The 877,213-nt window shown below is 46.2% G+C and overlaps 1 protein-coding gene across 1 annotated transcript; it reads left to right on the forward strand.

Annotated features, from left to right (window-relative positions):
• The first annotated feature begins 112,158 nt into the window (after positions 1 to 112,158).
• CDHR3 (cadherin related family member 3) lies at positions 112,159 to 754,648 on the forward strand. The gene is made up of 19 exons (XM_069630086.1): positions 112,159 to 112,246; positions 116,062 to 116,255; positions 199,708 to 199,876; positions 200,214 to 200,305; positions 202,871 to 202,965; positions 203,058 to 203,162; positions 207,306 to 207,454; positions 316,006 to 316,195; positions 340,492 to 340,669; positions 350,165 to 350,267; positions 429,653 to 429,751; positions 454,155 to 454,384; positions 475,376 to 475,547; positions 504,936 to 505,189; positions 620,279 to 620,454; positions 629,706 to 629,719; positions 642,206 to 642,240; positions 648,816 to 648,864; positions 750,112 to 754,648. The coding sequence occupies exons 1-19, from the start codon at positions 112,159 to 112,161 to the stop codon at positions 750,465 to 750,467; spliced, it is 2,748 nt and encodes a 915-aa protein (XP_069486187.1). The 3' UTR covers positions 750,468 to 754,648.
• The last annotated feature ends 122,565 nt before the right edge of the window (positions 754,649 to 877,213 follow it).

The following is an 877,213-nucleotide window of genomic DNA, read 5'->3' on the forward strand; positions in this document are numbered from 1 at the left end:
ACGTTAAGATGGGACCACATAAATTTTGCTCTATAACTCGCATCTGGAAACTTCACCAAATATGGCTCTACTGTGCCTGCTCTTTTGTTCCCCACCGTAAGATGTGAATATAGAGCATACTTTCCCAATGACTTGCCAGTTTCAATCCAGTTCTTGCATACCACAGCTAATTTCACCCTTGAGTGATTATGTATCAAGATTTAATTTGTCAAATCTAAATCCTGAATCAAATTACTACAGTTAATAATAAAAGCAGAGATAATTTTGCTTGAGGATTTACTAGCCGTAGGTTGCAACTCCACATATAAAGAGTTTGGTGGGTGACATAAAATGTTCCTATAAAATTACATCTGCTTCCAAACCTACCTACTTTTGACAGATTGCATCCCCAATTCGTATCAAATGACCACGAATGGGACGAATTTAGGTAAGAACAATAGGGTCTTCCCCCATATGGGGGCCTCATAATGGTCAAGTTGATCCAGAATCTAATCAGAGATGACTTCTAGACCAGAAATTAATTTGGGAATAACCTTACAAATGTAAAACTTGAGGACTGGGATCAAAGAATATCTACCACATGTTTTGTTAACTTTCATCATTTGTGCAGCCAACATGGACACTTTTCTTTTTAAATCCTCCCTATGATAGTTCTTATTAGGGCAAGCAGTGATAGGAAGACCCAGGTACACAAGATGTTCCATAATCTCCAGTCTTACACTATCAGTTCTCCATAAAGATTTACAGAATGTTTTCCTTTTGGAAAATCAGGACTTTTGTCTACGATGGGTTAATTTTCAAAATAGTTGTACCCATGTTCAGAACCAATGCATTTATCAAACACTGCAGTCCAATAGGCGTATTGTCAAAGAGGGTAAAGTCGTCAGCATAAACCAACCATGAATTTCACAGGTCACCAATTTTAGAAGAAACAGAGGCGGCATCATCAAGATGCTGTCACAGGTTTCCCCCCTTCTCACCCGTCTATGTTGCCTGATGTCCTCCTTGGGTGGAGTCTTCTTTCGTATGGTTCGGGACTTAAATAAGCCTGCTCGGCCGTCCTCGGCTTCCAGATTACGTTCAGCTTCGATGTCCAGGATCACGGGAAACTCCAGGAGATGAAGGTGTTGGGGGCGTGCGGAAGCGGCACAGAGATTCCGGGAAGTAGAAAAGAGGGAAGAAGTCGAAAGAAGGGAATCCAGGAGCCAGGAAATAGCAAGTAGCGCTAGAGAAGTTTGGAACACACGTCCGATCACAGCTAGTAGCATCGTTGAGACGCGTGGGGCCGCGGGGGTGTGGCTTCTTTATAGAGGACGCTGCGTAGAACGTGAAGACTGCCGAGCAGCGTGCTGAGCTTGCCGCCATGTTGGTAGTATTATGGAGTGTAAGGTCTGACGTGACAGGGACCAGGAAGCCCAGAAGGGGCGAGTTTGATGGTTCATGACAGCATGCCTCCTCCGGAAACTCGTTCCACCGGGTTTGTCCGGGTGTATGAGATGGAACATTCTGAGTAGTCTGGGGGTATTTAGATTTGAGATAGGTTCCCAAGTGCGTTCACTAGGGGGTTATCCATTCCACTCCACTAGGTACTGGAGTTTGCCATGTCTATATCTAGAATCGCAAATCCTGGAGACCTCATACTCTAGTTGGTCATTGATGATTACTGGTTTGGGCCGAAGGTTAGTTCGAGAGGTCTGAACATATGGCTTTATTAAGGACGTGTGAAAGACTGGGTGGATTTTCTTCCAGGAGTCTGGAAGCTTGAGTCGGTAGGCCACAGGGTTGATGATTTCCTTTATAAGGAATGCCCCATAATATAGAGGAGCCAATTTATTTGGTCGCAAATGCCGTGGTAATAGTTTCGAGGACAGCCAAACCTTATCCCCTATTGTGTAGGAGGGGCTTGGTCTTCGTTTGGAATCCGCATACAGTTTGGTCTGGGTCCTGGCCTTTTCTAATTGTTCTTTGGCTTCTCTTTGGACATTAATGAGCATTTCAATCCAGGAATCGACTGTTGGAACTGGTGTAGGATGAGGAAGGATGGAGGGTAGAACTGAAGGGTGGAATCCTTGCTACAGAAAAAAGGACTGGTTTTAATAGCAGAGTGACCCGAATTATTATAGGCGAATTCTCCCGCTGGTATTAAGAGAGACCAATCGTCCTGGAGCTTGGTAGCGAAGCAACGGAGGTATTGTTCCAAGGTTTGGTTTACGCGCTCTGTGGCTCCGTTGGTTTGGGGATGATATCCTGAGTAAAGAGCGCGTTGGATTCCTAGTATTTGGCAAAGATGTTTCCAGAACTGGGAAATGTATTGGGGCCCTCTGTCTGATATGATCTTGGAAGGGAGTCCATGCTGTCGGAAAATGTGTTCCAGGAAAATTCCAGCAAGTTCTGACGAGGATGGTAGTTTAAACAGAGGTGTAAAATGGGCCACATGGGTGAACAAATCAATGGTGACCATGATGGTTGTGTATCCCCTGGAAGGTGGTAATTCCACAATGAAGTCTGTTGCTATGAATTCCCAAGGCCTTGTTGGAAGTGGAGGTTGTTGCAATAAACCCGCTGGTCTCTTATTGTCATGTTTGTTTTGATTACAGACAGAGCATGCCTGGATATACCTTTGTACATCAGTTTTCACTCCAGGCCACCAAAATTGCCTTTGTATTAATCGGAGGGAATTGGTAATACCACGGTGCCCGGAGGAAAGAGTATTATTATCCTTTGCTGTAGTTTTTGTGTTGCGATGACCAAGGCATTGTCTTTGAACAAGTATCCATCTTTGGTCTTCAGTTTCCACTGGTTCCTGTCCGAGATACCTTTCCAGAGTTCCGAGGATTGAGTCTGACTGCGGACTTCATCTATGAGGCTGGTCGCCTGGGCTACAACTATTGTGTGGGGAAACATCTTGGGAAATGCTCGGTCATCAGGAGGTTCATAGTCAGGGTGCCGAGACAAGGCGTCAGCAATTACGTTTTGTGTTCCCGGAACATGGTGAATTTGGAACTGGTATTGAGCAAAGAAGAACGCCCAACGGGCCCGACGGCTGTTCCTGCATTCCAGGGCCTGTAACACTTGGAGATTTCGGTGGTCCATCCGAACCTGGACAGGATGTTTAGCTCCTAGAAGTAAATGACGCCACTCGGTGAAGGCTTGGCGGATGGCTAGAAGTTCGTTTTCTAAGACTGAGTTTATGAGTTTCACTGGAGGTCAATGTCCGTGAAAGATAGGCAATAGGATGTTCCAGCCCGTCATCTAGTTCTTGTTTCAGAACTGCTCCAATGGCATAGTTAGAGGCATCTGTTTCCACTAAGAATGGTCGATTTATATCAGGTTGAACCAGGATGGGGGCTTGTGTAAATTCTGTTTTTAGGCGTTGGAAAGCCTTCTCCTGGGCTGGGGTCCATCGATAGGGAGTATCTTTTTTCAACAAGGAGATGATCGGTTGAACAATCTCAGAGAAGGATGGTATGAACTTCCGATAGAAATTGGCCAAGCCCAGGAAATATTGGATCTGTTTTACGGAGGTCGGAGTTGGCCAGGATAGTATGGCTTTAACCTTGGATTGATCCATGCCTATGCCATCTGGACTAAGGACAAATCCTAGATAGTGAACAGTGGAAATATGAAAAAGGCATTTCTCGGGTTTTGCTAGAAGCTTGTGTTCGCGTAGCCGTTGTAACACTGATTTAACATGTTCTTCATGCTTGAGAGGATCCTTAGAGAATATCAAAATATCGTCCAAGTAGACGATGATGAAAAGAAATAGCATATCCGAAAACACCCGGTCCATGAAGCGTTGGAAGATTGCCGGAGCATTAGAGAGTCCAAAGGGCATGACCAAGTATTCGTAATGACCGAAGGATGGTCTGAAGGCTGTCTTCCATTCGTCACTTCTCTAATACGAATCAAGTGATAAGCATCCCTAAGATCCAATTTGGTGAATATTACGGCTCCTCTTACGGCTTCCAGGATACCCGAGATCAAGGGTAATGGATAACGATCCTTAAGGGTGCACTGATTAAGACCTCGATAATCAAGACAAGGTCTGAGTTCCTTGGTGTCTTTTTTTGGAACAAAGAATAATGAAGCTCCAACCGGAGACTTGGATGGGCGTATGGTGCCATTTTTTAGGTTAGCATCTAGGTATTCACGAAGGGCCTTTTTCTCTGGTTCAGACAGGATGAACATCCTTCCAAAGGGAATCACGGCTGACGGTTCAGTCTCAATAGCACAGTCCTCAGGCCTATGGGGTGGCAGGGCTTGGACAATAGCAGAAGAGAACACATCGGCGTATTCCTGGTAGGTTTTAGGAACCTGGATGATGTTGGAGACCATAAGAGGATCTTGCTGAGTTGTTGAATGTTCTTCTGATGTAGTCGGTGAAGGATCCTGGAGCAGACAATGGGACATACAAAACTCGGAACCTAAGAACAGGGAACCAGCTGTCCAATTGATGTATGGGTTGTGTTTCTGCAGCCAGGGCATTCCCAAAACCATTGGGTAATGGGCAGATTTTATGATGTCAAACTTTATCCTTTCTCGATGATGGTTTATAGCAAGCTCGGTTTCCTTAGTCTGAAGGGTTATGGGTCCAGAAGAAAGAGGTCTTCCATCAATTGCTTCCACTGGTTGCTGGACGTTCCGGGATTCGTAAGGAATATGGTGTTTAAGGACCCATTCCTGATCTATGAATATTCCCATGGCCCCACAGTCCACTAGTGCCAGAATGGGGTAGGATTCCTTCTCAGATGACGATAGAAAAGCCTGTAAGACTACCAGGGAGTTTTGTCCAGGAGAGTTCAAGGATGGTATAGATGTGGAGCCTGCATCTCTCTCCCAAAACTGAGCTCCATCTAGGATCGGGAGCTGGCATTTCCCGAACGCCGTGGATGGGCTAAGGGACATTCTCTGACTAAATGCTTGTCCGAGGCACAGTACATGCATAAGCCAGTATGGATCCTTCTCAGCCTTTCTTGGGGGGATATGGGTCCACGGAAGGCCCCTAGCTGCATGGGTTCAGATTCATTTGTAGGAGCAGGAGAATCTTCGGATTTTTAAGTGCTTGCAAGAGGATTCTTTTGGATGGTTGACTTGGTCTTCCTTTTCTCTGCCTTTCTTTCCTGGATTCAGAAATCAATTTGTAGAGCAAGATCCATAAGTGCCTGGTAAGAACTAGGACGTGCTACCCTGGCTAATTCGTCCTTAACATCTTCATTTAGCCCTCTTCGAAAGAGGGTGAAGCAAGCTTCAGATGGCCAATCTGCTTCTTTAGCCAATTGCTTGAAACGAGTTACGTAGGTGAGCATGTCCCGAGAGCCTTGCTGGAAATCGAGTAAACGTTCTTGAGCACTAAAGACCTGTTCTGGGCGGTCAAACATAGTTTTTAGTGCTTGAATGAATCCATCATAATCATCCAAAAGGGAATCTCCGGTGTTAACTAATGGTGTGGCCCAGGCTAAGGCATTCCCGGAGAGGTGAGAAATAATAAAGCCTACTTTAGCCCTGGGGGTGGAAAAATAATAAGGTTTGAAGGTGAAGTGGACCAAACAAGAATCCAGGAATCCTCGGAGGGTTTTTGCACGGCCGTCATATTTGTCAACAATGCCGCCCAATAGCACGCTGTCCCTTGAGGCAGAGTCGCGTGAGAGTACCAATTGTTTCAGCGTGGCGTTCTCTGCTTTCAAGTTCTCTACTTCGGTCGATAGTTCTTGCATGCCACGCATAAGATCCTGTATGGCCGCCTCCATGTCTGTATCGACTTCGGTCAGGTGGCGTCTCAATCTGTCACAGGTTTCCCCCCTTCTCACCTGTCTATGTTGCCTGCTGTCCTCCTTGGGTGGAATCTTCTTTCGTATGGTTCGGGACTTAAATAAGCCTGCTCGGCCGTCCTCGGCTTCCAGATTACGTTCAGCTTCGATGTCCAGGATCACGGGAAACTCCAGGAGATGAAGGTGTTGGGGGCGCGTGGAAGCGGCACAGAGATTCCGGCAAGTAGAAAAGAGGGAAGAAGTCGAAAGAAGGGAATCCAGGAGCCAGGAAATAGCAAGTAGCGCTAGAGAAGTTTGGAACACATGTCCAATCACAGCTAGTAGCAGCGTTGAGACGCGCAGGGCCGCGGGGGTGTGGCTTCTTTATAGAGGACGCTGCGTAGAACGTGAAGACTGGCGAGCAGCGTGCTGAGCTTGCCGCCATGTTGGTAGTATTATGGAGTGTAAGGTCCGACGTGACCGGGACCAGGAAGCCCAGAAGGGGCGAGTTCGATGGTTCATGAAAAGATGCTCTCCAATGTCAAAGACATATAGATTAAAAAGGCAGTGCGCCAAAACACACCCTTGCCTTAATCCCAGATGGGTATGAACTTTTCAAAAGGCACACAAGTGACTCAACCTCACCTTGATGAAAGTTTCTGTATGTAAATAAATCAAGATATTTAAGAGTCCAGAAGGGAAGCCCCAATTACACAGCTTTTCCCATAAAAGATTTCGGTCAACCAGATTGAATGCTGAGGAAAGATCCAAAAACAACATATATATGGCAGTTGCATCTTTCCTTCAAGCCAATTCCTGGAGGCAATGCAACAAAAATCCATTATAAATCGGTTCTGACATTTCTGCAAACACCCGTTTGCTCTCTCTTTAAATGGCCATGGCTAACTACCCACATTTGAACATTTTTTAATATTAGCGACACAAAGATCATGCTACCCGCATCACGAAGCGTGATGGGATAATAATTCTTTGGATCAGATTTGTTGCCTTTTTTATATATCTGAATCACTAAATACTTTTTACAGGACTGCAGGTTTTTATCTTGTCCTATGATTTGTCTATATGGAATATAGAGGATATGAGCCCACATCTCAGGGGCCTGTTTAAAGAACTTGTTGGACAAATGATTCGGACCTCCAGCTCTGGAATTACTTGAATTGCTTATAAGTATTTCTACATCTTCAACTGAGAAGTTCGAACTCCAGGTTAACTCTAATTCCTACCCGGGAAAGGCAGATTGACCAATCACAAACTGGCTTTCCCAGGTACAATTGTGCCTTTAAAGCCTGTTGCGGTTGAAGAAAAAAAATGTAAACAAAAATGGCCACCGTAAAAATAGGAAAGGCCCTAGGTCTATTTTCAGATGACGATGGCCATTTTTTAACATGTTTTCTATGGCCACCATCATCCTAGTCCCTATTCCATTTCTATGGCGGTAGATATTTTTTTAACTTTTTTTTTATTCTGGCAGAAGATGTGCTCACGCGGAGCTTCTCTCCTGACAGATTTTAAAAAAAACGAAATCCTGGGGTGTGGATAGCTTTTACAGCCCGGCGCTGGGGCGGACATGGGGTTTAATGATCCGCACCCCAAGCTGAGACCCTTGCTTTGATCTGGCCTACCAAAGCTCGGGCTGGTGGGACGTTAAACGCTATGTCCGCCCTGGCGGACGTGAAAGCTATAATTTTGCCCAATATGCCAAGTATTCACACTTTCTATCCCATACAGACCAACAAAAAAACCTCACTATGTCCTCTATAACAGGAATTGTTTGGCAAACGGGCTGTTGATCTCTAAAACATGAATGGACTGTCCAGAAATTAGTTTCCTATTTCCCAGCTAAAATCGCCTATATAGCTTCCCCATCACTTTGAAGAAGTATAGGACGATTAGATGTACACCAGTTCTTATGTCTTTGTTTCTCTTTCTTCAAGCTTTCGATAGTGATTATATCCCAACCGTACATCGGAGTTTCCTGATCTCTTTCCGAAAATGTTTTTGGCTCCTGAACACCATCCTTATCAAAAACATGCTCATAGTTCATCATATTATAACTCTTTAGGGACTTATTAAAAGGGTTAAGAGTGTCTTGAATCAACGGATGAAAGTGGTCTGAGGTGAATCTATCAAGTTTCCACTCCAATGTTCTATTATCATTCAACTTTGACGTATTGTTCCCACAGTTTATAGAAAGGGACCTAGGCCCCGTCAACTCGGGAGTTTCATGAAGTTGGCTAAAAGTCACCACTAACATATTGTGGTCACTCAAGTCAGTATCCCTAATAAGGAAACCAACACACGTCATAAAAACCCTGAAAGACAAACATATAATCCAAGACAGAGGTCAATTCCCCCTGTGCCATGTATGGTTCTTTTGTCCATCCTCAGTGGTATTATCATTGAACATGTGTAAACCCCATTCTTCTAGTGTCCTCTGCAACGACCTGCCATACCAAAGTTTTGGCGGCAAAACAAAGGGTTCACCACACTGCTCCAGTTCATGTTGAGAGGATGTATGTAAGTACTAAGTAGAGTTCAAGTCACCAGCCAAGATTACATAGCCACTATGAACATTAATATACCACTCCTCAAATAGCATGGATCATTTTTTTTAATATACTAAGTTCTGTGTGGCTTTGTTGCCAGTATACATTCACTACTAGATAATAATTCTGTACTTTATCCATTTACTGAGACAGAGTGACCGCCAGGACACCCCTTCCTAGTTCACATTATTTGATAACTTTGACGTCAACTTCATTCCTAAAATCTGTAATAATACCTCCAGATTGACGGTCCGTCCGTCCTTTAATTGCGGGTTGAATGACTACATTGACACCATCAAGAGAGGGACCGGTTGTAAGCCAAACTTCCTGGAGCAATATATGTGTTTGAAGTAATGTTCATAATTCTATTTTGTTCAATAGGTGCTTAAAGCCATGCACATTCCAGGAAATAATCGTAAATTGTTCTTTTTTGCTAAAGTTGTTGTTTAAGACCCTTTAGCTGCACAAAACAATCCCTCAATACCGCTGCAAGCCATCACCAGTTACGGTAGTAGGGTAATCCCGTGTGGAGACTATCGTCTGTCCAACACCATTACCACTACTCCCCTTATTTATGGACAACTCACATCCCCCTCCTCTAAAGGCTCATTTTGAAACCAACCCATTACGATCAACCACATTGTTAGTTTTAGCAGGTACAAAGGGAGTAAGTCATAGCCGAACTGTCTCAAGGGTATTAGCCTGATTAATCAATACATCGGATACAATTTTTGATGGAATATCCAAAGCGACTTGATCATCTCTACTGGGACCAAAACATTCAACAAGCTCAAGATCCCTAGACGTAATCAGACAAAGGTTCGAAAATGTCATGAAAATAAGGCTAGGACAATGGTTCTATTTAAGATTATGGGGCACTTTGTTACAAAAAGATATTCTAATAATCTTGGCAGCCTGGACTGAACACACTTATTTAATAAAGTCTCCCCCTAAAAAGTGATCAGTGTAAGATTTAACAGAGCTGTTGATAGGTGACTTAGGTAAAGGTAAGGAAGTATTGCAATCAAAATCAACTTCTGCAAATCAGTTCTCTCATTACATTTGGAAGAGGTAAAACAGTTTGAGTCGAAACAGTAGCAGGCATACTAAACATATCTCGTGGCAGTGAGCCATTCCAAGCTCCACATTTGGAGATGTTCTTTTCAGGGTAGCTCATACTTTCTACCCTTACGCGTGACTTTACTGAACAAGGGAAATGATTGACTTGCTCCAATTCTTCAGAATCATCTGTGTTGGTGAAAGCTTCAACTGAGAGTATAGATAGGTCCGTGCTGACTATTGGTTCTCTATCTGGAGACTTTCTCACTCCCCCTCTAACTGTTTTGCTTTCTTTTATGTTTTCTTCTCTGCCTTTGTTTTATTACCAGGCGACACAGCCACATTCAAAGCTTTATCGTTTGAGCCCAAATTATGCAGAACCTTTCTAGATGACTCCTTACAGAATCTTCATTTTTTTGATAATTTACTTTTTTTTTGGACTCAGGGGACAGTGGGTTTTCCCTTATTAGTGGGGGATACAGAGGGCTCCGATTCTATGATGGATACAGCTGTATGTACATTTTCCACCACACTAGGTGGCCCAGGGTTAGAATAGTTTGTGTGAGCCACCGAGCCACATAGCTTCTTACTGTTAGTTATAGAGGCCTCTGTAGTTAGTTGAAAGGGGCCCAAGCTCCCACTATTGGCCTCACCCCACTTGTCCAGGTGAAACAAAATAGTATTTAATAGTGGGGTTGCAATGGTACTACTCTTTTATGGCAGGTCTTAATGGAAGGGAATGATGTAAACGTTATGTAAGGAGATTGTCCTCGACTTATCACAGGGGATGGAATGCTTGTCATCCCACTGTGAATTTATACTGATGTTATTTATTGGCTTTCATGCATGGTTTAAAAGAAATATTGATTTTATTGTGCGATGAAGTGTTTGTGATGTGTATATACAAAGCCGATTTGGGCTGTAAGTATAAACAAATAAAATAAAAAGTGAAGTATAGGCTTTACCTTCTTCACGAATGTTATCATATAATTTAACAAACAAAGCTAGCAACAAATGCATTGCCTTCAACGAAGAGGGTCCATTATCCTCTGCCTTATCTATTTGGTTTACTCCCCCACTGTTAGAGGCATTTATGGTAGGGTTCATTGTTGAAGGTTCTGATGCACTAGAATCATTATCAGTAAAGATTGGGTTGGGGGGGGGGTTCTAGGAAGGGATGAGTCCAATGGTGCCAAGTCAATATTATCATGTACTAACTCCCTCCTTTGCTCCCCAGTGAGAAACCTCAGGATATCTCAGTTAGTACACCCAGAGTCGTTACTGGTTTGTTCCAAATCATTGTTCTCCGATGAACTTGGAGACCTCACAAGAAATCACCCTTCTGCTCTCCCCTCAGGCTGGTGGATAGCTTGGGAATGAAGATTACCGCCACTATTGCGCAGGGAGTCTTGATTCTATTAAAGACAAAGAGGCGAGTATTATGCTTTTAACTCTTTAATGCTACTCTTCACTGCAGCTTCTTTAAATCTTCACTTTGTTGTACACTCTTTGAAAAAAAATTCAAACAGTAAAACACCCAGGTCAACAAAGCTTCCTTCACAAAGGACTACAAATCCCCAGAAGTCCACAGTGTCCCGTAGTTTTTAGTCCAACTCATTAAACCAATCACAAACCAGCACACTCCTTATCTCATGTCCCGTTTAAAACTCCTCCTCTTTCTTTCATGATCCAAAACCAATCATTCAACTGGAAAAAACTCCACTTCTAACATTCCCAACTCGGGCTCTGAACTAAAAACCGAAACCCGCTCCTGGTCCCCGAACGCTAACTCCAGTCACTCCTGCTACGCTCCGACAAAGCTCCTCGCTTAGGTGCTCTTAGCATAATCACAGAGGAAGCAAAACATCTCATTGGGGCGGGGGAATACGCAGCCAAACCAAACAATCAATTTACACCATCATCAGTACATATGTTGCTAGTAGCTGTACCCCACAAGCACCTACCCAGCATACGTTGAGCAGGATAATGCTCGCCTCTGTGTCTTTAATAGAATCAAGACTCCCTGCGTAATAACTGGGGTAATCTTCATTCTATGTTGAGACCAGCGGCAAGCATTATGCTTGTTTAAAGCTTATCTACAACTACTGTGGCTACAGTAGACACAGCCTGAAATAAAAGGTCTCAAACGTTGCTTCTGTGAACCAGTAAGCAGACTTCAAAATAGTATGCATCTGTTTGGAAAATGTTCTGCACCTGGCACATCCAATAATACGACGTTGATAGCACACCTTGATATGCCATGGGACGAAGTGGTTTAGATAGCACTAGCCTGCATACAGGTTGTGTTTGCGGGTCGTCGATGAATGATCGTCACAATATGCTCCAGCTAACAACCCATAACAATGTAAGCAAGCAATACCAGTCAGAAAATGAAACCTTTACTCGTTTGTCTTTAAACTCGTCTTTAAACTGAATAGTTCAACTTACATTATATTTGGTAGTTCCATTCTCTTGGCGTAATGCAGAGTGTGTCACAGGTTTCCTTTTTTCCTCACCTGTTTTTTGCTGCCTTGCGGGATCCTTCACCAGGGTTTTCTTCTTCTTCTGTGCTGTTCGGGTCTTGTATAAGCCCGCTTGGCCGTCGTCGGATTCCAGGATTCGTTCAGCTTCTTCGTCCGGGACCACGGAACTCCAGGAAGGAAGGCCGCACACGAGAGCGCTCTGCGCGGAACGCGGATGGAATACAGGTACAAGGGGGAGGAAGGAGAAGGAGAAGGAAAGGGTCCGGGAATTCGAGTAGCAGCTCAGTTCCAGGAGCACGAACTGCGACGCACGTCTAGCCTCGGCTAATGATAGCTTTGAGACGCGCAGAGCCGCAGGGGCGTGGTTGCTTTATGGAACGTGCTACATGGACATAAAGGTCGATAGACCGCGTTCTGTGAATTCGGCCATGTTGGGTGTACTACAGCGTGTAACCCCCGACGTGCCAGGGACCTGGAGGACCAAAAGGGGCGTGATCGATGGATCATGACAGCATGCCCCCTTCTAAAACTCGTTCCACCGGGTTTGCCTGGATTTATTAGATGGAACCTTCTGAGTAATCTCAGGGAGTTCAGGTTTGAGACGGGTTCCCAGGTACGTTCACTGGGTGGATAGCCCTTCCATTCCACCAGGTATTGAAGTTGTCCTCGCCTATATCTGGAGTCACATATTCGAGAAACTTCATATTCTAACTGGTCATTGACAATCACAGGACTGGGTCTAAGGTTAGTCCGGGTGGTTTGGATGTAAGGCTTCAATAGAGATTTGTGAAAAACTGGATGGATTTTCTTCCAGGAGTCTGGTAGTTTAAGTCGAAAGGCCACAGGGTTAATGACTTATTTTATAGGAAAAGGGCCATAATATCGAGGAGCCAACTTATTCGGTCTGAGATGTCGGGGCAGTAGCTTCGAGGATAACCATACTTTATCCCCAATGGTGTAAGAAGGCCCTGGTCTTCTCCTCGAATCTGCATAGTGCTTAGTTTGGATCTGTGCCCTTTCTAGATGTTCCTTGGCTTCTCTCTGTATATTGATGAGTGTTCCAGGAGTCGACTGTTGGAACTGGAGTAGGATGCGGAAGGACTGAAGGTAATACCGCAGGGTGGAATCCATGGCTGCAAAAAAAAGGGCTGGTTTTAACAGCCGAATGATCTGAATTGTTGTAGGCCAATTCTGCCACTGGTATTAGAAGCGACCAATCCTCCTGGACCTTAGTAGAGAAACAACAAAGGTATTGTTCAAGGGTTTGAATTACTCGTTCTGTGACTCCATTGGTTTGGGGATGATATCCTGAGGAGAGGGCTCGTTGGTGGAGTAGGCTGTAATAAGAGTCCTGCTGGTTTCTGGTTGTCATGTTTGTTTTGATTACAGACGGAACAAGATTGAACGTACAGTTGAACGTCAGCCTTCATTCTGGGCCACCAGAATTGTCTTTGTATTAGACGGAGGGTGTTGGAAATGCCACGATGACCGGAGTGAAGGGTATCATGGCAGAGATTTATAATCTTTTGTTGTAGTTTCTGTGTGGGAATGACCCGGTTGTTATTCTTAAACAAGTATCCGTCCTTGGTTCTCAGATCCCATTGATTCCTTTTTGAAAGACCCATCCAGAGTTCCGAAGTCTGAGTTTGTATGCGAATGTCTTCCAGGAGATTGTTTGCTTGAGCTATAAATATTGTGTGACGAAACATCTTGGGATATGCCCGATCTCCCGGAGGTTCGTAGTCTGGACGTCGAGAGAGGGCGTCAGCTATTAGATTTTGTGTTCCGGAAACGTGGTGAATTTGGAACTGATATTGGGCAAAGAAGAAGGCCCACCGAGCTTGACGGCTATTCCTACATTCCAAGGCCTTCATTACTTGTAGGTTTCGATGGTCCGTGCGGACCTGGACAGGATGTTTTTCTCCGAGGAGTAGATGACGCCACTCGGTGAAGGCTTGACGGATGGCTACCGTTCCTTTTCCAAGACTGAGTAATGGGTTTCACTGGGAGTTAATGTCCGTGAAAGGTAAGCGATGGGGTGCTCCATCCTGTCCCCGAATAGCTGTTTGAGAACGGCTCCAATAGTGTAGCTGGAGGCATCTGTCTCCATTATGAATGGTTGGTTGACATCAGGGTGAGCCAGGATGGGGGCTTGTGTAAACTCAGCCTTCAACCGTTGGAAGGCTTCCTCTTGAGCTGTGGTCCAAAGGAAGGGAATGTCTTTCTTTAACAGGGCAATGATTGGTTGGACTATCTCGGAAAAGGAAGGTATGAATTTCCTGTAGAAATTAGCCAAGCCCAGGAAAGACTGGATTTGTTTCACAGAGGTGGGACGTGGCCAGGATAATATAGCCTTAACCTTGGATTGATCCATTCCGATGCCTTTTGGACTAAGGACAAATCCTAGGTAGTGTATAGTAGAAGCATGGAAGATGCATTTCTCGGGCTTTGCCAGGAGTTTGTTTTCGCGTAGTCGCTGTAACACTGCCTTTGCATGTTCTTCGTGCTTGGAAATGTCCTTCGAAAATATTAGGATGTTGTCCAAATAGCCAATCACAAAAAGAAACAGCATGTCTGAGAACACCCTATCCATGAAGCGTTGGATTACCGCCGGGGCATTAGCAAGTCCAAAGAGCATGACCAAATATTCATAATGACCGAAGGGTGTTCTAAAGGCTGTTTTCCACTTGTCTCCTGCCCTAATACGAATCAGGTGGTAGGCACCCCTGAGATCCAACTTGGTGAAAACAACTGCGCCCCTTACTGCCTCCAGTATGTCCGAGATCAAGGGTAAAGGATAGCGATCCTTAAGGGTGTATTGATTTAGACCTCGATAATCCAGACACGGTCTGAGTTCCTTGGTATCTTTCTTGGGAATAAAAACCAGTGAGGCCCCTGCTGGGGATTTAGAGGGTCGTATGGTGCCATTTGCAAGATTAGTATCCAGGTATTCTCGAAGGGCTTTCTTTTCAGGTTCGGACAAGATGAACATCCTTCCAAAGGGAATCACAGCGGTAGGGTCTGTTTCTATAGCACAGTCTTCTGGTCTATGGGGAGGTAACGCCTGGACAATGGCAGAAGAGAAAACATCAGAATATTCCTGGTATATCTCCGGGACCCGGATAATGTTGAGACTGAGATTGTACCTTGGTGATTCGTAGGAGGTCCTTCTGATGGTGTCGGAGCGAGGTCTGACATTATGCAGTGGGACATACAAAATTCTGAGCCCAGGAACAAGGAACCCGCTGTCCAATTGATGTACGGACTGTGTTTTTGAAGCCAGGGTTCCCCATACCATTGGGTAATGGGCCGACTTGATGATGTCAAATTTTATCCTTTCTCGATGGTGGTTTATGGCAAGTCCGACGTCCTTGGTCTGAAGGGTTATGGGTCCTGAAGAAAGGGGCCTTCCATCAATTGCTTCTACAGGTTGCATAATAGTCCGGGATTCGTAAGGAATATGGTGTTTAAGAACCCATTCTTGGTCTATGAAAATCCCCATAGCTCCACAGTCCACCAGTGCCAGGATGGGATACGTTTCCTTCTTGGATGGCGATAAACAGTCCTGTAAGATCACCAAAGAATTTTGTCCAGGAGAGTTCAAGGATGGAGTTGATGTGGAGCAGGCATCTCTCTCCCGAACCTGTGCTCCATCTAGGATCGGGAGCTGGCATTTCCCGAGCGCCGTGGGGGGCTATTGGGCACTCTCTTACTAAATGTTTGTCTGATGAACAATACATACACAATCCTACGCATTCTTTCTTGGGAGGATATGGGTCCACGGAATTCCCCTAGCTGCATAGGTTCAGGCTCGTTACTCGAAGTGGAAACACCTTCAGGGCTCAAGGATATTCCAATGGGGTTCTTCTGGAGTGGTAGCTTGCTTTTCTTTTTCTCTGCCTTTCTCTCCTGAATGCGAAAGTCAATCTGCAGAGCAAGATCCATCAGGGCCTGTTAAGAACTTGGGCATGCCACGCTGGCTAGTTCATCCTTGATGCCTTCGTTTAGCCCCCTTCGAAATAGGGTAAAACAAGCTTCAGAGGACCAATCCGCTTCTTTAGCCAACTGTTTGAAGGGTGTGACATACATGAGCATATCCTGGGAACCTTGTTGAAAGTCGAGTAGACGTTCCTGGGCACTGTAGACCTGCTCTGGGCGGTCAAACATGGTCTTAAGAGCCTGTATGAAGCCATCGTAATCATCCAGGAGAGAATCCCCAGAGTTAACCAGTGGGGTGGCCCAGGTCAAGGCATTGCCGGAAAGATGCAAAATAATAAAGCCCACCTTAGCCCTGGGCGTAGAAAAATAATAAGGCTTGAAAGTAAAGTGGACCAAACATGAGTCAAGGAATTCACGAAGGCTCTTTGCGGAACCATCATATTTATCAACAACGCCGCCCAGGATTACACTCTCTTTTGTAGCAGATTCACGGGACAATACCAATTGCTTTAAGGCGGCGTTCTCTGCCTTTAAATTTTGCACTTCGCTCGTCAACTAACTCTTGCATGCCGCGCATAAGGTCCTGGATGGCCGCTTCCATGTCTGTGTCGAATTCAATCAGGTGGCGTCTCAATCTGTCACAGGTTTCCTTTTTTCTCACCTGTTTTTGCTGCCTTGCGGGAATCCTTCGCCAGGGTTTTCATCCGTGCTGTTCGGGTCTTGTATAAGCCCGCTCGGCCATCGTCGGATTCCAGGATTCGTTCAGCTTCTTCGTCCGGGACCAAGGAACTCCAGGAAGACCAGGAAGGAAGGCCGCACACGAGAGCGGTCTGTGCGGAACGCGGATGGAATACAGGTACAAGGGGGAGGAAGGAGAAGAAGAAGGAAAGGGTCTGGGAATTCGAGTAGCAACTCAGTTCCAGGAGCACGAACTGCGACGCACGTCTAGCCTCGGCTAACGATAGCGTTGAGACGCGCAGAGCCGCAGGGGCGTGGTTCCTTTATGGAACGTGCTGCATGGACGTAAAGGTCGATAGACCGCGCTCTGTGAATTCGGCCATGTTGGGTGTACTACAGCGTGTAACCCCCGACGTGCTACGGACCATGAGGACCAAAAGGGGCGTGATCGATGGATCATGACAGAGTGTCCGTACAGAACAACGGTTTGCATAGACTGAAAGTAAATGTTCCAATGTCAAGTTTCAAAATAGTGAATATTATCATTTTTGCGGGTATTCAACACCTTCTGTCCTTCAAGCCATAGCGAATCCTCCCCTTCGTTAAGGTCGAATAACAATTGAACCTTGTTTAGAGCGTGTATGCCTGGTAGCTTTGGTATTTGTGAATGGAAGCCACAAATCTAAAACATACCATACATGACGCGTCGGTGTGAACTCCCCACAAGCAACATCACACAAAGTGACCTTCACTCCATGGGAGCGATGAGCCTGGCCGACCAACATGGAATTTGAAATATGTGCGAAAAATAAACCAATTGTTTACTGGCATCCGCAAATGCTGCGCGATCATGAATACTGTTTTACTCATCAATCGTGCTAGTGATTTAGTTATTTTTGGACAACAGTTACACTGGAGGTAAGTAAAACAGATAATACAAGACACTGGAAGCCTGGTGTAACCTAAGATTCCATTTGTGTCTGTCTGAAACAGACCTGTATATCATATGATGATAGGATACTGGATTTATAGCACGCCAATGCACAAGTGCTTCGAGGAGCGACGAGGCAATGAAGGGGGAACAGAGGGAAGACAGAGACAACGATCTTACTAGTGTTGGGAAGTAGACCATCCTTGCCCCCCACCTCGTTCGTCATTCTCGAAACATAACATATGTAATAACCAAGGGGGGAGGCGTAGCCAACCCCTGCGACATTCCATTACACCACACCCCATCGCAAATAACACAAACACTATAGTTTCAAGCCCTGCATTAGGAAACCATTTTGAAATAGCCTGAATGACATCTTTCTACTAGGCTCAAAAATCCATCTCTCTGTACAAATGCAGCTCTCCCATCCCCAGCCCCTCACTCAGCCAGCCCACACCATCTCCCCCCATTGTCACGTCTATGTGCACCCTGTTCTCGTGGAGGAATGTGCTGTGCGGATAACGTGAGACACTGACAAGTCATAAATCCAAATGCCCATTCATCTCCACTGAACTTCCTGTGCTCTAGCAACCTCCACCCCACCAGGAGGGAGCCCACCCGCTCAACCCTGCAGTTGCTTTTATGCTGATATCCATCTGACCCTCCCATGCCCTGATCAGTCAATGACACAAATCACAACCCTTATCCCATGTAGTAATATATTCTCCCAAAAAGAAACACAAGTCTACCTATATCCTGAGGACCCAAGCAGGGCAGATGATCACGCAAGTCCAGTTGAGGGGGAAAGGGGAAAAGAGTGGGGCAAAAAGATGACAGAGGATACATTTGAAAAGACAATATAGGCCAGCAACTCCAGATCCATGGACTGCATGTGTGGATGTGTTTTGGGTCTAGCAGAGGGATTTACAGGCACCTAGCAACCACAGCCATGTATGTTATCATTCGAGCACCAGTAATATAAAATAAGGGAAGGCAAAAGATAACAATTAATGAATCATAAACCGGATTAAATCTGCATAAACACTTCTTAATACTTTTTATAGCATTGAAATTCGAGTTTAATAGCATTCCATTGTTGGTCTGCGATGTAGAAACATTGAGGAACATATCCTAAAAGTTATAGTAAGCACATTAAGAACACCGCTGCAAATCATTTATACCGGGAAGTCAACTGTTCAACAAGTTCAGCTTTAGGTGGACAGGGCTCGTTTACAATGTTTTGTGGCATTGTATGTGTCCTCGGAACAAAATCAGGATCCATTCCATGAGTATGCATTGCCAACACAGTCAAAGGGAGATCTTTCACGAAGTCAAATTACATTTCCTGGTATATTGGCTTTGCCACCCTTTTTTTGCTTTGTTTTGCAAAAGCCAAGGTGTAACGAAGCATCCCAAAGTTTCCGGCAGTTCTCAATTGTTCTCTACCTAAGTTCTCGTTATGCGCTAATACGGCTAGTAATGCTTCAGGCTTGCATACTGTCTTACTGAAATTTACTTTAGGCACATATTGTGGAACACCTCCAAATCTCTGGTGTGACAGAATTCTGAGTCCCTTTAGGTCGCTTGAAAGAGTTTTGTCATACACAATCTTCTCAAGAGCTTTGTGTGAAGGTGAATATGGCACCAACCACTTCTTCTTGCATTCCTGCTCCTCCAATAACGGTCCTTGTGCACATTCGTGAAAATGTTGTTTTTCTGTCCATGAGTGAACGTTGGAACAGTGGTGCATCAATGAGCACCATTTTTCAAGTAGAATTTCCACAGACCCATCACAAGTTTTGAAGCTCCACCAAAGATTGCTGCTGAAAAACAGACCACTGTAAAATATTTTCTGAAGCCTTTTTTTTTTTTTTAGCAGCAGCTGTGATTTTTTTTATTCACTGATTTGGCAACGTGCCATACATCAAATTGATGATAAATGTTTGGAAGCTGTCTTGCATGGCCTTGACTAATGAAACATGTCTGTCAGTGGCTATGAGGTCTGTTTGCATTGCCCTTGATTGAAGATGTTCGAGGGATATTATGAAACCATGTTTCTCCATGGCCACTGAGGATTTACATTGGGACACCTGCACGATCTCCGAACTCACCATTTTATTAGTTTCCATGTCTTGAAAGTGGTATGTGCAGCACTTTGCTGAAAATCCGGGGCTGTCACATTGTCTGTCGCCAGCTAGTCAGAACCGTTTGCCAGATAATGTGCTTTCAATTAACGTCTGTTCAATTTTCCAGGCTAGACTAATAGCAGGAAATAAGAATTCCCTTTGATATTTGTGGTGCTGGTTTTAGAAAGGTACTGAACTCCCATAAATTGACAGAAACTGGACATCTTACTGAAAGTCGAGCCACTGAAAAGTAAAGCTGCTGAACATAGTAGATTTCCAGCTTGCACTTTGCTAAGCATCGGTTGGGCGGACCATGAATATGTATGATGAAGGCTGACACAGCTGGCTTTGATTTTCAGGTTAGTGCCTTGTAATACACGAGACACATGCACCAATGGCTGCCTGGTATTTTCCCCCTGAATGTATAGACACATTTCAGCATCAGTATAATGTCTACCAGGCAGCTGTCGAATACAATGTATTTTTGCTCCTTTATTAGACAATCGTCCTGCATGAATGTGGTTTGTGACTCAAATGTGGTGGACAAATCGCCCAAACTGAAGTCGAGATCTTTGGCAAGTTATCGGTCAATTGCGTTGAGGCTTCAGTCTCTGTTAGTTCAGCTTGTGTCATTTGCACACGAATTGGAGAAACCGTCAAATTAGAATGTTTATTGGGTGGACTTTGGTCTAGATTGTGTCAAGTGGTCTGCGAGGAATTCCAATGCATCTTCATTATATTCAGTTTCATCTTGTCGAGTTCTCAAATTGTAGCAATGGTACAAGAACACTTTGCTGGCTTCGCCGGTCACATTCAATTCATTTTCAAGCCATTGGACAGAAGCCTCACAAGTCTGCTTATTGAATGGACCATGCTGCGCCTCAAATAGTAGTTGCTCCATGGTGAAATCTGTTTGGCAAGCAACATCTTTGGTTTCATTTGTTGTCTATGGGCCTCATTACGACCCAGGCGGTAAGTTACCGCCTGGGCCGTGACTTTACCACCATGGCGTAAACTACGTTTACGCCATGGTGGTTGGCGGACTTACCGCCCCATTCCGACCTTGGCGGGGCGGTAAGTCCCCAATCCCCATTTACCCTTCCCCATTCCCATTTTTGCCCCATAGGGCATAATGGGAGTGGGGAAGGCGTTAATTACGCCACCGTAAATTACGGTGGCGTAATTAACTCCATGGTCCCTTAGCGCCATGGATTTTAACACCTGCTAAAAGCAGGTGTTAAATCCGCCATGGCGCTAAGGGACCTCGTACTCAGGCGGTAAGGGTCGGCGCTGTTTACGCTGCCGTAAACCCCTTACCGCCTGGGTCGTAATGAGGCCCTATGTCTTTATACTTCTTTTCCTTCTGGGCCTTTAGGAGATGTGTTGTAAAAACATGTTCAATGTATAGCACACATACAGCAGATAGCACTATAAATACAAAAACATGTTATGAAGAAAACAACAGCCCAAAACACTTCTAGAAAACAAAATTGTTAGTTGCCCTTGTTTTCTTGATTCTCTGTGAAAACGTGGTCTTCTCTGGAACGTCCACACCAGCAAGCTGATCCACCACCTCTGATCCATGTGCCTCCACTTCTAATTCCACACCTTGTGTACATTCCTTGATTAGAATATTCATTAAAAAAACAAAAGTCAATTGTGTTGGCAATTCAAATCTTTCATCGCACACAGCGCTTACACACATACCCTTGCAAACAGTTTACGTCATTTAGTCAAAATACACATTTCAAATTTCACCTGATTGATGGCAAGTGTACTTGATCAGAGATCACCGTGCAAAACATACTTATTGTAATGTTGCCCTCAAGGATTTTGCAATGTATTCTGCATTAGGGACGAAGTGTAGCGTTAGAACTGAAATCCTAACAGTTTGAAACACTGCACGTTTATATGAATGTCACTGTCAAATAGTATCCTATGTAGGATTTGCTTTCTTTCATTCAAGGGAACTGTAAGTAAGCATACCTCATACTCTGGACCCGCTGCAAAGGATGATGTAATTGCAGTCGAAGTACCAGCATCCCCCTGTAACACAGTACTTGTTTTAGTACGGATGAAAGCAGCGAAATGGAACAGAGACAAGGGGATGCAGACAATGGTACATATAAAGAGAAACCCATAAATGACACCTAGTGTAAACAACCGACAGGATACATAAACAATCTATATTATCTGAAATTCCAAGCAGAACACATTCTCGTAATTGAAAAGTGAAATAAAATTACCAGATAGGCGCTTGAAGTTGTTGTTGACTCCGGAAAATAAATGGATGCAGAATCTTGCCCCTTCATTTTCAGTGCATTGTCATGAAGTGGTAAAAGGGAAAATTAGATTTCCATTACATATGTGGAAAGGTCCATCTGTCGAGAATATGAACTTCTGCAAGTATGTAGGGCTCACCATTGGTATACTGGAGGTGTCGGTTGTTTTATCACTTGCGAGGGTCTGTGCTTCCGTCAGTATGCTTACCTAAAATAATTGACATGTCAAGCAATCGATTACGAAAACATTATGCTACTTTTAAAGTGCACTATGGCATTGTTTTCTATGGTTATAATTACTTAATTTGAGGCTCCATAAACCAGGGACAGATGAATAGTAAAATGTGGTATAGTGAAAATGTAATACAATCTGGTAAATATGCAATCTTTAGTAAGACACATTTACACCGAAAGCACCAATCCGTTCATGAAGTTACCTTTTCAGTACCCCACCGCCTACAGCTAATCCATCAGCCAGTACTCACCTGAAGCAGCGTGTGCATCAATACAGTTGGAATTGCATTTGGAAGCCATTTCCGAAACATTCTGGATCGACACTTATTTGTGTACTTTGATTGGTCGTACATATCCGCGGTAAAGTGCAGGCTGCAGAATCGATTGGCCCTCAAGTCTCCCAAGACAGCCTGGGCTCTACTTTCAATCTCGTCCACTGCAAAACCACAATATCGAACCCATCTTCTTATTAAATCAATATCCTTCAGGAATGTATGCAGGATTGTGTCCTGACTTTTGACATGGCTCCTAGAACGGCAACCCAAAACCATAGAAGCAGGATTTCTTGAAAAATCTATAAGATCTTTATTAAAAAAGTATAAATAATTTACAAAAAAAATGTACTGTATGCATGAGAATCATGGAATTATATCACAGCTTTCTATGCAATGTTTGTTTTGGTCGAAGAAGCAAAATCTGTGTAGCGTAGTTGAATATACGCTGGGGATACTTTCATACAGAATTGATTGATAGGACGCAAATCGTAATGTGTTACTCGTCTGTTGAATGTACTTTCATGCATCAAAAGGAAACATGCTTATAGACATGGTCCGAGAAAGATGCAATTCTATTACAGTGGACACTGATGAAATGTGCTATATATCGAGATCAGAACATTTGAAACATTAGACAATGGTAAAGTCATTGAGATGAATGAACATTACACTACTGGGTACATTCGGTCAAAATAGATAGAACATTTGAGATCAGAAAGAGATGAATATAGTGAAGTTAATAGGTGACCTGCCCGTACCTTGACTAAAAAACAATTAGATTCAGCAACCAGAGGAGCGAGTAGCAAGAGAACAAGTAGCACAATAAAGGGTTGCCTTCCAGTGCTCATAGATGTTCTCTGGATAAATATCAAGGGGTTTATAAAGGATTTGAAAAGTGGGTGTGTATGTGAATGTGTGATAGGTTTCTGGTGGTGTCTGCCAGAGAGGGGAGCCTGGAGACACTGGGTATGGAGAGGCCATGTGAACAATGGCCCCTGTGCGGAATATACCTTTGAAATGTACATGGTGTTTGGCACCTTGATCCTTCCCACCCTGCCAGCCCCCTTGGGAGCTCACATCGACAGGTGAAAACTGCCATTGATAGTGGAGGGGGGATGGATGGGCATGAGGCGTGTAGAAAAGGCCTGGAACACTGCTGAAGGGAAAGACACACTTATGTGGATTGCATGGGTGGGGTCTGCAAGTGAGGGGAGCCTGGAGACACTGGGTCTGGGGAGGCCATGTGAACAATGGCCCCAGTGCGGAAGATACCTTTGTGTACATGGGGTTTGGCACCTTTGCCGTTTATAATGGAGGGGGGATGGATTGTTGACGGAGGTGAGCGTAAAAAGGGCACCAACCATTCTTTCATTTCTCTCAGACAATTGAGCGTGTCCTTGATTCACTGAAAAATTCAAACAACTATTCATAAAAGCTCTTTTGTATTTTATTTTGTCTATGGCACAAATATACTACAAATTATATACTTCGGGTGGCAGCACAGTCTGGGAAAATCCCCGGTACTGTCCGCTGTCACTGGGGAATTTGGCGTGAATGGCTCCAATGACACAGGCGGGTTTTACTCGTCGAATGCGGAATCCAAACTTCCCATAAAGCCACCATGTAAATGAACAGTGGGCCACCAGCCTGTACCACCTGCGGAAGAGAAACACACATACTGTATTTAAACGAACCTGATAAGTGTACAAACCTTACTTGAAAATGCATGCTGTATCCTATGGCATAGTTGTCCGTACAAATGTCACTTCATGCATCAATAAACTTGGGCCTTGAAGTGTAGACACATTACAAACACCCATGCAATCCATAACGTTTGGGGCACAGAGAAATATTGTTTCTTAGTTGAACGTAAAAGACACATAAGATGAACACTGATTTCCCCAAAGCGCGAGAAATATATTCAATTGGCAAACTACATTTATTTGGCAGTGATAGATCAAAGTTAATACAATATAGGAGACAAACATGAAATGTTAGTGGCCTCAGTGGTCAAAATGACATCACATCTAGAGTACACTTACTCGTTACTTGGATTGTGAAGGCGAACTACTGTTGAGCGAAGTTCGTGCATAAGCACCATCACAATCCTCAACACAGACCTTGTGAGGCAGGCTGCCCTGAAGTCATGTAGTTCGGTAACACATAGCAGTGGTGTGTCTTCTTCTGATATGTAGGCCAAGCACCCAGAGTTTTCCCAGCAGCAGCAGTTCTCCTCCTTGGTTGGCATGACCTTGCACAGATTTCAGGTACACCAGGTGGAAACATCTTCCATGCGACTAGGCTCTGGCTCGGGATCCATTGATTCCTCTTTCCAAGTGTCGTCCGATGCCCCATCGTTTCCGCATCATTCTCTATCAAGTAATTCCGCCTCAGAATACTGCGGTTTGTACTGGTAGGGCTGTATTGTTGCCATAATACAACAAAATTGAAATCAATAGTAATGCTAATATAAGTATCTGTTCGCAGGTGCTCCGTGCAACGAAGATAGTTGAAGACACTGCAGAAACGAGTCACGGGCTAAACAAAAAAAAAACAGTGAAACGGTTGAAAAAGCAACTCTGATGTTGTCTGGTGAGAAACGGTCTGCTTATACTTATTGTGGAAAGAGGCATTCTGCCATTTCCATGGAGACACGTCATTAGCTGGCGCACAGAGAATGTTGACACGAGATGTGCGTTTGCGTTGTGAAATGGGCCTTATGTGTCTAGTGATGTCAGCTTCAGGGGCTGGTGATATGATTTAGTGCTGCAGGAGCACTTGAATTTGGGGGGATCGATCCACAGATAAGATTAGCATAAGATGGCCGAGCCCCCCTCTTTGATTTCGCATGTGTAAAAGTACGAAAAACTAAAGTAAGGTGCATAGGAAATGTTTTTACGATCGATCACAGTTTGCTTAAAACCACATGCCCGAACGCTCGGGATAATCACATTTTTGAGCGCACAATTCCTTTAATGCAACGAGCTACACACAACTTCAGTTCCTCTGGAAAAGAAGGATACGAGATGATCGAAGAACCACTCTTAGTTCTCCTGGCAATCTGAAATGCCACTCCATCGGGTTAGAAAACTTTCCTGTTCACTTCCAGCGCCTTGACATCGGATACTCTCCTACATTGCCAGTTTACTGGATAGCCGCTGTATAGATAATTGATCATTGGCCGGCCATTCCTTAAAGACCTGGAAGAGCACTCCTACGTCCCAGAGCACTGAGTACTTGGCCGCTGGGGCCACTTGCGCAATTTCACCCCGCAGAAGAGTCTAACCACCGGCGGGTGTTCCCCGATCGGCAGGCCATCACATTTCACGTGACCCGCAGAGATAGCTGATCTGTAAACTCCTAAGGTGCGAAAAACACGTCCATCGTGTGCCATTTCCGCCAAAAAGTTTAGGAGCTGCACTACAGGTACAGAAACTGGATGAACGCATTGCCTCTTGCACTACTCTTACCACTTGGCCCAAGCAGCGTCATAGCTCCTAAGGGTGGACGGTGCCCAGGAGTCTCTGATGCAATCCGCAGTGACTCTCGAAAGACCTGGAAAATCCCATTGCTGCCTGAAATTCTGCATGCCAATAGCTGTAGCGTTCCCGCCTGCACTAGGGGGTGTTCCTGACCTTCCGGGCGGCTCAACAGATTGACATGAAATCACTGTCAGAAAATCTGAGGAAAGCTCCATCAGAATCGGAAACCACTCCTGTGACTTACACAGTGGCACTATTATCACTGCTTCCGCCTACTCCCTGCAGACCTTCGCTAGCGTCCTCGCTAACATGACGAACGGGGGAAAAGCATAATGCAGAGCCCCTTTCCAACTCTGAAGGAACGCATCTGTTCCCAGCGTCCATGGATCCAGCCTCCCGCTGAAATACCTGGGCATCTGAGCTTTCAACCTGGAGGCGAAAAGATCTATGTCAAACAGCCCCCAGAGATCTTGTAACTGTAAGAACACTAGTCTGTGCAACCTCCAGTCGCTGGTGTCCTCCAGGTATCCGCAGTTGCAGTCTGCAATCACGTTCTGCCTCCCGGAAGGCATTCTGCTGCTACCACTAACTTTGTCTCTAGGCAATAATGCCAGAAGTCCTTTGCCATTTCTACCAGCACCTTTGATCGAGTTCCCACTAGCTTGCTTATGTAAAGTACTGCCGAGATATTGTCCATCTTCAACAGAATGCAACAGTTTGCCCTTTCATTGGCAAAGGCTCTCACTGCGAACAAATCTGCTAGCAGCTGTAAACGATGTATGTGAAGCTTAAAAACTCTTCTGCGGACCACTTTCCTCCTGTCTGCAAATAACCACACCTGTCACCCCATCCGGACCAGCTCGCATCCGACTCTATCGCTAGTTCTGGTAAGTTCCCGAAGATGACTCTGCCATTCCAGGTGTCCATGTTGTGCAACCACCAGCTCAATTCTGCTCACCCGTCCTCGTCTAACAGGACATATTGGTGATACCTCACTCCCCCTTGCAAATACTTGATCTTTAGCCTCTGCAGGGCTCTATAGTGTAGGCGCCCGGGGAATATGGCCTGAATCAAGGCTGATAAAAGCCCCCAAATCCTTCCTAGATTCCAAAGTGAAATACATGTCTTCTGAATCGCTATTCTTAGTTCCTTCTATACGCCTTTCATCTTCTGCTGCAGCAATTCCAAGGTGGCCTTCCTGGTATCTATCTCAAATCCCAAGAACTCCATCTGTTGCCTTGGGACAGCTCCGATTTCTCCTGGTTAATTAGAACTCTGAAGGAGGTCAGCAGAGCGCTCATACATTGCACCTGGCTCACCAGTGTTGTCTTGTCCTGAGCTAGGATCAGGATGTCGTCCAAATAGACTATAATCATGATCACTCTGTCTCTGATGGCTTCTGCCACTGGTCTCATTACTTTGGTAAACGCCCAGGGCGTCGGGGCTAGGCCGAAGGGGAGATAAGCAAACTCCCAACTCTGCCCTTTGCACTACTGAAATTGTCAAATACTTGTCTTTTAAGTCGAGCCTTGTCAGCCAATCCGCTTTCCGCAGAAAGTCCCTGAGGTGGTGAATACCCTCCATCTTGAAGTGTTGGTACACTAGCCAGCTGTTGACCACCTTTAAATTGATGACTGGTCTCAACTTCCCTTTCCTGCGCACCAGGAACATATTACTGTAAAACCCTGCCTGACTGTCCGGGCACAGTTCTATCGCTCCCTTCTGCAAGAGGCTGCCTAGCTCCACATCGAGGAGCCTCTCCTCCTCTCTCGTTATCCTGAGCCACGCCGGTACACTTTGCTGTCACGGCCAGCCTATGAACTCCAACCTGAAGCACGCTTCTGCCTGCAATACCCAAGCATCGCCCGATAGCGCTCGCCATTTGGCCATAGACAGCAACGTCCGCACCCCAACCCTGGGGTAATGCATACTTTGAGCACTTACCGCCGGCTGCCCCTTGCTGTCTGCAGTATTCGTGTCCTCTGCGACCACGAGGAGGGGATAAAAGGGGTTGTGTTGTCTACTCTCCCAGTATTGTGCCCTTGGTCCTTGGGGCCCCCTGATGGAATTAAATCGACTGGCCGAATGGCCCCTGTATATGCTGGTCCCGGCAAAAACCTGTTTTACGGATGGAGGACTGCGCCTTCTCCAGGACCGTATATGTCCCTACAAATCGGGACATTTCCTTAGCGAAGTTTTCCCCATAGAGCATACCTTGTGCGTACTCACTTGCCTCATAATTGGTCAAATCTCCCAGCTTGCCGTCTATCTTTAGCAAGAGGCTGTGCCAGGGACGTCATTTCACCAAAATGCCAGGGGTAGCGGAAGTGACATCACATGACCCTTGATCTCTGATGACATCACAGGAAGTGATGTCATTTGACCCCACCCTGAAGTGAGAGCACATGAAGTAATGGAATACGACCTTTCACCCCATGACAAAACAGAAAGTGGCATCACATAGCATTTCTGAGTACACTACGAAAAACATGGTTACGATATCCCTGAAAGTGATATACATTTCATACAGGAATGAATCACCATATGTATCATTAAAATCAGTGCGTATAGGCCCATTTTAGCAAATCACTGTGAATGCAAGCAGATGTCCAAGGCCAAACGATAATAATGTGTTATTATACAGCACTTACGCTTAAGCACTTCATAAAGAACAAACATGCATACAATATCACCCAACCTGTGTTGGTACTCATTTATCAACCTCAGCAGGATGAAAGGCTGAGTTGACCTTGCTGGGGGGTTGAACCTGCAACCTGCAGATCAGACACACATTGCAGCAGCCAGCGCTCAACCCACCGAACTATCTTACCGGCTATAGCCATCAGAAAATCAGCCACTCCAGAAACAGTCACATGCTGCTGGTCACAGCCCATGAGCTTCAATGTAAAAGAAAAAAAAGATTTTGTAACCTTTTTTTTTTCTTTAGGGGTAGCAAGGGAGACCACAGGGGTAGCAAGGGAGACCTCAGGGGTCACAGTTGCAACCACTGGCAACCCCTAAATGACATCCATGGGCTGCGCTGTCTCTCCAAGGAGAGGGCGCAACCAGCGTTACCCAAGAAGCATGCCGCCCTCTGCGCCTAGCTAGCTAGGGTGTCAGCTTCCACGGTTTCGCCGGTGTCTTTTGCCCTTTCTGCCAAGTCCATTATGTTTGCCAGTGGGCCTGCTATGTCCAGGACCTTGTCTTGGCAACTCCTCCAGCCACGGTCAACTTCTTGCCTGATGTCTTTCGTGGCTTTAGCGACAAAGGTGACGATCCTTGCGTCAAGCTCTGGCGTTTCCATTATTTTGCCTGGCAGGTCAGGCCTGGGGCATTCCACCCTCATCCTGAACGGCACCTCCTTCTCCAAAGGTTTTCTTATGCGGTGTGCCATATACTGTGCCACTCTCGGGGATGGCAACCACTCAGTTGAGTTCTGATGCCTAATGCTGTCTGGGTTGAACATGTCCAACGGGTCGTCCCCCTCCTTCTGGCAAACTTTCGTTGAGGAGGTCTTCTTAGACACCTGGGCGACCTTGCTACTGATCGTGCTGCTATCGTCTACTCCATCTTCAGATTGAAGATCGTCATCCTCCACCTCATCATCGGGGGTGTCATTGCCATCTTTGGCTACCCCTATTTTTTCACCATTGGGGCAAGGCGTACAAGGTTCAGCAATGCTGACTTTCCCAAGAAGGCATTTTTCAGCTTTGCAAAGGGATCGGCTACCTCCTGGGGCATATGTTGGATGCCAATAACTGTGCCCGTAGAAGAATAGGGGCTCTTCCGGGCATTCTCCTCCACCTTAGATGCAACCTTCTTTTTGATTTCTTACTGGAGGTGCCCTCACCAGGGCTTAGCTCTCTATTTCTCTATTCAGATGTCAATATCTTGCAGCCAGGAGAGACTCTAGGGCCTGGAGGCGCTCTTGGATGGGCTGCACTCCCTATGACACAGCCACTACTGAGTCCCCTGGTAAAAAGCTTAGTGACAGGTCCGTGTCAATCTCCGGCTCTTTTTCCCTATAGTCTGGTGAACTACTTTCTGGCTCCAATGTAAATGTAGCAAATACCACTTTGTGACAATGGCCATCTCAGTGCCTGAACATTGCAGGCTGCTTGTTTTTAAGAGAGCTGTCCTCACGCTCGTGCCAAGCAAATATCCCCATGGACTGCAGCTTTGCCAAACGAAATGTGTAGCGAAACCTCCAACTTCAATCGCTCTGAAAATCCGATTGAAAATGATGACCGTAGCATGCACTGCGTGCCGGCTCCCCAAAGTCCTTTCCTCTAGCAGACTACTCGGAGCCAGAAAGGACCTTGCGTTCACTGTGGTGTATTAAGGTTAAGGCTCGGGAGAGCGCCCTGGTCATCCAGCGCTAGCGAGATTACTTGCTGTCCTGGTGTGCTCCCGGGAAACCACCTTTGCTATGGGTCTTAGTCGCGGCCTCCTCCGCTGCCCGTAATAAGGCTGTAAATCAGTCCACGCCAGCTGAAACAAAGGAAACTACTGGCGCTTGTGACACGCGATGTATGGCCACCGACCCCCAAGTGTTAAGGGCACTAAAAAGGTATTTGTGAGATTACTCACACCCAAATGCTTCAAATAACCAATACCACCAAAGTAACCAATATATATATATATATAATAGAGTAAAGGCAGTAAGACTTATCTGCTTGAAGAGCAGCAAAGAAAGAGGAGGAGTTTTGAACAGGACATGAGATGAGGAGTGTGCTGGTTTGCGATTGGTTTAAGGAGTTGGACTCAAAACTACAGGACACTACAGACTTCTGGGGATTTGTAGTCCCTTGTGGAGAAGTTTTGTTGAACTGATAGTTTTACTGTTTTGAAGAAAAAAAAATTAAACTGTAAAACAAAGTGAAGATTTAAAGAAGCTGCGGGGAAGAGTAGCATTAAATAGTTAAAAGCATAATGCTCGCCTCTGGTCTTGACATAGAATTGGAAAAAAAATGATCCTTGATCTTAGATTTAGAGCTTTTCCCCTGCGTCCCTGTCTTAGTCTTAGTGCAACTTATAACAAGGGAAGAAGATGGAGGCAGGGGAGTAGCCATAGCCAAACTTAGAAAGTCCTTTCCCCTATAAGGACCCATAGGTGCAGCTATTGTAAAAGTATTATTATGATACGGCGGTGCTACGCAAGTTGAACATTTACTATACTGTAGACTGTACAAAAATCTTCAGCATTCCTACCTGGAGACACTGGCTCCCTCCGCCAACCAACTGTAAAATCTGCAGGCCCATGCGACACACTCCGATGCTCCTCTTAGCAGGGACTTGTGTTGAACTTCCTGCAGCTCTCTGGAAACCAGTCCTCAAAGTAAACCTTGCCGCTCCCACAACACTGGCACTCCATGACACGCTAGTGCGCTGAAAAGCAGGGGAATCCCACACTCTGGACCAGGGAATTACCACAACAATATACACTGAAAGAATATCTAGAGGACTGAATTTAATAGATCTGTATCAAAAATATTTAAACTGATACAATAATTATGAATGACGATTAATCATGACTAAATCATCACTAAGAACAACAATTAGGTAGCAGATAAAAATCACATCTAAAACAGTATAGATAGCATTAATCATTTCTACACAACACAATCCATTCATTCAACAACCATACAAACATAGACATACAATAATACTTTCCCATACATTTTGGATAATATTCAATGACAACATGAATAAATACATAGATGTTATATATGTCGTCATAATTTGTAGTGGATCTTAATGATGGTTATAATTTGTATGATAATATCACTAACTAGTTTCCGTTTCCAACCGGTTTCGACGTGTTGGTTTATTTTGACAACGTCTTCATCAGGGTGTCCAAATTATACTACAAAGAAGTATACACAAATGTACATTACTAACATCAAAATAAAAACTACAAAAATACAAATCAATGAAAATTCATGCACGTGAACAAAATAATCAATAAGAATCTCACATGCCAGGATACACCCATTGAGATTAATGCAGTACCCTGAATGTCTGGGTGCCTACAGGTTAGCGAAACCAAGAAGGCGCCTGTGCACTTTGGTGGTGGAATACTAACACTGGGGTGGCCAACCCAACCCTACACCATATGTGTTGCTAGAAATCCACATATATCTATATGTGTTGAGAGAACACCAGAACTTAGAAATTACACCAGAATTTAGAAATTACCTAATTATCCAACCACTAGCTCCATGGACCAGAAGAGCTGTGGCTGCAATGTAGTTTCTGCAACCGTTAACCTAAACATCAATCAAAAGAGGAAGGAATAGTTACAGGCTACACGCTCCAATACCGCTCTCACAAAACGGATATTCGAGATTACTACATGAATGATGCCTGTACAGACTAACAGTTTATATGAATTGTAGAGCAACAAAGTGCACTGTTACCAACATATCTTAATGTCTTGTGTAAACCACTGGTTGTGGATGACGCATGCGGGACCAAAGGAGAGCAGTGAACCATGTTCCTATCCACACCTGGTACAAATCTTGGAACATGCAAGCACGCACATTGCTTACTGTAGTGACTAGTCAACTGTATTTTGCTGATTATTGTTATGGGGGCCAGCTATTTGCATCGAGCAGGCCCCATTTGTGGTAGGTATGGACACCAGCACCTTATTTGGAGGCCCAGTGCATCGGGGGTTTGCCAGGGAATACCTGGTCTTATGTGGGGACAGGGCAGACCATAACCAACCCGTGGAGACCCTGGCCACCATACTGGCAAGAGGGCCCCATGGCACCACGGCCTGCAGGCCCGTGCTCACACGCTGTAGGCCTGCAGGCCTAAATGAGACACAGACTCAGTCGTTCCATTCTTGGAGTCTGCAGCCATTCTGAGGCACATGCATGCAGGGGCTCCTTTTATTAGCTCGGGCCATGAGACAGTCATGGCCCATCTTCAAAGGGCAATACACTTGGGAGGGACCCACACATAACAATTCTTTTCATAACAAACTAGGACAAATGTTAATACAATATAAACTGCCCCCCAGTCACAGAACGACAATACTTAGATCACTTGGGAATTGTGGGGTAGACAAGTCATAGGATAAATCAATGATTCAGACATGCAGACATATAACACTTATCAAACACTCTACACATATTCAGCGGGTGAGAGACACAGTTGGCAAACTGCTGGTGGGATGCTGGCAGTTCTCCCACATTTTTAACAGACCCTTTATTAGCCTGGGGTGAGTGGAACTTCAACCACTGAATGACGCCATTGTTAACTGCTGGCACCATATAGAGCATGCCTACAAACTGCGGGATCACAGCTTCGCATCCCTTTTAACTGGGACCACTTCAAGCATATAATTTACATGCAGGCTCACAACATTTAAACACATGTTTACTGAGTCCTTTTTAAGCATTTGCAGGGCTGCAGGAGACCAGTTCACTTTGCATCAGTGTCCAATCAGGATATTCACTCTCACGGGTCAAGGGCAGTTCATGGGGCAGTTCGGAGATTGGGAAAAGCTGGACCTGGGAGCACCAGGGGCCACATCGGCTTAGTCACTTGATGTTGGGGAAGGCAGTGCGACATGGATAGCATAGCGGCTAGGCTGCGCCACATTTAGGCTCCCCCAGGTGGGAATCCCTCAGAATGATGATAGGGCTCCACCAGGCAGGAATTTCACTTTACTGTAGTGTTACAGGAGGGCGCACAAGCACTCATGCAGAGCTACAGCCCTCACTTCTCGTTACACCTCTTCTTGGTGGCAGGCAATGTGAAGCCGCACATTACCCTCCCCCAGTCAGAGGTTGTTGGCAAGTACCACCAGCCGTAGGGGGCACACAGGCCCTTGTGTGAGCTGCAACCTCTTTCCTTTCTCCTTTCCATTTTCCCCTTTTTCTTGACAGCCACCGCCGACGGCTCGGGGTGCAGGGGTAGCACCAGTATGGTAGATGCAGGCAGACATGTTTATCAGCGGGGGTCGGCAGCATACTCTGGTGGCATGGTGTATCAGCCACTGCTTCTTACAACCATTTTTGAGGCAGGCACTGTTGGCACAAAAAGGTGCATTAACACTTGTGCGGCTGCAACCCTCCTTGGCTATTCCCTTTTTCCATAACCGCTTGCATGATGTAGGCACAAACGAACACAATAGAACTTTCCTCCTCGCCACCACAAGCAGGAGCTCCACCATGTGGGGACATCCATAGCTGGTGAATCGGCTGGTGTTCTCCGACTGTCCATCAGTGTTGTGGACATCACATTGCCGTCTGACTCGCTGGACAATGTCCTTTCAAAGTAGTCACTTGTTGCATTTTTTTTCTTCACTACGCCCGTCAATCCCCTTGTGGTCTATCAGCATAAGGAGCACATAGGCCAGAGCAGCACTAACCACCCGAGAAAGCCCATCCCACCAGCCGGTGGATAATAGATGTGTCACCTGGATATGGATTGGCTGTCAGTGGAAAAATGCCAAACATGCTGGGAAGAGTTTGAACTCTTGGTCCATGACACATGTGAAATGTCCACTTACACTGTTTGCTGAGCAGTTACTTGGCTTGTCTTCACTAGAGGAGCCAACTGTTGGGGAAAACAGGAACACTACTCTGCTAACTCGTTTTCTGACATCTCTGCCGGCATGGCAGAGTGTGTGCATGCACTTCCCCCACTCACGGGCGACCTCTATTACTTGCCAGGTGAACCAACATAAAGGCAACCAGCCTCCCATAGCTGATATTAGCCTGTTCCTGACAGCAGCATGAAGGGCAGCAGTGTCTGTACGTTGCAGAGTTAAAACTGATGGCCTCTGTGTACTACGCCACACCGAAGAGCGTTCTTCCCATCCCTTTTTTGTTGTTTCTTACCATCTCCTGTTGTCAGCTCTGATCATGGAGGTCTACATTGGATCACTGCCTGCTTGGCCATGAAACTCAGTGAAGGGCCCTGTATGGTATGATCTGTTTATAAAGCACTGACATGGAGCACCTCCTTTGATTTGCCAATGCGGTAGCAGCGTTGCTTTCTGTAACTCTTCATTGGCAGCCACCACTGCGAGGGCTGGAGATGAAGGGGTAGCCCCAGCATGGTAGGTGCCAACACATATGGTCACTGGCATGGTGCTCGCTCCTGTACGGTGATCATGGGCTACCATGCACTTTATTGTGCATTTTGGAGAGCTATGACCTTGGAATATGGAAATGACGTCACTCCCGATGGGCCTGGGATCTTTTGGGGGCCATTGGTATTTGTCTTGTGACAATATGGAGCGATGCACATTTCAGCACTGGAAGGGGCACGTGGACAGCATCATAATCAGTATTTTATTACTCCGACATGGAGCGCCTTATCTTTCGCCGCTGGGTGGCAGCTTACTTCTCCTTCGGGCGGGAGCACGCCATTCAGCATCCGGTCTCGGTCACTGCACCTCCTTCTTGACAGCTCCGCATGGAGCAAATCGATCTTCACCACCAGCTGGTCCGGGATCACTGTGAGGGCTGCTGAATTTTCCTTGCGCCGTACTTGGCATGGGGCATTCCCATTGTTCCGGCCTCATGGCAAATTGCAATGTGGCACTGCCCCAAGTGGGGGATGGCAGCCAGGCACTCATTGACTCCTCATCACTTGCTCCGATGACAGGAGCATATGGTAGACATTGCCAGATGGCCCGGGATCTCTCTCTAGGCCTGCCGGGAAACAACTGGATACAGGCTGGGGAACTATCCACAAAAGTGTAGCAGACAATGTCATGCTGCAGTCCTTGATCTACTAGGGCAACGTTGGGAGGGCGAGACTCTCGGAAGAACCCAGACCGGACTGGGACCCTCGGGACCATCACTGGCAGGGCCGCTCTGCACACCCTTGCAAAATGGTCCATCACCCCGCACCGTCCACATAGCCTCCCTGCGGCTGGGCATTCCCCGGGGTGGGGCAGGTCGTACCTTCAGTTGTGACATGCCTTGCTTTCCGCCCCTGTCACGGAAGTTCCCAGGCGGTCTTTGGGCACCTCTGCCACCCCGACCCACCGCACACACTTCTTCTGACTCGGTTGCGCGGGACCCCGCCTCCATCCGTGACGCACGTACCTCTGAAACCTCCTGGCAGAGGCCCAGCTCCAGGATGGGGGGAATGGTGATGCCAGGTTCCCTTAGCACCTGTCTCCTCAGCTTTCCAGAGGAGCACCTTTGAATCAGTTGATTCCTGATCATGTCATCGGCGTTGTCCCTTGCGCAGGCCACAGAAAGTATCCTGAGGCGACCATGAAAGGTGTCAAGGGTCTCGTCCTCTTTCTACTTGGTGGAGAGCATTATAAACCTCTCGTAATCCACATTGGCCAAAGGAAGGAAGTAGTTCTGCAGGGCTACTTTAGCTGCCGCATATGTGTTGTCCGTTGGCTGAAGAGAATCAAAGATCTCATGAACCGCTGGGCCAGCGGCATACAGTAGCGTGGCCCGCTTGCTGTCAGCGCTGGGTTCCATAGTGGCCTGAAAGTACATGTCCAGGCGATCAACCCATCTCCTCCACATGGGCCCCAGGCTGGATGGGGGGCCAGACACATCAAACTCGGGAATGGGTGGTAGCGCCGCCGGAGCCCTCATCTGGGCCATTGCTGGAGGTTGGGGTGCTGGGTTTGCTTGTCCATGGGGAACAGCCGGGGCCCCGTCCTAATTGGCCTGGTCATTCATGGGTTAGAGTGCACAGGCACCCCTTCTTCATGCACAGAGGCCGCAACTCACCCAGCCAGCTTGATCTTCACCTTCCCCACCAGGATCATGGGCCTCCAGGCCACCTTGATCTTCAAAACCCCCACCAGTCTTCCACCAGTGCGCACACACACTTATCAGCCTCCAGCCGTAGTGATGGTACAGTAGCCAGCTGTTAGTGTCCAGTGAATGAGGATTGTCCAAAAATTGAGTTCGTGAAAAGCCTAGGTCAGGAGACACAGAATAGCAGGCTTTCCTCCCAGGGCTTACACTTCACTCAGTGAAAAGTGTCCAAAAATCACAAAAAGATGCAACATTTTGGCATATCCATGTAAGGATAGCAGTCAGCTATCCAATGTTACAAAAATTGTGCCTGGATGGCACTCACAGGCCCCGCCAGAGCTCTGAGAAGTTCCCAGTATCAGGGGACAAAATGGCCGCCGCCGCTGCATGGGCTGCCCTTCCCCCTGCATGTAGAACAAGAGATTTTCTCCCTCGTTCTGTGAAAAAATGTGCATAAATGAAATCACCGCCGGGACCGGGCGTAGCATACTCCTCGTCGCCACTGTTGTGCGTCAGTGGGGGAATCCCTGGCCCCAACTGTGGCGCTCTGTAAGCCCCGGGCCCCCTCCGCCTCAAGAACTGACTCGGAGACGAGGTACACTGCTCGGGCTTCCCGGTCGCGAATGCCGCGGCCGGGAACGCCCCCTTTATTAATAGTGCATGCGGTGGGTGCAATGTCACGCCATCGCGTGCGTTCCCTTAAGGGGGACAGCACCACACAGTCTTCCCTCATTTTTTAAATTTGTTTTACTTTCTTTGAGAAAAACTACATTGTCCAGCAGGCAGTCGGGCGGCCGCACCTCACTCTAGGGATTCACACTCTTCTCACAGAGGGTTGGATTTTGCTTCTGTGTTGCGGTTGTGGCCATGGCCGTGGCCTGCCGCTTCCTCTTTGGAGCTCTGATGGCGGACCTGGGCCCTTTCTCCCGATGGCAGGAGCAACTGGTTATCTGATGCCAGATGACGCAGAGGGCTGCGGGCTGACCCTCACCTCAGCTACACAAGTGTATGCCGGCAGGGCGCTGGGCGTCCCCTCCGCCTTTTCTATGGCAGTGGATGCCGTCCACTCTTCTTTCCCCTTGGCGGGGGCGGGGGGGTGTTTCACCCACCTTCTCTCATACACGGCCGTGGCCGCTCAGGTACTTTCTCTTTCAGGCAGCGGATGCTGCTACATCTCCTCTGCGGCAGGCCGACAGCCCGTGGGAGGGTCTCCTTGTCGCCATTGTTATGGGGCCAGTTATTGGCATCGAGCGGGCCCCATTGATGCTATGCATGTCAGCACCTTATTTGGAGGCCCGGTGCCTTTGCAGGGAAACAACCGGTCTTATATGGGGACAGGGCAGACCATGCCCAACCCATGTGGACCGTGGCCACCACAGTGGCAAGAGGGCCCCACAGCCCCATGGCGTGCAGGCCCGTGCTCACACGGTGTGTGCCTGCAGGCCTAAATGAGACACAGACTCAGTCGTTCCATCCTTGGAGTCTGCAGCCGTTCTGAGGCACCTGCATGAAGGGGCTCCTTTTATTAGCTGGGGCCATGACACAGTCATTGCCCATCTTAAAAGGGCAATACACTGGGGAGGGTCACACATAACACTTGCCATCTTCAAAGGGCAATACACTTGGGAGGCACCTAATATGACAATTATAGGTTTTGTTTTTTTAAATGACAGATAAAGGTTTAAAAAAAGACAATGAAGCGATGATTCATTTACTTAATTTGATGTATAGTAGGGCAACTGCATAAGCACTCCATTCAGAAAACTTGCAATATCCTACCACTTGACTTTTGTCATTTTAAAAGGTATTTCTGAAACGGAGCCCGAGTTCTCTGGTTAGCAGTTGCAGAATTATATTTTTAACACATTTGGAACCTTGGTATTTTCAGATAGACAGATTGTGGGAAGCACCGTTCTCCATGAATACAGAGTGCTTTTACCTGGGAGCTTTTCCGTATTTCCTGCTGTCAAAACAAAGTTATTCAAACTCAGTTGTTGGGACAATGTACTCAAAGCCAATTATTGTTCCTGAGATGCTTTAGTTTGTTTCACTATCCCTTCCATGTGTCAAATGCAGCCTCTGGTTTGCTGAGGACTACCTGCAGCCCCACAGGTGCACCCTATTTGTTGAAATGGAAAAATATTACAGCAGTGAAGAAGGGAAAGGCACTATCCCGGCACCCCTCACTTAGAATTCTGGCAGTCTTCATTTGCCTTTGGTATTCTCCTACAGTAAACAATCTTCATCACACTTCAAAGAAGCAGCACAGTTTTCCTGAATCCATTAGCTTTAGGGAAACAGATTTAAGTTGCATTTATCTTCACAGCCTGGCACCGACACACCTCTAAACATATCCACCAGAGTAGCACCACATCCTCACCTGCTGGAGCAGTCACAAAGGAATGCAGAGCACGGATTGGGTTTGGCCCACTGCAAGCTGGGTCCCCTGCTCCACCAACACCTCCCCACCCTGGAAGCCCTCATGTAACTTCTCGGACAACGCCGACAGAGTAGGGCTTTAGGCCTACCCAACTTACCTCAGGCACACAGGGGTAGCAGGCAAGCCAGCCCAACCTGGTAACGTGTATGATGAGGGCAGAACTGAAACCATAAGCCATGTGAACCCCATGTCCCCAGAGCTGTGCAGTGTGTGAAACCCGAACCGAGCATGTCTCCTGTTGGTGAAAGCTGGGCCTCAAAAGCAAGTACTGGGACGAGGAAGGGGAACGTGGGGGTAATGTCCACATGCATGTTTAGACGTTTTATTGTGTGTTGCTGTCTTTTAAAATAGTAATGATTTTATAAAAAGATACTCGTTCTGGTCTTGACACACGCCCCCTTTTTATATAAATCTTATGAGGAGTGCTGCAAACAGATTTAAACGGGCAGCTTTCTTGTCACGCACACCTACAGCATGCATTCACTCACTGCATTCCTACTCAATAAATGTCTGCACTCTGCAGAGTTGTTGAGCCAGTTGTGGTCGTATTGGGATACATGTTTTATCTCCTTACAATTAGCGCCATGACTTCTGCTCGCCCTTCCTATAACTTGAGACTGAAAGTAGGGTAGGGCGACACGAGGCGTGGCGGGTCGCCCCGCTTGCTTCCTCGGAGTGAGTCTAGGAAATGCCCAGGTGCAGTCAATTGAAATTCAAACATGCCGACGGTGAAGGTGTTTAGAAACTTCCTTGGATACTGCGGTCCCGAGCTTGTGTTTGGTTCCTCCCTTGACAGCATGTCCCGTGCCCTGTAGCACGGCTCCCTGCCAAAGAGTCATTGAGCTGCGTTTGGGGAGAGTGCGCCGGCACACACTGTGGCAGAGGGAGCACAGGGGAAAATGCGCAACCTTTACGTGCTGGTTCTTCTGCTGGGAGACCTATCTGGTAAGAAAGGGGTGTGCGTCTCTTGTTTTGAAGCCCCCCGAAAAGGAGGCTTGTCTACTGGAACAAATCAGCACGACTTCAGACCTGGTCACAACTTTACAAAGCCACTCTGCGTGTCACCTGAAATACCGTCCCAATAAGCTAGTCTTTGGTTCCAACCGCGCCCTGCATGCTGGGACTTGTAGGCCCATGCTTTTAAATAAATGGCAAAATCAAGGTGGGGGTCGAGTGCAGGCAATTAACAATATGCCTAGGGGGGGGGGCACAAATAAGTTTCAATACCTCTGCCCTAGATTCTGTTCCAGGTGTACGGACCTCGCAAAAACCGGTTCCATCACAGATTTGTTTACGCCTTTTTAAAATATGTTTGAACGACCTAAAGCAGTCACGCCTCAAAACTCGTATGATACAGCAATCTTCTAAAATACCGTTATTTGTAACTGCACTGGCCCTGGGCGTAGTCAACTCGTTGCAGCGGCGATGCTCCAAACGAGTGTAACTTGAACGCTATAAACGTGGTGTGGTATTTAGAATATCAGGCTTAAAGAAGGGCCGAGTCGGGCATGCAGGGATCGAACTCTCTCTATTTGCGGAATATTTTATTAACTTAATGGCCGCACAGACTGCCCCACTTCTAGAGTCAAGTGGAATTTCCTATCCTCTGGTCAATTTGTTCTTAAATCACTAGTTATCAAAAAAGTTTAACACATAAAGATGTGTACTTCGAAGTTACTGTCCGGACAGGATGCCCACCTCCAACACAACTAGGCATAGTGGCCAGGGCAGGCGGGCAGCTCTCCCTGTACAATGAATCCGTGCCCAGAATGCCAATCTCCCACGCATCTAGCCATAGCAGCCAGGGTAGACTGGCAGCTCTCCCTATACAATGTATCAGTGCCCAGAATGCCCATCTCTCACACAACTAGGCATAGTGGCCAGGGCAGGCTGGCAGCTCTCCCTGCATATTGTATCCGTGCACAGAATGCCACCCCCACACATCTAGTCATAGTGGCCAGGGCAGACTGGCAGCTCTCCCTGTACAATGAATCTGTGCCCATAATGCCCATCTCCCACACATCTAGGCGTAGTGCCCATGCTCACCCCCACACATCTAGGCATAGTGGCCAGGGCAGGCTTGCAGTCCCCTCCCCCACCGCCTCTAATCTTTCTTCCTGATATTTTATCCAAGCACCACAAGACTACAATGGTGGTACACTCTGCACTCCACACATTCGGAAAATAAGAATGCCAAAGAACACGCACATGAAACTGTTTTATGTGTATAAAATGAGCTGGCAAAATAAAATCCGCTGACCACAGCCCTTCAACATAACCTTCAGTGCCGCCATTCCGGGAGAGGCGAGAACGTGCTGTTCAAGGGACTTGAATTAAATCAGGTCATATGCATTGGGTCTGAACCTGAAAACATATTCCAGGAGTAACATTGATTTATCCTCGGAGAAAGTAGTACGTCCTTATGGGCATGTTTGTATGAATACTATGAGTTATTCAGAACAGGATTTACGACTTGTAAATTTTGCGCACTATAACTGTATTTGTAACTTAATTTAAGTCCCTCAGAAGGTGGTGCTGGGGGTGTGTTTGGAGTGATGGCTGTGTCAAGAGGGTGACTCAATGTGGAAGAAGTCAACCCCTACAAAAGTGCAATTTAAAAAGTATTCTTTTTTTTTGTTTATTATTTTGGTTGGCTAATTAAATTAACCTTTCAAAACAACATTATTTTTACAAAACATATACAAAAAAAGAAATTTTTTAACAATAAAATAGAATCAAACTTAAGCAACTTGACTTAAATATATTACATGAAAGCAGATAAAAACATCATACTATATCAACTTATGATTAATATAACTACTCATCCAAATCAAAATCAAAGGCAACACATCGAAACCAAATATGAACACACTGTATACTGGTAGGTATCAAAGCGTTAAAAAGCGTTAAAAGTAGTAAGAGAGCCATAATTTGCATTCATTCTCCCGTTCACCAGACATCAAGTTACTCACTAAATTACAGTGAGCACAGTATCTTATTTAAGAATTGGATAGTGGCTATTTTTACTGTGATCTTTGATGTCGCAAATAGCTCATGCCATAGTTCATCATTGGAGCGTCTTGTACAATGGTGCCTTGTTAATTTGCTAATAATGTCTTTTCTCTGCATTTTTAAAGCAACACATTCTATTAGTAAATGTTTCAGATTTTCTTTAGCTGTTCCATCATTGCAGAAACGACATAATGAAGAATCTGGCTTAATAATCCCCCTCCTTAACAGGACTTGTTTTGTTGGCCATAAATTTAGGCGAAACCTCAATATTTGATTTCTAAGAGTATGTGAGGGACATTTTAATAGATAATCAGCCGTATGTCGAAATTTTTTATGCCCAAACAGAGCTCTGTCAAAGTCCTTTAATTTGAGACAGTTCTGTTCAGTTAAGTTCCAATCCAATTGATATAATTTAGTTTTGGCTTTAGTAGGATTGGATAGTAAAAGATCTAAAGAGATGTTCGCTTCCGCCAAATCTAACAACACAGCCTCTCTCCAATTTGATGGGAATAAATGGTCAGATCGTAGTAAATAGTCTGCCAGAATCTTAAGTACACTATTACTAGATAGACCAAGAACGCATTTCCGAAATAAACAGCATCTCTTCCAAGATGCTTGTATGTTCACTGAAAGAATTCCCAATTCAAAACGAAGCAGTGCCATTGGGCTAGAGTTCGGAAGATTCAAAGTTTTCTTCCAAAACCTTGCCTCTAATTTGTTCCAATAACAGGCCCTTAAGGGTGACCATGCCTCGGACCCATAAGTAACAATAGGAATTACCTTTTGCTGATAAAAGATAAGCATGTGCTTGCACGAGAACTTGCCATACTTATGTTGTAAAATCCTCGACTGTGATATCAAGGTTGACAGTTTACCCTTTATACTGTCTCTTTGAGGCATGTTTGTAGGACAGTTACTGAATATAACACCTAAGTATTTATACTCATTAACTACATTCAACTTTTGCTTATTCAAAAACCAACAATACTGTTTCCTTACTCTTGACTTATATCTCCCCAATTCCATTACTTGTGTTTTCTCCAGGTTTAGTGTTAAATTATTCTTTATGACATACTGACTCAGTTTATCAAGCATGTTCTGCAGGCCACTCGGCGTCTGCGAGATAAGAACTAAATCATCTGCATACAGAAGCCAAGCAATTCTCTGGTTCCCAAGTTTAGGAGCATCATTCAATACATTACTAAATTCGCTACCCAGGTCAAGTATAAACAAATTGAACAGTGTGGAGGCAAGAATGCAGCCTTGTTTCAGGCCGCGCTTGGTGAGAATCTCTTCAGATAACAGCCCTTCCAAATTCATTTTAACCTTCATTGAGGTGTTAGTGTGAAGTAAATATATTAAGCTTACAAGCGAGGATGGACAACTAAATTTCAACAATTTTTCAATTAGCAGGCTCCGGTCTACAGAATCAAAGGCTACTCGAAAATCAACATACGCCAGATAAATTGGTTGATTTCTTATAGCACACAACTCTTTAATTGCATTAAGAGCCGTTATGTTAATGCTGGTTCCAAGGCCTGCAACAAATCCCGTTTGAAATGGATCTCGCCAATTCTCTTCCGACGCCCAAATGTTAAGATCTCTCAAGATAATTCTACTGAAGATCTTACCAGGTGCGTCAAGAAGTGAAATTGGACGATAACTGGCAGGATCCGCTCGATCACCCTTCTTATAGATAGGCACCGTAATGGCCTTGCACCATGATGAGGGAACTGCTTGTTTAATTTGCACAGCTAGGAAGACTTCGTAAAGAATGGATGGCCATAATTCCGGATTTTGTTTTAGAACAAAATTTGACAAACCGTCTGGCCCAGGAGCTCTAGATGCGCTAGCTTTATTTATGTAAAATAACACATCTTCTCGATCAAAATTAATCTGAAAAGATGGGTTAATGGATTCCAGATTTAATTGTGAGATATTATTGTTTGGAAGATCATAAATGCCAGAAAAATAAGTAACCCACCTTTTTTCCGACACACCATTAAGTTGAGCTGTTAATTGGGAGCCAACTGCTCCATTATTTATTAACTTCCAAATTTCCGATGTATTTTTAGTTTTAGCCACCTGTAACCACTTTTCACCATCATGCTGAAACATAATTGCCTTATGGCATCGGACCCAATTCTTGTAATTAGTCTTCAATTTGCGTAAGGCAAGCTCTCGATAATGTACCGGTAAATAAGCTATTTGTCTTTTCTGTTTTCGATACTGCGTCTTTCTCTCTCTGATGCCTTGATCAAATATATGGGTGTGACACTTGATGCTTTTTTTAGTACCTGAAGTTGAGGCGGAAGCAAAAAGATGCATCTTTTCATGATAATCCGCTGAGTCCATACCTCTCAGCAGTCGTAGGTGGTCATCTGTTACACTGCACGCAAAGGCGTGCAGTGCGTCGCCTGACCATTGTAATCTGTTCCGTTGTGAGTTTATAACTAGATTACTCAGTTGATGCTGACAGGATCGTGGTTCATCCTTAGCCTGAATTGAAAACTCAGCCCTCAGCATCCAGTGATCACTCGCTGTGGTTGGAATAACCTTAAACTCGGATATTTTCTCAAACAATCTTCTATCAACATACATATAATCAATTGTAGCATTTTGGGCTCCACAGGTCCAAGCATGAGATGGAGGATTGTCAGTCTGCACTGCTCCATTTAGCATAATTAGATCCCACGTATTAATAAATGCCTTCCAATATGAGACTCGATCCATATTTCTTTTCTTCGTTGATGCCAGGAGGTGTATATTTAAATCCCCAGCTAATATTACATGTGCAATATCTGTGATGGTTAGAGTGTCTTCCATTAGTGCATTCAGTTCATTAAAAAAGGTAGAGGTTAGCATTGCAATTGGGTTCCAATAAATATTTATAACTAAGAATTTCAATTTTTGGAACATTATTATTGAGCCTTGCAAATAAGAATTTGGATTGGGCCCGTCTGAAATAATTCTTGTCGTGGACACATTGGAAATAATTGCCAAACCAGACATTGGTCTACCTTTTTGTCCCTTAATGGCTGGTACTAAGAGGACATAGTGGTTGTCCCACGATAGTGGGACGGTTAGCCAAGTTTCCTGCATAAGAACTAGATCACATTCTTTTAGACAGCAATTATCATTGTTTAGCAGATGTTTGTGTCCCCTAGTGTTCCAGCTCATAACTACCAATTTCTGAGCTCGAGCATCGAGATCATCTGTTCTTAGTTACGTTTTCCCACAATTGCATCCTTTAACTGAAGTGCAGTCACCATCAGTTCCCTGACTAGCCAATTTGGAAACAACCTCAGCCGTTATGGTTTCTTTTGTGGTTGGTATTAAATTAAAACCCAAATCAAAAAGGTCAGATTTAGCAGACCAAATGATGTTAAAAATGATGCGAGATTTTATCCACAGACAGGACACTGTTGGATCGTTATCATCGGGGAACTCTACTTGTATCACATCACTAGAGGAGATATCCTCCAAAGCAGGAATATCTGAGAATATTTGCATGATGCTGCCTCTGTTCATGGTATACTTTGGGAAGGAACCCCCCCGACAACTAAGAAACAAGGAGAACAAATGGGAGGGTTTTTTACTCTTAGATGTTACTCTTGAATCCGGACCTCTCTGCTTATTGGATGTTTCTATATGCACGCTGCATTTTGTCTCCTCTACCGGGGATTTAAATGAAACACTCCTGAGAGAGCCTCTTTCATCAGAAGCTTTTACCACATCAGATTGACTACTAATCACTGCTTTCAGGGATGATTTAAGAATTTTTTTGTTCTGAAGTCAGAGCAACTAGACAGTCTTTGATTGTGCTTAAGATATTATTTTGCAGATTGTCTTGAGCATCTGATGTTAATTCTGTTACTGATGAATCATTCCTGGAAGACTTTACTTCTTGATTAGAGAAGGCCCTCCCAGCATTTGTGTTCTTATCATACTCTTGTTCAGGTTTTTTTATGATTGGAGTAGAAATCCGAGTTAAAGGCTGAGTCAGAGACGGCTTCGGATGAAATTGACTCATATATTCGTCTACTGCTTTCCTAAGATCCTGAGTGTTAACTATTGCATTAGATACTTGGTCATCCTTTACTTGCTTCTTCTTTAAGGCAGATAAAACTTGAGTCTGTGTTGTCACATTTCTAGATCCGCTTTCTAGCTTCTCCGCAATTTGCACCAACTCATCTAGAGGTGCATGAGAAGGAATCACATGATGTGGGATCATACCCTTGTTCATCATTCTTTGTCTTTCTTGTGATAAGTTCTGATATTTTTTTGTGATCGCATTGGAGGCTAACATTGAGCACCTATCTGGTTTAGACAACGAATTGTTTTGTTTGCCCACTTGGAGCCATTATTCTGGACTTTTGATTTTTTGATTTCTTTGCATTTGCCTTCGATTGGTTAGTCAACCCTTTGGAATTTTTAGCAAATATCGCGTACGCCCCTTTTAGCGGCTTCGCGTTGTTTGTTTCTAATTCGTCAGCATTGGGGACTCCTACCTCCTCTTCACTTGACACTAACTGGTCGGATGGGAGAGCCATTACTGTTATCTTCATAGGATTTTCCCCCCCTCTCCCCCTCAACAGCGGGTTTAACTGTTGCTGTTATTGGACCCGTCTGCAATACCAAAGGTGCATTCTCAGTCTTCGATGCTATTGTTTCTCTTATAATACCCTCGACAAAAGGCACAGCAGTCTTATAGCTTTGTATGTTTTTTCCAGCTATAAGTAGACTCAGTTTTCTATCTAACTGGACATCTATATTTTTACATATTGACAACAACAGTCCCAGTTGTTTTGAGAAGAGGACTGCCTGTTCGGCATCAGACTCATGTTTTTGGGCCAAGGACAAACTAGATTCCTTCTGTAATCTCATAATGTTTTCAACATTATCTTGAATGAAATTAACCTTGGAGTCTAATGCTTCAAATAATTTGGCAAGGGACATCATGGCCATATTCATAGTTTCTAAAGTCATAGGAGTTACTTTTTTTGTCGCGAGGTCCAGGTTAACAACTGAACTGTTTCTGTTTGGTCTCCTGGGGGTCGGCGGAATAAATGAAATGGAGCTTTCAGATTCTGATATATTTCCAGTTTTAAATAATGCTGGAGACTTAGACAGATCAAAATCGTCCTCCTTGGCCACAAAACAAGAGTCCGATGACTCCAGCTCTATAATTGCATCATCTTCAGCTTCATCATCATCAACAACATAATTTTCCTTAGTCAGGGGCTTTGAATTGACAACCCCAGACCGAGCATTCTGCAGCATCATTGAATCAGTCAGAGATATATTACATGGCTGCTCCATCAACTCATTACCAGCATTGGTGACCTGTGCCAACTGTGGGCTCAAAACGGGTTGCTGAACAGGAACAACCTCCTGTTCGTTACAAAGTGGCAGCGCCTAAACATTTGATACACTTAGGTTATTAACTTCAGTCATTCGTGCCAAAGGGCGTGGCGAGTGTCTTACAGCAAATCCAAAGTCTCTCAAGTCCCCCACGACGAAATCAAGTCGTGATCTTTTCTTCTTTACTCGTCTATCCCAAGGCGCACTTTTTACAGAAGGACGCACCATTTTTGGAGTGAACGTTGGACTGTCTTTTGAAGTCGACTCCAATAAGGCACGCACTCGTTCTGTGCATGGCATGCCAGTTCGAAGAGTAAACATGTTGATCAGCTTTTTTACTTCACTGTGGTACTTCTTCCTGAGCACCACCAAGTTTACAAAATATTAAACTTAAATCTCCCGCGCTAACCGCGAAGCGGCAAAGCGGGACTTAACGGGGCTTTACACGGGTGCGCGCGCGCGGTGCGCGAGCCCTGAGCTTATATAGCTCCGGCCAGCCCTTAATGCAGTGAAGCCTAAACAAGAGAGAAATATATTAAAATCTATTTCATAAATAGTATAGCTCTTATTTCTACAAAAGTTAGTAGTTCTTTCTTTTCTCTCTTCACCTGCTGGGGCTTGTAGTTGATGCAGATAAATTCACAGATCCACAGGAAAGCGCTGAAGCAGGGTCCGCGGCAAAGCGGGACTTAACGGGGCTTTACACGGGTGCGCGCGCGCGGTGCGCGCGCCCCTGAGCTTATATAGCTCCGCCCAGCCCTTAATGCAGTGAAGCCTGCTGGGGCTTGTAGTTGATGCAGATAAATTCACAGATCCACAGGAAAGCGCTGAAGTAAAAAGTATTCATAACACTTCACAATTGTCCCCAAAACTCCCGTGAATTCCCTTGAAATTGACACCGGAAAGTCCCAGGTCTGAGGTTTGAAAGTCTAAGTAAATGTGCGGAATGGGAAGCGATGTGTGGTGGAAACGTCTATCCGAGTGACAACAAGCTTGTGTAGTTGTAATTTACGCCTGTGCTAATTTTTTCCAGAAAACGGGCTTTCTAGTTTTTCTCCCGCGTTTCCGTTTGCAACGCAGATAACCGCTGTCTAGGTGATCAAACGGCATTAGGGGTTTGCATGCATCGAGTGACGCAGTTAATGCATACGATACACGCACCCCTACTGTTTTATGTCAAGTGCACTACATTTTTTTCATAACATAATGTATCCATAGACTATTAAATACTATTCACGTTGTAAGAACATTAGTGCTACTAGACAAGAATACAGAGGAGGAGCAGTGTCAATGAAACAAGAGGCCGGACATCTTTTCGGAACACCTCTGTCTCGCCTCCCAGCCTCCTGCGATACATGTGCCACGTTCCTGCTGGCAAGTATATTTCCCCTCTCTACCCACCCACCTGCTTAAAGAACAGTGATGGGGTTCCAGCGTTGTGGCATCTTCTTTCCCCCCACGTGGTGGGCCTTGTGAACGAGGCGTTAAATAACGGGTACAATGTACTTATAACCTGGGCATTTGTCCATTAGCTATGCCATATGCATCACCCATTACTCATTCTTGCCAGCCCCTTTCCTTTCCCCTCCAGTAAGGTGCTGAATGAGACATTTTCCTTTGGTATGGCATAACAAGGCCGCAGATTTATTTTCACACATATATATATAACCACAGCAAACAGATATTGAAAATAGTTTCAAAGATGCGGCGACTGCTCCTCGTCCTGCTTCCCCCTTTTTATCCATGTCCATTGCAGGCCCAACTCCCCCAAGACCTTCGAGTCTGAGAACTGCCTGCCCCTGCAGGTATTTGCGGACTGGGGGAGCGCCGTTTGTTTGGGGGAAGCTGAGCCCCAATTGCTACCGCCAGACACCCCCGCCGTTTAGGCTTCCAGGAGGCGCTGTCCAGAATGGGCGAAGCCCCTTCCGGTTTAACAATGGCTCATTCAGAGTCTTTCTGTTCTCATTGGTCGCCACAACACCGCCTGGTCCTCCTGCGACAACGACGTCCAGGCTCTGCCTCAGCTGTAGGGTGGGCGGTTGGGAAACGAAAATCCTCTCCTGCTTGGCAGGCGCCCGGCTGCTGGAAGAGCTGCAAGTGCTCCTGTGCCGGGCACCCGCCGCTTATGAATCCCAAGCTCCTCCCCTTTCTTTTGTTGCCCTTCGCTGGCTTTTGCAGCACTTGGCGCTCTTTTTCTGCCTCTTGCCACCCTCTCCCCAACCCCCGCGGGGGGGAGGGACGAGAGAACGGAAGGAGGAAGGCCCCTGCCCCGGTTATCGGGGTGCCTCCTCCATTTCCCTTCGGGTCTCCGTTCATCACCTGCAGGTATTTGCGGACTGGGGGAGCGCCGTTTGTTGGGGGGGGAAGCTGAGCCCCAATTGCTACCGCCAGACACCCCCGCCGTTTAGGCTCCCAGGAGGCGCTGTCCAGAATGGGCAAAGCCCCTTCCGGTTTAGCAATGGCTCATTCAGAGTCTTTCTGTTCTCATTGGTCGCCACAACACCGCCACGCCAAAGGTCGGTTACTGCCCACCGTGGCTCCCCCTTTTCCTAGTTTGTAGCTCTAGAAGTTCTGTGTACACCTTGCTGCCCGGTGCCAGTCCTTCTATCCTTCTTTGACCAGGGATGTCACCTTTGCCAGTTGTGCCTGATCCTGGGGTACCTCAGTCCCCCCCCACCTTTCCATCCTCCTTGACTTGCTCTCGCACCACCGGCTCCTGGTTCTACCACTGCTTTGAAGCCAACTGCCTCCTTATCTACCAACCATCTCCTTAGTAGGCACAACTCTCCCAACACTCCGTGCCTGATACCTCCCTGCCCTTGCAGGTGTTTTCGGGCTGAGAGAAAGCCATTTGTTCGAGGAAGCAGAGCCCTCGTTGCCACCAACAGACGCCCCTGCCGTTTTTAGGCTCCCAAGAGGCACTGGTCCGACTCCGTTCCTTGCATTATCCAACCATCTCCTTCGTAGACACAACTCTCTCAACCCTCTGTGCCTGATACCTCTCTGCCCTTGCAGGTGTTTTCGGGCTGAGAGAAAGCCATTTGTTCGAGGAAGCAGAGCCCTCATTGCCACCAACAGACGCCCCTGCCGTGTTAGGCTCCCAAGAGGCGCTGGTCCGACTCCCATGTAGTGGAGTCTATACACGAAGCTACTGTACATACTGACTTGGCTTTTGGCTCAAAACTTATCCCACCTTTTGCCACATACTACTGGTGTTATATTGATTCCACCGAACTGACCCATGTGCGCAAGCCCAATAAATTGCGTTGTGTATTAGTAACTTTCATGGCCACTTCTGGAGCCCAATGGATAGCCTGAGCCCTCTCCCCCTCATCAATGCCCTTGCAACTACCAGGCCCTGCAGTGATAAGGTACCCCACCATGACCCAACCTGGACAACCTGTTTTGTAGGGTATGCCCTCCTGTGCATTGACCTCGGTGGATCAGCCACTGACCTGAGTGCCCCAGCAACCTTCACCCCCTGGCCAATTCAGATATGTCCCATCCCATGCCCACTAGAATCTGCCCAGATATGGTTGCCTACAAGGGTATCCATCTACCTCCGTGCCCTTATTGCCTCCCCGGCCTACTCTCCCATCCTCTCCTAACCTGCTTTATATATTTGGAACGTTGGTAGGAGGATAGCTTTTTTCTTTTTTTTTTTATTTTTTTTTTAACAACTTTATTTAACGTTGCACGAGGTAAGCACATACAAATCATACAGCATATTTAGCACATTACATGCACACATATCATAGTACCACAATTTCGGTATTTTCACTCTCCGCCTTGTCTGTTAAATATTGCTTGTACCTAGCCCATATATTCCTCGGTTTTGAGGAGGGCAGCACCGAATCAATATACAGTTCTTCTGTATCATTAGTCCATAGCATGTCGTTGTCCCAATCTGCCTTCGTCGGGGGGTTTGCACTTTTCCACCTCATAAGTATCACTCTCTTTGCTATCAATAAGCCAAGGTTTAGCAGCTTCCGCCAGGTTGGGTCCATTTTCCCTGTCGCGCCCAATAAACATAACCGTGGTAACCATTCTACTGGTTGATCTGCCATTTCATCTAGAGCTGCACACACCTCCTTCCAGTATTCGCCCAATTTTATACATGCCCATAGCATATGATGAATGTTTGCGTCTTCAGCCCCGCATCTTGGGCATTCCCCCGACAGGGCGGGGTAAATTAATCTGAGCTTAGCTGGGGTGTAGTGGGTGCGGTGTACTATTTTGTAGTGTATTAGCCTATACCTGGCGTTGCAGGATATTTGTTTAGTGAGTTCACAGATCTTAGCCCACTCATGATCATCGATTTGCTGTTCGAGATCCTGTTCCCATTTGGCTCTAGATGCGCTTTCAGGGATCGGGCGTGTTTGCATTATAACTTTGTACAGTGCTGAGGCTGTGATTTTCTGTGTCCCCCCTGTGAACATATACCCTAATCCCATATTAATCTCTGGTTCATTGGGAAAGGTGGGGAGTAATTTTTTCATCGTTGCTTTCACTCTCATATATTGCATTTTATAACAATTGGACCTTCCCACCATTTCCTGGATGTCTTCCCATTTTACAAAGAGCTTTCCTGAGAATAGTTGTCCCCACTGGGATATACCTTTGGAAGACCAGTGTATAGCCACTTCCCCGTCTAGAGTAAATGGTGTCCGAGGATCTCCCCAAATCGGCATACTCGGATGATATAGCCTGTCTTTACCATATATGTCTGCCAGCTTAACCCAGGCCGTAACCGTCACCTTCGTGGGATCTATGGAGTTATGATGTGTGTGTGATGCTGTGGTCATTTGGTGAAGTGCGGTAATTGCCTCTTGTTCAGTTGTGCCTAGCGATGGGGTACCTGGATCGATGAAGACAGCGGCCCATTGCGCTGCGTAGTGTGCCTGTGCTGATAAGTAATATAGCTCTAGGTCAGGTGCTGTTAGCCCCCCTCTAGTGTATGTGTTTGTTAACAACCTCCAGCTCAGCCTGGGATGTCCCCCCCATACAAAGGAGATACACGCACTACTCATCCTAGTAAACAGGGCTCGGCCCGGCCAAACCGGCACAGTGCTAAACAAATAGAACAGTTTTGGTAACACTATCATCTTAATAAGGGCTATTCTTCCCATCATCGAGATTGGTAGAGCGTCCCAACGCTTTATCTTAATACATAATGCGTCCACTAGCGCGCTATAGTTCAAGGCCCGTGATAATTGTGATGTTCTGGCTATGTGTGCCCCCAGATATTTGATATGCACAGGGCTCCAAATGAGGCCATGTAGGTCATTAGGTACCACGGTATTTTTTGTAAGCGGGAAGATCTCCGATTTGGATCGGTTAAGACGCAGGCCCGAGAAGTCTCCAAATTTATTAACTTCAGCGAGAATTTTGGCGAGCGTACGATCTGGATCCCGTAAGTACAACAAAATGTCGTCAGCATAAAGATTGATGATATGGAGTCTACCCTCTACCCTCAGTCCAAATGTGCTGTAGCGTGACCTCAGTATATCCGCTAGGGGCTCTATCACCAGGGCAAACAGCAGTGGCGATAGAGGGCATCCCTGCCTGGTTCCACCGAATAATTCTAATATCTCCGTCAGCGTGCCGTTGACTCTAATCTTGGCGTAGGGATGCGCATATAGTACCCGTATCCATTTCATGATATAAGGGCCAAACCCATAATTTCTAATAACCCCAAATAGAAAGGGCCAGTAAACTGTATCAAATGCTTTATGCATATCAAGAGACACTGCCACTCCCTGTGTTTCGGGGGCTAGTTTGGCCAATATATTGTAACATCTCCTAATATTCGTTGCCGTGGATCTGCCCAGGATAAACCCCGCTTGGTCTTGGTGGACCATATGGGGCATAAGTGGTGATAATCGGGTTGCCAGTATTTTCGCAAAAATCTTAGCATCCATATTAATTAATGATAGGGGTCTATACGAGCCGCATTCCTCTGGTGGTTTACCTGGTTTGAGTAATAGTGTAATCACCGCTTCCCTGGTGGTCTCAGGTAATTCCCCTTTGTCTAAGGCCTCTACCCAGACGGCGTGTAGCCTAGGAACCAAGATAGTACTGAATTCCTTGTAAAATTCTGCTCCAAGGCCATCCGTCCCTGGGGCCTTCCGTTAGGCAAGGCTTTTATAGCTTCTGCTATCTCTGCCTCCGTTATCGGATTCTCAAGTGATTCTCTAGTAACATCTGCTAATAATGTTGTTGGTATGCGGGAGAGATATTCATCAATCTCCTCTTCAGTTGCATTACATTGAGGGGAGTACAATGCCTTATAGTATTCATAGAACACCTCCTGTACTCTAGCATTGTCGGTGGTAACTGTGCTGTCCTTTAGCGTTATGCATGGTATTGTTGCATGGCCCCCCTCGCCCCTTATTGTTCTGGCTAATAGTCTATCTGGGCGCTCGCTTTCCCCGTATCTACGAGCAGTTCTTGGTCTGTCGAAATATCGGATCTCACGGTCCGCCCCTTCCTTGTATTCATCTAATTTCAGCTTAATCTCTAAGCTCAGTTGTGCGGATGATGTGTGTGCATATAACGATTGAAGAGAGGCTATGTGCGTTTCCAGGCGCGCCAATCTTCCCCTGATATCTTTGAGGACTCCCGCCTCTGTGGAGATTGAGTTACCACGAATACAGACTTTAAACGCCTGCCACAATATGGCCTGGCTAGCTACTGAATTCTCATTTATGTCAAAATAGTCCTGTATGTATTTTGTCAGTGCAGTTTTGTACACCAGGTCCTGTAGGGCCGCCGGTTTGAATTTCCATGGTGCTTTCCACACTTTAGCGTCTGGAATGCACAGCGTTAACTGTATCGGGGAGTGATCAGAATATGTTCTGGGATAGATATGTACGTTCTCAGTCCATGTTAACACCTCATCATCTACCAGCCATAAATCAATTCGAGAATGCATGTCATGTACAGTGGAGTAATATGTATATTCCCTTTTCAGCGGATTTAACACCCTCCATACATCCTTCACATTCAGGTCAGTCATGTGGGTGAGTATATTCTGCGCCGCTCTCGACAATGTCCTCTGTTGTGTTGAGGTACGATCTAGATGTGTGTCAAGAATCGTGTTAAAATCCCCCCCGATTATCAATCTGGCAGTGGGATAAGATGCAAGTTTTCCAAATAATGTTGTATAGAACTCTGCATCGTCTATATTGGGGCCATATACATTTAATAGGACCACCTCTTTGTCGCCTAGGGTGCCATGAAGTAGTACGTATCTCCCTTCAGGGTCACAATCGGCGGTGCTGCAAGTAAACGGGAGGGCTTTGTGAATTAAAATGGCCACCCCTCTAGCCCTTTTGGAATATTTAGTGTAGTACTGATGCGTTCCCCAATGCGCAACCAATGGACCCGCGTACTCAGGCCCTATATGTGTTTCCTGTAGGAAGATAATTTTAGGGTTCTGTCTGTTGACATAGGCAAATATTTTCCTCCTCTTGACTCGAGCCCCCAATCCTCTAACATTCCAGCTCAGCATTTTAATAGTGCCTGTGTCGTGTTCAGCCATTATCTATAACACAGGTGTGGTCATGTGTTTGATGGTGCATGTGTAGTGCGTGCTCTAGAACCAAAGTGCCTTGAACCAACGTGCTTTTTGTTCTTAAACTTCCCGATACAGAACCAATTCCCGCAAAACCGTTCCTCACCCTCCCCCCTCCCTCATAGTTCCCCGAACTCCAACTATGTACTTCAATTTTCCCCCACCCCCTCCCATCCCTCGTATTGTGCACCTGCTACAGGGGGAACTGTGGCGAGTGCAAGTGCCCATGCCTTTTCGTTTCGTTAAATCAGTCCAGGTTCTTCATGTTGCTCTCACTGATGATGACACATGCGGGACTTTCTCCGATCTTCGTGATTTGCAATGGCCGATATTTCTTCCCTATTACTTCCGGCTCCCTTGGAGGGGGCCCTACTTTTACATGAGTCTAGTGTTCTCCATTGACGTGCTTGTTGTCGGATAACCCTTTAGTTCAGGGGACATTTCCATTCGGCTTCTGTGCAGTTGGCACGGGTATATGAGTTTCAATGAAATTTGCCGCCTCATCCGGGAACGTGAAGAAATATACTTTGTTTTGATGCTGGATTTTCAATCTTGCCGGGTAGAGCATTGCATATTGTACCTGACGGGCCCGGAGTAGTTTCTTGACCTCTATGAACTGCTTTCTCTCCTGCTGAACCGCCAGCGTGAAGTCTGGGAAGATACGGATGACGTTGGTTTCCCATCTCAATTCTTGCTTTTCTCTAGCAGCCTTCAAAATTAAGTCTCTGTCACGATAATTTATCAGTCTCGCTATTATAGGCCTAGGGTATGCACCCGGTTTCGGTTTTGGGGCGAGCGATCTGTGTGCACGTTCTACAATGAACATTGCCGACCATCCAGGGTCCCCCAGAAGATTGCGAAGAAGGTCCTCCACTGCCTTTTCCATGGATCCTTTTATTGCTTCCTCCGGTATTCCGATAATGCGGATATTATTTCGCCGGGATCTAGCCTCCAAATCCTCGCATTTAGCTTTTACTGTTCCCAGTTCGATTGCCATCGTGGAAACTGTGGTCTTCAAGGTCTCAAGTGCATCTTCCGCGCCAGATATCCTCGTCTCTGCTTCGGTCATTCGTGATGTAGTTTTATCTAGCTGTGATCTGATAGTGGCAACGTTCGCTGTTATTCCATCAAGTTTTTCGTTTAGGGAGGAAAAGCCCTGTTGCATAGCTAAAAAGACCGCCTGGGGGTCCATCATCGGCGGTGGAGGAGCCATTTGTTCCAAGGGGGAAACCTCCTCTGTTAATGCCCGCTCGGACTCCTTCCGCATTGTCGTTGTATATCTGTCAATGGCTCCTGTTCCCTTCTTTGGGCCAAAACCTTTGGGCATCGTTGTTATTTCCTCCCTGTCAGAAGCCCCGGGTCAGCGAACTCCAACAAATAATCGCCTTGGGAATTGCACTGTGGTCAGAGGGTGCCCTATGTTTCCCGGAGGGGTGGCGAGAGCAATGTCTAATCTTTCCTCGGCTCAGTACTCAGTATTTCGGGAGCCCTTTACTGATGGTGGTATCCCTCAGTCAATGCACTAACTATACAGTTCTTCGCGGACAATATTGCCGTAGGCCTCGCACATGGGATGAATCAGGAAGTGTTTTATATCATGAGACCTCAGCCGTTTCAATGCGTTTTCCTAAGCCCCCTCCTGACTGTTCGCGAAGACTGCTATTCCCATGTCTCAGGATCGGGGCACAGTTCAATGTTCCTTCAGTTCCTGCCCATATGGCCTTGCTCAGGTTAATGTGTAGTTTGGGAGGACTCAGTCCAGCGCGGGGCCCAAGGACCAGCCACGGGGCTGTGACCTTCACTATCTCCCAGCGCCTCGGTGCGCCCACCGGAGTGGCTGTCGCCCGATGGGGTTCCCGCCAGGGGGGGCCCGGCTTCCTACAATTGTCCGCCTACCTTGCAAGTTCTCCAGGCAGCTGCTGCAGGGCTCCGAGATGTCCGCCTGGTTCCGACAGGCTCGAGAACGTCCTCGGTCCCCCTCCGTGGGAGCGTGTGCACCTTGCTCGGGTTCGCTGTTCCCCAGTGCGGGTGCTAGAATGTCAGCCCCGCAGCAGCGCCCGCGGTCCTCTTCTCTTGTCTATCTGGGCGCAGCCGATGGCATCAGGAGGGGTTCTCCACCACTCCTCGTCTTCCGGATCATACGCGGCGCGTCTGCAGTATGGCCCTGTCGGCTGTTTCCCGGCCGCTGCTCGCGTAGATTGGGGCCAGGCTCCTCCCAGCTTTCCGGGCCGCGCCTCAGGCTCCTCCCTCCTTCGGCGCGTGTGTCAGCGGTGTGGCTGCCGCTTCGGCCCCACACCAACCCGGGTCCTGAAACCCCGCCGGGCGGTTCTGCACACCCTGCCACACGTCTCTGGCGTTTGCCGTGAAGAACCGGACTATATCGACGGATATCTCGGCATTACGGCCCTGTCTTCGCCAGAGCTTACACACGAGCGGCCATTTCCAGTCGTGCGCAACAGCGCCCCCAGGAAAGGTTTTTTCTAATGCGCTTAATACCCCCGAGGTTTCTAAGCGCTAGCATGGGATCAAACTTTTGTTGCTCTGTGTCATCTTGCTTCCAGGTCCAGCCTGCTCCCCCTGAGCTATCCTCACCTCTACGCTTTGTACATCCCCTGATTAGCCCTATGCACTTAGGTACATTCACTCTTATGTCCTCCAGATTTGCAATGCCTTGCCACTCCTGTCAAATCGTGTGACCCTGCGTGATCCCGACCAACCACCTTTGCGTGGTGGAAATTCCCTTAAAAGCCTGCTGCACTGAAAAATTGTCTACCGCAACGTCTCTTCACGGGCCACCAAGTGAGTTCCGTAATAGTCCCTCACTGCAAACCCCTACCAGTTACTTGCAAATTCAGCTGACCCATTTGAACACTCTGTAGCCCCTGTGTCACCTCTGTAGCTGCTACCACAAAACACAAACAAATGCCGTCAACCCACGTGGCTGATAACTAATCCACTGTTGCTGTGCCATAACTACAATTAGCTAAACTACTCCTAATCGTTTTTCACCTCCAGCCACCCGAGCAGCAACTGCAGTACCAAATAACAGCGCAATGTGATATCATGTCCCCACCAAGGACTTAAACCATGTTCGTCCCCTTTTCCTACATTGTGTGTCCGAGCGCTTTTACATACGCCATAATTCCAGATACTTTTGCTAACTTTACATTGACCGCCATTGGGGCGTCTTGTCCTTCCAACCGCCCCAACCCGTACCACTAGCTGCTTTACTGGGGCTCTTCTGTAGCCTTCCATACTTTCCCTGGCCGCACACCATTACCTCGCTGCTAGTGGGTCGCTCAGCTTGGCCAAAATAAAAGCGACACATAAGACAAGTTGAAACCTGGCTGTAAAAAAAAATGGAATATTCCCTTGATGACACATGCAAGCCCACTGCACTGCTCACCCATCCCAACTGACGGTAGTTCGCCCTCATTTCCGATGTTCATGGGCGCCAATGCCCTGCCTATGCCCCACAAGGCAAACCTTGGAAACAGACATTATACTTGAACAATATTACCAGGATTTTTTCTGTTGGATTTCACCCTTCCAGACCTCTAGACTGGGAACATTTAGGATACATCCCCTGACTAGAGCAGCACAACAAAAGGTTGTTTCTCTGGGATTTGTCCCCAAGAGCGTCGTAGGACAGGCAGACGCACCCAGGCCCTACTACTCTGCTGCCAACACTAAACCGCATTTTCGGTTATATTCTCTTTTTCAGCCTATCACTTTTTTACTCCTTTCTTTTCTGCATACCTGTCGTTCTTTGGACACCACCGCTTTGACATGAATGCATCTTTTTCTGTGATGAAATAACAGATTAAGTTCAGGTGTGTGTCACACTACACTAATTTGCTCTATATGCTTTGAGACTCATATGTTTCTGTTGTTGTTTTTTCACTGTTTTTTCATTTTTTCCTTGTTGATTCATCACTTGTTGATTGTTTTACATATATTAAAAATGCTTGTTACGTGATACTTGCCTCCTTTTGGTATCTTATATAATGTGTCAAGAGGATTTATTTTCTCCAAATAATGTACTATAGCATTCATTGCTTAAAACTTTGAGCTAATTAGGGGAGCCTTGGGAATCACATGACCCCCGTTTCAGCTCTTAACCCTGGGCACAGCGACACTTCCCTTTTTCCATGATTTATACTTATGCCCCATGAGGAGACACTCAATGTCACCCATACTGAACATGCGGGCGCCTCGCAACCTTCCCTGCAATGCGCAACATAACCCATGTGTGGCGCCTAATCCATAGTAAACACCTCCCTACCTCTGACGGTGTTACCCAGTAATCAACAGGGACCTCCACTACTATAAGTCCCAGACTGCCAAAAGAAAACCGGGCCTTGACCGGTTTCCCCCCCCAAAAGGCAATGGCCAACGAACACGGTATCTCCCGCTTGTCGCTTTGCCTCTGACTTGCTACCCTGCCCTCCACCGCTCTCGTGTGCAACGTAATGCACTTTCCCCTCCAAACGGTAATTTCCTTAATGCTGGAGGACATATTGGCCGGAAAATCGCATACCAGCTGTACGTTCAGCTCGTCGCATCTAGGAAATATAAAGAGTTGCTTCTAAAACCCCATCCCCTATATAGACCACTTTTGAAAAGGTGTTGCCATGGGGTCCGTGGTAAGGCATATGAAACTGCCTTCCTTTGTTGTGCTTGGATCCCTTCCCACACAATACACCCACTGCCAACCATATTATACACGGCCACACGCCCCTCTTAATGGATGTTCTCCTGCGATCCCAAACAAATGTGGTGACCATGCGCATTTAAAAACAGCCGCGCACCTTCTCTTCACCACCACAAACTCCCAATATACAACAGTGCAGGTCCACTTTGATAAGACAAGCCATGCCCTACCTTCCTAGCCTCAACGTGCCACCGTGTTTTTCGAAAACATATGAACTGTTTTACAATAGCAGTGCCCCCGCTGATGAGCCCCTTTCCTTTCTCCCTTTGCTCAGCCGAGACACAATCCCCATAACCGTAACAAACCCTCCCCCTAGGAACATAAGTTACCTCCCCTTTGACTTGTGTGCCACTAAATCCTTCAGTATAAGCGTGTTTAAACGGCATGTTTGTCTCGTAACGTGCAGTGTAACATCAAACCAGCCTCATCCCCTGCTTTGCCAATTGCGCCCTTTGTTACTGTGTATGAAAACCATCCACAACGCCAATACCATACTTGTGCGCGCCTCGCGCCCTGTTGCCTTACGCATGTCAGCAACCGCAAATGGCCGCCTACTTTCCATTTGCCACTTAATCCCCTTTGTGCTGAACCGTTTCCTTTCTGCCTTCCTGCCCCCGGCGCAACCAAGCCTTAGCTTCCCTCCCTTTTCTATCGTCCTTTATCTGCGGCATTTGATTAAGGAAGCTCCCCCTCGATCGCAAGTGGATTGACATGGAAGCGCTCGGGGCGCCGGATGCACAACACACCTTTACCTATTCCGGCAGTTGCTATGCGGAGCCCCTACCAAAATCTACTGCTTTCATCTCTATGTCGTGCCTACCGCATGTCTTATGGCATAAAAACGCTTCGCCTGTAGCACAATAATACCGTTTTAAAACTTACTGAACTACTTATCCCTGCACTTCCGTGTTTGAACCCAGCTTAACTCGCTGGCCGAGGCCAAATTTCAATCCATGCTAAACACAGCGTCTTGCAATGAAGCCGCAGAGGTTCTGCAGGACTGGTTTACAAGCGCTTGATTTCAGAATGGGAGTCCTCGCTGGAAAACGTTCTTGGCCTTCCGGCCCTTTGTCTCCAAACACACGACGACTTGTTTTACGGCTCTCAGCAATGCCGGGCCTGAGGCCGCCGGCTGCCCGTAAAGCTCAACGGTGGGGTATTGGGCCACTGAGGTATCCTGCCGCGTCTGATTACAAACAAATGGCCATCCCCGTGCTTACCCTTTCCTGCCCTTGTTTACCCCTATATTCTCTTGACATCGGGCGATTCCCAACCTTAAGCCCTACTCCTCAGACAAAGGCACCACGCGGTGCAGGACCCGCATTGTGCTCCTGGACCATGGCTCCCTGGAACAACTCTGTTTTACAAACTCCACCCCAGCCAAGCTCGACCATTAAGCCTCCCATGATGCATAGTCCCTATTAACCTTTTTGGTAGCCCGCAGCTGCTTCTGAAGCGGCGCCTGCTGCCCAGCTGCGCCTGTTTAGGCCATGAGTCATACACGTTCATCCCCGTTTTAACTGCGACAACGGTTGCTACCTTCATCCCTCAGCTATATTAACACGCAATTGCTCTCGCCCGTGATACATGCCGACAGCTGCCTCCTTATGCATTTCATATTGTTTAAGATGCGCTCGTAGCTCAATCCCCCATTCCAGCTACTCCGGCACAGTGTCCCCTGCTCCTTACCCGACGCCCCGCCCTGAAGCGACGACATACCTCCTCCGCTGCACCCGAAACCGGCACACTTTGTCGTTGTTAGTCAGGAAACCTGTTTCTCCTCAATACCTAGCCGTCTGCTCGAACGTTCCATCCGGACCGACATCCCCCTCTGTTCACACCAATTGCTGGCTGCCGTTCGTCTGGCTACCACGTGACAGATTGCACCGGAGTTCCTTCTTCTCCATCCCTGTAACTGTTCTTTCTTCACTCCGGCACCTCCTTCGCTCCATACACCAGCCCCACTGTTCATTGCTCCATCAGGTGTTCCCGAACTCCTCGGCTGGCATCTGAAGAAAACGAAATCCTTCCTTTGGTACGGCGAGTCTGCAGGGTCCCAACGAAAATCCTCTCCTGCTTGGCGGGCGCCCGGCTGCTGGAAGAGCTGCAAGTGCTCCTGTGCCGGGTGCCCGCCGCTTATGAATCCCAAGCTCCTCCCCTTTCTTTTGTTGCCCTTTGCGGGCTTTTGCAGCGCTTGGCGCTCTTTTTCTGCCTCTTGCCGCCCTCTCCCCTGCCCCCGTGGGGGGGAGGGACGAGAGCGCGGAGGGAGGAAGGCCCCTGCCCCGGTTATCGGGGTGCCTCCTCCATTTCCCTTCGGGTCTCCGTTCTTCACCTTCATACTACTTTGGAAGTTTACGTACTGCGCGATATTCGTAGATTTGCTTGTGGGGCACCGGTAGTAATTTCCCAGTCTGTCCCGCCCCCTCCATCTGCTCTGTTTTTTTTAATTAAAATGCCGGCGGGGTGCTTGTTGTTAAATTGAATTGTAGTTCAGGCAGATTTGATAGAGTCCATATAAATGCGGTGTGCAATTGCAATTTGACACAGAGTCCAGCTGTTCTGTGGCCATGGTAATTTAGGAATGCCACAGCACCACCATAGCTAGAGCGCAATGGAGAGCTGTACATTTGTAGCTGGATCGGTTTCCGAGGAGCTATGTGGCGCCCAGTGTTGCTCTTTTGATAACTTGCTAATAGATCATAGGGTGCTCAAGGAAGGCTCCCTGGGGTTTGGGTTGGGGAGGGGGGGCACATCCGCTAACTTGCGCATTAAATGCACACCACCAGGATAAGGAACCCTTTCTTACAATTAACACAGCAGCGCGGCAATTCGACATTTCGACATTTTCCCTAAAATGAGCAGTTGTTGGGTAGTTAAACCATCTTTTTAAAATTAACCTGCATGCCAGTAATGCAGAACCTTTCCTCATTACAAAACGTGTTTTAAACAGTAAGCATGTATCCACTGCCCAATAAGTCATGCAGGGATTGTTGTGTTCCGCCCTGCGTCCCGCTACGCGGTGACGCAGGGCGTCCTTAATAAAAGCCCCGCCCCCGCGTTCGGGGAGCAGTTCCGGGCAAACGACGATCCAGCGTGGGTGTGAGTTATTCAGAGCTCCCGCTGGAGCTGCGCCACGGGCCGCGCGGCCTACACGCGCGATGCCAGCCCCCGCGCGTAGGCCGCGAACCTGAAATGCAACAATGGCGACGAGGAGAGACGAGCTCCACAATAAGCTCGGTGCCCTGAAGGCACCACAACGACGCACAGCCATCGCGGCTTAATTTTTGGACACCCGGTGGGGGTGCCATCACACACGTGACCCCCCACCCCAAAAAAAAAAAAAAAAAAAAAAAAAAAAAATTTTTTTTTTTTTTTCGTTTTCTCTCAAATACCAATGAGCTCTGCCTCCAAGACCACAGATCTTCCCATCCACCACAGGAGAGCAGCACCACAGAGTGTGGGGAGTGCCTGGGCACAGCGGCACCTCCAAGGCAGGTAGACGTCGCAGCACAGAATCGGTGGCTGTAGGAGGCACCCACGACAACACGGATCAGGTACACGCCAGCATGGCGGCCGGCACATCCACGCCTGGGCCCTCCACGCCGTCCAGAATGGCGGCAAACCTGTCCATGACGCCGCCTCCACCTCGAACCCAAGGCACTTCGTCGACACTGGTCCAACCGTTTGACCCATTCACGGATCCGTCGTCATGCGGACCCAGATGGCAGCTATGGATCCAGAAGTTCGAGATGGCGATGGAGTGCAAAGAGATCACTGCGCCCAGGAAACTGAAGGCACACCTGCTACTCAGTGTGGGTGATGAGGTACTGCGCATTTTCAATTCGCTGAACGTTGATGATGGCCTAGATGGATACCGAAGCGCAAAAGACGCCCTCACCGATCACTTTCTCCCTCAATTGAACCCGGACTATGAGACGTTTCTCTTCTGCACCACATTACAGACAGCGGAGGAAACCCTTGATGCGTACCACACCCGCCTGAGGAAGTTAGCCATGTCCTGTGAATTTACAAATGTGGAGAAGGAAATCAGGAGGCAGATCATCAACGGGATTTATTCGGAAAAACTGAGGCGCCTGATACTCAGCGAGAAGGGTATCCCCCTACAGCGTATCCTTGAACTAGGACGCCAGAGGGAACTGGCACACACTAGAGCGGCCAACATGGAGGCCACGCTACACAGGCTGCAACCTGCTCTCAACACGGCTATGGTGGCCCGCATCGCCACCAAACAACCCTCGAGAGACGACAACAGTGGCGGATACGGACAAAACAGGTGGCAACCGCGTATTCCAGGACCCACTGAGTGTGGTTGGTGCGGTGGCCCACGACATGGCCGTCGCAACTGTCCTGCGCAAGGCACCACGTGTGGGGCATGTGGCCGGAAGGACCATTACGCGAAAGTATGCCGATCAACGGACACCCCCATACAGCCTCAGCAAAACCAGCCGGAGAAGATCGCGACCAAGAAAAAGAAGCAAGCCAGTGCCAGAAGGGTCGCAGTGGCCAGCTCTTCTACGGAGGATGAAGGGGACGATGTCTCGGCAATGCTGCAGGCCCCCTCCAAGGACACAGACAGGAAAGGAAGGAAGGTATACCTAGTGTCTGCACTATGCCAGGACCGTGGACCTCGAGGAAAAGCCACCCGAAGGCGCAAATGCATGGTCACCATCCAAAATCAGTGCGTTCAGATGACCATCGACACGGGCGCTTCGGTGAACGTAATGCCTGAGAGCATCTTCCTGACTCTAAGCCCTCCACCAGAGCTGAAAAGCACCGACACTCTGCTCTATGCATACGGCTGTCGAAAGCCCCTGCCGGTGATTGGCAGGTTCCGCACCACACTGGAACATGGGGAGAACAGACTATGGTCCAAAGTCTATGTTGTGAAGGCAGGTGTTGAGAGCCTCCTGAGTGGGGACGCTGCGGAGGACTTGGGAGTGGTTCAATTCGTCTGCCATATCAACGAAGAAATGGAGATCGAGCAGATGCTTAACCAATACCCGGACTTGCAAGAAGGCATAGGCTGCCTAAGAGGCAAAACCATCAAACTGCATATTGATGAGACTGTGCAGCCGAAAGCCGTCCGGCACAGGAGAACGCCGTTCCACATGAGGGAACAAGTGGAGCAGGAACTCAAGGCACTGGAGGAAGCGGGCATCATTGAGGAGGTCACAGGGCCCACACCGTGGGTCTCCCCAATGGTAGTCACACGGAAGCCCAAGCAACCTGGAAAGGTGCGGATCTGCATAGACATGCGTCTCCCTAACACTGCCATAAAAAGGGAACGCCACATAACCCCAACAATTGACGAGATTGTGGCTGACCTCACAGGGTCGAAGATATTTTCAAAGATTGACCTAAAGGCGGGATACCATCAACTCAAGCTCCACAGAGACTCTCGATACATAACAACGTTCTCTACACATCTGGGGCTGCGGAGGTATAAACGCCTAAGCTTTGGAATATCATCAGCTGCGGAGGTGTTCCAGCAGACCATCCAGGAGGTCATCCGAGGCATCCCTGGTGTCCTCAACGTGAGCGATGACATTCTGATTCACGCCCCCGACAAAGAGACACACATCAAGAGGCTTCACGCCCTCCTGGGCCGACTACAAGAGGTTGGGCTCACAATACATCGGGAAAAGTGCGAGTTCCTCAAAACGGAGATCACGTTTTTCGGATACAAGTTTGGCAGCACAGGCATCTCCCCGGACCCGCAGAAGGTCGCAGACATCCAGGCGGCTAGCCCTCCGATGACACCCACGGAAGTGCGCAGCTTTCTAGGCATGGCCACCTACTGCGGGAGGTTCATCCGAAACCTGGCCACACTATCTGAGCCACTGCGGGAACTTACGAAAGCCAACGTCAAGTGGGAATGGGGGCCAACATGCCAGGACTCGTTCGAAAACATCAAGGACTCCCTCTCAGCTGACACCAAGATGGCCTACTACAACACTGAACTGCCTACAGAACTATTCGTAGATGCCAGCCCCGTGGGGCTCGGTGCCATCCTAATGCAAGTCACGAGGGAAGGGGAGAAAAGAACGATCGCGTATGCATCGAGAGCCCTCACCGAGACCGAACAACGGTACTCGCACATCGAAAAGGAGGCCATCGCCGTGCTGTGGGGGTGCCGGCATTTTCACCTCTACCTATATGGACGTCACTTCACAACGATCACGGACCACAAGCCCCTCCTACCAATATTCATGGGAACCTCAGCACACCCTCCGGCACGAATAACCAAGTGGTTATTGCACCTCCAGCAATATGACTTCGACCTCGTTTACCAACCAGGCAGCGGGAACCCAGCGGATTTTCTATCCAGGCATCCGCGAGAGGCCACTCAACAAGAGATCCAAGTAGCGACAGAAACAGAGGAACACATATGCCAAGTGGTGCGAGCAATGAAGCCCAAAGCGGTGAGCATCGAGGAAATCGAGGCGGAAACACACCAAGACCCGTGTTGCGACTTGGTGAAAGATGCCATCCTGTCCGGTGACTGGAAGACTTTCATGAGACATACACACAACAGAACAGCGGAAGCAAAAGGGTTTTTGTCAGGCATATTCACAGTCCGGCAAGACTTGTCAGTCACGGAAGGTGGAATGTTACTTCGAGGAAACCGCATCGTAATCCCTCTCAAACTACAGGACAGGATAGTGGCCCTAGCACATGAGGGGCACCAAGGACTGGTAAGGACGAAAGCCCGCATTCGGCACCGAGTATGGTTTCCCCAGATCGAGGAGCGGGTCGAGACACTCATCACAACGTGCCTAGCCTGTCAGATAACAGGGGGGCCGCCAGACCCGGAACCCATCATATCGGCAGAACGGGGCCGCTCTCGCTGGGAGGCCATCAGCATTGACTTTTGCAAGCTCCGGGAAGGCCTCCACTTGCTGGTGGCCGTCGATGACCACTCCCGCTACCCGGAGGTTGAGATAGTAGAGTCCACAGCAGCTGAAGTGGTCATTCCGGCCCTAGAGAAAATGTTCGCAACCCATGGACTACCCATCTCGATCAAAAGCGACAATGGCCCGCCGTTTACGGGAGAGGACTTCAAAAGGTACCTACAGGACCTCAATGTGAAATATCACCACATCACTCCAAGACACCCCCAGGCAAATGGGGACGTAGAACGATTCATGCGAACTATCAATAAAGTACTCCGAGTGTCTAAGGCCAACGCCAGCCCCTGGAAGGTTGATCTCTTCCGATTCCTCCGAAATTACCGGGTCACGCCTCACAGTACCACCGGCATACCGCCGGCGGACCTCATGTTCGGCACCGTAATCAGATCCTCGATCCCGCATCACCCAAGCAGAACCCCGGACACGGTGAACGAAGAACGCACCGAGAGAAGGAGGAGGGATGCCAACGAACACATGAGTGGCAAGCGGAGAGCGAGGCCGTCCCATCATCAAGTGGGTGACCAGGTTATCATGCTACGTAACCCTTCCAAGTCAAAACTTGCCACAAGGTACGAGGAACTGCCATGGACCGTCAGCAACCGGCATGGAACCATGGTCACTGTGACACGAGGAAACCGCCAAGTGACGAGAAATGCGTCATGGTTCAAAGCCATACCCCGTACACTATGGACTGAAAAGGAATGCCCTCGGGAAGGCATGGACAATCCACCCTGCGAAGAAGAGCCGGAGGCCATCCCTGAGGAGGATGGAGCGCGGGATGGAAGCTGGGAACCGGCGGATGAACCTGGCCTCGAGGACCCGAACAGCGACGATGGAACCGAGTCTGGAGCAAGGGGGAAGGACCCCCGCGAAGGACGATACCGACTGAGAACCACGACGAGACCGCCAGCCAAGCTAAGTGACTATGTGTGGTAGCTGGTGCAATAGTGCCATGAACCCCGATGGCAAGGTGGCGGAGTATTGAAGACTGAGCGTTTATGCTGGATTTGGCCGTTGGTCGGCTGTTTGAGTTGTGTGTGTTTTGTTTTGTTTTATAATAAAGGAGGAATGTTGTGTTCCGCCCTGCGTCCCGCTACGCGGTGACGCAGGGCGTCCTTAATAAAAGCCCCGCCCCCGCGTTCGGGGAGCAGTTCCGGGCAAACGACGATCCAGCGTGGGTGTGAGTTATTCAGAGCTCCCGCTGGAGCTGCGCCACGGGCCGCGCGGCCTACACGCGCGATGCCAGCCCCCGCGCGTAGGCCGCGAACCTGAAATGCAACAGGGATCATGTCGCCCCATTTCCGCACCGCGTGCAGATTATTAAACGATTCAAAGCATCCATTTTATGGCGCGTGCCATAATCCGATAGGCATCCTAACTGAGGTGCCTAATAGCCACACAGAGCACGTGAATATATGCGCCTTGCACGCATGGGCACTTTATGTTAGTTTTTCTAACATTTTCTTGAGCTGGTTTGCATGTTATTCCTTTTTGTATGTATGCATGGCACTTTGTGCCCTTTATGTATAGCTTCATGCGAAATGCACAAATAAGCGCATTACTTGCCCCTCCTCCCCCCTTACCGGTGGTCATTGTGGATCTCCCCGTTAATGGCGAGGAGAACACTTATTTAATTCGTTTGTCACAAAGTGAAATTCTGGCAGCATATAGGGGCGGATCCATATTTGCTTCTTAGATTTACACCTGTGACAAGCCGAATCCTAACTGCCACCGGCCATGCCCGCGAATTATTGAGCTGTTATTATCCATGTAATATTTAACAAGACAGCTGGGTTTGCGCTCGATAAATACCCTTAGAATAATAACTAGCCTAGTGGCCTTCATCCAGGCCATTTTAAAAGCATACTTCCATATCTGAATTGTTGTCATGTTGTTTAGTCTGAATAGCAATTAAACGGTGAACTTGGATTTAGCCGTCATTTGGTTGTTTTTAACATTGCCATGCTCTGCAATGCTAATCTTACTGTACCAGTCTGTGAGAGGGCATATGGTGCTGGGAGCTGCTGGGAATCTCAGCAGAAATGGGCAAGAACAGACTGGGCGTTCAATCGCCGTACCAACACCTGTGCCTGCTTTCCTCCTCATTGGCATAAAGGCGTAGAGAAGGTTGAAGGGTTTTTATTCCTCTTTTTGTGGGGCCAAGGTCTTTCCATTTCTACCCTCTTCATTTGACCCTCCTCCCTATCCCAAGCATGCGTAACCCAGTGTTAGCGCTATTGAATGTTGACCCCTACGGTCTAAACCATTTTTGTGATGGCCTAATTGCAGACTATCCAAACTCCCTCACAGACTTCCTCACTGTTCATTTTCTGGTTCGTGTTCTAATGGGACTTTGGGACTGTGCCTTGCAATCATCCTGGTGGATTCAGGTTAGTTCCAAAAGGCCCACTCTCACATCTGTCTTTCCACACTCTACACCACCCCTCCTCCTGGCTTTATGATGCGTCTCGCCTCCTAGTTCTCGCCTCCACCCGTTGATAGTAATTATACTCCATCCTTCAAAGGACTACTCCTTCCTCTAGACTACTACTACTCCTCTACAAACCACTGCTACGTTCTCCTCTCTCCAAACCACTACTCATTCACCCTGATTCCACTCAGTATCATTCGGTCCACAATCACTACTTCACCTACACGCTTACCAGACACACATGCACCCTCAAACTGCAGAACAACATTCACTCCTAAGCCAATACCTCACCCGCTCCACAGGGCGCTGCTCCTTTCTTCCCCCTGCGGTTCTCTTGGTTGTCCTCCATCCTCATCTTTGACATAATCCGAAAAAATACACACTTCCTGCTTCGTATTCCCAGTTTATATACCACCTTCTCTGCCAGGATTGGATAGCTGCTCTCCCTGACCAATCTGGCCTGTCTTCCCCACCCAGGGCATGTGTGTGTATCGGAAAGCCCCACCCATTTTCTTTGTGCTGGTTTGCCACATAAGGTTGATGTTGGCCCCAAGAGGCCAATCTTTATGTTCATGTGCCAGAACCCATATTTGTGGAGTCTTGTGGTAAGTTCATCTGCGGAGGGTGGATCAGTCTCCCTTATGGCCCCCAGTAGTCTATGGATTTTCTATGTTGGTGTGCAAGCTTGCTGGCCCTGCTTGGCAGCTCTATCATGTTTGCTGTGATGCAGCGTATGGACACAGGTTATCGTTCCCTCTGTAGAGTGGCGCCGGTGTCTCTAGTATGTTCTGCCTGCTTTTTTCTTTTCCCTTCTGTGGGGCTCTCTCTTTTTGGCGGTGATGGTGATAATTTGGTATCTCGGTTCTCTCTGCTGCTCATGGTTTTACGTTTGGTACTGGAGCTCTGAAATTAAGAGAGACGCTGGCAGGCATTTGATGACGGAGGCAAGGCTAGAGATAACAATGGTCTGGCAAAAAGGCTCATTCTGGTACAAAGGGGGTGGATGGGACTTTGGGGTTTCTTTTCCAGTGCCACCAGATGTAGAACTGGCCCTGGAATTCAGCGTATGCCTCTAGCAAATGGGGGGGCTGTCAATTCCTCTTGATGAGGCTAGGGTATTGGTTTTGTCACGCGTGAAAGTAGGAAATAATGTGACGTCAGAATCTTGAGAGCCAATCGGAATTCTTAATTTATGGGGAATTTTCTCTGGTGTCATCATGGTTTTTGTTTTAGTTTTTTAAATGTTTTTTTATTTTTCTTCGCATCCCCTATTTGCTTGGGCTTTTAGCTTCTGCTGTAGTTCACTTAGATGGGCTTTATGGTAAAAATGACCTACTGAAATGTGTGGATCTGGAAAGAACTGACATTATGCATAGTTGAAAGTGAAATCAAGAACGACCAAGTGTCCTCGATTTGGGAGCAGGGATAAGATACTAATTAACTAAGCATCCCCCACCAGTTACTTAATGGGATTGTCAGCCCCCTTGCGATGCTCTGCATACATTTAAAGGCAATTTGAAGCTCACTACACATCATGAGATCTGAGCATTTTACAAACTGTATAGTCTTGTTGTATGCTTAGTGTAGTAATGCAGACGCACAACCAACATTCACATTTGAATTGTATTAATGTAATATGCATAAATGAGCCATTGTCATCTTCCATGCAAGTCTGGGTTTCAAGTCAAGTTATCGTTTGTTTATGGTACACAGAAGAACACTGTAAACATAGGTTCTGGGTTGGGATCCAGTGGCTGTTTTGGTTCTGTAAATAGTACCCAATGTTCTGTAAGGGTACAGAAGTAGGAGACTCGCACATGGGTGGCATGTGGTTGGTTATAGACTTTTACATAAAACCAAAACAAAGGAAAACACAAACTATTTCTAAGTGGATTTCCCTGCCTCACATAAACTAGGGATTCAGCCAGGAGGTCTTGTCTAAAGTAAATGGTCCACTGTTGTATCAGAAACCTCTTTCCTCCCCTTACATGCTAAATCAACTAAAGGCAAAAGGATGATGATCTTGGTTCAGAATAATGTCTCTCCCAGGACGACCACCCCCTCTGCTGTCAGGGTTCAAAAGGAGGTGGTTTATTGTCATCCATCGGTTAATATAGCTGAGACAGGCTTCAAGTTCGGGATGTCTGACTTGGGAATTCTTAGGATAATTTGTGTATTGTCAGCGAAGTTGTAGCAGGAGATGTTGTGCATGCGGATGATTCCTGTTAGAGTGGTCATATAGAGGTTGGGCAGATAGGCATGCACCTTCGGGAACTCCGGTGTTCACCAAGCGAGCAGTTGAGACAAAAGGGGAGAGGAGGGTTATTTGTTTCCTGTTGCTGAGGAAGGAGGCGATCCATTTGAGAGCAGTGCCACGGATTCCTAGGGACTGAAGGCGGTCATGAGGATTGAGTGGTTAACCATGTCAAAGGCTGCAGAGAGATCGAGGAGAATCAGTGCTGCACAGTCTTTGGTGTCTGTAGTGAATTTGAGATAATCCCAGATTGAGATCAGAGTGGTTTCTGTTCCATGTCGCAGTCTGAAGCCTGATTGCACAGGGTCGAGGAGACAGTTGGATTCTACAAACGAGTTGAGCGGGGAATATGCTGTTCGGTCAATGAGTTTCGCAAGAAATCTGATATCCCTTTGTCCCAAACACAAACTTGGTTTACTTGCCTGGCAAGTGCTGTTTGTCTTTGTATTACTCTCTCACTTCTCTTTAGTCTCTTGATTTCACATGCAGACGTGGTTTACTCTCCTGCCAAGTACTGCATTCGTATGTCTTATTCTCACAGTTCTCTTCACCTTCTCCTTCTTATTTGACAGCCCGGGGCCCCCTTCGCTCCAAATACTGTCAAGAGGATGATTGGTTATTCTTGTTACTTGATATGATCTTTTCTTGTGAGCATCCCAGACCCTACTCCTCTTGTTACAGTATAGTGGCAATGTTCCTCTTAGTGTCCTGTAGGGGTTATTCTCTTTCCCCCACTTTCCATACACTATTCGTTTAAGGGTTTTCTCTACCCTCTGTGGACACCAACCGTAGGCTCAGCCACCCAAACACTTTTAGGGTCTTGGCTGCAGCCCTCCGGTCCGTCATAGGCTTCCCCAAGTCTTTCTGTGCTTCACCGGCGCTTTGGGGCTCCTCTTGGCTTGCCACAGTGGCTCTGCAGGTTCTGACCCTGTTCAGCACTTCTTTCCAGCCGGATCGCATTGTCCTGTAGTGCTGCTTTGCCGGTGCTTTTTCCAGTCTGCCTCTTCATTCGCTCAGCGTGTCCGGTGGATACCACTGCTTAAGCGTCTCTGCGCCTGGGTGTGCTCCTGCTGCTTTCCTCGCTAAGCACCGGACCCTTTTGGGTTCCTCTCTGGAGCATCTGACATTAGGGTGAGTCCGTCGTCAGTTTTTTTAAATATATGTATAAGCTGAAGTCTGTGGCTGAAGACTAGACCATTCAGATGGGTTTATCTGAGTGACCCCATGCGGATCTTCCCCATCGCTGTCCTTTTAACTTCTTTCATACTATAGAAGTATATGGGATAGGAGGGTAGGGGTGAAGGACAGGTGTAGGTCTTAGATGGATGACACATTGGGTTTCCCCTCCCATGAGATTCACCTGCTGAGGATGACCCTAGGGGTACTATTGGGTAGCAGCCTCACTGCAATGGCCTCATGGGATGGGGGTCTTCCCCCTACAGAATAAGTGATGACATCCTGAGATTCATCATAACCTCCTCTGGCAATGTCTAGCTGTTGCTTTCCTTGTTGATGACACAACTTGTTCGCCTACATTGGAATGCAGGTAAACTCCTCCTTCTCCTTTACCATGGTGGCTGTGGCTTCCCGTGCCTATTGTCTTCTAGGGTCTCGGCCTGCATAGTGGTTAGGTGCACCCTCGTCTTCCCTGCTCTCATGGTGTCTCTGCTGTGCCTAGTGCCGCTACACTGCCCAGTGCCATGGTGGAAATGGCAGGGACAGCCTCCTGCTACCAGGCCGAGGATTGCAGGGAGCCTCTTTGTTGTGGCTGCTGGCTCTGTTGTGGCTTCTGGCTGTGTCTTTGGTCCCGCTTTCAGCCACAGCTGCAGTATGGTCTCCTGTAGTCAAAGAATGTGACGGTCCTGGGTGGTCTGTCTCCGGTGTCAGCGGTGCCCATGGCACGGCGCGGGCAAGGCCAGTCTCAGCGATGATGGGGTACGTCTTCCCGGCCCTATGGTAATTCTCAATGCCATATCCCCATAAATAATAAACAATGTTCTGATGCACTCCATGCTACCAGATATAGCATGCCATGGATTCCTTCTGGGCGAATACGTTTGCAGCATATGTTTTGCTATTGTTGAGGGCATTGTTTTGATTTTCTCTGAGAATATGCATAAACGAACCAAGAGCTATATAAGCAGGGATGAAGCAGGGCTGTTCGAGTTCATCACTGGGTGCTTTCGGAGTGAAGCACCGCTGAGGATCCAAGCAAGCTTAATATATTTCTCCATTCTGGCTTATGGAGGAAGGAGGGGCTTATTGCTCCTTTTTCCTGACCTGGGATTTTCACAGCACTAAATTGGATTTTGATGAGAGGCTTCTCCTTTTTTGTTTTTGAGAGAACTATACTTTTTTCATTGAACTGCATTGGGAAGCACCAAGCCCTTAACTACAACAGCTCAAACCCGTTGGACTATCCTATTCTAATATGCCTTATGTTTGTATCATTGTCAATTCCATTGGCACTAAATCTCTTTTTAGGGCTTTGTTATAGCCATTAGAGACCATGATGAATTTTTAGCAGTTTTTTCTTATGGATTTGATATTTTGAGTATTTGCACATTTTGGATTGCACAACTGAATCCTCCCTCCAGCTTCAGGGACAGTCAGCTTGCAGCTCTCCATCACAAATGATTGGTGTGAGTATGAGAGGTGATTTTTACCCGTTTTAATATCGCATTAAGGAAGGAGAGAGGTATCAAAAGACCTCCAATTTACTGAGAACTAATTTGCATTAAAATTGCCTTTCAGAAGCTATTGTGGGGCTTGGTTGGTTGATTCATTATAAGTGGAGATATAGGCTAGAAAATGATAGTATTCTCATTAATAACCTTTCGTTTTATGCGTGTGGATTGTAAAATAACAATGATAGTTGCTCTGATTTTCTGTTAGGTCTTTCTTTTTATTAAAAGAAATGCACTTTGAAATAGAGAGTGAGAGCATTAATCGAGTGTTTTTGACTGAGAATCAATTTATGAACATTTGTGCATGTGTATTAAGTGTGGGGCATCTATGTAAGTTGCTGTATATTTTCTTACGCTATATTGTGCATTTTTCAATAATGAATGGGCTAATAGGACGTTTAACAGTAACCGCTCTATAAATTAAATTACATTAGTTAATTAGTCCTGTGTGGCTGAGTGAGCGTTGCTAACTCACTGCAAGGGTTTTATTATCCACTCTCTCTTTGATAAACCGTGATGGGTATTTGCTTTTCCCTGGCCCTATTCTTACCACAACCCCTAATGGTGTTAGTGTCTAGCACCACTCCATTTGGGGTGGAGGAAAGGCTCTGGTTGCAAAGGTAATTAAAATCACATCAATAGGGAGGGTGCTTGTTTTTGACTTTCACTGTATGTGTTGGTAGCTTTCCGACTCGTGGTGTGTGAGCATTTAATGTATAATTTAGAGAAATCGTGTTACGGTGTTGAGGTATGGCATTTGTGGTAAGGGAATACACCTTTGTAGTTATTAAGAACTCAGAATAAAAAGATGAACAGTGCATTGAACAGCAACAGAATGAAGCAGGAGCGCTTTTCTAGTTTCTTTATTGTATTTTATTTTTAGTGATCTACGTTTTTTTAATGTGTAACTTTGGTGGATGGAATAAATCACGAACAGAGGCTATGCAGGATATGAAATTTCAAAACGTAGTCAGTTTACCCTTCATAATTCCAACAGTGAAGCAGAATGTGGGGTTGGAAGACTATTTTCGTGGAAGAACTCGGGGAGCCCGTTGCTGCTCTGGTTTATTCTAGCTCTGTTTTTATATTTTTCAATGGCATCTGTGTTAATGTCGTTGGTTGTCTGCCTTGTGTCAAGCTTCTGGCGAGTGAGCTCACGCCAGAAGTCCTGAGAGGACTTTCTGCTATCTCAGAGATGTTAACTAAAGACATGTGTAAGAAGATGTACCAGTCTGGGATTCTTGCCCACCAAAGGAATTCTCGTGCAGCCAAGTCTTTCAGAGGTCCTACGCATGCAGAAGTTTATGCCCGAGTATGACGCATTCTGGAGCAGATCTACAGAGAAGTTGCATACAATGCAATCTAGGAAACCAAGCTGTTCTGGGGTCACCTTTATTTTGAGGGTCATTATCTGTTGCTCTGAACAGGATGGCATTACTGGTATAAAAAGTGGCTTGCATGGTAACTGTGAGATTGCTATACATTAATTATATTCAGTTAAGACTCGCACTGTTTCAAGTTGTCTAATTCATTCAAATGTTCCAATTACTCTACGTTCACAAATGGCACTTCTGAATTGATATACTGGGACTCGGAAGCGTCAATGTGGAATTTGTCTATGTAGCCCGTTCTATATTTCCTCTGCATCTAATTAGGTAGTTTAGTTACTTTACTTTTATAGATTTATACTGCCCAGGCCATACACCCATGGGCTTAAGGGAGCAACAGAACATAAATAACTATACCAGACATGGGCAGCTCGAAATAGGAGTCAGAATACAGCAACAGATCTCTTTATGCAAACAATAAAGTCTTCAATTTTCTTTTAAAAACATCAGACAACTCGATGCGATCTCCCATAGATTCTTTTGACTAATAGATCCTGAAGGTAAGCAGGCATTTTCCCCTGCCAACATTTATGTGTTATTACGAGTAGGCAAAACCGGATCCTTGACTCAACCGGGAGCCAATGTAATGCCCGTCTTGCCACTGATACATGATCTCTCCGGGCAAGACCCATGACCACTCGCACTGCTCTATTCTGGGTAACCTGTAGCTTATTGCAAACTGAGCAGGCTGGAGCAATAATCAATTTTCGCCCCCCCACAATAGCAATTGTCTCTGCATTCGCTTGGGTAATGAGAGGTCTAAAGTGGGTATAGTTTGTAAATATCACCACCTCTTGTGATAAGAGGGCAAACAACTGAGCAGTGAAGATATTGTACAAACAGGGTGAAGTACATGAGCCCTGCGGTACCCCAAAACTTAAGGTGATGGGCGTTGCTTCTGCCTCCTTAAAGAATTCTCTGCTTTCACGATTGGAAAGACAAGATGAGATCCACTTGGCTGCTATCTGTGAGAAATTTACGACCTCCCTTGACCTGGTGACCAGGATGGACTGGTCCACCAGGTCGAAGGCTGGTGACAAATCCAGCAGCATCGGCATGGATGCTTTATTCCTATCCATGCGGTCTACAAGGCTCGATTTTTAATTCAAGCAGAGCCGTTTCTGTTCCAAACCCTGGTCTAAAACCAGACTGATGGTCATTCAAGATAGGGAATTTTTTTAAATGCTCGGCAATTTACATATAAGCCACCCGATCTAAGATTTTTAAAAGGAAAGGGGTATTACTGATCGGCCTGTAATTATTCTAAATATCAGCTGGTAGTCCTGACTTTTTGAGGATTGGCGTAATCCAGGCACTTTTCACATCCTGTGGAACTGATCCGCCAGCAAAAGATAGGTCAACGAACTTGCTTATAGCTTCAAGCAATGTTGGAGGGCAGGGCTTTATGATAGCCACACAGGGATCACTTTTGCAATTAGTAGCCTTCAATTGGTCCACTATAGTGGCCAATTTGGCTATAGGGATAGCAGTCAAGCTAAATTGCGGTATGGAGGGGCATCTAACGTAAGCCTCGCCAGAATTTCCTCCAACTGCTCAGAGTAGGCTCTTATTTTAAGGAAATGTCAGCCAGAATATTGTTTAACTTGCCCAACATAGCATTCTGAATCTCTGCACACTAGGCAGCATCTTTAACCAGCGATCCTGAGTCTGTAAAATGTGTGGATTCTTGTTCTTTGAGAGTTTTAAAAAGCTCCCTGGCATCCGAGTGCGCATTCCTAATTCTAGCTTTAAAGAAATTCTCTTTGGCCGCAATTATCGCTAGTCTGTACTCTTTGGCAGCTCCTTTGAAGGCTACCAAGGCTGACTGGATGTAATTTTGTTTCCATCTATAAAAGAGTTTGAGAATTGTATATTTTATTTTTTGTTTTTTAAAATTTTTTAGCCTTCCTTATGCAGTTTCATTTTATGAGGTGCTTAAGTATTTGTGATGATATCAATGGTAGATAAAAGCAAACTTCACAATTCATCAGAGGATGTGAGACTCGGGGATATTAGCCAGAGGGCTTAAGTGGTTCTATTCTTTCTATCGTAATATTCCTAAACTTTCTGGTCAATACACCTAGCGTCTATCCATCCTTCACTTTCCTAGGGAATTCAACCTGCACAGTGAACTCCACAAAGAAGTGATCAGACCAGGGGCGGGGTGACACCAGAACATCCTTGTAACAACCTTATGAGTGGCAACCCAATCTAATGTATGCCCCAGTGAGTGGGGGAGTGGATTCTTTGATCAAAGCCTAACTCTGACAAAGCTACCTGGAGCTCTAACGCTGCATCATCTTCCTCATGTGCCAGCCAGAAATTGAAGTCCCCCGTAACAAGGAAGCTAGCATTGGGTTTCACTAAGGGAAGAAGGAAGCTAGAAAACCCTGAGACAAAGTCCTCCGCCATAGAAAGTGCCTATAAATCAAAAGTACATTATTAGTTGCTTCTGCATTTAATCCTATTTTAACATATAGAGATTCAATCCCATCCACAAAGTGCCCGTTAGTTTCCCATACTGTAAGTGATCATCTAAAGATTAGTGCAACCCCACTCCCACTTCCCTCCTTCCTATCATCTTATCATACCATAACCATTGGAATTGCCAAATTCAATGACTGGGCTGAAACACTATGGCCCCAAGTTTCTGTGATTACACAGACATCAATGCTGTTTTCTTCTATATGGGTCGCAACTTCAACTGCGTGTTTCACTAGTCATCGCGTGTTAAGCATCAACAACCTTATATTCGTTACTGGCATGATCCTATTCCTACAACCAATAGGACCCACCCCTTTCTCCCTCTGAGGGAGGTTCCCTGAAACCACTGTTATGTCCTTCAGAGGAAGCGCAATAGTCTCGGCCCCTGCAACAACATCCTTATCAAGAGCCAGATTTATAATAGGCTTCATACAATCATCTGGAGTCGCACATGTGGTATCTTTAGCGATCGCCACAGGAGCAAGCAGCATAATGTTGGGGATTACGCCACCACCTACCGAACGCTCAACTTCAAGAGCCCTCTGCGTTATTACATTTTCACTTGCACAAGCATTTTCAACATTCCCTGTCTCCAGATTCCCCAGCGAAAAGGGGAGAATTGTTCGTTCACCATGATCAAAGATTCTTCTGGCTGCAGAAATAGCAGCAAGACCTCAGTAATACCCATATCCAAAGAATGCGACAAGGAGGCAGCCCTTCCTCCCTTTCCTGTACGGACCGGCACAGACCGCCTGGGCTTGTTCGCGCCTGGGTTGCACTTAAGTATTCCTTAGAACTACAATTCTGCAGGGAATTGTAGTTCCAATGGCTAATGGGTGCGTACAGAGCAAAATAGGCTCTGATTCAACTCTCACACCTGTGTATCAGATCGAATAGCGACCTGACAAGCACCAGAAAGACTTAGGAATCAAATAGTAAATATAAAACTAATAAAAATGGATAACCTATTAAAAAATAAAAACGAGAGAATAAGCAAAGCAAGCAGAAGGGTTTAAAAGCGATCTGAGGCAATGGGGATAAAAAGCCCTTTTATACCGGAACAGACTAGCTGGGCTAGTTCGCGCCTGGGTTGCACTTAAGTATTCCTTAGAACTACAATTCTGCAGGGAATTGTAGTTCTAATAGCTAATATCAGATAAAACAGCGACCCTTTATATGTAAAACCATTGCATGGTTTAAACAGGGGAAGTAAGAGGGCAGTTTGGTTCAGTTCGTGTTAATTGTCAGGGCTGGGAAACCTGTGTTACTGGATGGATCAATTGTCCATATCCATGTCAATGAGAACACTGCGATGAAGATTTTGCGGCTTTAGGGGGCATCCTAGTTAGATCCTTGGGATACATTATTTAGCCAGAGAAGCATACCCAAGTAAACCCAGTTTTAGATAGAGGGTCTGCCTCTTCCATAAACGCCCAATAGTTATGGACATTCTACAGTATTTCTGCCTGATGCCAGACTAAGGTTTCCGATAAGGAGCTTACCATGGACAACCCCACACCTTTGCAACCCCCTTTGCAGGAACTTTTTTGGGTCCCCCCTCGCTGTAGCTCATCGGGAGGTCCCCAAATATCCTACTTTCCCAATGGTAAATCTAAGGACAGAGTCACATGGACATGTGTATGTGCCTCCCAAGAGGGTGACCGGGAGTCCTTTCTGGATTGTAGAGCCTAGGAGTCTTAAGGATTCACAGAGAAGACAAAAGGGGTCCTTTTCTCTTTCACCCCACTCAAAACGATGGGTAGGTCCCATAAGCCTTTCTGAACTATTGCAGAAACGTCTGTGGTTCTGTGACCCAGGTTGTACTGATAGTGAGATCAAGTCTCCTAAAAAAGGATTAGAAATGCCCTTATAAAGTTAATAACTCAGTCTCCAAAACAAACATCATAAATGTTCTTCTACGTTTACAGGAATCCCGATCATCCATAAGAGCACCCAACTGCTGCTTTATCACCAAAAGGTGCAAATAAAAACACCTGAGCTCAGTCTAAAGAGGTCTGAGAGTGCAAAAGAGCAGTGTGACAAATCTGGGCTATTTGTCCCTTCTCCCCAGAGGGGAGCCATCCCCTTTGAGGCTAGGGAGGCGAGCCTGCTAAGCAGCGCCCTCCCTAGGGATCTTGGCTTCTCCTGTACAGACTATATTCAACAAAGATACTTCTCTGCCTCTATTGGCGTCCAGTAATGTTGAATACTGTCAAGGAAGACTGACCCAATTCTTGTTACAATGACGTGTACAAAGGGAGCAAATTGGGAATCGAGGAGACTCCCACGGAGGCCGAAGATACGCAGAGGCAAGCCTCTATAGCAATGCTGTCCTGGATGGACAGAGCTACGTCAAGCCAGTGGTGGAGTGTACCGAGAGAGACCCGCTAGCTGGAGGCCGGACGGTGGGTACCTTGCAGAGCAAGAGGCTCAGGTCAGGGAACAAGACTTGACGGGAAGACGACCGTCTTCTCTGGTGGGCCCGGGGCCCTGCGATGGACACCGAGACCAGAGACTGAAGAGGAGCCAAGATAGCTGAGCTCTGCCCGACAAGCGCCTTTTCTGTTGGAAGCAGCACCGTCTTGAACACAGCCGCTGCTGAAGTGAGGACGCCATGAAGTGCTGAAACGGTTGGTTTCGCTGAGTACCAAAACCTACGCAAGTACGGGAAACGGAGGGAAAACATTCCGAGCATTGCATGTAATGGCAGAAAGGGCCGCCAAGAGTTTAAGCAAGTTTACTTGGCTCTTGCCTCATGAAAAATCAGAAAACGTTACGAACATTGCACGGAAGAGCCACAAAGACTATCGTGCCTATGTGGCCCTGAAAACAGTGAAAGAGAGAGAAAATTGTATGCCAAGGCAGGAATAACCGATCAAGCTTGTGAATTGAATATTGGAATTGTTAAATAAAGAGGACCACAGATGCGTGTGGGGGAATCCCAATACCTGAAGGTGGGAAACTGAGAGTTGTCTTGCCAGTTGATCCTGAAGGGATATGAGCATGTGAAATAGAATCTGAGAAAAGTACAAAGATGGTGGGAGACTCGGTTTCCTTGCCCAGTGACCCTGAAGGGATGTGTGCATTTGAAAATAAACCTGAGAAGGATTTCGGAAGAAAACATTTTTCTTTACCAAGGAGGAACGTGAAACCCATTACAAAAGATAATGATGATTTCTACTAAAATACTCTAGATGAAGATTGTGAGGACTCTGAAGATTGTTAGAAATATAGTGTTGCACACTAAAGAGACTGTGAGCAAATCTACTATCAGTGGGCCATGCAGACGTCTACACTGTTAGGAAAGATTGTAAGCAGTACCCTTTGCGTGCACTACATCAACCCTGACCTCCTGGCAATAGGAACCCAACCTTTGGTATAAGTCTGTACTACACAGGTTGGTGGTGTGGCTGAGCAGCCAGGCTTATCTCAAGAGGGGTCAATGTGAGCTGTAGGGGAGTTACACAGAGATTCACAGTGACAAGTAACCAAATAAACACTTACCCACAAGGTTTCTTGAATAAACAATTATTAATCTATTAGTCAGTTAGAGTAAGCCTTCTTCAGAAGGGAGCAATATAAAAGTAACACTCAAATACACTTCAAAACACACACTCTTAATATTCTAAAATCAGTGAAGACCCTTTTGGGATGGCCCACAGTCACAACACCCTCAGGTGACTTCAATAGCTAGGGTGCTGGGGACATTAATATCTTACTGTTGAATTTAGAATACTTTTAGAAATTGGTTAAAGGAAAAGGTTATTATAACAAGTTAAGCCAAAGTCAATGGGCAAACGTCTTATATGGGTTGAAGCACTTCTGGTAGGTAAGTAGGAAAAGTCTTTGCACAATGTTTTAGAAGTCTTTGAAGAAAAGAAGGATCAATGTAGGGCCACAAGCTGTTTAAAATTGCGAGTAGTAGAAGATGTAAGCAACTCCACAACAAGAGGTAAGTACTCTCAGACTTTACAGTATCTTTTGTATTGAAGAAAAAGTGCAGCAGATCTCTCTGTTCCTGGGCCTCAGTCATGGGGACAAGAGGGAGGACTTCTGGGGACTCCTGCACTGCAATGGGACGGTCACCGCTCGCAACCGGAAATCTTTCAAAGTGTTTCAGCTTGTCGCGACAACTGCAAATAGCAACACTGCGGTTCCTGGCTGCCGAGATGGACTTTCCTCGCTTCTGGGGTCCCGCACTCTGTTGAGTGGGCTCAGGCTCCGGTCAGTCCTGATTCCTGGGAGTCCGGAGGATCGCCCTGGAGCTCTTGGCCAACTTAAAAGCAACACACACAATCTGGTGTTCCTCTCCCTGACTATTCAGTTTCCGGCAGCAACTCTGTGGAAAGGCAACCAGCTCTGAGAGAATGTCCAGGTTGCTTACTTTGGAGTTGATTGGTCCCACCAACTCAAGAGGAGAAGTCTTCCTTGCAGGGGCTTCTCTGTCGATACGAATTTGGAGTTTCAGCCCAGCAGCAGGGCTTCACCGGGCAAACCAACGCTCCAGGAGTTGCAGCAGGCGTCCTCTTCAAGTTCTCCTTCGGTTCCTTCGTCCAGTGGTCGACTCTGCCTTCCAAACCAAACGCCTCTCATTTTATTCAGTTGGCTCCTATTCATTCCAGCCTAGCTGTCAGTCACCCAGCAGGGTGGATGTCCTTGCCGGACAGTCAGCCGGCTAATCACTACAGAGTGCATTTGCGTCTCCTAGGAGATTAAGCACAGGGAGTTTCAGGCACCTCCCTCACTTCCTGCCCACCCCAGACACCCTGGAGCCAGAGGCGGGCTTCACTCGTGAATCCTGCCAAAGGAAAAGCGAACAAATGGACCAAACCTGGTTTGGCGCGCAATCTCAAGAAGGACCTTTTCACAAAGAAATGCTGAAAAAAGAAGACCGGGGCCATTTTGACAAAAATGGCACCCATGGGTGCTTTACTGTAGCTGCGAACGCAGCCCGCGGTAAATGCACACCACAGTAGTTAAAATCAAACCACTGCCACCAGCCATTCATTGAGGAAAGAGTAACATAAAAATATTACATGAGTAGCTAGACAAAAGGGGATACTAGGTAACCCCACCAGCACCCTGTGGTAAGATAGTGTGTGCTGGGTCTTGAAAGTTACAAATGTAATTAGTCAATTTCACTTTACTGCTCTGGGAAACAGTAGTTTATCCCAGAGAAGGTATTTAAACCTTTGGGAAATCTGAAGGACTTCCCGGGGCCACTGCACTGAAGGTGCCGTGTGACACAATGTAAAAGATGATGCCTATGGAGTTTGTCAGGCTCCACAACCGAAAGAAACCCAAAGTTCAGAAATCTCATTAACATACATGAGAGAGTGGGAAAAAGGGTCTCACTCTCTCCAGGTCCTCAAAATCCAGCAAAGTTGCTGAGGGTCTCTAAAATGGAGGGAATTAGCACATTTCTGAGAATTCTCCCTAACGCACAGCAAGGCTGTTCTGCTAGATTTCCTTTTTCCTTTTAGTTATGTATTTTCAAAAGTGGTAGTGCAAGTTTGTGATTGGATTTTGGACTGAAGACTTTTACTTTGGACTTGACATGCACCCTTAGTTATTGATTTGCTAGGCAGGGAGCTTCCCTCGTAGTGATGTGGCTAGTAAGGCGTTTTTCTTTTAATTTGAAAAAAAATCCCTTGAACGTGACAATAACTTGTCTGACTCCTTCTTGTGGTTTCTTCACATTTTGCACTACGATTCGTGAGGCTCAGCTTTACGCTCCTGAGGTCCAACACAGCATGTGTTTGCTGTTGCTGTTGGTACTTTAGTTCACAGGAGAATTGCCCTGCATTTCAATGCTAGACTGTCCTTGTGGGCTGGACCGGACTGATCTGAAAATTGATCTTGCTCCTTTGTGAAGGGTACAGTGGGCCAAAATGTGATTGTAGACCTTAACGAGTGAGCACCATTACAGAGACCCGGTTATTTGACCCCATTCATTCTCAATTGAGGGGCTCCAATATTTTTGAATGTTTTGCTGGATGCTATCATCACTGAGAACCCTCTAGTTGAGGCCAAAACATACAAATGATGCACCATAATCCGTTACGTATTTGTAGGATCCTAGAGTATCAAGGCTCTGCCACCTCTTCAATTCCCTTTGATGGTATTCAGAAGTACACTGACCTAAAATGCTTCTATTGTAGCTACTAAAAATAAGCTGTCAGTTTCTATGCAAAACGGGAAGAGTTTGGTGCCTTTGTTGCATGCAATAAAAAAGAAATGGCTTCTTCCTTTACCCTCTGTTGCAAGGATGTAGCCCTACGTGTGGGGTCACTGACGCATGCAAACACCATGGAGAAAACCTGCAGGAAAGAGAGGGGGCACGTTGCCCTTATTAACTCTATGGGGATATCGTTCTCTGGGAGTGGAATGAAATGGTACTCGCTGACCTCCTCTATGGCTGAAGGGCTTCTTAGTTAGATCTTTGTATCAAGATGATGCAATCCTACAGTCTTCTCATTAATTAAAAGGCACCCTAATGGATACTTTGCAATATTGTCGATTGGCAGTTTTATGCCCACATGTAAGGCTTACCTTTTATTGAGTTGGTTTCATAAATCAATGAGCCATGTTGCACTGTATTTTTTGAGCAGTGCAGAACTATTAACTTGCAGGTCGCATCTGTGAATTACACACGTAGCCTCCCATTAATGGCAGTACCTGACTGGTCGTGAACAGGGTCGGACTGGGACAAGAAATAGGCCCGGACAACCAAAAAAAAGTGGCCCACCCCTCGCCTCAAAAAAGTGGCCCACCCCTCGCCTCAAAAAAAGTGGCCCCTTTCGGGATACCAATGCCCCTATGCCCTCGACAAAGACACTGTGGTGTGCTTCCAAACTGCACACAGTCAGCAACAAAGGCTAGCTATCATCCGGGGTCAGACTGGGCCATGCAATTATCTCAGGCACCAAAGATAAAGTGGCCCGCAGTTGCAAATGGCTTTTCATTCCTTTTGTGATACTGTTTGAATAGTACCCAGGCGGAGCTTTTTGATAAAGTGACATGCAAATTGTATATTTTAAAGAATATTTATTCAGCAAGCAACACTGGTCAAAACTACTAGTCGCAGTGTGAATTAACTCATCAAACTGGCCCACATGGGCCAACAAGGGTCCCACTTTGGCCAATAAAACGGACCCACACCAGCATTTTGTGTTTTTGGTTGGCCCTGGGCCTATAGTCCTACAGGCCAGTCCGAGGCTGCTCCCAGCTCAACTGACTTTTCAGTACTGACACTTTTTCCCTCATCTTTTCCCCCAGTTGCAACCCCTACCCACAGAAAAAAAAGTCATGTTTTACCATGGGCAGGGCCACAATCCATCTCTATCAAGGAAGCCTAAATGCTTTGAGAGCAATGTAGCAGCATGCAATACTCTTTACCTAACTATTCATGCCAATGAACAGGTACAGCCAGCTTCCAAAACGGATACGGTTACATTTCGCTCATTCCCACATTGCCCAACAAATACAACCAGCTCTGGAGCCGTACAGCATAACTGGTACAGCCTGCTCCCAGCTATGGTAAAGCTAGTTCAAACACAATCGGCTCCTGATCATTCTCTGTGAACGTTGCTGCACCCATTTAGTAACAGGTAGAGGAGCAAATTCCCACATATGTCAGGCAATAGATAGCGCAAGGTAACACCATTTCCATTAACAGGGACAGCGAGCTACTGCTCACGTCCAGTAGCTTTTACAACCCAAACTCCTCGCACTCATCACCGGAACTGGTACAGCTATAGCCTTCAACATGCCCAGCCCCACCCCACCCCCCTTAGCTCACAATGTCCATACTATAGGCTCCGTTTCGAAAGGCATGTAACACTGGAAACTGATGCGGAAAGGTAGGGAGACTAAGCATGAAAGCATGGCAGTAGGGCAATACATTGGCCCATGGCTGTGCCACCTAATTCTGACTGCTGCCCTCACCAAGAACAGCTGAGCTCAGTCTTGCAATAGACCAGTGAAAAAATTATGACATACTTGTCGGATGGTGGAAAAATAAAGCTTGTAACTGGATCAGCCCCAGACAGGTCCCCAGAGGCATAGGCCCCTCTGGAGTGTTCCCAAGTTCCTTATGGGCCAGTCTGCCACTGTCGGCCTCACTATAAGTATGGTGGTAACAGGTGGCATTCCAGAGTAGCGCCTATCTTGCCGAAACACACAATAATGGCCTTTGCAGCCCATGCATATGCTGCCTGCTTGTTGCCTCATCTTCAATGGAGGTCTTGCCCCATGCAGTATTACCACATGTCCCCAATGCAGTTCAATTGGCCTCAAAAGCGGGCAATAACTTGTACTGCACCAACCCTAAATCAGTTGTAGTATTATCGTAGCCGCATGCAGTAAGAGGATTTCAGTTGAGCGGTATTACCATAGTTGATACCGCCAAACTTACAATGTGGCGCAGAATTACAGAAACAGCTTGTCACATGATGGAAACAGAGTGTAAACATAGCAGAGTCCATGCTGGACACACACAAACATACACAACATTTGAGGTGCACAGAGATGGAGCCTGCCCTGGGGCACGAGAGAGACCAACAAGGGCAGGAGGAGAGATGGAGCCTGGGGAGTTGGGCTGGGGCAAGGCAGGCCAATAAGGGCAGAACCTGAGATGCAGCCTAGGGAGGAGGGTAAGTTCTAGATGGGCAAACAAGTGCAAAAAGAGCGATTGATGGGCCCTGGTGGGGGCTGGGGAAGAACACAGGTATGCTTTTGGTACTCAGGCAGGAGGCAAAAAGAGAGTGGGTGTATGCAGGCAGAGGAAGTGTACAGTAAGGGTGGGGTCTAAAGAAAAATAAGTTTGGACTATGGAGTAGGGATATACACAATGAAAGGAAAATGAAATCAGAAACGAACACTTGGTGACTTAGCAGGGTAGGAAAATAGTTTGAAATTGATAAATATTAACACAAAAGAGAAGGTAAAATTCGAAAAATAAACGGAAACAGAAGTTTGCAAGATAGCTTAAGGACAAAAAAAGGTGAGTCTGAAGAGAGAGAAATTAAAAGACGATGGAAACTATAAAAGGTAGGTGTGCAGAGGAAACTGAGTAACATTTGATGAGAGAAAAGGAAGAATATTGAACATTTTAAAACAAATGGACAGAAAGCCTTTGGTCAAAGAAGAAGGAAAGATGGAAAGACTTGAGCTGGAATTGGGACCAGGACTGGGGAATTACCCGACTCGGGAAGATTCGACTCGTTTGTTCGGTGAGAGGGTAATAGAGAGAGAGGGGGCCGGGAACAAGGAGGAAAGGGGGGCTCCGGTGTCGGGGAGAGCCCCTGGGGCAGAGGTACCACCCTGTGTCAGGCTGCAGGGGTCTACTGTCTACAGAAGGTATACACGCGTGAACCGAGGGAAGGAAAGGGTTTGAGAAAGGGGGCTCAGAGTATGGGGCGAGCCCAAGTGTCTGGGGAGCCCCATCCGGCACTTCAGGTAACGTCATGCACCATTGAAAGGAATGCGCTGCTTACGCCTACACATATAATGGAATGGTGACTAAAGAAAGGTTTGCGAATCCCAGGCTAAATATTAAGCTATAGATCTGAGCGTTATGCGTTGCAATGTGTTTGAAAAACAAGTTGCTTGGAGCTGGCACCCAGCAAGCAGATGCAGCGCACGACCACACCACACTGGGGCAGTACGAGCTGCTCAAGCGGGGGTGCATCACATCATTCCTGCATTTGGGATTCATAAGCCAATCAGAAACCTGTGTTATGTCTTGTTCTACTGAGTTAATGGGATCCATGTGATCGCATGATAACGTTTGCCTTTGGTGCCACAGAGAGGTTAGTTGCCTTTCTGCAGAGGGCTTCACTGTCTGTCATAATGCACATCAGTATCTAATAATTATTAAACAGCGTAGATGCACATCTTTTAGGGAGTGCTAGTGGCCTACTAGAGTGCCATTTTGCCAGGGATTGGCAACTGACCATTGACCAACATGTTGGAAGTCATGAATTGGTTCTCCAATTGCTTTGATTCTCTGTGTCCAAACCGGAGGCCGCTATTATGCATTAATCTCCGTGGCACGAGAGTAATGAAGAGGGATGGGTCTGCGGGATGTGCGAGTGCCGAGTGTGTGTGCGCATCACTGGCACAGCAGACCTGCACGGTAAACCCAGGATCAGAGGATCAGAGGCAGCAAGTGGGCAGCAGCAGTGCCTCTCACCTTAGCAGGGAGGTGTCCGGCATGAAGTGCTATGTAATAATACACATCATTGCCCTGGTCAACGGCACAACCAAACTCTATTTGTATTATGGAGGACACTGGAATTAAACATTGTGCAAAATAAAATATAATATAGCTAAACCGAACGTGAGGCGTCAGCCGACACAATTATGTATCTCACTGCACATATAGTGACCATTGCATACACATTTTATGAAACGCGTATTTGTAAATCAAACCACATCTGGCAGGGATGTCAACTCATGTAGGGGTTGCCAGGGGTCTGCCTGGTGACCCCTGAAGCCTCCCTTGCTACCCCTGTGGTCTCCCTTGCTACCCCTAATTTAAAATTGGGGCTCCTGGGCTGTGGTCAGCACCATGTGGCTGAGAGTCCCTGATTTCTTCATTATAAACCCAGGACTAAAAGACCCAAAATTCAAAGTTAACTTAACCACTGGACTAGCATCTCCGCCTGGAACGGGGCACATCGGCATGCATTTGTAATCGGGTCGCAGCCCGTTGGCACGTCAGCGGCTGCATATCACATGCTTCTTTCTGTTTATTTGGCCCAGGTCATGTGACACCCTATACATTCCAATGTTTCAGACAGGCTACAATCTCGATCCGTCTATAGCTGGTGGATGTACTTGCAAACTCTGCCCGCAAAGCCTCAACCAGAATGGCAGACTAACGGGTGGCAGAAAACGTACTGCTTTACAGATTAACTGGTTGCACGCTGCTGTGCCCTTAACAGTGCCTAATGAGGCGCCAGTCAGCGGCCATAGCTACTAAATTCAACCGCTAGGCTAAATGAATGTCGTTGAGTGCTTGCACTTAAATTGCACCCCTGCCTATCCGGTGCTCGCAGAGTCAATGCTAAACAACTGCAAGCCATCAGCAAGGCGCTCTGTCCTCCATGCCCCCCTCATTAAAATGAGATTAGTGGTCAGGCACTTAGCTCTTCAGTATTTAGGCTCTGAGAAACGTTTTGAAGAAACAAAGTAGAGCAGTGATATCCCCTTGAAGCATCGCGGTTCTGCACCAATAATTGAGCAGTTGCCAGGGTCATTAACGGCGTGGCTCTGTGTTTCTTAAGTGGCTAGTTTTCTGATGGCTATAGCCGGTAAAATAACTCACTGGGTTCAGCGCTCACTGCTGCAATGTGCGTGTGCTCTGCAGGTTGCAGGTTCAGCTACCAGAGAGAGAGGTCAGGTCAACTCAGCCTTTTATCCTGCTGAGGTTAATTAAGTGAGTACCAACACAGGTTGGGTGACTTTGTAGGTATATTTGGTCTATATGAAGCTCTTACAAGTAAGTGCTATATAATAACACAACATTATCATTTGGCTTTGGACATCTGCTTGCATTCACAGTAATTTGGTAAATTGGCCCATATGCGCTGATATTAATGATACATATGGTGATCCATTCTTGTATGAAATGTATATCACTTCACAGCAGACCTGCATGCACCCCCCACCCCCACCCCAGGCACACTCACATGGCATGGCATGGCAGGGAAAGCCCCTGAAAAGGGACGGTGTGGCTGAGACACACAGGCACTTGTTAGACTCTGCCCTAATGTTTACGTTGCTCAATGCTCACAGTAGTCCCACTCCAGTCCAGTCCTTACCTCAGTTGGCTGGCTGTTGGCTGGGCTGCTGCCTGCTGTCTGTGTGGCCGGCACTGGCACTGGGCACTCCACTGTCTGTCTGCTGGCCGGCCGCCTCAGTGCTGCTGTGGTCCTCCTGTCCTGTGTGGGCTGTGGCTGTGGGCACTGGCACTGTCGGTCTCGAGGTCCACTGCAGACGGTGTGTGCTTGTGGGGCACTGGGGCTCATATAGCAGCAGCCCAGCCAGTAGCATAATGTATGCATTGACGATTTCGCCGATTTGGCGGCAAATTGGGTGGGCAGGCACTGCCTGCCCAGCCGAATTTTCATTGGGTCAATGGGTCCGATCCGTCCACGGCGCCGGCGGCCGGGGGCCCAGGCCAGCCAGCCCCCAGGCGCACAATTTGAAGACCGTTGCTTTCAACTTTGCAAAGAAGTGTTACTTACTTCCTGCAGCAAAGTTGAAAGCAAGTGTGAAATGTGTCACTGTGTTTTACAGTGCCAGGCTCGGCCCCAGCTCAGCGGAGCCCTCAGTCAGCCTGCAGGCAGGCTGCACCCCCCAGGGTCAGGAGGACTCGGAGGGGAGGAGGGAGGCAGGTGTTACAATTGCTTTGTGTTTGCAATTGCTTCAGCCTGCCTCCCTCCGGCTCCCTAGTCCCACCACAGATTAAACAACTAAACAAGTTGTTCTCTCTCTGGCCGCGCCCGCCGCAGCCGCAGGCCAGAGGCTCGTGAGCTGACGGCAGGCGCACCGGCCCCCTGCAGTGGCACTGGGCGGGCGGCGGCATGCCGCCGGCCTGGCCAGGCCCCAGGCCCACCGGCCTGTGAATTATGCACATGCATTTGCATCTGCATGCATCATAAATTATGATGCATGCATGATGCAGATGCACTCATCAAAGCAAGGTAACTGACTAGTGTTACCTTGCTATGATGATTGTGCAGAGCATAGCAGACTCTCACTCCCCCTCCTGGCTCCCGCCTCCCGCCCTCCACTGACTGGCTGGCTCGCCCAGCCCAGGGCAGGCGAGGCGACTCACTCCTCCAGCACCGGCCCCCCCCATCCGGCCATCCCCTGATTTGGCCGCAGGCCGCGAATACTCGCGATGCCGCGGCTCGGCACACTGCAGCGCACACACACACACACTAGGCCGGGCCCGGGGGCCGCTGGCCCGGCCTGCCAATAAAAAAAAAGACATTTTTTTTTTTAAAAACGGCCCAGAGGTGGCTGCCGGAAAACCGGCCCCAGGGGACCCCAAAGTCGTTCGGCCACGGGCCGAAAGACCGAAAGGGCCAGTCCGACCCTGGTCGTGAAGGCCCATCATTACATGAATATGGAACTCCTAAAGCCTAATTTGTTACTCTTGACAATCTCCATCAGTAGAACTGCTACAGGGGTCTGATATCCTGCAAGGCCCGTGTCCATGCTGCAGAAGCAAGGGATGCACGGAAAGTGACCAATAGATAAACCTGAGGTTAGTGCCCAATGGGAGTCCTTTTTAGTTGTTCCTATTAGGCCGTGGTTAAATGGGAATAAGGCAGATTGCATGTGAGTAGAGACACACACACACACACACACACACACACCTGTGGATGTTGGTTTGGTTATGTGTCTTCCCACCACAGACATCATAACCTTGCCAAGGCCTGTGTGACCTCCCTCTTCATAGGTGTCCTCCTCCAAACAAACCACGTTCATTGCAGATTTATTCCATGATGTCAATCAGCTGCATGTCTCGTGGGTTCATTAGCAAGCATGTGACGTGCATCTGATTGTCACTGAGGGAAACAGGAAACGAAAGCATGACCTCATGGGGGTCAATCGCAGACTCTTCTCTGTGAGAACCCTGCACATTTTGGTAAACTGGCACTGGCAGGAGACTCTAGTCCGGTGTTTTCTTTTTGATTCAGTCCATTTGCTTCGTTTTGTGGAAATAGTTTTAGGCTTTTTTTTCTGAACTAATACAGCTTTATATTTTAGCATGTCTGGGGACTGTGTACTGCTGATAAAAGGCAATATCGGCCGTGAGCTGCAGCTGCTTCGTGTATAGTCTCCCCACAAGCAGGGGTGCACCTAGGCTAGGGTGACCAGAAGCCCTGGTTTTGCCACGACTATTCCAGATTAGGCCCTCTGTCCCGCTCTTTTTTTTAATTTTATTTAAAAGAATGTATAAGTAATTTATGGAACAATTCCAAACTAAATTATCGTTATTATAGTTAAGTAGTTTTATATTAAGCTCTCCTGCAGCAGTCTGGAATTCCCAACCTTTTCGTTAGCAGCAACGTGTATTGATTGATCGTGCCACAGAGACTGCTGATGTATGTAAGGGCTTCATAGCAAAACCTTAAATAGCAATCGGAGCAAAAGTTGCTTTGTTTTGAACATGCTTACAAGTCACAACCAAATCTACACAATTTATATCCAGGAGAATGACTGGACGGTCTGCCCGTATAGGTAACAAAGCTGTGCCTTGGTTGCTTTACCCAGAAGACATGGTCTGCATTGTCCTTACTACTATTGGCCTATAGCGGTCTATTACTGCCCTCACCTCCTTTGCCGTGTAGAACCACCTAACTATAAATAAAGTTACATCTAAAGTGCTGATTATTGGGAATCAGCGCAAGCCCTTTGGTGGGTTTGTGTGGAAAATGGATCAGCACTTACTGGAGGTGGTTGAAAACTAGGTTTATCTAGGGTTTCCCATAACTTACTGCCCAAGAATATATTTTATGATGAACATATTACAGCAAAAATCTGGAAGAGATGGCCTGTAATTTTTTTTAATTTTTTTTATTCAAACCGTTGTTTATTAGTTTGATCAACAAACTTTTACAACTTTTATACTTAAATAATTTCTTCGTATTGTGCATTTGATATTTTCAGATAGAGTTTTTCTTCCTGCTAGTCTATTCCCTTTACCTACGTTATACAATTTAATATAAATTATATAATAAACACTTAAAAGTTCATTCATTTGCTGTTCACCATATAGCCGGTGTTTTGACATCTTCATATATAGGTATATATATATATTGAAAAAAATAAGGGTGGTATAATGCACTATTGTTGGTACTTCATTTTTGAATTTAAATCTAATTATACAATTTGAAAAAGCTACCGGATAGCATTGGCATAGCCCAACCTCTATGTGAGAGCATGCAAGAAGGGAAACGACACTTGCAGCACCCAATCACCTAACGGCTATAGCAATAGACAAGTGGCATTTGCTAAAGCAAAAGCAATACAAATAAAGTGTTAGTTACATCAGCAGATGCTCTATCCCTTGAATCTTTTGAAACATATTCTCAAGTTCATGATTTATGATTGTTAAGAGTCCACACAAAGACAACATAAAACTCGTTCTAGTCCCCCACATGCAGGCTAACCAAAGCCATTCCCTGGTAGCCTCAGAGAGTGCGCCATCTGTTGCAATTGTTAATAAACCTGTTGTCTCAAAGTGGGGACAGAATATAACTAGATGTTTCAGCATTTCTTTAATAGAGGCGTCATTACAGAACCTGCACCCCAAAACCCCATCTGCTTTCAGGTGAGGGCTCCAACTGCCAATTCTTTCTAAAGTTAGGGATTGGTTAATTTTGAAACGAAAATAAATTTCCCTGGCTTTAGTACAGGGAAATTGAATTACATACGGTTTGTGTGGACGTCTAGGGGAGCAGAAGAGGGCTGCTTCCTTGTATCCTTTAAGTTCAGCTATTCGATTTAACGGTTTGCACCAGTCATGCTCAATAATGCGCAACTTTACGTGATTTGGTCTAAATTCCAAGTCTGCTGGTTCAAGTGCAATTTCGTCCAGTAGATGGACCATTTGTGAGTAATAGTGCGTGATGGAGGATCGTTCAGAGGCGACCATTAGTTGTCCTAAATCTTCATACAAACAATTATCTGGTGGGTATAACATTCTGGCGAAGTTGGACAATAGGCGCCAGTTCTGGCATGCGGACAAAGCAGTAAGACCAAATTCTTGCCTTATTATCACATTTGGAATGGATTTGGCCAACCGCAATGCCCCCTTCCATATGCGTCCTTGTAGCTCGTCAAGATAGCTGTTGATGTTCACAAGGCACATATCCAAAGCGAAAAAGAGCACAGATTCCACTTTCAATATGTAGAATTGCAGTAGTGGCAACAATGAGAATTTACAGAACTTAACGTAAACCATCCGCATTTGGGTGGAAAGGGTAGCCGCTTTCTTATGTAATACCTCTTTCCACATTGCCAAGGAATGGGAATCAGTTATTGTGTAACCAAGATAGCGGATGGCAGGCACTATGGTTATAGGAAAGTTTTTCAATTCTCCAATTGCGGGTGATGTTTTTCCTCTTAAAATTCCTAAATATCACAATGTGAGATTCTTACATTGCATTTTAAGTTGTGGGTCTGACAATAAGAGGCAAATAAGTCTAATTTAATTTGCAGGCCTTTAGGAGTACGATCAAAGATTACAATATCATCGGCGAAGGCTAACCATTGAATTTCTAAATGACCAAGCCTTGCCGGATAAGAGATCTGATTGTTCCAAATGTCGTTAATGCCACATAAGTAGAGATTGAAGAGCGTGGCCGCTAGGTTGCATCCTTGCTTTACACCAACATCGATCTTTATCAGATGCGTTGTTGCACCTTCATTGTTGACTCTTACCAAATAAGTGGTATTTGTGTGAAGCTTGGATATCAACTGTATAATGTACTCGGGTATATTCATGGCAACCATTTTTTTCCAGAGTGGTGCACGTATGACAGAATCAAAGGCGGAGGTAAGGTCTATTGATGCCATGTAAAGTGGACCAGAATCCCGTATTTTGGTTTTCGCTAGCAGATGCGCCATAATTGTTGCATTAAGGGGATTACCCATCCTTGCCCGGAAGCCAATTTGATACCTGGACAGAATCCTAAGCTGCCCAATGACCGCTTGTAATTCCCCCAGGAGCAAGCTAGCAAACACTTTCACAGCAGTATTAATTAGCGCAATTGTTCGAAAATTGCCGGGCTCAGACCTTACTCCTTTTTTATATATTGGCACGATGATGGAATTTAGCCAGGAAGGGGGGGTGTCAGCGCTTGATAGAATGTTATCAAAAAGTTTCTTGAAGAACTGGGCCCACATAGCTGGATGTCGTTTGAGCACACAAGGTGGAATCCCATCAGGGCCCGCTGCTTTTGAGTATTTTAATGTGATTATCGTGGTCTCTATACTAGACATTTCCCATGGCGAAAAAAACGCAATGGCTAAGCTAGTCCATTTATACTCGATTTTTACAAAGGCTGCTGGGAGGGCACATTTTTTTTATGAAAAACTCTTCCAGACCTGTGCAGAGATCATAGAAGACTGACCAGTGGGTAGTACAGTAGTACCCGCCCTGAGCAAGGCCCATGTGGATCGTCTATCCCTGTGGCAGAGTGTGCCAAACATTTTCTGATTTGGCAGATTGTGAATGTAATGCTTATGATCTCTGCATTTGTTTCGATAGATGTTCAAAACCCTTTTTTTGCATCAGGAAATCCCCCCACGTGGGAGGGGTTCTAAGAATTTCCCGGAGAGCCGCATTCTTTGATCTCTTGGCTTCGAGAATAATGTTGGAATTTAGAATGGTGGATCCTGCGAGAGGATGTGGAATATTTGACCGCAGAGAGTTTATTACACCAATTATTATTCTAGATAAACCATCAAGTTCTAAATTTGGGAACGTTCGATGATGGTAAGAGCTGTAATAGAATATGAGGCGTGCAGAGATCATATCATTTACCTTATCACAAAGTTTGGTGGCCCATCGAATTGACAGTCCAGGTCGATCCCCTTCTAGCAACCCTTGCTGATGGTCCTTGACTAATAATGCCACATCTAACTGCAGGTTCAAATGAATCATGTAGTGGTCACTATAGCCAGGATCATGTATTTTGATGTTATTGGAGAGCGACTGCAAGCCCCGAGATGTCAAAATAGTCAATACAAGTAGAGCTGCCACCTCTCTTCCAAGTATAACACCCATCGCTAGTCTCAAAAGGGAGAATGTCGAGTTCCCAAGATTCCAAGTACTCTTTCCACAATCGACCTCAGTATACCGCTTGCTGAGTAGCCCCACAATTGACAAGGTTGGAATTAGTATTCAAACAATACGCATTAAAATCCCCTCCTAAAACAATGTCACAGGTAGGATGTACCGTTAAAACTTCGTCAAATAAAGTATCCAGCTCTTGGAAAGCAAATGGTAGGTTGAGAGTTGCTGAATTATGGTATAGGCATACAATAAGAAATGGAGTGGACTGTTTACCCTTAAGCAGGATCAGTACGGCCAACATTGCAATTGCATTGTAGACATCTAACACAAGTGCATTTAGGTTGGTGTTTAAACATATTGCTAGTCCACCGTATGGCCTACCACATGTGCCTCGTTTCGCTTTTGTTTGATGTAAGGTGTATCCAGGCAACAGGAGTTCGTGGTCGCACATAGTTTCCTGGCATAACATAATATCACATTCCATACCTATGTGTGCATTGTTAAACCATGATTTTAAATTACTAAAACCACACGAGTTCCAAGACAAAATGGATAAGGAAGATGGCTGGTTAGTGGGGAGTGTTATTCATAGCTGGGTTTAGAGTGTTGTTTAAAGCGGCTAACCATGACCAGTCCTTACTAGTATTGGATAAGGCTACTAGTTGGGCAATAACTTCTGCATTTACCCTGTCTGTGTAACACCAGAGACTAAATTTGGTAGCTGCACAGGAGTATGCACCAAAGGAGTTTCATTAAATGAAATGGCGTCATCTATAGAATCGAAGGGGTACGGCATCAGGCCGATAAAACGCAACTCTTCCGTATATTGTAAGAGGAGGTTGGTAATAATGGCCGATTGCACCTTACACACCATACGATGGTTCTGAATTGGCGGCAAAGTAATCCACTCAATGTCAGTCGTGTGCAGAGTGCGAAGACCAGGAATTCGACTAAAGGCCTGCAGCAGTGCAGATCGATTAAGTAGCTTTATGCCATCTTGTCCGAGATGATTTCCCATCCTATGATCGTAGTGGACTGTTTGGTCATTTCCTCCATCACTTCAAAGTCCCCCCCACAATGTACTGGAGATGAGTCCCGCTGCCTTTGGTTTTCACCCACGCCCTTTGAGTCCTGCGAGAGTGGAAGCTTCTTGCCAGACTCGCTGTATTTCCCAGGGTAGTGAGGCTGGTGTCGCTCATCATTTGCTGAGACAGCCCCAGAAGCTGGCTCCTTGTCCAGCTCCATTTCGCTATTAAGGCATGGTGTCTCTACTACCTTTCCTATTCGAGTGATTTTGTTGTCAATAGATTTGAAAAAGTTAGGTAGTTGAGTCTGAGACGACGAGTGCACCTTCTCATCAGTAAAGGCATTCGTCTTTAGAGGCTGGAATTTTTTGGAGTTTTTATTGGAGAGAGTTTCCCCAGGGTCCAAGACATTTTCAGTGATTTTTCGATACTTCTGGAGCGAGCGATGGTGCAGGTACGTTGTTCTTTGCAATTTTTTTTTTTTTTTTTAGTTTTTTCATTTAGTTTTACTTGGGCAACAGGTTCTTCTTGAGAATTTTGGGTCGCTTTTTTTCGATCTACTTTCCTTTTCAAGGCGCGGAAAAAGAGTCTTTTTTTTTCCTTCCTTGAAATAAAGGAACGCTCTGCATGAGGGGGGGGACTTTCCACAACAGCAGGTGGAATGCTATCAGGAGCAGAGCCAATTTGGTCATTGTTCTGAAATAGTTTAGTTAGTGCTGAGGGGATGTCAGGATGGAATGCCTGACCACCCTCCGTACAGCCAGAAGAGATCCCCAATTTCTCTTCCCCAGGGCCAGGTTGCAAAAAGAATAGCACCTGTTCCAGCTTCTCAGCATGTAAAGCAACTTCCATACATAGTTGAGCATGCGTGAGAATGTGGCAGGAGGTGTCAGTTCTTGGGGCAAGCACAGTTTGCGCAAATGATTGGGGGGAATGAATAAGTAACACAGGGGACATTCGTGATTTTGGATCCATACAGAGGGTCAGCTGGATCATCTGTTTGCGTAGTCACAGAGATATTGTGAGGTGCTTCCATTTTTAACGGTTACTGCACCTCTGGTACCTGTCTAAGACTGTCAGCAAATATAAAACCCTCCAATTTATTAATTTTTAATAGGATTTCTGTCAACGCTGATTTACAGTCCCTTAATTCATAATGCGTGTACTCGTGGCCACGATCCAATAAATTAAGTATTCTTGTTAATACGGGGTAAGATGCTTCAAGGGATTGCATGTCCTCCGTGGGTTCCAAGATGTCAAAACCCAATGGGTGATTCGACAGCTTTTTGGCAGGCGAGTACGAGGGGTCTATTCCAGATTTTATAATTCCACTTGGTGCTCGGGTTGGGGAGGAGGGCCAAGAGTTAGAAGCAGGAAAGTTGGAAGGCTTGGTTTCATGAAGAGGAGGTGCTGGTGAGATGTTTATGTCCTCCATGTGAACCACATCTTTACAATGAATGTGCACATCAGCTCTTTTGCAACTAGGATAGGTGACTGGCGTGGAAGGACCAACCGATAGCCGCACCCGTTTTTCAAGAGCAGCGAGTACGACCGGGGCTAGTATGGAGTTGTCAAAGGGTGAGGAGGGAATGTCATCAATAGACTGTTCCGGGCCAGGAGCTGCAATATCCATACGCATGCTAAGAAAACTTTTGCGGGGTGGTTTGGGAGAAGGCTTACTTGGTGGAGGATCAGCGCCAAAGAAGGGAGACCCATTTGTTGCAGCTGCGAGTGCCTGGGCACGCGCATAGGAGAATGCCACCTCATGCTTTATTAGGTCCTGGTCAGTGACAGGACCCCAATGCGCTGCCAGGCCGGTGCCTTCACTCGGCACAGGAGCGTCGCTCCTCACGAAGTCCTTTTATAGTAACATTTGTTTGTTTTTCCGGCTTTTTTTTGTGTTTGCAGGTTTGGCAGGAGACAATTGTAAAGGGCGACCACTACGCAAACATGAAACCATTTAAGCCTAACGTGCTACGTTCTGGGAAGACCAAGCTCAAAGCCCCACAGAATACACCACTTAGACCAGGAAATTCTAAGAATGTGAATCACCCAAAAGGGCCCGTGCTCACTGCCTCACCGCCTAACAGCCCAACAGCCACTTGGAGCCCACTTCGATGCGCGCGCGCAATGCGCGTGCGCACGGGCTAAATAGGAAGTTGGAGCTGGCAGGGGGCCGTGCGAGGAGGAAGGGGGGCGGAGCCAGTCAGGGAGTGACTGCAAAAAAGAAGAAAAAGAAGGAAGTTACCCTTTAGAACACCAGAAGAGCACAAGCATGGAAAACCTATTGAAGAAGCCGCGGCAAAGCCGCGGCGACAATTTTCAAACTAAAGCAGAAAAAGCTGTTCATTAAGAAAAAATAATAGTCCATTACTTGGTGAAATGTCCAATGCAGAGTTTCGCCGTCAGAAAACCTCCTCTTGCGTACGGCGCTTGAAAAGGAAGCAATATGGTGCTAGACGAAAGTCCACTGGAAGGCAGCAAGTCCAGCAGCAAGTCCGGCCAGCCCAACAGCCACTTGGAGCCCACTTCGATGCGTGCGCGAGGGCTAAATAGGAAGTTGGAGCTGGCAGGGGGCCGTGCTAGGAGGAAGGGGGCGGAGCCAGTCAGGGAGTGATTGGTGAAATGTCCAATGCGGCGTTTCGCCGTCAGAAAACTTCCTCTTGCGCACGGCGCTTGAAAAGGAAGTAATAGGGCGCTAGACGAAAGTCCACTGGAAGGCAGCAAGTCCCGGCAGCCCAACAGCCACTTGGAGCCCACTTCGATGGCCTGTAATTAAAAAATGTATTTCGAAAATGGGTTAACAACATTGAGGCCCTACTATCTATATATGGCAGCAGTATCGTCCCTGGCCTTTTGTACGGCCTTGAGATCCTGTCGGAGAGACATGTTCAGTGGTTGGAACAGGTAGAGGGAAACCTTTTACATTCCATTTTGGAAATATCTAAATCCGTCCAGGTAGAGGCAGCCAGAAGCGAGCTGGGAGTAATGTTGATTCGATCCCCGCTGGCTTATACAGCGGTGCAAGCTTTTTGGGCATTTGTCTCTACTTTCCCAGAGGATCGAGCATTAGTGGGCCTTTCGGCCGGGTGCTTAGTGGAACAGCTTTCTCACAGGATTGAGGAAATCTTCAATGTCTCAACTTCTGAGAACACTGTCTTCTATTGTGACCAATTGCTGTCTCTCCCCAATGCCTGGATGATATTGAGAAAATAAATCGCTGCATTGGGATGCGGTTGAGAATGCATCCAAACTCAAGGGTAAAAAGCGCTATATATGAATATAGACTACAGAGTTTTCAGCTGGGAATTCCATTCTTGTACTTTACCAACGGAAAGCTGAGAAGGTTTGTAACTCTGCTCCTACTTAATATTGTACTAACTCGTGAGTATACATTCAGATTGTTCAAAACTGATAACGGAACAGCAAAGCTGTAGACTTTGTAACTGTGTCTAGGAAACCATTCACCACATTTTAACAGCGTGCCCTGCATTACAAACCATCTATGCGAAAGGATATCCAGACATTCTAACCAATATTGTCTTTGTCACTTCTGATACCTTTTGGAGTTCCATTTAGTCTGTCTCATCTTTGGTTATCACAACTGTGGCTATTGACATATGGCGTGAGTTCTTGGTTTTACCCATGGTATATTAACGGTGCATTTATGAAATCTGTATTAAAAAACAAATGGTGTTTTTGGTATATTTGCCTCATGACTATTTTTCATTGAAGATTTTAATGTAATTTTTAACATCACTATATAATTATGATGTATGTATTGTAGGAATGTCTTTGTTTTTTTGTTGTGCTAAGGTGGTGATTAACCAGAGCACTGAAATAATTTAAAAATAATTGGACTATTATGCCAGCACCTAACTTGGGGTAAGTTTGCCCTTGACCTTTGCCCTTGCAACCCTCAACCCCCATTAAACTGTATTTTGTTTTTTAAGTGTGTGCTCCAGCACCACATCCTCCCCTTGCTGCTTCCTGGTGTGCCTTTGCCCCCTCCTTCCTTCCTGCCCACCACCCTCTGATTGTCCTCAGAGGCCCCTTTAAGACACATTTCCTGGGAAGCCTGCCTGGGCAGCCCTCTGCAAAGTACCACAAGGCAAAGGGCAGCTTCTGAAGAAGCAGCTCCACTCTGCGTTTGCCCGTGTTTGCCTGGGAAACCTGCCGCAGTCAACCAGCAGCGACTGATAAGGTAAGTGTGGTCTGGATGGGTAGTGCAGCCGTTACTGCACTCAAGTAAAACCCTGCCATTCTTTATCTTATGCCTACTTGCATTTGGTCTACTTATAAAGATTAGCTTTAGCTTGCATGTAACTGCTTTGTGTAAACTACCCATATGTGCACTTAACCTGTTTGGCTAGATTAACCAGGTTCTGCGTCTGGTCTAACTGAATGGGCTAGCCCTATGCTCCCTGCAACGCCATGAGATGGGCATGGTGTAACGTATGTATCGTGTGGGGGCCCGCCCCACCAAGATGGAGTGCTGGGAAGGGGAGATGTACCACACTTGGAAGGATTGTTGGGGGTGGGAGGTGTGCCACACTTGGAAGGATTGTTGGGATGGGGGTGGACCACACTTAAATGGATTGCTGGGAATAATATAACACACTTAGATGGACTGTTGGGGGTGGGAAATGTAACACACTTGGATGGATGGATGGATGGATGGATGGATGGATGGATGGATGGATGGATGGATGGAAGAATGGTTGGGAGTTGAAGGTGCGCCACACTAATATGGATTGTTGGGAATATTAAATATACCGCACTTAGATGGATTGTTAAGTGTGGGAGGTGTACCACTCTTGGAGTGTTGAAACCATGAATGTGTCACCAGTAGATGGATTGTTGGGGACAGGAAATGTATTGTCAACATAGCCCAACATTTCGTGGGGAGGGGGGCCCTACACCCTGAGCTGCCTAATGATCGGTGTGCCGCTCCCCACAAGGCACTCGAGAAGGGAGGTCACAGGGAAAGTCTATACACAGGGCATGTTTCATGCGTGGCTTATTTCGTATTCCTATCTGCTTAACGAATGCAATACAAAGTTCTTACTTATGCAAGTAATATGAGAATTAAAATATGAGAATGAAACACATTCTTCCTGTGAACACATACTCTGCCACCCGCACACAACACACTTCACAACCCACACACAGAGTGCTCCCTACACAGCTCCCTTCAGATATACACTTCAGCCCACACACTGACTGCCTCCACTGTTAACATGCGTTGCTTAAAGAGACACACACTGCCCCTCCTCACGAGCCCTGCCCCTATAAACACTGCCTCCCCACACATACTGCTACACACACACACAGACAGACACACACTTCCCACACACCACCCTGCCCCCACGCACACTGTCCCCATACATACACATGTTCTTGCCTCGCACGCACACAGACCTCTGAAACATGCCCATGCACTTTATACACACACGTCCTCCAAACCAATCCACTGCCCACAAATACTACCCTCCCCCCCCACACACTTTTCTCCCACACAAATAGCCCAGCCCATACACACCTTGGCCATAATCGCACACAATTACTGCTCCTCCATATACATGACCCTGCCCCCACAAGGAGACCCCCATGCACAATCTGCCCCACACAAACTGGCCGGAATAATTTTTCTCAGACACACCATGCCCCTGACAGTTCTAACCACACTCACCCAACACTCGCATTCCACCACGCACACCCATCCCCAAACAAACCGTCCTCCCGTCACAAATCCATCCTCCCCACGCACACCAACCCCCCCCACACACAGAGCATGTCTCCTCACACCTGCTGACCCCACACACTCTCCATGCACACACACTGACCACGAAACACTCCACAGACTAATACTTCCATCACACATTCACACCTTGCCAACTCGCACACAATGCCCCCTCATGCTAATGCTCACACTCCCTGCCACATACATTCCCCCATGTGCACACGCGCACTCTCTCTGTCCCCCACCCCCCACACACAGTGATACTTAACTATGTTGTGAGTACTTGGGCATTGCACGGCAATTCATGCCGATGGTTTGTGTTCCAGGGCATTTGATGCTCATCCATGGTGATGAGGCAAGTACTTGATATGTGACCAATATCTGCCAACAGGTGCGAATAGCTAAGCATATCGGACACATGCTTATCTATTGGCTTTGTCAATGTTTGTTTTTTCTGTGTTTGATGAAAAGCCTCACAAAATTGGATGCCATCTTGGAGTCACTCAAGTCAAGCAGTTGTTTGTAGCAGAACCACATTGTAGAACTCTGTATTTAAACTAAGTCATATGATTTTGAAATCTTTTCAGTTATTTGAACAGATTATGCAACTGAATTTAAAATAAAAATGCTATAGATGTATGAATAGGTGCCGCTACTTTTGGATGAGTTAACAGCACACACCATATACATCATATAATCAATCACAGTTGTACAACCAGCCAACATTATTATTATTTTAACAGATTGCAACCGCTTGTTTATTCGGTTGCATAGAATCGGCAAGAGCGAGCCCTATACAATTGGTACAACATACATCTCGCTTTACAAGCTAACCCCAACAGGATTAACCATCAGTCTTGCCTTGAGAAAGACCTAGGTATAGGTTGAAACACGTGTCGGCAGACTGGCTTGAGATAGTTGTAAAGAAACAGAATACAAGATTTTATCTTAACCCTTTATTTGCTTCAGCCATCTTATTATCAGCAGCAATATTGCTCAACAAATGGGTGCCGTCTCTAATTTCTACACAAGCAGCACATCAAAATAGTGGAACTATATTCAAATCATACAGGGGTAAAGTGTGACCTTCATAAGAATGCTACACACATGCTGGACTCTGGCCAGCATGAGCCCGGTAATGTTTTGTCAGGTAAAAGAAAACGAAGTCTCTGTGCAGTGATGAAATCATGGGGAAACCTCGTTTATGGCCCATCCTTGTGCTTTGGACACCATGACGAAGGCTCTTGGCAGGCCAGTTTTGTTCGTTTTTGTTTTAATCCTGATCAGTTCCCCTGCACGACCAACGATATGGAAATGACCATGAAGCCGCGGTTTCTCGGCCTCCGCATGAATTGAATATTTGGGCGTGTCACCATTTGAACCTTATTATCTTACTCCAACTGGGGAATTCTCGATGGGTTGTGGTCCTTGATTGCGACCGTTTTGATTCCTAGATACAGACCCACGTTCTTTCCCTGCCCCAATATTGCATAGTTTCCCTTCGAACCAGAGTAGCCTCTGGTTTAACATGGAAAAGTAGAGAGACGCCCTCCCCCAAATACACACTTCTTCCTTGGAATCGTTGATATTTACCTAATTCATCCAGGGATTGTTCTTCCGTTGGCTGGAGTGAGAGGTTTCAACAGTTTTCGTACAGCCAGAAATGAGACTCCCATGTTAAGACCCACGTGTGCAGATCTGCACCCTATATAATATTATTGTAACTGGTGCCACCTCAATTACGTTCTTTAACAATTGTTACTTTTTCTTTCTGTGATGGTGTAGCTGTCAGTAGACCGTCTATTCATTTAGTCTGCCATATTATTCAAAGTACTAAGAATGTTGAGCAATCCAGTTTGGAAGGGAGCCTTTAGTGACAGGATATAGAAGCTACATTGGAATGTAGCGACAGGCTTGATGGGTTTTTCAGTCATGTGGTGTAATGTCTTTTACAGCGAGTTGCAGTGTTAACCCTCAACGGATGCTATTGCGAGTAGGAATTGTTGTCAGGAACGCACCTATTTAGGGGTTTTATAGTGCACCTTACAACCACTTCCTAGTTCATGTGACTCTTGTAACATTGAGTCCCTGAAGAACATTGTTAGTCACGTCAGCCTCTCTGAGGTTTGATGTGTGTTAGGGTTTTCCTGTTTGCAAGGGTGCATTGCCACGCGCTCCCTTTTGTAATGGGGGTGTTGGGGGTCTGATGTTGGTATGGTGGGGGTCTGATGTTGGTATGGTGGACTCCGAAAGATTAATTGACTTTGTCAGTCCTCAGGGCTTTCTTTAAAGCTGGCGAAGCGTTCTCAGTTGTGGGTTTGGCTTGCTCTAGTTTTGGGGCCCAAGCTCTTGGCGCGCGTTGCGTCTTTCCTTTAAACTTGGGCAGAGCTAAGAGATTTGAGCAGCCTGATATTTGATAGCGCCTGCTTCCTAATGTGTTCCAGGACCTGGATCCACCACGGCTTTGTAGATCAGCCAGTAAATCTGTGCTGGTGGCAGCAATGATGCATCCTATCTTTTCAGTTGATCACAATACGATTTCTATGCTGCTGACAAAGTACATGTCGCGTGGCCACTAGGTGAGGTGGAAGAAACGCTGCTATAGATCTTCAACTGCATCCCTAGGCCGTGAACTTCTGTGCCCCACTTCGAAACCTGCTTGTGCCTTCACACTACTGATGGCGGTATGTAGTGGTTTTTTGGGAGCCAAATAGAGAGTTTGTAAGGTTCCCCCTATACAGCCACGTCTTTGCTACCATCTTGGGGTGTGCTTTGTGCTCTAGGAAGTCTATGCCTAGTCAAAAAAGAATACATTTCTGCCGTGTTTTAACGAAATGTATATTTTTTTTAATGATGGGGTTGTTTGATCGCCTTCCATGCAGGGCTCTAGCGCGGGGCCGGGATTCGAACCCCTGTTGTCCGGCGCTGTCTTGCTTCCATGACCAGCGCGTTGGCCCGTAGCTAACCTTACCGGCCATACAATAACGAGATTAAAAATGCAGACCTGTTTACGCAGGCGAATAGAGTCTGGTGGCAGATTGTAGGTATTCTGCCCTGTGTCCAGGAGCTCGTTTGGCGATCGGCTAAATAATAGAATTGCGATACGTGGGTACAGTCCTGTGTGCAGACTCCTTGCACCACTCTGGGGTGCACCTGTAGATGTGTTTGTAGTGTATGCTTGGTTACAGCAGGTGCTGTTTAGCAGGCACGTCGGCAGGAATCCTGCACCATGGCCCCGCAGACACACATTATTTCACTTAGATGATCAACAACAATGATGGCTGTCAAGCAAGTGACACTAGGTGACCTGCTTTGAACACGCCGGCTGTAAAACACTAAGTGTAGGGCACTTGATCCGATTGTAATTATGGTGGTAATGTACCAGCGTAGGAATGTTAAATGTAGAGTGTATGTGGATAGTGGGAGTGAGGAGAGATGAAAGGACTTCCTTGGCATATGGCACTAGTTTAACTGGTTCCCCAGCAGACATGAGAGGAAGTCCTGCAATGGGTGACTGCAGGACGTTAGGTCCACTCCATTTGTGCTATATCCACTCCACTCTCCCATGCATTTTTGCAGTCTAATTTATGCCGCCCATTTTGAACATAGTGAGACGTTTGCCATTTAACAGATGCATAATGTCCCGAGAGTTAAATCAAGTCCGTCATTTCATGCTCAATTGCAGGTCTGCGACCACATTAGGGTCCTCCTAGGTAGCCGCCTATGGTGTCACCAGCTGTGGTGAATTATTGCAAAGCAAAAACAAAGAGGTGATGGCTGGAAGGTTTAGAATTAATCTTAACCACTGTCAATGATCTGGGCAACCCTCCAGATCACCTTTCTTCCCCTACCAAGCCATTACAGAAGGGGAAAGACCATATGCAAATCGGGCTTGGCCCCACCCCAAAAGGGGCAGTCCAGCCCGAACTGCTAGGCCACATCCCTTCTGCACAAGACCACAAGCATCCCCAAACATGTTTCGCCCTTGTTGGTGCTCATCAGTGAGGAGTAGCTTGGGTCTCTAGGCCCAGCAGGCACGGGACCCACGTCTGGGCATACCCGTCCCAATTGCGTGAATTATTGCAAAACAAATGCTGGCTTATACCAAACATATGCATTGTAGCGATGTGACCACATTTACTTCGCCAATGCTGTCTGCTGTAAAAGCCTATCCCCTAGTCACAGACCAATCGATCCCCTTGGGAAAAACAAATCAGAAAAAAAATGGTTTACGAAAATTTCCCCAGTGAACAAATCCAAAACCCGAACTGGAGCCAAGGAGTTGAATTTTGGACCCAAGAGGGATGGAAATACAGGCGACCCAGTCAAGCCACCTAGGCCAGGAAGAAGGCAGGAAGGCACACCCCTGGACCTGATGGCCCAAACTAGCTTATCTAACAAGAAATGGACTACATATCCCATAATCCCCTGTTCCTTACAGAAGAAATCCCAGATTGGTTCAGCAAAACTCACTTACAGATTTGGACTTTGGAAAATAATTGGGGGAAGACCAAGGTAGCCCACATAATTGTTTTATGCCTCCTTAAAGGTAGTAGTCATGGGGGAATATCCCCCGACCCCATTTGATATCCAGAGTGGAAGTAGGAAGGCTAGTCCTCACCAAGAATGGAGTGCACGAACCATAGAGGAGGGGAAGACGAGACCAGAGGAGATTGAAGGCTGGAGACCAGAAATGCAGAAAGGAAGGAGATTGAAGTGGAGACCAAACGGCAGGTGAATAGAGAGATGGTCACAGCCCTAACAAAAAGGCAGTGGAAGAAAAGGTGGAGGCCTATACTAAGAAGGTGAAGACTAAGGTTCTGGCAAAGGGGCAGGCGAGACTAAAAAGAGAAGTTGATAAGAGCAGATTAAGAAAGTAAAAGTCCCCTGGGAACTAACTGGGGAAAGTTGAACATAACAGCAACACTATAACAAACCCCAGCCGTCCTGAGACCTTAAATAAAAAAGCAGCAACTTTCCTTGTTGCGTCATATGTTCCAACTTGTGACAGCATGCATATTCTTTCTTCATCATGTCAGGATTCAAGGCGTCTGGTCTGCGGCTCATCATCTCTGTCTAGAATGAGTGGTATAAAATGCACTATCAGACACATGTGTATGCAATTTGCTGTGGTTCAGATACTTTATCCAACCGTCCGTCTCTGGTATTTGTCAGTGTTGAACAATTCTTTGAGGCGCCCTCCACAGGAGGGGGGAAAAAGAAGCACAAACAGAATGTGCTTATATGCATTCAGCAGTCCCAGGACCTTTGTGTACTAGAAGGCAGACACCAGCTTTCGTGATCCAACGTAGCAGGAAACTGCCTATAAACGGTGGCACAAACCCGCGTCACCAGCACCTTCGACTTCTGGTTCATGCAGATGGTTATGGTCTGCCGACTTGGAAGGGGTTGGTTCATAGTCGTGGGCCTGACAAATTGGCCTTGAAACCATCAATCGTTTCCCCATTATAAGGGACGCAGCAAGCACTAAAAGGACACTTGGCCTTGGTCAGCCTGCAGAACTGCCTTTACTGTTACCCTGTTACAACAAGATCCAAGGGGCGTTTGAATAACCACCGAAAATTGGGAATGTTCCCATGGTTGGCATTCTGCATGCTGTTTATTTATTTGGCCAGGTTTTAATATTTTAGTGAAGATCAAGAAATGTCAATTTCGCTTACAAAGGAGGAGCTCATTGCTTGGGATTGGGGAGGCCCGCCATCAACATCTCATGGAAGAACTGGTCATTTCTGATATTTTGGGAATATTTTGGTGAGTGAATGTCTGCTTCTATGGTAGTAGTTAAAGATGCTCGGTAGTCGCAGCTCTCCAATCAAATTGCAATTCACTGCTGACCGTCATCATTTTTGAGGTTCCCATACCCGCTTTTGATGGCGTTTCTTCACTTTGCACTTTTTGTTACACGCGGGTTTGATTTATGTGGTACATGACAGAGTGGGCAAAAAATAGACCACTCCTCGTCCACGCCCCACCAAATCCCCAACACGCTTCAGCGTGGAGTACTTGTGTGAGTGCACATCAGTTAATACCCAGGATGCGTAGTCTTTGAGGGCAGAAGGATTCCCTAAAGTCATCATTGGCGAAAGGATAGTACTGTTTCCCAATCCATAGAAAACCTGGGTTGGTCTCCCTGTAGCGAATGTGTAACCTATTCAAGGGAGTTAACATTCCAAACCTTAGCGAACCATTCTTGCTTCTGCGGGGGCTCCTTAGTGCGATGACCAATAGATACTCTAGAATCAAAATGGTGTATGCTTTTCGCCTGTGCTTTGGCCAAGACCAGCTGTTCGGACGCACATGCCCAACAGACATTCTCTGATTCCTCTACTGGTTTGAGTGCCTAAGATAGTCTGAATACTGTCATTGACAGACCCCCAGTACCCTGTCAGTTTTGGGCAGCTCTACCAGATATGTGTCCAGTTGCCTATTCCCGGCAGCAGCTTTGGGACACCTTGGTACTCATCAGGTGTAAGCGCACAGGTGTATAGTGCAATTGGGTCATAACTGTATACCAACATTTCCTGATTTGTATGGTGCGCGTGAGTTTCGGGATGTCCTCCCATAACTGCTCCCACTCCTCCCATGCTATGGTCTCCCCCAGAACCTTTTCCATTTGTGCATATAAATGTAGTGCGTGTTGGGGACATTGTCCACTATTTGCTTGTACACGCTGGACATAAGCTGTTTATCGCCTGGATAACAGAGGAGGAACCTTTTCTAATTGCGTCAGGGCTCTAGTAGCAGCCGATCCGATCTATTGAATGGGGCCATCAGCCAGTGCCAAAATGAAGATACTGCAATCTGTCCTCTTCCCCCAACCCCAACTTTGCCTTGCATTGGTCAAACGGTTTGATCTCAGAACATGTCCCTCATCTTGACGCATCCCGCAGCTTTCCAGCTGGGAAAGTGCCCCTCACATGCCCAGCAGTGAATTGCATGTTGCGAAATAGCAGGGTGAAGGGGGAGGGGAAGGAAGTAGTTCCGTGTTGTGTTGCTACCTTGCCCCACGTATCCTCCACTAGCTTTGTGATCATGCCTTTATGCATGTTTTGTGGTCTATCGGGTCTGCCAAGCCAGAGGATCTCTCCCAGCAGGGCCTCCATTACCGCCTTATCAATTTGTGTCTGTTTCCCAGATTCCCCAGTGAACCAATCTTTGATGACTCATAGTTGGGCCGCTATGTATTAACTTTGAAAATTTGGGAGGCCAAGCCACCCCTTTATGTGTGGGCGCCATCAATGTTTTTAGCGCTGTCCCTGGAACTTTGTTGTTCCATATAAAGGAAGAAATCATTTTATTAAGTGTCCGGAAAAACTGCTGCGGGATAGCGATTGAGAGTGCCTGAAAATAATAAAGAATTTTGGGCAAGACAACCATCTTAACTGTGTTTCTTCGCTCAAGCCACGAGAACGACGACAGAGGGCCCCATTTGCACAGTTGCAGCTTAATTGTTTACAGCAAAGGCTGGTAACTTGCTGTGTACAGTCTCCCCAGTGTTTTCGTTATGGTAGCCCCCAACAGTCTTATCCTCTCAGGGACCGACTTAAATTGAATAGCACCCTTGACCTGCGCCAAGCCTTCCCCCTCGACTAATAGGTTCAGGATTTCGGATTTGGTGATGCTAACCTTCAGCCCCGCTACGGCCCCAAATGCTTCAACTTCTCGGTTAACCTCCGGCATTGACTGCTCCGGCTCAACGCGAGAAGCATATCGGCTGTGTATGCCATCCCTTTGTGATCTTCCTCCACCAAAGGGAATACCCCTAATGGACCCTACCGTACGAATCCTATTGAGGAAGAGCTCGAGGTGTAACGCATGTAGGAGAGGGGTGAGGGGGCTGCACTGTTTGTTGCCTCTCCACAGCAGCATTGTCTGGGAAAGTTGCCAGTTTATTAGGAGTCAGACCACTGGATTGCTATAGTTTGCGCAGATCTTGTTCAGAAACTCCGACCCAAACCGCATCATTTCCACGGTGCAGAACAGGAAGGACCATTCGGCCCTGTCAAGCGCTTTTTCTGCATCTAATGAGAGGAGGACCGCCAGCACCTTTCTCAGGGATATTTTTTCTATGAGATGGCATGCCATCTGAATATTGTCATACGTTTGACGTCACTTTATGAACCCTGACTGATCCGGGTGGACTAACTTCGGAAGAATGGCCTCCAGTCTATTTATTAAGACTTTTGTGTAGATTTTGGCATCCGTATTTATAATGCCAATTGCCCTATAGGATCCACACAAGTTTGGATCTTTAGCAGGTTTAAGAAAGAGGACCAGCTCCGCTTCCTCCATCGTTGGTGTGATGTGGCCACACTTACCGAAGAGTTATGTAAGTGGGTCAGTTTAGGAGCTAACGGCGATTGAAAAGGCTTGTAGAATATGGCTGGGAACCCATCCATGGGATTTATTTTGTGGGAGGCTTCTAAACGCGTCCTAGACTTCTTCTGTGGTGATGTCAGCCTCAAGTAATTCCCACTCCACTGGGGCAATCTTGGGAAGCGGAGCAAGTCGAGTTTTCCTGTGTTCCTATGCGCTTTGCTTAGTTTGACCCCAGAGTCAGTCTCCATCTTCAGCATGACCTCCTGAAATTCCTGCTCTAGTTCTGCTTGTAGGGCTCTTGTTTGCTTTCGCCACAGTGCCCTAATCGCAATGAAATCCCCCCTACATGTCACCTTGAAGGCATCCTTTAAGGTGCCATCCGACACCTCTGGGGAAGAGTTAGGCTCAGAGTAAGACTCAAAATAATCCTTGATTTTGTTTTCCAACTCCATGCTCAGCACCACGTCTGGAGTTGGGTGTTCCCACAGGAACTGCTTGCAGAGCCCCCGCCTCTCATGCGGCAGGTCATTCGTTAGTAATTGGGGAGTGATCTGATAGTGTTCTGCTGTGCATCTCCACCCCCGTGATTCTACCCAGCAGTGTTATTGATGACTATATGTAGTTAATTCGGGAGAAGGATTTATGCACATGCGAGTAATATGTATAGCCCTTCTCCTTCCCCCGAAGCGAGGTCCAACTGTCTTTCAGGGCTAGATTTTCAATCTTCACTTTGAGAGCTTGTGAGGGGGGTGGCTGACCATAGCATGCAGTGGTGCTTCTATCCCTCTGCGGGTCCCATACCAGGTTGAAGTCCCCCCATCACGAGGATCTCCCTCTTTCTGAACGACTCAGAGTAAGTGAGGGTTGTCCTTCAGAAGCCATCTTGGCTGGAATTTGGGGCATTTATGGCCGCCACTGAGAGCGTGACCTCCCCTGTTTGGATTCTGAGGAACAGATGTCTTCCCCTCCTTGTCTGCTGGCGAGTTGGTATGGTATAGTAATGTTTGTTTATAAAGCGCCTATACACTGGAAGTGTTTTTAAATGTTAAGGAATCGGGCGGACACGCCCGCCCATAGTGCGATGAGAACCCCTGCTACCTTCCCCATGGCATTCGCCTGGAATATTTGGGGGTAATGCTTCAGCCTGAACTTGTGCCTGTCTTGTTTTCGTATATGAGTTTCTTGTAAGGCTATCAAATCTGGCTGCACACGAGGGAGAAACTGGTCGACTTTTAACATAGGAGTTTAACCCCGCACATTAAGCGTCAAGCACTCGAAGACCAGTAGCTATAATCTGTTGGAGCACTTCCCTGACTGCCCTTTTCCTGCATCTTGGTAATTCCACTGCCCCAGCTGGTTGCACGCATTTCCCACCCTCAACGCCCCCATGGCCCCCGGTGTGAGCCAAAGTTTCGAGCGATCCCTCGGCTACACCACCCTCAACTTTAGCTCACCAAGATTTCTGGGGAAAACCTGTGGGGTATCCTAAAGCCCCTTGCATGATTCCAAGTGGATTCCGCAGTGGCACTCCTCTGCTCCAAAGGACCCTGCAAGACATCCTTTAGTGGCACGGGCATCCGCTGCTTTTCCTTTGCCCGTGCTGTCAATTTGAAGTGGCTATCAGTATTCCAGCGGGGTACCTATCCTGCAAGCCGGCACCCAAGTGTCGGATCCTTCTGCGTGACTGTGTCGCCTCTGACCATTACATGATTTCATCTTAGGGGGAACACCCGCCCCACCAGTTGACTCACGTTGCATGTCCTTGTCGCTGAGCTGCAGAATATGGATTCCTTCGTCCCATGTTGTTCTGTGCTGCCGACCCGCCAAGTGAATATAAGACCGAAGACCAAAGGGGAAGGTCCACCTATATTTCATCTGCCTAGATTGTAGGGCTATCACCACTGACACCACTGAACCCATTTCCCTTTGCTTCTGTAGGGTGGATTGTGCCAAATAATTTTCCACCCCATTGTAAGTAATTGGCTCTGCTTGTCGGGCTGCATGTAGGATGACCTTTTTGAGGGTAGCATGCTAGTGCCACTAGGGTATCTCTAGGCCGAATGCCCGGTTCTTGTCTTTTGGGTCCAGTCCTATGCACTCTGTCGATGGGGATTTCTTCTACCTTTCTGTCGCCCAGAAGATCTGCAGAGATTCGTTGAACTGTCTTTTAGCTCCGAGTCTCCCACATCCTCCGGCAGACTCCGAATGCAGATATTGGATCTCTGGGATCTGTTTTACAAATCTTTACACTGAATCTCTCCATTGTGGGGGATCCTAGCCAGGTCTTACAGCGTCTCATTCATTTTCCGGTTGTCCTCCACGATCTCCTGAAACGCCCTCTTTGTGGTGTCCGTCCGCTCCTCGAGCGTTGCAACTTCTCTCCAAGTCTCTGATTGCCCGCTTTACCCCAGAGGTGAATGTCGCAAATTGTGTTTGAAAAGATGCAGTGAGTCTCTTTTGGAAGTCATTAAAACAGGCATACAAATCCTCTTTGGACACAGCCATGGTGGTTGTGGCGCTGCTCACCGTTGCTGCCTGGGTCTGTTGGCTTGAGGCCTGGTGAGGATGGGCGTCAGGATCTTTGGCCCAACAGTGTTGGAGGGTGCTGTTGCATAGCGCTGCAGGTGGGTGCCGCTTACAAGGGGCACCCTTCCCCTAGGCCCCCAGCATTGGCCTTGGATGTTGGCTGTTTCTGTGACCAAGGATACGCAGGAGTCACTATGGATGGGGGCCTCCCCACTGAGTTCCCTTTTATTGCAATAACCTCCTGGGGGCCAGCATCTTCAGAGCACTTAAGATTTGCTCCCTCTGCCTCCAAAGCACATGCCGAGAGCAGCAGGTGCCCTTTGAGCTCTGGTGTCTGACAAATGGAGGGCAGCAAAGAAGGCAACCGTGATGGGGCTGTGCTTGTCAGCCCATAGCAGATTTGAGGGCTGAGCCTAAAAAATGTAGTCACTGACCCTTTATATGTTTGGTGCTCCTGCGCTAATCCGCTCCCTCGGTGTTATACGTGACTTATCACTGGCCCACCCCCAGAGCTCTTCTACACTCCAGATATCGTCCTGGAACACCCACGTGAGTTGCTCTCCCCCCACTGAGGGTTGCGACACAGCTCCTGAGTCTGCAGTGATGTCTAGGGATCTATGGCGTTGCGGGTGCACCCATACCAAATCTGCCGATCTGCCACTGCAGCAGACAGCGCAGTCTCCTGCTTGTGCCCCGCAGAGGCAGACCAATGCCAATCCCTCTTCCATGGGTTGGCCCCCCTCCTGCGGGCCAGCTGCAACTTTGTGTCCCCAGCAGTGTGCTCGGGCTGGCCGGTGAACTGGGGTTGCAGTAACTGCTGGACCCATATGCATGCAAGTTCCATATCCGACCCACCCTCCCTGGAAAAAGAGAGTTGGATTTTATTGTCACAGATCTGGTTATGAAAACAATAACAATAATCACATATCTATCTGATATCATACTTTTGGGCACCGGGTCCAGAGGTAGCCCCCTCTGGCCTGTGCTGCCTTTCTTGTCCCACGACTTGTTGTGGTCACCATACAGTGCCCTGTTCCTCTCTTCCTTTGTTCTTCTCCCTTCTTTTCTAGGGTGGGAGAGTTTTGTGGAAAAGGAGGAAAAGTGGAGGACACTGAGTTAACAGTGAACCTCCTGCCTGTTTGCGTCCCCGTTCAGGGGTCTTTGAAGTGTGTCTGTTGGGGGCTGTGACCCAGCCCCCAGGCCGGCAGTGGCCGACTGTCTGGCCCCCAGGAAGGGGGTTGGTGTGTTATTGCTCTCCCTGCCTGCCTGTTAGTTTCCTCTGGGTGCTTAGCACCTTGCTTCTTTGTGGAAGGGTGAGGTGATTTTCTCACATCAACCTTCCCTTGCTTTCTGATGGGCGAGACTGCTGTCTCCAGCCTAAGTGGCGGAGAGGAGCCAGTTTTGGAGGAGGGGAACTGGCCCTCCCATTAGTGTGTGCTGTTTCCTGATGTCTGGTGTAGGCGTCCCGGGCAGCTGCCGTTAAACAGACCAAGCCCCTGTTTTCTTGAATGCAGGCTGCCTCTGGAGCAGAATGGATGCCTCCCAGGTTCTAGACTTTGGTAGCGGGCGCCAAAGGACGACTGCCGCGGCCCACCTCACACTCTCCCTACCACTTCTACCCAGTTTGCGCTCCCCGCGTTGACCAGGAACCACCTCCAGAACAAAATTGCAATTTGTGCTGCAAAATGCAATTTAGCAGTGTCCACCTGCGGCCACCAGTGCCTTGCCTTGTGTAAGGCCCTTGTCGGAGACGGAGCTCATTGAGCTCACGGACTCACTAGCCGTCACCATCTTGTAATTTAGAAATACTTTTTGAGGGGACTGGGAGCTAAAGGAGTTCCTGCAATATTCATGCAATCCACAATATTGGATTTGTTGTTGTGCTGCAAGGATTTCGATCTTGTGCCTTGTCTCTTAATACGCTTTAACAACCCCACCCACATAGCACTGTAGCAATTAAATTTGATACAAATAACAACTTTCCCTATAGTCCTCCTCATCCTTTGCCAGGAAAGGTTGGATCCTCTAGAGAAGGTTTAGGTAATCGTGACTGGATCGATGGCTATGCCAGCCTAGTCTTTCATGGATATGACTGCTGAAAAAGTATCCACGTATTTATTCTGTCACTTTGGTGCTATTTTTTACTTGCCAAACGTACAGAATACAGTAAAAACAATCTTCTGTTCTAGAACACTTCCAATTTCAAGACTTTTTTTTTTCAAACCGAGTGTCCTGTAATATGTACATATCTGTGCAGTTCTGCAGAGGTTCACCCGTTGCACATACAATGTTACACATAACTGATGTTCTGTGCGTTACTTCTACCACCTTATACTCCCGGATTGCCCTAGGTAGCTTTGGCAGTGGAAAGAGAAGTCGCAGCAGAAGCCCCAAGATGAGAAAGGTTATTTGGGCACAGCATGTTCTTTCTTCTTTGGTCCTTTTGATGTGCCACCAAAGAAAGACAAGTGGGTGCCGGGGTCCTCCTTCCACAGAGCAATGTTCTTATGTTTTGATCTATTTTACAGGAATTTGCTAGGCATCAAAGGGGGTGGGGGATCTGGGTACAAACGGAGTTGCAACACCTATTTTTGAGTGCTCATGTCCTAATAATGTGAACTTTTTATTGTAAAAATCTTTCTCACCCTGTCCCTCTTCAAAAGTGATTTGTGTTTGAAAGAAACCATTGTCGGAATGCATCTGGGTCTAAAAATAGGAACTAAACTGCAGCAATAAGGATCATTTTTTGAATTTTTATTTTCAGGTGTCGGAAGTCTGCAGTTTGTTGGATTGCCCGGTGCAGTCAATGTTTCAGAGAATGCTGCAGCCGGCTCTCGAGTTTTTACCTTTACTGTGACGCCGGCCTCGTCTGTGTTACAGTATGGATTTCCCTACATCATCAACTCTGATCCGCTCACAAAGGCCTTCAGGATTGATGCATCGTCAGGCGTGTACACAGTAAGTCCACAACTCTGTGCTTTCTACAATTCCAAAGTCAGAAAATTGGTATTGCATTTTAGCTGTATGGTGTGCAGGAGTGAGGAGGCAAAGACAGAGGTGGCACTTCAAAGTAATTTTATTCAAAGGAAGAAGAAAACACCTGCCTTTCTCTGTTTCCAAAGGGTAATCCTTACCTACCCAATGAGTAACTGAGGTGTTAGTTGTCAGGGTAGAAGTCCAAACTAATATCCGTCCTCCATCCAAAATTCTCCTTTACTATAGCCCTACCACTAAGTAACAGAAAAGAAACCTAAATCGTACCAGGAGAATGACTCCCTACTCCTAGTTCTACAGGGATCTGTCCTATAGGCAATGATCTAGAGTCTCTGCTTTTACTCCAATCTTCTTCTAGAAGAGAATGTGCCAAGAAAATGACTCCCTTCTCCTGGCTTCACAAGTCCATCAGACTTTTACAACCTTTTGGCTTTAGCTTCTGATTCAAAAAATACAATCCAGGAGAATGACTCCCTTCTCCTGGTTCCTCAAAGTGCTCTTCTATCTGTTCTTCACAATAGTTTTTATGAGCCCTTCTAGTTCCATCCAGGCTTCTCTGAAAGCTCCTTTGAATGTACTGCACTCTTTTATCTCTGACTTTGACAATCTTGTTCCACTTACTGAGACGAGGGATACTACTCCCGAGGCTCTATACACTTTGATTACTGTTGGAACAGTTGCTGGAAATAAGAAGATTCCTCCCAACTGTTTTCATCCTCCTTGCAATTACTGGGGCAAGGGAGATCACTCCCAAGGTTTCCTTCGCAATTCTTATTCGTAATATAATTACAGGAGATCACACCTGAGGTTTGCTTCAAAGTTCTGATTCTCAACGTGAGTTCTGAGACGAGGGAGATCACTCCAGAGGATTGCTTCCCATGGTACCACTGCTCTACTGGGTCTCCCGTAGCTCCCCATTACCTTTACTGTGGTCGGGGCACATCATTGGTTCTTCCTGGGGTGTCTGGCTTCTTTGTTCCCAGCCAATACTTGTTTGGCTTTGCACTTCTATCTCTGCGTTCCCTGTGCATCTCTGTGGGCATTCTTTCCAGGCATATCAGTATAGTTGCAGGACGACTTGGTCCACCTCCATGAGGTCACTCCACATCTCCCGGATTCCAGCTTCCAGCTTGGCTTGCTCTTGCTTGGCCATAGAGGGACTCTTCTGGTCTGCGGACAGTGTTTGAGTTGCTCCTGTGGTGTTTCGTCCTCTCTCCGGGTCTGAATCTCCTGGGCTGACAAGGCTTTGGACCGGTTTTGCTTTTTAGTGAGCCCCTCTTTGCTTTTTATCCTATTTGGCTGGGACCTCCCCAGTGGTATGCCATAGTCCATCGTCAGGCTTACTTGTGTCCTCATCTTTTCTCCTTGGAGAAACCTCGTCCCAATATCTTTTATTTGAGTATTCTGTATGACTACATGGGTTTTATTCTGCTCAGACTGAACAGGAGTGTTTTGTATGACTCTGAATGTTTTCTTCTCAGTATTTCTGTAGCACACATCCTGCTTAGACTACACATGCGTAGTCATATTAAAGGTATCTAATCTTACAGGAATAAGAGGAGTATTACAATAGTATCAGGATTCAAAGTAGAGGGGAGCTGGGAGCTATTTAACTCTGCTTGTAGCCCAGAAGAGTCTGTTAGCTTCACAACATCTACCATGAGCTACTTTTGGCTAGCTATGCCAACTGATGGTGAACAAACACACCTATGTGAATTTAACTCTTTGCGTTTGCGACAACTTATAAACAAGAGAATCTATATGATATTTCAAGCATAAGTGGTCCTAAATAGTGGACAAAAGGATAGGTTTGCATCTTCTATGGAAGGTAGATTTGCAAAGCACTATATATACAATAGCTCATCGTTCTCCAGTGGCCGCTCCTGGTCACTGGTTAATGCTGGATAACCAGGAGCTGCTTTTTGCCTGCTTATCCAATCTGAAGTTCGATCCCTGTAGTATACAGTAGTACTGTCTGCCTGTACGTTCGACAGGTCTGAAGGGTTTTATAGTTTGTAGAGAAGGATGATACGGGAGTCCTTGTCCCCATGGGGGGGGGGGAATCTTTCCCGGTGAGGTACTCCCTCTTTATACCACTCCTACGGGGACTATCCGGTATCACCCTCATCTTTCCCCACCCCCTCCCCAAGCCTCACAGGGAAGGGCTCCCCCTTGGGGAGAAGTGACGTTAACCCATGAATCGTCACAGCTGCCAACATTTTTGTTATACAGGATACATTTTGCTTAACTTCAATTTGCCGAAAATACATTTTCTAATGTTGACCATGAGCTCTCGTTCTACAAAAGTAGAAGATCTATTAGGATCTGGGGAAACGACTGTTCATGTAAGAAATTCTGAAATGGAAGGAAAGCCACATCTAAAGAGGTATATTTAACACCCTACCTGCACAACTGTACATCATGTGTACATATGAAAACATTATTATCGAAGTGTAGGGAACAATATGGCAGTTATTGACTGGTGGTGGAGTTTTAGGGCCACAAGAAGAAGCAAAAGGCTTTGCTTTCCACCCCCTTTCCACTCTTCCCCCAGTGAGTGCCCCCCTCCTCCCGGATAATATACTGTTGTGAATTACACCGGTCGTATGTGGGTTGGCAGCACAACCTTGATTTAAATAAATAAATGAGGCAATTGTGTTGGCTACCCATATGACGACGGAGGGGCTTGCAGACAGCTTATACACCTTTTTGAACTGCATTTGTTGACCCAAGGATTCGTTAATTTGGCTCCAAAAAGAGTGAACAATATGCCACTGGCCAAAATTTGTGGGATGTCCACATGGTTCATGTTGAAAGTGTTTGCCATCTTGGCAACTGAACTTTTCTGTCCGTGCAGGGTTTTTAGGTCCACTATGTACAGTTTCATATGTGACTGGAGATTGACAAGTTGAAGGCCCTTTCACATTCTCTACAAACCTTTCGGCTAGTTATTGACCACATGTTAACCAGTGGCGGCTGGGGAATTTTTGAACTGGTGGGGCTTAAATGCATGTGCCTAATATGTGTGAGCAACCGAGTGTAGTGCGGGAGCCAGGCTGTCTCTCTCCCCAAGAATTTCTTTTGAAAAATAATGTGTTAAAATGCTGCATTTTAAAGCACTTTCTGTGAAAAATTTGATAGACAGCCATTTATATATTTATTTGTATTGTGCTGATAGCTCGCAAGCTTCGGGGTGCAGAGACAAGAACACGAAGGACAGAAAAATAGGCAGAACATATAACGCAGGACATTAAAATAATAAAAAGAGCAGAAAAGGATTGTATTCTTGGCTTTACTTTAAGAGGTGTGTTTTCAATCGTTTGTGAAAACGTTGATAGTTTGATTCCAATCTTAGCTGAACTGGGAGGTTGTTCCACATGCCAGCCACTGATACGGGGAAGGATTTACCTGCACCGTTTTCATGTCTGAAAGAGGCCACAGCAATCGAGCCTTGATCCGCCGATCTTAGCTTTTTGATGGGCGCGTATGGAATGAGTTTGGATTTAAGGTATGCGGGGGCTTTACCAAAAATGCATCTGTGTGTCAGTGTAAGAGATTTAAACTGGACCCTTTCCTCACCAATGCAGTTCTTTTCTCGCTTCGCTGATATGCTAGTTTCTGGTTTTCTGTTTTATGATTCTTACTGCATTGTTTTGTAAGACTTGGTAGCTATGATAGCATTGTTTGTTGGAACCTAGGATGAGCTTGTTGCCGTAGTCAAGGCGAGATAAGATGGTGGATCTTGCGATTGTTGCGCTATTTTCTTCTGATAGGTAAGGTTTTATGGCTTTTAGTAGGCGAAGATGGTATGAGCAGGTTTTTTTGATGTATTGGGTTTGGGCTTCTGATCCCAGAGATGCTCCTAACATCATCCCAAGGGTTTTGACCTTGTTTAAAACTTGAATTTGGGTATCTTTTATTGTGAAGGCGCTGTATGAGGGATGGAGCTTTGTTCTGGCTAGGTTAGTGTCAAAAACCATAAGCTCTGTTTTATTGCCATTAAGGCACATCCAATTTGTGTCCATCCACTGCTCTACTGCATTGTATACCAAGGATAGTTTCTTGTGGTCTTTCTGATGGTCTCCGCTTAATTCAGTTACCAGCTGAGTGTCATCAGCATAGTTGGTAAAGAATGTATCAATGTTCTCCAGAACTGTACAGAGAAACCTTAGGTATAGATTGAAGAGGAGCGGGGACATAGTAGCACCCTGTGGAACTCCGCAGGTGATTTCCTTTTCCAGTGAGAACAGGCTTCCCCAGTGAACTCTAGAAGTTCTATTTTGTAGGAAGGACATAATCCATCCTATTGCTTCGTCTGAGCAATTTGCTGTTTTCTTTAGTGCTGTCTTGCCATACAGGTTGCCATCAATTTTGCATGATGGCACATGAAAAAAACCAAAAGATGCAAGTCACCAACCGTGCCAGGACCATTTCCCAATGCATTTTCATCATGACTTTGCCCACAGCATATGGCTGTGTCTATAATTGTCCAAGCATGCTGCACCACTATGCTCGTATTACCATACAAGGTCTCCCACCCAGTAAGGAAGTGCCATGCCACAGAAAGAAAGTATATCCAGCTGGTTAGACTGGCCTTTATTGGATGTAGGCCAGTGACAACACTTCATGTTTGCTTTACCCTTGATGCACAGTTAAGATACAAAGTAAAGTCAAGTGTTATTATGTGGGTAGACTGGCCTGTATTAAATGTAGGACAGTCTAGCCAAGTAACAACCAGAGCTTCCAATGTACCCACGACTTGTGGGTTTGACCTGCAAAGAGAAAAAACATTAAGGCCGCAGCAAACATGTCCGAAAACCTGCGAGCAGGCTGGGCTGAGAAAAACGGTCATCATTTGTGACAACCCTTTTACATGCAAAGCGAGCCTTTCATCTCTGTGTGGGGTCTTCTTCTGTCAGTTACAGAGCTTTGACCACCTGTGATCTCCTAAAATTGGCAGATTTCACAGCCCAGAAAGTGTATAACCTTGCCATCAATTCTCCCCCCGACCCCCAAAAAAAGATTTAAGGGCTTTGGAGTCGGGCACACAAGTTATTATTGGATCTGGGTTGGGAAACAAAATGCTACATTCTGAAAGTAAATCATGCACTGATATACAGGTGTTTACAATTGGGTCAATTGTAAGTCCAGATAATTGTGATTGCCCCATCACTACATATAGTCATTATTGATGTTTCAATTTGTCAAAGTCACTGCTAGTAAATGCACATTGCCAGAAGTTTTGCCAACGATCACTAATGCAGATAATTGGAGGGTACCTGTTTCTTGAAAAACCATATACTGTTAGATGGCATTACCGTGGCATATTTCTGTTAAAAAAAAAAGGGTAAATCAGTGGAACGCTCTATAATCGCACGTCATTGATATGGAGCAGGACACACAATACATTGTAATCCGCTATAAGGTAATATATACCTGTAAAGCACACAAACAACCTACAACACAATAGACAAGACGACGAAATAGCTGGTGAGAACCGTACAAGTAGCAAAACATCATAAAGGCGAAATAAACCCAGTTAACCGCTAATCAGGACTTACAAAATAGAGAATGTGAGCGCTGGCTGCTCAGGATGAGCGAGAACTGCAACGCAGGTTGTCGGGGGAAATGAAAGACACTGCTTCTTTCTTGCTTGCTGACCGATTTTATCCATCAGCAGTGAATATTGGATACTCGAGGCTTGAGCACTCCATCCCCTTTGGGTTGAGTGTGTAGTCGTGGGTTGGAGTTCTTCATGATCTGTGTGGACTTGTCACAGTAAGGCTGGTTTCACAGGATCTTTAGCGTGATGGGATGAAGGACCATGAGTTTAGAGGAAGGCCCACAGTACGTGGGAGCAAAGTGAGTCCAACCAATTAGGAAAGCTATGAGTCCACAACAAGCTATGGAAGTGCAGATCGGTCTTTCGAAAGCCATAGATGATGTCGACAATGGCAAGTATATAGAAAAAGACACACAAACAGCAGCGACAAATGGGCTGAGGATTATCTAAGGGCTGCAGAAAGCATGTAAAGATGCTAGAGCAGACCGAGAAACGGCCCCAGGAGGCAGAAAGGCGGGCGTAAAAAGGACACGCTAGACAAGCAACCCGCAGTAGAAGCTCTAGAATATCCTATGGAAGCCCAGGTAGACTATCTAGATGGGAGGCGACAAAAATGGTACTAATTGATACGGTAATAAGGGGAGTGGAGAGCCCCATACAGCAGAAGCGAGATATAATCCTGGTGAAACAGGCCAAAGGGACAGAATGACGAGAAAGCATGCCATAAATGAGGGGGGCAGGAAACATATTTGCTAAATAAAACCATAGCTGGATGCTAGAAAACACAACATAAATTACAGACAGGAAGGTGCCGAAACCTAGAATTCTTATGTTCCCAAAATACGAATTGCTTTTATGCCAAATTACAGGTTTGGCCTTGGCCCAGCCCTCTTTCCACCCCCAGCACCCGAAATCTGAGCCCAGAGTGTTAGTTTCTGGCAGTGGCACTCTATTTCAGTGAAACCCTCACCTCTCCAAAACAGGAGTAGGGAGCTTTTCACTGAAATATGGTGTCGACACCACACCAACTCGGGGGGAGCCTTTCAAGGGCTGCCCCATTTTGGCATGGGAGCAGCACCCTTTCCAAATGAAAATCTCCCCAGTCCTGTGCTGGAGTGCTCGGCGCCAGCACGATAGAGGGGCACTTTCCTTTAAATAGTTTACCCTCAAAACGCCAGCTTGTGATAGCCCTTGAAAGTTTCCCCCGAGATGGTGTGGCAGCAGTGCCCTTTATAGTAGAAAAGCTGCCCCCCCTCCTCCATGCTGGTGCGGCAGTGGTACCCAAAGTAAGTGAAAAGCTCCTCCGACGGGGGTGGGGGGTTCACCTACATAGGTCACCACCGGAGCGCCAACATGGGGAAGCCTTTTATTTTACATAGGGTTCTGCGGTCACACCAGCAAAAAGGACCCTTTTTTAAAGGCTCCTCCATGTTAGTTAGGCACCCTGGGTGACCACCCTGGTCTCCCACGCCTAAGGCCGGCCCCAAATGTAGGCCAGTCTAGCCGAATCAGATCTGCTTTACCCTGTAATGGACAGTAACTGCATCGGTACTAGCATACTTGATGGAAAAACATTTTACTGATTTTTTTTTTTTTTTATTATTGTTTTTTCAGTTAAATTGAATAAATAAATATATAGGGGGTAAGGGAATAGGTTAAGGTGGGGGAATTGAGCTGGATTTTTGGGGCCATCTCCTCCCGCATTTTCAACCAATAAAACAATCAGAAAAGGTGAAAGATTTCCGACCAAGTAGACCTAAACCAACTACATCATGGGTATAGCAAAGATAAAATCATTTGAATAGATTGGCCTACATTCAATGTTGGCCAGCTTATAGTAACACTTCATTTGCCATTTTTGCTTTACCCTGGATTCACAGTAGTGCATTTGAAGGCTCTCCAGGATAATTCGAGATCATTGGTGTTATTGTGAAGTAAGACTGTGAGGATTTCCATTTAAAAAGTGTCTTGTCCATTCCCCTTTTGTTGGTGAGGTCTCCCTTTTCCACTGTGTTGCTAGACATGCTCTCCTTGGCAGTAAGATTAACCGCACCATGCGTGAGGCATGCCTTTTCTCCTCCTCCACTCCTTGTAGACCAAAGAGCACAAATATAGGGTCTAGTTCTCGCAGTATTCCATCTTTGTACCTGATCCACCCCAGTATTACTTTGGAGTAGGCCTGGGCCTTTACGCATTCCCACCACATATGCCAGGAAGATCAAGGTTTACCGCGCATTCTGCAACAAAGTGGGCTCGATATGGGGAGCATTTTGGACAGTCTTGCAGAATCATCGTTTTCCCATCTATGCAATAATTGCATTCATTCAGTTTATTTTGGCTACAGAGCAAGGATGTCTGATCATCCAACTGTACCATCTGGAGGTCAGTCTCGCAAGCGCGTATGTGAGCGCCATGTTAAGGATACCGGACCCTCTGCAGACAGGTTGCACGCTGGCCAACCTGGAATTAATGCCAGAACATCATGCAGGGCTGAATGCACTTTTACAAAACCAAGGGGACATTACTAAATCCACATGTAAATACAACATGCTGGGGCAATGTTCAAAAATTGCATTTATCCAGACTAAATCAGTGCAAAATGTACGCTCAAGAAATGATTCTTCACTGGCCTTCTTAGGGAAACATTGGGCCGAGGTTTTGTACTGGTGAGTCTTGTTAAAAAAATACATTATTCCTTACGTGTGACACGTATTATGGCAGACTTGGGTCAATGCATGTAGGCCCCAAATATGGGAATACTGTCAGTGTAGCTCACTCCTCTCTCTCATTCAGACCTTTTCTCACGGAGACTGTTAGCCATATCCAGTAGGCTTCTCTCATTTTTAGCAGGTTCTCCCCTTCAGCGGGACAAAGTGAGTTTTTCAATGGTTGTCCAACACAGGTCAATAAATGTGTGTCCATGCTGGGTAAAATTCTCCGTTAATCTGTTGGAGGCTGAATTAGTCCTGACACGTGAGCGGTGTTCTGACAGTCCAACATAGATTTTCCTGGTTGTCTGTCCAATGTAAATCTTGTTACATGGGCTGAATAATGCAGAAATTGCATTACTTGAATTGCAGTTTGAAAGGAATCTCCATTCCCACTGTTACCATGTATGAAATGCTTGGTCACATTTGTCAAATCACAAGCGGAACAATTCCCACGTGTGTAATGTCCCCAAATCTGTGGGAACCCCCAGAGTTCCGGTAAAGTTAGATCTCGGGGCTCCAAATAAGTCTTGGGCAGTTTCTCTCAAGATTACTCCCTCTTTCGAAGGCAAAGAGAACCGTACGTGTTTTTTTTTTAAATGTTTTTTTTTTAAATAAATGAGCCAGTTCTTTCTTGCAGCTTGTCTCAGCAAGCCACTGTAGTCGCACATGTGATCTTGTCAGTTTCTGCCGTTCTTTCTCGTTTTGATAAAAGCCTGGTCATGTGGCCATGGATTCCCTTGTTGATAGATTTTATTTTCTGTGAGGAACCAGCTTGTTGGCCAGTGTGCATTGCTTCCTTGACTGTATATAGGAATTTGCATTTTCTCAGGAATCCAGGCAATTGATGCAATGTTGTTGGGAAGATGTGATTGCATTGAAGGGACGTCTAGTGGGCACCTATGTGAAGGCAACTCCTCTAGTTGAGATGGGTGGGCGAATGCAGGATCTTGCACAACTGTCAATGTTCTTGGAGTAAAGCAGCAGTTTATTTTAATTGACAACATTAATCAACACGTGAGACAATCCCACATACAGGGACGTAATTTCACCAACATGCCAGTGGTAGCGGTAGTGACATCACACGGCCCTTGACCGCTGATGACAGCACAGGAAGTGATGTAATTTGACCCCACCCCAGTGACGTCATGGGAAGCGATGGAACATTACCTTTCACCCCTTGACAAAACAGGAAGTGGCATCACATAGCATTGTTCTTAAGGACACTACCAAAAATATGGTTACAATATCACTATAAGGCCAAATGATAATGTGTTCTCATATAACACTTGCACTTAAGCTCTTTTTTTATAGAACAAATATGCACACAATATCAACCAACCTATGTTGGTACTCATTTATCAACCTCGGAAGGATGAAAGGCGAGTTGGGGAGTTTAAGAACAGACTAAATCATTGACGCCCCCCCCCCCAAGTGTGCTTGAAATAAACCTTTGATGAGTCTAGCAATTATTGCATTGAATTCCAGAAAGACAAATAATTTGTTATGCCTATTCTTTCTTATTTAGGGTCACTGCTCGAAGTGTTGCACTTGTGGAACCCGTTTTTTTTAAGGGGCCTAAACAAGAAAGCCAGCCACTCCAGAGACTTAGAGCCACATGCCACTGGCCACAGCCCAGGAGCTTACATGTCCACGCCCAAGTGACGTGCCTGCCCACATAATGTAATCTGAAGGCATGAAATCAGGTTCTCGAATGAAGGTGGAACAATTAATTTGCAATAACAACAATTATCTTGGACATATATTATTCAGGTACAAAAAAAGCCAATGTAAAGGAAAATCTAGAAAATGGAGGTGCTCTCCATTTTATAGGTTACAGGTTTGTATATTCAACTGGTAGGGCACACCATCCGACATTCCTTACAGGCCATTTACACATGAATGGCATGTATTCCTGCATGCCTTCCGGCTATATGTCTTACTTAGATACTGGACCTTTTTTCTTTCTTCTGGGATAACCTCTAAAGCCTAATCCACAAGATGGGATTTTTGAAATCCTGCCAACCTGTCACATTCATGACTTTACTCTTCAAAGTGAGCCCTCGGGACATGCTTGGCTAATTATTTAGGGTGTGATCCTCTCCAACAACAGGACAGTCGATCGATGTCTGATCCCTAGGAGTTGGTGTTGGTTGCCCCTGCTGACATGGCTCCGAGTGATCCCCTTTGTGTCATACTTTTAATGAGCGATGGAAGAAAATCAGGTCATTTATAAAATGTTGTTAGAGATAGCCACAACTACACACCACCTCCCGGGGCAATTCAGGAGTTTTTATTTTCAATTCAGCACAGGAGCCTAATGGCCGTCCCTCTCTCTAACCTAGGAAGGGGCAGTCCTACCCTAACCCAGGCGACTCTCCACCCCAGACTGATACTAGAGGTCGGTAACCCCAATTATGAAATGTTCACCCTCTCTGGTCGTTGCACACTCTGATATTCCTTTCCCTAAATCTCTCTACCACTCTCCCCTCCTACTCAGCCACTGTCTCACATTTCACTCGCACTCCCTCTCCTGTCCTTCCAGTGGTACTCTCCCCCTTTCTCGCCATCCTGGTTACTTCCACCCACTGATCTTAATTCTAACTGCTCTTACCCACCCCACTCTTCTACTTGCCTTTCCATACTAATACTACTCTCACCCTCTCCACACTATTACTGTTACTCTTCCCTCTCCACACTATCACACCATTCTGCAAACCACTACTATGCCCCTCCCCGCCTCTCTCTTTCTCCCTCAATTACTCCCCGTCATCTTCTAACTCCCCCATCTCTCCTACCACTCCACTCACACTCGCAAATTCACCTCCAGTACCACTTCCTCTTTGCAACCAATACCTCATCTTTCATACAGCCTGAATATTTCTCCTCCATGCTCCTCTACACCGCCCCTCCTCTATCTGGTCCCTTGGACTGCCTCCATCACCGCCGACCTCACCTGAACAGTCCACAATTTCCTGCCTTGTAGGTCTCTCTTTATCCTGCTCCTTTTCTCCACATTGGCTAACCATCCCCACTGATTTCCCCAGCCCAATATTTCCCTGTTTTCCTCTTCCGGCAGGCGGCACAATCATCAAAAGACCTAATGGGGGACAGGGGAGGGTCCAGTCCCCATCCCATTCTCTTGTGTGGGTCCACATGGGTTTTGCATTCGTAGTCCGTGGTGGTGAGTCAAAGTCAAGTCCCAGTTCATCTGAGGGCCTGTCAGCCTGTTAGTTTTGCTCGGGAGCTGTTCTGTGGCTCTCACAGGTGAGCATAATTATTTGGCGCGTTCCCTGTATGCATATGCATATGCCTTTGCTGATGACTGTAGCTCTATGTTGGGCAGCAGATTGTGTTTTTTTTTTTTCTCAGCAGATTTTCCGGTTTAGGCTTCCAAGTGCCAGGTCAGGTCACTCATTGGAGCTTTGATTCAACTGGTCGCTTGCTTCTTTCTGCCTGTGTATGCTGGTTTATGTAGGTTTCTGAAAGAGGAGAAAAACCTGCCAGCATCATGTGAGATAGGTATGGGGTGATTGATAGTGGCACTGTATGCAAGTAAACTGGCACTATAAGAGGGATTGGGAACCTCCCAACTGCCACCTTCCACCCTGTGGAGTAGGACTTGCTCAGGATTCCAACCAGGTCTCCCACCCCCGGATGGGAAGCGCCCCTATCCCATCTTCACAGTGTCGGCTTATTGACATTGCTGTACATGCCCTCCTAGTTTATCAATCTTAGCAGCTCCGTTCCTTCCACCATGGGGTGCATATACTGATCCGACAAGACTACTTATGCACCACTTTCAGCTCCACATGCATCACCACTAACCCAACTTTACGCAGCTACCAATTGGACCAGATCACCAAACTTCAGTTGCTCCTTTTTCAAAGCAGAACTCTTCCTCATAAATATTTTCCACTAATATGTCCTAGTATAGGGGGGTTGCACACACATGCATCTCATATGCATACCATATGCATCTCAATCAATCAACATCCTCTAGGCCAGGTTGCTTTTGCACAGTGCTGTGCTCAGAATTGGCAGCACAATTTTCTGTATAGAGCGAGAACAGAAGGGACGGCATGACATCAAAGCCGACTTGGAGAAGGTTGCTGAAAATCAGAAATGGAGTAGCACATTCTAGCTGTCAACAGGGGGTCAGATAAAGGCGGCAGTACATTAACAGAAGTTATGGGCCACAGGTATTTGGGCAGTAGTGATAACTACAGGTAGGTAGGTGGGTGTGAGGAACCTGAGGGTGTCCTCAGCTTTTCCTCCCCGGTTCCTTCTCTCAGGTGGCCAGGGAAAGGTCATCGCTTTTGGATCCTGACCCTGGGGGTGGATATGTGAGGGATTATCACCTGGGCGGAGGGAACTTGGTGAGTGGGGAGAGGACGTCCTTGGGTGAGACATGGTATCACCCATTCCCTTTGCAGAATAAACCCTTTATCCCTCAAGCCTTTGTAGGCTATTGTCAGCCTTTTCATTCTTCCACCCAAAATGTCCCCCAGAAACACCACCTCCACACTGGGACGAGGAGGAGATTACACTTTATGCACACTTCCTTTATTAAAACAAACTTTCCCAAACGCCCTTTTTGTTCTGGGACGAAGAAGAGAGTCAATGCAGACTACATGTGACTTTTTTCAAGGTGAGCGGACTAGCTGTAATGATCCCAAGCCTCAGCACAGCATATTTAAAGAGCTTAATGGAGATCAACTGAGTAGCAGGAGAGGAAGGCAGAGTATGAAAAGCAACTTCCTTCATCGGAGAGAGAGCATCGGGGCACGAGAATCGCTGGAGAACCAAGACTGGTTGCAGTGGGAAAGCAGTGGAAAGTGAGGCTGCTGGAAGGCAAACATCTGGGGTGAACTGCGAGGAAGAGCAGTCACCAGCTGGTGGACTCACGTCGGGAAGCCGAACCCACTGACAGCATGCAGAATGTGGGAACGAAGTCGCAGAACGCTGCTGCATTGCTACAGCGAGACGCCCAGCGGCAAAGCAAGACTGTGGCTGCCTGGGACCTTGCAGAAGTGCCGTGAAAAACATCCAGTTAGGCTTTCAGGAAAAGGGTGCCAGGATATGGCAAGAGGGTGTTTTTGTTCATATATGCAATATATTCATGAAACCTTTGAACGGGGACTGTAAGAAAGGCAATTGTGAATGCCAAAACAAGTACTTAGAATACCGAAGAAACTGAAAGACTTTAAAGGCACTTTTGAATACCACCCAGAGCAAAAGCAAGTTGTGAGCACTCGTGAGTGGAGTGAAAGAAAGGTGGTACATGTGGCAGATACCACACAATGTGTTGTTTGAGACCCAAGCAGGGGCAAAAGTCAAGAGAATGCCAAGAAGGGTAAGAGATGAGAAAACAAGTATTGGACAAAGCTAAAAGAGTTCAATGAACTGCAGGTTATGAGGAAACCTGTATTGGCAAGAGCCAGAGGAATACAGAACAAGGGTAGCAAAGTGCATGGAACAGTGTTAGAAGAGTGTGACACTGATGAAAGAACCAATCGTCACTATCAAAGGAAGACAATGGCCAATTGTTGGTGGAAACCATTTAAGAAGGGGTATCAGTTGCGTGACCTGTAATGGGTGGATTGTGTAGTCCAACAACTGCGCCTAGACTGAGTACCCCCTATATGGAGAAGCTAAGGAAAGTATGCATAAAGAAGCTGGTGTTTTGTAACTTCCGCTTATGTGATTTGAACATTAAGATAACTATTTGTGTAAGCCAGTGGAAAGTACTGATGTCAAAAGAGCTGAGAAGTGTCCCAAGGAATTGTGGTGTTTTGTTCAAAGCTGGAGGATTTGAACTCTTGGGGAAGGAAACCCCTTTTTGTTTGTTGAAAGCTAGATGATTTGAACTCTTGAGAAAGGGAACCCCCATTTTGTATCTACTTTAAACTTGGGGAAGGGGAAGCTGATTACAAGCCAAGAGCTGGAACAACTTTATTTTGAACACTATTCATTTTGATGCTGACATCTTTACACCTTGTTTACAATTAATTGTCAGGGCATGTATAGGATATGGACAGAGACATTTTAGTTGGACTGCCTGATGCAGACTATCCTTAGTTTTCATTAGGTGGGGAAATCCCACCTTAGAACAGGGCAAGATAGGCATTACTCATCCCTGTCTTTTAAAGGTAATAAGAGATGTGTTAACTAACTTGAACCTGTTGTCTGTCTTACTCATGATGCCTTCACAAAGGACACAACTTGATGTGTAATGAGGGTTTGAATGCAGACCACTTTGTATAGAGGTATTCCTGCACTGGGAGCACCCTCTGGCAAGCCAAAAGAAGGATCCAGACCAGCAGACATGGTGTTAAGAAGCTTTATTTAACTTAAAAAGAAAGCTGATTTCTAACCCTATTGTTAAAGGGAAGTTCCCTTCCTATCAAAACTATAACTAAGGTGTTCATCAATAGTAAAAACAAAATCGTCCTTGGTTCAAACCTATATGATAAACTAGGCCTACAACTTCGAAAAATATAAAAGAAAATCGAGGCAGAATGCCCTGCACTCAGAGTGGTTTCACCCGATCTCTCCTGGGCATCCAAGGAGCCTCTCCTGGTTCTAGATTCAAGAAGTGTCCGTAGAAAAACAATCCTCACTACTTTTTAACACGTCGTGGCAGTCTCTCAAAGTTCCAAAGTTTCAAAACGTTTCTTAAAGGATGTCTCAAGTCCCTGAAAAAAATGTACCCCAATTTCTTTAGGTGGAGGGATATTTCCCTGATCCCTCTCCACAACTTGTCGTGAATTCTATCCACTAGTTTCATGGCTTGGGTGGTCTCTATGCACCCCTAGTATTCAGACTTTACTGATTTTATTGGACCTCTCTAGCCCCTTGAGTTCCTCTCTCTCAATATCTCTCTGGAGTATTGGTAACCCCTCTTGGTATGTGGCTCTTTCAGCTTCTTGAGGGGGTTTCTGTGAGTCGTCGGGCGGTTTACAATACTCCAGTTTCTTGAACTCGCTTGGGTTACTCTTTCTCAGTGTTTTGCATATCTCTTTGGGGTATAGGAAATGTCATGATGCCCGCTCCCAGGGAGCCGGTTCAAGCCCTGCGTCCCCGAAAGCGGACATCCAGTCCCCAACGAAGGACCCAGCAACCCCATATAGGGGCCCTTTGGACAGTGTCCTGGCGCCTATGGCGCCTTACTCATAAAAGACATCAGTCCTGGCGCCATAGGCGCCAGGCTCATTATGGGAGTGCTTGGGTACACTTACCTGATGCAGACCATGCTGCAGGATCCCGGCCTCCTTGAGGCCTGAAAGGAACTACTTTACCTGTGGGACTAATTTACCATCCGGGCGTGGTCGGGGAAGGATACATACCTGATTGGAGGAAGGATACATACCTGGAACTTCTTCTAAGGCTATTTAAACCCCACCCGAACAGCCACACGTGGTTCGCGTTGTTCTGCATCTAGCAGCTGGACGCTCACTGTGTCTGCTCCTGCATCCTGACTTCTGCCACACCTGCCAGCATCCTGGATCACCTGCAAAGGAAGAGAAGAAGAGAACAGAAGAAGGAAAAGTCCTTACCTGCTAAATCCGCATCCCGGAGACATCTCGCCGACAATCCTGAAAAGGAAGACTTTTACTTAAAAGCTCATCGCGTCGATCGCTGCAGCTCTGCATTCCACTCACCTTTTCAGGGCGCCTCCATGTTCAGCAGCGATCATCCGGATTCGCAGTCACGCCCCAGCGCCTAGGGAGAAAAAGACCAGAACAAAAAGTGAGGGAGAGAGAAGGGAATAAGGAAAGCTAAATCTCCATGTTAAGACTTACCAGTTGATTCATTCCCTCTTCATTTCGGGTCCGCGCCGAATCCTGGCATTTCCAGACCCCGGCCCCTAAGGGGGAAAAAAAAGACATCAGCGTTAATGAGCGAATGAAAAGACATTACCAAAAAACGCTCATTAAAGACTTACCTGATTTCTACAAGGATTCCACTTCTCATCTCGGGTCGGTGCCTGTTCCCCGGCATTCCGTACCCCGGCCCCTATGGGGAAAAAGACACTAGCATTAGTACATTAATGCACGGACACAAGGGGAACCTCTTATCAAAAAACTTACCTGGAAGCCAAGCAAGTTTGGTTCTCACCAATCCGAAAATCCAGTGAAGTAACTCGATACCAACGTGCCCCTGCATCAGAAGCAGGATGGAGAGCTCGTCCTTCCAGACCCTAAGGTGAGACGCTACGAGGAATCACAGAAGGGTTTCGAGGAGGGTGAGAGGGGAAAGTGGGAGGCCGATTGCATTACCCCGCAGACAGTTAATCCCCTATTTTCGCCTACAGAAGGATACTTCTGCGAGCCAGACAAGCCAGATTTGGGGGCCCGGTCCAGTCCGTCTTCCGTACCCTGCGCATCACCTTAGAAGAGGTCACAGCAGCGCGAACCAGGCCAGCGCCTCCGTGGGAGTCAGGCGAGCGTTACAGGAAACCACTCTTGTTATGTGGATCTTTTAGCTCTTGGGAGTTTCCCAGAGCTGTCTTATAGATTGCAATCCTCAGGTTTCATGGGCTCCAGTAACCCCTCTCATTCTCTTGTTCTCTCTTGCTGTGTCTCTCTGAACCTCGCAGGGGCTTGGGGCAATCCTTCCTTCCTCCCGTTTCATTGTTTCCTCTCTCTGTCTCCCTCTGCCCTGGAAAACACAGGTACCTTCTGTTCCGTTGGGTTGGTGTCTCTTCAATAGTGATGCCATTCCCCATGCCTTGCAGGTTTTCCAGTCTGGACATGAGCAGACTTTCTGTTCGCCTCACTTCAGCATCGCTCCGCTCTTGATCTCCCTTGATGAGAGCTGAGGATTTGCTCCTCCCTCGATCCCTGTTTTTCGCAGCGGTTTGCAGACACCAGGCCCACCAGGTCGTCTTCATGGTTGCCCCCTCCAGGTCAGGCTTGTCTTGAGCTGCCTTTGCCTCTCCGATTCTGCACTCTCGTGTGTCGTTTCTACAGCGTCTTGCTTCCGCGTTGGTCTCTTCCGGTGCCACAGTTGGTTCTGCTGTGCAGCGTGGCTCCTCACCTTGATGACGTTTTCACTTCGGAGGCTCGCCTCTGTGTTGCGCTTCTCTCTCTCTCCATTCAAGGGCGGTCGTCCCTTTATTTCCGCTCTGCGACTTCAGTGGGGCGTATTGTTTATCGTCCACTGTTCAGTTCATGGGGAATCCAGCATTGTTTTGAGGCAAACACATAGAGGTAAAGTTACTGTTTTGAGTCCCATATATGGATGCAACTTCAGCTTCTCTTAATCCCATGTATGCATATAAGGATCTAAGTGATTACTGCACTGAGTGTACTGTGACAGACTTGTGCCACCCCCCTACCCTTTTCACTGCATATATATGCAGGGGGAGACCACCCACAGTCATTCCTACTCCCTCCCTCCCACATTCATTATTTACTGTACCCACCCCACACACACACACACCCACATGTATATTGACCTGGGGATGTAGAAAAAGTCCTTGTCCCCTTGAGGGGAGTCGCTTCCAGTGACGTTCTGCTTTTCCACACCCCTAGGGAGGGTTTTGATGAGTGGGCTCAACTCCCTAGCCTCAAAGGGCTCCGCTTAGGGAAGAGGGGTTGAAGCCTCCAGATTCGTTACTACCCCTTCATGTTTTCGAAACGATTGTGATAAATCGGGAACAAACAAGAATGCACTGCACCATTGCCCAGGAGAACTCTGTCCTGAAGTTTGTGTGTGATGCTGGCACCATTTACTTGGAGTCTAACTCGCTTTTGCCAAATGGCAGCTTTGCCGCATTTTATTGTCTTTTTATTTTTTACCACAAATAGGTATATGGGAATTTGAGGTAAAGTATATAATGGGGGAGGGGTGCGTAGGATGGGGAGTGGAAGAGGGTGTGCACGCCCCCCCCCCACCCCCTCACCCACTGCTGTTTGTTGTAAGAAGCAGCAAACTTGCCATTCGGTAAAAATAATGAGGCAAAGGTTAATAGAAACGTTTTTATTTCCCATATGCATAATGCTAGAAATCAGCAGAGCTGAGATTTCTTGTTCAGACGGGTGTTGGTAGAGGTATGAATGCCACGTGGGACTCTCTGTGAAATCCTCCTTTAAAAGCATGGGATGCAAATGGATCCATGTAGGGCCCTATGGACCGTGCTTTGGGCAGCAGTAAGCTACAGTGTTGTTGTTTTAGGTGCATGAGGCTTTTCATAAGGTCTTATCTGTGCCCTGGTGAAACACGCTTGTGCTGTTTTGGAGAGGTGCGTTTGGAGGAGAGACGTCTGTCGTGGTGCTGGCTGCAGACCCCTATGGGGCTACTTGTCAGAGTCCTAGTTTTGTAGATCCCTGATACTGGATGTGACATTAGGTGGACGTCTCCTGGTACTATGAGCTGTGAGTGCAGCTTGCAATACCATAGATCATCATTTTCCCAACTAGCCAGACTAGCTCAACAACCCAAAATGGGACACTCCTGCCAAGTAGAGGGGTCAAGGATTCCCTCTACTTGGCCCACTTTATCATATTAACAAACAATATATCCACATGCTTCTCAAACGCCATGGTCATGAGGCTCCTCTGGCGCAACCGCTTGTAAAAGCAACTTCTGTTACTTGGCTCCAAATAACACTCTGGCCCTTTCACTTTACTCACTCGTACCTCGATCCCATGAGAAGTCAACAAAGAGTAGCAAAGACAAAAACCATTGGGTCACTCTTTACTCTTCCGTGAAATACCATACCTAATTGAATTAGTTATTGGTGCCCTCACCACTCCACCTGTCTCCTCCAGTGTTTGATTCCCTTCTCCCTACCCCAAGGAAAAAAAAGCAGAGGGGTGCATCAAAAAACATTTAGCTATATTACACCAAGACCCTTTATTATCTATTTGCCAGCATCCTGAGTATTCAATTGACCATCCTATCCAAAAGACTGCAGGTAGTGTGGCAGCTGTGACTTAACTTTGGCACATGATCATCGTCGCTGGGAACGCCTCCCGTCCTTAGCTCCTTGTGATGGCCTGAATCCCTCTTGAGACTGTGCTTCACCCACACGTGCAACCAGGCCACACCAACCATCGACCACAAAACACTATTTCCCTGGATTCTCCCTTCACTCAACCAACAATTCCAGAATGTATCTAGCACAAAAAGGTGGATGACTTTTTGCAGTTCATTGACTCAGACTCCATAATTCCCTCTTCATTGCCCTTTACCCTTGTGCTATTCAGCAGATGTCAAAGTTTAAAACGACAGCTCATTTGATGATCTGATGTGAAGTGCCTACTTGTAGTGCTTGTGGACTTGCACTTAAGTCGTCTCACTTGCTGACACTGTTGAAACTGCTTTTGTTCAGCCGTTGAACATTTCTGATGGTCTGCTTGAGTGGGAGCTCTAGTGTTTTAATCTTTCGTGCCCTGCGGTGTCACTTCACTTGAGGAAGGATGGACTTCTTCACTATAAAATCTTAGTTAGATACTGAACCTGAGGATGGGATTGTAAAGGGTGCCAAAGAAGTTGGTATGATGTCTGTGAGATGTCAATCCTGAAGTGATACCTGAAGGCCCTTGGAGATTTAGGTTGGTGGGTGCTTTTTGATATGCTTGAGAGCAACCTTCAACAATTATGTGAGGTGGTTTTTAGGGATAGCTGCTCTGGTCCCAAAGCATTTCACTACAGTGAGACATTGCAGTGATTGGATTATTGTTCTTTATCTTGGTTATCAGAGAAGATTTCTAAATTGCAATCTTTGAAGCATTGTTTTGTTACATTTTTCTTATCTTTCTTTTTTAAAAATCCGAGTAGTTTTAGGATGTAAAGATGTGATAACAGCAGTCAGTCAAAAATAGCACTTCATCTAAACTTGAAATCAATTTGTATTCACTATGTGTATTTTGGTTTCCCTTCATGCTGTTTCTCACCCGTCAGCCATCACTATTCCTGACGAACTGCTGGGGTGCAGCCATAGGCGTTTCTGGAGCTGATTACAAGGAAAGTCAGAAAGCTCCTTCCCGACAATTGATGTTACTGTTCACATATAGGACAACCAATGACCGGCTCTGTGAGTGGAATCCCTTGAAGGTAGTATATAAAGCAACTTTAAGACCATACTCACAAGGACAAGAAACGCCACCTGGACTGCCAGCAATTCACAATCAAGCAGTGACCCCTAAAGGCTACAACAGCAACGTGAGGATCACTTAATACATAAGACTCTTGTCCAGGGACAAGTGATTAATCAGATAGGGAGGAAAACATAGGCATTGACAAAGATGTAGGAAAAAGTAGGCCATTACACATAACAATCAATAGGAAGCCAAGGGAGGGGTGTAGACGAAAACCAAGAACTTACTCCAAGAGGGAGCCCAGCAACAGGATCAGGGAAAATTCAATTATAATCCCAAAATTTCACATGTTTCTTTCCTACCTTAACAAAAATGGATTTCTCTCAAAGCGGTTGTCTAATTGTGACAGATTGCCATCAGTTGAGGGTGTGAAAGCCTGATCTTTTTTTTTATAAAATAATAAAATAATGCAGGTAATTCTGTGTTGGAAAGGGTGGTCTGCTATTCAAACTCCCCTTTCATTAAGCACAATACCAAAGCCATAGTGTGAACATGCGCCCCACTGCATCAGGGACCTTCTGCAGCTGGGACACCATGTCTCTGCAGACACTGCATTTAACTTTTGCATCTTTAATCCAAAACACATCATAACTGTGCCCATATCAGTCTGGTGACAGGGAAAACCCTAAGAATAAGACATTCCAGGTTTTGGTATGGTGGCTGGGAAGTGCACACAATTATTACAGCCACTTCAATTTGGTATCGCACACATGTGAACCCTGTGAGACCAGATGAGCTTTGCGATGGTTATGTGGATTCCTGGCTAGCCTGCCTGTCTCCAGTTCAGCAAGTGATACAATGGGCAGGTAGCTGCTCTTTTGATTCTCTGGGAGGCAGGGAAACACCTCCCCTCAGTACAGGATCACTCACCAGGAAATTTCACAGGAACCATATTTCAAGGAATCACAAACATAACATAAAAGCCTGTCTTTGACAATGCATGCTTGAGAAGGGGTCCGGATTAAAAAAGCTGGAGAATGCAGAAGGGAACTGAGGAGAGTTTCACCATATTTCTTTTCTTTGGGACTCTTTTCATCCTGTCCGGTCAATTTCCAGTGGAACAATGCACCCTGGGTATGAAGTAAGCAGGCTAAATTCGATTGTCACAGCAACAATGATTGTCATGATCTCTGCTTCCAAAAGGTCCGGGTTTTCCCAACTCCCTTGGAAGCAGATCCATAACCCAGGTTCCGAGTGCCAACCAGTCCCAATTGGGACCTTTTGGACCCAGTCCTGGCGCCAGTGGCACCAGGCTCATAAATATGCCCAGTCCCAGCGCTGGAAGCGCCGGGCTCATAATGCTTGGGTGGACTTACCTGCAGCAGACCATGCTGCTTACTTGCCTGCCAGTTGAGCCTCTGATCCTCTTCTGTTTGGGACTACTTTTCCTGTTGGGTGGGGCAGGAGCCACTCCCTAGATTCAGAACACTGGAACTCTTCTGGAAAGCAGGAACTCTTTTCTTACCTAGGCGTGGCTGTGGAAGGAGACACCTAAGCACTACAGGAGGCTATTTAAACCACACCCGATGGATGAATCTTGCTTTGCGTTATTCTGCATCCTCTGCAGCAGAACGCTCATCGTGTCTTCTGCATCTGATCCTGGGCCTAAGGAAAAAGGCTTACCATCCTGAATCCAGTCTTCAGCAACACCTATAAAGACAAGAAAGAACAGGTTAGCATTACGGTCTTCAGTGACAGCTCTTCACTTACCTGGTCCATCGGCTGTCACCAACGCCTCGCGCTGCATTCCGGCATCTGAAAGACAAAGGCTTACCTACTCTTCGTGCGCTCCGGAGGTCTTCACACTGCATTCCGGCATCTGAAAGACAAAAGCTTACCAACTCTTTGCACGCTCCGGAGGCCTTTGGCGCTGCATCCCGCATCTGAAAGACAAAACAAGGTGCGTTTAAAGACATTGGGGAACTTTAATACTCACGTGCCATTACTCCTTTCCACATCTAACCCAGTGGGTATTTCGGCACCCTGCAGCTGCTCCGAACTTGTACCTGCAAAATAAAAAGACAGTTAGAGCGCATCGTGAAGCAGGTAACAAGCGCTTACTTACGTGCTTCCAGGCGCTTCTATTCATCACACAGGCTCCATCTTCAACTCACTTCAGCCCGTCATCCGCCATCGCCGGAACCCTGCAAAACAAGAGACATCATTACTAAAGACTTTAAAGACATTAGGATTACTCGAAACTTACCGTTCGTGCAGTAAACGACTGACAGCAGTCCTCTGAAGTCAAGAGGCCTGCTCCCCTTATCCAGTGAAGAAACTGGTTACAGCACCCTGCCCCGAGGCAGATGGAGAGCACGGCGTTCACTTACCTAAGGTGAGAGCGTTAACCTTTGGGGTTCTACAGGAGAAGAGAAAGGGAAGAAGAGAGAGACATTCAATAACCCAGTTCCTTAATCCCATATTTTCTATCTGCAGACATCTTACCCTTCGAGTCAGACATACAGTGCACAGAGGTCCAGCCCAAAGAGCCAGCCGTGTGTTACACATCACCTTTGAAGATACGGTATACGCCCAGTCAAGACCGGCGCCTCTACGGGAATCAGGTGAGCGTTACAGAACGCAAAGCCTACCACAAAACTCCCGTCCAGGCGCTATGGAAACCTCGGATACCGACCAGCTAGCCCAGTTACTTGGGGAACTAAGGGCAGAAGTGCATGCAGCCCGTCAGGAAACGAACGCTCTAAGAAGGGAACTGATTATTTCCAAGGAGCGAACAGATGATCTTGCTAGACAATTGCTACAGTCACAAGCCGGACAGACCCCGTTACCCGCATCTGGGGGAAATCTTCCTTCTACATCCTCTATGAATCCAGTGCAGATCAACCTACCTGGGAATGTACCTCTGGCTCCGCCCGAACGATTTTCTGGTGACCCAAAGAGGTTTGCAGTATTTATCAATCAGTGCCGGTTGCATTTCTTATGCCGGACAGCAGCCTTTCCAACTGATCAAGCTAAAGTAGCTTTCGTGCTTTCCTACCTTAGTGGCAATGCGGCAGACTGGTCGATCCCTCTAGTAAATCAAGATGATCCGGTCCTCCATGATTTTCAAGCTTTTCAGCTCAGTATGGAAAAACTGTTCGCAAGACATTCACAGGGGCAGGCCTTGGACAATGAGCTTCTTTCGTTGCGACAAGGTAATCAAGACCTTTTGGCTTATATTGCGTCTTTCAACAGACTGATAGTGGAAACTCAATGGCCTGAGGACAAAAGGATTACGCTGTTTTATAGAGGTCTACGTGGAGAGCTCAAAGATGTGTTAGCCCAAGTAGTGAATCCCCCACAAGATTGTTCGGACTATATAGACTTAGTCGTTCAAATAGATCACAGACTGCAGAACAGGAAGGCCGATCGTTCCAAGTTTGATGCTCGAGTATTTTCCAAACCGCCAACTCCTTCCAAAGGAGTAGACTCCGGGGAACCCATGCAAATAGGGGGTCTGAAAGGTCCTCTAACACAAAAGGAGCGGGAAAGGAGAAAACAGTTGCAATTATGCCTCTATTGCGGAAACTCAGGGCACTTTCTTCGAGACTGTCCGGTGAAACCTGCCAAGAAGGCAGTAGGAGCTGCAGTTACCAAAGTTACAAACTCTGAGCAGGGAAACGACCTCGCCCGACAAGAATAGAGGTCCTCTTGCCGAGCGTGAAAACCAGTTCCGTGACCTCGCATTTCGTGATACCTATGGTCCTCATTAGCCCTGATAATCCGGATCGATTACATGCAATTGAAGCTTACGTCGACAGCGGTGCCATCGGCAATTATGTGGATCATGAAATGGTTTTGAGGATGAATCTAACTCTTTGTCCCAAGGCTGTAAAGGACGTCATTACTACGGTGGATGGTACGGAGATAGCCTCCGGGCCAGTAACGCATACCACTCAAGAGGTGACGCTAGTAAGTCAAGATGGACACCATGAGAAGATCGTGTTCGATGTGATCAAGGCCCCTCAGTTTCAGATTATTCTAGGAATACCTTGGTTAGAGAAACACAATCCTCTGATCGATTGGCGAGCAAGAACGGTCCAGTTTCCAGAATGTGTCTCTACTTGTCACCCTCCACCTGGTGTTGCACTGGCAGCAATTTCTTCAGAGACTCCCCAGTTACCTCCCGAATACCTAGAATACCAAGATGTTTTCCGGAAGGATCAGGCTAACTCTCTACCTCCTCATAGGTCTTATGACTGCCAGATAGACCTGATACCTGGATCTACTCCTCCTTGTAGTAGAATTTATGCCCTCACCGAGCCTGAGAACCTTCACCTTCGACAATACCTGGATCAATACCTGGCAAATGGGTTTATTCGTCCTTCCAAGTCCCCTGCTTCTTCAGCTTTGTTCTTCGTTCCAAAAAAGGAAGGAGACCTTAGAACTTGTATAGATTATCGCTCCCTGAACCAGATCACCGTTAAGAATAGATATCCGTTACCTTTGAACCCTGAACTCCTGGACCAAGTCAGAAAAGCATGCATATATACAAAGCTGGATCTTAGAGGAGCTTACCACTTGGTACGAGTAAAAGAGGGCGATGAATGGAAGACGGCCTTCCGCACCAAGTATGGGCTATTTGAATATCAGGTCATGCCCTTCGGACTTTGCAATGCCCCGGCCGCCTTTCAATATTTTATGAACGATGTCCTCAGAGAGCTCATAGATGTGTGTGTTGTTGTTTACATTGACGACATCCTCGTTTATTCTTCATCGGAATCTGAACATCGGAAACACGTGAAAATGGTCCTCGAAAGATTGCGTCAACACAAACTTTTCGCTAAGTTGGAAAAATGTGTTTTCAACGTGACTGAAGTTGAATTATTGGGATTCATATTATCACCTGGCGGAGTGCGTATGAATTCAAAGAAGGTCGATGCAGTTCTCAAATGGCCATCACCATCCTCCGTAAAAGGTGTGCAAAGCATGTTAGGCTTCGCTAACTTTTACCGCAGGTTTATCCCCGAATTCTCTCGAATAGTCCAGCCCATCACTGCCTTGTTAAAGAAAAACAAACCTTTTGAATGGTCTACCAAGGCGGAACAAGCTTTCCAGGACCCCCCAGCACCCCAGCCCAGCGGCGAAACCACGAGACGACGAGGAGCACGGACAGGGCCTGCCTGACCCTGTCCCCACACGCCGCCTGACCCACGCATGCCGGGCGCAGCGCGGCCTGAAACCGAGGCTGAGCCTCGCTAAAATCAGCTGTAACCGCCGGCAGGCGGATCACGCCGGCGGCCAGCGCAAAGGCCACTCTAAGGCCTGTTGAGGCCTGCTTACCCCCTCACTCACTCTTCCACACCGTGGGGCGAGGGCAGGAGCCCCCCCAGCACCCCAGCCCAGCGGCGAAACCACGAGACGACGAGGAGCACGGACAGGGCCTGCCTGACCCTGTCCCCACACGCCGCCTGACCCACGCATGCCGGGCGCAGCGCGGCCTGAAACCGAGGCTGAGCCTCGCTAAAATCAGCTGTAACCGCCGGCAGGCGGATCACGCCGGCGGCCAGCGCAAAGGCCACTCTAAGGCCTGCTGAGGCCTGCTTACCCCCTCACTCACTCTTCCACACCGTGGGGCGAGGGCAGGAGCCCCCCCAGCACCCCAGCCCAGCGGCGAAACCACGAGACGACGAGGAGCACGGACAGGGCCTGCCTGACCCTGTCCCCACACGCCGCCTGACCCACGCATGCCGGGCGCAGCGCGGCCTGAAACCGAGGCTGAGCCTCGCTAAAATCAGCTGTAACCGCCGGCAGGCGGATCACGCCGGCGGCCAGCGCAAAGGCCACTCTAAGGCCTGTTGAGGGCCTGTTTGGAGCATCAGGAGCCAGGGGCCACAAACTCTGCCCGTGCTGCTCCAGGTGGAGTGCATAGTCGAGCTTAGAGCCAGGACCCCTTGCCGTCCACCTACAGGGTAAGCATACTGCCCCCCTCCTCCACTATCCACTCCCGACCCTCGAGCTAGAGCCCTGACCTAGCACCTCCTAACATTGCTACGCCCAAGGTCCCACATGCACCGTTGTGCTTCTGAACTGCAACAAAATACTTAATGCACAATCCATAGCCAACCAACCATGCTCTTGCCTTGCTCTGCAATATGCTGCCATCTGACAATAGCACCGTTACCACGGTCGCCCAGCGACCACTGTAATACTGTGTAGTCTCTGTGTTGTGCCCGATGGTCATATCTAGACCACACTACTGTGTTGTGCCTTATGGTCGCATAGTGACCACACTACTGTGTTGTGCCTTATGGTCGTATCTAGACCACACTACTGTGTTGTGCCTTATGGTCGTATCTAGACCACACTACTGTGTTGTGCCTTATGGTCGCATAGTGACCACACTACTGTGTTGTGCCTTATGGTCGCATAGTGACCACACTACTGTGTTGTGCCTTATGGTCGCATAGTGACCACACTACTGTGTTGTGCCTTATGGTCGTATCTAGACCACACTATTGTGTTGTGCCTTATGGTCGTATCTAGACCACACTACTGTGTTGTGCCTTATGGTCGCATAGTGACCACACTACTGTGTTGTGCCTTATGGTCGCATAGTGACCACACTACTGTGTTGTGCCTTATGGTCGTATCTAGACCACACTATTGTGTTGTGCCTTATGGTCGTATCTAGACCACACTACTGTGTTGTGCCTTATGGTCGCATAGTGACCACACTACTGTGTTGTGCCTTATGGTCGTATCTAGACCACACTACTGTGTTGTGCCTTATGGTCGTATCTAGACCACACTACTGTGTTGTGCCTTATGGTCGTATCTAGACCACACTATTGTGTTGTGCCTTATGGTCGTATCTAGACCACACTACTGTGTTGTGCCTTATGGTCGTATCTAGACCACACTACTGTGTTGTGCCTTATGGTCGTATCTAGACCACACTACTGTGTTGTGCCTTATGGTCGCATAGTGACCACACTACTGTGTTGTGCCTTATGGTCGTATCTAGACCACACTACTGTGTTGTGCCTTATGGTCGTATCTAGACCACACTATTGTGTTGTGCCTTATGGTCGTATCTAGACCACACTACTGTGTTGTGCCTTATGGTCGTATCTAGACCACACTATTGTGTTGTGCCTTATGGTCGTATCTAGACCACACTACTGTGTTGTGCCTTATGGTCGTATCTAGACCACACTACTGTGTTGTGCCTTATGGTCGTATCTAGACCACACTACTGTGTTGTGCCTTATGGTCGCATAGTGACCACACTACTGTGTTGTGCCTTATGGTCGTATCTAGACCACACTACTGTGTTGTGCCTTATGGTCGTATCTAGACCACACTACTGTGTTGTGCCTTATGGTCGCATAGTGACCACACTACTGTGTTGTGCCTTATGGTCATATCTAGACCACACTATTGTGTTGTGCCTTATGGTCGTATCTAGACCACACTATTGTGTTGTGCCTTATGGTCGCATACTGTGCCCTGATTTTGCTGCCCACATTGCATTCTGTTTCTAGTTGTGCCATGTTGAACGATACCCTCGCCATGCCTCAACAATCCACCAGCTCACCAGCTGCCCCACTGGCATTCCTCTCCAACATTCCTCCCACCTACTTCCTACCATCATTCTTCACTGAAAGCATCCCCACAGCACGTCATCCTCCACCCAGCATAACTTCCTACACCAGACCCATCCACACCAGGAACCAACTCCTAGGTCTCCGTTCTAGATACCCCAGACTCACCCACCAAGCACCTCCCACCACTCTTAACACGCCTAACACGCCATCCCTTACAGTCAAAACACCCTTACCTAAACCCACCATGCCGCACCCCATCCCGGCGACACCACTCAACACCACCCCTACCTCGGCCCAACACACACACAACCTACAGTGTGCCCTCATAAACGCCAGATCCATCCCTGCCCATGCCATTGAAATTCACGAACTCCTAATTAGCTTGGACCTCGACATCTTAGCCATCACCGAGACATGGCTGCACAGCGCTGCAGGGCCAGCCCTCAACCTTACTATCCCACAGGGGTACGCCATTATCCGGCAAGACCGCCTCTCCTCAGTAGGTGGTGGGGTAGCATTCATCCTGAAAGATCACCTCGAGGCCAGACAAATCACCTCCAATCTAGGTGACAACATAGACTCTCTAGCTATAAAAATTGCCCTCTCCCCTAACTCCACCATCACCTTCAACCTAGTCTACCGCCCGCCCGGCCCCCTAACAGAGTTCCATGAGAACCTTGTACACCGCCTAACAGAAAACCTAAAACTCACCTCCAAAAGCATCCTTCTAGGTGACCTTAACCTGGGGTATAACGATAAAAAGGACAAGCCTGCTAAATCTCTTGCACTAGCCTTAAAAGAACTAGGCTTCGACCAAAAAATAACCTCACCCACACACAACAAAGGCCGTATCCTGGACTGGATAGCTGACCACAACTGTCACGTCGACATTAGCTCCATCACCCCGACTCCTTGGTCAGATCACCACCTCATTCACTTCTTTATTCCCGCTGTATCTAACACAAACAAACCTAACCCCATCCCCCCAGCACTGGCAAGATGTGTAAAAAATCTCACTAAAGATAAAATTACACCCCACCTTCACATCCTCTCCACAGACCTCAAGTCATCTGACCCGTCAGAATTAGCAGATATCTACAAGAGCACCATAAGCACCGCCATTGACGCCATTGCCCCCTTGCAGACCAAAAAAGCCAAAACTATCAAACACTCAAATACCTGGTTCTCCACTGAACTCAAAGAACTCCGCTCACAGAAAAGAAAAGCTCTAAACTCCTGGCAGAAATCGCCTTCCCCAGCCACCCTATCCTCCTACAAAAAAATCACTGCCCAATACAAAAAAGCCATAATCACAGCTAAATCAGTCTCTTATAATGATAGAATTGCTAATGCAAGCTCCGAATCCAAAGAACTCTTCGCCATTTTCAACGAACTCACCACACCGGCCACCAAATCACAAGACATTGTTAAAGACCAAATCTGGTGCAACTCCATACAATCTGCCTTGTTAAATAAAATTGAACTCCTACAAACAAAAATTAAGGAGCACCACAAAAACCTATCACTGCACCTCAAATCTCCCACCACCACGAGCCACATGCCCACCCCTAGTTCGGGAACCACATCCACCAAAGCCCCCACTACCCCGTTCAAATTCAGGGAAGTCACAGAACACGAAGTTATTGAGATAATGAACAAGATCAAACCATCCAATTGTAAAGGAGACCCCTGCCCCGCCAGCCTGATCAAAGACTGCACTGAAACACTCGCCCCTTTCCTTAAATCATTCATTAATGCCTCTTTCAAAACCAACACTGTCCCTGACAGTCTAAAAGAAGCCTGGGTGCGCCCGCTTCTAAAAAAAACCACCCTCGACCCTGAAGTAGCTACCAACTACAGGCCCATCACCACTGTGCCTTTCCTGCTCAAGATACTGGATAAAATGGCCTACACACAAATCCAGGATTATCTCGAAACCAACCATATCCTAGGAAAAAGACAGTCAGGCTTCCGACCAGGTCACGGAACTGAGTCAGCCCTACTTGATCTGAAAATACAGCTTGCTGACACTATGGATAAAGGCAAACCGGCACTCCTTCTCCTACTGGATCTATCTGCCGCCTTTGACCTTGTCAACCACGATATCCTAGGCATGCACCTAAAAAATGAAGCACACTTCTCCCCGGAAGCCATTGCATGGGTGGCCTCATTCCCAAATGGCAGACTCATGAAAGTCTTCTCAGACACTGCCTCGGCAACCCCTACCACCATCCACTGCGGCGTCCCACAAGGCTCCTGCACCGCCCCCACTCTCTACAATATATTCACCCTTCCTCTCTTCAATGACCTCGACTGTCGTAACATAGCGTATACCAACTACGCAGACGATACGCAGGTACTACTCCCTCTAACTGGGACCTACGAAGAAGATGCGACAGCATTAACCAAAATCTACACAGCCATCCAAACCTGGATGGCGGCCAACGGCCTCTGCCTAAACGGGGACAAAACCGAAATCCTCATAGTAGGGACCAATGAAATTCTCAACAAACTCCCCCCCCAATACAAATCCTTCAACATCGACAACTCCACCATCTCAGTCTCCAAGACTGTTAAAACCTTAGGCGTTCACCTAGATGCCTCACTATCTATGTCTCGCCAGGTCAACGCCATAGCCTCTTCCTCGGCACTTACCACCAAGATGATAAATGCTGTCAAGCCTTTTCTCTCCGCCAAAAATTGCCTGTCCATCGCCAGAGCCACTATAGGTACAAAACTAGACTACTGTAATGCCCTGTTCCTAGGCACCTCCGCCCACAACCTAAAAAAACTCCAAATCACGCAAAACAATGCGCTCCGGGCAGCACTGTCCATTCCAAAAAGAGAACACATCTCGCAAGCAAGGAAAGATGCCCACTGGCTACCCGTGAAGGAACGCATACTTTTCAAAGCCATGACCATCACACATAGATGCCTATCCCTGGATGCCCCACCCTATCTCGCAGAAAGAATCACACCGAAAGCCTCCATCAGACCCACCAGAGCTCACCGCACCAACATGATTGATGTCCCCACGTTTCAAAGATCCAGGGCGGGAGGAACCAGCTTCCAACACCTCGCACCTAAAAACTGGAACTCCTTACCTACCTCACTAAGGAACGAAAAATCATACCATACCTTCCGTAAAAACCTCAAAACCCTCCTATTCCGCTAAAGTCTTCCACATGCACTCTCATGCTTGCATTGTAACCACAGCATAGCATAACCTCTAAGCTCAATGTTTATTACCAATGTGAAATGTACTCGGTAACTCGGTTTACATCTGTAAACACATTCCTATGCTTGTGTTCATGACTAAGTCTGCTGTAACAGCGCCACGATGCCCCAGGGCAGTTCTGTGCGCTTTATAAATGCAAATAAATAAATAAATAAATAAAAGAAGACTAAATTTATCTCTGCACCAATCTTAAAACACCCTCACCCCGAACTCCCCTACATCGTGGAAACTGATGCTTCAAGCCTTGCCATGGGGGCAGTTCTATCACAAAAGGACCCGGTAACCAATCAGTTGCATCCCGTGGCATTTTGGTCCCGCAAATTCTCGCCTCCTGAAATCAATTACACGATTACTGACAAGGAACTTCTGGCTATCAAGTCTGCCTTTAAGGCTTGGCGACATTATCTGCTGGGGGCCCGACACACCGTTACTGTGATTACGGATCACCGAAACCTGCAATATTTGAAAACCGCAAAAGCCCAATCCTCTAGACAACTCCGTTGGGCATTATTCTTTGCCGAGTTTGACTTCATAATTACCTATCGACCTGGTACAAAGAACGTTAAAGCTGATGCCCTTTCTCGGATGGGAGTGGAAGAACACTTGATCAACCCTAAACCTGTACCAATCATTCCCGAACAAAGAATTCTGGGTGTAATCGCCACAGAATCCATAGAGGAAGTTAAGGATAAAGCCAGGCAACTTGTAACTCCAGCAGACATACAGAATTGGCATCTGCAGGGAAAGGACTTTGCAGTAAAGGACAACTTATTGTATTTCCAAGAACGATTATACCTACCCAGCACAGATTTACAGAAAAAAGTAATCTCTTGTTATCACGATTCTTTAATGGAAGGACATCCCGGTATGGCCAAGACCTCAGAAAAGATCAAGCGCTACTTCTGGTGGCCGTCTTGGAAAAAAGATATCAGAGACTTTATAATGTCCTGTGGAGTATGCGCCCAAAACAAGAGACAAAAGGAAAGACCAGCGGGCCTCTTACGCCCTATTGACATCCCACCTCGCCCTTGGCATACGCTTTCTATGGACTTCATCACCGATCTACCTCCATGCTCCGGATACAATACGATTCTAGTAATCGTGGACTTATTCTCCAAGATGGCGCATTTCATTCCGCTCAAAGGCTTGCCAACAGCAGCAACTCTGGCCCTAGAATTTCTCGAAAACATCGTCCGACTGCACGGTTTTCCTTCGGTTCTAATTTCGGATCGAGGTAGTCAATTTATTTCTCATTTTTGGCGAAGTTGCTGTCGGTCGGCTCAAATTGATGTGAGACTATCGACCAGTCACCACCCTCAGACCGACGGACAAACCGAGAGGACCAATCAAACTCTGGAACAGTATTTACGCTGCATGCTGCAACAAACGGAAGAAACTTGGAAAGACATCCTTTGGATAGCCGAATATGCCTACAATAACTCTGTCCATTCGGGAACTGGGAAAACCCCGTTTTTTCTTTTTTACGGCAGTCACCCTCGAACCTCGGAGTTGGATCCCCTCCAAGATCTTGAAACACCAGCAGTAGACTACCTGCATTCTACAATCACCCAAGCCTTTAAGGAAGCTGTTTCTCACCTTCAAAGGGCTAAAGAACAATACAAGAAAGGAGCAGATCAACATCGGAAGGAAGCCCCTCAATATCAAGTAGGAGATCAAGTCTGGTTATCCACCAAATATCTACCTCTAAAAGGGCCACGCACATTCAACCCAAGATACCTTGGTCCCTATTCCATCACTACCATAGTAAACACAGTAGCGGTCAAGTTGGACTTGCCCCCGCACATGAAGATACATCCGGTCTTCCACGTCTCTCTATTAAAACCCGTGCAACCTCAAACCCGACTAACTAAATCTCCAAAACCTATCCTAGTTGATGGAGAACTCGAGTTTGAAGTCAAAAGCATTCTGGACTCCAAGATCTCCAAATCTAAACTATTTTACCTAATTGACTGGAAAGGCTACAGCCCCCAAGAGAGATCCTGGGAACCTGCTGGATATGTCCACGCTCCTCGCCTAATCAAAAGATTTCACCGAACATTTCCTGACAAGCCAAAACCCCCGGAGAAGCCCGGTTTGGGAGGGGCCTTGAGGGGGGGTACTGTCATGGTCTCTGCTTCCAAAAGGTCAGGGTTTTCCCAACTCCCTTGGAAGCAGATCCATAACCCAGGTTCCGAGTGCCAACCAGTCCCAATTGGGACCTTTTGGACCCAGTCCTGGCGCCAGTGGCACCAGGCTCATAAATGTGCCCAGTCCCAGCGCTGGAAGCGCCGGGCTCATAATGCTTGGGTGGACTTACCTGCAGCAGACCATGCTGCTTACTTGCCTGCCAGTTGAGCCTCTGATCCTCTTCTGTTTGGGACTACTTTTCCTGTTGGGTGGGGCAGGAGCCACTCCCTAGATTCAGAACACTGGAACTCTTCTGGAAAGCAGGAACTCTTTTCTTACCTAGGCGTGGCTGTGGAAGGAGACACCGAAGCACTACAGGAGGCTATTTAAACCACACCCGATGGCTGAATCTTGCTTTGCGTTATTCTGCATCCTCTGCAGCAGAACGCTCATCGTGTCTTCTGCATCTGATCCTGGGCCTAAGGAAAAAGGCTTACCATCCTGAATCCAGTCTTCAGCAACACCTATAAAGACAAGAAAGAACAGGTTAGCATTACGGTCTTCAGTGACAGTTCTTCACTTACCTGGTCCATCGGCTGTCACCAACGCCTCGCGCTGCATTCCGGCATCTGAAAGACAAAGGCTTACCTACTCTTCGTGCGCTCCGGAGGTCTTCACACTGCATTCCGGCATCTGAAAGACAAAAGCTTACCAACTCTTCGCACGCTCCGGAGGCCTTCGGCGCTGCATCCCGCATCTGAAAGACAAAACAAGGTGCGTTTAAAGACATTGGGGAACTTTAATACTCACGTGCCATTACTCCTTTCCACATCTAACCCAGTGGGTATTTCGGCACCCTGCAGCCGCTCCGAACTTGTACCTGCAAAATAAAAAGACAGTTAGAGCGCATCGTGAAGCAGGCAACAAGCGCTTACTTACGTGCTTCCAGGCGCTTCTATTCATCACACGGGCTCCATCTTCAACTCACTTCAGCCCGTCATCCGCCATCGCCGGAACCCTGCAAAACGAGAGACATCATTACTAAAGACTTTAAAGACATTAGGATTACTCGAAACTTACCGTTCGTGCAGTAAACGACGGACAGCAGTCCTCTGAAGTCAAGAGGCCTGCTCCCCTTATCCAGTGAAGAAACTGGTTACAGCACCCTGCCCCGAGGCAGATGAAGAGCACGGCGTTCACTTACCTAAGGTGAGAGCGTTAACCTTTGGGGTTCTACAGGAGAAGAGAAAGGGAAGAAGAGAGAGACATTCAATAACCCAGTTCCTTAATCCCATATTTTCTATCTGCAGACATCTTACCCTTCGAGTCAGACATACAGTGCACAGAGGTCCAGCCCAAAGAGCCAGCCGTGTGTTACACATCACCTTTGAAGATACGGTATACGCCCAGTCAAGACCGGCGCCTCTACGGGAATCAGGTGAGCGTTACAATGATTTGACCTATTGCATCAAGCTTGCTGTTGTCTAAACCCTTGTACCTTTTAATAGATAAAGGATGCACCTGTCCAAGGACGCACTTGTGCCCACTTATGGCAAATGACTTTGCAATGGACTGCGCTCCCAACAATGTCCAACACACCTCAGCACCTATTGTGAAACTCGATAGGAAGTCTACGGTACCCTGTTCTCTACTTTCAATGTTCCACCAAGCAGCAATATGATATGATAACACGCCCGTAGACAAGTGTTTCTAGGCATAACAAGGGAGGGAAGACGGAGGGAGGAAAAAGACAAACGATCTTACTAGGCCTTGTGTCATTCCGATCGTGCAAATGTGACAACATGAAGTGCAGGGGGAAGGGAGGAGGGCGAAGTGCCAGGGAGAGGGAAAGGGAAAGCAATTGGGGCAGCAATGCTCTGAGTAAGTGCAGCGAGGGCAGCGTGGCTCTGTGTAAGAGCAAGGAGACAGGGAGCTGTGGGGGTTACAGATACAGCCCCTAAGTGCGCGGTAGGCCCGGAGGCAGTGAAGGAGAGACTGATCAAGGAGGAGCCTGGTACCCAGTGAGACTCTGAGGGTAGTCAAGCAACAAGTTGGTGCAGCAGACCGGTAGGTCAGCAGGGGAGAGGGTGAGAGAAAGCAGAGGAGACAAGGAAGGCATTGAGCTGCTTCTGGAACTTCAAAGGTGGTCCGGCTCAAGTTTGAGGGGCAGGGAGGCCTTTTCAGAGGGAGGCACCTGCAGAGGAGAGGTGTCTACCCCAAACTCTGCCTGGAGAAGCGTCTGACCCTCAGAGTGTGAGGTAGCTGAGCAAAGGGCTCAAGAAGGAAGGTATTTTGGAAGACAGTTGGATATAGTGCAGACCCTGGCACCAGAAAGCGTTGTGGATGATATGATATGGCATATATAACGCGTCTATAAACAAGTGTTTCAAGGTGTGAGGAGAGGATGGAGAGGGTCTTGAACTTGATCCTTGCAGCCACCGGGAGCCAGTGGATAGATTTCAGGTCTGGAGATATGCGGTACCTGGGCTTGAGGCCAAGGACAAGTCTTTCAGTCCTGTTCAATAGGGCTGAAGGTCCAAGAACCAGCACATGATCCATGCATTGGGTGTTTTACAGAGGCTTATCCATGTGAATTAAGTGATTAAGTGGAATATCACATCCGGGCAATTAGATAGAACTTAAGATATTATGCTACCCATTTTATTGTCAAGACCACCAACACAATAGTGGCATAGATATTCTCCTGGGGAAATGGCTTTCTACTAATGTAAATAATGGTATGTTCTATAGCATCATGGTTTTGGGAGAGAACTGCCCCTAACCCAACATGTAACAAATCTGTTTGAAGAATACATTCCCAGTTGAAATCAGTTTGTCAAAACAAAGTTGGTCTTCCTCCCTCCACTTTATTTTTTGGGGTTCAGCATTTTTATGCTTGTCTGTGAGACACGATGTAATGGATGAATAATTGGCAATGCATATATAATATCCCACTAAGCCCAAAAAAGGCCCTTAGATCTTTCTTGGTTTTAGGAATTACAGTTTATTTGACTGACTTCACCTTTTCATCCCGGGGTTGTACAAGCCCATTGCCAACAGAGATTCCAAGGTACTTCACTGCTGACAGTACCAAGTGAAATTTCTTTGGATTTGCTGGGAGTCTGCCTTTTCTCAATGCTCTGGTGACTAAATAAAAATGCCCTTTCCAGGTTTTACTGTGGATAGAAGGAAGGGTAAGGTCGGAGGACTTGGTCTATCAACCTTTGAAAGGTGGCTGGGGCCCCATGTAGTCAAAAAGGTAATATTTGAAAAGGAATCCAATGGGGGTGAAAAACGTGGTTTTCTCATTGTCCTCTGGATTAACAGGGTCTTGCCAGTACCCCTTTGTCAGATCAGTCGTGGAGAGGTAAACTGCATCTCCCAATCGATCAATTAAGTCATTTACCCTTGCCATGGGATAGCTATCAAATTGGGAGATTGTGTTTACCTTCCTGAAATCAATGCAGAATCTCCACGATTGATCTGGCTTGGGAACAAGTAAAATCGGAGAGGACCAAGGGTTTTGGGATGGCTCAACAATCTTAGTTCTTAACATATTTTCCACCTCCTCTATAATTAACTCCTTTCTGGACTCGGGTATTCGGTTTGGTTTTAAATGGACCACCTTCCCTTGGGGTATATGGATGTAATGGAACATCCCCTTGACCCTTCCTAGTTTAGCTTCGAAAACATCGGGAAATTGCCCCCAGCAAATTGAATAGGTCATCTTTTTTTGGTTTTGAGGCATGGTTTGATTCTTCAGCCATTAGACTCGTTGGTAAAACTGTCGTATTCTCAGCTGGGTCTTCTCTCCATTCCTTGAGATGTATATGGTAAATGTGTGTTTTGATTCTTCGGTCAGGTTGGGATACTCGATAATCTTTAGGCCAAGTTTGTTCTATCGCTTCATAAGGACCATACCATTTACATAACATTTTATATTCTGAAGATGGAAGGAGTACTGTGAAGACATCATGAAGTAGACACAGACAACTGAATAGAATTCGGGCTATGCACATTTATTAGTTAAAAAGGGGAGTTGGATAAAGACCTAACTTGTATGCTAAGGTCCTAGGAGAACCATCGGGACATACATGCATTCTATACAGTGATCCAGCTTTAAGAAAGACAAATTTCCCCTTTACTCTCTTACCTCCTCTTTGTGTAATACCTGGAGAAAAGCTTCTGCTAGTAAGGGATCATTTCTCTGGGAAAAAGCTAGGTCTGGATCTATCTCCGGTTCGGTTCTTTCCCCAGTGCTTTGGGTTGGTAGTATTTCAGTTGGTTCTGGGATCTCTAGGTCTGCCTCCCCAAAGCCTTTGCTTCCTCTTTCTGTTTTGTCAGAAGGTTTCATTTATTTCACTTTCTATGATTCCCAGGGCTATTCCTTCCCCTGCTATGACCTGTTCGTAAATTTTCCCATTGTTTTTTTCCAATATTTTTATATTGCCCCTATAATCTGGATCTGACGCCTGCTAAGACATCTAACCCATGACGCCATGCAAGACCGGATTTAGAGGCGAATCTGCTATAAGTTCCTGGTGAGGGTATTGGGACCAAGTCCTAATTTCCCCTGCTACTGGATAGGTCCAAGCCAACGGGGTGTTCTCTGTCTATTGAGGGATCTGAGGCTGTGTTGCTTGATGGTTCACCATTTTGTCTCGACTGAGCCCGATCCCACCGCCAACACCATATGTGAAGGGTCAGTGTCGTGGTTCGTGCTCAAAAACCCCTGGATCCGATGGGCCCACCCCAGTCACTGACTCCCATAAGGGCTTATCAAGCCCCAAGGGAGTTTTCCAGAACCTCCTGGACTCGTTGGCGCCAGGCTCATAAAATGGGTTAAATGGCATGGAACTACTTACTCAGTCTAGTGAGGCTGAGCCTTTCTGCTTACATAGGGTGTGGCTGAGGGACTACTTTACCTGAAAGGCAGGGTGTGGTAAAGGGACTACTTTACCTGGAACTACTTGCAAGGCTATTTAAGCCACGCCCTGCAGTCAGAACACGCTTCATGTTATTCTGCACCTCTGCAGCGTAACTCTTACCATGTCTGTCCTGTCCTCGAACTGCTACAGCCACGCCCGTCTAGAAATCCATCCATCGGTACCTGGAAGAAGAAAGACAAAGTCAGTACAACAGCAAAGGCCTTACCTGCAGCATTCCATCCATCGGTTGCTCCTTCAGCCGTTCCCCGGACCTCCGCACTGGCTGAAGGGAAGGTATCCGCTGAGGCATATAATACTCACCCGGCGGTCAGCATTTTTCCGGAACATCCTCTGAGCGGTTCTTCCATTCTTCATTCCGGAGCCGTACCGCTTCTGCAAAGAAGGAAAAGAAACAGCAGGTTAGTCGCGCACGGAAGGGAAAACCGTTATTCAGACATTCAGCGCCACACTCTTGCGCTTCTACTCACCTGAAGGAATTCTTCTCAGCATTTTAGGAAGAGTTGATCCTCCATTCAAAATCCGCTCGAGACCGTGCCTGAAAGAAAAGACAAAAACACAGATCAAAAAAGGACTTGGGGAATAAAGACTTCAAACACCTATAACAAGCAACCATTGGTATGGAGACTTACTTGTTTTACCCAGATCTCCAAGACTCGGCAACCGCTCACTGGATCAGTGAAGTAACTCGATCCAGGGAAAGACTGTGTTAATTGCGCCCCTGCTAGATTGCAGGACGGAGAGCCTACCTTACAAAACTCTAAGGTGAGATCAAAGAGGAGTAGGGCATCGGGTGATTGAGGAGGTGGGTCCAATCCCACTCAGTAGCTAATATCTTATTCCGATCTTACAGACAAACGCCACATGGGGGTGATGATAAGGGAGAAGTCGCAGCAAGCATCATAAACTGTGCAGTACCACGCCAGTGCAGACATCATTCATGCAGCCACGTGCTACGCCCCCGTGGAGACCAGGTGAGCGTGACAGACAGGAATGAAAGTCAGACACAGTTTATACATGGATTCGGCTAAAGACTTTTATTGTTGAAAATAAAGGGGTTGGGGAAAGGCCTTGCTGTCCCTGTGCTAGACATGTTTCCCTACCTAAATCAAAAATTAAGGATCTGTCAGTGTCGGGGTGTCCGGTGTCCAAAACACTATTCTGACACTCACATTCTAATGAAATAAATCTTAAGGCACAAAGGGCGCAAAGGGTAATGGTGTTGGCCTCCAGTGTTTCGAAAGTGTTCCAAAAAGAAATAATGAACTCTCGACATATAGTTCCTTAATCTGGACGGTGCCGACCTTCCCCTGGATTCTTCTTCACGATTTCCAGACAATAGTAACTCTTACCTTTTTCCTCTTGTTCAATATCAAAGACACTTCAGTGTATATATTTGACCTTTAGATTGTCAAGATGCATGCTATATTCTCCTGCCTGAGTTTTCTCTCTTTCTCTGGTGTCACACACATGCAACTGCCTGGTATACTCTCCTGCTAGGACGTATTGTAATTGTCTGTTTCTGTGAATCCACCTTTAGATAGTTTATCACATTAACTATCCTGACTAATTCCTTTGTGTCATACTCTATTCCCTTATTGGTATTTTGCTCACACTTCCAGTTATTCACCACCTTAGCATTGTGGGATACTGTGCACTGTCCATTAAAGATTCTCTCGTGAGGCAAACCTGCTTTTAACTTCTTACTTTCAGTATCAAGAAATAATTTTCTCTCTTTAACGGACTTGCATTGTTCAATGTTTAACATACTGCGTGTTTCCCAATACGTCCCAGTGCTCTCCGTTCTGCCTGTGCTCACCAAGGACAGCTGCTGGATGGATTCTCTCTTCTTCACGCAGCTGGGCTTCCCCTATCCTTGCAGCTTCCCGGTAAACTTCCTTTTGTGTTCTTCCATGTGAGATTCATCCTGTTGGGGGGGAAAGGGGTATAACCATGTCTCATCCGTGGACATCACCACTCCCCGCCCCCCCCCAACCCCCCCAGGTCATCTCCCTCCATGTGATCCTCCCTAATGTAGTAGCCGCCCTAAGAGTCAGGATCAGGTAGCGGCTGCTATCCCCTGGCCACATGGGGAGGTCACCACCGAAAAGGGAGTAATGACACCATCGTATTCATCAGAATAATCCATTTCCATCCTCAAAATGAGGATGGAAATGGGACTGGAAAATAACAACAAAAGGGAATAACGCTGGCATAACTTCAGTGAATGACCCCTATTAATGCCATTATAGTGGTGTAGTTTTTGTAAAGTTGCTGAAGATTTCACACTGTGACTGCGCCACACATATTCAGAAATATTGAGGATTTTGAACCACAGAAATGATAAGCAAAAGCCAGTTGCATGTCACATATCTCCCGTGAGAGGCCCTTTTTATTAACGCGTGTTTCGGCTCATACCAAGCCTTTCTCAAAACAGGGCATATCTTGTGGTCATTCTAACACTGTTTCAATACATATATTTGACAGAGATTAGGGAGGGGCGAATGGTGGGATGGTTAGGAAAAGAAAAAAACAAAGAAAAATCCCAAACCTCAGATTAGTTGCATGTTCATTGTCACATGCTAATATTGTAGGTGACATTGCATGTGCATACATTAATGTTGTGACTCATTAACAGCCTGCTAGACAGATCATTTTAGTGTGATATGCCGTATTTGGTTACACAAAAACATGAATAGCTTCTTTTGCAAAGTATATTTCACCTTAATTATTGTTGCGTAAGCAAGATTCTTACCATCACTGCAATGATTCAAGTGTATTCAATTACAGAAAAACATGAGTGACTTCTTTTATCAAGTACATTTTGTTAGGGAGAATTCTCATCTATGGCTAATTTCCCTCACCTAGTGAGTCCCCCAGCAGCTTTGCTGGACTTCTGGAGTTTATTTTTTTCCACTTGGTAAGAGTGAGAGCTTTTCCCCCGCTCTTACCTGTGTTTTGCTATGTGTTTCTATCTCTTTTTGTGATTGTGGACTCTGAAGTACACCACTTCAGTAGCCCCCTTCTTTTTGTGTGTCACACAGCACCTTCAGTGACCTGGCACAGGGTTGTCTTTGAGACTTCCCTCGACTCTATTTCTGAGGCGACTACCGTCCCCCAGAAAAGGGTAAAGTTACTGTCATGATTCCTGCCCCTCATGTCCCCAGCCCTCCAAGATGTCAGGCTGGAGCCAGGCCACGATCACCTACATGGCCCTCAAGGGCCTCTTCATCCCTCCAAAGACCCACTTGGAGTCAGACTTGGCGCTTGTGGTACCAGACTCACTCACTCCCATAGGATAACATTGGGGATTGGACTTGTAGTGCATTTATGGGGACAAGATGGATGCCCCCACATATTTCGGTTCCCAGAACTGCATGCGTGGTCTAGTCTTTTGGGTGCGGTTCAGCCCAGAGACACCTGGGATATCCAGAGACTATTTAAGCCACACCGAGGCTGAGAAACATGCTTTGCGTTTTCTGCACCTGCAGCGTGACACTCACCGTGTTCGGATCGGTCTCCAGTAGGCCTGCATCTTTCTTCTGCGCTCAGCTCCTGCAAGAACACCATTTGGAACAGCCTTACCTTGCGGCGCTTCTGCCCATCATTCATCGCTCCTTCTGTTCTGTGGGCATCTTCGGCGGTGTCATCCCATCCCGGAACGCTGCTTCCTGAGGAAAAGGGAAAAGAACAGAAAAAAGGCATTAGTAAGCATTCTGCAAATCTTTGCTTATTTTTAAATACTGTACGAGCTTCAAACGCTTACCTGAATCCCAGCCGCTCTGGGGGAACTCTGTCTCCGGAACTTCTCATCCATCTGCAAGAGGGAAAAGACACTCCAGGTTAGCGAGGAAACATCTAGAGGCGCCACATACCGTGCTTACCCACCGCATTGGTTCTTCATAACCGGCGACCACGCTAAAAACGTTGTGGCACCTAAAAGACAAAGAAAAAGAACTCGGTTCAATGCAAATACGAAAGGGGTGCATCGTGCATCGCGCTCTCACTCACCTTCGGTGGACCTGTCGGACTCTTGCCAGTGAAGTAACTAGGCAGCAACGAGCCCGCATCAATCAACGCGCCCCTGCGCTGAAAGCAGGACGGAGAACACACTAGCCAAGAAAACAAGGTGAGCTGTGGATCAAAGGGAAGGGTTGGACCCCCGGGAAGAAGGGGTTCAAGCACACAGATACAATAGGGAGTTAAACTCTACCAATCCTGTGTTTCAGGCCCAGTCTCCAGTCGAATAGCCTCCAGGGAAGGGTTTGAGGTCGTAAGAGGTCAGAACAGACTGAGTGACGTCCCCGTGGATACTAGGTGAGCGTTACAGTTACCATTAACTTTACTTAGTCAATCCACCTCAGATCCAGTACGCCCCATCTTCCATGGAGTACTGGAAAGGGTTAATTCGTATCCCTTTTTATCTGTACCTCCTAGAGCATTGTTTCGCTCTTTTAACATTTAGACTTGGCTGGTGGCAGTGGTATCTACCCTAACTTTTCTACCGCGATTATATTAGATAAACGTGGTACTGTTCTTGGCTATTATATTAGCCTCGAACATAAACCCGTCTGACCAAATCGTCTTTCGTTTGGCTCCTGTTGGGTTTATTCGCCATTTCTTTCTGTTAAAGTCCTTCTTGTGTTTTACTTTGCGCGGCAAACTAGGTTCGCCTTCTTTGTTCACTGTCTTTTGGCGGGCTTCTGCTCAGAAGCCCTTCTCAAGGCACCTGGGTGTCTAGGTGGGCTGAATGTGTGGGAGGGGTGTCGTCACCCCCTGCAGAGGGTATCCTAGGAAACCCAAGTCACACTTTGTCATGATTGGCCAGGGTAGTTGTCCGGGCTGGACAACCCCCCCTGCTGGGTGATTGACAGCCAGGCTGTGTGAATGGGGTTTTTTCACATGAAAGGCAGGTCTCTTGGGCTAGAAGTTAGATAGTCGCCACTGGAACTACAAGGAACCGAAGAGAAGCGGAGAGAACAATGGCTGCTGCAACTACCCCATCCCGGTGAAGCCCTGCTGCAGTCCTGAGCTATCTGCCCTTCAACGACTCAGAGAAGATCCAGTCCGGGGTCTTCTTCCCTTGAGCTTGGTGGGAATAACCAGCTCATCTTCTACAGCCAGAGGATCCTCTTCCTTGGTCGAAATCGCTGCACGCTGCTGTAGTGGTCCGGATAGCCACCTGAAGAGCCTCTCCTGTTTTTAAGGAGCACACCACCTTTTTCCTTGTCGCTGCTGCCGGCTTCATCCCTGTGTGGTGCAGACCCCCTTCAGACGTCTTCCTTCACAACGAAGCTCCAGGAATCGTAGGTCTGCGGGAAACCAACAGGAACTACTGCTAGGGCACCAGCTACACCATTGGAACAAGGTACTGTGTTCTGCTGAGGAAAATGGGTGAATCCCTTTTTCTTCATTTCCAAGACTTGCCCTCGTCTTCCCTCCTTCTTATAACTTTTGCTTTCGAACATTGACAATATCGAAGTACTTTTGGCTACGTTGAATCGTGAACTGTCTGACTGTGTGATCTTTGGCAACAGGCCCCGGTGTTCTTACCATCGCTGTAATAAGCAAGAATAGTAATCTTGTGTTAAAGTCCCTGGGTTAGAAACCCACCTGAAAAAGTGTGTTAAAGTAAAAATCAAGTTGCCCAATGGATCCGAGAGTTCATAACAAACCCTGAATCCTAAGGTATTCCCTCACTATTTCTCTGAGTTTAGTTTAAGCAAATTTGGAATGCGCTGGTTGCGATTGGCCATTCATAGTAAAGTCCAATTTTACTTGTGTTTTGTGCTCACTGGTACTGCATATAGTATTCTCGTGCATTAGCTAAGGGCATCTAGATGTTCAGCATTTGGGTTTATGGTGTCGTCCATGCGTGCAGTCATGGTATGCATTCCAAACATATCCTTTTTGATTTAACTCACGATCTAACTGTGTGCGCTTGAGATGCGTTCTAAACAGTTTCCTTTGGATTTCTATAAATCCTCTGTGGCGAGGACTACTAATGATTGTGGCATAATATGCCGTACACAATGTCTCACACGTTTTAATTTACTCGTGACCGTACATAAATTCTATCTTTGTGCACTATTTCAGTCAAACATAAATTGCCTGCTCAAGGATGGCACTAGGGATTGTGCTGTCCAGCCTCCTAAGGGCTTACCTGCAAAGTGCAGCGACCCCTTTCCACGCGTCGGCTGATTTATTCACGAAACGCTGAGTCAATGGCTGATTTGTTTATATGAGTATCCATGACTGTAGAGTGAATCCCTCTTTAGTGTTTATGTCTAACTCCAGACACCGCCGCCATATTTTGGGCTTACTGGTGGAAATGTGCGTGTTCTAATGGTGTGTGTTCCAAGCACAATAGAAATTGAAAGGAAATCCTAAATAATATTGCGGTCCATGAGAAATTAAATGAGATATCTTGCAAAAAGAAAATAAGAATATCTAATGTTGTCAAAAGGAGTAATTCTGTACAATTATATCCCAAGCAAAGTAGAATGAAAAATTGGTCTGTGATCGTCTAAATGTTAATGAGGTCCATATGATGCAAAATTGAGAATCTAATCTTCCCGCAATAGGGCTTTTAGAAATGTGGGCTGTGCAGGCAAAAATGCCTGATGCGCATGCGGTTAGCAGATGTTGATGGCAAGTACATGACCTTATAACCGTCAAGGCCGTGTTGGCCGTGAATATAATGATGTGCATAATTATTTATTCACACAAAAAGAATTTTTGCGATGCGAAGTTCATTAACATCTCGAAGGGTAAATAACCGCTCCATGTTCCAGTAGGTCGCTAAAGCGAGGAGGTTAGAGATCTACTCCCACATAGTGTGTTGGGACATACTCAATAGTTGTTATTAAGTTACAAAAAATGTACTTAAAGTTCATGTGTGTAAGGTAGTGCATCCCTCGGTGCATTCTTATAGGCTCAAGTTCAACAGAATTAATACATGGTGCAAAACAAGGGTGATGAAACTACTTGGTCTCATATATTTCATTGGTTAAATATATAGGCAGCTATGGAACGATCTGCCTCATCACAATGTTGAGGCTGTAATGGTTCTACTTCACAAAAAATGTACCAGTTCATTGTCCTGATTTAACCCAAATTCAACTGATCTAAATTTACATATGAGGCGTGCTTCCGCTTGTCTTAGTAAAGTCTCGATATTGCCTACTCTCCTTCCAACTTTCACCTTCTGAATTCCAATGAATCTCAGATTGTTTCATGTCCATTTGGTGCATTTGTTGCCAATGTGAGGCTAACGGCAGTGCTTCATCTTGGCTGCCTATGGCTGAGATGTGTTCACAAATTCTTGTTCTCATTTCCCCGAATGGTGCCTCCAATGTATATGCGCTGGCATACACATACTAGCGCATATACCGCATACTTAGATCTGCAATTGATGCAATCTTGTATTTTTACTTTTGTTCCTCTTCCATCTTGAAATTCTTTAGTACTCTTCTGCGCATATATATACATGGTGCATGATCCGCATTTTCGAAAACCCACCTGTTCCTTTTGTAGCCAAGTTTCTGTGACGTTTGTTGGTATTTCTGGAAGTAGTGAAGGGCTAAAGTTCATTTTGATAGTTCTGGCTTTTCTGAAGATTAACCTAGGCTGCTCTTCAGTGAACTTGGTTAAATGGGGGTCCAATTTTAGCAGATGCCAGTTTCGTTTCAAAATTGAGGTAAGTTGTTGGTTGTCCATGCAATATGTTGTAATAAACCTGATTTTTATGCAGGTTGGGATTTGTTCTTTTGTCTTTTGGTGTCAGTGTTTGGTCTCTGCTCATTTTTAGGGCTTTTTGGCAGGGCTTGAGGTTGCAGCTGCATGAATAACCTCTGTCCTTGAATCTCCTTGTCAGTAAATCACATTCTTGGGTCAAAACTTTCAGATCCTTAGTTTCTTCTGATCCTTATGAATTCGCATGTTGGTATGTTCCACTTGACGGATCTCTGATGGCTGCTTGGGGCATGTAGCGTTACATTCACCTCAGTTTCTTTTCTGTAAGTTTGTGTGTAAAGTGCTCCGTCCTTGACCTAGATTGTTAGATCCAAAAAGTTAATTGTTGACGTGCTATTTTGTCCTGTAAATTCCACACCCAATGTGTTCATTCTGTTCCTGAAATTTTCTAATTCCTCTGCTGAACCATTCCAAATCAAAAAGACGTCATCAATGTATCTCGCCCATAGGGCTACTTGTTCATTGAATGATGGATCTTTATACACCATTTGATCTTGGTACATGCCCATAAAAAGATTGGCTAAAGCTGGGGCATATTTGGTCCCCATAGCGACACCTTTGCATTGATGATATTTGTTGTCAAACATGAAAATATTATGTTCCAAAGTGACCATTAACATTTCCTTAATATTTGTACGAAATGGTAATGTGAGGCAGTCATTTCTGCATGCATAGTCAATTGTTTGTATTGCCGCGTCATGTTCGATGAATGTATAGAGGGCTCGTACATCCCACATAGCTAAGAGATATGATATGATAAGAGATATGATGATTGCCATAGTTTTTGTAAAGAGTGCGTTTTCAGGGTTGTTAACCAGCTGCAACAGTAATTGCCACCAGCCGGAATCCACAGTGAAAAACCAAACTGGCTGGAATGAGGACTGAATTGTACTCTTTTTTTTTTTTTATTTTATTGACTGCGTAAGGATGAAAGGCAGAATCTGGGCATATGCATGCAAGACGCACAAAGATCTCTGGAGATCTGCCTGACCCCAAGAGATGCTCCCACTTGGTTGACAGAGATCCATGTTTTGCCATCTGTCGTACTATATGTAAATGGAAAAAAGAATGGCAAGTATAAAATAAATGAAGCTAGTACCTTAGACCAACACATGGCCATTTTTCTCAGCAATCTGCGTAGTTCACACTTTTGTTTCTTGACATTGTGTGTTTTTTGTACAGATAAAATAGAGGACTAAAAATACACTTTGATGTGAGCCTAAAAGTCAGAACTGGTTGATTATTTTACACCCTATTTAGGACAACCCGAGATGCTGTCTCCCCGGTTGTTTGTATTACCTGCAGGACTTCTATACACTCTAGCAACGTCTATGTGATTAGTGGAGAAAGGATGGAAGGAAGAAATGGCCGATGGTTGCCATTACTATGTAACAGGGATTCATTAACTTATTAAGTGACCAAATGTGAGATATCTTGCACCGGAAACGGAGACGCACGGATGGAGCCCTTGGGACATGCTTAAGGAATGCCAAGGTAGTAAAGTGGGAGAGTGTAATGAATCTTACAGACGCCTCGTTAATTCCCTGCCTAAAGTCTCTTCTCAGGTGGCCAGGGAAAGGCAGACACTTTCTGACTTTGGGAGTGGTGTTCTGCGGGAGGATCACCTTGGAAGAGAAAAGGCTCAGGGGAATGAGAGGACTCCATGGGATGAAATGCAGTATTTGTCTTCCTCAATGGAGGGTGATTGTGTAATACCAAAGTGTTTAATGCTTATTGTACAAACTATCTTGCAGTGTCACAAAATACACATGTAAGTAGGGGTAAAACACACACATGAACGTCTAAGCCTTAGAAGAAATAAAAGCCCTGTCAAAGCCCCAGAGACGTGTAAAACTAAAAACCTCTGTTCCAACCAAAGGTACAGTGAAAGCGAAGTTATGGATAATAATGACCTAAAAGAATTGCTTTTCCCTCTTCAATCAGATTTATCGACTAATCCTTATGACCGTTCTTTAAAAAGTGTTATGAAGAACAAATCTAGGTCTAGAGGTGAAATTGAAATAAAACCTAACTTTGTCATTAGGGACTTCAAGTCCCATACTCATCTAAGTACTGGGACGAGGAAGATGGCTGAAGAGGTGCACTGTTAAAGGAGTGGTCAGATCATTAAGGCAGATGACCCACACCTGAGGGAGACTGAGAAGCTTAAAAGGCCCCCTCAGGTGCAGGCCATAGGAAAAGGAGAGAAGCGCAGCAAGAAGCAGTGTGGTTTGTGCAGGCAGCACAAGCAGAAGCTGGAGGAGAGAGAAGACACTGGGACCATTGCGTGGCAGGGAGCAACTGCTGGTCCTAAGAAGGTCTGTGCCTCTCGAATCCTGAAGTCGAGAAGTCACGCAGCAGGAAGCATTCAAGAGGGAAACCTGTCCTCTGGTAACCTAATCTGCAGAGGCTGCACAGCAGGAAGCAAAGACGAGGGACGTGTTCCCTTCCCGGAGGCAGTCTCTTGTGGCTGGCGTGTACCAGAGAACCTCAGGAGCGGCGAGGGCTCCATTTGCAAGCTGCACGGGTGGCGGTGAAAAGAAAGAAAAGGTTTGCCGAGTCGGGAGAAGCCACAAGAAGAGAAATCCTGCAAGCGGCGAAAGGAAGAGAAGAGCACATTTTACCTGGTGAGTGCACAGCTGGTTTGTGCAACACTCCTTACCCACTTGTGTATGCAAGGCAGGCATTCGGCGAGTGAGGAACACTTGCGTGTGAATGAAAGACTTGAAAATAATTTTTGAATCTTGCTCTACTGAAACACAGCAGAAGCAGCACTTGCAAGCGAGATGGGAGTCCCAAAGCAAACTTGAATACTGAAATAATGAAAAGCAGCAAAACCCCATTATAACAAAGCCAAAAGACTGTAATTTTACAAGTGAGTTTTTTGAAACCTCAACAATCTAAAGAGGCAACATTGTTAAAAGTTAACACCTACAAACATTGCCCAAGCCAAGAGATGGTAAAAGCAAGGAAGTTACAATTTAGTAGACATTGCCACCAACGGCAAGGGGCTATTGGAAGATTCATGAGTAGAGAAACCTGTTGGCCACTGGTATAAACTCACAGTACCTAAGCCAAGGGAAGAGATGTAAAATACCCTTTTGCTATCAGTCATTTGTTACTTGTGTAGTGGGGAAATGAGAGTGGCAAAGGCTGCCCTTCTGCGAAAAGAAATCCAGAAGGAGAGGAGCATTATTTTATGAGGATTATCAAAGAGCACCAATGTAAATCTTGAGTTATTGGGAGTTTTGAAGCTGCAATTTGTTGAATACTAAGAAGTGGTGGTGAAACTTTTTCTCAGTTGATATTAACCTCAAAAGCACTGGCTGTTGTAAAACATTATTTGGGCAGGGAAGTATTCCGGGACGGCAAACTGTTGGAGGAGTGGCCCTGAAATGGAAGTATACCAGCTGGAAGGTGAAGAAGTGCTTAAAAGGGCTACTGGCAGAGGCGATCTATGTTGATTGTAGTGCTAAAGGCAAATCTTCCTGACCAAGAAAATTATTGTTGCGATTGATGAACTGAAAACCTGTTCAAGGTAGGGAAAGAACCTTCTACGTACTAAATTGGAACTTTCTGTTGACAAGTTGAAGTGGAAGAGTACTGTGGTTGAACATTGTTGCAAATGAGGATTTCCTTGTTTTCTTTTTCTCAACTGTAAAACAGAATCCCGTTTGAACCTGGGGAAGGGGAATTCATCCAGGTTACAAAGAAAGACTGTGGTGACATTACAAATTCAATCATTATTGTTTGTTTGGAATTGGCATGTGTTTCCTTGTTTCTTTGTTGCATGCATAAGTGTTGGGGACAATAATACTTTGTTAGATTGTTTCCTTTGGTTTGTTTTGGACAGGAAAATCCTCCTCGGAGTAAGGTTAGTGAGGCGTTCATCCAACCTTATTTTATAATAAAATAGCATTTGTTGAGAAATCTTTACAAAGTTGTCCACCTCACATTTCTGACCCCTCACAGAGAGAAAGCGAAAAGTTGAAGGAAAAAGGTAAGGAAACGAAATTGCATGATGGAGACAATAAAAGAGGGAGGGAATTGAGCAGAGAACTCACAGGGCAACACGACAGAGTTAAATGGAAACTGCAATAATAAGAAGGTATGTAGTGAAAGGGTGGCAATTGGCATTTGAAGTGTAAATATGAGACGGAAAGAAGGAGCAGAGAGGAGGGATAGGTGTGACTTGCACAAGGTGAAGGGGAAATGAAGAGTGAGAAGTCGCCCCCTGCATCAGTCCTGCCGTGAAATATAAAAGAAAACAGAGAGGCTCTGTAAGTGCTAAAAAGGAGCTCATCAACTCACATCGACCTTGCAACCCCACAATGATCCATGACAACAGGCTGAAGGGGAAGATGGTTCCTGGGGAAGTGTGGGTTGGTCTTGCACCTCCGGCCACACTCTTGTCAATGCCATTAATACCGATTTTTAGTAGCCTTGTTTTTTATTTTATTTTAAGTGAAATGTTACAAGCAATAGAATATACAGTTTTACCTAACATTTCAGCCTAAAAGTGGGAAGTAATGTTTCCATCTATAATTCCTTCTACAAAACATTCCTTTTCACGAGAGGAAAGCAGTACTTAATCTGAAGTCCAGCCCTTCACCTTCGGCAAAGTCTTACTTTTCTAGACCCTTCGCACCATCTTCTTCATAACTCCCTAACCTCTCACTGACTCGACTCCCAAATTCGCACTCCACAATAATATCATGATTAAGGTAGTCCGCACTATTCATTATCCTACTAAGGTATCCAGAATCAAACTTCTATCCAGCCAGAACTGCAACTTGTTACTACAATCCTAGAATAGATGCTGTGGGCACAGCCATGTTACAACTCCAACACTTACCATTGCTCATTAGACCACACCCAATCAGGCCAGTGCCCAGAATTCTTTGAAAAGGGCCTTTATTAACAGCAGCTACAGTCCACATTTATCTGGGTCCACTTTTAGGTGTACTGAGATAAATGCTAGGCTACTTTAAAAAATATTAAGATTATTTCTTTTTCCAGCCTATTGGAACTCTTTTCCAATTACTAGCTATGACTTCAGTCTGTCCCATTAATTCATGACATTGCTTACATTTTTTTTTATCACAAATCATTTTACCCTTTTTATTAGAAATTCTATGTAGCCTTAGTTGAACCTCCAAAAATGTCTCTTTGTAGTGAGAAAACTAGATCAAATTAACCTTCCAGGAACATTAGCGCTTTTTAAAATCTGTTTTGCTCCAAACGTCTTCAACAATCTCACTTAAGACACCCAAGTAACAGTTTGTTTTGTTAGTCAAAACGAATACATCTTTAAAATCATATAGCTTTTTGTCACTTTCCATTTACACCATAAATATTCCAGGTAACTACCAGAGGATATCCTCTGTGTAAGTGTATATTATTTGATTGGGGCAATTCTTTGCCAGTAGGGGTTGAAACTCCTGGTAGGTGAGGCCTGCTTGTAGTTCACTGCCCCGACAGGAGTGTGCCGGTCTGGGAAAAATGGCAGCTCCGGCATTACTAGCTGTTTTACCTACATATTTCCAGGACCGGCACACTCCTAATGAGGGCCTATGTACAATTTCATTGCTGCAACATATGCCAGGAATGGCAGACATTATTTCTGGCATGCCAGCAAAATAATATCGACTTTTGCAAACAGTCATTCTGCATCTGGCCACACTGTCTTGCAAACATTGCAGTCGCTTCACTGCCCTTCCAGATGTATGGCCTCTCCTTAGACCAATGGTGGTGAGTAGCATAGCAAACTGGCTTAGCAAGTCTAATTGTAGTTCCGCAGTTCTGGTCACTAAGCTCCACAATTCATCAGATTTACCCAGCTGTTGCTTCTCAGAAGTACCAACAGGTACCGATTGCCACCCACCTAAATCCCAGGGAGTATTCTGGAATCCACAGTCCACATTAAGATCTCCCACAACCAGAATTCTGCCATTCAGATACTGCCCAGACCACTCTTCTATAACATTGCACACATTATCAACAAAAAGATCTATCAATGAAATACCTTTTATATATTGAGGATCAAAATCTTCACAGTCCATCCCCGGTAAGATACACCCCAAGTGCTCCAAAGGGTACATTTTCAAGAATTAACCCACTGAAACCCAGAGTATTTTCTACCACAACAAGCATACCACCCTGATGGTCTCCCTTCAGCACTCTCTTTTCCCAATTGGGTAAAGATTTTATAGCCATCTAAAATAGGACTTAAGGTCAGCTATGTCTCTTGTAAACAAATACAATTGTCCTCTCTTAGATTAGTCAAACAAACTGGATTAGTAAAGAGATGTGGACCATTTTTTGACTTGGGAGTCTACTGCATTATGGGTCTGCAAATCATCTCAAAAGCAGTTATGGATCTGACAGTCTTGTAGTTAGAGTTTGGGCATATGTAACAAACACCAGTAAAGTTATAAAGTTATGGTAGGTTTAAAAAGCCTTGAAAAAAATCCTTCCACCTGAAATGTGAATTTAGAATATTCCATTTGAGCCAAGCCACACATGCCACAGCGCCACCACTGGACGTTCAGAGCCACATCTGCAAGGCATTGTGGAGCAAAGGGATTACATTTGAGCTAATTCGCATACACACAGTGCAAGACATAGATTAATCCAGACTTCTCATTCATCCCACATTTAAACTTCCATCATATTCCATGAGCTGCAGTATAGGGCTAAATGGTGCTGTAATATGTGTTTTGAATTTTGCAATGTATATTTACCTGTTTTTGTCTTGTACTGAAAATAAGTGTGCGTTCAATGAATCTTTTTACTACTACTATTACAAAAGAAAATCTCACTTCCAATGTCACATATTGAGAAAAATAGTTCCCTAGCTAGAGATCACAAAAAGAATACACCCCACCGATCTTAGCCTTTACATAGGCTTATACAAATCAACAAATTGCCAAATGGAACTAATCCAGAACTGAGCACTGAGATTGATCCTGGGCCTGAAAGCGTATGCGTCAATTTCATGTAGGCTGAGGACCCTCAGCTGGGTATCCATAGATGCAAGGATTTGTTTTTAAATTGAATAGCAACATTTGCTAATTTAAATTTTCTTGATTAGCAAACAAACTTATTTAATTAGCAATTTTGTACTAATATTTTAAATGTCACCAGAGGTTGTTTGTACCCAAGTCATAAAAATAGCAAAAATAGAAGCATTTTTGTGTACTGCTAAAGTAAGACCTTCTTGGGTGGAGTATCTGCAAAATGTAAAAACGGGGTGAATGAATGGACACAGATAGATGATAAAAAGGCACTGGGCAGCTGGGTGCAGTTAGTGTTGCACAGGGAAGTGTCGCATGTATTGTATGCTTGATTCGTCATTTGCTATGTAAGGAGAAGTTCAGAAGTTTCATAAAACCCAAAAGTTCACAATGTTGAAAGAAAGCCATAGTCTGAGACCAAGTACGTAGTGTAGTTTTGTGGCAGGTAGGATAATTGTCAACTTCAGGTGTCCAACAAGCGATATTTATCACTATTAGCACTCTGAGCTGCCATTTACGGGTTTTGATAATTTTGTGTTTGTTATTAAGGGAATCAATTTGAGCAATTCATGCTTCCCTTTACAAAGAAAGTACCCATAGGTCCTCTATTGGAAAGAAGTATTTCCAGGACCTGAATCCGAGCATGGTTGTGTGCAGGTCAGTGGGCAGAGGGGTCGAGGTGAGGTACTCCAGTGGAGACTTGGCCTGGGGCACCGCATCCACGGACAGGGTGAATGATGGGAACAGACGCAGTGGGCCGGCACGAAATGTGGGAGGCTACTTGCAGATTCTACATGCCTTCCCAGTCACTGGATTCCCCAGCTCTCTCCCGCAGGTGCTAATATATAATGCAATCATAATCATAGAGCAAAGCAAGTTCTGGAGGCTAACTAGTCTGTGGTATTGCAGTAGATCTATAGATGTAGAGACTGGATGGAACTATTTATCACTTGCGTAAACCTCTATCTACTTATGTTTGTGTATTCATTATGTAAAAATAAAGTAAGTGACTAAGCAGAGTGTATGGTGTAACGGGCAGAGTGAGCAAATAGGTGGATTATTGTAGTTTTGCAGCCATCACGTTTTTTTTGGGAGCTGGTATAAAGCAACAGGGTGATAAGATGTCAAGGAGTTTAGGATCAGCTCATGCATTGAGCACCAGTTGCATAGAACTATGGAACTAGCAGGTCACAGAACTAGATTTGCCATAAAAATATGGCCGTGTGATCATGTACATTTTCAAAAAAGTGTTAATTCGTGAAAATGAACTTTCCCTGAAATTTAAATCTAGTTTATACTATGAGATTTAGATACAAAACAATGCAGTGTTTCACAGTAGCAATACCGTAATTGTACATTTTGTAGCACCATACATTTTTAGGAAGAACATTGCAGGACTGTCTAAAACATAAAGTTAACCCATACTGGTCCTGGTCTTTGCCAAACAGGATATTGTTAGCTTTATAAAAGTTTAATGTTCTGGTTTGCAATTATTTTAAAAAGAGAACATGTTTCTTGCCTAGCACTCCCACACAGGCACTATCTCCCATTAGCCTCTTTGAACTTGCAGGGAATGGAGAAAAGAGGGTGGATGGAGTCCCGAGTGGAAGGGAGGAATGTCGGGTGAGCTGTGCTTTCATTTAACAAGGTCATTTAAATAGCTAGCTGTGCTACACAAGTGGCACTTTAATTAGCAAACATACATAATTGCATAGCAAATTGCCATGCAACACTGCTTATTTTATGCCTTGCTGATGTGGCTCTGAACTGGAGGTGAACTTCCATTGATGGTTACTAGATGGTGGTGTGACATGTGTGACTTGACTCAAATTGAATATTCTACTTGTATCCTGTGAGGGTTCTTCTCCTCCTTCCCTTTCTCATCTGATGTTCCTTCTCCACATTCGCATTCCTCCCCGTCTCGCTGTGCTACACTTTTCTTATTTTATGCCTTGCTGATGTGGCTCTGAACTGGAGGTGAACTTCCATTGATGGTTACTAGATGGTGGTGTGACATGTGTGACTTGACTCAAATTGAATATTCTACTTGTATCCTGTGAGGGTTCTTCTCCTCCTTCCCTTTCTCATCTGATGTTCCTTCTCCACATTCGCATTCCTCCCCGTCTCGCTGTGCTACACTTTTCTTCTTCTCCTTACTCTTCCCCCTACACGGGGCTACTCCTTGACTCCTTCCTCTCTCTTTCTATTTCTCCTTTCCTCCACTCAAACCTTTTCCTTCACTCTCCTTCACCCTTCACTCTGCTTCCCCTCGACTTGTAACTCCCATGCTTCTGCTCGGACTTGCTCTGTTCATATATTCTAACAAGTTTTGGATTTGGCACATTAAATGCGAGATGCACAGCATGGATTAGGAGCGGCTAGGTGATTGGGGCAGACTGCAATTATTCCCAGGTGGGCTTGCCTTGCACATTGGACCGCCCTATGGATCAATGGAACGAGTTTAGATTTCTGGCAGACGCTATCATGGAATTAAACGGCGCTTCAGTCCCAGCTGCTCAGCTCCCTGATCCCTTTGCAATAGTTTGCTATGCAATGAGTCCTAAGGTAGGAAGTTCCACCTTTCATGAGCGACAGCTGCCTCATGTGGTCTGATGTAGGCTGGATGCACAGCATTTCCTGTGAGCTGTGCTCACAAACCTCCTTCTCACAATTAATGGGCACTCACTACAGAAAACAGACTCTCTAGTCCTGTGAACAGGACGGTCTGAATTCTTTAGACTGTTTTTCAAAGGCCCAGCTACATTCTTTGGTGCCTGGCAAGAGACTTGATACACAAGGCCAATGTTAGGATGGGGAACCTGGGGAATTTCTCTTTATATTGCCTCAGGAGCCAGCATTCTCATGTGGACCGGGGTCGCCAGCCCCCAGGCTTCATCAATACCTACCCACTAGCCTCCGCTTATGTTCCTGCCACAATATACATTTGTTACAGTGTTACAGATTTTCTATTCCTGCTAAAAGTATCCATGAGATGACGCGTGAACTGCTGGTCTGTCATAGATGCTTTTTATAAACTGTGAATTTCCACTGCTGTTGAAAGGAGGGAAATGTGCACCCTTTCCAACTCCCGTGAGTTAAATATTTGTTGGTCCTATTGCTCACCCACCTTGTGCTAGTAAGTCAATTGGCAAAGGCATAACCTTTCAAGCCCAGACACTCAGTTGCAATGCTGATCTACTCTGTTTCACCCTTGCTGCAGCGGTCAGGGCTACTCTTCAGGTGGTGGATGGTCTTATCCAGACAAGGCATGAGGGAGGCTTCAGTCTGTCTGTGCTTTTGATTGTTTGCTGCTTTCAGCATAGTCGATCGTGGCCATGCAATGCTTTCTCTTCTTTCACATAGAAACCATTTGTTTGCTTACTTTCATGTGCTTGCTGTGTGCCCCAGGGTTTGGTTTTCTTTCCCTTGATTTATCTTATTGACACGAAACCACTGTGGCATCCGGTCATTGAGGGAGCCATCCCCCTTAATGAATTTGACAGCAAAATCCCATCACTAGAAGACTGAATAGTTGTTTCAATTACTGGGGCAAGAGTACCAGATCTTCATCTAAAATGAACCCACAATAAGCCTGATTTCCTATCGTTTTCCTCAGGCTTAGCTTTCACAGACACCTAACTTTGGGCTTCAGCTTTGGTTGTTGGTGAGATCATTCCTACTTGTGCCCTGTCTACTAAGTTCTACTAAGTTATCTTGGTTTCTATTGTTTGTGTTCTCATTTAGAGCCCACATATCTACATGGGCCAAACCCCACACCTCCAACCTTCTGTCTTGTGAAAAGCCTTGCCCATGTTAATATGCAAGGCTTTTTCTTTCAGTAGCTGAATTTGGGTTTGGTGCTCCCCAAAACCAAACGTAGCCACACTCCAGTGGACTGGTTATTCATTGCACCCATGTGGTTCAGCTGGTCTATACCACCTAAAAGTTCCAAAGCTACTGAAAACTTCATATATGTATGATAAACTTGGTGTCCAGCTCTACTAGCCCCAAAATATTTGCTCAGTAAAAACCTATTGAACAAAAAATCTAAGACCCCTTAACAGTCTTTCTCTGATGCTGCTGTTTGGTGGTTTTAAAATCGTTCTATGTAAGCAAATGGAATATCTATCTGCTTTTAAAATCTAGAAACCTTATGGTTCAATAGTATCTCGTTTTTAGAAGGTCTTCTATATATTTGTATATTACTGATGTTCTATGATTTCATGTGTTGCTGCATTCCATATTGTTTGTGTCCTGCAGTCGCAGAACATGCTTCACGATTCAAGAAAATGCTTAATAAAACAAACTTGTAGGAGATCTCCTGACTTTTCAGAGATTATATGGCATAGACGAAGAGCAAACCGTGTGATGTTTTCTCATTCTCTGGGGTGCTGTGTTGCAGCTTTGATCGGATGTGCTAATGTATTTAGGCATGGCTTACGAGGTAGGTTTTGGTAGCATATTTGTTGTTACTTGTGAAGAAAATGGACTTGTGTAGGTTTTGTAATAGTTGCATTGTGTGTGGATCGCTTGCATGTGCTGCGGTATGCATTCATTTCATATATGATAATCTTGTCTTTCGGGATCCTGTTTGTAAAATATGAAGTTTGTGGTATTGCCAAATTTTGCTGTGACTCCATTGAATAACTTAGTCCTGGAACTGTTCAGTGGAGCTAGAGCCCGGAGTAGCTGGTGCTGCTGTCCCCCCAGAAGACCTTGCAAGAGAGGATGAAGCCTCTGCATGCCGTATCCTCAGTGCCACCAGTGGGAAAGTGTGGAAGGGTATAGGTGTGCTAAAGGCCATGCAATGTGACATTCCAGCAGCATGCCCCCTGTCAGCAATCTGCAGGTGAGTTACTAAAGTAAATCTGGTCATGCAAACCTTTATGTGTGGTCACATGTTAAAACACATTCCTAAAAACCTCCACATATACATATCCTCAAAGCCACCTCTCAGGAAAAGCACTACTACAAATACACAGACCGGAGCAAAAACATGCCGGCAACAACTGCGTGGCGAAGTGAGGGAAATGTAGGTGCATCATATCCGTAAGCAAGAGCAGGACGGCATCTTAGCTTTGGGGGGTGTGGGAGTGCTGGCCATAGCACAAGCAGCTAGCCCGGCAGAACGGGAACGGAAGGGCGATATTTGGGAAACGGGGGACTACCCCATAAAGAGAACAAGATTTGGCACAATCTTAAAGGGCGAGACACATGAATGAAGACTTTCAGAAACTGAATTCCTGCAACCACCAAGTTGTGGAAACCATGCAACCAATGGAGAACCAGTGGTTTCATCGAAAATTACAGCTGAGCGATGTTTTTGGCGGAAGCAAGAAGTGTTTTCACCTAGAGCCTTTCATGTGGAAAGGTTCACTTTTTTGCTCTTTGAGAACGCCAGTGTTTTGTTCACTTGTGTGTGCACAGGACACACACAAGTGGGTATTACATTTTCGCAAATCTGGCCTTGAGTTTGAGGACAAATCATTAACCACAAGCCAAAAGTAAATTAAAAGTAATCTGTCAAACTGGATACATGGACCATGACACACACTTGCATCCCTAAACCCGACCTCTTACACCAACAACATCCTCTCGACAACAACCATCCTTAAACATACCACTCCTACTCTTACTGCTCTGTATAGGATAGCCAGTGCCTCCCTCAGTAAGGGTAAAGTTCCAGATATCCTAAAAAGAGGGCTTATACACTGATAAATCAAAGGCATTCGTCCCTTTCCTCCCTGGAGGTGAGCAACCCCCTGTGAGGCTAGGAAGATGAGCATTCCTTAGGAGTCTGGGCAAGTGGGTCCTCGCTAGGAGTGACTACCCGCTAGGGGACAAGGACTCTTTCCCACAAGGAACGCTCTAGACCACCCACCGGTTCTTCATATATGGGACTGGCTTGCATAAAGAATATCACTTTTAGAAGAGATCTGTATATAGCTGGGTTGAGTGGATCACAAGAGGAGAGAGAGTACGGTACACGGGAAGCCCCCTGACATAATCGCGCCTTGGAGAGGCAGACCAGTAGGAAGCTGTGCAACCGGCAGCTGTTCAAAAAGAAAAGGACGCCAGAGGCCCGTCAAAGCAGACGCGGAGGAAGCCGTTGTGAGGACAGGGAGAGAAAACATGTCTGCTGTGGTGGTATCACCATCCTCTGGTGAGCCATACACCCGTCTAACAATGCTGAGACCATTGCAGTGGGGAATGCTGACCGCTCCCACCCGCCCGCGTCCCTCGACCACAGCACATGCCAGACCCCAGAAACAGAACTCTGGAGAAACCCAGAGACCGAGAACGCAAAGCAGGTAACCCGAGTGAGCACTGAGCCCTTCGACATCACCCTGGACAAATGATGGTACAGGGGAGGCCGCTGGGACAATCTATTGTAAGGAGTGGAACGAGCGAAAGGCCTGTGGGCGACATTCAGACAGTTAACTAGAATAAGTCAATCAACGAGGAACAAATAAAGAGCTTGACAAACAAGGCAGAGTGGGAAACAAATGAAAGGTGGAAACTAATACCCTGGGAGGAGGGCTGGGGAAGACACTTCATATACAAGTATAATAAGTATTGTAATTTGAGACTGCCAACCAAATTAAATAACCAGTAGAGAAAACCCAGTAGAGGGGGATTCTTAACACAGATAAACTCGTACAAAACCTCAAGGGCGTGAGAAACCGGAAAGCAAAGTAAAAAACTGTGAGACCGTATCTTCAGGAGATGAGCATAAAACTAAAGAGAGTAAAAGATGAATGAACAGCTGGGATGAGCTATAAGAGCTCATGAAAGAAACTAGAGTGTCAGAGGAGATCAGCATAAGCAACGTCTTTCTGTGTCATGAACCGCCATTTGCGCCCCTTGTGGACTTCCTGCTCCATGATGCACCGTACCACTGGGGCTGTGTTCCTCTCAACATGGCTGACACATCAGTCATGCTGCGCTCTAGTGTTTACGCCGGAGCAATGGATTCCTAGAGAAAGGGCACGCACCCGCGGCGCTCTGCTTCTCAACGCTCCTTTTCAAGTTCGCAGCTAGTGTGCCCACCGTTCCTTTCCTCGTATCGCTGTTCCGATACATCCATCCTCACTCTTCTTCATTCCTGGATTACTGAGCGGCTTCTCTTCTCCCAGGCCGTCCGCTCATTCCTTCCTGGGTCCCCTTCCATGCTCCGTGCTCGCAACTCCATTGCAATACTTGTGAGTAGTGCCTCTCTTCCTGGTTCCGCGCTTACTCCTGGACGTTGTCTGCTCTTTACTTCCGGGAATCCTGAACTCTTCCTCTGAGTCTACTTACGTTCCATGCTGGATACGGAGGACCACCGGCCTTACCTGTTCAAGTCCCGGACATCCTGGAGATCAGAGAAACCTACAAAGAAGAAAGCGGAAAAGGACAAACGGGTAAGACCGAGGGTTGAGTGTGACAGTTTGAGACGCCCAGAACTTGATACAGTGCTCAATATGGAGGCGGCAGTCCAGGACCTAATGAGAGGAATTAACAGAGGTTCAAAACCTCAAAGCCGAAAAATGCAGCCTTAAAACAACTTGTGCTTTCCGGGATTCAGCGCTACAGGAAAGTCCTCTGGTCGAGGGCATAGTGGACAAGTATGATGGTTCCAGCAAATCACTGCGGTCCTTCCTTGATTCCTATTTGGTGCATTTCACATTTAAACCCTACTATTTTTCCACACCCCGAGCTAAGGTGGGGTTTATAATTTCTCATCTCTCAGGCAATGCCTTAGCGACTCCTTTGGTCAATGCTGCAGATCCACTCCTGGATAATTATGACGGGTTTGTAGAAGCCTTCAAAACCATGTTCGATCGTCCTGAACAGCTATACAGTGCTCAGGAAAGGCTCCTAGAATTCCAACAAGGGAGTCAAGACATGCTTTCCTATGTAACCCACTTTAAGCAGTTGGCTAAAGAGTCAGATTGGTCTCAGGAAGCGAGTTTTACCCTGTTTCGTAGGGGGTTAATCGACGAAATTAAGGACGAACTTGCTAGAGTAGCCCGTCCAAGTTCCTTCCAAGCCCTGATAGACTTGTCTCTCCAAATTGACTTTCGAATCCAGGAAAGAAAAGCAGAAAAGAAAAAGACCAAAACAGTTTCTCCAAAGGTTTCCATGGAATATCCTAGCCCTAAGGAAGCGACCACATCGCACTCTCCTGAGCCTATGCAACTGGGCTCCATATGGGGTCCAATATCCGCTCAAGAAAGGATGCGTAGGATCAACCCAGGGCGCTGTATGTATTGTGCCTTGGATAAACATCTTGTACGGAATTGCCCTATCGCTCCACCCAGGCGTTCGGGAAACGCCAGCTCCCGGTCTTGAGCAGAGCCCAGCTTCGGGAGAATGGTGGCTTCTCCGCCTCTGCTTCTTCCTTAAATTACCCCCGATTGAATACCTTGGTGGTCCTGCAAACATCCTTATCTACCGCCAATAAGGAGACTCATTCCCTTCTGGCCCTAGCAGACTGTGGTGCAATGGGAATCTTCTTGGACCATGAATGGGCCTTGAAACACAACATTCCCCAGGAAACTTGGGGACCAATTCAAGCTGTTGAAGGAATTGATGGAAAACCACTATCTTCGGGATCCATAACCCAGCAAACCACGGAACTGTTACTCTCAATCAACAATCATCAGGAGATGCTTTGTTTTGACATCATCAAGGCAGCACATTACCCTATGGTTCTGGGAATGCCCTTGATACAAAAACACAACCCGTACATCAATTGGGCGGCCGGATCCTTATTTCTAGGATCTGAATTCTGTCTGTCCCATTGTTTACCCCAAAACATGGTACAGAACGTGGCTATGGAACCCCAGATCCCCCAACAACCATCCATCTGTGTCTCCAATATTTCCCAAGTACCGGAGATTTACCATCAATACTCGGATATGTTTTCAACAGCTATTGTTCAATCACTACCACCACATCGACCAGAAGATTGCGCTATCGACACAGAAGATTCTGCAGTGATACCATTTGGAAGAATGTTTATCCTTTCCGAGCCGAAAAAAAGGGCTTTGCAGGAGTATCTGGACATCAATCTTGCCAATGGAACCATTCGACCTTCCAAATCTCCAGCCGGTGCCTCTTTGTTTTTTGTGCCCAAGAAAGACACTAAGGAACTTCGACCCTGCCTGGACTATCGGGGACTTAACCAATGCACCCTCAAGGATCGTTACCCTCTACCGCTCATATCCAACATATTGGAAGCAGTCAGGGGAGCTGTAATCTTTACTAAACTTGACCTAAGAGGCGCCTACCATCTCATCCGGATAAGGGAAGGCGATGAATGGAAGACCGCATTCCGGACCCCCTTTGGACATTTTGAATACCTGGTAATGCCATTTGGTCTTGCAAACGCCCCTGCGGTCTTTCAACAATTTATGGATAGTCTTTTCGGATATGTTGTTCCTCTTTGTCATAGTTTATTTGGACTACATCTTGATTTATTCCAAGGATTCTCAGCTACATCAGAAACATGTGTCATCGGTATTACAACATCTATGAGAGAACAAACTCCTGGTTAAACCAGAGAAATGCATATTCCACGCCCAAACAGTCCATTACCTCGGGTTTGTTCTGAGTGCAAAGGGAATCGAAATGGATCCTACCAAGGTTGAGTCTATCCTATCTTGGCCAGCCCCTACAACAGTAAAACAGATTCAATCCTTCCTGGGGCTCGCCAACTTTTACCGGAAATTCATTCCCACCTTCTCTGACGTTGTACAGCCAATAGTCGCATTGTTGAAAGACATTCCCTTTATTTGTTCTGAAGCTCAAGAAGCGGCCTTCCAGGAGTTAAATCGGAGATTTACTCAAGGTCCCATCCTGGCTCAACCGGATATCAACAGACCCTTCCTGGTGGAATCTGATGCCTCAGATCATGCAATAGGAGCTGTCGTAAAACAAGAATTCGAGGACAAAGCGGAGCATCCCATCGCCTACCTATCTCGAACTTTAAGTCCCAGTGAGACCCACTATTCAGTGCTGGAGAAAGAATTGCTTGCCATCCGGCAAGCCTTTACTGACTGACGCCATTTACTCCTGGGTGCCAAATTTCCTGTCCAAGTGCGAACTGATCATAGAAATCTACAGATACTACAATCCCTGGAATGCAGAAACAGTCATCAAGCTCGTTGGGCTTATTTTTTGCCCAGTATCAGTTTCGCATACATCACTTCCCAGGAACTCGCAACGTAATTGCCGATGCCTTATCCAGGCGCCCTGATTACAAGCCAGTGGAGGCCCGTGCCTTTCCAAAAATGTTCCCTGACAGTGTTTGTGGCCCAAGCCAACTCCTTACTGGAAAGGTTCCGAGCTGAAACAGCATCTTCTGATCTGTGGAAGGACTATGTCGGGAAAAACCAATGGTCCTTAGTCACAAAAGATGGTTATATCTTCAAAGATAACAGGCTGGCAGTACCCATGAACAAGTTGAGAACCAAGATCATAAACCTCTGTCGTGACACCTTCCATTCCGGGCATCGAGGTGTTACTGCTACCCTTTGCCATATTCAGAGGCAATTCTGGTGGCCTAACATGAATGATGGAGTAAAGGCGTATGTCCAAGCCTGCCCAGTCTGCATCAGAATAAGTCAGATAATAGGAAACCTGCTGGTCTTCTCCATCAACCTACGTTGCCAGATCGTCCTTGGGAAGTAATCGCCACCGATTTCATCGTAGAGCTGCCCCCTTCCAAAGGATTTACCACCATAATGGTTACCATCGACCTGTTCACCCACATGGCTCTCTTTACCCCATTGCACAAGTTGCCTTCAGCCCAGGAAAGGGCAGGTATATTTCTGAAGCACATCTTCAGATTACATGGCCTACCTTCCAAGATCATTTCAGACCGTGGTCCTCCATACATCTCACAATTCTGGAAACATCTATGCCACATGCTGGCCATCCAACGTGCCTTGTCTTCTGGATACCACCCCCAAACTAATGGGATTACAGAGCGAGTAAATCAGACCTTAGAACAATATTTGCGCTGTTTTTCAGACAAGGTCCAGGATGATTGGTCGATCGTAATTCCAGTAGCAGAATTTGCCCATAACAATTCTGATCATTCAGCTATTAAGACAAGCCCCTTCTTCTGTAGTCAAGGTTTCCATCCATCAGTTCTGCCAACGATCCTACCTCATACCACCCGGTTCCATCGGTCGATTCCTGGATTGAAAGACTGGTCATGACACACAGGGATGCTAAGGAACATTTAAAAAAGGCCAGACTGGATGTCAAAAGACATGCTGATGCTAAACGGAGACCTCCTCCTATCTATGGGATTGGTGACAAGGTCTGGTTGTCTTCTAAACTACTGCCTCAACATCTACATCCTAATAAATTGGCCCTCAAATTCTATGGGCCATTTCTTGTCAAAGAAGTCATCAATCAAGTGTCGTATTGCTCCAGTTACTAGACTGCTGGAAGGCGATTAATCCTGTTTTTTACACTTCCCTGCTCAACCTTATCTTGCATCCACTAGGTCAGCTCACTGACTCAACCCAGTGCTAGTCAACGATCAGACTGAGTTTGAGGTCTCCAGGATCTGCGACTCTAGATTTAAAAGAGGTCAGCTACAGTACCTAGTACAATGGAAAGGATATCCTCCCAGCGAACGAACATGGGAACCTGTCTCCAACATGAATGCCCTGCGCTTAGTGCGGAAGTTCCATCTGACTCATCCGGGCAAGCCCGGTGGATCGGGTTTTAGGAGGGGGCATGCTGTCATGAACCGCCATTTGCGCCCCTTCTGGACTTCCTGGTCCATGATGCATTGTACCACTGGGGCTGTGTTCCTCTCAACATGGCCGACGCATCAGTCATGCTGCGCTCTAGCGTTTACGCCGGAGCAATGGTTTCCTAGAAAAAGGGCACTCCCCGCAGCGCTCTGCGTCTCAACGCTCCTTTTCGAGTTTGCAGCTAGTGTGCCCACTGTTCCTTTCCTCGTATCGCTGTTCCGATACATCCATCCTAACTCTTCTTCATTCCTGGAACACTGAGCGGCTTCTCCTCTCCCAGGCCGTCCGCTCATTCCTTCCTGGGTCCCCTTCCATGCTCCGTGCTCGCAACTCCATTGCAATACTTGTGAGTAGTGCCTCCCTTCCTGGTTCCGTGCTTACTCCTGGACGTTGTCTGCTCTTTACTTCCTGGAATCCTGAACTCTTCCTCTCAGTCTACTTACGTTCCACGCTGGATACGGAGGACCACAGGCCTTACCTGTTCAAGTCCGGGACATCCCAGAGATCAGAGAAACCTACAAAGAAGAAAGCGGCAAAGGACAAACAGGTAAGACCAGGGGTTGAGTGTGACATTCTGAAGCAGAGGCATTTTGTTCATTGACAAAGAAGGAGTCGAGATAAATAAATAACTTTTGCGAGAAAGCTGCAGCCAAGAAAGCATAAAGGGAAATTGACCAGGAGATGAGAGACATTCCTTTGGCTGACTTTAGTTGTTTGTATTGGTGGCAGGGGGGTCAGGTAGAGTTAGGTTTAGGACTAAGGACATTTACTTTGGACTTCCTGATGACAGACAAGCACCTTTAGTTACTTTAGTAAGGCAGGAAAACCCCTCTAGCAATAAGGAGAGATGGGCCTTTTCTTTACAATTTAATTATAAAGAAGGTCAACATGTCCAGAGTGTGTCAGACTCATTCTTCTGACCCACTGTAACACACACTTGTGAAAAAACAACTCTCGACCCAGAAGATCTAGCAAACTACCGGTTGAGTTCGAGCCTCCCGTTTATTAGCAAAGCCATCAATAAGGTAGTTGCTAATCAACTACTTACAAAAATTGAGAAACTCCGTCCGTGATTACCAATCCAGGCAACATTGAAATGGCCACCATCCAGGTGGTAGACTCCCTTCAGATTATCGACAAAAAGGGGATTCTGGCCTGATATTTCTCCTGGACCTCTAGGCTGCCTTCAACAAATTCGAGCACCACGCACTACTCACTTTCCTTGCACATGGTATGGCTTCTCTAGCACCAACCTGAAATGGGTCACATCCTACCTAACTGGCAGACACCAGGCTGTCAAGATGGCCTCCCTCATGTCTGAACACCTTGGTATTGGATCTCTCTACTCTAAATGATCAAGCCCTTCCTCCCGCCCCAGGACTACAAAACATTGGTACATGCCCTAGACGTCTCACATTTTGATAAGAGTAATACCCTCCGTCCAGGGCTCTCTGGTGTTCACCTGGCCCCCTTCAAAGCAGCCCTTCACACCGCAGCTCACCTAATTACAGGCTCTAGGATATTTGACCACTTCAGGCCCACTTTATGTGAATTACACTGGCTCCCCAACCCAGATGGGATCTGGATCAAAATGTCGCACCTCTCCTAGAGGGGAACCATCACTGGTTTTCTGGCCTACCTACTAGTCCAGTTAAAAACCTGGGTGGAATATTGGTCATCTCACAGTAAAACCATCACTAGACTGCCTTGCAAGGAGAAAACTGTCATCATGCTATGCTCTTGTCCTCTGGAACGCCACCCTGGTGGCAATCTGGACTGGACCAAGTCTTCAGTTTAGGAAAGTACACTTTGGTGAATACTAGATTCCGTCTATTTTATCCACCACCCCCATTCGTATATTTTACTGTGATAATTATTACCAATTTTACCTGATGACCTGTTAAATTGTCGCTAACAATGTTTTGCTCTATGATGTGTACAGCACTCTGTTGTTGCTGAGCTACGTTTGCCTCTGACTTGTGGTCCAGATTTAGACAAAACGAACATCCTCAAAATATGCTAGAGGCTGATTTTAATGTGAAAATCAATGTAGCAATTACTAAATTACTAACTATATTCAAATAAGACATTTTCTGAACAATTGCAAACCCTGGGATTCCAAATGGGATCCATATCAATGGGAAATAACTCCTTTCGCTATTGTACAATTTGTTTAACCACTGTAATGGTGAAAGGGTCGGTAAAGGACAAGAACAGTGTTTTTGAGTTGTCAATAGACTGAGAAACAAAACACAGTAAACGGGAAGCAATTTAGAAGACCGGGTGAGAGCTAAACTTATTTATTAATATAGAATACATTTTAGCCATTGCAGAACACTAAGTTTAAAACTATGTCATTTATTTAGTCAGTGTAACTACACTTTGGATAATGAAGGTGAGGAGACATATTTTGGGGGCAAAAGTCAAAAGTATGCATTTTATTTTAAAGTGTTTAATTTGCTAGTATTATTAGATATATCACCTCTCCCTAATATCCCTTGTTTAGATGGTTTATCAGCTTACCGTAGCAGTAGTACAAGTCTCCACATTAATTAAATTAACTAATATTATAATTTGTCTTAACTACTGTAGTATGTTAGCATTAAGGTACCTCTATGCAACTTGGAGTCCAAGGCTATACCGTCCTGTCTTTGCCCAACTATGTTTAACACCATGTAGACAGAACCAATTTATTGAACAAGTTATTCCTATGGTCTGAATCCCTGCAACTAACTAGATATCCCTGTATTCACTAACTAGCCCTTCCTCCAGGTGTGCACTTACCCTGTGGTAGCGCTGATGTATCGCCTGTCAAAGGAGGGTTGAGTACAATTGGGATCTTTCCCTGTCCTCGTTCACTACTTTCCTACTGCTAAAAAGTTGCACACTTCATCTCGGTCGATGAATCATTTTATTCTCATCGCCTCGACTCTGTGTGCCTTATCACTCATTAAACCTTGATTCCGCGATCAAGGAAGTACTAAAAATATTTGACAGCTGTAATTTCTGTGTAGCTGTCAGTATTCAATAAAATTGATGCTATATCTCAACCGCGTCCATCACTCTGTTCTTCTGGATCACGGGGTTTAGGTCTTCACTCCTGAACCTTAAGTATCGAAATAGTGTCGATGAAGTTAAAGCTCATACACTACAATTAGCAAACATGAAATATAATGCAGAATTGGTCAAGGAAGATGTCCAAATGCTTTCCCAGCAAATTATGAATGTCAGGAGTTGCGCCAGAGAGGAAGGTAAAGCCAAATCTCTCCTTCTGGCGGAGATGAAAAGCAATGTAAAACTAGCTTGGGATGAAGTAAAAAAGTATACCCCAAATCTAGTGGATATAAAAAGCAAAAGTCCACTAAGGACAATGATGAGCCCACCAGGTAGGAGGCTTGCACTAGTAATTATCTGCAGTCTATTATCGACCAAACCGTCCCCGAGCACAGGTTATCATTCGAGCCATTAAATCAAGATAGTCCATTGTTTCAAGCGGATCCAGTGACCAATTGGTATTTTGACTCACTGCCCTCTCAAGAATATTTAGAAGAACTCCCAAGAATGGGAACAATTTGGTGCTGTGAGAAAAATCAGTTCACCCCAATCAGCATTAACTCAGGATGCAAGCGTAAGGGGAAAAATAAAAGTCGTAATAAAGGGGTGGCTCGTCAGATAAAAAAAAAAAGACTATAAAAACAGTAAGAAGAATAAAAAGACCATTGCAATTTCTACGTCAATTAAGGCATCATGAAGAAGAAAAGGAGACAAGTAAGCCGAGCGAGGTGCAAGAAGGTCACCTGGATGGGATTGCTCCTATATTCAAGGTAGCGGCTCTGGCTAAGACCAAGAAGGGAGTACAGCTTCAACCCATGGTGTCGGAGGAGCAGCCAAGCATGGATTTTGACCAGGAAAGGCCAACACAGAATGACCAGGAGCAGAATATAGTGACTTTTGCCTTCGAGATAATGACCAAGAAGTGATGGACGGTGTGTCTATAATAAAAAATAAGGCTCGCGATGGGTGGCAGAGAGGAACAGGGGAAGTTCAGAGGGAGAAATGTAGAGAGCAAGATACAGACCTTACCCAGTGATTCCCTGGTTACCCCCGACTCAAAATCTTAATATCACCAATCATGACTTGGGTGGAAATCGCTTGACAAATTGTCAAATGCCGTTGTATTGTAATACATCTGTGGATTTGAAACGGCCCATTACTTTTGAGACTAAAACCAAACAAAATGTTTCTATTCAGTGTGGGGATTGTATGTTAACATGGGCAGAATTGATGGGGTTGGGAAAAGGGTGGGGGAGGTTATGGAGAATAATTATGGAGGGAGCAGTCGTAAACAGAGGGATAGCAAGGTGGTGGAAGACGAGGAAGTGACACAAGAATCCAGTTAAGATCCAGTGAGGGTGTTGAGGGTGAATAAACCGACTTGGTGTACCCCAATTGGTGAGAGGCTTTGGAATCCTGAGCGAGGTCTTCTAGAAAGGGGGGAGAGATGTCATGAGAGAGCTCTAGTTGGGCCCCATAGGTTTGTTTGTTGTATGTTCAACCCACAAAATCATTAGATGAAAGTTGCATCACATTAAAGTCCCTATTTCCCAAGGAGGAACAAATTGTGATAACGCGACAAACTATTCTAGCACTACTTTATGACGTTGTCACTAAGTATTATAACCACAAGTGACATAACACGCGTTAAGTTAGCATATGATGATCGACTCAACTATTCAATTTTAGATATACCATCACTCTTGGTGGGGAAGAGTCTCTTGGCATCAAAGGATGAGTCTAGATAGCAGAGATTTTACGTAAAATGGTTTGAAGGATATGGCTCCAGCCCATTAGCAAAGTCTGAAAAAAATCCAATTGCAAAGTTGTTGGTTTCCTGTACTTTGGGAAAGGAGACTACTAGAAGTGTGGTTGTTTATAGACCGAGAGGGCAGCAAGATTACTCAGTAATGGAGGATTGGCCCTGGGTAAGGTCAGGTCTTATAAATGAAAAGAAAAGGGTTGGTGTAAAGAGACTGGCTTTTTAGCTTACTAACGTGGAATACCCAGGACTTTCACCACCATACCCAGCTAGATAATCCTATCTATTGGGTTGGAGGTGCTGAAGTTCTTATACCACAGGAAACTTTCCTCAAAAAGACAGAGTTTTTTAGATGGCTTATTTATATGTCGACAAAAAGCAACTTGGGTAGACCCCGGCGAGGGCGCCTGGTGGCAGTTAGTACATTTAAGGCCCATGGGGCAGACATTTTGCATTTCCACCCACCGTGCTTGCTGATTGTGCATATACAGACGAAGGTGAACAGCAGGGATATTTTGACTGTAAATGTATATGATAGTTACCATGAAGTCCTGGTGGAGCAGATACAACAGGAAACGGAAGATGTTTTGTTGGAGTGGTATATTTCCTATGCAAATTCGTATGTAGTTGTTGCAGGGGACTTTAATGTGCATTGGCTACTATACTGTGAAGCGTTGCAAAGAAAGAAGGGTTTTGAGGATGGGAAAAAGGTGGGCGCTTTTTTTCCTGAAATAGTATATTTTGCCCCTGAATGGAAATGTGAGTGGGGACTATGGAAGAGAGGTGCACAGAATTCGAGGATAGATTTTATTTTCATCACTGAAAATTTGTATTAAAAGTGTGAGCTCTTCTCTATAGATGATGGGGTCCCTAGTGACCGTGATATGTTAATCGCACGATTTTAGAAACATACCAGTTATGGAGAACATGATACCGCGAGTTATAGGTCGGAATAGATTAGTGTGGTCCCATAGGGTGGTAGAAAAGGTAATGCAAGCATTTAAAAGCAAACTTCAGTGTAGCCAAAGAAGGGATAAATGTGATGTTGATCTAGTTGGCACTTTTTATACAACTGTAGAGAACTATTTAATTTTCACCCTTTTTAGTATAGAAGAAAGCCGTTCAGGCCAAGGGTACATGTGGAGTCAATTTAGGAATTAAAAAGAAATATGAGAAAGAATATTCAAATTATTGGTAGGTTAAGCTGTGACCAGAATGAGAAGCAGGAACTCCTACTTTGGGAAAATAAAATAAAATAAATCCAATATTAAACACTGAGGAGTGGGAGGGTGGGCTCTGCTGAGCAGCTAAAAAGATGGCAGCTTGAGTTGGAACCCCGGTCCTATAAGATCCTGTTTTGGCATAAATCCTGTTCCACACCACCAAATTACCTCCGGATGATCCCATCACACAGTGGACGGAACAGGGATCCTGTGGCTCAAAGACCATACAAAACCGCACTGTGCGGGCTAAGTTATGCACCACGGAAGAACGTGGTGGTAAGAGAAAGAGCCACGGATGATCAGCACTAGGTGCGCTGAATTGGCAGCTGTGCAACCTGGCTGTGGGAGTTGGCTGAACACCTGACGGTCAAGACTGTAAACTGGACAGGGCGACGGAGCCCACACTGCTATACACTAGCAGCTCATCGTCATTTGGGCACAGCGTAGTAAGCTTGCAGGACTCTTACACGCCTGCACCTACCGTACGGTGTACGTATAGCTGAATACGCATGGCTGGCACTTCATGACACAGAGCTGCTAAGGGGAAACCGTCATGCTAGACCCAAACGCCGCAACACCACGACGGCCTGATTACGGGTCTGATGCCTGTAGTACATGCACATGTACATAGAATGCACTGCTAAACACCCAGCAGACCCATATGAAACGAGGCTCATCGCTGGAAAGCAGCCTTTAGAGAACACAGAGCTTCCACCTCCATTTAATACTGCCTCGAGACGCACCCACTGGGGTACACACTGGGGAACACATGCTGTCATGCACAGACTGGATAAACAACTTCAGGAGGGCGGACTACTAAGTATACCTACCCAGGGCCGATTATGCTTGATGCTGACAATGCCCCAGGTGGTGTGATGGCCAGATCCAGGCGCCTGCGACATTGACGCGTGTAACACACTGTCTGGAGTGCGGCACACCTATGGGGAAGCGGCCTGCGCTGTGAGACGTTGTGGACTACAGTGTAGACCTCTGAGGCAGTTGGACAGCTGCTGATTTGTTCCACATAGCTGCTGCTACCCCGGGCCATACTCTTAGCCCTACTGAGATACACATGCATACGATAAATGCGACTAGATGACTCGGGTCACCCCCTGGAAACAAGTTCACATTCGCAGCATCTTCCAAGAGCAGGACACAATCTACATGGGGTCGATATCTGGAAACGGACTCTCCGGACCAGAGCGCAGATGCCACAATCACGCTCAATCTTTTCTGGCCGCGGTAGGTGTTTTCCTGGATCCTCAGCTTTGAAACCTGCAGTGGTGGTCTGGGGTGGGAGTGCATAATCGGTGCATTAGACAACTATCCCAATTGCAGACCCGTAGCACAGCTATCCACCCATTTCGGACACCTCTGAAGACCGGATACATGATCTACTTGGCAAGCGAGACACCAGGGCGCCAACTACAACAATAAAAGAGGAAAACATGGCAAAAGGGGCTGGAGGGAAAAAGAAGGGGCCTATGGACTCATTCACCAACACTCCCGCCAAGCCCTCAGGATCTGCAAATCCAGTAATTAAGGACAAACCTGCCTCAACCTTCGGAGATACTAGCAAAGACCACCTACTAGCAGCAATGCAAAGCGGCTTTATGGCAGTGAATATGAACCTAGACAACATTGTCTCCACCATAGGCTCACTAAAATCCAAACTGAAGAAAGAAAGCGGCTACATAATTGAGGCAGAAACCAGGATTGGCGAAACGGAAGGCAAGATCGAAAGACATGACCGTGATATAACAAAATGGAAGCTGGAGGTCAACAAAATCTGCAACAAGTCTGATGACCAGGAGTCACGCTTGAGGCAAAATAATGTTTGTATAATCGGAATACTGGAGGTGGTATGCAAAGGATCTATGGAAACATTTATCAAATACTTGATGAAAAAAACACTGTTCGATCGCACAAAGTTTTCCCCACAATTCTTGGTGGAACGTGCTTATCGTGCAATGGCTCGTGTCCCTAAATCAGGGGCTCCTCCCAGAACCATTATAGCAAGATTGCTTAATTACCAGGACGCAGATCTCATATTGTGAATGTCCAGGGAGCAAGGCACGCTCCGCTATGAGGCTCACGATATTCATATTTACCCAGACTTTGCAGCTAATGTGCAGGTCCCACGAAAATCATATGACCCAGTCAAGAAGCTATTACGAATCAGACAGGTTCTATATGCCGTACTGTTCCCTGCCAAGCTAAGTATCCAACATGGAGGCCGTGCGCACTTCTTTGAGAATCCAACAGAGGCCACAGCATATGTGGAAGCATCAATCCCTCTCCCGAGATGAGACTGTGATTGGAACCGCAGACCTCCACCACACAACAATAAGGTGGGTGCTGTAGACGATGGCTGACAATGACCTGAGTCCACCTGCCACATGTATACACATTGGTGTGCAATACTGCTATAATTGGGACCGGTTGCTCACACTGCAAACGGCTGTACGATTACAACCACTGTCCGCAGCGCACCCCAGAAAGTTTCCACAGCTCTTTTTGGGCTACATCAAGTTGTGGGTGCTGATGAGGGAGGGGGAGACTATGTCCATCAAGTTGGGGATGATGATGAATATGGTTATCAAACATTGTGGGAGTTGAAAGGGTAAGAAGTATCGAAAATATGTTTTTAAAAGTGCAGATGTGTTGCCTAGTTAACATTGAAATCGAATCCCTGCAATATATACATGTGAGATGTGTTCATACTGTAGGTGAGGAGATCCCCTTACTAACATGGAATGTCCGTGGTCTGAACAACCCTGTTAAGGCAAGGAAAGTGCTAGCATATATAAACCGGCATGGCCCTAAGGTAGTAATGCTACAGGAAACCCACGCCCAAGGGGCACTCAACAAGGGATTTGCATCCGGTTGAGGGAATCAACAGGGCTATATTGACTACTCATCTCAGACCAGGGGGGTGATGACTCTGATACATCATTCTTTGTGCTTTCAGAAAGCCAGACAATGTATAGACCCACAGGGGAGATATGTGATTTTATGGGGGAAGATCTCCGGTGTAGATCTGCTGTTAGTCAACACATACAGCCCCAATCTCCAATCTCGATGACCCCAAGTTCTACTTGGGGGATGCCAATCTGCGATTATCATGTGTTCTGGACCGATCGAGAGATACCCAGCGTAACCTAACAAATATGTGTCACGTGGTAAGGCAAATTATGCTGCAAATGGAATTGGTGGATGTATGGAGAGACCATAAACCTGATGCACGTGAATATACTTATTATTCGTCAGTCCATGATGCACAATCCAGGATTGATTACTGGTTGGTCTCTGCGGCACTGATGCTGTGAGTACGAGAGTGCAAGATATATCCTAGAACCTTTTCTGATCACTCGCAAGTATCATTGAAACAATGGGATGGTCCCGGTGCCCCCCTGCCCGCTCTGGAGAATGCCACCCTTATGCTTACTCGATGCAAACTTCCTGGAGACACTACGGGATAGAATAGAGGACTTTCCCAAAGAAACAAGGGATCTGTAGCCCATTATTCTACTGCCTGGGAAACATTCAAGGTATGACAAGGGGAGAAATGATTTTAATGACTCTCGGAAATTTGAAAGAACCGAGAAGAGAATTGGGAATGCTAGAAATAGACTTGAGGTAACTTGAAAATGAATATGGCACTACACATAATAGAGCACTGCTGGAACTTATTAAAGGGAACTTACTGAAATTCAGAGGTACACCTGATGAATCAGCCCACCCAGCCAAGGCGATACGAGGAAGAAGATAGACCGGGCCGCTTCTTGGTTGGTGTGATCCGGGGAGAAAAAGGGACACAACACATCACTGGGATTAAAGGGCAGACAGGCAACATACTAACTACACATGAAGAGAATCCACACATACTATGAAACCCTATCCACTAATGCTGATGAATTTGCCAACATTGACCTGTCATGTTATTTAGACGAGATTTCTCTCCCATTCCTCACTCCTGAGTCAAAATCAACACTCAATCAGCTTTTCACACTTGAAGAAATTACAGATGCAATAATGGCCTTTTCCTCCAGGCCCTGATCGGATAGGAATCAAACTGTATAAGGAAGTTTGACAAATCATGGCACCTAAATTACTGAAGGTCTGGGAAGAGTCCCTGCAGATCGGTCAACTACCACCTACATTCTCTGAGGCTGTAATTACGGTACTACTAAAACCTAACAGACCAGCGTCTGAAATGGCCTCTTATAGACTGTTATCACTGATTAATACAGACACAACAATGTTCGCAAACAATTTATCCACCCATATCCTGCCTACATGTCAACGTTGGTGCATCCAGATGGGCATCCAGACCAATCTGGTTTTATCTCCGGGCGCTCTACAGCACTTAATCTACGTAGACTTTTTCTGTATTATGGCCCAAATAAACCCCAAGGCCAGAGCTGTGACAGTCTCACTTGCTGCAAAAAAAACTTTTGACTGTTTCTTGGCAGTTTCTCTTCGCAGTCATGTGCCAGATGCAACTGGGGGATCATTTAATAGAATTCATATGGCTATTGTACATTAAACCACCCGCTAGAGTCCGTACCAACGGCATGTTCTCACCCACCTTCTATATGGGACGCAGAACAAGGCAGGGCTGCCCATTGTCCCCATTGCTTTTTGCGTTGACGTTTGAACCTCTTGCCCGAATAATGTGGGATAAACACAGACATAGGGGTCTTCATATGTGGGGCCACCACAGATTATATCCCTATACGCTGATGATACACTTTTATATATCCGCAACCCGGAACAGAATATGGCCCCAGTGATGGAGGAGGTTTGTAAATTTACAACACATTCCGGCTATCCAATTAATGAAGAAAAATCAGAACTATTCCAGCTGACCAACACACCACATATCCTGACAGACTTGATGGGATTTAGATGGGTCCCACATAAATTCAAATACCTGGGCATATTGGTCTCCCGTTCACACCGCTCCCTGCTCGCCAACAACCATGAAATGTATTTAGACATACTGGCAACCAAATTACAACTACGGGCAAAGTTCCCAATGTCATTACATGGTAGGCTCTCTTATTTAAAATGGTAGTGGTTCCAAGTTACTATATTATTTCTGCAATGTACCTGTGTGACCAGGACGAGCATTCTTTGATGAAATGTGCTCGCTGGCAATTAAATATACATGGGGTACGGGTGTTCCACGATTGAAATGGGAGGGAATGTCTGAATCGTCCCGCAAGCACAAAACGCAGGCCATTGGTACTCCACCAATGATACCCCAATACACCAAGCCCTGGAGTCATATAGTGCTTCACCTTCGAATTTAAAGTCAATAATTCTAGCTGACCACCATGAGGATTCATGCTCGTTTGACCCAGTCTGCACAACGGTAAACAACTGTTTAAGAGACTAGGGGCCTCATTACAACCCAGACGGTAAGTTCCCTACTTTACCACCATGGTGTAAACTCTGTTTACACCATGGTGGATGGCGGATTTACTGCCCCATTCCAAGGTGAGTGGGGCGGTAAATCCCCATTCCCCATTTACCCTTCCCCATTCCCATTTTTGCCCCATAGGGCATAATGGGAGTGGGGAAGGCGCTAATTACGGCACCGTAGATTACGGTGCCGTAATTAGCACCAAGTCGGGTTAGCGCCTTGCATTTTAACGCCTGCTAAAAGCAGGCGTTAAAATGGTAATCAGGCGTTAAGGGTTAACGGCGCCGACGGCGCCGTTAAACCCTTAACGCCTGGGTTGTAATGAGGGCCTAGGTGTGGCGGCACCATACTGCGATCACTTTCTTTTATGGGACTGGCCAGGACTCCGCCAGACATACGACGATGACATCAAAAATATTTGTGATGTTAGGGAAGAGATGGCTTTACATGGCCTGTTCCCTGACTGGACATTTGTCACACTCTAGGAATTTGTGGCCAAGCTGGGCAACAACCCAATCAGATAATTTCAATATTTCAGAATAAGGATGGCGGTCCATCGCCGGTGGCCCTCGTTCCCCCAAGATCCAAATATTTGTGAGCCCGAAGAAACTTTAGTAGGCAGCAGAGACCCCATGAGACATGTTTATAGACTGTATAAAGCATGTCAAACCAGATATCTATCAGTGTAGCCAAAGGGAAAGGGGTCTGGGCATAACATTACAAGATGAGCAATGACTACACTGGTGTCGCCTGACAAAAGCGGTCTCCCTAAATGTAAGATTCAGACTAATACAATTTAAAATACTTAACCAATTACACTACACACCTGCACGTATTTTGCACCAGATGTCAGTGATGAGTGCATGCAAAGTGGTGCGGCTGCAAGTATTTCAATCGGGCGATACATCCTGGTCTCAGCCTAGTATGCAGCGCACAACCAAAATGCTTATTATGTTACATATGTAGGTTCAATATTTGAGAGAGACACTACTCATATCACACCCCTTTTCAAATACCCCGGGTCACGATGGATCAGGTTGGTTGGTAAAGGTCATATTTATTTAAAATTCATATCAAACATATACTTTTAATATGGAGCAGCAATCACCTATGTGGTGATAATAACTGGAATGTATGTAATGCACTTAAATTCACTCTTTAGCAACACAAAATAGAAAACACCAGAGAAATAGAAACACTTTGAATTTTTGGAAAGGTAGCACTCAAGTTAGAATTTCCCCCTGCAATATTCCTCAGCCCACAAATAAGCAATTCTAAATAGATATAAGGAAGCAGCAGGTAATCCGGAATGAGGAATAATAAACAGAACTTGAATCAAACCTTCCCTCCCCAAACAAGAGAGAAAAAAGATTTGAAACCTTACAATGTGAACATGACACTCGAAAATGGCTGAATAAAACACTGAAAGTGTGCAAAAATCCCTAAATCTGTACACATCTGTATGGGAGCACCATTGGAAAGATAATGGCAGTCATAAGCAATAGTTTGAGCAAAAGCAAACAATTCAAATTTGAATGGAAGGTTGAAAATAATTTAGAATAAAAATAGCACTTGTAAAACTTTGAAAAATGTTGATTCCCACCTAAAATTAACAAAATGGTTTTCAATGAAAACGGGTGCAATACACTGATTTTGAGTGTGGTTTTTGGGTTGGGGTGTAGCTGTAGGTCTTAGGTATAATCAATTTAATTGAATATGAGGTCTCTAGCTATTAAACTGAGGGAGATATTTTATGTAGAATGAGAGGCATTTTTAGAAAAATCAGGTAGTGAAAACGGAAAAGAAACTCATTTTGGACAAGAACATATTTACTATAGTTTTACTCTATACTAGAGCATCCAGGCTAGAATACTAAAGAGGGATACTGTAAGCTCTAGAGTTGATTCATGACTTCAACCCCGGATCCCCAGCGCCCGCCCTGGCGGAACCAATCCGATCACTCGAAATAGGATTGATAGTTTAGTTTAGGATTTACACAAGATAAAAATGACTAAAGAAATGGCGCTAAGCAAGATAAATCGAGGACAGGATTGCAATAAGGATTCTGACAATGTTCCAAGTTAATAAGGCAAGGATGGGATGGTTTAGAGATTGGGATAAGACAAGGCAAGGTATGCTATGGTGTTCTATGATTCCTATCAGTACTTATAGTGCACTTTAATTTGGGATTTTGGACTGTCAAGGGTTCTGGTCACCACACGGATCTGGTCTAACAAAGGACAGCTGGACAAATCTGGTGAGACAGGATCAGCTGGGCCGTTCTGGTCACTGGACTGGCACTTCTGGTCACTGGATACTACAGATCAGCAGGGTGGCAAGTTTGCAGCAGGCATGCATTTAGTAGCAGCAAGTCAGGCTGGATCAGGATGCTTCCCTTGAGTTTTTGGGATTTTTTTTTAGAATTTGAGGCCTAACTGAAAATGGGGACAGCAATGCATAGGCCTTGGGTTTGCAATGAAAATCTGGAATCAGGATCAAACAGGATGAAGAAATCAGGATCCGGGCGCCACGCAGGAATTCGGGAAGAAATTCGGAATCGGCGTGTACCCTGTGTGCTGTCAGGGGCCCTTATTTATCATGCCAGATGACATCACTACAGTATATGGCAGGGGCAGGATTCACTACCCACGCCCCTAACAATAGGATTGGGCCAGAGCATCGTTTCTGCCTTCCCCACAGCTGATTGGATCACAGAAAAAGGATGTCATGTTTATGGGGTGATTTTTTACAGTGTTTAAAAACCTCCCCTAGCTACTGGAACCAAAATGTAATTTTGACACAAACACATATTTATGCAGTTGCAACCTTTGAGAAAATCAAATACACAGGTTACATATTTTGTGTGTCATATTTCAATCCAAACCCCAAGTCTGTGGGACCTGGTTTCACCTTGCTGACACATTTTGGCAATTTTTAAACATGAAACATTTGGCCTAAAATTCGTCAAATTCGTACACAGATGAGCATTCACCCCAGGGGTGTATGTACAAAATGTTATGTTCCCAACATCAATACTTTCCCCGTAATCTGTCATTTCTTATAACTTCTGTTTCTTATGCAGTAATGAGCTCTACCAAGTTTTCAAAGAAAGAGCATCAAATTAGATTTAGAACTACAAACTTTTCATATTTTTTCTAATTCTTGCTGCAAAGTTAAGTGTCTTTAAAGTTCAGTTGCAAACTAGCCTTTAAAACCAAAAGGAAGTCCATTGTCACTTGATCAGTTTTGTTTTCTTTCCTCCAACTGCTCTCAATTGTAATTTCCTTTGAAGCAGGATGAGGGGCTTCTCTCTTGACTGAAGGTTTTATTGCCCCTCACACTTGACAGGTGAGAGTCTCAGCCTGCTATTGTCCCAGCCTGGAGCAAAGACTAATGCCTGATGAGCTTGTGAAGTTTCTTTGTCCTGGTGCATTCCAAGTCTTCCAAGCTGGCAATTAGTGCCTTCTTGTCCCAAATATTTATGAGGTGTCACCCTTTCTCAAGGCTAGCAACTGGCAGAGCAAGTTTTTTTTATATAGCTTGCCAACTTAGCCTATGAGTTTTAGCTTTTATTTTCTCATTTTACATCTTGACATAAACCTGTAGAATCAAAACAGTTTATAGGTGTACTTTTACCAGCAACAAATCCTTTTACGTTGCTAAGTAAGCAGGCCTTCACACAACACTTTACTTTTAAATAGGTGATTTTCTCTCTTCAGTCAGAAAAAGCACATTTTACTATTTCTTTAAATTCGGGTTTCATCTCCAGCAAATACACACTTTATGCAGCTATAGTTCTTTTCTTGAGTGCTGGAGTTGTTTTGCAGCATGGATACATATAAACAGGCATCTATTTAGAGTCTTTCTCTGACAGCTGATTTTTAGATACTTTTGAAAGCAAATGGACACATTTCCGGTGTAAAATTAAAACAAAGCCTGTGGTTGATTTTTCAAAGATACTTTTGACAGAAGCTGTCATTCAAGAATTTGGCCCGTTCTGCTGAGACACAATGGATGATCCTGGACATTGCAGGGCCTTTTTAATCAGTGGTTTATAAGGACTGTATGAGTTTAGCCCAAAGCAGCACTTTTAAAGGTTGAAAAATGTGTCATTTTAAAGAGGCATTTTGGGTTTTCCGCAAAGTAATGCTGCCGCTTTCACTTCACGCCATGTTAAATGTTGCAGAGTACACTGGCACGTTCCTGCAGTGAGTACTCTGTTCCACCCCACCTGAAATGTGTGTGGCAGGGTGGTGCAGCCATTTTCTGGTTGTTGCAAAAATGCAGTTTAGAGATCCGGGCAGGCATAGGAGTCAGCGCAGCCATTTTGCTGTTTCTTGCACCACTGCAGCAAAGTGATGTAGTAAAGCACAGCTGAGTGGGTTAATTTATCCCATACTGCGGATTCCCTCCACATGTACTGGAACTGCCCGCAGATTACCCGTTTCTGGTTAGAAGTAGCAGATGTCCCATTCAACATCACTGAAATACCCCCATACATTTACCCCCTAAATAACTGCTGGGAGATATTGGGAAGCTAACAGTAAAAATCTGTCGACTCTTTAATCTGGGATGCTTGATCACCAGAAAATGTATACTGAAATATTGGAAATCCAGAACGATCCCCTATGTAACTGAATGGCTTAGAGAATTAACTTATGCTAACGAGAGGGATGAAGGCTATATTTCAATGATTGTGCCCAGATGCAAACCAAAGGGGCCTGTTTTGAGATTACCTACTGAGAACAAACGGGGAACAGTAAAATATGTGACGATGTATACTAATCAATACTGTGTTATTTGACTTTTGAAACTGCTACAGAAAACTGATGCTTACGTGATGCACTGTTGTAATTCACTTGTCTAGAAGATGTGTTTGAGGTAACCTGCCTGCTACTGTGTTAAATAACGTTTAAAAAAAAGTAAATGTAAACACTGCTGCAAATTGGGATTTTGATTTTGATGGAGAGGATATAGTAGGTATAATAAAGAAGTGCAGCGGCTGTAGAGCCTCAGGATCCAATTGGTTCTAGTTTTGAAAGTGGATAAAGTGTTCTGGTTAGATGTGTTATTTGTATTATTTAGAACAGTTGTCAGGGAATCCTCAAACCATATCAAATGGGATTTTGAGAAAACCTGGGTACAGCTACTACAGTGTATATAGTACAACAAATTGCTTGCCATAGAAAATCACCTGCACTCTACGCGGTAAGCTTCTACTTATCTTTCGCGTTCGATAAAGTCAATCAGATTTCGCTTTGGATTATGCTGCAGAATTGGGGTATACCTAGTTGTTTGTAGAACATTTTGGTAGCTATTCATAGCAATACTTCATTACGGGTAAGGTTGAGTCAGAAGGCAAATACTACCCGGGAAATTAAAACATCTGATGGTCTCTGACATGGGTGCATTATTGCACCATATTTGTTTAATTTATACCTAGCAGACTTAATAGATTTTCTTGCAAGATCTACTTTCATTTCCCCTATGGTTTATGCACAAAAGATATATTGGCTAACCTATGCTGGCGACATTCTGATCTTTGATACCTCTATAGTGGGAATGAATCGGCTAATAAGATTGTTTGAACAATATACAATGATTAACGATCTTACTATTAATGCATCAGAATCGAAGGTGCTAGTATTTAAAGCCGGGAGCAAATTGGGAAAATCGAATTGGAAGCTAAATGAGGAAACATCAGAGGAGGTCATGGAAATAAAGTATTTAGGCTTCCATATTCTTAAAAGAATGAATAAGAAGTTACTCTTAGGGACATCTTTCATAATAAGGTAGTAAATGTTTTTGCTACTACAGCTAGTGCCTGTAGTTTTAGGAGGCCAAAATTATCCCCATGTTGACCTGTGGTTTAGAGGTATGTCATCTTGTGGGCGGTTTTGATTTTGATGTCTTTAAAGGTATATTGTGGAGGAGTGTATTGGGACTCCCAAAGGCCACGCCGGTGGCCTGTCTAAAATATGAACTTGGATTGGTATCTCTAGATGCCAAATTGCTTTGGAAACATATAAAGCTGAGTGATACATTAGTAAACCCCTGGATGATGTTGATATTTGAATTGTTAGACAAAAAAAATGTAAAATGTTGCACAGCCAATAGACAAGATTGTGAAGAACAGTGGCCGAGTATGGGCACCAGTGTAGATGGGCCCTTTGGGGACACATTTAGTTGCAAGCAGAAAATGGAAAGTAAGAAATTATAAAACATATATAAACGTAAACAAACTTGATGAAGTGCTTTCGATCTCGGGTTCCCCATCACATTTTTTGACAATATTCCCTTTCTGGAAATTCACAATTATTATAATGAGCTTTCGTCTGGATATGCTACCTACGGCGGTAAAACTTTGACATTGAAAGTCCTAAGTGTCGGCATTGTAATGTATAATTTTCTTATAGTTATGAACTTGGGATTGTATTAAATGATGGATTTTAGTATCAAGTTCGTTTTATAAATATAGACATTGTATGTCTTGGTGTTTTGTAGTGAAGTTGTAAAGTGCTAATTATTTATGTAATGTTTTAATATCTTGTATTATGAATTTTGTGATGTGTGTTAAGGTTTGTTGCTACAAACCATTTGACATGTAAAAAATGTAAAATGTTTACAGTCTTTCTTTAAAATAAACTGTCACAGATGGCCAAAAGAATTCACCAACTCCCAGAGATTGTTCAGGGGTCTTATTGAAGTCTTGGACAGGGCTCTAATGGCGGTCCCTGGATCTTATCTAATTTAAGAGGCTGCCACCCTATCCCAGGTGTCCTGACTTCCCTGGTTAGTATGTGGCGCCTATTAACCTTTTAATATCTAAATACTACCTGGCAGATGGTTCTTAAGGATTTGTAGGGATGTGCCTTACAGACACCTGGGCCCCACTTTGACCTCATCATCTCATACCCTGATGTTCCTCTCCCAATGTGTCTCTCTTCTCCTCCCATCTTCTGTTCACTTTATTCCCTCCAATTCCACTCCTTCATCTTCCTGCTCTTTCCCTGCAATAACTCCCTCTCTTTCTACAACCTACCTCTATCCTCTGATGTTACCTCCTCCTACCACTCTCCTCTTCATGTGAGAACAATCATTTAGTTGAGTTGTAGCATTTTTCTCTGATAATGCTGTTCAAATAGCAAAATAACTGTGGCAAATTGCTTTTCAGGTCGTTACCACTGGAAATCCAACTCTCGATTATGAAACTGCACCCAACAGTTTTAACTTGCAGATCTATGCAAAGGATACCAACGGCTTTACAGATCTTAAGATACTGTCGATTCAGCTTCTCGATGTTAATGAACCTCCAATATTTCTGGATAACATGCAGACCCAAGGTACGTTTGAGGCCAATCAACAAACCAGCGAAAACCTAACAGAAGAGGGAGTTGGAGATTTGGGTTCTCACTGTAAAACAAGTCGAGGACGATTTTGCATGCTTGCAAACCTTGCTTAGGGTAGACCTGCACGCATTATTTCAGCAGTTGCTGTTTCTATCATGAGCAAGGTATCTCCCGTCTAGATATCAGCCATTTAATCGGTTGCGATCTTCATGTCTGTTTTTCAGCTTTGTGAAAGTCTCCTTTTCCCAAAAACGTTTTTCTTTTCATGATATAACTCGTATCACAGTTACTAATAACAGTTTCTACCATTTCTCTTTAAAACTATCCACAGATGTAGTCATTTATATCAATGAAGGAACTGCTGTTGGAATGGTGTACCAAATTCAGGCCTCGGATCCTGAAAGCACAAAAAGTACACTCAGGGTATGTTTGAATGACATGACAATACTAAATGCCATCTTTTATGCAGTTTTGTTTCAGTTAAGAAGAATTCTGAGACTGCGGTTGTCAAGGAATTTGGCCAAGAGGGCCCCATCCCCTTACAGTTCAGTAACACCCCTTGTATCTAAAAGACAAAATATCCAGAAAACATGGCAGTAATGTCCTAAAATTGTAAGCAGGGTGAGCAAACCGAATGTGTGATCTCAGGAAGAAGCAGGCATTGGTACTGGTGGAAGAAATGTAGCGGCGGGACACATTGATCAAACATAGTGAGACATACATCCAGAATTTCCCCTATAATATCAATTTATACAATTCAAGTTAAAACGTACATCCACACATTCAAGCGTATTGTGAAAGACAAATAATAACACTTAAGAAAACAGACATGCAGCTTGACATAAAGTTCAAAAACAAAATGAGATAAACTTAAATAGAACAGAAACATACAAAAGTAAATTTGTATGGTCTTCCTTGGGACCAGAGAATGTCAAATGTAAACCATACTTCAGTTGTTAATGCCTGTGCAATATCTTGTGAACACAGGTGATTATCTTCCTGTCATTTCAACAATGGATTTCAGACGATTATGCATTTCACCAATGGATTTCAGCTGAATAAATAATAAAATACATTCCTAAGTTATCTCTGGACTATTGGTAGAGTGAGGGAGAGTTCTGCCAATGGGTTGGCTACTTCATCATTACACATTTGGGTATCTTGGGTCAGCTCCCGGTCTGAACTTCTATGAAATCGACTAAAATGTGGGACCTACAGGAATACATGGTTGCTGGTCCTGTTCGTCTCCCAAACATTTACAGCTACCATGTTTTCTTGTAAGTTCCACATCTTTTTTTATTTGAATTGTACATACTCGCAGCAATGGGGCACATTTATTTACCTTGGTTGCATTCATTGTAGTCGACTTGTAGAGAAGTTCACACCAACACTAACCGAAGATACATAGATGAGTAAGGAGTTGGAATAAATCGAATGCTAGATGGCCGACCCACAATTCCATAAACAGTAAAAGATCCAAATACAAAAATCAGCAGTATACAAGCCAGATCTCCGTTTTATGTATACACCTTCTCCACACACCAGTTTACCCCTTCAAAATTTTCCCACCTCCTAAAGACTCATCATCCCTCGTCATAAACAGTTAAAATCCTGAAGATGTGTGTAGCGACACTGGCGCGCAGCAGGCCTGCGGTGTCGCAGGAATGAAAAGGCAGACACGGAGCTCTCAACAAACGTCCACTTTATTTCCCTCTTCATACAGAACTCCCGGGGGCGTCACTTCCCTTGCCTTCCCTCCGCCCGCCCCCCATCGTCACGAAGACGTCAATGTGACAATGTGGCATGAAGATATTCAAACCTGCGATGCCGCGCTTTCCCGTTTTGCAGCCTTCTGTTTGCTGCTGGAAGTGGAGGGGAGGTGCAAGAGTTTGAAAGAGCATAACATTAAACATGCAGTGCGCTTACTTGTTCTACCACCCAGCTTTTCCCCAATAGCATTATTTTTTCGGTCCCTAAATCGTTTTGTTTGTTGCTCAGAATTCATCATGCTGTTGGTTTCAAAGTGTTACTACTTAAATGTCCGAAAATGGAAGTCTATCACTAATTAGGTCAGTTACTTACAATCACTGTGCTGCAAATAAAATGTTTAGAAATTATGGCAGTATCCCGCTACCGCGTGAGGGTTGCCATTCTTGAAAGAGACAACATGACAATTACAGTACAATTAAAATAGAAAAGCATATTCAACTAATGGTGCAAATAGGTTATTGAATCTCTGGCGAATAGGGAATGTGCTGATCTATAAATAATTAAGAGAACTATAAATAATTAAGAGAAACTGTGCACATAAAGAGCTAATCGTCCATGTGGCTAGCTCACAAGTTGAGTGCTTTCTTCATTAAGTACCACGTCTGCACTTCCCAAGTTAGAATCATAAGGCAGAGACAGCACAGCACGGTGTCCAGTTAAAGTTTCGAATGCAAACGCTCGAATGCCAAAAGGATCGAGTCAATAGGCCCGAAAACAAAAGGGTTGAATATTTTTTTTACATGTATTTTTTTTTTGGGGGCTTTTGTATAGATAAAAAGTGTTTTTTACAAGAAAAACGGTGGTTTGGCGGGGGGAACGCCCCCCCCCAAAAATCGACCCTTTTTTTCGGTGCAATTGACTCGATCCTTTTGGCATTCGACCATTTCCATTCGAAACTTTGACCTATAACCGCACAGCACTATATCCCGCCGAGGTCAATAAATTGAATACCATTAAATGTGTAATAAACAACTTGCTATTACAACACTTCCAAGTGGGAGAAATATCGCATTTAGCGCTATACTAGAACTCTTCTTATTAATGTATAGAATGTGTCAGTGATTTGCATGTGTTAATTTGCACAGTTTGTAGTGGACCTTTTGTTTTTCAATTGGCAACACGTTGGAACGTTTCCTTAAACCAAATACTGCCCATCACTAGTTCTATAAAGGTCACGTGATTTTACAACACCTTACATGTGCATTTGTTTTCTTTCAGTACTCCCTGGCCCCTGCTTCAGCCCCATTCTCTGTATCCACAACTGGTTCCGTTTCCCCGACTAAGGTGCTTAATTATGAAACTGATCCACACAGGTAAGATGTATACTTAAATATTTGTTGCAACCCATTCTGTCCATAAAACTCACAACATGCTGTATTAATTGCCCTTTCATTATTTTCCATAGCTATACATTAAATATCGGAGTGTCAGACCCCCAGGGATTGTTTGTCAATGGAACCTTGATTATCAATATCAACAATATCAATGATGAATTTCCATACTTTACCACGTAAGTGAACAATAAAAAGTAGCGTCTTAAAAAAAAAATTGGCCCTGTAAGATTTGTTATTCTTGCATATCTCAAAGATCGAGCTAACTACATGAGAGCAAATGTGTATTGTCAACAGATCATACATTTACCGTATACAATATTTGCAGGTCACATCGCGCTCCGATATCCACTTACAAATGTGTGGTAAAATTATAGGTCCTTGCAGGTATTATCCGCCAAACGTAGTAATCGAGCATATTCAATTGTGGGCTGGCTCGTTGAAGATGCAAAGTACTATTTCTAGCTCTAGCTTGACCCCTTTAGAAATAATATCTTTTTTTTGCGCAGCATTTCTTCTATATTTGGCATTTTGCAATAAGTGCTAGATATAGGGCCGCGTCACGAGTTTGGCGGTAACCCTTAAATCCGGCGGTAGCGCTGTTACCGCTGGATTGAAGGGTCCGCCAAATCAGGGCTTCGGCGGATTTCTCCCCAGCTCTGAGCTGGTGGGAAATCCGCCGAAAAGTTGTGCTCATACTGCCGGCGGGAAATCCGCCGGCCGTATGAGCACGAAATTTCCCCATTGAGCCCAATGGGGAATGGGGCATTCCCGAATGGGCTCAATGGGGAATTGGAATCCGCCAAACCCGTGACCCGGCGCTAATAGCGCCGGTGGATTTGGCGGTAGGGCAGATAGCGCCAGCGCTATTAGCGCCGGCGTTACCGCCCAACTCTTGATGAGGCCCATAATGTTACATTTTAAGAGGTCCTGTACTGCGCACTGTTACCACTTGCATGGTGTCTTGGCGCTCTGGCGCGTCTGCGATGGAAGTGGGTTGAGGATGTTTCTTAGTGGGGTTGAGGGAGAGAAGAGCAAGAGAGCTTTGATGTGCTGTTGGCAGCTTCAGTTCGGAGAAACCAGTCACTGAACATTGGTTCGTTTTCAGTTGTTAGCCGTCATGTGTTGAGCTATGATTGTGTATGGTTTGGTTTTATTTTGGGTTTGGTGTTGTGAAGTGTGCGCAGTTTGTGGTGCGGTAGAGGTATGGTTGTGTTTAGTTCACAGTTTGAGGGTGAGTATGCAGAATGGTGATTTTCTTTTAAAAAATTTATTTTTTAGTATGGTTGGTTAGTTAGCAGTACATTTACCATCCCAACAGTACAATACATTTCCCACCCCAACAATCCATCTGAGTGCAACACATTTTTACCCCCAGAAATCCATCTCTGGGAGCAGAACCCAACACGATACAGATATTACACAATGCCTACCACAGGGCGCAGCAGGGAGCATAAGGCCGAGCTATACGATTAGACCATATGCAGAATATGGCTACCCCGCAGTAATAGCCTAATTTCAAATATAGCTAAATACATTGACGATATGCAAGATAAGGCTAACCTATACAAGTAGGTACATGATATTGGGTGATTAGAGTGTGGGGTTTTACCAGAGTACAGGAACGGCTGTACTCCCTGCCCACACCACACTTAACTCATCAGGTGAAATACTGCACGTTCTCATGGTCTGCCGATCATGCACGTGTGATTTCCAGGTCTGGCTAGAACGCTCACGAAATAGAAGAAACCCTCTTGCTAATGCGCCTCTCTCCATGCTAGAAAGAGGTGAGTGGCCCCAGACAAGAGATATTGTATAAAATCCCAGATCTATTCTGGGGCGGTTATCAAACCGATGTATGAATAGAAAAAGAACCTAAAGCTCTAGTACAGGTCTTATTGTTTCATTAAGAGATGCCCTGGTGATTATTTCGTTGCAGAGACCTGCAGGGCACTGCGTACATTCCTCCCCTATGGGTCCCTCATAGATGAATGTTCATAACTCAACCGCCAGAAATGTCTCTGGTTCGGTCATATTCCACCTGAAAATTCGGGTGATTCCACTTTTTAATGAGTTAGGTTAGAATGAGTAGCTGCTTGCTTTGTGAAATCTTTTGTCAGTATATTTTAGGAGATGGGATATTGTGTATGGATTTTAAAAGGTTGCAGGTAAATTACTTCTGTTCCTAATTTTTGTAGATTATTTCTGCGTATGTTTCCATGCACTCCATAGAATTTGGTTATGCATGCATTGTACCTTTTTAATTTCCCACATGTCTAGCACTCCCCTGTGAGCTCAATCATTCATTGACCCAATCATCCATCTGATTATCCATTCACTCCATATCCATCCATCTCAGTTTACCCATCCACATCACTCATCTATCCACTCTATCGTCCTCCCACCCACTCTTACCCATCCACATCACTCATCTATCCACTCTATCGTCCTCCCACCCACTCTTAACACTTATCCATTCTGCTTACTTATTTAACAACCAACATATCCTTCAATGCATCCACTCACTCATCCATCCTCTCAAATCTGCCTACTCACCCATTCTTCCCTTCACTCACTTTCCACTGCTTCACACAACTCAACCACCCACTCAAACAGCTATCCACCTATCTACTTACTCAACCTTCCATTCCTTGATTCGCCACTCACTCATCTGTCCATTCAGACAACCCCCTATCATCCCCTCACGTACACATTCGGCCAATATTCCATCTCTCCTGTCCATCGACTCACCCATCTGTCCCTTGGTCCACACTCCTTTTCATCTGCTCACTCCCCTAACCATTCATTTGGTCATCCATCCACTGACTCTATACGTTAACCCATTGTTTTACTCACAAACTCAACCATTCATCAATGTCATGGTGGGCACGCCCCATTCCTCATACACCCAGTTCACTATAGTTGGAGCCACAAACTATCTGTTCTTTCTCTATCATGGGGGTAGTGGGACCTGGGAAGGGAGTTGCCCCTTCACCCAAAAACCCCGTCACTGTTGTGACTGTCAAGCCACTGTCGCCACCCCCATACTCTCCTGCAAATGTTTTGGTTGCAGCACAGAAGGAGCACGGTCTGTTTATACAGATATCGCCATGCCTGATGTGAATTGTACATTGCAAGCTTCCTTGTGCAACCACTTGAATCCATTTTGTAACATGATGAAGGGATGCAAAGACATGTCCAGGTGGGGCACCCTTCCTTTCAGTAATCCACTCACCCAGGCACTAATCGTCCATCCACCCAAACATCAGTCCCCTCATTTGCCCAATCATACCAATCCGCAGAACCCCCCACTTCAGCCATCCATCTATGAATTATTTTCTCCACTCACTTGTCCACTCGCCAACTATTCCACTCTCATAGCCATACATCCACCCACACATAGGCAACCCACTATTTCATCAACCTATCTGCTCAATCAAACTCCTCCCTATCCACCCAATTTCCCATCCACTTGCCTTCTGGCCATTCATTCACTTGCTCTTCCAACTTCTCCATCCATTCAGCTATTTATCCATCTGTCCACCGACTCACCATCCATTTGCTGATTCACACAATCCATCCATAATCGCCCACATGCTCATCTAGCCATCCATCCATAATCAAACACCCACCCAATTACTCCTTCCGTCATTGTTTAACTCGAATCAATATATGCACCCTGTGCAAAACTGGCAAAATCTTTATTCTTTAGTGGGTTAAGTATGGTTATTGATGCAATTATTCTTTCATAGGTGTTCTCTAATTGGAGCATCACACTGGGTTTAGGTCACTTTCCCAAAGCTTCTTTTCTAATGTCCAATCCAGTTAATGGTTTATTCTCACTTTGATCACTTGCAATGAAATTAAAATTGTGTTGTACTTACTGAACTTAAAGGCCCATAAGAAAACAATGTCACCAGACCAGCATTGATCCACATAGCTAAGTCACAGGAAAGTTCCTGATGACTGCATCATGACCATTGTGTTCTACTGAGAGTTCTAGTAATATTTCCTATGATTTTTATCATCTGCATATATTTACAGCAGACGGTTGGGGCTGCAACTTGGCTCTACTTCATAGTAATGAGAGGCCTTTGTTTTGGCCATCTGTGAAGTTCTAAAGTTACATTTCGGCTAACACATAAACTCACATTCAAAATTGATGAAAACTGCAAATAAATGAGTGAACTTGATTTGTTGAAAGTAATTTTGTATATTTTATGAACATTTGGATTATTCTGCATATGTCGCCAAAAAGTATACCTAATTCTTACCAGAGGTATACATTGCTAATTCATTTTTTGTTCCATTCTGGGTTTTAGAACACAAACTGTTTACAACATTCCAGAAGAACAGAACCCAGGAACTATTGTTGCAAATGTGACCGCCCAGGATCCAGATTCTGTTGGCTTTTTAGGCAGCCTGGTCTACAGCATAAAAACTCCAAATGTGTACTTCACCATAAATCCGAGTAAGACCAATTGAATCCATCCCATTCTATGTTGGTGTCCTCGCAGGTTGCATATGATTTTGCATTTAAAAAAAATGTTGCATGTTATTTAAGGAGGGATCCTACACTAATCCCATACTTCAAAACAAATTGAATTGTTTGCTACCATCCTTTTCTGGTGATAATATGCCAAGATTAAGCTATTTTGTTTTCTCATTTACCTTTACCATTTCCTCTGGTTCCATTCCTTCTGCTTCCTTGATCAATCATTTTCAGTCCTCCATTGACTCCCTTTCCTTGTTAATATTATTAATTACTGTTTTAATATAAAAGCAAGCAGCAATTCCAAGATCATATTGAGCCATGCACAGAGCTTACTGCTTTCAAATTCGAGATCTGCATACTCTTTCTAAATTGCGGCCTTATTTCACCACATTTCATATATACACATATTTGAAACCAATGCTCTCTCTGAACATGCAAGACATGTGTGTTTCAAACAGATGCTCCTGTTAAAAGATTTGACAATCAAAGGGACAAGCCGATTGTGAACTATGCAACAAAGACAAGCTAGGAATATTTTTAACTTGAGCACTGTGGTGCAAAATGGGAAATACATTAAAGTTAAATGTTATCTATAGTTTACAATTGACTGCACCCACTATGACTTCACGGCCCTGAACCCCTTAGGTTTTCTTTTTGCTGATTTGTTAATACCCCTTCCTCTGTAGGCTTTACTGCTGCTTGTTCTTTCCATGGATCTTTTGGCATGTACATTTTAAAAAATTAAAACTGTTCAGCAGCCGCCACCCATGGGATCGCCTAGAGTGGCTGGTACTGGTAAGGACAATAGGCTGCTCATAAACATGATCAAGCAGTCCTGGTTAGAGGGGTGTCTGTACCCCTAAGCAGGAATTGATGCAGCAGGAAGTCATCCTATGACACATTTACTGGAAGTTGATACTGTAAAGGGACTAAGGATTTATATTTGTGCCAGAAGGCCTTGTGCTTGTTTTTAGAATGTTCTTAGGTTTTGAATTTGTCAGGTGCTCAGTGACCTATAGGTGTGAGGGGCATGAAGGGCAGGTAGGGCTAGACTGTTAGTTCCCGATGGACATCCATTATTTTGGGGAGAAAATGGTCCTTCTTTAGTTTCCAATACTCGTGTAAAAAAGATGGCCAAACTATTTTGACAAGGAACAGGGTTTTTCTGTTTCTGATAATCTGATAATCAAGTATACAATGATTGTTTAGTGTAACTTCTTAGTTAGGCTTGCAAAAACTGTACTAAAATGGAGTGTGCGTGTGTGTGTCACTTTATTGAAGGTAACCTTTGCCATACTGCATTTTGTCTCTATTTATTTGCACCCAGCACCTTTAATTCAGGGAATTCACTGCTATACCGCAACTCATTTGAACTTGTGATCGGCAATGGCAGCTTTCCGATTACATGCAATAAGCATTGTGCATGAGGTAAAAGCGTAGCCTTTTGCGAGTCGGATAATTTGCTTAACGGCATTAGCGCTATACACACGTTAAGCCTGTTTAAGCATTTCAGTAATGCTTGCCTTTTGCCACATAACGTTGCTTCACCTCAATTTAAGAGTGAGTGCAAAGAAAGTACTGAATTTCATATTTGCGACAATCGTAGTCAACATCTTTCAGTAGCTGTATAGTTTACATTCATTATCATAGTTTGTTTGCACCACAGAATGCATGTAATGCTGTAGTGGCATCCATTACAAAATGGCCAGCATATTTCCCCAGTTTCGAACTAATGCATTGGGACCCGTATGAGTAAAAAGAGTAAAAAAAGAGAAAGGACAAGAAGACAAGAGAACCATAGAGACTGTAATTGTGTGTATATACATTGGTACTGTCTGACAAACTTTTCTTGTACATGAACAAGCAGCGGGAGCGCTGCAAAACGCATTGTACCGTGCTTTTCTCGGAAAGCTGATGCCATAAAAAACTGGGCATTTGAAGAATTTCACGTCTTTTTCTTTGGTGATTGGATTTGAAGAAGTTATCTACTGGCGTCTGACTTTTGTGTGTGCCATCCTCTCCTGGAGAGACTAAACGAATGGCACACACTGGAAGAAGAAACTCAAAAATAAAGTTGCCAGACTCCAAAATCACCCATAAGATCTTCAGTTTTAATCAGACATGCAGTCAAACAAAAGAAAGAAACATGGTACAACGATTTTGTAGTGCACCTGCTACTTGATCAAGTACATTTTAAAATGTACACAGTAATGCATAAAATACTTCTGGTACACAGTAATGCATAAAATACTCCATGGTTTCCTTTTCCTGTTGTCCTTCTTTCCGTTTTTGTTTTTTTGTGCTTTAGCCCTTCTTGATGTTTTTGCCCATAGCTGATTGAATGAGGGCTGTGTACTCTATTATATATACAGTCGAATGCAGACGCCATTTTGGAAATGTTTCTGTGGTGGAAGAAGAATGCAAGAATAGAATGTAGCATTCATATTAATTGAATTGTCACACTGATAGGGATACAATATTCCATCATATATCGACAAAAAACACATATGCCCCCTCATATTTTGAGCTATGATTTTATCCCTCACTAATGCTCAATGCTTTGTAGGTAATAAATATCTATCGTTCCGGGATTTTGAGATGTTTAGGCAAAATGCCTAAAATAAATCAAGATAAAGTATAAGCATGATGATGTCATGTAATTTAAACCCAAATTGTGTAGCCTGTTGAGCAACATATTGTTTTTGCAGGGAATAACATCTAATAAAGTATCAAATGCTCTGAAATGAAGTGCATGGTGCAATTCCTTAAAGCAGCATTACGGTTAAACGATCAATGTTGAACAGTTAATTTTAAACAGTCACAGCTTGTTGTAAAGTTCCTGGTGCTCTCAATAGAGTGCATAGTGCATACATGTTCCAGCTCATTTGGGCATTATATCCAGGCATCTTCCAATAGGTTACCAACATGAGGACAACATACAATCGCAACCTCTGTTGTGTGCTGATGTGAACATCGTGTTGCATTTGCCATTTGCACACGATATTTAATAAAGTGTGCTCTGGGATAGAGTGCAGAATGCAACACCTTAGACTAACAATGCAGTTAATCTTTCAATATTAGACACTATATACAGAGCAACATAGCATACATTTTCAACAATCACAAATAATTGTGAAAATTCTGATGCTCCCAATAAAGTGCACAGTGTGTATTTGTTCCGGTTAATCGGAACACCAACCCCACTTACAGACGAAAGCGCCTAAAGCCTTTGTGTTTGTTTTATGGCCATATTTGTATTAAGGGCAAAATGCATTCCACTAAAACGCTAATTTGATAAAGAGATTCACTCATCATTAGGCAATAAAGTACATATATGCACACACAAAGAGACAGGAGGAGAACATTTGCTAATTACAAGGGGGGGGCATCCCCTGAAAAACCGAATCAAACCACACAACATAATTGACTTTTAAAGTGGGGAATAGTGTACCATTAGGTGTAGGAAATTCAACCATATGATGCATATCATTTTAATATTATGACTGTACTCTTTATAGTGACAGGAGTATCTTCTATTTCAGATGCCCTGAATGGGTTCATCCTGGGATGCTGTCAGTCTTGCAACTGTAATAAACCCACTTTGCTCATCACATTGATCTTGATATTCTGGGATTGCTATACGATTGTTCAGTATTTGGCACGTTTTTCTTTTTCTAGTATTTAGCTTTTTCATTTGGATTATTTCAAAGGGTTTATAAAGATGCTTTAGGGTCAAGTTTTCAAACCTATTTCATTGCATGCATGTGAACATAGCATTTTGATAAATCTATACCTTGAAGTGTGGTAGCTCGAAACCTATGCACATATAGACTAAAGATATTTATCTCTTGTTTGTTAAATGAGGCATTTGTTAACAGTAGTATTTGTTTGAACATAGACATTTGTCTTAGTTTGTTGAAGGCGAACCTTGGTTTAAAAAAACAAATATTTGGGGTATGCAGTGACGACAAACCACAAGTTGGAAACAATATCGAATTTGAAAGCAACCTGTGAGCATTGGTCTGTCGGATCTAGGAATGCCTGCTTCCTTTCATATTATATAGGGATAATGGGTTTATATCCTACCTAGTTCCGACTCAACAGCTATAGGACATAACCAGGCTAAGCACAGTAGGCTACAATTTGTTGCTTTTGCTCTTGTTTTAATTATTTGGAATCCATTGTTTTTCCCTCTTCTGCCTTGCTTTTGTTTCTATACCTTTTCTTCTTGAAATGGAAATCACATATCAGTGTAAATTCTGCAATGTGTCTGTAGTATACCCAGATATGGGGACATTGTCATCCTGGATTCTTATTTCACCCCTCCTATATGCTCCTTGATTGGAAGGAAAGGGCATGTTATCTATACAATAATCAACAGGCGGCCCACATGTAGAACTCCATGGCATCTTTAAGTGTCAGGTCCTGTTAGTTTGTTTGATGCGAGGTGTTCACCTGGTATCCGTGAGCTTGCAGGAAGAGGCAAAGCAGTATGGGCAGCATTGGGAGGTAGCCTGCAGAATGGGAAAGGGATAACCCCAGCCACAGGGGAACCAACCACAAGGTCTACAGGCAGGTAGTACATAAAAGCGTACTTGCTGGTAGATGCCATTAGAAATAACTGCAGAAGCGATCTGGAGGGTGAAGAGGACAGAAGGGCTATGAGTGAGCAGACAGTCTTCCACCAAGATTTAGGGATTGGGACTGAAGATAGAAAAACAGAAAAGGTTAGGGTAGTGGGACCTAGGAAGAAGACACGAAGTATCGAAAAAGGGATAAAGGCAGATGAGGACCAAATTGTACAGGGGGACTCTTGGTATCACAGAGTGTCACCTGACCATACAAGATCTACTGAAGACAATACAATCTACCACAGAGAAACATTACATCCCAGTGTTAAGTAGCTCTTGTAAGAATTTCAGCTGAAAGAAACTAGAAAATGGGATAAAGAAATGGGACACATTAAGGCATACATCCATTAGTAAAGATCATAGCAATTTGTGGCACCTAATAGACAAATATTTGAGGATAGACAAACTGAATTGCCTGGAATTGTATCCCACTCTAACTGGTGATGTTTGCTATTGCTATAACAGTGAAACTTATAAGACTAGTTATAGCTCCAATAGTGGATTATATGGTGAACACGTGGAGCCTAGAGCAACTTTGATTATGAATGAGCCTATTGTTTACAAAGCCCTGCTTGCACAGAAATCAGGTATGGCCATGGGAGGAGATACATTACTGATTGAATTATTTAAGGTGGAGGCCTGTATTTGAGTCACTTTTTTAACCATCTCTAGCAAAATGTACAAGGCAAACTACGTTTCAAAGAATTGGAAACCAAATAATTGGAAACCAGCAGGAGAAGTTCACATTATTAGAAAAGGGGAAATCCTTCCCCCAGCAACTACAGACCAATTTCATTGACCGTTTATCTCAGGTCTATGGAAACATTTTGTCAGGTTACTTGGAAGACTCTTCTAGCAGATGTTCAGGCGGGATTCAGAAAAGGGCTGAGTACAATAGACCAGACTTTTTAGTTTGTTTACTATTAGTAAATATGCCATTTTAAAAAGGAATTTGTATATATATTACTTTTATTGCTTTTGAAATTGATATTGATAGTTGATTGTAAGAATATTTGGGATGGTTTAGAGAACATGAGGGCCCCAATAGAAATTTTAAACCCAATTAGAAGACTTTACGGAAATAACATTGTGCTAGTGCGTTACTGTGAAGGTGGTGATGAAACTGAACCATTCCCTGCAGTGTTCAACAGTGATTGTCATAGCGCCTTTTATTTTTTCTCATTCACATCAATGATTTAGGTGTCAGGGTATTGAATTTGTGTGCTGATGCCCTGAAAATTATTAAGAGGAAAATCTGCATTTTTCTTTTCACATCTATGTTGCCGTTGTTTTCTCTGGAACACTATTTGACCTTAAAAAACAACTTGAATTGGTGACCCATTTTTGGAAAGAAAGAGAGATCATAATTAATGCATCTAAATTGGTTGTTATGGCTTGACACTAATCTCGACAGAAGAAAGTTAAATGGGAAGTTCTCTCAGAAATGTTATTGACCCAATGGATAAGGCATGTATTTTTTAGCATGTTTCGATCGATCAGAAAAAGAAATCGATGTCTTACCTGATTTTTCTCACATTTACACATGCAAAACTCATGCGTTGGAAGCTGCAATCTTCTGCTAATCTTATCCGTTCATCCATAGCCCTCAGGTCAAGTTCCCCAGGATCAGTAAATCATAAGATCTGCACCTAAAACTGAGATCATGAGAAACCTACGCCCCTTGTCATTAAATGGAGTAATGAACATGTCTTAACCAGGTTTATTTATAATAATGTATATCGCGCTGCCACTGACCCTGTGAAACCTGATAGTATGGAGAAGCCTGGTTTGTTATCATTACAAAATCATTACCCATTGTTAGAGAATCATTACCCATATAGGGATTCGTTATCCATCATAAATTCTGATTAGTACTGATTAGTAGTGACATGAAATAGTGATATCATTAGACTATCCACATTATTTTGCCACTTTGTATGCATTTGCAATTTGCTATAGAATGAGGCCTGTTATATTTGAAGTGCCATTTAGAGACATGTGTAGACACATGTAGAGATATGTTGTCATGTATTATGTATGCATCTAGAGACACCACGCATTGGGTGTGCACTTAGACTATGCATTGAGGCATTATAGATGGCGCTTGCGTTTGCGAGAGAAAGAGTAAATGCTAGATAGAGGATTTAGCTGCTCGGAAGCCATTCAGAAGCTGTTCGTTCCGCGGAGTGCAGGAATTTGTTGTGAGTTAGTGTATAGGAATGCGTAAACAGTTTGGTTGATAAGAGGTCGCCTTTGCCTTAGTAGAGACACAGAGAAGCTGGCTTTATCCGCCTGGGCTGGTGCTTTGCAGACAGAGGAAGGTGGGGGTAGGCAGCACCATGGAGGGAGAGATTTGCACAGAGAGACAGGCAGAAGGAGAGATGGAGTGAATGGAGAAATATGAGGAGATGATAAGACAGACAGAAGAAGGCCATGGTATAGATATGTAGAAAATGTCATGATGACCAAAACACGCAGTGATTGAAAAGTAAAAGACATGCATGACAGACTTTTAGGCACTGCTCATATTTAGGATTGCTGACAGACCGAAAGAGAGGAATTATAGCAGAGAGAGAACAAGTGTAACCATGGATATGGATATGTCATTGAACAGTATAATGAGAGGTGAGGCTTTGGGAGTTTCTAGTTGTTGGAGATGGAGTTTTGGATGGTGCTGCTCTCTGAGAGATTGAGAGATCGAGAGACGTTTTGATGACTCTGAGATCGAGGGAGCATTGGGGAAGCATTCTGAGCAGAGCTGATGAGATCTGGCAGGGATCTGGCAGAGAGAGGCCTGGCCCTGACTGACTGGCTGGTTGCAGAGTTAGCGGGAGAGGAGAGACATAGCAAAACAGAGAAAAGAAGGGGAACATTGCTGAATAAGACACGTGCATGGGGAATTAGAGCAGACTCTCACACAGGGCTTTGGCTGACATGATAGATGGGGTAATCAGACAGGGTTTGTCTTAGAGAGAAAGTGTGAAGTATGGTGTGGAATGGAGAGGAATGGTGTGGCTATTAGATTGCTTGCATTAAAAGCCTGCAAGACTTATAGTTATTGTATTGCTTGGTAGATTTGCATCAAAAGCATAAAAGGTGCAAATTTGAGATTTGCATTATAGTAGTGTTTGCATCATGCATTGCTATGTATAGATAAAAGTGTTCTATTGTTGAATCGATGCATGTGTTTTCTTTGTGTCTTATGTTAGTGTGTCCATAGGAGTAATCTAGGAGTAACACAGTGCACAAAGGCCCTGAGATACAAGACCAGGGGGGGCATAGTGATCCACACCCCCTAGGAGATTGTCTAAGACTGATACATGGTTGCCCACTAGGGGCTAGGCCAATGGTAGATTTGTAGTACTTCCTCACAAATGGCGCCCAACGTGGGGCTTCACTAATGCGGATTATAATAATAATTTAATAAATAATAAGAATTTAATAATAAGAATTTATAATAATAATAATAATTTAGCATTTATATAGCGCTACAAACCCTCAGGTATCTGAGCGCTGCTTATTATTACCCACGGTGTGTGGTGCTCATTTATCGACCTCAGAAGTATGAAAGGCTGAGTTTGGCCCTGCCGGGATTCGAACCTGCGTCAGCAGGTTCTGCACAGATGTCAAAGCGAGCGCTCTACTCGCTGTGCTATCGGACCGGCAAGGGTTCGCTTGAGCAATGAGGCGCAGATGACGCCATCTATACAGATTAGCAGGGCAGTTGTGACAAATCTGAAGGTGTCTCACCCGCTAGTCCCCAGAGATCTGCCATCCAGGTGGCCAGGACACGGCCATCGCTATTGGATCCAGTTCCTTGGGGGTGGACCAGTTGCGAGGATCACCTGGATGGGGGTCTTCAGGGAGTAGAATTGGGACACCAACAGGCGAGACTCAGTACCCCCTTCCTTACAACACCTTTTCCCCATCCTACCCCGTAGGATATTTAGAAGCTTTACCCCCCCCCTTTTCCAACTTTCTTACACTGTGAAAGATAACGGACTAACACCAGAGCCATTTACCTGACGTGTCCCAACACAAGAGTCAGGCAGAGTCAGGCAATTGCCAATAACTACACACACCTCACAGCCCTTTCCCTTCCCCACAAGGCTAAATGGCAGAGCACGAGAGCACACTTTGAGCAAGGACAACCACACAAGGAGGAATCTATTCCAGGACAGCAGTTAAAACCGAGAAGAAAGACAGCGAGACCCTTGCCCTTTTCGACCCAAGCCTGCAAAGCTTTTGTGAACAAAATCATAAGACCAGGAACTACAGCTGACGTGTGGCATGACAGATGTCTTAAACGGTGCACAGGACCCTCCCGCACTAACAACCAAGGCGGGGAGGTGTGCTTGCTACCGTGGTACCATCCTTGACTCCAGAGACAACAGACAAGGAGCACAGCACAGCCGGTGAGTCAGAGGGAGAATCGATAATAAACCGGACGTTGTTGAGAAAAGGTTGCAAATGGCAACTTGTTATGAACAAATAACTTGTATGCTAGTGAACTTTTAAAGCTCTGGGGAAAAGACCAGCTGCAGAGTGGTCCGGCGCCATGTTGGTGTCCCATTCGAAAGACTCAAGCCGGTCTCCCCCTTCCTTGTGAACATTATAGTAACAAGCGCCCATAGGAAAGATCAGAATAAAGGTGGTCATACAAGGGTCGAGCCAAAATCCCTTGTACAGTTCTTAACCCACTACCAGTTTTGACATGTGAAACAGGCATGTGCGCCCGGCTGAGGGAAATGACGTATGAATGATAAATGTGGAAAGCCTGACTGGGGGCTAGAAAAAGCTAAGGGAAGTGAATCCTGCAAAGCATTTAAGAATAAGTGAACTGTGTGAAACTGGCAAATGTGAACCCGACTGAGGGAAGCCAAAGTCTCAAAAAAGCCTGGTTGAGGGGGATCCACGGGTGGAAGGGAATCGCCCGAGAAGAAGATTACTGAAAGGAACTTGTTTATTGTGCATTAGGCCCTCTAAGGCAAGAGACTTGGTGTAAAAGAGACTTGGCCACGGTAGGCCCTGATATTTGGAAACGAGCTGCAGACTCGTGCTGAAGAAGCCCAGGAGTTTGCTGTGCTCGAGAGTCCCGCCTTGTCCCGTGCTAAAAACCTGAGGAAGGGAGATCCAATTATATCATCTTGACTTATCATTTTGTGAACATTTCTTTCTTTTCTGGTGAACATTATCCCACACTATTTTGACTTAGCGATAAGGACTGGCATTTTTTTTTTTTTTTTTGTATAGGCCCTTTTAATTTAACAAGATGCCACTAGGACTGTCTTATTATTATTTGATGGTCATAGCTTGCTCCAATCTTAGATTTAGGTTTAGGTTAGGCATTTTTCGCACCCATTTATACAGTTTAATAAACACCTTTGAACTGTGATCACTTGTGTTTGTCTTACTGTTGTCACCATGAGTTTCATTACAGAATCAAGCAAGGTTGTGTGCTGGCTCCCCTGCTTTTCAATTTCTATTTGGCCGATCTGCCTGAACGGCTGTCAACCTGCTCAAATTGTTCTCCTAAGTTTGGTGCTAGTCTCTACTATACTATATGCTGATGACCTGGTAATACTTGACCATACCTACACAGGAATGAAATATATGTTTAATGAATTGTTTAAGTATGTTGACCAGAATGAGTTATCGATTAATATGGAAAAGACTAAGATACTGCTGGTCACAACAAAGAAGATAGAGTTGCGATTACCACACCACAGGGACTTCTGATCTGCACTATCCGTACTTAGGTATAGAGGTAAATACATTTGCTGACTATAGTCACACTAAGAAGATAACTAGGAAAGCTAAACGGCTTATCTTACTTTTTAAATACATTTGCAAATAAAACAGCGGGTTACTCGATGAAGGGAGTCCTAAAGCTATACCATCAATGCTTCTGTCTTGCCAGTGTTTATGGATTAGAGGCCTTGGGCATGGTTAATGTAGCCTGGCTAAACTGCTGTGAAGGTAGATTTTGGAAAACAATGCTAAAACTGGGCCCCTCGACTCCAATGGAACATCTGAGATTGGAACTGGGGCTGATATCGTTGAGCGGTCGGGCCAAAGGAAGCATAGGAAACTATTTATTAAAAACAAAAGCTACCCGAAAGTGCCTGCTTTTGCAAGTTATGGGAGCTGTCGGTGACGGAGAACCGGCAAAAAGAGGTGGTGAATTTGGCAATGTTTGAGCAGACAAATTGGGAATGGAAAAAGGACATTGGAAGTGACTATGAAATCTCCAAAGCATCCCTTAAAAAGAAATGTGATCTATGGGATTGGAACAACAATTATGAACATCTGTACAAACGTAAGGGCTAAAAACATGCATCAGATGTTGTTGATCACTTCCTAGGTCCCCAGCTGTACATACACCAGAGCACGAATCCGGCAATACAATCATTAATATTGCACCTGCAAATTAATCAGCTGCCTCTGTTGGTCCTTGGCCCCCAGCTGAAATTACCTCCCAATAAGAGATTCTGTAGAATTTGCAAGTTTCCTCGTGTTGATGAAACTGCTAAACATTAATTTACAGAATGTCGGAGTCTGGGCACTTCATATGTGTACATACAAGGGCCTAGTGGATAACTACGAAACAATTAGATCTGAGGAGTTTTGGTGTTATTGCCGGAATTCTCCATAGCACTTTACCATTTTTGGCTTCAAATTGAAAAGCATTTAACGTCTCTAAGTAAATAGAATTTTGATGTAATGTCTCAGGGAATGTTTGTACTATATTGCATTATGGAGTGTGAAGAATTGTCAAAGGGACGTTATGGTTAAGTTGCACTAGCAAAAACCTATGAAATTCTGTGGAAAAATGTTGTTACAGGAACTTATGGTTACAGGTAAAACAGAAAACATTCGACAGTTATGGTAAGCTAAGCAACCATAACTCGCGCCACCACCCTGTACTGCTAAGACTAACACCCATAACATCAAAGATGACATCACAAATGTCATTGATGGCATCACTGATGACATCACATATGTGGCCCACTTAGTTTTGGACACTGAAATATCTAGGCCTGTTTTGGTCACAGAGTCTGAATATTAAAATTCAGAAGGTGCTGTATATCTAGATGTTAACCTTTTCATATGTTCTTAAAGTACTTTCCTTAGGGTTTGGTCTCGGCTCATGGTGCACATGCATGGGGCAATAGGCAGGCCTCAAACACACAATTAATTTGCATACATGAAAATAAACTTTAATGCAATTAACATTTTCTGATGATGCTGTTTCTTTCTTCCTTACTTTAGTTTCCCTGTATGTGCCTCTGATTTGTATGCATTGTGGGTCTTCATATGTATAATTTGTACTACCACAAGTGTGTAGTAAGTCTTGAATTGTAAGCTAGTTGTTACATCTTTAACATTATACAATCCCCCCTGACATCATGTTAACAACATTATAAACACAACCCCTTCTAGGGACTTTACATCAAAAATGTCAGATGTGATGTCATCGCTGATGTCATCAATGACATTTGTGATAACATCAAAGTGTGTTAGTCTTAGCAGTGCAGGGTGGTGGTGCGAGTTATGGTTGCTTAGCTTACCATAACTGTTGAATTGTAGGGTTTTTCCGGTTTTACCTGTAACCATAATGTCCCTGTAACAATGTTTTTAATAGCATTTCATAGGTTTTTGCTAGTGCAACTTAACCATAACGTCCCTGTAAAAATGTTTTGTTAGTGAATTTCATAGGTTTTTAGTAGCTAACTAACTGTAAGCAGGACATTGTTTTAGCATAGGGTTTTCTGTAAAGAGGATAGGTATTTCGTACGGCAACATAAACATAACGTCCCGTTGACAACGGTTTGTTACTAATTCCTTGGCTGCCCTCATGATAAACTTGTGGAAAGGGAAAATTGTCTGGTGTATGCATCCATTTGTGCTACCCCTTTTTTTCCGAGTAGTGTTGGCGTATTGTACCAATTATAGATGTACACAGTAAATGTTGTCTAGTGTGGCAGTAGGCTCTCTTTTTGTGTTAACAGGGCATGATAAATCTGTGCCGTACAGTACTGGCTGAGATGAGTACAACTGAGCAATATGGACGTTTCCTAGGGACACTGCACCTGGTTGGCGTATGTGCAATCACACTGCAAGTATCCGTAGGACTCCATTAGTGGCTGCATGGCTGCATCTTCAAATGCACTTTTAAGTAGTTGCGGAAGTGCACCTGTTTCCTTCCACACCTAGACCAATGCATAGGTCATCCACTGTATGCTGGTAATGCCGCCCCTGTCACCAGCCCTACGGAATCCTACAGTAGGCTCCTGCTTTTAAAGTACTGCTGCCAACTTTGTGGGTGGTTCTGCAAACCTACCAATGTGTGGCTACAGTACTCCTAACTGTATAATGGCCACTGTTAAACAAGGAACAGAAACCTGCATTGTCACGTGGCCGTGTTAAATGTTGCATTACTTTAATTTATCTGCTGCTTGCCTTTCCATGACCCTTGAAACAAATATATTGTGTCTGCACTCAGCGGTGTGATGGAAAGTATCAAGAAGTCGCCTGCCGGTCATACATTTGAAGAAAACATGTAACTGCAGGTGGGACAGTTGCAAAGCTGCTGCACCTTCCTCACGCACATACTAGTGCATGTAAAGGTAAGTAAGGAAACCGCAAAATATGCAGAGCACAAACAACCGTAGTGCCGGTTAGAAAAGCTCTGCAGCTGCATGGGTCGCACAGAATAAATGGTTTCCTGCTGCACGTAACGAAGCTGTGTTTCCCGTCCTTGTAAACATTCCTGTATTCCACAATGTATGTATATCCGTGAATGCTACCCCTAACACTAATGGCGCAGCATAAAGTGTTTATACTGCATGTGACAACTGAAAACAAAGCACAAGGGACCAGTGGGCAGGCTAACGCCCTTCCAGCAATTACGTAGGGTACTAGCATTTTGCACATCTCCTGGGGGCAACAAGAGGGGCACTCCTGTAGGGCAGCAGAGCTGTAAAACAACCTTTGCAAACCATATCTCGCGCTACATACTCTTAAATGACAAAGGGCATTGTATTGTGCATGTACGGCAATACGCTACTGTACAGAGGGAGGGTACTTGAAAGTGCGTGGGAACAGTCGTTACAGGAGAATTCTAATGACTGGCGCCTATGTAGGTGAGGACCACCCAATAATTCTGTCTCCCGGCACGTCCCCTGTAGTATCCATACAGGTGCTGCCCCTTCTGTACCGGACCTTTCCTGCCGTTCCTTCTGTGGCGTGTTTGAGAACACCATAATAAATGAAAATGAACTGTGAAAGGGAAAAAGGTAAATAAAGAAAGCACCTTTCACAGATCAACAACAAAATTGCCAATGTACGCATGCAGGGCGGGAGGCGTGGCAGTGTGGTTAACACTGTAGTTCAATCGGTTACAAAGGGGGTCGCTGTACAAAGTTTTTTTTTTAAGTGTTCCAGAGCGTTTTCAAGGGAGCCACAGCGCAACACTAAGTACAAAAAAAGTCACTACTTTCAAGAAGGGCACCAAGCTAATTTAGATGGGGTGTGCAAAAATCTGGATGGCTGGCATAGTAAAAAAAATGTTATAGCTGGGGAAAGGTATTTAGTCCCATGGGCAATGGATGCCATTGGCACATGTCGAACAAAGCCAAAAATACTCTTCTTCACAATGTACAGCACTGTCTGCATTCACAGACCAAATAGAAAATTACGCTGCCACATCAGTGGCTGCATAATGCGATAGAAACGTATGCAAGAGATCTGAAACAAACGCATGACCTGGGTAAGTGCCTCCTTCATCGCAAATGGCACTTAAGCTGCGCCATTTTTCCTGCACAATGAACAGCAATAATATCGGCATGATTGCGTGTCACCAAAGTGTCACACAGAGAAACCAAAATCTGGCCCTTCCTTGTATCTACTCCATAGCACTACACATGCACATGATAGATTGCAAAATGAGTAGCCACTGCACAGTGTTTTCCATTCACTTTCACTCAATGTATGTTGGCATCCCCTAAAACCTGCACGCTGTGCCTCGTGAAACACAAAGCCATGACCGCACCCTCTGCATTTCGGTTGACAAATACACGGTGTACCACAGTCTGTCCATACACACCACACCTGCAAACTTAATGCCCGCAGACCTTTTCTGCTTGGCGTATGCTGGAGTGGGGGAATAACTTTCAAAGCAGTGGAGTGGGCGTCGTTCGGTGTGGTGGCTCTTAAAAGAACCTTTTTTTTGTAAAGGTGCTTTTATTGCGGTCTTCATACATAAATGTGTGTTTTAAACATCAGCTCACATTCTTATAATACGGTCTTCACTGCAGTGTGTAGATTGTGAAACAACATTTAATTTTGTCTTGAAAAGGTGTATGTATCGCGAGGCAATGTTCTCATTCTGACAAGAGAACATCCCAGCAGCACTCAAGAAGTCACACATGTTTCTGTTGATGAGACCCCTTCCGACCACTGGCTGGTGACAGGAATCCTTGGAATACATCCACACTATTCTCGGGGGTATACATGAAAAAAAGCACATTGGCAGTAGGAAAAATGTGCTGCACTGCTTTCATGATAATCTTCAGTTGACTAAACACTCAGGAACGAGGCATGTAACCCAAAAAAGAAGGCTCCAAACTGCACGATCACAAAATGTACAGTTGCCGAAGAAGTCACGTGTCAACATTCTACAAGAAGTCCGCCGAAACAGCACAATTCGACACTACACCACAAAGCGTCCTCTCCCACCAAACTGAAATTGTCAGACAAGTCTTCTTGGAGGGCATACATGAACAGATCTTCCACAAAGCCACCACCCATGATGAAAACTGTGCGTCTTGCCATGTTTGCCAGCCGCAGTACACAAAGTAATGGAAAAAGTGAATGCCGCCCTTTTTTGTGACGCACATCCAGAGCACCTGATTGGCCAAAATCCATAATCTCATTTCCATTGGCCAACATAGTGAGAAGCGCAAAATGTGCCACGTGCCATTCTCCAATGAGCGCGAGGGCCAGGCCCCGGTGAGGCCGGAGGATTCCTTCTCCCTAATGGAGCTCTTTCCTGGACGTACACCCTGAGCACCTGATTGGCCAAAGGCCATAGTCCAATTTCCATTGGCCAGCATGCTAAGAAGTGCAGAATGTGGCACGTGCCTTTTTCCAAGTACCGCATGGGCCGTGCCTCGGTACAGCAGGAGGAGTCCTTCTTCGTATTGGTGTGCTTTCCTGTGACATGCATCCTGAGCACCACCTGATAGGACAATCGCTGCAGTCCCATTTCCATAGGCTAGCATGGTGAGAAGTGCCGAATGTGGCATGTGCGGGTCCCCAAGTGCGTTGAGGGCCGGGCCCGAGTGAAGCAGGACTTCCTCTTCCTATTGGGGCACACCCTAAGCATGTGATTGGACTATCCCACCAGTTCCATTTTCATGACCGCCACTCGCAAAATCCCCGGAGGTAGCTTTCACACGAGCATGGGGGAATAACTTGCAACCAGGGTAGGGGTAACTCATGGTAAGGGACGACTCTTCAAAGCGCTGGTTGTTTTTTATTTAGATACTTCTACAGAAACACCTTTTGTTTGTTAGCTTTTTTGAGTTCTTCTGCTCACATTAGTACAGTAAACTCTTCACTGCAGCCTGTAGATGAGCAAACAAAACTGCATTGCCAATGGGTGACAAAAAAATGACATTTTCTTGGAAACACTCTGCATTTCCACAACTAATGAGGTCATTGTTGCAGAAGAACATTCCACGAGCGGACAAAAAAGTATACATGCTTCTGTTGATGAGACACCTTCCTCTGTCTGGCTCGTAACAACAACCATGAGCAGTAGGCCATACTCTTTGTGGTATTATGGATGAGAAAAGCACCTTGGCGGTGGGGAAAAAGTGTCCTCACGACATTCAGTAATCTCCTCAGTCTACGGAACAAATCTAAGCAAGTCAGGTAACCCATATGCATGCTGCCGTAATGGATGACTATGACATCTACTACTGGAAAAGTGGCAAGGTCTTTGCAAAGTGCATGCATGTCGGCGAAATTTCCCTCATACACAGTGTTCCACGACTGGTCCACTCCTTCCGAAGGAAAATTGACATCAAAGTGTCTTTGCAGGGCATAGTTGTGCAGATCTATGACAAAGGGATCATCTACAGTCAACACAATGCATTTTGCCATGTCAGCCACCCTCAGTACGCAGAATATAATGTACAACAGTTACACCTCCCCTTCCTGTTAACCACACCCAAACTACCTGATTGGCTAATCCCCACACTGCCATGGCAATTGGGCAAGGTGGTGTAAAGGGCACATTTGCCACGTGCGCCTCTCAAATTAGCGCGAGGGCCGCACCCTTGTAAAGCTGGAGCAGTCCTTCTTCCCATTGCAATATGTTCTCTGCAGCTCTACTTCATTGGGTTACACGTAAATCGGCACACGCGCATCCACCAGTCGCATCGAAGCCGCCATCATCCAACACGGTCACTCTTGTACAAGACTTGAAAATGTACCTTTACACATTTACAGTACAAATGTCGTGCCATTTCAAAGCACGTCCACTACAAAGTTCAATAAAAGTATGCACGATTTCTCCATCCGTGTACATCCACATAGCCACCCTGGATGTGTCACGTGTAATCCTGAAAGTACCGTGTAATGCACTACCTTTTTGTGATAGTGTGGGGAAGAGGGGGTAAACAATATCAAACTGGGTAGGGGATTCAGTCTTCCAGTGTAGATTTATTAAGGTGTTTTTTTTTTTTCTTGTTTTTTTGTGATGTGCGTTCCAGCAACTTTTAAAAAATGTTCTCTTCATATGCGTTTTTGTTTGCCTCTCGTCACACTTTTACCACATTCTGGTCACTGCTTCTTGCACAGTGTAAAAGAAAACAGCATTGCCAATGGCGCTCAAATAAATGCAATTTCTATGGAACCACTGCATATTTTGCAACTGCATGATCTCATAGTGGGTGGAGAACATGCAAGCAGTCTGCATAATTTTGTTTATAGCACAGCTTCTGACTTCTGGCTGCGAACAAATTACACCGTCATGGACCCCAAACTCCTCTTGGTGTTATGCATGAGTAAACGATCTTTGCAATAGGAAAAATATGCATCGTTGCGGTCAGCAACCTCTTCAGGTGATAGATTAATCGTCCACACGACATGTAACCCAAATGTAGACTTCCATAGTGCAGCACGACAAAGTCAACGTTCATGACGGACGCCACATATCTGCAAAGGCGACCCATCCTGCTGAAATTGCAGTCACCCTGACAGGCCCAGAGAGCGTCCAACCCGAAATTACCAGCAACGCCTCTTTGCACACAACACCTGTGCAGATGGCGCACAAAGGTATCGCAGACGATAAGCACTGTGCGTCTCTCTATCTCCACTACCCTCACGACACAGTATTGGGAGGAAATGGTACCGCCCCTTCCTGTGAACCACACCCTAAACTCCTACTTGCCTGTTTCCCACAATTCCATTTCCCGTTCCACGCTGCTCATAATGGCAGGATGTGCATGTGCGCTTTCCCATCTACAGTGAGGGCCACAGCCCAGTAAAGCTGAGACAATACTTCTTCCCTATGCACGGTCAATTTTGTGCAGCACTCCCCCCATTGGGTGCTGTCAAATTTTCAAGCAAGCATTCAGCAATTACATACAAAACCTCTGCAATGCACACTGTCATTCCTATACAGCACTCCATATTTACTGTTGAACACTCTCAGTACATGTTTCATTGCAAAGCCCTTCCACCAGAAACTTCTGCTAAATAAACCCGATTCCAGCATCCACAAAGATCCTAAGATGCACCCAGTACACCTTTGGCCATGTACACAACATTGCAGCCCTTTCACACCCACCACAACACTATACATCCAAGCAAGAGACCATGTGGGCACCTACCATTATGCAGACACGTAACATACATAGCGGCACTTCCACCCAACTCTCCCAGACCATAAAACACCCATTCACGGAAACAGGTCACAGCCTGCATCACCCCTACGCACAGCCATTCACAAAGTATTGTCACTGGCAACCTATGCACAACAGCTGCGCAATATTGGGCCTACTTCAATGAACACAGCACAGTAACCAACCACATATAAGCTGCACTTCAACCATACCCACTTCCATACTCACATTACGTACACACTGCACCCTGTGACCACACTGCACAACTTCTCACTGCACCATCTCCTGTTGCAACTATCACCACAACCATGGAATGCACAATACATGCTTCGCAACTCACTTGTAGTGCTATAGCATGTCGACAATGTGCTCCACACCCATTCTCCAAAGATCGCCACCCTGTGCCTCATGCATTATTAAACCTGCATTGCTCCAGTAGGTGTGCTACTTGCACACATTCCCTGCACCGTAATGCAATCATGCATGTCAGCATGTCACCATGCCACCAACTACCACTATGCACATACACACCACTGGCACCAGAACTCCTAACCAACCTCCACACCGCAATGTACATGCACAGCATTACATGTAACAGTTACCATAATGTATAAACATTACACTGTTTCCAGCACCCCTACGCCCTTTCATTCACATAATATTGTCTTACTGAATTCCACTCAGAAAGTATTGTGTCATTGCCAACATAACCACAAAATGTTTACAACATTGCCCATACTGCAGGCATTGTGCACACAGCACACCATCCAAGCACATATAAGCTGCCCTTCACCCATACCCCCACCATACTGACAGTATGCAAACACTGCACCCATAGCCCACACTGTGTGACTTTTCACTGCAGCATCTCCAAACACGGCGCACCGCAATGCAGCTATTCAGCAACAAATTGCAGCAATTACCATGATGTACAAACAAACAATCTCAACTGCATCCCTGTGCACTTTGAATCACATACTATGGGCATACCCACTTCCATTCACAAAGTATTGTGCCACTTCCAACCTACCCACAATCTGTTTGCAACACTGGCCTATAACGGCTGAAATGTGCTCCACAACCATTCCTTACATGTCACCACCCTCTAAGAGATGCACATTCAAAAATGCGTTACTGCAATGGTTGAGTGCCTGGCCTTTGGCCAGGCACCCAAGAGTTTAGGCCTTGAACACACCCACAGCAACGTAATACCACCATACATGTCACCATATCAGCAAGTACGACAATTCAGATACACACCACTGCCACCAGCACTCCTACCCAACCTGTACAGCACCATGGCGCTATGCAACACCAAACTGCACCACTTAACATAACGCCCATGTGGGCAGCTAATATTACGCACAAACAAAACACCCATGCATGAAAACGGGTCGCAATTACCAGAATCCACAAACACACCAGAGCCTCCGCCACCGCTACCCACAGCCATTCACAAAGTATTGTGTCACTAACCACAACATTTTCACAACACTGGGCCTACTTGAAGAAATCTGCACACAGCATAGGCGGTGAACACACCCACAGCAACGCAATGCCAACCATGCATGTCACCCACTACGACCATCCACATAAATACCACTGCCACCAGCACTCCTACCCAACCTGAGCACTGCCATGCAGCTATGCAGCAACACATTGCAACAGTGAAAATAATGTGCAAAGAAAACTCTCTCCTGTACCCCTTTGCACTTTCATTCACTTATATGGGCGTCCCCACCTCCATACACAAAGTACTGTGTTACTTGCCAACCTACCCACATTTTGGTCGCAACACTAGCCCTACTGCAACCAATCTGCACATACTACACTATACAAGCACCACCCTGTACTGAGTGCAGAGTCAAACATGCGTTCCTGTGGTGGGTATGTTGCAGCCCTACACTCTTGAGTGCATGTCCTACACCCTACGGCCTTCGCCCATGCTCCCAATAGGCCAATCCTTCCACAGACCCACTGCACCACCCACTGCACCTTCATTCACCCATGCATGCCACCAAGACGCCAATTACTGCATTCCATCCACAGTGCACAGGCACCCATGCTCCCACCCACCCAATGTAATGTGCAAATCACTCCCCTTCTGCAATTTACCTGCTACCACTCACCACGAAAAGAGGTTGCTGCAAACAGGTCGCTGCAGAAGCTATGGGGCTGTAATGACAGCTGCCTCCAATCACCACACACACTACTCGCCTACATATGTCACATTAACCACTTCTCACTCCCCCATCCGTTCCCTCACTTACTGCTGCCAACGCATTCCATACGGTATATTTTCCACACTCTTCTGCCGCTGCACTTTCCTCCGATAGACCATGGTGGCTTTCCCAAAAAATGTTGACGTACACCAGGCTTCCCTCCAGCCAACCACCGGCCGCATCCAAATTTCTCCAACAGCACGCCGTACCGCAAGCCAATGACACGTCTGTCCGCGAAGCGAACAGGGAAATGGGTCAGCGGAGCGGACCCAGATATCACTCATTTTTTGGGATGTACATTTCAGTTCTTTGCAACAAAACTGCTGGTCGGGTTTCTGCCAAACACACAAAAGCACGCTTTCTGACCCAAGCCCCAGCTCCTGCCGCAAATTTGATGAAAATCTGTCCAGCTGTTCGGCCTGTAGCCGTGCGCAAAGTTTTTCCCCATTCAGTTTATGGAGAAAAAAATTGGGACCCCCTATAACTTTGCTCCCCCGCACGAAACCTTCCCCAACTTGGTGAAATAATTCAGACCCGACCATATACTTTTTTTGCAAAGTTTGGTGAGGATTCCTCCAGGGGGAGCAAAGTTATAAGCCGCCGAAAAAGTGCTCTTCCTATGAGCTTAGCAACATAACCATAACTAATATACTTATAACTGATTGATTTTTGGTGTTCTCTAAGTCTATGAATGTGTGATTACATTGTTTTATGCTAAGTAGGAGATCTGTGTTGTGTTATAATGTGTACAAGAATATGTTTGTATATGTTTGTACATTTTTAGACATTTTATTTGGTAAAAGTCTTAAATGACTACATACATATAAATATTATTATAGCGTAAGATCATCAACCAATGCATTTGTAAGGTGCAAATCAACACTGCATCCTGAAATTGTTTTGCTGTTTGCCAGTTCTATTTATAACGATTCGCACTGGAGATTGAAATGGTTGAATAACTGAATTCCAAATCCAGTATGAATTTTATGTTGAGTTTTGGATATTGGATCAAAGAAAGACTGCTATTGACTGATGTTATATTGACTGCCTGTGTTTTTATGTGGTTTGATGGATTTTTACCCAATATGAAGCTAATTGTCGGACCCTGCACTTTTGTCAATCAATCTTGAAGTACATTTGCGAAGCAAGTTCCTGAATAGCTATTTAGTTCATAGGTTTCCTCTACTGGAACCAGCATTCTAATTCTGACTTATGCGCGCCACAGCTAGCATTCCAGAATGGAATATACCGTCTGTTTCAATATCTGAAAGGAGACAGTCTGTCCATGTGGTTGGAGGGAGGCATCTTGCCATATCTCCATTCCTACATCACGTTGGAGTCCTTCATAACCTGTTTGAGGGCCACTGTCCTTGTCTTTCTATGCTTCCCCTTTCTGATACATGAATGGATTCATGCGCAAGCCTCCATGGTAAGCAACACATTTGCCAGAGATTGTTGTGAGTGAGTCATCAGGGTTCTATGGCGCTCCTGTCTGACATTAAGTCTATGAGCAGTGACCTAGAAAAGGCTGGGAAGGGGCACCTGGTGCTAAGAGACAGTTGTTGCTATCCACAATGTGAAGACGCTTCTTTGGGACACTGTCAGAGGCTCTTTTACTTCCATAATCCGATTTGCTGGTCCCTCAGCTATGTCCCTTTTCAAGGGCCACCTAAGTAAACTCCTTCTTCATTCACCTGTTCCATTTTCAGGTGGCACACAGCTCCTTCCACCTTTTGGGATGTGAAGACAGCAAATCAATCCAAACCCAGTGATAAACGCAGCAGCAGAGTCAGTTGTTCCTTTTAGCCATAGAGAAGCCAACAAGGAAACTGGAAGAGTATCGTGTGAGGGGTCAGAAATGTGAGGCGCACAACGTTATGAAGGTTTTTCAAAAGATGCCTTTTTTATTTATTTAATTTAGTTGATTTAATCAAATTAATGATTTTTCCAAAACATTGTAGAAGAAGAAGAAACTGGATATCAAAACTGTTATCGAAAAAAAAAGAAGCTGCATAACAAAGGAAGAGGAAGAGATTCATGTGAAGGACGATCAGTGTTTTCAAAATGTAACCGAAGAGAACCAAGGAAATCAAGAAGGAAAACGTTTTTGCAGAAGTTGTGTCAGCAACAGCGCTCTAGTGGCTAAGTTTGTAGTTTGAGTAGTGGTTTAGATTTCATAAAGATAGAATAATCTTAAGAGTCTGTGTTGTGGCGATTGTTCAAGTGTTCCTTTCTCCGCTCATTAAGCGGCTCCACCACAGTTCCTCTTCCTTAGTATATGATGCCGAAAGGTGTGGTAGTAGGAATTTCTCGCCTATTTCTCTCGTTCCTGGACAGTTTAAGAGCAAGTGGCGTATGGTTTCCACCTTTGTGTCATTCATACAGAAGCGGCATGTGTCTGAATTACTCTGTCCTCTGGAGTTTTAAGATCTCGTTGGTTTCTAGTAAATTTAGACATGCTTTCAAGAGCAAGTTTCTGGCTGCTTTGCTGGGGAACTTGCTCAGATAGTTTGGAACAGTGTTCAATTTACTTTGATGGGGCGGAAGATGACTGACTGATTTTGCTTTTGCTGCATTGTCCAAGGTTTTAATCCAGTCGAGCTCGCCCATTTTTCTTTTTATTTTCGTCGGATTACAGATGAGGTCTTGCTCTGAGGAGTGAATTTCCAGTAGTTTCGCTTTGCACGCTGTTTCCCAAGATTTTAACACACTACAGCGTGCGGCCAGGGTTTCAGTACGTATGATGGCTAACAGGTGCGGGCAGTCCGGGAGCAGCGTTTTCCTATAAAGCATCATGGATTTTATCTCCGTAGTCCCTTCCAGGGAGAGAAGGCCTAGCTCTCTTCTGATGAGTGGGGCAGATGTTGACTTCGGGAGGCATAGTGCCGTGCGCCAGAAATAGCCCTCTAACTTCAGCCACAAATGCACTGGCGTGTGAGGAAGAGCTTCTGCTACGTAGGTGAGTGACGGAACCACCTTCGCACGATAAAATTTGATCATTGGTAGCAAGAAGAAACTTCCAAATTTCTTATCCAGAGCGCAGGCTGGTGCCGGTAGTTTCTTTACTTTGTTCATTAAGCAGCTCTGGAGGGTTGCGTTTATACTGGAACAGTCCAGTGTTACTCCCAAGTATTTGAAGCTCGAGACTTTTTCTATTGAGACCCTGTCCAGCTACCAGGATAGTTTTTCTTGTGGTCGTTTGTTTTTTTCCATGATCATGATCTTAGTTTTGGAAACATTGATGGTTAAGTCATTTGCTTGGGTATAAGCGGCCAAGTTATCAAGCTGGCGCTGGAGGCCAATCAGGGTAATGTCCATTAGAATTAAATCATCCGTGTAAAGTAGCCTTGTGGTTTTTTGCTTCCCCATCGACGGTGGAAAGGAGCGTATAGGTAGTTCGGAGTCCTTGAAATCGCCTAGATAAGCAATAAAGAGGGCCGGGGCTAATGGGCAGCCCTGTTTCACTCCTCTAACAACTGGAATTTCTGCCGATAACAAGCCGGTTTGATTTAGCCTCACACGCAGCTTGGTGTCTTGATGTAGTGCTTGAATCGGTTGAAGAAATTCTGTAGGGCATTTCCAAAGACTCAGTTTTCCCCACAGTTTCTCTCTATTTACTTGATCAAAAGCTTGCGCCAGATCTATGAATGCCAGGAACACTCTCGGGCCTCCTCCGAGGACTTTGCTTTTTAAGGCGCTGAGGAACATGATGTTTGTCGTTGTGCCGTTGTTTTTAGTAAATCCCGTTTGAAATGGGTCGGCGCACTCTGCGTTTCTTGCCCATCGCTGAAAGTGTTGCAGTAGGAGTGAGCCAAAGACCTTGCCGACAGTATCCAGAAGTGCTATAGGACGGTAATTCTTTGGGTCTTCTTTGCGCCCTTTTTTAAATATGGGCACTACAATTGATGTGGTCCATGAAGACGGAATTCGCCTGGCCTTTTCACATCGTTTGAAAATTTCACTAATCAGCGTGGCCCATTCTGTTGGATGTTGTTTGAGGTCAAGGTTAGTGATTCCATCCGGGCCAGGAGCTCTCAAAGGTTTAAGTCTTTGGAGAACTTTGGTGATCTCTGCTTCGTTGCTCAGGTCGCCATTTTATTAACTCAAAAGGTTGGATAAACGCCTCACTATCCCTAACCTCACAAGGATTTCCCTACTTATCAAAATAAACTAACAGAAACACTCTAACAAAAAAGTTTCTGTCCCTCACACTTATACATATAACAAACTTTACAAGGTAACATGTGGCACTTCAAGTATAAAAGGAATAACAGTTATGATCACAACCTGGTAACTGTTTCTCCTTTATAACCTAGGTGAGCACCCCTTCCCCAGATTCAAACAGGATCTCAGCAGTTCCAAAAGGATAAGGAAATCCTGTCTTGCAACAAAGTTCCAATCAAGTTCTTTTATTCCAATGTTAACTCCACCAACAGTTCACAATGTTCAACAAGTCTTCATCTTTCCACTTGTGATAAAGAGTTTGATACAACTTCTTCTAATGAAGCAAGAATATTTCCACAGTTCTTTAGACTCAACAAACATGTCTTTCGTCAGAATGATTCTGCAACAGTTAACACAATATAATAGCATTTCTGCCACTTCATCAATACTTTTAACCACACCCCACAGTATTTCAATAACTTCTACCTGGCCCACTCACCTGCCAGGCACATACTACAAGGTCCCTTGTCTTGGTGTACTCGCTGCAAGGACTAGCAAGACTACTACTACAAGTACTTCTGTGGTAAAGGTTAACTTCAAACAATTTACCACTGTCTTTTGCTTTTCTGCAACATCGCGTTTGACTACTTCTTTTGGGAAGACAGACACCTTGGTACTGTTTGTTACGCACTTGTGATTGCCAGGTGCAATGCAGTGTATGCTCCTCTCCTCCTGAATATTTTGTGTCAGAAGGGCAGCTTTCCTGCCACTCTTGTTTCCCCACTTCTGTATCAACCAAAAGCTGATAATGTTTTTTTTTCGGTCACTATTACACTTCTTTGACTTTGGCAATGTGGGGCTAAGCCAGTTCCTCGTACAGCTACTTTTACACAATGGCAATAGGATTTGCAAACACTTGGATTCTTAATTGGCCTCACTTGGCTGTGGCATTGCTGGCTCTTTGTAACTTGCCTTGATAGTACTCTCTTTTGGCTTTAGCAATAGTTGTTTGCATTGGTTTCCTGGAATATTGCCCTCTTGTGGCTGGCAATTATCTAGACCCACATAAATACAATCACAGGGTCTGTCAAGTTCTTATTCTGCCACTTTCTCCTCTTTAAGTCGGCTTGGTTTTCAAAAGGATGATCATTCTGCTTCAGTTTGGTATTCCAAATACTATTTGTTTTGCCACCTCTCTTTCTTAATATCAGTTCAGTATTTAATGTACCCAGACTTGGCCAGCGGGCAGTCACAGAGCGCTCCGGTGTCACAATACACTAGTGAGCTCACCGGGTCTGGCTTGCGCGTCCGCTTGCTACGCTGCCTCCTGGTCTTCTGTTGCTCTTCGTGGCCCAGCAAACTGCTCTCTCAGGTTTCCGTGGCAAGCACCAGTCAGAAAAGGAGCACTCCTCGCTCCAAAGGCTCTCCGGTGGTCGCCTGCTACCGGAGCCCGACTTACTATAGGGGAAGCTTTTAAATATCCTGCTTCCTGCCATGCGACCTCTGCAGCTACTGTCTTCAGAGGTAAAGCTGTCAAACGTCCCACTTCCCGCTGCGCAACCTCTGCAATTGAGGGCTCTTATGGGAGAGACCCTCTCAGGACTGGCATCCATTCTGTACACGGCAGTGGCCCTGGCGTGTCTACTCTCCTCCAGCTTCTGCTTCCACTGCAACGTTGAGTTGCAATGATCACTCTACCTCATGCTAATGCTCTCTATGGCCTGCACCTGAGGGTGCCTTTTATGACTCCCAGTCTCCCTCAGGTGTGGATCATTAGCACCATTAAACTGCAACTTGAAGTCTTGTGCCTCTGAATTTCTCTTCTTCGTCCCAGTACTTTGGGCATTGTGGGACTTGAAGGCCCCAATGTTCAATATTTCTCTCAGCTTCAATTTTAAAATAAGCCAACAAGATGGTAGAGTCTCTGGGAAAGTTATAAAAGGGGTTTTCACACTCTTCCTGACCTGCTTCCCCCCTCATGTGAACCTCTCGCAGAACACCACTCTCAGGGTCAGGATTAGGAAGCATCTGCCTTTCTCTGGCCATATGAAATGGATCCTTGCCAGGTTTTCTGCTGGAATAATCACAATTCTCTTGCTCCCGTTTTCTTTTTCCCCAGCATTGGATGTCGGTGTCCCAAAGCTCTCAGGGGTTGCTGTTGTTCACCCGGTACTCAGCTTGGCTCTGAAAAGTGGAAGGTGCTGGTGCGTGTTGGATGTTCGTCTGCTCTGGTATTATGGTGGCTTTTCTGGCTATGAAAAAGACAGAATGGCAAGCATCTTTTTGAGGCATAGCACAAGGCAAGTATGGGCTGCGCAGCAGCACACTGGCATACGATGTGGGAACCACAATTTGGGGCTTTTCAACTGCTTCCAACTTTAGCATTAGGACGGTCATCATACCTCTACTGGTCTTCCCATCTCCAGCTAAGAGGGGCTCTTCCCTGTTTTAAAAGGCAAGGCTACTGGCCATGTCACAGGTAAGGAGTTTGATTCTGTTGTAAACCACACTAAAACAGTGACAATGGTCTGCAAACACTGCAGTCCTAGGAAAATTAAACCTCATTTAATCATTTAATGCTGTACAGCAAACAGATTCTCTTAGTTGACATTCGTTTTTCTAATAACGTTTGTGGAATTAACTGAAGCAATCTGAAGGCAAAGGGCTGTGGCTACTGTCTCACTTATGCACAAACTTGTGGGAAATGCTCTTCTTCCTGCTTTGAAAGTTTATGAAGCTACAGCATGCCCAGCCGAAATGCATGGGCCAGAACTTTGGGATTGTTTATCGATAGAAAGGTTGGATTTGGCTGAGGGAACATTTCTAAAACTGTTATTATCTGTTCCATCTTCAGCACCATCTATACCAATAAACTTTGAAGTGACCATTTGTTCGATTATTTATTTATATGCAGTATATTTGAAGATCCTCATTTTTGGGGTATGCCTGAATTCAAACGCTGCATTAGATTTAGTGGGTAGTGTGCTGTAGTGGTAGGTGTGGGGAGCAGTCCATGTGGATTTTTCACTGTGCCGTACTGCAGCCTGGAGAGGGAGTCTGTTTACCACTGCACTGACTGAGAGGAGGAGTCACCAGCCCAAAAACACCCAGCACAAGCAAAGCGAGCAGAGTGCTGGAGTTTTAGGTGTGGGGAGCAGTCCATTGTGATGTCGCAGCCACGAACGACGCATGCGCGAGCCTCGCTCTGGGTCGCGCATGCGCGTTAGTAATAAAGAACGTCCGTGTGGCAGTTGCCGCCGGGACTCCGGACGACACACACGGGTGTCCTGTGTTTCATTGTGCGTGTGTACTCACCCCGGGCGGCCCGAGGCACGGGCCCGTCCACCACATCTGGCGACGAAGCGGGATGCGAACGGAGTGTTTCGTTCACACAACGCTACGTGCCAACCGTGGCATCGTGATACCGTTGTGTTCCCGGAATCCAACGCAAGCAAAACGGATGTGTTTCTAGGAATAGAGTGTGGCAGTAGCAGCCTGGAAAGGTGCTTGTGCGCTGCCCACATTTTGGAGGAACACCAAACAAACCGGAAGGTCCGACGGCTACGCTAATCCTCACGGCGCAGTGGGTCGAGGTACATCTATTCGTGTTTCCGAGTCAGGTTTGCGCCCTCTGACCCAGGTAGGAGGTGCCTGTGCGACCTGTGAACATGGCGGGAAGTGAAGGAGAAGCAGAGGCAGCGCAGGTGGTGGTGCATAGACAACAGGGGGTCTTTGTTACCCATGCAAGAATTCGACACATCGGGCCCCCCCATCGAAGCTAGGGCCGAAATGGCTGTTGTGGATAAAGAAATTGGACATGTACTTTACTGCAACAGGAGAAACCAACGACGCAAAAAGGGCGACTCTGCTATACTCTGCAGGTTTGGAAGTTCTACGAATTTATGAATCTCTCAACCTGCAAGTGGCAACCTATGACGCAGTCAAAACTGCCTTAAAGAATCATTTCATTCCTTTGTCCAACGTAGACTATGAGAGGTTCCTTTTCAGTGGCGAAAAACAGCGGGAAGAGAAGTCTCTTGATCAATTCTGGGCGCGCCTCCGACAAATGGCCACGACATGTAGATGGGACAACGATGAGGCCATGATTAGACATCAAGTAATCCAGGGTTGCAGCTCAGGCAAGCTTCGCAGGCAGGTGTTGAGGGAACCAGGTTGGACTCTGCTACAAATGCTGGACAGTGGGAGAACATATGAACTGGCTGAATCAAGGGGTGCCAAAATGGATGCGGCGGTGCGTCCCGGCAGGTCAGAAGAGGCATTCGCAATTGGGAAGCAGTCGTCGTCGAAGGTGAGGTGGAGCCAGAAACGCCACGAGGTGGGTCCAACGCATGAGGCCGCGTCCATATGTCAATACTGCGGGTATGATTTACCGCACTCTGAGGACTGTCCCGCCAAATCAAGATCCTGTGGCAGGTGCAACGGTCCAGGGCACTATGCCCGAATGTGTCGTGCTCCGGCACCTATAGCTATACAGAGGGGACCGGCCAGGCTGGTAGGGGCCGGTTCAAGGAGGCAAAGGAGCATTGCGACATTGGAACAGGATGTGCAAAACCTGAATATCGCCGAAGAGGAGGAAGATGAAGTATTCTTCATTTCGAATATGGAGACAGGGACAAAGAAAAAGAGGCAGCCCAAGTGTGTTGTGGACATTCATGGGGTGCCGACACAAGTGCTGATTGACACGGGAGCATCGGTGTGCGTGCTTGCTGCCGATCACTATCAGTCAATCCCGGGGCCACCTCCACTGGACACTTCCAGGGCGAAGATTTTCACTTTTGGCGGTGACACACCACTCCCCATTCAAGGTGTGTTCGTGGCACCCGTATCCAGGGGCAACAGGACCATAAAAGCCTGTTTTTTCGTCACCGACGTTAACCCCCACTCTTTACTCAGTTGTGCGGCGTCAGAGGCATTGGACCTTGTACACTTTGCGTTTGAAGTTTATCAAGTAGACATTGAGCAGTTGTTGACCAGATTCTCAGGCATTTTCAAGGGAGTGGGAAAGCTGAAGGCTCCTCCCGTACGGCTGCACATTGACGGGACCATCAGGCCAACAGCTCTCAAACATCGACGGATCCCGTTCCATCTCCGGAATCAGGTAGAGGAAGAGCTCCGCTCATTGATCCAAATGGACATCATTGAAAGGGTGGAAGGTCCGACGCCCTGGGTCTCGCCGATAGTGGTAGCTCCCAAGCCAAAATAGCCGGGAGCGGTGCGCATTTGTGTCGCTATGCGCCTCCCGAATGCGGCTATCAAAAGGAGGCACATAACACCCACTCTGGATGACATTATCGCAGAGCTGCAAGGGGCGAGAGTGTTCTCGAAGTTGGATCTGAGGTCGGGCTATCACCAGCTTGAGCTCCACCCAGATTCACGTTCTATTACAATGTTAACGACGCATGATGGCCTATATCAGTTTAAGCGCCTGAGCTTCGGCATTTCATCTGCTGCGGAAGTTTTCCAAAACACAATCAGAGGGGCGCTAGCGGGACTGAAAGGTGTATAAAATATGAGCGATGACATCTTGGTCTTTGCCGAATCTGAAGCAGAACACATGCGAAGATTGGAACACACCCTGAAGAGGCTGGAAGAGTTGGGTCTTACCCCCACACTGTGAAAAGTGAGTTTTTCAAGGACAAGATTTGCTTTTTCGGTTTCATCTTTCATGCCAGCGGCGTGTCACCCGATCCTGCAAAGATCAAGACATTCGTGAGGCCACAGCACCCAGTCCACCCACGGAGGTAAGGAGCTTCTTGGGGATGGTCAACTATTGTGGGCGTTTTATTAGGGGCCTGGCCTCCTTGCCGGAACCCCTCAGGGCGCTAACCAAAAATGACGCTGCGTGGGTGTGGGACAGGAAGGAGCAGGAGTCCTTTCAGGCCATCAAAAATGCCCTGTCGGATGGGGATACTATGGCGTACTTTGATCCCACTGCAGAATCCAAAATTGTTGTTGACGCCAGCCCAGTGGGTGTAGGGGCGGTCCTGCTGCAGGCGGACAACAGAGGGGATATGCGACCCATCGCTTACGCGAGCAAAGCGCTCATGAACACGGAAAGGTGGTATTCGCAAATAGAAAGAGAGGCCTTGGCAATTCTTTGGGGCTGTCGTCACTTTCGTCTATACATCTTGGGCAAGCCCATTGTGGTCGTGAGGGATCACAAGCCCCTGCTGCCCATCCTGGCGGGAGTGTCATCAAAGCCACCGCCCAGAATAGAACAATGGATGTTGGCTCTCATGGAATATGGGGTTAAGCTCGTGTACAGACCAGGGACCAATAATCCGGCGGACTATCTGTCTCGCCACCCAAACCAGGAGGAGGCAGAACCGACCAAGGAGGCTCTGACTGTCAAGGGCTGCTGTGTCACGTGGTGGAGGGTGCATTGCCAGTGCCACTGTCCAGGCTCACCATAGCAACAGAATCGTCCAAGGATGAAGTGTTTCACATCATCAGAACGGCAGTGAGAAGCTGTGACTGGAGAGAGGTGCTTCAGAACAAATTGAGGCGGCAGGCGGATGCCCAAAGAGATCTTCAGGCACTTTGGAGGGTGAGGGATGAACTGTCCATTTCAGACGACAGATTACTGCTGAGAGGGAGGCAAATCGTGATCCCACAGGTGCTGAGAACTCGTGTAATGGAACTAGCCCACATAGGGCATCAAGGGGTCGCCAAGACCAATGCGAGTCTCCGACCCAAAGTTTGGTTCCCCGGCTTAGAGGGAATGGTTGAGCTCTTCGTGAGAAGGTGTCTACCTTGCCAAGCAGCGAGTCGATGGAACGGAGCGAAAAACCCTGGGGAACTGTCCATGTGGATTTTGGGTCGACGGGGCGCGGCATGTATTTCTTGGCTGTGGTAGACCAATGGTCGAGATACCCCGAGGTGGAGGTAGTGGAAGGCACAGCTACTGCGTACACCACCCGGACCCTGGACAGAGTGTTCGCAACACATGGTTTCCCCGAACTATTGTGCTCGGACAATGGCCTTCCATTTACGGGTAGTCAGTTTGCCAAATACCTAACCGAGAGGGGCATCAAGGACAGGAGGGTGTCGCCTCTGTGGCCTCGGGCAAATGGGGAAGCCGAGAGGCTCATGTGCACTTTGAACAAGGTGCTGAGGATATCTGAAAGTGGAGGGGAGGACCTACAGAAGAAGCTAGTGGAGTTCCTGAGAGAGTATAGGACCACGCCTCATCAGTCAACTGGTGTTGCTCCCGCAGAAGCGCTTTTCGGGCGCTGTCCCCGCAGAATGATACCTGAAATAGGCGGCCAGGGACCGGGGGTCATTGACAATGATAAATTAAGGGAAGAGCGAGCAGCACGCAACCAGAGGGAGAGTGAACATAGAGGCCTACAAGACAAGGAAGTAGCCATGGGGGATTCCGTGCTGGTACGGAACCGCCGACCGGAAGGCAAACTGTCTCTTCCCTATGAACCTCACCCGTGGACAGTCACTCATGTGAAGAGAACTATGGTCACGGCAGCCTGTGCACGAGGGACGGTCACTCGCAACAGGTCCTTCTTTAAGAAGGTGGACACGTCCACTGACGCGAGTGATCCTGGCGAAGGCACATCCTCCGAAACCGTCCAAGAGAATCCCATGGAGGATGCAGTGCGGGACGATGCTCCGATAATAGAGGGTCCCAGCGCAGTCCCCTCAAGTACCCCGCGGTATCCCGCGCGAAGAGACCGCAGACCACCCGCTCGTTTCAAGGACTACGTACTGGACTCTAGAGACTGAGCCGAGGTTACAGCCGTTCCACAACCCATGTTGGGTCACATGTTCTGTAGTTCCTGTTTGCACTGTTTTTGCATTATCCATGTTTGTGTTGTTTTTGATTAAAGAAAAAAAGGGATGTGATGTCGCAGCCACGAACGACGCATGCGTGAGCCTCGCTCTGGGTCGCGCATGCGCGTTAGTAATAAAGAACGTCCGTGCGGCAGTTGGGACTCCGGACGACACACGCGTGTCCTGTGTCTCATTGTGCGAGTGCGTGTGTACTCACCCTGGGCGGCCCGAGGCACGGGCCCGTCCACCACATTCATGTGGATTTTCTTTTTGCCGTGCCGTACTGTAGCTTGGTATGGGAGTCCTTTTTACCACTGCACTGACTGAGAGGAGGAGCCACCAGCCCAAAAACAGCCAGCAGAAGCAGAGCAAGCGGAGTGCTGGGTGTTTGCTGTCAGGCAGGAGGTGACTCGCACGCTCTGGCCACAAATTATTCTCAATCACTTCTGAATTTGCGGCAATAAGAATAATTGGGGGCTGCTGCACTCTGGGAGTGCACTACCGTGACTGTGAACCCCAGCACAAGTAAGTCCAAAGGGAAGAGGCCCTTTCTTCAAGTTGGCCGAAAAGTAATTTGCAGAGGCGTTGACCGTTAAGTAAAGCAGACCGAAGTCTGCAGGTGAGGCGAGGTGAGGGAGCGTCTCTCCAGTATTTGCTTGGTCGACCTAAACTTAAATTTCAAACTTGTTCATGTACTCCACGCCTAATCCTGCTCTGTCCCTACCCCCCTGGAGATGCTATTACTACTGGAAGACCTCAATCCTCACCGCTTGTCCTCCGTTGGACTTTGTGTTACGAACTGCAAAGTGTTAAAGGAGGAGGAAACCTGCTCATGGAGGCTTACCGCTCCTAGGAACAGCCAAGAATTATTGCAAAGAGTCACCATTCCCCGTCAATAACCCGGACTGTGAGCGCCGCTCTCCCGTGGATTGCACGGTTAAATGCTCACTGTGGGTTGTGGACTGTGTGAGCACAGGGACCTTGGCCTATGGTGAAAATCGTATTGTATTAACTTGTCAGGGGGCGTGGAGATGGACTACGGCAGCCCTGTATGCCAGTCAGGAGTGCCCCTGACACATGTTGACATGAACATATTTTTGGCATCTATTTGGCCTCGGGAACTTGGCTTCATCGTTAACTTTTTATCTGTTTTTCTCACTATTAAACATTGTTTCGTTTTTTCTATCTACTCTATATGGAGTGGTTATCAAGGGTTCCATCAGGGGCTATATAGGATCCATTATTGCTTCCTTTTACTGCTTCCTTTTATGGGAATTTCATGAACTGAACAAGAGGTTCCCAGATATCTTTGTCACTTTGCATGGTTATTGCTGCTCTAACTGTTCTTGTTGAGAATGGTTACTAGCAAATCCTGTAGGACCTGACCTGTGGCAAACCGATGATACCGTAGGAGCTACAGAGATTCACAAAAACAGAGTTATGAAAGCTACTGTGTTATTGTGCTATAGGGTAACTATGGTGAGACATAAAGCGACCTCAAGCCTTATGGCTACTCAGGGCGTGAAGAAACATGGGAAAGTCACAGAAGGAAAAAATCTCCTCTGCTGGAGAACATAGTGGCACTAGCAGAGGGAGCACCTGGGGTTTTGCAGACATCTAAGGGGGGTGGGATATTTGACTCTTACTTACAAAAAAGGTATACGATTTGGATGAGCAGATTAGGGTGGCAGAGCTGGCAATCGTTTCTACTGGGATACTGTAGCCACCCTGCTCAGGCGAAAGACGGGCCATGCCAATTGGATGTCTCTAACCCGCATCTGGTTTGGCCTTTGTACCAGTCAGTCCTTCATTACCCCAGTAACGAGTGATGGCAACCAGGCCGGCCCGGACAGCGCACTTCATGAGGGCAATTACCTTTGCCCCCCGCTGATAGTTGGATCACAGGATGCGCCAAGAGGGTGGAAACATCCTGCTAGCCAATACTGTAAGTTCTCTATCAATCAACAGCCAACAGGATGGGGCGGAATCTAGCTATAAAAGCAGAGTCGGCTCATTCTGAACTTGTCTCAGTCAGGGACAGGTACCCTGTACTTCTGTCAAGAGGCTGCTGCCGGAAGAGGAGCTCTATCCTGAATACGTTACTGCCTGATTGTAGGAGCCTGGACTGCCGTGGAGCACTGCCTGCTTGGAAGCTGCATGGAGGAAACATATTCACCCAGGGGGGAGAAGGAGAGTACTCCTGCATCCCCACCTAAGCCAAAAGGGTGGAAGAGCTGACCTGCCAGAGAAGAGGCAAAGGCAAAACCTTGCTAAGATCCTGGTAAAGAGAGACCAGGACGGAAGCAGGACCCCTGAAAGGAAGAGGGGCAAATGCAAAGATCCACTGAAGAGGAGAGGGGGCAACAATCCAGGTCCCCTGAGGACATGCAGGGCAAAGAACGAAGAGAGAAGGAAGGTAATGAAGACAGAGAGAGAGAGAGAGAGGGGCGAATCATCCAAAGGACAGAGATAGAGAACCAAAGCATAGGACCCAGCCGATCCCTCACCTAAGCGGTCCTGCGCCTGGAAGACCACTACAGGTCCCACTTTGATTGCTTCATGTAAGCGGCCCTATTGTTTATCTATCTGAGGAAACCATAAGAGAGAACTTCTTTTGAATTCTTGGACTCGTGTTATTTAGGGAAGGACTCTAAATTACATATTCTACTGTGAAATACCCGACGGTATCTCATGTAGGGATCCACGAGAAACCCTTATTCACGTGGCCAATAAAGGGCTGATCATCTCGGATTCCGAATCTAGGGGCGAGAGAGCGAGAATGGCTCACGTAGATGGGTAAGCCCGGGTTTGTACTTGAGAAAATAGTCCCGGTGAAACACAGTACTATGCTGAGGAAGAGGCGGACAATATTCCTGAAGTTTTTATAGGCTATAATACATCTGCCTTGCTTCCTCCCATTAAATCTCTCCTACCCAGATCCCACAACCCCTTTGTACAGAACCAACTCTCTAAAATCTCAAACCCGGTTGCACCAAAGAGCATCTATCCCAGAATCACTATCTTTCTGCTTCCTACCCAAACACTCCTGGCCATTCTTTTTCACGTCCCTCTGGTTATTCTGACCCAAATACCCAGTCTTCTCAGAGGAAACACTACCATTCTCACAACCCCCCACCCCCACCTGTTTATTTGATGATAAAAATCCAGGCTATCCCCATTTACCCCGCAAACCATACCAATCATGTCCCTCTGTCACTTTCTGAACTCCCAGTCGAAAGTGACCAACAATTACAAGTCCCATCATCCCCTATGTTCTGTTCTCCATCCTGGTAATTCTCGTCCATTTCACAAACCTTACCTATTTTGTCCTTTTCTGTCTACCTACCGACTCCCTTCTGATAATCGCATTACTTCCCCATCATATCCCGTAGGACAATCTGATACTCCAACTCTTCCCTGTTCCAACATGAACACTGGTTTATGGAAGGTCAGGCAAAGTCGGGCAATTAGCCTTAATCACACACACCTGGTGGCCCTTCCCTTTCCCCACAGGGATAAAAGGTGTAGCCAGAGAGCACAGAACGAGTGAGACGAGCACAGCAGTCAGCACAACGAGATGGCTAACCTGACGCGACAGTTTAAGCAGAGGAGAAAGGCGGCAGAAATCGAGGGGGTGGCGAGGAGAGAAGTGACCTTGCCCTTTTCACCTCAGACCCGTGGACCCTTTGAGGAAGAAAGCCTAAGATCGCGAACAATAGCACAAGTGTCTTGCCGCAGATGTCAATGGTACATGGGGCAAGAGTATGCCGATAAGGAGGAGTGGGGGAGGCTTCCGTGCCCGTTATACCCGCCTTGACTCCAGAAAAGCCAAAAGGCCAAGCGGTTCATTGCAGCCGTTGAGTCGAGGGGAGAATCGATAAGAACCGGGCTGTGTTGAGCGAGAGAATCGCAAAGTGGCAAGTTTGAACCAAATTCAAGGAACTGTGAATGAACTGTAAAAGTGTTAAGGGGACACCAGCTGCAGAGGGAAACCGGCACCACTTGGATGCTAGCTCAAGAGACTCTGGTCGATTCCCCATCTGAAGTGAAACTTCAATTACCAGAAGGCCATAGAAGGGCCAGCGGAATAGGTCAAAGTGGTCATACAGTGGGTCGAGCAGAATCCCTGTAAAACTTTGATCTAGACGAGCACTGTGAAAGAAAGGGACTTGAATCCTACAGACATTTGAACTGGGTAAAGAGAGAAGATTGAAAGTAAGGAAGGGTCAGTGCCCAGAAGAAGGGGACCCAGGGGTGAGCCACTATCATCCTGACTTTCAGAGGAAACCAGACTTGACCATTGACGGCCCTGAGAACTGCCATTGGAACTGTTGCCTCGTGCTGGAGGCCCGAGACTGTACTGTGCTCCAAGCTCCCATCTTACCCTGTGCACAAAACGTGGGGAAGGGAGACCCAGGCTACCACATCCTGACATATTATTTGAGGACACGTCTTTCTTTTCTTGAACTATCCCACACCCTTTTTTTTGTAGGGTTGCCAATAGTTTTCTTAGTATAGGCCCTTTTATTTAACAACACAACATCACTAGGACTGCCTTATTTTTCATTTGATGGTTGATGCTTGCTCCTGTCTTAGATTTAGGTTTAGAATAGGGCTTTTTCCAACCCGCATACAGAATTCAATTTTTTTTAAATTACATTTTCTTTGTCACCTGGTTTATTTCAAACCTTTACTACATGTTATTACAAAATACATTAAAAGAAGAAATAAGGAGACCACCACGGGGCGCAGGCGAAATGGCCACCTGAGCAGAGAGCTCCATTGGAACCCTCGTAAACTAGTGGGGAACATTTGCTTGCCCAGCCCACAAGCTACACCGAAGAGACTGGAACGGAGAGTTCTTACTGTTCATGGCCTGTAAGAACGTGGTTGTATTTTCCCTTGTTCCCTCCCTTGCCTTGAAGCGCTTTGAAACACATTGTGTATAGGCGCTATATGAATAAACTATCATATGATACCAGCGACGAGCAGCCCGACTCCCGAGGAAAATCGGGCACTGCGTTGCCGAAAACGCAGCCGTCAAAGTGGTGCCCCCCTCCAGCAAAGCACCCACCTCACCGTCACTGCATTCCAGGCCTACGGCCTGGGCCAGCGAGAGGTGGGAAGTGAGGGAAGAGCCGCTTCACACTCCGCTCACCCCCAGATGACGCCAGAGTCGCTCGCCCCTCCCCCTACACCCCCACTGCCTCGGATCAGAAAGCAGTGTGGAACGGACCAGTCTGCGGAACGTATTGAGCCGTTAAAAGCAAGCTCCGGCCCCATCTACAAGCCAGTGGACCTGAGACGGAGCGGCTCATAGGCCACGCTACAATTATACCCCAGGGCCAGACGTGAGGACAGCACAACATGCGGCCTGCATGTCACCGCCGGAACCCTCTGCGTGAGAGCAGAGAGGAAGCGACAGCCAGTTAAGGAATCCCACAGAGACCCACCTTTGGTGAGACTAGAACGCCATGAGCCTTCAGGTAAACCCCAGTCTTATGGGTACAGCTGGTCTAGTTGGTGACTCTAAAATCCAATAAGAATGTGCAGGTCTTTCCAATTGGTTCCAAAATTGTAGTCAGAGGGACAGTGGGTCCCTTCAATTTCAATAATAGGTTCAAGTGAGGTCGCAGGTCACTGGATGAACGGGAAGCCGGGAAACCCATCGTATACAATCCAAAGAAAAGAGAAAAATACAGGACACAGTGCCCAATAGAGTGCAAAAAATATATTTGTTAGCAAAATGGCCCTTAGTGTGACACGTGTTTCGGCCCTACAACAACCTTTTTCAAAACAGGTTACTCCTTGCGGATCCTGCCAACGCGAATGACTCACTCGGAAAGTCTATGGGAACAAACCCAAGAAATTTTTTTGAGATGAATAGCTTAACTCCCAAAGAGGGAATGCACTAAATCCTGTTTTGAAAAAGGCCGTTGTTGGGCCGACGTGTCACACTAAGGGCCATTTTGCTAATAAATATATTTTTTGCCCTGTATTGGGCGCTGTGTCCTGGATTTTTCTCTTTTCTTTGGATAGAACGCCATGAGAACCCACTGGATGACAGGTAGGTAGAGGGGGGGAAGGCCGTCCACGATAAGCGGCATTCGTCCACTGCAGCCCCCCTGGCTACCCTGCTGCTTAGGTGTAATCCTCTGCCAGGGAGGTGCAGCAGACCCCTCTCTCCCTCTGTCTCACCACCTCAGAAGGCGGCAGTGCGGTCGGGCCCATCAGGGTCTGTGAAATAATTCACATATAAGCCAGCGTGGCGGGGCGGGGGCCATTGACACAGGGAAGTGGAAATTCAGCGAACAAGCAGCCCTCCATCGGAGGAGGGTAGGGGTCAGCGCACCCCTCCTCCTCCCCAGTGGTCGAAGTGGGGGAAAAATAGTAGTGGAGCTATGGATTTTGTAGAAAAATTGGTGTTTCCAGTGACGGCTGCTGAATTTTATAAATGGGTGGGACTGGAATACATTTTTTTTAAATAATCGGTTAAACAGTGCTTTTTTGCAGCACATTTTCAGAGAAAATTGGGTAAAAAAATACAAAGTTTACAAACAGATTTCTAGGGTAAATTTGATGCAGAGTCACAAAAAGTGGACAGGAGCATTTCCCAACACATTTTCGTGATACATTTTTGTTAACTTTAGAAGGATAAAAGTGTGTGCTGGTCATATTGGGAGGCTATCCTTTGTTTACATAACATTCTCTGCAGCGCCACATTACCCTCCTTTGATCTATTTATAAAGATTGCATCTCCCACCTATTATATTTTCTCGCAAAGAATCAACCCCAGAAACTTTCTCTTCTCCCAGCAATCCACTCTGGAGCAACACAAAGCATGTAGTGCATTACAAAAAAACAAATAAATAAATGAAATAAGCATCAGCTGAAATCCCATATCTAAGTTTTACACGTAAATTACTTTTGACTGTGCAGGTCCCCAATAAAGTAACAAGAAGTTCAAGATTAAGGTGGGTGCCCAATAGCTTCCAGTTGGGGGTAGCTATTAAGTAATGGGCTGCCCTGCTGCAATGGGGACCATGCAATGTATTCCTCATGCACGTTGATCAGACTCACATCAGCACATTACGACATGCATCCATTTTCAATTATGTGTTCTTTCATTATTTCGGCAAGTACTCTGTTTTGTAGGCTGCTGTCCTTTTAGAATAGGTTGTGTGAGAGTGCTATAGGGGTGCACCCTTCAAATACTGGAAGAGGCACTAACTTCAGAGACGGTGGAGGAGTGGCAAACTTACTTTTGTAGGGGAATCTAACTTCACTATTCATTGTAAGGCGACTAATCTAGTGCAGCTTCAATGTTACAATCAGTTAACTCTCTCCTTTAAGTCTGAAAACACCCACTTCTTGCAGAACCTGACGGTCTTAGAAAGTGTGAGAATGGCAGATGGTGTGCAGTGAAAGACTCAATATCAGAGCATAGCAGGATATAGCAGAGCATGAGGTAGTACTCTGGATGAACCAAGAGACTTCAGTGGCTGGGAGCAACAGGGGGGAAAATGTAATGTTGGCTCAACCACAGTTAGTCTGCTATACTAGAATCTCCGGTGCGCTGATTGGCTGGTGGGACTATGTCTACCTGTCAAATCAAGTCCTATTGTAAGGGTGTAAATGTAATCACTTTTACGCACTAACATTTTTGAAGTTGAATTCAGGGTGAGATTACATTATATGCCCAGGATCACACACTTATGCTAAACAGTGAACAGGGATTTTAACCCACTGTGTAATTTGGGCAGAGCCACCTTTTTCCACGCTTCACTTGGAACATATATTTAAGTTTTGGGTGTCAATCAAGACCTACAATAATACTGTCCTATAGAGTTTACTTGCAAAATACACAAATTGCACAGTAAAGCATCATGACAACATGTAAATTCGTATAGCAGCATTTTGGGCCAAAATAATATCTGTGTACCCTTTATTTTCCACATCCAAAATGGGAAACAATAAGATGCAAAAGGCAAAATATCTATGTACCCACTTCATTTTCAGCGATTTAAGACACACTCACAATAAAATACGTTGTGTCATAAACTCACTTAGGTTTGGAGATTCGTCACAAACCTCCGGCGTGACGTGTTGTTATGTATGGTTTTAAGAATATTCAACTAAGGACATCAAAGCAAACTTTAGTTATTAGACATTATGGGTGGTCTGGCTGGACCCTGACCTCCCGCCCGCACCCTGCCTGGGCGAGGCTGTTCATCCCAGGAGATGGCGTTGGTGCTCTGACTTGGGGGGCCTTGGATCAGTGTCCTCGGGGGCAACATGAGCAAACTATCTCAACAACCCCACCCACGCCCTAAAAATTATTCTCATTCTAGCTGCATGGGACTGGATTAAGATAAGAATCACTTCACATTTACAGAGGACTTTGAAAATGTGTAATTAACATTTACTCCCATTATATTGTTAAAAAATAGGGGGCGGGGTGGGGTTGTTTGTATTACCCAGTATAATGCAGTTAAATTATTCGCCTGTGTGTTTGTTCGATTTTAGAAGCATGTTTATAGTGCCAGATTGATGGATAGCTTCTAGGCGCCTGGCTCTGCTTGCAGAGGTAAGAAAAGCAATGGATGCCCTCAGTCTGCGAATGCTCTGGGTTCATGTGCTCTCCAGCTTCAGCCATCTGCTCTCAATTGTATTAATTTTCCCCCAGGGTGGGACTGGGCCATAAAATTGTCCCGGGCACCAATGAAGATGTGGCCCACAGTTGCAAATGGGAATTCACTCCTTTTGTAACACTGTTTGAATAGTAGCCAAGGGGGAGTTTTTTTAATAAAATGGGATCATTGTGCATTTTAATGAATATTCATTCAGCAACACTGGTAAAAACTACTATCCGCATAGTTAAGTAACTCATCAAACTGGCCCACATTGGCCCCAAAAGTGGCCCACTTTGACAAAAAAAAACTGTCCATGCCAACATTTTGTGTTTTTGGTTTGACCACGGGCCTGTTGCCTAGGCCAGTCCGAGCCTGTTTTCCCCCTGTCTGTTCTAGGCTCACCCACAGCCTAAACTGTTCTTGACAGCCGTGGTGTCCTGCTGTCCCACGCACGTCCATTCTCATGCGTGTTCTTTAGTCTCCAGCTTTGCCACTGGTTGCACTTGCCCAGCACACTCAATGTACACTTTTTGGGTCGCAATCTCACCACATCTAGGGGCCAATTCTGCAACAAAAGACAGAAGAACCGGTGAGATAGCACACCTGTCTCACTGCCGCAGAACTTTGGAAACATTCAGCTTCTGGGCGCTATCCTCTGAACTCAATAGTTCCCAATTTCCAGGGCAGATAACATTTCTGGTACCAACAGGAACTCCAAAAAGCTGCTCCACCACGCAGGCATCCCTGCAAGCGCTACGCAATACCCTTCAACACACAGGGTCGATTTCCGTAAAGTTCAAATACTTTTAATACTGCCCAGTGTCCGCAAAGCCTCAGGCCACAGACACTGGAAGCTGGCTGTGGTGAGGCAGTGTCTCGCGCGCTCTCACAGCGCCTACAGCAGAGCACCGTCAGGCCTAGAAGCTGAGAAACTGAAATGCAACATAGCAACCTGCCCCCCAGGTCACACTGGGTGTCAAATCAAGTAGCCAGGACCCAGACCCAGTTTCTGGCTTCAAACCTATCCAGCTCACAAAATGCAGCTCTCCTATGACTCTGAGTAACGTGAACATCGCCTTCTGCTTCCCCTGGGGGCCCCTAATGAGGACAGGGCTGCACCGCATCCACCGCTTGATGGAGGTGGGCGGGCTCTCATTAAACTGCAATTAATCCCATCATTTGATGGGGGTTCAAAGCTGCTCCACCACGCAGGCACCCCGAGTCATAAACAGTGTGTCTGGGCAATAGCTGAGGGGTGGCCGAAAACAGTGACTGGATCCTGGTGAAAATGTGCCGCAGTTTTAAAGACATACAGAGAACCTCGCTGGCGGGCATTAATATTATTTGCATTTCGTCTGTAAAGCTTGGTTTTCAATGTGGTGTCTCCTTGGACCCATGGGTATACATGTTGCTACATTAAATAAGGGCTCCAGCTCTACCCTTTTTGCCCCGGCCTTTTCGTGGCAATTGCTTAAATAGCGCTCGTGTTTGGGTGTGTCAATGTGCTGTGAAGTGAACAGAAACCGGGCCTTTATTCTCTTTAAAGCCATGTGCCTTTTATGATTTAGTTTCTGTGCTTTTTGCAAAAAACCCAAAGCTGCAAGGTAATACGGCCCTGCGCAGTCCATGATATTTCCTCCCAGTATCGTATGGGGCGTTTGGAAAATAGAATGGGGTTGGAGGTGAAGGGAGAAAATGAAATGTGTTTTTATTGAATAAAAAAAACTCTCGGCACAGCCGAGATTAGAACTGCATGCTGGGCCCTTATCTGTATGCCAGTAACCTGCGTGTAATATGCTCGGGAGAGAGGTACGCACTGAACCGTCCTTCTCTCCCAACCCTGGGCACCTGACCTGGCCCAGTGGCCCTGACCTCCCGCCCACTGCCTGAACTGCAGACTACAATATGCTCGGGTTGGGAGAGAGGGACAGCACTGAACCGTCCTTCTCTCCCGAACCAGCACCTGGCCTGCCTTGACCTCCCGCCTGCACCAAATAAAATATGCTCGAGGTCGGGTAGAGACGGACGGCACTGAACCAACCGTCCCTCTCTCCCGACCCACTGCACTCACCTACGTCTGTGTCCCCCTCCCCCTTTACCTACCTGTCTTTCAGCGCAGCCTACAGGTAACAAAATTCTAGGCCTGGTGCAGTCCAACTCCGACAGAGACTGCTGGTCACTGGCCCACGCTTGCGCATAGTGTTTATAGGCTTGCACCTCAATGCGCAGGCGTGGGCCAAGGCTCTGCCATCAGCCTACTGTCTGCAGCCTGCAACAGGCAGTGCAGTGCTGCGACCGTTCCTATACTTTTACCTTAAAAAGGAACGCTCCGGAGCGGTTTCTTTTTACAATAAAAGTATAGGAATGGTAATGGAGAAAAAAAAAAAGTACAGGAGCACCGCTCCCATCCGCTCCCCCTCACTTCGATCACTGCGAGTCCTCCCCAACAAACCTGAATCCAGACCGGAGAGTGCTTTGGGCAATCCTATGGCACCGTAGGCTAACCCAGTCTTGCATGGCAGCGAACTAAGAGGAAACCGTGTACCACATAGCAGCAAAACCACGCAATAGCAAGGGACTGAGGAAAGAGGACGATAACTTCAGAAGAGCATAGCCCACAGGGGAATCTGCAGCAACACGCCATCAAGCATCAAAGCACCCTCTGCACCCCCCATCCAGGGGTAACGCCAGCCACCACACAGCGAACAGGCAACTGTACCTTTTTATATGTGAAAGTGGATATGCACACGGTGTGGTGAGGTCGGATAGTGCACATATGCAGTTAAAAGGAAGATGCAGCACAGAACCCCTCTCCCGAGAGCCCAGGTGAGGCGGATCCAGCCACAGGACATACAGGGCCTGGCAGAAAGGTGGGGAAACATAGCCTATACATCAGCGCCATCACAGACAGAGATTTAACAAAGGCACACTTCTCGCAGGAACAGACTGAATGCCAAGCCCTGGAGCAGATCCACAATCAAGCTACTAACAGGCTAGGTTGACAGGCCCCGGTAAGGATCTCTCCAGGAAATGTCCTCTCTAGGTTAAAGGTTCAGCTGACAGCAGTATTGCCTCCTTTTCCCCAGTAAAAATTCTTCCGTTTAACCCATCACACAGTGTGCACCATTCCGGGATACGCCAGCTCACATTGAAGTACATGGAGAGACAATAATATTCCAGAAACGCAACCAGCAGACCTACAGCCAAGATACAGCGGGCATGCGCTGGTAGTGCGAGGCACATGCAGAGTGGGATCAACCCTTCAACGATTCAAAGGCTGAAAGAATTCAGACAAACCCATGCTACGATGGCAGCCCCGCAACACCAAGAAATCCCCCTCATTCCGAGGGGGGGGAGGGGCAGGTAACCTCAACCAAAGCAGACGTGCACCTACTATTGGAGGAAATTTGTGCATTTAGAACAAGTATGACCACTACAGTCTCAGCTCTCCAAGAAAAGGTACAAAGGATAGAAGACAAGGTTGAAGCACTAGAACACTATCAACAATCGGCAGACATAATTGAACTTAAGACCGAAGGCCGATTGCTGGACCTGGAGCAGAGAAACCAAGACCTAGATGCAAAGATTGATGATCTGGAAAACAGAGAGGAGGGTGAACATCAGGGTTCAAGGCCTCAAAGAATGCCCTAATGAGACCCCAGCCACCTTGGAGAGAAGAATCAAAGCTCTGATAACATCTTTGCTTCCCTCGCCCATCTCCCCGGAATTGGAATTTGAGAGGGTACACCGTGCAGGAGGCCCCCTGGACGGTCCTCGGTTTGGTTTTGGTGAAATACCACCACTACAAACACAAAATGGAGATAGTCAAACAGGCCAGAGAAAGGGAATTCATAGACTTTGAAGACTGTAGGGTGAGAATCTACCAAGATCTTTCAGCCGAAACATTAGCTTGAAGAAGAGCCTGAAAACCTTTAACCACCAGGCTGAGAGCGCGACAAAAGATACAGATGGCGCTACCCCTTCGCGCTCACGTTCACCTATCAGGAAGAGGAATATAGAGTAATATTGGGAGAAGAAACTGTCAACGTACTGAAGGGTTTACAGGCCAAAGAAGGACAGTCTGAGGGTGAAGAGATGCCTTCCTCATGAGTCAAGCGGGAAACCATCTGGCCCATGGTCAGAGAGGCCGTGCCTAAAGCAAAAGGAAATTTACCAGATTAAACACTCCCTGAGATGGGAAGGACAAGTAATGAATAACGCAAGACGGCTAAATCCTGGAGGGGTCTGTAAGCCTGCATCCAAATTGACTAAAGAAAGCATTGACACTTAGGAACGCGGATAAGACTTGGGGTCCCCATGCCGCCGCATAGGGGTTGCTTCCCCTCCACACCCCTGCAGAACTCCATAGCCTTAAATAAACCGGGCTGGGCACATGAATATGCCATCATTACACTTGTTCACTAAACAGTAATGGTTAACAGTTAAAAGTGGACAAAAGGTTCCTGGGGCACACCCGTTGTGTGGCCCTATGTTTACACCTAGGGCGTCTCCAATGTTGGGAGAGATCCTTTCTTTTTTTCTACAACTTTTATCTTTATCATTATCTCACCCTTTGCTTTCCCCCAGCCAACAAGTGCGGGACTGGGGGGGTCACAAAAAGGTCCACTCACGGTACAAAAATAACACAGGGGATGTTAACATACTTTACAGCCCGACTTAGACCACATGGGACACCGAAAGGTTTTAAGTGGAAACGCATGCCAAAAGCGCGCACTCGCGATTTAAGCGCTTGATTAAGACACAACTTCCATCAACATCTGAAGGTGACACCACACCTTCGACCACAGACCACGCACACCACACAAAACCTTGATGGCAGGTGACGTTGTTCGTATAGGCACCTTGAATGTCAAGGGCCTTAATTTGCAGCAGAAAAGATCCATGTTGATCACGACATTCCGCCAGGCCATACTAGATATCCTCTTTGTGCAGGAGACCAAATTTAAGCACAATGAAGAATTCACTCTAAAAGGTAGGCACTTAGGGGGAGCAGTGTGTGTGTCGGGGCCGGAGAAGGAGGGTGTGGGAATTCTAGATCATTCCTCCCTCGAGCTGCAGATATCACGCACACAGAGACCCCGGGGGAAAGTTTCTCATGGTTCAGGGATCTATTAGCAATAACCTTCTGTTCTGCGTATGGCCCAAACACAAGGCAGCTGGCGTTCTGCAAAGAGCTCTTCATGCGCTTAGACGGGGAAAGGACAGGCTCCCTTATTTGTGGGGGGGGGACTTCAACCTCATTATGGGCCTAGATCTAGATTGGAAATCATACAGAGAGGATGCCCGCCCCACCAACGGATAGGAATGATTTCCAGAATCTCATCACAAAACAAGTGTTGATTGACGCGTGGCGTGCCTTACAACCACTAGAGAAAGGTTATACTTTCTATTACGCACAACACCAAACCTACACTTTACCATTTCCTCCTAGCGGAGGACCTAGAATACCTTATGAAACAAGCCAGAATTGAAGTGGTAGGATGGTCTGACCACGATATGGCCACTGTAGACTTCGACGTAGGCCCAGGAAAGCATGTTGAGAAACATTGGACGTGCAACTAAAAGCTTTTTAAAGATAAGCTTTTTAGAGAATCGCTGGACGGGGAGATACAAGACTTCTTTGGGCGGAATGACACGGGAGAAGTCCACCGAAACACAGTGTGGGAAGCAGCAAAGGCTACATTCAGGGGTTTGATAATAGCACAGGGGGGCTCTGTCAAAAGAATGAAACTGCTTAGAGAAACCCAAATTAAACAAAAGATTAGATATGGAGCGGAAGCAAGGGGAGAGGATAGAGGCGACTCGCCAGAACTTAGAGCGGAAATTAGGTCTCTTAGACAGGAATTAAGAGGTATGGCAGGAAAAGGCCTTAACTCATCTCAGGTATGTCAAACAAAGGTACTTCAAGAAGGGGGACAAAGCTCACACTCTGCTCGTGGAAAAACTATGAAAACAGAGAGCCAACAGATGAGTTCTCAAATTAAACTCCCCCTCCGGAACAACCCTGGTTAACCCAATCAATAGCACCGCCTGTTTCCCCCAATATTACCAACAGTTGTACTCTACTGACTGCGACCTCCCCAGCAGGGAGCGCTGTGGAATTTGTCAGGATTATATTCCCTCGCATTCAGTCCTCAGACCGAGACAAGCTAAACACTCTCCTAACACCGGAAGAAGTGGACTATGCCATCTCACACTTGAAGGCTGGATCAGCACCAGGCTCAGATGGTTTTTTACCAGCATACTACAGAAGACTAAGAGGAGCTCTCACCCCATTCCTAGTCTAGTTGTATAATGACATCGTAACCACCGGCAACGTCCACCCCCATCGTTTACAGAAGCAAGGATTATTGTTATACCAAAAGAGGGCAGAGATAAACTGGATTGTGGCTCTTATAGGCCAATTTCTCAATTGAATGTAGATGCTAAAATATATGCAAGCATTCTAGCTACTAGATTGAGCCTAGTCGTCCCTCAGTTGATCCACAATGACCAGGTAGGCTATGTGAAAGGAAGGCAGGGGATCGATAAAACATTGGAACTAATGGCCACAATAGATGCACACGATGTAAGCCCTACGTTGATCTCGGTGATTGCCGAAAAGGCGTTCGACCGTGTGGAGTGGCACTTCATGGCGCATATTCTACAGAAGTCAGGCCTTGGACCTGACTGGGTGTGGGCCGCGTTAGCTCTATATACCAATACGTGCGCCGAGGTAATAGTTAACGGAACAGCATTGCCCCTATTTACCCTGACCAGGGGGACAAGACAAGAGTGCCCCCTGTCACCACTAGTCTTCATCCTAGTCATGGAGCCCCTAGCTCAAAGCATCAGAAGCGACAATAGGATACAGAGCCTATTGAGATGTGGTAAAGAGTACAAATTAGCTCCGTTTGCAGATGATGTGCTAGTCTATGTCACACACCCTGAGCAATCCATACCTGCGCTTCTTGAAAGAATAGAGGAATCTAGGACCCAATCTGGGTTTCGTATTAACCAGAACAAAACCATGGCCTTTCCCCTTACGGAAGCCACCCATCAGCAGGCCACTAGCCCAACGAGCTGGGACCTCCAAGTCGCAAAAGACAGTATACGCTATCTGGGAATAACAATAACTAGACACCTCGGAGATCTATATCAAGCCGACTACGAACCACGCTGGGCCAAGATCTGGAACGCTGGGGGAATCTTAAACTCTCCTGGGCGGGAAGATTGACCTCCATAAAAATGAACATTCTGCCGCGGCTCCCTTTTCTCTTCCAATCCTTCCCTGTAGCGCTCCCAGACTCTTTTCTCACCATAGCGAACAGGGCCCGTTTGGCCTTCCTTTGGCAAAGGAAGAAGCCCCGAATTGCATACAGCACACTGATCCTCCCGAAGGAAAAAGGGGGACTAGCATATGCCAATCTCCATGAATACCATAAGGCATTGCAGCTGTGGGTCCTCGTAGACTACGTCTGAGAATCACCAAACAAACAATGGGTATACTTAGAAAACTGCCTCTTTGCAAGTCACCCTGGAGGAATAGCGTTGGGCTCCCCAACTCATCCCGTGTAAAGCACAAGCACACCCGTCCTAAAGGTGCTGTGGTCCATTTGGAACACCAGAAACCCCAGCATGGTTGGTGTCACATCCTGGCTTTCCCCTCTCAGTTGCATCTGGGCCCCTCCAATCGGAGACGCTATTATAGATCCAATTCGCTTTCAACCACAATACGAACAAGGTCTAATTGGAGCTGGCCAAATGTGGAAAAACAGGACCTTTCTAACCAAAGAAGAATTATAAAAGGCACAGCAAGGGCTAGTGATTAAAATACTCCCATTTCTGCAATTAAAGGGCGTCCTAACAGACACGAAAATGAAAGGACAGCTGCAGCGCCCGCTCACCGCCTTAGAAAATATACTGAATACCCATCAAGGTTCTAAAGGCCTCATGACAAAGATACATAGAGCCCTCTTAGACAGAGGCCACCTTCCCCTGCCTCACACAAAAATGAAATGGGACGAGGCGCTGGGATGGGAGGACAACCATGAGGGATGGGAAGCAATACACAGAGCGGTCTAGAAGTCCTCCATTGCAGTACAATACAAAATGCACAACTGTAGACTCCTAGCACAATGGCACTTAACCCCCTAACGCTTAGCTAAAATGTATAAGGGCGTCTCTCTGCACTGCTGGAGGGGATGCTTCCAGATAAGTACATACTGGCATCAGTGGTGGAGGTGTTTCTTTCCAAACATATTGGGCATACAAAGGGCACTCTACCTTCTCCTGGTGCTATTTGGGGTTGAACAAAGGGAAGAGCAATACCCTGTCCTCCCCCCACATGCCCAGGAACCTGCTATTGGCAGCGCGCGTATGCGTTACTATAAAATGGAAAGCGAGCATGCCCCCCACAAAAATGAAATGGTTGCGCAAAGCGAAGGAGATCTATGAGATGGAGAGTCTCACTGCACTACTCAAGGAATCCCACACACACATCGACATGCAAGGGCTCCCTTTCCTGGAATTCTTTAGAGGAGCAAACACAATACCCTGACATTTTTCGCCATCCTGGCCTACCTTTAGGAGCTTATGGATCAGTCTACCTTCCATCCCACACTAGGTGGAATGTCACCGTCCGCTTATCGCTTTGGTCGAACTACCCAAGTACCTGAACTGTCCGGACCTGAGTGGGGGGTGGGTGGGGAGGGTGGGACTTTAACAGGGGAAAGGGGGGGGTTTACTATTTTTTTCATTGTTGTTCTGATTGTTTGGAAAAATGTTAAAACCTTTCTTTGTAGATCACATGTATGATTGGTTATATGAAGGTATACGTTCATGTATATGTACCAACCCTGATGATCTCAAAATAAAAATCTATTTAAAAAAAATGAAGAAATAATGAATTTTAGATTTCCTACTTGAAAATCAATAGAAATACTTAAAATATTCTTGGGATTTAGTAACACTATAAACACACAATTTTACAAAACCTTCATCACCTTGACTTTGGTTGGTAACTAATCAAAGAGAGGTTTACAGGGTCTTTATCACACACTCTATACAGTGTTCTTTTAGTTAGTATCCTTCAGAAGTTATCAGTATTTGTACTAACATTTTTATCTAGGTCCATAGTGGTGGTTTCAGAAATTCCTCCAGCATTTTTGTTAGGGCGAATATGAAATGGAGATTCTTTCCCTCGCATAATTCCAACCACCATTCATCAGCATTTGTTGTCTGAAAAGCGTTAACAAAGGAAACCAAGTATTTCATTCTGAAATCTTTAATACAGGGGCACAGAAGAGTCACATGTTTCAGTGTTTCTCTTGGCACGCTGCATAAGCGACATGCCAGGTTATCTCCCTCCCACCCCCACTTGTTTCCGAGCCTAAGAACTTTCTTCGTATGGAATAAATTAAATCTAAATCTCAGAAATAAATGTCGATGTGTTGGACTAGGAAATAGTACCCTTGTTTAGGGCTTTGGTTTCTAGAACTATGCAGGGGTATGGGCGAAATTAAATTTTTCTGCTTTTTAAAGATTTAAACTATCTCTGCGTTTAAGTGTATATCACAAAATCGTTTTGAGCACAGATCCAAAGCCCAGTCTTCCCTTGTATCATCTTTCCCTTTCAGGATATCAAACTGAGCCGAGAGTCCCCCATCATTAACTTTCAGAATAGAGCTAAAGAGTTCCATACTACTGTTGCATACAAGGGCCGTAGGCCCAACTCATGCCCAATTATACAAACAGGGACACACTGAGGGAGATATAAGAGTTTCCTCCGGAAAGTACCCTCCAGTTTTGTCCATTTTTCCCAGGGCATTGTCAGGTGTATCAACCCACGTTCAAGTTATTATGCTGCAACATTTGGTGCTGTTGGCTTAGAAAATCCAAGATGGCCGAAAAGCCCACATTTGCAGCAGAATCCAGGAAAACCGCGCGGTTTTTGTGCACACCAAAATGGTCGCCTGACCTGCCACCCACCAGTGCGAGCGTGATGGGCCAGAAGCGCCTGTTAGCTCAAAAAGCGCTTGAAATCACCTTTGTTTCTCTGAATGAAAGCTCAAAATGCCTATTTCAAACATTGCAAGATATTCAAAAATCTTACTGAACACCAGCAGACGTCTGGTAGAATGAAGTCTTGTGTGCATACCAAATTTGGAAAGATGAAGAGCCTAAAATAATGTTCATAACAAAACTGGCTGAGCTGTGGGTGTCAGCAGCTTAAGTGAAATGGGATTTAAAGCCACTAAAATCGAAATGTTTAAAATAAATGAGTGACCTACTTTTGAGTGTCACATAGGTTGCAACTGCTTAAATGTCATGGTTTTGAACTTCGAATCAGCGTTCTAGCTGCATTTGTCAACATTGTAAGTTTGATTTGAATGAAGAAAAATGGGAACAAAAGTGACCTTTGGCTGAAGCCTGGCTTAAAGGGACTGAATTCTGCCCGGCAACTACCCCCGACAGGAGTTGAAACTTGCCCAGCAACTGTATTCACAGGCCTGGGCTGCCTTCTGCTGCCCCACCAAAAGGAGATCACACCTCTCTGATTGAATCAGGGGAGGGGTACCTGGGACTGCAGTGAAACAGAACAATGAACTTCCCTTTGCTCCAAGCAATTGCTAAATCAGGGGGTCGTAAATGGCTTCCTCTTGGAAGGAAATGGGAGGGGAACTGCCTCTATGAGCCAGCTAAGCTTGGAGGAAGTGGACAAACCAGAAATTCCCCATGTGCTTTGGGAAACCACACCCCTCTGGGCCAGAGCATTATTTTAGAAAGATGGATAATTCATAGTACATAATTGTCAAAATTATATCAATAATATAATTATTCCTGTGATTTTTCTGTGCACATTTTAAGATGTGTTAGGACTCTGTGGTATGTTCTGGGGGGTAGTGGCGGAAAATAGGGTATTACTCCAAATGTCTGTATGTTAAAAATCTGACACTTCATCATCTGAAGCCCATATTCCTTGTGCACATTTGTGTAAATTCGGGAAAAGTTTAGAGATTGTGTTCTGGATGAAAAGGGCAGAATTCTGTCGGAAGCAAACGCAACATCTTACAAAGACAGGGATCGGATGGTTTGGCGCTACAGAAAATATGTTAACTGGACATATAATATTAGAAAAATTGTACATAGATAAATATGCATTTAAGTCAAAAATAGATTTGTGTGCAAAGTGACAAGGGGAGTGTTCTTTCTGAATGCCATAAAAATGATGCCTGATGACATGGGATGACTCACAATTCAGCTCCCCAGTCAGGTGACGGAGAATCCTATAGCCTATCAGGATCCTCAGAGGGTTGGGCATAGAAAGTCAGCTTTCCCACCAACTTTCAAAAGACATAAAAAGAACCACTGAAAGCCAGATAGGGACTGCTCTTTCCACTTTCTTGCAAAGCACTTTGCCGGACCAGACAATATCCAGAAGGACCCTATCCAGAACTTAGACTCCAGATAGATTCCAGAACTTTGAAGCAGAAGGCCTACTACAAGCTAAAATTATTCTCAGCTGGCCTTACAATTTTGCAAACTGATTTACCCCAGACTTCCAAGGGGCACATCAGAATAAAACAGCCGGGCTGTGCTGTTTGATTCTAGGCAAGAACTCTGTGCCAGAACCAGACCGCTGTGCAGTGCAAAGAACTTTTGCCAGAACCCTGTGCCAGACCCAGAAAGCAGAGCTGTATCCCAACCGCAGACAAGACCGAGACCAGACCGCTGTGCAGTGCCAAGAACTTTTGCCAGAACCAGGGATCCAGACCAGCAGAGCAGAGCGAACCGCAGCTAAACCTGTTGACCAGATCTGTGACAAGGCCCATTCCTTCCAAAATTAGGAGCGAGTATCCAGCCAGAGCTGTGCAGAACCAATCTCTTAGTTTAAAATAATCTAATTCAAACCATTTCCACCTATTTAGAACTGCATAGAAATCGTGTCCATTCTGTGATTTCAAACCTGTGAAAGTGTCATTTGTCCTTCTGAGTTTTATTTGACTCAAACTTCTTCACCTTTCAAAAATAGCTGTCTTTTGCTTCCATTGCTGAAACTCGTTTTCAACTTGATAATCCCTCATGAATCATTGCTAGTGTTGACCTGAACTAATTCAAAGTAGCTGTCACCCACCCTGAATCGCCTGTAGGAAATTAAAATCATTTTTAGCATATTTTCACTTCATTGAAAATCACATTAAAAGTATTTCTGCATGTTTTGAAAGCATACCGGTTGCTCTAAGCTTGCTAGGGGGGAACTAGAATTCGTATTGCATTTGATTGTATTCCTGAAAACTGTGTGCCCTTCTTCCATCTCCTTATATTGCATAGGGGGGAGTGAATTGTCAAAAGGAAAAGTGATCATATTATCTCTTGTTGAAACCATATCAGTTTATTTCTGTGCTGCATTCCTTCCATTATTGCTTTTCCTTGAAACCATAAAAGTATTCTCTGCTACCTTATCCTTTCTATACTAACTCCTCACTCAGTGAAAAGAGTGTGCAATCGTAACATTACATTGTTGATCAACATTATATTCATAAGTGTGCTATCAAATATTTTTATTCATAAAAGTGTGATATATATTTTGTCTAATTTTCAAATAAATCTTTTCATTTGCAAAACAAACCTACTTCTTGGCTCAGTGAGGTCAGGGGGATTCAAAGAGAGGGGCGTTATACAAGGGTTTATCATCCAGATCTGTGAACTTGTCATAAAAATATATAAATAAGGGCTTCCCTTGGGCATCCCAGACTAGGCATTGACTTAGTTGGAGTGCTGAATTGAAGTCACTTAAGAGCATGCATAGTAAGGCCTCTGCGCCGTATGTCAATATGGGGCAAACCTTCTGCTTGGTATCGGGGAGAATTTGCCAAATTTCCTATGGATCACCCTACCCTGGGTTGTGAGGTTTTTCACTTTCGATTTTAAATTGGTTACTCTTTGGGCATCACAAAGGCTTGGATTAATATTGATGCCCAAGTATCTTACATTCGTTACCTGGCGGATCTCTTCATTTGCAAAGGCGCCACTTGAATTTTGAATATCTTTTTTTCCCCTTGTAGTCTGGAGAACCAGAATGGCCGATTTTGAGGCATTTATTTTAAGGCCATTGGACTGCATGTAGTTATGTATTAAGTTTAGTTTGCGTTGCAGGCCAATCTAGGTCTGATCTAATAAGATCAAATTGTCGGCATATAGCATCCGCCCTAGTGATTCGCCATACCTTGGGGCCATAGGACGTTCGCTCACTCACTATTTCCTTCATATCAGATATGAAAAGTTTGAAGTTCTGATGCTAAAGGGCAACCCTGCTTCAAATTCTTCATAGTGACTAATTCTCTGGAGAGCGGTCCCTCACAATTTAGCTTTATTTGGATTGAGGTATCCAAGTATTATAGGGCCATGACTGGGGACAGGACATCCCATCGGCATTTCCATTGCGCTAGTTTTGTTCACAGCAAATTTCGATCTTTGCTGTCAAATGCTTGGGCAAAATCAACCAAGGCGATATACCCTTGTGCAATACTCTTGCCTTGAGAATGCCCAATATGAATACATGTAGACTGCATCCAAGCCCCTTGAAAAATCCAGATTGTCTGTTGTCGAATTATCGCAAGTCGGTCACCCAGCTCTACAATCGGGTTAGGAGTAAAGCCGCATAGATCTTGCCCAAAACATTGAGAACGGCAATTGGGCGGTAGTTCTTTGGGTCTGCCTGAGAACCCTTCTTGAAAATGGGAATCGCCACCGACTTTTTTTCAAGAGTCAGAAATCTCTCCGAGTCCCAGTCACAGGTAAAAGGCTCATGCTAAATGTTCCCCATTCTTCAGGGGCCTGGTTGAGCATGAAGTTTGAAAGGCCATTCAGAATTGCTTGCTTTTTCTATTAGATCTATAATTTTTGCCCTTGTTATGTTACGGTCCCAAGCTTTTTTTTTCTGGGGTAGGACAACACGTGGAACCTGATTTGGAACACTCTGATACAGGGGCCCAAAGAAGGATATGCATGCCTCCTCTGTTACTTCACTTGCACTGAGCACCTTCTGGGAGCCACTTGTTTTGTATATTAGACCATAAACTTCGAAAGTGTTTGTTTAAGAGGGCCCCTAAGATTTGTTCTGCATCATTTTGAGTCATAATAGTCTTGTGCGATTTCGTCCAATTTCTGTATCTTTGCCTTGGTTTTCTTATTAATAGCACGCTATCTGGTTTCCCTCCCAGTTGTCCCTTCATAGCTCACACTTTCTCCCCTCTATTGCTTCGTAATAGATGTGTTTGGGGTTAAAATTAGCCCACCCACCTATTTTCCCAAAAGTCACTCGAGAGGTAAGCAATTGCATCCCATGAAGTTGGTGTCCGGAGGTGTGGCATATCGGGTCACACAGAAGAGCTACAACTGCTTGGTTAAGACGTAGGTGATTTCTGCCTGAAGATATTTCTGTTTTGTATTGCCACTTAATTCCTACCTTGCTTTTTCCCAATGACGAGGACAGTTTGACTAAGTCATGATTGCTATGCTGCATGCTGACTACCTCCAATTTTCCAACAAAGGAAGTAATCAAGCGTCGAGGACTGGCTGCCTCTGCTCCAGGTAGGGGCAGCTGGGATGTCTCCTGGGGTGTATCCATTCAACATGTGGAAGTTGCGTTCAGCCATTTCGTTCAGCTAAACCTCAGCCCTTGATTTCTTCTCCCACCTCTGACATGTTTTCTTGTTTTTACTTGCCCTTTTGCTCTTGGTCTTTAAGCAGTTTAGATTAAGATTGCCACAAATTATAATCATTGGATCTCTGCATTTTGCAAGACATTCATCTACCTCTCTCATGACCATATCAACAAAACATTTTTCTTTCCACATTATCGGATTCCAATAAACCTTTGATCATGGTTCCTTGGTTATGCAACCTCCCAGACGGCCAGTCCAGAGCTGTTTGTTGGATATATGGGTTTGGATTTAGTGAAGTCATGATTTTAGCTCCTAAATCTCTTTTGATCAGTGTTCGAGGCCGCATGAGGGTCTCTCTTTCTTCCCTTTTAATGCTGGATTTATTAGCAGGTTACAATCTTCGGTCGCCGGGGCTGCCTAGAGCCAAGTCTATTGAACACATAAGATGTCATATTTCTGAAGGTCACTTACGTTCATATTAAAAAGGTGACTGAAGCCGCTTGTGTTCCATGATCCAAATGTTACTTGATCTTTGTCGAGGGGCTCCTTGCTCAAGCATGTTTGATTAGCGTTTAAGGTTCCGGCCAGCCACTCCCGACTTTCATCTTTGAAGGTCGACTCTCTGATTTTTCTTTCTGCGACCTGATGCAGATTAAATGTTATTTGCGTAGGGATTTTTTCCAAACGATTAAATTACTTGTGTGTGTGGCTGCTAAATACGCTGGAGACCTTGCTCCGTTCATATCTGTTTTTCCCAAGTTATTTTCTGTGCTTGTCCTGCTGGAGCTAGTTAGTTGGTTGCTCATCGCTCTTAACTTTGTGGGAAAGGTTTATCATGCAATGGCTGGTTATCGCTTACATCAAAACCTAGAGGCCATAAATGCTCTACAGAGTCGAGCAATAAGGTGTATATCGGCTTTGAATCGATTTGAAGACCGACATGGTCGTATTTTAGTGCAAATGGAAACTTAACTGCTCTAACGTCACTAGATTCAATTGGTCTGAGCGCCGCGATTCATTCTCAAATCTTCACTGACTGACGGCATTCTTTCTAGATATAGCTTCTGTGGCTCTGTCATTATCAAGGGCGGCTCGGCTGCTGTTGGAATTAGAGTTCCTGTTCTGTTTATTCAGCCAGTCTGTTGGATCTTTTTAAATATAGGAGATTTGGTCATAGGGAAGCCCTTATGACTTTGGTTTGGGATTTCTATGGGTGCCATATTTAGATTTTGTCTTTTCTCTGAGGATGAATCTTGAAACATATTTCTTGGCCCGCTTATTCCACATAATGATGTTCTTGTGGATTTGACGAGGGAATCTGACGAGAACCCAACCTTGCCTCTGTATAGTCACTCTATAATAATGTGTTTTGATGCTCTTCCAAGGTGACAAAGTGCTCAACCGGCTCTTTTCTGCAGGAGAGCAATTTGCATTACCTTGGTAAGTTTGTGTAATGATGGCGGCTGGACTGAATCCACTCCTCTATCGGGTACATTAATAGTCCCGGTGGGCATCTGGTCCTCATCTTAAACTCATTTACTGATAGATTCAATAGTTCCTGGTCAAAATCGACCTCTCTTTCAGCATGGTCCAGGATGGTTAGATTTTCACTTTGCATTTCCTTTAGAGGTGAGATTTGCATATTATAATTTCTGTATTTGCTTATCCGATCCTCCTTTGTTTGTCCTTTTGATGTTCGTTCCGAGGCTACCTGGTCCATCTCCACCCCGGGAATTTTTAGGTTTCTGGTAAATCCTTGTGAACCATTAGACAGTTTTTTTGATGCTATATCCTTTGGTTTTTTTGATAGGCCTTGAGCGGAGTTAGTTTTAGTTTGTACTGTCTTGTACTGTTTTTTTTAAATTATTATTATTTTTTTCTTGTGAGGTAAATCTCATAGTTTTTCTCTTATGTCAGGTCATCTTCATTTGAGGTCTAATCTCTCACCTCGATCTTATCGATGACTGCTGAATTATCAACCACAGCCTCGGTCACCTTGGTTGGAGACTTTACTGTGGTGTGCACCCTGGGTTTGTCAGGTGCAGCGGAGAGCATCAAGGGCATATGTTCCTGCCCTTCCTCGTCAATGTGCAGGATCCTTGTTACATCTGATTAATTGACTCTCTGTCCAATTGGAGTATCTGGGGTGATTATCATGTTCTCACTGGTTGATGTTTGTGTTTCTTTTGGGAGTGGCTTCATCACTTTTCTTGAGTGATCTTTACCCCACTAGAGAATCTCCCTTGCTGGTTCTAGTTGTTTTTTTGTTTGCCCCTACTTCTGCCATGTGTTCGCACAGCAGTTATTGTAGAAGAGATTCAGAGGTGCCTTCTCCGTCTAGTCGTTTCTCCAATATGTTGACGAAGGTCTCAATGTGAATCAACTTGGAGTGCATCATACCCAACATAGTGGCTTGAGCTTTATAACTCTCTTTGAATGTCTCATACAATTTTATGAAGGGGGCAAGCGTATTAGATAGTGCCGACATCGGACTACATTGCATTTGGAAGGCATTCTGGTCCTCATGTTTGGTAATCCCGGCTTCCTTTCTGTGCACAAACCTATTTCCATATGCCTTAGGGCAAGGGCCTTGCCGATGGTCTGACGATGAGGAAGAGTCAGATTCGGACTCCAAAGGAGCACACCGAGATCCAACAGACTGGATGTTATTGTTCTTAGATTCCGTTCTAGGGCCTTTTGTGGACTCCTTTCTTAGAGCTGGCGGATGGTGGCAGTTTTACCAGGCCTGAAAAGCGTTGCACACTGTTGGTTCTTTTCAATTAATAAGGAAATAGAAACAATGTCCTTTTATTAGGCATATATTTTCCTACTTCAGTTCTGCACCAGACAAAACTGGAGTTTTAGATGATTGAGCCTCAGCTATGTTTATTCGCCTGGCGGGAGCTCGGATGTCTTGTACACATCTTTTTGTGTGCCACATTTAAGGTTGACAGTAATGTTTGTAACACTTTTGTTGCCCTCCCTCCCCATATTGTGACAGTCTCAAAACACTGGCTTTGCCTCATCCTCCGGTGTAAGAGGTGTAAAATAGCACCTCAGCCGGCCAGTGCTTCTAGTAGAGGTTCATCCTCCAGGAGCAAGCGATCCGAAGGGTCGTTAAAGTACACATCCGAGGTTCTCTCTGAGGTCCTTTCTGATGGTATTTCTTTGTCATCCAAAGAAGTTCCTCTGTTAGTGGATGTCAGATCAGCTTTTGGAATCTGCTCCAAAGTAGCCTCGCCGTGGCTGACTGAGCCAGCATCCTGTAGGTCAGTAACTGAATCATAGTGTGATGTATCTGGTTGCAATAGAGAAAACTCTGCGCCAGTTTGATGCACAATGGCTATCATTCTGACTTGAGTTTGTGCAGGATGGAGCGCCAGACGGGCCACCACAACTTGCTCAATGTTGTGGCCGGGGTGAATTGTGAGAGTTGTGCCCAATACAGGAAGGATGTAGAGGAGGGGGAGCAGCTTGCAGGAGGTGGCAAGTTTTGAAGTAGAATTGGAAGGGATTTGGGTGTTGCTGGGATTCCATAGGCAGCACCTTTCCCTGTCTTCTGGGCCGGGATCAATGCTTCAGGTCTAACAAGATTTCCCTCTCCCCCCTCAACTAAGTCCAGGCTGGAAAAAGAATTTGCCTCTCGCGCTCGCTCCCCCCCATTTTCTCTGCTCACCTGGTCTTCTTGTGGTTGTTTTGTCGCTAAAAAGGCGGACTTGCCTTTGTGTCTTCTGCATAGCCCGTATTTGTTCCATTGAGGCTGTATACAGATAGATCGTGTCCCCTGACCGCGCATAGACAGCGTTAGACCGTACAACTCACACACCACTCAATAAACCCCTTTGAACTGTGATCACTTGTCTTACTTGTTGTCACCATGAGTTCCTCACACTACCCTCAATACTTTTCACCCCAGGGAAGGACTTTACATTTCTATTCTTCATTGCACATTGATTTAGCTATTCAGACAACTTACTTTCAAAGAACTTTTGATTCAGGAAACCTTATAAGTTAAAGGATTTGTTTTGACAGGCAAGTGCTCTTTAGGGGTTTTAGTACTTTCAGCTTTTTACTTCATAGGTGAAGTACTCCTTTTAGGTTGCATTATTCACACAAGGATGGACTGTTAAGTAATTTACTTTCGAACATTTTGCTTTATTCTTTAAACATGTTTTGGTTACACCTGCTTAATAAAGTATTTTCTTTAAGATGACCCAAAGTCTGAGGGTATTCTGTTCTCCATGTCATCAAACTCGTCCCCGTAGTCCAATGAAATGGCTGAAATTTGGCAAAAGCATGCTGTTTAAACTGTGTCTTGGTCATCTTTGGAGTGAGCCTAGTAGCATTAATGGTAAAACTAAAAATACTTTAAAAGCAGTCTTTGATGACAGTGTCCTGTTACAATTTTTATACCAATGGGATTTAGGCGAAAAAACAGCTTGTATCTGAATATAAAACAGTATTGGGGTTATGAACAATGTTTTTCTTGGATGGAAACGCCAACCATTAGAATCCTGCTGGTAAGTTTGTGAGGCCAGGCCGCTATCCGATAGTCCAGCTGGTGGTGATACTCAGTGGGTCAATCTCATGGGGACTAGGGACGACTGTTCGGGAAGAATGTGGGACACTCGGAATATATCCACACCTCCCTCACACCCTACACCGAGCCTTATAAACCCCCGCACATCACTGTACTCCTGTAGGGAAGAAGACATACCCCCATAGACAGTACTAGGATGAGGAATAGTAGGGACTACCTATGTGAATCGTGTACTGAGAAGAGGAGGAGGTGCGGAGCAATGCAACGTACTATGCAGAACCAACTTGCGCGGTCCAGACAGTGTGAAATCAGCCAACTGCGACAGAGAATAAAAAGGGACGATGAACTTGGTAATGGGTCAGTCCCTCCCTGGAGTCACAAGTGGGAAGAGAACGTTGGATGGGAGGCAAGAATCACTGCTGAGATGTCCCTAGTCAGTCCACAGACCAACGAGAGAACAGGAGGAGTGGGAGCGAGGTGAAAGCAAGTCACCTGACCACACGGATGCAGAGAGAGCCTCCAGGCAACAAGCCGCCTTAGCTGCACCGAGTGCAGAGCCTGCGAGGGAAGGTGACCGGAGGAAAGTGGATGGAGCAGCAGAAGCACCCCACCCAACGAGAAGTCAAAGTATGGGAGACGTTGGGGAAGGCACATGAAGCCAGAGCAACAGGGTCTGGGACCCACAAGACAACCGCGAAACCCCGGGAAGCCAGGGCCACAGGGTCTAAAACCCATACAAGAATGGGGAATCCAGAGAAAGAGTTTTTGGGACCTGTATGAAAACCGGAGAGGCCCGGGAAGACCACGAAGAAGGGTCTGGACTCACTACTTGGAAAGAAGTATGTCAATAGCCGTCTCCTTTGTCACAGTGTCTGACAGGTTAGTGAACCAGACCTGTTACACTAAAAAGGCCAGGGGAAGGGCCATACCCCTTGGCATTGTGAATTGTAATAGCCTAAGAAGGCCAGGGGGAAATGCCACATAATCTGGCCTTGCGAATTATGAAAACCTGAGAACTGTCAGGGGAAGGGACTTGCCACCTGACATTGTGACTTTTGCAAGATTCAGTTTTGTCAATGCATTCCTTTCTGTCGATGTTCCATTTCTTGCAATGAATATTTGAACATGCCCTTTCACAAATTTGTAAAACATTAAAAAACATGCATATTGAATTTTCATTATCAAAGACTTCCATGACTTCAAAAAAGGCACAGACATAAAATAATCATATGCTCATTTATTGTTATATCAATGATACTGAGGGAAAAAATAAAGAAAAGTCTCATTTAACACAGATTTACTAATACATATCGACTAAGATTCCATCACAATTAAATCAAAAGAAATTCTGAAACATTTACATTTCAAGTATTATACAACGGGATAAGCAAGTGTTGTGAGCACAAGGGTTTCCTCAATTTTTTTAAGGGGGCTATGGTATGTGAGGAGAGATGCAGCAGAAAAAAACATAGAAAAAAACGTACATATACCACTAGCTACCCACCTCTAACACACCAAAAGGTGGCTACTTGTCAGAAATGTACCTCACAGTAGGCATTTCATAGGATTATATCTCCCACCATAGACAAATGTGTTTAGCATATTTTAATTATTATATCAAACAGCATGGTAAAACAACATAAAAAACATATTTCCAGCGTTCGTTATTTGTAGAAACACAAATGGGTGGAAAAAGCAGACACCAAAACATTTGCAATGTACAATTTGCGTGATGTTAGTAATGGTGTATTTTGATCGCATTTTCAATTATACAACAACATGGTATAATAGCGTCAACATTTGAATGTGTTTCTAGGGAGAAGGACAACACTGTTGCAGTTTAAAGCTCGTCAGTAAAGTCCAACGCCCCGTCTTCAGGACGCGATAGATTAAAGAAACACGTTACACTGGCAACATGGCGCCTATGTGTCAGTGTGGTGACCTAAAGAGATAAATAAAAATTGTTTTACTCAAACATGATAAAAACAGTGATGGTGGTGTTTGTGTGCATACAAAACAAGTAGCCAGGTTGCTAACCTTAAAAGTGATTTCTTTTGGTGTGATGGGCAAAGCGATTGCATGAATCAATTTAATTGAGGCGGCAGACCAGTCCGTCTTAAGAATTCAAGCTGTAAATCAATACGTACATTTATTTAGATTTTTGTTGAAACAAGTAACATATTGAACCAACAATAGTTACATTTTGATATATGAATCAATCATATTTACCACTTTATGTGTAAGGCAGCGATTTTTGTTTCAAGTCCTGCAGAGAAATTTCAGTGGTGTACCGAGTTTCTATGGTATTCCGGATACTACATGTCCCATAATGCATCATGGAATCTAAAAAAATGCGAAAAGCCTTTCAATTTCACAGGTTTCACCTGATTTACATTTCTTTCAAGCATTTAAGTGGCAGGGAGTAACACTTACTTGGCCATAATGATCCCCAAGGCTGTCTTGCATTGTTATATATTGGGTTAGATATTTTAAACCGCTCGCGTGTCAGTGAATGGCTCTGTGTGGGAGACAAAGGCACCAGAGAGTACAATTAGACTCTCTGTACGTTTTTGAGCAACAATCAAGTGTGGCATGGATTTCAAAGCAGGCTTACCTGTCGTGTGTGCCTTCGCCTTCACAGAATCGCTTTACCCTGTGGCTTTTTCCTTGGTTGAATACTGGTGTAAGCCAAATGTCAATCGTTGACATCGAAAGAGGACTGCCAAGTCCAGTCCATTCGTGTGTGTAGTAGAGGAAGGACTTTCCTCAGTATTAGAAAGGGGTTGGCCATTTTTGAGTGTATATGGATCCTATGAAGGTATACTTAACACTGCAGTAAATAATGATCTGCTTGCTAGTTCTCAGTAAGGGGGTGTGTATAGTGTGTCAAATACATTTTTTCTTATAGAGCAAATTTGTGCACACAATGATTATGCATTATATGACAATTTTAGACAAGGTATCACCCTCCAGCAGACATGATAGACATAAATGGCAAGGAGATCATATTTCATTAACCACCCACTGGTTGTCTGAGCTATTAGTGGATAAACAGACTCCACTCTACGGCAATATTTAGACCGGACTGGACTGTATTGAGATTATAAATCCATTTTTGCTCCATTTTTTTAAGGAACAGATCCCTATCCCCTGCCCGTGGGTGAGCTTTAGATGTCTCAATAACAAACCAAAATATATCTTCGCATGTGTGTTTCGCTTGCAAATAATGGGCCACCAATGGTTTATCCGGAGTACTATTCCGTATGGCTGAGCGATGTTCGCCAATTTGTAATTTCACTGACCTGATCGTTTTGCCTATATAGATTAACCCACAAGGGCATTTTATCCCATAGATCACCCATTTAGTCAGGCAATTTGAGAAGGATTGGTATTTCCATAGCCTGTCATACAAATCAATCTGTTTCAAATTCTTGGTCAAATGGCAGACTGAACAATGTCTGCATGCATAATGACCACTGCTGACTGGTGGCAGTCCCCATAATGTAGATTGAATGGGTGTCTCAATGTTGTTAATAGGGTAAGTGTGTACTAATTTATCCCGCAGATTCGGCATCTGCTTGAAGGCAAATCTAGGACAACTTGGTTGAAAATCATCGGTATGAATGATTTTCCAATTTTTTAGTATCACCCTTCTTAGGTCATTACTCAGGGGCGAAAAAGATGAGACACATGTAATTCTATCATCTTGTGGTTTTGTGTGTTTCTGAAGGATCACTTCGCGATTTGCGTTACGTGCTCTCTTCATAGATCTCTTGATTATTTTCCGAGGATATTGTCTCTGTTTAAGTTTTTCGCTCAAGAACTGGCTATTGATTTTAAAGTTAGCCAATTCACTACAGTACCATCGGATTCTAAGAAATTGTCCGTAGGGTAAATTTTCCCGTAGACTAGACGGATGGAAGCTACTGAACAATAAAAGCATGTTCTTGTCTGTGGGTTTTTTGAATAATGTAGTACCCAGTTGATTATCCTTTTTGAAGATTTTCAGATCAAGAAAGGCTATATTGTCAGTGCTTGATGACATGGTGAATTTGATGGTTAGAGTTTGGCTGTTGAGCCATATTAAAAAGAGATCTAGTTGGTCCTGGCTTCCGTGCCAAAGCATGAACACATTGTCTATGTAACGATGCCATGAACTAATGTGTTCATGGAAGGGATTAGTCGCCGTGTAGATGAAATTAGATTCGTAGTGATCCATGTATAAATTTGCTAAGTCTGGTGCAAATGTAGCACCCATTGAGGTCCCTTGCCTTTGTTGGTAAAAGGTTTGATTACACAAGAAAGTTTTTTGTCAGTGCCAGCCTCACGCATTCGATGATAAAATTGGATGGCACTGTACGGTCAACTCTTGTCTCTAGATATTGATGTAATACTTCAATGCAGTGGTCCTGGGGGATGTTAGTGTATAACGACTCTACATCCAGGGTGCCCAAGATATCATCGACCCCTGGGTGTAGACTGGCAACGATGTGTATCATAGCTGTAGTGTCTTGCACATATGATTTCATCTTAGCCACAAATGGTCTCAGGAAGGAGTCTGCATAGATGGACAAGGGCTCCAACAATGAGCCTATAGCTGAGACAATCGGGCGACCAGGTGGATGATTCGCATTCTTATGTATTTTGGGTAATAAGTAAAAGGCAGGAGTTGTCCGATTGGGTCTAGTCAAGAACATCAGCTCATCCTTACAGATCAACTTTTGATCGTGTGCATGTTTCATAAGGCTCAGAATTTCTTCAGTCAATCCCGTAGTAGGGTTGCCCACAAGTTTCCGATAACAGAGTTGGTTATCTAACTGTTTTTCAATTTCCAGATTGTATGCATTCACATCCCACAGTACGATACCCCCCCCTTTGTCAGCGGGTTTCACTACAAAGGAGGTATTGCTTTCGAGATTTTTTAGAGCTCTTCACTCTGCTTGTGTTAGATTATCTTTTTGTTGGTTTTTGTTTTTAAAAAGATAATTTAATTCTCTTATTATTTTGTTTTTGAAAGTGAGAATTTCTGGAGAGATCATGGCTGGTGTTGGTGTAAAAGACAAAGGACATTTAAGTCCTGATATATTATCGTCTGGAGTCAGCTCCTCTTTCGGATTGCGGAAAAAATACTTGAGCCTTATCAGTCTGAAGAAATTTCTCATCTGTGCCTCAGTGGTAAATTTATCGGCAACTTTGGTTGGAACCAAAGGATAGTCCCTTACTTATGACACTGGTTTCTGTCTCAGTGAGATGGTGGGAACTAAGATTGAAAACCGGGATTACCAGTTGTTCTGTGGCGGTTGCCACTGTCTGGTCGGCATCGTGCGATTGCCCCATTGTCTGTTCTTCCCACGTTTCCCCTGACCCTGAAAAAACTGTGGTTGGGCACCTCTTTGCGCTAAGCCTCCACGGCTAGTAGAGGGTTGTGCTGTAGAGGAATCAGAGTCACTGCTGTTGGATGAGTTAGAGAAAGTGACACATTTATTTACACGGTTTCTATTGTTGGATGGACCCCTCCCTCCCACTTAGTTGGAATTTTGTTGTTGAAAAAAGGTTGGGTTTAGATAGGGATAGGTGGACTCTTCCTTGTAGTTAAGTATATCTTTTTTTAACTTCCATATCTTTTTGTCCAAGGTAAATTTTTTCATTTCGTCCTCTATAATTTGAAACACATTGATTTGTATGACAGGCTATGGAAATACCAATCCTTCTCAAATTGCCTGACTAAATGGGTGATCTATGGGATAAAATGCCCTTGTGGGTTAATCTATCTAGGCAAAACGATCAGGTCAGTGAAATTACGAATTGGAGAACATCGCTCAGCCATACGGAATGGTACTCCGGATAAACCATTGGTGGCCCATTATTTACAAGCGAAACACACATGCGAAGATATATTTTGGTTTGTTGTTGAGACATCTAAAGCTCACCCACGGGGAGGGGATAGGGATTTGTTCCTTAAAAAAATGGAGCAAAAATGGATTTATAATCTCAATACAGTCCAGTCCGGTCTAAATATTGCTGTAGAGTGGAGTCTGTTTATCCACTAATAGCTCAGACAACCAGTGGGTGGTTAATGAAATATGATCTCATTGCCATTTATGTCTATCATGTCTGCTGGAGGGTGATACCTTGTCTAAAATTGTCATATAATGCATAACCATTGTGTGCACAAATTTGCTCTATAAGAAAAAAGGTATTTGACACACTATACACACCCCCTTACTGAGAACTAGCGAGCAGATCATTATTTACTGCAGTGTTAAGTATACCTTCATAGGATCCATATACACTCAAAAATGGCCGACCCCTTTCTAATACTGAGGAAAGTCCTTCCTCTACTACACACACACGAATGGACTGGACTTGGCAGTCCTCTTTCGATGTCAACGAATGACATTTGGCTTACACCAGTATTCAACCAAGGAAAAAGCCACGGTCGCGGCCTCGGATGGGAAATAGACACACTGCAACATACGTTCCCCCCTTAGCACACGCTCTTGTTCAGTTTCCAGGCAGGTCCGTGGACCTGGTTGGCAGGGAGCTGATCGCTAGTCGGGAACTAGGAAGCGCCTTTCCCAGTCAGTGAGCCGCAAGCTGGCGGCACTGAGGATTTGATGGGAGGGCTAGAGCTGTAGCTGTGTGTGAGCGGGACCCGGGTTTCTGTGGCGAGGGTCTTCCTCTAGCAGGAACTTAGTCACGGCTTCCTGGGAACATCCAGGGAGGTTTTCAATGGAGCCGGAGCGTGATTGAGCGGAACGAGGCTTGGAACATACGTTTAGACACGACAGTCGGCTGGGACACTGTGGAGGGACGCTAGCAGAGGCCTGTTCCTCTACCAGGAACTAGGGATGGAGGCTCTGTTGCAGAGGAGAGGAGACTTTCAGAGAAGGCGGACCCAGGCAGGGCAGAGCGGTGACTGGGTGGAGGGTGCTGGGTTCGAGGAGGAGGAGCGGTCTCTGGAGTCGGATGCAAGGAGTGAGAGTGCTCAGAGGAGGCGGTAAGAATGGGTAAGGGGAAAGGGAAGGTTGGAAAGAAAGGGGGGGGTGGAGGAGGAGGAGTCAAAGAGGGGGAAGGCATCTTCTGTGAAATTTACACCTGTGGAGGGTGGCAAGGGGAGAAATGAGGGACGGCATCGCAGCAGATCACCTCAGAGGGATGATGAAGGGGGGCTGGTCCGGGACATCTCAGGGTCGGGGGCTCCAGAAAAATGCGTTTTGGAGGGGCTGGAAGCCTCAGTGAGCAGTATGTCTGAAGAGAAGATGCAGTCTGATAGTGTGTGGAAGGTAGTGTTGAAACCTGAAAATCGTGACAAGACGTTTCTGGGGGTGAATCCAACGGAGATTTCTAGATGGTTGAAGGCAGCAGTGGGAGATGTTTCCCGGATACAAGTGGTGGCTGGGGGTCGATTGTTGGTGGAGGGGTCGGATGCTGATAGCAAAGCAAAGATTCTGGAGATGCATTGTCTGGGTAGGCATGCGGTAAGAGTGTTTGATCAAAGTGGAGTGTCTTGTAAGGGAGTGCTGTATGGAGTGCCAGTGGTTATGAGTATGTCTGAGGTGGAGGAGCAACTATCGGGAGTGGGGGTGGTGGAGGCGTGGAGGTTGGGGAGGAGGGATGCACATGGGAATGTGGTGTCTACAACTGTGGCAGTGAGATTTGAGAGAACGGAGTGTCCGGAGGTGGTGGTGATGGCTTATCAGAGGTATCGTGTGAAAGCATATGTGGCAATGCCATTAAGGTGTTATAAATGTCAACGATTTGGACATGTGGCGAGAGCATGCAGGAATGAGAGACATTGTGGGAGGTGTGGTGGAGAGCATGATATAAAGGAATGTAAGGTGGGGACTCCGGAGAAATGTGTGAATTGTGGGGGGGAGCATTCTTCCGCGTTTAGGGGATGTGAGTTACAGGGTGGCCAGAGAAGTGGTACAGGTGAGGGCGGCGGAAGGTCTGTCTTATGCGCAGGCTGTTGCAAAGGTGAAACCGGTACGGGTAGTGAGTAAGGTGAGTGAGAAAAAGTTGGTGGTGGATGAGGTTGTGGGAAGAAAGAAAGTGCTGGGTGAAGTGAAAGGTGTAGAAATGGTGGTTGTTCCAAAAACTGAGTTTTTGTGTTTTATAGTGAATGTGCTGGATCTGGTTCAGGGGAATGCGTCCATCAGTTCATCAGATCTTACGAAAGGAGTAGTGGAAGCTGGGAGAAGGTTTTTGAATGTTGTAGATGTATCAGAAGAAGATGTGTTTAAGAAGGTTGCTAAAGTGCGGAAGCTGAGTGGGGTGCCGGCATGAGGATTTTGCAGTGGAATGCGAGGAGTTTGTTGAGGAATGGACAGGAGTTGAAAGTCGTGTTGTGTGAGGAGTTGAATGTTGACGTGGTTTGTATTCAGGAGACGTGGTTGAGGGGTGATTTGAGATTTGTGATACCAGGTTTTGAGTTGTTTCGTAAGGATAGGTTGGAGGGGAGAGGGGGGGGTGTGGCTTTAGCAGTTCGAAAGGGGTTGATTGCAAGGGAGATTGTGGTGGATGGAGCAGTAGAGGCAGTTGGGGTAGGGATTCGGGTAGGAGGATCGGAAGTATTGGTGCTGAATTATTATAATCCGTGTGAGGTAGTGGAAGTGGGTGTGTTGACTGGAGTGATAAGAGGACATGTGGGACCGTGTGTTTTGTGTGGCGATTTTAACAGTGCCAACACGTTGTGGGGTAGTGATAGGACAGATATGAATGGAGAATTGTTGGAAGACACGGCGGATGAATTGAGTCTGGTATTGCTGAATGATGGGTCGGGTACGAGGTTGGATGTGAGGACTGGGAAGCTGTCGTGCTTGGATCTGACCTGGGTGACTGCTGCAATTGCAGGAGAATGTGATTGGAAGGTGCGTGAGGATGGAGACATGGGGAGTGATCATTCTGCTATTTTGGTAACTGTGAGGGGTGAGGTAGGGATCAGGTCACGTATGACTGGGAGTCGGTTGAATTTTAAGAAGGCTGATTGGGAGGTGTACAAAGGAGTGTGTCGGGATTTGATTGGTCCAAGGGGAAGAGAGGGGGGATTGGATGAATGGAATGAGCATCTGGTGCAGGGAATGAAAGCGGCGTCTGTGGCAGCAATTCCGGAGGTTGAGAAGGGGAAGGGTGGGAAGATCGAGGTTCCTTGGTGGTCAGTGGAATGTTCAAGAGCAGTGGCGGCACGAAAGAAGGCTAGAGCAAGAGCGGTGAGAACGGGAATGTTGGTGGATTTGATGGCATATAAGAAGGCTAAGGCGGTGGTGCAGAGGGTGATTAGGGAAAGAAAGAGAGGATATTGGAGAGACTATTGTGGGTCCCTGGGGAGTGATTCTGGTGTGAGTAAGGTTTGGAAACAGTTCAAGCGGATGTCCGGATTAATGAGGTCGCAGGGTGGTATGTCTGTGTTGTTGAAAGGAGAAGAGGTGATTAGTGAGGATGGGGACAAGGCGAATTTGTTGGGGGAATACTTTGCGGGGGTTCACAGTTCAAGGAACTTCCCAGAAGAGGTGAGGATACGAATGGGTGCGGTAGAGGAGGAAACGCGAGAGGTGGTGGCGAATGTTGGGCCTTGGGAGGAGCAATATGAGGTTTCATTTTCGATGGTAGAGTTGAATGGAGCGATTCGAAAGGGGAAGTGGTCTAGCCCTGGGGTGGATGGAATTATGTATGTATTTTTGGAGAAGTTGCCTGAGGAATGTAAGTTGGAGGTATCTGGAAGAATGAAGTTTTGCCGAAGATGTGGAAAAGAGCGATTGTAGTGGCGATTTTGAAGGGTGGCAAGGTTCCTACAGAGTGTAAGTCATATAGACCGATTGCGTTGACTGTTGTGTTGTGTAAGATTATGGAACAGATGGTGGTCGAGCGATTGGGGTTTTATTTGGAGTCGAATGGATGTTTGAGTGACTTTCAGAGTGGGTTCAGGAGGAATCGGTCGGTGGCTGACCCATTAGTGAGATTAGTGACTGGGGTGGAGGAGGCATTATGTGATGGAGAGTTGGTGGGAGCGTTCTTTTTGGATTTGGAGAAGGCGTATGATATGGTGTGGAAGGGAGGGTTGTTAGTGAGACTGTTGGAGATGGGTGTGAAGGGAAGAATGTTTCAGTGTATCAAGGCATTTTTGGCAGATAGGACATTTCAGGTGAGAGTGAGGGGGGTGCTGTCTGAAGTTTGGAAGATGGAGAATGGGACACCACAGGGGAGTGTGATTAGTGCGATGCTGTTTAATGCGATGGTGGATGGGTTGATTTGAGCTTTGGCAGGAATTGGGTGTCAGGTGGATTTCTTCGCGGATGATGGTGTGGTCTGGGTAAGAGGGCAGTGTTTGTTGTTGGTACAGAAACGGTTGCAAGTTGCGATTGTACGCATGGAGGAGTGGTGTGGGAAATGGGGTTTCTCGGTGTCTGTGGATAAGAGTGTGAGTATGGTGTTCTCAAGGAAAAGAGTGCAGCAGGAGTTGAATTTGGTTTTGAAAGGTGTGAGGGTGAAGAGCGTGGAAGAGTTTCGGTACTTGGGGGTGATTCTGGATAGAAAGTTGAATTGGAATGTGCAAGTGGATGGTGTGGTGGATAAGTGTAAACGCAGGCTGAATTTGTTGAGGGCGGTGACTGGGAAAGAATGGGGTGCGCAACAGAAGTGTTTACGAATGTTGTATAAGGGGTTGATTTTGAGTGTGATGGATTTTGGGTGTCAGGTGTCAGTGGGTTATACGTCGAGTCAGAAGTTGCGGTTAGATAGAGTACAGGCGAGGGCAATGAGAGTGTGTTCGGGTGTGATGAGGTCCTCCCCAGTGAATGCGGTTCAGGTGCTTGTGGGAGAGATGCCATTGGGGTTGAGGAGGGATGCGTTAAATATGAGATGGTGGGTGAAGTGTAGTGCGAAGAGTGTGGCTCATCCGGTGCGTGAATGTTTGAAGTATAACTGGAGGTTTGACTATTACAGGGATCGGTGGAGGAGGAAGGGGGGCACTTTTGGGTTTCACATGTGGGAGAAGGGAGTGCAGTGGGGTGTGGGTGATTTGATGATTGTGACAGATACGGATTTGGAGAGAAGGCCGAGGTGGATGATGAGATCTCCAAAGGTGTGTTTGGAGTTGGCGAATGTGGTATCGAAGAAGAGAGGTATGCGGGGTGAGATCAAAGCTTTGGGTCAGGAGTATGTGGCAGGAAAGGAAGGATACAAGGTGTTTACGGATGGTTCAAAGGATCCTATGTCTGGGAGAGTGGGAATGGCGTATTATCTAGAAAGCATTGGGGAGTATAAAATAGGACGACTGACGAATGATGTGTCTATTTGTACGGCTGAGTTGGTGGCGATTGCATTGGTGATTGACAGGGTGTATGAGTTGAGGTATGAGAAAGTGGTGGTGTTCTCAGATTCATTGAGTGGGTTACAGGCGATTGTGGCAGGGGATGGTGATAGGAAGGATGTGATTTTGGACATTAGGATGAAGATTGATCGGTGTGTGCGTGGGGGTATGGATTTGGAGTTGGCGTGGGTTCCCAGTCACAGTGGCATTTTGGGAAATGAGTTGGTGGATCTGGCGGCGGGTGAGGGTATGAGGAGGGGAGCGATTGATGTGAGGTTGCCTTTGAGTGTGGATGAGGTGAAGGCTGTGATGATGAGACAGGTCCTGGATGAATGGCAGGAGAGGTGGGTGAATGGAGTGAAGGGCAGGTGGATGTTCGGTGTTCGTGGGAAAGTGTCGGTGAAGGTGGATGCAGGGAGTTTAGAATGGAGGAGGGGGAGGAGGTGATGCTGAATCGGTTGAGGATAGGTCATGTGGGGCTGAACGACTGTCTATTTCGAATAGGGAAGCGTGAATCAAGGGACTGTGCGGTGTGTGGGGTACCTGAAACGGTGGGACATTTTTTGATTAGGTGTGATAGACATGTTACGGAGAGAGAATTGATGAGGGTTCGGTTGAATGCGTTGGGAGTGGCTGAGCTGAGTGAGAGGATTATACTGGGAGGTGATGGGGAGAGAGGCAGGAGGAGGAGTAGTGTGATGTTGGATTTTGTGAGACAGATGAGGAGGTGGGAGGAGTTGTGAGCTTAAATGGAGCCAAATAATAATTAGTGGGTACGGTGCACATCATCCTATAGGATGGGGAAGCGCCTGCGTGGGTCCGCCCACGCTTCCGATAATTAAGAAGAAGAAGAAGGAAAAAGCCACAGGGTAAAGCGATTCTGTGAAGGCGAATGCACACACGACAGGTAATGCTGCTTTGAAATCAATGCCACACTTGATTGTTGCTCAAAAACGTACAGAGAGTCTAATTGTACTCTCTGGTGCCTTTGTCTCCCACACAGAGCCATTCACTGACAAGCGAGCGGTTTAAAATATCTAACCCAATATATAACAATGCAAGACAGCCTTGGGGATCATTATGGCCAAGTAAGTGTTACTCCCTGCCACTTAAATGCTTGAAAGAAACGTAAATCAGGTGAAACCTGTGAAATTGAAAGGCTTTTCGCATTTTATTAGATTCCATGATGCATTATGGGACATGTAGTATCCGGAATACCATAGAAACTCGGTACACCACTGAAATTTCTCTGCAGGACTTGAAACAAAAATCCCTGCCTTACACATAAAGTGGTAAATATGATTGATTCATATATCAAAATGTAACTATTGTTGGTTCAATATGTTACTTGTTTCAACAAAAATCTAAATAAATGTACGTATTGATTTACAGCTTGAATTCTTAAGACGGACTGGTCTGCCGCCTCAATTAAATTGATTCATGCAATCGCTTTGCCCATCACACCAAAAGAAATCACTTTTAAGGTTAGCAACCTGGCTACTTGTTTTGTATGCACACAAACACCACCATCACTGTTTTTATCATGTTTGAGTAAAACAATTTTTATTTATCTCTTTAGGTCACCACACTGACACATAGGCACCATGTTGCCAGTGTAACGTGTTTCTTTAACCTATCGCGTCCTGAAGACGGGGCGTTGGACTTTACTGACGAGCTTTAAACTGCAAGTGTTGTCCTTCTCCCTAGAAACATATTCAAATGTTGACGCTATTATACCATGTTGTTGTATAATTGAAAATGCGATCAAAATACACCATTACTAACATCACACAAATTGTACATTGCAAATGTTTTGGTGTCTGCTTTTCCCGCCCATTTGTGTTTCTACAAATAACGAACGCTGGAAATAGGTTTTTTATGTTGTTTTACCATGCTGTTTGATATAATAATTAAAATATGCTAAACACATTTCTTTGTCTATGATGGGAGATATAATCGTATGAAATGCCTACGGTGTGTTAGAGATGGGTAGCTAGAAGTATTATACAACTACATTATTTGTGTGACCAATGCAGTTTCCAAACATTATAGAAATTATTGAAACTTGCATTTGATAAAATTGTAAAGACCACAACACATTTGAATCTTGAGGTCAACCTTTCAACAAGTTCAAGTTTTGGAGGACAAACTACAGGTGGTAAAAGTTCCTGCAGCTTTGCAACTTTTGAGGCATGTGCTTGTCTCCGCTCTACCCATTCTGTGAAGTTGGTCCCTCGAGTAATACTCCCTATGCAAATGTTTGTACTGGATGAGCCTCATCCACGATGACACATTGACCTCTCTAGACGCCACCATCGCTTCCACCCACTCTTCATTCTCTAAGGTGCCCGGATCTCTCTCTCAACTGCGTAAGTGGGGGTGCGGAAAAGTTATTATTGGCCTGATACAGTATTGTTTTGCCCTTCTGTTGCAGTGATTCAGTGAACACATTTACTTCAAGGGTGCTGTGGTCCGAAAGCTCGAGGTCCCCTTCAAACTGTCGCCATCGCGTGTGCTAGATGTGTATATGTACATGCTTCTCTCTGCCCCAGGCCATATTTGTCTCTCAAACCTTGGAAGGACATTTGAGTGTTTTTGCTCTAGTACATCCCCCACTTTCGTTATCCCTTTGTGAGCCCATTGTTTCTGTTCGCAAGTTTCCAGATTTCTTTCAGGCCTCGGTTATCCCACAGTGGCTGGAACTGTGTGATTTGCCCCTCATCCCATCGCTCTTGTGACTTCCTCCTGTATGTGCACTAACCTTCACCTCACTGGGCGAAGTTGCCTCCCTCTTGGGCCCCTGTACAGCATTTGTAACTGATCCGCTCCCCCCCAGGGCATATATTTCTAGTCTTGTGTGTGGAGGTCCCCCTTCCCCAAATAGCCATTCATTCGTGACCACCGTATGGGCAGCCCACTAATGTTTTCTGATATCCAGCAGTTCCGCCCCTCCCTCCCTTACAGACCTGGTCAATGTGCATAGGGCTATTCCTTGAGTTTCACTTGATGAATAATGTAACTGGTACACAAAACAACTTGGCTCTTAGTCTTTATCTTGTTAGGATCCCTGGTGTACTCTCCTGCCAGGTTTTCACTCCTTTTCTTGATCAACAACACAACTGGTACACACAACAATTTGGCTGCGAGTTTTTATCTTTGTAGGATACCTGGTGTACTCCTATGTCAGAGTTTCAATCTTTGTCTCTATGGTTTAAAATAGCCTTTTTGCTAGTCCTGATATATCTTTCTCAGGACCTCTTTATGTACTTCCTATATACCTGTCCGCTTGTCCTTGCTGATGTTTCCCTACAAGGGATTTCTTATATGAACACACTTGCAACTGCCTGGTATATTCTCCTGCCAGGGCTTTCTTATGTGAACACACTTGCAACTGCCTGGTATACTCTCCTGTCAGGGCCTTTTCTATGTGGGCTCTGTGCACACCTCCAAACTTGAAAGTCTCTTATGTTTGCTTTATCTGATAATGTATCTGCTTGGTATATTATTTTGTCTGGGTTTGGCGTGGCTGCCAATACACACCAGTGTCCCTGCTTCCCTTTGGTGGACTAACGACTCACGGCAAACCAGTGGCAGACGTACTTCCTTCCTTCTCGTCGCCACTATTCCTCGGCTTCTCCGCCCCTCACGGTCCCTGATGGGCTCTTCTGCTTCATTTCGGTAAGGTGCAAGCTGCCTCCCAACACCTGCAAACGCCAGGAGCCCTCAGTCGGCTTCTGGCAGTCCTGCAGCATGTTCTCTTTCGCGTCAGCTTCCCTTTTACTGGTCCTTGAGCCTCTGGTCCACGGAACTCTCTCCAGACCCACAGTCTCTCAGTCCGTACTTTTTCCCACCAGCAGCGCACTTCACTCAGCTGCTTTGCCTGTTTTAAATTTACCGGCTGCGGGTATGCATTCGCAACAATTAGAACACAGCTTGTGCTCTTGGCCTTCTATGATCTGCATTAATCTGCTCATCTTCCTCATCACAGTATTCTTGTAGTTATGGGAATGGAAGTCCATTCTTGACAACTTGCATGTAAAGTCTGGGTAGATGTTCTCGGAGATCTTGAAGGGCATGTCAGCGTACAATGACTTGCAGGTTGTCAGGTTTCCTTCCCTTATTCAAGTTTCCTTCTCATTATTTCTCTTTATTTATCCTTTTCAGATTAGCTTTGTGTGGGTGGGAAGTTTTCTATTATAGTTGGTTAGGCCTTAACTTGCTGATTCAGAATCCTGGTTCTGACCCAAGGCAAAATGGAGCCTCCCAGTGACAGCTCTGATTGGTTAGAAGACAATGCAGAACAACAATGAACATTCTAACCTGTCACTCTGTGCCTTTCATCATCAAAACCCCATCCGAGAGGACGTGTTTAGTGGCTGCTCCTGCTTTAGTCTTAGGCCTGGTGGATTTTATCCTTCAGGCGTCAGCAGTTGAGCGGCTACTTTCTTGGGGGTTACAGGAGAAGCTATCAGTTGGCAGGAATTCGTTTTTGAAGACAGGAAAAGCAGAAGATCCTTATGAATTCGCTCAGGAGATAAGTGACTTTATTTGTACTGTAACTCTGTTCATCATAATGACATTCTCCTTGAAAATTCGTGAAAAGTTGTGTTTGTACTAGAACTTTTGAACTCCCGGAGTGCGCGTGTGTTTTCCAGCGCGGTGTTCCTTAGCGCGTGAATCTGTTTGTCGCGTGCGAATTCAAGTGCGCGTGTGTTTTCTAGCGCGGGTGTTCCGAGCGCGAGAAGCTGTTTATCTCGTGTGCGATTTTAAATGCGCGTGTGTTTCAGAGCGCGGGTGCACCTTAGCGCGAGAAGCTATACGTCGCGTGTGAACTAAAGAGCGCGTGAGATTTCTAGCGCGGGTGTTCCGAGCGCGAGAATCTGTTTGTCGCGTGCGATTTAAAGAGCGCGTGTGTTTTCCAGCGCGAGTGTTCCTTCGCGTGAGAAGCTATACGTCGCGTGTGAACTAAAGAGCGCGTGTGATTTCTAGCGCGGGTGTTCCGAGCGCGAGAATCTGTTTGTCGCGTGCGATTTAAAGAGCACGTGTGTTTTCCAGCGCGAGTGTTCCTTCGCGTGAGAATCAATACGTCGCGTGTGGAATAAAGAGCGCGTGTGTTTTCCAGCGCGAGCGTTCCTTCGCGTGAGAATCAATTCGACGCGTTTTGAACTCTAAAGCGCGGGTGTTTTTATTTCGCGTGTTCCGCGCGAGAACATTATTGCGCGTGTGGGTTTTTGCGCGTGTGGATTCTTTTGATCGCGTGTATTCGTTCGTAAGTGAACTCTTTGCGCGTGTTCTTCAACCAGGAAGATTTCTAAGTGAAGTTCATCGTTCATCTGAATGGAGATAACCTGCGTGTGCGTTTAACACGTGTTTTTTCTTCAAGGATTCAAAAACTCAATATAATTATAAATAGTTTGAAAAGTTTGAAAGAAAAAGAAAGAATATTTTTAAGAACAATCTAACTGGACATCCAGGGCATTTCGGAAAAAAGACAATGAACTAAGATTTCCAGATTTGCCTAAAGTAAGAAGTTGCTGTGAATTTCAAGTGTCTCAAGTAAGAGAGATTTATCAGCTTCTTTATCAGCTTCTCTAAGAAATTTCAAGAGAAGAGCCAGGTATGATTCTTTCATTATTAGTTAAGGATTAATGTCTTCTCATTCATACGGTTAAGTAAGTAAATTAAGGAATTGTATCTGCTATTCTTATACCCTCTGCAGGTTCAGCTCTGGTTAGCCTTGACGCAGTCTGCCTGGTGTTGTTTTATTATCCACTTCCCCCTTTCCCTTTGGGGTGTAGTTTACAGAGCTGAATTGAAATCTAGTTCTGGGAATTACATCTCAGGGGGATTGTCGGGGGTTCAGCAGCTTCCGCGGACACAGGACCTCTCAGCCTGACATAGGTACAGTCTGAGAAGGTGTTTTTTTATGAGTCTTAAAAGGCAAGTCCGATCTGGATGGCTTACATACAGATCTCGCCAAATGGTCTTAGTACCATTCCCAGTTGGATGAGCGCAGGTATAACTATGCCATTAAGGCATTGGGCATGGATGGGTTTCCTCAAAATAGGACGGGGATACCATATCTCATCAAATGGCACCACAACATTCTCCCAGATGCTGTCTCCCCATGTGATTCTCCCTCATATAGCCACCCACAGGATCAGGATCAGACAGCGGCTGCCGTCCCCTGGCCCCACGGGGAGAGGTCCCCGCCAGGAAAGAAGTGATGACACCATCGGATTCATCCCAATGCCTATGTCCTGAACAGGGTTTGCCATGACAGTGGTGCAGCCTTCTGGAGTTTAACTTTACTTCTCTTTAAATAATCTTTAACTGCTTGCCTATGTGTGCTCTGTGCATTGGTAATGGCTACTGTGGAACGCATTTGAAACCATCTCACAAATACGCTGTGAAATATTGTATGCTGCTCTTGAAACTTACACCCTTTTAGAATTGGTATTAATATCACCATGTTACATATGCCACCAGCTTGTGTGTATTATTTAATGCACAGGTTTCTCACCATGTTGTGAGGCATAATAATAATTTTGCATTTATATAGCGCTACGAACCCTCAGGTATCTGAGCGCTGCTTATTATTACCCACGGTGTGTGGTGATCATTTATCGACCTCGGAAGGATGAAAGGCTGAGTTTGGCTCTGCCGGGATTCGAACCTGCGTTAGCAGGCTCTGCACGATGTCAAAGGGAGCACTCCTACTCGCTGTGCTATCGGACCGGCATAAGAACAGATGGCTAGCAAGGTGTGCTTCTAAGAATTCTAATGATTGTCTACATAGGGGTCTACAGCTTCCCATCTCCTTTTACCTGTCCCCCCAGTTCTCCACCAACCTGATATTCCACAGCTCAAGTGTTGGAACAGAAATAAGCATCAAAAACAGCAGTAGATCAGCACAAGGGTAGAGGCTATCATTCATATCAAGGTCAGACCGCAGTCACGCATATAGCCACTTGACCACATCATTTTCCAACTAGCCTTGCTGGCTACTAGGGAAAACTAGAGAAATTACAGCAGGCTGGTCCCCTGAACGGCTAGTGGGAATGAGGCAGAGACAGTCATATGTGATTGCAAGACTTGTTACCAAATATGTTATGTTATGTTATTTTGCACTTATATAGAGCCTTATATACCATTGGTATGGTCTGAAGGCGCTGGTAGGTTGAACGCCCTTGGGAACCGAAGTTCAGATCAGTAGAGAGAGTCAAAGGTGCATGTGAGCACCGGGTATGTGTGCAGCTCGTGCAGTATTCGTGTAATAGCTGCTTCTTAGCGGTAGGTGTGGTGGTTGAGAGATCAGGAGAATGTGTTCGTTCTGGCAGGTTTTATTCAGAACGGCTGCGTTAGGCCTGAGGAGAACGCATGGCTGGGGGGTGTGAAACCAGCAGTGTTTACTTAGAATGATGTGGAGTGAGCGGTGGATGTTGGTGTGAGAACAGTTATACCGAATGGTGTCATAGTATCTCTGTGTTCTAGTTGAGTGGTGATGTAAAGGAGAGAGTAAGCGTGGTGGTGTGATATGATGGGTTATATGCTCTTTCAACGTTCTCTGCATTCCAACCATACTATATACGTCACGCAATTCTATGCGCTCCAGTCCGTAGTGTGCACTCCTATCCACTCCATGCACCCCAGTCTGGTCCAATACACTCCGGTCCGCCCCGCGTGCTCTAGTCTGCCCACGCATGTGCTCTTGTCCGCCCCGCGCATGCCCTCTTGTCCGCCCCGCGCATGCCCTCTTGCCCGCCCCATGCATGCTCTCTTGTCCGCCCCATGCATGCCCTCTTGTCCGCCCCACGCATGCCCTCTTGTCCGCCCCAGGCATGCACTCTTGTCTGCCCCACACATGCACTCTTGCCTGCCCCACGCATGCACTCCTGTCTGCCTCATGCTCTACGCATTCAGTAGCTCTACATATTCATCCATTCTATGCACTCATCAGTACTGGATGCATCTGTGCTCGTTCGTTCTACGTACTCGTCCGCTCTATGCAACATGTCAGTTCACTCTGGGCACTCGATCGCTCCAGGCACTCGTTCGCTCCAGTCACTCATCCGCTTTATGCCCTCATGCGTACTATGCATTCACCTGTTTTTCACGCTCACCCCCTCTACGCACTCACCCCCTCTACGCACTCACCCCCTCTACGCATTCATCCACTCCACGCACTTATCCGCTCCACGCACTCATCCCCTCTCCGCACTCATCCATTTTAGGTACTCGTGCTTTTCACGCATCCAACAGTAATATCCTGTTCTATATATTCATCTCTACACTCATCTGTTCTATACCTTCATGTGCTCTGCATATTCATCCTCTTCATATACTCCTCTGCTCTATACATTAATCTGCTCCGTACACCCATCCGCTCCGTACACCCATCTGCTCCATCCACTCATCCGCTCCATACACACATCCGCTCCATCCGCTCCATCTACACATCCACTCCATACACTCATCCGCTCCATACACACATCCGCTCCATCCGCTCCATCTACTCATCCGCTCCATACACTCATCCGCTCCATATACTCATGTGCTCTATACACTCATCCGTTCTATACATTCGCCAGGTCTGTATATTCATCTGCTCCGGCGATCTACACACTCACCGCACTTCCGTATTCATCCGCTATCCAAACTCGTGGGATCTACATACTCATCCGCTCCACATACTCATCTGTTCTACACACTCATCCGATTTACGCTCATCTACTCTGCATTCTACTCGCTTCTCTGAAATGAACGCACTCATCCGCGCTACTCACTTTCCCCCCTCTATGCACTCACCCCCTCTACGCACCCATCCGCTCCACGCACACTCATCCGCTCCACGCACTCATCCGCTTTAAGCACTTGTGCTTTTCACGCATCCAACAGCAATATCCTGTTCTATATATTCATCTCATAGACTCATCTGTTCTATACCTTCATCTGCTCTGCGCACTCATCTGCTCCATATACTCATCTGCTCCATATACTCATCTGCTCCATATACTCATCTGCTCCATATACACATCCGCTCCATATACACATCCGCTCCATACACACATCCGCTCCATTCACACATCCGTCCTAAAAACTCATCCGCCCTATACACTCATGTGCTCCCTACACCCATCCATTCTATACATTCGCCAGGTCTGTAGATTCATCTGCTCCGGCTATCTACACACTCTCCGCACTTCGTATTCATCCGCTATCCACACTCGTGGGATCTACATACTCATCCGCTCCACATACTCATCTGTTCTACACACTCATCCGATTTACGCTCATCTACTCTGCATTCTACTCGCTTCTCTGAAATGAACGCACTCATCCGCGCTACTCACTTTCCCCCCTCTACGCACTCACCCCCTCTACGCACTCACCCCCTCCACGCACACTCACCCCCTCCACGCACACTCATCCGCTCCACGCACTCATCCGCTTTAAGCACTCGTGCTTTTCACGGATCCAACAGCAATATCATGTTCTATATATTCTTCTCATACACTCATCTGTTCCATACCTTCATCTGATCTGCGCACTCATCTGCTCCATACACCCATCTGCTCCATACACCGATCCGCTCCATACACCCATCCGCTCCATACACCCATCCGCTCCATACACCCATCCGCTCCATACACCCATCCGCTCCATACACACATCCGCTCCATTCACACATCCGTCCTAAACACTCATCCGCCCTATACACTCATGTGCTCCCTACACCCATTCATTCTATACATTCGCCAGGTCTGTAGATTCATCTGCTCCGGCTATCTACACACTCTCCGCACTTCGTATTCATCCGCTATCCACACTCGTGGGATCTACATACTCATCTGCTCCACATACTCATCTGTTCTACACACTCAGCCGATTTACGCTCATCTACTCTGCATTCTACTCGCTTCTCTGAAATGAACGCACTCATCCGCGCTACTTACTTTCCCCCCTCTATGCACTCACCCCCTCTATGCACACTCACCCCCTCTATGCACACTCATCCGCTCCACGCACACTCATCCGCTCCACGCACTCATCCGCTTTAAGCACTCATGCTTTTCACGGATCCAACAGCAATATCATGTTCTATATATTCATCTCATACACTCATCTGTTCTATACCTTCATCTGCTCTGCGCACTAATCTGCTCCTTATACACATCTGCTCCTTATACACATCTGCTCCATATACTCATCTGCTCCATATACTCATCTGCTCCATATACTCATCTGCTCCATATATGTCACGATGCCCGCTCCCGGGGAGCCGGCTCAGGCCCTGCGTCCCCAAAAGCGGACATCAAGTCCCCGAGGAAGGTCCCAGCAACCCCTTATAGGGGCCCTTTGGACAGCGTCCTGGCGCCTATGGCGCCAGGCTCATAGAAAACGTCAGTCCTGGCGCCATAGGCGCCAGGCTCATTATGAAAGTGTTTGGGTGCACTTACCTGATGCAGACCATGCTGCAGAACCCCGGCCTCCTTGAGGCCTGAAAGGAACTACTTTACCTGTGGGACTCATTTACCACCCGGGCGTGGTCGGGGAAGGATACATACCTGATTGGAGGAAGGACACATTCTAGGAACTTCTTCCAAGGCTATTTAAACCATACCCGATCAGCCACACGTGCTTCGCGTTGTTCTGCATCTAGCAGCTGGACGCTCACCGTGTCTGCTCCTGCATCTTGACTTCTGCCACACCTGCCAGCATCCTGAATCACCTGCAAAGGAAGGGAACAAGAGAACAGAAGAAGGAAAAGGCCTCACCTGCTAAATCTGCATCCCAGAGACATTTCGCCGACAATCCTGAAAAGGAAGACATTTATTTTTAAAAGCACATCGCATCGATCGCTGCAGCGCCGCATTCTACTCACCTTTACAGGGCGCCTCCATGTTCAGCAGCGACCATCCGGATTTGCAGTCGCGCCCCCGCGCCTAGGGAGAAAAAGACAAGAACAAAGGTGAGAGAAAGAAGGGAAAAGGGAAGCTAAAACTCCATGTCAAGACTTACCTGTTGGGTCATTCCCTTTTCATTTCGGGTCCGCGCCGCATCCAGGCATTTTCGGACCCCGGCCCCTAAGGGGAAAAAGACATCAGCGTTAATGAGTGATTGAAAAGACATTACCAAAACACTCATTAAAGACTTGCCTGATTTCCACAAGGATTTCACCGCTCACCTCGGGTTGGTGCCTGTTCCCCGGCATTCCGTACCCCGGCCCCTATGGGGAAAAAGACATTAGCATTAGAACATTAATGCATGGACACAAGGGGAACCACTTATAGAAAAACTTACCTGGAAGCCAAGCAAGTTTGGTTCTCACCCATCCGAAAATCCAGTGATGTAACTGGATACCAACGCGCCCCTGCATCAGAAGCAGGATGGAGAGCTCGTCCTTCCAGACCCTAAGGTGAGACGCTATGGGGAAGCACAGAAGGGTTTTGAGGAGGGTGAGAGGGGTAAGTGGGAGGCCGATTGCATTACCCCGCAGACAGTTAACCCCCTATTCTCACCTACAGAAGGATACTTCTGCGAGTCAGACAAGCCAGATCTGGGGCCCGGTTCAGTCCGTCTTCCGAACCCTGCGCATCACCTTAGACGAGGTCACAGCAGCGCGAACCAGGCCAGCGCCCCCGTGGGAGTCAGGTGAGCGTTACAATATACTCATCTGCTCCATATACTCATCTGCTCCATATACTCATCTGCTCCATATACTCATCCGCTCCATACACACATCCGCTCCATACACCCACCCTCTCCATACACACATCCGCAACATTCACACATCCGTCCTAAACACTCATCCGCCCTATACACTCATGTGCTCTATACACCCATCCATTCTATACATTCGCCAGGTCTGTAGATTCATCTGCTCCGGCTATCTACACACTCTCCGCAATTCGTATTCATCCGCTATCCACACTCGTGCGCTCTACATACTCATCTGCTCTACATACTCATCTGTTCTACGCACTCATCCGATTTACGCCCATGCATTCTGCACATTCATCAGGTTTACGCATTCCTGTGTTCTACTCGCTTCTATGTATTTACGCACTCATCTGCGCTACACGCGCGTCCGCTCTACCTACTCATCCGTTAAACATGTTTATCCCTTCTATACACTCATCCGATCTACATATTCATTCGATTTCCACACTCATTCGTACTATATAGTTATCTGTTCTTCCATTCATGCATTCTTCCACTCAGCGCATTCATCTGTTCCACCTGCTTCATCCATTCTAACTATTTCATCCACGCCATTCACTTCGTTCACTCCTCATGCATTCTGTCTATTTCAGGAGTTTAAATCTCGTTACCGATTCTGTATGATTTACTCTTATTAACCATTTCACTGCTTTGATCTACTTTATTCATTTAATTCCCGTCCGTTTCTGCCTAAAAGGATGTCGGATAGATCACCTGGACTAATTCAGTACAAACGTACACCTTGGGTTGTCTGTATGTTCTTTTGGTTTTTTGTATGGTGCAGCAAGCACAGTGAAGAGGAGTACATAAGAGAATTGTGACCTTGATAAAGAAATGTGTGAAACATGACTCGGCTGATTGTTCTCTACTCTACGAAGCAGGCTCTGCATGACTAAATGCAGCGGCAAAAGCACAAGCGAGAGTGCCTGTTTCTTTACAACAAACCTTGACACCATTATAGCCTTTTCATCTAGCTAAACATACCGCAAGCTCAAGTGCAGGGCGCGGGTCCCCCTGGTCTGGGTCCACCAAATATGCACTGTGAAGAAGATGGAATATATTGCTACACCAAATGTGCTCGTTAATGACGCATAATGAGCAGCCCACAGAGCTGCTCTTTTTCCAACTTGCAACAACTCCGCTTCTATGTATTGTTTTATGCATGGTGAAAGATTTGTGTTAGACGATTGTGCCTACTTTTGTTTGTAGCTAAAGGCAAGTGAGACATTTTATCCATACGATGTCTAGTAAAATCAGCAGAGGGATTGCTGATATGCCCACATCCTTCCTGGTGAGCTGCACACATGCCACTCCATGTGCACGGGTCTGGTCTGTATTTATGATATGGTTAGGTGTAATGTATACTGGTTTTATGTGCCCGCTAGATTTATGTGTTGCTTTGTATTGTGCTGCATGTAAATACGTGCAGAGGTTGAAAAGCGATTAATGAGTTGGAAAAAAAGGTGGGGAGGAGGAACTTTAGTGGGCCAATTTATTGAGGGCTTGTCGCAATTGCATGCATATAAAGGCCCTTTCAATGACCATGTATTACAGCCTCAGAAAAACACAATTATTTTAAAAGGTGATCACCAAGATTTAGAAAAAACATCAGACCACACAAAAATGAGGTTGTTTAGCAAAAGTTCCACAGACCGGCACTGCTGAGCACGATATCTGCAACTGCAGAAACACAGAAAAGCGTGTTTAGGAGCGAGGCCTGACCGGGGTCTGGTGAAGAGCTGAAGTCCTGGACCTCTGGGGAAGCTGACTAGAAAATGTGGAAAAGTATGTTCTCTTGGGAGGAGCTTGTTCTAGTTAGTGAGTTTTGTTGCCAGAGAATTTGGTTGAACACTGTTTTTCGCCCCCCTCTGTACTTCCAAATCGACACTATCCCTTTAGCCTGATCTGTGCCATATTTGGAAAGCAAGAGGTAGTATCTTGGATCTAAATCGGGGATAGCTGACCCATTCACCATAAGGCTTGTTCTTGGACATTCAGCGCTTATCCTATCCCTCCAAAGTGCTCCTGAAATGGGCCTGGCCATAGAAACCGACATGAGAAAGATAAGACCATTCTGAGAAAGTAGGATTGACTGCTTGACTGTTTTGATGGGTATTAAGCGCGTTATAAATAACCTAAGTGCGGACACTGGGATCAAGCCCATGTTGCTCCTATTCCAAGGAGAGCACATTGCCCCTGAACTATCCTCCTGAGACCTAAAGGCTAATGTTGAATCGTAAATCATTAGTTTGCACTAAACATCATTGGGGCATGAATTTATAATTTCTGAACGCTGCTGCCTAACATAGATTTGGAATTGAAATGTCTTGATTTTATGATTCCTTCATCAGCAACCACATGTACCGATGGTTTTAGGATTTCCTCAAATGGAAACGAGAGTAGAGCCGTGGCATATCGGAACTGTGTGCATAGCCGGCACTCAGCCCAGGAGCTAAATGGCCCAGCCAAGCATCGGCATTCAATAATGGAAGGTTCCCAAATAATTTGTATTTGTTTATTTATAACGCGCAGACCATCAGACCCGGAGGCATCAGGGCGCAATTTAAGCAAGGTTACATACAGAGCATAGATACATACTTAAAGATTTACAAGTTTGTGCAGGGTTGCATACAGAGCAAATATACATATGAAAGAATGGTACATAAGATAATAAACCAGCAATTCAATGTACATGCGTTACAATGTGGGTAGAGGCAGAAGACATAACAAGAATCTATGAATAAAAGTGGAGTATGGAGGCAAGTGTGCACGACGTGTCTTGGTGCTCGTTGAAGAGCCAAGATTTGGTTTTGGCCTTGAATGTGTTGAAGGAGTCTTCGTATCTGATTGTCTCGGGGAGGGTGTTCCAAAGATTGGAAGCTAAAACAGGGAAGCTTGTGCTCCCCGCTCTTTGGAGTTTGAATCTCGGGATCGAAAGGCAGTGGGTCTGGGCGGTTCTTAGAGGTCGGGATGTCGAGTGGCTGGACAGCCGACTGCAGAAGTAGGGGAGGCCTTATCAGCCAGACATTTGTGTGTGAGGGCAAGTGCTTTCAGTGAGATTCTCTGTTTCACAGATAACCACATTAGATTGGTTCTGGATTCAGAGATGTGATGGTTGCGAGGGATGTTTAGGGCGGCTCTAATAGCGTTGTTTTGGGTTGTTTGGAGTTTATTCAGGTTCTCTTAGCTGGTACCTAAGTAGAGGGCGCTGCAATAGTCAATTTTGGCCATGATGAGGGTTCTAGCAAGTGCGACAGAGTTGGGAGTGGTAAGAAACGGTCTGCAGGCTGCGATGAGTTTACATGTGTATGCGGAGGCTGATCTGACTGCATTTATTTGTCGAGCTAAGGATAGGGTGGCGTCAAGGTAGAAACCTAAAGTTTTGGTGTCCTTCGAGACTTGGATGGTGTTGCCGTCAATGGCAAAGTACTTGTAGGCAGGCTCAAGTTTGCTAAGGCGTTGCAACATGCCCAGGCTGAGGAGCTCAGTCTTGTCGTCATTTAGGCATAAATGGTGTTGGGCCATCCAGGCTTGGATGACCAGGTAGACATCGTTGAGTGCCTTGGAGTCAGCTAGATAGTCACCTGTGATGGGAATGAGTATCTGGGTGTCATCTGTGTAGTTTGTGTAGGAGATACCAGATAGTCAAGCACATCGAAGAGTGGTTTCGTGAACATGTTATAAAGTGTGGGAGACACGCAGGATCCCTGAGGAACGCCACAGTGAATAGGAGAAGGATCTGCAGATGCGGACGGAGCAAAGACCCTCATGGATCTGTTACTCAGAAAGGATTTGATCCAGGCCGTGGCTGAGGTGGAGAAGTGGGCAGCACAGTGGAGGTGACTGCATAGGATCTGGTGGTTGACCAGATCGAATGCCGGAGAGAGGTCGAGAAGAAGTAACAATGCTAGTTTACCCTTGTCCTTCAGTACCTCAATTTGGGTTTTTAAGTCTATCAAAGCCATTTCGTTCCCATGTCTGGGCCGAAATCCAAATTGTCGTAGACCTAGTAGGTTGTTAGATTCCAGGTAGTCTTGGATCTGAAGCTATGCTGCACGGTCTAGGATCTTGAGCAAAAATGGGACAGTAGTAATAGGTCTGAAGTTGGTGGGTATGTTGGGGTCTAAGGATGGGTTTTTAAGCAATGGGATCACCCATGCATCCTTAAGGTTATCAGGGACAATACCTGATTTAAAGGAAGAGTTTATGAAGGCCGTGATGAATGGGGCTAGATCATGTGCAGAGTCCTTAATGATCGGGGCTGGCCAAGGGTCACCTTGGCAGTTAGATGGTTTCATTCTCAGGATGATGTTTTCTACCTCAGTGGTAGTGAGTGGTGAGAAGGCAAATGGTTTAATGTTAGCCGAGTCTAGAGGGGGGGGACCTTGCGAGGGAAGGTGGTTGGTTGTCAAGTTTCAGACTGACTTGCTTGTTTTTAATTTTGGATTGTAGCATAGAGATTTTATTTAATAAGGCAGCTTGTATATTGGCACACCATTTACTGTCTTTGGTGCAGGTGTCAGGGGGGGTGGCTGGCGTTTCTAGCTCTTTTATGATCTTGAAGAGTTCCTTTGTGTTCAAGTCAGCTTGTAGGATACAATTATTATGACTAAAAAGGCTTCAATCCAGTGGTCTTCAAACTGTGGGACTGGCCCCCTTAGGAGGGGGAGGCAAAGGCTGTCTGGGAGGGCAAAAAACTCTTTATAAAGGGATTGCAGTGACCGCTTTTAATAGAAAATATAAGCAGTTATAGTTTGGGGAAGGAGGCCCTGAAGCAATATTTTGGCACAAACCGGGTGGGGTGGGTGGTACAGTATAAAACGTGCGAATAACATTGCTTTAATCTAAGGGCAGGTTGTCCTGCCACACATGATGTGGCAGTTCAGAAGAGGGGTGCGGGCACTGTGAAGACATTTCTACTGGTTTGTTTATGAAATAATAATAAAGATGCTGCTTCTGTTTCCCTATTGCTATGTGTGTGTTCCATGCCTATATAAATACCTATGGTGCTCGTTGGTCATCAGAAAGTCTCACGTGAATCAGTCCGCTGTCCAAAAACTTGTTTTTCTAACCAACTTAAATCAGATACGGAGAATGTCTCCCTTCTCCTGTTTGTATTATGGCAACGTCTCCTTCTCTTCAAAATTCCCTTTTAGTATGACATTCTTAAATAGTTTCTCGTCACTTCCTGTATCAGTTCTTGCTACTCTTTCACAATGTCCTTGGGTCTTTCTTCCACTTTTGGGATAGTTATCCAATACTCCCTTTTAGGTGTCTTTATTCTTCTCTGATTTGGGTTGCTATAACGTCTTAGCTGTGAAAATGCCTTCTTGGCTCTTAGGGCCCTCCCTCTCCTTAGGTGGTTTACTCTGAATATCTCTTCCCTCAAATGCTTCACTTGGCTTTTCTTCCATTCACAGAATTCTCTCTGATAATCTCTGCTCTTTGCTTGTTGACTTATGGGCTATTTGCCCCTCTTCCAAGGGTGTTTTGACTTTGAACTCAAGGTCTCGTCAACTGTACTGGGACGAGTTTCTCTTGCTTCATAGTGATTTTCTGATAGCGCCCCCCCAGCTCTACTTTTTTCTCCACATTACCTTTGATTCTGCAAGGGAACATCACCGGGGCTTGTACTGGCTCGGGTTCTCTTCAGTTGCTCCGCTTCTGTGTTCTTGACTCCGCCGGCATCCTGCTCTCAGTCCTCTTTCCCCAGCATCGGGTATGGTTCCGGGTAAGTGGATGCCTCGCTGTTCCCTCCATGTTGTGTTTTCAGCCTTGTTGGATGGGCGCTCTGACCACCACGAAATGGTTGTGGTTACATGACCACCAGAATTTGGATTTCTGTCTCCCGGCTTCTCACTATGTGTAAACGCTGGGCCCCCTGCGTTTTGTTTGCATGCCCAGGCCACTTCTGAAAGTCATGGGCTCCGCAACTCTCCTTGGCTCCACCTCTGTCAGGTGTGACACCGTAAGGGGGCTTCCCCTGCTTACCCTCTCGGCTCTCTCTATCGACCTCACCACTCCTCAGCGTGTGATACTCACTCTTCAGACTACTCATCACAGTTTTATGGAGGTCTCTCATTAACGAAACCGATCCTCTTTCTTGTTCGCAAAGGTATATTTTTGTTTTGTCTTCTGCCAAGTCCTTGGCTTCTATATTGTTTGTCATCTCTGAAAGCCCATATAAGCCACTAAAGGAAATGGCTTAAGGAGATCCTCATCCGAGCAGGAGTCCTTGTCCCTTGAGGGGGAGTCTCACTTGCACAAACCCCTAAGGAGGGTCAAGCGAAGCGGACTCTCCTCCCTAACCTCAAAGGGATAGGCTCCCCTTGGGGAGAAGGGCCAAATTCTCTCGATTCGTCACAATTTATTTTAGAATGTGATTTTATTGTTGAAATTCAGTTTGAATACCCAACAGTGACACAGCGAGTATTAAATAGCATTTATTGCACATTATTTTCAGGTCCATTCAATGTTTGAAAAAGGAGCACATCTCTGAAACCTGTCACCTGGACCTGTTTAATTTCAGATTTAAGGATATTAAACAATTGCAAAATGTTACTGATGTGTTACAGCCTTTATCGTTCACAATTATGAAATCTCCGGTTATGGAGTACGGATGATGCGACGGGTCATTTCCTTTCTACAATGAACTGCACTGGGCAGCGTTGAGAACCACAGAAACCTGAAGTACAACAGAAAATATTTATTTACCTCTATTCAGGAAGGGCAGGGTTGCATAGGAAGATCACCATACCCACCACTGCTAGTGTGTTCTAGATTCTTCTGCCTACATTGGGCCTTTCCTACCTAGGTGTCGACTCCTCATGCCTAGCTGAAGCCCCTATTAAAGATTTCCCAAACCTGAAGTACTATGAAAAAGCTTTAGCCACTGACGGCCCTGTTTTTTGAGATAAGTCAAATGATACGGCAGCCACTGCTTCCCAGCAACATTTGCCACAGAGCCATCTCGGAAATCTATAAAATCCTGGCCCTGAGCTTACTCATTTTGCCCACGGACTGGGATTTATTAGCTGCTTTCTGAGGAGTCAGTCCTGTAGAGCATCTATAACCCACAAATGTGAATGAAATTCTACACCAAGACAGCATTTTTGCAATGCATATTCAAGAATAAAGTGCTATGGATTGGAAACCTCTATATTAAAGTCCAGAAGGATCAACACCTCCTTCCTTATCCAGACTGTATGACAAATCGAGATATTTCATCACCTCTTCCCCAGGGGGAGCCACCCCCTTTGGAAGTAGGGTGGAGAGCCTGCTATGCTTAACTACTTTATGCCCCTAGGGGACAGGGTAAGCCAAATCCTTCTGGAGGTGGCCCCTGCTTAGGGGACAGGGAAATATTAGGGAGATAATGGAGTCATCATCCCTTTTCCCCAGAGTACAATATCTTTTTGGGCTATGCAAGAACTAAAGTCTGTGAAACCCCAGTAACAATGGCTGGCTTGGCTTCTGACCCAGACTTAATTTCATCCTCTTTAGGGAGACCAGAGATCGAATTTGTAAATTTCCTAACATACTGGAAACACAACATGCATTGACTTCATGCAAAGAAATATGCACCATATGTAGAATCAAGTTATGCAGATTTGTGTATAACTGACACCATTTGCAGTGATGAATTCTGGCATTATTGCCTAAATTCTAGTAATTCTGCACTACAAATAGCCTTATTTAAAATCTGGCAAGTAATCGAAAGTTGGTTTACGATTTAGCAGATGAGGGGGAGTGGAGCCTGGGATAAGAATAGAGTTTTATTAGATGATAATGGTGTTTTTTTATTTATAATTTGGCTGTTTGTTTGTGCATATACTCGGATTACTATGCGATTGACGGAACTTTCATTCAGGTATCTCTTTGGGTTTTGCATGATTTTGATTGTAAATGCTACAGATTTCATCATGTCTTAATTGATTTTATAGAATTTGAATGTTCTTATGTTTTGTATTTATGTGAAAAGTTCTTCGGAACTGAAACAAATTACATTTTTTAAAATGTAATTCTCTTTAGTGAAGACTGCAGAACGATGGACAAACTAGTTCAGGTGATGAACCAATCTGAAAGGAGTATCCGCTCAGCCCACATAGCTTAATTGCACCACAGCGCACATTGGGAAGAGAGACGCTTGCAGAAACAGAACGTCAGCTGCTGCGTTACACTTGGACCTGCACCTGGAGAATGCAATGCGGCATGGCTGGCAAGAAACAGAAGCCGGGGACTTTGGCAGCCCGAGCTAGAATGGTGTGTCTTAACAGGTCGAGACAGAACCGGAGGAGGAACCACCCACAAGCTCTTGCACCATGCAAGCAGGAATCTGGAGAAAAAGCCCACTGCCACAGAGTCCAGTTGAGTCATCTGCGGCCAGACGAGGGATAGTCAGCTAACATTGCCCTCACAGCACATCGCTTGCCAAATACATGTATGTAGTGGCTTCTGAGGAATGGGAGTCGGGCAACAAGGACAGAGAAAGAACTGAGAGAATCCCATATGGGGAGGGAAATCAAAAGAAGCCCCTGTGTGGGGAAGAAGCGGAGAAGCACCAGAGTGGGGGGAAGAACCAAGAAGCCCAAAGTGGGAATCGAGATGGAGAGGAGCCCTGGTGTGGGGAAAGAACTGAGGAGCCTAGAGTGGGAATTAAGCCAGAGCAAACACCTGAGTGGGGAAGGAAGAGACCGAAAGAACCCAAGAGTACAGAAAGGGGAAATAGAAAAGGGTAGAAGAACTGTGAGACCCAAATTTCAAGGAGAACCCGAAAGACCGGGCTGGAAACCTGGGATGACAGCACACTAACTCCACTTTTTTTTTTTATTGTTTTTTAACTGTGAACATAGACAAAGGCACATGGTAAAAAGAGAAACGGGTGGAGTTGGAAGCCAGCAGCCACCCCTTTTCCTTGGCCAAGGCCCAAAGTATGTCTTGGTGGTTTGGTATTTCTTTTAAGCAATGGGGATAGGAAGTAGATTAGAATAAAATTCCTGCTCAGAGGACTTCATGTATGTTTAGCCACCTTGACACACCGACGGGAACCCCTTTTGACATTTATTTGTATAGAGTAGGGATCAGTATCACTGAACAGGTAAAAAGTCAGTGTTTTCTGAGAATAAAAAAAGTCTGGAAATCATGCCTCCTTGTCCGTCTCCTGATCCTGACTTACCACGACTGTAAATGCTGAAATCCAAGGAATGTGTTTGTTCTTAATTCCAGTTGTTCTCAGAAAGGAATGGACACCTCCAAGCCTTAGAGTCCTTTCATCTCAGGTTCTGACAAGTGAGAACACTGCAGCGGTGCAGCAATGTAGACTAGTCATTGGAGCACCAAACTTGCTCCTGTGCTAGCAGAAGTCCCAGCCATGCCATGTGAAGGCAAGAGAATATTGTAAACCAAATATGAAGCTATATGTTATGGTTTCCCATATGCAGCAATATGGTCGTGATTGAGCTCTGCATATACTGGTGGATGGCTGGAAGTTGCCGTATTGCAGAAATGCCAAGAACAAACGACAAATCTAAATTATGAAAGTCCAGCGTAGAGATATGTTTGAAAGAGCGAACAGAGGCACTGTTACACCTGCCTTTTGCACCAATAACTTGTTTACCCGCATTTCCTGGCTACGTGCACAACACACTGCTCCATGCCCCTTGTGCTTGGTGTTGTTTCTTGCAATTCGGAAGAAGGGGACACGTACAACAGGGAACCAAATGCCTACTTTTTACACAACAAAAGTGCAACTATTGTCCAGTCCATACAGTTTATAGTCTGAATCTTTCTGCTACTCCTCTCACATCCCAAACACTGCTATGTCCCTCGTGAAAAACTTGGCCTACCCAAGCTCACCAGCATAGCACAAAGTGTAATAATTGTGTTCGCCAGTCTGTCATCTAATTTCGTCTTCCTTCTCTATGTGCGAGGCCTCTCTGCACATCCTTGGTGGTCCTTTGCACAGGTCTGCTATTGTCATATACCATTAAATAAGCATACCGACTTCCGTATTCCACACCCTGCTGTTATCAGTGAGCACATTGTTTTTCCCTGTCTAAAGCTGTATTTCAACACTGTCTCTTTGTACTTGTGATTCAATGTTACTTTGCCCCAGTCCCCAGGGCATATTTCGGGAGTTTCATGGTCATGGAATATCTTTCATCATAGTGCTGCTTTCACTCCGTTTGGTTCCTATTCTCATGCTGCCCAATGTCATTATCTGATATATTAAGTTTTTATGACGGTCAACCAGGGCAGAATTGGGCTCACTTGGACTTTCCCTACCCTTATCAACAGGAACGGCAACAGCCATGTGACTCTGTTGTGTACCCGCCTGTGAACGGGTACTGCTTCCATCCAGGTGTGCTTTAGATCTTTGATGGAAGTGGCTGCCAGCTGGAGGCTTCCTTTGATTAATCTATTTGCTTTATCTGTTTGCCTTTGGCTTGTGTTTGATATAGAGCTGCCTTTACTTGTTTGATATTGTACTCTGCCAGAAAGGCCCCCTTCTGTGAAATTAACTGGATTCTGTTGTTGTAGCCAACTCTTTAGGAAAGCCTACTCTTCTAACAATGTCTCATCAAGTCAATCACCATTCTGCTGTAGTTTTCCTGGTTGAGAACAAGGTGGGGTTCTGTCCACTTGGATAGGTAATCAACCATCACTATTCCATACCTGATCTCAGGTTCCAGCAGATCAAGGGGACCAATACAATCCAGGCCTCTGTCCCATGGTGCTTTGGGAGATAGGGTTTGTGTGGTAGGTGGGTCCCCTAGCTCTGCAGCAGAGCCTTCCTGATGTGTAACTACTTGTCATTCGTATGGTGTTCATTTTTGTATTTGTATTTCTTGATTTGTATAGCGCCCCTGGCACTGGGGCATCTGGGAGCATATCTTAAGTTACAGAGACAAATATTACAAGTACATGACAATGTAAGATACAGTAGAAGTACATACAGCAATAAGAGATATATACATTACAGGATAAACAGAAACTGGGAGACAAGCAAAAATTAGGTCATCTGTAGTCCTATTTACAAAAACAGATGTGTACAAATATGTGTGCATGATGATAAACAGGTAGTGAGCAAAGGGATGGCCACTGGAGGAAGTAAGACCGCTACATAGAGTGGTTGTCACGGTCATAAAGCCACTGTTTAGTTTTACTCTTGAATGAGTGGAAAGAAAGTTTTGACCTGAGTGTGTGCCATAATTTGGTAGCGAGCAAAGGGAAGCTACTTGCACCCGCTTTCTGCAGCTTAAACCTGGGAATAGCGAGGCAGTGGGCTTGGGCAGTTCTCTGTGGATGAATGAATGCGCGGGGTGTAAATCGGCTAGCAAGGTAGATGGGGGAGGGGGGGGCTGGTTGGCAAGACACTTCTGGGTGAGAGTCAACGTTTTCAAGGAGATTCTCTGAGCTACTGAGAGCCAGCCCAAGTTGCATCTGGTGTCGGATATGTGCTGATTTCTAGGAATGTTGAGGGCTGCCCTGATGGTGTTATTCTTGTAACCTGCAGTTTATTTAGGTTACGTTGGCTCGTCCCCAAGTAGAGAGTGTTACAATAATCAATCTTTGACATGATGGGCGTTCTGGCTAAGATGGTGCAGTTAGCCATTAAGAGAAAGGGGCGGCATGCAGTAATGAGTTTGCATGTGTAGGCGGAAGCTGACGTTAGAGTTAGTTTGTCTGGAAAGTGACAAGGTGTAGTCAAGGTAGATGCCTAGAGTTTTGGTATCCTTGGAGACCTTGATCGTATTGCCATTGATGATAAAGGACTTAAATGCAGGATCTAGTTTATTGAGATGATAGTGAGAACCAAGGATGAAGAGCTCAGTCTTCTCATCATTGAGACAAAGCTTGTGTTGAGCCATCCAGGCCTGGATGTCCAGGTAGACCTCATTCAGGGATTTAGTATTTAGTGTCCACTGTATGATCTCCAGTGATAGGGATGAGTATCTGGGTGTCATCTGCGTAGTTCGTGTAGGTGACACCCAGATAGTCAAGAATATCAAATAAGGGTTTAGTGAACACATTGTAAAGTGTGGGTCGAAACACAAGAACCCTGGGGGAAGCCACATCGAACAGGTGAGGGCTCGGTGGCAGCTGAGGGGGAGAAGACCCACATAGATCTGTTATCTAGGAATGATCTGATCCAGGAGGTGGCAGAGTCTGAGAAGTTGGCAGTTTATGTGAGGTGCTGACAGAAGATTTGGTGGTTGACCAGGTCAAAGGCTGCTGATAAGTCTAATAGGAGTAGCAAAGCCAGTTTCCCTTTGTCTTTCAGATCCTCGATTTGTGTTGTCAAATAGATTAGGGCAGTTTCCGTCCCATGCCTGGGCTGAAAGCCTGATTGCCTAAGACCAAGGAGTTTGTTGGATTCTGAGTACTCCTGTATCTGTAGGTAAGCAGCGCAGTCCAATATTTTAAGCAAGACCCACACGTCTTTCAGGTTATCAGGAACAATGCCTGTATTGAATGATGTATTGATGAGGGCCGTAATGAATGGAGCTAGTTCATGTGCGGCCTCCTTAATGGTGGGGGATGGACACAGGTCACCTTGGCAATTTGATGGTTTGAGCTTGTTGATGATGTTTTCAACCTCTGTGGTGCTAAGTGGTGAGAAGCTGAAAGGCCTGCAAGTCAGAGAGGTGGTGGGGGTGTTGTTGTAGCGTGTGGGTGGAAGAAGCTGATGGTCAGTCTGGAGACAGGTTTGTTTAGCGTTTATTTTGGACTGGAGTGTGGCAATTTTGCCAAGGAGGGCAGATTGTATGTTTGTACACCATGTACTGTCTTTGCTACAGGTGTCAGGAGGAGTTGCTGGAGATTGAAGTTCTTTAAGAATCTTGAAGAGCTCTTTGGTGTTAGACTCCGCTTCCATAATGCGTTTGTTGTAGGTGTCTTTTTTGGCCTGGAAGTTCACCTCTTTATAGTTGAGGGATGCTATGGTAAGGATGTCTTCATTGGCGTCAAAGGGATGGCTTTTCCAACGGGCTTCAGCCATCCGTTTGTCTTTGCGAAGTCCCCTTAGGTGTGGTGTAAACCAAGAATTAAGGTGAACGCAGGGTTTGGGTTTCCTGAGCTTAATTGGGCCAATAGTGTTCAATGCTTTGAGCATGGACTGGTTGAAGGTGTCAACTAATACTGTGGGATCAGTGCATGATGATGCGACATTGTTCAATAATATAGGGGACAATGTCTTGTTTGAGGCATTGGTCTGTAGCTTTAATGTTGATGGTAATCGTGTGATGGTCTGACCAAGCGCACAGTAAATTGGCCTGTAGATTAATACTGCAGTTTATGTCGACTAGCCGGTCAAGGGTTCTCCCTTTAGAATGGGTCGGTTCCAGGATATAGTTGGCGAAGCCCAGGTCAGTTAGAGTATTGGCCAAATCAAGAGCTGTTGGGTCGTTAAGGTCTTCGAAACCAAGGTTGAAGAGGCCATGTAAGATAATTTAGGGTTTAGTTTTAGCTTTATCAGCTATGATGGACATAATGTCATCCGAGAAGGTGGAGACGGGTCCAGGTGGTCGGTATGAGATGTAGGGTGGCAGTTTGGTTGGGTGAAATGGAGGGTTTGACTGACAATAATTCTGCTGATGGGATTTGTTGGTTGCTGATGCTTCTAATGCCAATGGAGATTTTGTGAATGAAGGCGACACCTCTGCCTTTCGACTGATTGGTATTGCAGTCACCACTAATAATGGTTTAACCAGAGGGTATGGCGAGAGCTAGTAAAGGCCCAGAGGCAGCATGTAGCCAGGTCTCTGTTATGGCCATGAAATCAAGGTCCTGGGTTGTGATGAGATCAGCAATGTCCAGGGCATGCGCACGGAGTGACCTAGCATTGATCAGGGCACCCTTGATCAGAGGTTCTTTGGAGTTGTGTGGCTTGTGGCCATGGGCGTTCGGAGGTGAGGTTATAACGTCCACCGATGGCTGTTTGGGAGGTAGTGTTTTTTGTGCAGGAACTCTAGGTGATGTGAGATCGCTTCTGAGGTTGAGAGACAGGGCGGAGGAATTTAGAGCGTAGTCTAGTATTCCTGAGGTGCAGGGCGCAGGGTTGGTTTGGTGTGGGTTTGGTAGCGAAGTGTTCCAACCACAGTGCAGGGGAATCCAGGTAGGGATTGCTAGTGAAGGGAGTATGCATCGTCTAAGTGTCAGTGTAGAGGTGACTCGAAATACCAGAGACGGGGGTGGGCGCCCTCTGAGCTATAGGGCAGATGTAGTTCGGGCTGCTAACTAGGTGAGACGTGGTGAATTTCAGTAACTCAAGAGGAGTGGGCTGGATAGGCAGGCTGTAAAAGAAGGTGCATGCAATGGAGGTTCTGAGAAGAAGTAGCCTCAAAGTGTTTTGCGTGAGGTAGTGCCAACACATAGTGAGCTACAGTCTAGCGAGGAGTGGGCAATAAGTATAGCACCAGGCTGAACTAGCCAGACAGTGTGTGTAGCGTGCACAGGTAGTACATATATGTAAACAGAGGGAATGTTGACGTGGTCTATTCTCTATTCAGAAGGTGTTACCATTGCAGAGGCAAGGTAAAGGTACGTGCGTAATCATGTCCTTGGCCACAATATTTCAGAAGGAGCCGCTATAGAAGCCATGCAGGCATTCTGGCTTGCAGTCTAATGCGCATTAGTACACAGAATATCATGCTAGTAATACTTAAACGGAGAGTGCAGCGGAGCAGAAAGACCAGGATTGGTCGATATAGACGATGATAGTAGGTACAAAAAGCAAAGTATGGTGATGCAATCCGGCAATAGTTAAAGGTGCACACAGTGGGTATATGTGCGAGGTGGAAGAGCATTAGCAAGGAGGAGGAAGTAGCGAAAAAGGAACAGTGCAAGATGCACACACTAATCGCAATGGGGAAGGCAATTCTATGTAAGATGTAGATTTGTATCAAGGTGGCATAGTACTGAGTACCGGTCTTTCCATGTCATTAGCCACCTGAGACAACCAGTATGCTTCTCTCATTTTGTGTTTTGTAAGGGTGGCTTCCAAGTCCTTCGCGTGCTGTGGCAACGATTGTCAGACTTACTCCAAAAGGAGGGCTAGGTATGCACCCACTAAATACGATGTGCTCTGTCGGTGATGTCAGGATCTCTTTGACTGAATGTTGCAGTGCCTCCTATAGGCATCTTTCATTGCCCTAACCTTTATTCACAGATGTTCAGACTCTCTGTAGTGTGACGTTACAATTCACTATTTCAGTGCTCTCCTTTTAGCTCGCTCTGTCCCCCTCTTCACCAAGGACATCTTGGAGGGGAGGCCACTATACGTTCATCCTTCAAGAATGTTGTGTGTGCTTGCTCTCTGCAGGACAGGGACGATGCACAGGCAGCTAGGCTCTTCTTCCACTGTAGGCGTGAATTCTTGTAAATCTACTGCCAGCCTTGCCAGTTTCGATCTTGCATCTTCATTGGTAGGTTCTGAAGTAATCTGTTTCCCAAGCTTTGGTGAACATTGCGTTTTCAATCACAGAATAATTCTTTTCTGATGCAGACAATGCATTTAACATAAAGGGACCATATTTTAAGTCCCTTTCTTTTTCTGGGCCAGAATCAACCCTAACCGGTATGTGTTTGCATTACTGATGCATGTGTCTAGCTGGGGGTCATATGGTGAGAGACGTGGAGCGTTCACAATGTGAGACGTGACACCAGTGAATGAAGTTCCCGGGTCTTGTCAGGACTCGGCTCTTCTTCAACAAGGACACTTGAGCTCAGTTTTTTCAGAGAATTTCAAAACAAACTATGCGCAATACTCAGTCCCAGAAACGTTTTGAATGTTTCCTTTAAGATGGGGCTTGGGCATCCGTGATCACTTTGAGAAGGTACATGCACCCTTGCACTGTATGTTTGCACTACTCCTTCGGCAGGTATATGATAGGTTATTTATAACGCACTTAATACCCAGCGGTTTCTAAGCGCGGACCAAGGATCGAACCTTTGTTGCGCCATGTCATCTTGCTTCCAAGGCGAGAACGTTGCCGCTGAGCTATCCTCCCGCCTAACCCTACAAACTGCAAATGTTTTCAGGCCCTCTTTGTGGCCTTGCTCATCTTCTCCTATCTATCCTCATATTATCCAGTATATACTCGAAGTTTCAGATGCCATCAGCCAGTCCATTATCCCTTTGTGAAAATGAAGCTGCTTAGGGGAGCATTCAGGTATAGCTTGTTTTGTTTGTTTGTTTATTATTTATAATGCGCATCATACCCGGGGGTAACAGGGCACAGCAGTTACAAGTATATGTATTTATTTATTCATTTGTTTACAATGTCCAAGACCCGGAGGTATCATGGCGCCAGTACAGTTAGTGATCATGCAGTAGGATGATGGGTGGCAAAGCCAGGGGCATGCAGATGGGATGAGGTCCCTTTCAATCATGCTCCATCTCTCTGTGTACATCGGCTGCCACTGGTTTGGCAAAGTCTGGTTTCACAAAGTGATGGAATCGTAGTCTAGAAGGGTGAGTGGCGCCACAAAGGTGCCACTCGCTACATACTAAAGATTGGTTTGCAATTATGTTTAGATTGGATCTCCCGGGCCCCATGTGTTAATTCCAATGCTTGCAAATTTTCGTGAATATTGCTGCCCTGCGCTGGAGAGAAGGCTGTGCGCGTGCGCGCGCGCGCCCAAGAGAGTATGAATGGGTGTGTGTGAGTGAGTCTCTGTGCCTGACAGCATGTGTATATGTGTCTGTGTGACAGTGTGACCCATACATGCGTTTGGCTTAAGATGACTGCATGCAACTGCAGCATGAACATGTTTTGAAGTTGCAATGCTGGCATATTTTGTGCGATGCAACATCATGAATGTGTTTCATAGTGGCAATGCTGGCATATATTGTAGCCACAGTATCATGAACTATTGTAAAATACTTACGTACTGTTGGTGATCTGGCGTCCATAGTGTTTTATATGGGCTACCGTTGTGATGACCTTCGAGATGGGCACTTCAAGCAAATAAGAGACTATATCACGTAGATCCACTGCCACAAATGTCCATTGCTCAGACATTTACATAGATACCGGAGCTATGACAATCATGACTCTACCTCTAGGTCCACAGTCGCTAGTGGTCACTGTAACTGGTGGGACTCAAACCAGCTCCAGAGTCATTTTCCTGGAGATTTTTTCGTGGAGCACCAGCCAGCCTAGGTAACTTTGACCTGGTGATTGTTGCAGCAGGAGTTCTAGGGTTAGGTGAATATCCCACCGGTGAAACGGAATTGGTGCAATTTGCCAAAAAGTAATTTTGTTTTTGTTTTTTTGTTAACGCAAATTCGAGCAGGAAAAACCCCTAAATGGCCACTCTGTGGGTGAAATTGTCAAATAGGGCGTATTTTGCCAGGGATCAACCAATTTTCACGTGTAACGGATTTAGCCATTTTGCCCCACCCCTAACTAACCAGGATCGCGTGGGTATCGCAATGCACAGAGTCCCATAGACCTTTGGCAGCTGGCAATTAACAATGTTTTACTTTTCAGCGGCAAAGTTGGATCATGCCTGTGGCTGCGAGCATGGAGATTGGGCACTCGTCGACTTAAAGCAGATCCTGGATTGGAGCAGCCTTAAGATAGAACATAAGAATTCGGAAGCATTGTTTTCTTTGGCGGTTCTGCCAGAGAAATCTGAAGTCCCAAATGGCGTTATCATCATTTCGTCAGCAGCAACAGCATCGGAGAAAACGTGAAGTACTGCATTCATATCAGCATTGATCGTGAGACTGGCACTTAGACCATTGCAACATGAACCATGAACGAAGGCACTTCCAGCCCAGTCCATGTGATTCATGCAGATGCATTATGCCACTCCCATTGCATGACTCTGACAACGAATGCCACAGAAGACACAAAGTGTAATTTCTCTTGCTGTCCACATCAGAAAGGGCTTACTGGGAACCTACTGCCTGATGTTGTAGATGCTGATAAACTAGGCGCAGCTGAAAAGAAACTGACGAACTCGCCATATCTTGGGGGGGGGGGGGGGAGGCGGGGGAGAGAGATGAGCAGCTCTCATTTAGTTGAGCACAGTTTGAAATCTAAAATGGTGGCTGGCCTTAAAATAACCTTGGGCCAAGACTCTCACATGTCGTCTGACACTACGATCATGAGCCAATCCAAAGTCAAGCCAGTCCACACCACTAAGAGTCACCAATTGTAGGTGAATTCCACCTTACGGGAGGGGAAATAGGAGTGTAAATGCAGTCCTTCACAGTCTCCAGGTGTGGGGCCTTCGAATTGGTCCTAGAAGGGAATACGTTATTTTGATACCCATTCCTTTGCGCATGGAAAGGTCATCACTGAATATTTTTACCTCACTTTCTTTGCCATAAAAACGTGCAGGGGAAAACACATGCAACTGTAAAATTGTGCACAATGATTCCCTTCCTCCCGTCTCTAGCCTCCTGGCCCTCCCTCCCCTATTACTTGGGGGTTCTAGAACTTAACTCAATTGAGAAAATAGAATATTTTTATATTTTGTACTCCTGAGTTGGACAGACCTTCAGTTGGAAAAGTCTGGGCCAAGCAGCCTACAATAAATAATACCTCCAACTATCCTTGTGTTGCTGTCATCTCCTCCATAACAGCTGGCGAATAGCAGCCCGTCAGCAGGTTGACTCCCCCCCAAAAGCCTGCATGCCAACTGCGACACAAGTCTCCTTCCAGTCGCTCCTGCCTGAACTTCTGCCCATCTTCTCGGGGTTCCCCTGAGAATCGGCAAAGCCTCCATGCCTGTTCGTTCAACTGCCCCACCTGCAGCAGTGCCCCGCAGCCCAGGCACACCCCTCTGACTGTTGCAGACACTGTAATGGCCTTAAGCCCGTCCAAGCTAGCTCACGCCCAGCCTGTGGCTGCCTGCCCAGGCTCCTGCCATCTTTACACACGTTCATCGGGGGCTCATTGCTTTACGTGATACCGTAGCCCTCTCCTTCTTCATTCTTGCACCTTCATCTATGTGCCTGAAAACACACCACCTTCCCTGGACTCCCCTTCTCCCAGATATATCTGTTAAGCCACTCGCACAGGTGGACCAGCAACCACAGACTTGCCTCCTCAAGGGTGCCGACCTACCCTTGAAACTCAATTTGGGATGATGTCTGGCCTTGTGAGCTCACATCAGAGAATGAAGAATTTGGATCACGCTGCCACTGCTTCGCTTACAGAGCATATTACAGCCCTTGGGTACAAGTTCATCACTTAACCCGACTGCAAATACATCCCTCCTTCCATTTTACCTACTGCACAGCTGCCCCATGTTGGACCAAGGTGACGGTGCTGTCTCATTAAACACAAGTGGGCATACAACTAATCCAGGCAGAGACATCAATATACATTTGCTAAACCCTCCGAGGCCAATTATAACTATCCGAATCCCCCTCTCCCCCCACCCCTGAAGTTCCTATATAAGCCAGGCTTACACCATACCCTGGAAAAGGTGGAAGTCAGAATATCTCACTTACCTGGAGGCAACATACAGTTCTGTAGTAGATCCAGATCAGAGGATTTTGATGCAAATGTGTTGCATAGGGTCAGAAGCCTAGTAGGTGTGCAGGCACCTCCAGTCTCTTCACCAGACCCTACTTGGTGAACGAACGGGCTTGTTCTAGTCCACGATGCCCGGATTATGACAAATTCTACCTCTCTAGAATCAACATAGTGACTGAGTCACCTCTTCCATGGAGGCTACCAGCTGTAAGGGGAAACTGGAGGAGTATGTTGAGGCTCTTATAGAGATAGCTGCCATCTACAACCTCTGTACATTTTTGGTAGAGGTCATCCGTGACACGGTAATGGTCCATACGAACAATAAACAAACCGCAAAGAAATAAGGGACAGGCTGTGACAGGCTGGCAATCCAACTGTGAACCTGACCATCACATTAGCCCAAACTGTTGAGTAACCAATGGTATGGAGCTCTGCTGCCACAAGAGAACAAAACACATTGGGCCTCATTCCGAGTGTGGCGGCCAGGAAACAAGGGTGCCGGTAAGATCACTGGCACCCTTGTTTCCGGACCGCCACACTGAAGGTCTGACCCTGCTGGGCGCTTCGGTCCCGGTAGACAGTCGTCATGGAAGCACAGCACCGTTAGCAATGGTGCCAGTGCTTCCATCTCCCCACTTCCATGGAGTCCTATGGGACTCTAAGGGAATGGGGAGTGATCGAATCTGCCGCCTGACTTCCCGCTCAGCCGGGACATGTAATGTCCCGGTGGCACCGGAAAATCAGGCGCGGATTCATTGTTTCCGGGTCGGCGGCAACCCGCCGGTAGCACGGGCGGGTTAACGCCGACCTTGGAATGAGGCCCATTGTCAGAACCCAATAAGCCTGTGTTAGGCAAGATTGTATGCAGTACCCTGTGGGACACTGCACCAGCCTTGTCCTCTTGGCAATAGTTAACCCAACCTTTGGTATAAGCATGTACTAAACAAGTTCTCTCAAGAGGGGTTAATGTGAGCTGTAAGGTTGTAACAAGAGTTTCACAATGACAGTTATTCAAATAAACAATTATACACAAGGTTTCTTGATAAAACAATTATTAATTCATTTAACAGTCAGTTGAATAAGCCTTCTTTAGAAAGGAGCAATCATGTAACACAAAATATACTACAATAAATACACACTCTGTTTCACTAAATCAATAGATACCCATTGGGGATGGCACACAGACACTTCCTACACCCTCAGGTGACTTAAATAACTAGGACACTGTGGACATTGATTCATCACTGGCACATTTAGAGCAATACTGAGTGGGGTGTCAAAGGAAATGTTTTGGAGGGACAAAACAATGGTTAACAAATATTCTTAAGCAGGTAAGTACTTTTTGACCCCCCCCCCCCCCAATGCAAAGTAAATTAACCCTTTCCGAGCAACACAAGTTATGGAATGTGTGACTTTTTGGAGGGACAGATTAAAACAAAAAATTTAGACGAAAGAAGAGTTTTTCAGGGAGCCAGGACAGCCAATGTCACTTGAGCAAAGTCTAGGGGAGCTGAAGTTCTTCTTGCAGGTAAGTAAAAGTCTTGCACAATGTTTTAGAAATGTTTGTAGACATGCATTCCCTGAAGGGCCACAAGCTGGGAGGGGCAAAGCTGCAAGCAACTCTGCAAAAGGGCAACCAAGACAAATCTCAACTGAGAGCTAGCAAGGCTACACAACAAGAGGTAAGCAACCCCTTAGTTTTACAGTATCTTTGAAGAAATTGGTTCCAGCTGGCTTCTGTTCCAGTTGTAGGTCTGCAGATCCGGTGTTCCTGGGCTTAAGTTGTGTGGACAAGAGGGAGGATGTCCGGGGACTCCAGCACTACGAATTAAAGGTCAGCTGCAGCAATGGGCAAAATTCAGATCAGCAGCCCTTTGCGGTTTCAGTTTACTTGCGTCTCTCGCAAATAGCACCACCGCGGTTCTTGGATACGTTAAAGGACTTTCCTCACATCTGGGGTCCAGCACACTGTTGAGGTGGCTCAGGCTTGGTCAGTCTTGCTTCATGGGTGTCCGGAGGATCTTCCTGGAGCTCAGGTCTGACTTAAAAACGATGCACTCGATTTGTTGTTCCTCTCCCTGGCAATCGGCTCCTGCAGCAGCAGCAGAAGTACAGCAAGCTCAGAGAGGTTGTCCAGACAAGTTCGCTTTGGGGATGATTGGGGAGTTTCCCACTCTGTCTCTAGCTTCACTGCTCCCATCTTCACTACCTGCCTTTGCTCCTCTCCTAATCTCTCCTCCTCTCTCTCTACGCTCCTTCTCTTCATCCCTTTCTCTACTCTCTATGCCCTGTCCATGCCTCTCTCCTACCATGTCACTTATCACAGTCTCTGCCCATCTCCTCCAAATATGCCCCCGCCTGTTTCACTCTATCCTAACCACTACTCCCATTACCACCTTGCACTCCATCCACACCCTTCTTACATACTCTCTCTCTATTTTTTTTCTCTAATCCCCCCTACTCATTATGCCCCGTTCTCTATTTACTCTCCTTTCACACCCGTCCCTCGTCATTACACTACACTCGACTGTTAACCTCTCTCCAGGGTCGGATTGGCCCCTCGGTCTTTCGGCTGAAACGTCCCTGAGGAGTGGGAACCGGTTTCTGGCCATGCCTGGGCCAGTTTGGAAGAAAGAAAAATTGAAAAAAAAAAAAGATTTTTTTTCCCACTTTTTTTTTTTCTTCAAAAAGCCTTTCATCCTTCTTAGGTCGATAAATGAGTACCAACAGAGGTTTGGTGATATTGTATGCATATTTGTTCTATAAAAATGAGCTTGAGCATAAGTGCTATACAATAACATTATCATTTGGCCTTCGATACAAAAAAAGGTCCATGACCATAATAACGAAGCTGTATGAACTGATTAAGGTGATCACTAGAGACTATCTGAAGATAATTTATTAAAAAGTGGCTAAGAGACAAGTCAACCAACCTCAGCAGAAGGGAGACATTCTCCTGACTTTAAGTTGTTAAGAAAAGCGGTGGGGTCTGTTAGGAGAGTCGGGCGGTGGGCGGTTTCAGTTATAGACATTCACTGACAACTGACGAGCACCTAGCTAGTTTTGTTAGGTAGGGACCACTTATAGAATAGGGAAATATAGGATTTATTCATATTCCTTAATAAACATACCAGTGAAATGTCTAATCAGAGTCCGTCTCCTCCTTCTGACCTACCACACTGGGCTTGCTTCTTCCAACAATCCTTCCAGCTCCCATTGGCCTCCCTGGTCACAGGGTCCCCGTAGCTAATCGCTGGATCTGACAAATGAAACTTGCACTTGCTTTAAGAAGGGTTTGAGCCTGACCCTCTTCTCTGTTTGCAGGGTGGCTGCCATGTGCTCCAGCTGCCGTTTTTTCCTTGTGTGTTTTTCCATGCGCTGGTGACATTTGTTCCAATTGTGGAGGATTTCGGTCTACCCTGATCTCCTACAGTCCCTGCTCACTCTGGTTTCTGCTGCTCTACCATCCCCCTGGGGTAATTCTGGGGTTCATAGGTCCCATTCCATTCCTTTTCTCGATTCCAATCCCCTAGTTGCCTTCATGGATTTCTTGGTTGTGCCTAGGTGCATTTTGGGAGTTTCCGTTCTGTAAAAGATAAGAGAACTCTGGCCATAAGAGAGGCTTGCAGTGATTGTGGACGGGCCAGTGGTACCAGTAGTCATTTACAAAACACAATCAGGGGGTTTAGTGCCCCCATGGTGGAGGAGGTTGTGATTGCCCAGGTGTCCCATTTAAAGGTAAATTGTTTGGAAAGGGTCACCATCTGTGAAGCGAGTTACTAGAAGGATGTTTGACACTGATGGTCAAAATATACACCTAGGAGGCACCTGGAGAAGCAAAGTCCTAGCTAGAAGGTGAGAACAATGTAACCCCCTTAATCCTACTGATCAAATGGCTTCCAGTGAGCCAGATTGGTCCAGGGCAGACATTAGTGGTAGGTGGAGGAATGGGTCAGTGAAGGGAGTCTGTCAGACCCTCCGAGGCGGGGGTGACCAAGCACTAAGAAAAGGCAGAAGAACAGTGACCGCACCAAGACGGCTTGGGAGCAATCTTTTCTGCTAAAGAGATTTTGCAGCTGCCTTGACTATTTGGACTAAAACTGTGTCCGGTGTTGAAGCCAGTGGCCACGGTAGGAGGACCCAGCGCAACTAGGTCTACAAGCATGTTCAGGGACCCCTGGAAACCTGCAGCCCAAAGATGAAGTGCAGACTTCTTCAGTAGATGATGCACGCGGCTCAGGCGGGAGCCAAACAGAGAAACGTATAAGCGACATTTCTGATCTTTGACTGTGGACAAGATCATTCCCTGTGAGTGAACTGGGCAGTCGCAGGGTGTGAGAACAGGATAGCCCCTTTGATCTCTAGAATGGGCATTTGTTTGTTTCTTTATTAATGCTACCCTTGTCTGTGTCCACTTGGCTCACTCGTGAAACGTAGTCTCATGATTTGGATGTTGATTGCTCTTGTTTCACTTGTGCTGTACAGTTCGCCTTCATTGGCTGGTTGAGTGGGAGTGGTTTGTGTCCTATCCGAAAAAACGAGACATCTACACTATGAGGATAAAGTAGGGCCCCATCGCTGGAACAGAGCCTGAGATATTCATCCACTTAGTTTGGCCTGCGCACCAATTGCTTCTCTCTGCCCATTCTCCTCTTGTGATAGCGCAACGGCACCCCATGTTTTGCATGGAGCCTGGACACCACAACAATAAAACCACGCTCTTCCCTGTAAAGGAATACTACTGACATAATAAATTAAACAATTTTTGGAATAAAAGTACTTATCACAAAAGTCCTGAGAAGCAGCAAGAAGAGAGTAGTTTATCTAGTAGCACCTTGAATTTCAATGGACCTTTTGAGGGATGTAATTGGTGGACTTGTCAGGACGCGCTCCGAAACACTTGTGCATGAGGGCGATAGAAATAAAATATCAATTCTATTCATTTCAATGGTCATGTGATCAGCGGTTCTGGGGCTCATGTGTGGTGTTTAAGAGCTTCTGCTCTGCATAACAGGAAGTCTCTATGCAAAACCAAATCATGCTTTGCCACATTGTTGTGCCATGAGTTGTGCCTTATGCTTGCCTCACAAACGTGCTATTTCAACATGTAACAGGTTATCTTTGCGCTGCTTCTCTTAGACAATCAAACCACGTCACATGTAACAAAAATGTAAGCATGTTTTTTTTTTCAAACTGAGAATAGCAACACATTAACGGGCCAAATTGACATTTCCAAAATACTATGAAACCTTACAATAAAGAATGCTTTATCATGTATTTTAAATTGAGATGTTCTGTCGCTCAACAATGAAGTAATTAAACCCGTATGCAGTAAATCTGTGCAAAAAAAAATGAAATTGTACATCTTTTTAAAAAAATTAAAAAAAAGTAATGTTTTTGTATCTTTTCTTTTAGACACAGGTGTAATTCAGATTGCCAGAACAATAGACCGGGAAGCTGATCCTTTCCGGTTAAACCCTTCCATAAGCCTTCTGATTGGAGTGCAGGATAGTCCAGAACCAGTACATACCAACCAAACTCTCTTAACATTTATTATCGGAGACCTCAATGACAACCCACCCACTTGTGAGCAGTATGCCTTCAGGTACGCAGACTCAAAATGTGTATTAACACTTTACAATTACAAAACAAAAATGGTACCCATATGACAAAAGCAGTTTTCATCATCTGACACTTGAATTTGTTGTATTAAATTCACGTAATACCATCCATTAGGATAAGTGGCTTGTTTAGCCGGTGGTTTAAAGGCCTTAAAGTAAAGGGAGGGTGAACTAGCTACCAATTTCTGTTTTTTCCATACATTTAATCTCTATTGATGTGTAGTAATTAAGGCACTTGAGAGTTGAAATATTACCCTCTCCCTCCCACAAATTATGGTTTACAACTAATTAACACCTAACTTTATTCTGAGCTTTTACCACCTTGTAATCTGCACTCTTTTCCCCTTTTGCCCCACATACCTTTTCGTGTTATCAAGAGAACGTTTAGTTTCCCTCTATACAAACAACACAGTGTGATAACTTGTGCTGGGAAGCACCACCTTTCATGCATTGATTTGGCATCTAACTGATTTAAGTGTGATCTGTGTCATCTGCTTTCCAATTGGTGAGCCCATAAATGTGACGAGGCCAGCTTCCTGGTCTTGTCAAACGTGGGCAGGCACCCCTCAGTCATTGGTGAGAAGCATACCAGAAAACCATACACAGTTGTCCCTTCCCTGATAACGACGGTAGCATCAGAGAGGGCCCACATTTGTTCCCTCCCCTGCTGCCAGCATGCTTGCATGCAGAAACTTGTCTCCAGCCTTCCCTCGAAGTACCAATGCTCGCTGGTGCGTTCTAATGGTTGCAGATACCGGCAAGCCCAAGGATGAGAGCTGGGAAGAGAAAACCAGAACACCAGTTTGCCTGAAGTACCAACAGAACGACAACCACATTGCCACGGAGACCAGATTGCTGAAGCAGCCTGCTGAGAGACAGACCCAGTGTAGCCGTGCACTGTTACAACACAGAAATGGCAGAGGTGCCATCCTGTCCACATCTGAAAGCAGCAGTCTCCTAAACCAGCAAGGACTAATACTCAAACGATCCCAGGGAGTGGACCGCGAAACACAAACATGAACATTGAATTTCCCATGCCACTATGGCTATTACTCTGCATGACCGAATTGAAAAAGTGGGTGTGGCTTAGCCTGCTTTCGAAAACCTCCCCATGCATATATACATCCTGGGAGGGGAAGATGGGTCCAGTTTGGCCAGGGAAAGCTGTCCATTCTGTACAGAGGGAGGGAAATGTAATCAGGGGACAGGGGATGGGAAGTGTGGGTTATTTGGGTGAGGTTATCAGTGGAGGTGGAGGAGGAGGACCAAAAGACCAGCAGGAGGAAGGAAGGAGTGGTAGCTTGCGGGTGAGATTGTTGGAGCAAGTGGGGTATTGACTGATGAGAAAAAGTGGTTCTGCAGTTTGTGCATGGTTATGCGACGAGTGAGTAGATGAAGTTAGTGTAAGCAGCGGATGTGAAGTGAGTGGTACTGGGTGAACGGAGGGTGTTTGAGTAGTAGGGGGAGAGCAGTGGAAGGAGAAGAGGAGCAGAGGGAGGAATGTAGTAGTGGTACGGAGGAGTGTAGTTATTGAAGGAGGACTAGTGTTAGGAATCCATCTACCTGGCAAACTGTCCAACACCTTCCAAGCCATCTCTGGCAGCCCTTTTGCACACTATCACACTATTTCCGCTATCTTGATTCTGTGGTCTGTTTCCCATACGATAACACTACCTCCAAGATGGCAAACGGCCAAATGTACCGACATCCAAGATGACAGCTCTGTACAATGTGATGGAGGTTCTTTTCTCAAAGTCTGTTGACTCGGCCGAGGAGGAGACGCCACCAGGGAGAGTAAACCGCATTACATAAAGGATCAATCGGCACACAGCCAGTATCTCACGAGCAACTCATGCTCATGAAGATCCAAGAAGCCTTTTTCTTGGGTAATTAGACTTTTGTTATTTATTCTCAAGGGTTGTTTAGGAACATGACCTCATCTGACTTAAGACCTGCCTCAGTTTCATTGTCTAAACTCCTCCCTCTCTTATGGCCACCACAGAGATAAAGACTCAATTGGCCTACTGCTTTGGTCATACCAATAGGAGTAGATAAGAATCCATCTGGTGGTTAGAGCAAGATTCAGGAACACCAAGGTATGTCCATTGGGGAAAAAAGGGGAACAGGGTGTTGTGAGCATTCCATAGATGTCGTCACTTTGCCTCGAGGGGGAGCCTGGTCCCATAAAGAAGGGACATGATGCAGGTACCCGATAGTCCCCCTGGGGGTGGTACACAGTGGGAGGATCCCATGAGGAAGCACTCCCCCGTTTTCAGACAAGGACAAACATCTATGGTACAGCCCTTATCAGAAAATGTCACACTCCACACTCTGGCCTGTCTTTCTTGTACTAACCTTTCTACACAACAGATCAATGTAGTGTTGCACGGTAAAAGACCTGAGTGTCCTTGAAAGCCCTAAAACGAAGAAGAGCTATGGGAACCCAGGTAATCCATGTACTGGGACGAGTTGCCTCCTGGATTTATGTACATGGATCCATGAAATAGAGGAAGGACTTATACAATGGGCTCAGACCAGGCTGGCAACATTGTATAAAAATCAATAACAGACTTGCATTGTTGGCAAACCGGCCCCGGAGTAGCAGCAGGCGTGGACGCTGTCGGGCGTGGGAGCAGTTGCGCTGCAAAGACCGAAGAGCAGAGAACGCTGGCAGGAAGCAGAAGTTGGCTCTGCAGGATCCAAAGTCGATGGATCAAGGAGCATACAGGCAAGGTAGTGGCACGAACACTGTGAGAAGGGGCACTCTGCAGCTCCACCCTAGTACCGATACTGCAGGGAGCCAAACCACGCAGAGCAAACAGCCACTGAAGCAGACAACTGGAGAAAGCAGGCGGAAAACCGGCTCCAGGCCAGGGAACTGCAGCTGCCATACACAAAGGTCACTAAAGGTAGCAGGAGGTACGAGTGGGCTGGCAGGGACACCGGGGAGACCATGAGCGTCTCGGAACAGGCCACAAGGGTTGCTGGGCTGAGAAGAAGACATGGAAGCGTCTGGGACCCAGAGAAACCGACAACAGAATTCAGAGGAAAGCCTCCTCATTGGGGTGGTCCAATAAATCCTACTGACCAACAGTGAAGTGTTGTAAAGATCCTGAAAAATTGCATTAAGAGTCCTCCTCCTCGTGACATTACTTGGCAGAAGAGTGAACCAAAGGGGCCGGGTAAAAGACAAAAACCAAGGGTCGTGGATCCAACCCTAAATAATCTTCACTGTGAGAAGTCCTCTTCCTCGTGACAGTGCTGGGCACAGGACTGAGCCAAGTAGCTTTAGTGCAAAGAGAAGAAGAAAAGGAAGCTCCAGGGGAAGGGAGTCATTCCCTCTGGACTTTGTGGTCATTGCAAGTCCTAACAGGAAAAATAAGTTATTCTCCTGGTACTCACCAATTAAGTACAATTGTTAAGAAGCCAAGGGAAGGGAGTCATTCCCCCCCCGGTTACACTGGTGAAGAATACAATGGCCTTTCAGCCAGGGAAAGGGAAGCCAACGCCCTGGCTAGTTTTGTCAACTTTAATTTTGGGATTTGCAACCAGGGCAAGAGACATTCCACCTGTTTTTTTTGCTTGACGAAGAAAACCCTTGTTTGATTTGTGACTTTCTAAAATCTAATGCCAGCAGAAGGGAGTTCTAATACCAGCAGAAGGGAGTCATTCTCATGGGAATGGAGCTTTGAGTTGCTAAGACTTTTTAGTTTGAAGTGTAAGGGACACTAATGGGATTTGAAACACAATGATGGACTCTTTAAGTTACAGACATTCTGATAGACCCATTAGTTGAGGCAGGGAAAGCCCTCTTAGAGTTAGGGGAAGTTAGGTTTTCTCTTACTTTTCATTTGGCTAATCAGTCTATAGCCCCAAACATGCCACTGTGTGTCTGTCTCCTCCTTCTGCACCTTTACAGTGTATATAGCATTATCTCCTTTACCTTCTTTAACATTGCTATTTTTTATTCTATCCCCCTTCCAGCTCCTGTACCCTAGTGCCAGGATTCTTTTGAAGAAGGCACAATACATAAGCCACCTCTGCTCCAGGGAAGGGTTTACAGCTAGCTCTGTATTTCTATATTAAGGGAGCCAGTTTATTCTTTTCTTTGTGGGGGGGAGGGGGGTGGTTATCCTCCGTGATTCCTAGGAGACCAGTTAAACTCCACCATGGCCTGACAATTAGTAGCAGAGAGTGGTGAGTAATGAAGTGGAGAGGGATGAGTGGTAACATGAAAGGGTGAATGCAAGAGTTGGAGTGAAATATCTGCGGGATGGAGGACTGATGGGAGGAGTAAACGGGAGGAAGTGGTAGTGAGTGTAGAGTAGGAGTCAGTGGGCATGACTGAAGTAGTCTAAATACCACAAGGCAAATGCAAGGCACTATCAAAATTCCCATTTAAAAAAAAAAAAAAGTAACATTTGGTTAAAGTAGGGAAAGACAGGAAGTCCCTGGGGGAGTTTAGATACCGGCACTTAGAGAGCCATTAGTAGTCCCAGTCAGCAATTGGACAGTAGCACTAACCAGGGTTTACGGATGCATGGTGGTAGGGAGGAAATCCCACAGGAGACGTGAGGGATGGCCCTAGGGCCCACAACAATACAAATAAAAACCCTTGAACTGCCTCAAAGACTTGGAGTGGTTTCTGTGACACGTGGTGTTAGAAGTGGGATTCAGGAGACCCCGATACAGAGGTCACCTATTGCCACATAAGATGCTAAGAGTGGTGAGACTGACCACCATGGCCCAACTGCTAACTCGAGTGACGGCAGGAGCTGCTGGCTGTGATCTATATGCTGATGTAGAAATGACGTTCCAGCTACAGGGCCATGGTTTAATGTGGACTGCTCTGAAGTTGGACATGCCAAAGGTCACCTATTGGAGAGTGGCCCCGAAGTCTGGGTTGGCCCTGAAGCGGTCATTGGAGATTGATGCTGGCGTAATAGACAGACTATCAAGGCGGGATCAAGGAACTCTTGCTGAACTTGGCAAACACCCCTTATAGTCTGAATCGTGGGCAGACCATAACTCAATGTGTTTGCGAACGCATACTCATTCCAAATGTATAGGTCAAAATGTTACGCTCACCTGGTATCCACCGGGACGCCACCCAGCCCTGGTTGGATGATTTGCACTCTCAAACCCTCTCCCGGTCCCTTTGTAAGGCCTCTGGTTAAAGATGGGTCTGAAATATAGGAGAGCTGGATTCAATACCAGAATGTCTTTGTTTTCCCACCTCCCTTGGCCTCAACTCCTTCCTCCCCCTTGGGCCTTCTCCTCACCGTAATATTGTAAAAGGGGGATTCTCCGTCCTGATCCTCGTGGCAGGGGCGCGTAGATGTGGTGGGGCGAGCAGCGACCAAGTTACTTCACTGGTGCAAGCCCCCCTGTGGGAATCCAGGCCTGCTGCAACTCCGTACGTTTGCTGCTTTACAGCCTTTGTATGCAGTTCTTATGTTCCTCTTAGAATAATAATGTCTTGCTTCTTTCCTTTTAGGTATGGAAAGGTATTTTGGTGTTGTCATGCAGTTTGAAGATGAGCATGGGGTGGTAGGCGAAAGCACAGTGTGCGCGATGCTGTCCAGTGAGTAATGCGCGATGCGCGGCACTGTTTCGCCTTTTGTACTGCTAACCTGTGTCTTTTCTCTCCTTGCAGGTTGCAATGTTCCTCGCCGAGCGCTGTAATGTTCCAGCAATGATACTGACCAGGAGATGACTACCCAGGTAAGAATTGTGTGGCTTTCTTCATTCGCGGGGGAAACGTGAGTAAACGCTTTCTAATGCTGTCTTTCTTTCTCCTCTTTCCAGGTTATGGTTTTCCAGGATGCCTGCAGTGCCGGATGATGGAGTTCATACCTTCAGGTGAGTGGAACTGAAGTCAGCGATGGATTGAAGACAGGATACTGTTCCAGGTAAGTTTTGTAGTGTTCTTTCTCTCTCTGAAGGTCCTTGGTTTCTGGCAAGCTGGCATCAAAGAACTGGACACAGTAAGCGTTACGCTGCCCACAGCAGAATAACGCAAAGCATGTTCTGCTGTTTGGGTGTGGTTTAAATAGTCTCAGGTAAAGTAGTCCAGGTAAAATAGTCCCAGGCCTGCCACACCGAAAGTAGTCCAGGTAAAGTAGTCCCAGGCCTGCCACACCCAAAAGACTAGACCGCATAGCTCAGTTCCTTGTAACTGAGCTATGTGTGTGCCTCCATGTTGGCTGAACCCCCCCCCCCCCAAGTTAAATAGTCCCAAGTAAATAGTCCCATTCTAATGTTGGTCTTCATGATGGTTATGAGCCTGGTACCAAAGGCGCCAGGACTGACTCCAAGAGAGTCTTGGCTGAGGTTTTAAGGCCTTTGACCTGGCCCCAACTGGAAGGCTGACTTGCCAATCAGGGCCAGGGGCAAGGGTCATGACACAAAACCCTTGAGCCCACAAACTGAGCAGAAGCTCAAGAAGTCAACTGGTAGATTCATGATCTCCCAGTTCTGTCTTTGGTCAAATTTGCGGCAGCCAAGATGATGAATCCACTCCTAGACCAAGCCAGGAAGTCCATGGTTTCAGAAACGGAGAGTGGAACCTTGAAAGCACTGCATTTGGTTGAGATAAGAGGGCTTCTATATTGAATCAGCGTGAATGCTAGAAGAGACTATATCAACTACCACCAGCTATTGGTACCAAAAAACTTTTAAAAGGCATTGCTAGTGTTGGCCCATTCCAACCTTATAACCAGCTATTTCTGGTTAGAACAGACACAGAAGACCATGCTGAGCCTATTCTACTTGTCCAGAGTAAATGCAGAGTTTAAAAAGTTTTGTGTTTGCTGTCCATCTGTCAGAAGACCTTACCAGATGATGTACTGAGAACACTGTTACAACTGTTACCAATCCTAGAGGTGCCCTTCCACCGGATTGGTATGGATGTAGGTGGACCACTAGAGCCATCAAGATCAGGCAACATGTCACACTTGTGGTGGTCAACTACTCAAACTCATATCCAATGATAAATAATACCACTAAAGCAATATTACAGGTACTCATCTAATTCTTTATAAGGGTGGTCTTTCCTGCAGAAATCTTGATAGACCAGGAGAGCAGCTGAGTGACATGAAGGACTTAATGAAAAGACGGACTCTACAAACATCCATTTATGATCCACAGACCACCAGCCTAGTGGAAAGCATCAACAAAATATTGAAACGGATTCGATATAAGGTGGTCGCTGAGGATGGATGGAAGTGGCATTATTTGATTCCATGGGCCCGTTTGCTGTAAGGTAGACAAAGCAAGCCTCTACTGGATTCTCATCATTCGAATTGGTATACAGACGAAACCTCAGAGATGCCCTCGATTTCCTACGAGAAGAGTGAAAAGGACAAAATAACCAACCAGCCAGTGACAATGCTATAATTTGAAATACCCAGGAATATATGGACAAGGTCTCTGAACTGGTAAAAACCCATGTGTAAGACGCTCAACTGGGTAGGAAGGAGAAATCTTATAACCAAGGGGCATGACTACGTACTTTTCACGTAGGAGATAGTTATGGTTCTACTACCAACCATTCAGAGTAACCTATTTACAAGGTGACACAGGCTCTTTGTGGTTCCAGACAGGGTCTCTCCAATAACTTACAAGAGTCAGACTGCAGTAAAACTTTGCACTTAGCCCCTTGGCATTTACTGCAGTCTGGAGACCTGGCAGGAATATAGATGTCATTATCATCGCCATTTTACTGAACAGTTTATGCTCATCTGGAATATTGTCATAGGCCTCTATTGATTTTGCCGAGAAATAATGTCTTCTCTTTTGGCGATAGAGGTTGAGCGACCTCTTCTTCCTCATATGCTCATCCAATTTTGGGAATTCATCAATATGAGAATCACTTTGAGGAATCACTAATGCTGGAACATGTGCCATTAGAATGGAGCATATTCCTCCCGAATTCGTAGGCAACTGCATATAAGCTCTCGATCCACAGGCCCAATATTGGTCCATCAGTACGGCAGTTCCTCCATTCATTCCTGGCACTTCGTGCACCTGCTTACATCCTTCAGTTTCTCCAACCAGAATCGAGCCTCCATTCCTGAAGCATGTTGCATTCTTTAATGGTATTATGGATATTGGTCCTGCTTCATAGTCGACCCATGTTAGTAACTTAGAGTATTTGGCCCATAATTCTAGGCATCTGTCATTCAATATTTGCACTATGGCTACTGGTTCCTTCTTCAATAGGTGTGCAGGGCAAGATAATAGTCCTTCTTTCCATCTGGTACTGGTGGAAGCACACCCACCTACCAATAGCTGAGGTCTCTGCCAGCATCCTGGCCCTCCTGATCTCTCGGTCTTGTCTGAGCACTCTTCATCTCGACAATCTTTATTCGTTCTCCAATCCCGGATGGATCATGAGGTTTTTGCTTGTCCATCTCATCCCAGTTTCCATCCTTTTTGTCTTTATATAAGTATCTTCATATGGAAATGTTCCTTTTGATCACCATTGTAAAGTTGCCCATTTTCCTTCGAATTACCCTCTGGTTGTATACAATGCTAGATGACCGAGACACATTGCGTCATGTTCAGCCATCTCTTTGGCAACAAATGTCCTTGCTGCTTTTGTGGCATCGGCATTAAGGAACAGACATAGCAAGTTTCATCTGATGTTCTCTCTCCCACTTCCTTCATGTGCTGATATCATAGGTTATTTTTTAAATGAGCCGAATTATCAAGATATGTATTTATATCTTCGTGGTCCTCCTCAACATCCTTTCTAATTCGAAATAACTTCCTAGTTATATTGTAAAAGCTGTCTATACCTTTTATTGGGGACGATAATAGATGTTTCATTAATACCTTTCATATCTGTACTACCTTTTGCCACACTTCGAATTGCCATAATAAGGAGAAAAACACAAATAATACCCACTGATATCATCAATATTCCATGAAAACCTATTGACTTTCTGGATGGCAATGAATCTCTGAAATGTTGAAGCCTCTCCATTTTGAGTTCACTTTAGTATGCACATTTGTATCTCCTTTTTAATCACATTTATATAAAAACCGGGAGTATTATCGCAATTATCACTCTCCAGACAATACAGTTATTCTTGGTCTTCCAAAAATGTGATAATATATATTCCCCTTTGTATTAGGGCTGGATAAGTCTGCAATATGTAGGAAAAAATACTAGTGTAATAATAGGTATCGTAAACGATGGTAGATACTCTTCTTTCTTCTTCAAATCTTGGACTCTTCTCACATTGTTCTTTTAAGCCTGTCTAAAAAGAATTCCAATGTAGCTGCAAGTCTATTTTCTCCTTGTCAAATTTTGAGAAATGCTGGACCCTAAACTATATTGCTTCTGTGCACTTAATTTTCCTTGTTCTCATTTCTAGCCATCAGGCGAGGAGTCTGCATGCGGGGAAACCTCTTCTCTTGCTTCGTTTGGATGGGTCTGCATATGCGGATCTATTTCTCTTGCTTCACTGTGGATATCTTCAGGAGGGGTTGATGTTTTGCCTTTATAGGGTTTGTTGTCATGTAGATGTAGCACGCTCTTCGCACCTTTAATTTAACAGCAGTGGGTGTACTCCAGGAGAGTATACATTTGTGCACTAGCACCTGGTCACCTGGATATAATTTCGGAGGTTTCAGCAAATCCTCTGTTTCACGAGATTGATGTCTTTGTCACTTCTTTTTTACCCCTCCTTTCTGTTCTTGATCTGTTGAGACATGAAAGAAACACTTGTAATCATTACAGTTAGATAATCATGCATCTCGTCGCCTAATGCCTTCGCTACACTGTGGGCATCCGTTCTTACCCAAGTTGGAGGAGTTAATGGGGTTCTCATGCATCGTCCAGTCACCAACTCATGAGGAGTTAGATGATGATCTGAACCAGGCTGATTTCTCAGGGCATGCAAGACCAGGGGCAAGCAATGCAAGTTAAGACCCTTTCTGGAAGGACAGAATGCTTTAGATCCATGTCAAATGGGCTTTCACCCCTTGATGGGGACAGCGTTGGTCCTGGTTGCGGTATTGGATGATCTCAACATGATCAAGGATAGAGGCGATAAGGCAGGTCTTATTTTATTGGACCCCTCTGCCGCCTTTGATACTGTCGATCATGGGATCCTTGTATCCCGGTTGCAGTGCTCAGGAATGTCAAGGTCAGTATTGGACTGGTTTCGTGCTTCTTGACCTCCTGTGTACAAATGGTTTCTCTCCCCCACCTTATAGGTCACCACCAGCAGCTATGAATTGCGGGGTTCCACAGGGCTCAGCCCTGTCCCGCTGCTTTTCAATGTGTACATCCAGCCCCTGGTTGCGCTTAGTCAGTCTTTTGAGTTCCAGCTATTCTCCTATGCAGATGATACCTACATGGACCTGGGCCAGGCAAGGACTGCTGCCCAGCTGAGGCTGTGCCTTGATGCTGTCAAGGGCTGAAAGGAAACCAATTGGCTAAGGCCCATCAGCGAGAATACTGAAGTTTGCATCGGTCTCGTGAGGCTTCCGATAGCTGGACCTCAGATATTTGGCTATTGTCGCTGGGCTCGCTGCCAGTCACAGTGCGTGTGTTCAGGAATCTGGGTTTAATATTATATTCCTCTTTAGCTATGGAGAGCCAGATCAATAGTATCTGTGGGCTACGTTTCCTTGAACTGAAGCAGCTCAAAGTCCTTCCTTTTATCCCTGAGGATCTCCACGCTCAGGTGGTTGCAGCTTGCTTTAATGGCAGCATTGATTATTGCAACTTTATTTACCTTGCCCACCCTGCATACTGTAAGGAGGGCATGGTATTGACAGTAAGACAGACACAAGTGTCCAGAGTTCAAGGGTGTTTATTGAACTTTCACAAGGGTGTGATGAACACCTATCTAAACCTAAATCTACAGATGGGAACAAGCTACGACCATCAAATAATAATGCAGTCCTAGTGGAGTCTTGTCAAAATAAAAGGGCCTATACTAAAAAAAACTATTGCCAATCTTTACCGTTAATTTACAAATGGTGTGGGGTAATGTTCATGAAAAAGAAAAGTATTCACAAAATGATATGTCAGGATGTCCGTGCCGTTGTCCTCCCTTCCCCACGTTTTTAGCACGAGGCAAGGCGGTTCACTCGAGCAAAGCACACGCTCTGGCTTCTTCGCACAAGGATATAGTTCTATTTCCAGCAACGGGGCCTTCTGTGCCCAAGTCTCTTTTCTCATCAAAGTTTCTTGATTCAGAGGGCCCGATGTACAAAAACTAAGATAGTTATTTTCTTCTTATAAGTATTTAATGTGGGTGCTTCAGCCGAGCTTAGATCCCTGTTAATTTACAATCGTTACTGCGGATCAACCTCTTCTGACCTCAGATCCCACTTCTTACAAAGTTCAGAGAATTTGTTTTCTCGGGTGAACCACGGTTCACCCCGGATCCCCCTCAGCCGGGCTCAGATCCTTCCCCTTTACCAATTAGTCTCCCTCAGCCGGGCTCGGACCAATTGTAGTTCACCTTGGTTTATCGAAGACTTTCAAATGTGCACAGGATTTAGCTCGACCCATTGCAGGACCACTTTGATACAAACTTCCGTTTTACAATACAGTTGCCATTCAGTTGGATACCTAACAGAGACCGTGGAATGAGCACCCACGTGGCGCCGGACCACTCTGTAAATGGCATCTCGCTTGGCCTCCCAAAGTTCATTCACTTCTTTGGCTTCCAATTATATTTGCGTCGCTCGTCACATGTGTTTCACACACTGTCCTCTTTAGCTTTCTTCATACAATGTTGCCACTTGCAACCTTGGTTCAAACAGAAGCTGGTTTTGTATCAGTCTCTCTGACTCACCGGCTGTGCTTTCTTTACTGGTGCTGCTTTGTTGTAGGAGACAGTATCACACCGGTAATCTTTCCCCCTGCCTTGGTTATCGACATGGGAGAGCTATGGGTACCTTCGATGCACAGTGCAGGTTTGTTTAGCTTTAGTTCCCGATCTTAGGCTTCTTACTTTCCAAGGTTTGTGAAAGTAATGGTCTTTAAAGGTTAATGGCGCTTCTCTGGTCTTGCAGTCTTTCTCCATGTATTAAACTACCATCTTGGAACTGCTGTTTACTCATGGGCTTTTCCTCGCTCCGAGTGTGCTTTCGTGCTGCGCCTTTTATCCATGTGGGGAAGTGTGATGGAAGTCAGGTGTGTGTAATGATCAGTAATTGCCTGACCTTGCCCCACCATTGTATTGGGACATGTAAGGTATACAGCTCAGGTGTTAGTCCATTGTCGCTCACAGTGAACTGTCCATGAGAAAGGGTTTGTGTCGGGAAAAGGGGAGTTTGAGTTCCTGGGTATCCTACCTGGTAGGATGGGGGACAGGTGATACAGGGAAGGGGATACCACATCTCACCATCTGGTGCCCCACTTCCACTCCCCGAAGACCCCTCATCCAGGTGATCCTCCTGCACTGGTCCACCCCCAGGAACTGGACCCAAAAGCGATGGCCGTGTCTTGGCCACCTGGATGACAGATCCCCGGGGACTAGCGGGTGAGACACCTTCGGATTTCTGATAATACTTCACTGTCTACAGGTCTTGCAAAATGCAGCGGTTTGCATGGTCAGGGGCATTCCTTATGGCCATCATGTCACGGCAGTGCGACAATCCCTGCACTGGCTACCTATTTCAGTGCAAATCAAGTTTAAAACCCTATGTATTATCTAGTGGGCTTTGAATGCGAATGGTTGTCTGGCTATTCAGGATAAACTACAACGCTACTGCCCGGGGCGCTCGCTTAGATCTATGGATGCAGGGATATTGAAGATACCTAGCTATCTCAAAGAACGAGTGGGAAGCAGAGCATTTTTCATTGGTTGCCCAAAACTCCGAAACACGCTGCTGGTGGCTTTACGGCGCACCAAAAGTTTGAGCTGTTTAAATGCAGACTAAAATCCCATTTGTTTGCTTAACTGACCTCTCTCTCCTAGTATCTGTGCTGCGCCATGATGCCTTCGGTGATGGTGCACATTATAAATATCTGATTGAATGTAGCCATCCCTTTTCCAAAGTGACTTTTAACTTGGCTATGCACGACTTTAACAATCTGTTTAATTTCTCAGAGACGCCATTTGTCTGTGAGTGATAAGCGGAACAAAATGGTGTTTTACACCTAATAAAAGAACTATCTGTTCAAACAACTCATTTACAAAATGCGGTCCATTGTCAGACCGCAAAACCTTGCACACCCCCGACCTTGGGAACACCTCGTGCACACGGAACTTGGCAGCGCACGGGGCATCAGAGTGTGTGCATTGACCTGCCTCTATCCATCTAGAAAAAGGACATACTACGACCAGCATATGTCTGTAGCCGTTGCATGTCTGTAGCCGTTGCATGTCTGTAGCATATCTGCATAAATCTGTAGATGCTGAGATGGGACATGGGTCTAGGGATTGCTCCTCTTGCTCTACGCAAAGTGTGCCCTGCAGTACATTTCTGGCACACTATGCAATTCATAGTGAACTGTGTCACATGCTCTAGTAGATTGGGTGAGAACCATTCTTCTGCAATTGTTGCAGCTAGACTTTCTTACATCATGTGTGCTGGTTAGTGAAGCTGCTCCAGCGCTAAATAATGCTAGAGGCATAACTGGCTTTCCAGTGCCTCCAAATTGCCTCAGTGGGGGATAAAGAACACCCCGCTTTCACCATAAATCCTGCTCTTCTTGTGGAGCTCAACCTTGTATTTCAATTAACTGGACAATACAGCATGTTCAAGCCCTCCTTTACTAACATGCATCGTCCTGTCATGTGTTTAACATCTTCTCTTTCCAAACTAGATGTGGGTGGATAATAGGCTGCTTTTTTGGCCTCTGTCTGTGGTTTCGTTTCCTCAGGAAATTAAGCCTGTTTGTTAGAATGCGCTGAGTATTCTTGGACTGCTATGGTCAATTTGAGATTCAATGCTTCTATAAGCCTAGCCAGTAGGGCTGCATGTTGCACCGGAGTGCCGTCTGTGCGGAGGAAGCCCCTCCTTTTCCAGCGTGACAGATCTGTGTGTAGAGTTGACATCACATAGGCGGAGTCAGTCACTTCCTCATCCTCGGAGCTCCACAGCTTTGATGATGTAGCTTGGTTAAGTTCAACGTGAGCCAGCATCCATTTCAATGGCCGTCTTTGTCACGTTATATGTCCCTCTATAGCAAGCGTCTGTTCATTTTCTTTCTACCATGATTTACTGCGTATTTACAGTTATTGGTCAGTAAATTACTTCATCATATTTAGATTCATGATTACTTTAGCTTCAGGTACATGTTATTCTTAGTGCTTTGGTTACATCGTTACTTCGAAGTATTTTCATATCATTTCAACATAGGTTCATATCTCTTCTTTATGACATCACTTTGTCCTTGTCAGATTTCACTTTAACGTACATCCATGAGATTCATTGACATATTTTTGACATCTTGGCAGGTGACATTCTTCCATAGCACTTTCTTCCATGTGCCATCCTTCCACACTTTCAGTGAGAAAATACATTCTGTATGGCTGTCTGAGTGCATACCATCTTTCATACACTCGATGCGGTATGGGAACAATGCAGGGGGTCCCATTTATTGCTTTTCTCCGACTGTTCCGATATGATGGTGGTGAGGGGGCAGGAACCAGCAGGATAACGTCTACCTACTCCTCTACATTGTACTTTTAATTAATGCATTGTGCTCCCAGGGTCATAAGTGTTGCTGGTGAGTAGAAATTGCAGCTGCAGAGAGAGTGCAACATAATTGTGTTTTGAAGCTGTCCTTGTTAGTTGGCAGGGGCTAAGAGGCATATCAATGGGGACCCCCCTTAACATTTCACAGTTGAAGATGTGGATGAGCCTACAACATGCCCCGTCTCGCCAATCAGTGATCTCTCTCAAATGAGGGACGGACGCAGGGAGGCTCGATCAAACATGTCTTTATTAAATGAACACTTCTCAGAAACTGCCTGAGCTTAAACACATCTCGCCCCTCCCCTTCCTGTTGCCCCGTGTTCCTCTCCACGTGACACAGGAGTTGGTGACAACATCACCCCCCCCCCGATACTAAACATAAAGTTCGGGATCATGGCATCTCCTCAATGAGACGATGGGGTTTTCTTCGAGTCCTTTGCGGCCTCCCGCTATTTCTCTCACTCAAACTGGCCCTTGGGACTGGGTAAAAGGGGCTCTATCATCCTACCGCCTCAGATAGCAATTACCCAAGGAAGCCGATGACCACCTATGCGACAAACTCTTGTCACTGGCCTCCTGGAATACCAGAGGTCACGCCCATCTGACTGACCCTAATACCTCTGACCTGGGCCATTTTGACATCTTCTGTCTACAAGAAACTTGGCTCCAAGATACACCCTCCATGGACGGGTATGACATTGTGATTTCGCCGGCGACAAAAGGGCTTCTAGGCCGCCCCTCAGCGGGTCTGCTCATCGGTGTACGGTCAGACCAAAATCTAAAAATGCTCAGGACCACAGCTAGTTCATACGGGATATTGGCAGTCCTAATTGATTGGAACCCTGCTTCGGGACCTCTAAATCGTCGGTCAAAGCAACCTTCATCCTCACCACTCGCTGTGATCACCACGTACTGGAATCCGCAAAGAACCACAACGCAACTTTTCTGCCAAAATATGGCAGAGGTCCTGGATGAGATCCTTATTGAATGGAACACTCCCTTCATACTGGTATGCGGTGATCTCAATGCGAAGTGCAGCCAGCAGAAGACAGACCGAAAAAAATCATCCGACGCAACTGAAGCAGAGCACAGAGGACAAGCATGGATGACCCTCATGGCATCCCGGAACCTACACAACGTTGCCTGGATCCGCGAAGGGCAGACGCTTCTCCCGACCTGGGAGAGGGGCCGACTGACAGCCACACTGGATTATATTTTTGCGTCTCAAGCTTTGTGTGCTGCAATTCAAGACTTTAAGGTGGTTAAAACGGCCGCCAACGACCATAACATGCTCACCACTTCTTGGAGCTCCTTAGCGAGGAATTCAACTTCCTATTTACCATCGATTGAAACAAATCCCAAACAATCACACCTGCGACTGACCCGGACCAACATTAGAGCTATCACCGATCAGTACGTGGCTGAATTTGGGATCGACCAACCTTCCGTGCCATCGTCCAGGCCGGACTACTATCCCATGCTCTTAAAATATACGAGTCACCCGGCAGTGGGTCTATCCACCCCCAAATCTTGCACCCACCAGTATGACCTGGAAACTGCGGGGAAAAAAAACGGCCTGAGAAATCTCAGAAGACGTGCAAAGACCACCAATACCGAAGAGGCATGGGACCGCTGGAGATCTGAAAAAAAAGACTACAAATCATGGATCAGGACACGTCGTGCTGTTTTATACCAACAAGACGCAGAAGCTATGATGAAAGTTCTACACGCAAAAAAACGGCAGATTTCTGGGACTTGGTAAACGCCTCGCAAGGATCCACAACCTATAACATGAGTAATTCTGTCCCAGAACAAGTTTGGGTCACGTTCTACACTGATCTATTCGCCAACTTAGCGCGAGATACGAATCCGTCCTTTGTCACCACCGGAGCACCCTGGATCGACCTTTCTCTAACATCAACCATAAGTACTGCCATCCAAAAGTTAAAATCTTCCAGAGCCCCAGGCCCGGACGGCCTGTCGAACATAGATCTAAAAAAGCACCACGCGGAATGGGCTGCCTTTATGAGCATTCTGTTCGACCACTGCAGATCTACCAGACAGATCCCATCATCATGGTGCAAAGCAATCATCATCCCTATTTTCAAACGTGGAACCAGAGAAGCACCGGAAAACTACCGTCCGATTGCCCTATTGGACATAATGGGGAAAATATTTGCCGCCCTTCTTTTAGATCATTTCCACCGCTGGGAGAAAACAGCTCCCTGCAGCGATCCTTACCAACTCTAGGCTTCAAGAAAAACGGTAGCACCACAGTGAACATCTTCATACTTTCAATTCTAAAAGCCAAAATAAAACAGGGATCTCCTGCGGTGTACGTGACTTTTATCGACCTTTCTCAGGCGTTCGACAAAGTGGACCGACCTAGACTATGGAGAAAGCTGGCAAACTGGAACTGTCCACCGTCCATATTACACCCTATAATAGCCCTGCACACCAATACCTCTCTTAACGTCCGTCTAAACAGACAGGGGGCCCTGTCCAGAAATATTCAGACGTTCAGAGGTGTCAAACAAGGCTGTCCTCTAGCTCCGGCACTTTTCGTGGCTTTTTTGGGGGACTTCAAAGATTCGGAAGCGTTGGTGCGCTGCTTCCCCCCAAAGTTTGGCAATCTCCCTCTGTCTCGCCTCTTATATGCCGACGATATGATCCTGTTTGACCAAACTCCGATCGGCCTCCAAAGGCAGCTGGACAATCTGGCAACCTACATGACCACCAACAATCTTCAAATAAACCAGACCAAAACTAAAATCATGATCCTGTCCTCTTCACGCCACCCGCCAAAAACCACCGGGTCTTGGTCAGTTTGCAAAACCAGAATCGAAGTGGTTCAACAATTTAAATATCTAGGTGTGCTCTTAGACGGGTCGCCACATGAAATCAAAATGCAGCAATACCTCTGGTCCAAAACAAGGCAACTGACTTCCCAATTACGAGCACTCGACAGGAAGTTTGGCAAATTTTCATTAATGCCGGCCATCAATTTCTACAAGGGTAAAATGGTACCCTCTCTGACCTACGGCATGGATGCCATGTTCACCATACCGCCCCAACTATGGCGTAAACTAGAGGCCTACATATGGAAGTCCCTTTTAGGTCTGCCGAACGCTATTCCCATAGAAGCAATCAGACGAGATCTGGGCCTTTTGTCTCTAGGCGCCACTGTCAGTGGGGCTGCTCTTGCCCTATTCCGGAAAACCTTAATTAAAGACAGTCTCCCAATTTTAAAACAATTGGGCAGGAACTTGAATCAACCACCACCAAGTCGGTCCAAAAGTGGGTGGATCTTCAAAAAACCAAATTGGAAGGCCTGCAATGCTCACTTACTGACCTGATAACGAACCCACAAAGAGTAAGTGAAAAACTAAAACTGCAGGACTGGATCACCACTGTGGACAAAGCAGCTTCCATCAAGTGCTTAAACCATCTTCCTCCAACCTACAATAAACTGAAATCTCCTATGACGTACTGTCTGCGATTTCCAGATAAAAAACTGCGCTCAACTTTTCTAAGGGCTCGTTTAAATCTGCTCCACACCCGCGAAACCTTGGGAAGAAGACTGCAGACCAGTTCAACTACTTGCAGACTGTGTGAAGACCCTGACTCTGTGGAGAACATCCGCCACCTGCTCCTAACCTGCCCGGCTTTGGACGACATTCGCGCCCCATTTCTGTCTCCGCTTCGGTCAGACTCGGTCTTGATCGACGAGCACACATGGTGGTGCCGCTTAATATCTGGCGAGAAGTCTCGTTGGGCGGTTGTCACGGCCAAAATATTAGAAGCAGCCTTCATTAAAATTGGCGGCATAGCTAGTGGCCTGCAGACCATGGATGTTTAACTGATGGTTTTCTGCTACTTCTAAAAAACTACTGTGCAGCTGAGTCACTGGGTCTTAACTTGGCGAACCTTTCTTTTGATTTTCTTTTGATTTTCATCTACTATAACCATCAACTTCTTGTAAAAATCATTTTCTTTGATTATACACAAGTAAAATAAAAAAAAAATAAATAAAAAATTTCTCTCACTCACTTCCTGCGATGGCCAACGTGGCTCATCTGTGCCAGAATCTTCCATGTCTCCTTCGTAAGGTGCATCTCTTTCCCATGCATCTCTTGGTGTGCAAGGCTCAATTAGGGGTATGATCCCTCGCAGTCTTCTGAAGTGAGAGCTGTTTCTTGTCATGACACGGGTTCTGCCTTCAGCCGTAATGAGGGACCCTTTTCTTTGGGTTATGGTGAGGGGTTCTTCGTTGAAAGCCCCATGTTCTTGCGGTTTTGTGGCTGTCTCGCGAGGACGATGTCTCCTGGTTCTAAAACATTCTCTTCGGCTCTTCTTCTCTTGTCAGCCGTTTCTTTCATGTCCCTTTTCCGTGACGCATCCTGCTGTCTTATTTCGGCGTCACCTTTGTACATTTCCTCTTCCAGACCTATGTGAGGTAGTCTGATTCTTACATTTCTTCCGAACATGACTTCCGATGGTGATTTGCCTGTGGTACTGTGTGGGGTGTTGCGATAGTCCCTCATTAATTGACACAGTAGTTTTTCCACTGATTCTCCAGCCAGGTGAGGTATCTGCGTGGCGCGATTAATGTTGCCCATGAATCGTTCAACCGTACCATTTGCTTGGGGCCACAACGGTGTTACCTTGCGGTGATGGAAACCCATGTATTCTGCGAAGTTTCTGAAGTCTTGTCCCATAAACGGTGGCCCATTGTCTGATTTTAATACTTTTGGAATGCCATATGTGGCAAACATCAGATCCAGCGCAGGGATGGTATGATGCGCCGCCGTGGATGGTACGATTTGCACGTCAGGGAATCTCGAATATTCATCAATGGCTACAAGGTTGTATTCGCCTCCTTCCAGAGGGCCATAGTGATCTACTGCAATTTCTTCCCAGGTCCCTTCAGGTAATTCAGTCATTCTTAGCGGTTCTAGCCTGGTCTGAGGGTTAAGGACCACACAAGTGGGGAAGTTCTTGAGCAGTTCTTCCACCTGGGTATCCAATTGAGGGAACCATACTCTTTGCTGCAACATCCTTTTTGTAGACATTATCCCTCGGTGTCCTTCGTGTGCAAGCTCAAGGACTTTTTTTCTCAGGGTCCGGGGAATTACTAATTTGGTTCCCTTAAGTAGCAATCCTTCCTCTGTTTTGGCGAGGTCCTCTTTTAGAGCCAGTAAGCATGTGATGTCTTGATTGGTTTCATTTCCAACATTCTCCTTGAGTTGCTTTGCATGCTTCTACCGACCCGTCTCAAGGCATCTCATGATGATCTGTATTGCCTGTCTGTGTTGGATTCTCTGGTGATTTGTCCCATGTCCAAACCTTGCGGGGCATTTTCTTGGACTGCATACATTATGTATTGGTCTGCTATGGATGGGTCTGGGCTGCAATCTTGAGTGGGGTGACGCGAAAGGAAGTCCGCTGGATTTTGTTCTTTCCCCGGTCGATGAACGATGTGAAAGTGGTAGTCCTGCAGTCTTAAGGCCCAGCGAGCTATCCTAGGAGGCATTTTGGCCTGAGGGTTGCCGTAACTGAACAGTAGCGCCTGGTGGTCTGTGACTATTGTGAAAGGTTTCCCATATAGAAATAGATGGAAGTGCTCACATGCCCAAACCACAGCCAAACCTTCCTTTTCAGCTTGTGAGTAAGCTTGCTCAGTTTTTGATAAGCTGCGACTTGCATAGGATACTACATTTATAGCTTGACCATCCTTGCGATCAAGTTGAGTTAAGATGGCCACAAGTCCAACTGGGCTTGCATCCACGATTAGTTCTGTGTGCCGCCGTGGATCGAAATACGCCATGTTCTTGGCATCCGCGATGCGATTTTTGATGACTTGGAATGCTTGTTGGCACTCGTCTGACCACCTGAATTCTGCGTTGGTTTTGGTGAGGGCTCTCGGGGGTGCACTGACCGATGCAAAGTCCTTTATGTACCTTGTGCAATAGCTTGCTAGGCCTAGAAATGATCGCAGATCGGTGACAGAACTTGGTGGTGTGGTGTTTGTGAGGGCACTGACCTTCTCGTGATCCGGTGTCATTCCACTTTCAGAGAAGATGTGCCTGAAGAATCTTAGTGTTGTCTTCCTAAATTCGCATTTGTCTTTGTTAAGAGTGAGGTGCGCTTCCTCCAGTGCCAGGCACACCCGCATGAGTGTACCATCATGCTGTTCTTGAGTTTGCCCGAACACTAAGATGTCCTCGCTATAGTTTAGACAATTTGGCACATGTTTGATGATGTTATGGATTTCTGACTGAAACATTTCCGCGGCTGAAGAGACTCCGAAGCTGAGTCTCTTCTATCTATAGAGACCCAAGTGAGTAGCAAATGTGGTGATATACCTGGATCTTTTGTGGAGTTCTAATTGATTGTACCCTTTATTGAGATCCAGTTTCGAAAAGACAGTGGGTCCGTTAAGCAGATGTACCATATCCGTGATTCTGGGAGATTGATGACGTTCTCTCAAAACTGCTTCGTTTGGCCTTTGCATGTCCACACAAATGCGGATGTCTGAAGAGTCTTTCTTTGGCACGGGTACTATGGGGGACACCCACGGAGTGGAGCCTTTTGCGGGTTTAGTTATGTCTGCCTCTAGAAGTTTGATCAGTTCATTTCCTACCTGCTTCTGTATGTTGATGGGAATTCCCCGATAGTGCTGTGCCACGGGCGGGACGTTTTTGTCTGTGTAGTTCAATCTGTCTGTCCTTCAATTTTCCTAGTCCTTTGAACAGCGCAGGGAAAACTTGGTCAATGTTTGCCGTGGGATCCAAATGTTTGTGCATCATGAGACTGTACGGAACATGTATTAGTCCCATGTCGACGGCAGCTTTGTAGCTAATAATGCATCCACTGTCTGTGGCGGCTTCTAGAACGTGCATGGGTATTTCTTTTGTGTGATTTTTGTATCTACATGATGTCATGAAGAAGCCTTTGCACGCTAGGGGTGTCTTGGAGCCGTATGGAAAAATGAACGTTCTGGCTGGCTGCAGACGTGGTGCATTTGGTATATTGTTGTATACCTCCTCACTGACCACATTGACCGTGGCTCCCGTGTCCACCAGAAATTCGGCAGCCACTTTGTTGACTTGTATTATGAGCGTGGGGCTGTTCTCTTTCGCGGTGGTGTTCCCTAGTGCATATAGGTAGCCTTTCACCCGTGGTTCTCATTTTCTTGGTTTCATTTCGTTCCTAGGGTTGTCCTCTGAAGAGGCGCTGGAGACACTGTCCGACTGTGACTGTTCCACCAAGCATCTGACGTATCTCTGAGGACGCCTCCTTCGCCCTGAGGATGCGGGCTTGTTGTTTCTCCATTCCTGTGTTGCTCTTGGTTGATTCGGTCTGATGGTTCTTCCCTGCTTCTGCGGCATGTCGAGTCATTCTGGTGGTGCGAGTCGCGACTGGGGCTTGGACGTCTCGACTCTCTTTCTGGTGTCGAATGTCTGTTTCTTCCACTACCCCGCATTTTGCTGCGATATATGAAGCATACAGCCTTGTAATGGTTTTCCCCCCACATGCAGAGCAAATTTGACCCATGGCGGGGCATGCGCCCTCATGTGGGTATTCATGCCCACAACGATAACAGAATGGATCTGTGTTCCCTTTTGAGGTGTTTTCAAGTTTGTGTATACACTCATGCTTCCCGTGGGTGATGGTGATGCCATCAAGACCTTCCACTTGTGCTGTCAATGCCGCCTCTGATCGGGCCAGGCATAGGATCTCTTCAAGGCTCCGTGGCTTTTGCAATAGTCGTCACCTGAAATCACCGCTTTCACACCCCACTATGATTTGGGAGCGAAGCGCCTCCTCATTTGAATATTTGTTGAAGTCACAGTGTTTCATTTTTACTCTTAGTCTCATGACAAAGGCATCCATTGTCTCACCTTTCAACTGTTTTGTGGTGTGGAAGATGTGCCGTTCATAGTCCACATTGGTGTGCGGCGTGAAATAGTCGGTGAGAGTCGTTTTGAGGTTGGTGTAGGTGTCTGTTGTCTTTGGGAAGTTCATCTAGAATGTCTCTCACATTTGACCCTATGGCGTGAGTGAGTAAGCTTTGTTTCCTTTCATCCTCCAGGGGGCCTACTGCTTTGAGACATACTTCAAAGTCCCTTAACCATTTCTTCCACCTGGGCCCCAATGTGCTGGTGTCACTCAGATAAAAATTGGGGGGTAGCTGTGATATGAGGCTGTCCGTCATGCTTGTGCGGGCTACTCGGGCAGGTGTTAGCTGTACGGTTAGTGATTCCTCCGATGAATCATCCGGCATGACAAATGTTTCGCTGGGATGCACTTACAATTTGTTGCGGTAGGCGAGTGGAGAGCCGCCTTGCCCCACCCTTTTGGCTGCAGCCTGCGCAGGTACTTGCGATGTGTTGATATTAAAGAGGCGTGGGGAGCCGATGCGTTCCACCCACTTGGGCCGTTGCTATTTTGGCGGGAAAACTGTGGGGAGCTATTGCGCTCCACCCACTTGTGCCGTTACTATTTTTGGTGGGAAACTGTGGGGAGCCGATACGCTTCACCAACACGTTTCCGTCATTGGCAGGAGTACGGGAGTGACGGCCTACCTCCACGTGAGGATCCAATGCATGTGGGGAGCCGGTGCGCTCCACCCGCCGCTGCCTTTCCAGGGCCAACGCCGTTGACGGGGATGATCCGTCCGGAATGCAGGGAGCTGACGCGCTCCACCTGCAGGGTGTTCGTTGCCGTTGGTGGGTACTCGTAGTACCCCACCCGGAATCCTGACGAAGATTGTGGCTGGCGGGGAGCCTTCTCTCTCCCATCCGCCTTACCTTTACCATTGCGCCTTGGCAGAGCCGCAGCCTGCCGCTCGTCCGACACTTGATGAGTCGAGCACGATAACGCCGGAATGGTAATTGTCGTGGCATAGATTCATCCGCCTCGTCGCCAGTGTGAAGATGTGGATGAGCCTACAACATGCCCCGTCTCGCCAATCGGTGATCTCTCTCAAATGAGAGACGGACGCAGGGAGGCTCGATCAAACACGTCTTTATTGAATGAACACTTCTCAGGAACTGCCTGAGCTTAAACACATCTCTCCCCTCCCCTTCCCGTTGCCCCGTGTTCCTCTCCACGTGACACAGGAGTTGGTGACGACATCACAGAAGTGGTCTACATTACTAATCCTGTTAACAAGGTGAAAATATTAATGTGGAGTAAGTATACAGATTTGTGTTTCTCTCATTAACATGCATCAGCAAAGATCACTTCTGATCAAGCCCAACGGGCCTTGTGCTTTTATATCCCATCTTAAATTCTGTTTTTACCCTATACCATGCCATTCAACACGTGCCTTACAGCCTACTTCTTCAGGATCATCCTATAGCCAAGGGTAATATGGAGAGGTTATATGAGTGGCTAAATAAAGTTTTGTGAAACACCAAGCCTGACATCCTTTGCTTGGAATTTTGGCTGTGGATAGCGAACATATTGATGCATTGCATGGCTGTTCTTAGAAAGGTATTGAATAGTTATATTTTATTTTAAAGCATGCATCAAGATAATTAAATCTTTACAATATTCTTGTGCTAAATTGACCAGATGCCTCTGTGACTTTTTATAGTGTATCTATACCAGAAACCGAAGCCGTCGGGGCGCTCATATTTGATGCTCGGGACGCTGGAAAGTGCAAAGATATTGATGTGGAGGCCCCAAATAACCTGTTCAATTTTACTGGTCTTGCTGGTCTTGGAACTAATCAGCGATTTAACATGGTTCCAGCTGGTTCTGGAACAATAATGGTTTGTTGCTTTAATTCTTTTGGTTAGTTAATTTGCATTTAAAATAGAGGGTGCAGGGAATGGAAAGCTAAAGGCGCCACAGGGGGATCAAGGCCTACTTGTTTAATTTTAATCAATCAATGTAATTTTATGCTAAGGAGAATGTTGGGAATGTAAGAGCTGATGCTATTTATTGCCGTTTATGTAAAATCCAAGTGAGACCAAGTTGTCACAGTGAAAATATTGTAAACTATTTTCTTTACGGAAAAGCCATGTGGAATGCAGAGCATCAACTACCTTTCTTCCACCCATCATCTACCTCTATTAAACCTAGGGATGAGTCGGAATTCATGCTATAGTAGAACCTGTAATCAAATCAAACTCCAGAGTGCATAATCCACACAATCACACATCAATGAAAAATAATCTGTTTTGTTGATTACAAATGAATCTGCAAACCACTAGTTGGTGTCCTGGAACATAATCCAACCACTACTGTCAGCAGAAAATAGAGAATATAGACACACTTAATAAGCGCTGTACCACATTTGAAGTTGGAATATATATATAATTGCATGGTGCCACATGGGTTCTGACCACACACACACACACACACACACACTCACACACTCACACACTCACACACTCACACACTCACACACTCCCCCCCCCCCAATATGTTTAAGGTACATGGTGTCTTCCGCTGCTAAGCCTCATTAGCTAGTTGCTAGGCCTTCCCACAATCTGCTCTTCAAATCATGGTGGAATGGAGCACATGCCACAAACCGTGTTTTCTCCAGAGTGCATTATGACAAATCAGTGTTTCGTCACTTCTCCCCAGAGGGGAGCCTTTCCTTGTGAGGCTAGGGAGGTGGGCCTGCTAAGCAACATTCCCCCTAGGGGTGGTGGTAAGCAGGACATCATAGGGAGAGACTCACCTCTTGGGGATAAGGACTACCATTCCGACAAGGAACTCCATGAAATCCTCTATTGTGACCCATCAACAACATCCATGCTTCAGAGAAGTCCATCTGAGCAAGGCACTGTTTATTATTGTAATATTAGCCCTAACATTCATCTTGAAGAAATCTCTGCCAAAACCGCTGAGACAAAGAAGAAAAATGAGCAAGCAATACAGTTCGCTCCATGGTCCAGAGTCAACCAAACTCTGATGAAGAAGCCTAGACGAGTAAGGCAGATTACTCATGAGAGAGAGAAAGGACTTGGATGTTACGCTGGGTAGGACCCAGAATTTGGATATTAGAATGGAAGAGGGGCTCAAGGTGGAGTGTGAAGCTTGGGACGTTTAAACCTGGGAAGAGCTAGGAGCTGCCGAGCACTGAGAGATTGTCGTCTTGAGGAACTGGCCAGTGGGGGTACCAAAGTGTCACAGAGAAAACGGAGAACTGTGTTGTGCAGGGGAAGAGAACGCGGAGAAGAGGACAAACTGATTGAGTGGTGGCACGACCTGGAAAAGGTTGACTGTCCAGTCCAGAAACAACGATGAGGCTCAGAGGCGTAGCAGGATTGTTTAGCAAGTCGGGCCTGAAGCTAATGTAGTTGGGCCCACCGCAGTGACATTAACATATATAAATGCCCACACAGCGCTGCTGAGTGGGAATTTACAGATTTTGGATGGGCCTTTCCCACTCAGGCCCTACCCTGTCTACGCCTCTGCTGAGACTGCTATAGCCATGGCTATGCAGCGCCACACCGAAGAACCAAGAAGAGTCAGCGCGACTACAGAAGCTGTTCCAATGCAGAGAGCCATCCCAAAGAGAAATCCAGTGATGCTAGCCCTGTGAACAAGAAGTTAACGGCAGAGGTGGGAGACCCGGAAAGGCGTATAGACACATGCAGCCTACACGTCACAGTAACACAATCAGTGGTTATAAGAGTGAGAATAATTACGAGACCCGGCATACTCGTCCCAGTGGGGGGGAAAAATATCATTAAGTAACAGAATAACCCGAAGTAAGAGTTATACTGGAACCTGTCTCGCTAAGCATTGCAAGACAGAAATTGAAGAACGAAACCCTCACAGTGGTTTGGAATACCTGATTCAGTCCAAAGCGTGCGTCCGTTAGCAGCCCAGAGAAGATTTGTGTAAAACATGTTAATGAGGAGATTAGGAACCAAAAGAATACAGAGACTCAAGACCCAGAGAATGGACATTTGGGTTGCTCAAATGTATAGAGGAAAAGGAACCTTACAGAGACACTTCAAGAAGGTGCAATCCAAAGAGGTGAACGCCCAAACACAGCGAGGACAAAAAGTTTATCTACAAAAGGAAAGGGGCCGCCAGGAGGGCGTTTAAGGCCCAGAGAAGAACTAAAGGAATTAATCCAAGAAATAGCCAATAACTATTTGAAAATAACCTATTAGGGCCAAACAGCCTATCCAGGAGAAGGGAGTCGTTCTCCTGGACCTTTGTTGTTTTTCCTTCGTGGTAGGGCCAGAATAGATTCATTTTGAGATTGGGGGGGGGACAGGCTGTTTACTTTTGGGACTTCACTACTGACGACAAGCACACTAGTTTTGTTCGGTCGGGAAACCCATAGAATAGAGATAGATACGCCATTTTCTTATTATTTTAGTAAACCACTCGTTGAAAATGACAGTCTGTCTCCTTCTGACCTACATGAATATCAAAGGAACCAGGATGTGAGATCACCATACAGCTATAGAGTTTTGGAAAAATATATTTAATCACAAAACAATTTTTTCACACACAGTGTTTAGGTAGTTACATTACATTCGATAAGCACGAAAGTGGCACGGACAGGTTTGGTATTCTAACAATGGGGGGTACAACTGTGTACCAACCTCTGGATTGTGGAGGTAAAGTTCCCAACAAGGTGCACAAGTGGATACAACAATTAGGTAAAACAGAACTTGAGAAAGTGCTACCCAGGACTACTTTTAGTCCAGGGGTATTTAACAGACAGTGTACTCAACACTATATATAAACATATAACAGGGGTTAAACAGTTGTCACGGATCATCGACACTGTAGTGTTTCAGCCAACGGGGGCTTTATTCGAGCACGTTATTGTGGTGGCCTTCATCAGGAGAGACGTGAAGCGTAGTTCTGTCTGTGAGTGTTATCGTCAACTGAGAGTTCAGCGGTGTGGCTGGGCTTGAGAGTCCCTCATGGCATCGTTTGATGTGCGTAAAGTACTTTTTAGGATTTCAAAGTGCCCATTGCAATTGAGGTGTGTGCACTATATTGTTATTCAGAAACGGTTTTTGTGACAAACACTCTATAGGTATTACAATGTCAATATGAAACGACTGGAAAGTGTGTACATCGAGTACGTACTGCAGTGTAGGGCACGCATGCATTCCTACAGTTGCCAAAGTTTGTGTGATACGATAGCCAGAGGTTGGAATCCATGTAGACTGGCTCGGGTTTGTAGAGTTTTCTGGTTCTTTGGCTTCTTCTGTGATACCCTCGAGATCTGCATTTTCAAGTGTGAAGACAGTGCCATATAACCAGAAGGAGATATAGGTGTTATCCCTGAATTCAGAATTATTTCTCCCACAATGCACCTTAAAGCAATATTCATAACAATTACCTGCTGTGCTTATGTATTTTTCTTTACTGAAAATATTGGTTACTGAAGCATTTTCCAACATATAGGGTACAAAATATAGTATGGATGTTAAGGTTGGGGCTCTCGCTAAAAGAACTCTCAGTAAAATGAATGTTACTGCTACACTAGTCTTATAAGGCCTGAGACTGATGTAATTGCATAAGAGAATCCTACCATTCCGCTCATTCACTCCTAAAACACTGACCATCATCACACTAATCTCCAGGATAGACTATGCCAACAGCCTTTACCTCGAAATGCCGGAACATCTACTGAAGAAACTACAACGTATCCAAAACACAGCAGCTAGACTCCTCAAACTATCACAAAGAGACCACATCACCCCAGCGCTCAAGCAGCCAATTGCATTCAAAACGATGTGCATTACGCACAGAGCTATTCATGGTGAAGGAGCAGAATTCCTACAAAAGAAGATGACCATCTGCCTGCCGACATGAAACCTCAGATCAAGCAATGACATCCGCCTGGAACCAAGACCATACACCAGAAAAGAACTTGAGGATCCTCATTCTCCCATCTGGCTGCCAACACATGGAACACTCTTGTGAAAGAAATACGTAACACACTTAAAATTCTGAAAATCACTTAAAACCTGGCTCTTCATCTCAGAGTGAACGGGATCAAGTCTGAGAGGATCACTATCACAAGAGGCACCAGGCAAGGCTGCCCCCTATCTCCCCTCGTATTTGCGCTCTCTATGGAACCCTTCGCAGATAGAATAAGAGCTAACATAGCGATCCACGGTCTCTCCGTCGGCGGAGAATCCTACAAAGTCGCCCTCTACGCAGACGACGTACTCTTAACAGCCTCTCATCCGGAGGAGTCCATGCCAGCAATATGGCAAGAGTTACAAAAGTTCGAAGAAGCAGCGGGTTTCCAGGTTAATTTCTCAAAATACACAGTAATGGGCCTCAACGTGCAAGAGAAAAGCAAGGCCCACTTAGCAGCCAAATACCCGATCCCATGGGTTAAGCAACATCTCGCCTACCTGGGAGTCCTAATGCCAGCTAAAACCGAAAGGATCTACAGAATAAACTTCCGCCCACTTCTTGCAGAATTCCGAAAAGACTTAACCAGATGGCAAAAACAGGAAATCTCGTGGTTTGGAAGGATTACCGCGGTGAAAATGAACTTAATCCCAAGACTACTATACCACTGTCTGGCCCTTCCAGTCGTGATTCCAAAAAATGCCATCCAAAAGCTACAGGCAGACCTTCTAAAGTATGTCTGGGAAGGCAAAAAGCCACGAATACCAAGACGCATCATGCTTTGAAGCACTGCAGCGGGTGGTCTAGAGGTCCCGGACATCAGTAGATACTGCCTCGCAGCCCAGCTCTCTCACGGCTTCGCATGGAAACTGCAGGACCCCTGGCCCCGCTGGCTAACCCTAGAAGACAACTGGTGCCAGTCACCAATAGAAAGCTTACCACACAGGAGAAGCCCCGACCACACCAACGGCGTAGAACCGCTGACGGCGACCACAAATACAGTATCAAGCTAGAAGAAAGCAGCCCGCCAATGGAACCGCAGAACCACGATAGGCCCTCTCACCCTCATCTGGGACAACCCGGATTTCTCTCCCGGTGTCTCCCCAAACAGCTTCGACAAGTGGAAAGCTGGTGGATTGTGTGTCATTGCGGACTTCTTCGAAAATGGCACTCCACTGACCTTTGAAGCCTGCAAGACTAAATTCCAGGTCCCGGAAACGGAAAGGTTCAGGTACGCCCAGCTCAGGCACTGGCTATCAAGTGACGGGGTTAGGCAAAGCGGAAGCAGAGAACTATCAGCCCTGGGGAGCACTCTCATGACAACCCCCCCCCAAAGGGAAAGTGGCTACCCTATACAAACTACTGGAGAGAACGGACCCAAACAAGAAGGAGCCTTATATGAGAAATTGGGAGAAGGACATGGGAAGAGAGATCGATCCAGCAGGGTGAGGCATTATCTGGTCCCGCATCCACAAAAGCTCCAAATGCGTAACCAATAAAGAAGGGGCCTTCCAGGTGCGTTATAGATGGTACCGTACCCCAGAAATCCTCAACAGGTGCAACCCCTCCGTCCCACCGAACTGCTGGAGAGGATGCGCAAACAAAGACACATTATACCATCTGTTATGACCTGTCCCAAAGCAGCCCAATTCTGGAGGAGCGTCCTTGACCAAATCAAATTAATTACAGGCCTTTCGATTCCGCGGGACCCAGGGGTAGTCCTGTTGGGATCTACAGGCGAGGGTCGATTCCCCTTGTCCGGCCGCACAGCCGACCTCTGCCTGCATCTGCTAACGGCGGCAAAAATATTGATCGCCAGAGTCTGGAAACACCCCGAGGGCCCATCTATTCCATTGTGGTGGACCAAATGCTGGGAGATAGTGGCAGCCGAAAAAAATCACAGCCGTACGCTTCGACAACAGAAGCAAATTCTACCAAACATGGGCCCCTTTCCTGGACTACACGCAGCAATTCCCGGGTGTGGCAAGACAGCCCCCAACTCTGCGCTGGTTAGAGGGAATGACCTGATCACTTGACGCCGACTAAGCAGAGAAACTTCCGTTGACCGGACCGGAGCCTAGCACCAACCTCCTCTTGCCTCCTGATCAGCAAACACTCCCAGCTCTAGAATATGGCTCTCCCCACCTACCCCAAGGCAAAGCAGCAAGAAAGACTAGTTCACAACACAGCTTATTATGTAAACCTATGCTCCCTGTCTCCCCTTCTCCCTCCCCCCACTGTTCCTTTTTCAGACCTCAGTTTGATTGTTCTGTTAAAGTTGTTGAAACTAAGCACTAATGTCATCCGAAACCAGATACCTTTCCGAAAGCTATATGTTTCCAATGTTTATTTTGTTTTTCTGCTTACCGCTATAAATAATAAAATGAAAGTTTAAAAAAAAAATTAAAAAACCTGGCTCTTCAGCTCACAATTGGACGGGAACAAATAGAAACACTAAGACAGCATGGAAAATAAAATGGGCCACAATGATCACACATGGAAGGCAGAAGCCAGGGAAGGAGTGAACCCAGGACATATACACACCCAAACCACTGCCCAACTCCAGGCTGCACTATGAACAGACTCCCTAACTGCAAGCGAGAGAGCGCTAAGCCATGAAGGGAGCCAGTCAGACAGGGACCACATATAATTCGGAGGGAGGGAATCGGCCATAGTAACCCCGGGAGACGACGACTGACAACCCCATGGAGATCAACATACGATCCTAATACCATACACCTTTTAACCCAAAAGGAGAAAGGGACTTTCACTTCCCCCAACAAATCGGAGGGAGGGTACCAGCCCTAGAACCCCAGGGAAGTGAAAACAGGCATCGTCTGGTGACCTACGAACAACACAATACCATACACTTCTCACCCCTTTTCTACCCTCACACCACCTAACGGCTCATAGAGACAAGCCCACTGGCGCAGAACAGGGCGAGGGACTAGGTGAATACTGAACACCCTAAGCACCAAGAAAAGGAAAAGCCACACTAACCCAACTGCTAAACCTCAACTCACTGCTCTGCATAGACCTCTCACATGCAAAACAAACAGTAACAACTTCCTTCTGCAGCAATCCGCACCCTATTCGCTACACCGCAACAAAACCACTCGCACAACAGCTCATGGGAATCTACTGATCCATGAACTGCACCCATGCTCAGTGAACAGTGCCAAACCGAACTGAAGCTGCCAACAGTACATCACTTTGTTCCTCGCTATACTTTTGTCCCGCTTTCCCCCACAAGCAACCCCTCCCTCTTATCTTTCAGAGCCGCCAGAGGACCACTCTGGTGGTGATAGTGTGCAGTATAAATATCCTTTAACATTAACATATAGGGGTTTCGTTCTAACCTAACTTCTATTACTTTCATGCAGTGAATTATTGCTTTTAAGATGACATTTGGCAGGATGTTTATTAAATATACAGTCTTCTCACAGTGACCGAGCTCTGCAATTCAGCACCCTAAAGTGATGCCCACTCCTTTATCTGCTTGCTTAGAAAGTGCTGGGGAGCAGGGATGAGGCACCCTTGAGTGAAACATGGTATCTTCCATTTCCCTTTTCCAATAAGCCTCATATTCCCCAGGTTCTTTGTAGGGTATTACCAATGCCTTCTCTAGTTTTCTAGACAACCTTCTCCCAACACACACCACTTTAGCACTGAGACAAGGAAGCCTAATTGAAACAGTATAAAGATTGGAAGAAGAAAAATGAGCGGTCTAGTTGTTGGACTCATTATCACTCATGAACTTTAGAACCGGCTCAGTTGAGAGAAGTGGGAGAAGCGCAGCAAGCTCAAACTAGAGTTCCAGGGCAGAAGCTGTGGCGGTGAAAAGGCACCTTCTCGAGCCGCTGGGAGGTTTATGGAGCGTGATCCAGTGCAGCTAGTGAGGGGGGGCTCGTTGGCAGTGAGGCTGAGCAGAGAAAGTAGTCCAGCACAGAGCAAAGGTATCGAGACCAGTGGAGAGGCTCCCGAACGCTCACAGGTACAAGACCGCTGACTGCAGCTGACCAGAGCTCCGCAGAAAGCAGCGGGGAAGCGAGGAAGCCGTGCAGAATGGCAAACGCCAGAGGGAACCAGCGCAAGCAGCCCGTGAATGGAGAAGTCTATGAAAAGACGCTGTAAAAGGACATCCGACCATAAGAAAGCTGGTGAGTCGACCTGGGTGAAAAGGTAGCCCCAGACATAGTGGATGGGCGGTTTTGAAGCAAGAGACATTTGGTTTTAGATATCTGAATTCAATGTAAGGAAAAAGTGAATGGAAATGAAGCATTGCCAAGAGCCAAGAATATTTGAGCAAGAGAACTAAGATAGTAGCAAAGCCAGACATGCAAGAGAATACGTTTCCAAACAGGGGAGTATCCTGTGAAGTTTATGATGGATTGTGCAACCTGAACTATTACGGCAACCGCGTTTCCTTGCAGGAGAGTGTACTGGCAAGCCAATGTTGGTCTTGAAAGGGAAAGTTACTATAAAGTGAATGTTAAGACCATTTGTGACAAAGCTTCAAGGGCATTTGACAGGACCCAGAGTCAAGCAACATAGTGAAGCTAAAACTGTGGCAAGAAACCTATGAAACAGAACCAAGTAAGGTGCGTCGATTGCGTTACTTGTAATGGGGTGGACCATGTAGTCCGACAACTGCGCCTAGACTGAATACACCCACCTAAGGAAAAGCCACATTCTGATTGACTAAAGGAAGCCTATGTGAACTGAGATTGATTGAATAAAGGAAACATATGTGAACTGAGATTGATGAGCTGAACTTTATAAATTGATGACAAGTAACCAAACTCGAAGAAATATCCCAAGGAACTGTGTTATGTTGGAACATTAACTATCCAGAGGAATTGTATTATTTTGAAACATTGGAAGACTTGAAAGCTTGGGGAAGGGAACCTCTTTGTTGTAAAATGAACTATTTGAATCCTGGGGAAGGGAAAACCCTTTTCCACTTGAGTGCTGGAAGAAGCTCTGAGCTATTATTTGGAACACTTCATTTGATGCGGACATCCCTACACATTTTATTCAGTTAGATGGGGCAGCTATAGGTTTTGGACACAGGCAGACATTTGCTTTGGGATTCCTGACTAAGACTATCATTAGTTTCATTTAGGTAGGGAAATCACACCTTCGCTTAGGGCAAGTTAGGCATTTTCCCAACCCTGCTTTTTAGCTAATAAAAGTTTGGACACCAAACTTGTATCTCGTTGTCTGTGTCTCTTTCATGATGCCTTCACACAGCCACTAATGCTATAGGTTTGTGTCCCCTGCAATCAATTAGCTCTATATGCTCTTCTGCTTCATGAGTAGGCTTTGTGAACTGATGGTTTTCTTGTGCACTGTCTGAATTGTAACTAAATAATGGTGTTTCTAAAAGTCCTCTTTTTATGTTATTCCAGCTTAATGGAGATCTGAATTTTGAAGACCCAAATAATATAGCAGTGGGCAATGAATACACACTGACTGTCAGGATGCAAGATATTGCATTTCCATACTACACAAGTAAGTGTTTCCTTGGTAAAAGAAATTCAGAGCAGTCTGATGAATAGTGTAGATACATTTTTGTCTGAAATGGAAGACATGTTGTATACTAAACAGTGGTATTTTGCTGGAAAATGTTCCATATTTCCTGGGGGTTTACTCGGGAGGTACCCTATACGTGTAGCACAATATACATTTCTGCAGCACTCAACCATGGATCACAGAAGTGCCACTCAACAACTGAAGGCTACCATGTGTCCACGAGGCTTGCTCACCAACCCTTCTCCATAACTACAAAGACTCTCTGTGTGCTCTCACTACTGAACCAACTAAATTATTCTACTATACTGACCTTCTAATCTCTCTGTTTGCATACCCACACACTTTCCATGACCCTCCAGCCTATACTTTACCCTATTCTCTCCATTGCTTACTTTACCTATTTCTCCTTTAAAAGCACACAAATGGCACCTTATCAACCCTCTTATCTGCCCCACTTTGCCTCAGTTCCCATCGCCATCCCCTACTCACTATCCTCTTTAGCCCACCCCAATCTGAGCTCTAAAATATCCTCTGCTCAGCAAACCCATCCTGTCCTCCCATTGATCACTTTACACTTAAAATCATAAAATAACTTGCACCTGTTGCCTCCTCTCTTCCCTCTTCAGTATTACATGTGACGAATCGGGAGCAGTCAGCCCTTCTCCCCAAGGGGGAGCCAACCCCTTTGAGGCTAATGTGAGCCTGCTCTGTAAGACATTCCCTATGGGTCTGGGCAAGTGGGATCTCATTGGGATTGACTCCTGATTAGGCGACAAGGACTCCAATGCCCACGAGCAAGCACCATATCTGCATATATGGGACTGCCTTCCTTGAAGAATACTTTATCATCCTTGATACATGATTCAGGAGCAGACCATCACCGAAGACCTTTCATGAATAAATCAATCTTTGAGCAGCCCACGCCAGCACCAGAAGCAAGAAGGCAGGAAAGGAGGGAAAGAGCAAACCCTTCAGTCAGAGGGCTGAGGGCTGGAAGGACCAGCCCTGCAGGTGACTGCCAGCACAACTAAGTTGGGTCCCAGCCTGCCACGAGATCAAATCTAGTGGGGGCCCCCACATTATGAGCCCACAGATGAGGAGGTAGGAGCGGCTCCTGGACCCAAGATGGAGACCCTGTGACCCATAAAGTGGTGGGATATCAGCAGGGAGTGCCAGAAGGCTGCATGGCACCCCAACAGGACGGGGGAGGAAGCTGGAAGCGGGGACAAGGAGAGAAGCAAAGAGGGGAGAGTTCCTACTTGGCGTGCGACCCGGGAAGGAGAGACAGAGCCCCCCCTCTGGGTGAGGGGGGCAGGCAATGGGGTAAAAACAGTAAGACGATGGCAGCGGAGAAGGGGAAGAAAATGCCGGTCCAGGCGAGGATGGACTTGTTCAGTGCCATCAACGGACCCCTCCAGTGACGCAGGCAGGAAAGACACTGGCGCAAGTACTGAAAAGGAGGAACCCAAGTTGGGGGAGCTATTACTGGCCATACATTAGTCAGAATCCTCACTGGAGGGCATGATGCATGCTGTGGGAGCCGAGGTGAGCTTCTTGTGACACGATCTGCAGAGGGTGTCAACGAAAGTTGGCGAAGCGGAACAGAGGATATCTGAGGTGGGAGGACACTATGCCACTGATGCAGAAGGATATCCAAGAGCTGAAAAGCAGAACAAGGGTCCTAGAATAACGGGGGCAGGATGCAGAGGGGAGGGCTCATCAAAACAACTTTTGGATACTGGCCCTCTGCCAGAAGATTGAACATCCCTCCATGGAGCTATATCCCGATGAATGGCTGGCGGAATGGATGAGACCAGCAGGACTTTCACAATTCTTCAACACATCCCAGAGGCCGCAAATGAATATTGCAAATGTCCAGGAAAAAAGGGTACAATAATGGTGAACAGCTACAGGGGAACAATTTACCCGGACTTCTCGAGGGTTGTGCAGAAGGCCAGGCGTTTGAGGAAGTCAAGAGGATGCTTTGGGCTGCGGAGATCAAGTACGCCATGCTCTTCCCGGCAACCCTCAGAGTGTTGGGTTCCAAAGGGATGTGCTTCTTCCATACCCCACAAGATGCATGGGACTGGGCGATGTGAGGAAGGCATGGTATCAACAGTAAGACAGACACAAGTGACTACAGTTCAAGGGTGTTTATTGAATTTCAACAATGGTGTGATAAACGCCTATCTAACGCTAAATCTACAGATGGGAGCAAGCTACGACCATCAAATAATAATAATGCAGTCCTAGAAGAGTCTTGTCAAAAGGGCCTATACTAAAAAAAACTGTTGCCAATCATTACCCCTAAATACAAAATAGTGTGGGGTAGTGTTCATGAAAAAGAAGTGTTCACAAAATATGTCATGATGTTCAGGTTGTTGGCCTCCCTTCCCCACGTTTTCAGCACGGGACAAGTCTGTTCACTCGAGCAAAGCACACAATCTGGCTTATTTGGCACGAGGATACAGTTCTATTACCAGCATCGGGCCTTCTGTACCAAAGTCTCTTTACTTCAAAGTCTCTTGATTCAGAGGGCCTGATGTTCCAAAACACAAAGTTCCTTTTCTCATATACATACTCAATTCATGTGATTCACCCTGGATCCCCTCTTGTGGGCTCAGATCTCCCTTTTCACAATGGTCAGAGAATATTCTTTCTCGGGTGACTACTGGTTCACCTCGGATCCCCCTCAGCCAAACTCAGATCCTTCTTCTTACACAATCAGTCTCCCTCAGCCGGGCTTGGACCAATTTCAGTTTGCATAAAACTATCGAAGACTTTTTGAATGTGCACAGGGTTTAGGTTGATCCGTTGTAGGACCACTTTTATCTCCAATTTACCTCTTCTCTGTTGGATACCTAACAGAGACCTTTGAATGAGCACCCACATGGCACCGGACCACTCTGTCTACGGAATCTTTCTTGGCTTCCAAAACGTTCAGCCACTCCTCTGGTTTTCAATTATATTCGTGTCACTTGTTACATACTTTTCTCTCACAGTTCTCTTTTAGATTTCTTCATACAATGTTGCTGTTTGCAACATTGGTTCTAACACAGGCTGGTCTGATATCAGTCTCTCCGGCTCACCGGCTGTGCTGTCTTTACTGGTGCTGCTTCGTTGTAGGAGCCAAGGACAGTACCACAGCGGCAACCGTTCCTCCCCGCCTTGGTTATCGACGTGGGAGGGCCCCATTTAGCTCCAACACACAATGCAGGTTTCTTCAGCTTTAGTCACGGGTCTAAGGTTTCTTATTTTCCAAGGTTCATGAAAGTAACGATCTGAAAAGGTCAAGGGCACTTCCCTCCATGCAACCCTCTCTGGTCTCGCTGTCGTCCTCTTTGTATTAAACTGCTATCTTGGAACTATTGCTTCCTCGTGTGCTTTGCCTTGCTCAGAGTGTGCTTTCGTGCTCCGCCTTTTATCCATGTGGGGAGGTGTGATGGAAGTCGGTGTGCGTAATGATCAGTAATTACCTGACCTTGCCTGACCATTGTATTGGGACATATCAGGTATACGGCTCTGGTGTTGGTCCATTTTTGCTCACAGTGAGCTGCCTGTGAGACAGGGTTTGTGTCGAGAAGGGGGTGGTTTGAGTCCCTAAGTATCCTACCTGGTAGGATGGGAAAAAAGTGTTACAGGGAAAGGGCTACTGTCTCGTTGTCCGGTCTCCCACTCCCCAAAGATCCCTCATCCAGGTGATCCTCCCGCACTGGTACACCCCCAGGAACTGGATCCAAAAGCGATGGCTGTGACCTGGCCACCTGGATGACAGATCCCCAGGGACTAGCGGATGAGACACCTTCAGATTTCTCACAGTGGACAGTGAAGGAGTAGGCAGGCGGAGACGGCCACGTGCAGTGGACAGAAACGTACCGGTCAGAACATAGGGACGATAGACTGCCATGAATCAAACATATGGAAAGAATAGGTTTGTCTGATTCGGATTCTTAGTGCACTTATATGGGGAAGGGGAACCACACCACGGGGGAGAATCAAAGGTTCCAATGGGGGCCAGAGCTTCTGGATACAAGAGGAATGCCTTCCTGGGAGGGCTAGATATTCCAACTCTACAAGCGGACATCAGAGAGCAGGCATAGCTGACTGAGCACGGGGGGGACATTACAGTGGTGTGATGGGATTTTAACGATACGTCCCAGTCTGGGCTGCATAGTATGCCACACATCGGTGGGGTTACAAACTCACTGACGAAGCTTAAGTCCTTTATGGTAGCCACTGGGCTCAGGGCTGTTTGTAGGGGCACGCATCCTTTTCGAGGATTGACTATATATTCCTCCCGAGCACAATGGCAGGTAGGACGACCATGGCCAAGTTTTTGCAGAGGAGCATTTCAGATCATGCCCACATGGTGGTCACCATACAGGGTGCAGAGGTCCAGCAGAGAGGGGGTGGAAGCTGAATGCTTATTATTTGAAGGACGCACAATTGGAGGGGACCCTAAGGGAGGAGTCAGAAGCATACTTTCAGACCATAATTGCTTTTGGTACCTTTCTCGGTGCGTCAGCTTCAGGTAAAAGTTGTTTAGGAAACAGAGTGAACCAGTATCATTCCATTCTTTGTTGTGCATTTTTTTCTCTTAATCCACATGGTTTCTAAGAAATTATCCACATACTCGTTTGCATGGTGACACAAATTTCTTTTTATAGTTTATTCAATTAATTTAGATTTTTAAGTCACTGTATTCCTTTCTTTCTACACGTGTTTCCCCACTATTTTATAGTGGATCATCTGGAGAGAATCTACAAGGGTATCAAACAAAAACAGATTTACAAAAAATGTACATAATTTGCCCTCACAGATTTCATGTCACACATTTCTCACAGATTTTATTTTATTTTCTAATATACATTCGCCCTGATTGCTCCATCAGTTAGCGCATGTTTTAGATTTATGTTCCCCACTGTTGTAGCCTGTTTGGGTAAGTACCTAAAAGAAAGGGATTTTTTTTTTAGTTTAACACACGTCTTAATCAAGACTTAGTCAATTATCTGCTCCCAAAGGTGCTTATTCCAAGAAATCAAGGGACGCTCGCATGTAACTATCTAAAAGGTGATTAGTTCTTAGCAATGGTTCTTGGTGAAAGGGATCCGCTTGTCCCTGGTGCGATACCGCTGATTTGGATCGGAGGTAGAAATGGCAGCCTTTTATTTACCAACGCAGTGACTTCATTGCGCTTCTGTACGTGATGACATCATCGGAGCCAACCGTCCCACGGCCACCTTTGTTTTCCCTTTATACCGACGGCCTTAAATCTCTTCCAATGTCCATAGCTCATTCATTTGTCTTGTATGGAAGATTGTAACATTTGACATTTGACTTTTCTAGAATCTTAAGGTCCATTCAATGTTATTTTTTCACCACTGCCAGACATATTCAAATCATTTGAGCATAATGAATAGTGTTTCCACTATGATACTAATTATGCAAATGTAACATTAGTGTATAGTATGTAGGAGTTACTCCTTAATATGTGTAAGATCAAAACATTATCTGTACAATCGAGCAACAGTTTGTTAGAATGGACACTTATTCATACCCTTGGTAACAAAACCAATATATCATATAGCTAATTTAGTCCCTTAGGCTATTCTACCAATACATAATTTTAATAATCCAATGTTCATGTATACAACCAGTTCGACATTTCATTATCACAATTTAGACCTGCCGCCCATGTGTCCATTAGACAAATCCATTTAGCCTCTTTTTGTCTGAGCAGTAATTCTCGATTACCACCTTCACCTTTTCCAGACCCAAGAATTTAATTCTATCCACTGCTGATTCAGGATGGTCTGTACAAAAATGTGTGGCCATTGGGTATCTCAGATCCTTATTCTTAATAGCTCTCATATGTTCCAAAATCTGCATTTTGAGCTCTCGTATAGTACTCCCTATGTAATATTTATCGCAGATACATTTTATGCCATATATTACAAATTTAGCATTGCAATTAATACATTGCGATATGAGTTTTATTTTTCCAATGGCCAGTTTCATGCTCTTAGTTCCATTCATTATTTGCGGACATATCTTGTAGCTGGCACATTTTTGATTCCCTGTTAGTGGTTTCCTATTTAATATCATGCACAAGTCTTTTGGCTGTTGTGGTTTTAGAAAGCTTGGACTATCATCATGTTTTTAATAGTTGGTGCTTTCCTATAGACAATCAATGGTGCTTCACTCAGGTGTTTGCTTACGTTATCTATTTGCAAGATGTTCCAATGTTTTTTAAGGATTGGGAACACTAGAGAGTCACTCCACACTTTGGGAGGCGTACAAAGCGATGTTGCAAGGAAGGGCGATGCAGGTAGTTGGACAACATCTTAAGACCTGTAGGGAGCGTATGGACAGTTGGAGGGGGTGGTGACGGCAGCTGAGGTGGATCACGCGAGGCAAAACACTGAAGTCACAAAGAGGGCCCTAAACAGGGTGCAGCAGCAGTATAAGACAGTGGCATGGGATCAGGCAAGGGCGGCCCATTGGGATAAGCAAGCAAGGCTTTTTGACACAGGGGACAAATGCAGTAGACTGTTGGCTTGGCTGGAGAGCATGGAGGAAGTGACAAGGTGAGTGAGGGAGATTAGAAGGGCGGATGAAGAAGTAGCATCCCGGAGCAAGGGGCAGAAGAGTTTGAGAAAATACTATGTTCACCAAATACTATGCAAATCTGTATCTGGCTCAGGTGGTCAGTGATGGGGGCGGGATAGAGCACTATGTAAGGGAGAAGGGTTTACTTAGGGTGAGCCAAGAACAAATGGGAACGATTGGAGCAGGACCCATCAGGGGAAGGAATCCAGGGTGCGATGCAGCAGCTTCAGTCCAGAAAATCCCTGTGTCCCAACGGATTCCTTGTGGAGTTCTGGAAACTAGTTGGACAGGGATCGATAGTGGAAATGAGAGCCATGTTTATGGAATGCTGGGAAAGGGGTACATTACCGGAGGACTTACGAAGGGTCACAAATCTTGTCTTGCACAAAAAAGGGACACCGCCAGACCAATGCAGCGCATACCGCCCGAACTCCCTAATTTATGGAGATGCAAAGATATTGGCCAAGGTCCTGGCCAATAAACTGCTGTCAGTTATTGTGGCACTGGTCCACACGGATCAGTGTGGGTTTATCCCAGGAAGGGCCACCATGATGAACCTAAGAAGGCTGCACAAAGCACTGAGTGCGGCCCCTTCCCTAGTGGTCCCACAAGCAGTTATGACAATAGACTCGGACAAGGCATTCGACTCAATGGGATGGTGTGTCTCTGGGAGGTGTTGGAAGGGTTCAGTTTCAGACCTAGATTTGTTGACTGGGTAAAGCTACTGTGCACAAACCCAGTGGCTTGGTTTAGGGTGAATGGGTGCGACCTCTCGCCACTCCTGTTTTTGCTGGTGATGGAGCCTTTTGGAATATGGGTGAGATCCGATCCCCTGCTACAGGGTTTCTAGTGGCCAGAAGGAGGAGAGTATCGCATATCACTATACGCAGACCATGCCCTCCTCTATCTGCGGGATCCGTGACTTACTGGGCCGAGGGTGCTAGACATGTTTCGGGAGTTTGGGGAGGTGAGCAGTCTTAGAATTAACTGGGATAAGTCAGTGCTCATGACGGTGCAGGAAGTGGCAGACTCGATACCTGAGGGGTGCCTATTTAACATCATGCACAAGTCTTTTGGCTGTTGTGGTTTTAGAAAGCTTGGACTATCATCATGTTTTTAATAGTTGGTGCTTTCCTTTAGACAATCAATGGGCTTCACTCAGGTGTTTGCTTACGTTATCATCTATTTGCAAGATGTTCCAATGTTTTTTAAGGATTGCGAACAGTAGAGTCACTCCACGCTTTAGGAGGCGTACAAAGCGATGTTGCAGGGAAGGGCGATGCAGGTAGTTGGACAACATCTTAAGACCTGTAGGGAGCGTATGGACAGTTGGCGGGGGTGGTGACGGCAGCTAAGGTGGATCACGCGAGGCAAAACACTGAAGTCACAAAGAGGGCCCTAAACAAGGTGCAGCAGCAGTAGTATAAGAAAGTGGCATGGGATCAGGCAAGGGTGGCCCATTGGGATAAGCAAGCAAGGCTTTTTGACAGGTGATCGCAAGGGAGTTTACAAAGTATCTGGGCATCAATGTAGGGTTACAGGACTCCATGTTTCTGCGTAACAACCTGGACTCGGTCCTAGAGAGACACTCAAGGGGGTTGCCAATCACTAGGCGACTCTCCCGATCTCTATGGTAAGAAGGGCGAACCTATTCAAGATGTTGGCGTTGCTGCGTCTCCTGTATGTCCCCCAAAATACACCAGTGAAGGTCCTGGCTAGGGTGTTTCACACAATAGTCATTGCAGAGAGGGATCATCTAGGGAAATAAAACTCCACGAATAGCATTTAAAGCTTTATGTAGGTTGGCCTGGGATGGTGACCCGGGGACCCCGAATGTGCAGCATTATTGGGCCTCCCAGATTATATCAACAAATTGGTGAATGTTTGGGGGGTGGGAGGGTCTTGTGTAGAACGTGAATTGAGAAGCATGGGTCTCGACCTCCACTGCATCTGGTATACGGGGGCCCTCCACTAGGGGGTTTAAACAACCAGGGGTTTGTACATTAGCATCAGACACGGCAGCCCTTAGACCTATGGGATGTGGGGGGTGGCGGGTAGTGACCAGGGACGTTCCTATTTGGGGGGAATTTAGCCATGACGAAGGTGTACAAACTGGGGTCGCAAAAGTGATGGCAGAAAAAAGGGGATTAGGAAGATGGGGGGGGCGGGGGGTATCCTGGTGCAGGATAGTGTGAGACACCTGAAGGTGTCTCACCTGCTGGTCCCCGGAGATCTGTCATCCAGGTGGCCAGGACAAGGCCATCACTATCCCTGGGGGTGGACCAGTGGGGGAGGATCACCTGGATGAGGGGTCTTCAGGGAGTGGGAGTGGGTCACCGAAGGTTGAGACGCGGTACCCCCTTCCTTGTAACACCTTTTCCCCATCCCACCCTGTGGGATATTTAGAAGCTCTACCCCCCCTTTTCCAACACAACCACTTCCTTACACCATAACAAACAGACTAACACCAGAGCCGTTTACCTGACATGTTCCAACACAAGGGTCAGGCAGAGTCGGGCAATTGACGATAATCGCACACACCTGACGGTCCTTTAGCTTCCCCACAGGGATAAAAGGCAAAGCATGATAGCACGCTATGAGCAAGGCCGAATGCACAAGGAAGCAGCTATTCCAGACCGGCAGTTCAAGCGGAGGAGAAAGGTGGCGAGACCTGAAAGGACAAGGAGGAGGGACTTGCCTTGCCCTTTTCAACTCAGACCCACAAAGCCTCTGAAAAGGGAATCACAAGAACTTTATTTTTTTTTATTTTATTTATTTTACATTTATAAAGCGCTCAAACAGCCCGCAGGCATCAAGGCGCTGTTACAGGAATTGTTTGTTTTTCTTAGTTGCGTAATTGTGCTTTTTTTTGTTTGTCTTAGTTACTTACGTATTTATAACGCACGTAAACACCCAGAGGTTTCTAAGCGCGGACCCGGGGATCGAACCTGTTGTTGCTTCGTGTCGTCTTGCTTCCAAGACGCGCACGCTGCCGCTGAGCTATCCTCTCGGGAACAGAAAGTACAGCTGGCATGTGGTGTGATAGGTGTCACCGGTGCACAAGGCCTCACATGTTGATAACACAGGCAGGAAGGCACATTTGCTATCGTGGTACGGTCCTTTCCAGAAGCAAGACAAGCCAACGGGTTCAGCACAGCCCGGTGAGTCGGAGAAAGCTGATAGCAAACCAAACTGTGTTGAGCCCAAGGTTGCATTCCGCAACATTGCATGAACGCAAGGAACTTGTGAACAAAGAACTTGTTGAACTTCTGGGAGAGTCCAGAGCAGGGGCCAGCTGCAGAGTGGTCAGGACCACAGGAGTGCTCATTTTAAGGTCTCTGGCTGGTCCCCTTTTTTGTGTGTTGAAACTACAAGTACCAGAAGGCCCTAGGAGTGGGCGACGTGAGGTCAGAGTGGTCCTACTAGTGTCACGTCAAATACCTTGTACAATCGAAAGTCTCTGACCCATTGCCAAGAGAAAGCTAGGGGAAGGGAAACCACGCTTTCTGAGGAGATGAAGCAAATCATGAACTGTGTTAGAAACTCACGAACTGTGTTAAAGATGGCTATGTGAACCCACGGAGGAATGCCAAGGGAAAAGCTAAGAGAAGAAAATCCTGCATCGTGAAAAGCAAAGTGAACTGTGACATTGAACCCAGTTAAGGGATGCCTGTGAATCTGGGTGAAGCATGATGTTGATATCAAGAGTGAAAGGCCGTAGTGAACCCGACGGAAAGAGGCTCGCGTTGCAATAATAATCTGAGCCCGGCGAAAGGAGATCCTAGGGGCGAAGAGCAATCGCCCAATGTGCAAGATCACCGAAGGAACTTTTGTTTGTTGTTTTGATCCAGCAGGCCTTCTAAGGCAAGAGACTTTGCAGAAAAGAGACTTGGCCCCTAAAGATTCTGGTATTGTTGAATGAAATTGTGAACCTTGTGCTGGAGAGGCCCTGTAGTGTGCTGTGCTCAGAAGTTCCACCTTGTCCCATGCTTAAAACGTGGGGAAGGGAGACACATCCTGACTTATCATTTTGTGAACACTTCTTTCTTTTCTGGTGAACATTATCTCACACTCTTTTGTAACTTATTAGTAAGGATTGGCAATAGGTTTCTTTAGTATAGTTACTTTTTTATATTGACAAGACGCCACTGGGACTGCCTTATCATTATTTGATGTTTGTAGCTTGCTCTTATCTTAGTTTTAGGTTTAGATTAGGCATTTTTCTCACCCATTCATACAGTTTAATAAACACCCTTGAACTGTGATCACTTGTGTCTGTCTTTATTGTTGCCACCATGAGTTCCTTACAATAGTCTTGCATCATTTCCAAGGTTGCAAGAGGGGTCTTGCCTACAAGACCGGGATAGATACACCTATGCCAAGCTGTAGCATGCTATGTCGCAGGAGAGGCGGGTGGCTTGGGATGTCCCGGAGAGATCCCTGATGGAAGCTAACCTCCTGGAAAAAGAGATCAAGGGGAAGGCGATAATGCAATTATATCAGATGATCATTAACCATACGTCCAAACCCCTGGTGAAGGTAGGGAAAGATGGGAGGAGGATCTGGGGTCCATGGAGGAGGACTGGGTGGAGGCAGTGATGTTGCCAAGAGAAGCAAGTATAACTATGCGACTGCGTTTAATATAGTACAAAGTTCTGCATAGGGTGTACCATTGTAGGGTCCGCCTCCATCGTATGGGCAGGGGATCGGATCCCCAATGTTTGAAGTGTGGAGTGCTAGTGGGCACCCTATTTCATATGCTATGTGAGTGCCCCAAGGTGCAAATCTTTTGGGTGCAAATAAAGGACAGACTATCCAGAGTGGTTAGCAAGCCAGTTCCAGTGTGCCTCAATGTAATGCTCTTGCACGTGGGGGATATGGGATTCACTGGCAAAGAAACGTTTTTGATAAAAACGGCGATGATGGTGATGGTGGGAATAAATCTTGGCAGTGGACTGGGGAAAAATTACCCTACCAAGCATTCATAAGTGGGCGGAGGGGATGGACTATTGTATAGAAATGGTGAGAAGGGTGTACAGAGACAGAGGATGCCCACAAAAAGTTGAGGACATTGGAGCCAAATGGAAGGAGCCCAGCTGAGTTTTGATCCTGGGGCACTTTCGGTAGATGTGAAACGGGTGTGAAATGGGTGGGAGCTGGTGGGACTGTGGTGAAAGGGTTCGCAGGGTTATGTCGGGGTGGTGGGAGGAGGGCTGTTGGAGGGAAGTTGCACTGAGAAAGGTTCTGTTGTGCATAATAGTCAACCACAAGGAACCACATTTGAAAAACAATAAAATGTGTTATAAAAAAAAGAAAAGATCTGAATTTAACTGAGATGAGTGGGTCACAAGAAGTGAAGGCGGTGCGCAGGGGAAGACCCCTGACGTAAGCATGCCTTGGAGAGGTGGAACTGGAGGAAGCCGCGGAGCACACAGCAATTGGAAAGCTGCAGAAAGTCAGCCTGAGACGCCGGAGAACAGGCAACAAAGATAACAGGGAAACGATGGTTGAGGCAGGAAGAGAAAGTCTGTCCAATTCGTTGGTGGGCCAGGCACCCTGTGAACAACGCTGAGGCCATTACTGCGGGGAGCACTAACAGTTCCCAGCCACCAGCATCCGTGGAATAAAACCTCTTGCTGAGATGTCAAGAACGAGACGCAAGCAAAGCAGGAGAAGCCCAAAAGCCAAGCCAGTTACCTGAAGGAGTGCCGAGTCCTGCAAGGTCACCTCAGAGAAACAAGGGTACTGGGGTGAACAGGAAGAGTCGGTGGCTGCCAGATATGGCTTTTGCCTCATGTGGAGCAGTGCTCTAATTGTTTAAGCATTTTATTTCCTTTGGTTCTTTTTCCTTGGTGTAGTTTCATTTTGGTTCCTTTTAGGCTCCGGTTCACCAGGCCGTGGCAGTTGACTGGTCGCCTCTTATTTTATACACTTACTTGCTACTGTAATCTTTGGTTTAATTATTTTTCTTTGATTCTTTTGCTTTCCTTGTATAGTGTTATTCACAGCTTGAGGTTGCCTGGCCTCACGAACACTCCAGGGCTTGTGCTTGGCTGACACTGTTAATGAGTTCTTTCTTTCGGCATGCATCTACTCCTATCCAGTCTTTCTTTGCTGTCCTTCAGCAGAGGGGGAGGGCACTGGTTTTGGTGATATCAAGTGACATTATAGTACTGGAGGCTCCCGGAAGCAGTGTGCCAAAGTCAAGCCTGTCTGTGCTTGTCCGTGCGCAGACTGAGCCACGGGCAAGTATTAATCAATCCCTTTTTTGGCTCTCTGGTCCTGCTTTGCTTTCCCCTGAAGAAATACTTTACTTGTCGCCTCCAGCCACAGTTTTGCCCCCTCTGTTTGAATCCTGATCCAACTACCCCTCTATCGTTAGGACATTAGCAGCTGATTCATATAAATGTTTGCTACTCGATGCACATTCCTGGAGTGCGCACGCAGTGTTCCGTTATGATATGATTTGGGAAATTCACCCGATTTTGTCTGTCTGACCAAGACTTGGCTGCATGACTCCTCTGGCCCTGCGATTGTCCAGGCTCTCCCGGACCATGATATTGTTCGTCTTGGCTGTACTTTTGTCTATTCTTGGGTTTGCATTGCTGTAATATACAACTCAGTTTATTGTCAGCTCATTAGCTTCCCCGCCCCACATAATATTAAGTTGAGAGACTCTTGGTGGCTCTTACGATCTCGGCTTTCTTGTTGATTCATATTTTAACGGTGTACCATCCTCTTTGCACTGATTTGCTTTTTTGCAAACAGTTCTTGAAGCTTGCAGCCAGCCTTTACAGCAAATGTTCTAATCTACTAGTTGTAGGCGATTTGAATCTTAAATTCAGTGCCCCCATTTCTCCTTCTGCCTCTCAGTTTTTTGACGCTGTGAACAACTTTGATTTGAAACAACTTGCCATAGAACCCCCGCATTCATTAGGCAATACACTGGATCTAATTTTATCAGATGTGTCACTTGCCACGGCTTTTTCTCCTTTTCAAGTCACTTGGTCTTATCATTTTGTGGTGCCCTTTACAAATCATGCTGCATGCTTGGCTCCAGCAGCAAAGTATGTTCTTAAAAGCTGCTGGCATTCTGTGGCCAAAGATAACAGTATTTCTTTAATTCGCGCCAAATGCATCAATGTTGATCTCATGAACTTTTCTTTCTTGTTCTCCTCCTTAGCCGATCATGTTTCCCCTCGGAAGTTTTGGAAGGTCAGTTGTCATCATTCCAAACCCTGGTTTAATAAGAATCTTAAATGTGTTCGGCTCAAGCGAGGACAAGCGGAGCACAAATGCCGTTCTGCCTATTCTTATAATGATGAAAAGCAAGCAGCGTCTCACCAAGCAATACCATCTGGCTATTCGGGAAGCCATATGTTGCTTTCATACCGATAAAGTGGCTGGTGCTTTGAATCAGCCCAAGGAATTATTATCCTTAGTGTGGCCACTCTCTGCCAATACTACTCCCATGGCTGGGGTCATCCCCTCTCAATCATTGTGTAACTGCCTTTCCAATTTCTTTATTAAAAAGATGGAAGACATCAGGAAGAACATCTCATCGCTGGGTCTTGGAGCTAGCAATTCTGGAAACACTGCCCTAGTTGCTACCCCTTCTCGCAGTTGGTCTTCTTTTCCGGTATTCTCTCCTGATTACATTTTGCTGGCTACTGGGCACCTTAAATCTTCTTCTCCACTGCATCCCATTTCTCTAGACGTCCTCAATGAAATTATACCGGCTATTGTTCCTTGAGTGGCTCAAGCAGTGAATTTCTCCTGTTCAGATGGTACTATTCCTGCTGAACTAAAGCAAGCACTTGTTATTTCCTTTCTAAGGAAGCCCTCCTTGGATCCAGGTATCCCTGCTAACTTCTGCCCTATTTCTTTTCTTCCTTTTTTTAATGAAATTGATAGAATCCTTGATTTCTCCCCTTCTTGCCTCATTTTAAAAATTTCAATTATTTTTCACCCTTTTCATTTGGGATTTCGGACCAGCCGAGGCACGGAGAGCATGCTAGTCTCAGTGTTGGATGATCTCACCCGGGCATGGTAGACCAGGGAGGGGTTGGCGCCCCGATTCTCAGAGATCTGTCTGCGGCCTTTGATACAGTCGACCACTCCTTCCTGCTCAGCCCCCAGTCTGCAGCTGGACTTTCTGGGCTGGGCATGTCATGGTTCATTTCTTTCCTGGCTGACCGGGGCAAAGTTCTTGCTCTCTCCTCTTTTCGTTCCTCTTCTCACTCTTTCCTGTGGTTCCCCTGGGGCTTGGCCTTGTCCCCCACTTTATTCAATATTTACATCCAGCCTCTTATCCATCGTATCCACTCCTATGGCTTCCGCTCCTAGTCCCATGCTGATAAGTAATTATTGACATGCTTAATCTATCTCAGCCGGACTCAGCATCTCAGTTTAGGAGTTATCTAGCGGCGGTCAAATGTTGAATGAGTGGCAACTTGCTTAAATTGAATCGGGACAAGGCTGAGGTTCTGGTGGTTGCCCCCCTCTCCCACCTTGTTCCTCCCCTCCTTCTTTTTGGACCCCTTCCTTTAGGCCTTCGGATCTTGGTTCTTTTCCCACCCTAGTATCTTGGGTGAAACATCTTGGCTTCAAAATGTTCCACCTTGTTGTCAACTGAGGCACACATTTTTTTCAATCTACCAGGCTGACCGTTTCCCGCTAAAAGTTCTCAGACGGGTTATTCCCGTTCTTATCTCTCATTTTCGTGCTCCAGTCGTTGCCTCCCCTAGTTTTGAGTCACATCAACTATTGCAACTCTTTTTCTTGCACAACTTCTGCACCTTACCCATCGTCTCCAGCTTCTTCAAAATCTGACAACACGTATGGCCACTGATACTCCTTATGGTTCCCATATTTCCGCTATGCTTAATTTTTTACGTTGGTTGATGGACTCCAAACGTATCTCTTTCAAATCACTGTGTATAGTCCATTGGTCATTCTTTGGCCTGGGTGCAGAATAATTGCAGGACATGTTTCCACCATATTCTCTGGCTTGCCTTCTGGCTTGCCCTCTGGCTTGCCCTCTGCGCTCCCAGGATGCTCGTAAGATTCTGGTTCCTCGGTTCTTGGTAACTAGGACTGGAGGTCGCTCTTTTTCTATTGTGGCAGCCACATTGTGGAAAACGTTACTGCTTTCTCTTACGGCCCCTGAAAACCACCTTCAGTTTAGACGTCTGTTGAAGACCCATCTTTTTTAACTTTCTCTGTTCTTTCTGGTTCCAGCCACTCCTGCTGTATTTTAGTGCCAAGATACTGCTGGTGGCATGTTCTTTACAAATATGCTTAAAATAGCATAACCGGGCAACCAGATATAAGAAGTGGAACGTGTGAAAGCCACGAAGGATACATTCCCCATTTAAACCAGCATAACGAGATGAGAAGAAATCATAAAGAGTGTAATGACAAAGGCTGGATGGGAAAGTGGAAAAGAGAACCCTGGTAAAGAAGTAGAAGACCACCCGACCTCAAAGTTAAAGAGTGGGGAGAACACTCCCTGGTATAGTGTACCATGTGTTGTGAATCAAGACTGTCAATTGAAAATAATAATAGGAGACTCGACACAATAGGAAGAACACAGGAAGCAAACTATGAATATAATTAAAAGGATACCAAACCTAAGAAAGATTGATTCTCAAGAAAGTGAGATGCATAAACTTGCAGGCAAGAGTGTGAGAGAATATATCAAGGAGAACAGTTTTAAAAAACCAATACAGAGAATATAAGACCCATGAAAAGTTGAGGAGCTACAAGAGTTCATGAAGAAAACACAAGTGAGCCCCAGAGTAGAGCCATATAAGGATTTCTAACCAGAGACAGTTGTACATTTGACCATCAAAGCAAACCAAATTGGAGTACAAAAAACATATTTTTACCCAGAGATTTTTGTACATTAAGCCTACAAGGAAACATAAAAACCCTGAGAAAAAGCCACAAGAAAATTCTTTTGGCCTACTTTAGTTGGTCATATTCGTGATAGGGTCAGATAGAGTTCTGTTTGGACTGAGGACATTTATTTTGGACTTCCTGATGACAAACCTGCACCATGAGTTACTCTAGTCAGGCAAGGAAAAACCCATAGCAATAGGGATAGATGGGCCTTTTCTTCATCTTTCATTAAAAGAAAGATAACATGTCCAAAATGTGTCCAACTCCTTCATCTGACCCGCAACACTCCCTGTCCACAGGCATCTCCCTGACCGCTACAGAATAACCATATAGACCTCTCTTGCTCCTGCCCCACCAGTCCAAAACCCTTGAGAGTATTGTGAGTATTGTATTCAACCACATTATCGACTAACTCATAGATCACTTGCTCTCTCATCCCCTCCATTCAGGTTTCTGGAGCAAACACTCCACAGAGACTGCTCTCTCACACACATTCAAGTTTCTAGTCGCTGCTCACCACACTCTCTCCTCCACCCTCAGCCTACTTGACTTTGCAGCCTTGGACACAGTTGATCATTCCTCTCTTTCTAACCCTCTCCCTCATTGTTTTCGAAGACTAACATTAATAGTCTCTCATCTTTCCGACCTCAACTCATGGAACACTAATACCTCTTCCTCCTCCATCTCCTTTCCAGTGGCGGTACCCCAAGGATCAGTCTTTGCCCATTCGTCCTCTCTCTACTACCTACCTGGGCAACCCCATTTCATGCTTTGGCTTCCAATGCTACCTCTCTGCAGGGTTCAACAACTGTATATCTCTCAGCTAGTTCATCCTTGTTCCTCTTTCTTTGGTGTGATGTGTGATAAAACAGAAAATCAGTCTCATTGAAACTGTGATTAATACAATGTGAAGGCAAAAAACATGATCTTATAATCATCCCACTAGATACCCATTCCTACTCCACGATCAAGCACACATCCTTGAAGCACCCACCTAAGGTCAATGATAAAGCACCAAGATGCAAGGGAGGGCATCATAAACATAAACGCAATTGAAAATTATAATCACAAATTAATCAAGGATCCATGTTTACTGCCAGGGTTTATTATTTATGATAATAATTATAATTGGTTGTTTATAATGCGCTTAATACCGAAGAGGTTTCTAAGCGTGGACACGGGATTCAAACCATGTTGCTCTGCGTTGTCTTGCTTCCAAGACGAGCGCATTGCCACTGAGCTATACTACCCGTGCCTTAATGGGGAGGGATAATCATTGTCTCTTTGTCCTTGCTAGAATGTACTCTTTAATTTACCAGTAAGTATGGAAAATGTACATTCTATGGCAAGACTGGAGGTGAGCATTATAGTTGTCTAAAGTTTACGCAAAATGTGTAACACTGTTTGTTCTATCAGCTTAGAATTTCTTGAAAATGAGTCTCCTGAACAGTCTGTGACTGCATATTATTCTCCTTATTTGAAGGCTTTTGACACTGTTCCTCTCCTAACTAAATGAGCTCCAAAACTGGTATGCAAATCTGAGCCTGAGAGGATCCAGCATACCTCCCTCTCAGAGGTGGGTGAGAAAACATGCCTAATGGGCAGTTTCATCACAGCGACTGTGATAAACATGCATTTCTCATGTCAGCAGCAATTGCCATATATGCCATGTTTTGGATGATCTGGAAAGGCTACAAAAGATATGATCCCCCAATTTCATTTCGTCTCTGTAAAATATTGGAAAAACTCTTCTTGTGAGTGCTCATGCCCTTCACATGCCCTTATGCCAGACCCTCTCCTACATGATGCAAGAATTTAGATCATAGCCAATTTCCTGGAATGGGCCTGAAGTGAGCCTCCAAATTACAATCCAACTGACTTCTTTGGAGCGCAAGCTGACTGTTGCTGGTTTCAAGAGTTTTCTTAAGCACCAAGGTGCCGAGAGTCTAAACGACATGCTAAAATATTCCCTGCATTGTCCGACTAGAGAAATTGTAGGAATCTCCATTGACTGGCCAACGTTGGGACAAGCAGGGAGGAATCCTTCTGGTCTAGATGAGCCAAGCTGTCCCCATGTAGAAGAATGTCAGAGAGGGTGAATACCATCCATCTTGTGATGGTGGTACACCACCCACTTTTTAATTGCCAAAGATTGATCACCATCCAAACTTTCTGCTTCCTTGCCATAAGAAATGATTGTTCAAGAACCCTTGCATTCATTTTCCCATATATTGTTCAGAGAATTCGATGAGACATGAAGTATTGTCTGAACAGGCTTCCTGCAGAATTCCAGACAAAAGAGCTGTACGGACTGAATCTCTCCAGATGTGTGGGGAAATAGGGTGGGAGAAATTCAGTAATTTGTGGGACCCACCTGAACTCTGAACTGGTTACTTGGCTGCTCTCTTGCAGCCACATCTCCTCCATGACCTACAGAGGGTTCGATGGTTGTGATGAATCAGGAATATTCGTCCCTTCTCCCCAAGGGGGAGCCATCCCCTGTGAGGCTAGGGAGGCGAGCATGCTCGAAAGACCCTCCCTAGGGGTCTGGGCAAGTGGGACCTCACTGGGAATTACTCCCCCCCCCCCCTTAAGGGTCAAGAACTCTCCTTCCCAAAGGGAACTCCCTTTGGAAGACACTTTTTCTGCATACATGGCACTGCCTTATATTAAAAGCATATAATTTTTATAGGGAACTGCCTTATATTAAAAGCAATATGTCTTATTCCTATTTTGATGTAGACAATGCTAGCTTAAGCTAGCTGTGGGACGAATCAGGGAATACCTCTTTAAGAATAAATCACTATGAAAGTAGGACGAGAAGGGTGAAAGGAGGAGAGAGTACCGTATGCAGGCGAAGTCCCCTTGTGTCAGAGCACCTTGGAGAGTTGGAGCCAAGCAAGACCGCAGAACCGGCAGCTCTTTGGGAAGCTAAGTCGCCCGATCAGAGATGCCAGTGGGATGGAGAAGCAGATGGGGGAAATGCCGTTGCCTGAGCAGACGCGAAAGCAGCGTTGAAAGTGGTGGAGTGACGATGGACATCCTGTGGTGGGCCGGGCACCCGCACTAAAACCAAACCAGTAGGGCTGAGAGCTGCACCAGCTCAAATGTAATCCATTAGAATTAGATTGGCCGGTTTTATCCCATTTGAGTTTTTGGGGTTCCGTGTTCTTTAGGGCCCTGCTAACCTCTTAGAGGTGAGTCGAGTGTTCCTCCCAAGTTTTACTATCAATGACTGTACCATCCAAGTAGGCACTGCAAAACCAAGAAAACGGCTTGAGGACTTCCTCCATTAATCTCTGGAAGGTTGGGGGTGCCCCGTGGAGACCAAATGGTAGGACTTCAAATTGAAATAGTCCCATAAGAGTGGAGAAAGCTGTCTCTTCCCTTTCTGAACAATTCACTGGTACCTGCCAATAGTGTTTAGTAAGATCAATCGTGGAGTGAAAACGTGCAGATCCAAGTCGATCAATAAGATCATCAATCCTAGGCATGGGATAGTTGTCAAACTGGGATAATGCATTTAGCTTACTAAAGACAATATCAAATCTCCACGACTGATCCGGGTTCGCTACTAAGACTATTGGCGAGGACCAGGGACTTTGTGATGGTTCTATTATATCCTAAGTCGGCATTTTCTCCACTTCCTGTTGGACTATTTCTCTATGGGCCTCAGGGATCTGATAAGGTTTTAAGTTGACCACTTTATCAGGAGGTGTGCGTATGTGATGAAAACGTCTTACTCTTGCTGGTTCGCTGACAAAGACATCAGGGAACTGGTCTGACAGGGTTTGTATATCTTGTTTACTATTGGGTGGCAAATCGGCTGGACTAAATTGATCCCATCTACTTACTCAGCCAGGAGACAGACCATCAATAAACTCCTTTTAACAGATTGACATGATAAATCTGTATTTTGAGATTTTACCGCGGGTCCTGTTTGTTCCTGAATATCCTAGAGACCATGCCAACAGGAGAGCATTTTATGTTGCAAAGTGGGAAGGAGTACCAAAACCTTCTAACCAATAGAAAAGTAACAGGTGGTGGTGTTCCGGTCATAATTGGCCTTTTGATGTTCCTGGGATTTACTAAGATGTGAGTCTACCAAGGATCTAATCATGGCCATATGTTCCTTTAGAAGTTGGGTGGTTTGCGACAAAGGTAACATAGCCTCTTCTTATCCTCCTGCGTCTCTCTTGACATATCAAGGACATCTCTAGGGTCTCATCCATACGGGAGCTCAAATGGGGAGTTTTCCGAACAGCAAACAGAGGCCATGGTATCATAATGTCCCAATTTCTCTCATCGGCTTCGACCAACTTCTTAAGGACAGATTTCAAGATTTTATTACATCATTCTACCAACCCATCCATTTGTGGGTAATACACTGAAGTTCTGAGGGGTTTGATCTGCAGAACTTATTTCACTACGACCATTAGTCAGCTCATAAAAGTAGTTCCATGGTCTGTTCGGATTTCTTTATGAAAACCTACCCGGGGAAAGAAAGGAAGAAGCTGTTTGAGGATTTGTTCGATAGTGTTAGACCTCATGGGGAAAGCCTCTGAATATCTGGTGGCATAATCTACTATCACTAAGACGTATCAATTTCCTAGTTTGGAGGGTACCAGAGGACCAACAATATCCATTCCTATTCTTGAAAATGGGACGTCAATAATGGGAAGTGGTTTTAAGGGAACTGGCAGAATAGGAGTACTGGTTTTTAACCTCTGCATAAACCCTGAGCCAGTAAATGTGATTCACTATTTATTTGTGCCTCGTCTTGGTGGTCCCTAAAGGTCCAGCTGTAAGGTGGGCATGTGCAATTTGAAGAACCATTCTCCTGTGGCTGCGTGGCACTACAATTTGGGAACGGGGCATCCTATATGGTCCAACATCACCTCTGTATTCTAAACCATGTTTTATTTCCTCATAGGTTTTTATTGGCATTTTTCAAACAAATTAATAACTTTTCCCAACTCCCCCATCCCAATCCCCTTCCACTGAAGTTCTCAATTTCTCTGATGCTGAATCGTCCAATGTCCCCATAATCCACGTTCCTTTGCCTCCTGTGCAATTCTCTGTCCATCCCCCTCTCCCCTTCCCTCTGCTTGAACCCTTGTGTTAAATCAATCCCAGGAGTTTCATCTCCTTGGGCACCATGCGCCTCTATAGTCCTTCCGTAAGAATGTTATCACCAAGTCCCAATCTGCGACAAAGCACCCATAAACTCCCTGCAGGGAGTAAGACATCCACTCCAGTGCCACAAAGTGCCAGACCTTTCCCACACATTCGTGTTCCGTCGGGGGATACTTCTTCCAATTGTGTGTGATCACCAATGTCCCTGCCATCATCAAAATCACATACAACTTTTAATGTGTTTTCAAAGCCAATTCCCAAGTGGTCCTCCTGCCTCCAGGATAGCCATGCCTCTATTTACCCTGCCCTTGATATCTCCTGCAATTGGATTGACCTCGTGAGTTTGGCGATATTTACCCATAGATGTGCCCACTCCTTCTCTTCAATCGGCACACCGACTGAATCTTCCCATTGCTTCATAGAACATCTGTGACCTACAACCTCATTCTGTTTGATATATTTGTAAATTGTACCCACCATGTGTTGGTCCCCAGTGTCCAATACAAGTAGTATTTCAAAGGGTACCAAGGGTTGTGATGCCGCCTCCCTATTCCTTTGGTGTAGCAATCAATCCCTTAATTGTGAGTAGTGGAATCTCTCTCCCTCTGCCACCGAAAAGTCCAATTTGCACTTATTGAAGGATTTGATCTCCCCCCCGACCCCCATCAAACATATCCCGTAGCTTAAGACATCAACCTTTTTTCCATTCACTGAAGGCGGACCCTCTCGCTCCCGGAGAGAATTGTGGGTTATGAAATATCGGTGTGAATGGCGATGGAAATGTGGCGAATCCTGCTCTGGTTACCACTTCATCCTACGAGTCTCCCACAAGGGCTCCAATCTTGCTATGATAAATAATATCAGGTCTGTCCCTTTTAGGTTTCCACAGCAACCCCTCAAGGTGACCCCCCCAACCCACTACGGCTTCGTCCATTTGTCTCCAGACCTTCTGCCTATCGTCTTTTACCCAGTCCCTAAGCACCCTACTCTGTGCCGCCAAATAATACATCCTGAGGTCTGGCTCTCCCATCCCACCCCTATTTCTTGGCATAGTCATCAGTTTTCTTGCAACTTTAGGTTTCTTACTATTCCATATACATTTCCCAGTATGCTCCTGGGTAGCTTGAAAAAAGTACTTGGGCACCCTTGTTGTGAGTGTCGCGTAATAATAAAGGAGTTTTGGTATAATGACCATTTTCAAAACATTTATCGTTCCAATCCACAATATAGACAATGGGCCCCATTCCTGTTTTTCCCCGATTTTGCCTACTAGGGAGGGGGGGGGGGGATAATTTGCCATGAATAACTAATCGATGTCTTTAGTAATATTAACTCCCAAATATCTTATGGCCTTTGCGGCCCAGGAGTACTGTTCCTGCTCCACAAGAACCGTAAGGTTCAATACCTCTGATTTGTGGGTATTGATTTTATAGTCCTGCTACTAACCCAAATGTATTCAGTTCCCTGTCCAATGCCCTCATTGATCTATCTGGTTCCCTGAGTATTAATAACAAATCGTCCGCGAATGCGGCTACTTTATATATCCGACCCCCAAACGAAACTCCTACAATATCAGCAGTTTCCCATATTGTGACCATTAATGGTTCTAGGTGGATCGCGTAGAGTAATGGGGACAGAGGGCACCCCGATTTAGTACCTCTAGAAACCCCATCGATGCCTGATAATTGACCATTAACGAACAGCCGCAGCGTTGCGTTAGAGTAGTTAGCTCTTATCTTTGACATGAATTTGGTCCTGAATCACATTCCCCCATGGTCTGGAATAAGAACTGCCACTCAGCTCTGTGGAACGCTTTTTCAGCATCCAGAGCAATCACTAGAGCCGGGATATTCTTTATATTGACGTTTTCAATTACATGTATTATTCTCCTAGTGTTATCCCCAGTTTGTCTGCACCTTATAAATCCAGATTAGTCTGTGCTAATGAGTTCGGAAGTAGATGTCTAACCGGGAGGCTATCGCATCTATGTTAATTAGTGTAATAGGTGTGTAGGATTGACAAATTGCGGAGTCCTAGTTGCGAAAGTAACACCACCTTAGCCTCCTCCATCGTTGGTGTGGTCCTTCCCACTACCCCAGAGTCATTGAACATCAAAACCAAGTGTGCGATTAATTGTTCCCTAAATGCTTTGTAAAAGTCAGCCGTAAACCCATCAGACCCTGGTGATTTATTGGTGGGCAGTGATGTTCTAGCCCTACGAACCTCCTCCACCGTTATGTCTTGTCCCAAGTCCATTTTGTCTTGTTCAGTTATTGCTGGAATTTCATATCCCTCCAAATAGTCCAATTGCATCTGCTCTATAGGATATTCAGATTTGTATAGTTCTGTGTAATACAATGAAAATTCCTGGATAATGTCATTTATCTCTGAGCTCTCCCCTCTGCCTCGCTTTTTCCTTTTTAATATGGTTCTTGCCTTTTCCTCTTTTCTTAACCTTGCTAGCAACCTATCTGATTTATTCGCCTTTACATAATATTTCTATTTAAGGTACAACAATGCGCATTCTGCTTCCCTTGATTGTAAAATTTCTAGTTGACCCCTCATGGCCCTATGTTCTCTTCAGACTTTCGCACTAGCTCCCACCCTCATGCTTGCCATAACCTTTTTCAGTTATAATTCCCGCTACCTTTCCAGACTTCTTCTTTCTTTATCTCTCCGGACCTTGATTGCAATAATCCTACCTCTAATTATTGCCTTAAATGCATCCCACCTTACGTGCTGGTTCATGTCCCCCAGTTTATCATCGCAAAATAATTCTTCTATACTCCTTCATAACTCTTCCCTCAGAATGTCATCCTTAAATATATATGCTGGGTATTTCCACTTCCATAGCTCGGGCAATGTGTTTTTCCTTTCCCTCATTATCGGGGTTAAGGGGGCGTGATCCGATAGTGTTATAGCTCCCACTTCAATTTCTGATACCAGGCCTTACAAGTTCTGCGATACCCAGATGTAGTCAATCCTGGAGGATGTCTTATGAACATGTGAGAGGAAGGTAAATACTTTAGTTTCCCTCCAAGCGTCCACCAATGCAAGTATCTCTCCTACCTTTCAATCCCACTCTTCCAACACTCCTATCTGCCCCGGGTCCCAAGCTATGTTAAAATCTCCTGATAACATCTGCCCTGTAGCAAATTTTTCCCACTTGTTCAAGATTTTCTCTATAAATCCATCCTGACCTGCATTGGGCACATATAATGTGGCCAAATTATAGACTTCCCCCTTCGCCGGTAGAGTGACCATCGGGTATCTCCCCATGGTGTCTTTTTCCCACTCCCCAGCAGCCATGTCTAGATTGTTTTGCACTGCTAGACTGGAAGATTTTCCGGTATCCCTGTATACTTAGCAGGCTTGCACATGTGTTTTCTGCAGAGAAAAGAAGTCAGGTTTTTCCCTTTGGAGGAATTTTTCTAACTTCTTCCACTTCAGGGGCGAGTTCAACCCATTATTTTAGCCTTCTCCTAAGTAGACCATTGATTCAGCTATGCTTCCAGTGAATACACGATTGAGACCTTTCCCCCACCCTCCTCTCACCCCCTTTCCCCGCCCTCGCTGGGTGGACTCAACCGGCCTCTAGCCCCTCCTGATACGCCCTCCCGGGGATTGAGACCAAACTACAACCCAGCCCCTGTCTGTGCAGGCTCACCCAAGCCCATATTTCGATCCAAACTCCCACCTTAAACCCCCCCACCCCCTGACCCTTCTATCCTAATTCTCAAGCCCTCCCTGGGCTACCTTTTTATATAGGCTTTCTTCAGAGCAGTAAGCTCTACCGGCCAGCATTAGAGAGCTTCAGCGTGGTCCTTTACTCCTCCGGTCTCCGGTACCCCTTCCCGTCCCCCAGGGTACCTTTCCTCCTTGTGCTTCTACATTTCACTGCTGTCCACTCCCATTCTTTCTGCCTTTGTCAGCATCCTGGACTCTCTGCTTCTTCTTCTTCCAGGCCGAGTATACTCGCACCTTCATTGCAGGACGAGAGCCGGTGTTGCCTGCCATCCCACTCGAACACCATGCCAAAAGGAAATGTCCAACAGTAATGAATATCTTTATAGCAAATGAAGCTCACAACCGGTCCCATTTTTTGCCTCTTAATGTTGTCTGGAACAAATTTTGGAGGAGTTGCAGATCCGACCCATTATAGGTCTCTCGGCCTTGCCCCCGGTTCTTTCCTCAGTGGTCCCACTCTATGAACACGATCCAACTTCAGTTCAGCTTCACCTTTCAGATCTGCCAAGTCTGTGAATATTTGAAAGATTGCCGCCTTAATGTCCTTGTCTTGTACTTCTTCAGACAGGGACTTTACCCTTCTATTCGATCTCCTGGACCGGTTTTCAAGGTCTTTAGCCTGTAAATCCAGATTGTGTGTGGCCTGTGCAAGGTATTCTACTAGTTCATCTTTTCTGCGCGTCTTCTGCAAGTTACTGGATCGCTGTCTCGTTGGTATCCACCCTTTCCTTCAGCTTGTTGACTTTTATCTCATGCAAAGTTGAAGCTAGGTCCTTGGGCATCTTGTCCAGTTGTACCTCAACAGTCCCTGCGATTTTATCCCCAAAGTCCTGGAAATATATTTTAAGAATGTCCTGTGGGACCGCTTGGTCTCCGACTTGGCTTCCAATGTGTTCTTGCTTTCCGGGCTACCTTCCCCTTGAAGAAGGGATCCTGTGCTCCTTCACCACATCTTTTGGATAGAACCTTCCAATGGTTTCTTCCTGCCTTTAGATAAAGTCTTCTATCCTTTCCCCTGTTTTTTGACATCTTCATACTTCAGCCCTTTTCTTGTAGAAGGACCGCTGATCCTGGGGGTCACTTTCCTGTAAGAAATCAAGCTCCTCATAGATTTTTTGCAACCTCAGAGCCTCTCGAGTTTTTACTGTGCTTTTTGTCTCTTTGCAGTCTTTCACAATGTGAGAGCGCCCTTCACCTCCACCAAGCCCTACACAGCGCTACACAGACTCTTCACGCTCCGTTTAATGTGACCTAGTCCAAATGATTGGTTAGACCGCCGCTTCTCCGGGGCTCCCTCATTAGCATGATTGTTTTGACCTCTTTTTCACCGGTGTTATGGCCACTTGGAGATCACCTTGATTTTTAACCTTATTCCCCTCCACTTTCTTTGTGTGCCGGGGCACTGCGCTGCCAGTAGATCTCGTTTCCCTTTCGATGGGAAGGGCAGGAGGGGCACTCCAATGGTGTTTCAGCCCAGAGTCCTTATGAGGGCCAAATGAAAAACATCAAAACGCTCCCTCCTCTTTCACTCTATATTCGCCCTCCAGGGCTTACTTTCATTTAGTCCTTCCGTGGAGCCCTCCTGTAATTTTCCCAAATCGCACTTTACTTTTACTTTGAATAAAAGTGCCATGAAAACCAACGCTCCTGTGTCTGTCTCCTTACTCCGCCCCCTTAAATTTGTTGTATTTGTTCGAGCAAATGACATCTTGTGAGAAGCTAGACTGCTCACTCTGCTTCTCCTGAGTGATCCTCAGACTCTCAATGATCTTCTTCATCACTGTTAGGGGAGTTTTCCTAAAGTTCACTTGAGGTAACAGTTCAAAAAACTACCCCTATGGCGCACAGGTCCCAAACTCTTAGTATGAGCTTGAACTTCTAAAGGGACCTTGGTAGAGTCGCAGAGCACTCAGGCTTATCATAGGAGGATGATGCGAGCTGTAGAGAAGTACACTGACCCCAGTTAGTACAGTAGTCCAAAGAAACACTTCGCCATTAAAGCTATATTAAAATATATATGTATTATATTCACAAGCAATGACTTAATATACATAGGAATACTTAAAAACTTTTCAAAGGCCACTGCTTAGTTGGTAGTTGCTCGTGGTAAAATTGTTAGTTTGACACTAATGACAGTTCTACTGGATTATTGCTACGACCGCGCACTGGCGTTAAGACAAAGATATACAGTAATTGTATATAATTAGCAAAACCACATAAAATAAAGGGCCTGATTCATAGAATTCAGTAGCGCTGAAAAATGGGCGCAAGCGTACAAAACGCGCGCAAGTGCCCGTTTGTTAATTCATGGAACACATAGCGTGTGGTCCAATACGTCACTGCGACACCACAAACGCCTCGCGCGAGACGCCAGCAAAGGAGCATACCGTCCGCGCAGTCACCTAAAAACGGGGCGGAGCGCGTGGAATGGGGAACAACAAGCGTAAATGTGGGTGTTAGTGGCAAGTCCCACAGTAAAATACTTGCAACGCCCACACGCGTACTAACAACACATATTCATGGAATTGAACAGGGCTCCCCTGCGTGCGGAAAAAGACATGCTAATCCGGAAACACTTCCACCAAGGGAAAGCAGGCATAAGCGTCACCGCGCATCAAAAACAACACATAAATAGAGCGGGCAAATTCAAACGCGCGTATTCAGCTACAATGAATGTTCCATTCTTCACAGCAGTGATCGCGGGACACCGCAGGAGGAGGAGGATAGCCAGGGCATGCATTTTTCTACCCAGGACCAGCCTTTTTGGGATGCCTGATGACCAGGTCTATGGCAGGTATAGGTTCCCACCCCATATCATATTACACCTGCTCACGGAGTGGAAAGATGACCTCACATCACCCACCCTTGCTCCCAAGCACTGAGCCCCTTGGAAAAGGTGCTCAATGTACTGCCTTTTTTGGCCACTGGGTCATTTCAGCGGACAACTGCCATAGTCGGGAGCATTCACAGGCCACGCAGTCACGCTGCCTACACCAGGTGTTGGCAATCATGACTGCACGCCCCTCAGTCCGCAGGCACATATACATGCCCAGAACACCCGGCAGGCCGTGGTCCAGGACTTTTACGGGTGGCGCACTACCCTAAAGTGCTTGGTGCCATCGATTGCACCCATGTGGCCCTGCGTCCACCTAGGGCAACCGAGCACATCTATCGCAAACACTGGCATTCCATCAACGTGCAGGTTGTATGTGATGCCAAGGGAATCATCACTTCTGTATATGCCAACTATCCGTGGTCCAGCCATGATAGTTTCATATTCAGAATGTCACCCCTACAGCGGGCCCTGGGAGCTGAGAGGCATGGCAACACATGGCTCATTGGTGAGTACAAATGGCCCTGCAAATGCATACATGTCTCACATAGTCAAAACCACACCACTGACAACCCATCTCACCTCTACAGGGGACAGTGCCTACCCTCTGAGCACCTACATGATGATGCCAATACGGAACCCCACCACACCACCCCAGGTAAGATGCAACACAGCCCACATTGCAACTAGGGCCATAGTGGAGCACACATTCAGAGGGCTAAAGTCACGCTTCCGCTCCCTTGACCACTCAGGTGGTGAGCTACTATATGCGCCACCAGTAGAGTGCAGGATCATTGTAGCAGCATGTGTCCTGCACAGCGTTGCAGCACGGTGTGGCGTACCGGTGGACATGGTGGTGCCCCCACATCCCCAACCACATGCACGGCAGATGCGCATGGGAGGGGAAAGGGCACGTGGCGAGGCTGCCCGTACCCAGCTTGTGGCACAATTTTTCACCTAAAATCCAACCCCTGCAGAGTGCACACAGGCCTGGCACATTCTAGGGCACAATCGATGATGACAAAGGGACAATCATCTGTCCCAACCTTAACTCCCTGAGAATGTGTCCTCGGAAGTGCTACATTGTGTGCATCCCTTAGTACTAAAAGTATCTCAATCTGGTGTGCACAAAAGGAACACATGGAAGATGGAGTATGCCAGAAACCGCATGACAAAGTACACATCTAAATGCTGGTATGTCACCTAAATCCTCCCACACTTCATGTCACCTGCTTGACACACTGTTAGGCAGAATTATATGCAGTACTCTTTGGGAACACTACACACAATTAAGACTACAAGTGACAGTACAATTTCACCTTTGGTACAAGCTTGTACTACACAGTTATAGTGGTAGCAGTAGTGGAGCAGCCAGACTTATCTCAAGAGTAAGTGAGCAGTACAAATGGTTACACAAAGGGCAGCAATTACTATGGTTCAGGCAAACACTGACTCAAGGTTTCTAAGTAAAAGAATATGTATTTATTTACTCAACAGTTGTATAACATTTCACTATTATAAGCAAGTTAAGAAATCACAATCATAAATACACCACACCACTTCCCTTACATTCCAGACAAGTTAGGCTCACAAAATGAGGTGGGAGCAAAATGGCACTACATCAATTTAAAAGGGAGGGAAAGACAAATTATTTGAAATTAGGCAAATTCACCAGTTAAGTAATCAGGGCAACTGAACAAGAGGGACTACAAGGTTAAAATCAGATAGAAAAGGCTTAGGGCCAAAGTCAATGGTTCAAAATCTTTTGCTCAAGATAATACAGTTCAGTGTAGTTCGCGGTAAAGTTCCTGGCACAGATTCCGGACGAGGTTGGTTGGTAGAAAAGTTAGTTCAAAGAGAAGAGAAGGACAAGCCCTCGGATTGGAGAAAGATTTCAAACACTTTCACCGCGGTTGAACGAAACAGACAACCGGATTTACACAGTACCTTAAAACAGAGAGGGAGCTGTAGCTGAGGCGGACGTTCCTGGGGGTTCCTGAAGCGACTGTCGGACTGACACGAAGTAGGAAGACTGGAGGGTCCTGCGCCACCCAGGGAAGAAACCAGAGCAGAGCAAAACAGCAAATAAAAGGTGCGCTCCTTAAAACCCAAGCAGGGTCGACCTGCCTGGCTATCCGGCCCACTGTAGCGCTGTACAGTGAATTCGACCAGAGTAGGGGTCCTGGCTTGCAGTTTGGGTGAACTGGTTGGTCCCACCAGCTCAAGGTAAGATGTTTCCTGGAGTATCTTCTCTGTCGTTGGATTTGGAGATTCGGACCTGCAGCAGAGCTTCACCGGGTGGTTCAGTCATGGTACGGTCCTCTTCTTCCAGTTCCCCGTTGGTTCTTTCGTTCCAGTGGCGACTCTGCTCTTCCAGTCCCTGAGACCTGCTTTTTATGCAGTTTTCCCCCATTCATACAGCCTGGCTGTCAATCACACAGCTGGTGGTTGGCCTGCCAAGGTCAGCCCCTTTAGCCAAACAGACAAGAGTATGACTTGTGTTTCCAAGGGAACCCATGGCAGGGTTCCGAAGATCCCTCCCTTATATCCTGCCTACCTAGACTATCAGGCGCCTTCAGGAGGGCTTCTGTGCAGTGAACAAGGGAATCATCCCCGGTTTGGCACGCAGAGTAAAACACGAGAAAGACTTTAACAAAAAGAAACGGGGAATAAACCCAGCTGGAGCCAAAATAAAATGTATTTGGTCAAGCAGGTTTATGTTCGAGGATAATATAATAGCCTAAAACAATACCACGTTTATATAATATAATCGCGGTAGAAAAGTTAGGGTTGATACCACTGCCACCAGCCAAGTCTTAAAGTTAAGGGAGCGAACCAAGGCTCCAAGAGGCACAGACAAAAAGGGATAAGAATGAACCCTTTCCAGTACTCCATGTAAGATGGGGTGTACTGGGTCTGCAGTTTAAAGTGACTATATAACGTTAATGGCAACTTTACCTGTTTCTGGGGGACAGTAGTCAGCCCCAGAAAAATGGAGTCAGTGGGAAGTCTCAAAGACAAACCTTTGTCACTGCACTGAGGGTGCTGTCTAACACATACAAAAAGTGGTGCTCTGGAGTAGGTGAGGCTCCAGTGCCCAAGATCACACAAAAAGTGAAAACACACACAGCAAAACACATGTAAGAGTGGGGAAAAAGGCTCACACTCTTACCAGGTGAAAAAAATAAATCCTAGAAATCCAGCAAAGCTGCTGAGGGACTCATTAGGTAAGGGAAATCAGCCATTCTGGAGAATTCTCCCTAACACACACCATGCCATGGCATGCAATGTCAAAACAGAAAAATAAATGGCCAGCACATAACGCTACTGTCAAGTCCACAAATGACTCACATATAAACAAAATCATGTACACAGGAACATCAATTGGCCAGTACAACAAACCATAAACACAGGACCCAAGAGTTAAACTTTCTGACCGTGACCATACCCAAATGCACATGTGCCTCAATGTATGTTGACTTGCACATGCCAGCCTTCTAAATTCCAACCTTCCAAATTCGTGTGGCACTGCTAACCAACGGGGCCAGGCAAGGGCATACAGCATGAAGGCTAACAACAATGGAGACACTCAAGGCAATACACGAAGAAGAAACATGACCAAAGGATGCATCTCAATGTACGAACATAAAATGATGGCAACCATGCAGTGGACAAACAATCATGAATCCCACTAGGGGTGTATACACAGGTCGGACTTGAGACTGCCCACAGATAGAATGGAAGCCCAATGCCACTGTGTACGTTACTTTCACATGCTGCACTACAAGCAAGTCCATGGAAAGGGGAAGCAGGAGTGGCATATGTGTATGGACCCAAGGCACAAACACCAACATGAGACAAGCCTCTATGGAACCAGCTGGAACCTACAGTGGATGCTCTCGACTACCACACAAAGCAACACACTGTCACATAAATGCACAATAGACAAAAAACGAATGCAAAAAATATGCCCATAGGGGACATGGGGTTGGGGGGGGGCAGGAGGGAGGAGGTGCAGGGTGCATGTCGACAACCAGATGTGTGGATGTCAAAAAAGAACCCTCCATGGGTTAATGGGCTGCACGGCTATGATGGAGTGGTAGACCCGTCTCTGCTGTCACCACCCTCTGGTGCTGCATCAGAATGTGGTAGTGGAAAAGGAGGATAACCACGCATAGCCCTAGTCTGGTCCTCCATGGCAGTGGCCATGCGGGAGTGAGATGCTTGCATCTGCAAAATGATGGCCCGGAGGTCTCCATGCAACACCTCACGGGATGCATGCAGTTCCTCCGTGAAGGTACGAGTCATGTGTTACATCTGCTGTTCAGACTGTCTACTGCTGGATGCCTCGAGTGCAGCCAGTGTAGTCTGATCTCAGGGCTTCGCTGTTGGGCCGACCCTCTACAGCAAAGGATGCACGCAGAGCCCTCAGTTCCGCCCGTCAGCTCCTGTTGCTGGCCACCATGTTCAGCCTGTGTGAGCGGCATGTGGACCGCAATGCCTGCTGCTAGTGCTCTACCTGTCTTGCTGGGGGTATCATGGAATTGGCCACCCTATCCATGCCGTGAGCCAACATCTCATGTGAAGCAGCCTGTTGTTGTGCAACAGCATACATGGACTGCTCCCACACAGTATCGCTGTCACGACCCTCACCCAAAACCCCCTCTGGCAAACCCATTGGCGAGGTGGAGTCAGGACTCGGGCCTCTAGAACCTGGCATCCTCTTCAAAAGCCCTCATGGGGCAGTCCTGGCGCCCATGGCGCCAGGCTCATTCACCATGAACAACAATGTGCTTGGGAACTACTTTATTGTATTGTCAGCCAACATGGAGGCATCCACATAGCTTGGTTCCTTAGAACCAAGCTATGCGATATAGTGTTTTGGGTGTGGCAGGCCTGGAACTACTTTCCCTGGTGCTTCTTTACCTGGGCTATATAAACCACACCCTGACTGCAGAAGGTGCTTCGTTTTACTTTGCAGCTTGCAACGTGACGCTCACCGTGTCCAGCTATTCCCTCGAACCTCGGAAAAGCAGAACCTGCAAGGAGACAAAAGGAACATCATTAGCAGCAGCATCTTACCTGCAGTCTTCATCTTTAAACACTCGTAGCTACTGAGAACAGCTTCCTCGAATCTGCACGCCTCCCGGACAGATAGACCTGAAAGAGGAAGATGGAGGCAACATTAAAGAAAGCAGTACAGACATTTACAAATTACAAACTGCTCAAAAGGCTTACCTGGCTGGTCACCTCTCGGCTGGCACCACCCCGGACATTCCACTCGCGCTGAAGAACACTGCGACCTACAAGGAAGGAAAACACAGGTTAGCAAAGGCAAGACTTTGCAGCGCTGCACATAGCGCTTACTTACCGCATCATAGCGCTCTTAATGCGCCATCATTTACCAGTGGGGCCCAACCAAGCCTGTTCACCGCGCTGAAGCTCCGCATCCCTAAGGGAGAAAAAATAAACATTTTTAACAAAGAAAGGCATGCAGGATAGCAACAAAACTAAAGAACAACAATAAGACCTACCTGAAAAATATCAAACGGGCCGGCGTCAGTGAAGTAACTGGCCCATGAAAGACAACGCGCCCCTGCAAAGAAGGCAGGACGGAGAGCACGCCTAATTCTACCACAAGGTGGGGGAGAGGGCGCCAGAGGGACTGAAATCATACAGGGGTGGAGGGAGGATACTTACCCCAGTCGGTCAGTCTTGAACACAGTCCTCCTGTATTTTCAGGCAGAACCTTCCACGCAGACCACATCAGGGGAAAGCTGAGAAGCATACCAGCGAGTAACCCGACTGGGTGGCGTCCCTGTGGATACCAGGTGAGCATAACAATCGCCAGCTAACACACGGCCACCACGTTGGCAGACCCCACGCCTGCATAGGGCTACCACACCACATCCTCCAATGGTGGTTGGTCGTGATACACTATCCTGTTCCTCCTCTGCATCCAGTGCCTCATCACCTGCACATGGACAGGAAGAAAATGAAGAGCCATGTAAATACCATAGACCACACACATAGGCATCACAATGTCATCATGTAACACATCAACCTGTCATGTCGCAAACTCCCACACCTACGCAGTGTCAATGCAAGTGAAGGCTAGCATGAAAGCAGCCATGGACCTGTGTGGAAGGGCTAAATGCAACCTGTAGTGCATGGTGCATAGCACCTGCAACACACATGAGCACCCGACTGGCATAGTTCGTGCAGATGTGGCACATCACAGATACGAAAACACATATACCACGTACCATAGCCATGCCTGATCTGCAATACTGCATTAGATGTGGCGTTCTGACTACTGTCCCAGAGCCATGTACAATGGATGTGACATGACATGTAAATCACAAACTCAATACACACAGGTGTCGCACAGTGCAGCGATGCAAGGATGGTGGATTGGAGTGAAGCCAGACAGACCCACTCCATGTGGCCAGCTCACATTGACATCACGCAAGTGAATAGGCATGGTGAAGGTGAGACCTGGGGTTTGAAGTGGGAGTGGGCAGTGCAGTACATGGGAATGGCATACCAAATAAATACAACTACATTATCATCAATGAAAATGCTGTGTGCTGGTGGAAGTGTATGTGCAAACATGAGCTGTCGATAGCTGCGAGAGGGTTGTAGGGATACAGTTAACAGCCACCAAGTGTGGAGTATGGCAGGGAGGCAGTGCATGGGTACAACTGGTGGCTCAGAGGCCCATGTCGGACAGAGATCATAGTCTGGGCAGGTGACTAGTGCATTCTCCCATTCATACAGGACTCCAGCAGGGGAGAGGAGGCAGAGAAAGCAGAACACATGAGGAAGTAACATAAGAGCCCCCAGACACAGAGAAGGTTCACCTCCAGTGTCATTGATGCAGGGAGGCTGTAGCAGAGGGAGGCCTCAGCCAAAGATACACATAAACCACCAACTATTTGCTCAGAGAGGTTACTGACCTTGAGGGGGTAGGAAAGGGATGATCAAATACCCTGAGAAGGAAGCCAATCGGGAAGATGGAGTTGAAGGAACTGCGGCACCAGGATCCATAAGGCCCTGTGGACAATGCAGAGCGATTGACAATGAACAGTCATAGCCACTGGGAGCCGGTGCCATCATCACAGTCCTGGGGAGACATAAACCTGGCACCAAGACAAAAGGACAATCCCCACTGCCCAGGTTAGGATGAGCTGCAGAGGGAAGAGAGTAGAGGCACAGCAATTGGCCATTGGCCATAGGGCATTGCAGTACACCACCATAAGCATGACCAGTCCTCTGTAGACACTGAGCTACTGGGGGAATCAGAGTAAAGAAGGAATCCCCCTGAGAAGGTGCAGCTGGCAGGGTGACCCGTCAGAGATGTGCAGAGAGAAGGCCAGTGTGGAGTGCAAGATTGTGACAGACTATCCGCCATCACCGGTTGGAGCAGGAAGAGGGTCACGAGAGCCTGGACAGAGTGACATGGAAGGAGTCAGCTGGGGCAGTGGTGGTGTTCGTCACGGTGTACAGCATATTGTGCGTATGCAGTTTGCAGGTCAACGAGCACGTGTCAGTCCACCATGACATGGTTCACCCATTGCCGTCATGCCAATGCGGTCAGTACTACCAGACAACCAACACACTTCAAGCAACATACACATGAACTGGACACACACGCCTCACCACTTACCAAACATTTCCTCATAGATTGGCAGGTCTCCCACGCCTCGGATCTGCTCCACATCAATCATAGTGCCTATGATCTCCTCCTGTGGAAGGGAGTACATCGTCCTCATCTGGTGACCCACCTCCAGTCACCAGAGTGGAGGCATAGTTGGCACCCATCTTACCCTTGGCTCAATTCCGCAGGTCATATCAAGGCTTCATTGCGTCAGCAGCTGAGCGCCTATCATGACCCAAGGCGTTAATAAGGTCAGCGACACACTGCCAGTGAGTCATACGCTGGGCAGGTGTATGTGTGCTCCCTGCCTGCACAAGCATGTTGCGTTGGTGTAGCTGCACGTAGTCAACGAGGACCTGGAGCTCCTCATCACTAAAGCTCCTCTTCCTCGCCGTGCAGGTCTCCTGTGCCGTGCCTTGGGACTGAGCCTGTTTGCCTAGTGCACGGTTTGCCTTCTTATGAGGCTGTGCACACCCCGAGTGGCTGGGACCACTTGGGTCAGTAGGGGCCGGAGCACTGGTGGCCTGGGCTGTGGCATCACACACTGATGGTGTGATTGTAGGTGCCCTTGCAGGTGGCTGTACCTGGGTGCCGGTGCCATGATGCTGCACAGCATTTCCCTTCCCCATCGATGCACGGATGGCATATGCCCCTGCGTCTCCATGGACTGTGTGGGGAGCACCACAGGCACAGATGAGTGACCTGGATGCTGGGTGGTGGTTGCTACAGCTGCCCCTGCAGCTACCCAACCCTGGCGGGTGTGTACAGCAGGTGACAGTGCTGCATCTGGGCCCTGGGTGCTGGTGCCATGACGCTGCACAGCATTTCCCTTCCCCCTCGATGCACGGATAGCATCTGCCCCTGCGTCTCCGTGGACCGGGGCATGGAGCCCCACAGGCATGGATGAGTGACCTGGAGGCTGGGAGGTGGTTGCTTCAGCTGCCCCTGCAGCTTCCTGACCCTTTTGGGTGGGGGGCATAGCTCCCCCTGCACGGAGCCGGACACCGGCCACCTCGGCCTCCTTTGCCTCCCTTCCCGCTAGCTGCCCTCCCAGTCATGGCACAGATGGAATGGTGCAATGGGAGGTGCAGCTATCGATTGTCCTGGGCAATCTGAGTGAGGTGGCAGTGTACGTGATGTCAAATGTACCAGTGTGCCCCAGCAAGGCTCAATGTAACCCTTGAGAAAAAAATAAACAGGCCGCCTAATGCACAGGCACCCCAAAAATGAAAAAAACATGTATGTGACCCCTCTGCAGCCCACGTGTAAAGAGAAAACCTAACGCAGTACGCTGCGGCACCCAGCAACATGTAAAATATGTACGCGAAGGACACGTAAGCTACAGTGATGTTAAATGAGGGGTTGCGCGACACAAAGGGGCACCAACAGATAGCAAAATGCGTACGCAACTCACCATCAGCCTCAAAAGTACACGCGCTTGTACGCAGAGGCAATCCCCCCACCAAAAGAAGAGGCTTGCATGCAGTGAAGAGATTGCGTGGAAACAAAGTCCACACTTCCGTCTGCTATAACTTGGCAAGCGTGTGATGCTCTCCTATGCTCAACTTTATCCCAACCCTGAACGCCACGCCCTACAAACAGCGTGTGTCACGTAAGTTACATGCTTAGGGCCTTTCCTCTGATTTCACACTTACACACTGTTTCCGCACGTGCGGAATCACTCTGTTTCCGGCTGGCCACGAGAATAACACGGAAGACCCACACTCCTGCCTATTACCCAATTTACCTGCCTCCAACTGCCCCGAGCTGCCTCCTACGAGCAATCTGCTGCTGACAGCCCACTCTATGTGCCTGCTGCCCACGTGCCCTGCATTTTTGTGCCTGCTCTGAAGCCATTGGCAGTGATCCTGTCGTTGTGACCACCGCTGCTGATCCTGAAGACTGCTGACTCCCATGCTACCGCTCCACAACCCAGCAACATCCCACCTTGCCCACCAACACCTTCCTTGGAGGTTGCCATGTCTGACACAACACCATCTGAGGCAAGTGGCAACCCCCCGGCAGAGAGGCCTCTCAGCCTCTCACCCAGGGAAGTTGGCATCCTGGTGGAGCAAGTCCTAGGGCATCATGATGCCCTCTTCCACGACCCATCGCAAGTCGGTAATGAAGGATGGAAGAAGATCAGGGCGGACATTGTGGGTGCCATCAACGCAGAGGGGGTGGCACCCTGCGACTACCATAATGTCCACAAGCACTGGGAAGACTTCAAGTCCAGGACCCTCAACAAGGCCCAGCACCTCATCAAGGCTAGTGCTGATCGAGCGGGGCGCCCGGGCCGGTTAACCACCGGTGAGTTGAGGGTCCTTGAGCGCTTCTACCCAGCGCTGTACGCCCTGGTCTTAGAGTTGGTGCTCGGTCTGGAGTCAACTGGTAAGTGTTCATGTGTTCTTGTCCACCATGGTGCATTTGCATGTTGATGTGTGGCTGGTGTGTGCACCTTGGCCTTATGTCTGGCATGCCTCCTGTACAGATGTCTGTGTGCATGCCCCTGACAGCGCTGCATGTGAGTCCATTCAAGCGTGTCCCACATCAATGGTGTCTGTGTTGCAATGCATGATGCGCACCGACATGTAACGACGCACACGTTTGCATACCTGTGTCTGGAATGGGGCATGCGAGAGGTGTGACACATGGGTGCTTATGTCAACATCATGGACATGCAAGGTGTACATGTACATGTGCATGTGTCTGAGTAGTGAGTGTGTGATTGGCCAACACTCCGGGATGTGAGTGAGTTATTGATTTGTGATTGCCTCACGCTGCCAATTTGCCCTCGAGTGCACCGTCCCATGATATCTCCATTGCCTGCTTCATGACTGTCAGGTGATGTGTGTGAATGGGAAGTGTATGACCCATGATGCGTGTGAGCTGGAGACACACTTGCTGCCAGTGCCTTGTCCAAGGATGTGAACATCTGTTGTGCATGAAATAAGTTGTGGACATTGGCACGTGCATTGACCGTATGGAGTTGACTGTATGGAGTTATGAATGAAGGCAGGTGCAGCCCCTGGATGTAATTGCAAGCGTTGGCATGTGCCACGCTTCGAAAGGGCTGGGAGCGATAGCCTGCATAAACAACTGAATAAGATGATGAATGCCAACCACCCACCATATATGGATGGAGTAGCCTTGGCTAGCCGATGCCGTGCACCGACTTGATTGGGAATGCTCTCGGGGACAGACTTGAAGGGATGCACAAACGCCTGCCTGCCCTGCATACTGACAGGTGTCACATAGGTGGCCTAGGCCGAATTTGGGTAAGGTTATGAATGTGAGTGGATGCCACGTGTGAAAGGGACTGTGAGTATCGGACGCCCCCAGATCAGGACAGAGACGCAGAAATGCTCCCGCACCCCGCCTGCAGAGAACACGGAAATTTAGCGCCTCACTTCCGGACAGCAATGCCAACTAACCAATACACTAACAATTTCACCCCTCTGCATATACCTCTCAAACTCTAACCAAACACAAACACCAGTCTACAACACAGCAATCCACACAAACTTCACTACACTGCAACAACAAAACAAACCACACCGTCATCTTTCGGGAGCGAGGACACTGGTGCTGCGTCTGCGACAACGGTCGCAGCTGCTGAGGGGAGGCCCAAGAGGGTGAAGTTGGTCGTGGGCTCCTCGGCACTAGGAGGGACAGGTGAGCCCACACAGGGGCAATCCGATGCGGAACACAGTGGGGAGGCATCCAGGTTGGTGGAGGTGGAGGAGAAGGAGGAGGAGGCCATAATCAGCCCAGCACATGGGGCCCAGGCGGGGGTGTTGATGTAGGTGTGACTGGGGCAGTCCAGGGTCAGGAGCCAGAGGCAGTGCAGATCACTGTGGAGGGGCCTGTGCCTGATCTTGTCCCTGGAACTGCGACTGCACCAGTATGAACCTGCGGGCATGCCTCTGGCCGGACCCATCCAAAGGTGGCGGATGTATCCACGCAGACGGATTTACCATTACCTGCGGATGAAGCAATTGGTGACAGGGTGTACAGGCACCATTAGTGATGATGTGCAGGCTTCCAATCGGGGGCTTGCACATCATCACGTTGAGGTCTGTCACCTCATTAACTGGCTACCTCAGTTCCTGGTCACGAATTTGGTACGTGTGATGGCCACTGCTGTGACCCCCTCCTCCTCTTCCTCCTCTGTGCACCAGTCTTCCTCGCTGCCGTCTTCCAGCCCAGATACCACCAGGTCCCCCTGTGTACCTGTCCCAACCCCGGCGGCCAGTCTGGTGGAGATCACATCCCTGCCACAGTCGGGAGTCAAAGGAGGATCAGCAGAGGGGGTCCCCACGGAGGACCAGCCGGTGACGGGACATGTGGCACTGGAGGAAGAGCAGGCACCAAACAGCAGGGCAAATGCACGACACCCCCAGGTGTTGTCATCATCCCGGAGGCTGTCCTTGAGGCACAGGCACCGGGCTACTTGGCGGCAGCAGCAGGCTCAGCGTAGGAGGTGATGGGGCTCGGGGCTTCCAATGGAATTGGAGCAGGTACCGGCCATCGGGCAGGAGGGAAACGTGGACCTCACAACAAGGATGTCTTACGTGTTGGGGCGTTTTGGCCAGCAGATCGGAGCAGAGCAGCAGCGGGCACAGGGGGCATGACTCACCATTGCCAGGGCAGAGAATACCCTGCGTCGGGCAGAGGCGGGCAGAGTTCTTTGAGGAGACTTGCAGGGAGTTTGAGAGTAGCACGTTGGATTCCCTGCAAGCTCTCGAGGGGAGAGCACTGGTCCGCCTAGGGGAAATCGACACAGAGTTCGATGATGCCCTGGCCGAGACTTTGTGGGAAAATGGTGAGTCACAGGACTAGCCTGCTGCCACTGTACATAATTTAGGTTTAAGTTTCCTTTTGTAATTTTTTTCCTTTGGCGTTTTTGGACTTTCCTCCACGTATTGTACATCGTTTGATTTTCTTTTTTTTTTTGTTCTTCTTTCTCCGATATGGTTAGGGAGAATGAACCCTGGATTTTTGTAAATAGTTCTCTTTTTAGCAGATATTTTTCTTTTTACCATGGAGCAATGGTTTTGTTTGGATTTATGCTTTCATTTTTTCACAACTTTATGGACATGGACCACATCTTTGCTTTCATGTTCATTTTTTTGACTTACAATTGATTTTCTATTCGACAAGATTTTATTTATTTGCTCATTTGGTGCTCAATTGGTAAATTTGTTTTATATGAGTATGACTTAAATACTGTTTTTAATACATATTTTTTATTTGAAATCAAAGTGCTGTCTGTTGTTGATGTTTTAGGGCAAGTTTCTATGTCCATGATTCTGGCCGTAGTTGTACATGTTTGTGCACACATGCATGCATGTTTCATGTTTCACTTCCATTGACATCTGGCATGTTGTGGTGTGCATGACCAATGGATGGGTGTTAAGGTGCACTTGGAGTGTGCAGCGTGTGGTGGCATTTCCTTTAACATCTGCTGCATTCATGTCTATCGGTCCGAAGTGTGTTGGGGTGAGAGGTGGGGACATGTGGCGGGGCCTGCCTGCAGGTTGCCGTCAAAGGCAGGTGGTGGCGACATGTGGCTGGGCCTGCCTGCAGGTTGCTGTCACGGGTGGATGGTGGTAACATGTGGCGGGGCCTGCCTGCAGGTTGCCGCCGTCAGTTGGGTTGGGTGGTGACATATGGCGGTGCCTGCCTGCAGGTTGCTGTCATAGTTGGGTGGTGGCAACATGTGGCGGATCCTGCCTGCAGGTTGCTGTCACAGGTGGGTGGTGGTGACATGTTGCGGGGCCTGCCTGCAGGTTGCTGTCACAGGTGGGTGGTGGCGACATGTGGCAGGGCCTTCCTGCAGGTTGCCATCACAGGTGGGGACATGTGGTGTGTGCTCCTGCAGGGTATGGTCCCAGGTTATGGTGGGGGTCCCATGTGTTATGAGCTGCCTGCGGGTTATGGTCACAGGTAATGATGGTCGGGTCCCATGTGGTGTGGTCTGCCTGCGGGGTATGGTCACAGGTAATGATGGGGGTCCCATGTGGTGTGGTCTGCCTGCGAGGTATGGTCACGGGTGATGGGGTGCCATGTGGTGTGCTGCCTGCAGGGTATGGTCCACTGCTGGGGTCTGGCTGTCCCGTGAGGAGGCATCTGCTTCCAGGTGAGATTTGCGCGTTTCACGGGGTACGCGCGGCCCTTTCCACACGATTTGGCTGGTGCGAGCGGGGTACGCGATTACGAAGGGGTGCGGATGGGGTAGGCGCGGGCCTTTGCACGCAATTTGGCTGGTGCGCGCGGGGTACGCGATTACGCAGGGGTGCGGACAGGGAACGCGTGGGCCTTTCCACGCCATTTGGCTTGTGCGAGTGGGGTACGCGATTTTGCTGTTGTGCGGACGGGGTAGGCGCGGGCCTTTCCACGCGAGTTGGCTGGTGCGGCAGGGGTACGCTATGCTTTTTCACACAATTACGATGGGGGGGGGCTGTGTGCTGTCCCATGGATGGTGCGTGGCCTTACGCCCTAGTAGGCATTTCACAGGCTTTTTCCTGCGCACGGGGTTATGTTGGGGGTGTTACTGGCGCTGCTTTATGTTCATTGCGCCACGGCTACTGATGGCTCTCTGAATCCATGAATAGGCGTGACGCGCAATCGCAGGTTTGATCACGGCTGGCGCACGCATGGGCACGCTCCTTCTCAGCGTGCAGCGCTTGCACTACTTCTGCGCTCGATTCTATGAATCGGCCCAAAGTCTTTTAAGGAAGGAAAAAGAAGGTTAGAAGAAATGCTCACAGCTGGATTCTCCTCTGTGCAGCAGCGACGGAACCAGTCTCCTGATTCCTCGGTCTGGTGATGAACGGACTCTCTGGTCAGTCTGCGGTTTTGGTGCCTTTTCTGCAGCGCCAACAAAGGATGGTACTTGCCCGGTTGATCTTTTTCTATTCCTGTAGTCCTGCAATCTGGTGAGGGGACTTGGATGAGTCTGATCATGTCTCTGGAGCAGCATCGTGATTCGTGCAGACCTCCTAAACTAAAGCTGGAGGCGAGAGAAGACACCAGGATCCATGTGTGGCAAATTGCAGTTGCTCATCCTGAGAGAGTCTGTTCCTCCTGGAATCTAAAAGGCAGAGGTTGCGCAGCTGGAAGCATGCAGGAGAGAAGCTTTCCCGTTAAGAGACCAAGTTGGCAGAGGCTGCGTAATGGGAAGTGAAGACAAGGGAAGCTTTCCTTTCTGGGGGCTGTTTCAAGTGGCTGACGTGCACCCAAGGGCCTCAAGGAGATTTCTGATGGCTGGCGTACATCAGAAGATCTCCGGAGCAAGAAAAGCTCCAAATGTAGGTGGCAAAGATGTACTGAAGGAAGCAGTTTGCTGAGAAGCCATGAGCCACAGAATGAGAAGTCCTGCAAGGAGAATGGAGTTGCGTATCTTACCCGGTGAGTTCACAGGTTTGTAGTGACCCCAGAGTGCTCCATCCCGACTTGCGTGGCTTAGGCAGGCATCCGGTGAGTAAGCAACGCTTGCGTAGGAGTGAAGGATATCCAGATGGAGAGGAGCATCATTTGTAGAAGAATAGTAAAGAGCACCATTGTGAATCTTGTTTTCCCTGAAGAGTTGTTGCAAGTGCTAAAGTTAAGATCTGTTGAATACTATGAAGTTGTTGTGAACCTCTTGTCAGTTGTTCTAAATCATAAAAGCACTGTTGATGTGGAACGTTGTTTGGGCAAGGGACTATACCCGGATGACAAACCTTTGGAGAAGTAAGCCTGGCATGGGCGTAAACCAGGTAGAAGATGAAGTGCGTCAAAGTGGTTTTGACAGAGACCATTTGTTTGTGGTGCTAAAAGAAATGCTGAGTGAAAGCTGTATCAAAGGAACTATATTTCTTTGCAACCCATTTGTTGTGGCAAATCATCCTCACCAAGACACTTATTATTGCTATTGATGAACTGAGAACTTGTTCAAGGAAGAAAAGTATTATACTTTTTGTTCTGGAACTTAATGCTGACAAGTTGAAGTGGCATAAAACGATACTGGAATTTTTGTTGAAACCTGGATTTCTGTGTCTTCTTTTGTTGTACTGTGGCAAAGAATCACGTTTAAACCTGGGGAAGGGCAATTTACCCAGGTTGTGAAAAGAGACTGTGGTTATATTGTGAAGTCAATCATTGTTGTTTTTGAACTGCCATACCTTCTCTTGTTTGTTTGTTATATGTATAAGTGTGAGGGACAGACCCTTTGGTAGAGTGTTTCCTTTAGTTTATTTTAGGCTGGGACATCTTTATCAGGGTATGGATATTGGGGTGTTCATCCACCCTTTCAATATAATAAAATGGAATTTGTTGAGAAAACTTTATAGCGTAGTCCACCTCAAATTTCTGACCCCTCACAGCACCCAAAAACAGAAGACTCGGTTACCAGATGCCTTTTTGTATGTACATACTTTAATGACATCTAAATGACTGTTTTAATGGCTGCAATTTGGAAATTGGAAATTGAAACCATACTCCCATGAACCTTCTATCATTCTGTTTTCAACCGTGTACTCCTTCCTTATCCTTCCCCAAATCAGGTTAACGCCTTCTCTTGCCAGTGCATGTGCAGTGCATACCTACTTTATCATTTCAAGAATTTATGGCAGTTTATTTTGCAAGGTTAAAGGAGACAAAAATGAAAAATATCCAAAAGCATACCATTGTGTAAACACGTAGTTTGGGTTGTTCATTGTATATGATGTCACAGATGGCATAGAAAACACTGAGTCACAAGACCAGTCCATGGGTTTTTCTTTTTCTTTGTGGGTCCTTGGGCCGGCCCTCTCTCGCTCGTCTCCTTTTGGATACCTACCTAAACCAGTCATCCCTCTTGGGATCCGTCCCTAAACCAGGTGTCCGAACTCCTAGATTAGTGCTACTGATCGGTAACCCCCTACTGTCAGCTGGCCTTGGCTACCTATGGTTCCCAAAGTGCAGACTATTTACACTTCCTCAAAGACATTTTAGCTTTCCCTCATCTAACCAAGGGTTAGTGTTCTAAAAGGGCTTTGGGATTGTGCCTTGCACTTTCTGAGTTGAAATGAAGCTAGTTCACTCACGCTCACCTACACTTCTTCTCTACTCTCACTCCTGTGTCCCTCCTCTTGCTCCTCCCTCAGTTCATTCCTGCCAAAGTTTCACTCCTCCTAGTTCTCGCCTCATCTTTTGATGTAATCACTCCTGCCACTCTACCCTACCACTTCTTCCCACCATTATCCTCATTCCTTTCCTCCCACTACTGCACCTCTCCTATTACAACACTTCTACTACTACTGGACTCCTCAGCCCACTACTGCATTCCCCTGCCCTCTAATACACCCCTCCTTCAAAACTGCACAAGCACCCTCCTTTCACCCAGTATTATTCACTTCACATTCACTTTTTACACTATTTTTCTACTCATTCGCCACACAAACATGCACATTCACACTGCAGAACCCCTTTCACTTCAAAGCCAGTACCTCAACTGCTGCCCATATCTCTTCCACAAGCCCCCACTCCCTCATTCCTCCTGCTGGTCTCTTGGTTCACCTCCATCTTCACTGTTGACCTCACCAGAGTAACGCACACTTCCTGTATCTTTCCCTACCCAATGTAGCCCTGTCTTCCTCTCTACTGGTGGGTCTGCATGTGTATAAGCTAACAAAATGGGACTAAGCCCTGACCACTTTTTCCACGTTGTTCTGCTGATCCTCTGTTAAAACAGTGCAGAGTGTACTAGGCTGGAACCGGTTCCATTCTCTCTAAGTTTCAGGGGTAAGGGTTCCCTATCCCGAGTCTGTTCTTGGTGTGTTAGTGGGATAAAACATTCCTCTACAAGTCTCCTGGCACTTGCTGTTGGGCTCATATTATGTTAATCTGAACTGGTGCAGCACCCGACTTTGGCTTTTCTCACACCCTCCTGCACCAGCCTGCTGCAGTGCGCTGGTGCTTTGATAGACAGGGGTTCTTGTGACTGCTGCTTCTCAGTGTGTGTGGAGCGTACCCACTGCTTGATCTCTTGTTGCTCCTGCGGCTACATCTCTCCTCTGGTGCCATATCTCTGAAACGGAAAAGAAACCCAGGCAAAATTACGGATTCTGAAGTACGGTTGGAGGCATGGGTCTGCAATAAAGCACTTCACCAGATGGGTTGGGGTTAGGGTACACTCTCTCCACCTCCTTCCCTACTTTCCTTACGGCCTTACTTCGGATTAAGTGTTCTTGTATATTCCCCATTTTTAGCTGTGGAGTGTCCTCCTCCCTCTTTGACAAGAACCAGGGTGCTCTTGTTCACTCAGGCCATAATCTAATTTACATTTTTCAAAGGTTTTACTATTGTCTCTGCTAATCTTGGCTCCCATCTTCCTGCAACCACCTTCCTTCCAGCCATGATATGCTCTGGGCACCAGCCCAGGGGCAAAGTATGCGTTATTAAATATAGGTGTGAACATTGAGGGGAACATGATAACCGCTCTGTCCCAAATTGTCAATGTTAGCTTTATAATTGGATTATACATGGCAATGGTGGCCTCTTATCTTGTGCTAGCCATGAATGTCCCTCTATATGTGGTCCTGCTATGAGCTGTTCCACATGCACACACATTGGATCCTTCTCATCTATTTTGTAACCACATGCATCTGGGAGGCCGCATAGTACTTATAAATATCCGTGCAGCCCAGCCTGTACTGGGTTGTCTGTCTTGTATATATTGGCATTGCCACCCTCTGTTGCTACCCCCTCCAGATGCAATGGGTCAAACTTTTTTTGCAATAATGCAGTTTTTGTTAACTCCACCGGGAGAGCTAGAAATGGGTATAGCAGTCTTGTGAAGATGTTCATTTTAAGAATTGCAATATTCCCTAGCCAGGACACCCCAATAAGCCCCATTGGTTGAGGTCTCTTCCTATTAGTTCATATATTCCTGGAATGTTTGCTTTATATATCGATTCATACTTTGAAGTCAATAACACTCATGTATTTCATCTGTTTCCTGGCCCATTTAAACAGAACACATTCTCAAACAGTCTCTACCTCATCCCAGGGAAATGAGCTGTTAAGAAGCTCTGATTTAAAATTGTTAAGCTAGAACCCTTATACCTTTTGAGAAGCTATTCATTTATTCCAAAATAGCCAGAAGAGTGTGCCACAGTGCTGGCAGTGTGACTATAGCATTGTTGTCAAGACCATGATTTTGTGATGTCGCCACCCAGGGAATACCACGTAGGCTGGAGCTGCTCGTATGTGGGCAGCAAAGGACTTGTTCGTCAGAGAAGAAAGTAACAGCAAAAGTGGGCCTGCCTGTTGTGTACCTCTACTAATGGAGACTGCTCACAGCGACAGCGTCCTCCATTTACCATCACCGAGGCCACAGGGGCCACCATAATCCTATTTACTATGATGTCTCCTATTCCAAATCTCTTCAACGTGTCTGTCAGAAATCCCCATCCTGACTGTCAAAAGCCTTCTCTGCATCATGTGCGAGGAAGGCCACTTTTAATCCCAACCGGGGGATTTGTTGGAGATCTCCTAATGTTATCAAATGTGCGAGGATGCAGTATAAACCCTCGACTGGTCGAGGTCTATAAGGTTTGGGAGAAGAGGCTCAAGCCTAGCCACCAGTATTCTTGTATACAATTTGGCAAAGAGATTGATAAGAGCTATGACCCCTTAAACAAAGCAGTGAGATTGGTCATTCCAAGTTTAGGTATAACACAGTCGGGCATATTCCTAAAATCTCCAAATCTACTGTTGCGGATGGCACAGAAAACACTCCAAATCCTCAAGACAGTTCAAGGGATTTGATATGTGGGGCCTAAGGCTGACCCTCTATCATCTTTCCACGACTCTCCTGCCTAACCCAGGTTTCCGTAATCCTCAATTAGTCCTACCGAATGTTGACACCTACTGTCTGAAACCTGTCTTTTCCTAAAGATGGTTCTCTAAATGCAGGCTATCCAACTCCCTCAGAGACTTCCTAACTGTCCCTACTGTAACCAAGGATTTGCATTTTAATAACAGTATAGATAGTGCCTTGTACTTACTCTGTTGGATTCAGTCTACTTCAGCCATGTGTGTTCTCTTCTACTTTTCTTACCACACTCCTCTGCCTTACACCAGTCCTCCATTTCTCAGATGTTTCACTCCTGCTACTTCTTGCCTCCCCCCTTCAATGTTCTCCACTTCACTTCTCCTCCTCTCTGTATTACTCCCCTCTTTGACAGTATTACTCTTCCCACCTCTTCTACACTACCACCCATTACTACTGTCTGCCTCCCACTATTTTTCACCTCCTCCCACTAATGCTCTCCTCCCACACACTACTCAAGCATCCTCCTTTCACCCGGTACCATGCATTTCATATTAAATTCTTACACTAACCACGCTGATTGCTCATGAGACAAACGCCCACACTCAAATTGCAGACGTTGATTGTAGTCACCTTCACTTTCTCTATAGTTAGTTCTTTTGTTTTATAATCATGCAACTTTACCAGAAAATCTCTGTGCCTAGCTTCTATTTAGGTTCCTGGTTTTCCAATCATTTGTGCTTAATCTATTCTCATGAGGTCTGTCGAACTACGTTCTAAAATTCAGAAAAACAGCCTATTCCAAGGCAACAGGATCCTGAAACTCAGAGCATTCATTGAAGAAGGTGATTCTGATATTTTTACCCTGGGAATGGTTGTCTAAGCCATCACATTTGTCTTGTAGCTCCCAAACCAACTTGTTATGTTAGTCTACTGCAGAACTGCAGCCTCACTCACTCTGTCTTGGTCACTTAGATCATTCTCCTTCCTACTTGCATGTTCTCCTGGGGCTTTGGCCTCCTTTCTGTTGTCATATATTGCCACTGACTTTCCTTTCTTAAGGTGGACATTTCCTTGCACAAAGGTGTCTTTCCAGTTGTTCTCCAATTGCTGCATGGCAGCTTCAAGACCCCCACCGTCTACGCCATATCTCCCACCATAAAGCCCTCGCAGGACAAGGCCACAGTGTTGAACGACGCAGGTTCGCAGGAGCCGCTGCCCGATGACACATAGCATGTTTGCTACATCCACACTACCGAGCCTATAAAATCTGAGGTTCAGACCCTCTGCGGCAAAACTCTTGCAGGACAAGGCCACAGTGTTGAACGACGCAAGTTCGCAGGAGACTCTGCCCGATGACACATAGCATGTTTGCTACATCCACACTACCGAGCCTATAAAATATGAGCTTGCTATGCGATTCTTAGCCCTTCTCCTGTGCCTCTCCCCTGACTGCGCCCCTTCCGACCCCTGTGTCCTGCCCTTTGGCCTGGTGCGCCCCCCCATTAAGCTCTCCCTGCGTTGTCCTCTCCCACACCTTCTTGAGTTCTCCCACACCCCTGCAACCCCCCCTCCTGCGTCCTCTCCCTGCATGGTTGCACCGCAATTCCTGATTGCTTGCTCTCCGCGCCGCTTTCATCTTTGCCTGTTCGAGCAGCACGTCCTCTGCCCGCGTGGTCCCCCGCAATCGCGTGTGCACTACTCCCCTTCCATCCTTGGCTACGCTCGCCCCTGCCAGTCCTCAGCCTGCATGGTCCCTCGCAACCCTTGATAGTGTGTGCTTCCATGCCCCTTCCATCCTTGGCTACGCTCGCACTCTCGTGTCCTCAGCCTGCGTGGTCCTTCGCAATCCTTGTTCCCTTGTGCTTCCGCAGCCCAAACATCCTTGGCTACGCTTGCGCATCCCAGCCTGCGTGGTCCCTCGAAATCCTTGATCGTGTGTGCTTCTGTGCCCCTTCCATCCTTGGCTACGCTCGTGCTGGCTCGTCCCAGCCTGCGTGGTCCCTAGTAATCCTTGATTGCGTGTGCTTCAGTGGCCTCGCTAGCACCCACGTGCCGTCAGCGCGTCCTTGCACCCCCTGCTGCCCCCCTCAGCCTCACCCCCCTCTTTCCCTCTTAGACCCTGTTGCTATGCTGTGCTGCTCTGTGTTCTTCATCTGGGCCCCTTGCACTGTTCCTGTTTTTATTTTTAGTTTCTTGACTACTGTTATGTGTACTGCCTGCCTCCATTTGTTTCTCTCATTCTTCTCCTCAGGTTCCCTTTGATCACTGCTCATTTATTTAGTCCTAGCTCTGCCTGGTTTTCCCTGTTGTGTCCTTCTTGTTCAGGTTCCCTCGTCCTAGCCATATTCATTACTGCTTACTTTTGTATGTTTTCTCACACTTCTTCTTCGGCTCCCTTGATCTTTGTTTTCCAGACCCTGCTCTGCCTGGGTGTTGCCCTGCTGTTCTTTTTCCTTCAGGTACCCCCATTCTTACTCTGTTAACTGGTTTGTTATTCACTTCTATTTGATTACTCTTCTCTTTGTCCCCTCGAGCCCTTTGTTTTATCAGCTTATTATTTACTTGTTCTTGTCTCGATCCGTCTCGTCTGCTTGCACCCCCCTTGTGTCCTCCCCCAGCGTCTCCCCCCTTTCCATTTCACTCCCCCTCTTCCTCTCTCCTTTTTCCCCCACCTCTGAATCCTCTATGGAGCTCTGTTTCACCTATCTTCTCTAACTGCTTTTCTATTGACTATCCTTCTCTTCTCACTAAGTCTGCTAGTAAGAAGTATATCCTGGTCTCCAACCCAGGCCTCGCTATCGCTGATACCTATACCAGCGCTTCCTCCAGACAGACCCTTACCGACATCCTATCCTCTTTGTCGTTCCTTCGCCAGACCTATGGACTCCTCATATGGTCTCTGTGCTCTCTCCTTTTTCTTCCTCTCCCATTAATGCTGACACCTGGTGGAGGCTCTCCTGCCCTGCTTCCACTCCTCTAAGGTCATCATTAATGTTTACCTGAATGGCACCGTCTTTGTCCAAGGCCTCAGGCCAACCGCCTCCTCTTTGATAGACTCTTCCCGCGCCTTATCAATTTCCTTTCCTCTCCTGCTGTCCCTTCTCTACCCTCTTCAGCTCCCTTGCCTCCTCCCTCTGCCACCCTGCTGGTGCCCTCATCCTCCTCCTTGGTTACCTTGCCCCCCCTCCTCCTTCATCTTGCGGCCTCTCGCGGGCTCCTTCTACACTTCCGTAGGGAGTACCTTTGATTTGTACCCCTCCCTGGAAGTCTTTCAAGGTTGCCAACCTTGTCCACCTTGCCACTCTCAACACTCCTCTGACATCTGCTGTCTTCTGGAAGAACTCAACCTTGATGTTCTTGGTCTCACTGAGGCATGGTTCATGGCCAGCTCTGTCACAAGCTTTGACACTTTCCTCCTTGATGACTACAAGATCCTCTCCGAGCCCAGACCCAACAGTTCCAGTGGGGGTGTAGGCTTGATCTTCCCGGAGTGGATCATATCTATGCAGGCCCGCTCCTCCTTTGAATGCCTTGTCTGCAGGTTCTCTCTCTCTCCTGGTCACTCTCTGTGGCTACAATCTACCGGCCACCTGGTCAGATAACATCCTTCCTCTCTGAGTGGGCGGACATCTCCTCTTCCCTCCTGGCCTCAACCACTCAACTCCTCCTCCTCAACTCAACATCCATCTGCATCCTTCCTGTCCCTCCTCTGGACTCTTTCGCGACCTCTACGACTCTCTCTCTCTTCTTCTCTTTGGCCTGACGCACTCTGCAGTGCAAACTCTGGATGTTCGAATCTCTTCAGACCTCCCCCTCTCTAACCCTCTCACCACTCCCTCCCCTCTCCTGGAGTGACCACTTTATCCTCTCCTCTCCTCTCATCTCTCTCTCGCTCTACCCCTAAGGCCGAGCCAAACTCCACACTGCCACCCACCTTCTCGGTCATTCGACCCATGAAGCCTGTGTCAGTTGAGGCTTTTGCCGCCACTATCTCTCCTCCTACACCTCTGACTGACTCACATCCTGACACAGCCCTTTCCAAGCTCCACTCTTCTATCTCTGATACTCTTGATGTACTTGCCCCTGTCATGAGGATCTGCTTGAAGCCCAAAGCCAAATGCAACTCCTGGTACGACTCAGTCCTCATCACCCTTAAACGCAAGTACAGTGAGAGGAAATGGCTGGCTTCCTGTGCATCCTCTGACAAACTGGCCTGCCGCCTGCTCCAAAGGCAATACCGACTCTCTGTCCTCACCAAGAAGAGAGCTCACATCCAAGCCTGCATCTCTGCAGCATCTAACAACTCGGCCAAACTCTTTAAAATCTGCAAGGAGCTGGCCAATCCTGCTGCAGTCTCTACCTCTCCTGTCCCCTCCCAGGCCCTCTGCACAGCCCTGGCTTATCATTTTATCTCTAAAACACAGGACATCCTGTCCACCCTCTCCTCTCCTCCTTCTCCCTCTACTTTCTCCTCTACCTCCGGCCTCCCTGCAGCCACCTCTCCTCCTCCCTTCTCTGCATTTCCTCTTTTCACTCCTGATGAGGTTTCTAGACAAGTCCGATCTATGAACATCTTGTCAAAACGCGTTCTTTCCTGTTCTTTCAAAACCACCAAGGACCACATTGACACCCTTGCTCCAGCCTTGGCCAACTTCAGCAACCACTCTTTCGCCACTGGAACCTTCCCCTCCCCCCTGAAGCACTCTTGTGTGCACCCTCTTCTCAAGAAACCCTCAGCCAATCCCTCTTGTCCAGACAACTATCACCAGATCTCCATTACTCCTTTCCTGGGCAGACTCTTGGAAACTCTGGCCATCTTCCAGCTTAATCTTCATACTGAATCTGTTGATTGTCTCCATGACCATCAGTCTGGCGTCAGAGCAATCAGAAGCACCGAAACTGCTCTCCTGAACATCTGTGATGCTAATCACCCCTCTGTCCGCATCTTACTTGATCTCTTTTCTGCTTTCTACACGGTCAACCATGCCATCCTGCTCAACCGGCTCTGTGATAACCTGGGTATCACTGAGCAGGCCCTGGCCTGGTTGACCTCTTTCTTCTCGGACCGACCTTCCCTGGTCCAACATGGGTCCTTCCTCTCCTCTATCTCACTCACTACCTGTGGTGTTCTCCATGGGTGTAACCTTTCTTCCTGGCTGTTCAACCAATACCTGGCACCTCTCGCTCACTGCATTGCTGCTTTCTACTCCACCTTTCAGTGCTATGCGGATGACACTCAGCTCGCTTCTAGGCTCCCCTCTTCCGCCTCTTCTCCCTCTCTGTTGTCTCTCTGCAATGCAGGAGTAGTGTGCCGCCAATTATTTGTGCCTCAATGCCAGTAAGACGCCGATCCTCCTAATTGGCACAACAGCACCTTCCTTTCCTGTCACTCTCTGGCTGGCCACTCTTGACCCTCTTCCTGCTCCCACCTGTGAGGCTAAGAACCTTGAGGTCATCTTTGACTCCACACTCTCCTTCTCTTCTCACATCTCGGAAGTCAAACTACCAGCTGCACCGCCTCAGAGGTATTCTTCCTTTCCTCACCTTCCCCCAGAAGCTCATTGTCTCCAGATCTCTGGTTCTCTCTAGGCTTGGTACTGCAACAGCCTCTTTTTAAATCTGCCTGCCTCTACTCTCTATCCTCTACAACTCATCCAGAACAGGACTGTGAGACTGGTCCTTAGTCTCAAGCCCAGGAATCGTATCTCTCCAGCCCTGAAATCTCTCCATTGGCTCCAGTGGTCAAAGTGAGCGGGAGCAGACAGGAGCGGTGCTCCTCCTACTTTTTTAAATTACCTTTTACAGCTCCTATACTTTAATTTTAAAAAGAAACCGTTCTGGAATGGTTTTGTTTTAAAACAGAAGTGTAGGAAGAAGTTGAAACTTGCACTTTCAGTGCACTACACTGAATGTTGCCCTAAACAGCAGGTGCAAGTGTTTGGGGTGTGTATCGTGTGTGGGAGGGGACGTGGTGATGGGGTTTGTGGGGAGTGGGTGCAGACCGATAGGGAACATAGTTCCACTACTTCTTTTTGTACACTTCGACCACTAATTGGCTCCCAGTGGATGCAAGGATCAAATTCAAGACCCTATGCATTGTCCACAAGGCGTTCTGGGGCCTGGAACTGTAATACCTCCAACTCTCTCTTCAGAAATATAATTCTACTCGAGCTCTTCGCTCGTCCACCTCCTACTCCTTGAAGGTGAGTCGCTTCTCCAAGCAACAAGCTGGGGGCAGACATCTTTCTGCGGCTGGCGCCTCCCTCCGGAACAGCCTCCCTGCCTCTCTGAAACTTGAGCAGAACCATCTCTGGTTCCGGAAGCACCTCAAGGTCTTTCTGTTTGCTTCTGCCTTCTCTGTTCCTCTCACCTGCTGATCGCCTGTCTGATACTGCACTGGTCACCTGGTTACCCTCTGAATTCGGGCCCAGGTCACTGCCCGCCCAGTTGCACCCCTACACTGCCTCCTGGCAACCCTTGTACTTTGGTCTGTATCTGCAACCCTACAGTCCCCTTAACTGCACTTATTATACACCTGCTGTCTGCACTTTAACCCTCACACTTGCCACTTGCTGGCCACACTACTTGGTTTTATCCCATGTGCGGCAATTGCCCATTCTCCCCTCCCCCCCTGGCACTTTTCCCCTCCCCTTTCCTCTGCACTTGGGCGATCTCAATGTCAAGATCGTCGTCTTTGTCCTCCCTCTGTTTTCCCTCCCTTGCCTCGTCGCGCCTTGAAACACTTGTGTATAGTCTCGTTATAAATGCCATTTCATATCTTGTCTGTTGGACGTGGCACACTGAAGATGGAGTGCTGGCCTTCTCTTGCCCTTCTTGTTTCTACCGGAGTTTTTGAACATCTCCTGCCGGTTGCCTCTTCTAGATATCATTGACATGCACTTCCCTGAGTTGTTCACTCCTTCCAGTACTCAACGAGGGCAGTTCTAGGAAGTGCTAACTAATATAAAAATGTTAACACTCCAAATGCCCTGATCACTCTCAGGATTGCTTATCCAATGGTATACCCTCTGTGATGTATCTGATGATGTCATCACTCCTCTCCCGGGGATAGCCTCTCCCGATGTGGCCATGGGACGGCAGCTGCTACCTGATCCTGACCCTCGGCTATATGAGGGAGGATCACATGTGGGAGGTGCCCCTCAGGGATGAAGACCGTGGACATCCAATGAGATCTGGTTATCCCCCTTTTCCTTTTAGGGACACCCCCTCCATTCCACATGCTTTAATGTCATATTGTGGTAACCCCCCCTTAAACAGCCTACAAGATTTGTTGATGGCATTCTACAATATTGAGACTGTAATAATGGTAAAAGACTCTATATAAATGACTACAATACAATATCCTGAAAATAGAATGACAAAAACTATTAATCCCATGTATATGAATCCATTGGAAATACTGGGATGAGGAGGAGGAATGGAGCTATGAAGATCACTAGAGCACAAATGGCCACACTGCGCTCTAATTGTTGGAAGGAGAAACGCAATGCCGGGACATTTAAATCCCACACAGCTGATGCAGGAGGGAGAGAAATCTGACATGAGAAAGTAGCTTGTGTCGGAAAAAGCTTGAGGAAAGCCGCGCAGCAGGTGAAGTCCGCTGAAGGGGGAGGAGCAGGCGAATAGCTGCCCGACACTAGTGGATTGCCGACATCCCAGAGGGGAAGGTACAGAAGAACCGGTGCTCTTCCGTGCAAGGGCTGAGAGCAAGAGGCTACCTGTCAACCTCAGTGACCAGACGGAGAGCAGAGAAGAGGCTAAGCGGTCTCCCTATCGACTGGCGAACTGCACCGTTCACGTTACGGTGTGTGGAAGAACAAAGCAGCCAAACGAAACATTGAGCCAGCTGGAGAAGGTGGGACTCTGGGGCACTTCCGAATAATTGACGCACACTAGGGAATGCGCTGAAAGACCGCTTGGGAAGGACAAGAAGCCCTGGAAGAGAGTGACTGTTGCAAGAAGGGTCTCCGACCTGTTGGATGTTGAATGCATGCAAAAAAGTTGTGGGCTGAGAAACTGTGGGAGTCTGGGCCTCACACCCATATTGAGAGAGAGTTGTATTATATAAGAAAGCCCTGTCATGAGTATACCCAGCCAAGTCAAGTGTGTAAAGAGAATCCGAAGGAAGAACCATGCCCTTGGGATTGCAAATTAAGTGAACTGTCTAAGAAAGCCCTGCAGGCGTATACCAGGCAAAGCCAAGTCTGTGAAGTGAATTGCAAATATCAAGGGAGGGAGTTGTCCTCTTGGGCTATACAGAAATTGGTTATTCTTGTTGAGCTAATATTTGTGATGGAGAGAACAACCTGGGGATGGGAGTCATCCCCTGGAACTGTGAACAGTATCCATTTCGAACAGCTTGTTGGAACTATTCTTTTCTTTTGGACATTTTTGCACTTTCAAGGCCAAACCAATACCCTTAGCACCTTAGAGCTACTTTTAGAATGTGTGGGCTAGGATAGGATTTCGGACACAGTACACTTTACTTTGGACAACTTGACACAGGACACACCCTTAGTTTTTGTTTGAAAATACCTCCTAGTCCAGGAAGAGTGAGGCATTTTCCAACCCCTTTTATTGTGAATAAAGGTTTATAGCAATCACTGAGTCCTCTGTGTCCTCATCTCATTCCTGGTTCCTCACACCTCCCTCAGAATCTGAGGTCCGGTTACAGGCTGTTTATGCCAGTTCAGTGTGAATGCATTGCTCTCCTCTGAAAAATCTGTTTTTTCCTAAGGCCTATCTGTATTCTTCTGGTTGGTTCACTTTGCTTTCATGCCTATCGGTTTCATTGGCTGGTCTGTGGAGGTCAGGGCTTCATTCCTTTCCCAGGACGACTTTTGATACGGCAGTCCCACACCCAGCACCTGCTCCATCCTGCTCTCTTGCCAGACTCTGATTCTACAGGGTGCCTCAGCTGCTCTGACACAATTTTCACAGCTCCAAGAACATAATCTGTTCACTGCCCGCACTGCTCCATCTCCACTGCTTTTGGTATCTTGACATGGAAGCCGAGGGCACACACACACACTTCCTCTACCTTGATCTCTGACCAAGCTTCAGTGAAAGGTCCAACTGGGTCAGCTCCTTTCTCTGTCAGCTTCCAGATCAAAGACCAAGAAAGCCACATGACACCAGTGGCGAGCTCACACCCTGCACGTTCCCAAGAACCTGTCCACGTGGGATGATTATAATGGCACCATCCAAAGATCGGCCACTTCCCCATTCCTCACCAACCATTGGAAAGCAAAGGGTGTCTCAGCGGGGCATAGTTAGAGTGCAGAAATCACAGATGGTCCAGGTACTTGTCTAATTATTGTCCAACCTGCTTACCTACCTTACCTACCTGTTTGTAACACCCTATCCATATTGTAGCATTTAAAGTCCTCAGTAAGGTCATGACCTTAGTTCTGGCACAGTTAGATATTCTCACTGTGGTATGTGTTCGCCTTGAGTATGGCAATGCTCCATAAATGTATCTTCATGGTAATAGCTCAACAATTTTCCAGTTGGCCCCCAACCACACTGCCTGGATTACCCTTCCTTAAATTGCTAGGACTAATTCACTAAGTACTCGGCTTACCTTCATCCACTAGTCTGTGCAGTTCTAATCGTCAACTCTCACACCTTCAGTGGCCCTGAAAACACACCCCTTCACTCTACTCACTTTCCACTATTTTACCTCTGTTGCTTCCTTTTGTCTGCTCAATTATCTGGTGTGCTTATTTGGTCACTTTGCTATGTTGATTTCTCATAAGTTCCAGAGTAGGCGAGATCAAAGAAAATGCCCTAAAGGCACTAGAGAAGGTTCAGTCCTTTGTCCGTAATCTAAAAAGATAGACCTTATTAACCCGAAGCAGGCTGTCGTCCTTTCTCGGTGAGGGAATCATTGAAAGACACAGGGCCTCTAGTGCGACTGATCAGAAGTTTAAGTAAGATAGGAGCAAACAGACTAGTCATTGACCACTCATTACTCTAGCTCAGCCAAATGTTGTACAACATTTCAGCATGGTAAGCTATACTATAAACCTACCACAGCTCCCTCCTACAGCTACAGACCTACTCTGTTGCAGGCTTGTTACAATTGATAATTGGGAAAGGTGTGGGAGAACCTCTTTTGAGAGTTAACCTGGCCAAATAACCTGTTCTATGAGTAGCTTCCCAATCTGGAGGGGCGACAACCACATTTTCGAACATATTAGTTCTCAGTAAAGGGGCTTCCACATTTTGGTAAATTTGTTTTGCTTGGGATTTCACCCTAAGTTAAGAGGGTAATCAATACATGCTCCCCTTGCTTACTGGGCCCTATGATATTTGATATGATATTTTATTTGTATCGCGCTCAAGTGTTTCAGAGCGCGACCCCTACAGAGGCATAGCGTCACCTCCCTTATGAGGCCCAACAAGGCTGAAAAACATGCATGGGTTAGCTGTTGGTACTCTTGCTCAGAGGAGAATTGCCTTGCATTTTGGTGCTGGACTCCTTTTGGGCTGGGACAGGCTGATATGCAAATTGATATTTCTCCTCTGTGAAAAGATGCAGTCAGCTAAACGTGGTTTTAGACCCTCCTTAGTTCGAGCCATCTCAGAGAACAGATAATTTGGCCATGTTGGTTCTCAGTAGAGGGCCTCCCAGATTTTTGTAAATTTGTTCCAGTTGATATTAGAGTGGCAGGCTCCAAACACAGAGAAAGGACCTACGGTTGCCATAGCAATGGATGTGTGTGCAAGACAAGTGGATGTGAGCTATGTGATGAATCCTGCATAGTCCTCACTAAACCCCAGCCTAAAACCTCCTCCCAGGTGGCCAGGGGAAGGCAGCCGCTACCTGGTGCTAACCCTGGGGGTGGTATGAGGGAGGATCACATGGGAGGAGATGGCTGTCAGGGGGAAGTGGTGACTCTGTTGGGAGAGTGGCAGGATTCATCTTCCTATGAGGATGCGATCCCTACATATTTTATGGCATGTTGTCGTTGTACAAGTCCCTCTTATGAAAACACCCAAAGAGACGGTGCTAAATTCACAAAGAAATCCAAAATAATTGAACCTCCTAATCCCAAAAATATTAGGGACTTGAGTATCCATAATGCCCTTGGTACTGGGATGAAGAAGAGGGGCCCAGAGTTAGTAAGGATCAACAATGTCATTAACCAGAATGTGCGGTCTAGTTGTTATAGACCACAACACTTGAGCGGGACATTTAAACTCAGGAATGAGTTGCAGCTGGAAGGAGGAGGAGGAGGAGAAGAGGACACTGGAGGAGTAGCAGAGGCAGAGGCCAACCAGAATGCTGGGTCAGTCGCGGAAGCAGATGGAAGAATGCCAGCTGATGCCGACGCAGGATGTGAAGGGCGGTGGCGTGGCAGAGTAAGTGCAGCGGGAAGCAGTATTGGGAAGAAGAGCCCACCCGGGAGGGAGACGTGCTCCCAACCCAACAAACAGCGCTGGAGGGCCACCAAAGCTGTCAGTACTCTGGGAAGATGCTCTTCAGACCGTGGGAGCCGACCGGAAAGCAGAAGGAAGATTGGTCTGCTGCAGCACCTTCAAGCAAAAAGGAGACGCCAAAAAAGACTAGTCAGTTGGCTTACAACTAAAGGTAACCCCGGGCCGCTCCGTATCGAACATTTAGCGGAACCCACTACTTTTAAATACTAAACAAATAAAGCAATACAAGAGTGCAATTCCTCTTATATGGGACATTGATTGGGGGAACTCTGTAACTCGCATTGCCAACAGCCAAGACGCTGCAAAGGAGCAGAAGAAAGGCAACAAGGGCACAACTTCTTTTTGGGGACACCCACTGGTGGAAACATATAACCCATTTTGCCAAGAGGTTGCAAAGGAGTATTACTAAGACAACAAGGCTGCAACTTAACTTATCTGCGACACCAACAGGGGGAGTAACCCGCATTGCCAATACACTATAAAGAAAGGCATACATTGTTCAACCCTCCCCATGAAGGATACTGGTGTGGAGGCTCTTGGAACAAATATTGCCGCAAAGCATAATTGTAGTGGTAGGAGTTCTCATCCTGGACCAATAGTAGTTAGTCTTGGCAGGCGAGTGGGCCAGGAAAGATGTTTTGGTGGCAAAGTGCTGTAATGAAAAGAGCATGTTCACAGCACTGCATTTGAAGAACGATTGTGGCATTACCAGAAGTAGTTTCTGTACTATCCTGACAAAAGTATTTTCATTTTTAACGAACAGGTTTGTCATTAACAGAAGCAGTTGCTGTGTTATTCTAACAAAAGCATGCTATTTGAAGAAGAAAGGTGATATGCTGAAAATTGATTTGGTATATGAACTTACATTGATGAAAGACACATTTTTGTTTAACCAAGGAGAATATTGGAAAAGACACCCATCATTGTGATTTATGGAACAAGTGGATTTGTTTTGAAAGAGCCATTTACTTTAACAAGTGCAATGTTGCTTTTGAAAGAAAATATCTTTTGTGGTGAACTGACAAAACACTGTTTAAACAGAACTTCTCCAAAGGTATTCCTACATTTGTCCAGGGGAAGGGAATCCAGCACTGGTTACAAGGAGTACTTTGAACAACCTATACATTTGAACTCTTATATATTGTGTTGAATTGAAGACTGCCAAATATTCCCTGTGCTATTTGTTTTGTATGTGTCAGTGCGAGAGTCAAAGGCGTTTTGGACACTAGGTAATTTTTCTTTAGTTTTGCCAGGTAGGAACATCCTCATTCGGATAGGGAAAGTTAGGCGTTTCTCGCCCATTTCATTTAATAAAATGACATGTTTTGAGAAAACTTGACCTTTGTGTTCGTCTCACATTTCTGACCCCTCACAGCTATCAATAAGGGAGATGAGGATGTGAGACAATGCATGGTCTGACAGCATGCAGGAGCTTGTAGTTTCCCATTAGGGCAGGCACAAGTTAAGAATAAAACAACACAAACCTTACCATTGGCAGCACTGTTGTGCAGAGTTAATGCCAGATAGGCCACAACAACACCAGTTTAAAGTGACTAGAAAAGTAGAAAGGACAGTGTTTTCACCACAATTAACACAGGTGTCCGTCTGGGATCAAGGATAATGAGCAGACCGGATGCCAGGGCTTAATATCTTTTATTGAGGGTTTGTTACAAGGTTGGGCAGCTTTAAGTAGAAATAGCATTTTCTCAAAGAAAATAGATGTCCGGATAGCTATTCTCCTTAAAAGGCTTAAGTCCCTTCAGAACCTCCCCTAGCCCAATGTCTTTTCCATGCTCACAGAAGCAAATGTCTCTGTACAAGCAATACAAGAGGGGGTGTCTCGCCTCTCTGGCATTGCAGGCTTTAGGGTGTTCCAAACCCACCTTCTTGGTATTGTATATTCTTGAGAGCAGGCAAGTAAGTTGGCATAGCCAGCAGGGAGAGTTGGAGATGGGTCCCTTGGGGCACTTTGCACTTCTTCTGGTCACTCCTTCCCCACCTATCTAAGCTCACAATAAACTCCCAGTCCTCAGCTCACAGTTCCTCCCACCACCAGTCTTGCATGGGGTCCAAATGGCCCATCGGAACCTAGCTAGCTGTTACCTCTTATCCCCTGCCTGATTCCTTTTCTTGACATCTGATGTTCTTGTAGTGCCTATCCTTTCTCCTCCTGATGTTATTCACCTTGTCTCCCTTGTAATACCTTAAAAACTTTTGCAATCGCCCGCTTGTGGTGGTCTCCATCCAACCTCTTTGTCGGTCTCTTCCTCTGATGTTATCTCCACTGTGCAACTCCTGTTTGCTGTTGTCACCTCCCTCTCATTGGTCCTCACCACTTCCTCCTGCATTGGTGTTCCTGCAACTTCTTTTTGCCTTTCACTACCTTGGCACAAGGTTCTCGCCGCCTCCTGTCCTTCTCCTGAATTCATTGCCTCCTTCTACTTTCTTTTTTAACTCAATTTTTATTGATTTTACACAGAAATAAAAGAAACCATAGCACAACATGTGACAAATACAACTGAGAATACCCCCTCCCCAAGAACCATCCCACCGCCCCGTAGGGAAAAGTAGTCTACATGGCATCTTCAATAAAATGTAGCTGAAACCTCGCAAATCTCCACATGACATAGTCCGAGACGCGAGGCCCCCCTGAATCCACATAATAGCCCTCCATACGACGGGAAGGAGGGGAGCGGGAACCAGTGGGAGCCCCTTCCCACGAACACCATATACATCGAAAACACTGGGACACCACTCCTTCCACCACCTCTTCATGCCACTGATGGCTCACTTCCGAAGCCCTCCCATTCACCAACAAAACTGGCACTCTCTCCATGGAGGGCGGCTGTAATATTTTCATCAAATAGATCCCCCCTGGTTTGTTGTGTAGCTCTGGCCTCCCAGGCGAATTCTCCCTCTTCCAATGAGTTGCTCGGCATGTCCTGGCCATCAGGGGGTGAAAGTGTATCATGCGTGGCACAAGAACCCTAATCCCCCCCACCACTTTCAACCCAAACAGCACCAACATGGGGTTGGGCTGATGGTTAATCCCCTCGCAGCTTTTTATCCATCCCAACACCTTGGCCAGGTACACCTGCACCTTACTACAGGACCCCCACATGTGCCAGTACGTGGCCGTTTCACCACAACCCGTGCCAACACAGTGGGCTCGCCCCCATAAATATTTTCCATAACCGGACTGGGTCGTACTGCCACTGGTGAAGCAATTTTACCCCATGTAATTTATATTGGCACAATAGCAAGGTTTTGAACGCCCTCCTGCATATCTTCTGCTATAGCTGGCCATCGACCTCATGCCTAAGGTCCCTCTCCCACTTGCCTGAAAGCCCGTCAATATCCCCCATCGTAGCCTCCACCAACAATGCATACAACAGGGAGAGAAGCCCCTTAGTAACCCGTTGTGTATCAAGGATCTGCACCGTGGAAGTGAGCCCCCTCTGAATGCAACCCAAGCCCCTCCATTTTTCAGCCATCAAGACCCCCTTTAACTGAAGGAATGAGAACACTTGGAGTGTCCCGGTCTGAAATGCCGCCTCCAATTCTTGAATGGTAACATACCCCCCTCCCTAACTGGCCCACTCTGTTCAGCACAGCCTTGAACCAACTTTGACATTTTTCCAGATTTGGAATGTTATCTCTAATAACAGGGGCCCCAAGATTGCTCAGAGGCGAGGGCCAGGTGGTCTCCCACCCGCATTCCCGGGCAAGGCCACCAGATACCTTCCCTGTTCCTCCTTGGGATCCTGTCCCTTGGGACACAACCACTCGCCCACCGTTGCCAGTTCATATGGAGGTTCTCTAGGATGACCCACTGCTTGTCCCTATCCTGATGCAGGTGGGGCACCAACGCCCTGAGCTGAGCTACCCTAAAGTACAAGTACAGATCGGGTAACCCCACCCCATCCTTATAAAACACCAGTTTAGTGTAGTCTACCCGTGGCTTCTACCCATCCCAAAGGAACACAAGGAAGACTCACCATTGTTCTATAAATCCTGGAGTGTGTTTTCCTAGTATTTACAAAATGTTCACAGTATTATCTTGATTCTTAACTTTAGATGAACTTCTAATTTGAAAATTAGCGATTTCCTAGAGGGGTAAGAGCAGGGGAAAGGAAAAAAAATGAAGAGAAAAAGGTAGAAACAGGTTTGTTATAGTGAAAGAGTTGGGGAGATTAGTCCTCAAAGATGAGTGTTCTTGGTAAGAAACATTATTTTGAAGAAGGTTTTAGTCTTGCTTACCTTATAAGTGTAGTCATTTAGAAAGAGAGGGCTATAGTAAGCCTTTGCTGCTTCCTGATACTTCTTGTGAGAGGCACAGGGTGTCAATGAGGAATTGCACTATTTGAGGCCCGAAAGATGGACGCGGTGAGCACCACCAACTCTAGAATTTGGCATCACTAGCAAAAACCAAAATGACCACGATTGTGTGGTGCGGTGACCCATGATCACGCGCGGTGACGCATGACGTCATTGCGCACCGCCTCCATCTTTCGGGCCTCAAATAGCGCGGTTACCCCTCTGGGAAATCTCTAATTTTTAAATTAGAAGTTCATCTAAAGTGAAGAATCAAGATACTACTGTGACCGTTTTGTAAACACCAGGAAACACCACTCTAGGATTTATAGAACAATGGGTGAGTCTGCCTTGTGTTTAAGAGAATCACTGCCCTGTTTCAAGTGATTAGACCCTTCTCGAGTTACTAATATTTAGTATCATATAACAAAATGTATATATGTTTTTTGTCAATTTTAGAAAAACAATTGAAATCTCTCCTGATGAGCCATTGAGAACAAAATGGTGAAACACGTGTCGAGAGTATAGTGAATGTTTGGAAATAAAACCATTCCCTTTTTTGGTATCAAAATATTGTCAGAATGACATTTGAACCTCAATAAACCTATCGCTATCAACAAAACTTCATAATCTGACCAAAATCTGCAGGATTAATACTAACATAACCTTTTGAAAATACTTGTTGCCGCATTAGCATACTATCCCTCTTCTTCTTTTCAATGTACTCTGTTGTGTGGCAGTCACACAAAAGCTGGATTATATTTTGCAAGACAACCAGAGAAAGCTAACATAAGTGTGGAATCGCCAAGGGTAAGCTTTGTTCGACTGCAACTACCCTTTAAAAACCAGTTTAGCACATCACCTTGTCTTTTCCTGCTACTCCTTAACCACACCCCTCCTTTCAAATTAAAATCTACTTGAATGCATGGAGACCAAGAAAATGGCAGCCATGTGTGGTACAAATCCCAATAACCTAACATAATACTCATGTATGGTCGTCAAGCACTTGGGGATGGTGCTAGTATCTGATGGGTTTCTATTACAGTTGATGAAAATGTGTGTGGCATCGGCATATAGTTAGAATGAAGGAGAATATGCTCCAATAAGGGATACCCAAGGTCAAATTCATACTTTAAAGAGTCAAAGTTGAAAGTGTGGACTCTTGTGGGACTCTTCTTTTGAGTAGGAAGGTGGAGGATTTGAAGTTCTTCAGTTTGACTGGGTCTAATCTACCTCGGAAGAAGGAGGAAAGCTGTTTTAATGCTAGTCCTGTAATGTCTTTCGATTGTTTTAGCCATTTAACAACATAGCTTGGTCAGCTGCATCGCACGTAGGCGGCTGACATATCCAGAAGGATTAGGGCAGTTAGAAAGTTGCTGTTCATTCATTTTATTAGTACCCGGCGAGGGACAGTGAGCTTTTAACAAACTCATTGGCCCTCACCGAGTCCTTATCTGCACGAAAAAGCCTCCCTCCAAGTCCCGTTCATTGTTTGAATGGCCACCATGGAAAGGGAGAAGGGACTATGTGTAGTCCCTTCTTCCCATTTACATATCGATCATCTTCATTGTTTACATTTTGCTTTGTTTTTCAATGGCTGCCATGGAAAGAGAGAAGAGACTATGTATAGTCCCTTCTCTTCGTTCCGTGGTGGCCATTTACTTTTTAAATCCGAGGCCTGCGTTAAGGCCTTTGCTTCGCTCAGGCCTGTAAAATAGGCCCTGGGGCATTACCTGAAGCAGTAATGTCCTCCTAGCTCGGGCGTATTGCTTAAGTGTCTGTTCTCTCTTGAAGAGAAGAGCACTTTCAGTAATTCTTTAGGATCAGACACCTAAGACATGAAGTGGTTATGCTCGCTGAGAACAGGGAGTTGATTAGTCATGATTTTCTCCAAGATATTTGCCAAAAAAGGGATGATGTGTATGTGATGGTAGTTACTTGGGTTGTCAGGATCTAGATTCTTCTTCTTTAGAAAGGGGGTAAATACTGATGCTTTGAGTCCTTTTTAGTACTTTTACAGTGGCAAAGGAAGTATTGTAGATGGTAGAAATGAAGGGAGGTAAAGTGGGTGTAACTGATTCAGGAGACTTGTGAAGCAGGGGTGGCACTTTTCACTGAACGGTTTTATCGTGCTAGTGATTTTTGTGATATTTGTGAGGAGGGGTGCTACTAAAGGAGGGATGCAGGGTGTTTAATATTGCACAGTCAAAAAGAGGGCAGTATTGTCAAGCTCACCTTCAGTGTCAAGGCTTGACTCGGAGTCCTCACCTGAGGTAGTGGAAAGCTGAACCTTTGATTCCTTTCTTCCTTTGCCCTTGATGTTTGTTTTCTTTTTGTAGACGTAGGGTCTGCCACGGAACGACGCCACAGTGTTCTGCATGAAGTCAGACGAGTGATGGCCCCGGTCCAGTGACAAAGCCTTGCGGCAAAAAAAAACCTAGACAGGTCCAGTGGTCACCAGCCAGGCGGAAGATCCAATGCAGGTAAGGTCCCAGTCCAGTCCGTGGGTGGAAGTATCTCCGGCGGAGAATGACAGGTAAATATGTAATCACAGCTATGAGAGATGGCTGTGAGATGGTGAGCAGCAAAAATCAACAGGGAGCGGTTCAGAAATCCGGACAGCGGAAAGGAGCGGAGCAAGCCGCAGGAGAGAGGAAATCGGAAAGAGAGAGAGACGGAACCGCAAAACGGAACCCAGAGGTAAGGGAAGAGTAATGGCTGAGCGAAAGAGATTCCGCAAACAGGGAAAGAGACAGAGCGGACACGGAGGGATAGTGAAAGGGAGGCAATGAAAAGAAAGCGAGGCAGTGGCCGCGGAAGGCCAAAGGCTGAAGAAAAAGTCAGGAAAGGCAGCGAAATACCCAAGAGGAAAACTACGGAGCGTGTACAACAAAGAGGAACACAAACAGTTGCAACGCGGCGGCCGTCGGGAGTAGGAGGGCTAAGTGCTCCCAGCTGCGGCCATGATGGAAAAGACTAGACCGGTGACAGAGAAAAGAGAACAAAACAATAGAACATTCTAATGGCGCCGGATCCTCCAACAATCCCAGGTCCTCCAAAGGGGTGAGCGCATGACAAGTATTCATGCAATGTTTGGGATTGAAAGCACAGCTTGTCTGCAGACAGTTACCTCGCGCCCCAGTGTCACCAGGAATGGAAACATTCTGTGTGTTGAGGATAGGGTAGCATTTATGGACAAATATTATTTATCAAAAGTAAAAGTATTAATGGAAAAGCCAATGATTCTATACAAATTAGCAAAACAGTGGCCCAAGACTAGATTAATATGTGGCAGCACTTAGGTCGACAGTAGTAACATGCAACTTTGGAACTTCCTTGGAAGGAGTTAATAAGAGACCAGTTAATGTTACAACGCAACAGTAAGCGGACACAGGAAAGGCTATCGATGTCTGCCAACCGACACTAGACCAAGCATAATTTAAGCAAAAATGTGGAATAAACTGAAGCCTACTCTACAAAGATTGCAAGGTAACAGAAGGTTTTACTGGCATCCAATCTAGTGTGTGTGCTGGAGAAGCCAAAGAGCATTCAACGTCTATCAATGTTAACTACAGATTTTTTCGGAGCAAGCCAAAGTAATTTTGTAGACTGATTGGCAACGCACCTCAACTGCAAGGAGCGGGCCAACGTGGAAAATGACGCTCATGGAGTTGTGCAGAAAAACTGGACATAGAATCAGTGTTGCTCTGGAAGAGGCCTCAGAAGAGGAGAATGAAGACAAATTAGAAGACAGCATAGACAAATGATTCTACTATCGATGACAAAGACTAAAAAGATTGTCCACCCAAGACCGATGAAAGAGATGGGATTGAAGGGCTCTGTGGCGGTGGGGGTGCGAGAGTCTCTAATGATATATTCAGGAGCATTATACCTGGTAATCCCATTTAAGCTATTTGAAGAGGAATTCAAGTCAAAAGTGAATGGCCCAGTAACACCTAACTTTTTGGTGTCTATGGTGTCCAAGGAAGTACCTATATCCGGGTGGAGGCATCAGACCAATTACCAAATAACACTATGCCATCTAGCACAACCACATATTCTCAGGTCAGGCAGCACAAAAGAGGAGAGGGAGGAAACCATGTACTTCAAGACATTTGGCAATAAGTTGGGAAGGAAGGAAGTTAGGGAAAATGCAAGGTTATAAACAAAGGATAGTAATTGAACAGAATGCTATATGAGTACACTATGCGGTGTGAAAGTGCATTCCAGACTCGTGAATGCTAGAAGATCATTTCAGTTAAATGTTGTAGGAATGCATTTTTCTAAATGTAGAATCACCAGAATGGGTAGCCCCCATTTTTCTCGTAGACCAGGGAGGCTGGGTGCAGCCTCATGTGGGTTTACAGTTTGATCAGTGATGGAGAACTGTTTATTTTTGGAAACCTAATTTCTAGAGGTTTCAGTTGACATCAACAAAGTTAAGGGAACAAGTGATAAGTAACATGCACCATGGGCATTTATATATCACAACTACCAAAACCGTTTATCAGGCTTTTTGGTGGCCTGTATTTGATAGAAAGGGATGTCGGGGATTTTCAAATATGAATAGACAATGGCGACAATCTCTGAACACATTCAACTCCTCTGGCTCACCTGAGCATCCCGCAAGGTTTCTCACAAATAATTGCTTTGGATTTAGTTGATCCATTCTATAGGTTGCCAGTTGAAATAGATAAGATACAGTGTTTCTTGATTATTTTGCAGACAGTTGTTTTTCGTAGACCAGATCACAATATGATAGAATGTCTAGAAAGTGTATTTAGGAGCGTAAGAAGACAAAAGTTGACTATGAAGGATAGTGATGTCCAATTGAGCACAAACAAAGTGAAGTGAATCCTATAGGTCATGAGAATCCAGCAAAGAACAATGCCAATTTTTTCCCACATGGTCTTGAGTTGGTAGAAGTATGTAATTGTGTGCTCAAAGATAGGGTATAAAAGGCGAAACCTAACATTATGGTGGTTGTAGATAATGTGATGAAGTCCTGAAAATGTTTAGATATCCTCTAGTTTCGGTGACCATAGGTCCTCCGTTTGAGATCACGAGTGGGATAATCAATGAACATAACCAAACCCTGCTGGCTGGAGAGAAATTGCAGCATTAGCATAAGGAACCAGATGTGCTTTTGAAGATCGTATGAAAAAAGATGCACACAACAGAGAAGGTTGATAAGGAAATAATGAGCAAGTCACAGTACCACATGGCATATATGGTGAGGATTAAGTTGCAGAAACATTTGGATACGGGAGTGCCTTGGTACAGTGCCCCTAGGAAAGTGATATAAGTGTTATACAATGAAGAAAGGACATAGCAATGTGTAAAATGTATCAAGAGTTGCTGGGTCACAGCGAGAGATTTGCATAGAAAAGACATGCCATGAATGTAGATTAGTGTGTCTACTGGAAGGAGCGCATAGTGATGAAAGAGAGCATATTCAGATGACATTTTGACAGCTTTTTTATATGCAGGGTAGGGTGTGCTTCATTCTGCCTACTGTGATGAATCTGATGGTGTCATCACTCCTTTCCTGGTGACTTCCTCCTTTGTGGCCAGGTGAAACATGGTATCCCCCTTTTCCTTCTGAGGATGAACCTCCCATCCCTAATACCCTTATGGGATATTGTCCTACATCTCCTCATCCACCTATGAAGGGTATTGAAAACCTTTTCCCAAGACCCATAGGTCAACCTTCAAACTCTGATCTGCCTTGTAAAACGTATGAAAACACCATCTTAGGTTCCACATACAAATCATTGAGCATATGATAGGTTAGTGCTGGCGATTTGTGCTTCACCTTAAAATAATCAAGTTACTTATATCATACAGATAGTTACAAAGTGCATATGCTATAGTTGCAATTTATTCTGTTAGTTATTCGCAGCCGACACATGTTTCAACAACTTGTCACCTTCAAGGCAGCTATATCGGGGTATAGGTACCCCTGCTAGTTGCAAATATCTTGTTAACAGTTTGCCAATGGGCCCCAGCGTTCATTGGGCATTGTCCAAAAAATTGTCTGTTTGAGAGTGCTAAAAACGTCTTCTTGGTCCCACGCCAGTAATTATTATAGAGTCTGATCTCTAGAATTAGCCTCTCAGACCTATTAGAATCAGCTATTCATCGGGTTAGATCCTGGGCCCTGCCGAAGGTTTGGCATTCTGTTAACAAGGTTTTAAGGTCAAGCGCAAATCTCCAGCACTAAGCTATCATATGCAGATTTCATAAGGAGAGGTTGAGGGAAATCCCTCTCAGTGCTGACGTTGCAGCTAAACCTACCTGACATATCCACGGCCAGAGTGCACCCAAATTACAGCTGTGCCCCAACCTAATCCCATAATTACAAATCATTCAGGACTGACTTGCCTTTGAAAACCATTAAGAATACTTATCCAGGTTTATCTTGTAAATTGTCAGGAAGGGACTTCCATTTCCATAACTACCAAAATACTGGAGCAAAGAAGAGAAACTGAGTAATGCAGCGTGAAGGTCGTCACAAGCACTAGGAGCACTCTACTTGTTGGGTGTAGACACCGGTGGGCGGGAAATTTAAAGAGCAGAGAGTGGAGGTGTGCAGCTGGTGGGAGAGAGCTGTCCCCTCGGTGCGGACTGAGGGACTAAAGGGCTGGAACCAGTGCGGTGGAGGCGACCGGCTCGAGAGCCAAGAAGAAAAAATCTGACACAGGAAGAGAACACGCTGTGGCAACACCAGGAGCCGACAATATTTTCCTGGGCATTCGCAGGTGTCGAAAGGCAGCACCTAACGTGCCGAAGCCTGGAATGAAGCCGACAAGTCCAGCAGAGGCCACGAGAGACATGAAATACGATAGCGAAAGCGGTCGTGAGGAAGAAAGAACTGAAAGTCTGTCACTGTCTGGCCGCAAGAGAAACTAGGAACGCCAACAACACAGGTTCGAATCCCGGTCTTGCGCTTACAAACTGGTCCCTGTATTGAGCGCATTACAAAAGAACAATTATAATGAACCGTTGATCCCAATTCTAAGATCTTAATACCACATTACCGTCCAAAGACACCTCCCAAGTAGAGCACTTTATAGACACTACATTCAATCTGGGGAAGTCAAGCGAAGATGGCTGTTAGTAAAAGGGGAACGGCTATTAAATTATCTCTGCACTGTGCTGGATTTCCTGTAGCCAGGGAAACCTTTGAAGAACATACCTAAAAACCACCCCTTTTAAATAGCCAATTCATCACTGAAGGTATATCCTGCAGATGATATTGATTTCTCAAAGCTCTCTAGAGTAGCCTATTCACGTGCGCGTGTATTGTGGGAGTGCTTTGCGAGTGCTGTTCTGCTAGATTGACTGCCTCGCTCCTTTCTGCTGAACCACTGGATCGCTGCATTCTGCTTAGCGGCATATCCCATGACCACAAATCATCTGACTTTGGTACGCTCGATATTGTCTGCAAAGCCCTTCAAAATGCAGTTTCAAAATAACCCTTAACTAAAGCTAATCTAATGTTGATCTTTTAGTGCCTAAAAATAAGAAAGGGTGCCTGGCTAAGCCCTGGTATACCCAGGGGGGTACATCATGATATATAACAAAATAATCAGGGTGAGAGATCAAACAGCAAGTTCTTGATTAGTGTATTTAATATCAAAAAACAATTTCGTTTTAGTACATTTTCCTGTGACAGATCTAACACATATATCTTTTAGTGCCTTTCCAAGCTCTGCCCTCATCTCCCAGAAGCCCTATATATACCCGGGCACACGAGCATCGCGCATGCGCATTGTGGGAATGCTTTGCGAGTGCTGTTCTACTGTTCAGCTGGACAGCTGACAGCGCCCGCACTCGCAATTCCTCCTGCCCAGGCTCTGCCTTTGTTGCCAATCTCACTCCCATAGTCAAAACTACCATGACACTTTACACTCTGAAATCGGCTATGCCATCTCATAGCGACAAACTCTTGGGAGACCTACACCCTGCGCTACCAACAGCTGTGGAATTAGAAGAACCAAGGAACAGACTTAAAAATAAAACATCAAAAAGACAGCAATCTTAATCCTTAAGTGCTGATATCAGGCAGTTTTGGCCTCCCTGTGCAAAAGAACAGATCTTGGAAAGCGAAATGATCAATTCACAAAGACATTTCCTTCCCATCCACAATCAGATTAACTGTAAGGGGCAACAGCCCCCTTGCAAACTTCAAGCTCCATGTAGTTGTTACGGCAACTGCTTATGACGCGTTGTCAACCCATCATATATCTGATGCAGGCTTATTAGCTTGCTCCAATCAAGGATGTCCTTTGACCAGCTGGGCCCTGGAGGTTACATGCATGAATCAACCTCACACAGAAATCTTGTTGCCTCCGGCAATGACCGAAGCCACAATCCATGCAATAAGTACCTCTGGCATAGCTGCCTTATACTCATAAATACTTAAAAATGCCAATAATAAATCTGGAATGGAAACTCCTCAAGAATCCATCAGCCACCTGAGAAATGTCGGAACAAATCTCATATCCTCTGAAATATTAGAGAAAGATGCACCACAAGAACAAGCCATGGTGCACACAATATTAGAAACCCAATTTGTTTCACCTAGTATGCATATGTCAGACCTTTCTCATTCTCCTATTTTGTTTCCGACCTCCCCTAATTCAACTCTCAACTCATCGGCTTCTTCAGCAATATCATTTGTTAAACCTACCCTGACACCATTGTTTGGTTTAAAACAACTACCTATTCCCGCCTTAGCCATTAGCGGCTATGAATAATGGGCTTTACAGCCTAACCAACATTTTTGAAACATTGGAAAAGAGAACAGACCTACATACTCCTATTGAATACCATATCCTCTAAAATGGATTGCATAGCCGCTGAATTAAAGCAGCAAAATGTGACACTCTTAGAGCTTTGCAATGCTCCTCCTTTTTCAAAAGTCCCAGAGGCCCTGCCCACAACGGCCTTGCTACCTATAACGACCCTCTGGGTAGGTTTTGTGTCACCTGAGAATTCTATTGTTGCGACTCAGATGACTAATACTATGTGATCCTGCATGCGAAACAACTATAGTAGAAATTGAACATACGCAAGAACCTGTATTTGAAGTGTTTCAACACCAAAGGCGTGAAAATAAATCCAAGCACCCAGTATTGCAATAGGAAAACAAACTAAAAACCAGTCGGTTGATTTAAAAAAAAAAAAAACAGGAGATCAAAAAAATGTATCTGTGCCTTAACTACTCCGTCTCGACAATCTCCGGCTAGCTGTCGAGACAACATTTATTTCACTATCGCAAAAACGCAACCTGAACAAAAAAGCCAAAGGTCAGATGTACAAATCTCAACCAACATGTCCACTCCTCCTTCTTTGGAGCCAGTCGTAGCACAAGATTAAGAGTTTGGAGAATTGGTGAACTACTCAACCTATTCAATCACTTCCTTACTTCAAGATAGAGATGGCCAAGACCCTTCACACTTTCATACTTCCCCTGACATAACGAAAGCTTCCACGTGTGAACCGAGCACGGAAAATGACTTATTTTTAATATTGGAACAAAAAGGATTGCGTACCACCAAAAGCACCAAAATAACGTGTGATACTATCCTATGACATATAAGCAAATCTCCACTGTTACAAACTAAAGGGCGGTCGCACTTCTACTATGTAGAACAACGAACCACATCAACAGCCCCTGATTGAAAAAAACTCAAGCGCTAGAGAAACCAGCCTGAAACTAGCACACATGCTAACCTTAACCATGAGAGACCGGCATAGCAGGTATCCTTATCTCAATTGAACAACGCTATTAGCTCTTTTTAAAACAATACCAAAACTAAATCTCATTGAGACCCAAGACATTGAATCCCTTTACATCAGCAACACCCGAAAGATGGACACTGTAACTTTAACGGTTCCATCTCAGATTGTAAAAGAAACCATATGGAATGCAAAAGACCTACTATATCAAGAGGGCTTTTCATTAGCTGTTAAAGAAATCACAAATCATCACAAGAGAGAGACACCTACCCATGGCACCTATTAACAGAGTCCCCATCTAAATATGAAAAGCCCAAACAATTAATCATAATTCTGCCAAGGCACTAGAGGACATCTTAAAAGTGACTTTTTTTTTAAAGTGACTTTCACTCCCCATGAGAAACAAAATGGTCATGGCTCAAAAAGACTATCAAAGATGCTAACCATTTAAAAATTGATTAATGCCAGACTAACCCCTTGGCCCATTCGATGGCGGTGTGGAACACCAGGGGATTTAAACATCTCATGAAAACACACAAAAATCATCCTTTGGATATCTGTGATTTCATTGTCCTCCAGGAAACTTGGATAACCACCCAGCCCATGTGGCCTAACTATGAGATATGTTGGATACCTGCCGTTAAACATACTAAAGACAGACCTATGGCTGGCCTCCTTGCAGCACTTAGATTACATTCGGGTGGCAAATGATCATCTTGGATGTCTCTCCATCCATGTGTTCAACTTTTGAAACTGGAGTTTTCAAATACTTTTCACCCGCTGGTGTCCCACGCTGCTATTCTTAATCTTTATTGGAACCCTGCTATCCTGTCTGATTACACATTTTTTGGACATGTAATTCTCATACTGGATATTATTACAAAATTACAAATGAACCGAACTATCGCACTACGCTAATTGCAGGAGATTTGAACATAAGCTGCATCACCTTGAATGACTAGTGCTCACTCCCAGAGCCCCCAGGTGGATGAACCTGACGGCTGAAAGAAATGTTACCCTTCTCAATGGAACTATTGAAGGTGACACCCCTCCCTGTCCAACTTGGAAGAGAAACCAATCTGCCGCAATTTTAGATTGTCTTTATGTCAACCCAAGCAATATATTGTGTTAAGAGATTTACTATTATTCCCACAGTAGATGGCGATCACAAGATATTAGAAACAGCCTGGGCACAAACATCCTGTCCCTTGTGACAACATTACAAAGCTGTATTGCAATTATCAGAAGGGAGAAACCAAATCAAATGCACCATCCCGAAATTAAATAGTCTACTAGACAAATTGCATGATGACTTTCCATCCTCGGACAGAAAATCTCCCCCTACCTTGCGCACCTCGTATACTCGCACTCTATCTCTATTTCGCGAAAAACCTCGATCTAGATCCTGTTTTTTGACGAACACACCCATATGATATTGACATCACGAATAGAAAAGCGAAAATGAGGAAAGTACTAAAAAACATAAAATCCTGCTTCCTCTTAGACTATAAAAGAAAGGCTGCCAATATTCGCACTATTTGCAAAAATTACTTAATCCAACACAAATCACTCAAGACTCAAAAAGCGAATGAAAAATGCTCCTAGCATTAACATCAACATCCAGTGCTCAAATCTGGAACCTCCTTAAAGCTGGAGCCAATACCGTAACATCATCGCTTCTACTGTATGTGATAGGTGAACAAGCTTGGGTTGATCACTTTACCACTCTATTTGCGGAACCCTCTCTCTCCACTAACGTCACAAGACCTCCTATCAATTTTATATAGATTCTTTGAGAATTGACATTACAGACATCCTCATGCAAATTAAAAAAACTTAGCCCAGCAGGTCCCAGAGCTCTTGACGAGCTATCAATTGCAACTATAAAAGCTCATCCGGAGCAGTGGCCCTCAATTTTGTATGCAATATTTCAAACAGTCACACGGACAGGCACTATTCCCTCCTGATGACGACAATCAATACTGATTCCTATATTTTAAAAGGGTGACTGAAATGTACCTACTAATTATAGACCCCTTCCCCTCCTCGATACACCTGGGAAAATCTATGCAAGACTATTACTTAGAGATCTGAGCAAATGACTGAAATCAGCAGACATGTTAGACCTTCACCAATCAGGGTTTGTTAGTGGAATAGGTTCGGTTGCCAATCTAATCATAATATCCGCCCTAAAAAATCAAGCTATTACATCTAAACAACCAATATATATCTTGCTTTTATAGATTTCAAACAAGCGTTTCACTCAATCTCCCACACCCTGTTATGGCAAAAATTAACAGCAGGTTGCCCACCCTACATCTTGAACTTGTTACAACAATTCCATACCGATAAGTTAATTCGAGTGCAGTTAAACCAAGAAGGACTATTATCTTGCTCGATCAATACATACGTGGACTTAAACAAGGATGCATCCTTGCATCCCCTCTTTTCAACTTCTCCATTAGAGACATCCTTAAACATCTCGGTGAAGTCAGAGCCTTTCCCCCTAAAATGGGCCCTCGCCGAATAACATGGTTTATCTACACGGACGATCATGTCTTGGTTGACCAGACCCCCATTGGTCGTCACATACAACTTTGTGCACTGGAAAACTATGCATCGGAGAACAAGTTAATGATTAACACTGCCAAATCTAACATCCTGAAAATGCAGTGCGTTAGAGGGAAAAATAAAACCTCCAGGCTCACGTGGTCCATAGGAACGAACTCCCTAGCGATTATCCACAAGCATAAATACTGGGGCTGAACATTAATGATCATAGATCTGATGCACCTTATAAATCTGAGATGAAACACAAAATGTAATCGTTATGTTTGCAGGCTAAATTGGTCCACCGAAAATATGGTACATTCTCTTGTCTTCCTTTGATAATATTTTACAAGCAAAAAGTCATACCTGCATTAACATATGGTGCCCAATCTAAACTCCCCGATAACCAGCCAAACTGGGAGAATTTAGGTTTTTTCTGGAAGACCATACTACCTCTACCTAAATGTTTCCCCATCCCAGTTATTCGGTATGAACTGAGATTGATTTCACTGAGGGCCATTGTATGCTGGAACTCTATAATGTTCTATAGCAAGTGCTTAATGAAAGATATGTTTAAATCAACCTTAATACCAGTCATTGCATGCACCATTGATAATACCTCTAAAAACCTACTTGACACTTGGAAGGAATGTTGCATTTTAACTATGGACAAAGCTTATATTGACAAATCTACATTGATATCAACCGTGAGCGTGCAAAGGGAAAACTCTGGTATCATGACTGGGCTAATACTAAAATTCCCAGACCAGACCTACCATACACAGCTAATGAGACTACGATTCAATCGATGGCCTCGGGAGGATAGCTCAAGGGCAACGTGCTCATCTTGGGAGCAAGACAACACAGAGCACCACAGGTTAGATCCCCGGGTCGGCGCTTAGAAACCTCTGGGTATTAAGCGTGTTATAAATAACCTATCATATATCATATCATATGGCCGACAAGAGCACTGTTAGCAGCCCGATCAAAGGAACGAGAGCTCATATCCACATGCAGATTTTGTAACTTAGACATTCATCCTGAAACCTTAGAGCATCTGCTTGTGCACTGCAATAACCTATCATCTCTATGGAAATGATGTTTTTATAAATTCTTTTGTGATTTTCGCATTTTAGTGCCCCACCAAATGTGGATCATGATTGTTAATGCATAACACATCTCCTTAAATATAGCCACAATCAACTTTCTACAAAGATTAAGCTTGTGAATCTCACACATTGAGTCTGTCATGAGGTAAAATCGTAATTTGTATAGCGGCATAGCAGCTATAAATCCTTTACCCACAATCTATAATGTATTACATGCAGATCAAGTGTTAACTAAGAAAATGTCAGCCATCAGACTGTATTAAGGTGCAGAGAATTGAAATTGACGTACTACACGCGATACTAATAAGAACAATAATTGCCATAGATACCCAACCAAAAAGAGCATAATACTTTACTGCACATGCTTAGATCATTTTATGTACATGGCAAATTGTATCCTAACTCAGTATTTTATGTAATTGCTATGTGAATTTTATCATGCATACATTTAGACAACGTTTTTACAGAGAAAATAATGTGCACTTTACGAGTAACCATGTCCTGTCAAACAGAGAATGTGATGAAATTGTACCAAGAAATGCAATTTTTATGACCTTAAATATGCTTGTTTTATTATATATTTGAAAAGTTGTAATTTACAACTAAAACAAATAAAGTAAAACATAAATAAAAGGAATTTTTTTCTGAAAACACATATTGGTCCAGATCAGAGTAATCGGTGGTTAGGCTCATCAGTGGTGAGCAGGGCTACCACCAGGGACATAATTTCACCAAAATGCCAGGGGTAGCGGAAGTGACACCACACGACCTTTGACATCACAGGAAGTGATGTCCTTCCCCCTCCCCTCGCCCCCCACATCGAAGTGACATCACGGGAAGAGATGGAACACAACCTTTCACCTCTTGACAAGAGGAAATTACATCACACATTGTTCCTATGTACATTACGAAAAATATGGTTGCAATATCACTATAATGTTATATACATTTCATACAAGAATGGATCAACATATGTATTGTTAATATCAGTGTGTATAGGCCCATATTACCAAATTACTTTGAATACAAGCAGACGTCCAAGGCCAAATGATATGTTATCATATAGCACTTATGCTTAAGCACTTTATATAGAACAAATATGCATACAATATCACTCAACCGGTGTTGGTACTCATTTATCGACCTCAGAAGGGTGAAAGGCTGAGTTGAGGTGTTTAAGAACAGGCTAAATCACTGACTCACCCCCTGAAGTGTGCCTGGAAATAAACCGTTGAGTCTAGCAATTATTGGATAGAATTCTAGAAAGACAAATTTGTTATTCCTGTTCTTTCTTATTTAGTGTCACTGCTGAAAGTGATACACTTGTGGAACCACCAGTTTTTTTAAGCGGCATGAACAAGAAAGGCAGCCACTCCAGAAACAAAGAGCCCCATTACACTGGCCAAAGCCCAGGAACTTTAATTTTTAAAAAAAGTAAATATTCTTTTTTTAAAACATCTTTTCTTTCTAGGGGTAGCAAGGGAGACCTCAAGGGTCGCAGTTGCGACCCCTGGCGACACCCTAATGATGTCCCTGGCTAACACCCGACTATTCCATACTGCCCATCAACAAAACTCGTTACGTGGAGACTCCAGCCAGTGGGAAAAGGTGTCTGGCGGGTGCCTTTGTCCGACTCCTTTGCACAGGAAGTATAGCTCAGTGGCAACAGGCTTGTCTTGGAAGCAAGACGACACAGAGCAACACGGGTTAAAATCCCAGGTCCGTGCTTAGACCCCTCTTCGGTATTAAGCGTTTCCTAAAAAATAAAATTATAATTGCCGGCTGGTAGAGAACGGATGAGACCACATTTCCATGACGGTGTACCTAATGCAAAACTAACGCCCCTCCCCAGAGTCTCCATTCAATGGAGCAAATTTATGTCATGGAATCAGTTCTCCCCAAGACTTGCATAGAATGGTGAGGTTCCAGAAAACCTCATCCATCCCAGCGGAAGTGTATATAGTGGTGTCTTCTCTGAGAGGAGACACCACACAGGTACCCATTTGCTGAGCAGGAACGTTTCTGCCTGGTGTTGGGAATGGTTGGGTGGGTTAGAAAATGTCCTACTGAGCTGCTTTTCCTACACACCAGCTGGAAACAATTATTGTCTGCAAGGCAGATGGTAATTGTTGGTTATTATGGACTGCACAGCCTAGTTATTAAGGCACACTTCTAGAAGTTTAGTATTAATAATAAGATTTTCCTTTTCTTCTCTTCTTATTAGTCTTTTTGAGATGGAGTATAAGTGAATTCTGAATGTGATATCCCACAAAGAAATGGTCCTCCTGGCATGTTGTCTTCTCTCTGAAGCACACTACTAGACCCATCTGGCCTGTGGAATGAGACACATACTTCTGTGTTGTTGAAGCACATAGTAAAAATATGGATTTAATATGCTATTCCTCCAAAAAGGTTTTTAAGGAGGTGGAGGCTGATAATGGTATATTGAGAACACCGTTTGAATCTGTATATTTTTTCTTACTCTAGAATTTCTCTACATTTATGTGAAAACGTTGCCAGTGAATGAATTTCCTCCAGTCTTCAATAGCACGTCCTATACATTCAACGTGTCGGAGCTTTCTCCACGTAAGTACACAATAACTCTTTCTATCTATACAATATCTTCTTTTCTCCCAGAAAACCACATTACTACACTTGAGGCCTATTCAGGAGATGTTGGCATTGGTGAACATTGCACATGAGTTCCCATTAGGTAAAGGCAAGATCTCCAGTGAAAGTTTCCATTGTCTGCTTTGGCGCTGAATGAAAGGACATTTGCCCGATTCTGACTTACTGATATTTTGCCCAGATGGTGAAGCTAGCAGACAATGGAACTTAATAACTTAACTTATTTCTCTGTAAAATTTAACATAAGTCACTGTGTTCCCACCACAGAAGAGAGACTGGGGAGCAACATTCTCCGTTATGTGACACCTGGAGGCAATTAATGGGGATACCTCAGAGCTCGCCCAGTCCTCTCACATTAGCAAGGGTCACAGATGGCTTGATCCAATTCCCAGAGACAGATCAAGGGTTTTGTCCAGGTGCTATCCCTGCCCCCCCCATCTAAAACACCACTTCCACCCTATTGCAGGCATCACTACTCCCCAGATTAGTATGTTGTGCTGGTTTCACCCTACTGTCCAGGTTTTGACTTTGCTAGAAGAGACAACCGAAAGGATAATTTTTTCTTACTAAACTTCCGCAGAGACTTCCTAGACTGACCCTACACTATCAATGTTAGTCTATTAAAAGGGATCACCTGATGTGCCTTTCAGACACGCTACCCAACTCATACTTGTGAAACAGGCATGGTATCAAGAGATGACACAGACAAGAGTTCCAATTCAACAGTAGAATATTAAGTATCGGGATGGCCTAATGCTTAACTTGCTCATAACTATGGTGGGGATTTCCCTACCTAAAGAAAACCAAAGGAAGTCGGTGTCTGTAATGTGAGAAACCGGAAGGTGTCTCATCCTCTAGTCCCCAGGGATCGGTCATGCAGGTGGCCAGGACACGACCATCGCTTTTGGATCCAGTTCCTGGGGGTGTGTTAGGCAGAATCCTGTGCAGTTTCCTTAGGGAGCATTACAGAAGATTAAAACTACAGGTATATGCAATAAATCCCCTTTGGTATCAGTCTGTACCGCAAAGGGAGCCGCAACTGGCCAGCTACACCCGGTGGCTTTCTGGTCACAAAAGTTCTCACCATCTGAGCTCAACTATGCTATCACGGATAAGGAGCTGCTGGCCAAAAATGCCGCTTTCAAGTGCTGGTGGCACTATCTGTTGGGAGCCAGACACACTATTACCGTGAAAACGGACCACCGAAATCTACAATACTTGAAAAATGCAAAGGCTCAAACTTCTCGACATACTTCGCGGAGTACGACTATGTGATCACGTACCGACCAGGAGTCAAAAATGGCAAGGCTAATGCCCTATCACGCATGGGCACCGATGAGGTGGTGTATACACCTATTGACCCCGTGGCCATCATTCCGGGGGACAGACTCTTCAGCATTACAACCACGATGACTCAAGACGAGTTGCTGTATGAAGTTCGGCAAGTGTTAACTCAGGAGCAACTACGAGAGTGGGATTCAAGAGGAGAACACTACACCGTTAAAGACCAGCTGCCTTACTACAGAAATCGGCTATTCGTGCCTGTAAAATAACTTCAAGAACAGGTCATCTCGGAGTATCACGACTCCCTCATGGAAGGCCACCTGGAAATTACCAAAACCCTGGCCAAGGTGAAACTAAGTTACGGGTGGCCAACGTGGCGCAAAGATGTAATTAAATTAATCACTTCCTGTGGTATCTGTGTTCAGAATAAATCATCAAAGCAAAGACCCGCTGGGCTCCTACAACCATTGGACATTCCGCCGGCTCTGTGGCATACGTTGTCACTTGATTTCATCACTGACCTACCCTCATGTCAAGGTTATAATACTATCCTGGTGATCGTGGACCTGTTTTCCAAGATCGCCCACTTCTTCCCGTTCAAAGGTCTACCAAACGCATCTGGTCTCGCCAGAACCTTCCTTGAACATGTGGTCCGGCTGCACGGGTTCCCATCAATCTTGATTCCGGATCGAGGTACCCAATTCGTGTCTAACTTTTGGAGGAAGTGTTGCTCAATGGCCCAAATAGACATCCAATTATCCAACAGCCATCACCCCCAAACGGATGGTCAAATGGAGAGGATGAACCAAATGCTTGAGTGGTATTTGCGCTGCATGCTTCACCAAGTGGAAGGGAACTGGAAGGATCTATTATGGATCACTGAGTATGCCTATAACAACTCACTACGCAGCAGCACTGGGCAAACTCCGTTCTTCACAGTATATGGCAGACACCCACGCACATCAGAATTGGACATCCCTATGACTCTGGAAATGCCAGACATCACAAACCTACACGCGACCATTTCGCAGGCTTTCACGAGAGTCAAAGAACACTTGCATCAAGCCAAGACTCGCCAGAAGAAGTATGTGGACCAGCATCGCACCAAAGCCCCTGACTACCAAATCGTGGACATGGTATGGCTAGCCTCCAAGCATGTACCTCTAAAGGGAACTCGGACATTCCGCCTGTGGTTTTTAGGGCCATATCCCATTGAATCCATCATAAACCCCACCGCGGTAAAGCTGACGCTACCAACCCACATGCGGATACATCCGGTGTTTCATGTATCCCTTCTGAAACCAGTACAGCCTGAAACCTGAGTAACTACCCCACCAGGGCCTGTGATAATTTATGGAGAACCAGAATTTGAAGTAAAGGACATCCTGGACTCCAAGTATGTTAGAACAAAACTTTACTACCTTGTGGACCGGAAAGGGTATGGTCCGCAGGACAGAACATGGGAGCCCAGTTATTACATTCATGCTCCATGCCTGATTCGGTGTTGCCACTAAGAGTACCCCACCAAGCCGGGTCCAGACAGAAGAACCATCCTGAGAGGGGCCTTAGGGGGAGTGCTGTCACGACCTTAACCCCTGGCCTGGGACCTCAGGGCCTCTGGCCCTTGCCACAGTATTCCTGCAAGGCCCCAAGGGCCCAATCATGCCCCTCTCAGCTGTCCTGGAGCCAGTCCTGGCGCCGTTGGCGCCAGGCTCATACGGCTGGTAGAGTTTCCATTGGACAATGGACCAACATGGCTGCCCCCACAAGGATCAACGTGGAACTGCATCATGCAGTCTAGCATCCAGGGTGTGGTCTGCCCTGAACGCACCTGGGATACCTGCTGGCTATTTAAGCCACGCCCGAGCTGAGGCACGCGCTTCGCATTGTTCTGCACTTGCAGCATGACGTTCACTGAGACCTGCTTGCAGCATCCTTGGCCTGCATCTCCGGGGTAAAGAAGAACACCGTTATTCATCCTTACCTGTTCTGCCTCCAGCTCCTCGATCAATCTGGAACCTTCCTGGAACTCATCTTCTTGCGCTAGTAACATCCTAGAGAGGAGAGACAAGAAGAGGACAGTTAGTAAGCCTTCATCTTCCGATTCATTGCCTCCAGGCTCCGCTGACTTACCGAAGCTCTACTGGAACTCCATCGCCAACCGGACATCTGCCATTCTACGCTCCGCTTCCATCTGGCCCCATTTCTTCCAGGAACTTCTCGGCAACTTGCAAGGAAGGATAGCACAGGTTAGCCTACTTTAAAGAGGCTCATAGCGCTGCGCTTCGTGCATTCTCTTACCTACTTGAGCACTACCCTCCATCTGCTTGACATCTCCATCACCCCTTCTGCATCAACGAGAGAAGAAGGTCAACAGGGCGTCAACTATTGCAGTCACCTATTCTTAAAAAGACTAAAGACTTAGCTCAAGAGGGGAGTCGCAGCCAGCCTGGACTCCCGGGCCCACGCCAGTGAAGTAACTCGGCGGAAAGGTGCCCAACCATGACGCGCCCCTGCACAGATCAGCAGGTCAGAGAGCGCACCTTTTTGAAAAACAAGGTGCGAGAGGCTCCAAGGGGGGTCGCAAGGGGACACTTGGGAGGCGGGTCCCGAGAGAAGGTATTTGTGGCTAAAACTGAACTCCTGTCTTCCAGACTAAGCCCACGGCAGTGCGAATTCCCGGGGGAGGTGCATCCGTCCCAGAAGCACTCCAGACCAGTCGGGAGGCGTCCCTGTGGATACCAGGCGAGCGTTACACCTGAACATTCTGACATATAATTTTTGTGAACACTTCTTTCTTTTTTACCACCCCCATACTATTTGTATTTAGAGGTAAGGACTGGCAATAGGTTTTTTAGTATAGGCCCTTTTATTTTGAGAAGACACCACTAGGACTGTTATTATTTGATCGTAGCTTGCTCACATCTGTAGATTTTGGATTAGATAGGCGTTTATCACTCCCTTGCTGAAGTTCAATAAACACAGTTGAACGGTGGTCAATTGTGTCTGTTTTACTGTTGATACCATGCCTTCCTTACATGTGGTGTCAGGAGTGGGATATAACTCAATTGATAAAAATTGAGAATCCATGCTGATAATTGTTGTACCACCAGAAGGGAAAAATAGAATCATTGAACATCCTGACTCTGACCATGTATCCACTCTTAAAGAGGTTTTGCTCTCTCTTCTACACATCCCCACTGGTCAACAAGACTTGTTTTTTAAAACACAAGTCTTATTAGATAGACTCTCATTCTCAATATCCAACAGTGTGATAGAATAATCTTAAAAACCCAGCCAGTCTACACCTTTTATTAGACCAAGTGCCCTAAACGCCCCCCGCTACCAAACCTTTTTTTGGTACCCAGTTACCATCAGCCCCGGGTCCAGAGACCAATCTATTTAAGTCACTCCCTTTGGAAGAATCAGACAACTTCAAAACCTTATCCAAAGAAGTCGAGACCTGTTTCTCTTCCGATTCAGAAAGAAACACAGAAGGAACCCTCAAATGAACCGCCTTACCCGTGCTGAAAACATGGGGAAGGGAAGCCAGTGGCCTGAACATCCTGACTTAACATTTTTGTGAACAATTCTTTATTCTTTACTACCCCCACACTAATTGTATTTAGAGGTAAGGGTTGGCAATAGAATTTTTAGTATAGGCCCTTTTATGTTGACAAGACACCACTATGACTGCGTTATTATTATTTGATGGTCGTAGCTTGCTCCCAACTGTAGATTAGGTATTAGATATGCGCTTATCATACCCTTGTTGAAGTTCAATAAACACCCTTGAATGTAGTCACTTGTTTTTCTTACTGTTGATACCATGCCTTCCTTACAATAAGTCCGAATCAAAAGTCTGTCTGTGTCAAAAACCTATGCTTGCACTCAAATCTAGAAATAAACAGGGTATGGGGTTCTGCCTAATAAATGAAATAGTGTTCAGAAGTAAAGTCTTGGCTTAAAGTTCCTCTTGGGCTCCCTATCTCAGGTTTAACACAGTTCAAATAGTTGCTTTCCTCATTGGTGTTCTGCTAGTTCTTGAGGTACCTTTCCCCAAGTTCAGAATACCATAGTTCACACAAAAAGACGGTCTTGAGGTCCCCTTCCCCAAGACAGCATTTCTCAGTTGCTTCAATTCTCGCGTTCCCTTCCCCAAGATTTCACTGTAGCACTTATACTATTTCAAAATGTTCAATATAAGAAACAATAGGTCCTTCAGGCTTTCTTTAGTGTTCAATTAACCGTTTTCTGTGGCTTGTTCACAAGGTCTTTTGCTTGTCACCCCTTTAAGTTTCCCTCGTCTAGGCACATTTGTCAGACCACATGGTGCACCCATTACACATTGCACAACCGAAACCTCCCCTTGCCCTTGTTTGACTCCTTCACAGGCTCTGTTGCTTCAGGGTTCTATGTTCTCACATGCATGTTCTCTTTGGTTAATGTAACACTTTTCTGCATCATTCCTTTGTTTCACCATAGACTTATACTTCTTTCTCCCATTGGTTATTTTCAAACTCCTGTGTTTGTTCACTTGTCCATCTGCTTTCGGATCGCTCTTAGTGCTTCTTACATAGAGTATGACATTCACTATGCCTGTTTAACTTCAAATGTTCGTTCGGTAGTCCATATGTTTTGGTTTTATTCAAGTTGCTCTTTTCATTCAGTTCGGTATTCAATGTAGTGTAATTTCATTCAAGTTGCAATTCTTATTCAGTTTAATATTCAATATAGTTCCCATTTGCTTAGATTCGCTGACCGTACTTGCCTGCGGTCCCTTGAGAGCGCTCTGGTCTTCCAGTGTCATCTAACAGTTGCTGGCTCTTCGCATCTCCCGTGCAGCGGTTCTCGCTGCTCCTGCTCACCTCTGCTGCTGGTGAAGCAGACTGCCTCTGTTCCGCTTACTCACTGTGTACTTCTCTGCACACACCTGTGTTCGGAAAGGATGCGGACCACGTCCCTCCTGCTTCACAGCTGTTTGGCAGCTTCCATTGCATGCCTTTATATTTTGAGGGGTTCAGGTCCTGCAACCACCATGCAACTCGCTTGCTTCAGGTCCTGCAGGGATCGTTGCCAGCATTCAGACCTCCTGGTCTCGTTCCACCACAGCGGCTCTCCTCTTTCGGCTGGTGTGGGTCTCCTCCCTTTATACACCTGAACCCTATTAAGGGGCCCCAGGTGTGAGTCTTTGGCTTGACTTTTTTGCCTGACCATAATGAACCCAATCAATGGGACATGCCTGGTCTTCAGTATTGCATACCTTCATACCCCTCTTCTTCATCCCACTACTAGAGTGGTGTTTGTAATAGGAAGTGTGCATTACTCATAGTTGCTTCTTTCTCTTCTCAGTGCTTGGTGGGTACTGTAGGAAAGGCATGGTATCACAAGTATGACACTGACAAAATGGATACAATTTGTAAAACCTTTATTGAAAATGTTGGGGTTGGAGATTTTCCCTATAACTAAGATGGGAGTAGTCTCGACCACCAAACGATAAACAAAACAGTCCTAGTGGAGTCTGTCAAATAAAAATGGCCTATGCTGACAAAAACCTAATGCCTGCCCGATCTCTTGTACAAAAAGTGTAAAAAGGAGAAATGTATGCAAAGGAAAAATCAGTGTTCAAAAGAATAAAGGTAGCTGAATGAGCGCTACTCCTCACATTAAACCTCACAGAGTAAGGCTGTCCTTGTAGGCGGGATGACGCACTCTGGCTCGGTTTCTAACACTCTAAGCAGTTCCAAACCGTGGATTGAGGCCCGCCTGCCCTTCCATGTTAAAGTTTCTTTCTTGACTATCAAAATTGTATTCCAATGTAAAGTTCACAAAGGTCCCCCTCAGACTTTACAGCACACAGTTAACGTAGGTCCCCCGTTGTCAGGCTCAGACCTCTCATGTCACAGTTCAACACAAACTTGCCGGGGCCCCCCCTTCCCCAAGCTTATTGTACTTTGGGTCTCCCTCAATCAGGCTCAGACCCCTCTTGGATGTCAAAGACCTTCGAATGTGAGTGGCTCCCTTTACAGACCACCACAGGACCACTTTGACTCAAAGTTTGACTGGGCTACTTCCTCTCGCCAGACAATGCCGTTACTTAGTATCGCTGATCTCACAGCTGCCTTTTACTTTCAAGGTCATTCACAGGTCAGCCTTTCTCTGCGTCTCATCCACACGCATACCATCTTCACTTGTGATTTAATGTTGCTACTTCATTCGGTCCAACACACACTGGTCGCTCAGGAAGCTTGCCAACTCACTGGCTGACTGCGCTTCTTTCTTGTTTTTTTATTTCCAATTCACGTCAAGGTTAGTACCACAGGCTTGTCCTCGCCTCTCAAATTCTGCCGTTCACCCGGGAAGGTCACTGGTATCCTTGAAATCTTGGTATCTGGCCTTCTCCACATCTCTTTCGTGATCTGTTGGAGGCAGCAACCTCCAGTAGAGAAACCTTGGGGTTTTCAGCCCACTTCTCTCGTCCCTTGGTCCGTTGCTTTGCTCCAATAGGTGTGCCTTTGTCCTGGAAGTTCTGCTCGTACTCATGTTCCACCTTGCTCAGAGTGTGTCTTTAAGTGTTGCCTTTTATTCGTGTGAGGAGAGCTAACTGGTATCAGGTGTATGCACTTTAAAGTGTCTGACTTTGCCTGACCCGATTAACGGGACATGTCCAGTATGTGAGAGAGTTGTTCCTTCTTCTCAGACATGACGGGCCTAATCTACTGATCATCAGGGCTTTATTTGAAAAATGTCTATATGTGACTTTAAGGGGAGTCTCACCCTGGAGGACCGCAACTAGCGTTACGGCTCTTGGCGGTCCACTGTTCTTTGTTCCCGCTCCCATGGTAACACTGGAGGGAGGCAGCTCCAGACTGCTGCTAGCTGCTCCCCATGGTCAGATCCCCGGAGTGTTTGGTGTCTGGGCTGAGGGAGTCTCTCGCAGCTCAGGCCCGCTCTGGACTGTTCTCTACAAGCTGATCAGTGACGTGTTGTTAGTGCCTGTGCAGGGGATGTTGCTGTCCCTTACCTCTGCTCGCAGTCCGGGGACAGATCATCCTTTCTTCCTCAATGACACCAGCGATTTCTTTTGGCCCATGATCCATCCCGCATAGCTCCGGGAGGCTTCCCGGGTTGTACAGGCTCTTTTTGAAGGGCTTTTTTGCAGCTTCCTCCTCCTGTAGGACTGCGCCCGCCATTTTGGTGGTAGCTGTGTTCGTCTTGACTCTGCTGATTTCTCCTCTCCCTGACTGCTAATTCCTCTGAAAAACAATGCATAGAGTGCCACTGCTGTCAATAACTGTACAATATAGGGTTTCTGGAGTCTATTTGGAGCATGGAAGTATCTAATTGGGAGGATCAGGAGGGGAGCTCACACAGAACGCGTCTTGATCACATCACTGTTAGACACCCCCCCCCCCCCTGCAAAGTGTCCACATTTGTATCAGGAGTCCTTGTTGTGGCTTCCTCCCAGGTAAGTACAGTGTTTAATAATTGCAGGGTGGATATAAGTCCTTGGTGGTCTAGGATGACTGCTGTGGTTTAGCTGCTGCATATACTGGCACTTGGGAGCAGTGTGCTGCATGTCCGGCATCCTGGTAGGTTCAACACTCTTTCCTTTGTGGGTTCGTTCTTTTTTTGCCGAGTCAGAGATTCCGACTTTTCACTGTAGGTGGTATGGGGAGTTGTTGGGTCGTTATCTCCCCATGGATCCCTCTATATTCTTTGTAGCTCTGACTTTGGGTCTAGAAAAAAGAAAGAACACGTGGCCAGCATTGATGTCCAGAGGTATGGGTTCAAGCAAGTGGGTAAAGCCCATGCACAAACTGCCATTTCGGGAGGGAACAAGAATTGGGGACCGCTCAACGGTCACCTTCCCTCTCTGGGGAAAGACTGGCTCTGACCTCCACCCTCGTAGGCCTCCCACCCCAGGCTGAGCGGGGTTCCTGTCCCCTTGTGGCAAGGTCAGGCTACTAACCTTGTCACACAAGGGAGATCAAATGCACATATGCCTTCTACAAACAGCCAGCTGTGAATCTACGGTGGGGTTAGGAAACAGACACCACCACTCACCACCTTCACATGCAGCCTAGCCAAATTTTGCAGTTCCATGCAGAGAGCGGGAGTCAGTGTGTACCCAAAGGACAAAGACATAAATGGTCCATGGACCATACCTCAGAGAAAGTCATGTCGTAGATACAGAAATTACTTTCTTGCGTGTGATCATAAACAGTATCTTCCATTTTGCAATGCATGATCAGAGAGAGGAGAGTCCATTCTAAATGAATCGGCCAGACAGAATGCCAGTAGAGCTTGCTGCCAACTGATTAGAACTACCATCATGGAGAGAATTCACCCATAAAGGGAGGAGGTGAGTACACAGGTCCAGAACCTGTTGGGAGTAAGGAAGCCTAGAAACGAGCCAGACAGCCACTCTGAACAGTTATTGCCCCATTTGTCCTAATACCCACACCATAAAAGGCAGCCATACTCCACTAGCTTGGGGGCAAAGAGGAAGGAGAGATGTTACAGGTTGGAGAGTGCTCAGGAAGAGCTGGGGTAGGCGGAGAAGCAGGAGACAGAGGAGCAGCAGGTGGTGGTGCGGAAGTAAGAAAAGGAATAAGATGATGTGGAGGAGAAGGAGGGGTAATAGCAGGAGAAGGTGGATGAGAACTGAAGGATTCAGACCATGAGTCCTCTGGGGCAGAGCCAATGACGAGAATGGCATCGGCCCCAGGGTACCACAGTGATCCAGTATTCCTGGTAGAGCCTCCTGGGTAAGGTAGGAGGGCTGCTGACAAGCTGGCAGGGACCAGACAGGAAATGAGAGTGGTTGCCAAGTAAACCAGGGGTGCTATATGCCTTAAAGGTTGTTGTTGTGAGTAGGAGGTGCTATAAACCCCAGGTTTGGCAGAGCAAGCAAGACACTTTATCCCCAGGACCTGCGATTTGAGAAAGGCAGAGTAGTGTTTTAAAGTAGTTTGGTAGTGATCAGGCTATCTACCCTTCCTGCAGATCATTGTGTTAGTACCCAGATAGGGGAAGGAATCGTGCACCTGCCCATTCCAGACTCTGGAGGACATGGGGGATCCAACACATACTGGATGCCACACCAACCCCCCGTTGGGGGTGTGTGCAGCGCCCCCACGCGATGCCCGTAAGCCCCCACCCTGTAAGGACCACACGGCACACGTCCTTACAGTTGGGGCTTCCCGGTCGCTCTGACGTGGCCAGGAACGCCCCGTTTATTTATACAGCACGCGGCGGCGTGCAACGTCAGGCCGCCGCGTGCCCGTCCCGTCACGGGGCAGCGCCACACTCCTCCTTTTTCAGGAGGACAAACAAATGCTTTACTACTATACACTGCAAACCACACAAAATGCTTAACAGCAACATTTTACACACCACTTGCCCAGAAACCCCTTTATTGTCAACCACCCAGGTCCCCTTACTCAACAGTCCCCAGACTCAGGTTGATCAGCCAAATGTCCCAGCATGTAATCGCTGAGGTAAGCGGATTTCCCTCGCCCAGCCCTCTGGGGGTACCTCCCGCTTACCTCCGGCACGGGAAGTCCTTCCACAGACATCCCCCGGACAGGGGACTCGAGTATGCTAGGGGAGCCTCCTCCATCATCCGGCATGTCCATTAAGTCTGGCTCCAAGGGGGGTTCAGTTCTGGGATCCCCCAGCTTCTTGAAGAAGCAGACATTCCGGGTGACGGCAGACCTTCCGTCGGAGGCAGTCACCATGGACCCCTTTACGGCCACAACGTCCAATGACTCCGGCTCATAGGGGAGTGAGAGCTTCCCATGGGGGTGTCTGTTGCGGATGAGGACCTCGTCTCCAGGCTCCAGCCGATGTGGGCAGAGACCCCTTCGCAAGTTCTCCTGATCGATCCTCAACCACCGGTCCACCTCGACCTGTTGGTGGTCAATCACCCCAGGCTCTTTCTCCCCCACTTCGGGCAGTAAACCCCGCGGGCAGCGCTTGAACAGGGCCTCGGCCGGAGCCACTCCCGTGGATGCATGTGGGGTGGTGCGGTACACCCGCAGGAATTGATACAGAGCTCTTTGGAGGGACTGTCCCTGCCCTTGTGCGATCCTGAAGGTCTTATTGAGTGTCCGCATTAGTCTCTCAGCATCTCCATTTGCCCTAGGCCACAACGGGGACACCTTCCGGTGCTGAACCCCGCAGCTGTCCATCAGCTCAGAGAACTGTTCACTCTGGAAGGGCGAGCTGTTGTCTGAACACAGTGTGTGGGGGAATCCATGGGCCGCGAACACCTTCTCCATGGCCACCGCCACATGCTCGAAAGCCACAGACTCCACAAACTCCACCTCCGGATACCGTGAATACTCATCGACGATCACCAGGAAGTGGGTGCCTACGGTCGTTAATCCAAAGTCTGCATGGACCACCTCCCAGGGCCGCATGCCCTGGGGCATCGCTTTGATGGCCGGCTCTCGCTGCAGCGGAGATGCCGCCTGGCACCAGACACATGCCGCCACGAAGTCGTCGACCTTCCGCTCCAGTTCGGGGAACCAAACCTTCAGCCGTAGCCTTGCCTTGGTCTTTGCGGCACCAAGGTGTCCACGGTGGGCCAGGGCGATCACATCCTTTACCTTGGACTGGGGGACCACTATCCGGTCGCCTCGAAGCAGCAGGCCCGACGCCAAGAAGGACAGCTCTTCCTTGATCTTCCATAGCTGCTCTACCCCCGTCTTGGCCTCCTGAGTCCGTCCTGCCAAGGACTCCAGCACTGACTTCCAGGAGACCTGCTGCATGGAGTTCTTTAGGATTTGGAAACACTTGTCCTCGGCAGCTGCCGCCTCCAGCTCCGACAAGGGCATTGCGTTCGGCGTGGCCGCCTCCACCACCATTCGGATATGATCATCAGCCTCCTCAGCACAGGTGTCATATTCTACTCCCCCACGTGCTCCCGGATGCCGGGAGAGATAGTCTGCTGCGTTGTTGGCCCCCGGACGATACACCAAAGTGACTCCATACTCAAGAAGAGCGAGCATCCACCGCTCAATCCTGGCCGGTGGCTTTGAGGATGACCCTGCCAGAATGGGAAGCAGGGGCTTATGGTCAGTCACAACCGTCACCGGGCATCCCAGGACATAGAGCCGGAAGTGCCTGCAGCCCCAAAGGACCGCCAGAGCCTCACGCTCAATCTGTGAATATCTCTGTTCAGTCTCGGACAGCGCTTTGCTGGCGTACGCCACTGGCCGGACACCCCCATCACGGTCTACCTGGGTTAGCACGGCACCCAGACCAAATGGGCTGGCATGCATAATGATCTTGGATGGTAATGCCGGGTCGGAAAAACGCCATCGTGGCCTCAGCTGCCAGGGCGCCCTTGATGTCTTCGAACGCCGCTGTCATGATCTCTGCTTCCAAAAGGTCAGGGTTTTCCCAACTCCCTTGGAAGCAGATCCATAACCCAGGTTCCGAGTGCCAACCAGTCCCAATTGGGACCTTTTGGACCCAGTCCTGGCGCCAGTGGCACCAGGCTCATAAATATGCCCAGTCCCAGCGCTGAAAGCGCCGGGCTCATAATGCTTGGGTGGACTTACCTGCAGCAGACCATGCTGCTTACTTGCCTGCCAGTTGAGCCTCTGATCCTCTTCTGTTTGGAACTACTTTTCCTGTTGGGTGGGGCAGGAGCCACTCCCTAGATTCAGAACACTGGAACTCTTCTGGAAAGCAGGAACTCTTTTCTTACCTAGGCGTGGCTGTGGAAGGAGACACCTAAGCACTACAGGAGGCTATTTAAACCACACCCGATGGATGAATCTTGCTTTGCGTTATTCTGCATCCTCTGCAGCAGAACGCTCATCGTGTCTTCTGCATCTGATCCTGGGCCTAAGGAAAAAGGCTTACCATCCTGAATCCAGTCTTCAGCAACACCTATAAAGACAAGAAAGAACAGGTTAGCATTACGGTCTTCAGTGACAGCTCTTCACTTACCTGGTCCATCGGCTGTCACCAACGCCTCGCGCTGCATTCCGGCATCTGAAAGACAAAGGCTTACCTACTCTTCGTGCGCTCCGGAGGTCTTCACACTGCATTCCGGCATCTGAAAGACAAAAGCTTACCAACTCTTCGCACGCTCCGGAGGCCTTCGGCGCTGCATCCCGCATCTGAAAGACAAAACAAGGTGCGTTTAAAGACATTGGGGAACTTTAATACTCACGTGCCATTACTCCTTTCCACATCTAACCCAGTGGGTATTCCGGCACCCTGCAGCCGCTCCGAACTTGTACCTGCAAAATAAAAAGACAGTTAGAGCGCATCGTGAAGCAGGCAACAAGCGCTTACTTACGTGCTTCCAGGCGCTTCTATTCATCACACGGGCTCCATCTTCAACTCACTTCAGCCCGTCATCCGCCATCGCCGGAACCCTGCAAAACAAGAAACATCATTACTAAAGACTTTAAAGACATTAGAATTACCCGAAACTTACCGTTCGTGCAGTAAACGACGGACAGCAGTCCTCTGAAGTCAAGAGGCCTGCTCCCCTTATCCAGTGAAGAAACTGGTTACAGCACCCTGCCCCGAGGCAGATGGAGAGCACGGCGTTCACTTACCTAAGGTGAGAGCGTTAACCTTTGGGGTTCTACAGGAGAAGAGAAAGGGAAGAAGAGAGAGACATTCAATAACCCAGTTCCTTAATCCCATATTTTCTATCTGCAGACATCTTACCCTTCGAGTCAGCCATACAGTGCACAGAGGTCCAGCCCAAAGAGCCAGCCGTGTGTTACACATCACCTTTGAAGATACGGTATACGCCCAGTCAAGACCGGCGCCTCTACGGGAATCAGGTGAGCGTTACAGCCGCTTGCTCAAGTGGGCCCCAGTGCCAGGCGGATTCCTTCTTCGTTAGAGCCCTAAGGGGTTCAGACCTAGAGGCGAGATTTTGAATGAACCGCCCACAGTAGGTGACCATGCCGAGGAAGCTCCGCACATCGGACACAGACTCAGGCGGCTGTGCCTTCTTGATGTCCTGGACCTTCTTCGGGTCCGGCGATACCCCTCCCTCCTCGAATACGAATCTGAAGAATTCGATGGATGGGCGCAGGAACTCACATTTGTCCCTATGAAGGGTGAGGCCTAGCAATTGCAGTCTCTCAAACGTCTTCGCCAGCTTTCTCAGATGGTCCACCTCGGTCCTTGCAAACACCAAGATATCATCGCTGGTGTTTAGCACACCCTCCAGATCTGCGAGGGCGCCTCGGATGATATTCTGAAACACCTCCGCTGCCGATGACACCTCGAAACTCAGTCTCTTGTAGCGGTATAACCCCCGGTGAGTGGTGAATGTGGTGATATACCTCGATTCCGGGTGGAGGACTACCTGATGATAGCCCGCCTGGAGGTCCAGCTTGGAAAAGAAACGAGCCCCTTGTATCTCTGCAATAATGTAATCGATGGTGGGGGTGAGATGCTGCTCCCTCTTAATGGCCTTGTTGGGCAGCCTCATGTCTACACACATACGGACAGAGTCAGGGAGCTTGGGCTTCTTTGCCACCACAATCGGGGATACCCAGGGAGTCGGGCCCTCCACCTTCTCAATAATGTCGAGGCTCACAAGGTTATCCAGTTCCCTGTCCACCTGCTCCCGGAGGTGGAACGGCACCCTGCAGTGTTTCAGGGCAATGGGCTGCACAGTCATCAATTTGCAACTTCACCGGGTCACCAGTCATCCGTACAATTCCACTAAAGTGGGCGGCATACTTATCGAGCAGATCATTAATGTCGTCAAGGTACACTGAATATGCAAAGCTGACAATTCCGAGAGCCTCAGCGGCGGCACAGCTCAGGAGAGTGTTGTTACTTACTGGCGTTGCGTAGAATCGGGCCTTGATCTGCGAGCCCTCATGGTCCACCTTTGCCACGAATGCACTGTCCAGTGGGATTGGTTCCAGCCCCCCAAATGCAAATATGCGAGCTTTCGGTGTGCGTAGCTTGGGGGGCGAGCCCAGAGCATCATAATGCCCCCGGGCCATCACATCGACCGATGCCCCAGTGTCTACCAGGACCGGGACTGGCGATTGATTGACTTCCACCACGCACCTCGGTTGTCTCCTGTTCTTGCCCTTCAGGATCCCCACACTGGAGAAAATGTTCTCTTCCTCGTCGGCCTCCTCCACATGGGCATCTTCCCCGCCTTGGTCCACCTGGGCCACGTTTGGTGGGCGGTTTTGGCGCTGAAACCCGGTCCGAGCCGGGCCTCTTGGCACCATCACGGGCAGGGCTGCCTTGCACACCCTTGAGAAATGGTCAGGCAGTCCGCACCTACCACATGTTCTTCCGGCCGCCAGACACTCAGTCAGGCCTTCTCGATCCTCTACCACCCCACCACATGGCACACACCTCCTCAGACTTGACAGAGCGGGACCCCGCCTCCATCCTGGCTGCCCGAGCCTCCGCCACCTCGTGGCACCAGCCCAGCTCGAGGATGTGGGGTAGGGTGATTCCCGGCTCCCTCAGGACTTGCCTTCTGAGTTTGCCCGAGGAGCAGGCCTGGATCAGCATGGTGCGTATCATGTCCTCCGCGTCTCCCCACGCACATGCCAGGGAGAGGCAGCGCAGGCGTCCTTAGAAAGTGTCCAGCGTTTCATCCTCCTTTTGTTTGGCTGACAGCATTACAAATCTCTCATAGTCCGAGTTGGCAAGAGGCAGAAAGTGAGCCTGGAGGGCAGTCTTTTCCGCACCGTAGGAGCCATCCCCTGCTGGAAGCGACTCAAAAATCTCCTGGACCGAAGGCCCCGCCGAGTACAGCATCGTTGCCACCCTGCTGTCATCATCCGTCACCTGTGTGGCCCTAAAGTACATATCAAGGCGGTCAACCCACCTCTTCCACCTGGGCCCAATGCTGGATGGTGGGCCCGACACGTCAAACTCTGGGATGGGCTGCAGGGCCGCATGGGCGAGTGCTTGGGCCATGATGGGAAGTCCTTGCTGAGCAATCGACTATGCCAACGGCGGCACTGGAGCTTGACCACCCACTTGGGCTTCAGGGAGTTGTTGTGGAGCACCGGAGCCTGAGGGGCCTGTTGTTGAGCTGCTGCTTCACCACCGTCCTGTTCCTCCGAATCACTCATGGGCTTGAGCGTAAAGGCACCCCCTCTTGGGATCTTGGGGGCCGCAACTCAATCACCCACCACCTCTGCACAGTCTTGATGCCCCACCCAGGCAAATAAAGGTTCAACCGGGGGGAAGATGGTGGAACTCCGAAGCGTCCGCCACTGCAGCAGTCCACCCTGATGATGAAGAGGATGAAGATGAGGCCTCAGCAGCCTGATGATGAAGGGGATGAAGAAGCACCTGCCTCCTCGCTGCAGTAGCACCCAGTAGGTGTAGGAGTCCCAAAAATTGAGCCAAGAAAGAGAATTGGGCTAAGCAGGCCCAGCCATTATAGCCCCTCTCCTAGCTTACACTCGATGTAGGAGGCCCAAATGTTGGAAAAAATACAAAATTCGGGCATGGGCATGCACGTATAACTGCCTGCTAGCAGTGTATTCAAAAATTAGGCCTGGATGCCACTCACCACCCAAACCGGAGCTCAGTGAAGTTCCACGGCCTCATAGACAAAATGGCCGCCAGCCGCGTGTGTGATGCACGGCCACGGCATGAAACGAAACGTCCGTTCGTTCCGTTTCAGGGAAGAAAAATTGTGCATCTTTTCACCGCCGGGCCCGGGCATCAGCCTCCACTCGTCGCCACTGTTGGGGGTGTGTGCAGCGCCCCCACGTGATGCACTTAAGCCCCCACCCTGTAAGGACCACACGGCACACGTCCTTACAGTTCGGGCTTCCCGGTCGCTCTGATGCGGCCGGGAACGCCCCGTTTATTTATACAGCACGCAGCGGTGTGCAACGTCACGCCGCCGCATGCGCGTCCCGTCACGGGGCAGCGCCACACCCCCCAGCAGGAGTAACGCTGCATTGTATTACCACAAACATGTAGATGGTAATTTGAGTTAAGGTATATAAAAATGGGGGGTAGGTAGTGGAAGGGGTGGGTGCAGGGCGACACCCCACGCTGATTTTTTTCGTTTTTTAAAAAGCAGCAAAATAAGCCCAAAAATATTTGACGAAATTGCAAAAAGGGGTAAATGTTTCTACATCCAAAAATAGCCCTGCATTTACAAATTAGAACTTTGTGTCCTTCTATTGGAAAGGGGGTCTCTTCGGCAGATGGATGTGCTGGCAGAGAACTATAAATGTACATTTGCTAAAACATGAAACTGTTTCAGCAGAACAACTCTTACAACAACCATTTGCAGTATAACCGCATTTACTGATTTACTGGATATATAATGCAAAAAACAAAAAGCGCCTGCACCTTTTTGATTATAATCTTCAGTGATGATGCTGCATAAACTTTAGTGCATCACACTTGCAGGCAGAGGTGTTGCTAGGGAGGCTGATGGGGGGGGGGGGGTGCTATACCCTGGGGTCTTTTGGTTGTAGCCCCGGATAGAAGATCAGGGGATACAACCAAAAGGCTAGCTAGCGCCGAGTCCTGACATTAGTGCAGGCCCAGATCTTTTCCAGACCTAGCAACACCCTTGCTTGAAGGTGAACTTTATCTTTAATGCTTCTTTCACACATTTTGGTTGCGTGAAGGCTGCAGCCCGCTAAAGGTTTTATTTAAATTAAAAAAAAAAACGTTTTAACACAGTCCAACAAACGGTTTACTTACTGCACAAGTACACTCAATAAATGCGTATAGTCTGAGATTTGACATCAAGAAGAGAGAGTAAACTAGAAGGCGAAGTGGGGAAAGAAAAGGGATAGAACAACAAGAGTGAAAACTCTTTGAACATGTACAATGGCGATATTTGAATTGTACTTGTTTCTCAAATTTCTACAACACAAATGCTGTGCACTATAGGCCCAGAGCTTGTAAGTGGCGGAGTAGACCATCTTGAGTGTGGATAGCAGGACCATACATGACTGAACAGTAGGCACAAAGATTTGGCTAGGACGAAAACAAGGTCAGCGTGCCATCTCTGGGATCCTTAGTGGTCATTGTCTCCAGGTGAAGTTTGCACTTAAGATATTGAATATTTCAAGAGTGGTTCAGGGGCAGTGCAAAAGGGAGTGTCCCTTGTTTGGGTATTAGTGCAGGGAAGTGGACCTTTGTCGGAGAGATTTCTTCTATTAATGGTCATGAAACATATGACTATGGATGGTATTTTTTTTCTTTTTTGGAAAAAATTGAACAAAGAGAAGTTTTAAAAAAAAGATACTGAACATTTCTTGTGTCGTTGGCTATTAATTACACGAATATCCATTTTATAGGCGAACATTGGATTTTATTGTTGGCTGTATGTATTTTACTAGTGCTATAGATGTGGCTATCAATTAACGTGTGGAATAGTTTACATTATTCTGTATTTAACAATGATTGACATTTTACTTTTTTTTAGTAATGTCAGTGATGAAAGGTTGATGAGTTTCAACTGTAAATCACTTTAAAAAAAAATTGTGAATAGATTCTAAGGTGGCAATTGTGCTGGGGTGTACTAATGAAGGCGCTGTCATCATGGTTGTCAAATGTGATGAAATTGGAGTCGTGCAAGAGCAGCCTCATAGTGGTTTTTCTAAAAAGTATTTTTGTTGTCAGTAATGGTTCATTGGCTAAGAGGAATTGGGTGAATTTGTTAAATATGAATGTTTCTAGTGTTTAAGAAGAAGTAGAGTAGGGTGATAGGCTAACAGTTGGGTGTGAGTCAAGCTGTCGCTGAAAAGGTTGCTCCCTTCTGAATTACAACAAAAAGGGAAATTGAGACAACAAGATATCGAACTGTGAGAAGAGAAGATGCTAGAGTGAGTGACTCAGGCCCTGGGTCTTGGTGCCTTATTTTCTCAACTGGGGCTACTTGGAGCCATCTCTACCCAGCAGGCAACCACTTATTAACCCCTCAAGGTTCAGAAGTCATTGCGTCAGCTTCTGAAGAATTGTGTCGCTGAACGGCACAGATCAGGTAGGCTAGAATGCTGAGAAGTGTACCTATGAGGAAGGAAGATGGTAACATTACTACTAGAATGCTACACGTCAATGGTGCACTGGCAGCCCACAAAACCAATTGTAGAACGCAAAGGATATTATGGCATCAGGGTGACAAGACTAAGGTGAAGTCATGAAACTGTTATGCCATTGATGCTTGTAAATGTCATCAATGTGGTGGTAGGGTTGGAGTTAAATCCACTTTCAGTGGGGAGGAGCGGCAGTCCTTCTATTCATCAAGTTGCGGTAAAGAAATGTGATGCTTGTAGCGCTGAAAGATAAAGGCATGTCTCACTCACTCCAGTAATGTGATGGTGTAAACTACTCCTATTTTGCTTGGGCTTGGTATCCCAAAAGATTCAGATCAACACTTGTCTTGATGGTAATGCATCAGTGGTTTTGTGCACATCTGCATATAGAGTCACAAAGGTTAATGACCCTTTAGTATTTAAGTGTAGGCCCTCTTGTAGTCATTCTGTACTTACTTTCCCTCTGAGTTGTTTAAAGGGAACTCGTATGTTGAGGGGAAATATGTAATTTGAAAAGGGGAAGGATTGCCACTAAGGCTGCAGGGAAAGAGGGTGTGCTGTGTAGCAGAGCACCATCTCCCAATAATTCCTGCAATTGAGTTGCTTGGACCCACTTGCTGTCATGTTGGTAATGGGATAGAACCACCAACATATGAATGGAGCTGTGTGAGTGAAAGCAGGGGGCACAAGATATGTTTCCCATTTTTTGTTGGGAGTATTTTTACTCCCAGTTTTAATGTTTTGTCAGTATTTGCCTATTTTATTAATTGAGTAAAAGTGGCCGATACACCCCTTATCTTTAGGGCTGCCTCTCGGACTCCCACCCCCCTTACCCTCCTTTTGTCCACATCCCTCTGGGCCTCTCTCCCCCATCACCATATCCCTCTGGGACTTTTTCACCCACCCCCATATACATCTGGGGTTTTCTCCCTCCATCACCATTGTCTTCCCCCATCCCTCTGGAACTTCTCCCCCTCATATTTCTGGATCTCCTGCCCCCAAATTCATCTGGGACTTCCACCACAACTCCCTGGGCCCCCTACCATACTCCCCTGGGTCTTTCGCCCCCATATCCCTCTGGGTCTCCCTCTTCCCATATCCCTCTTGGTCTTTCTCCCGCACCACCATATCCCTTTGGGTCTTACTCCCCCACCTCAGTATCCCTCTGGGTCTTTCTGCCCCACCTCAGTATCCCCCTGCCCCCCCCCCCCAAATCCCATATCCCTCAGGGTTTTCCCCCTCCCCACCTACCATCCTTCTTTCTACTCCCGGCCCTACTGAGTGTTTATTTTCCCAACCTTCTGGACTTCCCATGTAACCACCTGCCTCCTTTACCCAGCTTTTTAGAGCCTCCTTTCCAACCTCCTGTTTCCTGCATTCCCCACACTACAGGGGATTTCCTGCAGTCTCCTCTCTCTTGCTCCTTTTCCAGCTCCTTCTATTCCCCACTCCAGCTAGCTCGAAATGATCTCTTACTCCTAACTCCTACGGCCTTCGGCCACAGGCTCTGCCTTTTATGCCAAGGGTAGAAGAAACTAGATAGTAAGGATTTTCATCAGAGTGGGGGGAGGAATTTCCAGGAGGCAGGAAGTAGGAGGTGTAAAGGGAGGTTTGTACCAGGTAAACCTCACAGAAGAGAGGGAAGGGGTGCATGTAATCTGTAATTGGAAAAGGATCAGGATAACAATCCAACAATGGCTTGGTATAGCCCCTTGGAAAAACCCCGATTTTGGGCACTTGGGGCAAGCTGGAGAAAAGTGAACACGAATGATAGTGGAGTAAAAGATGCACGTTTTTAGCAGAGTATCCCGTGTGCCTAAGAGAGAAACACTAATTCTTTGCATAATTGGGTAAACTAATCAGGGCAGTATTGTGTGTTTTAAATGCATATTTGAGTGCATGATAACGATCAAAGAACATTGAAATCTCAAAGTCTACCCACTCTGGCTTCTAAACCTTTTGGAACTGTGTATTCTGGCAACATTGGACAAATTACAGATTCGTTTTTAAGTATCTGTAGTGTGGCAGGAATGAGAGGAAACTCTGAAATGAACCCCATGATTTGCAATTCAGAGGTTTAAATGGATAGTTACCACAGAGTAGCCAGAAAACCTTTTTTATTTGAGAGAAACCTATAATGCTCACCTGAGAAAGTATGGCACAGTTTGACACAAGTATTGTGTTTGGAAGAAAATATGTCCCACGACTAATGACACTGACGGCAGGTAAAAAGGGTTTGCAGGGTATTGGTTGTTTGGTACGTAGAACACAATTACTCACTGGCTTTTCTGTTGGGAGTTCTCACCTGGTGAATAAGATATTCTCTCCTTTTTTTTTCTTGCTGAGGGTATCACCATGCACCATCATCAAGAGTGCTAAGATGGGTTGAACAATCTGTTATCCCCCCTGCACTGGCCCTAAAGTCTAAAACATCAGGCCCTGTTTTTAGGAAGCGCTTTTTCTGAGTACCCTTCGGACAGTGTCCAAGGGGACTCGGCGTCACAACTGTTAGTGTCCCTCCACACTTCTTGCAGGCGATGGTTCTGCTGCTACTGCTGGGGATGAGCCAATATCCAGTGCTTAAGCGGGTGCCCACTGAAAATGCCCAGGACAGGCTCCTCTTTAATGACTCTCACAAACAGAAACCTTTGTGCCAACTGTTTAGACATGTTTTGTCCCACTATGCACTGGCCTGTGTTATCACCCACTTTCAAGTTCCTATGCACTGCCAATCCTACATTATGGCCCCATATTGCATAGCATATCTTTTTCTAGACACTAGAGAAATAAGCTAGTGCAATTCAAAGATCACCTCTTTTTTTTTTTTACCTGTTTCTACATCGCACCCTCTCTAGGAGCCCATTTGCCAACCGAGGTGCAGCCACCTGAGAAGGGTGAGGACCACTTTGCTAGGCTGTCTGCCTGCTTACCAGTCTTCCCAGTAGTGACTGGTAAGGGAGTGCCTAGGCAACAGCAAGCGGGGGAATTGGGCCTACAGAGAGTGAGCAGAAGGAGGACGCACCATAACGCTGACCTCGGCTGTGACGTGGTACCCTATTCAAGACAGAGCCAAGCACTGGTGAGAAATTCCTTCTCTGTTGCCCATGAATGTGATAGAGGGTGGACAATCTGTGATTCCTGGTAGGCGGAAGAGAACATCTCACTGAGGAACTAGGAGGTGAAAAAGTAAGCAAGACCACTCATTTTAGTTTGGAGCACAAGGCACTTCTTTTTTTGGACCCACGGCTTCTTATAGAATGTTTGGGCTATTTTGTTACTGGGTATTGCTTTTTATTGTTGAGAGTGTGAGACAAAAAGAGGAACACGCCTGTACTAGGGGAAGAAAGCAACCCAAGGCCCTTTACTGGTAGTGTTTACAACAGTCTGTATGTTTAAGCATGTAAATCCTGGGTGACTGTATCCGGGAAGAGAGAAACTCAAGAGGAGCACACAAAAGGAAGTGGTTGTGGAAGGGGTTCTGTTCCTCTTTCATTCTCGCTGTTTGAAAAACACCTATCAATATTTGGTAAGACACAAATCGAGTCTGTCTGTGTGACTTGCAGTTGTGCTAATTGAGAGAAGTTAGGTGGCTTGTTCACGTGTATGGCATACTTGCCTCTAACAAGAAGACTATTAGAAGTTCCTGGTGGCCCTGTCCCTCCCCTGACAGGACCTTCAGGAAGGCTTAGTAAGGGGAGTGAGGGAGTCTGCACCCCAAAACCCCCTCCTCGTGCTGGAGTCAGGGCAGACCCTCTCCTAACCCCTCCTTACCTGCTATAGTAGAGGCGGTGGGGTCTCCGACATTCAGAGCCAGGGAGAGTGAAGCAGCACTGTGGGATGGAGCAAACTCGGCCCGGCAGACTGTCAACCAATGGATCCGATTACATGGTTGCCACGGAGAGAAGGCGCAGCTCCAGTTGGCAGCCTAAACTGGAGCCTGCGCAATGAGGAAGCCCACTAACCCACCAGCGATTTAAAAATATTAAACAAAGGTCTCACAACACCCACTAAACCACCAAGGGATTTTTTTAAGGACATCAGGCCTCTGGAAAGGCCTGACAAAATCCACTAGCCTACCATGGAATTTCTATTAATTCTAAGTAAAGGCCTGCATGAAGGCCAGGAAACCCACTTTGCTGCCAGGGTCCATGCTAGAAAGTTTCACGACTGCTTGGAGAAAGGGTGTGTGGCTTACAAGCCCTCACCAAGCCTTCCCCTTAGACCCACCCTCACAGAAGGTAAGTGATTGGTAAGGCAAGTTGGCCAATCCTGGGAGGAGAGGAGTATTTAAGTAAAGGTGTGTGAGTGTATTAGTGTGAGTTAGTTGAGTGAAGACATGCAGTGGTGGCGGACGTCCAATACACCAGACGAGGAGAGAGCGACAGCTTGGAGGCTATTATAAGGAGGTGGTGTCTCAGTAGTGTTTGTGTGTGAGAGGGGAGAATGTGAGTAGTAGAGGTAGAGTAGGAGTACCGGAGTCATAGTGTCATAGTGGTAGTAGTGGTGGAGGTAATTGTAGTAATCAGGAGTAGAGACAGTAGGTAGCAGGAGTAGCGGAGTGACAAAATGCATGGTACATTTGGCTTTTTTGGGATGTGGGATGGTGGCGGGAGAGGTATGAATAAGGTTAGTAGGACACCAGGCATTTTCTTCCTGTGTAATATATATATATATGCATTCCTTATACCTCCCATAGCCAGTTCCCGCGCAGCTAGTACATGGAAGGAGTTGGTAGCAAGTGGACTAGGCCCACCATAAAATTATAGATTGTTCACTTTCAACAAAGTGATGTACAACACCTCTGGGACCCAAGCAACATGGGAGAACATCGGCTAAGATTGAGCTGTCCATAATGTCCCTCAGAACCACTCGAAGATACTTATCCACTTTGTTGAAAGCCACCCATCTTCAGGTTCTCGATGTTTTGTGTCCTAACACCCGCATTCTCTCCTCTCAAAATCTAGTTGTGCTGCTTTCCCTGAAATGCATTTTCTGAACTCTTTATTGACCTGGGATGTCTTCTCTGTTAGCTTCTTCAAAAATTGGACAAGTCTATGCGACAGACAAAGATTATCCATTCATTGGAATCACTTATTCAATCGTGCAAGGAGGCAGCACCCTGGGATCCAGTGACATATTTTGGATTGACCCAAGTACTGGGAACATACAACTCATTACGTTTACAGACTACGAGACCACGCCAAAGTACATCTTTGTGGTCCAGGCGGCTGATCCCGGTTTAAAGATATCAACCGCATCAGTAAGTTTTAAAAACATTGCTTTTATTTTACAGTATAAATGCACAATGTGTTTTAATGTATGGTAATGTGTATAGAAAGTAAAACGTAAAGAAAAAACAGAGTTGAGGCTCTACACTAATGTCTTCACCCACCGACTTGATCATCAACTCTTTCATGCCTGACATGCAGATTCAGACCAATTAAGATCCTCCCTGATGCCGCTCTTTTTCCCTACTTATGGAGCCCTCCAGCCTCTTTTCGTTTGCAGATGGGGAGCAGGTGTAAGTGGATCTTGGTCACCTGGCCTAAGCCCCGTCCACCTGGTGCCTTCCTGGTTGCCTCTCTTTTTCCCCACTTAGCAATCCCTGCCCAGTTGGTGCCTTCCTGGTTGCCGCTCTTTTTCCCTACTTAAGGAGCCCTCCAGCTTCTTTTCCTTTGCAGACGGGGAACAGTTGCAAGTGGATCTTGGTCACCTGGCCTAAGCACTGCCCACCTTCTTAGCCCTGCCTCTTCCTTCCTGCTCTTAACTCTTAGATCAAGGGTGTCTCTCGCCCGGGCGTCCGAAGGGAAGGGGAATCTCTGTTTCGACCTGTTCAGACCAGGAGATCCTGAATTTGACTTTTATGGACTTCATTGATTCACGGTGTGTCACTCTTTCTCATGATTGCCCTGAATCATGCTGTTCCCATCTTCATCTTGTATTCAAGCTTGCAACATTGTGTTACTACTGACTTCTGCAATTGTATTCACTCTCCCCTCTTGCGTCTCCACTCTTTTTGACTGCTTATTCTCCTCCTCTCCCTTTTCCTATCTCCTCCTCTCCTCCCCTTACTTTCTTCTAAGCACTTACTCTATCAGAATTGTCCCTGGACCTAGTATGATAGCAACCTCGTCTGTCTCCTACCCCCTCCCCTTGCTTGTCCCCTACCACGCCTCCAGCACTATCTGAAATGTCGTCAGGCCTAGTACGATAGTCACTTGTTTTGTTCCTCCCCTCCCTTTCTGCACCCCTCTCGCTCACCTTTTGTTTTCTCCGGCTCTACCAGAAATGTCGTCAGGCCTAGTACGCTAGTCGCCTGTCTGTTTCCATTTCCTTCCCACTCTAAATGTCGTCAGGCCGAGTACGATAGTTACATTTTCCCTTGTTCCCTCCCTAGCCTTGAAGCACTTTGAAACACATTGTGTATAGGCGCTATATCCTATCATATCATATCATGCCCACCCACCAATCCCTGCTCCCCAGTTTCCTCGTTCACTGATGCACTCACTGCAGTGGCTTCATTGCCCATTTAAAAAAAAAAAAATGTATTAAGTGTTGATCGCTTATCATGCAAGCCCTTTACACTCTACAATCACAATAAATATAGTTAAAACAAAATACAAGTTATAAATAAATACATTATTAACACAAACATATATGAAAAGACAATTCAAACACATCATATCTATACAAAAAAGAACTATAAACTATGCTGTTTTAAGATCATTTCCCATACATGGTACACCGCATCAGTGCAGTGATTACCAATGGCTCTGCCCCATAAATAGTGGAGTTGATCAGAACCAGGACTCGAAAGGTTTTCGTACGCTCTGCTATATTCTTTGGCCAATGGCAGACATTCCGTCAGAATGTCTGGCGGTCTCGATGTTATACCTACAAAGGCGACAAAGTCTAGCCAAACTTGGGATACCCTTCCGAGCTCCATTACACTCCAACGCAGGGAGAATATTGAATCACAGATCGAAGATAAAGCGTATCAAAGGTGGATTATGTAGCTTGATTGATTAAATATCCACACAGTAATTCTGAAAAGGAACCCTATCTTGCATATTGCATGCATCTCTCCTTTTCATCCAAATTGGAAATAGATTGTGAGCGATCCCACCCTAGTATCTTTGATTTCAATGTATTCAAAAATGAGAAGGTTTCACAGGCAGGAGGCAACACCAGCCCTATTTCCTCGGGGTGAGTGTTCACAGTGGGCTTAGCAGATCCTTCTAAGCAACGCTACTGGGCTTAATCCGTGCATGTTCTACAGTAAGGCCCAAAAGTGATGAATCAGAACCAGTAGCCAAGAACATTTTTATCAGCAATTTACATCTTGCCATTTTCCGCAATAATAAGAGGGAGGGCAGCCCTAATTCCAGTTTCAGCACCACCACAGGAATGGCAACAGACAATCCTAATAAGGAGTGCAGTATCTTTCGCCCCACTTTATCGAGCCAGCTTACATAGCGTGCAGGCAATACCTCTAGGCCATATTAGATCCCGGATATTATGCATTTATGATAGACCACTAGCATCCCCTCAATCGAATTAACCCTCCACCCTCCCCGCTTATAAATGGCACACTAAATTGCCTGCCATTTCTGAGTAGACTTAGGCGGTAAAGTCTTTGCGCATTCATTTGGTTATTCACTCATGTGTGCACTTGCTTGCCCGCCCGCTCACTCATTTAAACTCTTACTAATCAATTTCCTCTCTCGCTTATGTCTGCTCATTCACTCCCAAGTGCATTCAGTCAATTGCGCCCTCGCTTCAGCTGTCTAAGTCATTCGCTCGATTGCTAACTTGAACGCACACTGACTGATTCAAGCTCTCCTTTGCTCACGAGCCAATGCACACAAAACGTTACTCGCAGTAGATTCTGTCATTGCTCAGCATTTGTGGTTGAATCCCTAAGATTTATTATATGAATTACTCCTGGGTTATGCTGTGACACCGGGACTCTGTTAATCTTACTTGGGGGACACGTGTTAACTATTTGAAGACTGATTTCCGTGTTGTTATGAAAGCCTTTGAATGCTGGGGTCAGTCACCAGATTTGCCCAGGTATTTTAAGCTATATTCTTGGACTTTACAGTTGGCTCCGCTCTCTGACCCCTGAAGTTACTATAAAAGCATAGCCTGCATGCATTTGCACGTGCATTTGAGTAAGTGCTTTGTGAAAGTGCTGTTCGCTGTCCTTGCTGCCGTACTGCTCGGCCGCCTTGCTGGAGAAGGGTATTTTGAGCTATATTCTTGGACTTTACAGTTGGCTCTGCCCTCTGACCCCAGAAGTTACTATAAAAGCATAGTCTGCATGCATTGGTGAGCGCATTTAAGTAAGTGCTTTCTGGAAGTGCTGTCCTTGCTGCCATGCTGCTGGGCTGCCCTGCTAGAGAAGAAGGGTAATCGAACCGAGCACAGACTTTATGGACATTTAAAAAAAAGAATTGAGGTTGCATCAGTTAAATAGTAGAAATATACTTACACTGTATTAATATTTTTTGCGATTTCAGGTATTTTGAGCTATATTCTTGAACTTTACAGTTGGCTCGGCCCTCTGACCGCAAACGTTACTATAAAAGCATAGCCCGCGCATTGGCATGTGCGCACTTGAGTAAATGCTTTGTGAAAGTGCTATTCGCTGTTCGTTAGCTCATTGGGCCGTTAGCCGGGGCAAAAAGATTTAGGTCTAGTTAAGTGTATATGGCACATTGAAAACGAAGCTCGCATGAGAGAAAGCTGTTTCTCTTGAGTTATTGTACATTTCTGTAGGCCAGGGGAGTTGCTAGGTCTGGAAAAGTCCCAGGGCTAAGCTGATGTCGGAACTGTTGGGACTGGGGGCTAGCTAGTATTTTGGCTGTAGCTCCTGAGATTCTATCCGGGGCTACAACCAAAAGATCAGGGGCTATAGCCCCATTAGCCCCCCCCAACCCCCTAGCAATGCCCCTGCTGTAGGCCATCTAATGCAGAACTAGCCATGTAAATTGTGCAGGTGCCGATTGAGTAGTAAGAATCAGCCCTTCCAACGGTGTTAGTATTGTGTGATTTGGTTTTGAGTCAATACTTGTTTTAGGCTACGCTCTTTACTGGCCACCTAATACAGCGTTGATACCACCTTCGGTATGTCCACTACTAACTTGGATGTAGACATACTAATTGAAAAGAGAACTGGTATTGAAAAAAGTGTCACTAACGGTATCCACAAAGGTGCTGTATCCATGTACCCGCCTTTTCCCTTGTCTTTGGATAATTCTGAGGGGGCGAGGTTTGACCCGGCACTAGTTTGTCCCCCCCACCCCCTCCCCCAAGAACAGAAGCTATCACGCTGGTGTCGCAGGATTTGTCCACTTAAAATCATCACCAAATCCGTGCCTGTATCAAAATCTAGAAAAATGATGCAATTTTCCCCAAACGTGAGTGAACTAAGTAGAATTGATGAAGAAAATTCAGTGAAAGAGATACTCGCAGATTTAAACTTAGCACTGTGCTGCCTAGGTACTAAGCTGATTGACAATGTAATCATTGTGCCTGCTAAGTTTACTGACAATGTTATTTTAGTTGAGTCAGAGACAAATTCTTTATGCAATATGGTCTACAAACAGAATTTGAGGGATATCCGTGTGTGAGAGCCGTGCCAACCATGAATCTGTGAAAGCTGATTTTACTGTCACAGCTATGATCAATGAGATGGCCATCGATAGTCCTGTGCATGCCTTTCAGTCTACTAATGAAGCTAATATTGGCATAGGAGAATCTGAAGTCCAATACATGAGGGAAACGATGAACATTACGTCCACACCGTGTCCTATTGGTAAGGACACACACGTTTTCTTTGAACCTGCACTTGCTGACATGCTTGGTAGCGACAACCAGCAATTACTACATGAAGTTCCATTAGAATGTGGGAAAAATGGATCTAGTACGTCTGATGTCATATATTCACATATGAACACTACACGAGTCCAAATATAGCAATAGTGATATTAGTAATACCAGCATATCTCTACAGCTGTGTTTAGGGTTTTTGAGAACTTATTTTCTACCCTGGTTGACAAGTGTGATAGGTTAGAAAATAAATTAGACATTCAGTCTGTCCTCCTGCATATGAGTCAATTATTGCTGAAAATCGCTGAGAGAACTAGGTACTAATACTGATGCGGTAATTAATGTTGTACCCATGAGGAGCATTACTGTGGAGGACCAAACTATACAAGTAAACTGTACTGACAAGGTGGGAGATATATTCCATAGTAGAACTGAATAGGCGTAAAAGTAAAGTAACATCACAAGCCTTTATGTATGCAAAACGACCTAAAGCACGTACAAATGTGTGCATTGTAAGTGAAAAGGATGCGATTGGCAATATTGTGATTTTGGATAGGTCTAATGCAGATAACTTACTGGCTAACACCCCAAAAGTACTAGTGGCTAAAGTTAACAGTGTTGGTGGTGGTGTATTACAGGGAAATGTGGTAGATTCTGAATGCCTGCTTCTTGCAGATACAGCCTTTTGGTTTGCGGGTTTACATCCCTGCCTGTCGAGGAACAGTTTGGCTTCCTCGGGGGAGTTGAAGGAATGTGTATTTCCCTCATGTTGAATGTGTAATTCTGCAGGGAAGAGCATCAAATAAGTGATTTGGTTATCGCGCAGCCTGTGTTTAACATGTGTGAACGACCTCCTTTGGGCTTGGACTGATGGAGAGAAGTCCGGATAAAACTGAATATCGTCTCCGTCGTAGTGGAGTTTGACCTTCTCTCTTGCCATTCTTAAGATCGTGTCCCCGTCCTTAAAGCTTAAGAGGTTAGCTATGATCGGTCAGGGGTGGGGTCTGGATGCAGGGATCCTGTGGGCTCTTTCCACCACAAATAATTGCAACAGATCACTGGGGCCAAATAGCTCAGTGCATAGTTTCTCAATGTGATCCTCCATTTTGTTTTGTAGCTGTTGCTCCCTGACTCCGACTATCCTTATATTATTTCGTCTGGAGCAACCTTCCAAATCCTCATTTTTAGCCAGAACAGTTTTCATTTGGCCCTCTAGCATGGAGACTCGTGTGGTGAGTGCTGATGCGCCGTCGTCCAGATCAGAGACCCTTTGTTCGACGGAGTCTAACCTGTCGCTGTGTTTATTGAGGCAGCGTTGCAGCAGGTCCACCTTGGACGAGAGCAAGTCTATCTTGCTGTCTAAGCCGCCTATCCCTGCTTTTAGGTCCATTAAGATCTCCCTAATGTCTGGTTGTTGCGGGTGATCTTCCTCAGAGGGATTAGTTGGGGATTCTGGGCGGTTATCCGATCTGGACGTTTTGGGTGCTGGGCCCGCATCAAAGTTGAGTTTTCTCTGGGACTTGTCAATTTTCCCCATCTTGGCCTTGGCGGGTATGTGGGTGCCGTTCGGCTGTTTGTACTGTGCTGTCGGAGGCAGGGTCGGAATGCCCAGTTTTTGCGTTTTAAGCCTTGTACGTGGGACAGGAAGGATTGGTTGTGCCAGCTCTTGTGGATGTGTCCAGTTACTGCGTGTGCCCTGAGGGGCGCTGGCAAAGCGTGCACAGTTGATGGGCCACGGCGCAGTTATGCCAGGACAATTTCACATGGGGGACTGGTGGTATTTAGTAGCCGTCTGTTTTGAGAACAAGTTCATATCCCTGCGGGGGTTCCGCTGGCTTCTGGTGTTAAGCAGGCAGATTTTGCCGCTGCGCGCTGCACTAGGAGGGGCCTGGACCGGGTTGTTTGAAGTGTCTTTATGGCCTGTCGCTTAACTGTATCGGCGGGAGTGCCTCTGGGAGCGGGGAACTCCGCAGGGTGTCCCCCTTTTTGCCAGCCTTGCTTAGTGGTGTTGGCTTCTTGTCCCGTTTGCTTTGTATGCTTCTATGTGCTTTTGCGTGCCTCCCGCCTCTCACCTGCCGGTGTCTGCTCCGACATCGTCTTTCTGCCGAGTGTGGGCGCGAACCTTGTAGCTGCTCCGCAGGGTCGGGAAAGAGCCACCGCCGTCTCGCGCATCTGCTCCACGCGCTCAGGATGACAGGTTGTGTGCGGCTTGGCGGGGGCCGTGGAGCCGCTCGGTGCCGCGAGGCTCTGCGGGTCGTGGAGGGCTGCACGCAGTGGGCCAACTCCAGCAGTGCTGCCCGCCGGTGCCTCCTCCCCGCTGCTGCTGGACACGGCAGGTCTCGCGGTTGAGACTGCGGCTCCTCCTACTTATTCACGGAGGTATGGTGTTTGGCAGCCCGGTGCTCCAGGGGCCCGCGCGGCTCGCGGTTGTGCGGCCTGTACCATGCTGCAGATATCTCGCAGAAGGCGAGTCCGATTTGCTCTGGATTTTCGGCAGGGATGAAGTGCCGCGCTGGAATAGTGTAATTCTTGCGTATTTGGGGATTTCACCTCAGGATTGCCGCAATTAAACAGGATTCATATGGGAGGTAGCCGAGAGCTTAAAGGGGAGCCGCCATCTTGGTTGGCCCTCTAGCGCCCTCATCTGAATGCCTGCTTGTAAGAGATTGTGTTTTGCCCTTTCGAACAATTGCCAACACCATCACGACCGCAGATGATAATGAGGGGAGTGAAAAACAAGTCATGGTTACTGCCACACAAACCGGTGGAAATTTAGACAATCCAAACTATCCGAGATTTGGGCTGATAAAACACTAGTAAATAACAGAACTGAGGTAATGAATACACATGCTGACATTAGAGATGAATTCAGTGCTCTGCAACTGCAGCCTGTGTCATCAGTAGAATACTTACTGCGATTAAATCGAGCTGTTTTGTGCATTTTACATACTGTAGCAGCCTCACATCTGATGATATCAAAATCATAGATCAATTAGAGAACATAGCTATGCCTATATCTAATGTTTGGTTTACCTCTGAAGTTACTTTGGAATATATTCTGAAGGATGAAAATGAGCTGTACAGATTAGGATACACCTGTAGGGTTGTACAAATGACCTTTACCAAAGTCAGGAATAGTATACCTGTAAATATAGCTGAAGGAACTAAGAAACCTCTCACTAGGGGGCCATTGAATAATATCCAAAATAATAGTGTAGCAGTGAAAAGCAGCCCTTTGAGAAATCATGGTGAAGGAGGAGTAAATGATAACATTGGTGAGAGTGTTGATATAGGAATAAGATCTAAACATCAAAACTGCAACAGTGAAATGTATGCTAAAGATATTAGCAGTGTGGAGTCTGGAACTGGAGAGGGCTAATGTCAATGTCTTCCGGCAGTCCTTCAAACCCACTTTTGATCAATATCTTGTTGTCCTAAATATTATGTGCTTGTGGAATACCCGGGGGTTTGCTCATCTTGCTAATGGAGATGGCCTACTGACCAACATGAACCTCTTTTCCATCATAGCATTACACGAAACTTGGATGACTGAGTTATGCCATCTTGATGGAAGAAACACTATGCAGATATTGACTACCAAAGGCCCCATTGGGTGCCCTAAGGGTGGACTATTCATTTCAGTATGACAACCATGGCTCCTACGTGAAATTAACGGGTCATCCATAATTTTCCAGGCAGTCTGGTAGTCCACATTAAGACGGTTATAATTTTGATTAATATTTATGACCCACCTAACACCTTTGCTACCAAATGAAATGTGGTAACTGTCAGAAATATACTGGATGAGAATGTCCAACCTACCGGTGTGAATAGTGATAGTGGACAATTTTAATGCAAGAATAGATGAGAATAATACAGGCTTATCATTGCCAGGTGAGTCTGCCCCAGCTAAGCTGCCCACTACAAATCGACAGGGTAAGGCATGGGCGAATCTGCTATATCCATGCAGTTTCACTAGGCTCAATGGATACTATTCAGGGGATGCCAACAAAGCTTTTACGTGCGTGAGCGGAAAAAGTGCCTCCACTATTGACTGTTTTGCCAATATGGCGGGTCTGGTGTTGATGGAGGACATGGCTGTTCTCATGCGTGAGGAAAGGGGCCATATGCTCTTGTGCCACAATCTGATGGTGATATGTCGAACACATACGATCAAAATGGTGATATTTTTATTAATAATGGACACAATTGCAAACACTGCAATGGGACCAACCTAGACAAAGCTAAACATGTAACTGATGGGCTACTCCCCACTTTCATCCAGCAGTATGCTGATAATTGCGGTAGCGATGAATCTGGTGTACTATCTGACTTTTCAACACTAACCACAAGTGTGAAAGAAACCATCCAACAGAAAATAAATTATAAAAGCCCTCATGAGCATTGTAATAGGGTTTACAAGAAGGTATTGCACTATGATATTAGGATTGTAGCGGCGAAAAAACAATTGCGAGCTATTATTTGAGAGGTCCTTTATCCTGTGCTGGGTCTATACACTGCGATAGGAATTGCTGACCACATCAAAAAAGCTCAAAATAAATATTGCAAGCAGTGGTCGAAGTGAACGGGAGTGGTCGAGAGCGGTGCTCCTCTACTTTCTTAAATTAAGTTTTACTGCTCCTATACTTTTTATTTTTTTAAAAAAACCGTTCCGGAATGTTTCTTTTTTTTAAATTAAAGTATAGGAAGAAGTTGAAACTTCCACTTTCAGTGCACTGCACTGAACGTTCCATTAAACAGCAGGCACATGTGTTTGGAGGGTTTGTATTGTGTATGGGAGGGGGCGTGGTGGTGGGGTTTGTGGGGAGCGGGACAGGCCAGTAGGGAACATAGTTCCACTACTTCTTTTCGTACACTTCAACCACTGATCGCAGGTGGCTGAGAGAACATCGGTATAGATGTGAGAGGGAGATTTGGCAACAGATTGCCTATCTCGCTACCACTGGAAACACTACAGACATTTGGACAGGGATAAGGGGGGCAGCCAAAAGAGTTCTGGCTATTAATAATGTTTCTGAGACTCCATGGTCTACTCATATTGAAACAACCTTGGGCTCCAAAACCCCAGACGATGACGAGTCCCTTTTACCACCTGCAAGGTGGGAATGTAAATCATCGATATTAGATACTACCAAGATTATCGAGAGGCTACATCATTCCTGTGCAGCTGGGCCTGATGGAACATGCAATTGTCTCCAGTGATGTGGGCACAAGCATTACATATACGTTGTGTTCACATTGGAGAATGTGGCAACCTTCCTGCCACTTGGAGTGAGAGTCACATCCTCCACGTATACAGGAAGGGTCCCTGGAACGAGCCATCCAACTATCGAATGCTCGCCATGTTGGACATACCAGCAAAGATATTTCCATCAGTGGATTAAGGAAAATGGTATCCTCCCATCAAATCAGATTGGTTTCAGGATGAACCCGAATACAACACACAACCTATTAATCTTGGTTTCTGCAGACAACACTCCACTGTCTATTGTGCATATATCGACTTCAGTGCTGCATTTGATACAGTGATGCGGAATAAACTGTGGAAAAAAATAGTCTCATGCAATGTTCTGTGCGGCCTGTTAAAAATGATTATGCTACTGCATACAGATACCAGTATAAGGGTTTGCCTTGATGGTCGGGGCAGGCTGTCAGAACCAATGTGCACGAGTAGGGGTGTAAAACAAGGATGTGTAGTTGCGACAACCCTTTTTAATCTATACCTTGATGATTTGAAGATGTCTTTAATGGTTTGAACAATTCTGTTAAAGTGGGCACACAAAAAATCAGTTGGCTCGGCTACGCAGATGACTTGCTCCTGTTAGACCATACACATAAGGGCTTGCAAAACATGATAGATGCTCTGGGATTTTATGCAAAATCAATGGTGTTCATGTAAACATTACTAAGAGCAAGATCATCACGTTTAGAGGTAAAAATAGGTCAACTAGTAGAATTGTATGGCAGCTTGATGGCGTTCCGTTTGAACGTGTCAAGTGTTATGAATACCTGGGGGTCATTGTGGATGAGAATCTTAAATGGAACACACATTGGAATGAAACCAAAGATAAATGCATGAAAATAGTTCATACCGTTAGTTCCTTTATTGGGAGAAATGGCGGCTGTTCATTATGTAGATTATATTTTCGAAGTGGCCATGCGCTGCGAAAAACTGCTGTGCCTAGATAATGGAACTATAATGGTTAGCTATCTCCAGGCTTTCATGAGTCTTGACAGAAGCAAGAGCATGGGCACTTTGGGTGAAATACTGATGTTACATACTGAATGGTTCGAAGGGTTTGCGCGTAGAGAAGATGCCATTCAAGCGAGAGCATGCAAACAATGATTAAAACCGAAATTGAGTGTTTATAGCTATGAGAATAATCTTGTGCAATTATCTACCAATACTAATAGCAGATCTTTTATTCACTATAGGATAGCGCGTGTACTCAAGCCTAAATATATTTCTGCTTATCCTAAAGCAGTGTCATTAGACAATATATATTACTAAAATATAATGTTAGCGAAGTTTTAGAGGTCAAGGGTGCAACAATTGGACTAACAAGATCTGACCGGATGTGTTGCCTCTGTGGAGATAAATGTGTTGGAAACATTGGAACACATATTAGTCCATTGTATAAGTTTAAACCTGATCAGAGACAACTATGTTAAATCATATAATGATGTAATAGATTGTGTAGATATGTCTTTTATGTCGCCAGAATTCATTGAAGGCGATGACATACATTTTATATTTTTTATGGTAACATTTTATTTGAAGTGTAGAGATATTTTAGATGAACTATCAAATGGAAATTTAGACTGATATGTATCACTATGTTTTTAATGTTTATAGACTGTTTTAAATGTTAGGATAGCCTGTTTTCTATGAATTGCGATATGGATGTTTTAAAAGGATGTGTAATATGATTCTTTGTTTTATGTTGCTATGTAAGATTGTGTATGTCTAATGTATATACAAAGTCGATTGGCTGTGAGTGTATTAAATAAATACATTATTCACTTTCACATTTGCTGTGATGGTTAGAAAATACAATGTATAAACCTATACACCATTAAAAAAAAGTCCATTTAATACATTCTACAAAAGGGGCACTCGGCAAGCCAATAAAGATATAAACAACAGTATAATAGCATTGAAATCTTCATATCAAGCTCACTGCAATTGACTGTTTAACGCCTCACATGCTAAACGGATTGATTGCTCTAATATACATTCCTTCATCCTCTCTCCCTCCACCATGAACTTGGATTTAGACTGCAGGGATTCTCCCGCCCACTTGTAATTGAACGATAACTTGAGTAATAGCTGTTAGAATGGATTTCTGAACTCTGCTCTGGTGAACAGATGTTCAGGATGCCACCCTTGTTTAGTGAAACTTGGAACACTTATGCGAAGTTAGCCCGCTAGGACAATTCAGGGTAGCTTGGAGAGCAGCCAAGGCTAAGTGTAAGGAGTAGTGGGGGTGATCTGAGGTCTACGATGCGCACACACAGTAGGACACAAGAATTACTCTTAGTAGTATATCAAAAATATACATTTTATTAGGCACATAATAAGCTCAGGTGAATAATGAAGAACATAGTAATACTACTGCTTAAACACACACTAGGTAAAATATATATATACAGTCACATTTCGGACAATGCAGTAAAGTGCAGCTTCTTGTCAAAACTTGTGAGGAGGGAAAGCAGACCAACTTTATCACAATGGCCAAATCCAGAAATGGGTATCCCTAACTTAAGAAGTCCAGCCCTATGTAGATTGGAGCCTTATGCTCAATGTTATTTTTGTGTGTAAAACCACTTGTCCATGTGTAAAGCTCACAAGGAACAAACATCAATGGGAAGGAAAAGTTAGGAGAGGACACTTGGAGTGTGAGGAATTCGGCTCCAAGAGTCAAAGGCAGGTCTGCTACGGAGAACAAAACTGTCCCCAACATTTAGAAGACTGTAGGAAGCAAGAGCCACCCAAGTCAAGACAAGGACCACAAGGTCTCCTTTACATGTAAAACGGTATGGATGAACTAGCAGCCACTGGTGAGTGGTATGATTACTCACTGCCCTATGTGCACTCCGGGTTCAAACCTGGCAGGTTTGAAGGTTGCCTGCAATACAAAATCCCCTCCTTGGTTACGCTTCAAAGTACACGGATGCGGTTTCAGATCCAATTTACATCAGGAGCTGTATCATCACAAATGCAGGACAAAGAAAGCACCAATGCAGCCTGTCTCTGGACACTTGAAGAAAGGTGGGAATGGTAGCAGCAACCACCACTACTGTCTCACAGTGACGCAGGAGCACCAAAGTCTTGTGGACTGACGCACGCATCTCTCTTGCGGCCCAAAGCATTAGGGATGACGAGATTTGGCAAGGAGGTGCCTTGTAGTGTGAGCTAGGGTTCTCCCAAAGCTGGAGTCGAAACTCGATGTAGCAATCCAACACTGGTGCCAAGGGACAAGCTGGTCGGTCCACTGGAGGGCCCAGGGACACTTCTGAGAAGGCTTGTTTGCAGGGCACCAAAGAGATGTTGAGAGTGATTGGTTCCACCACTCAAAAGGGTTGAAGCACCTTTGCAGGTCTTCGGAGATCGAGCGTGAAGGAGGGCTCTACGGGGATAACGGCAGGCTCAGGGTGCCAAACCTTCTCTGACCGGTTCCGGACAGTCCTTGGATCTGCTGGATACTTGGCTCTGTGTAGAGGTCGATTCGGACCTCTGGCTAATCTGCAGGTCTGCACCCAGAGGCCCTCCTCATATCCCAGTCCAGTGAGTGCCGCACCACAGCTGGCCAATGAGATCTATCCCACTCATGCACGCCAGCAGTGGTCCAATCAGGGACTACTGCAGCTCTCATGCTCTCGTGCACAGCAGACATCCTGGCACCAGTAGTGTGGATTGGGACCAGACAGACCATCCCACTTCCTGGTTACCCACACACATGACATGTATTAGCACGTGAAAAGTGCTGGCTTTCGCGGGTGCATACCCAAATAAGGACTCGCCCCACCCTTCCCCCCCATTGTCCGGTTACCAAAAAATCCTTAAGGGATGTCTAGGGCCCAAAATGCACTGATCCCAGTGTGCGGTACAGTAATGTACTTTACACACAAAAATACAGTTGCCAGAAGTGGTAAAAAAGTCATAACACTGTCAGAAGGACAAGTCAGTTTCCCCAGAACGATGAGCAAAAGCCCAGTGGAGCGCAGCTGTAGTCTGTGCTTCACTGGCAGAAAGTCCTGATGGGAGGCTGAAACAAAAGCAGAGTTGGGGGTTCCACAAATATAGAGGTAAAACAGCAGTAAGTGAAATTTTACCCAACAATAGCTTTGAATAAGAACTGTGGATTTGGACAGCCACCGGTTTTATCTTGGACATGTGAAGTTGTAAATGTTCTTCCTATTGCGTCTTCCAAAACCTTCTTTGCAGCATCGTTCCAGAACCCTTTTACTTTGCAACATTGCAACGGTCGGCAGATGTTGAAAGGGCATCGTGGACAATTGGCCAATGCCTCCTGATCTCATTTCTTAATTTCAGCAGGAAGGAAAGGCACAGAGTAAAGCACCTGGGGCCAGATTACAGAAATGTGTACAGTAGTAGCAATAGGGCAAAGTTTTCACTATTGTTAAAAACACTGGGGCATATTAGCAAAGAATTGCACCATGCCAAGTGCAGTTTGGAATAGTATAAGCACTAGGGCAAAAAAGATGGATTGTCGATGCATTTTTGCAACAGGGCAAAGTTTGCCCCAGTGCTCATAGCATTCCGTATTAGCACTAGGGCAAACTTTGCCCTGGTGCTTATGAAATGCCAAACTGCAATTGTCAGGGTGCAATGGTTTTCAAATATGTCCCAGTGTTTTTGAAATAGGGCAAACGGTTCCCTGGTGCTAATACCATGCAACTTTGCACCAGTGCAAAGTTTCATTAATCTGGCCCCAATGGTGATGTTGCTCTGATAGGGCTGAACGATTACTTGTGAGACAATCCCTTGATTTGTCCCTAAATTGCTTTCTGTGTCCAGGCCTGGAAAAGTAGTAGGCCATTGCACCCGTGCCTTTTATTCTTTGGATGTTAAACCATCCAATCAGCAAGAGGGATACATGTGTGTATATAGCCTGCCTTCATCAGAGAGCTCCTAACCTGGTAGTTGAAACAGAGATGGTTCCTTTAGGTTTGACCTCTAGCGTCTGTTGTATTCATGGGCCTGTTATCGGATGATGGGGCAGACGCCAAATATGCACGGTGTTGCTATTATTTGTTGCAGCCAAAATGATTCGCATCTTGTGGTTTTAAATGCTCCATTGCCCCAAGAGGACTTCACATGGAGTGTGTATGGATTTATTATAAAACTTCACATCCAATGGAAACATATTGCCAGGAAATGGATTGAATAGAATCATTTATGGACGGATTTATTTGCACAGCAAATAGCATTTGTATTGTTGCACATAAACATTATTTAGAGGCGCCTTGTCCCTTTGGATACTTTCACCAATAGACTGATTTCTGAGGCTCTACCTCAGCACCTTCTGTATATTATGCCTTGGAACAACAAAAAGACAGAGATCAACTGAAAACAAGGCCCGACTACATTTTCTGACCCCATTCTCCTTGTTTTGCACTTATCTAAACATGATCGCACTCCACTCCTTTCGTGCATTGTTCACGCACTGGCCAAGCCACGTGTTCACTACACTGCTATAAGGCCCCATTTTCGAGTGCTTAGTCCCTGCGTTGCCGCCTAGGAGCACGCTACATTGCTCCTCTGCCCTGTGTTTGCGTTTAGCCCTGCGTTGCCGCCTAGGAGCACGCTACATTGCTCCTCTGCCCTGTGTTTGCGTTTAACCCCTGCTTTGCCGCCTTGCAGCACGCTACATTGCTCCTCTACCCTGTGTTTGCGTTTAGCCCCTGCGTTGCTGCCTAGCAGCACGCTAAATTGCTCCTCTGCCCTGTGTTTGCGTTTAGCCCTGCGTTGCCGGCTAGGAGCACGCTACATTGCTCCTCTGCCCTGTGTTTGCGTTTAGCCCTGCGTTGCCGCCTAGGAGCACGCTACATTGCTCCTCTGCCCTGTGTTTGCGTTTAACCCCTGCTTTGCCGCCTTGCAGCACGCTACATTGCTCCTCTACCCTGTGTTTGCGTTTAGCCCCTGCGTTGCTGCCTAGCAGCACGCTAAATTGCTCCTCTGCCCTGTGTTTGCGTTTAGCCCTGCGTTGCCGCCTAGGAGCACGCTACATTGCTCCTCTGCCCTGTGTTTGCGTTTAGCCCTGCGTTGCCGCCTAGGAGCACGCTACATTGCTCCTCTGCCCTGTGTTTGCGTTTAACCCCTGCTTTGCCGCCTTGCAGCACGCTACATTGCTCCTCTACCCTGTGTTTGCGTTTAGCCCCTGCGTTGCTGCCTAGCAGCACGCTAAATTGCTCCTCTGCCCTGTGTTTGCGTTTAGCCCTGCGTTGCCGCCTAGGAGCACGCTACATTGCTCCTCTGCCCTGTGTTTGCGTTTAGCCCTGCGTTGCCGCCTAGGAGCACGCTACATTGCTCCTCTGCCCTGTGTTTGCGTTTAACCCCTGCTTTGCCGCCTTGCAGCACGCTACATTGCTCCTCTACCCTGTGTTTGCGTTTAGCCCCTCCGTTGCCGCCTAGCAGCACGCTAAATTGCTCCTCTGCCCTGTGTTTGTGCCGCCTTGCAGCACGCTACATTGCTCCTCTACCCTGTGTTTGCGTTTAGCCCCTGCATTGCTGCCTTGCAGCACGCTACATTGCTCCTCTGCCCTATGTTTGCGTTTAGCCCCTGCTTTGCCGCCTTGCAGCACGCTACATTGTTCCTCTACCCTGTGTTTGCGTTTAGCCCCTGCGTTGCTGCCTTGCAGCACGCTACATTGCTCCTCTGCCCTGTGTTTGCGTTTAGCCCCAGCGTTGCCGCCTAGCAGCACGCCAAATTGCTCATCGGCCCTGTGTTGCGTTTAGCCTCTACGTTTCACCTGTTCCTCATGCTTTGTTGCAACTGTACTTGTATTCACTGTAGTCCCCCAATGTTATCCTGCAGTCTGCTTGCTCCCCTTACTCGAATGGCCATCTCCCCTTATGTGGAGGCTGGCCATTGATATATTTTTTTTTTCTGAAACCCCTTACCTGTATTCTGCAGCCTTGCTGTGATCTCACGACTGCCTTATCTAATATGTGTTATGCACCTATTTTATCTCGCCTTCCCCCACCCCTCTGTTTTTAATAGCACTAGCATGACCTGAATCGCCTCAAAGCCTAGTAATGTCGCTTCTGTCTGTCCCCCCTTGAACCCACGCACTTCCCTTCCTCCCCCTATTCCCTTCTTCATGTTAGCCCTTGCACGATCCAAAATGTCTCACAGCCTAGTAGGATCGTTTTTTCGCCTTCCTCCCCTCCCTGCACTTACCCCTGCCTTCCTCTATAGCACTTGCACGTTCCGAATGTTTCAAGACCTTTTAAGAACGTTTTTCCTATTGTTCATCACCTCCCGTCATCCCTCCCCCCCTCCTCCTTGTCTTGATGCACCTTGAAACGTAATTTCTGTATAGTGCGCATTACAAATAATCAATGAATTAATAACTTTTGTGATAACTTATTTTATTTATCAGAGAAGTGGAGCGTTGAGATGTTCCGAAATTGAGTTTGAGCCTCACAATTTTGAGAGTAGTTCTCAAACGTTTTTTGATACATTTGAAGAAAACTGTCTCAAAGCAATGCCTCGCCACAGCTTGACGCTGGGGGTTGCAGCCTTTGGCTTGCCTGGGGTTTTGGACTACAAGTTCCAACAGGCGTAGCCACCATACTCTGTAGTGAGGGATCATGGGAATCACAGTCCAAAACATCTTTAAAGTGGCAGGTTGCAGAGCCCTTGGTAACTGCTTGTTCTTTTGGCTGCCAAAAAAGGCAGGATTCGTTAAGCTGATGCTGCTCAGAAATATTGTCTCGGCTCAGGAAAAAGGCAACCCCCAGACCTGTGGTCTTCCATGAGCTGCGGCCTATTGAGCCTTTATTTCCCCATCTACCAAAGATGCGAGAGTTCCTGCTTTTGTGGTAACTGGATTGGAAGCTCAGGAAACGGTAAACACGTTTTAGTATTATCAGTAGTTCGACTTTGTTGACACTTCCATATAATGAGATGATAGCGTGTTCACCAACACAAGAGTTCTTGGTATGAAGCAAATATCCTGTCTGGATGGTCAATAACCCTTTCGCTCGGTGTCTCCAGCACCACTCGGAGGCTATGAAACCGTATCCTCTTCAGCATTTGAGTCAAGAAACCCCACTGCTCCTCTTAACCTGGTTGCCCCTCTCAGTATGAGAATTGCTCTGTTAATAATGTGATATTACCAGTGAGGGAGGAAGAAGTGAGCGACCATCTCCCATTCCTGTCCCTCAGCCACATGATCACTCGTCCACTGGAGCTTCGAACAGTACCTGACTTTGGTTGCGATCAGCAATTACTCATATTGAAGAGTCTATAGTCTCCGCACAAACAATTTGATTTATTACTTCCAGGTAAATGTCAACTGCCCAGTACTTTTTGGATGTGAAGATTTAAAAAAGCACTATTTAACTGCGTGGGCATATTGAGAATGCACTTGGGAGGGGGTTGGGGACTCCTAGCACCAGTTTGATTAATATGTAAGTCTAGTTTGGTTCGATCTAGCCACAGCACAGATGACCCAGAGCCTGTTTTGCATAGTTTAGGCCAAGATGCCGTGCCTGCTCCCTCAATGGACAAAATGGAGCAGGGGAAAGTGACCAGATTCTTACTGGCATATTCGTTGGTTGACTATTTGTTCTTGCAGTGTAAAATGATTCGGACCTGCAGCCGCAGCTGGCCACGTCACCCAACTCCTTGTTTGTGGGGCGCCATCCTTCGATGGGTCACCCTGCTGCAAATGCGATGGACAATATGACGTGAACCTTTACGACAGGCAACACATCATCGGAGCCCATTCCCTTTGTGATGGGTTTATAGTTCAGAGATCAACATCACAAAGTGGTATAATATCAAGTATCGGTTGGTACGTGCCTTGCACGGCATATGCTGTGAATGAATAAATAGCAATTGTGTTTCCAGTCTGTACAGGATGTGGTTTGTGTTCTGTTCCATAATGTCACTTTGGTTTTCCTGGTATATTTTTGCCTATTCATACCATTTAGAGATATTGGCTCGAGGTGGACGGTCACCTTGTCTGACGAAGGTGTGTGCCATACAAAAAAGACTATACAGTGTTCCACTAGTCTTGTGTTCCTTTGGATTGCAACTCTAGGTGTTAGACTGCAATTTATCACCTGCAGCACATCTGCAGCCTAAGAGGAATTCTCTCCAAACCAAATTGTATTAATTTATCAAAAAATGTTTTAATAAATAAAGCTCATTTGATACAGTGAGAATATCAGCAGCTTATTCAAATTGCACATGAAAAATCTCGTGGAAATAACACTTAATAGTGTACTCTACAAGTTGTCATTAAAATATTATCAGACTACATCTCAAAGTTATGCCAATTCATATATCTATGTTCTCTCTCTATCAAATACACTCACTCAACCATACTACCCAACATGTTTCATTCCTCCGTCACTCATAATAAGAACGGTTGATGGGCAATTTCTTCAGGGGGACACTATTCAGATATCCAGTTTTCATGTGTCGATGGCCTGCAATTAGTTTAACTCCATAGAGTCTATTCTTTATCTCTGCAGCCAAATAACCTAGGTCAGTTCGAGTTTCTAAAAAAGCTCGTGTTGATCTTCAATCGCAGTCTGCCTCTCTCTCTGGTGGATTTTGCCAGGCGTTGCACCCTGCTAAGGGTGTCCGTTTTACACGGTGCTGGGGTCTTTTATTTCTCTACCATGGTTTTCCTGATCTTTTGAACAATGTTCCATGGGGATCACCATGGAGTTCCTTTACGCACTAGACCCCTTTGTTTTCTTTCTTTTCCTTTACTTTCGGAGCATTAGCCTCTTTTTAGACGATTCTTCGTATTTGCACAAAAGATGATGTGGCAGCCTAGCTCTTCCCAGCCACTTCCTTGTGATGCAGTCACCAGCATTCCCGTCTCACGGCGACTCCCTCTAAGATGGCGAGTGTGCCGTGCAAAACCTGCATTGATTTACAGATTCTGATTGCATTGCACAGTGGGTTTGACCTTTGATCAATGAACCTGAAATCGATCCACAAGGCAACCCCGGAGCATCAGCTGACATTGTGTCTCAGACATCGACAGCCAACCTGTGCAGGCACCCGAGCCCTCGCTTGTTATTACAGAAACATTCTGTACCCAGAAATACGTTTAGGGGGAGACATATGTATTTTAGTGAGGTGAGCAACGAGATTTGGGGAGTTCAGTAGATGTGGCCTTCAGAGATATTAAAAACCCTGCTTTTTCTGAAGAAAATGTAAATCCCCAAGCAAACGAGACTCACACAGCAGCGATGATCAACTAGGTAAAGAGGATGCTTAATGATCTACCAGAATTGAGGAGACGGTAATAAGCGACCTTGTTTTTCATCTTGTAGATGGTCCAAGACGGCCGGAATTAAAGAAAGCCCAAGCAATGCCATTAAAGCAACTAGCCTTTACACACTGTTTTCATTGGTATAACAGTCGAAACTTGATTTCATATCAACTAAAACTGTATTTTGAGTTGAACACATGGCCACGCCCAAAAGGACTTCAACCAAAAAGGCAGTGTATTGCAGAGCTAGAAATGAAGGGTTTTGTGATGATGTGGGGACATTTGTAGAGTGGCTAGGCAGCACTTTCAACTACCAAAGGTTGTGGTACCTGATAGGACAACTAGAGGAGTGGGCGGGCGGCTGAGAGGGGAGGTGGCCCGATGAATGTCAGTCGTCGGTCTATATGGTCTATATGGGAAGGCATTTTCTCTGCTACCCAAGCCTTCCTTCATTGATTGGTTCTCACATGATAGGAAGTGTCTGTGCTTCTCCGCCTGTTTGCCTGCCTCATGGGGTTGATCTAGGCAGACCTTACTGCAAATGTTATATTTTCATCTTCCGACATATTTTCTGCTGCTATTGACAAGTGGCTGCACGGCCATCTGGGAATATTGCGTTAAAAATGTGCTTGTTTACCTTGCATTTGTGCTTGTGCAGAGCCTCTTGTGAAACAAATATTTTACCTTGAATCTATACCCGTGACTTCGCTTTTTACGAGACTAAAGCTGTAGTTTCGAGTGCATCACCCCATGTTTTTTCATTTTTTTTAAATTTCTCTTTCAAAGATGTTACACATTCGCTCTCTCTCCACTCCAGTTTGCAGGTGTTGATTTCTACATATGTGTACATGTTGCAGCCAGATGTTGCCAGTTCCCATTGTGACACTAAATATGTCTCATTCATTAGGTCACTGTGAATATTATCGAAGCCAATGACGAAAAGCCGATTTGTGTGCCCAATTCATACTCGCTGTCAGTTCCTGTGACACAGGCGGTTGGCACAAACATTCAGAATTTCAAGCTGTTGTGTACGGACCGTGATTCTGGACCCACGTCATTTCGCTACTTCATTAATTCAGGTGCGTGTTTTCCTCTTGCCTTTCATAGTTTTGCCAGCAGACCTGTAGACTACACGTTTGGACACATTGGGGTTCATTAAGCGTTTGCCAGTATCCTGCTGGTAATTCGGGCGGGATACCGGCAAACTGTCTCTACCATTACCAGCGCCTGATATCCCGGAATTTCCAGGGTATTACAGGTGCCGGCAACAATGGTAAATCCCCATTCCATGGAGTCCCATTGGGCTCCATGGAGGGGATTGCCAGTATTTCCGTCACCGGTAATTCCGATGCCGGAAATACCATCAGTTTTTTGCTGGTGGGGCCCTGATTTTCCTTTAGCTCTTTGCTGCAGGTAAATCAGTGATCCCCCACTGCAGTTTGGGAAAATTGCCAGTCACGGAATTACTGTGAAAAGCTGCACGCCACATGCCGGTCACGGAATTACCGTGACAAGCTGCACGTCACATGTGTAAAACTGCGGCTTAGAGGAATTTCACGATGAGGAAGATTAACCTTGCTCTTCACTCTGGCGCTTTTCTGCCTCCATCCCTTAGCATGCCGTTCTCAACTGTTCAATATTAGAAAAGTCTAGCACTGGCATACGTTCTTCTGTATTAAATCCCTTCAAACTGTTGTACTTCCAGACCAAACTACTCCTGTTCAATGTACGTTGGTTTGCCCAATTATGCTCTTGTCCCATTTCAATCTATCCTGCACTCTGCTCTCCGCATTCTGTTCACATTGAATTACTCTTCGCTTCTTTGTCCGGCCCTCCTTCATTGGTTGCCTACTGGTTTCAGTTTCAGTTGCTATGTATTGTTTTTAAATGTGTACATCTTGGCCCCGTTGTATCTTGCCTAGTTTATTTCACTCTACTGTCCTTGTCGGCTTCAATCGTCCTCTAAATGCCTTCTTTCTGTGTCTTGCCTGCCTTGCGCTGCCTCTTGCTTTCCATCCTTTCAGCTCTTCGCTCCTTAACTATGGGATACGCTTCCCGTCGAAACACATTTATGAAATTGGTTTGCGGTTTCTCAAAATTAAAGGACTGTTTTCTTCAGGATGAGTTTCCATCAGCATTGTGACGTACCTGAGTTGTTGCCAGGCTCGTTGCTACATTGGTGCTTTTCATTGTTATGAAGTAGTTTTCACTTTGTAAAACACCTCGGACAAAGGTGCGGTATACATTTTAAAACATTAAAATTTTGATAAGAAGAGAGGGCTCAACATCATCACAAGCCCTCTTAAGAAGAGAGTAGACGCGTGGGACTGTCAGGACGACCACATGTATACTCTGATGGGTGGTACAACAACAGGACGAAATTGTGCTGACATCTGGTCTTCCATCGGTCTAGCAGCACCATCCCCTTCCGTGCTCTTTCCCTCATCATCTGGCCAATAATCAAACTTAATGAATGTCATATGACTTATAAACTGCTCTTTGATTTGCCAGCCTAAACTGCCATCCACCACTTCAGAGACATTACATCATGTTCTCTAATGGCCATGGGTGGATAGCGGGGAACGCACACACACACACCCACACACTCATCCAGGCACATCACTAGTAAGGATAGCTCTGCCCCAACTGGAATTAATTGAGGTTGGCGCTATTGGCTTCATTGAGCGAGAGAGAACAAATCCTCTTCATATGTAGCTTGCCATACCATGTTTTTAAGAGACTAGATATCTGCTGCTTTAGGAAGTGGAAGCAATCAGATAAGGCCTTTACTGCAGATATCTGCAAGCGTCTGGTGTCGTGCTTGCCCTACCCCCATGTTATTTAGAAACCTTTACCTCTGTACCTTTTTTTTTTTAACACTCAATGTTCTTTCCATAATAGAATGTTAAGGCACACCTTGATATCCTAGGGTATGAAGATCACAAGTTTGCTAATGAGCTAGAGATAAAATGCAGTTTCCTTGTTTAAAGGAATCCCATGTACCAGATTGTCTCAGAAAGCAGAAAATGTTCCCATTGTAAGGGGGCGGGTATCTAAATGTCACTTTGCCTATGGTACCAAACATCTTTTCACCTGCCATGTGGATGGATGCAATGGATATCGCCTTGGGCAAGCTAGCTGTACTGCCTTTTTTTTAAAAAAAAACATTATTTTTGCAAACAAACAAAAAAGACAGACAGTACGGCATTTGCCATTAGTAATACATACAAGTAGCAGCGTGACATAGTTGAGACCAATAACATTGTCCGGTATCACACTGTACACCCATCACTCTGCACCTGCGACAAAGGCATCTTCGATGTTCGCCCCACGCACCTTCTGTCATCCATCAGATTGACCCTCCTCCCGGGCCAAACATGCATGCAATGGAGCCCAAAAGTTATTGAGGCTGGCAGGACGGGTTCACCATAGCAATGCATGTTTCCTCCCTCTCATTTGTATACACCAAGTCCCTCAGTCGTTCCTCGCAAGTTTGAGCAAATGCTGACTTCCAGTGTCGGAGGATACGCTTGTGGGATGTAATGCACACAAGGTTAAAGAATCATCTAGTAGCCACTGACACTTTCCCTAAATCAGCCAGCAGATATTTCAATGGGGTCATATCAGGCAGGATTTCAGTGATGTCATTTAACACATCTGCCACCTTTCGCCAATATAAGCTGACGGGAGGGCATTCCCAGAACATACGGTATGAGTTGGCAGGGGAGAAATCACACTTCAAGCATGCACCGCTCACATTGGGGAGACCTTAGCGAGTCTAGCACGGTAAGAGTTTGATTATTTGAAACTATATCCGCCAGCATCCTTCATTCATGGACACTTCTTTAGTCAACATACAATATCGACTCCAGTGCACATACGTGAACTCTATGGGCCTCATTACGACCCAGGCGGTAAGTTACCGCCTGGGCCGTGACTTTACCACCATGGCGTAAACTACGTTTACGCCATGGTGGTTGGCGGACTTACCGCCCCATTCCAACCTTGGCGGGGCGGTAAGTCCCCAATCCCCATTTACCCTTCCCCATTCCCATTTTTGCCCCATAGGGCATAATGGGAGTGGGGAAGGCGTTAATTACGCCACCGTAAATTACGGTGGCGTAATTAACTCCATGGTCCCTTAGCGCCATGGATTTTAACACCTGCTAAAAGCAGGTGTTAAAAGCACCATGGCGCTAGGGGACCTCGTAATTGGCGGTAAGGGGTCGGCGCAGCTAACGCTGGCGTAAACCCCTTACCGCCAGGGTCGTAATGAGGCCCATATGCCTAGATCCCGCTCCCATTTCTGACGAGCCCTATTTTTACATCCCTGTCCGGCCTGCACCAGGTTGTAAAGTCTGGAACCCATATGTCCGTTCTCACCCCTATCGTTAATTTCCTTGGTACAGGCATGTATCTCAGGCTCAAGTGGGGAGGAGGGTCACAGACACTGGGTGGCAGCCTGAATCCGAGAGTAATGCAATAATTTCAAAAAGCCATCCCCTAGTTTAGCACGAAAAGCTTCAATAGACACAAAACTGCTATCAGGAAACAGGTCCCCAATTGTCAATTGCTCCTCCACCCCCTCCCCCCGTCCTACGTATTTCCACATCATACGTTGGGGGCAGACCAGGGTAACCATAGCTGGCCCCTCAAATATAGGGAATAGCAATCGCCAGCCGACTTTTCTGGCCCATGCATTCACTGTAGTGCGTACAGGATCTAATGTACAAGAACCAACATACCGGTCACTGAAAATCACAGATCTTAAGTCAGAGGGTGCCACCCCATACTGTTCCAAAATAGCATGCACCGCCCTGCTCCCTGGGGCATCCCAATTCACGGCAAAGTGCGCCTGTGCCACCAAATAGTAGAGCTTAAAATCTGGCACTGTTAATCCCCCTGTGCATAGGGCTCAACTAGCTACTCCCAGCTAATCCTAGCCACCCCACCTCCCCAAAGAAATCCCAGCGCAAGCAACCGTAATCAAGGAAAGAACTCCCTCCCTGGCCAAATCGGAACATTACAGAAATAGAGAACTTTAGGAAGAACAGCCATTTTGAGCAACAAAAGTCTCCCATACAATTACATAGGAAGTCTGGACCATACTTTCAGTTTAGTCCCAAGCATCTGAAGACACTTTAAATGATTATCAGCATACATGGATTTCTGTGCTCTAGAGACTAGTATATTCGGATACCTAAATCGCACCGGGACCCTCTGGAACACCAGAAGATCTGCCGGAGCAATCATAGCATCCGTAAGCGAAAAAAGCCTTGACTTAGCCTATTAATCCTGTACACAGAGTACTTGGCAAACTCATGAACGTGTCCATCATGGGGCCCATACAGATGTATTGGAGAGTATTGTCCATGTAAAAGGAGATAACCTCTGGGGGGGGCCAATATGCAGACACGAAAGGGGTGTTTTGCAAACACACTGCACACAGAAACGAAAATGAAATACAGTTGGTTTAGTATTTAATCAGAACTGAAGTAGCCTGACACGTGTTTCGAGCGACTTGCTCTTCTACTGAGGCTACACATTTGTGTACATTGAAAATAAAATAGTACACGAAAAATTTAACATGGTACATGTGAAGGACCCAAACAACAAAGCAAAACAATAAAGTGGTCAAAACAGAAAATCAAAAATATCATTCAAGGCAAGGATTGTGGACAAAATAAGTGCATGGTGCCAAAAAAGAACAATATTAAAAAAAAAAAAAATTATCCAACCCATATGGTAGAAATAAATCCAATTCAGTCATTGCCAGACGGAGATAAGAAGAGAAAAGAGGTAGGGGAGAACAAAATTGAAAAATTAATTAGCATTTTTGAGCAATGTTGGCCATACAGTTAGTTAATGTCATTCAACTGACAGTATGGAGTACCTGAGGTGAAAGTGTCCTTGGTTTGAGCACTAAAAAGAATTTGGGAGGACAAAGCTAATAAAAAAATGTAGCCTTGTGAATACTAATGGATTACAGTGGAAAAGTTTTTTAACCTGGTTTACACTTACCCATAAACATGGTAAGCGAATGTAGAAATGAAATCGTGGGCTCCACTGTAATTAAAGAGTGAGGTGTGTTAATGGTGAGGCAAAAAATTAATTACACAGTTCGATAAGCTGAATAGATTGGGTGTGATTAAACATGGAAGCTACCTACGTACCTTTATTATGCAGTTGCATGGACAAAATGGTAGTGCGTTTTAGCGTGGTCAATGAGGGCGAGGATGAACTAAATATAGGCAAACAGACAGGCGATCCCAGCAGGGGAGAAAAAAGAGAGGAGACAGACATGCTAATTAGCTAATCTGTTGCACGTCTGATCATTCAATTAAGAACCACGTAGACCCTCAGATGTTCTAGGGGTCTGTGTGCAAGTCGCGTGCTTACCAGCGTCTCCGCTGCATCTGTCGGGTAGGAACCAGCCGTACGCGGCTCCTACTGACGAGGATAAGCACGGGAATGCGCTGCACCGTGTACGCGACCATGCGTGTGGCGAAAATAGGCCGCCATCTTGAGTGTGTGTGCACCAAAGGAACCAGGTATAATGCTGCGGAGCTAAGGAGAGGGATAAACGAACAGTTTACAGCGGGATAATAGAAAAGACAATTATATAAAGGTGGCAACTAATGTGAGCCGCCAGTGTAAGCAATTTAAGTTGGGCACGAATAAACTTCCATGCCATTGATAAATTCGGGCGGGATGACACTTAAAAATTATAGGAATATACCTTGAAGCTGATTGACACCCGTTAGTTACTGGCTGGCATAAAGAAATTAAGCCGGGAGAGTGGAATGAGTAAAATGTATGCATGGTGGCAAATAATTAAGAGCGAATCAAAGGTCATGTCTCATTTATAAACCAATATTGGGAGATTTAAGCCATTAGCCAATTAGAGTCTGCCTCATGATTTTCAACCCATGTGGACAAGCATTAAAAGTGATTATAGTCAATTTAAGACCAAGTGTATGGCCAACATTTAGTCAAATTCAGCATGGAAGATTAGTATACAAGAAGTTAAAATGCACCTGTGGTACAGATGTCACAGAAGTTGTACTTGCTCATAGGAATACAGATAGTTCGTGATCCGTATTGAGGCCTTTTGTGAAAGTGCGGTATTGGCAGATGAGGCAAGCTTCTAATTGCCTCAATTTGAGAACCAAATTTTAACATATTTCATTTAAGTACTCCCATTATTGTCCTGACATCGGACATACTGTATTCATTTTCAAGCTGCTTAATCTGCCGCTCCACCTCACCCAACTCGGCCCTAACTGTCTTAAGGGTTCCTGCTGCGACCAACAGCAATTTACCCCATATCCAAAACTTAAATGCCTCCCATACCACAGAATACCGGGTCACTGAACCTGTGTTAATGTTAACAAATTCCTCAATTATATCATGCAGAGTTGCCATCATCACAGGGTCCAGCAGCATGGATGATGGCATCCGCCACATGGGACGAGGTTGTGGCTGTAAGTGCAGAAGCATGGAAAGCACTACAGGGGGATGCTCAGAAAGCGTACGTGGCAGATTTTCACACCATTTTAACATGGGAACCAATTCAGCAGACGGGAACCAATTGTCTATTCTGGACATCGTGTCATGTACAGTAGAATAGTAGGTATATTCCCTAGCCTAAGGATGCAGACCGCACCAAACATCCGAAAGTTGCAACTGTTATGAAGAAGTGAACATACAGAGGTGGTTCCCACCTGAGGGATATGGAGGACCTATCCAGGACATCATTAAGGATGGTAGTGAAATCCCCTCCCCAAATGAGTGGGGTAGAAGCAGCTCTGGTGAGTATTTCAAAGATAGTTATAAAAGTTATTGTCATCACTGTTGGGGCCATAGGTGTTAACAAGACCCAATTCCCTACTGCAAAGCTTCCCCCATACTATCACATTGACTATCACATTGACCCATTGGGTCAACATTACTACCCAAAACTTGGAATGAATTGAATGGTGGTTAAAGGTGAGGACACCTCTAGCCTGCAAGGAATAATCAGTATAGTATCTGTGAGTATCTCACTTGGGGGCAAATGCCTCATGGGTACTCCCCAGTGCACCCTGGCATGACAACCTTGGGCTTGTGTATGGCGTTCCATGTGTAAACGGTGACTGGTTCCCCACTCCCCACACTGTGAAGTCCCGCCATGTATAAACATCTCACAACACCCCACCCTGCATCTCACCACAAGTCGCCGACACACTATGGTCATTCTGTCTGTCAAACATTTAACTATAACTCCCCCACCCTCGCAGTCCACCCCAACCAGACAGTCTCACCCCACACCCACGCCATGTTGAAACTTCAAGGAAAACAGTGCGAGTAGCAACACAACGCAACATAAGAGAACCACTCAATTCAAAATTGTAATGCATTTGGAAGTCTATAGCCCAGGCAAAAATTAGATCAACGAAAAACCAATGCACCAGTAGAAACAAATGGTCTAGAACAAAATAACAGTAGGGACTGAAAGTATAACGCAAGTAGAGGGCAGCTCACTTCTATAAACTGCACCAGTGAAGAAGCCAAGCATTGTCACGTATTGTTCGAGGCCGACCACCAATGAAGGGGAGTAGAAACCTCGATATACTGCAGAGTGTCCCCCGAAGATGCAAAGAATTGGTCCCTGCCTCCATGCAGGATTCGCAGCTTGGATGGAAAAAGAATAGCATATTGGATCTGCCGCTCCTGCAGCAGGCGCTTGATAGGGTCGTAGGATCGTCTGGCTGCCTGAACCCCAGCAGAGGAGTATGGATACACATGAATGGTGCTGGATTCAAATGTTAGCGAGCCTCTCTAGACAGGCGCAATATGTAATCTCTTTCTCTATAATTCAACAGCCGAGTGAGGATCGTACACGGCAGCGCTCCAGGCTTGGGGCGGGCACCAGCACCCAATGCGCTCGTTCCGCAAGGAAGTGAGCTGAGAAGTCTGCCTCCTCAAACAATGTCTTAAGCAGACCTTTCACAAATTGCTCCATGGGCCCCTTCACTGTTGCCTCAGGAACTCCCACAATAGGAATGTTATTCTGGTGAGAGAGGGATTCCAAATCCTTGCACTTCACTCTAACAGTGGTAAGCTCCTTCGTGGCCCATTTCAGTAGCTGATCATGAGAGAGGACCATATCTTTAAGGTGCCCTATCCTTGTCTCAGTCTCTGTGAAGCACCCACTCTCCTTATCCATACTAGCCTTCAAGGAGCTTATGTTGTCAACAATATCGTTCATCTTATTGTTAACAGAGGCAAATTCAGACTGCATTGCTACCATAAGATTTTTCATCCTCGCAGGCACCGTCATTGCACCCGCTGGGGCCATCTCTCAGTAGATGCGGTAGGTGCCTCACTGCAAGGAGTGCTAGCAAAGGAATCCATCGGTTCACGTTTCTTGGCAGCCCCCTTCTCCAACATGCAATGTACTCAGGTAGTGAAAGCACCCCACCAAATATTTCAGCAGCAAGAATGTTCAGGTGCACCCAAAAGGCCAGAATATGCACCTTGCCACACACAACCAGCCAGGCCAACCTCTAGACCCATCAGAACCAGTGTACAATACTTCCATCACCAGTACCTAGAGGCAAGTGCTGCACCGTCACAAGCACATCAAACCCACAATGTGAAGGTTACAGTCTTCCCCACTTCATCCACAAGGGTAATGTTCAGCTCTGCAAAAGGGTAGCAGGCCCACAAACAGCAATTCCTGTCCCTCAAGTAGCATGCCGGGAGCAATGCAGCTGCATATATGGGCAACAATCAGAAGCTCCCAATAATAACCAATGCAGACCCGGGCTCCAAACAAGTATTTTAGCCAAACCGCTGTACCTCTAGCCTCACCCCAGGGCGCCTCCAATCATGTGGCAAATAACTGGCCAAGAGCACCTACGCTCCAGATCTCGTCACCCGAGCCCAGAGCAGGCTCCAGTGTGCCAGAGCCCCGGAGCACCGATGCATGGCAGGTGCCCCTTGTCGGCGGCCTCCCAACGGGTTGCAGCAGAGGATCTCCCTGGGGAACGAAGGCACGTCCCTGCCGCAGCAAGGATTCTCAACACCCTGTGTGAGCACCAGGGCGGGGGAGCCAGAGGGCAGCACACGCCAGGCACCCGCAGGCACGTCTGGCCCAGGGTGTGCCTCAGACTCTGTGGGCAGGCAAAGGAGTTTGTGGCTTTGTGGCTACCATCGCACACAAGAGCCGGTCTCAGCCGCTCCACACTCAGGGCTAAGCGCTACTATCCTCCATCCTGAAATTAACAGGCCACATGCAGGATTTATGGGCAACAGGATGTCATTGAAAAGAGAGCCTCACATTAGGTGGCCATCACAGTTGCTGCTCAGCAGCGCCCCCCAATAATGCGATTTACATCGTTTTTATGGACCATACCGCGTTTACCGCGTTTGGCCGAAGACTGTGGCAGTGCCAAAAATGACCATGCCACAAAGTTTTTTGTTTGCTCTGTCCTTTGGCCATGTTGTCCCCTTGCCTTCCCCCAGCTCGAGAGACCCATGTAGTCCTTATTTGGGCATGCAGCCTCCTGCAAATATAACATCTTTTGCAGGCTCCTGCATGTCACATGTGATAGTGCCCAGAAAGAAGGTGGGGACAGTCTGGTCCCAACCCACACTACTGGTGCCAATGTGTCTGGTAGTCCTGAATGACTGGAACCACTGTGGGCCACGATTGGCCTATGCCTGGCATGCATGAAAGAAAGAAGATCTTCCATTGGCTATGAGATGTGAGCGCAAAACAAATCTTGGATAAGAGAAAGGGCTCTGCATCCATTCCAGGTTGATCTACTGAGGTTCACACCGAACCTCATAAGGAGCCTAGTATCCTTAACAAGAAATCAGACTTGAGGAACCGCCGGTGACATGCTAGGAAGGTTTGGCACCCCGACCCTGCTGTTGTCCAATCGGACACCTGCTTTTTTATTGAACCAAGAAAGCCTGCAAGGGTGCTTTGTCCCTTTGGAGTAGTGGCAACAACTACTCTCGGCACCCCCTACTTATCCTTGCAAAGAGCCTCTTCAGAAGTGTGCCTGGGCCATCCAGTGAACTGTCTAGCTCGAATCCAGGGTATCGCACTAGATCGCTGCCATCCCGAGTTGAGACTCAAGACTTTCGGAATCGCTAGCTTGTGGTCCTGGGCCCTCTCCCGCCAGAACTTGTTGTCCTAGCTCCTCTGGGTTACGATTTATAATAGTGTGCCACACCGTGAGCATTTGCGGTTCTTGTGTCGCCCCACTGTGCTCGCCATCGCTGAAAGGGCCTGCAGCTCTGCCCTACCATGTCCTGAGATGTGCTGCACCAGAACTATCCTTCTCCTTTCTTCGAGAGCTGAGTAAAGGCTGCTGCCACAGACGATCAACCAGTCCCACAGCCTCTCAGAGCCGGAGCGTCCTGAAACTGCAGGGTTAACACCTACGAGCGAAGTGTGCTAGAGTGCCAACGTTTGCTCAGGACTGTGTTGAGGGTCAATGAGTACTTTTATAACTTACCGATGGCCCCCTGGCACATCCATCCCTTTTTACGCTCGAGAATCCCTCAAAAAATACTTGCCTTGGCTGGGATAGCCTGCTATTCCCGAACTCCTAAAGTCACTCTATCTGCAAGGGTAGACCCTCTTCTAGGAATAGGAACATATTCTTCATCTTCTCAAGCCCTTTCCTGAGCAACTACACACCCTGAACAGAACCCGCTTTTCCTTTAATGCACAACCGCACATTTTTAATGCACAACTGTTCTTTGAGCCCTGGGTTGCTCACTTCGTAGGGCTGGACAATGTAAAGTATTAACGCCAGATACGCCATACCTCTTGAGCGATTAACATAGCAATGTGGAATACCAGAGGCTTTAAACATCTAACTAACCCCACCACGAATACCCAATTAGAAACATATGATGTTATCATACTTCAGGAAAGATGGGTAATAAACCAAGCAGTATGGCCAAATTATAACCTCATTACTGTACCCGCAATTAAGCAAGCAAAAGGAAGATCCATGGCTGGCCTGCTAATTGGCATAGAAAACCAAGAAGGAGGGCTGCTTATATCAGCGACTAGACTCCAAGAGGAAGACTATCATGGCAGTTCTCTGGATAACACAGGATGCCAGACTCCCCGCCCCAGCGCTTGAGGTCACAAACATCGCTGGACTCGGTAGTGTCAGCTGCCACGAGGAAACGTTTCAGCCAACCCGGCTTCATCATCATCAGTCCCCCGGACAACAAGGGGAAGTAGATGGACGAGGGGAAGTAGATGGACGCCATGGGTAAGAGAGACATATACATGGTGGCATCCACGATCAAGGCGGCTAATGCTCTGGCTATCTTGGCCCGATACAACCCGGGAGATTTGGTACAAGCTTGGCCCGATCCTAGAATTCCTCCGCGACAACAAGAAAATGGAGGCTCGCCCCCTCTTTCAGGAGGGGGAGGTGGCGTCGGACCATGCCAGTACAGTGGCAGTGGACATCGCTGACATTGGCTTCTGGCAGATGGAACAAGGAGTCTGCCTTAGTCGGCAGGGATGGCTGAAGACCGCAAATGTTCACCAGGATGTTCATGCGAAGGTGCTGGACATGCCCTTCGATGGCAAAAATCTGTTTGGGAAGGCGGTCGACGAATCCCTTCTAGCCATAAAGACGGATACGGAGATGGCACGTTCCCTTGGCACTCTTCAGCAGCATCACTCGTCTTTTTGCTCCTCCAGGGGAAAATTGAACAGATCATCCAAGCGATTCTCCACATCATACAGGCAACCTCCCCGATCCTCCACGCAGGAAGCCTACAGGGGTCACTCCCAAGCCTATGGTAGTGGAGGTCAGTATTGCCATCGCCCGCAGGGAAGGGCGCCGGCACCCGAGCAAGCCTGTACTGGCCAAAATGTCAGGCTGCCACTCGTGCACCCCTGTGGGAGGCCAGCTGATGAGGTTCGACAGCGAGTGGAAGAAGATCACCGACAGATGGGTGCTGGACGCTCTCGCCCAGCGACACACCTCCGAGTTCCAACGCAGGTGCCCTCATATTCCACTGGTTCCCCGTCAGGAGCAGCATGTCCCTCAGCTCCTGGAGGACGTGTGAGCCAGGCTACGGAAAGGGGCAATAACGCTAGATCCCCAACGGCTCTGGGGCCCCGGAGTTGGTTCCAGATACTTTCTGGTCAGCAAGACAGGGGGTTGGAGACCCATCCTGGACCTGAAGTCCCAAAAATTCAGAGTTATCACGTTGCAGCACGTGCTCGGTCAACTGGTGGAAGGTGATTTCTTGATGTCGTGGGACATAGAGAATGCCTACTGGCATATCCCTATCCACAGGAAACATCATAGGTTCCTACAGTTCCTGGTGCAAGGCCAACACTACCAGTTCAAGGCCCTACCATTCGGCATCAAATCAGCCCCAAGAGTGTTCACAAAATGCCGGGCCCCGGTGGTGGCCCATCTGCGTATGGAGGGCATACACGTATACCTGTATCCCGATGATTGGCTGATAAGCACCCACTCCCAGGAACGGGCTGACAAGCACACAAAGGAGACCGTCCGGCTACTGACAGAGCTGGGGTTCTCCGTAAACTTAAAGTCTAAAGTCCTGCTTAACACTGTCGCAAAATGTGCTGTTCCTCTGTGCCAGACTCATCACAGAAGCTGGCCTGGCGTCCCCCTAGCAGCCATTCAAGGGAAGGTGAAACGACTGTCATCGGCGAAGACGTAAACGGTTCGGGCTGTCAAGTTCTTGCTGGGCATGATGTCCTGCATCTAACGCGTCCGTCTCTACAGGTTGCAGATGCAACCCCTACAGGAATTCTTGGATGCACGTTGGATACAAGTGTCCAGGAGTTTTGTGGGCAAGATCCCTGTCAACGAAGAGGCCCAGCGGGCAATAAAGTGGTGGGGGTGTGCTCCCACAACGCCCAGGTGACTGGATTTCAAACCCCGCCATTCCAGGAGACGGTTACCACGGACGCTTCTATGGAAGGTTTGGGGGCTGTGTGTAAGTCTGTGGTTTATGGAGGAGAAGGATATGCACGTCAACATCCTGGAGCTATGGGTAGTGTTGTGGGCCCTCAAGTCTTTCCTACCATCTCTGAAGGGCAAGGTGGTGAGGATCTTCATGGACAACACCACCACCATGTTCTACAACAGGAAGCAAGGGTTCCACTTGATCCCCAGTGCTATCCAGGGAAGCTTTGGACTTGTCATTGGGCCATCCGACAGGGGATGTTCCTCATCCCGTTTCAACTAGCAGGCATCAAGAACACCATTGCCGACTCAGTTAGCAGGGAACTGCATGCCTGCCATTAGTGGGAACTTCGTCAGGAACAGGTGGACCGTCTGTTGGTCAAATGGGACAGAACCCAGATCAGTCTTTTTGCCAGGGCAATGAACTTCAAATGCCAGAAGTTTGACAGCAGGTTCCACCAACCGAGGAGCTTAGGGGACGCATTCTCCTTCCTGTGGGAGGGTCTGTTCTGGTACGCCTTTCCCCCATTTCTCCTGCTACGTGTGATCAACACACTCAGTGTCAGTGCAGGATGATACTCAACGCCCCAGCGTGGCCAAGGCAGATTTGGTATCCAGACCTACTCAGCCCATCAGTGTCGCCCCCAGTCAAGTTGCCACTACTTCTAAATCTGCTCACCAGAGAGGGAGGTGCAATCCTTCATCACAACCCAGGATCCTTGAACCTGAAGGCATGGCTTCTGCAGCCTTTGAGTTTGGTGATCAGGTGCCAGCGGTCTGCAGAAAGGTGCTCGCCAAAGCCACAGCGTTGTCGACACTAAAGTGCTACGTCCATAAGTGGAAGTGTTTTTCTACATGGTGCTAGTCGCAGTAGATTACCCCTCTGAGGGTCACGACCCCACAGATTCTTCCATACTTGCTTTCCTTGGCAAAAGCTGGCCTGATTCACATGTCCATCAAGGTACATCTGGCGGCGATCTCACGCTACACCAGATCCCCGGGAAGATCCGCATTGTGGTCCGGCACACTCGTCAAGGAGCTTCTCTTGGGGCTTTTTCTATCTGAAGGTTCCGGCGTGGTAACTCAACATAGTCCTGACAAGACTTGTGGGGGCACCCTTCTGACTTATTCATCAAGCCCAACTCAAGTTTCTCTCATGGAAGACTGCATTCCTTGTGCCCATCACCTCAGCCAGGTGAGTGGGTGAGATCCAGGCCCTGTCCTGCAAGCAGCTGTAACTGACTTTCCACGAATCGAGGGTTGTGCTGCTCTTGCACCCCTCTTTCATGCTGAAGGTTCTGTCAGAATTCCACCTCAACGAGCCCCTGGTGTTAAGTGTTTTCTTCCCGAAATCTTCATCGCCGGCGGGGAGAACCTTGCCTTCGCTGGATGTTGCTCATGCCTTGAAGTTCTGCGTGGCACGCATGAAGAGTTTTCGGAAGACTTCTCAATTGTTTGTGAACTTTGGACCTGTGAATAATGGGAAGGCCTTGTCCAAGGCTTCCATCTAAAGCTGGCTCTCCAGCTGCATCATGCACTGTCATAGGCTGGCTAACCGGCCTCTGCCGGGCTGTCTGAGAGCCCACTCCACCAGAGTGATCGCTGAAAAGACGGCGTTCCTTTCTGGTGTACCCCTAATCGACATCTGCAGGGCTGTGATGTGGAGGTCCACGCATACCTTCACAAAGTTCTACTACGTTGACAGGGATTCCAGGGAGGAGTCAAGAGTCGGGCAGGCAGTGCTACGCAAACTGTTTGCTTGAGGCAAGTCTGTTCTAGGGGTAAGTGTTGATTACTTCTGTTGAGCCATGCCACCTCCCGTGGTTGCGTAATGTGTACTGCTGTGTATTCATTATTCATGAGCATGTGAATCCATGCCACAGCCCTTGCTGGCAAAGTTTAAGTTACTTACCTGTTACTATTGTTCTCCAGCATGGGTCTGGCATGGATTCGCATGCAAACCCTCCCTCTGACCCGCCTGTGGCTCTTCTTGGTCATATGGCCACTCACATGCTTACCAAATCTGAAGATGACTGCCAGAGGCGGGGCTTAGGGAGAGGACTGTCATTGGATGGGGACAGTATGACCCAACCCAGAGGACAGTGATTGGTTTAGAGGAGAAATACAGTGAAAGTGGAAAAGAAAATTCTTTTACCAAGGATTCCCAGCATGACGTAGGGGAATATTCATGAGCATGTGAATCCATGCCAGACCCATGTTGGAGAACAATAGTTACAGGTAAGTAACTTAAACCTTACAAGCAGTGCTAACAATAGGAAGTTTGTGAGGAAGGAAGGAATCAGATGCTGGGGACAAGGGAGGGGGGGATAGTAATAGCTTGAAAAAAGAGGACTTCTGTCATAGCGTAGTTTAAAACCAATAAATGATAATTCATCCAGAATTAAAAGGCTAATAGACAGGAAATCAAGGTAACTTGAATATAGGGTGAACACGAAGGAAAGAAAGAGTGGAGTATCATCAGCATAAAGATTCAAAATGAAGAAATAATATAAAGAGTATAAAGAGAAAATAGAAAGGGCCCTAGAACAGTACTTTGAGGAAAACCATGTAAAATAGAAAGTGTCAGAAAAACTCTCAGCCCAACATACAAAATAAGTACGTTTGGACAGATACGAACGAAACCAGGAAAGGACAGACTAAGAGAAACCAAAAGAAGAGAGAGAAGCAAGGAGTAAATAGTGATCCACAGTGTCGAAAGCAGCAGATTAAGTCCAATAAAATCAAAAGAGATGATTGGTTAGAATACTGTGCCGATAACAACAAATCAGACTGACGGAAGCAGTTCCAGTGGAATGAAAAGGATGAAAGCCAGATTAAAAAAGGGGAAGAATAGTTATCAGATACAAAAGAAGAGTCTTGGGAATAAGCTTAGAAAGATGAGGAAGAAGAGAAATGGGTCTGAAATTTGAAGGAAGAGCGGGATCCACAGAGGGGTTTTTCAAGATGAGGAGACTAGAAGCATGCTTTAAGGAAGAAGAGAAAGTTGAAGAAAGAAGAGAAACCAAAGAAGGGTTTAACTTGGACAAATAATGAGGGGAGAATAGGATCAGATGGAGCAGCCATAGTAGGAGCACGGGCTAGTAGAGACAGTGTCAGAAGAAAAGATCGGAGAAAAAGATAAGACAAGACGAGGAGAAAAAGGAACAGAGGAAAAAATGGCTGCTCGAAGAGTTGCCACTTTTGAAGAAAAATAAGCTGCCAAGTCAGAAGCAGAAAGAGTAGAACTAAGAGAGTGATGAAAAATGAAGATTAAAGTCGCCCAAGAAAATAAGTGGAGTTGAGGATGGCAAGAAAGAAAGTAAAGCATCCAGATTATCCCAAAAAGTACCAATGGGTACTATGGTTTTAGAAAAGACGTAAGGGAATATTCAAATGAAGAAAAGGAAGGAAGAGACAAAGAAACGGAAGGAAGAACAAAAGAAGACCGATGGAGAATGACAATCCACCCCCACGTCTATAGGGGGTGGGATGTGTGTAGAAAAGATGTATTTGAGGCAGGAATAGCCGTATTAGAGGAAGAGAGCTAGTCTCAGTAATAGATAAAAAGTGCAGATTAAAACATAGAAAGATATCATTACACAAAGAATGCACATTCCAAAGTGCAAGATTGATGGGAGGCAGGTGAGAGGTGCTTGGAGGATATACAAGATTTGAATAGGGGCATGGCCATGCAAGGAATAAAATGATGGAATTGGAAAAGTCATATCAACAGCAAAAGAAACCAGAACTGAGCAATTGAAGGGGCAGAAGTGTAACAGGCACTATGTTGTTAAGCAGTGCGAACCCAGTGAGTGGGAAACATTGGGCTAGACCAGGGCTGCTGAGCTTGACTAGAAGCAGATAAGTAAATAGGTGAAATCATGCTAGCAAACAGCAGAGCAAGAATGTAAATGCTTATCAGCGGACAACTGCAGACAGCAGCGTCTCCACTTGGCCCAACGTTGCCATTGGTTTGCCCAGGATGTGATGTCGAATGGTCAAGGCCAGTGGGTGAGCCGATGGGGGGCGTGTCCAGCACTATGAACAGAGCCTGATGGAGTTGTCACCCAAGCGAAAGCCGGCAGCCAGGCAGACCAAGCAGGTGAGTGAATAGGCTGCTCCCTGCAGGGAGCAGCATATGGAAACGTCCCCTGCATTCACATACCAGGCATAGCAGATGTCACACGAAAGCAGGGCAGGGTCCAGAGCACAGTGTAGCTGGGAGCAGAGCACCCGGCTGCAGACAGCAGCATCTCAACTTGGCCCAACTTCACCCTGAGCTTTGCCCAGGACGTGATGTGAAATAGTCAAGAGGCTGATGGCCGGGCCACAGGGGCATGTCCAGCACTGTGAATGGAATGCAATGGGTCACCCAAGCGGAGGCTATTTTGAGGTATTTGTGTATTGTATGAATATTGTTTGATGTGGATGTTATGGCTGGTATGGAGGGTGCCTAGGCGCTCCATGTTGAGGTTGAATAGCATGAGTGAGAGGATAGATCACTTTGGGCCTTGTCACAAAGCAGAGCAGAATCAATATGAGGCAAACACTCAAGTTTATGTTTAAAGGATACCAATTGATATGGGATTGAAACACAATTGGGCCAACTAAGGATAATGCAATGCAACAGGCTGGATTCTCCTTGAGGTTCAAATAGCAAGTCTCTGGGCACCTAACTCTGTCTGTGGATCCATTCCTGGGATGGGTCATACATTTAGTCTGTGTTTGTGGTTTGAGTGTGACCACACTTCTTTCTTTGTTCTGTAGATTCAGGTCCTCAAATTCTTGTCATCAAATCCTGGAAGACCGTTCACCTGTGTCTAATGCCCCGCCTGTTCTTGCACCTTAGGCTTGGACAATGGCAGAGGTTAGCGCTGTTTATTAGCGAAATAAGCAACAGTGTGTCAGCCAGGAGACTGGCCAACTGAGCTATATAGGTTGGGTCTGGGTGCCTTTACCACCTATGTCCTAGGGTCCTGTTCTAGTTCCCAACACTCCATCCTAGTCTACATTCCCAATGAGTCACAATGGACCTTTCCTGCACCTCTTATTCTCTCTCCTCCTTACAGTCACTTTCACCTCCTCGATGCTTCACTGCATGCTCATATCCACTCCACTCGCACCCCCTCAATCTTAGGTTGTATTTGCTCCTCTTTAATCTCCCTCTGCTATTCTCTTTTTCCAACCTCCTTTTCTCCTTTTGGCTCATCTAACCTCCTCCTGAACGCACTCCTCCTTTTAGCTTGGTTACCTCCAACCTCCTCTATACTGATTCCACCTTCCCCTCCTCCCTTAGGGCTTCCTCCACCCACCTCACTCATCCTGATGTTCCTTCTCACCACCACCTTACTGCTTGTAACCTCACTTCTATCTCGCTCTCTCTTCGTTCTTCTCCATCTCAATTTCCTTCTGCTTTCACCTGCACTCTCGCCATAGCTCCGTCTGTTTCCGAACACCTACACCAATGTCTAAAGGCTCACATTTTAGGTGGATGACTGGCTGGCTTAATCAAATTAAAGTGTTGTTTTGATCAATCTATGAATTGAATTGGTTAGGCTACGAACGTCCATGGCTTCCCTTATACCTTTGTTGTTCTGCCCTCTATGCACAGAGCTGCAGTGCAAGTCTTATTTAAGGCCATCTACCGTTTTAGAATTCTACTTTGTGAACAACAGGAGCAGGGATATACTGCGGTGGAGCTCGGCTTTTCACCGTCCCACAAGGTATTGCTCAGCCATGCATGCAAATGTGTAAACTACAGAGTTCTAGGGGTCCTCCTGTTTCTGGCAAAGAGAAGTGTCTTTGAATGCAGGGTGCAGTATCTTTACAATGGACCAGGCATTTCCTGGTCTCTAGCAACTCTGACACAGTTTGATCTTAAAGTTCAGGACTGGTTAAACCCTTCTTCCCAGGTCGTCCTAGCGTTGGCTTGCTAGGAATCATGAATGATATGCAAGAACACATTATGGGAGATGGAAGGCATGCGGCTACTCTACTTGATGACTTTGGAAACTGTTGCACCACAAAGGTGCTTGTGTTTGGATGTTTCATATAGTCTTGGGGCTTCTCTTGAAGGGTCAAGGGCATGTTCTCGCACAATGTGGCAAGCCCCGGTCCGATCAGTCGGGTATTGTGGCATACGCTAGGAGATCCCGGGAAAATAGCTCAGCAGCAACGTGCTCGCCTTGGAAGCAAGACACTGAGCAACACAGGTTTGATTCCCAGGTCTACGCTTAGAAACCTCTGTCTATTAAGCGCGTTATAAATAACCTATCATATCATTTCATATATCATATCCTTCAAACAGCTACCCTGGCCTTAGCATTGCATAGCAATTGACTATGCCCAGCCTGTGTGTGCCAGACCCATTACCACACAGGTCAGACAGGAGACTTCATCCACAGTCTCCTCAGGTGAAGGTTAAAACAAGTGATATGGAAGTATCCATCTTGACAAACATGGTGCTTTTCTATGTAGCTACAAGCAAATTAATTGAATTTTCTGTTTATCATACATACTATTCACCACACATGTGTCACCGATGACTTTACAATCTCTCAGACTCCGAATATGATTAGAGGGACTTTATTGAACACAACTCAAATGGTTTGGTATTTTAGTTGTTTGTTTTACTTGGGCCTCCTGTTGTAAAGCCTTATACTAGACCTCAGGATGCATCACTGAAGCACAGGTCTGCTGTGGAGTCTAGATTGGTTCCAGGCAAGACTTTATTTTACATATGTACATCATGTACATTACTCCAGTTTCTCTTGTATATATGTACAGTCACATATAGACATTGGCAGGAACATGGATGGATATTAACATAACTAACAAAGGAGTGGACCCACCGGCCATCCAAACATCCCAGCTCAGGCCCCCAACTGACACTCTCAGAACATTCACACACAGATCCACTCAACATTCTCCTGAGCTGCATCCATGCACCAACATTCTTACGGCAAGCACCCAGGCCAGTGACAAGACAAGACTACACTACAACATCTCCCTCCTTCGACCTCATGTGGGCTCCAAACCCTACCCTAGACTTCTCTAAAACCCCAAGAGGATTTCTGGCTAAAGCTCAGTAACACATATTATCTATTCAGTCTAGCTGCAGTGAGGGCCTAAAGGCCACAGCCTTAAGCCTTATTTGCCTAATTCCCTTAGCAACGTCCTAAGAGATCCCCAACTCTAAAGTTCCTTTCCAGGTTTCAGTAGCAATGGCAAGGTTTTTTGATTGTGCCAACAAGACGCTCTACTCCATTTGATCTTTCACCCACTTGCTCCCTTTCTCTCATGTCCCATATGTTGCCTGGTATTCACTCCTCCCTCTTGTATCCTGGTCTTGCCCCTTCTCCTCCCTCTCAATCTCCCCCTCTCTCTCGCTTTCTCTTTCTCTGCCCCTTCCACTCTGCTCTTTTCTGCCTCTGATAGTCCCACACTCTATCTCTTCCTTTATCCTCTATCTCACTCTCTACTCTTCTGTCTGCTCAACCTTTCTCTCCACTCATACCTCCTCTCCTCCCTTCTGCTCCCACTCATCCCTCTTCACCCAACACCCACTCATTAGCCTGCTACACTCACTCTCACAGGCACTCACTTATTCATTGCCTCACTCTCACTATCTGGTACCACTTCTCTCACTACCAACACCTCACCTAACAATCTCCTGCAGCAACACTAGCTGCACCAACACTAGCTCCTCAGCACTCAGCTTTGCCATCCATCCTCTGCCTGGTCTCTCGGTCCACTTCCACCTCCACTTTAACTTATCTCACCCGAACACCTTTTACATTGTTTTCCATTTTCAGCTCTTATCCTTTCTTCCTGCTGGCCCACACCACTGTGCCTTCTATTTTCCCTCGGGGGATGAGTCTTTAAATGGCAAGCCTTCATAACCCCGTTTTGGCCCTGCCACATTTTCTTCTGTGGGATTCGCCTTCGTCTTCGACCCTGTGTGGTCCAGTGTTCGTTGAGTGATGCTGTCTCCATTTTCTGCAGTGAGTACTGCTGGGTCGGTAAAGCATTCAGTTCATTGAAAGTGTGTTTATGAGTTTGAGCTAGAACTCCTGTTTTCTGCTATTGTCTCGGGTGGTTGCTGGGCATGCTGGTAGTTGAAGTTCTGTAACAATACTAAAATAACCTAGGCCAACATGAAAGCAGTAAGGCATTGGGTGATAAAATGGTACCGGTGTAGCAACCATGGCACATATGGTGGAACAGAGTCTGTGACCCACCAAATTCCCTTTTCCCTTGCCCCTCTTCTGGGGCAGGACTGGCTCTGATAAAAACCTTGTTAGACCACCTACCCCCTGTTGGGAGTGGTCAATGCCCGCTTCCATCACCCCTGCCTGTGTCCACTACCTGGCCATTGTGGAGGATCAGAAGGGGGAGACAAACTAGAAGTTGCCATTTTCAAGATGCGTTTATTCAAATACTAGGAAAATGCCTAACTTTCCTAATCTATGGGCTTCCTACCTAACACAACTAACTAGGTTGCTTGTCATTAGTTTGAGTAGTCCAAAAGTAAAGTCTGTCCTCGGTCCAAAACTAAACTATGCTGACACTACCCCCATGACAAAACAACTAATGTCCAGGAGAATGACACCCTTCTCCTGAGGCGACTTTCCCAACCTTGGTTATTGTGAACCTAACTGAAAACCAGGAGAATGACTCCTGGATCAGCTTTCTCCGCTCAGTTCCTTTTCAATAATGAATCCTTAGATAGTTCTTAGCTATCTTTTGCACAAGTTCATTCAGTTCATAAAGGGGATTTTCCCAGTCCTTGGATTTCGCCTTCCCCTGGTGTTGAAAGATCCCTTTGATCAAAGTTTCATCGTCTTTGAATATTTTGGTCTTTCTTAGGCGTAGATAAGTCTCTTTCTCTGGTTGACTCTCACTCTCTTGGTCACTCACTTTCTCACTAAAGTAACAATGGTAACCCCTGTATTGGTTCTCACTCTCTTGGTTATTAGCCTTCTCACTGGGACGAGTATGATGAGCCCAATGGTGATTCTCGCTCTTTGTTATCAACCTTTCCACTTGCACGAGTATGATGATACCAGTGATGTTTCTCGCTCTCTTGATTTAGTCTTCTCACTAAGATGAGTATGATGCCCACAGTAATGATTTTCTTGATTACTGGTCCTCTCCTTGGGACGAGTATGATGCCCCCAGTAATTATTCTCGAAACTCCTTTTTACTTGGACAAGTATGATTAGCCCAGTAGTTATTCTCACTCTACCTTGGTACTGAGACAAGTAAGATTACTTGAATCGTTATATTCGGTCTTGGTAGCATGCCGACTTTGAATATGCCAATTGTAATGACTGCTTCTCTCCCCTGGTCTCCTGCTCTCCAGGTTACCTTCTGTGCATAGGGGCCGTGTCACTGGGTGGGCATTCTCCTTCTGTGCTTCTCTCATGCTTGTCATGATGGCTCTTGTTCCTGTCTGCACTGCTTTTCTGGATACGCTTCAGTCTATTTTTCGTTCTGTGGTATCGGCACTGAGAGGGTTCCCCTCTCTTCCCCGTCTCAGCCACCATGGATCCGGATGCCTCTCGTCCTTTGCTCTGCTCCCTCTCCGGTCACGCTCTGGTGTTCGTTTCCACCAAGTGGGTTCGACTCAGAGAGGGGTTTCCTCTTTTCCCTGTTCTCGGCCACCACTTCTCACTGGTGTGTCCGTCATGGGGCCGAACTCCGCCACACACCCTCTTGCTATGCTGTCTAGGGAAGAGTGCTCCTCAGGCACCTGTTCGTCCAGGAGTTTCCCCAGTCTGGGTGTCTGCATTCTCACCAGCATCCCTCCTGGACCTGGTTTGAAACACCCAGGTCTCGCTAGCAGTCATGCTCTAGCCTCCCACTTTTATGACGCTCTTCTGGGGCTTCCCCAGCATCTTTAGGGATTCCTTTCTCAGTGTCTGAGCCATATTCTCTATGCCTCTCTTGGATTTCTTCATTTCAGTACCTTACAGGTACTTGTTCTCTAACTGCATGGATCTTCTTCATCGTTGTACCCAACAGGTACTTATTTTGTTCTGAAACACCACAATAACAAATGTAGGTAGATTTATCTTGTTCTCTCCCAACAGAAAAGGCATGGTTGGGTAGGAAAGGGAGTTCTTCATCAGAACGGGAGTCCTTATCCCCATGGTTGGAGTCTCTGGCAGGGAGGTCCTGCATGCCTCTACCCCTGGGGAGGGTATCATGTAGTGGGCTCAGCTCTGTAGCCTTACAAGGAAAGGCTCCCTCTGGGGAGAAGTGACTGAATCCCTTGCTTCGTCAGACCTGCTCTGACTAATCACACCATATCACACCATATCAGAAACAATATCATGCCATTCTTCACTAAACAGTAACACGAAAACCTAGTGCGCTCAGTTATGCACAGATTGATATAAAGGATTGCATTGGGTAGTGTGAGGGGTCAGAAATGAGAGGTAGACACAAAGTTGTAATGTTTTTAACATTAGCCATTTTATTAAAATAAAAAGTGTCGGGATAAAAGCCTAAATGTCCCTGTCCTAAAGAGTTTCCCTGCCCAGAAAAAATAAAACTAAAGCAAGCGGATCTTGTGTCAAAAATATATCTGACCCTCACACCAAAACACACAATCAAAAGGTGCAAAGAAAATGGCTCTGCTTTAAATTCAGCAAAAAGTGTGCAAAAACCAAATATGTAAATCCAACAAAATATTCCTTTTATCGAGGGGATGATTCCCTTACCCTGAATTGTCTCAACTAGAATGTTGCAAGTGTTCTGCGCAAACAATGTTCCTTTAAGATAAGTGGAAATGTTTCTTTCACGTAACCCTTTCTTAAAGATGATGAACAGTGTCTCTTTCAAGCAATGGTGTTGGAAAGGATTGCAAAAGTGTCTTTTCCCTAAAATGGTGATTGAAAGGATGGCAACAGTGTCTTTTCTATACAACAACTTAAAGATGGCCTCCTGGTATACTCTGCTGCCAGGAACCTTTCCCACAATGTCCACAATGAGTTTTCTTTTCACATACTCTACATGGATTACCTGGTGTACTCCCCTGCCAGTAAGTCCCCTCTGGGCTTTTCAGATCCCTTGGCATACTTTGTTCTCTTTTCCTTTCAAGTATGACACAGTTGTACTCCTTCACTGTGTATACTCCATTGGCTCCAGGTATTATTTGTTCCAACTCCCCCCATGTAGCCATCCCATTAATGGAGACTTGTTCAAGCTCTGCTTGTTAACTTCATTATTAGTGTTCATTGGCTTGTGGCAATACTTGTTCCAATCTTCCCCATCTTGATTTCCCACATATGAAGATGTATACAGCTCTTGGCTTTCAATTGCTTCATTAAAGTTAATTTGCTCCTGCCAACATTTGCTCCATCTTTCCTCCTATCGACATCTCATATATGGAGACTTGGGTAAATTCAGTCTTTGTCGGTACACCCCGGAACGCCCAGTACTCTTGGGCAGACTCACCAGTGTTGGCTCGCATTTCTGACCCTTGGCGTCTAGCTGTGGCGAATTCCGTGCTGCGAGAAAGCAATCCCAGCTCTGCCGACCCTCTTGCGGGTCTCCTGCTGACTTCTTTTTCACCCACTGGCGGAATTGTTGACCCTCAAAGGGACCGCGTCCCAGCAGCCTCTCCATTGCTGTTGGTTCCCCAGCGGTCTCCCGCCGATCTGCTATGCTGTTCCTGTTCTCCCCACTTTCCGGTAGGAAGTCTCCCACTGTCAGCATAGCCCCCTCGCATGTGCCTGCCTTCGGTTCTGCTTTCCGCTGTGCCCGCTCTGCATCTCTCTTCTTCTCTACTCTCCATTCGAAAAAGGCACACCATGTTTAAATGTCCCAAACAGCTGACTGGAATTACAACAACTAGTCTGCACATTTAGCTTGGTGTGTACTCTGCTCGACATGAACTCCTTTCTCCTCTACCTCGTCTCAGTACTATAGGTTTTATGTGAATTGGAGTCCATGGGAGTTTTAGACTTTGTAAAGCTGTATTGCTTTGGATCTTTGTTTAAATTAAGACTGTGAGAAATAGGAAATGTTAAGCAAGCCTTATATGTAATGGCATTTTGCTCAGATTCTTTTAGAGGTTACAGTTTCAGGGACGCCGGCTAAGAATACTGTATCTCTTTCAATGGAGTCATTACTTCCTCCTGATAGTCGGGGCCCCCCCCCACACGATCATCCCTCATAATACCACCCCTAGGGTTAGGATCAGGTAGCGGCTGCCTTCCCCACCCATGTGGGAGGAGATCATCACTGGTATCAGTGATGACTCCACAGGAGTCATCACTTTAGCCCTACCCACTTTAGGTCAAATAAAATGACCGCACATGAAACCATCTGTACAAAGTCACATGTGGCAATCTACAGGCAAACCACACACTTTGGAGGCTCTCCTTGTATTATATTTTGCTAATAGGTTTTCTTATAGTCTCGCCGATGGTGCAAGAAATACTCTGTTGAAGGGGTTTTATTAGATTTTTCAGCGCCCTAGGGCTGTCCCTCTCACTCTCATCTAAAAATCGCCAATCCTCCCTAACCCAGACACCAGACATCCATATACCCTAGGTTATAAAGTATGGTGGAATCTGCAGTATATACTAAGTCCTTACTAGTACTACAAGTGAGGATCTAAAGGCAGAATGCAGCCAAACTCCCTCAGGGACTTCCTAGACTGTAGGACTTCCCTACTCTATATGGGTGCTATTCATTTTAAAAGGGGTATTGGATTGTGCCTTGCAGACACTCATCCTGATTCAGTCTCCTTTCTATCTCGCCCATGTCATACTCTCCATCTCACTTCCTTGTGTTCTCCTCTCAATACTCTTTGGCTTCTAACTACTCCCTTCTCCTTCAGTCCTTCTCCTTGCATCTTCCTCCTCTGTCCCTCTGAGGTTTCTCACACCTTCTACGCTTTTCCACATCCTTAAATGTTTTTACATTCTCCCTGATGAAACTGCCTTCTCTGCCCTACTGTTGCCTTCTCTGCCCTACTGCTTCCTTCTCTGCGCTGATGATTCTTTCTCCACACTGCTGCTCCCTCCTCTGCACTATTGCTCCCTCCTCTGCACTATTGCTCCCTCATCTGCACTATTACTTCCTCCTACTACCACGCACACCTTCTACTCAAACACTCTCCGTTCACAGAGAGTGAGATCATACAGAGGTTCCTGAGAGAAACCATAAAAAGGCTCCACTATTCTCCTTGAGACACAGGGAGCAGTGCACACATTTTCTAAAGGATTTGGTGGCGGGACAGTCCTACAGACTCTGGCTGTGCTGGGAGCCTGTGCAGATTACTCTGCACAGTACAGAGCTGAAGTATAGGGTTACTAACATGCTTAAGAGTCCACCGAAATGTAAACCCTTTAAAAGCTGCTCTCGCTACCAAAGAGTTCTCCACCATTACTGCTGCATTTGGAATTAGGGATAAACGGAGTTGATTAAGATGCCAAACTCAAACATCTATTATATTGGCTAAAGCTTAAGTCTTCAAACCATCTGGCAATTTACTGTGCAGCCCGATTGAATGTTGTTGCTTAACAAGGCATGCAGAATCTCCCCTGAATGCGACATGTCCATGTTATGGCATCAAATCTGAATATAAACGTAGACGTCATGGGGTCAAAGGGCCCGGGGTAGCTGCTAAAGCTTGTATTTTACAGACGTATAGACTGGTACTACAGTAGAACAATCTCACATTGTATGTTGATGGGCTTCATCTATAGGTACCTAGACTACAAACTGTATTTCGGTATTGAACAATACTTAATCTCAATAGAAGGTAGAGAAGCGAAAACTCTCTATTTGGTACTTCAATTTGGTGACTTGCCTTTAGCAGTGTTAACGGAGAAGTGGTCAGTCGGAATCATGGTAAGTGTAAAAACTGTCAAACTGTAAAAGAAGACTTATCCCATTCTTAGTCTGTAGTCCACTATATTCCTATTTGAGAAGAAAATGGATGTTCCCAATTTACAGAAATCTGAACATCATGTACATACACCAGCCGTAGGCTGCTTCTTTCATGCACATGATAGTTCCACGATATGGGCATAGGGTCAATACTAAAAAAGAGCATGGTGGGCAAGAAACAGATGTTAAGATTGCTTACCTAACCTTAATTCGATATAGATTTGATCTGTTTTTAACTGTAACCAAAACTCCATTTGAAATTTCTGAAAACAACCACTTTTTAATAACGATCATCTGAATTGTATGTTTTTATTTTGTTTTATTTATTGAAATGCTTGCATTATTGTGGATTTTATACTAAAATACATCAGACTGACTGATATCGTACATTTAGCCCAGTCCCCTCTTTCCACGTGGGTCTCGTACGGAACAACAATATCGGTCTAATGCTCCAGTTTGTGTTATAGAGCTTCTGCCTTTGCCGACTTCCAAAGATGAGTCCAGTTCTTTTTTATTGGTGGAGTTTTTATTTTTGTCTCCCTGTTGGTGTGCGGGAACTTCACGAGTTTCCAGACAACACAGGCTGCTTCCATCTCAAGGTGTGCAGCATTGACCAAAGCCGCCTTGGAGCTCCTGCGCCTTTATTTGGGTACAATTTACTGGATGTACACCTCTTGCGTAAATTGTTTTTCTCTCCCGGAGTGTTCCAGCAGATTCTCGTGTTCCGAATCCCTGGTCTTTGAGAGCCTGTTTGCCCAGGAGTGTTATAGAACCAGACCATGGGTGGGAACAGTTCATGATTGCATAGTGCAGATAATTGGGAGGTATGTCTGTTTGGTAACTTGGATACAATTAGAAGTATAGACTCAACATAAGTATTTCGGTCAATTAGTAAATATATTCTACTCAAAGGTCGAATTGGACTCTGTAGTCTTAATGTCACTTCTAAGGCCTAGGCAGAATTACAGCTCTTCTGATGGCAAGTATTACAGTAACCTATAATCTACCCTCATTTGAGTCACTTAAACATTTTCAGCTAATGTCTTCCTTTAACGCCAGAAAGAACGGAATTTTCGCTATTTGGGGAAACATTTCTCTAAGATCATGCAAAAAAGCTTTACTTTCCCTACATTTGTATTTTATCCTCAATTTAAAGATTTACAGCAATAACATATGTATTGTATACCTGTATTGCATGGAGATTTAGGACAAAAATCATGGTCCATAAAAATGCTACCTTGAATGTGTTTTAGACTATGGAGTACTACAAACTGCCTTCTGAACTAATAATACAGTATCTTATTGTGCAGTTGATGAGTTCTTTTTAATTTTACCTACCATGACCATCTTTATCTATGCCAATGAACTCGTGTCCTGTGTATGGAATGCGGCTAAACCCTTGACTTCAAGTATTTTGGTGCCTTGTCCAATAGTTATAGAAACCATTTTAGGTGTAATAATTATAATGCAGACCAACTGACAGCCCACAAGGCTCTCTCTTTGGCCCTCAACTCTTCATGGAAAGCAAGGTGGACATAAGTCACTAGGTGCATCATTTTAGACAAATGTGGTCCTTTGTGGGTCAATGTAAATAGGCAATAACAAGAACCCATCTGGATTAACTGCAAGAACAACTTCTAAATGAATGCTCCTCCAAAACGTGGACTTTGTCTTCAGAAGCTCTAGAATGCATTTGTTTTAAATGTAAAAATACCTCACTATTTCAGGGGCCAGCTTCATTGGCAGATGATGGCCTCCATAATTGTATGCAGGCTCCTTATTGGTTCACAATAGTCTCCATAGTAAGATCACTTGCTACCTGAAAAATAGATGAGGAGTGCATGTACCCCATTCTTGGGGCTTTCAGTTGGCATCTGCTTACATGTGAAGGGTATTTAAATTACATTTATTTTAAACCCATTTTCAGAAAGAGCTTGTCATCAACTGATGGCATTGTATGGAATGTTCTCCCATTGGCGTTCGTATTTGTGGGCAACCTTTCTGGGAAACACTAAAAGCCTTCTGCTTTTGATGGCCTACTAGAATCCAGGTGCCACATTCCTGATCTGGATTAAGTGTTTCCCTCTTTCTTACAGTGACTTGAAGTGAATTTAGAAACATATGATGATGTAGTCAAGCCTTGAGGTAGGACTCATCAGTGATTTGGTGCCTGCTAGGCGCTCGGGCATGAATTTCTACAAATGGGGATGTTTTGAGAAGAACTGTTGGGCTTTTCCTTCATTTGCTGGGCGTGGGCGCCACTATTTGAGTTGTGTGGGGCTATCTGCTTCTAAATGAATATGTAAACCTACCAAATATCCACAGAAGCCAATTCAGGTACTGACATATGGCCTCGATACAGAAGGGCTCTAGTGTCTCCTGTCAAATGGTGAAAAAAGTCATGCCTGCATGTACTTAAGCTTATTGGCCCAAGAGGTAAGAGGTGCCACCTGTAGAGTATTGACATGCTTGCAGTGCAAGCACCCTACAAAAAGAGATCAGACTGAATTAAGATGGATAGTTTTACTATAGCAAAAATTATGTCTATTATTTGTAAAAACGACCTATCCTGTTTTTTATTTGTAGGTAACATAAACAATCATTTCACTTTCTCACCAAGTGCTGGCACAAATGTGACGCGTTTAACTCTTGGAGCGCAGTTTGACTACACCAATGGATTGGACCAGGTTTGGGACTACAAATTATTGGTGTACATAACAGATGACAATTTACTTGGGGCTGCTACAAGAGCATCTACAGGACTAATTCAAACCGGGACTGTGACACTGAACATCCATGTGTTTATCCCAGGCCTAACAACTGTCATTACTACAACCACAGTAAGTCCATTGAAAGTTACATTACAGTTAACTAACTGCTGTACCCCTGAGCAAATTGAGATATGCCTGTGTGTACTATTGTTTGTACTTTGTTCCAAATATCTTTACTTAGATTTTGCTAGTTGGTTTGGCTATCAAAAAGTCTGACATTTCATGTTTCCTATAGCATTATTATTTCGCCATGTAACTACTTGACACATTCCATCTTTCTTCTGGGCTTTGCTGCCAACATACAGAATATCATTGTGAATTACTTAATGACCACAGCAGAGGACCATTTGCATCAACTGACCAAGTTGACTTAACGTTTACCTTGAAAAGATCCAAATGAGGTTAGAGGGAATATCTGCAACTAGTAATTAAAAATGTGTACAATGTCAGAGTCGTATCCACTTTCAAAGTAGCATTTTGTAAAATACTTGGTTGTTGTTGTTTGACTGAATCAAGTAAGACCACCTAGACCCACCTGCCCACTTCCCCCTACAGGGTTTCATAGTAATGCGTCTCTAGACTAAGGTTAAATCTCAGACCTAAGCGTGTAGCAGTGGCTGGGTTCTATGAGGACGTGTCAAAGTGAGGTAATTTGGACCTTCTGGTAGGAGAGTGTTTCTGCTGATATGGTCCAACCCAGCAATGAAGGAGAAATACGTTTTCTCCGTGACTTGCGTGAATTAAGGACTAGTGTGCGCTATTTTAGACAACGTTTTGTAGCTGTCATTGGCCTGTGTCGGATTATATGAATCCCTGTGTTTGTTTCCATAAGCAATGAGGTTCTGTTTAAATCTTTGGGGACCAGGAGGTGGCGCTGTGGAGCAGCCCAAGATGATCTGCCTAGCTCTTGAGCTCCGTGTGGCTCCGGCTGAAATCCGTCATCAACTGCGGTTCCTTTTGCCTGCACTGCCTTATCCTTGGTGGAGCTGTTGCCCCTTCTCTTCTGGCAATCTTGCTGCAATCCCGACCCGAATCGGCCCCGGAAGGCCTGCGAACGAGACTTCTGGGCCTGCTGGCGGTTGGCACGCCGGGCCTTGGCGGGCGCCTGGCTCCCGTTCCCTGCCCTCCTTGATCGGCCGCGGGCGGCGGCCGCAGGGCGCGGGGCCCGTGCGCGCGGCCTCGACTGCCCGTCTGGGGGGGCCTCTGGCCGCCAGGCGTGGCAGCTCCCCTGAGGACACCATCGAGCGGAGGTCCGCGGCCGGACCCGCATGCTCTCGCCTCCTCCTCCACAGTCTGCGCTGGAGCGTTCGTTTCTGTGCGGCGGCTGCGCTGGAGCCTGACCGCCTTGACAACACGTGGCCTGCTGGGGGGCGACCCCACCTCCCCCCTGCTATCAGCGCCAGAGCGCTCGTCCTGGCGTGGCGACCGGACTGGGACCCCGCCTGCCACTTCTCCCCTTGCATACAGCGCCGGAGCACTCATCTCGTCTAGGCGGCTGGCTGGAGCCTGGTTACCCTGAGCTTGTGGGGCTCACATTACTGGACTAAGGAGGTGAGGAGCGGGGGGGGTGCACCGGGTGGACCCCCATCTACTGGTCTGCCTGCTCCTATGAATCCTGGCCCTCTCACTCTGCCCTGCGTGTCATCTGAGCACCCCCGGAGGACCTGGATCTCTGCCCGCAGGCTGCTGCACCGCTTCCCATACTGGGGGCCCGGACCGCACCTTATACGAGCTACTGGGGGCCGCCGTGTCTCGGGCCCGGTGGGGTACCGAGCCTGCACATTCCCATTCCACCGGGGCCACCTGGCTAGCGGCTTCTACTCAGTATTCTTTGTCATGATTGGAGGGGGACCTCTATAAAACAACTGTCCGGCTTCACTATCAGGGAGCCGCTCGCTCGCTGTTTGGATCCCTCGACTGGTCCCTCCACTCCGTCGTCTGCCCCAGCGGCCATCTGCCATCTCTGTGTCTCTATCCACAATGCCAAATAAAACCAAGGGGGTCTCTGGGAGGGGAACCATGGATAGATTTGCCAAATCAGTCCCGAGGGAGGAGATGGGACACGCATCGTCCATGGCCAAGAACTTCGCCTCGTTCCACGAAAAATTGGACAACATTAACGCCAATGTTGCTTCTCTTAAAACCCGAGTGGACCAGGCAGGCACCAGAATTACCGAGGCCGAAAGTAGGATATCCACGAACGAAGACGAGATTCATGTGCTGCAGGATACCGTCGCCTCCCTGTCGCGCGACATGAAAAGTGTGAGGGCCAAGTGTGACGACCTAGAATCGCGCTCCCGTAGGAATAACCTACGTATAATTGGGGTCCCTGAGAACGCACTTAAGGGCCGCATGGAAGATGCCATTGAAGCTCTACTCAAGGATCTACTAGGCAACCCAAATCTCTCACCGTACTTTACTGTCGAGCGTGCGCACAGGGCCCTGTCTCCGCGGCCCAAGCCGGGGGATATCCCAAGGCCCATCATTGCCAGGATCCTCCACTATCGGGACAGATACCTTATCCTCCGGCTGGCCCGTGAGAGGGGAGACTTGCGCCATGAGTCCCACACCATCAGGATCTTCCCGGAATTTTCAATTGCAGTGCAGCAGGAGCGGCGCCAATTCCTTGGGGTTAAGAAACTGCTTAGAGAACGCAATGTCCCGTATGCCATATTGTTCCCGGCACGTCTCAAAATTACTCACAATAATAAACTATACTTTTTCACTGTCCCGGATGAAGCGGCAAAATTCATCGAGGCTCACATACCACTCCACAATCCGGTGCCTGACCACGCCGGCGCTGACTGACCAGATGTAGCTTAGTCTGTCACTGCTTCACCTGACTGGTAATCCGTCAATGTGCATGGGTCAATGGCAATTTTCTATCATCAACCATGCGGTCTGGGTACCCTTAATATACTTACGGGCAGTGGCCCGGCTTGGGTGTTGGAGACTAGCGTTGGGACCCTACAAAAACTCTGTATTCCGCAGAAACCTGTTATTTGACAGTTTATGCTGTCTTACGCAATGTTTAAGTAGCCGTCCACACGGCAACAGCGCACCTCACTGCAATTGCAATGTGTATGTTTTATTGGATGCTACTGCTAGTTGGCCCCAGTTGGGCCCTGGAAAGGGCATATCCCTGTTGGATTTCGCCCACCGACCCTTATTTCCTGGTGATGGTCGGGTTAGTTGTTGGCGCGTGCATCCGGGGGGGGGGGTGATTTCCACTGCAAGTTGTGGGTGGGCAGTGAGGGAGGGGGTGGTATGGTTGGGGTCTGGGGTAACAATATTTTAAATGACAGGGGCGCACGACATTGGGGCGCCCTCGTGGGAGCTCTCCTCATTCACTGTGTAAGTTTCTACGGCGGTTGTGGGATGTACCTTAGTCCCCTGTAATGTCCACAACAGTGATGTCCTGGAATATCCGGGGTTTAAGTAACTACACCAAGGCGCGCAAAATCATAGCCCACGCCAACAGACATGGTTGCAAGATATTACTATTGCAAGAAACACACTGTGGGGGCTCGCTAGCCAGGTGCATCGCACCTGCATGGGGTCCACACAGGTACTTCACGGCTTATTCGACCCGCGCCAGAGGGGTATTGACAATGAGCCACAGGTCACTTAAGTTTGTACTCCACAAGAGCTACATCGATCCAGAGGGAAGGTACATTATCCTACACTGCGCAATAGCGAACAGGGACTATTTACTGGTTAATACATATGGCCCCAATGTGGACTCTCCCGACTTTATTGACCGGATTGCTTCCATACTGCTGGGATACATAGGGGTGCAGATTATTTTGGGGGGGGACATGAACATTATCTTAGATACCACACTTGACAGAACTGGCACGGCCCCCAGACTCCTTTCCAATGCGGCGCGCAAGCTCCTTGCACATAACCTTGCCCTTGACATACGAGACCCCTGGCGGGTAATGCACCCGCAGACGCGGGAATATACTCATTCCTCAGTGCATGACAGCTCCTCCAGAATTGATATGTTCTTCCTGTCTAGTTTTTTGCTGGGGAGGGTGTTGGAAACTCAAATATTGGCGCGCACCCTCTCGGACCACTCACCGATCCGGCTGTCTATAGACTTGGGCGTACCCGCCCCTACAATTAACTCTTGGCGTTTCAAGTCTTTGGCCTTACAGGACATCGTATTTAAGGCTGATATATTGTCCGACATCCAGTCCTACTTTGAACTTAATACACCTCAATCTACCTCTGCAGGGGTCCGGTGGGAAGCTTTCAAAGTCTTCATCAGGGGAATGTCCATATCTAGGGAGGCGGGAACCCTCAAGGCCATTAGGGCTGCCCTTGCCCGCTCTGAAGCCAAATTACGCGAACTTGAGAGCGCTCATCCTACATCTATCGACCCCGCGACTCTATCCCAGATCAGCAAGGAACTCCGATTTTTCAATGAACAAGCCACCAGGGAAGTCCAATACTTCAGTCGCCCACAGGCGGCTCATAGGTATGGAGAGGGGGACAGACCTGGCAGGACACTGGCTACGTTGGCCAGGGGTGAGTGGGGCCAAACCCAGATAACTTGTATCAAGGACAGCCTGGGGTCGGAACGGTGGTCTGACCAACATATTCTGGAGGTCTTCACGGACTTTTACTCAGAGCTGTACACCCAACCCCCCCGAGCACAGTGAGTCCCAAATGCGCGACCTCCTCAAGCAGATCCCCATGACTATCGTTTCCCCCGCTACCAGGGACCAATTGGATTCCCCCATCCTGCTGGCTGAAATAGTTGAGGCTATATCTAAATTCCCTAAAGGAAAAGCACCTGGTCCCGACGGGCTGACGGCTGAGTTCTACCAGGAGCATGTGGCCACCTTGGCTCCCAAGCTGCTTGAGGTTTGGAACGAGTCACTTCGGCTGGGCACTCTTCCCCCTTCGCTGCGCGAAGCCACCATCACGGTCCTGCTCAAACCCGGTAAACCCACTAACGAGTGTGGATCATATAGGCCCCTCTCACTGATGAATTTGGACACCAAAATCTTCGCCAAAGTGATTGCCAACCGCTTCCTCCCGGTCATGTCGTACATGGTCCACGAGGATCAATCAGGCTTTGTACCCGGAAGATCAACATCCAACAACATTAGGAGGCTGCTTAACATCATGGCACGTATTGACCAAGGGGCGAGTGCGGTTGCGGTCACACTGGATGCCCAGAAGGCATTTGACATGGTGTCTTGGAAATACATCTGGTTGGTCTTGGAAAATATGGGGGTAGGGCCCAATATGATAGCATACATTAGGTTACTGTACATTTCCCCGGTAGCCAGGGTGCGAGTTAACTCTCAGACGTCCGGTCTGTTCCCTCTTTTTAAAGGTACCCGACAAGGCTGCCCGTTTTCCCCAATCCTCTTCGCCTTGGCAATCGAGCTGATGGCCGACTACGTCAGGGGCGGCATGCGCGGAGGGGGGTGCGGTTGAAGGACTCCCCTGAGATCATCTCGCTGTATGCGGATGATGTGCTACTCTTTATAAGAGACCCAGCTGTTCATCTGGACCCGATCTTACGTGACGTCACCCGCATCGGCACATACTCTGGGTTCACTATAAATTATACGAAATCTGAGATCCTCCCCCTCACTAGCTCCACGATGCAGCCGACCACCGAGTACCCGCTCCGTTGGTCCCCGAATGGGATTAAGTACTTGGGAGTCCAGGTGTTCCTCGCCAGAGAATCGCTACTAGCAGACAACTACCAGGCAGTAGCCGAGCAAGCCGAGGCCAAAGTCACGCGCTGGCGTACCCTTCCACTATCACTAGCCGGCAGACTCTCGCTGGTAAAAATGATCCTGCTACCCAAGTTGTTATACATATTTGGTAATGTTCCTGTCTGGCCGGGTAGGAAATATTTTACGAACCTGCATAAATTGTTTGCCCAATTCCTGTGGCACTCTGGCGCGGTGCGTAAAAAGTGGTCGGATATGTCGCTACCCTACGACAGAGGGGGTTTCACAGCCCCAGACTGGCTGCGATATTGGACTGCTTCACTGGTGCAGTTCGCATCTTACTGGTACCCTGGGCCCCCACCCCGTCCCCACGTCAAACTTGAGGTTCTGGCAGCGGCAGGCACTGATATCATGTCCTTGATTCTCAACCGGCAGTATGTGCCGGACTCTCCCATTGATCCGGTCCGGACCACGGTACAGGCTTGGGGCCAGATATTCAAAACTTGCGACGAGCAATGTCCGTACTACAAATGGCTCCCCGCCTGGAGGTTTCCCGGGCTGGAACCCACGCATGACACCGCCCTGGCGCGCCATTGGGAGGCCCTGGGATACCGCGCCCTCACCGATTTCTATCCAGAGGGACAGTTTATAACACCGCAGACGTGGAGGCCGGGGCAATCGGGTTCCGTTCTGGAGCTCCTGCAGTTCTACAGACTCCGCGCTGCCTTCCGAAATGTATGGCCTGTCTTCCCCATTGAACCCCGGGACTCTCCTGCGATTGCTTATATCGCCAACTCGGGTGGCGCCCGCGGGGTGGTTTCCTCATTATATAAGCTCCTCTTGACCTCGCCCTCTCCACTTCCGTCCAGGGCCCGTGATGACTGGGCCTTCGAGCTGGAACTGGTACTTACTGACCAACAGTGGGAGAAGATGTGTTCCCATACTAGCAGAGTGTCCCTAAACTTCCGCTACCGCACCATACAATATAAACTGCTTAATAGGCTGTATTACACTCCAGGTAGAGTGTCTAGGTTTGCTTGCTCCGATTCTCGGCTGTGCCCCCGCTGCGGTGTGGAGGGCGCTGACCACTTGCACATGTTTTGGGGCTGCCCGGAACTGGCCACATTCTGGAGTAAAGTCATAGAGACACTGTCTGAGATCACTGACACTGAGGTGGACCCTGATCCAATGGGGATTCTGTTTGGAGTGTGGCAGGCCGGGGGAGCGAGAGACATTATTAAATTCTTAAATGTAAGCTGTATCATAGCCAAAATGTGTGTCCTACACTACACAGCTGGAAGAACCCCAGCCCCCCCACATTCCAGAAATGGTTAAATTTACTCACCTGGTCCCGAAACTGTGGAGTTTCTGGGTATGCTCCCAGCACGTTCTCGTCCTCGTAAAATATGGACTGCATTCAACAGCTACTTGATTAGCTTAAATGACACTTCCTCTGTGGATGAATCCCCCTAACGTCCCTATTGCTGTTCTGCTCCTTGGTGCTCTGTGATATGTTATTACTCAACCGCTGTTACCATAATTTTGCCTATATGCTCTGTATTCACCTGTATATGCAACGAATTTGTGGCTATTGCTCGGATGTGTGTGTATGCCTTTTGCCTCTGTCAGCAAAAATAAAAGTTTAAAAAAAAAAAAATCTTTGGGGACCAATTTGGTAAGCTCCTGTTGCACGCAAGCCTGATCTGAATGGGATGAAATTAAGTTTACTCGATAGTATGAGTGTCAATTTCAATAGATGGGACCTGGAATGGCTGAGAGCAAGAATAATTGTCTGATGACGGTGTGGATCTATATAATAATGGCATTTGGTATAGCCCCTTTAGCAAATACACTGCCAGAATGCTGATTTTTGCCGCCAAGCATCCCTCTACCCTGCCTTGTCGTCTTTAGTTTTTTTTTTTTATTTCACCCCTTTTCTTATGGCCCAATATATGTTTTTGAACTGTGAAATTCGGGAAGTGTTTTTGTGAAACGTGTTTTTCAAACGCGATTTTCACATGTGACTGTTTGTGCTGAGTCAGAGTGCTGACAAAACAATGTGGGAGAGAGTGCATCAACTACAAATGTGACTTGCATGCCCGAGAGATTCTTTGAGTACTGTTCTTCTTTGATGCTGGTCTATGAGGAACTAGACGAGCATGTGCAGGGATTTTATTGGATTTTAGTCCCTGGAGGAGACCTAGCTGGCTCCCCTGAATGAGGGAGCATACCTTTTAAAAGGTTGCCCTAGAAGTGCGATAGGGTGTTTCTTGCACTGAAGGATGGGACATAAAAGTGAATAGTGAGTTCCGTGTGCTGCAACATGTAAGCATAGACGCACGGAGGAAGGAGATGGCCCCTGTGAGACACACAACTCGGACAGCATGTCACAAACTATCTATGGTAGTTGATGAAAGAGGTCAGAGTGGTAAGCATTAAACACGTTTATTTCAAGATAAAGAACCCATGTGGTCTGTTCACCATACAAGCCAGCTCCATTATGACAGTTGGAGCCAACTGTCATTGTACAAACACAGAGCGCACGCAATGGCATTGCAATATGGAACGTTGGGATGCCATTGCGTGCATGGCAAATAGAACATATGTTTCATCTTACACGTAACAGATGAAAACTGAAAAATTTAAAAATGGTAACATTAAAGGACAATTGAGGTGAAATATGTATACACACAATTCTAGAAACATTGGATGACTCTGAATTAATAGGATTCAAAGAGACAAAAAAATATATTGACTTACGTTACATATTCATCAAATTTCGTTGGTCTCCTCACCCGACCAGTGGTGCCCTCATGATTTTTATCCCTCTAGTGTCCCTTGCTGTAAACAATCCCAAATCCCATTGAGATCCATGCTGCAAGATGAAGAGGATATTCCATCACCAAACCCTGTATCATTGCTTTTGTTATCACCTGTGTACCAAGCATCCTCAGCTTCCTTTTGATACACGCCTTTCCACAGAAACACTCTCCCTCACTTGAACATGGCATATAATGGCAATATGATCCTTACTCTACCTTCTCCCGTCACTAGTGACAACATGTCTCTTCCCCACTTTCACCACTTCAGTGGGATCAAAATAACAGGAACATCCTGTTGATACGCTAAATGATTTCTTAACTCGTACCACATTTTATCTCTCCCTCTCCCTCTCTCTCTCTCTCTCTCTCTCTCTCACACACACACACACACACACACACACACACACACACACACACACACACCCACACCTACCCCCCCCCAGGTATCGTTGCTCATCAGCAAACTAATTGTTTACAATCATCCAATGGGGAAATAGTTCTGTCTGCATCTTTCTACCCCTCGTTGTTTCTCAAATGGTGCAATGCCGGTCAACAGATGTGGTGTGCCTCTAAAAACCCTCATAATCTCTTGTAACAGGCCATCAGCACAGGCTAATTGTATAGTTTCCTTAATAATGCCATTTGTCCGTTAAACTAGTCAATTTGCCTTATGATTGTATAAGGCGGTACAGTGATTTTCAATTCCATTTCCTTCCAATTATTCCTGCATCTTCTGTGACACTAATTGCACACATTTGGTTGAAATGCTTTCAACAAATTCCCTCAAACCACCTTGAAGCATAATCAACCATTATTATAGTAAATCTATTTTCTTGTCCCAACATAATCATGGGTCCCATTAAATCTATGGCCACTTCCTGCTATGTCTGCTCCGGCACATCCACACTCCCAATCTCCATCTTCTGAGTCTTGAGGTTTATCACTTGCTCCACAAGGAAGGCAAGCACCTACCTACTCATCCACCATATCATCCATGCTGGGCCACCAAAACTTTGCTCTCAATGTACATTTAGTTAAGTTTTTCCCTAGATGGCCTTTGTGTGCACGCCTAACCAGCTCTCACCTAAGGGATGTAGGAGGAACCAATCTCTCTCCTCTAGCTAATCCCCATACACAGAATGGCTCAACTCATCCCTAATCTCATAGAAGGGTGAACTGATCTCTTCCCCGTGGCGCCATCCATGCTCACTCCTGAACATTGCTTCCTTCAACTCCCTATCAGCATCAATCCCCTGAAACCAAATCTCTTTGTAAAATGCACAGTCCACAACATTAACTACGTGCGCAATCCACTCGTCGCTCTCAACTTCTACCTCCGCGCAACTCATCCTAGGTTACCTTAATAAGCAGTAAGTGACAGGATTGTAACTCCTCGAAAAAATCTGACCACAATGTTGAAACCCTGCAAAGCAGATAACCACCTGTCGATTCTTGGCGTGGCTAAACCTGAACCCCATGTGGTAAATAGATGAACCAAGGGTGTGTGATCACTTTTAATAACATATGCATTACCCCACACATGTCTTGAAATAGTTTGATGCCCAATAAGAAGCCAAACTTTCGTGCTCGATAGTGGAGTGCCTAGATTCAATAGCAGTGAGAGCATGCGATGTAAACGTAAATGGTACTTCCACACCCTTTCTGTACTGACTCAGAACCGCACCGAGACGGTGTCCAGTCAAAGTTTCGAATACATTGTTTCAAAATGCAATAGTTTCGAAACAAAAGGATCGGAAAAAAATGAGTGCCTTTTTTTAAATGTATTTTTTTTTTGGCTTTCGTATAGGAAAAAATACTGGATTTTCCCCCAAAAAACGCAGTTTGGGGGGAAAAAACGTGCATTCGATTTTTTTTTTCCGGTCCTTTTGTTTCGAAACTATTGCATTTCGAAACATGTATTCGACCCTTTCACTATAAATCCACCCAGACCACAGGCACAAGCATCCACCATATGTAATGTGGGAGCATTTGCCACCTCCTCTTTAATTTTCCTAAAAATCCTCTCTTCTTTCTCTCGCCATACAAACCCCACTCTTTCAACAAATCCTTCAACATGGCACACTTTTATTTATTTTATTTTTTTTTGGGGATTTGTAGAGTGCACTACAGCCCACGAGCATCGAGGCGCTATAATAGGAGCATAAGAAGGCTTAATTCAGGGTTACAAGAATGCGGCCAAACAAGATTACTTAGTACAGGTTGCTTAGTTACATAAAACAGGGATACATACAGGTAGTAACTGTGCACTCTCAGAGAAACAAACAGGTGGTACATGTGCATTGTCATACAAAGAGCCTAGTTTTGATGGCTTTCCTGAAGGCTGTATGGGAGTCAATGGACCTGATGGCTGAAAAATCTTCAAAAACTTGCCATAGAATAAGATCAATCCTAGGAACGATTTCAGCTCCTTCTTGTTAGTTGATGCACTAACTTCCAAAAGGGCATCAACTGTTTCTGGACGAGTTTCCAAACCACTTTCAGAAAGATTGTGGCCCAAGAGTGATACCTTCCGTACATTAAACTGACATTTGTCCTTCCTCAAGGTCATTCCCGCCACTTCGTCTTCTGAGAACCTCATTCACCCTCATATCATGTTCCATCTCTGTTTAGCCACCCACCGCAATATCATCTTGGAAGCATCTTGTGCCTGGAATGTCCCTTAGAAGATCTTCTATAATTTTCTGAAAGACAGCCGATGCCGACGTAAAGCCACAGGGCAGTCTCTTAAACTGATATGCGCCAATGGCCCATGGACGTGATAAATGCAGTAAGAGCCCTTGATGTGTGGTGTAAATCCACTTGGTGGTAGGCTGCTGATAGGTCCTGAGTGGAAAACCACTCCGCCTCCTCCATTGTGGTCAACGTTTCATGAACTCTAGGTAAAGGGTGTCTGTTAATCAATTTGATAGGATTAAGAACACAAAGCCTAATCCTTCCATCAGGCAGCTGGGTAACAACAATGGGAGACAAACATTCGCCACACTCAATGGGTTCAATGACACCCTGTTTACACAAACCCTGCAACTCCAATCTCACCATCTCCCTAATTCCAAATGGCAGAGTCCTCCCTTTATGTAGACATGGCCTGGCTCCCTCCACCAACTGAACTTTGTGCCAATACCCACGCAAATTACCAATGCCTTTACGGAACACACTATCAGACTTCCTCCCAATTACTCCAGAAATATATTTGATTTATCTTTACCAATCAGACTTACTTGAATTTCTTTACTGCGGTGTAGTTCCAATCCAAGCTTTCCTTGGTGCTTCCATCTCGATAAACTATACCCTTTTACAGCAACATACTTTAGCATGTATATGTCTGTCCCCATATGCCACATTACACCATACAAAACCATGTCTCTGAAGGATAGCTCAGGGGCAACAGGCTTGCCTTGGAAGCAAGACGAGACAGAGCAACACAGGTTCGATCCCCAGGTCTGCACGTAGAAACCTCTGGGTATGAAGCAAGTTATAACCAATTACAATTACAATTGTATATCCATTTTCCCACCTCCATATGCTTTGGGTCGGATATCAGATGAATGTAATTGGTGACTCTTGCCATCCAAAATGTCCTCATATTTGTCCTCTGAATTAATAATGTATGGTGACCCAGAATCTGCCAGTGCCTTCACTGAGCATCCAGCAACCACAATTTCCACCTCAGGTGGAGTGTATTCTCCCTCTTTGTTTCCCAGTTCCCCCACAATATGTACAATCTTGTTAGCCCATTCTTTTCTTCCAACACACACGTCACACTGGCAACACCATCTAAGACGTTATTGTTGGATTTGCAGAATCTGGCGAAATGCCCTGATCTGCCTCACTGCCTACATTTTCCTCTCATGGCTCGGCATTCTTTCGGATTCAAGGTGTTTTTCAACCCCACACCTGGGGCAATGCCCCTTTTGCATGACCTGCTGGGCATTTTAACCACCCCCCGTTTTATTAAACTTCTTTACTGCACATACCCTTTCCTCCTCACAGGCTGACTCGGTTGATCCCCCCCACTGCCCTTTAAAACACTCATACTCTCCTTGTTAGTTTAGGCATTCACCTCCTTCAAACACCTGCTTGTTAGCTCCATGCCCTTTGCTATTGATAACGCCTCCTGTAATGGTGGGTTCCCTGCCTACCATAACCGTTCTTGGAATTTGGGATTAGATGTATGCATCATTAGTTGATCTCTAATATATTCATCCGCCCTCCCCGTAAATTCACAAGAAGTCAGTAACCCTCTTAAATCGGCCACAAATCCATCCACCGATTCACCAATCCCTTGTATCCTGGAAGAAAATGTGTACCTTTTGTAATACGACATTTACATGTTTACCATATTGGGCCTCCAGTGTCCGCATTGCCTTCCCATATAGACCATCACCACTCCCACCTTCCTTCCCATCCACCACTGGTAATTTCTTTATTGCTCTTATCGCCTCTGCCCCCACACAACACATGAGAGTGGAAAATGTCTTCTCATCTGATAATCTCTCGAATCCAGATGCTACAAAGTAAAATTTGAAAAGATCTTTCCAGTCCTCCCATGGTATTGGTGTGGATAAAATCTTTGGGGTGGATCCAGGTTCTGCATAATTGGATAATGGCACAACAATACTGCACCTACCTCCACACCCCTAGCAAATGTAATAGGATGTGATCCCAAATAAAACAACAAACATGTAAGCCAATACCCAAGAATCTGCATTTTCCCACCACCCTCAAGAAGCTGATAATTGGGAAACAAAATGTGATATATATCCATCCATCCAGTGTGCCCAAGGGAGGGATACCCTTTGCGGGCCCCAAAGGGTATACAGAAGACCATAGTGAAAAAAGAATGCGTCTGTTCACGATATTTATGATATATTCGGGTGCAAATCATTTAATGTTTTATTTTATTTTTTATAATTACTCCCATATCAAACCATGTCTTCTGTTGCCTCCCAATCGAAATGTAAGATTCACACCATTAGCTTGAATGAAGGAGGATATGCTCATATGTTCCAAAAAATAGTTTCGTATATGCACGATATACAACTGTATTTTACAATGCCTAACTGTGGGAGGAGTGCTGTTGTCAAACTAACTTCCCAGAAAGAAGAGCTAGTGTTGCTCCGCCCCGGCCGTGATCCAACTTCTTTCTACACTTAACGTTGTGTACTTGGCGTTGGCTCCACCTCTGAGCTCCAATGCCCAATATCGGTCGCTTCCAAGAATCCCCAGATCTAGGTACTGGATAGGAAGGCCTCTATCTCAACGCACAACCATACATTTTCTTTGGTTGATGAGCCTGCTCGCGTGACACATGTGGTCTGCAGCACAACCAGGCGGGCCCAGGAGCACTTGACTCCATTTCAACAGCTCATATTGCACAAAGGAGTGCAGGATGTCGAGGGGGGGGCGCCCACCTTAAAAAAGCCTATGAGCCCCGACAAAAGCTGTGACTTCACTCCACAGCTGACAGTACACTCTGGGGTGCAAGATGTCAAGGGAGCCCGCCCACCTTAATAGGAACTTTGAGCCCCAACACAGAGTGTGCCACCAGGAAGGACACAGCTCCAGGTGGTGCTAAACCTTGATAGCCTCGGTTCCTTTATTGGTCCCTCATATTTAGGTCCCGACACAAGCCCTGACTCAGTGTGCTCCCTCATTAATTATATTACTCACATTGGATTGAACGTGCTGCCCAGATATGGCAGGTTATATGTGGAAGCACACCCCACACCTATCACCAGCACCCAACAGGAGAGGTTCGGGGACTCACCCTCTCAGGCCCGCTGCCCAGCGCCACCGTAATTTGGTGAACAGCACACCACAACTGACCCAGAGTGGATGTAACACGGTCAGGCCCGGACCATAGAGATGGCGTCCCCTTCTACATCACTGACATCTGCAACAGCTGGGTGCTGCAGGGGTCTTGCATCATCTGGATCCTCGTCGCCACAATAATATGTGGTAAGTGATGGAAGCGGTCAGAATGGTAGGCATTAAACAAGTTTATTTCAAGATAAAGATCCCATGCGGTCTGGTCACCATACAAGCCAGCTCTGGTATGGCAGTTGGAGCAAACTATCATTGTACAAACACAGAGCCCACGCAATGGCATTCCAATATGGAATGTTGGGATGCCATTGTGTGCGCAGCAGATCTAACACTCTCCTTCCTGTAGGAAATCAAGCCCTTCAACTGAACACTAGCTTCAAGCATACTGTACTGGCCCTGGTCCCACCTCAGCTGGCATCGGGGAGGGTGGGAGTGGGGGTGGGGTAAACCACCTACTCACTGACCTTCCTTTCACTACCCTAGTAACTATGAGAAGTGCCCTCCATCCCTCTGCCTACCTCATCAAAGATCCCCAACCACATAATGGCCACACTTCTCGAACACCACTGGCTACCCCTTCAAGCATTCATCTCTTTTAAAGTGAGCACCATCTAAAACTAAGTTGTCAGCACGCACACTCTCTATCCTTCCTGGTAGTCAGTCACCATACCATCTCTGTGGTCTGCCTATAAACAGAAGTCGGGACCTGGCCACACTATAGCAGCAGAAAAACAAAAATGAAAGAACCAGGAAACTAGCATTCGAGGGGATTGTCTCCTCTGACGTATTCCACATCTATGACAGGTAATGACCAGAGCTGTGCTGCTTCGGAAAATTTCGGCAGAGGGCGTCCTGCGTCAATGACGTCGATCCGTTGTCCCTCGAGGGCCTCCGTCGAGCGTCAACGTAACCGGAATGTTACATACAGGACGCACGGCGCCCGTAGCCTCAGTTCCGTTTTTTCCACAAACGTGTTTGCTTCGGAATCTCGGCGCGCTCGATTCTTCTCTTCTATAGCGATGTCTTCTTCTTCTACTACCCCAAAGTCGGGCTTTAAAAAATGTCAGGACTGCGGTTCGAAGATGTCCATCATGGACCCACACGACATCTGCCTCTGGTGCCTCGGCGAAACCCACGCCACCGACGACTGTGATGATTGCCAGTCCCTGACGTCTAAGGCCTTGCGGGAACGTAAGAAGAAATTAAAGGTAGGTAGGGTGTCTAAGCCCCATAAATCGAAGTCCGCTGGGCTTTCGACCGATGACTCGAGGGGCGACTCTCCGCGTGGGCGAAAATCCAGGGGGTCTCGGTTTCGGAGTGGTTCCCGCCATTCCTCTGCCTCTTCGAGGCACTCTAGGAAGCGCCGTCACCGGTCGCCTTCCCCGTCCTCGTCGGAGGACTCCGCCAGATGGTTGACTTGTCCCACCAAGTCTTCGTCGCGGGCCGAATGGGATGCATTCCGCCATCAGATGATGGCGGTTTTCGAATCGCAAGGCACAGTTCTGGCCGCGCCTTCGAAAGAAGCTGTCAGGGAACGGGCTCGGTCCACCACTCGCACGCCTTCAGGCTCGGGCGTTCGGCGCGATCATTGGGAGCTGTCGAGGTCCCGCTCGGAGAAGGGAGATCGCCATGCCAGATCCAGGTCCCGTTCCTCGACGCCATTGAGATCGTCGGAACCTGTGAAGCCTTCGAGGAAGGTGTTGACGCCATTGGCACCATGTCCGTCGAGGGACATTCTCGGGGCTCTGCCCTTGAAGTTGGCGACGCCGTCGGCGCCTCGGTCGACGTTGACGCCAATTCCCTCAGCGCCTTCGCCGTTTGTGGAGGATTTGCCGGAGGTGCCCCGGAGGGCTGTGCAAACTCTGAGGAAGGCTCTCAGTAAGTCTGAGAGGCCTGTTTTTTAGCCGTACTCTGTTCCTCCTTCCAGATTGGATTTGTTCCAACCTTTTGGATTATATTTTGGAGGTGGAGGAAGGGTCTGATGAGGAGATGGTTGTGCCTCCTGATGTCCCTGATGACCTTTTGTCTGGGCACAGTCAGATGGAGGAACTCCGTCAGTCCTTGCATGACGCCAGTGGTCTTGACATCTCTCCGGAGGTAGAGTTTGGCAGGCCTGAGCCTGGGACATATGCCGAATCCTCCTATAGGAGTCTCATGTCAAGGGTGACTGAATACTTGGGGTGGTCTGCTCCACCTATTGATTTTGATCAGGATGATCTCACAGACATCCTGGACCAAGGTCCACCCACTGACCCGGTGTTGCCATATCACATGGCTTTGCAAAGAAGGGTGGCATCGGCTTGGACCGCTCCAGAGAGTCTCCCGGCAGTGAATAAGTCGCTTCCGAAAAAATACCGCCCAGCCAGTAGTGACCCCTGCTACTTGTCGACGCACCCTACTCCGGAGAGTTTGGTGGTGCAGGCGGCTACAGCGTCCACGAAGCAGGCTGTGTACCCTACCATTCCTCCTGATATGGACGATAAGCGCTTTGATGGTTGGGCGAAGAAGGTATTTTCATCTGGGGGTATGGCTTTGAAGGCAGCCAACTCCGTTTGTGCCTTGGCGAGATTCACTCACACGCTGTGGAATTGTGCATCTTTGGCGGCTGAGCATATTCCCGAAGGGGAAGAACTGGACGGTTTTCTAGCCCTCGTGCAAGATGACAAGGATGCCATGTGTGAATCCGTTCAGTCGGGTTTACACGGCAGACTGTCAGCCGGTCCAAGGCTGCGAGCAACGTGATACGCAGGTTTGCGTGGTTGCGGAAGTCGGGGTTTGCTCCTGATGTGCAATACCGGCTTCTCAACATGCCCTTTGATGGTGTCTGACGGGAGCCTTGAGAAGTTGCAGACCTTCAAAGCTGCAGCGAAGCCTTTGAGCGCTGCAGTACATCAACCTCCGCCTTTTTGTCCTAGGGGACAGCAATTTTCCTTTCGGTACTAATCTACCTTTGGTAGATCAAGAGGAGCTGCCAGTCAAAGGGGCCACCGTAGGAGTACCAGAGGTGGAAAGCAAGGTACTCGAGGTGCCAAAGCCGCTTGGGCAGTTTCCTCTTTGCCCTCAGGCACTGCCGCAGTCTCGTCTGCTCAGTCATGAGGCCATGTCCCATGGTTTGTCGGTTGGTGGCAGACTTGCGCAGCATCTTGGAGAATGGCGAGCCATTACTTCAGATGTGTGGGTTCTGGAGAACATAACCCACGGCTACTGTCTTCCCTTTCGGCAGAGGCCTCACGACAATCCACTGGAGAAGCTCTCTTTGAAGCGTCCGGATCCGCTCTTTGCGCAGGAAATCCTATCCCTGCTGGAGAAAGGCGCCATAGAACTGGTGCCTGTAGCGGAGTGGAACAAGGGATGGTATTTCCCTTATTTCGTGATCCCGAAAAAAGACGGGGGATTGAGACCAATCATGGACTTGCGTTGGCTGAACAAGCTCCTCAGGAAGGACAAGTTCAAGATGGTAACTCTTTCACAAGTACTCCAGGCCCTTCAACTTCAGGATTGGTTGGTGTCTCTCGACTTCAAGATGCTTACTTTCATGTGCCGATTCATCCCAAGCACAGGAAGTACCTGAGGTTCGCGGTTGGCGACTCGCATTTTCAGTTTCGGGTCCTGTTGTTTGGATTGACCTCGCCCCAAGGGTCTTCACCAAGCTGATGGTGGTGGTGGCAGCACATCTCAGGAAAGGGGGGATTCACATCTACCCCTACCTGGACGATTGGTTGATCAGGGCGCGCTCTCCCGAGCAAGCCCTAGATCATCTGTCCGTCACCTGCCACTCCCTTCACACGCTGGGCTTCTCCCTCAATTTAAAGAAGTCCGATTTGACACCATCCCAACTGCTCCAATACATCGAAGCAGTGCTCGACACATCCCTGAGGCAGTGTTCGCCTCCCCAGGTGAGGGCTCATCACATTCTGCAGATGGTGGACAAATTTCAATGTGCCCAGAGTCTCCCGGCGTTCGAGTTCTTGAGGTTGCTCGGCATCATGGCATCCTGCATTTTCCTGGTGCCAGAGGCCAGGCTGCGGATGAGATCTCTGCAGCGGGCTCTTAAAATGCAGTGGTCGCAGTTCTCTGGCAGGATGTCGGATCCCGTTCAGATTCTGCCCTCGGTCGCACAGGATCTTCTGTGGTGGGCCGTCAAAGGCAATCTGATGAAGGGAGCTCTGTTTTGGCAACCTTGGCCGGAGGTGACGATCGTGACGGAAGCATCCCTCACGGGTTGGGGAGCTCATGCCAACGAGTTGACAGTCAGCGGCCGTTGGTCTCCGTCGGAGTCCAGACTTCACATCAATCTTTTAGAGCTGCGGGCCGTCATGCTAGCCCTGAAGGCTTTTCTGCCGTCTGTGCGGGGGAAGAATGTCCTGATTATGATGGCCAATACAGTGGCCATGCACTACGTCAACAAAAAACAGGGGGCAGGGTCACTCCCGTTGTGCAGGGAGGCGATGCAGCTCTGGTTCTGGGCCATCTAGCAGGAAATTTTGATCTCGTCAGTTCATCTCAACCGGAGACGATAACGTGGCGGCGGACACTCTGAGCAGGCAGAGCACGGTCTCGCACAAGTGGGAGCTAGCTCAGGAAGTTCTGTTGGAGATCTTCGCCCTTTGGGGAGCCCCTCAAGTGGATCTATTCACCACCAGTGCCAACCGGAAGTGCGAAAGATTCTGCTTGCAGGAATTTCCTCCAAGAGGAGCCTTAGGGGATGCGTTCGTAGTGGAGTGGTCCTTCCCACTGCTGTACGTGTTTCCTCCAGTCCCCGTCTTTCTGCAAGTGTTGCAGAGGTTACGGAGGTTTGGTTCCCGGATGATCCTCATTGCTCCAGAGTGGGCCAGGAGAGCGTGGTACCCGGACCTTTTAGATATGTCTATCTGCCCTCCACGCCGTCTTCCCTATCGAGACGATCTTCTCTCATGGGAGGGGGGTCGGGTTCTCCATCCATAGGTCAAGTCTCTCAACCTTCATGCTTGGTATCTGAAAGGTTGAGGCATAAGGATTGGGACCTCCCCGAAGACATGATGGAGGTGTTGCTTTCGGCCAGATGGCCCTCAACGAAATCCCTGTACCGTTGCTGTTGGAGAAAGTTCTGTGACTGGTGCAGGGTACAGAATGTGGATCCTTTCCAATGTTCCATTCCTTTTGGTTTTGTCTTTTTTGCTTTCTTTAGCCCACAAGGGCCTGCAAGTGGGTACCATTAAGGGTTACCTGGCGGCGCTGTCCATATTTAAGTGCTCGTCTGAGGAATGTTCTTATTTTAAGATCCCTTTGATTCCTCAGTTTCTAAAAGGGCTAACTAATGTGTTTCCACCGTCGCCTTTCCAGGTGCCGGGATGGGATTTGAATTTGGTTTTAAAGTTCCTAATGTGAGCTCCGTTTGAGCCCTTACATTCTTGTTTGTTGCGACTGTTGTCCTTTTAAAACTGTATTTTTAGTTGCGGTTACTTCCGCATGCAGAGTGAGTGAGTTGCAGGCACTTTCCGACAAGCCACCCTTTACTGTGTTCCATAAGGACAGGGTTGTCCTGCGGGTGCGGCCTTATTTTCTTCCGAAGGTTGTCGGAATTCCATTTGAGCCAGGTGATCCTTCCGACAGTTTATCCTCCTCCACATCCTGGTAAGGAACAGGAGAGGCTCCATAGGTTGGATCCTAGAAGAGCTTTCAGTTTCTATCTCTCACAGATGTCCCGGGTCAGAATGGACGATCAGCTCTTTGTTGGTTATTCTGGAAGGTGCTTGGGTCAGATTGTTTCCAAACAGAACTTGTCTAGATGAATCATTTTGACAATCTGAGTGTTACCATTTGGCGGGAAAGGATACTCCAGTAGGCTTACGGGCTCACTCTACCAGGGGTGTGGCTGCCTCCACTGCTCTACAGAGGGGTGTTCCGATCTGCAATATTTGCGAAGCAGCCACATGGGCCTCTGTCCATACTTTTGTGAGACACTATTCCTTGGACTCCACCCATGGGCAGGATTTGGCCTTTTGTAAGGCAGTCATTTATTCAGCAATTTGATTGGGCATTCTAAAATTATAAATTGTAAATTCTTTTCCCACCTACGTATGTTGGTACTGCTTTGGGAGTCTGTCATAGATGTGGAATACGTCGGAGGACACAATCCCCTCGAAGAACAAGTTACTTACCTTATCTGGTAACGTTCTTTCGATGGGATGTTCCTCCGACGTATTCCACATCAAACCCTCCCAGCCTGCCCCTCTTCAGAATTTCTTATGCGATTGCAGCTTACATTTCCGCAAGGTTTTCTGCAGTCATACTGGCAGAAGATTGGTGCTACACGTTCTGGGAAAAAAATACAACTGAGGCTACGGGCACCGTGCGTCCTATATATAACATCCGGTGATGCTCGACAGAGGCCCTCGAGGGACAACGGATCAACGTCATCAACGCAGGGCGCCCTCTGCTGAAATTTTCCAAAGCAGCACAGCTGTGGTCATTACCTGTCATAGATGTGGAATACGTCGGAGGAACATCCCATCGAAAGAACGTTACCAGATAAGGTAAGTAACTTGTTCTTCTGTATTTATGCCACCAAAACTGTGGAATCACATGCTCATCGATATCTAACTCACGCCCACTGTTCATGCAATTCTGAAAAGAAAACAAGAACCTCATCTTTAAGATTGCACTTCTTCAGATCCCCATAAGATACTCTCCTGACCTCACCCACCCACTATCCTTCTTGATGAACACCCTTTACAACCCACACCATTGCATCCCGACACCACCTCTCAGCACTGCTACATGGTCTTTACTAACTGAAAATGTTAAGTAGTCCCAGCTACACTTAATGGTATGTGTGGCAGAGTCAGGCGATTGACCTACCAGGGGGAGGTTTGGTGGGGGGGGGGGAAATAGGGACCATTCTCTCAACCTGGGGCAGGTGGCCTGCAAGGGTGTTCATCAGACCCAGTCCTGACCCAGAGATGGGGTGAGGGAGTTTGCATGGCCCCAGTCTTAGGGTACCACTTTCTATCACCCAATGACTTCTGTACCCTGTTCTAGCTAGAGTTCTGTTTATATTGTTGCATGACTACCTGTCCCAGAAGTCCATGCAGCAGAGTGGCCTCCCCGTGCTCGATGGGAAGAAACCAAAGACTTTGCTGAAGAAAAGAAACATTAACGACAGTCCAGCGAAGCAACTTGACTACAATCTCTCGAAATCATTGTATCTCAGCGTTGGCAGCAGAAACCAGAGGACCCACCAAAAAGAGACTGCATTATATGCTAGGCGCAAGGAGTGGGTCGCGCAACCGGGCTTTTGTAAATTCTCAATTTGGTACAACCAGGAAGCTAGATGGGCCAGAATCAGCAGGTGATAAAGGGAACCAAGGGGGAGGGGAGAGTAAGAATATCAAGGAAAGTAAAGGATATAAAAACCCAGCTATAATCTTACCGGATGAGGGGAGTTTGGGTTAGGTCAACTGGAGCGCAGGAGGACTGGGAGACCACGTAGAGAAAGGACTGTGAAGCAGAGTGATTGAAAGATTGTGGAATGGTGTGTTATAGGTGAAGTGTTGGTTGTGAGAGAGAGTGGTACTTGATTGAAAGAGTGTCGCAGCAATTGAGTGTATGTTTGCTGGAGTGTGTTGAAGGGTGTTACATGTAGCATAAGTGAGTGAGAGCAAGGAGAGTGCTAGAGGGAGTGAAAGCATAGAGGGGATTGTACAGAGAGCAGTGGGGGTGTGCATGGATATCTGATGGCGTGTAGGGAAGTTTGGCCACTGGAGGGACAGCATATAACAAGGGGGAGAAGAGATTAGGGGGCAGAGAAGAGACGGGAGCAGAGGGTGGAGAGGGTAGCTTGTGTAGATATCAGAGTGACAGGCGAGATTAGGGGAGAGTAGAGAGATTTGTGAGGTGAGAGGGCAGAGTAGAGCGAGAGGAGGAGCGAGTAGAAGACATTGGGGGAGGAATGAACGGTCGACAGGAACTGGGCAATTGAAATGGGAACTGGAACATTATAAAGTTGTACCTAATTCTTATTTCAGAGGAAGTGCCAGAACATAAATCTCACTCAGGACATCCCTCCGGGAGAGAGATGGAAAGGGTGAAGGCCTTTACGCATTCACCTTAGACAAAAAATTAGCCAGTAGGTGTTACCCGTCTTTCTTATTATTAGGGTATTTATTGAGCGTGGACCTAGCTTCGGGAAGCAACGAAGCGCATTACAATCACAGGGGGAAGAACAGGGTTAGGGAAGCGGAGAAAAAAAGAGCTGGCTCTAACAGGGATGCGCGATGGTGCACAATTGGCAGCAAGGGATCTAGAAGCAACAGAGGGGCTGCGGGCAGTGGGGAGCAGATCACCAAGTCTCAGGTAGGGTGTGGAGGGCACGGTGTGTGGAACTAGGTGTTAAGGATGAGTCATTCCTTGAAGAGGAAGGTCTTGAGCTCTTTCCTGAATTGCAGGAGTGATCAGGAAAGTCTGATGTAGATGGAGGGCGAGGGGGTTCCAGAGTCTTGGAGGGCAGACAGAGAAAGCCTGTCTTCTGGTTCTTTGCTTCCTGCGCCGTCGTAATTCAAGTCTGCACATTCCCTTACTTTTGGTGGATCGCAGGCCTGCAGAAATGCTGAGTTTCTCTGTGAGGTAGCTTGGAGACTTTAGGGTGACAGCCTTGTAGAAGATGCAACAGGATTTGCAGATGATACGGGCTTGCAGTGGGTACCAGTTGCGTAGGTTCCGAAGAAGGAGACAGACTAGGTTTTTCCATCTTCAACAAGGTTTTATTAAAATCATATGAACAATGCCTCGCTTTCCCTAAGCTATGGGTTTCTCTACCTAACACAACTAACTAGCGTGCTTATCGTCAGTGTGAAGTCCAAATAATAGCCAGTCCTCCATCCAACACGAAGCTTCTCTGACCCTACCGCTAATGCAAAACAACTAAATACCAGAAGACTGACTCCCTTACTAAGCAACGTCTTCTCAATATAAGATCTTTAAATAGTTCTTGGTGATGAACTTCATCAGTTTGTTCAGTTTACTTGGGGGACTTTTCCAATTCCCTGGCTTCCCCTTCCCCTGGCTGTGTACGATCCTCTTCAGATTCTACTTTTCATTGAGGTTCTTTCAATCTGTCGTTCGAGGGATTGGGTCCTCTGACGTATTCCATATCTATGACAGGTAATCACCACAGCTGTGCTGCTTCGGAAACTTTTTGCGTCGATGACGTCAAAGCGCCGTCGTGGAGGACCTCGTCCGACGTCATCCGATGTGATAAGTAGGGAGCACGACGCCCGTAGCCTCAGTTCCGTTTTTTCCGCGAACGTGTTGCTTCGTGAATCTCGGTTAACGCCTCGACTCTTTGGAGTTCTGTTCTTCTCGGTTCTTCGAACCTGTTCGTTTTGGTGAGAAAATCCTTTGTGTGAAGATGTCTTCTACTTCGTCTTCGACCCCGCGTCCGGGCTTCAAGAAGTGCGGGGAGTGTGGGTCCAGGATGTCGGTGACGGACTCGCACGGCGCCTGCCTCTGGTGCCTCGGGGAAGCCCACGACACGGATGACTGTATCGACTGCCAGTCGCTCACGTCCAAAGCCTTACGAGAACGTAATAAGAAGTTGTCGGTAGGTCGGGTGTCCGAGCCCCGGAAGTCGAAGTCTGCGGGGCTTTCGACGGATGATTCGAGAGGTGACTCTCCGCGTCATCGTCGGAAGTCTCGTGGGTCTCCTTCTAGGAGTCGGTCTTGCCACTCCTCGGCCTCTTCGAGGCATTCTCGGAAGCGCCGACAGCGGTCGTCTTCCAGGTTCTCTTCTGAGGACTCTGCCCGGCACGTCGCTTACCCCACCAGCTGTGCGACGCCAGAGGAATGGGCTTCCTTCGGGAAGAAAATGCTGGCGATTCTCGAGTCGCAGGGTGCTAAGCCGTCCGCGCCCCCGAGTGGGGTCGGCCGTGAGAGGTCGAGAGACACGGCTCGCAAGAGTGGTCGGCATGAGTCACGGGAGAGATCCCGTTCGGACAAGGGGACTCGTTCTCGACGTAACCGTTCCAGGTCCCGGTCCTCGACGCGTTCGAGACCGCTTGCACCTGTGATGTCTTCGAGGAAGACATCGACGTCTGAGGCGTCGAGGGCATCGACAGGCTTTCTCGAGGCTCCGGCTCCGAGGAAGTCGTCGAAGCTGTCGACACTCAGGTCGTCGAAGGACACGCTCGGAGCTCCGGCTTCGAGGACTGTGTCGACGCCGTCGATGCTGGCGGCGCTGCATCTGACGTCGACGCCGATTTACTCGATGTCGACGCCGATCCTCTCGGCGCCGATGCCTGTTCTCTCGGCGCCGATTCACTCGACGCCCTCGACGCCTTTCGAGGCCGGGGTGTCGGCGGTACCCCGTGGCACGGGGGAAACCCCTAGGAAGGCTCTGGTTAAGAGCAAGCACTCTCAGGTGCCTTCTTTTCGCCACCTGGAATATATTTCGGAGGTGGATGAGGATTCTGATGGCCTGGTTCCTAGTCAGGTTCCAGATGAAATGGTCTCGGGCCATAGTCAGTTTGACGATTTGAGGCAGTCACTGCATGATGCCAATGGACTGGACACCTCTCCGGAGGTGGAGTTTTGTAGGCCTGAGCCTGGCTCTCATGCCGATTCCTCGTACCGGTGCCTTATGGCTAGGGTTTCCGAGTACTTGGGATGGTCTGCTCCCCCAGGGGAGTTTGTGCAGGATGATCTCACGGACATCCTTGATGTTGGTCCCCCAACTGACCCGGTACTGCCGTTTCATATGGCTCTACAGAGAAGGGTGGCGGCGGCTTGGACTGCTCCGGAGAGTCTCCCGGCGGTGGGCAAGTCCTTGTCGCGTAAATACCGTCCAGCCAGTGGCGACCCCTGCTACTTGACCAGGCACCCCACTCCGGAGAGTTTGGTGGTCCAGGCGGCCACGGCCCCGGCAAAGCAGGCGTCGTACCCTACCATCCCTCCTGATAGGGGCGACAAACGTTTTGATGGTTGGGCAAAGAAAGTGTTTTCTTCTGGTGGTATGGCGCTTAAGGCTGCCAACTCCATTTGTGCCTTGTCTCGTTTCACACACACTCTGTGGAACTGTGTTGCGTTAGCGGCTGAACATATTCCCGAAGGGGACGAACAGGATGGTTTCCTTGCAATGGTCCAGGATGGTAAGGATGCCATGTGTGAGTCCGTTCAGTCGGGTTTGGACATGGCTGAATGCGTCAGCAGGTCCATAATGGCGAGCACCGTGATACGCAGGTTTGCGTGGTTGCGGAAGTCTGGGTTTGCTCCTGATGTGCAGTCCCGGCTCCTCAACATGCCCTTTGACGGTGAACACCTTTTTGGCAGCAAGGTTGACGAGAGCCTTGAGAGGTTGCAGACCTCCAAAGCTGCAGCGAAGTCGTTGGGCGCTGCAGTTCGCCAACCTCTGCCTTTTCGTCCTAGGGGACAGCAGTGGAGGGGTGGTTCCTTTCGCTATTACTCGTCCTTCAGTAAAGCGAGAGGAGCTGGCAGTCAAAGAGGCTGACGCAGGGGTACCAGAGGTGGACAACAGGGTACCCGTGGTGCCAAGGCCGCTCGGGCAGTTGCCTCTTTGCCCTCAGGTAATGCCGCAGCCGCTACTACTCAGTCATGAGGCCATGTCCCATGGTTCGCCGGTTGGGGGAAGGCTGGCGCAGCATCTTGTAGAGTGGCGTGCCATTACTTCAGATGTGTGGGTTCTGGAGATCATAACCCACGGCTACTGTCTTCCCTTTCGGCAGAGGCCTCGCGACAATCCACCGGGGAACCTCTCTTTGCAGAGTCCGTATCCGCTCCTTGCGCAGGAAATTCAAGCCCTGCTGGAGAAAGGCGCCATAGAACTGGTGCCTGTAGCGGAGAGGAACAAGGGATGGTATTCCCCTTATTTTTTGATTTCAAAGAAAGACGGGGAATTGAGACCATCATGGACTTGCGCGGTTTGAACAGACTCCTCAGGAAGGACAAGTTCAAGATGGTTACTCTCAAGTCCTCCAGGCCCTTCAGCTTCAGGGCTGGTTGGTGTCTCTCGACCTCAAGGATGCTTACTTCCATGTGCCGATCCATCCCAAGCACAAGAAGTACCTGAGGTTCGCGGTTGGCGACTCGCACTTTCAGTTTCGGGTCCTGCCGTTCGGACTGACCTCCGCCCCGAGGGTTTTCACCAAGCTCATGGTGGTGGTGGCAGCGCATCTCAGGCAAGGGGGTATTCACGTCTACCCCTACCTGGACGATTGGTTGATCAGGGGGAGCTCTCCCGAGCAGGTCCTGAATCATCTGTCCGTCACCTGCCACTCCCTTCACAGGCTGGGCTTCTCCCTCAATTTAAAGAAGTCCCATTTGACACCAACACAGCGGCTCCAGTACATCGGAGCAGTGCTCGACACTTCCCTGGGGCAGTGTTTTCCTCCCCAGGTGAGGGCTCTTCACATTCAGCAGATGGTGAACAAGTTTCATTTCAGCATGCCCAGACGCTCCCAGTGTTCGAGTTCTTGAGGTTGCTCGGCCTCATGGCATCCTGCATTCTTCTGGTGCCAGAGGCTCGCCTGCAGATGAGATCTTTGCAGTGGGCACTCAAGATGCAATGGTCGCAGTCCTCCGGCAGGATGTCGGACCCGGTTCAGGTGCCGCCCTCGGTCGCCCAGGACCTTCTGTGGTGGGCCATCGAAGGCAACTTGATGAAGGGAGCTCCGTTTTGGCTTCCCTGGCCGGAGGTGACGATCGTGACGGATGCATCCCTCACGGGATGGGGAGCTCATGCCAACAAGCTGACAGTCAGCGGTCTTTGGTCTCCGTCGGAGTCCAGACTCCATATCAATCTGTTGGAGCTGAGGGCCGTCAGGCTAGCCCTGAAGGCTTTTCTGCCGACTGTGCGAGGAAAGAATGTCCTGATCCTGACGGACAACACAGTGGCCATGCACTACCTCAACAAAAAGAGAGGGGCGGGGTCACTTCCTTTGTGCAGGGAGGCGATGCAGCTCGAGTTCTGGGCCATCCAGCAGGAAATTTCAATCTCGGCAGTTCATCTGGCCGGAGACGAAAATGTGACGGCGGACGCTCTGAGCAGGCAGAGCACGATCTCTCACGAGTGGGAGTTGGCTCAGGAGATTCTCCTGGAGATCTTCGCCCTTTGGGGGACCCCTCAAGTGGATCTCTTCGCCTCCAGTGTCAACCGGAAGTGCGAGAGGTTCTGCTTGCGGGAATTTCCTCCAAAAGGAGCCTTAGGAGACGCGTTCGTGGTGGAGTGGTCATTCCCGCTGCTGTACGCATTTCCTCCAGTCCCCGTCATCCCGCAAGTGCTGCAGAGGTTACGGAAGTTCGGTTCCCGGATGATCCTCATTGTTCCGGCGTGGGCTCGGAGGACATGGTACCCGGACCTTCTCGACTTGTCCATCTGCCCTCCACATCGTCTTCCCTACCGAGACGATCTGCTCTCACGGGAGGGAGGTCAGGATCTCCATCCAGAGGTCAGATCCCTCAACCTTCACGCTTGGCTTCTGAAAGGTTGAGGTATAAGGATTGGGACCTCCCTGAAGACGTGATGGAGGTGTTGCTCTCGGCCTGACGGCCAGCAACAAAGTCTCTGTACCGTTGCCGTTGGCGTAAGTTCTGCGACTGGTGCAGAGTTCAGAATGTGGATCCTTTTGCATGGGACATCCCCATGGTTCTGTCCTTTTTACTTTCTTTGGCCCACAGGGCTTGCAAGTGGGTACCGTTAAAGGTTACCTGGCGGCGATGTCCATCTTTAAGCGCTCGTCTGAAGAGTATTCCTACTTTAAAATCCCTTTAATTTCACAGTTTCTGAAAGGGCTCAGTAATGTGTTCCCTCCGTCACTTTTCCTGGTGCCCGGTTGGGATTTGAACCTCGTTCTCAGGTTTCTAACGGGTGCTCCCTTTGAGCCTTTGCACTCTTGTCCTTTGAGACTGTTGACTCTTAAAACTGTATTTTTAGTTGCGGTCACTTCCGCTCGCAGAGTGAGTGAGTTACAGGCACTTTCAATTAAGCCTCCCTTCACTGTTTTCCATAAGGACATGGTTGTCCTTAGAGTCCGTCCTTCTTTTCTTCCGAAGGTAGTGACGGAATTTCATTTGGCCCAGAAGGTTGTTCTTCCGGCATTCTATCCTCCTCCGCATCCTGGTAAGGAAGAGGAGAGGCTCCATAGGATTGATCCTAGGAGAGCTGTAAGCTTTTATGTTTCACGCATGTCCCGGGTCAGAGTGGACGATCAACTCTTTATTGGTTACGCTGGAAAGCGTTAAGGACAGGCTGTGACGAAACAGACTTTGTCTCGCTGGATTATTTTGGCCATCTCGGAGTGTTACCGCTTGGCGGGTAAGGACCCGCCGGCTGGCTTGCGGGCCCATTCTACCAGGGGTATGGCTGCATCTACTGCCCTGCAGAGGGGTGTTCCTATTTGCAACATCTGTGATGCAGCCACCTGGGCTTCTGTACATATGTTTGTACGTCACTATTCCCTCGATTCCATCCGAGGACAGGATCTGGCCTTTGGCAAGGCGGTCCTTTACTCTGCTATTTGATGGGCAATTCTAAATTTTGATTCTAAATTCTTTCCCTCCTCCTTGCTCTGGTACTGCTTGCGGAGTCTGTCATAGATATGGAATATGTCGGAGGACCCAATCCCCTCGAAGAACAAGTTACTTTCTTACCTGGTAACGTTCTTTCGATGGGATGGTCCGACGACGTATTCCATATCGCTCCCTCCCTGCCTTCCCCGCTACAGAATTTCTTTTGCGATTGCAGCTTACGTTCCGCAAGGCTTTGTGTCTGACTGTCAGTTGTCTAATGTCACACGTTCTGGGGGAAAAAACTACAACTGAGGCTACGGGCGTCATGCGTACTACTTATCACATCGGATGACGTCGGACGTCGGAGGAGGTCCTCGACGACGGCGCATCGACGTCATCGACGCAGGACGCAGACGTTGAAAAAAGTTTCCGAAGCAGCACAGCTGTGGTGATTACCTGTCATAGATATGGAATACGTCGTCGGACCATCCCATCGAAAGAACGTTACCAGGTAAGAAAGTAACTTGTTCTTCTCACATATACTTGAAAGTCTCTCTTTCTCTGATGCCCAACTTATATCTTGAGAATTATAAACAACCTTCTTATTGTTGCAGTACTCAATCCTGCTATCCCTTTGCTTTTCACTGAGACGAGTATGATGATGATCCTCCCGCTCGGATGGGTATGAAGTGCCCAGTAATGAATCTCACTCTTCTGGTTACTTTGTGTCTCACTGGGACGAGTATGATTGTCCCAATAATGCTTCTCAGTTTTCTCATTACTTTGTCTCGCACTGGGATGAGTATGATGGGCCCAGTACTGATTCTCACTCTTATGGTTACTTGGCCTCCTACTGGGATGAATAAGGTGGGCCCGGTAGTGATTCTCACTCTATTTGTTCCTTTGTGTCATCATATTTGTTATACTTACTACCCTCCGAAGGTCTCTTGCTCTTCCCGTTCCCTTTGTGGTCTTGGGACTGCCTCACTGGGTCGGTAGTTCATCTCAAAGACTCTTCTCCCTGATTCAGGATGGCCAACTACGGTCTTCTCTTCCTCTCTCCTTGACACCCTCCGCAGTGTCACTTCATGTTTGGCTTCTTTGCCTGGGGAATATTCCCCAATGTCTTCTCTTGGTTTGTCCGGTCTGGACGTCTTTTCCTCACAGCCTGGACTTGCTTGCTTGGCTTTCCAGGGTCTTTTTTCCCATTTGGTGAAGCTCTGGCGCAATTAGACATAAGCCTCCTCTGCTCATAGGAAGCCGTGGAGCCTTCTCTTCTTTGCTCGTTCTGCTGCCAGCACAGCTTTGAACTTTTCAGGCTTCTCTCGTCCTGGAGTGTCCTCCTTCAGCACATATGACATTGTGCTGGGGCATCCCCAGTATAACGTTGCAATCCTTCTTCTGTGTTGGACTGTTGCTCATTATTATACCCTTGGTTTTCTTTGTCACGGTAACAGACAAGTACTTTTCTTCAAATGGCACATAAAAGTAGCATATGTAAAATGATTCTTCCTGCCTTCTCGCAACAGGATTGATCAAATTGGGATGTGAGTGAGTTGGACAGGGAGTTTCTCATCGGAACGGGAGTCCTTGTCCTCTGGCAGGCAGTCTCTCCCGGTGAGGTCCCACTTGCCTATACCCCTAAGAACGGTATCGCGTAGCAGGCTCACCTCCCTAGCCTCCAAGGAAAGGCTTCCCATTGGGGAGAAGTGACCAAATCTCACCATTCGTCACACAGTGCAGTTCGATGAGGGTCGGGATGATGTGGTTAAATTTGTAGTCTTTTAATGAGTCTTGCTGCAGCATCAATAACAAAAGGTGATCACACGGTCCCCACCAAGTATTACCTAATCACTCCGCTTTAGCAAAAGTACTTTGTGTTCATATATCAAATGTTTAAAAGTTTGTTCAACGTGATGTACATATTTCAACAGACAATTCATGGACAATTAGACATATTACATAACTAAACTTATACTCAATTCAACAGTAGGATATCGAACAGTAGGATGTTTGTGCCTGTTGAATTGAGTATAAGTTTACTTATGTAATATGTCTAATTGTCCATAAATTGTCTCTTGAAATATGTACATCGCATTGAACAAAGTTTTTATCTTTTGATATATGAATAAATTCATTTATTTTTTCTACAGCGGAGTGATTAGTTAATACTGGGTGAAGACTGTGTGACATGCAGGCCTTGATCACCCTCTATATTTGATGCTGATTATAGCCTGTAAGATCAAGGCATACCAGGCACCACAAGTGTAGAGATTGCTGAAGCATGCATGACACATTTCAGGGGTCCCAGGGTAGTCACCGGAAGGCTTTCCAAAAGGGCATTGCCACCATGCAGGTGGTAGAGGACCAAGCATTGAACAGAGGATCTGAAGTTGTTGTCTGGGATGAATGGCTTGATTATCCGCAGGAGAGAAAGTTGGTACCAGGCCACTTGTACCTTCTTTGCTGTGTGCTGTTTGTTGGTGAGGTGTCTTTTCATGTTGAACCCAAAGGACTTTGTACAGGTGGCCAGCTATGGTGTGAATCCCTCGAGGTTCATAGTACACTGCCAGGCCTGGATCTCAGCGTGTTCAGTGTTATTGGCCAGCAGTAGGAATTCAGTCTTGGAGGGGTTACGCTTCAGGTAAGCACTGGACATCCAGGTCAGCATCAATGTGAGGCAGGCCTTGACCTTGTGGATGTCTTTAATGGAGGATTTCTTGAGGTAGATCTGCTTGTCACCTGCATATTAGTGAATGTGGATGTTGTGTGGCGCGAGGAGGGTTCCGAGCTGTTCCATGTAAAGATTGAAGATCACTGGGGACAGGATGGATCCTTGTGGGACTCCACAGGTGATGGTTAGAGTTGGTGATCTGGAGGAAATCAATTTATATGAACTGTTGGCAGTTAGCAAGGTGGTATTTGAACCAGCTGAGGATGATCTTGCTGATCCCCATGCAGTGATGTAAATGGTCAGTGAGTGTCTGGTGGTCTACTGTGTCAATTGCTGCTGAGAGAGCAAGGGGAACTAGGAGGCCAGGTTGGCCATCATCGGGATTTTAAGGGCATCGTCGATCACCTTGATTGCAGCCGTTTCTGTGCTTCATCAGGGTCTGAAGCCAGATTGGTATGACTGAAGCAGGGTATTGGCTTCAATGTGTTGGAGGAGTTGCATGGCTACTGCTTTCTCAAGGATCTTACCTAGGAAGGGAAGATGAGTGATGGGGCAGTAGTTGCTGAGATCGTCAGGGTCCAGTGTTGGTTTCTTTGAAGTGGGAGGATTTGTCCAGTCTTGAAGGTTGAGGGGAAGGTGCCTTGAGTTAGAGAGATGTTGATGATTGTCAGGTAAGCGAGGATTGCTTCAGCCAGAAGGGTCTTGAGTATGCAGACAGGAAGGATGTCTGCATACGATGTGTGCATGAGGGATGCTAGGGTGGCAGTGAGGTCTTACATAGTTAGTTTCTTGAAAGTTGCCCAGGTAGTTGTGGTTTTGCGAGATGGGATGTGTAGTGCGGTCAGTTGTGTCATTGGTGTCTGTGTTGGTGGATCATGTTGATCTTATTGACGAAGAAAGAGTCGACGGTGGGGATTTTTCGATGGAGTGTGCTACGGGTGGGTCAGGCAGAGGGTTGATGCAGTGCTTGATGGCTTTGAAGAAGACTCTGCTTTCATTGTTGGCCTTGGCTATGGTGTTCTGGTAGTAGTTGGCCTTGGCAGTGTTGATCAATTGCCTGTGTGTAGCACAGAGTTTCTTGAGCTGGGCGAGTTCTGATGTGCTGAAGGATTTTCACCAATTCTTTTCTTGTTTTAAGATGGTTCTTTAGTGTTCAACCTGGGGTACATGGACGCCTGGTTAGGGGGCTGGGTGCCCATGGTAGACAAGAGAGGGGTGTCCTTTCCTGTGCACAGTTCAACCTGCTGCAATCCAACCATTGTATTGCATGCAGTGATTTCAATAACAACATTTGAACCTATCTCTGTAATTTGGGTGTTCGTCAGGCCATCTGTGACACATGCAAGTAATAAATGTTATGTTGTAAGGATGGTTTACTTTTGTAACTATCTAATGCAGGCCTGTATCCCCTAACAGTGTGCAGAGCTCCACTACTTCCAGAAGCTGGTTTAGCTTGGAATCAGGGCAGGAGGGCCATATTAGATGGGACATCAGGTGAGGTGCATTGTTGGTCAAAGATAGAACTCTGAATGCATTTAGTGAGAAGAGAGAGGTCAGACCAGGTTACTACAAATCTGAGACTCGTTACAAGTTTTAATGGGTACTGTAAATGTCTACTATATTTGTCAGGCAGCAATCCTTTACAGCAAGAATCTCCAGGTATCCACATTGGGGGCATCAGGGCAGGTATCGTGGATTAGATGGCTTGACCACAATATGTCATGGGAAAGAGAACTAGAAGGAAGTTTGATTTCCAGCCACTTGGATTCAGAGTGTCCCCAGAGTGGAAAGGTACTTTTGAGAGTGCCCTAGAGACCGAGACATTATCCAGGACCCTGGGTCTAGGTGTGGCTGGTTCTTTAGAAACACCCATGTCATTGAGCTACACCCTCAATGGTTGGGTGTGGATATGTGAGGCTTTGATTTGGATGCACAGTTTTCCACAAAATGATTCCCCTAAGGATGGGGCTCCGGAATTAGGAAGATTCACTGTGAGGTTTGGCATCCGGGCTTCCTGATAACCCCTCCTGGGAAGTGTTTGTTAAGCTTGCCTATCCCACCTCTTGTGCATTGATTATCGTTATTAAATAAATGCCATTTGGTAGTAATAATGATATCCCATTTTAGTTTATTTTGTGAGATTCCACTGTCTTCTAAGTGCTGTGACACTTCTTTTTTTTTATTTATTGTGAATTGCTTGAATGAATTAAACATCGCAAAATTATACATTTCATAATGTAAAAGATAACAACCATATATAGAATATCTAAAATTACATTCACACACACAGAACAATCAAAATAAGTCACTCATTCTCCTTAAATATTTTCCCATGTCTGTATCAATAAAAACAAGAATATTTCATGTTCACCATTGTAAAGTAATTAGCACAATTTTCCTCAAATGTCAGTGCAGCTACAGTGAGGGGAATCTCATGATAATAGATGTTACCTCTTCATTTTACTGGTACCCAATGTATCCACCTCAGAAGGTTCAAGGGCTGAGTAGGCCAAGCTGCGATTGAACCTGTGTTCCGCAGGCTGAACGCATACATCCGAGCCAAGCGCTTCACTTTCTGGGCTATCTTGCCGCCATATTAGATTATTCCATTACAGAGTGGACATTTAGTTTCTGATTTCTGGCTGCTTTGCTTTGGCCTGTGTGGTGCTGCCATGCCACGGTACCAGGTGCAGTGAGGCATCCAGGGAGTGGGTGTACCATTTCCGGCGCCTTCGCCAATTCTGCCTTTGGGGGCATTGGGGTCAGCATGGCACTCAAGTTGCAATGTTGCCATAACGTGTCAGCACCAGGATGGATATGCATGCGTGGTTTCCATGTATCGATGTTAGTTGCGAGTGGGAGTTGTGTCCCATCATTTAGTTGCACTCCGTAAGTTGGACTGAGAGGAGGTTAACTGTTCCAGGCCAGCAGTGCAGTACGTTATCGTTCTCTGTTCATTTTCCAGTACGACCGTTGTATCGTGCCGTCCTCCTCCCATTATTGGCGAGTACGTGTTAAATAGACAACCAGTGACATAATGGAGGTGCGTTACACCGTTTCCACTAACTGTATACCTTGACTATGATGTAGGACTCCTGAAATCTACGCCTCAATATCACATTTGGCATTAGGCCTTTCAAAGGTTTGTTGCTGTCGCACACTTTTTAACCATAGTGCACACTTTCCCCTGTGGACACCCTACTCGCTCTGTACCCACATTGGTGTGGACAGGGTGGCTTCCGGAAAGTGGGGTCCTTTTTTTGTAGGATCAGTAGGATTTAGCAGAATCCTCAGCAGCCCAGCCAGTCCCAGTAACCTGTGGGGTTCCACAAGGTGCATGTGTTTCACCTACCCTCTATAATGTATTTACTAAGCTACTATTTGACAATCTTGATAATATGGGTATCTCGTATACTAATTATGCTGACGACACCCAGATTCTCATACCAATTACCGGATGCTATGACAATGACTCTAAAAAGCTAAATGAAATATACCCAGCCATTCAAGCTTGGATGTCAAGTAATGAATTATGTCTTAATGACGATAAGATGGAGCTTATCATAATTGGCAACACAACGAAACTGAATAACCTTTCTCAACTCTACAAATCGTTCATCATCGATGGCAACACCATCCCAGTAGCGAACTAGATAAAAACTCTTGGAGTCTATATTGATTCTGAGCTTACGCTAAACAGATAAATCAATGCTGTGGTGTTGTCAGCCACATACACAGCTAAATTAATAAGAGCTAGCCACCCAGGGCTTTAAGTGGGGTAAGAAATCGAGGGGGGGGCCCTCATTTGGGGGCGTGGCTTGTAGGGGGCGTGGCCTAAAACGTACGCAAATCGTAAGGTATGCACACACATATATATGCATGTTATATATCTGTGTGCGTACCTTACTATGGTTTGTGTACTTTGCAAGCCATCTTTTCTAAACATAGAAATACATATTTCTATGTTTAGAAAAGATGGCTTGCAAAGTACACAAACCATAGTAAGGTACGCACACAGATATATAACATGCATATATATGTGTGTGTGCATACCTTACGGTTTGCCTACTTTTCAGGCCATTTTTTTTTTTAACATTTCGGTTTTATAAAAGATGGCTTGGAAAGTACACAATTCAAGCCATCTTTTATAAAGCTTTGACTACGGACAAAATTGTCCGTCGGCAATGCTTTATAAAAGATGGCTTGAATTGTGTACTTTTCAAGCCATCTTTCATAAACCTCGAAAAATGTCAAGGAATCCCCAGGTTCGCCGAGGGTTAAAGACGCCTCGGCGACCTGGGGAAACAAAGGGACAGTAACTGCCTCTGGTGACCCCTCGCGCGAGAGGTCACCAGAGGCAGTTACTATGACTTACAGAAGTGGCAGCCAGGCACAGCATCGCTGTGGTTGGCTGCCACTTCTGTCAGATCGCCTGACTTCATGGCAGGCGCATCTCCCGTCGCGGCTGCTGCCGCGTCGGGATAATGCATCCCGCCAATGTTGCGTGCGGTGGGACGGGGGCCCCGGCAGGGCCCCGGCTCAGTCCCACTTTTTGGAGACTGCCGGGGCCCGGCCCCGGCAGGCCCCGGCCCACTTAAAGCCCTGTAGCCACCCCTTTCTCACTCCAGAAAACTCACTACATTGGCAAGAGCTCTGATACTGTCCAGGATCGATTATTGCAACTCTCTCTTTGCTGGAACAAGCTCTAGAAATATTAAATAATTACAAATATTGCAAAATAATGCATAAGAGCTGCCCTAAATATCCCAAGACATGACCATATCTCGGCCACTAGAAGAAACATTCACTGGCTTCCCGTCCAGGACAGAATCAAATTCAAAATTCTCACGATGACTCACAAATGTATAGCGAAGAATGCGCCTAAATATCTTAGTGACCTCATCTGTAAAATTAGTTCCACTAGACCTACTGAACTGTATACACTGACATGCTTACCATACCCAGTTTGAAGAGACAGAAAGCAGGAGGTTCTAGCTTCCCAGTGATAGCACCCAAGCTGTGGCATGCCCTCCGACACCACCTAACAAATGACACCTCATTCTGGTCATTTAGAAAGAAGCTGAAAACTTTTCCCTTCAGAGGCGACCTTCAGCAATAACCTACCGCAATCATGTACCTACCACAAGTTAGACCTCCGACAACTTTAACAAAGATAAACTGTAACAACTTGGTAATGAATGTCAATAATCTGTGTAACAAATGCCATGCATATTTTTGTAAACTGTAACAATAAGTAGTGTATTAACTATGTCCAAGCTTTGCAAAACCATAACCATATTCTTAAGATTTCTGAAAAGTCCCTTGCTAGCGCCTAGATGTCTCTGGGCTAGGTGCACTGTACAAATGCATAAATAAATAAATAAATAAAATCAGGGAAGGTATGAAGCCAGGGCATTAAGCGGCTGATAAATGTGTCGTCCTATAAATACCCGTTTGACAGTTTTATCAGGGAGAATTGCACTTGGGAACACTTACTCTTCTCTATTCTGTAGTCTCCGTCTACTGCACAACCTCACGTAGCATATTTCTTGAGAAACTTGTTTTTAAAAATACATTTGGGGGATTCCAAGATGGACGCACTGCTCTAAGGTCCGCGACTCCCGGGCTCCCGACCTGCAAACGCTAAACTCCACTTGTTAAGCTGCCCCTGCCCTCCCAGGCGCCCGCAGCGGTCAGGGAACATCATCGGAGTGCAGCGGAACGGTGGGGGCGAGTGGAGCAGCCTTCTGTTTTGCTGCAGAGAGGTCCGGCATTTCGGCCCCGGCGTGCCGCGGCCCCCGTCAGGCTGCCCTTGGATCGAGTGGCTGACGGAGCAGCGATTCCGGTGCGGGTTCCTGCGACTCCTGGCGCCCCTCCAGCCTCGGCGGTCCCAGCAGGCCTGGCGAGGACAGACACTTGGGGGCCTCATATTCCCCCCCCCATATCCTTCCCAGTGGGATTGTGACGAGCCGCTATCCCCCCAGGGACCGAAGGTACAGGGAGTGTAGTGAGGGGGGTTGAGTGGGGTGCTTGTGTCGGGGCCCGCCCCCCCCCCTCACCCTGGTTGGGATCCGGCCGGTGGGGGTGTGGACCCCGCAGGGGCAGTGAGATCCCACTACCTAGGTCCCAGGGCCTGCGCTGCAGCGAAAAGTGCGCCACCTCATTAGAACTGTACGTGAGACGGTCGGAGCGTTCGGTTCCCGTCTCATGCTGCACGCCCTGGGCGCTTCTGTGGGGGGGACCGGCAAAGGCACTAGAACGTTGACCGCTGGGGGTGTTTTACAGCACACCCCCTGGTGCAGCATAGAGCTATATGAACATACCCCCCGGCGTTCTCCGAGATATGCTGTGACCTCCACACTGGACGCTTGACATTGGGCCCTGGCAGATCTGGGGAGGTACGGAGTCCAGCGGGGGGCACGGGCTATCGGTCTGGCAGCTGGCTAGTCCTCCTACAAGATTTTACGCAGCTGGAGGCGGTGTGGGCCTGTCACTAAGTCCACATTGATCTACCTTGAGTGTTACCACATCGGTCCCTCTTGGCCCCCCCAGCAACAGCAAAAGCCCTCTCTCCATCCCTACGGCCTTGCAGCTAGATAGACCATACACCCAAAGGACAGCCACCAGCACATAGAACGAGGCAGCATGGAATGTCAAGGAACAGAGGGAAAGATGTGCCGGCCCCCTTGAAGGGATCTAAAAGGGGAATGGAGGGCCCCCTTTCGAAGATGTGGGCGAAAGATATCGAGACAACTGATGCCCAAGAGAGTGGGGAAGGGTCCCATGAGCATCCCGTTTCCTCCGGCCAGGGGGAGCAGGACAGGCCTGTGTCCCAGGCAATGCTCACCCAATTCATGGGGGAGTTGGTCGACAAGATCACGGCTGCGGCGCAGACGCAGATGGACAAGCTGCGAGAGGATCTGGCGGAAGGTCTAAGAGAAATCAAACAGGATATTAACAAAGTGGAGGAGAGAGTCGACACTAATGAGAAGGCTATCCAAGAGCTCACAGAAGATGCAAGGAAAGTCGACAATCTCTTGGAAACGCTGGCCGCCGCTACGCAGAATCTCGAGTTACAGGCTGAAGACTTGGAGAATAGGTCGCGAATATCGGAGTCAAATTTCTGCCCGAGGACATTCCTGACGAGGACCTAACTCCAACTCTTAGATCAATCTTTGCGGACCTCCTCGAGTCTGATGCCGAACCGGAGTTGCAATTTGACAGAATTCACAGGGTGGGCCCGCGCAGATTGGAACCAGGGGCGAGGCCGAGAGATGTTCTGGTGGCCTTCCATAATTACGCCATGAAAGAAAAAGTCCTGGAAAAGGAGAGAAAGGCCGCCCACATCGCCTACAACGGCCGCAAAATTTTCCTGTATCGAGATTTAGCACAAATAACTCTAATTAAAAGGCGGCACTCTGCTACAGATGGTCCCATCTGTTTGGGCTGACCTTCACCTGGCAGGGTTCCCATCATAAGATTACAACCTGCGATCAAGGGCTGGCCCTGTTGGGCTTGGAAGAGCAGCCATCAGTTCCCCCTGAGGGGATGGACACTCACCCGAGTGTGCACAAACCTTGGGAATGGTCTATGATCAGGTCTAAGAGAGCAAGGAAGAGCCAAAAGGATTCTACACCCAGGAAAATTGTTAACCATACGTTTGAGGGGCCCGCCGGGGTGGCTAGTGGTGCCTTCAAGGGTACTTGATAAAGCGAGATGTCCTGGTGGTCTAAGGCTGAGTCCGAGGGCACTCGCCAAAGCAGTTGTGTGTTATAATTTGAGTGGTTTGTTAGGGTTTGTACTAAGTGGCAGGGAGGCGGGGTGGGTTGGTGTCTTGGAATGGTATTGGGAAATCCTGCGTGGGGGGGTTCCAGGTTACTTATAGGGTCTGGCTCTCGTCCTAGTGCTACGAGGGGGGTCTTGTAGCAGTCGGATTCGCCTGGAAGGAGGGGGGAGAGATGTGGGGAAGTATGGGGGGATGGGAGGTGGGAGGGTCCAAGAGCCCCAAATTGGGGGGTATTCAGTAGGGTGCGCGGCCAGAAGCGACGACCTCCCAGAGCTGCGGAGACGGGGGGTTGCCACGCAGTGAGGCTAAAAGGATAATTTTAATACATCTGAATGTCTAACGCAGATTCCCTGAAGCTAATTTCTTTAAACGTAAACGGGCTTAACTCCCAAATCAAAAGGAAAAAGGTGGAGAGGTTTCTGAGAAGGGAACAGCCCCATATAGTAACGCTACAAGGGACCCATGTTCACTCCAAAGACATGCAGAGGATAAAATTCTGGGGGTACTCAAGATTGGCTCAAGCTAAACAAGCAAGCAAAAAGGGGGGAGTTTTGATTGCTCTGAAAGATGGGTTAGACTTGGCCATCACGGGGACGCAGAAAGACGACCAGGGGAGGTATCTGGCGGTGATCCTTGAGGGAAGGGGGAGTCCTTTACGGTGGCGACCCTCTACGCACCAAACAGGCCCAGGACCCCTTCATTCAAAAAGTTCTCTCCCGCTTAGGGAAATTTGCCCGGGCTAATATTCTGCTAATGGGGGATTGTAATTTAGCATGGGACCCCTCGAAAGATAGGACCTCGACTTCATGGGTTACTCATGGGAGGCCCTCCGGAGACCTGGTTAAGAAGATGCAGGATTTGGCCTTGGTTGACTTTTGGTGGGAATTTCATGGAAATAGGGAGGGGTATACTTTTTACTCGCATGCGCATAAGGTACACTCACGTATTGACTATACATGGTTATCAAAAACGCTTTTGGGGAGAGTCACTGACTTGGAGATAGGTGCCATCTCTCTGGCTGATCACTCACCACTTATGTTATTGCTAACTAGGGCACGAGGTACCCCTGGTCTGTGGAGGTGGAGGTATCCGATCTCGCTCTTCAAGGATCCTATTTTGGTCAAGGAGATTGAGGAGGAAATTGTTGTTTACTAACCATAACAGCTGGGACGACCCGTCCCCACTGGTATGGTGGGACGCCTTCAAGGCAACGATCAGAGGGAGAATCATATGCATTAAGGCCAGAAGAGAGCGGGAATTGAGGCTAGAAGAGCGCAATCTCCTTAGGTTGTGCAAAAGATATTATATTAAAGCAAATAAATCTGATAGTCTTCTGGCCAGGCTGCTACGAAAGGAGTCGGGTGACAAAACCATTTTGAAAATCAAGGGGGTGGGAGGGCAAGTATTTACCAATAATTCGGATACAGTAAATGAATTCTGTAGATTTTACGCTGGCCTGTATACCTCCTGAAGTCCCGCCTCTCCCTGAGCAGGTGGCATATCTAGATACAGTAGACTTGCCTCAGATCTCGTCGGAAGATAGAGAGCTTCTGGAAGGCGAGATTACTTCAGATGAAGTTAGAAGGGTCATCAATATCTTGCCGCCCAACAAAGCCCCTGGCCCAGATGGGTTCATGTCGGAGCTTTATAAAGTACACAAAGAGGTCCTAATTCCCCTCCTCACTAAATTGTTTAATTTTATAGGTTACGCCAGGGCCCTCCCCAAATCAATGAACAAAGCCAAAGTGATCCTAATTCATAAGCAGGGTAAAGAGCCGACAGATTGTGGATCCTATCGCCCCATAGCTTTAATTAATGCAGATGCTAAAATTCACGCCAAAGTTCTAGCGAATCGTCTGGTCAATATCCTTCCCAAATTGATCTACACCGACCAGTCCGGGTTCATTACCGGCAGGCAAACCTCAGATAATGTAAGACGACTGGCCCATCTTATTGAAAAGACCCAGAGGAGGGAAATACTGGCTCTCCTGCCAGCAATCGATGCCGAGAAGGCATTTGATCGGGTTGAGTAGGGATTCCTTTTTGCCGCTATGGCTAGGATGGGTTTCGGACCTGGGCATGTCGACCGCATCAGGGCGAGCTACCAACACCCTGTTATCAGACTAGCAATCAATGGCCAAATCTCTCCCCCTATCTCGCTAGGGAGGGGCACTAAACAAGGCTGCCCAATGTCACCTCTTCTTTATGCGCTTCATCTGGAACCTTTTCTGGCAGCAGTTAGGGCAGCCGAGGAAATAGAGGGAATACCGTTTGGAGGCTCAGTCCATAAGGTGGCAGCCTTTGCGGACGACATGATTCTTACGCTCACTCATCCCAACTCATCCCTGCAGGCCGTGTCGAGGGAGCTGGTTAGGTTTGGTCAGGTGGCGGGGTTAAAGGTCAACATCCATAAATCCGAAATCCTTCCCCTCTCACTCTCGGATACCACTGTGCAAAACCTTAGTCAGAAGTATAACTACAGATGGGTCGGTAGGTTCTTAAAATATTTGGGTAGCTATCTGGCTAAAACGGTAGAGGACCTTTACAAAGTAAATTATCCTCTTCTCCTTCAGAAGCTCAAATTGAAGTTGGTGGATTGGGGCCCCCTGGCGATATCCTGGCTGGGACGTTTTAACATATTAAAGATGGCGATCTTACCCCGTTTGCTTTATTATTTTTCGGCTCTTCCTGTGCCCGTCCCAGCATCCTTCTTTAAAGCTGTCCAGAAAATAACCAAGAGGTTCGTCTGGTCCCAGAAAAGACTGAGGGTGGCAGCTTCACTAATGAGGGCTCACCCAGCAAGGACCGGCTTGGGCGAGCCAGACTTCAGGGCTTACTACTTGGCGGCACAGCTCTGCGTCATTAGGGATTGGTAGAGAAATGGCAGGGAGAAAGTGTGGAGGCCGATGGACAGAGCAGTGGCCGGAGGAAATTTGGAGGGGATACTGTGGATGCCGAGGCCCGATAGACCTATTCAAATGTATTGTAGTGTAATAACCGCGACCACTGGACAGGCTTGGGACCAAGCGATAAAAAGGGCGCGCATTACCTCCTTTCCCTCCCCCTACACCCCCCTGCACTGCAACCTGCAGTTTTCTCCAGCATTCTCTCGAGAGTCGGCCTTCAACATCTGGCATCAAGGGGTTGTAGAACGATGAGAGATCTGTTTGTCGGGGACGAGGTCAAACACTTTAAGCAGTATAAAATCGATTTCGGTATAGGTGAGACGCAGAGGTTCTCTTTATCTCCAGTTGAGACACTGGCTCTCTCACCCGTTGATTAAGCAGGCAGGGTCTCACCCCCTCACTCCTTTCGAGAAATACAAAGACTTGGGGGACAAAGGGGTTCTGGCTTCTATCTATAAACACATCAAGCAAGGAGAAGCCCTGTTGAGTAGAAGGTATATGAAGAAATGGGAGGGTGACACGGGGATAGTGATTGCTGAGCCGGTCTGGGTAAATCTTTGGTCTCAGATTCCTAAACTTACAAGGTCGATTCAGATTCGGGAAATATGGCTGAAATTGATGCTCCAATGGCACCTGACCCCGGTCAGGCTAAATAAAATATTCCCCAATGCGTCTAGGATGTGCTGGAAAGGGTGCGGGGGAGAGGGCTCCTGGGCCCATATCTGGTGGGAATGCCCCAAAATTGACAACTTCTGGCTCCAGGTACAACGGGCCGTTACCCAGGTTTTAGGAGTCAGGGTTGGCCAAAACAGAGGGTTAAACTTGATGGGCTTAAGTGGGGTCTTAGCAACCCTCGCAGCGAAGGCAGATCGTAAGCTCTACGTGATGATGATGATGTCGGCAGCCCTGGTTTTGGCTCGGAAATGGAAAGCTAGAGAACCGCCACAGGAACATGAATGGATAACTAAACTCTGGTCACTTGTAGCTTTGGAAAGGCTTACATACTCTATCCAGGGAGACCACTTACGATTTGTCTCAGACTGGTCTAATTTATTGTCCTACCTAAAAGCAGGGGCCTGCCGGGCTTGGTGTCCCAAGGCCATGGAACTCCTCGGCATAATTGCCCCGCAAGATGAATCGGACTTGTGAGGAACTGGTGTAGGGGAGCCAAATATCCGGAGCCTGAGAAGTGTTTTTTTTTTTTTTTTTTTTTTGGTCGCAAACTGGGTTGCTCTTGGATCGGGGTTGGGTGGGGAGGGGGTATGGGGGGAGGAGGTTGGGAGGAGGGGGCTTTGTTTGTTGGTTTGTGTATTCTCATCAAAATTGCTAATAAAAACTTACTTTAAAAAAAAAAAAGACGTTTGTACTTCACCGTAACTGTCTCGCTGATAGTACAACTGGGTGACTTTAACGATAGTTATCTCCTACTGCGTTCAAGACACAAACATCTTATGGCTTTTAAAATATTTGTACTTGTCAGAAGCCCCACATCTTTGCATGAAGTAATAACGTGACCTTCAATCGTCAGGCACCAAACCGTGTTTTTATCGCCTACAGTCCACACATTTTCACGCAATCGTTTTTCTGTCGCGCATAGCCCACAAGCTCCACACCACCCAGCAGTCCGCACCGTCCACCACCCGCTCCCAGCCCAAATAAGTACTGTGGCAGATTTCCCTGTAGGCCTCTGCACCATGGGCCTCTTTTGTGTGGTATTTCGAAATGTTCTTATAGGGAAAAGGTTGGGTTTGCTCAAAATGTGTAATGTGGGGCCACTTTGAAAATGATTTCCCGGGTCTCTTTTGGTTCCCAGTCCACCCTTGGTACTGTGTATGAGGGCGTCAGTATATCACTACAGAATCAGGACAGATGGTGTCCAGAGGACAAATGCTCACGCTTCATAGCTTCGAGTGGCCCATGAACTCGGACTTCGTCAGCAGGTACATTATAATTCTGATCCATCTCGACAGCTCTGCTCCACTACTGTCGCTCTCCACGATTACATATCAAAGAAAAACAATCCACATTCATTAATCAACCTGTAAAGTGGACAGAATGGGTGGGCTTTACTGTTGCTCTTAAAGATTCAAGAGCCCGCAACAGATGGGGGTTGCCCAGGGAAACTACCTCAGTTGCTCCACACAACTCTACCTAGTTTGTGTTTTAAAAACATTTTTTCTTGCACTCGAGCATTTCAATACAACACTCTCCATGGGGAGAATAAATCACTGTCTTTTGTTATTTCCTAATGCGCTTACGGGATTCGACCCTATGTTGCTATGCGTTGTCTTGCTTCCAAGACAAACGCGTTGCCCCTGAGCTATCCTCCCGGCCAACTATTGTACCATTATGCGCAGTAGGCATCTTATTTCTTTGCGTGGCCTTAGGAAGTGACCTGGGTCAGTAACCTGAGTGAACTGAGACAAAGGTGTCCAGGAAGGGCTAGGGTCAGATGATGCCCTTTGTGTACTTGTGGCGAGTAGAATCTGTGAGCAGGAACACAATCCACATTGATGGTCTGTCCTTGGTGAAGGGCTATTGCATCAGAGTACCACTTGAGAGCAATGGCGTGTGAGGAGGGACACAAAGGTTGTCAGTGTTGTTTGGTTATTGGCCCACCCATTCACTGCTCAAGGCCATGCAATCCCCACGGCCATTCCCACCCACTTCGTGCCCAAAACAAATTCACTACTCAGGTCTCTTTGAGCTCGCTTTAATCAAGCCTTATTATACAATGTAGCAATTGTAGTGCCTGCCAATGTTTTTTCAAAGAGGTCTTCTGATAGTTAATCACTTAATTTGAGCTGTAAATGTGCTACTATTGTAACAAATCTCTTAACCAGGTCTGCCTACAGGCACTCAATTTATAATAACTATGCTGTCTTTCGCTGAAGCACTCTTAAAAACAACCATTGGCAAATCCAACAGTTTTGACTTGTGTATAGGTAATAGGCACTGCTTTATATGTGGACATTGCTGGTATACGAGCGCGGATTGGAACCTCAGTAGAACTGGCCCCATGGGATCTCGGATAACAATACAAGATTCCTGAGCATGCGAACCACTCCATGCCATCCTAGGAAGTCATACATTAACCCTTCCTTACCACATGGATTGACATAAGTGGGGATCTTCAAAATCGGGTGGGATCTCCTGTCTTAATCCACCTAATCCCAGCTACCTTTTTTAGACATATCATGTTATGAGTGCCTGCCCATGCCCTGATGAAAGTGGTTTCAATTTAATAGTGCTACTGAAACCGGAAGGCTTTCTGGCTTCTTCTTCACCAAACCGTCCAGAAGAGTGATACATTTTCGAAACTCGGTGGAATCTTTTGGTCTGTGATCCTCCTGAAAAAAACATGAGGACCACTCAAACTCTGAGCTGAGTCCCAAAAAGAAAATTAAAAAGACTAGTTAATAGAAGACATAGGAGAGCTGAATAAAAAGACTTTGGGCCTCATCACGACCTCGGCGGTAACGCCGGCGGTATTAGCGCGGGGGCTATTAGCACGACCGCCATAGCCCCCGGCGCTAATAGCGCGGGATCACGAGTTGGGCGGACTTGGAAGTCCCCATTCCCCATTGAGCCCATTCGGGAATGCCCCATTCCCCATTGAGCTCAATGGGGAAATTTTGCGCTCATACCGCCGGCGGATTTCCCGCCGGCGGTATGAGCGCGAATTCTCGCCGGATTTCACACCAGCTCAGAGCTGGGTTGAAATCCGCCGAGGCCCTGATTCGGTGGACCCTTAAATCCGGCGGTAATGGCGCTACCGCTGGATTTAATGGTTACCGCCGAGGTCGTGATGAGGCCCTTTGGCATCATCCAACACTGTGTTCCAAAATGCGAAAACACAGTATTCAGACTTACCTCAAAGAAACAACACCTGTCGTTGTTTAGAAATACAAAAGAAATATCTTTTTAAATCCTGTGGATAGAGAAACAAAATAAAAAAGGTTTTTTCATCTATGAAGCAGTTTTAAAGAAACACAAAAAACCCTCATAAAACATCAACAGGATGACGAACCGAAACAGAAAATAATAAACTTTTATAAAAATACCCCAGATTTAATAGACCAGCCTGAGTCTTCTAATGTGTGAATATAAAAAGGCCCAAACAAACATTGGCAAAGCCAACAGTTCTTCGTGCTTTGTGGTATTTCCTGTGATCTATGCACTTCCAAATCTTCAGGCACGTAATGTGTGTCACTGTGCGCCAAGCCATTGGGTGCAGAACATACTTTATTGGTCAGTAAAATGTACTTGATTTTAGTGAATTGCCATACAAGTAAATACATAGATCAAAACATCATCAATATACAAATTCAATGCATATCACCTTGATGGCTTACAGAGAACTATAATTATGTCATGCTTGCCTAGCATTTTATAAAAGAAACTCAATTGTTTATTTGGTCAACAAGAAAAGTATAAGGTGCATAAAGAAAACCCTAGTGTCAGATACCGTAGCTGACATTTCAGTGTATCTTTTCTCCTTCTCCACGCCCTAGATACATAGTTTGAGATAGCAAACACCACATCCGCATGAGGCCAACTTATACACAAAACGTCTGCTCTAACTAATGGCCTCACCCCATGGTTCTTTAGGCAATATTTAAATTGCGCTGGTGAATGCTTGTATACCCAGGACAAATTACTGAAAAGTGCTGGAGGGATTCGTAAATACCGTCACAAAAAGGACAACAGTGACCCTATTTTATACCAAAGGTTTCTTTGGGGCTCTAGTGATATGGTATTCAATCTCATTTTCACAAACCGTGAGCGAGCGTAAGGTGATTTAATATCCATTAAGTAGCTTTCACAAGTGAGAGTTTTTTTTTGCTCAAATAAGCCCAACCAATAACCAAGGACAGGCATGAAGTAACCTTCTTGGCGTGGGCCCATTTGCAGAAGGCCTCCTTAATTATTCCTTTGCTATTTGGTTGCATTGAGCTTGGGTTAAGCCAACATTGATCCAGGTCAAGTTGATGAAATGACGACTTAACATAGACAAGCCATGGGAGCTTCTTGGCTGCTTCAAAGCTCATTAAATCCAGCAAAGCCAACTTATTGCTCATCAACTGACTAGTGGTCCAGTTTTGGACCAGTATAGCAATGGCTTTCGTGCTGTTATTTCTCCCAGTGTGGTCAGACCCAATTCAAAATGGGTAACTGGTTGGGAGCCCTTTTTGGAAGCAAAGGTAGTTTTACAAAAAAATAGGTTTTCCGTAATGGTTAGATTACTTGCCTATTTGTGACCCTATAATTCCGCACCATGAACAGCCGCTGCCAGAGCCTGGGATCTATATGCTTCCAGTATTTGGATGAGTGTTATTGGCAAATTTATTTGCAAAATTCAAAAATTGCAGTACTTCATTATGTTAGGGTTAAATTGGCTTTCTGAATATGCTGATCATCTTTACCATTATTGCCGAGTCTGAAGCCCAAATAATCAAAAGTTGTAACTTCATCAATTGAGGCGCCTCAAATTTGTATATTGAGGCTAGTGTATTTTTTCTTCCTTTTCCCACAGCGTATGAATTTAGTTTCGGGTGGGTTTATAGTCCAGCCTTTGCCATTGCATTATTTAATTAAGGAACTGCCTTACCAACCTTAACAAGCCACTTGGTGTGCAGGAGATGAGAATGACTTTATCTGCATACATAAGCATATTTATTTTTGCTCCACCCAATGTAGGAGAATTAGTATAATCCAGTGCTAGACTGCTCACAATCTCGTTCAAATATATCGAAAAGAGTGTCGGTGCCAAAACGCACCCTTTTCTTTTGGGGAACTGGTCTCTGCACTCTCGTCCACTCTTGGGCCGAACTTTAGCTGCCTTATTAGTGTAACGTTGCAGTATAGCTCTCAATGGGGGTATTGGAATGCTCTTTCTCTTTAAAGTTTTTTAAAGTTTCAAGCAGGAGATGCTGTCAACGACCGTTTTAAGGTATACAATTAACAAATATAGCATGCCTGATCCCAAATGGGCATACTTGTCTCCCAGTACTCCCAATCTGAAGGCCTGTTAACTGCGCTAGCTGCCTTTTTAAAGCCTGCCTCTGTCACTGATGGAATTGGTTTCCACTATCCATTTCTCAAGCCTATTAAGGATACGTTTGCCATAGATTTTCCCTGTGCGTCGAGCAAAGAGATTGGGCGATAGTCTTTTGGGATATCCCCCTGCTTATGGTCACTTTCACTTCTTGTGTGGACGTTCTGCCCCTGGATTGCTTTCCAATGCAACAAGCTAATGAGACCTAATCAATATGGCTCCTGATAGTTCCCTTCAGATACATAGGGATGATGGGGATGTTGCCTACCATACAACCGTTGCAGGCTCTAACCCCAATTCTAAATAAAATTCGGGCTGTTTCCAGGGCTTATTTATATTTGCATCTTGGTTTTGCTAGTTACATTGTGGCAATGTCTCATATTTGAACTTCATCATCTAAAAATTCAGTTAGTTCATTCAGAGGCTCACACTGCAAGTTCAAATCTCCTGCAATCAGCACCACTCCTCTACTGCTATTTACAAATGATCATTCATCTACTAGAGTTGGAAGTTGGAGCCATGTCTTAAGAGTGGTATTGCAGTAAGGGCAACTGTACAAATTCGCTAGGAAGATATTATAATCATTGGGTAACTTTAGAGAAAGATATAGTAAATCCGGAGAGTTGGATATCTGCTAGCTTGTGCGTTAAGTGCAGTTTTTACCCATATGCTTTACCCACCTCTTGGCCTCCCCTTTAGCCCCTGGCATTTTACGGCAGGGATGTCAACATTCATGTACCCCACAATACTTACTGAATTGCAAGCCTAAGTCTGCTGAAAGCAGATCACGTCATGCTTTGCAATACAACTAACCCAATCCGGGATGTCAAGATTTTTTGAAAGACCAGCAATGTTCCAGCTAACTGCCATTAGTTTGTTTGGAAATGCGTTTTCCTGTTCCATACACTCAATGGAAGAGCATCTAATGGAGAGCAGGGAATAATACATCAGGCCGTATCTTCTCTGGTCTGGTTTTAATCTTGGCTTGGACATTAGCATCTAACTTCAATCTGTAAACCTACAGGAGCAAATGCTTCTATAATCAACTGCAAGAATATCTTTGTCCATTTCTTTCTCATGGAAGCTTATTTTGATATAATCATATTAACCACGCCCAGGGTCATGGAAACCTGCTTCCGCTCTACTATCTTCTCCGATTAGCAACATCTTTTTTGCTCTTAAACCAGTGGATGCTATTTTGAGGGAATCTCTTCCTTTTATTCGCCTACTTTCTATTTTTAGCACACTGATCATGCATAATGTATTCTCATTGTCACAAATACTGGTGGTTAGTTGCTCTCTGGGCTTGATGCAATCTATGATATGGGGAGGACTTATCATGCTTCCATGGTTCCCTACAGCGCATGCCCTATTAGGGATTGAGGGATACTGAGGTTTCCTTAGGTTGTCAAGTCTACCTCTCCCTGTGTCAGTTCTTCCTAATGGTGGAGGATGATTACTAACAAAGTCACCAATTAACCCTTGTATGTTTGTAAGTGGCTTTCCAAAATGTGCCCCCCTACCTTCCTTGCGGATACACAACCCTGCAGGTTCTAAGGTCTGCCTTGGGAAGGTGTTAGTTGTGTATCCCTTTAAATCATGAACATCTTTTTCAAGGATGCTAACAACTTCGGTTAAATTCACCACCAACAATTGTAAATTCTTAAGGCAAGATTTGAACAATTAGTAAATGCTGTTTCTATACCATGAACACTGAGAGCACAGGCCTCCAGCGTCTGCACGATTGCCATAGTTGCAGAGTAATCCTGGGGTATCGCTCTACCAACATGCACAATGGCAGCCTTCAGCATGCCGGAGTCCCCATCCAGGTCATTAGTGGCATCATTGGTTATCCCCGTCAGTGGAGCAAAATGATTAGACAGCAGAGTACCATTCGCATCAGTGTTACAAGGATCTACAAACCTCACATCAATTCCATACCATTTCTACAACATCCGTTTCCACGTTCAGGTTCAGACCTTGCTTCTACATTTGCTTCCTAACCCCTAGTGCCTTTGTGCATTTCCACTGGAAAAGACACCAGTTGCCCTCCTTCTTGACTGGGCTATCTAGGTAAGACCTTTGGCTCATAATCATAAAATGTTCCTGCTACCTTAGTTTCTTTATTCATGGTGGAAAATTATTGTTTAGATTGCTTGGTTTTCACAGTGGTTGCTAACTTAGTTGATGTAACGGAACTGGGATGGCTAGCAGTGTCAGGATTTGACCCAATGCCGTCATTCCTATCTAATAGTAATCCAAATTCACCAATATGAGTGTTAACCTTTTTATCGGGGGGGGGGGGCATGATGCAAAACGTGTTTTTTCTTTGCGTCCTGCTCGGTAAAGACACTACTTGTTGCTTTACGTTTAGACATTCTTCTGTCAGATCCAGTAATAATTTTAAGAGTTAGTCAAATAAAGTGCATTCCATACATACATCATAAAACACAAAACATAAAAATAAATTAAAAAGCTATGCAACAAAAGGAAAGACGCCAAGTCAACAATCTTAAAAATCATAGAAACATTCAGAGTTATTGATCCAAATAGTGATGACGCCAAGTCTAGCGAATGTAAAGTCTGGTCAAGATAATGAGGGAGGTACGCCCGAACAGCACAAGCGGCTGTTTTATTTCGGACTCCTCTCCTGCCCCCTTAATCCTGTCTTGGCCACTAGCACTTGGAGAAGCTCAAGTTAAATTACAGATATGCACTCGCTCACAGCTAGGCTGTGGAAAGAATTTTTAAAAGTAAATACCAATGCCATGTGTGTGGCTCCACGTGCTCTAGAGTTCTTGAGTAGCAAGTTCCTGACATGTGCTGATAGACACATACAAGTGGGGATAGGGACTCTGATGATATCTTCGGGGGAAAACGTTATTCCTTCAGCCCTTGCAGCCGCAGCATGACTTCGCAAAGGTCCTGGACAACAGTGAGTAGCTGGCACAGCAATCTTGGCAATCTCCAGCAGCCCTCTCACACGCTCTGCTCCGGGTCATCTTCATAGGTGTTAGGAAAGATTTCGTAATTGTAGGGAATTTTCCTTCCATGTGGCAACCCCTAAACTTTTTGCTATTGTTTTTAACCTTGTTCTTGACTTTGCCAGAGAAGTACAGCCTTCGGCCGCACTTCTCTGGGCTTTCGCTCCTTTCTTACGGGGAAACTGACATGCCCTTAAGACAGTCAGTACCGGGGAACGTGGTTTCCCGTAGTTTCTTTTATCGTGTCGCAGCTTTAGTGCAACACGACACAAGAGGGCACTGTAAGCTAAGTTACAGCTCTCTTGGGTCTCTAGCCTTCTACAGGCCCTAGATACTCTTTTAGGATGGTATTTGATCGGTGCAAGTCATTCAGGGACTGGAATGGTGGCAGCGATCGTTTTGTTTATTTTGAGCTCCTTTTGGCGTTCTGAGCAAGTTTTTGCACTGAACCCAAAATGGTGGCCTGGCTCCCAAAATGGCCAGGCCGCGAGGCTCCTTTGTCCTGTCCACTGTCCGTCTTGCTCCCTTCACCTTCCCCAGGTCCGGCGACCCGGGGCCTTCCTTATTTGGGCATGTACTTTCCCGCGAAACGTGGTTGCTTTCGCGGGCTTCTACATGTCGTTTGCGTGCCTCCAGGGTGTGGGCTGGGATGTCTGGTCCCAATACACATCCTGGGTGCCAGAGAGTCTAGGGTGGTGTGAATGCCTGGGACCACCGTGGTCCGTGATTGGTCCACGTATGGTATGTGTTTTGATGAGCGGATCTCCCATTGGCTCCCCTCCGTTTTGGCGCGAAGGGAACCGTGGATAAGAGGGGGCTGGAAACACCACTACCATGTCGATCTCCTGAGTTCTCACGAACGAAGGAATACAGGAGCCAAGTATCCTGCAACCAAGAGGCTGGACCGAGGAATCGCTGGTGACCCGCTGAAGGAATCTTCCTTTGCACTGCTGTCGTCCTGTGAAACCCTTTCCTCCTTGGATCGAACCAGAAGGCCTGTACTGGCGCTTCGACCTTTGGAATAGCAGGAACAGCTATTCCCGGCGACTTCATCAACTCCTGCCAAGTAAGCCTTCGGAAGTGTCTCTGGGCCATCCAGTTGACTGACCAGCTTACAAGGGAGTCCTGCTCTGTAACTGCCGCCAGGTTGTGCTGTATTTCGAGTCCTTGTCACTCTCCCACGCTTCGTACGCTTGGCGTCCCCAGGTCTGAAGGGAGGAGTGTACATTTGGCTTGAATACACACGGCCGCTCCGTTGTCCTGCTGCGGCAACAAAACTGTGCTGGTTTCGTCGATTGGGACGTCTTTTTGCTCTACACGACTACGAGGCGTTCCCTGCTCTTCTGAACCTGCCAGCTGCTGAAACTAATGTGGAGAAGCCTGGGTCTGCTTGCTTCGGGGACCGGTGAGTAGTTTAGCTAGGATCTGGTCGCCCTCCTGCAGTATCCCATTGCTTTTCCCTGCTGTGTAAAAACAGCACCCTTTTGGCCGTACTCGCGCTCTGCTTCTGCCCGCTGTGGAGGCTGCGCTTGAGTTGCGGAACCTGTTCTCCTTCTGCTGTGCACTAACCCGAACTGCCTGACTTCCTCCGAAGAGCTTCCCCTTTTGCCCGTTGGCACCGGCGTGGCAGGCACTTTGAGCACAAGGCTCCACTCTTCGCAGGGCTCGGACTTCCATCTAGTTAGGTGCCTCTGAAGGCGAACTGAGTCTAAAGCGTTATCGCACTGCCTGTTTTCCTTTCCTTTCAGGTGGACTACATATTTCGTGCTTTAAACGCTTGCGACTGTGTATTTGTATATATATTGTGTTGATATGGTATGAGTTGGTTTAATATTGTGATATTGTGATTTTCTCGCTACGGTCATTGTTTTAAAGGCCTTAAAATAAATGTGTATCTATTTTTGATATAACAACTGTTTGGAGTAGTTTGTCAGCGCTCTTGCTTTGTGTGCTCACTGCGGGCTTTCAGTCACCCTCACCCCTCTTGAGACCTAGTCTTGACCGCCGCGATCGCTACCTTGATTGGTCTGGCTTGTCCAGAGGTTACCCTGTTCCAAGTAATTAGGTTGGCCTTCTGAACTTCTGCGCCACCAGGACAGAGTTCAGAAATCCGTCTTAACAAATTGGTGTACAGCGGTGGGATACGACTGAAGGTATCCAGTGTTGCGCTCGAACTAAGGCATTTCAGGTTATTCCAAACAGTACACGTAGTGAATTGTTATAGTATAACTTTAAAAAGGCCATAGTCCTATCAAACAGTATGGAAACAAGTACGTTGTTAACTTTAAATGCTTCCAAATCAGAAACGCTGAAAAAGATGTGTGCGGAGAGAGGTGTTTCCTCTCAAGGCACGAAATTGGAAATGATCCAAAGAATCGTGGCGTGGCAAGAAGCGCAGCTTGACGCTATTACTTCTGAGGACAGTGCGGAAGGTGGTGGGGCTGCTCTCACTGGTAGAACCGACGGTTCTGCCGCCGCACTGTTCCACCGCGACCATGAGGACAGGGAGGACGAGCTGTCTAATGTTTCCTCTGCCAGTGCTGATGGGGAGGCTATGCTTGAATTCAAGAAGCAAGAGCTGCGGTTTAGGCAGCAGGAGCTTGAATTCAGCATAGCCAAACTAAAAATCGAACAGGCAGAAAAACAAAAAGACAGGGATCACCAGTTGGAACTGGCCAAGCTTCAGGTTGCAAATGGATCCAAGGGTCCTGGACATGGGTCTGGGGCCTCCTCTCATCCACGGTTTCCAAAAGATCTGCTCAGTGTGTATGAAGAGAGGAACAGGCTGAATGCGTTTGAGTATGCATGCGAGGTCCAGGAAGTTGACAATGCTGATAAGATTGCGTGGTTGCTCAGTAGACTGCCCCATTCTGGCTGTAGTGCCATTATGGAAATGTCGAAGGCTGAGCGGGCTGATTTCGCAATGTTAAAGCAGACTCTCATTTTAAAGTTTGGGAAGACTCCGGCCCAATATTTAAAGCGTTTTCGAGAGTATAAGAAAAAGGAAGGTGGTACTTGGGTATCTTATGTCACTGAATCTTTGAAAAACTTAACTGGCTGGGTCGAAGGCTATAAGGTTTCTACCTTCGACGGCATGATAAATCTTGTCATGCTGGAACACATTTTTGCTTCTTCTTCCCCGGAGCTTAAGCAGCATTTGGCCGATTCGAAGGAGATAGATCCTAAGAAACTGGCCATTGCAGCAGATTTATGGGTGTCACATCGAGTGTCCCCTAAGGACAAGACTCATCCTGGTAAGCAGGAGGAGGGGAAAAAGTCCAAAGATATGGAGGGTGGGGAATCTGCTAAATCTTCTTCCCAAAAGGGCCACAAAAAGAAAAACAAGGGTAAGACACAAGAGAACTCACAGGGTAGTGGAGGTGCGCCTCCGAAACAGAACTCTGGTTACAATAAGCCTCCCTACGTAAACAGACCCACTGGGGCTTGTTTTTCTTGTGGAGCAACTGACCATGTGAAGGGGGATCCCTGTTGTAAGGTTAGACCTTTGGGGGTCCACTCCGCTAATCTGGCCTTCTCCTCCTACGAGGAAGAAGAGATTACAGGAGCATCCTTCTCCTCGGACTCATTTCCCAGCGGAATAGAGGCCGAGGTAGTTTTAGTGTCCCTGGGTTCCTGGGAGCCTAAAGTCGCAGAGGCGTATGCTAGGATTCCGGATAATACCAAGCACTACTTTAAAGACAGTGTGCTGATCAATGGAGTGGATACTCCAGCTCTTAGGGATAGTGGGTGCAGTCGAACTGTAGTGGATTCTACCTTGGTAGACTCAGAGGAAGTTGCCAGAGCTACTCTGATGCCCACTAAGTTGGCTGACGGCCCCCTCCGTATGTTTCCCGTGATCCCTGTTAATCTAACTTTAAATGGTACAGCAGTCAGGATTCCAGTGAGCATTCAGAGAAACGTCCCGGGAAAGGTCTTATTAGGTAATGATCTCAGAGCTTTAGGGCTCGTAGGAAACACTGCCGAACGACCCTACACACGGTCTCAAGCACGGGCAGCATTGGCCAAGTCCAATACGCCGCCCCAGCCGAAGGGGAAACCCAAGGCGAAAGGAGTCTACAAGTCAAGATGGGGGAAAGAGAATATTCCCCCGAGCTCGCCTACCACTGCGGTGGAGGAAGTTGGTCAATCGCCCGAGCCTGACGAGGAGGTGGCGATGCCTGAAGTATTCGACCCCAACGATCATCCTGAACTAAAAGACTTGTTAGTTGAAGGAGGTCCTGATAGGGACGAATTCAGTAAAGGCCAACGTGAGTGCCCATCTCTGGAAGGCCTAAGGAGACAGGCCTGCTCCCAGCTTGAGGGTGAACCTCCTGGGAAGCATAGGATTTATTGGGAAGGTGGACTCCTGTATAGTGAGCCCACAGAGTCTACAGAAGGAGACCATAGGAGGTTGGTGGTTCCCCTTGCTGTTAGACCCTTCCTCCTGCAGTTGGCGCATGAAGTTCCCCTTGCTGGTCACCTTGGTATGAAGAGGACCAAGCAAAAGTTATCCATGCACTTCTACTGGCCCAAGATGGGGGTGCAAGTAGAAAGTCACTGCAGGAGTTGTGCCTCCTGCCAGTTGTCTGGTAAGGTTGGCGCGACAATCCAAGCTCCGTTGGTACCGCTCCCAGTTGTGGGGGTACCATTTGAAAGGGTAGGGATCGACATCGTTGGTCCCCTTGACCCGCAAACATCCTCGGGCAATAGGTTTATCCTGGTGCTGGTCGACCATGCAACCAGGTATCCTGAGGCCATCCCATTGAAAACTGTAACTGCCAAGTCAGTTGCAAAAGCTTTACTCGGCATATTTACTAGGGTTGGCTTCCCTAAAGAAGTTGTGTCAGATCGTGGCAGCAACTTTATGTCGAAGTATATGCAGGCTATGTGGAAAGAATGTGGGGTCACCTACAAGTTCTCTTCTGCATACCACCCCCAGACCAATGGTCTGGTGGAACGTTTCAACAGAACGTTAAAGAGCATGATTGGGGCTCTGGAGGAGCCTCAGAGAAGAAAATGGGATCTTCTTTTACCATGCTTGCTGTTTGCCTACCGAGAGGTACCACAGGAGGGTGTTGGCTTCAGCCCCTTCGAACTTCTGTTCGGTCATCCCGTACGGGGACCCTTAGCCATTGTCAAGGAGGGATGGGAGATGCCCACTCCCCCTGTTACTACCAATGTAGTTGACTATGTGCTAGGGCTCAGAAAACGGATGGTACTTCTGATGGGCTTGGCTAGTGATAAATTGAAGGCAGGGCAAGCGCTGGTGAAACATTGGTACGACCAGAAAGCTTCCCTCATCAACTTTACACCTGGTCAGCAAGTCCTGATCATGAATCCCATAAGGCCTCGAGCTTTACAGGACAAATGGTCAGGCACTTACACAGTGGTGGAGCCCCTGGGTGAGGTAAACTATTTAGTGGACCTTGGAAGGCCTGGACAGGCTCCAAAAGTGTTCCACGTGAATAGGCTGAAGGCTTTCGTCCCAAGAGTCGAAATCGCAGCACTGCTACTGGCGTCAGACGTTGAGGAAGAGGAGTCTGAACCTCTCCCCGACCTGTTCCAGAGCGGTCCTTCAGATAGCTCCATTGAGGGTGTCCGAGTGGCCCCTCACCTGACTTCTGATCAGCAGGCTGAGGTGAAATGTTTGCTTAGGCAGTTTTCCCCCCTGTTTTCACAGTCCCCTGGTTTGACACCTTGGTGCAAACATAACATTGACACAGGAGACAGTGTACCTACCAAAAGTAGGGGATACAGGATGTCAGATAAAGTACGGTCTTATATTAAGACCGAGGTCAACAAAATGTTAGACCTTGGGGTGATTGAACCCTCTAGTAGTCCTTGGTCCAGTCCTGTGGTTCTGGTTCCAAAGGCAGGCACTTCTGAATTGAGGTTCTGCGTGGATTACAGGGCTCTGAATGCTGTCACCAAGACAGATGCCCACCCCTTGCCTCGAACAGATGAGCTGGTGGATACTTTGGGTGCCTCCAAGTACCTCAGCACGTTTGACCTCACTGCTGGCTATTGGCAAATAGCTTTAGCAGAACATGCCAAGGAGAAGACAGCATTTTCTACTCCAGACGGCCTTTACCAATTCCGGGTAATGCCGTTCGGGTTGAAGAATGCACCTGCCACTTTCCAGAGGCTTGTGAATCATGTGTTGAATGGGTTGGACGAATTCTGTCTTGCATATCTGGACGATATAGCAGTTTTCAGTGCCACCTGGGAAGACCATGTGAAACACCTCAGGATTGTGCTCCAGGCTCTTCAGAAAGCCCACTTGACCATAAAGGCTAGTAAATGCCAGATTGGACAAGGCTCACCCCTGTCCTAAGGGCCCCTGATTATCAAAGACCTTTTATCGTGCAGACGGATGCCTCTGACACTGGGATAGGAGCTGTACTATCACAAGTAGATGAGAAGGGTAAGGAACACCCTATCGGTTTTATTAGTCGCCAGCTTAAGGACAGAGAGCTCAGGTGGTCCACGGTAGAGAAAGAATGTTTCTCTGTTGTGTGGGCCCTAAGGAAGCTGAGGCCCTACCTCTATGGGACCCACTTCACTGTGCAGACTGACCATAAGCCGTTAAAGTGGCTAATGAACATGAAGGGGGAGAATCCAAAGTTGCTTAGGTGGTCCATAAGTCTTCAAGGCTTCGACTTCACTATTGAGCATAGGCCAGGTGTCCAACATAGCAATGCTGATGGGTTGTCCAGAATGTTTAACCGACCTGAACAAGAGACTCATCCAGGGGTGGATTAGTTCCCCCTGTCCATAGTCTGGGAGGGGCGAGTGTTAGGAAAGATTTCGTAATTGTAGGGAATTTTCCTTCCATGTGGCAACCCCTAAACTTTTTGCTATTGTTTTTAACCTTGTTCTTGACTTTGCCAGAGAAGTACAGCCTTCGGCCGCACTTCTCTGGGCTTTCGCTCCTTTCTTACGGGGAAACTGACATGCCCTTAAGACAGTCAGTACCGGGGAACGTGGTTTCCCGTAGTTTCTTTTATCGTGTTGCAGCTTTAGTGCAACACGACACAAGAGGGCACTGTAAGCTAAGTTACAGCTCTCTTGGGTCTCTAGCCTTCTACAGGCCCTAGATACTCTTTTAGGATGGTATTTGATCGGTGCAAGTCATTCAGGGACTGGAATGGTGGCAGCGATCGTTTTGTTTATTTTGAGCTCCTTTTGGCGTTCTGAGCAAGTTTTTGCACTGAACCCAAAATGGTGGCCTGGCTCCCAAAATGGCCAGGCCGCGAGGCTCCTTTGGCCTGTCCACTGTCCGTCTTGCTCCCTTCACCTTCCCCAGGTCCGGCGACCCGGGGCCTTCCTTATTTGGGCATGTACTTTCCCGCGAAACGTGGTTGCTTTCGCGGGCTTCTACATGTCGTTTGCGTGCCTCCAGGGTGTGGGCTGGGATGTCTGGTCCCAATACACATCCTGGGTGCCAGAGAGTCTAGGGTGGTGTGAATGCCTGGGACCACCGTGGTCCGTGATTGGTCCACGTATGGTATGTGTTTTGATGAGCGGATCTCCCATTGGCTCCCCTCCGTTTTGGCGCGAAGGGAACCGTGGATAAGAGGGGGCTGGAAACACCACTACCATGTCGATCTCCTGAGTTCTCACGAACGAAGGGATACAGGAGCCAAGTATCCTGCAACCAAGAGGCTGGACCGAGGAATCGCTGGTGACCCGCTGAAGGAATCCTCTTTTGCACTGCTGTCGTCCTGTGAAACCCTTTCCTCCTTGGATCGAACCAGAAGACCTGTACTGGCGCTTCGACCTTTGGAATAGCAGGAACAGCTATTCCCGGCGACTTCATCAACTCCTGCCAAGTAAGCCTTCGGAAGTGTCTCTGGGCCATCCAGTTGACTGACCAGCTTACAAGGGAGTCCTGCTCTGTAACTGCCGCCAGGTTGTGCTGTATTTCGAGTCCTTGTCACTCTCCCACGCTTCGTACGCTTGGCGTCCCCAGGTCTGAAGGGAGGAGTGTACATTTGGCTTGAATACACACGGCCGCTCCGTTGTCCTGCTGCGGCAACAAAACTGTGCTGGTTTCGTCGATTGGGACGTCTTTTTGCTCTACACGACTACGAGGCGTTCCCTGCTCTTCTGAACCTGCCAGCTGCTGAAACTAATGTGGAGAAGCCTGGGTCTGCTTGCTTCGGGGACCGGTGAGTAGTTTAGCTAGGATCTGGTCGCCCTCCTGCAGTATCCCATTGCTTTTCCCTGCTGTGTAAAAACAGCACCCTTTTGGCCGTACTCGCGCTCTGCTTCTGCCCGCTGTGGAGGCTGCGCTTGAGTTGCGGAACCTGTTCTCCTTCTGCTGTGCACTAACCTGAACTGCCTGACTTCCTCCGAAGAGCTTCCCCTTTTGCCCGTTGGCACCGGCGTGGCAGGTACTTTGAGCACAAGGCTCCACTCTTCGCAGGGCTCGGACTTCCATCTAGTTAGGTGCCTCTGAAGGCGAACTGAGTCTAAAGCGTTATCGCACTGCCTGTTTTCCTTTCCTTTCAGGTGGACTACATATTTCGTGCTTTAAACGCTTGCGACTGTGTATTTGTATATATATTGTGTTGATATGGTATGTGTTGGTTTAATATTGTGATATTGTGATTTTCTCGCTACGGTCATTGTTTTAAAGGCCTTAAAATAAATGTGTATCTATTTTTGATATAACAACTGTTTGGAGTAGTTTGTCAGCGCTCTTGCTTTGTGTGCTCACTGCGGGCTTTCAGTCACCCTCACCCCTCTTGAGACCTAGTCTTGACCGCCGCGATCGCTACCTTGATTGGTCTGGCTTGTCCAGAGGTTACCCTGTTCCAAGTAATTAGGTTGGCCTTCTGAACTTCTGCGCCACCAGGACAGAGTTCAGAAATCCGTCTTAACAATAGGCAAAAAGACCTAGTTTCATGGACTCCAATATCTCACCTTCCAACTCTGGAGGATGTCAACAAGTTGAAAACCATTTTTCCAAGTGCAAAGGTTATTTTGCTTGCAGAAGGTCAACTCCTTAGCCACAAGGGCCTTCAATAAGATCTTGCACTCTTGGTGCGAGTGAACGCAATGGCTTCCATTGACTTTCAAATTGTAAAATAATACAGGCGCCAGTTCAGTCATTTTGAGTCAAAAGGGGCAGCAATCAACGGTTCCCAATGGGGAACAACGGGAAACAGCCTATGCCGCTGCCTGCTCTGCACAGATTGGAGCGTTGAGCCTGGTGGTGTAGGGCCTCTTCTCCTTCTCACACCAGCTCCCCTACAAGGAATACATAGTGGGAAAGAGCCTGCGCCACTCCTTATTGGAGACATCCTCATTTCTCACCAGGCCTCTTAGGGAGAAGATCGCTGTGTGCTCCCTGATCGAAACACCTTGCCTCTTACTTTCATACAGTTTCAATGTACTGTGGTAAGTCAGACATGGGAGAGGAATAAGAAGACATTGTTCAATGAATTTTATTCAAGAAAAAAACTCAACTAACCCTATAACTATGGTGATGGGTTTCACTAACCTCAAAAGGAAATAAAGAAAGGGTGCTAGTCAGGATGTCTCACAAAATGTCCACCCTATGTTCAAACCGATGCTATTCTATGTTCTATCCCTGCTACTTATGACATAAATAATATAAACTTCTGCCTCAGTAAGTTGGTTCTCACTATACTCTGCATAGGGAGACTGGTTTCTGGCCCTCACCCAGTTGGCTTTGGTTTTATCTCTTAGGCCTCGCCCTGCTGATAGAGTTGAAAATCTGAATCCATTAAGTATGTTTATTTTCCTGCAGCCTGTAACTTGGGGCCCCTGGACAAGTGTTCTTGTCAAATCCCAAAGTTCATCTTTGGTTGTGCAAATCTTCTCCTGGTTGTCTTTTAGCCCCACGTGGGCTGTCTGACCCTCCAGGCCATCTCTGCACTGGAAAGCTTCCACGCTCTCATGGGGTACTCTGTGTCTCAGACCCTTGTGGGCCTCCCACCCTGTATAAGCCCCTTGTGGGCTTTGTGGGCTTTCTGGCCTCCCAGGCTGTCCGAGCCTCAGGTTGTTTCACCCCCTTGTGGGATATTCTCTGTCAGCCCCTTGTGGGCTTTCCACTTCCTCGTGGGGTATGGGGATTGTCTCTCCAGTTCAGGCAATTCTCAGCGTTAGCCCCTCGTGGACTTTCAGCTTTCTCACTCCATGGTGGTTTATGGGGATTGTCACCCTGGTTAACACAGTTCTCGATATTAGCCACATGGGGGCTTTTGGTGTTCTTACCCTGGTTTAGAGTATGGGGATTGTAACCCTCGTTAAAACAGTTCTCAATAGTGTCCCCTCATGGGCTTTTGGATTCCTCACCTCAGCATGGAATTGTCTGCTGCTCTATCTGCATGCGCCTGTTAACTGCTTCCTTTATACTGTAAGGAAGGCATGGTGTCAAACAGTGAAGACAGACACAAGTGTTCACAGTTCAAGGGTGATTTTTGAATTTCAGTGGGTTGGTAGAAAGCCTTTCTAAAACTAAATCTAAAGATGGGAGCAAGCTACGACCATCAAATAAAAATAACACAGTCCTAGTGGAGTCTGTCCAAATAAAAGGGCCTATACTAATAAACCTATTACCAATCCTTACTTATAAATACAAAATAGTGTGGGATAACAATGTATGCAAATAAAAAGTGTTAGTAATGATATGTCAGGATAGTTGAGCAGTTAACTTCCCTTCCCCATGTTTTCAGCACTGGGCAAGGTGGCACGTGCGGGCTTTGCACATGCTCTGGCTTCTTGGCCACAAGGTAACCGTTCAACACATAGGCATCAGGGCCTTCTGCCAAAGTCTTCCACGCAATGACAGTCTCTTATTGCAGAGGGCCTGATGTAACAAACAAAACACAAAAGTTCCTTTCCTTTGTCAGGGTTTTCTCTTTCATCAGTTCAAGACTGGTCTCCCTCCTTTGAGCTCGGACCAGGGGTCCCCCTCGTCTGGGCTCAAATTCCCTTTTGATAACAGAATCAAAGACTTTCGAATGTGTAATGGGTTTTGCTTAAACAGTCGCATGACCACTTCGATTCACTTCACACAATTTACACTTCACATCAATCTTCTACTTTAGTTTCTTTTGTCAGGATACCGTACAGTGACCTTCGACTGAGCACGTTCACAGTGCCGGACCACTCTGTCAATGGTATTGTATCTTTCCTTCTAATGTTCAAATATTCACCAGCAATTAAGCTTCACTGGCGTCTTTCTCCCAGAGCGAGCTGTCCATGTAAATGTTTTTGTGCAGGAGAAGGGGGGTAGGGAGGTGGGTTGAGTTTCTAAATATCTCATCGAGTAGGATGGGGTAAAGGTGTTACAGGGAAGAGAGGGACACTGCGTCTCTCACCATCGGTGTCCAACTCCGACTCCCCAAGGACCCCTCACCCAGGTGATTCCCCTGCACTGGTCCACCCCCAGGAACTGGATCCAAAAGGGACGGCTGTGCCTTGGCCACCTGAATGATAGATCCCCGGGGACTAGCTGGTGAGACACCTTGTGGTGTCTCATACCACGTACCATCTTTGCTTGGGCTTCCCTTGGCCCAAGGCTGAGGCAGCGTGGTTTGGAATCCTCCTTTGGTAGACTCCACAGGGATGCACAGCCTTCAGCAATCCTCCACTGGCGTTCGGGCGTCGACTCAGGATACGCTGGTGGTTTGCAACTCTGGTAGTCAGTAGGGCCAAACTTCTCCAGCTCGAGGCCCAACTGCTGGGCGCAGCGTTCCATCGGTCTGTCCGCTGCACCACGGTTCCCACGGAATTGATGGCTGACTCCAGCGCGGGACACCTCTACCATGGCTCTGCGGTTGCACAGCATTTCTTTCTGCCTCGTCTGATGCAGATCTTTGCCTTTTCTCTCTCTCTCTCCAGACGTCACAAGACCCTTATGTTTCTCCATTGAGCAGAAGGGGAGTGTTGATTGGTTCTCGGTCTCGTACAACGATGGTAACAGTTGCAAGTCAGAAGCCATCCCAGCCTGTCTTAAAGGTCCTTGTACATTCTTACCTTGGACAGTCCTTGGGTGTGCCATTAACAATGTGGGATTGGGGTATGAGGGAGGTATAGTTAAATTGCTGTCTGGGGGTCTCGGTGTCCCCTAAGGAGGGTTACCCCCCTGTGGGATGCCACTTGCTCTGTCCCCTAGGGAGGTTATTACATAACAGGTTCTCCTCCCTAGTCCCAAAGGGGGTGGTTCCCCTGGGGGAGCAAGGACGAATTCCCTGGATTCATCATAGTACATGGTCTCCAAGTACATGTAAGGGTACCACTGCTGCCCAGCTAACTCTATCAACTGTCACTGATGGAACACCGCCTACACCCACTAATTCCACACGTGACATCACTAACAGTGGCAACATAAAACAGGCATTTACATAAACAGGGAAAGAAAAGAGGAAGCAGATACCACATGGTGAATCCTCCTGTTCTGTATTCAATCGTGGATCGAAGAGAATTGAAATTGTCATATAGTGGGTCTGCTGATATATTGATAATGCTGTGAGAGTTTGTTACGCTAAATAAGATAAATTATTAAGATTCAAATAAAGTCCTGTGTAAGCAAGTGGTGTGTCCTGGTGTCACAGCCTAGGTATGGTATCCCAGTTGCCGCAGATACTACTCTCCCAGTTATGGAAAAGTATCCTTCTGTCTTCGAACACGAAAGTCTCTAACGTGATATGCCAAAGACTTCCCCCCCAAAAGCTCAGCCTACAATGAATCTATTCCACCTGTCAGGCTGAGGGCTTGAGTGAAAAGGCAGGAGCAGACTCAGCAGAGCTAAAGGAGGGAAGAACAGAGCAGACGTTCAGAATGCAGCCAGGTATTGCCGAATTAACAGCAAACGACACCCCCCAAGTACCCACTCTTACCTGTTCCGTAGCAAAAATGTACCAGTAACCTACTAGTAATGGACACAGAGGGGAATTCTAATATCAACGGTGAAGGAGGAGTGCACCAGTGCCTCAGGACCTCAGTGCTGCAAAGCGTCCCAAGAAGATATCCACAGTGTTCCAAAGTAGACTCAGCAAAGCGTCCCAAAGAATATCCCAAAGTGATCCAAATCGATTTCAGCAAAGCGTCCCAATATGTCCAAAGCAATCCAATTGTAGATTCAGCAAAGCGTCCAAATTAAACAGTGTCAAAAATGATTGTTGGAGTAAACAAAATTAAGGGCAAAGGAAATAAGCGTTACTTCACGCTAGTTCCTTTATTATCGTGCTCGAGTAAAAAAAAAACGTCACAGCCAGAGGACTTTAACAAGTGGAGGTCGAGATGCAAGCCGAGTTCAAGGATTCCGGGGAAATCAGTCGAAGAGGGGCGGGCGTCGGAAACAGGAAGGAAAAGGCAGGGGCGAAGGCTTGGATTCAGCACAGGATTCAAGATCAAAACAGGAGTCAGGAAAGAACGCTCGAAACTAACACAGTTTAGGAGCGCTGGGCACTCGAACAGACAGTATTAAATACGGTCTTCAGAAGACAAGGCAACGTGGTGCGTGCGTGTCACGTGACTAACATAGCAGGAAGATGGGAATTGTAGTTTAATGGGTTCTGTGTGTTGAAGAGCGCTCATATAAACGCCATGGCAATTTCCAACAAGAACGGGATGTGACACCTGGCCCCACACTGTTCAATCTCTATCTCAGCAACTTAAATGAAAATCCTTGTGCATTGGGCAAAGATGTTCCAGTTTTCGAGGGCACGGCCACCCTGTCATGATGTTTGCAAATGATGCACTCTTAAATAACTTTCTTTGCATGGCCAAATGCAGGTATTTTCGGAATTATGCCTAGCAAAGGGGTTGATTATTAATACAGAAAAAACAAGTTATTTCCCTAAAGAAGGGTGTATGTGGAAGACTGTAGAGACTAAAATTCTATGGCTGAGGTAGACCAGTAAGACTAACTGGGTATCAGTTTTACTAGCAATTTATCATAGAAACCACATATTTTAGAAAGGCAGGATATGAACATCAGTGCTAGCCTTTGTTTTAATAAAATATTCTGTTTGGCTATTTCTCTAATGCCAAAAGTGTATCTGGCCAAACCGATCTACTTCACTTTAGGGTGCAGAGTGCTGGGGAACTGGTATCTTAAATTACTTTGAAATGGTAAGGATAACATACTCTGCCCGATGTTGCTGCTCACCAAACACTCATCCTCAGTATATACTTCACTGGAGTCATGTGCTGCTTCTATTATTGATTGGGCCAGGATTCAGCCATTATTCTTTTGGGACAAAACGTTGATAATTTATATGGAAAAGCACTTTCCCTGCTCCCTTAAGGGAATGTACCAATTAGGAGAGCCATTCAGACCCCTTGGTTTCACTATGTCAGAAACATGTTTTCTGTGATCAGCCTTCCTGATTTTTGGATGCACCCACATTCCATCTCTAAGTGTAATTCTAATTCTGAATAGTGTCTCAGATGGCTCAAGGAATACTCTGCTAGTCACACACACTTGCAAAGCAGTATGTCTTGCACTTCCTAATAAATCCCTCGGGTGCTTAAAATCACCCCCACAATCCACTCCTGCTACCTTGCACCTGCTGCTCTCTTGAACTGCCACCGCCACCGCCTCTTTCGATACCTAAATAACACACACCTTCCTGTAGCTCTTTTTAGCCCCCTCCACACTTCATGATTGGTCATTTGACCCTGGACATTCAGCCCCGGCCTTCCCCACCCAGGAGGGATTGTGTTATGGAAAGTTTTATAGCAGATTGGGCCCCATTCCTTTTCTTGCACAGTGCTGCCGTCCTGCTGGAATGGAAACCAGCACTGCTAAGCGTCCATGTCGGTGTTGGGAAACCATGCAACGGTTTTCTGCAAGATATGTACAGTTCATTTGTAAGTCCCTGGTGGCCTAGAGGCCCGGTCCTGAGGTCCCCTTTGGCTTGCTGGGGCTGGTGTTTGGTGCACAGTTTGGGGGCCACCTTGTAGGGGCTCCAACTCCTGTCTCTTCCCCCCAGTGCTCACAGGGTAGAGCTAACATGTGTTGCTGTCTGGGTGAGCAGCATTGATCTCTCCTGAGAGTCACCTTCTCTTGCCAGAGTGTTCTGTGGAGAATCCTGCAGATCCTGATCCCAATCCTGGGGGTGCTGTACTGCAGGAGGACCACCTGGGTGGAGACAAGGCACATGGCAGTAGAAGCAGAAGAAGATGCAGAGCATGAGGCTGGAAGTTCACTAGGAAGTGTGACCGCAGAAGGGACGCCAGGACAAGAGAAGAGCAGATTCCACCTGCAGGTTCTGAGTTGGTCCTGTGCTCACAAACCCTGTTTGGCTGTGGCTGCATTGGAAGAGACTGAGAGAAGTTAATGGTCTTTCCAGGTGCGCCTGATTGCTGTGAATGCAGAGCTAAAGTTGTGCATCTACCTGAGGCCTGTGTGCAGAAGCAAGCCGATGGAGCCAGGAGTAAAGGAGACTCTCTGGTTGAGGCCGGATCTGAGACGCCTGTATGGCAGAGGGGTGTGGGTCCCCATAGTGCCTGCAGCAGTAGAAGCAGAAAGAAAGTTGGGAAGTTGAAGCAGCCTGCACCTGTTGTGACTTTGGAGCTGGTGAGTGAAGCTCTGTACTCCAAATCACGAGAAACCTCTTGCTGGTAACTGTAGCCTGCTGAATTAACACTCGTGTTGAAGTAAGAGCGAGTAAAGTTATTTGTTCTAATGGAAAGTCTTTACAACAAAGGGAAATTGAATCATGCGCTTATTCAGCACAAGTTAAAGTGCTTGCGCAGAAAGCAAACCTTTTATATTTCCATTGTTGTATTTAAATTATTACTGGAGTGGTCGCCTGTCTTCTATCAAGAGGGAGAACGTTGTCATTAAAGTAGTAGCTGACTTTCCCGAAGAGTTACAAGACTACGAACATCAAAGAAAGGTTGCGTGTAAGAAACTGTTTCGCAATCCACGTTAAAGCGGAATGCTGTATGAATAAAAGGGAACGTAGTATTTAAGCTTAAGTTCATCATTAAAGAGTGATCGCGTGTAACTGACTTAGTTTCTAAAGTGAAACTTAGCTCTGAAATTGCTGAAGTCACAGGAAGAACAGGAATTACCTAAGCCAGTCGGCATATCCTTTTTAAAGTGAAACCAGCCCAATTAAAATCTAAACACCAAAGTTTTGAAGTTGTTGAAGCTATTATAAACCCAGAGTCCTCTGATAAAATGGTGACCAGGTTATCCAAGGCTGGAAGTGTGTCAATACAGCTTTGGGGTAACTACTAGAAACAAGAGGGTTTACATAAAGCAGGGGAATGGAACTGGGTGCTTGTTAAAATAACTGATCAATAATCTGTGAAGCTGGGACTGTTGAAGCTGAAATGGAAAAGAAGTCTAGAAGCCAAGACAGATTTCTGTGGTAGCTGAAAGACAGACAGAAGAGGCAAAGAGACTGCCCTTTCTTATGGCATAGGGAGGAAAAGTGCCTTGCCTACCTGTAGAGGTCGAAGAGTCTGAGCCAAGTTGCCTGATACATTCGTAAAATATCATGTTGCACCAGAACCAGTAGAACTGTGGTTGTCTATAATAACATTTGAGATGGAATGTAGTTGAAGCAGTGGTAGGCTGTGATGCAAAGGATCCTGCTTTCACAGTACCATTTGCAGATGGGAGTTGTCAAGAACGCAACCCCCTCAGAAAAAGCATCCTGACAAGTTATATTAAAGAAGCTGCAGAGGTTACAAAAGAGGAGTCGTTGTTGAAGGATGAGTGATTCTATGCTAGAAGGAGGTTATCCAGGATTACTATTGGTTCTGTTTTCTTTGTGGAGCTTGGAAAGGGAACTTTTCAACAAACGAAGAAGGAACTGTTAGTGGATTGTTTGGTTGAGTGAACTTTTGTTTCTGCTGAACTTTTCAAGGATTGATTTAAGACTTTACTTTTCTTTGGGAGAAATTGACTTTAGAAATTTCTGGGGAACGAGAACTATCATGGATAATATTTCATGTATGTTGTTGATGCTTTGTTTTGACTGTTTTGTTGTGTCAGGGACAGTTTTGTGTATGCTAGGAGATTCTCCCTTAGATTCGAGACTAGGTAGAGAATCCCCTGGATGACACTTGACAGTACTGGGATGAAGAAGAGGCAACTAAGAGCAATGAGGATCCTGCTCTTTTACCACTCTGGTACTGGGACAAGGAAGATGCCTGCTAAGAGTTGTAAGGGTCAGGCACGTCCCATTACTTGTGGTCAGGCAGGGCTAATTGAACAGTCACACCTGCAGCCTGTCAAGGGGCTGCAGGTGTATAAAAGGAGTTCAACAGCGGAGCAAAAGAGTTGACAGGAAAAGCAGCAAGGAGGCCAGGGCAAGAGGAAAAGAACCTTCCTGGAATGGGACACTGGGCAACGTGGAGAAAGGTGGTCCATAGTAGCGGGGTCTAGGAGCTGGGACTCCCTGGAGTGGAGGGAATGAAGTGAGGGAAGCTGTGTGGGAAGGCTGTTCCTTTCCCTTATGCTCACATTGCTCATTCCCCAGTGTTGAGAGGCCAACACAGGAGTACCCGAGGGGCAGAAGGTGGGAGCCTGGCCTTGGAAGTTGGAAACTGTGTGCTCTAAGCTGCAGCGAGAACTGTCAAAGTGAACAATGAGTTTCTGGTGGATGGGAAACCCGATGTGCGTGTTTGTGAACTTTGTTAACCAGGAATCCTTTGTAGCGGAGTGGTCACGTGTCTCAAACGAGCACATTTTCAAAATTCTCTGGTTTTCCACATTTTTAATTACTGAATCGCCAGGAATACTTTGTATCGGAGTGGTCACTTGTGGTGTGAAATAACATTTTCGAAGGTCTCTGAACATTGGTCAATTCATTTAAAGAGAAATTAACAAATATTGAACCTTTAAAGCGAAACAAACAAACATTAAACATTTAAAGTGGAGCAAACAAACATTAAACATTCAAAGCAAAGCAAACATATTCTTAGCAGAATAGTTCTTGAACAACAGACAATGTAAAAATAATTTCCGAATTAAATACACAATTATTGAATACCGAACTGAATTCAAACTTTGCAAACCAACAGAACCGAGACCTTTTTTGAAGCTAAAGAGGGAATGCGGCCCTAAATTCAAGCAAACCGTTATATACTGAGTTCCAAAGTGAATAAGAATTAAACTGCTACATGTTGTGTTCCAAATTGAAAATAACTGAAGAATAAGCAAATGCAACCTGAATTCTGATCTATAATGGAACTTTAAACTTAAACAACAGAATGAAATATCATTTCCAACTTGGGTGAAAGCTACAAGCTACCAGAATTTGAAAACGGAACTGTGAAAATTATAATAAAGAACGCAAGGATGTTTTCTTTTGAACTGTGTTGTTTAACCAAATTATACCTTGGTGAAGGGAACCCTTGAGATCTGAGACATTTGCTGAAGTGAGGACGGAGTCTCAAGGTTCCCATGTGTTTTGTGGCTTGGAACTTGGTGAAGGGAACCGCAAGTATTGGTTAAAACTATATCTTCTTGAATCCAAGGAAGGTAACTTTAAGACGTTGTGTGGAACTGCTTTAGACTTGGGGAAGGGAACTGAAAGGAAGCTGCAAGCTGGAAGAAGCTCAGACCTTTGTATTGAACACTGTTTTCATTTGGTTACTGACATCCCTACACATTTTACAGATATAGTTGTGAGGGCAAACATAGGTTTTGGACACAGACATATTCCTAAGTTTAACTCTTTGACTCAGACCCTTTGACTCAGACTATCGTTAGTTTCATTTAGGTAGAGCAATCCAACCTTAGCATAGGGCAAGTTAGACGTTCAACCATCCTGACACATAGCTAAATAAAAGTGTTTGTTTGAACTTTAAGTCTGTTGTCTGTGTCGTACTTCATGATGTCTTCACATATGATACTCCTAATTCTCATGCACTGTTGATAATTGTTTTTTTAGCACTGATTTGTTACTGATTTTTGGGACATGCAATGGCTTTTTCTTGATTGTTGTACATTTACATGTATTGTTTTTGTAATTCATATAATTTATTACACATTTTAATGTGTATTTATATTTCGTTTGTTTATGCTTTTGATCCAAATCAACCTCAATTTCATTGAATAATATAGCAACAGTTAATTCCTATATGATGCAGGGTGGGATAACCTGTAGCCCTGAAATGGTTGCTTCTTCCAGGGCTCTATCTGAAGACATGGTAAAATTAGGAAATGGGATCTTTTCTAATCTGATATCTTCTGCTTGAAGATTCTTTTCAGCTGTTGGGCAGTCAGGGGAGTTTTGGTGCTCCTGGAGTAGTCCTTCACAGGAAATTGATCAAGAGGGGTATGTGGCTGCACGTGGTCTGGTATCAAATATTCTTTTAGTTGCCAACCATGACTTGGTGCTGGTAAGGTGGGTTGCCCTGGCGGACAGGCAGTGGCTCTCCTCAGAACTGCTCCCAAGGTACCAGTCAGGGCTCAGGATCCGCCCGTGTAAAGACTCCAGTATGGACATTTGTCTTCCCAGGAACATTTCTTTCTCCACTTCTTGATACATGGAATCTCGACAACACCAGAGCCGGTCTTCCTAAGATCCAGTTGGGCTGCAGCAGAACAGCCTCCCAACAACTCCAATATGCATAAACTCATCCCAAGAATCCAGGTGAAGCAGTAGTTGGAGGCAAAGTAAAGCATACCTCACATTCTCCTTGTGCACTTGTATACATGCCCTTCACTCACCTGGAAGAGCGCAACTGAGAACCTCACCCCGATCCCCATTGAGCTGCATGGCGTGCACATACAAAATAATTATGTTCATATAACCACACTCGAATCAAGCAGGCGCTAGAAACCCTGTATTCCCCAGCCCTAAACCTATTTACCTGGAAACAACCCCTGAGGCCAGGGAGAAAGGGAAGCGGGCTATGAACTGAACGCAATCAGAGCGCACCTAGGAGGATTTTAAGTTGGTCACCAGCCCTTTTGAAGCCCACCTCTTCTACTTTTTAGTTTTGAAATGTAAGCCTCACTTTCAAACAGAGCTCTGCAGCGAAACACCCAACCCAGTCAGGTAATAGGAATCAGCCCATGTAGCAAAGCTCTGTTTCCACAGCCGCCTGGCAGAAGGGAAGCAGGAATGTGGGCATACATTTGAGAGTGGTCAGACTGGCACCTGCTGTGAGACTGGTCCCTGCTGTGAGACTGGTCCCTGCTGTGAGACTGGTCCCTGCTGTGAGAGTGGCCCCTGCTGTGAGACTGGTCTCTCCTGTGAGACTAGTGCTTGAGGGTGAGAATGTCTTGGCCTGACAATTGCCTGAAGCATGGAGGAAGAAATGTGTCAAGAAGGGAGCAGGTTGCCTATCCCAAAGAAGTAGTTTGCCATGAAGTAAGCAGGGCAATACTATTGTAGGAACTGGGACTGTAAAGGACTCTTCGGGAATCCTTGGGAAGATCATTATCTCTGTAGTTAGTCCCTTGAGACACTTTGGGTTGATCTATCCTGATACCTTTACCATAGTGAGTTTTGATATCTAGTTTAAGATCCCTTAAGCGTATGTGTCCCCACTATTTTGGGGCTAGAGCTATGAAGGATACTGGGGCTATACCCCATCCTGACACCACTAGCTTACATTGTTTTCTGAGAGCAATATCCTATTTTATTGTGAAATTACCATTTTACCTCATAGAATTTTATCTCAAACCCACCTGGAAACATACTTCTGTGCCACATGTTTACCAGATTCACCACACTGCATAGGGATGGGCCCTGACAGACCTTTCATAAGTGACTTTGCAAACATCCTCACCCCTCTAAGGCACCACCAAGGTGATGTTGTATGCTCCATCATCACCAAATACCTCACCACATATGCTCTCTCCTTACATCATCAACATCCTACAGTGCCCAGGATGATTCTTCTACTTATTTTCAGCTGGACACATCTGGAAAATTCAGAAAAGCCACTGCAAAGAATCTGATGATGTCATCACTCCTTTGCCAGAGGTAGCCTTTCTTCATGTGGCCAGGGGACGATAGCCGCTACCTGATCCTGACCCTGGGGGAGGCTATACAAGGGAGGATGACATGGCAGAGGTGACCCTCAGGGTGCTAACACAACATCAGCTGAGACATGATATCCCCCTTTCCCTTTTAGGGTAATAACCTCCATTCCTCATGCCTTGATGGCATACTGTAAAGCCTGCTCACAGTATCCTCCAATATTCTGCAGCAAACAGAATGACAAAGACTGAGATGAGAAAGAGAACTGCCCAAATGCAGATCACTAGGCTGAACCAGAAGGAGCAGCCTAGTGCTTGGAGGAAGCCAATTAGCTCTGAGTAACTCCCTTTCTTGAAGTGGGAGTTCAAAGATGGAACAGCTGAGAGCAGCAGAGAGTTCCGACCAGCTAGTCACTGCTGGGGAAGCCAAGAGGTGGACACGTGAGAAAGGAGACACAGAAGCGAACCATGGAGAAGACTTTCCAGTTCAGGCTGGGAATCCACGAGTTGGAGAGCGAGGCAGAGAAGCGGCAGGAAAAAAAGGGAGGCAGAGTCTGGACCAGAGACTCCTTCATGCAGGCAGGAGAGTGGCTGAAGTGGGAGGCGAGGCAAAGGAACTTCGTGCCAGCTAGGGAAGCCGGAGAAATGCACAGACCGCCACCAGCCACAGAGACGTGCCGCCCGAAGCGGAGAGAAATAGCGCAAGCTGAGAGGGGCCCGAGCAGGGTCGGAGAAGCCAAGGGAGCCATCCTAAAGCCAGTGAGCCCACAGTGGAAGGTCAGGGCCCCCGGACGGAGCTGGAGAAGGCATTTCTGGTCCCTAACTGGAACGAGAGGCACATTCCCTACGGCTTACATAACAAACTGTCCCAGTATTTAGGGAGATGCAAATGCACCAGTGATAAGAGGAACTTGGGGGATTGGGGGACGTATATGTCCCCAGATCTTGAAAGTGGAAGAACATTATGAGCGAACCTGGCAGGAGAGTATACCAGGTGTTTTGTGAGTCTGGGTCCCACACCCAAATTGTGTGAAGGAACTATTTGAGAGAACCTAGCAGGGAAGTACACCAGGTGTTTTGTGGGTCAGAGAATCCCGCGGAAGATTCATGCGCATAGGATGTTGAATTGCATTTGTGGTATTTTGAAAAGAAAATCCCAAGTAAGATTCATGCCCTTTGAATGTTGAAAAGGTCTGGTGATCAGAGTCATTTCCCTTGAGTCAATTGCAACACCACGAGGAGGGGGTTATCCTATTGGGCTCCAAAGAACTTGGTTATTCTTTTGAACATTTGTTTTGGTGGAGAGAAACCTAGGGAAGGAAGCCATTCCCTGGAACTGTGAACTTTATCCATTTTTGTTGAACTCGAACATTTGGGCGCTTTTCAAGCCAGACACTATCGTGCACAGGACATTTTTGCTTTGGACATCTTGACACATCTTGACACAGGACAGACCCTGAGGTTTCGTTGAGCTAAGGAAATACCTTCTAAATTAGGGACAGTGAGGCATTTTCCAACCCCCTTTATTATTTAATAAAAGTGTATACCAATCACCATGAGTCCTCTGTGTCCACGTCTCATTACTGATTCCTCACACCACCCTGTTCATTGCCTTTTTCACCCACCTCCCCTGTCTAGATGAAGGAAGGCGAAAGCTGCTTCTCCCCAAATACAAGCCCATGTATGCTCCCCTGCACACATCCAAATCAGGCTCCCGCCTTGAATGCAATGAGACTGAAGGTATTCAATAATGCCCTAAACATTGCAGACAAAAGAGATTCATCTCTTCTTGTCGCACTAGATACAGCTGTTGCCTTTGACACCGTTTTCCAGCATTTCCTTCTCCAGACCTTTTATCCACATATTGGTGCCTTACCTCCTCGACTTTCGCTCAGTTGACAGCCACCCTTTATGCACCACTTTTTAATATACGACATGGGGCTACCTGTGAATTGATCAGGATTAGGGCGCAGCAAATGGACACCTCAGGATCCTTTATATTTACCACAGTAATCCATCTCATCTCCAATTAAATTAAAAGTCAAATACTACACAGGTCTCTACTTGTTTGCTCTAGTGCAGAAAAATAACTTCCTAATTATGCATATTTCTGCATAGTAACTCTGATGGATGCCAGACTTTCTTTTGAATTAACAACACAAAGAGTACACAAAACACCATCTGAGTGGTATGTGAGTACCAGGGTCTTTATTTATATTTTTTATCTTTGTTTTCCATTTAGTGCTTGAGGTTCTCTTCCAGCCTTGCAGCTGCTCCTATGTGGTAGGCAGCTAGATAATACGATTTTTCTAATCATCCAATATGCTTCATCCCAGAACTACGTCTCTTAGAAGAGTTTTTCCCTCTGCAACGTCTTTATGGAATCTTCTTTTCACTTACTGTAAGAGATCAGGATATCGATCTTCAGCCTCTGGGAGATCCTAGTATCTGTCAGAATCATTAGTGACTCTTATGTGGTGGGGTCTTCCTTCAAACCTTTTGTGTACCTCAGTCATCCCAAACTGCATAGGCTAATGAAAATCAGTGTGATGCTGTGGATACTACCTAAAATAAAGAGTATCTTGACTGTCTGTGAAGTTATTCTGTCATTCCGAGTAGAGCAGGTTCGAACCCCGGCAGGGCCAAACTCAGCCTTTCATCCTTCCGAGGTCGATAAATGAGCATCACACACCGTGGGTAATAATAAGCAGCGCTCAGATGCCTGAGGGTTTGTAGCGCTATATAAATGCTAAATTCTTCTTCTTCTTCTTCTTCTTAATTATCGGATGCATGGGCGGACCCAATCAGGCACTTCCCCATCCTATAGGATGATGTGCACCAGACCCACCAATCGATACTTAGTTCACATAAACTCACAACTCCTCCCACCGCCCTGTCTGCCTCACAAAATCCAACACCACACTGTTCCTCCTCCTGCCTCTCTCCCCGACACCTCCCAGCAAAGCCTTCCCACTCAGCTCAGCCACACCCAGCGCAGACAATCGAACCCTCATCAATTCTCTCTCCTCAACATGTCTCTCACCTAAGCAGGAAATGTCCCACAGTCTCAGGCACCCCACACACCGCACAATCCCTCGACTCAAGCTTCCCCACTCGAAACAAACAATCATTCAGTCCTGCATGCCCTATCTTCAACCGATTCAGCATCACCTCCTCCCCCTCCTCCATTTCAGACTCCCCGCATCCACCTTCACCGACACTTTGCCACGAACACCAAACATCCACCTGCCCTTGACCCCAATCACCCACCTCTCCTGCCACTCATCCATGACCCGTTTCACCACCACCGCCTTCACCTCATCCACACTCAAAGGTAATCTCACATCAACCGCTCCCCTTCTCATACCGTCACCCGCCGCCAGATCCACCAACTCATTACCCAAAATGCCACTGTGACTAGGGACCCACGCCAACTCCAAATCCATTCCCCCGAGCATGCACCGATCGAACTTCCTCCTGATGTCCATAATCACGTCCTTCCTATCACCACCCCCCGCCACAATCGCCTGCAATCCACTCAATGAATCTGAAAATATCACCACCTTCTCTAACCGCAACTCGCACACCCTACCAATCGCCAATGCAATCGCCACCAACTCAGCCGTATAAATGACACTTCATTTGTCAATCGTCCCACTTTATACTCCCCAGTGCTTTCCAAATAATACGCCATACCCACTCTCCCAGACACAGGATCCTTCGAACCATCCGTAAACACCTTGCATCCTTCCTTTCCTGCCACATACGCCTGACCCAAAGCTTAAATCTCGCACCGCAATCCTCTCTTCTTCGACACCACATTCGCTAACTCCAAACACACCTTTGGAGACCCCATTATCCACCTCGGCCATCTCTCCAAATTCGTATCCGTCACAGTCATCAAATCGCCCACACCCCACTGCACTCCCTTTTCCCACATGTGAAACCCAAAAGTGCCCCCTTTCCTCCTCCACCGGTCCCTATAATAATCAAACCTCCAATTATACTTCAAACATTCACGCACCGGATGAGCCACACTCTTCGCACTGCACTTCACCCACCATCTCATATTCAACGGTTACCAGACATTTGGTCGAAAAAAAAGGTCGACAGGACAAATGGTCGACACCATTTGGTCGAAAACCAAATGGTCGATTTTTTGGTTTTTTTTGTATTTTCACTTTTTTTTTGAAAAACCTTTTTTTCCCTAAACGAAAACCTAAAACATATATATATAAATAAAAAAAAATTCGACCATTTGGTTTTCGACCAAATGGTGTCGACCATTTGTCCTGTCGACCTTTTTTTTCGACCAAATGTCCGGACACCATATTCAACACATCCCTCCTCAACCCCAACGGCATCTCCCCCACAAGCACCTGAACCGCATTTGCTGGAGAGGATCTCATCACACCTGAACACACCCTCAATGCCCTTGCCTGTACTCTGTCCAACCACAACCTCTGACTCGCTGTGAAACCCACTGATACCTGACATCCGAAATCCATCACACTCAAAATCAACCCCTTATACAACATTCGTAGACACTTCTGCTGCGCACCCCACTCTTTCCCAGTCACCGCCCGCAACAAATTCAACCTTCGTTTGCTCTTATCCACCATACCATTCACCTGCAAATTCCAGTTTAACTTCCTATCCAAAATCACCCCCAAGTACCGAAACTCTTCCACGCTTTTCACCCTCTCACCTTTCAAAACCAAGTCAAACCCTTGCTGCACTCTTCTCCTTGAGAAAACCATACTCACGCTTTTATCCACAGACATCGAAAAGCCCCATTTCCCACACCACTCCTCCATACCCACTATCGCAGCTTGCAACCGATTCTGAACCAACAAAAAACTCTGCCCTCTTACCCATACCACACCATCATCTGCAAAGAAATCCACCTGACACCCGAAACCCTCCAAAGCTCAAATCAACCCGTCCACCATCACATTAAACAGCATCGCACTAATCACTCTCCCCTGCGGTGTCCCATTCTCCATCTTCCAAACCTCAGACAACACCCCCCTCACTCTCACCTGAAAGGTCGTGTCAGCCAAAAACGCTTTAATCCACCAAAACATCCTCCCCTTCACACCCATCTCCAACAGTCGAACCAGCAACCCATTCTTCCAGACCATATCATACGCCTTCTCCAAATCCAAAAAGAACGCACCCACCATCTCCCCATCACACAACGCTTCCTCCACTCCAGTCACCAACCTCACTAACGGATCTGCCACTGACCGATTCTTCCTGAACCCACTCTGAAAATCGCTCAGACACCCATTCGACTCCAAATAGAACCCCAAGCGCTCAACTACCATCCGTTCCATAACCTTACACAAGACGACAGTCAGCGCAATCGGCCTATATGACTTACACTCCGTCGGGACCTTGCCACTCTTCAAAATCGATACCACAATCGCTCTCTTCCATAACCTCGGTAAAACTCAGACACCCATTCGACTCCAAATAGAACCCCAAGCGCTCAACTACCATCCGTTCCATAACCTTACACAAGACGACAGTCAGCGCAATCGGCCTATATGACTTACACTCCGTCGGGACCTTGCCACTCTTCAAAATCGATACCACAATCGCTCTCTTCCATAACCTCGGTAAAACTCCACTCTTCCAGATCTCATTGAACAATGCTAACACCTCCAACTTACATTCCACCGACAACTTCTCCAAAAATACATACATGACCCCATCCACCCCTGGACTTGACCACTTCCCCTTCCGAATCGCCCCATCCAACTCCGACATAGAAAACAGAGTCTCATACTGCTCTTCCCAAGGCCCAACATTCGCCAACAACTCCCGCATCTCCTCCTCAACCACTCCCATACTTAGTCTCATTGCCTCCGGGAAGTTCTCTGAAATGTGCACTCCCGCAAAATGCTCCCCCAGCAAATTCGCCTTCTCCCCATCTTCACCGACCACCTCCACCCCTTTCAACAACACAGACATACCACCCTGCGGCTTCATCAACCCGGACATCCGCTTGAACTGCTTCCATACCTCACCCACGTCAGAATTACTCCCCAGAGACCCACAATAGCCCTCCAATATCCTCGCTTTCTTTCCCTAATTACCCTCTGCACCACCGCCTTCGCCTTCTTATATGCCAACAAATCCTCCAACATTCCCGTTCTCACCGCCCTGGCCCTCGCCTTCTTACGCGCTGCCACAGCCCGTGAACATTCCACCGACCACCAAGGAACCTCAACCTTCCCCCCCCTTCCCCTTCTTTACCTCCGGAACTGCTGCTACGGACGCCGCTCTCATTCCCTGCACCAAATGCTCATTCCATTCATCCACCCCCCCATCCCTATCCCGAGGAACAATCAATTCCTGACACAATCTCTTATACAACTCCCAATCAGCCTTCCTAAAATTCAACTGACTCCCAAGCACCCGGGATCTGACCCCTACCGCACCCCTCACAGTCACCAAAATGCCAGAGTGATCACTCCCCATATCCCCATCCTCACGCACCGTCCAGTCACATTCACCCACAATCTCAGCAGACACCCAGGTCAGATCCAAACAGGACAACTTCACAGTCCTCACATCCAAACGTGTGCCCGAACGGTCATTCAGCAAAAACAGACTCAATTCATCCGCCATACCCTCCAACAATTCCCCATTTGCATCCGTCCGATCACTACCCCACAACATATTGGCACTGTTGAAATCACCACATAAAACACAAGATCCCACATGTCCCCTTATCACTCCAGACAGCACATCCACATCCACCACCTCACACAGGTTATAATAATTCAACACTAAGATTTCTGATCCCCCTATCCGAATCCCCACCCGAATAACCTCCACTGCTCCATCTACCACAATCTCCCTTGCAACCAACCCCTTCCGAACTGCCCGAGCTACACCCCCCCCTCTTCCCTCCGTCCTATCCTTACGAAACAACTCAAAACCCAGAATCACAAACCTTAGATCACCCCTTAACCACGTTTCCTGAATACAAACCACATCAACATTCAATTCACCACACAACACCGCTTTCAACTCCTGCCCATTCCTCAACAAGCTCCTGGCATTCCACTGCAAAATTCTCAGGCCGACACCCCACTCTGTTTCCGCACTTTAGTAACCTTCTTAAACACATCTTGTTCTAACACATCTACAACGTTCAAAAACCTCCTCCCTGCTTCCACCACTCCTTTCCTAAGATTCGACACACTGACTGACAAATTCCCCTGAACCAGTTCCAGCACATTTACTATAAAACACATAAACTCAGTTTTCGGGACAACCACCATTTCTACGCCTTTCACCTCTCTCGCCACTCCCTTCCCGCAGCCTCATCCACCACCGGCTCTCTCCTACACATCTCACTCACTACTCGAACCGGTTTCACCTTTGCCACAGCCTCCGCATAAGTTAAACCTTCCGCTGTCCTCACCTGCACCACCTCTCTCGCCACCCTTTGACTCTCACACCCCCTAAACGCAGTAGAGTGCCCCCCCCCACAATTCACACACTTCTCCGGAATTTCCACCTTACATTCTTTAATATCATGATCTCCACCACACCTCCCACAGTGCCTCTCATTCATGCATACTCTCGCCACATGTCCAAACTGCTGACACTTATAATATCTCAAAGGCATTGCTACTTAAGCTTTCACACGGAACCTCTGATATCCCAACTCCACAACCTCCGGACACTCCGCTCTCGCAAACCTCACTGCCACAGTTGTGGACACCACATCCCCATGTGTATCTCTCCTCACAAGCCTCCACTACCCCTTCCTCTGCCAGCTGCTCCTCCTCCTCACAGTCACCGGTACCCCATACAACACCCCCTTACACGACACACCACTCTGATCAAACACTCGCACTGCGCGCCTACCCAGACAGCCCACCTCCAGAATCTTAGCCTTACTATCATCACCTCTCCCCTCCACCAACAACCGACCCCCAGTCACCACTTGCACCCGAATGACATTCCCCACAGCCTCTTTCAGCCATCCAGCAATCACCACCGGATTCTCCCCCTGAAACGTCTTCCCACGGCTATCAGGCTTCAACACCACCTTCCACACACTGTCACACTGCATCTGCTCCTCCCCAGGCACACCGCTTCCTGAGGCCCCCAGCCCCTCAAAAACACACTTATCCTGCGTCCCCCATCCTGAGACACCCCGGTCCGTCCCCCCTCCATCATCCCTTTGTGGAGACCTACTGCGATGCTGCCCCTCACTGCCCCCCTTCCTCCCCTCCACAGATGTAGACTTCATAGTCAGCGTCCTCCCCCTCTTCTCCCCTTCCTCCACCCCTCCCTTCTTTTCAGCCTTCCCACCCCCCTTTCCCATTCTTACCGCCTCCTCCGAGCACACTCTCCCCCTGCACCCACCTAGAGAGTCCGCTCTACTTCCTCAATCCCAGCACCCTCCACCCAGACACCGCTCCGCTCTGCCTGGGTCCGCCCACTTCCAGAGTGCCAAAACGTTCATCTCCTCACATGCGGCTCCCACACGCTCTCGACCGCTCAGGCTGCCAGTGTCGTGTGACCCGACGCCATTTCTCCTCGCGTCAGGTTTTCCGGCCGCAGTGAACTCTGCCTACTGACGCGCTCCGTGCCAGCTCTGAACATCCACGGCACCGCCCCTCTGAAGCCCCTATGTCGTTGTTTCTGAGCTTCTTGAGAGCCGCTCGCGCTGCCTCCATGCCACCTTAAAATTATTATTATTCCATACATTACTCTGTCTGCTTTACTGGCCTAATGTGAAAGCCCTAATCCTGCCAGCAAGTTTGTTCTCCCTACCAAAGAAACAGGTCGTCTCCTGTGATTTTTTTCACACTTAGGGGTGTTCTGCCATCAACTTTTCATTGAGACTGAGAGGGCAGGATATTTTGAGGCCTCCTCTGCAAACTACAGGGAGAGGACCATATTCTGGTCAGTGTACTGGAGGAACCTCCTTTCTGGAGTGTTGTGCAGAGTTGTCCCCCAGACTCTCTTGACTCCCCAGGGGAGGCAGTAATAGCAGTGCTTCTGTTAGCTCTCCTCTTGCCACTTTTTTCCCACCAACCATCACTTTATGCAGGGATGCCATTTATCAGCCCCTCTGTTTAAAAGTAATATCTAAGAGCAATTGCCCCCCCCCCATGGATTTGCTGACCTTCTATCTAAAATTTAAGCAAAGAAATCTAGTCTGAAGCCCGCACTATCGCAACTGACGCCTAGCACGGTCGTCCCCTACGCAGACGTACCTTTTTTAATTCGTACCAGTCTCTCACACCGAAACCTCCAAAATCATATCTAGTCTCAAACCTTCTAGATGTCGGGATGACACTTGTCCAGCCTCTCTCATTAAAGACTGTGCAGATGAACTGACACCCTACATCACCACATTAATGAACGCCTATTTCGTAAGCGGCATAGTCCCTACAAACCTTTAGACAGTAAATCATAAATCCTTTTGGAACGACTACAGGAGGAGGTAGGAAGAGTCTCTGATTCTGCACTAGACTGGTTTAGATCTTTTTTGACCAATCGTCAACAACGTGTGAGATTGGGGGAGTTCCTGTCGGACCTCATTTGTTTGAACAGTGGGGTCCGCAGGGATCCTCCCTATCCCCACTGTTGTTCAATTTGTATATTCGGCCTCTTCTGAAAATCTTGAGACGCTATGGGTTGGACTTCGACTCGTATGCTAACGACACCCAGATTTTTGTACGAATTGTTCATTTCCAGGAAGCATTTAGCAAACTAGGGCAATGCCTTGAAGAAGTAAGCAGCTGGATGCCATAGAACTTTTTGCAGCTTAATGCTGCTAAACCGAAATCATATTATTCGGACCCACACATCTGCTGATGGCAGCCAAGAAGCTGCCTATTCTGTCACTTCTGGGCAAGAGTCTTAAATTTGTATCTAAAATCAAAAACCTGGGTTGTATGTGGCACAAAGATCTTGGCAGTGAAGCCCAGGTGAGAGCTAAAATCAAAGCAGTACACTTTGTCTTAAGAATGTTACGCCAAGCACTCCCTTATATACCCAAAGAGGACCATGCATCCGTGGTGCGTGCACTAACCAGCACCCACCTAGACTACTGTAATAGTCAACTGTTGGGTATTCCTGCGAAACAGCTCCAGCCGCTTCAGAAAGCACAAAATGTGGCTGTTAAATTAATATTAAAGCTAAGAAAAGCTGACCACGTGTCTTCATTTCGTTGGGAGTTGCACTAGCTCTCAACTGATGACCACATTAAATTCAAGACAGCTTGTATTGTCTTCAAATGCATAAATGGCATTGCCCCTATGTACCTGCAAGAGCTAATTCAGCCATATCATCCGACGAGACAACTGTGCTCTAGCGACAGCCATCTTCTGATTATTCCTCACTCAGTTTACACATCTCGAGGTGACAGAAGATTCTCTGTCTTTGGTCCCAGGTTGTGGAATTCCCTGCCACTACCACTAAGAACAATGAGCTCACTTCTTCAATTTCGTCAAGCACTGAAGACCTTCCTGTTCAGGTAGACGGCCCCTCGTATTCTGGGGACATTGTTTTGAACCATCTTGTCTACTACTGCTTGTGTCCTCTGCGCCAATATATGGTTAATTTTGTCTGGTGCGCATTACAAATACAAAAAATCCAAATCAATCAAACCTCAAAAATGCCTGGGTCCTCCCGATCCTAAAAACAAACCTACACTAGACCCCAACATTCCAACTAACTACCAACCTATTACCAGAGTACCGTTCTTACTAACAATTCTGGACAGAGCAGTCTATCTCCAGATTCAAAACCATTTGGAAACTAACAATCTACTAGGCACCCGACAATCTGGCTTCCGCCCTAGACATGGCACGGAGACAGCACTTCTAGATCTCAAAATACAAATGGATAAGCTGAAAGACAACGGCAACCTAGCACTCCTCCTCCTGCTAGACCTATCAACCGTGTTTGACCTAGTAGACCACAATATACTATGCAAACACCTAGCTTCTGCCGCCCAATTCTCACCTAAAGCTATCAAATGGATACAGTCCTTCCTTTCAGATAGAACTATCAGAGTCTTCTCTCCTATCTCAGCGGCAGCTCCAGCTCCGGTCACCTGTGGGGTACCTCAAGGCTCCTGTGTATCTCCCACACTTTACAACACTTTTACTAAGCCTTTATTCGACCGGCTTGATGATTTGGGTGTCACATAAACTAATTACGCAGATGAGCCCCAAATCCTCATACCTATCTCTAGCTTTCACAACATTGATACCATCTCTCTCAACACCATCTACCAAACCATCTAAGCCTGGATGGCCCAACACGGGTTGTACCTGAATGATGATAAAGCTGAACCTCTCCTCATGGGCTCCCAACCCTGTCTCAACAAACTTCTAAATCTTTCGACTCCTTCAACATTGACGGAAACATCATCAAGGTTTCGAAAGAAGTACAAACCCTAGGTTTTTACCTCGACTTTACCCTCACCCTTCTGCGGCAAGTTAACACCACGGCCTCTGCTGCAGCTCACACATCCAAGCTCATCAATGCTTTCAGGCCATTCCTCTCACCGGACAGCTGTGTTACCCTTGCGAGAGGTCTGCTCTTGTCGAGACTGGGTTACTGCAATGCCCTTCTTGCGGGTACTAAGACTCAACTGCAGGTTATCCAAAACACCCCCCAAAGAGCAGCTCTCAATATTCCCAAAATGACTCCTATTTCATCGATCAGACGGAACACCCACTGGTTACCTATTCAGGAGAGAATCTGCTTCAAAACACTCTATAACCCCCAAATGCCTACACAATCAAGCCCCTAAATACCTTGTAGAGAAACTCAAGCCCAAAGACTCGAACAGACCTACGCGCACAACCTATGAGCACTGCCTCATCACCCCACTATTCAAGCTACAGAATACAGGTGCCACTAGATTCCCTGTGGTAGCAGCTAGACCCTGGAACAATTTACCAGTAGCTCTCAGGTCGGAAACCTCTTATTGGAACTGCCGAAAACCTCAAAACGTGGCTATTTACACAGGATTTACTAAAATAACTGCACAATTATATTCCTTAACTATGCCACTATCTACTCAGCATCTCCTCAACTAAGCAACCATATAACCTCTGCTTTTTTTCACCTGTATCTCTGCAACCTAGAAAGCTCAAGTAACTACACAACCACTGTATCTGATACTTGTGCAGGTATGTAACCATGTAACTTGCATAACCTTTATACACCAGTATTGAACCTGTAGCACCACCTATGTTGCCTACCAAGAACAGCGCCTAGATGCCTTAGGGTACAGCTGGGTGCGCTATATAAATTGCAAAATAAATAAATCTAACCAGGCGTTCACCGCAGTTCTCTCAGAGTGTGGTGGAGCAGATGCCACTTTCAGGCATGTACTGCTCACTGCAGCTTTGGGAGTAAACTCATAAGGACCAGACGCTCTCTGACCATGAATTTAGTGCTTGCCACTGCATTTTACAGAGGCTTCTTAGTAACCCCCAGCTGGAACACCATTTGTATTACATCTATGTCACTGTCTGCTTTAACACCAGACCCTGTCGCATACTCTGAGATTTCACTGGCTTCCATCACGCAAAGTCCAAGAACTAATATATATATGTATGTATCTGCTTTGCAAAGTGTACCCTAGCCAAAGAGCCAGAATAACAAGCCAGCAAGTTAACCATATTAGGAGGCCAGAGACCCACTGCACATACATCAATCGCCAGACTGGAACTTCAGAAAGCATCAAAAGAAAGACAGGCCAGGTGTTTGTTATGCTGCATGGCCACTACCTGGAACACTACCTGGAACAATCTCACCGATCTGTGTGCCTATCATCTTTCCTCCTTCAAAGCAGGTAAGATCTAAATTCGTCCATGATCGCCTGCAATCCACATCCATCTCTGCCTCATCATAGAACTTAATCACTACCTCTCCGAAAAGCTCATCTTCCTTAACCCCTGTTAGTTTATATGCCATACACCTTGATTCTCTGTGTATACAGTGAGAGGGACTGTACCCCAGACTACTTTGTGCCTGGCTTCTGCTTCTATTTAATTATTGCTGCGTAATTCATATGTTCTCCCTATGTAGAACACTGTTCAAAATGTAACATGCACAACCAACAATACAATTAAGTCTTCATTCGCAGTCAGGTCCATGCTTCCAGTGATGAAATTGTTGCTCTGGAAATGGATGTTCCTGAATTTGTCTGCTAGCTTAAGAGGACTACTGCTTTCACTGCTACGTCGTCAAGTGGTAGGAAGTCTTAGTCAGGGGTTATTCTGTTGGCACAGCCATCCTGGTCTGTCATCGACCCATTTAACCTGCTAACCCAAAATGTCTCTGTATCCTAGGAAACATCTTAAGGCCCTATGTGTTCTTGTGCCATGGGCGGCGCGCATGCTTTCCTTTTTCAGTCATGCCGCCTAGAGCACCTCAAGGCTCTGTAATGTAGACCGTCTTCTGATAATGCCTCTAAGACGTGTTTCTTTAGTCCGGATGCTCCGACTGACCAGTACAGCTGTAGCCAATGACTGAGTGGAACCATCGCCGTTTTCCTAATAATAAATGCGACATTACCTGAGTACTTTGTAAGAGAGAAAGGATAGAAACATATAGCTGCATATATTAGTGTGGACGGCTGCATTACTAGCATTCTGACCGGAGTTGGGCATTCCTTTGCATGTTCTTGCAAGTAGAAGCTTGCAAACCACCTCGCCCTTTTAAATGTTCCATGTGTGTACATTTGTTTGTGCAAGATGGAAGCACAACAATGTTCATTTCCATGGGTACTTTCCACATGGTCAACAACAAAGTGTCACACCTTGAGCAGATGTTGTACCAACTTGCCTACAACGTGATATGTGCGAGGACAACGTCAACAGTGCTATCGGAGCACAAACACCCCTTTGTCCATAAACACTGCAGTCCACAGGCTCCCATTCAAAACAAATAGAGGGCGCTTGCGTGAGAGCGGAAGTGAGTGGGCAAGAGGTACGTAACACGGTGTGGCTTGTGGTTCAGGCTCCTCGTCAATGCGTGTACTGTTCAGGTGCACGTCCCACTGTAAAGATAACATTTGCGAGTCCTTCGTGTTGCCTGGCGATTGGTGTTTCGGCCGGGAATACGCCAAGGGGAAGGAGCAAACAATATCAATCTAGACGGAGCAACTTTATTAGCCCAGTGACAGGGTAAAGGGCAGTCTTTTGGAGATGTGAGAGGTGGGCTGGAGGATGACGTAAAAAGGAAGTCTTATATATTCAATGTATGAATATTTAGAGGGATACAATCCCCAACTAAGCCCAGCGGATTAACACTTTGTATGTGTGCATGTTTTTATTGAGCTTTTCCCAAAAATTCTCTTTTTCAAAGGTTCTCTCAAATAATGTGATGGCATTAGAAAGCACATTTAGCAGGACTTGGGCAAATAAGCTAAGAACATGATTAGATGAACCATATTTGAGAATTAGCAGGCAGTCATTCTATGCAAACTAGTTAGATCCCGTACCACCTGACTGAAGAGGGGAAAATGGGTTGTATCGACTAGTCGTGTGCCCTGCTGGTGGCCTTAAACGACATTTAGTGAATCTGTGCCGGGCACAGATTTGGTAGATTCCGGCACCGACCAAGATCCTCGAGACAAGATGCCCACCTCCACAGAATTCATCAAATCAAATGCACTTAATGGCTGCAACTGAAGAACCTGAAGATGTCAAGAAATGAAACTGCGTCATTACAGCTCTTTCACTGTGTGATGGCAACCTCTGGGGAGACGAGGAAGAGGAACTGGGAGACTCTCTGGACTTGGGTGAGCCACAGGTTGTGTGATGATCCAACCCTGGGACTGGGTGTATGGAGGTTTCCAGGAGCTCTCCCAGTCATCCCTTGGATGCCCCTCCATGCACACGGCAGTCACCGCTTCAGGGAAGGTTCCTTCGTATAGCCTCCCCAGGAAATAAGGGGAAATGCCCTGCATTACCAGTCATAGGGGAGTAGGCTTAAGAGGAAGAAACCCTAAGAAAATCATCCTCGGCAATGGTTTACACCGAGTACTGTATGCATTGTCGGGTGCCTTGAGTGGGATTTGTAAACTCTTCTCGTCTATGAAACACTTTCTTCACTCTCTAGTATCCATGTGCCTTGAAACACATTGCGCATTATAAATACTCAATATATAAAAAATTAAAAATCTATAACCATTTGTGTAGGACACCACCTACTGGAAATTGGGTTACCTTTTGTAGACGCCTTTTATTAATTTTGTCACTGTGACAAAGTCCCCTGTCTTGCCCTTTGGGTAGAGGATGTGTGGCCAAAGGGATCGGTTCCACTTCCCGCTAAGGTATTTGGGACCAAGGGGGGTCCCATATAAATGGGGAGGATCCCCTTGCATACTTCGCAATGCCCCATGCCCTTGGCGGGAGCTTTTCACGTGGATGCACCAGTTGTCCCAAACACTAGCATGTCCCAAACCTAGCAAGAATCCTCATTGCACCCCAGACCCTGTGGCCCTTTTGTCCTCCGACCTGGCCCTCTAAAGCTGTTCATTGCCCTTCATCCCCTACAGCTGTGTGCAACCTTTGGCTTTCCAGGTGTTTTGGGCTGCAAATCCTATCAGCCATATCAGGCATAGTCAATAGTGATGGGTCATGGGAATCTGAATCCAAAATGTCTGGAGAGTCATAGGTTGCAGACCCCTGCCCTGAGTAGTATGATGGCATAGGAATATTTCATCATGAATCCACTTTTAGCAAGGGGAAGGATTTGTGTACGGGGAGAACTGTATAGATCGTATGGGTGTTGCACACGAAAGAGCACTGGAACAATAGAAAGACCCGCTCCATGTTACATAGTGCATGCCCCAAGCTGCAGCTGCACTTCCATTGTCCGCGTAGTGCTGACCAGTGCAAAGCAATGCGATGGGGTACTGTGGAAAAAACCGCTCCCGCTGCCCATGGACCACAAATGCAGATTCAAAATGGCAGATTGCCTTAATGAAAGCTTCGACCGCGGGTTGAGGTCGGAGTGGATCAAGTGGCAGAAAGCCTGCAAAATAAAACCGGACAATCAATCTGTGTCTTACTATAATAATTGACACCTGAATACACTTAGGTTGGGGTGATCCGTGGAGGTGTGGCTACGTCTCTACCTAAGCCGGAACCTAGGAGAGAATAATGTGGGTGTTCTGAGAAGGATCTCTGACATTAGAGGAAGTTGTTGAATGACAGAGGAACAGAAGGAGATGGACAAGGAGAAAGAGGCTAGTGGGAGGTAGCAAGCGGGCAAGGGGAGAGGAGGCTGGAGGTGTTGAATAAGAGCAGGGAGAAGCAGGTTGTGCAGAATATTAGAGTATGTGAAGAATAAGGGGGTGAATGATAAAAAGGAGGTGGTGAATAAGAAGAACAGATAGAGGAAAGGGTGGCAAGAGGAGAAAGTGAGGGAGTGTATTGGAGGAAGGGAGGAGCCCAAGGAGAAGGGTGGACTTAAAAAGGCAAAGCATACTTAGTAGGAGGTTATCCAGCGTGGAAGTAAAGGCAAAGGAGGTGGAGAGAAGAGGCCTAGTGAAAGTAAGGAAAAACAGGCCATTTGTTACCCTGTGAAAAAGAGGTGGAGGTATGAATGTGTGGAGAAGCACAAGGAGGTGGGGGAGCAAGAGTGGATGAGAGGCCAGGATGTCCTGGAGAAGTTGGGGGGTCATAGCTTAGGCCCAGAATGAAGGCAATGAAGCGCTCAATGGCCAGTTGCTTGGTAGACATTTTAGGACTCAACCATACTAACCAGCCCATTAATCGAACTGCCACTTCGAATGCCAAACAGAACCCATGTGATGACAATCAACTTTGACGCAATGGAACTTGTGAGAAACTAATGGAATTTTGGGAACAATAACAAGAACATTATAAGAACATATGACATCCAAATACTTCTTGAATCTTTACAAAATCTTATAAGTTTGAAGTGGGATTTATGTACAATCTTATCAGATTCTGATAAGATCGTTATAAAAAAAACAATAAAATGTGTGTATGGGAAGTTAAAAACGTGGGTGGGACTCTTATCTGTCAGCACCTCAGGACAAGGCAGGTGCCATTGCATTTGATTTGCAACTGCGGAAGCTGAGAGGGATCAAACATTTCACCTGGAGGGTCGACAGAGAGTCCAAAATGGGTGCACCTACAAACTCCAGGCTGCATTATCGTAATGGCCTGCTGGCAGGTGCCCCAACGGAACTGCTGAATTATCTACAGGTTTCCCAGAATACAGCAGTCAAACTGATTTTTAATGCCTGTAAATAAGCACATCAGAGTTGATTTTAAGATTGTGGGTCTGGTATTTTATCAAGGTTAAGACTCTGAAATGATACTCCCGTCTCTGCTACTGCAATTTGTGGATGCCAGATTGTCTGGATGTTCTTCCTTCAAATGGCACCTTAGGCAAAAAAGGCTTGTGAATAGGTTCTGTGCTAGACTGAGGTAGTACACATCTTGCTGCTTAAATGGAGGACCCAAATAACTTTTGTTTCCAACTCTGGTGGTATGCGGACTGACTGCTGTGCTTGATTTTGGTTGGTTGTCCCGCACCACAAGACTGTTTATTCTGAAATGTGTTTGCACCTAATAAATGTCTTTTACCAGTCGGTCAAACCCTGACTTCTACCGTCACCCAGCCCTCACTTGTGGGTGCACAAAAGACTCTCACACCCCAGGGACCATGGTCTCCTTGCCAAGAGAAAGCCAGGAGAAGCTAAGGAGTTGAGAGCAACAGAAAGAAGAGTTGAGAAATAAGTGTGCAAACTCTTAAACTCCCCCAGGACTGTGAGTGCTTGAGGAACTTCTCTGGAAAGGGACCCCAAACTGAGAACTAGGACCATAGTCACCTATTTGGTGATATGAAGGAGAATCCCACTGTTCAGTTTCGGTGTTCTCCCAAGTTGGCCGGTATATGTAAAAAAATCCCTAATAAGAATATATGTTTTAACCTAATACCTCTGTATTCGTTCTTTGCTTATCCTACTCATCTTTGAAATAAATGATGTCAGTAGTGCGATTATTGGGGGCTGACCCGAAAGGCCCACCATTAAAAGTTGTTACAAAGCGGGATAAACTCCCTTTTAAGGTTACTGTCGTGGCCAATACATGGTCATTATGATGAAGGTGGAGGGCAATCCATGAGTGTTTCAGAATGTAACACTTCGAACGTGACTTGCAGGTCTAGTCCTTATCCAAGATGGCACCATGCGTCTTTGCTTTCAAATGAAGCACAACGCCTGGTGCATTGCAACCTTTGCGGTTCATGTAGTGAGACACTGCCTTCAGTTCTCCGTGCCCTAGGTAGTCCTGTGTCTGCCCTCTTTATCCTTCCTTCCGCTTTGTGGATCATCCGGATTCTGTTGTAATGCAGCCTCGCTTCTGCCTTTTTCCTCCAACAGCGTTTTTCTTCCTGCTGCTATCATTTTTCTTGCACTGTTCTTCCTGCAATGTTTTGCCACTCCGCTCTTTATATTTTGCATTTATTTATCTGGAATCCTTTTTTCTTTGCTGGATCCTTACCTTCTGCTGCCTTATATCAGCCTATCCATTCTTTTTTCTTTTTCTGCTTATTCCCTGGACATTTCATCTTGCCTTTTATTGAAGATATAAGGATCCATTTTCAAGGAAAACTCTACCGCCTCACTTTGATCAACCTGGAGTCTGGGAGTTTTTCTGCCTTAATTGGCTTTTCCCCCATTGGTCTTTCTACTTAATATCCCCCCTGTTTTGTCTGTGTGCCACCAGACTGACAAGGTGGCTGCTGAGACGAACAGACTGTTTCTCTTCAAGGAACGCCTGCCAGAATGACGTAGAAGGGAGAAGGAATTAACTGAGGATTGACTACAGAACCTATTGAAGAACCAGGTTTAGAGTTCTGACGAGCATTCTGATGGTTACCCTGGATCACTTGCCTTTGACTAAAGTGTTCATGACTCGTAAGGGACTAAGGCTCTCATCTTCATGGGTCAGAGTGTCCAACTTTACAACGGAACATAGGAGCGAATAACAGCTCAATCAGGTTTACAAGTATTTTTAAGAAAAGGGGGTTTCCTGGGTGATTGGATAAAATACGTTTTGTCTAATGCATTTTAAAGAATAGTGTGTAGAGCCATATAGCATTATTTAACAAACCTCAGAGTACATATAACATTTTGAAAAACAAAACACCTGCCTTGTGACTTATAACATACAATCACACAGCATTCATATCACAATTAGGCACTTCAATTCATACTAACATACTGCAATATTAGTTACAAATATTGTATACACATTTTTCGAATGGAAAAACCTAATTACAAGCATATTTGTAAACCATGTATTGGTTTGTGTGTCAATTCATCTGATTGACTGTGGCTTTGTTATTACACACCATTTACCACCAATGAATCCTGCACTGTTGATTTTATAATTGCTTTGTCTTTATGAGCTTTGAAGCAACATGTTTTGACATAGAGGTGATTCTGTTCATGCCCTGTCAAAAAAGTAATTATTCCCCATCCTTTATAGTGTGGCATACCCTGGATCAGTTGTGAATATGAAAGAAAGTTCACCAAAAACCACTAATTAATGGAAGGAGTGCATTATAAAAAATGTGTTAGCATTATCTTTAAATTTGATTTTTCAAAGTTACACGAACAATCAGATCAAACAATTTCTTATTGCATTCAACCAGGTAACGTTATTACTATGTTTACTCATCCCCACAATTACTCGCCACCACTACCGGTACAGCTGTAACTACTTTGTAACTTCTATCCACTAGCACTTTACTGCATTACTCTCGCTTCTCACTTTAACATGACTTTTCAGTTCTCCCCTCCCTCCCTCCAGACCTTTCTACTACCCAACTCCTTTTGAACTTACGAAACAACCATGAATTCACTTTTTCTAATGCGTATGACACATTTATAGGACCTGCACCCCATGTATCTCTCCTGACACATCCCACTTTAATGTATTTCTCCATAAAGGCCAGCCACTCGTAGCCCAGCACAATGAATCGTTTTTGCAACAGAGCAGTGAGAATTTCCATCTTGTAAATTTCCTCTGCTTTCCTGACCCATTCCCTCAATGTAGACGGTAGGGTCAATTTCTAATATAACGTAAGGGAAGCCCTTGCCGCTAGTAATAAATTACGAGGCATGTGTGGTAGGACAGTTAGGCGGTCCTCTTCCTCTACTAAGCCAAATAATACTGTGAATGGCTGCAGGGGTCTCTCTACTACTTCTTGGTCTTTCATCCAGGCCAGTACCTCCTTGCAGTAAGACTGTACTTTCGGGCAGCTCCACCACATATGGATATCCCACTGCAGCCATTGCAGCATCTAGGATCGACACCTGCTTACATTTTAGATAATTTATGGGGAGAGTATTTCCATCTTTTGAGTAATCAAAATTGTGCATTTAGCATTACATGGGGATCGAGGCTTTCCAGGGGCCTTGATAAATCTTCGCCCATCTCTCTTCATCTGTCCCCCTCCATGTCCTTTTCCCGCAGCCTCTTTGAAGTTCTAATGCCTAACTCTTGAGCGCTCATTAGTGCTATGTACATATTTAAGATTGAACCCTTTGTGGTTGCTTGTTTGTCCAGTATCTGCTCAAACGAGGAGAGCGGTCTGCTCAAATTGTCCTCCTACGCAGTGTATACCATCACCATATTCTGTTTCATAATCAGGGATATGAGACCCAAACCCAGAATCTCTTGTAGGTCTTCAATGTCCATAAACATCGATTTCGACATCTGCCCCGTCCTCACCAGCCCCATCTCATACCACCCTTGAAAGCAAAAAGTCTCTGATGGGGTGGGGGGGTGCCCAAATACAGCTTAGAGGCGACGGCCAATTGGTCACATATGCCTTTACTTCCTCCATAGTACGCAGAGCACTTTAAGTACTGGATGGGTACGAATGATCTTCGGATTTTGACCCGGCAGCACCCACAACCACTCCCCTACTGTAACTGGGCCAGAACTTCATTTTCCATGGCCACCCATTGCTTTTCGGTGTTGGTCCTGAGATGATATACTATCACTAGAAAGAAACTGCCACCCTACCTTATCAAACACTTTCTCAGTGATGAGGAACAGGAGAAGAGGTCTCTCAACCAAGCAATTTAGTGAAGAGTCTTCTGTCATGCACAACACATCAGTTGCACAACCAGCACAACCACGCACCATATTGCTTGACACCCCGACACACACTGCTAGACTCCCCGGGCCACAGTCCGCCTCCCAAGTCATTACTTCACCTATGGTGCGAGGGAGTCGTCATCACCGGCGGTTTCGGGCCGTGCGCAGAGGCGGCTCGGTTTGTTGCCTCGTTTTCATTGGCAACTCCCGTCGAGGCTGCGTTCGGGCTTGAGCACCCGATCACGGTTACTTCCTGGGTTCGCGACGGTTCCCCGATCACGTGGTCAAGTTTCCGCTCACGTGACTGGGAGCCGACGCACGTAAAAGCCGGGAAGTTCAAGTGGCTCACCGCTTCACGGCGGTTTCACAACTCTGTTTGGCGCTTTCAGGATTTTTTGTTGTTTGATTCATCGGATTTTGGATTCAGGCTTACGAACCACGGATTTGCTCTCTCTTGCTCCACGGATACTGTCACTCGGAACTCTGTACGGATTTTTGGTACTTTGGACTCTTTTGCTACGCTCTACGGATTGCTTTTGGATTTTCCCCTTCTGGCTTTTGATCTTCCGACCATAGACTTTGTGACCAGTTTCAAGTTCCCTTCGGCTACGGAAGGGCTACATGCACCAGCCGGTACCTACCATCTAGAACACGGCTGTCCGGATCTTTGACGCTCCCTCGCATCTGACCCTAGGCACCCTAGCTCCCTCTCGCTAGATTTAGGTAAGAAAGTTATTACACACTCTTTCATATCAAAGTACTGTGTTTGCCTGTGCTAACCCTAACTTCCTTTTAACAGCCTCTGGGATCCTTGGCGTCATCAGATCCAGTGAATCACCAAAACCACCTGTGGCCTCGAAGCTCACACAGGGAGTTCTTTACTTCTTCCTGTGGGTGATTTGTGGACAGAGGCCCCTTTATTCTTCACTACGCGGCAAGTCACGACATCTTCCTAATGTTATCCGACCCTTGCCTTTCACATGTATACCCTCCCTGATCATTATGAATCAACTATGGGAGGCGTTGGCAGAATCTTCTTGGCAGGATAGTCGTGAATATTTTAAGACCACATTTTAACAATGAAATGGTCCCTTATGAACTGCATTCCTCTCTTCCTGCCTCCTTTATGAATAGCTAGTGTCCTACCTTTTAAAACGACTCTGGGCTTTGTTCCCCTCCAGTATGGAATCAGATAACTTCTGCATGATAGGCGCTAACATTTCTTAAAGAAACTTGAATGAAAACATCACTTCCCAGCGTCCTCCCCGATTCTAATGAGAATATTGCACTCTGGACGTCCTCCTGCAACAGAAGACTCTCCAGTACTTCCCGACCATCCCTACTGTGCTTTGGCAGTGTAATTATTTCTGAAAACGCCACTGTCTCGCCTTCCACCAGCCCATCCTCCGCCCTGTATACGTTTTCATAGTATCTTCCAAACAGATGTGCTATTTTCATCGGGCAAGATACATTTTCCTTCCTCATCTCCTATCCTAGCTACTGTCCTCTCCACCAGTCTTCAGTTTATTTGCCATCGGGGTATGCGCCTTGTCCCCTTTCCCATAAAATGGCTGTCTTCATTTGACCTACATTCTAGCTGACCAACGATTTCTCAAACTCTGTTTCTTGTCCAAAAGTATTTTTAAGTCTCTATTCAGGTCACTGCCTCTAATTTATAATTTCAGTGCATGTATGTCATTATTTTAAGTAGACCGCCAACAACGCTTTTTAGCGTTTTTTGGGCACCCCTTCAGCTATTATCAGACCTCTAAAAGTGGTTTTTGCTGCCTCTCAAACAATGTTCATCCCAATCTCACCTCTGTCATTTAGGTGGAATAAATTCTCAATGTGTCCCCTCATCTCCCTACTGAAAACCATGGGCCTCTTTACAAGTCTGGCGGTAATCCTGCCGGTGCTACTGGCGTGTTGCCGCCAGACTTGTAAGATTTACTGGCACCTGGCTTGCCGGTAACGCCGGGGGATTACAACCCTGTCGTTCTGGAAAGTCAGGCGCCAGTAAATTGTAATTCCCCATTCCCATTGAGTCCGATAGGACTCAATGGGAATGGGGAAGACGGAAGCACTGGCACTGTTAATAACCGTGCTTCCGTTACGGCTTGCTTACCATATCCCCTGTGTCCGGAAGGGTCTGCCCTTACAGCGGCTCTGGCAGGCAAACCTGTAGTGTGCAGGTCCGGAAACAATGGTGCACACTTGTAATGAGGCCCCATGTCTCTAAATAATGCATCATTGCACACCCATCTCCTCTCTCTTCTAGTGGTAATCCCCCACATCTACCATTACCTGTACTAATATGTGGTCTGACTGCCAGACAGTGCATATTGAGGATCCTATAACCTTGTGATCCTGCCCAGCTTCCTTTAGTATATAATATACAAGGGTGAACATTTTGTGGGGAATTGTTTAGAAGGTATATTCCCTTTTCCCGGGGTTGGCTTCTCTACATATCGAATAGGAAGTGTTCCTGTACGTTTTTCACCAACTTATTTATTTCAGAAGTGCTGATCCCTAGTCTGTTACGCACCCTCTCTCTCAAGTTCAGCACCAATCCATTGAAGGATCCATAATTATGTTTGAATCCCCACCCTGTATAAGCATTCCTTCCTTCTCATGAAGTACCATCTTTAATGCTGCCTTACAGATTGCTGCCTGCTCTGAGTTAGTTGAGTAAAACACTGTCCTAATCTGATTCCCCAGCCTACATGTCACTGCCAGCCACCTGCCCTCTACTACCTATGTAATCTATAGCACTTCCAGTCCTAGGGATTTTCTATACAGTATCCCTACTCCACCTTTTTTGCATGGCCGAGAGACTCTTATTGCCCCTCGCAGCTGACCCCTTCTAATATCAAATTCCTCTCCCTTATTGTACCTCATTTTCTGTAACTATCCTTCCTGATGGAGCAGGCTGGCCAGCATGGCCCTCTTCCCCCCACGAACTCAGTCCCTTTACATTCAGAGTGCTGACTCACAAGCGGACGCATCCAATATGTGCGATGCCATATTTCCCTTAACCATGCAGGATCATGCATGCATGGTTGAACTATCCAAATGGACCCCTTTTACTAGTTCTACTAACATTAACATAGTTGCTTTCTTTTTTGATTCAAAGCCACATTCTACCCTCCACCCATACCCCCTTCAACCTATACCCTCTGCCAATTTGACAGTGTGCATCCCAAAAATCCAGAGATGCCCCAACGAAAAATCGGGGCCACACAGGAACAGTCCACACCCCCCACCATGAGCCCAATCCTTCAACAAAAAACGATCTCACATGTGTATGTATGGCAGCCCTTTTTTATACTGCCACCCTTAATTACTTCCCAACTCCCTTAGGAGCCCCACTCTGCTCGATTGTACTCATTCTGTCCTATGGTATAATTGAGTCACTTCCACATTTTTGTGCATTTGAATTCAATTTTGTAATTTCTGTGGCGATGGGGCATTGAGTTTCATGAACTTTCTCGCACCATCTATCCTTCCTCTCCTGCTTTGTCCCTTTGGTCCCATGGGTCCACGTGCACCCTTTTCCTCCCCCTGGCTTGGACTACATTCTTGTATCTGGTCTTTAAGGTGGGCCAGGGCACTTACCGCCTCCTCTCTCGTGGTAATACGCAATTTCCCAGTTCTGTAGTGAAAGGCCAGAGCAAATGAGAACCCCTACCTGTAGTTCACATTTTGTTTCTGTAACCACTCAGCTAGGGTTCTACAGTCACTTGCCTCACCATGGTGAAAGAGGACAAGTCTTGGTATGTGCTGACCTTGGATCCATCAAAGTCAATGTCTTTCATTGCCCTGGCCTTAGTAAGAGTTTCCTGTAATAATGGCATTTTGCCAAGTTCGAGCGAAATCCACCCTTCGGTCCCCCTGCTCTGTGTACTCTGTCACAACTATAAACGTGTTCTCCCTTTTTGAATAGATTTCTCAGACATAATTGCACTGTTGGTTCAAGACTCTTCTGGCATTCACCTAGATGTTGTCGGATGCCCATGATTCGAATATTGGACCTCTGTTGTCTATTTTCTAAGTCATCTATGTTTAAAGACCGGTCATTCTTTGTGTCCCATATCCCTCAGCCTTGCATCCAGTCTCATTTCCAGCACATCTTCTGAGAGCGAATTATTCTCAAGGACTTCGACCTTTTCTTCAACTTTCTTGACCCTGCTTTTTAATTCTTGCATGGATGTCTGTCATTCTTCATGGATTTGATTTCTCCCAGTAAGACTTGGATATCTGCTTGTTTCTTTTTCCTACCTGGTGTGCTGAGACTGTGCTGCTGTCTGTGCTTTCTCCATCTTTTCCGTCAACAACAACTCTGCCTGCAGCTTGGCAATCGCTCTATCAAGTGACATGTAAAGTCAGATATACCCTTGAACTTCTTGTTTGGTCTTGGCTAGTGCTGACCCTGTCAGCCCATACATGGTTGCCTCTTCAACCAGAATGCGATGTGGTGAGTGCTTGTAGTTTCCTTTCCAGGGCTAGGGCCCTCTCCTCAAGACTTTGCCCGACTCCTTGCTCCTCTTACTTCCCCTACTTCACAACCCCCCTTCCAAGGCCACTCTTCTCCCTGTGAGGTATCCCTCAGCTGCTATCTCTTTCTATTCCATGACCTGCTCAGGAAGTGTCCCCTTCCTAGTTTAGGAGTCAATAGATGCCTCCAAAAGCCAGACCACCAATCTCTGCTGGCATCCTATTACGTGCGGAGGTCCCCCTTCTTGTGACAACCAGCCGTTTTGCTTTTACTGGTATCTTACATTCTCCACCTCACCTCACACTTATGCCCCCTCTTCCATTGAGATTGCACACCAGTGTTCCTCTCTGTTACCCTCACTTGATGTTCCCATCGTGTCCTTCTGCTGTTTATCACTTTCTTTACTCTGGCGTACTCTGCTGGGACCTAGCACCCCTCACGGGCTCTGCCGCTGGTCCACTTCGCTCCCCTACAACCTCCTCATGACTAACCCACTTAGCGTCTCGGTCGGCCTATCTTTTGCTCACTGCTGTGCCCTCTGCTTCGTCTTTGCAACTCTGCTAGGCGGGGATCCGGTCCTCTCCTTCCAAATGGACACCCACCCTATTCGGTCTCACCCCTTCCAGGCCACCTCAACGTCACGATCCGTGGCTGGGTCACAGGGCGCCCGGGTACCGACAAGTGCTCGTCTGGTGCTTTGCACATGTTATCTTTCCCACAAGTGGTCTCCGTATCAAGGCGGGAGGTTCAGGATGACAGGGAGTCAGTCAATACTTTCATCAATGATGTGGTGCTCTTACATATACTCCATTATTTAAGTCTCGCAGAATGAGTTAGGCAATCAGAAGGCCATATTGACTGCACCCCCTGCTGGTCTCCACATGATCCTTTTTTGAAGAACATTTAGGCTAAAGAGACACTTGAGTAGCAGTGTCCAAAAGCATTAACTGGGATTGTTAAAAAGTATCACTTCAGCTCCATGATCTCTATATTGTTGACTTTGCTTCAGCAATAGTGTTGATATTTTTCTGATTTGTTGTGTTTTACGTGGCCTGAGTACATTTCTGGTACAATTTTGTGTTGGATGCTATTATACCTTTGTGCTCACAGTGCATTGCTCCTGAAAAATGGAGAACGTGCTCTTATATTATCCATTTGAAAAATAGAGGCATCATATGTTCTTAGATCATGGGAAATGGTTACCTGAGATACTGCTTACGTTTTGCTTACCACAAGTTTTAGAATTATAGTTTTTGCAGGAGTTAGTCTGTACTTTTTTCAGGGAAGGAACTTGTGCTACTCTAAGAGAGGAAGACCAAAACAATTCTCTAGTAAGAATTTATTGGCTTAAAAGATGTTTGGGATACCGATCTAATCTACTCTTTGTTGCCCTTACCCCTTGTTTATTGAATCTCCTCCTTTCTTTAACTTAACTGGTTGATGAGAGCTGGTGCAAACAGTCAAGGTGGCCATATTGATTTTGTAGGTTTTGCAAAGTAAGGGGACAACTGACCAATTGTGGAATAAAAATGGCTGCCAGATAACCACTGTAGCCCTGTTTAGATAAAAAAAAATGGCTGCCCTATCATTACGGGTGGCTATACTGAAAGTAGAATTCGCTGCTGGATGAATATGGAGCGTAGAAATGGTTGCCAGATTAAGACAGGTGGCCATGGCGAAAGTAGAAATGGCTGCCATATTGAAGGCAGAAATGGATGCAGGTGGAAAAGGAACAGTGCAAGTTAATATCGTTTTATTCATTTGTTCAGTAAAACTGGTTACTATATTCGTTTTTTTAAGGCCATCAATGTGGCTTCTTAAAAGCAAGTTCCATAGTTCTTCCTTTTTTATGTAGAATTTGGTCAATGTTCTGGCACATGTTTAATTGTTTCCTCAATGGTGCAGGACATGTCATTTTCCGAACGATTTCTTTTCTAAATAGTCAATAACCATAGATGCATGGAATGCCTGTTGCCATATTTTGGACGAGTGGTTGGAAATTCAGACTCTTAGATTCGTTCTTGTCACACAAACATAGATTTGTTGCATGGGCATGTTATGGTGTAAATTGCAATTAGAAAAATTCGGAAGTGCCCAAGTTTTGTTTTTGGTTGTAAAGGTGGTTGTCTTGGCAGTGTGGGGACAGGCTCAACGTCTACGGGATAGATGGTGCACTACTGGGTCTGGGAGCCCCCAGCATCCAGTGAGAAAAATGACGTCTCTGTATTTGCTTTCGGGTAAGAGCTTACCAGAAAGTAAGAGATTATTACACCTTTTTAAGGTAAACATAATATTTTCTGATACCCGTGTTTGTTTCTCAATCAGGTGCCAAGTCTTGAGAATAGTTTTTGTAATTATAGTGCTGTGCTTGCTAAATGTAGCAATACAAACCATTCTTTAAACCTTTTCTTTATTTGGCGTAATCATAAGTAAATGTTTTATATCAAGTCCACAAGCTCTTTTCTGGGGGTTGGCAATTATCCATCGGTGTGTTTTGACCTTTTCTTTAGAATACAGGATTCCACTTTGAAGTCCGATTTCTTTGCAATTACATCTGACACTTCGAAATTCCCCAAGAATAAAATTCTCCATGGAGTGCTAACTGTCAAGGGACAACAGTGTGTTTATGTCAATAGGCTTTCTGTACAAAGTTGTGTATGGGTTTATATTGTGACGTTTCATCCATATGTTGAGGAAATCTATCTTTTCCCTGCCACATGCAATTGTGAATTTTAAATTAATGCTTCGTGCCCTCAGCCATTCATGGAAAAAGCACCAGGTCTTCCACTGTGCCCTGCCATAGCATCAGCATGTCATTGATAAACCTCTTCAATAGCTTTATCTTCACAGCATGTTGTTTGAGATAATGTTGTTTTCTTTAAAGGAAGCAATGTATAAATCTGCTACGGTAGGGGCAAGGGAAGCCCCCATGGGGGTGCATTTTATTTGTGAGAAAAATCCAGCTTTGAATGTGAAAAGGTTTATGGATAATGCTATTTTTAGGCATTCACTTACAAAGTTGTAGGAATAGAGTGGGGAGGGACTCTTGTTTAGAGAGATAGTGAGTGTTTCAGACGCTTCATGTTGTGTTATGTTACAGTGAAGGGATTCAACAGCAAATTAAACCAATATTTATGATTCACTATCGAAGCTCAAACTTTAAAACAAATTTATGACATTGCTTGTCTCTTGCAAGAATCTTCAATTCTAAAGAGTTCAGAAAAAAACATACATTTGCAAATGGGCTCTGATATATTAGACCTACAACCTGATAAGATTGGTCGTCTACATGGGGTTAAGAAGGCTGTTGTACGTTTTTAGAAGAAAACCTTCTTGATTTGAATTGGTTTATGGGTAAGGGTATGTAGGTAAGGGTATGTAACGCCCTAGACCTGCTAAGAGTGTTGGGGGAGTCGGGAGGAAACTGGACAGAATACTGCTAGGTTCATTCAGGTTACCAGAGAATGTGTGGAGTTGGTGGAAGGCATCTGGCCTCAACATCTACAGGAAAGCTGACAAGCACACATTTATCATTGACAAGCCCACCTTAGGAAGTTCAACATAGGGGCACAGGTGTTGGTGCTCTTTCCTAAGTCCGACAACAATCTTTTGTCAGGAATGCATGGGTCCTAATGAGTTACAACTGTTTTAGGCAATCTCAATCATTATATGCAATGGGCTGATCTGTAGAAGACCCCATAGGACCGCATCAACTGACACACAGCCTAGAAGGACCTTGAAGATCCAGCCCTGATGGCTAGCCCTGAGGTTTATTCAGAATCCATGTTGACTACTTCTGAGGAAAATGATCCCAGACAATCTGATAAGCATCTATGAGAGTGACCTACAAGACTACTTGGAGCATTTTAAGGGCGTGTTTGTTGATGGACTGGAATAAGCCAGATGCTTTGTTCATCGCATTGAGACACCAGTGGGAATGCCCATTTGAATTTGACACTACAGATTAGCCGGATCCCACTGCCAAGATCAAGCGAATACTGAGTCATCACAAAGCCACTGGTTTTCACAGTTTTTATTGTGAAACTGCAAGGGTCATGGAGGGTCTGCATTGAATTCTGCAAAGTTGATGAAAGCGCCAGGTTTGGCATATATCCAATGCATTGCATCAATGAGATGATTGAGCAGATTGAAGCAGCTTTCTATAAATCTACTGTGACAATCCAGGGAATGTGTCCGTTCTCTCCAAGGGGTAGCCACCCCTTTTCTGACTAGAGAGGTAATCCTGCTATGCTTAACACTCCCTAAGGGACCGGGCAAATGGAATACAACTGGAGTTGACCCTCCCCCTTCCCCTTTGGGAACAAGGAATCCTCAAATAGGGGGTTTTCTAAACCTTTCATCAGCACAAATTCACAAGTGTTTGTTGGCTATATGGGAATTGAGCAGTACATTAGGGTACAGGGCCCGGCCTTGGGAACATCTCTGCATGAGGAGCGGAATCAATGGAGCCTTTTCTCTCATTTGGGGAGGATCAAAAAAGCAAATTGACTGCGGCAGGAGGGGGAAGAACCTACGGAAGAAAGATGGACAAAAACATGTGCCAGAGCTTGGAGCTAGGGACGTCTCACCTTCCATGAGGAGGCAGCACCGCGCAGACAGTGTGGTGGGTGGAGGAAATCGGTGGGCCATGGAACCCTGCAGAGTCCAGGAAGGCGAACAGCCTGAAGAGCGCTGCACCATTGAGAGACCGAGATCAAGCTGCCACTGACGTGGCACACAGGGTCCAGAAGGAGCGAAGCCAAAGTCCTCCGAGTCACAGACAGGAGGAACCAAAACCGGAGACCTGGACACACACTAAGTCGGAGTCGCGGTTCTACACTGAATGGATAAACGGCCTCCCCTGAAGAGCAATGCAGCAAAGAATCGGATATGCAGCTGACAGAAAGGAACGGGCGGGGGTAGTGAGACACCAAAAAATGCCCCACAGGGGGTGAGCACATTACCCAGACGGCCTGAGAGCTTGCTAGCCGGTGAAGGGCTTGGTAATTAGTTACCTAATGAGCGGGTAAAACTAAAGAACCACAAAGGGCTGAGGAGCCTTCTAGCCTATGTAAGGCTTAGGATCCAGGCATCCCACGAAGGTATGTGTGAGGGGACACAAATGAGAGGCAGACACAAAGTTGTAACATTTTCAAAATCAGACATTTTATTAACTTAAATTTCTGTTCCTATCCTAAAGAGTTTCCCTACATAGGAAACCAAAGCAAAAGATCAGTCCCTGTCTTGTCATCAAAATTATATAAATAGTCCTTGTGTCCAAATTCTATATGACCCTCACACTTAAACAGACAATCAAAGGTGCAAGGTAAATGTTCAGAATTTTACAGTGTACAGAAAGCAAGTATGAAAATTCAACACATAATCCTTGAATCCAGGAGGTGTACCCTTCCCTTGGATTATTTCAGGTAGGATAACCAAAGTGTTTGTTAAAGTGTGAGGGCCTCATTACGAGTCTGGAGGTAGCCATGCCCTTAATAAAGGCATGGCTGCCTCCAAACTCGGGTCCGGGTTCCCTGAATGGGGAAATACTGGGCCATTCCGACCTTGGAGGTATTTTCCCATTCGGGGAACCCGGATCATCCCCATTTCCATTTGAGCCCCTATAGGGCTCAATGGGAATGGGGAGCATGCTAACAACGGGCCTGTTGTTAGCATGCTGGTCCCCTCACGGGACCCGCAAAGGACGTCTGGTGAAACCAGGTGTCCAGAGTGGGTCCCGCGAGGGGTCCTCATAATGGGGCGGTACGGGGTTAATGGCTGCGGCATCTATACCGGTGCCGTTAACCCCTTACCGCCCCTCTCGTAATGAGGCCCTGAGTCTTTAAGAGTAGATGGAAAGTCTCTTTCGTAAAGCACTTTCTTAAGAATGGCAAAACGTGTCTTTTCCCCAAACAATGATTCCTCAAAACTGTTCGATGGATAACAATAGAAGTCTTGTCAACTTTAAAGGCTGGAAAAATGTCTCTTTCACACTACCTTTCCCAAGGATGGTTTCCTGGTATACTCCCCCTGCCAGAAATTCTTACTGTGACTCTTTAGATCTCCTGGTATACTCTCCTGCCAGGTATCTTTTAATGTGTTTCCTTCTTTCATATGCTTTATGGATTACCTGGTATACTACCATGCCAGGAATTCCCCTTTCTGGAATATGTAGATCCCCTGGTGTACTCTCCTGCCAGGTATCTTTCTCCAAAAAGAGTTCACTGCCTGATGTGCTTTGTTCACCGGGTCTTTGACATCTCATATATGGAGATTTGTTCAAGTTCTTTCTGTTCACTTGTTTATTAACTTCTATTAGCTTGTGGCAATGCTTGTTCCAATTTCCCCAAAATTGACATTCCTTATAAGGAGACTTGTACAATGTTTGCCTTTCCCCCAATTTGATGATTCAATTGTTTGTTAGTTTACAAACACGTCCCGGGACCTCCAACCTCTCTGGGCCGAATCAGCGGTGTAATGTGTGGCTGATGCGACGTTCTTTCTGTGGGAGCGCTTCCCTGATCGGGTAGAGCCTCTTTTGGTTCCTGCGTCGGCTTTCCAACTCCTCTCCGATGGAACGAAGGCAACCCCACAAGACTGCGTGTCTTGTAGCCTTGCCGCGTCTGTTTGCCTTGCAGCGGTTCTCACGCTGCTCTCTCACTGGACTCCAGTTTCTCCAGTGAAGCAGGCCACCGAGTGGTTTCCTGCAAGCACTTTGCTCTCCCAGTACAACTTCCCTCTATGTCTCTCATTCTGCTGTCAGTCACGCTTCCCACTTTGCCTGCTCTGGAGTTCTCTTCTCCTTTCCTCCATTGCAGTTCTTCATCAAGTTGAAATGCCCTGTGCAGCTGATTACCAGTATTACAACTAGACTGTATGGAGTTTGATGCTTCTTTCCTTCCACATTGACTCCTTCCTCCTCCTCTTTGTCTGAGTACTTCAGGCTTTATCGGATTTGAAGCCAATTGGAGTTTCAAACCTTTTTAAGTTTCATTGCCTTACATCTGGTTTTAAATCACAAACATTAGAAAAGATATTTTGGGGGTGTTATGCCCATAAGAAGTGTGAATGGCATCAGACTGTATTTTCAGAAGAGAAGGAAGAATACTGGGTCTTTCATGGTGGAGTCATTACTTCCTCCCAATATCCGTCCCCTCCCACATGATCCTCCCTCACAATACCAACCCCATGGTCAGGATCAGGTAGCGGCTGCTCTACTGGGGAATCAGCGATGACTCAGCAGGATTCATCCCAGGTGAGAAAGCCCAGTCGAATCAGGCTAAAGAGCCTGGAAGCCCAGGACAGCTAAAACATACAATATTCCTCAAGAGAGTGAGGGAAGATATTCCTAGGTGAACCAAGGGAAACGTAGACTGACTCACAAAGACTGTTGTGATAGACAAGGAACAGACTCACAAGACCAGTTATTCCAGTTAAACGTGGAGCTGGTTGAATTGATCAGAACATTTACTAGGGGGTCCGGAGCAATTGGCTCTAGGGAGAGAAAAAGACTTGCAAATCCATTTTGAACTGTAGCAGTAAAACAGGGCCTTGGAGAAAAGGGAACCAAGCACATATTTGGCTGGAAGCCAGAAACTACAAGCCAAGAAAAAGGGGATTAGTCTTACCTAGGCAAAGATTGTCGTTTTCTCATTAGTAGTAGGAGCAGATGATAGGTTACACTAGGTTACAACTGGGGATGACCTTTATGTGAGATATCCTGACGAGCACTAGTTTATTTTCTTCGAAGAGTAGGGAATCCATCATCTTAGAGCTAGGGACAGACGAGGCATTTATTCCTTGAATAAAACCACTTTATTGAAAAAGATGTCCACTTGTCCATCTCCTATGTCTGACTTACCACAAGTGGTGCCAGTAGTGGGGTTCGAACACCACGATACAAGGTTGGGCCTCATGTTGGTTCAACACTTGAATCTCACAGCCAAAGTACCTGAAAAAGCCAAACTCCAATCTATTGGATTTGATTTCTTTAGTACCAAAAACATTGAGATACCTAGTTTAGAAAGATGGCTGATCCCCACCAGGATTAGCATCTCCCCTCCCCAAGACAGTTACCTTTAGATTGGCGGCCAAGTCTGGCTTAGCTTGGCGTCCTTCTCTTTATGTAGCATCAGGTGTCGTAAACCCAGACTACTGGCGGAAGATTCAAGTGGTGTTACACTATTCAGTTGCACAGAGTTATACTATGAAGGGGAACCCCCTACACAAGGGATCCTTGAAAAAGCACAAACCCCAGATATGCAGGAGGCGGACCATCTTTCAAAAACCTCTCATGGCTCTCTAGGGTTTGGGAAAGCCAATATAAACCTGACCCTACCTTCCTAGAATGAAGGGGGTGTACCACCATTTGACCGGATTTAGCTTTTGACCAAAGGAATGACCAAAATCTGTCGTAGGCCCTCAAGAGCTATCCCTGAAGTTCAGGGGTTAGAGCAGAATGGATCCTTCTTCTTCAAGAAATGTGCCTACTACATCGAAGCTGTAGCGACCGAGACAGCACCAGGAAAACCCAACTGGTATTTCCTCAGAGCCACAGGAGCGGGGTCATGGAGTTGGCTCATTCACACTTGATGGCCAGTCACCAGGTTGTGACAAAATCACAAGACCAGGTCCTTACCTTCTACTGGCCAGGTGTATACACTGATGTTTAAACCTATATAGCCAACTGTGACATCTGTCAAAAGACCTAGCTACCCCAGTGCCAAGAGCCCCTTTACAAACATTGCCTGTGATTGAAGTACTGTTCTGCAGAATAGCGATGGATGTAGTGAGATCGCTCGAACCATCTAGGTGTAACAAGTATATACTTGTTGTTCTGGATTATGCCACAAGTTATCCCAAGGCATTCCTCCTCAGAAACAACACAAGTCAACAAATCCTTAAGCACTTCATTCCTCTTCCCCTTGTGGGTGGGCTTTGTGAAGGAAATACTCACTAATCAGGGCAGGTCATTAATGTCTCACCTCATGCAAGAGGTGAAGGAGGTCCTGAAAATACAAACCTTGGTAGAAAGCTACGACCAGATCCTAAAGTGTATTTTGCGCAAGCTGGTGGAAACTGATGGACGAAATTGTGTCCTGATGATACCATGGTCCCTTTTTGCCAATCAGAAATCCCTCCAATATTTGGGATATTCACACTTGGAGTTCCTCTATGGGCGAGAGGTAACCAATATCTCTCCAGGGCACAGGATATGATATTGCATTTTTAACGCACATATAGACACGTATTTCAAGGCGCGACGAGGCAAAGGGAGGGGGACAGAGGGAGGACAAAGACAACGATCTTACTAGGCCAAGTGACAAGGAGATCGCGCAAGTGCAGGGGAGAGGGAAGGGGAAAAGTGCCAGGAGGTTGAGGGGGGCAAGTGCAGTACACAGGATCAAAACAAACAATGAGTAGTATGCCCAGCAGGTGTCAAGTGCAAGGGTTAAGTGCAGACAACGGGTGTCCATAAGTGCAGGTAAGGGGACTCTAGGGTTGCAGATACAGACCCATGTGCATGGGTTGCCAAGAGGCAGTGCAGGTGTACGACTGGCGGGCAGGGACCTGGGCCCAAATTCAGAGGGTAGCCAGGTGACCATTGCAGTATCAGACCGATCAGCACAGGAGAGGAAGAGAGAAGGGAGAAGCAAAGATGAAGGTCTTGCAGTGCTTCCGCAACCAGAGATGGTTCTGCTCAAGTTTCAGAGATTCGGGGATGCTGTTCTAGAGGGACGCCCAGCCAAAGAAAGAGATCTACCACCAACTTGTTGCTTGGAGAAGCGACTGACCGTGAGGGAGGTGGAGGAGCAAAGAGCTTGAGTAGGAAGATATTTCCTCAGAGAGTTGGAGGTATTGAGAACCCAGGCCCCAGAAGGCCTTGTGGACAATGCAGAATGTTTCTTGAACTTGATCCTTGCAGCCACTGGGAGCCAATGAAGAGATTTCAGGGCTGGAGAGATATGATCCCTGGGCTTGAGGCCGAGGACAAGTCTTGCAGTCCTGTTCTGGATGAGTTGCAGATGGCGGAGAATAGAATCAGGCAGATGTAGAAAGAGGCTGTTGCAGTAGTCCAGCCTAGAGAGAACCAGAGCTCTGGAGACAGTGAGCTTCTGGGGGAAGGTGAGGAAAGGAATAATACCTCTGAGGATGTGCAGTTGGAAGTTTGACTTCTTAGAGACATCTAAGATGTGAGGAGAAAAGGAGAGTGTGGAGTAGAAGATGACCCTGAGGTTCATAGCCTCACAGGCGGAAGAGGGCCAATGGAGGCCAGCCAGAGAGTGACCGGAAAGGAAGGTGCAGGTGTGCCGATGAGGAGGATCTCAGTCTTACTGGCATTAAGACGGAGATCATTGGCGGCACACCATTTCTGGGTTGCAGAAAGACGGTCAAAGATGAGAGAGGGAGAAGAGTTGGCAGAGGGGAGCCTGAAAACGAGCCGAGTGTCATCCGCATAGCACTGAAAGTTGGAGCCGTGGAGCAGCAATGCAGTGGGCGAGAGGTGCCAGGTATTGGTTGGAACACCAGAAAGATATTCTGATTGGCAGGTAGTAACACAATCGTTCTCAATAGGGGATCAAGAATTGGTTTTCTTACCTACATCCGAGAATAAATGGTTTCAAAGTGGTACGGCCCAAACAAAATACTTGACAAGAAAGGACCCTCAATGACCTAGTTTCCCAACCACACAGGTGATAGAAAACACAGATATACCATATTAACCTCCTAAAGACCAGGAAAGCAGAACCTGTTGAGCAGAGTATGGTCACTATGGTGACCCTCTTGGTTGAGAACAAACATGATCTCAATCTGATCCCAGAGAATCTAACCACCATCCAAAAAGGGGACCTCCAAGATCTGTTAAACCAATTCCCTTATTTTTTCTCTGAAGAACCAGCAAGGGTTAGGAACTTCTGCCATTACATTTGCACACCTCATGGACAGACGGTAAACCTTCAACCTTTTTGCATCCCTGACATGTGCAGAAGAGTCATAGAAGTAGTTACTAACATTTTAAAATTGGGGGCGATCAAACAATCAGAAAGCCCATGGTCCTCCTCAATTGTACTTGTCGCCAGGTCTGATGGATCTTGATGGTCCTGTGTTGATTTCCAGAGACTCGGTCTTCGATAACTATCCAATGCCATGTTGGGGGGGCATGGCCAGCAATCGGCGGATGCATCCACAAACTTAGACACTCCTGCTGAGATACTGCAATAATCCTGTCGACAAACCACCACAACTTTATTATTTATTTTTTGTTATTTATCTGTTTCTCCTCTGCTTCGCACTTTCCACCTCTCCCCCTTCCATGCACTTTTCCCCTCCCCCCTCTCCCATGCACTTGCGCGTTCTCAATGTCACTGGGCCTAGTAAGATCGCTGTTTTGTTCTCCCCTGTTCCCCTCCCTTGCCTTGTCGCGCTCTGAAACACTTGTGTACGAGCGCGATAGAAATAAAATATTAATCAATATCAATCAATCAACGATGCCAATCGAAATGTAGTGCTATTTTCATGCTGGATACACCTGGTGATCCCGGTCTCAAGAGGCTGGACGGCGATATACCATCCAAACTGGCTGCAAAGCGAAGGTGTGAAGGCGACGAACAGACAACAATGGTTGCCTCTCATTTGATTTGATCCTCTGCGGTGGCATGCACTACAAAGACCACCACCTCAGCAATTGGGGGTATGGCTTGGTAAGCCCTGGAGATGGTCCTCTCTGAAGGACGTGGTCTATATGCCGAGAAGGCTCTGGAGAGATAAAATAAAAGTCCAATGTGCAGACTTATCGGATTCCAAAATGGCTGACGTCTGCTATAACCAGACCCAAGAGGCTGGACAAGGGACTATCATGTGATTGAACCATGAGACAAGTGAAACGGAGCCAATCTACTGACTAGCGTTACCAATCACAACTACTTTGATCTGTTGCAGAGGGTCACAGCGGAAGACAACTGCCAGATCGCCTGCGGACAAGACTTTGGTGAGTGCTAGAGATGGATACCACTGACGGCTGCCGGTAAAATGTGACTGCAGTTCCAGAGCAGTGCATCATACCTCCAGGGTTACCCATCCCATGCGGGGCTCTCAGGTGTTTCTTTATAGGCCTCCCTTTCTCCCCAGTCAGACATTCTCTCCTGCTGCATCATGGAACCAAAAGGTGAGAAGAGCTCATTCTGTGGACCGGGAGCATCCAAGGCTACGGAGGCCCTGAGCCTGAGAGCAGATTGTGGATGCTCAGCTCCTCGTGGTCGTCGAGCCTGCCTTAAATGTGACTGCACTCTCTTCTCCCCCCCGCCCTCCCCACATACAGTCACAACCAGATTGTAGGTGAGCTGTAAGTGGAAGACTTACATGGGATACTTCTGAGACAGTTATGACTGGAGAGAAAGGTACACTACGCAACACCGGTTGAACGCTCACAAACCCCTGCGACCACAGTGAATCAGGTCTTGGAGACAGGCCTTCAACCTAACCTGGTAGACAAAATTACAGAGGTCCTATCCGCAGTGCAGGGCTCTTGTGTGTTTCTAGAGGCCAATATAGACAAAATTGGTGAGGAATTGAATCTGCTGCAGGCTGATATGCCGAAAGACTCTGAAAAACAAAGCTATAGATTCAAAGGTCATAACAATTGAGGGGGACATGCTGTTATTTATGAAAGCAAGTCTCCAAACTACTCCAAGCAACAAAGGTCCTGGAAACGAGGGCAGAGGACGCAGAAGGACGTTCACGGAGGAACAACCTTTGCATATTCAGGCTCCCTGAAGGCAAGGAGAGGGGCGACATGGAACTGTTTTTTGAAAAATGGCTGCAAGACACATTTGGGTCCAAAGAACTCACAAGGTGGCTCATGGTGGAACAGGCCCATAGATTCCTGGCATGGAAGCTGCCGCAAGAAACTAGACCTAGACCCATTGTGGCCACAATATTCAACCAACATGAAGCAATCCTTCAGATAGCTGACGGAAAGGCCCGATACAGTGCAGCACCAACGTCAGAACTTTGAGGAAATCAAACGGGTCCTGAGAGAACATGAGATATGCTATATGCTACCATTCTCAGCCAGACTCCAGATTATCCGGGATGGATAATGGTTCTGCAACGCCCCAGATGAGGCCTGGTACCGTGGGAGTCAGAGGGCCGCTGTATTACAAACATGGCCACCAAACAGACCGGGTGGCAACAAATCGAGCACCCGACATCGGACGGGACATCACACATCTGGGAGAAGAAGGAATATGAGATGGTCGCTGTGGCAGAGGACGGAACTCTGCAATTTGCTGGAGGAGAGGGAGAGCTGGTGATTGAAACTGATGAAGTCACCATTGGAGAGGATGCACACAGACTATCTTCTTGAACCCCACATTTCGTAGTAGAATAACATCTAGAGATGCAGTTCTAAGTGGAAGGTGGTTATGTTGAGGTGGGGTTAACAATGCCATCGGAGGTGGGGCCGAAGGAGGAGTTGGGGTTTTAATACTCCCTTGTTTATTTCCCACCTGTTCCCTGCCCTTTGATGTCCACTGCGCAGAAGCTGGCACCTGAGGGCCCTTTTGTAGGGGTGATTGCATGCCAAGTTGTAGGTATTTTCAGGATGTGCCTTCATGTCATTGAGTTACAGACCTGGTTGAATGTTATGCAGCAGTGTTGGGGAGGCAGAGTTCGGGAAGCGGTGGTGGGCGGTGGGAATGGAAATAGGAATGGGTAAAAGGAGATACAAATCTGGTTCAGCCCCTAATGTCTTCGGTTTTGTCATTTATATACAGAAGAAATATGCGGGAAGGGAGAAGACTGCAAACTTAAGAAACATGGGACTTGTTAAAGGAATGACGTGGAATATCAGAGGGATAGGCTGGTAAAAGCAGGACAATTATAGGATACATCAAAAGATACAGGGGGGGTACAGATAGCAATCCATCAAGAGACTCACTTAACATCTATATACCTCAGCATGGTCAAATCTTCAGGTTAGGTTTTGCAACCTTATAATTCTTGGTGATTTTAATATCAGATTTAATCACCCTCAGCCACCCAGACTTCAGTAATTATTTGTGGCACTATCAGAGTTGGGCTTTATCCAGAATGTTACGGAGCCTACACACCAACTTGGTGGGATATTGGACCTGATATTCTCCTCAACGCCAGGGCTTATGGTATCCGGAGTTGCTGAAGTGCTGTGGTCTAATCACTTTCTAGTCTCATTCCATTTTCCGACGCTTTGACTCCTATCTCTAGTCAGCCCTCATCGGCACTTAGAAGGAATTAGCGATCTGTTCATTTAACAGACATAGCAATGATTATATCCAACTGCGGGTCGATACAACCAACGGCCTGCTGCAAACCACAAATGAACTCACACGCATTAAATCTACACTGCTTCGGAAATTTCATTCCCAGCCTTGGTTCTCTCAGGACCTGAGAACTATGAAACTAGAATTCCGGCAGGCAGAGTGCAACTGGCTTAACACCTATGCACCTCCTTTGAGGGTGCATTTTGTAGCTTTATCTAAAAATGACTATGCAGCCATAAAAGTGGCAAAGCAAAACCTTTTCACAATGAAAATTACGCCTGCTCTTAATAGTTCTAAAGAGCCTTTCTCGTGGTAAAGTCCTTTTTCCATACAGAAATTGACAAAATTTGTCAAGGAATCCAGTTGGATCGGAGTGCCACCTGAGCAAGAATGTGGCAAGCGGGTTCGGAGTCTACCACCGAATGGTCTAGGCTCCCAGTGTTCTCGGAAGATGGTGTTCTTTTAGCCGCTATGCACCTGAAATCAGCTTCTCCCTCTGGTGCTGTTCCTATTGGCTTTCTGAAAAACATTCTACCTGGCTTAATCACTCGTATCACCCAAGCAGTGAATGTGTCCTGTCAATCAGGGGTTATTCCTTCTATGCTAAAACTGGCTACAGTGATCCCACTTTAAAAATAAACCCTCTCTAGATGAATCTGACCTGTCTAATGTTTTGCTTCCTTTCTCTATGAAGCTTCTTGAATCTTTGGTCTCTCCTCTTCTTTCTTTCTTTATTGAATCTTCTGCTAGACTCGATCCCTTCCTGTTGGGGATTCAGCCAGGCTTGGGCACCGAGAGTGTCCTAGTCTCTGTGATGGATGATCTTGTCCGCCTTGTTGATGGGGATGGCACTGGGACCCTAAACCTGCATGATTTGACAGCAGCGTTTGGCAAAGTGGATCATGCCATCCTCCTTGCACGCCTGTCCCTGATCGGGGTCTTGGGTCCCGTGCTGGATTGGTTTACATGGGAAATAGGAGCTAAACTCTTTCTCTACCTCCATTCTACTGTCTCCTTTACTCTGCCATGCAGCGTTCCTCAAGGCTTAGCCTGGTCTGCTGTTATTTAATTTGTACATCCAGCCACTGGTTGCCCTGATCTGCTCCCACGGGTTCAGATGCTACTCCTACGTGGACGACACACAAATTTTGTTCCGATTAGATCATGAACAGAGCGGGGTGTCGTCCTGCCTGAGAGCTTGCCTGGACGCCATTAGGGAGTGGATGGGCCTCAATTGGCTTTAAGTAAATGGGGACAAGACAGAGGTCCTTATAGTGGGTGCCCCATTTTCTTCTTACAATACTGCTCCCTGATCATCTTCCTTCTGGCTGGTCTCATTTGGCTCAACACCTGTCCCAGTGCCAGTCGTGAAGAATCTGGAAGTCTACCTTTCCTTGTCGCTGTCTATGGTGCCTCAGGTCAGCGCTGTCTGCAAGGTGGTCACTTTACCTTGAAGGTCCTATGTAAAATCCTCCCATTTCTTCCAGTTCACCTCCATCCTACAGTTGTGTCCTCTCTGGTTACGAGTCGGCTCGCCTATTGTAATGCGCTTTATCTTGCACAGCCGAAGGGCCTTATCCATCGGCTCCAACTGTTAAAGAATTTAGCGGCTAGAGTGGCTACTGCTACTCCATATAGGGCACACATTAGTCCAGTTCTTAGAGCTCTTGACTGGCTTCCAGTGGAGAAAAGGACTGCTTTTAAATCACTTTGCTTGGTTCACCGTGCCTATTATGAAGTCGGTGCTAGCTTTCCTAAGGAGAAGTTTGTCCCTCATGTCTCTGCTAGGTCCTTGCGCTCTGAGAAGAACTGCTCTTGGTGGTACCCAAAACTCGGTTGAGTAGAGTTGGAGGTCGCGCTTTCTCAGTTGCGCCGAGCAAACTGTGGAATTCTATTCCAGTTGATCTTAGGCATACACCTAATCATCTTCTATTTCATTGCCTTCTCAAAACCTGGTTGTTTTAACTCTTAGTTCGGTTGCTTATTGTTTTTTCCGGTGTTGTCCTTTCGCCAAGATATACCTATGGTGAACGTGCGCGTTATAAATTCATATAACATAACATAATTACCAGGTGCGACTTATTCATCTTTTACCCTTTGCGGGTATCTAAAATTGTCAGGGATGAGGGGGGTAAATTCTGGTCGCCCTATGGGTGTTAGATTGGAGGAACTATGCTTTGCCAACTCTTACTCCCCCAGCATAGATAATAATTCTCACTTCCCTGGGGTCCTTGAGTTCCTAGGAGGTCGCAGATACAGGATTCAAAGTTACAATTGGAGTAAAGTGTCTTGCTAGTACTAATTGGGTCCAAGCAACACTGAATATGACGGAAGGAACCATTATGACACTGGAGGGGGAGATCGTAAGGGGTAATCTGTGTGGGGATGTACTGCTTAGGGAACGCACCTTACAACACCAAGCACAAGACCTGCACCTGATGAAGCACAGGTTGGAAATTAAGATACTATGCAAGCAGCTGATAACGCGAGAAGACGATGCTTACCCCAACGGTTCAGTCAGTGTGAACGTTATTAGTGACAATTGGGGCTGATGTACAGGCATGCCCGTTGCGTCGCGCCCTGCACCCCTCCTCAACATGCCGTGGGTGATGTGGCGCGGGTGTGGCACGGGGAGCAAGCTAGCAGCTGGTAGCTCCACCCTCAAGGCCCCGCCTCGTTTGTTAATTGCTCGGTGTCTGCAAACGTAAATATTTAATAAAGCAAAGGTCGAAGAAGAACTTCAACACCAGAGACTAGATGTGTATTGAGTCGTGTAATTAGCACAGTGTTTACAATGGGGCAGTTTCAGTTTGTTGCAGTGTCACAGGAGGGTCGATAAATCATGTAATTTCCCATAGAAATTATTACAGTAATGAATACATAGTTGAAAATTCTCTCAAAGAACTACTTTTCCTGCCAGTTCTTGTAAAAGGGTAATCATTTTGTGACCTGTTGGCGGGCAGCTGTTTCATATTGTGTCTTTTTTTCTTAGCCTAGTGTGACGTATGTTACCAGGAAGGAGAACGTCTTTTCGCCCGCAGCGTGGTATGTGCCCTTCGTCATTGCCCTGGGCTGCTGCCTTCTGCTGGGATTGCTGGGCTATCTGGCGTATGTGCTGTCCAGATGTATCCGCTGCCCGCCGAGGACCAAGGCAGACACCGAGCCCCTGTGAGTATCCAGCTGCTTCTGCGGGCTGCTATTGCCCATTGCTGCACTTTATCAACCCGCTTGCGGGAAAGTGGCAATCGAGCATGAGTGGCCTTGTGTTTTTATTGTTGCGTGCATCTGCTGTGAACTTTGACCATCCAAACTATTACTTATTATAAGTCAAGGAGCCATTCGCCACAGCGCGCACTCTAGTTGATATAACATACGTGAAAACTGTTTGCTAATGTTTAGCTGTAGGGCCTATAATTGCATTTTTAGAGCTGTTTGTTCGGGTTGATAACGTTCTTTAGTTGGCTGAGAGCAGAATACGTTATCCCTGAAACCTCTGGCCATACAAGCTAGAGTGACCACATTCCCTCAATAAAAACCCCGGACAGGCCACCCACATAAAAAGTAGCACTAACACTGGATAGCGACTGCTGGGAACATACCTGCCTACATTTCAAAATCAAAAACCCTGAGACCAATGTCACGTGATGCCACGCCCAGAGCCATTTGAGACTCCACCCACCTGCCCCATGGGTGCTATACACTATATTTTTGGCATAATGTGCTTGATTGGACTCCTCCTTTCCTCATTAGACTTCTGAGGCTCCCAACATTTGCACCCCTTTCTCATGGCCAGATAAACAGCAGCTGGCATATGAGCAGGAATACCCCTACAAATGTTGCCAAAGGTGCTGATTGCATTATTTTTCTACAAAACACACCAAATACCCATTAATGCATGAAAGAAAAATACATTGTAAACTATTTTCACATCAACATTATTTTTTTAAAAAAACAGATTTATGTATACATACCTCCAAAACATTCCTTTTAAATCCAAGGGTTTTCATGTGCACTGCTTTCCTGTTGTGATCCTCTGCTGTTCAGGCCTCCTGTCAGCTCTTGATGTGATCTTTTGCTGTTCAGGCCTCCTGTCATCTCTTGCTGTTTTGATCCTCTGCCGTTTAGGCCTCCTGTCAGCTCTTGATGTTGTGATCTTTTGCTGTTCAGGCCTCCTGTCAGCTCTTGATGTTGTGATCTTTTGCTGTTCAGGCCTCCTGTCATCTCTTGCTGTTGTGATCCTCCTCCTTTCAGGCCTCCTGTCATCTCTTGCTGTTGTGATCCTCTGCCTTTCAGGCCTCTTGTCCTTGTCAGCTCTTGCTGTTGTGATCCTCTGTGGGTCAGGCCTCCTGTCAGCTCTTGCTGGTGTGATCCTCTGCTGTTCAGGCCTCCTGTCAGCTCTTGATGTGATCCTCTGCTGTTCAGGCCTCCTGTCAGCTCTTGATGTGATCCTCTGCTGTTCAGGCTTCCTGTCAGCTCTTGATGTGATCCTATGCGGGTCATGCCTCTTGTCAGCTCTTGCTGTTGTGATCCTCGGCCTCCTGTCAGCTCTTGCTGTTGGGATCCTCTGCAGGTCAGGCCTCCTGTGAGCTCTTGCTGTTGTGATCGTCTGCGGGGCAGGCCTCCTGTCAGCTCTTGCTGGTGTGATCCTCTGCTGTTCAGGCCTCCTGTCAGATATTGATGTGATCCTCTGCGGGTCAGGCCTCCTGTCAGCTCTTGCTGTTGGGATCCTCTGCGGGTCAGGCCCCCTGTCAGCTCTTGATGTGATCCTCTGCGGGTCAGGCCTCCTGTCAGCTCTTGATGTGACCCTCTGCGGGTCAGGCCTCCTGCCAGCTCTTGCTGTTGTGATCCTCTGCTGTTCAGGCCTCCTGTCAGCTCTTGCTGTTGTGATCCTCTGCGGGTCAGGCCTCCTGTCAGCTCTTGCTGTTGTGATCCTCTGCCTTTCAGGCCTCCTGTCAGCTCTTGCTGTTGGGATCCTCTGCCTTTCAGGCCTCCTGTCAGCTCTTGCTGTTGGGATCCTCTGCCTTTCAGGCCTCCTGTCAGCTCTTGCTGTTGGGATCCTCTGCCTTTCAGGCCTCCTGTCAGCTCTTGATGTTGTGATCCTCTGCGTATCAGGCCTCCTGTCAGCTCTTGCTGTTGTGATCCTCTGCGGGTTGGGCCTCCTGTCAGCTCTTGATGTGATCCTCTGCTGTTCAGGCCTCCTGTCAGCTCTTGATGTGATCCTCTGCGCGTCAGGCCTCCTGTCAGCTCTTGCTGTTGGGATCCTCTGCGGGTCAGGCCTCCTGTCAGCTCTTGCTGTTGTGATCCTCTGCTGTTCAGGCCCCCTGTGAGCTCTTGATGTGATCCTCTGCGGGTCAGGCCTCCTGTCAGCTCTTGCTGTTGTGATCCTCTGCAGGTCAGGCCTCCTGTCAGCTCTTGCTGTTGGGAGCCTCTGCCTTTCAGGCCTCCTGTCAGCTCTTGCTGTTGGGATCCTCTGCAGGTCAGGCCTCCTGTGAGCTCTTGCTGTTGTGATCGTCTGCGGGGCAGGCCTCCTGTCAGCTCTTGCTGGTGTGATCCTCTGCTGTTCAGGCCTCCTGTCAGCTATTGATGTGATCCTCTGCGGGTCAGGCCTCCTGTCAGCTCTTGCTGTTGGGATCCTCTGCAGGTCAGGCCTCCTGTGAGCTCTTGCTGTTGTGATCGTCTGCGGGGCAGGCCTCCTGTCAGCTCTTGCTGGTGTGATCCTCTGCTGTTCAGGCCTCCTGTCAGCTATTGATGTGATCCTCTGCGGGTCAGGCCTCCTGTCAGCTCTTGCTGTTGGGATCCTCTGCAGGTCAGGCCTCCTGTCAGCTCTTGCTGTTGGGAGCCTCTGCCTTTCAGGCCTCCTGTCAGCTCTTGCTGTTGGGAGCCTCTGCCTTTCAGGCCTCCTGTCAGCTCTTGCTGTTGGGAGCCTCTGCCTTTCAGGCCTCCTGTCAGCTCTTGCTGTTGGGATCCTCTGCTGTTCAGGCCTCCTGTCAGCTCTTGCTGTTGGGAGCCTCTGCCTTTCAGGCCTCCTGTCAGCTCTTGCTATTGGGATCCTCTGCTGTTCAGGCCTCCTGTCAGCTCTTGCTGTTGGGATCCTAATGTTAATGTTGTTAACAAACGGCAAAGGGTGGTCTTCTGGCAGAACAAAAGCAGGGGGGGGCGTCATCGTTCAAAGGGGGACCTCGTTTCCCAGATTGAAAAGCAGCTTTCAATGCTGCTGTTTATCACCTTTTTAATTGTTTTAACCTGCGGGTCACACCCTCGGGTGAACCCAATTTGCAGCCGTGAATCACTGCCCCTCATTACTTTTGAATCCCAGAGGTTTCTCACTCTTCCCCGGAGACCCGAAGAAGAATGTACAAACCCCAAGTCTCGGGGGTAAAACCGGAGACTAGGCAGGCATGTGCTGGGGCGACACTTCAATAGTGGGAAAAGGTCGGGTGGTTCCCCTAGATGTAAACAATGCGGATATACTTCTGCCTCTGTACTAAACCCAAAGGAACGTTCGCGTGATTAATTTCCCAGATCTGTCCCTATGGAAATCCCTCCCACGTTAACTCCGAGTGTATGTAGACTTCATATGGTTCTGAGGAGGAAGTGTTGTGGCTCAGAATCACTCTCAAGCACAACATGGCGTCTAGAAACACTTGTGTGCAGGGGCGTTATAAATGCAATATCATATTTATTTATTTAAATTTTTTTAAAACGCTCACACAGCCCGGGGGCATCGAGGCGCTGTTGCAGACATGTTTTGTTTGTTGTTGTCTTAGTTGCATGTTTATAAGGCGCTTAAATACCCAGAGGTTTCTAAGCGCGGACCCGGGGATCGAACCTGTATTGCTTCATGTCGGCTTGTTTCCACAGCGACCACGTTGCCACTGAGCTATCCTCCCAGGACATCACATCTTCTTGACCAGTCACAGCCCAATAGGCTTCACTCGCCACTGGTCACTCACTGAGCATTGCCCACAGCACATACTTGAGAGAAGCAGGACCCCCTAGCCGCCTGGCCAGCTGCCCCTTGGTAGGGGTGGTTGGGGAAATAGCTATAGGGTTTAGCATGGCCACGGGCAGTACGTGGATGGGTAAATAACAGCTGCAAGCTGTGTCCTTCCTCACATCTCATCTCCTGCCTTTTACACTGGACGTAATAGTTTTGGCTGATAGGCAGCGCTTAACCGCCACCGAATAACCCGAATTAAAAAACAGTAGGTAGGACACGTGCTCAGAGACTGGTGAATGGGAATATGTAACATATACAAATGTGCTGCAGTTTCCTTTTTTTGAGTGACGGGGGCAGACAATGGGTCTGTGCTTACATATCTGTGGTTAATACGTATGTGTTTGTCTAATCTTTCAGTGGGCATTCTCGCCTTACCTTTGCTCTCCTCACCTCTTCCCTCTCCTGCCTCACAGCGGCAGTACCTCCGCTCCTAATCCTTACCGGTCCTTCTTTCCCAGCCCAACACTTCCTTTACATTGGCCATCCTTCTCTCTTTTCTCTCTTGTGTGTGAAGTGTTTGTGTTCTAAAAATACGCAAATCAGTCTACAGCAATGGCCATTACATTTAGCCCCAGTCTCTTCATCCCTCCCTTTTTACCACCTCCAACCCTCCACTTATATCTCTAGTCCTCCCATTATTCTCTCCCTCCATCTGCTCAGCGCATTTCGTTTTTATTTTATTTATTTATTGTTCACGTATGAGGCACTTAAACAATTAGCAAAACAGAAAAAAATGATGTTCTCTTCTTTTTTTTCATCCCACCTCCTTGCTCCGTCTCACTCCCAGTAGGTCATTTGCTTTCTCGTCCCTCCTGTCACCTCCTGTGCCCCAGGCCCTGGGCCGTGCGAAGTACGGCCCGATAGAGGGCCTGGGGGGTTAGGCGCGGGGTGGGGGCGAGATGGCGCGAAGAGACATGGGGAGGGGCAGCCAGTTGGCGCCCTGCCCCAGCGTTGCCAGGCAACAGCCCCCAACAACAGGCAAGGTGTGAGGGGAAACCTGCAGGGGGGCTGGGCAGGGCCCTGCCCCCAGGAGAATAACAAAGGACAGAGGGGGGGTATAAGTATGGCCAAAGGACAAGGGAGAAAAACAAACCAGGCAAGACGCTCACTTCGTACGGGTAGGCGTCTTTGGACCTGGGCAAAGGAGAAGGAAGCGTTTTGTCTTGCCTCTACGGGCTTTTCAGGGTTTCTGGTTCTCCCCCTCTGCAGTTGCACTCCAGCTGACACCGCCGGAGCAACGTGGAGAAGAAGTGCCACGAGCGGACAGCAGAGCATCGCCAGAGCCGCGTGGAGAAGACTGGCGTCGCCGGAGCCGTGTGGAGAAGATTGCCAGGAGGGGACAGCGGCGCGTCGTTGGAGCCGTGCAGAGTTTCCCAATAGCGCGGGTTTCCCAAGAGCCAAGTCAGCGAGGGAACACCAGCCGTAGCAGAAGCCGGCGGGCAGCGAGACGAGACACGTCGGAGGACGGAGGGGAGAAAGAAAAGGAGGCAACGGCCAGCCGGAAGGGAGAGGGGTGAGGGCAAGTACCAACGCAAGACGGATAAAAGGTAGGAGAGAAGAAAAGAAAGAGGCGGAATGGTTTCTATGAGGAAAGGGCGTAGTACAAAATGACTGGAGAGCCACAGGTTGCAGGCCTCGGCTCCATTGAATCATGGCAGTTGGTAATGTTTTGGGCAGGCGTCACAATCTGTTCCTAAAATAGCTTATTTTGTAGTCAGTGGCCTGCTCGGGTTATGGAAGTGCGAAACGTGCACCCACAGCTCTCTCCAGCCCGTGGCGCATGAGTGTGGAGGACTGCAGCGGCACGCAACTTGGCTGTGAGGGAGAGCGTGCATGGAATCTGAAATATGTGTCCAATTAGTGGCATTATTGCCATCGGCAAATGCGAACTCCAAACGTGTAAAACGATTTAAAAAAGTGTTAAGAAAAATTAACACGCAGAGGGGAATGATTTGGTAATGGGGACACGTAGGTGTGGCATGAGGGCCTTTGGGCGGCGCCCTACACCGCCAGGCAGTGTGTGTGGCCTTCCCCTTCTGGTAGCTGTGGCATGAGGGCCGTGGGGCTGCGCCCTACACCTCCAGGAAGTGTGTTTGCGCCTTCCCCTTCTGGTAGCTGTGGTGTGAGGGCCTCTGGGCTGCGCCCTACACCGCCAGGCAGGGTGTGTGTGCCTTCCCTTTCTGGTAGCTGTGGTATGAGGGCCTCTGGGCTGTGCCCTACACCGTCAGGCAGTGTGTGCACCTTCCCTTTCTGGTAGCTGGGGCATGAGGGCCCTGGTGATGCGCCAAACACTGCCAGGCAGTGTGCGTGCGCTTTCCCCTCCTGGTAGCTGTGGTATGAGGGCCTCTGGGCTGCACCCTACACCGCCAGGCAGGGTGTGTGTGCTTTCCCTTGCTGGAAGCTGTGGCATGAGGGCCTCTGGGCTGCGCCCTACACCGCCAGGCAGGCTGTGTGTGCTTTCCCTTGCTGGTAGCTGTGGCATGAGGGCCTCTGGGCTGCGCCCTACACCATCAGGCAGTGTGTGCGCCTTCCCTTTCTGGTAGCTGGGGCATAAGCGGGATGATAGCAATTGTTCAATGAGGAATAGACTAAGTGCTGCGCAAGGTCTAACCGGGGGACATGCGGCTTAGGCCAGAGCTAGCTTGCCCAGTCGATACAAACCTATCAGGAGGCGGTTGCGGCATGCAGCTGATTTTAGGTCACTCTTCAAGGTCCCCGATGATCCTCTTTGCATTCAGCATGCAATCCGAGGGTAAAAGCCAGGACACGCGCTAGTGCATCTGACACGAACCAACTTGAGAAGCTTGTAAGCAACATTGGAAAGAGGCTGCAAGGACCTCCGTTTGACTCCAGATCAGAAGGCTGCGTGCGCAAATCACGTCAGGGTCATATTGGCTACAGATTATTTAAAGAGACAGGCACGATTTACGAGGGGCCTACAAGAGAGGTGAAAAGCCCGGCGGTGCACACATTCTGTGCTGGGAACTTTTTTATAAAGTGCAGACACCCGGACAGCTAGAAGAAAAGCAGCTAATTGGTTAGGCCGCTGGGAGCCTGAGGTACAGGGCAAAAGGGCAAATAGCATATTGAACAGCAGCCCGGGGACACAGGCAGCACCGGGAAGAACCATATAGCGAAGAAGATCTCAGGACGAAATTCTGGAAACAATGGCTGAAGAAAGGGAAAGGAGAGCGCAGGAATTTAGCGCATGGGCTAAAAAAGCAGAAAAGGAATATGGAGCACTGTGGGTGCTAGAGCTGATGCAGAAGGAGGAGAAGGCAAGGGCAATGTCGCCTTTGCTACTAGAGGAGTCCAGCAGCAGCGAAGAGGAGGCAACTATACCGCAAGGCCAGAAGGGGGCGAGAGAGGTGGCAGGTGGGCCACAAGAACAGCCGGAGGAGCCTAAGAAGAGGCAAAAGAAAACCAACAGAAAAGGTAATGAAAAAAATGTATAATAACATTGGGGAAAAAATTGTTAAAATATTGAAAGAATGCATCACGGTTCAGGGTAAGTCGCCCAGAACTCAGGAAGGAAAAAAAACACAGGGCCGAGCAAACGGCAGTAACATCCGACGAGGATGAGAGTAGCGAGGATGGGGAAAGGGAGCACTTGAAAGAAGACCAGGGCAGAAGGGGCAGAAAAAGGTTGGGGCGAAAGGGGTACTGGACATCCTGCGGAAGGAGGACAGGGCAAGGGAAAATGTCGCCTTTGCTGAGTGAGGAGGACAGCGGCAGGTGATGGCACTGCCACCAGGACAGAAGAAAGATTGGAAGCACATCGCAAAGAGAAGGGGCAGCCAAGAGTGCAGGCGCAGGTCCAATTCCACAACCAAAGTAGAGAGCAGTAGGGGGGCGGAACAGTGGGATCCCTGGGAAGCATGGGTAAAATGGAAAGGAGTAATAGTTAAGGAGAGAGTTAAGGGCTCTGGCGTACAACGGGCAGGCAAGAGTGCAGGAGCAGGTCCATTTCCACGAGGTGACCCAGGGGATCCGGGACACAGCCCTCAATCGGCACCGACGGTATTGCAACAATACCCAGAGGATGGGCTGGCATTGTAAACATAGCAACAAGGGTCTTGAAGGTATACAAAGCATTGGGAGGGGGATGCATGAAAGGAATACGAGCGGGAGTGAGAAGGAAATGAAAGGTTACCCGGGCAGAGGGTGGGACGAGGAGAGTTTTAATCGGTACAGGTATAACGGATTAAAAGATAAAGGGGACCACAGGGTCCACAGTTCAGGAGGGCAACAGGAATAATGGGAAAATGACAGAAGCAAAGACAGGGACAACAACAGGGGATACGTGAACAACGACTAGGAACCATTTGAGGTCAGGGGAACAGAACCTGTGGGGCAGTCAATAGGGGACACAGAGAGGACGGCAGAATAGCAAAGTAACATACCACCTACCAACGGCACAAGGGGGTGGCAGGGGAAATATCGGAAAAACATAGCTGGGAGCATGGAGCATAAGCAGAAGGGCAGAAAAGGGGGAATTCCAAGGTGTTCAATAAGAAAAGTCATATGGCAATCACCTATCAACCAGGAAGAAAAGGATGGCGCTGGGGCAACAGGCAACAGCAGGCAACCGTACGGCAGAGAACGCCCACACCAGGGAAGGCATTTTGGAAAGAACATAAGGGTACCGTTTTTGTCTCACTTCTACAGTGTGCAGGGTCGCTTACTTATTCGGCCGGTTCAGAGGCTGCTTCTGTCCCTCATTGCATAGGGGACACCCCCGTGGCTTTGTTTTTTTTCCCTCAAATCTCAGGCCACAAAACTGGTTACCAGAGAGACGTATCCGCAGTAAAGTCACCTAGTATGAACTGTCTCTTCAGACCATGGACATACCGGCAGGTGTCGGACCGCTGCGTCACGGTGGGGTGGCTATCAATGGCATAGGACAACAAAATTCCCTCCCCCCTCCCCCCCCCCTGAGAATCAGAAGAAAAGGCCTGGTCCCCAGAGCTCGTAAAATGCCCAAGTGTCAGTAGTGACACCCTACTAGAAGGCAGCAGGTGGTCCTGTGCAGTAGGTGACTCCGTGAAGGGGCACACCATGGTTGCTGCTGCCTGTGTGCTCTAGCCTCAATCTGGTCCACTGATATCACGTGATACACAAGTCACGCATGAAAAATGGCTGCCACAATGCCACCACAGGGCATACTTCAAGGGTACAGGTCTGATTCTTATTCTTGTATTAAGAAAAAAGAAAGAAAAACGTTCTGGAACGGTGAATTGGAATAAAATTAGACTGTGCATGGGGCGGGGGGGGGGTGGTGGACCGTAAAAGGGAGGGGACATTTCAAACACTGATATGAGCCAAATGTTCTGTGAAACGCAGTAGAATACTGGTGATTTGATGGGTTACAAAACTTGTTTTAAAAAAAAAATTAACTCTCTTCTTGCTCTTGTTACAGGATTGAGAACATTGGTAAGTGTCTATGCCTTTACATCCATATGTGTGCATAAATGAAACAAAATGCCTGTGTCTAAGTAACCAAGTGTGGTGATGTCCAGTTTGGCTCCCTGATTTGCCATAACATTTAGATAACAGAATATTGCTTCAGGTATGCGTTTCATTGATGGACCACAAACTGGGCTTGCCCATATATAAATATCTTTTCTTTTATTGATGTAGTTGAATTAAATCAACTTTTCAATATACAAAACTTTACAATTAAAACAATCGAGGTTGAAAGAAAAACAAGCAGGAGAATAACACAGTTGATAAACAATCAAGAACATTAAAAACAAGATAACAATATTGAGGAAACAAACATAATATAAGATGTGGCTTAATAGGTTCATTTTACCGCATGCAGGAAATTTACCATTGCAATTTGTAACAAAACATTTGTGGTGCACAACAGTGTGGACCGTCTTTGTGTGGGATCCAGTATTCCTAAATGATTACAGTGAGTAGAAAGAAATTTCAGGCGTTCACAAATTAGAGCTGGACATAAGGACATTACATGTACCAAGGTCTCCATAATTTGGATGTTCAAACAGAATCGGCAAAAAGCCAAATTCAACTTAATAACATTACGTTTACCGAGAAGTTCATGGGTGTGCCACAAATTAAGGCGCATCCTTAAAATACCTGAATGTGTTTTTTTACAGGGAAACTTAAGAAGGTACAGTTCCATGGAGCCAAGGCTTTTATGTTTACATTTTTCAGGGCAGGCAGTTTTGTATTGTAGGCATTCATGTCTGGTGTTAATCCAATCATAACGATAGATTAGGTTTTTAGCTTTATCAGGGTTAGTAACTAAAACATCAATGGTTACTTCCGATTGTGCCAAGATGGTATATATAGCGCGTAACCAACATGTGACAAAGTTATGGCTGGTTTTGAATATGTATTCAGATAGAAATTTCAAGATGTTGTTCTTGTTGGTTGCCAATAAACATTTGCGAATTAATGCACAAACCTTCCACTGATATTGCGCATGTAAAGAGGTTAAACCTAATTCATAGAGTAACCAAACCCCTGGAATACATTGGGGAAGATGGAGAATCGCTTTCCAAAACTTGCCTTCAAGGTTATCTAGGACTTTTGACGACCAAGGTGGTCGAGACCATATAAAATACAGGGAGTGGCTTTCTGTTTCCAGTAAATGACAGCTGGCTTCATGGTGAAGGCACCATAACAATGTGATATAACCTTAGTCTGTGAGATGGCTGAGTCCAATTTTTGCTTTACAACATCTAAGTGGCCAGAAACGGAGGCATCACCATCGAATATCATTCCCAGACAAATATAGTTCGGTTCTGTCACCAAATTAATTTGATTGATTGTCCATCTAGATTTATTTCCCGACAGATTGTTCGGTTTGTAAATGACAATTTGAGTTTTGGTGGTGTTAATTCGCAATTCATTCTTCTCTATATAGATGTTAAATGCATCAAGTAGGTTTTGTAGGCCACTCAGGGTTTTCGAAATCAACACCAAGTCATCGGCATACATGAGGGTCTGGATCTTAATTGTTTAGTTTGGGTGAATCTGATGGTGTTGCCTCAAAGACCTGCCGTTACATCATGCATGAAATCAGAGGCGTTGCTAGGGGGTGTGGGGGGGGGCTAAGGGGGCTATAGCCCCTGATCTTTTGGTTGTAGCCCCGGATGGAAGCTCAGGTGCTACAACCAAAATGCTAGCTAGCCCCGAGTCCCACCAGTCCTGACATTAGCTTAGCCCCTGGTCTTTTCCTGACCTAGCAACACCACTGTATGAAATAGTTAAAGATCGCGGAGGCGAGTAAACAGCCTTATTTAAGGCCACAGGCAGTAGGAATTGCCATGGGCAACAATCCTTCTAAGGTCAATCTGATACGGATCGATGTTTCACAATGTAAAGATTGGATAGTTTGTAACAATGTATGAGGGCAGTTGTCTCTTTTGAGCTCAGAAAACAATAGAGGGCGAGAGATGGCATCAAACGCTGTATGAAGATCGACAAAGGCAAAGTAAATTGCCTGTTTTGATACCTGTGCTTGAAATTTGACTGCATGGAGGCAAAGCAGGTTAATGTTCGTGCCCATACCTGCTAAAAAGCCAGTCTGAAAAGGATCTCTTTTGTGGGTCGCTTTTGTCCAGATGTTAAAGTCACAAAGGATTAATTTGGCAAAAAGCTTCCCAGGCGCGTCTAGAAGCGCAATTGGCCTATAATTGTGGGGAAGAGTCCGGTCACCTTTTTTATGGATGGGCAGGAGAGGGTTTCCACTAAAGAGGGATGCAGAGTGAAGCAATAATCTGTTGAAATAGATAATTCAAGATTTTTGCCCACAGGGGGAATTGGATTTAAACATAAAGTTGCTGAGGCCATCAGGGCCCATGGCTCTACAGGGACTAATATGCTTGATGTGTTCCTCTAGAATGTTCGAAGAGCATTCCAATATCCATTTTCCCTTCCCCTCTTGTGTATAAGCACAGTTGGAGAAACTAGGATCCGCATATAAGTTGGTGTAATACTGGATCCACTGCGCCTCAGTGACATTATGAATCTGCATTAGAGGTTGAATCTGTTGGGCACACGGATTAAATACGGCCCATGTTTCAGTGGTGGTTTTGTTTGCTATTAATTTGTGCATGTGTTCACTGTCATGCTGCAGGATTTGGGCTTGATGTTGTCGCATCCAGTTACGATATCTGCATTTTGCAGTTCTCAGCTGTTGATTCCGAGAAGGCTGGTTTAATTTACAAATTAGTTTCTTTTCACGTTGGTAGTCATTCTTTCTGGCTTTAACTAGAGGATTGAAAGAATGTCTATGAAAAGGCCCTCAGTGACTTGTGGTTTTCATAGGATTCTTAAGAAATCAAAAGGCTTGTATACTGAGTTGGGGTTAGAGACTTGTTGTTGCTGATGACCAAATTAGAAAAGGCTAATAGATTAGTATAAGACCAGCGAAAGCAGGATTTAGCATTATTGAGAATAAGGTTCTGCGGAAAAAATATTTTGTTGGATGGTACACAAAACCAATTGATTTTGAATGCTAGCAGGTTATTATCACTATGCACTTGGGGGATAACTTCAAAAGACTGGATATGACCACTCTAGTTAGTGTCAGTATACATATAATCAATAATGCTACACATGATGTTCCTTCGCCACGTTGGCCGAGCCGGAATGTCACCTCGTATGGAGCCATTGACCATGTGGAAATTGCGTTCTAACATAAACAAAGACCAGCGCTTTACCTTGGCAACGTTATTTTTGCCCTTGGGATGCAAGCAGTTGAGATTAAGGTCTCCAACAATGATTGTATCTGTGACCTCAGGGGCAACAACAAGGTCAAGAAGTCTAGTCATGCCGGCATAGAAGGCAGCATCTCTTAACCCGAGGGGGTTACGATGGATGTTAATCAGTGCTAACACATGAGGTGGATGTAAAATGTTCACAAGCTGCAAGTAGGCCGACACAGAATCCCAAGGCAGAACAGAAATACCCTTGACATATTGACCCCCCACTAGGAGGCCCGAGGAAGGACGACCCTTGATTCCTGCAATGGCTGGCAATAATGCAATCTCATAATTATTCCACACAGGTGATTGTATAAGCCAAGTTTCCTGTAAAGCTATGACATATTCCTCGGGGAATCCGGAAATGGAAACTTGTAGGTGTGAATGGCCTCGTGTATTCCAGCTCACAATCGTAACGTGGCATTCTGTAGGTTTTACTAATGGTTACGACATGTAAGGATAATCAGGGTAAGATGTTTTCGTGGTGACATCATTATTAGAAGTGTTAGGAGCTAGTTGTTTTAGATCATTTCTTGCATGCATACACGCTGGGTCTTGAGCTAATAGAAAACCCATGTTGAACAGCTGCATTTTTGGTTTCCAAATGGTGTTTAAAACAATCACAGAGGGAATCCACAGACGCACCACAGAACAAGTGGAATCAGAAATGAACTCAATTTGTTCAATATCACTGGAAGAGATATCTTCTAATTCAACTAGCTCTGAGAAGATGTTCAACACACTGCGTCTGTTCAGGTCATAAGTGCCGAAATTATCTCCTCTGCATTTTAAAATTAGAGAATGGCATTTCCAGGAAATTGAGGCATGATGTCTAGCTACCATCACAGGGACACCTTGTGGATTGAAATTGGTGACTGGCTCATCAGGTTTTCGAGAGGGGTGAGAGGCCTCCATGAACATGAGGGGAAGGGGATGATCAATGCTGCTGAGTGGAGGTAGATGTTGTGAACCACCTACATTCAGGTGGGCAGCACTCGGCAGAAGCCATTTGAGTAGTTGAGAATCCAGCTCACTGGCCATTTGGATCAGGGCAGCAACAGATGGCTGATCACGTAGCGCTAAATAAGAGTCTACCGCCTTGCGTATTTGGTCGGTTGCAAGGTCACAAGCCTCATTTGTGTTAATTTTAGAAGCGGTGGCAGGAATGTTATTTTTGCGTACCAGTACAGATGTGTTTTGGCATGCTCGGCTGCCTTGTGTGAGTCTGTATAGTCCAGTTCTCTAATTAATGCATCTAGCAGTGGATAAGGCATGGGCAGAGTGGGTACAACTACTGGGGGTACAACCAGATCTTGCAGCAAAATAGTAGACTCTTTTGGGTCTTTTGGCAAAGTAGCCAGAATTTCTTTATTTGGTACCTGAGATTCAGGGGCTATTTCTACAGTAGACTTATTTTGTGCTGATCTAGGTTTCAACGTATGAAAAAAGGATTTCATAGTTTGTTTAGGAAATCTCAAAGTAATGTGATTTTTGTTCTTTTTGGTTAATGTGCGGGACCCCTTGGAACTTCTTTTGAGTGGAGTAGTTGGAATTGAAGTTGGGGCCACGGCCTCTGCGGGACTCGGGGGCCGGCAAAGGGGGTGGGGATTAAGAAGGTTCATTAGAGACTGGCGTTGGCGGGAGACTAATCCAAGACTTGGGAGATGGTGCAACACCGGCATCCACTTCGGTCGCCACCTCTGGGGTGATTACATCTTTAAATACTGGTGGGGCCGGAGCATGTGAAGAGTGCTGGGACCCAGGAGAGCCTATGGTGATAATTGAAATGTTATCCACTGGAGCACCATCTAGATTTGTAACATCTTGGGGAATCGACTCAGAGTGCCGCAGCACTAGAGTTTCGAAGAGGGACAATAGATGTCGAAGTTGGGTGGATTGATGAGCAATTTTTGCATCTAACCCTTCATATAACTTGAAGAGGCTCTGTAAATTAAGATGCATAGCAGCCAAGATAACATCAAGCATGGGAGGGGAGAAGGAGATAACGGGGATCGAAAGAACTGATATATCGAGTGCTGAGGCACGAGGTCTTCGTGGAGTGGGGTACACAAAAGATACTGTCGGGGAACCTGTATTGGACGCAGAACCTGGCACACTTTTCTGGGCGCCCGGCGAGTCAATAAACATAGAAGTTGGAGACTTGCATTGGCTCGCGTATAAAGAAATATCTGGATCAGAACAAGGAGAGGAGGTTTGAGGCACTGCAGTGTTCACGGGTCCTCTCATCGGATGCGAAAAACAGGGGAGGGCGGTGTGAAGCATAGTGTTATCTGAGAGAGGAAGAGTGGAAAAGTTTGAGCTGCGCCCAGGAGAAGGGAGAGCCGTTGGGGACGATGGATGGAGCACCCTTGGTGTGCTTAGTGTACTGACACTTAGAATTAACGGGGTTGGCCTGGACAATCCCTTCATGGCAGACAACAAATTCACTGAGTCAATGTAATAGACTTATGAGACACGCATAAGGCGCGTGAAAGCGGGGTAGCCATTTCATTTTGCTGAGCATTTAAAGTTACCGACATACCAGTTTTCAAAGAGTACGCCATAAGAGCGTATTTAAAATGACCTGGAGAGGAAAAACAGTTAGTACACACAGCAATTAGAATTAGAAAATGGGGATATGGTTTACCAATCACTCGGGCAGAAAGGAATAAAGCAGTATGAGTATAATCGGTCACCTCAACCGCTGGCCGCGCAGCTAAGCAGCCAAGAAGTACTTAACCAGTACTTGCTCCAAGTGCGTGCGCAGCGTTTATATTGAATTGACCAATCTGGTTGTGAAGGAGGTGAAGCTCTGAGAAGAAAAGAAGTCAAAATCAAAACAAAATCTAAACAAAGTCCAGGGACAAGAAGTCCAAACACAGTCCAGATTCGTCACCACCTTAAAGGGCTCAAGCTTCTCCAATTCCAACACGGGAAGCACGAAGGAGCCATGGGCAGGGAGACGCCAAGGCAGCCAAGCAGTACTTAACCAGTACTTGCTCCAAGTGCGCGCCCATAAATTATGCCTTTTATGCCGCAGGAGGGTACTACCCATCTCTTAGAAGTGTATACTGTTTTGGTTTTCTGAATAACAAGAATAGCAGCACAGGTTGCTCATTTGAGTTCTGTGGCAAGTTACATATACTGAAAATGTCTTAGTTGCAATTATGTACACAGGGTTTACTACTACAGTGACACAGCATTTCAGCTATTGGAACCTGACTGGTTAAGGGTCATGAACTCTTGAGGTGTGTATCTCTGGGGCACCCTCTCTGTGTCTGAGCAAATCTGTTTGTTCACCAGCAGGGGCGTTGCTAGGTTTGTAAAAGATCTGGGGCTATGCTAATGTCAGGGCTGTCGGGACTCAGGGCTAGCTAGCCTTTTGGTTGTAGCCCCTGAGCTTCTATCCGGGGCTACAACCAAAAGACCCGGGGCTATGGCCCCATAAGCCCCCACCCCCATCGACACCTCTGTTCATCAGTCGCTCTGCTGCACCCATTGCTGTGTATGTACTGTGATGCACACCAAAGATTTGTTAGTTCCACTCTGGTGTGGTGAAGTACACTCCTCAACTACGACAAGAATGAGGGCTAGACAGTATTTGATCACATGATGTGACACAAGGGCAAAATACATTGGTTTGAGAGTGGTTAGTGAGTGAGGAGAATGTTCTCACAGGGCTGCCAAGCAAGAGCGTGTGAAGATATGGTCCAGAGTGGAACGGTCAGCTGAGGTCTGACCCCAAACCAACGAGCGACAGTGAGGCTGACGCAAAGTGCACTCCTGAACACCAGTGAAGGGCAGGACCAGGGAGCTGAGATGAAAGTGAGAGACAGTGAGAGGCTGCTTGAGAGGAGTGCAAGAGACGGTGAAAGACTGCCAAGCACAAAGACCAGGAATAGGAGATGAAGGAGCTGCAAGTCAAGAAAGAAGCAAAAATGAAGCTAAACAACGTTAAAGCCACAGGGGAGAGAACCTCTTCCAGAGAGAGGTTTTTTGCCATTTGCAGAAGCCTGAGCTGGGAGTTGAGTTTGCCACAGCCAAGGGAGGATAGCTCAGGGGCAACACACTCGTCTTGGAAGCTAGACGATGCGTAGCAACACAAGTTCGATCCCCGGAGCCGCACTTAGAAACCTCTGGGTATTAAGTGCGTTATAAATAACCCATTACCTCAGGTCAGGTGACACCGAACTGTTTTAATTCCAAAATAGGTCTGATCAATATCTCAGACCATGCATCTGTGTCGTTATGCCGTTCTCTTCAATGTACTTTGGTCAAATCAGCAAGGTGGAGGCTGAACTCAAACGTTTTGCAAGATGAGCAAACCAGAGGGGCGATTGTGGATGAAATTAAAGAATTCATTTGAAACAACAGGACAGAAGGCATGGCAGTCTCTACTATTTGGGAAGCATTTAAATGTTTTATCAAAGGTGTGCTGATGGCGAAATCTGGTTGATTCAGAAAGATGAGGGAAGAAAAGATGAAGACGTTATCTGTTGAAGCCAAACGATTGGAAAAACTATTTGTCATGAGCGTGATGAAGGGGTTAAAACCCAACTGAGAGAGACGAAGTATGAACTGAACAAAATCATGTTGGGCCAAGTAGATTATGCTTTATTTAGGCAGAAGATAAACTACTTCGAGAATGGTGAAAAGGCGGTAGGTTCTTAGCCCACAGGTTGAAAGTGGCTGAGTGACCGTATCATCACTGCAATCCGAAAACCAGAAGGGGGATTTGAAACGCAACAAAAGGGAATCAACACACTGTTTCATAATTTTTATGAAAGACTCTACAGGTCGGAATTGAGCTGCGAGCCGGAGGTTATAAGGTCCTTCCTAGACTCCATAGAACTCTTGCCTAACTGATGAACAGACAAGGAATCTCGAGGGTTATGTACACATAGAAGATGTTCAGTGGGCTATTTCATCACTCAGTGTAGGCAAATCACTTAGTATCGATGGACTACCCACAGAATTGTATAGGATATTGCCTGACAGCGCACTGCTGCTATTGTGTGATGTGTATAATGCATCCTTTGACACTGGCTCCCTGCCAGATGCTATGCGGCATGCCTTGATAACTGTGCTACCAAAAAAAGACCGGTCACCTACTCGATGTGCCAATTATAGGCCAATCAGCTTAATCAATACAGACTGTAAGATCTTGGCTAAAATACTAGCTAAAAGACTGGAGCCAGTGATACCATTGTTGATCCATAATAATCAGGTCTGCTTTGTCGCCAGGAGGTCTGCAACTGACAATATGAGGCGTTTACTATTAACAATTGAACATGGGCATGCACAGGCGACCGCTGCAGCTGTGGTATCCCTAGACGGCGAAAAAGCGTTTGACCGTATTGAATGGGCCTTTCTTTTTAATTGTTTGGAGAAAATGAGACTTGGTCAAGGCTTTTTGAAATTGGTGTGTCTTCTATATAAGGATCCATCAGCCAGTGTAATCACCAACGGTCTAATTGTCATGAACTTCAGATCACGCCCCTTTTGGACCTCCTGGTCCTTGTCTCAACGGGGCTTACATTCCGTACTACTTCCAACATGGCCGTCCAGAGCTGAAGCCCTTGCTCGCTCCATGCGCTGAACGCGGCGTGATCTATTTATAGACCACGCCTTCCGCGGCTCCGCGTGTCTCAATGCTATTGCAGAATAGCCTCAGACGTGTGTTCGTAGCTCGCGGTATTGTTTCCTTTGTCCCAGTGCTATTACCCGCTCCTGACCCTTTCCCCCTTCCTGATTCCGAGCATTACTAGCTTTTCCCAGACTCCCGGATTCCTGGACTCCGCGTTCCCGGAACTAAACGCAACCTGGAACCAGACGAGACTCGAGCAGCACTGTTCAAGACCAGGAGCGTTCGCAAGAAGGCAGCGATCGAAGACACCGGCAAACATCGGACCCAGGTGAGAAGGGGGGAACTCCTTGACACTAATATCAGAATCATTCAACCTTCCCAGGGGTACCAGACAGGGGTGCCCTCTTTCGCCTTTATTGTTAATTTTGTCAATGGAACCGCTGGCAGTATTACTTCGATCTGATGCCCATCTCTTCCCAATAATAGAGGATGACCATGAAAATAAAATCTCGTTATACGCAGATGACCTGCTGGTGGCTCTACGGCATCCCTTATCTGATGCAAGACATTCAACAATTTTCTTCTGTGTCTGGATATAAGGTAAACTGGGGTAAGTCGGAAATACTCCCGATCAACAACTTGTGTAAGCAGTTTGCATGTAGTCAGTTCCAATTTACTTGGTGTCAGGACAGACTGAAATATTTGGGGATTTGGATTGGGCCAGAGGTGGTGAAGTTACCAAAAATGAACTTTGATGTGATCATGCTGAAACTACGGTCGGACATGGATAGATGGGGAGTCCTGAAACTGTCAACATGGGGGAAAATCAATTGTATTAAAACGAATCTCGCACCTTGTATAAATTACCTTCTTTCCATGCTTCCAATCAAAGTGCCAAAACACTACTTCAAAGAGATCAATAGAATGATGTAGACATTTATATGGGACGGGAAACCACCAAGACTTGCACTGTGGAAAATGCAGCTGCCTCAGAAGTATGGTGGAATGAATCTACCTCACTTTTCAGAATATCATTTGGCCTTCACGGTTAGGCATCTGTGTAAAATTATCAACACTGATGGGGAGCCCAACGGTTGACATACTGAGAGAAAGTAATGCATCGTCTCATTTGGCCCCCTAGGCTTTATTATCTACAGTGTCAAAACAATCCAAAAGGCGAAATCCCCTGACTGCTTTTTTGAAGGAGTGCTGGCATGACCCGTCTAACTGTATTGGAACCAATCCCTTCTTATTCCCGGAGGCTTCCATCTGGTTCAATCCAGCTTTGAAGCTATGTGGAAAAGTGCTATTCTGGCCAGCGTGGTTCCTAGCAGGGATATATTGCAGACCTAATTAAAGATGAAGAATGGATTCCGTTTGCACAACTTTGCTGCACTTTTGATCTAAAGGAATGCACCTACGCAGAGTATAGAAAGCTGAAGAGCATCATCTCCGTAAACATGGACCCCGCACAATTGGCGGTCCAGGGCAAAGCTTGGGCACCTTTAGAGACATGCAAACGTGTTGCTCACCCAGCCGCAACTATGTACAAGGTTCTGAGAACATGTCATAAGGGGAACTTTGAGACGGCGAATGCTTGGACAGAGGAGCTGGGTGAAGTGATTGACCAAAAATGCTGGCTTCGTTGCTGTGGGAATGTGAGGCTTGTGAGCATGGACTGGGGTTTATGAGTGTCACAAACCAAGCTTCTGTTTAGAGCCTTTTGGACACCGGTGCGCCTGTTTAAGAGACACTTGTTGGAAAATGATCTGTGCTGGAAATGCAAACAAGAAAGAGGTATTTTAAGTCATCAGATCTGGTTCTGTCCCAAGGCTAAGGTATTCTGGGAAGGGAGTCTGTGAGAGATTAGGTTTGGTGTTGAGCTGCACCATTCCAATGGCTGTGTCTCTCTTAGTACTGGGAGATGTCATTGTTAGAGGATGTTGACTTTACAAGGAAAATGTGGTTCCTCAAGGCCTGTATGGTTGCGAAAAAGATGATTCTTAGGGCATGGAAGCCGTCCAGCTCTTTTTGCATCAATGAGTGGGTGGATGAGTTGCTTACGATCTCCACCTATAAAAAGGCAATTTGCAAACTGAAAGGAGAGACTGAAAAGTTTATGGACATATGGGGGATCTTTCTCAATGTGTATGGTTAAAGTCTCATGGTGACTCAATATGCTGGTGTGTTTTGTCCAAATTCACTATTACCCTGAAATGTATTCTGATTTGCTCTTATGCTAGCCAAGACCATGCCATGTTACGTGGGGATGTGTTTTGTGATTATTTATAAATTGTACTACCAAATGATACAGTTAGATATTCTTCTGTTTCTTTCTCTTCTCCTTTTCTGGTCTCTTTTCAATTTTCTTTCTTGTTCTATCTTTTCTTCTTATTTATGTTGTGTTATGCATTATGAGTCTTTCTTCTTTTTCTTCTCTTTTGGCCTCAATCCTGTGACCATGTTTGTACTTCTATGAAGCTTGTTTATTTCTGATTGTATTGCAAACTTTATTGTTGAAAATAAAATATATAAACCATAAATAACCCATTACAATTACAAGACTCCGAAACCACCACTAGCAAAGCCACCTTGAATGTGAATGGAGAGGTGTGCTGATGTCTGAAACAGAGTGGAAGCTCTTAGAGCAGAATGAGAGTGAGTGAGTGAATGGAGAAACAGTGCACGTTGGATCACCTCGGCCCACTGCAAATGTAAAAGAAAGGAGAAATGCTGATGGCTAGATCCACAGAGAGAAAGCTTTTCGATCATAATGAAGAATTGAACAGAAGTAGAAACACTGGTGGTTGGACCAGAGAGAGCATTCCTCCATCATTGAGAAAGTGAATGAAAGGGGAAATGTTGATGGCTGGATACTAAAGGAGAACCACTGCATTCTGGAAATTGAAGTCCAAATAGCCAGATACACCTGATAGAAAGATAGAACTAAGGGGCGAAAGAACAGTGACAGCATAAGAGACTCAAGTTTACGAACATCCGTCCCCAGTTCACACACTCCCTTCATCCTCGCGTGCGCTAACTTCTACGTCATCTATTTGACTAAAGTTAATGTAGTCTATTTTTCAAATGTCTGTTCTCTAGTTTACTAACCCAAGTCCCATCCCCTGTAATTTTCAAATGATGTAAGATACTATGTTGTATTAACATGTATGTCCTCCTGTTTACTATTATGTATGCCCTTTAGTTTGCTAAAGCCTGTGTCCTCTAGCTTACTTAACATGCATCCTCTAGTTTACTACCACATTTGTGCTCTAGTCCACTCATTTCTGTGTCTTCTAGGTTTCTAACTTGCATGACTTCAGGTCTACCAGCTTCTCTAGATTCCAGGCACATTTGTCCTCTGGTTGACTGTGAAGTTCAAAGCAACACCTATTGTATGGGGCATGTGGGGTTTCTTTAGCTGAAGCATGATGTGAATGATAACCTCTGAGAGGCTGTGTGCTTATGCGACTGTGATGGCAAAAACCACTGGAATGTGGTGTTTTCACGGCATAGTCTATTTCAGCACCTGTGGAATGCTCACTTTATTGAAATATTTATATATTAACTGCATTTTTTTCTTTTCTTTTTAAGAAAAAAAGAAAAATATTAAACAAGATGTCATCTGGGTAAGTACACTGAGAAAAGCATGTACTTGGGATGGTATGCTACGGTTAAACTGTTTTTCTAAATCCCTCGGGCGGAATTGTCTGTTCATTCTGAGATATTATAGAAGCATAGTTTTACCACATAATTAATTGGTGTAGCAACCTATGCCTGACTTTCCTAAAGTAGGCCTTTGGGAAGCAGAGTAACCCCTTCCACTGAAATCCCGGATCGGGGTTGAAAGACTGAGATAGAAATGTTCGAGGGAGAAAAAAACGAAGACTATTTTTCCGAAATAACCTTTGGTCTTTTCTCCCCTGAACATTTCCGACTTGGCCCACACCCCTAGCCCCATCACCCCCCACCCCCTACTTACCTTGCTGCCGACTCGCTGTGTCCCAGCAACGCCTGTTCCCCTTCACTTCCGTGATCGGAAACCGGCGCCGCAGGGTCCTTTCCTTTTATTTTTTTTAAAATGTATTTTTTTCTGGGACGGCTGCAGGGACACCCCTGCTACCTCCACTCACAATATAGTGAGCAAGGGTGCGGGGGACGTCCCCGCAGCCCCCAGTATCAAATGTGTGACTTGGTCGAACTTTTCGTCCAAATCACAAATTCAGGCTTTTCAACTCGGTCATTTTGGCTGATTCCATTCCATCGACTGCCTCTAATATTTGGTTGGGATCGGAAGCAATATTGGACTACATAACTCCAGTATGAGAATTATATTTTCAAGTTGGTCATCGCTGTGCTGTGGTAAATATGCCGACTGGTAAGAATATGACTGAACACATTGTCAAAAAAAATAATCTAGAGTGGCATGGGATAATGCCGCAAGCACAGAGCTAAGGGGTAACCGTACAAACAGAGAGAAGAGGGTAGTATTGAATAGTGGGCAACAAGAGGCCAGTACTGATAGAATAAATACAGGTGATGATTGTTCTGAGGGCTATTGGCAATGGCTTCCCAAGGTCATTAAGCCCCACTTTACAAATATGTTGCGATGACAAAAGAATATGTTCATGGAACACCAGGGGTTTTTCCCATCTTTCTGCTGAGGATGGGCTATTGGAAAATATAAATCTATTTTGTATTGTGGCCCTTCAGGAAACATGGATGACAGTGGTGTGTGAAATTGATGGTAGAAGCACCTTGCAGACCTTGGCAGTAAAAGACCCCATTGGGAGACTTAAAGGGGAGCTTCTGACCTCAATGCGCATTTCATGGACTATGAATGAAATGAAGGGATCGACTTTAACGGCGCAAGCTGGCATAATTAGCTGTGATCTTGATTGTAGGGAGTTGGTACTCATTAACATATGACTCTTCGAATGCTGTATTGTACAAACAAAACATTGTGATGGTGGGGAGGATAATGGCTGAGTTGGACCCCAGTATTGCAATGTTTGTAGTTGGAGATTTTAACGCTAAGATTGGGCAGATGCTTGTAGGCTTTCCTGACCTTGACCGTTAACGTGAAGGATTGTAATCGGCAGGGTAAGAAATGGGATGAATTGTTATATTCTAATCACCTGATTATGCTCCATCCGTCCCTTATCCATGATTTTGCAGCCATGGTTCATTGTATTAAAGTAGCTATAATAAAAAAATAAATTATAAGAGCCCATGTGAACAATGGAATAGGGTTAGTCGTAAGAGTAGGCAATATGATTTCAGAATACAAAATGCTAAAAGGAAGCTGCAACATGATATTGCCCATTCACTTAATGATGTGGTGGATGGTAGAAAGCAAGTTATCGTAGATGGATGAGGAGTCATCGCTTAAGGGGTGATACTGTTGTCTGGATGCAGCTAGACTCTCATGCAAGGGCCAATAATAATGTGGGAATTTGGTCAGTGGTTAGTGGAACAATAAAGAAGGGCCTTCCCATTTATAGTGTAAGTGAGGAGAATTGGTTCACACATATAGGTAACACGCTGGGGGCTGTGCAACCTATTGATTTAGGTAATCAGAATATTGCTGAAACTTAGACCTGCAAAGCTATGGTGCAAGATATCCTTAAGATAATAGAGCAGTTGCATTCTTCCTGTGCTGCTGGCCCAGATAGGACCTGCAATGTGCTGGTTAAATTGTCTCCATGGGTATAGGCTCCAGCACTCCATATACTCTTTCAGAGTGTTGATAATCATAGATGTGTTCCTCCAACATGGAAGGAAAGTAATATTCTTCCTATTCATAAAAAACGTTGTTGGGAAAACCCCACTAACTACGGCATGTTAGCAATGCTTAATATACCGGCTAAAGAATTTGCTAGATTCCTATTGAATGAACTGAATCAATCGATTGAACAAAATAAGATTTTGCCGCCCAATCAAATTGGTTTTAGAGGCCAATCTAGCACCATGCATAATCTTCTAATATTGGTTACTGCTGTGGAATATGGGTGGATAAGACGCCATCTTCCGGTATATGGTGTGTTTATTGACTTTATCGCAGCCTTCTACACAGTCATGGGGAATAGACTATGGACCAAAGTTGTTGCTTGGAACATCCCTCATGGCCGGTTGACGATGATAATGCAGCTGCACCAGGATACGAGTGTAAAAGTATGACTGGATGGATAGGGCAAAGTATCAAAGCAGTTTCCTACAACAAGGGGGGTAAATCGGGGCTGTATATTGGCTCCTACTCCCTTTAATCTATATCTTGTGGCTCTGGTAGATGCTTTAAATATTCCTGCAGCTTGCCCAGTGGGAGCTGGGGCATTGACAATGTGTTGGCTGGAATATGCAGATTACTTGCTTTTGTTGGATTATACCATAGGAGAGCTTCAAATGCTGATTGATGCACTGGGTGAGAATTCTAGGATTAATGGTTTGCGTATAAATATTGATACAACCAAAATGATGGCATTCATGTGGAAAACAAATTCGCCCCCAAAATTCGTGTCGAAGATTTATTCGAAACCAATTGAATTAGTTGGATGTTATATTTGGGTGTTTTAATTGATGAGAACCTTAAATGGACCTTGCATTGGGAACATACTCTGGCTAATTGTCTGAGGCTTACAGGCATTAAGGCTTTTTATTGGCAAACAGGCGGATTATTCCATTAAACTAGTCCTGCTACTGTACACAACCAAAATAGTTTCATGCATGTTTTATGGTGTGGAAGTAAGAATTAGTTGATTAAACTAGAGGGGAAAATCTTGCGCCTACTGCTGAGAATGCCTAAGACATTACCTATAGCGTTAATACGGTTAGTTTCATTTGATGAGCATTTGGGTGGAGACCCAATATAAGGCGGCCATGTGCTATGACAAACTACTGAACCTGTAACATGATACAATAATGGTTGAGGTCTGTCAGGCCTTTTGGGCGATGTGTGAATATGAGCGGTTTGGCACCCTAGGAAATTGTTGGGGATATTTAAGAGATGGAGGTCTGGGCATGAACAAGGCTCCATTGGGTCTACTGCGGTAGCACAGAAAAAAGCTGTTAAGCTGAAATTAACAGAATACAGCTATGCAGTTAATATTGTGAGGTTGGCCTGTAATGTTAATAGTGATCCTTTTATCTATTATAGGACAGAGCGGAATCTGCCTCCAAAATACACTGAAGCTTTCCCCAATAGTCCTATAGTCGGGCAATATCTTTTGATTGTTTAACGTCATTCAGGTATTGGAGATAGAGGGTGCAAAACCTGGCATCCCAAGCCGGGAGTGTTTTTGTAGACTGTGGGGAGATGGTTATTGAAACCACAGAACATCTCATGTTCACATGTGAGTCTGAATGCAATAAGATTTAAACATATGAAATCTTACAATAATGTATTTGTTTTATTTATTTTTGCATTTATATAGAGCACACAAACCCTCGGGAATCAGGGTGCTTGTGGAAACCAGTCACTTGTGGCCTGTAGGCAAGAAGAGTACAAGTTAAAAAAACATAACGAAATACAAGTCTTGGAATCATAACCAACACATACAGGTTACATAGCTCACAGGTGACACACATGGTCGACGGAAATTCAGTGGACTGGAGTTATGGAGAGGGTGCATGGATTCGAGTTTAAGCAAACTGCCAGGTTTTGAGGGCTCTGCGAAAGGCCCAGTAGGATTCTTCGGCTCTGAGAGCCGGTGGGGGAGAGTTCGATTGTTTTGCGGCCATGACAGGAAAGCGGGAGCCTCCAGCTCTAGCGCGCTTGAATGTGGGTTGCACCAGTCAGAGTCCAGGGCGTTCTAGTTGGCATATCCGTTTGGTGCATGATGAATTGTGGGGAACGGACACTCTTATGAAAAGTTTTATTGGAGGGAAATTACGTACATTTTATATGTAATATGGTGAAATTTTACAATGTATGTCTGGAGATTTTAGGCGAGATATTGCAAGGGATTTTATAATGACACCGCAATGACTGTATTTTTATTGATTTATAAGAGTTTAACACTGCTTTGATGCATTATTATGTGGATTTTAAATTGTGATAGGTTACGTCTTGTCTATAGATACAAAACCGTTTTGGTTGTAAGTATATTAATTGAAATAAATAAATAGCCCGAAAACCTACTTGTTCAACTGATTGGCGTAATTCCATAGCCTTGGTCCTAGTGATCCGATAATACTGTTTGCTATGTTATTAGTTATTGTGGTATGTATAATCTGTGTATTGTTTTGTGAGCGCCCTGATGCCCACCGGCTTATTTTCTTTTGCGCAATATAAATAATACATAATTAAAATGAATACGGTATGTACGCATTCACTCATTTCAGGAAAGGGGGGGGGTATGATGTTGGTTTCCTTTAATACTATCTGGTTAGGTCAATTTATGAGGTTTCATTGTAATGTTTTGTTTTAAATGTCTAATTTCAAGCACCTTTAAGGAGCATCCATGGCACAGCAGGTTGCTCCCCCTGAACACGTGAAAAAAAAAGGGTAGTCCTGGATATCTTGTTTGTCAACTATATCATACACCCCCGGTTTTGACCTAACTTTCGCATGATGCCCTCAATTATCAGGACACAGTCATTGCAGCCCAAGTTGGGAAGGGCAGTCAAAGGCTAGGTTATAAATTAACTGACATACGTGCACAGACTCCGCCTAAGAGGCTTTCTGCCTCACACACCAACATAATAATTACAATAAATTCCCTAGCAGGACTCGAGAAACTCCAGGAGGGCCAGACTTGGGCTTCTGCTCCCAAGGAAGCCGTCTTGGAAATCCCACGCACAGTTAAATGTGTCCATGTTTCCTTCCAGCTTTCACTTCCGTAGCACCTGGCCGTTTGGGGCTGTTCTGGGCTTAGGAGAGTAAGTAGAGGGACTTTGCACACTGTGTTTCCTTGGGCAGGGTTTTGGAGCATTTGCAAACTTGACACATTTGGATATCTGACTTACCACTGCTCCCAAATGTTTGGGGGACTAGGGAAGTAAATAGAAGGGCTTTCCTGTCTGTGGTTCTTGGGCCTGGCTTCAACATGCCCAGGCTCACCATGCAGTGAGTAAATTCCAGACATATCCCCCCACCCGGCAGTGCGAACACCTCTTTTCCAGCTATCTCTCCTTTTGGCACTGCGTTCCATAGAATACATTTGAGTCCCACAACAAATTCGGTGCAGTTGCACACATAGCTCCTCCTCAAGTTCCTTCTCATGCCTTCCTGAGCATCCTATCTGTTCCTCGCCCTCAGCGCAACGATCTACCCGACTTTGCTCCTCCCTACCACTAGTGAATGTTCTATCAAACTCCTCTGTTTCTTCTGTGATTGGCAAACTTGCTTCAACGCCATACAGTATGGCAAGAGGCCCTATACAAATGCAAGATAAAATAACATGAATCCTGCTTAAGGAACAGGGAATTTACAGTGAGTGAACATGAACATTAGCACGTACAGTGCATTTCTTTCCAGTGAAATGAATCGTGCATTTCTTTCACCTCCAAAGGTCCGAATTAGACACCTAATCTGAGGTGTGGCTGGCTACGACTGCATGTTACATTTGACACACTCTGGTTGATAGTAAGTGTTGAACTGACATTAGAAGTCAGACAGTTCCACCCATGATGCAAAGCAATTTTCCTTCTAGCTCGGGGCACATGAAGAGGCTGCGTCAAGCAACCTGATGTACGGCCATCCTACAAAATTCCCAAGCAGAAACTGTATAGCCTGGGCATTAAGTGAACTTAATGTACTCAAGATGAGAGCTAGACAATTGTGTCTCCGTGTGTTGCTGTGCAGGTGCACTTATTGTAACCAACTCATGGGGGGGGGAATCGATACCACTGGTCACTGCATAAAATAACAAGTACAAAGGCATAGGTTTTCTCTGAATTCATTTTTCTTTGGACTACTGTTCTAAGTTTGCCCATAGTATTGTACCATGTTAGTGTGCCCACTTGTACAGCTCTGTTGCTCGACAGCTAACAGACATAGAGTAAGATTCTATATACATTTGTTGATTCACCCTTTTGGTCTTGTCACTCTTACTTGGCACACTTTTCTCAGAATATGGCTGAGTTCACTTATTAGAAAGATTATGCAATAACTATTTTGTAACACCTAAGAATGATTGCATTATTTACCCATTTCATTTCAATGTTTAGGCACATCTAATTAAGGTATATTTTCTGTCTCTTTTAGGAAATGACCAAGCTAAATACGGTTTTTGATGGAGAGGCCACTGATCCAAGTAAGTGTTCTTTCATTATATTTCTAGTTTCCTAGGCACTAAACAAATAGCCTTTCCTGTTTCGGCAAACCTCTGCTAAGGGGCTGATTCAAAAAGCTTTTCCCTACTTGCCTTAAAATCGAAAGCATTTTGCATTTAGGGCCTGGATTTTATCTTGAATGCCCCGACAGTTTTGCACATGGGGTTTGAAGTATATTGCTCGGGTGAAAGGTAGTGCAATGTGTATAATTGTCTACCCGAGACAGTGAGTGGGTGAAGGATGTGCAAGCACTTTGCTCCGAAGATTTATTTATTTAATTTATGTTTGCATTTATAAATAGCGCACTAAGCCCTTAGGCATCTAGGCGCCAGTTACAAGGTAATTGAGAACAGTATGCCAGTGTTCAAAGAGGCAATGAAGAAGTCCATACAATCAGATTGGTTCATAGTCCAGATCACTAGTTGGCTAAACATGCACACCCCATAGAGCAGAATATACATGGGGATTCAATGATAGAGGTTGCCCCGTGAGTTGCCATGTGAGGGGGTCGGGGGGGGGGGCATGGAATCTTCCTTTCCATGCTCCACTGACATAAAGGAATAATAATCACATTATGTTTTAAATAAATAAATATGGTGGCCGCATTTCATTTGTGTCTGTGGAGATGAGAGAGAAAAACTCTGGGTGAAAGTGGATGTCAAAAACGTCAAATCATGGCGATTATTGTCTAAACCAGTGTTTAAATGGCTTAGTTTAAAATCCTTCATCCTTACTGAGCGAGATGTTCTTCTTAACGCTGCAAACTGCAGGCACACCTCCACTCCCATCTTGCAGAGCCCTGCTTCCAAAGCAAGGGAGAGCAGCTGCTTGTGGTGAGGTGTTTATTCAATCTCAAGCAAAGGCCATTCAACTCCCGATTCGTGCAAACAGGCTGTATCCACTGTTTGTATCGCCAGTTAGGTGCTCCAGGAAAATGGCACCCTAGGTGGCTTCTTACAATTGCTTTGGTGTAGAATCGGCCCTGGAGACGGCTACCCACACTTCAGAGGCGTAGACAGGGTAGGGCCTGAGCAGGCAAGGCCAGCCCAAAATCTATAAATGCCCAATCAGCAGTGTTGTGTGGGCATTTACAGATGTTAATGTCACTGTGGTGGGCCCAACTACATTAGCTTCAGGCCCCACTTGTTAGACAATCCTGACTGCGCCTCTGCCCGCACTGTCAGGAGAGTGGTATGAATGAAAGGCGATAACACTTTAAACATTAAAGCCAGACGTTGCCATTGTTCGCGGGTGCATATATAGAGGAATCCCTTCCCAGGAGGCGGAGGCATTCTATAGAGTAGCCCAGCAATGATTATTCAATATGTTGTGGAGGAACCAAGCGTTGTTGTAAAATTCGTTGACTTTGATGAGGCGTCTTAAAACCTACTGTTTTTAGAATGCTACAATTCCTTGCTCAGGCACCTGTTACTCTGTTCTCTCCATGTTTTTAAAACACTAAGAAAATAAATGGATTGATTTTTGGACAGAGCGGCAAATTAAGTAACCAGAGGGCAATACCATTCCCAATCTTGTGAACCATTGTTTCATGTCTGGTACAAATAAGCTACCCACTCCACAGAAGTGCAAGTGAATTTTTTTCAGATTTTTATTTTGATCAAGTACCATTAACATTCGGTTAGCAACGTGGCAGCCAGGCAGACAAGGATCTGTAGACCACCTGCAAGCCCCATTTCTTTTAACCCATTACCATGCTCCCTGGCAAATGCCCTCTAATACGCTGGGGCTCGACGGGTTCTCGGGTTGCAGTGGTCCCTGGCATCAGCAAATGACCCTCAAATGGCAGCAGTTGGTAGAACAATGAAGTGGGGCTCAGGACCCCCGCCTGCTGCTTGGGAGTGTTATGGAAGAGTTACAGTGGGGTCCCCTGTTCTGAGCAACACTCCTGTTCTCCCCAGGCTCAGTCGCAGCTTTTAGTGCAGATAGGAGGGTAGTTGGTGCTCCTCTCGTTTGGTCTGGGCCCACTGTGTGGGGCCTGTTCAGAGCTGCTCTTCCTACAGGCCACACCAGCTTGCTGCCAGTCATAAGTGCATGCCTATCACCCTAAAGGATCGTCCTGCACCACTGTCTGCCCCAGTGTTTCTCTATGCATGACTTCAAACTACAAACCATGATCATTTGTGATGCGGATGTACAGGACCCAAGGCAGTTGCGCTCCAATGCACAGGAGGGTTCTGAGCCCACTGACACTACACGGAGCCAAGGAAGATGGCTGGGGGTGCAAGCACCATTCCACAATTCTGGAAAGCCAGGATCCGGTATTTGCAGGGAGGTGGAGTGGAATCCCCAAACACGACTGATTTGGAGGGGAAAGTCGCTCGCAATTTAACAGAGGCACCTTTGCACAGACAATTTTGTCCTTTAAGGCTGGTATTCATTCAGTTTTGAAGAGCTAAACACCTTCTGTAATGACCTCACAAATCAGTCAATGAGAAACAGATAGCATTTCAGGGTGACAATCGACATCCTTGGTTGGGACATATCCAGACAGGACACCGATTTATGGCGCCGCTTGTCGGGGCAGTACAGGTGGAATAGGAAATATCCAAAGAACTAGAAAGCAGATCAATATGCAAACATTTCAGGATCCAATTTTTGAGAAGGGATCAGAGCTGGCGAATCCTCTTGCTTGTGCAAGGTTCTCTTTGTATGTTTACTGGAACACACCTCACTTGATTCTGTGAGAATAGAGAGGGCTGTGGTGAATCGCAGGTATTCGTTCCTCCTTCCCTAGGGGGAGACTTCCCCTGTGAGGCTAGGGAGGTGAGCCCACTCCGCAAGACCCATTCTAGGGGTTGAGGCTCGTGGGACCACACCGGGAGACACTCCCCCTTTGGGGACAAGGACTCCCGTTCCTACTAGCATAGCCGCATGTATGGCTACTTCATGTTTGACTTAAGGCAATGTAAAAAGAAATCGGTGTGGAGAAAATAGTGAACATTTCTCTTTAAACAGAGATGTCTATATAACTGCGATGAGTCAGAGCAGGTGGGGAGAAGGAGAGTGCTGTGCGCAGGGGAAGCCCCCTGACCTCAGCATGCCTTGTGGAGATGGAGCCCAAGCAGATCGCGGCGTCTGTGATTTTTGAAGAACCAGAACAGCAGAGTGTGAGACGCCAGAGCCCCGGTGTGCAGGACCGCAGAAGAAGTGGTACGAACAGGACAAAAAAGAAGAGGTTCCTGGTAGTGGCGTAACCATGTAGGCAGAGTGGTGGACAGGATGCCTGAAGAACAGCGCCAAAACAAACACAACAGGAAATCTGAACGGCTTTCGAGGACCTATGTCTGCAGATGTCCGATGAGGAACCGAGAATAGGAAACCAAAGAATATAGCGAAGAGAGCGAGAAGCAGTACCCGAGCGAGAGCCGAGCCCTGCAAATGTTCCCCACATAATGAGAGGTACCAGGGGAAGTGGGGACAATGGGAGGTTAATGGCAGAAAAGAATAAAAATAAAATGCCAAATGTGAGTTTTTTCGGCCTGGTAGAAACCTTTGAATCCCTTAATGCCGAACAAGTGGAGCAGCGGTTGCGGCGATGTCCCCCGCTTCCCTAGTTCGGCTTTATCGGTTTGGGGGTTTGCCTGGCTGTCACCCACTTACATTACATGAAAAGCGGGGGACAATTGGAAAATAAACATATTCGACAATTTTGTAATGAAAAGCTTTCGACTTCTCAGTATTCCGCCACATTGTTTTCAGCAGCGTGATTTTCACGTAGATTCCAGAGGGAGACAACTGGGGAATCATTATCTACATGAAGGAACTTGTCCCAGTCCTAAGGACGAAAGAATAACCAGAAAGTTGAATGATTGGAACTATAAAAATCGAAGAGAACGAATAACAAATAACCCAATAAGGAGAGAACCCTATACATTCAAAGTTGAAGCCTGGGGAAAATGTAACCCTGAAACATTTAATGAGAAAGAGAAGATGAGGTTTGCAATTGAACAGGATTAAAGAATAGTCCGCCACAGAGGGAGTATCATGGGCACAGAAAGCCTTTGAGGAAAAACAAGTAAATATATTTTGGAAAAGGCTAAGCAAATAGAATGTGAAGAGACAGACATGTGGTGGCAGGGGTGTACTACAAAGAGAGGACCACAGAAAGCACTAGATTCAAGAGCTATCTTGAAGAACTTGACACATTTGGATATCTGTTGATAAGAAAGACTATCAAAGTAGATTACGCTAAGAACTATGTAATCCAAAAGGAAACTTATAAAAGGAGTATCCAGACAAAGAGAAGGCCAAGGGAAGAAGAGACATTCTCTTGGCCAATTTATTTTAGTTAAATTAAGTGCTAGGGTCAGATAGCGTTAATTTGGATGGAGGACATATTTACTTTGGGCCTCTTGACATCTGACAAGCACCTTTAGTTTCTTTAGAAAGGTAGGGTATTCCCTTTATCCATATTGAGAGATGGGCCTTATTCTTTAGTTTTAATAAACTGAGTACAGCATGTCCTCAAAGTGTCCGACTCCTTCTTCCAGCCCAACACAGGGCTCATCCAATTAGTAAAATCAGCAAGACAGCCTTATGACATGTGAGTCATGTGCCATGACATTTCTACAAAAGATGCAGTTGTGGCAGCAGAACGATGTAAGGGCCAATGTTCCCTCTAAGCTGTGCACATGTGCGCTTGCCCAGCTTCCTTCTGAGTGCTGCTCAGAAGAATTTTAGCAGCACACACAGACAAGTCCCATCCTTAAGAATTAATAAGGCACAAGCCACAGCAGTTATCTGGCATTTGCTTTCTCTCCTAATAAAACAAGATTATTCAAACTAGTGTTGATATTCTGGTAGCCTATTTCCATTACACTACTATAAAAGTGTAACCTTAAAAACTGCAAAATCCTAAAACGGAACACAGCCTCAAGAGGTTAAAACAAATATGAAAAAGTGGATCCATGAACAGAAGGTATAGCTCAGATATGCCAACATATATCAGTCAAATAGCCTTCCACCCCCCACCATGCCTCCAATATTTGACTCTACCACACTTGTACCTTATGGCTCCAACTTCTGCCTCAGTCCACATTTAGATATTACAGGACAACCTTGACTCTGCCTAAATTGGCTCTGAGAAAGGTTACCAAAGTTATACCTACATCCACTTGTTTTATGTTTGTTGTAATATGAATAACATTCAGGCACCAGCATTTATGTTACTCATGGTGCCTTAGCAAAAGCATCATCCTCACTATCTAACCCAACTGTGAGCTCAAACATCCGATACAGACTGTCAGTAAGCAGGCTACTTGGATGTGTAACCTCCCCCCATGGTTCCTATTTTTTGTACATATGCATCCTTTCCAGGTTTTCAGATTTCCCTTGGGCATAGGCCTTAACTAATTATACGAAAACTCTGTTATAAAAGAGAAAGGGTTTCACTGAACACTTATATAATCCTACCCAATAATATTATGGTGAGGTATGTTGCATATAATCTTATATGCACTGCAAAATAATTGTGTACATGCAGATTCGTGACATTTTCTTAAACTGTCCATACAAACACAGTGAAGCTTTAAACATGTTTTGCTTGCAAAGTATTGTGGGCATGCAAATATACTAGTGAGTGTTTTACAGCTAAAATCCCTCACTTTTTACAGAGCCCTGCCAACTAGTATTGGAGGCTAGCACATGAGCTGTGAATTGCCTTGCCTGGGGGAGAAGACTCCTTGAGGGTGAAACACAAATCAGCAACTTTTAAAAACCAAGTCAGATGTTAAAACAGTACAGCACAGTGGATTAAATGTGTTTGTTTGCTGAAGGATTGGAAACTCTAGGAGCAGTCTAAGAAACTGCACCTTCTGTTTCTTTCTACACTCATTAGCGGGGGGCTTTTCCATATAATCATGTGGTCTGTGTTTAGTGCCCTTAGCATCCTCATACATCTTGTTAAACTGATAACAGTCAATTGCAGAAGAGGGGTCCCTAGTTACGGAAGATGGAACTCAAATTGCTGTACCTCTGAGAATGCGGCTATTAACAGAAAAGGAAAATGCATCTGCTTTCCTTCCACATGCTCCATAAGAAACCTCAGTAAGGCTTGTGTTGAATTGTGTCTAGGCTGTGGTGAGGAAGTGTGGGCAAAACTGTAGACTGTATTATGTGCCCTCATTTCATTTCGTCAGGGTTGCAAGTAGGGCTCTGATGATCTTTTACTCCCTACATGGAATCAGAAAGATTTTTCAGGGAGTAAAAAAGTAATTTGCTTTGCCAATAGGGATACTTTATGCCTATTAAAAGATGTTCTTTCCCCTTAAAATTCCTCCTGAAATCAGCAGAGTTCCGTCCTATGCCACTGCTCGGCTGGCTACTGTTTCGAAAATATCAATGGAGCTTTGTGGGTAGAAGCAGGGAGTAGGCTCATATATGTTTATTGTTTACTGTTTGTTTGGCACATTTTCCAGTTTTTAGGGTATAAAAATGGGTGATGGTATGTCTCCTAGCTGCAAGTAAGTGTTGTCACAGCTCTGTTCACAGTACAATGTAATATGGGTGGTAAGCAGAGGCACAGGAATTGTCATGTTCTGTGGTGCAGTTATTTTAATGTCATTTTCATCCTTCTACACATTTTCTCTTGGCCTTTAAATCACTTCATTATAGTGGAGGTTCCTTTTAGTTACCATTTTGCCAATATTGTATCCTGTCTAAATGTGTTGCCAGCCACATCAGTTATGAAAGATTTTCTGTTTTTGTAATTAAGATGAGTATTTTTTTCCAGTGGAATAAAACGATTTTTCTGCATTGTCTAAGAAGGATTACTTTGGATTATTTTTGATAAGCATTGTGACCAATCCGGAAAGGAGAAACTCTCTTACAAACGCTTTGGGAATGATCGCTCACCGTCTATGCATGCTGACAAACTGGCTTACCTCATTAGTTAGTTGTGCACATGGAAAATAATGTGGGCACAAAAGCCAGCCATTTCCGCACATAGAGAACAATAATTAGAGGGAACATTGGTAAGGGCCCCTTTTCCTTCCTCAACAGCTCAGAACTACTGCTAATTGACAACTCACCAGCCATGCTAGCATGCAGACGCTAGTTAAAGACACTCACTAAAACTCTGATTGCAGATTGAAATATTGTTAGACTTTCACCTTCGGATTACAGTTTTAACAAGATTTAAAAAATCGCAATTACTTCCCACGAAGAAGGGAAATGGAGGATTTCTCTTGATGATAGCAGTGGCTCAGATGGGGCAAGCTGCACCTCACTGTCTGGTGAAGCAACAATGACAAAGAAACCTACGCCTTGCAAAGGAAACAAAACTAGGAGGAATCCAATGACAATGCTGCAGAACATGTTCCCATTGAAAAGATCTTTTCACTAAAAGGTTGCTTCAGAAAGACTGCAAAAAAAGGGGGCCGGGGCGCATTTTAAAGGTCTCAGGAGAAAAAGACCTTTACACTGACGGTTTTCTGATCAAAAGAAAATCGGTCAAAGTAAATCGGTCTTTTTCTCTAGAGACCCTTAAAAAAAGATCAATTTACATTAAACCGCAGAACATTCTCCACTGCTCCTTGTCCTAACTTCACTAAGTGCTCTTGTCAAAGTCAAAGTTGGGCCCATTAAGATGGGCATGTGTGGGGTTGCAGGCCTGGCTCATTGGCCATTGAATCTTTATTGCATCTAGTTCTGTTATGAGGCACTGGCTGGCTGCCTACAGTAGTTGCTCATAATTGGCATTCTATAAATGTTTTACTTGTTTTATGCACTGTTCTGGGAAGTGATGCAGGGTTATTATCCATTGATATTTTACATCACTTATAAGGTTCAAGGTTACGGGTTCTCTTTTCTGCAATTTGCAAAGTGTACTTATGTTGACATTGGTATCAGGGAGGCGAGGAATATGGGTGGGTCAGAATTGTCCAGGATCGAATTGGGCCATGTCGGCTTCGCCAGATGCTGAGGGGAGATGTGAATTCCATTATCTGGTTGGGGTGACATGGAGAGGAGTATGTATATAATGGTTTAGGTCTATACCCATCAGGAAGTAGTTGTAATAAATCCGATAAATCCTGTTTTTGAAGATTGTGATAGCTCAGGGAACAGTAGTCGGTTATCCTTATTTTCTTCTGATAGAAGACTGGTTAGCTTGATGGAAGTATCTTTTCCCATAGGTTCTTTCCACTCTTTAAGTAAATTGATATGATAAATATGGGTTTTAATTTTCTGGTCAGGTTGTGATATTTTGTAATTGTTAGGTCCCATTTGTTCAATTACTACATAAGGGACGTGCCATCTAGAGAGCATCTTATTATCAGATGAAGGAAGAAGGGCCAACACATTTTCATCCTATGGAGAAAGCTCTCATCAACGCCTTCTTGTCATGACATTCTGTCTGCTGTTCCTGAGCTTTTAACATATTTAGATGACCTATTTTCCTTACTGCTGCCATTTGTTCTTTCAGTTTTTGAGCAATTTGTGATAAAGTAATAGTGGCATATTTGCTTTCCTCCCAGGTTTCCCTCAACATGTCTAACACATCTCAGGGTTCCATTCCATACAACAATTCAAAGGGAGACACAATAGTAGACGATTGGGGAGTTTTTCTGATGGCAAACGAGGGCCAAGGTATCATAACATCCCAGTTCTTCCCATCTGCTTCAACACGTTTCTTTAAAATATTCTTTAGAGTTTGGTTACACTTTTCAACTAACCTGTCAGTCTGGAGATGATAAATCAAGTGAAGAATGTCTTTTACCTCAGTTATAAGTTTACTCATAAAAGTCAGTTAGGGTTTCTTTTGGGAAACCTATTTGGGAGAAAGATAGTAATAAATGCTTCAAGATTTGTTGGGAAGTATTATCCCTTAAAGCAAAGGCTTCAGAATACCTGGTGGCATAATCTAGAATAACCAGGATGTATTTATAACCGAACTTCAATGTTTCTAATGGTCCTACTATGCCCATCTCAATTCGGTAAAAACGAACATCAATAATAGGTAAAGGTTGTAAAGGTGCATGAGGAAGCATTTTTGTACTGGTCTTCTGGCAAAGTTCACAGGTATTTATGAACGTTTTGATATCTGCATACATACTGGGCGAATACAATCTGTTCACAGTTTGGGCTTGGGTTTTACTGATTCCCAAATGTCCACCAGTCAAATGAACATGAACCATCTCCATTACAATGTATTTATGACTTCTAGGTATCACAATCTGAGTTCTGGGTTTACCAGATGGGTCCACATCTCCCCTATAAAGCAATCCATTCTTTTAGAAAAAAAAGGACCACTTTTCTTCCTACCTTCTTCACTTGTTACCTGATTAAAAGGTTCTGTTAGCAAAGGATCATTATGCTGGCAAAAGCTAAGGCCGGAATAATGTCTTCATCCTTACCTATAGGTACTGGAACTTTTGGTTCAAAATCTGCCACCCCACACCCACTGAGTTCCTTTTCCAGTTGGTTCACAATTCTTAACTTCCTTAAACTTTGGGAACATAGCACATTCCAAAATACCTTGTGGTACCCTTTCCCCAGCTTTGATTTGGTATGCCTTTTTTCCATTATTTTGAATTAAGACTTTTGCATCGCCTCTATAGTCTGAGCTAATCACTCCTGGCAAAGCTTGTAGGCCATACCGCCAGGCCAGGCTTGATTTAGAGGCAAGGCGGATATACACACCCTTGGGGGAATAAAGATAAAATATGTGGCGATCAAAGCGCTTTCCCCTGGTTGTACCAATTATCCCCTACTGTCACAAATGTCAAACTCAATAGAATGTTCAGTAGCTAAAATGGTGTCAGAAGCTCTCTTACTAAGCTTCTCAAATGTTAGGGTTCCCCAATGTGATTCAATTGACATTTTATTCTCAAACGAAATGTAATCAAAAATACCTCACTATCCTTACTCTGACCAGGATTTCCCTGCCAAAGCTAAGGGGAAAAACTCTAACACATGATAACTGGCTGTCGCACTAAGCAATAAATGCACAAGAATATATGTGGCATTAGTAACCCGGCGAGAGACAATCTGAATGCAACATTCTGATTGGCTCTCGCCAGGTCCCTACCCGGCCGGGAATCCCTCTGCCGGGATTCCACGGCCTTTGTCCCCGGTGGGGGGCGTGGCAACCACTCAACAAAAGAGGAGGCCCCGCTCTGAGCCTCCCCGCGGCATTGAGGCTGCCTTCGCCCACTGCCGGGGACTCCCGTAAGTCTTTTTTTTTTAATTCTCTTCCCTCCCTCCCACCCGCCCCCCAATTTACCTTCTTGGTCCTGCGTCCCCGGCGGGGGACGAGGGAAGCCTCCAGCCATGTGGAGACTCGGAGCGGGGCCATCCCCGCTCTGCGCCTCCACACGGCTGGGGGCTTCCCTCATCCTCCACCGGAGACGTAGATACGCGTTTTATTTTTTTTTTGTTTTTCCTCTTCCCCCGTCCCACTCCCGCCCTCCCAACCCCACTAACCTTCTTTTTGATTCTTTTTCGGGAGCGAACGCGCTGGGAACACTTGTGTTCCCAGCGCGTCCGCTCCCGATGGCCGCCATGGAAAAGGAAAATGGACTCCGTTTTCCCTTTCCATGGCGGCGGCCATTTTCTTTTTTTTTTTCTCCCGAAACGCTGCAGCAGCCGAAACGCCGCAGCGGGCGAAATGCTGCAGCGTTTCGGGACAAAAAAAAGCTATTAGTGCCCCGGTCAAGCAATTTCTTCAGGCCATGGTACTAATAGCAATAGAACCCTCGCGTCGGGGCATTACCTGAGTCGGTAATGCCCCCGACGCTCGGGTTCTATTGCTTAAATAAAACATTACATGAACAGCGTTCACAGTTTCTGATTAACCTTCTGCTGTCCTGGGTACATTGCCTTCCCCAGGATTCAAGGTTAACTCTGCTAATTTTCAACCAACGAAAGAAAAGTCTCAAATCGGTTCTTGATGCGTCAAAGTAAATGTTTGTTAGCCAAAGTTCCATAGATATTTCTACTTGGGGAAATATCCACTTTCCACTAATACCAAATAGCACCAATGTTAATCCCAATCACAATGCTTTTTCCACCTCTTCAAGAAGACTTGCCACATTCATAAGAAATGCAATATCCACAACTGACAGTGATGCACAGTTCTTGGTTAAGAGTATTACCTTAATTGCAGTTTTTGACTTCCCAGGGGTATATTTGTCAGGATTACTTCTGAATGCTGCTGCTTACACTTTAACAACTTCACTTGTACTTGCTTCACTGTGAGAAAAGTCACTTTTGTCCCACAGTACTCCACTTTGTTTAGACTACTACAATGCTGCATCTACTGACAACCAGATATACCACCACAGCTTCAGTACTTGGACTACTTCCACAGCTTCAGTGATTTGTACTTCTAAAAAGGCTTTGACAAGATATACTTTAAAGTACTTCAACACCTTCAAGTAGGTAAGGCACTTTTTCTCTGAATTATTCTTTTCACAAGGGGCATCCACTTTGTCTCGCTTGTCTATCTGCCACTATAACATCCTGGGTTTGCCTTTAAGACTCACTTCTCTCTCATTTCCACAGTCTTTGGCACTACAGGTTGTGTCAATTTCAAAATAGTCTTTGCAAGCAGCCAGTTTCCCTTTCCCAACATTTCCTGCACCTTTCTGCCTGTTGACAAGTAATTACCCAGAAGCCTTGGTGCCACTCGCTTAGCTTCAGGTAATACTTGCACACTTGTATCTCAGGCCAATTGAACTGTTATTAACTTCATAGTACAGTTACATTGTTTTGTAACTCTGAGAAAGTTTGGTTCCACTGGTTATATGGGTAGACTCATAGATTGGGCAATGCTTGTTCTCATCTTCAATAGTGTAGATATCCTTTGACTTCTTATATATGAAAGGTATACCGCGTTAAAGTAAAGAATAAGGGTACAGTCTTTCTTTACGAATCACAATTGGGCATATGCGACCACTCTTTGATGTTGTTTTCAAGGTTTAAAGATTGTAAAAATTGGTATTGAATTGTATTCTTGTGTGAAAGCGAAGGATAGAGTTCAGCCCTCCTTTCGGAATCACACCGGTACACGCAGCCACTCTTTGTAGTTTTCACAAGTTAAAGGTTTCAACAATGGTATTGTCAAGGAAAGGTATTCGGTAATGGTCTTCTCAATGTTTACTCTTCTCAATTATGACACGCGACCACTCCTTTAGACAGCAACAGTCTTTTAAGGGTTGAACAATGGATTTAAGCAGCATTTTCCTTCTACGCGAGTAAATGAACTTTCAGATTATATGCAAGTGCTATATTTCCATTCTTGAGGTATTTCAGCTTCAGCGACCAACCTCTACTCGCTTTAAAAAATAGACGATTGAATAAGGAACTGGATACTGTTGCCGGCAATGCTCGTGCAAGGTTTTAGAATGCTGTGCTTCACTCACTGGCTTCTTTAACACTTGTTCTGCGGATTGCACTGCCTTCACAACTTCTGCCACAACTTCTACTGCTTGTCATGATCTCTGCTTCCAAAAGATCAGGACTTGCCCGACTCCCTTGGAAGCAGACCCATAACCCCGGTTCCGAGTGCCAGCCAGTCCCAATTGGGACCTTTTCGACCCTGTCCTGGCGCCAGTGGCACCAGGCTCATAAAGATGCCCAGTCCCAGCGCTGGAAGCGCCGGGCTCATAATGCTTGGGTGGACTTACCTGCAGCAGACCATGCTGCTTACTTACCTGCCAGTTGAACCCCTGATCCTCTTCTGTTTGGGACTACTTTTCCTGTTGGGTGGGGCAGGCGCCACTCCCTAGGTTCAGAACACTGGAACTCTTCTGGAAAGCAGGAACTCTTTTCTTACCTAGGCGTGGCTGTGGAAGGAGAAACCTAACCACTACAGGAGGCTATTTAAACCACACCCGATGGATGAATCTTGCTTTGTGTTATTCTGCATTCTCTGCAGCAGCTTTAAAGCTTGGCGGCATTATCTTCTGGGAGCCCGACACACCGTTACTGTGATTACAGATCACCGAAACCTGCAATATTTGAAAACCGCAAAAGCTCAATCCTCTAGGCAACTCCGTTTGGCACTATTCTTTGCCGAGTTTGACTTCATAATTACCTATCGACCTGGTACAAAAAACGGTAAAGCTGATGCCCTTTCTCGGATGGGAGTGGAAGAACATTTGATCAATCCTAAACCTGTACCTATCATTCCCGAACAAAGAATTCTAGGTGTAATCGCCACACAATCCATAGAGGAAGTTAAGGATAAAGCCAGGCTACTGGTAACTCCAGCAGACATACAGAATTGGCATCTGCAGGGAAAGGACTTTACGGTGAAGGACAACCTATTATATTTCCAAGAACGGTTATACCTGCCCAGCACAGATTTACAGAAAAAGGTAATCTCTTGTTATCACGATTCTTTAATGGAAGGACATCCCGGTATGACCAAGACCTCGGAAAAGATCAAGCGCTACTTCTGGTGGCCGTCTTGGAAAAAAGATATCAGAGACTTTATAATGTCCTGTGGAATATGCGCCCAAAACAAGAGTCAAAAGGAAAAACCAGCTGGCCTCTTACGCCCTATTGACATCCTGCCTCGCCCTTGGCATACGCTTTCTATGGACTTCATCACCGATCTACCTCCATGCTCCGGATACAATACGATCCTAGTAATCGTGGACCTATTCTCCAAGATGGCGCATTTCATTCCACTCAAAGGCTTACCAACAGCAGCAACTCTGGCCCGAGAATTTCGCGAAAACATCGTCCGACTGCACGGTTTTCCTTCAGTTCTAATTTCGGATCGAGGTAGTCAATTTATTTCTCATTTTTGGCGAAGTTGCTGTGGTCGGCTCAAATTGATGTGAGACTTTCGACCAGCCACCATCCTCAAACCGACGGACAAACCGAGAGGACCAATCAAACTCTGGAACAGTATTTGCGCTGCATGCTACAACAAACTGAAAAAACTTGGAAAGATATTCTTTGGATAGCCGAATATGCCTACAATAACTCTGTCCACTCGGGAACTGGGAAGACCCCGTTTTTTCTTTTATACGGTAGTCACCCTCGAACCTCGGAGTTGGATCCACTCCAAGATCTTGGAACACCAGCAGTAGACCACCTGCATTCTACAATCACCCAAGCATTTAAGGAAGCCGTTTCTCACCTTCAAAGGGCTAAAGAACAATACAAGAAAGGAGCAGACCAACATCGGAAGGAAGCCCCCAATATCAAGTAGGAGATCAAGTCTGGTTATCCACCAAATATCTACCTCTAAAAGGACCACGCACATTCAACCCAAGATACCTTGGTCCCTATTCCATCACTACCATAGTAAATCCAGTAGCGGTCAAGTTGGACTTGCCCCCTCACATGAAGATACATCCGGTCTTCCACGTCTCTCTATTAAAACCCGTGCAACCTCAAACCCGACTATCTACATCTCCAAAACCTATTCTAGTTGATGGAGAACTTGAGTTTGAAGTCAAAAGCATCCTGGATTCCAAGATCTCCAAATCTAAACTATTTTACCTGATTGACTGGAAAGGCTACGGTCCCCAAGAAAGATCCTGGGAACCTGCAGAATATGTCCACGCGCCTCGTCTAATCAAAAGATTTCATCGAACATTTCCTAACAAGCCCAAACCCCCGGAGAAGCCCGGTTTGGGAGGGGCCTTGAGGGGGGGTGCTGTCATGATCTCTGCTTCCAAAAGATCAGGACTTGCCCGACTCCCTTGGAAGCAGACCCATAACCCCGGTTCCGAGTGCCAGCCAGTCCCAATTGGGACCTTTTCGACCCTGTCCTGGCGCCTGTGGCACCAGGCTCATAAAGATGCCCAGTCCCAGCGCTGGAAGCGCCGGGCTCATAATGCTTGGGTGGACTTACCTGCAGCAGACCATGCTGCTTACTTACCTGCCAGTTGAACCCCTGATCCTCTTCTGTTTGGGACTACTTTTCCTGTTGGGTGGGGGCAGGAGCCACTCCCTAGGTTCAGAACACTGGAACTCTTCTGGAAAGCAGGAACTCTTTTCTTACCTAGGCGTGGCTGTGGAAGGAGACACCTAAGCACTACAGGAGGCTATTTAAACCACACCCGATGGATGAATCTTGCTTTGTGTTATTCTGCATTCTCTGCAGCAGAACGCTCATCGTGTCTTCTGCTTCTGATCCTGGGCCTAAGGGAACAAAGGCTTACCATCCTGGAATCCAGTCTTCAGCAGCACCTGTAAAGACAAAGAAAGAACAGGTTAGCACTACGGTCTTCAGTGGCAGCGCATCTCTTACCTGGTCCATCGGCTGTCACCAACGCCTCGCGCTGCATTCCGGCATCTGAAAGACAAAGGCTTACCTACTCTTCGCACGCTCCGGAGGCCTTCGGCGCTGCATCCCGCATCTGAAAGACAAAAGAAGGTGCGTTTAAAGACATTGGGCAACTTTATTACTCACGTGCCATTACTCCTTCCCACTCCGAATCCAGTGGGTATTCATCACCCTTCAGCTTCTCTAAAGCTCCGAACTTGTACCTGCAAGATAAAAGGGACAGTTAGTGCGCATCGTGAAGCAGGCTACAAGCGCTTACTTACGTGCTTCCAGGCGCTTCTATTCCTCACGCGGGTTCGATCCTCAACTCTCATCAGCCCGCCATCCGCCATCGCCGGAACCCTGCAAAACAAGAGATATCATTACAAAAGACTTTTAAGACATTTGAAGTGCCCAGAACTTACCGTTCGTGCAGTTAACGACAGACAGCAGTCCTCTGAGGTCAAGAGGCCTGCACCCTTATCCAGTGAAGAAACTGGTTACGGCACCCTGCCCCGAGGCAGATGGAGAGCTCGGCGTTCACTTACCTAAGACATCTTACTCTTCAAGTCAGACATACAGTGCACAGAGGTCGAGCCCAAAGAGCCAACCGTGTGTTACACATCACCTTTGAAGATACTGCATTCACCCAGTCAAGACCGGCGCCTCTGCGGGAATCAGGTGAGCGTTACACTGCTTCTGGCTTTTTAGGGACCCACACCCTTCCTCTGTGATGGTGTCTCTGGTCTGGCCACACATTTATGGAGCTACTCTCACTCCTGAGACCCATGTCTTAACAACTGCTCCTCGCTTCAGTCTCCAGCATGTTCACTGCACGGCAACCACAGAAATCAGGCTCACATGGGGAAAGACCGCTCTCCGGCATGCCTTGTACTGCTGTCTCCACATTCTGGCATCCCTCTTGTTCTTCCACTTCTGCTTGGTTTGCCAGTCTCATACCTTCTTTCTTCTGCTACTAGTGCTACAGCTCTCATTCCAGTCACAGTTGCAGCTCCTTCCTCTCCTTTCTATTGCCTACACCTTTTATGCCTCACAGGTTCTATCAGGTGTGGGCGGTTAGGCTTAGTTGCCCGACTACTGCAGCTGTATTCCTCTTCGGCCATCTTCCTCCTCGCAGTACTGATAGGATTATTGGACTTGTAGTCCTCTTCAGCAAAGTTAGCTCTTTTAACTGCTGCAGTTTGGCAAACAGCGATCAAAAGTGTGGGATTATGGGGAAAGTTGAAAAGGAGGGTTTTCCAGTCTTCCTGGTCTGCCTCACCCATGATCCTCCAGCAGTACACCACCCCCGGGGTCAGTATCGGGAAGCGTCTGCCTATTCCCTGGCCACATGAGAAGGGTCCCAGACCAGGTTTCTGGGAGAAATCATTACTGATTCATCACAATAGTTAATGGACAGAATTCATAGCCCATCCTGCAAGCGGGGTACTAAACCCCACTCTAAAGCCCACTTGATTTGTCTCCAAGATCTTGTTCTCGCAGGCCCACTGTTGCAGGTGCTTAAGAATCAGCAAAGAAATGATCTTTGAGTCACATCAAGACGGACAATAGGCCTATAATTAGCTGGATTACTCCTATTGCCCACCTTGAATATAGGGACTTTATGAGCCATTCTCCAGGTAATAGGAGTTAGCTTCTTATCAATAATTGATCTAAACAATGTCATCAAAATGTCAGACCACATAGCAGGATCCTCCTTAAATTTTATTTTTTTTTAATTTAAAATGCATTTGGTTTACATCTTAAACCTTACATTTATCATTCACATTCTTCTCCTTATAAAAAATTTCAAAATCAAACACCAGACATCATTTATCTTTTATCCTTCTTCATTACTGTTAGTATTGTTCAGCCTAATGTTTTCCCAGAAGTGAACTATGGTTGCGACCATCTTTCTATTATTTCCTATTAAGATGTGACTCCATCTTTCTTCTTTTTCCATTTCTACTGTGGCACTAAAGTATTTGGCGCTAAAGAGCAGTCTCTTTTGGTTTAGTGCCTAGCATTCCATAGTTACGTGATAGAGCGTTTCGGTTTTCCCTCTTGTTTGACAGAATCTGCAGTCGCTATTTGCACTTTTATTTTGGCTCCATTTCCCCTGCACTTCTCTTGTTGGCAGTAGGTTCAGTCTGAATCTTAGGAACATGTCTCTAATTCTTCGATCCGGATATAATTTTAAGTAATTTGGAAGTTGATTAAGTGCTTTTTCTTCTCCCTTGCATTTGAGTGTCATTTTATATTGATCTTTCTGCACTTGAGTTTCAATCCAATCGGTTCTACTCAGCTTCTTTTTTGCGATTTGAGGCATTTTCGTCAATGTCTCCAGTGTGATTCCTTTTTTGTTACATATACACATGGCTGCTTCTTTCCATTTGTCCAGTGTAACATCGTTGACGTGTACTTTTAAAGTTCTTAGGATTTCCAATGCCGGGATCTTTTCTTCGCTGTTCATTTTTCTGTAGAAGTTTAATATTTTCCATTTGATTATTGATTCTAATGATTGGAGGCCCAATTCATAGCGCATCAGTATCATAGGCATGTTCTGGGGTAGACTTAGTACTTTTCGCCAATAAATCGCTTCCAATTTCATCCATATGGTTCTATCATGGTTAATCATAGTTTCCTCACCATATGCAAGGATCGCTGTCACTTTTTGCTTATAAAAGGTTACCGCTGGTATAAGCGAAAATTTTCCGAATTTCTTATGTATTGACAGGCCTTGTCTGGCTAACATTCTGTTTTTTTCTTTTAGCTGTTCTGCCCATGGTGCTTCTGTCAGAGATTGGTTGATCCATATCCCTAGATATTTATAAGTTGTAACCTGGATCAGTTTCTCTTCCTGGAGGTAATATTGGAATCTTCTTTGTTAGGTGCATGATTCTTGTTTTCTTAGTGTTTGTCAGTTCATTTTGTTCCATGTATTCATAGGTTTTGTTAAGAGCTTTTTGTAATCCGCACAGTGTTTTTGCTAATAAGATGATATCATCTGCATAGATCAAACAAGGTACTGCAGGTGCATTTAATTTTGGTGGATTGATGGTTGGTGTATTTATAGCATCTTCAAAATCCGACGTCAACAAACTGAACAGTGCGGCTGCTAGCGGACACCCTTGCTTTAGGCCATGCCAGGTGTTTATTTGCTTCATTATTATTCCATCCGCTGTCATTCTTACTTGTATTTTTGTGTTGGAATACAAAAGTTTAATTGGTTCTAGGATGTCACTAGGGCATCTCCATTGTTCTAGTTTCTCCCACAGCAGGTCTCTATTGATTTTATCATAGGCAAGGCTCAAGTTGACATACGCTACTATTGTATTTGTTTTTGTTCTGTCTGCTTCTTGTTTCATCAGATTTAGAATCATGAGATTCACATTTGTTCTGACATTGCGAACAAATCCTGTTTGGCGCACCGCTTGATGTTTTGTTTGTTTTGCCCAAATGTTTAATCTTGTCAGTATAAGGTTAGCAAAAATGTTCCTTAGCGGATCCAGGAGCGCCTGTGGTCGATAATTCTTTGGTTCTTTTGATGATCCCTGTTTGTATATTGGGATTAGTGTTGCTATTTTCCAGGACTCGGGGACCTTTTTCGTGCGGTTAATCAGATCTATAATTTTACCACAGAATTGTGCCCAAACTTCTGGATTTTGTTTTAATGTTGCATTCGACATGCCATCTGGCCCCGGTGCCCTTGATGTATTTAGTTTTTTTATTATGTTGGTAATATCTTCAATGTCGTATCTAATGTTCCATTGCTTTGGCAAATGTTGTTGAGCTTTCTTTATTACTGTTGTTCGTTCTTCGTAGAGAGCTGTGAAATACTCTATCCACGCTGTTTCTGGAACATCCACTATCATTGCATTTTCAGCCTTTTTACTCAATTTCAAGAGTTCCCACAAACGCCTGGTGTTACGATTTTTCAGGGAGGCCATCATGGATTCGGCATTTTCTTGGTCTTGCATCATTTTGACATTTTTATGCCAATTTTTAAATTTTTGTTTTGCTTGGCCAATTATTCTTTTTTTGGTTTGAGGTGATTCTTTTTGTGCTCTTTTAATGGATTCCTTTTTTCCTTTTTCTTTTCTGCGATATCTTTGTTGTAAATATATTTTCGTTCAGGTTTGGATGGATGATTCAATCGCTGTTTCATTTGGAATTGGTCGGTTAACCACCCATAATTGATTTTATTGGAATCTTCTTTCTTTGAATTCATTAATGTTTCTGTTATTTCGGTTAGTCTGTTGTGCGGGATTCTAAACCGGTTCATTGTATTTACTAGTGTCAACTTGGGGATATTTATTTTGCGTCGTTCTTCTTTGTTCATTTCCCATGAGCGCTTTAGTATGTAATGGTCGCTATGTTCACTATATAGATTTTTGGCTTCGATTTTTGCTTGGGTAATTCCCTTGCTAGTATAGATATAAGCTATGATTGATTTGTTTTCCCCTCTTGACCATGTTTGTATTGTTTTTTTTGCTGCTTTGAGGGCATCCCATCTTTCGAAGTTTCTGTTGCGTGTCTCTATTATCCACCTTCGTGCTCTATTTTCCAACAGTTGATCTGCTATTAGATCTCCTTTGTCATCAAATATATGCAGGTTGAGATCTCCACATATAATGAATTCTACATCTTGATGCTCCTGTGCAATGCTGTCTATCTTAGTGAAGATAGAATCTATTACCATTTCTTCTGGTACTTTCTTTGGATTCCAATATATATTGGTCATGTTTAGATATTGGGTCCTTATGGACTCTTTGTTCCACTTCTAGCATCGCTTGTCTTTTGATTAATGTGTTTTGCGCCCAATTTCCAATATTCTGATATTCGATAATTTCTGTTGTCAATTCTTGACTAATTAGGGTAATAAGTCCTGCTGACGGTCTGCCTCCATTGTTGTTAATGGCAGGATTCATGTATGTTAGAAATCCTTCACATACTGGGAGAGTTGTTAACCATGTCTCTGGTAAACATATCACCTCTGCTGAGTTTAACTCTGGTCGTTCCGTTTGGAATAGATGTAAATGTCCCCTAGTATTCCATGAGCATACAGTTACTTCTTGTATGCTGTTTCCCGTTCGTTGTTATTGTCTCGTTTTTTTTGTTTCTTCATTTCTGCTCTTTTCCATACTAATTTCCCACCAGAACGGTGATTTTTCAAAATTCCATTTGTTCGGTGTTTTATCATCGTACTGTTTTGAGTTCCTTCTTTTTTGCTCGTCCGTGTACCATCTTACTTCCTCTATTTCGCTCCATCCTTTATTTTCATTATGTAAGTTGCTTTCATCACTGCTGATATCCGAGTATGTTCTATTACTCTCTTGCTGCGTCATACTGAATATTTATTTCATGTCGTTGTCCGTTTTATCATCATTTGACACTCTGAATCCTCTATCTTCCAGTTCTTCCGCACTTAATGATATTAAACTTTTCAATTCTCTTGAGCAACAATATATCCAGATTTTATCCAATCTCTGTTCGTCTCTAAATTCGATTTGTTTCAGATCTTTTGATTTTAGTTTTTCCAATTTTGGAATTGCCTTAAAGAGGCGTAATAGATTAGTTCTGTTCATCACAATGTTAGCCTCTTTTTCAGATATTCCTTCTAACTTTAATCTAATTACACTTTCCTTGTAGTAAGGGTCAACAAATTGGAGTTGTTCAAGCTTTGATCTTTCTTCGTTCCTAGCCTGTTTCGTTCTTCGGTCAGCTCATTTATCTCTGTTTTTGTTTGTTTCTTCGGGCTGTTGTTCCTGGTCTATTCTCTCTTTTCCTGTTGTGTTCAAAGTGCTATTTCCTGTGTACAGTTCTTCATCTGAAATTTCTACACAGTATAGCTCAATTGATATATATGATTCTGTAATAGTTTCCTCATAACAGTAATTACCAGCATAGATGCAGGATTTGGTTGTTATTCCTGTTGCCCTTCTCCGCTTTTGTCTTCATTTCTAACCTTCTCTGGTTCTTGTGTTGAATAAGTGGAAAGGTTCAAATGTGATTCAATAGTTCCTTCTTCACTTGATGAGACGCTCACAGACTGAACGTTATCGCCCTCACTTATTATTTCTTGGGTTTGGGTGGATTCTTCTACTCCTCTTGTTCTTGATTCGCTTTCTTTTGTTACTGAATCCATTATACTCATTTCTTTGTGTTTTTGGGGCTGTGGTTTTTTACTATTATCTTTAGAACTTTGGGCTAGGTTCCTGAGAAATGCTCTAGATCCTCTATGTTGTTTTTTGTCTCTTTTTTAGCCGTTAGCGTTTTTGTTTTATTTGAATTATTCATTGGCTGTTGTTCAAATATGCTATAATTCACATTCCCTTGTGTTGTCTCAGGCTGCGGATATATTGTATGTGTTGTTAATTCCGCTATCCGGTTTATAGGTTTTTTATTTACTTTTGTCTTAAGTTCTTCGGGTGTCAAGTCTATTAGGAGCATGTTGTTCTAGTTCTCTGTTTCATCATTATAATTGTTCTCTCCTATTCTGTGTGCTGTCTCCTATTATCTTGGGTGCTCCCAACTTTTGATCTTTCTCTTTTTGGTTTTTTCCTTCAATGTTATTCTTCGTTATGGATGTTTTTGTGAACGAAATTAGGGCTTCCATAAGGGTTGCTTTGTCCGTTCTAGCTTGTCTTGCTATCTCTGCCAGTCTTTGTTGCCATATATAGCTGTTTTCTGCTCCTATGCTGAGCCGTTCTTGTATTTTGTATACCAGCAGTTCTAAATTCTTTTGTTTGGTGGATATGGAATTGAGTTTCGTAGTGTGTTCTTTCATTGTTTCATGACTTGCTTCTTGTAGCTTTATGTAAGGTATCATTGTTTGCGTTGTTACAGCTATCAGCATGTTCTGTAGATCCAGCATTGATGTAGCAACTGACTCTTGTTTCCTTCCTGGCTTAGGTGGACAATCGCCAACAGATTCCTCTGGCTTGTAGTCTGTTTTCTTGGCGTTTGTTTCCTTATTTGCTCTTTGTATTTTGTTTGTGGTTGTATAACTTAAGTCAGTATAGTTTTGCCAACTATTGGTTTCATTATTTGTTTCTAATGCTCTTTCAGCTAAATTAGCTTGTTTTTTGTTGTTCCTATTTATTTGTTGTAATTCCATCAATGTTTCAATTTCTGTTAAATCCAGCGATAGACGTTCCATTCGACATTGAATAATTGGAGCAGTTTATTTTATAAATCTTTCTGATTTGGTCGCTCTTTGATAGTATAATTTCCATTGCTCTTTTGCCTTAATTGCTTTTTCTTTCTGTCATACTAGTGGCTGGTCATGTTTACTGGTATCACTTTCTTGCTTTAAACGTTTTGCACCAAGCTTTTGTTTGATGGATGTTGCTGGTTCTTTTATTTCCTTTTTGTCTGTTTTTGCCACTTGCTCCTTTCCCCTCTGCATCTGGGGATTAATTGCTTCTTCAGCATTTGTTGTTTTTGGATTTGTCCCTTTGTTGCTCTGTTGGTCGCAAATTTGTTGCATAGTTTCTCCTTTCTGTGTATCACCTGTTTTGTCTTTTATTGGTAGCAATACTTCATGGTTTTTGCTGTTTGTATTATTATTTTCTCCCTTAATGGTTTCTTTCTCTTTAAGGGGTGTGCAATCCAGTATTTCCGCCTGGCTCAGATTTTGTACCTCTTCCATAACACTGTTATGGCTCTCATCCTTTTCTTTGCATTTCCTAACATTAATTTAGATGTTTGTCTCGTATTTCTTCTTGGTATTTGCAGGGTTAATGATGCATTGGCTTCTTCCGCTACGGCCGTCATTTCCAATGCTTCACCCTGTTCTTCCATAGGCAGCCTCGATCTTCAGTCCCTCGTCCCTTTCCCCCTCCGCTTTCTTTCCGTCAGATGTTGCTCCGCGCTCGGCACACGCTGCACGCAAGTAGCTCTTCCTTTTACTGATCTTTAATGGCATGGAGTCAGGGAAGACCCTCTCAGATTAGAAATCTCCCTGTCAGCAAGGTCCCTCTTGATCTGCTTCCAGGAAGTTAGTGCTGCCTCTGGTTAGGTTGGTTCCAGTTCCCTCGTGGATAAAGCTGTGTTATCGGCTCGGCCCGCTCCCTGCAGCTTCTCTGTCTCGCAGCGTACTCGTCGTCTGCTGGGCAGTCTTTACTGCTTGGTGCTCCGTTCTCGGTGACACAGGCTGTGGTCACCTCTCCCTCGGCCAGACAATGCTACTATCCTTCCGGGGACCCCTGTACTGTGATTCCCGGCTCTCTGGCTCCACAGCTACTACTCAATTTTCACGAAGCATTGTGATCAGGCGTCCATTTTGCTTGTAATCTTAAATATAAGATTACAGAGCCCATTAGGGCCAGGCGTCCTGGAACTACTGCTGTCCCTAATTACCTGTATGATGTCCTCCCGATCAAACTCCAAGTACCACCCCTGATTCCGAACTTCAAATGTCATGGGAGCACTTAAATCCATGGCCTTATACAACTCTGAAAATGTGTCAAACCACAATTGTTCTGTAATTGGATTAAGTTGGACATCAGTTTGAAAGCTATTATATTGTTTTGCTACTTTCTAAAAATGAACGTCCCCCTTCTCCATAAAACAATTAAGCATTTATTCTCCTTCTTTTTGATATATTAATGCACAATGTTTTGCTTTTCCAAAAAGTGCACTGACTTGTATATTTTACTTATCTTTCTGCCCTGTACACTAAGTGAAAAAACATTGTGCACTTGAAAGGCAAAGATTTACACACACGCACACTCAGCTAGATTATGAAATGGCTCTTTATGGGTGTTTACATACATAAAGAATAAATGCAACAATAAAAACTACATAAAAGGTTAATTATATATTACTGTTAAAAGCGCCAGCCATGCAACTCCTCATTGCTGCCAAATCTGCACTGTGAAACTCCAAACCAGGCGAACTGTGAGATTTGTACTTAACAGGCAATAGAAAGCGATACATCTATCCTTTCCCTGAATCTTCTTCTGATCTCCTAATCTTGTGCTCTCCAATTTAAACCTCACACAAATGCAGGATAGTATTTTTCAAAAATGTTCACCTGTTGCAAGCTTCCATGGGCATTCGGCCGAAATGCCACATGAAAATTTCCAAGAGGTAAACGCTTCCCTTTTCTCGTGGGAGCATGAAAGACAACATAATGTGCTTTCGGCCCCTGCAACATTATCAGGCAAAACAATCCTTGAAACAATGCATACCAACATAGGCAAGAAAAACATGCTTTTCGAGTGATTCAAAGAATGCAAACAATATTCAGAGCTCACATTCAAATACATGTTTCACCGAGGCTTGAGGAGAATTTCCATTGCTGTTATGAGCATGCCCAGAATATATTTCAATCTGTCTCCATTTTTTTTAGTCAAAGATATTACATTTTAAAAGCATTACATTCCACCCTTGGACATTTGATTTCCATAATAACTCAGTGGTACTAAATTCAGCTTCTGAAACTAACAAAGCATCATAACTGAACTAGAACTACATGGAACACCGCAGCAACAAAACATTAAAATCAAAGCAATTATAAAAATACAAGCAAGAGCATAATGCAAGGTTCCGCTAATATTTGGAATCCAATCAAAGAACCAATCCCACCAATGCCCAGTGTTGTAAGATGTTACTTGCTTGGTTAAATCCTTCAAATTTGTGATGTGGTTTTGCACAGACTGGGAATGGTCACTCAAATTAAAACAACACATTCCTTTAAATGTGTTACAACCTAAATGTTTTTTTTAATAACAGATAATCAATAGCAGCTCTCTTCTGCAAACTTGCTTTTCCTCATAACTTTGCTATCTAGAAGCAATTCTTCTAAGGCTTGAGGGTTAAAATGTAACCCCTTCAGTACTAAACATGCTAATTTAATGAAAGATGTATAGCCCCCATCAGCTAATCATTAAAGTCCCAACAATGAATATACAAGAACTAGAGCTTCAGATGCAGACAACTAATGCACATTTAAATCACAGTCTGGAGTCAGCCGTATAGATTCCAAAATGGATCTTTTAGTTCTATATAGTGCTGGCTGCAAAGGAAATAACACAAGGACAAGGCGTGTTAGTCCACATGGTCCTCCAGAAAGGTTAGCTGGAATACAAGTGAAAGTTATATTTCCACATGAAAAAAGCCATCCTACTGGAAGTTTTGCGTGGTTCAAATGACTACCAGCTACAACTGTATGATTACAAATCCTAGCATTATCAACATTGGTGCATGTGCTTGCGGTACGTAAACACAATTGCTCTTCAAACACAGTCCGGTTAATTTCTTTAGTCATATTCAATTGTTGACCTTTGCCATCCTCTTCTGGCTGACAAGTCATCAAAAAGCAAACCTCACCTTGGGTAATATTGTAAGTTACTATTTGGGTCCAATTCTTCCATTGTTGGTTGGTTTCTGGGCAAAGTTTGCAATATTCCTAAACAGAAAATAATTGTCGTACGTCATTGTTCTCCGCTAAAGTATCATTATGAATGATTCCAAAAATAAGTCTCTGAAGCAGGTGTTTGTACCGCTAGCAGACATGTTGTCCAGAAATATTAATAACGTTTCGTACAAGGTATATCCATATGTTCTCTGTTTGGGCATTCATTGGTGAATATATTTGTTGTGCTGCTTGTACTTGGTTCATCCTCAATGCTTTGTGGATCCGTTTCTTCCTGCCTGCTGGGGCTGGTATGTCAGTGTCAGCCTCAAGCGGCCCACGAACATCATTTTCCAACCTCATCGGATTCAGATTGGTTGACTGCGCAAATATGACATTTTGTTTCTGCAATGTGTCGTTTGACTATTCCAAGTGGAGTCCATTTAAAAGTAGAAGTACACCAGCCAGACACAGGCTCTCTAAAGAAAACCCGGAAATTATATAATAGGATAATCATTCTCTTAAATAGCATTTGTCAGCGTGTACATAGTCCTATTTCTCCTTGCCAGGCTCCATTACTAAAACAACGTGGTGTCTGCCTGACGCTAAGACATCCGCGGGTTCTGGTGGGCCACTTGGTTTTTCTTCCCACACCTTTGCACCCGGTACCGTTTGGTCTGAACCAAAACCACGATCCCCACAAGTAGTTAACACTGTTGGGGGCTCTCCCTTTCTTATCATGGACAATTTAGCAGGTATGACAATCAATTGTGCTATCCTGTCTCCTACATGGATAGGCAAAATGTGATCTCCACTGTTCATTAAAATGACATTGATTTCTCCTTGATAGTCAGCATCTATCACTCCTCCCAGTACTTGGATGCCCTTCAATGCTAATCCAGATCTAGGGGCAGTCAATCCCATGTGTTCTCAGGTATTTTGTACTCCAATCCTAGTTTCAATGACTATTATACCTCTGTGTTCTAATCTGATTTCTTTATGAGCATGCAAGCCTACTCCTGCAGATTCTGGAGTTGCGCTGTATGGGGCTAAAGCACCTGTCCTGATTTCCTAATAAACTATTGTCTCTGTGGCTGAAGTAGGTTGAATCTGCACTGCAGGCGTTAACAGGCGCGTCAAAGGTGTCTCATTTTCTGCCAATGTTTGATTGTTTAGTACTTCCACAGCATCAAACACACAATCACGCCAGCCTACCAAACTACCATTGCCTGATTTGCCCAATTGTTCTTTCAACAAACCATTCATCCTTTCAATCAAAGCCGCCCCTTGTGGATTATAAGGTACATGGTAAAGCCACTCTATATTATTCTCCCGGCAGTACTCCTGAATCAATTTGCCTTTGAAATGTGTACCATTATCACTCTGAATTTGCCAGGGCACACCGTAATGCAATATGATCTAATCAAACCACTTAATAATGTTCATTTGTTTGGCCCTCATGCATGGCAACACCGTCAAATATTCTGAAAAGTTATCCACAATAGTACAGGCCTATTGGCACATTTTACTGCTTGGCATAGGACCAATATAATTGATCTGCTAAATTTGACCCAGTAACTTGCCTCTTCGCAAAGTGCCCTGCACAATATGAGGGATGGGTCTGTGCTGTTGCTGCTGACACACAGGACATTGCAAAATGATCGTTTTCACTACCTCTAAAGGGATATTAATCCCTTGAGTTTGTGCCCACATGTAAGTAGCTTTTTCTCCCATGTGTCCACATTTTTGGTGAGCTCACTTGGCCAAACCCTCCAAATCGCCCTCCTGAGCCTCTGCGTCCACAGATGAAATCTTTTTGTGTTCATCTGCAACAGAATTAAACCAACGCTCTGAGTCCGTAGTACAGTGTGCATCCACATGATACACTGTTACTTCCCTTTGTGAAAGCATTTCCCAGATATCTTGCCACAGTTCCTTTACCCACAATTCTTTTGAATGAATTTTCCACCCAATCTTTTGCCGTGTTGGTAGCCACATAGCTAGCCCATTGGCCACTGACTATGAATCTGTATACAAATGACATTGACAAGTTGTTTCTTGTTTCAAAACTTGATAACTGCATAGAGTTCTGCAAACTGACTACTCTTCCCTTTCCCTGATGTTGAAGATCTTTTTTGTCTTGGGATTATATGACACTTCTTTCCAGTAGCGCTCAATACCTACATAGCGAGCAGAGCCATCGGTAAACCAGGCATGCTTTGTCTGCTCTACTGTCAGATCCCCATTTCACTGGTGACTTGTATACCTCTGTCACTTCCTGTTTATATATTCTACGGGTGGTATATTAGACACTTGCTCATGTAGTTTTGGAACCCCAACCTTTCCTGATTTTGCTCTGTCTTGAATGTACCATTTCCATTTGATTATACTGGCTTCTTGAGCGTGACCTATCCTGTGTGTCTTAGGAGAGCTCAACACCCACTGCATAATTGTGATTCTGGGTCTAATCAGTAAGTCATGACCGACTGTCAATTGTTCTGTATCAATAAGAGCCCAATAGCATGCTAGTAACGGCTTCTCAAATGCAGTGTACTTATCATCTGCTTTGGATAATTTGCGACTTCAAATTTCTGCCATAGACTCCAGTTAGCACAGTATTCTTGCACAGATACATTCAGCTCTACTTCTCCTGACTTCAAAGGCCACAAATCAAGCACACACTGCACTGTGTCCTTTGCCAAATCAAATGCTCTCTACTGCTCCTTGTCCCATTCAAATTCCTATTTCTTTCATGTCACTTTGTAAGTGGGGCTAAATGAGGTATATGCGATCTCCAAAATCCAAACAACCCTGTCAACTGCTGAGCTTGTTTCTTGTTCACTGGGGTAGTCAATTCAATTATCTTTTGTCTGGCTTTCAGCACCATCTCTCGGCGCTCATCGTGCCACTGAATTCCCAAAAATATCACCGTCTCAGCTGGTCCTTGAATCTTGTTAGGGTTAATCTCCCAGCCTTCCTTCTTCAACCCATCAATGATTGAATCCAATTGATTTTGCACACTGCGCTCATCCTTGCCCTGAATCAGAATATCATCAATGTAATGTGCGATTTGCATATCAGGCTTACGTGGTATCTTGTCTAAGTGTTCTGCCACCAGCCTTTGACAGAGGGTTGGACTATGCAAGTACCCCATAGGCAATCTCGTGAAGGTCTACTGACGGCCACCCCAAGAAAACGAAAACTGCTCCCGGCACTCTTCGGCAATTGCCGCAGAGATAAAGGCATTTGTTAAATCCAATACAGTGGACGAGGCTCCCTCAAACTTCTGTATGTTCTCAATCAAGGTACCAGTATCTGGCACTGCAGGAACTAAACGGGGGGGGGGGGGTGTATTTGTTTAACTCTCTATAGTCCACAGTCATTCTCCAGCTTGAATCCCCTTTTTTCACAGGCCAGACCAGATTGGATCCAAGCAGTAGAGACTTTGCGTAATACTCCTGCCTTCACATATTCTTTAATGGTTTCTGAAATTTCCTTATGACCCTTGGGAATGCAGTATTGCTTCCTTGACACGCACTTCATGGCCAAAGGCACGTGCACTGGAGAGATCATCAATTTGCCTACAATAACTGGTGCATTCACTCCAAACTGATACGTTTTGCCTCCTAGTCCTAGAGTCAATCCTTCCAGAATGTCAAATTCAATAATATACTCTGGTATCAGGACAATCAATGCTTGATATTTCTGTTTTTTCATATTGCCTATCTTCATTTCCACTCCTGTTTGTACTGAGGGTGTCTCTTTTCCACCCACCCCAGTAATGGTAAAGTGTCCACCTTTAAATCTTGAAGGATTTCCATGAATCAATGAGGCTTCCGCCCTGGTATCTATCGTAGTTCGGACCTCGTGTGTTCCCAGGCTTGCAAAATATCTTAACATTAACATGAGATGAAAATTAACTTTTATGTGAGTTGACACTGCCGGGGCTTGGGCATAATCCTAGTGAAACTTAGAACAAGTGCATCTAGACTCAGCCTCCAACATTGCACTCACTGTTTTTCTTAACTCAGCATATATTGGCTGGTACTGGGAAGGGGTCCACAGGGACCCTTCTCCCTGTTCCTCCTCATGAGGCGCTGAAGGTGAAGTGTCTTTTCTGCTTGGACACCACCTGTCTCTTGACTTGTTTATAGCGCTCTGTCCCAGCAAGCCCTCTCTTTTTATATAACTCATGCATGTCCTTGGTTTCAATACCATCAATCTCTTCCCGTGACACACCATCTTTCAACAGTGCCAAAAACATGTCCTTTCTTGACACCCGGGAATCTCTGCTATCTTGTCTCCTGCCTTCTGTTCTTCTCTCACTCTCTGAGGGTCTGTCCTCACCTTTGTCCCATTCACCCCGATCTGGCAATTGCCGTATAGCATCCACCACTTCATCAGTTGCCTGCCCACTAACAAAGTCATAATGACACTCTTATATGCAAGTGGGGCAGTTCTGATAACCATATTTCGAGGGGATTGGGTCCTCCGACGTATTCCATATCTATGACAGGTAATGTCCACAGCTGTGATGCTCCGGAAAATCTTGGCGTCTGCGTCCTGCGTCGATGACGTCGATGCGCCGTCCCCGAGGACCTCCTCTGACGGCCGATGTCACCCGATGTGATAAGTAGGACGCACGACGCCCATAGCCTCAGTTCCGTTTTTTCCGCGAATGTGTTCGCTTTGTGAATCTCGGTACGCCTCGACTCGTTGGAGTTTGCTGTTTTTCGAATTCTCTGTTCGTTGAGCCTGTTCGGTTTTTTTTGAAGACCTGTTCGTGACGATGTCTACTTCGTCTTCAACCCCACGTCCGGGCTTCAAGAAATGCGGGGACTGTGGGTCCAAGATGGCAGTCACGGACTCGCACGACGCCTGCCTCTGGTGCCTCGGGGAGGCCCACGATACGGACGACTGTGTCGACTGCCAGTCGCTCACGGCAAAGGCCTTGCGGGAACGCAAGAAGAAGCTGCCGGTAGGCCGGGTGTCTAAGCCCCGCCGGAAGTCGAGGTCTGCGGGGCTTTCGACAGATGACTCGAGGGGCGACTCTCCGCGTCATCGTCGGAAGTCCAGTGGGTCTCCTTCCAGGAGTCGGTCTTGCCACTCCTCCGCCTCTTCGAGGCATTCCCGGAAGCGCCGGCATAGGTCGCCTTCCCCGTCCTCTTCCGAAGACTCCGCCCGTCGGCAGGTCACTTTTCCCTCCATGCAAGCGACACCGGAGGAATGGGCTTCCTTCGGGAAGCAGATGCTAGCGATTCTTGAATCACAGGGCACCGGTCCATCCGTGCCTCCGAGTGGGGTCGTTCGGCACCGGTCGAGAGACACCGCTCGTACGCCTTTGGGCTCGGGTGGTCGGCACGGCTCGCGGGAGAGGTCCCGCTCGGACTAGGGTAGCCGTTCTCGCCATGCCCATTCCAGGTCCCGGTCCTCGACGCGCTCGAGACTGCGTGATCCTGTGCCGTCTTCGAAGAAGACGTCGACGCCTGTGGCGCCGAGGTCGTCGACGGTTTCTCTCGAGGCTCTGCCTCCGAGGGGGTCGTCGACGCCGTCGGTGCCTAGGTCTTTGAGAGACGCGCTCGGACCTCCGGCTTCGAGGCCTGTGTCGACGCCGCCGATGCTGGTGGCGCTGCAGCTGACGCCGATTCGCTCGATGTCGACGCCTTTTCTGTCGACGCCGGCGCCGACTCGTTCGGCGCCCTCGACGCCTTTCAAGGCGGTGGTGTCGGAGGGGCCCCGTGGCACGGGGTTTGCCCCTAGAAAGGCTCTGGCTAAGGTCAGGCACTGCTTTGGTCCCCAGAGGTCTTCCTCTCCACGCCTGGAGTACATTTCAGAGGGTGATGAAGGCTCTGATGTCGGCTTGGTTCCGGTTCCAGATGAGTTTATCTCGGGCCATAGCCAGTTTGATGACCTGAGGCAGTCACTGCATGATGCCAGTGGATTGGACACCTCTCCGGAGGTGGAGTTTTGTAGGCCGGAGCCTGGCACTCATGCCGATTCTTCATATCGGCGCCTTATGTCTCGGGTCACCGAGTATTTGGGTTGGTCAGCTCCCCCAGGGCAGTTCGTTCAGGATGATCTCATGGACATCCTTGATCTCGGTCCCCCCACTGACTCGGTTTTGCTGTTTCATATGGCTCTGCAGAGAAGGGTGGCGGCGGCTTGGACTGCTCCGGAGAGTCTCACGGCAGTGGGCAAGTCTTTGTCGCAAAAATACCATCCAGCCAGTAGCGACCCCTGCTACTTGTCCAGGCACCCCACTCCGGAGAGTTTGGTGGTGCAGGCGGCTACGGCCCCGGCAAAGCAGGCGTCGTATCCTACCATCCCTCTGGATAGTGACGACAAACGTTTTGACGGCTGGGCGAAGAAAGTGTTTTCTTCGGGGGGTATGGCGCTTCAGGCGGCCAACTCCATATGTGCTTTGTCTCGTTTCACACACTCTCTGTGGAACTGTGTTGCATTAGCGGCTGAACATATTCCCGAAGAGGACGAACGGGATGGTTTCCTTGCTATGGTTCAGGATGGCAAGGATGCCATGTGTGAGGCCGTTAAGTAGGGTTTGGACTTGGCAGATTGTGTCAGCAGGTCCATGGCGGCGAGCACCGTAATGCGCAGGTTTGCGTGGTTGCGGAAGTCTGGGTTCGCTCTTGTGCAGTCCTGGCTCCTCAACATGCCCTTTGACGGTGAACACCTTTTTGGCAGCAAGGCTGACGAGAGCCTTGAGAGGTTGCAGACCTCCAAAGCTGCAGCGAAGTCGTTGGGCGCTGCAGTTCGCCAACCTCGCCTTTTCGTCCTAGGGGACAGCAATGGAGGGGAGGTTCCTTTCGCTATTACTCATCCTTAAGTAAAGCGAGGGGAGCTAGCAGTCAAAGAGGCCATCGTAAGAGTGCCAGAGGTGGAAGCAAAGGTACTCGAGGTTCCAAGGCCGCTCGGGCAGTTGCCACTTTGCTCTCAGGCAACAGCGCAGCCGCTTCCACTCAGGCCAGGTCCCATGGTTCGCCGGTTGGGGGAAGGCTGGTGCAGCATCTTGTAGAGTGGCAAGCCATTACTTCGGATGTGTGGGTTCTGGAGATCATAACCCACGGCCTACTGTCTTCCTTTTCGGCAGAGGCCTCACGACAATCCACCAGGGAACCTCTCTTTGAAGTGTCCGGATCCGCTCCTTGCGCAGGAAATTCAAGCCCTGCTGGAGAAAGGCGCCATAGAACTGGTGCCTGTAGCAGAGAGGAACAAGGGATGGTATTCCCCTTATTTTTTGATTTCAAAGAAAGACGGGGGATTGAGACCCATCATGGACTTGCGCGGTTTGAACAAACTCCTCAGGAAGGGCAAGTTCAAGATGGTGACTCTTTCTCAAGTCCTCCAGGCCTTTCAACTTCAGGACTGGTTGGTGTCTCTCGACCTCAAGGATGCTTACTTCCATGTGCCAATCCATCCCAAGCACAAGAAGTACCTGAGGTTCGCGGTTGGCGACTCGCACTTTCAGTTTCGGGTCCTGCCGTTCGGATTGCCCTCCGCCCGAGGGTTTTCAAAAAGCTCATGGTGGTGGTGGCAGCGCATCTCAGGAAAGGGGGGATTCCCGTCTACCCCTACCTGGACGATTGGTTGATCAGGGGGAGCTCTCCCGAGCAAGTCCTGGATCATCTGTCCGTCACCTGCCACTCCCTTCACAGGCTGGGCTTCTCCCTCAATTTAAAGAAGTCCCATTTGACACCAACGCAGCGGCTCCAGTACATCGGAGCAGTGCTCGACACGTCCCTGGGGCAGTGTTTTCCTCCTCAGGTGAGGGCTCTTCACATTCAGCAGATGGTGAACAAGTTTCAATTTGCCCAGGATCTCCCAGCGTCCGAGATCTTGAGACTGCTCGGCCTTATGGCATCCTGCATTCTTCTGGTGCCAGAGGCTCGTCTGCGGATGAGATCTTTGCAGTGGGCACTCAAGCTCCAGCGGTCTCAGTCCTCCGGCAGGCTGTCAGACCCTGTTCAGGTGCCGCCCTCGGTAGCCCGGGACCTTCTGTGGTGGGCCGTCGAGGGCAATCTGATGAAGGGGGCCCCATTTTGGCTGCCCTGGCCGGAGGTGACGATCGTGACGGACGCATCCCTCACGGGATGGGGAGATCATGCCAACGAGTTGACAGTCAGTGGTCGTTGGTCTCCGTCGGAGTCCAGACTCCATATCAATCTGTTGGAGCTGAGGGCCGTCAGGCTAGCCCTGAAGGCTTTTCTGCCGACTGTGTGTGGAAAGAATGTCCTGATTCTAACGGACGACACGGTGGCCATGCGCTACCTCAACAAAAATGTGGGGGCAGGGTCACTTTCGCTGTGAAGGGAGGCGATGCAGCTCGAGTTCTGGGCCATCCAGCAGGAAGTTTCGATCTCGGCTGTTCATCTGGCCGGAGACAACAACGAGACGGCGGACGCTCTGAGCAGGCAGAGCACGATCTCTCACTAGTGGGAGCTGGTTCAGGAGATTCTCCTGGAGATCTTCTCCCTTTGGGGGACCCCTCAAGTGGATATCTTCGCCTCCAGTGTCAACCGGAAGTGCGAAAAGTTTTGCTCGCGGGAATTTCCTCCAAAAGGAGCCTTAGGAGACGCGTTCGTGGTGGAGTGGTCATTCCCACTGCTGTACGCGTTTCCTCCAGTCCCCGTCATCCCGCAAGTGCTGCGGAGGTTACAGAGGTTCGGTTCCCGGATGATCCTCATTGCTCCGGCGTGGGCCCGCAGGACGTGGGACCCAGACTTTCTCAACTTGTCCATCTGCCCCCAACATCGCCTTCCCTACCGAGACGATCTGCTCTCACGGGAGGGGGGTCAGGTTCTCCATCCAGCGGTCAGATCCCTCAACCTTCACGCTTGGCTTCTGAAAGTTGGAGGTATAAGGATTGGGACCTCCCTGAAGACGTGATGGAGGTGTTGCTCTCGGCCAGGCGGTCGGCAACAAAGTCTCTGTACCATTGCCGTTGGAGAAAGTTCTGCGACTGGTGCAGAGTTAAGAATGTGGATCCTTTTGAATGTGACATTCCCATGGTTCTGTCTTTTTTGCTTTCCTTGGCCCACAGGGGCTTGCAAGTGGGGACCATTGAAGGTTACCTGGCGGCGCTGTCCATATTTAAGCGCTCGTCTGAAGAGTGTTCCTATTTTAAGATTCCTTTAATTTTGCAGTTTTTGAAAGGGCTCACTAATGTGTTCCCTCCGTCACCTTTTCTGGTGCCCGGTTGGGATTTGAACCTTGTTCTTAAGTTTCTTATGGGTGCTCCGTTTGAGCCTTTACATTCTTGCCCTTTGAGGCTGTTAACTCTGAAAACTGTGTTTTTGGTTGCGGTTACTTCCGCTCGCAGAGTGAGTGAGTTACTGGCGCTTTCAGTTAAGCCACCCTTCACTGTGTTTCATGAGAACAGGGTTGTCCTTAGAGTTCGTCCTTCTTTTCTTCCGAAGGTGGTTTCGGAATTTCATTTGAGCCAGATGGTGGTTCTTCCGGCGTTCTATCCTCCTCCGCATCCTGGTAAGGAAGAGGAGCGGCTCCATAGACTTGATCCTAGAAGAGCGTTGAGCTTTTATATTTCGCGCATGTCCCGGGTCAGAGTGGACGATCAACATTTCATTGATTACGCTGGAAAGCGTTTGGGACAAGCTGTGATGAAACAGACTTTGTCTCGTTGGATTATTTTAGCTATCTGCGAGTGTTACCGCTTGGCGGGTAAGGATCCTCCGGCTGGCTTGCGGGTCCATTCTACCAGGGAAGTGGCTGCGTCTACTGCCCTGCAGAGGGGTGTTCCTATTTGTCACATCTGTGATGCAGCCACCTGGGCTTCAGTACATACTTTTGTACGTCACAACTCCCTTGATTCTATCAGAGGGCAAGATCTGGCCTTTGGCAAGGCAGTTCTCTATTCCGCAATTTGATTGGGCATGCTAAATTTGTATTCTAAATTCTTTCCCACCTCCTTGTTTGGTACTGCTTTGGGAGTCTGTCATAGATATGGAATACGTCGGAGGACCCAACCCCCTTGAAGAACAAGTTACTTTCTTACCTGGTTACGTTCTTTCGATGGGATGGTCCGACGACGTATTCCATATCGCTCCCTCCCTGCCTTCCCTGCTGCAGAATTTATTTTGCAATTGCAGCTTGCGTTCCGCAAGGCCTTGTGTGTCTGACTGGCAGAAAACTGGTGGCACACGTTCTGGGAAAAAACTATAACTGAGGCTATGGGGCGTCGTGCGTCCTACTTATCACATCGGGTGACGTCGGCCGTCGGAGGAGGTCCTCGGGGACGGCGCATTGACGTCATCGACGCAGGCGCCAAGATTTTCCGGAGCAGCACAGCTGTGGGCATTACCTGTCATAGATATGGAATACGTCGTCGGACCATCCCATCGAAAGAACGTTACCAGGTAAGAAAGTAACTTGATCTTCTCGTTGACACTGACAATGGCACCACTCTCATATGTACCAGCTCATCCACATGAACAGCTTCTTTCATAGCATGTTCTGATTTTTTGAACTACCTCCTTTAATGTATACCACTTCTTCTCTTCAGTGGACCAATCTGTGGTAATGGGGCATTTGCGGTTACACCCCTGGGCTGCTAGATGCAATAAAGACACCTGTGAAGCCTGACCATTCGCATCGCGTGGAGGCCCAGCCCGTAATACCTCCTATATATTGGTGTCAGTGGACAGATGCAGGAAGCGTGGGGAATCTGTGGAATCTACTAATAAGTCCCCAGGGCCCCCATCATACATGTACACCATCCAGGTGAGCAAGAGCTCCCCTGACTTCTCCTTTAGTCGAGTAATAATCTTACCCACTTTCTGCGGTGTGTAATCTTCCAGTATGGTCAAATCCAATACACCCCACTAGGATTGTGTGGGTGGGGACCCCCTCTACATCTAGTCACTGGGTGAGCAGTAACAGTGTTCCCATCCTATTTGACTGTAGATTCTGCCTTCACTTCAGGGCTAGCATCTGAATCACTTGAACACCATATATTGCCATCCCATTGATCCGGATCCCAATTTGCGCCAGCAGTTATAATCACTGCTACCACTTTGTTTGTTCACCCCACCCCTACACTTCCTATACTTTTATTTGGCAACCCTGACAGCAGCTCTCTCAGCAACTTCTTGATATGTAGAGGCTTTATCATGTGCAATTTTTAACTGCAATTGCTGCATCAGAAAAATGTTTCTCTGCAACCAATTCCTTCTCTAAACGCAATACATCTGCTTCTAATTCTACATTTCTGGTGATTTCTCCTCTAAGCATGTACCAGGACTCAACCCCGCCTCCCTAGCGCAGCAAATTCATTCCCTTTTTGCACTGGAACTTGATGTAAATAAGACAGAACTTCTTCAAAGCACAGTTCAAAGGGTTATCCCATGGTTCATTTAAACCAGCAGCGCAAACCCACTCCTTACCCAATAAATCGTACAGCCCCTTCATCCAACTATGAATAATAATATCACAAGATATTCCGCCAGAAGAAGAACCCTTATCTCGCTTCTTAAACAAGGAATCCATAATTACAGCAATTTACAACAATCGATGTACTGTGAGAAACCTGAAGGTGTCTCACCCGCTAGTCCCCGAATATCTGTCATCCAGGTGGCCAGGACACTGCCATCGCTTTTGGAAACAGTTCCTGGGGGTGGGTCAGTATGGGAGGATCACCTGGGTAAGGGGTCTTTGGTCAGTCGGGGTCAGGCAATTACTGACCATTAAACATGCCTGACTTCCATTACATTTCCCCACATGGATAAAAGGCAGAGCACAAGAGCACACTCTGAGCGAGGCAAAGCACATGAGGAGGCAGCAGTTCCAAGATGGCAGTTTAACAAAAGGCGAAAGACGGCAAAACAGAAGGGGATCGCAAGGAGGGAAGTGCCCTTGACCTTTTTGATGAGGAACCGTTACTTTCACGAAACCTTGAGAATAGAAAGCATAAGACCAGGAACCAGGCTGAAGAATTCTGCATGGAGTGTCGGAGGTACCTAGGGCGCTCCCGCATCGATAATCAAGGCAGGGAGAATCACCTGCTGCTGTGGTACTGTCCTTGGCTCCTATAACAAAACTGTCAGTGAAATCGACACAGCCAGTGAGTTGGGGGGGCTGGTACCAGAGAGGTCTTTGTTGAAGCCAAAGTTGCAAGCAGCAACATTGTATGGCAAATGCAAAAACTAACAGTGTATGAAGTGCATGTGATAACCAACGCAAGTAAAATTCGACATCAGATGAGGGATTGAACTTTGAAACCAAGATACGATACCTTAGACAGAGTGGTCTGGCACTGCATGCATGCTCATCCGAAGGTCTCTGCAAGGTATCCAACTGAGAGGTGGCAAAAGGGAAAGAGTGACAAAGGATTGTGAATCGAATTGGTCCTGCAACGGGTCAAGCTGTAACGCTCACCTGATTCTCGCAGAGGCGCCGGTCTTGACTGGGCGACTACCGTATCTTCAAAGGTGATGTGTAGCACCCGGTTGGCTCTTTGGGCTGGACCTCTGTGCACTGTATGCCTGACGTGTAGAGTAAGATGTCTGCAGATAGAAAATATGGGGTTAATGAACTGGGGTTATTGGGGTGTCCCTATCTCTTTCCTCTTCTCCTCTCCTGTAGACCCCCAAAGGTTAACGCTCTCACCTTAGGTAAGTGAATGCCGAGCTCTCCATCTGCCTCGGGGCAGGGTGCTGTAACCAGTTTCTTCACTGGATAGGTAGCGCAGGCCCCTTGACTTCAGAGGACTGCTGTCCGTCGTTTACTGCACGAACGGTAAGTTTCGAGTCATTCAAATGTCTTTAAAGTCTTTAGTAATGATGTCTCTTGTTTTGCAGGGTTCCGGCGATGGCGGATGACGGGCTGAAGTGAGTTGAAGATGGAGCCCGTGTGATGAATAGAAGCGCCTGGAAGCACGTAAGTAAGCGCTTGTTGCCTGCTTCACTATGCGCTCTGTCTTTTTATTTTGCAGGTACGAGTTCGGAGCGGCTGCAGGGTGCCGGAATACCCACTGGATTAGATGTGGAAAGGAGTAATGGCACGTGAGTATTAAAGTTCCCCTATGTCTTTAAACGCACCTTGTTTTGTCTTTCAGATGCGGGATGCAGCGCCGAAGGCCTCCGGAGCGTGCGAAGAGTTGGTAAACTTTTGTCTTTCAGATGCCGGAATGCAGTGTGAAGACCTCCGGAGCGCACGAAGAGTAGGTAAGCCTTTGCCTTTCAGATGCCGGAATGCTAACCTGTTCTTTCTTGTCTTTATAGGTGTTGCTGAAGACTGGATTCAGGATGGTAAGCCTTTGCCTTTCAGATGCCGGAATGCTAACCTGTTCTTTCTTGTCTTTATAGGTGTTGCTGAAGACTGGATTCAGGATGGTAAGCCTTTTTCCTTAGGCCCAGGACCGGATGCAGAAGACACGATGAGCGTTCTGCTGCAGAGGTTGCAGAATAACGCAAAGCAAGATTCATCCACCGGGTGTGGTTTAAATAGCCTCCTGTAGTGCTTAGGTGTCTCCTTCCACAGCCACGCCTAAGTAAGAAAAGAGTTCCTGGTAAGAAAAGAGTTCCTGCCTTCCAGAAGAGTTCCAGTGTTCTGAATCTAGGGAGTGGCTCCAGCCCCACCCAACAGGAAAAGTAGTTCCAAACAGAAGAGGATCAGAGGCTCAACTGGCAGGCAAGTAAGCAGCATGGTCTGCTGAAGGTAAGTCCACCCAAGTATTATGAGCCCGGCGCTTCCAGCGCTGGGACTGGGCATATTTATGAGCCTGGTGCCACTGGCGCCAGGACTGGGTCCAAAAGGTCCCAATTGGGACTGGTTGGCACTCGGAACCTGGGTTATGGATCTGCTTCCAAGGGAGTTGGGAAAACCCTGACCTTTTGGAAGCAGAGATCATGACACAAGCAAAATCCTGTGCACAATTGAAAGTCTTTGATGTTAATAGAGTAAAGAAAGTTGATGACAAAGTAGATAAAGTTGGTCCGAGCCCGAATGGGATCGATCAGCTGAGAACTTTGGGTTAAAGCAAGTTTGTGTTAAAGTAAATTAAAATTGGTCCGAGCCCTGCTGAGGGAGACTGATTGAACATTGTGTTGAAACTGATCTGAGACCAGCAGAGGGGGATCCGGAGTGAACCGTGAATCACCTGAGAAATTGGATACATGAATTGGATAGATGAAAATCCTACCAGCATTGTGCTAAAGGGAATCTGAGCCCGGCTGACAGGGGTCCGGGGTGAATGGTGAATCCCCTGAGAAATTGAGTGTGTGTGAAATCCTGAGAGGGAAATAATGTATTTTGTTTGTTTGTCGCATCAGAACATCTGAAAGAAGAGACTTTGAAAGGCAAAGAGACTTGGGCACAGAAGGCCCTGATGCTAATGTTTGAACGGTACAATGTCCTTTCATAGACGGTCGTAATTTTGATGGGTTTTTAATGAAAAAACTCATTGAAATATATAGGGGGGTTGGGAAAGTGTATATAGGGGGTGAAGGGGGGTCGGGAATAGAGTTAAAAAACAAAAGGGGATTGCTGCTTGGGGGAACCCCCAAAAATAAAAATAAATCCATTTCAATTAGTTTTTTTTCATTAAAAAATACTCATGCCCGGTGCTGATCCCCAAAACATTTTTCAAAGAAACGAAGCAAGTCCTCCTCAACTTTCTCTGGTCAGGGAAGAAACACAGAATCTCCTATGAGGTACTGACCAGACCAAAGGAGGATGGAGGGGTAGGATACCCTGACCTTGAAACATACCATAGGGCCTCCCAACTGAGGGTCCTGGTTGATCACTTTGCCCCGGGGACGAAAAACAATGGGTGGCCATGGACAACGGGCCTCTCGCGCCCATCACCATAGAGGAATGGCTCTGGGTCCTGAGGAAAAAGATCGCCAGAAGTGTCTTGTATCACCCAGTCCTAAAAGTGTTGTGGTCCCTATGGAAAGAGGGAGGGGGTTACTACCGATGGCTCACAACCTGGCCCTCCCCCCTGAGCTGCATTTGGGCCCCCCCCCTTCCTGGCCAAGATAGCGGAGCCAGCGGCGTACCAGACGTGGTTCGAGGCAGGCCTTAGCAGGACTGGACACCTCTGGGTGGGGGGCTCGTTCTTACCCCTGAAAGATCTGGAGGAGGCCCTGGGGATAGGAACCCTGTCCCCCTTTCGCTATCTTCAGCTTAAGGGTGTCCTGACCGAACCATCCTGGGGGGACACCCTCAAGAGAGACCTTACAGACTTCGAAAAACTCCTCCTTTCGGCGAGGGGCTCCAAGGGAATAATATCTCGCCTCTACAGGCTCTTCCTCTTTTCTGTCCCGCGAGACCCCCCACCTGCACGCACACAATGGGGAAAGGACAAGGGTGTGTAGATCGACGACTATAGGTGGAGGGAGATGTGTAGGAGGGCCAACCGCTCCACGGCCTCACTCCAGTATCGCCACCAGGCCCTCAAGGTATTGCATTGCTTGCACTACCCCCCGCAGAGGATTGCTAGAATGAGGCCAGGGTACGATCCACATTACTGGAAGTGTAGGACCGAAAGGGGGGGTTATATTCACATGTAGTGGAGGTGCCCGGTGGTCCAAAGGTATTGGGAGGAGGTCCTGACATGGATTAAGGGGGTAGACTGGGTGGAGCGGCCTTCCTGCCCCTGGCTTCTTCTTTTCGGAATTGATATTGGAGACGGCCATGAAAATACCCATGACCACATGCTCCAGGTCATGTTGGTGGCGGCCAGGTGCTGCCTGGCATAAAAATGGAAGAACCCCGGAATGCCCGGGGAAAAAGCATGGGTAACCAAGGTACGGGCCATTTACGACATGGAATTCCTCACGCACTTACTTGACGAATCTAGATCCAACATTGAGGAAATATGGCTCCCCTTCTTCGAAAAATACGGCCGCACATTGTAAGCTCAGGCCCCGGACCCAGAGAACCCCCCTCTGGGGGCCTCAGGCCAGCGTTCATTGGTCCAACCCCGAACCCTTCAAAGCTCGGCCCAAGATTTCGGCGTGCCAAGTGCACAACATGTAGACTTTGCTATGCTCTTTTCGGAACCCGTCAAATACGCAATTATTGGGAACTTGAACTGGTGGGGGGTAGAGGGGTGGGAAGGGGTTTGGGGTGAGGGGTTATAACTGGTTTCCTGTTTATTCATGTTTTAATATGCTCTGCATTGTTGTAACACAGGTGCGAAACCTAATAAAAATGTGATTTTCAAAAAAAATAAATACTCATAAAAAACCATCAAAATAAGGACCGTCGATTAAATGACATAGCACCGTTTTAACTGCCCCCTCATGCTGGAGAAGCCAGAGACTGTGTTGTGCTCGAATGTGCCACCTTGTCCCATGCTGAAAACATGGGGAAGGGAAGCCAACGGCCTAAATATCCTGACTTCTCATTTCTTGGACACTTCTTTTTTTTACATAACACTGTTTCCCACACTATTTGTAATTAGAGGTAAGGATTGGCAATATTTTTTTTTTTTAGTATAAGTCCTTTTATTTTGACAAAACACCACTAGAACTGCATTTTTATTATTCAATGGTCGTAGCTTGCACCCATCTTTCGAATTAGGATTAGATGGGCATTTTCCAAACCTTTTTTTAAAGTTCAATAAACACCCTTGAACTATGGTCACTTGTGTCCGTCTGTCTTACTGTTGAAAACATATCAAAAAAGGAACATGGAGTCAAAGGCTACCCTTGTCAGTGACGCTAATGTGGTTTGTCTTAAAAAGTTGCAGTGGAGCTTTGGATACCGTATATCAGTTTGCTCTTCCAGAAAAAGTGGAGACAGTTAAGTTCTGCAATTTATTAGTTCACATCCGATAAAAGAGTATTTAAAATAATGACATATGCCGTCCTGGGCACAAAGAGGTATTGTATATAGATCACAATACTTTGTACATATTTCAGTGGGTTAGTACAATTCAAGTGACTGATTTTATGTATTGCTAATAATAAGGCAGTACACAAGCATGGTCGACACACAAACAATTGAGGTGTTACTGGTGCAGTGGATAGGTGGAGAAGACCAGCGGTTGGAGTGGTCGTGACCTGCTGGTAATGGCACTGCACTGTCGTCAGGACTGAGGGAAATTGGGGCACAAAGGTGCCGTAAGGAGAATGACGTGCGCCTGTAATTGGTAAAAACATAGGATGGGGTGTTAGATCTGGGGTTCATTGAAAAAGGCAAAGTAAAATTGCACAAAAGGGGACACTGCAGGAAGAACACCCTACCTAAGGTAGTTCAAGCGTCATGACTGTTTGTTGTTGAAGGTGCCGGCGGTTGAGTGCCTGGCGTGTTGATTGTAGTCCGCAAAGTGGATAGGCGATCTCTGTGGTTGCTGAAGAGATTCAAAATAATTTTGTGGTTCAAGGGAACTGGCACATTGAATGTGATATAGAGAAAGGGGGTAAAACAAGGGATAGTATTACCTTGCAGGATCGATCTTGAGTTCAAGTCGAAAAAAGTGTCGGGAGCCGGTGTTTAATGGCTACGTCTAGTGACTGTGGGAGTCCTGTTGAAAAGGGACAAAGATGTATGTAATACAGGGTACGTATAGCTAGCTGCAGAGGTAAGCGTGACTTAGTAATGACCGAGTGGAGGCGGACATACATGCAGAGAAAGGGGCCATGCCCAGTCTTATGACAAAACTCGAGGAATTAAATATGTTGATTTCTAAATTTGCTAGTTCACATGGTTTAAGTGATCACCTGTGATATTTACATGGGATATAGGTGAATGCCGAATTTGTATGGGCTTAGAGCATGCAGCTGGTTTGGAAGATTGCTGATCGCGCTTATGGCTCGATAGTACACGTAAAGTAACTTGACCGTGAGGGGCCATGTTGTAACTTGGTGAAATAGTTGTGGTCCCGGTAGCCAAGTAAGGACAAACAAATGCGCGGAGAACAGGGAGTCCTAGTGCTTACCTCTCGGCGAGCTGTATCAGTGGCTTGCGTTGTTGTCTGGTGCGCATGCGTGATGGCTAGAATATATGAGATTGTTTCTAAGTTAAGCGAGACACGATGCGCATGTGCAAAAGAATAGCGTAGCTGTGCAGAGCATGGGTAGTATTTCTGTAATGGCGGCATCATCGGGAATGGTCAGTGCATCATGGCTCGATACGTGCACTTAATTAAAGACAGTTTTCACAAGATGGAATGTCATTTGGATTGTCCTTTTGCCAAACCGTGTGTTTCTCGTAAAAGGTCATTTAGATGTTAATGTACATTGAAGGAATTGTCATTTCATCAAACCATGCGTTTTTGTTGAAAATACAACCATTTTGCAGAAAATGAGGAAACATACAAAATGCTCAAAAATTAAACAGAGAAACATATAAATACATTGCTCCTTGGAAAGGCCACAAATAGCCAGGGTGAAGGGAATAGAGACCCATTTTGTTGACAGAAACAATCATTTTAGTTGGTAGTACATAGAGCAATATTGCAGTGTAAATAAATGAAGATAAGTTACAAAAGACAGAGTAGAGAAGAAGGAATACATTCATCATGGGAATTTGTGGATAGAACCCATGTTTGTGTTTTGTATGTTTGCTGACTAGTAGGTGGTTAAAAAACAACAACAGGTGTTTAAAGCAGCAGCCGAGAGGGAAAAATGAGGGGTGCTCGATCATTTGTTGAAAAACAAGTTCCATTCAATTGATATATTCAGGTCATTCTTGGCAGAGTCAAGTCGGTAGATCCATTTTTGTTCCAGTTTACGTAGTGCGAGATCTCTGTTGCCTCCACGGAATGGATTGTTGACAGTTTGGAGTACTACCCAGAAAAGATTGTTATGGCTGTTTTTTCAATTTGTAGTGAGCCACTAGGGGCTTGTCATCGACTAGATTTTTAAGGCAGGAGCGATGTTCACAGATTCGTTGTTTTATCTCTCTCTTAAATTTCCCAATGTAAATTAGATCGCAGGAACACTTAATGGCGTATACTGACCATTTTGTTTTACAGTTGATAAAATTGGGAAAGGTCCATCTTATGTCTTTGAGGTCAATCTGTTTTATGTTGTTGGTCAGGGAACATACTGAACAGTTACCACATCTGAAATTACCTTTGACGGGGGGGAGATTCCAAAGGGTAGTTTGGTAGATTTTTTCTTTTGTCTTATCTTCATAGGTATGCACCAGGCGGTTTTTAAGGTTTCTGTTCCGTGAAAATGCAAATCTAGGTTTCATGGGTTCAAAATCTTCTGTGTGGAGTGTATCCCAATGACGAAGAATAGTTTTTTTTGAGGTGATTGCTGATGGAAGTAAATGTGGTTACACATGTCATCTTGGTTTTGTCTTGTTCCCTGGGTGCTGGTGTGAGGCATCTATCTCTGTCGGTATGTTTTGATCTTCTGCGAGCTTGACGTATGATGTGACTCGGGTATCCACGTTCTTTAAGGCTGGTACTTAGATCATTACTTGTGGTTTTATAGTCTTCATCTGTACTGCAGTTTCTTTTCAGTCTGAGAAACTGGCCAAATGGAAGATTTGTCTTGAGGCCCGCTGGATGGAAGCTGCTATATTCTAGGAGAGTATTTTTGGAGTTAGGTTTCCTGTAGAGGGTAGTAGCTAGACAATTGTTGGAAGCTTTGTAGATGTCCAAGTCTAGAAAGGGAATCCTGCTGAGATTGTAGTTGATTGTGAATTTTATGCATGGGTTACGTGCATTTATCCAATCTTTAAAAGTGGACAGTTGTTTGGGGGTGTCTTTCCAGGTCATGAAAACATCATCGATGTCCCTGCACCAACATCCAATGGAGTCCTTAAATGGGTTGGACTCGTGGTAGATGGATTGTTGTTCGAACGTGTCCATGAAGAGATTTGCCACCCCAGGGGCAAAAGTCGCCCCCATGCTGGTACCGTGACATTGTTGGTAAAACGTTTCCTCTTAGATAAAATAGTTTTCCATCAAAGCTATCCTAGTACATTCTAACAGGAATGAAGTAGGTGGGTCCAGGCGTGGTCTTCTGTTCAAGTAGGTCGCTAGGGCAGTTATACACTCTAATTGAGGTATACTAGTGTAGAGTGACTCTACATCTAGAGTCACCAATAAGTCATTACTGCCTTTGTCTGCCGGTTTAATTATGAAAGTATGGTCACTTTCTAATGATTTGAGAGCCAGGCGTTGTTTTCTAGTGAGGTTGTCTGTGTACTGGGTTTTCTTGTTGTCGAAAATCTTGTACATTTCCAGTAGAATGCGTTTTTCAAAAGTGAGGCTCTCCGGGCACACCATAGATGCTAGCGGTGTGAAGGATGATGGTGGTCTTAGTCCGGTTGTTTTTGGTGGTTCTTTTTCAGGACTATCTCGAAAGAAATAGCGAAGGGGATAGTTCTGAAAAACTTACGTAATTCAACTTCTGTACTGAATCTATCGGGCTGTGTTGTAGGTATGAAACTCAGGCCCTTACTGAGGATGTTTATTTCATCAGAGGACAGGATGTGATCACTTAAATTGAAAATCGGAATCACCATGTCTGGGGTGGTGGGACCCATTGGCGGGTTCGCATTTGGTGGGGTCCTTGATATCTTGGTCGTCCATGTCTTCCGCGCCCTTGAAAAAATTGTGGTTGTTGATTTTGGCCTGGGTTCGGCACTGATTGACCACTAGTTGTAGAGTCAGAATCGCTACTGTGGGAACTATTAGAGAAGGTCACGAATTTCTTGTTGTTCTTTCTTCTTGGATTTTGCCTATTATTTGACGCCGTTTGGTTCAGTTGGTCATAAAAACCTGCGACAAGATAAGGATAGGTTTTCTCTTCTTTGTAGTACTTTATATCATTTTGCAATTTCCAAAGCTTTTTATCAATTGTGAACTTCTTAAATTTGGTTATTTCCTCTTCTATTTTTTCCAATTGGGTTTTGATCTCTGAAATTACACAGACTGTTTTAATTTTCTCTTCAAGGGTTTTCAGTTCTTCTTTTTGGATCTTAGCTTCCTCCTCTGCTGTCTCAATTACTAGGATGATCCAGTCTCGTGAACACTTGTTCCCGACACCGCTAAATTTCTTCATGAACCTTGGGTTGTCGAGGAATACTCGAGGGATGTTGCATACTTGCAGGCCTTCTGGTATCACACCTGCGTTTAGGTATTCGAGCATTAATTGCCTGTGAGATTCAGTGCAAATACATTTTTCCTTTTCTGTTGTAAAACATCTAAATCGTTAGGACCAGAATTTTTGTCTGGCCCTGCTGGTGCTGTAGTTACACCTAAGTGCTAAGGAGTATCTAATAATTTTTTATAGAGATCATCGGAAAAGCTGACGACATTGTCGTTCTCCATTCAGTGTTGATGAATCAGCCCAACAACCAAAGAGTTGCCCTAGGGGAAGTATGCAGTAAGGGCAAAAGAACCCCCTTTTTTGATGGGGCCTGACTCCGGAGGGTTTAGGCAACTATATCGAAAAAAGGAACATGGAGTCAAAGGCCACCCTTGTCAGTGACTCTAAGGTGGCTTGTCTTAAAAAGTTGCAGTGGAGCTTTGGATACCGTTTATCAGTATGCTCTTCCAGAAAAAGTGGAGACAGTTAAGTTCTGCAATTTATTTATTTATTTACTTTAATTTATTTTTATTTTCAAAACCAAACAAAACACCACACAATACAAATATTTCAGTACTTATAAGCATCCTTAAACCATCACATTTCACAGTAAAATTCCCCTACCTCCCCCCTGCCCCCCTTAAACTGGAGCCGGTTCACTCGTGTCCACTGCAGGAGCATTATCAGGTAGCGCAGTATTTATGCACTCATCATCCGAGTCCTCCGATTCATTATTACCCTGGTGAGGGTATGCCATAGAGGCCAGCATTTGCCGCCTGGCCAGCAGGGGCCCTGCTTCCTCCTCACCACCCCTAGTGACCGCTTCAAACCACGCTACGGATTCCGCTTCCGCCCATCTTAGGAGGTCCGCCCACCATAGCTCCACCCTGGGTCTGTGAGCCGCTTTCCAGCCCATAGCAATCCTGCGCTTAGCCAGGACATAAGCTAAATCCTTCATCTTGCTGTAACGCTCACCTGACTCCCACGGGGGCGCTGGCCTGGTTCGCGCTGCTGTGACCTCGTCTAAGGAAGACGGACTGGACCGGGCCCCAGATCTGGCTTGTCTGACTCGCAGAAGTATCCTTCTGTAGGTGAGAATAGGGCGTTAACTGTCTGCGGGGTAATGCAATCGGCCTCCCACTTACCCCTCGCACCCTCCTGAAAACCCTTCTGTGCTTCCCCGTAGCGTCTCACCTTAGGGTCTGGAAGGACGAGCACTCCATCCTGCTTCTGATGCAGGGGCGCGTTGGTATCCAGTTACGTCACTGGATTTTCGGATGGGTGAGAACCAAACTTGCTTGGCTTCCAGGTAAGTTTTTTCTATAAGTGGTTCCCCTTGTGTCCATGCATTAATGTTCTAATGCTAGTGTCTTTTTCCCCATAGGGGCCGGGGTACGGAATGCCGGGGAATAGGCACCGACTCGAGGTGAGCAGTGAAATCCTTGTGGAAATCAGGTAAGTCTTTAATGAGTGTTTTGGTAATGTCTTTTCATTCACTCATTAACGCTGATGTCTTTTTCCCCTTAGGGGATGGGTGTCCGAAAATGCCTGGATGCGGCGCGGACGCGAAATGAAAAGGAAATGACCCAACAGGTAAGTCTTGACATGGAGTTTTAGCTTCCCTTTTCCCTTCTTTCTCTCACCTTTTGTTCTTGTCTTTTTCTCCCTAGGCGCGGGGGCGCGACTGCAAATCCGGATGGTCGCTGCTGAACATGGAGGCGCCCTGTAAAGGTGAGTAGAATGCGGCGCTGCAGCGATCGATGGATGTGCTTTTAAAAATAAATGTCTTCCTTTTCAGGATTGTCGGCGAAATGTCTCTGGGATGCAGATTTAGCAGGTGAGGCCTTTTCCTTCTTCTGTTCTCTTGTTCCCTTCCTTTGCAGGTGATTCAGGATGCTGGCAGGTGTGGCAGAAGTCAAGATGCAGGAGCAGACACGGTGAGCGTCCAGCTGCTAGATGCAGAACAACGCGAAGCACGTGTGGCTGATCGGGTGTGGTTTAAATAGCCTTGGAAGAAGTTCCTAGAATGTGTCCTTCCTCCAATCAGGTATGTATCCTTCCCCGACCACGCCCGGGTGGTAAATGAGTCCCACAGGTAAAGTAGTTCCTTTCAGGCCTCAAGGAGGCTGGGGTTCTGCAGCATGGTCTGCATCAGGTAAGTGCACCCAAACACTTTCATAATGAGCCTGGCGCCTATGGCGCCAGGACTGACGTTTTCTATGAGCCTGGCGCCATAGGCGCCAGGACGCTGTCCAAAGGGCCCCTATAAGGGGTTGCTGGGACCTTCCCCGGGGACTTGATGTCCGCTTTTGGGGACGCAGGGCCTGAGCCGGCTCCCCGGGAGCGGGCATCGTGACACTTGCTTATATGCTTTAAGTCCCGGGGCCTTGGGAAAATCCCGAGCATGCATGACCAAGGCGATCCCACGTCCAACACCACTCCCCCACCAGCCAGTTTCGCTTTAACCTCATCCCAAAATCTGTACACCTCCGTACAAGCCCAAAACATGTGCAGCAGCCCCGCTTCCACCTCCCTGCATCTGGGGCATTTCTGAGTAAACGAGCCTCCAAACCTTGCAATTTTCCCGGGAGTCAGATAAGCCCTATGCGTGACATACAGTTGAAGCTGTTGAAGTCTCGCGTTCCGGGACACCTTTTTATGATACCTCTGGGCTCTCTCCCATTGCCCGTCAGTCAGGGGCCCACCTACCTCTTCTTCCCTCTCGTGTCTCAATTGGAACAGCTCCTTCCCAGCCCTCACACTCAGGAGCTCGTATATCCTTGATATTTCGTGCCCGCCCTCCGAAACATCGTACATAGTTTCCAGGGAGACATCAGGGTCATCAGCTAGCACCATCTCGGGCCATCTCTCACTAACCCGTTTCCTGAGCCTAGCATAGGTTATATATTGACCTCTATGCACTCCTGTCTCTTCTTGCAACCTCTGCAAGTCCAATGCCTCCCCTTCCTGCCATATGTCCCCAAGGGTGGCCAAGCCTACCGGTTTCCAGTATCTACGGACCGACTCAAATAGTTGAGTCGTTCCCGCACAACGGCACCAGTGGGGCCTGCTGGGAGAGCGGCTCCAAATCCCCCATCATTCTCCATGTTCTGTGCCAAACCTCCCAACCCAGCCTCAATAGCCGCCCCCTTCCCACCAGTTTGTCCTTTCGTAATCACACCACTTCCCTCAAAAAGTATGGGGCTGAGTCTCCCCGCAGAAGCCTGGCTTCCGCCGAATCTTCAGCTGACAGCCACCTGGCCACATACAACAGCTGCCCCGCCAGATAATAGAGTTCAAAATTTGGCAGGCCTATGCCCCCCTTGTAACACGGGTTCTGGAGTTTCCACAGGGCCACCCTGTTTCTGGAGTTGCCCCACACGAAACCCCTACACATACTATGAAGTCTCGCAAATAGGCTCCTGGGAATCAAAAACGGGACATTCACAAAAAAATGCAAGAGTCTAGGCAGGACCACCATCTTGAGCAAGGCCGCTCTCCCCATCATAGTCAGGGGCAGTTTAGACCAAAACACCATGCTGTTCTTGAACCCCTCTTTTGCTTTCTTTGTATTATGTTTGTGCTCCGCCTCAATCTTGTGATAAATATTCACTCCCAAATACCTAAATGTCTCTGTCTGCCATGGTATCGGCGGGATAGGCAGTCTCTGCAACGGGGCATCTCTGTATCTACCCAAGGGAAACAGACTAGACTTTCTAGGGTTCACCGATATGCCCGAGAGGGTGGAGTAACGGTGCATCACCTCCAACACATACTGCAAGTTCTCCTCCGGGTAACGCAGATAGAGGAGCATGTCATACGCGTACAGTGACACCAGGTGTCTCCCACTTGCCGTGCTAATGCCCACCTCTCCATATTGTTGCCGCAGGCATATTGCCAATGGCTCTAGTGCTAGTATGTATAGCATGGGTGACCAGGGGCATCCCTGCCTGGTCCCCCTAATGAGTTGCCAAGTATCTGAGACTATGGATCCCGTCTTGACCCTCGCCATTGGGGTGCTGTACAACAACTGGACCCACCTAATGTATCCAGGTCCCATACCGTATCCCCTCAGGGCCACTTTCAGCCAAGGCCACCGTACCGAATCGAAGGCCTTGACCGCATCTAGCGACACGGTGGCCAGCTCACCTGCATCTCCCTCAGTTTGGTTAATAATGTGGTGTAGCCTCCTATGATTATCGGTGATATTCCTACCTGGGACAAAGCCCGTCTGATCTGGGTGTATCAGCTTACCGATCACCCACTTAAGCCTATTAGCCAGCACCGCCGTAAGTATCTTGCTGTCCTGATTGAGCATGGACAAAGGTCTGTAGGACCCACACTCTACGGCCGGCTTGCCTGGTTTCAGGAGCGGGATGATCACAGCCTCACGAAGGGACAACGGGAGTTCCCCCTTCTCATACGCCTCGTTAAACATGGCAAGCAGTGGCTGGAGCAGCTCCTGCTTGTATGTCTTGTAAAACTCGCTAGGCAGCCCATCCAACCCGGGCGCCTTGCACGTGGGCAGGTTCTGGATCACCACCTCCAGCTCATCCAAGGTGACCGGAGCGTCTAGCTCCGCGCGTTCTAGGTCGTCCAGGCTGGGCAGCTCTATGTCCTCTAATGTGTCCAGTATGTCTTGACACATATCCTCCCCTGTGTCCTCATACAAATGTCTATAAAACCTGAGGTACTCCTCGTTCACTTCCTCCTGGGTGTTGCATATGCAACCTCCCTCGCCCCTAATCTCATTGATCACTAAGCGGGGGGTCTCACTTTTATATAGCCAGGCCAGCATTCTGCCTGGTTTGTCACCCCCTGCATGTAGCCTCGCCGTGTATTTCTTGTAACTTAGTCTACAAAGTCTATCCCAGAGTGCACAGCAGGTTAACTGTAGATCCTTTATCTTTGTCCTGTTATCACGGGCAGTGTCCTCCTGTCATGTCAGGCTCTCCAGCTCCCTTTCCGTTTCCTGCAGTTCCCTTTCAATACCCCCCTGGAGCCCTTTAGACTTGGAAATGGCTACTCCTCGCACCACCACCTCAAACGCCTCCCACAACGTTCCCACAGAGCGTACGCTGCCCGTGTTTATATCAAAGTATTCATCAATGGCATCCCTCAGGTCCTCCCGGAACCCCTCATCCTGCAGTGCCTCTGTCCTGAGTCTCCATGTTGGGATCCGTGATCTGGGGGGCTGGTGTAGCCACTCTACCACCAGAGGCGAGTAGTCAGATAATACCGGGCCTTGTATTCCGCTCCCACTATTTCTGCCGCTATCTCAGCCTCTACAAACACATAATCTAGCCTTGTGTGCAGGTCCTGTGGTGCCGCATAGTGCGAGTACTGCCTGTCCGTAGGATGCAGCCTTCTCCACACATCCTCCAGGCCCAGGTCTTCCAATAATGTCCCAAGCGCTTTAGCCGCCGGCGCCAATTTCCCCGCCTTGTCAACTGACCTATCCAGTTTGGGATTCAGGGTACAATTAAAGTCCCCTCCCCACACCACCGCACCACCAGCCAGGGGGCTAAGTTTGCCATAGAGGGACCTAAAATAGGCAGCAGTGTCGTGGTTAGGGGCGTACAGATTAACAATGTGCACCTCCCTGTTTTCCAGGAGCCCTGCCACCACCACCATTCTGCCATCCGGGTCTACTGTCGGGCTATGCACCTGAAACGGCACATGCGGCGCCACCTAGGTGATAACCCCTCTAGCGTACGCTGAGTACGTAGCCCCGGCTACATTACCCCTCCATTTTCGCCTGACCACCTCTAACTTCTCCCTGGTGAGATGAGTCTCCTGCAACAGGGCTATGTCAATGCGCATCCTCTTTAAGTACAGCATCACTTTAGTACGTTTCAGATAACTATTTAGGCCCCGTACATTCCAGGTCACAATTCGGAGATTACCCGACGCCATCTACTCGGTCTATTCCCAACCCGCCGCTCCCTTCCATGCTCCCTATGATGATTCGTTTTCCGACTCTCCCCCTACCCTCTATCAACAGTTCCCCCCCTCCCTGTTCCCCAACTACACACCACAGCACACAACCCAACCCCTCCCCCCTCCCTACCCTACCCCAACAAATGCCCAGCTCCATCCCTGGATCTCAGGCCCACCCGCGTCTGATCCTGTCTCGTGTCCGAGGACTAGGACCCCGCAGGGCGTCACCGATCTAACAGTGACCTAACTAAGTATACAACTATTGGGGTCAAGAGGTGCCTCTCGGGAGCTCCCTATCATCTATTTTAGGAGTAGTGCGTCCAGCGGGTCCAGCCGGCTGAAACCACGAGTCACTCCCCACAAGCATAATACAGCACTATATTCAAGTCCCAATGTCTCAGCTATGTCACCCTGGGTGCCATAGCAACATGCTACTTATCTTCCGCAGCTTCCTTCTGGACATCTGATTCCTGCATGTCCAGCCAGTCCATCGCTTCAGTCGGCGTCTCAAAGAAAAGGGATCTGTTCTTGTAAAACACCTTCAGCTTGGCTGGGTAGAGCAACATGTAGCGGTGGCCTGCTTCCCTTAGCCTTCTTTTCACCGACCCAAAGTTCATTCTACTACGCTGTACAAGCAGCGTATAGTCTGGGTACGCTGTGATCTTTCCTGACCCCCTCTCAATCGTTCCTCCCCTCCGGAAAAATTCAAGAATCTTCTCTCGATCCTGATAATTCAGGATCTTTGCGATCAACGGCCTCGGGGGGGCCCCTGGGGCCGGTCTCCTTGTCAGGGCCCTGTGTGCTCTTTCCACCGCGAACCCCTGGGTCAGTCCCCTGCCAGTTATCTCCTGTAAGAGCAAGGTTTCCACGTATTCTGTGGGGTTTGGCCCCTCCATCCCTTCCGGTAGGCCCACTATACGGATGTTGTTGCGCCTGGCGCGCCCTTCGGCTTGCTCAGCTCTGTCCTCCAGATTGCCCACCCGTTGCACGAGGGCATGGAGCTCCTTAGTATGGGCCATCTCCTTCTCCAAGGCCCCTGTGCGCTCCGCAATCGTTCGCACATCCTGTCTCAGCAGGTTCACCTCCTCCTGGACCGCTCCGATCTTGAGGTCCAGGCCCTCCTGCAGCTCTTTCATGGCCAGGCCCAACTTTGTCTCCCAGGCCACTTTTAAGTCAGCAATTGCTGCCAGCACCTCCTGGATTGTGCCCGGTGTCTCTGCCGCTACCGCGGGGGTCTTCTTACTTTTGCCCCCCTCCGCGCCCGGGGCGACTTAGTATAGGCCTCCATCGTGGGCTGTTTGTTCCTGGGTCTAACCATTTTAGAGGACATCATGCACTTATGTCCTGGCAGAAGCCAGCCGCGTCACCCCACCCACAGCCGTCCGCGTGTCGTCAGGCCACTGTTTGCGGGGCTATTGCAACTGTGTTTAGGTATGCCTTTGTTACTCGCTCCCACCAGGCGTGGGTCGCATTCTTTTCAGAATCTGCGCTCACGCAGTATCGTATCTCCGGGCTCTTCAGTGATCCTTCCGTGGCCCATGGGCATGTGCCCTCACTCGCTCTTCACTCCCCCGCCACCGCACTCTGCAGGCTGTGAGGCCAACTGACTTGCAATGTAGCCCAGGATATTATGTCCTCGCTCCCAGGGCAAAGGGGGCCGCTCCACACACCAGCCAGGGGCCTACAGTTGCCTCAGGTCAGCTTCTCTTGTCTGACAATTGTGGTGAAATCCCAGCAGTCTTTGGCCCAGGTCGTACCTCTCTGTGTGTTCTGTTGTTTCTGTTATTTGTTTATTTTCCTGTAATTCGTTTAATTATTTATTTATTTTTTAAGAATTTTCTTTTTTTATTTTATTTATGGGGGAGGAGGCCCGCAGAGTTAGGCTCTCCACAACCCCCAGTGCCGTGAGGAGGCAGCCAGTTAGGGCAGGCTTATTTCCAGAGATCCAGCACACTCCGCTGCGCTGGCCGCCTCTCCCTTCCCTGGCAGCCCAGCTGGCAGTGTTATTGTATATACGGGGCCGCGGTCTAAGATCTTGCCGCCGTCTGTTCCCCTTCACCAAGTTACATTGTGTCCGCTCGCTGCTCGTGGTACGAGCGTGACGCTGGTCTGTGCCCCCGCCGATACAGAATATCCTCCTCGCGATCCTTCACCGTTCGGTCGCGCTACAGCGCTAGGCCAACCTCCGCCGGCTGTTGGCTCGTTCTCGGCGGGTCCCGTCAGGCACCCATCTTGGGCGCCCGCTTCGTCGGGGCTCTTCAGCTCGCGAACCCGACTCGCGGCCCGGGCTGCCTGCCTCCTTCAGCCGCTCCGCAGCGCATCCGCAGCTGCTCATCCATTGCCTGGAGCAGGGTGCAGTAATGAGAATGGGGTCCGGCCGGGCCCCCTTTGCGTTGCCGCCGCGGCGCCCCTCTGCTATTCCTTTGTGCTCCCCGCCATTTTGTTTTCGTTCCACAGCGGGGCTCATGATCTTCAAGAAGCTGCAACTTTGTTTCCCTGCATCAGCCATGCACCAAAGGTTCAGCAAGTACGCTCGCAATGTTCATAGTTAGGTGCGTTTAATCTCAGCGCTAGCAGGAATCCGCGCATGCACTTTGCCACAGGATCATCGTCAGATCGAGGGAGCCTCTCCGGAGTGCTTCCTCTTACATGGCCGTCCTGGCCACGCCCCTCAAGTTCTGCAATTTATTAGTTCACATCCGATAAAAGATTATTTAAAATAATGACATATGCCGTCCTGGGCACAAAGAGGTATTGTATATAGATCACAATACTTTGTACATATTTCAGTGGGTTAGTACAATTCAAGTGACTGTGATTTTATGTATTGCTAATAATAAGGCAGTACACAAGCATGGTCGACACACAAACAATTGAGGTGTTTCTGGTGCGGTGGATAGGTGGAGAAGACCAGCGGTTGGAGTGGTCGTGACCTGCTGGTAATGGCACCGCACTGTCGTCAGGACTGAGGGAAATTGGAGCACAAAGGTGCCGTAAGGAGAATGACGTGCGCCTGTAATTGGTAAAAACATAGGATGGGGTGTTAGATCTGGGGTTCATTGAAAAAGGCAAAGTAGAATTGCACAAAAGGGGACACTGCAGGAAGAACAGCCTACCTAAGGTAGTTCAAGCGTCATGACTGTTTGCTGTTGAAGGTGCCGGCGGTTGAGTGCCTGGCATGTTGATTGTAGTCCGCAAAGTGGATAGGCGATCTCTGTGGTTATTGAAGAGATTCAAAATAATTTTGTGGTTCAAGGGAACTGGCACATTGAATGTGATATAGAGAAAGGGGATAAAACAAGGGATAGTATTACCTTGCAGGATCGATCTTGAGGTCAAGTCGAATAAAGTGGCGGGAGCCGGTGTTTAATGGCTATATCTAGTGACTGTGGGAGTCCTGTTGAAAAGGGACAAAGATGTATGTAATACAGGGTACGTATAGCTAGCTGCAGAGGTAAGCGTGACTTAGTAATGACCGAGTGGAGGCGGACATACATGCAGAGAAAGGGGCCATGCCCAGTCTTATGACAAAACTCGAGGAATGAAATATGTTGATTTCTAAATTTGCTAGTTCACATGGTTTAAGTGATCACCCGTGATATTTACATGGGATATAGGTGAATGCCGAATTTGTATGGGCTTAGAGCATGCAGCTGGTTTGGAAGATTGCTGATCGCGCTTATGGCTCGATAGTACAAATAAAGTAATTTGACTGTGAGGGGCCATGTTGTAACTTAGTGAAATAGCTGTGGTCCCGGTAGCCAAGTAAGGACAAACAAATGCGCGGAGTACAGGGTGTCCTAGTGCTTACCTCTCAGCGAGCTGTATCAGTGGCTTGCGTTGTTGTCTGAATGGTGTGCATGCGTGATGGCTAGAATATGAGATCATTTCTAAGTTAAGCGAGACACGATGCGCATGTGCAAACGAATAGCGTAGCTATGTAGAGCATGGGTAGTATTTCTGTAATGGCGGCATCGTCGGGAATGGTCAGTGCATCATGGCTCGATACTTGCACTTAATTAAAGACAGTTTTTACAAGATAGAATGTCGTTTGGATTGTCCTTTTGCCAAACCGTGTGTTTTTCGTAAAAGGTCATTTAGATGTTAATGTACATTGAAGGAATTATCATTTCATCAAACCATGCGTTTTTGTTGAAAATACAACCATTTTGCAGAAAATGAGGAAACATACAAAAATGCTCTAAAATTTAACAGAGAAACATACATTGCTCCTTGGAAAGGCCACAAATAGCCAGGGTGAAGGGAATAGAGACCCATTTTGTTGACAGAAACAATCATTTTAGTTGGTAGTACATAGAGCAATATTGCAGTGTAAATAAATGAAGATAAGTTACAAAAGACAGAGTAGAGAAGAAGGAATAAGTTCATCATGGGAATTTGTGGATAGAACCCATGTTTGTGTTTGTATGTTCGCTGACTAGTAGGTGGTTAAAAAACAACAACAGGTGTTTAAAGCAGCAGTCGAGAGGGAAATATGAGGGGTGCTCCATCATTTGTTGAAAAACAAGTTCCATTCAATTGATATATTCAGGCCATTATTGGCAGAGTCAAGTCGGTAGATCCATTTTTGTTCCAGTTTACGTTGTGCGAGATCTCTGTTGCCTCCACGGAATGGATTGTTGACAGTTTGGAGTACTACCCAGAAAAGATTGTTATGGCTGTGTTTTTTCAATTTGTAGTGAGCCACAAGGAGCTTGTCATCGACTAGATTTTTAAGGCAGGAGCGATGTGCATACCTACGAAGATAAGACAAGAAAAAATCTCCCAAACAACCCTTTGGAATCTCCCCCCCGTCAGAGGACAAACCACCTTAGCGTCACTGACAAGGGTAGCCTTTGACTCCATGTTCCTTTTTTCGATATATTTGCCTAAACCCTCCGGAGACAGGCCCCCATCAAAAAAGATAACATGCCTTCCTTACAGTATAATGAATAATTCACTGCAGTCGAAATTAAGTCACTCAAACAAACACACGCGAAACGCTTTTCAACACAGCCAAACTCTCACTTCAAAGAAAGAGAGAAAAAAATGCAACATAAATCATGCGTTTCAAAGTACAAGCACAGGTTTCTGACTTGCTGGAATTTAACAGCACAAGGCAGCCAAATGTTCATGACGCCAAATATTTTGCTTTTCCAAAAAGTGCACAGACATGTATTATCTTAAATAACAAGCGAAAAAACATTGTACACTTGAAAAGCAATGATTTGCAGACGCACACACTCAGCTAGATTATGAAATGACTCTTTATGGCTGTTTATTCACTTATAAACATACAAAAAGAATAAATGCAACAAAAAAACACTACATAAAAAGATTAATTATACATCACTGTCAAAGCGCCAGCCATGCAACTCCTCATCTCTGCCAAATCTGCACTGGGAAAATCCAAACCAGGCGAACAGAGATTTGTGCTCAGCGGGCATCAGAAGGCGATATGTCTATCCTTTCCCGGAAGCTGCTTCTGATTTCCTAATCTGGTGCTCTTCAATTCAAACCTCCCACAAATGCAGGATAATATCTTTACAGAAAGTTCACTTGCTGCAAGCCTCCACGGGCATTATGCCAAAATGTCACATGGAAAACTCCAAGAGGTAAACACTTCCCTTTTCTCATGGTAGCACCAAAACAACATAACTTGCTTTCGGCACCTGCAACGTTATCAGGCAAAACAGTGCAAAGCGCGCATTAAAATGCAGCTTTCATTGAGGCTTGAGCGCACCCAGAATGCATTTAAAACAGACTCCATGTTTATTTAGTTAAATATATGACATTTTAAAAGCATTACACACGCATATATATTTTTATTTAGTTTTTATATTGCTGCTTGGTTTTCCAATGGGACTGCCTCTTACCTCACCCAATTGGATGTTTCTTTTCAGCCATTTTACCCGGCTTTGTAACCACGTTTTTAAGCACTTGAATGTCAAAATTATATTACCACCGGAAAGAAGAAGAAAATTGGAACCTGTTGAGGTGAAATAATATCATGAAATCGGAAGTCATTTCCCAGGGCAAATTCTTCTCAGTAGTATGGTTCCTTTTATGTATATTTGTAGGGTTCCAAATTAAAACGGTTTTGCACTGTTACACTGTTGGCATCTTCCATTAAATGGGTGAAATCTACACTTAATCTATGATGATCACTAGGGTCACCATCAACAATTGAGAAATTAGAATAACTTGGCCATAATTCTTCCAAGACCACTATAAAATCTATACCGGAGACCTGATTTCCTCGCTGCCAGGTAACATTTCCACTTTTCGAATCACTAAATTGATTAGAAATGACGAACAGGTTCCAATTTTCCAAACAATCAATCCACTTGTTTCCATCTCTCTTCTTTTGCTTCTGTTGTTGACAGTTGTTCTTTGCCCCGGACCTCTTCAAGCGCTTTTCCGTACCTAAGCTTGACAAGGTGACAGGCAACCGGGAGCAATCGACGACCATTCCCATGTTAAATTTCAGGTTCTTATTAAGGGAAACTGTATGCGGGACAGATGAGCTGGTTGTACAGGATATGGTCAAGGCTCCAGCTTTAATATCGACTTCCCCTATGTGCAAGATATTTCTACTGGATCAATCTTGCTGTGCATAAATATCAAAGCCTTGCTGTCTCAAGTCATCAGCAGGCAAAAATATTGCATCTCTGATGATCTGAGATGGCACTAACAATGCAACGGTATCCACTCTAAAGTAAGCAAAAGAAATCAACCAGCTCAATGTCTCTAGATGAAATTGAACGGAGGCTCGGTACGTCATGCGGGATGGATGGAATGGTACACCTTTTTGAAATAATGTCATCCTTTTGGGAGAAAACAACCTTCATGACGAGATGCTGACACTCGCCTAGAGCTTGTGCCACCTTTCTAGTCTGAACCAATTCCCACACAGCCTCCCTCATACTCACCCCATTTTTACTCAATGGCACTAGAGGCTTGGGTCTAGAGGGAGGGCTTAATGGAACTAGATCCGTAATCTGCAGAGGGGCAAGACCCAGAACCCCCTTTCCAGGTTTCCTCTTCTGTTTGACAAGCACTAGAAACCATCCTTACAGGTTGTTGCAAAGATATGTTGAGTATTAACACGACTTACTGCTTCCACTGCGAGGGGTGGTTCCGATAGTTCATGGCCACTCTTGAGAGTTTTCTCTGAACTCTGATTTGATTTGACCCAAACCCTAAAGATCGGGGTGAGCTCCCTATGATCTTCCTGCCGGAAGTTAGACATACTATTTGCTTTATCTGTCTATACAGTAAGAGATCTTACACATTTCACAGAAGAGTTACTGTTGGTTTTCTTGCAATTTTTTTTTGTCTCCTCAGATTAAATTCCAGACTCAACAGACACCCCATTCCGATCTTTATGCGACTTCTTCCTCTTTTTATTCCTCTTGATCCAAACTATTTCTGGGGACAACGAGGAGGTTGCGATGAACACTGACTCATCCCTTTTCCAGTCAATTTCCCCCATCCTGGTAAATTCCTCAATAAGTGTAACAGAATGGGGAATATCTGCTAATGATAATTGAACAGGGGGAAAATGACCAGCAGCAGGGCAACATGTTCATAATGGGGAGGCGTCTCAATTAACAGATTTAGAGAGAATGTAAAAAGCATACAACAAAAACTAACATCCTCCTTTGATGCTAAAACTGCAGGTTGCACCAAGATGTTGTCCAGCTTATCTGAATTTCTTTAACCCCATCTTTAAGGAGATCATAAATTCACACAAGAGTTTTCAGTATAAAAGGTAAAGCTGCCAGAGTAGGAGCTCTCATTTCCGCATTAGGATGAGTAGAGTACTCACTGGAGCTGTGTTGATTCTGTATGGGTAATTCCTAAATAGAAAATGCTCTAAAGTTGTTAAAGATTACCCTAAAGCTAGGTGTACATTATGGCTGGTTTGCCTGTTAGCCAGCTTAGCCTAAATATGCATAATAGTCTTTTTTAAAGTGCATGTATGAATACATAAATGTTTACTCTTGAGGACAAAGCTGATTATTTCCACCTCAGGGGAGACATAATGCATCACATAGCCTCATGGAAAAAGAAATGCTCTGTTTACATATATACATTAAACGCATACAAATACATGGATTTGATACATAAAATGCATAAAAAGCACATGTGTGCTGGAAACAACAATAATGATAGTGTGAGCAATATGTAGGAAACCTAGTTCCCGCAATTCTGTGATGTCTTTTCTTACAGTATAATGTTGCTTGTGCAAAGCATGCATGTGCATCAGAACATCAAACTAAAGTGCTACCCAAATTCTCCCTCCTATGGGAGTAAAGTGAACATGCACAAACAAGTGCTGGACCTGGTCAGAAATACCCAAAGCGTCTCTGAAAGTGCTAGGTGACTGCTAGCTAAGACTATTTGCGATATTGATGCTGTGCTAAGGACAGAAAACGCTTGGTGCTGAGCACTGGTTAGCTTCGACGAACAGGTAGTCTTTTTCAGGGCTTGTCTTCCTCTGAACTGCAATAGAAAATATTATTTTGTCTATGCTATGATAAGTTTGCAAATATAGCATTACTTTTATGGTCTATGCATACTTATGTCGGCTGGATACCTTGAAGGCAATATATACCTGAAGCTGTTGAGATACATGTGTGGATCAAGAAGTTGTCCAGAATGGATCCCACGTTTTTTTTGAAAACTGCAGGAAGAAGAGGGTCTTTACTGTGGTATCACTACCATGAATGGATTGAACATGCGTCATCTGTGAAGAGAATACCAAGTGTATTCAGTACAAGTGTTCCCAGAAATCTGGAGATTGGTACAAAATCTTTTTGGTGTATTCAAAGTTTGTTATTTAACTACCGACTGTGGTGAATACCATCCATGCATGAATCACTGGGACAGTTATAGTAACCTAAAAACATAATTTTTTTAGAAATAAGGTATCACTGCTGAAATACCTGAATATTGTTGATGTGTATTTGCAGAAAATGCATGGAGCAAACTGCTCGGATTTGCTTAGTACTCTGATGGTTGAAATATGTAATTTGGTCCTGGATTGGGCTTGCTGGCCTGGCCAATTCCTGCTGTAATGATATAGTTTATACTTAACTATAAATCTATAACTCCTGCATATAAAGTACTTCTATACGGTCTCAGCATGCTACTTACCCGTAATTGCTACTCTCTAAATCTGTTGTGCTCCAAAACTGTACGCTGTCTTGCTGGCGGTGAGCGTTTACACGGGCGCTCATGTTCTATGCATATGTACTGGTCTGGAAGGCTTGTTGGTTGCCTGCTGTCTAGTAGGCTAAATGAAGAAACTGTTATGAGGCTGTTGGGCAGCCATATTGAAGTGCTGCAGTTTAATCGCCTCAATGTGATGGTACATAGGGATACGGCTGAAGATGGTAACACCAACACGATTTACCTTAAATATTGAGCCTTGATTGGCCAAATATATGTATGAGATATGCTGAAAATATTAATAAAGCTTTGTTACAGATGCATACATTGATTTTATAGGCAACAGGTTAAAACATGCCAAAAGGTTGCTGTGCACTACTGAATCTACACTCTCAATGAATGAAAAAACATGAACAAATCAGATGACTGCTGCCCATTCCTTGTGGTCATTTAGTCCCTTAGTATATGATTTTAGAAAGAAAATCCAAAAGTGTTCACATTTTGCCAATGTTGAAGCTATGTTGCTATTGGGATTGGTTTTGTAATTTGTGCCACTACAAACCATTGCCGACTGTATTGCCCTTTGCAGTAAAATGGGGAACTAGCTGTGCCAAAATGTTAACTGTTCGAATTCTTGACCTATGTTGATTAATTCTAAAGTGCACTTGGGTGCTGATTTTTGCCTACTGTGAAAGCACCATGAAGCAGACACAGACAACTGAATAATGTTTGGGCTATAAACCTTTATTAAAGAAAAATGATGTTTGGAAAAAAGACCTAACTTGCCCTATGCTAAGGTGGGATTTCTCTACCTAACTGAAACTAATGATAGTCTGTGTCAGGAAGTCCAAAGCAAATGCCTGTCTGTGTCCAAAACCTATACTTGCCCTCACATTTAATTGTATACAATTGTCAGCACCAAAATGAGAAGTGTTAAAAGTTCTGAGCTTCTGCCAGCTCTTGGTTGGAAAAGGGTTTTCCCTTCCCCATGATTCACAATAGTCCACGTTACAAAAGAGGGGCTCGCTACTCCAAGCGTTCAAGTCTCTGAATGTTCCAAAACAACACGATTCCTTGGGCTATTTCCCAGCTCTTCTTCCTTGCTTGCCTATCATCAATTTCACAAATATCATAAAGTTCAGCTCCTTAATTTCAAATCGTACATGTTTTCCTTTATGTTCAATCACAAGTTAAGTGGCTTTTCATTAGATGGGTGTACTCGGTCTAGGCACAGTTGTTGGGCCACATGGTCCACCCATTACAGGGCATGCAACTGACACACCTTACTTGCTTCTTATTCACATGCACACTGCCACTGTTTCAGCTTCACTGTGGTACTTGACTTATTCTTATTTCATAGCCTGTGTATGCTTTACTGCTCGTTTTGCCATCATTCACTTGTTGCACTTTCAAAATCTTATCAGGGCTTTTTCCACTGCCAATGCTTTCAAGTTACACAGTTCCTTATATTTTATGGTGCTTACCAATGCTTGTTCTCTCAGGTTATGCAGTTTTTATCAAGGAGTGGCACCAAACTGTTCTCCATCCAATTGGTATTCAAGCACACTTGCTTTCTTTCGGATCTGTATTCAAAAAGGTTTCCTTTCATTCATATCAGTTATATTGAATAAACCAACAACACATTCCCAGTTTACTCTCCTGCTGGGAACCTATACTGTCTTCACGGGTGTGTATTCATCAGTTAAAAAATGACTGTTTCCCTGCCCCTCTCTTGGCCTTATCAATTTCATCTCTTTTGCAGTTCAGCATTTGCAAAAAAAAAACCTTTCCTTCGGTTTTCTCACCAGCCTTGGGTTATCATGCTTATCAAAAGTATTTAGTTCAATCTTGGCCGGCATTCATACTGCCCAAACGGTACCTCGCTCACAAGCAACCCGTCCTGCAGCAACAACATGGCCGACACCTTAGCGTCCCAGAGTCATTCAGGCTTCTTTGACTCACCGGGTACGTTGTCTCCAGGTGCTGTTCTCCACGGCGGTAGGCTTGCTTTGGCTGTCTCTGCTCACGGCTCGTGGCGTCTCTCCTCCAGGATCTTTGCGCCTCTGTAGTAAGGAGAGGGAGTCTCTTTGTCTCCAGGAGGTATGCAGACCAGCTCTTCTACCCGAGACCTTCCAAGTGCTCTCGCCACAATCTGATTCTGCTGCAACGACTCTGCAGTTCATAGGCGCTTCGGGCACGCGGCTCACTGGTTCCACCTCCAGCCACTCCTGCCAGCGTTCCACAGGCAAACTCCATCCTTTAGCCTCACCTGAAAAGGCCATTTATACCGCCCCCTTGGCCTCGGGTGCAGGCAATGTTCATTGGCTACATAACGGTCTTGGTACATGGCATCCATCTTCCTCGTCACAGTACCAGAGTGGTATGTACTGGGAGATGGTGTATGGGAAAAATAGGGAAGGGACTGATAATACCCTACGAAGGCCTGGGGAATGTCTGACTCCTTATCAAAGGGAAAAGGGGATACAGCATCTCACTCCAAGGGTTCCTCATGCCCATTCCCCAAGTCTCTCCACCCAGGTGATCCTCCCTCGCATAGCCACCCACAGGGTCAGGATCCGATAGCAACAGCTTTTTCCTGGCTACCTGGAGGTGGATATATTGGGGAAAGAAGTGAGGATGCCCTCAGATTCCTCACACTATGTTCATTTTATTGCATGAACACTGAATACACAGACTACATTGTTTTTTTACAGTTAGTATGTCCTTTTACGGTCCATTTACTTTTCCTGCATACGTAGTTTCTTTGATCTTGGTGGTGTATTTGCAAGCAGTGCCTCCTCAACATGGATAATGGCCTATTATGGGTTCCAGTCTTTATTTACTTCTCAAGCCTACTGATATTTTGTCGCTGACCCTAATCACATGTTTTAGGGATTGCCTCAAACGTTTGCCCTTCTTGAAGGAAAATGGTGGTTTGGGTTGCTCTGGTTCATATAGTTGAAGGATTCATTTTTATTTTTTTTATTTATTGGTTTATATAAAACCTTAAATAGTCTTTACACCATCATACATACAAAAGAGAACAATAAATTCCAAATAAAACATCAATCCATGAATAATCAAAAAGTTAATCGGAGTCTAATTCATTAGACATTCTGGAAAGACAGAAGGATCCACCTTTCCAATGTTTTATATCACTTTGCTGAACTTTCTTGTATGTTTATATTTACAGGTTTTTCATTAAAGATCTTCAAAAGAAATGTTAGGGCAAATGTTAGCTTATTATTAGATTTGTTAAAACAATCTTGCCACCATTCTTCTTTGTTAAGCGACTGTTTGCATACAATCACTGGACCAAGGATGGTTGTTCTTTCAGTTGTAAATGCCTTGCAAAATAGAATTAGATGCTTCAGATTCTTCTCATGATTAGAATCTACATCTAGGAATCAAGTTCCCATACTTGGTGCAACGCATGATCACTTCTTTAGTCATAAATTGGTTCATCCTGAATTTCATGAGTAGTTTTCTATTGTGATTATCAGGGAGGTTTTCCAGGTACTTACAGTTTCTTGTAGGACTTCCCCTCTGCTGCACATTTTTCTTAAGCGAGTATCCAGACCTTTGTGTTCCTGTCTGTGTCCAATCTTGTTCCCACAGTTTTTTCTTAACAGCATCTGGATTATTAAGCAGCATACCATTATCACTACTCAGGTCTTCAAGAAAATTTCTACATTGCATTACCCATAAAGATTAGACAGAGGCCGACACTTTGTGAACATAATCATGTATGATGTCAAATTGCGGCGGGCCATTGGGCATAATAATTTTGCGATATATTGCAAGTGTATTCCATGTGACACGAGCATTGATGGAGAGCAAACTAAGTTCATATCGGACTACAGCAGCTGGGGTTCCTCTGTTTAGGCTCCAAACTATTGACCAGAATATATTCTCCAGAATATCCCATAAAGACGATGGACAACCTAAAGCATTTTCTGCTCCAAAGATCAATGGCGGCACAACCTTCTGGATGTAAAAGTTGATGGTCGGTCTCAAGGAGAATTTGCTGTATTTCTTTGTAATTACAGAAGCTTGAACTCCAAGTTGCCGACATTTTGCTTTAGTCTTTTCAACCCATATGTTATCATTTATGCTTCAGCTGAGCCACATGCCCAAGTATTTGGTGTGCAAGACGTTTTTCAAAGTTTCTTTTTGCAACACCCATTTGAACTTTTTTCCTTTCTGAATACAGTTTTTCCTTGTATCCTGTAGGGTGAGAATCATTGATTTGTTCGAGTTAATGTATAGCCCATTTTTTACAACATATTGCCCGAAAGCATAAAGATATCTTTGTAATCCGATAGGCGTAAGATCCATCAGCACAAGGTCATCAGCATATAGTAACCAACTCAATGAAGAACCATAGATCTTTGGATCATAACCATTGACATTCTTAAAGGCGTGACCAATACCTGATAGAAATGTGTTGAAAATTATCGACGCAAAGGGGCACCCCTGCTTAACTCCACAAAAGGTTTTTATCGGCATAGATAGAGTGCCTTTGGAGTCCAGCCGTATATTAATCTCTGTGTTGGTGTGAAGATCTTTTATCGCCATTAAAAGGCTGCCAGGGCAGGTCCATGTTTTAAGTTTATTCCAAAGAATTTCTCTGTCTACGCTATCAAAAGTGTGAGACAGATCAATAAACGCAAGATAAACTTTGCCTCCTTGTCTAATGGCGTCCATTTTAATTAGGTTAATAAGGTGGAGATTTAGACTGCATCCCACACCTTTTAAAAATCCCGATTGTCTGTGACCAAGAGGTCCGCTGCTTGTTAGCCATGTCAGGAATTTATATTGTATTTGTGTCGCATACATTTTCCCGACAACATCCAACAACGCAATAGGCCGATAGTCTGTCGGATTTGTTCTGTTGCCTTTCTTAAAGATTGGCACAACTATTGCCTTCTTCCATGAATCCGGGGTAGAACATGCTGTTGCTATTTTGTCAAACAATGCTTTGAAGGATTCTCCAATTATTGAGTATGAGATTGCAGATTTTGTTACTCTTGGGGCCAAACCTTATAGCACATGTAATTCTCTTATTAGCATTTATTTCTAAGAGTTGCTCTGTTGTAGTATTGTGCCTTTTAAGGGAACGTTTAAGACATTGCCTTTGTGATGAACTCGCTTCTAAATAGAAATCAATGAGGCTGCTATAGTTGCTTCTGGCTCTAATGAACTGACTAAACAGTATGTCAGTATTAAAACTTTGTAGATGCTGACTGTGTTGGTGGAATAGTATTCCTATCCGTGGGCTTACGATATAAGGTGACTGCTAGAGATGTCCGGTCTACCTTAATGAGCAAGTCCAAATAAGGAATAGATGTTTGATCCTCTGTTTTAGTGAATTTTAAATTGGGATCCAATGTGTTGATCCATAACCCAAACTCTGTAACCAGGGCCTGGTTATCCGTCCAGATGATAACATCATCTATATATCTGTTGTTTGAAGGCCGCCCCAATGGGTGTTCTTTAATTTGTTGAAAAAAAATAATTCTTAAAGATGAAGGAATTCCTCATGAGGCAGACTTCTATGAGACTAATAAGGAAGTCTCTAGGCACCTGATGTGGTCTAACTCTGGTATCGGAGGAGCTGGACAACAACGAGGTGCTATTAGCTCGTCTTATTCTGGCTCTAAAGCCAACTCTTGCTCGGTATCAAGGGTTTGAAACAAAATCAGGTTATCTGATAACGTGCTCGGAATATGGGATAAGACTGAGTTCTCTCTGCCTCCCGCACCCCTGAATTTCATCTGTCTGGGGATCAACTGGTGCTAGATCAAGATGTGCCACATGAGGGGCTACAAAATAGTCAACTTCATTGACAAATAATCTGTCATCTTTTTTTAAATGTTATGCACTGTTAAGGTGAAATCCAAATTAGAGTGCAAAATAGGCAAATGCACAGTATCTACTGGGGTTTGAAAACTGCTACTCAGCAATACAGACATTGAGACCACCATTTGTGAAGTAACATCAAAAGGGTTACACATGCCCTCTATATTTGATGGCGGCAAGGAGGTTTCCAAGCCTAAATTAAGAGTCTCCCCTCTGCTTCACAGGTTATATATTTTAATTGATTGCCTCTTGTGGTACTACTGGTCCAAACACATCCAGGCATCTGTTTGGGTGAAAGCAGGGGCACACGCTCCTATACACTCTCCTATGTGTCCATTTCCCATTTTGTATTGGGAGTATTTTTACTACCTACTAGTATTTCTTTGGGAGTATTTGCCAATTATTAAGGAGTAAAAGTGGCCAATACACCCCTTATCTGTAGGGCTGGTTGTGAGTCACACAGATGGGTCTGCCAGAAAGAACCATATATGGAAATGCAGCATCCTTAACCGCAGATCCCCGACATAATTCTCATAGAAGGAAGTGAGCGGTAGACACTGCCTTGGTATGGGGTGCTAGAGATGCCCCCAGCGGATAAACTTGAGGTACCGGTGGAATCAGGAGAGCACACACAGACCATAATATGTGTACCTAGAAAGCAGGCAGCAGCGGTTGGGACTCTAGTCACCTGGAGCACTCGCACTCTGCTCAGCCGCGCTGAGAAGGTAGAGGCCGGGGGCTGCTGGAGTCTTCGAGGACCTGTGGAAAAGGGAACACTGTGATGGGAATCCAGGGGAAGGTATGCGCCTGACCCAGTGGAGCGGAGAGGGACTGGTTGACATGCAGTGAGAAGCAAAGCAACAGCGGGGATCCTTGAAGCCAGGGGGGTATCACAAAAAACGGATCTGCATCATGAAAACGCAAGGTGTGTCCCATAAAACATACCTGACAACTGCAGATTTTTGACTCGGCGGGCATGCACAATCAATGTTGAATTCCCATCAGGAGCATAATAATTCAGGGGCACAAGAAGTCTACCCCAGAATGACGAGGTTATGCTGCCCACAACTCTGTGCTGGAGTGACAGGAACCCACTGGTAACATGCAGGACGGGCACCTGGGGCTCAAGCTGCACTCTAAACAATCCAAAATGGATCTCTACACACACAAAATATCTGCATAAGTCCCTTAAGATGCAATCGACCAGTCAGGACAATAAAGAGAGCAACAAAGACAATCTAATACTGGAAGCCGACAAAGTATCAGAAGATATGGGGGAAATGGGATGTGGCTATCTGAATAGATATAGGGGCACAAGCACACACTAGGTAAAGGAAGGAAGTGAATGGGCAAAGGAAGATGACGAGAGGGAAAAGAGCGGGAAATGAAGGGGGTGGCGAAGCGGACAATGATGTATGTGGGAATTGTGATATTGAATGTGTAACAAACAACAATTTGGCGATTACTGTTGATTTGAAGAGAACATTCAATAAAAATTGGTTTAAAAAGATACTGGGAGCAATCGCAGCTACTATGCTCCTTGTTGGGAAGCATGATAGAGAGGGGAGGTTAAGGTTGAGTGGACCCTTTTGAGGCAAGACCTCTGAAATTTGGTAGATCGAGTGGGCACTGCAGAGACTAAACTGGCGGAAGCAAAGGAAGAAGTTTCTACACTCCAAAAGCAGCTCTCTAACTTGAAGTGCACAAAGTCATTGGAACAGGCAGTAGAGGACGCAGAAGGGACGGCGTGCAGAAGCAACATTAGAATTGTCGGACTCCCGGGAAACATGGAATCTTAGGACCCCACTGACTGTATTGAAAACCTCTGATTCCAAGAAATAGACCTAGACAAGGATCTCACAGGGATTTGCAGTGGAGAGAGCCTGCTGGGCCCTATCGCTAAAACCACCTGCTGGCACCCCTCCGAGAATGCTACTTGCCAAGATCCTTAATTACAAAAACAATGAATTGATACTTCGATACTCAAGACAAAGAGGAAGAATACAAAGAAGAGAAATATCCTTGGCCATGTATCTGGACCATACATTACAAGTGCAGAAACAACGCCGCTCATTTGAGGCAGTTAAAGGTAAATTACGACTGCTGCAACTGAAATATATGCTGATGTTCCTAGCCAAACTGAAATTATATATAATGGAACAGCACATTTTGTTTAAAAAACCATGTGACCTCTCTAATTGACTTGATACCATGGATATAAGTGCCCCGCAGGCTGAAACTGAAGAGGACGACTGGCCAGACTCCTGGGACATGCACGAAGATGACGGAACGTTCCACCTGGTGAACCCCTAGAAACCCCAAACTGATTGGCTAAGCACAATTCTAAGCTAACCCGGAAGGAGGACTAAACTATTATACTATGAACAGTCTTATCTCCTCCATGAGATGAATATTATTAGAAACCCTGAGAATACCTCCAGGTACTATGAGAAGAATTCACCACATGAGGACAGCTGGTACACTCAATACCTACCCTGCTGTCTCACTTTTGTAGCTAATGCTACAACAACTTTCCTTTCATTCATTGATGGCATGGTAATGCAACACTGCACTCTGTGCACGAACCGCAGTCCGCAAAGTGAGGGACTCGATTGGAACGCCATTCTACGGAGTGTGTATGTAAACCTCTCTACTGGCACCTGCCATTGAGCTTTTGTTACATTTGAGGTTTAATTATGTTGGTTTTATAAGTTTGTCAACAGCTATGTCATTTACTGTTCCTTCTATATCTGCTTTAACTGTCTACTAATCTGACCATTCCCTACTTTTTGCTCCTTTGCTCCCACTTACTCCTCCTATTATCCCTAGCTCTTCCTCACCTAATACTTTCTTTAGGAGAGACCTACACAACTTTAATTCCTCACTTTTCTATGATACTTGCGCAAAATCTCTTCCATCTCTCACAAACTTTTCTATTCTCTCCGCGATGAAGCAACATCCACTCTTTTCATCCCTTGCTTTTAGTCTTGACTAACTCTACCTTCTTTCTTCTTTTCAGCTCACTCGCAAACCTGCCCAACCCTGGCTCTCTCCCCATCTCTGTTCTAATCGCCATCTTCTTCGTCGCCTTTAAAGGCACTGGCGCAAACTCCCGTCTCCTGCTAATCATGCTACCTATTTTTCTTATCATGCTCTCTATGACAACTGTATCAACTCTGCTAAACGCACTTATTTCTCTGATCTTCTCCATAGTCCATCTACTCACCCTCGGCGTCTCTTTCAAGCTCTAACAGGCTTCTTTCTCCTCCTGTATCTGATCCTTCCATTAACTCTTCTCCATCAGCATCTGATTTAGCAAATTGTTTCTCTTCTAAAGTTCACTCCTTACGTCAGGACATTCTATCATCACCCTCTTACAACTCTTCCCCTCTATCTGTCCTTACTCCTTATAATACTGTTTCTAACTTCGCTCCTGTTTCTGATTCTGAGCTGGCTCTATTCTTGGCCAAAGTTCACCCCACGGCTGCCCCCACTGATTCCATTCCTTGTTTACTCATTCCCAAAATCTATCTGCTTTTACTAACCTTTCTTGCCTCTCTTTTTAACATTGGTCTCTCCACTTCTACTTTTCCCTCTGCTTTCAAATATGCTATTATTATTCCTATCCTAAAGAAACCTACAGCTTCTTGTTTCAAACTTTCGTCCTATATCTCTCACCTTTTTTATCTAAGCTTCTTGAGCATCTTGTTTACTCACAAATTTCAACATTCATGTCTGGTCTATCTCTTCTTCCTCCTACTCAGTCTGGCTTTTGTCCCCGTCACTCCACTGAAACAGCCCTAACTTGCGTGCTTAACTCTCTTCTTAACGCTCGTTATTCTAGACACTCTTCTGTTCTCATTCTTCTTGACCTATTTGTTGCTTTTGTCACTGTGGACCACTCTTTGCTCTTGGATTCTCTCTCCTCCTTTAGCCTTCGCGGTTCTGTCCTATCGTGGTTTTCATATCTATCCAACCGTACCTTTGCTGTCTCCTAGGGTGGTAACACTTCTCCATCTTTCCCCCTTGATCATGGTGTTCAAGGGTCAGTCCTTGGTCTTTTTCTATTTTCCTTATATACTTCTTTTCTTGCCCCTATAATTTCTTCTTTTGGACTATCACAACACTTCTATGCTGATGATACTGAGCTCTTTTTATCTTTTTCATCGTTTATGCCTGATATTCATAATACTCTCTCAACTTGTCTTTCTGCTATTAAATCCTGGATCACCTCCCATTTCCTTACTTTAAATGCCAGAAAGACTGAAGTCTTATTCTTTCCTTCTAACACTCTTTTGCCACAGTCTCCTCCCTCTTCTATCTCTTTTCCTCCTTCTAGTCTATCTATCTCTCCCACTGCCCGTAATCTTGGCCTTTATTTCGATTCTAATCTTTACTTTGCCTATCATATCTCCCTTACATCCCGTGCCTGTCGCTTCCATCTCTACAATATTTGCAGAGTCCATCCTTTCCTTACTTTTCACGCCACAAAACGTCTTATCTCTTTGTTAATTTTCTCTTAGCTATTCTATTGTTCTGTCACGTTCTTTGGTCTTCCTTATTCACGTCTCGCTCCTCTTAAATCAATCAACCATTCTTCTATTCATTCACTCTGCCTCCTTTCTTATCGGGCCTCGTCTCTTGCCTCACTTGGCTGGCTGTCTTTCTATTCTCAGCTTAAATATAACTTTCTTTGCCTAGTTTTTAAATCTCTTTACGGACTTGTGCCTGACTAACTTGCATCTCTTCTTTCATTTTATTCTCCTTCTTGTTCTCTCTGTTCTCCAGGTCTTTATAGACTGAATGTTCTCTGTCCCCCCCTGTGCTCAATCCCGCTTTCATTCTTTTCAGCTCCTTGCGCCTCTTCATTGGAACATGCTTCCTCCGTCTTTGTTCCATTACTTCTTACTCTTTGTTCCGTTCTTCTCTAAAAACTCATCTGTTTCAGTCCTCTGATTTTTATCGGCAGTATCTGAACGTCGACTTGCACTGCTGATTTTATGTACTGTTGACTTTCTTATGTAAAGCGCTTTGGACCAAGGTGCTATATAAAGCACGATAAAAACAGCTAGTTACTAAGGAGGGGCGTCAAGGGGAAGACTAACAAGATGATGCCGACAGAGAGTTAGTTCAATCTTTTAGAAACATAGCTTGAATGGGGCACTCAGTAGAGGTTATGTCTAAGGACGTGTTATTCAAGATACTGAAGATGCAGGCTCAGATTGCAATCTGGAATGTTAGGGACCTGAATGATTTTGTGAAATGTTGCTGTGTTAAACAATATACATAAACAACAAAAACCCACTCCTGTATGCAACGGATTACACATTCAGTCTTACTATCCATTAAAAGATATATGCATTTTGTTTACAATTCATAATTTTTGCACATCAACCCTATCTGTAGCTCTACTAATCTATAGGTCTTTTCACACTTTGCAGCCTACGGGTACACGAATATTCTTGATGACCCTTTCCCTACCTTAGAGAAATGCTGTTGCTTAGTCGAGCACGGCTTCTGCACTGCTTGGCATTCTGTCCTCGGAGGCTCTGCAGCGGTAAGTTCTCTCTCGGGCACTCTGCTGCATGCCTTCACCTTTGGCTTCAGCGGTTGGGTTTCCTGTCTCCCCATCACCGGGCCGGTTCCTGGTCCATGGAGCCATTGGAGGCACTTGTGCCTCCTCAGCAGCGTCTTGTTCCCTTCTCCTCGGGTCTCTTGGCACTGAACCAAGATCTGGTTCCTCGCTCCTCCAGAGCTGGCTTGCCCGGTCTGCTTCCTCGCTCCACCAGGGCTGTCTTGACAAGGTACACAGTCCTTCCTTGCTTTTTATCACCAGACCGGTCTGTAGTAGACTGCACCACATATGTTGGTTCAGCGGTGGGCTTTTGCCTCCTTAGCTGATATTGTTTGTGTCAGTGTCTGAATGCACTCCACCTCGGTGAGCCACACTCTTTCTCATCCCAGTATGATCTAGATGAATGGAATTCTCAACTCTACAGAGATACGTAGAGGTGTAGGGAACCACAGGGAACTGAGTGGGGTGAATGGAAGGAGGGAACTGAAATGAAGGGGGTGAATGCTGAATTCTCCCAAGGTGATCTTCACTGGTCCCATAGAGGGATTCCCTCCCCATGAGCTCCACCCGTTGAGTACCACCACCAGGTAGACTATCAGGTAGCGTCCACACCTCCCTGGCCGCATGGGAAGGGGCTTTTCCCATGGAAAAGTGGCAATACCCTGGGATTCATCACATACCCTTCCCCTCATGAGGCTGGCATATCCATCTGTTATAGGAAATTGGGACAGGAAATCAACACTACTCTGTTCCTTACCTTTGCCATGTTCAAGGCTAAAACAAAAGGGTTGCAGAGTGAGAAACTAGATGCAAGAATGTGTGTCTTTTCTTAAACTAATCTCCGTAAGGGGTGAATGGTCTGTGATTAAAGTAAACTTTCTCCCAGTGAGTTAATATTTTCGATGTCCCACTGCCCACATTGCTAGGGCCTCAGGTTCTATGGTTGCATAGTTTTGTTCCCTATGAAACACTTATACATTACTGGATGTTCTATTTCCTCATGTCTGTAAGAGCACTGCTCCTAGGCTCACCCTGGATTCATTAAAGTTGGGTACCTTAAGAACTGGTTCGCTTCATAGTATGTTTTTAAGAGTATCAAAACAGATCTGTTCTTCCTTACGCCACTTTATCTTCTGAGGTTTAGCATTGGGAATAAAGCTTTGGTAGTATTCTACCAGTCCCAAGAAATCCCTTTTTTGTACAGGGATTTCCTTTATGGCTCTAACCACCTTTTCAACCTTGGGCTGAATCAGTCCGTTACCCACAAAGCAGTCCAGATACTTCACAGCGGATTGGGCTAAATTACACTTCTTTCGGTTGGCATTGGCCCAGCCTGATGTAGGGCATTGGTGATTTTATACAGGTGTCATATGCTCCTCCCAGGATTTACTGTGGATGATAACACCTAAATTGGCCCCACAGAAACCAGAATAAGGTCTTAGTACACAATCCATTAGCCTTTGGAAGGTTGCTGGGGCACCATGAAGGCCAAACGGAAGTACCTTAAAATAAAATAATCGTACAGGGGAGTCTTTCTTTGTTTTCAGGGTTTAGATGGACCTGCCAATAGCCTTTGGTGAAAGCAAATATAAACGGCTTCGCCCAGTTGATCAATTAGGTCATCTATCGTGGGCATGGCATAGTAATCAAACCGGGACAACACGTTTATTTTTTTAGAAACTCAATGCAAATATCCACGATTGATCGGGTTTAGCTACCAAGACTATCGGCGAGGACCATGGACTTGGAGAGGTCTCTATAATGTCGGCTGCTAGCATCTTCTTCACTTTCTGAAGGATTATTTATTTCTGGCTTCTGGTATCCTGTATGGTTTTAGATTCACCACTTTTCCAGGGGGGGGCAGATGCAGTGAAAAATGCTCTTAACCCTTCCTGGTTCCTCCCTGAAATATCCGGGATCTGGTTTAAGAGGTCTTGAATGTTAGCTGCTGGGCTAGAGGAAGGTCAGATGGTATTCAATTATGTTTCTCCCCTTTCTCAGTTGATAGACTGGCTATCACTCCTGATGAAGACCCTACCAGATCTTCTTTACATTCTTTTAAGATGTTAGAATGGTAGATCTGAGATTTGAGTCTTTTCTCCAGCTGCAACCTATAATTACATGGGCCAGTCTGTTCTAATGCCGCGTATGGACCATGCCACCGGGACAACATCTTATTTCCCGATGTAGGGAGCAATACTAATACTTTTAGTCCGATGGAAAAAGAGCAAGTAGCCATTTATCAGTCATACTGCGTTCTCCCAAGCGATCGTCATGGTCCCATGGAGGGATACCCTACCCTGGTCCCTTTGAAACAGTATTGTCTCATTGTGTAAGCGCCTAACAAGCAAACAAATACATAATAAAAATAGCCTCAGGGGGACTATCGGGTACCGCCTCATCTCCCTGGCCTTATGGGAAGGCGCTTCCCCAATGAAAGCAGTGACAATACACTGGGATTCGTCCCACTGGCTACAGTGTTACAAGTGGTGTTTGCTTTCTGACTTCACTGGATACTTTTGGCGTTTCATTGACCTCAGCTTCCATTCTTTGGATGTCTCTGCCTTCAAGGATACTGTCTTGGTTCCTGATATTTCTGACTTGGATTCCTTGATATTTTTGGACTCGAACTTGGTTACTGGGTTGGACTTGGATTACCCATTTTCTGCTTTGTTGTAATTGTGGAGTATCTGGACGGATTACCTTACATCCAAAGTCACCTTTTTGTACCCACCATCCGACGTCAGTCTTTGGACTGGTCTCCCGATGCAAAGGTAGTGTGACACCCAGGGCAAAGGAAAACCCTAGAAATGCTACAGCGCTTGTGCTGGTGGCCCAGAATGTAGCAAGACATTGAGTACATCACCACATGTATGGCTTGTAATTGGGGAAAGAATCCAACAGAGAAGCCTGTTGTCCTACTTCAACCCATGCCCATACTACACTGACCTTGACCTATGGTGTTCATGGACTTTGCCAGAGATCTGCCAGAATCAATACAAAACATATGATCTGGGTCATAGTAGATTGCTTCTTGAAAATGGCCTGATTCATCCCGTGTGATGGTCTCCCCACAGCTCCAAAACTGGCAGACTTACACTTCCAACATCTCTTCCATCTCTCCGGTCTTTCTTTGATCGTTGTTTCCGATAGGGGCTCACATTTTGCAATTCTGGAGAGCCTTTACTGCCTAAGTAGGAATAGTCGCACGTTTATCATTGGCCTACCATCCCGAAACTGATGGTGAAACAGAACGTGTCAATCAAACAAACACACAAACAATTCATCCGTTGTTTGCGCATACAACATCAAGACGCGTGGCTCTCAGTACTTTGCATAAAACGCACCTCACTCTGCCATCGGCTTCTCACCGTTTTATGTAGCATATGGTCATAACTTGCGCATGCGGTCTCTAGATGTACCTCTGACAACAGCCGTACCAGCAGCAGATGCATGTTATTGACACCACATAACAGTAAACGTGCATACTAGAGAAAACCTGAAAACAGCCCAGGACCGTACTCGCTATTTTGCCAACAAACACTGGCAATGGTCATCCATGTACCAATAGGGAGATACGGTTTGGTTGTCTACACACCACATGAGATTGTCTGGTTCTCGTACATGTATACCACGTTTCATAGGTCCACACAAAGCTGAAGTAGTCATCAATCCTGTAGCTTACAAGCTTGCCTTGCCCAGACCTGGCACGTCCACCTGGTGTGTTTCATTCATCACCCTTGAAACCTTATGTGTCCCGAATACGGCATCATCCGAACATCCCTGTCTGCTCCACTGGTGACCCAGACTCCCGGGTCACTAGGAATCGATTGTACGATCTTATCGACTGGAAAGGATATGGACCAGGGGAACAAACCTTGGAGCCGGCGAACGTTGATGCTGCCTCGTTGATTACACGGTTTCATCGTCTCCACCCAGACTGCCGAGCCGTCCGTGACCAGGAAGGTGGGGATAGGTCAGGTGCCACGGCGCTCTGGCTAGAATGCCGCGTACATGCTACCTGCCCATGCGCATTAGCCACCAGGTCACTGATCGGAACCTACCTTTCTCAGAATCCCAAGCAAAGACACTGCATACATGTCACGTGACCCGACACGACGTGACATCACTTGCTGAGAGAAAAAATCGTATCCCTGCTACAGGGATTTAAACCCTGCTCTCCGAAGACCTTGTGCTTTTCAAACTGGCTACAGTGTTACCAGTGTCGTTTGTTTCCTGACTTCACTGAATACTTTTGGCATTTCCTTGACTTCAACTTTAACAGATTGTGTCTTGGATCCTGATATTTCTGGCTTGGTTTCTTTGGTGTTTTTGGACTCTGACTTGGTTACTGGAATGGACTTGGATTGCTCTTTTTCTGCTTTGGTGTTATTTTGGTTTTTGAAATTTTGGAAATGTGGTACTTTCCTTTGGATTACGCTCGTGGATCATTGGCAGTTGCCTTCTGGACTGTAAGGAAGGCATTGTATCAAAGCAAGACAGACACAAGTGATCACAGTTCAAGGGTATTTATTAAACTGTAAAAATGGGTGAAATAAACACCTAATCTAAATCAAAGATGGGAGCAAGCTACGACCATCAAATAATAATAATACAGTCCTACTAGTCTAGTAAAAAAAAAAGGCCTATACTAAGAAAAACCTATTGCCAGTCCTTACCTCTAAATACAAAATAGTGTGGGATAGTGTTCACAAAGAAAGGAAGATGTGTTCTTAAAAGGATTAGTCGGGATGTTATAGCCAGCCTCCACCTTCCCCATGTTTGAAGCACGGGACAAGGCGGGACTCTCGAGCACAGCACACTTCTGGGCTTCTGCGGCCCGAGTTCATAGTTCCTTTTCCAATATCGGGGCCTTCTGTGCCCAAGTCTTTTATTCAAAGTCTTTTGCTTCAGAGGGCCGGATGTATCACAAAGAACAAACAAATGTTCCTTCTATTTATCTTCACGTCGGGTGGTTACTCTACACCCGAGGATCCCCCTTAGCCGGGCTTCGATCCCTTTCACGGTTTATAGTCATAATGTCGAAAAAAAAATGTGGACAAACAAAAATGTCGAAAAAAAATGTCGACAAACAATAATGTCGACATCCTATACATATAATGTAAAAAGTCATTTTTTAGAAAAAAAATGTCGACAAAAAAATGTCAATTAGAACTATCAACACCTCACCCAACACCCCCTGCCACCCCACCCACACCACCCCACCACCCTCTCACCCCTCATACTCAACACATTCTAATTATATATTTATTTATTTTTTCAATAAATAAATAAACAAAAAGAGTATCATTTACTATGGGGGGGTTCCCCCCCAACCCCCCTTCACCCAACACCCCCCTGCCACCCCCCCACCACCCTCTCACCCCTCATTCTCAACACATAGTAATTATATATTTATTTATTTATTTATTCAATAAATAGAAAATTTCGAAAAAATATTGAAAAAATGTCGACATTATTGTTTGTCGACATTATTTTTTTCGACATTTATTTTTCGAAATTTTGACTGTCGACATTTTTACTGTCAAAATTATGACTGACCACCCCCTTTCACAACATCAGCCTCCCTCAATCTGGCTCAGACCAACAACTCACTGTGGACATCCCTCAGTCGGGTTCACGTTTGTCATCACAATGCAGTTCACTTTTCAATTCACAACGTGTCAGACTTTCGACTGTTCAAGGGGTTTTGACTCGACCCTTGTATGACCACTTTGACATCTCTCGCTGGCCTCTCCTGGGTCCTCTTGGTTCTTGTAGTTTTCTCAGTTCAGCATATCCTCCTTGTTCAGGAGTGGGGCATTTATTAGTCTTTCGAATCAGCGCCCACGTGGTGCCGTACTACTCTAACCCTAATACTTTGGTTGTTCACAAAAGACCTTTGTCTATTATCTTCTTGTCTTTACATAAATGTTGCCACTGCAACCGTGAGCTCAACACAGTCCAGTCTGCTATCAGTTTCTTCCGACTCACCGGCTGTGCTGAACTCGTTGGCTTCTCTTCCGCTGGAGTCCAGGACGGTACCACAGCGGCAAGCTCTTTTCCCCTCCCTGGCTATCAGTGCGGGATGGCCCTGTGTACCGTTGACAACTGCCACACCAATTGCCAGCTGCAATTCCTGGACTTACTGTTCCTTTATCAAAGGTTTTGCAGTTCTTGGTTGAAAAGGGCAGGGGCAATTCCCTCCTTGTCGTCCTTTCGGTTTCCTCCGCCTTTCTCCTTCATTTGAACTGCCGTCCCGGAATAGCTGCTTCCTCATGCTTGTGCCTTTTATCCATGTGGGGAAGGGAAAGGGCTGTCAGGTGTGCGTAGTTATCGGCAATTGACTGACTCTCCCTGACCCTTGTGTTGGGACATGTCAGGTAAACGGCTCTGGTTTTAGTCTGTTGTCTTTCGCTGTGTGAGAAAGTGTTTGTGTAGGAAAAGGGTGGGGAGGGGTAGAGCTTTTAAATATCCTACGGGGCAGGATGACAAAAAGGTGAAAAGGTGTTATAAGGAAGGGGGTACCGCATCTCACCCATCAATGTCCACTTCCACTTCCCGAAGACTCCCCATCCAGGTGATCTTCCCGCACTGGTCCACCCCAGGAACTGGATCCAAAAGCGATGGCCGGTCCTGGCCACCTGGATGACAAATCCACGGGGACTAGCGGGTTAGACACTCATGTTTCTTCGAGGACCCATCATGACTTTTACTCTCCTTTAACCCTCTACAAGTTATAGGAGAACACCTACTTCCCGTATCAGGTAAATCCGATCTGCAAGGGGGATTTCTTGGGGTGCCTGAATTGGTTCAGTTTGGCTAATGCTGTGTTAGCTTTATTTACAGCTTGGGAGTCAGAGCCCGGCAGTCTGCCTGCTTTCTTTCCTTTTGCCCAATCCTGTGGTTAGCGCAGTCTGCTTTTTAACTGCCTGACTGGTAGATTGGGAAGAAGGCTATGCACTTCACCTGAGTCCCCAGGTCCTGACACTAGCCCACGTATGGTAAAGAACCCACCCCCACTACAGAACATACTAATTTTACTCACACCCACATGGCATACATTCACGACTAGATTACATGTTCACATGTCATGAACATGTACATTTAATTACACGGGCTACGTATCTGGGCAGAATGTTGTCGGACCATTTGCCATTGATGACAACCCTTGGACTCTTTTGCCCGAGACTACCCATCCAAACAGGGGCAGACTGGGCACTTGCAGATTGGGTGTTCGCCTGCTGGGCCAGTCCAACCACAGGCGCCAGGTTTGCCCTGGTATTGATTTAGGGATGACTCCTTGTGTATGGTCTCTGCACTCCCCCTTTACTCTCAAGCCACGGACTACTATATCAACAGAGCTGTGGTAATTCAATAGCTCACATTAGCATACCAAAAGACCTTGTGAAACTCGAGTAACTGCCTCCTATGATCCTTGGGGTAAACACTAGTCATCTGCAGTTCCATGGCTGATTATCACATGCATGACTGATAGCTTGCTGTATTAGGTGCATAGTGTTCAGATACGTGCTTGCTCTGCAGTGAACGTGTTCGAGGCCAAGCGGGGATGAAACGTTTTTCTCCTGTTATCAATCCATTTACTGCTGACACTGACATGCTAGCAATGGCTATAGAAGTCTCCTTAATTTGTGGCAGTGTTTATGAGCGCAAATGTGTTTACTGTGCTGCGTGTGCTGTGCCGAGGAATAGTCACATTTTTCACACGGGTTGGAGACACTTACTGCTTGGGCTGCTGGTGGTCTGTCAATCCGCCCCTGTATCCCAATATGGAAACTCAATCCTATAGAGCTGACTGACTGGGCATATAGCACCTCGCTCTCTGAGAGCATTGATTACTTTATTACAGTCAATCTACCTACAGCACCATACCCAGGGACGCTATGTGAAACACTCAAAATCACAATACCTGGTACATGACTCCGCTACAACAAGTGTTGGCAAGACATTGACTGGACAACTGACGCAATTATCACTAAAAATATCTGATGTGGAAAATCCACTGAATACGCACGACAATAAGGAACTAGAACTTAGCAAATTGAGGATTCAATGTCTTGAAGCATGACAAAATCTGGGGAAGCATGATAAAACAGGATACACTGAAAACCTACACAAAGTGGAGAAAAACCCAGCAATCTCCTTTCATGGCTTCTCATTGACGATAAACCTTGGATCATGATTGACTGGATAGTAGTAGACCGCAACACAATATGCTACACACAATAGATCAATGATTTATTCAGAAAGTACTATGAAATCCTTTATAAACACAGTGAGGAACACTTAGATACAGAGATTGCAGACACCCTGCAACTGATTACTCTGCCTACGCTCACAGAGGAAGTATCCCAGTCCCTAGGCAAGCAACTCCGTATTGAAGATGTGAGGGAGGTGGTGTCCGCCCTACCAGTGGGCAAGACCCTGGGGACAAACAGTATACCGTCTGAACTTCATAAACAATTCGGAGATCAGGTATTACAACCTTTGTTTGATACTTATCTCCATGCCTTCAATAAAGGGGTTCTGACACCAACCACGCAAGAAGCCTTGATAGACCCATATTAAAACATGGGAAGAACTCTCAGGAAATAGGCCCTTATAGGCCATTATCTATGCTCAGTACTGAAGCGAAGATTCTCAGTATGATCATTGCCAATAGACTAAAACCCCATTACCCCACCTGATACACCCAGACCAGCCAGACTTAATTCCAGAGTGAAACACCTTGCAACGCCTCCGCAGAATCCACCATGCAATAGCCAAAGACCAAAAGACTGAAAACAATCATGTAATTGTATCTGCAGATTCTATTCACGCATTTCACATTGTTGGGTGGAAATGGATGTTTGCCGATCTCAAACGCTGCGGCCTTGGATATACACTTATGAGAGGATGAATACGGGTGGAACAATTTTGGATGCATGGAAAGTTCAATGCAGGACAAGACAAGGGTCCCTGCTTTCCCCAATACTCTAACCTGGTGATGGGGCCATTGGACAGTATGCTCAGAGAACAGTAGGAGGACATAGGCATAATGAAAAGACAAGAACGCCACCTTGCCTACCTATACGCAGACAATGTCTTGCTCTTTCTAAATACCCCAGAAATAGCTCTCCCATTTATACTAGAGATATTTGTGAACTTTGACAAACTATCAGGATTACAAATCAACTGGGACAAGTCTTGCATCTTGCCTCTACACCACAGTAACCAAGTCCTTCACCAAGAGTTGGCTGAAAGCAATTTGAGATGGTGTCTGGATACCGTCTGATATTTGTGCATTGACATATACCACGACACTCAAGCGCACATACATAACGCGGTCAGAGCTCACACAAGATTAGATGGCTTGCTGATGTTCTGGAACAAACTCCCGCTCTCTTTAATGGCTAAAATCACAATAATTAAATCAATCAATGTTACCACGATTCCTCTACCTTTTGCCAATATCCCTTTTCTAATGCCACAGAAATGTGTCACCGAACTAGATATTACACTTACGTCATTACTGTGGGGCCATAAGATACATAGGCCTGCTTTGCAAATACTCCACAGACCTACCACTAGAGGTGGACTAAGGGTACCAGTCTTTGTAAAATGTTATTTAGCCTTGCATCTACAATACGCGACAATGTAGATCTCCGAGGAGGAAACCTCAGAGTCCAGACTATTGAGAAGCTCAGTTGCACCTCATACAGTGAAGGGAGTACCAAGGGCTGGAGCAAGGGGAGTGACACTGCCTCTTTGGTTAGGACAGGAATCCAAATATGGGAACTAAGATAGAATGAGGGTAGGAGTCCCTTATTCACAGAAATCCCATTGGGCCCTGGGTCCACATTGCCCTCCATGATGCTGCATGGCATAGCAACCTGGGGAGATCTATTTCAGGAGTGTTGTCTCTTATTGTTTGATGCAGTAAGAGACACTCCCGATATCTCAGTAGGACAGTTTTTGGCTTATATGACTTTAACTGACAGAGCCAAGCAACATTGGAAAGACATACTGAGAGGACCGACGTCAGGATAATTTACTTAATACACTTTGAGTGTAGCGATGGAGGTGAAATAATATTGCTGGTTTCTGATGTATTAATAGATAAAACCTTCCAAAAGGAATTAAAGATCATAGGGGCTTGGGAGGAAAACCTGGGTCACACCCCTGAATGAGGATTGAGCCTTACCTACTCTAAAACAGTGTTGAGAAACCAGCAATGTAAACTAATACATTTTAATGTTCTTCATACAGTTTGCCTGACCCCAGGGAGAATAGCATGTATGTTGCCCGACTCTATGCAACACTGTCTTATATGTAAGTTACTGAATGAGGACCTGAATCAGATGCTATGGAATGTCTGAAAGTCTCCCAATTTCGGACCGAAGTCCACAACTGGTTAGCAAACCTTGAGTTAGTCTGTACCCCACCTAACCCTGAAGTGTACCTATTGGGCTTACACTCTGTGATCCTAAAGAGTAACAACATAGTGGATCCTGAATTTGGCACTAGTAATAGCGATTAGATGGATTATGATAGCATGGAAGTCCTAGCTAGGCTCGAGCACACTGACCTGGCTTAAAGATCTAGCAAGGTGGAAAAGAGCTGAGTTTAGTGTATTGTAACTTACTCAATGGGAGAAAGCACACAATGGACATTAGGATGCAATGTGAAATGGTTTTGTTAAATCTCAGCCGAGCCACATATGATAAACCACCATGAGCAGCTGGGACCCTCTCTCTGACTTTCATTTCAAGAGACAAAAACAATAGTTGGAGGGTCAAATGCACAGGAATATGCTGCATCCAAGGAGAGTACACACAAAATGTCCAGACCAAGGGAGCATTTGTGTACAGGCACATTATAAATGCCATATCATATATCATATCAAATCATATATCATACACACATGCACACTGAAGGAGCAGCTGGGTTACTAAAAGTGTGGGTGGGAAATAAGTGAGTGGTCCTTTGATTAAAGAGTGGTGCCGCCCCGGCTACAGAGGTCATACTTGTCTGTGCAAATACATCCCTGCCATGTCCTGAACAGTGTTGTCTGCCGTACCCTGTAACTGACTGTTGGTTCACTGTTATTTGTTAAAACTCAAATAGACATTTTTAAAAAAAAGTATAAATGGAGATCTCTCTGTTCATGCCTTACTCCTTATGAAACTAAATGTACACAGTAAGATGAGTTAGTGACCACAATACAGGATTACTTTAATAGGGATGACCGCAGAAGAACTGCTGACAATTCGATAAGGTTGCAGAAGTACGAGTCTGACACAATGGTGGCTTGGTGATTGGCATACTTTTATTTAGGCAAAAGAGGAAACCTAACTCTTCCAAACTCTAAGAGGTGTTTCCCTGCCTCTAATAAGGAACTAAGGAGTTGGTCATAATGTCCAAGTAAATAAAGAGTCCACCGTTGTGTCAAAATGCCTACTTCTATCCCTCACACTTGTAACTAATAAGAAAAAGGGTAGTGGATCTTCTTGGTCCAGAAGAATGGTTCCCTTCTCCTCGACAATGAGCCACAGTTCTGATCGTAGGGGTTATTTTGCCTGTGAGAATGACTCCCTTCTCCAGTTCCAAGTTCCTTTCAGAGGAAACAAAGTTCCAGCTTGTGGGGTTGAAAGGGTTCTAATTCCAATGCAAAAGAAAAAAATCCAACTCAAACATTATTCCTTATTGAACATAGTTGTACCTCACTAATGGGTTCCTGGAGAAAGCCTAACTTCTCCAGTTATTTGGTTCTCAAAGTCCTCACAGAGCCTGGTGAATGACTCCCTTACACAGGCCTTCTTTTGATATGTTTAACGATACACAATCGTCTGGGAGGACACCAGGAGTTATTGTTTCCTTCTCCTGAGGACTCTTTGCTTTCCATTTCACACAGGCTGGGCAGAATGACTCCCTTCTCCCAAGCCCTTCTCGGAGTTTCAGAGTTCAGTATTATCAGGGGCAATACGTCCCTTCCCCGGTTTGCTTTGCACTTCAAAGGTCTCAATTCACATGAGTTTCCAATCTTATGGATATGGGTCCCAGATCTGTGTATTCCTCCTGACTGGGTGTGCTAGTCCTGGTTCACTATCCTGCCAGGTACTGTGACTATGAGGATGACTGGGGTTGATCTTCATAAGAGGATGCATGTCCCAGAACTGTGGGCTTCTTCCCTTTAGGTGCCGCAGAACTGGTTCACTATCCTGCTAGGTTCTGTGACAATGAAGATGACTTAGGTTACTCTTCATAGAAGGATGCAGGTCGCAGACCCATGGGCTTCTCTCCACTTGGTGCTGCAGTTCCTTTTTGCTAGGGGTCTTAGCTTTTACTCCAGGTGCTTCGCTTCTGCTCCAGTATCTATGCTCCAGCATCTGCCATTGCCTACTGGTACCCCTTCCAACCGCCTGGTAGTCCTAGCACCTTTAGGGTCTCTACTGTCTTGGCCCGGTTGGTCTCGGGGTTCTCTGCCCTCTGTTTAAGGCTTCTCTAGACTTCTCTGCCCTTCTGGCATGCTGAGGCGTCTCTGCGGCACTCGCAGATTCTCTGCGGATGCACCTTCTTGCAACTGCACGGTCCTTCTGCTTGGCTGGCCTGGAGTTTCGCTGCTCTGCTTCGCCGGATGGTCCTTCCACGGCAGACCAGATAAGAGCCTCTCTGCCTGACCGGAAAGCTCTCCTGCAACTGCTTCGTTCCTCTGCTGAGCCAAGTCCCCATGCTTGTGGTTCCTCCATGGAGAGTCTCTCTCCTCTTCCTGGCTTCCCACTTCAGCTTTGAATTGATTCTGCTCAATTAGATTTCGGCAACCACTAGACTGTTCATTCATGTTCTCATGAGGGCTCTCTATGCTTCTGCACTGCTTTATCGTCCCAGTACTGATGTTTAGGTCTTCACGTGAGTCAATTGGACTCTCCCTTGTCTCAGTACTTAATGGATACATGTTCCATGGCGAGTTCACACTCTTCCTTGTTATATTGGTGGTATGGCAAAAATATGTACGAACACTAGGGAAAGTGTTGGTGGAAGGGGGTAGAAAGGTGTGTTAGGGTTAGGTGGACTATGTGAATACCATGTTCTCCTCAGGTCATCACTAATCCCATAGGGGGTTTTCCTACCCATGAGATCCACCCGCTGAGTACCACCCCAAAGGGACTATTGGGTAGCGGCCTCCCATCCCTGGCCTCCTGGGAAGGGGCTCCCCCTTGGGGAAAAGTGATGACATCTGGAGATTCGCCACATGGCCCTGAAATTATTTTTCTCCCTAAACACTACCCCAGGATTTTCAATTTTTGTGTCATAGGGTGCAATTAAAGTGGTCACAAAGGGGAAGCTCATTGATTTGGTATTTGAAAATAAGTGAATAAGGGGGCTTAACTGAATCACAGTTGAATGAACTGCAACTCTTGGAGCATGATTCAGGGGTTTCTGCTCATTTGTAAATTGGATTTACAGGTGCCAATTAAACACACTCCTAACCACTAGAACCGAGTAGACAATACAGAGAGCAAAGTGGAACTGGTTGGACAATTGAAGATAGGGCAGATATCCAGAACAAAAGGAGGCAGGATGGGCACTTGAAGAAAGACAATAACATAAGGAATGTGAGCAATTGTATAGCACATGCTATTCTATTGATGGTCTTAACGAGGAGGATAATGAGCAGTATCAATGAGAAGTTTAACTTCTCAGTCTCATCCCTGCAGAAACAGATTCCCTGGAGTGACCCATAGATAAGCAGGCAGTTGTTAAGCAATCACAACACTAAAACTCAACAAGAGCCCAGGCCAAGATGACCTTCAGCACAGTTTTACATAGTATATACTCTCCAGCTGGCCTGAGTCTAGCCAAATTAGTCAACGAATTCAAAGCAAGAGGCCACATAGCAGCTTCCGTAAACCAATCCAACATAGTTTTGATCAACAAGCTTGGAAAGTATCCAACCAAATGCATCGCTTACAGGCCAATCCCCATAATCAATGTTGATGCAAAGGTTTACACTATGATCATTGCTAATTGCATAGACTCGGTCCTTCACATCTGAATGACCTCGGTCTATTGCACTTTGTGCATAATAAAAAAAACATTCACAGTATAAGTCTTATGCTGCACGTATAAGGTAAGTTGTTCAGATTACCTAGCAAGACTAAATGCTGACAAAGCTTCTGATCTGGTATGTTCTACTCTGATTGTTTTTTATAATTAAGTGCATTGCATGATCATTGCTAATTACTGTAGGGGAGACATGGTATCACAAATATGACACTGACAAAGCATGACACTGACACAAAAGATACAATTTGTAAAATCTTTATTAACTTGGAACTGTTTTGAAAAACTCCTGCTTTGCCCTATAACTAGGATGGGACCATCAAATATTAACGAAAACAATCTTAGTCATGTCTGTCAAATCAAAATGGCCTATGCTAAATCTAATGCCTGCCCTATCTCTTGTACAAAAAAGGTGCAAAGAAAGTATGTACATAAAAGGAAAATCTGTGTTCGACAAAGAATAAATGTGGCTGAATCAGCTCTCCTGCCCACGTTCAGACAGCACGGAATATGGTAGTCTCTATAGGCATGATGACGCACTCTGGCTTTAACAATGAAACAGTTCTGAACGTGGATCGCGGCCTGCCTGGCCTTCCACATTAAAGGGTCTTGTTCCAAATAGCGAAACCAAAAAGTTTACACTGGTCCCCCTCTGCTGGGCTCAGACCTCACACAGTTCAATGTTAATCCTCTTTGCTAGGATCAGCCCTTTCACAGTTCAACTATGCTTGCTGGGGCTCCCTTCCCCAAGTCTTTTACACTACGGATCTCTGTTACGCTCACCTGGTATCCACGGGGACGCCCGTATGCCCTGGTTGCCGGATTCCCCCCGGATGTGCTCAATTCGGGATGATGTCTTCTATGGCAGGTGGGCCTGAAAACACAGGAGGACTGGACTTAGGCACAGATTTCGTTTCCTCCCACCAGCCCCTTGGACTCGACCTGATGTCCCCCTCCCCACCTTGTTATGATGTCTGGCGTGCTCTCTGTCCTGCTTTCTGTGCAGGGGCGCATAGTTTTCTGCGGGTTGAAGCGACCGAGTTAACTTGTCTTTGAGGAGGTAAGTTCGATTATAGCAGTCTCTGAAGGCCTTTGCTTTTCTTTCGTGCTATTAATGTCTTTCCCTGATTGTTTCCCCCTTAGGTGTGCAGAGGTTCGCTGGGTGCGCTGCTTGGGTCATGCTCCCGCCGGGATTTATGGACGCGGAGCGTATGAAGAAAGGTAGGTGCAGCGCAAAGTGCGGTGCGCTAATGTCTATTGGGGCTAACCTGTATTCTTTATTCCTTTTCAGGTCGCAATGGTCTTTCTGGGCGTGCAGTGATTTCCGGAGCAGAACCGGCCAAGATATGCCCAACCAGGTGAGGAGGCTATGGTTACTGCTGTGATTGCCGTGAGTAACCTGTTTAACGTTGTCCCTTTTTCTCTCTCCCCTCCAGGTGCTTCGTTCCGGTGCGTGCATGATGTCCTGAAGATGCTGCCAACGAGACGGAAGACCGAGAGCAGCCGGGATCGAAGGATGGAAAGCTGCAGGTAAGCTGGGACTGCTAATGATGTTCTTTTGTCTCCTCTGCAGGTCCGCGATTCCAGGAACGCCGGGCGCTGGTCTCTGAACACGATGAGCGTCACGCGACTGGCTGCAGAATAACGCGATGCACGTTCTTTAGCTTGGGTGTGGTTTATATAGCCTACCCCTGTAAAGTAGTCCAGGTAAAGTAGTCCGGGCTACCACATCCTAAAACACTGCACCGCACAGTCTGGTTCTTAGGGACTAGACTGTGTGGGTGTCTCCATGTTGGCTGCAGGCTTCCACACGAAAAGTAGTCCCTTCAAGTCCCATTCAAATATGAGCCTGGCGCCAAAGGCGCCTGGACTGACCCCAGGAGAGTCCCTGGTGATAATGTACGGCCCTTGGGGCCCCAAATGAACCCCGAGTCTTAACCCTACCTGGCATGTGACCATGCCAGTGGGGTTCTGGGTCACGGTTGTGACAGCACTCCCCCCCAAGCCTCCTCCTAAGGTGATTCTTCTGCCTGGTCCAGGCTTGTCTAGAAAGTTTCAATGAAACGTTCTAATTAAACGTGCTGCATGAATGTTCTCACTAGGTTCCCAAGATCTGTCTTGGGGGCCATAACCCTTCTAATCGACTAGATAGTATAGTTTGGATCTGGTATATTTGGAATCCAGGATTTCTTTCACTACGTATTCGGGTTCTCCATCGATCATGATGGGTTCAGGTGGTGGTATAACTCGTGTACTGGGTTGTACTGGTTTTAGCAGTGAGACGTGGAACACTGGATGAATTTGCATGTTAGCTGGCAATGTTAGTTTAACTGCTGCCGGGTTGATGAGTGCTTGAACAGGATAAGGCCCCAAATAGCGAGGGAGAAAAGTCTGGGTTCCCTTTAGTGGTATGTATTTTGTTGCTAGCCAAACCTTTTCTCCTATCTGATAGTCAGGAGCATTTTTCCAATGTTGGTCTGCAAACCTTTTTTGCTTACTTTTGGCTTGGATTAACTGCTCTGTTGCCTTTTTAGAGGCCTGAGTGATGTTTGCATGAAGAGTCTTTACAGCCGGCATTTCGAGGCTGGGAGGGCTGTCAAGTTCGGAAGTATGCGGATGCCTGCCGTAGAGGGTGAAAAAAAGGTGTTTGTCCAGTACTGGAATGTACAGAATTGTTGTAAGCATATTCGGCTATCCATAATAGATCTCTCCAGGTTCCCTCGACCTGATGCAGCATGCATCGTAGGTATTGTTCAAGAGTCTGGTTGGTCCTCTGTTTGACCATCCATTTGGGGGTGATGGCTGGTGGATAGCCGTATGTCGATGTGAGCCATAGCGCAGCACTTTTTCCAGAAGTTTGATACAAATTGGCTCCCTCGATCAGAAACCAGGACTGAAGGGAATCCATGCAGCTTGATAATGTTTTCCAAAAACACTTTTGCTAGCTGGGATGCATCTGGAAGGCCTTTGAAAGGGATAAAGTGTGCCATTTTCGAAAATAGGTCCACTACAACTAAAATGGTATTGAACCCTTGGCTGGGAGGTAAATCAGTAATGAAGTCGAGAGAGAGTGTGTGCCATGGTGCTGGAGGTATTTCTAATGGTTGCAGGAGGCCAGCTGGTCTTTGCTTCAATGACTTGTTTTGTGCACACACTCCACATGACTGAACGTATTGGATGACGTCTCAACGCCATGTGGGCCACCAATAATTGCATTTTACTTTGGCTAGAGTTTTGGCAATTCCGGGATGACCCTCCATCAAAGAGTTGTGATAATCTGAAATGATTTTTTGTTGTAGCTCTGTCTTAGGGACGTACAGGCGTTCGTCAAAATATGGCAGCTGATTTTTGACAGTGTATTGTTTTCCTTTGGTATACCATTCCAGTAACTCGCTTGGGGTTATTTCCCGTTGGATCACATTTCTAAGTTCAGTTTGTGTCAAAGCTGTGGTGGGGCCTAAAATCCTGTCCTCAGGTATAATGGCCACTGGATCTGGAGTTGCATATTCTCTTTCATCGATGCCAATGCGAGATAGTGTGTCAGCTTTCCCATTTCTTACACCTGGTCGATAAGTGATTACGTAGTCATACTCAGCGAAGAAAAGGGCCCATCGTAATTGACGCGAGAATTGCACCTTTGCTGTTTTTAAATATTGTAAGTTCCGATGGTCTGTAATTACAGTGACTGTATGCCTGGCCCCTAAGAGATAATGCCGCCATGCCTTGAAGGTGGATTTTATAGCAAGCAGTTCCTTATCGGTGATGGCATAATTGAGTTCAGGAGGTGTGAATTTTCGTGACCAGAAAGCCACGGATGCAATTGTCCAGTTTTAGGGTCTTTTTTGAGAAAGAACTGCCCCCATCGCCATACTGGAAGCATCTGTTTCCACGATGTAAGGAAGATCTGGACAAGGGTGTCGTAAGATCGGGGCTGAGGTGAACCTTTCCTTTAGCTTTTGGAAGGCCTTTACAGCATCTTCTGACCATATGAATTTTTTATAGTTTTTTCAGAGAAGTAACGTGATTGGATGCACAATCTGAGAAAAATCTGGGATGAATCGACGGTAGAAATTTGCAAAACCCAGCATACTCTGGAGCCCTTTTACTGAGGTCGGGGAGGGCCATTTTAGAATGGCATCCACCTTGTGTGCATCCATTTGAATGCCTTTCGGAGTAAGAACGAAACCAAGAAATTCAACTTCGGTTACGTGGAAAAAACATTTTTCAAGTTTTGCATATAGTCGATGCTGGCGCAATTTGGCAAGGACAGCGCAGACATGCTCGACATGGTCTTGTTCTGAGGTTGAATACACTAGGATGTCATCTATGTAGATTAGAGCACAAACATCGATCAGCTCCCTTAGGACGTCGTTCATAAAATATTGGAACGCTGCCGGGGCATTGCAAAGCCTGAAAGGCATTACCTGGTACTCAAACAACCCATTCTTAGTACGAAAGGCCGTTTTCCATTCATCTCCTTTTTTAACTCGGACCAGGTGGTACGCTCCTCTAAGGTCTAACTTCGTATAAATCTGGGCATCTTTGACTTGATCTAGCATCTCGGGAATGAGGGGCAGTGGGTAGAGATTTTTCACGGTGATCTGGTTCAGGGCGCGATAGTCAATACAGGTTCTCAAGTCCCCTTCCTTTTTTGGTACGTAGAACAGGGGACTGGCTGCCGGTGATTTGGATGGGCGAATGAACCCATTTGCCAGGTACTGGTCCAGATAGGACTTTAGATGCTGGTTTTCTGATTCGGTGAGCACATGGATTCTGCCGCAGGGGATCTGTGCACCAGGTATGAGGTCAATCTGACAGTCATAGGACCTGTACGGAGGTAGTGTATTAGCTTGTTCCTTCTGTAACACATCCTGGAAAACTTGATATTCTTCAGGGAAAGTACTGGTTGTGCCAAGTGTAGATATGCCGACTCTAGGACTCATAGAAACCTTGAAACTAGACTTGTTTTAACAGGTGGAGGCGCAATCATGAGGAAAAGTCAGTTTTCCTGCACACCAATCTATCCGAGGGTTATGAGCAACTAACCATGGCATCCCAAGTATTAGCTGAAACTGAGGCGCCTTGATGAGATCGAAGGAAATCTATTCCCGGTGTCCATCCTGGCACAGCAGGGTTATTCCTGCCATACATTGGGTTACTGGTCCGGAAGCAATTTCAGTCCCATCTACTGTGGTCACCTTTTCTGTGTTCGGCTTAAAACTTAAGGGAAGCCCCATCCATGCGGCCAGATCTTGATCAATATAATTCCCAACTGCTCCGCTGTCTATGTAAGCTTCAACGGAATGCATCCTTGAAGGTTGTTGGTGATTGATTAGGATCACTGGTATTGCAAAATGTGAGGTCGGTGGCTCATTCTTCTCACTCGACAAACTGACCTCTACTTTTGTCGAGCTAGGCAGTTTTCCGACTCCTTACTCTCATCCGTTTCTGTAGCTCCCACAATTCACTTGGGGGGGTTTTATTGGACAGTCTTTTAAGACGTGCCCCGATTGTTCGCAGTACAAACATAACTGCTGTTGCCTTCTCTTGTCTCTTTCGGCTTTTGTTAACGGTGGTCATATGCCTCCAATTTGCATTGGCTCTGTGGTATTCTCTGACGTGCACGAGTAGCATCCTTGGTTCGTAGATACATGGCACGTGTGTTGGATTTGGACCGATCCGCTTTCTGATCTTGTAGTCGATGATCTAATTGCACCACCAGATTGATAAATTCACTACAGTCTCTAGGTGGGTCAACTACCTGAACAAAGACGTCCTTTAATTCCCCTCGAAGGCCTCTGTGAAACAATGTGGTTCTCTTGTCTTCAGGCCACCTGGTTTCGGCCACTAACCTATTGAAGGTTGCTATGTATGTTAGTAAGTCCTGATTCCCCTGCCGGAGTGATAAGAGTTTGTTTGCTACAGCTTGTTCAAGGGTGTGTCGTGCAAAGAGCTTTTCCATTTCCCTTTGGAAGCCCCCAAAGTCACGTAGTAATGGATCATCATAGCTCACAAGCAGCAATGACCAATCTGCTGCACTACCACTTAGATATGACAAAATAAATGCTACTCGTGCTTGATCGTTAGGGAATGCAGCCGGTCTGCAGAGGAAATGAAGGCGACATTGATTCATGAATGCTGCACACTTTCTTGGATCTCCTGAAAACCTTTCTGACAGTGCTAACTGTATTGTTCCGGGTAAATTGATTTGCACTGGAGCGGTAGACGACGTGGTTGCCTGTGCCGGCGAAGTTGTCCCGGGTAACGGAGCTTGCCCAGCCTGTGATTGCAGTAGTTGCCTGCTGAGTTCTTCAGTGCGATCCTTGGTGACGACAAGATCCCTTCGCAGGGTATTAGTCTCTTGCTTAGCCGAATGCACTTTGGCGCGTAATTGTCCTAATAACTGGGCCAGTTGGTCCATTTCTGAAGTCTCCATGGTGCCCAGGTGGATTTTGTTATGAGGCTTTGCGTTCTGTTACGCTCACCTGGTATCCACGGGGACGCCCGTATGCCCTGGTTGCCGGATTCCCCCCGGATGTGCTCAATTCGGGATGTCTTCTATGGCAGGTGGGCCTGAAAACACAGGAGGACTGGACTTAGGCACAGATTTCGTTTCCTCCCACCAGTCCCTTGGACTCGACCTGATGGCCCCCTCCTTACCTTGTTATGATGTCTGGCGTGCTCTCCGTCCTGCTTTCTGCGCAGGGGTGTGTAGTTTTCTGCAGGTTGAAGCGACCGAGTTAACTCCACTGGTGCCAACCCATTCAAGTGTCTTTAAGGAGGTAAATTCGATTATAGCAGTCTCTGAAGGCCTTTGCTTTTCTTTCGTGCTAATCATGTCTTTCCCTGATTGTTTCCCCCTTAGGTGTGCAGAGGTTCGCTGGGTGCACTGCTTGGGTCAGGCTCCCGCCGGGATTTATGGACGCGAAGCGTATGAAGAAAGGTAGGTTCAGCGCAAAGTGCGGCGCGCTAATGTCTATTGGGGCCAACCTGTATTCTTTATTCCTTTTCAGGTCACGATGGTCTTTCTGAGCGTGCAGTGATTTCCGGAGCGGAACCGGCCAAGATATGCCCAGCCAGGTGAGGAGGCTATGGTTACTGCTGTGATTGCCGTGAGTAACCTGTTTAACGTTGTCCCTTTTTCTCTCTCCCCTCAAGGTGCTTTGTTCCGGTGCGTGCGTGCGTGATGTCCTGAAGATGCTGCCAACCGGAGGGAAGACCGCGAGCAGCCGGGATCGAAGGGTGGAAAGCTGCAGGTAAGCTGGGACTGCTAATGATGTTCTTTTGTCTCCTCTGCAGGTCCACGATTCCAGGAACGCCGGGTGCTGGTCTCTGAACATGATGAGCGTCACGCTGCTGGCTGCCGAATAACGCAAAGCACGTTCTTTAGCTTGGGTGTGGTTTATATAGCCTACCCCTGTAAAGTAGTCCAGGTAAAGTAGTCCGGGCTACCACACCCTAAAACAATGCACCGCACAGTCTGGTTCTTAGGGACTAGACTGTGTGGGTGTCTCCATGTTGGGTGCAGGCTTCCACACAAAAAGTAGTCCCTTCAAGTCTCATTCCAAATATGAGCCTGGCGCCAAAGGCGCCAGGACTGACTCCAGGAGAGTCCCTGGTGATACTGTAAGGCCCTTGTGGCCCCAAATGAACCCCGAGTCTTAACCCTACCTGGCATGTGACCATGCCAGTGGGGTTCTGGGTCACGGGTCGTGACAGCCTCCCTCTGCTGGGCTCAGACGGCTTTTCTGATGTCGAAGACTTCCGAATGTGCAGGCTTCCTTTTCAGACCCTCGCAGGACCACTTCGACTCAGAATTCAATATTCAGCTTTTTCTCTCCCCTTCTTTCGGGGTTAACTTTGTTGCCTTTTGCTTTAATGTTCATTCACTTTTATCAACTCAAACAATGCACCTTTCACAGAGACATTCGAGTGTGCTGCTCATCGACGGACCACTCGTTACTCAGTATTGCTGATTCCACAGCTGTCTTCATCTTAAAGTTCATTCACAGGTCTGCCTTTCCTTGCGTCTCATCCACACATTTGCAGCCTTCACCTGCGATATATTGTTGCAAACCTCAATCTTTCTTAGCACACACTGGTCTCTCGGGTTGCTTGCCACCTCACCGGCTGTGTGCGGTTCCTTTTTGCTTTATCGATTTTCAATTCACGAGTCAAGGGTAGTACCACAGGCTTGGCCTTGCCTCCCCAGCTCTTCCGTTCACCCGGCAGGGTCGCTGGCAGCATTGAAACACAATGCAGTCTTCGATATTGGGATATCGCCTTCTCCACTCGTCTTTTGCGACCTTGTGAAGGCAACTGTGAGGAATTCGACCATCTACACGGGAATTGTGCGCTCGCCTGGGCTTTTTTGATATTTTGATAATGAAAATGAATGATGGGAGATCAGCCTCTGAAAATGTGTGAGGCCATTCTGCACACATTTTCTCTGCTTATCGCATAAAACGCATATTCACTTGTACTCCGGAAGGACAGAGCCTATAAACGCTGTCCTGCCCTGTCATGTTCGGATGACATGTGCCAGCCACGGATACAGCAAAGCATCTTAAGAAGGGGGAAGACGCACCTTCCGCCGGCCATGGGCAGCCTAATTAAAATATCAAAGGCTCGAGGGGTCTGCTTTCCCATTGTCTAGCTCGGCTGATAGCAGTGCATACTAATGAGAGATAACTGAAGCAAGCCTGTGAAAGGGGCTTGTTGCCGAACAGACAACAGGAATGTGGGTCTAGCACCCCTTTGGTATGTAATATGTCAACCTGAAGCTAGTTCCCATCCCTCTGTATGAAAGGCAGTAAAATGCATGTCTGGGTCCATTAGTTACCATAGTTACCCTTAAAGAGCAGACCTTTTTCAGAGGGGAGAAGTATGTGTTTTGAGGGAGACTGGAAGTCTGCTCTTGTCACAAACTTCAAGGGAGATCTGCACTTTAATTAAGAGTCACAGAGGGCTCAGTTAACCAGAGAGACACCTTGATCTACAACAGACAGGAAAATGGGTTGGACTTTGGTACATGTTGTCACCCCTTACCTTTCCTGTTGCAGAGCACTCTGGTCCTGACCTCATGCATAACAGAAGATTGTTGGTGGGGGACCCAAGATTGGTTCATTAAGGTGCAATTAGCCTACACCAATCATTGGGGCCCATTTGGCTTTAAATGAGGGCTGAAACCCTCACTTAGATCATCCGACGACTTCGAAAGAAGTAGGAAGGAGGACTCATTTGGACCCGGGCTGAAGGTACAGTCTACCTTACATCTTCCACCAGTAAAGGAAGGCCAGAAGTTCCAAGAGGGAAGTAAGATCCCTCTGCTAAATATCTCCCAGGGAACAGAGGGAGATACCGAACTCGGAGGACCCATCCAGCAGATCCAGAACCATTCCCCAGCCAGCACACAGCTTGACCTGCTAGTTTCTGCCAGCAAGCTTTTTAGGTGGGAAGTGCCGGAGAGTATCTGAACTAAGGACAAGGCCGTTGCCTGCAAACCCTCTCCTAAGCTTTAGACCATCAACCTTGAAAGGACGACACAAGCCCTGCAATAAAGCCAGGAGGCGGGCCACACAAACATCAACCAGCATCCATCTCTTAGGGACATTTTCGAGACAGTCGAGTCCTCGAACCGCAACCTGCTGCACCACTGCAGTCATCAGAGCCATCCAAGACGTGTCAACCAGCGTTCCAGATAAGCCAACCAGCACAGAGACAATGATTCTGGACCCCGAGCCGCCGTGTAGACCAGACTGCGGCCGCCCGTCCAGCCTTCGGTTGCCGAACTGCCTACCGCCTGATACCCGCAGCTGTCTCCCATCTCAAACTCTGTCTTAGGATCTGGCAAGCACCCTGGAACCGCCTTGACACTGTCGAGTATCAAGTACTTCTTAAGCACCATATACATTGTGTTTCTTCCCCCTGGTCCTTCTCCGAAGGCCGCTAGAGACAGTTATGACCCTTTGCTCATTGGTACTGAAACCAAATAACCTTGAACAGTTAAGACTGATTACTTTACCAACTACCCTCCTGTCAGTATCCAGAGTGCATCCCTTTCCTTTGTGAAACTGTCTGTCCTCTGTGTTCCTTTACAGGGTGGGTTGTATTTTGTAGTGTGCTAGAACTGTCTGTTGTAGTAATAATAAAGTAGATATTTTTATTCAACCTTGACTGGACAGTCCCTTTTATCATTGGGTAATAATTGTATTTTCGCTGTGTTGCAACTAACCAACGATCCACGACCTTGCAGAGATAAGCCTGCTGTTTCAAAATTAGACAAGGAGCTTTGTAATTGACTTGTGTTTGGATCCCTTCTGGTGTACTAGAGGTGTGGGGCTGATTGATGGTTTAGAAACCGACATTCATCCCTGGACCACTGGCGCCCCAAAGTTGATTCGTCACAGCAACAACCTCCTGTAGGGAACTCTTGGGGTACTTGACCCCCTGGTCTCGTCCCTTGGTCTGTCGCTCTGCTCCAGTAGGTTCGCCGTCGCCCCAGAAGTCCTGCTTGTACTCATGTTCCACCTTGCTCAGAGTGTGTCTCTAGGTTCTGCCTTTTATCCGTGTGAGGAGAGCTAATTAGAATCAGGTGTATACAAATAAGAGGGGTTGGATGTACAAAAGCGGGGGGAATACTGTGTCTCACCATCGGTTACCTCACCCCCACTCCCTGAAGACCCCTCACCCAGGTGATCCTCCCGCACTGTTCTACCAGAAGGGTCTGGATCCAAATTTGATGGCTGTATCCTGGCCACCTGGATGACAAGTCCCTGAGGACTAGCGGGCAAGACACATTTTGGTTTCTCACATACCCTTCCCCTATGCGAGGTGGATAAGTTTGTTCTTCTCTGAAGTGCTCTAGTTTGAGGGTTAGCGGATGAGACACCTTTTGGTTTTTCACATTACTCACTGTGCAGGGCAGGAGTTGTAGTTGATGGTTCCTGTATAGAAAACGTTCAGCTTCAAGCAAGCCAAAATAAGGTGGTACCTTATCTGGCTCCTCTTTGCTCTGGTGATGGACCCTTTCTCTGCTCACATGGGGGTGGGAATGTGGGGATAAGAGTAAGTCATTGGCCTACGATCTGCTTATTTGCAGTGGATGTTATCCAAACTTTGGCAGATCCAGCAGATTCACTACCCCATGTTCAGAGTATGGTGAATACCTTTTCTCAGTTCTCGGTATTCAAGGTTAACTGTTCAAAATCAGAAATCCTAAACTTGTCCTTATCACAAGCAGAGGTGAAAACCCTGAAATGAGCCACCCCCTACAAGTGGTCAAAGATCTCTCAAAGAAAATGAGGCATTAAATTGACAGCAAGAATTTCTTCTCTGCACAAGGTGACTAGTTAGACCACTTGGAGGATATTGGCAAGTATCTTTCCAAATGGTGTTTCTTATCTGTCTCCTCTGTAGGGATAATAGTTATTGTGAAGAATAACGTCCTAGCCCGTACCCTGTGTTATTTTCAAATGCTTCTGGTAGACATGCCTAGAACAGAAATAGCTTAAATACAAAAAACATACTTGACTTTATCTGGGAGGGAAAGAGCCAAAGTATAAAAGACTACTTTATTTTAAGGCAAAAAAGGAATGTTGGCTTAGGTTGTCCTGACCTTTTCAAGCATTTCCTAGTCGCTTGGGTAAGGATTTAAGAAGAATGTATAAAGCTGGGATGTGAGAGACAGTGGGTGTCCATGAAACAATCAGGGGCTGGAACTCACATTTGAGCTCATCCTTGGTCGCCACTGAGATCCGGAGACTGTTCAATTACTCTTAATCCTAACGCAAGGCTCTCCCTACAGGCCTCGGATAAACTGGTGCAAAGGTATCCAGTCATGCTGGATCCTCAGAAGTCACCCTAGCTTACAATAATCCAGACGTTACCAAATGAGGTGAGCAAGGATAGGGATATTTATGCACAGGAGAATGGTCAACCCTTTGAGAGCTGCAAAGTGGATTGTCTGGATGAAAAAGGCAGAGTACAGTACTATCCCCCACGGCACTGGGCTGTACATAACTCGGTGAAACCTGGTCGTAGCAGGGAACTGCCATCATTAGCAAAGGCTCTGCAGGGAGATTTCTCCACCAAAGACTTAATATTGCCATCTACTGGATGTTTCTGGTAGACAAAATCGTTCATGCCTGCTCAGGTCCCTGGTTGCAATACAAAAAGCTGTATTGATGGCATGATACGCACGTCAAACTGCACACCATCATAGCTAGTAGACCGAGTGAATTCTAGAGGAGCTGCAGACACCTAGGCACGTTTTCACGTTTGGTGGAATGCGTAGGCACCTTTTGTGTCGCACATGGATTTCACACATGCGCCCTGCAGCTAAATGGTTATTGCCTCGATGTGGATCCAAAAGGAGCCTTGTGTGGTGAGTTAGGACTTGGCACACCTTGGTGATGCTAAAACGAACGTATGTTCTCAGATTAAGATCTGCTGCACTTGGATCGAGCAAGCAAAGACCGGGCTTCCTCAATTTAGCCCACCCAACTGAGTCCTGGAATGTGTTCCAACCTAATAGACATAAACTGTGACTTCTGTCCCTAAAACGTTTCTGGCATCATAGCTGGGAGGGGCGTGTGAAGCGAATGAGGGTCTAGGAGGAAGACCTGCTATCATAAACTGATGGAAATTATATTTCGCTAGGATTCCTGTTTGTAGCACTGTCTGAATGCATCATGGAAATGGTTGGTAAACAAATTGAGCCAATCAAGTCTGATACCTTACATGTAGCTTAAAAACAAAGCTGAGCTACATACATGTAGAATGAATATGTAAACTTATCTTGTTAAAATGAGTAGATTAAATAGAACGCCTGCATAAATCACAATATACTATCACCGTTTTATTGTACTATATACTTTTAAAAATGCAGTATTTGTTGACCATTTCAATGGTGTAAAAATATTTAACTGTTTGCTCTGAACAGTGGTTCGGCTCTTGGGTATGGAAAATAAATTTAAAGTTCATATAAATATTATACGTCTTAAATGATCAGTTACGTATTTGGTTTTTTTTATGTTGAGAAATTGTTTAAACTGCTTTACATATATTGCACCTTGGAGAATGACCCACGTTACGCAGTCCAATAAGCAATATATTATATGGTCATACAATAATATTCAGACCGTTTTGGGGAAAAATGAAACGCATACTCACCCGAGCCAATCATTCTAGGATCTGTAAATGATTTGAGATGTTTGTATTAACTTTCTCAACTTAACATGTATCTGACATTTGTTTGGTAAGCGCTTGGGCAGGCTCTTCGGGGAAGGAGAAGAACCAGTAACACTTTTTTCAATAGTGGTTACCAAAATGGAATAATGGGTAGAATGCACTCAATTGTATTCATTTGTATCAAGATTAGTGTACTTGAGATTACAGTCAGGAGTGTGTAACCAGTTTCATTTGAGTCTAAAACATCTGGAAAACTGCACCCACATCACATTTTTGTAACTGAGTTTTTATCATTGTTGAAGTACAAGAGCCTGTGAGTAATGATGACCATACAACCATAGGGCAGTATGCTGTTTAAGTAGCGGCATTCCATCGAATCTATGCCCTGCACCTGAGATTCCTTTGGAAAAGCACGTGGGGGCGGAGAGCCCTGCAGAGCTCACCATATAGGCTTGGGTGTTTATAATCTCAAAATCACTGAACCTGTTCAACAATAAAACCAAGGCATTTTCCAAAGCAAGTTGATATCTACTTCAAAAAGTGTGATTGCATGCACCTCGCATCCTTTTAGAAATATGGAGTTAGACTTGCAAACCTGGAGCATGTCCCGGTTTAAGATATACCCACCCGGGTTGTTTGGGTCTGCAATTTTAGAATTGAACCCGAGAAGAGTATTCAAGGAATATTGGGTAGGGCCAATTTCTCATTGTACGTTATTGTGGCCCAAATGGCTAAATTCCTGTTGCAAAAGTTTAATTTTGTCTATTTCTTTTATAGTCACGGGCAAAGTCTATGAATATAATTCCAAGTCTGGAGCCAGAAGATGGAAAGATACGAAACAAATGATCGAGCCAGCAAGAGTGGAACCAGTGGTACAAAAAGCTCCAACTCCAGCAGGAAAAACAGCAGAAGGGAAAGGGAGATCGGGCACACCCCAGAAGACAGAACCAGGGGCGGCCGGCACAGATCAGAAGCCGGCGCAGGAGATGGGGCCGCCTAAACCTCACGAGGGAAGCACCGAAGCTGCAGGACCGGAAACTACCAAACCAAGTGAAATGCGTGCAAGCAGATCACCCCTCTCTTTGCATAGGTCTCCCCTCCCCCCACGCAAAATTACCCCCCAGTTACCATGACATCCAACCCTGAGGAAAACATGGGAATGAGCTGAAGATGTGAACAGGCTGATTTCTATTGCCCATCGGTGTAGCGCCTTCCTCCCCTCGGCCATGCATAGATTTTCAGAATTTGAGATTTGTATGCATAATGTCAAAAACAGTTGCGTAACCCACCTGGCCATGGTCGGTAGCAATGGAGACGTTTTCTAATTGCCTTTTATCCGACAGTTAAAGAGCATTCTTATTTCAGTATTTGCCCATCAAGTCAGCTACATTGTGGGGGCAAAATGAGTTTTTTTAAATTTTGATTTTTTTAAACAATCACTTAGTGGAGTGTGCTTGTTTTTCACTATCTTGTGCACCATCTCACTTTTTCACTAGTTTTTGAAAGATATTTTTATAATACCCAGGGGTGGACTTCCCTATAGGGTGCTCTGGAGTTTTCCCGGTAGGCCTCTGCACCCTGGGCACATTATATTTTGAAAATGTGTAATATGGGGCACCCTTTGAAAATTATTTCCATGGCCTCTTTTGCTTCCAAGTCCACCCTTGATAATACCTGCTACATGATGCCCCATACTCTATTCTCAAATTTGACAATCTTCTTTCCCAGATTTTAGTAGCATATGTGTAGAACGTTCCTGCTTGGTCCTGAGAGCCTCAGAGTAGATTACTAACATAAACATTGCATTCGCTCCCTCATAGCATTATTATTTTGAACGGCATGTCTATATGGTGCAAACAACCTTTTTAATGAAGGGCCTCCCATACTGGGGACCTCTAGGTTTGGTCAGACAGGCCTCCCAAAAACGTATACCTGGTATGCTGGGCAACAGGAAGGTAAAACTGCTTCTCCAACAAAATAGGTTTGACAAAATGTTGAACAAAATGCAAAGGACAGGGTTTGAAATAGAAGCAGGACTAAAATAAAATTCCTTACACACCAGTGTCCCTACGTTGCTCAAACAACTGCCTGATATAACTGTCACCAGGAACAGTGCCTACTAAGTACATTTCAATAGAAATATCTGCCAGTCATCGAAAAGGGGGAAAGTGCAATGTTCCGGGTAAGGAAACTGAATCCTATGAAAGAACTGAAGTTCAGGAGGACAGAGACCTAAAACCCACGAAGGTACAAAACAAGGGGTTCTAACTCTCCAGAAACAGTGTTTGTCCTGAAAGCCGACACGGGGTCCCACTGTAACCCGTGTGTGTTTACAGCTGTCCTAATGAGAAAACCGTCAAGTAAAACAGACGGCAAGTATCCCTTTACCCTGACTGGACTAAAACCCAAAGGCAGGTATATTTATACAGTGTGGTAGAATGGCTGGACTGTTGCACCACCACACTGCCCATTCTGTCAGTGGTGCTATGTGGTGTCATCAATCTCAGTTACTTCGACCAGCTTTCGTTCGACTCTTGTTGGTGAATGAATGTGTTTTCCTTTTATTACCCATCACCCCTAACCCCTCCCTACCCATAGCCCCTTAAACACATGTTTTTGGGTATATCTATCTATGGCTCGGAAGGATAGCTCGGGGGCAACTTGCTCGGCTTGGAAGCAAGATAACACGGAGCAATACTGGTTCGATCCCGGATCCACGCTTCGAAACCTCTGGGTATTAAGCACGTTATAAATAACCTATTGTGTCATGTCATAAGTCGTCGAACAAAAGGTGGGCAAAGTAACATGGTTACCAGGGTCCGCCTGTGCAACCCTACTCTTTCATCCTACACATTGAGGGATACAGCCATCCTGTAGTCTGAAAGGAAGCGATCTAGAAGAGAAGGGCGCCCAGAGAGGAGTAATTAATGAACCAGCATCTTACTCCAAAGAACCGAAAGATATCTGTGGATCATAGTGAAGATAGGCTTTGTGCTCACACATTGCTGTGAGGAATTCCCCATAGCATATGGCGCCTAGAAACACGATTTGATGTACAATGCGCCTTATAAATACTCAATGAATAAAAAATAAATAAAATATCAGCTGAATGATTTCCGAATCTTTCCTGCTAGAAACAGAGTAGAGTAGAAAGCCTAACATCTCAACATAGGCGATTGCCATTATAGAGGCCTTCTTAGAACATCACCTTTTCACTCAGTGCAGTGGTGTTGCATGGTAAGACGCCAGGTCTCTAGAGGCATCGGGTATGCGATTCAGAAGGCAGAGCCTGTATGATACACTATCTCTCTCAAACTGTTTGACCTAAAAGTCCTCAGTGTTTTCACTAGGTCTGAAAACCACCACATCCTTAACCCCTTTTGGTCACTCCAGCTGTGGGCCCAACATGGCATAATCTTGATTGATGATGAGACTAAGGAAATGATACATGAGAAGGAACATTGCTCTAAATTTGCTCTCTGTGTGATGCTTGTAGGAATTTAATGACCTGAACCACTGTTTATCGACTTGGATGTGTCAATAAAAGGGGTGGCATATTTGCTGTCATCAAACGACGTCTCTGCAGTGTGCCCCAACTGTAGGTAACAGTCTTCATCTAGAAAGTCATTCTCAGAAGCGGGCTTTTCTGCCCAACATGAGTATGCCAGTCTGCCACTCAGTATGCCATCCCAATGCCACTAAAACACCGGCTGACAAGACCAGGGCCCTATCAGTTTCAAAGGCGATATTAGAGACCTGTTCAGACTGATGCGCTGACATGGGCCGCAGCTGTAAACCCACATCCCCGTTGTTCAAATCAATTAAGAAACGTGACAACAGCACTATAACCGTGTCACACTAATTCTGCGCTACTTATCCCGAATGAGGGTTACATACATATGGGGCTGTTTGTATCCTTAAACTGTCTGTCTTGGGTTAATAAAGCCATCTATAATATAGCGGTGCCCTATAAAACGAAAACTGTTTTGTGGCGCAAAAAGCAGGCGTTTGAGCTAATTTTCCCATGCCAATATGTTGCTCGGTGGCTTTGAACGGGAGGCGAACCTATAAGGATGGGTGGTGCCATGGCACGGATGGCCTATTCTACTCTCACATTTCAGGTGGAAGCGTGTTTTCATGCTTTTTTTTGTAAACCCACCATAATATTGTGTTTGCTCTCTCTATGAATAGCCCTTTTTTATCAAACACATATGCAGTGGTTCATTTTCCCAAGCTTAACAGGGATGATCTCTTCCTTGCGAGGTATGATGACAGCCAACCCCTATCTGGATAACAGCATCCCTGTGACGTGTGTGCGTTCTGCCTTGTTTTCATCATTGACACCAGAAGCAAACTGCAGGGTACCCAGGATTCCACTCCTGTGCCAAATCCATGCAGCACCGCTCTGATGACCCTATCTGAAGGCGGGAAAATTGCAACAAGTACACTTCCCAACCGCTAACAAAACACGCGCGAGCATGTCACATAGTACATGGAGCCAAACCCCGAGTGGAATTGTGACGCCCCTTCCTGCCACACTTCACCAACAACACAAAAGGAATTACAGGGTCACAGGACATTTAACACAGCCAATAACTACAATCTGAAAACACGATTTATGAGGTGTAAAAAAACGAAATCATGCTACTATAAAAATGTTCTATTGCAAATCCCAACCTGCTCCTGATGCTCATGACCTTACAAGGTAAGGATTTCCCCACATGTAAATTAAAAATAGATAACGTGTAACCAAGTGTTACAGTCCTATAATGGCCACTTGTTGTTTTGGTGACATTTGTGAACCATCCGGCCTGCAGCTTCAGGGTTTATGATGTCACCACGACTCCTTGATGCCGTTATAAGACCATAATACATGGGTACCATTTAAGTCCATTCTTTCTCTCTCCCCCCTTGCAATTATAAAAGATCAAGTTTCTCAACTCGCTTCAGTTTGTTAGTTTGGAAAAGACTGGCTTAACATTGGCTTTGAGAGAATGGCATTTAAGAATGTGGGAAATACGGTCTACATTTATAAACGTACTACTCGTGTGGCCTTTTGTCTTTGTATATCTTGGATGTCTTCTTTCATAATATGGTTGTTTATTTTATGCATTCACTGTTGCATTGCTATTGTGTTTAAAAATGTTTGGCACAGATTTTGTATTGCACTTTAAACTTTGTATGACTGGAAAACTGTATTTTGTATTCAGATTTTTTCAACTATGGTTTGTTTAGTGCAAGTTTCTTATGCCGTTTTGACTTAGTATTTCATTTACTTCATTGCTAATGAATTATTGTGCATGTTACTGTCTAATGTGAATGTTTTGTGAGACACTGTTTTCATGAAATGATATCATATGTAAAGACCGGTGTAAGATAATGGTGCCATACCCCTTAGTCAGTTTCCTTAAACTGTGCCAGAGATGGAAATTCTGTTGAAAGCAAACATGTAGGCTATGAGAACGGGTGGGCCCTAGGAGTTGAACATTTCCGCGCTTCGCTCTGAGTTATGGTGGTCTGATTATATGCTGCAAGGTCACAGGTAGTTGGAGGTCTTGCCCGCACCTCCTTGGTATAGGAAAAGAACTGGTTCCTGGTATGTGTGGGTATTCATCATTTTTTCCGGCATACTAAGTGCGAGGTAACCAGGAACTAGTTATTTTCCAAACATGTAGGTTCCCTTGGTGTAAAAAAAGAACATGTCCTTTTACCAAAAAAGGCATATGTTTATACCTTGATACTAAGTCTCAAAGCATACCTTCAGAGTTTGTGTGGCTCTTGAGCCCGATAAAAGTTAAAATCACCAATGTTTTGCTCAGTTGCACACTGGTTCCCTGTATTTTCTTTATAGCCCAGCATGCATCTTTAGGGTGCGTGAGAGCACTCCGTGCCCAGAACAAGGGCGGGACGGAATCCTGATAGAGGTTGTCTCCTTGATGCAAATCGATGTGCGCCAATAGGTTTTCAGGGTTGCATAAATCCTGTATGTTTTTAATGTGGCAGTGATGGCTGAGGATGGAATTCCAGCGCACAGAACCCCTACACAGAGAAGCTCTTTTGTGTTTGAAAAGGTCTGTAATGGTGAACAGCTATAAACTGAATGAAGGGCCTTGCCACATTTATGTACCTCAATCTGGGTTTGCAAATAGACCATGCTTCTGTGAAGGGGGGCCCTCCAAGAAAAGGCCATAAGCTGTATCACTTCTGCATCGTAGTCGAACTTAGGTCTGCGCTGCAGAGCTGGCACACAAACCCTGTTATCCCACTAAGCTTTGAATTTTTCCCTGAGGGCCTGTCCATAAGTAAGTGAAGGATGGAATATTGTTGTCTGTTTTAAAATCTGCATTATTTGCAATAGTTATAGGTACATCTACAGTACCTATCGATTCAATTCAATTTGGTACTGACTCTGGAAACTGTGGTCCCCAGAAGACACTTGTCTAAAGAATGAACTATTTGTCAACACCTTACATTGCTTGGTCATCTGGAGACTTTGAAATATCTAACTCTTTATTGTGACGAGACTCTGGCCCTTAGAATTGAGACTATCAAGAGCTCTGTCAGCATTCTTTGTCAAGATAGCATTCTGGAAGCAAGCAGGCCAGCTCAGGCCTTTCCTGCTCTGAGGATGCTACTCACCCTGCCCCCTCCTCCAACTTCATAGGTAAGCCTTGTGGGACCTTTGGGGCCAATACCCACCAGCCTGCGCAGGTGGCGCACAGTGAACTTTGATGCCCAATTCTCAATAATAAAAAAAAAAACGGAAACAAAGGAAAGAAAAAAACGGAAATATTTTATTTTTATTGCAAATTTGTAAATGCATTCTCCTGGTGCCGTATGCCTTGCATCCAGTGTGAGGCTGCGGCTGCCCCCTCTTATCATGGCTGCCCCATTCTGCCTGTGTTGGACTGCCTGACCTCCTTGTTGATTGAAATCTGATTGGGCCTTTCAAGGAGCAGAGGCCCAATCATCAAAGCCAGCAGGCAAATGCTGGCCCGGCTCCCAAGGCCCCACTCCTAAGGCTCCTGTCTGTTCCTGTCCATGCATGGACAGCCATAGCCCCACATCACTAGTGATGATCTGTCCTCTGGACTAGTTACTGGACTGATTTCTCTGCAACTTCTCCAAAGGCCTGCCATGAAAGTTAGCTTTACTGTCATCCATCTCTAACTTTCCTGAGGCTTCTTCTGTTGCTCTTTCCTTTTAAAATTCGAATTGGGGTGTTTTAGCATTCCTTGTGTACCATCTGCCTTCACTGTTTGATGCTTCCTTTTACAATTCATATTTGGATGTTTTAGCATTCCTTGTGTACCATCTGCCTTCACCGTTGGCTGCTTCCTTTTACAATTCGAATTTGGGTGTGTACAGTTTATTGAACTCCCTATAACACCTACCAATTGTAATTCTACTTCTCCTGAGTTTCTCTTACTCTCTCCAACCTTAGTCTACTAGGCTGCCTAGTGAGTTCAGCCAGAACGGTGCAGTGCTGCCACTCCTCCTTCACTCCTTGCTAATTCTCTGCCTTCCTATGGCTCCCTCTATCCTCCTATATTCTCTAACTGCTACACTATCACCTATCCTGCTTCTCTCTCCAAGTCCGGCAGGAAGCGCAAACAAAACATCCTGAGTGCAACCGTAGACTTCCCATTGCAGACACCTATGTCAGTGTCTCCTCTATTGAGATTTTCACTGATATCCTTTTCTCTGTCCCTTCTCCTGATCTCTGGACCCCCATCTCATCTCCACTCTCTCTCCCTCCTCACATTCCTCTATTAACGGTGGCACCAAGTCGGTGTTCCTCTTGGCTGTCTTCGCATCCTCTTGTTGCTTCGTTAATGTCTATCACACTGGCACCATTCTGGTTCAGGGTCCACAACCCAACCTCCTTCTGTTTCACCGCCTCTTGCCTTCCCTCATTAACGTCCTTCCTTCGGCTGCATCCTCCCTTATCCCTCTCTCCCTCCTCTGAATGGTGTACCAAGCCCCTGTACCCCACCTCAGAAAACCTTCAAAAGCACCAACCTCCTAGCCACTCTTAACACCCGCTCAGCCAACAAATACTTGAAGACATTGACATTTCCGCTCTTACCGAGACTTGGTTTGATGCCAGCACAGTCACTGCTTTTGACTCCCTCCTCCCGTACGGCTTCAAGATCATCTCCAAGCCTCGTCCTCACTGCACTGGTGGGGGGGGTTGCCTTAATCTTCCCTGAAGGGGCGTGGTCTGAGCCCATGGGGTGAGGAGGTCTCTGTGGTGAGCTCCTGCCAAGATCCTGTATTGATCCTTATAACTAATGGTTACAGCTGAACTTATGCCCTAGAAAACCCAGGATTGCTTGCAGGAAGCAATTCCTCTGACTTTGTCGTGTGCCGCTGGAAAAATCGGAGAGGTGCAGTGGTGGAACGAGGGATGTGAAGGTGAGCCCCTGGGGCGAACAAAAGGGCGGCTGCGGCATCAGCCCTGCAATGAAGTGAAGGAGGTGCGGAAGCCGAGTAACAGACTGCCTGAAATGCACGAAGCGGTGGTGATGAGCACTGCCTCGACGCACATAGCATACCCCATGCAGAAGTGGTAGGGGTGAGGTGTGTTGGGCTGGAAGCGGAGCCACTTACGGACTCGGCTGCAGTGAGGGGCAGCTGAGCGCACCATGGTCAACGCCTGCCGTCCCCGGATGCAGTCGTCGAAGCTGCGGGAGGACTGAAAGATTTGGCTGCAAGCAGAGTGTTGGGAGGAGGCTGGCCGGACTCAACCGCTGCGGATGCACACATGGACAAAGCATAAGCAGAACGTTCCGAGCACCTGACGCCCTACAAAGGTTGCCTGCATGAAAGTAGCCCTGCCGCCCTAGGACGGATCGGCTGCAACCTGCGCACAACCCGATACGGCAGAGGCAGCTACAACACGCGACCTACAGCTGGGACACCATGCAGGGGCAGACGAAACAACTGCACACCCGGGTGAGTGGCCTGATACGAACTGGGGCTCGCGCTTGCACTTTGGGCTCCGTCGGTGCACAGAGCGGCCGATGCAACACACACACATGCAATTAAAACTGAAGAACCCCACAATCCTCCTAAATAGACTCATTGGCCCGACTCCTCTGGAGCCAGACTGTAACAGAGACACTAATAGCACCTGGGAATCAACCAATCTTAACTGACATACCCTCAAACTGCAATAGATGGCTGGAGTGGAGTGTCCTGGGACTGACCGGAGGGCGATTGGAAGCGTGTCTAGCTGCAGAACAGGAGAGGGGCAAGGACCACAGGTGTAGCAGCCGTACTCCGACCACACCGGTGTAACGGGCGCCTACCCGGACCATTGAGCGCTGCCTGCAGGGTGAGCACCTGGGCCACAGAGCACTGTGCCAAACGAGCACCTGTCCCCGGTGAATGCCTGGGTGTATGGCAGGCAGCGGGGGCAGTGCTGAGCTGGTCACGGAGCTGAGGAATCGGCAGCTACAGTGGCTCACTGATCTAGTTGGGGCACGCAGAGGTAAGAGTGACGGGAGGGCGGAGAGACTGAACCCCGAACATTTTTATGCATTGGAGACGCCGCCACATCGCCTTGAATACCTACTAATCTGCACCGGCTGAGGCACGCTAAAAAGCGCAGCACTGGCGACCTGAGCTGAAACGAATGCCGAATGTATCGTGGTGAGGCGCCAGGAAGATGGCATTAAAGTACAGATCAGAACGAGGAAGGCAATAGGTGCACCCGCAACAACAGACTAATCTGGTGAGGGAACGCACACGGGCACTTGTTGATGGTATTACCCACCGGCACTGACACTCAGAGTGCCATCACATAAGCCAAACGGCGCGTGAGGTGAGTCCCCCCACTGTGGGCCCATATGTTCCCCCATGTACCTTGTGGGATGACGCTGGCTAGTAGTGGGAACTCACTGTAACATGGCCCCACGGTCAGTGCATAAACTATGTGACACACTGCATTACTGAGAGTGGCTTGCTAGCAACTTCTATCCCCTCACCATCCGAGAACACTTGGGCTACCCGCGGGTCACTCCCCTTAAAGCCACAGAAACGACGACTAGTGAGGGACCCCGCCCTGATGTTGCCTATGTGTTGCACTTACAACTGTGAAGGGACAACTGGGTTCCAGAAATAGGACCCAGCAAAGTATACAATGGAGGGATGGTCACTGGCAAGGAGTGATTGGCCTGCTGGAGGAGCAGGCAGAGTAAAAGAGCGGCAGGCAACCGGCAAGACTTAAGGACTGGGCTAGGGTTACTACAGTGCTCCTTCAGGTCATCATGTCAAGAGGATAATTACTCCCCACGTCACTAAATTTGCACTACAACAGAGACATTTTAGGGGGGACAATAGAAGTCCAGAGGGAAATGTAGCCTGATCTGCGACAGGACCGCTAGCAAGGAAGTCAACAGTCGAGCTGAAGAAGGTGTGCTGGGTGCATACCTCCCATCCGGGACACTTGAACATCCGAGCAGGAATCGTGCAACCACCTGACGGACGGCCCTCACTGAATCTTACTCTGGTGCGGACAACACGACAATGCCCTCAACTAAAAGTAAAAAAGCTCCCACAATCATGGACTCATTCAATGCGGCCAAACACTGAGAGCAACCACAGAGCAGCCCTACAGCAGGAAAAGAACAAACAGCCCCTGAGGCTGAAGCCAAGGAAAATCAGGTACTGGAAGCGATTGCTGCGTCGAGGGAGACCACTAAAGATCTAGTGAAAAGCCTGTCGGAACAGGAAAAAAGAAACGCAGCGCTGGAAGCCGAGGCAGAAGATGCGGAAGGACATGCCCGATGCAACAACGTCCGGCTGCTGGATATCCCAGAGGGGATGGAAGGCCCGAACCCCAAATACATTGTGGAAAATCTCTTGATACAAGAAGTGGGTGCAAGTAAGCTCTCACAGGGTTTTTGTGGAGGAGAGGGCTCACAGATCCTTGCAGAAGTGACCACCGGTGAGGTCACATCCCCGCCCAATTATAGCGAAAATACAAAATTTCCAAGATAGGGAGGTTATCCTGAAATACTCAAGGGAAGGCGGAGAGATACGACGAGATAACTCCAACATAACTATATATCCGGATTATACGCCAGCTGTCCACAGGGCGCACAACTCTTTCGTGCCAGTCAAAGCCAGACTCAGGCAGTTAAATCTCAAATATATGCTGATGTGTCCCTCCAGACTAAAAGTGATATATAAAGGAAAGCCGGTTTTCCTGAAGACGCCAGCAGCGGCCACAATGTGGATGGAACATAACAATTTGACAGAGGGGGAAGAAGGGTCCACATGAGGGGAAAGTAACCCTCTGGAGGGCTTTGGAGCGAGCAAGCACAACACACAGCGCAGCTACCTGAGGAGAGCCACATAACAATCGATTAATGTAATTGTAACTGAGTTATTCACACATGGCAGGGGCGATCCAGGCCACTGAACCTTGGTTTGCAGACCCACCCTGCGCATTGATGGGTGTCAGCCTGTTGCTGGCCCCACACACCTTACACACGATGACCTGGACGGGCCAAGATGGTGCGAGGGTGCCTGCGCGCTGCAGTGAAAAGGCGGCTGCTAGGAGCAGTTATTCAGTTTGGTTTATTGTATGGAATGTTACTAGTAATATGGTAGTACAGGCGACTGAGAGGCAGAGAGACGCCCTAACCCAGTGGCTGGTCACAAGGAGGAGAGTATTACATGTAAACATGTTACATTAAATGCTTAATTGACATTGCCTCCTGGATGCAACTGTTGTGAGTTGTTGGTCAATTTCAGTTCTTTGTTGTTTGCAATGTTGTAATGATCTTCATTATATTGGTCACATCTGGAAACAAAATATTTAAAAAGGGAAGCACGTGGGGCAGACAGTGGTATAAAAGTGTGGCAATGAGAAACTGGAGCCAGAGGACGGGTGAAAGGTGGAACTGGGTTACATTGAGCAGCGATGGCAGCTAACATAAAAGTCTTGACATGGAATGTTAGAGGGATGGGCACCTACATACGCAGGAACAGGATCAGATCCTTCCTAAGGAGAAAACAAATATCCATTGCCCTTTTGCAGGAGACTCGCCTCACGGCAGATAGCAACAGCAAGGTAGCGGAGTACAGGGGAGGACGAGGCTATGGAGCAGCATACTCTAAATATGCACGTGGTTTAGTGGCACAGTGCCATCCTGGCTGATAGCTAAGGAGGTAGACACGGAGGGGAGGTACCTGATACTTAGAGGCAGCATTGAACAGCAGGAGATCTGTATATTTAACTCCTATCTTCCCAATTACGGAACCTCAACATACCTGTCTGTACTGAGTGTGAAACTGGCTGCCTACCGAGACTCCTCTTCCATCTGGGGGGGGGATTTCAATTGTGTCCGAGACCTTGCCCTGGACAGATCTAGCCCCCGGTGCAGGGGGCAAGGATGGCTCCGTCCTCCCTCAACAAGGTAATGGGGAACCTGGATTTAGCAGAGGTTTGGAGGGAGCTTCATCCAGAAATCAGGGAGTAGTCCTATTTCACGTCCCCTCATGGGCTATACACCAGGATAGACTACCTGCTAATAGACAAAATGCTCCTACCCCAAATTGAGTTGATGCTATATTTAGGCAGGTCAATTTCAAACCATTCGCCGTTACTCATGGAGTGGAAAATGCCAGACCCTAAACCGCCCATACCACTATGGCGAATGTCGTCAGACACACTAACCAATAGTATCTTCAGATAAGGCCTTCGGACCAGGATAGTAGAGTACAAGGATAATAATGTGGGGAGTGTGAAGGGATGGGACATAATCTGGGAGGCACTGAAAGTTGTGGTTAGAGGGGAGATCGTTGATAGTGCTGGGGCATTAGAAAATTGCTGAGAAATGAATTGGAGGAGATGAAGGGTAGAATCAGATAGAGGCTTCTGCCCACAAAACTAGGGAAAATGAATTGGAGCTCACTACAGCAAGAAACGATTGTCAGAATGCCTGTGTGAGACTAACAAAATTTGAATATATAGTGCAAAAATCCCCAGTGCGCACTCGGAGGGAGATAAACCCAGCAGATTACTGTTGTGACTGTGCAAAAAGGAGAACCCTAAACACTCGATCACAGAAATTAAAGACGAATCTGGCACTGTGAACACAACACAATTGCCGATTAATGAAGCTTTCAGCGAATTTTACTCCCGATTGTACTGCCACGACACGCTAATACCCCAGAGGGAAATCTTGGATACATTGGAAGAAATAGACTTGCCCTCATTAGATGATGCCCAAAGGAAAATATTGAATGGGGAGCTATCAGCAGATGATATAAGCGATGCAATCAAATCACTTTCCACCTGCAAGACCCCGGGGAGTGATGGGTTATCCCAGAGTTCTACAAGGTGTACTGTGCTGAACTGGTCCCGGTCCTCCATGAGGTCTATAAGGAGGCATATGAAAAAAAGGTGTTACTGAGGAGCATGAGGGAGACACTAGTGGTTCCAATACCCAAACCCAATAAGCCCATAAATGAGTGTGGCTCATATAGGCTGCTGGCAATGCTGAACTATGACATTAAAATACTGATGACCATACTGGCCAAACGGTTGTCGAAAGTTATAGGGACCATAGTGCATGAGGACCAGACCGGTTTCATACCAAGCAGAAACACGGCTATAAACTTACACAGGTTGCAACACATCATCGCACAAACAGCAGATTCACAGGAGCAATTTGCCGTAGTCTCTTTAGACGCCAAAAAGGCGTTTGATTCCATATACTGGGAATGGTTGATAACCGTTCTGAAGGAGTTTGGGCTGGGAGAATACTTCATTGGGTGGATTAAGATACTCTATGAAGCACCGGTGGTGAGAGTAAAGACGGGTAGAGCAGTGTCAGCACCGTGGGATATCCAAAGGGGCACCAGAAAAGGTTGCCTGCTGTCGCCAGTGCTACACATCCTGGTACCGGAACCTATAGTAATATACCTCAGGAAACAATTCTTTGACGCTGGTATCAGGGTGGGAGGGGTCTACCATGTTGTGTGCCTATACGCAGACGATGTGCTACTATATCTGCGAGACCCACACCACAATGTGCCGGTGATATTAGAGGTACTACAGAACTATGCTAAGGTGTCAGGTATCTCCTTCCGCAGGGAGAAGTCCTGCATATTTCCACTAGCCAGGCTAGCAAAAAAAACGGAGAGCGAAATCTCCCGAAATTGGGGATTCGGTGGCAGAGGCTCTCATTTAGATACATGGGGGTGAATGTTTGGCACACGCCTGAATTGACGCATGAGCGAAACACTGTGTTGGCAGTGCAGGGACTCAGAAAGTCCATGAAATTCTGGTCTAGGCTCCCGCTATCAGTGATGAGCAGAGTCACTATTATCAAAATGACAGTTTTACCACGGTTCCTATACTGCTTCCAGAATGTACACTGCTATGTTCCGGCCTCCTTGATTCGACTACTAGAAAAACTACTAAGAGAATTATTCTGGGGGCCCTGCTTAACATAGACTATCTTTGACCACATTGATGCTACCGTACAAAGAGGGCGGGGTCCAGTTACCAGACTTAAAGAGGTATTATTTGGCAGCACAACTCAGCTTCATGGCCAAATGGCTTGCAGATGAGGCCACCTCGGAGACAAAGCTGATAAAGCAACTTGTAGTGCCTGTGCATCTGAAAGAAACACTGTGGGTCTCACTAGAGTACACGGGCCATACTCCAATGATTGTACGATTGGGCAGAGGGTGTGGGACAGGGCCCTGAAACTGACAGGATGGGTTCACCCCTACTCACCTGTGACCCCAGTCACAGTAGCAGTCTGCACAGCCAGGGCGGACCTGACAGCTGTAAGGCTGTGGGAAAGCTACGGCATTTACACTTGGGGGGACACAAAAGAAGAGGGAGTTTTCAGGGAATTTGAATCCATGAACGAGAAAGGAGGACTTCGCAATGGCCAGTGCCTATGGTACCAGAGGATTAGAGGGGCAGCTAAGAAGTGTTGGAAGGAATGGCCTGACGAACCGGAGGCATACCTGCTAATAACAGTACTCCAAAAGCTGGGCGACCTGTTGAGACCCGTGTCCATGCTCTATAACGTGCTGGCAGATAGACCCAACCCCAGAAGTGCCAAGCTAAAGCAATGGTGGGAGGCAGACCTAGTGTCATGGTCATGAAGTCAGGGGCACAGGCATGCAGGGGTCTCATGCACAGGAGACCTGGGTGGACACTGTCCTGGCGCCTTTGGCACCAGGCCCAGGAACAAAAGTAAAACAGAACATCCATTTAACACCAAAAAGCTTTTATTATGGACATAGCACTTCAGATGCATTAACCTTGAACATTCCATCCATTAAGCAGCCCCAAGTGTATTCTTGGGTGTGGCTGCTAATGGACTGCCTTCGCACGAGCTCACTCTTTAGCAGTGACAGGGTGTGGCTGGTAAGCCTGCCCTAATGGGCGTGCGCACAATCTCAGCTATATAAGCTGCCCCGATCCTCAAGACAGACGCTTTGCATTATTCTGCACTTGCAAGCAGCGTAACGCTCACAGTCGCCTGAGGTCAGACTTACCTTTGCCTGCTTCCTGGACATCCTGCTTCCTGCCAGCATACTTACCAACTGGGGAAGCTGTTCTTACCTGTACATCTTTTCGGCAAACCAAGTATTCATCTTTACACTTTCCGGGATGCCGAAATCTTCATCTTGGCACCGCAGCACAAAACGCTCCATCGTCGACAGCAGCGCCTGCAAGGAAAAACAGAAGACAAGGTTAGACATCGAAAAAACAGTCCGTTTAAGGTTGTGCTTCGCCATACTTCGCGCTTTCCTTAAACCATTACTTACCTGCTGTCGAACATTGCGGTAGCATCCATCTTCCCTCAGGCCGCGTCTCGCGTCTCACAGCTGCATTGAGGCCGCATTTCCATCTAAGAGAAGAAAAACAGAAGAAACACATTATTGCGGGCATAAATAGGAGCAACATATAAAGACATTAAACAGAACGAACAGCATCACAAGAGCTCAAGAAAGACTTACCAATCATAAGGAGAAGCATAGTCGCAGCTGGACTGGACTAATCCTTATCAGGGATCAGTGAAGGAACTAGATCCCATTCTACGCGCCCCTGCCAGAAGTAGCAGGACGGAGAGCTTATCTTCCATAATTCGTATGCTCAAAGAAACCGTACTTTGGGGTGAAGGGTTTAAAAGATAAAACAATCACAGATTGGCGCACTCACACACTCTTATCTCCAAGCAGGAGCATTATCACCACGTACCACTGCTCACAGCTTTTCTACTGATGGAGAGGCCTGAAGGGGGTGATTCAAGTTCTGGCCTCCAACTACCCAGCTGTCCTGAGTGTGAGCGAGGAAGGAAAGAGAGGAGTCAAAGATGACTCCAAGTTTCCTGGCTTCAGTTGAAGGCACAGGTGGAGAACCCAAGGAGGAAGGCCAGAGTGAAGGGAAAGAGGGAGCAGGGGTCCCAATGGGAAGAATCTTGGTTTTACAGGCATTGAGGCAGGGATCATTGGAAGTGCACCAGGACTGGATGGCAGATAGGCAGTCATGGATGATGGAGGGTGCAAGAGGGTCAGCAGGGAGTCTGAAGAAGAGCTGTGTGTCGTCTGTGTAACACTGGAAGTTGGATGAGAAAAAGGAGATGAGGCATGCAAGGAGAGCATGGTAGATGTTGAAAAGCCAGGGGGAGTGTATAGAGCCCTGATGGACACCACAGGTGGAGATGGAAGGAGAGGAGAAGGGGCCAGGATGACTTGAGAAGAGTAGTTGGAGAGGAAAGTGGATAGCCAATCCAGTGCCCATTCCGAGATAGCAAGTGTATCGTGGAGCCTTTCTATGAGGATGGAATGGTTAACTGTGTCAAATGCAAAGGAGCGATCGAGAAGGATAAGGACTGCTGGGTAGTTGGAGTCCAGAGATGCGAGCAGTTCTTCATGGGTGTTCAGAAGAGCAGTTTCCGTGCCTCTGGATGCTCGCAATCCATATTGATGGTTGTGGAGTACTCCAACAAGTTCAGTGTGAGAGTTAAGTTGGGGCAAGGCCAGCTTCTCAAGTAGCTTCCCCAGGATGGGGGTGATGTATGTACGCAGAGAACAGTTTTCTCTGTCGCTAGCTTATGCAGTAACTATTCATAAATCGCAAGGTCTAACCTTACATCAAGCATTGATTGAGATTGGCAGCACAGTCTTCAAAGAAGGCATGAGTTACGTAGCACTGTCATGGCTATGTACACTGGAAGGGCTGTATCTAGGGAATTTTGATGGAACTGCAGTCAGCTTAGCCATTTGTTGCATCATAGAGTACAATAGACTACATGCACTGTACACACCCCATCTGAACATGTACCCAGTTCCTCAGAAACCAAAAGGTTTGAAAAGAAGGCTCATTCAATCAGAAGTTAAAAATGATTTTGCAACACTACCACCAAAGAAATCGAAATCAACTCATACTACATCAACTACCAAAAGCACAGACAAAAGGAGTAAAGAAAGCAAGACATACATAACTCCACACACAAAAAAAGTGCCTCTTCAAAGAAAACACGTACCCTTCCATCAATGTACTCAGACACAGAAGTGCCTGGTCCATTCAAATTTTCCAATACAACAGGTGTTAATTGCTATGCAAATGTAACAAACAATGTTCTATTCCAAATGCCAGCAATTGTTGAACACATTTATTGAAATGGCACAGACCAGTTGTGTTTGCAAATGCTTGTCCTTCACAGAAATGCAGTAAGTAATCCTGACAACATTTACAGTGTATCAGGAATAAGGCAAGAATTGGACTACTGTACTGGAATGGTGAAATTCACTTTAAACCGACAAGAAGATCCACAGTAATTTCTAATGTACTTACTACAAATACTGGAAAGGAAAAGCATACTCCTAAATGAAATCTTTCACATTTCTTACATGTGGAAACATACATGGAGGGCCTCATTATGAGGCAGGCGCTCCCGTAATGAAGAGTGATGGTACGGGACCGGCACTGTGCATTACGGGATGCCTGATTACGAGGTCCCCTAGCCGGACCCGGAACAGATGTCTGGGAAAGCCAGATGTCCTTTCCGGGTCCCGCGAGGGGACCAAGGAGCTAATAACGGGCCCGTCATTAATGGGCCCGTTATTAGCACCATCCCCATTCCCATTGAGCCCTACAGGGGCTCAAATGGGAATGGGGAATAGTTTTGTGCATGAGGAATTACCGGGTCCTCCAAGGTCGGAATGACCCGGTAATTCCTCATTCACAGAACCAGGTACTGGAACCCGTTATGCCCTTATTAAGGGCATGGCTACCTCCATACTCGTAATAAGGCCTGCGGTCTCTGCAGCCATGTAATTCAGGAACAAGTCCCTAACAAATGCTTCTTCTATGTAGCAATACCTAACTGTGACTGCATTCCATTCCAGCAACTGGTGCAAAATGCAAACCATAGCATTTTGTGTACGTCGTGCAATTCTGATAATCATTCGACGCTACATATACACTCACATAGTCAATATGTAATATCAATGCTCTTAAAATACAATGCACATGGAACCAAAAACAACTGCAAACTTACTGCCTTCACACACGGACAGGTCTCACTTGGCAACAAAACCTTCACAACAGTAGCCATAATCTAGCACACAAGCGACACAACCAGTGGAGGCCACTATATTGCATACATTAGAAAGGAATGGTCATGGTGGGAATGCAATGATTCTTCCATCATTGCAAAGCAGAGATTACCTGCAAATCTTGCAAATGCCTACCAAATATTCCTGAAGCCAAAATTTTGTGATTGATGTACAAACCTACTATACCTTACTCCCCAGCACCAACCAGTACCTTCATAATTGCACACAAAACAAATGTCCTCCCCCACTGTCGACCTAAAGCAACTTAGCATACAGCAAGCATTGAAGAAATGCATTACAGTGTGTGTTGGACAATTTTATCCCCAATGAACCCAATGAGTACACTCACACAAACAGTACGTGTACACAAATCACAGTAGCAGTATTTTCCACACGATACGTAAAAGGAAAAGTACTAAGTATAAGGGTTCAAAACTATCCTCAGTAACCTCTGAAACCTTCAGGCACACAAATGAGTCACCTGCTCTCTACGAATACTCATACAACTGCAAGACATATGCAGCTATCACTACGTAAACCCATAACGGGAGACTACCACTTCAGAATGTACACAGATGTGAAAGTAACAACAGGAATGCATGAGCTTGTAAACGTACCCTTTAGGAATGGCACACTGTAAACAGTTAGAATACGCCACTTGCTATCTAACTGCACCAGAATACTACAATGTTATTTGCAGCATCAAAACAACCCAACTCAACCTTCAAAAACGACTGTGCTACAAACATATCCTCAAACACTTCCAAAGTATGAGCAGTTACAGTACGCCAACGGGTATGTAACTTCCGTCACAATTCTGCAGTAGCACAGTACAATGCCACAATACTTGCAAACCACCAGCAGCAACCAAATGCATAAAGAAACAGTGCTACAAAAAGGAAGCAGGTAAACATTTACAAAACACCAACTGCTATACAACATCACCCACCCACCCTACCAACATGTATAGGGCAGAAAGCGTAAACCATTACATTTCCTCCTACTTGCCATAAAAAGTGCTGTAACCACTCCAAACGTTACTGTATTTCATTGTGCACCATAGCAGCAAAGAAATTTGGAAGTTTATTTTAAATCCAGCATGGATTTATTTTCCCCACAGACCCAATGATTATGCAAAGAAACACAGGAACTGCACTCATTGCACAGTACACTGGTTCAAAGCATAGTACTTGCGATGTTCTAGTTATGCGGGTCCACAAAGTAAATAAATATATGCAATGTAGTAGACTGCAAAGTAACAAAATACCTGCACTAACATGTTCTGTTCTCTTTTCCCACAGATAATGCAGCAACGATTACAACAACATTTCACATTCCATACACAAAAAACAGCAAACGCCCTCCACAATCCAAACAGTAAGTATGCAATTATTGGTATCATACTTCTCTAAACTGTGCACAGTGCAATGTGTGCACTTATTTCTGCAATGCACATAGCAATGCCACAATTTGCAATGATCACCTATATTACACTAAGCAGCTTGTGCATACGCCCTACACACTTCACTACACCCAGTACAGTGTAGGGGCTCCACCCATGCACTTAATATTGTAGACCCTGCCCCCAACTGCCGCTGCACTATACAACTATGCATACAAACATCTATCCACGTACCAGAAACCCCACACATAACATAGCCGCTTATCCCTTAGCCACTGCAGTTGTCACTGCCTGCCATTTCTTCCACACAATAGATAACCTGTTTCCTATGTACACTGTTCACCTAAGCCTATAAGTGGACACACTGAATGCACTGCACTACAGCAACCTACCCGATAATCTGCACAATCACAACAATGCGAATTGATAAATGCATCCATATATCTTACGTAACTGTCCCACCTGCTGCAACATTTGGCTCCTCACATTCCACTGGCACCGTTTAGGCCATTAGGTCATCTTCATTGTTATGTACACCATTTCAAAAGAAGGTATACACCACAGATTTCACGGCAGGACATGGTACATAGCTCAGCAGCCATATTTCAAACACTGTGTTACTCCTTACATTTTTAAACTTCTGTTTCCCTTTCTTATTGTATAATGTAAACACCATTTGCACACCATAACCCCCTTACAATGTTTGAAGGACGTACGCAGTAATTCCTTTTCTTTCATCAACGACAGCCCCAAACATTTCCACGCTGCAAGACACCAAACTGCGTACGATGGTCCAGCCACCCACATATTCTGAGGCAGCGCCCACACAGTGTGTCATCGTACACCGCTGGCTCGTAACACACTGCCCACATAAATGTTCCTTAGGGACTGTAAAAGCACATTTTATGTATGTTGCCATCTGTGCTTTCAGTGGAGCATGTATATGGCACCATCATCTCTACTTATACGTCATACTAACTTCACCGTAATGACACTACCAACATTCGGAAATGTACGGTACAATCGAAATACGTTGCTGGCTGAATCCTTTGTTTCCAGCATCATCTCCGGAAAGCGAAACCTAACATACCTCTCCTTCAACAGGACAAATGCACATTGTAAAACAGCCTTGAGTGGAAAGCATGATTAGCTCTAAGGGCATACATTGTATGGAATTGTAGAAAAAAAGTATACATAACTTACACTGCAGTTGCTCTGCCCATGTGCCCCAAAGGTAGTCTGCAACAATTCCATACGCCGTACACTGCAAATTGTCCCCCACCCAATACAAGCATGGAATTTGCCAAAGTTATATAAGTACAACTGTACATCTTGTGTATTACGACTAAAATGTATTAAGCTGCAGTTCGGTATGCATAATTGTACATTTACTGTACCACACACTTTCTCTGTGTGCATTGTACGGAGGTTTGTGACAGCACTAATCACGCGCCGTTACAGTGGCATGTCTCCACCATTCCCTGTAAATTGAAACTGTGATTGTACTTTTTTTTTGTTGCCATTCTTCCCCAGGCCCTGCTAATCCAGACATGAAGGACAAGACAAAATGGGAACGCAAATCATGCGGTGAAACAGCACACCTTATGCTCACTCATGCAGTGCTATATTCCCTGATTTGCCTTTGCTATGCCCTTTGAAACAATTAACTTATTATCTTTGGACACACACAGAGACATTATGCCGTGGGTCTAACAACACTCGCTAGCACTGTCATTTTTTGTAAAAAGGAAACACATTAAAGGAGCATCTGATGGCAATGTTTCAAAGACATTTTGGTTGTGTGGAGCCGTCAGACAGTATCACCTACAAAACAGAGAGCAAAGCAGTGGGTTAACATATGACGCTACTCAATAACACACACTACATGGTCCATGAGGCAGTCACCTGTTACAACATCCTTCCTGCAAACTCTTGTCCTGTACAATGTCACTAATAACAGCTACTTACATCTATTCTTATTCCTCTTTCTTCTCAGATACCTGGCACCTTACTGCGCGTGCCACCCCTTCCACCTTCCAACAGACGGGTGGTGGACCAAGCATTGCAAGATTACCATAAGCAATGTATTTTCCATCGTTGTTATCTGGGCCAACCCATATGGGCCTGTATGTCCATTTGCAATTCTGGCAATATGAACCAACCTGCAAACATTTATTATGTAAAGCATCCCAGAGGCGACAGCTGCTACCTTGTCTACCTTGCAAAGTGTTCTTCCACACGGCCCACCAAGGACCACAAAGTTATCCTTTTTCCAATTTGCTAGACGACAAAAGAAGTACAGAAGTGCACAGACGGCATTGCACACTGTATTTTGTTTGCAAAATAAAAGAGGGGTGATAGCAGCCACCTTACACGTTCGCGTGAACATTCTGTAGCAAAATAAAGCACTGCAACAAATCACAGTGTTGTTGGTAAAGTATGGGAATTTTCTGGAACCATACGCTCTGTGCGCATGTCTGCTTTTGCTTTTGTTTATGTTGTTCCTTTCCAGAGCTAGGTGCTCACTTAAAAGAGTGCGCTATGCCTGGCACGCACCTAACAAAAATACCTGGAGTGCACGCCATGAGCAACGACTCTCCATAACTAAAGTCAGCTATGCCAGTGACTGTTGCGATGATGTATGCCTCCCACAAGTAAAGGTAATGGAAGCAATGCACACATTACAATTGCACACAATAGGAACGCCAACCACGTTTGTTGGCCAATTCAACAAGTACGCAAAAGAAAGCTAACAGTCAGATGGCCTGCCATCCTGTATATGTCAGGACTTAACGGCGTTGATGAATTTCTCCAGTGCAAATGTATGTGGGTCGGTGTGTACATTATCCATACTTTAAATGTGTACTGCTTAGTAACTCATGTCATGTCGCAATATCTTCTTCATTCTCAAAGCACAGGGTATTATCAGAGGCACACCTTACCAAACACAAATGGTGGCATGTCAGTCTGTGAACAGAAACAAGTCCAAAGACGTACGCTATATGCAAGTGCAGGCACTTCACGCCACCTTTGGGTGTGTATCAATTTCAAAATGCCCTCCACAACCATTATGTAATTGTGAGCGCCCACAGGAGACATGCATAATTGCAAGAGTGTACGCTGGAGTTACATATCAATATAGGAACGGACCCAAAGAAGGCAACATTCTGAAACCTACTTCCAACCGGTGTTCAGACTGTTAGTTTAAAGGGCCCTAGCCATGCACACAAGGCAATAGGGGCTTGCCACTCCCAACACAACATAGTACACTGAATGGAAATATCCCAATATCATCTGCAATACTCTCCCCATCCCCAATGGGCTCGGAAGGTAGTCAGTCGCCTGTGCAGCTACCCGCCAATGAGGATATGTGAGTAGCTGCACAAATGGTGGCATATCTCACCTATGCTGCTGTAGCAAGTCTAACATGTCCTCCACAATGATTCTACAAAGGCACATACTTTAGGACATTCACATGTTGAAAAGTGTGTGGAATGGAACAAAGTATGGTTATAATAACTTACCAAAGTTAGCGAAGACAAATGAAAGGGACTCTGTTTACATATGTGTGCACTTGAGATATCATTATGACAGTGCTCCCATGCATGTTCCAATGTCTTCCTGCACTCCCTGAAGCAAGGCTCTGGTCATGGCCACACCATTGCAAAGGAAAATGGTGGCATGTCTCACCTCCACTCATGCACCCAAGAGCCTAGTCCGTGGACACACCCACTAGAAGGCAATAAAGCGATGCATGGGAACATGTGGCCACGTAGCTTTCCTGACTACACGCTTTGCAGGCACAAGACAACATAGTACACCGACTGCAAATATCCTCATATTGTCTCCAATTCACTCCCCTTCCCCAATGGAGTCTGCCTGCACGCACCAAAAAATGATAGCCGCCTGTGCAGCTACCCGCCAATGAAGTATATGTGAGTAGCTGCGTAAAAGGTCCTTATCGCAAAACTGTGATAGTAAAAAAAATCCTTCCATGTGGCAATGTCTTACTGCCCTCCCTGAAGAAAGGCTGTGGACAAGGCTTAGCCTCTTGGGTACATGCTGAGGCCTACGGCCTTCACCCATGCACCCAAAGGCCTAGGCCTTGCCCACAACCACTATAAGGCAATGGAGGCATTCAGGGGAAAATGGCGCCACATACCATACTTGACAAACTTACCACTGCCTCCAACACCCCTACCCACTGCCACAACACAATGGGAACCCACACCATCCTACTGCCTCTGCCCATGCACCCAAGGGGCTAGTCCTTGCACACACCCACTAGAAGGCAATGGAGCCATGCATGGTAACACGTGGCCACGTAGCTTTCCTGCCTACAGGTACGTATGGGTATAGTAACGGACCCAAACAAAGCACCATTCTCAAACCTACTCCCCATATTGTCTCCAATGCACTCCCCATCCCCAATGTAGTCTGCCTGCACTCCACCAAAGAATGATAGTTGCCTGTGCAGCTACCCGCCAATGAAGGATATGTGCGTAGCTGCGTGAATGGTCCATATTCCAAAACAGTGATGGTAGAAAATCGTTCCATGTGGCAAAGCAACTCATTCTCACTTTCTTTACATCATCTGCAATGCAGTCCCCATTCCCAGGGGAGCGTCCACACAGTCGCCACAGAAGGTAGTCCCCTGATGTGCTATCCGCAAAATGCCTTACTGCTCTCCCATGCATGGAGGCATTGCATTGCGGGGGTCGTGACCAAGCACTAGGCTCTCCGCCCATGAACCCAAAAGCTTAGGCGTTGCCTGCAACCACTACAAGGCAATGCAGGCATGCATGACAACATTTGGCCACATAGCATATTTCACAAATGTACCACTGCCACAGACAGCCCAACCCACCGCCATACCGCAAGGGAAACCCACAAAGTCAACATAAGCACTGGCACCCCTAGGCAGCAGCACAACACATTGTCACTTTCTGTGCATCATCTGCAATGCAGTCCGCGTTCCCAATGGAGCGACCATGCAGTCGCCACAGAAGGTTCTCCCCTGAGGAGCTACCTGCAAATTGCTGCATGGCTCGCGTACACCACTCGCACTCCACAGTCTTCTTCAACCTGAACAAATGTACCATATCTTCCACTTTTCCCTCCCCCAAACTGTTTACCCCTCCTTCACCCAACCAATCCTGCGAACCATGTTTTGCAATCCCCTCCGGCGTGGTCAGATTGGCGCAGTGCTCGCGTACACCACTGTTTTCTTTGACCTGAACAAATATATCATATATTCCACTTCTCTCACCCCCACCCGTTCCGTCCCCTCTTCCCACCACCACATGCTGTACATTATGTTTGTCGGTCCCTTTCAGCGCTGCACTGTCTTCCGATACACCATGGCGGCATTTCCCAAAACCTTTGATGCACAGCACACTTCCCTCCAGCCAACCACCGATTGTGTCCAAAGTTCGCCGACAGCACGGCATACTGCAAGCCAATGAGACTTCTGTCCATGGAGCGAAAAGGGAAATGGGTCAGCGGAGCAGAGCCAGATGTCACTAATTTTTTGAGACGTACATTTCAGTTCTTTGCAACAAAAGAACTGGTCGGATTTCTACCAAACAAGCACGCTTTCTGACCCAAGCCCTTTCTGCAAATTTAGTGCAAATCCGTCCAGCCATTCGGGCTCTAGCTGTGCGCAAAGTTTGCACCCATTCAGTCTATGGAAAAAAAAATGTTTGGGACCCCCTCTATAACTTTTCCCCCCTGCACGAAACCTCACCAAACTTGCTGGAGAATTTCAGAGCGGGCCAGATACTTTTTTCAAAGTTTGGTGAGGATTCCTCCAAAGGTAACAAAGGTATAAGCTGCCGAAAAAGTGGTCTTCCTACAGGTTTAGCAACGTAACCATAACTACACGCCCGCTACCGCGGGCCGTGTAATGTATATTAGTTTTTACAAAACAACTTTTTCCTTAAATAATTATGGAGACTAGATGATATCACAAAATATCTCATAAATGACAAATAGTTATCAATTAAATAAGTGCAGTTGTTCAGTCATTGCAAAAACATGAATAACGCGTCCTATATGTTCCCAAAATGAGATACTGAGAATGAAGACTCCAGCAGGATATTAAATATGAATACAATGAATTCCATCAAAATTAGGTGTAATTTTCATATGGGAGGATAGCCATCGCTAAGATGCTCATCATCACAAAACTCCTATATCTTTTCTAAAGCATTCTGATCTGGCTGAGTAGGAACTTCTTTTGCACAACTGTGCTCATTGCTAATACAGTTGGTGTGCCACCCAAAAGCCTGTAGGATTAAGTGGGATACAACAATACGCCTTTTCTCACAGGGTGGGTTTTGGGTCATCCGACATTGAGCTTTACTTTTCAGCTGCATATCCCCAATTTGCTTCCTACTGGATGTTGCTTCCAAATGTTGCCATCAGGTGAGAATGCAAAGGATTTAAGCCCACCCATAATTGTTACAAGCTATGCTCCTCTCACCCGCTGCGCTTGATAATTTCCAATTTGACCCCGTATTCTGTACTATGCGAGCACGGATACGGCTACATAGGCATACAGGATCCCAGTTCCCATATACATCGGAGCTAGGCCTGTGGGAATTAAGGAATCGAGCCCTACATGTGGCTTTGTTTTGGGATTAGGTTGTGAATGCCTTCCATTTACTTTTTCAATATTTCTGCATGCACAAGGCCTTTAAAGCCTGGTCCCCACATCTCCTAATTTGAAATATCGTGAACTCTGCTGCTTGCGCTGAATTGTAGCAACACTTTACAAATTGATGCAAGCTCAGTCCCCTTCCCTCTCTGCTGCCAGTAGAACAAAGTGAGAAAGATGCTTTTTGGAAAGATCAGAGGATCAGAAATGGGGGGTGATGTGAAAGTATACCCATCAAGGTCTCTCTCAACCCGAAGATTGATTAAATAGATACAATAGAAGGTCCTTCACCAGGCTTATATCGCAATTGTGCGCCAGAGGAAGTTTGACCCGTGCAATAATGTGTGGGAGTGACCTAAGTGCCACTCGGGGGACGCTGTCATCATGCATCTCATGTGGTCATGTCATGCAATAGGAAAGTTCTGGAGGTCACTCCTTTCCATGATTTCGAAAATGATTGAGCCTGATCTTCCATTGGATCCACTATGTTGCTTGTTTGGTAGAGTGAAGGAACACCCCGGGGTTGTGGGTAAAATATTATCAATGGTAATTGCTAAACGTCCCACGGCTCAAAAGTGGCTTAAGGTCCTAACTTGGAGCTATGATATGGAGACCGGTTACCGTCACTTATGCCTCCTACCCAACGACCAAAATGACATTTGGGCACCATTCTAACAGTTTGTCAGGGACCCTACGCATGCAGACTCAGATTAAATTAGTATGGTCTGATCAGAGGTTAATCTCTCTAACATACTCCTGGATTCGAAGGGTTGAATGTCACTGTTCTGATATGCTGGCTCTTATCATTGCAGTTGAGTTGTCACCTTGATTATTCCCAGAGTGGCGTCTGTGTCTATGCACTGGAACCTTGGTAGTTGCACTGTATCCTGTGATATTTTATAAACAAAGTGTTACTAAAAAAAAAAGAAAAGGGGAGCAATCACTTGTACTTCAATAAATAATGTTTTTGAAAGGGCAAAAAAAGGTGTAAATTTACCTCACACATTAAAGTTGCTTCCTCAAAATATAGGGAAGTAACTGTTGAAAATGATTATTGTAAAGTGGCAATGGATTGTTTATGGATAACTGTGCTATTCAATATGAAACTCCACACACATGAGTACAAAAATACAGGTTTTGAATAAAATTACCCAATTAGAAAATTAAAGCTGTAGAGCCTTTTGATGCCAATAATTGCATTTATTGGATATTTATAATGCGCCTATACACAATGTGCTAAGAGGTGCAATGATTGTAACCTAAATGTATATAAGGTTTCTCCAGTCATCATGCAGAGGCGGCAGAGAACTGAACAGAACGTTGTAAACATGCATATTCACTGACGAAGTCAAAACATTCCTGATCATTCTGGAAATGACTTCCATTTCTGGCTCATGGACACACAGGGACAGCGTAGTGTTAGCGAAGCGATTGAGGACGCACAGGCAAAAACATGCTTGCACCTGCATTTGCCAACACATACAGCGTCTGTTTTTTGTAATAAATGAAGTCTGAAGAAAACCAGATGGTTTGAGATAAGCCTAGAGAAGTTACATCATTCGCGCATAAAACTCTAAATGTTTTCTGAAAGGAGTCATGCGTCTTGTAAAATTGAGGGAGAGGAAATGCCTAATTTCTTAAACAGGGAATGATTGCTAATTAAAAAGCTGGCCCCGCGGGGTACATTCCAATATAATAATGCAGCCACTCTTAGCTGAATAATCATTTTTAATTTTAGTTGGCCTAAAAATAGCTTTACTAATTCCCAAAAAACAGCGCTGCATCAAACACAACTTGGTCTTGGATGCATTTCCTCATGAAAGCATACAACTTAATTTACAACACAGCGAGTATGGTACATCATTAGCTTACACTTGCATTTTGGTTTTTATCAGCCGAAAGGCTATGTAATTTAGTACAATGGAACTCGGCAAGGCGTGGATGCAACAGGTTATGTATATCTGAATAATTCGTTTAGAATACTGTGTAACGTTTGAGTTACGTGCAAGCAATTTTTGAATGATTCGTGTCGAATGTTATCAGTGAGTGTATATGAAAGTGGACAGAGACTAGATGATGGAAGCTCATAGTATTTCATTTGCGTGTACTTTAGGTGTCAATATACATGCATTGATTTTAATGTTCTAATGATAATTGCAACATGAAACAAAATCAGTACATTGCAGGCATTGTCTAGTTGTAAAATACAAGTAAGTAAACAAAAAAACACCTTTTTCAAAGATACAATGTTTTTGAAATACCAGGTGATGCTAACCGCACTATGAATATATATAATAAATATATATATATATAAAGAAAAAACTTTGTTAAAGGGATGTTATGGTAAAGTTGCACTAATAAAAACCTATGAAATTCAGTAAAAAAAGTTGTTAAAAGGACGTTATGGTTCCAAGTAAAATCGGAAAACCCCTGAAATTCGCCAGTTATGGTAAGCTAAGCAACCATAACTCGCGCCACCACCGTGCACTGCTAAGACTAACACCCAGGACATCAAAGATGACATCACAAATGTCATTGATGACATCACTGATGATATCACATGTGCATTTACTTTTCATACAAGGGGTTGTGAATGTAATGTTGGCAAAAAGGTATCAGGGATTATCGGGAGATGTGTAATAAACTACATACTTTCTCACGTAACATTCCATTGAAGTGTTTCTAGTACAGGAACCTACTCATACAGAATTGTAGGTATTGGCTGCAGCATACACCACAGAGGTGCTATATTTGTAATTTTCCAAAGTTATGTAATAAAACAGTGAATGCTTCTGTATCAGACTTTTCCGTACTGTGAAACATGTACTAAGTAGCTAATAATGCATCACTTACTACATATTTCTACTAATACACACAAAACATAAATAGACTACAATGCATACAAATATGGGGCTTATATATGGAGAGTAAAGTAAGCAAACAAGAGGCAGTACCATTAGCCACTGTGTATAATCTTCATGATTGTATTCACGCACAAAAATGATTGCTGTGTTTCAGGCCTGCTTCTACCCCTATATATGTACATCATAAGATGTGATTAAATTCTAAGGAAAGTAGTGTAAGAACATGTGAGAATAGCAATATCTATAAATGTAAAACCTTCAGAAAGTTAAGTTTCTGACTGTCAGTAAATAAACCCACCTGGCCTAGATATGGCAGTGAACAAAAAAGAAGGGGCTAGACATGTGATGTCATCAATGATATTTGTGATGTCATCTTTGATGTCCTCGGTGTTAGTCGGTGTTAGTCTTAGCAGTGCACGGGGGTGGCGCGAGTTATGGTTGCTTAGCTTACCTTACCATAATTGGCGAATTTCAGGGGTTTTTCGATTTTACTTGTAACCATAACGTCCTTTTAACAACTTTTTTTTACTGAATTTCATAGGTTTTCATTAATGCAACTTTACCATAACGTCCCTTTAACAAAGTTTTTTCATTGAATTTCATAGGTTTTTATTAGTGCAATTTAACCATAACGTCCCTTTAACAATGTTTAACAATGTTTTTTCATTGAATTTCATAGGTTTTTATTAGTCCAACTTAACCATAACGTCCCTTTAACAATGTTTTTTCAGTGAATTTCATGGGTCTTTACCAGTGATTGCTATTTTCCTACAATTTACTAATATCATACTTACCAAATATAACAATATTTGTGTCCAATTTACAAAGTGTCACCTTAAAACTCTGCCATTTCCCACCTTCTAGAATCATTTTTAACACGTCTATACACTTTTTGCAACTATTTCAACTAGTTTTGCATCCGTAGATATCTACAAACATCTGACTTCATTGCGGACCTTCCGGACAGTGCCACATGACCATACGCTGGCGCGCGGCATGATGACATGTCCGAGAACCAGTCCGCACTTCACGATAAGATCCGTCCTTCGCGGAACTGCATTTTCTACTGATCTAGGAACTTTCAACTTCAAAATTTCCCTTGAACACCTCCTACACCTTTTCGTACTCATTACCAATCTAGTACACAGTACATACTTGGAAGAATTTTATCAAAACTGCTATTTATCTTAAAAATGGCATCAGTTATTGCCATCCCTCATCCCCAAGAGCCACCACCACCACCACCATCTGGAGGACCTTCACAACAACAAAAAGCACACTACTTTCAAAGACAATGAAGAGGACCAAGAGGATGAGGTAGAGGAAGTGCCTACTTCTAGCACCAAGATCGAATCATGGGTGTGTCAGTTCTTTGCTACTGTTGGGAGTGTACCAAAGGCTAAAGCTACCAAAGTGAAATGCGCTGAGTGCAATTTTGTACTCAGTCGCAGACTACCTGCACAGTACTCCTACGGGACCACCTCCATGCGCCCCCACACCAAATCCAATGACCGCAATGCTCTCAGAAAGGTTATTCCTTTTTCAGCAAGTAGTAAGCTGTCTTCCTCCACCTTACGGCCATATCCAATCGAATCCTCATCAGGGCCATCTTAAGCACTTTTGGGGCCCTGGGCACGGACATCTTTGGGGCCCCCCCTCCACCAAACCAAAGAAATGAAGGGATCAAGAATACTGGATGCGCCCAACACCACCCCCCACACCCCACGAGTCACGCTCACAGCCTATAGGTTGATATGCTGTCTTGCAGCATAATAAGCATGTTTACTCCCTTTAAGTCCCCTTACGCTCTTCATTCTTGTTCTAATCATAATGATAAACAAGTAGCATTTGAAGACCAACATTAGCAGTCTACGAAGAGGTTACTGTTCTAGTACATACAGGATAATTTGTATCAATAGCATCCGGGAAGGTATGCAGCCTGTAGTATTAACATAGGACTGTATGTAAAAGGTACATGTAACCCATAATAGACAGATAGCTCACATTAGCTGCCTCACAGAATGCAAAAGTGGTCATGCATGGACAGAGGAGAGCAATTGGAAGGAAAAGAAAGCTACACATACCGGTGCATGGATAGTGGATGCAGATTAGAAGCTACCACAAAGGTGACTTTATCCAGACAGACTGAGATTACAAGTTGGATATGGTTTTCAAATAGTGTTGCCATTAGATATCAAATGAACACATGCCTGTGGTGTGCAATATAAATATGCTCACTATTAAAGTATAAGCAACCCTATAGCCAGTGAAACAATGAATAAGTATTTTGTGAAGATCATACCATGAGAAAGAAATCTCTCTGAAGCTTTTGGGAGTGGCAATATTGGGAGATTAGTATGTAAGTACCAGCATACCAATCGATGTTATTTAACAAATTTAATATGAGTTTGTCTTTTATATTTTAAAGCTTTAAATATTTCCAAAACAATGGCTTGTGACATTTTCATTTATAAATGTGCATAAAACCTTCGACTTTTACAAAAAAAGCAAACCATTTTTTGTGTCAAACAAGCAGACCTTAAAATATGCTTGCCTGAGGCCTGCAACATCTGGTCCACTCTCTTCCGTCTACCAACCCTTTCACCCAAATGGCCTACATAATAAGAAAGATCAAGTAATGGGCTAAATGATACCAACAGGTAAACCTCACAGAACACAGCACAGTAATGTAACATATATTAGATTATTTGACTAGGATCACTGTATCGACTGCTGGCAAATCCAGGATACAAGCATGAACGCTTTCGTTCCATAGTCTTGAATTTGGATACTTATTCACCTCTTGGACTAACAGTTTATGCCATGGTTGGAGGCGATTGCCTAGGTTTTATAACACCCCATCTGAACAAACCAATTTCTAGACCATACAGATGATATGTTAGTTTTTCCAGAGTCCTGCTGGCCCCACACGTCCATCTACGTAATACCTATGGCTGACACAGTAAAGATCGTTACTTGGAATGTTAGAGGCCTGAACAGCTTCGTCAAACGACGACGCGTCCAATCCTACTTGCAGGGTCGGAATCGCCATGCTCCAAGAGACTCACCTAACCGCCAAAAAGCTAGATGCCCTGGCCAAAACCTGGCGTGGCACCCTAGTGGGTTCCGCTTACTCCTCCTATGCCAGAGGGGTCCTGATCTGGATTGCCCCCACGGTCCCCTTCAGGCTTACTAGCACTAAATCAGACAACGAGGGGAGGATGGTTGTGGTTCTATTGAGGGCAAAGAGCTATGCCTAGTTAGTACTTATGCACCCAACCACGACGCAACTACCTTCTTCCACTCCCTCTATACATGGCTCACCCCATATATGGACAGAATTATGATATGGGGAGGCGACCATAACTGCACCCTTGACCCCCTGCTGGATAGATCCGACAATAAACACGATCGTCCCTCCCCTCCGGCCAAAATACTTTCTAAACTAGTCCATCAGCTGCAACTCAGTGATATTTGGAGGGACCAGCACCTGGGGCAACGCGAGTACTCCTTCTACTCCCCACCACATGCCGTGCATACCAGGCTAGATTATATTTTTCTCAGCCAGACACAACAGTCTGTGTTTGTTGATGCGCACTATTTGCCGAGGGTACTGTCCGATCACTCTCCCCTATTGGTCACCTGGAAGATGTTCCCGCCTAGACCCCGTATTCCCATGTGGAGATTGAGAGCCGAAGCTCTACTTGATACAGCATTCAGAGAGCGCATAAGAGACGGTACTGAAGAATATTGGCAGAACAACCTACATAGTGTTAAATACATAAGCACCGCCTGGGAGGCATATAAGGTGGTCATGCGGGGTGAGATGATCACAGCAGTTGGGGGTGCCCAGAGATCCATCACAACCCTGTTGGAATGAGCCGAGAGAGACCTGTGTGCCCTTGAGGGCAGGGCTGACCCATCCCCCGATCATTTACTTAAAATTACCGAACTCAGACAAACCTGCCTAAAGCACTGGGAAGCCCTAGGTAAACTAAGCTACGCCAAACACACGGAAAGAGTCCATGCCCTGGGGGACAAACCCGGGAAACTCTTTGCCTGGCTCTACAAAAGGGAAACCCCCAGGCCACTCATTTGCCACATACTCGCACCAGACGGCACTACCGTGCACACCCAACAGGAAATGAATTCGGTTTTCTCTAGCTACTACCATATTTTGTACTCTGAGACCCCCCCTCTGACACGGGGATCGAGGACGCCCTCGACATCATTGACTTGCCTAAACTAGACTTGCATATGGCTGAGACCCTTGACGAGCCCATCACTCCCGACGAGGTCAAGGTGGTAATTAGAACGCTACCAGCTGGGAAAACCCCGGGCTCGGATGGCCTCCCCGGGGAGTTCTATAAAACCTATGAGGAAACACTCGCCCCTATATTAGCTCAGATCTATAATGAGGCCTTCGAGCGTGGCGCCCTCCCGGATTCCCTGAGCGAGGCCGTGATAATACCCCTACTGAAACCTGGGAAGGACGGGGCAGATTGTGCCTCATACAGGTCCCTCTCCATGCTAAATGTAGACTGCAATATCCTCACAGCACTGCTCCCTAACAGACTACGCAGAGTGATCCCACTGTTGATTCACCAAGACCAAACCGGATATGTCCCTGGATGATCCATCACTGAGAACCTGCTTAGGTTACATCACGTCATTTATAGTACCGAGGGAAGACCACAGAAACTTGCGGTGGCATCACTGGATGCCACCAAAGCTTTTGATTCAGTGAGGTGGGAATGGCTATATGCTACCATGGTAAAGATGGGAATAGGCCCCGTATTTCTGAAATGGACCCAGCTGGTTTATTCCAACCCCACTGCAAGGGTACGAACCAATAGAACCTTTTCCGTGAAATGGTCCCTACACAGAGGCACCCGTCAGGGTTGCCCCCTATCCCCCATGTTGTACATCATTGCCGCTGAGCCTGTAGCAGCCTACCTGAGACAGGAATATGAAGATGGGGGCATCACTATAGATGGGACGACTCACCTCGTCTCTATGTACGTGGACGACACCCTCTTGTATTTACAGGACCCTGAACACCTCCTACCCTACATTCTTGAAACCCTGGACAGCTTTCACAAGCACACCGGCATCCAGATTAATAAGAGTAAATCTTGCCTCTACCCCCTAGCTGCACTACACAGTGAATATTATGGATCTCTCCCTCCCCTAGACTTCGAATGGCAGGCGACATCGTTCAAATATTTGGGGATAACTATACATCGAAACCCCGGCACGGAACATATTCTTAACACTGTAAGGGCCAAAGACTCTCTCTTAAAGTCCATGGAGTTTTGGGGGCAGCTCCCGCTTTCGGTGGCTGGGAGGGCAGGCCTCCTTAAGATGGTCGCCCTACCCCGCCTATTGCATAACTTCACTAACATTCCCTTCTACATCCCCCCGCGTTCTTTAAAGACCTCAACAAACTCTGTAGGGGCTTCCTCTGGCAGGGAGGCAGGCTCAGGGTGGCATTGGAGACTCTCCAGAGACCATACGAGAGGGGTGGGCTGAAGATCCCCAATTTCGAACTCTATTTCCTTGCCAGCCAGTTGAGACACATTGTGCGGTGGATGGCCAACGAAAGCACAACCGACACTCGCCTCCTCCAGCCGGCCCTCCCCCAGCTATTACTTAGGGATTTGCTGTGGACTAGGAAGAGTGCCCTTGAACATTGCCCCTACCTCGTTAAGCTGGGGATCTGACTCTGGAAAAGGACCTGCAAACTGGTCGGGTCCGAGGACCCGTACTCCCCACAGATCCCCATTGCAGCACTCATGTCCAATCATTCCTGGGGGCAACTTGAGACCCGTACACAATGGGAGCCCTTCGGGGTGGCCACACTGGTGGGCCTAATCCAAGAACAGATGGTTTTGGCCTTCCCGGACCGCTGCAATGCCACAGGCCTCCCGGCCGGGCAAATCCTGCTGCACAGAGCGGTCATACAGGCCTTGACTAGCAGATGGCCTGTCGCTATCGACCAGACTGATGAAAATGAATGTATCGAAACGATACTGAACGCTGCTGAGGGGGGGGGCCACAAAACCTCACGTATTTACGAGGCCCTGATATGGGGCTCCACCAAAGATGACCTCAAATGCCGGGACAAATGGGAAATCGAATTGAACCTGGTTTTTGAAGACAAAGCCTGGGGCGATATAACCCACTACCACAAAGAAATCTCCCGAAACGCCCGCTTACAGCTCATCCAACTGTATGTTATGAACCGAGCGTACCTCACCCCGGAAGCTATATCAAGATTTACCGGTGCGGGCACCCAATCATGTCCCAAATGCAGTGAGCCCAAGGTTGGTATGACCCACATGTTCTGGGGATGCCCAGAGATCAGAGAATTCTGGACACAAGTGAAGGAAAGAGTGGCTGGTGCAGACATTGACATTGAAGTGGACGAACCCTCAGCATGCATCCTGGGTAGGTATCGGCGCAGCAGGGAGAACAAACCCCTCAACAGGCTCAGAGACCTTATTTATATAACGGCCGAAAGGCGTATAGCCATGGGGTGGAAGAGCCCCAGAGGCCCGCCTATGCCCCTATGGTGGGGAGATCTTACAAAGTGGATCACAGCTGAAACTGCAGCATGGGAGACGGCGATCCAAGTGCAGAGACTTGATTCTAGCGAAGAGCTACATCGTTGGGTGGCCTTAACAGTACCCCTGCTCCATCCAGAGTCACAGGCGGGTGAGATAACCTGGGAAGGCGACCCAGGCCCGTGCATGGACTCATGATGAACATAGAACTAACCGTGTCTTGGAGGGGGAGGGGAAGGAGAAGTGGGGGGGAGTTGGGGACTTTACCTTCTGATATACCTGACCTATTACCACTGATGCCAGTTTTTGTTATCTTATGTTATGAAACTAATAAAATATATTTTAAAAAAAAAGTTAGTTTTATAGCAACCCCTATCTCGTGCAGGTACATTGCTGATAATAGCAGATGTTGTTCTGCAAAACCAAGTGCATATGCAGGCAGGTTTATAAACTTCAGACATAGGTAAGGCTCAGCCAGCCTTGCTGGTATGTGATATTCTAATTTTGCATATGAACACATATCTCTGAAATGGGTGCTTCAAACACTGAGCTAACTTCTGAACCATTGCAGCACTCAATTTATCATTATGCATTTCACCGTTGCCTATTGCACATGATAATAAACATAATTCCCACGGGAAGGAAAGAATGCTACAGAGTTGTGCTGTAAGGAACACACAAACTATGTATACCACAGTGAACAAAGAACGTAATACATGATGAATTGATCAACGCAGAATGTACTTGTCAAAACAGAAAGGCAATGGGTTTAGACCCTCAGCAGCACCCCATAAAATATCCTGACGTGTGCTATTTAGGACTGGGTGAAAAATGGAATCTTCTTCAGATCAGGCAGCTTTGTGGGACCCCCTTCCAAGGTGGTGGCCCTGGGCAAGTGCCCCTTTTGCCCTCCCATAAAAACATCTCTGATCCTCATCCCCCCCACCTCCCCAGAGATTGTTTGTTGAGTTTGACAAGTGAAATACTGCTTTTTTTTTTAAGTTTTCACTGCGCTGTTGGCAGACCCTAAAAAAGTCAGTGAATCCAAGATGGCGGGCGCTTCAAGAAAACAGACGCATTTCACGTTTTCTCACCATCCAATCAGCAGACGCATCCCGGTGTCTGCGAACTACGTAAAAGTCTGTGAATTTTTCTGGCCACTCGGAGGCCAGTCCGTGGACAGCACAGCCAATCAGAGGCCAGTCCACGGACCGGACATAGATATCACTAATTTTTTTGCCTTACGTTTTGGTCATTTACAAAAAAACTACTGGACGGATTTACACCAAATAATAAAAGCACGCTTTCGGGACCAAGCCGCCGCACCTGCCACAAATTTGGTGAAAATCTGTCCAGCGGTTTGGGCTGTAGGCGTGAGCAAAGTTTTTTCCCATTATGTCTATGGGAAAAAAATACATTTTGGGACCCCCCCTATAACTTTGTCCCCCCTGGACCAAACCTCACCAAACTTTGCAAAAGAAATGGAGTGGGCCATATACCTTTTGTTGCAAAGCTTGTTGAGGATTCGTCCAGGGGGAGCAAAGTTATAAGCCGTCCAAAAAGTGCTCTTCCTATGAAAACAGCAACTTAACCATAACCGTGGCTGTGTAATAAATCGAGTTCCACAAACCACACATCTATGCAGGGCAAATTTTGTTATCTGCCACAATCCGAAATTTCTTCCAAATTATCTGCACCCCAACAGCTTATTAAGAATTCTGGACAAGTTTATCAATCCCATTCTGCCAACTAAGGAACTTGAAAGAAGAAACATGTACCCATCTTACTGTCAGCATCGTAGAATCAAAGCAGTGCTCCATCCAGAAGTAGGATTATTTAAATAAAATTTTAAAGGTGAAGACTTAATTCGGCTTCAACCGGAAAGAAGATAAGCCAGATGGAGAAAACCGCAAGAGATTGTTTTTAACCAAATAGTTTCCTGAGCAGAAAAATTAAATGTTTTACTTTTTTTCACCAACTTTCTTCAATTACGAGATGCAGAAAATTTAAGCAAGCAGAACATGAGGCGCTACATGCATCTTCACAAACATACATGGTGCCTAATAGAATGTTACTCACCGTAGTGACTAGAACAATCCTAGGCCCTAGTCCCCTTTCCTACATCCAGTATAGGCATCCCCGAGGTGGGGACGATACCGGAACCTTTAAGTGAAAAATGCTGGGGTTCCCCTTTAAATTTCTGCCGGACGAAGAGGTGCGACTGCAGTGCATGCCCTCTACATAACTGCGTCCTCCATCTCCTCACCTCAGTTCCTTAGCATGCCGGACGCTCTTAACGAGATCCTTGGCCACATTTTAAATTAGTCCAGGGGGATGGAGGTGGGTCATATGGAGCAAACGGGATTTAGGACTGGGACTAGGCATATTCTAGTCACTACGGTAACATTCTATAATTACTCCTATGTCCTGTCCCCATTCCTCCATCCTGTATAGGCGATTACAACGTATGCCCACTATTGGGAGGAGGACATGAAACATTTACGATGCAGCAAACCGATTCTTCAGCACTGTCTGTCCAAATTCGCATCGGGCCTCAAGCTGGTGTCCAGCGATTAGTGTTTGCAAAACGCTGAGGGCGTAGCCCAAGTTGGTGACTTGCTTATGACATTGCATGACGTGTGTCTTTGAAACACAACCATAGTGGCTTTTGTTCTTACTGCATGTGCATGAATTCCACTGGGTGCTGCCTTGCCCTGTGCCTTGTAAGACTCCTGAATCAGGCCACCATCCACCTAGCGCCTAGCAATGGATGCTTTTGAAGCCTATGAATCTGCAGAGTGAATGTGACCAGCAGGGCCTCTGTTTTCCTGAAATCCTAAGTGTGCGCAAGGTAGAATTTGAGCACCCCGCTGATGTCCAGTAGGTGCAATGCTTTTTCTGCCTCTGACTGCAGAGACAGGAAAAATACAGAGACATACCTCCTGGTTAAAGTGAAAAGTTGACACCACTTTGGGTGCGTTCTTATTACCACTTTGTCCTTGTGAAACACTGTGAACTGCTCACCTACTGAAAATGCTTGGATCTCACTGACACGCCTAGCCAAAGTCAGACCCAGCAAAAGTACTGTCTTGAGCGTCACCCATTTGATGTCCACAGATGGCAAAGGCTCAAAGGGTTAACATACTAGAGCTGTCAGCACGATATTGAGGTCTTAAAGAGGGTGAGTCCTGTAGGGAAGACCTGGTATCATAAGTATGACACTGACGCAATGGATACAATTTGTAAAATCTTTATTGAAAATGTTGGGGTTGGAGAAACTCCTATTTTGCCCTATAACTAAGATGGGAGTAGTCTCGACCATCAAACGATAAACAAGACAGACCTAGTGGAGTCTGTCAAATCAAAATGGCCTATGGTAACAAAAACCTAATGACTGCCCTATCTCTTGTATGGTAAAGTCTAAAAAGGAGAAATGTATGTAAAGAAAAAATCAGTGTTCAAAAGAATAAACGCAGGCTGTCCTCTGGCTCGGTTTCTCAAGCAGTTCCAAACCGTGGATTGAGGCCCGCCTGACCTTCCACGTTAGAGTCGTATTCTTGACTTTGAAAATGTATTTCAATGAAAAGTTCACAAAATTCCCCCACTGCTGGGGGGGTGAGACCTTACAGCACACAGTTCATGTAGGTTCCCTCTGTTGGGCTCAGACCTCTTCACACAAGTTCAATACAAATTTACAGGGGGGCTCCCTTCCCCAAGCTTTTGGTACTTCATGTCTCCTTCAATCGGGCTCGGACCCCTTCCAGATGTCAAAGAATTTTGAATGTGCGTGGCTCTCTTAACAGACCACCGCAGGACCACTTCGACTCAAAGTTCACGTTTACTTAAGTTTACGTTTACTTTTGCTGTCTGTTTTCTTTTTAACTTCAAACAATGTACCTTTCACTGAGACTTTCGAAGGGGCTACTTCCTTTCGCAGGACCACTGCGTTACTTAGTATCGCTGATCTCACAGCTGCCTTTTACTTCAAAGTTCATTCACAGGTCTGCCTTTCTTCGCGTCTCATCCACGCGTGTGCAGCCACCACTTGTGACATAATGTTGCTACTTCATTCGCTTTAACACACACAGGTCTCTCAGGTCCCTTACCAACTCACTGCCTGTGTGCGCTTCTTTTTGTTTTGCTATTTTCAATTCACAAGTCAAGGTTAGTACCACAGGCACCACAGGCTTGGCCTCGTCTCCCCAACTCTGCCGTTCACCCGGGAGGGTTTTTGGCATCCTTGGAACACAATGCAATCTTCACGTGTGGGATCTGGCCTTCACATGTCTTTCATGGTCTGTCGGAGGCAACAACCTCCAGTAGGAAACCCTTGGGGTTTTTGGCCCGCTACTCTCGTCCCTTGGTGCGTTGCTCTCCTCCAGTAGGTGTGCCTTTCGGCCCGAAAGTTCGTCTTGTGTTCCGCCTTGCTCAGAGTGTGTCTTTAGGTGTTGCCTTTTATTCGTGTGAGGAGAGCCAACTGGTATCAGGTGTATGCACTTAATGTAAAGTGCCTGACCCGATTAACTGGACATGCTCATTACGATGTGAGAGAGGTTAGTCTGGTTACTCTGTCACCCTCTTCCTCGGCCCAGTGTTTGTGTAAAAAAGGGAAGGGTGATTTGGGCCATCAGAAAATCCACAAATTAGGATGGGGTAGATGAACAAAAAAGGGGGGAATACTGCGTCTCACCATCGGCTGCCTCACCCCCACTCCCTGAAGACCCCTCACCCAGGTGATCCTCCCACACTGGTCCACCCCCAGGGTCTGGATCCAAAAGCTATGGCCGTGCCGTGGACACCTGAGAGAGAACCCCACGGAGGTGTTGCGGGTGAGACACCCTCTGGTTTCTCACAGTCCTATGAACCAGTGAGAACAGCCTGGACAGCCCTTTCAAGTGACTCTTCACCACAGGATTTGCTGATGTGAATGTGGGCTCTGATGAATTCTTGTAGGCCATGATGGCTGCCAAGTAAGTGCAGCAGGTGTCTACCTGAACCCCAGAATGTGCCAGGTGTGCAGTGAATGACAAAGACATCATTTAGCAAGCAGTTGATGGGATCTATTTGCTTATCCCTCTCCCAGAAGCAGACTCTGGTCCACTTAATGTGGCATTGTGCTCTGCTGGAAGCTATACAGGCCGCATGAATAATGTGTACGTTTTCCTCAAACAGCTTGTGACATTGCAGCTTCAGTTGATCAGGAGCTAGAGCTTGACTCTCCGTGTGAAGATGCACCACCGCTCCCTCTTGCTGGGAGAGGAATGTTGGCGCATCGAGAGGAAGATTCTCCTGGCCCAGGCCTCCCACTGAAACAGGTCCGAGAACCACAACATTGCCGGCCACCTCAGCGCATTGAGAATCAGCAGTCAGTGGAGCGTCTGTACCACTCTTTGGATGAGCGGCGTCAGAAGAAAGGCATACGCTCAAAGGTGATCCCAGCTGGAGTGTATCTGGAAGGCATCCCCCTGTGAGTGAAGACACTGTCCCTGTCAGGATGTGTACTGGAGACACTTGCGGTTGACTTCTGATGCAAAGAAGTCCACCTGACGAATCTCCCACTGCCGGAAGAGAGGCGTAAGGGTGCTGCTTGACAGCTCCCACTCATAGGAGTTCTTTCCCAACCTGCTCAGCATATCCGCTTCTGTGTTTCTGACCCCAGGCAGGTGTTCCTCCATCAGGTGTATCTCGTGTGCCAGCACCCTCTCCCAAATGTCCACTGCCAGGAGAAAGAAGAAAGGTGACCTGGTGCTGTCCTGTTTTTTCAGGTAAAACATTGATGTAGAGTTGCTCATCCTCACCACCACCACCACCTTGCCCTGCGCCATCGTCCGAAACGCCCTCAGAGCTTGACCAACCGCTTTGAGTTGCAGGGAATTTATATGCAACTGTGACTCCAGTGCACTACAAACTCCATAAATAAAATTGTCTCCTAAAGTTGCCCACAACCCAGGAGGGAGGAGTCTGTGGTAATGGTCACTGAGGGGTTCCACAGCCACAGAGGAGCACCCCTCAATACATTGTCTGGCTGAAACCACCACCGGAGATCCTGTTGCATGACCCTTTGTATGGTGATTTTAGATGACTGAGGGTCCTTCTCCTGACTCAGCTTGCCGCCAGCTGAAGTTGGGTTCTTCTCATTTTCAGCCTGATGTTGGGACCGTTAGTATGCAGGAGGCCAGTAGCCCCAGGAGGTGCTGAAGCCACCACACAGGTGTTGCAGGCCTGGAGAGGAAGTGAAGGGCAGCCCTCTGAATGCCTCAAATTCTCTCTTGAGTGGGAAAGATTCGATGGGCCACTGTGTCCCACTGGGCCCCCAGGAAGACAAGCACCTGCATTGGCATTGGCTGGGATTTATTTTTATTGATTGAGAAGCCAAGCTGGTGTAGCATATCTGCCAGCCTCTGGCATGACTCCTAGACCCTCTCTGGGGAGTTGGCTCTCCCCAGCTAGTCGTCCATGTAGGGGTAAAGGTGGTGGCCCTCCAGCCTGACGAGAGCTGCCACTGCATCCATAAACTTTGGAAATACTTGAAGGGCCGAGACCAACCCAAAAGGAAGTACCCTGTACTGGAAGTGATGTCCAATCAACATAAACCGCAGAAACATCCTGAGCGAGTGAAACATGGGGATGTGTAGGTAGGTATCCTTGAGGTTCAGGGAGCACACCCAATTTACCTCACAGATGCCTCAGTGAATTGGGCTGGTATCACCATCTGGAAACATTCCAGTGGAAGAAAGATGTTGTGGGAAGAGAGATCCAGCACCACTTTCAGGATTTTTGAGGACTGCAAATACTCTGGAGTAGCAACCCCTGCCCTGGTCAGTGAGCGCTTCTGGCTCCACCACCATGTCCCTCAGTAGTTGTGCAATCTCTCGGAGCAGCACTGCAGAACCAACTTGGATCAGGGGGAGAACTGGGAGGCTGGAGGTGAGAGAAAGTTTTCAGACCCATGGACTCAACAGCCATAATCCACTGGCTGGTGACAAGTTGACGCCAGTTGTCCCTGTGCAGAGTAAGCCTGCCCCTACAGGGGAGTTGTGGTCCTAGAAGTGAACATAACTTTTTGCCCGACTCAAGGGGCTGAGGAGGAGGGAGACCGAAAGAGCATGATAGAAGCCTGCCTGGGATGCTTCCTCCTGTGCTGGCTCGAGGACCTGTCTGGCTGACAGGTTGTCCTGTTGCTGAACCCCTGAAACCACCAAAAGACCTATCATGCTGGTCCGTCCTATGATGTGACTGAGCGAATGTCTTCGATGCCAGTTTGGTAAGAACCACTAGAGACTGCCCTGTCTCCGTGTTAGTTTTTTTCTTGTTAAGCTCGTCCTCTGTAGAAGAGTGGAAGAGCTCAGCCCCTTCAAATGGGTGGTCAATGATGTCCTCCGGCACATCTGTGGCGAACCTCATGGCATGCATCCACACCGTCTGTATCATATCGATGCCAGGGTACAAGCCCCTGCCAGCCGTGTCAGTATATGCAACCGCAGCCTCTGGCATTTCCTGTGCTACGAGAGTCGCCTCCTGCAAGCCAGATTTAAACATGGCCTGTCTTTCCACTGAGAGGTCCTGAGCAAAGTATGCTATCTCTGGCCAGAGCTTTTGGTTGGTGGTGGCGAGAATTGCGTCAGCGTTAGCCTGCCTTAAGTGTAAGCCTGCATTGCTGTAGACCTTTCGGCCAAAGCCTTTCAACAATCTGTCGTTCTTCGACATGCAGATACTGGACGTAGCAGTGGAAGAGGAGGCCCCTGGCTCGGAGTACAGTGCAACTGCTGATACCACTGAGAAATGTGGCGTGGAAGGGCAGCCAGAAGCAAGTTGTCCTCTTCCATCTGCCGGTAGTGGGTGTCTAGCCACTTGTTGGCCTGTCCGTTGATATGTGGCTTCTGCCACAGTTTTTGTACGAGGGCTACAGCATCCTTCTGAAGCCTGACTTACTGGCTGACTTGAGGGATAGCACTTTCACCATTACTCCCAGCTCCTGTTGGGTCGGTTTGGGTACTGGGACTCAAAAACTCTGCTAGACCCTGCATCCTATTGTGGAATGACTTGGCTAAGGAGAAGGACTCGCCCCCTTCCTCCTCGGTATTGTTTCCCCCATCCTGGTCCTTTTGAATGGACAAAGTCCCCTGCTGATCTGTGGGTGCTTGGTCCTACGACTCTGAAGGCACCGCAGGAAGCAGTGTTGCCAGAATTGATTGAGGCAGAGGGCGGGTGGGAGTGGATGATAAAGGCAATGCCACACGCCACTCAGTAAAGGAAGCACCTGCAGCGGGAGGGCACCTTATGGAGGTTGGTGAGTGTTGGGATGGATTTCTGAACTCTGACCTGATGGGCAGAGGTTCAGAAGGCCAGCCTAGTTTCTTGGAATAGGGTAACCTTCTGGACAAGCCAGACCAATCAAAGTAGCATTGGCGTCAGTCAAGACTCAGGAGGGGTGAGAGTGATTGAGGGCCCACAATGTGCACACACAGTAAACGACACCACAAATTACACTCAGTCCGGTGTATATATCAAACATACATTTACATTAATTAAAGGCCTTTTAAATCAAACACAAGATGAAAACACAGTAATATTAACAATACATACCAACATACATACAACATACATACCAATCAAAAGTAGTATAGGAATCTGCACAAATATCTATGCTACTAACCCTCACTTTAATGTGGAATGTAAATATTTGACTTTGTAGCCCCTGTGGGCATATGTGTTTTTATGGTCTAATCTTCTGTTCCTAGACCTACAATTTTTTAAATGTGTGTCCAATCTTTTGATTTAAATAAATTGACTCCTTGAACTCCCCAGTCCTTTTCTGTGACTACCCCCAGCTAGTATATTTGAAACCAAGCTTGCTGCTTTTAATGCCTACCTCTAATGCGTGGTTGAACAGGGGTAGCTGTTGACTCTGCTTCTTTCTCTCTATTTCTAACAAGAGCTTACAGTTCCCAAAGTCTCAAGTCAAGACTCGAGACAGCGGCAATTCCAGAGCAAAGGTCCCACACGAGCTGGTCAGTTCACTGGGCAGTCCAGGAGCATTTTCGAAGGGGCTCGTTTGCAGGTTAAGCAGGAGGTGCCGAGAGTAGTTGGTCCCACTACTCCAAAGGGTTGAAGCACCCTTGCAGACCTTCTGTGATCAATGAGAAACAGGGGTTCCGATGGGACAAAAGCGGGGTCAGGGTGCCAAACCTTCCAACGGGTCTTCAGCGGTTCCATAGATCTGTTTCTTCGGTTCAGGATACTTGGCTCCTTTACTAAGTTCGGCGAGAACTCAGAAGATTGACCTGCAATGGGTGTAGAGTGCCTTCTCTTATCCAAAATTTGCTATGCGCCAAAATGAAGGGCAACCAATGGGAGATCTGCTCACATTAAGCCATCCCAGACGTGGACCAATCATGGACCATGGTGGTCCCAGTCATCCCAGCACCCAGGATGTGTATTGGAACTAGACAGGTCCAGCCCACAACATGGGCACGCACACACACAAAGAATGCAGAAGCCCACGAAAGCCTCGGGTTGCATGAGAGCCTGCATGGCCAAATAAGGAATTTCACGGGTCTGCTCAACCTGGGGAAGAATAAGGGACAAAATGGCCAAAGGACAGAACAAAGGGCTTCGTAGGATGGCTATTTTAGGTACTGGCCACCGTCCTGGGCCAAACGCAGTTTGGACCATTGAAAAGAGTCAAAATGCTTTCAAAAGTACCATCTGCCACCAGTTCCAGCCTGGGCACACTTGTACATCCACCAAAAATCCTTTGAGGGTCTCTAGGGCCTCAAGAATGAAAATGAGACCCCAGCGCACTGTACTGGAAGGTACATTGGGCACTGATAAAAAGTTAACAAGAAATGGCAACAAAGTGAAAGACTAAAGGAAACAAAGTCTCCCAGTACTGACAGTCTGAAAGGCATGTCAGTTTCCCCTTAACGAGATGAGCTAAAGCCCAGCAGAGTAAAGCAGAAGGCTGGGCTCCACTGATAAAAGTCAGGCTAGGATGGTCAGACAAAAGCAAAAAGTTGGGGGTTCACAACTGGAGGGAAAATTACACATAAATGGAAATCTTTCATAACAGTAAGGGGCACCATCTGAGGTAAAACCTCTCTGATAAGACCCTTGTGTGCCCCTCGGTGATAGACACACAATGAGGATAGCATGGGGCAGGTATTAGGCACGTTATAAAAAACAAACAAACAAATACATAAATAGGCCCATAGGTGCCCTTGGGCCCCTCGGCACACATGCCGGTAGCTGTCTTAGCCTCTGGCCTAACACCAGCAGAAGAGCCTGTTAGGTGGGACCCCGGGAAGCAATAGCCCTGCTGGGGTGGTTTGTTCAATAAGGGACTTACCTTGTCCAATGTATGGTTCTTGCGATGAAGTCCTTGATGTGAGAAGCCGGTTACCTACCGAAGATTTCCTGCCACCGCGAAGGCCTGTTCTTCAGAGTCCTCAGCTTTGGCATGCTGCAGGCCGCACATGTGTCCTACCGGTGCTCGAATCCTAGTCACTTCAGACAGACTGTGTGCAGATCAGAGGCTTCTGTGGAGTGTGAAAAAATGACTCCTCTTACGCTGTTAGGTCTGTTCCCGTCCGTGCAGAAAAAGGCAACAGTGGAGGGCAGGGTTATGAAGCACGCATGTGCTGCGTCCGCGCCTGGCATACATTTAAAGGGGAAGCTCAAAGGTTCTGGTAGCGTCCCCGCCTCAGGGATGCCCATACAGAAGGGGAAGGAACGCAGGAGTAACACCTTTATATACAAATTAAAAGTAACCAGATATGGAAATGTGGGTTGGAAGCATTTCCGAATCCTCTGCATGCAGGTGTGTTTACTAGAGGATTCTGCACTAATGCAAATTTGAAGTTGAATAAACAAAGACGTTTATCGGTTCCGCCGCATAGGTGCCATCCGTTGTTTGTAGCGACTCAAATATCTCCTGTACCGAAGGTCTGACCGAATACAGCATGGTCGCCAGCATGCTGCCATCATCCGTCACCTGTGCGGCCCTGAAATACATATCGAGGCGGTCAACCCACCTTTTCCATCTGGGCCCCAGGCTGGATGGTGGACCCTAGACGTCGAATTCGGGAATAGGCTGTAGAGCCGCTGGGGCTCGTGCTTGGGCCATGACGGGAGGTAGTGGCTGAACAGCCAGTTGTGCCGCTGGTGGCGCCTAAGGTAATGGAGCCTGACCTCCTGCTAGGGCCTGAGGAGGCTGCTGTTGAGCTTCTGGTTGCCCGTCGTCCTGAGGAGGCTGCTGTTGAGCTGCTGGTTGCCCACCGTCTTGATCACCAGACCAGTTCATGGGCTTGAGCGCACAGGCACCCCCAGCGTGGATCTTGGGGGCCGCAACTCACCCCACCACCACAGCACAGTTCTGACACACACCCAGACAAATGAAATGTCCAACCTGGTAATGGAGATGATAATGGCAGAGTATCCACCCCCACGGAATGTCTCATACACAAACACAGCAGCAGCTGGACATGATGATGAAAAGGATGAAGAATATGGAAGTCCCCAGCTGCAGCAGTTTACAATGATGATGAAGAGGATGAAGAAGAATGAATCCCCAGCTGCAGCAACGCTGTGTGTAGGCACAGATGCTCCAAAAATTGAGCCAAGGAGTATTGGGCTAAGCAGGCCCAGCCATTGTAGCCCACCACCTCGGTTTCACTCGACGTAGGAGGCCCACAAATGTTCAAAAAATCGAAAATTGGGCATGGGTGCGCAGGTATAACTGCCTGCTAACAGTTTGTCCAAAAATTTGGCCTGGATGCCTCTCACCGTGTAAACCAGAGTGCAGTGAGTTTCCACGGCCAAAATTCAAAATGGCCACCTGCCGCGTGGTAAATGCATGGCCTACTGCATGAAACGAAAACCCCAACAATCTCTGCTTCAAGAAGAAAAATTGACGTGACTGACACCGCCGGGCCCAGGCATTCCACCGACCTCGTCGCCACTGTTGGGGGTCTGTCAATGCCCCCACTCGCGATGCCCGTAAGCCCCCAACACGTACAGACTGACACACACACGTCTGTACTGCTCGGGCTTCCCGGTCGCACTGCAACGGCAGGGAACGCCCCTTTTATTTATACTGCACACGGATTTGTGCAACTTCACACCGCCGCGTGTGCCTCCCTTCAAGGGGCAGTGCCACAGTTATATCACTGCAAAGATAAGACTGTGGCTCTGAATAAAATAAACCAGATGTTTGGTATCAATCATTTTTACAAAAATGGAGTAAAAAGGTGGCACGAATGCTGATATCTTTTCATTGAAATATATGGATGTTTATGTTTGCGTGCACACATTTTGCAAATGGCAGTACTACCTGCCTGGAAATACATCATTATTTTTCTCACTACTAATGTGACAAAGAAATATGTACAATGTTGCACCAGCATAAATCACCATCTATTGCAATTTTTTTTATTATTTTTAACTGCAATAGGGAGAACACATAAAGCACACGACAGGCGTGTTACATGTGTAATTGGTTTTCTTTTCTAGATACAATAGAGGGAAAAGTTACATAATAGCAACATGCACGTTTTGCAAAAATTACCATACAACACAAAATTGCTTGACACCAAATTTGCATTTTCAATTGCACATATGCACAACTGTTTAATAATAGAACACTCATAAGTGCAGGGGCCTAGACAAATAGACTATGCCATAGTTGGGAATCTCGCACACCGACTCCATAACCATTTGATGATTACTTTTCACTTTACTTATCAGAGGACATTACATATCAGTGAAACACCTTAAGAGTTCCCATTTGATGGCATTCCTTCTAAGGGAAATGCAACAGAATAGTATGGGGAGGGGTGGAAACAAACATCTGACATTCTGAACACGCCTTACGCGAACATGTGTAAGATGCATTACTAACCGCTGTTTTAAAGAAAAGCAATTCGTGCCACACAGTAAGACAAACAGTGCTGATACAGAAGATTTGAGCAACAGGGACTGTATGGAAGGCCTGGTTAGCGCTAAGGGTATAAGTGAAATGCCATGCCAGGGCACACAATCATCACTTGTGAGCGCCTAGAAGGGCTAACAACCATATAAAATCATGTATTCACTGTAAGTGGTAAAAAGAGCAGGAAATGTACCAATGCCTGCACAGACTTAGAAAGACAAGGGGCTGCTGTAGAAGAATTACAGTTTAAAAAAGCACTTAGAAGCAGATTGCACGCTGAATGTACAGCTAGAGCTACACATTGGATTTATAATTTTGTAATTTCCATTGCTCCACAGAGAAGCAGATTTTTCTAAACACCTTCCGAATGAACAGTAGAACATATTTGCAGCTCTTAGCTCAGAAGGAGCAAGGACAGCACACGTCAACACTCTGAGCACGCCAGTCAAAGAAAGATAAGCTTTGCACAGGAAAAGCCACGACTTTCCTGTAGAGAAACGTTTGCATTACGTAGGCTGTTCGATAATACTAATGCAGGCTGCTAAAGATCAGGCTAGCCTCACTGTATGGGAGAATAGGTGATGTATGTGGGTTTTTCTTTTTAAAATCAAGCTACTTGCTTTCATGTTTAATAAACATACACGACATAGTTGATTGCCCAGGATTTATTTTTGTACGCAAATTTACCAGCATGTGTGACAATAATCAAGAAGAGTTATTTATTTAAGCAATAAGCCCCGAGGTGCAGGGCCATTTCGGAGTCAGGTAATGCCCCAGGGCCCATGAATCACAGGTCGTGTGCACGCTGTTAGCAGAAAGCGGATTACCAGCGAGCAGATGAAGGCCACTAGAAGGGGATCGAGGTGACTTCACGCCAGCCCGGCGATCTGCATCCAATGCTAGGCTATGTTTGAAGCACGAAAGAGCTGCAACCGTGCATTGAGTATGTTCTTTTTCCATCTAAAAGAAACAGGGGACTACATTTATTGGTTCTGCATTTCCAGAAGATGAATTGGAAGGAAGAAACAGAGACTTAGATGTATTGATTATGTTTTTATCATGAAGTAGAATTTGGGGCTTTTGTGAAGGTTTTTTTTGCTTGTCTATAGAAAAGGACAGTTCCATCTTTGAAATGCTACAAGTAAAGTTTACTTTGTTTGCATATGTTGTGTTGAAAATTGCTTGTCTTAAACAGAGGGTTTTATGAAAGGATTTAAGCCAGAGGTCATCTAAAAGAGCGAGAAACGTGAATTACTGAGCACACACCACAGACACTAATTGGCACCCTTAATCAGATTATACACATTTTAAGATATATTTGATTCTACAAGCAATTCTTTTTTAGCAACAGAAGGTTGCGTTGAAAACCCCCCCTTTATTTAATGGTCTGCACCTCGAAGCAACAAGCAGAAATGTTTTAAATGCAAAGAGTTGGGTTATTGTTTGGTATTTCTAAAAGCCAATGCATTATTGATGATGATTTTTAGTGAGAATAGATGAAACGGTTTAGATAAAGTTTGAAGATAAATAATTTAGATGTATTGTTTTTATTGTGGTGATTGAAGAACACACATTTAAATGTTTTAATAGACACTTAAAAACATATACATAACGTTGTTTATTCTTAAAGTTTTCAAAAGTCGTGGCTGATCTAAGGAATGAGCGCATAGCATATTCAAATTCATGGGTTGAGTAAAAAGTAGGTAACAGTGATTAATCACAGACTCATTCTTTTCTATTCTGTTGACAATAGATTATCCCACTTGTGTGTCTAACCCCTCAGGGAACTCTATAAAAACTAAACAAAGATTACTTCCATATTCTTTGCTCTGAGAGTGCCTTTCTTTTGTGCAAGAGAAGGTCACCAGGGTTAAAATACATGTCAATAGAACTTGAGTGTTTGACATCCGCTGGGCTGTAGAGGCCCTAAAGTACAATGCAGAAATTCATGTTGGTCATGGACCATGCTTTCATAATTTGGCTAGCAGGAGCCAAGTACATGACCCAAAGGTTTATAAGGTAGTTGCTGATCTTTTCGGCAGTCCAATGGGAAGCCTGCAAGAAAGCCAATGTGGATTTTACCCGAGGGTGCCTGCTGGGGGCAAATGAGAAGGGGGGAAATATGTGATGAAGTCCCCTATCTGGCTCTGTGATTCAGCAGGAGAGTGGCTCAGGTTGCTGAGTGCCATCCCAAGCCAGTGCGTGATTGGTCTGGGGGCAGTATGGGAAAGATCCCTAGGTAATGTTCCCTCAGTCCACCTCACTTGGCAGGGGACAGTCGCATGCGAGCCATCTGACACAATTCCCAAATGAGGGACCTTCAAACCCCATACCTGCTTGATAACCCACAAAGGGAGGTGCCTGAAGATGCTGCACTGTCTTGCAACATCCTAAAATGATCTCACGGCGGTTCTGCAAGGTCTGTAGACATGTCCGCATGTATAGACCTGGAGGCAAGATTTGCAGACCTGCAAAGGCGCAAATGTCAGAAAAACATGGGGAACACAGGATCAGTCTGAGAAGCAGTGACCCTACCTTAAGTGCCCAAAACCAGAGCATTGGCTTGTGCGAGCAGCTCTCACTGATCCACCATACACACACACATGAATTCCAAAATGGCCACCAGGTTTGCTATAGACTCAAGCTGGCTCATTCAACCTCATTCAGAGCAGCTGGAACACGACAGCCCCAGCTAATCCCAGTGCTCAAACACTTGACAACCACTGGTGCAGACGCACAACCAGAGTCCCACCCAGGGGTTTGTGGCCTCTCCCAATAGAAGCCAGGCAGACTAGCCAAGCAGTGTGGGTTTTTTGGAGCAGGTTGTGGCCGGTATTTGGACGACGTTGGTGAGCATTAGAAGAACAGTGGAGGAGCAGAGGCTAGAGAGGAGAAGGATCCAGAAGGTAGAGGAGGAGGTGAAGGTTTGGCACAAGTGATCTTGTTAGGAGAAGGTGGTGAGAATTTGGTGGCAACATCAGGAGAAGGAGCTAAAGAGCTGGGTGAAGAGGTGGTGATAGTGTTACGACCCTCACCCAAAACCCCCTCTGGCAAAACCATTGGCCAGGTGGAGTCAGGACTCGGGCCTCTAGAGCCTGGCATCCTCTTCAAAAGCCCTCATGGGGCCAGTCCTGGCGCCTATGGCGCCAAGCTCATACACCATGAAAAACAATGGGAACTACTTTATTGTATTGTCAGCCAACATGGAGGCATCCACATAGCTTGGTTCCTAAGAACCAAGCTATGCAATCTAGTGTTTTGGGTGTGGTAGCCTAGGGACTACTTTACCTGGACTGTTTTGCTGGGGCTATTTAAACCACACCCGAGCAAGACAACACGCTTCGTGTTACTAGGCAGCTTGCAACGTGACGCTCACCATGTCCAGCTATTCCCTCGAACCCCGGAGAAGCAGAACCTGCAAGGAGACAAAAGGAACATCATTAGCAGCAGCATCATACCTGCAGTCTTCATCTTTAAACACTTGCAGCTACTGAGAACAGCTTCCTCGAATCTGCATGCCTCCCGGACAGAACGACCTGAAAGAGGAAGATAGAGGCAACATTAAAGAAAGCAGTAGAGACATTTTCAAATTACGAACTGCTCAAATGGCTTACCTGGCTGGTCGCCTCTCAGCTGGCACCACTCCGGACATTCCACTCACGCTGAAGAACACCGCGACCTACAAGGAAGGAAAACACAGGTTAGCAAAGACAAGACTTTGCAGCGCTGTGCATAGCGCTTACTTACCGCATCATAGCGCTCTTAATGCGCCATCATTTACCAGCGGGGCTCAACCAAGCCAGTTCGCCGCGCTGAAACTCTGCGTACCTAAGGGAGAAAAAAGAGACATTTTAAACAAAGAAAGGCATGCAGGATAGCAACAAAACTAAAGAACAGCAATAAGACCTACCTGAACAATATCAAACGGGCCGGCGTCAGTGAAGTAACTGGACCGCACTCGCCCATGAAAGACAACGCGCCCCTGCAAAGAAGGCAGGACGGAGAGCACGCCTAATTCTACCACAAGGCAGAAACTTCCCCGCAGACCACATCAGGGCAAAGCTAAGAAGCATACCAGCGAGTAACCCGGCTGGGTGGCGTCCCTGTGGATACCAGGTGAGTGTAACAGAACACAAAGCCTACCATAACAAATCCACCTGGGCGCCATGGAGACATCAGAAATGGACCAATTGGCCCAATTACTAGGAGAGCTTCATGCTGAGGTTCATTCTGCCCGACAAGAGACTAATGCCCTCCGGAGAGACCTAATAGTGACCAAAGAATGCACTGAAGAGATTAGCAGGCAATACTTGCAATCACAGGCAGGACAGACGCCTCTACCTGGAAGCAATCCAATGATGCAAAACCCTGCCATACCACCCACTCTGGTACAGATCACGTTACCTGGAACAGTGCCCCTGGCACCACCAGAAAGGTTCTCAGGTGACCCACGGAAGTATGCGGCATTCATCAATCAGTGCCGCCTTCATTTTCTTTGTAGGCCTGGAGCATTTCCAAACGACCAAGCTCGGGTAGCTTTTGTCTTATCATACCCGAGTGGTAGTGCAGCAGATTGGTCGGTGCCGTTGGTAGCCCATGACGATCCTCTATTACATGACTTTGGGGGGTTACAGAGAGAAATGGAAAAACGTTTTGCTCGCCATACCCAGGAACAAGCAGTAGATAATGAACATTTGTCCCTCCGACAGGGGAATCAGGACTTGTTAACGTACATTGCTAGCTATCTTCAACAGACTGGTTGCTGAAGCTAGGTGGCCAGAAAACAAAAGAACCACGTTATTCCATCGAGGCTTACGAGGCGAATTAAAGGAAGTCTTAGCCCAGGTGGTTGATCCACCCAGAGACTGTGCATAATTCATAAATCTGGTTGTACAGCTAGACCACCGGTTGCAGGACCGAAAGGCATGCCGGTCTAAGACGGACCCTTGGACCGTGTACGTTCGACCAACGGAAAACACACCCCGTGTACCTGAAAATGCTGTAGAACCCATGCAGATTGGAGGGATACGGCCCCCATTAACAAAACAAGAGTGGGACAAAAGAAGACAACAACAGCTTTGCTTGTATTGTGGGAAACTAGGACATTTCCTGAAGGACTGTCCAGTAAAACCCCCAAGAAGAACGGTCGGGGCCACAGAGAAGGATGAAGCTAAGGAATCGGAAAACTACCAAGCTCGACAAACCTAGAGGTCAGTTTGTCGAGTGGGAAGAAAGAGTTGCTGACCTCGCACTTTGCAATACCAGTGATCTTAAATAACCACCAACAGTCATCAAGAATGCATGCCGTTGAAGCATACATCGATAGCGGAGCAGTTGGAAATTATATTGATCAAGAACTGGCAGCAGAGATGGGGCTTCCTTTGTGTTCTAAGCCAACTATAGACAAGGTAACCACCATGGATGGGACAGAAATCGCTTCTGGACCAGTAACCCAATGCACAGCCAGGGTAACCTTGCTGTGCCAGGACGGACATCGGGAGTCTATTTCATTCGATCTCATCAAGGCACCTCAGTTCAGGCTAATACTAGGCATGCCACGGTTGGTTGCTCACAACCCTTTGATAGACTGGCGGGCACGAAAATTAACCTTCCCCGGTGACTGCTCCCCTCCCTGCTAATACCAAGAGGAGAAACCCGACGTCTGTATCCCCATGACTCCCGGAGCGACAGTATCATCCTGGGAGCAACTAATACCTTGCCAAGTGAATACCATGATTTCCAGGATGTTTTCCGAAAGGACCAAGCCAATACATTGCCGCTGCACAGGCCCTATGACTGTCAGATCGACCTTGTTCCTGGTGCACAAATCCCTTGCGGCAGGATCTACGCTCTCACAGAACCAGAAAACCTTCATTTGAAATCCTATTTAGACCAGTACCTTGCAAACTGATTTATCCGTCCTTCGAAGTCCCCCGGAGCCAGTCCTTTGTTCTTTGTACCGAAAAAGGAAGGAGACTTGAGAACCTGTATTGACTACCACGCATTGAACCAGATCACCGTGAAGAACCGCTACCCCTTGCCACTTATCCCTGAGATGCTAGACCAAGTTAAAGATGCCCAGATTTACACCAAATTGGACCTACGAGGAGCGTACCACCTGGTCTGAGTCAGAAAAGGAGATGAATGGAAAACCACCTTCTGTACTAAGTACGGCTTGTTTGAATATCAAGTCATGCCCTTCGGGTTATGCAACGCTCCTGTGGCATTCCAATATTTCATGAATGACGTCTTATGGGAGTTAATTGATGTGTGCGCCTTAGTGTACATACACGACATCTTAGTATACTCAGCCTCGGAACAAGATCATGTCAGGCACGTTTGTTCAGTCCTCACTAAAGTCAGTCAACATCGCTTGTTTGCAAAGCTTGAAAAATGCTTTTTTCACGTCACCGAAGTAGAATTTCTTGGTTTTATCCTTACTCCAGGAAGCATCAGAATGGACTTGAGAAGGTAGATGCCATTCTGAAACGGCCTTCACTGACGTCTCTGAAAGGGGTACAAAGCATGCTGGGCTTTGCGAACTTCTACCGCCGGTTCACCCCAGACTTCTCTCAGGTTGTGCACCCAATCACAGTACTATTGCGAAAAAACAATAAAAAGTTTGCTTGGACCGAAGAAGCAGAAGAAGCCTTTCAGGAACTTAAACGAAGGTTTACCTCCGTTCCAATCCTGCGACATCCTCGTCCAGACCTCCCTTATGTCGTTGAAACTGATGCGTCCAGTCTCGCAATGGGGGCTGTCCTTTCACAGAGAGACCCGGAAACCGGCCAGCTACATCCGGTGGCCTTCTGGTCAAAAAAGTTCTCACCTCCAGAGATTAATTATGCCATCACGGACAAGGAACTCCTGGCTATCAAATCCACCTTTAAAGCCTGGAGGCACTACCTTCTGGGGGCCAGACAGACCATTACAGTCATCACAGACCACCGAAACCTGCAATATCTCAAAACAGCCAAGGCCCAGTCCTCACGCCAATTACGGTGGGCCCTTTTCTTCGCCGAATATGATTATGTAATCACATTTCGACCAGGAGTCAGAAACGGAAAGGCGGATGCCTTATCTCGCATGGGCATAGATGAAATAGTATATACAACTCCAGACCCAGTACATATTATACCTGAAGACAAGCTCTTGGGTATCACGACAGCCTTAACACAAGCCGAACTACGAAAAGAAATCCAACAGACAATCAGTCCTGATGCCTACCTCGCATGGCAAACTCAAGGAGAACAATATACCATCAAGGACCATCTACCCTTTTTTAGGGATCGCCTATATGTACCCAAGAAGGAATTACAACAGCATATTATTTCAAACTATCACGATTCACTGATCGAAGGGCATCCTGGGATCGCCAAAATCCTAGCTAAGGTGAAAGAGAACTTTTCGTGGCCTACCTGGCTTAAGGACATCATTCAGTACATTCAGTCGTGCGGTGTCTGCGCACAAAATAAATCACAGAAACAAAAACCATCTGGTCTCCTTCAACCATTGGACATTCCAGGAACATTTTCGAAGGGGCTCGTTTGCAGGTTAAGCAGGAGGTGCCGAGAGTAGTTGGTCCCACTACTCCAAAGGGTTGAAGCACCCTTGCAGACCTTCTGTGATCAATGAGAAACAGGGGTTCCGATGGGACAAAAGCGGGGTCAGGGTGCCAAACCTTCCAACGGGTCTTCAGCGGTTCCATAGATCTGTTTCTTCGGTTCAGGATACTTGGCTCCTTTACTAAGTTTGGCGAGAACTCAGAAGATTGACCTGCAATGGGTGTAGAGTGCCTTCTCTTATCCAAAATTTGCTATGCGCCAAAATGAAGGGCAACCAATGGGAGATCTGCTCACATTAAGCCATCCCAGACGTGGACCAATCATGGACCATGGTGGTCCCAGTCATCCCAGCACCCAGGATGTGTATTGGAACTAGACAGGTCCAGCCCACAACATGGGCACGCACACACACAAAGAATGCAGAAGCCCACGAAAGCCTCGGGTTGCATGAGAGCCTGCATGGCCAAATAAGGAATTTCACGGGTCTGCTCAACCTGGGGAAGAATAAGGGACAAAATGGCCAAAGGACAGAACAAAGGGCTTCGTAGGATGGCTATTTTAGGTACTGGCCACCGTCCTGGGCCAAACGCAGTTTGGACCATTGAAAAGAGTCAAAATGCTTTCAAAAGTACCATCTGCCACCAGTTCCAGCCTGGGCACACTTGTACATCCACCAAAAATCCTTTGAGGGTCTCTAGGGCCTCAAGAATGAAAATGAGACCCCAGCGCACTGTACTGGAAGGTACATTGGGCACTGATAAAAAGTTAACAAGAAATGGCAACAAAGTGAAAGACTAAAGGAAACAAAGTCTCCCAGTACTGACAGTCTGAAAGGCATGTCAGTTTCCCCTTAACGAGATGAGCTAAAGCCCAGCAGAGTAAAGCAGAAGGCTGGGCTCCACTGATAAAAGTCAGGCTAGGATGGTCAGACAAAAGCAAAAAGTTGGGGGTTCACAACTGGAGGGAAAATTACACATAAATGGAAATCTTTCATAACAGTAAGGGGCACCATCTGAGGTAAAACCTCTCTGATAAGACCCTTGTGTGCCCCTCGGTGATAGACACACAATGAGGATAGCATGGGGCAGGTATTAGGCACGTTATAAAAAACAAACAAACAAATACATAAATAGGCCCATAGGTGCCCTTGGGCCCCTCGGCACACATGCCGGTAGCTGTCTTAGCCTCTGGCCTAACACCAGCAGAAGAGCCTGTTAGGTGGGACCCCGGGAAGCAATAGCCCTGCTGGGGTGGTTTGTTCAATAAGGGACTTACCTTGTCCAATGTATGGTTCTTGCGATGAAGTCCTTGATGTGAGAAGCCGGTTACCTACCGAAGATTTCCTGCCACCGCGAAGGCCTGTTCTTCAGAGTCCTCAGCTTTGGCATGCTGCAGGCCGCACATGTGTCCTACCGGTGCTCGAATCCTAGTCACTTCAGACAGACTGTGTGCAGATCAGAGGCTTCTGTGGAGTGTGAAAAAATGACTCCTCTTACGCTGTTAGGTCTGTTCCCGTCCGTGCAGAAAAAGGCAACAGTGGAGGGCAGGGTTATGAAGCACGCATGTGCTGCGTCCGCGCCTGGCATACATTTAAAGGGGAAGCTCAAAGGTTCTGGTAGCGTCCCCGCCTCAGGGATGCCCATACAGAAGGGGAAGGAACGCAGGAGTAACACCTTTATATACAAATTAAAAGTAACCAGATATGGAAATGTGGGTTGGAAGCATTTCCGAATCCTCTGCATGCAGGTGTGTTTACTAGAGGATTCTGCACTAATGCAAATTTGAAGTTGAATAAACAAAGACGTTTATCGGTTCCGCCGCATAGGTGCCATCCGTTGTTTGTAGCGACTCAAATATCTCCTGTACCGAAGGTCTGACCGAATACAGCATGGTCGCCAGCATGCTGCCATCATCCGTCACCTGTGCGGCCCTGAAATACATATCGAGGCGGTCAACCCACCTTTTCCATCTGGGCCCCAGGCTGGATGGTGGACCCTAGACGTCGAATTCGGGAATAGGCTGTAGAGCCGCTGGGGCTCGTGCTTGGGCCATGACGGGAGGTAGTGGCTGAACAGCCAGTTGTGCCGCTGGTGGCGCCTAAGGTAATGGAGCCTGACCTCCTGCTAGGGCCTGAGGAGGCTGCTGTTGAGCTTCTGGTTGCCCGTCGTCCTGAGGAGGCTGCTGTTGAGCTGCTGGTTGCCCACCGTCTTGATCACCAGACCAGTTCATGGGCTTGAGCGCACAGGCACCCCCAGCGTGGATCTTGGGGGCCGCAACTCACCCCACCACCACAGCACAGTTCTGACACACACCCAGACAAATGAAATGTCCAACCTGGTAATGGAGATGATAATGGCAGAGTATCCACCCCCACGGAATGTCTCATACACAAACACAGCAGCAGCTGGACATGATGATGAAAAGGATGAAGAATATGGAAGTCCCCAGCTGCAGCAGTTTACAATGATGATGAAGAGGATGAAGAAGAATGAATCCCCAGCTGCAGCAACGCTGTGTGTAGGCACAGATGCTCCAAAAATTGAGCCAAGGAGTATTGGGCTAAGCAGGCCCAGCCATTGTAGCCCACCACCTCGGTTTCACTCGACGTAGGAGGCCCACAAATGTTCAAAAAATCGAAAATTGGGCATGGGTGCGCAGGTATAACTGCCTGCTAACAGTTTGTCCAAAAATTTGGCCTGGATGCCTCTCACCGTGTAAACCAGAGTGCAGTGAGTTTCCACGGCCAAAATTCAAAATGGCCACCTGCCGCGTGGTAAATGCATGGCCTACTGCATGAAACGAAAACCCCAACAATCTCTGCTTCAAGAAGAAAAATTGACGTGACTGACACCGCCGGGCCCAGGCATTCCACCGACCTCGTCGCCACTGTTGGGGGTCTGTCAATGCCCCCACTCGCGATGCCCGTAAGCCCCCAACACGTACAGACTGACACACACACGTCTGTACTGCTCGGGCTTCCCGGTCGCACTGCAACGGCAGGGAACGCCCCTTTTATTTATACTGCACACGGATTTGTGCAACTTCACACCGCCGCGTGTGCCTCCCTTCAAGGGGCAGTGCCACAGTTATATCACTGCAAAGATAAGACTGTGGCTCTGAATAAAATAAACCAGATGTTTGGTATCAATCATTTTTACAAAAATGGAGTAAAAAGGTGGCACGAATGCTGATATCTTTTCATTGAAATATATGGATGTTTATGTTTGCGTGCACACATTTTGCAAATGGCAGTACTACCTGCCTGGAAATACATCATTATTTTTCTCACTACTAATGTGACAAAGAAATATGTACAATGTTGCACCAGCATAAATCACCATCTATTGCAATTTTTTTTATTATTTTTAACTGCAATAGGGAGAACACATAAAGCACACGACAGGCGTGTTACATGTGTAATTGGTTTTCTTTTCTAGATACAATAGAGGGAAAAGTTACATAATAGCAACATGCACGTTTTGCAAAAATTACCATACAACACAAAATTGCTTGACACCAAATTTGCATTTTCAATTGCACATATGCACAACTGTTTAATAATAGAACACTCATAAGTGCAGGGGCCTAGACAAATAGACTATGCCATAGTTGGGAATCTCGCACACCGACTCCATAACCATTTGATGATTACTTTTCACTTTACTTATCAGAGGACATTACATATCAGTGAAACACCTTAAGAGTTCCCATTTGATGGCATTCCTTCTAAGGGAAATGCAACAGAATAGTATGGGGAGGGGTGGAAACAAACATCTGACATTCTGAACACGCCTTACGCGAACATGTGTAAGATGCATTACTAACCGCTGTTTTAAAGAAAAGCAATTCGTGCCACACAGTAAGACAAACAGTGCTGATACAGAAGATTTGAGCAACAGGGACTGTATGGAAGGCCTGGTTAGCGCTAAGGGTATAAGTGAAATGCCATGCCAGGGCACACAATCATCACTTGTGAGCGCCTAGAAGGGCTAACAACCATATAAAATCATGTATTCACTGTAAGTGGTAAAAAGAGCAGGAAATGTACCAATGCCTGCACAGACTTAGAAAGACAAGGGGCTGCTGTAGAAGAATTACAGTTTAAAAAAAGCACTTAGAAGCAGATTGCACGCTGAATGTACAGCTAGAGCTACACATTGGATTTATAATTTTGTAATTTCCATTGCTCCACAGAGAAGCAGATTTTTCTAAACACCTTCCGAATGAACAGTAGAACATATTTGCAGCTCTTAGCTCAGAAGGAGCAAGGACAGCACACGTCAACACTCTGAGCACGCCAGTCAAAGAAAGATAAGCTTTGCACAGGAAAAGCCACGACTTTCCTGTAGAGAAACGTTTGCATTACGTAGGCTGTTCGATAATACTAATGCAGGCTGCTAAAGATCAGGCTAGCCTCACTGTATGGGAGAATAGGTGATGTATGTGGGTTTTTCTTTTTAAAATCAAGCTACTTGCTTTCATGTTTAATAAACATACACGACATAGTTGATTGCCCAGGATTTATTTTTGTACGCAAATTTACCAGCATGTGTGACAATAATCAAGAAGAGTTATTTATTTAAGCAATAAGCCCCGAGGTGCAGGGCCATTTCGGAGTCAGGTAATGCCCCAGGGCCCATGAATCACAGGTCGTGTGCACGCTGTTAGCAGAAAGCGGATTACCAGCGAGCAGATGAAGGCCACTAGAAGGGGATCGAGGTGACTTCACGCCAGCCCGGCGATCTGCATCCAATGCTAGGCTATGTTTGAAGCACGAAAGAGCTGCAACCGTGCATTGAGTATGTTCTTTTTCCATCTAAAAGAAACAGGGGACTACATTTATTGGTTCTGCATTTCCAGAAGATGAATTGGAAGGAAGAAACAGAGACTTAGATGTATTGATTATGTTTTTATCATGAAGTAGAATTTGGGGCTTTTGTGAAGGTTTTTTTTGCTTGTCTATAGAAAAGGACAGTTCCATCTTTGAAATGCTACAAGTAAAGTTTACTTTGTTTGCATATGTTGTGTTGAAAATTGCTTGTCTTAAACAGAGGGTTTTATGAAAGGATTTAAGCCAGAGGTCATCTAAAAGAGCGAGAAACGTGAATTACTGAGCACACACCACAGACACTAATTGGCACCCTTAATCAGATTATACACATTTTAAGATATATTTGATTCTACAAGCAATTCTTTTTTAGCAACAGAAGGTTGCGTTGAAAACCCCCCCTTTATTTAATGGTCTGCACCTCGAAGCAACAAGCAGAAATGTTTTAAATGCAAAGAGTTGGGTTATTGTTTGGTATTTCTAAAAGCCAATGCATTATTGATGATGATTTTTAGTGAGAATAGATGAAACGGTTTAGATAAAGTTTGAAGATAAATAATTTAGATGTATTGTTTTTATTGTGGTGATTGAAGAACACACATTTAAATGTTTTAATAGACACTTAAAAACATATACATAACGTTGTTTATTCTTAAAGTTTTCAAAAGTCGTGGCTGATCTAAGGAATGAGCGCATAGCATATTCAAATTCATGGGTTGAGTAAAAAGTAGGTAACAGTGATTAATCACAGACTCATTCTTTTCTATTCTGTTGACAATAGATTATCCCACTTGTGTGTCTAACCCCTCAGGGAACTCTATAAAAACTAAACAAAGATTACTTCCATATTCTTTGCTCTGAGAGTGCCTTTCTTTTGTGCAAGAGAAGGTCACCAGGGTTAAAATACATGTCAATAGAACTTGAGTGTTTGACATCCGCTGGGCTGTAGAGGCCCTAAAGTACAATGCAGAAATTCATGTTGGTCATGGACCATGCTTTCATAATTTGGCTAGCAGGAGCCAAGTACATGACCCAAAGGTTTATAAGGTAGTTGCTGATCTTTTCGGCAGTCCAATGGGAAGCCTGCAAGAAAGCCAATGTGGATTTTACCCGAGGGTGCCTGCTGGGGGCAAATGAGAAGGGGGGAAATATGTGATGAAGTCCCCTATCTGGCTCTGTGATTCAGCAGGAGAGTGGCTCAGGTTGCTGAGTGCCATCCCAAGCCAGTGCGTGATTGGTCTGGGGGCAGTATGGGAAAGATCCCTAGGTAATGTTCCCTCAGTCCACCTCACTTGGCAGGGGACAGTCGCATGCGAGCCATCTGACACAATTCCCAAATGAGGGACCTTCAAACCCCATCCCTGCTTGATAACCCACAAAGGGAGGTGCCTGAAGATGCTGCACTGTCTTGCAACATCCTAAAATGATCTCACGGCGGTTCTGCAAGGTCTGTAGACATGTCCGCATGTATAGACCTGGAGGCAAGATTTGCAGACCTGCAAAGGCGCAAATGTCAGAAAAACATGGGGAACACAGGATCAGTCTGAGAAGCAGTGACCCTACCTTAAGTGCCCAAAACCAGAGCATTGGCTTGTGCGAGCAGCTCTCACTGATCCACCATACACACACACATGAATTCCAAAATGGCCACCAGGTTTGCTATAGACTCAAGCTGGCTCATTCAACCTCATTCAGAGCAGCTGGAACACGACAGCCCCAGCTAATCCCAGTGCTCAAACACTTGACAACCACTGGTGCAGACGCACAACCAGAGTCCCACCCAGGGGTTTGTGGCCTCTCCCAATAGAAGCCAGGCAGACTAGCCAAGCAGTGTGGGTTTTTTGGAGCAGGTTGTGGCCGGTATTTGGACGACGTTGGTGAGCATTAGAAGAACAGTGGAGGAGCAGAGGCTAGAGAGGAGAAGGATCCAGAAGGTAGAGGAGGAGGTGAAGGTTTGGCACAAGTGATCTTGTTAGGAGAAGGTGGTGAGAATTTGGTGGCAACATCAGGAGAAGGAGCTAAAGAGCTGGGTGAAGAGGTGGTGATAGTGTTACGACCCTCACCCAAAACCCCCTCTGGCAAAACCATTGGCCAGGTGGAGTCAGGACTCGGGCCTCTAGAGCCTGGCATCCTCTTCAAAAGCCCTCATGGGGCCAGTCCTGGCGCCTATGGCGCCAAGCTCATACACCATGAAAAACAATGGGAACTACTTTATTGTATTGTCAGCCAACATGGAGGCATCCACATAGCTTGGTTCCTAAGAACCAAGCTATGCAATCTAGTGTTTTGGGTGTGGTAGCCTAGGGACTACTTTACCTGGACTGTTTTGCTGGGGCTATTTAAACCACACCCGAGCAAGACAACACGCTTCGTGTTACTAGGCAGCTTGCAACGTGACGCTCACCATGTCCAGCTATTCCCTCGAACCCCGGAGAAGCAGAACCTGCAAGGAGACAAAAGGAACATCATTAGCAGCAGCATCATACCTGCAGTCTTCATCTTTAAACACTTGCAGCTACTGAGAACAGCTTCCTCGAATCTGCATGCCTCCCGGACAGAACGACCTGAAAGAGGAAGATAGAGGCAACATTAAAGAAAGCAGTAGAGACATTTTCAAATTACGAACTGCTCAAATGGCTTACCTGGCTGGTCGCCTCTCAGCTGGCACCACTCCGGACATTCCACTCACGCTGAAGAACACCGCGACCTACAAGGAAGGAAAACACAGGTTAGCAAAGACAAGACTTTGCAGCGCTGTGCATAGCGCTTACTTACCGCATCATAGCGCTCTTAATGCGCCATCATTTACCAGCGGGGCTCAACCAAGCCAGTTCGCCGCGCTGAAGCTCTGCGTACCTAAGGGAGAAAAAAGAGACATTTTAAACAAAGAAAGGCATGCAGGATAGCAACAAAACTAAAGAACAGCAATAAGACCTACCTGAACAATATCAAACGGGCCGGCGTCAGTGAAGTAACTGGACCGCACTCGCCCATGAAAGACAACGCGCCCCTGCAAAGAAGGCAGGACGGAGAGCACGCCTAATTCTACCACAAGGCAGAAACTTCCCCGCAGACCACATCAGGGCAAAGCTAAGAAGCATACCAGCGAGTAACCCGGCTGGGTGGCGTCCCTGTGGATACCAGGTGAGTGTAACAGAACACAAAGCCTACCATAACAAATCCACCTGGGCGCCATGGAGACATCAGAAATGGACCAATTGGCCCAATTACTAGGAGAGCTTCGTGCTGAGGTTCATTCTGCCCGACAAGAGACTAATGCCCTCCGGAGAGACCTAATAGTGACCAAAGAATGCACTGAAGAGATTAGCAGGCAATACTTGCAATCACAGGCAGGACAGACGCCTCTACCTGGAAGCAATCCAATGATGCAAAACCCTGCCATACCACCCACTCTGGTACAGATCACGTTACCTGGAACAGTGCCCCTGGCACCACCAGAAAGGTTCTCAGGTGACCCACGGAAGTATGCGGCATTCATCAATCAGTGCCGCCTTCATTTTCTTTGTAGGCCTGGAGCATTTCCAAACGACCAAGCTCGGGTAGCTTTTGTCTTATCATACCCGAGTGGTAGTGCAGCAGATTGGTCGGTGCCGTTGGTAGCCCATGACGATCCTCTATTACATGACTTTGGGGGGTTACAGAGAGAAATGGAAAAACGTTTTGCTCGCCATACCCAGGAACAAGCAGTAGATAATGAACATTTGTCCCTCCGACAGGGGAATCAGGACTTGTTAACGTACATTGCTAGCTATCTTCAACAGACTGGTTGCTGAAGCTAGGTGGCCAGAAAACAAAAGAACCACGTTATTCCATCGAGGCTTACGAGGCGAATTAAAGGAAGTCTTAGCCCAGGTGGTTGATCCACCCAGAGACTGTGCATAATTCATAAATCTGGTTGTACAGCTAGACCACCGGTTGCAGGACCGAAAGGCATGCCGGTCTAAGACGGACCCTTGGACCGTGTACGTTCGACCAACGGAAAACACACCCCGTGTACCTGAAAATGCTGTAGAACCCATGCAGATTGGAGGGATACGGCCCCCATTAACAAAACAAGAGTGGGACAAAAGAAGACAACAACAGCTTTGTTTGTATTGTGGGAAACTAGGACATTTCCTGAAGGACTGTCCAGTAAAACCCCCAAGAAGAACGGTCGGGGCCACAGAGAAGGATGAAGCTAAGGAATCGGAAAACTACCAAGCTCGACAAACCTAGAGGTCAGTTTGTCGAGTGGGAAGAAAGAGTTGCTGACCTCGCACTTTGCAATACCAGTGATCTTAAATAACCACCAACAGTCATCAAGAATGCATGCCGTTGAAGCATACATCGATAGCGGAGCAGTTGGAAATTATATTGATCAAGAACTGGCAGCAGAGATGGGGCTTCCTTTGTGTTCTAAGCCAACTATAGACAAGGTAACCACCATGGATGGGACAGAAATCGCTTCTGGACCAGTAACCCAATGCACAGCCAGGGTAACCTTGCTGTGCCAGGACGGACATCGGGAGTCTATTTCATTCGATCTCATCAAGGCACCTCAGTTCAGGCTAATACTAGGCATGCCACGGTTGGTTGCTCACAACCCTTTGATAGACTGGCGGGCACGAAAATTAACCTTCCCCGGTGACTGCTCCCCTCCCTGCTAATACCAAGAGGAGAAACCCGACGTCTGTATCCCCATGACTCCCGGAGCGACAGTATCATCCTGGGAGCAACTAATACCTTGCCAAGTGAATACCATGATTTCCAGGATGTTTTCCGAAAGGACCAAGCCAATACATTGCCGCTGCACAGGCCCTATGACTGTCAGATCGACCTTGTTCCTGGTGCACAAATCCCTTGCGGCAGGATCTACGCTCTCACAGAACCAGAAAACCTTCATTTGAAATCCTATTTAGACCAGTACCTTGCAAACTGATTTATCCGTCCTTCGAAGTCCCCCGGAGCCAGTCCTTTGTTCTTTGTACCGAAAAAGGAAGGAGACTTGAGAACCTGTATTGACTACCACGCATTGAACCAGATCACCGTGAAGAACCGCTACCCCTTGCCACTTATCCCTGAGATGCTAGACCAAGTTAAAGATGCCCAGATTTACACCAAATTGGACCTACGAGGAGCGTACCACCTGGTCTGAGTCAGAAAAGGAGATGAATGGAAAACCACCTTCTGTACTAAGTACGGCTTGTTTGAATATCAAGTCATGCCCTTCGGGTTATGCAACGCTCCTGTGGCATTCCAATATTTCATGAATGACGTCTTATGGGAGTTAATTGATGTGTGCGCCTTAGTGTACATACACGACATCTTAGTATACTCAGCCTCGGAACAAGATCATGTCAGGCACGTTTGTTCAGTCCTCACTAAAGTCAGTCAACATCGCTTGTTTGCAAAGCTTGAAAAATGCTTTTTTCACGTCACCGAAGTAGAATTTCTTGGTTTTATCCTTACTCCAGGAAGCATCAGAATGGACTTGAGAAGGTAGATGCCATTCTGAAACGGCCTTCACTGACGTCTCTGAAAGGGGTACAAAGCATGCTGGGCTTTGCGAACTTCTACCGCCGGTTCACCCCAGACTTCTCTCAGGTTGTGCACCCAATCACAGTACTATTGCGAAAAAACAATAAAAAGTTTGCTTGGACCGAAGAAGCAGAAGAAGCCTTTCAGGAACTTAAACGAAGGTTTACCTCCGTTCCAATCCTGCGACATCCTCGTCCAGACCTCCCTTATGTCGTTGAAACTGATGCGTCCAGTCTCGCAATGGGGGCTGTCCTTTCACAGAGAGACCCGGAAACCGGCCAGCTACATCCGGTGGCCTTCTGGTCAAAAAAGTTCTCACCTCCAGAGATTAATTATGCCATCACGGACAAGGAACTCCTGGCTATCAAATCCACCTTTAAAGCCTGGAGGCACTACCTTCTGGGGGCCAGACAGACCATTACAGTCATCACAGACCACCGAAACCTGCAATATCTCAAAACAGCCAAGGCCCAGTCCTCACGCCAATTACGGTGGGCCCTTTTCTTCGCCGAATATGATTATGTAATCACATTTCGACCAGGAGTCAGAAACGGAAAGGCGGATGCCTTATCTCGCATGGGCATAGATGAAATAGTATATACAACTCCAGACCCAGTACATATTATACCTGAAGACAAGCTCTTGGGTATCACGACAGCCTTAACACAAGCCGAACTACGAAAAGAAATCCAACAGACAATCAGTCCTGATGCCTACCTCGCATGGCAAACTCAAGGAGAACAATATACCATCAAGGACCATCTACCCTTTTTTAGGGATCGCCTATATGTACCCAAGAAGGAATTACAACAGCATATTATTTCAAACTATCACGATTCACTGATCGAAGGGCATCCTGGGATCGCCAAAATCCTAGCTAAGGTGAAAGAGAACTTTTCGTGGCCTACCTGGCTTAAGGACATCATTCAGTACATTCAGTCGTGCGGTGTCTGCGCACAAAATAAATCACAGAAACAAAAACCATCTGGTCTCCTTCAACCATTGGACATTCCTCCAGTTCTATGGCACACTCTTTCCCTTGACTTCATCACTGATCTACCTCCAAGCCAAGGGTTCAACACCATCCTTGTAGTTGTGAACTTATTCTCGAAGATGGCCCATTTTATTCCTCTCAAAGGCCTCCCAGACACAGCCACTTTAGCAAAAGTGTTCCTGGAGGGCGTGGTTAAGCTACATAGATTCCCTTCGGTTCTGGTCTCTGATCGAGGCAGCCAGTTTGTTTCAAACTTCTGGAAAAAATATTGTGCAATGGCGCAGATCGACGCTCGGCTATCTACCAGTCACCACCCCCAAACAGACGGCCAAACCGAGAGAACCAATCAGACACTCGAGCAATATTTACGGTACATGCTGCACCACGAACAAAGGAATTGGAAAGACCTACTATGGATAGCCGAATGTGCATATAACAATTCTTTGCATTCAAGCACGGGACAAACACCCTTCTATACCCTTTATGGCAGACATCCACGTACCTCTGAACTAGACCTTCCAGCCAGCTTGGAAATGCCAGCGGTAAAGACTCTACACACAACCATTACTTGCTTTCAAAAGGGCAAAGGAACACCTTATTCATGCCAAAGAAAAACAAAAGAGATTCGCCGACCAACACCGGTAAAAGGCCCCTGATTATCAAGTAGGAGACAAAGTTTGGTTAGCCGCTAAATTCGTACCCATCACGGGAACCCAGACCTTTCATCCCAGATTCTTAGGACCCTATACCATTAAGGCAATTATCAACCCAGCAGCCGTAAAGCTGGATTTACCACCTAATCTACACATCCACCCGGTATTCCATGTGTCCCTCCTGAAACCAATGCAACCCAGCACACGGATTGGGACACCACCTAAGTCCATACTTGTTGACGGAGAACCAGAATTCGAAGTCAAAGATATCTTGGATTCTAAATACTCTAGGACCAAGCTATATTATCTTGTCGATTGGAAAGGATTTGGACCACAAGATAGATCCTGGGAGCCCAGTGAGAATATCCACGCACCACGTCTAATCAGGAAATTCCATTGGAACTTCCCAACAAAACCTGGGCCAGACAGGAGGAACACCATGGGAGGGGCCTTAAGGGGGAGTGCTGTTACGACCCTCGCCCAAAACCCCCTCTGGCAAACCCATTGGCCAGGTGGAGTCAGGACTCGCGCCTCTAGAGCCTGGCATCCTCTTCAAAAGCCCTCATGGGGCCAGTCCTGGCGCCTATGGCGCCAGGCTCATACACCATGAAAAACAATGTGCTTGGGAACTACTTTATTGTATTGTCAGCCAACATGGAGGCATCCACATAGCTTGGTTCCTAAGAACCAAACTATGCGGTCTAGTGTTTTGGGTGTGGTAGCCTAGGGACTACTTTACCTGGACTATTTTGTTGGGGCTATTTAAACCACACCCGAGCAAGACAACACACTTTGCGTTCCTTTGCAGCTTGCAACATGACGCTCACCGTGTCCAGCTATTCCCTCGAACCTCGGAGAAGCAGAACCTGCAAGGAGACAAAAGGAACATCATTAGCAGCAGCATCTTACCTGCAGTCTTCATCTTTAAACACTCGCAACTACTGAGAACAGCTTCCTCGAATCTGCACACCTCCCGGACAGAACGACCTGAAATAGGAAGATAGAGTCAACATTAAAGAAAGCAGTAGAGACATTTACAAATTACGAACTGCTCAAAAGGCTTACCTGGCTGGTCGCCTCTCGGCTGGCACCACTCCGGACATTCCACTCGCGCTGAAGAACACCGCGACCTACAAGGAAGGAAAACACAGGTTAGCAAAGGCAAGACTTCGCAGCGCTGCGCATAGCGCTTACTTACCGCATCATAGCGCTCTTAATGCGCCATCATTTACCAGCGGGGCTCAACCAAGCCAGTTCGCTGCGCTGAAGCTCCGCATACCTAAGGGAAAAAAAGAGACATTTTAAACAAAGAAAGGCATGCAGGATAGCAACAAAACTGAAGAACAGCAATAAGACCTAACTGAACAATATCAAAAGGGCCGGCGTCAGTGAAGTAACTGGACTGCACTCGCCCATGAAAGACAACGCGCCCCTGCAAAGAAGGCAGGACGGAGAGCACGCCTGATTCTACCACAAGGCAGAACCTTTCCCGCAGACCACATCAGGGCAAAGCTGAGAAGCATACCAACGAGTAACCCGGCTGGGTAGCGTCCCTGTGGATACCAGGTGAGCGTAACAGATAGGTTGGAGGAGGTGGAAGAGGGAGAGGCTTGGAAGAGGTGTTGAGAGTTTAGATTAGGTGGTAACATCAGGAACAGGGAGTGAAAACATGGAGGGTGTGGTGGTGTTGGGCCTATGTGGTTTGAATTTGGAGGAGAAGCTAATATCAGTGGGGGGACTTCATTGAGCTTGTAATATCAGGAGGGCATCAGGAAGAGTTGGCATAAGTGGTAACAGGTGGAGGATGTGATAACAAGAGCAGGTGAAGGAAGAACAATTGAGCTAGCTCGGCCCAAGGCAGGTAGAAGGGGCGGGAGGAGGCAAGAGACCCATATAGAGAGATAGGAACAGTTAGGAGCCTAGAAGCAAGGAGGAGCCAGGGTATTGGCTAGAATGGGGATACGAGGCATGGGGTCTTCATAATGGTAGTGGAGCCTCATACCTCAAACTTCAAGCCCTCAAGAAGCTTGATTACTAATTGACGTTAGTGAAGGTGACCGAGGTGCATCGATAGCGATCTCAAGGAGCCGTCTCGATAATGAACTTGGAGGATACACCTTTGCTAGGTAGCTATGCATACGTGGCATCTAGCAAGTTGGCCTTAGAGCGGCAACCAACCTTGGCCGAGATGGTGATAGACTTGGTTTTGATTATCCTGAGGACCCTCTTGTTTTGAATTTTGTTTTGCTATGTACTCTTAGAACAAAAGACTGAAATCACACTTCCTGCGTCCAATGGGATGTATGTCATACAACACAAAAAACAATATACCCCTGACAAGATCGCGCTGGGTCATAAATAATTAAAGAAATGAGAAATGCTGGTTTCTGACCATCAGGGTAACATGTAACATGTGTTTTGACCCTAACTAGGTCTTTTTCAAGGCGAGTTCTTGTAAAGTAATACTGAGAACCTGTTTATGGGAAGAATGGAGCCAATTGCTAATATGCAAACAAAAATCTCTGGTAAATACGATGTTTAGAGAATTATACATTTCAATCTTGGGAGATAAATTATGCCACATCAGAAACATCGGAACGCCGAAAAGGCTGTTACCTAACAGGCCCTACACGGCCTGCTTCCAAATACTATTGGATATCCATTGAGGTCATGCAATTCCGCACACTTTATAGACCAATTTATCTCCGAAGACTGGAATGCAGAATTCTCTCTTCAATTACTTGCTAAAGAGGGAGTTCTCCCTACCAGACCCCAGCTTCATAATGTAATTTTGTATATTTAATTAGTACTCCTCTTTAGTTTGAAGCACTTTTCATGCTAATGATAGCTTGTAAGTCCCCCATTTTCGCATACACAGTGCAGTGAGTATGCAGCTCAATCAGAGAACATTTAAACATTTGTTTTGGGTGCCTGGTCGAATGTTGAATCGTGCTGCACTCACCTTTCTTCCTGCTTCAGTGCGTGGAGTGCAGCGAGTGTGCAGTTCAAGCAGTTGGAGCAGAGGAGTACTAGGGTGGTGTGACTAGCGAGCCTTGGAAGTACGATGTACTTTTTGTGAAGCAACTCCACTGCCACACAGGGCCGCGATGGACGAACTGCCAGGCGGGACTGCTAATTGTCCATTTGATTGACTCTCATACTATATCTCCTGCTTGTTTGGGCCCTAAGAAATGGGACTATACGTGGACCTCTACGAGCATAAAGAAAAAAAATTACGATTTCTTTAAAAAGTCCAGAAGCTTGAGTGAGGGTGACATTTCCTCTTCATCTCGAATTAACACTTCAACGGGATGGATCAGTGTTGAGAGATCTCCAATAAGTCAAGCCAACTTGACCATGCATATTATACCTTGTTTGTTGGATGGTGCAAGATCCTTAATGTGAGAGAGATATGGATGAGCAAGATGTGCCACTCAACATCGAGGCACCAACTTGTGTAATTCCATCTGCAATTACAATCCTTGGTGCCTTGCCTACCTGCCCTCACCAAACTTTCTGGACAGGCACCCGGCTGCAATCTGCAACAGGATGGCGTTTTAGCTCCAGCTAATCCAGGAGCCCAGACACAAGTCCCTTGTCTTCCGCTGGCTGACATGCTGCCTTCCTCTATGGCTAACTACACCTACCCGATGGAGGCAGCCTGCCTCTTCTTCACCCGGATGAGAGCAAGCAGTTTGCAGCCTACTACCTGCCACAGGTAAGAGGCACCTCTGCTCCTCGTTTCACAATGATATATACAGCGTGTCACCCGATGTCCACTCACCGAGCATCATCGTCCGATATCTCCCTTCTACTCCCTTTGCCTCCGTATCACTTCCTACTGGGTCCTCCCCCCTCTGCTTGAAGATGCTGTGGGACATGAATCTCTATTCCCTCCCATCACCGATCAGGCTGTTACCAACATTGTTAACAGACAAGATTGCTCCACTAACACCTGCACAACCTCTCAGGAGTTCCGCTCCACCATGCATATCGCCTTTTTTTGTAGGATCACACCTGGTCGGATTGCTTCTGCCAACCGGGTGCTGCAGAGCCTTGCACGCATGACTTTAAATTGCCTCCAACTATTGTAATGTATCTCTTCGGAAATGTTTCTTCTAGTAGTAACTATCTGGCCGTGTCAACAAAGCCACATACCCTCAGACTACACTGTGTCTCGAACCAGTTGCCTGCTTGTCCTCACACCCTGCACGCTCCTCCTTGTTATGAACAGTGCCAGTGCTACGGCCATCCCCATTCCCATTGAGTACTATGGGACTCAAATTGGAACGGGAAACACCATTTTTCCAGTGCCTGACTTCCTGGAATGCCGGGGTCGTAATACCCCGGTAATTCCGGGAAGCCGGGTGCAGGAAAAAATCACCAGTCGGCGGCCAGCCTGCCGGTTTTACCGGCACGGCTACCGCCGGACTCGTAATGAGGTCCATATTGTCTCGCCTTTTCTGCTCTTGACTACAGTAACTATGTTTCCGCTCCTTACTACTTGTTCTTACAGAAGTACACACCTCTCAGACCTTATCCCAGCATGAACATACCCCATACTCACCACAAGCTCTCGCCTCCTGTCCCATCTCTTTATTTCATGCTTCAGTAGATAATACAGGAAAATCCCACACTACCCTCTGCAGTTATCCCCTGCAGCGCCCTCTCCCACCACCATCCCCCTTTTTGCCCACTCTTAGGTGTATTGGCACTCTTCCTCATCTGATAAGACAGGGGTCTGCCCCTACTCTCCAACCTGCACCAACAGAGTCCTCCGATGTGCCTCCCGGTCCATTACTAGACCTCCAAATACTTATACTTAGTTCTGGCCTCTCCCTGTCACTCTACACCCCCGCACATCCTCAACCACTAAAATGCGTCTCTTATCCCATCTGATGTTATCGCTACCCGGCGCCTTCAACGTGCCTACTGTCACTTGTCTTGGCCCTGCTTCCCTACACCGACTCAGATCAGGAACAAAGGGCCTCACCAACCCATTGAACCTCTTCTCTCCTAGTGCCCATACTTCTACTTGCCGCTCCCATGCACACAGTGTTCCATGTCTTGGCACAGCATGCTTACACAGACTCAGTTCAAGAACTGGCCTCACCAACCCTGGAGACCCCTGCACCATTCCTACTCCTCAATTCCCCAACACACCTCCATCTGCTACCGCATTGTTGCCCAATCCGCCCACCAGCCCACCTACCCTACTACAGCAGAGTCTCTCAAGTGTGCCCTTAATCAATTGGTGCTCATGCAGTGTATATATAGGACCTAATCCTTAAGACAAACCTGGACATCCTTGCCATCACTGAGTCCTGGCTCCATGATGCCTTCGGCCCCATGCTCACATTAGCCATCACACCAGATTTTATGATCTACAGATCTGACCGGCCTGCTGGTCTAGGTGGCCTAGTAGCCCTCATTGCCAAATTGCCCTTGAAATTCAGAATCGCCACTCTTCCCCCCCATTCCCGGGTATGAAATGCTATTACTTAAGCTAACAACTGACCCCCAAACTACAGTGAACTGGTCTATAGACAATCCAACGGACCTAGCCTTCCCGATCTAGACATGTCACTGCTCATCACCCCACTTCAAAAGCTGCTCACCAAATGTATTATTTTAGGAGAGCTCAATCTTGGCTTCAATGACGCCACTGATACAAAAGCATCTGCACTTGCTGCTGCACTCATCTCTGTCCCCACTCACGTGAAAGGTTGCACCCTCGACTGGATATTCACTGCGATTGTCAACATAAACATCTCGTCCATTCACCCAGACTCATGGTCAAACCATTTTCTAATCAACTTCGATTTCTCACTACTCAAATCCCACGAAACCCCCACCTTGCCATTTACACCTGTAGCACATGTAACCTGAAGCATGAGGATTTTAAACCACCCCTCCTCACCTCACTTTATTGTAATGTTACATCTCTTCCACAATCAGCACAAGACCTTGCCAGCCACTACCACTTCTGCCTGCTCCAAGTCCTTGACCAGATAGCGCCAATAAAACCCCAAATCCCCATACCTCACAAAGCCCAAAACACCTGGTTTTCTGAGGAGCTGATTTTGCTTTGCCAAGATAAAAGAGCCCTTGAAAACCTCTGTAACAAAACGCCCCTCTTCAACAAACTGTCAGGCACTTGCCACAGCAGCCTCACAATACAAGAAAGCTGTGGTGACTTGCAAATCTAACAGCTACAATGACAGAATTGTCAATGCTAGTTCTAATATTAAAGAACTATTTACTATCATTAGAGAGCTGGAAACGCCCATCCCTCCTATTGCTGATTTATGCTTAGATAAAGCATGGTATACCACAATCCAAAATGCCCTTACACAAATAAATTGACTCTCTTCTTGCTAAAATTAACACAAAAAAGTCTTACTTGCCAGCAAAGCTCCTTTGCTTGACCCACCAGCGCCTCCTATCTATCGGAACCCCCACCCTTAACACCCCCTCTTCACCTTCTCCCAAGTCCCCAAGGAGCTTGTAGCAGACACTATCAGGACACGTAATCCATCCAATTGTAAAGGTGATGCCAGTCTGGTCCACATAGTCAAACTCTGCGCTCCCTCACTTGCTCCTATCATCGTAGACTTTGCCAATGCCTCCTCATGTAACTGTGCCTTCCTGATCAAAATAGCCTGGGTTTCTCCCCTATTAATAAAACCCTCCTTTGACCCGTCCACCCCCACCAACTACCACCCCATCACCACAGTCCCGTTCCTGCTCAAAATTCTCAACTGCCTAGCCTACACCCAAGTCCAGCAATTCTTGGAGACCAACCATCTGCACGGCAAAAGGCAATCTGTGTTCTGCCCTAAGTACAGCACAGAAACAGTCCTATTGGACTTCCAGCCCTTCTCAGTGTCCCACAGGGCTCCTGACTCTCCCCAACCCTCTATAATACCTACACCAAACCACTCATTGATCTCCTTAACGCGAGATATATTATCTACACTAGTTTTGATGATGATACGCAAATACTGATCCCCTTTCAGGGGACCATAAATCTGACTCTGGAACGATCAATGAAGTCTACAGCACTATCCATAACTGGATGGCCACGCACAACCTCTGCCTCAATGATGAGAAAACAGAGCTTCCCATAGGCACACTGCACTGCCTCAAACAACTGGACGCCTCCTTCTCATCCTTCTGTATCAATGGCACGCCCACCCTGGTCCTGAAGAATATAAAAACACTAGGAGTACATCTTGAAGCTGACCTCAATATGTCCAGACATATTAATGCCTTAGCCTCTTCTACTGCGAGACTTATGTCACTCAGCAGACAGTTCCTCTCCCCCAGCAACTGCCTCACTCTCGCTCATGCTCTTATCCTTTCCAAACTTGATTATTGCAACATCCTGCTGATAGGTACCTCTGCTGCTAATCTAACTAAATTACAACTGCTTCAAAACAAGGCTCTCCACTCTGCCCTCGGCCTTAAATGTTCTGATCATATCTCAGCTTCCAGACGAGTGGTTCACTGGCTCCCCAGCAAAGCTTGGGTTGAATTTAAACCCCTTTCCCTCACTCATCACTGTGTGCACAGTGTGGCCCCTCAATACCTGAACGATTGCATCTCCGAAAAAGGCCCATGGTCGTGCCCTAAGTTCCAGCTCCAGCATTTCCCTGCATACCCCTCGCTTCAAAACGAAAAAAGCAAGTTCTAATCCAATGACTTTTTTGAAGAGACAGGGGAATAAAAGCTTAAAGCAAGGGTTAAAGCCAAAGAAAACAAAGAAGCAAAAAGTGAACATCAATAAAAGCTTGTCTTCTTTAGAGCACTGTTTGATAATAATTCCCCACATTCGGCTCTGGAGGAGGATCCCTTCACAGAGATCCACATGATGCTGAAACAAATTGTGATCCAGGTCCCAAACTCAAGGGTGCCTTAAAAAACAAGAAGAAACAAGAAGTGCAAGCAACTGGTGGGACTTTACCTGCAATATGTTCCACAGCCCTTAATACCCTGACAGATCTTCGAATGAGCAACCATGTTGGGTTGGAGCAGTTGCAGGTCATTAAGCCCCAGGTTGGCTAAATCGTGCGTCAAAGGATGAAACCCCATTAATCTGTTATTTGGGGAGCAACTCCACAGATACGCAGACTAATGATCCTTTAGGAGGTGGTCACCCGGGGGCTTTGCACTCTGGTTTTCTGAATGGAGCCAAAGAGGAGGGTTTTGCTGGAGAACAGGGCTCCCAATCCTTGTGGAGAGAGTTTAGCTCAAGCCACACAGATTGTTAGGGGATCTCACTGGATGGAGGAGCCAACAGAGCATGTGTGCAGGAGGGGTGGGGGAGAATTTTGATCAAATTGATTTTACCTCAAGAAGAAACTACAGTGTTAAATCGGGGCAGTTTTCTAACTATGTTCCAAGAGATTCCATCTCTAAGGCTTATTATAACATGAGACCTGGACTTTATTGATGATTTAAGAACTGATGTGGTAGTTAGAACTGTTCTATCCGGCATAGTACGGGTAATTCTATTTGCTGCATCAGATGATATAAAGAGGAAAGGTTCCGATATTTCAGAGTTTGTTAGCTATGGTAATTCCAGGAGAAAGTGTGGTATTGTCTCAAAACCAGTTTTTCTTTTAGCTCTGGCACAGATGGAAATGTCATGTTTCTTCAGGAACGATCAATATTGTATAGTAAAGCCTACTGGCTCCCAACAGGAGGAAGACCTGACGGCTGACACTTGCAGGAATCGGGCTTCAAATGTCTAAATCTAGACATTGCAACCTAGGAGAGGTCAAGATCGTGTTGTGGAACACAATGGGCCATTATAATCTGTTCCACAATTTGTAAATATGTGCCATGCTGAAAGTTAATGATATTGTCTTGCTGAAGGAAACCTGGCTTTTCAAAATCGGTGACTTTTGATGGGTTTGGGTCACTTACAGAGATGACAACGACAGGGTTCAAGGGGAGGCCTCAGGGATGGCTTTTAGTTGCAGTTAATTCTGCTTGGGGTCATCAGGTTTCCATTTTTGATAATACTTTGGGGATTTTAGCTGTTCAAATAGAAATGAAACACGAGCAGATTAATTTGCTAGTCATCAATGTGCATTTTATCAACACATTTGTAAATTAGAGATCTTTTTAGCCCATCTGGCAAGATATTCTGAGTAACTGGGTGGCCCCAGTTTGGGAATGAGACCTGGCAGAGTAAGCATTTGCAATCTACAATAGATTATATTTTCGCCTCTTATTCTATTTTTAACAAAATGTAAGACATTTCGGACAATTGAAACTTTAGTAAGTGACCACAATATTCTATCACCAACTTGTGATACTTGGTTCCAAGTACATCGGGAAACTTGGTCCCCAGTTATTGTGGTCAAAAGGAAGCATAACATAATCTGTTGGATTCTCCCCGATGGATTTGCCCAAGCTTGTGAGGTTCATCATAGAGGGTTGCGTCAAGTCAGCCGGGCAATTATCGGAGAGACCTCACAGATTCAACAGAGATGTTTAGGAGATTTATTTTCACACATATATAGCGCACCGAGCCAGAGGCATCTGGGCGCTTACTTACAGTGAGTAGAAGTTACAATTGTTGCACAGGAAATACAAAACAGAGACATCAAATAAAAGACTTTACAATTGGACAGATAGTAACAATTAACATACAGAAATTTGGATAAGAGGTGGGCGCATGATGGGGTGTTGAATAGCTAGACGAGATGGGTGGCTAGGTAGCTTAAGCTTTGGTGAAGGGGTGCGTTTTAAGTTGCTTCCTGAAAATCCAGAAAGAGTCTTGAGCTCTGAGTGGCAGAGGAAGTGAGTTCCATAGTTTGCTGGCAAACAAGGGGAAGTGGCAACCGCTGGTCTTTTGAAGCTTGAATCTGGGCGTGGCAAGGCAGTGCTGATAGGTTGTTCGGGTGGGTCTGGATCGTTGTGTCAGCGTGAAGCTGTTGGACAGGTAGGCGGGTGCCATCTGGTGGAGACACTTGTGTGTGAGGGTGAGTGACTTGAACATGATGCGTTCCTGTACTGGAAGCTGATGTCTGGTGGCAGAGATGTGTGCCGATCTGGGTATGTTGAGCGTAGCCCTGAGGGCATTGTTTTGTAGGACCTGCAGCTTCCTGATATTCTGTCTCGTTGTCCCTGCATAGACAGCATTGCAGTAGTCAAGGAGCACAAGGACTAGGGCTCTGGCCAGAGTGAGGCAAATGTCAGGGGAGAGGAATTTTCTGCAAGAGATTGAGAGACCTATTAGGTCCGAGTGAGACAAATTAAATTGAGTAGTATGCCACCCGATACTAAGGGGAATGCATGGAGAGATTATTACTCTAACTATACTCGTCACAGATTCCTACTAGTATGTGGAGGAAGAGAGGGAAGGTTGGAAGCTCATTTTTGATGAAGAAGATATTAGCCTTATCATTGATTGCAGGAATACCTCAAGTGCCCCTGACCCAAATGGGCTTTGTAACTGTTTTACAAAATAATTCTGTAATTTGGGTAAAGATATTAACCAGACTGTTTAGCAGAATAATAGGTATGCAAGTTACACCCTCTACCCGTTTCTCTTTGGGGGAGCAGTACTTGGCAGTTTCATCAGGGCCAAGACATCGTCCAGCAAAAGAGACCGACATGACTGTCTTCCGTGAGGACTCCCTGTGTTGAAAAAGAAAATCTCTCTTTTTCTCCTCCAGCACCAAATTGAAGAGAGCGGATGCCCACAAAATCATGGCATGGAAGGAGCCAAACTCATCCGGCGGCAATGCCCTGGCTGGCTCATCGGCACCCAACGGTTCCCCATCAGCTGGGACACAGTCATCATATTCATCTGTATGTGTTGCCATAGTGTCCGTATCAGCGTCAATGCCGGTGTCTGCTGGTTCCTCTACCATCGGAGTTAGAGGCCTCAGGGGTGGTGCCAGCTGCAAAGGGGCCAGTTGGCATCCCAGCACTGAATAGCTAGGCTGGTGCTTCAGCCCCAGCTGGGCTAGGTGGGCACGTTGGCCTTGGTGCAGACTGGGCCCTGAGCCGGGGAAGCCTCTGCTGTATTTCCGACACAAAGGTGTGGAGGGTAGTGGAGGGTAGTAAGAATGTCCAGCGACATGTCCCTAGGCACTAGCTGAGGTGCAAAAGGAGCCACTGTCCATGGCTCTGGGCTAGCACGCCTTGGAGGCTCAAATGGCAGATCCAGCCACCCTGTGGAGATCACTCCTGGGACATGGTGCGGAGGCCTCTCTCGTGGTCTGATTAATAGTCCTCCAACAAGTGGTCGTCATCAGAGCTTGTATAGGTGTGCGGAGACCAACTCACTGGCTCGGGGAGAAACACTATAGGCAGTAATAGCTCCCTGGGCCTGCCCGAATCCTTCGGGAATGCTGAGACAATGGGGGCCTGCGCCCCAACAGGAGTCCCCTCTGTGATCGAGGGCAGAACAGCCGCGGCCTTAGGAGTCAGAGGAGGCAGGGCCACCCGTGGAGCCACTGTTGTCTTGACCGTAGAAACCACTGTAGTAATTTCATCTCTCTTCGACGAAGTAACAATGCCCGTCGATGGGATCTCTGACAGGGTGGATATAGATACTATCATTGACGGGGCCTTGCTCGTCGACAGGGTGGAAGCCTTGGCAGACAAAGTCGTGGTGTTGGACAACAAGGCCATCAAAAGGGCCTTCGATGGGCCCGAAGACCTATTCTTCGTAGCCTTTTCGTTGGACGAAGATCTATGCCTCGAGTGGGTAAACTACTTCCTCCCAGAGGTTACCCCCCGCCCCACCAGCACGCTCACTGTGGATGGCGATGGAGACGGGGAACGGGTCCTTCCCGAACTGAGTCCTGCAGCCACGGCAACCCTAGTCAGACGAGTAGCGTGGTGCTTAGTCTTGTTTTGGATACCCTGGGGAGGGGAATCCTTAAAGGACCTTGACCTCTTCTCGGAGGGAGCACACTCATGAGGCCAACCAGTCCTGGACGAGGCAGAGGCCGGGCCCGAGGCCTTCCCCAACTTGAGCCAAGCCACCAACCTGCGAGGATGGTTCTTCTTCGACTTTGTCGAAAATCCACAGCAAATCTCGTATCCATCCTCATGGTCGTCTGGATGCAGGCAATTTAGGCACTTGAGGTGCCAGTCCACATTTCGTGCAGTGTTTGAAGAGACTCCTCTTCTACTAGGATATCATCAAGGTGCAAAGGAGGCCCAAGCCTGGGCCTTCCAGAACATGAAGTGAAGAACTGGCAATGAAAGCAGATCTTCGCCGGCAACGGATCCCCACTGCCGGTAGTCGATCAATGGTCAACGATGGAAAAAGTCGGAAAAAGAATAAACAAATTTATCTGAAAAAAGCAAAATACTCGAAGAGCAAGATTAGAAGACTCCCAACACTGAAAAGTGTGGTAAAATTCTGAAGATGGCCACCAGGGATGGGGCTTATGGAGACGACAGTCAGTGGATTGCGGCAGTATGAGCCAGAGGACAGTGATTGGTTATAGAGGAGACAAGCAGGTTTCAGGCTAAAGTGAAAATGCTTTTCTTTTTTACCGAGGATTCCCAGCCGGACGCTGTGGAATATTCATGAGCATGTGAATCCATGCCAGACCCTATGCTGGAGAATTTTGTACACCGTTATAAACTGGCTCATTACTTTTTCTTACCTTTATGCTATTGTACAGGCACCCTTCCTGGAAATGCTTCCGCCATCTGTAAATGTGTTATTGCAAGTTATTTCAGATCGAAAATGACATCCCTATTCTTTAAATAAATACAAATACTGCCCCTGAGCACAACATTCACTTACTCTGGGGGGGCACCTGGTCCTGCATGTCACACCCATGGCCTCAAGAACCTTGTCATACAGCCATCACATAAAAGCACTACGAGCTTCCATACCATGCTTGCTACAGAACATCTCACCTTGCCTGTGTCCGACAGCGCAAGACTCTCCTGGAAATTGACAGTTGCCAACGATAGTGGCTCCTTTAGGAACATTAGCTGTCTAGGCCTCCCCTCAGAGACTTATTTGCCAGTCCACTTTAAGAGGCCATTGATTCACCTGATGGACATTCCCTATGGATATCCTATAGACTTGTTGCGGGTCAGCTTCACAGAAATGTCTTTCACAACCAGCAAATCTCTTGAAGTTGACTGTATATGGCAAACAGAAAAGGGAACTGGTGGATAGTGTAGTTAAATTTGAAGTACAATGTGTGCCATCAACATTTGTAATACTACCTGAAACGCAATGTTCCCATTGCTGCAATAAGATATACTGTGTCTTGGTTATCCGCCACCCACACGTTCCCCCTGTCCCTCATCACTGATATGGCTAAAAGCAAACTAACAGCACCTCTCCACTGTGTGGGGTATAGATGCAAACTGCACTTATGTGCATTATTTTAGCCATATCTAACATGTCACATTTACTTGTCCTGCAGCATAGGCACTCAATGCAACAAGTCACATTCACTTGTCCTGCAGCATAGGCACTCAATCCCACCCCCAAGATGCAGTGCTAGTGTAGAGGATTGGACACTCGCCTATTTATTTATTTTTATTTTTACATTTATATAGCGCACAGACAGCCCAGGAGCATTGTGGCGCTGTTACTTGTAGGAGACTTAGTTACAGTAGGCATACGTTTAGTGCATTGGAAAGCAGAGATGTTATACATGTTATGCATAAAAGGGTATAGATGTGCACAACAATTTGAATTCATTTGAAACCCATTCACTATGGAGGTTTTTTCTTTTTTGCTTAACAAGGATTTACAGCTGTAAAATAGCCTACAATGAAAACACACTCTTTGATTGAAATGTGAGCTGTCTGTTAACAGATTGGCTGAGTAAAAAAAAAAGCAGAGGTATACAATAAGGGGTTCATTACATTCAAAATGAGAAGCAAAACAACCACATGCGATTATGTAAGGTCATCGGGGAACAGTCACTGCCTCAATTTGTAGGTGTGGCAACACTGCTCCAGCTTGCTGCTTTGGTTAGCCCACACATTGCTCTTACGCCCTCTCCACCCCTCACCATAAAATGAAAACATTGAAACATCCTTTGCCTACTTTTTAGGGTATGGAGCAGCCCTGTGTAAATCTGCACACAGGTTATCAGACTGTCGGAATAATTAATAAAAGGCCTTTAAAATAACAACAATGTGATAAAGCCTGTGTGTGTGTGTTTGTGCCAACATACTTAAGCTCATATACTCTTGTATGAGCTTCTTAACACAGCATTGGTGGTGTAGAGTATTTCAATTTGACTTGAAAAAAGGAAGCAGCCAAGGGAGGTGAATTCAGGTATTTCTATTATTGCTATTTTTGTTTTGTGGGGTAGGGGAAGTTCAATGCGAGGGGTAATTGTTTATGAAGGTGTTAAGTCTTCGCAGCAGCCACCTACTATGAGGAAGTGAGGGAGTTCATTCACTTGTAACAGGTGGTTTAAATCCTTCCAGGGCAATCAATTGTGTCTGTTTGAAATTCATTGCAAGTGCAAAGTGTTATGGACAGCTACTCCAATGGGCACTGGAGAGGCACAGATGAAGACAAACAAAATCAAAATATTGACAGTGTTACTGTAAAGGTAACAAAATGATATCATAAGGCAAGCTTACACCTGTCCCTTGCACACACTAATTCTGGTGAGATCAATCAATATTTATAAATGTTTGAGATTACACATGTAAATTAGAGTGTTTTGCTCTACATTCACAGGCATAAACTTTGTTAGTCAACGTTATTATTGTAGATATGTATCCAGCTTTCAATCCATAACAAAAAATCTTAAATCTGTCTCGTTATTGGAGAATATTATTTCATTATTCTCCAGTTATTTCTTTACCATTCAAAAGTGAGTTCAACGCATTTCTGGAATACAACCCCTTCATCAGAAACTACCAAATATATTATGTGTACAATATATATATATTTTCTATTTTTTTTATTTGAATTAATTGTAATACAGTTTTACAATTTTTACAAAAGATTTGTCCCTCCAGTTTAAAATTAAATTGTTCTTTTTTTCTTTTCCACTTAACATTTTGAGTGTTTGAGCACTAGCTGGAATACAACCCCTTCATCAGGAACAACCAAATATGTTATGTGTACAAACTATATAAACAAATCACTAAGGTTTCACTACTTCATTCCACATTTCTATGTATTCTATAGAATAGTCACAAAAGAACAAGTTACTTACCAACTGTAACGTTCTTTCGATTGGATGTTCCTCCCACGTATTCCTCATCTTAGATATGTCCTTACCTTTAGGTTTCGAGGAAACCTAAAGGTAAGGATATATCTAAAATGAGGAATACGTGCGAGGACACAATCCATTTGAAACATATATTTGTATTAGTATCTTCCTATTCTTGACTTATGAGATATGTATATCAAGATAAACTCAAACATTACTTAGAAGGTGGAATCCATTAGTGGTCTGTTAGATACCTATACAATTATGGTGTTTTCAAAAGGCGTTATCATAGGAGGGATGCTGAAATTCATAGGACACCATTTGTTTAAAGCCTTACCTCTGTCAGGTTTACAGTCTGACAAGTTAGTGTGTGCTCACTAAATGAGTAGAGAATTTGCTAGGTTCTACTACCTAGTTTATGGGCTCACAGCAGCCATATAGGACATATTGCACTGCATACAAGCTTACTGCTAAGTCACGCTGCCAATCTTCCATTCCCGGCTATGGCATTTACAGTTTGAGTGCCCGAGGACCAAACTGGGTTTGATGAGTCATGTTCATGGCCACTCGTTACCAGCTGTAACAATCACAGTTGAAAGTAAGCGGTTTCCTTAAATTAAGCTCAAGTGCATCAAAGAAGGACTGACGGTGTTAAGGATTTCAATCAGGCGACACACACCCTGGTCTCAGCCTACGATGTAGCGCTCAACTGAGATGCCTTTCTCTTTATTTTATGCGGATTCAATTTGAGATGGTACACAACTCGTATCACACTCCCTTTTGCAAATACTCCGGGTCACAAAAGACCATGAGCCAGGCCGGTTGGTGAAATTACAATATTTATTTATTTTTAAAATTCAAAGGAAATCATATCATTTTTAATATGGGGCAGCAATCACCAATGGGGTGATGATAACAATGAAAATGGAAGCAATACACTTGATTAACCTTCTAGTAAAACATATACAAAGCACAAATGAATAGAAACACTTTTTAGGATAGATGGCACCCAAGTTAAAGTTTCCCCCTGCAACGCTCCCTCAACCCATAATTAATCAAATTCTGAGTGGATAGAAAGAAGCAGCAGGTAGTTAGGAATAAGGGGGAGAAAACAGCATCAACATCCGCCATCACAAAATAAGAGGCGAAACGGATTTTAAACCCTTTGCAATAGCATGAAATGACACTCGGAAACAGCATATAAATAATTAATATGCAGTTAAAACTTTGAAGTAAATATGATTTCTTACTAAGGCAACAATGCATCAACACTAGCAATCACAAGGCAATGGATCAACAAGAAACATACAATTCGAAAATGAGTGGAAGTTAATACATGCTGCAGGCCAAATGACACATTCGAAAACTTGCAATTTACCTCATTCCAGGTTAAAAGGCCAGAAACGGTTTCTATGAAAAATGGGTGAAATACTCTGATTTGCAATGCGGTTTTTGGGCTGGGGGAAAGATGTATATCACAGGTACAATATAAAAGTGAAATGATGGTTGAAGATTTGGATGAGATTTTCAGGGTGGAATGAGGTTCAGTTTTAGGAAAATAGAGCAGTTAAAAGTGAGAAAATCGGTTTTGAAAGAAAGGCAAATTTGACTTAAACTAAATTATCTAGACTGTATTGTTAAAGAAGAACGCAGTAAGCTCCAAAGGTTGATTGGCGAGGTCAACCTTGGTCACCCCAGCGCTCAACCTTAACTGGAAATTAGTTTGATTATTCAAAATATAACTAAGGGCTTATAATTTACACAAGACAAAATTAATGAAAGAGATGGCGCTATCACTTTCGAAGTCAAGGACAGGTACACGGATAATTCTAACAGTTTCAACAAGTTACCAGGGTATAAATCTGATTGCTTAGAGAGTGTAATACAGACAAAAGAGTCAAGATGGGGTAGACTATGGGTTATGGGATGCGGGATACTCACAGTACACTTTGGAATCTGGGATTTTGGACAGTCAATGGGGTGTGGTCACCACACGGGGGGCGGGCCCTACAGCAAACAGCTGGGCAGTTCTGGTCACCGGATGGCAAGGACAGCTGGACAATTCTGGTCACTGGATACTAAAGGTCAGCTGGATGGCAGGATTGCAGTGGGCATGCAGTTAGTGGCCCGCAAGCCGGTCTGATTTCAGGATGCAAAAGGTACCACCGCTTTCCCCTTTTTGTTAATGGGATATTAGTGGATTTTTGTTCTGGATCAATGGCCTTGCTGCCGTAGGAATCAGCTATGCTTTGGTTTTGCAGTGGGCTCTGGAGTAGGGTCAGCAATGCTTTGGCCTTGTAGGGAAAATCTAGAAGCAGCAAGATGAATGGAGCAGATCAGGAAGGCCGGCGCAGGAAATTCAGGAGAGGGTCTGTCTAGAGTTCTGCTAGGGGCTCTTATTTATAATGCATAGTGACATCATAGACTATATGGTGGGGCAGGCTTAGCTAAGAGCGCCTCTAAACAACTGGATTGGACAATCAATGTTGGTTTCCTCTTCTAGGATGCGATTCAGGATAGGGGTTGTACTTTACGATGTACAAAGCCCTCCCACTGTCCTTTGTGCCAAAAATCAGTCATAACAGAATTTACACATTTGTACAGTTGTGGCACGGTAACAAATCACATGGGCAGATTATATATTTTATGTAGAGCATAGCAGTCCAATTCTCACGGTTGTGGGACCTTGTTTCGCCCGTCTACCAGTTTTTCGCGCTTTTCCATGAGAATTATATTACTTAAAATTCTATAACTTTATACCTGGGTGTGGATTATCATTAGGCATGTAAGTATTAAAATTCGCAATTACATCATGGATACCTTCCTTATAATACCCAATTCTCTGCCATTTCTATTCCCAAGGGGTCAGTGAATGCTACAATGTCAATCCAAAGTTGTCACAGAGATTTCTGCTGGAAATCACGAGTTGGTGTGAATTTTCACTTCGCACTTTAGTGTCCTAGAATTCTATTGTACGAGGCTGGAGCACAGACAACAGTCTTTCCAACCTAGCAATTATCACTTGGGTGTCCTGGAAGTTTATGGTGGTTCCCTTTTGTTTCTGGTGTCCTCTCATCAGAAACCTGTTTCTGGGCTGACATCCCTCCATGCAACCAATGCAGTTTGATTTAATTTTATTTATTTTTGGCTCTGAATTGGAAGAAACCCTGCTGAATATACCCATCTCATAAATGTATCTTCACAGCACAACCCCCTTTCACATTGCTAGGCAAGGAGAGGTTTGTGTTCAACATAGTACTTTTAAAAACATTTTTTTTAACTTTAGTTTGCAAAACCCATTTTGACACATGTGGAGCAAATGTTGATGGGATTTACTTTCAAATTTGTTTTTTTTCCATCTGCCTTGCCAATATTGTTTTGTAGCCCTAGATACTTTCTGTCAGGCAGCAGTTTTGCTTGAACCACAGATGCACTGAGACTGACATAGCCCTGAGCTGGAGTTTCTTTGAATTACTGATCCTTGACACTTTGTAACTCAAAAAGTTAAGCTTTTCCCATGCAGCGGAAAATGAAGTTTCTTTGAGCCTTTTTCAGATTTGGCTTGACAAAGCCTGTCATACAGTGGTCATACTTGGTTTTGCCGAAGCACAATGTGAATGTGGATAAGAATGGCAGGGTCTTATTAATAAAATATTGTGATAAGGAATCAGAGGAAAAAGAGCATCAGAGCGGCATCATTTTTAAATGTGAATAATTCCCTTTTTCCATGGAACATTGGGCTGGCAGCAAAGCAGCGCTGCTTTTTCACTATTTCTTTTGTATACGTAAGAACATACTGGCAGGCTTCCTCAGTGTGCCTTTTGTTCCATCCTGCCCAATATGTGCTTGGCAAGATGGTGCAGCCATCTTCTTGTCGCTGCAAAACGCAGTTTTGAGGCGTGTTGCTCACAGGAGCCAGCGCAGCCATTTTGCTGGTGTCTGCAGATGCGCAGCTTGGTGATGAAGGGGAAGTACTGCTGAGTGGGTAAATATATCCCACAACGGATTGTGGAGACCAATAAATGTCATGCAGCGCACCATCTTACGCTGGTCTTCCAAAATGCTTCAATTGACATGATGTATGTAAGCTTAGATCACTATTGTTTTACCATTGTTTTCAAATCAATGAGATGAATTAAAGTTACTGTCTCAATTTGAAAACACTTTTTATGAGGAGGCTTACACATTCTGTAAACTACTACTCAATAAATTGCAGACTATGTATCCATGAATGTCTAGAACAGCTAGATTAAATGCAATTCCAATCCTTCAAACTATTAAGCCCTTGTTCAAATGAATTCAAATTATACATCCACAATTGTTCCTTATAGCTTAGTTTATTAGATTCTAAAGTAGCAGCTGTCATTTTCTCGATTGCAAACCAGATCAAATCATGTTTGCAACATACGTTTTCCAAATACTGCGCAACTGATGGAGCATGCAGCACATTTGTATGAAATTTTGAACGGTGTTCACTAATGTGAATGTTCACAGCACTTGTATTTTCCACATATATCAATTCACATGGGAAAATGATATCAATCACATTTTTATTCAGCATGTGTTGCGAGTTCATAGTTCCCGGTCTTTCCCCTCATGGTAGAAAGTACTTACTTTTTTAGAAAAACATACATGTTGTGCAATCCCTACACAGCCTTTAAATGGAGAATTCCACATTGGTGAAAGTTACTGGGCATTTAATTACTCCTCTTAATGCTTTCACTAATGTGTCTTAAGTTTTTTTCTTTCTAAAGGCAAACAACGATTTCTGAATAGTTGGATCATATGCCCGCATGAGTGCCAATTCTTCATTAGCCTGCAATAAATCATTGAAATTTGTATACCATGTTATCCTTCGACTCAGATAAGTGGATGTGTATAACCCCTCTTCAGTTATCTGTGCTTTTGATGGACTGAAATATTTAAAGAGTACCCCATTGCCTAATTCTGTCTTATACTAGGGATGAGGACCTAATGCCAGATTATCTTCTGGCGGAGTGTGGTCTCGAGTGTGCAGTCTTTGCAGTCTGCAGTCTTTCTCCAGTCTCCATTGCTGCCTGGAGGCTGAGCACCTTTGCTTCAAAACCTACACCACACAGCGGAGCGGGCCGCAGAGTGTGGTCTCGAGTGTGCAGTCTTTGCAGTCCTTGTATGGCCTGCACGGCTGTCATGGCAGTAGTCTCTACAAACACTATGGTACTAGAAAGTGAAAATGAAATCGCGAAAAAAGAAGAAGGCCGCCTGCTTCGAAGTGCGCGCTCTCGCACTGAAAGGGGCCCCTAGGGGTCCCTCGTGTTATGGAAACAAGGTAAGTCACCACACGCGATAGATACGCCAGACACAAGGTTGTATTCCCAAAGCTAGGGTTTATTGCAAAGCAAATAGTCTCAGTTGGCCAACTCGGTCTCACGCCCCGCGACATGTATCTCTAGACCTCGAGGGAAGTAAGAGAGTGAATTACGTACATCAGTTACATATATACAAAATGCATATCATGCAATCAGCTGTGACATGTTTAACACCCCCCTTTATTGGGTTTCTTTGAACTCGGTTTGATGATGGACAATTTCGACGAATATGACACCTTCAAATATTTATTCTAGTAACAATATGCAACCTTGCAAGTGTAGAGACATCTTTTCTTTGTTGAACAGAACACAGTGCTTCTGTTCTTGTAAGCGAGCTACATACGGGGGAAGAGTCACATTCCAGACCTTGCTATCTATGAGGTGATATTCGTGTCCTGGGAGCCGACACGCTCTACAGGGCTCGGAAAAGGGGGGCCGTAAGAAGAGCATAATTTAAGCCTTTAGCTGCTTTATTCTAACATATTCTACCATACAACGAGACTGGCTGGCAGCTGTGAAATGATTAAATGCCCTGCGGCTCTCCTTCAAGGCTACATTTGGGAGGGAGCCAGGCATTCCTCTCCGGAGCTGCCTACGTTGTGTTTCAACAAACTCCTTATTAGCCTCGCGCCTTGCGGCCTTGTCCTTTCACATTCAGACAACAATGTTAACAGTCGAGCAGAGTAAGCAAATAATGTGCTGCAAAGCAGTTTGAACAGAACGCAATGAGCAATCGTTATTAAACAAAATGGCGATCCTTGTTACATCAAAATGGCCGCTCATTGGTCAAACTCAGAAACCTGTATTTCTATCGTTATGTACATGAGACGGTTGGCCTTCGGCCACCAAAATACATTTGCCGTCAATCGTGAGAGGTGTCCATTTTTCTAGACCGACAAACCCTCCTTTTGGCCGTATGCCAAACGTCTCATTCATTCATTGTATCCTCCTCTGATGACGATAAGTCTGAAGCACATATCTCTGAATTTTTCATGTTATTATAAACATCATCATCGTCATTAATATCTATAGACATTCATTCTTTCACTGTTTTCATTTCATTCGTGTCTCTGTCATCCCGGCCATAAGTTTGTTTTCTTTTTGTTATCATATGCATACATCCCTTAGTACATCACTCAGTTATCTCAGTGCAAACTATCGGTAGGCAGTGTATGCAACAACAGCACGTTATGAATATTCCAAACACTACTACTAATATCGCAATCAACTTCCACCCCCTCCATCCCCAAGAATGCAGTATTCCCCAAAACCAGGACCCTATTCCCCAGCCCCCTTCTCCAGTAGGGAGTTCGGAGCTTAGGACATGCATTTTTTTATTGCTTCAAAAATCGTAGGGGAGTAGTCATCTACGAATACGCAGCACGCTGATCCCACAATCTTGCAAATTCCCCCACGATCAACCAGGATTACATCGAGAGCCATTCTATTTTGCAGCGTCATTAACCTAATTCCCTTTTCTTCCAACGTCATGTTAAATAGTATATCTGTCGTGTTTATCATATCTTTTAGTATTCTGGACAGCTGCCGTATGTTATAGGAGTTCACTATCTGGGACAAGAATGGTATGAATAATTTTTCTACGTCCTTCGCTATCAAAACACCTTCGCTACTCCTTTGGTTTCTAGATCTGCATAGCCTGGCCATGTCTGCTGTTTCTAAGAGGAACACTCCCGGGAACAGTAGACCTAGGTAACATGTACCTCCCCAGTTTCTGGGCAACCAAGGATATGCTTTTTCTCCACATATAAAATAGACAGGATCTCCCACATATACTGGTTCTATTTCCCATTTTAGTACCACTGTATTCATGCATCCAGTAAATGTTCCCACTGAATAGGAGCCTATCTTTTTTAGACAAAAAGGGACAGTTCTCGGGTTATAATTCACCGTGTAAGAAGGGGGGGATTGCATCTTTGTTCCCGTCTGTCCTTACACGAAACGTCATCACAGATGTTTTAACTGGCGGGGACAATCTATCTTGTCTATTTTGTCGTGTTATTTTTCGCGTACTTTTAGAAGTTCTGGGATCATCACTTGCGCTTTATGGAATATGGAACAACCCACAGGCCTCATAATTATTTCCTCAAACTCATTCATGTTTGTTCTATCTAATTGACCCGTGCTACTCTTATTCCACTTCCCATAAAACATTGCACTTAAAGATGCACCACATGCAGAATTTAAAGGTAATGGTTGTGCATACCAGCCTATTCCTTTCCCCGCATGCTGCGGTAAATGGGTGCATACCCAACAATTATTTTTCTTTAGAATTGCATGCGTCATGTTCATGATGAGTAATAGCGTATTGTTCCCATACCCTTCTCTGTGTCTCTCTTCCATTGTGGACAAGGTATAAGTAATCACCTGAGCCGGGCTTACAGTAGTGGATATAATAACTATTGATAAGAACATTCCCAATGGGTGTATATATTCCACATACCATAACACGAAGGTTGTCGTTATTGGTGCTACCACACTCATGAAGCACATGATTATTGTCAAAGCCAGCATACAATTTCTTTTACCATGCGTTTTCCCTAAGTTTACAGTCTTTATAACTAACTCATTCTCAGCAGTGGTGCAGGAGGAGGCTGAAACCGGTCAAGACATTTTTCTCACCGTCCTTCTTCTTCCTGACAAAGTTCGTTGTGGATATCTCTCTTTGTTGCACTTGTCCGTATGTCAATAAGTTCAAAGGAATTGTCAACAGTTTAGTCTGCCAGCCCTTTGCAGCCTGGATTGCTTATTCGTTCTAGGCAAGATCACTTGTCCTCTCTCACACTGCTCAGAGGACTTGTGAACAGTTCTCTATTGCCTTTGTACCATGTGCGCCCAGCTTGTCCGCTCTGGTTCAGGACACATGTACTTTTTATGCTCGCACCGAGGAGCCGCGAGTCTTGAATTGTCCGACTTGCGCAACTCTCACGCTTCTCTCCTCTACACCTCTAGTTCCTTCTCCGTCCATGAGCGGAACCAGAGGTCAGCATAAACACCAAAGAACTGTGGATCACTCTGTCTTTCAAGGCCGCAAATCATATCACCTCACTCCTGGTATTGTGTGATCTGTGAACAGTGCCGGTGCACTTCCAGATCCAGGCTCAGAGTCAGCCTGTGGCGCAATGGCAGATGCTGGTGTGCGCCGCAATAGTGATGCGGATTCGGCCTTTGGATCTGGCGCAATGGCAAGTGCTGGTGGGCGCCAAAGGGGTACACGTTTAGTGTCTGCCGTTATTTGCAATGCAGATTTCGTGTCGGCCAACAGAGATGTAGGTTCTGCTGGGCAACGTTGGGGCACTCTTTGCCCTTCCCCCTTTTTGGCAATCTTTTCAGGCTTTGTTTCGAGTTTCACTTCTCGCTCGGACAGATTTAGCGGCAGCGGACTGGTAGCAGTTTCTTTCATTTCTGGGACCGCTGTCTCTTTCCGGTCGTCTGGATTGGGCAAGTCTTTCAGTGAAGATGGAATCTTTTTGGCATGGGTGGCATGGATCCACGCCTTCCTTCCATCCACCCTTATCGCCTTCTGAATTGCCAGAAGCACTTGATAGGGGCCGTGCCACCTGGGTGCTAATGATGGTTTTCTCTCAAAGTTCTTAAGCAGCACCCAGTCTCCTGGCTCCAGCGCGTGCCCCGGACCAGTGTATCTTACGGGTAGAGCCTCCTGCACCTGCTGATGAATCAAACGCAATTTCTGCATTAAAAGGCCACAATAAGTGCTAAGTACAGGAGGCTCCACTTCACTCAGCCGCTTTGGCTGAGGTGCGCACCAAACATTCGCCGGCCTCCCCATCACAATCTCATACTTGGAGAGCCCAGTCATAGCCTGTACAGAGGTACGCATTCACAATAACGCTATCGTTAATGCATCCACCCAACTCAACTTGCTCCCTGCAAAAATGTCTTGTTAATTTCTGACTTGAGGATTCCGTTGTGCCTCTCAACAAGACCGGCCGAACTCAGATGCCTCGAACTATGAAATCTCTTATCTGAAGACCTGCACATATCTGTAATACCACTGCGCTCACAAAATGTGGACCGTTATCTGACCATATGACACGGGGCAAGCCAAAACGGGAAAAGTATTCTTTAAGCATTACTTTTGCTGTACTCATTGCTGTGCAGACTTAAGGGATATGCCTCCACCCACTTGCTGAATGCACAGATCACCACTAAGACATATTTCAAGTTTTGGCACCTCTCCATCTGTATGAAATCAAAATGGATTACCTCAAAAGGCATAGAGGGCGGGCCAAAACTGCCTATGGAGTCACTGTTCCCTTTCCTACATTGTGTTGTAAACACGTAATGCAGTTCTGCACCAACCTCTCTGCATTCTTCTTTAGGTTTACATTCTTCCATACCGTAGATAGGTGCTGGATTATTTTCTTGTCACAGATGTTGGTAGGGCTGTGAGCCATTGTGACCATTGCAGTTACATAGGAATTTGGCAACATCCAGTTTTTAGTTCCCTTGTCCACCCAACAACCCTCTAAATCTAACTCAGCAGAGCCCTCTGCCCACCCTTGTATGTCATCGGCCGTGGCTTTGGTCTGCATTTCTTTGACAGTGGCAATTCCATCTTCTATCATACAGGGTACTTCCTCAGTTTGGACTGTCATCATTTTATTATTCAAATCAGTGGCAGTTTGTTTTGCAATTCTGTCTGCAAATGCGTTTCCCTCTCCCACTTTGCATGTTACCTTTTTATGTGCCTCGCATTTCACTATTGCTAGGTGCTTTGGAAACGTGAGTGCAGACAGCAATCGTACAATCAAAGGGCCATGTTGAATTCTGACGCCATGCGATGTCAAGAAACCCCTCTCAGCCCAGAGTCGACCAAAGTTATGAACCACCCCAAAAGCATACTGACTATCAGTATAGATATTCACGTTGAAATTTTCAGAAATCTCACAGGCTCTGGTCAATGCTATTATTTCTGCGGCTTGTGCCGAGTTGTAGGGGATTATTTTGCTTTCTACAATGCTCTCTAGGGTAGTGATAGCATAAGCGGCAGTTGACGTGCCATCAGGTAGCTTAAAACTAGAGCCGTCACAAAATAACTCTCCATCTGGCTCCTTTTGTGGGATGTCACTTAAATCAACTCTCCCCTTCGTTTCTTCCTCAGTGACCACTAAGCAATCATGGGGTGGTGATTCGTTGTCACCAATTTCTTCTGTGGGTAGTGGCATTAATTCTGCGGGATTCAAAGCGCTACACCTCATAATTTGGATATGGGGCGCAAATAAGATAATTTCATATCTTGTCAGTATAGCAGAGGTGAGGTGTTGCGTCTGTGTCCTATTTAATAGGATATCTATGGCATGTGGCACCATCAGAATTAAAGTATGCCCCAATACCATCCCTTCCGTTTGTTTCACTGACGCAGCAGCCGCCGCGACAGATCGCAAACATCATAGTAGTTCACGCGCTACAGGGTCCAGCGCAGAAGAAAAATAGCGGCACAGCCTATTTCTTCCACCTTGTTCCTGTGTCAAAACAGCTAATGCACATCTTTCATTCTCGCATACAAGCAATCTAAAAACTTTTTCATAATTTGGTGTGCCCAAAACTGGAGCAGAACATAATGCAGTTTTCAATTGATCAAACGCTCTCTGACATTCTTCATTCCACTGCAAAGGTATCACCACATCCTTCTTAGTTAATAGCACCATTGGCTTCACAATCAACGCAAGATTACCGATCCACTGCCGGCAATAAGAAGCCATGCCTATTATGGCTCTCACTCCTTTCTGTGTCTTTGGAATAGGCATACAAGAAATACTTTCTATGCGTTCTGGCGTTAGCCTTCTCCCTTCTTTCGAAAGTAGGTAGCCCAAATAAGCTACCTCCTTTCGATTATATTGAAACTTCTTCAAACTAGCTTTATGGCCATGTGCCGCTAGGTGTGACAGTAGTAATACGGTGCTCTTTTTGCAAATCTCTTCTGTATCAGCAGCGATCAACAGATCATCTATGTATTGCAATAGTACACACCCCACTGGTAATTCTAGCATGTCTAGCTGCTCTTTTAACGCTCTACTGTAAATACTCGGACTTTCCGCAATATCCTTGTGGAATACGCGTGAATGTAAATGATCATCCCCCTAATGTGAACCCGAACAAATATCTACTGTCCTTGTCCACCGGAATGCTAAAGAAAGCGTTTTTTAGATCAATTACACAAAAGTATTCTGCTGAGGCAGGTATCATTGTCAATATTGTAGTGACGTCTGGGACTAAAGGAAATTGTGGATCTACTACTTTGTGAAGCGCACGCAAATCAATTATGAAACGATATGGTACTTCATTGCCTCCTTTCTTATACACTGGAAGAATCGGGCTGTTTCATGTACTGCCTGTAATTTCTTCAATTACCCCTAATTTCACCAAATCTGAAACAATACTTTTCAATCCTCTCTCTCCGTTAGCCGAAATTTTATACTGGGGAATTCACGGCAGTGTAACTCCTTCTTTCAAAATGATCCTCAGTGGCTCTATCTTCAAGCATCCTACATCGTTGTCATGCATCGCCCATATACAGGTTGGCACTTTTCTTAACTCTTCTGGCAAAGTTTCAGACATCTTGTGGCCAACTCGTCAGAAACACCCCATCTGACGTGCAATGTATAATCGCACCTAGCTTTTTCAACAAGCTTAATTCCAACAAGTTCTCCCCACAATTTTCTGTTAGGAGAAAGGGACAATGTTCAGGGAATGGTCCTATGGTGACTGGGACTGGTTGGGACACTGAGTTTATGACTGGTGTACCTGCGAACCCTACGGAAACATTCTTTTTGCCTGACAGTGGTATATCCGGAACCAAGTGATGGTCTATTGAACACTTTTGCGCTCCTGTATCTACAAGGATGCGGTGCTCCTCATTCCCGACTCTCATTTCTACGTAGGGTCCTCTCTGATTCACGGGAATAGACACTGGTTACGACCCCTGACCTGGGCTGTCCTATTGGGGAAATAACACATCATCCGATGTGTAGTCACTACTATTACTGTAATACGTATTTGGCTGCGTATTGAAAATGTTCCCATTCTTTCTTCTATTTCTCTACAGCATGCTAATGCATTCAAATCTAACAATCGCTGCAGTGGTAATTTCCCAATTAACTGTTTCCATCTCTCCACCAAATATTCACCCATGCATTCCAACACTACCTGTCTTTCGTTGCTTCTTCGGAAGTCATATATCGAAGCCAATGCTGCTGTCCCATCATTCCCGTCTATATACATTTCTGCCTGTTGCTGCAATTCCACCTTCCTTTCTTTGCTGATCGCACTGCGAGTTACCCTTGCGCATCTACTTTGTTCAGTCCCGCCTCTCGCCCCCGTGGTTTCAACTTCAACCCCTGGAGGGACGGACGGTACCGAGTCTGTATCTAGGGCGGGAGGTGCGGATGGGACAATAGGAACGGGGAGTGTCTGCTGTGGGCCTGGTTGGCTAATAGGAAGTGTTACGAGCGCGGTCTGTGGCTGTGGGAGGGCTTGAGCTATGGGAGGGGCTTGAGCAATAGTTACTGGCGTGTTTGGCCTCGCTTCTGATCTTGGGCCCTGTTTTGTATGGATCAATATGTTTTCCATCACTTCATCTGCTATGTGCAATTCTCGTTGTGGGTATATTTTTTCTACATTCAACTGGTCACGTCTACCTGACCCCCTTAGACTCTCCGTCCACTCCTCCTCCTCCTTTTCTTCCGCTACTTCACCTTTCGATTTATGCCTGGGCGCATGCTTCGCTCTACTTCTAAATCAGAGCATTGCTTCCCTTCTCCAGTCCTTAACAATATCAAATGCTGCGGGATACGCTTTCTTTCTTATCAACACCCTTTCCAGGTTATCTATTCTCGCTATCTCAAAACTACCATTTATCGGCCACTGATGGTCTTGCTGCTTTCTGGTTTGCCTATGCCAAGTCTCACAGAATATTATCGCTCCCACACCATACTTCACATACATCTCATACGCCGGCGTTCCCCTAGGTGGTGCAATTTGGCCGTCTTCCAAAGATTGTCTACCGCAGCGGAAAAACCCAGCTAGGGTGGACAATACCCCAGGCATGTTTTAACCTCCCCTTGGTTAATCAACCGTACCCAGGGCGTTTGATTTTGCAAAGTCAACTCTCAACCAATATCAGGGTTATTTTGAATCGGGGTATGACTCACCTGATAAATCAATTTGTCCTCCAGGACACAATTCGTCTGTATACTGACGCAACCAATGACGTTGTGTCCGCGTTTCTTGGCTTCTGCCTCGTTTCGGGACCCTCGCCTCCTTGTTCTCTGGCCAGATATGTTGATCAGGGATCAGATGTGTGCAGATCTGCAAAGGAATCTCTCATCACTTCTACAGGGCACCCCGAACACCTCTTGATCCCGGCTCGATCGTCCCGTCCTCGTCGTTCTCCGCCTTTACTCAATTACAACGTACACGATGGAACAAGTGGGGGAGGATCCCTATTCGGGCGCCATCTTGAAACGGGCCCCTAGGGGTCCCTCGTGTTATGGAAACAAGGCAAGCCACCACACACGATAGATATGCCAGACACGAGGTTGTATTCCTAAAGCTAGGGTTTATTGCAAAGCAAATAGTCTCAGTTGGCCAACTCGGTCTCACGCCCCACGACGGGTATCCTTAGACCTCGAGGGACGCAAGAGAGTGAATTACATACATCAGTTACATACAAAATGCATATCATACAATCAGCTGTGAAATGTTTAACACCCCCTTTTTCTTTGAACTCGGTTTGATGATGGACAATTTCGACAAATATGACACCTTCAAATATCTATTCTAGTAACAATATGCAACCTTGCAAGTGTAGAGACATCTTTTCTTTGTTGAACAGAACACAGTGCTTCTGTTCTTGTAAGCGAGCTACATACGGGGGAAGAGTCACATTCCAGACCTTGCTATCTATGAGGTGCTATTCGTGTCCTGGGAGCCGACACGCTCTACAGGGCTCGGAAAAGGGGGGCCGTAAAAAGAGCATAATTCAAGCCTTTAGCTGCTTTATTCTAACTTATTCTACCATACAACGAGACTGGCTGGCAGCTGTGAAATGATTAAATGCCCTGCGGCTCTCCTTGAAGGCTAAATTCAGGAGGGAGCCGGGCATTCCTCTCCGGAGCTGCCTACGTTGTGTTTCAATGAACTCCTTATTAGCCTTGCGGCCTTGTCCTTTCACATTCAGACAACAATGTTAACAGTCGAACAGAGTAAGCAAATAATGTGCTGCAAATGAGTTTGAACGGAACGCAATGAGCAATCGTTATTAAACAAAATGGCGATCCTTGTTACATCAAAATGGCCGCTCATTGGTCAAACTCGGAAACCTGTATTTCTATCGTTATGTACATGAGACGGTTGGCCGTCGGCCACCAAAATACGTTTGCCGTCAATCGTGAGAGGTCAATTTTTCTAGACCGACAGCACGCTTCACAACAAACAATCACACAATAATCATTTTCCCCTGAAAACACCACCATTTCAACATCAAACAGGCGAAGAGCCAACCACCGCTCACGTGTCAAAATCTTCCTCTGGTCCGGAGGAGAGCGAGTGCCCGTGAGGCCCCCCACCCACAAGAACCTGACGATCATCACCTCCAAGGGGGCAAAGGAACTCTTACCTACGACAGCGAGCTGCTCACTACGCCCTCCATCCCTGCCGTCTGGTCCGCTGATGTCCCCCCACCCCCTGGCTCCAGCCCCCGGTTTCCTCCGGAGGGAGGACCGAGGACCGTGGCCGGAGAGGGATGGTCGCGGAGTCCCAGGGGGCTGGAGTGCCACCGCTGGATGCGGAGGAGGCGGGCTCCAATGAAGCTTCCGAGGCTCCCTTTGCAGACAGAGGACGAAGCAGGGACATCGAGGTGAAACCACGCCCCCTCTCTCCTCCTCGGCTTCACGCAAAACGTCAGCCTCTATTCTTCAAGAGGAAAGCACCTATCAGGAATATAACACTGAGGAAATTATTACAAATACGGCAATCCAACTTGATGGAAATTGGGGCCCCCACAACACCCAGATACAAACTGTCGCACAAGTCCATTCGGAATCGACTTTAAAAGGCTTGCTTTTTTCAACTGGGGCCCCTAGTCCACCACAAGAAGTCACAAATGGGCAGCAACCTCCAGTCACAAACGGTCTAGTCCTCTTAGACCAACACCCTTCAGAGGAAACCCAAAATCCTCGAATTCTGCAATCTAAAAAACGCCTGTGGAGCCAGATCACATCACCTGAAAACAAAAAAAAGCGACAACCCAAACAGAAAGGGAAATCAAAATTAAACGAACAAAAAAAGCGACCTTAACCCAGATGGCAACAACATCCAAAAAACCCAGGGTTAAATTAAACAAAAATTCTTGGAAACCGGAATCAACTAAACCATCAGTAGAAAGTTTAGTAATTGACTTTTTCAACGCCTTTGCTCCACAAGCCCAGCGCCTGCAAGAATACCTCACAGACGCAGACATTTTGGAAGCCGTTATGATCTGCCAACCTCCACAAAAGTCCAGAAAAAGGGACTCGACGCAAGAGCCGCCACATAAGGAACACGCATCTTCCAAGGAGCATAAGGACCTTCAAAGAGTAAACCCGCGGCTGCAACCATCAAAGCCCAAAACCATCAGCTTATCTCCCCCCCCGACAATCTGGGGAGTTATCATCAGCCCCAGTCATTCGGGCTAAGGAAACTTCAAAACCACTTACTCAACACTACCCTGTAGAAGGGGAGGAGCAACGGGGCCCAACAACACCTGCCTCATACGCACCGACAATGGGTAATAAAACTCACATTCCTGCCGACATTTCACAGGAAAAATCAGGCAGCCCAGGAAATAAACCTTGACCAAACATCGTCTACACCCTCGCCTTGACCTAAAGAAAAGGCTATGGACAAAGAGACTCCAATGGTACAGACGCCCGGGGACAAAAATCAAGAAAAGACGCAAATTATCAATGAAAACCGGCCCCTAAGCTGCCACTCCCCGGCCAGAGAGCTATCCGAACCCCGGAACAGAAAGCAAAGCCTGGACCGGGATCGGCGTGGCTCATTAGATCTTACAAACAGCCCCCCACCCCGAAGGCCACTCAATGAAAGCTACGTAAAAACTTCCTTGTCTATAAGAAACTCACAACAAATTGGAACACCAAAGGAGTCACCCTCAAAAAAAAAGTCAGACATTTTATCCATCATGTCAGCAGTAACAATTGCCCTGGATCCGTTCACAAAACTTTATGAATCGATAAATGACAACTTAAAGGATCACAACACCATACAAGCAATGATGCATACATAACTAATTTTTTTGGAAGGCTACATCACCGCACTTGACGAACGGCTAAAGAAGACTAACATTAATTGGGAAAATCGGCATGTTGACACACACCTTCAAGTTCAAGAACCAGGCCCTGCTGGCGCAATAACAGAAGTACGGTCAATCCCACACTCTTCACCTCCACCATCGACTTCCACCCTACCGCTCATTCCCACGGAAAAAATCACCAAGTCCGACTCAAGGGAAGTCATTCACATCATAGATGACATCCCCCTCAGAAATCCTCATAACAAATTAAAACTGAAGGAAAAAGACCAAGCTTATTCGATATTTACTACACCAAAAGAAATCCACAACAAAAATTTGACCCAGGCCCAAAACCTCGCAAAGACGGGAGGAAAAAAAAAAAAAACCCTAAAAAAAAAAAACCTAAAAAAATAAAAAAAAATAAGACATCTCGATCCGTAGACCGGGTCCAACCCTCGTTCTGCAAAGTTGACAAGTCTAAGTGCACTCAAAATTTGCCCAAAACAACAGAAGATTTCTTAGCGGACAAGCACTTGATGAACATTTCTCAACACTTCGATAGTGACCAGCCAAGCTCGCCATCAGATCCAAAGCACGACGACCACGAGGACCAAAATGAAATTACACCTGAGGAATGATTACACCGGGCAAAATCTCTGATTAGACCAGACAAGTCCTCTCCTCAGTTCTGTACTTTGGAAGACCGAAGAAAAAAGTTACACAAGTCTCCAAAAAGAAAGTCGCCACCGAACTCCAGGGCACGGATAGTATCCTTCTCAGCTAGGCCACACTCAGCTTCTCCGACTCGTAGGAAGTCTAAAAGTCGCCCACAGAATTTGTATGCGAAGAGAGGAGGGTATCACAACACAGCCAACAGCTCAAAAGATAGAAACCAGTCAAGCTCGAATGAAAAATGTTATTCAGAAAATCTGAAACACCAACACACTCACTACAAATCCAGAATTGAGAAGTATCACAAGACAAGGAATACGGAAAAGCCTGCTTGGGCTTTAACACTTGAACGACATGCTGAAAACAGGGACGACATAATCCTCAACAGAAGGGGTATCCTCACCCTGTTTGGGTTCATACCAGGCCTACGACGGATCAAGTTAGTGGACTTGAAGATCGTGGACCCATACCATTCCCACCAAAGAGCAAAAGCCTACTTATATACTTCATCAATGAGGGTGAAAAGGAAAATAACTCGAGCGTGTGATGAACTATCAAATCTGGGCTACACACTGACCAACCAGTCAATTTCGATGCCTTCCAGATTGGAGATTCATAACAGCAATCGAAATAGTGCTCCGGGTCAAAACATTACTCACACCGAGTCACAGAATTACAACTTTTGAAAAGCACCAGCTACTTCAAATAGAAGAAACGGAATCAATAATTCAAATTATGAAACAAAAACCACCAAAAATCCAACAGTAAACAATGAATTAAATCCTAAATCATCGTCGGCCAGAAGCACGAGCGAAAGAATCGCCATCCTGGATGACAGTGCTAAACCCAGAGACAAACCTACTTCCAACTACTCAAACAAAAAAAACTCTGCTAACCAACGGGATCCTAGACTCTCTGCCAGAGTAACCTCAGAAAAAGAAAGGCCACTATCAAAGCCACAACCAAGAGAAAAACTCCAGGGCTTTTGGTCTTGGCTTCATAAGGCCTTCACTCAAACCAGGAAAAAATAGCAACTCGTAGGTCTGCGACTAAGTGAACATGATGACTCCCCAGCCGACCAAAACTCAACTCCTCTAAGTCTCTGCTCATGGAACACCCAAGGGCACCTCCACTTGACGTCTCCAAGAGACGCAAACCTGGCCTCTTTTGAGGTCATCTGCCTTCAAGAGACCTGGCTACGGAAAACCCCAGTTCTAGATGGGTATGACATCATCCTGGCACCCGCCAAAAAAGGTACCTTAGGTCGTCCTACTTCAGGCCTTTTTACGGCGTGTCGACAGGGAAAGGGACTGAAGATAAAGGACATTTTGCTGTCAAACCTATCAATCTTGACAGTACTCCTAGAGTGGGCAGACTCTCAGAGAACTAAGATCTCGCTAATAGCAATTGTAAATACATATTGGAATCCCGCAGCCATAGAACAAAGTACCTACCTGTCTATGATGGAAAAAACCATTGACGACATCCAGTCTACCCATCAGGTGTCTTTCATCATAATTTGTGGCGACCTGAACGCTCTATGCCACGGTACCACCAACAAAACAGGAGCCCCGATTAATCCCTCGCCGGCCACTAAAAGAGTACAACATTGGTCAATACTAATGGCATCAAGAAAACTGCTAAACCTCGACAGTATCTTTGCAAAAAAGGTTTGTCTCCCCACTTGGGAGCAAGGAAACCTACAAGCCACCATAGACAACATTTACGTCTCGCGCCCATTTTTGGATAAGACAACGGCCTTTGATGTCTTTAAAACAAAAGAAAGCGAACACAACCAGCTAATAGTATCTTGGCAAAACTGTTTTAGGCAACCAAACCTAAACAGCAACCGGGGAAACCGCCTAAAACTCACAGCAGAATCAGTTAGAAAACTGACCAAACGATACTCGCCTGGAGGGTGCTCAGAAAGTAAATCAAAACCTGACTACGTTTCTCTTCTAGTGCCGTACATTGTGAAAAACAAACCAAATCCTAAATCTTTCGACTCCCACAAACACACATATGACATGCAGCTGGATGAAAGACGACGAGAACTACACAGAATTAAAAGAACGCTAGGAAAAATCCCAGCAAACAATGAAAAACTATTGGCTGCCATAAAAACATACCGGAACTGGGCCAAAAGCCATCGGCTTCAATTATACCAACAGGACTCGGAAAACATGCTGAAGGCATTTTGTGGGAACAAAGCGAGGGAGTTCTGGTCCCTGCTAAAAACATCCACGCCCTTGAACAAAAACTCGATCCTGAACTGTGTGGGTGAACAAAAATGGATCGACCACTTCAGTGGCCTTTTCAAACCTCCAACTGAACTCGAAACCAACTCCAGGACCATCGACGAAATAGACTGGCTCCCACTAGACAACCAGGAGGAAATCCTAGACCAACTCAAAAAGCTCAAAAACTCTCAAGCAGCTGGCCCGGACGGGATAACTAACTTGGATCTGAAAAGAATTTCCACAGAATGGACAACTCTTCTAAAGAAAATCTTTCAGAGATGCGCATACCAGAAATCCATCCGGCCTTCTTGGACAAAAGCAATTATTGTCCCAATATATAAGAAAGGTGACATTGGCGATCCATCAAACCTTCGCCCTATAGCCCTCTTGGACTGCATCGGGAAAGTCTTTGGGAGTTTACGATTGAAAAGATTCCAAGCCTGGGCAAAACTGGGCCATGTAGCGACATCTTCCAAACAGGCTTAAAAAAAATGTTGGCGCAACAGCCAACATTTTAACAATCAGCACCCTAAAAAGCAAGGCCTTCATAGATCTATCTCAGGCCTTTGACTTAGTCGACAGGTCACGCCTCTGGAAAAAACTTGAGGGGTGGAGCTGCCCACAAGAGATCCTCCAGCCGATAAAAACCCTATACTCAGACACCTCGCTTAGGGTGCGACTGTCACAACTTGGAAACCTTTCGGAAGAAATACCGACCGGAAGAGGGGTGAAACATTGATGCCCACTAGCCCCTGCCCTGTTCTTGGCATACATGGGAGATTATGAGGAAACCGAAGATCTCACTTGAACTTTTCCACCGTCTCTGACAAACATCAAAATTAGCTGTCTCCTGTACGTGGACAACCTTATTTTATTCGACCAGACCCAGATAGGTCTCCAGAGACAGTTAAACAACCTATTGCTCTACACCTCAGAAAACAACCTGAAAATCAATAAAGAAAAAACAAAAATATTGATATTGGAAGATGTGTCAAAAAGATCTGAAAAGCACAAATGGTTCGTTGAGGAAATTGAGATTGAAAAGGTAAAAGAGTTCAAATACCTTGGAGTAACAATAGACAGCTCTAAACATGAAAACCTCCATGCAGGAAAACCTACAAAATAAAATAAAAAAGTTGGCAGCCGAGGCGATAGATACAAAATTTGGTACATTCTCGGCAATCCCAGTAATTGAATTCTACAAGAAGAAAGTGGTCCCCTCAATTACATACGGTGCAGAGGCCATGCTCCCGATACCCAAAACAGTCTGGCCCAAGTTAGAAGGCCAGTTTTGGAAGACTGCCTTGTCACTACCCAAATCTACGTCTATCACAGCGATACGGCACAAACTCAGTCTCCTATCTCTTCTGGCGACAGTCAATATCAACTCCCTACTCCTATACCGAAAAATGCATCACACAAGGGAGCCAAGAAATGTACACCCTCCTAAGTAAAGAAACGAAAGCGGACAAGGTCAAAATGCTATTGACATGGAAGAACGACAACAAAGCCCTATTAGTCTCAGTCGCCTGCTCCGAAGAAGATCTCATTACCAACCCAGTCACATTGACCAAGAAATTGAAAGTCCTAGACTGGACCCTAACGCAAGATTCAGCAGCTACAAACAAACTGCTATACCAACTTCCCCAAACTTTCTGCAAACTAAACGAGTCTATGAGATACTTAAAAAAATTCCCCAGTAGAGCGGCTCGCAACTTCTTGCTTAGGGCGAGACTAAACTTATTGGACACAAACGAAATCTGGAAAATAAAAGGACTCTCTGAAACAAACAAGTGTTGCTTATGTGACTCAGAAATCGAAACAATTTGTCACCTGCTGCTGTCCTGGCCAAAAAACCAGAAAATAAGATCTGCCCACCTCGACCACTTTTTAGTCGAAGAATGTTGGTGGGACGAAGACAAATGGTGGCATAGATTGATTGGAGGTGACCGAACAACTTGGCTACTGGCCACAGTCAAAATTCTGGAACACACAATGAAAACGATACCATGAACTTGAGCACGTTCAAGAAGCAAAGGACTTACACAACTCTTCTTTTGTAAAGTTCCATTTTGGAACACACACAAATAAAATTTTAAAAAAATAAAAATAAAAAATAAAAATTACCTTCTCCCTAAGGGCTTCCTTATTATCCCGACTATATCCAGTTGTTAGTGTTCTAGGGGAGTTGTGCTGTGGACATCGTGTTGGGGTTCAATCCGATCATGCTTACCTTTCTCTCTTCTTTCCTTCATTGTATTGTACTCCCTCACTCCACCCATCTCTCCCTTTGATGTCTCTCACTCCTTCTGGATGTCGCCTCCACCCTTTGATGTTACCACCCCCTTCTCTCTGATCTTACTACTCCCTCCTACTTCCTACGCTCCCTCCACCACTCCACTACTACTACTCAGATACCCTCATTTCACTCAGTGCCATACACTTCAGTCACTCCTTATGCTATCTACCCTAGAATCACTGTGGCCATACTAGCATGCACAATCACACTGCAGTACCATTTGCACTTACTACCCAATACCCACCTTCTCCAGACATCAGCACAGTCCACTGCTGCATCCTCCTGCTGGTCTCTTGGTCCACCACCTCCACTGACCTCACCCAAACAAACCACACTTCCTGGAGGACCCTTTTATATCGCTCTACCATTCTAGGTTGCCTCTCAGTCCCTGGCCTATCTGGCCTTGTCTTCCCTACCTTGGATGCATTGTATGCCACCAAGATTAAAAATGGGAGTGTAAGCAATGCCCACTTCTTCCTCACAGTCCATGGTGCAACAATGGCAGCCTGAAAGGCTCAGTGTTTGAGGACCTTCTGCTCCAGAGGCAGGTTTCGTGGCCGGTGGGGCTTGTAACGCGGTTTTGACCCCTAGTCATCTAGGGGAATCGACCGCCAGTGGCGTTGTCTCTGCCAATGCTGGGGAGCGTTGAGCACCTCTGCTGGTTGCCGCATATTGCTTGTTCTGTCAATGCGGTCACTCTCTGCATGTAATGCCGGTAGCACAGCAGTCTGGAGGGTTGTGGTTTCCAAAGTGGGTCTCGGTCACCTGTAGTTCCTGGAGTGCTGATGGCAGTCTGGCTCTTTTCTGTGTGGCGCTGTGTTCAATATAATTTTGTTGTCCACCTCAAGGCAGAGCTGGCTCTTATTTCTCCCTAATAGGCCTCCTACACCTGGGTGAGAGTCGGTTACAGTAACACCTAACAGACAGAGCGGACACGTTTTAAGGGTACACTGGATCACATCCTAAACCCAACAAACAAAAACATACTAATTTCAGCCCACAAGTAAATGCCTTTATCCAAAGACCCCTTAGAACATCTCAATTTCCACACTTTTCCGTTCACATTTCATGCAGCTACACTTCCACAAATACTGCTCCTCGCCTCCTTACGTTGTTAGTTTGTCTTACCCTATTCATGCTTTATTGGGCACCCTATTTCCCTCTATTGCTTCCCTTTCTTCTCAGATTAAGGTCTGGATACCCACGGCAGAGACATAGTATGCCTCTTTTCAGACAAGGTTTGGTGCTCTGAAACTAATGTAGTGATTTAGCAGAGTATGCAAAGTTTGAAACACAACATAATAGCAGTAGCCCTTTTCCAGCTGGTGAATCCATAGTATAATAATCCCAGACACCGGTCTTCTCTTGCAGATGTTCCTCTTCCTCCAGAAAGAATTCCTCCAATTCCGTTTCGTACATTAGGCTAGTCAGGCTTGGTACTCTTGGGCGTTTTATAAGGATGCCAAGATTGCTCCCTTACCTCGAGCCAGTATTCCTTGTAGTAAAAAGTACAAATGTTATAATGCCGGTTTAAATGTTAGTGTTTGTGAAGAGGGCTGTTCTTGCTGTGAAACGGCCAAATAACGTATCAATTTCCAAGTCCATTTGTGTCAGGGAAATGTATATCCCTTTCTCGGACTCCTGCTCCTTTATCAAAGTAGGGTCGGAAGCAAACAGGATGCCTGTGCCTTTGTGTGTACCCTTTGATGCTGTACTAAGCATCTTTCTATTTATGTATAATTTCAGCACCCTCCATCCCCCCAGTCCATTGGGGACGCTCTGACCCATGAGCTTTTTAATGAACCCTGAATTTGTGCTGTGGCATGTTTCCTTTCCCCAAAAAAGTGATGGGAGAAAGGTTTTCAACTAATCTGAACCACTGGCATTGCTCTGGACGACCTTCCACACCACCGTTTTTGCGCCATTGCAAAAGGGGTCCAGCCATATGCAAATCAGTCAGGTACTGCCACCAATGGGAGCAGCCATGCCCAAACTGCTAGGCCAGGTCCCCTCTGCACGGAAACACAAGCAACCCCACACATGTTTTTCGGCCTTGTTGGGCCTCCTCAGTGGGGTGCAGCTTGATTCCCTATGGCGCAGCGAGCAAGGGACCCACGTCTGGGCATTCCTCTCTCACATAGATGACAAACTAAAACCAAAAAAGTGATGGGTGGAAGGTTTTTAATTAATCTGAACCACTGGCATGGCTTTCAACAACCTTCCACACAGCCGTTTTTTAGCCTGTCTGCACCATTGCAAAAGGGGTCCAGCCATATGCAAATCAGTCGGGTACTGCCACCAATGGGAACAGCCCTGCCTGAACTGCTAGGCCAGGTCCCCTCTGCAGAAACACACAAGAAACCCCAGACATGTTTCGGCCTTGTTGGGCCTCCTCAGTGAGGTGCACCTTGCTTCCCTATGGCTTAGCAAGCATCGACATCCATCTGTGGTTTCAGAGTCACTGTGCATCATGCCCTTTTTATTTCTGTGTCAATGTTTTGGGTCGATTATTCACAGCCTTGCGTGCCGATGACGGTTTCAGATCAGAAATGATCTTAGTTGTCACCAGTTTTTGCATGCCATGTGATTTCCCCTGGGCCCTTTTTTCTGACATCCTTGGAACAAGGGTGGAACTTTATTGGAGAAATATAGGCAGCCTCATGAGTGTAACAAGAGATCTTCAAGTGGGATTCAGATGTTCTGGTTCCTAATTTAGGAGTCTTGAAGATTCCATCTCTTTGGAGGAAGAACTCAGAGTGGGCCAGGTACTGCACACGGATGGATCTGGGGATGGACAATGCGTGGCATTTAGATTGTTTGTAGGTGGGCAATGTATCATATATTATGTATTTGCTGGTGGGCAATGTATTGCACATGGATGGACCGAGTTGGGACATTGACATAATCCTAGACCAACACTGAGGCTGGGCAATGTATCGATGTTGAGGGTATGCAGTGTTTTTTGCACCTAGATGGAGCTCAGGGGAGTAGGCAAGGTTTACTGTATAACTAACATATTTAATCCTTTCCCACTCTGCACCTTTGATTCTTAGCAAAGGCTTGGCCTCACTTCTGCATGCCCCGACTGCTGCACAACTCGGAAATAAAAACACTTTGCACAACACCTCTGCCATAAGAATGCATATACCTTTCAAAATGTGAACTCTAGCTTTACACAATCTATCCACTTGCACACACCTCCTCACCCAGCATACCTCTCTCCACCCAGCCACGTACCAATAGACATGGGTGGCTAGCCAAGACTTGGCCACCCCTCGTAACCTTTAATGGCTACATGAACACATGCATTTTACCACCTCCTATTTTCCCATACTCTGGACTTTGGTCCTTCCGAGGGTCTTCAACCTATAGTGCGTTGGGACCATAACCATGGTGAAAGTTGCTATACAATTGACGAAAAAGAGAGTCCATTTTTGATGCCACATCCAGCACCTATTGCACTGAGGAGCAGGCCCTACTGAGTTTCTGGGCAGAGTTTCTCCTTGTGGCTTTTCAGTGCACTGGCTTCAAACTTTGTACATGCAACTACTGTCCTCTTTGTCTGATGGAAGACAGTGATTACAGACCGTTCTTTTCTATCCACAGAAACCGATGATTGCACAGATTTCCATGAGGGCCAGATACCATTAAGTTTAAGTTCTCAATTTAACAGCAAAAATGTAATTCAACCTCACAACATGCCCCCGGTATAGTTACTGAAAAAAAACCTTCCTGATTGTAGCATCAAGGATCTCAGCTCCTTTGTTTTTGCGCTCCACTTTGCACTTCGTGCCCAAACCAATGGCTGAAAAAAGCAATTGGATCAGACCGCGACTGCAAGGAGCATGCGAACATCTTACATGGCCCTTATTCTGGAGGTGCCTTGGTAGACTCTTAAGTGAATAAAAAAAAGTTTAGTCTATTCACAAGCTGCAAAAATGCAATTATAGTGTTTTAAATGACAGCACTTGCTCTGTGGCTCTACTAGTTTTCTGCAATCATCAATACATTACTTAATTTATTTACCTGACAAGTGCCATTAGTACCCCAGGCAAAGAATGACAATATCGGGTAAATGGTAGGAGTATTTAGCATTTAATGTACAACAAGGTATACAATGTGACCATCTCAGCATATGGTAGCAAAAGCAGGAAAATCCCATCTATATTTGTCAAATGATGGGAGCATCTATGTGTATGATAGGAAAAGCTGGAAAATCTTCCACGCACCAGGGCATGAGGTCCTTAACTGGCAAACAGCATGAGTGACTGATCATACTTTGGCAATACCTGGTATATGCTAGCAATAATTGGTAGACTGTAGGGTGACATTCCCTCACCATATGATGGCAATACCTAGGATGTGATTGCCACACCAGCCATATGATTTGAGCATTTCTTGGCAAGTGGAGATGTATGACAAAGATCAACAGAACAAGGTGGAATCATTCACGAAGTACAACACTTATTTCTTACAACAGAATGGGCCAGGGTAATTCACATTCGGGCTAGGGGACTGACTCTAGAAACAGAGCAAACTAAAGAGAGTTGTCAGGAATAGTAACCAATCTAGAGGAACGCCGGTCTACCTAGTATTCCCTAACCAGCACAGTGTTGAAGACATTACAAAAATTGTCCAGTATGCTTCTTGGCTCCTACTGACAGTATGTTATTATAGCACCGAGCAAGCTTCTCAAAACACAGGGTTATTTTGGCCAGCTCACTTTTTGAACGCTCCTACCAGAAAGTACTTCTCTTTTACTTTTGGGACTTTTGGGTAAAATGTCTGGAACAAATATTATCTGTGAGCCATAGGTCGCCCTCCTCGACTAACGCAGATAACATTTTACAAATGCCTACCAGCAAGTGCTCCTCCCTTGATTAAGGTTTAAGGCTTTAGACACCGTTTGTCTTTTGGGATCCTCATTACATTGTGAAGAATCCCCTGCAGGGTTGCAGCACTACTCTGAAAGTCAAGCCACAGTGCTGCCCTCAAGACTTGGTGAGTGGTGGCCAATGGGGGTGCAGGAATTAATTTTGGCCTGTGGTTGTGTACACTCTGCAAGAGATGTTTGAGGCATGTGGCAGACAGCATGGAAGACCTCTTGGAGAATCAAGCCGGGATTCTGTATCCTGCCCGACCACTGGTAATAGCTGTGTCCTTCCTCCGATAGGCAATAGCCCCAGAGGGCCACTGAGCATGTTCGTGATGTTTGAGAAAATATGTCTCAACCTGCCAATCAACATACTAAGAAAGGTGGAACGGGTTTCTGCAGTCATCAAATTTGAAGCAGATCTTTCTCTGAATCAAAGGTTCTGGCCTCCCAGAATCCTTAGCAGGTAGGCTATGGTAATGAGTGGAGTTTGCAGACTGGTGCCCACTTTCCCTCATCTGCTAATTCACAGATCCGTGCTTTGTTGCACATGGAGCAAATTGCACCTATTAAAGACAAGGGTAATGTGAGAAATTGTAATGAGACATGTCTGCGAGTCCAGTGGTAGAAGTGCAGGATTGCAAGCCGTTTTGCCTCGCAAGACCGAATCCCCTTTTCCCCTACTAAAGTCCCCCTCTAGGATTTCCTGCCACATTATATTACACACAAATACCCCACATACAGCTGTCACAGGCCCAGCTGATAGAACTTCAACACTAATCGAGCCATGACCAAGCTCTCCTGGGTTATCCCCATCACACCCTCCCACACTGAACTAAAGCATTGAAGTTTAAGAGATCTTGGGCTCTTCCTAATGGCTAATATTCCCAAGTGTTGCCGCCACACCAGAAAGCAGATGGCACAAATGAACCTGGTACTTCCAATCTGCATCCATCAACACCATAGGTTTTGCTTCCGTCTCTCCCGGTATCACATTAATGGAATCCTCCCCCCTTTGTCTTATAGAGCCACGTACAACAAGGTCACCAAAAGTGCCACAAGGGCACTGTACAAGTCCACTTACACTACATGTTGAGTTATTTCTAACAGTCTCAGGCTGTTAACCTGTCATTCAAGGATCACATCCCTGGGCTACAGTTTCCCGCTACATTGTCTCTTTGTTGGATCTTTTGCGAGCATCTGGAAGGTAGCTGTTAGTTGCCTCACTGGCTTCCATCTTTCTCTAGGTCTGGTCTCTGCCAGGGTCCAATATGAGATAGATCCCTCTCTGTGTTCTCTCCCCAGGTTTCTGGTCCCCGCCAGGGTCTGAGATACAGCCCCCAGCAGGGCTCATGACGCTCCCTCTTCCTCGGTTTCCGCTCTATGCTTCGAATCCTCCCTCTTTCTCAGGATATGATCTCCTTCAGTGTCCGAGATACAGCCCTTAGCAAGGTTCTCTCTTGCCAATCATTTCTGATCTCTGCCCTGGGCTACCTCTCCCCTAGCTCTCTCCTTTTGTCCCCACCCCAGTGTAAGACCAGTGTCTGATCTCCTTGTATCGGGTGTCTACTTATTATCCAATCTACTATCTAATGGGCTATTCCCCTTCCTTTCCTGAATCTCGGACAGTGACTAGTTATTCCCCGATTCCAACCTCTCCTGCCCAGTCTCTCTAAATCCCCTTAGTGTTTGCCACACCGATTCTTAATGGCAAGTAAGTGAAGTTGATGGGCACTACACAGTGGCGTCATAGGTTTACCAGGTTGTGTTCCAGTTTGTGGATCTGCAGAGGTTTTCAGGGAAGCTGCAGATTATATATGCATCTGTTCTTCCCCATTCAGGACTGAGCAGGAGCAGCTTTCTGCTTTAAGAGGACAGCCCTTGTTATCTGTGACGGCTTTATTGCAAATTACCTTCAGCACTTGGTCCATTTCCTTACGTAGACTTTGCAGCAGGTGTGCACATCGCTGTTGTGAAAGGAAGGGCACCCATGAGATAAGCTGCAGGCCACCCTCACTAGACTGACCTACTGTATACCTGGAATAAATAGGCTGTTCAGCCTGCATCCCTGCGCTTAGGAGACCTGATGACCCAGGAAATTGCTGGGGAATCTGCTGCAGAACACTTCCAGATGGCACTTCACATGGTGGGGGCATTCCTCATCCCTAGAGAACCACTATGTCCTAAAAGAGTCACACAATGTGACTATGTCATTCAAGGTAGAGCACTCCCTAGCTCAGTCAGTGGTTAGAAAGTCTCAGGATGGCCTTGTATTGATGAGCTAAGCTATCTCCTTAATGAAGGGTAAATAGCCCTAGATTTGGTAAATAGTTTAGAGTAACCTCTCGACAACCAGAAAAAAATAACCCTCTAGGTAAAAAAAAAAACCTTTCGTGAGAAGAACAAGAGCTTTATTTTGTATACAAAAAGGAAAAGGATGACTGGGTATTATAAGTCCATTGCCGTTGAGCGCTCTCTCTTCTTCAAAGCAAACACGTTAGAACGATGAAAATCATGATTCATGACGTGTTTCACATACAGTGTTCATCCCCCACACTCATTGGCTACCTACTATTTACATGCTAATAATCACATTTAGACCCCGAGTTCATTGGTTGCATCTTCTCCGACTTCAACATCTTCACACATGGGTGATGATCTCTACACCTTGAGTTACTGTAAAATGATTGGTTACATTTCTGGAAATCCTGCCTAATCACGTGATGTACACCTGGCTGGCAACATGAGCTCAGTGGATAACTTTGAGATCAGTCTGATCCCTGTGAATAAAGCATCCCTTTTCTCATCCCAGACACACTAGCGCTCCTGCCATGCCTCCTTATCGTAATCTTATACGAATTGGCATCATTCTTTGCTCTCCTCAGTACAAATCATGAACTTTGTTGTCCTCTGCTTGCCCTTTATCAGATACCCCTCCCGAAAGGCAGACCTGGGTTTCCTGCAGGTCCCACTGATCAGTCAAAATAGTAAAGGATTCAGGAGTTTTACTCATGGGCATCTAGTAGTTCAAATGGGAAGGCCATTCTCCTGAGGGGTGCTAGTGTCCTAAATCTCTGCTTGTGTTCTGGCAGCTCAAGACCTCCTCCCTCGCTCCCATGGGTTTGTCCTTCACAACCGGCCACAGCCCTTACCCGCGAAGGCCGCTCACATTCCTGTTGGATTTCGCAAAGCTTTAGCAAAACGTATGTGTGTGTGTGTGTGTGTGTTCCCTACGTCACCATGGGTGGGAAGAAATGTTCAACCACGAGGCCATGTTTTGTGCACCCAACACAGCCTGCAAGGATTAGGGCCTACCCCCAAATATGGTGTCAGAGCTCCAGTCTATATGTATGATGTATACATGCAATGTATCCACCTAGCATTCTATTAAGCTTGCTAGTTGTTTGTCTTATAAAATCCTATAATAAAACATGCCCCATGCAATTCACTTATACCCACAAGTCTCCCCTACCCCTGTACCCTTTTATATGTATTTCATGTGTATTAGTACACTTTCCACAATCGGAATAGTTTGGGTGGGCTGGAGATTTGAAAGTGCATCCCAACATTCCCCCCTTCAGTTAATCCTCCATTAACACACTTCTCCTTCTCGCTCTCACCTATCCCCTTCATCCTTAGGGACCCACGCCCTACATACATAACGTAAACTTTCATCTCTGGCATATTTCTCTCAGGTACATGTGCGATAGATGCATCATCCATCACCCGCTAAATCAACCCAGTGCTCCATGTAGTTCTCCGGGTCTGGTGAGGGTGAACTCAAAGTCCCGGGGGGATGTATTGCTTTTTGAACTGGGACCATACATCACTTGAGTGCCCTGCCTGAACTTGCCGATTCTTCAGGAGAGCTCTTCCTGCCCAGATAGTAACCATCATCTTTGCATTCACTGTTTGGGATAGTCTTGGCACAGCATTGAAGCATCATTTGGCACATGCAAAACACCACCAAGAGAAGAACTACGATCGGGACCAATATTTTCACAGCTGCTCAAGCCAGGTCAGTGCCCACAAGAATAGTGTATCGAACCGATTGGCCTGGACCCCCTGCCTCGCTTTCCATGCCAGTCTTCAACTTGTGCAGGGCCCCTATAAAATGCGTCAGAGACCCATTTTCTGCATCATTTGGGGCGTATGTGCAGCAACACAGTCCAATCTTTTTACATACGCCGCCCTCCATCGCCGTCAGAAGATCCAAGACATACAGGTTCTGAAGTGTCATTAACAGGATCGCCCTCAATTCACTTTTGATAGCTTTGAAGCCTTGCTCAGTGTCATTTGCCAGTTTGATCATTTCCCACCTAACAATCTGGAGCCATTTGCTGCGGCCTGAACCCCTGGCATCAAAAGGGAATACAAAAATACTTTTGTTTTGGTATACAGGCGGTATTTGTCTTGAATTGCTATGAACAACTTGGACAAATCTTCATACAAATAATTCAATCTCTTCTTTAGTATCTTAAGTGAGCGCTTCTTTCTTCTCGTCCGCAGGGTTGGGTCGGAAATGTATTCTGCTGCTCTATGGCAGGCTTAGATGCGACTGTTAGATGAGCTTCAGGCACAAGAATAGCTGAGTGCAATGTTATTAGTGTACAGGTGCCTTGCGAGGATGGTGGGAGATACAGGTATGCTTGCTGGCCCATTAGCGATCCATTAGGACTGTTGTCCCTCTTGCAAGATGTGGAATGAACAGTGTTTCACTGCATTTGGTATTCATGCCAACGGAAACTGTTACATGGCCTCGAAAACAAAACTTGTTCTTCTGATGCTTGGACCTTCACTGAAACTTCTCGCGTTTCAATCCATTTCAGTTTTGTGACATACATAGCTCATATTGTGAAACAGTTCTTACTGATATTCCATATCACTTCTTCTCCGAACCTGGCTAACACCCCTGCCGCGCAGCTCACCGCCGCCTTTTCCCACCTGTTTGACAGGAACAACACTAAATCCAATTTTAGCATGGGTCATAGCTTACATTGAAGGGTGTTATCTTTGTTGGTACATTTGTCTTCGTCCTTGTCCATACCGTGTGCCCCTGGAATAGACTGTGAACCCGACAGTGACAGATGAACCAAACACTGGGCCGCCAATGAGCACATTTCCTGGGGTACTAACATTTTGGATGGCCCTGGCACGTGGGGGGATGAGGGAACAGGCATAACTCCCATTATACCTCCGTTTCGCCACCAAGCTCATGTGGCTGTACCACATGTTACTAAATTCTGGATGGTGCAAATCCGACATTGTACCAAGAACTACTACTTTGTATGGATTATACTCAATTTCTTCTTCAAATCCCCTTTCAAACCGCAATTGCAATTGCCGTAATACTGTATCTGGTGTGTGTGCTTCTAAAATGCACTACAGTAGTCATAAAGGCATCAGGAGGTGTTGTGACATCAGAAGAAAACATTCTATTTCCCCATCCCCCTTCACTACCCCTATGCCCATTTATATGTCCTAAATATATAAACTAACTTGACAAATACAAAATATACCAAATAAAAATCCACACCCAAGATAGAAATTAACTGCAGCATAACGAGACCTAAAAAACAACTTGAATGTGTTGAAAGCAGAACAATTAAATCATGCACTAACAATAGAAAGTCATTTTTTTAGTAAACGGAACACATTTACTAAAAAGAACGTGATGCAGAAAAGAAAAAGATGTTAATACCATACTACATACATATTTACACATTACATCGAAAGGTCAGCACTATCAGTGTAAAAACCTGACGATAACAATGGAGAAATCGGCATATATCTTGTATCAGTATTCACGAAAAACACTCAGGCATTATACTTTTAGTAGGAGGTGAGGTATGGGGCACCTTCTGGACATCAGAAAGATGTACCCAATATCAGAGTGCCTTGACTTTGGCCACAAGCGGAGTGGCATACACTACCGTATAAGGTCTGTTATATCACTACTCACTCCACCTGCGGACAACATTTTTATTTCCCGGGAGGAGCTGGAGTGGTGGCGAGCTTCCAGAATCAGGTCCAGCGCTGTTCTCTTCCATTTGTGGTGGAGCAATCTGTCGCGAAAGAAATGTTATGCACTTTGCGAACTCCGTCAAATAACATTTGAACTCATCCCCTAGAATTGACGCAGTCCTGTGAGCCTCAGATGCGCTACGCACGGGTGATAGTGGTGTGTGCATACGTCTCCCAGTCACTATCTTGTGAGGGGGGAGATGATGGTCCTTGCAGGGCTAATTCTTAAACTGAAAAGGGCCAAAGGTAAAATATTGACCCACAGCTTAGATAGCTTAGCCTTCAAGAGGCTGTTCATCCTTTCAACACCACCATTGGGCTGGGGATGGTAAACCGAGCACATGTTATGTTTAATCCCTAAAAGAGCCGCAATTTCTTTAAACAGCTCATTAAAGAAGTGGGTGCCATTATCACTTAAGAGTTTCACACACTCCCCATTGGGGAAACACCGCTCTAACTAAAGATGTGGCTGCCGACTTGGCATCAGGATGTGCACATGGACCAGCCTCAATCCAACGGGAGAAAGGACATACAACTATGAGATAGCAAAAGGTGCTGCACCACTCTCCCATATCGGCAAAATCGACATGGAGATCCCGCAAGGGCAGCGTGCCCCTTAATGTTTAAGGTATGCCCAGTGTTGTAGGTCTGACAAACCACACAGTTAGATGTAAACATATTTAGAAGCTTCTGAATATTTGGCACATACCAGTCACCCTGTATATCGGCAGCAATGTGCTGCTTAGACATGTGAGGGGTAGTGCAGCTGATCAAACGCTACTAAGGGGGAGGAAGGATAGCTCCGGGGCAACGCATTTGTCTTTGAAGAAAGACAACACAGCACAACGCTGGTTCGAATCCCAATCCCATGCTTAGAAACCACTGGTTGTTATTAAGCACGTTATAAATGAACTATTATAATAAAGCCAATTCTTGCGGCATGACCATCTTCCCAGTACTAATCTGCCTTCACACTAGGTCTTTAAGGGACTGTGCACAGCCCCTCCTTTGCCACAATAACTTTTCACTCTGGGGTGTCTGGACCTGTAATTCAATCACTTCAGTAATAGGTCCCACAGTATGCGGAACCTTTATTTGCAACTGCATACCAACACGTGTTGGGTGTTCAAGGATATCTGGGACTGGTAAATATGCAGCCAATTTCACAGCTGTGTCCGCTGCTTTGTTACCAAGAGAAACAAAGTCCCTGCCATTTGTATGGGTTGCACACTTGCCGACTGCAGCAAGTGTTGGCTATGAGAGAGCGTGAATTAATATAAGAGGGCTGAATGCTGCACTGGCGATCCATCAGCTCTCCAAAACCCCCTTCTCATCCATCTCGACAATCCCGAATGTACGGCTGTGATCACATATGCTGAGTCCAAATATTCAAGCGCTAGAGGCAGCACAGGGATGGCGAGTACTTATTTGAGAGCAATTAGTTCTGCCGCCTGGGCAGAATAACGCCCTGGTTGCCTTTCGTTGGACAAAGAGCTCATTCTCCATAAACCAATCGAACCACTCCTGCCCCAGTATGTCTCCGACCACACTCCTGATCAATAGTCGATGACCTGTCAACAAGGAACACCTCTCCGCCATCTACAGCATCGTCTCGTGCTTTAGAAATGTCACAGTTCGGTCCTTCATATGCGACAGTCATGGACGACGAGTTCTTTAGTAATGGGTTCTGTCAAAAAGGTGGCAGGGTTCACCGTCTTACAACATACAATGGATGGGCTGGTCAGGATAACTTCATATGCCGAGGCCCTCTGTGTGGTTAATGTAGATTTGGAATTCGCAAGTATCGCAAATACTGCATGTTCTACCTATGGAGCCACTGAGCAACTCATGACAATTGTAGCCGACTTCTCAATAGCGAAAGCAACTGCAGCTAATGCTTGTTCACAAGGGAACTGTCCGTGCACGTCAGAATCTAACATACCACTATAGTTTGCCAAAGGTTTGTGACCCACAGAGCCGTGTTGTGTCTGAACTGCCGTCATCAAATGTGTGTCAGAGTGGGAGAAAAAGTAAAATTCTTTAGTATAATCAGGAGTTGCTAAAACAGGGGCAGTAGAAATAAAAAAAATTCAATTCCTGAAAACTGGTGAGCAACTGATCAGTCCTAATTATAGTATATTTGCTTGTTGGGCTTCTTTAAGGGCCTGCAGCAGCGGTTGAGTGTATGATGAATAATCGAAAATCCATGCCCTGCAATAGTTACACAGTCCCAAGAATGTTTGCATATCCTTAAACCACTGGCTGGGACATGCTGTGCACCGCTGCTGTGCCTTCTGGAGTCACTCTTTCTGTTTACTGAAATCAATTGCCCTGAATACAACACCTCCTGCTGGCAATACTGCAACTTTGCTCTGTCCACCATGTATCCTTTGTCGGCCAACAGCTGCAAGAATATGATAGAATCTTCCCTGCACTGTTGCTCAGTATCGCTACAGACCAACAAATCATCCACATATTGAATGGTGGTACTAGGCACTTGAATTTTACCCAAATGTCATGCAGGACCTGTCAGGCTGTAGACTTGTCCAAATGTCTGCAGAAGCTGCTGAACAACAACAGTCCCCCAAGAATGTAGCCCACTCAACTGAGGGCACAGTTGAATAAGGTACACTCCCAAGGGAAAAGGGAAATGGGATAAAACAATACACACCGGCCTTCGATAATCACGTTCTCAAACCTGTGGTCGGGAAAATAAATATTGGGAACCTTATATATTAAATCTGAATTAACTTGCACAACATTGACACATCCTAAAATAACTACTTTTAACCATACCTGGTTCTCCTCTGCATAAAGCCTAGAGGAGTGAGGAATTGAAGACGTTTCCTTACTTCCAAGAAAATGCCCACTTAGAAATGCTTTGCAGAGTAGTTAATGATAGGCACTTCAGGAAGCTACAAGGTGCTTCTATGAACAAAGATCCTTGGCCTTTTAAAATATAGAGCAGACTCCTTTGCATCTGCTAGCTGGCTGCTGTAGATGTGAAAGGTTCAATAGTTCACCTCCCAACTAATGCATTTTGTCACCTGTCTCTGAATTACTGTGAAGAGTTTTTAATCATCCAGTAGGAAACCGCGCATGTGCGCAATCCGAAAGGAAACGTCTTTTTCCATTCATGTGCAACCCGAAATGAAAATGTCAAATGTTTGTGCATGCGCCTCTTTGGATGACGGGAACTAATGCCTTTGGCTGCACACGTGCAATGTCCAGAACGGAGCGTATCATGCCCGCGCACACACCTAACGGCACAAACTCAATCTGCGCACGCGCTGCTTCTGAAACTTGCCCGTATTTCTACAAGGGAGTCCGGACCCTAGACCATTAGAGCTTTCCTCTGCCGAGCTAGGAGAACTCCACGCATTACATTTGCGCAGTAATGCAAGACTTACTTTTACCGGTACCCACGATTCCCGCGCGCCTTTATAATTAATGAAGAAGGCTCTAAATAAACAACCCCATAAACGCACGCAAGTGAAAACAGGCTTACAGAAAATCAAAAGGTCATGCTCAAACGTTAGTGAACATCCTCTGATGTGCGCAACAAACATGTTTGTGAAAGTTTTAACACCTGTTCAACACCAGAAAACTATGTTAACCATTAGGATTAAGAAATTATGTTCACATTAACACTTTCTAAAACTTAATAAGCTGGCAGTCTTTTGTCTTCAAATAACTTCTTTCCTGACTTAGTTCTAAAAGATGAATCAAAGGGTTCACTTAGTTTAAATCGCCTCTCTGCTCCAGTTGAACACTCCTGAACCTCCTGACTCCTCATTAGCTCTCAGTCACAGCTGTAAAGGCCAACAGAGATCCTTGGGCCTGGAAAAACTGGAGCACAAGAAAAAAGGTCCTCTCTGCTGGGAGACCGACAATGAAAGACAGTTTAGAATGACCATCCGTCTCCCCTTCTGCCACCTCCAGCCAATCGGGATTCTTAATGAGTTCCTCGATATTGCCTTGGGAAGGTCTCAGCATTCTGTGTTACTAAGTTAAGGCCAAACCAACTAAAACTGGAAAAAACTCCCGACTCACTCCAAACACACACACTAACCAGGGAGAACCTGACAGGACCCCGTTAAAAATGCTGGGGGACTCACAGTACCCTTGTGGGAGCCTAGTATGTTGGAACCGCCTCCCGGCAAACGTAAATGCAGTGAGATATGGAGAATCGGGATGTAATGGGGCAGAGAAGAAAGCATTGTTCAGGTCCACAACAGCGAAGTGCGTGGCTGCTGTGGGTACGGTACACAATACCATGGTAGGATTAGGAAACAGGGAATTATGTATGAACCACATCGTTAATGGTGTGTAAATCTGGAATAATTCTCCAACTGGCCCGCTTCGATTTCTTCACAGTGTAAAGAGCCATATTGCACAGAGAGTTGGATGGGCCTATAATGCCCTGCTTTATAAGTGTCATAATGGTGTCAAATTTCTTCTTCAGCTGTTTTGGAGAGGGGGGTACTGTTTTACTTTGGGTAACACTGCACCTGGCTTCAATGTACTATGAATTGGTGCGACACAGTGCAGGAGTCCCATATCATAAGGGTTATTCGTCCACAATTTGTCCGGTAAATGGGATAAATCTTCTTGAGAAATTAAGGGGCTTGCCCTACCAAGAATATCGGATATGTAACGTGTCGATACTGTATCATTATTTCACAAGGGGCACACACTTCCAATATTATCTCCCCATCGTTATCTTTGTTCTCAAAAAGGTCAACGTCAGTTATGGCGCCAAGGGGCTGGGTTGGGTCAATACACAAAACCTGTGCCACTCTCCCCTGTCTGGGTCTGTGGCGATCAACACAATCCTTTCCTTCGAAACCAATACCCGCTCTATCTCAAGCATAATTATAGTTCCTGCAGCAAGTTCTTAGGGCTGAGCGGGTCTGAACAAGAATTCAGAGGGCACCAGCCAATACTGATTGGCCACCTGCAGTAGTGCACTAAGAAGTACTGTGATGCCGTTAATAAACAAATCAGGGGCCACTGGTATTCCGCCAGACACTGCTTCATTTCCAAAGCATGCATGATCAACATGACCCTCACAAACACATACCAGGAGTAGAACACACCACTCCCCTCTCTGTAGACTGTCATGTTGAGTTTACTTAAAATATCTCTACCCAGCAGATTGATGGGGGTCGAAATAGAGAACAACAATGGGGCTGTATTACACTGTCGCCTACTTTAATGGGTAATTCTATTGTAAAAGGAACCCCAGCGAAGCCATGCGTGTGTCCATTACCTCACCTGACAAAGGGAATCCTCGCTCACTAATGCACGATTTGTATGCACCTGTGAACACCATAAAAAATAATGGTTTATTGCCCAACTCCACACCCCACCAAGGGTTCCTCTTCTGGGTTGGCAGCGCCCAATAGAACTGGGCACGCTAAAGCACTCTGTGGGCTGTCCTAATCTGTATATGTGTTTGTTTCTGGTTTCTTGTTCTGCACTTGGGGACCCTGCTGCTGCCACGGGTGTACCGTATATGTTGGTGCAACACCAGGGCCTGGGGCTGGCAGCAGCAGAAATGACCGTGGGGGAGCAGGCAGGGCTATGGGCAGTGGTGCACCATATGTAGCTGCTGTGGGTATGCAGCTCCTCGTCTGCTCCTGCACTCCCTGGGAAAATGGCTCATCCGTCCACATATCGAACAATGTCCCGCTCCACCTCATCATGGCCCCATTCCTCCAAAACCACCAGTTCCTCCTCGGTACCCAAAAATCCCCATTTTCCTCGCCAATATCCTCCTGGAAACCCCCTTGTTAGTGAGGCTGGTACCCACCGTTTCACCCGTATTCAACTCCCTAACCAGGTGCTACTTGTACATCTGCCTGGACCACTATACCGGTCCTTCTGACTGTACTGCCGTCTCTGCCCCTTCCAACACAACCTTTGATAACTTTTACTGCACCAGTTTCGCTTCCTCCATCTGGCTCTCTGGGCCGTTTCCTTCCCTTTTTCTTTTAACCATTTACAAATGGTGTATAATAGACTATTTCCGCCCATCCTTTAGCTTTGATCCCCACTATCTTATCAAGAGTCTTCTGAACTTCCTTCGGAAGTCCCATTTTCACCACAAAGTAGAACGGAATTACCCAGTCCCAAGAGTCTCCCGTCGCTGTCCTCCACATTTCCTGTATTTGCAAAATATACTGTGAGGCGCCCTGATCATCCTGCATTGTCTGCTGCATTATTGATTGAAGGTCACGCATATCCGGATATGTGCGCCGCAATGCCATCCATACTTGGGGCCTTATGCCATTGAAATGAGCCCCATCATGGCTTTCATCCCCTAACTTTATTCCCGGATACCAAGCTTTAACTGAAATGTCATCAGCCAGATCCCCCCCCAATATTGAGACAAATACCCTTTTGAGATCCCCTACAGCCAGAGTTGTACTGGTATATACTGGGCCCTTCCCGGCCCCCTTATGCAATAATAGGAACTGTGCCCCTACCATCTTAGACACTTTCCCCTTCCCTGCAAGCAATCTTTTTGCCACTGCCATATGCTCATACCGATTCATTAACCTAGATCCCCACAAACGCTCAACCCGCGGATAAATGACGGGTGGTTGCTACTCCTCCTCCCCTGCTCATGTGCGGTCATACGAGTCAGATTGTACCATTCCATAATCCAAACTGCCGGCCTGCCTCCTGTCGTCGCCCTCCTTTTCTATATGCACATCCTTGATAGCAGCAATGTCTATTCGAAACAAAATGTCTCCCGCCCTCCATTCATCAGTCCCTACAAGTGCTCGTTGTCAGTCCCTTCTGTCCAACGTCAACCTAGCCAGTTCCTCTTCCTACTTTCTCAACGCTTCTTCCAACTCAGTATGTGATTTTCTATCTATTTCTGCCCGCGCTCTAGCTCTCACAGCCGCTATCGCTATAGGGTTGGGGAGGTTATGATACTGATCCGGTGTGGGCAGTGGAGGTGCAGTAGCAAGCAAAGGGACATAAGTGTATCCTAACGCAGCACAGGTGGGGTAACACCCCAGCAGGGAAAGGTACTGGTCTGTTCCTGCTGGAACTATAGGGGTAGGGGGTACTGCAGCATGTGGGACGTTAGGCGTAGTTGTGATTGGGACGCAAGTGGCGGGCAACTCATTAACCATGTTAGGGTGAGCGACAGATGCGTCTTCCAAATCTTCCATCATTTTCCACAAATCCAATACTTCTTTCCTGTTTTTCAACACTCCCCACCCCTGCCCTGTACCTAGCTGCCCAAAAAGTATAGACGTGACTCAAAATACCCTTATTGTTTGTTCCCTGTTCCGACCATGGTTTGTACATCCCTCCTTTTATCTCTGCTAGCCATTCTTTATGGTACTTAAGGATTTTTTTCTCGATACAAAGGAAGAGCCTTGCACATATACTACAACAGGGCACGGGCCACCCCTCTATCACTGTTATACGATACTTTTATTGGTCACGCTCCGAACCAGTGAAGCTGATATCACCCGTTGCCCCTCCCACCCCTTCCCCTCACTCACACTCTCCCGCACTAATCATAAACGTCCTCACACCACTCGCAAATCTTCTCACACACCAAAATCGCCTCTCCTTGTCACAATAAAATCCAACAATAATAAAGTTACAACAATAACAATAAAAGACTACTTTTTCGTTCCAACACCGCCTATATATCGGGTGAGGAGAACCCAGGTCCACAAAGGGCCTCTACCACAACTACTTGTCCTCTCACCCCCCTTACACTGGACGGAGAGATCCCAGGCACACTAAATATACAGAGCCTCTATTTGTATTCTTTTTCCTCATTATACAGCGCAGTCTTCTTCCCTAGTAAAATAGGAAAGGGTCCTGTTACACCACAATCCTCTATATTATAAGCTCTCTATCTTTTTCAAAGCAATAACCACGAGAACAGTCATTCATGATGTGTTCAATACACTGTTCCTCCCCCACCCTCAATGGCTACCGCCCATTTACATGCTCATAAGGAATAAGTTACTTACCTGTAACTGTTGTTCTCCAGCATGGGTCTGGCATGGATTCACATGCTCATGAATATTCCCCGTCGTCAGGCTGGGAATCCTCGGTATAGAAAAAAATCAGTATCAGTTTCGTTTCTGATCTGTCTTTCTCAGTAGTAACCAATCACTGGTCTCTGGGTCATACTGCCCCCAGCCAATGACTGCCCTCTCCCTAAGCCCTGCCCCTGGCAGCCATCCTCAGATTTGGTAGCACGTAAAGTGGCAGTATGACCAAGTGAAGAGCCGCAGAGGGGTAGGCGGGAGGGTTTGCATGTGAATCCATGCCAGACCCATGCTGGAGAACAACAGTTACAGGTAAGTAACTTGTTCCTTCTCCAGCATGGGGTCTGGCATGGATTCACATGCTCATGAATAAGAATACATAGCAGTATACACATGCACAACCACGGGAGGTGGCAAAAGGCTCAATATCAAGCAATACAACTCAACATTAAGCAACTCTTACCTCCTCACCAGGCTCACCTTAGGCGAACAGGTTGCGCAGCACTGCCTGGCCGACTCTGGACTCCTCCCTGGAATCCCGGTCGACGCAGTAGAATCTCGTGAAGGTGTGCGTCGACCTCCACGTAGCAGCCCTGCAGATGTCGAGCAGGGGCACACCAGACAGGTACGCTGTAATAGCAGCGATCGCTCTGGACGAATGGGCTCTCGGACGGCCTGGCAACGGTCGGTTTGCCAACCAGTGACAGTGCATGTTGCAGCCGGAGAGCCATCTGGAAATGGAAGTCTTCGAGAGAGCCTTCCCTTGATTCACAGGTCCAAAGTTCACAAACAGCTGTGATGTCTTCCGAAAACTCTTCGTGCGGTTCACGTAGAACTTCAGCGCTCTAGCTACATCTAGCGAGTGCAGAGTCCTCTCAGCCGGCGACGAAGGCGACGGGAAGAAAACTGGCAACACCAAGGGCTCGTTGAGGTGGAAGTCCAACGGCACCTTGGGCACGAAGGAGGGGTGCGTCCTCAGCACCACCCTCGTGGAGGCTTGCAAGATAGGGCCTGGATCTCTCCCACTCGTCGTGCAGAGGTGATGGCCACGAGGAATGCTGTCTTCCACGACAGAAACTTCAATGGCACTGAATACATAGGCTCAAATGGGACCCCCATGAGCCTAGTCAGCACCACGTTGAGCTCCCACGCCGGGGCAGGGGCCTTCACTGGCGGGCACGATCGGAACAGTCCTTTCATAAATTCCTTCACCAGTCGATGAGACCACAAGGACGCCCGTCCTGCAGTTTTGGTGTAACGTGAGACGGCAGCCAGATGAAAGCGTGAGATAGGCCAGCCTTGGCCAAGGACAGTAGGTACAGCAATACTTGAGGGGCCGTAATCCGCAGAGGGTTAATCTTCTGTGCACGGCACCAGACAGAGAACCTCTTCCATTTATGTCCGTAGCACTTGAGAGTTGAGGATGCCCTGGCCTTTGCAAGAACCTCTCTGCAGTCGGCCGGGATGTCGTATCCTCCAAACTCTAGTGCTGCAGGAGCCAGGCCTGCAAGTTCAGCGACCCTGGTTCGTGATGAAGAATGGCGCCTCCTTCTCTGGAGAGAAGATCCGCGTCCGTCGGCAGCTTGACTGGTGTGGACGCTGACATGTCCAGAAGGTCCGGGAACCAGATCTGTCTCGGCCACGCCGGTGCGACGAGGATCATCCTGCACCAGGACCTCTTGAGCTGGTTGACTAGCCGGAGTAGCAACGGCAAGAACGCATAAAGGAATAGGCCGTCCCAGGGGAACGAGAAAGCATCGCCCATGCTCCTCGGCTGGGGAAACCTGCTGGCGAACCTCCGGCACTTGGACTTCGCCGCCGTCGCGAAGAGATCGATCTGGGGTTTGCCCCATTGTCGGAAGAGTCGATCCACTTGAGCGTGGCGCAGTTCCCACTCGTGGCACGAGCGCAGCTCTCTGCTGAGTGAGTCAGCGATGGTGCTTTTTTTTTTATCCCTGCCAGATGAAAGGGTACCAGAAACATCCCTTGGGCGACGGCCCAATGCCACAGATCCTGGGCTTCCTTGGATAGAGCAGGGGATCTGGATCCGCTCTGCTTCCGAATGTAAAACATTGTGGTGGTGTTGTCGGTGAAGATCCTCACCACCTTGCCCTTGAGGGACGGAAGGAAAGATCTGAGGGCCAAGAACACTGCACAGAGCTCCAAGATGTTGATGTGGAGTGTCTTCTCCTCCGGGAGCCAAAGGCCTCTCGCGTGGAGATCCCCGGTGTGCGCTCCCCAACCTTCCAGGGAGGCATCCGTCGTCACAGTCACCTGGTGGGCCAGGGCTAGGAAACCTGTTCCCGCCGTCAGATGAGAGCGGATACCCCACCATCGTATTGCCTGACGGAACGCTTCGCCGAGCAGGATCCTGTCCTCGAAGCTGCCCGTCGACTGGATCCAGTGGGCGTCAAGGAATTCTTGCAAGGGCCGCATCTGAAGTCTACAGTGGCGCACCAGATAAATGCAGGAGGACATCATTCCGAGGAGGGACTTGATAAACCTCACTCTGGCCACGTCTGTGGCCAGCAGACGTTGCACCTTTCCCAGGATGGTCCTGATCCTTTCCCCCGACGGTGAGGCCAGCCGCGCCACTGTGTCGAGCTGTGCTCCCAGAAACAGGGCGACTTGCGACAGGACCAGGTGGGATTTTGAAAAGTTGATGGAGAATCCCAGGTCCGTGAGCAGCTGGACGGTCTTCGCAGTATGTTCTACGGCGAGCTCCCTTGTCCTTGCCCGTATGAGCCAGTCGTCCAGGTAGGGGTAGACGTGGATCCCCTCTAGGCGCAGCCGCGCCGCCACCGGTGCTAGGCACTTGGTCAACACCCTGGGCGCCGATTTTAATCCGAACGGGAGGGCCTTGAACTGGTAGTGCCGCCCTTGGACCACGAACCTGAGGAACTTTCGGTGTCTTTTTAGAATGGGGATGTGGAAGTACGCATCCTCCAAGTCCAACGACGACAGGAAATCGCCCTCCTCCAGCTGTCCCAGCACGTGCTGGAGGGTGACCATCCGGAACTTCTGTGCCTTGATGTATTTGTTCAGTCGTCGCAGGTCCAGGATGGGACGCCATCCTCCTGTCTTCTTTACGAGGAAGTACCTTGAGTAACTCCGGAGCCCCAAAGCCTCTTTGGAACGAGCTCGATGGCACCTTTTCTGAGCATCGCCCTTACTTGCGGTTGAGGGACGTGATTTTCCTTCCTGGCCACGGGAGGAATGCAGGGGCACTTCTTCTGGAACTCGAGGGCGTGCCCCAAGGCCAGGGCGTCCA

This window comes from Ambystoma mexicanum, chromosome 12 (genome assembly GCF_040938575.1).
Source record: "Ambystoma mexicanum isolate Mex_15411 chromosome 12, UKY_AmexF1_1, whole genome shotgun sequence".
Lineage (NCBI taxonomy): Eukaryota > Metazoa > Chordata > Amphibia > Caudata > Ambystomatidae > Ambystoma > Ambystoma mexicanum.

Bases quoted from the DNA above. Each gene is read 5' to 3' on its own strand.
- CDHR3 (XM_069630086.1), top strand. From the start codon at position 112,159: ATGGCCCCCGGTGTGAGCCAAAGTTTCGAGCGATCCCTCGGCTACACC. The intron at 199,877-200,213 runs GTACGTTTGAGG...AACTATCCACAG, and splicing joins GGATAACATGCAGACCCAAG to ATGTAGTCATTTATATCAAT. The intron at 202,966-203,057 runs GTAAGATGTATA...TATTTTCCATAG, and splicing joins TATGAAACTGATCCACACAG to CTATACATTAAATATCGGAG.